Raw genomic sequence first — 1,109,162 nt, forward strand, 5'->3', positions numbered from 1 at the left:
AGTGGCATCACAGAGAGGCATCACAGAGTCACTTCACCTACAAACAGCCAAGACAATGACATCACAGAGTCACTTCACCTAGCAACAGCCAAGACAGTGGCATCAGCGTCACTTCACCTAGAAACAGACAAGACAGTGGCATCACAGTCACTTCACCTAGACACAGACAAGACAGTGGCATCACAGAGGGGCATCACAGAGTCACTTCACCTAGAAACAGCCAAGACAGTGGCATCACTGTCACTTCACCTAGAAACAGACAAGACAGTGGCATCACAGAGGGGCATCATAGAGTCACTTCACCTACAACAGCCAAGACAGTAGCATCACTGTAACTTCACCTAGAAACAGACAAGACAGTGGCATCACAGTCACTTCACCTAGAAACAGACAAGACAGTGGCATCACAGAGTCACTTCACCTAGAAACAGCAAAGACAGTGGCATCACAGAGGGGCATCATGGAGTCACTTCTCCTAGAAACCGACAAGACAGTGGCATCACAGTCACTTCACCTAGAAACAGCCAAGACAGTGGCATCACAGAGTCACTTCACCTAGAAACAACCAAGACAGTGGCATCACAGAGGGGCATCATAGAGTCACTTCACCTAGAAAATGACAAGACAGTGGCATCACAGTCACTTCACATAGAAAGAGCCAAGACAGTGGCATCACAGTCACTTCACCTAGAAACAGACAAGACAGTGGCATCACAGAGGGGGATCACGGAGTCACTTCACCTAGAAACAGCCAAGACAATGACATCACAGAGTCACTTCACCTAGCAACAGCCAAGACAGTGGCATCACTGTCACTTCACCTAGAAACAGACAAGACAGTGGCATCACAGAGGGGCATCATAGAGTCACTTCACCTAGAAACAGACAAGACAGTGGCATCACAGAGTCACTTCACCTAGAAACAGACAAGACAGTGGCATCACAGTCACTTCACCTAGAAACAGACAAGACAGTGGCATCACAGAGAGGCATCACAGAGTCACTTCACCTACAAACAGCCAAGACAACGACATCACAGAGTCACTTCACCTAGCAACAGCCAAGACAGTGGCATCACAGAGGGGCATCATAGAGTAACTTCACCTAGAAAAAGACAAGACAGTGGCATCACAGTCACTTCACCTAGAAACAGACAAGACAGTGGCATCACAGTCACTTCACCTAGAAACAGACAAGACAGTGGCATCACAGAGGGGCATCACAGAGTCACTTCACCTAGAAACAGCCAAGACAATGACATCACAGAGTCACTTCACCTACAACAACCAAGAGAGTAGCATCACTGTAACTTCACCTAGAAACAGACAAGACAGTGGCATCACAGTCTCTTCACCTAGAAACACACAAGGCAGTGGCATCAGAGTCACTTCACCTAGAAACAGACAATACAGTGGCATCACAGTCACTTCACCTAGAAACAGACAAGACAGTGGCATCACAGAGGGGCATCACAGAGTCACTTCACCTAGAAACAGCCAAGACAATGACATCACAGAGTCACTTCACCTACAACAGCCAAGACAGTAGCATCACTGTCACTTCACCTAAAAATAGACAAGACAGTGGCATCACTCACTTCACCTAGAAACAGACAAGACAGTGGCATCACAGTCACTTCACCTAGAAACAGACAAGACAGTGGCATCATAGAGTCATTTCACCTAGAAACAGACAAGACAGTGGCATCACAGAGAGGCATCACAGAGTCACTTCACCTACAAACAGCCAAGACAATGACATCACAGAGTCACTTCACCTAGCAACAGCCAAGACAGTGGCATCAGCGTCACTTCACCTAGAAACAGACAAGACAGTGGCATCACAGTCACTTCACCTAGACACAGACAAGACAGTGGCATCACAGAGGGGCATCACAGAGTCACTTCACCTAGAAACAGCCAAGACAGTGGCATCACTGTCACTTCACCTAGAAACAGACAAGACAGTGGCATCACAGAGGGGCATCATAGAGTCACTTCACCTAGAAACAGACAAGACAGTGGCATCACAGAGTCACTTCACCTAGAAACAGACAAGACAGTGGCATCACAGTCACTTCACCTAGAAACAGACAAGACAGTGGCATCACAGAGAGGCATCACAGAGTCACTTCACCTACAAACAGCCAAGACAACGACATCACAGAGTCACTTCACCTAGCAACAGCCAAGACAGTGGCATCACAGAGGGGCATCATAGAGTCACTTCACCTAGAAAAAGACAAGACAGTGGCATCACAGTCACTTCACCTAGAAACAGACAAGACAGTGGCATCACAGTCACTTCACCTAGAAACAGACAAGACAGTGGCATCACAGAGGGGCATCACAGAGTCACTTCACCTAGAAACAGCCAAGACAATGACATCACAGAGTCACTTCACCTACAACAACCAAGACAGTAGCATCACTGTAACTTCACCTAGAAACAGACAAGACAGTGGCATCACAGTCTCTTCACCTAGAAACACACAAGGCAGTGGCATCAGAGTCACTTCACCTAGAAACAGACAATACAGTGGCATCACAGTCACTTCACCTAGAAACAGACAAGACAGTGGCATCACAGAGGGGCATCACAGAGTCACTTCACCTAGAAACAGCCAAGACAATGACATCACAGAGTCACTTCACCTACAACAGCCAAGACAGTAGCATCACTGTCACTTCACCTAAAAATAGACAAGACAGTGGCATCACTCACTTCACCTAGAAACAGACAAGACAGTGGCATCACAGTCACTTCACCTAGAAACAGACAAGACAGTGGCATCATAGAGTCATTTCACCTAGAAACAGACAAGACAGTGGCATCACAGAGAGGCATCACAGAGTCACTTCACCTACAAACAGCCAAGACAATGACATCACAGAGTCACTTCACCTAGCAACAGCCAAGACAGTGGCATCAGCGTCACTTCACCTAGAAACAGACAAGACAGTGGCATCACAGTCACTTCACCTAGACACAGACAAGACAGTGGCATCACAGAGGGGCATCACAGAGTCACTTCACCTAGAAACAGACAACACAATGACATCACAGAGTCACTTCACCTACAACAGCAAAGACAGTAGCATCACTGTAACTTTACCTAGAAACAGACAAGACAGTGGCATCACAGCCACTTCACCTAGAAACAAACAAGACAGTGGCATCACAGTCACTTCACCTAGAAACAGCCAAGGCAGTGGCATCGCAGAGGGGCATCATAGAGTCACTTCACCTAGAAACTCACAAGACAGTGGTTTCACAGTCACTTCGCCTAGAAACAGACAAGACAGCGGCATCACAGAGTCATTTCACGTAGTAACAGCAAAGACAGTGGCATCACAGAGGGGGATCATAGAGTCACTTCTCCTAGAAACAGAGAAGACAGTGGCATCACAGTCACTTCACATAGAAACAACCAAGACAGTGGCATCACAGAGGGGCATCATAGAGTCACTTCACCTAGAAACAGCCAAGACAGTGGCATCACAGAGTCACTTCACCTAGAAACAACCAAGACAGTGGCATCACAGAGGGGCATCATAGAGTCACTTCACCTAGAAACAGCCAAGACAGTGGCATCACAGAGTCACTTCACCTAGAAACAACCAAGACAATGGCATCACACAGGGGCATCATAGAGTCACTTCACCTAGAAACAGACAAGACAGTGGCATCACAGTCACTTCACATAGAAAGAGCCAAGACAGTGGCATCACAGTCACTTCACCTAGAAACAGACAAGACAGTGGCATCACAGAGGGGCATCACAGAGTCACTTCACCTAGAAACAGCCAAGGCAGTGGCATCACTGTCATTTCACCTAGAAACAGGCAAGACAGTGGCATCACAGAGGGGCATCATAGAGTCACGTCACCTAGAAACAGACAACACAGTGGCATCACATTCACTTCACCTACAAACAGCCAAGACAGTGAAATCACAGAGTCACTTCACCTATAACAGCCAAGACAGTAGCATCACTGTAACTTCACCTAGAAACAGACAAGACAGTGGCATAACAGTCACTTCACCTAGAAACAGACAAGACAGTGGCATCACAGTCACTTCACCTAGAAACAGACAAGACAGTGGCATCACAGAGGGGCATCACAGAGTCACTTCACTAGAAACAGCCAAGACAACGACATCACAGAGTCACTTCACCTACAACAGCCAAAACAGTAGCATCACTGTAACTTCACCTAGAAACAGACAAGACAGTGGCATCACAGTCACTTCACCTAGAAACAGACAAGGCAGTGGCATCACAGTCACTTCACCTAGAAACAGACAAGACAGTGGCATCACAGTCACTTCACCTAGAAACAGCCAAGGCAGTGGCATCGCAGAGGGGCATCATAGAGTCACTTCACCTAGAAACACAAAAGACAGTGGTATCACAGTCACTTCGCCTAGAAACAGAAAAGACAGCGGTATCACAGAGTCACTTCACCTAGGAACAGACAAGACAGTGGCATCACAGAGAGGTGTCACAGAGTCACTTCACCTACAAACAGCCAAGACAATGACATCACAGAGTCACTTCACCTACAACAGCCAAGACTGTAGCATCACTGTAACTTCACCTAGAAACAGACAAGACAGTGGCATCACAGACACTTCACCTACAAACAGACAAGACAGTGGCATCACAGTCACTTCACCTAGAAACAGACAAGACAGTGGCATCACAGAGGCGCATCACAGAGTCACTTCACTAGAAACAGCCAAGACAACGACATCACAAAGTCACTTCACCTACAACAGCCAAGACAGTAGCATCACTGTCACTTCACCTAGAAACAGACAAGACAGTGGCATCACAGTCACTTCACCTAGAAACAGACAAGGCAGTGGCATCACAGTCACTTCACCTAGAAACAGACAAGACGGTGGCATCACAGTCACTTCACCTAGAAACAGCCAAGGCAGTGGCATCGCAGAGGGGCATCATAGAGTCACTTCACCTAGAAACACAAAAGACAGTGGTATCACAGTCACTTCGCCTAGAAACAGACAAGACAGCGGTATCACAGAGTCACTTCACCTAGGAACAGACAAGACAGTGGCATCACAGAGAGGTGTCACAGAGTCACTTCACCTACAAACAGCCAAGACAATGACATCACAGAGTCACTTCACCTACAACAGCCAAGACTGTAGCATCACTGTAACTTCACCTAGAAACAGACAAGACAGTGGCATCACAGACACTTCACCTAGAAACAGACAAGACAGTGGCATCACAGTCACTTCACCTAGAAACAGACAAGACAGTGGCATCACAGAGGCGCATCACAGAGTCACTTCACTAGAAACAGCCAAGACAACGACATCACAAAGTCACTTCACCTACAACAGCCAAGACAGTAGCATCACTGTCACTTCACCTAGAAACAGACAAGACAGTGGCATCACAGTCACTTCACCTAGAAACAGACAAGGCAGTGGCATCACGGTCACTTCACCTAGAAACAGACAAGACGGTGGCATCACAGTCACTTCACCTAGAAACAGCCAAGGCAGTGGCATCGCAGAGGGGCATCATAGAGTCACTTCACCTAGAAACACACAAGACAGTGGTATCACAGTCACTTTGGCTAAAAACAGACAAGACAGCGGCATCACAGAGTCACTTTACCTAGAAACAGCAAAGACAGTGGCATCACAGAGGGGCATCATAGAGTCACTTCTCCTAGAAACAGACAAGACAGTGGCATCACTGTCACTTCACATAGAAAGAGCCATGACAGTGGCATCACAGAGTCACTTCACCTAGAAACAACCAAGACAGTGGCATCACAGAGGGGCATCATAGAGTCACTTCACCTAGAAACAGCCAAGACAGTGGCATCACAGAGTCACTTCACCTAGAAACAACCAAGACAGTGGCATCACAGAGGGGCATCATAGAGTCACTTCACCTAGAAACAGACAAGACAGTGGCATCACAGAGGGGCATCACAGAGTCACTTCACCTAGAAACAGCCAAGACAGTGGCATCACAGAGTCACTTCACCTAGCAACAGCCAAGACAGTGGCATAACTGTCACTTCACCTAGAAACAGGCAAGACAGTGGCATCACAGAGGGGCATCACAGAGTAACTTCACCTACAAATAGCCAAGACAATGACATCACAGAGTCACTTCACCTAGCAACAGCCAAGACAGTAGCATCACAGAGCGGCATCATAGAGTCACTTCACCTAGAAACAGACAAGACAGTGGCATCACAGTCCTTTCACCTAGAAACAGCCAAGACAGTGGCATCACAGTCACTTCACCGAGAAACAGTGGCATCACAGAGGGGCATCACAGAGTCACTTCACCTACAACAGCCAAGACAGTAGCATCACTGTAACTTCACCTAGAAACAGACAAGACAGTGGCATCACAGTCACTTCACCTAGAAACAGACAAGACAGTGGCATCACAGAGTCACTTCACCTAGAAACAGCAAAGACAGTGGCATCACAGAGGGGCATCATGGAGTCACTTCTCCTAGAAACCGACAAGACAGTGGCATCACAGTCACTTCACCTAGAAACAGCCAAGACAGTGGCATCACAGAGTCACTTCACCTAGAAACAACCAAGACAGTGGCATCACAGAGGGGCATCATAGAGTCACTTCACCTAGAAAAAGACAAGACAGTGGCATCACAGTCACTTCACATAGAAAGAGCCAAGACAGTGGCATCACAGTCACTTCACCTAGAAACAGACAAGACAGTGGCATCACAGAGGGGGATCACGGAGTCACTTCACCTAGAAACAGCCAAGACAATGACATCACAGAGTCACTTCACCTAGCAACAGCCAAGACAGTGGCATCACTGTCACTTCACCTAGAAACAGACAAGACAGTGGCATCACAGAGGGGCATCATAGAGTCACTTCACCTAGAAACAGACAAGACAGTGGCATCACAGAGTCACTTCACCTAGAAACAGACAAGACAGTGGCATCACAGTCACTTCACCTAGAAACAGACAAGACAGTGGCATCACAGAGAGGCATCACAGAGTCACTTCACCTACAAACAGCCAAGACAACGACATCACAGAGTCACTTCACCTAGCAACAGCCAAGACAGTGGCATCACAGAGGGGCATCATAGAGTCACTTCACCTAGAAAAAGACAAGACAGTGGCATCACAGTCACTTCACCTAGAAACAGACAAGACAGTGGCATCACAGTCACTTCACCTAGAAACAGACAAGACAGTGGCATCACAGAGGGGCATCACAGAGTCACTTCACCTAGAAACAGCCAAGACAATGACATCACAGAGTCACTTCACCTACAACAACCAAGACAGTAGCATCACTGTAACTTCACCTAGAAACAGACAAGACAGTGGCATCACAGTCTCTTCACCTAGAAACACACAAGGCAGTGGCATCAGAGTCACTTCACCTAGAAACAGACAATACAGTGGCATCACAGTCACTTCACCTAGAAACAGACAAGACAGTGGCATCACAGAGGGGCATCACAGAGTCACTTCACCTAGAAACAGTCAAGACAATGACATCACAGAGTCACTTCACCTACAACAGCCAAGACAGTAGCATCACTGTCACTTCACCTAAAAATAGACAAGACAGTGGCATCACTCACTTCACCTAGAAACAGACAAGACAGTGGCATCACAGTCACTTCACCTAGAAACAGACAAGACAGTGGCATCATAGAGTCATTTCACCTAGAAACAGACAAGACAGTGGCATCACAGAGAGGCATCACAGAGTCACTTCACCTACAAACAGCCAAGACAATGACATCACAGAGTCACTTCACCTAGCAACAGCCAAGACAGTGGCATCAGCGTCACTTCACCTAGAAACAGACAAGACAGTGGCATCACAGTCACTTCACCTAGACACAGACAAGACAGTGGCATCACAGAGGGGCATCACAGAGTCACTTCACCTAGAAACAGCCAAGACAGTGGCATCACTGTCACTTCACCTAGAAACAGACAAGACAGTGGCATCACAGAGGGGCATCATAGAGTCACTTCACCTACAACAGCCAAGACAGTAGCATCACTGTAACTTCACCTAGAAACAGACAAGACAGTGGCATCACAGTCACTTCACCTAGAAACAGACAAGACAGTGGCATCACAGAGTCACTTCACCTAGAAACAGCAAAGACAGTGGCATCACAGAGGGGCATCATGGAGTCACTTCTCCTAGAAACCGACAAGACAGTGGCATCACAGTCACTTCACCTAGAAACAGCCAAGACAGTGGCATCACAGAGTCACTTCACCTAGAAACAACCAAGACAGTGGCATCACAGAGGGGCATCATAGAGTCACTTCACCTAGAAAAAGACAAGACAGTGGCATCACAGTCACTTCACATAGAAAGAGCCAAGACAGTGGCATCACAGTCACTTCACCTAGAAACAGACAAGACAGTGGCATCACAGAGGGGGATCACGGAGTCACTTCACCTAGAAACAGCCAAGACAATGACATCACAGAGTCACTTCACCTAGCAACAGCCAAGACAGTGGCATCACTGTCACTTCACCTAGAAACAGACAAGACAGTGGCATCACAGAGGGGCATCATAGAGTCACTTCACCTAGAAACAGACAAGACAGTGGCATCACAGAGTCACTTCACCTAGAAACAGACAAGACAGTGGCATCACAGTCACTTCACCTAGAAACAGACAAGACAGTGGCATCACAGAGAGGCATCACAGAGTCACTTCACCTACAAACAGCCAAGACAACGACATCACAGAGTCACTTCACCTAGCAACAGCCAAGACAGTGGCATCACAGAGGGGCATCATAGAGTAACTTCACCTAGAAAAAGACAAGACAGTGGCATCACAGTCACTTCACCTAGAAACAGACAAGACAGTGGCATCACAGTCACTTCACCTAGAAACAGACAAGACAGTGGCATCACAGAGGGGCATCACAGAGTCACTTCACCTAGAAACAGCCAAGACAATGACATCACAGAGTCACTTCACCTACAACAACCAAGAGAGTAGCATCACTGTAACTTCACCTAGAAACAGACAAGACAGTGGCATCACAGTCTCTTCACCTAGAAACACACAAGGCAGTGGCATCAGAGTCACTTCACCTAGAAACAGACAATACAGTGGCATCACAGTCACTTCACCTAGAAACAGACAAGACAGTGGCATCACAGAGGGGCATCACAGAGTCACTTCACCTAGAAACAGCCAAGACAATGACATCACAGAGTCACTTCACCTACAACAGCCAAGACAGTAGCATCACTGTCACTTCACCTAAAAATAGACAAGACAGTGGCATCACAGTCACTTCACCTAGAAACAGACAAGACAGTGGCATCATAGAGTCATTTCACCTAGAAACAGACAAGACAGTGGCATCACAGAGAGGCATCACAGAGTCACTTCACCTACAAACAGCCAAGACAATGACATCACAGAGTCACTTCACCTAGCAACAGCCAAGACAGTGGCATCAGCGTCACTTCACCTAGAAACAGACAAGACAGTGGCATCACAGTCACTTCACCTAGACACAGACAAGACAGTGGCATCACAGAGGGGCATCACAGAGTCACTTCACCTAGAAACAGCCAAGACAGTGGCATCACTGTCACTTCACCTAGAAACAGACAAGACAGTGGCATCACAGAGGGGCATCATAGAGTCACTTCACCTAGAAACAGACAAGACAGTGGCATCACAGAGTCACTTCACCTAGAAACAGACAAGACAGTGGCATCACAGTCACTTCACCTAGAAACAGACAAGACAGTGGCATCACAGAGAGGCATCACAGAGTCACTTCACCTACAAACAGCCAAGACAACGACATCACAGAGTCACTTCACTTAGCAACAGCCAAGACAGTGGCATCACAGAGGGGCATCATAGAGTCACTTCACCTAGAAAAAGACAAGACAGTGGCATCACAGTCACTTCACCTAGAAACAGACAAGACAGTGGCATCACAGAGGGGCATCACAGAGTCACTTCACCTAGAAACAGCCAAGACAATGACATCACAGAGTCACTTCACCTACAACAACCAAGACAGTAGCATCACTGTAACTTCACCTAGAAACAGACAAGACAGTGGCATCACAGTCTCTTCACCTAGAAACACACAAGGCAGTGGCATCAGAGTCACTTCACCTAGAAACAGACAATACAGTGGCATCACAGTCACTTCACCTAGAAACAGACAAGACAGTGGCATCACAGAGGGGCATCACAGAGTCACTTCACCTAGAAACAGCCAAGACAATGACATCACAGAGTCACTTCACCTACAACAGCCAAGACAGTAGCATCACTGTCACTTCACCTAAAAATAGACAAGACAGTGGCATCACTCACTTCACCTAGAAACAGACAAGACAGTGGCATCACAGTCACTTCACCTAGAAACAGACAAGACAGTGGCATCATAGAGTCATTTCACCTAGAAACAGACAAGACAGTGGCATCACAGAGAGGCATCACAGAGTCACTTCACCTACAAACAGCCAAGACAATGACATCAGAGAGTCACTTCACCTAGCAACAGCCAAGACAGTGGCATCAGCGTCACTTCACCTAGAAACAGACAAGACAGTGGCATCACAGTCACTTCACCTAGACACAGACAAGACAGTGGCATCACAGAGGGGCATCACAGAGTCACTTCACCTAGAAACAGACAACACAATGACATCACAGAGTCACTTCACCTACAACAGCAAAGACAGTAGCATCACTGTAACTTTACCTAGAAACAGACAAGACAGTGGCATCACAGCCACTTCACCTAGAAACAAACAAGACAGTGGCATCACAGTCACTTCACCTAGAAACAGCCAAGGCAGTGGCATCGCAGAGGGGCATCATAGAGTCACTTCACCTAGAAACTCACAAGACAGTGGTTTCACAGTCACTTCGCCTAGAAACAGACAAGACAGCGGCATCACAGAGTCATTTCACGTAGTAACAGCAAAGACAGTGGCATCACAGAGGGGGATCATAGAGTCACTTCTCCTAGAAACAGAGAAGACAGTGGCATCACAGTCACTTCACATAGAAACAACCAAGACAGTGGCATCACAGAGGGGCATCATAGAGTCACTTCACCTAGAAACAGCCAAGACAGTGGCATCACAGAGTCACTTCACCTAGAAACAACCAAGACAGTGGCATCACAGAGGGGCATCATAGAGTCACTTCACCTAGAAACAGCCAAGACAGTGGCATCACAGAGTCACTTCACCTAGAAACAACCAAGACAATGGCATCACACAGGGGCATCATAGAGTCACTTCACCTAGAAACAGACAAGACAGTGGCATCACAGTCACTTCACATAGAAAGAGCCAAGACAGTGGCATCACAGTCACTTCACCTAGAAACAGACAAGACAGTGGCATCACAGAGGGGCATCACAGAGTCACTTCACCTAGAAACAGCCAAGGCAGTGGCATCACTGTCATTTCACCTAGAAACAGGCAAGACAGTGGCATCACAGAGGGGCATCATAGAGTCACGTCACCTAGAAACAGACAACACAGTGGCATCACATTCACTTCACCTACAAACAGCCAAGACAGTGAAATCACAGAGTCACTTCACCTATAACAGCCAAGACAGTAGCATCACTGTAACTTCACCTAGAAACAGACAAGACAGTGGCATAACAGTCACTTCACCTAGAAACAGACAAGACAGTGGCATCACAGTCACTTCACCTAGAAACAGACAAGACAGTGGCATCACAGAGGGGCATCACAGAGTCACTTCACTAGAAACAGCCAAGACAACGACATCACAGAGTCACTTCACCTACAACAGCCAAAACAGTAGCATCACTGTAACTTCACCTAGAAACAGACAAGACAGTGGCATCACAGTCACTTCACCTAGAAACAGACAAGGCAGTGGCATCACAGTCACTTCACCTAGAAACAGACAAGACAGTGGCATCACAGTCACTTCACCTAGAAACAGCCAAGGCAGTGGCATCGCAGAGGGGCATCATAGAGTCACTTCACCTAGAAACACAAAAGACAGTGGTATCACAGTCACTTCGCCTAGAAACAGACAAGACAGCGGTATCACAGAGTCACTTCACCTAGGAACAGACAAGACAGTGGCATCACAGAGAGGTGTCACAGAGTCACTTCACCTACAAACAGCCAAGACAATGACATCACAGAGTCACTTCACCTACAACAGCCAAGACTGTAGCATCACTGTAACTTCACCTAGAAACAGACAAGACAGTGGCATCACAGACACTTCACCTACAAACAGACAAGACAGTGGCATCACAGTCACTTCACCTAGAAACAGACAAGACAGTGGCATCACAGAGGCGCATCACAGAGTCACTTCACTAGAAACAGCCAAGACAATGACATCACAAAGTCACTTCACCTACAACAGCCAAGACAGTAGCATCACTGTCACTTCACCTAGAAACAGACAAGACAGTGGCATCACAGTCACTTCACCTAGAAACAGACAAGGCAGTGGCATCACAGTCACTTCACCTAGAAACAGACAAGACGGTGGCATCACAGTCACTTCACCTAGAAACAGCCAAGGCAGTGGCATCGCAGAGGGGCATCATAGAGTCACTTCACCTAGAAACACAAAAGACAGTGGTATCACAGTCACTTCGCCTAGAAACAGACAAGACAGCGGTATCACAGAGTCACTTCACCTAGGAACAGACAAGACAGTGGCATCACAGAGAGGTGTCACAGAGTCACTTCACCTACAAACAGCCAAGACAATGACATCACAGAGTCACTTCACCTACAACAGCCAAGACTGTAGCATCACTGTAACTTCACCTAGAAACAGACAAGACAGTGGCATCACAGACACTTCACCTAGAAACAGACAAGACAGTGGCATCACAGTCACTTCACCTAGAAACAGACAAGACAGTGGCATCACAGAGGCGCATCACAGAGTCACTTCACTAGAAACAGCCAAGACAACGACATCACAAAGTCACTTCACCTACAACAGCCAAGACAGTAGCATCACTGTCACTTCACCTAGAAACAGACAAGACAGTGGCATCACAGTCACTTCACCTAGAAACAGACAAGGCAGTGGCATCACGGTCACTTCACCTAGAAACAGACAAGACGGTGGCATCACAGTCACTTCACCTAGAAACAGCCAAGGCAGTGGCATCGCAGAGGGGCATCATAGAGTCACTTCACCTAGAAACACACAAGACAGTGGTATCACAGTCACTTTGGCTAGAAACAGACAAGACAGTGGCATCACAGTCACTTCACCTGGAAACAGACAAGACAGTGGCATCACTGTCACTTCACATAGAAAGAGCCATGACAGTGGCATCACAGAGTCACTTCACCTAGAAACAACCAAGACAGTGGCATCACAGAGGGGCATCATAGAGTCACTTCACCTAGAAACAGCCAAGACAGTGGCATCACAGAGTCACTTCACCTAGAAACAACCAAGACAGTGGCATCACAGAGGGGCATCATAGAGTCACTTCACCTAGAAACAGACAAGACAGTGGCATCACAGAGGGGCATCACAGAGTCACTTCACCTAGAAACAGCCAAGACAATGACATCACAGAGTCACTTCACCTAGCAACAGCCAAGACAGTGGCATAACTGTCACTTCACCTAGAAACAGGCAAGACAGTGGCATCACAGAGGGGCATCACAGAGTCACTTCACCTACAAATAGCCAAGACAATGACATCACAGAGTCACTTCACCTAGCAACAGCCAAGACAGTGGCATCACAGAGCGGCATCATAGAGTCACTTCACCTAGAAACAGACAAGACAGTGGCATCACAGTCCTTTCACCTAGAAACAGCCAAGACAGTGGCATCACAGTCACTTCACCGAGAAACAGTGGCATCACAGAGGGGCATCACAGAGTCACTTCACCTACAACAGCCAAGACAGTAGCATCACTGTAACTTCACCTAGAAACAGACAAGACAGTGGCATCACAGTCACTTCACCTAGAAACAGACAAGACAGTGGCATCACAGAGTCACTTCACCTAGAAACAGCAAAGACAGTGGCATCACAGCGGGGCATCATGGAGTCACTTCTCCTAGAAACCGACAAGACAGTGGCATCACAGTCACTTCACCTAGAAACAGCCAAGACAGTGGCATCACAGAGTCACTTCACCTAGAAACAACCAAGACAGTGGCATCACAGAGGGGCATCATAGAGTCACTTCACCTAGAAACAGACAAGACAGTGGCATCACAGTCCCTTCACATAGAAAGAGCCAAGACAGTGGCATCACAGTCACTTCACCTAGAAACAGACAAGACAGTGGCATCACAGAGGGGGATCACGGAGTCACTTCACCTAGAAACAGCCAAGACAATGACATCACAGAGTCACTTCACCTAGCAACAGCCAAGACAGTGGCATCACTGTCACTTCACCTAGAAACAGACAAGACAGTGGAATCACAGAGGGGCATCATAGAGTCACTTCACCTAGAAACAGACAAGCCAGTGGCATCACAGAGTCACTTCACCTAGAAACAGACAAGACAGTGGCATCACAGTCACTTCACCTAGAAACAGACAAGACAGTGGCATCACAGAGAGGCATCACAGAGTCACTTCACCTACAAACAGCCAAGACAACGACATCACAGAGTCACTTCACCTAGCAACAGCCAAGACAGTGGCATCACAGAGGGGCATCATAGAGTCACTTCACCTAGAAAAAGACAAGACAGTGGCATCACAGTCACTTCACCTAGAAACAGACAAGACAGTGGCATCACAGTCACTTCACCTAGAAACAGACAAGACAGTGGCATCACAGAGGGGCATCACAGAGTCACTTCACCTAGAAACAGCCAAGACAATGACATCACAGAGTCACTTCACCTACAACAACCAAGACAGTAGCATCACTGTAACTTCACCTAGAAACAGACAAGACAGTGGCATCACAGTCTCTTCACCTAGAAACACACAAGGCAGTGGCATAAGAGTCACTTCACCTAGAAACAGACAATACAGTGGCATCACAGTCACTTCACCTAGAAACAGACAAGACAGTGGCATCACAGAGGGGCATCACAGAGTCACTTCACCTAGAAACAGCCAAGACAATGACATCACAGAGTCACTTCACCTACAACAGCCAAGACAGAAGCATCACTGTCACTTCACCTAGAAATAGACAAGACAGTGGCATCACAGTCACTTCACCTAGAAACAGACAAGACAGTGGCATCACAGTCACTTCACCTAGAAACAGACAAGACAGTGGCATCACAGAGTCATTTCACCTAGAAACAGACAAGACAGTGGCATCACAGAGAGGCATCACAGAGTCACTTCACCTACAAACAGCCAAGACAATGACATCACAGAGTCACTTCACCTAGCAACAGCCAAGACAGTGGCATCAGCGTCACTTCACCTAGAAACAGACAAGACAGTGGTATCACAGTCACTTCACCTAGACACAGACAAGACAGTGGCATCACAGAGGGGCATCACAGAGTCACTTCATCTAGAAACAGACAAGACAATGACATCACAGAGTCACTTCACCTACAACAGCAAAGACAGTAGCATCACTGTAACTTTACCTAGAAACAGACAAGACAGTGGCATCACAGTCACTTCACCTAGAAACAAACAAGACAGTGGCATCACAGTCACTTCACCTAGAAACAGCCAAGGCAGTGGCATCACAGAGGGGCATCATAGAGTCACTTCACCTAGAAACAGCCAAGACAGTGGCATCACAGAGTCACTTCACCTAGAAACAACCAAGACAATGGCATCACACAGGGGCATCATAGAGTCACTTCACCTAGAAACAGACAAGACAGTGGCATCACAGTCACTTCACATAGAAAGAGCCAAGACAGTGGCATCACAGTCACTTCACCTAGAAACAGACAAGACAGTGGCATCACAGAGGGGCATCACAGAGTCACTTCACCTAGAAAAAGCCAAGGCAGTGGCATCACTGTCACTTCACCTAGAAACAGGCAAGACAGTGGCATCACAGAGGGGCATCATAGAGTCACGTCACCTAGAAACAGACAACACAGTGGCATCACAGTCACTTCACCTACAAACAGCAAAGACAGTGAAATCACAGAGTCACTTCACCTATAACAGCCAAGACAGTAGCATCACTGTAACTTCACCTAGAAACAGACAAGACAGTGGCATAACAGTCACTTCACCTAGAAACAGACAAGACAGTGGCATCACAGTCACTTCACCTAGAAACAGACAAGACAGTGGCATCACAGAGGGGCATCACAGAGTCACTTCACTAGAAACAGCCAAGACAACGACATCACAGAGTCACTTCACCTACAACAGCCAAAACAGTAGCATCACTGTAACTTCACCTAGAAACAGACAAGACAGTGGCATCACAGTCACTTCACCTAGAAACAGACAAGGCAGTGGCATCACAGTCACTTCACCTAGAAACAGACAAGACAGTGGCATCACAGTCACTTCACCTAGAAACAGCCAAGGCAGTGGCATCGCAGAGGGGCATCATAGAGTCACTTCACCTAGAAACACAAAAGACAGTGGTATCACAGTCACTTCGCCTAGAAACAGACAAGACAGCGGTATCACAGAGTCACTTCACCTAGGAACAGACAAGACAGTGGCATCACAGAGAGGTGTCACAGAGTCACTTCACCTACAACAGCCAAGACTGTAGCATCACTGTAACTTCACCTAGAAACAGACAAGACAGTGGCATCACAGACACTTCACCTAGAAACAGACAAGACAGTGGCATCACAGTCACTTCACCTAGAAACAGACAAGACAGTGGCATCACAGAGGCGCATCACAGAGTCACTTCACTAGAAACAGCCAAGACAACGACATCACAAAGTCACTTCACCTACAACAGCCAAGACAGTAGCATCACTGTCACTTCACCTAGAAACAGACAAGACAGTGGCATCACAGTCACTTCACCTAGAAACAGACAAGGCAGTGGCATCACAGTCACTTCACCTAGAAACAGCCAAGACAGTGGCATCACAGAGTCACTTCACCTAGAAACAACCAAGACAATGGCATCACACAGGGGCATCATAGAGTCACTTCACCTAGAAACAGACAAGACAGTGGCATCACAGTCACTTCACATAGAAAGAGCCAAGACAGTGGCATCACAGTCACTTCACCTAGAAACAGACAAGACAGTGGCATCACAGAGGGGCATCACAGAGTCACTTCACCTAGAAACAGCCAAGGCAGTGGCATCACTGTCACTTCACCTAGAAACAGGCAAGACAGTGGCATCACAGAGGGGCATCATAGAGTCACGTCACCTAGAAACAGACAAGACAGTGGCATCACAGTCACTTCACCTACAAACAGCCAAGACAGTGAAATCACAGAGTCACTTCACCTATAACAGCCAAGACAGTAGCGTCACTGTAACTTCACCTAGAAACAGAAAAGACAGTGGCATAACAGTCACTTCACCTAGAAACAGACAAGACAGTGGCATCACAGTCACTTCACCTAGAAACAGACAAGACAGTGGCATCACAGAGGGGCATCACAGAGTCACTTCACTAGAAACAGCCAAGACAACGACATCACAGAGTCACTTCACCTACAACAGCCAAAACAGTAGCATCACTGTAACTTCACCTAGAAACAGACAAGACAGTGGCATCACAGTCACTTCACCTAGAAACAGACAAGGCAGTGGCATCACAGTCACTTCACCTAGAAACAGACAAGACAGTGGCATCACAGTCACTTCACCTAGAAACAGCCAAGGCAGTGGCATCGCAGAGGGGCATCATAGAGTCACTTCACCTAGAAACACACAAGACAGTGGTATCACAGTCACTTTGGCTAGAAACAGACAAGACAGCGGCATCACAGAGTCACTTTACCTAGAAACAGCAAAGACAGTGGCATCACAGAGGGGCATCATAGAGTCACTTCTCCTAGAAACAGACAAGACCGTGGCATCACTGTCACTTCACATAGAAAGAGCCATGACAGTGGCATCACAGAGTCACTTCACCTAGAAACAACCAAGACAGTGGCATCACAGAGGGGCATCATAGAGTCACTTCACCTAGAAACAGCCAAGACAGTGGCATCACAGAGTCACTTCACCTAGAAACAACCAAGACAGTGGTATCACAGAGGGGCATCATAGAGTCACTTCACCTAGAAACAGACAAGACAGTGGCATCACAGAGGGGCATCACAGAGTCACTTCACCTAGAAACAGCCAAGACAATGACATCACAGAGTCACTTCACCTAGCAACAGCCAAGACAGTGGCATAACTGTCACTTCACCTAGAAACAGGCAAGACAGTGGCATCACAGAGGGGCATCACAGAGTCACTTCACCTACAAATAGCCAAGACAATGACATCACAGAGTCACTTCACCTAGCAACAGCCAAGACAGTGGCATCACAGAGCGGCATCATAGAGTCACTTCACCTAGAAACAGACAAGACAGTGGCATCACAGTCCTTTCACCTAGAAACAGCCAAGACAGTGGCATCACAGTCACTTCACCGAGAAACAGTGGCATCACAGAGGGGCATCACAGAGTCACTTCACCTACAACAGCCAAGACAGTAGCATCACTGTAACTTCACCTAGAAACAGACAAGACAGTGGCATCACAGTCACTTCACCTAGAAACAGACAAGACAGTGGCATCACAGAGTCACTTCACCTAGAAACAGCAAAGACAGTGGCATCACAGAGGGGCATCATGGAGTCATATCTCCTAGAAACCGACAAGACAGTGGCATCACAGTCACTTCACCTAGAAACAGCCAAGACAGTGGCATCACAGAGTCACTTCACCTAGAAACAACCAAGACAGTGGCATCACAGAGGGGCATCATAGAGTCACTTCACCTAGAAACAGACAAGACAGTGGCATCACAGTCACTTCACATAGAAAGAGCCAAGACAGTGGCATCACAGTCACTTCACCTAGAAACAGACAAGACAGTGGCATCACAGAGGGGGATCACGGAGTCACTTCACCTAGAAACAGCCAAGACAATGACATCACAGAGTCACTTCACCTAGCAACAGCCAAGACAGTGGCATCACTGTCACTTCACCTAGAAACAGACAAGACAGTGGCATCACAGAGGGGCATCATAGAGTCACTTCACCTAGAAACAGACAAGACAGTGGCATCACAGTCACTTCACCTAGAAACAGACAAGACAGTGGCATCACAGAGAGGCATCACAGAGTCACTTCACCTACAAACAGCCAAGACAACGACATCACAGAGTCACTTCACCTAGCAACAGCCAAGACAGTGGCATCACAGAGGGGCATCATAGAGTCACTTCACCTAGAAAAAGACAAGACAGTGGCATCACAGTCACTTCACCTAGAAACAGACAAGACAGTGGCATCACAGTCACTTCACCTAGAAACAGACAAGACAGTGGCATCACAGAGGGGCATCACAGAGTCACTTCACCTAGAAACAGCCAAGACAATGACATCACAGAGTCACTTCACCTACAACAACCAAGACAGTAGCATCACTGTAACTTCACCTAGAAACAGACAAGACAGTGGCATCACAGTCTCTTCACCTAGAAACACACAAGGCAGTGGCATCAGAGTCACTTCACCTAGAAACAGACAATACAGTGGCATCACAGTCACTTCACCTAGAAACAGACAAGACAGTGGCATCACAGAGGGGCATCACAGAGTCACTTCACCTAGAAACAGCCAAGACAATGACATCACAGTCACTTCACCTACAACAGCCAAGACAGTAGCATCACTGTCACTTCACCTAGAAATAGACAAGACAGTGGCATCACAGTCACTTCACCTAGAAACAGACAAGACAGTGGCATCACAGTCACTTCACCTAGAAACAGACAAGACAGTGGCATCACAGAGTCATTTCACCTGGAAACAGACAAGACAGTGGCATCACAGAGAGGCATCACAGAGTCACTTCACCTACAAACAGCCAAGACAATGACATCACAGAGTCACTTCACCTAGCAACAGCCAAGACAGTGGCATCAGCGTCACTTCACCTAGAAACAGACAAGACAGTGGCATCACAGTCACTTCACCTAGACACAGACAAGACAGTGGCATCACAGAGGGGCATCACAGAGTCACTTCACCTAGAAACAGACAAGACAATGACATCACAGAGTCACTTCACCTACAACAGCAAAGACAGTAGCATCACTGTAACTTTACCTAGAAACAGACAAGACAGTGGCATCACAGTCACTTCACCTAGAAACAAACAAGACAGTGGCATCACAGTCACTTCACCTAGAAACAGCCAAGGCCGTGGCATCGCAGAGGGGCATCATAGAGTCACTTCACCTAGAAACACACAAGACAGTGGTTTCACAGTCACTTCGCCTAGAAACAGACAAGACAGCGGCATCACAGAGTCATTTCACGTAGTAACAGCAAAGACAGTGGCATCACAGAGGGGGATCATAGAGTCACTTCTCCTAGAAACAGAGAAGACAGTGGCATCACAGTCACTTCACATAGAAACAACCAAGACAGTGGCATCACAGAGGGGCATCATAGAGTCACTTCACCTAGAAACAGCCAAGACAGTGGCATCACAGAGTCACTTCACCTAGAAACAACCAAGACAATGGCATCACACAGGGGCACCATAGAGTCACTTCACCTAGAAACAGACAAGACAGTGGCATCACAGTCACTTCACATAGAAAGAGCCAAGACAGTGGCATCACAGTCACTTCACCTAGAAACAGACAAGACAGTGGCATCACAGAGGGGCATCACAGAGTCACTTCACCTAGAAACAGCCAAGGCAGTGGCATCACTGTCACTTCACCTAGAAACAGGCAAGACAGTGGCATCACAGACGGGCATCATAGAGTCACTTCACCTAGAAACAGACAAGACAGTGGCATCACAGTCACTTCACCTACAAACAGCCAAGACAGTGAAATCACAGAGTCACTTCACCTATAACAGCCAAGACAGTAGCATCACTGTAACTTCACCTAGAAACAGACAAGACAGTGGCATAACAGTCACTTCACCTAGAAACAGACAAGACAGTGGCATCACAGTCACTTCACCTAGAAACAGACAAGACAGTGGCATGACAGAGGGGCATCACAGAGTCACTTCACTAGAAACAGCCAAGACAACGACATCACAGAGTCACTTCACCTACAACAGCCAAGACAGTAGCATCACTGTAACTTCACCTAGAAACAGACAAGACAGTGGCATCACAGTCACTTCACCTAGAAACAGACAAGGCAGTGGCATCACAGTCACTTCATCTAGAAACAGACAAGACAGTGGCATCACAGTCACTTCACCTAGAAACAGCGAAGGCAGTGGCATCGCAGAGGGGCATCATAGAGTCACTTCACCTAGAAACACAAAAGACAGTGGTATCACAGTCACTTCGCCTAGAAACAGCCAAGACAATGGCATCACAGAGTCACTTCACCTAGAAACAGACAAGACAGTGGCATCACAGAGAGGTGTCACAGAGTCACTTCACCTACAACAGCCAAGACTGTAGCATCACTGTAACTTCACCTAGAAACAGACAAGACAGTGGCATCACAGACACTTCACCTAGAAACAGACAAGACAGTGGCATCACAGTCACTTCACCTAGAAACAGACAAGACAGTGGCATCACAGAGGCGCATCACAGAATCACTCCACTAGAAACAGCCAAGACAACGACATCACAGAGTCACTTCACCTACAACAGCCAAGACAGTAGCATCACTGTAACTTCACCTAGAAACAGACAAGACAGTGGCATCACAGTCACTTCACCTAGAAACAGACAAGGCAGTGGCATCACAGTCACTTCACCTAGAAACAGACAAGACAGTGGCATCACAGTCACTTCACCTAGAAACAGCCAAGGCAGTGGCATCGCAGAGGGGCATCATAGAGTCACTTCCCCTAGAAACACACAAGACAGTGGTATCACAGTCACTTCGCCTAGAAACAGACAAGACAGCGGCATCACAGAGTCACTTCACCTAGAAACAGCAAAGACAGTGGCATCACAGAGGGGCATCATAGAGTCACTTCTCCTAGAAACAGACAAGACTGTGGCATCACAGTCACTTCACATACAAAGAGCCAAGACAGTGGCATCACAGAGTCACTTCACCTAGAAACAACCAAGACAGTGGCATCACAGAGGGGCATCATAGAGTCACTTCACCCAGAAACAGCCAAGACAGTGGCATCACAGAGTCACTTCACCTAGAAACAACCAAGACAGTGGCATCACAGAGGGGCATCATAGAGTCACTTCACCTAGAAACAGACAAGACAGTGGCATCACAGTCACTTCAAATAGAAAGAGCCAAGACAGTGGCATCACAGTCACTTCACCTAGAAACAGACAAGACAGTGGCATCACAGAGGGGCATCACAGAGTCACTTCACCTAGAAACAGCCAAGACAATGACATCACAGAGTCACTTCACCTAGGAACAGCCAAGACAGTGGCATCACTGTCACTTCACCTAGAAACAGGCAAGACAGTGGCATCACAGTCACTTCACCTAGAAACAGCCAAGACAGTGGCATCACTGTCACTTCACCTAGAAACAGACAAGACAGTGGCATCACAGGCACTTCACCTAGAAACAGCCAAGACAGTGGCATCACAGAGCGGCATCATAGAGACACTTCACCTAGAAACAGCCAAGACAGTGGCATCACAGTCCTTACACCTAGAAACAGCCAAGACAATGACATCATAGAGTCACTTCACCTAGCAACAGCCAAGTAAGTGGCATTACTGTCACTTCACCTAGAAACAGCCAAGACAGTGGCATCACTGTCACTTCACCTAGAAACAGCCAAGACAGTGGCATCACAGAGGGGCATCATAGTGTCACTTCACCTAGAAACAGACAAGACAGTGGCATCACAGTCACTTCTCCTAGAAACAAACAAGACAGTGGCATCACAGAGGGGCATCACAGAGTCACTTCACCTAGAAACAGCCAAGACAATGACATCACAGAGTCACTTCACCTAGGAACAGCCAAGACAGTGGCATCACAGTCACTTCACCTAGAAACAGACAAGACAGTGGCATCATAGTGTCACTTCACCTAGAAACAGCCAAGACAGTGGCATCACTGTCACTTCACCTAGAAACAGACAAGACAGTGGCATCACAGGCACTTCACCAAGAAACAGCCAAGACAGTGGCATCACAGAGGGGCATGATAGAGACACTTCACCTAGAAACAGCCAAGACAGTGGCATCACAGTCCTTACACCCAGAAACAGCCAAGACAATGACATCATAGAGTCACTTCACCTAGCAACAGCCAAGACAGTGGCATTCCTGTCACTTCACCTATAAACAGACAAGACAGTGGCATCACAGTCACTTCACCTAGAAACAGCCAAGACAGTGGCATCAGTGTCACTTCACCTAGAAACAACCAAGACAGTGGCATCACAGAGGGGCATCATAGTGTCACTTCACCTAGAAACAGCGAAGACAGTGGAATCACAATCACTTCACCTAGAAACAGCCAAGACATTGGCATCACAGTCCTTTCACCTAGAAACAACCAAGACAATGACATCACAGAGTCATTTCCCCTAGCAACAGCCAAGACAGTGGCATCACAGAGAGTCATCACAGAGTCACTTCACCTACAAACAGCCAAGACAATGACATCACAGAGTCACTTCACCTAGCAACAGCCAAGACAGTGGTATCACTGTCACTTCACCTAGAAACAGACAAGACAGTGGCATGACAGAGGGGCATCACAGAGTCACTTCACTAGAAACAGCCAAGACAACGACATCACAGAGTCACTTCACCTACAACAGCCAAGACAGTAGCATCACTGTAACTTCACCTAGAAACAGACAAGACAGTGGCATCACAGTCACTTCACCTAGAAACAGACAAGGCAGTGGCATCACAGTCACTTCACCTAGAAACAGACAAGACAGTGGCATCACAGTCACTTCACCTAGAAACAGCGAAGGCAGTGGCATCGCAGAGGGGCATCATAGAGTCACTTCACCTAGAAACACAAAAGACAGTGGTATCACAGTCACTTCGCCTAGAAACAGCCAAGACAATGGCATCACAGAGTCACTTCACCTAGAAACAGACAAGACAGTGGCATCACAGAGGGGTATCACAGTGTCACTTCACGTACAAACAGCCAAGACAATGACATCACAGAGTCACTTCACCTACAACAGCCAAGACTGTAGCATCACTGTAACTTCACCTAGAAACAGACAAGACAGTGGCATCACAGACACTTCACCTAGAAACAGACAAGACAGTGGCATCACAGTCACTTCACCTAGAAACAGACAAGACAGTGGCATCACAGAGGCGCATCACAGAATCACTCCACTAGAAACAGCCAAGACAACGACATCACAGAGTCACTTCACCTACAACAGCCAAGACAGTAGCATCACTGTAACTTCACCTAGAAACAGACAAGACAGTGGCATCACAGTCACTTCACCTAGAAACAGACAAGGCAGTGGCATCACAGTCACTTCACCTAGAAACAGACAAGACAGTGGCATCACAGTCACTTCACCTAGAAACAGCGAAGGCAGTGGCATCGCAGAGGGGCATCATAGAGTCACTTCCCCTAGAAACACACAAGACAGTGGTATCACAGTCACTTCGCCTAGAAACAGACAAGACAGCGGCATCACAGAGTCACTTCACCTAGAAACAGCAAAGACAGTGGCATCACAGAGGGGCATCATAGAGTCACTTCTCCTAGAAACAGACAAGACAGTGGCATCACAGTCACTTCACATAGAAAGAGCCAAGACAGTGGCATCACAGAGTCACTTCACCTAGAAACAACCAAGACAGTGGCATCACAGAGGGGCATCATAGAGTCACTTCACCCAGAAACAGCCAAGACAGTGGCATCACAGAGTCACTTCACCCAGAAACAGCCAAGACAGTGGCATCACAGAGTCACTTCACCTAGAAACAACCAAGACAGTGGCATCACAGAGGGGCATTATAGAGTCACTTCACCTAGAAACAGACAAGACAGTGGCATCACAGTCACTTCAAATAGAAAGAGCCAAGACAGTGGCATCACAGTCACTTCACCTAGAAACAGACAAGACAGTGGCATCACAGAGGGGCATCACAGAGTCACTTCACCTAGAAACAGCCAAGACAATGACATCACAGAGTCACTTCACCTAGGAACAGCCAAGACAGTGGCATCACTGTCACTTCACCTAGAAACAGGCAAGACAGTGGCATCACAGTCACTTCACCTAGAAACAGCCAAGACAGTGGCATCACTGTCACTTCACCTAGAAACAGACAAGACAGTGGCATCACAGGCACTTCACCTAGAAACAGCCAAGACAGTGGCATCACAGAGCGGCATCATAGAGACACTTCACCTAGAAACAGCCAAGACAGTGGCATCACAGTCCTTACACCTAGAAACAGCCAAGACAATGACATCATAGAGTCACTTCACCTAGCAACAGCCAAGTAAGTGGCATTACTGTCACTTCACCTAGAAACAGCCAAGACAGTGGCATCACTGTCACTTCACCTAGAAACAGCCAAGACAGTGGCATCACAGAGGGGCATCATAGTGTCACTTCACCTAGAAACAGACAAGACAGTGGCATCACAGTCACTTCTCCTAGAAACAAACAAGACAGTGGCATCACAGAGGGGCATCACAGAGTCACTTCACCTAGAAACAGCCAAGACAATGACATCACAGAGTCACTTCACCTAGGAACAGCCAAGACAGTGGCATCACAGTCACTTCACCTAGAAACAGACAAGACAGTGGCATCATAGTGTCACTTCACCTAGAAACAGCCAAGACAGTGGCATCACTGTCACTTCACCTAGAAACAGACAAGACAGTGGCATCACAGGCACTTCACCTAGAAACAGCCAAGACAGTGGCATCACAGAGGGGCATGATAGAGACACTTCACCTAGAAACAGCCAAGACAGTGGCATCACAGTCCTTACACCCAGAAACAGCCAAGACAATGACATCATAGAGTCACTTCACCTAGCAACAGCCAAGACAGTGGCATTCCTGTCACTTCACCTATAAACAGACAAGACAGTGGCATCACAGTCACTTCACCTAGAAACAGCCAAGACAGTGGCATCAGTGTCACTTCACCTAGAAACAACCAAGACAGTGGCATCACAGAGGGGCATCATAGTGTCACTTCACCTAGAAACAGCGAAGACAGTGGAATCACAATCACTTCACCTAGAAACAGCCAAGACATTGGCATCACAGTCCTTTCACCTAGAAACAACCAAGACAATGACATCACAGAGTCATTTCCCCTAGCAACAGCCAAGACAGTGGCATCACAGAGAGTCATCACAGAGTCACTTCACCTACAAACAGCCAAGACAATGACATCACAGAGTCACTTCACCTAGCAACAGCCAAGACAGTGGCATCACAGTCACTTCACCTAGAAACAGACAAGACAGTGGAATCACAGTCACTTCACCTAGAAACAGACAAGACAGTGGCATCACGGTCACTTCACCTAGAAACAAACAAGACAGTGGCATCACAGAGGGGCATCACAGAGTCACTTCACCTAGAAACAGCCAAGACAATGACATCACAGCGTCACTTCACCTAGGAACAGCCAAGACAGTGGCATCACAGTCACTTCACCTAGAAACAGACAAGACAGTGGCATCACAGTCACTTCACCTAGAAACAGCCAAGACAGTGGCATCACTGTCACTTCACCTAGAAACAGACAAGACAGTGGCATCACAGGCACTTCACCTAGAAACAGCCAAGACAGTGGCATCACAGAGGGGCATCATAGAGACGCTTCACCTAGAAACAGCCAAGACAGTGGCATCACAGTCCTTACACCCAGAAACAGCCAAGACAATGACATCATAGAGTCACTTCACCTAGCAACAGCCAAGTAAGTGGCATTACTGTCACTTCACCTAGAAACAGCCAAGACAGTGGCATCACTGTCACTTCACCTAGAAACAGCCAAGACAGTGGCATCACAGAGGGGCATCATAGTGTCACTTCACCTAGAAACAGACAAGACAGTGGCATCACAGTCACTTCTCCTAGAAACAAACAAGACAGTGGCATCACAGAGGGGCATCACAGAGTCACTTCACCTAGAAACAGCCAAGACAATGACATCACAGAGTCACTTCACCTAGGAACAGCCAAGACAGTGGCATCACAGTCACTTCACCTAGAAACAGACAAGACAGTGGCATCATAGTGTCACTTCACCTAGAAACAGCCAAGACAGTGGCATCACTGTCACTTCACCTAGAAACAGACAAGACAGTGGCATCACAGGCACTTCACCTAGAAACAGCCAAGACAGTGGCATCACAGAGGGGCATGATAGAGACACTTCACCTAGAAACAGCCAAGACAGTGGCATCACAGTCCTTACACCCAGAAACAGCCAAGACAATGACATCATAGAGTCACTTCACCTAGCAACAGACAAGACAGTGGCATTCCTGTCACTTCACCTATAAACAGACAAGACAGTGGCATCACAGTCACTTCACCTAGAAACAGCCAAGACAGTGGCATCAGTGTCACTTCACCTAGAAACAACCAAGACAGTGGCATCACAGAGGGGCATCATAGTGTCCACCTAGAAACAGCGAAGACAGTGGAATCACAATCACTTCACCTAGAAACAGCCAAGACATTGGCATCACAGTCCTTTCACCTAGAAACAACCAAGACAATGACATCACAGAGTCATTTCCCCTAGCAACAGCCAAGACAGTGGCATCACAGAGAGTCATCACAGAGTCACTTCACCTACAAACAGCCAAGACAATGACATCACAGAGTCACTTCACCTAGCAACAGCCAAGACAGTGGTATCACTGTCACTTCACCTAGAAACAGACAAGACAGTGGCATGACAGAGGGGCATCACAGAGTCACTTCACTAGAAACAGCCAAGACAACGACATCACAGAGTCACTTCACCTACAACAGCCAAGACAGTAGCATCACTGTAACTTCACCTAGAAACAGACAAGACAGTGGCATCACAGTCACTTCACCTAGAAACAGACAAGGCAGTGGCATCACAGTCACTTCACCTAGAAACAGACAAGACAGTGGCATCACAGTCACTTCACCTAGAAACAGCGAAGGCAGTGGCATCGCAGAGGGGCATCATAGAGTCACTTCACCTAGAAACACAAAAGACAGTGGTATCACAGTCACTTCGCCTAGAAACAGCCAAGACAATGGCATCACAGAGTCACTTCACCTAGAAACAGACAAGACAGTGGCATCACAGAGGGGCATCACAGTGTCACTTCACGTACAAACAGCCAAGACAATGACATCACAGAGTCACTTCACCTACAACAGCCAAGACTGTAGCATCACTGTAACTTCACCTAGAAACAGACAAGACAGTGGCATCACAGACACTTCACCTAGAAACAGACAAGACAGTGGCATCACAGTCACTTCACCTAGAAACAGACAAGACAGTGGCATCACAGAGGCGCATCACAGAATCACTCCACTAGAAACAGCCAAGACAACGACATCACAGAGTCACTTCACCTACAACAGCCAAGACAGTAGCATCACTGTAACTTCACCTAGAAACAGACAAGACAGTGGCATCACAGTCACTTCACCTAGAAACAGTCAAGGCAGTGGCATCACAGTCACTTCACCTAGAAACAGACAAGACAGTGGCATCACAGTCACTTCACCTAGAAACAGCCAAGGCAGTGGCATCGCAGAGGGGCATCATAGAGTCACTTCCCCTAGAAACACACAAGACAGTGGTATCACAGTCACTTCGCCTAGAAACAGACAAGACAGCGGCATCACAGAGTCACTTCACCTAGAAACAGCAAAGACAGTGGCATCACAGAGGGGCATCATAGAGTCACTTCTCCTAGAAACAGACAAGACAGTGGCATCACAGTCACTTCACATAGAAAGAGCCAAGACAGTGGCATCACAGAGTCACTTCACCTAGAAACAACCAAGACAGTGGCATCACAGAGGGGCATCATAGAGTCACTTCACCCAGAAACAGCCAAGACAGTGGCATCACAGAGTCACTTCACCTAGAAACAACCAAGACAGTGGCATCACAGAGGGGCATTATAGAGTCACTTCACCTAGAAACAGACAAGACAGTGGCATCACAGTCACTTCAAATAGAAAGAGCCAAGACAGTGGCATCACAGTCACTTCACCTAGAAACAGACAAGACAGTGGCATCACAGAGGGGCATCACAGAGTCACTTCACCTAGAAACAGCCAAGACAATGACATCACAGAGTCACTTCACCTAGGAACAGCCAAGACAGTGGCATCACTGTCACTTCACCTAGAAACAGGCAAGACAGTGGCATCACAGTCACTTCACCTAGAAACAGCCAAGACAGTGGCATCACTGTCACTTCACCTAGAAACAGACAAGACAGTGGCATCACAGGCACTTCACCTAGAAACAGCCAAGACAGTGGCATCACAGAGCGGCATCATAGAGACACTTCACCTAGAAACAGCCAAGACAGTGGCATCACAGTCCTTACACCTAGAAACAGCCAAGACAATGACATCATAGAGTCACTTCACCTAGCAACAGCCAAGTAAGTGGCATTACTGTCACTTCACCTAGAAACAGCCAAGACAGTGGCATCACTGTCACTTCACCTAGAAACAGCCAAGACAGTGGCATCACAGAGGGGCATCATAGTGTCACTTCACCTAGAAACAGACAAGACAGTGGCATCACAGTCACTTCTCCTAGAAACAAACAAGACAGTGGCATCACAGAGGGGCATCACAGAGTCACTTCACCTAGAAACAGCCAAGACAATGACATCACAGAGTCACTTCACCTAGGAACAGCCAAGACAGTGGCATCACAGTCACTTCACCTAGAAACAGACAAGACAGTGGCATCATAGTGTCACTTCACCTAGAAACAGCCAAGACAGTGGCATCACTGTCACTTCACCTAGAAACAGACAAGACAGTGGCATCACAGGCACTTCACCTAGAAACAGCCAAGACAGTGGCATCACAGAGGGGCATGATAGAGACACTTCACCTAGAAACAGCCAAGACAGTGGCATCACAGTCCTTACACCCAGAAACAGCCAAGACAATGACATCATAGAGTCACTTCACCTAGCAACAGCCAAGACAGTGGCATTCCTGTCACTTCACCTATAAACAGACAAGACAGTGGCATCACAGTCACTTCACCTAGAAACAGCCAAGACAGTGGCATCAGTGTCACTTCACCTAGAAACAACCAAGACAGTGGCATCACAGAGGGGCATCATAGTGTCACTTCACCTAGAAACAGCGAAGACAGTGGAATCACAATCACTTCACCTAGAAACAGCCAAGACATTGGCATCACAGTCCTTTCACCTAGAAACAACCAAGACAATGACATCACAGAGTCATTTCCCCTAGCAACAGCCAAGACAGTGGCATCACAGAGAGTCATCACAGAGTCACTTCACCTACAAACAGCCAAGACAATGACATCACAGAGTCACTTCACCTAGCAACAGCCAAGACAGTGGCATCACAGTCACTTCACCTAGAAACAGACAAGACAGTGGAATCACAGTCACTTCACCTAGAAACAGACAAGACAGTGGCATCACGGTCACTTCACCTAGAAACAAACAAGACAGTGGCATCACAGAGGGGCATCACAGAGTCACTTCACCTAGAAACAGCCAAGACAATGACATCACAGCGTCACTTCACCTAGGAACAGCCAAGACAGTGGCATCACAGTCACTTCACCTAGAAACAGACAAGACAGTGGCATCACAGTCACTTCACCTAGAAACAGCCAAGACAGTGGCATCACTGTCACTTCACCTAGAAACAGACAAGACAGTGGCATCACAGGCACTTCACCTAGAAACAGCCAAGACAGTGGCATCACAGAGGGGCATCATAGAGACGCTTCACCTAGAAACAGCCAAGACAGTGGCATCACAGTCCTTACACCCAGAAACAGCCAAGACAATGACATCATAGAGTCATTTCACCTAGCAACAGCCAAGACAGTGGCATCAGTGTCACTTCACCTAGAAACAACCAAGACAGTGGCATCACAGAGGGGCATCATAGTGTCACTTCACCTAGAAACAGCCAAGACAGTGGCATCACAATCACTTCACCTAGAAACAGCCAAGACAATGGCACCACAGTCCTTTCACCTAGAAACAGCCAAGACAATGACATCACAGAGTCATTTCACCTAGCAACAGCCAAGACAGTGGCATCACTGTCACTTCACCTAGAAACAGACAAGACAGTGGCATCACAGAGTCACTTCACCTAGAAACAGCCAAGACAGTGGCATCACAGAGGGGCATCATAGAGTCACTTCACCTAGAAACAGACAAGACAGTGGCATCACAGTCACTTCACCTAGAAACAAACAAGACAGTGGCATCACAGAGGGGCATCACAGAGTCACTTCACCTAGAAACAGCCAAGACAATGACATCACAGATTCACTTCACCTAGCAACAGCCAAGACAGTGGCATCACTGTCACTTCACCTAGAAACAGACAAGACAGTGGCATCACAGTCACTTCACCAAGAAACAGCCAAGACAGTGGCATCGCAGAGGGGCATCATAGAGTCACTTCACCTAAAAACAGCCAAGACAGTGGCATCACAGAGTCACTTCACCTAGAAACAGCCAAGACAATGACATCACAGAGTCACTTCACCTACAACAGCCAAGACAGTAGCATCACTGTCACTACACCTAGAAGCAGACAAGACAGTGGCATCACAGGCACTTCACCTAGAAACAGCCAAGACAGTGGCATCACAGAGTCACTTCACCAAGAAACAGCCAAGACAGTGGCATCACAGAGGGGCATCATAGAGTTACTTCACCTAGAAACAGACAAGACAGTGGCATCACAGTCACTTCACCTAAAAACAGCAAAGACAGTGGCATCACAGAGGGGCATCATAGAGTCACTTCACCCAAAACAGACAAGACAGTGGCATCACAGTCACTTTACCTAGAAACAGCCAAGACAGTGGCATCACAGAGGGGCATCATAGAGTCACTTCACCTAGAAACAGACAAGACAGTGGCATCACAGTCACTTCACCTAGAAACAAACAAGACAGTGGCATCACAGAGGGGCATCACAGAGTCACTTCACCTAGAAACAGCCAAGACAATGACATCACAGATTCACTTCACCTAGCAACAGCCAAGACAGTGGCATCACTGTCACTTCACCTAGAAACAGACAAGACTGTGGCATCACAGTCACTTCACCTAGAAACAGCCAAGACAGTGGCATCGCAGAGGAGCATCATAGAGTCACTTCACCTAAAAACAGCCAAGACAGTGGCATCACAGAGTCACTTCACCTAGAAACAGCCAAGACAATGACATCACAGAATCAATTCGGCTTGAAGGTGGTGTTGTTGAACGCCGGATCTGTCAACGGAAAAACGACCTGGATCCAGGATCTAATCTTGGAGGAGCGGGCAGATCTGGCGTGCATCACGGAGACCTGGTTGGATGAAGCTGGGGGCGTAAATCTCTCCCAGCTTTGCCCTCCAGGTTTCTCCGTGCAACACCAACCAAGAGCCGGAGGACGGGGAGGCGGGGTCGCAATGGTCTATAGAGATTCCATCCATCTGACCAGGAGCCCCATCCCGCAGACCACAAATTTTGAATGCGTCCACCTGAGGGTGGGTGACCGGGACAGACTAGGGATTCTGCTAGTGTACCGTCCACCTCGCTGCACTACAGTCTCCCTACCTGAGCTAGCGGGTGTGGTCTCGAGCCTGGCGGTGGAGTCCCAACAGCTCCTTGTGCTGGGGGACTTCAACATCCATGCCGAGGCAACCCTCACAGGAGCGGCTCAGGACTTCATGTCTGCCATGGCAACCATGGGGCTGTCCCAACGAATAACTGGCCCCACCCACTGTGCTGGACACACATTGGACTTGGTCTTCTGCCAGGGATGGGAGCAGGGTGGCGGTGTGGAGGAGTTGTCTATCTCTCCGTTGCCATGGACCGACCACTTCTTGATCAGATTTAGGCTCACTGCGCCCCCTAACCTCGGCAGAGGTGGAGGACCCATTAAGATGGTCCGCCCCAGGAGGCTTATGGATCCGAATGGATTCCTGACGGCTCTTGGGGATTTTCCCGCCACCTCGGTAGGTGACCATGTCGAGGCCTTGGTCGCTCTCTGGAATGGGGAGATGACCAGGGCAATTGACAGGATCGCTCCGGAACGTCCCCTCTCGAGTAACCGAGCTAAACCAGCCCCTTGGTTCATTGAGGAGCTGGCAGCGATGAAGCGAAGGAAGAGGGTACTAGAGAGCGTGTGGCGCTCGGACCCAAGCGAGCCAAATCGAACACGGTTTGTGTCCTTTCTAAGGGCATATGCCGCGGCAATAAAAGCCGCAAAGAAAACTTTCTTTGCGGCTACTATTGCGTCTGCAAAGAACCGTCCGGCGGAGCTGTTTCGGATTGTCAGAGGTCTTTTAACTCCCCCTACCTCAGGTGGGAGCCCTGACAATTCGGCCACGCGCTGTGAAGCATTTGCTCGGTTCTTTGCAGACAAAGTCACTTTGATCCGCTCTGAGCTGGACGCCACATTAAGTGCAGTCTCTGTGGATGTGACACAAGCACCTGCTTGTCCTATTTTGTTGGATTCTTTTCAGTTTGTGAAGCCCGAGGATGTGGACAAGATACTTGGAGGAATGAGGCCCACCACGTCCATCCTAGACCCCTGCCCATCCTGGCTTCTGAAGGAGGCCAGAGGGGGATTGGCCGAGTGGGTAACGGTGGTGGTGAATGCCTCCCTTCGGGAAGGCAAGATTCCAGCGAGCCTAAAACAGGCTATTATAAAGCCGCTGTTGAAGAAGCCATCACTGGACCCCACCAAATTCGAAAACTTTCGGCCTGTATCCAATCTTCCCTACTTGGGCAAAGTCATGGAAAGCGTGGTGGCCTCACAACTCCAGGTATTCTTGAGAGACACGGATTATCTGGATCCGGCACAGTCTGGTTTCAGACCGGGACATGGTACCGAGACGGTCTTGGTCGCCTTAGTCGATGATCTGCGCCGGGAGCTAGACAGGGGGAGTGTGTCCCTGTTGGTGCTCCTGGACCTCTCAGCGGCCTTCGATACCGTCGACCACGGTATTCTTCTGGGGCGCCTTGCAGAGATGGGTCTCGGGGGCACTGCTTTGCAGTGGCTCCGGTCATTTCTGGAGGGCCGTACCCAGAAGGTGTTATTGGGGGACTCCTGTTCAACACCACAGCCTTTGACCTGTGGGGTTCCTCAGGGTTCCATCCTGTCCCCCATGCTGTTTAACATCTACATGAAGCCGCTGGGTGAGATCATCCGGAGTTTCGGGGTGCGGTGTCATCTGTACGCAGATGATGTCCAACTCTGTCACTCCTTCCCACCTGCTACTAAGGAGGCCGTCGAAGTCCTGAACCGGTGCCTGGCCGCTGTAATGGTCTGGATGAGGGCGAACAAACTGAAATTAAATCCAGACAAGACAGAGGTACTCCTGGTCAGTCGCAAGGCCGAACAGGGTATAGGGTTACAGCCTGTGCTGGACGGGGTCGCACTCCCCTTGAAGGCTCAGGTTCGCAGCTTGGGTGTGACCCTGGACTCGTCGCTGAGCCTGGATCCCCAGGTTTCAGCGGTGACCAGGGGAGCATTTGCACAGCTCAGGCTCGTGCGCCTGCTGCGCCCGTATCTTGGGAAGTCTGACTTGGCCACGGTGGTACACGCTTTGGTCACATCCCGCCTCGACTACTGCAACGCTCTCTACGTGGGGCTGCCCTTGAAAACGGCCCGGAAGCTCCAGCTAGTCCAGCGCGCGGCAGCCATGTTGTTAACAGGAGCAGGGCGTAGGGAGCACACAACGCCCCTGCTGTCCCAGCTCCACTGGCTGCCGATTTGCTACCGGGCCCAATTTAAGGTGCTGGTATTATCCTACAAAGCCCTAAACGGTTCCGGCCCAAAATACCTTGCAGACCGCATCTTGGCCTACGAGCCCACGAGGACCTTGAGATCATCCGGGGAGGCCCTTATCTCGATCCCGTCTGCCTCACAGGCACGCCTGGTGGGGACGAGAGAGCGGGCCTTCTCGGTGGTGGCCCCCCGGCTGTGGAACGCCCTCCCTACTGAAGTTAGACAGGCGCCCTCCCTTATGGCCTTTCGTAAGAGCCTGAAAACATGGCTCTTCGAGTTGGCCTTCAACTGAGTGCTATATCTTTGGCAATGATGACCGGAATGGACCACGACTATGAGACTGACTATGACCCAGGATACGACGAAGGGGATTTTTAGTATAAGTATATGTCAAGTAGTAGTAGTATGTTTTGTATTGTTCTGATTACTGTAAATTGTCTTTTCTATGTTGTTGTTCACCGCCACGAGTCGCCCCCAGGGCTGAGAGTGGCGGTAAATAAGTGCAAGTAATAAATAAATAAATAAATAAATAAATAAATAAATTCACCTACAACAGCCAAGACAGTAGCATCACTGTCACTTCACCTAGAAACAGCCAAGACAGTGGCATCACAGAGTCACTTCACCTAGAAACAGCCAAGACAGTGGCATCACAGAGGGGCATCATAGAGTTACTTCACCTAGAAACAGACAAGACAGTGGCATCACAGTCACTTCACCTAAAAACAGCAAAGACAGTGGCATCACAGAGGGGCATCACAGAGTCACTTCACCTAGAAACAGACAAGACAGTGGCATCACAGTCACTTCACCTAGAAACAGACAAGGCAGTGGCATCACAGTCACTTCACCTAGAAACAGACAAGACAGTGGCATCACAGAGAGGCATCACAGAGTCACTTCACCTACAAACAGCCAAGACAATGACATCACAGAGTCACTTCACTAGCAACAGCCAAGACAGTGGCATCACAGTACCTTCACCTAGAAACAGACAAGACAGTGGAATCACAGTTACTTCACCTAGAAACAGACAAGACAGTGGCATCACGGTCACTTCACCTAGAAACAAACAAGACAGTGGCATCACAGAGGGGCATCACAGAGTCACTTCACCTAGAAACAGCCAAAACAATGACATCACAGAGTCACTTCACCTAGGAACAGCCAAGACAGTGGCATCACAGTCACTTCACCTAGAAACAGCCAAGACAGTGGCATCACTGTCACTTCACCTAGAAACAGACAAGACAGTGGCATCACAGGCACTTCACCTAGAAACAGCCAAGACAGTGGCATCACAGAGGGGCATCATAGAGACACTTCACCTAGAAACAGCCAGGACAGTGGCATCACAGCCCTTACACCTAGAAACAGCCAAGACAATGACATCATAGAGTCACTTCACCTAGCAACAGCCAAGTAAGTGGCATTACTGTCACTTCACCTATAAACAGACAAGACAGTGGCATCACAGTCACTTCACCTAGAAACAGCCAAGACAGTGGCATCACAGAGGGGCATCACAGAGTCACTTCCCCTAGAAACAGACAAGACAGTGGCATCATAGAGTCACTTCACCTAGAAACAAACAAGACAGTGGCATCACAGAGGGGCATCACAGAGTCACTTCACCTAGAAACAGCCAAGATAATGACATCACAGATTCACTTCACCTAGCAACTGCCAAGACAGTGGCAACACTGTCACTTCACCTAGAAACAGACAGGACAGTGGCATCACAGTCACTTCACATAGAAACAGCCAAGACAGTGGCATCGCAGAGGGGCATCATAGAGTCACTTCACCTAGAAACAGACAAGACAGTGTTATCACAGTCACTTCACCTAGAAACAGCAAAGACAGTGGCATCACAGAGGGGCATCATAGAGTCACTTCTAGAAACAGACAAGACAGTTGCATCACAGTCACTTCACCTAGAAACAGCCAAGACAGTGGCATCAAAGAGTCTCTTCACCTAGAAACAACCAAGACAGTTTCATTACAGAGGGCCATCATAGAGTCACTTCACCTAGAAACAGACAAGACAGTGGCATCACAGTCACTTCACATAGAAAGAGCCAAGACAGTGGCATCACAATCACTTCACCTAGAAACAGACAAGACAGTGGCATCACAGAGGGGCATCACAGAGTCACTTCACCTAGAAACAGCCAAGACAATGACATCACAGAGTCACTTCACCTAGCAACAGCCAAGACAGTGGCATCGCTGTCACTTCACCTAGAAACAAACAAGACAGTGGCATCAAAGAGAGGCATCACAGAGTCACTTCACCTACAAACAGCCAAGACATTGACAACACAGAGTCACTTCACCTAGAAACAGACAAGACAGTGGCATCACAGTCACTTCACCTAGAAACAGACAAGAAAGTGGCATCACAGGGGAGCATCATAGAGTCACTTCACCTAGAAACAGTCAGGACAGTGGCATTACAGTCACTTCACCTAGAAACAGACAAGACAGTGGCATCACAGTCACTTCACCTAGAAACAGACAAGACAGTGGCATCACAGAGGGGCATCACAGAGTCACTTCACCTAGAAACAGCCAGGACAATGACATCACAGAGTCACTTCACCTAGCAACAGCCAAGACAGTAGCATCACTGTCACTTCACCTAGAAACAGACAAGACAGTGGCATCACAGGCACTTCACCTAGAAACAGCGAAGACAGTGGCATCACAGAGGGGCATCATAGAGTTACTTCACCTAGAAACAGACAAGACAGTGGCGTCACAGTCACTTCACCTAAAAACAGCAAAGACACTGGCATCACAGAGTCACTTCACCTAGAAACAACCAAGACATTGGCATCACAGAAAGGCATCATAGAGTCACTTCACCTAGAAACAGACAAGACAGTGTTATCACAGTCACTTCACATAGAAAGAGCCAAGACAGTGGCATCAGAGTCACTTCACCTAGAAACAGGCAAGACAGTGTCATCACAGAGGGGCATCACAGAGTCACTTCACCTAGAAACAGCCAAGACAATGACGTCACAGAGTCACTTCACCTAGCAACAGCCAAGACAGTGGCATCACATTGTCACTTCACCTAGAAACAGACAAGACAGTGGCATCACAGAGGGGCATCATAGAGTCACTTCACCTAGAAACAGCCAAGACAATGACATCACAGATTCACTTCACCTAGCAACAGCCAAGACAGTGGCATCACTGTCACTTCACCTAGAAACAGACAAGACAGTGGCATCACAGTCACTTCACCTAGAAACAGCCAAGACAGTGGCATCGCAGAGGAGCATCATAGAGTCACTTCACCTAAAAACAGCCAAGACAGTGGCATCACAGAGTCACTTCACCTAGAAACAGCCAAGACAATGACATCACAGAGTCACTTCACCTACAACAGCCAAGACAGTAGCATCACTGTCACTTCACCTAGAAACAGACAAGACAGTGGCATCACAGGCACTTCACCTAGAAACAGCCAAGACAGTGGCATCACAGAGGGGCATCATAGAGTTACTTCACCTAGAAACAGACAAAACAGTGGCATCACAGCCACTTGGAGCAAAGAAGGAGGCAACACGAACAGATGGATGCAAGTAAGAAACTTGGAATGGCCTGTGCAGTCTCCCTTAAGCACTGTTCTTTAGCCTTTCAAGTCCTTTCTTTTACTCCTAGGCTGCCAGAGCAACCGGAATCAACCCTTAATGTTCTGTCGCCGCTGGGCTTGAAATGAAGTGCTTTTAAAAGAGGACATGCAACTTTAGCCCAACGGGAAGCCAGGGTCCCCGAAGAGAAACCCTTGGAGAATTTCCCCCCATTAAACGGTCTTTAGAAGGCTTGAGCTTAAATACAACAAAGTCTTTTATTGATGAATAATTAAACAGGTACTACAAGGCTTTCTTGATAAAATATTGGTTCTCTCAATCTTGTCCAAAGGAGACAGGCACTATTTTCTATAACGTTTTCTTTAAAGGAAAATTCCCCTTTTTAGCTTCTCCCAGGCTAACTGTGAACCCAGACCTGACTGATGTGAATCCACTAACGGGCTGAACTGCGTCTCAAAACTGTGGACATACCAGTAGGTCTGTAGTCACTTTAGCTGGAGATCTTGATATTTAAAGCTGTTATTCCCTCCGAAATTCCTCAGGGCTGTAAGGCTGTTTCCCCAGAACCTTTGGGAATCTTTAGATGCTCTTAAGACTGTTCTCCCCCGGGAAGTCTTAAGGGCTGAAGCCTTTGTACAGGAGAAAATTTGTACCCGTCCTGTACATTGACTTCCTAGCTGAGACTAACTAAGAAATGGCTCCCTTCCCTCCAAACCCGAGGGGGGGGGGGGCGGAACTAGGGGACCCAATGATAATTGACAGGTGGCTTGCCCTATGATTGCAGCCAAAAGAAGTTACCTATCTGCAGAGTCCCTGAAACTTAGGACTACAAACAAACATTCAATTCAAAGCAAACAAAATTGGAGCTCCTTGTACAGCTGTGCCAGAAAGGCCCGGACGCGTCCTAGCAGCTACTGCGGCCTGGCGGTGGGCACCGCCTCCGCATCCGGCCGCTGCAGAGACATCACGGCCGCTAGACCATCAATTGCGGCCTAGCAGCTGCCAGGGCCTCACGATTGGCTGACCTCCTACCACCCCGTTGGCCTCTCCCGGCCCTAGCCAGCCTACCATTGCTGGACGGCTTGACTTCAACAGGCTGGCGGACCGACTGTGTTGCCCGGCTCTTGTGTGGACCAACTGGGCTGACCAACTGTGTTGACCAACCCTTGTGCAGACCAATCCCTGTGTTGACCGACGGTGCTGACTGGCTCTGTGTAAACCAACTGTGCTGACCAACTGTGCTGACCAACCACCTGTGCAGATTGACCCCTGTGTTGACCGATTATGCAGACTGACCTTCCTACTGATCTCTAGTGAGCATTACCATCCCCGAGGGTCTTTTGTGCTGACTGCCGCCATGTATGTGATGCCCTTCACTGCGTCCATTTCTACTATCTCCGGAAGGACTAACAAGAACCACTCACTGATTTACATCAGCCGTCCATCGTTTACATCTGTGAACTACAATATCCTTACCAATGATAATTGCCTACCAATATCTTCACCAGTAACATTGGTATCTAAGCCACAGCAGACTAGCTTAAGGGCGACTGCACGAGTAATTGTATTGAATTGTTTATGAATCGCCTAGTGTAGCACTTTATTGCTTCCCTTCACCCTACTTGCTGCTAATTTTCCAACTCGGCACTTTAATTTATACTAACCCCTCCATGCCGCACTTTAGATAGCACTTAGTGCTAGATTCTAGTTTTCCCTTGCACTTTAAGAACTTGCACTTTAAGAACTGCTTCAGTTTGCACGTGATTGCGACGACTATTGCACTTCCGACATTGTAAACTCTATTGAAGTGTCTACCATCATTACCCATGTGGTCCCCTATTCCCCTATATTTTTTGTCCTTGGTGTTAATTATTTGTGAAAGGGACAAGGGACAAATCGGGCTGGAGATCGTGGGAAACCATAAGGCTGGGGGGAGGGGGGGGGAATAAAGGGAATGGAAGAACATGGCAAAGTAAGATCCCAACAAACCAAACAACCAATAATGAATCACAAACCAAGGTTATGGATTTGGAATGCGGCATGGTGGAGGGGAGGTATTCCACTAGCTGAGGAGTCCCCATAGAAGTGGTGGTGGGGAAGGGGAGATGCGGGAAAAGGAGACCATTAATTCGGCCTAGGGATCGTATAACTATACTAGTAATTCCAAACCGGTCTCCTGATATGGTAAATTGGTGTAACCAGGATGGCGGTCCCTCTGGTGCTGTTGAACACGAGATCTGTCAATGGAAAAACAACTTTCATCCAGGATTTAATTCTGGATGAACGGGCAGATCTGGCGTGCATCACGGAGACCTGGTTGGACGAAGCTGGAGGCGTGAATTTGACCCAGCTTTTTCCACCAGGTTATTCCATGCAGCATCAACCGAGATCCAGAGGGCGAGGAGGTGGGGTCACAGTGGTCCATAGAAATTCTATCCCTCTGACCAGGGGCCCCATCCCACAGTCAACAAATTTTGAATGCATCCACCTGAGGGTGGGTGACCGGGACAGAATAGGGATTCTGCTAGTGTACTGTCCACCTCGCTGCACTACAGTTGAAGCAGAAGGGTATCCTCAAAAGATTCCAGGAGGAAGAGGAAGAAGGAAGAGACAGAGACAGCTTTGCAAGTTCACAGAATTTTAATGCTTACCCAGGGTAAGGGCACCTCAGCTCCAATCTGGCTGTTGAGGTACAAAAGACTGATTCAAACCCCCCGGTATTTATAGGCAAAATTCTCCAGTTCACGCATGCGTACAATCATTTGACCTTTTCACAATCTAATCAGTTTGTCCCTGAATCGTGGCCAAGAACATATGTTGGCAGGAACACTTATTGGCAAAATATTATGTTTTCCACAACTTTCCCCTTACATCATTTGACCTCGCTCCCCAGATGTTGATTCACATTGATTTACATTGAACCATTAAAAGGAATCATAACTTCATATATTTCTTCACACATATTATATTATATGATTCCACACATCTTCATTTCTGTGTCTTTAACTCATTAAAAGCAAGCATTCCCTTATTAATCCTCCTTAATTATCTTCCCAATACATTCACAATATATTCATAGTATATTAGTCCTTTTCAATTGACCCATTGAAAGATTTTGCCTGCTATTTACTTCAACCAGACAGGAGGTGGCGCTGTTATACCATATCTTCAAATGTCCGCTTCTTCCTTAGGTTAATAATTATCAATTGTTCCTGGCACCCACCCTGGTAGGCTTCCCCAAATAGCTCTTGCTCTGACCTCGGCTTATTCAAATATTGACACAAGATTAGGTCCCAGCCTCCTGTCTTTATGCCATCTGTCGATTTCCCTTTCACCCAGAGAATCATCTCCAAGATTCCTTCTTCACATTATTAAGAATCCCTTTTTTAAGGTAAGATTTCATTAATTTCATTAAATTATAATTATTTTCTTATTAGCTGCTGCCACATACCCCACAAAATCTTGTGACGAAGAAAACTCATTTTTTTCGGAGTCACACCCTTAGTGTGATTATACCACCTTATTTTCCCTGGACAACTGTTGCATCTCTTCTATCTCCAGAGTCATAAGTTGTTTCAATTGACTTCCATGTCGGGCATTTGCCGTAATAACAATTCTTTCAATCATATTTCTTAAGCAAGCAATCACACAAGGCAGTAGGAACATGATTAGAATACCAATTATCAAGATAACAAATCCTACAACGATGAGGTCTTTTAACCATTGGAAGTTCGGCAACCAATCAGTTAACCAGCCAAAAAACACTCTCTCCCTTTGGGGCGTATCCAATTCTGATGGTAGATACTACTTTCTGTATCTTATTTATATCAGATTCAACCTCTCCCGATTTGTTTATATAGTGGCAACACGTGGTATTGAGAAAAGAACATAGTCCTCCTTGTACAGACAATAGGTAGTCCAAAGCAAGTTTGTGCTGCATCAGGACCCCTGCCAAAGAATCAACTTCTGTCTGCAGAGCTCTCATTCCAGCCACAGTCTTGTTCGCCAGCCTCTCCACTTGAGCTGAGAGTCTCCGAATCTGTTTTATATTTAGAGCTACGCCCACAGCAGGGAACAAGATGGCTCCCAGCCTTTCTCCCTCATTTAAATAAGTTTGATCTGGATCATATCCAAGTGTTTCATCATAAGCTCTTTTCAAACGCTGTTCTTCACGCTCCCTTCTCCAAGTCACCTGGGATTGTTGTTCTGGGTATATTGTCACATCCGCTAACATCAAAGTTCCGATCGTGCACGTACCTTCCCAAAATGGCGGCAAAATCTTTCCCGCCCATTGACCACAGATCCAATACAATCCCTGAGACAAGCCACCCTTGGCTACCAACGATTTAGGCACTTCCTGGTGGGCTTCCACCCCTTTTACCACTTTTGCAGGATTTGATTCTCCTCTACTCTGCTGTGGCCCTTCCACAGGTGGTTCCCCCTGGCCCTGAGGCAACCCTTTGCTAGGAGCCTTTGGTGGTTCACGACCCCTGCTGGCTACTTTTGCCTGGGCCTGTTTAATGTGAGTGCCTAATTCTGGTGAAACAACTCCATCAGATCTTTTTACCCTTCTTGAGTGTTCCAAACGGGCTAAGAGGCTAATATCTTCAGACGCCTCCGTTTTGAATACATGGAGAAGGAGATTACAATTGGGATAATGACCAAGTTCTATTTGGTGTGTGTGGAGAGGGTTGTCTCTATCTTGGGTCCATCTCTCATCTCTCTCCCAAATAATGCATGCTGGGGCCTCTGGTGAAGTCTCTTCATGTGTTATTATAGCTTGTCCTGGATCAAGTAAAGTTTCAGTCATCTCATAATTTTGAGGCCTTAAATTGCTCCATCCTCTTTGACTTAATAATGTTCCTACCATAAGTGGCCATCCCTCACGCTGGGAAGTAGGCCCATGACTACAAATCCAACAGTCAGTAACTTCTGTCTCATTCGCTATGTTCTGAATCATCTGGTGGAATATGTTCTGCTCCCATCCTCCCTGCACGAGCTCTGGGACAATTACACTCAACATCATCAGGTAATAAGTATTCCACATTCCAAAATGAATAAGCTTTCCCCCATAAAACATGCTTATAACGGTAAGCCAACCAGATCAACCCCACAATAATCAGTAGTCCCACAATTACACTCCCGTCACCAAAAAAGTCCATTTACTCTTCTTTCTTCTTTCTTCTTTCTTCTTGCTTGATTGTAGTTTCAAAAACTGAGTCTCTCTCCTGTTCAAGGCAACTTTATTCTTATGTTTTAAGTCTTTGAAGTGTATGTCTTTTTATTTTATTTATGTATGGCTTAATTAGTTCTTTATTCAATCATCCAATTCTTAAATTTATTTGCTGTAAGTCAGGGTCCTCTGCTGTGTAGTCTTCTCTCAAGCAGGCTTAGCTCATCCACAATTTTACTTCCTCCTTGTACACGTGGGGATTCATCAAGCAGCAGACCCCTTTCACTCCCGCTTCAGATGTCACACTCCCCAGGGTCTCTCATCCACTTTAAATCTTCTGGTAAAACAGGGGGATACTGTAACAGGTAATTAATTAACATTTTTTTAAAATCTGTACTTCTTTCCTTGATGCTTAATCCTCCTCACTTCCACCTCATATTGCAACAGTTTATCTTCCTTTACCAATTCCAATTTCTAACATGTTTGAACCTTAAAAAGCATCTCAGTATTTTAACAAAGCAACCCCATCACATTCACTTTATCACAGCTCTCCCCACAAAATCTTCTAAATTTGAATGCATCTCAAATTGTCACTACTTTCTCTCTCAGACAGTTTCACAACTAATATCAAATTTTTTCCCCAAAAGATTTTCCCAATTTCTTCTCTCCCCGTGAGGGCATTTAAGTGGCCATCTTAAATACTCTCAACACATGATTTTTCCCTTTTCAATCTCACCAGGCATTTGCAAACAATCAACCTCACACACCCTCACACACCAATCTTATTCATCCCAAGACTGATTCATACATACACTCATTTATTCTTTACTGCAATTCTCTTCTCAAAGGGGAATCTAATCATTCACTTCTCACACTTCTTTCTCACACATCTCAACAATTTTCTTTCATTGTCTTTAATCCCTCCTTACTTCTGTACTAACATTTCATCACTACTGCATGACTTTTTTTACATTCTCATTCTCTCTTTTCCCACATGGTAATCACACACTCTGGTTCTTCTCCTGTGATTAACCATTTCGCTCTTCTAACTTACTTTTTCCTTGCTCTCTCAACATTCTCTCAACATACCTTAACTTTCTTCTTGGATGGCTTTCTCTTACCCACATACTCGGTCTTTCCCCATCATGTATGGTTCCAGGTTTCTCCTGAATTATCCTCTTTTTCCTTTTATTTGAAACCTGTGAAGATCATTTCTCTCACAACACAAACAGCTACACACATTCTTTTTCCTTTTTCTTTTTCTAACCACACACACATTCAAGTTTTCCAGAGAATGTATACAGACATTTTCCCTTTTTCCCAAAAGACAGACACATATTTCACATATTTTTCTTTTCTCTTTTTCCATTTTTTTTCCATTATTTTTCTCTTTTTCTTTTTTGGGCTTTTTCCCAGAAGCCTATAACCATTAGTTTCTTTTCTTTATGAACATACTGACATTTTACAAAAAGACAAAGCAACAACAGAAACAGACATACGGTTGCAAAGCAGCTAGAAGGGACAATGCATATAGACTCAGCCAGATTCCACAATACACAACACATAGGATCAACATAACAATTTCCCTTTACAAAGTGCACATTTTCTCAACCTTAAGAGTGCGCCTTCTGCAGCGAACGCAACACTCAGGGGGTTTTCTTCTTGAGGTCTGCAGTACCTCCTTTGAAAGAATGTTCCCCCAAACCTGTTTCCTCAGGCATATCCACAAATGCCTGTACCTTAAAAAGCTAGCTTTTCCCTTTTTCTGGAACTGCAGCTGTTTACTCCCAACGCCCTCCCAGTCAAGGAGCCAGCGAAGGAACAGGCCAGTGGAGGCGATTTTTCTTATGGGTACCCTTTTCATCTCCCCTGATCCACACCTTGTCCAGCTCCTGAGTGAGAGAAAGCATCAGCTTCCAAAAGCTTACCTTTCCTTCTTCCTTTTCTCCAAGCCCCACGTTGGGCGCCAAATGAAGCAGAAGGGTATCCTCAAAAGATTCCAGGAGGAAGAGGAAGAAGGAAGAGACAGAGACAGCTTTGCAAGTTCACAGAATTTTAATGCTTACCCAGGGTAAGGGCACCTCAGCTCCAATCTGGCTGTTGAGGTACAAAAGACTGATTCAAACCCCCCGGTATTTATAGGCAAAATTCTCCAGTTCACGCATGCGTACAATCATTTGACCTTTTCACAATCTAATCAGTTTGTCCCTGAATCGTGGCCAAGAACATATGTTGGCAGGAACACTTATTGGCAAAATATTATGTTTTCCACAACTTTCCCCTTACATCATTTGACCTCGCTCCCCAGATGTTGATTCACATTGATTTACATTGAACCATTAAAAGGAATCATAACTTCATATATTTCTTCACACATATTATATTATATGATTCCACACATCTTCATTTCTGTGTCTTTAACTCATTAAAAGCAAGCATTCCCTTATTAATCCTCCTTAATTATCTTCCCAATACATTCACAATATATTCATAGTATATTAGTCCTTTTCAATTGACCCATTGAAAGATTTTGCCTGCTATTTACTTCAACCAGACAGGAGGTGGCGCTGTTATACCATATCTTCAAATGTCCGCTTCTTCCTTAGGTTAATAATTATCAATTGTTCCTGGCACCCACCCTGGTAGGCTTCCCCAAATAGCTCTTGCTCTGACCTCGGCTTATTCAAATATTGACACAAGATTAGGTCCCAGCCTCCTGTCTTTATGCCATCTGTCGATTTCCCTTTCACCCAGAGAATCATCTCCAAGATTCCTTCTTCACATTATTAAGAATCCCTTTTTTAAGGTAAGATTTCATTAATTTCATTAAATTATAATTATTTTCTTATTAGCTGCTGCCACACAGTCTCCCTACCTGAGCTAGCGGGGGTGGTCTCAAGCCTGGTATTGAAGTCTCAACGGCTCCTTGTGCTGGGAGACTTCAATGTCCATGACGAGGCGGCCCTCTCAGGAGCAGCTCAGGACTTCATGTCTGCCATGGCAACCATGGGGCTGTCCCAACAAGTATCTGGCCCCACCCATGTGCTGGACATACATTGGACTTGGTTTTCTGCCAGGGATGGGAGGATGGTGGTGGTGTTGAGGAGTTGACCATCTCTCCATTGCCATGGACCGACCACTTCCTGGTCAGATTTAGGCTCATTGCGCCCCCAACCTCTGCAGAGGCGGAGGACCCATTAAGTTGGTCCGCCCCAGGAGGCTTATGGATCCGGATGGATTCCTGACGGCTCTTGGGGAGTTTCCCGTCACCTCGGTAGGTGACCCTGTGGATGCCCTGGTCGCTCTCTGGAATGGGGAGATGACTAGGGCAATTGACACGATCGCTCCGGAACGTCCCCTCTCAAGTAGCCGAGCTAAACCAGCCCCTTGGTTTACTGAGGAGCTGGCAGCGATGAAGCGAAGGAAGAGGGAACTAGAGAGTGTGTGGCGTTCGTATCTGAGCGAGCCAAAATCAAACACGGTTTGTGTCCTTTTTAGGGGCATATCCCGCGGCAATAAAAGCCGCAAAGAAGGCCTTCTTTGCGGCCACTATTGCGTCTGCAAAGAACCGTCCGGCTGAGTTGTTCCAGATTGTCAGAGGTCTTTTAAACCCCGCCACTCTAGGCGGGAACCCTGACAACTCGGCTTCTCGCTGTGAAGCTTTTGCTCAGTTCTTTGCAGACAAAGTCGCTTTGATCCGCTCCGGCCTGGACACCATATTAAGGGCTCTGAGGATGTAAGTCTCTGAGGATGTAACACAAGCACCTGCTTGTCCTATTTTGATGGATTCATTTCAGTTGTTGAAACCCGAGGATGTGGACAAGATACTTGGAGGAATGAGGCCTAACACATCCATCCTAGACCCCTGCCCATCCTGGCTTCTAAAGGAGACCAGAGGGGGATTGGCTGAGTGGGTTGAGGTGGTGGTTAATGCCTCTCTTCGGGAAGGCAAGATTCCAGTGAGCTTAAAACAAGCTATAATAAAACCGCTGTTGAAAAAACATCACTAGACCCCACTAAATTTGACAACTTCTGGCCAGTTTCCAATCTCCCCTTTTGGGGCAAAGTCCTGGAACGCGTGGTGGCCTCACAACTCCAGGTATTCTTGGGAGACATGGATTATCTAGATTCGGCAAAGTCTGGTTTCAGACCAGGACATGGAACTGAGACAGTCTTGGTCGCCTTAGTGGATGATCTGCGCCGGGAGCTCGACAGGGGGAGTGTGTCCCTGTTGGTTCTGCTGGACCTCTCAGCGGCCTTCGATACCGTTGACCACGGTATCCTTCTGGAACACCTCGCGGGGATGGGTCTCGGGGGCACTGTTTTACAGTGGCTCTGGTCATTCCTGGAGGGCCGATCCCAGAAGGTGTTATTGGGGGACACCTGTTCAACCCCACAACCTTTGTCTTGTGGGGTTCCACAGGGCTCAATACTGTCTCCCATGCTGTTTAACATCTACATGAAGCCGCTGGGAGAGATCATCCGGAGTTTCGGGGTACGGTGTCACCTGTACGCAGATGATGTCCAACTCTGTCACTCCTTTCCACCTGCTACTAAGGAGGCTGTCGAGGTCCTGGCCGCTGTAACGGTATGGATGAGGGTGAACAAATTGAAATTGAATTCAGACAAGACAGAGGTACTCCTGGTCAGTCGCAAGGCCGAACAGGGCATAGGGTTACAGCCTGTGCTGGATGGGGTAGCACTCCCCCTGAAGGCGCAGGTTCGCAGCTTGGGTGTGATCCTGGATTCGTCGCTGAGCCTGGAGCCCCAGGTCTTGGCGGTGACCAGGGGAGCATTCGCGCAGCTAAGGCTTGTGCACCAGCTGCGCCTGTACCTTGGGAAGTCTGACTTGGCCACGGTAGTCCACACTCTAGTTACATCCCGTTTAGACTATTGCAACACTCTCTACGTGGGGTTGCCTTTGAAGACGGCCCAGAAGCTTCAGTTGGTCCAACGTGCAGCAGCCATGATACTAACAGGAGCGGGACGCAGGGAGCATACAACCCCCTTGCTGTACCAGCTCCACTGGCTGCCGATTTGCTACCGGGCCCAATTCAAGGTGCTGCATTGGCCTTTAAAGCCTTAAACGGTTCCGGCCCAAGATACCTATCCGACCGCATCTCAAGTTACGAGCCCACCAGGACTTTGAGATCTTCCGGGGAGGCCCTGCTCTCGATCCCGCCTGCTTCACAAGCACGGCTGGCGGGGACAAGAGATAGGGCCTTCTCGGTGGTGGCTCCTCGGCGGTGGAACACCCTTCCCGTGGACATTAGACTGGACCCTTCCCTGATGATATTCCACAGGAAATTAAATACTTGGTTGTTCAAGAAGGTGTTCGAACAAGAAGTGCAATGATTGGTAATGACTATAGGAATGGAACAACGGAAAATGACTCTGGATTACGAATTGGACGCGGAGACGATGCTGAATGGTTTTTGTAGTAATGATGATGTTTTTGTATAATGCTGGACTGTGATTTGTTTATACTGTGTTTTGAATTTTGTTCTCTTATGTTGTACACCGCTGTGAGTCGCCCCCGGGCTGAGAACAGCGGTATATAAGCAAAGTAAATAATAATAAATAATAAATAATAAATAATACATTCTGGTCTCCAAGGCCCCGTCTACACTATCATATAAAATCCAGATTATCTATTTTGAACTGGATTATATGGCAGTGTAGACTCATATAATCTGTGCTCCATTGTGGGTGGTGAGGTTACAAGGAGGCAGAAGGGAAGGAGATTGTGGACATTATACTATGTAACAAAAATTGAAATAAAAAAGTTCTGTTCTTGGCTTGAAAGGGTTATTTCCTGTTGGATTGTGTGGAACTTACTTTGAAAGTAGTTGTTTCTACACCAGAAGCTTCATTGCTTTTATGGCTCCCACATTGAATTGGTTGCAACTAAGATATTAAAAAGCTAGAGCAAAATGTGCTGCTGCAGGATGTCCCTTATGCAAAGACAAAGTTTTTGCAGTTTAATAAACTTTTCCCATATTTTATGATAGAACCAATTAGGAAATGACATTTATAGCCCAGGAACAAAATTATAATATTAGAGAGTTATCAAAGGGGACCCATGCAGCTGAGACCCATGCAATGGGTGGCTTTCACTGTGTTCGACCTTATTTCTTTCACAGTTAGCAGCAATTTCTCGTCACACATTGGAGGGAGAGGGGTGGGGAATGCCAGCTAGCTTGCAGTCTATCCACAGGTGTAGGTTTGAGACATCCTCTGATTATTCTGCATGTTTCGTTCAGTGCTATGTTCACCTGCTTCACATGGGCAGACTTGTGCCAAAAAGGGCAGGCATACTCAGCAGTTAAGTAAGACAAGGCCAGGGCTGATGTTCTTATTACTTTTGGGTCTGCACCTCATACATTAACAGTAAGTTTCCATAGGATGTTATTGTATGCAGCTACTTTGTGCTTGGTGTTCATACAGTGTTTCCTAAATATTAGTGTTCGATCTAAGCTGAAACAGAGATATTTAGGGTGGGAACAGTGTTCGAGCTATTGGGTTTCCAAGGTAACTTTCAATGTCCTGTTGGCTTCACTGTTATGTAAGGTGGAAAGCACACACTTGTGTCTTGGCAGGATTAGGCTTCAGGTGAAACAGGCTCAAGTAGTTACTTCTAAAAAACGGGATAAAATAAGCATTACCAAAAAGATGTGTAACAGCATGCAGAAGTCACATTTGGACTGACTGATTGATTTTAACATGATGATGATGCAGAGCATCTCCCCCCCCCCCCCAAGTATTTGTAGTTCGCCAAGGGCCGGACAATGGATTCTGTTGCTTCCTGACCCAGCACACATAACTGGGTTCCTGTTTCCTCTCTGTGAATTCTCTGGCTTGTGCACTGGACCCTGGCCCCTGATCAGGGAAATGTAGTTTCCCAAAGGACACTGCTTCACAGATCGCAACCTGGAAGCCCCCCCTTTGAACTCTCTTGCTTGCCCTCTCCTATTGACTTTCTGCTCCACATCCCGGACTGTTTTCAGCCACACTTTTGGACACAAACCTCAGACCAGGCTAGCTTGGAGGGACAAGCAGCCTCTAGCCTACATGCGCCTTCACCAAGGAGACCATGATTCCAACAAGAATGAAATACATTTATTATTGTTGTCTTTAATAAACTTGCTGGGTTGGGGATGGGGATTCATTTATGGAATGTATGAAGAATATGAAGCACGATGAACTGTATATAATGAAAATCTATCATATGAAATGTACCCTGACCCTCTCCCCCACCTTTTCTCCCTCTGAACTTTGCCCCAAAAAGAATGTGACCTGAGGTTACTGCCAAAGGAGGAAATCCCATTTCCTCAAAAGTAAATCCATATTTGCATCTGCATGGCCGCAGTTGCTCTTATCTTGAAAGTCCATTTTCAGAGCAGACAATGGACTAATGGATAAGTCAACAGAAACCCCGGAAAAGAGATTGATTAACTCAACTCATGGTATTTGTGTAGCTCCTTTGTGTCAGGGTCTCCCTGTTTACAGAGTTTTGAGATCCAAATGCCACCAATAGCCCCTTTTTCATGTCTCTACACATCCCCAACCAAGGAATCAGGAAGCTCTTTGTTTCTTCTGTCTGCCACCCCTTGACAAACACAATGGCTCGGAAATCAGCTGGGGGACGCCTCCGGGGCGCCCCACCTCCCCGTGGGCTGTCAAGCTGAGTCCCGCCTCCTGGCTGCTGATTGGACCATCTTCGGAGGCGCTAGGGAGGCTCCGATTGGCCCCCTGGAGGCAGCAGCGCCCGCTGGTTGGTTGAGAGGCGGGACATGCAGCCAAGCCTCCTCCCAGCTGTTCCAGGGCCAGCCAATCAGGGCAAAGCCAGCTGAAGGAAGGCAGGCGGAAGTTTCAAACTGTTTTTCCTTTGTTCTGTCTGTATAAATATGCCAAAAAATCACTGTAATGTTATGCTTATGGTGGAATTATCCCTGTAACGCATCCTTTTCAGCTGAATCGCAGAAATAAACGCTTCGGTCGCTGGATACCTCTTCAGTCTCTGGTGGGATTAATTCTTAATATTTTGCGCTTTGGATTGGCTTTTGCTGGCAGCTCACCAAGGTCAAAAGACCCCATTAGCGGTCTTTAGGGACCCCCCTCGCTGGGAGGGCCCCACAAAAGAGCTCGATAACAATGATGATGATGATGATGATTATTATTATTATTTCCAAAGTGTACAAGTTATAACATAGCTATTGTTATACAAAGCCACCAATTAACCGTAGTAATTTTACACTTTCTAATTATTATTATTGTTGTTATTATTATTATTCAAGTGTAGACATTATGACATAACTATTAGTAAAACATATTTGGAATAAAACTTCCCAACCTTACACCTTACAATAGTTTGTTCTATCAAAGCTCTTAACAAGCAATGTATGTATGTGTGTACGCACACACATAGTAGAGTCTCGCTTATCCAACATAAATGGGCCGGCAGAATGTTGGATAAGCAAAAATGTTGGATAACTTATTTATTACTTATTTATTTGCTTTATTTATACCCTGCCTTTCTCTACACCGGGGGGGGGGGGGGACGGGGACGGACGGACGGACGGACTCAAGGCAGCTTACAAATGGCGCCTTCACAGTGCTCAAAACATACAAAATTCACCTAAAAATGTTTGGATTAAAATTACAACATAATAAACATGATTAAAATACCTTCAAGGTAAAACACGCCATCTAGAGTTCAAAGTCTAAAACCATTCCATGATCAATTGCACATAATTCCACATTATAATAAGGAGGAATTAAGGAAAACCTATTAAACATCAAATTACATTATTATTTTACGAATTAAGCACCAAAATATTATATTTTACAACAAATCGACAGAAAAAACAGTTCAATACACAAGAAAGTTATGTAGTAATTACTGGATTTACGAATTTAGCACCGAAACATCACAATATATTGAAATAGTTGTGGATCTGGGCAGGAGGTAGATTGCATTGGATAATCCAGAACTTTGGATGAGCAAAGGTTGGATAAGTGAGATTCTGTGTGTGTATGCATGTGCGTGTGTGTATGAATATTTTATATAATGTTTATCATCATGTGTTGGAATCACAGACACCTTAAAGAGTTAGACTCAAAAGTGGCTTCAAAACAGAGTTTATTAAAACAAAAGAAAAAGGATGCAGAGGTACTTAAATGCAGTGCCACTGGTCAAAACTCAAGAAACAAACCAGACCTGGTCCAAAAAGGTTAACAGAAATATAATCCAGATTAACTGGATGCAAAAGAAATGAATCAAACCAAGTGCTCTGAGGCAAAGCCAAAAAGTATAGTACACAAATGGTTAACAAAAGGAGGAGCCGCAGGAAGAGAAGCATCATCAGCTGAAGTCCAGGGTTGAAGCGGGAGGAATCCAAAACAGCACTGCTCCAGCGTCTGCAGAAGCAGCATCTTTAGCCAAACTAGACTAGGTCCAGGAAGGGATAAGTCCACATTCACGAGAAGCCAATCCAGGTCAATAACACACAATCAGGAGGTCCAAACTGCAGATCCAACATAGAACACGAAACAGGCAACAAGCCTACAAGAATCTTTTCCAATACACAGCACCCAACACACGAACGCTCATCAACACCTTGCCTCTACAAGGACCCATCACCCCTGAACTCACTTTTATTTACAAATCATCATCAGAACTGACCACCGCCCCATCATTATCCCCTGCACCTGCTCCCAGCTCTTCACATAAACTCCCTTGTACTTCCCTCCAATCCTGTCAAGATTTAGGTCCCCCCAAGACTCAGTTGGATCCCTTGATTGCCAGTCTTCACCCCCAGAGAACACCATAAAGGTACCACTAGTTGTTGGCTCCTCACAAATAGCTTTCACTTCTCGTCTCTTAGTCCAATCCATGGTGTTCCCTCCTTCTCCTTCACTCATTGACCCATCATCTCCAGAGAATACCTCAAACAACTCCTCATCTGTAGGTGCTGTAAATATGTTCTGGATCCTCTTTCTCTGCTGCTCATCATCAGATTCCTGCTCCCAAGTAACCCTTTTCCCCCTTCTGACACCCATACCCATTTGTAATGTTACTCACAGGGTCTACTACAACATCATGCTCTCATTTCTAACAATGTATGTTTAATCCAGCAAAGGATCAGCAAAGGATCACGCCTTGTCGGGGCGCTGGAGCTTGAGCACCTCAATGATGTCATGAGCGAAACCGTGAAGGGCCACCCAAGACGGGACGGTTGTGGCAGAGAGGTCAGACCAAGCGTGATCCCTGGGGAAGGCAATGGCAAACCACTCCAGTATCCTTGCCAAGAAAACTAAATGGACCAGTACAACCAGAGATGTGTCGGTATGCCATTGGAAGATGGGACTCCCAGGTCGGAAGATGGCCAAAATGCTACTGGGGAGGAGCAGAGGATAAGTTCAACTAGCCCCAGATGTGATGACGCAGCTAGCTCAAAGCCGAAAGGAAGGCTAGCGGCCGACGGTACTGGAGGTGAACGACGAATCCGATGCTCTAAAGATCAACACACCATAGGAACCTGGAATGTAAGATCTATGAGTCAGGGCAAATTGGATGTTGTTATTGGTGAGATGTCAAGACTAAAGATAGACATTCTGCGGGTCAGCGAACTGAAATGGACTGGAATGGGCCACTTCACATCAGATGACCACCAGATCTACTACTGCGGACAAGAGGAACATCGAAGAAATGGAGTAGCCTTCATAATTAATAAGAAATTCGCTAAAGCGGTGCTTGGATACAACCCAAAAAATGACAGAATGATCTCAATTCGAGTGCAAGGAAAGCCTTTCAACATCACAGTGATCCAAATATATGCCCCAACCACAGCTGCTGAAGAAGCAGAAGTAGATCAGTTCTATGAGGATCTGCAGGACCTACTGGATAATACACCAAAAAGAGACATTATTTTCATTACAGGAGACTGGAATGCCAAGGTGGGAAGTCAAATGACAACTGGGATCACAGGCAAGCATGGTCTGGGAGAACAAAATGAAGCGGGACGCAGGCTGATAGAATTCTGCCAGGAAAACTCGCTGTGTATAACGAATACTCTCTTCCAACAACCTAAAAGACGGCTTTATACATGGACCTCACCAGATGGTCAACACCGAAATCAGATTGACTACATCCTTTTCAGCCAAAGGTGGCGGACATCCATCCAGTCGGTGAAAACAAGACCTGGGGCTGACTGTAGCTCAGATCACGAACTTCTTATTGCCCAATTTAGAATAAAACTAAAGAGATCAGGGAAAATACACAGACCAGTTAGATATGATCTCACTAACATTCCTAGCGAATATACAGTGGAAGTGAAGAACAGATTTGAAGGACTAGATTTAGTAAACAGAGTCCCAGAAGAACTATGGACAGAAGTCCGCGACATTGTTCAGGAGGCGGCAACAAAGTACATTTCAAAGAAAAAGAAAACCAAGAAGGCAAAATGGTTGTCTGCTGAGACACTGGAAGTAGCCCAAGAAAGGAGGAAAGCAAAAGGAAACAGTGAAAAGGGGAGATATGCCCAGTTAAATGCGCAATTCCAGAGGTTAGCCAGAAGAGATAAGGAACTATTTTTAAATAAGCAATGCATGGAAGTGGAAGAAGACAACAGAATAGGAAGGACAAGAGACCTCTTCCAGAAAATTAGAAACATTGGAGGTAAATTTCAGGCAAAAATTGGTATGATAAGAAACAAAGATGGCAGGGACCTAACAGAAGCTGAAGAGATCAAGAGAAGGTGGCGAGACTATACAGAAGATCTGTATAGGAAGGATAACAATATCGAGGATAGCTTTGACGGTGTGGTGAATGAATTAGAACCAGACATCCTGAGGAGTGAGGTTGAATGGGCCTTAAGAAGCATTGCTAACAAGGCAGCAAGCAGGAGATGATGGGATCCCAGCTGAACTGTTTAAAATCTTAAAAGATGATGCTGTCAAAGTGATGCATGCCATTTGCCAGCAAATATGGAAAACACAAGAATGGCCATCAGACTGGAAAAAATCAACTTATATCCCCATACCAAAAAAGGGAAATGCGAAAGACTGCTCAAACTTCCGTACAGTGGCCCTTATTTCTCATGCCAGTAAGGTAATGCTCAAGATCCTGCAAGGAAGACTCCAGCAATACATGGAGCGAGAGTTGCCAGATGTTCAAGCTGGGTTTAGAAAAGGCAGAGGAACGAGAGACCAGATTGCCAATATCCGCTGGATAATGGAGAAAGGCAGGGAGTTTCAGAAAAACATCTACTTCTGCTTCATTGACTATTCTAAAGCCTTTGACTGTGTGGATCATAATAAATTGTGGCAAGTTCTTGGTGGGATGGGCATCCCAAGCCACCTTGTCTCTCTCCTGAGGAATCTGTACAAGGACCAAGTAGCAACAGTCAGAACTGACCACGGAACAACAGACTGGTTCAAGATTGGGAAAGGCGTACGGCAAGGCTGCATACTCTCACCCAACCTTTTTAACTTGTATGCAGAACACATCATGCGATGTGCGGGGCTGGATGAATGCAAAGCTGGGGTGAAAATTGCTGGAAGAAACATTAACAACCTCAGATATTCAGATGACACCACTCTGATGGCCGAAAGCGAGGAGGAGCTGAGGAGCCTTCTAATCAAGGTGAAAGAAGAAAGCGCAAAAGCCGGGTTGCAGCTAAACGTCAAAAAAACCAAGATTATGGCAACAAGAATGACTGACAACTGGAAAATAGAGGGAGAAACCGTGGAGGCCATGACAGACTTTGTATTTCTAGGTGCAAAGATTACTGCAGATGCAGACTGTAGCCAGGAAATCAGAAGACGCTTACTTCTTGGGAGGAGAGCAATGTCCAGTCTCGATAAAATAGTGAAGAGTAGAGACATCAGACTGGCAACAAAGATCCGCCTAGTCAAAGCCATGGTATTCCCTGTAGTCACCTACGGATGTGAGAGCTGGACCTTAGGGAAGGCTGAGCGAAGGAAGATCGATGCTTTTGAGCTGTGGTGTTGGAGGAAAGTGCTGAGAGTCCCTTGGACTGCGAGAAGATCCAACCAGTCCATCCTCCAGGAAATAAAGCCCGACTGCTCACTGGAGGGAAAGATACTAGAGACAAAGATGAAGTACTTTGGCCACATCATGAAGAGACAGGAAAGCCTAGAGAAGACAATTATGCTGGGGAAAGTGGAAGGCAAAAGGAAGAGGGGCCGACCAAGGGCAAGATGGATGGATGGCATCCTTGAAGTGACTGGACTGACCTTGAGGGAGCTGGGGGTGGTAACGGCCGACAGGGAGCTCTGGCGTAGGCTGGTCCATGAGGTCACGAAGAGTCGGAGACGACTGAACGAATGAACATGTTTAATCCCTCAACACCATTAAAGACCAGTCTTTAAATGTTCTACTTATACATTCTGCGAAAGTCTTCTAATTATTTTGAAAATATTACATTGTTTTCTATCTAAGGTCCCTTCCATATAGCTGTATCAAACCCACATTGAACTGGATTATATGGCAGTGTAGACTCAGATAATTCAGTTCAAAGTAGATATTGTGGGCTATGCCTTGATATCCTGGGCTATATGGGTGTGGAAGGGCCCTAAGGAGACAAGTTAGTTTATCACATTCTACAAAAGATTATTCCATCAAACCCTATTTTGTCCCCCATATCCCCTACTCTGACACATTACAATTCTTTAAAAAAAATTTTTAATTCTTTGCAACTGGTCCAGTCATCTGTCAAAAATTTTCTGTGTTCAAATGTTTTGATTTTATATTGTTTGATGTGTGTATTTATATAGGTTTTGTATTTTATTTTTTATTTTCTGCTGGGTATAAATAAATTTTATTATTTATTTATTATGTGGCAGCATAAAAAAGCTAATGAGATTTTGGCCTGCATCAATAGGTGTCTCTTGTCTAAATCCAGAGAAGTTATGCCACACCTGGATTACTGTTCCCAATTCTGGGCACCACAACTGAACGGAGATGTTGACAAGCTGAATGTGTCCAGAGGAGGGCGACCAATTTGATCAAGGGTCTGGAAAACAAGGCCTATGAGGAGCAGCTTAAAGATCTGGGCATGTTTAGCCTGAAGAAGAGAAGGCCAAGAGGAGACATTGGAGGAGACTTGGTTTTAAAAGGGAATTTTCAGATATTTCCCCAATGCCCATATGTCATGATTTACTGCCATATTGGCCTATTTCTGCAGTAGGCCTATGTTCAAATGATCAAAATTTTACTGAAGACTATATCCTTTCTCAAATTGAATTTCTGTTGCTAAATTGTTAAAGTTGTTATTGTTACCATTTAGTTTTGATTGCTAGCTTGATAAGCTTTTATTTGTTTGTGCTATTTCAGTCAAGTGTTTAGAATTATGTTTTGGAAAGAGACAGAGATGATGTCATTGACAGCCTGATGCCACACCCCATTACAGCAGGATGGGAGAAGGATACGCTCACCAGTTGGTAAATTTCATTGCAGAAAGATTGCAAGCACGGGACTGTTAGGTATGTTACTTGCAATCAGCCCGCTTTCTAAACACCACACAACAGACAACTGATCATACAGATGACCCCAGTTAATTCATTTTGAAAAAGGGGAGGTCTTCACCCCCCTTCCCCCTTTGTACATCTTTGTGCACCACTTAGCTCAGCCCAAACATCACTTACAAAGACATCTTACTATGACCATGCCCCATGTCCAATTGGGACAATACCCTAAATGTGACATTACTGTATTCCTGTCAGATATACAGGACACAGACATATACAACCAAACAAACTTTGACATGTGCAGATGATTCCGCATTCCATTGCAATATGCATACAAAGACACTGGCAAGATTGGCCAGGACACTATTGTATTTGCAGAAGTTGGGCAGGAAGGAAAGATACTGCCCCAATCTGGAATAGTACATGTACAACTGAAATCCCTGATTCCTGCGAGATTGAGATTCTTTGATATACAACAGCCACTTGGGGCATGAGACAAAACAATATGGATGGGCCAGAGTTTAAGGAGCACACAGTGACACAACACTGACAATACAACATACTTGACAGAACCACAAAGAATTGGTGTAATCTTGTTTCCATAGATTGGAATAGCACTAACTGGTACATTTCAGCGCAACTAGAGAAACTGGCAAACTACACAATAAAAGGATTGGAATCCCTCCAAATAAGACACCCAAATGCAACACAGATTGGCAAATAGAAGGAGTTCAGAGAAGGAGGTCTATGCAGTTTGTTGCAAAATGAGAATGTTTCCAAGATACACCAAATAGTCAACACAATCAGTTTCACATACACTGAAGACTCAGATTGGCAGGGGTGGCTCATATCATGGGTGCTTGATTTGCAATGGTTGCAATTATCATGATGCTGTTGATATTTTTGTGTTGCTTCACTTTGATAACATGTGCTTGTAGAGTTATGCTGCCCATGGTAGTTGTTGGTGTGGTCCAGCATTTCTGTGTTCTCAAATAATATGCTGTGTCCAGGCTGGTTCATCAGGTGCTCTGCTATGGCTGACTTCTCTGGTTGAAGTAGTCTGCAGTGCCTTTCATGTTTACAACAGCAAAACAGCAGAGAGGAAACAACCAGGCACATCTTAACACCTCTCAACAAAAGATTTTCCCAGGCTCAGCAAGGCCTTCAAATGCTAATGAAGGTGGTGGGTTGAAACATTCACACCTAGCTCCAGCAGAGAAGAGTTCTTTGCCCCACCCCAGCCATTCCACAGATATATAAACCCATTGTCCTAATTCCAACAGACCTCACTACCTCTGAGGATGCTTGCCATAGAGGCAGGCGAAACGTCAGGAGAAATGCCTCTAGAACATGGCCCTATAGCCCGAAAAAACCCACAGGAACCTAACTTCCTGACTGTGAGAGAGCTGTTCAGCATTGGAAATTTCTGCCCTGGAGTGTGGTGGAGGCTCCTTCTCTGGAGGCTTTTATGCAGAACTTGGATGGCCATCTGTCGTGAGTGCTTTGAAGGTGATTTTCCTGCTTCTTGGCAGAATGGGGTTGGACTGGATGGCCCACAGGTCTCTTCCAACTCAAACATTCCATGATCTATATAAATAAAAATGTAATGTTCGTTTGTGGGATTAACAGAACTCAAAAACCACTGGACGAATTGACACCAAATTTGGACACGATACACCTAACAACCCAATGTATGTCCTTCACTCAAAAAAATTTGGATTTTGTCATTTGGGAGTTGTAGTTGCTGGGATTTATAGTTCACCTACAATCAAAGAACATTCTGAACCCCACCAACGATGGAATTGAACCAAACTTGGCACAGTTCTCCCATGACCAACAGAAAATACTGGAAGGGTTTGGTGGGCAGTGTCCTTTGGTTTTGGAGTTGTAGTTCACCTAATTCCAAAGATGACTGTGGACTCAAACAATGATGGTTTTTATTTTATTTTTGGTTGTGTCAGGAGAAAGTTGAGAACATGCAAGTCGCTTCTGGTGTGAGAGAATTGGCCGTCTGCAAGGACATTGCCCAGGGGACGCCCGGATGTTTTACCATCCTTGTGGGAGGCTTCTCTCATGTCTCCGCATGGAGAGCTGGAGCTGACAGAGGGAGCTCATCCGCGCTCTTCCCGGGTTTGAACTTGCGACCTGTCTGTCTTCAGTCCTGCCAGCACAGGGGTTTAATGATGGATCTGGACCAAATTCTACAAGAATACTCAATATCCCCAAATATGAACACTGGTGGATATTGGGGGAAATAGAATCTTGACATTTAGGAGTTGTAGTTGCTGGGATTTATAGTTCACCTACAGTCAAAGAGCATTCTGAACCCCACCGATAGAATTGGGCCAAACCTCCATGTGGGCCACAGCAACGCGAGTTCTAAATAAACCCAGTCGAAAGCATAGAATGTGTAGAGTTATTCTGCCTTGATATTCTGGATCATATAACTGTGTGGAAGGGCTTTCGGGGAACTGGGCTTTGCACCCACACCCTGGTCGCGGAAAAAAGGCTGGCCTCGTTCGGACTAATTCTCCTCCTCCTCACTTCCGCCTCACGGTATTCCCGTTCCGTCACGCGAGACCGGCCAGGCACTCTTTCTGCGCCTGCGCGCGGCCTCTCACCGAGGGCCTGCCTCAACTCTCTCTCTCGAGGCTAGGAAAGGGCGCGAGATCCAGCGTGGTGGCGTCACCGGAGGGGGCGGGGCCTGCCAGTCAGCGGCCGCCAGGAAGCCGAGAGCGAGCCGCGCGGTGGTGGGCCTCGTCTTCCTCCTTCTTGCTCCCCGGACAAAGCCACCGACTCTGAGGCTGCAACCGCCGCCCCTCAGAAAGCCTCGCTGCCAAACGCGGAGTCATGTCGGCCAGCAGCCTCTTGGAGCAGGTAAGGAGAGAGCGAGGGCGGACGGGCGGGGAGGGCCCGGCTGCGGTGCGCCGCGCTGGGAAAGGCCCCGGCTTCGGGCCTAGTGAGCAGCGGGCCGGCGGGCCGGCAGGATAGGCCTCCCTTCTCGGAGGGTTACAGGCCTAGGCCAGCCGGGCCTTCTCTTTCCTCACAGCTCCTTCCTTTCTCTCTCCCTTTGCCGCCGCTGTGCCCAGAGACCCAAAGGCCAAGGCACCAAAGGTGAGTGAATCGGGGGAGGGGGAGCGGGGGGTGGAAAAGGAAATGGGGAGGGGGAGGAGGACTTCCGGTTTGTCCAATCGCAAAGGAAAGCCGAGCGCCCCCAGTGAGAGAAGCAGCAGGGCCCTTCCACACAGCCACGCGACTCAGTTCATCAAGGCAGGTCATCACCCACAATATCTGCTTTGAACTGGGGGCCCTCCCGCACAGCTGTTTATTTGTTGTGTCAGGGACAAACCAAACAGTTGCATTGCATTTTTTAACAAACAGACAAAGCACAAAGTTTGCAAGCTTGGTAGTTGATTAAATGTCCTTTGACCAGTATCTGACCACTTGGAGTGCCTCTGGTGTTGCCACATCGTGCATGTGGCAGGGCACAGGTTGCATTGCAGCAGGTGGTCAGTGGTTTGCTCTTCTCCACACTCACATGTCGTGGATTCCACTTTGTAGCTTCATTTCTTAAGGTTGGCTCTGCATCTCGTGGTGCCAGAGCGCAGTCTGTTCAGCACCTTCCAAGTTGCCCAGTTTTCTGTGTGCCCAGGGGGGAGCCTCTCATCTGATATCAGCCATTGATTGAGGTTCTGGGTTTGAGCCTGCCACTTTTAGACTCTCGCATGCTGGGGTGTTCCAGTGAGTGTCTCTGTAGATCTTAGAAAAGTATTTCTTTATTTAAGTCGTTGGCGTGCTGGCTGATACCGAAACGGGATGAGCTGGAGATGTCACTGCCTTGGTCCTTTCACTATTGGTTGCTACTTCCCGGCGGATGTCAGGTGGCATCCGCCGGGAAACTGTACCGGCTAATCTGTAATTTCTCCAGTGGTGTAGGGTGCAGATACCCCGTGATAATGCGGTATGTTTCATTAAGAGCCACATCTACTGTTTTAGCGTGGTGAGATGTGTTCCACACTAGGGACGCGTACTCAGCAGCAGAGTAGCATAGTGCAAGGGCAGATGAATGCAATATTCCTGCTTCTTGGCAGGGGATTGGACTGGATGGCCCACGAGGTCTCTTCCAACTCTTTGATTCTATGATTCTATGTTTTCACTGTGTCTGGTTGTGATCCCCAGGTTGTGCCAGTCAGCTTTCATATGATATTATTTTTACACCCACTTTTTGCTTGATATTCAGGCAGTGGGATTTCTTCCCAGGTAATCCTCAGAGCTCGGGATGCTTGTTTGTTCTTAAGGTGAAAAGCACATGTCTGCGTTTTAGATGGATTAGGGATCAGCTGGTTTTCTCTGTAATAGGCAGTAAGAGCACCTAGAGCTTCGGAGAGCTTCTGTTCAACCATCTCAAAGCTCCCTGCTTGAGCAGTAATGGCACAGCTGTATCAAACTCACATTGTACTGGGTTATATGGCAGTGTGGACTCAGGTAACCCAGTCCAAAGCAGAGGTTGTGGGTTGCCTGTCTTGAAGTTCTGAGTTATATGGCTGTGTGGAAGGACCCTCAGTTTATGGCAACCCCATGGAGTTCATAGGGTTTTCTTAGGTAGGAAATACTCAGAGATGGCTCTCCTTCTCCACTATAGCCTATCTAGCACCTGTTTTCATTGACAGTCTCCCATCTAGGAACTAATCATGGCTGATCATGCTTAGTTTCTAAGGGAGCTTCCACACAGCCCTATATCCCAGAATATCAAGGCAGAGAATTCACAATGCCTGCTTTGAACTGGGTTACCTGAGTCCACACTACCATATAATCCAGTTCCACTTCAGTTTTCTACAGCTGTGTGGAAGGGGCCACACTCTCTCAGCCTCAGAGGAAGCCAATGCAAGGGGTCATGTCTGATTTTGGGTCTCCAGATGTTTTTGAAGGACAACTTCCATCACTCCCATGCCTTGCAGTCATCAGCTCTTTTGGATGGGATGTATAAAAATGTGGCATGTTCCAAAAGAGTTTGTTGTCCTTGTGACTTGGTCTCCATTGAAACATTTTGCCTTTCTCTATTTGCATGCCCCAAATGTGATAAGATATGGTTGAAATACTTTTTACAGTGTCCTCAATGGCAAGGGTGCTATAAAATTCCATATCATCGTACAGCCCTAACTCCTGCAGTTCCCTCCCTAAAAACCCTTTGGAAATTATTTTTAAAATCAGTTTTCACACCACTTCCCAGAAAAAACACTACTCCTGTCTCAATCAGGATGTCGTATGTCTATGGAATCTTCTTGGCTAAAACTGCATGCCTAGGGCTCTTACAACTTGTGCCTTCAATAAATGCATGAGTTCCAATCCACTAGGTTGTTTCATGGTAGAAATAGACAGAATGCACAACTAGTTGGGGTGTGCAAGACTGAGGAAGCAGCTATGGTTCTGCAGCTGTGGGTAGGAAACCCTAGCCCTATACCAGGCAAGTGCCAACTTGGGCCCTCCAGGTGTTTTGGACTCCAAAGCCCATAATTTCTAACAGCGATAGGAGTTGGAGTCAAAAACATCTGGAGGACCCAAATTGGCCCAGGGCTTGTGTGTCTGTTTGTCTGTCTATCTATCTATATGATATAAAAAAAATTAAACACAGGCTGATTTTCGTTTTTGTGTGGAGCACACCAGAAGCTTTCTTCTGCAGAGTCCACTGTAAACACTAGGCCTGGGTAACAACGGAAAAATTTGTTTCTAAAATTGATTCGTTTTTTGGGGTTTTTTGCGTTTCGTTATTTAAAATAATTACAAAATTTTCTTTTTAAAAAGTTCGATATTTATGAAATTTCGTAAATGTGAAAAAAATTACAAAACATTAACGAATCGATTTCCGAAACAATAACGAATCGATTCGTTAATGGCGGACGCGACCGCGTAATACGCTAAAAAACCTCCAAAAACTTCTGAAGCTTCCCTCTCCCTCTGTTGTTGACTGTTGGTGTGATATTATAATTTTTTTTCACTAATTAAACAAAAACCTTGCCCCAGACATGCGGAAATAATAACGAAACGACCTCAGAACAATAACAAAACGAATGCAATAACGAAATACGAAGCATTTACAAAATGTGTTTAAAAATTCGTTTTTTAAAAAAATTGCTCCAGAATGGTTCGTTATCGTTTTGTAATTAAAAAAATTAACGAATTATTAACGAATTACGAATTAACGAAACAAAACCGCCCAGCCCTAGTAAACACTGTACATTGCGTAAATGGCTGCCATTCAGAAGCCTGTTACTGTTAGCTGGTTTTCCATGACCCCAGCGTTGAGCTAAAAATACCCCATTTGGGATCAAGACCCCACAGCTTAAGGGCCTTTTTACACTACTGTATAAAATCCAGATGATCTGCTTCAAACTGGATTATATGGAAGTGTGGGCCCAGATAAACCACAGCAGATCATGTGGATGATCTTCTTTGATAATCTGGATTATATAGCAGTGTAGAAGGGGCCTAAGAAGCAATATTATGTACTAGAATGTTCAGAACCACAATTCCTATGTGCTCCAACTTGCAGGACCAAGTCATGTAGTTCAAAGCTACATCTTAGAGCAGGGTTCCTGAACTTTTTCAGTTACGGAGCCCTTTTTGAAATGAAGGTTTCTCGTGAAGCCCCAAGAAATGTTTATTGTTAAGTTTTATCTGTCTTTGGCCTATTCTACACTGTCATAAAATCCATATTATCAAAGCAGACAATCCACATTGGTTTATATGTGCCTACACTTTCATATGGAGCCCCCGGTGGTGCAGTGGGTTAAAGCACTGAGCTGCTGAGCTTGTTGATCGAAAGGTCGCAGGATTGATTCCGGGGAGCGGCGCGAGCTTCCGCTGTCAGCCCTACCTTCTGCCAACCTAGCAGTTCGAAAACATGCAAATGTGAATAGATCAATAGGTACCGCTCCGGCGGGAAGGTAACGGCGCTCCATGCAGTCATGCCGGCCACATGACCTTGGAGGTGTCTACGGACAACGCCGGCTCTTCAGTTTAGAAATGGAGATGAGCACTACACCCCAGAGTCAGACATGGCTGGACTTAATGTCAGGGGACTACCTTTACCTTACACTTTCATATAATCCAGTTCGAAGCAGATAATCTGGATTTTATATGGCAGCATAGAAAGGGCTTATATTCTATGAGGCACATTACATACGATATGTATACAGAAGTATGAATAAGATATGAAACAATAGTAAAGAAGAACTGGAGACACTATTACTCATTATTTAAATTTACAAAATGATATGATATAACTAAAATGTTTGAAAAATGTCACAATGTTACATGTACACCCAAAGTTAATGTGAACAATGTAACATCTTGCGGCAGGGTTTAGTAGAGATTCCATGAAATCTTCCTCGCTATTATTCCCTCTTAATCTCTGGGTTGAATTTTTATAACAAACCAAAGAAGCTTCCCATAGACGTTCTTCCATTTAATTTACTTGAGAGTTCATCTTAGGGCACCATTTGTAAATATGCATTGACAGGGATCAGAATCGAGTTTGAAGTAAAGAAAAGTGATCATGTTATTTGCTCATGAGAAGCACTAGACAGAACCACCACTAGTGAGATTAAAGGAAAGTTTCCCCCCAATAAGATGCATCTTCTCTACAAGATATCTTTAAGAAACAAATATAATATGTGTATTGATACTGAATTATTATTTTTATAATTTTTGTCTTCAGTGCAAAATGGATCAGTACATCAGAAAGATGGATTAAATGATGATGATATTGAACCTTACTTGAGTCCTCAGGCCAGATCGGTGAGTGCTAAAAATGTACCCATCTGTTTACTAATAGTGGGCAGTCTAGCTTTCATATATAATAAAGATTTTCTTCTCTCCCAAAAATCTTCTCAAGGTGTATTCTCAAAGAATGAGATAATTATTATACTGAATAATAATAATAATAATAACAACAACAACAACAACAATTGGAATTCTGATCTGTCTTTTTACTGGGATCAAGGCTATAATAATTGGGATGCTTTCTATTACAAAAATTGCATTTATCGTATTTAGATTCACTGATTGGTTTATATACTTAGAATTGTTGTCCGGACTAGCTAAACAGACCTCTTCTAAATACATTTTATCCAGAAATAATTGCTAGTGACTTCTTTAAGATTTACTTTAAACTCCATATATTTGAATTTACAGTTTAAATCAAAGTATTTTGTCTTATTTGGTTGTCAGTCTTAACCTATCTCTAATCACACCTATGATGGCACACTGGGAAGATTAAGGAGAAAACTAAATGTGCCTGGCTATTTTCCCAGTGACCATCGGTATGCCCTAATTACTATAATGTCCCCAAAAATGATACTCTAAAAACAAGATTAAATTCAACAATTGTTTACTTGTTTAATCAAGGTATAAAAGTACAGTTTGATTATGATGGTGTTAGAACAGTGAAATATAAACTCTGAGGTAACAAACTACTATAATTTCTATGAGGTAAATATAACTATAAACTATGGGGAATGTATGACTATAACTATTCTATGAGGTAAATATTATCTTTATTACATCTACTATAAACTCTAAAGCAAATATGTATTATCTATGAACTATCTATCTATAAGGCAAATATAAACTATCTATCTATGAAACATATAAAATCTATAAACTTTGGCAAATACAACTATTCTATGAAATGTGTTATCTATGAACTCTCTATCTATAGGGTAAATACTATCTATTCTATGGCAAGTATGTGATAAGGATGGCCTGTACGGATTGCTAGGCCAGACCAGACACTTTCTGGCAACTATCTATAAACCATAACCAACAAAGAATGGGATAAAAAGTCTTTCTGCCAAGCTCTGAGTCAGAATGGGCTGAAAACTGAGCTCGGCCTCTAGGGGGATCCTAAACTCCTACTCTAAAACTCTAGTAGAATGGAACAGTCTAACTCCAGGGAAATAATACAAGGCCGAGACATCACACTCCCCGCACAAATTTGGAACAAATTTGCATATACAAACTATAACAAATCACTTTATACAATAAAATACAACAAACTTTAAACTGTGAAAAGACTTTGGTAAGTTTCAGTCTTTCTGTTGGAGTCCGTCTTGATTGGAGTCTCCCTGCTGTGGTCATCCGCACTCGGGCCTTCTTCTTGGGTGACACCCATAGGCCAAAAGTTCCAGGAAGCACTTTAGTCCTTTAAAACAATGTGTCATACCTTGACGTCCTTGTGGGGGTGCTGTCCAACCTTTCTTCTCTGGAGTTGACTCAGGAAGCTCTGGAAAGGTCAATGGTGTGTTGTCCTTTGGAGAACCTGGGTCTGCGAGGCATCCGGAACCCGACAGCCAGCTGGAACGCAGCAACCTCCGAGCAGACACCCCTTGGGAAGCGATGACCTCAGCGGCGACGTGAATCCACTGACTTGCCTCAGCACAGGAAATGCTCTTGTTTCTATCTGGCCTTTTGCTGGTCTCACACGCCGTGTTCGGCCCCAAACGAATGGAATCCTGGCAAGCTGACTCTTTGAGCAATGCCTTCTTGTGGGATGGCAATGCTGCAGGGGACACTGCCTCTGTCGCCTTAACCTGCTCAGAATTGCAATGGAGTGCTTGAGCACCAGAGCCCAGAAAATCTGGGTTGCAGCCACTGGAACATGAAGCCTCTTTCTCAACAGTTTTGGCAAGCAGCACCTGCTGTGAGTGTGGAAGGCTAGGATTGTTTATTGCCAAAGCTTAAACAAGACAACATTTGTACCAGTGTTTTTTGTGTTTCTTCTATTACCACTGCCATTTCATGCCAGTATTAGGAATTCTTTCCCCAGAACTCCAGATGGGGAGAGGGAACATCAGAAGCAAGTTCAGAGAAAAAAACAGCTACACTGTGGATTTTGTTTTTATGTTTTTAAACTGTATACTGTTGTTTGTTATAAGTTGTTGGAAACCGCGTTGAGTCGCCGGCTAGGCTGAGAAACGGCGGTATACGAGTATAGCAAATAAATAAAATAAATAAATAAGGCTAGGTGGAGTGCCAGATGTATCACTGGAGTCAAGGGCTGATCTCACTTCGTCAGGCTTATTGTCTTTAAAGAGAAGGGGAGCTATCCAGCTTCCCTCTTCCAACTGCACTGCTTCTTTGCTTGGAATGTCCATAAATCTTTGCTCTTCTTTGGAGAAGCTTAAGTCATCATCCCTACAAGCAGATTCAAAAATTGACGAGTTGTCAATGATCGAACTTGAACAGCAAACACTGATTTGGCTTAAACAGCTTTGCAATTGTGTAGGGCGTGACATGGAAGATTTGCTGTTGTCCTTGCAGACTGGCCCTATGATTATCCACCCTAACGAAAGCTTCTGGGCGAGAGGAGCTCCTGGGGGACCTTTTATTTGATCTAGGATTTGAAATAAATCCGGGCAGTCTGAACCTAAAAGGAGAGCTATGTCAGCCTCTATGTCTAAGTCAGGGATCTGACTTTTAAGTCTCTTTAAATGAGGGTGACTCTCAACCACTGATATGGTGATTATTTGACCTTTGTTCCTTGGTATGATGGAACACTCAAGCAATGCAGGCAACTTGAAACTTGTCTTGCTACCACACGGGGAGATGGTGAAGCCTGATGTAACTCTTCCCTGCAGCTTCTGTTGGCCAGTGCAGGTGGACATTACGTACTCTATAGTTTTGGCTTTGATGTTGAACATATCAAAGAAACTAGGGGTAGCTAAAGACGCATCGCTCTGGGAATCGAGGGCAACATAAAGTCTCTTCTTCAGTTGAGGCTTTCCTTGAGGGAAAACCTCAGCCAAACAAATCAGGTGGCAGATACCTTGCTGATCGGAGCTCTGACATAGCTTGGTGCAAGCTACAGCAGTCTTATTTTCTTCCTTGTGAAGACTAGGATCAGGCTTGGTTGCAGAGCCCGACCCTCCCTCTTTAGAGTTGACTGCTTTACCCCTGGCTTTGTAATTGTGCATGGCAGTGCAATGTTTTGCACTATTGCACTCCGTACATTTTACTGTAGACTTGCAGTCCCTTGCAAAATGTCTTTGGGAACTGCAACACCTAAAGCAGACTTTGCCTTTTCCACGATGGCAACTCTTTCATCGTAAGACCTTTTAGCGAACTCGGTGCAGTCTGCAAGACTATGGGGCCTTTTATGTAGAGGGCAAAGAATTTCTTTAGTCTCTGGTCCACACTCAATAACTTCTGTGGACTTAACAGAAAAGGCAGACCTTTTGGCATCACCTGGCAGGTTCTTCTGAGCTTCGAAAGACCTTTCCTGTCGAGGGCCTTGGTAAAGAGTGGGAAATCCTGTTTGAGGATAATTTCTTTCCCTTGCAGCTCTGTTTACAAATGCAACAAGGTGTGCAAAAGATGGGTATCTTTGCATATTCTGCTCTTTATAAGTGAATACTTCTTTTCCCCATGCTTCTTGAAATTGGAAGGGGAGCTTTTGCAGAATTTGCCTCTGAGTGATGTATTGGTTTAGACATGCCAATCCAGGGAGCTGTGGGTTGGCCATGGCAGATTCTAACTCCACTAACAGGTCACTTAAATCCCATAGTTGCTTACAGTCCTTGAGTTTAAGAACTGGAAAACTATGAAGTCTATTTAGGAGCGAAGTCTCTATTTCAGAGGAGGCCCCATATCTCTCTTGCAGTCATGACCAGGTGGAATCTAGCGCCCTTTCAGGGTCTGATACATGAGCGGCATAGACTCTCTGAACTTGTGGCGCAGAAGTTGGACTCAGCCAAGAAATGAGCAAAGTAAGCTCCTCATCAGCAGATAACTGTAAATCTTTTATAGCCCTTTTAAAGGTTGTCTTCCAAAGGTGGAAGTCTTCTGGCCGGTCTGAAAACTTTTGAATCCCCTTATCTTTTAAGTCTCTCTTGGGGCTTTTGAAGAAAGAGGGGTTCCAGGCCACAGATGGCATGGAAAACATTTGTTTTGGCGCAGAAAAGACTGCTTTTTCCCTCCCTGTGCTTTCACCCTGACCCAAAGGAGAATCACCTGAGGCTATGGTTTGATTGGGGAAGGAACTCTGGACATAAGGTGCATTGTCCAAAAACTCCATTTTAACTTCTTTCTCAGGTTTGGGGTGAGGGAGGGACCAGGTGGCAGGAACAGGGGAACAGGTGGAGAGCATAAAGGACTGGCTCCCCGCTGTAGACTTCTGTGCTTTGACAGGACCCTCATCTTCATGAAAGACTGCTACTAATGGCTGATGGTTAAGCTGAGGTGCAGATCTTTCCCCCTCAGCATTAGGCAGATCCTCTATTGTGTTGGTATAGATAGGGCTTAGCTCTTTGGTGGTGACATCTTTGTCAGACAGGAGAAGAAATGACATCTTTGATTCGATGTCCTCCTGAGGCAGCAGCCTAACATTTTCAGGAATCAACTCATCCTGAAAAGCTTTGGCAAGAATTTTTGCCTTAACAGCAAGCTTGGCAGCTTCTTTAGCTTTTTCAGTTATATTTCTTTTGCTTTGTAAAGATGTTAACTGAGATTCCATTTCAGCTTGCTTATTTATTTATCGTGTCATCAGCAACCATTGTATTACAATTCTAACAGAGCAAAACAAACACAGAGATTAAAAAGAAAAGGAAAAAGAAGAAAGAAAGAAAAAAAAAAACCATACAGATTTTGCAAATTTGGTATTTGGTTAAATGTCCTTTGACCAGTATCTGGCCACTTGGAGTGCCTCTGGGGTTGCCGCAAGAAGGTCCTCCATCGTGCATGTGGCAGGGCTCAGGGTGCATTGCAGCAGGTGGTCAGTGGTTTGTTCTTCTCCGCACTCGCATGCCGAGGATTCCACCCTGTAGCCCCATTTCTTAAGATTGGCTCTGCATCCCGTGGTGCCAGAGCGCAATCTGTTCAGCGCCTTCCAAGTCGCCCAGTCTTCTGAGTGCCCAGGGGGGAGTCTCTCATCTGGTATCACCCATGAATTGAGGTGCTGGGTTTGGGCCTGCCACTTTTGGACTCTCGCTTGCTGGGGTGTTCCAGCGAGTGTCTCTGTAGATCTAAGAAAACTATGTCTTGATTTAAGTCGTTGACGTGCTGGCTGATACCCAAACAGGGGATGAGCTGGAGATGTCTCTGCCTTGGTCCTTTCACTATTGGCTGCTACTTCCCGGCGGATGTCAGGTGGTGCAATACCGGCTAAGCAGTGTAATTTCTCCAGTGGTGTGGGTCGCAGACACCCTGTGATAATGCGGCATGTCTCGTTAAGAGCCACATCTACTGTTTTAGTGTGGTGAGATGTGTTCCACACTGGGCATGCATACTCAGCAGCAGAGTAGCATAGCGCAAGGGCAGATGTCTTCACTGTATCTGGTTGTGATCCCCAGGTTGTGCCAGTCAGCTTTCGTATGATGTTGTCTCTAGCGCCCACTTTTTGTTTGATGTTCAGGCAGTGCTTCTTGTAGGTCAGGGCACGGTCCAAAGTGACTCCCAGGTATTTGGGTGTGCTGCAATGCTCCAGTGGGATTCCTTCCCAGGTAATCCTCAGAGCTCGGGGTGCTTGTCTGTTCTTAAGGTGAAAGGCGCATGTCTGTGTTTTAGATGGATTAGGGATCAGATGGTTTTCCCTGTAATAGGCAGTAAGAGCGCCCAGAGCTTCGGAGACCTTCTGTTCTACCATCTCAAAGCTCCCTGCTTGAGCAGTAATGGCACGATCATCAGCATAGATGAAACTCTCTGTCCCTTCTGGCAGTGGCTGGTCATTTGTGTAGATGTTGAACATGGATGGAGCAAGCACGCTCCCCTGAGGCAGGCCATTCTTCTGTTTCCGCCATCTGCTTCTCTGGCCCTGGAACTCAACAAAAAAGCTCCTGTTTTGTAGTAGGTTTCCTATGAGGCGGGTGAGGTGGTAGTCCTTTGTGATATTATACATTTTTCTCAGGAGGAGGCGGTGGTTCACAGTATCATAGGCTGCTGACAAGTCTATGAAGACAGCTCCTGTGATCTGCTGCCTTTCAAAGCCATCTTCTATGTGCTGAGTCAGGTTCAGCACTTGCGATGTGCAGCTTTTGCCTTTTCTGAAGCCAGCTTGCTGTGGGATCAAACAGGGGTCTATATTTTCCATAATTCTATGCAAAATAAGTCTCTCCAGAACTTTGTAGAGGTGGCACAACAGGGAGATTGGTCTGTAGCTTTTTGGGTCATTACGGTCTTTGCCTGGCTTCAAGATGGCGATGACTCTTGCTTTCCTCCAGATTTTGGGGATCTGACAGGATGCAGTGCAGTTGTTCATCAGCTCCAGCAGCCAGCGCCTTGCTTTTGGACCAAAGTTCTTGATTTGTTCCATCCGTAGATCATCCAAGCCAGCTGCTTTGCCATTCTTACATTTGTTGAGAGCCATGTCCAATTCAGTAGATGTAAAAGGTTCATGGAGGTTATTGTTCTCAATCTCTGGTTGTCTGGCTATTGGTTTCTTTCCTACTTTGGTGGCAAGGTTGGGTTTCCCATTCTTCAAGAGTTGGTGTGCTATCTGATCTGCCTTTATGTTGGCATGGGTATTAGTTTGTGAGGGATCGTTGCTCAGCCGTCTCAGCAGCCTCCACGCCTTCTGGCTGCTCCTGCCCATGTCGACCTCTGTGATCAGCTTGATCCACTGATCTTTCTTGGCTTCAGAGATGGAGGACACAATGCTCTGCGCTGCCTGAAGAGTCTGCTCGCTAAATGGGTCTTCGTTGTGGAGCCTGTAATAGTTTTCCAACAAGGCAGCTGTTTCAGGAGTAATGCCCTGGAGGTAGTGGGTTCTGCAGCCTCTCGGTATAGAGGCCCGTGAGCAGGTTTTCACTATTTCAATAAAATGTTCATATTCCTCAGGGATTGGTGCGACTGATGTGATCATGTCGTCTAACATGTCTGAGAATTTAGTCCAATCTGCCTTTCTGAAGTTGTATCTTCGTTTAAATCGAACTTCCTGAGGCCTTATTGTTGGGAACAGTTGGCATATTATTGGTCGGTGCTGTGTGTTTGGGATTGGTGGTCCCACTGATTTGGTGCATTGCTGTACGATGCTGTCGCTCACAAATAAGAGGTCTGGGTTATAACCTCGGTGCCATCTCCCGCTGTTGTAGGATGGTGGGAGCTTGCTATCATGGATGAGTGATAGTTTGTGCAGTTCAGACCAGGACAGGACAGCCTCTCCATTTCTGTCCTCTTGGGCATAGCCCCATACATGGCTATGGCTGTTGAAGTCACCAATTACTACCGCCCTTTGGTGCCTGTCAAAGTTCTCGGGGGAGGAGAAGCAGAAATCTTCATTTGGGGGCTTGTACGCAGAGGTGATGGTGATGTTATTAAGCTCTACTGTTAGAACCTCGATATTGTTTTCTTCAGTGTTGTGGGCACTGCTGACTTGGAGGCCTGGTTTGATGAAGATGGCGCTTCCATACTGCGCATGTGGTCTTTCTGCTGCTAAGACCATTCCTGGAACTTTGGGTCGTTTCTGTTGTTCATCCCTGTGTGTTTCTTGGACACACAGCACATCGCATTTCTTATCTCGGCACAGTTCATAGAGCAGTAGCTCTTTGGCAGCTGACATGCCTTCGATATTGATTGAGATTATTGTCATGGTTCAGCTTGCTGTATGGCCTGCTTAGCTTCTATTTGAGAGAAGTCTAGCTCTTTGGCAGCCATAGTCGATTCAGCTTCTGCCTGCAAGATTTGCGCCTTGAGCTTCATCCTCTCAACTTCTTTGAAATGTTGAGCTGCCACAGAAGAAATCTTACTGTGGCAAGATGATGCAGTATTGCTGCCAGCACTGGAAGATTTATGCAATCTGTGTGTGAGAGAACTTTTGACACTTAAGGGATGCTGAGGGTAGAAACCCTTGCTGGACTTGGGGCTTCTAGGAGGGGATAAAGAGTAAGCCTCCCTCAGCTGAAATCCCTGAAGCCGAAACTGTGCAGCTTCAAGCACGGCATTAAACTCTCTTTCTTTACTTTGATAGTCCAGTGATAATACTTGTAGCCTTGCTTGGGCATCATCATCATTAATGTTTGTAAGGACTTGTTGTTGCCTTTCTATAATAGTTTTCCAGAGTAAAAAACTATCCCGGAGCTCTTCCTTATGCATTGCTATTACCTCAGGGTCTCTGGAGGCCGACAAAGTGTCCATGCCATACTGCAGGTGTTTCCAAGCACTTTCTGCCTTCACAATTAAATGACTTTCCCTTTCCAGCATCAGCTGTAGGGCCTTCTCTGTGGGGTGCCTAATTCTATGTGAATGGGAAATGTGTACATGCCTGTCTGCACTTCCATCAGAAAGCCCATCGATTTTTGTTGTTCGCTGGTTGCCGAGGCAACAACTCTATGCAGGTGAAGAGGACAGTGTGAGGCAAAATGTTCACACAGCCTGCTATCACCACCTATGCTATAACAGCAAAACAACAATTTACTGGAATAGGTTAAAGAGTCTCCTAACTCCTTTTCCTCAGAAAAATGCCAGAACAGGCCCCAAAACACCTTTTCCCGCTCTTTCTAAACTATAAGCACAAATCCCATAGAACTCTATGTCTATTGGTGAAGGCAAAATGGCTGCCGCTTCTTTTGAGGGGACAATAAGGCTGTGATAGTTCTGATGTTACTATAGTAGGTTTAAAGGATGAACACAAAATGGCTGCCAAACTGTAAAAAAAAACCCTTTTGGCGCCAAATGCCCCCTTAAGACAAATAGCAGATGCTAGCCTTGCCCTTTTCACTCTCTGACAGGAAACAAGCCTCCAATATCTTTAAAAAGGGCAGGCAGGCAGCTTTTTTACTTTGAAAGCTGCCCCTAACTCTCCTAACATAAAGGTATTCAATTTAGCAACACTTCACCCAAGTATTCCTATAACTTTGATACACTTTCCAGTGGAAATGTGGAAACAAAGCCTTTTCCTCTCACACACACCCTGAGGGAGTGGGCTCTCTCCTTTCTTTGGCAAGCTAAAAAATGGCAAAGCCACACAGGTCACAAGCACTATGGAAGCTATGCCTTTCTCTCTTCCACACAAGGAGTGGGCTCTCTATTTTTTAACTCTCTATAAGCAATCCGAATCGACTACAAAGCCGATCAGGCTCCTTATCACTATGATGGCACACTGGGAAGATTAAGGAGAAAACTAAATGTGCCTGGCTATTTTCCCAGTGACCATCGGTATGCCCTAATTACTATAATGTCCCCAAAAATGATACTCTAAAAACAAGATTAAATTCAACAATTGTTTACTTGTTTAATCAAGATATAAAAGTACAGTTTGATTATGATGGTGTTAGAACAGTGAAATATAAACTCTGAGGTAACAAACTACTATAATTTCTATGAGGTAAATATAACTATAAACTATGGGGAATGTATGACTATAACTATTCTATGAGGTAAATGTTATCTATTCTTTATTACATCTACTATAAACTCTAAAGCAAATATGTATTATCTATGAACTATCTATCTATAAGGCAAATATAAACTATCTATCTATGAAACATATAAAATCTATAAACTTTGGCAAATACAGCTATTCTATGAAACGTGTTATCTATGAACTCTCTATCTATAGGGCAAATACTATCTATACTATGGCAAGTATGTGATAAGGATGGCCTGTACGGATTGCTAGGCTAGACCAGACACTTTCTGGCAACTATCTATAAACTATAACCAACAAAGAATGGGAAACGAAGTTCTATAACCAGCCCATTCTGGCTCTGAGTCAGAATGGGCTGCACCAACCGAACTCGGCCTCTAGGGGGAACCTAAGCTCTCCCCTAAACTTGGCAAAATGGAACAGTCCAATTGGGAAATAAACAGGCCGAGACATCACAACACCCATTATTTATCTTGTAGAGCATTTCTGTTACCTTATCTAAAGTGTAAATAGTATTTTAGTATATGCACCTGATTGTGGATAAATGGTGACTGCCTAAAGATCAAGTCTTCCAAAGATTCCAAGTTTTTTAAAGCCCTCCAAGAGGATCACACATCTATTTGTGATTCTAAACCATATTGCAATGTATTCAGAGATGCTGATTTACAACAGGTTAGTTGCAGTTTCAGAACAGTCATAAGGGTAGGTAAATTGTATTATGTATTTAGTCTTCAGAGAAACAAGAACCTAAGGAATGGTTGTGTTTGAATCAGGAAAATAGGTAGCAGATTATTTTTGGTGTTTGAAAAACATATTTTAATGCTACTGAAGCTTCAGCAAAATTAAGAGATAAAGGGATGCTCCAATTATATAAACCCACGCGAACTCAATACATGTCATACCCCATTCATGTAGCATGTTCATGTTTTCCTGAAACCATTCATGCCTTCAGCTATATTATCCTCTTCCCTACCTACCTTGGCTGTCAGGTAAATTGACTGCTTGACCTTTTTTGGGTGAAATGGAAGGGGGGGGGGGTGTTAGCAGCACACCTAGAGCACTTCTTTATTTGATCCTGCTTCGTGCCTTTGCATATATACACCTTAAGTGGAAAGAAGAAGTAGGTATTCCATCATGACTTGCATGAAAGGTTGCAGTGAGGAAGAAAAAAGGGTTGGATATATGACTTTAGAAGTTTCGAAGTGTAGTATATATTTTGCCATTCTATAGCATGGATTTCTTTGAGAATCTTATGAGAAATAAGAACCCCTTCCCAGAAACACGCAATTAAAGACAATCTTTGGAGTAATGGGATTAAAAAAAACTGTACCATGAACCTCCTAAAGCATGGGTGGCAACTGTGGAAAGCCAGGAGGGCCTAGTAATCCCCTCAGAAATCAGGCCTGATGGTTACAAAGAACCCAAATCATTTGGCTCCCATATGCTCTCCGACTGCTGAGGGGGACTTTTGCTGTATTTGTAAGTTCAGGAATGTATATTGTCAGATTATATGTCTCTAGAAGTCACATCCAGTTTTTGTCTGGTGTTTTAAAAGGCCATTTCAGTGCCTAAAAATGGCCCATTGGCACTAGACCATGGCAAAAAAGGCACCCAGAAGGCATTTGGAAGACAAAACTTGTTATCTAGAGAGGCCCTGAGGACCACAAAAAATTGGCTCATGGGGTTGCACTGCCCACTCTTTCTCCAAGCATCTTCACCATTCCTGAGGCAGAGGTGTCAAACTTGTCACCCTCCAGATGTTTCAGATGCCAACTCCCAGAAGCCCCTATTGCCAACTTGCCCAATGGCCAGGAATTCTGGGAGCTGAAGTCCAAAAAAACGGAGGGCCACAAGTTTGACACCACTGCCATAGAGGCAATATACCACAATATACCATACAGGATCTAGTAATAATTAAAACAATTAACTTTACAAATGTCCAATGTTGCTTAAATAACCATGTGTGCAGATGTAATAGATTAGCATTGTTTCATTATTCAAGGCCCTAAAATCCATTTTATGTTGTATCTAATTAAAACTCAGAATAGGAATGATTGAGGAAAGAGAGATAATCAGGTTTGCAGTCTGCTTGACCAAAGCAGATTACAATGTACTGGATGTTGTGAGTGTGTGTGTTCCTTCAAGTTGCCTATTGACTTATGGAGACCCCATGAATTTCATAGGGTTTTAAAGGCAAAGAATACTTAGTGGTCTTGCCAGTTCTTTCCTCTGAAATACAGCCCAAGGCAGGCCTGCATAACTTGGCAGTTGTAAGGGGCCGAGATTAAAATAGGCTAAACCTCTTCAGTCCACAGATAAGTTTTTAGCACCTCGCCCAGGGTTTACAAGAGGACACCTTTCCCTCAGAGCAAGCAGCAAAGTGGAATTGTCTCCATTTCCCCCTCCCCTCCGCATGTTGACAGATTGATTGAAAGAGTTCTTGCCTTCACCGTCCTTCCTTTCACTTTGTCTTTGTTGTATCCTCCTCCAGAGGGAAAAACTGTCAGCTCTATACTGTTCATTTCCCTTGTTTGTGAGGGAGAAACTTATCTATGCCATGAAGACCCCCGCAACAATTTCATGGTGAAGCTAAGCTTCTCCCTCATAAATGAGGAAAAAGAAAAACATGGAGTTGGTTGGGTTTGCTGCTGGATGAGAAGGAGATGACAGAGGTAACCCAGAGATAAAGAAAAGGGAAGAGTGGTGGAGACAAGAACCCCCTCAAACGGCCAATCCATTGTCATGTTTTAACATAACCTGGAGCCTAAGATTTTTACCCCCTGCCCAGAAAAAAGGTCCCATTCGACTTAAAATTTAATCCCCGCTCCCCACTACTCTAACCTAAGCCCAACAACCTCCTCAATCCATGTTCTAACTGATACCAGCACTTCCTGTTCCTCTTTGTCACAGGTTAGTTTAGTACCTTTGGTCCATAGAAAGGAAACTATGGAGGAGTGAATAATGGGTCCAATTGCTACTTTGCCAGAGCACTTTGTGTGACCTCTCTAAGGCTTAAGCTTGTGTGGACTGCCCCAAAACCTTGTGAGGGCTGCATCTGGCCCACATGTTGTGCCGGCTGGCCTACAGTATCTGGAATCATTTGAGGTCTCCCACACAAGTATTAGCCAGGGCTTACTGTCATTAACTTCGAAGATCAGACTGGTTTGGAGCCTTTAGAGTAATTAGGCTTTTTCCCGGAATTATATCAGCTTAGTTGGGTTTTTTCTCCTGTGCTCTTGTCTCCTTTTTTTTTTTGGGGGGGGGGGGTGGATTCAAAGGTGAGCCATCATTAGGCTCTTGTCTGCTTGACGCATGAGAATAGTGCATAGAGTTCCTTTTTATAATGAGCCAGACACTCATGAACTCCACAATTAGTATGATTTTTTCTTTTTTTTAAAAAAAATATTAGTTTTGTTGCATATACATCTATCTCAGTGGTTCTCAACCTTCCTAATGCCGTGACCCCTTAATGCAGTTCCTCATGTTGTGGTGACCCCCCAACCAAATTTGGCACAATTACTAGATATATCCAAATTTGAATACTGGTGGGGTTGGGGGGGGGGTTGGTTTTGTCATTTGGGAGTTGTAGGTAAAGGTTTTCCCCTGACATTATGTCCAGTCATGTCTGACTTGGGTGTGGTGCTCATCTCCATTTCTAAGCCAAAGAGCCAACATTGTCCGTAGACACCTCCAAGGTCATGTGGCCAGCATAACTGCAGGGAGCATGGTTACCTTCCCACCAGAGCAGTACCTATTGATCTACTCACATTTGCATGTTTTTGAACTGCTAAGTTGGCAGAAGCTGGGGCTGACAGCGGAAGCTCATGCCGCTTCCTGGATTTGAACCGGCACCCTTTCGGTCAACAAGCTCAGCAACTCAATCAAAGACCATTCTGAACTCCACCAACGATGTAATTGAAACAAACTTGGCACACAGATATCCCTTAACCAACAGAATATATTGGAAGGGTTTGGTGGCCATTGACCTTGGTTTTGGAGCTGTAGCTCGCCTACATCAGGCAAGCACTGTGGACTCAAACAATGATGGATCTGGACCAAACCTGGCAAGAATACTCAATCTGCCCAAATGTGAACACTGGTAGAGTTTGGGGAAATTAGACTTTGACACTTGGGAGTTGTAGTTGCTAGGATTTATAGTTCACCTACAATCAAAGAGCATTCTGAACTCCATCAAGCCACAAGGGAGCCTTCACACGAGCCCTCCTTGGGCTCCTCCACAGCCTCGCCATTTGGCGAGCGCGCAGGGGAGCCCAGGGAGGGCTCGTGCGAAGGCTGCCTCGGCTCCCTTGGCTCCCTTGCAGCTTTGCCATTTGGTGAAGCCGCAAGGGAGCCTTCACACGAGCCCTCCTTGGGCTCCTCCACGGCCTCGCCATTTGGCGAGCGCGCGGGGAGCCCAGGGAGGGCTTGCACGAAGGCTGCCTCGGCTCCCTCGAGGCTTCGCCATTTGGTGAAGCCGCAAGGGAGCCTTCACGAAGCCTCCCTCGCCTAGATCGCGCTCCTGCCGGGCCGCAAGGGCGCGATCTAGGAGAGAGAGGCTTCGTGCAAGGCTAGGCCCCGCACGAAGCCTCTCTCGCCTAAGCCGCGCCCCTGCTGCCCAGCTGGAGTGCGATCTAGGTGAGAGGCTTCGTGCAAGGCTAGGCCCAGCACGAAGCCTCCCTCACCTAACCCGCGTTCCTGCCAGCCGGCGGGATCGCGATCTAGGCGAGGGAAGTTTCATGTAAGGCAGCCATTTTGAGGGGGCGGGGCCAACCGAGGCCCCTTCGCGACCCCCAAAAAATGGCCCAGCAACCCCCCCGGGGGTCGCGACCCCCAGGTTGAGAACCGCTGATCTATCTATATCTATATATATAAATCTGTTAGGCGAGTCCAACGGGACAGCAAAACTCTTAAAAAAACCCACGAAACTTAACCAAAATTCTCATGCCCATAACACAACCCACAAGGTACAAACATATCTACTCAAAATGAAAAACAACACATTCACAAAACGGCAAAACAGCAAAGCTCAAAAAAACCCCAACTAAACTTAACCAAAATTCCCATGCCCATAACACAACCCACAAGGTACAAACATATCTACTCAAAATGAAAAACAACACAACAACACACTCACAAAACGGCAAAACAACAAAATTAAAAAAACCAACAAAACTTAACCAAAATTCCCATGCCCATAACACAACCCACAAGGTACAAACATATCTACTCAAAATGAAAAACAACACAACAACACACTCACAAAACGGCAAAACAACTGAGCATTCGCATTGGCACCCAGCCGCAAGTTCCCTGGCACGCACACAGTCTTCCGGCCAACGTTCCCTCTGTGGAAGCCATGCCCACTCCAAGCCCCGTCGCGCCGCTTCCCGCACACACACACCCCCTGCCGCACGCACACACACAATCCCACACTCCATCATTCCCCCCGCCACCGCACATGCACATGCAACCTTCGCCCCATCACTCCCCCCGCCACCGCGCACACACACGCAACCCCACGCTCCATCACTCCCCCTGCCGCCGCACACACACACGCAACCCCATGCTCCATCACTTCCCCGCCACCTCACACACACACGCAATCCCACGCTCCATCACTCCCCCCACCGCCGCACACACACACACACAACCCCTCTCCTCCCGCCGCCGCACACACATACACAACCCCACGCTCCATCACTCCCCCCACCGCCGCACACACACATGCAACCCCACTCCCCCCGCCGTCGCGCACACACACACAACCCCATGCTTCATCACTCCCGCCGCCGCCGCACACACACACACAACCCCACGCTCTATCACTCCCCTGCCCCAATCTTACCTCTTTTTACTTCACGCCACCTCCAAACCCCGCCCCGCCCCTTCCCGCCCTGTCAAAATCCAGGAAGGACAGGAAGGAAGGAAAGAAGGAAGAAAGAGAAAGGGAGATAAAGGGGGGAGGAAGGAAAGTTAGAGAAAGAAGGAAGAAGAAAAGGAAAGAAAAGGAAAGACGGAAGGAAAGAAAAGAGAGACAGCAGAAGAGAAAGAAAAAGGGGGAAGGAAGAAAAGAAGTAGAGAAGGAAGAAATGAGAGACAGGGAGGGAAAGAAAAAGGGGGAAGGAAGGAGAGAAGGAAAGAAAAAAGGGAATGAAGGAAGGAAAGAGGGAGTGAAGGAAGGGCGAAGATGTAGAGAAAGAGGGAGGGAAGGAAAGAAGGAAAGAGAGAAGGAAGAAAAGAGACCAGAAGAGAAAGAAAAAGGGGGAAGGAAGGAAGGAGAGAAGAAAAAAGGGAATGAAGGAAGGAAAGAGGGAGTGAAGGAAGGGGGAAGATGTAGAGAAAGAGGGAGGGAAGGAAAGAAGGAAAGAGAGAAGGAAGAAAAGAGACCAGAAGAGAAAGAAAAAGGGGGAAGGAAGGAAAGTGATAGAGAAGGAAGAGGAGAAGGAAGGAAGGAGGGAAAGAAGGAGAGAAAGAGGGAGGGTTGGCGGGTAAAGGTTGTTATTTCTATTATTATTATGCTATTATTCCTATTAGACCCTGGGGGAATGGGAGAGGTGTCAGGTCCCAGAGGCAATGCATTGCATTATTGTTATTGTTATGATGGTGGTGAAATAAAAGGAAATAAAAAGAGAAAGAAGGAAGCAAACAGGGAGGGAAGAAAGGCAAAGGGGGAGGGAATGAAGGAAAGAGAGAAGGATGAAACCAAGTAGTGAAAGAAGGAAAGAAAGAAAGAGGTAGAGAAGGAAGAAAGGAGAGAAAGGCGGAGGAAAAGGGGGAAGGAAAAGGTAGGTACCTCTCTTTCATAATAGTCCAGATTTCTACCTCAACTTTGATAAGTTTTACTATAGGCCACAGCAACGCGTGGCAGGGCACAGCTAGTCTATATCTATATCTATATATATCTATATCTATATTCTATATGTGTGGCGGTGTATGTGCCGTCTTTCTGATTGGCCAGCCTGAAAGTTCCAACATTCGGATTGGCTGCCGCAGTGGTGCTATTTGCATATGGTATCTGATTGGCCAGCTTCAAGAGGAGCCCCTGGTGGAGAAGAGGGTTCATGGCAGAAATGGGGCATGACAGAAGGAAATTTGCATATGGTCTCTGATTGGCCAGCCTCAAATCCAACATTCCGAGATGACAAAGAGAGGAAAGCAAAGACCGGGGGCTGGGTCAGAACACTACCAATACAGACCGAAATAGGCACACAGAGCCCCCATGATCCACTCTACATCCTACTGCAGTTTGGAGGAGTATGAACCATGGATGATGGGACTTGCAGTACCACCACTCACATTCTGAGACCGCTGTTAACCTCATCCAATGACTGATCAGGACCAAACTTCGCACAGAGACCTCTCATGACCCACTTTATGTCCTGGTGTGGTTTGGCCGGGGATGGACCGTGGATTATGGGACTTGCAGTACCATTGCTCAATTCTTCATACCACTGCAACCCTCATCCAATTACCAATAAATACCAAACTTGGCACACTGAGTCTCCATGACGCACTTTACATCCAGGTGCAGTTTGAAGGAGGATGCACCATGGACGATGGGACTTGCAATACCTGCACTCCCTTCCTAAGACCATTATAACTGCCAACAGTGATGGATCAGGACCACAATTTACACAGAGAGCCCGCATAACTCACTCTCCATCCTGGTGCGGTTTGGAAGAATTTGACAATGGATGATGGGACTTGTAGTCACTTCACTCACTTCCTGAGACCACTGAGACCCTCGCCAATGACTCATCAAGACTAAAGTTGGCACATGGAGCTTCAATGACCCACTCTACATCCTGGAGAAGTTTGGAGGACGAGAAACCATGGATGATGGGACTTCAAGTACCTCCACTACCCAAGACTGCTGCAAAACTCATCTAATGACCAATCAAGTTGGCACACAGAGCCCCCATGACCCACTCTACATCCTGCTGCAGTTTTGGAGAAGGGTGGACCATGGATGATGGAACTTCCAGTACCTTCACTCACATTCTGAGACCTCTGCAAACCTCATCCAATGACGGATCAAGACCAAACTTGGCACATAGACCTCTCATGACCCACTTTACGTCCTGGTGTTATTTGGAAAACTTTGGAGATGGATGATGGGACTTGCAGTACCTTTGCTCACTTCCTGAGACCACTGAGACCCTCGCCAATGACTAATCAAGACTAAACTTGGCACATGGAGCTCCAGTGACCCACTCTACATCCTGCTGCAGTTTGGAGGACAGACCATGGATGATGGGACTTCAAGTACCTCCACTCCCTTCCAAAGATTGCTGCAACCCTCTTCTAATGACCAATCAAGACCACACTTGGCACACAGAGCACACAAGACCCACTCTACATCCTGCTGCAGTTTTGGAGGAGGGTTGACCATGGATGATGGGACTTGCAGTACGTTTACTCACTTACTGAAACCACTGCAACCCAAATCCAATGACTGCTCAAGACCAAACTTAGCACACAAAGCCTCCATGACCCACTCTACATCTTGGTGCAGTTTGGAGGAGGACAGACCGTGGATGATGGGACTTCAAGTACCTCCACTCCCTTTCCAAGATTGCTGCAACTCTCATCCAATGACTAATCTAGACCAAACTTAGCACACAGAGCCCCCATGGCCCACTCTAAATCCTGTTGCAGCTTGGAGGAGGGTTGACCATGGATGATGGGACTTGCAGTACCTTCACTCACTTACTGAAACCACTGCCACCCTCATCCTTTTTAATAATCTTTATTCATTTTCCAAGAGTTAAAAGTTACAAAGTATACAAACATCGCGCATCTTCATCACATTCATCCACATGCATTAACTCCTTTCATTCGTGTCGGGGAGGGGGAAAGGGGTTAGGAATGGCAATACTGGGAAGGAAGGGGAAAGGGGGGGGGAGAGACATTCATGGTAGAGATTAGGGGAGTGGGGAAGGGGGGGGGGGTTGGGTGTGACAAATCTTCATACAAATGCTATACCTAAGCTTACCACACCATACTTTCCTATCAGTCCATCATCTAATTTAAAAGACTTCCCTTCCTTTGTATCCTCATTAACTTTTTATTGTGTGTCTTTCCGTCGCCCCTTGCCGGTTCTAGCCCGGAGATGGGGGATAGGAAATTTCAGTTTTGACCCTTCTGATTCGGGACTTTTACCATTTGTCCTCTTCCTTATTTTCCAAGGGTTGTGTTAACTGCTAAACACTGTTTTTCATAATCCTCTAATGCTTTCCAGTTTGTTTGTTCTATCGGAGATCCAGAGCTTTTCTTTAAGTAAAAAGTTAGCTTGTCCATATCCTTGATGTCTAGAAGCTTATTTAGCCATTGCACCAAGGTGGGAATTTGATCTCCCTTCCATACTTTCGCGAGCTCCATTCTCGCAGCTGAAGAGCTATAGTTGAGAATAATATCCTCATTTTTGTTCATTTTTGCCACCCTCATCCAATGACTCATAAAGACCAAATTTGGCACACAGAGCCCCTATGACCCACTCTATATCCTGCTGCTGTTTGGAGGAGGATGGACCATAGATGATGGGACTTCAAGTTCCTGCACTCACTTCCTGAAAACAATGCAGCCATTATCCAATGACCAATAAAGACCAAACTTGGCATACAGAACTGCCATTACCCACTTTCTCTAATAACCCGGGCAGCGCCGGGTCCCCAAGCTAGTATATAATAAAAGTCAAAGTTTGTATGCGACGTAGGGCAGAGGTAGGTAGGATGTAGGGCGGACGTGTTTGGCAGCTTTCTGATTGGCTGCCGCTGTGGTGCTATTTGCATATGGTCTCTGATTGGCCAGCTTCAATAGGAGCCCCTGGAGAAGAGGGTTCATGGTAGAAACGGGGCATGACAGAAGGAAATTAAATTTGCATATGGTCTCTGATTGGCCAGCCTCAAATGCAAGATTCCGAGATGAGAGAGGAAAGGAAAGGCCGGGGGCTGGGTCAGAACACTCCCAATACAGACCGAAATAGGCACACAGAGCCCCCATCATCCACTCGACATCCTACTGCAGTTTGGAGGACTATGAACCATGAATGATGGGACTTGCTGTACCACCACTCACATTCTGAGACCGCTGTTAACCTTATCCAATGACTGATCAGGACCAAACTTCTCACATAGACCTCTCATGACCCACTTTACGTCCTGGTGTGGTTTGGCCGGGGATGGACCGTGGATTATGGGACTTGCAGTACCATTGCTCAATTCTTCAGACCACTGCAACCCTCATCCAATTACCAATAAATACCAAACTTGGCACACTGAGTCTCCATGATGCACTCTACATCCAGGTGCAGTTTGAAGGAGGATGCACCATGGACGATGGGACTTGCACTACCTGCATTCCCTTCCTAAGACCATTACAACTGCCAACGATGATGGATCAGGAACACAATTTACACAGAGACCCAGCATGACCCACTCTACATCCTGGTGCAGTTTGGAAGAATTTAACAATGGATGATGGGACTTGCAGTCACTTCACTCACTTCCTGAGACCACTGAGACCCTCGCCAATGACTCATCAAGACTAAACTTGGCACATGGAGCTTCAATGACGTGGAGCAGTTTGGAGGACGACAGACCATGGATGATGGGACTTCAAGTACCTCCACTACCCAAGACTGCTGCAAAACTCATCTAATGACCAATCAAGAGCAAAGTTGGCACACAGAGCTCCCATGACCCACTCTACATCCTGCTGCAGTTTTGGAGAAGGGTGGACCATGGATGATGGAACTTCCAGTACCATCACTCACATTCTGAGACCTCTGCAAACCTCATCCAATGACGGATCAACACCAAACTTGGCACATAGACCTCTCATGACCCACGTTACGTCCTGGTGTTGTTTGGAAAACTTTGGAGATGGATGATGGGACTTGCAGTACCTTTGCTCACTTCCTGAGACCACTGAGACCCTCGCCAATGACTAATCAAGACTACACTTGGCACATGGAGCTCCAGTGACCCACTCTACATCCTGGTGCAGTTTGGAGGAGGACAGACCATGGATGATGGGACTTCAAGTACCTCCACTTCCTTCCGAAGATTGCTGCAACCCTCTTCTAATGACCAATCAAGACCACACTTGGCACACAGAGCCCCCATGATCCACTCTACATCCTGCTGCAGTTTGAAAGGGGATGGACTTTGGATGATGGGACTTTCAGTACCTTCACTCACTTACTGACACCACTGCCACCCTCATCTAATGACTGATAAAGACCAAACTTGGCACACAGAGCCCCCATGGCCCACTCTATATTCTGCTGCTGTTTGTAGGAGGATGGCCCATGGATGATGGGACTTCAAGTACCTTCACTCACTTCCTGAAAATAATGCAGCCGTTATCCAAAGACCAATAAAGACCAAACTTGGCATACAGAACCGCCATTACCCACTTTCTCTAATAATCCGGGCAACGCCGGGTCCCCAAGCTAGTATATAATAAAAGTCAAAGTGTATGCGACGTAGGGCAGAGGTAGGTAGGATGTAGGGCGGACGTGTTTGGCAGCTTTCTGATTGGCTGCCGCTGTGGTGCTATTTGCATATGGTCTCTGATTGGCCAGCTTCAATAGGACCCCTGGTGGAGAAGAGGGTTCATGGCAGAAACGGGGCATGACAGAAGGAAATTTGCATATGGTCTCTGATTGGCCAGCCTGAAATGCAAGATTCCGAGATGAGAAAGAGAGGAAAGGAAAGGCCGGGGGCTGGGTCAGAACACTACCAATATAGACGAAACTTGGCACACAGAGCCCCCATCACCCACTCAACATCCTACTTGGAAGAATTTGACAATGGATGATAGGACTTGCAGTCACTTCACTCACTTCCTGAGACCACTGAGCCCCTCGCCAATGACTCATCAAGACTAAACTTGGCACATGGAGCTCCAATGACCCACTCTATATCCTGGTGTGGTTTGGAGGACAGATCATGGATGATGGGACTTCAAGTACCTCCACTCCCCAAGACTGCTGCAAAACTCATCTACTGACCAATCAAGACCAAAGTTGGCACACAGAGCCCCCATGACCCACTCTACATCCTGCTGCAGTTTTGGAGGAGGGTTGACCATGGATGATGGAACTTTCAGTACCTTCACTCACATTCTGAGACCTCTGCAAATCTCATCCAATGACGGATCAAGACCAAACTTGGCACATAGACCTCTCATGACCCACTTTACGTTTTGGTGTTGTTTGGAAAAAATTGTGGAGATGGATGATGGGACTTGAAGTTCCTTTGCTCACTTCCTAAGACCACTGAGACCCTCGCCAATCACTAATCAAGACTACACTTGGCACATGGAGCTCCAGTGACCCACTCTACATCCTGGTGCAGTTTGGAGGAGGATGACAGACCATGGATGATGGGACTTCAAGTACCTCCACTCCCTTCCGAAGATTGCTACAACATTCTTCTAATGACCAATCAAGACCAAACTTGGCACACAGAGCCCCCGTGATCCACTCTACGTCCTGCTGCAGTTTGAAATAGGATGGATTTTGAATGATGGGACTTGCAGTACCTTCACTCACTTACTGACACCACTGCCACTCTCATCTAATGACTGATAAAGACCAAACTTGGCACACAGAGCCTCCGGGACCCATTCTATATCTTGCTGCTGTTTGTAGGAGGATGGGCCATGGATGATGGGACTTCAAGTACCTTCACTCACTTCCTGAAAATAAAGAAGGCGTTATCCAAAGACCAATAAAGACCAAACTTGGCATACAGAACCGCCACTACCACTTTCTCTAATAACCCAGGCAACACCGGGTCCCCAAGCTAGTATATAATAAAGGTGAAAGTTTGTATGTGGAGGAGGACAAAAGTGTGGCGGTGTATGTGCCAGCATTCTGATTAGCCAGCCTGAAAGTTCCAACATTCGGATTGGCTACCGCAGTGGTGCTATTTGCATATGGTCTCTGATTGGCCAGCTTCAATAGGAGCCCCTGGTGGAGAAAAGAGTTCATGGCAGAAACGGGGAGATGAGAAGGAAATTTGCATATGGTCTCTGATTGGCCAGCCTCAATTCCAAGATTCCGAGATGACAAAGAGAGGAAAGGAAAAAGCCAGGGGAGGCTGGGTCAGAAAATTACCAATACAGACCAGACTTGGCACACAGAGGCCCCATGACCCACTCGACATCCTACTGCAGTTTGGAGGAGGATGAACCATGGATGATGGGACTTGCAGTACCATCAGTCACATTCTGAGACCGCTGTTAACCTCATCCAATGACTGATCAGGAACAAACTTGGCACATAGACCTCTCGTGACCCACTTTATGTCCTGGTATGGTTTGGCGGGGGATGGACTGTGGATTATGGGACTTGCAGTACCTTTGCTCAGTTCTTGAGACCACTGCAACCCTCATTCAATTACCGATAAAGACCAAACTTGGCACACTGAGTCTCCATGACCCACTCTACATCCTGTTGCGGCTTGGAGGAGGATGCACCATGGATGATGGGACTTGCAATACCTGCACTCCCTTCCTAAAACCATTATAACTGCCAACAATGATGGATCAGGACCACAATTTACACAGAGAGCCCGCATGACCCACTCTACATGCTGGTGCAGTTTGGAAGAATTTAACAATGGATGATGGGACTTGCAGTCACTTCACTCACTTCCTGAGACCACTGTGACCCTTGCCAATGACTCATGAAGACTAAACTTGGCACATGGAGCTTCAATGACCCACTCTACATCCTGGAGCAGTTTGGAGGACGACAGACCATGGATGATGGGACTTCAAGTACCTCCACTACCCAAGACTCATCTAATTACCAATCAAGACCAAAGTTGCCACACAGAACTCCCATAACCCACTCTAGAATCATAGAATCAAAGAGTTGGAAGAGACCTCATGGGCCATCCAGTCCAACCTCCTACATCCTACTACAGTTTGGAGGAGGACAGACCATGGATGATGGGACTTGCAGTACCATCACTCACATTCGGAGACCGCAGTTAACCTCATCCAATGACGGATCAACACCAAACTTGGCACATAGACCTCTCATGATCCACTTTATGTCCAGGTGTGGTTTGGCCTGAGATGGACCATGGATTATGGGACTTGCAGTACCTTTACTCAATTCTTGAGACCACTGCAAGCCTCATCCAATAACCGATAAAGACCAAACTTGGCACACCGAGTCTCCATGACGCACACTACATTCTGGTGCAGTTTGGAAGAGGATGCACCATGGACGATGGGACTTGCAATACCTGCACTCCCTTCCATTACAACTGCCAACAATGATGAATCAGGACCACAATTTACACAGAGAGCCCGCATGACCCACTCTACATCCTGGTGCGGTTTGGAAGAATTTGGCAATGGATGATGGGACTTGAAGTCACTTCACTCACTTCCTGAGACCACCGAGACCCTCGCCAATGACTGATCAAGACCAAACTTGGCACACAGAGTCCCCATGACCCACTCTACATCCTGGTGCACTTTTGAGGAGGACAGATCGTGGATGACGGGACTTCAAGTTCCTCCACTCCCCTCCCAAGACAGCTGCAACCCTCATATAATGTCCGATGAAGACCAAACTTGGCACACAGAGCCCCCATGACTCACTATACATCCCGATGCTGTTTGGAGGAGGACGGATGATGGATGATGGGACTTGCAGTACCTTCACTCGCTTCCTGAAACCACAGTGCCATTTATCCAAATACCAAGAAAGACCAAACTTGGCACAGAGCGCCCCTTGGCCAACTCAACATTCTGGTGAGGTTCGTGGGAAGAACAGACTATGAATGATGGGACTTGCAGTACCTTCACTCACTTACTGAAACCACTGCGACCCAAATCCAATGACTGATCAAGACCAAACTTGGCACACAAAACCCCCATGACCCACTCTACATCCTGCTGCAGTTTGAAGGAGGATGGACTTTGGATGATGGGACTTCAAGTACCTTCACTAACTTCCTGAAAACAATGCAGCCATTATCCAATGACCAATAAAGACCAAACTTGGCATATAGAACCGCCGTTATCCACTTTCTCTAATAACACGGGCAGCGCCGGGTCCCCAAGTTAGTTTATAAATAAAAAACACTGACAGGGTACAAGCGGGGTTATCGGGTCATAAGTGCGGGAGGAGGAGGGGCGGTGAAGGGGTTGGATACAGAGAGCGGTGGAAAGGGGTCAGGGTTAAAGTTACTTCCAGGATTCGCCCAGAAAGCTTTACATTTTATTGCTTTTATATATGTCATTCCACATCATTAATACATTGTTTCAAGTCTTTAATACATTGTTACTCTTTATTTCAATACTCTTGTTTCTTAATACCCTTTAATGTATATTTTATCTATTCGCTCCAGGATTTCATCCTGTTCTTTATTAGTCTTATATTTGGATTTTCTTTAGATGTCTATCGTGTACATCTCTTTGTTTCCTTCCCTTATAAATTTTAATACTGCACTCCAATCTGTTCTTTGAGGTTTCTTATAGATCGGGGAGATTTTGTGCGTCAGAATGTCCATACTTATTATGTCCATTACTTTACTGATCCAATGTTCCATTGTTGGTATCTCTTCAGTTTTCCACAATTTTGCTAATACCATCCTAGCTGCTGCTATCAGTTAGAAAAAATCTCTATGCTCATTCATTTCCAATTTCAGATTGTGAATACCTAATAGTAATGTTGCTGGCTTAGGTTCAAATTTTATTTCTAATTTTTCCCCCCAACATTTTGTGTATCTGTGCCCAGTATCTTTTTACCTTTCTACAATTCCACCACATGTGTAGAAATTCGCCTTTTTCTTTTCCACACTTCCAGCATTGATTTTTTGTTTTATCTTTGCTAATTTTTGCTAGTATCTCGGGTGCTATATACCACCTATAGAAGATCTTATACCAGCTCTCCTTCAGGTCTGTGGCACATGTATATTTAATTTTCTTTTTCCAAATTTTTCCCCAGTCCGCCAGAGATATGGGGTGTTCTATATCTTGTGCCCATTTTATCATGTTAGTTTTAATTTGGTCTTTCTCTGTTGCCCGCGTTAAGAGTTGATTGTATATTTTCCTTATTATTTTTGTCTCTGTCGTCATTACTTTATCCCAGAGGGTCTTCTTGATTTTAAAGCCTATTATTTTGTCTATCTTAAAGTTTTCTCTTATTTGGTGGTAGTGGAACCATGAGATTGTAGGGTCTATCTGTATCAATTCTTCCCTTGATTTTAACATTATTTCCTGTCCCTTAATTTTTACAAGTTGACTATAGTTTAACCAAATGTTCTTGGGAATCTCCCTTTTATGCTATGCCTCGTTTGGGGAGAACCACATTGGGGTTTTCTGGTAGAGCATATTTTTGTATTTGTTCCACGTGGAGATTAGTGCGGCTCTTATTGGATGATTTTTAAAGCTTTTTTCTTTCTTACCTCTCTCTCTCCACAAATAGGCGTGCCAGCCCTGATTGATGTCAAATCCTTCTATTGCTAGGATCTTCTCCTTTTCCAGCAGCATCCAATCTTTAAGCCAGCTCAATGCTGCCACATCATAATATAGTTGGAGCTCCGGGAGAGCCACATCTCCTCTCCCTTTGTCGTCTATCAAGTTTATCGCACTTATTCTGTGCTTCTTGTTGTTCCATATGAATTTTATTTCTTTCTGCCACTTCTGTATTAGCTTATTTTTTCTTAGAATTGGGAGTGTTTGAAATGTAAAGAGAACATCAGGCAATATATTCATTTTTACTATCACTATTTTACCCAGGAGCGAAAGATTAAGTTGAGACCATTTCAGTAGTTTGTTTCTTATTTCGGCCCATTTCTTTTCGTAGTTGTTTTTTATCAAGTGATTATTATTGAGGGAAATTATTATTCCTAGATATTTTACCTTTGTGGCTACCTTTATTCCCGTCCTTTCTTGTAGCCTTTCTTTCTTTTCCTCATTCATATTTTTAACAATGATTTGTGTTTTATCCCTATTTATTTTTAGGCCTGCCACTTCTCCGGATTTCTCTATTTTGATTAACCATTTGTTTGTGTTGTTTATTGGGTCCTCTATAAAACACTACGTCATCTGCAAACGCACGTGTTTTATAAGAGTGTCCTTTTGTTCTTAATCCTTTTAACTCTGGATTCTTTCTTATGCTGTTTAATAGAATCTCTAGCGTTGAGATGAAAATCAGGGGGGAAAGAGGGCATCCTTGCCTTGTTCCCTTCGATATCGACATATTTGACAATATATTGGTCTATAGTTTCTTACTGAGGTACTGCTGGTGTTCTCTTTGTGAATTAGGGATATAGACGCAGTTTTCCAGGAGTCGAGAACTTTTCCTTCTTCAAGTATGTTGTTCTTCAAGTATCACTCTTTGGAGGTGGGGTATCAAAGTTTCCTGGAAGATCTTATAGTAATTAATATTGAAGCCGTCCAGCCCTGGTGCTTTATCTGTCGACATATTCTGTATCGTTTTCATTTCTTCCTGGGTAATTTTTTAATTCAAATTCTCTCTTTGTTCGTCTGTTATTCGGGATATGTGTTGCTTCCCTAGGTATAGCGATATTTTCTCTTCTGATATATTTTCATTTTTATATAGTTCCTGATAATATTTTTCAAATTGAGTTATGATGTCTTTTGTTTGGATGTAATTGGTACCATTTTCTTTGATTTTTGTTATATGCCTATTTTGTTTCTTTATCGCTATTCTCGCTAACCATTTTCCCACTTTATTAGCATTTTTGAAGTGGTTTTGTTTTGCTAATTTAAGTTTTTTCTCCAACTTTTCTAATTGCAGTATGTTCAGTTGTTTCTTTAGCAATTCAAGCTGGTGCATTGCATTTTTTGTTGAGAGGGTTTTCTTTCACTAGTGATTCAAATTTTTTGATTTCCTTATGGAGTTTGTAACTCATTTTCTTTTTGAGTTTATTCATTCTTGCTCCCTGTTCAATAAAGTGTCCTCTTATAAAGGCCTTCTTAGCATCCCATACTGTATTTAATGAAGTTTCTTTATCCAAGTTTAACCTGAAATATTCCTGTAGTAGGGAATTAATATTTTTTTCTGCTGATCAAGGTCTTTTATGAGGGAATCTCTCAATTTCCACGTGAAGCTTCTGTTTTTACCTTGGTTGATATTTATGACTGTTTCTATTGGAGAGTGGTCTGAGTTAATCATTGGTAATATCCTGGTTTTCATTATGTTTGGTAACAGAGATTTTGACCCCCAAATCATATTGATATGGGTCCAAATTTTGTGCCTATGCGAGAAGAAAGTAAAATCCCTCTCTTTATGTTGGTGCCTTCAAACATCCTCTAGACCTAGCTCTTCCTTTAGATCTTTAAATTTTTAGGTAACGTTCTCGTTCTTTTTGGATTTAGCCTTTTCTTGTTTGCTGATTTATCCTTTAATGGGTCTATCACTCCGTTAAAGTCCCGCATGATTAGTAAATCTTCATATTCTTGTTTTTCAATCAATTTTTTCAGATTGTTGATAAATTTGTCTTTTGATGTATTTGGGGCGTATATAGAGCATATCAGGATATCTTTCCCATCTACTTTTATTTTTATTCTTAAGATTCTCCCCTCTTGGTCCCTAAATAGTAACTTAGCTGGTATTCTTTCGTTTATATACATCACTATTCCATTTTTTGGGGGGGGGGGGGGGAACCCGCTGTATAAAACATTTTTCCGAGTGCTTTTTGTTCTAGTAGATTACGATGTTTTTCTATTATATGTGTTTCTTGGAGTGAAATAACACCATACTTGCTTTTTTTTAATTGATGCAAAATTTTCTTTCTTTTATTGGGACAGTTAAGGCCATTTACATTATTACTATATATTTTAACTTTCCAACCCATCATTATTCTTATTTATTATTTCTATATCCAAATCTTTCCATGGTTCCAAAACTTGAAGAGCGTAGTCATTCGGTGATTTTTCTCTGGCTCTTTTTCTTCTGTTCTCATGTTCTTCATCTTCGTGGCTTCCCGATGGTGTTGTCATTTTCTCTTCTTTGTTCGGTTTTTTTAGCATTAAAGCTAGGTTTCTTTCCTCCTCTTTGTATCTTTCTGTTTCCTTTTTTCCTTCTGTTTTGATATGTTTTTCCCAGAACGCTTTAGCTTTAGGTTCCGAAATGAGCCAATGTTTTGTGTCACCATCACTCCCTCCTTTTTCTCCCATTTAAATTTTACATGCCTTTTTTTAATTCGTCGGTCAAAAAATAATACTTCCATCTCCTCTCTAATACTGTGGGCGGAATTTATTTTAATATTGCGATTTTATTTCCCTTGTAAAATATCTTTTCTTTTGTATTTTCCATTAGAATCTCGTCCCTCATTGATTTTTTGGAGCAGCAAACTACGACATCCCTTGGTGTTTTGAATTTCTTGGAGTATTGTGTCTAGGTTCATTTCAATTGTAGCTTTTGGTATTTTAATGATATTTGCTATTAATTCCACTATATTCTCTTTGATGTTCTCTTCCTCCTCCTCTCTTAAGTTTCTAAATCTCAGTTGAAATTCTTTTTTCTTTGCCTCTAGTGATTCCTGTTGGAATTTCATTGAGGTCATATTATCTTCTAGAACCTGTATTTTCTTTTTCATAGCTCCCTGCTCTATTTTCATAGCCTTATTTTCTTCAAGCAAATCTTTATTATCTTTCTTTAGTTTCTCCATGTCGTTGCCTATAGATTTTATTTCTTTCTTAAGTAGTACTTTTAGTTCGTCTTTCATCTCCTTTTTTATCTCGTTCATTTCTGCTCTTAATACCTCATTTTGACTGGCTTGGGTCTCTTGAATCTTTTTGATTTCAGATTGTAACTTCCAGATTTCCTTCAATATGTCCTTAACTCCTACCTCCTCTGTGAGGGAGTTTTTCCTGTTTGTCTTTTCTCCTTTCTTCTCCATTTTTCCTTCTCTCTTATTCTCTGACAAATTGGTTTTTTTTGGGGGGGTGGTTTACTTTGTTATTTTTATTAAATTATTTTTTAAATTGTGCTGGAATGGGTATGTACTATATTAATATTGTTCTCTACGTAAGGGTTCGTTTGTTTGAGGTCCTTATCTGTTTATTGTAATTTGTTTATTTAATTACTTCCCCCCTTTTAATTGTTATTATTTATTTAGTTTTTTATTTTATTTTGTTTTGTTTTGTTTTCTTTCCCTGTCTTGCTCAATTACCCTTATATATGTACTATTTGTTTTGTTTTGTTTTGTTTTGTTTTATTTTTTATGTTTTATTATTGTTGCTAAAATTGTTGTTATTATATTTTCATTTTTTCTTTTTTAATATTATTCTTATTATTTTTATTTTTATTATTATTAGATCCGTCATTATGGTCCACACGTACACGAAACAGGCAAAAATTAGCATCTGCATCCTCAACAGTTATCCATTCTTATTTTAAAATGACATTCCATAATCTACATATGACCTATGGGAAGATATTCTTTGTCCACAAAGCAGATGTCAATCTAATTATGATAGGATTGAAACAATACATCCTTTGGGTATAGGTAACCCAGGTCCCCGGTGGTGCGACGGGTTAAACCGCTGAGGTGCTGAACTTGCTGACCAAAATGTCAGTTTGAATCTGCAGGACGGGGTGAGCTCCCGCTGTTAGGCCCAGCTTCTGCCAACCTTGCAGTTTGCAAACATGCAAATGTGAGTAGATTAATAGGTATTGCTCCGGTGGGAAGATAGTGGTGTTCCATGCAGTCATGCCAACCACATGATCTTGGAGGTGCCTACAGACAACACCGGCTCCTCAGCTTAGAAATGGAAATGAGCACCAACCGTCAGAGTCGAATATGACTAGACTTAATGCCAAGACTAGGTATTAATAGTGGAATGCTGCTGTGTCATATCCCTTAGTTTCTACATTAAAAAGTTAGCATAGCCAAAGCTAGAAAAAGTACTATCTTTTTACAGGTCACAAGTATCTTCATTTTCTTAAGTAATAGGTAAATTAAAGGGATTTATGCTGGTTAGAGCCGTCGCAAACTCTGTTCCTGCGAGATAAAACCTTGCTAGCATGTCCCTGACGTCACAAGACCGCCTCTCTCCCCGCCCCTTTCTCTGCCCCTTTCTCCATGCGAGCGTGGTTTTTCCTTTGCTAGGGCAGCATTGCCCGCATTTTCTCTCAGTTGGCAGAATTCAACTGAGAGAAAATGCGGGCAATGCTGCCCTAGCAAAGGAAAAACCACGCTCGCAAAGAGAAAGGGGCGGAGAAAGGGGCGGGGAGAGAGGCGCAGGCTCATGACGTCAGGGACTTGCTAGCAAGGTTTTCTCCAGCAGAAACCTAGTTTGCGACGGGCCTTAAACAGTTGGCAAAGCCAACTTCGTAGTGATTATTGGTCAAGATCATCTTGATGCTTCAGTATTTTCACCAGAACATTGCCAGTAGCAGCTGTGATATGTCTTATTCCATTCTCTGAGAGTTCTGCAATAGATTAGAGACTACAGAAAAAAACCTAAACATTGGCCCATATTCTTAATGCACTGGAGATGGGTTGACATTCTTGCTTCTTGCCAAATAGATATTTTCACTGTATAGGTGGGTGGTGGACTCCACTTTAATTAACTTTAAGATTTAAATTTTTGGGGTTTCTTTGTACATTAGTACTTTCAATTCTGTTTTTAATTCTCTGTTAGGTTTTTTCAAAAAAAGTTCTTGGAAAGTAGTTGTCTCTTTGGAGAGCTATCTGGTTTCTGAAGTGTGTTTCAAAAGTAGTTTCTAGAGAAAGAAACATACAAAACTTACATGTTTTGAAATGAGTTTTGGAAAATTACAGTTTTGGGGAACAGTATAGCTCATAGACAGCATTATAGAGATGATGAGAGTTGTCAAAAGAACATTTCCAAGTGCTGCTTCAAACATTAATATACTTGTATTCAGCTGTTCTTAGATGTGCTGATTATTCCTTTCTTAACCCAGTAAAACTATCATCTGAACTCTTGTTGGCTTCCATTTGCATTTTCTTGGTATTAGTATGCTAACTAATATTGTATAATTGTATCAGTAGTGAATGGAATAGTCCGTACGAACCCTCTTTGCTTTAGTTTTATCTACCTTAGAAGTAGTTAAATGCTTTAACAATTTCTCATGGTACAAGAAAATCATGGCATTGAGTATTTGCCAATATCTGTTGTAAACCACCCTGAGTTGTTGTTGTATTTGTTAATGATGATGTTGTTTTTATTATTGATGTTATTTTTTAGTAAACTTGGATAAGCATCAAACACAGGCTACAGCTTTCAGTATATGCAGTGTTTGTTGTTTCAGATATTTATGTTTTAATGAGTTATTTTAAGTTTTTGTATTGTATTGTATTGTGAGGAGGTAAATTTCAGGCAAAAATTGGTATGATAGGAAACAAAGATGGCAGGGATCTAACAGAAGCTGAAGAGATCAAGAGAAGGTGGCAAGACTATACAGAAGATCTGTATAGGAAGGATAATAATATTGAGGATAGTTATGACGGTGTGGTGAATGAATTAGAACCAGACATCCTGAGGTTGAATGGGCCTTAAGAAGCATTGCTAACAACAAGGCAGCAGGAGACGACGGGATCCCAGCTGAACTGTTTAAAATCTTAAAAGATTATGCTGTCAAGGTGATGCATGCCATATGCCAGCAAATATGGAAAACACAAGAATGGCCATCAGACTGGAAAAAATCAACTTATATCCCCATACTAAAAAAGGGAAATGCAAAAGACTGCTCAAACTTCCGTACAGTGGCCCTTATTTCTCATGCCAGTAAGGTAATGCTCAAGATCCTGCAAGGAAGACTCCAGCAATACATGGAGCGAGAGTTGCCAGATGTTCAAGCTGGGTTTAGAAAAGGCAGAGGAACGAGAGACCAAATTGCCAATATCTGCTGGATAATGGAGAAAGGCAGGGAGTTTCAGAAAAACATCTACTTCTGCTTCATTGACTATTCTAAAGCCTTTGACTGTGTGGATCATAATAAATTGTGGCAAGTTCTTAGTGGGATGGGCATCCCAAGCCACCTTGTCTCTCTCCTGAGGAATCTGTACAAGGACCAAGTAGCAACAGTAAGAACTGACCACGGAACAACAGACTGGTTCAAGATTGGGAAAGGCGTACGGCAAGGCTGCATCCTCTCACCCAACCTTTTTAACTTGTATGCAGAACACATCATGCGATGTGTGGGGCTGGATGAATGCAAAGCTGGGGTGAAAATTGCTGGAAGAAACATTAACAACCTCAGATATTCAGATGACACCACTCTGATGGCCGAAAGCGAGGAGGAGCTGAGGAGCCTTCTAATCAAGGTGAAAGAAGAAAGCGCAAAAGCCGGGTTTTAGCTAAACGTCAAGAAAACCAAGATTATGGCAACAAGAATGATTGACAACTGGAAAATAGAGGGAGAAACCGTGGAGGCCGTGACAGACTTTGTATTTCTAGGTGCAAAGATTACTGCAGATGCAGACTGTAGCCAGGAAATCAGAAGACGCTTACTTCTTGGGAGGAGAGCAATGTCCAATCTCGATAAAATAGTAAAGAGTAGAGACATCAGACTGGCAACAAAGATCCGCCTAGTCAAAGCCATGGTATTCCCTGTAGTAACCTACGGATGTGAGAGCTGGACCTTAGGGAAGGCTGAGCGAAGGAAGATCGATGCTTTTGAGCTGTGGTGCTGCAGGAAAGTTCTAGAGTGCCTTCGACTGCGAGAAGATCCAACCAGTCCATCCTCCAGGAAATAAAGCCCGACTGCTCACTGGAGGGAAAGATACTAGAGACAAAGTTGAAGTACTTTGGTCACATCATGAGGAGACAGGAAAGCCTAGAGAAGACAATTATGCTGGGGAAAGTGGAAGGCAAAAGGAAGAGGGGCCGACCAAGGACAAGATGGATGGATGGCATCCTTGAAGTGACTGGACTGACCTTGAGGGAGCTGGGGGTGGTAACGGCCGACAGGGAGCTCTGGCGTGGGCTGGTCCATGAGGTCACGAAGAGTCGGAGACGACTGAACAAATGAAGAACATTGTATTAGCTTTACCCGCCACGCGTTGCTGTGGCCAACCTTCTCTCCCTCTTTCTCTCCTTCTTTCACTCCTTCCTTCATTTCCTTTTCTTCTTTCCTTTCTTCCTTCTCTACCTGTTTACTTCCTTCCATAGCTTTTTGCTGCCATCCTTCTTTCTCTTTATTTTTTTCCTTCCCTCACTCTTTCTCTCCTTTCTCTTCTTCCTTTGCTCCATCTTTCCTCCCTTCCCTTTTTTCTTTCCTTCTCTCATCTTTCCTTCTCTTCCTCTTTCCTTCCTCCTCCCTTTTTATTTTCCTTCCTCTTTCTCTCCTTACTTCCCTCTCTATCTCTTTCGTTCCTTCCTTCGCTCTTGACTTCCACACTTCTTTTCCTTTCTTTCTTTTCTTCCCTCCCTTTCTCTTCTTCCTTCGCTTTTTTCCCTCTCTTCCACTTCCCAATTTCCCCTTCCATTCTTCCTTCCGACACCTTCCCTTCCCCTTCCCTTTCTTCTTTTTTTCTGATTCTTTCCTTTTCCTCCTTCCTTCCTTTCTCCCTTCTTTCCCATCCTCCTCTCTCTTTATTCTTTCTTTCATACCTTTCTTCTTTCATATCCCTTCTCAACTTCTCCTTCCTTCATACACTTTCCCTCCCTTCCTTCCTTCCTTTCTTTCCTTCCTTCCTTTCTCCGTTCTTTCCCAGGGTGGGGGTAGGGCGTAAACGTGGGGGGCATGGGGGCATGGTGTGAAGTTAGGGGTGTGGCCGGGGGAAGAAGAAGGAGGGTGAGGAGGTAAGGCTGGGGTATGGGTGTTTAGGGGCAGGCTGGGGGAGGGTGGGGGCGTGGCGTGAACGTGAGGGGCATGGCTGGGGGAAGAAGGAGGGGAGGAGGTAAGGTTGGCGTATGGGCGTTTAGGGGCAGGGGAGGGCGGGGTGGGGTGTGAACGTGGGGGGCGTGGTTGGAGGAAGAAGGAGGAGGGTGCATTGGAAGGAGGGCGTATGGGAGGGTAGGGGCGGGGTGACTGTGGATGGGGGTGTGGCTTGCGCGGAGGGTGCATTGGCCGGCCGAACATGTGCATGCGCCGGGGACTTGCGGTGGGGTGCCTTTGCGCATGCTCAGTTGTTTTTTGTGTTTGGGAGTGTGTTGAAATGTTTAGAATTTTGAATCGGTTTGTACATACCTTGTGGGTTGAGGTATGTGCATTGTAAATTTGGTACGTTTTTGTCGGGGGTTTTTCGTGTTTTGCTGTGCCGTTGAATGCCCTTTCTCTTTTTATATATATATATGTCTTTATTCCGTTGTAAATGCCTTGGGTCTGTGCTCAGAAAAAGGTGGGATATACATTTCTCAAATAAATATGCAAGGGTTGCTTTACTAGAATTTCTGTGCATTCACCTAAGTTCAAACATAAGCAGATAATATTTGGAAAAAAATGTTTTAGTGGGAGGGTTTAAAATATTTCCTGGTAATGACAAATTTAGGGAAAGATTGTCTTGGAAGACAGGCATATAAAGACGCTTAATATAACATTCATACTGCAATGTGCTGCTTTATCTGATTATTCAGTTTTGTTTTCCTGTTCTAGAACAACGCATACACTGCAATGTCGGATTCCTACCTGCCGAATTACTACAGCCCATCCATTGGATTCTCCTACTCCTTAGGTGAAGCAGCATGGTCTACTGGGAGTGACCCACCCATGCCCTATTTGACATCTTATGGACAACTAAGCAATGGAGAGCATCATTTTCTCCCCGAGGGCATGTTTGGACAGCCAGGGGCTCTTGGAAGTACACCCTTTATTGGACAGCATGGCTTTAACTTTTTTCCAAGTGGGATTGACTTCTCTGCTTGGGGCAGTAACAGTTCTCAGGGGCAATCAACTCAAAGTTCTGGCTATAGCAGTAACTATGCTTATGCACCAAGCTCATTGGGTGGAGCCATGATTGATGGGCAATCTGCTTTTTCCAGTGAGACCCTGAATAAAGCACCGGGCATGAATACCGTAGACCAAGGGATGACAGCCTTGAAGCTAGGCAGCACCGATGTAGCAAGCAATGTCCCAAAAGTTGTTGGCTCCGCTGTTGGCAGTGGATCAATTGCTGGTAACATTGTGGCTTCTAACAGTTTGCCCCCTGCTACAATTGCTCCTCCCAAACCAGCATCCTGGGCTGATATTGCCAGCAAGCCTGCAAAACAGCAGCCCAAGCTGAAGACTAAGAATGGCATTGCAGGATCAAATCTTCCACCACCACCCATAAAACATAACATGGATATTGGAACTTGGGATAACAAAGGGCCAGTGGCAAAAAATCCTTCCCAGGCTTTAGTTCAGAATATTGGCCAGCCCCCAGCCCAGATATCTCCCCAACCATTGGGTCAGCAGATGAGTAACAGCCCATCAGCTGTGCAGCCTTCGACTGGACAACCACCTCAACCTTTGCCACCACCACAGACCCCACAACCCACTCAGCTGCCAGTTCAGCAACATGCAGCTCAGCCAGCTCGCTGGGTTGCACCTCGTAACCGTGGAAATGGGTTTGGCCAAAATGGAGTGGATGGTACTACAGTTGGACAGTCTCAGGCTACTTCTGGTTCTACCCCTCGAGAGCCACATCCAGTCTTGGAGAAGTTGAGATCCATCAACAATTACAATCCTAAGGATTTTGACTGGAACCCAAAACATGGCCGGGTTTTCATCATTAAGAGTTATTCTGAAGATGATATCCACCGTTCCATTAAATATAACATCTGGTGCAGTACAGAGCATGGCAATAAGAGACTGGATGCTGCTTACCGCTCAATGAATGGTAAAAGTCCTGTTTACTTACTGTTCAGTGTCAATGGCAGTGGTCATTTCTGCGGAGTTGCAGAAATGAAGTCTGCTGTGGACTACAACACATGTGCAGGTGTGTGGTCCCAGGACAAATGGAAGGGACGCTTTGATGTAAGGTGGGTTTTTGTGAAGGACGTTCCCAATAGCCAACTGCGGCACATTCGCCTAGAGAACAATGAGAATAAACCAGTTACCAACTCCAGGGACACTCAAGAGGTGCCTCTGGAAAAGGCCAAGCAGGTGTTGAAAATCATTGCTACCTACAAGCACACCACTTCTATCTTTGATGACTTCTCACACTATGAAAAACGCCAGGAGGAGGAAGAAAATGTGAAAAAGGTAACTGCTTCACTACAAGGTTTTAGTTGGGAATGAGTGACAAAGGAGATTTGGCTATATTTATATAGGCTAGATCTGACTATAAGCAAAGTCCCACTCTAGTTGAAGGGTGGCATATCCATAAATAAGTCAGTGAAATGGATGGGTTACTGGACGTATTTCTTTAAAAGAAAATTGGTACTTGAGATAGAAATAACATGGAAAGAACAAGGATAGTTTTCTAACCAATAAACATTTCAGAATGTTTTAGAAAACTTTGACCATAGATTAAAATAAGGTTTTAAAGGTTTTCCCTTGACATTGTCTAGTCATGCCCGACTGCGGGGTGGTACTCATCTCCATTTCTAAGTCGAAGAGCCGGCGTTGTTCGTAGATACCTCCAAGGTCATGTGGCCACTGGCATGACTGCATGGAGCGCTGTTACCTTCCCGTACAAGCTGTACCTATTGATCTACTGACATTTGCATTATTTCGAACTGCTGGGTTAGCAGAAGCTGGGCCTAGCAGCGGGAGCTCACCCAGCTCCCTGGATTTGAGCCGCCAACTTTTCGGTCAGCAAGTTCAGCAGCTTAACAGTTTAGCCTGCTGTGCCACTGGGGGGCCCTAGAGTAACAATATGCACATTTATATCCCACCCTTCTCCCAAAAGAGATATGTGAAATATTATAACCAGGTTGTATAAGTAAACAAAAATATTTTTAACCTTTTGATACCACTTTAGAGATTCTTCCAAAATGCTTTTTCACTTTTTATTTCACCTGTCTTCACTTTTCTTATGGTTGCAATTTCAATAGGCTGTGTTTTTTGATGAATGGCTAAGGGGGAAAATATCTGGGGCAGGTATGAGCATAGGTAAGATTCCAAAGAGTTACTTTACACATGTCCAAAGCTTTTGACTTTTGAATTGCATGTACACAAGTCATGTCAATATTTTACCTATGAAAACCATCTTAATTTCAAAGGTATTGGGTGAAGTTAGGGCTGCTGAAACTCAACAGTCCAGACTTCGTTTAGGCAAGTCTAGTTGTATGGCAGTCACTGAGAGATTTCTCTAAGTGTGCCTTCAAGTTGTCTGTCGACCTCTGGCTACCTCAATAATTCCATGTGGTTTTCTTAGACAAGAAATATATGAGTGGTTTGCCATTGCCATATAAAAACAATGGTATCCATATTCATGTTGTGTGGTTTTTTAAAGTCTTTTATTAAAGAATTGTTTTGCATTACAATAAAACAAAGAAAGTAAGTAGTACATAAGGGTTTCTGGGGGGAGGGGAGGAAAGAAGGGGCGGGGGAGTAGGTAAGGGAGAGGAAAAGGTAGGGGGATGGAAGAAAAAAAAGGGTTTAACTTGTTCCTTTCGTTCAGTTCTTCTGTCCACATACATTAAATAGTAAAGATTCTCTTTCCCTTTTTCATCATTTTCTATCTGCACTCTTTCTTTCTTGTTTAGTTTCTGATCTTTATATAGTCTTCAAAAATTGTCCAGTCTGTCATTTTTATGCTTCTGTAGGTATTGTTGTTTAACAAAAAGGTTAGTTTATCCATATTTTTTATCTCCAATATTTTATCTAACTATTGTTCCTTAGATGGTATAAACTCTGATTTCCAGTGTTTTGCAAGAACTATCCTAGCCGCAGTTGTAAAGAATGTAAATAATTTATCTTTATTGGGATCAACCATTACTTCTGTGTCGAACATTACTAATAAATAATGTTCAAGTTTCATTAAGAAATCATTTTTTTAATATTCTGTGGCATACTCTATGGATAATTTTCCAATAATTAGATGCTTCATTACAGGTCCACCACATATGGTAGTAGGATCCTTCTTGTGACTTATATTTCCAGCACTTATTGTCTATCTTTTTGTACATTATTCCTAATTTCTTGAGAGTCACATACCACCAATGTATCATCTTTAATTTTCTTTCAAATCTGAGGTGAAAGTATATTTAATTTTTTAGTCCATATTTGCTCCCATTCCTTTATTTAATAGGTCTAACAATGCTTTTTGCCCATTTTATCATAGTTTTAAATCTCTGCGTCCGTGGCCCAGCCAATTAGTTTGTTGTATATTTTTGTTATGATCTTCTTTTCTGTTTGTATCAATTTGTCCCAAAATTCTTTTTTCTTCATGGTCTCTGTGAATGCACACATGTGGAGTGTCTGCGCCTGTGCGGGCACCAATGGAAACTTCTCTAGTTTAAACTTTTCAGGTTTTTGCGGTAACCCCGCCCAGTCGGCAGGGTATAAAAGGCTCACTTCGGAACTTCTAGCGATGTCCACAACTTGATTTAAACACTGTACGCAGTGTTCGAGGAAGATACCGGATTCTAGCAAGCACTCTCTGTGCCTTCTCTGCCTCGGTGAGGCCCACATTGCTGATTCTTGCCGGCATTGCCAGGTCTTGACAGCCCAGTCCCAAAAGAATCGAGCACATCGACTGCGGTACTTGTTATACCAGCAGTCTCTGGCCCCAGCACTGTTGACATTGACTGCTCGACCATCGACATCGGCAGCAACATCAACATTGACACCGGTGGGTCCATCCACTTTGGCAGCTCAGCCCTCGGCTCAACTGACAAAGGCAGCCAAGGCTCCACAGAAAAAGCCTCATTCGATGATGTCTACCATATCGAAAGCTTCAAGGCCGGCCAGACAGGCAAAAAAGACATGTACAGTGACTACAGAAACTGTATGAGTTTGCCATTCGTCGACAAGTTCCGTGGCTTCGGTACGGTCAGGCCGCTCCACGAGGTCGACAACCCCAACACTGCCATCTTCTATTGCGGTGCACATTGCTTTTAAAAGGGCACATGAGGAGTCACGTCGAGCTGCTACTTCCTCTTCGTCTGTCCCTCCTACCCCTGGGAAGATGATGTTGAAAGGGTCTGCGTCTCAGCCGCAGGCAAAAAGAAAGACAGTGCCCCAACCTTCATCCTCTTTTTCGTAGAAGAGAATGATGACTGCCTCATTGGTCAGCGAGGTCCTTGCCGATTCAACCAGCTCAGCCTATTTCTCCACTACAACTTCCATCGAAGGAACAGCTGCCGCCTGAGACCCAGGAAGAGCGTCCGGAGTCACCGGTGATATCTGTGGACACTGTGATCGAAGTGCCAAACCCACCTCCACCGGTTGGACTTACTGCCAGACAAGAGCTTTTTCCACCCACGGCTACACCTGAGAGAGGGAGACAGATTGCCAGGCTGGCCCGTGCAACACAGTCTTCAGCCTCCAAACAACCTCTGTCCTCTCCTCGCCTCCGCCGCCCCTACAGCACCCTTCCTCCTCCTCACCTCCACCATCTGACATTGAAGAGGAAGAAGATGGGGAACTCGCCGGGTCGTTACATTCTGGCTCGGTACTGTCCTTGGGTATCGACAGATCCCAAACACATGATGCCTATGAGGCGGAACCTCCGTCGCTGATGAATAGCGTCAGGGCTTTCGCCGACCAGATGGCTTACATGGCTGACACTCTAGGCCTGGAGATTAAGCATACTTCCAAGGCAGTGACCGACCCAGTCTTTAAGTGGGTCCAAGCTGAGACACCACCGGCCCCATTGCTGCTCTTTCTTCCTTACCTCCTGGATGTCATTCAGGCTTCGTGAAAGACTCCATCTATCCCTCCCATCTCCAAGAAAATCGAGGCATGGTACTATACAGATGATGAAGGCTTGGAGTGGCTGAAACACCACCCTGATCCGAACTCAGTGGTCGTGAAGGTGGCACAATCATTCGGGAGGCAATCTTCAACCCCATCAGATGGAGAAGGCAAAAGATTCGATGCCGTCGGTCGAAAGCTATACTCAGGTGCCCTCCTCCTGGCCAGGATGGCAAACTATGGCATCTGCATGGGGGTATACCAGCAAATCCTCTGGAAGAAAGCCCTCCCCTTCTTCCTACGTATGTCAGAGAAAGACCACCCTCGCTCAAGAAGCAAACTCACTGGCTCATCACCAGATGCAGATGGCCAAGCATACAGATGATACATCGGGAAAGGTGATCGCCCACGCAGTCGCCATCAGAAGACATGCCTGGCTCCGATCCTCTGGCCTATCAACTTCCTCGAGGCAAGTCATCAAGGACCTCCAATTCGATGCCCTAGGCCTCTTTAACACAGGCACCGATGACAAGTTGGAGGCTAACCAAGATTTTAAGATCCTGGCGGCCAAGTGCGGTATCGAGAACCAATCTGAAGCTCAGCAAACAAGGTAGTTCCAGTACACCAGGCATCGAAATGGGGTTCCATACCGACAGTACCCGTACCATCAGACTCTTTGCCCATTGCCAGGCCCACAGCAGCATGCCCAGCAGCACCAGCAGACCCATCATCGGCGATCCCTTCACAGCAGTAGCGCCTTAGAAGTCGCCATGCTTCAGGTAGCAACCACTCCAGACGCTGAGTTTGACGCCACCCTGGACGATACTGTCTTGTCGTTTGTTACAGATACCACTACCATGCCCATCTCCACAACTCTTACCCTTGAGCCCCGACCTCGACACCCGCCTTTCGGTGACCGGCTCGCACATTTTATCGATGTATGGCGACTCATTATCTCAAATACGTGGATGCTGAAGATTGTAGAGGGCAGCTATGCATTAGAGTTCAAAGAGCTCCCCCCAACGGGGTGAATTGTCGATACCGAGCTCTCCTTACCAATCTTGTCAGAAGTCGACACTCTTCTTCAAAAAGGAGCAATCTCTCCCTTCCTGGGCTGCTTGAACGGGCAGGCCTTTTTCTCAAGATACTTCACCGTCCCCAAGCCGAATGGCTCCCTCCGCCCAATCCTCGACTTGAGGGATCTTAACTCCTTCATCAAAGCTCAAAATTTCAGAATGGTGACGGGTGTCATCCATACTCCCACTCCTCTAACCGGGGGATTTCTTCGCATCCATCGACCTCTGAGATGCTTATTTCCACGTGTTGATAAGGCAAAGACACAAACGCTTCCTGACCTTTCCGAGTATCGGGTCAGGCTTACGCATTCAATGTACTTTGTTTGGCCTGGTGACGGCTCCAAGAACCTTCACAAAATTATGTCGGTAGTGGCCGCATACCTCAGAAGGCAAAAAAATCCGAATCTTCCCTTACTTAGACGATTGGTTTCTGGCGGCGCACTCACCATTGCTTCTAAGGACTCCGGTCCTAAAGACTCTTTCTCTCCTTAAGGACCTCGGCCTTCAACTAAACAAAGAAAAGTCACACTTGACTCCAACAACATGCATTAAATTCATCGGCGCCATGTTCGATTCGCTGACTCAGTTGGTGTACCTTCCCAAAGCAAGGTTTTGAGCATTCCGTCTTGAAGCGTTCTAGTGCAGACAGGCCCTTACGGTAACGGCCAAGCGTGTTCAGGTCCTGCTGGGCCACATGGCGTCGACGGTGATGGTGACCCCGCTGCGGTTTCAACCCCTGCAAAGATGGTTTCTCGACCACTTCAATCCAATCACAGATCACAGTGCGAAGCATCTCACCGTCCCGTTAACCGTGAGGAAGTCCCTAAGCTGGTGGATGAGTCAACATCATGTTTGCAAGGGTATTCCCTTTCATCCCACCCCTCCATTGATTACCCTCACAACGAATGCATCAATGTTTGCCTGGGGATGCCATACAGGAGAAATCTCTGTTCAAGACCTTTGGTCAGCCAAGCAGAGGTTATGCCACATCAACTATCTGGAGCTCATAGCGATCTTCAAATTCCTGAAAGCTTTTGCCCCCTTGGTTATGGGTAAGAATGTCCAGATCTTCACGGACAACATGGTAGCCATGTACTATGTGAACAAACAGGCGGAACGAGTTCCAGGAAGCTGCTGACCCTTTTAATGACTCTTTGGGACTGGTGTGTAGCCCGGTTGATATTGCTCTCGGCACTGCATCTCCCAGGCTCTCTGAACGTTGAGGCAGACTGTCTCAGTCGCACATGGTCATTGTCCCATGAATGGAAACCACACCCGCAAGAGTTGGCTCTCCTCTTCGAAGATTGGGGGTGGCCATACGTCGATCTATTTGTGTCTCCCGTGAACGCTCAACTTCCTCAATTCGGTGCTCATCTCCCATCGGGTACGGTCCCGGGGTGCCTCGGCGAAGTATTCCTTCTCGACTGGTTGAGGGGTCTCTTCTACTTCTTCCTTCCCGCTCATCTCAAGGGTGGAGAGGATTCAGGCGGCGAAGGCCAATTGCATCATGGTGGCTCCTGCATGACCGTGACAGCTGTGGTATCCGGTTCTCTTGCAGCTCTCCGGTGGTTAGTATCGTCAGTTCCCTCCCCGTCAGGACCTTCTGTCAAGAGAAGAAGGCCAACTTCTCCATCCCGACTTGCTGTCCAGCTTTCAGCGTGGAGGATCCAGTTCTGAGATCGCTGTGTCCAGCAGTGTGATCCATCCTCACAGCTGCTGACAAACGGTCGACAATGAGATCGTATGCTGCTTCCTTTGCCCAATTCCAGGGTTTTCTTCGGGAGTAGGGAATTTGAAAGTTCCCACCTTCAATACCGTCAATTCTTGAGTTTTTATTTTCCCTAACTGAATGGGGCCTTTAACTCATGTCGTTGAAATCACACCTCACTGCCATTTCTTGGCACATCCAACAGAGGGAAGGAATGTCTCTTTTCTGTGATGCCTTCATGAGGACCTTCCTGAAGGGATACAATAACCTTCACCCCCTGGTTCACCCCTCCCCCAACTCCTGGCTGGAATCTCGACCTTGTGCTCTCCGGGCTGGTGTTACCACAGTTCGAGCCCTTAGAAATTGTCGACCTTCGCCTACTCTCCTGGAAAGTGGTGTTTCTGGTGGTAACCACCTCTGTGCGCAGGCTGTCTGAGTTGACGGCATTGAGGGTCGATGAGCCATATTTGCTTTTCCATGCGGACAGGGTGGTTCTCCGCATGGACATTTAGTTTTTTGCCAAAAATTGTTTCCCCCTTCCATGTTAATGAGGACATTGTCCTGCCTTCCTTTTTTCAGTCTCCCTCCACTTAGACAGAGAAAAGACTGCAACTCCTTGATGTGCGGAGGGCCTTGTTATTTTACAGGGACAGGACTTCTCAGTCCCGAAGGACTCAAAGACTTTTTGTTTCTTATGCCCAGGATAAGCTGGGCCTGCCAGTGTCCTTGCAACATTTGTCCTGCTGGAGTGCATTGACTTTTGAACTGTATTACCAACTGGCCCGTTGTCAGCCCCCTCCGGTCGTTCGGGCTCGATTGACCAGGGCAATGGCCGTGCCGACCGCCTTCTTCTTTTTTTTTTAATTAGAATTTTATTAATTTTTATATAGATTACAATGAAAGAGTGAGAACAATAAAGTATAGGAAAGTGAGGAAATAAAGAAAAAAAGGAGAAAAAGAAGAAACAAAAAAAGTATACTAAAATCCCAAATAACCCCTAAAAAAAAAATCTACAAAAATACACAAAAAACACCAAAAAAATTGACTTCCATTCCATCTTCTTGGATCATATCTTCTTATTATTCAAAAATATAAAATAAGTTCAAAAATAAATTGTCTCTCTTGTTTCTTATTTTTCCAAATTGTCCAGATATTCATGGAGATTATCCCAATTCGTTCTTCTTAGTATCATACCTGTATTTTTCTTCAACAAAAAAGTCCATTCATCCATGTCCTTTATTTCTCTGATTTTTTCCACCCATTCCTGTACGGGTGGTACTGAGTTTTTCTTCCATTCTCTAGCAAAAACAGTTCTAGCGGCAGTCATCATATATGTAAAAAGTTTATCCTCTTGTTCTGTCAATTGTAGCTCTAAATCTGTAAAACCTAACAAATAATACTCCGGTTTTCTTATAAATGTTCTTTTTAAAATCTTTTGTGTCTCTTCATGAATTATCCTCCAAAACTTTACTGCTTCTTTGCAAGTCCACCACATATGGTAGAAGGAGCCAACCTGTTCCAGGCATTTCCAACACTGATCAGAAACTGTTTTATACATTTTAGCCAATTGTTTCGGTGTGGTATACCATCTGTGGAACATTTTTATCGAATTTTCTTTTAAATCCATTGCGTATGTATATTTTAATTTTTTGTTCTACATCTGTTCCCACTCCCTCATTTGAATTGGTCTTCTTAAATTTTGAGCCCACTTTATCATACAGTTTTTAACCTGTTCTTTTTCAGTCAGCCAGGTAAGTAATATGTTATAAATATTCGATATCACTTTCTTTTCTAATTTTAAAATTTTATCCCATGCTGTTTCCTCCCAAGAGAAGCCAATTTTTTTATCTTGATAAAAAAATTGGCTTCTCTTGGGAGGAAACAGCATGGGATAAAATTTTAAAATTAGAAAAGATTGTAATATTCTTTAATTTGCATATAATTTAACCAAGTAATATTAGAAAATTTTTGTTTTAATTCCTCATAAGTCTTGAGATTGTTTGTATCTTTATTTAACAAATCTTTGTAGGTTGGCCATTTTCTCCATCCTAAAAGTCTTCGCTGATTTGCCTCCATAGGAGAGACCCATAAATGTGTTTTAGAATAAAGATGTCTTTTATATTTTTGCCATACTCTTAATAGGGATGCTCTCACAAAGTGGTTACCAAAACTCTTTTCTTTCTTTTCCCTTTTGTACCATAAATAAGCATGCCATCCTACTCTTAAGTCATTTCCTTCTATATTTAAGAAGTCTTCTTTGTTCAACAATATCCAATCCTTTATCCATATCAACGCACATGCGTCATGGTATGCTTTAAAATCTGGGAGGCCCAGACCCCCTCTATTCTTCTTATCAATCAAATTATCATACTTTATTCTTGATCTTCCTCCGGCCCATATAAATTTCAATATTTCTTTTTTCCATTTTATAAAAAGTGTTTGGCTTCTAATTATCGGGAGGTTTTGAAAAAGGAACATCGATTTCAGTAATACATTCATCTTAATCAAAGATATACGGCCTAAAAGTGACAACTTCAGATGTATCCACTTTCCAGACTTCTTCATAGTTATTCTTTAGTAATTGTCCATTTTTTGTCGTGATCCATACTCCTAAATATTTAAATTTCTTGACTATTTCCAGACCTGTTTGCTCTTTAATCATATCTTGTTTTTTCTTTTCTACATTTTTTTGTTAATAACTTTGTTTTTGACATATTGATTTTAAATCCTGCAACTGAACCAAACTCTTTTATCTTCTGCATCCATCTTAATATATTTTTACTTGGTTCTTCCATTATCCCAAGTACATCGTCTGCAAAGGCTCTTATTTTGTATTCATATTTACCAACTTTGGATCCCTGTATCATTTGGTCTTCTCTTATTGCCTTCAATAATGGTTCTAATGACATTATAAATATAAGTGGGGACAGGGGACATCCCTGTCTAGTTCCCTTGAGAATATCAAACTCTTCCGTCGTTTGACCATTTATTCTTAGTTTAGCCTTTTGTAAATCATATATCGCTTTTATTGCATTAGTAAATTTATCTCCCATGTCCAGTTCTTGTATTAATATCTTAAAGAAATCCCAATTTAGGTTATCAAAAGCCTTCTCTGCGTCCAAGGCTAGTATGGCAAATTCTTTTTGATGATTCTGTTCATAATATTCTATTAGATCCAATACTAGCCTTATGTTATCCTTCATAAATCTATTTGGTAGAAATCCTGTTTGGTCTTCTTCAATCCAGTTTCTTAAGAAATTTTTTACTCTCTCTGCCAATATGTTCGCCAAAATCTTATAATCCGTATTTAATAAAGAAATTGGTCTGTAATTTTTAATCTCCGTCTCACAGGTTCCTTCTTTATGAATCAGTACTATTTCTGCTTTCGTCCAAGTTTCCAGAATTTTCTGTTCAGTCATCACTTCATTTAATACCTTTTTTAATAAAGGTATCAATTCTTGTTTAAATGTTCTATAAAATCCAGCTGTATATCCATCTGGGCCCGGAGCTTTGTCTGGATCCATCTTTTGAATTGCCTTCTCAATTTCCTCCTCTGATATCTCTTTATTCAATTGATCCCTTGTTTCCTCATCCACTTTCTGAAACTTAAATTTATTTATATAGGCCATTATTTCTTCTTTATACAATCTTTTGAGTATAATTGTTTGTAATATTTCCTGAACTCCTCCATTATTTCTTTATCTGTTGAGATAATTTTATTTTCCACTTTAATCTTCATGATTTGTCTAGATTGTTGTTTTTTTTCGCACTTGTCTGGCTAGCCATTTTCCAGGTTTATTCGCAATTTCAAACGTGTGTTGTTTCAAAAATTTAATTTGATTAGCTTGAGATTCCAATTCCAAATGATTCTTCTTTTGTTTTAATATCTTCAGTTTCTTTTCCAGTTGTGCCTTCTCAGGCTTCTTTTTTAATTCCTTCTCCATATTCATTATATCATTTGTTAAGTCTTTAATTTCTTTATTCCTTTCCCTATTCTTTTTGGAGTTATGTTGAATAAAATGTCCTCTCAGGACTGCTTTCATTGCATCCCATGTTATTTGTGCATTTGTCAGCTTCGTATCATTAATTTCCAAGTAATTTTGAATTATTCTTCTGTAATTAGATCTATCCACTTCTGTTTTTATCAGGTTTTCATTCAGTCTCCATCTTCTAACTCCCTCTCTTTGAAATATAATTAACTCCATTGGGCAATGGTCCGATAGATCTCTAGGGAGGATGAGAGCATCCTGCACTTTTGTCATTAATTTTTTTGTAATCCATATCATGTCAATTCTCGACCAAGACTGATGCCTGTGAGAATAAAATGTATAATCCTTCTTTTCCTCATTTCTTATCCTCCAAATATCTTCCAAGTCCAGCTCTTTTTTTAAGTCCAAAAATTTTTGGGGTAGGGTACTTGTTTCAACCCCCCCCCCCTTTTTCTTTACTTTCGTCCTATCCAATTGAGGTTGCAACACTCCATTAAAGTCTCCAAGCAATAAAAGTTCATCATATTCAGCCTGTTTCAGGTTGTTTTTCAAAAATTCAGCAAAGGATGACTTAGGTCCATTTGGTGCATATATATTACATATCAATAGTTTTGTGTTTCCAATAAGAATTTTAACTGCGAGGCATCTACCTTCTTGATCCTTGAATAGTAATTTCGATACCAAGTTATCTTTTATATATAATACTACTCCTCGTTTTTTCTTTTTAAATGAAGAGTGATACATTTTCCCTAATTTTTTCTCAGCGAGATGGGATATATGCTTATGACATATATGTGTTTCCTGGAGAGCTATTATGTCATGTTTCTGCCTTTTCAACTTGTTAAAGATTTTCTTCCTTTTCTGGGGTGAGTTCAAACCATTAATGTTGTTCAAAAAACATTTTATTTGCCGCTCCATCATGCTACTCATTATTATCTAAGTCCAAACTGCCTATGCCAAGATCCATTTCCGAAATCGCTGTTGCCGTTGCCTCAATTCCAGCTAAGTCTCTTTCCTATGCACTAATTGCCGCAAATTTTCTTTCTCTAGACGACAGTAATTTATATTCTTCTGGTGAAACATACCTTGCCTTCTTACTTCTATTTCCATTTCCATTTCTCGGTGTTGATTGTTTCTTCTCTCCTTTCTCCCCCTTCTCACTTTTTTCTCCGAACGCCTTCTTAAAAGGGATTCCCTTGGACTCAATATGCAAGGCGGCCATCTGGGCGATCCCTTTGACTTTTGTTTCATATTACAGTTTGGAAACTAGGCTTAGGTGTGATACGGCCTTCGGTAGGGCAATCTTGACTTGCCCTCCTTAACCTTGACACTGAGCACTTCAATACCGATGTTGGTGTCATGCCTACAACAATATTGTCACTGCTTTCAATTCTTACATGCTGTTTTTAATGTTATGCTTTACATGCTTTATTGTTTTATTACTTGATGTATATGACGGCTGGGATTAATATGCAGTTCTGACAATCTGCTGCCTACTTGAACGTAGGCTAGACACCGGGATGGTGTCTCTTTGTGTTCATTATGCATACTCAATGTTCTAGATGTTTAAGCTCTGGATTGTTGCTGCTCTTGAGGCTCTTCGTGGCCTCATTACCGTAAATTGACTAACGTTCATTCCCATGCAACCATTATGTCTGTACCCTCATATGAAGGAGTGTGTTTATATTGTGATAGCAGCCATTTTGGCCAAGGAGGATCATGCACTCCTGCGTTAGGGATGTTCTGTCCTCCTTCATGTGGTACTGTTTTTGATACTTCAATAAAATTGTTTAGTCCTTCATAAAGGGGTCGGTTTTCTTCCTGCCTCCGAGACAGCTTGCTAGTCTCCACATGTGTGCGTTCACTGAGACCACAAAGAAAAATGGTAGGTTACATACCTGTGACCATCTTTCTTTGAGTGGTGCTTTGTGAATTCACACAAACCCGCCCAGCCTTCCCTCTAACAAACCATCTTTCTCACTGCCTTGCAATGTAGGAACTGTGGAGTGTGCACGCAGGGTGCCTTTTATGATCTGTCGGGAACTGGGCGGGGTTACCGCCAAAACTTGAAAAGTTTAAACTAGAGAAGTTTCTGTTGGTACCCGTGCAGGCGCAGGCACTCCACATGTGTGAATTCACAGAGCACCACTCAAAGAAAGATAGTCACAGGTATGTAACTTACCATCATTTTTGCTGAAACCTATTTTTTATCTGAATTATAACATTCCTTAATTTGCATATATTGAAACCATGAAATGTTTGTATAGCCTTGAGATAACTCTTTTTGTGTTCTCAGCTGGAGTATTCCCCTTTTAAAGTCAATATTTCTTTATAAGTGGGCCATTTCATCCAGCTCAACATCCTTCTCTGATTGGCCTCCAGTGGGGATAGCCACAATGGGGTTTTAAAGTGAAAGTTTTATATTTTCCCCAAACCTTGATGAGAGACGACCTAATAAAATGATTACTGAATTTTTTCTCCACGATGGCTTTCCCATACGACAAATAGGAATGCCACCCTCTTCCCTAAGTCAAAGCCTTGTAGTCAAAGCCTTAACTTTTGTAAGATTTGACCAGTCCTAGATCCAGGCTAGTTCACAAGCTTCAAAATAAAGTTTGAAGTCTGGGAGGCAAATCCTCCTCTACTTTTGGAATTTATCATAATTATAAATTTTATTCTTAGTTTTTTACCTTTCCATATAAATTTCATTAAATCTTTGTTCCATTCTTTAAATATTTTTATATTTTGAATTATAGGAAGATTTTGGAACAAATAGAGCATTTTAGGAAGAAAGCCAAGGCACCTAATTTTATCACAAAAAACTGGGGAAATTTATGATTAGAGTCTTTGCCAAGGGTGGGAAATGCAGCAGCGACTGGTACATTTCAAAATAAAAATAGACACTAATGAAATTACATTAATTGAGACATCAGCGGGTTAAATGTTTTGAATATTTACATAACACTGTAATGTAAGAAAAGACTGTCCAACTCTAATTAAATCATTATTCTAACCTTTTTCAATGTAAATGTGCTTGCGTATCCTTCCAATAATCACCATAGTTTATTTTAACTACATTTTGGGGGAAATGCTGTGTGTATATGAATAAGGAAAAGTGGGAAAGACTGGTGCCAAGAGGAGAGGAAGATGTGCCCTGTGTGAGAGAGGAGAGGAAGGAGAGCTGGGTTGCTGTGTGGAGAGATGAGGGTCCTGGTAGGAAGGCATGGAGAAGCCCTTCTTTCAGTCCCACTCCTTTCTGCCAAGATCTCCACCAAAGTATAAGCTGAGTGGGGATTTTCAGCCCTAAAAAGGGCTGAAAATTATAGGTTGCTTACTTGTAACCATAGTTTACTGATAGTCACCTGTGAATTTGCACATATGGTATCTCTGCGCCTGTGCAGTACAACTTTCGGAACCTTCTAGAAGATAAAATAGACATTTTAGTCCCCGGCTAGCGCTGCCCACCCCCCTTGAGTATATATAGCCCATGGGTGGGGCTAGCCACCAGTTCTCTTCCGCCACAAAGCAGCCAGAAGGCGGGGCATGACACTCGAGGGGAGGTTGGGCGGAGTATTCACCTGTGCGAATTCACAGGTGACTACTCAGGAAACTACGGTTACAGGTAAGCAACCTATAATTTTCTGTCATAGTCAACTGTGAATACGCACATATGGTAGACTAGCGAGCTATAAATCCTGGCTGGTGGGCGTCATGCCACCGCAGAGAAAAGGACTGCCTTTCCAAAAGAGACACCCCTCTTGGAGGAGACATCCAATTTGTAGTGGGACACAAAGCTAAGCGGCGTGGACCAGGTGGCAGCATGGCAAACTGCGTCCAGCTGCAAGCCACCATGAAAGCCATAGAAGTGGATGACAACTTCGTGGAATGACCCTTCACAGAAGAGAAAAAGATGGCCCTGCCAAAGGCTACACCTTTACAACAGTGGGCATCCACTTTGTTGTGCAAGATGAAGGCATGTGGAATAGGTGAAGCACCTGTTCAACAGAGGTCTTCAGAAGAAAGCCCCTCAGAAGGGCAGTGGAAGTTTCCACAGATCCCGTGGGGTAATCCTGAACCTACCCAGGTGAATTGTAACCATTCAACTGGTAAGCTAGATAAACCATGACATGATCCTAAGACTATTTTGGGGGAGCACCAGAAGGCCACTGGCATCCTCCTTGTACCTTAGAAACAGCCCAGGATATTCAAAAAGAGTCCTGTTGCACTATATAAAAAGGGGCACAGAGTGTAGTGACCAATCCAACAGGGACAATCTCAGAGAAAACTAGGAATGGAAGGCTATCTTAGACAGATAGTTGCATCAATACGTGGCATGATCTTGTTATAGTAAGTCATAATAGGGCTTATCTGCCCAAAGCTCTCTCGAATTACGTGCCAAGATAGCATGGAAAGCTCCTTCATACGACACGGCAAAACAATCGTACCAATAAGCCATTTCCATGAGATGGGACATATCCGTAAGGTCAGGAACCCCAAGTCAAACATAGTTAACCTTAAAGCACTATCTCCAAGCTCAAAGACAGGGTCAAGAGGGCAACAGAACAGTCCCGTTCCTCAGCTCTCAATGAAATGGACTAACAGAGGTCCAAGAACATGACAGGAGAATCCAGCTTCGTTCTAAAACAGGATATGGCCACAAGGGAGCACTCCAAAGAGAAAGGGAGAAGGGCCCGCACCCAGGATAGATGCAACAAATTTTGTTGTCTATTCATTCAGTCGATTACAACGCGTCGTGAAACAGAACCAGAAAAATCAGTGTCGAAACTAGATCAACCTCGCTAGGGAGGCAAAAGGATGAAACCAGGTCCAATTTAAATGACAGAGCTTAGTAGGCTCTTTGGGCTGTCTCTAAGATAGACCTCAGTGTTTGTGTCAAGGGTGGACGGGGCAGCCTCTCTGATCAGCCATATCCCTCAAATTGGGGGCCTCAACCCTCCTGAGGTGTGAGGAGATCTGAGTGACTGGAGAGGTGCATCAGCTCATCCTGGATCATCTCAAGGAGGAAAGAAACATGGCTAACGCAATGAGGATTCAGCCCACATTATCAACTTGCAGTTTGGACACCACCTGATTGCGAAGAGAACCAATAGAGACGCATAGAGGAATGAAGGGAATAGTCAAAGAGGGACACCACCCTTAAATGGCCCCGTGCTTGGTTGTGGGGCTGACTCACACAGAACAAAGGGGATGCACAACTAGATATATCTCCAAATTTCCTCATGGTCTGAAATGGGAGAATGATGCCCTGCCGAGGCAGTCGGCTAACGTATTCATGTTTCCAGGAAGATGTACTGGCACAAGGTGGATCTTATGTCGATGCACCAGTTCCATAGATGAAAGGCAAATGCCAGAAGCGGAGACTGTGTCTCACCTCATTTGCTTTTCAGAATGCGGTGGTGATGTTACCTGTGAGGGCTTGGTCTGACAGTGATGGTTTGAGTAACTTTATGTCCTGTTCAACTAGTGGCTTTTCAAAGGCACTTAATTATGAGGCGGCTTACATCAAGGCCCTTCAAATGTGTATCCCCAACTCCGAAGAAGGAACCCACAATTAGAATTCCAAGGATATTCCATGGTCCAAAGGACAAACTGCACAGATGCTCTTTGATGGATGTGAGGATCATAACCGAGGTAATAAACAAAGAGAAATCATGCCTGCATGGGCCAGAATAGGACTATGCATGAAGTGTTATGGTCGTAGTTAAAGTCATAGGAAAAACCACGTAAACCAGATAAGAGAAACAAGAGACTTCAATTAGTTGCTAGTAGTCAGTTATAGACACACAGATAGCTTTAATGTCACTGAGGTGAATATGGGCTACCATGGCAGCCCTACACTTGGGGAAAGCACAGAAAACAGTTGTGAGACCAAACTGCCATGCATCAATAAAGGACTGGTCCCCTATGATGAAGGAAGGAACCCAATGACAAATGAACATCTCTCAAATCAGTCTTGGCAAACGAAACATGATTAACAACAGGGAAATAATAGTAGAAGGCAATATCATCCAAGGCTTGTGAGAACGGATGTATCAGTTTATGCTTCTTAGGTTTGGGATATCACATTAGCCACCATCCCTATTAGGCAGTCAGAAGTAGCTGAGGAAAGAGCACCAATGGATAACGGTGTTCAACCGGTCTTTCTGTAACAAGGCCTAGGCCTCTCCCCAACAGGTAGAGAAGGCAGGTGATATGAGATGATGGTCCTTAGCACCAGGCCTCTGGGGCTAATCTCTGCCAGACTGAGGCAAAGGTTGGCAGCCTAAATTTAACAACATGGTCTATACAGGAGGTTGTCAAATGAGTGCTCAAAGGAGTGACATGAGAAAGAATACAGTAACCCCAAGTGAAGCACAAGCGGCTAAACAATTTAGAGCAAAAATGGGTTTAATCATTTTTTTCTGTGCACGAGGCAGGGCATGGTAGGCAATGCTGTAAACATTGGAAATGTAGAAAACACTGATGGCACTACTTTGGCAAACAGTGAGGCCAATGCACCATCCCTTTATGGAATACATCACGTGGGACAGCAAAACCGTAAATAGAAGAAGCCAATGATTGAGTGCTGAAGATAGAATCATAGAGTTGGAAGAGACCTCATAGGCCATCCAATCCAATCTCCTGCCAAGAAGCAGGAATATTGCAGCCCTGACAGATGGCCATCCAGGCTCTGTTTGAAAGCTTCCGAAGAAGGAGCCTCCACCACACTCTGAGGCAGAGAGTTCCACTGCTGAACTGCTCTCACAATCAGGAAGTTCTTCCTCATGTTCAAATGGAATCTCTTTTTTCATAGTTTGAAGATATAGCATATCTTGTAGATATAGCATATCTGGATTGAGAAAAAACAGTAGTAATAGTTGGAGATGAGTAAACATATCATCAGTCTAAAATACCCGTGCACTTCACAGGATAATAGAAACAAGAGCAGTTACATATAATTTTATGTGCCAGAATTATCCAATAAAGACAGATATCCTGAGTAAAATCAGTGGCCTGGGAACAATGTCATGTGGCATGGAGGGCATTGTTAAAAGCATTAAGCAGAAAATACTCAGCAGTAACTGCATTTGAACATAATGTGCCTCTTAAGATTAGGCAGAAGAAGAGAAGAGTCACATGCATACATTCAAAGGTAGTCTTACCCTCCTAATAATAGGAGTGGAGAAGAGTGGTCATACTTAAAGGACCATACTGCCTGCAAGCCTTCTCTAAGTAGAAGGGAAAGACAATTGGGCTAAGTCCAGTTGCTAGCCGTAACCAGAGGGAGCCCAATTTATGATATGATGTGTATTAGCACAATGACAATAAAGAGCAACTTTATTTGTATCCTGCCACCATCTTCTTGAAGGGGCTCAGGGCGGCTCAAAAAAGCACTCCAACAATTTTTCAAGTGGCCATTCGTGTGTATGGGCTCTGAAACCATGCAGTGTTGGCCTTCCACATCTATAAGCCCTGCCAGTAACCAAAAGTTGTAGATATGTGGTGCTGCTACTTACCCATGGCCCTGAATCCTTATTAGATTTGTCAACTGATGGGGAAAGATGGGCTGGAGCAATACCGTGAGTGAGGACTCTCCCTAGAAATGCCTCACTGGTGGAGGGAGGGCTGGAGGGAGGACCAAAACTCAATTGCACTACGTTGGAAAGAACACTACCAAAGCCTCCTGAACCGCAGCTCTCCAGATGAGCCCATCTCCAAACAGCACTCAAGGACCATCTACCCACAATACACCCCGAAAATGTTGAGGAACATTGGAACAAACTGAAGACCTTCATCATCCAAGCCTGCAAAGAAACTATTGGATACCAAGCCAAGAAACATCAAGATTGGTTTGACGAAAATGACATCGAGATCCAACAGCTAATTGACAAGAAAAGGAAAGCCTTCCAAACATGGCAGAGAGACATCAACTGTGCTGCTAAGAAAAAGAGCTACGCCAGTGCAAAAGCTGAGGTCCAAAGAAGGACAAGAGAACTCAAGAACATCTGGTGGACAAAGAAGGCTGAAGAAATCCAACACCTGGCAGATACCCATGATGCTCAGGGGTTTTTTTCAAAGCCACAAAGGTCATCTTGTGAAGGAAACCGTTTTAATGCCACCGAATGCCACCGAATGTGAAGAAGTTGTTAAACTGCTGCCACCAATTGTGAAGATGCGCGTGGTAAAACACCCACTGCCACCTAATCTATGAGGGAAGCCGGGCAACGATCAATATCAGCCTAGGAACTATTTTATAAAGGGACTGTTAATGACAGAAGATTTTATTCAGTGGATAGCGTAGCGTTTACTGTCTCTGGCTGACTTCACTATTGCAGGCTGTTCAACTTAGAAGAAATTGTATCAGGCAAGGCTTGAGGAAACAGTAACAAGTTTATTTTAACAGCAGTATAATAAGTTTAACTGTTTCTTCACAAGAGGCACAAATCTTGATGGTTACAATAGTAATGTTTCATGAGTAATCTCAGGCATAGTCTTCAAGAAGTTTCTTTAAGCAGATGTAACCCTTCTGGACAACTGCCCTAATATAACAAATAAGCTAAAAGGCTTATTTTAACAGAATTCCCTATAGCATACTGGCTACAGACACATTCCCTTAATCTCCAACCCAAAGACCCAGTCCTCTCAGCCCTCACTGGCGTACTGGCTGGCTTTTTTTAAAACAGCTGCTCCGCCCCTGTTGCTATGGCAACTCAGCCACCATCTCCCACAAAACATAATCTCCCATACTTACCATCCCTAAACCACTGTCCAAACTACACATAATCAAAGAAATAAAATTTACACATCGTCACACATCTATGGACCAAGACACCATGGCATATTTATTTATTTATTTATTTACAGTTCTTATATTCCGCCCTTCTCACCCCGCAGGGGACTCAGGGCGGATTACAATAAACACATATATGGCAAACATTCAATGCCAGTTTGACAAACAACATTTAACAGACAAAGGCTATTTAACTATTTTTCTGGCCGCCAGGGGAGCTGCTGCTTTTCATCGTCCATCAACGACACCAATGAAGTTCTTCCGCATTCCACATTCCCCGGAGTCTTCTTTCTTTATGGCCTCATAAATTAGTTAAATTTAGCCTCCCACACAAGGTGGTGCCTTATTTTCCTACAGCCTCTACGCTCATCAGACGGAACCAAACTCCTGAAGGACCAAAAGTCAATTGCACTATGTTGGAAAGAACACTACCAAAGCCTCCTAAACCGCAGCTCCAATGTGGCTGAAGAGGTCCTCTCACAAATCTCGCAACAACAAACCAGGGATGAGCTTGCAGCACTGCCTTGTTTGGAAGAAGTCAGCAATGCCATCAGCCAACAAAAGAATAACAAAGCCAGCAGACTGGATGGGATCCCTGCTGAAATGTTTAAAGAGGGAGGACCTGAGCTAACACACCAACTCTACCAGCTCATATAAAAAGTGTGGGTGACCGAGAAAATCCCAGCAGACTTCAAGGATGCCACCATCATCACCCTCTTCAAAAAAGGGGAAAAAACAGACTGCGGAAACTATCGAGGTATCTCCCTTCTAACCTCCGCTGGGAAAATCCTCGCAAGAATCCTTGCAAACCGCCTTCTGCCCCTCTCAGAAGACACCCTCCCAGAATCCCAGAACGGCTTCCGCCCCTCCAGAGGAACCGTGGACATGATCTTCACTGCACGATAGCTCCAAGAAAAATGCAGAGAACAAAATCAACCTCTGTACATGGCATTCATCGACCTTGCAAAGGCATTCGACAGTGAATCGCAGTGCTCTCTGGATCATCCTCCAAAAAATCGGGTGCCCAAGCAAATTTGTGAACATCCTGCGGCTCCTCCATGATGACATGATGGCAACAGTCTTGGATAGCAATGGCTCCCAAAGTGGCCCATTTAAGGTGGAATCGGGTGTCAAACAGGGATGTGTTATTGCCCCAACTTTATTCTCCATCTTCATTGCTATGATACTTCACCTTGTTGACGGGAAGCTTCCCACCGAAGTGGAAATCATCTATCGGACAGATGGCAAGCTGTTTAACCTCAGCAGACTGAAAGCCAAAACCAAAGTTACAACAACATCTGTTATAGAACCGCAGTATGCTGATGACAATGTCATCTGTGCGCATACAGAAGATCTACAAGCCACTCTAAACACCTTCGCAGAAGCATACATGAAACTTGGCCTGTCACTGAACATCGAGAAAACCAAAGTGCTGTTCCAGCAGTCACCAGCCATCCCCTCCCCAATGCCAGAGATACAGCTTAATGGTGTAGCATTAGAAAATGTTGACCATTTCCACTACTTTGGCAACCACCTCTCCACCAAAGTCAACATCGACACCGAAATACAACACCGCCTGAGCTCTGGAAGTGCAGCATTTTCCCGAATGAAGCAGAGAGTGTTTGAGGACCGGGACATCCGTAGGGATACCAAGGTGCTTGTCTATAAAGCTATTGTCCTCCCAACCCTGCTATATGCCTGTGAGACGTGGACTGTCTACAGATGTCACATGCAACTCCTGGAACGATTCTATCAGCGCTGCCTCCGGAAAATCTGCAAATCTCCTGGGAAGACAAGCGGACAAACGTCAGTATGCTGGAAGAAGCAAACACCACCAGCATTGAAGCGATGGTCCTCCAACATCAACTCCGCTGGGCCAGCCACATTGTCTGGATGCCTGACCACCGTCTCCCAAAGCAGTTGCTCTACTCTGAACTTAAGAACGGAAAATGGAATGTTGGTGGACAGGAAAAGAGATTTAAAGATGGGCTCAAAGCCAACCTTAAAAACTCTGGCATAGACACTAAGAACTAGGAAGCCCTGGCCCTTGAGCTCTCCAGCTAGAGATCAGCTATGACCAGCAGTGCTGCAGAATTCAAGGAGGCACGAGTAGAGGGTGAAGGAGAGAAATGTGCCAGGAGGAAGGCGCGTCAAGCCAACCCCGACCGGGACCGCCTTCCACCTGGAAACCAATGCCCACACTGCGGAAGAAGATGCAAAGCAAGAATAGGGCTCCACAGCCACATGCGGACCCACAAGGAAACCCATAATGGAAGACCATCTTACTCATCCAACGAGGGATCGTCTAAGTAAGTAAATAAGTAAGTAAGGAGGGAGGGCTGTCAAAATGGAGCACAGGCCGATGGCAGGGCTGATACCGAACCCTGGTGGCAAGATGCTTCTCCCTTCAAGAATTTCAGCACCAGTATCTGGCAGGAGAGGGATCAGAAGCCGGGATCGAGAGCTCAGTGGCAACAGGAAGGCCAAGATTGGCGCACTCCGCTCTCTTAAGTGGTGCAATGGATGCAGCGCTAGTAAAATGCAGGGGCTCAAGCCCTCCCCTCCGAGAGAGGCAGAAGAGGCAGAAGAGCCGAGGGAGGACGTGGCTGGGCCTGTGTTCCTCCCTGCTGCAAAACAGTTCGTTTCTCATTCCTTCTTCCAAAGGTAGGCAGAGCAGCTGAGGGGGAGGGGCCTGCGTTTCTCCCTCAAGCATGAAGACTGATGCCTTCTCCAGATGAAGATAAAAGGAGCTGAGGGAAGAAGGAGCTGAGGCCCTGCGTTCCTCCCTCACACATGAGAGCTCATGCCCGCCCCCCAGAGGGAGGCAGAGGAGCCAAGAAATTATCTGTGCCATAAATTAAATCATCAGTAGAGAGCTCCAGCCAGGCAACGTGAGGCTCCATACCTTGAGAGGAAGGCTCTGGCCCCATGGAATCGGCGTCGCTTTGCACACACACCCAAAGGCTGATGCTAGAGCGCTCCCAGTTCTCTGCCTTGCTTGAAACCTGGCAGAAATTGAACCTTTGCATGCTGGTGCGCTCCCTGCCCTGAGAGACAGGCTCGGGCCCGATGGCCGGCATCTGGGCGCTCCCTGACTGAGGAGGCCGCCATTAACCACCTCCACCAAGAGCTCCTGTACTGAGTTCGGAGGGGTTCTATACAAGGGGCCGGCGACAGATATGGCCTGAAGGCGGAGGCAGGTCCAATAGAGGTGCATCCATCACGGATCCATCCTTGACGGCCTTGGGAGGTGCCGGTATGCAGGATGCCGATATGGAGGAGGTTCCCGTCTCCTCCCGAGGTGGAGTAGGGATCACCACGGCCAAATCCTGCGCATGTGCAGTTTGTGCATTAGGCACTTCCATCAGCTCTGTGAGCTGCACCTCAACACCCAGCAGAGGGGCCTCAAACTCTCCCTGCAGAGCAGGAGAGGGTTGCAAAATGGCTGGCGGAGTTGAAGAAGAGGTTTTTCCTGCCCTTTTCACAGGGCTTAACCGCTGATGCAAAGACCGGGTGCCATCTTGGCAGTCTTTAATCTAGGCCTTCTTAAGCTTCTTTTTAGTCAGCTCAAGCGGTTTTGCGACCAGAAAAGGTAAGTTTAGGGCCCCCGACGAGCCTTTCACACTAGAGAGGTGCTGAGGGGGTGCAGATGGTAGCAGCGCCCGCTCATATAAGGCCACTTTAAGCCTCAATTCCCTGCTGATGTCACCAAATGCCCTCTCCCAAACAACGGAGACACAGAGAATTGCCATAATTGTCAGAAAAGTTGTTTGGGCAGTTCGCACAGCGCTTAAACACAGTGGTAGCCGACATACTATGCAAAGGAAAAGGGGCAAATACTTACTCTGGATTCTCTAATACTGACCTGGACTAAGTCAGAGTTTAGGGTAAATCAGCCAGTCCAAGTCAAGGAAGGAGAAGGCTCAAGAAAAAAATAAGAGGGCAGTCCAATAAAGAAAAATGAAGAACTAGTCAGAGGAAGGTTCTCCAGCTGCTGCGAAAAGCACGGAAAAAAGAGAACTGGTGGCTAGCCCTGCCCATGGGCTATATATACTTGAGGGGGGTGGGCGGGGCTAGCCAGGGACTAAAATGTCTAATTTTATCTTCTAGACGGTTCTGATATCTGTACTGCGCAGGTGCAGAGATACCATATGTGCGTATTCACAGTTGACTACATGTCAGGATGTGGCCTTTGAGTTAAGCCAACATAGCTGGATCCTCCTTTCCTCGAAGACTCCTTCCTGACATCAAAGTAAATTATGATTTGATAAGGGGGGCCATCTGGCAGAAGGGAATGCTTTGTTCCTGGGAGAAAGGAATTTTAGCCACAAAATGTGATAAGAGGGGGAGGAAGGAGGGGAAAACTTAAGGGACATATTGCTGGCTGTTTGGCGGGAAAACTCTCAGATCTTTCTTCTTCCTCATCCTGTTCAGACTGAATAATAAACCCGTATTCAAGAAGTTACTCTTGTGAGCGTGGTTTTGTTCTGAGATCTGGCGGGAGCTGACATAAAGAAAGATCTCACAAAATTCTTGCTCGCACCGTGAGGAAGCATCTATCCGGTGAGCGCGCTATGTCGGACAATGGGTTGGCCATGGGAGCCGAGGCAGCTCGAACGCCACCCCGACGGCAGGGCTTGAAGAAGACCCATACCTCCGGGAGGAGTTACTGGAAGAGAGGCACACTGTCGCATGGCCGCTGATGACATCCACGCAGATGCCCCCCCCCCCCAGAAGGACATAACGGTGAGGCGAAAGTTGCCCATGTCCAAGGGAGTGGAGACGCTCGGAGAGCCCTCTTCGGAAAATCGGTGGCTCGAGAAGGTAGACGCAATGGAGCACATGTTGCAAACTTTCTCCTTCCAACTGGGGGAATGCAGAAGGAGGTTGCAGAATCGTGGAAAGCTGCTGTAGAGGAGAGAGAGCAAAGGCGCTCGCACACGCAAGGGACTGCCTATCGGCCGTCGGCCCGAGTAGGATTTGCAGGAGAAGGAGACTACCTGCACCCTCCAGGTACGTCGTCGTTTACCACGGGGCTGCTGGGGAGAAGCTAGATGCCGGTTGGCTCTGGGAGAGGGGAGCTGCATGTTAAGTTTAACGGCGACCCAAAGCAGGTGTCTTACTTCATCACTAATGTGAGACACCTTATGGAAGATTACGGGGGTTCCTTCCCCTCAGAGGGAGCCATGATCTATGCGGTGGGGGCAACCTGAAGGAAGCGGCAGCTGACTGGTTGATGCAGATGTATGACACCCGAGCGCTCGAGCTGAGAAGATTAAATGACTTCCTCCGAACACTCCATGAGAGATTCCAAGATCCCTTAGCCGAAGAAAAAGCCAAGGGGCAGTTAAAAAGGATCTACCAGGGAAATAAGACGGTATCTGAATATGCCCTGGAGTTTAAGGCGGAAGCTGGCTGGATCAGGGACTGGTCTGAGACAACCAAGCTGGAATACTTCCCAGCCGGGCTGCGAACAGACGTGCTGGAGTGGACGATGCATTGGGGCAACCCCGACAATTTAGATGACTGGATCATACTGGCCAGAAGGGTCGAATGCGACAAGGAACAAATGCTATGACATGATCAGGAAGGAGGCAGAACTAGGCACCCGGCGGCAGGCCAACCTGGGGGAATAAGGCGCCCCTCCCCGAGAGGGAGATCCACAAGCTGCGAGAGGAAGGGGAGGCGAGGAGCCTGTTTCACCTACGGTCTCGAAGGACATCGAGCAGCCGAATGTCCCAGAGGGTCCAACGCTCCTAAGGTCAACAAGCCCCTTCCCCAAAAGTCAACACCGGGTCCTAAGGTGGCCAAAGAAAAGCCTCCTCAGCCTTGGAGACGGCTTTGGCCCCAAACCCGCTCCCAGCTGGAGATCGAGCTGGAGGAGGAAAAAGTCGAAAATTGGCAGTTGGGAAACGGCCCGGATCTGCTTTGAACGCCCTTCGGCTAATCGAAGTCCCCCAGGACGGTGAGTCAAAGAAGCTCAATTGTGGTGTTGTTAAAATAGCAGTGACTTTGTTAAACCCTGAATTAGGACTGAGGGTAGAGACTGATGCCATGTTAGACTGTGGGTGTACCCGGTGTTTGATCACATCAGGGCTAACTGCTCAATTGAGAATAAAACCCCAAACCCTGAGGTTTCCTGTTGTTTTCTCCCAGCTAGATGGGTCCCCTGCCAACGGAGGCCCCGTGAGGGAAAAGAACAGGCTACTTACATATGGAAATGGGGACTCATAAAGAAACTCTACAATTTGTGATATCCTTGATGGCACACCAGCCCATCATATTGGGGATCCCCTGGTTAAGATGGCAAAACCCCCAAATTAACTGGGCAAGAGAGGATGTTTATCTTCCCGAATGGAAGCTGTAAATTTGAGGACCCCTCGCAGATAGGCTAAGAAGCTAAGGCCAGAGGGACATTTGCTAAGGCTTCCCCTGAAGTGCCACTAAAAGACATCCCAAGTGTATATATACCATGAATGGGCTGAGGTCTTTAGTGAAAAGGAATGTAACCAACTGCCTCCCCACCAGAATACAGACTGCCATTGAATTAGAGCCAAGCCCGAAATTGTATGCCATGTCGGAACCTGAGAAAAAAGCCCTCAGGGAGTTTATTGACAAGAACCTGGAGAGAGGATTCATAGAGCCATCAAGCTCACCATTGCTGCACCTGTATTGTTATGACCCAAAGCAGATGGGTCGCTGAGGGTGTGTGTGGATTACAGGGGCTTAAATGACATTTGCACATCAAATAAATACCCCCTCCCTCTCATGACTGATATTTTAGCTCAACTGGGAAGGGCCCAGATTTTCACTAAACTTGATATCAGGGAAGCCTTCTATAGACTTCGTGTGAAAGAGGAAGATTGCTGGAAAACGGCTTTCAATTGCCATCTCGGGCACTTCCAATTTAGGGTCTGTCCTATGGAGCTAAAAGGATCCCCCGGGGTATTCATGCAACTCATCAATGAAATTTTTCATGAACTATTATACAAAGGGGTAATGATCTATCTAGATGATGTGCTGATATATTCTAATTCCCTAGCTGGCCACATTAAAACTACCCAAAAGGTGCTCCAGATATTAAGAGAAAACCAGCTATACATCAAACTTTTCAAATGTGAGTTCCACTGAACTGAAGTCAACTACCTGGGATTCCGTATATCCACTAGGGGACTGGCTGTGGATCCTGCTAAAGTGCAAGATGTGTTAGCATGGGAGCCGCCACAGACCAGAAAGCAACTTCAAGGGTTCCTGGGGTTTGCTAATTTTTACAGGCAGTTCATTAAAGACTTTGCAAGAGTGGCCCTCCCCTTGACCGAATTGCTAAAAACCAAAGGAAAGGGGGAGACAAAAAAGAACCCCTGGAGCTACATTGCAGTGGTCCCGAGTGTCAAAAGGCTTTTGACTAGCCAGCCCATCCTTGTCCACGCTCAATTGGATAAGCCCTTTGTGGTATAATGTGATGCATCAGAAGCCGCGTATGGGGCTGTGCTACTACAATCAGATGAGGAGGGTCATCTAAAACCATGCACTTATTTGTCAAAAAAGTTCTCAGACTGAGAAACGCTGGCACATATGGGAGAAGGAGTCGTATGCTGTTCGGGCGGTGTTAGCACACTGGTGCCATTTCATAGAGGGAACTACAACTCCCTTTGAGGTGTGGACTGACCACAAAAATCTGCAAGCCCTACAAACTCCACAGAGACTGAATGCCAAACAGCTAAGGTGGGCTCAGTTCTTTCAGAGGTTCAATTTCACCCTTAAATTTGTCCCAGGAAGGGACAAGCAGTTGGCTGATGCTCTCTCACGCATGCCTGCTGCAGACTATTCGGCGCCCGAAGAAGTGGGGACCATTTTCTCCAAACAGCAACTGGGATTGGTAGTACAGACAAGGGCCAAGCTTAAGGAGTGGCCGCCCCCCGCAGGCCAGCCGCCCAAACTGCTGGAGGAGTTGAGAAAGGTGGCCGAGGGGGATGACTGGCTTGAGTCACATCAAAGCGACCTAATACAAAATGAGGGGATCTGGACTTATGGGACTAAATATTATGTGCCCGCAACCATGCAGAAAGAAATACTGAGAATGGGCCATGACTCTAAGTTGGCAAGACACTTTGGCTTCACTAAAACTCTTAAGCTATTAGCTCGCCAATTCTGGTGGCCCTCATTGCACAAAGATGTAAAAGAATATTTGCAAGAGTGCTCCACTTGTGCCAAACAAAAAGTGGGCAAGCCCTCGGGATTGTTACAATCGGTAGCAAACCCTACATACCCTTGGACTGAAATAGCCATGGGCTTTGTGGTGGAATTACCTGATAGTAATGGATACAATACTATTTGGACAATAATAGACCTGTTCTCCAAACAGGCACACTTTGTACCTCTCAAAAAACTCCCCTCAGCTCCAGAACTGGCAAAATTATCCATGCACCATGTTTTCAGGCTGCACGGGTGTCCACAGAGGATAATAACAGACAGGGGCTCTCAATTCACGTCCCAGTTTTAGAAATCCTTTCTGGGCGTGTTGGGGATGGAAAGGGGACTGAGCGTGGATTTCCACCGGGAGACCGATGGGGCAACAGAAAGAATTCAAAAAACCCTGCAACAGTTCCTGAGGTGTTACTCCACATATCAACAGGACCAATGGGCCCCCCTCCTGGATGTAGCTGAATATTGCTATAATAATAGTGATCATGCATCCACCGGAACTTCCCCTTTCAAGGTAGTGGGAGGGTAGAGACTTCCCTCACTTCCCAGGGCTTACTCCACCGTGGCCGGGGGATGCTGCCCTTAACGAGTGGGGTGAAAGGATTGCGGCTTCTTGGCCCCAGATTAAAGAAGCACTTGACCTGGTTAAAAAGGATTACAAAAAATTCACAAACAAGAAGGGTGCAGTTCAACCTGTCCTTAAAGTGGGGGACCTTGTCTATTTGTCTACCAAATACCTGAGGTCGACACAGCCATCACGGAAGTTGGCGGCCCGTTTTGTCGGACCGTTTCCGGTCCAGGAAGTGTTAAACCCAGTGGCAGTGCGACTAGATTTGCCCCACACCTGGAGGAAGTGTTCCATGTCAGTTTGTTAAAGAAGGCATGTTCTTCACACAAATGGACTGAACCAGACTCTCAGCCCGTTCCCATTATGGTGGGAGCACACACACACTTTGAGATCAGATACATTTTGGACTCAAAAAAGTCTCATGGGAAACTCTATTATTTGGTGCAATGGTCCTCCCGAGCTTTCCACCCTGAGTGGGTGTTAGAAGAACACATTAAGGCGCCCCGATTGCGCAAGAGATTCCATGACTCTTCCCCATTAGCCTGCTCTGTGATGTCTATTCTCATGGTTTTTTTTCTTTTCTCTCCTGCAGGGTCCTTCGGGGATCTTTCAAGGGGGGGGGAGTTATGTCAGGATGTGGCCTTTGAGTTAAGCCAACATAGCTGGATCCCCCTTTCCTCGAAAACTCCTTCCTGACATCAAAGTGAATTATGATTTGATAAGGGGGGCCATCTGGCAGAAGGGAATGCTTTGTTCCTGGGAGAAAGGAATGTTAGCCACAACTTGTGATAAGAGGGGGAGGAAGGAGGGGGAAACTGGAGGGAAATATTGCTGGCTGTTTGGTGGGAAAAGTCTCAGATCTTTCTTCTTCCTCATCCTGTTCAGACTGAATAATAAACCCGTATTCAAGAAGTTACTCTTGTGAGCGTGGTTTTGTTCTGAGATCTGGCAGGAGCTGACACTACGACAGGAAAACTAGGCTTATGCTTGAGTATATACAGTAACTTCTAAAAGTGTATTACTAGAGCTGTCGGGCCACCACCGAAAAGGTCTTCTCTCGTTCCCACCAATCACACTTGTTACAGTGGTGGGACTGAGAGAAGGGCATCTCCTGATGATCTCAGAACTCGTGTGGGTTTGTAAGAGGAGATGCGGTCCCTCAAGTAGGCTGGGCTTGAACCATTTAGGGTTTTATAGGCTAAAACGAACACCTTGAATCACGCCTGGAAACAAACTGGAAGCCAGTGTAGCTGCTTCAGGAGTGGGGTAGTTCTTTCTCTATATACTGCCCCTGTAAACAGTCTAACCACTTACCTTTGGACCAGTTGAAGCTTTATCCCAGTAATCGTTTAATTTTGAAAACCAAAAGTTGTGCTTAAATCAATGGATGCTGTAAAAGCTGGACATCTCCAGTTGCATATTTCACTACAAATATGAAATAGGATAAAATAATAGAAGATTCAGTTTTTTAAGTCTGTCTGTTTTTACACTAATATGTGATTTCTGCTGTGTAATTTTCTTTGAAAGGAATCGTATTTTGCATTAAATTCTCTGGCATATCAGTGGGTAGCTTTGGGTCATGTGAGAGGCCATATTCAGGCATCAGGAACTACTTGGGGACTGCTTCCTTTTAAACTTTTTCATTTCTTGTTTTTTGAAAACCCAAGAGTATTGAAGGAACTAGCGGAAGTCATTTCGGAACCATTGGCAATCATCTTTGAGAGTTCTTGGAGAACTGGAGAAGTTCCAGCAGATTGGAGGAGGGCCAATGTGGTCCCAATCTTCAAGAAGGGAAAAAAGGATGACCCAAACAACTACCGTCCGGTCAGCCTCATGTTGATACCAGGCAAAATTCTGGAAAAACTATTAAGGAAGTGGTCTGCAAACACTTAGAAACAAATACTGTCATCGCTAATAGTCAACATGGATTTATCAAAAACAAGTCATGCCAGACTAATCTTATCTCTTTTTTTGATAGAGTTACAAGCTGGGTAGATGCGGGGAATGCCGTAGATGTAGTGTACCTGGATTTCAGTAAGGCCTTCGACAAAGTCCCTCATGACCTTCTGGCAAGGAAACTAGTCCAATGTGGGCTAGGCAAAACTACGGTGAGGTGGATCTGTCATTGGTTAAATGGATGAACCCAGAGGGTGCTCACTAATGCTTCCTCTTCATCTTGAAAAGAAGTGACGAGCGGAGTGCCGCAGGGTTCTGTCCTGGGACCGGTCTTGTTCAACATCTTTATTAATGACTTAGATGAAGGGTTAGAAGGCAGGATCATCAAGTTTGCAGACGACACCGAATTGGGAGGGATAACCAATATTCCAGAGGGGAGGAGCAGGATTCAAAACGATCTTGATAGATTAGAGAGAAGTGCCAAAACTAAAAAATGAAGTTCAACAGGGACAAATGTAAGATACTCCACTTAGGCAGAAAAAATGAAATGCAAAGATACAGAATGGGGGACATCTGGCTCGAGAGCAGTATGTGTGAAAAAGATCTTGGAGTTCTCATGGACAACAACAATGAGCCGACAATGTGATGTGGCGGCAAAAAAGCCAATAGGATTTTGGCCTGCATCAATAGGAGCATAGAGTCTAGATCTAGGGAAGTAATGCTACCCCTCTATTCCGCTTTGGTTAGATCACACCTGGAATATTGTGTCCAATTCTGGACACCACAATTCAAGAGAGATATTGACAAGCTGGAATGTGTCCAGAGGAGGGCGACTAAAATGATCAAGGGTCTGGAGAACAAGCCCTATGAGGAGTGGCTTAAGGAGCTGGGCATGTTTAGCCTGAAGAAGAGAAGGCTGAGAGGAGATATGATAGCCATGTATAAATATGTGAGATGAAGCCACAGGGAGGAGGGAGCAAGCTTGTTTTCTGCTTCCTTGGAGACTAGGACGCAGAACAATGGCTTCAAACTACAAGAGAGGAGATTCTATCTGAACATGAGGAAGAACTTCCTGACTGTGAGAGCCATTCAGCAGTGGAACTCTCTGCCTCGGGGTGTGGTGGAGGCTCCTTCTTTGGAAGCTTTTAAACAGGCTAGATGGCCATCTGTCAGGGGTGATTTGAATGCAATATTCCTGCTTCTTGGCAGAGGGTTGGACTGGATGGCCCATGAGGTCTCTTCCAACTCTTTGATTCTATGATTCTAAGAGTTGTGTTTGCATGACCAAAGTACATGCAAACACAAGTGGAAGTTTTTATGTTAAGATGTTTTGCTGAGACAATAACCCAAACTGTCTTACTTAGAGCTTACTCAAATACCTATGGGATATTTACACACACACACACACACACACACACACATATATGGGATATTAAAAATTCAGTTTGTCTAAATGTCATGTAAAGATTTGATTCCTTTAAAGTGGCCTATTTTTTAAATAAAAAATATATAATTCAAAGCTTTATATTAACACTTCGTTTTTCCTTTCTCTTGTGTATAGGAGCGCCAAGGCCGTGTCAAATAACAACTGGATCTTTCCTCCGAAACTGCAGCAGAGGTGTTGCGTATTGGATATCTTTCAGAAAGGAAAACATATACAATAGAGAATTAGGACTTATTTCATTGACTTCATTTAAACGCTTACAAACTTAACTGTTTAAGAAATGTACTGGAATTTCACAAGAGACATAGGGACTTAAAAACAAAAACAGCCCTTCTAGGTAGAGTAGAGGTGAAAACTGTCCCCTTCTTTTGGCTTTGGATGTGATTTTGGAGCATAAAGTTTGTTTTTGTTCCCTCCCTTGTCCTTTTTACTATATAATTGGATTTTGAAGTCCACCAGTGGCATATGCCTTTTTCTCTAATTTTTAAAAGCTGCTGCTTTCGTTTATTCCTGGCCTTCTGAATCCCTCTTCCCGTTGTTTTTTTTTTTTTAAATTGCACTTGGAATACCGAGTTGTGACTTTCTTTTGGACCTTTTCCATGGAAAGTGGAATGGATGACTTTTTTCCATGGACTAGAAGAGGAAGTTTATGAAAAACTTGAGGGTTTTTTATGCTTAGAAGATCTGAATGGAATGTGTCTACAAGGTTGTCTCTGATGGGTGGTTCCTTTTCTCTCTCAAAAGTCAAATACAAAAAGTGCTAAGAAATGTTCTGTTCTTGCGCGTTATATGGATTACAGATTAAGTCTGGCTTGATTTGATTTGGCTAAGAACATGTAAAAACATGTTTGTTTACAGGAAAATTAATTTTGGAAAAAATATTGTAATGTGTAGTGAATGTTCCTTCAGTTTTCTTGTTAAGCCAATGAGGAATGGGCACTGCCTTTCTTTCACCATTAATCACTTCTCAATAATAAACGTGAGATCCTATTGAGCATCTCTACTTGACACCTTAGTTTTTAATGTGCAGGCTTCTGCTTCACTTGCTTGGACACATTTACGCAGAAGCCGCACATGAGGAATACATTTAGGTATTCATTTGTTTATTTACAGTATTTATATTCTGCCATTCTCACCCCGAAGGGGACTCTGGGTGGATCACAATGCACTCATACATGGCAAACATTCAATGCTGTTTTCTAGACATACATACATACAGACAGAGGTATTTTTGGCATTTCTACTTCGGTGCCTGGAAGCTCAATTCTGGCCCCAAAGGGGAGCTGTCACTTTATCCATTTTGACACCGAGTGATTTTCATCGTATTTCCTACTTGCTCTTTGGCTGCTGGGATTTTTATGATGTCGTAAAATCCCACTCTGTGTTTAAGTGGTCCCTGATTTCTCTATTCACAACTCAGCTGTTTTCGAACTGCTTAGGTATGTAGTAAGCTAGGCTAAACAGTTGGGTGCTCAATCCGACTTGGGCTTTGAACCTGTCACCTTCTAGTTGGCTGTCATCTATTGCATCTGGTGAACCTGCTGTATAATGAACTGGAATGAGCCTTTCATACCTCTGATCCATTTGGTCTAGTCTTTTTTTATTTTAATACCTAGCATTGTTGGAAACAGTTGAATACCTCTATGAATGAATGCCAAGGTAGTCACAAAGTTAAGGAGATGGCGATCATTAGAACCATGCTTCCCTGTTGTGGTCCCTGTAAATTGTACATGTGGTATTTCCTGCTCCTGCGCAGAGCAATTCAGAACCTTCTAGAAAGATAAAATGATAGATTTAGATCAAGCCCGCCCACTCCCCTCCGGCCCCATAAATAGCCAGTGGGCAGGCCCTAGCCTCTCAGTTCTCTTATTCCACCTGCGCGAGCTTAGGAAACCTTTTCTCACTTTGTGCGTACCGTTTGTACTCTTGTTATTGGACTGCCTTTGTGATCTTCGTTATTGTCTGTTGAGTTGTGAGCCCAGGATGTCGGCCACAACATCCTTCAAACGTTGTGCCAGGTGCCCTAACAACTATCCGGATAACAATGGACACTCTTTGTGCCTCGCTTGTCTGGGGGAAGGGCACCTCACACAGGCCTGTTCTATTTTCCAGGCCTTCACCCCCCAGACTCGAAAAAATAGGAAGCTTATATTGAAAGCAGCCCTATACGAATGGGTGCTTCTCCCCTCTGGTCCCCTCACTCTCTTGCCGGGCTGTGAAACTGCTGGGGAGGCTGACTACCTGAGAAGAGCGGGATCCGCCATTACGGCAGAAGAAAAAGGCCAAGAAAGCCAAGCCAATTGGCCGCCAAGATGGCGCCCAGGCTTCTTTCTTCTCTGCCAGCCCTTCAAAATGGGCACAAAACCAAGAGGCAAAAGTGATAGTGAATGGACAAGAGATGGAAAAAATAAAAACAGAGAAAGGAACAAGAGAGGGGTGCCCCTATCCCCCCTAACATTTATTTTAACGCTGGAAGTGTTACTTAAAAAAATAAGAGAGGAAAAAGACCTAACAGGAGCAAGAATACAAGGACAGGATTTTAAGTATAAAGCATTTGCGGATGACATAATATGTATAATAGAAAACCCCAAAAACAAAAGGTATAACAAGTGATATCTACAAAATGTTGTTGGAAGGGGTCCAGGAGGAGGACCACCTTAAAAGAATGTGGGAGTTAGATTGTAATAAAGTAATACACCCACAAAACTGGAAAGGAATGTGGAATATGCGTATATTAAAAAATATGTCAGTAAGAATAAAAGAGAACTATTACAAAGTGGTGTGGAGATGGTACCTCACACCAATCAGATTAAATCAAATTGACAAGAAACATTCTAAGCAGTGCTGGAGGGGCTGTCAAGAAACTGGCACATATATACACATGTGGTGGTCTTGCAAATATGTTCAAAAATTTTGGGAAAATGTATTTCAAGAAATAAGAAGAATCACCCAAATAGAGATAACAGGAACACCGGAGATAGCACTGCTGTCATTTATTGACAATGTTAAAATACCAAAAGAACTAAAAGAATTAATTGCCAATCTGGTAACAGCAGCAAGATTATTAATAGCTAAAAAATGGAAAGAAGGAGGGGAGTGCCAATTGGAAGAGTGGTATAGGGAAATTTGGGACATCGCAATAAACGATAAACTGACAGGAAACATTAAGGTTAAAAGAGGAATATCAAAAAAAGATGATTTTGGGAAGATTTGGGGGAAATTGATAGAATATGTATATATAGAAGGTAAGGGGACCAAACCTGTAATAGAAACAACTGATTTTTGGAAATAAGTATTGTAATTGGCTGGTCGGGGGTGAAGGGTTAGCACTGGGTGATTGGATGTAATAAAGCAGGAGAATGAAATATTATAGGTATCAAGACATACATGTTCTGTACAATTGTTAATGGAAAGTGATAAGTATAAGAATGTTTAAATACCGAATATGTTAAAGCTACAATAAATAAAAAAAAATAATTGAAAAAAAAAAAAGAAAACCCCAAAAAGAAATTAAACCTATGGCTGGAAGAAATAAAAAGTTTTGGAGAAGTGGCAGGATTCAAAATTAATCTAGAAAAAACAAAAGCAATAACAAAAAATATAGACAAGAAAGAACAAGAAGAAATAGGGAAAAGATGGAATGTACAAATAGTAACAAAATTAAAATACTTAGGAATTAACCTGACAGCTAAAAATTTATATCTGTTACAAAATAACTACCTTAATAAATGGAAAAAAATCAAAAAAGATCTGGAAAATTGAAAAGACAAAAAATTATCATTATTGGGGAGAGTGGCAACAATCAAAATGAAGATTCTACCGAAAATGATATTCATCTTCCAAAACCTTCCCATAATAAGGAATATGAAATTATTTAAAGAATGGAATAGAGACATATCGAAATTTATCTGAAACAACAAAAAGCCAAGAACCCATTATAACAATTTAATAGAACAAAATGATAAAGGAGGACTGGCACTCCCAGATCTAAAATTATACTATGAGTCAAGTGCATTAGTTTGGGTGAGAGATTGGGCACTACTAAAAAAGAAGAAATTGCTGACGCTAGAAGGAATAGATCTTAGAGGAGGGTGGCATCTTTATATTTGGTATAAAGGGAAAGAAAAAGAAAAAAATGGTAATCATTTCGTGAGGTCTGTATGGGAAAATATAAAAAGAAGTTTTACACAAAAACACCACTGTGGATATCACCACTAGAAGCGAGCCAAAGGAGATGTATGGGATGGAACGAATGGCCAAAATATAAAAAAATACTAAAAAATCAACAAGGAGAATTAGTACTGAAAGAACAACATGAACTAAATACCATTGATAAAAAGATATCATGGCTACTATACTGGCAAATTAAAGAGAAATATAAATTAGATAAAGGATTGGGATTTTCAAAGGGTAAAGAATTTTGGGATAAAGTTCTGGATCTGGTTAAAAAATTAATAACAAAATTATATTTTAAAAAAACCTATTAGAATGGCACCGAGAATCAAAAGAGGAAAAAAACCTATATGAGAAGATGGAACGAAAATCTAAGAAGAAACATTACACAAACAGAATGGAAGGAAATTTGGAAAAAGAGACTAAAATACACATATGCCTCTGATCTCAGGGAAAACTGGGTCAAAATGTCACTGAGATTGTATCTAACCCACCCACCCCCCAAATTAGGGAAAATATATGATAATACGAGCTCAACGTGCTGGAAATGCAAGAAGAAAGAAGGATCCTATTTCCACATGTGGTGGACCTGCGAAAAAGCGAAAGATTATTGGAAGAAGATACAAAAAGAAATTCAAAATATGTTAAAAATAAAAATACCAATGAAACCGGATCTGTTCCTATTAGGAATGTACGATAAGGATTTGACAAAAGATAAAGACAAAATATGCTTCTTAGCATTAACAGCCGCAAGGATGTGTTATGCTAAGAAATGGAGACAAACAGAAACACCAGAAGAAGACGACTGGATAATAAAGATGTTAGATATCAGTAATCTAGACAGACTCACCTTTCTATTATTGAAAAATAAAGAGATAGGAAGAAAAGAAACGGATTGGAAAGAGGTCACCGAATACCTAAGGAAGAAAAAAAAGAGACGTTGATTTAACTCGAAGAAAAGAATGAGGATGGGACCTAAAAAAGAAGAAGAGAAAGACCTAGAAAATGGAAAGAAAACAAAGCAGCTTTGTGGGCTTTTTTTTGTTTTTTTCTTTATTTTCTTTTTCACCAGAACAAGACTGGATAGAAGACTCTCACAAGACACCAGGAGGTCAAAACACTCCTATTTTATTTTATTGCTGTTTTGTGTGTGTGTGTGTGCTTTTTTTCTTTGTTTTCTTTTTTCCCCCTTTTTTCTCTCCTTCTTTTCTACCTTTGTTTTTCCCCTCTTTTACCTATATGCATATTTTAAGAAAACTTCAATAAAGATTATTTTTTTAAAAATGGACGCAAAAGCTGCTGACACCGACCCCGATGGCGGGCTCTCGGCCCACTTCTGGACCTGGAGAAGACTCCCCGCTGCTGGAGCACCAGCAGCAGCCGCATGCCATTCCAGCCTCCACCGCATCGGCACCGGCGCAGTTATCGGCGCCGCTGCAAGCTCCGCCCACGGCGCAACTCAACACCGGCGCAAGTTCTGCCCACAGCGCAGTGGGACGCCTCAACTTCGCCCACCGTGGCGACACCGACTCTGGAGGCTCTACTGAGCCCGCCTCCCATGCCGCAGCCTCCGACATTGGCCGCTTCGGCACGGCCCATTGAAAGCTCCCCCTCCGGTTCACTGCAGGAGCTGAGGCCCGGGAGCTTCATTGCCAGGCCTCCACCACTTTCGGGACCGCTTCCCTTGGCACCAGGGTCCCCAACGTCGGCCCGATGTGCGGGAGGCAGAGCCAGGAGGAGGGTGAGATCCCCCTCGCGCCGATCTCGCTGGAGCAGCAAAAGAGGTCGTCGTTACCAGTCTCCCTCCAGGTCTGCTTTGTCTTCTTCCTCTTCCTCCTCCTCATCCTCGCCATCCCCAGCCAGGTGTTCCAGGAGGCAGAGGAGGGGTTCCTCGCGGTACTCGCGATCCTATTCCAGGTGGAGTGGGCCCCTGGCTATGCACCCACCTTTTTCCATGCAACAAAGCTTTTGGCAGATGACCCCGCAGGGTTATGTATTTGTGGGACTGTCTATGCTTCCTCAGATGCCCCAACCGATACCTTCCCCTTGTGTTGACCGCCAACCTGAGAAGGACCAGTTGTGTAGACTTCATGATGCTGTCCCTCCAGTACAAGCAACTGGGGGGATGGCATCCCCACCTGCTGCTTCAGTTACTGTGCCTGCCTCTACTCTCCCGGCCCAGCTGCCTGTTACCAGTGTGTTATCGTTTCAACCAGTGCCTGCTGCCCCGACTGGACATTTTGACCAGCTTCCTGCTCCCTCTGCTATGAGGTAGGAGTCTAAACTGATTGACTTGGCTAATTCGGATTCCTCTGACGCCCCCTCTGACTCTCATAAAGCGACAAAAGACAGTGACATTGACTTACCTTTGCCTCCGGACTTTAATACGTTTGTGGCGTTAATTGGCCGTATGGTCAAGGCTCCCAAGGTCTCTGATTCAGTGGAGGACCCGATGTTCCCATCCGATGAACAGCAAACTCCCTCCACCTCTGCCCTCCCACCATTCCCTTATCTGCTTAAATTGGCCAAAGTAGAGGAAGTTTCACCGGCATCTGTGCCGGCGGTGCCCAAATGCATCGACACAATGTACAATATTGACCTAGCAATGGCAGATTAGGTCTTGTGCCCCACTAGGCCTAACACTATTCTTGCTGAAGCTGCTAAGGCTAGGGGCCCGAAAGGGGCTACTCTAGCCCCTCTGGACAGAGAGGGCAAGAGGATAGATTCCATGGGTAGAAAGGTTCACCTGTCAGCTGGATTGTTTGCTCATATGGCACTTTACGCGACATACATGAGCAGATACCAGACATTTCTCTGGTCAAAGATCCTCCCTTACCTGGAGACCCTGCCTGCAGAGGACCAGCACTTACCTAGGATCCTTCAATCTGAGGCCATTGCTCTATCAAAGTTCTAAAAGGACTTTGCTAAGCATATGGCAGAGGCTACAGGACGGCTTTTTGTCACCGCTACATTGATCAGGCGTCAAGCTTGGCTGCGCTCCTCTTCTCTATTGGAGGAGGGTCGGTCTCTGGCAGAGGATTTGCCTATGCATGAGCAGGGCCTATTTGATCCCCAAACCGATGATAAATTGAAACACACGCAGGAGGTCCGACAAGCCATGAACAAGCTGGGCCATCCTTCCCAGACTTACTACCAGTAGAAGCCACGGTGGCAGCCCTCCCCTTATTACCGTAAGAATTACTTTAATAGTTTTTCAGGTAATAATAGATCACGCAGTATGGGCTCCAATCGCTTCCAGTATCCTAGGAAGCAACCTTTCACCCCTAGAAACTGGTTCCAACCCTACCAAGGGAAAGGGAAGTCTCAGGGTGGCCCAAAGCAACGCATGCCCGGAAGGGGATGCGTTGTCTCGATCGGGAGCTGAGACAAACAGTTCCATGGGACCCCCGTTGGGGCCTAGCGTTGTTAATACCCTCCATTGTTTGTCGGCCCCTGGAAGGGGGATTACCGCTTTTCAGTGATAGACCGGCCGAGTTCCTTGTTTCATGGCAGGACATTACTTCAAATTCCTGGGTCCTCAGAATAATTAGGGAAGGATACTCTCTGGAGTTTGTAGACCTCCCGCCTTTGGGCAGTTTGCGGTCCACCCCCCCCCCCCACCCCCCCTCCAGGGTTGTGGGACTAAATTCAGGCGTTGCTTCAGAAAGGGGCCATTTCCCCCTTGAATCCATCCTCGTTCTCCCAATGTTTCTTTTCCTGCTACCTTTTGGTGTCTTAAGCGTGGGGATGGTGTCCGCCCGATTCTGGATCTAAGGGACATAAAGAGGTTCATTCTTTTCAGAAAGTTTAGGATGGTGTCTTTGTCTTCTATTATGCCACTGCTTAATAAAGACCTTTGGTTCGTTACCATTGATTTGAAAGATGCATACTTTCATTTGTCGATCGCAGCTCACCACCATAGATTCCTATCGTTTTTGATTGGTGACCGAGGCTACCATTTCAATGTTCTCCCGTTCGGCCTCACAACTGCGCCATGAGTGTTCACGAAATGTATGGCGGTGGTGGTCGTTCACCTCCGTACTCAGGGCATGACGGTTTATCCATATTTAGATTATTGCCTTCTGGTGGCTAAGTCTAGGGAAAAATGGTTGGACGATGTGTCACTGTCACTCTCTCCTTCAGTCTCTAGGACTTATAGTGAACTGGGAGAAGTCCAACCTCACCCCTTCGCGCAGAATCCAATTCATTGGCGCAGTCTTGGACTCTATGGTGGAGAGGGCATTCCTCCCAGAAGATAGTTTTGCGGCCCTCCGAGTCCTAATCGACCAGATCCTCACTTCCACCAGGGTGCGAGCCAAGCTAATCCAGATCCTGCTAGGCCACATGGCCTCCACAACTTTGGTGGTCCTCTATGCGAGACTGAGGTTAAGCCCCCTCCAATCTTGGTTTTTGGGGGTTTTCAACCCCTGAGTGGACAGCCCGCACAAGTGCCTTTCATTACCTTTGGGGGTGCGGGATTCCATCCTCTGGTAGCAGGACCGCCTCCATGTGTGTTTTGGCCTTCCATTCTGCCAGCCTTCCACCTCTTGTACTGTCACTACGGACTCCTCAATGACAGGGTGGGGGGCTCATTCTGAGGGGCTTATGGCCCGGGGTATATGGTCAGTGGAGGAAAGGCTGTGCCAAATAAATTTTTTGGAGCTCTTATTGGTGGACAGGGCCATGAAGGCTTTTAAGTCAGTGCTAACAGGAAAGGTGGTCCAGTTGCTTATGGACAACACCACCATTATGCTTTACGTAAACAAGCAGGGAGGCACGCATTCCTAAAAACTGTTAAAACTCACTCTGCAAATTTGGGATTGGTGCATAGCCAGGGATATTCACCTAATAGCCATCCACCTCCCAGGGGACGAAAACACGATAGCGAACACGTTAAGCAGGGCTCCTCTTTCACATGCATTCATTTATTATTATTATTATTTATTTACTTTGCTTATATACCGCTGTATCTCAAGCCCAAAGGCGACTCACAGCGGTTCACAAACAGTAAAAACAGTAGAAACAGCAGTGGTTCCATACAACATATAACAATTGACTTAACACATTATCCATAAATTACCAATAAGCAATTACAATGCACAATTATTACAAAAAACAACCGTACCCAATCTTCTCATCATCCAAGCGTAGTCCAGGTTCGTCGTCCATTGTTCCATTTCTATGTTCCATTACCAGATTGCACTAAATTACTCAAATGCCTGCACAAACATCCTGGTCTTCACCTTTTTGCGGAATACCATTAGAGATGGTGCTAGTCTAATGTCCGTAGGAAGGGCGTTCCACAGCCAAGGAGCCACCACCGAGAAGGCCCTATCTCTCGTCCCCACCAGCCGAGCCTGAGAAGCAGGCGGGATCGAGAGCAGGGTCTCCCCGGAAGATCTCGAAGTCCTGGTGGGTTCATAGGCAGAGATGCGGTCAGATAGGTAGCTTGGGCCGGAACCGTTTAGGGCTTTAAAGGCCAACGCCAACACTTTGAATTCAGCCCGGTAGCAGATCGGTAGCCAGTGGAGTTGGCGCAACAGGGGGGTTGTATGCTCCCTGCGCTCCGCTCCTGTTAAAATCATGGCTGCCGAGCGCTGGACTAGTTGGAGCTTCCGAGCTGTCTTCAAAGGCAACCCCACGTAGAGAGCGTTGCAGTAGTCTAAACAGGATGTAACCAGAGCGTGGACTACCGTGGCCAAGTCAGACTTCCCAAGGTACGGGCGCAGCTGGCGCACAAGCAAATGCTCTCCTGGTCACCGCCGAAACCTGGGGTTCCAGGCTCAGCGATGAGTCCAGGGTCACACCCAAGCTGTGAACCTGCGTCTTCAGGGGGAGTGCGGCCCCATCCAACACAGGCTGTAGCCCTATGCTCTGTTCGGCCTTGTGACTGACCAGGAGTACCTCTGTCTTGTCTAGATTCAATTTCAGTTTGTTCGCCCTCATCCAGACCGTCACAGCGGCCAAGCACCATCATAGAATCTAAGAGTTGGAAGAGACCTCATGGGCCATCCAGTCCAACCCCCTGCCAAGAAGCAGGAACATCGCATTCAAATAACCCCCAACAGATGGCCATCCAGCCTCTGCTTAAAAGCTTCCAAAGAAGGAGCCTCCACCACACTCTGGGGCAGAGAGTTCCACTGCTGAACGCCTCTCACAGTAAGGAAGTTCTTCCTCATGTTCAGATGGAATCTCCTCTCTTGTAGTTTGAAGCCATTGTTCCGCGTCCTAGTCTCCAGGGAAGCAGAAAACAAGCTTGCTCCCTCCTCCCTGTGGCTTCCTCTCACATATTTATACATGGCTATCATATCCCCTCTCAGCCTTCTCTTCTTCAGGCTAAACATGCCCAGTTCCCTAAGCCGTTCCTCATAGGGCTTGTTCTCCAGATCTTTTATCATTTTAGTCACTTTCCTCGACACATTCCAGCTTGTCAATATCTCTCTTCAATTGTGGGGCCCAGAATTGGACACAATATTCCAAGTGTGGTCTAACCAAAGCGGAATAGAGGGGTAGCATTACTTCATTAGATCTAGACACTATGCTCCTATTGATGCAGGCCAAAATCCCATTGGCTTTTTTTGCCGCCATATCACATTGTTGGCTCATGTTTAACTTGTTGTCCACAAGGACTCCAAGATCTTTTTCACACGTACTGCTCTCGAGCCAGGCATTGTCCCCCATTCCGTATCTTTGCATTTCGTTTTTCCTGCCAAAGTGGAGTATCTTGCATTTGTCACTGTTGAACTTCATTTTGTTAGTTTTGGCCCATCTCTCTAATCTGTCAAGATCGTTTTGAATTCTGCTCCTGTCCTCTGGAGTATTGGCTATCCCTCCCAATTTGGTGTCGTCTGCAAACTTGATGATCCTGCCTTTTAACCCTTCATCTAAGTCATTAATAAAGATGTTGAACAGGACCGGGCCCAGGACGGAACCCTGCGGCACTCCGCTCGTCACTTCTTTCCAGGATGAAGAGGAAGCATTGGTGAGCATCCTCTGGGTTCGTCCATTTAACCAATTACAGATCCCCCTCACTGTAGTTTTGCCTAGCCCACATTGGACTAGTTTCCTTGCCAGAAGGTCATGGGGGACCTTGTCAAAGGCCTTACTGAAATCCAGGTACGCCACATCCACAGCATTCCCCACATCTACCCAGCTTGTAACTCTATCGAAAAAAGAGATCAGATTAGTCTGGCATGACTTGTTTTTGATAAATCCATGTTGACTACTAGCAATGACCGCTTTTGTTTCTAAGTGTTTGCAGACCACTTCCTTAACAATCTTTTCCAGAATCTTGCCCGGTATTGATGTGAGGCTGACCGGACGGTAGTTGTTTGGGTCATCCTTTTTTCCCTTCTTGAAGATTGGGACCACATTGGCCCTCCTCCAATCTGCTGGAACTTCTCCCGTTCTCCAAGAACTCTCAAAGATGGTTGCCAATGGTTCCGAAATGACTTCCGCTAGTTCCTTCAATACTCTTGGGTGTAGTTGATCTGGCCCTGGGGACTTGAACTCATTTAGAGCAGCCAGGTTCCTTCTCGATTGTAGCTGCCGCCCCCTTTATGCCTTTCTGCCCTTTCCCCTGCTTTTAAGGGTAGTGTCGGAAGTTGCAGAGGGACAGGGCAAGGTGCCTTCTAATCGCCCCCTGGTGGCCCCGCCAACTGTGGTTCTCTCCTCTCCTGTCCCTCTGCAAGGGAGCGTTTGTGCACCTGGAGGACAGGCCGGACCTTCTGTTGTCTCAGGGGAACCAAGTTTGGTATCCAGAGGTGTCCAGGCTGAACCTGACTGCATGGAGGCTACTACCGGATGTCTGAACACTCTATCCGGGTTATCTGGATCTGTGCTAGGGTATATAGAGGCCACTCACAGAGAATTGACTAAGAAGTCTTATGTATATAAATGGTCACGGTTTTCAAAATTTTCCTTAGGGAAGGGACAGGATCCGTTGGTTCTAGAGTTTTTGGCTTCGCTGTCTGAGGCAGGCTTATCTCTTTCATCTTTAAAATGCTACTTAGCAGCGATCTCGTGGCCTTCCCTCCTGTTTTTCTGATCCACTTGTTAAACTTTTTCTTAGGGGGGGTTAATAATGTAAGACGCCCGACAGCTCCCATAGCTCCAGGTTGGGATTTAGAGCTAGTACTGTCCTCATTCATGAGGGCCTCCCTTTGAACCTTTGGCAACAGTAGATGTTTCTTATTTATTGTGGAAGGTTGCCTTCCTGGTGGCCATAACCTCGGCCCGCCATGCTAGCGAACTTTGCGCCTTGAGCTGCCATGTCCCATATCTGAGGTTTCATAAAGATAAAGTCGTGCTCCGTACGGACATTTCCTTTTTGTCTAAGGTAGCGTCGCGTTTTCATTTGTCACAGGAGTTAGTTCTCCCGGCATTTTTTTAAAACCCTGTTAGTTCATTGGAGAAAAGTTTGCACCTACTGGACGTTCGTAGGGCTTTGGCGTTTTATGTTGACAAGACTGCGCTGTTCCGGAAGTCAACCAGGCTGTTCGTCCAATACCAGAGGGATGCCAGTGGCCTTCCGGTTTTGCCCCAGAGTTTTTCCTCGTGGATCGTTTCTGCAATCCGTCTAGCATACCAGATGGCGCGCAGGGACCCTCCGTCTCAACTGAGAGGTCATTCTATGAGGGCAGTTTCCACGTCGGTGGCCTTCATGAGAGGTGTTTCCTTGGATGCAGTCTGCCGAGTGGCGACCTGGTCATCTCCTCTCACCTTTGTGTCGCACTACAAGATGGACGTTGTGTCCAAGAGAGATGCGGAATTTGGAAGGGCAGTCCTCTTCTCAGCGGTGGCATGACGCCCACCATCCTTGTCCATCAGCTTGTAAGTCTACCACATGTACGATTCACAGGGACTATGACAGGGAATTATAGGTTACTTACCTGTAACCGTAGTTCCCTGAGTGGTCACCTGTGAATTCGTACAATCCCGCCCGTCCTCCCGTCTCGTCATGCCTCCTGTGTTCCAGCTGCTCTGTGGCGTAAGAGAACTGAGAGGCTAGGGCTCACCCATTGGCTATTTATGGAGCCGGAGGGGGGGGGGGGCAGGCTTGATCTACATCTATCATTCTATCTTTCTAGAAGGTTCCGAATTGCTCTGCGCAGGTGCAGGAAATACCACATGTACGAATTCACAGGTGACCACTCAGGGAACTACGGTTACAGGTAAGCAATCTATAATTCTTTATTAACATGTCAGATGTTGTCTATTGCAAGCCCAAATTATGTTACCATTTTGGTTTCATTTGCTATTGTAAGCCAGTTGTGAGGTGAGGCGTTTCTGTTTATATGATTATGAACTCTGCTGTTAAAAACTGATCTCAAGCATGAAACTTTGTCTACTTCACCATCACCACATGACATCTGCACAAAGTCACATGGAACAGTGGTAGTCTCTCTTGTTTCCTGAAACATTTAGATCAGTGGTGCTCAACCTTTGGTCCTCCAGGTGTTTTGAATGTTAGTTTCCAGAATTCCTAACCATTGGACAAGCTGGTCAGGGCTTCTGGGAGTTGGTCCAAAATACCCAGCAATGGACAGCAATGATTTATATTAAAACTGAAGAGGACTTGATCAAGACTGAAGTATTGTGACAGAAATATGAATGACAGCCCTGTGATTTGTTGTACAGAGTTACTGCTTGTGCCTTTAGTGTTTAATACGACAATGCGCTTCTCAGTGTCCCTATTTTGACAGAAACATTTTTTTTCAAAGTTACACAGGGACTGTTTTCCAGGTAGTGGCATGTACCCATTTAGAATAAGATTCTGCAAATAATATGTGCGCAGTTGTTGTAAAACTCTGCAGGGATTTGCACGACTGCAATGTAACTTTTAAGTTTCCTAACAGAACTAAATTGGTAAAAGAAATCTGCTCAAAAAGCTTATATAAACTCTAAAATAGATCTTAGTGCTTGATTGTGTTTCAGTATTACTAGTTGACTATGTTGCACTTCATGTCCCGCAACAGAAGTTGAAAAATAACTAAATACATGTAGGACGTCACAAGAGACCCTTCTCTGCTTTTCCTAGGGGAATAGACAGGGAGTTGAAAATAGACCATGTGTGGTTGGTGCTGAGCTAATCAGTAGTGTTGTTTCTCCATGGTCTCTGTTTTGAGGCTGTCAGGAAAGGATATTAAGGTGAACAAAAACCACAGTATTTCATGGTATTCTATTTTATTCAAATGTAATACTCTCTACCTCATTGTACCTATCAGTCTCAATATATTGATAAATGTAACCCGTCTTTTTTTAAATTTTGTCTACCTAGGTGATCTATACATATAATAAAAGTCAGTTTGTATGCGGTGGACGTGTGGTGGTGCGAGCGGAGGAGTGTGTGCCAGCTTTCTGATTGGTTGCCGCTGTGGTGCTATTTGCATATGGTCTCTGATTGGCCAGCCAGAATTCCAAGATTCCGAGATGACAAAGAGAGCCAGGGGCTCTGTCAGAAAATTACCAATACAGACCAAACTTGGCACACAGAGCCCCCATGAGCCCCCACATCCTACTGCAGTTTGGAGGAGGATGAACCATGGGTGATTTATTTAGTTTATTTATTTATTTGCTATACTTGTATACCGCCGTTTCTCAGCCTAGCCAGCGACTCAACGCGGTTTACAACAACTTTTAACAAACAACAGTATATAGTTTAAAAGCATAAAAACACAATCCACAATACATATATCAATAAACAATCCAATTCATCTCTTGACTAAAAACGCGATCCAGTTTTGTCGTCCAAATTGCCAGTCCTTCAATCATTACACTTATTGCACTGAGTTAACCAAACGCATGCTCGAACATCCAGGTTTTTAGTCTTTTCCGGAATACCATCAATGAGGGGGCTAATCTTACCTCCATGGGGAGGGCGTTCCATAGCCGCGGGGCCACCACAGAAAAGGCCCTGTCTCTCGATCCCGCCAGCCGCACCTGTGAAGCAGGCGGGATAGAGAGCAGGGCCCCCCCCAGAAGATCTTAGGGTCCTGGTGGGCTAATAGGCCGAGATACGTTCGGATAGGTAAGTTGGGCCAGAACCGTTTAGGGCTTTAAAGGCCAACGCCAGCACTTTGAATTGAGCTCGGTAGCAGATCGGCAGCCAGTGGAGCTGGTGCAGCAGAGGAGTTGTTTGCTCCCTGTGCTCCGCTCCAGTTACTATCATGGCTGTTGGACTAATTGGAGCTTCCGGGCCGTCTTCAAAGGCAACCCCACGTAGAGAGCGTTGCAGTAGTCTAAACGGGATGTAACCAGAGCGTGGACTACAGTGGCCAAGTCAGACTTCCCAAGGTACGGGCGCAGTTGGCGCACGAGTTTTAACTGTGCGAATGCTCCCCTGGTCACCGCTGAAACCTGGGGTTCCAGGCTCAACGATGAGTCCAGGATCACACCCAAACTGCGAACCTGTGTCTTCAGGGGGAGTGCGACCCCATCCAACACAGGCTGTAACCCTATACTCTGTTCGGCCTTACGACTGACCAGGAGTACCTCTGTCTTGTCTGGATTCAATTTCAATTTGTTCGCCCCCATCCAGACCGTCACAGCGGCCAAGCACCGGTTCAGGACCTCGACAGCCTCCTTAGTAGCAGGTGGAAAGGAGTGACAGAGTTGGACATCATCCGCGTACAGATGACATCGCACTCCGAAACTCCGGATGATCTCACCCAGCGGCTTCATGTAGATGTTAAACAACATGGGAGACAGTATTGAACCCTGAGGAACCCCACAAGACAAAGATTGTGGGGTTGAACAGGAGTCTCCCAGTAACACCTTCTGAGACCGGCCCTCGAGGAATGAGCGGAGCCACTGTAAAACAGTCCCTCCAAGACCCATTCCCGCGAGGCGTCCCAGAAGGATACCGTGGTCGACGGTATCGAAGGCCGCGGACTTGCAGTACCATCACTCACATTCTGAGACCGCTATTAACCTCATCCAATGACTGATCAGGACCAAACTTGGCACATAGACCTCTAATGCCCCACTTTACATCCTGGTGTGGTTTGGTCGGGGATGGACCATGGATTATGGGACTTCCAGTACCTTTGCCCAATTCTTGAGACAACTGCAACCCTCATCCAATTACCGAAAAAGACCAAACTTGGCACACTGAGTCTCCAATTACCGATAAATATCAAACCTGGCACACTGAGTCTCCATGACACACTCTACATCCTGGTGCGGTTTGGAGGAGGATGCACCATGGACGATGGGACTTGCAATACCTGCACTCCCTTCCTAAGATCATTACAACTGCCAACAATGATGGATCAGGACCACAATTCACACAGAGAGCCCGCATGACCCACTCTACATCCTGGTGCACTTTCGAGGAGGACAGACCATGGATGATGATGGGACTTCAAGTACCTCCACTCCCCAAGACTGTTGCAAAACTCATCTAATGACCAATCAAGACCAAACTTGGCACACAGAGTCCCCATGACCCACTACATGCTGCTGCAGTTTTGGAGGAGGGTTGACCATTCCAGTACCATCACTCACATTCTGAGACCTCAGCAAACCTCATGCAATGACTGATCAAGACCAAACTTGGCACATAGACCTCTCATGACCCACTTTATGTCCTAGTATCGTTTGGAAAAATATTGGAGATGGATGATGGGACTTGCAGTAACTTCGCTCACTTTCTGAGACCACTGAGACCCTCGCCAATGACTAATCAAGACCAAACTTGGCACACGGTGCCCCAATGACCCACTCTACATCCTGGTGCAGTTTGGAGGAGGGTGGACCATGGATGATGGGACTTCAAGTACCTTCACTCCCTTCCTGAAAACAATGCAACCATCATCCAATGACCAATAATGACCAAACTTGGCATACGGAACCGCCTTTACCCATTTTCTCTAATAACCTGGGCAGCGCCGGGTTCCCAAGCCCCCATTACCCACTCTACATCCTGCTGCAGTTTTGGAGGAGGGTTGACCATGAATGATGGGACTTGCAATACCTTTACTCACTTACTGAAACCACTGCGACCCTGAACCAATGACTGATCAAGACCAAACTTAGCACACAGAGCCCCCATGACCCATTCTTTATCGCTGCTGTTTGGAGGAGGGTGGACCATGGATGATGGGACTTCAAGTACCTTCACTCACTTCCTGAAAACAATGCAACCATCATCCAATGCGACTTGCAGTAACTTCACTCACTTTCTGAAACCACTGAGACCCTAATCCAATGACTGATCAAGACCAAACTTAGCACACAGAGCCCCAATGACCCACTCTACATCCTGCTGCAGTTTGAAGGAGGATGGACTTTGTATGATGGGACTTGCAGTACCTTCACTCACTTACTGAAACCACTGCCACCCTCCTCCAATGACTGATAAAGACCAAGCTTGGCACACAGAGCCCCCATGACCCACTCTATATCCTGCTACTGTTTGGAGGAGGGTGGACCATGGATGATGGGACTTCAAGTACCTTCATTCACTTCCTGAAAACAATGCAGCCGTTATCCAATGACCAATAAAGACCAAACTTGGCATACAGAACCGCCATTACCCACTTTCTCTAATAACCCGGGCAGCGCCAGGCCTCCAAACTAGTATATAATAAAACTTTGTTTATAGAGCACTCTCTCTCCCCAACAGACTCAGGATACAAAAAAGAGGCAAACATTCAATGCCTTACCAAGTGCAAACATCTTAGAAGTAATACAAAATAATAACCATAAACTTATAACAAATGAAAAATTATTCATATCTTGTTTATTTTGATGTTTGTCAATTAAACATAATTATACTGATAACATAATTGACAAGACATAGACCCCGAGAAAGCAATTAAAATACATAAAATGGCTACCATGGTAGTTCTTTCTCATGTATCATAGCAGCAGTGGAATACAAATAAATTAACCAGCCTCTGGTGGAATTGAAAGTGTCCTAGTCCTCCTCTCCATATGCTAAAGTACATAGGTGCATTTTCAATACTTTTTTGAAGGAGAGGAGGGTGAGGGCTGTTTTTATTTCTTTGGGGAGGCAGTTCCAGACATGGGGAGTGATCACAGAGGCCTCTTCTCTTGTTCCCACCAATTGTGCTTGTGACAAGGTGGGACTGAGAGCAGGGCCTCCTTCGTTGACTGCAGTACATAAGATGACCTATAGAGGAAGATGGATAAGATAAATATCCTGGGCCCGAATCATTTAGGGCTTTATAGGTAATGCCCAGTGCTTTGTATTTCGCCCGGAAGCGGTCCAGCAACCAGTGGAGCTGCCGCAGCATGGGAGTTGCCCTCTCACATTATACGACGCTCCAGTTAGCAATCTGGCCACCAATCTCTGTGCCAGTTGCAGCTTCTGAACTATCTTCAAAGGCAGCCCCATGTAAAGAGCATTGCAGTAGTCCAGACAGGATGTGACTGAAACGTGGACTACCATAGCCAAGTCTGGTGTCTCAATAATAATAATAATAATAATAATAATAATGACTATTTTTATATCCCACCTCCATTTCCCCGAAGAGACTCGGGGAAGCTTACATGGGGACCAAGCCCAATATAAACAAGGTTGCAAAGTAACACAATTAAAACATATAACAATCAACTGTAATAAAATCAATAAAATCTAAGACATCATAAATCACAACCAAGCAACAAACAACCAATTGCTGAGAAAAATGGGCATGTGCAAATTTGAAACTAATGGGGCAAGGCAGTGTTAGTACAACGTAAACTAAGGCTGAGGGCTGGGAATAAAGTGCTGGAGTGCTGGAGGTCCTACCAAAAGATGAGTACTGGGCATAGTTGATCAGTAGCTGAACAATTATTTGAAGTCACATTGGAACATCCAAGTCTTCAGGTCTTTCCGAAAGATGAGACCTGAATGTATGGGCATAGCCGGTGCACAAGTTTTAACTGCAAGAAGGCGCTCCTGTCCAACATCAAGACCTGGGGTTTCAGGCTCAGCAACGAGTTTAGGACCACCCCCCAAGTTGCAAACCTGTGTCTTCAGGGGGAATGTGACCCCATCCAGCACAGGCTGTAACCCTATACCCTGTTCTGCCTTATGACTGACCAGAAGGGCCTCTGTCTTGTCTGGATTTAGCTTCAGTTTGTTGTTCCTCATTCAAACTATTAATCATGACAGGCACTGGAATGGCTTCCTTGCCTTTTGGTGGGAATGAGTAATAGAGTTGGGTGTTGTCTGTGTAAGTTTGACACCAATTTTCAAAACTTCTGAGGATCTCTCCCAGCAGTTTCATGTAAATGTTAAATAGCATGGGGGGACAGAATTGAACCATGTGGGACCCCACAGGCCACCAGCCAAGGAGTCGAACAGGAGTCCCCCAGCTCCACCATCTGGGCCAGTAGTTCTCAACTATGGGCCCCCAGGTGTCTTGGCCTACAACTCCCAGAAATCTCAGTCAGTTTACCAGCTGTTTAAGATTTCTGGGAGTTGAAACTCAAAACATCTGGGGACCCACAGGTTGAGAGAACTGATCTGGGTCCTTTTATGTGTTCTAATACTTTGTAACCTTTGGGATTCCTATTATTTTGAAAGTTTCTGACCCTCGTGAATGAGACAAGTTTGGAAAACAATTGTGTAGTAACAAGAAATTGTTTTAAAATACCCAAATCCTGTCTTGACGGTCCTCTGTGGCTGTAGTAATTGTCTCCTTCCTACCTTTTTTTTTAATCTCCATTGTAACTTTCAGAAAATACAATTATTTTGTTTCAAATACTTGCATTTCATATGATTTTCCATCCACACATTAGCCAGATCCAGGTATCATTCATAGCAGAAAGATTGCTGCATTATGAGATTTGACAGACCATAGCCTTCTGTGACATTGCAATTTGTCTTGTCATGTATTCAATGTTACAAATGTGAGGTTTCCAATTTGTCTTTTGTTGCAGTTCCCCTCAGTTCACCTGTATTCATTCCTTGTTCCATCTTATGATGGTTTCATGGTCAGGTTTTTCCTGCATAGACATTTGTTTGCGGTTTCTCCAACATAATCTGTTTTGAATGCATTTCCTTCACTGGCTAAAGTATGTTTGTGTCTATTTTTTAAATGTATGCATTTTATCATGCCCATTTTAAAATATATGCATGATTCTATAACATGCTTTATTTCAAAAACGGCTTGCAAGCCTTGAAGCCTGTGATTCTCTGAAATATGATACCTTTGTCTTGGTAGTTGTGAAAGTGATCATTTTAGTGGGAATTTTGACTTTGAAGCCTCTGTTCTTTCTACACATGAAACTAACAGAAGTCATTTCAAAAACACTGGTAATCAGCTTTGAGAGTTCTTGGAGAACGAGACAAGTCCCAGAAGATTGGAGGAGGGCCAATGTGGTCCCAATCTTCAAGAATGGAATAAAGGACGACCCAAATGATTACCGTCAACCTCGCGTCGATACCAGGCAAGATTCTGGAAAAAATCATTAAGGAAGTGGTCTGCAAACACTTAGAATCTAATATGGTCATCACTAATAGTCAACACAGATTTATCAAAAACAGGTCATGCCAGACTAATCTGATCTCTTTTTCAATGGAGTTACAAGCTGGGGAGATGAAGGGAACGATGTGGATGGAGTGTATCTGGATTTCAGGAAGGTGTTCCTTTGATAAGGTCCCCCATGACCTTCTGGCAAGGAAACTAGTCCAATGTGGGCCAGGGAAAACTATGGTTATCTGGATCTGTAATTTGTTAAGCGAACTCAGAGGGTGTTCCTCCTCAATGCTTCCTCTTCTTCATCCTGGAAAGAAGTGGTGAGGGGAGTGCTGCAAGAGGGTTCCCTCTTGGGACCAGTTCTGTTCAATATCATTATTAATGACTTAGATGAAGGATTAGAAGGCATGATCAAGTTTGCAGATGACACCAAATTGGAAAGGATAGCTAACACTCTAGAAAACAAGAGCAGAATTCAAAATGATCTTCACAGATTAGAGAGATAATTGGCCAAAATTGACAAAATGAAGTTCAACAGGGACAAATGCCAGTGACCCCTCTTAGAAAAAAACAAAATGCAAAGAAACAGGATGGGGGACAATGCCTGTCTCGAGAGCAGGACATGTGAAAAAAGATCTTGGAGTCCTCATGAGGAGGAAAGGAAATGAGCAGGAATGTCATGTGATGGCTCAAAACGTCAAAGGGATTTTGACCTGCAACAAGAGGATCCTAGTGCCTAGATCCAGGGAAGTCATGCTCCCCTTTTTCTATTCTGCTTTGGTCAGGCCACTTCGTGGTCAACTGTGAATACACACATATGGTAGTTTCTGCACTTCGGAACCTTCTAGATAGATTTGAAAAACTTTGGTGGTTGGCCCCGCCCATTCTCCCCTTGTGAGTATAAGTAGCAGGTGAGCAGTGCAACTGCCTCCAATCTCTTCATCCACCGCTCTGTCAGCAGCTGAGAACCTTTGTTTGTGTGACTAGCTTTTTTGGACTGCCTGACTGACTAAACCGGACTGTCTATCACTCTCTAACCTTCTCCACTCTGGCCTGGTCTGTTTGCTGAATTTCTGACTTAAAGTATTCTCCTTTCAACTGTCATGGCGGACGCTTTGGCCTTTAAGCGCTGTGCCTCAGGCTCAGCGAGCTATTCAGACAACGTTTGCCTTTTGTTATGTTTGTTGTGCCTGCAGACAGACAAACAAGGAAAAATCTGGTAGTTTGTCTGATGAGCGGAGCCTCCTCCCTCCCCCCCCCCACCCCCCGGGCCGTTCCCTCAAAGGGAAAAAGAATTGCTGACTATAGCAACTGGCACCGAGGTGCCTTTGGGACGTAAAAAGAATTCAAAGAAAAATAAGCCTCAGAATCGCCTGTGCAGGGGCGACGCTGCTTTGGAGCCACTTGAAAAGGCTGAAATTCCTGCTACTTTGGGGCAGCTTCTGTGGGGCAGGTTCAGGCCTCGCTAAACTCACTGATGTGTGAGATGCAGCTTACCTGTGGGGCCGATCTTCAAATGCCACAGGAGATCCTGGCAAGAGCTCATGAGTTGCTGGCTGCGCTGCCAGCATTGGCTCTCCCCACACCGTCCCTCCCAAGCTTCTCATTATCGGAGGGATGGGAGAAAGAGGCGAAGGATACTTGCCACTGCCTCCGAGCTTGAAGGACTCTTATAAACTGCCAAGCCTTGCCATACCGAAGGCAGGAGGAGCAGTTGGAGACCTCGGCTCTGGCCCTGCCTCCATATTCGGGGTCTTACTTCCACAGCCGCTGAGCGCGAGAGGCTCAACGCACTGCCAACATGGAGCAGATCAACTTCAGCCTCTTCCTTGGCATCGTCATCCTCCTCTGGAGGTCGATACCGCAGGAAGGGCTGTGTTGTTGTTGTTGTTTATTCGTTCAGTCGTCTCCGACTCTTCGTGACCTCATGGACCAGCCCACGCCAGAGCTCCCTGTCGGCCGTTACCACCCCCAGCTCTCTCAAGGTCAGTCCAGTCACTTCAAGGATGCCATCCATCCATCTTGCCCTTGGTCGGCCCCTCTTCCTTTTGCCTTCCACTTTCCCCAGCATAATTGTCTTCTCTAGGCTTTCCTGTCTCCTTATGATGTGGCCAAAGTACTTCAACTTTGTCTCTAGTATCTTTCCCTCCAGTGAGCAGTCGGGCTTTATTTCCTGGAGGATGGACTGGTTGGATCTTCTCGCAGTCCAAGGCACTCTCAGAACTTTCCTCCAGCACCACAGTTCAAAAGCATCGATCTTCCTTCGCTCAGCCTTCCCTAAGGTCCAGCTCTCACATCCGTAGGTGACTACAGGGAATACCATGGCTTTGACTAGGCGGATCTTTGTTGCCAGTCTGATGTCTCTACTCTTTACTATTTTATCGAGATTGGACATTGCTCTCCTCCCAAGAAGTAAGCGTCTTCTGATTTCCTGGCCACAGTCTGCATCTGCAGTAATCTTTGCACCTAGAAATACAAAGTCTGTCACGGCCTCCACGGTTTCTCCCTCTATTTCCCAGTTGTCAATCATTCTTGTTGCCATAATCTTGGTTTTTTTGACGTTTAGCTGCAACCCGGCTTTTGCGCTTTCTTCTTTCACCTTGATTAGAAGGCTCCTCAGCTCCTCCTCGCTTTCGGCCATCAGAGTGGTGTCATCTGCATATCTGAGGTTGTTAATGTTTCTTCCAGCAATTTTCACCCCAGCTTTGCATTCATCCAGCCCCGCACATCGCATGATGTGTTCTGCATACAAGTTAAAAAGGTTGGGTGAGAGGATGCAGCCTTGCCGTACGCCTTTCCCAATCTTGAACCAGTCTGTTGTTCCGTTGTCAGTTCTGACTGTTGCTACTTGGTCCTTGTACAGATTCCTCAGGAGAGAGACAAGGTGGCTTGGGATGCCCATCCCACTAAGAACTTGCCACAATTTATTATGATCCACACAGTCAAAGGCTTTAGAATAGTCAATGAAGCAGAAGTAGATGTTTTTCTGAAACTCCCTGCTTTTCTCCATTATCCAGCGGATATTGGCAATTTGGTCTCTCGTTCCTCTACCTTTTCTAAACCCAGCCTGAACATCTGGCAACTCTCGCTCCATGTATTGCTGGAGTCTTCCTTGCAGGATCTTGAGCATTACCTTACTGGCATGAGAAATAAGGGCCACTGTACGGAAGTTGGAGCAGTCTTTTGCATTTCCCTTTTTTGGTATGGGGATATAAGTTGATTTTTTCCAGTCTGATGGCCATTCTTGTGTTTTCCATATTTGCTGGCAAATGGCATGCATCACCTTGACAGCATCATCTTTTAAGATTTTAAACAGTTCAGCTGGAATCCCGTCATCTCCTGCTGCCTTGTTGTTAGCAATGCTTCTTAAGGCCCATTCCACCTCACTCCTCAGGATGTCTGGTTCTAATTCATTCACCACACCGTCAAAACTATCCTCAATATTATTATCCTTCCTATACAGATCTTCTGTATAGTCTCGCCACCTTCTCTTGATCTCTTCAGCTTCTGTTAGGTCCCTGCCATCTTTGTTTCTTATCATACCAATTTTTGCCTGAAATTTACCTCCAATGTTTCTAATTTTCTGGAAGAGGTCTCTTGTCCTTCCTATTCTGTTGTCTTCTTCCACTTCCATGCATTGCTTATTTAAAAATAGTTCCTTATCTCTTCTGGCTAACCTCTGGAATTGCGCATTTAACTGGGCATATCTCCCCTTATCCCTGTTTCCTTTTGCTTTCCTCCTTTCTTGGGCTACTTCCAGTGTCTCAGCAGACAACCATTTTGCCTTCTTGGTTTTCTTTTTCTTTGGGACGTACTTTGTTGCTGCCTCCTGAACAATGTCACGGACTTCTGTCCATAGTTCTTCTGGGACTCTGTTTACTAAATCTAGTCCTTCAAATCTGTTCTTCACTTCCACTGTATATTCGCTAGGAATGTTAGTGAGATCATATCTAACTGGTCTGTGTATTTTCCCTGATCTCTTTAGTTTTATTCTAAATTGGGCAATAAGAAGTTCGTGATCTGAGCTACAGTCAGCCCCAGGTCTTGTTTTCACCGACTGGATGGATGTCCGCCACCTTTGGCTGCAAAGGATGTAGTCAATCTGATTTCGGTGTTGACCGTCTGGAGAGGTCCATGTGTAAAGCCATCTTTTAGGTTGTTGGAAGAGAGTATTCGTTATACACAGCGAGTTTTCCTGGCAAAATTCTATCAGCCTGCGTCCCGCTTCATTTTGTTCTCCCAGACCATGCTTGCCTGTGATCCCAGTTGTCATTTGACTTCCCACCTTGGCATTCCAGTCTCCTGTAATGAAAATAATGTCTCTTTTTGGTGTATTATCCAGTAGGTCCTGCAGATCCTCATAGAACTGATCTACTTCTGCTTCTTCAGCAGCTGTGGTTGGGGCGTGTATTTGGATCACTGTAATGTTGAAAGGCTTTCCTTGCACTCGAATTGAGATCATTCTGTCATTTTTTGGGTTGTATCCAAGCACCGCTTTAGCAAATTTCTTATTAATTATGAAGGCTACTCCATTTCTTCGATGTTCCTCTTGTCCGCAGTAGTAGATCTGGTGGTCATCTGATGTGAAGTGGCCCATTCCAGTCCATTTCAGTTCGCTGACCCCCAGAATGTCTATCTTTAGTCTTGACATCTCACCAATAACAACATCCAATTTGCCCTGGCTCATAGATCTTACATTCCAGGTTCCTATGGTGTGTTGATCTTTAGAGCATCGGATTCGTCGTTCACCTCCAGTACCGTCGGCCGCTAGCCTTCCTTTCGGCTTTGAGCTAGCTGCGTCATCACATCTGGGGCTAGTTGAACTTATCCTCTGCTCCTCCCCAGTAGCATTTTGGCCATCTTCCGACCTGGGAGTCCCATCTTCCAATGGCATACCGACATATCTCTGGTTGTACTGGTCCATTTAGTTTTCTTGGCAAGGATACTGGAGTGGTTTGCCATTGCCTTCCCCAGGGAAGGGCTGTGCGCGCTGCTTTTTAGGCATTAACCCTGTGTTCTGGGCACTGCTGCCACCTAGTGTATCTTCTGTGTCAGAGCAGGGCCCCGTGCCATGCTTGGTACCATCAGTGCCCCCTGCAGTACCACTGAATCATAGCCAGCCTGTTTCACTGCTTACTCAGGGCCACCAGTCTGTAACGGTATCGGGCAGCATATCGGAGGGGACCCTGAGTCCCTCTGATGGAGAACTTGTTGAATTAGATAACTGTTCATAGAATCCTAGAGTTAGAAGATATCTGGTGGGCCATCCAGTCCAACCCCATTCTGCCAAGAAGTAGGGAAATTGCATTCAAAGCATCCCTGACAGATGGCCATCCATCCTCTGCTTCAACGCTTCCAAAGAAGGAGCCTCTACCACACTTTGTAAGCTTCCATGTGCCTGGAATTATACAAACTTTTTGAAATCCTCTGCAAGAGGCAAAGCATGAATATCTTCCTTTCCATCCGGCCTATGGGCTTAAAGGCCTTCTCACACTGGAGGCACATGTGTGCGCCTTTCTTCTCAGTGCCATTTGCCTCGGCACCAGCATCTCTCCTGCTCTTCCTCTAGGAGTGGCTCAGGCTCCTGTTTCTCTTCGGTTCTTCATCATCCCCTCTTGGGCAGGGTGGAGCGATCCCAGGACAGAGGACAAGAATGGCACAGCTTGGCCTCATGTAAGCCGCCTGAGTCCCCATTGGGGAGATGGTGGCAGGTATAAATACAGTATATTACTACTACTACTACTACTACTACTACTACTGTTATAAAATTTAGGGGTCTTTGCCAGGAAGCAGAGACCAATTAGACTCATCAAAGAGTTCTTTTTCCCTGGGGAGACAGAGAAGCATCCCATATTTTTCCCATTTTCTCACCAGTTAAAGAAGAGCCATCAAAGTTTAATGCGATTCAGCTGAAACCGGATACAAAGCTGCAATCATTCGCCAGCAGAGCACGAGGGGAATACACCAATACAGTCATATAGCAAATTCAAAGTTGTAGAGTTCAAACCAATGGGGAGACCTCTGCCACCTGGTGGCGACAGCCAATCAGGAGAGATGGAGGCGGGATGAGGGAGCACAAAGGAATCTGGGAAAGGAAGTGCCGTGCCATGCGACCGGCAAGACAAAGGCCAGCCTGATCTATTGTGCTTTGAGTGGAATGAATAATCAGAGCGAAGGCAAAAGGTTTTTTCGATGACCTTTTGTTCTTCAGGAGGAAATATGATTAAGATTTTTGCCAAAGGGGCAAGCTGAGGGCTGGGCAATTCCTCCGAGGGCCACCAGCTGCCCAGGCTATTGTTCATGCAAAAGGAAGTTGTGGATAAAAAAATTCCTGGAATGTTTGGGGCTTTGTAGTCCCTTTGGTGGAGTTTCTTCATGTCTGACTTGGCCACGGTGGTACACGCTCTTGTCACATCCCGCCTGGATTACTGCAACGCTCTCTACGTGGGGCTGCCCTTGAAGATGGCCCGGAAGCTTCAGCTGGTCCAGCGTGCGGCAGCCATGTTACTAACTGGAGCGGGTAGCAGGGAGCACACAACGCCCTTGTTGTCCCAGCTCCACTGGCTGCCGATTTGCTACCGGACCCAATTCAAGGTGCTGGTCTTGGCCTACAAAGCCCTAAACGGTTCCGGCCCAAAATACCTTTCTGACCGCATCTTGGCCTACGAGCCCACGAGGACCTTGAGATCGTCTGGGGAGGCCCTTCTCTCGATCCCGCCTGCATCACAGGCACGGCTGGCGGGGACGAGGGAGAGGGCCTTCTCGGTGGTGGCCCCCCGGCTGTGGAACACTCTCCCGGCACACATCAGACAGGCGCCCTCCCTCATGTCCTTTCGAAAAAGCCTTAAGACCTGGCTGTTCGAGAGGGCATTTAATTAAGTGCTAAGCAACAACATTACGGTAATGAGAACTGGAATGGTACAAGGAAAATGAGACTGGCTATGATTCTACTAAGAGACGAAGCGGATTTTTATGTAGTTTGTATTTGTTGTATAGTCATATGTTGTTGATACTGGCCTCTGTAACTGTCTTTTTATGTGTACTGTACACCGCCATGAGTCGCCCGTAAGGGCTGAGAATGGCGGTCAATAAGTGCATCTAATAAATAATAAATAAATAAATATATAGGGGAAACAAAGGTCAGAGGAAAAGGGGAAAGGCTTCTGCCACACAAAGAAATCAGAAAACACATTTCATATATCTAAAGTTCATAAAAGGCAAGGTTTCATAAGGTTTGTCCATGTAGAATCATAGAATCATAGAATTGGAAGAGACCTCATGGGCCATCCAGTCCAACCCCCTGCCAAGAAGCAGGAATATTGCATTCAAATCACCCCTGACAAATGGCCATCCAGCCTCTGCTTAAAAGCTTCCAAAGAAGGAGCCTCCACCACACTCCGGGGCAGAGAGTTCCACTGCTGAACGGCTCTCACAGTCAGGAAGTTCTTCCTAATGTTCAGATGGAATCTCCTCTCTTGTAGTTTGAAGCCATTGTTCCGCGTCCTAGTCTCCAAGAAAGCAGAAAACAAGCTTGCTCCCTCCTCCCTGTGGCTTCCTCTCACATATTTATACATGGCTATCATATCCCCTCTCAGCCTTCTCTTCTTCAGGCTAAACATGCCCAGTGCCCTAAGCCGCTCCTCATAGGGCTTGTTCTCCAGACCCTTGATCATTTTAGTCGCCCTCCTCTGGACACATTCCAGCTTGTCAATATCTCTCTTGAATTGTGGTGTCCAGAATTGGACACAATATTCCAGATGTGGTCTAACCAAAGCAGAATAGAGGGGTAGCATTACTTCCTTAGATCTAGACACTATGCTCCTATTGATGCAGGCCAAAATCCCATTGGCTTTTTTTGCTGCCACATCACATTGTAGGCTCATGTTTAACTTGTTGTCCACGAGGACTCCAAGATCTTTTTCACACATACTGCTCTCGAGCCAGGCGTCACCCATTCTGTATCTTTGCATTTCATTTTTTCTGCCAAAGTGGAGTATCTTACATTTGTCACTGTTGAACTTCATTTTGTTAGTTTTGGCCCATCTCTCTAATCTGTCAAGATCGTTTTGAATCCTGCTCCTGTCCTCTGGACTATTGGCTATCCCTCCCAATTTGGTGTCGTCTGCAAACTTGATGATCATGCCTTCTAACCCTTCACCTAAGTCATTAATAAAGATGTTGAACAGGACTGGGCCCAGGACGGAACCCTGCGGCACTTCACTTGTCACTTCTTTCCAAGATGAAGAGGAAGCATTAGTGAGCACTCTCTGTGTTCGTCCACTTAATCAATTACAGATCCACCTCACCGTAGTTTTGCCTAGCCCACATTGGACTAGTTTCCTTGCCAGAAGGTCATGGGGGACCTTGTCGAAGGCCTTACTGTAATCCAGGTACGCTACATCCACGGCATTCCCCGCATCTACCCAGCTTGTAGCTCTATCGAAGAAAGAGATCAGATTAGTCTGGCATGACTTGTTTTTGATAAATCCATGTTGACTATTAGCGATGACTGCATTTGTTTCTAAGTGTTTGCAGACCGCTTCCTTAACAATCTTTTCCAGAATCTTGCCCGGTATCGACGTGAGGCTGACCGGACGGTAGTTGTTTGGGTCATCCTTTTTTCCCTTCTTGAAGATTGGGACCACATTGGCCCTCCTCCAATCTGCTGGAACTTCTCCCGTTCTCCAAGAACTCTCAAAGATGGTTGCCAATGGTTCCGAAATGACTTCCGCTAGTTCCTTCAATACTCTGGGGTGTAGTTGATCTGGCCCTGGGGACTTGAACTCATTAAGAGCAGCCAGATATTCCTGAACGACTTCTTTCCCAATTTGGGGTTGGATGTCCTCCAATCCCTCATCCACTCCATCTTGCTGAGGTTGAAGACTCTCTTTTTGTGAGAAGACCGAGGCAAAGAAGGCATTAAGTAGTTCTGCCTTTTCCCTATCCCCTGTCAGCATTGCCCCATCTTCTCCTCGAAGAGGTCCTATGTGGGGGGAAAGAGCATCCATAGGGGATGGCTAAAACGCAAGGGTGTTGCACAAAGGTCCTGGTAGGAGTTCTTGAGTGCCCCAAATGGACCTGGTGTCTCTGGAAGCAAGCTTTGCTCCCCGTCCTTGGAGAACTACAGCTCCCGAGAGAGGCAGAGACCCCAAGGTCTAGCTATTCCCAAAGTTTCATGGGGTCTTCATTGTTGTTAAGGCCTTGGCAAATTGACCAAGACTTAACCCCTATTGTGCAGTCTGGTACCTTTTTTCCTTTGCAGAACTATAAGTCACCATCCCTTGTTTGGGGGAAGGGGGGGTCATGCTCGCTTTCACTACTATTCATCCAACTGGGGCGGGTATGTAACCGGCCATCCAGCCATACCTCCTAATCATAGATGTTGGCAATAATCCCTCAAGGCCAGTTATTGTACTTTGGGCTAACAGCCCCCTCCATGGGACCCCTCTCCCAAACAGGGTTCGCAATCCTCCTCTGTTGTAAGGGATGTCTGTCTGCCCATTCTGGGGTTTTGCCAACCCTTCACATTGGCATATGACCCCGCAAGGTTTATACTTGTATTTTTAGCCTTCAAGCCTATTGATGCTGCCTTCCGAACTGGAGGCTTTGTAACCAGGGTTTTCCCCTTCCATGTCGGCACAAGACTCTGTGCACTGGTCACCTCCTCTAACACCCTCTTTTTGCACAGTGGGGCGCGGAACTGATGGCACCCTCCTTTGGACAGCCGGGTTTGGTGCCGCCAGCACCCCTATGGTGCAGCATGGCAAGAGGGAGATGCACAGGCCCAGTCATGTCCTCCCTTCCCTCCTCTGCCCCCCTCTGGGGGAAGGCATGAGCCCTTGCACAGGAGGGAGGAATGGAGGGCCGGTCCCTTCCTCCCTCGGCTCCTCTACCCACTCCGAGGGAAAGTATGAGCCTCTGCGCATGAGAGGAATGCGGGCTCGACCTGTCCTCCCTCGCTCCTCTGCCTCTCTGGAGGAAGGAAAGAGCTTTTGCAGTTAAGTGGCACTCCATCGATTGGCACCGCCCCCTGGAAAGGGGAGTGTGGCAATCTCGGCTTCCCTGGTTGCTATGGAATACTCAATACCGGCTGTGGAGCTCTCAGTACCGTCTTCTGCACCCTCAATGTTGGCACAGGAGTTGCCAGAGGGCAGAGCATTCTGCTGCCAGGGCTCAATCCCAGCCCTACCGTCAGCCACACTTGATCTCGACAACCTTGCTTCCGCCAATAAGGCTCATTTGGAAGAGCGCCTTTTGAAACCCTCCATCTAAGAGGCTATTTAGAGGCGCTTATGGTCCTGCCAGGTATTGCTCCACCCTATATTTCCCCATCAGTTCACAAATCCTACAAGAATTCAGGGCCATGGGTAGGCAGTACCACATATCTATAAGTTGTAGATACTGGCAGAGCTCACAGACGTGGAAGACCAACTCTCAGAGCTTGGATGGCCCTCCTCCCCATGGATGGCCAACTCCTTTTGTTGGAGTGCTCCTAATGAACTACTCTAGTCCCTAAAGGAGATTGCCGCAAGGTATAAATAAAGTGAATTATTTATTATTATTGTGCAAATACGCATCATATCAGGATTCCGCTGATAGAATGAGCTCCCTCTATTTAAAGCTAGCAGATGGGTTTAGCCCAATGATCTGTCTCTTCTGCTTAGAGAAGGCTTGCAGACAGTATGGTCCTTTAAGCATGACCACCAAATCCTATTCTTAGTATCAGAAGACTATCTTCAAATGTATGCTTAAGACTCTCTCTCTCTCTCCCTCTCTCAATATCTATCTATCTATATTCTTGTCCATCTGTTCTTTAAAAAAAAGCATGTTCAAATATTCTGAAAAAAAGCATGTTCTGAATATATTATGCTTAATGCTATTAACAGCACTTACCCTTCCTGTGATGTCACATGACATTGTCCCCAAACTGTTGATTTTGCCCATGAAATCTCAGTCTCAACCAGGCAAATCTCACTCTTGACCAGTTAATGCTGTCACATAAATTACATCCAACTGCTAAATCAGCTGCTCTATTTCCAATACCCCAGAAAGTGTACAGATGTATTGGAATGATGATAATTAATAATCTTTTAATATTGTTATTTCTCAAGTCAGATATGTCATATCTTCAGCACTTAATTGTTAGCTTCTTCTATTTACAATTTTCTGTCCCACGCTGATTTATTCCTGTAAACAATTAGTTTAGCTGTTTGCCAAGTGGGGCCATACAGTGTTTTCTGTATTTCCAGTTTTATAGCATTGTCCACAATGCCTAGCCTCATGCACAGGGGACCAATTGTTGAAAGCTACAGACAGTGTGGTCACTGTTGCCCACTTGTTTTGCTCTAAACCTATTTGTGCTACCTCTGTTTTATCAGTTTTATACTTGTTTTATTTATGCAATGCTTTGACGCAAAGCAGTTAACGTTCTAGATAGCCCCAGGACAGCTAGTGCCCAGGGTGCCATAAGAAGCTGCAAAGCTTGAAACCACTTTGGGAAGCATGCAGCTCCTGTTAAGGACTAGAAAGATACTATTCAGTTGTTTCTCTCTCAGGTCTGCCGAAGCAGCAACCAGCAGCCTAACACAGATGGTCCTCAACCTACCCCGTCTATTGGAGGCTTTCCAATGTAGCAACCTGTAGGTCTCACTCCACCACACAGGTGAAGGCGTTCTCTTCAGGGAGGCAGAACTTTGAATTCTTTCATTTCCCCTCTTAGGGAGTTCAATGGATCTTCAGTTAACTCTCATCCTGAAAGGTTCTTGCAGACTTTGTCACTGCTTGGTGCAGCATCACTATGAATGCTGGAGCATCATTGAGAATGGATATGTTATTGAATTCACCTGGCCGCTGGACATGGTACATTTAACACCCCTCCCCCTTTGCTGTGGGAGGAGGTGTGGTTTCAGCTGAATATAGGGACAATACAAGCAATTGCTCCCGTTTTTTATGTCCCCAAGAAGGATGAAGGGCTTTACCCACCATAGATTTCAGGGAGGTAAAATTGACACATCCAGTCCTGCAGGTTCTGAATGGCAACTCCCTCCATCCTGGCCCTCTGTTTGGGTAGTACCCTATGCCATAGGTTTCTTTCTCCATAGTAGGACACCACACCTTCTGTTTTGATGTGTTTAGTTTTGGCTTGGCAACTGTCCCACAGGTTTCTATAAATTACATGGCCGCTATTGCAGCCCACTTTGCACCTTGAGCTTAATGTCATAACTGTCTATCCTTGCATCAGCAACTGGATTTTGCAGGAAATATGAATATGATGGGCTTTTGTACCAAAGTCTCTATCTTAGATTCATCCTGACACTTCTCCCTCTATTTCTTTTCTCTGGGCATTGGGCCTATTACTTGCCAGAGGAAAATCGTATTTCTATCCTTCGCAGCACATTTGATTTGTTGGAGCACCTTAGATGAGTTCTTTGCTCATCAACTATTCAGATGCTGCGGAAACCCTGTGTAATGACTAGAGTTGCCCACTCATTTCTAGGCCACAGGGCCTCCACAACCACACATCCACACAGTAACCTTCTTGCTACGCTGATCTTGCCCTCTACAGGCATAGTTCCTGGGAGTGCTCAACCCTTCTTGCGACAACTTCCACACCTCTAGAACAGTCTCCATCTGTTAGATGTTTGTAGGGCCCTAGCCTTTTATGTTGACAGGACTGCGGGGATACAGAAGTCCCTGAGATTGTTTGTGAAGTACAGGAGGATTGCCAGAGGCCTTCCAGTGTCTTTGTAATGCCTATTCGATTGGTGTATCGATGAGCAGGTTGAAACCGTCCTCCGAATGTGGAGGGTCATTCCACAAAGTTGATGTCCATTTCTATGGCCTTCATTAGGGGCTTGCAGCTGGATTCAGTTTGCCGTGCTGCCAGATGGTCCATGCCGCTTACCTTCGTGTCCCACTATGAATTGGATGTCTCCTCTAAGAGGGATGCTTCATTTGGAAGGGCAGTCCTCTTCTCTGTGGTGGCATGACGCCCACCTGCCAGGGTTAATAGCTCGCTAGACTACCATATTTGTGTATTCACAGTTGACCACAATGGGAAAATATAGGTTGCTTACCTGTAACTAGTTTCCTGAGTGGTCACCTGTGAATTCGCACAACCCTGCCCATCCTCCCCGCTGTTTGTCATGACTCGGTTTTTCTGGCTGCTTCTGGGGCGGAGGAACTGAGGTGGTTGCGCTGCCCACCTGCTACTTATACTCACAAGGGGAGAATGGATGGGGGCAACTGCCAAAGTTTTTCAAATCTATCTAAAAGGTTCCGAAGCTGTCTGCTCAGGCGCAGAAACTACCATATGTGTGAATTCACAGGTGACCACTCTAGAAACTATGGTTACAGGTAAGCAACCTATATTTACCTGGAATCCCACTGTGTGGGTACCACAATTGAAGGGAGGTGCTGACTCTAAGCTGGAATGTGTCCAGAGGAGGGTGATTCAAAGGGTCTGGAGAACAAACCCTCTGAGGAGTGGCTTAAAGAGCCGGGCATGTTTAGCCTGTGGAAGAAAAGGCTGAGAGGAGACAGGATGAGAGCCAGGGATCAAGATGGGAGGGGAAGTCATAGGGAGGAGGCACTAGGCTTGATTTCTGCTGCCTTGAAGGCTAGGATGCAATGGAGCAATGGCTTCAAACTACAGGAAAGGAGATTCCACCTGAACATGAGGAAGAATTTCCCAACTGTGAGAGCTGTTCAGCAGTGGAACTCTCTTTCTGCCCCAGAGTGTGGTGGAGACTCCTTTGGGCTTTTAAACAGAGGCTGGATGGGCATCTGTCAGGGGTGCTTTGAATGCAATTTTCCTGCTTCTTGGCAGAATGGGGTTGGACTGGATTGCCCACCAGGTCTCTTCCAACTCTAGGATTCTATAATATTAGATATAAAAAGTGTTCATATTAGTGTGCCTGTCCAGCTCTTAATAAGATTGAGTTTTGGTTCCTTGGTATGCAAAGTGTCTTAGCTACTTGGTCCTTAAAGAGTTTATTGTTCCTGTGGCATGAGATCTTCCTCTTTTCACTTCTGTTGAGTGTTACAGCATCTTGACTTTGCATATGAAAACTAATGAAAGATTAGTATTGTATATGTAAAAGTACATAGTCATAAAATGTCTGACATTTAAGTCTGTCAAGTGGGTTATTTGAATAGTTCCCCCACCCAAAAAAAGACATTACTTATGATAAAATCCTTGATACACTAGTGAGAACACATTTTGTATTAAGCATTCTGTATAATTGTCAGCAACTTGTCTGTTTTTAATGTCCTGAAAGGACAGTTGAAACAAGACAAGATGGGAGGACTGGCTGAACTTTCAAGCCACATATGGTAAAAAAAGTCACCTTTCATCTGTTCTGCTGGCCTTTCTCCTGCAGTCTTTGCAAACTTTGTGGCTCTCTGATTAGTATGTGTGTGCAGTGCTACTAGACGGAGATAATCTAATTTCTGGGAGGAAACCCCCCTCCCAAACACAATTTATGAGCTTGGTATGTTGTTTTGTCTAGCCTGAAAGTGAACTGAGCTCTAAACTTAAAACTTTTCAAGACTTGTGCATATTATCAGAATGGTGTAGGTTGTGTACTGCACCAGAGTAGAAATTAATGTGACATTTTATTTATTTAATATTTATTCACATTTCTTATATTCTGCCCTTCTCATCTCGTTGTATTGTTAATGTTTATTGTTTATTCTGCTTAACTGTTTTTTTAATTTGCTTTATGTATTGTATTGTTGTATTGTGTTCTGAGGCTTCGGCCTGTGTAAGCCACATCGAATCCCTCGGGAGATGCTAGCGGGGTACAAATAAAGTAATAATAATAATAATAATAATAATAATAATCTCGAAGGGGACTCAGAGCGGATAACAGAACACATATACAGCAAGCATTCAGTGCCAATTGTACAGTGACAAGACAGACAACAGATAGAGGTATCTATAGGTTTTCCCCCATCTTTCGGCATCTTTGGAGGCTGTGCTGAGTTCCGGCCACAGAGGGGTTCTGTCGTTCCATCTCCTTGCTGAAGAGCTTTCTTTGTTCATAAACTTTCCCATGAAACGCTGTGCCTAAAATACCTCCCGGCTTAATGCGGTTCCTATTCATCTACTCACATTGCTGTTTTGATCCGCTAGGTGGGCAAGGGAGCTGGTCTGAACGTCAGGAGCTCACCCTGACCTGACTTGGAACTGTCAACCTTTTGATTGGCAAGATTTACTGCAGCTGCAGTTGGTGATTAACCTGCTGTGCTAAAGCCAGCCCTTTAGCACAGTACATGAGAACTAACAGAAAGTAGATTGAAAAGAAATATTTTAAAGTACATGCATTTTTTCAAAATTTTAAACAGGAGATTTTAGGACTTGTGGCTTTGTCTTTATCTCCCCAGCTATGTCCTTATTTAGGGAGCAGACAAAATGTATTTTCAAATGAATGATTCTTAAGAAAGATATATGTTATACAGACTGACGTGTGAAGTAACAAGATAATGTACTTTGGATCTCAAGAAAGCAGATTTCAGTAACCACATGGGGATATTGGATGCTCAAAGAGAAGGGAATTCACAATTGCATGAGAATTTATTAAAGATGAGTTTGTAGAGGCACAGTTGCAAACTGTTCCCATAAGTCAGAAAAGTAGAATGTGTGTGAAGAAACCAGGGTTGTTATACAGAGATATTTCAGGTAAACTGTGATTAAAAAGAAGTATTTATAAGAAATGAAAGAAGAGGGAAGTCACCAACATGCTTTCTGGGCTGTCTTGCCATGTTCCAGAAGCATTCTCTTCTGACATTTTGTTCACATCTATGCCAGGCATCCTCAGAGGTTGAGGGGTATTTTGGAAATTTATTTATTTATTTATTTTATTTCATCTACTTATACCCCGCCCTTCTCACCCCGAGGGGGACTCAGGGCGGCTTACAGGAAAGGCACAATTAGATGCCCAAAACACACAACAAACAATACAAAATATAACAATTCAACAATTAAAATAAAACATCAATACCTAATAAAATCATAAAAACTATCTCATGTCAGAGTCCATATATCAGAGTCCATATATCCATTCCATTCCATTGTCCTTGTCTATCGACAGGTCCTTTAGTTAGTTGTCAGCATGGCCAAAAGCTTGGTCCCACATCTAGGTCTTTAGTTTTTTCCTAAACGCTAGAAGGGAAGTCGTCGATCTGATCTCCCCGGGGAGTGAGTTCCACAGGTGAGGGGCCACCACTGAGAAGGCCCTGCTCCTCGTCCCCGCCAGCCTCACTTGTGCCACTGGCGGGGTCGAGAGCAGGGCCTTCGAGAGCAGGCCCCAGAAGATCTTAAACTTCGAGGTGGGATGTAGAGGGAGATCCGTTCGGACAAATACACTGGGCCGGAACCGTATAGGGTTTTGTAGGTCAAAACCAGCACTTTGAATTGTACTCGGAATTGGATCGGCAGCCAGTGGAGCTGACGCAACAGGGGGGTGGTGTGCTCCCTATACACCGCTCCGGTGAGCAATCTGGCTGCTTCTCGCTGGACTAGTTGAAGTTTCCGAGCAGTCTTCAAAGGCAACCCCACGTAGAGTGCGTTGCAGTAATCCAACCGGGATGTGACAAGAGCGTGGACCACCGTGGCCAGATCCGACTTCCCAAGGTAGAGGCGCAGCTGGCGCACAAGTTTTAATTGTGCGAAAGCTCTCCCGGCCACCGCTGAGACCTGGGGTTCCAGGCTCAGCGATGAGTCCAGGATCACTCCCAAGCTGCGAACCTGCGTCTTCAGGGGGAGTGTAACCCCGTCTAACACAGGCTGTAACCCTATACCCTGTTCGGCCTTCCGACTGACCAGTAGGACCTCTGTCTTGTCTGGATTCAATTTCAATTTGTTAGCTCTCATCCAGTCCGATACAGTGACTAAACACCGGTTCAAGGTCTGGACAGCCTCCTTGGTGACAGGTGAGAAGGAGTGACAGATTTGGACGTCATCTGCATAGAGATAGCATCTTAGTCCGAAACTCCGAATGATCTCTCCCAGCGGCTTCATGTAGATGTTAAATAACATCGGGGACAAGATTGAACCCTGTGGGACTCCACACAACAACGGTTGTGGGGCCGAACAGGTGTCACCCAATAACACCTTCTGGGTCCGTCCCTCAAGGAAGGATCGAAGCCACCGCAAAGCAGTGCCTCCGAGCCCCATATCCATGAGGCGGCCCAGAAGGATACCGTGATCGACGGTATCGAAGGCCGCTGAGAGGTCCAGCAGAACTAACAGGGACACACTCCCCCTGTCTAGCTCCCTGCGTAGATCATCTACCAAGGCGACCAAGGCTGTCTCAGTTCCATGTCCCGGCCTAAAGCCAGACTGTGCCGGGTCTAGATAATCAGTGTCTACCAGAAACCCCTGGAGTTGTGTTGCCACCACACGTTCCATGACCTTGCCCAAATAGGGGAGATTGGAAACAGGCCGATAGTTGTCGAATTGAGTGGGATCCAGTGATGGTTTCTTCAACAGCGGTTTTATAATAGCTTGTTTTAAGCTCGCTGGAAATTTTCCTTCCTGTAAGGAGGCATTAACCATCACCTTCACCCACTCTGCCAAACCCCCTCTGGCTTCCTTGATCAGCCAGGAAGGGCAAGGGTCTAGGATGCATGTGGTGGGTCGCACCTCTCCAAGGATCCTGTCCACATCCTCAAGCTGAACCAATTGAAACAAATCCAACAAAACTGGACAAGCAGATGCTCTCGTTACATCCCCAGAGACTGCCGTTAACATGACGTCAAAACCCGACCGAATCCGCTCAATTTTATCCGTGAAGGATCGAGCAAATGCTTCACAGCGAGCCACCGAGTTGTCTGAGGCCTCGCTTTTTGGTGGATTTAACAGGCCCCTGACAACTTGGAAAAGCTCCGCTGGACGATTCTTGGCTGATGCAATATTGGCTGTGATGAATGTTTTCTGAGCTGCCAGTATTGCCACACCGTAGGACCTTAAAAAGGCATTCAGGTGTGTTTGGGCTGGATTGGTGGGATTCTGGCGCCACACGCACTCTAACCTCCTCTTCTTTCACTTCATCGCTGCCAGCTCCTTGGTAAACCAAGAGGCTGGTTTAGCTCGGTTACTCGAGAGGGGGCGTTCCGGAGCGATAGTGTCAATTGCCCTGGTCAACTCATTATTCCAACAAGAGACCAAAGCATCGACAGTATCACTAGCCAAGGAGGTGGAAAGATCCCCAAGAGCCGTCAGGAGTCCATTTGGATCCATAAGTCTCCTGGGGTGGGCCATTCTAATGGGTCCACCACCCCTGCGGAGGTTAGGAGGCCCAGTTAGTCTAAAACTGATCAGGTGGTGATCGGTCCATGGCAATGGGGCGATGGTCGGCTCCTCCATCCCGTCACCCTCATCCCATCCCTGGACAAAAACCAAATCTAAAGTGTGCCCGGCACTATGGGTGGGACCAGATATTAGTTGGGACAGGCCCATGGTTGCCATGGCGGCCATGAAGTCCTGAGCCGCACCAGAAAGAGGGGCCTCGGCATGGACGTTGAAATCTCCTAAGACCAAGAGCCGTTGGAAGCTCAACGCCATGTCCGAGACCACTCCCGCTAGCTCAGGTAGGGCGACTGTAGTGCAGCGGGGTGGTCGGTACACTAACAGAATCCCTATCCTGTCCCGGTCACCTATCCTGAAGCCGGCACATTCAAAGGAAGATGATTGTGGGATGGGACACCTGATCAGTGGAATAAAGTAAGGACTTTATAGACCACTGCGACTCCGCCTCCCCGCCCTCCAAGCCTTGGCTGGTGCTGAACGGAATAACCTGATGGACAGAGTTGGGAGAGATTAACCCCTCCCCCCTCATCCAGCCAGGTCTCCGTTATACAAGCCAGGTCGGCTCGTTCTTCTTCGATTAGATCTTGAATGATAGAAGTTTTTCCATTTACCGACCTGGCATTGAACAGCACCACCTTTAGCCTGGAGGGGCCACCATCCTGGCACCTCAGTTGTATTTTGTCAGGAGTAGATTTTGGGGATGTCAAATTGTTATAATTAGTTTCGGGCCAAATAGTAGCATTAATTTTTGGAGTTGTCAATGTCCTATTGAGAATTTGGGGCCGAATTTGCTTTTGTCTTTGATTTCTAGGATCTTTAGAGGTTGCCAATTTGTTATTTAAAATTTTGGGCCGAAATGGTTGTTTTATACTCCCTTTCCCGTATCTCCCTCTGCCAGTCACCACCTCTATGGCGGCCCCCCCACCCGCAGCCCCACCCCCCCTGGGGACGTTCCCTCCTTTTCCAGCAGTTGTAATTTACAATATTGGACACATACTCATAGCGCTGATTATCCGTCTCTGGGTCCCAATATTCCCACCTCTTAATGCTATCTATTCCTTCCAGTGTAGCAAAAGCTGTAAAGTGCACTTGTGTTAATGCTATAAAGTGCGCTTGTGCTAAAGTTTTTATAAAATGCACTTGCGCTGAACAAGCTGTAAAGTGCACTTGTGTTAATGCTATAAAGTGCACTTGTGCTAGAGTTGTTATAAAGTGCACTTGCGCTGGAAATTGGAGGGATATCAATAGCAGCAAAGGTGAAGTAAACATTGACCTAGAGGTAGTATGCTGATGTTAACAGTTAACAGGAACCCAAGAACAGAACATAAAGTGCAATGGCTATGATCACTTGACCTGGGATTTTGGACGACTTAGTAGAGGTATAGGATCTAGCAAGATCTAGAGTGCTTAGAATAATGATGTGGGTTCTAGCAGGATCTAAAGTGCTTAGATTAAAGTGACTTTGTGCTGAAGTAGTTCTAAAATGCACAATAATGCAAAGATTTTGTCTTCTATAAATAAATTCACTTCCGACTACTCAGTCAAGACAGACAGTTCACACCAAAGAACCTGGGTCCCTGGGCCCGTGGAGCAAACAAGCCGGCACCCAGGGCCGGGTCTCCGGTTCTTCTTGGCCGTCTTGGGTGAAGATGATCTCAGCCGAACAAGTGGTAATCTACGTGATGAAGACAATGTATGCAGTTATTGGTAGATTAACAGCACAAATTTGCAGATTGTCCCTTATATGGTGGATATTATTTGCACTTTTTATCTTGGCCACAGAGGGCAGTGTGGAAGGAATGAGAGTCTAGATCTTTGTCATAGAGCTCTGAAGATTGTATTAAAAATCCTGAGTCATGAGCGGACAGAGCTTCCAGATTTTCGTTTAGTTGTCAAAGGCTTTCATGGCCAGAATCACTGAGTTACTATGATAGATGCAGGTTAAACGTCAAGAGAAATTGCTTATGGAACATGGCCATACAGCCCGGAAAACTCATAGTAACTCAGTGATTCTGGCCATGAAAGCCTTTGACAACTAAACAATGTGTGTTTGTTTGTTTGAGGGAAAATAAGAAAAATTAAAGCTTAGTGTGAGCTCAGGCTTGGTAAACAGTTAAAAAGTATAAAATGAGGGGCTTATATATGGGGTTTATATATCTGTAGAATGTCCAGGATGGGATAAATACTTGTCTGCTTAAGGTATATGTGAATATTTCAATTTGCCACCTTGATTAGCATTTAATGGCCTGCAGTGGTTGCTGCCTGGGGGAATCCTTCGTTGGGAGGTGTTAGCTAGCCCTGATTGATTCTTGTCTGAAATTCTCCTGCTTTTTGAGTGTTGTTCTTTATTTACTGTCCTAATTTTAGTTTGTTTTTTTTAAAAAATAAAACATATTGGTAACCAGATTTTGTTCATTTTCATGGTTTTCTCATTGTTGAAATTGTCCATAAAGAAGGAACCATGTAAATTTTTTAAAAATCTGGATATCAGGATTAAAAAACTCTAAAATCGGAAGAGTAAAGAAAGAACAACACTCAATAGCAGGGGAACTCCAGACATGAATCAATCAGGGTCAGCTAATACCTCCCAACAAAGGATTCCCCTAGGCAGGAAGCAGCCAGGCTTTGAAGCTGCAAGCCCATTCAGTGCTAATCAAAGTAGCCAAATGCAACATTCAAACTTGCCTCGAACAGACAGAAGTCTTCTCCCATCCTGGACATAGATATATAGACCCCATTTGAATAGTTTCCAACATTCCTCACAACCTCTGAGGATGCCTGCCATAGATGCAGGTGAAACGTCAAGAGAAATTGCATATGGAACATGGCCATACAGCCCGGAAAACTCATAGTAACTCAGTGATTCTGGCCATGAAAGCCTTTGACAACTAAACAATGTGTGTTTGTTTGTTTGAGGGAAAATAAGAAAAATTAAAGCTTAGTGTGAGCTCAGGCTTGGTAAACAGTTAAAAAGTATAAAATGAGGGGCTTATTGATTCTATTCAGAGGAAGAATGAGGAAAAGAACTGTTCTTTGATGAATGGAAATGGAGTAAATAATAAATTAAGAAGGCTACAGCGTGTAGTAGGCGAGAAGACAGTAAAGGAATGTTTAGCTACTCTAAATAAAGGCAGGTCTCCAGATCATGGTAAATACATCCAAGATTCCTCAAGGAAGTTCCAGGTGTATTTTTTTTTTGTTACTGATTTTTATTCGAATATTTTTCAAAAGGAAAAGGGAAAAACAAAGACAAAACAAAGAGCAGATTTTCATAGTACATAACACTAAATAAAACATATACAAAACTAAATTTAAGACAAGCCACAAACCCCAGTTCAGTTAGTTCACAGATCTTTGTAAGCCATTCTTGTGTCTAGTTGACTTATAACTTCTATCTCTGTGCATAGAATATTCTCACTGCAGTTATTATATGTTGTAGTTCTCTCTCATGCTTTCTTTCTAGTAGATCATTGTGACGATGTGTAAGTTTTATTCTTTGGTTATGTGTAGTTTGGACAGTGGTTTAGGGATGGTAAGTATGGGAGATTATATTGTGTTAGAGATGGTGGCTAGTGGCTTGAGCTGAGTTGCCATAGCAATGGGGGCGGAGCCAACTATCACTTCATGGCGCAGCTTTTTGAAAGTGGCAGTCTGTGGCCGGTGAACTACAGGAAGAGACTGATTTCTCTGGTGGGAGAAACAGGGAATTAGTCAGTGGCCGGAGAGCTACTGAGAGAACACTGAATCTTTTGGTGGAGATTCAGGGAATGTATCTATAGCCAGTGTGCTATAGGGAAAGACGGAATCTTTTGGTGGAGATTCAGGGAATCAATTAGTGACCAAGTGGTTGCAGAGAAGGACCCGGTACAGGGGGTTGTTGATTCTGAATTAAGAATCAAGGTTTGGCTGGGTTTAAGCCTGTTGTGCCAGCTGTGAAACCTTATGAAGTGTTTGCCTGAGTTTACTCATGAAACCTTTCCAATGTATCCATCAAGATTTGTGCCTCTTTTGAAGAACAGTTATACATTGTTATACTCCTGTTAAAATAAACTTGTTACTTTTTCCTCAAGCCTTGCCTGATACAGTTTCTCCTAAGTTGAACAGCCTGCAATACTAAAGTCAAGCCAGAAACAGTCCCTATATAAAATAGTTCCTAGGCTGATATTGATCGTTGCCCGGCTTCCCTCATAGATTAGGTGGCAGTGGGTGTTTTACCACTCGCACCTTCACATTCGGTGGCATTAAAACGGTCATCGTTACAATTGGTGGCAGCAGTTTAACTACCCCTTCACAATCATCTTGTTTCATCATGATTTTAACCATACCAGTTTCTTCCAGCATCATATGTATTTCAGTGCAGTATTTCTGGGCCTTTTTGCAAGACCACTACATATGATGGAATGTCCTAACACCTTCCTCACATTTACAACATTTGCTAGAACTACCTTTATACATCTTAGGAAGCCTCTCTGGTGTCAAGTACCACCTAGACATCATCTTATGATTTTTTTCCCTTTAAAATCATTACTCAAAAGTAAACTTCAAGATCTTTGTCCGAACTTGTTCCATCTGAATTGGTGTACTTGTTCCATCTGAATTGGTGTACATCTGAATTGGTGCATTCCCAGAGCCACTGCCAATCATCTTCATAGGAGAATTGTTGGACAATATGAGAGTTCCAAGATTGGAGAAGGGCAAATGTCCCTATTTTCATAATATATAAATCGGAAGAGTGAGGCAAATCAAATCAGTTTGATATTGATACCAGGAAAAGTTATTGAACAGATCATCTTGCTAAACTAAACATACATCGTATTGTCAAAGGCTTTCATGGCTGGAATCACTGGGTTGTTGTAGGTTTTTTCGGGCTATATGGCCATGGTCTAGAGGCATTCTCTCCTGACGTTTCACCTGCATCTGTAGCAAGCATCCTCAGAGGTAGTGAGGTGACTACCCCTCACTACCTCTGAGGATGCTTGCCATAGATGCAGGTGAAACGTCAGGAGAGAATGCCTCTAGACCAGTGGTTCTCAACCTTTCTAATGCCGTGACCCCTAAATAAAGTTCATCATGTTGTGCTGACCCCCAACCACATTTTCGTTGCTACTTCATAACAGTAATTTTGCTACTGTTATGAAATGTAATGTAAATGTCTGATATGAAGGATGTATTTCCATTGTTAAAAATTGAACATAATTAAAGCATAGTGATTAATCACAAAAACAATATGTTTGGGGGAGTGTGGGCAACGGATGATGGGATGTGAAGTACCTTCAACTGATGCAGCTCTGTGAATTATGGGAGAGATAGTCCACCTACATCCAGAGAACACAGTGAACCCAAATTACTATGGATTTGGACAGAACTTGGCACAAATACTCAGTATGCCCAAATCTGAAGACTGGTGGAGTTTGGGGAAAATAGACCTTGGCATTTGGGACTTGTTGGGGTGTTTAGTTCCCCAGCCATCAAAGAGCATTCTGAAATCCAACCACAATTAAATTGGACCAAACTTCAGCTGTGTGGAAGGGGCCTGGGTTATCTGAGGCCCCTTCCATACAGCTGCATAAAATACACACTGAAGTGGATTATCTGGCTGTGTGGACTCGGATAATCCAATTCAAAGCATATAATGTGGGATTTCATTCAGCTGTGTGGAAAGGGACTGGGTTATCTGAGCCCCCTTCCATACAGCTGCATAAAATACACACTGAAGTGGATTATCTGGCTGTGTGGACTCAGATAATCCAGTTCAAAGCAGATAATGTGGGATTTCATTCAGCTGTGTGGAAAGGGACTGGGTTTTCTGAGGCCCCTTCCATACAGCTGCATAAAATACACACTGAAGTGGATTATCTGGCTGTGTGGACTCAGATAATCCAGTTCAAAGCAGATAATGTGGGATTTCATTCAGCTGTGTGGAAAGGGACTGGCTTATCTGAGGCCCCTTCCATACAGCTGCATAAAATACACACTGAAGTGGATTATCTGGCTGTGTGGACTCAGATAATCCAGTTCAAAGCAGATAATGTGGGATTTCATTCAGCTGTGTGGAAAGGGACTGGGTTGTCTGAGGCCCCTTCCATACAGCTGCATAAAATACACACTGAAGTGGATTATCTGGCTGTGTGGACTCAGATAATCCAGTTCAAAGCAGATAATGTGGGATTTCATTCAGCTGTGTGGAAAGGGACTGGGTTGTCTGAGGCCCCTTCCATACAGCTGCATAAAATACACACTGAAGTGGATTATCTGGCTGTGTGGACTCAGATAATCCAGTTCAAAGCAGATAATGTGAGATTTCATTCAGCTGTGTGGAAAGGGACTGGGTTGTCTGAGGCCCCTTCCATACAGCTGCATAAAATACACACTGAAGTGGATTATCTGGCTGTGTGGACTCAGATAATCCAGTTCAAAGCAGATAATGTGGGATTTCATTCAGCTGTGTGGAAAGGGACTGGGTTGTCTGAGGCCCCTTCCATACAGCTGCATAAAATACACACTGAAGTGGATTATCTGGCTATGTGGACTCAGATAATCCAGTTCAAAGCAGATAATGTGGGATTTCATTCATCTGTGTGGAAAGGGACTGGGTTATCTGAGGCCCCTTCCATACAGCTGCATAAAATACACACTGAAGTGGATTATCTGGCTGTGTGGACTCAGATAATCCAGTTCAAAGCAGACAATGTGGGATTTCATTCAGCTGTGTGGAAAGGGACTGGGTTGTCTGAGGCCCCTTCCATACAGCTGCATAAAATACACACTGAAGTGGATTATCTGGCTGTGTGGACTCAGATAATCCAGTTCAAAGCAGATAATGTGGGATTTCATTCAGCTGTGTGGAAAGGGACTGGGTTGTCTGAGGCCCCTTCCATACAGCTGCATAAAATACACACTGAAGTGGATTATCTGGCTGTGTGGACTCAGATAATCCAGTTCAAAGCAGATAATGTGGGATTTCATTCAGCTGTGTGGAAAGGGACTGGGTTGTCTGAGGCCCCTTCCATACAGCTGCATAAAATACACACTGAAGTGGATTATCTGGCTGTGTGGACTCAGATAATCCAGTTCAAAGCAGATAATGTGGGATTTCATTCAGCTGTGTGGAAAGGGACTGGGTTGTCTGAGGCCCCTTCCATACAGCTGCATAAAATACACACTGAAGTGGATTATCTGGCTGTGTGGACTCAGATAATCCGGTTCAAAGCAGACAATGTGGGATTTCATTCAGCTGTGTGGAAAGGGACTGGGTTTTCTGAGGCCCCTTCCATACAGCTGCATAAAATACACACTGAAGTGGATTATCTGGCTGTGTGGACTCAGATAATCCAGTTCAAAGCAGATAATGTGGGATTTCATTCATCTGTGTGGAAAGGGACTGGGTTATCTGAGGCCCCTTCCATACAGCTGCATAAAATACACACTGAAGTGGATTATCTGGCTGTGTGGACTCAGATAATCCAGTTCAAAGCAGATAATGTGGGATTTCATTCAGCTGTGTGGAAAGGGACTGGGTTGTCTGAGGCCCCTTCCATACAGCTGCATAAAATACACACTGAAGTGGATTATCTGGCTGTGTGGACTCAGATAATCCAGTTCAAAGCAGATAATGTGGGATTTCATTCAGCTGTGTGGAAGGGAACTCTGCAATCAAAGGGCATTCTGAAACCCCAACAGCCATGGAATTGGACTAAACTTGGCACAGAGAACACCCATGAACACAAAGAGAATACTGGGGGCTCTGGGGAAAACAGACCTTGGAGATTGGGAGCCTGCGTTTTCCTTCCTGCCACAGCTATCCCCTGGGAGGCGCCTGCAAACGCTGCTGCAACTCAGGGGCCGTTTGCAGCACGGAGCTTCTCCGTTCGCAGCTTCTCCGCTGGCCTGGGGATGGCTCTCCTCCGCTCCTGGGCCCGCCTACAGGAGCGGCTGCAGCCCAGCACCTGCTCCACGGAGGATGATGCCAGGAAGGTGTGCGGCTGAAAGAAGGGCATCCACTCTCTGCATAGCAACCCAGCTGTCTTTTCCTCCTCTTTCCTTGCCCCTTTCTTTCCTCTGCTCTTTCTGCCTGCACACTTTTCCCTCCTTCTCCCTTGCCCCAGACACGTTTATTTTCTTCTTCCTCGCCCCGTGTGCACGTTTTTCTCCCTCTCCCTTGCCATGTGCGTGCCCTTTTCTCCTCCCTCGACCCTCGTTCACCTTTCTTCTCCCTCACCCTGCGTGGACCCTTTTTCCCTTCTCCCTGGTGGCCCCATGTGTGCCTTTCCACCCCCCTTCCCCCCCCCCCCGCCTGCCTTTTTTCCTTCTCCCTCACCCTCAGCGTGCCTTTCTCTCCTTCTCTCTCATCTTGCACGTGCTTTTCCTTTTTTCTCCCTCACTCCGTGGGCACCTTTCTTTCCTTCTCCCTTTCCCTGCATACCCTTTATCTTCCTCTCTCCCTAGCTGGGTTGCTCTGCCGAGAGAGAGAGAGAGAGAGAGAGAGAGAGAGAGCGGAGGAAAGGCCTCCTCTCCCACTTTTCCAGGAGCCATTGGCAGGCAGGGAAGGACTTCCATCAGCCTCCGTCGAGCTGCTGCTGCTGGGTTGCAGCTGCTCCTCTAGGCCTGCAGCAGCAGCTCGACGGTGGAGGTGTTCAGAGGTAGGATGCCGCTGCCTCCGCCGCTCCAGGAAGGCATGCGATTGTTGCTGGGCTGGGAAAGGGCTGCCACTATCCCTATCAGGAGTGCCATTGGCTTGTGGGTTGGCCGCCATTTTGGAGGGGGCGTGGCTAGCCAATGCGGCATGGCGACCCCCAGAAAATGGCCAAACGACCCCCCGGGGGGTCGCGACCCCCAGGTTGAGAACCGCTGCTCTAGACCATGGCCATATAGCCCGAAAAAACCTACAACAACTCACTAAGCATACATCTTTTTCAAGAGCAAATTAAAACCCATAAATGTAGAAAGTCCCCAAGTTACGATCAAGATATGAAGGGCATTCATTAAAGATTTCCCCTGACCCACTTCTATTGATCACAGGATGCTGAAACTGCAGCTGTGTAATGATATAAGTTTCCATAGGTTACGTGCCAATTTACAACTCTGAACTGATAACAGTCTTGAGTTTACAGGTGCTGAAGTGGTATGAGGTTTGATAATGGACCCAGTGGAAAGCAGAGCAGTCAAGTTCCTCTCCTTAGAAGGCCGCACACCAAAGGAGACATTCTCATGTTTTGTGTATTTTATTGTGTTGTTGTTTTGTACTTTGGTTTTTATTTTATTGTAATACGCTGTTGGGCCTCATGTAAGCCGCCCTGAGTCCTCATTGGGGAGATGGTGGCAAGTTATAAATAAATATTATTATTATTATTATTATTATTATTATTACTATTACTATTATTATTATTATTCGATTAGATGAAAGAGGTTTATGGTGATGATTCCCCATGATATAATGTAGTCAAGAACTGGCATCGTCAATTTCAGTGTGGTCAGACTTCGGTACAAACAGCTCCAATTCCAGGGTGACCCCACTCTGCTAACACACCATCCAGCAAGTGGAAGTCACCATTTTGGGAAATAGCCGCATAACCATTTGCCACCTAGCCCAAATGTCAAGATGACTGTGGGGTCCATTGAAAAAAAATCACCCAAGACCATCTTCACATGCATAAGGAACCTGCTCACTGGGTCCCCCTCCTGGTCACACCTTTCAGAAGCAGAATTGAGTCAAATGCTCTCAGGCTCTATTGTCAATGATGTGCCATGGAAGCCAGGAGGACTTTCTCAACAGACTGATCACACAGGAGGAAAGCTGTGTCCACCACTGATCCTGAGACTCAAGTCCAGTTGATGCCATGGAAGCATTAGGACTCACTGCCTCCAAAGAAGGCATGTGTCCAACTCTCGGCAGGCAAGGTCAGGCTCACAGTATTTTGGGTCCATCACAGAGTGGGATTGATGGATTTCATAGCAAAGGGGACAGTGATCACTGAGGCATAACTATGCTTCACTGCTGTAGAAATTGTGGGAGGCCATCAAAACCAAGAGACAATGTGGCATGCTCACCAAAGGTGTCCGTCCATCTCCTGCAAGACAATACACCAGTTCACAACTCGCCTGTTGCCCAAATGGAAGAAGCATGCTTCTGTGGTTTTGAAATGCTACCTCACCCCCCTTATTCACCTGACTTTGCACCATCCGATTTCTGCTACTTTCCAACCATGAAGTTATTTACAAAGGGCAAGCATTTTTCAGATGGTGAGACTCTGATTTCAGAAGCCACAACGTGGCTTTTGGATAACTCATTGACTTTTACAAGCTAGGGGTTTACAGTTGCTCAAAAGATGGGACTGATGGAGAGAAGGACTCAGAACCCATTGCTCTCAGTCCACAGAAAGTGAGTCAGGAGAATTTTTCAATGAACACCCTTTGTACGTCTTTTTGGAGAGCGAATTAAAAGCCGTGGATGTAGTACCGGCAGTCCCCTAGTTGCGAACAAGATAGGTTCTGTAAGTTTGTTCTTAAGTTGAATTTGTATATAAGATGGAACAGGGACTTTTAAAAAGTGCAACTCCAGCCATATATATAGATATATGTCACAAGAAATTCATTGTGTAGATTTGACAAATGTGAATTTAATAATGATGTATGGGAATGAATGGTAGGATGTGTGGTTGGAGCTAATTTTGGAGACACCAGTAAAAGACCCAGGCCTGCAATGACTAACCTGCTTGCTGGACTTGCTAATGAGAAATCCTGACAAGAACTGGGACAGTGATAAAGGAAATGTTTGCAATCTTCCTTATGTTAAGAAGAGTGTCAGCACAAGCCTTGTGTTTGTTAACACCAATCAAGAAGATCAACACTGAGATGGATCCAGGATGGAAGATGTCTATCATTAATTTACAACTTTGGGATTACATCAACAGAATATTCCTATAAAAGACTCAGTCTAATAATGCTCAAATTGTGACCTACCTGAGGAGTCTGGTTCACCCGCCATGCTCTGCTCTATGGGAAGGAGAGAGATGATGTATTCAGAGAGCGGCAGATCTGCACGGAAGCAGTATGGTCACTTTGGGGCTTCTTTCTCAAGGGTAGAGGAAGGAGTACGCTTTTGGAGTCTTGGATTTTGTGCAGGGAGTCAGGTTCTACTGTATGGAAAATAGAGATCTGGTCCTTGGCATTGTTCTTGAGGAAGAAGTTTTGGCATTTCAGTTTTGGCGTTATGGAACTGTGCATTGGCAGGCTGCAGGAAATCAGGGTCTGGCCTAACAGGTGCTTCTCCAAGAAGGGAGAAAAGGATGTGGTAAAATTTTGGATGCATGTGGATGAATGGATATACATATTGTATGAATGTTGAATGAAAATGTAATTCCCCTTTGTTTGTTTACCAATGTAATTGTGAATCCAACATAGTTGCATAGAATCTGTATGTCTGTATGTCCAATGTCATTCTTTGTCTAAATGTTTTTCTGTAATCTGATATACCCTCTCACACTGTTCAGAAGATTCCACCTCCCTTTCTTTCCCTGTGGGAATTGGATTTTAGAAAATGTGGCTTGTTATGGAAACAAACATTGGGGATAAAGCTTCCCTATGACTGTGTTTGATTCCTTTTGTTTTGAGCATTTGGGAAGTTCTGTGTTACCTGCGTTCGGAAAATAGGCACTTGGACCCAACATTAGTCGAATGTGTTCTGAGGTCTATGAAAGGCAACAGTACAAAAATGTTGTATAATGTTGGCAGCCCAGCTTGCATATCTTTTTTTGGGGGGGGGGGGGGATTAATCCTGTGGTGTTTCAAAATCAGGACAAATTGGACTTCCGGTTGGTGGCTGCAAGATGGTGGATGTGTCCCCGAGTGTCTCATGAAGGTTTCGCAAGGGGACAGCCGAGTTGCTGAGTCAGGGAAGCAAATCCCCTCCTTTGTCTAGGCGGACTGAGGCCACGAAGGTGACAGACCCAAGTGTGATCGGCCGATGGAATTTCAGAGGTGCCCCCCTCAAGGAGACATCCAGAAATCTCCCGGCAACGATACACATCTGAGAAGACTCACCACGCAGCAAGGCAGCACATAGGCTTTCCTTATAACCTCCATCAGCCACCTGCACAAAAACCGAGTGAAATTTAAAGAAGAGAAGAAGGAGAAGAACTGAAGAGATGCAACTGTCTACAAGGGAAAAACGTTAACCGGCTTCTGGAAAAGAAACAGGAATCGAAGGTCGGACTTTAAGAGACTACTACAGAGGAACACAGGAGGAGAAAGGTAAAAGGATACAGGGCGAAGGAGAAAGGGGAAAGAGAGAGAGAGAGAGAGGAACTGCTTTGATATCCTAGTGGGAAAATTCAGACCATCCCAGACCAAAAGAACAAAGAATAAAAGAAACATTGTAACCCGCAGTTGGGTAGAGCTTAACCTCCACAGCTCCCTCCCCAAGAAAGGGGACAGCACAACCAAAAATGAACTGGGTGACTCCTGAAAAGGCATGCCCGAATGGACTCCAAACTCCAAACCAAGGTATAGCAGACTGCGGAGTAATAAAAGTTTAAAAAGTAATAAAAGCTTTAAAGTAGCTTAAAAGTTATCTGGGCTGAACAACATAATGCTTATTTTCTACAAGTAATCTGGACCCCCCCCCCCCCTCACACGCCCTATAAGCACACAGAGGGAAAAATAAACTCCCTGACCTTGAAGACGCTCAGGTTTAATCTGTTGGAACTACGCCAGGAGAGAGGGAAGAGGTGGGGTCGGCCCTGTAACAGAGAAGATGACGTGGAAGGAGGGAGGAGTGAGGGAGCAGCGACAGCGGAGGACAACGGGAAGGAGCAGCGGCCGCGGAGGGCGACAGGAAAAGACGCCAGAACCAATAACACGAGACAACGCGGGACAAATACAAGACAGTGTGAGACTAGGTGAATACAAGGTCTCGCAAGAGGAACAGGAAGAGGAACAGGAACAGGAAGCATAACAGCAAGGGTGGAAGAAGGGCAGAAGAAAAATAACGGAACCCACAACAGAAGGATAGAGAAGAACAGAAACTCAAACTTAAACTAAAAGAATTCATAAGAACGAAATAGTGAATATTTACTTAGATACTGAATATACTTAGAATAAAGATACCTAGATCTCAAACAGGTTTCAACACAGACAAGAGTGAGGAGAAAAGGAATGGAAGCACAAGCAGAACACACACCGAGAACTCGAGGAGCAGATGAAAGAAAGGCAGATTTGAAGGTACAATAAAAGGGCTAGAATAATATAATTTGAAGGTACAGAATGATATCACCCCTGCTAAAATTAGAAACTGAACTGTGACTAAACTTTGACTCAAATAAGCAGTAACAATATTAATTCAAGATGCAAGGAACCAAAGGAAAAACTCCACAGACAGCAAAGATACAAAACAGAAAGGATTCTCTGACAGAAGAGACAGGTCTTAAGGAGACAGGCTCTAAGGAGACAGGACTTAAAGAAATATTGGCAGAAATTAAAAAGCTCTGCAAAACAGTATGAACAACATAAAGAGTTACAGGGAGAAATACAAAACTTAAAACTGGAAATCAAAGAAGACATAAACAAACTGAGGGAAGACATGGATAAAATGAAAAAAGAAAATCAGAAATTAGCCAACACCCAAGGGAAAATGGAAGCTAAAATAGGCAAATTGGAAACCTCAACCAAAACATCCAACTGCAAACAGAACTACTAGAAAACAAAGAATTAGAATACCACTTAAAAATTAGAAACCTGGATGAATCTAAGAATGAAAACTTAAAACAGATAGTGATCAATCTTCTAGCCAATCTTCTGGACGTAAGTGAAGAGACAATAGTTCAAGACTTGGACAAGGTATACTGAGTACCCAAAGGTTATGCCAAAAAAATAAGATGCCACGAGATGTTGTAATTAGTTTCTGCAGAAAAAGAACAAGAGATGAGGTCCTGAAAGAAAATGCAAGAAGATCACTGTACTACAAAGAGAAAAGAATAATTATAATGAAAAAATCTCACAGCAGACCCTGGCCAAGCACCGGAAATATTATTTCTTAACAAAAGAATTAATTAGGAAAAAAATCAAATTTAGATGGGAAAAAGTGGAAGGTATCACTATGACTCTCAATGACATGAGATATTGGCTAAACACAGAAGAAAAAGCGAGAGCCTTCTACATGAACCACATGAAAACAACAACACAACATAGCACCAATCCAACAACACAACACAAAAAGACATCACAAAGGAAATTCTCGAGTAATGGAAATGGAAAACCTGTAAATGAACGTGTTAAAGATAGAGAAGAAGGATGCGAAACAGAAGAAGAGGAAGAAGGCGTAGTTATCAATAAATCATGGAAGGGAAAAAATGAAAGAGAACTAAAAAGACTGAGGGAGTTTTCCCCAAAAAATTATCAATTAACGGTCCCGCAGGAGATGATCCAATGGGAAATGCCTGATAATCTCAATGAATAAAGACAGAAAAATATACTCTAACAACACAAATGGCCTTAATTCTCAGAGCAAGAAGAAAAGAATCTTTGAATACTTAAAGCAAAAAAATTATGATTTAATAGCGCTACAGGAAACGCACATTGCAAACAAACACACAAAACACCTAACACAAGAAAAACTAGTAAAGCTTTCTATGCATTTTGCAATGATAAGAAATGAGAAGTTGTGATATATTCAAAGCTCTGGCTATCTCCAAAACAAGTAATGAAGGATGATGAGGGCAGATATGTGGGTATTTTAATTGAAATAAACAATTTAAAAACTTTAGTTTACAATATTTACTGTCCAAATGGACCAAAACTGAAATTTATGAAAGGTCTAAAAAATGAATTAGAGAAACAAGAATATGACGATTTAATTTTATTAGGAGATTTTAATGGCGCTACCAACATAAAACTTGACAAAACATTAGATAAAAAGAAGAAAACCATTTTAGGAAGCAAAACTAGCCAACTCCCAAAGAAATTCCTAAAATATTTAAAGGACACATGGAGAAGTCATAAGGGCAGCACAAAAGAATACACATATTACTCAGGAAGACACGAATCCTGGTCATGCATTGATATGGCATGGGTAATGAACTTGCTGAGAATTAAAAATATTAAAATAATATCCAGAATATTTTCAGACCACTGCACATTAGAATTTACAATAAAAGGAGAAGAAATGCAATATAGATGGCACCTAAAAGAAAACCTCCTAAAATCAGAAAAAGATATAGAAACAATTAGAAAAATTCTGAAAGAATATTTAGACTTCAATAAAGGAACAGAAACATCAAGAGTTATGCAGTGGGAAGCAATGAAAGCCGTGATGAGAGGTCATTTCATCCAGCAAAACTATATTAAAAATGTTAGCAGGAACAAAGAAATAAAAGAGATAATAGAGCAAATCAATAAAAATGAAGAATTCTTTAAAACTAACTCGAGAAATAAAAAAATAAGTTTTCAGAAGCTCTAAAAAAGTAATAACAAGTATTACAAACAGAAAAATTGGAAAAACAAATGAAAATTATGAAAGTAAATCATTTTCAAAACACAAATAAGATTGGCAAATGGTTGGCAAAGAAAATTAAACATAAGAAACAGAAAACTCTAATAACCAGAATACAAATAGATGGGAAAACTTATTCCGATAGCAATATCAAATCATTTTGTAAAATTTTACAGGGATTTGTACAAGAAAAAAGATGTCCCTGATGATCAAATAATGAAGTTCCTCTGTAATCTAAAGCTCCCTAAACTAGCAGAACACCAAAGAAATTTATTAAATGGTCCAGTAACCATGTGTGAAATTGACAGAGCAATTGGAAAATTAAAGAATAACAAAGCTCCGGGGCCCGATGGCTACACTGCAATATTCTACAAATTGTTCAAAAATGAATTAGGCCCATTATTGAAAGCCATACTGAACAATATATTAGAAAATAAAGAACTCCCCAAGACATGGGAAAAAGCAAACATAACATTAATCCATAAGGAAAATACTGACCCATGCGAAATTAAAAACTATCGTCCAATGTCGCTTCTAAACAATGATTACAAATTTTTTACTACAATTATGGCAGAACCTCCAGCAAAGGATCACTGTACAGTGGCCCTTATTTCTCATGCCAGTAAGGTAATGCTCAAGATCCTGCAAGGAAGACTCCAGCAATACATGGAGCGAGAGTTGCCAGATGTTCAAGCTGGGTTTAGAAAAGGCAGAGGAACAGGAGACCAGATTGCCAATATCCGCTGGATAATGGAGAAAGGCAGGGAGTTTCAGAAAAACATCTACTTTTGCTTCATTGACTATTCTAAAGCCTTTGACTGTGGGGATCATAATAAACTGTGGCAAGTTCTTGGTGGGATGGGCATACCAAGCCAGCTTGTCTCTCTCCTGAAGAATCTGTACAAGGACCAAGTAGCAACAGTAAGAACTGACCATGGAACAACATACTGGTTCAAGATTGGGAAAGGCGTACGGCAAGGCTGCATACTCTCACCCAACCTTTTTAACTTGTATGCAGAACACATCATGCGATGTGTGGGGCTTGATGAATGCAAAGCTGGGGTGAAAATTGCTGGAAGAAACATTAACAACCTCAGATATGCAGATGACACCACTCTGATGGCCGAAGGCGAGGAGGAGCTGAGGAGCCTTCTAATCAAGGTGAAAGAAGAAAGCGCAAAAGCTGGGTTGCAGCTAAACATCAAAAAAACCAAGATTATGGCAACAAGAATGATTGACAACTGGGAAATAGAGGGAGAAAACGTGGAGGCCGTGACAGACTGTATTTCTAGGCGCAAAGATTACTGCAGATGCAGACTGTGGCCAGGAAATCAGAAGCCGCTTACTTCTTGGGAGGAAAGCAATGTCCAGTCTCGATAAAATAATAAAGAGTAGAGACATCAGACCGGCAACAAAGATCCGCCTAGTCAAAGCCATGGTATTCCCTGTAGTAACCTACGGATGTGGGAGCTGGACCTTAGGGAAGGCTGAGCGAAGGAAGATCGATGCTTTTGAGCTGTGGTGCTGGAGGAAAGTGCTGAGAGTGCCTTGGACTGCGAGAAGATCCAACCAGTCCATCCTCCAGGAAATAAAGCCCGGCTGCTCACTGGAGGGAAGGATACTAGAGACAAAGTTGAAGTACTTTGGCCACATCATGAGTAGACAGCAAAGCCTAGAGAAGACAATTATGCTGGGGAAAGTGGAAGGCAAAAGGAAGAGGGGCCGACCAAGGGCAAGATGGATGGATGGCATCCTTGAAGTGACTGGACTGACCTTGAAGGAGCTGGGGGTGGTGACGGCCGACAGGGAGCTCTGGCGTGGACTGGTCCATGAAGTCACGAGGAGTCGGAGACGACTGAACGAATGAACAACAACAACATGGCAGAATGATTAAACAATTTTCTAAAAAGCTGAATCACTGAAGAACAAACAGGCTTCTTACCTGGTAGGCAAATAAAGGGCAATACTGGAATATTAATTGATACAATTAAGTACTACAAAAAACAACTGGCCTTATTATTTATTGATGCCGAAAAGGCCTTTGATGAAGTAAACTGGAATTTTTTTAAATTATTATTAAAAGAAATAGATATTGGATATAAATTTAGTAATGCGATTGAAGCTATATACAAATCACAAGAGGCAACATTAATAATAAATGGTAAAGAAAGCAGAAAACAGATCCAAATAACCCAGGGCACTCTCCAGGGCTGTCCTTTATCACCCTTACTCTTTATATTAATCATGAACATTTTGGTTAAAGATATCAATGGAGATGATAGATTGGAAGGTATGAAAATCAGGAGACAGCAATATAAATTAAGAGTATACGCAGATGATGGAGTGTACATTATTGAAAATCCAATAAACTCCATTAATAATTGGTTTGAAAAGATAGACACATTCGGAAATTAGCGGGTTTCAAATTAAACAGGCAAAAGATAAAATTTCTAGTAAAAAACATGGACAAAAAAGGCAAGGAAAACATTACAGGAAAAATCAGGCATAAAAATAGAGAGCAAAATAAAGTATTTAGGAGTAATGTTAACGCAAAGCAATGCCAAATTACAAAAATTAAAAAAGACCTGAACAAATGGAAATACCAGGACATATCCCTTCTGGGACGTATAGCCTTAATAAAAATGAATGTACTTCCTCAATTACTCTTTCTCTTCCAAATGCTCCCAATAATCTGCAATGAATACCTCTTTCAAAAATAGAATTCAGAATTATCAAAATTTATTTGGAAAAACAAAAAACCAAGAATTAGCCTAAAAATCCTAACAGATGATAAAAAAAAGTGGTGGTCTCGGTCTACCTGATATCAAAGCCTACTATGAAGCATGTAATTTAGTGGTAATAAAAGAATAGATTACATTAAAATATTCTAAGCTGCTTTTTGATGCAGCACAAAATCCCATTAGATTTTTGAGCTGCTGCATCACAGTGTTGACTCATGTTTAACTTGTATCTTTCTGTCCTTCCTGATTTTCCCTTTGGAGGTCTACATGTTGGATGAAGGCTAAAATACAGTTTGACACTCTTTTCTCCTTTAAATGATGTTATTTGGTCTTGTACTGAAAGCCCTTGAAGTGTCAGGCTTAATAATAGTATAGCCCGGGCTGATGTTTACTGATATTCTTCCAGTTCAAGACATCAAAGAAGCAAGCTGCTGGTTCCTATATAAATGTCTGCACAACATAACACTTTATTTATATTCCGCGCTTCTCACCCCGAAGGGGATCCAGGGCAGATCACAAGTACACATACACAGCAAACATTCAATGCCATTTGTATAGACAGTATACAGATAGACAGAACAGTTGGGACTTGAGTCCACAGGGGGTGCTGTTGCTCCATCCTCTGTGACGAAGAGCCGTCAGGACTTCCTCATTCCAGCCTTTTCTGATCTTCTTTTTCTTTATGGTGTTGTAAAACATCTCCCCTGCTGTTAGTGGTACCTAATTTCTGTAATTACAGCTAAAGCTGTTTTCGAACTACTTAGATAAATAGTGAGCAGGGCTGACGGTCGGCCTCTCACGCCAACCCGGGGCTTTGGACTTGCAACCTTTCAGTTCATAGATCTTATAGTTGCTGATGATTTACCAGCTGTGCTAAACCTCCGGCCCCACAAATAATGATTGATTGAAAGGAGAGGCAGTATAGGATCCATGCTGTAATTGGCCGGGAGTTCCCCTGATGTCATAGCCTGCAGGAGATTCCCGAGGCAGGAAGAAAGACAGCTAGTGGCTGGACAGTTTAAAAACCTAATCTGTTGCAGATACACACCCTTGGAGAGTGCAAACCTGAAGGAAGCAGTGACATGGATATGCTGATGAGTTCCTGATTAACTAAAGTGTTCAACTTCATTGAAACAAAGTGATGCAAGACTCAAAAGACGAAGGTAATAGTTTCAGATAAGCAAGAGCTTGGCTGCCCATTCAGAAAGCAGTCGAGCTTTATTTCCTGGAGGATGGACTGGTTGGATCTTCTCGCAGTCCAAGGCACTCTCAGAAATTTCCTCCAACACCACAGCTCAAAAGCATCTATCTTCCTTCACTCAGCCTTCCCTAAGGTCCAGCTCTCACATCCGTAGGTCACTACAGGGAATACCATGGCTTTCACTATGCAGGTTTTTGTTGCCAGTGTGATGTCTCTGCTCTTTACTATTTTATCGAGATTGGACATTGCTCTCCTCCCAAGAAGTAAGCGTCTTCTGATTTCCTGGCCACAGTCTGTATCTGCAGTAATCTTTGCACCTAGAAATACAAAGTCTGTCATGGCCTCCACATTTTCTCCCTCTATTTTCCAGTTGACAATCATTCGTGTTGCCATAATCTTGGTTTTTTTTTATGTTTAGCTGCAACCCGGCCTTAGGCTTTCTTCTTTCACCTTGATTAGAAGGCTCCTCAGCTCCTCCTCACTTTCGACCATCAGAGTAGTGTCATCTGCATATCTGAGGTTGTTAATGTTTCTTCCAGCAATTTTCACCCCAACTTTGCATTCATCAAGCCCTGCACATTGCATGATGTGTTCTGCATACAAGTTAAAAAGGTTGGGTGAGAGTATGCAGCCTTGCCTTTCCCAATATTAATTGTAGCCTTAATTGCAGCCACATGAAATCAAGGTCTGCTGTGAACACAAAGGGCGGGGCCCGGGAGGAGACCCCCTCCAGGGCATCGAGGCTCCCGCTCCCCTTGGTTGTGCTGAGTTGGCTTGATCCCACCTTCTCACTGCCATCCTGTCCTTCTCTTTCCCCTTGTGGCTCTCCACTGCCCAGGAGGCCTCTGGGTCACCAGCTTGGCCCAGGCAGAGGAGAAGCTCACCAATGTTTGCCATTCCCTTTATCTGGAGTGCAAAGTTATCAATTGCATTGTCAGGGTCCCAGAACTGCCGAAAGCAGGAAGGATGGTGCAGAGGAGAACAAGGGGGAAAGAAAGCTGCTGTATTCAGAATAATAATAATAATAATAATAATAATAATAATAATAATAATAACTCCATGGGTGCCACCTTGTCGTGGTGGGAGGCTTAACTGCTCCAAGGATGCTGAGAGGTGTGCTGGCGATAGAGTAACTACCAGCAAGTCCAACCAAGCCAGAGAGGTCTCAGCTGAGGAGTGGAACCAAGAGTACCTAACCCAGTGGTTCTCAACCTTCCTAATGCTGTGACCCCTAAATAGAGTTCGTCATGTTGTGGTGTCCCCAAAACACAGGCCCGTAGCCAGGATTTTGATTCGGGGGGGGGGGGAGCTGAGTTTGATTGGGGGGGGGGGACTGAGTCTGAGTGAAAGAGGGTCAACCCTACCAAACCTTTGTATCCCCATGCATATGGGATATATTGAGCATGGTGATCAGATCATGATATGAATAAACATAACAGTTTAAATAATGTACCAGTACAGCCTTCTCACGGACCACCATGAGAATTTCAGGGGGGGGAGGGCTGAAGCCCCTCAAGCCCCCCCCCCCTCCGCCCCCAGCTACATGCCTGGCCAAACATAATTTATTTATTTACTTACTTTACTTCTATACCGCTTTTCTCAGCCCTTAGGCGACTCAAAGCGGTTTACATAATACAAAATCACAAGACAGTATCAAAAGCAGGTTAAAACATTCTACATTCAACATAACAATCAATATCAAAAGACAATCATTATCATAATCATATCGCCTCAACAACAAATCAGAATCCTTTCTTGTAATCCTTTGTTCCATATTCCTATGTTCGATTGCACCGTGTTCCGATATTCCATTGCACTGATTAGCCAAACGCTAGTTCGAAGAGCCAGGTCTTCACCTTCCTCCGGAATGCCAACAGCGAGGGGGCCTGTCTGATGTCTGCAGGTAGGGCATTCCACAGCCGAGGGGCCACCACCGAGAAGGCCCTGCCTCTCGTCCCCGCCAGACGCGCCTGCGATGCAGGCGGGACGGAGAGCAGGGCCTCCCCGGACGATCTTAATGTCCTGGTCGGTTCATAGGTGGAGATGCGTTCAGAGAGGTAAGTAGGGCCGGAACTCTTTAGGGCTTTATAGGCTAATGCCAGCACTTTGAATTGTGCCCGGTAGCAAATTGGCAGCCAGTGGAGCTGGCGCAAGAGAGGAGTGGTATGCTCCCTGAGTGCCGCTCCTGTTAATAACCTGGCTGTCGAGCGCTGGACCATTTGAAGCTTCCAAGCAGTCTTCAAGGGCAACCCCACGTAGAGAGCATTGCAGTAGTCTAAACGGGATGTAACTGGAGCGTGGACCACCGTGGTCAAGTCAGACTTCCCAAGGTACGGGCGCAGCTGGTGCACAAGTTTTAATTGTGCAAAAGCTCCCCTGACCACCACCGAAACCTGGGGTTCCAGGCTCAGCGATGAGTCTAGGGTCACTCCCAAGCTGCGAACCTGCGTCTTCAGGGGGAGTGTAACCCCATCCAACACAGGCTGTAACCCTATGCCCTGTTCGGCCTTTCGACTGACCAGGAGTACCTCTGTCTTGTCTGGATTCAATTTCAATTTGTTTGCCCTCATCCAGACCATCACAGCGGCCAAGCACCGGTTCAGGACCTCGACAGCCTCCTTAGTAGCAGGTGGGAAGGAGTGACAGAGTTGGACATCATCCGCGTACAGATGACATCGTACCCCAAAACTCCGGATGATCTCCCCCAGTGGCTTCATGTAGATGTTAAACAACATAGGGGACAGTATTGATCCCTGAGGAACCCCACAAGACAATGGTTGTGGGGCCGAACAGATGTCCCCTAACAACACCTTCTGAGTGTGACCCTCCAGGAAGGACCGGAGTCACTGCAAAGCAGTACCTCCAAGGCCCATTACTGCAAGGTGTCCCAGAAGGATACCGTGGTCGACGGTATCGAAGGCCGCTGAGAGGTCCAGCAGAACTAACAGGGACACACTCCCCCTGTCTAGCTCCCGGTGTAGATCATCCACTAAGGCGACCAAGGCTGTTTCAGTACCATGTCCCGGCCTAAAGCCAGACTGTGCTGGATCTAGATAATCCGTGTCTACCAAGAATACCTGGAGTTGTGAAGCCACCACACGTTCCAGGACTTTGCCCAAAAAGGGGAGATTGGAAACTGGCCAATAGTTGACGAATTGAGTGGGGTCCATAAAATTATTTTTGTTGCTAATTCATAACTGTCATTTTGCTACTGTCTGTTTTGCTACGGTCTTTTAACTTATGACGATGTTTTGATTGTTTATCTGAGTTTTTTTTATTATTGTTGTTGGCATGTAATGGTTACCGGTTATAAGCCTCCCTGAGTCCCCCCACCCACCCACCCAGGATGAGAAGGACGGGATATAAATGTCCAAATAAATAAATAAATAAATAAGTAAATACTGTTATGAATTGTAATGTAAGGCACACCCACCCCCCCATGAAACTTGGCACACAGATTGGCCATGACAAACAGAAAATACAGGAGGGGTTTGGGAGGAATTTACAGGGATTTAGGAGAGATGTAGTTCACCTACATCGCAGAGAGCACTGTGAACCCAAACCACTATGGATCTGGACTAAACTTGGCACAAATACTCAATACGCTCAAATTTAAACACTGGTGGCGTTTGCGGAAAATAGACTTTGACATCTGGGAGTTGTAGTGCTTGGATTGATAATTCACCTACAATCAGAGCATTCTGAATTCCACCAATGATGGAATTAAACCAAATTTGACACACAGAACTCCCACGACCAACAGAAAATACTGGAAGGGTTTGGTGGGCATTAACCTAGGTTTTTGGAGTTGTAGTTCACCTACATCCAGAAAGCACTGTAGACTCAAACAGTGATGGATCTGGACCAAATCTGGCAAGAATACTCAATATGCCCCAATGTGAACACTGGTGCAGCTTTGGGAAATAGACCTTGACATTTGGGAGTTGTAGTGCTTGGATTTATAGTTCGCCTATAATCAGAGCATTCTGAACTCCACCAATGATTGAATTGAACCAAACTTGGCACACAGAACTCCCATGACCAACAGAAAATACTGGAAGGGTTTTTTGTTTTGTTTTTTGCTCCTGCAGTCACTCCAGGAGACTATTATTATTATTATTATTATTATTATTATTATTATTAAAATTCAGTTGGAAGGAAACCCCAAATCCAGCCCCCATCTTTCTGCCAGGCAGGAAGATAGAATTACAATTTTATTATTATACATCATCTTCATCATCATTATCATCATTATACATTACACAGGATACAAATATGTGAAATTAATAAATTAATTAATTATGCGCATGTGTTTTGGACTAGGAGTCTGGAGACTTGGATTCCAATAAATGGCAATGGAGTGCCATTGGATGATCTTGAATAAGACACACTTTCTCAACCTCAAAGAAGGTAAAGGCAGACTCCTTCTGAAAACATCTTGCCAAGAAAATCCAGTGCTAGGAGCTTCCTGGGGCCCTTCCAGATGGGCCCTATATCCCAGGATATGATCCCAGATTATCTGGTTTGAACTGGATTATATTCGTCTGCACTGCCAGATAATCTGGGATAAACAGAAAACCTGGGATCAGATCTTGGGATATAGGGCCTGTCTGGAAGGACCCCTAGGTCCCATCTACACTGTCCTCATATCCCAGGATCTGATCCCAGGTTATCTGCTTTGAACTGGATTATATAAGTCTGCACTGACAGATAATCTGGGATAAACCTGGGATCAGATCTTGGGATATAGGACCTGTTTGGAAAGGTCCCGAGGGTCCTTCATTACTATTATATTACTGGAAGAGTTTGGTGGACACTGATCTTGAGTTTTGGAGTTGTAGTTCACCTATATCCAGAGGGCACTGTGAACCCAAACCATTATGGATCTGGTCCAAACTTGACACAAATACTCAATATGCCCAAATTTGAACACTGGTGGAGTTTGGGGGAAATAGACCTTGACATTTGGGGTTTGTTGCTGCTGGGATATATAGTTCACCTACAATCAAAGAGCATTCTGAGCCCCACCAACAGAAGTCCTGTGTTTTCTAATGGTCTTTGGCGACCCATCTGACACCTCATTTGTGACACCTCCAGGTTGAGGAATGCTGTCCTATGGGTAAAATACAATACCCAGCCATACACTCACTTTCAATGGAAGATAACTGCAACAGGAACACATACAGGAGAACGATAGGCTCTTGGACGAACCTCAATGGATTGTTCTTGATGAATGCACCGGGGATGTTGAGGAGGAGAACAACACTTTATACCTACACAATTCACATCAACAGGATCTCTTTTCTGGGGACCTACACACTACATTGCAAAAAAGGGACCCTGTCAATCCTGAAAGCAAAAAGGTCTTGGTAGTAGGCGACTCCTCCTTAGAGGAACGGAAGCCATCATTTTCAGACCAGATGAGATGGCTCGAGAAATATGCTGCCTACAGGGGGCAAAAATACACCATACCACTCAGAGGCTCACCAGGCTCCTCAAGCCCCATCACCGTCCTCCCCTCATGTTGATCCATGTAGGAACCAATGATACTGCTAGGCATACTTTTCAAAAGATCATAAATGATTTTCGAGCTCTCGGAACAAAGATAAAACAATCTAATGTACAGGTGGTCTTTTCATCCCTCCTCCCAGTTGTAAGACACGGTCCTACAAGGACCAGAAAAATAGTACAGGTCAATGACTGGCTTAGAAAATGGTGTCAGGAGGAATGCTTTGGCTTCCGCGACCATGGCCTGCTTTTCCAGGAGAATGGCCTACTGGCAAGGGATGGGGTGCATCTCACACAAGTAGGAAAAAACCTTTTTGCTCACAGACTCGCAAATCTCATTAGGCGCACATTAAACTAGGTCCACCGGGGGAGGGGGACAACAGTCTTGCGAACACTACGTTACCCACAATGTCAGGGAACCGCCAGAAGGCAAAACGGAGGGCTGCACAAACACAACAAGGACCAACTACCAAAAGCACTATAATCCCAATTAAACAGCTCAGGGGAAGATCTCAGAGGCTCACATGTCTTTACACTAATGCACAGAGCATAGGAAATAAACAAGACGAACTCCAACTTTTAGCACAACACCACAAATATGATATAATAGGCATAACTGAAACCTGATGGGATGACTCCTATCGCTGGAATGTAGACATCGAGGGCTATAACCCCTTTCACAGAAACCAAACAAAGGGGAGAGGAGGTGGAGTAGCCTTATATGTCAAAAACTCTTATGCTGCAGAAGGGATGCAAGACAGCAATCCGGGAAACCAACTTGAAAGCATCTGGATAAGAATCAAGGGAACTGGGACTCAAAAAGATCTTGTTGTAGGCATCTACTACAGACCTCCAAGCCAGGAGGAAGAACTTGATGAAGTCTTCTGCCAACAGTTGACCAAACAGGCCCAGGGAAGAGATGTAGTAGTCATGGGCGATTTCAACTAACCCAATATTTGCTGGAAAACAAACTCGGCCAAGAGTACAAAGTCCAACAAATTCCTCGCTTGCCTTGCAGACAATTTCATGGTCCAGAAGGTAGAAGAGGCAACAAGGGGATTGGCTACTCTTGCTCTCATCCTAACAAATGCGGTTGAAGTGGTAGGATCCTTAGGGCAAGTGACCATGTGCTCCTGCAATTTGAGGTACAAAGGAAGGCCGAAACTAAGACAAGTCAAACCCGCATTTTGGACCTTAGGAGAGGTGATTTCGAAAAAATGAAGGAAACACTGAGCAGCATTCCATGGACACAGATACTAAAAGACAAGGGAGTTACGGATGGATGGGAGTTTCTCAAGAGTGAAATACTCAAGGCGCAATTGCAAACCGTGCCAACAAAGAGAAAAAATAGGACAAGTGCAAAGAAGCCAGAATGGATGTCCAAAGAACTTCTAACTGTGCTAAGACACAAAAGAGAGGCGCACAAGAAGTGGAAAAAGGGAGAAATCACCAAAGAAGAATTCAAACAGCCAACACCTGTAGGGAAAAGGTCCGCAAGGCTAAAGCACAAAACGAGCTCAGGCTTGCCAGGGACATTAAAAGCAATAAAAAGGGATTATTTTCTTATGTCAGTAGAAAAAAGAAAAACAAGGAGGCGATAGGGCCTCTTCGAAGAGAAGATGGGCCAATGCTGACAGGGAATAGGGAAAAGGCAGAACTACTTAATACCTTCTTTGCCTCGGTCTTCTCACAAAAAGAAAGTCATCTTCAACCTCAGCAAGACAGAGTGGGTGAGGGCTTAGAGGACATCCAACCCCAAATTGAGAAACAAGTTGTCCAGGAATACCTGGCCGCTCTAAATGAGTTCAAGTCCCCAGGGCCAGATCAACTACACCTAAGAGTATTGAAGGAACTAGCGGAAGTCATTTCGGAACCATTGCCAACCATCTTTGAGAGTTCTTAGAGAACGGGAGAAAATTCAACAGATTTGAGGAGGGCCAATGTGGTCCCAATCTTCAAGAAGGGAAAAAAGGATGACTCAAACAACTACTGTCCGGTCAGCCTCACATCGATACCAGGCAAGATTCTAGAAAAGATTGTTAAGGAAGTGGTCTGCAAACACTTAGAAACAAATGCGGTCATCGCTAATAATCAACATGGATTTATCAAAAACAAGTCATGCCAGACGAATCTGATCTCTTTTTTCGATAGAGTTACAAGCTGGGTAGATGCGGGGAATGCCGTAGATGTGGCGTACCTGGATTTCAGTAAGGCCTTTGCCAAGGTCCCCCATGACCTTCTGGCAAGGAAACTAGTCCAAGGTGGGCTAGGCAAAATTACGGTGAGGTGGATCTGTAATTGGTTAAATGGACGAACCCAGAGGGTGCTCACTAATGCTTCCTCTTCATTCTGGAAAGAAGTGATGAGCGGAGTGCCTCAGGGTTCCGTCCTGGGCCCGGTCCTGTTCAACATCTTTATTAATGACTTAGATGAAGGATTAGAAGTCAGGATCATCAAGTTTGCAGACGACACCAAATTGGGAGGGATAGCCAATACTCCAGAGGACAGGAGCAGGATTCAAAATGATCTTGACAGATTAGAGAGATGGGCCAAAACTAACAAAATGAAGTTTAACAGTGACAAATGCAAGATACTCCACTTTGGCAGGAAAAACAAAATGCAAAGATATAGAATGGGGGATGCCTGGCTCGAGAGCAGTACGTGTGAAAAAGATCTTGGAGTCCTTGTGGACAACAAGTTAAACATGAGCCAACAATGTGATGTGGCGGCAAAAAAAGCCAATGGGAATTTGGCCTGCATTAATAGGAGCATAGTGTCTAGATCTAGGGAAGTCATGCTACCCCTCTATTCTGCTCTGGTTAGACCACACCTGGAATATTGTGTCCAATTCTGGGCACCACAATTCAAGAGAGATATTGACAAGCTGGAATGTGTCCAGAGGAGGGTGACTAAAATGATCAAGGGTCTGGAGAACAAGCCCTATGAGGAGCGGCTTAAGGAGCTGGGCATGTTTAGCCTGAAGAAGAGAAGGCTGAGAGGAGATATGATAGTCATGTATAAATATGTGAGAGGAAGCCACAGGGAGGAGGGAGCAAGCTTGTTTTCTGCTTCCTTGGAGACTAGGACGTGGAACAAAGGCTTCAAACTACAAGAGAGGAGATTCCATCTGCACATGAGGAAGAACTTTCTGACTGTGAGAGCCGTTCAGCAGTGGAACTCTCTGCCCCGGAGTGTGGTGGAGGCTCCTTCTTTGGAGAGTTTTAAACAGAGACTGGATGGCCATCTGTCAGGGATGATTTGAATGCAATATTCCTGCTTCTTGGCAGGGGGTTGGACTGGATGGCCCATGAGGTCTCTTCCAACTCTTTGATTCTATGATTCTATGACATAGTGTGGTTTTGTGTCAGTAAAATAATAATAATAATAATAATAATAATAATAACATTTATTATTGTTGTTGTTGTTGTTGTTATTTTACTGACATAAGATGGTGCTGGTGTGGTAGGAGGTGTTGTAAGGAGGTCCGATATCTCTCCCAGGGCACAACAGTTCTTCTGTTTTGATCTTTTCCTCTGCAAATGGAGAACAAAAAAAAAAAAAAGAACTGACCAGGACAAGCCCCGAAATGGCCAGGCCTCACAATCCCTCTAAACAACTCAAAATAGATGAACTCTTCAGGGAGGAAACTGCGAGTATGCCAGGATTAAAGGCTCTGCTTATTGATAACAGCTTTACAGCTTTGGATAATGAAATCACAAGCTCTGGCTGGTTATCATGAAAGAGCCTCTGAAATCATGTGGGGCTGCGATGTTTGGGTAGAACTCACTAATTAATGGTGTACAACAATAGGCTGAACAACAGCAAACATACTCTCCTGATTTTGCGAGGAATCCATGTCTTCTGACTGCCCACACGGTTATACATATTTTTGAAAGGTTAGAAGAAGAAAAAAAAACCACTTGAGCTTCTTCAGCTTTCCTTTGAAAATACAGTTTTAAAAGAAAGTCCAGCCCAAGGCAAGAGCACAGAACCCAGAAAGGAGAAAAGGGGCTGCTTGGTGGTTCTTACTAGGGATCTTCAAAAAGAAAACTGTAACAGGATTTTACAAGCAAGACAAACCATGTTGCAAATTGCTAACAACAAAATAATTAAGGGCTGATGCGGGTCACAAAAAAGCCATTAAAACATCTTGGAGTCAATTTTTACATACACCCCCCATAACATTGATATACTTAAAGGGGAGTGGCTCCCGCAAGTAGTTGCAGACAGGGCTGTAGCCAGAAAAATAATGGGGGGGGGGGGGGGAGGTTGTGTTGAAACCTTTTTTATCGAATCATGAAGAGTACTTCCATAATACAAAATAATTTAAATAGTATGGTTCATTCTATATTTTATATAGACTTGATTTAATCAATTTTGTATTTTAGTTACAAAGTTTAAAGTCTTAAAATAACTAAAAATGACTATCAATTAGTAATTTATAGTTACAAAAGAATACCACAACATCTGTCGGAAACACTTGAAAACTGTGTCAATGCACTTTGACAGCAATCAGGCTCCATCGATACACTTTGGTGGACACTCACGAGTGCAATCCAGTCAGTCTTTCATGCCCCATTATGCTTCTTATGTATGTTTTCAAATGTTTAAGAGTTGAAAACGGAGTATAATATAGGCATAGCAATGGGAACCCTACTATCTGGAAAAGGGGAGGGAAAGGCCTAATTCCCCATTAAGAACTTGCCTCCTACCTCATGCTGAAGCAAAGAGCACAGCAGGGGGGCGGGGGCAGTGCAGCCTCAAATAGCCTGCAGCTCCACCACTGTCAACTGCCCCCCACTAAATCTGGTCTCCTTCATGAGGACCTTCAAATCCCCCCCCCCCCAATCTCCCTGTGTCTTAGGCTTTGCTTGCCAGTTGTCAGTGGGCCAACTTGGTTGCTTCTACTATACTGGCTATTGTTGCAAGTAATGACAGTGTGAATAAATTGTTAAAATTTGCTTGAGATAGTGCTTGCATTTCTGGAGAGACTTGTTTAATTTGGCTACAGCCCTGGCTGCAGACAAGAGAATCCTTTTGATATTCCAGCAACAGCGAGGCTGATGAAGGTAATAACTTTCTTTGTAACCTGCCCTTTCTCCCCAAGGGGACTCAGGGTGGTTTCCAGACAAAAGTGGCAAACATTAAATGCCATAATAACAAGTGAACGAAATATATAATCAAACAATACAGAAAATAGACAACAATGGGAATTTATAATAAGTAATCAGACACATATTTAAAAACAAATAGACCTCATCATCTACAGTTAGTAAAGGTAAAGATTTCCCTTGACATTAAGTCGTGTCCAACTCTGGAGGCTGGTGCTCATCTTCATTTCTAAGTCAAAGAGCTGGCATTGTCCATAGACGCCTCTAAGGTCATGTGGCCAGCATGACTGCATGGAGTGTCGTTACCTTCCCACCAAAGTGGGTACCTATTGATCTACTCACATTTGCATGATTTTCAAATTGGTTGGCAGAAGCTGGGCCTAAAAGTGGGTGCTCACTCTGCTCCCCGGATTCGAACCACCAACCTTTCGGTTCTGCAACTTCCGCAGCTCAGCAGTTACATCATGATAAACTCACAATAAGTTAAAATGCTATAAAATATAAAATGGTGATTAAGATGTTATGGGAGAAATGATATAGCATAGCACTTTATTACTTTCTAGTCCTAATTGCTGCTACTTCCAACTCAGCACTTTAAGTATTCCGTTCCCTCCATGCCGCACTTTAGGTAGCGCTAGGACTAGACTTTGGTTTTCTTGCACTTTAAGAACTGCACCTTAAGATCGCACTTTAGGTAGCGCTTAGTGCTAAATTTGATTTCCTTGCACTTTAAGAACTTGCACTTTAAGATCGGCTCCAGTTGTACGTAGTCTACCACCACTACTCATGTGGTCCCCTACTTCCCTATTTTTATTATCCTTGGTGCTAATTACTTGTGGGACATGGGACGTAACGGGCTGGAGATTGTGGGAAATGATAAGACGGGGGGGGGGGGATAAAGGGAATGGAAGAACATGGCAAAGTAAGACCTTAACAAATCAGACAACCAATAATGGGATAGAAATAAAGGTCGTGGAAATAGACTGCGGCATGGAGGGGGGAAGGTGTTCCACTAGCCGATGAGCCCCCATAGAAGTCGTAGTGGGGACGGGGAGAGGCGGGAAAAGGAGACCATTAATTCGGCCTAGGGATCGTACAACTACACTAGTAATTCCAAACAGGTCTCCTAATATGGTAAATTGGTGTAACCGGGGTGGCGGTCCCTCTGGATTGAAGGTGGTGCTGTTGAACGCCAGATCTGTCAACAGAAAAACAACTGCCATCCAGGATCTAATCCTGGACAAGCGGGCAGATCTGGCGTGCATAACAGAGACCTGGTTGGACGAAGCTGGAGGCATGAATTTGACCCAGCTTTGCCCATCAGGTTTTTCCGTGCAGCATCAGCCGAGATCCGGAGGGCGGGAAGGCGGGGTCACAGTGGTCTATAGAGATTCCATCCCTCTGACCAGGGGCCCCATCCCACAGTCAACAAATTTTGAATGCGTTCACCTGAGGGTGGGTGACCGGGACAGAATAGGGATTTTGCTAGTGTACCGTCCACCTCGCTGCACTACAGTCTCCCTACCTGAGCTAGCGGGGGTGGTCTCGAGCCTGGCATTGGAGTCTCAACGGCTCCTTGTGCTGGGAGACTTCAATGTCCATGCAGAGGCGACCCTCTCAGGAGTGGCTCAGGACTTCATGTCTGCCATGGCAACCATGGGGCTGTCCCAACAAGTATCTGGCCCCACCCACTGTGCTGGACATACATTGGACTTAGTTTTCTGCCAGGGATGGGAGGAAGGTGGTGGTGTGGAGGAGTTGACTATCTCTCCGTTGCCATGGACCGACCACTTCCTGGTCAGATTTAGGCTCACTGCACCCCCTAACCTCTGCAGAGGTGGAGGACCCATTAAGTTGGTCCGCCCCAGGAGGCTTATGGATCCGGATGGATTCCTGATGGCTCTTGGGGATTTTCCCACCACCTCGGTAGGTGATCCTGTTGTTGCCCTGGTCGCTCTCTGGAATGGGGAGATGACTAGGGCAATTGACACGATTGCTCCGGAACGTCCCCTCTCAAGTAGCCGAGCTAAACCAGCTCCTTGGTTTACTGAGGAGCTGGCAGCGATGAAGCAAAGGAAGAGGGAACTAGAGAGTGTGTGGCGATCGGATCCGAGTGAGCCAAATCGAACACGGTTTGTGTCCTTTTTAAGGGCATATGCCGCAGCAATATAAGCCGCAAAGAAAACTTTCTTTGCGGCCACTATTGCGTCTGCAAAGAACCATCCGGCTGAGTGGTTCCAGATTGTCAGAGGCCTTTTAAACCCCGCCACTCTAGGCGGGAACCCTGACAACTCGGCAGCTCGCTGTGAAGCTTTTGCTCGGTTCTTTGCAGACAAAGTCGCTTTGATCCGTTCGGGTCTGGACACCATATTAAGGGCAGTCTCTGAGGATGTAACATGAGCACCTACTTGTCCTATTTTGATGTATTCATTTATTGGTAAAACCCAAGGATGTGGACAAGATACTTGGAGGAATGAGGCCTACCACGTCCATCCTAGACCCCTGCCAATCCTGGCTTCTAAAGGAGGCCAGAGGGGGATTGGCTGAGTGGGTTGAGGTGGTGGTTAACGCCTCCCTTCAGGAAGGCAGAATTCCAGTGAGCTTAAAACAAGCTATAATAAAACCGCTGTTGAAAAAACCATCACTGGACCCCACTAAATTTGACAACTTTCAGCCAGTTTCCAATCTTCCCTTTTTGGGCAAAGTCCTGGAACGCGTGGTGGCCTCACAACTCCAGGTATTCTTGGGAGACACGGATTATCTGGATCCAGCACAGTCTGGTTTCAGACCGGGACATGGAACTGAGACAGTCTTGGTCGCCTTAGTGGATGATCTGCGCCGGGAGCTCGACAGAGGGAGTGTGTCCCTGTTGGTGCTGCTGGACTTCTCAGCTGCCTTTGATACCATCGACCATAGTATCCTTCTGGAGCGCCTTGCAGGGATGGGTCTTGGGGGCACTGTTTTACAGTGCCTCCGGTCATTCCTGGAGGGTCGGTCCCAGAAGGTATTATTGGGGGACACCTATTCAACCCCACAACCCTTGTCGTGTGGGTTTCCTCAGGGCTCAATACTGTCCCCCATGCTGTTTAATATCTACATGAAGCCGCTGGGTGAGATCATCCGGAGTTTCGGGGTACGGTGTCATCTGTACGCAGATGATGTCCAACTCTGTCACTCTTTTCCACCTGCTACTAAGGAGGCTGTCGAGGTCCTGAACCGGTGCCTGGCCGCTGTAATGGTCTGGATGAGGGCGAACAAATTGAAATTGAATCCAGACAAGACAGAGGTACTCCTGGTCAGTCGCAAGGCCGAACAGGGTATAGGGTTACAGCCCGTGCTGGATGGGGTCGCACTCCCCTTGAAGGCTCAGGTTCGCAGCTTGGGTGTGATCCTGCATTCATCGCTGAGCCTAGAGCCCCAGGTTTCAGCGGTGACCAGGGGAGCATTTGCACAGCTTAGGCTCGTGCGCCAGCTGCGTCCGTACCTTGGGAAGTCTGACTTGGCCACGGTAGTCCACGCTCTGGTTACATCCCGTTTAGACTACTGCAACGCTCTCTACGTGGGGTTGCCTTTGAAGACGGCCCGGAAGCTCCAACTGGTCCAACGTGCGGCAGCCATTATACTAACAGGAGCGGGACGCAGGGAGCATACAACTCCCCTGCTGTACCAGCTCCACTGGCTCCCTATGCTACCGGGCTCAATTCAAGGTGCTGGCATTGGCCTATAAAGCCCTAAACGGTTCCGGCCCAAGATACCTAACTGACTGCCTCTTGGCCTATGAGCCCACGAGGACTTTGAGATCTTCCGGGGAGGCCCTGCTTTCAATCCCGCCTGCGTCACAGGCACGGCTGGCGGGGACGAGAGATAGGGCCTTCTCAGTGGTGGCTCCTCGGCTGTGGAACACCCTTCCCGTGGACATCAGGCTAGCCCCCTCCCTGTTGATATTCCACAGGAAGTTAAAGACCTGGCTGTTTAAGAAGGCATTTGATCAAGAAGTGCAATGACTGTTAATTTGTCCATAGGAATGGAATAACGGAAATGATATCAGATTGTGGGTTTGACGATGAGACAATTCGGAATGTAGTAGTAAGTTTGTAGTAATGTTGATGTTTTGATAAGTTGTTTTTTCGATAATGATGAATTGTGGATTATTTTACACTATGTTTTGTAATTTGCACTTGTTTTTTCATGTTGTACACCGCAATGAGTCACTCTTGGGCTGAGAATTGCGGTATATAAGCGCAGTAAATAAATAAATACCACAGTCAACAGCGCCAAAGTGGATTTCCAGTATCCAATGGGATACTGGAAATTATTTACTAACTGGGAAGCTGGATTCAGGTGGCCCAGTTGCACCATAAGTCCTTATACAATCATACAATCATAGTATATTAGAATTGGAAGAGACCACATAGGCCATCTAGTCCAACCCTCTGCCAGTAAAAGGACAATCAAAACACCCCTGACAGATGGCCATCCAGACTCTGTTTAAACATCTTCAAAGAAGAAGCTTCAACCAAACTCAAGAGCAAAGAGTTCCACTGCTGAACAGCTCGTGCTCTCAGGAAGTTCTTCCTCGTGTTCAATGGAATCTCCTCTCCAGTAATTTGAACCCATTGCTTTGAGTCCTAATTTTCAGGACAGCAGAAAACAAGCTTGCTCCCTCCTATTTATAACACCCTTTCACATATTTATACATGGCTCTCATGTCTCCTCTCAACCTTCTCTTCTGCAGACTAAACAGATCGAGATCTTTAAGATGCTCCTCAGAGGGGTTATTCATGGTTCCCATTTTAGTTGCCCTCAAATGGACTCCTTCCATCTTAGAGTCAATATCTCTTTTGAACTCTGGGGCTCAGAATTGGACACATTATTCCAAGTGAGGTGTAACCAAAGCTGAATAGAGAGGCACCAGGACTTCCCTCGAAATGGGCACTAAACTCAGATTCAGCCCAAAATCCATTGGCTGAATCTGGATCACACTCTTGGCTCATGTTCAGCTCTTTGTCTACGAAGACTCCCAGATCTTTCTCACATGGACTGTGGTGGAGCCAGGCCTTCCTTATCCTATATTTTATTTCTTCTGCCTAAGTGCCATATCTTAAATTTGTCCTTGTTAAAATTCATTTTGTTAGTTTTGGCCAATCCGTTCTCCAATCTGTTAAGTCATTTTGAATTCCGATCTTGTCCTTTGGAGTATTTGCTCTCTCAGTTTGGTCCCATCTGCAAACTTGATAAGAAGTGCTGCCTCTAAACCTTCATCCAACTCATTAATAAAGACATTGAACCAAACTGGGCCCAGGACAGAACCCTCTTTATGGCTCCCAAATAGTCACTTCTTTCCAGGATGAACAGGGGGAACCATTTGGGGAGAAGCACCCTTTGGTTTGGTCACTTAACCAATTACAGATCCACCTAATAGTAGCATTGCCTAGCCCACACTGGATTAGTTTGCTTGCAAGAAGGTCATGAGGGACTTTGTCAAAGGAAGGCCTTCCTGAAATCAAGATATGCTCCATCCACAGCGTTCCTTACAACTACCAGTTTGTAACTCTGGCATGACTTGATTTTTGCGGAGCCCATGTTGACTTTTAGTGATCACAGCATTTCTTTCTAAGTGATTGCAGGATGCTTCCTAACTATCTGCTCCAGAAATTTTCCTGTTATATTCGGAGAAAGGCAAGAAAAGTGAGAACAAAGCATATGAAGCAGGCCTGGGCCAATTTCGGCCCTCCCTCCAGGTGTTTTGGACTCCAGTTCCCAAAATTCCTAACAACCGAATCATGAGAGTTGAAGTCCAAAACACCTGGAGGAAGGGTTGAAGGTAATAATAAATAAATAAATATGTTCATTTGTGAGATTAAAATAACTCAATAACCACTGGGTGAATTGACATGAAATTTGGACACAAAACACTGATCAAGCCAACAAGTGACTCATAAAAACACAGAAAAATACAGCAGAAGAGACTTAAAAAGCAAAAAGAAACCCCAAAATACATTACAACGCATGCACAAAACCATGTATATACACAAATATATACAGAAATACATACACACATATAGGCACACACAAAACACCTACACAGAAAGGGGAAAGGTGGGAGAGAAAGAAGGAAAGAAATAAAGGTAAAGAAGGAAGGAAGGAGAAAATGAAATAAAAAAGTGCAAGAGAGAAGGAAGGAGAGAAGGAATGAAAGAGAGAAGGAGGGAAGGAACTAAAGAGACAAGGAAGGATGGAACCAAAGAGCAAAGGAAGTGAGAAAAGAAACAGAAAAGGAAGAAAGAAGAAGGGAAAGAAAAAGAGGGAGGAAGGAGAGAGAGAAAGAAGGAAACAAAGAGGGAGGGAAGGCTGGCCACAGTTTTATACCCCGCCAACAATCTCCCCTAGGGGACTTGGGCTAGCTTACAAGGGACAAACCCAAGTTTTACAATTAAAACACAGCAATCAAACACTACAATTAAAACATCAGATAAAAACAATACAACACAATTATAAACAACATAAGAGGAACATGGCTGAGAAAAAGAACATAGCTGAGGTAAAATTCATTGAGTGCAACACATTTTATAGGAGCGCAAGAAAAGTGCAACAAACTAGTAGATTGGGCGGGAAGTGCTGTCATAAAACATGTTGAGATAGGCTGTTTGTGGGTTGAAATAAAGTGCAGAAACTCAATAGGGACAGAAAATTACTGGTGAGCTGCTTAATCGAAAGCACACTGGAACATCCAGGTTTTTAGTTGACTCTGAAAGGAGGACAAGGTTGGAGCCTGTCTGATCTCCCTAGGGAGGGAGTTCCAGAGCTAAGGGGCCACCATCCAGAAAGCTCTCTCCCTCGTCCCCACCAACCATGCTTGAGATGGCAGAGGGGAGAGAGAGCAGTGCCTCCCCAGATGATCTCAAGGTATTAATTAATTAATTAATTAACATAATTTCTATCCCACCCATATCAGCCTAAAGGGGACTCAGGACGGCATACAAAGTCAGCACAATTCGATGCCATACAAAATACATACATTTATACAAAGCAAAAAAGAAACATTTCAGTACATTTAGAACATAAAAACAATAAATAGTAAAAAAAATAAAACTATGTCCTTTCATTCAAATCCTCATCTGTTCCATGGTCTTGGCCATTCCTGGGTCATTTTCCAATTCAAGTTTGTCTATTTATCCTAAGGTTCCGGATGCTTGCTTGAAGAGCCAAGTTTTCAGTCTTTTTCGAAGGTCAGGAGGGAGGGGGCTGATCTAATATCCCTAGGCAAGGAGTTCCACAGCCGAAAGGTCACCACAGAAAAGGCCCTGTCTCTGGTCCCCGCCAAACGTGCTTGCAAAGCAGGCGGGATCGAGAGCAGGGCCTCCTCCGACAATCTCAAGTGACTAAACAAGAACAAAACAAAAATACTAACAAAAATATATCAAAAGAAAGACAAAAACTACTAGAGGAAAAGAATGGTATACAAGTAGTGGAGAAAATCAAATACCTAGGCATAACTATAACAGCAAAAAAATCTCATCTTTTAAAAAATAATTACGAAACTAAATGGAAGGAGATCAGCAAGGAAATGACCAAATGGAAATATCCAAATCTCTCCCTATTAGGCAGGATAACAGCTATTAAAATGATGGCCCTTCCAAAACTCCTTATTTCAAGCCATCCCAATAATTAAGAATAGACAGACATTCAAAAATTGGAATAGAGAAATCACAAAATTTATATGGGAAGGAAAGAAATCTTAAATAAAGTATATGAATCTTATAGACGTTAAGGAAAGAGGCGGCCTAAGACTACCTGACCTTCAAATATATCACGACGAATGTGGACTAGTTTGGATAAAAGAATGGGCAAAGGTCAGCAGAATAAAAGATATTGTGTTGGAAGGACATGATCTGCAAAGTGGCTGGCATGCTTACCTATGATACCCCAAAAGAAAAATAGAAAAGAACTTTGGTAATCATTTTGTCCGGTCTTCATTTATCAGAATTTGGGTAAAATACAAAACAAAATTCCACCAAAAATACCTCTATTGGTTTCCCCTTTAGAGGCAATACAAAGAAGAGAACTGGGATGGGAGAATTGGCCTAGGTACAAAGATATTCTGAAAAAAGAAAGAGAGGGATACAGAATTAAGACCCTGGAAGAGATTAGGACATCGTATGGAGAAATCTCATGGTTACAAAATAGACAGATCAATGAGGCTTTTAACAAAGACAAAAAAGCCACAAATTTCAGCTGGCTAAAGGAATGGATTAAAATGGACAATAAGGAGTTGCTTAAATTAGAGGGCCATAATTTAAGATACGGATGGCACGCCTATTTATGGGATTATAAGGACAGGGTGAACAAAGAATTCAACGGGCATGTAATAAGAGCCAGCCTTTTAACAACATGGAAAAGATATAAGAAGGGTATGGAGCCAAAAAACCCCCTATGGCTGTGCCTATTGGAAGCAGTCCAGAGACCGGCCACACATGCTGACTCCAGCACATACAAGGATTATTTGGTCAATGAGAAAGGACAATGGATACTTAAAAACAGAGAAGAATCTGGGTTAAAAGATTGGTTCAGTTTTTTCCAGCTACACGACAGATTTAGGAAGGATGCAAAAGTAGGATTTACCTCTAATAAATCGGAGTTAGAAAGTATTTTCGAGAAGGGCAACAAAGGCCTAATATCCAGACTTTACAAATATATTTTAGAATATAATTTAGTAGACAACCAAATAAAATCCGTTATGATCACGTGGCCCCAAGATGTTGGCAGAAATATCGATCTGGAAGAGTGGGAATGTCTTTGGAATAAGGGCTTTAGATTCTCAGTGGCCAGCTCAATTAGAGAAAATATGTTTAAAATGTTTTACAGAATTTATATAACCCCAGAGGTACTAGCTAAAAAAGAGAAAACAGGACAAGGGGCTTGCTGGAGATGCAAGAAGGTGAAGGGATCTTTTTTCCACGTATGGTGGACCTGTAACATAGTTAAAGAATTCTGGAAAAAAGTGATGAAAGAAACAAACAAAATGATGAGCAAAAAAATCAAGAAAAACCCAGAAATGTGCTTATTAGGAATATTTAGGAGGCGTATTAGCACAGGAGATGAAGAAATTTGTCAGAATTGTTTTGTTGCTGTGAGACTAATAATAGCTAAATCGTGGAAGGGGGGGGGGAGAGTTAAATATTAAGGATTGGAGAGATAAATTAGTAGACTATATCCAAAAGGCCAACTGACAAATAGCAGCAGAGGTGGAAATAATGAAGAATTTGTTTAAAAATGGCGGTTGGCAATTGGATATCTTGAAAAGAAGACAAAAGTAGATTTGAAGATTGTCATAAAGGGGATTCAGTGAAAGAAGATACGTGGGTAGTTGCGGGTTAGTTATGTGATCCATACAGAGTGGTGTCGGAGGTCACAGGGGTTGGGTTCACGGGTGTGGGGTTAGAGGGACAATAAATGTTAATGTATTATAACTGTACAGTCAAAGCTGATTTTTTATATGTTTAATGAGCGCTGACTGTATACCGTTCTGCTAACTGGCATACTCTTTTGTATTTCTTTTTTTCTTTTTTTCTGTTTTTCTCTCTTTCTTTTTTATTTTTTACTTATTTCGGTTTTCCTTTGGTGTCGGTTTTGTTTTCTGTATGCACCACAAACCAATAATTTTAAAAAAAAAAAGTTGGTATTGAATCAGGAGAAAAACAATGGGAAAAGATAATGACATCTGGGGGGAAAGGGAATCACTAAATTATACAGAATACTGCTAGGCTGGCAGATAGGAAAAAATGAAACAAAGAGCTGTATCTCAAAATGGACAACAAACCTAGGACACACAATCGGCACTATGGAATGGGAAAAATCTGGAAGACTAAATTAAAATGGATTGACTCTTACGATTTACGAGAAAATTGGATTAAAATGATGTACCAGTGGTACATGACACCCAGTAAATTGGCTAAATGTTACAAGAATGTTTCCGAAGAATGCTGGAAGTGTGAAGGGAAGAAAGGTACTTTCTTCCATCTTTGGTGGACATGTGAGAAAGTTAAGAAATTTTGGAGAGAGATTCATGGAATTGCAAGCAAAATACTGGACTTAAAATATGAGATGAAAGCTGAATACTACTTATTGGAAATACTGGATTTTGAAATTGAAAGGAATAAAGATAAATTCCTTTTCCACACGGCAACCGCGGCAAGATAGGTGATAGCAAGAAAGTGGAAAAATAAAGAACTACCCACGATAGAAGAGTGGAAATTAAAACTAATTGATATAATGAATATGGATGCATTAACACAATGCATGACAACCAAACAGAGGACTGGTGTAAGCAAGACTGACTGGACTCCAGTTGAGAGATATCTAAAAGATACCCAATAACCGACAATAACTGACACACAAGAGACAAGTCAAGAAGATAATCCTAATTGAAGACAAAATCAATACTATCAAAGCTATTCGGGGCAAATCAGTAATTAAGAGTATTAACACTCTCCGTCACACTTTCCAACTCCTTGCACACTTTGCCCCTACCCTTCTCGGCTTTGGGGTTTATTTTTGGGGGGTTTTTTTACTTCCCCCACACAGACTTCCCCTCTATCTCTTCACTTTTCCTTTTGTTTTTAGATAAATAGTTGATATTAGACATGTCGATGATTAACATTCCCTCAATGTACTCTTAAACAAAAACCTTCAATAAAAATTATTTTTTTAAAAAAAAGTTCCTAGTGGGTTCATAGGAAGAGACACAGAATGGGGGACGCCTGGCTCGAGAGCAGTACGTGTGAAAAGGATCTTGGAATCCTTGTGGACAACAAGTTAAACACGAGCCAACATTGTGGCAGGAGAAAAAGCCAATGGAGAAAAAGCCAATGCATCAATAGGAGCATAGTGTCTGGATCTAGGGAAGTAATGCTACCCCTCTATTCTGCTTTGGTTAGACTACACCTGAAATATTGTGTCCAATTCTGGGCACCACAATTCAAGAGAGATATTGACAAGCTGGAATGTGTCCAGAGGAGGGCGACTAAAATGATCAAGGGTCTGGAGAACAAGCCATATGAGGAGTGGCTTAAAGAGCTGGGCATGTTTAGCCTGAAGAAGAGAAGGTTGAGAGGAGATATAATAACCATGTATAAATATGTGAGAGGAAGCCACAGGGAGGAGGGAGCAAGCCTGTTTTCTGCTTCCCTGGAGACTAGGACACAGAACAGTGGCTTCAAACTGCAAAAAAGGAGATTCCATTTGAACATGAGGAAGAACTTCCCGACTGTGAGAGCCATTCAGCAGTGGAACTCTCTGCCCCGGAGTGTGGTGGAGGCTCCTTCTTTGAAAGCTTTTAAACGGAGGCTGGATGGCCATCTGTCAGGGGTGATTTGAATGCAATATTCCTGCTTCTTGGCAGGGGGTTGGACTGGATGACCCATGAGGTCTCTTCTAACTCTGATTCTATGATTCTAGATGCGTTCGGATAGATAAGCTGGGCCGGAACAGTTTACGGTTTTATAGGCTAAAGCCAGCACTTTGAATTGTGCCCGGTAGCAAACTGGCAGCCAGTGGAGCTGATGCAACAGAGGAGTTGTGTGCTCCCTGAGCACAGCTCCTGTTAGCAACCTGGCTGCCGCATGCTGCACCGTTTGGAGCTTCTGAGCCATTTTCAAAGGCACATAGAGTGTGTTGCAGTAATCTATACAGGATGTAACCAGAGTGTGGACTACCGTGGACAAGTCAGACTTCCCAAGGTATGGGCACAACTGGCACACTGGTTCATAGGAGAAGAGGCGATTGCGGAGATAAGCAGGTCCCGAACCATTTAGGGCTTTATAGGTGATGACCTACACCTTGAATTGGGACCGGAAACTTATTGGAAGCCAATTGAGCTGTTTGAACAGGGGGGTTGACCACTCTCTGTAACCAGCTCCCATGCCATAGTCTAATGGTGGAGGATCTAGGAGTCCCTTCCATCTCTATGACTCCATGAAGCTTTTATTGCAAGAACATTAAAAACAGAAACCATTGGGAAAGTTTTTGAATGATTTCCAGTTAAATCAGAATTTGGGTGCAAAGGTTCATCAGCGTAAATGTACTGACAGAGCAATAGGGGACAGAACAGAATTTGTCATGGAGGTGGTGGAAATAGCTTTTCCTGATACCAGGTTACAGGAATATCTTACTCCCATTCCCTCACTAGAAAGAGCTGTAAACCCAGCTACAAGATGCATGCTTTGGCTTCATTAAAGAGTTCCCCTTCATTTCACAGGAAGAGGAGCTGTCGCAAAAATGAAGAGGAATAAGCCTGCTTTTTGGTTTCATGACCAATGAGGTCATTCATAACTCACCAGGGTCAGGAGAGACATAGCTGTGATCTGCATCATGCTTACTTAGGCCTAATGAATAGAAATGGAAGTACACGATTGTACAGCCTCATGTGGCATTGTGTTTGTTGCCCCTGTCCCCGAGAGCGGTGGACACCCCCGCCTTCAAATTGGTCTGAACCGCAGCTGAGAGTTCCGCAGTTCCTGGAGCCAAGTTGGGACCAAGTGATGAAATGTGCCCCTGCACGCAGCTCATAACTAGGACTGCATTCAGCCTTCTCTTACTTTCCCCTCTCCTTACTATGTAACAAATCCCTAATAAAAGTACTTGAGTTTTGCAACTTTAAAACTTCTCCGCATGATACTTTGTATCTTCCCTTGCCTCAAACTAACTCAACCTTGAAATAAACTTCTTTCCGGGTTCCGTGCAGCCGTGAGCCCACCTGGGATGCCTTCTGGGCATCCCGGGGAGGCCGAATCTGCGTCCGTTAAAACCGCGGATACAGGGGCCTTCCTATTGGACCCCTATATCCGCTAAAATCTCAAAATGGCGGATCGACTCCGTTTTAATTTTATATTTTTCTATGATTAATTCTAAGCCTAACTGCTATCTCGCTTTTCTCTCTCTGGTCCCCTTTGCCCGGGAAATAATTGTTTTGTTTTAAGTAATATAATTTGACAGAAATCAGCTGATTGTCAAACTCCACCGGCTCTGCAAAAGGAATCCATTTTTCTCGCTGCCATTCATTCCTGCTTAGCCCCGCCACCGGGGACTCGCTGCGGCTGCCCCCAGGAGACTTTGGAAGAGGGGCCGGGCAGGAGGCCCGGTCCTTGGAAGGGAGTTATAGTCTCCCAAGGCCCGAATGATGGAATTTGCTTTTTATCAGTTCAGCACCCATCTACAAACTTCTGCCAGGGAAAAGTGACTTTCTGCAGCTTGGCCTGAGCTGCAGGCCACCTCCGCTTCCGCGAACTTCACCAGGAGCTTGGGATTCCTAGTTCTTTCTAATAAAAATCAATATTTTAATAAAATGATAAAGGTGTGGGGTGGGTATGGGATTTTTATATGAACTTTGTATAAGGAAATAATGCATGAAATGTCATCCGTTTCCCTCCTTCCCCTTTGACCTTTTCCCTAAAAAAGAAGAAGACCAAGGATTTTTGAACCGCTCGAGGGAGAACCCCTGTCTCCCTCGAAACTTATCTTTTGATTAACTCATCTGCATGAACAATAGCCATTTATGATTTCTTTATCTCGTTTTCTGAGCATGTCTGGCGAGATGAGGAAATCTATGAGACTCTGGAAAAATGATTGAAATTACAAAGGGCAGCGTTGATCCTCCCGAGGTCTGCAGCCTGATCCTGTTTGTTTCTTCCCCCAAAACCCATCAAGGAAAACCTTTGTTTACACCTTGCCAGCCAAGACAAAGCCTCACATTCCAGCTGGCTGGCAATCTATAATCCTATCATTTCCCCCATTGTTTACAATCGTCCCACCTTCTCGCTTCTAATTCATCCATCTTCAGAAGCGAGAGAAGTGTGCCGATTGGTTCTCCAGAGGCGGAGAAAGTTGCTGATTGGCCCAGAAGCAAGGCGGGCCGCCAAGCCTCCTCCCAGCTGTTCACCTGTCATCCAATCAGCACGAAGCCGGGTGGAGAGAGGCGGGCGGGAAATTCAAAAGGTTTTGCTGTACTTTCTCTATAAAATGCCTGTAAAATTCTTTAGCGTCATGCTTGTAGAGGAATTATCCCTACTTTTGCATCTGATTGCAGCTGAATCACTAATAAAACACCTTGATCGCTGAAACTTCTTCCACATTGCTGAGGATTTATTATTTTTAATATTTTTATCACTGAAATTGGCTTTGCTGGCCTCACCAAGGTTCCAGGACTCTCTTTGGTGTGGTCCTCAGGGATCTCCTCGGCTGGGGAGACCCTCCTAAAAGGAGCTCGATATCATTTGGCTTATACCACAAAGAGACCCTGCTTGAAGGTCCAGATGAAATTATAGCCTAAATTTCCAAGCAGGCGCCTTGGTCCTGAATCTCCGGGCCAGATCACCAGGAGGAACTGCTTGGGAAAAGAGGCACCTCTCTTAAATTCGGACTTTCTTTCTGACAAAATTACAAATTTTTCCACAGCCATTTCCTCCCAGTCCTGACCCGGATTTTTGGCATAAAGGAGTGCCAGGGAAGCCTTGACCCAAGGACTTCCTGGAGGAAGAGCAACCGACGTGAAGTGGGAAGACGTCTGAAGGGTAAGCCAAAGCAACCGCATTGTCACCTCAAGAATTGCCAGGTGGAGGGGTTCTCGGTTTCTCTGTCCAGCTTTGGAGTAGGACCACTGGGAAGGGGAATTCTGGGACTCGGTAACAAATCCTGGTTGAGGGGTGGTGGTCATCTAGGCGTTTGAGGTCCAGATTTTGCAATTCAGCTCGCCCGTTGCGGACCTGAGAGGGGGCTGTGCAAGGAAGGGAGTCTTTCCCTTTGTCTGCAAGTCCATTCAGGTGCTGAATCGCTTGGAGTTCTCTGGTCAGGGACCATTCAGTGGGCAGTTCATATTACGGTTGGCAGAACTCCCCTGATTAACCACTGGTTTGTGGGGCTGAGTAGAGAAATGGGTGCTTGCCAATCTGGGATCAAACGTCCTGTCCCACCTTTAGGAAAGATACTGGCAGAGTGGGACAGGGTGGCGTCACGGTCGTTGATGCAAGCCAGTATGGTAAAGTATAGCATGAAGAAATGGCCCACAAGGCCTTTGGAGGGTGGAGTCTCTTGGCCTCCTCATGGCAGCTCTGATCCGGACCTCATTCTGAAGCTCCAGTCACTATTGTGAGAGAGGCAAGTGGGCAGAACTCGCCTATGCTTCATGTTTTTTTGCCATGTACCGGAGAGAGGCGGAGGGAGGGATACCTTGCAAAGAGAAGGAATCAAAGCACCATCCTCCCAAAAGCCCCCCTCCAGACCCTTTACCCCCTCCTGAGGAAGATCCCCTTGAAACGTTTGCTTGCCCCCCCTCCTTACCATCTCAGCCTCCCAACAGGAGCCCTTCTCCCTGCAGGACCTTGATCTACTTGCCCCTCCATACATTCCTCAACCAAAATCCCCGCCATTTGTGTCCCAGCACCTTCCACACCCTCCCATACATCCAGCAAAAGCCAGACGAGAGTCCTTCTGACTTATATGACCAGATCTGCCGGGTGGCTAAGACTTGGACCAATGTTGACCCCACCAACCCCGAGAGTCAACGCCTGCTGAACACTCTTTTCATTGGGAAGTCCACCAGGGATATCAGGCTCAAACTCCAGAAGGTGTAGGGTGGGGAGGGGATGCCCATCTCCCACCTGATCAACCTTGCCTTCAAAGTTTCCCACAACCAAGAGGATGCTGCGGTCCAGAAAGAAGAAGATGATCGAAAGGCTCAGGCTGAGGTTCAGGCCAACTGCATGGTGGCTGCTTTGGCCGAAAGGGATAGGGACAGGGGCCACAGGGACCTTAGGGACAGACCAGCCAGGAGAGAACGGGGCCAAGGGAGGCAGGGAGGGCAGAAGGAGGTCCAATGCTTCTGGTGCCAGAAGATGGGGCACTACAAAAGAGAATGCCCAGAGCCAAGGGAAAGGGGGGCCCATGAGAGGGTTTTATGACTAGGGAAAAAGATTGCCCTTGCCCCTTCTGACCCCATTGTACCACTGAAATTTGGGAGGAGGACAATTGACTTTCTCCTGGACTGTGGGGCCACCCACTCAGTGCTCACAGAGGTGTTCAGGGGGACAGAACTGGGAAGCAGGAAGGCTCAGGTAGTAGGGGTCTCAGAGAAAGAGACATAGCGTTCCTTCCTGAAGCCTATGGAATGTGAGGTGGGAGGGAAGACATTGTCTCATAAGTTTCTGTACATGCCTGAGTGTCCTGTTCCCCTTCTGGGCAGGGACATCCTTTGTAAGATCAGGGCCCAATTTGCTTTTGGGCTACAGAAAATCATCCTAGCTGTGCCAGAGGAAGAAGGGTGGAGGGCACAGGCCTTCTTGCTCCACCAACCCAGCCCAGAAGCCAACCTGATTCCCTTAGCCATCCTGCAGCAGGTGGATCCCATTGTGTGGGCAGATGGGGTCCCAGGGAGGGCCAAGAAAATTGCACCTGTCTCCATTGCTCTCAAGCCAGACACCACACCCCCTAGGATCCCCCAGTATAGGATTTCCCTGTAAGCCCGCAAGGGACTCCAGCCTATCATTGACAATTTCTTGCAACACTCTTTGCTGAGAGAGTGTGCCTCACCTTACAACACTCCTGTGCTTCCTGTTCGCAAGCCCCACACCTCACCTGTTGAATATTGCTTCGTCCAAGACCTCAGGGCCATCAATGCTATAGTGGTGGACATACATCCCCTGGTGCCAAATCCTTACACTCTCCTTTCTACTATTCCTCCCTTTTGCTCATGCTTTACTGTTCTTGACTTAAAAGATGCTTTCTTTTCCATCCCAGTCCATAGAGATAGCCAGGAGATCTTTGCCTTTGAGTGGGAGCATGTGGGCACTGCCAGGCAGGTGCAGCTTTGCTGGCAGGTTTTGCCACAGGGTTTTATGTGTTCACCCACGATCTTCAGCCAAAGCCTTGCCTCAGAATTGGAGAAGTGGGCAGACCGTGACCAGGGAGTCCTGCTGCAGTATATTGACGACCTGCTCCTTTGCTGTGGGGACAAGGACACCTGTGAATGTCTCACCATCAGCCTCCTCAACTTCCTGGGCGAAGCTGGCTTCAAGGTATCCAAAAAGAAGGCCCAGATCTGCAAGAACACCGTCAGGTACCTGGGGTTTGATGTCAGCCAAGGGCAGAGGGCACTGGGGCCAGAAATGAAAGAAGCCATCTGCCAGGTCAAGGAGCCCAGGACAAAGAAACAGCTGAGAGGGTTTTTAGGTATGGCGACCTTCTGTAGAATTTGGTTGCCAAACTTTGGATTGATTGCCAAGCCCCTATATGAGGCAACATCAGGGCCAGAGACATTCCTTGTTTGGTCTGCTGATTGCAGGACTGCCTTTGAAACCATCAAGAAAGCCCTCATATCTGCTCCAGCCCTGGGACTCCCAGACATGACCAAACCCTTCTTCCTTTATGTCCATGAATGCCAGGGGGTGGCTGCGGGGGTGCTGACCCAACCACTGGGCAACACCAAGAGGCCAGTTGCTTATTTTTCCAAGCGTCTAGACCACACTAGCCTTGGGTGGCCTGCCTGCCTGAGAGCGGTGGCTGCCACTGCCATGGTAGCTGAAGAGGCCAGGAAACTGATATTGGGCCAGCCAACAACTGTCTATGTGCCCCATAGCATCCTGGCTGTCTTGGATGCCAAGGGGACCAACTGGCTTTCTGCTGGCTGGCTCACTCGCTACCAGGCCCTCCTCATCGACCAGGGAGATCTCACCTTGGCCACCACCAACTGCCTCAACCCAGCCACCTTGATGCCCATCGAGATCGCAGATGGAGACAACCAGGAACCCCACAACTGCATCGCCACCATTGAGGAAGTCTACTCCAGCCGCCCAGACCTCAAGGACCAGCCCCTTCCAAATGCCGAGCTTGAGTTCTTCACCGACGGCAGTAGCAGTTGCCACCAGGGGGAGAGGAGAGCCAGGTATGCCGTGGTCACACTGTGGGACACCATAGAAGCTGAGCCACTTCCGCCTGGCACCTCTGCCCAAAAGGCAGAACTCATCGCCCTCACCAGAGCCTTGGAGCTGGCTGAGGGAAAGACTGTCAATATCTACACAGACTCTAAGTTTGCCTTTCATGTGCTTCATGCCCATGGAGCCATCTGGAAGGAGAAAGGGCTGCTTACAACAGCTGGCAGCCCTGTCAAACACCAGGCTGAGATTCTAAGACTCTTGGAGGCTGTTTGCAAGCCTATTATTATTATAACTTTATTTGTACCCCGCTAGCATCTCCCAAAGGATTCAATGCAGCTTACACGGGCCAAAGCCTCAAAACACAATACAACAAAACAATATCAAAGCAAATTTTAAAAAGTTAAGCAAAATAAACAACAAACAATAACAATAAATCAGGACACTTTAAAACTGGGCCGGCCAGAGTAGTGGGTACAGGATTAAAAGTGCTGAAGTGGCGGAAGGAATGTAGGATTATAAGGTAAGTGCAATGTGCGGTGTGCAGTGATCTTGGTTCTACTAAAGTGCTTCTAGGACTTGGTATTGGGGTTCCTAATCTGGGAAGGCACATCGGAACAGCCAGGTTTACAAATTCTTTCTGAAGACTGCCAATGTAGGGGCAGTCTAAGATCTTTTGGGAGGGCGTTGCAAAGTCGGGGGGCCACCACAGAAAAGGCCCTGTCTCGTGTCCCCACCAAGCGCGCTTGTGACGCAGGCGGGATCACGAGCAGGGCCTCTCCAGATGACTGAAAAGAACGTGTGGGTTCATAGACGGCGATGCGGTCACGCAGGTAGGGTGGTCCCAAACCGTTCAGGGCTTTGTAGGTAAGCACCTGCACCTTAAATTGAGCTCGGAAATTAAACGGCAGCCAGTGGAGCTCCTTAAACCGGAGGGTTGACCTCTCTCTGTAATGAGTCCCGGTTAGCATCCTGGCTGCTGCCCGTTGGACCAGTTGGAATTTCCGAGCCATTTTCAACGGCAGCCCTACGTAGAGCGCGTTGCAGTAATCCAATCTAGAGGTGACCAAGGCGTGAACCACCCTGGCCAGATCAGCCTTCGCGAGGTACGGTCGCAGCTGGCGCACAAGTCTCAGTTGTGCAAAAGCCCTCCCGGACACCGCCGAGGGCTGAGCCTCAAACGTGAGCGGACTCCCTAACTGCGGACATGTGGCTTCAGGGGGAGTGTAACCCCGTCCAACACAGGTAGCCACCCTATACCCTGATCTGGTTTGCGATCGACCAGGAGGACCAACCCCTGAGAGGCCTCCTTGGAATTCGGTGGAAAAGAGTAGTAGAGTTGTGTGTCATCTGCGTAGAGATGGCACCCAACTCCAAAACTCCGGATGACCTCTCCCAGCGGTTTCATGTAGATGTTAAAGAGCATGGGAGACAGAATAGAGCCTTGCGGGACCCCAGAGGTCAAAGGCCAGGGATCCGAGCAGGCGTCTCCCAGCTTCACCATCTGGGTTCATCCCTCCAGGAAGGACCGGAGCCACAACAGAACCGTGCCCCCGAGATCCATCCCAGAGAGATGACCCAGAAGGATACCATGATCGATGATATCGAAAGCCGCTGAGATGTCCAAGAGAACCAACAGAGTCACACTCCCCCTGTCCAGCTCTCTACGGAGGTCATCCACCAAGGCGACAAAGGCTGTCTCGGTGCCGTGACCAGGCCTGAAACCAGACTGTGACTGATCTAGGTAGTTGATGTCATCCAAAAAGCCCTGGAGCTGGGAGGCGACCACCCGCTCCAGCACCTTACCCAAAAAAGGGAGGTTAGAGATTGGTCTGTAATTGTTCAGCACCGTGGAGTCAAGGGAAACCTTTTTGAGGAGTGGACGAACCACAGCCTGTTTCAGATTAGATGGAAAAATCCCTCGCTCCAACGATGTGTTAATGATCAACACAAACCAATCAGCCAACCCCTCCTTGGCCGATTTAATAAGCCAAGATGGACAAGGGTCTAGAGTCGAAGTGGTCGCCCTCACAGCCCCAAGGACCTCTTCCACGGTTTCAGGAAGAACAAGCCATCATCCACTGCAGAGGGCACCAAACTGGGGACCAGGACACAGCTAAGGGGAATTGGAGAGCAGACGCAGCAGCCAAGGGGGCTGCCAACAGGGAGCCCACCTTCCTAGGAGCCCTGATCCCAGACACCACCGTGACCACTCTCCCTGTTTATGGAACTGTGGATGATGAGTTTGCAAAGGGAGAGGGTCTGAAGCAAGAAGAGGGCTGGTGGAAGGACAACCAAGGCCGTTTGCTGCTGACTCATCCCCTTATGCGTGAAGTGGCCCTCTGCCTCTACAAGATCCTTCTGGGTCCTGGGTCCACCATTCCAGGCTGAAACTCGCCCCAGAGCCAGAAGTGGGGTCCGCAGAGGAGGAGGAAGACAACGAGCACCCACTGGGGTCATGATGCTATGCTGGAGCACCTCAAGACTTTCTTCATTGGCCCTCGCATGGCCCAACAGTCCATCTGGGCCTGTCGGCAGTGCCTCCTGTGCCTGAAAAACAACCCTAAGATCCAGAAGAAGCCAGAAGTGGGGCATCTCAAGGCAGGCCTCCAGCCAGGACAAGTGTGGCAAGTGGGCTTTGCTGAATTGCCATCCAGCAAGAAGTACAAATACCTGTTTGTGTTTGTGGACTGTTACAGTGGGTGGCCAGAGGCCTTTCCCTGCTACACCTGTGCTGCCAAGGAAGTAAGCCATGCCCTCCTCAACCACATCATCCCCGCTTTGGACTTCCCATCTGCTTCTCCTCAGACAATGGGGCATCTTTCATCTGCAAGACCACCCAACAGGTCGCCTAGGCCCTCCAGATCAAGTGGAACTTGCATACCAGCTGGCACCATGAAGCCAGTGGGAAGGTTGAAAGGATGAAACAAACCATCAAGAGACAGTTGGCTAAGATCTGTCAGCAGGCGAGCCTGCCTTGGCCAGATGCCCTTCCACTTGCTCTCACTCGGGTTAGGGCTGCTCCCAGGGGAGGGTTGAAGTTAAGTCCCTTTGAAATTCTTTATGGTAGGCCCTTCCCTTCCTCACAGGTTCCTCTGAAAGCTGATCACCTGCATGAGGTGTGATCCGAGAGTATTAGAGAAAGGCTGTCATTTCTTACTTCTATCCTCTCCTCTTTGAATAGGTATCTGCTTTCCCATCTTCCTGTTCCCTTGGATGCTCCTGTCCACAACTTCTCCATTGGCTATTGGGTCCTTGTGCGGACATACAGGCCGGAAGCGTTGTCGGAGAAGTGGGTCAGGCCTCACCAAATCCTCCTCACCACCCACACTGCTGCCAAGGTAGCGGGTAATCGAGCCTGGGTCCACCTTTCCAGGCTGAAATTCGCCCCAAAGCCAGAAGTGGGGTCCGCAGAGGAGGAGGAAGACAACGAGCAGTGGTCTGTCAGGCCAGGGGAAGACTTACGGCTTTTGTTCCAGAAAGTGCCACCGAAAAGCCCCCCTCCTGCTGATCCGGCCAACCCACCTCCCTCTGAGACCACCAGAAGGAAGAGACATCATGCACTAGGACTGAAAAAACCCCCAGAGACTCCCTCCAAGTTTTGTGTTCCTAGCACCACGGGAAGCCACTTTTTCAACACTTCCGGGTTTTTGACCGTTCATTTTGACAGCTGTCAAAGTCCCGCCAGCTGATTTTGACAGCACGCCTAGTGCATCCTTGGTTTCGTTTTCCCACTGGTCCTCCGCAGGCCGCGCGGAGCTGTTCTTTGAGCACCATTTCAAACCGTGAGTCCATTTATTTCTTATTATTCCTCGGGCGGAGTTGTCCAGCACTTCAGCATGTTTTTTCCTGTATTTCTTTGCCTATTGTCTGCAACCCAATGCATGGCTTCAAGCCCTGTTCTATACGAATGGCTGTCAACAAAAGCAAACTTCTGGCAACAGTTGGCATCCAGGGTCCTAAATGTTTCTGATTTCTGTCTGTCGAGTGGAGTCACTGCCACTGATATATTTTCCACATGTTTGATCGGAATTTCAGAACCTCTGGAGGTTTTTCGAAATTTTATCATTTTTCAAAATATTCCCTCCAAGGCCATGTCCTATAAAGACCTGTCTGTATGGGGCAGGGCCGCTAGGGAAAGAGAGCCAAGTATGGTGGCAATTAAATTGGCCCACAGCCCCCATGCTTCTCATTGCTTCTAAATTCCCAAATGTGTGGGAAAGTGCCAGAATTTGCCAAGAGAAATTTCTTTAAATTGTTAATCCATAGAGATATTGCCCCATATGAATGCCCATTTGGTCTTGCCCCCGGGATGGTTCTTCCTGTGCGGGCAGACAGCATATAGTTATCTCCCAGCCAATTCCTCCATAGGAAATTGTGCCTTGGGCAGGCTGTCAGTTTTTATGCCTTCCAAGAGTGACCTGGAGCTGGCACACTCCTTGGCCGGAGAGGCTAGGTCCATCCAAAATTTGGACCCAAATTGAGATCCCTCTGTGGTCATCAAGGGCATCCCTCAATTTGTGGCAACAGCCCTGTTCACCCCTGGGGTGGCAGCTGGCAAGAACTACAGGGCCATTAAACATCTGGCCTGTGCTCTGGTCAAAAACATTAATTTCACTTCACAAGCCCTGGCTTCCATAGCCACAGAGATGCATGAGCTGAGAGAAGCTGTGCTGGACAATCGTGCTGACATTGATTTCTTGCTGTTGAAGAATCATTATGGCTGTGAGAGTGTGCGCCACATGTGCTGTTTCAACTTGACTGACCAGACCCCTGTGGTCAACAAAGCCATAGAGGGAATGAATGATTTGGCAGTTGGAATCAAGGAAACCATTGGCTTTGACTTCAGTTTTTTGACAGACTGGCTTCCTTCTTTAGACTGGCTCAGAAAGGGCTTTCTAGTTTTCCTGGGTCTCATAATCCTCCTCCTCGTTTTGAGCTGCTGTTGGTCTCACATTCCCTCTCTGTTCAATATTTGTCTAAAAAGGGAACATTCAAATCCTTCTCGCCAGATGCCCTTGCTGACATTGGTCGGGTACAATGCTTGGGCGGAAACTTTAAGAAGGTGTGGCCTTATTCAGTTTCCGAGTGGGGAATTGTTCCCGAGAGTGGTGGAGACCCCTGCCTTCAAATTGGTCTGAACCGCAGCGGAGAGTTCCGCAGTTCCTGGAAGCCAAGTTGGGACCAACTGATGAAATGTGCCCCTGCACGCAGCTCATAACTAGGACTGCATTCAGCCTTCTTTTACTTTCCCCTCTCCTTACTATGTAACAAATCCCTAATAAAAGTACTTGAGTTTTGCAACTTTAAAACTTCTCCGCATGATACTTTGTATCTTCCCTTGCCTCAAATTAACTCAATTTTGAAATAAACTTCTTTCCAGGTTCTGGGCAGCCGTGACCCCGCCTGGGATGCCTTCTGGGTGTCCCGGGGAGGCCGAATCTGCGTCCGTTAAAACCACGGACACGGGGGCCTTCCTATTGGACCCCTATATCCGTTAAAATCTCAAAATGGCAGATCGGCTCTGTTTTAATTTTATATTTTTCTATGATTAATTCTAAGCCTAACTGCTATCTTGCTTTTCTCTCTTTGGTCCCCTTCGCCTGGGAAATAATTGTTTTGTTTTAAGTAATATAATTTGACAGAAATCAGCTGATTGTCAAACCCCGCCAGCTCTGCAAAAGGAATCCATTTTTCTCGCTGCCGTTCGTTCCTGCTTAGCCCCGCCACCGGGGACTCGCTGCGGCTGCCCTCAGGAGACTTTGGAAGAGGGGCCGGGCAGGAGGCCCGGTCCTTGGAAGGAAGTTATAGTCTCCCAAGGCCTGAATGATGGAATTTGCTTTTTATCAGTTCAGCACCCATCTACAAACTTCTGTCAGGGAAAAGTAACTTTTTGCAGCCACCTCCGCTTCCGCGAACTTCACCAGGAGCTTGGGATTCCTAGTTCTTTTTAATAAAAATCAATATTTTAATAAAATGATAAAGGTGTGGGGTGGGTATGGGATTTTTATATGAACTTTGTATAAGGAAATAATGCATGAAATGTAGTCTGTTTCCCGCCTTCCCCTTTGACCTTTTCCCTAAAAAAAAGAAAACCAAGGATTGTTGAACCGCTCGAGGGAGAAGCCCTGCCTCCCTCGAAACTTATCTTTTGATTAACTCATCTGCATGAACAATAGCCATTTATGATTTCTTTATTTCGTTTTCTGAGCATGTCTGGCGAGATGAGGAAATCTATGAGACTCTGGAAAAATGATTGAAATTACAAAGGGCAGCGTTGATCCCTGAGGACCGCAGCCTGATCCTGTTTGTTTCTTCCCCCAAAACTCATCATGGACAGGAAAACCTTTGTTTACGGCGATCACACCTTGCCAGCCAAGACAAAGCCTCACATTCCAGCCGGCTGGCAATCTATAATCCTATCATTTTCCCCATTGTTTACGATTGTCCCGCCTTCTCGCTTCTGATTTATCCGTCTTCGGAAGCGAGAGTAGTGTGCTGATTGGTTCTCCAGAGGTGGAGAAAGTTGCTGATTGGCCCAGAAGCAAGGCGGGCCGCCAAGCCTCCTCCCAGCTGTTCACCTGTCATCCAATCAGCGCGAAGCCGGGCGGAGAGGGGCAGGCGGGAAATTCAAAAGGTTTTGCTGTACTTTCTCTATAAAATGCCTGTAAAATTCTTTAGCGTCATGCTTGTAGAGGAATTATCCCTACTTTTGCATCCGATTGCAGCAAGAAACCATTTGGATCCATAAGTCTCTTGGGGCAGACCATTCTAATGGGTCCACCACCCTTGCAGAGGGTAAAAGGCATAGTGAGTCTAAACCTGATCAGGTGGTGATCGGTCCATGGCAATGGAGCAATGGTCAGCTCCTCCATGCTGTCACCTTCATCCCATCCCTGACAAAAAACCAAATCCAGTGTGTGCCCGGCACTATGGGTGGGACCAGATACTAATTGGGACAGGCCCATGGTTGCATGGCAGCCATAAAGTCCTGAGCCGCACCTGATGGGAGAGCCTCGGCATGAACATTGAAATCTCCCAGGATTAAAAGTTGTTGGGAGTTCAAAGCCATGTCTGAGACCACCCCTGCTAGCTCATGTAGGGAGACTGCCGTGCAGCGGGGTGGTCGGTACTCTAACAGAATCCCTATCCTGTCCCGGTCACCAATCCTAATGCCGATACACTCAAAGGAGGATGACTGTGGGATGGGGCACCTGATCAGGGAGATAAAATCCTTATAGACCACCGCGACTCCACCTCCCTGCCCCCCCCCCCACCCTCCAGGTCTTGGTTGGTGCTGCACAGAGTAACCTGGCAGATAGAGTTGAGTGAGGTTCACCCCTCCCACCTCATCCAGCCAGGTCTCTGTGATACAAGCAAGTTCAGCTTGTTCTTCTAGGATTAGATCTTGAATGATAGAAGTTTTTTCATTTACTGACCTTGCATTGAACAGCACAACTTTTAACCTGGAGGTACCACCATCTTGGCACCTCAGCAGTACTTTGTCAGGAGAGTGTTTTAATGTTGCCAATCTGTCCTTATGAATTTTGCGTCGAATAGGTTGTTTGCTTGCATTATGAATGATTTTTGGGATTGTCAATATTCTATTGTAAATTTTGGGCCGGAATTGTTGTTCATTTGTATTTTTGGAAATTGCCAATGTGTTGTTATAAAATTTGGACCGAATTAAATGTTTTGTTCTCCTTTTCCCATATCTCCCTCTACCTGTCACTATCTCTATGGCGGTCCCCCCACCCGTGGAACCCTCCCCCCGAGGATACTCCCCCCTCCCCTCTCACTTATTGTTCCGGTTGTTGTATCTATGGATGGACCCCAGCTTTTCCTCCTCTCTGTGTCTCCTAGTCTCTCCAGTATTCCAGGTTATAAAGTGCACTTGTGCTGTAATAGGTGGCAGCAATAGTATAAATAGTAACAGTTAAAATAAAGTGCGAATAGTTGTCAACCTTCTAACCTTCTAAATAGTTGTGAACCGCTGTGAGTCGCCTTCGGGCTAACAGCAGTATATAAGTAAGGTAAATAAATAAATGGAGGTAAGTGGTAGTGCCGGGCCTTTGAACAGATGTCTAGTGCTAGTGCAACAACAACTTAATCACCGATAAATGAATTGGGACCAGTTGATAGCAGGGGCTCTGGCAGAATAACAGGAAGATCTAATAAAGTGCTCTAGGCTAAAGTGACATAGTGCTGGACCAATTCAAAGTTAATGTCTTCTCAAGTTAAAGCCGCACCCAGTCAAAAGGACCAATTAGACACAAGGCGTCCGGCTTCCTGGATCCATGGAGTACAAGTCGGCATCCACTGGCCAAACCCCCTGGGTTCTTCTTGACCATCCAAGAAAAAGGCACAGTAATACTCACGAAAAGATGTTAAAACTCGTACAATGAAGACAGTTGTTGATATTACAGTCACGCCAGTGAGCTTTCACAGCTGTGGAGCTTGTGTTATTTACACAATTTGCTTCCACCAGAGAGGGCAGTGTGGGACGGAGAATGGCTATTCATTAACCACACATGCAACAACATACAACCTATCACACATGCAACAACATAAAACACATACAACAACATGAAACACATAAAACAACATGAACCACACACACACACACACACACAGAGACAATTAAAATTATAAAAGATAGTAAGGGCAGCAGCTGCAAAAACTTAGAACAACGAAGGGGGCTTTTCTTCCCCCCTCCCAGCAATGTAGCGATTCCTGTTCTCCTTTCTCCCCCCATCTCTAGTATAAAGGTGGGGGAGAGTTCTCCTGAGCAGCCCGGTCTTCTTGGCTTGACCCAGGTGCCAATGGAAATTAAAACTGAGAGATGAGATAGGGAGAAGTAACTGGTTCTGTTACCATCAATTGTATGATCGATTTAGGAAAGATGTTAAAGTTTGCTAACAGAAAATCTATGTTGGTATTCTTGAGAAGGGGAAGAAGGGCTTAAGCCTTCTCCACACAGCTGTATAAAGTCCACATTGAACAGTGGCAGTGTGGACTCAGATAAATAAATAAATAAATAAATAAATAATAATAATAATAATAATACACATTATTGATTTCAGTGGCTTAAAATGGGCTTATCTGAATTTACTGACTGGAAGGGTGGTGGTTTGAATCTGTGGGACAGGGTGAGCTCCTGTTTGTTAGCCTAGCAGTTTGAAAACATGCAAATGTGAGTCGATCAATAGGTATCACCTTTGCAGGAAGGCAAATAAGTGCTCCATGCAGTCATGCAATCATACTGGCCACATGAGCAGGAGGTGTCTATAGACCATGCGGCTCCTCAGCTTGGAAATGGAGATGAACACCTCCCCTAGACCTGGCAGTTGAGCATTGCCTTCAGAAGCCAGAGATGAACGGGGAAGCCTTTGCCTTTGCCTGTGAATTACTGTTAATAGTATCACAGGCATTGGATGTTTGTATATACTGTAATCTGCTCTGAGTCCCCCCGGGGAGATAGGGCAGAATAGCACCGGGATTGTGGTGCAGGTGGCTGAGTGTCAGCTGCATTAAGATCACTCTGACCAAAAGGTCATGAGTTCGAAGCCAGCCCGGGCTGGAGTGGGTGTCCAGCCATTGTGTAGCCCGTTGTCGACCTTTGCAACCCGAAAGACAGTTGCATCTGTCAAGTAGGAAAATAAGGGACCACCTTGTGTGGGAGGCTAAATTTAACTAATTTATGAGGCCATAAAGAAAGAAGACTCCGGGGAATGTGGAATGCGGAAGAACTTCATCGGTGTCATTGATGGACGATGAAAAGCAGCAGCTCCCCTGGTGGCCAGAAAAAAGTTAAATAGCCTTTGTCTGTTAAATGTTGTTTGTCAAACTGGCATTGAATGTTTGCCATATATGTGTTTACTATAATCCGCCCTGAGTCCCCTGCGGGGTGAGAAGGGCGGAATATAAGAACTGTAAATAAATAAATAAATAAATAAATAAATAAATAAGAAAGCATTATTATTATTATTATTATTATTATTATTATTATTATTATTTATCTAAGTCTACACTGCCATATAATCCAATCTTGTCTGTTGCTTCCATTTGGATTCACACCTCATCCTTTCTCTTGAAATTTATTATCACCTCTACCCATTGGCTTAGATTCTGTCATTGAAACAGACAATCTTTTCTCTGACTGCTGATCCAGCAAATCACCACATAAGGGCAGTTATGCAAGTGAAGTCAAATATCTGGAACCTGGAAAAGGTTATTTAATTGGACTGGAACTCCCAAGCTAGATGGAGGATTGTGCGAAGTGGCCTATAAAGCCCTTAATGGTTCTGGCCCAGTTTACCTGTCCAAATGTATCTCCCGCTACGAGCCACCTAGGACCTTAAGATCATCGGGGGAGGCCCTGCTCTCAGTCCACCAACCATCGCAATTGCACTTGGTGGGGACAAGAGACAGGGCCTTCTCTGTTGTGTCCTCTCGGCTATGGCATTTCCTCCCAAACAAAATCAGATCTGTTCGATGTCTCTTGTCCTTCCAAAAGTGAAATCCTGACTCTGGGATCAGACCTTTGTGAACTAGTCTGACTTGCTGGCAAAGCTATGGCTTTAATGGACTATGATGGACTGCTTTTAGGATGATGACTGAATTTGGCGATGTGTTTTAATATTTTTATATTGTTTTTATACTGTTTTATTATATTATTTATATTTATGCTTTTCTTATTCTGGACACTGTGCTGTGCCGGTTGTTAGCCGGCCTGAGTCCCTCTGTGGAGGTGAGATAGGACAGGATATAAATGCCCTAAATAAATAAATAGCCTACGAAAGCAAATTCCCCCCATGCCTGCAACAGCTCTATTAATAGGCAGTTCAAGATGGGAGTTAAGGACAAAGAGAGCAAACTAACTTTCTTAATATGTAAGTGGACTAAAGGCGCCTGGTGTTTGAACTTCTGTTTAATCTGAAACATCTCCAGCTTCAATTCACAGCTATTCCGATTTTTAAAAAATAAAGTCAAAACGCAGGGCCTGGAACAATTTTTGAGAGATGTTGGTAATCAGAGCAGGAAGATGAGAATGAGATCAGGGTGGGCCATTATTATCCTACATGGGATACAATACTCACACTAACATCCAATGCCTGGGAGCTTTCCAAGGTACTGAAGACAAAATTTTAGCTACTTGGAACAACAACTCTAGACTCCACCGTGAACATTATCCACTAGTCTTGTGCATTCGAATGGCATTGCTATCTGTTTCTGTTTGTCTCATTTGTCTGCTGCTTCCAAAAAACATACACCAATACGAAAGAACTTTCCTTTCATAGTCAACTGTGAATCGCACATATGGTATTCCTGCGCCTGTGCAGGCCAGCTTCGGAACCTTCTAGAATCTTAGAAAAAGCATTTCTGCTCCCCTGGCCCTGCCCTCCCCCCTCCAAGTATATAAGGCCCATGGGGGGGGGGGCAGCCTCCAATTCTCTTTTTTCCGCTGACAAAGTAGGACAGCTAGTGAACCTTTTCATACTGATTTAACGGCTTTGACTTGGACTGAAACTCACTGCGATTCTTTCTGGCTCCCCTGACCTTGGACTGCATCGACACTGCTTACGGACTTCCCCCCTAACCTGGTAACCCTGAAAATGGCTACCACTTCGTTTAAAAAGTGCTCTAAATGCCCCAACGTGTTGCTGGACACGGACGGGCATGACTTTTGCCTCACGTGCCTGGGGGAAGTGCACTTGTCCCAGCCCTATATGATCTGCACGGCCTTTACACCGCAGATCCATAAAAACAGGGAATCCTGCTTAAAGGTTGCCCTTTACGAAAGGGTCCTCCTGCCTCCTCCTGCCCCGAAACCACCGGCGGGCCCAGAGGCTCCAGACTTACCTTCGGGTAGACTGCTGCAGGGCTCGGCCTCTCTGAAAAAGAAGGCCAAAAAGCAAAAGGAGAAGGCCCAAGATGGCCACTTGGAGCCGCAGGGTCGGAGCACTTCCAAAAAGGCGGGAAGAACCACGTCCGATGCCCGGCAGCCTCCATAACTGGCGCAGGGCAAAGTGAGCACCTCCCTCTCCCTGACTGCATCGGTGCCACAACAAGAGTATCCTGTCCATGTCACGCAGGCGCAAGCCCCAAACCCGATCGCAGAAGCGATGGTGTCCACCGACATCGGGCCTTTCCCTGGCAGCGCCGATGTCAACCCAGCTCCAAAAGGTGGCTGCCGTTCAGGTCCGTGAGGCTGGGGTCGGTGCAGTGGCATGCTTCGCGTCGCCCGCTTCTGTCCCTTCCGACATCAGGGGGCGTGGCTTTCTTGGAGGGCCGAGCTGCTGCCTCCCAGCTGACTGGGGCTGCCAATATCGAGAGGGAGGCAGCTAGAGAGCACGACAGGGCAGAGGAAGAGATGCCCCGGGTACCAACGCGCAGCTGGGCGGGCCCGTCAAACCAAGCCCCTTTGCCTTACTTTTCAGGAAGGGAATCGAGGCCCTGCAGACCTCGCAGATCCAGATCTCCCTCCCATAGCAGCAGGGCTTCAGGCAGACACCTATTCTGACAGGGATCGAGGGGCAGATCAAGGGCAAGCTCTGCATCCTCCTCTTCTTCGTCATCCTCCTCCTCCTCCTCTAAGTCATCGAGAAGAGCTCGCAGGTCCCAATGATCAGGATCCACTGCCTCACACTGGGGCCACTATGGGCCTGCCCCTTACCCATATCCAGGCTACTGGCAGATGGGACCCCCAGGACAGGTGATGTTCCAACACCAACCTCCGTTTGCCTTCCCTGACATTGACGCAATCCCGGGCATTCCCCAGAGGGGAATTCCTTAGGGTTTCCTTAGAAAGGAAACACCAACATCCCCATCCAGTTTTGTGATGGCTTTTGAACCATTTTTAAAATGGATCACTAATCTATATGTATGCATGTATGTGGCAGCGGTGTGGTGGTGCATCAATGTATTTTTTTGGTCAGGCCTCTGACTTCCACTGCGACCCTCACAAATGACAGTCCTGCACCAAACTTGGCACACAGACTCCCCATGACCAGCAAAACATACTGGAGGAATTTCAGAGAGGATGGACCATGGATGGGATCTAAGGCACCTTTGCCTGATTTGCTCTGACTTCCACAGACCACTGCTACCCCCACTAATGACTGACCTGGAGTAAACGGCACTCAGCCCCCCCCCCCCCATGAGCAAGTGAGGAGAGAATAGTCCTTGATTTCAGAGAGTTGTAGTTCACCTGCATCCAGAGGAACTGTGACAATGGACCAGGACTAAATTTGACACACAGACCCAACATAGCCAACTATGAATACTGGTGGGGTTTGAGGTGATTGACCTTGAATTCTGGGAGTTGTAGTTCTCCCACATCCAGAGAGTACTGAACCTAGCCAACGAGGGATGTGGACCAAACTTGGCACAGAGACCCAACATGGCCTACGTTGAATACTGGCAGAATTTAAGGAAGATTGATCAATGATTCTGGGAATTATAGTTCACCCACATCCTTATTTATTTATTTATTTATTTATTTCGGGTACTTCTACCCCGCCCTTCTCAAGCCCCTAAGGGGGACTCAGGGCGGCTTCCAACCAGCATACATTGATGCCTACAATTCACACAATAAAATACATAGTAACAATAATTATAACAATTAAAACATTACATTAATACAATAAAAAATACAATTAAAAGCCAGCCTGGTGGCCATCATTTTACCAAGTCCATACTTAATCAATTCATTCCACTTATCATAGTCCGTTGTCCATTGTTAGTCTGCCAGATTACCCTAAGGCCTGGTCCCATATCCATGTTTTTAATTTCCTTCTGAAAGAGAGGAGGGATGACGATGATCTAATTTCCCCGGAGAGTGAATTCCACAGGTGGGGTGCCATCACCGAGAAGGCCCTGTCCCTCATCCCTGCCAATCTCGTTTGTGACAAGGGCGGAGCCAAGAGCATGGTCCCTCCAGAAGATCTTAAATTCCTAGGCGGGACGTAGAAGGAGATATGTTCGTACAGATACGCTGGGCTGGTGCCGTATAGGGTTTTATAGGTCAAGACCAGCACTTTGAATTGTACTCGGAACTGAATTGGCAGCCAGTGAAGCTGGCATAACAGAGGGGTGGTATGCTCTCTGTATGATGCTCCAGTGAGAAGTCTAGCTGCCACCCACGGGACTAGTTTCCGAACAGTCTTCAAAGGCAACCCCATGTAGAGCGTGTTGCAGTAATCTATTCGGGATGTAACAAGAGCATGGACCACCATGGCCAGATCAGACTTCCCAAGGTACGGGTGCAGCTGGCACACAAGTTTTAATTGTGTAAAAGCTCTTCCAGCAACCACTGAGACCTGGGGTTTCCAGCTCAGCGATTAGTCCAGGATCACTCCCAAGCTGCGAACCTGCATCTTCAGGGGGAGTGTAACCCCATCTAACACAGGCTGTAACCCTATACCCTGTTCAGCCTTGCAACTTACCAGTAGGGCCTCTGTCTTGTCTGGATTCAGTTTCAATTTGTTAGTTTTCATCCAGTCTGACACAGCAGCCAAACACCAGTTCAGTCTGGACAGCCTCCTTGGTGACAGGCGAGAAGGAGTGACAGATTTGGACATCATCTGCATAGAGATAGCATCTCATTCCTAAACTCCAGATGATTTCCCCCAGCAGCTTCATGTAGATTTTAAACAACATCAGGGACAGAATTGAACCCTGTAGGACTCCACACAACTGTTGTGGGGTCAAACAGGTGTCACCCAGTAACACCTTCTGGGACTGTCCCTCGAGAAAGGACTGGAGCCACTGCAAAGCAGTACCCCCAAGTCCCATGTCTATGAGGCATCCCAGAAGGATACCATGGTCAATGATATCGAAGGCCGCTGAGAAGTCCAGCAGAACCAACAGGGACACACTCCCCCTGTCCAGTTTCCGGCGAAGATCATCTACCAAGGCGACCAAGGCTGTCTCAGTCCCATCTCCTGGCCTAAAACCAGACTGTGCCAAATCTAGATAATTGGTGTATACCAGAAACCACTGGAGTTGTGAGGTGACCACACGTTCCATGACTTTGCCCAAATAGGGGAGATTGGAAACTGGCCGAAAGTTGTCTAATTGAGTGGGGTCCAGTGATGGTTTTTTCAACAGCGGTTTTATAATAGCTTGTTTTAAGCTTGCTGGAAATTTTCCCTCCTGTATGGAGGCATTAACCATCACCTTTACCCACTCTGCCAAACCCCCTCTGGCTTCTTTTATCCGCCAGGATGGGAAGGGGTCTAGGATCATGTGGTAGGTCTCACTTCTCCAAGGATCCTGTCCATATCCTCAAGCTGAACCAATTGAAATGAATCCAATAAAACCGGCCAAGCAGGTGCTCATGTTACATCCTCAGAGACTGCTGTTAACATGGCATCGAAATCAGACCAAATCAGTGCAACTTTATCCACAAAGAATCAAGCAAATGCTTCACAGCGAGCCACCGAGTCATCAGGGATCTCGCTCTTTGGCGGGTTTTAACAGTCCTCTGACAACTCGGAATAGTTCAGCCAGACGGTTCTTTGCAGATGCAATATTAGCAGCAAGAAATGATTTCTGTGCCACCTTTATTGCCACGTCACAGGAGTTTAGAAAGGTATCTCAATGTGTTTGGGCTGATTTGAAGGGCCTTCAGCAGCACACGGACTCTAACCTCCTCTTCTTTTGCTTCATCGCTGCCAACTCCTCAGTAAACCAAGGAGCAGGTTTAGCTTGGTTATTTGAGAGGGGGCGCTCCAGAGCAATTATATCAATTGCCCTGGTCATCTCACTGTCCCAGTGAGAGACCAAAGCATTGACGGAGTCACTTGCCAAGGAGGCGGAAAAATCCCCAAGAGCCATCAGGAATCCATTAGGATCCATAAGTCTCCTGCAATTTCTAATGAAAACAGTCATAAAATAACAAAAGCCAATTACCAAGCTGATATGATATGACCTAACATCCAAAAATGAACAATGCCTTTTTCAAATAATCTGGGCATCACCAGGTACCCAAGCTAGTAAATAAATAAATTTTGTGTCAAAAGCATTGCATAAATAAGTATAAAACTGATAAAATAGAGGGAGGACAAGTGGCTAGTTTTAGACCAAAAATTGTGTATACCTTTAAACAGTTCTTCTGTTCATGAGGCAGGGCACATGGATGGAGGTGAACCACAACTCCAAAACTCAAGGTCAATGCCCACTAAACTCTTCCAGTATTTTCTGTTGGTCGTGGGGTTTTGTGTGGGAAGTGTGCCCCAATTCTATCGGTGGAATTCAGAGTGCTCTTTGATTGTAGGTTAACTATAAATCCCAGAAACTATAACTGCCAAATGACTAAATCAACACCCCCCCCCCCACCTGCCGCCAACCTCACCAGTATTCAATTTTGTGAGCATCGGGTATTTGTGCCAAATTTAATCCAGTGAATGGAAATACATCCTGCATATTTGAGCAGGCTGTTTGAGCAGGCGTTCGAATAATTAGTGCAATGATTGGTTAATGAACACTGGAATGGAACAATGGATGACGAATCTGGAACATGTTTTTGATGACGAGACGACAGTGAATGGGTATTGTAGTAACTGTTTATTAATTGTGTAGTGTGTTAGGTTGTTAACTGTTTCTATACTGTAGCACTGAATTTTTGCTGTTCGTATTTGTTGTGAACCGCTGTGAGTCGCCTTCGGGCTGAGAACAGCGGTATATAAGTAAGGTAAACAGACAAACAAACAAACAAATAAATATTCAGACATTACATTACCATTCATAACAGGAGCAAAATGGCAGTTGTGAAGTAGCAATGAAAATAATGTTATGGTTGGGGGTCAACACAACATGAAGAACTGAATTAAGGGGTTGCGGCATTAGGAAATTTGAGAAACACTGCCTTACAGTGAGGAAGTTCTCCCTCATGTTCAGGTGGAATCTCCTTTCTTTGCTGTTGTTTGAAGCCATTGCTCCCTTGTGTCCTAGTCTCCAGGGCAACAGAAAACAAGCCTGCTCCCTCCTCCCCATGACTTTTCCTCAGATATTGAGTCATCATGTCTCCTCTCAGTCTTCTCTCCTGCAGGCTAAACATGCCCAGCTCTTGAAGCTGCTCCTCATAGGGCTTGTTCTCCAGACCTTTGATCTATTGAGTTGCCCTCCTCTGCACACATTCCAGCTTTGAGTCAACATGTCCTTTCAGTGTGATTCCAGGTGTGGTCTGTGCAGGGCAGAACAGCAGGGTAAATGACTTCCCTGGATCTAGATCAGGGGTTCTCAAACTAAGGCCTACGGGCTGGATGCAGCCCTCCAAGGTCATTTACTCAGCCCCTGGCCTAAACTTTAGACTTAGGGTTATCCTAAGTCTCAAACAATTTCACGTTACACAACAACAACAGCAACAGTCTGAATAAACTTGACTATCTGATCAGTCAAAAGCAGGCCCACCATTCCCATATAAATACTGGTAAGTTTATGATGGTTAAAATTGTTCAGCATTTTAAATACTGTATTGTTCTTTCAATTTTTTTATTGCGGTACACATAATATTTCTGCAATGTGAATAGGAATTTGTCCATGTTTTTCTCAAAATATTGTCTGCCCTCACCCCAATCAAACCAGTCCATACTTCAGGAAAATAAAGCCCAACTGCTCATTGGAGGGAAGGATATTAGAGGCAAAATGAAGTACTTTGGCCACATCATGAGAAGACAGGAAAGCTTGGAGAAGAGAATTATGCTTGGGAAAATGGAAGGAAAAAGGAAGAGGGGCCGACTAAGGGCAAGGTGAATGGATGGTATCCTTGAAGTGACTGGCTTGACCTTGAAAAAGCTGGGAGTGGTGACGGCCAACAGGGTGCTCTGGCATGGGCTGGTCCATGAGGTCACAAAGAGTCGGAAGCGACTGAATGAATAAACAAAAATACCCTCTCTCTCCCACAGTCTGAGGAACAGTGAAGTGGCCCTCTGCTTTAAATATTTGAGGACTCCTGATCTAGATACTAGACTTCTATTTATGCACCCCCCCCCATCCTAAATACAGTGTTGTCCTTATGATGCACTTTCCCCCATCCTAAACTGAAGGCCAACTGTACTGTTCGTCCTTTTTGGGCTTCTCTCAAATACACTTTTTCTACCCCTACTTCATCCAGGGTTTTATCATTTTATCTTGTCTATTTGGCCTGCCCATTGTGCTCGATTTTCTATTATGCAATTCTGCTTTGTTTACTTTATTTATTTTGTCACTGTATGTACTTTATTGTGATGTAATTTTTGTTGTTTTATTTTGCACTTTATTTTGCTGTATTGTATTTGGGACCCATCTACCTTTGTGACTGTATCTCCCTCCATGTACCAAGCTTTACTCCACATCTCCCACTATAATGAGCCCTCCTCCACAAATAACTTGTTTCTCTTTTATCTCACCTGAGTTTTTAACCAGTTTTAATTAGTTCTTTTAACCATTACATGTAGCCCGCCCATTGTCATTGTGTTTGTGTTTATTGTAATTTTATATTGTTGTATATTCATATGTTTTATGTAATTATGATGTTGTTTATTGTTTGTGTTTTTATTTGCGTTCGGTCATTCTTTATTGTAATTGTTGTTTGGGCTTAGCCCCATGTAAGCCGCTCCGAGTCCCCATTGGGGAGATGGTGGTGGGGTACAAATAAAGATTATTATTATTATCATCGTCATCACCTTTGGGCTTGGCCACATGTAAGCCGCAACGAGTTCCCTTTGGGGAGATGGTGGCAGGGTATAAATATTGTTGTTGTTATCATTATTATTATTATTATTATTATTATTATTATTATCTGACACAAAAGCACACAGCAAACGAGATCTATATGCTGGATTTCGTATCACAAAATCACAAGTCGAACACTTCCCAAGCTTCTAAGACTGTGTGATGTATTTTCAAATGATGCGCGCAGTTCCAAGTAAGGTGGCCTTTTGCAGTTGACAGATCGTGATTTTGTCTATTGTTTCCAAATGCCAGCTGAGATCTTTTGGCATGGCACCCAGTGTGCCAATGACCACTGGGACCACCTGTACTGGTTTATGCCAGAGTCTTTGCAGTTCAATTTTGCGGTCTTGATAGCAGTTGAGGTTTTCCTGTTGTTTTCCTTAATGCAACTGTCACCTGGTATGGTGACATCAATAATCCAGACTTTTTTCTATTATTATTATTATTATTATTATTATTATTATTATTATTATTATTTGCTGCCGCATGACATTGTTGGCTCCTATTCACCTTCCTGTCCATGAGGACTCCAAGAGATTTTCCACACATCCTGCTATCATTCTGTATCTTTGTGTTTCATTTTTCCTGCCTAAGTGGAGTCTCTTGCCTTTATCCCTTTTGAACTTCCAATTTTCAATCTATATAAATAAAAATGTTATGTTCATTTGTGGTATTAACATAACTCAAAAACACTGGACGAATTGACACCAAATTTGGACACAAGGCACCTACTAAAACAAAGAGTGTCCATCACTCAAAGAAAATAGGTTTTGTCATTTGGGAGTTGTAGTTGTTGGGATTTATAGTACACCTACAATCAAAGAGCATTCTGAATTCCACAAATGATGGAATTGAACCAAATGTAGCACAAAGGACTCCCATGACCAACAGAAAATACTAGAAGGGTTTGATGGGCATTGACCTTGAGTTTTGGAGTTGTAGTTCACCTACATCCAGACAGCATCGTGGACTCAAACAATGATGGATTTGGACCAAACTTGGCAAGAATATTCCATATGGCCAAATCTGAACACAGATAGAATTTGGGGGAAATAGACCTTGACATTTGGAAGTTATAGTTACTGGGATTTATTGTTCACCTACAATCAAAAAGTGTTCTGAACCCCACCAACAGAATTGGGCCAAATTCCCACACAGAACCCCCGTGACTAAGAGAAAATACTGTGTTTACTGGTGGTCTTTGGCAACCCTTCCAACACCTCCTAGCAACCCTCCCCCCAAAGGATCCTGACCCCCAGGTTGAGAAATACTTCCTTAAGGCCATTCAGTCCAATTCTCTTTACCAGGGCATGAAAACATAGCCATCCAGCCATAGATATAGATAGATAGATATGATTCACACACAGACACACACATGTATATGACAGATATAGTATCATAGATTTAAAAGGGACCCCTAATGAAGGACTATTATATGCTGCATGTTCCAAAGTAAGCAAACCAGACATCAACACTGACAAAGAAACACCAAGAAATATTGTTTACCCACAAGCATAAGGAAAGTACATATATTAGAAACCAACACTTTCTTATTACCTTATATTGCAGATCACCAGACTGGGCCACAGCAATGCGTGGCAGGGGACAGCTAGTATATTATAGTACTACATTTATTTGTTACCCTCCTCTCTTCATGGTTCAGAGCAAGATACAAACATACTGCACTGTTAACCTCACAGCGACAACAACCAATATGGTGCAAATTTTTAATACAGTCGTATCTTCTTATAAGTAGCTTGTGGATCAGCCGACCACAACCGGTTTTGGCCTACCTCAGGCCTTCCTCTGGTGGACTGACATTAATGTACAAATCAATGTTTTACTCCAGTAGCATACATTTAGAACATCTGTATCATTAAATATCATAAGTTACAACACATTTAAATACTTACAAAGTTATACGCTTGAACAAATTCTCCTCAGGAAATACAGGTATTTTTGAGTCAGTGGTGTCTACATCAAAGAAATGAAATGTGGCTATGAGAGTTTGAAAATTACTATGTTGAAAATGATTATATTGTAGAAATACTTAATATTTAAGTATTTTACACATTAAGAAATTAGTAAAGTCTTCACACTTGTTATTGCATCAATATTTGTTGAACATATCAATTAAATACCATAAGTTACAACACATTTGACTTACAAAATTATACACTTGAAAGTTTGTTCTCTTCACGAGATACAATTTTTTTTCAGGGGTATCTACATAAAAGGAACGAAATGTGGCTATGAGAGTTTGAAAATTACTATGTTAAGAATGATTATTTTGTAGAAATATTAAAGTATTTTACACATTAAGAGGGTACTCACATGATACTCTGCTCTAAGTTAAGTTCTGGCTGCGAGTATGGGAAAGATCTGTGGGTTCCCTCTATTTAAAGGGGAAAGAACTACTTCAGGTGAAAAAGAGGAAGCTCAGTTGGAGCCATAGGAGCAAGGGTTGTGAACAGCAACCACCAGATGGCACTGTGGGTGCTCTCCATGTATTTAAGTAGGGATGTATAGTATAATTGAGGTCCAGAGATTATGTGTAACAGTTGTACAAATTTGGTTCATTCAGACCATGTGGGTATTCTGTCCTTAATCTAAAAATCCAGTATGATTCTCTCCGTAGAAGTTTATTGTGGAAATCAATTTGCTGGGAATGAGTAACCACTTCAAGGATATGGAACTTAAAGGATTCTGAGCTATGGTGTAAATCATCAAAGTGTTTGTAGAGTGTAGACTCCCTGGAATGATTTCTGATTTTACTCCTGTGTTCAATTATCCTTGATCTTATCTCTCTGCGAGTTTGACCCACATAAGAAAGATTACAACTACAAATAAGTAAATAAACTAATCCCTTCGAGGTGCAGGTTGCCAAATGAGAAAATTTGAACTCAAATGATAGGTGTGGATGTATCAGAATTTTAGTTTCCACCAGTAGCGAACAAACTGAACAGCGCCCACAACGGTAATTGCCGACCAAATTTGACCTAGAGGTCGGGGTTCTGTGGACTCAGAGCGGAGCAAAACATATACATGGCAAACATTCAATCCCTGGAAACAATACATAAACATTAAAAAACATTTATCTAAATATTAAAATACACCATTTAAAATAACACAATTTAAAACCGTCCTAGCCATCCGCATCAAATCCAATTAGCCCTGTCATCTTTCCCATTGTTGCTTCATTGCCCTGTCCCGAAGCTTGGCCCCACAGCCAAGTTTTTACCATCCTTCTAAAGGACAGGAGGGAGGGCACCGAAGTGACCTCACAAGGAAGGGAGTTCCATAGGCGGGGAGCAATCACCGAGAAGGCCCAGTCTCTCGTCCCCACCAATCGCGCCTGTGACAATGGCGGGATGGAAAGCAGGGCCTCCCCGGAGGATCTTAATCTCCGTGATGGTTTAACAGTTGTCCATGAGGACTCACAGATCTTTTTCACACATACTGCTCTCGAGGCTGGTGTCCCCCATTCTGTATCTTTGCATTTTGTTTTTCCTGCCAAAGTGGAGTATCTTGCATTTGTCACTGTTGAACTTCATTTTGTTAGTTTTGGCCCATCTCTCCAATCTGTCAAGATCGTTTTGAATCCTGTTTCTGTCCTCTGGAGTATTGGCTATCCCTCCCAATTTGGTGTCGTCTGCAAACTTGATGATCATGCCTTCTAGCCCTTCATCTAAGTCATTAAGAAAGATGTTGAGCAGGACCAGGCCCAGGACAGAATCCTGCGGCACTCCGCTCGTCACTTCTTTCCAAGATGAAGAGGAAGCATTGGTGAGCACCCTCTGGGTTCGTCCATTTAACCAATTACAGATCCACCTCACCGTAGTTTTGCCTACCCCACATTGGACTAGTTTGTTTGCCAGAAAGTCATGGGGGACCTTGTCGAAGGCCTTACTGAAATCCAGGCATGCTACATCCACAGCATTCCCCGCATCTACCCAGCTTGTAACTCTGTCGAAAAAAGAGATCAGATTAGTTTGGCATGACTTGTTTTTGATAAATCCATGTTGACTATTAGCGATGATCGCATTTGTTTCTAAGTGTTTGCAGATCACTTCCTTAACAATTTTTTTCCAAAATCTTGCCTGGTATCGACATGAGGCTGACCAGGCAGTAATTGTTTGGGTCATCCTTTTTTCCCTTCTTGAAGATTTTTTCTTCTTGAAGGACCACATTGGCCCTCTTCCAATCTACTTCTCCCATTCTCCAAGAACTCTCAAAGATGATTGCCAATGGTTTGGAATGACTTCCGCTAGTTCCTTCAATACTCTTGGGTGTAGTTGATCTGGCCCTGGGGACTTGAACTCATTTAGAGCAGCCAGGTATTCTTGGATGACTTGTTTCCCAATTTGGGGTTGGATGTCCTCTAATCCCTCATCCACTCCATCTTGCTGAGGTTGAAGATGACTTTCTTTTTGTGAGAAGACTGAGGCAAAGAAGGCATTAAGTAGTTCTGCCTTTTCCCTATCTCGTCAGCATTGCCCCATCTTCTCCTTGAAGAGGCCCTATCGCCTCCTTGTTCTTCCTTTTTCTACTGACATAAGAAAAGAAGCCCCTTTTATTGTTTTTAATGTCCCTGGCAAGCCTGAGCTCGTTTTGTGCTTTAGCCTTGCAGACCTTTTCCCTACATGAGTTGGCTATTTGTTTGAATTCTTCTTTGGTGATTTCTCCCTTTTTCCACTTCTTGTGCATGTCTCTTTTGTGTCTTACACAGAAGTTCTTTGGGCATTCATTCTGGCTTCTTTGCACTTGTCCTATTTTTTCTCTTTGTTGGCACTGTTTGCAATTGTGCCTTGAGTATTTCACTCTTGAGAAACTCCCATCTACCTGTAACTCCCTTGTCTTTTAGTATCTGTGTCCACGGAATGCTGCTCAGTGTTTCCTTCATTTTTTGGAAATTAGCTCATTACATTTTTATTTATATAGATATACACAAGTATATACACACAAGTCCAAAATGCGGGTTTGACTTGTGTGTATATACTTGTGTATATCTATATAAATAAAAATGTAATTTTCATTTGTGGGATTAATATAACTTAAAAACCACTGGACGAATTGGCACAAAATTTGGTCACAAGACACCTATCAGGCCAACAAGTGACTATCATTCATTAAAACACTGAAAACACAGCGGAAGAGACATAAAAAGCCAAAAAAGCAAAAAGATGCTACAGCGCATGTGTAGAAACGTCTCCCCTTCAAACAAAACACACAATAGCATATCCACACTCTCTTCTGGACTACAGCTCCCAGCATTCCCTAGACCAGGCCCATTAGGAGAGGAGGATGATCCAAATGCACTGCTTCCAAGCTGCAAGCTTTCTTCTCCTTCGATTTCTTTGGGAGCATCCCAATCCCAGCATATTTCCAATTTCCTATTCCTGGACTGCAACTTCCAGCAATCATCCAGATAGATAATATAGAGATAAATAGGTAGGTTGATAGCTTGATCAGGAGGTCTGCTGGGAGTTGCAGTCCAAGAATAGGTAGAGAAGGAAGAAAGGGGAGAAAGAGGAAGGAAAAGAAAAAGAGGGGGAAGGAAGAGAAGGAAGGAAGGAGAGAATGAGAGAGAAAAGAGGGAAGGAAGGAGAGAAAGAAAGGAGCAGAGAAAGAGGGAGGGATGGCCACAGCAATGCTTGGCTGGTAAAGCTAGTCAATATAAATGAAAATGTAATGTTTGTTTGTGGGATTAACATAACTCAAAAACCACTGGATGAATTGACACCAATTTTGGACATTACACCCTAACAGAGCAACAAGTGACCATCACTCATAAAAACACTGAAAAACAAAGCAGAAGAGACTTGAAAAACCAAAAATAGAAATTACATTACAATGCATGTGCACAATCAAATATATAACCAAACATACATATATACACATATGCACACACAAAGCAATATACACAGTGTGCCGTTACACCCGGATGTTATAAAAATAAACTAAGATGTGCTGCTCTCTATGTCTGAGCGAACTGCTAGTGTCTTTCTTTAGAAGTTTGAGATATTCAGCAACTGAGACTATTAAAGGCTTTTGAACATCAAAAAAGGAATATTTATTCTTCAAAGTCCTTGCAAACTTGGCACAGCTCATCAAGGTTACAAACAGAACAGTCAATTAGTGAAGCAATAGAGATGATCTTTCTTTCCTTTCTTTGAGTTATTAAGGCAACCTTTCCCCAAAATGGCAGATAAGATTCTGGAATCTTTCACCCTAACCCTGAGCTGCTATGGTTCAGAAAAAAAAGATTTTTTTTCCCTATCTATAGCTCAGGGTTAGCTTTGGAGGTGAAGTAATGCTCAATATCTCAATACTAAATTTATCTATCTATGACTCAATCTCACTCAATATTTATCTATAGTATCTCAATCTATCTCAATAGTCTTAATAGCTCAATATTCAATATCTTAATATCTTAAAAAGCTTTTAAGATATCTTAATCCCAATCGTACTCACAATGATTTTCCCAGAGCAACCCTGACTAACCACCAGCACATCTGAAGCTCCTTTTCAAAAACTAAAAAGGCAGGGGAGATTCCAAAATGGAGATCTCTTCCCTGGGAGAAAAGGCAGTCCCTAGATCCAATAGCTGCAAAGGAGGCCTGCAGACTGGCTTTGCAAACTCTGATACTGTTTAACTTTTAGGGCTCTGCAAGGCTGCGGCATTCCTGGGGAAAATGCAAGGGGAAGCAACTTCAAACAACTGTAAGGTAATGCAAATCATGCTTCTGGGAGACGGAACACACAGACTTAGCCACAGCAACACGTGGCAGGGGAGGGTTAGTAATAAATAAGGTGTCAGGACGGGCTGGGAGGCGAAGAGGGCGGCACTCCCGCTTCCCGCCGGCAGAGGGCACTGGCGGCACGCCGACGGCGAAAACAGCCTGGCGGATCCCACCACGCACAACACTTGGGGATTGCTTTGGAAGCCTGCCTGCTTGGGACCTGGGACGGATTGGAGCTCGGCTAGAGGAAGAAGAGGCAGTGAACAAGCCACGCTTCCAAGGGGAAGGCGAGAACTTTCTTTCGTTAATGCTTGGAAGGGGGCTTTCCCTCCCTGCTGACACCCCCCCCCCCTTTCCTGGCTGCCCCGCCTCTTTGGGACAAACCAAGCGCAGAAGGAGGGGGGAGCAGAGGGGCGGGGTTAGCTTCCTCCACCCCCTCCCTCTCGGAAAGACTACACCCCCCAAGATGCTTTGCCGGACTCTCCCTGGGGTTCCGGATGCTGCTGACAAGCGAAGGTAAGCAGTCGAGCTCCGGAGGCAGCCGGGGAGGAGCAGCAGGAGCTCGGAAGGAGCCCAGCGGAGCCCTTCTCCTCCTCCGAAGGAAGAGAAGGGAAAGGAAGAGAAGGCGGCAACTGAGAGGAAGAGGGCGGAGAGAGCCTGCACCGGGAGCCTCCAAGCAGTAAAGAGAGCCAGAGGCAGCGCCAGGGAGGGAGCTTCACGCAGCAGAAGTAGCAGAGACAGGGAAACAGAGAGAGAGACTCACACCCCGCGAGAGGGAAGCGGAGCTTTGCCAGGCTCGCCTCCGCCTTTTGTGCGGCGGGTTTGCAGAGGAAGGAAAGGAGAGAGGGAAAGGGAGGCGCGGAGCCCTGTCCAGCCAAGCCGCGCGGGGAGAGAATGTGAGCAGCGGCAGCAGCAGGAGGACGATGCAGTCGCTGAAGGTTGGCAGCGGCGCCGAAGCAGAACCCAGCACTGGCGAAGGGGGCAGGCAGGCCCCGGCCTCCTCTTCTTCCGCCTCCGCTTCGCTCCTGGAAGAGAAGAAGAGCCTCCACAGAGGTGCCCAGCAGCCTCAGCAGCAGCAGGAGCAGCCCGAGCAGGAAGAGCAGCAGGCGGCCCCGAGCCCCGCGGGTGAGTCGTCCCAGCCTTGTTTTGTTCAGGGTTCGGGCTTGTTTGTGCCTCCCCTCATTCCCCTGTTTGAAGCTTCAGCATTCTCCTTGGACAGCCAAGAGGGAGAGACACCCCCCCCCCCGGTGGTGGAAAGAGGGATCGAGGAGGAAGAGAAGTAGGGGGTTCCTTAAAACAGGCAAGGCCTCGGCAGACAGCCCAACCAAGCCGCCTTTTGTCTCCAAAACCTTGGCAGTTGCAGAAAGAGGAAAGGAAAGGAGGAAGTAAGGAGAGAAAGAAGGAAGTATGGAGAGAAGGAAGAAAAGAAGGGAGTGAGAAGGGAGGGAGGAGAGAAACAAGTAAGGAGAGAAGGAAGGAAGGAAGGAAGGAAGAAGAGAAGGAAGGGGAAGGAGCGAAAGAAAGAAGGGAGGGAGGAGAGAAGGAAGAAATGAAGGAAGGAGAGAAGGGAGTGAGAACGAAGGAAGGAAGGAGAGAAGGGAGGAAGGGAAGAAAGAGAGAAATAAGTAAGGAGAGAAGGAAGAAAGGGAGTGAGAAGGAAAGGAGAGAAAGGAGGGAGGAGAGAAAGAAGGAAGGAAGGAGAGGAGTGAAAGAAAGGAGGTAGGAAGGAGAGAAGGAAGGAAAGGAGGAGAGAAGGAAGTAAGGAGGGAAGGAGAGAAGAAAAGAGGGAAGGAGAGAAGAAAGGAAGGAAGGGGGTTTGTGTGTCTTGTCCTTCCTGCCCATCTCTCTCCCTCTTCCTCTCCCTCTTTTTCCACCCCATGACACCTCTCCTTCCCAAGGTTCCCAGACATGATAATCCACCACCACTTTTCTTTCTTTCTTTCTTTCTCTGTCCCCCTCTGTTTCTCTCTCTGGCCCCTTCCATACAGCCGTTTAATATCCCACATTATTGGCTTTGAACTGGGTTATCTGGCAGTGCGGACTCAGATAACCTAATTCAGAGCAGGTATTGCGGATGATACCTGCTTTGAATTAGGTTATCTGAGTCTGCACTGCCAGATAACCCAGTTCAAACCAATAATGTGGATATTATTGTGGATGATAAGGGCCCCTGGCCTTGGAGGTGTCTATGGACAACGCCGGCTCTCCGGCTTAGAAATGGAGATGAGCACCACACCCCAGAGTCAGACATGACAGGACTTAAATGTCAGGGGACAATCTTTACCTTACCTATTGTAGATGATCTGCTTTGATATTCTGGGTTCTATGGCTGTGTGGAAGCCACCCCCCCCCCCACTTTCTTTCTTTCTTTCTTTAGCATGGCTTTGGGTGTCAACACAGATCCGGCTCAGCACACATGCCATTAAGGCTGAAAAGGAGAGGGGGGGTTGCCTGTCTTTGGCAAAGAGAAGAGAAGAGGACAGGAGGAAAAGGAGAGGGAAGGAGGGGTAGGAGTTGAAGAACCCCCTCCTCTTTCTCTCTTCCCCCCTCCCTCTCTCTCCCACACACAAGCAAACAATCCTTTATTATTTCAGCCTGTGAAGCTGGCAGGGAGGTGAATGTGAGGGTGGGGGACCCCATTGGACCCTAGCTGTTGGGGGGGAGGGTGAAGTGGCCTCCTCCTCCTCCTCTCTCTCCTCCTCGGCTGAAGAGGCGAAAAGGTGAGCCCAGAAGGGAGAGGCTGTTTGCCTGCCAAAGTGTTTGCTGGAGAGGCTCTGACCTGTGGCACGGCCAGCAGACCTCCCCTACCAATGGAAAAAGGAAGAAGGCAACACACACACACACTCTCTTTCTGTCATTGTGCCACATGCACACACACTCCCAAGGAAAGGGTCCATGCAGGTGGCCTTCACTTGGGTTTGGAGCGATGAAGCCTGACACCAAAGTGCCTCCTAATAATGTTCCTTTGCAGCCAACAGTCTTTTTGGCCTGGAGACTTGAGAAGGAGCCCAAGGCGGCAGCACTTTAAGAGGAGAGGATTGACTTGGGTTTAAGTTCCCATGTGCTCCAGGGAAAAGGTGTGCACAGGGTCACAGCTTCACTCAGACGTTCATCCATTCAAGTGATAGTCTGTTTATTGCAGGCATGGGCCAACTTTGGATCTCCTTCCAGGTGTTTTGGACTTCTACTCCCACTATTCCTAACAGCCTCAGGCTCTTTCCTTTTTCCCTGCAGCCACTTAAGCAGAAAAGGAAAAGGAAGGGGCCTGAGTCTGTTAGGAATGGTGGGAGTTGAAGTCCAAAACACCTGGAAGGAGGACTGAAGTTGGCCCATGTCAGGTTTATTATCCTTTTTTTTACTTCTCCCAGTTCAGTCACAAACTCAAGGCCCACTTATGTCCTTTTACTTTACCCACACATGCTACACTACAACTCCTGTGTTCCTCCTCTCTTGATTTCATGAGGAGCTGATGGGAGTTGTGATATGGCAACGTCTAGTATGTTGCAGTTGGTTATTTTCAGCCTGGAGAGAGGAGTTTGGATTGAAAGACAAGGCTTATGAATACGACACCTGGCATTCTAAATGTACTTTAACCTTCCACCAACCTCGGAGCTACAAGGGCTGTAGGGTTGCCATTCCCGTCCTCCTCCTGTCCACATGGCAGATAGAGACTCAAAAGTGACGGGAGTTGTTGTTCAGTATTTACAAATAGAGAAGAGTATCTTGGTAAAAACTAAAGAGCACAACCACTATATCTATATCTATTTCTACTACTACTACTTCTACTACTAATAATAATATGATATCATAATTGTATATTTTAATACATAATAATGATATTGTACTATGCTAATAATATAATATATTGTATGTGTATATATCTAGTAAGCCGCTCTAGTAAGTCCCCTTTGGGGTGAAAAGGGCGACATATAAATATCATAAATAAATAAATAAATATTATATATATAGTGGTCCCCAGTATCCACAGATTCTCTGTCCATGGATCTAAGGTGACCATAAAGCTTTGACACCCCTGCTCTTACATATACATTTGAATGGCGTTTTGTTAAAAATAGAATGGAGCACTTGCAACAGAATTCTGGATTGTTTACATAGTCTTGCTCCCTCCTTTGCTGTGCTCCTGGTGACCGGGTCTGTCTTCAGTCCTGATCCCCAAAGACCCAAGGAGAGGACTCATGTTTGCTCCATCCATGGGGTTTCCCACCTCCTGTCTTTCTTTGTCTCGAAGAGTAAGTGGCATCCAAACACTTTGGCTCACGCAGGAATAAATTAGCAGTCGCAGTGGGGCTGATGATGAGGTGCACTGGGTGATGTTCAAGCCTTTGAGGGTTGAGTTATCAGGCTTCGTTGATGTTTGGCATGGAAAAAGTTCCCAAGTCGCTCCTGACACTAAAGAAAAATTATTATTATTATTATTTGATACAGAACAAGATCAGTACACAGCAAACAAGATCACTCTGCTGGCTGTTGTATTGGATCACATATCGGACATTTCCCAAGTGTCTAGGACTGTGATGTATTGGCAAATAATGCATACAGATCTGAGTAGGGTGGCCTTTTGCAGCTGACAGGTGGTAATTTTCTCAGTGCCAATAGTTTTTAAGTGCAGACCAAGGTCATTAGGTACTGCACTCAGTGTGCCCATCACCATTGGGACCACCTTGACTGGCTTGTACTAGAGTCGTTGTTGTTGTTGTTGTTGTTATTATTATTGTATTGTCGAAGGCTTTCATGGCCGGAATCACTCAGTTCTTGTGGGTTTTTTCGGGCTATATGGCCATGTTCTAGAGGCATTTCTCCTGACGTTTTGCCTGCATCTATGGCAAGCTTCCTCAGGTGAGGTCTGCTGGAGCTGGGAAAAATGGGGTTTATATATCTGTGGAATGACCAGGGTGAGACAAAAGACTTTTGTAAGTTGGGTTGGGTGTGAATCTTTCAACTGACCACCTTGATTAGCATACAATGGGCTGACTGTGCCTGGAGCAAACTCTTCTTGAAGGGTGATTAGATGTCCCTGCCTGTTTTTCTCCCTGCTGTTTTTGCTGTTGCAATTTTAGAATTTTTTAATACTGTTAGCCAGATTTTGTTCATTTTCATGGTTTCTTCCTTTCTTCCTTCAACAGAAAGGAAGAAACCATGAAAATGAACAAAATCTGGCTACCAGTATTAAAAAATTCTAAAATAGCAACAGCAAAAACAGCAGAGAGAAAAACAGGCAGGGACATCTAATCACCCTTCAAGAAGAGTTTGCTCCAGGCACAGTCAGCCCATTGTATGCTAATCAAGGTGGTCAGTTGAAAGATTCACACCCAACCCAACTTACAAAAGTCTTTTGTCTCACCCTGGTCATTCCACAGATATATAAACCCCTTTTTTCCCAGCTCCAGCAGACCTCACCTCTGAGAAAGCTTGCCATAGATGCAGGCAAAACGTCAGGAGAAATGCCTCTAGAACATGGCCATATAGCCCGAAAAACCCCACAAGAACTGAATTATTATTATTATTATTAGAAACACAACAAGATGAGTCCACAGCAGATATTCTGCTGGCTGTTGTATTGGATCACACGTCGGACACTTCCCAAGTGTTTAGGACTGTGTGATGTATCGGCGAATAATGCGTGCAGATCCCAATAAGGTGGCCTTCTGCAGCTGACAGATGGTAATTTTGTCAGTGCCAATTGTGTTTAAGTGCAGGCCAAGGTCTTTAGGCACTGCACCCAGTGTGCCAATCACTACTGGGACCACCTTGACTGGCTTGTGCCAGAGTGTTTGCAGTTTGATCTTTAAATCCTCATATCGTGTCATCTTTTCCTGTTGTTTCTCTGCAATCTTGCTGTCACTTGGGATTGCAACATCGACAATCCATACTTTGTTTTTTAACACGATTGTGAAGTCAGAAGTGTTGTGCTCCAGAACTCTGTCTGTCTGAATTCGGAAGTCCCAGAGGAGTTTGGCGTGTTCATTCTCTGTAACTTTTTCCAGTTTGTGATCCCACCAGTTCTTTGTTGCGGGAAGATGGTATTTGTGTCACAAGTTCCAATGAATCATTTGAGCAACGGTGTTATGTCTCTGCTTGTGGTCTCTCTGCGCAGTCTTCTTGCAGCAGCTGAGGATGTGATCTATTGTTTCATCTGCTTCCTTGCAGAGTCTACATTTATGGATCTGTTGTCGACTTTTCAATTCTGACTTTGATGTCATTGGTTCAAATGGCTTGTTCTTGGGCTGCCAGGATCAGACCCTCCGTCTCCTTTTTCAAAGTTCCATTTGTGAGTGACAGCCATGTTTTTTCTTTGTCAATTTGGCTCTCAATTTTTGCCAGAACCTGTCCATGTAGTGCCTTCCTTTGTCAGTTTTCTTTTCTGCTATTATTATTATTATTATTATTATTATTATTATTATTATTATTATTATTATTAGAAACACAACAAGATGAGTCCACAGCAAACAAGATCACTCTGCTGGCTATTGAATTGGATCACACGTCAGACACTTCCCAAGTGTCTAGGACTGTGTGATGTATCAGCGAATAATGTTTGCACATCCCAGTTTTGTGAATGAGGGCAGTATCTTCCTTGCTAATCTGTCTCAAACTTCTTTTTCCGTAGGGCTGGGCTCAGTGTGTTGTAAACAGGGCATGTATCTCCCTTGGAAGAGGAAAGCCAAAAGCAGGATTCCCATGCTCTGGAATCTGGAGTTGGTGTAGCTCAGGAGGGAGGGAGGGCAAACTTGGGGCCTCCCTCCAGGTGTTTTGGACTTCAACTCCCACAATATCTAGCAGCCTCGGGTTCTTTCCTTTTCTCCCTCAGCCACTAGGAATTGTGAGAGTTGAAGTCCAATACAATTGGAGGGAAGGCCCAAGTTTGCCCATGCCTGGCATAGATAATGAAATTGTTTTTAATGAGGTCCTGGGTGTCTTTCTTTGGCTTAAGCCAATGATATCTCATTGGGGAGAGGCTGGCAGAGCACGTGCTTTGCAGTACAGATGGCTCAGCCTCCAACAGTTACCATTACGAGGCTCTTGTTTGGCTATTGCCGGGTGAGGACACTGTCTGAAGAAATGAAGATACGGCAACCACTGGGGTGGACAATGCTAGGCTAAATAGGCCAGTGGTTAACATCAAGCTGATCATTTAGCTGTGGGAAAAGAGAAGATTCATGATATTTGAGATTCAATTTAGCTTGGTCACACCTGTGAGCCAAAACGTCTATCATATTTTGAGAGGGACAAGCACTATCTATATCTATATCTATATCTATCTATACCTATATCTATCTATCTATCTATCTATCTATCTATCTATACATATAATAAAAGTCAAAGTTTGTATGCGGCGGACGTGTGGCGGTGTGGCGGGAGGAGTATGTGCCAGCGTTCTGATTGGCTGCCGCTGTGGTGCTATTTGCATATGGTCTCTGATTGGCCAGCTTCAATAGGAGCCCCTGGTGGAGAAAACAGTTCATGGCAGAAACGGGGACATGAGAAGGAAATTTGCATATGGTCTCTGATTGGCCAGCCTCAATTCCAAGATTCCGAGATGACAAAGAGAGGAAAGGAAAAGGCCAGGGGCTCTGTCAGAAAATTACCAATACAGACCAAACTTGGCACACAAAGCCCCCATGACCCACTCGACAACCCTCATGCAATTACCGATAAAGACCAAACTTAGCACACTTAGTCTCCATGATGCACTCTACATCCTGGTGCGGTTTGGAGGAGGATGCACCATGGATGATGGGACTTGCAATACCTGTACTCTTTCTGAGACCGCTGTTAACCTCATCCAATGACTGATCAGGACCAAACTTGGCACATAGACCTCTCACTTTACGTCCTGGTGTGGTTTGGCCGGGGATGGACCATGGATTATGGGACTTGCAGTACCTTTGCTCAATTCTTGAGACCACTGCATCCAATTACCGATAAAGACCAAACTTAGCACACTTAGTCTCCATGACGCACTCTACATCCAGGTGCAGTTTGGAGGAGGATGCACCATGGACGATGGGACTTGCAATACCTGCACTCCCTTCCTAAGACCATTACAACTGCCAACAATGATGGATCAAGACCACAATTTACACAGAGAGCGGCATGAACCACTCTACATCCTGGTGCGGTTTGGAAGAATTTGACAATGGATGACGGGATTTGCAGTCACTTCACTCACTTCCTGAGACCACTGAGACCCTCAACAATGTCTGATCAAGACCAAACTTGGCACACAGAGTCCCCATGACCCATTCTACATCCTGGTGCACTTTCGAGGAGGTCAGACCATGGATGATGGGATTTCAAGTACCTCCACTCCCTTACCAAGATGGCTGCAACCCTCATCTAATGTCCAATCAAAACCAAACTTGGCACACAGCCCCCACGACCCACTCTACATCCCGATGCTGTTTGGAGGAGGACATACGATGGATGATGGGACTTCCAGTACCTTCACTCACTTTCTGAAACAACAGCGATACTTATCCAAATACCAATAAAGACCAAACTTGGCACAGAGAGCCCCCATGGCCAACTCAACATTCTGGTGAGGTTTGGGGGAGAACAGACTATGGATTATGGGACGTGGAGTACCTAAACTCACTTTCTGAAACCACTGTGACCCCCATCCAATGACTGAGCAAAAACAAAACTTGGCACACAGAGCCCCCACGACCCACTCCCCATTCTAGTGCAATTTGGAGGAGGATGGACCACAGATGATGGGACTCGCAGTACCTTCACTAACTTCCTGAGACCACTGCGAGCCATATAAATAACTGATAAAGACCAACCTTGATACACAATTCCTTTCTCAAATAACCCGGGCAGCGCTGGGTCCCCAAGCTAGTCTATATCTATATCTATATCTATACATATAATAAAAGTCAAAGTTTGTATGCGGAGGACAAAAGTGTGGTGGTGTAGCGGTGTATGTGCCAGCATTCTGATTGGCCAGCCTGAAAGTTCCAAGATTCTGATTGGTTGATGCTGTGGTGCTATTTATATATGGTCTCTGATTAGCCAGCTTTACAGGAGTCCCTGGTGGAGAAAAGGGTTCATGACAGAAACGGAGACATGAGAGAAGGAAATTTGCATATGGTCTCTGATTGGCCAGCCTCAATTCCAAGATTTTGAGATGACAAAGAGAGGAAAAGAAAGGCCAGCAGCTCTGTCAGAAAATTACCAATACAGACCAGACTTGGCACACAGAGCCCACAAGACCCATCCTATATCTTACTGCAGTTTGGAGGACCATGGATGATGGGACTTGCAGTACCATCACTCACATTCTGAGACCGCTGTTAACCTCATCCAATGACTGATCAGGACCAAACTTGGCACATAGACCTCTCATGACCCACTTTACGTCTTGGTGTGGTTTGGCCAGGGATGGACCATGGATTATGGGACTTGCAGTACCTTTGCTCAATTCTTGAGACCACTGCAACCCTCAACCAATTACCGATAAAGACCAAACTTGGCACACTGAGTCTCCATGATGCACTCTACATCCTGTTTGGAGGAGTTTGGAGGAGGATGCAGTTTGGAGGAGGATGCACCATGGATGATGGGACTTGCAATACTAGCACTCTCTTCCTAAGACCATTACAACTGCCAACAATGATGGATCAGTACCACAATTTACACAGAGAGCCCGCATGACCCACTCTACATACTGGTGCTGTTTGCAAGAATTTGTCAATGGATGATGGGACTTGCAGTCACTTCACTCACATCCTGAGACCACTGAGACCCTCTCAAATGACTGATCACGACCAGACTTGGCACACAGAGTCCCCATGACCCACTCTACATCCTGGTGCACTTTTGACGAGGACAGACCATGATGGGACTCGCAGAACCTTCACTAACTTCCTGAGACCACTGCGAGCCATATAAATAACTGATAAAGACCAACCTTGAGACACAATTCCTTTCTCAGATAACTCGGGCAGCGCCAGGTCCCCAAGCTAGTATATAATAAAAATAAAAGTTTGTATGCGGCGGAAGTGTGGCGGTGTATGTGTCGGCTTTCTGATTGGCCAGCCATAAAGTTCCAAGATTCCGATTGGCTACCACTGCGGTACAATCTGCATATGGTCACTGATTGACCAACTTCAACATTCCAAGGAACAATTTGCATATGGTCTCTGATTGGCCAGCCTGAACATTCCGAGGCAGCAAAGGGAATAAGAAAGGGGCCTGAAGCTGTAAGGAATGGTTGGAGTTGAAATCCAAAACAACTTGTGGCCCCCAACAATAATAGAACAAGACCAAACCTGGCACACAGACCCCCCCCCCCCCCCCCCCCGCAAGACCCACTCAACATCCTGGTGCAGTTTGAGCGAGGACGGACTATGTATGACAGAACTTGCAGTATATGAACTCACTTTTTGCACTGTGGCCCACACCAATGACAGATCAGGACCAAACTCGGCACACAGAAGCTCAATAGCTCACTTTAAAACCTGGTGTAGTTAAGGGCAGGATGGGCCACAAATGATGAGATTTGCAGTACCTTCACCCGATTCTCTTCCCACAGAATATGGTAAAAAGGTAAAGGTAGTCCCCTGACATTAAGTCCAGTCATGTCTGACTCTGGGGTGTGGTGCTCATCTCCATTTCTAAGCCGAAGAGCCAGCATTGTCCGTAGACACAAGGTCATGTGGCTGGCATGACTGCATGGAGCGCCGTTACCTTTCCGCCAGAGCGGTACCTATTGATCTACTCACATTTGCATGTTTTCGAACTGCTAGGTTGGCAGAAGCTAGGGCTGACAGCGGAAGCTCACGCCGCTCCCCGGAATCGAACTTGCAACCTTTCGATCAACAAGCTCAGCAGCTCAGTGCTTTAACCCACTGCGCCACCGGGGGCTCCACACAGAATATGGTAGCCCCTACAAATCACAGACCAGGCCCAAATTGGCACACAGAGTACTCATGGCCCACTCTACATCCTGATGCAGTTCTAAGGGGGATAGACCATGGATGATGGGACTTGCAGTGGCTTTACTCACTGAAACCACTGCGGCCATCATCCAATGACCAATCAAGGCCAAATTGGCACACAGAGCCCCCATAACCCACTCTACATCCTGGTGCACTTTTGAGGAGGACAGACCATGGATGATGGGACTTCAAGACCCTCCACTCCCCAAGACTGCTGCAATCCACATCTAATGACCAATCAAGACCAAGCTTGGCACACAGAGCCCCCATGACCCACTCTACATATTGCTGCAGTTTTGGAGGAGGGTTGACCATGGATGATGGGACTTTCAGTACCTTCACTCACATTCTGAGACCGATGTTAATCTCATCCAATGACTCATCAAGACCAAACTTGGCACATAGACCTCTCATGACCCACTTAACGTCCTAGTGTGGTTTGGAAAAAATTGGAGATGGATGATGGGACTTGCAGTAACTTCACTCACTTTCTGAAGGCACTGAGACCCTCACCAATGACTGATCAACAACAAACTTGGCACACAGAGCCCCAATGGCCCACTCTACATCCTGGTGCAGATTGTAGGAGGACAGACCATGGATGATGGGACTTTAAGTACCTCCACTCCCTTCCCAAGATTGCTGCAACCCTCATCTAATGACCAAACAAGACCAAACTTGCCACACAGAGCGCCCATGACCCACTGTACATCCTGCTGCAGCTTGGAGGAGGGTTTACCATGGATGATGGGACTTGCAGTACCTTCACTCACTTACTGAAACCACTGCGACCCTGAACCAATGACTGACCAATACCAAACTTGGCACACAGAGCCCCCATGACCCTATCTACATCCTGTTTCAGTTTGGAGGAGGGTGGACTTTGGATGATGGGACTTGCGGTACCTTCACAAACTTACTGAAACCACTGCCACCCTCATCCAATGACCGATAAAGACCAAATTGAGCACACAGAGCCCCCATGACCCGCTCTATATCCTGCTGCTGTTTGGAGGAGAGTGGACTATGGATGATGGGACTTTAAGTTCGTTCACTCACTTCCTGAAAACAATGCAGCTGTTATCCAATGACCAATAAAGACCAAACTTGGCATACAGAACCACCACTTTCTCTAATAACGCAGGCAGTGACGGGTCCCCAAGCTAGTCTATAATAAAAGTCAAAGTGTTATGCGGTGGACATGTGTGGCGGTGTATGTTCCAGCTTTCTGATTGGCTGCTGCTGTGGTGTTATTTGCATATGGTCTCTGATTGGCCAGCTTCAACAGGAGCCCCTGGTGAAGAAAAGCGTTCATGACAGAAATGAGAGAAGGAAATTTGCTTATGGTCTCTGATTGGCCAGCCTCAATTCCAAGATTCCGAGATGACAAAGAGAGGAAAGGAAAATACCAAATGCTGTGTCAGAAAATTACCAATACAGACCAAACTTGGCACACAGAGCCCCCATGACCCACTCTACATACTACTGCTGTTTGGAAGAGGATGAACCATGGATTATGGGACTTGCAGTACCATCATTCACATTCTGAGACTGCTGTTAACCTCATCCAGTGACTGATCAAGACAAAACTTGGCACATAGACCTCTCATGAATCACTTTACGTCCTGGTGTGGTTTGTCCAGGGATGAACCACGGATTATGGAACTTGCAGTATCTTTGCTCAATTCCTGAGACCACTACAACCCTCAACCCATTACCGAAAAAGACCAAACTTGGCACACTCTACATCGTGGTGTAGTTTGGAGGAGGACCCACCATGGATAATGGGACTTGCAATACCTGCACTCCCTTCCTAATAGCAATACAGCTGCTAACAGTGATGGATCAGGACCACAATTCACACTGAGAGCTCGCATGACCAACTCTACATCCTGGTGCAGTTCCCAGCAGGATGGACTAGGAATGATAGGACTTGAAGTACCTCCACTCAATTCCCAAGACTGTTCCAACCCTCATCTAATAACCAATCAATACCAAAGTTGGCACGCAGAGCCCGCATGCCCCACTCTACATCCTGGTGCTGCTTGGAGAAGGATGGACCTTGGATGATGGGATTTCCAGTACTTTCAGTCACATTCTGAGACCTCTGCGAACCTCATCCAACGACTGATCAAGACCAAAGTTGGCACACAGAACCCCCATAACCCATTCTACATCCCGATGCTGTTTCAAGCATGATGGACCATGGATGATGGGACTTGAAGTACCTCCACTCACTTCCCAAGACTGCTGCAACCCTCATCTAATGACTGATCAAGACCACAGTTGGCACACAGAGCCCCCATGGGCCACTCTACTTCCCGGTGCTGTTAGGAAGATGGACGATGGATGATGGGGCTTCAAGTACCTTCACTCACTTCCCAAGACTGCTGCAACCCTCAACTAATAACCGATCAAGACCAAACTTGACACACAGAGACCCCATTAGCCACTCTAAATCCTGGTGCTGTTTGTAGGAGGACAGACGATGGATGATGGGACTTGCAGTACCTTCTCTCACTTCCCAAGACTTCTGCAACACTCATCTAATGACCAATCAAGACCAAACTTGGCAGACAGAGCCTCCATGACCCACTCTCCATCCTGGAGCAGTTTGGAGGTGGATGGACCACAGATGATGGGACTCACAGTACCTTCAGTAACTTCCTGAGTCCACTGCGAGTCATATAAATAACTGATAAAGACCTACCTTGATACACAATTCCTTTCTCAAATAACCCGGGCAACGCCGGGTCCCCAAGCGAGTGTATAACAAAAGTCAATGTTTCTATGCGGCGGAAGTGAGGCGGTGCGACTGTGCATGTGCCAGCATTCTGATTGGCTGCCACTGTGGTGCTGTTTGCATATGATCTCTGATTGGCCGTCCTGAAAGTTCCAAGATTCCATAGATGGCACACAGAGCCCCCATGACCCACTCTATATCCTGCTGCTGTGGTGCTATTTGCATATGGTCTCTGATTGGCCAGCCTGAAAGCTCCAAGATTCCGACTGGCTGCCACTTTGGTACGATTTGCATGTGGTCTCTGATTGGCTGATTCACTTCCAACAAAACATTGTAGCCCCTACAAATCACAGACCAGGCCCAAACTTGGCACACAGAGTACTCATGGCCCACTCTACATCCTGATGCAGTTCCAAGGGGGATGGTCCATGGATGATGGGACTTGCAGTATCTTTGCTTACTTACTGAAACCACTGCGACTAATCAATGACCAATCAAAACCAAATTGGCACACAGAGCCCCCATGACCCACTCTACATCCTGGTGCACTTTCGAGGAGGACAGACAATGGATGATGGGACCACAAGTACCTCCACTTCCCAAGACTGTTGCAACCCACATCTAAAGACCAATCTCGACCAAACTTGGCACACACAACCCCCATGACCCACTTTACATCCTGCTGTGGTTTTGGAGGAGGGTTGACCTGGATGATGGGACTTCCAGTACCTTCACTCACATTCTGAGACCTCTGCAAACCTCATCCAATGACTGATCAAGACCAAACTTGGCACATAGACGTCTCATGACCCACTTTACATCCTGGTGTCGTTTGGTAAAATTTGGAGATGGATGATGGGACTTGCAGAAACTTCACTCACTTTCTGAGATCAATCAGACACTCACCAATGACTGATCAAAACCAAACTTGGCACATGGAGCCCCAATGACCCACTCTACATCATGGTGCAGTTTGGATGAAGACAGACCATGGATGATGGGACTTCATGTACCTCCACTCCCTTCCCAAGATTGCCGCAATCCTCATCTAATGACCAATAAAGACCAAACTTGGCACACAGAGCCCCCATGATCCACTCTACATCCTGCTGCAGTTTTGGAGGGTTGACCATAGTTGATGGGACTTGCAGTACCTTTACTCACTTACTGAAACCACTACAACCCTGAGCCAATGACTGATCAAGACCAAACTTGGCACACAGAGCTCCCATGACCCTATCTACATCCTGTTTCAATTTAGAGGAGGGTGGATCATGGAAACTGGGATTTTCAGTACCTTCACTCACTTACTGAAACCACTGCGACCCTAATCCAATGACTGTTCAAGACCAAAATTAGCACACAGAGCCCTTATGACCCACTCTACATCCTGCTGCAGTTTGAAGGAGGATGGACTTTGGGTGATGGTACTTGCTGTACCTTCACTCACTTACTGAAACCACGGCTACCCTCATCCAATGACTGATAAAGACCAAACTTGGCACACATAGCCCCCATGACCCACTCTATATCCATATCCTGCTGCTTTTTGGAGGAGGGTGGACCATGGATGATGAGACTTCACTCATCTGAAACCACTGTGGTTTCACTCATTCACCATGGATGATGAGTGCCTTCACTCACTTCCTGAAAACAATGCAGCCATTATCCAATGACCAATAAAGACCAAATTTGGCATACAGAACCGCCATTACTCACTTTCTCTAATAACCCGGGCAGTGCCGGATCCCCAAGCTAGTATATAATATTATTAGCATAGCACAATATTAGCATTATATATTACTATATTGTACTATATCACTATACTGCAATATCTTTAGTAATATTACATATAATCTCAAATAGATAATAATAATAATAATAATAATAATAATAATAATAATAATCAACTTTATTTATACCCTGCCACCTTCTCCCCAATGGGGACTAGGAGCTGCTTACATGGAGCCAAGCCTGGACAACATGTTACAGCAAAATAAAACCAAAACATAAACAACAAGCAACATCATCAAAATTACATAGAAAAAAAGATATGTATACAGTAACAAAATAATATTAGAATAAACACAATCACTATAACAGTGGGCAGACTACATGTGCAGGATAAAATGTTAAAAGACTCTAACGAGACAAAAATAGGATCAAGTTATTTGCAGGGAGCTCATAAAAACACACAGGGTTGTGAAACTAAACTTCCCATTTGGGGGGCATGTACTCCAGTGGCAGAAGTGTTGAGGGGAACAATAGAGTCATGTTGTGCACCTACTCGCCAAAGGCGCAGTGGAAATCAGTTTTAAGGTTCTTTTTAAACTTTTCTAGTGTAGGGACTTTCCTGATCTCTCCAGGTAATGAGTTCCAGAGTCGGGGAGCCGCAGAGGAGAAGGCTCTCTCCCTTGTGTCCACAAGACAAACTTTTGAGATTGGCAGGGGCGAAAGGAGGGCCTCACCTGAAGATCGAAGGGCCCAGGTTGGTACGAAGAGAGAGATATCGTCATGATATAATAATTATATATTATATTATATTATATTATCATATATAATAATATAATATCATATATAATATGGAGTCCCTGGTGGCCCAGTGGATTAAACCCTTGTGCCGGAAGGACTGAAGACCGAGAGGTCGCAGGTTCAAATCCGGGGAGGTGGATGAGTTCCCTCTGTCAGCTCCAGCTCCCCAAGCGGGGACATGATAGAAGCCTCCCACAAAAATGATAAAAACATCAAATCATCCGGGCGTCCCCTGGGAACGTCCTTGCAGACAGCCAATTCTCTCACAGTGTGAGATCTGGCCGAACACCTTGCTCTGGCTGCCTAAGAGAGAGGCTTCAGGGACCTGGGGGGCAGTCTATTTCTGCTGAGATCCTGAGGAAAGATCTGGGAGTGTGGTAAGCATCTATAAATAGTGTGTGTCAGCCCAGTGGAAACGGAGCCTCTGAAACACTTAAGAGACCAGCGCCTTGATAAACAGGGCTGTGTTGTTAGGGCTGTGCTAGCTTGTAATGAGATCTGGGACTGAGGAATTGGAGGGGGAAGCAGAGAGGAATGGCTTCCTTTTCTTTGGGGTTTAACCTGCAAGGCCTCTTCAAAAGCACAACTCTCTCCATGTGCTGCCTCTGTCTGGGTCACATTGCCCTGCTTCACACTCCAGCAGAAGCGTTTGGGGTGGGGGAGTGCCAAGTGACCTGGGAATCTGAATTTGAAAACACTCCTGCTGGCTCCTCTAATTGGGGATGAGTCAGTCCTCTGGGCACCAGGTCTTTCCTGTGGGATGCTCAGTTGCCTGGTGGGGACGAGGGACAGGGCCTTCTCGGTGGTGGCCCCGTGACTCTGGAACTCTCTCCCATCGGAGGTCAGAACCGCCCCGTCTATCCTGACATTCAGGAAACGGGCGAAGACGTGGTTGTGGAGACAGGCTTTCGATGAATGAGACAGCACCCTAGGATTGTGGATGGAAGATGTGGTATACTTGTTTTTAATATGATGACTGACCACCATACTTTTAAATATAGTTGTTATTTTAAATGTGTTATTGTAATTATGAACTATGATATTTTACTGATTGTAGGTTTTTATGGTTGTAAACCGGGCTGAGTCCCTCTAAGAGGTGAGAAGCTCGGTATAGAAAACTTTGAAATAATAAATAAATAAACAAATAAATAAATAAGTAAAATGAGAATCTCCGGGCTTGTGGGAGTTTTTGGTGTGGTCACCTGTTGAACGGTCAAATGACATGTAGGTTCCATATCATAACTTTGCAAACTACTCTGTGGTAGCAGAGATAGAATTATATTAACTATTAAAGGAAAAAGGAAACCTGATGACACGATTACTGGAAGTTTCGGGCTATTTTGTATAGGTACCGTATATTCTGGCATATAAGACGACTGGGCATATAAGACAACTCCCAACTTTTCCAGTTAAAATATAGAGTTTGGTATATACTCGCTGTATAAGACCACCCCTCTTCCATCGCACACCAAATAAAAATTAAAAATAAAAACATCAGATTTGATTTCAAATCCAAGACTATCAAAGCATTATCCAGCTCTTCGGCTTAGAAATGGAGATGAGCGCCAACCCCCAGAGCCGGACATGACTGGACTTAACGTCAGGAGAAAACCTTTACCTCACCTGTAAACTCCTGTATGTTTATTATTTATTTAACAGTTGTGGGTCCATGAAGCGTAATAAATTTCTATAAATTTTTACCTTACCTTACCTAGAGTGAGACCAGGGCCGGGTCCAATGTCCTTTCCCCAACAACAACAACAATAATGGAAATCTAGAATTGGAAGGGACTCCAATGGCTATCCAGTCTAACCCTAATTCTGCCAGACAGGAACACATGTCCAAGCCCTCCTGACAGATGGCCATCCTGTTCTACTTAATAATAGCAATAACAACAATAGCAATAATAACAACAACAATAATAGAAGGGACCTCAATGACCATTCAGTCCAACCCCATTCCTGCTAGGCAGGAAGACACAATGCAAGCCTTCCTAACAGGTGGCCATACAACTCTGCTTAACAATAACAACAACAACAGAAAGCTAGAGTTGGGACTCCAATGGCCATCCATTCCAACCCACTCACTCCTGCCAGGCAGGAAGACACAATGCAAGCCTCCCCAACAGGTGGCCATCCAGTTCTAGTTACCATATATACTCGAGTATAAGATGACCCGAATATAAGCTGAGGCACCTAATTTTACCACCAAAAACTGGGAAAATTTATTGACTCAAGTATAAGCCAGGGGAGGGAAATGCAGCAAGTAGTGGTAAGCTGAGGGGACAGAAGTTGTCATAAAGCCATCTTGTGCAGCTTCCAAAACCCAACACGTGAGAACATTTTGCACTGCAGCCAGATATTTCCAAGGTCATGCCCAAAGGGTTTGATGAATATACCCTTTTTGAGATAGATCTAAATCAGGCATGGGCAAACTGTAGCCCTCCAGGTGTTTTGGACTTCAACTCCCACAATTCCTAACAGTCAGTATTTAAGAACACAGAAATGCTGGACCAGTCTAACAACCATCATGTCAGACTCCACAGAGAAGCCATTGCAATCCACAGAAGCATGTGGACAATTTCAACAGAAAGGAGGAACCCATGAAAATGAACAAAATCTGGCTACCAGTATTTAAAAAAACTCCTCTAAAATCAGGACAGTAAATAAAAAACAACACTCAAAAGCAGGGGAAATCCAGACAATAAAAAATCAGGACCAACTAACACCTCCCAACAAAGGATTCCCCCAGGCAGGAAGCAGCCAGGCTTTGAAGCTGCAAGGCCATTCAATGCTAATCAAGGTAGCCAATGACAACATTCCCACTTGCCTCAAGCAGACAAGCAGAGTTCTTTGTCCCACCCTGGACTTTCCACAGATATATAAACCCCACTTGCCATGTTTCCAACAGACCTCACAACCTCCAAGGATGCCTGGCATAGATCTGGGCAAAACATCAGGAGAGGACACTTCTTGAACATGGCTATACAGTCTGGAAAACTCACAGCAACCCAGCCAGTAGCTGTTAGGAATTGTGGGAGTTGAAATTCAAAACAATCTGATATAAAACTGGGACTTGTAGTTTGGTATGGTACTGGCTCTCTTAAACAGGGAAGGCTAAGGACTTTGTAAAACTACAACTCCTGTGATTCCATGGCACTGAATCTTTTGGGGGGGGGGGGATTCCCCTTTAAGAGTTGATGGCCCTTGCACTGGGACTTCCCCTTTAAGGCTGCCTCGCTCTTGGCTGCAGAAACAAAACCAAACGGGGGAAAGAGACCTTTTTCTTCCTCCCTCTGCAGGCTATTTAAAACTTTTAAAACTTAAGAGCGGCTGTTCTTTCAGAGGGAGCTGAGCACAGAGACAGGAAAGGAACCCCAAAGAGGGGAGGGAGAAAGAAGAAGTTTCTCCAGCAGGACTTTCTCGGAGGTGCCTTTGTTTGGAGTCTCCTTGAGTAGCACTGTTTGAGGAAGGAGAGGGAGAAAGAGGCCGGGAATGGGAGGCTTGGGGGCAGCCTCTTCTGCCCCTTTTTCCTTCAGGAGGAGGACGGGGAGGAGGAGGAGCGGCAGTGCTGCCGGGGGTGATGGCCAGCTGGGCTTGTGCAAGGAGGGGGGAGGAGGAGGATCGGCAGGTCTGCCGGGAGTGCTGGCCAGCTCAGCTGCGATACCAGCAGGCTCCCTTTGGCCTCTCATGGCTGCTGGCGTCCCTCGCTCTCGGCATCCTCAAGTGGTGGAACTTATAGCCGGCACACAAGATGACCCCCCCCCCCCCCACTTTTAAGATGACTTTCTTGGCTTAGAAAGTCGTCTAGTATGCCTGTTTTTACGGTAAGTAAAGGTTATCCCCTGACATTAAGTCCAGTTGTGTCTGACTCTGGGGTGTAGTGCTCATCTCCATTTCTAAGCCGAAGAGTCAGCGACACCTCCAAGGTCATGTGGCTGGCATGACTGCATGGAGCACTGTTATGTCCTAGCTGTCCCCTGCCAAGCATTGCTGTGGCCCAGTCTAGTGATCTGGAAAATAAAGAAATTGGAAAGTGTTGGTTTCTAATGTTTTTATATTTGTTGGTAAACAGCATTTCTTGTTTCTTTGTCAGTGTTGATGTAGAGATTGTCTGGTTTGCCTACTCTGGAACAGGAAACATATAATTGTCCTTCTTTAGGGGTATCTTTCAAATCTATGATACTATATATCTCTGTGTGTCTATTGCTGGATAGTTCTTTGTCAGGAGGTCTTTGATTACGTTTTCTTGCCCTAATGAGGGAGTTGGACTGAATGGCCTTAAGTATTTTCTGTTGGTCATGGAGCTTCTGTGTGGGAAGTTTGCCCCAATGCTGTCGTTGGTGGGGTTCAGAATGCTCTTTGGTTGTAGGTGATCTATAAATACCAGTAACTACAACTCCAGAATGTCAAGATCTATTTCCCCCAAACTCCATCTGTGTTCATATTTGGGCATATGAAATATTCGCACCAAGTTTGGTCCAGATCCATCTTGTTTGAGTCCACAGTGCCCTCTGGATGTAGGTGAACCACAACTCCCAAACTCAAGGTCAATGCTACCAAACCCTTCTAGTATTTTCTGTTGGTCATGGGAGTCCTGTATGCCACATTTGGCTCAATTTCATCAATTTCATCATTGGTGGAGTTCAAATTATCTTTAATTGTAGGTGAACTATAAATCCCAGCAACTACAACTCCCAAATGATAAAATCAGGGTTTTTTTTTTTGAGTGGACATACATTGGATTCTTAGGTGTCTTGTGGCCAAATTTAGAGTCAATTCGTCCAGAGGTTTTTGAGTTCTGTTAATCCCACAAATGAATATTACATTACATTATATTACATATATATATATATATCTCCAGCAACTACAATTCCCAAATGTCAAGGTCTATTTTCCTCTAAATCCACCAGTGTTCACATTTGAGCATATTGAGCATATTGAGTACTTGTGCCAAGTTTGGTCTAGTGAATTGAAATACATCCTGCATATCAAATATTTACATTATGATTCATAACAGTAGCAAAATGATAGTTATGAAGTAGCAACGATAATAATTTTATCGTTGGGGGGTCACCACAATACTAGGAACTGTATCGAGGGTTGTGGCACTAGGAAGGTGGAGAAATATTGGAAATACTGGTCTAGAAATTGGGCAAATTATAGTCTGGACCTGTCCCTTTCTGAATTGTTCCCTGCAGCAAAGTGGTACCCCTTTGCCCATGTTTGCGCTGCCTGTGTGCCCATGGGAAGACTCTTCCTCTGTATCTGCACTGAAAATGTCCATGTATATTACAAATTCGATAGGTGATGGATGATGAAAATCATTCTAAAGGTTTTGATATAAAAAAATTGCATTCTGGAGGAGGTAGGCCTGCACAGCTTGTGACCTACTAAACTGGATGTGTTCTGCCAACAATTCATGGCATCCTGCCAGGGCTGCATATCCCCCCAACACACACATACACACTTTACCTGAACACGGCTACACACTGGAGGGGACATTGAACACCTAGCAGGTCAAAAGTGCAGAGTTAAGTTGCTGTGTCTGACTTGGTGGGTTACAAGTTGTCTCTGTTTGAAGGAGTCTTAAGTTTGAAGGACTGGTTTATTCATTTTATTTATTTCGTATATTTATACCCCACCCTTCTCACCCCCTAGGGGGGACTCAGGGCAGCCTCACAAACACCATATGATGTCATAATAATAAAACAATCAACAATGCCTTAAAATATTAAAACAATAATTAAAACAATTGATTAACACACGCCTATTAAAATCAGAATCTGAAATCCAGTCTGGGTCAAATCATTGCCATAAGTGTTAAAATCTTCTTTTACTTGCTGCTCACTAATTGAACGCTTGGTCCCAAAGCCAGGTCTTGATTTTTCTTCTAAAAGACAGGAGGGAGGTGGCAATTCTGATGTTTCTGGGGGGGGGGGGGGAGCATTCCATAGGTGGGAGTCACTGATGAGAAGGCCCCGTCCCTTGTCCCCACCAATTGCGTTAAACAACTGTTCGTTTGATACAGTTTTCTGTGCATTCCTAGAGTTGGACATTCAGTGGCTTTTCTTTCTTCGGCCCAATGCAAGGAAGACATTTTTTTCTGTGCTTTTGTGTTGAAGTCAGTTTCTTGGGTTACCTGCACTTACGGAGTTGTACATTTCTTATCAAACAATTTGGTCAGGAGCTGAGAAACTGCCAGGAAATTTCATTTGCTGTTTCCTTTACTTTGTTGCTGCTTTCTTTCAAGTACTGGAGTATTGGGTTGTTGTAAGTTTTTCGGGCAGTGTGGCCATTTTCCAGAAGCATTCTCTCCTGATGTTTCACCCACATTTATGGCAGGCATCCTCAGAGGTTGTGAGGTCTGGAAACTAGGAAAATGGGGTTTATATATCTATGGAATGTCCAGGGTGGGAAAAAGATCTCCTGTCAGTTGGAAGTAAGTGTGAATGTTTCAATTGGCCACCTCGATTAACATTTAATGACCTTGCAGTTTCAAGATCAGGCTTCTTACTGCCTGGGGAAATTCTTTGTTGAGAGGTGATTAGCTGTCCCTGATTATTTTTTGTCTGGAGTTCCCCTGTTTTTGAGTTTTGTTCTTTATTTACTGTTATGATTTTAGTTTTTCAGTACTGGTAGTCAGATTTTGTTCATTTTCATGGTTTCCTCCTTTCTGTTGAAATTGTCCACCTGCTTGTGGATTTCAATGGCTTCTCTGTGTAGTCTGACATGGTGGTTTTTAGAGTGGTCCAGCATTTCTGTGTTCTCAAATAATATGCGGTGTCCAGGTTGGTTCATCAAGTGCTCTGCTATGGCTGACTTCTCTGGTTGAAGTAGTCTGCAGTGCCCTTCACGTTCCTTGATTCGTGTTTGGGCATTGCTGCGTTTGGTGGTCTCTATGTAGACTTGTCCACAGCTACATAGTATACGGTAGACTCCTGCAGAAGTGAGATGATCCTTCTTGTCCTTTGCAGTTGTTAGATTTTCTTGGTGGGTCTGTAGATAGTTTGTATGTTGTGTTTCCTCATCAGCTTCCCTAATGCTGTAGTGTTTTGGAGTGGAAGAAACACACAGTCCATCAGACTGTTGATGGGGCAGACTAAAATTTTGAAGAAAAAAACACACACAAATACCGTATATTCCGGGGTATAAGATGACTGGGCGTATAAGACGACCCCCAACTTTTCCAGTTAAAACATAGAGTTTGGTATACACTCACCGTATAAGACCACCCGTTTTCTTCCTCCTCCTCCTGCCCCGCGAAGGGAGGAAGAGGAAAGAGGCCTGTACTCAACCCTTCTCTGAGACTATTTCAAAGTAGTTCTATGCATTTTCCCCTTCTATGCATTTTCCCCTTTATTATGACACAGTTTGTGTATTCTGGCATATGCTGTATAATGTTACCATCTTATTATGGCATGTGTAAGTGACATAACAGTTGCTTAAAATTTAATTAAGGAATTGCATAACTTGTTATCAGCAGTTTTACATCAGGAAAGAACTGTTAATATATCTTAATTTACAAAACAACAATTTCAATGTGAACATTAAACCAAACTTGGCACAGAGAACTCCCATGAGCAACTGAAAATATCTGGGGATTTTGGGGAGAACAGACCTTGGCATTTTGGAGCTGCTGTGATTTATAGTCCACCTGTAATCAATGAGCATTCTGAACTCCAGCAGTGGTAGAATTTAACCAAACTTGGCACAGAGAACTCCCATGAGCAACTGAAAATACCTAGGGGTTCTGGGGAAAACAGGCCTTGGCATTTTGGAGCTGCTGGGATTTTCAGTTCACCTGTAATCAATGAGCATCCTCAACTCCAGCAGCAACTCCCTCCTCTTCCCGTCCCTCTCGGCTCACCTTCCCAGTCCTTTCCACGTGCTTACAAAGGCAACACACACCCTGATTTCCCCTCTTCCTGTGGAATCGTAGCCAAAGCAGCTAAGGGGAAAAAGGAAAGGGCTTGAGGCTGTTAGGAATGGTGGGAGTTGAAGTCCCAAAACACGTGGAAGGAGGGGCCAAGTTTACCCAAGCCTGATCCCTACACTCAGTTACAAACCTCTCTTTCTTCTCTTTCTCTCTTCAAGGCTGGCTGCTTCCTTGGGAAAGGGAGGTTGCTCCACGAGGCAAAGAGGCGACCAGCTGCCAAAGGAATGCAGCTTCCTTTTTACCTTTCTCTCGCCCTTTTGTCCAAGCGGGGAGCCTCTGCCCCAATCCACATGGCTCTCTCTCTCTCTCTCTCTCTCTCTCTAGATCTCTCTTTTTCCTAATTTTATGAACCGCCCAATGCAGAGGACTCAATACAAGCCGGGTGTATCTAGAGTGGCACACAATGCAGTTTGGATCTGCATTAGAGAGCCAGCCACGCAAACGCACACACTCACATAAAATGGCAAACTCCTCTGTTCGGTCCACCCAAGAAGAAACCAGACCTCGCAACCTCTGAGGATACCTGCCATAGATGCAGGCAAAAGGTCAGGAGGGAATGCTTCTGGAACATGGCCATCCAACCCGGAAAACTTACAGCAACCAGTGATTCCAGCCATGAAAGCCTTTGCCTCCCTCCCTCTCCAGCAAAGCAAAGGCTGGACGTCAGCAAAGGCAAGCAGGGCTGGACCTCTCTCTCTCTCTCTGTCTGCACCTTGCTTGGCTTAATGTGTTTCCCAACTATTCCGCAGCCAAGCTGAAGAAAGAATAGAAATGGGTTGTGGAGAGAGAAAAGAGTAGGAAGGGAGGCGATGGAGAGTCCGTCCCCGTCCCCCCCAACTGGGTAAGCAGCCCAACAGAGGAAATACAGCAGCAACTTAGGAGGCATTGCAGGTGCGGGATTGCCTTCAATCATCCTCCATTGGGTTTCTGCTAGGCTGCAGCTGTTCCTGCAGGCCCAGAGGGGCCTTTCCTCCACCCCCGAGAAGGAGGGCGATGGAAGGCCCTCCTGGTTTGGCTTACACAGTGGCGGGGTGGGGGAGAGGCGCCACAGGACACACAGGAACAGCAGTGGCCTAAGGGCAGCTCAGCAACAGCCTGGAGGAAGTTTACTGAGGTAAGCCAGTGTTCTATCTTCCACTGAAGTAATGCAGGGCCGCCACTAGGCTGCTGCTGTCCCTGCAGACCTGGGGGGATGCTTTCCTCCACCCCCGCCAAACTGTACCCGGCCTATAAGACCACCCCGACTTTTGAAACGATTTTATGGCGTTAGTAAGTCGTGTTATACCCCGGTATTTACGGTAAATTTCTATGAACACTGCATATATCTTATCTGTAGTGCAACACACACACACACACATACAAAACCATTACAATATTTACAATTAAGAGCAATTTTAACTAACATAAACTTACTAGTATTTTAATGGGAAGTGTGGACCTGCTTTTGACTGGTAAGAGAGTCAAGTTAATGAACATTGTTGTTGTGTGCCTTCAAGTCATTTCAGACTTAGGGCTGCCCCGAGTCTAAACTTTAGGATGGGAGTTGAGTAAATGACTTTGGAAGGCCGTTTCCGGCCCACGGAAAGGTGTGAACTTGGTGGGAAGAATGCAAGGGTTGTAAAATGCAATTTCCCTGCTCTTGGCAGGGGATTGGACTGCATGACCCACGAGGTCTCTTCTAGCTGTATGATTCTACAAAAAGTATTGGTGGAAGAAATTTTGGGTATTGTAGTCCAAAATGTAAGCTTTTGAGCTCTGTATCTTGTGTTTCCTCTTCCAGTTTGCAGCAAGATAGGCATCTTGAGCACTCACATATCTCTCTAGGTAGCAGTCCACTGAAACCTAACTATGTGGCCAGCAGGTACCAGGTACTTGGAGACTGTGACAGAGCTCTTCTCTTGTTGGGCTGTTTGGAGACTTGTTGGGCTGTTTGGAGACCTGAATTTATTTATTTACAACATTTATATCCCACCCTTCTCAACCCTGAAGGGGACTCAGGGTGGCTCTACAGAGCCTGAATGCTCTCTAGAGGAGTCAGGCTCCAGATTTTTGGTTTTAGTTTTCTGTTATGGAGAATGAAGCAAATCTAGTTAACATTTGTTTTTATATCCCAGGTAAAGTTTATTCTGAATGCTTAAGCTGAATCAAGTGCAAAAGTAATGTTTCCCTGTAAAACAGGCATGGGCAAACTTGGGCCGTCCAGGTTATTTGGACTTCAACTCCCACCATTCCTAACGTCTTCAGAGCCTAAGGTTTGGGCATAATCTGCACATATAGTCAAGTGAAAGGCTAGAATGCCCAGTACAGGATTAACTCCAGATAGAGAACCCAACATTGAATGCCCAGCAAGTCAACACAGACAGAATGGGGTTCTAACCCAGCTGCTTCCTGCTGTACTCATTTATTGATCTGTAGGGCTTTTCAGAAATGTGATCCTACATGTGCAGCCTGAAGACTCTGCTACCTTAAGATTGTTTAATTTTGTGTGCAGCCGAGGCTTTAATCCAGGGGTCCACAAACTTTTTAAACAGAGGTCACAGTCCCCCAAGCTGTTGGAGGGCCGGATTATAATTTGAAAAAAAAAAATGAATGAATTCCTATGCATACTGCACATATCTTATTTGTAGTGCAAAAATCACTTTAAAACAATACAATAATTAAAATGAAGAACAATTTAACAAATATAAACTTATTAGTATCTCAATGGGAAGTATGGGCCTGCTTTTGGCTTATGAGATAGGATTGTTGTCATTGTTGTTGTGTGCTTACAAGTCGTTTCAGACTTAGGTTAACCCTGAGCGAGGGCCAAGTAAATGACCTTGGAGGGCCGCATCCGGCCCCCGGGTCTTAGTTTGAGGACCCCTGCTTTAATCTCATGGAGAAGGGTCCAGAGCAGTGTTTTTTAACCTTCCTAATGTCATGGCTCCTTAATACAGTTCCTCATGTTGTGGTAACCCCCAAACTGTAATTTTGCTAATGTTATGTATCATCATGTAAATATCTGATATGCAGGATGTACTTTCATTCACTGTACCAAATTTGGCACAAATATCCCATGCGCCCAAACTTTAATATGGTGGGGTTGGGCGGGGATACCGATGCCCGAATACCATCCCTCAAAGCAGTTACCCTATTCCAAACTCAAGAATGGAAAATGTAATGTTGGTGGGCAGGAAAATAAATTTAAAGAAGGGCTTAAAGCCAACCTTAAAAACTGGGAAGCCCTGGCCCTTGAGCACTCTAACTGGAGGTCAGTCTAGACCAGCAGTGCTGCAGAATTCGAAGAGGCACAAACGGAGGGAGAAACATGCCAAGAGGAAGCTTAAGATCATAAGGAGAGGCTCTGCTCTCGATCCCACCACTGTTGCAAATGCGGTTGGTGGGGACAAGAGACAGGGCCTTCTCGACAGTGGCCCCCCATCTGTGGAACTCTTTTCCTAAGGACATCAGGTTGGCCACCTCCCTCCTGTCCTTTAGAAGACAACTGAAGACCTAGCTCTGGGGCCAGGCATTCGATTAGAGGCTAGTGGCAATAGGAAAAGGAAATATGAATTTTGCGACATGGATTCTCCAGGCTCAGCTTGGTTTTATTGGCCTGTTAATCTATTAATTTATTGTTAAATTTTACTAATGATGTACAATGTTTTAAAATGATTTTATTGTGAATTGAAATTTTTATGGTATTTATTCTGTTAGCGTCCTCTGATGCTCATGTGAGGCTGTGCTGAGTCCCCCTTGTGGGGAGAAGGGCGGGATATAAATATATGAAATAAATAATAATAAATAAAAGGAATGCACATCAAGCCAACCCGGACCAGGACCACCTTCCACCTGGAAACTAGTGTCTTCACTATGGGAGGACATGCAGGTCAAGAATAGGGCTTCAGCTACGGACCCACTGCCAAGTAACTACACTTGGAGGGCCATCATCCTCGGGATACGAGGGATCGCCTAAATAGTAGTAAGAACAATCAAAGAGCATTCCGAACTCCACCAATGATGGAATTGAACCAAACTTGGCGCACAGAACTCCCATGACCAACAGAAAATACTAGAAGGGTTTGGTAGGCATTGACCTTGAGTTTGGGAGTTGTAGTTCACCATCCAGAGAGCACTATGGGCTCAAACAATGATGGATCTGGACCAAACTTGGCAGGGATACTCAATATGCCCAAATGTGAACACTAGTGGAGTTTGGGGAAAATAGACCTTGACATTAAGGAGTTGTAGTTGCTGGGATTTATAGTTCCCCTGCAATTTCTCCTTTCAAAGTGAAATCTGTGTACTGTGAATTTCACATGTGTTAAGATTGTCTTGTGAGACAAAGAAGTCTGACAATCCTGAAATTCAGGCGTATCTTCCCTCTGCCCAGATCTTCCACCATGCAGCTTGCCTTCACATTTTCATTTTTATCAAATGCAAACAAAAAATACTACTTTAGTTTGGGATATGTGTGTGCAGTATTTCACTTCACTGCTATTGTTTAGCAGGAAGGGAAGAACTGATATCATAGTGTGATTTGTGGGAATCTACATATACTAGTGGCGAACGTTCCAGTTTTCCAGCAAAAGCTGACATTTCATTTACAGACTCAACTGAAAGAAGAGGTTAAAAGCTCTTTTTTGTGGAGATAGTCTCTCCGCTCCATCAAATGTCTGTCTGGTATTTTGCAGGTTCGAGGATTGGGTGGGATTTGGGTTATTATTATTGGGTTTTGGGATATTAATGATTTGGCAGTTTGGGGTTGTCCATTAGTTTGCAGAGCTTTCTGCATCAAATAGTAATTAATGTCCTGCATTTGCATTGGATCCCTTCCTTCTGTCCTTTTAATTTTCTTACGTGTGAAAAGGTGATTAGACAGAAAAGCTGCACAACTTGCAGAAGGCACATACTATGTATTGAAAAAAGGCTTGTTAATGGCAGTGTCTTTGGGGTTCTGGGCTTATTTCAAGTTTGTTGTGGTGTTTATTAGAGAAATTGTAGCCTGTTTAGTACTTGTATAGGAGACAGCTGTAGGCTATGTTTTAAAGAAAGGAACGAGCAAAACCAGCTCTGAGTATTTCTTGCCAAAGAAAACCCTATGAAATTAATGGGCTCACCATAAGCCAACATGTGAGTTGAAGGCACATACTGTATATATGTACCTGATGAATAGTAAATGTAATAAGGTAAGTTGGGAGAGGATGAGGGTAAAGAATTTCAGGGGTGATGGGTGATTGCATGGATAATAATAATAATAATAATAATAATAATAATAAATAGGAATAATAATAAGAACTGCAAAGACTCAGGCACAAGCCAGACCTTGGCCTGCACTTAAAAACAATCGGCACTGATAAAATTACTATCTGTCAGTTGTAAAAGTCCACCCTACTCAGATCTGCACACATTATTTGCAGATACATCACACAGTCCTAAACACTTGAGAAGTGTCCGACGTGTGATTGAATACAAAAGCCAGCAGAGTGATCTTATTTACTGTGTGCTAATCTTGTTACATATCTAATAATAATGATAATGATAATAATAATAGCTTGAATGGGAATTTAAAAAGCTGGTGTATAGGATAGTTTATCAGTTAGGAATAGGAGTCGCTTCTGGTTGCTTCCGAGGCGAGAGAATCAGCCGTCTACGAAGACGTTGCCCAGGGGACGCCCGGATGTCTTGCAATCCTGCTAGAAGGCTTCTCTCATGGGAAGTAGCAGACAATAATGAAAGGACCAAGGCAGTGACATCTCTTCCTTTGCCCAGCAGGAAGCCAGGGGACCCAAGGAGAAGTTCTCAGAGGTTTTCCACCACAAATGATCTTTAGATGGCTTGTGAAGTATAACAAAGTCCTTTATTAATGAACAATCAAACAGAAACTTCTCTCGTCTTCAATAAAGTTAAACAAATGCTTCCAGGCTTTATGCAACTGGTGGCTTCCTAAACTTGCCCACGAAGGACAGGCAACTGTCTTCAATAAGTTCTTCTTTGCTTTAAAGGAAAATCCCCCTTTTAACTTCTCCCAGGCTGACTGTAATCTAACCCTTACTGATGTGGACTCCGCTACCGGGTCGAATTGCATCTCGACCTACCAGTAAAGGCTTAGATATTCTCCAGCTGGAATTCTTTGGTCTTCCAAACTGTTTACCCTCTGAAATTCATCAAACCTTTAGGGCTGTTTCCCTGGAAATCTTTAGAATCTTTGGAGGCTCTTAAGACTATTCTCCCCCAGAAAGTCTTAAGGGTTGAAGCTTTTGTACAGGGGAAGCTTGCACACGTCCTGTACATTAGCTTTCCTTGCTGAGACTAACTAAAAATGGCTCCCTTCCCTTCCCAACTACCCTGAGCAAAGGGCGGAACCAAAACTTAATGATGATGGACAGGTGACTTGCCCTACGACTGCAACCAAAGGAAGCCACCTATCTGCAGAGTCCCTGAAACCTAGGACTGCAAACAAACATTTAATATAAAGCAAATAAAGTTGGAGCTCCTGGTACAGCTATACCAGCACACCCATCATGTTGGACATTCCTTCACAGCCTGTGGTTGAAGCCAGGCCATGTGGGGTCTGACTCTGTCAAGTTGTGGAGAACTGTTTTATCACTGTTCTATGTGTATTGACAATGTGTGAGGGAACAGCCCTGTTCCTCAGCGATTAATAGAAAGTCATTGTGATGCAATTCATAATGCAGCTGGAGCCAAGTGTGTTGCCATCCATTCATAAACTGTACATGTGAAGACTTACTGTTGGTTGGTCTAAGGTGTACATTGCAGTGACTTGGAATGTCTCTCCTGGGCTTCAGATGGGAATCTCCGACAACATGGAGATGATGGGATTCAATTTGCAACTTTTTACATGTAAAACATGTAGTCAGTCATTGAGCTAATGTCCTACTTTAAAAAAATATGCTATCTGTCTTAAAAAGCCAGCTCTAGGCACTGTATAGAATACATTCATACGACCTACTCATGAACTTCTAAATTAATACAGATCATCACAAATAAAAACAGAAGGACAATCTAGGAAGGAGTAAGCTAATGTATCTATATAAATAAATATGTTTTTTTTCGTTTGAGGGATTAACAGAACTAAAAAACCACTGGGGGAATTGACACCAAGTTTGGACACAATGCACCTAAAACGCAGTGTATGTCCTTCACTCATAAAAACAATGAAAAACACAGCAGAAGGGACTTAAAAAGCCCCAAAAAGCCAAATGATGAAAAGCTAAATGACAATACAGAAATAAGGGAAGAAAAAGGGAGGGAAGGGGAGAAAAGAAAGAAAGAAAATAAAGAGGGGGGAGAAGGAAAAGGAGAAGGAAGCATGGAAGGAAAGAGAGAAGAAAGGAAGGAAAGAGGTAGAGAAGGAAGAAAGGAGAGAAAGGGGGGAAGAAAAAGGGGGAAGGAAGGAAAGTTAGGGAAGGAAAGAAAAAAGGGAAAGAAGGAAGGAAAGAGGGAGCGAAAGAAGTGGGGAAGATGTAGAGAAAGAGGGAGGAAAGGAAAGAAGGAAAGAGAGAAGGAAGGAAAGAGAGAACGAAGGAAGGAAAGAGGGAGTGAAGGAAGGAGGGAAAGGAGAGAAAGAGGGAAGGTTGGCCACAGCAACGCGCGGCGGGTACAGTTAGTAGCAAATAAAACCATTGGTGCACTTTATCTCGATGGTAGCTTAGTGCTGGGAGGCTGGAGGGACAGTGGGTGCAATCCCCAAAGGTTGGACTTCTGGAGTACCTGGTCCTGGGCCGTGACAAAAACAAACAAGACAGTACAATCCCTATATTTGTGTCTTAACAGAAACTCAGAAAACGTTACTTTTTTAAAGTAATTTTTATTGTTTTATCATAATTACTACATTTGTCCAGTCTTGATAAAATAATAAAGAGTAGAGACATCAGACTGGCAACAAAGATCCGCCTAGTCAAAGCCATGGTATTCCCTGTAGTCACCTACGGATGTGAGAGCTGGACCTTAGGGAAGGCTGAGCGAAGGAAGATCGATGCTTTTGAGCTGTGGTGTTGGAGGAAAGTTCTGAGAGTGCCTTGGACTGCGAGAAGATCCAACCAGTCCATCCTCCAGGAAATAAAGCCCGGCTGCTCACTGGAGGGAAGGATACTAGAGACAAAGTTGAAGTACTTTGGCCACATCATGAGGAGACAGCAAAGCCTAGAGAAGACAATTATGCTGGGGAAAGTGGAAGGCAAAAGGAAGAGGGGCCGACCAAGGGCAAGATTGGATGGCATCCTTGAAGTGACTGGACTGACCTTGAAGGAGCTGGGGGTGGTGACAGCCGACGGAGCTCTGGCGTGGAGTGGTCCATGAGGTCACGAAGAGTTGGAGACGACTGAACGAATGAACAACAACAACCACATTTGTTATACATTTGTTATTGCAGTTACATATTATTCAACACACTCTTTAACATATAATCTTATTATTCTGCTTAAGCATCCCCCCCCTTTTTCCCACCATTGTGCTCCCCTCTCCTCATCTCAAGCCACAATTTTTACCTATCATCTGTTCAAAATCTCATTTCTTCTTGTGACGGTAACTTTCCTTCTTTGTTTTTTAAACCATTTACAACAAATTTTCCCCATACAGCATCAAAATCGCATTGTTTCCATATACCTTTTTTAACCTTTAATATACATGTCAGCTTATCATTTATTGCTAATTTCCATGTTTCCTTGTACCACTCCTCTATTTGTATATTCATTTTTTTCCAGTTCCTTGCTATGAGCAGTCTTGCTATTGTTAATAAGTTTGTTATTGCTTCTTTATCCTCCTTTTTCAATTGCTTGTTATTATATAATGATAATAAGGCTATACTAGGACTTTTCTCAATTTTCATATTCATTGTATCTTCTATTTCTCTAAATACTTTCTCCCAAAAATTATTTACATATTTACATTGCCACCACATATGTATATATGTTCCTGGTTCTTGACACCCTCTCCAACATTTTTTTGAATTATTTTTATTCATATATGCTATTCTTACTGGTGTCAGATACCACTTACATATTAGCTTGTAATAATTTTCTTTAACCTGTATTGATAAATTTTTTAAATGTCTTTGTCCCCATAATTGTTGCCACTCTGTTTCACTTATTTTTATCCCTAAATCTTTTTCCCAAACCTCTTTAAGGTTATTATTTTTTGTTTTTCCTTCCTTCATTTCAATTAATATCTTATAAATTTTATTAGTTATTCCTCTCAAGTTTTCATGCTCTTCTACAGCCCTTCCCTTCTGTATTATTTGTTCAAATTGCTTAAGTTTGCTTCCATTTCTATTATTTTTTCCCAATTTTTAAGCCATTGTTCTAATTGTATGCAACGGAACCATGTCAATTTTATTTTTTTACACTCTTCCATCATCATTTCCTTCTTCATTCCCACCTTTATCCAATCCCCTATCTTATCTAAAAAAAATTCCCTTAACTTTTTATCCATTACTTTTTTTAAAAAAATTGGAAACTTCTTTTCCATCACAATTGGGGTTATAATTGACCCTTCCATTATTAACTTTCTCCTATATTTGTTCCATACTTCTAATATATTGCTCAGCATTGGGTTTCCAATTTCCCTAATTTCTTTTCTCATAAACTGTTTAAAAAATATATTCCAAATTTCTTCTTCCACTTTTTTGAGTCGTTACTAAGCCAATCTGATCTCTCTTTTTTAACAATTCCTTCTATAGCCAAGCTTAATCTACTTGCTTCATAATATTTTTTAATATTAGGTAGCGCTAATCCCCCCCCCCTTTTTTTGCGATCTATACCATAACTGTTTATTTAATCGATTTCTTTTACTACCATTGCAGTACTTATTGATCATTTGTTGCCATCTGGTTAGTTCTTCTTCTGTGATTTGAAGTGGTAGCATCCTAAATATAAAATTTATCTTTGGAAGTATTTTCATTTTTACTAATGCTATTCTTCCAAACCAAGATAAGCATATATCTTCATACTCTATTAACTTTTTCTGAACCACTTTCCTTAATGTTACTACATTTACCTCTTCCATTTATTTTAGATCCTTTGTTATTATTACTCCCAGGTATTTTAATTTATTCTTGATTCTTATTCCCATTTTACTCTGTTCTATAAAATCTTTTTCTTCTTCCTTTGTTTAGTTGAGTAGCATCATTTCTGACTTATTCCAGTTAACTTGTAGGCCTATTGTTTTCCCAAATGTTCTTTTATTTTATTCATTTATTTTATCCATTTTCTTTACTATATTTTCTATAAATAACAGTGTGTCGTCAGCAAATAAACTCACCTTCTGTTTCTCCTTTTTTCCTAACCCTTCTAGATTCTTATCGTTCCTTATGACATTAGCAAACAGTTCTATCACCATAGCAAATAAAATCGGTGACAAAGGGCAACCTTGTCTCGTTCCTCTTGTCACTTTTATTTCATTTGTCACTCCGTCGTTTATAGTTACCACTGCTGAGTTCCTTGAATAATATTGTTCTAAAATTCCTTTTATTCTATTTCCCATTCCAAATTTATTCAAAATTTTCCTTAATGTCTCCCATTCCACACAATCAAACGCTTTGAAAATATCTAATGATAATATCCCTACTTTTTCCTTCCCCTCTTTAGCCAAATAAATTGTGGTTTAAACGATGAGACGACGTGAATGGCTTTTTGTATTATTGATATTGTTGATGATGATGTTTTTGGTTATTGCTAGATTGATATTTTAGATTGTGTCTTGAATTTTGAACCTTGTTGAGAATAGCGGTCTATAAGCAAAGTAAATAAATAAATAAATAATAAGAAACTCGTTGAAAGTAGTGCATCCATTAAAATAACCTTCACTGTCGGGGACTGTGTTGCACAAGGGCTGGCTTCATCCGAGGAGAGATGGGCACAAACCACGGAATAGGGAACTGGACTTGACACTGAACCCAACCAAATAAGTGCAACTGTTTGTACTAAATAGCAGACTCTGTTCTTTCTGCCCCAGAAGGGAAGTGGATAGGGACCCTACAGGAATTAAACATATCAGATCAACTAAGGACTCTAAGGACTGTTCTGTGAGACCCTTCTCATGCTCCCACCTCCATCGCAAGTGCGACTTGTGGTGACGAGGGACAGGGCCTTCTCTGTGGTGGCCCCTTGCACTGGAATTCACTCCTCAGAAAAATTAGGCAAGCCCCCACCCTGGCAGCCTTGAGGAAGAGCTTGAAACCTGGCTGTTCCACTGTGCCTTCAAGGAATGATTAACTGAACTATAACTCCTGAGCTGACCAAATCCTGCATAAAATGCCCTCGGAAGCACTTTGTTTTCTACCTACTAGTGAAATTAAACCCGACCTTCATCGCTCTGATCCTCTGACCAGATACATTACATTGCCTTCTCACCCAGTGTTTTAAACTTTTAGTCCTTGCTACCAGCCCTGCCCACTGTGATTTATTTGTGGTGTTTAATTATTGTGATTTTACATTGTTTTATGTGCTTATTTATATTTCTTGTATTTTATTTTTTATTTTTATATTTTATTGTCGTATGTTGTTTATTTGCATTGCTGTACTGTTGGGCTTGGCCTCATCTAAGCCACCCCGAGTCCCCTTGGGGAGATGGTGGCGGGGTATAAATAAAGTTTTACTATTAATATTATTATTTGAAACACAACAAGATGAGTCCACAGCAGACACTCTGCTGGCTCTTTAATTGGATTACATGTCGGACATTTCCCAAGTATCTAGGACTGTGTGATGTATCAGCGAATATTATTGTTGTTGTTGTTTTTCTCACACTCATTTCTACAGAAAAGGGTGGAGTGATGCTTTTCAGGATCTCAATCTTCTTCAGATGCACCCATGAAGAGCCACACTGCTGCTGTCTGCTTGGCCCCACCATTGGAAACAGGTGGTTTTTGTCCTAACCTATGACTCCGACTGTAAAACACAATTGTTTGCTGGGAATGCTGCATAGGGATTGATGGAAAGGAGGAACTTCTTCTAGCTCATTTACATACACACTTAGTGCAAAAGCAGATTGTATTGTGAATCTGAATTCTGTGCCCCCAAATCAAATAACGGTGCTTGCAACATACTTTTTCAAAAATAACATATATACATACCATATATCCCTTGAGGGAGCTGGGGGTGGTAACGGCCGACAGGGAGCTCTGGCGTGGGCTGGTCCATGAGGTCACGAAGAGTCGGAGACGACTGAACGAATGAACAACAACAATATATTTGAGTATAAACTGACCCAAATATAAGCCGAGACACCTAATTTTACCACAAAACACCAGGAAAATGTATTGTCTCGAGTATAAGCCAAGGGTGGGAAATGCAGCAGCTATTGGTACATTTCAAAATAAAAAGAGATGCCCATAAAATTACATTAATTGAGGCATCAGTAAATTCAATGTTTCAGAAGACTGTCCAACTCTGATTGAACCATTATTCTAACCTTCTTCAATGTAAATATGTTTACATATCCTTCCAATAATAATAAAGAGAGTAAAAGAATAAATGTAATTATTATTATTATTATTATAGTGTTGCAATCCCAGATGACAGCAGGATTGAAGAGAAACAACTGGAAAAGCTGACATGATATGAAGATCAAACTGCAAAGACTCTGGCACAGTCAAGGTGATCCCAGTGGTGATCGGCACACTAGGTGCAGTGCCTAAAGACCTTGGCCTGCACTTAAACACAATCACCACTCATTAGATTACCATCTACCAGCTGCAAAAGGCCACCTTACTGGGATCTGCACGCATGATTCGCCAATACATCACACAGTCCTAGACACTTGGGAAATGTCTGACATGCGATCCAATACAACAACCAGCAGAGTGTCTGCTGTGGACTCATCTTGTGGTGTTTCTAATAATAATAATAATAATAATAATAATAATAATAATAATAATAGAGTAAAATAAATAAACTGCAAAGGCTCTGGCATAAACCAATACAGGTGGTTTCGGTGATAATCGACACACTGAGTGCCATGATAAAAGATCTCAACCGACATTTGGAAACAATATAAACATTGACAGAATCACATTGGCAAAATCACATTGGCAAAAGGCCATCTGGTTCAGTTCCCTCCTCTAATGCTCATTTCAGCCCCAAGTTTTGAAGCTGTCATGAGGATAGACTTGCAGGCAGTTTTTTAAGAAGTGCAACATAGAAAACATTTTTATTCAGGACGCGGACTTCTAAATCAAGAACAAATGCCATGTGTACATGGTACAATCGCAGAATACACACAGCCCTAAGCATCATCACCTCAGGAGCTCCTGATGGTATAATGAGTTAAACCAGGGATCCTCAAACTATGGCTGCGGGCCACATGTGGCCCGCCAAGGGCATTTATCCGGCCCGTGCGACCTGGCCTGGCCCAAAGCCCCTCGCCACTTGCGTCAGCGGCATTTCTCTCTCTCTCCCTCCAGAGCGGCTTGGGGCAGGGGCACGCCGGGCCAGGCTTCTCCCTCCCGTGTGGGAGGGAGAAGCCTCCTGGGTGGGGCCTCCGGGCCAGGGAAATCAGCATTGCCTGGCCACACCCACCCGGCGCCACCTCCACCAATTGCAGACACCTTCCTCACCATCAGAATGGGGAGCTGCTCAAAGGAGGGCTCAATGTGGCGGGAAGGAAAAGGCGCCAAAGCAGAGCGCACGGGGAGACACACACACACAGAAGAAAGGGTTAAAAGGAAGCTGTCCTGCAAAAGTCCAGCAAAATGTGATGGAGCAAGAAGCCTGTGGTCGAGTCGTTTGCCTTCCCCTCGCCCTGTTCCTCCCATCCCTGTTTTTCCATCCCTTCCCAACTCTCCCTTTACCTGCCTCGCACTGCCCCTCATGTGAGCTGGACGCTGCCCCTTTTATTTGAAATGAAATGAAATTTTATTTATTTACTAGCCATCCCCTGCCACGCGTTGCTGTGGCCCACATGGCTGTTCTGTGTGGGAGGTTTCGCCCAATTCTATCATTGGTGGGGTTCAGAGTGCTCTGTGAATGTAGGTGAACTATAAATCCCAGCAACTACAACTCCCAAATGTCTTCTATTTTCCCCAAACTCCATCTGCGCTCATATTTGGGCATATGGAGTATTCGTGCCGAGTTTGGTTCAGATCCATCATTGTTTGAGTCCACAGTGATCTCTGGATGTAGGTGAACTACAACTCCAAAACCAAAGGACACTGCCCAACAAACCCTTCCAGTATTTTCTGTTGGTCATGGGAGAACTGTGTGCCAAGTTTGGTTCAATTCCATCGTTGGTGGGGTTCAGAATGTTCTTTGATTGTAGGTGGACTATAAATCACAGCAACTACAACTCCCAAATGACAAAATCATTTTTTTTAGTGAAGGACATATATTGGGTTGTTAGGTGTCCAGTGGTTTTTGAGTTCTGTTAATCCCACAAACGAACATTACATTTTTTATTCATATAGATTTATTTCCTATATTTATACCCTGCCCTTCTCCCCACAAAAAGGGACTCATGCTTACATATTCAAAACGACAGAAAATAGAATTTTTCCTCATTTTCATTGGAACTATTTTATCTTCTGAAATGCTAAACTATATTTTTCTATAATATTCCTATATTGCTTTCAGCAGCCCATGGTTGGATGTGTGTACGGGTCTCCTTTTATTTATGACAGCCCGATGAATTTAATAGGGTTTTCTTTGAGAGGAAATATTCAAAAATAGTTTTGTCAATTTCTTTCTCTGAAATATAGCACCTGCTATTCATTTGTGGCTTCCCATCCAAATACTAACCAGAACTGGCCCTGCTTAGCATTCAAGATCAAAGACATTTAATCTTTCATTAACTTTGCCAGGTATTATTCTTCTGTACAGTAGTATCTGTTACCCCTGTGACCCAGGCAGTCCCCAAGTTACAAACAAATGTAGTTTTGTTCTCACTGTAAGTTGAGTTTGGTTCAATTTCATTGTTGGAGTTCAGAATGCTCTTGGTTGGCAGGGGAATTATTCATCCCAGCAACTCCCAAATGCCAAAGTCTATTTTCCCCAATCCTCTCCAGTATTTTCTGTTGTTGATGGGAGTTCGTCTGATAGGCTGAACAGTAAACATATTCATGGATTCCCTGCTGTTATATTAAGACTGTTACCCATGGTGTGACATGCTAGAAATCAAAATTTTATTTATTTGTAATTAGAAATAAATATTTCACAACGTATAATATTGTTTTTGTGATTAATCACTATGCTTTATGTTCAGATTGTGACAATAAAAATACATCATGCATATCAGATATTTACATTACGATTCATAACAGTAGCAAAATAAGACATGTGCAGTGTGCATAGGAATTTGGTCATTTAAAAAAAACCTATAGTCCGGCTCTCCAATGGTCTGAGGGACAGTAATTGGACCCCCTGTTTAAATCCTTGTGTCAGCAAGATTGCTGACCGAAAGGTTGGCAGTTGGAATCCGAAGAGCAGGGTGACCTCCCGTCTGTCAGCTCCAGCTCCTCATAGGGGGACATGAGAGAAGCCTTCCACAAGATGGTAACATTAAACCTTTGAGCAACACTCTTGCAGACGGTAAATTCTCTCACATCAGAATTTACTTGCAGTTTCTCAAGAAGCTCCTGACACACACACACGCACACACACAAATCTCAGTACCCAAAGTTTAGTCAGCAACTCAAAGTATTCCCGCCTTAAATAAATTAAATTTTCTTGTACTTCGTCTATTTCCGTTTTATCCAATTCCTCTTTTTTTGCTCTCAACCTTGCATAAATTCGTGTATCTCTCTTTATTGCGTATGCTTTTTCAATCTCTTCTATTTCTTTTTCTAGGTTCCTTTTCCTTTCTTCTTGCCTTTTTTTTAGATTAATTGTCTCTTTTATACATAACCCTCTAGTCACTGCTTTCATAGTGTCCCATAGCACTCCTTTTGTTACCCCCTTTTCATTAAAGCTCCAAGTTTCTTGCCATTCTGCTTGCACTCTATCCACTAGGTCTTTATGGTTCAATATTTTTGTATTTAACCTCCACCTCCTCATTTTGTCATAATCACATTTCAGCACAATCTCAGTTGATACCAGGGCATGATCCGAAATCTTAATTGTTCCAATATCAGCATTTAACACTTTACTTAACATATTTTTAGAGACAAAAATGTAATCTATTCTTGTATACACCTTATGCACCGCTGAGTAATATGTATATCTATTTTCATTCCCTTTTACCAATCTCCACACATCCTTTAGTTGCCATTTATTCAGGGGTACAGTTAGTAGCAAATAAAACCATTGGTGCACTTATCTCAATGGTAGCTTAGTGCTGGGAGGCTGGAGGGACAGTGGGTGCAATCCCCAAAGGTTGGACTTCTGGAGTACCTGGTCCTGGGCCGTGACAAAAACAAACAAGACAGTACAATCCCTATATTTGTGTCTTAACAGAATAGAGAGTGCTGTAATGTTAGTTGCTCAGTTTGTGTGTGTTTGTGGAGGGGGACTGATTGTCGTGTTTTGCAACAACAATAGCCTTAACACAAAATTTAAAGGAACTCAGAAAACGTTACTTAAGCAAAGATTGACGTAGTAAAATCAAATACACAAAAGCAAGTTCACAGAAGGCAAGTTCACAAAACAAGACCAATGTCTCTTGGCTGAGCAAAGTCAAGTCTTTGGTAGCTTCTTCCCAAGGCAAAAACACATAAAGACTGGGCTTGTGTTGTCAAAGGCTTTTATGGTCAGAATCACCGAGTTGCTATAAGTTTCTTGAGCTGGATGGACATGTTCCAAAAGCATTCTCTCCTGACGTTTCACCTTCATCTATGGCAGGCATCCTCAGAGGTTGTGAAATCTGTTGGAAACTTGGAAAATGGGGTTTATATATCTTTGGAAAGTCTAGAGTGGGCGAAGGAACTCTTGTGGAGGTAGGTGTGAATGCTTCAATTGGCCACTTTGATTAGCATTTAATGGCCTAGCAGTTTTCAAGGTGTAGCTTCCTACTGCTTGGGGGAATCCTTTGTTGAAAGGTGATTACCTATCCCTGATTGTTTCTTGTCTGGAGTTTTCCTGTCTTTATTTACTGTTATGATTTTAGAGTTTTTTAATACTGGTAGCCAGATTTTGTTCATTTTCATGGTTTCTTCCTTTCTGTTGAAATTGTTCACATACTTGTGCATTTCAATGTGTAGTCTGACATGGTAGTTGTTAGAGTGGTCCAATATTTCTGTCTTCTCAAATAATACGTTGGTTCATCAGGTGCTCTGCTATGGATGACTTCTCATGTTGAATGAATCTGTAGTGCCTTTCAAGTTCCTTGATGTGTGTTTGGCCAATGCTGCATTTGGTAGCCCTTATGTAGAATTGTTCACAGCTGCATGGCACACAGTAGGCTCCTGAAGAGGTGAGAGGATCCCTCTTGTCTTTTGCTGAATGTAGTATTTGTTGGATTTTCTTAGTTGGTCTGTAGATTGTTTGTATGTTGTGTTTCCTCATGCAGTCTCTATGCAGTCAGTGGTTCCCTTGATGTATGGCAAGAACACTTTTCCTCTGGAGGGAGCAAAGACTAGGTGATTGGATCAGTTGCTAGGTGATTGGATCAGTTGTTCTTCCCTCCTCCTCCTCTTTTTCTTCCACCTGAGGAGGCCTGACCATTTGCCCAGAAAATCCAGCCCCTTCCTTTTCAGCCTTCTTCTCTTCCTACTCCCCCTCAGAGGTGGGCCACTTGCCCTGACCGTGGCCTTCCTGGCCAACCCGGAGCAGGTCGCGGTGCACCGCCCCAGTGGAAATGCGCCCGACGGGGGCCGGTTTCGCGTGGGCGGCTTTCCCTTTCTGGGAACCACTTCCTCGAGGTGGGACCGGGGCGGGGGGGGGGGGATGTGCGCCCCCAACGCAGCCGATTATGACCCGCCGGGTTGAATCCTCTAGGCAGAATGCAAGGGCCCCACCCGTTCACCTCTTAACGGTTTCATGCCCTCTTGAACTCTCAAAGTTCTCTCAAAGTTCTTTTCAACTTTCCCTTACGGTACTTGTTGACTAACGGTCTCGTACCGGTATTTAGCCTTAGATGGAGTTTACCACCTGTTTTGGGCTGCATTCCCAAGCAACCTGACTCCGAGAAGACCCGGTCCCGACGCACCAGGGGCCGCTACCGGCCACACATTGTCCGCGGGCTGTGCCTCGATCAGAAGGAAGAAACCAAGGGAGCGGCGCCAGGGAGGGGGTCTTCCGTACGCCACATTTCCTGTGCCTCTTATGTCAGTAGAAAAAGGAAAAACAAGGAGGCAATAGGGCCTCTTCGAGGAGATGGGGCAATGCTGACAGGGGGTAGGGAAAAGGCAGAACTACTTAATACCTTCTTTGCCTCGATCTTCTCACAAAAAGAAAGTCATCTTCAACCTCAGCAAGACGGAGTGGATGAGGGATTTGAGGACATCCAAACCCAAATTGGGAAACAAGTCATACAGGAATACTTGGCCGCTCTAAATGAGTTCAAGTCTCCAGGGCCAGATCAACTACACCCAAGAGTATTGAAGGAACTAGCGGAAGTCATTTCTGAACCATTGGCAACCATCTTTGACAGTTCTTGGAGAACGGGAGAAGTTCCAGCAGATTGGAGGAGGGCTGATGTGGTCCCAATCTTCAAGAAGGGAAAAAAGGATGACCCAAACAACTACCATCCGGTCAGCCTCACGTCGATACCAGGCAAGATTTTTGAAAAGATTGTTAAGGAAGTGGTTTGCAAACACTTAAAAACAAATGCGGTCATCGCTAATAGACAACATGGATTTATCAAAAACAAGTCATGCCAGACTAATCTGATCTCTTTTTTCGATAGAGTTACAAGCTGGGTAGATGCAGGGAATGCCATGGATGTGGCGTACCTGGATTTCAGTAAGGCCTTCGACAAGGTCTCCCATGACCTTCTGGCAAGGAAACTAGTCCAAGGTGGGCTAGGCAAAACTACTGTGAGGTGGATCTGTAATTGGTTAAATGGAAGAACCCAGAGGGTGCTCACTAATGCTTCCTCTTCATCCTGGAAAGAAGTGACGAGCGGAGTGCCGCAGGGTTCCGTCCTGGGCCCGGTCCTGTTCAACATCTTTATTAATGACTTAGATGAAGGGTTAGAAGGCAGGATCATCAAGTTTGCAGACGAAACCAAACTGGGAGGGATAGTCAATACTCCAGAGGACAGGAGCAGGATTCAAAACGATCTTGACAGATTAGAGAGATGGGCCAAAACTAACAAAATGAAGTTCAACAGTGACAAATGCAAGATACTCCACATTGGCAGGAAAAAAGAAATACAAAGATGCAGAATGGGGGAGGCCTGGCTCGAGAGCAGTACGTGTGAAAAAGATCTTGGAGTCCTCGTGGACAAGTTAAACATGAGCCAACAATGTGATGTGGCGGCAAAAAAAGCCAATGGGATTTTGGCCTGCATCAATAGGAGCATAGTGTCTAGGTCCAAGGAAGTAATGCTGCCCCTCTATTCTGCTTTGGTTAGACCACACCTGGAATTCAAGAGAGATATTGACAAGCTGGAATGTGTCCAGAGGAGAGCGACCTAAATGATAAAGGGTCTGGAGAACAAGCGCTATGGGGAGCGGCTTGGGGAGCTGGGCATGTTTAGCCTGAAGAAGAGAAGGCTGATAGGGGATATGATAGCCATGTATAAATATGTGAGAGGAAGCCACAGGGAGGAGGGATCAAGCTTGTTTTCTGCTTCCTTTGAGACTAGGACATGGAACAATGGTTTCAAACTACAAGAGAGGAGATTCCATCTGCACATGAGGAAGAACTTCCTGACTGGAAGAGCCGTTCAGCAGTGGAACTCTCTGCTCCGAAGTGTGGTGGAGGCTCCTTCTTTGGAAGCTTTTAAACAGAGGCTGGATGGCCATCTGTCAGGGGTGATTTGAATGCAATATTCCTGCTTCTTGGCAGGGGGTTGGACTGGATGGCCCATGAGGTCTCTTCCAACTCTTTAATTCTATGATTCTATGATTCAGCGCTGGGCTCTTCCGTGTTCACTCACCGTTACTGAGGGAATCCTGGTTAGTTTCTTTTCCTCCGCTGACTAATATGCTTAAATTCAGCGGGTTGCCACGTCTGATCTAAGGTCATGGTTGTGAGGAAAATGTCGTGTGCGTGCGTATGAGACCCATGGGGGAGGGATACATGCCCGTTCATGTGCCGGCTGGCCGGCCGGCCGGACAGGCTCCATGCGGACAGCCCTGTGTCTCCACAGACAGTTGCGCAGAGGCCGCCCCCTTTCTACCGCCAACTGACGGGGCACGGGGCAAGCCCCCGCGGGGATCCCTGTCCCCGGGCTGCGTCAAGTTTGTGCTTGGGGGGACTCTTTGAGGACATCTTTCCCAGTTTCTTTGAGGACATCTTTCCCAGAACTTCTTGGAAGTGTTAAGGATTGCATTTGGGATCTTCTACATGCAATATATAGGGCCCTGCCACTTTGAACTGTGGCCGGATCCAGCGACAGTTGCAGGCAGTGATATGTGGCCGTGTGTTGCCTGGGTTCCCAGAATTACCCTATTTACTCGAGTCTAATGTGCCATCAAATCTAATGTGAACTTCAGTTTTCAAAACCCTGCAAAACCCTTTCAAAACCCTGTACCGTGTTACGCCAATCTGATGCCCACCCAATTTAGTCAAAAAAGGTGAGCATTCGAGTCAAGTAAATACGGTAATCCTAATATTAATGTTGGGAGGTAGGTAATTAAAGTTACCTCTTCACTCCTTCCATAGTTTCTTTTGAAGGCAGTCTGCCTGTAACCCATTTGTCTTTCAGTGATGTTCTGACTTGTGTGTTTCCCAGTTTGCATCTTTCATCTTTTGTGACACTGCACTGTCCAAAGTCAGAAAATGTATCAACTGTCGCATTGTTCCCTGTGCTCCATTCCTTTCACAAATATATGGAGCAACTAAGGGGTCTCCCCCTTTACAGGGTGTGTCTGGCTCCATGGGCAGGTGGCTGCATGACGGAATCAGGACTGTGTGTTTCCATAGTAGCCTACTGTCCATAAAGCCTGCTGTCACCACCCGTATAGGAAATATAAGATCTTGCCATGCTATCTTGTGGGTCACTCAGGAGCTCTTGGGCAGCTGTGTGTGCATTGCTGAGCCTGAGGAATACAGATTTCTGGCTGCAGTGTTACAGTGTGAGGCTGCTAAGCCTGGAGTGTCTTTGGGGGAATAGGGGTGTCCCGTTACAGTGTGCAGTGTTACAGTGCAACGTTACAGTATGAGGCCGCTAAACCTGGAGTGTCTTTGGAGTAGGGGTGTCCCGAAATGCCTGCCATGGACTGTAATGGAACAAGATTGGGGAGGGTGTATGTGTGCTGCTGAGTGTTAGTCAGTCTTCTATCTTTTTGTGAGTGAGATGGTAATGCTTTTCTATCTTGCTGGGCTTCCTATTATGTGAGCCCATGGAGTTTGGGATCAGCATATGGCTGGCATCTCTGCTTGGCTGATCAAAGGTAAATTCCAAAGGCCTCCCTATTCTCTTTCTTCTCTCTTCTCTCCAGTTCAATGCATAAAGCCCTCATTTGAAGCCTCTTTCTCCCCCCCCCCCCCCCCGCTCAGGCAACTCAGCTTCTCCAGATGCGATCTTAGCCCCCCCTCAAATCTCTTGGTGATGATGCTCCAACCAGCCCTTCGGGCCCATGGATGGTCATGACTCTGCCCTCTTCTTTGCACTACCGCTGTAGCCATTCTCATAAACTTCACATGCCAGCAGTCAAATGGAGAGTAAAATATAATCCTCTCTCTTTCTCTGTTATTTGCACCCTTCCATAATAGTTTCCCATTTCTTCGCCCCTTCCTTTCACACTTTCAGTATACAGGCAACCTAAAAGAATGTGGGCAGGATTTGTATTTACATTATTTACTCACCCCTTACCCTTTTGTTGTCTGCTAGGAGCCTGTTGCAATAATAATAATAACAATCATCATCATCAACATCATCATCATCATCATCATCATCACCTATATAAATAAATATGTAATGTTCGTTTGTAGGATTAACAGAACTCCAAAACCACTGGGTGAATTGACACCAAATTTGACCACAAGACACCTACTAACCCAAGAAGTGACCATTACTCAACAAAAATGAGTTTGCCATTTGGGAGTTGTAGTTGCTGGGATTTATAGTTCACCTACAATCAAAGAGCATTCTGAACTCCACCAATGATGGAATTGAACCAATCTTGGCACACAGAACTCCCATGATCAACAGAAAACACTGGAAGTGTTTGGTGAGCATTGACCTTGAGTTTTGGAGTTGTAGTTCACCTACAGAGAGCACTGTAGACTCAAACAATTATGGATCTGGACCAAACTTGGCACAAATATTCCATATTTCCAACTAGGAACATAGATGGAGCTTAGGGGAAATAGATCTTGACATTTGGGAGTTGTAGTTACTGGGATTTATAGTTCACCTACAATCAAAGAGCATTCTGAACCCCATGAATGATAGAATTGGGGCAAACTTTCCACACAGAACCCCTATGACCGATAGAAAATCCAGTCCAAATCCCTTCACCAGGGTAAGAAAACGTAATCAAATACTGTTTACCCACAAGCCTAAAGAAATTACATATATTGGAAACCAACACTTTCTCATTACTTTATTTTCCAGATCACCTGCCGGGGCACAGCAATGCGTGGCAGGGGTTGGCTAGTTGTAGTAATAATAATAATGATAAAGCAACTGGAAATGCTTACACAATATGAGAATTTAAAGAAAGAACTGAAAAAAGAGGAGGAAAGAAAAAAGAAGATAACAGACAAGCCAGTCAAGGTGGTCCCAGTAGTAACCGACACACTGGGTGCAGTGCCTAAAAACCTTGATATGCACTTAAAAATAATTGATGCTGACAAAATTACCATCAGTCAGCTGCAAAAGGCCACCCTACTCGGATCTGCATACATTATCTGCAGATACATCACACAGTCCTAGATACTTGGGAAGTGTCGGAAGTGTGATCAAATGCAAAAGCCAGTGGGGTGAGCTTGTTTGCTGTGTATCTGTCTTGTTATATATCAAATAATAATAATAATAATAATAATAATAATAATAATAATACTTTATTTATACCCCACCCCATCTCCCAACAAGGGACTCGGAATGGCTTCCAATAATAAAAAAACAGAATAGATACATAAAACAACTGGGTGACATATGACCTCATTACACTAGAGAATGAACCCACTTTAAATCAGATCGCTGCCTCCTCCAGAATTCTGGGGTTTGTAGTTTAGGGAGGAGTCTTTAACAGATTCCCTTCCTGGACCCTAAAGTTTATTTATTTATTATTTATTTACAGTTCTTATATTCCGCCCTTCTCACCCCGCAGGGGACTCAGGGCGGATTACAGTCAACACATATATGGCAAACATTCAATGCCAGTTTGACAAACCACGTTTAACACACAAATACACCAAGGCTATTTAACTTTTTTCTGGCCGCCGGGGGAGCTGCTGCTTTCCATCGTCCATCAACAACACCGATGAAGTTCTTCCGCATTCCACATTCCCCGGAGTCTTTTTTCTTTATGGCCTCATAAATTAGTTAAATTTAGCCTCCCACACAACGTGGTACCTTATTTTCCTACTTGACAGATGCAACTGTCTTTCGGGTTGCAAAGGTCAACAACGGGCTACACAATGGCTAGACACCCACTCCAGCCCTGGCTGGCTTCGAACTCATGACCTTTTGGTCAGAGTGATCTTAATGCAGCTGACACTGAGCCAGCTGCGCCACAATCCCGGTGTTTACAGAAGCACTTACCTAACAAGTGCATGCTACATATATGAACATGTTGGGACTGGACTCCTGTTATTTTCTTTTTCTTTCCTCCTCTCTTGAGGGGAAGAAGGAAGCTTAGGTAAAGAAAAGACAGATGGGTCCAGGAACTTACAAATACTTTCTGCAGTGTAGGATTTCCCCCTCTACTAAAATCCTAAAGCAGTAGTTCTCAACCTTCCTAATGCTGCGACCTCTTAATACAGTTGTGGTGACCCCCAACTATAAAATTATTTTCATTGATACTTCATAATTGTAATGTTGCTCCTGTTATGAGTCGTAATGTCAATATCTGAAATGCAGGTTGTATTTTCATTCATTGAACCAAATTTGGCACAAATGCCCGATAGGCCCAAATTTGAATACTGGTAGGGTTGGGGGGGGGGAGATTTTGCAATTTGGGCGTTGTAGTTGATGGGATTTATAGTTCACCTACAATTAAAGAGCATTCTGAACACTAATGCTGAAATTGAAGTAAACTTGGCATACAGAATTCCCATTGCTAATAGAAAATACTGGAAGGATTTGATGGGCATTGAGTTTTCGAGTTGTAGTTCATCTACATACAGAGAGCACTGTGGACTCAAACAATAATTGATCTGGACCAACCTTGGCATGAATGCTCCATATGGCCAAACGTGAACAGTGGTGGAGTTTGGTGAAAATAGACCTTGACATTTGGGAGCTATAGTTGCTGGGATTTACAGTTCACCTGCAATCAAAGAGCATTCTGAACCCCACCAATGATAGAATTGAGCCAAACTTACCACACAAAAGCCCCATGGTCAACAGAAAATACTGTGTTTTCAGATGGTCTTTGGTGACCCCTCTCACACCCCCATTGCGATCTGCTCAGGGGTCCCGACGATGCCAAAAGCACGAGGTGGACGAGGGGCCTTTGCACAAGGCCAGGTCTTGCACCGAGATCCCCACTACCGCCTCTCACCCACACTGAATGGCAAAAGCATGAGATGGGCGAGGGGGCTTTGCTTGAGGCCAGGCCTCACACTGAGGACCCCTCACCTGGATTGCAAAAGCGCAAGGCAGGTGAGGGGGCTTTGTGCGAGGCCAGGCCCCCTCGCTGGCCTCGCGCCCACACTGGATAGTGAGAGTGTGTGGCAAACGAGGTGGGCTTTGCCAAAGGCCAGGCCTTGTGCAAAGGAGCCCCTGCCTGACCCATGCCCTTGGGGCAGGGCTAACAGAGGTAGCCTCGCGACCCTTCCAAAATGGCCAGGCAAACCCCCTGGGGGTCACGACCCCCAGGTTGAGAACCGCTGCCCTAAAGAAAGAACAGGTGTAATTGAAAGCTCTGATGACATATTCATCTTTAACCCTGATTCCAGGAGACCAGGAAGGCTTTTGGATACAGGAGGATCGGAACCCTTCTCCTGTGTTCAAACACGAGCAATCTTTTAAATATGTACCATTTCCAGTGTTTCATTTCCCCTCTATTTTAGTACTTGTTGTGCAGAAGTCATTGTTATTATGTTTGTGTTTCACTGTTAGAGTAGATATTTGTGTTTGTAACAGTAGCTAAAACTGGAGTCATCTGGTTTGAATCCACAGTGAGCGTTGCCAAGGAGACGAGGCTGGCTAGCTCATGTGAGGGAGAAGTGGGCAGAGCCAAGCAGGAAAAAGTTGTGTGTTTTAAAAAGCAGCAGAATGAGGCTTGAAAAGGCTGAGAGAGTGACTTGTGGGGAGCGGCTGGTGTTTTTCAGTCTAGGAGGGCTGAAGAAACCTGGCCAGATTCTTTAGTCAAAGAAGACTAAAGGAAGCCTAGTTAAGATCCCTAGTTAAGGAAAGACTAGAGATCAGAGATTTGATCGAGGGAAGATCAAATTGAAAGGCTATTTATAATAGTGAAACATTGTTCACCAGAGAGCTTCACCTCAGTGAAAGTTAGCCACAAGCTGTGTTATCTGGAAGAGTGGACTGTATTATAAACCACGTGATATTCAAAGTTCCATAAGTTATTTAACAGCCCGCAACCATAAGCTTTGTACACAATAAACTTGTTATCTTTAGTTGAAAACCGTCTCATCTCAACTAATCTGCATCTGTAGAACCAGATCTCATCGGTGGTACCTCAAATACCTCACGTTGGTGGCAGTTACCTTAATTTACAAATAATAATTGGCCTCCTCCATAATATACTCTTCTACACAATTGAGGCCTGAGATAAATTCCCTCCATAACATTCACATCTATACAATTGGTGATAGCGGTGGGGATCTTCAAAGATAAAATCCCTATACCCTGTCCATCATTGTGTTCACATCTTCCCAATTGGCGGCAAGCGTGGGATACGTGTAACATCGAAGTTTAGTGCCTTAAGATCGCTTGGAGAAGAAAATCGTGAGGTAAAATTTGACAGAAAATGGCTACCAGACGTCAGAAAAAGATAGATGAAGGAGCAGGTGAATACCAGGAGGAGAGTTTAGATTCTGAACAAACGCTTGTGTCGGAGATGACTCTCAAATATAGACTGGAGATGAAAAAGTTAGAAATGGAGGAAAGACAACGGGAAAGAGAATTGAGAATGATGAAATTAGAAAAAGCCAGTCAGGCTGAGGAAAAAAGAAAGGGAATTGAAGAGGTTGGAATTAGAATAAGCCAGTCAGGCTGAGGAAAAAGAAAGGGAATTGAAGAAGTTGGAGTTAGAAAAAGAACAAGAATTAAGGAGAATCGAGATAGAATTAGAAAAACAGAGATTAACATTATCTCAGCCACACATCAATAACCAGGAAGGGAACTCTGAGGCAACAGACATGTTTTTAAAGAGATTCCCAAGGTTTAATACGAACGATGATGTGGAAAAGTTTTTAATTTCATTTGAAAGGTGCTGTAGAGACTTTGAGATTAGTGAGGAGAAGTGGATGATTTACTTGAGACCTCAATTTAGCAGGAAACTTTTGGAAATCTATGGTGACATGCCTGAAGAGTCTCATAGAGATTACAGTTTATTCAAAAATCAAGTACAACAAAAGCTTAAACTGATGCCTGAGTTCTATAGATTGAAATTTAGAACTCTGAAGAGAGAAAGAAATTTTGCTCAGGTAGCCTCAAAGCAAGCTCAGCTTTTTGACAGTTGGTTAAGAACCTCTGAGGTAGAGAACTATTAACAATTGAGGGAGTTAATGAAATTAGAACAACTATTTCATTTAGTACCCTCAGAGTACCGATGGCTAGTGCAGGATCGCAAACCAGCAACCGCTGGGGAAGCCGCTGTCATGGTGAATCAATTGATCACCCTGAGAGAAGGATTTTAAAAAGATGATGGGCCAAGTGATAAAAAGCAGAATAAGCTGCCATTTTATCATTACCAAGCATGCACACAGCAGGGAAGAGGGCCTGTAGGAGAAAGTACCACCTGGAGGAGACAGGGCATAACAAACCAAACCATGCCTGAAGGAAAGATGAGGTGTTTTCAATGTGGCAAATTGGACCATTTAAGATATCAATGTTCCCTTTTGAAAAAGGTCAAGACATCTTTCTTTGTGAATAAAGTAGCTGTAGAAACCAAGGCAGAAAAAGATACTAAGTCTAAAGGCAGCCTTGAAGCAGTGCCCAAAGAGAAACAACGTTTGTTTATTTTGTCAGATAAACCATCTGAGGTCTATTTAGAGCCTATTTCTATTGACAATAAGGATATGCAGGGATGGAGAGATACTGGATCTGATGTTTGCATCATTCATCCAGAAGCAATACCTCAAAGTTTTCGACATCCCACTTCAGAAATTAATCTAAATGGCTTGGGATCTGCTATACCAACCAAAGTAGTTTCATTGCCAATCGAATAAGAGGGTTGGAAAGGAATTTGGGACTTTGCCATCAGCCCAGATATACCTTACAAGTGTTTAATCGGCAATGACCTGGCTAAGGAAATTAAAAACTGGAGGATGTTATGTGAGGAAAATAAAAATAACATCAGAGGCCCTACTCAGGAAGCAATGTGCTTAACCATTCAGCATGAGGTAGAAGAGGGTCCAGGATCCAGTTGTATAATTACTGAGATTGTTGATAAAACAGAGGGTTAAAGAGATTTTGCAAGAACAGAGGGCAGATGAAACCTTAAAACCCTTGTTCACACAGGCTCAGAATACACCAGAGTCAGCAGAAGAACAACCCTCTAGATTCATTACTAAGAATGGTGTCCTATATAGAGAGACTAAAAGCCTGAAGTCGGCAGGAAAGTCAGAAGTGTCTAAACAGATTGTAGTGCCCGAAAAATTCAGAGAACAACTCATGAGGGTGGCACATGATAGCCCTCAGGGAGGACATTTGGGCATCAGAAAAACTACAAAGAGGATTACCAAGAACTTTTATTGGCCTGGCATGTTCCAGAAAATAAAAGAATTTTACCAGTCATGTGACACATGCCATAGACTAAGTACCGGGAGGGATAAGATCAAAGCTCCTCTAATCCCTATGCCTGTAATTGGAGAGCCATTCTATAGAGTGGGAATCGACATAGTTGGTCCTCTCTGTAAACCGAACAAACGAGGTTATAGGTACATCTTAACTATGATCGACTATGCTACAAAGTACCCAGAAGCAATAGCTCTCACCAACATGGGGAAGCTCAACCAACATCGAGACCACAACCATAGCTAATGCTTTGTTATCCATCTGGGGAAGGACTGGATATCCCAAAGAACTGATATCTGACTTAGGGACCCAGTTTACCTCAAAGCTCATGACAAAACTGCTTGAGCTATGCGGGATTAGACACCTTACGTCGACGGTTTACCACCCACAAAAAAACGGGTTGGTTGAGAATCTAAATAAGATTCTAATTAAGATGATAAAGTCTTATAGCCAGAAGAGACCATACCACTTGGATATTAAACTCCAACAACTATTATTTGCATACAGAACAGTCCCCCATGATAGTACAGGCTACAGTCCTTTTGAACTGTTGTATGGCAGAAAGGCTCAAGGACCGTTAGATTTGATTAAAGAGTACTGGGAGGCAAGCCCAGCAGCAGAGCCGGTTCCAGTAGCTGATTATTTGGGAGATTTTCAGTCAACAATGCAGTTAGCCAAGGACATCGCACAGGAGCATCTGACTGCAGCCCAACAATGGCAGAAAGACTATTACGACGCGACAGCTAAGCCGAGAAACTTCAACGTTGGAGATGAGGTCCTGTTTTTGTCACCTAACAGAACCAAAAACTTCAACTGGACTGGTCGGGACCCTGGAGAGTCACCAAGAAGCACAACCAAGTGAACTATGACATCTATGATGAACATTTGAATGTTGAAAGGAGGGTCCATGTAAATACGTTAAAACCCTATGTTGGGAGATCGGCTAATGTATATTTAGTAGTTTCAGGGGAAGAGTCCGGTCCCTTTTCTTTTTTGGGAGGGTGATCGAGAACTATATAAAAATTTGGATCGTGTAGAGATAAGTACTGAATTAACTCAATCACAGCGGAAGGAGATTGTGGGAATTTTAAACAAATATAGAAATATGTTTTCGGATTTGCCAGGAAGGGTCCAAGGAATACAGCATCAGATTAATACCAACGATGCAGCTCCTATAGCATCCCCTCCTTATAGCTCTCACCATGGGGAAGCTCAACAGGTGTATCGAAAAGGAAGTCAAAGAGATGTTAGAACTAGGCATTATAGTACCATCAAATAGTCCCTGAGTTTCACCCATCGTACTGGTACAGAAGCCAGATAAGACTATTAGATTTTGTATTAATTATCGACTTTTGAACAAGGTGACCCAGACTGATACATATCCAATGCCACAATTGTATGACCTTTTAGAAAGGATTGGAAAAGCTAAATTCATCAGCAGCATAGATCTTACTAAAGGGTTCTGGCAAGTTCCCATGGCACCGCAAGACCAGCAGAAAACTGGTACCCAAGGGGGGCTCTATGAGTTTTCCGTGCTCCCTTTTGGATTAAAAAATAGCCCAGCAACCTTTCAAAGATTGGTGGATAAGGTTCTGAGTGGGCTAGGAACCTTTTGTGTGGCCTATATGGACGATATAGGGATATTTAGCAATTCGTGGGAGGATCACTTAAAGCATTTGGATTTGGTATTGGGTAGATTAAAGGAAGCTGGTTTAACCATCAAAGCTTCCAAATGTAAATTGGGAAATAACACCACAAAATATTTAGGACATTTAGTAGGAGGAAGTTGTATTCGACCAGACCCTACTAAAGTAGCAGCTATCCATCAGTGGCCAGTGCCCAAAACAAAAAAGCAGGTGAGATCATTCCTCGGATTGGCTGGGTATTATCGAAAATTTATCCCCTCATTTAGTTATTTGGCAGCCCCTCTATCGGACCTGACCAAAAAGAAAAATCCTAATCAGATAATTTGGACCCCAAATTGTCAAACTGCCATGGATCAGTTAAAAAGGGCCATCACATCAGATTCTGTCCTAAAAGCCCGATTTCGATGATCCCTTCATTTTGACTTGCGACGCGTCTGACACCGGTTTAGGAGCTGTGCTAAGTCAACTAGATAAGGAAGGTGAGGACAGACCTATTTTGTTTTTAAGTAAGAAGTGGCATTCCCGCGAATGCAGCATGTCCACCATGTAAAGGAATGTTACTCCATTATTTGGTCAATTAGGAAACTCAAACCTTATTTGTGGGGAAGGAAATTTACTTTACAGACAGACCATGCACCATTGAAATGGTTGGACAATGTAAAAGGGACAAATAATAAATTGTTAAGATGGAGTTTATCTTTGCAAGACTTTACCTATGAAATCAAACATGTCACAGGAAAAAAGAACGTGGTCGCCGATGCACTGTCCAGAGTGACTTAAGAGTTGGTTTATATTTATGATTTATACTATGCACTTAACCATACTATGTTTGTGTTTCTGTGATATTGTTGTGTGTATGTATATATTGTTATGCAACTTTTAAAAATTATTTTTGCCCATTCTGGGATTCTAAATGGCCAAAAGTAATCCTTTTTGGGTGGAAGGTGTACAGAAGTCATTGTTATTATGTTTTGTGTTTAACTGTTAGAGTAGATATTTGTGTTTGTAACAGTAGCTAAAACTGGAGTCATCTGGTTTGAATCTACAGTGAGCGTTGCCAAGGAGATGAGGCTGGCTAGCTCATGAGAGGGAGAAGTGGGCGGAGCTAAGCAGGAAAAAGTTGTGCGTTTTAAAAAAGCAGCAGAGTGAAGCTTGAAAAGGCTGAGAGAGTGACTTGTGGGGAGCAGCTGGTGTTTTTCAGTCTAAGAGGGCTGAAGGAAGAAACCTAGCCAGATTCTTTAGTCAAAGAAGACTAAAGGAAGCCTAGTTAAGATCCCTAGTTAAGGAAGGACTAGAGATCAGAGATTTGATCGAGGGAAGATCAAATTGAAAGGCTATTTATAATAGTGAAACATTGTTCACCAGAGAGCTTCACCTCAGTGAAAGTTAGCCACAAGCTGTGTTATCTGGAAGAGTGGACTGTATTATAAACCACGTGATATTCAAAGTTCCATAAGTTATTTAACAGCCCGCAACCATAAGCTTTGTACACAATAAACTTGTTATCTTTAGTTGAAAACCGTCTCATCTCAACTAATCTGCATCTGTAGAACCCGATCTCATCGGTGGTACCTCAAATACCTCACGTTGGTGGCAGTTACCTTAATTTACAAATAATAATTGGCCTCCTCCATAATATACTCTTCTACACAATTGAGGCCTGAGATAAATTCCCTCCATAACATTCACATCTATACAATTGGTGATAGCGGTGGGGATCTTCAAAGATAAAATCCCTATACCCTGTCCATCGTTGTGTTCGCATCTTCCCATTGTGTTATTGAAATAGAACTTGAAGATGTTGTTGGTGCTTCTCTGCAATGCAGAAACACCCTACTGTAAGTGAACACACAAACTACAAGAGAAGATGTACTGTTGAAGGCTTTCATGGCTGGAATCACTAGGTTCTTGTAGGTTTTTTCGGGCTATAGGGCCATGTTCTAGAGGCATTTCTCCTGACGTTTCGCCTGCATCTATGGCAAGCATCTTCAGGGGTAGTGAGGTCTGTTGGAAATAGGAAAATGGGTTTATATATCTGTGGAATGACTGGGGTGGGGCAAAGAGCTCTCTGCTGAAGCTAGGTGTGAATGTTTCAGCTGACCACCTTCATTAGCATTTGAAGGCCTGGCTGAGCCTGGGAAATGTTCTGTTGAGAGGTGTTAAGATGTGCCTGGTTGTTTACTCTCTGCTGTTTTGCTGTTGTAATTTTAGAGTTTTTTAATACTGGTAGCCAGATTTTGTTCATTTTCATGGTCTCCTCCTTTCTGTTGAAATTGTCCACATGCAAGAGAAGAGATTCCATCTGAACATGAGGAAGAACTTCCTGACTGTGAGAGCCGTTCAGCAGTGGAACTCTCTGCCCCGGAGTGTGGTGGAGGCTCCTTCTTTGGAAGCTTTTAAACAGAGGCTGGATGGCCATCTGTCAGGGGTGATTTGAATGCAATATTCCTGCTTCTTGGCAGGGGGTTGGACTGGATGACCTATGAGGTTTCTTCCAACTCTTTGATTCTATGATTCTATGAATTGCCCTCTGCCAGATAAATAGAAACTCGGTGCAGTTTTGCATTTGATTGTAGTTTTCTTTACTTGCTGGCAGGTTCCAAAAATTCTCTTGCTAACTTTAATTACACAGTTGCCCAACTGTCTCAAGAGGGGTTGGGCAACCACAGAAGTGCCTTTGTCTGTTTATTCTCCTAATTTTGTCTGTATAAGATGCTGAAATATATCTAGGGAATCCTGTGGAATGATGTAAGAAGTTGCAGTAAGGAAGAGTTGTATTGTACAGCGAGTCTCAGGACAAAACCAGAATGGCTATTGCCATTTCTTTGAATCAATCATAAAATCAGAGTTGTAAGAGACCACCAGGAGGGACATCCATGCAAACCCCCTGTCATGCAGGAATACATAGCCTCTTTCCCCATAATTTGAATTGGTTCCTCCATTATGTCCTAATGTGGAACAACAGGACACAAACTTGCTCCGTCTTCAATATGACATAATTTCAAAATGATATAATCCCACAATCTAGACCAGTCATGGACAAGCTCTCCCTCCAGGTGTTTTGGACTCCAACTCCCACAATTCCTAACAGCCTTCTGCCCCTTTCCTTTCCCCCATAGCCCCTGAAGATGTGGGTGAAATGTCAGGAGAGAATGCTTCTGAAACATTGCCATACAGGTCAGAAAACTCACAGCAACCCAACAAAATTTAGATTGTGTTGTTGAAGGCTTTCATGGCTGGGAGTCATTGGGTTGCTGTGAGTTTTCCAGACTGTCTGGCCATGTTCCAGATGCATTCTCTCCTGATGTTTTATCCCCATCTATAGCAGGCATCCTCAGAACTTGTGAGGTCTGTCGGAAACTAGGCAAGTGAGGTTTATATATCTGTGGAATGTCCAGGGTGGGAGAAAGAACTCTTATTTGCTTGAGGCAAATGTGTATGTTGCATTCCACATCCTGGTGCAGTTTGGAAGAGCATGCTACACTTGATCTTAGCCAAAAGGCCGAGAAGCGATGCACCATGGACGATGGGACTTGCAATACTAGCACTCCCTTCCTAAGACCATTACAACTGCCAAAAATGATGGATCAGGACCACAATTTACAAAAAGAGCCCACATGACCCATTTTACATTCTGGTGCGATTTGGAAGAATTTGACAATGGATGATGGGACTTGCAGTCACTTCACTCACTTCCTGAGACCACTGAGACCCTCGCCAATGACTGATCAAGACCAAACTTGGCACACAGAGCCCCCATGACCCACTCTCCTTCCAAGTGCATTTTGGAGGAGGGTGGACCACAGATGATGGGACTCGCAGTACCTTCACTAACTTCCTGAGATCACTGCGAGCCATATAAATAACTGATAAAGACCAACCTTGAGACACAATTCCATTCTCAAATAACCTGGGCAGCACCGGGTCCCCTAGCTAGTCTATCTATCAATACACATAATAAAAGTCGAAGTTTGTATGCGAAGGACAAAAGTGTGGCGGTGTGGCGGTGTATGTGCCAGCATTCTGATTGGCCAGCCTGAAAGTTCCAAGATTCTGATTGGCTGCTGCTGTGGTGCTATTTGCATATGGTCTCTGATTGGCCAGCTTTACAGGAGCCCCTGGTGGAGAAAAAGGTTCATGACAGAACGGAGACATGAGAGAAGGAAATTTACATTTGGTCTTTGATTGGCCAGCCTCAATTTCAAGATTTTGAGATGACAAAGAGAGGAAAAGAAAATTACCAATACAGACCAAACTTGGCACACAGACCCCGCAAGACCCACTCTATATCCTACTGCAGTTTGGAGGACCATGGATGATGGGACTTGCAGTACCATCACTCACATTCTGAGACTGCTGTTAACCTCATCCAATCACTGATCAGGACCAAACTTGGCACATAGACCTCTCATGACCCACCTTATGTCCTGGTGTGGTTTGGCCAGAGATGGACCATGGATTATGGGACTTGCAGTACCTTTGCTCAATTCCTGAGACCACTGCAACCCTCATGCAATTATCGAAAAAGACCAAACTTGGCACACTGAGTCTCCATGATGCACTCTACATCCAGGTGCAGTTTGGAGGAGGATGCACCATGGACAATGGGACTTGCAATACTAGCACTCTCTTCCTAAGACCATTACAACTGCCAACAATGATGGATCAGGACCACAATTTACACAGAGAGCCCACATGACCCACTCTACATCCTGGTGCAGTTTGGAAGAATTTAACAATGGATGATGGGACTTGCAGTCACTTCACTCACTTCCTGAGACCACTGAGACCCTCGCCAATGACTGATCAAGACCAAACTTGGCACACAGAGTCCCCATGATCCACTCTTCATCCTGGTGCACTTTCAAGGAGGACAGACCATGGATGGTAGGACTTCAAGTACCTCCACTCCCTTCCCAAAACTGCTGCAACCCTCATCTAACTTCCAATCAAGACCAAACTTAGTACACAGAGCCCCCATGACCTTATCTACATCCTGTTTCAGTTTGGAGGAGGGTGGATTATGGATGATGGGACTTCCAGTACATTCACTAACTTACTGAAACCACTGTGACCTTAATCCAATGACTGATCAAGACCAAACCTAGCACACAGAGCCCCCATGATCCACTCTACATCCTGCTGCAGCTTAAAGGTGGATGAACTTTGGATGACTTGCAGTACCTTCACTCACTTCCTGAAAACAATGCAACAGTCATCCAATGACCAATAAAGACCAAACTTGGCATACAGAACTGCCATTACCCTCTTTCTCAAATAACCCGGGAAGCGCCGGGTCCCTAAGCTAGTATAAAATAAAAGTCAAAGTTTGTATGCGGCGGATGTGTGGCGGTGTATGTGCCGGCTTTCTGATTGGCCAGCCGGAAAGTTCCAAGATTCTGACTGGCTGCTGCTGTGGTGCTATTTGCATATGATCCCTGATTGGCCTGCTTCAACAGGAGCCCCTGGTGGAGAAAAGGGTTCATGACAGAAACAGGGACATGACAGAAGGAAATTTGCATATGGTCTCTGATTGGCCAGCCTCAATTCCAGGATTCTGAGATGACAAAGAGAGGAAAGGAAAGGCCAGGGGCTCTGTCAGAAAAATTACCAATACAGACCAAACCTGGCACAAAGAGCACACAAGACCCTGCAGTTTGGAGGAGGATGACTTGCTGTACCATCACTCACATTCTGAGACTGCTGTAAACCTCATCCAATGACTGATCAGGACCAAACTTGGCACATAGACCTCTCATGACCCACTTTACGTCCTGGTGTGGTTGGCTGGGGATGTACCATGGATTATGGGACTTGCAGTACCTTTGCTCAATTCTTGAGACCACTGCAACCCTCATCCAATTAGTGATAAAGACCAAACTTGGCATACTGAGTCTCCATGATGCACTCTACATCCTGGTGCAGTTTGGAGGAGGATGCACCATGGACGATGGGACTTGCAATACCTGCACTCACTTCCTAAGACCATTACAACTGCCAACAATGATTGGTCACAATTTACACAGAGAGCCTGCATGACCCATTCTACATCCTGGTGCGGTTTGGAAGAATTTGTCAATGGATGATGGGACTTGCAGTCACTTCACTCATTTCCTGAGACCACTGAGACCCTCGCCAATGGCTGATCCAAGACCAAACTTGGCACACAGAGTCCCCATGAGCCACTCTACATCCTGGTGCACTTTCAAGGAGGACAGACCATGGATGATGGGACTTCAAGTACCTCCACTCCCTTCCCAAGATTGCTGCAACCCTCATCCAATGACCGATCTAGACCAAACTTGGAACACAGAGCCCCCATGACCCACTCTACATCCTGCTGCAGTTTTGGAGGAGGGTTGACCATGGATTATGGGACTTGCAGTACGCTTTCTCACTTACTGAAACCACTGCAACCCTAATGCAATGACTGATCAAAATCAAACTTAGCACACAGAGCCCCCATGACCCACTCTACATCTTGGTGCAGTTTGGAGGTGGACAGACTATGGATGATGGGACTTCAAGTACCTCCACTTCCTTCCCAAGATTGCTCAACCCTCATCTAATAACCAATCTAGACCAAACTTGGCACACAGAGCCCCCATGACCCACTCTACATCCTGCTGCAGTTTTGGATGAGGGTTGATCATGGATGATGGGACTTGCAGTATGTTTACTAACTTCTGAAACCCCTGCGACTTTAATCCAATGACTGATCAAGACCAAACTTAGCACACAGAGCCCCCATGACCCACTCTACATCCTGGTGCGTTTTGGAAGAATTTGACAATGGATGATGGGACTTGCAGTCACTTCACTCACTTCCTTAGACCACTGAGACCCTCGCCAATGTCTGATCAAGGCCAAACTTGGTACACAGTGTCCCCATGACCCACTCTACATCCTGGTGCACTTTCAAGGAGGACAGACCATGGATGATGGGACTTCAAGTACCTCCACTCCCTTCCCAAGATTGCTGCAACCCTCATCTAATGACCGATCTAGACCAAACTTGGAACACAGAGCCCCCATGACCCACTCTACATCCCACTGTGGGTTTGAGTAGGGCATACCATGGATGATGGGACTTGAAGTACCTTCACTCACATTCTGAGACCTCTGCAAACCTCATCCAATGACTGATCAAGACCAAACTTGGCACATAGACCTCTCATGATGCATCTTATGTTCTGGTGTCATTTGGAGAAATATGGAGTTGGATGTTGGGACTTGCAGTAACCTCACTCACTTTCTGAGACCACTCGCCAATGACTCTTCAAGACCAAACTTGGCACACGGAGCCCCAATGACCCACTCTACATCCTGGTGCAGTTTGGAGAAGGACAGACCATGGATGATGGGACTTCAAGTACCTCCAGTCCCTTCCCAAGATTGTTGCAACCCTCATCTAATGACCGATCAAGAAGAAACTTGGCACACACAACCCCCATGACCCACCCTACATCCCGGTGCTGTTTGAAGGATGGGCAATGGATGATGGGACTTGCAGTACCTTCACTCACTTCCTGAAACCATAGCGATACTCATCCAAAAACCAAAGTTTGGTTCAAAGACCAAACTTTGAACAGAGAGCCCCCATGGCCAACTGAAGATTCTGGTGAGGTTTGGGGGAGTACAGACTATGGATGATGGGACTTCAAGTACCTCCACTCACTTCCCAAGACCTGTGCAACACTCATCTAATGACTGATCAAGACCAAACTTGACACACAAAACCCCCTTGACCCACTTGGGCACTTTGGAGGAGGATGGACCACAGATAACGGGACTCACAGTACCTTCACTAACTTCCTGAGACCACTGCAAGTCATATAAATAACTGATAAAGACCAACCTTGACACACAATTCCTTTCTCAAATAACCCGGGCAGCACCGGGTCCCCTAGCTAGTATTTAATAAAAGAGAGTGTTTGTATGTATGTATGTATGTATGTATGTATGGGGGTGGTGGGGGTGGGCTGCGGCCGATAGGGAGCTCTGGCGTGGGCTGGTCCAGGAGGTCACGAAGAGTCGGAGATGACTGAACGAATGAACAACATGTATGTATGCGGTGGGCGGAAGTGTATGTGCCAGCTTTCTGATTGGCTGCCCCTGTGGTGCTATTTGCATTTGGTCTCTGATTGGCCAACCTCAACAGGACCCCCTGGTGGTGAAGAGGGTAAAATGAGAAAAGCAGGGACATGAGAGAAGGAAATTTGCATATGGTCTCTGATTGGCTAGCCTGAAAGTACCAAGATTCTGAGGTTACAAGAGAGGAGAGAAAAAGACATTAGGCTGTATTAAAAAATTACCAATCCAGACCAAACTTGGCAGACAGGGCCCCCATGACCCACTCTGCATCCTTCTGCAGTTTGGAGGAGGATGGACCATGGATGATGGGACTTGCAGTCCTATCACTCACTTTCTGAGACCACTGTGAACCTCATCCAATGACTGATCAAGATCAAAATTGGCACATAGACCTCTCATGACCCACTTTACATCCTGGTGTGGTTTGGCCGGGGATGGACCATGGATTATGGGACTTGCAGTACCTTTGCTGTTAGCCTCATCCAATGACTGATCAGGACCAAACTTGGCACAGAGAGCCCCCATGGCCCACTCTCCATCCTGATGCTGTTTGGAGGAGGATGGATGGTGGATGATGGGACTTCAAGTACCTTCACTCACTTCCTGAAACCACAGCAACACTTATCCAAATACCAAGAAAGACCAAACTTGGCACAGAGAGCCCCCTTGGCCAACTCAACATTCTGGTGAGGTTTGGGGGAGAGCAGACTATGGATGATGGGACTTGCAGTACCTAAACTCTCTTTTTGAGACCACTGTGACCCTCATCAAATGATTGATCAAGAACAAAACTTGGCACACAGTGCCCCCATGACCCACTCTCCATTCTGGGGCAATTAGGAGGAGGATGGACCACAGATGATGGGACTCGCAGTACCTTCACTAACATCCTGAGACCACTGCGAGCCATATAAATAACTGATAAAGACCAACCTTGATACACAATTCCTTTCTCAAATAACCCGGGCAGCACCGGGTCCCCAAGCTAGTAAGTTTATATTTGTTAAAATTGTTCTTCATTTTAATTATTGTATTGTGTTTAAGTGTTTTTTGCACTACCAAGTAGATATGTGCAGTGTCCATGGGGATTCATTCATGTTTTTTAAAATTATAACCCCAGCCCTCCAACAGTTTGAGGGACTGTGACCTGGCCCATTGTTTTAAAAGTTTGAGGACCCCTGTTCTAGAATCACTCTCATCTGACATTTTGCCCACACCTATGGCAGGCATCCTCAGAGATTGTGAGGCCTGTTGGAAACTAGGTTTGCTTTTTGAGATTTTTTTTAAGCTGTGGTGATATTTTTAAGGTGTGTATGGCTGAACACCAATACAGAAGCTATGAATATGGAAGATGCACTGTCACGGATACACGTTTCTGCCAGATATATGAATACGTCTGCATACCACTGAACTATTTTCAGTGAATTTCAATGTCCAGCTTTGGTCTCTGGCTGAGTCTGCCCTATCTTGTAAAAAGAGAAGAGCCATATACGTTGCCGTGAGATCATTGCAAGGTGTGTAATTAATAATATCCCCTTCTGTTACTATTACTAAAATGTATCAACAGAAACCTTCCTTTTTCCTCTGTGCACTTGAACTTGAGTACTTTCCGTGCCATACCTGCTCAATCTTCCCTTCTTTGCTCTGATCAAAAGGCCTATGTCTGTGGTGATGGTGGCAGGGTTCTATTCTTCTCCTCCCCAGCATTCCATAAGAATGAAGCACAAGTGCTGGCAGAGGCTGTGCCTCTCTCTGGCCCATTCTCCTAAACAAAGCCTGCTCTCGCTCTCTCGGGGCCTGAGCCTGAAACAGGAGAAGCTGCTGCTGCCTGAAATGGCGATGGCTCCTTTAGGCCTACCTCAAGTTTCCATTGTGGGAGCTGGAGCCGGGGGCTGGAATCGTAGTGCGAGGCAAGCCTTGCCAATTCCTTCTGGCTGCCCCCAAACAGTATCCTTCAATGCGTTCTCAAATCTCGGGCCAGAATTCTATCATCTGACTTGATTTCCTGAAATGCAACGAGATGTCTGACTTTGCCTTACAACTCTATTATTCTCTAGTTGTGCCCCAATAATAGTGACAATGTGTTGTTGAAGGCTTTCATGACTGGCATCACTGGCTTGCTGTGAGTTTTTGGGGGTGTCTGTTCCAGAAGCATTCTCTCCTGGTGTTTTACCCACATCTATATGGCAGGCATCCTCACTTAGACTGTTGGAAACTAAGTAAGTGAAGTTTATATATCTGTGGAATGTCCAGGGTGAGGGAAAGAACTCTTGTCTGCTAGAGATATATAAGAATGTTGCAATTTGCCACCTTGATTAGCATTAAATGGCCTGCAGCTTCAATGCCTAGCTGGTTGCTGCCTAGGGGAAGTTTTTGTTGGGAGGTGTTAGCTGGCACTGATTGATGCTTGTCTGAAATTCTCCTGCTTTTTGAGTCTTGCTCTTTATTTACTGTTCTGATTTTAGAGTGATTTTCAATACTGGTAGCCAGATTTTGTTCCTTTTCATGGTTTCCTCCTTCCTGTTGAAATTCCCCATATGCTTGTGGATTTCATAGCAGAGCACTTGATGAACTAACCTGGACACAGCATCTTATTTGAGAACACAGAAATGCTGGAACACTCTAACAGCCACCATTTCAGACTGCACTGAGAAGCCCTTGAAATCCACAAGAAGCAGCCGGACCTTGATAAATGTTAATCAAAGTGGTAAACTGCAACATTCACACGTACCTCAAGCAAGACAAGAGTTCTTGTCTGGACATTCCACAGGTATATAAACCTACTTAGTTTCCAACAGATCCCTCAACCTCTGAGGATGCCTGCCATAGAAGTGGGTGAAATGTCAGGAGAGAGTGCTTCTGGAACATGGCCAGACAGCCTGGAAAACTCACAGCAACTGACAATAATATGGCGATGGTTTTTTCTTCCAAGTAGAAGCTCATTCCAGGTTAAACTGGTTGGCATATAAGCTTTGCCCTGGGCGTAGAGAGAGATTGGACTCTTGTCTCCTTTGTTGCTTTGCAGTGGCAGCTACGTTCAGGTTGCTCTGGATTGGCACAGTCTGTTGTGTCCCTTCTGCCAAGCAAATGAGATATGCTAGTTCATGCTAGGTTTCCTTGTGAAATTCCCAGAGCAGTTTGCCCAACAGTTTAGGGAGTGACTTCATAGAATCATAGAATTAAAGAGTTGGAAGAGACCTCATGGGCCATCCAGTCCAACCCCCTGCCAAGAAGCAGGAATATTGCATTCAAATCACCCCTGACAGATGGCCATCCAGCCTCTGTTTAAAAGCTTCCAAAGAAGGAGCCTCCACCACACTTCGGGGCAGAGAGTTCCACTGCTGAACGGCTCTTCCAGTCAGGAAGTTCTTCCTCATGTGCAGATGGAATCTCCTCTCTTGTAGTTTGAAACCATTGTTCCATGTCCTAGTCTCAAAGGAAGCAGAAAACAAGCTTGATCCCTCCTCCCTGTGGCTTCCTCTCACATATTTATACATGGCTATCATATCCCCTATCAGCCTTCTCTTCTTCAGGCTAAACATGCCCAGCTCCCCAAGCCGCTCCCCATAGCGCTTGTTCTCCAGACCCTTTATCATTTAGGTCGCTCTCCTCTGGACACATTCCAGCTTGTCAATATCTCTCTTGAATTCCAGGTGTGGTCTAACCAAAGCAGAATAGAGGGGCAGCATTACTTCCTTGGACCTAGACACTATGCTCCTATTGATGCAGGCCAAAATCCCATTGGCTTTTTTTGCCGCCACATCACATTGTTGGCTCATGTTTAACTTGTCCACGAGGACTCCAAGATCTTTTTCACACGTACTGCTCTCGAGCCAGGCCTCCCCCATTCTGCATCTTTGTATTTCTTTTTTCCTGCCAATGTGGAGTATCTTGCATTTGTCACTGTTGAACTTCATTTTGTTAGTTTTGGCCCATCTCTCTAATCTGTCAAGATCGTTTTGAATCCTGCTCCTGTCCTCTGGAGTATTGACTATCCCTCCCAGTTTGGTTTCGTCTGCAAACTTGATGATCCTGCCTTCTAACCCTTCATCTAAGTCATTAATAAAGATGTTGAACAGGACCGGGCCCAGGACGGAACCCTGCGGCACTCCGCTCGTCACTTCTTTCCAGGATGAAGAGGAAGCATTGGTGAGCACCCTCTGGGTTCTTCCATTTAACCAATTACAGATCCACCTCACCGTAGTTTTGCCTAGCCCACCTTGGACTAGTTTCCTTGCCAGAAGGTCATGGGAGACCTTGTCGAAGGCCTTACTGAAATCCAGGTACGCCACATCCATGGCATTCCCTGCATCTACCCAGCTTGTAACTCTATCGAAAAAAGAGATCAGATTAGTCTGGCATGACTTGTTTTTGATAAATCCATGTTGTCTATTAGCGATGACCGCATTTGTTTTTAAGTGTTTGCAAACCACTTCCTTAACAATCTTTTCAAAAATCTTGCCTGGTATCGACGTGAGGCTGACCGGATGGTAGTTGTTTGGGTCATCCTTTTTTCCCTTCTTGAAGATTGGGACCACATCAGCCCTCCTCCAATCTGCTGGAACTTCTCCCGTTCTCCAAGAACTGTCAAAGATGGTTGCCAATGGTTCAGAAATGACTTCCGCTAGTTCCTTCAATACTCTTGGGTGTAGTTGATCTGGTCCTGGAGACTTGAACTCATTTAGAGCGGCCAAGTATTCCTGTATGACTTGTTTCCCAATTTGGGTTTGGATGTCCTCAAATCCCTCATCCACTCCGTCTTGCTGAGGTTGAAGATGACTTTCTTTTTGTGAGAAGATCGAGGCAAAGAAGGTATTAAGTAGTTCTGCCTTTTCCCTACCCCCTGTCAGCATTGCCCCATCTCCTCGAAGAGGCCCTATTGCCTCCTTGTTTTTCCTTTTTCTACTGACATAAGAGGCACAGGAAATGTGGCGTACGGAAGACCCCCTCCCTGGCGCCGCTCCCTTGGTTTCTTCCTTCTGATCGAGGCACAGCCCGCGGACAATGTGTGGCCGGTAGCGGCCCCTGGTGCGTCGGGACCGGGTCTTCTCGGAGTCAGGTTGCTTGGGAATGCAGCCCAAAACAGGTGGTAAACTCCATCTAAGGCTAAATACTGGTACGAGACCGTTAGTCAACAAGTACCGTAAGGGAAAGTTGAAAAGAACTTTGAGAGAACTTTGAGAGTTCAAGAGGGCATGAAACCGTTAAGAGGTGAACGGGTGGGGCCCTTGCATTCTGCCTAGAGGATTCAACCCGGCGGGTCATAATCGGCTGCGTTGGGGGCGCACATCCCCCCCCCCGCCCCGGTCCCACCTCGAGGAAGTGGTTCCCAGAAAGGGACAGCCGCCCACGCGAAACCGGCCCCCGTCGGGCGCATTTCCACTGGGGCGGTGCACCGCGACCTGCTCCGGGTTGGCCAGGAAGGCCACGGTCAGGGCAAGTGGCCCACCTCTGAGGGGGAGTAGGAAGAGAAGAAGGCTGAAAAGGAAGGGGCTGGATTTTCTGGGCAAATGGTCAGGCCTCCTCAGGTGGAAGAAAAAGAGGAGGAGGAGGGAAGAACAACTGATCCAATCACCTAGCAACTGATCCAATCACCTAGTCTTTGCTCCCTCCAGAGGAAAAGTGTTCTTGCCATACATCAAGGGAACCACTGACTGCATAGAGACTGCATGAGGAAACACAACATACAAACAATCTACAGACCAACTAAGAAAATCCAACAAATACTACATTCAGCAAAAGACAAGAGGGATCCTCTCACCTCTTCAGGAGCCTACTGTGTGCCATGCAGCTGTGAACAATTCTACATAAGGGCTACCAAATGCAGCATTGGCCAAACACACATCAAGGAACTTGAAAGGCACTACAGATTCATTCAACATGAGAAGTCATCCATAGCAGAGCACCTGATGAACCAACGTATTATTTGAGAAGACAGAAATATTGGACCACTCTAACAACTACCATGTCAGACTACACATTGAAATGCACAAGTATGTGAACAATTTCAACAGAAAGGAAGAAACCATGAAAATGAACAAAATCTGGCTACCAGTATTAAAAAACTCTAAAATCATAACAGTAAATAAAGACAGGAAAACTCCAGACAAGAAACAATCAGGGATAGGTAATCACCTTTCAACAAAGGATTCCCCCAAGCAGTAGGAAGCTACACCTTGAAAACTGCTAGGCCATTAAATGCTAATCAAAGTGGCCAATTGAAGCATTCACACCTACCTCCACAAGAGTTCCTTCGCCCACTCTAGACTTTCCAAAGATATATAAACCCCATTTTCCAAGTTTCCAACAGATTTCACAACCTCTGAGGATGCCTGCCATAGATGAAGGTGAAACGTCAGGAGAGAATGCTTTTGGAACATGTCCATCCAGCTCAAGAAACTTATAGCAACTCGGTGATTCTGACCATAAAAGCCTTTGACAACACAAGCCCAGTCTTTATGTGTTTTTGCCTTGGGAAGAAGCTACCAAAGACTTGACTTTGCTCAGCCAAGAGACATTGGTCTTGTTTTGTGAACTTGCCTTCTGTGAACTTGCTTTTGTGTATTTGATTTTACTACGTCAATCTTTGCTTAAGTAACGTTTTCTGAGTTCCTTTAAATTTTGTGTTAAGGCTATTGTTGTTGCAAAACACGACAATCAGTCCCCCTCCACAAACACACACAAACTGAGCAACTAACATTACAGCACTCTCTATTCTGTTAAGACACAAATATAGGGATTGTACTGTCTTGTTTGTTTTTGTCACGGCCCAGGACCAGGTACTCCAGAAGTCCAACCTTTGGGGATTGCACCCACTGTCCCTCCAGCCTCCCAGCACTAAGCTACCATTGAGATAAGTGCACCAATGGTTTTATTTGCTACTAACTGTACCCCTGAATAAATGGCAACTAAAGGATGTGTGGAGATTGGTAAAAGGGAATGAAAATAGATATACATATTACTCAGCGGTGCATAAGGTGTATACAAGAATAGATTACATTTTTGTCTCTAAAAATATGTTAAGTAAAGTGTTAAATGCTGATATTGGAACAATTAAGATTTCGGATCATGCCCTGGTATCAACTGAGATTGTGCTGAAATGTGATTATGACAAAATGAGGAGGTGGAGGTTAAATACAAAAATATTGAACCATAAAGACCTAGTGGATAGAGTGCAAGCAGAATGGCAAGAAACTTGGAGCTTTAATGAAAAGGGGGTAACAAAAGGAGTGCTATGGGACACTATGAAAGCAGTGACTAGAGGGTTATGTATAAAAGAGACAATTAATCTAAAAAAAAGGCAAGAAGAAAGGAAAAGGAACCTAGAAAAAGAAATAGAAGAGATTGAAAAAGCATACGCAATAAAGAGAGATACACGAATTTATGCAAGGTTGAGAGCAAAAAAAGAGGAATTGGATAAAACGGAAATAGACGAAGTACAAGAAAATTTAATTTATTTAAGGCGGGAATACTTTGAGTTGCTGACTAAACTTTGGGTACTGAGATTTGTGTGTGTGCGTGTGTGTGTGTCAGGAGCTTCTTGAGAAACTGCAAGTAAATTCTGATGTGAGAGAATTTACCGTCTGCAAGAGTGTTGCTCAAAGGTTTAATGTTACCATCTTGTGGAAGGCTTCTCTCATGTCCCCCTATGAGGAGCTGGAGCTGACAGACGGGAGGTCACCCTGCTCTTCGGATTCCAACTGCCAACCTTTCGGTCAGCAATCTTGCTGACACAAGGATTTAAACAGGGGGTCCAATTACTGTCCCTCAGACCATTGGAGAGCCGGACTATAGGTTTTTTTTAAATGACCAAATTCCTATGCACACTGCACATGTCTTATTTTGCTACTGTTATGAATCGTAATGTAAATATCTGATATGCATGATGTATTTTTATTGTCACAATCTGAACATAAAGCATAGTGATTAATCACAAAAACAATATTATACGTTGTGAAATATTTATTTCTAATTACAAATAAATAAAATTTTGATTTCTAGCATGTCACACCATGGGTAACAGTCTTAATATAACAGCAGGGAATCCATGAATATGTTTACTGTTCAGCCTATCAGACGAACTCCCATCAACAACAGAAAATACTGGAGAGGATTGGGGAAAATAGACTTTGGCATTTGGGAGTTGCTGGGATGAATAATTCCCCTGCCAACCAAGAGCATTCTGAACTCCAACAATGAAATTGAACCAAACTCAACTTACAGTGAGAACAAAACTACATTTGTTTGTAACTTGGGGACTGCCTGGGTCACAGGGGTAACAGATACTACTGTACAGAAGAATAATACCTGGCAAAGTTAATGAAAGATTAAATGTCTTTGATCTTGAATGCTAAGCAGGGCCAGTTCTGGTTAGTATTTGGATGGGAAGCCACAAATGAATAGCAGGTGCTATATTTCAGAGAAAGAAATTGACAAAACTATTTTTGAATATTTCCTCTCAAAGAAAACCCTATTAAATTCATCGGGCTGTCATAAATAAAAGGAGACCCGTACACACATCCAACCATGGGCTGCTGAAAGCAATATAGGAATATTATAGAAAAATATAGTTTAGCATTTCAGAAGATAAAATAGTTCCAATGAAAATGAGGAAAAATTCTATTTTCTGTCGTTTTGAATATGTAAGCATGAGTCCCTTTTTGTGGGGAGAAGGGCAGGGTATAAATATAGGAAATAAATCTATATGAATAAAAAATGTAATGTTCGTTTGTGGGATTAACAGAACTCAAAAACCACTGGACACCTAACAACCCAATATATGTCCTTCACTAAAAAAAATGATTTTGTCATTTGGGAGTTGTAGTTGCTGTGATTTATAGTCCACCTACAATCAAAGAACATTCTGAACCCCACCAACGATGGAATTGAACCAAACTTGGCACACAGTTCTCCCATGACCAACAGAAAATACTGGAAGGGTTTGTTGGGCAGTGTCCTTTGGTTTTGGAGTTGTAGTTCACCTACATCCAGAGATCACTGTGGACTCAAACAATGATGGATCTGAACCAAACTCGGCACGAATACTCCATATGCCCAAATATGAGAGCAGATGGAGTTTGGGGAAAATAGAAGACATTTGGGAGTTGTAGTTGCTGGGATTTATAGTTCACCTACATTCACAGAGCACTCTGAACCCCACCAATGATAGAATTGGGCGAAACCTCCCACACAGAACAGCCATGTGGGCCACAGCAACGCGTGGCAGGGGATGGCTAGTAAATAAATAAAATTTCATTTCATTTCAAATAAAAGGGGCAGCGTCCAGCTCACATGAGGGGCAGTGCGAGGCAGGTAAAGGGAGAGTTGGGAAGGGATGGAAAAACAGGGATGGGAGGAACAGGGCGAGGGGAAGGCAAACGACTCGACCACAGGCTTCTTGCTCCATCACATTTTGCTGGACTTTTGCAGGACAGCTTCCTTTTAACCCTTTCTTCTGTGTGTGTGTGTCTCCCCGTGCGCTCTGCTTTGGCGCCTTTTCCTTCCCGCCACATTGAGCCCTCCTTTGAGCAGCTCCCCATTCTGATGGTGAGGAAGGTGTCTGCAATTGGTGGAGGTGGCGCCGGGTGGGTGTGGCCAGGCAATGCTGATTTCCCTGGCCCGGAGGCCCCACCCAGGAGGCTTCTCCCTCCCACACGGGAGGGAGAAGCCTGGCCCGGCGTGCCCCTGCCCCAAGCCGCTCTGGAGGGAGAGAGAGAGAAATGCCGCTGACGCAAGTGGCGAGGGGCTTTGGGCCAGGCCAGGTCGCACGGGCCGGATAAATGCCCTTGGCGGGCCACATGTGGCCCGCAGCCATAGTTTGAGGATCCCTGGTTTAACTCATTATACCATCAGGAGCTCCTGAGGTGATGATGCTTAGGGCTGTGTGTATTCTGCGATTGTACCATGTACACATGGCATTTGTTCTTGATTTAGAAGTCCGCGTCCTGAATAAAAATGTTTTCTATGTTGCACTTCTTAAAAAACTGCCTGCAAGTCTATCCTCATGACAGCTTCAAAACTTGGGGCTGAAATGAGCATTAGAGGAGGGAACTGAACCAGATGGCCTTTTGCCAATGTGATTTTGCCAATGTGATTCTGTCAATGTTTATATTGTTTCCAAATGTCGGTTGAGATCTTTTATCATGGCACTCAGTGTGTCGATTATCACCGAAACCACCTGTATTGGTTTATGCCAGAGCCTTTGCAGTTTATTTATTTTACTCTATTATTATTATTATTATTATTATTATTATTATTATTAGAAACACCACAAGATGAGTCCACAGCAGACACTCTGCTGGTTGTTGTATTGGATCGCATGTCAGACATTTCCCAAGTGTCTAGGACTGTGTGATGTATTGGCGAATCATGCGTGCAGATCCCAGTAAGGTGGCCTTTTGCAGCTGGTAGATGGTAATCTAATGAGTGGTGATTGTGTTTAAGTGCAGGCCAAGGTCTTTAGGCACTGCACCTAGTGTGCCGATCACCACTGGGATCACCTTGACTGTGCCAGAGTCTTTGCAGTTTGATCTTCATATCATGTCAGCTTTTCCAGTTGTTTCTCTTCAATCCTGCTGTCATCTGGGATTGCAACACTATAATAATAATAATAATAATTACATTTATTCTTTTACTCTCTTTATTATTATTGGAAGGATATGTAAACATATTTACATTGAAGAAGGTTAGAATAATGGTTCAATCAGAGTTGGACAGTCTTCTGAAACATTGAATTTACTGATGCCTCAATTAATGTAATTTTATGGGCATCTCTTTTTATTTTGAAATGTACCAATAGCTGCTGCATTTCCCACCCTTGGCTTATACTCGAGACAATACATTTTCCTGGTGTTTTGTGGTAAAATTAGGTGTCTCGGCTTATATTTGGGTCAGTTTATACTCAAATATATTGTTGTTGTTCATTCGTTCAGTCGTCTCCGACTCTTCGTGACCTCATGGACCAGCCCACGCCAGAGCTCCCTGTCGGCCGTTACCACCCCCAGCTCCCTCAAGGGATATATGGTATGTATATATGTTATTTTTGAAAAAGTATGTTGCAAGCACCGTTATTTGATTTGGGGGCACAGAATTCAGATTCACAATACAATCTGCTTTTGCACTAAGTGTGTATGTAAATGAGCTAGAAGAAGTTCCTCCTTTCCATCAATCCCTATGCAGCATTCCCAGCAAACAATTGTGTTTTACAGTCGGAGTCATAGGTTAGGACAAAAACCACCTGTTTCCAATGGTGGGGCCAAGCAGACAGCAGCAGTGTGGCTCTTCATGGGTGCATCTGAAGAAGATTGAGATCCTGAAAAGCATCACTCCACCCTTTTCTGTAGAAATGAGTGTGAGAAAAACAACAACAACAATAATATTCGCTGATACATCACACAGTCCTAGATACTTGGGAAATGTCCGACATGTAATCCAATTAAAGAGCCAGCAGAGTGTCTGCTGTGGACTCATCTTGTTGTGTTTCAAATAATAATATTAATAGTAAAACTTTATTTATACCCCGCCACCATCTCCCCAAGGGGACTCGGGGTGGCTTAGATGAGGCCAAGCCCAACAGTACAGCAATGCAAATAAACAACATACGACAATAAAATATAAAAATAAAAAATAAAATACAAGAAATATAAATAAGCACATAAAACAATGTAAAATCACAATAATTAAACACCACAAATAAATCACAGTGGGCAGGGCTGGTAGCAAGGACTAAAAGTTTAAAACACTGGGTGAGAAGGCAATGTAATGTATCTGGTCAGAGGATCAGAGCGATGAAGGTCGGGTTTAATTTCACTAGTAGGTAGAAAACAAAGTGCTTCCGAGGGCATTTTATGCAGGATTTGGTCAGCTCAGGAGTTATAGTTCAGTTAATCATTCCTTGAAGGCACAGTGGAACAGCCAGGTTTCAAGCTCTTCCTCAAGGCTGCCAGGGTGGGGGCTTGCCTAATTTTTCTGAGGAGTGAATTCCAGTGCAAGGGGCCACCACAGAGAAGGCCCTGTCCCTCGTCACCACAAGTCGCACTTGCGATGGAGGTGGGAGCATGAGAAGGGTCTCACAGAACAGTCCTTAGAGTCCTTAGTTGATCTGATATGTTTAATTCCTGTAGGGTCCCTATCCACTTCCCTTCTGGGGCAGAAAGAACAGAGTCTGCTATTTAGTACAAACAGTTGCACTTATTTGGTTGGGTTCAGTGTCAAGTCCAGTTCCCTATTCCGTGGTTTGTGCCCATCTCTCCTCGGATGAAGCCAGCCCTTGTGCAACACAGTCCCCGACAGTGAAGGTTATTTTAATGGATGCACTACTTTCAACGAGTTTCTTATTATTTATTTATTTATTTACTTTGCTTATAGACCGCTATTCTCAACAAGGTTCAAAATTCAAGACACAATCTAAAATATCAATCTAGCAATAACCAAAAACATCATCATCAACAATATCAATAATACAAAAAGCCATTCACGTCGTCTCATCGTTTAAACCACAATCCAGTGTCATTTCCGTTGTTCCATTCCTGTCGTCATTACCAATTATTGCACTTCTTGTTCGAACGCCTTCTTGAACAGCCAAGTCTTTAATTTCTTGCCATCTGTTCCACCCCCTAATTACCAATGCAAAGAAAAAAAGAAGCAGCCGGCTAAGGAGAAGGTAGACAGTAAGTAAGTGATTTAAATGCACCAATCTAAAGCTCTGTAAGCAACTCGGATGTGAGGAAGTGTGTTCTGTTGCCGCTGGAGCTAAAATTAAATGCTTCTAAGAGAGGATGCAAAGCTTGCATCCAGCGGGAAGCCCGGGCCCCCGAGAAGGAGCCTTTAGAGGAACTTTCTCTACTAAGCAGGCTTTAGGAGACTTGAACTTAAATACAACAGTCTTTATTAATGAACACGCAGGAATTGTAGGATTTCTAAATAGTCTATTGGGTCTTGCAGTCTTGTTTACAAGAAACAGGCACTATCTTCAAGAAACTTTGTTTAACAGAAAAATTCCCCTTTAAAGCTCCTCCCAGGCTGCTGTGAACTTAAACCTAACTGGTTTGAGTCTGCTACCGGCTGAACTGCGTCTCAGAACCGAACAGACGTACCATCAGGCTTGAAATCATTTAGCTGAAGATGAAGAGCTGTAATTCCCTCCGGAGGTCCTCAGGGCTGTGAAACTGTTCCCTGGAACCCTTTGGGAATCCGTAGAGACCTTTAATCTGTTCTTCCCCAGGAACTCTTAAAAGACGAAGCCTTTACACAGGAGGAACGTCTGTACGCATCCTCTGACTTGGCTTCCCTTTGCTGTGACTAACCGAAAAATGGCCCTTTCCCTCTAAAAAGCAAAAAGGGGGCGGGACCAGGGATCCTAACTATAATTGGCAGGTGGCCTACCCTATAAATGCAAATTATAACAGGAAACCCCCTGATGCAAAATCCCAAGCATGGGATTGCACACAAACATTTAAACACAGCAAATAAATCTGGAGCTCCTGGAACAGCTGTTCCAGAACACTCCTGGCCTAGATTTCTCAATGATGAGAAATCTACACTATAATAAATGGCAAATCTGATTTGGCAATAAACAATTATCCATTTAACAATAACACAACATCACAAATTGGTCTGTGTAACACAGAAACTTTGCCATTTTGGCACACCCCTAGTTTCACCTTCCTTACCAATCCATCCGGACTTGGCAAGGTCTCTGTAACTTTGGCCAAAGGCCACTTGAAGCGGGGTAAGGATCTGTCTTTGAGCAAAAAAATGTCCCCAACTTGAACGTTGGGCTTAGAGTCTTTCCACTTCCTGCGACTCTGGAGTTGAGCCAGGTACTCTGCCTTCCAGTGTCTCCAAAACTGGTTGGCAAGAGTTTGAGTTTGCTTCCAGAGTGCTTTGTAAGACCCTTTGGGGACAGGGTAGATAATTTCCTGTCATTCAGAAGTCTTTTGAGTCAAAATGGACGCAGGAGTGAGAAGCTGAGGAGTATCAGAGTCTGTGGTGATGGGCACCAATGGGCGGCTATTTACAATGGCTGTCACCTCCGCCATCAAAGTAATCAAAACATCATGAGTCAAATTCTTACACTCTAAAAACATAGCATTTAAAATCTTTCTACACAAACCAATCATACGTTCACACCTCCCCCCCCCCCCCATTTGAGACACATGCGGTACATTAAATAACCATGTAACCTTTTCTGTATTCAAATAGTTGTCAACACTGGGGTCTTTGGCAAACTTAACAACACAGTCTAATTCTTTGGTTGCCTCAACAAAATTTGTGCCACAATCTGATCTGATCGTCCTAACAGGACCTCTGTTAGAGATAAATCTCTTTAAAGCATTTAACAAAGCGGAAGTATCCATAGACTCAATCACCTCAATGTGAATGGCTCGGATAACTAAACAGGTGAAAATGACTGCCCAACTTTTGTTGTTAACAGGGCACCCACGAGTTCTAGTAACCACTTCCCATGGATCAAACACATCAATACTAATATGGGTGAAAGGAGGGTCAATCTGGGTCCTATCGGGGGGCGGGGTAGTTCTGACATAAGTTGGCTTTGGCAACTGGCTCTTAGCCTCCTGCATGTAACACATTTATAAATGACACTACTGACTAGCCTTCTGGCATTTAACAACCAAAAACCTTGATTTATCAGTGCCCCTTCTGTAAGGGACCTGCCCTGATGCTGCACCTTGCCATGAGCATAGCGAACCAACAAGGTGGCTAGATGACCTTTTAGGACGATGACAGGGTTTTTGACACAATCTGAAAACTTAGATCTGTTTAATCTCTCTTCCACTCTAAGGACTCCCTGTTATCTAGAAAGGGGTTCAACAACTTAATACAGCTGTCTTCAGGGAGACTGGCTCCCCTTTGAAGGCAGTCAACCTCTTCTTTAAACATGTCCCTCTGGACAGACCTGAAAATTAAATTTTCAGCCTTCAAAAGGTCTTGGCCTTGGGGATTGCCTCCCTTCTTGTGCACAGCTAAATGAAAGAGTCTGGCCACCATGCCCTTCAGCGTGGGCCAGCTTGAAAAACGTTAAAAAAAATGATGAGTCCAAAACTCCAACTAGCTTGCTGTGCTCTAGAGCCGTTGCTTTGCAGGACTGGACCTCAGGAAGGTCCAGTTTCTCCTTTAATTGTTTGAGCTATTTGAATGGCTAGCACAGCTGCACACAGTTCTAACCTAGGGACAGTGGCATTAGATGGAGCAATCTTAGCCTTGGCCATGACAAAATCTAACGTGCAAGTACTAGAGTCCTTTTGCCTGGCGTAAGCCACAGCTGCAATAGCTTTCTCCGAGGCATCGCAAAAGACATGGAGTTCGGTGTGGAGCCTTGCAAAGGGCTCCTGGCCGTGAATTGGCACGGGATGCTCAACTGGTGTAAATCTTGAGCCTTGGCAGCCCAAGCGGTCCAAGAGTTTTTAATGGACTGAGGAACTTCTTGATCCCAGTCCAGTTTGCTTTCAATGACCTCTCGAAAGAGGAGCTTGGCTGTTATCATTACAGGGGCGGCCATTTCCAGTGGGTCGAAAACACCATTAACTGCCAATAACATCTCTCTCTTGGTGTTCACTCCAGTGAATCGTATAGCCCTGACTGACAAGAGGTCCAGATGGGTGTCCCAAAGCAAGCCTAAACTGGACTGGGTGCTCGCGTCCCAGAACAACTCCAATACGTTGTCTTGTATCAGATCTTCAGTTGGTAAGGCTCTTAAAATGTCAATGCTGTTAGAGTTGATCTTGTGCAGCCTGACGTTGGCCCTTTTTAACAAGGATTGGACATCTTTACTGTACTAACTGCAGACTGTGTGGTGTCAAACGACGCAAGCAAATCATCTACATAAAAATTCTGATTAATAACTTGGGTGACTCGAGGGTCAAAGGAATGTCCAAATCTTTCAGCAGTCTTTCGCAGGCAATAGTTGGCCACCGCCGGAGATGATGTGTTTCCAAACACATGGACCCGCATCTGGAAGGCTTTCACATCCGCTAGAGCCTGGGTGTCTTCAAACCATAAAAACTTTAAATATTTCCTATGCTCTGGTGTGACCAGGAACGCATAAAACATTTTGAAGATGTCAGCGATGACAGCATACTTGGATTCCCTGAACCTAAGTATGACTCCGATGAGGCTGTTCAGAAGATCGGGTCCTTTCAGGAGCACATCATTCAGCGAAATATCCTTACATTTAGCACTGGCGTCGAACACGATGTGCACCTTTTTCGGCTTCTGCGGGTGTGTAACCTTATGGAAGGGAAGGAACCAAGACTCTTCCTTGTCTGGACCAAGACTGGATGGCTCAGCATACTTTTCTGTAAACATGTCGTCCATAAACTGAACAATTTGCTGCTTGGTTTTGGGATCACGCTGCATCTTGCATCTTAAAGACTGCAGTCTCTTCTCTGCTACCTGTCTGTTGGGAGGCAGGGTAGGCCGGTCTGCTTTGAAGGGCAAAGGGAAGATCCAATTCCCTTCCTCACTGAGAATGACCTCGGAGTTCATGATGTTCAGGAACGCTTGCTCAACTTGGGAGAGTGCTGTGTTCGCATCATCCCGGGACACGTCGAAGATGGATGGGAACTCAGACAAAACTCCTTGGCAGCAAACAGAAATGTGGCTGAGGCAACTTTGCATGAGGGTGACTCTGCCACAGCTGAGGGTGTTTGGCTGATCTGGACACAGAAAGATGGAGGATGCATTCTGTCAACACATACGGGTCCCTGTAAGGTCCATCCTAATGGAGTCTTCTGTGCCAGAGGTGCGCCAGGAGGACCTCTCTTCTCAGCTCGGATGCTCATCAAGCTGGGGCAGTTGGATACAATGAGCAGGACTATGTCGATGCCTGGCTCAAAGGGCGGAATGAGGTCTTGTAATCCTTTCAGGAGAGGATGCACTTGCATCATCTCTCTGGTAGCAATCTGGTCCTTATTGCGTGGGATGGATGCGTACTCAATAAGGTCAGGTAACTCAAAACGAATGTCTTTGCCACATGGCGAAATGATAAATCCAGATGCAACACGGCCCTGTCTTCGATGTTTGCCTGTGCAAGTAGAAATACAATAGTCAATAGTCTTTGCCTTCCCCTTAAAATTTTTGAAGAAGTCAGGGGTGGCCAGGGAACCGTCGCTTTGGTTGTCGAGGGCAGCTTACAATTTCTTCTTCATCCATGGTTTGTTAGCTGGGTAGACTTCAGCCAAACAGATGGCATGGCAAATTCTAGTTTTCTTTGGGTTGCCGCACAGCTGGGTGTAGGCCACAGAGGGTGCCTCAATGCCCGATTAAGGTCCAGCTGAATCCTCTGGGTACACTTCTGGGGAGCGTTGACTGGTGGTTCCACTCTTGACCTTGGAGGGCACAAAATCCCTGTCATGCATAGCTGAGCAATGCCTCTCGGATTGGCACACCTCTCATTTCACTTTTTCTTTGCATGACTACTACTGGTGGGGAGTTACACTGCAGCACCTGAAGCAGATCCTGGACTTCTTGAGGATCTCGACCTTGTCTGTGTGAGGCTTCTTGGCAAACACCCTGCAGTCGGCCAAACTGTGAGGCTTCGCATGCAGTGGGCACAAAACATACTTGTTCTTCCTGAGACTGTGGAAGAGGTCTTTGGAGCTGTGAGGGCAACCACTTCGACTCTAGACCCTTGCCCATCATGGCTAATTAAATTGGCCAAGGAGGGGCTGGTTGATTGGTTTGTGTTGATCATTAATGCGTCGTTGGAGCAAGGGATTTTTCCATCTAATTTGAAACAGGCTGTGGTTTGGCCACTCCTCAAAAAGGCCTCCCTTGACTCCATGGTGCTGAACAATTACAGACCAATCTCCAACCTCCCTTTTTTGGGTAAGGTGCTGGAGCGGGTGGTTGCCTCCCAGCTCCAGGGCTTTTTAGATGACATCAACTATCTAGATCAGTCACAGTCTGGTTTCAGGCCTGGTCATGGCACCGAGACAGCCTTGGTCGCCTTGGTGGATGACCTCCATAGAGAGCTGGACAGGGGGAGTGTGACTCTGTTGGTTCTCTTGGACATCTCAGCAGCTTTCGATACCATCGATCATGGTATCCTTCTGGGTCGTCTCTCTGGGATGGGTCTCGGGGGCACGGTTTTGTCGTGGCTCCGATCCTTCCTGGAAGGATGAACCCAGATGGTGAAGCTGGGAGACGCCTGCTCGGACCCCTGGCCTTTGACCTGTGGGGTCCCGCAAGGCTCTATTCTGTCTCCCATGCTTTTTAACATCTGCATGAAACCGCTGGGAGAGGTCATCCGGAGTTTTGGAGTTGGGTGCCACCTCTATGCAGATGACACACAACTCTACTACTCATTTCCACCGAATTCCAAGGAGGCCTCTTGGGTGCTGGACGAGTGTCTGGCTGCTGTGTCTATCTGGATGAGGAGGAACAAGCTGAAGATCAATCCTGACAAGACAGAGGGCCTTCTGGTCGATCGCAAACCTGACCGGGGTATAGGGTGGCAACCTGTGTTGGATGGGGTTACACTCCCCCTGAAACCACAGGTCCACAGTTTGGGAGTCCTCCTGGATTCATCGCTTACGCTTGAGGCTCAGGCGTCAGCGGTGTCTGGGAGGGCTTTCGCACAATTAAGACTCGTGCGCCAACTGCGACCGTACCTCGCGAAGGCTGATCTGGCTGGAGTGGTCCATGCCTTGGTCACCTCTAGGGTGGATTACTGTAATGCGCTGTACGTGGGGCTGCCCTTGAAAACGGCTCGGAAATTCCAACTGGTTCAATGAGCAGCAGCCAGGATGTTGACTGGCGCTCCCTACAGAGAGAGGTCAAACCTCCTGTTCAGGGAGCTCCACTGGCTGCCGTTTATCTACCAAGCCCAAGTTAAGGTGCAGGTGCTTACCTACAAAGCCCTGAATGGTTTGGGACCAGCCTACCTGCGTCTACGAACCCACATGCTCTCTTCGGTCATCTGGAGAAGCCCTGCTCGTGATCCCACCTGTGTTGCAAGCGCGTTTGGTGGGGACACGAGACAGGGCCTTTTCCGTGGTGGCCCCCGACTCTGGAACACCCTCCCCAAAGTTCTTAGACAGGCCCCTACATTGGCAGTCTTCAAAAAGAACTTGAAGACCTGGCTGTTCCGATGTGCCTTTCCCGAATAGGAAACCTCCATAACCAAGTCCCACAAGCACTTTATTAAAGCCAAGATCACCGCACACTGCACACTGCACTTGTCCATAAGTCTAATTTCCACCTGTCACATCAGCACTTTTAACTCTTGTACCCTTACTCTGGCCCGGCCCAGTTTTATTGTGTCTTAGTGGATTGTTCATTGCTTGTTGTTTTAGATTGCTTTAATTGTTTTTAATTTGCCTAGGTTTGTATTGTTGTATTGTTTGTTGAGACCTTGGCCTTTGTAAGCCGCATCGAGTCCTGCGGGAGATGCTAGCGGGGTACAAATAAAGTTTAATAATAATAATAATAATAATAATAATCCTTGGGAGTCATCTTGGCGTCAGTTGGAGATGAGTTGGTCTCCGTGGACTTGACGGCGATGTTTCTCTTGGTGCCACTGTCCTTTGCAGGTTTCCTGGGCTCTTTGATGGGCCTATCTGACCTTGGAGTCCCATAAAAAGTTGGAAATCCCGTCTGTGGGTCGTTGAGTTGCATGGCTGCATTAGTAAAAAAAGTCCACAGGATGGGTGAACGGTGGATAGACCTGATGGTTGGCCTGTTTGAATCTGACGACTTCTTTACCCCACTCTTCTTGTATGGAGAATGGCAGCTTCTGGGTGATGGCAGTTTGGGACAGGTGTTGGTCCAGGCAGGCAAACCCTGAAAGCTGCGGGTTTCCCTTGGCTGACTGGAGCTCAATCAATAAGTCTAACAAGTCCCAAAGCTGTCTAAAGTCCTTAGGTTTGAGCACTGGAAACTTATGAAGTCTGTCCATCAGCGAGGCTTCAATTTGGGTGCTGGTCCCATAGCGCTGATCAAGCCTCGTCCATGCATTGTCCAAGGCTCTGTCTGGTTGGTCAATGAGAGCTGAAAAAATCCATCTCACCTCCTGAGCTGATACTGGCCCAAGCCAGGTGATCAAAAGAGTCAATTGTTCCTCAGAGGTTAGTCTTAAACTCTGAATGGCTCACTGAAAAGTCTTTTTCCAAAATAGGAAATCCTCTGACCGGTCAGAGAATTTTTCCACACCTTTGCCCCTCAAATCCCTCTTCGGGTTCCTGAACAAAGACTCAAGCTGCGACTGAGGAGTCTGAAGGAATGGGAGGGGTGTTTGGTCAGGGGTAAAGGTGAAGTTCTTTTGAAATCTAGAAGGTCCATTCCAAGGAACACCTGTGGCCTCAGGAATGGGTGAAACTCTGATTTCTGGGCTAGGCTTTGGTACCTGAGTTGGTGGCTGTGGGCTCCAGGCCCTGCATTGCTCAACCAGCCTGTGTGGTGCGATGTCGCTGTCCGCATGCACCCCTTTCCGTCTTGGAAACCAACGTGGACTGGCAGAAGAGGCGTGGTTGGAGGTGTTGGCAAAAGGTTTACATTTTCTTGAGACAGCTCTCCTTGTAGCGCCTTTGCCAAGATGTTGGCACGGACCCTCTTCTGTGCTGCCTCCTGCTGGATGCGCAACAACTTTAGCTTCGCCTCTAACTCGGCTTGCGACTGCTTCTGTTTTGTCTCTAACTCCAGTTGAGCCTGCTCGAAGTTCAGGCCTAGATCTGCAGCTGCTGCCTCAGTTTCCGCCTCGAGAATTTTTTCCTGCAGCTCCATCCGCTTGGCTTCTTTGTTGTAAAGAGCTGCCATCGATGAGGAGCTGCTTCTGGAGACAGATGATCCTGACGCAGAGCCATGTCTGCTGCCATGCTTCCTGCTGGTGTGGCTGTGCTTGCTTTGGCCAGAAGCACCTCCCTGACTGCTCTGCGCACTTAAAGCCTTTGGGGAATGCTTAAGGAGCTCAGAGCTCACACTATGAGAGGGAGAAACCTGACCATCCCTTTCCCTTATGGGGGAGGGTCTAAAATCAGCTACATGAAACAGGTGTGCATAACTAGTTTCCTTGTGCTTAAGCCTGTTTAAAAACTGAACTGCCCTAAGCTTAAGCCTGTTTAAAAACTGAACTTCTTCACTGTTTATTTTGCCAAGCAATTGGGCAATAGCATCAACTAAACCTCTCCACTTATTAATCAGTGTTTTAAGATCTGCTTTGATGTCCTGTGATTGCTTTAGATCCCCACAACTCTGTAACTGACTTTCAAGGCCAATAATAGAAAGCCAGATGTTTTCAGCCTTATCTGTGAGCTGAACTTCCTCCTGTAAGAGCACGTCCAAGGCCTTAAGGGATGGGAACCTGGAACCCTGGGATCGAAGGCTGGAGGTTTTGCCCTCAGACTTTGGGGAACTTGAGAGGTGAGCTATGACAGGAAATTACCTAAACAGTACAGAAATGCAATAACAATAGCAAATAATATCAGTGCAGTAGTGAGCACACTCAAAAACTTATCACTTTAAAGCAATGCAATTATAACAGATAGAGCAGGCAATAATATCAGTATAGCACATTCAAAAACTTATCACTTTAAAGCAATGCAATTATAACAGATAGAGCAAACAATAATATCAGTACAGCACACTCAAAAACTTATCACTTTAAAGCAGAGTAGACAAGCTGACACAATAAATCAAATGCACATTAAACTCTTGCTATAAGGCTGCAAAAGCCAAACGCGATTGCAAAAGCCCCTTTGCAGAAACTGGAAAAGCAAAGCACCAAAAGCTGCTGCAAAGTTGAGCTTCAAAAGGGCGGGAAAACCTTGCTTCTGACTGGAGATTTGCAAAGTATTGCAAACTGAGCAGGACTCAGAAAAGGTGGGAAGAATCTGGCTACTGTAGCTGGAACAAACTGTTACAATTTGCTAAAGCTGTTAGTTGCTGGCTGAAATGTAGCAAATTGTGCAGGTCTTCAAAAGAGGCGGGAAAAGCTGATGCAAACTTGCAGGCTTCCTTGGCAAGGAAGGCGGAACTTGGAGCAAAGGAGGCAACCAGCCCCTCCCTTCTGTTCACATGGACTGTCCTTCCAAGATGGCCGAAAATGAAGAAGCACAGACAGATGGATACAGGTAATAGAACTTAAAATGGCCCTGTGCAGGATTCCTTACATGATGTTCTGTAGCTTTTAAAAGTCCTTTTTCTTTTACTCCCGGGTGACAAAGGTCACCAGCAACATTCCTCAATGTTCTGTCGCCACTGGGTCTGAACAAAATGTCTTTATTCTATAGAACACACACTTTAATCCCAGTGGGAAGCCGGGGTGCCCGAAGAGAGTTTGTTAGAGACTTCCAGAAGTAACGGGCTTTAGAGTTCTTTAAAGGTACAAAAAAAGTCTTTATTAAGGAACAAATCTTCAAACAACACCTCAAGGCTTTCTTATACTAGTCTTTAAGAGACTGGCACTGACTTGGTTTAACTATACTATCTCAACATGAGGAAGGACCCTTTATAATCTCTCCCAGGCTGTCCATCGCCTAGGCCTCGCTGGTCTGGGTATAACTGCCGATCCCCAAATGCGTCTGGAAACTGAGTAACCTACCAGACGAAACTAGAAGATACTTAGCTGGAATTCTGTGGTTCTGTAGTGCTGTCACGTGGGAACTTCAGGGCTGTTTTCCCCTCTGGTGCTGTGAGGCTGAGAGGCTGTGAGCTCTCAGCCAAAGCCTTTGGGACCTTTTCCTTCTGTTTCCCTGGAACTGGATGGTCACTGGATGACCCCTGGATGGTCACTGGATGGACCCTGGATCACCTCTGGATGATCCCCGGATGGCTTTGAGGAATGAAGCCTTTCCTACGGGACAAGCTGATCTGCGTCCTATAGACTGGCTTCCTTGTGTGTGACTGACCAAAATGGTTCCTCTATTTTCCCAAGACTAAGGGGCGGAACCAAAGCTAAATGAAGATGGACAGGGAGCTTGCCCTATGTCTGCAGACTATAACAGGAAGCCACCCTGCAGCAAAATCCCAAGCCTGGGATTGCAAACAAACCTTTAGTTCAAAGCAAATAAAATTGGAGCTCCTGGAACAGCTGTTCCAGAACAGGCGTATAGCAGGGTTGGGAGGACAATAGCTTTATAAACAAGCACCTTGGTCTCCCTACGGATGTCCCGATCCTCAGACACTGTCTGCTTCATTCAGAAAAATGCTGCACTTGCAGAGCTCAGGCGGTGTTCTATTTTGGTGTCAGTATTGACTTTTGTGAAGAGGTGACTGCCAAGGGAGCAGAAATGTAGATGTAGAAGAGTTGGGTGATGGGAACCTTTTGGGAAGATGCCTGGTTAATCCTGTGGTAGGTAAGCAGCTGAGCCTGGAAACCACAGGGCCATGTTATTATTTATTATTTATTATTTCCGTCACTTTTACCCCGCCCTTCTCACCCTCAAAGGGGGACTCAGGGCGGCTTACAGAGAAAGGCACAATTCGATGCCTTTGTCACATATACATACATATATAAAAGCAATTAAACAGTTACAAATAAAAAATTAAAATCATCAATACAAAACAATACAATAAACACAGTAGTAGGCTAACACAGTAGTAGGCTAATCCTGAGCTCAGCGTTCGGAGTTCCGTAAATCCATTCCGTCTTGTCAAATTCCAGCTCGTCATCAGGTTTTTCTTTAGCTGCCAGAAATGCCTGGTCCCACATCCAGGTTTTCAACTTTTTCCTAAATGAAAAATGGAATTCACTCACCCCGGGGAGTGAATTCCACAGGCGGGGGGGGGGGGGGCACCACCGAGAAGGCCCTGCTCCTCGTCCCCGCCAATCTCACTTGTGATAGAGGCGGGGTCGAGAGCAGGGCCTCCCCAGAAGATCTTAGGTTACGAGGTGGGACGTAGAGGGAGATCCGTTCGGACAGATATACTGGGCCGGAACCGTATAGGGTTTTGTAGGTCAAAACCAGCACTTTGAATTGTGCTCGGAATTGGATCGGCAGCCAGTGGAGCTGACACAACAGGGGGGTGGTGTGCTCCCTGTATGTTGCTCCGGTGAGCAATCTGGCTGCCTCCCGCTGGACCAGTTGGAGTTTCCGAGCAGTCTTCAAAGGCAACCCCACGTAGAGTGCGTTGCAGTAATCCAATCGGGATGTAACAAGAGTGTGGACTACCGTGGCCAAATCTGACTTCCCAAGGTACGGGCGCAGCTGGGGCACAAGTTTTAGTTGTGCAAAAGCTCTCCCGGCCACCGCCGAGACCTGGGGTTCCAGGCTCAGCGATGAGTCCAGGATCACTCCCAAGCTGCGAACCTGCGTCTTCAGTGGGAGTGTAACCCCGTCTAACACAGGCTGTCTTCAGGGGGAGTGTAACCCCGTCTAACACAGGCTGTAACCCTATGCCCTGTTTGGCCTTACGACTGATCAGTAGGACCTCTGTCTTGTCTGGATTCAATTTTAATTTGTTAGCTCTCATCCAGTCCGACACAGCAGCCAAGCACCGGTTCAAGGTCTGGGCAGCCTCCTTGGTGACAGGTGGGAAGGAGTGACAGATTTGGACATCATCTGCATAGAGATAACACCTCATTCCGAAAGATTCCGAAACATGTGTTTTGTTTTTCTCCACCCCAGAAAACGATTTCTTATTTTGTTTCTGGATGCTCTTGCTTTCATGTGTTAGACTGCAGCAGATGCACTAGCACTGCAGAAAAAAAGGGGGTTCCAGGCTCAGCGATGAGTTTAGGATCACTCCCAAGCTGTGAACCTGTGTCTTCAGGGGGAGTGTAACCCCGTCTAACACAGGCTGTAACCCTATGCCCTGTTCGGCCTTACGACTGACCAGTAGGACCTCTGTCTTGTCTGGATTCAATTTCAATTTGTTAGCTCTCATCCAGTCTGACACAGCAGCCAAGCACCGGTTCAAGGTCTGGGCAGCCTCCTTGGTGACAGGTGGGAAGGAGTGACAGATTTGGACATCATCTGCATAGAGATAACACCTCATTCTGAAACATTCCGAAACATGTGTTTTGCTTTTCTCCACCCCAGAAAACGATTTCTTATTTTGTTTCTGGGTGCTCTTGCTTTCATGTGTTAGACTGCAGCAGATGCACTAGCACTGCAGAAAAAAAGGGGGGAATTAAGTTGGGCTGGAGGAATTTTAAAGATTGCTGCAGGCCTGAGGGTCTTAGACACCCCTGTGGAGATGGGCAGTCATGCAGAATTAATCCTATCGGCATCCTAGCTCGGCTTTAGCGGGTACAGATCTTCAGCAGAGGAGATTGCAAGCAAGGCTGGGTGGGTGGGGGTGGAGGGAAGGCAGACGGGCGGTGGGGAGAAGCAACTTTATGGGTTGTGAAATTTTTGTAATAAAAAATTAAAGCCTTAACACATTGCCTTCCTTGGGCTTATAAGGGGAGGGAAAGAGTCCAATTCGGCAAGGGCAGGAGAGGATTGGTCCCTCATCACTAGTGTCTCTCCAAAGAGGCTGCATGCTCGCCATTGGGCTAAGCTGGGGCCTGGGGTCATATTTTGCTTCACTAGAGCAAGACCGTCTATGCATTGATGAGAAATTGGTTTTGGCCTTTGGAATGTCTGCTTGCATAGTCTCTCGCTCCCTTCCTCTCCCCTCCCACTGCCTTTTCCCTTCTCTGTACCTCCTTATCCCAGCTTTCCAATAAGGAGGAATTGTACAGCTCTTCAAAGAGAACAGCCCATGGTGTATGGTTGTAGTCTGTTTGAGAGATGGCAGCGATGAATTTTAAGTGGAAGCTCTATAGGACAGTACTTCCCCACCTGGAGGTTGGGACTTCTGGGGGGAGGATTGTGAGGGGTTTTCAGAGGGGTCACCAAAGACCATCTGAAAACACAGATTTTGGGTGATCTTTGGAACTCTTTGGCAGTGAAGGCTGAAGATCTCTTGCCTGTCCTTGTCTTTCTTTTTGGAAACAGACGGTGAATTCTCCCACCAAAAGCCCTCCTCCGCTTTGATAGGCTGACCTCTCAACTGGTCTTTTAGCCAAGGGGAGGCCTGTTTCTGATACTCCCAAGCAGAGAGGGGAGAGCAGGCATGCGAGGCGCATGGCAGCGTGGTACACATGTGCAGGTGAGGAAGAGCATGCAAGGCTGGAGGGAGTCTTGCGTCCCTTCAAGGCAGGGGGGAAAGCACACTTTGATTGTAGCTTAATTATAAACCCCAACAACTACAACTCCCAAATGGCAACATCGATCCCTCCCCAACCCTTCCGGTATTCAAATTTGGGTGTATTGGGTATTTGTGCCAAATTTGGTCCAGTGAATGAAAATACATCCTCCATATCAGATATTTACATGATGATTCATAACAGTAGCAAAATGACAATTATGAAGGAGCAACAAAAATAATTTTATAGTTGGGGGTCACCACAACATGAGGAACTGTCTTAAGGGGTTGCGGCAAGAAGGTTGAGAAACACTGCTCTATAGGACCTTGGAAAAATATCCCTTTGCTCTCCTTCCCATGAATTCCAAAGCAGCATGTCATTAGACAGCACTATTCACTGTGGGAGTTGTAGCTCCCGAAATAACTTTTTTCAAGCTCTTTCTTCTGGGACCAGCCACATGTTTTAATGGGTGACCTATCAGTACAGCAAAGAGTTATCTCTTTGTGTTGTCAAAGGCTTTCATGGCCAGAATCACTAGGTTGCTTTGACTTTTCCAGTTTTCTGGCCATGTTCTAGAAGCATTCTCTCCTGACATTTCACCCACATCTATGGTAGGTATTCTCAGAGGTTGAGGTATTTGTTGGAAACTAGGCAAGTGGAGTTTTTATATATATCTGTAGAATGTCCAGGATGGGAAAAAGAACTCTTGTCTGTTGGAGGCAAGTGTGAATGTTTCAATTGGCCAGCTTGATTAGCATTGGATGGCCTTGCAGCTTCAAAGCCTGGCTGCTTCCTGCCTGGGGGAATCCTTTGTTGGGAGATGTTAGCTGGCCCTGATTGATTCTTGTCTGGAATTCCCCTGTATTTTGGGGTGTTGCTCTTTATTTACTGTTCTGATTTTAGAGTTTCTTTTTAATACTGGGAGACATTGTGTTCATTTTCATGGTTTCCTCCTTTCCGTCCTCCCTTTCCCCACCAAAATTATGTGCCTTTTGAAAAGAGTGGAAAAACAGGATCCAAACTGCCCCAATTGCATAAGCTGCCTCTCCCTCTCAGGACGTGTCACCTCTCTTCCCAAAGAATCTAGAGACTGTGAGAAATGCCCTGTGCCCACGGGCTTCTGTAGCTGACATGCCTGTGTTAGAAGAGGGCAGGAAATGACAGTCCTGTCTGTGCAAGAGGAGCGAGCAGAAGTCTCCCTCGCACCTCTTTGCTCTTTCTCCCCAGCCCCAGCTCCCACCCCCATGTCACATGCCCTGTGGTGTTGTGGTGCTTAAAGCTGGGCAGGGCTGCTGTCAGCCCATGGAGTGCTCTGCAGCTGTTGCCTAGCCCTCTGCTCCTCTGTTTTATAAATAATGCAGCACAGAGGCGCGTTGGCAGAGAGCTTCACAGACAGTTGGGTCGAAGGAATCTTTAACACATAGCAGCAGGCTGTATGGGGGGGAAGGGTTGGATGGAGGAGGAGGGGTAGTATGTGTTTGGTGGTGGGGGAGAGACAGGGAGAAAAGCAAGGCAGTCCTTGGGCATGTCTCAGATGGTTCTTTAAAGGCCTTTTGGTCAACCCACCAAAAGTCCCCCTCCACTGTGATTACCCAGCCTCTCAGCCAAGAGGAGGGCTGTTTCTAAGATTCCAAGCAGTGAGGGGAGAACAGGCGTGCTCAGCACATGGCAGCATGGTGCTATGTGTGGACAAGGGAGAGCATGCAAGACTAGAGAGAGGCTCGTGTCAAGGAAGTTTGGTTCAATTCTGTAATTGGTGAGGTTAAGAATGGTCTTTGATTGTAGGTGAACTATAAATCCCAGCAACTCCCAAATGTAAATGTCTATTTTCTCCAAACTCCATCAGTGTTCACATTTGGGCATATTGAGGATTCATGCCAAGTTTGGTCCAGATCAATCATTGCTTGAGTTCACAGTGCTCTCTGGATGTAGGTGAACTACAACTCCAGAACTCAAGGGGTTTCGGGGGGGGGGGGGGGGTTGTTTTGTTTTTGGTCGTATTAGGAGCGACTTGAGAAACTGCAATTTGCTCCTGATGTGTGAGACTTGGCCGTCTGCAAGGACATTGCCCAGGGGATGCCTGGATGATTTGATGTTTTACCACCCTTGTGGGAGGCTTCTCTCATGTCCCCGCATGGAGAGTTGGAGCTGATAGAGGGAGCTCATCCGTGCTCTCCCTGGATTCGAACCTGCAGCCTGTTGGTCTTCAGTCCTGCTGGCACAGGGGTTTAACCCACCGGGGGCTCCTAGAACTCAAGGTCAATGCCCACCAAACCCTTCCAGTATTTTCTGTTGGTCGTAGTTCTGTGTGCCAAGATTTGTTCAGTTCCATCATTGTTGGGGCTCAGAATGCTGTTTGATTGAAGGTGAACTATAAATCCCAGCAACTACAACTACAATTGACAAAATCAATCCCCTCCCCAATCCCACCAGTATTCAAATTTGGGTGCATTGGATATTTGTCATTCATCCAGTGAATGAAAGTATATTATGTATATCAGATATTTACATTACAATTCATAGTAAAGGTAAAGGTTTCCCTCTGAGATGGAATCCGGTTGTGTCCAACTCAGGTGTGGTGCTCATCTCCATTTCTAAGCCGAAGAGCCGCCAGTGTCTGTAGACACCTCCAAGGTCATGTGGCTGGCATGCCTGCACAGAGTGCCGTTACCTTCCTGCTGGAGTGGATCTACTCACATTTGCATGTTTCGAACTGCTAGGTTGGCAGAAGCTGCGGCTGACAGCGGAAGCTCATGCCACTTCCTTGATTCTAACCTGTAACCTTTCAGTCAACAAGCTCAGCAGCTCAGCGCTTTAACCTATTGTACCACCGGGGGCTCCTATTAAAATTCATAATGGTAGCAAAATTTTAGTTATGAAGTAGCAATGTAAATAATGTTATTGTTGGGGTTCACCACAACATGAGGAAGTGTATTAAGGGGCTGTGGCATTAGGAAGGTTGAGAAACACTGTCTTAGGGTAATTAGGTAGGGGAGGATGTGTCCCAGTCAAATGGGCAGCCTTCTGTCAAGATGGCAGCTCAGGCTCGCAGCAAAATAAGCTGAGGATTTTTGGGGAGTCAATAGCGGAGTGTCTCTGGCCATTCATGCCTTTGCTCCTTCAAGCAGGGTTAACTTTTGTCTTTCTAGAAGGAGAACAGAGCCTGTGGGCTTGAGCGGTACCAGCCCATGGCATGCTCCGTTCTCTGCCTGGCCCTCAATGGAGCCAGGGGGCTTGGTGTGCGCAAAGGCAGTCCTCCTGCCCCCATTGAGTCTTGAGAACAAGCAGAGCGCATCCCTAGGGGTGGAGATCTTGCCACAGAGCCAGGAAGTTATAGAGCCCTCTGTGAGCAATGGAGGATTTGTCTCCCCTTCCTCTCCAGCTCAGGGCTGCCTGCGGCGGCTGTCAGTCTTGTTTGATGGGAGTAAGATGTCTTCATGGGCAACATGAGAATGTATGGTGTGCTTTGGAAAGAGCGGGAGGCGTATCTTTGTGTGTGAATGTGTTAGAGGAAAGAGCCTGCCTTCCAAAGGAACAATGCTGCTTTCAAAAGCCCCATGTTGACTCTCAAGCTGTAGGCTAGGGTTATCAATACCCTGCCCTTCAAGGCTGTTTTGGTCCTTTTTAATTGCTGCATCTCTAAGAGAAGGCTCAGCAGGTACAGGTGGCATTCTCCTGTTTGCCGCTCTGTGCACAGGAGCACTGCTTCTTTAAAATTCGATCCATGCATCTTATAGTGCAGCTGGACACAGGAATGAAGTTTTGAGATCCACCAATTTTGCAGACACACTAGATGAAGCAGGAGAGTAGTTCCAAAGTGGCACAACAGGTTAAACCAGTGTTTCTCAACCTAGGGGTCCCAAGTGGGTGTCAGACAGGTCGCAAAATGACCATCAGAAAACACAGTATTTTCTGTTGGTCATAGGAGTTCCATGTGGGAAGATTGTCTGCATTCTATCATTGGTGGGATTCAGAATGTTCTTCGATTGTAAGCAAACTATAAATTCCTGCAACTACAACTCCCAAATGTCAAGATCTATTTTCCCCAACCTCCACCGGTGTTCACATTTGGGCATAATGGGGATTCGTGCCTAGTTTGGTCCAGATCCATCATTGTTTGAGTCCACAGCGCTCTTTGGATGTAGGTGAACAACAAATCCAGAACTCAAGGTCAGTGCCCACCAAACCCTTCCAGTATTTTCTGTGGGTCATGTGAGTTCAGTGTACCAAGTTTGGTTCCATTCCTTCGTTGGTGGAGTTCAGAATGCTCTTTGATTGTAGATCAGCATTTCTCAACCTGGGGGTCGGGACCCCTAGGGAGGTCATGAGGGGGTGTCAGAGGGGTCGCTAAAGACAATCAGAAAACACAGTATTTTCTGTTAGTCATGGGGATTCTCTGTGGGTAGTTTGGCCCACATCTGTCGTTGGTGGGATTCAGGAAGCTCTTTGATTGAAGGTGAACTATAAATCCCAGCAACTACATTTCCCAAATGTCAAGGTCTATTTCCTCTAAACTCCACCAGTGTTCACATTTGGGCATATTGTGCCAAGTTTGGTTCAGATCCAACATTGTTTAAGTCCACAGTGCTCTCTGGATGTAGGTGAATGACAACTCCAAAACTCAAGGTCAATGCCCACTAAACTCTTCCAGCATTTTCTGTTGGCCATGGGAGTTCTATGTGGGAACTTTGCCTCAAATCTATTGGTGGGGTTCAGAATGCTCTTTTATTGGAGGTGAACTATAAATCCCAGCAACAACAACTCCCAAATGTCAAGGTCTATTTCCCCCAAATCCATCAGTGCTCACATTTGGGCATATTGAGTATTCGTGCCAAGTTTGGTCCAGATTCATCACTGTTTGAGTCCACAGCGCTCTCTGCCTATAAGTGAACTACAATTCTAGAACTCAAGGACAATACCCACCAAACCCTTCCAGTATTTTCTGTGGGTCATGGGAGTTCAGAGTGCCAAGTTTGGTTCCATTCCATCGTTGGTGGAGTTCAGAATGCTCTTTGATTCTAGGTGAACTATAAATCCCAGCAACTCCCAAATGACAATATCAAACTCCGCTCAATTCCACCGGTATTCAAATTTAGGTGCATTAGATATTTGTGCCAAATTTGGTCCAGTGAATGAAAATACATTCTGCCTATCGGATATTTACATTATAATTCATAATAGTAGCAATGTTAGTTGTGAATAAGCAACAAAAATAATTTTATTGTTGAAGGTCACCACAACCTGGGGAACTGTTCTAAGGGGTTACGGCATTAGGAAGGTTGAGAACCACTGGATCTAATCCATTGAGGCTTGCTAACCAGAATGTTGGGAGTTTGAATCCACAAGACAGGGTGAGCTCCCACTGTCAGCCCCAGTTCCTGCCAATTTAGCCATTCAAAAACATGCAAATGTGAGTAGATCGATAGGTATTGCTTTGGCAGGAAGGTAAAAGACTGCCCCATGATGTCATACCTGCTATATGACCAGGAGGTGTCTACAGACCATGGCTTGGAAATGGAGATGAGCACCTCCCCTGGAATCAAAGTTGAGCACTACCTCCAGAGCTAAAAGAGGAAGCCTTTGTTTTTTTCTTTGTATTTGTCTTTCAAAGGCATTGAATGTTTCCCTGTGTATATATGCTGGAATCCGCCCTGTGTCCCCTTGAGGAGATAGGGCAGAATACAAATAAAGTGTTGTCGTTATTATCATTATGATGATGATTATTATTCTGTGTAAGAGCTGGATTACATTCATTGCTGTCAGCACTAAGGTGGACAATGGTAGATTTTCAAAAATCTAGTCTTTCATCTTTCTGCTCAGGAACTGAGATAGGACCTTTACTTGTTTGGACTAAGTGCTGCATTCAAGAAATCTTAAGTGCTGGACTAATCTTGATTATGTAGCAGTGGGAGGGGACTGAGGTTAGTGTCTGGGTTTTCCTGGGAGGAGAGCAGCTTCTGCAAGGTTCATAAGCTTGGAAGTGAACACCATGAAGGCTAGGAGAAATCTGCCCAGCTGCCATTCTCATTGGTGCAGGTGTGTGGCTCAGATAAACAGGGAATGCTCTGCCAAGTGACTCCTGAAAGCATCAGCCCACCAAGAGGAGAGTTCTTGCTGTTTTTTGGATGCAAGGTTCCAGAGTGTTTGCGCCATCCATTACATATTTTGCTTGACACATTGGGGTTTTCCGGGCTCCTTGGCCAAGCAGCAGAGGCTGGGTAATGATCTCAGACCAATTAGGGCATGAATCCCTTGTTGACTTTGCGGAAGGATGCTGGAGGTACATGTGCTACAAAGGTGAATTGGTTTTAAATAAGTTTTCCTATCTGTCTGCCCCCCATTCCTTCTCCCCTAGAACTCTGGGAACTTTATTTTTACCATGGCTATTGAGAATACTCTGCTAGAGAGTTTCATCATTTTATAGAATTCCAATTCCTTGAATAACCTGAAGTGTGGTGATTGTAGAAAGAGATATAACTTTAAAGCTACAGTCGCATAGCCTAGGAATATTAATTTGTGCCCCTTGATACACTTTTGGGCTGCAACTTCTATTAGCCTTATCATATAGTAGCATGTGGGAGATTGTGGGAGTTAAGGTCCTCAAACTAAGGCCCGGGGGCTGGATATGGCCCTCCAAAGTAATTTGCCCAGCCCTCACTCAGGTCAACGTCTGAAACGACTTGAAAGTACATGACAACAACAACAACAACAACAACAATCCTATCTCCTCAGCCAAAAGCAGGCTCACGCTTCCTATTGAAATACTAATAAGTTTATATTTGTTAAAATTGTTCTTCATTTTAATTATTGTATTGTTTTAAAGTGTATTTTGCATTACAAATAAGATATGTGCAGTGTGCATAGGAATTCATTCATGGGTTTTTTCAAATTATAATCCGGCCCTCCAACTGTTTCAGGGACTATGACCTGGCCCTCTGTATAAAAAGTTTGAGGATCCCTGGTGTAGACCAAGCATCCCCAAACTACGGCCCTCCAGCTGTTTGGGCCTCCGACTCCCAGAAGCCCCAATTTTGTTGTTTATTCGTTCAGACACTTCTGACTCTTTGTGACCTCTAGACCAGCCCACGCCAGAGTTCCCTGTTGGCCGTCACCACCCTCAGCTCCTTCAAGGTCAATCCAATCACTTCAAGGAAACCATCCATCCATCTTGCCTTTGATCTGTCCCTCTTCCTTTTTCCATTTTCCCCAGTATAATTTCTTCTCTAAGCTTCCTGTCTTCTCATGGCCAAAGTACTTCATCTTTGCCTCTACTATCCTTCCCTCCAATGAGCAGTCGGGCTTTATTTCCTGAAGTATGGACTGGTTGAATTTTCTTGTGATCCAAGGCCCTCTCAGGATTTTCCTCCAGTACCACAGTTCAAAATATCTCTCTTCCTTCGCTCATCCTTCCCTGTGGTCCAGCTCTCACACCCGTAGGTTACTACGGGGAATACCATTGCTTTAACTATGCGGATCTTGGTTGCCCTATTGAGCTTGTTCATTTGTCAGGAATTCTGGGAGTGAAAGCCGAAACAGCTCAAGGACCACAGTTTGAGGATGCCTGGTCTAGACCAAGCATCTGAGTGTTTTGGATTTCAACTCCCACAATTCCTAACAGCCTCAGGCCCCTTTCTTTTCTCCCTCAGCCACTTACCGTATATTCTGACGTATAAGACTACTTTTAACCCAAGAAAATATTATCAAAAGTCAGGGGTCATCTTATACATGGGAGTTGTCTTCTATGCGGGAGTAGTCTTATACATGGGAGTTGCCTTATATGCGAGAGTAGTCTTATAAGTTGGGAGTCGTCTTATAGAGCAGGCGCTGAAACTTCCAATCCGGATTGGAGAATTTGTGGTTGCTGCATATTATGGGGGGAACTCAAAAATGGCAGTGGCTGGGTCCCTGCCTTATGCAGCGACTGTATGAAAGCATTAAGGGTGACGCTGTACAAGTATGGTAGAAGAAAATCCATTCATCATGATTCATGGACTTAATGCGGTCCCGATGGTGAGGTGAAGGGGTGTCTCACCGGTAAGGTGTAAGTGAAGGGCAGAGCAAGCTGCAGGCTTCTGGGGTGCCCGGGGTATGGAAAAAAGATAGAGTGGCTCTGGACCCAGAAAAATACAACTCTTTTACCTGTCTGGCCCGCTCTTGTATCCTATTATCGTACCTCCTTTGCCTCTTGCTCCTGAGGACTGCAGTGAAGCGGCGCATGTGCGCATGTGCGAGATCTGAGAGGCAGAGAAAGAGGTACAGTAATAGGAAAATTACCATATTGAAATCAAATCTAATGCTTTTTAAATTTTTATTTGGTGTGTGTTGGAAGAGGCTAGTATATTCCAAACTCTATATTTTAACTGGGAAAGTTGGGGGTCGTCTTATACGCTCAGTCATCTTATATGTCGGAATATACAGTAAGCAAAATTATAGTTATGAAGTAGCAATGAAGTTAATGTTATGGTTTTAAAGGTCAGGACCAGCATCTTATACAAACCATGATACGCCAATGTAGATGCCGCAGCACTGGTGTTATATGGCATTTAATGGGTGTTTTTGTGAGTAACCTGGCTGCAGCATTCTGGACAATACGGAGCTTTTGGGTCATAGAAATAGGAAAGCCAACATACAAGGCGTTACAATAGTCTAGCCTAGATGTGACCATGGCATGGATGACTGTTGCAAGAGCCTCATCCGACAGGTAAGGTGCTAGTTGCCTCGCTTGTCGTAGATGGAAAAAGGCCTGTTTGCTGGCAGCAGCGACCTGAGCCTCCATCGTCAGCTTCAAATCCAAAACGACACCTAGGCTCTTAACAGTAGGCGACGGAGATAGAGCAGTGCCATCAAAGGTAGGTAATGGATGGTCGGACTTATCGGGCGGCCATGCCACAGGATCTCAGTCTTCGCCGCATTCACCTTCAATCTGCTAGCACGTAGTCAGTTCGACAAAGCCTCCAGGCATAAGGTGAAATTGTCAGGTATTGACATTACTCCAGGCTCCAAGCGCAAGAGGAGTTGAGTGTCGTCCGCATATTGATAGCAGTCCAGGCCGAATCTCTGAGCCAAACTGGCACGAGGTCTAACGTAGATGTTGAAAAGAAGAGGGGAGAGAATTGCACCTTGGGGTACCCCGCATAAGGGGGGGGGGGGACTTTCGAAGACTTGGTCCATATATTCCACGCACTGACTCCGATTTCGGAGGAATGAATTGAACCAATTAAGGGCCTGACCGCAAACTCCGGACATGGATTGCACTTTCAGGCCTTCTGGCCTAGTTGTCTAATAGCCTGAAACCTGCAGGAAGATTGAGTAGAGACTCCCTACCAGCAGTGTGTCTGCAGTCGGCTGATTCCCCTGCTCCACCATGCACTGCCATTCGCACCTGATTAGCTTCTTTCTTTTGCTTCCAATTCTTTAATGCTCCCTTTCTCCTCTACTCCAAAAAAACCAAACTTCATCCCTTTTGCTTCCCCTTCTTCATCTCTTGGAGCCTTTTCTGCTGTGGGTTGAGCATGTCCTCACTTGGGAGGAAGTAGCTTGTGGGAATGACTACAATTACACTGTTCACGAGGAAAAGAAAAGAGAAGCCTTTTGTTTTTGTTTTCTGCCACTGGTTTCCTTTCCATCTTCTTGCCTTGCCCTCTTCCTCCAGCATTTCTCAACCTAGGGATTGGGATCCCTGCCGCGGGGGGGGGGGGGGGGGGGGGTCATGAGGGGATGTCAGAAAACAGTATTTTCTAGGGCTGGGCGGTTTCTTTTCGTTAATTCGTAATTCGTTAAAAATTCGTTATTTTTTTTATAACGAAGCGATAACGAACCAATCTGGAGCAACTTAAAAACGAAACGAATTTTTAAATTCGTTTCGTAAATGCTTCGGATTCGTTATGTATTTGTTTCGTTATCGGTTTGAGATCGTTTCGTTATTATTTCCACATGTCTGGGGCAAGTTTTATAGTTGTTTTTTGTTTAATTAGTGAAAAAAAATTATAATATCACACCAACAGTCAAGAACAGAGGGAGAGGGAAGCTTCAGAAGTTCCCCCTGTCCCATTTGGAGGTTTTTTAGCGTATTGCGCGGTCGCGTCCGCCATTAACGAATCGATTCGTTATTGTTTCGTATTTGTTTCATCAATGTTTCGTAATTTTTTTAACATTTACGAAATTTTGTAAATATCGAACTTTTTAAAAGAAAAATTTCGGAATTCTTTTAAATATCGAAACGCAAAACCCCCCAAAAAACAAATCGATTTTAGAAACAATTTTTTCCGTTGTTACCCAGGCCTAGTATTTTCTGTTGGTCATGAGGGCTTTTTGTGGGAAGTTTGGTCCAATTCTATCATTTGGTGGGGTTCAGAATGTTTGGTCCAGACCCATCATGGTTTGAGTCCACAGTGCTCTCTGGATGTAGATGAACTCCAACTCTACATCCCTCAAGGTCAGTTTCCACCAAACCCAGTATTTTCTGTTGGTCATGAGGGCACTGTGTGGGAAGTTTGGCCCAATTCTATCATTGGTAGCATTCAGAATGCTCCTTGATTGTGGGTGAACTATAAATCCCAGCAACTACAACTCCCAAATATCAAGGTCTATTTTCCCCAAACTCTACCAGTGTTCACATTTGGACACATTGAGTATTTGTGCAAGGTTAGTCCAGATCTATCATTGTTTGAATCCACAGCGCTCTCTGGATGGTGAACTACAACTCCAAAACTCAAGGTCAATGCCCACCAAACCCTTCCAGTATTTTCTGTTGGTCATTAGAGTTCAGTGTGCTATGTTTGGTTCAGTTCCAGCATTTGTGGAGTTCAGAACGCTCTTTGATTGTAGATTAACTATAAAATCCCAGGAACTACAAGTCCCAAATGACAAAATAAACCTGACAATACATCCTGCATACTACATATTTCCATCACAATTCACGACAGTTGTGAAGTAGCAACAAAAATAATGTTATGGTTGGGGTCACCACAACATGAGGAACTGTATTAAGGGGTCGTGGCATGCGGAAGGATGAGAAACACTGTTCTACTCTTGGTTAGACTGGGAGATGGACAGAGCATTCACAAGGAAGGCTCCTGCTTTCCTTGTGAATGCATCTTCATCGTCATGGTTGGTAGAAATCATGGAACCCAGTGGATGCAACTTCTCCAACATTTTGAGAGGTGGATGTTGTCCATTCCAGAGGGACTTTGCAAAATTCCCTTTTCAGCTATACTACTTTCTCTGCAAATACCAAATTCCAAAGAAAAAGAAAAATCCCAGTCCTCTTCCAGCATGGAGTTTAAGCTTCAGAATAAATGTTTATTCAAACTAAGCAAATGTGCATCAATCCAACTAATTTGCAACAGTTCATCTGAGCAAGGATTTTGAGTGTACTGATGTGGAACATGGATGCTTATGGCATGGAATATGAGCAAAGCTGCTCTTGCTTTCTCTGTGAATGAATGAGTGTGAGTGAGAAAGAGAAGGAGGCAAGAGGACAGAGGGAGGGAGAAATACTCTTTTTCTATCACTTCAAAACTCTCTGGCACAGTAGACAGAAATCAGTAATTAAGAAAAACCATTTGACTCACATTAGAATTTAAAGTCTCTCTTGAAAAACTAATACCTTATTTGTATTGTATGCAGGCTTTATTTTGAATCAATATGTTGATGTGATAGGGAAGAGTTGTTCATGTGATTCTGGAATATAGTTGTGATCACCGAGAAAAGACACTTGCTTCTTGGCAATTAAAGCAAAGCTGAGATTTAGCATTCTGAGAAGAAACCATCAAGGGATTTTTGGACTCTTCCATTTCCAGAGATTGTTCCCTCTTTTTAAATTTGTAGCAAATTCTTTGTGTGTCCGTTTGAACAGAATATTTTCCATAGTATGGTTCAGTGGGAAAGTTATCTAGATTGGAGCCTGTCATATTTGATCTCTAGGTCTCTTGGCATCTTATTCTAATAAGTTAAACACTGTTTGGTACTAATATGTCATATTTGGAGTAATAGCTTTCTTTCTAGTCACCCCCCCCCCCCCAAAGAAATTAGGGTGAGGATAATTGGTTTCTGAAATTTTATTTTTTGAAGTTCCAAAAGAGTTTGAAAAGAGTGTTGCTGTTTTTATACAGAAGGTTAGATCTCCCAAAATAACGCCAAGCTCTGGTTCCTACTAGATCCCAATAAGATCAATAGACCCTTGTTGGAAATAGTAACCTTCTCACTAGTTGTTTGTTATGTATAAAATTCAGATGGCTTATTGTATTATATATGTGTGTATTGGTATGCAATTTCACTTTAACTCTTTGTTGTGGGAGGGGCTACAGACAATGTGATCAGGTCTGGGCTTATTCAGTGCTCAGACTCTATTTTAGAACAATATGCCTTTAGAAAACATAAGGAATAGATGTATGCTTCAGGCTTCAATGCAGGTATATTTTATACTTCAGTAGGAACAGTATGCTTGCTTAGAGACTCCATTGGACTTTCAGACTATACAGAGCACGCTATTAGACACTCAGAACAGAGAGATGCTTTGGACTATGATTCTATTGATTCTAAGACTATTGATTCTAAGAAAGATGTCCTGTGTTACCTACACAGAGAATCTATTTCTAACTGGATTGATAAGCAAAGTAACTGTATGCTGAATGCATGAAGTTTGTGAGTAACCCAACAATGCTATTTTTAAAGAAGTCTACTTATTTTGTCATTTGACACTCCCCCTGAAGACGCAGGTTCACAGCTTGGGTGTGATCTTGGACTCATCGCTGAGCCTGGAACCCCAGGTTTCGGCAGTGACCAGGGGAGCATTTTCACAGTAAAAACTTGTGCACCAGCTGTGCCCATACCTTGGGAAGTCTGACTTGGCCACGGTGTTCCACGCTCTGGTTACATCCCGTATAAACTATTGCAATGCTCTCTACGTGAGGTTGCCTTTGAAGATGGTCCGGAAGCTTCAAATGGTCCAACTGACGGCAGCCAGGTTACTAACAGGAACAGTGCTCAGGGAGCATAGAACTCCTCTGTTGCGCCAGCTCCACTGGCTGCCAGTTTGCTACCGGGCACAATTCAAAGTGCTGGCTTTAGCCTATAAAGCCCCAAACGGTTCTGGCCCAACTTACCTGTCCGAACTCCTCCTATGAACCCACTAGGATGTTAAGATCATCTCGGGACGCCCTGCTCTCAGTCCTGCCCGCATCACTAGTACGTCTGGTGGGGACAAGAGACAGGGCCTTCTCAGTGGTGGCCCCTTGGCTGTGGAATGCCCTTCCTATAGATATTAGATTGGCTCCCTCCATGTTATCCGGAGGAAAGTTAAAACCTGGTTGTTCGAGCAGGTAAAGAATAAAGGAATATGGAACAATTGGATGATGAAACTGGATCCTGCTTCTAATTATGAGACGCTAACGAGATGTTTATTGATGTATAATGGATTGTTTTAATACGCTACTGTTTTAATTGTTTTTGACTGTTTTATGTTATTCTTAGCATTAAATTTTGCTATTGTTAACTGTTTTGAGTTGCCCAAGGGGTGAGAAAAGTGGCATACAAATATATTAGGTTCTTGTAGGTTTTTTCGGGCTATAGGGCCATGTTCTAGAGGCATTTCTCCTGACGTTTCGCCTGCATCTATGGCAAGCATCCTCAGAGGTAGTGAGGTCTGTTGAAAATAGGAAAATGGGTTTATATATCTGTGGAATGACTGGGGTGGGGCAAAGAGCTCTCTGCTGAAGCTAGGTGTGAATGTTTCAGCTGACCACCTTCATTAGCATTTGAAGGCTTGGCTGAGCCTGGGAAAATGTTCTGTTGAGAGGTGTTAAGATGTGCCTGGTTGTTTCTTCTCTGCTGTTTTGCTGTAGTAATTTTAGAGTTTTCTAATACTGGTAGCCAGATTTTGTTCATTTTCATGGTCTCCTCCTTTCTGTTGAAATTGTCCACATGCTTGTGGATTTCAATGGCTTCTCTGTGTAGTCTGACATGGTGGTTGTTGGAGTTGTCCAGCATTTCTGTGTTCTCAAATAATATGCTGTGTCCAGGCTGGTTCATCAGGTGCTCTGCTATGGCTGACTTCTCTGGTTGAAGTAGTCTGCAGTGCCTTTCATGTTCCTTGATTCGTGTTTGGGCGCTGCGTTTGGTGGTCCCTATGTAGACTTGTCCACAGCTGCATGGTATACGGTAGACTCCCGCAGAGGTGAGAGGATCCCTCTTGTCCTTTGCTGAATGTAGCATTTGTTGGATTTTCTTGGTGGGTTTGTAGATTGTTTGTATGTTTCCTCATCAGCTTCCCTATGCGGTCAGTGGTTCCCTTGATGTATGGCAGGAACACTTTTCCTCTGGGTGGATCTTCATCTTTACTCTCGTGGTATGTTCTTGGTCTTGCAGCTCTTCTTATGTCTGAGGTGGAGTATCCATTGGCCTGGAGAGCCCAGTTGAGGTGGTTCAGTTCATCTTGGAGGAGGTGGGGTTCGCAGATTCTTTTTGCACGGTCTGCCAAAGCTTTAATGGTGCTTCTTTTTTGACTTGGGTGATGGTTGGAGTTTTTATGTAGATATCTATCTGTGTGTGTGGGTTTTCTGTAGACGGTGTGACCCAATTGTTGATCTGGTTTGCGGATGACTAGGACATCTAGAAAAGGCAGTCTTCCTTCATTTTCTTTTTCCATTGTGAATTGGATTTTTGGGTGGATGCTGTTAAGATGGTCCAGGAACCTGTTGAGTTCTTCTCCTCCATGGCTCCAAATGGTGAAGGTGTCATCCACATATCTGAATCATATTGTGGGCTTTTTGGTTGCTGTCTCCAGGGCTTGTTTTTCAAAGTGTTCCATGTAGAAGTTAGCTATGACCAGGCTGAGAGGGCTCCCCATAGCTACTCCATCTTTCTGTTCGTAGAATTCATTGTCCCACTGAAAGTAACTGGTGGTGAGGCAATGGTGAAACAGAGCCGTGATGTCTTCTGGGAACCTCTGGTTGACGAGTACCATGGTGTCTGCTACCGGGACCATGGTAAATAGAGATACCACATCGAAGCTGATCAGTTTGTCGTTTGTATTTAGCTTGAGATTGCTGATTTTTTCTATGAAGTGGGCTGAGTCCTTGATGTAGTGTGTAGTGAGCCCAATATGGCTTTGTAACTGTGCAGCAAGAAATTTTGCTAGGTCGTATGTGGGGGATCCAATGGCACTCATGATGAGTCTGAGTGGGGTGGAGTCCTTATGGATTTTTGGGAGTCCATAAAGCCTGGGTGGAAGGGCTTCCGATTTACATAGCTGCTGTCGTATGTCAAAGTTGATTGAGGAGTTCTTAATCAGAGTGTTGGTTTTCCTGGTTATTTTGGAAGTTGGGTCTTGCTTGAGTTTTTTGTATATAGTAGGGTCCAGGAGTTTTCTGATCTTCTCCTTGTATTGTTCTGTATGCATGATTACTGTGGCATTCCCCTAGTCTGCTGGCATAATGAAGATATCAGGATCTGAATTGAGCTATCTGATGGCTTGTCTTTCCTTCCTAGTAATATTACTGGAGGGAAGTAAACAGCAGAGAGGAAACAACCAGGCAAATCTTAACACCTCTCAACAGAACATTTTCCCAGGCTCAGCCAAGCCTTCAAATGCTAATGAAGGTGGTCAGCTGAAACATTCACACCTAGCTTCAGCAGAGAGCTCTTTGGCCCACCCCAGTCATTCCACAGATATATAAACCCATTTTCCTATTTCCAACAGACCTCACTACCTATGAGGATGCTTGCCATAGATGCAGGCGAAACGTCAGGAGAAATTCCTCTAGAACATGGCCCTATAGCCCGAAAAAACCTACAAGAACCTAGTGATTCCAGCCATGAAAGCCTTCGACAATACATACAAATATATTAAATAAATAAATAAATAATGTTTTAAAGGCCAATTTATTTTAAGGGAGAGAAGTTTTTTGGGGCAACAACAGAACATCAGGTTTTGATCCATTTAGTTGAGGGCTGTCACACTGACTGGCGTCACCTCGCCAGGTTTCATGAGGGAGTGTTTGCCTTTGCCTGCCTCCTAGGAAAGGTCAAGGGTTAAATCCCAGACATTTTTGCATGCAAAGCATGTGCTGCACCACTGAGTTCTGGACCTTCCCCTTAATAGGATTTCCACCCAAGTATTCACAGGTCTTAGCTTTCAGTTACGTGCTCTTGCCTTGTATCCTTGCATGTGTACCGAGCCAAATGGAAATCTATTTCTCTTTTCTGTAAACTGGTATAATTTTTCCAGGACAAAAGGCATGTGACCGAAGTGACCAAAAGATTTTGGATTGGGTTCCCAGGTTGTTTAAAAGTTTTTTTGTTTTGTTTTTTTGAGAAACTGCAAGTTGCTCCTGGTGTGAGAGAATTGGCCTTCTGCAAGAAAGTTGTCCAGGGGACACCTGGATGTTTTGATGTTTTACCATCCTTGTGGGAGGCTTGTCACTGCATGGGGAGCTGGAACTAACAGAGGGAGCTTATCCACGCTCTCCCCAGATTCGAACCTGCGACCTGTCAGTCTTCAGTCCTGCTGGCACAAGCATTTAACCCACTGCGCCACTAAGTAACATATGCTTGTCCTTTATTTCAAGGACAAGCATATGTTACTTAGTGGCACAGTGGGTTAAACCCTTGTGCCAGCCAGACTAAGACTGACAGGTCGCATGTTCGAATCCGGGGAGATTCTATGTATGTCTTTTCCAATGAAAGTAGTTTGTAACAGAGGTAGCTCTTCGAAACAGGAATGGTGTCCTTTCTCTTCTAACATCTTGTTCATCTCCTAGCGATGCCATCAAAGCCATTTGAAGCAGTGGCAGGAGCACGAAGCGGAAGGAGTTCATGCTTTTCTCCTTCCACCTCCTGCTGGTAACTTTAATGAATAGTGACAAGCCTCATAACTTTCAACTGATATCTTTCCACATAGGATAGCCACACAAATAGTGGTTGTGTTAAATGGTCAGAAGCTGCTCGAATATTTGCCTCTCCTTCGTGGTGAGGAGCAGAGAGACCATGGTTTGGCAGAAGTAGGCCCAGGCCTATTATCAAACACAAGGTTATTTTCAATGTATTGTCGAAGGTCTTCATGGCTGGAATCACTGGGTTGTTGTAGGTTTTTCGGGCTATACGGCCATTTTCTAGAAGCATTCTCTCCTGACATTTCACCTGCATCTATGCCAATTACAACATCTGAGGATGCTTGCCATAGATGCAGGCGAAACATCAAGAGAGAATGCTTCTAGAACATGGCCATATAGTCCAAAAAACTTACAAAAACCCAAGGTTATTTTCCTTTTCACTCTTTGTTCTTTAAGGTGAGCTTATCTGCAGTCTTACCACTTCATCCCGTTCATTAAATACTACGGAGCCACCTACTTAAGAAATGGCAACCTACTGTGTTCATCACATGACATAGGCTTCAAGTATAGGGTAGAGATATCTTGGCGTTTACAAAAGGTTATCTTTTCAGATCTTTTCAGTAACTAAACTGGATGGCAAGTTACTTTTTTGCAATTTATCTGGATTGGGAAGGGCAAAAAGGCCAGTTTTGTCCTGTGATGGTATTCCTTGTTCTCAGCTTTAAAATGATACCGTTAGACAATTGTGGGAGGAGCCAAAATGCCCCTTTGAGAAAAAGTTCCACCATTACCTTTTGCTCACAGAGGAGGGAAAATCAGCAGTAGGTTGTATACTTTTCTGTCTCATGCACTTTCTGGGAGCTTCTCTCACTCCCTGTGTTGTGTGGGCCATGTGTTACCGCCCCCAGACACCACCTTCCCCCTCCTCCGGTTGACCCTAAGGGCCATCTAGTCCAATCTCCTTCTTTCTGCCATGTAGTAAAAGCACAATCAAAACAGCCCCAACAGATGGCGATCCTGCCTCTGAATAACAACAACAACAAAAATGGTTTGCTTTTGGGCTCTATGGCCATGTTCCAGCATCATTCTCTTCTGACCTAATAATAATAATAATAATAATAATAATACATCACATAGTCCTAGATCAGTGGTTCTCAACCCTTTAAATGTTGTGGCTCCTTAATACAGTTCCTCATGTTGTAGTGACCCCCGACCATAAAATTATTTCTGTTGATACTTCATAACTGTAATTTTGCTACTGCAATTAATCATAATATACATATCTGATATGCAGGATGTATTTTCATTGTTATAAATTAAACATAATAAAAGCATGGTGATTAATCACAAAAACAATATGTTTGGGGAAGTATGAGCAATGGATGATGAGATTTGCAGTACCTTCACCCAATTCAGCTCTGACTTCCACAGAAGTCCCCATGAATGACAGATCTGGATCAAATTTGGCACACAGAACCTCCATGACCAACAGAAAATACTGGAGGGGTTTGGGAAGAATTCACAGTAATAGAATCCTAGGGTTAGAAGAGACCTCCAAGGGTCATTCATTCCAACCTCATTCTGCCATAAGAGAAAAGCACAAAACACTCCTGACAGATGGTCATTCAGACTCATAATAATAATAATAATAATAATAATAATAGATTTATAGGGTTGCAAGAGACCTCCAAGGGCCATCCAGTCCAACCTCCTTCTGCCATAAGGGAAAAGCACAATGAAAACACTCATGACAGATAGTCATTCAGACTCTCCTTTAATAATAATAATAATAATAATAATAATAATAATATCCTGGGGTTGGAAGAGACCTCCAAGAGCCATCTAATCCAACCTCCTCCTGCCGTGAGGGAAAAGCACAGTGAAAGCACTCATGACAGATGGTCATTCAGACTCACCTTAATAATAATAATAATAATAATAATAATATTTTTGTTGATACTTCATAACAAAATTATTAACAACAACAACAATGATGGATCTGTACCAAACTGGTCATACATAACCAATGTGGAGAACTGTGAATACAGGAGGGGTTTGGAAGTGATTGACCTTTGCACATGGGAGTTGTAGTTCACCAAAGTTGCCGCTGAGGAGCCGGCGCCAGACAAGAGGCCACCATTGGAGGTTCCTACCCACCAGCACAACACTGGGCCCAGCAGGGCTAGAGGCATCAAGGCCCTCCCGCCCTCCCCTTGCCAGGCTGCTTGCCGAGGCTTGCCTTTCCTTGCCTGGGCGCCGGCTGGAAGTGAGCTTTGCTATCCTTGTCCTTGCTCCGCAGGGTGGGCGGGAGGCGTTTTGTCCAGTGCCCGCCCCTTCTTTTTTATGTCACGGCCGTGGGGCACCTTCCCGCCTGTTTGGCGAGTTGGCGCGCAAGCGGGGGTTGCGTGAAAGGCACTTTTAATTGACAAACTACTTTCACGCAACCCCGCTGGTGCACCCATCTGCCAAATATGCGGGAAGGTGTGCTGCAGCCATGGCATAAAAAAGAAGGGGCCGGCACTGGAAAAGCGAGGCAAACCTTGAAAAGTGCCTCCCGCTTGCAAGGCCCCCTTACAACCGGCGCCCAGGCAAGGTAAGGCAAAGCCTGGCAAGTGGCGTCTGCACGGAGCAGTCACCTGCCAGCTTTGCTAGGGGGGAAAAAAGAAGAGGTCCCTGGTTAGTGGGTCCGAAATACACGGGAAGGTGCGCTGCAGCCGTGGCATAAAAAAGAAGGGGCCAGCGCTGGATAAGCGAGATGCACCTTGAAAAGTGCCTTTCTTTTCTTTTTCTTTCTCCTTCCCCCCTCCTTTCTCTCTTTCTCCCTTTTTCTCTCCCTTTAATATCCCTTTCTCTCCCCCCCCCCCCCTTCTATCTACATTTTTATGTTTTCATTCAGAAGAGGGGAGAAAGGGTGAGAAAGAAAGAGAAACGAAAAAGGGGGGTCTTCCTCACGCGTGCTTCTACTTCCAATCACTTCTCTGTGACTCCCTACTACTGAAGGAGGAGCCCGACCTGGAGGTTGAAACATGCGGAAAAAGGAGCAGCAGCATGGATACTGGCTGGCTATTAGGCTGCCAGAAGTTGCTTGGCAGCCATTTTGGGAATGCAAAGGGGGCAGGGCTTAACGAGCCGATGTCACGACCCCTCAGAAATTGCCAATCGACCCCTCTGGGGGTCGTGACCCCCAGGTTGAGAACCGCTGTCCTAGATGCTTAGGAAGTTTTCAACTTGTGATTTTGTTAGACGAAATCCAGCATATATATGCTGTGACATACTGTGTTTTTGTGTCAGAATGATGATGATAATAATAACAATAATCAATTTAACAGCCGCAGAGTGTCTGCTGTGGACTCATCTTGTTGTATTTCTAATAATAATAATAATAATAATAATAATAATAACTTTATTTATATTCTGCCATCATCTCCCAAATGGGATTCAGGGTGGCACACAAAGCATATAGTAATGCAACAGAATATACAAAATACAAAATAAAATACATAAACGTTTATGAAACAATAACAATGTCAATTAACATAAAACAAATATACATTTCTCCTGAATCTATGGCAGGCATGCTCAGAGGTTGTTCAGAGATCTGTTGAGGCAAGTGGGGTCTTTATATATCTGTGGAATAATGTCTAGGGTGGGAGAAAGAACCCTTGTCTATTTGAAGCAAGTGTGCATGTTGCAATTAGCCAGCCTGATTAGCATTGAGTAGCCTTGCAGCTGCAAAGCCTGACTGTTGCTTCCTAGAGCAGGGGTCCTCAGACTTTTTAAACAGAGGACCAGGTCACAGTCCCTCAAACTGTTGGAACGCCAGATTAAAAAATAAACATGAATTCCTATACACACCACACCTATCTTATTTGTAGATACAATACAATAATTAAAATGAAGAACAATTTTAACACATATAAACTTATTAATATTTCAATGGGAAGTGTGGGCCTGCTTTTGGCTGATGAAATAGGATTGTTGTTGTTATTGTGTGCTTTCAAGTCATTTCACCCTGGGGGGGGGCAGGTAAATGACTTTGGAGGGCCGTATCCAGCCCCCTGGCCTTAATTTGGGGACCCCTGTCCTAGAGGAACCCTTTGTTTGGGAGGTGTTAACTGGCACTTGATTATTTGCTAACCAGATTTTGTTCAATTTCAAGGTTTCCTCCTTTCTCACAGCCATGAAAGCCTTCGACAACACAATAATAATAATATCACCAGGAATGTTGTTTTGTTTTGTTTTTTAAAGGGTCTGAGCTCATGTAGTTCAGGTACTTAGAATATTTGTGGGCTGGGCATTCATAAATTTGGAATGTTGGAATTCGGTTTTCTAGCAAAACAACACAGAATGGATCCTGCAAGCCTCCTCAGAGCTGTTCCAGGCTGCAGTCCTGGCACATTTGTTCAAGGGTATCTCTGAGGTGCCATATGGCTGGGTTTAGAGTGACACGGTCTGTGGGCAGGTGCAAGAGGTGGAAGGTCATAGAGGGCTTGAAAGCTTCTTATATGCAGTGGAAGAGAGGGGACAGAGAGGTATTAACTATCCTTCAGGTTATATAATCTTTGCATTACCACCTTTTGAGCATTCGGACAGGATGGGTAGAAATGTATATGGTGCCGTTGTTCCAGGACTACAGATAGCTGATGAAGACTATACCTGTTCATGTATATCATGAAGCTTGTTGGATTCAACCCTTGTGCCAGTTTGAATCTGGGGAACGGGGTGAGCCTTTCTGTCAGCTCCAGCTTCTCATGCGGGGACATGAGAGAAACTTCCCACAAGGTGGTCAACATCCCCTAGGCAACGTCCTTGTAGACAGCCAATTCTCTCACACCAGAAGTGACTTGCAATTTCTTATGTCGCTCCTGGCGCACACAAAAAGGATGCTTGTTAAAGGCTTCCAGTCTCCTTGAGTTTTAATGCTTTTATCATGAGTTTTAAGGTGTTTTATGTGACATAAGCATGTGTTGGCTACATTTCTAGAAGGAGACCTGATCAGAAGTGAGCTGCAGACCCTGAAAGTTTATCTATCTATCACACATAAATCTTTCTATCTATTACACTTAAGTGAAAATGTGTGTATGTGGCAGAGGTGTACACTTACACAGATAGCCTCCGGCCTCCACAAACAGCCTATAGTTCCAAGTGTTGAGAAGCTTCCAAAGGCATTCCCTCAACTGACATATAATATTATTATTAACTTTATTTGTATCCCGCTAGCATCTCCCGAAGGACTCGATGCGGCTTACAAAGGCCAAGGCGTCAAAACACAACATAACAATACACAACCTAAAGCAAAATTAAACAGTTAAAGCAATAAAACAATACACCAGGACACAATAAAACTGGGCCGGGCAAGATTAATGGGTACAGATTAAAAGTGCTGATGTGACAGGTAATATGTAAGGATTATAGGGTAAGTGCAGTGTGCCAGCAATCTTAATTTCTAATAAGGTGCTTCTGGGACTTGTTGTTGGACTTTCCTATTCTGGAAAGGCACATTGGAACAGCCAGGTCTTCAAGTTCTTTCTAAAGACTGCCAACGTAGGGGCCTGTCTAAGATCTCTGGGGAGGGTGTTCCAGAGTCGGGGGGCCACCACAGAAAAGGCCCTATCTCGCGTCCCCACCAGACGCGCCTGCGATGCAGGCGGAATTGCAAGCAGGGCGAGCACCATGAACATGTAGCCCAAACACTGCCAATGTCCTTTGCAAATACCATTCTGCCAAGGAATTCATACCCAAGGAATGCTTTCATTCATAAACAATTATTATTATTATTATTATTATTATTAATCTTTATTTCTACCCCGCTAACATCTCCCTAAGGACTCGGTGTGGCTTACAAAGGCCAAGGCCCTCAATAAAACAACAGCATAACAAATACAACAATAAAACTCATAAAGCAAACCAATAAAGATTAAAGCAATAACAGTAAAACATCAAAACAATACATCATGACACATTTAAAACTAGGGCCGGGCCAAATGTAATGAATAAATTAAAAGTGCTAGACATGACAGGTGAAATGTATGGATATTAGGGTAGGTGCGATGTGCAGGCAATCTTAAATCTCTGGTAAAGTGCATTTGGGACACGGTGCTGGGAGTTTCCTATTTTGGAAAGGCACACTGGAACAGCCAGGTCTTCAAGCTCTTCCTAAAGACTGCCAACGTTGGGGCTTGTCTGATGTCCTTGGGGAGAGAGTTCCAGAGTTGGGGGCTACCACAGAGAAGGCCCTGTCCCTCGTCCCCACCAAACGCGCTTGTGACGCAGGTGGGATCATGAGCAGGGACTCTCCAGATGAACGGAGGGATCGTGTGGGTTCATATACGGAGGTGTGGTCACGTTGCAACAAATCTTAAGAATATTCCAAAGGCTTCAATTTTGAATCTGAACTTATTGGTTACATTGGGGGAAGAATCTGTAATTTTACAGATCGGCCCCCTGCCTCCTAACATTTTGTAAAACAGTTAAACTTACATCTGCTCCAGAAAGAGAAGAGTACAATTTCATCCTAGATCTGATGTGTTTCCTCCACCACAGATGGGCATCCCAGGGTTCCTTGTGTGGAATTTGCATGACTCTGTCCACTGCTTCTCTTTCCTATGGCACATAGCAAACACAGAGGAAGTGATTGTTACAGGATTTGGGGGTGATTGCCCTGGGAGTCTGGAAGTTATAGTTCACCCATATCCAGAGAGCACTGAACCTAGCCGACAACAAATCTGGACCGAACTTGGCACAGAAAACCAACATGGACAACTGTGATTACTAATTGGGTTTGTGCGTGATTGCCCTGGGAATCTGAGAGTTGTAGTTCATCCTTATCCAGAGGGCACTGATCGGATCGGATCTGGGCCAAACTTGGCACACAGTCCCAACATGGCCAGCTTTGAAAAATGGCATGGTTTGGGAAGGATTGACCCACGATTCTGGGAATTGTAGTTCACCCACATCCTTGTGCATTTTCTAATAGGAGCATGCATAAAAAACAAAAGGCAAAGACTAGCTTTTTTAAAATAAATAGCATTAGACATTACCAAACTGATATTACCAAACTTCAAAAAACAAGCAATGCCTTTCTCAAATAACCCAGGCACCGCTGGGTCCCTAAGCTAGTGGTAAATAAAACTCATTTTTTCCTTCTTTCTCTTTTGAAACCAATGAAAATGGCTGCTTGAATCATATAGTTGAATATATTTAAAATCAAGCTTTATAAGACTTCCTGGGAGATAGTGGCAGACCTGTCTTTAAGTAATAATAATAATAATAATAATAATAATAATTTATATCCTGCCACCATCTCCCCGAAGGGGACTTGGGGTTGTTTACATGAGGCCAAGCTCAGAAATGCATTACAATAAGGTAACATCTTGAGGTCTTCTCTCTTCTAAAATCAAGTGTCATTGCATAGAGCAGTTGTGAGGAGGAATGGAGCAAAGAAATGTAAACAGATCCCATACTATTTACTGGTAAATTAATAATTTTCCAACCACTCCTCTTTTTTGTGGGATAGTAGTGATAGTAGGAATGGGTACCCTCGGTAGCACAGCAGGTTAAACCACTGAGTTGCTAAGCAAAAGGTTGGTGGTTCAGATCCAAGGAGTGGGGTGAGCTCCCACTATTAGCCCAAGCTTCTGCCAACCTAGAAGTTCGAAAACATGCAAGTGTGAGTAGATCAATAGGTATGGCTTCTGTGGAAAGGTAACAGCGCTCCATGCAGTCATGCCAGTGCCCATATGACCTTGGAAGCATCTATAGACAACGCCAGCTCTTCGGCTTAGACATGGAGATAAGCAGCAAACCCCAGAGTCAGCCACAACTAGACTTAATGTCAAAACTTAATGTCAAGGGGAAACTTTTACCTTTACCTTTACCTTTACCTTAGTGATAGCATTAGCATGTGTCTTCAACCCCAGGATAGCTCAGGTGATTTGCTATTGCCTTAGAAATCTGGAATTGGTTCATTGCAATATAGCATGGCAGCCAGCATAGTGTAATGTCTAAATCAAGCACAGGCAAACTTGGCTCCTCCCTCCAGGTGTTTTGAACTTCACCTCCAACAATTCCTAACAGCCTCAGGCCTTTTCCACTTAATCAGCTGGGGGGGGGGGGGGAGGAAGGGGCCTGAGGCTGTTAGGAATTGTGGGAGTAGAAGTTCAAAACACCTGGAGGACCCAAGTTTGCCCATGCCTGCTCTAGTCATTGGATTGAGACATGGAGATCCAGGCTCAAGTCACAATTGAGCCAAGAAGTTCTGTTTGTGTTTGTGTGCTGAGAATAATCCCTTCCTCTGCACCTGGCCTACCACACAGAGTCATCGTGAGGATAAGGTAGGAATGTACTAGATCCGTGAAAGCTAGTGTGAGCTTAATGAGGAAATGAGGCCAATAAAAGGTAAGCATCCAACAAGCTGTTCTTAGCTGCCCGCTTGGTAAGTTTTCAAAAAATATATATAATCCCAACAGAATTCTAGGACTGGAAAGACAAACCAGTCCAACCCATTACCGAGAGGGACTGACAGGCCTCTTCTCACAAGGAAAGCAGCAATGATAGCTGGCAGGCAGGTCAGATTGTAGCTCTGGGCAGGCATTTCTGGTGATCAAGGGGGATTTTGTGTGGAATGTCTGTGTCAGCTTAAGCAGCATGTGGGGGAGCTTGAACGTGCAGGAGCAGGCAATCGGGAGGGGCAGGGCAAGAAAGGCTCTCCTTGCCCCATCCTCTGCGGATTCATGGTAACTCTGACCTCTGGTGATCCTCTTCTTGTGGCAAGGGGGCTGTCTCTGCAGCCGGAGAGGAAGGGAAGAGCTTTCCTTTCCAGGAGGGAGGGAGGGAAGGAGAGGACCTGAAGTTGCCATTTGGCTATGCAGCAAAGCCTCATGTTACCAACAAAAGGGGAAAAGCTTGGGCTATAACATTCCCCGGTTTTGTACTTGGTCCATGTGCTGCTGTGCGTGTTTTTTGTGGGATCTGATCTCTGCTCAATAAATTATGTTGACCCCCATCCTGCCAGGCCTCACAGCATGTGAGCAGCTGGGCGGTAACCCAAAATCCAGCCCTGTGATTTGAAGCCTGGCTGTGTTTCCCACCAACTGAATGGGATATACCAGTTGTGCCGAGCTTAACATTTTGAAGACTGAATGAAGAGGTTTGAAAAGCCACTTTTTTGGAAATGACAGTTCCCAGAATCCACAGTTAGCTGAGGAATTGTTTTTAAAGTTACCTTTCCCAAGCTCTGGCCAAGAGAGCCTACAGATCAAGTTTGCAGATAGGACCAAATTAGGAGGGAGAGCTAATACTCCAGAGGACAGGGTCAGAATTCAAAGTGATCTCAACAGATAGAGAGCTGATTGGCCAGAACTGACACAATGCACTGCAAAAAGGAGAAATGTAAGATAATACAATGAAATGCAAAGATACAAGATGGGTGATGTCTGGTTTGACAACAGTCCACGTGAGAAAGATCTTGGAGTCTTTGTGGACAACAAGTTGAACATGAGCCCAGAGTGTGATCCAGCAGCCAAGAAATCCAACTGGGTTTTGGGATGCATCAAAAGGAGTCTTTTGTCTAGATCAGGGATCCTCAAACTAAGGCCCGGGGGTCGGATACGACCCTTCAAGGTCATTTACCTGGCCCTCGATCAGGGTCATTCTAAGTCTGAAACAACTTGAAATCACACAACAACAACAACAACAATCCTATCTCATCAGCCAAAAGCAGGCCCACACTTCCCATTGAAATACTAATAAGTTTATATTTGTTAAAATTATTCTTTATTTTAATTATTATATTTTAAGTGTTTTTGCACTACAAATAAAATATGTGCAGTGTGCGTAGAAATTCATTCTTTTTTCGAATTAGATTCTGACCCTCCAACAGTTTGAGGGACTGTGACCTGGCCCTCTGTTTAAAAAGTTTGTGGATGCCTGGTCTAGATCGAGGGAAGTCCTGGTGCCTTTCTATTCTGCCTTGCTCAGACCTCCTCACCTGGAATACTGGAGCCCCCGGTGGGTTTAACCCTTGTGACGGCAGGACAGCTGACCAATAGGTCAGCAGTTCAAATCCAGGGAGAGCGAGTTGAGCTCCCTCTGTCAGCTCCATTTCCAGTCATATCCTCAGCCAGCTCTCTTCCCTCCCAAATCCATAAAGGCAAAATATACCCTCTGTTACACTAGACTCCTCCAATTGCAGAGAGTTGCATATATTTCCATCAAGGACTGTACCTAACAGTGCTAGCGGGACTGAAGACTGATGGGTCGGAGGTTCAAATCCAGGGAGAGCGTGGATGAGCTCCCTCTGTCAGGTCCAGTTCCCCATGCAGAGACATGAGAGAAGCCTCCCACAAGGATGATAAAACATCAAACATCTGGTCATTCCCTGGGCAACGTCCTTGCAGATCGCCAATTCTCTCACACCAGATGCGACTTGCAGTTTTTCAAGTCGCTCCTGACACACACAAAAAACCCTGGAAAACTGTGTCCAATTCTGGGCCCAACAGTTCAAAAGCAATATTAAAAAGCTGGAATGTGTTCAGGGGAAGAGGGAGACTAAAAGGATCAAAGATCTGGAGACCATAAATAATCCCTCTGAGGAGCGTTTTAAAGAACTGGGTCTGTTTAACTTGCAGAAAAGACATGAGAGCCATGGATAAATATGTGAAAGGTTGTCCTAAGGAAGAGGGAGCAGACTTGTTTCCTGCTACCCTTGAAACTAGCACTTGGAGCAATGGGTTTAAATTATGTGAAAGGAGATTCCACCTGAACATTAGGAAGAACTTGCTGACTTTAAAAGCTATTCAGCAGTGAAACTCCCTGTCTCGTAGAAGCTATTTCCTTGGAAACTTTAAACATAGTCTGAATGCCCATCTGTCAGGGGTACTTTAAAACTGCTTTGAGTTCCCCTAGGGGGAGAAAAACGGTATATAAATGTAGTAAATATATAAGTAAATAAATATTTTGATTGTTCTTACCTGCACGACAAGGGGTTGGACTAGCTGGCCCATGTGGTCTCCTCCAACTCTATATTCAATGATTTGGCACAATACCTGATCCTGAAATTGGAATACAGGTGTGTGTGTGTGGGGGTGGGGGTGGGGGGTGGGGGGTGATGTCATTTGGGAGTTGGAGTTGCTGAGATTTATAGTTCACCTACAATCAAAGAGCATTCTGAACTCCACCAACAATGGAATTTAACCGAACTTGGCACACAGAACTCCCATGACTCCCATGACCAACAGAAAATATTGGAAGGGTTTGGTGGGCATTATCAGTTATTTATATGGCTAGCAGTGGTCTCAGGAAGTAAGTGACGATACTGCGAGTCCCATCATCTGTGGTCCATCCTCCTCCAAAATGCAGCAGGATGGAGAGTGAGTCATGGGGGCTCTCTGTGGCAAGTTTAGTATTTATTGGTATTTGAATGAGTGTCGCTGTAGTGTCAGGAAGTCAGTGAAGGTACTGCAAGCCCCATCATCCATCGTCTGTCCTCCAAACAAGAGTGGAATGTAGAGTGGGTCATGGAGGCTCTGTGTGCCAAGTGTGGTCTTGATTGGTCATTAGATGACGATTTCGGCAGTCTTGGTAAGGGAATGGAGGTACTTGAAGTCCCATCATCCATGGACTGTCCTCCTCAAAAGTGCACCAGAATGTAGAGTGGGTCATAGAGGCTCTGTGTGCCCAGTTTGGTCATGATCAGTCATTGGCGAAGGTCTCAGTGGTCTCAGGAAGTGAGTGAAGTGACTGCAAGTCCCATAATCTGTGGTCCATCCTCCTCCAAACTGCACCAGGATGGAGAGTGGGACATGGGGGCTCTGTGTGCCAAGTTTGGTCTTGATCGGTCATTAGATGAGGGTTGCAGCAGTGTTGGGAAGTGAGTGGAGGTACTTGAAGTCCCATCATCCATGGCCTGTCCTCAAAAGTACACCAGGATGTAGAGTTGGTCATGGGGGCTCTGTGTGCTAGGTTTGATCTTGATCAGTTATTGGCGAGGGTCTCAGTGGTCTCAGGAAGTGGGTGAAGTGACTGCAAGTCCCATCATTCTTCTCCAAATTCTTCCAAACCACACCAGGATGTAGAGTGGGTCATGCGGGCTATCTGTGTGAATTGTGGTTCCTGATCCATCATTGCTGGCAGTTGTATTGGTCTCAGGAAGGGAGTGGGGTCCCATCATCCCTGGTGCATCCTCTTTGAATCTGCACCAGGATGTAGAGAGCGTCATGGGGGCTCTGTGTGTCATGTTTAGTCTTTATCGGTCTTTGTTGGGGGCCGCAGTGGTCCATGGGAACCAAATTGTTTGAAAGTACTGCAAGGCCCATAATCCATGGTCCATCCCCAGCCAAACCACACCAGGACGTAAAGTGGGTCATGAGAGGTCTATGTGCCAAATTTGGTCCTGATCGGTTATTGGATGAGGTTAACAGTGGTCTCAGAATGGGAGTGATGGTATCAAGGTTGGTCTTTATTTATATTGCAGTGGTCTCAGGAAGTTAGTGAAGGTACTGTGAGTCCCATCATTTGTGGTCCATCCTCCCTCAAACCACACCAGGACATAAAGGGGATCATGGGGGTTATGTGTGCCATGTTTGGTACAGGTGCATCATCTGTGTTGGTCGCAGTGGCCTTTGAATGTGACAGCCAATCAGAAAGCTGCCACATACACTTCTGCCCTACTTTCGCCCTCCACATATAAACACTCTTTTATTATATACTAGCTAGGGGACTCGGTGTTGCCCGGGTTATTTGAGAGAGGAATTGTCTATCAAGGTTGGTCTTTATCAGTTATTTATATGGCTGGCAGTAGTCTCAGGAAGTTAGTGAAGGTACAGGATGTAGAGTGGGTCATGGGGGCTCTTTGTGCCAAGTTTGGTCTTGATCAGTCATTGCTGAGTGTTGCTGTGGCCTTAGTAATTGAGTGAAGGTACTTGGAAGTCCATTATCCATCGCCGTCCTGCTCCAAACAGCACCGGGATGTAGAGTGGCTCATGAGGGGTCGGTGAGCCAAGTTTGGTCTTGATCAGTCATTAGATGAGGGTTGCAGCAGTCTTGGGAAGTAAGTGGAGGTACTTGAAGTCCCATCATCCATGGTCACATTGGATGAAGGTCACAGAGGTCTCAGAAAGTGAGAGATGGTACTGCAAGTCCCATCATATATGGTCCATCCTCCTCCAAACTGCAGTAGTATGTAGAGTGGGTCTAGGGAGCCAAGTTTGGTCTTTATTGCTTGGGGACCCGACCCGGGTTATTAGAGAAAGTGGGTAATGGCAGTTCTGTATGCCAAGTTGTTCTTTATTGGTCATTGGATAACGGCTGCATTGTTTTCAGGAAGTGCGTACTCTGTGTGCCAAGTTTGGGCCTGGTCTGTGATTTGTAGGGGCTACAATGTTCTGTGGGAAGTGAATCGGGTGAAGGTACTGCAAATCCCATCATTAGTGGCCCATCCTGCCCTGAACTGCACCAGGTTTAAAGTCTGTCATTGGGCCTCTGTGTGCCAAGTTTGGTCCTGATCCATCATTGGTGTGGGCCACAGTGCTCTAAGGTAGTGAGTTAAACTACTGCAACTCCCGTCATCCATGGTCCATCCACGCTCAAACTGCACCAGAATGTAGAGTGGGTCTTGGGGTCTGTGTGCCACGTTTGGTCTTGTTCTGTCATTTTTGGGGGCCACAAGGTGTTTTGGACTTCAACTCCAACTATTCCAGACAGCTTTAGGCCCCTTTCCTATTCCCTCTGCTGCCTCGGAATCTTCAGGGCGGCCAATCAGACACCATATGCAAATAGGACCCCAGTGTCAGCCAATCAGAATCTTGGAACGTTCAGGCTGGCCAATCAGAGACCATATGCAAACAGCACCACAGTGGCAGCCAATCAGAAAGCTGGCACATACCCAAGCACACCGGCACACTTCTGTCCGCTGCATACAAACTTTGACTTTTATTAAATACTAGCTTAGGGACCCGGCACTGCCCGGGTTATTTGAGAAAGGAATTGTGTATCAAGGTTAGTCTTTATCAGTTATTTATATGGCTCGAAGTGGTTTCAGGAAGTTAGTGAAGGTACTGCGAGTCCCATCATCAGTGGTCCATCCTCCTCCAAACTGCACCAGGATGGAGGGTGGGTCATGGGGGCTCTGTGTGCCAAGTTTGGTCTTGATTGGTTATTAGATGAGTGTTGCAGAAGTCTTGGGAAGTGAGTGGAGTTACTTGAAGTCCCATGATCCATAGTCTGTACTCCCCCAAACCTCACCAGAATTTTGAGTTGGCCATGGGGGCTCTCTGTGCCAAGTTTGGTCTTGATCCATCATTGGCGAGGGTCTCAGTGGTCTCAAAAAGTGAGTGAAGTTACTGCAAGTCCCATCGTCCATCCCCAAGTTTTTCCAAACGACACCAGGACATAAAGGTCTATGTGCCAAGTTTGGTCTAGATCAGTCATTGGATGAGGTTTGCAGAGGTCTAAGAATTTGAGTGAAGGTACTGGAAGTCCCATCATCCATGTTCCATCCTCCTCCAAGCAGCACCAGGATGTAGAGTGGGTAATGGGGGCTCTATGTGCCAACTTTGGTCTTGATCGGTCATTAGATGAGTATTGGAACAGTCTTGGGAAGTGAGTGGAGGTACTTGAAGTCCCATCATCCATGGTCTGTCCTCCTTGAAAGTTCACCAGGACGTAGAGTGGGTCATGGGGACTCTGTGTGCCAAGTTTGGTCTTGATTGGTCATTAGATGAGGGTTGCAAGATGATGGGATGGTTAATGAGAGAAGCAGGGACATGAGAAGGAAATTTGCATATGGTCCCTGATTGGCCAGCCTGAAAGTTTCAAGATTCTGAGATGACAAGTCCCATCATCCATGGTCAACCCACTTCCAAACTGCAGCACGATGTAGACTGGGTCATGGGGGCTCTGTGTTCCAATTTTGTCTTGATTCATTAGTTGAGGGTCGCAGTGGTTTCAGTATATGAGTAAAGACACTGCAAGTCCCATCATCCATGCTCCATCCCCCTTAGAACTGCATCAGGATGTAGAGGGGGCCATGAGTACTCTGTGTGCCATGTTTGGGCCTGATCTGTGATTTGTAGGGGCTACAATGTTCTGTGGGAAGTGAATCTGGTGAAGGTACTGCAAATCATAGAATCAAAGAGTTGGAAGAGACCTCATGGGCCATGCAGTCCAACCCCCTGCCAAGAAGCAGGAATATTGCATTCAAACCACCCCTGACAAATGGCCATCCAGCCTCTGCTTAAAAGCTTCCAAAGAAGGAGCCTCCACCACACTCCGGGGCAGAGAGTTCCACTGCTGGAACAGCTCTCACAGTCAGGAAGTTCTTCCTAATGTTCAGATGGAATCTCCTCTCTTGTAGTTTGAAGCCATTGTTCCGCGTCCTAGTCTCCAAGGAAGCAGAAAACAAGCTTGCTCCCTCCTCCCTGTGGCTTCCTCTCACATATTTATACATGGCTATCATATCTCCTCTCAGCCTTCTCTTCTTCAGGCTAAACATGCCCAGTTCCCTAAGCCGCTCCTCATAGGGCTTGTTCTCCAGACCCTTGATCATTTTAGTCGCCCTCCTCTGGACACATTCCAGCTTGTCAATATCTCTCTTGAATTGTGGTGCCCAAATCCCATCATTAGTGGCCCATCCTGCCCTGAACTGCACCCGTGTGCCAAGTTTGGTCCTGATCCATCATTGGTGTGGGCCACAGTGCTCTAAGAGAGTTCAAGTACTGCAAGTTCCTTCATCCATGGTCCATCCTCACTCAAACTGCACCAGGATGTTGAGTGGCTCTTGCCGGGGGGGGGGGGGGGGGGGTGGTGGTGGTGGTGGTGGTCTGTGTGCCAGGTTTCTTCTTGTTCGGTCAGTGTTGGGAGCCACAAGGTGTTTTGGACTTCAACTCCAACCATTCCCGACAGCTTCAGGATACTTTTCTATTCCCTCTGCTTCCTCGGAATGTTGCAGTTGGCCAATCAGAGTCCATATGCAAATTGTACCTCGGAATGTTGAAGTCGGCCAATCAGAAACTATATGCAAATGGTACCTTGGAATGTTGAAATTGACAAATCAGAGACCATATGCAAATTGTACCTCGGAATGTTGAAGTTGGCCAATCAGAGACCATATGCAAATAGCACCACAGTGGCAGCCAATCAGAAATCTGGCACATACTCCTCCACACTTCCGTCACACTTCGGTCTGCCGCATACAAACTTTGACTTTTATTATATTACTATTTTGGGGAACCAGCACTGCCCGGGTTATTACAAAAATTGGGTAATGGTGGTTCTGTATGCCAAGTTTGATCTTTATTGGTCATTGGATGATGGTTGCATTGATTCCAGGAAGTGAGTGAAGGTATTTGAAGTCCCATCATCCATGGTCCATGCTCCTCAAACAGTAGCAGGATATCGAGTGGGTCATGGGGGCTCTGTGTGCCAAGTTTGGTCTTTATCAGTCATTGGATGAGGGTGGCAGTGGTTTCACTAAATGAGTGAAGGTTCTGCAAGTCCTATCATTCTAAGTCCACCCTCCTTCAAACTGCAGCAGGATGCAGAGTGGGTCATGGGGACTCTGTGTGCAAAGTTTGGTCTTGTTAGTGAAGTGACTGAAATTCCCATCATCCATTGTCAAATTCTGCCAAACAGCACCAGGATGTATTGTGGATCATGCAGGCTCTCTGTGTAAATTGTGCTCCTGATCTATCATTGTTGGCAGTTGTAATGGTCTTAGGAAGGGAGTGCAGGTATTGCTAGTCCCTTCGTCGATGGTGCATCCTCCTCCAAACCGCACCAGGATGTAGAGTGCGTCATGGAGACTCAGTGTGCCAAGTTTGGTCTTTATCGGTAATTGGATGAGGGTTGCAGTGGTCTCAGAATATGAGAGATGGTACTGCAAGTCCCATCATCCATGGTTCATCCTCCAAACTGCAGTAGGATGTAGAGTTGGTCATGGGGGCTCTGTGTGCCAAGTTTGGTCTGTATTGGTTATTATCTGACCCTGCCCATGGCCTTTTCCTTTCCTCTCTTTGTCATCTTGGAATCTTGGAATTGTGGCTGGCCAATCAAAGACCATATGCAAATTTCCTTCTCTCATGTCTCTGTTTCTGTCATGAACCGTTTTCTCCACCAGGGGCTCCTCTTGAAGCTGGCCAATTAGAGACCATATGCAAATAGCACTACAGTGGCAGCCAATCAAAAAGCTGGCAGATACTCCTCCACTTGCACCGCCACACGTCCACCGCATACAAACTTTTATTATATACTAGCTTGGGGATCTGGTGCTGCGCGAGTTATTACAGAAAGGAATTATATATCAAGGTTGGTTTTTATCAGTTATTTATATGGCTCGCAGTGGTCTCAGGAAGTTAGTGAACGTACTGCGAGTCCCATCATCCGTGGTCCATCCTCCTTAAAAGTGCACCAGGATGGAGAGTGGGTCATGAGGGCTCTGTGTGCTAAGTTTGGTCTTGATCAGTCTTTGGATGAGGGTCATAGCGGTCTCAGAAAGTGAGTTAAGGTACTGCAAGTCCCATCATCCATAGTTTCCCTCAAACATCACCAGAATGTTGAGTTGGCCATGGGGGCTCTCTGTGCCAAGTTTGGTCTTTATTGGTATTTGGATGAATGTCACTGTGGTTTCAGGATGTGAGTGAAGGTACTGCAAGTCCCATCATCCATTGTCCAGCCTCCTCCAAACAGCACCAGGATGTAGAGTCGCTCCTGGGGGCTCTGTGTGCCAAGTTTGGTCTTGATTGGTCATTAGATGAAGGTTGCAGCAGTCTTGGGATGTGAGTGGAGGTACTTGAAGTCCCATCATCCATAGTCTGTTCTCCCCCCAAACCTCACCAGAATGTTGAGTTGGCCATGGGGGTTCTGTGTGCCAAGTTTGGTTTTGATCAGTCATTGGATGAGGTTCTCTGTGGTTCCACTAAGAATGCTGGCGCATACTCCTCCACACCACCACACCTCTGTCCGCCGCATATAAACTTGCAGGTACTGCAAGTCCCATCTACCATGGTGCATCATCCTCCAAATCACAGCAGGATGTAGAGTGCATCATGGAGACCCGGTGTGCCAAGTTTGGTTCTTATCGGAAATTGGTTGATGGTTGCAGTAGTCTCAAGAATTGAGCGAAGGTACTGCAAGTCCCATAATCCATGCTCGATCCACAGTCAAACCACACCATGGCGTAAAGTGGGTCAGGAGAGGTCTATGTGCCAAATTTGGTGTTGTTCAGTCATTGTTGAGAGTCACAGTAGTCTCGGAAAGGGAGTAGAGGTACTTCAAGTCCCATCATCCATGGTATGCCCTACTCCAAACTGCAGTAGGATGTAGAGTGGGTCATAGGGGCTCTGTGTTTCAAGTTTGGTTTAGATCGGACATTAGATGAGGGTTGCAGCAGTCTTGGGAAGGGAGTGGAGGTATTTGAAGTCCCAACATCCATGGTCTGGCCTCCAAACTGCACCAGGGTGTAGAGTGGGTCATTGGGGTTCCGTGTGCCAAGTATGGTCTTGATTAGTCATTGGCGAGGGTCTCAGTGGTAACTCAGTAAGGTTACTGCAAGTCCTATCATCCATCTCCAATTTTTTCCAAATGAACCAGGACGTAAAGTGGCCTATGAGAGGTCTATGTGCCAAGTTTGGTCTTGATCAGTCCTTGCATGAGGTTTGCAGAGGCCTCAGAATGTGAGTGAAGGTACTGGTAGTCACATCATCCATCGTCTGTCCTCCTCCAAAACTGCAGCAGGATGTAGAGTGGGTCATGGGGGCTCCGTGTGCCAAGTTTGCTCTTAATCGGACATTAGATGAGGGTTGCAGCAGTCTTGGGGAGTGGAGGTACTTGAACTCCCATCATCCATGGTCTGTCCTCCTCGAAAGTGCACCAGGATGTAGAGTGGGTCATGGGGACTCTGTGTGCCAAGTTTGGTCTCGATCAGTCATTGGCGAGGGTCTCAGTGGTTTCAGGAAGTGAGTGAAGTGACTGCAAGTCCCATCAATCATTGACAAATTCTTCCAAACCGCACCAGGATGTAGAGTGGGTCATGCGGACTCTGTGTAAATTGTGTTCCTGATCCATCATTGTTGGCAGTTGTAATGGTCTTAGGAAGGGAGTGCAGGTATTGCAAGTCCCATCATCCATGGTGCATCCTCCTCCAAACCGCACCAGGATGTAGTGTCCATCATGGAGACACAGTGTGCCAAGTTTGGTCTTTATCAGTAATTGGATGAGGGTTGTAGTGGTTTCAGGAATTGAGCAAAGGTACTGCAAGTCCCATAATCCATGGTCCATCCCCAGCAAACTACACCAGGACATAAGGTGGGTCATGAAATGACTATGTGCCAAGTTTGGTCTTGATTGGTCATTGGATGAGGTTAACAGCGGTCTCAGAATGTGAGTGATGGTACTGCAAGTCCCGACATCTTCCTCCAAACTGCAATAGAATGTAGCGTGGGTCATGTGTGCTCTGTGTGCCAAGTTTGGTCTGTATTGGTAATAGCGGCAGCCAATCAGAATCTTGGAACATTTAGGCTGGCCAATCAGAATGCTGGCACATACACCGCCACACCGTCACACTTTTGTCCTCCGCATACAAACTTTGAATTTATTATATACTAGCTTGGGGACCCGGTGCTGCCCGGGTTATTTGAGAAAGGAATTATGTATCAAGCTTGGTCTTTATCGGTTATTTATATGGCTCGCAGGTGTCTCAGAAATTTAGTGAAGGTACTGCGAGTCCCATCATCTGTGGTCCATCCTTCTCCAAATTGCACCAGAATGGAGAGTGGGTTGTGGGGGCTCTGTGTGCCAAGTTTTGTTCTTGATTGGACATTAGATGAGGATTGCAGCCGTCTTGGGAAGGGAGTGGAGGTACTTGGGTGAGGGTCACAGTGGTCTCAGAAAGTAGGTACGGCTAGTCCCATCATCCATAATTCGTTCTCCCCAAAACCTCACCAGAATGCTGAGTTGGCCAAGGGGGCTCTCTGTGCCAAGTTTGGTCTTTCTTGGTATTTGAATGTGTTGCTGTGGTTTCAGGAAGTGAATGAAGGTACTGGAAGTCTCATCATCCATCATCCGTCCTCTTCCAAACAGCACTGGGATGTAGAGTGGGTCATGGGGGCTGTTTGCCCAGTTTGGTCTTGATCGGACATTAGATTATTTATTTATCATGTCATCAGCAACCATTGCATTACAATTCTAACAGAGCAAAACAAACACAGAGATTAAAAAGAAAAAAAAGGAAGAAAAAAAAAACCACACAGATTTTGTAAATTTGGTATTTGGTTAAATGTCCTTTGACCAGTATCTGGCCACTTGGAGTGCCTCTGGGGTTGCCGCAAGAAGGTCCTCCATCGTGCATGTGGCAGGGCTCAGGGTGCATTGCAGCAGGTGGTCAGTGGTTTGTTCTTCTCCGCACTCGCATGCCGAGGATTCCACCCTGTAGCCCCATTTCTTAAGATTGGCTCTGCATCTCGTGGTGCCAGAGCGCAATCTGTTCAGTGCCTTCCAAGTCGCCCAGTCTTCTGAGTGCCCAGGGGGGAGTCTCTCATCTGGTATCACCCATGAATTGAGGTGCTGGGTTTGGGCCTGCCACTTTTGGACTCTCGCTTGCTGGGGTGTTCCAGCGAGTGTCTCTGTAGATCTAAGAAAACTATGTCTTGATTTAAGTCGTTGACATGCTGGCTGATACCCAAACAGGGGATGAGCTGGAGATGTCTCTGCCTTGGTCCTTTCACTATTGGCTGCTACTTCCCGGCGGATGTCAGGTGGTGCAATACCGGCTAAGCAGTGTAATTTCTCCAGTGGTGTGGGGCGCAGACACCCCGTGATAATGCGGCATGTCTCATTAAGAGCCACATCCACTGTTTTAGTGTGATGAGATGTGTTCCACACTGGGCATGCATACTCAGCAGCAGAGTAGCATAGCGCAAGGGCAGATGTCTTCACTGTGTCTGGTTGTGATCCCCAGGTTGTGCCAGTCAGCTTTCGTATGATGTTGTTTCTAGCGCCCACTTTTTGTTTGATGTTCAGGCAGTGCTTCTTGTAGGTCAGAGCACGGTCTAAAGTGACTCCCAGGTATTTGGGTGCGCTGCAATGCTCCAGTGGGATTCCTTCCCAGGTAATCCTCAGAGCTCGGGATGCTTGTCTGTTCTTAAGGTGAAAGGCGCATGTCTGTGTTTTAGATGGGTTAGGGATCAGCTGGTTTTCCCTGTAATAGGCAGTAAGAGCACCTAGAGCTTCGGAGAGCTTCTGTTCTACCATCTCAAAGCTCCCTGCTTGAGCAGTAATGGCACGATCATCAGCATAGATGAAACTCTCTGTCCCTTCTGGCAGTGGCTGGTCATTTGTGTAGATGTTGAACATGGATGGAGCAAGCACGCTCCCCTGAGGCAGGCCGTTCTTCTGTTTCCGCCATCTGCTTCTCTGGCCCTGGAACTCAACAAAAAAGCTCCTGTTTTGTAGCAGGTTTCCTATGAGGCGGGTGAGGTGGTAGTCCTTTGTGATGTTATACATTTTTCTCAGGAGGAGGCGGTGGTTCACAGTATCATAGGCTGCTGACAAGTCTATGAAGACAGCTCCTGTGATCTGCTGCCTTTCAAAGCCATCTTCTATGTGCTGGGTCAGGTTCAGCACTTGCGATGTGCAGCTTTTGCCTTTTCTGAAGCCAGCTTGCTGTGGGATCAGACAGGGGTCTATATTTTCCATAATTCTATGCAATATAAGTCTCTCCAGAACTTTGTAGAGGTGGCACAACAGGGAGATTGGTCTGTAGCTTTTTGGGTCATTACGGTCTTTGCCTGGCTTCAAGATGGCGATGACTCTTGCTTTCCTCCAGATTTTGGGGATCTGACAGGATGGACATTAGATGAGGATTGCAGCCGTCTTGGGAAGGGAGTGGAGGTACTTGAAGTCCCATCATCCATGGTCTGTCTTCCTCGAAAGTACACCAGGATGCAGAGTGGGTCATGGGCGAGGGTCTCAGTGGTCTCAGGAAGTGAGTGAAGTGACTGCAAGTCCCATCATCCATTGCCAAATTCTTCCAAACCGTACCAAACCGCACCAGGATGTAGAGTGGGTCATGCGGACTCTCTGTGTAAATTGTGGTCCCGATCCATCATTGTTGGCAGCTGTAATGGTCTTAGGAAGGGAGTGCAGGTATTGCAAGTCCCATCGTCCATGGTGTATCGTCCATGGTGCGTCCTCCTACAGACTGCAGCAGAATGTAGAGTGTGCCATGGAGACTCAGTGTGCCACGTTTGATTTCAACAATTGAGCAAAGGTACTGCAAGTCCCATAATCCATGGTCCATTCCCAGCCAAACCACACCAGGATGTAAAATGGGGCATTAGAGGTCTATGTGCCATGTTTGGTCCTAATCTGCCATTGGATGAGGTTAACAGCGGTCTCAAAATGTGAGTGATGGCACTGCAAGTCCCATCATCCATGGTTCATCCTTCTCCAAACTGTAGTAGGATGTCGAGTGAGTCTTGGGGCTCTGTGTGCCAAGTGTGGTGTGTATTGGTAATTCTCTGACAGAGTCCCTGGCCTTTTCCTTTCCTCTCTTTGTCATCTCAGAATCTTGGAAGTGAGGCTGGCCAATCAGAGACCATATGCAAATTTCCTTCTCTCATGTCTTCGTTTCTGTCATGAACCCTTTTCTCCACCAGGGACTCCTGTTGCAGCTGGCCAATCAGAGACCATATGCAAATAGCACCACAGTGGCAGCCAATTAGAATCTGGCACATACCCGGTCACACCGCCGCTTACAAATTTTGACTTTTATTATATGTACTAGCTTGAGGACCTGGCGCTGCCCGTGTAATTAGAGAAAGTGGTCAATGGCAGTGCTTTATACCAAGTTTGGTCTTTATTGGTCATTGGATGACAGTTGCATTGTTTTCACAAAGGGAGTGAAGGTACTTGAAGTTCCATCATCCATGGTCCACCCTCCTCCAAACAGCAGCAGGATATAGAGTGGGTCATGGGGGCTCTGTGTGCCAAGTTTGGTCTTTATTAGTCATTGGATGAGGGTGGCAGTGGTTTCAGTAATTGAGTGAAGGTACTGCAAGTCCCATTTCCTCTCTTTTTCATCTCGGAATCTCGGAATTGAGGCTGGCTAATCAGAGACCATATGCAAATTCCCTTCTCTCATGTCTCCGTTTCTGTCATGAACCGTTTTCTCCTCCAGGGGCTCCTATTGAAACTGACTGATCAGAGACCGTATGCAAATAGCACCACAGCAGCAGCCAATCAGAATCTTGGAACTTTCCGGCTGGCCAATCAGAGACCATATGCAAAAAGCACCACAGTGGCAGCCAATCAGAATGCTGGCACATACACTGCCACACCGCCACAGCTCTGTCCGCCGTATACAAACTTTTACTTTTATTATAGACTAGCTTGGGGACCTGGCATTGCCCGGGTTATTAGAGAAATGAATTGTATAGCAGGGTTGGTGTTTATCAGTTATTTATATGACTCGCAGTGGTCTCAGGAAGTTAGTGAAGGTACTGTGAGTCCCATCATCTGTGGTCCATCGACCTCCAAACTGCACCAGGATGGAGAGAGGGTCATGGGGTCTCTGTGTGCTAAGTTTGGTCTTGATCAGTCATTGGATAAGGGTCACAGCAGTCTCAGAAAGTGAGTTAAGGTACTGCAAGTCCCATGCCAAGTTTGGTCATATCGGTTATTGGATGATGGTTGCAGTGGTCTCAGGAATTGAGCGAAGGTACTGCAAATCCCATAATCCATGCTGGATCCACAGTCAAACCACACCAGGGAGTAAAGTGGGTCATGAGAAATCCATGTGCCAAGTTTGGTGTTGTTCAGTCATTGTTGAGGGTCGCAGCAGTCTCAGAAAGCGAGTAGAGGTACTTCAAGTCCCATCATCCATGATATGCCCTACCCCAAACCCCAGTAGGATGTAGAGTGGGTCATGGGGGCTCTGTGTGCCAAGTTTAGTTTTGATCGGACATTAGATGAGGGTTGCAGCAGTCTTGGGAAGAGAGTGGAGGTACTTGAAGTCCTATCATCCATGGTCTGTCCTCCTCGAAAGTACACCAGGATGTAGAGTGGGTCATTGGGGCTCTGTGTGCCAAGTTTGGTCTTTATCAGTCATTGGATGAGGGTGGCAGTGGTTTCAGTAAGTGGATGAAGGTACTGCGAGTCCCATCATCCAAAGTCCATCCTCCTTCAAACTGCAGCAGGATGCGTCATGGGGGCTCTGTGTGCTAGGTTTGGTCTTGATTGGTCATTGGATGACTGTTGCAGAAGTCTTGGGATGTGAGTGGAGGTACTTGAAGTCCCATCATCCATACTCTGTTCTCCCCCAAACCTCAGCAGAAGGTTGAGTTGGCCAAGGGGGCTCTCTGTGCCAAGTTTGGTCTTTCTTGGTATTTGGATAAGTGTCACTGTGGTTTCAGGAAGAGAGTGAAGGTACTGGAAGTCCCATCATCCATCATCCGTCCTCCTCCAAACAGCATTGGGATATAGAGTTGTTGCTCATGGGGGCTCTGTGTGCCAAATTTGGTCTTGATCGGACATTAGATAATGGTTGCAGCAGTCTTTGGAACGGAGTGGAGGTACTTGAAGTCCCATCATCCATGGTCTGTCCTCCTCGAAAGTGCCCCAGGATGTAGAGTGGGTCATGGAGACTCTGTGTGCCAAGTTTGGCCTTGATCAGTCATTGGCGAGGGTCTCAGTGGTCTTAGGAAGTGAGTGAAGTGACTGCAAGTGCCATCAACCATTTCCAAATTTTTCCAAACTGCACCAGGATGTATAGTGGGTCATGCGGGCTCTCTGTGCGAATTGTGATCCTGACTCATCACTGTTGGCAGTTGTAATGGTCTCAGCAAGGGAGTGCAGGTATTGCAAGTCCCATCGTCCATGGTGCATCCTCCCCCAAACCGCACCAGGATGTAGAGTGCATCTTAGAGACTCAAGTGTGTTAAGTTTGGTCTTTATCAGTGATTGTATGAGGGTTGTAGTGGTTTCAGGAATTGAGCAAAGGTGCTGCAAGGTCCATCCATGGTCCATCCCCGGCCAAAACACACCAGGACATAAAGTGGGTCATGAGAGGTCTATGTGCGAAGTTTGGTCCCGATCAGTCATTGGATGAGGTTAACAGCGGTCTCAGAATGAGACTGATGGCACTGTAAGTCCCATCATCCATGGTTGCAGTAGGATGTCGAGTGGATCATGGGGGCTCTGTGTGCCAAGTGTGGTTTCTATTGGTAATTTTCTGACAGAGCCCCCTCTGGCCTTTTCCTTTCCTCTCTTTGTCATCTCGGAATCTTGAAATTGAGGCTGGCCAATCAGAGACCCTATGCAAATTTCCTTCTGTCATGTCCCTGTTTCTGTCATTAACCCTTTTCTCCACCAGGGGCTCTTGTTGAAGCAGGCCAATCAGGGACCATATGCAAATAGCACCACAGCGGCAGCCAATCAGAATCTTGGAAATTTCAGGCTGGCCAATCCGAAAGCCGCCACATGCACCGCCACACATCCGCCGCATACAAGTTTTGACTTTTATTATATACTAGCTTGGGGACCCAGCGCTGCCCGGGTTATTAGAGAAAGTGGGTAATGGCGGTTCTGTATGCCAAGTTTGGTCTTGATTGGTCATTAGAAGAGGGTTGTAGCAATCTTCGGAAGGGAGTGGAGGTACTTGAAGTCCCATCATCCATAGTCTGTTCTCCCCCAAACCTCACCAGAATGTTGAGTTGGCCATGGGGGTTCTGTGTGCCAAGTTTGGTCTTCATCAGTCATTGGATGAGGGTCTCAGTAGTTTCACTAAGTGAGTGAAGGAACTGCAAGTCCCATCGTCCATGGTGCATCATCCTCCAAACCGCACCAGGATGTAGAGTGCATCATGGAGACCCGGTGTGCCAAATTTGGTCCTTATCAGAAATTGGATGATGGTTGCAGTGGTCTCAGGAATTGAGCAAAGATACTGCAAGTCCCATAATCCATGCTCGATCCACAGTCAAACCACACCATGGCGTAAAGTGGGTCATGAGAGGTCTATGTGCCAAGTTTGGTGTTGTTCAGTCATTGTTGAGGGTCGCAGCAGTCTCGGAAAGCGAGTAGCGGTACTTCAAGTTCCATCATCCATGGTATGCCCTACTCCAAACCACAGTAGGATGTAGAGTAGGTCATGGGGGCTCTGTGTGCCAAGTTTGGTTTTGTTCAGACATTAGATGAGGGTTGCAGCAGTCTTGGGAAGAGAGTGGAGGTACTTGAAGTCCTATCATCCATTGTCAAATTCTTCCAAACCGCACCAGGATGTAGAGTGGGTTATGCGAGCTCTCTGTGTAAATTGTGGTCCTGATCCATCATTGTTGGCAGTTATAATGGTTTTAGGAAGGGAGTGCAGGTATTGCAAGTCCCATCGTCCATGGTGCATCCTCCTCCAAGCCGCACCAGGATGTAGAGTGCGTCATGGAGACTCAGTGTGCCAAGTTTGGTCTTTATCGGTAATTGGATGAGGGTTGCAGTGGTCTGAAGAATTGAGCAAAGGTACTGCAAGTCCCATAATCCATGGTCCATCCCCGGCCAAACCACACCAGGACATAAGGTGGGTCATGAGAGGTCTATGTGCCAAGTTTGGTCCTGATCAGTCATTGAATGAGGTTAACAGGCTGTTAAGGGCTGAAAAATGCGGTATAGAAATAAAGCAAATAAATAAATAAATAAATAACAGTGGTCTCAGAATGTGAGGACGTAAAGTGGGTCATGAGAGGTCTATGTGCGAAGTTTGGTCCTGATCAGTCATTGGATAAGGTTAACAGTGGTCTCAGAATGTGAGTGGTGGTACTGCAAGTCCCATCATCCATGGTTCATAGTCCTCCAAACTGCAGTAGAATGTAGAGTGGGTGATGGGGGCTCTGTGTGCCTATTTCGGTCTGTATTGGTAGTGTTCTGACCCAGCCCCTGGCCTTTCCTTTCCTCTCTTTCTCATCTCGGAATGTTGGATTTGAGGCTGGCCAATCAGAGACCATATGCAAATTTCCTTCTGTCATGCCCCGTTTCTGCCATGAACCCTCTTCTCCACCAGGGGCTCCTATTGAAGCTGCCCAATCAGAGACCATATGCAAATAGCACCACAGCGGCAGCCAATCAGACCGCTGCCACATACACCGTCCGCCCTCCGCCCTTCCTCTGTCCGATACAAACACTTCTTTATTATATACTAGCTTGGGGACCCGGCGCTGCCCGGGTTATTTGAGAAAGGAATTGTGTATCAAGGTTGGTCTTTATCAGTTATTTATATGACTTGCAGTTGTCTCAGGAAGTTAGTGAAGTTACTGTGAGTCCCATTATCTGTGGTCCATCCCCCTCCAAACTGCTCCAGGATGGAGAGTTGGTCATGGGGGTTTTGTGTGCCAAGTTTGGACTTGATCGGTCATTAGATGAGTGTTGCAGAGGTCTTGGGAAGTGAGTGGAGGTACTTGAAGTCCCATCATCCGTAGTCTGTACTCCCCAAACCTCACCAGAATGTTGAGTTGGCCATGGGGGCTCTATGTTCCAAGTTTGGTCTTTATTGGTTTTTGAATGAGTGTCACTATGGTTTCAGGAAGTGAGTGAACGTACTGCAAGTCCCATCATCCATCGTACATCCTTCTAACAGCACCGGGATATAGGGCGGGTCATGGGGGCTGTGTGTGCCAAGTTTGGTCTTGATCGGTCATTAGATGAGGGTTGCAGCAATCTTGGGAAGGGAGTGGAGGTACTTGAAGTCCCATCATCCATGGTCTGTCCTCCAAACTGCACCAGGGTGTAGAGTGGGTCATTGGGGCTCCGTGTGCCAAGTTTGGTCTTGATTAGTCATTGGTGAGGGTCTCAGTGGTCTCAGAAAGTAAGTGAGGTTACTGCAAGTCCCATCATCCATCTCCATTTTTTTCCAAATGACACCAGGACGTAAAGTGGGTCATGAGAGGTCTATGTGCCAAGTTTGGTCTTCATCAGTCATTGCATGAGGTTTGCAGAGGTCTCAGAATGTGAGTGAAGGTACTGGAAGTCACATCAACCATTGTCCGTCCTCCTCCAAAACTGCAGCACGATGTTGAGTGGGTCATGGGGGCTCTGTGTGCCAAGTTTGGTCTTGATCGGACATTAGGTGAGGGTTGCAGCAGTCTTGGGGAGTGGAGGTACTTGAAGTCCCATCATCCATGGTCTGTCCTCGAAAGTGTACCAGGATGTAGAGTGCGTCATGGGGACTCTGTGTGCCAAATTTGGTCTTGATCAGTCAGTGGTCCCAGGAAGTGAGTGAAGTGACTGCAAGTCCCATCATCCATTGACAATTTTTTCCTAACCGCACCAGGATGTAGAGTGGGTCATGCGGACTCTCTGTGTAAATTGTGGTCCTGATCCATCATTGTTGGCAGTTGTAATAGTCTTAAGAAGGGAGTGCAGGTATTGCAAGTCCAATCATCCATGGTGCATCCTCCTCCAAACTGCACCAGGATGTAGAGTGCATCATGGAGACTCAGTGTGCCAAGTTTGGTCTTTATCGGTAATTGGATGAGGGTTGCAGTGGTCTCAGGAACTGAGCAAAGGTACTGCAAGTCCCATAATCCATGGTCCATCCCCGGCCAAACCACACCAGGACATAAGGTGGGTCATGAGAGGTCTATGTGCCAAGTTTGGTCCTGATCAGTCATTGATTGAGGTTAACAGGCTGTTAAGGGCTGAAAAATGCGGTATAGAAATAAAGCAAATAAATAAATAAATAAATAACAGTGGTCTCAGAATGTGAGTGATGGTACTGCAAGTCCCATCATCCATGGTTGCAGTAGGATGTCGAGTCGGTCTTGCAGGCTCTGTGTGCCAAGTGTGGTCTGTATTGGTAATTTTCTAACCCAGCCTCCTCTGGCCTTTTCCTTTCCTCTCTTTGTCATCTCGGAATCTTGAGGCTGGCCAATCAGAGACCATATGCAAATTTCCTTCTCATGTCCCCGTTTCTGTCATGAACTCTTTTCTCCACCAGGGGCTCCTCTTGAAGCTGGACAATCAGAGACCATATGCAAATAGCACCGCTGCCCAGCCAATCGGAATCTTGGAATTTCAGGCTGGCCAATCAGAGACCGCAGTGGTAGCCAATCAGAAACCTAGCACATTCACTGCCACACTTTTGTCCTCCTCCACATACAAACTTTCACCTTTATTATATACTAGCTTGGGGACCCGGTGCTGCCCGGGTTATTTGAGAAAGAAATTGTGTATCAAGGTTGGTGTTTATCAGTTATTTATATGACTCGCACTTGTCTCAGGAAGTTAGTGAAGTTACTGTGAGTCCCATTATCTGTGGTCCATCCCCCTCCAAACTGCTCCAGGATGGAGAGTTGGTCATGAGGGTTTTGTGTGCCAAGTTTGGACTTGATCGGTCATTAGATGAGTGTTGCAGAGGTCTTGGGAAGTGAGTGGAGGTACTTGAAGTCCCATCATCCATAGTCTGTACTCCCCAAACCTCACCAGAATGTTGAGTTGGCCATGAGGGCTCTATGTTCCAAGTTTGGTCTTTATTGGTTTTTGAATGAGTGTCACTATGGTTTCAGGAAGTGAGTGAACGTACTGCAAGTCCCATCATCCATCATCCATCCTTCAAACAGCACCAGGATGTAGGGTGGGTCATGGGGGCTGTGTGTGCCAAGTTTGGTCTTGATTGGTCATTAGATGAGGGTCTCAGTGGTCTCAGAAAGTGAGTGAGGTTACTGCAAGTCCCATCATCCATCTCCATTTTTTTCCAAATGACACCAGGACGTAAAGTGGGTCATGAGAGGTCTATGTGCCAAGTTTGGTCTTCATCAGTCATTGCATGAGGTTTGCAGAGGTCTCAGAATGTGAGTGAAGGTACTGGAAGTCACATCATCCATTGTCCGTCCTCCTCCAAAAGTGCAGCAGGATGTAGAGTGGGTCATGGGGGCTCTGTGTGCCAAGTTTGGTCTTGATCATTTAGTGGTCTCAGGAAGTGAGTGAAGTGACTGCAAGTCCCATCATCCATTGACAAATTTTTCCTAACTGCACCAGGATTTAGAGTGGGTCATGGGGACTCTCTGTGCCAAGTTTGGTTTTGATCAGTCATTGGCAAGGGTCTCAGTGGTCTCAGGAAGTGAGTGAAGTGACTGCAAGTGCCATTATCCATTGCCAATTTCTTCCAAACCACACCAGGATGTAGAGTGGGTCATGCCGGCTTTCTGTGTAAATTGTGGTCCTGATCCATCATTGTTGGCAGTTGTAATGGTCTTAAGAAGGGAGTGCAGGTATTCGTCCATGGTGCATCCTCCTCCAAACTGCACCAGGATGTAGAGTGCATCATGGAGACTCAGTGTGCCAAGTTTGGTCTTTATCGGTACTTGGATGAGGGTTGCAGTGGTCTCAGGAATTGAGCAAAGGTACTGCAAGTCCCATAATCCATGGTCCATCCCCGGCCAAACCACACCAGGTGGGTCATGAGAGGTCTATGTGCCAAGTTTGGTCCTGATCAGTCATTGGATGAGGTTAATAGCGGTCTCAGAATGTGAGTGATGGTACTGCAAGTCCCATCATCCATGGTTCATCCTCCTCCAAACTGCAGTAGGATGTCGAGTGGTCATGGGGGCACTGTGTGCCTATTTCGGTCTGTTTTGGTAGTGTTCTGACCCAGCCCCTGGCCTTTCCTTTCCTTTCTTTGTCATCTCGGAATCTTGGAATTGAGCCTGGCCAATCAGAGACTATATGCAGATTTCCTTCTGTCATGTCCCTGTTTCTGTCATGAACCCTTTTCTCCACCAGGGGCTCCTGTTGAAGCAGGCCAATCAGGGACCATATGCAAATAGCACCACAGCAGCAGCCAGTCAGAATCTTGGAACTTTCAGGCTGGCCAATCAGAAAGCCGGCACATACACCGCCACACATCTGCCGCATACAAGTTTTGACTTTTATTATACAGTAGCTTGGGGACCCGGCGCTGCCCGGGTTATTGTAGAAAGTGGGTAATGGCGGTTCTGTATGCCAAGTTTGGTCTGTATTGGTCATTGGATGACAGTTGCATTGTTTTCAGGAAGTTAGTGTAGGTACTTGAAGTCCCATTGTCCATGGTCAGCCTTCCTCCAAACAGCAGCAGGATATAGAGTGAGTCATGGGGGCTCTGTGTGCCAAGTTTGGTCTTTATCAGTCATTGGTTCAGGGTCGCAGTGGTTTCAGTAAGTGAGTAAAGGTACTTCAAGTCCCATCATCCATGGTCAACCCTCCTCCAAACAGCATCGGTATGTAGAGTGGGTTATGGGGGCTCTGTGTGCCAAGTTTGGTCTTGATCGGACATTAGGTGAGGGTTGCAGCAGTCTTGGGAAGGGAGTGGAGGAACTTGAAGTCCCATCATCCATAGTCTGTCCTCCTCAAAAGTACACCAGGATGTAAAGTGGGTCATGAGGACTGTGTGCCAAATTTGGTCTTTATCAGTCATTGGCAAGGGTCTCAGTGGTCTCAGGAAGTGAGTGAAGAGACTTCAAGTCCCATCATCCATTTCCAAATGTTTCTAAAATGCACCAGGATGTAGAGTGGGTCATGCGGGCTCTTTGTGCGAATTGTGATCCTGATCCATCACTGTTGGCACTTGTAATGGTCTCAGGAAGGGAATGCAGGTATTGCAAGTCCCATCGTCCATGGTGCATACTCCCCCAAACCTCACCAGGATGTAGAATGCATCATGGAGATTCAGTGTTCCAAGTTTGGTCTTTGTCGGTAATTGGTTGAGGGTTGCAGTGGTCTCAGGAATTCAGCAAAGGTACTGCAAGTCCCATAACCCATGGTCCATCCCCAGCCAAAACACACCAGGATGTAAAGTGGGTCATGAGAGGTCTATGTGCCAAGTTTGGTCCTGATCAGTCATTGGATGAGGTTAACAGCGGTCTCAGAATGTGAGTGATGGTATTGCAAGCCCCATCGTCCATGGTTCATCCCCCTCCAAACTGCAGTAGGATGTAGAGTGGGTCTTGTGTGCTCTGTGTGCCAAGTCTGGTCTGTATTGGCAATTTTCTGACCCAGCCCCCTCTGGCCTTTTCCTTTCCTCTCTTCGTCATCTCGGAATCTTGGAATTGAGGCTGGCCATTCAGAGTCCATATGCAAATTTCCTTCTGTCATGTCCCCGTTTCTGTCATGAACCCTTTTCTCCACCAGGGGCTCCTGTTGAAGCAGGCCAATCAGGGACCATATGCAAATAGCACCACAGCAGCAGCCAATCAGAATCTTGGAACTTTCAGGCTGGCCAATCAGAAAGCCGGCACATACACCGCCACACATCCACCGCATACAAGTTTTGACTTTTATTATATACTAGCTTGGGAACCCGGCGTTGCCCGGATTATTAGAGAAAGTGGGTAATGGCGGTTCTGTATGCCAAGTTTGGTCTTTATTGGTCTTTGGATAACGGCTGCATTATTTTCAGGAAGTGAGTGAAGGTACTTGAAGTCCCATCATCCATGGGCCATCCTCCTACAAACAGCAGCAGGATATAGAGTGGGCCATGGGGGCTCTGTGTGCCAAGTTTGGTCTTTATCAGTCATTAGATGAGGGTGGCAGCGGTGAGTGTCAGTAAGCGGTGTCAGTAAGTGAGTGAAGGTACTGAAAGTCCCATCATCCAAAGTCCATCCCCTTTCAAACTGCAGCAGGATGTAGAGTGGATCATGGGGGCTCTGTGTGCCAAGTGTGCTCTTGATTGGTCATTAGAACAATCTTCGGAAGGGAGTGGAGGTACTTGAAGTCCCATCATCCATGGTCTGTCCTCCTCCAAACTGCACCAGGATGTAGAGTGGGTCATTGGAGCTCCATGTGCCAAGTGTAGTCTTGATTAGTCATTGGCGAGGGTCTCAGTGGTCTCAGGAAGTGAGCAAAGGTACTGCAAGTCCCATCATCCATCTCCAAAGTTTTCCAAACAACACCAGGACGTAACGTGGGTCATGAGAGGTCTATGTGCCAAGTTTGGTGTTGATCTGTCATTGGATGAGGTTTGCAGAGGTCTCAGAATGTGAGTGAAGGTACTGGAAGTTCCATCATCCATGGTCCACCCTTCTCCAAAACTGCAGCAGGATGTAGAGTGGATCATGGGAGCTCTGTGTGCCAACTTTGCTCTTGATTGGTCATTAGATGAGTTTTGCAGCAGTCTTGGGTAGTGGAGGTACTTGAAGTCCCATCATCCATGGTCTGTCGTCCTCCAAACTGCTCCAGGATGTAGAGTGGGTCATTGAAGCTCCATGTGCCAAGTTTAGTCTTGATGAGTCATTGGCGAGGGTCTCAGTGGTCTCAGGAAGTGAGTGAAGTGATTGCAAGTCCCATCATCCATTGTTAAATTCTTCCAAACTGCACCAGGATGTAGAGTGGGTCATGCTGGGTCTCTGTGTAAATTGTGTTCCTGATCCATCATCGTCGGCAGTTGTAATGGTCTTAGGAAGGGAGTGCAGGTATTGCAAGTCCCATCGTCCATGGTGCATCCTCCTTCAAACTGCACCTGGATGTAGAGTGCGTCATGGAGACTCAGGGTGTCAAGTTTGGTATTTATTGGTAATTGGATGAGGGTTGCAGTGGTCTGAAGAATTGAGCAATGGTACTGCAAGTCCCATAATCCACGGTCCATCCCCGGCCAAACCACACCAGGACGTAAAGTGGGTCATGAGAGGTCTATGTGCGAAGTTTGGTCCTGATCAGTCATTGGATAAGGTTAACAGCGGTCTCAGAATGTGAGTGGTGGTACAGCAAGTCCCATCATCCATGGTTCATAGTCCTCCAAACTGCAGTAGGATGTCGAGTGGGTGATGGGGGCTCTGTGTGCCTATTTCGGTCTGTATTGGGAGTGTTCTGACCCAGCCCCTGGCCTTTCATTTCCTCTCTTTCTCATCTCGGAATCTTGCATTTGAGGCTGGTCAATCAGAGACCATATGCAAATTTAATTTCCTTCTGTCATGCCCCGTTTCTACCATGAACCCTCTTCTCCACCAGGGGCTCCTATTGAAGCTGGCCAATCAGAGACCACATGCAAATAGCACCACAGCGGCAGCCAATCAGAAAGCTGCCAAACACGTCCGCCCTACATCCTACCTACCTCTGCCCTACGTCGCATACAAACTTTGACTTTTATTATATATATAGATATAGATATAGATATAGATATAGATATAGATATAGATATAGATATAGATATAGATAGATATAGATTAGCTTGGGGACCCGGCACTGCCCTAGTTATTTGAGAAAGGAATTGTGTATGAAAGTTGGCCTTTATCAGTTATTTATATGGCTCACAGTGGTCTCAGGAAGTTAGTGAAGGCACTGCGAGTCCCATAATCTGTGGTCCACCCTCCTCCAAATTGCACCAGAATGGAGAATGGGTCGTTAGGGCTCTGTGCACCAAGTTTTGTTCTTGATTAATCATTGCATGAGGGTCACAGTGGCCTCAGAAAGTGAGTTTAGGAACTGCAAGTCCCATCCTCCATAGTCTGTTTCCCCCCACACTCACCAGAATGTTGAGTTGGCCAAGGGGGCTCTCTATGCCAAGTTTGGTCTTTCTTGGTATTTGGATAGGTATCGCTGTGGTTTCAGGAAGTGAGTGAAGGTACTGGAAGTCCCATCATCCATCGTCTGTCCTCCTCCAAACAGCATCGGGATGTAGAGTGGGTCATGGAGGCTCTGTGTGCCAGGTTTGGTCTCGATCGGACATAAGATGAGGGTTGCAGCAGTCTTGGGAAGGGAATGGAGGTACTTAGATGATGTCCCATCATCTATGGTCTGTTCTCCTCGAAAGTGCACCAGGATGTAGAGTGGGTCATGGGGACTCTATGTGCCAAGTTTCTCTCGATCAGTCATTGGCTGATCAAGTGGTCTCAGGAAGTGAGTGAAGTGACTGCAAGTGCCATTATCCATTGCCAATTTCTTCCAAACCACACCAGGATGTAGAGTGGGTCATGCCGGCTTTCTGTGTAAATTGTGGTCCTGATCCATCATTGTTGGCAGTTGTAATGGTCTTAGGAAGGGAGTGAAGGTATTGCAAGTCTCATAGTCCATGGTGCATCCTCCTCCGAACTGCACCAGGATGTAGAGTGCATCATGGAGACTCAGTGTTCTAAGTTTGGTCTTTTTCGGTAATTGGATGAGGGTTGCAGTGGTCTCCAGAGTTGAGCAAAGGTACTGCAAGTCCCATAATCCATGGTCCATCCCCAGCCAAACCACACCAGGACATAAGGTGGGCCTGATTAGATTTAGACTCACTGTACCTCCCAACCTCCGCAGGGGTGGTGGATCCATTAGAATGGTCCGCTCCAGGAGACTTATGGATCCAAATAGTTTCCCTACGGCTGTTGGGGAACTTCCCACCTCCCTGGCTGGTGATTCTGTCGATGCCTTGTCTCTCGCTGGAACTCCGAGATGACTAGGGCAATCGATACAATCGCTCCAGAACGCCCCCTCTTGAGTAACCGAGCTAATAATGCCCCTTGGTTCACTGAGGAGCTGGCAGCAATGAAGCGAAAGAAGAGGTGGCTAAAGCGCATGTGGTGCCGGAGTCCGACTAAATCGGCCCAAACACACCTGAAAGCCTTTTTAAGGTTCTACTATGTGGCAATAGCGGCAGCACAAAAAACATTATTTGCGGCCAATATTGCATCTGTGAAAAATCATCCAGCTGAGCTCTTTCGGGTTGTCATGGGTCTGTTAAATCCACCGAAAAGCGAGATCCCTGACAGCTCTGGAGCTCGCTGTGAAGCATTTGCTCAATTCTTCACTGATAAAATTGCACTGATTTGGTTTGGTTTCGACGCCACTTTAACTGCAGTGTCTGAGGATGTAATGAGAACATCTGCTTGTCCGGTTTTGTTGGATTCATTTCAATTGGTTCAGCTTGAGCATGTGGACAGGATCCTTGGAGAGGTGCAACCTACCACATGCATCCTAGACCCCTGTCCATCCTGGCTGATAAAAGAAGCCAGAGGAGGTTTGGCAGAGTGGGTGAAGGTGGTGGTTAATGCCTCCTTGAAGGAGGGCAAGATTTTGTGTCTCTTCATGAATTGCCCTCCAAAACTTTACTGCTTCTTTACAAGTCCACCACATATGGTAGAAGGAGCCAACCTGTTCCAAGCATTTCCAACACTTATCAGAAACTGTTTTATATATTTTAGCCAATTGTTTTGGTGTGGTATACCATCTGTGGAACGTTTTTATCCAATTTCCTTTTAAATCCATTGCGTATGTATATTTTAATTTTTTGTTCCACATCTGTTCCCACTCCCTCATTTGAATTGGTCTTCTTAAATATTGAGCCCACTTTATCATACAGTTTTTAACCTGTTCGTTTTCAGTCAGCCAGGTAAGTAATATGTTATAAATATTTGATATTACTTCCTTTTCTAATTTTAACATTTTATCCCACACTGTTTCCTTTCAAGAGAAGCCAAGTTTTTTTATCTTCATTGTAATATTCTTTAATTTGCATATAATGTATCCAAGTAATATTAGAAAAAAATGTTTTAATTCCTCATAAGTCTTGACTTTGTTTGTATCTTTATTTAACAAATCTTTGTAGGTTGGCCATTTTCTCCATCCTAAAAGTCTTCACTGATTTGCCTCCATAGGAGAGACCCATAAAGGTGTTTTAGAATAAAAATGTCTTTTATATTTTTGCCATATTCTTAATAGGGATGCTCTCACAAAGTGGTTACCAAAACTCTTTTCTTTTTTCTTCGTGGCCTCTGTGAATGCACACATATGGAGAACGTGCGCCTGCGCAGGCTCCAACGGAAAACTTCCCAGTTTAAAACTTTTAAGTTTTGTCGGTAACCCCGCCCAGCCGCCCGCAGAGCATAAAAGGCACCCCGCGCGCATGCCCCGTAGTTCTTTCTTTTCCGCCGCTCAGCTCGCTCGGAAACTTCTTTATTAGTATGTCAACAACTAGATTCAAGCATTGCGTTCAATGCTCCAGGAAATTTTCTGACTCAGACAAACATTCTAAATGCCTTCGTTGTCTTGGCGAAGAACACAATACTTCAACGTGTCGACATTGTCAGGCGCTCACGGCCCAGTCGAGGAAGAATAGGGCCGCTCAGCTTCGTACTCTGCTGTACGAACAAACCCTAGCGCCTCAGCCTTCGACTTCTTCAGCCACGATGTCTCAACTTCCTTCGACCTCGGCAGGCCCGCCAACCAGACCACCGTCAACAACTTCTGCCGCATCGAAGAGGCATTGTAAACAGCCCTGCACGGTAACGACGCAGACAGTACCGGCGAGACGACCTTCGACATGAAGCTCGGTGGCCTCAGTCCAGTCGACAAGATCAAACACGGCGACACCGCCTTCGATGTCGGCCATGAGAATTGCCTTCAAAAGATCCCATGAGGAATCCCGCCGAGCCCAGTCGACTTCGATTCCTGTTCCGCCGACTCCGGGAAAGTCTCTTCGATCGCCGTCTCAACCCCTGGCAAAGAAGAGACCCCAACCGCGATCATTCTCCTCCTCATCCTCGAGGAGAGTCACACAAATTTCCTCGGCGACATCATCATTGAGGTCCTCACCGATCCAGCCGGCACAACAGCAGAGTCCTCTGCTGGACCCAACGCCGGAGACCCAACCGGAGGAGACCGAGACCCAAATCTCACCGGGTCAGTTCAGACGGTGATCGAGCTCCCCCGACCAGCTGCGAGACAGGAGCTTTTCCCATCCCCTTCGAGTCCTGAGCGGGGCCGATAGACCACTTGGCTCGCAAGGGCTGCACAGGCCTCGGCATCCAAGCAGCCTCCTCTGCCATCTTCTCCGGTGGGAGTTGCTAGGCCTCAACCGATCAAGCTACAGCAGTCCTCATCTTCCCACCATTCGGAGTAGGAAGACCAGGACAAGGACATTCAGGGCTCGATTCACTCTGAATCCGTCCTCTCCCTCGGCATCGAGAGGTCCCCGACTCATGATGCTTATGAAGCTGATCCACCCTCCCCGACTGATAATGTCCGGTCGGCAGGAAGTTGTACTCCGGTGCTCTCCTTCTCGCATAAATGGTGAATTATGGAGCTTGTATGGGAGTATACCAGAAATTATCTGGGAGAAGGCCCAACCCTTTAGCGCCAAACTTTCCGACGAAGATCGGGCGGTTATGTCGGCTTTATCTCAAGAGGCCACGTCACTTGCTCATCATCAAATGCAAATGGCAAAACATACCAGCAACACCGCAGGAAAAATGATAGCACATGCCGTGGCTATCAGGCGACACTCGTGGCTTCGCTCATCAGGTCTCTCCACCTCTTCTCGCCAAGTGATCAAGGACCTTCCATTCGACGCCCTCGGCCTGTTCAACGCCGGGACTGACGATAAACTTAAAGCCAATCAGGACTATAAGATCTTGGCTTCAAAGTGTGGGTTTCAATATTTTTTATTGAGTTCCTTTAACTTGTGACATTGAAAGAGGGAGAACAATGCATTTATGGGAAAGCTTGGAAAGTATAGGATTTGAGGGTTAAGGTATGGGGAGGGAAAGGGCGGGGAGTGAAGGAAGGGTGTGAAGGGGAGGGGAGGATTGGGGAAGAGGTTTTATGGGAAGGGGTAGTTCTTGACACTTCCGTTTGGTCTACAGTAGGATTACGTACTAGTTTTTTTCCCTTTAATTATTTGTTTTCTATTGTTAACTAAACTAATAGTTATTATTATTATACTTTTAGTTCTGGATGTTCTTTAAATATTCTTTGCAGTTGTTCCAGTTTGTCTTACTTTCCTTATTCTGATTCTCCATTAGGCTCGATAATCTTTCCAAATCCATAAATTCAATCACCTTTTTTGTCCATTCCTCAGCCGTTGGGGTTTCTTGTGTTTTCCATTTTTGGGCTATAAGCATCCTTGCAGCGGATGCAAGACAGAAGAAGATTTTTTCCTCATTTTTCTTCATGATGGGGAGGGACATGTTGAGGAGATAATATTCCGGCTTCATTTCCAGTTTTGTTTTGGTTATTTTTTGTACATGTTTGTGAACCATCGACCAAAATTGTTGAATTCTCTTACATTCCCAAAACATATGGTAATACGTTCCTATCTCCTTATTACACTTCCAGCACAGATTTTTGTTATTTTTATTTAATCTGGATAGTAGGGCCGGCGTTAGATGCCATCTGTAGAACATCTTGTGGCAGTTTTCTATGATGGATGTGGCTTTGGTGAATTGGGTTTTCTTCTTCCAAATCTGCTCCCATTCTCTGAGCCTTATGGTCCTGCCAATGTCTCTCGCCCATTTATTCATACATTCTTTTATCAAGCCCTTTTCATTATTCCATTCTAGTAGGTTTCTATATATTGTTGTGATCACTTTTTTTTCTTTTTTCATTATCTTTTCCCATACGGACTCTGTCTCAGAGAATCCTTTTTTACAATCCTCTTTATAACATTCCTTTGTTTGTAGGTAATGAAACCAGTCCAGTTCTTCTTCTGTCTCGCGAAGTTCGTCCATTGATTTAAGGCGCCATTGGGTGTTATCTTTTATTAGAAGTTGGTTGTAATTGAGCCATCTTTTCCTAGGGAGTTCCTTCTTATGGAAGGCCTCAGATGGAGAAATCCATCTGGGCGTTTTGGGGTAAAAGTAGCTTTTATATTTTTTCCATATCCAATCCTTTATCCATATCAACGCACATGTGTCATGATATGCTTTAAAATCTGGGACGCCCAGACCCCCTCTATTCTTCTTATCAATCAAATTATCATACTTTATTCTTGGTCTTCCTCCGGCACATATAATTTTCAACATTTCTTTTTCCCATTTTATAAAAAGTGTTTGGCTTCTAATTATCGGGAGGTTTTGAAAAAGGAACATCAATTTCGGTAATACATTCATCTTAATCAAAGATTGTTGTTGTTGTTCATTCGTTCAGTCGTCTCCGACTCTTCGTGACCTCATGGACCAGCCCACGCCAGAGCTCCCTGTCGGCCGTTACCACCCCCAGCTCCCTCAAGGTCAGTCCAGTCACTTCAAGGATGCCATCCATCCATCTTGCCCTTGGTCGGCCCCTCTTCCTTTTGCCTTCCACTTTCCCCAACATAATTGTCTTCTCTAGGCTTTCCTGTCTCCTCATGATGTGGCCAAAGTACTTCAACTTTGTCTCTAGTATCTTTCCCTCCAGTGAGCAATCGGGCTTTATTTCCTGGAGGATGGACTGGTTGGATCTTCTCGCAGTCCAAGGCACTCTCAGCACTTTCCTCCAACACCACAGCTCAAAAGCATCGATCTTCCTTCGCTCAGCCTTCCCTAAGGTCCAGCTCTCACATCCGTAGGTTGCTACAGGGAAGATATACGGCCTAAAAGTGACAACTTCAGATGTATCCACTTTTGTAAGTCCTTTTGTATTTTTTTCCAGACTACTTCATAGTTATTCTTTAGTAATTGTCCATTTTTTGTCGTGATCCATACTTCACATTTGGGCATATTGAGTATCTGTGCCTAGTTTGGTCCAAATCCATCATTGTTTGAGGCCACAGTGCTCTCTGGATGGAGGTGAACTCCAACTCCAAAATTCAAAGTCATTTCCCACCAAACCTTTCCAGTATTTTCTGTTGGTCGCGGGAGTTCTGTGTCCAAAGTTTGATTCAATTCCATCATTGGTGGAGTTCATAATGCTCTTTGATTGTAGGTAAACTATAAATCCCAGTAACTACATCTCCCAGATGTCAAGGTCAATTTTCCCCAAACTCCACCAGTGTTCACATTTGGGCATATTGAATATCTATGTCAAGATTGGTCCAGATCCATCATTGTTTGAGTCCACAGCGCTCTCTGGATGGAGGTGAACTCCCAACTCCAAAATTCAAGGTCAATGCCCACCAAACCCTTCCAGTATTTGCTGTTGGTCACGGGTGTTCTGTGTGCAAAGTCTGAATTACTTCCATCATTGGTGGAGTTCATAATGCTCTTTTATTATAAATTAAATTCATTGCCTGACTTACCGGGCAAGGCCTGTTGCGGTGGGAGGTGCCCTCCCTCTGGCCATGTTGCTAGCAGGGGCTTCCCTTTCCCAAAAGCCCCTGCGTTGCTGGAAGTTTCCTGCCACTGGATCAGCTGGCCAACCAGAGGCTAGCTCCACCCAGCTCCTGGCACTGGCCAGGGGCCAGTTGCACCCTGTGCCCAGCAGCCTTTAAATAGGCTGCGCTGGGCCCAGCAGGCACCAGGCCTGCTTCGAGTTTTCCTCCCTCCCACCCTGCATGTTCATGATTTTGTTCATTGTTGCGGTTGTTGTTCATTAACTGTTCGTCACAACTCCGGTTGGCATGTGGCATGGGCCCTGGATCTGGTTCTGCCCCTCCCCTATTGGTGGGGAGGGAGCATCCGGCGGTTTCCAGGGGTGCCATGTCATGTGGCCCGGTATTGTACCGGTGGGTCCCCTGTTGAACTCATCAGGTATCGTTCAGCAGCGGGCTGATCGATCTTGATCCAGAACCCATGCCTAGCAGCCAACCCTGTGTTCCTGTAATTAATAAATTAAGTTGTGGCCATTTTTACCCCATCTATGTGTCTGTGTCATCTCTGGTTCTGTGGGAGGGAGGAGTGTCGCCCATCCACACGCAACTATAAATCCCAGCAACTACAACTCCCAAATGACAAAATCAATCCCCCCCCCCCCCCCCCCCCCCACTAACCACACCAGTATTTCAATTTGGACATATCAGGTTTTTGTGCCAAATTTCATCCAGGGAATGAAAATACATCCTGCATATCAGATATTTACATTTCAATACATAACAGTAGCAAGAAAAAGGTTATGGTTGTGGGTCACATGAGGAGCTCTTTGATTCTTAGTGAACTATAAATCCCAGCAATTAACTCCCAAATGACAAAATCAATCCCCCCACAAACCCCACCAGTATTCCAATTTGGACATATCAGATATTTGTGCCAAATTTAGACTATTTAATGAAAATACATCCTGCATATCAGATATTTACATTACGATCCATAACAGTATTTATTTATTTATTTCACAGTTTTGTATACCAAGCTTCTCAACCTCGTTGAGGGACTCAGCCCGGTTTACAGCCATAAATACATATACATTCATTAAAATATCATATATCACAATTACAAAAACTTTAAAATAACACTATGTCTAAAACTACTGTGGTCAGTCGTCCTATTAAGATGGATCTACATCAACTTCCATCCAGGGTCCTATGGTGTTCTCTCATTCCTCGAAGGCCTGACTCCACAGCCACGTCTTCACCCGTTTCCTAAATGTTAGGATGGATGGGGCGGTTCTGGAGAGAGTTCCAGAGTCGCGGGGCCACCACCGAGAAGGCCCTGTCCCTCGTCCCCACCAGGCGCGCTTGCGAGGCCAGTGGGACCGAGAGCAGGGCCTCTCCAGATGATCTTAGTAATCTTGATGGTTTGTAGGGGAGAATACGTTCAGAGAGGTAAACAGGGCCGGAGTCGTTTAGAGCTTTATAGGTCAACACCAGCACTTTGAATTGTGCTCGGAAGCTAATTGGCAGCCAGTGGAGCTGGCGTAACAGCGGAGTGGTGTGCTCCCTATACCCAGCCCCCGTTAGTAATCTGGCTGCCGCGCATTGGACTTGCTGCAGCTAACAGTAGCAAAAAATAATGTTCTGGTTGGTAGTCACCACAACATGAGGAACTGTCTTAAGAGGTCACAACATTAGGAAGGCTGAGAACCACTGGTCAAACTGGGCAGCTTGAAAATACCTCCTCCCCTCTTCCCCAAGTAAAGCCAGAATGGATACCTTCTGACATTTTAGCATGGGCTTTGCAAATGCATCACTGTTGTGCTGCTGGTGGTTATGGCTGCTGCCTGAGGCACCATGCTCCTTTGCTGCAGGGTTTGTGAGAAAGGAGGGGCAGAGTTCTAGGCACGCACTATGTGTGGTTTTGGTACGAAGTTCACACAGACTAGGGGCTTGTTGAGTTAATTACATTAATTCATTTGATTTGGCTTGAGCAGTTGTGACCATCGTGTTCCCATAAGTACAGAGAAGTTACTCCTTTTGCACTCTCTTTCCTAGCTACTATTTCTTGTTTTGTTCCAGGGACCTTGGCTTGGCTGAGAGAGGGTTATTATTTCTCTCTGCCGGGTGCACAGGTATATCCGGAGGCTGGTGAAGGGTGGGTGTTACGTGGGGTGGGGGAGGATGAGACCAGGAGAGAGGCCATCACGTTGAGAAAAAGAAAAGAAGGGGATGGCTTGTGAGCATGCTTTTCAGCAGGCTTTTTGTCCCTTGCACATCATTAATGAGTCAGAAACACTGAGGGGAGAATAACTTGGTGAAACTGGAATTAACCCCGTGGCAGCTGATTTATTATTTATTTATTTACCTTACTAATATACGGCTGTTCTCAGCCCGAAGGCGACTCACAGCGGTTCACAACAAATACGAACAGCAAAAATTCAGTGCTACAGTATAGAAACAGTTAACAACCTAACACATTACACAATTAATGATGGATAGTGGCAGGGGGTGGGTGAGTGCACAGAGAGAATGTAGCTCTCGCTTTGGCAGGTTTCTGCCTGTTTGTTCATGGCAGAGGGGTGTGCATGTGCATTTGCAGAGAGTGTGTGCATGTGTGTTTGCAGAGGTTCCTGTTAGGAAGGATGTGAATGTATGTGCTTGAGTTAACTTTGCACACATATCCAGTGTCTCTACGTGTGCATATGCACACATATACAAGTGTACATACATGCTGGAGTTAACCCAATATACATATATGGAAGTGCTTTTTCCTACCAACACATCCCATTCTTCTGTAGTTTTTTAGAGGGAGGGTTTTTGCAGGGCCTGGCACTAAATCTGACTTTTTGCCAGCCATTGTTCTGTGTGGGGTTTAATGAGTAGCAGCACTGTGTGGAGAAGGTCCTGCTATCTATCTACCTTTCCTTTACAGTTGCCCTTTTTTCTCCCCTCTTCCTTCACTTCCTTTGGTTTCTGTATCTCTGCTATATTGGGCTAAGCCAGTGGTTCTCATGTTCCTAATGTCACACCCATTAAGATAATTCCTCATGTTGTGGTGACTCCAAACCATAACCTTTTTTTTGCTACTGTTATGAATTGTAATGTAAATATCTGATATGCAGGATGTATTTCATTCCCTGGATGAAATTTGCCACAAATTCTATTCATTTTAAACAACTAATCAGAAGGAGAACAGAATGAGAGAGAGAACAAATAGATGCATTCCCAACTGTCATTCGGGAGACATAGGGGAAGGGAAACCCTTAGTCCAGTGTTTCTCAACCTTCCTAATACTGCGACCCCTTAATGCAGTTCCTCATGTGGTGATGACCCCCAACCATAAAATGATTTCCATTGCTACTTCACATCTGTAATTATGCTACTGTTATAAATTGTAATGTAAATATCTGATATGCAGGAAGTATTTTCATTCCCTGGATGAAATTTGGCACAAATACTTGATATGCCCAAATTGGAATACTGGTGGGGTTGGGAGAGGGGGTTTGAGCCTGAGTTTGGGAGTTGTAGTTCACCAACATCCAGAGAGCACTGTGGACTCAAACAATGATGGATCTGGACCAAAGCAATATGCCCAAATGTGAACAATGATGGAGTTTGGGGAAAATAGACCTTGACATTTGGGAATTGTAGTTGGTGGGATTTATAGTTCACCCACAACCAAAGAAAATAAATAAATAAATAAAGCCTGACAGCTCATTGGAGGGAGGATATTAGAGGCAAAGATGAAGTACTTTGGCTACATCATGAGAAGAAAGGAAAGCTTAGAGAAGACAATGATTCTGGGGAAAATTGAAGGAGAAAGGAAGAGGGGCCAACCAAGGGCAAAATGGATGGATGGTATCCTTGAAGTCACTGGCTTGACTCTGAAGGAGCTGGGGGTGGTGATGGCCAACAGGGAGCTCTGGCATGGGAAGGTCCATGAACTCACGAAGAGTCAGAAACCACTAAATGAACAACAAACAATCAAAGAACATTCTGAATCGCACCAATGGTAGAATTGGGCCAAACATCCCACACATCCCTCATGACCAAGAGAAAATACTGCGTTTTCCAGTGGTCTTTGGCAATCCCTTTGGCACCCCCTCATGACCCCCCCCCCCAGGGGTCCCAGTCCCCAGATTGGAAAAGCTGGGCTAAACAAATTGAATTGGGACCTTGCAAGGGGGGGATGGAGATACCCAGAATGAATGCCGTCCCCACAATTGCCCAGAAATACAGTGTAGAATATTGAACCTAAGGCATTTATCGGAAGACCTTTCTAAAGCTGTATGTGCCCAAGGTCTTTTGTTTTGGAGGACAGCTGCAGGAAATGTGTGTGTGTCTAATGGAAGGCTTCATTCCTCCCCCCAAGTCTCATCTTTGGGGTGGCTGTAGATTCTGGCTCGAAAGCAGTATGGCAGTTACTTAGCGCTTCATCCGCGGACTCTTGCTTCATTCCCAACTGAAGTCCTAATCTGCTGTGACACTGTGACCATCTCTGTGGCAGCTAATTGTAGTGTCTCCTGCAGCAGATTACAGTTTAAAGTGGGTAATAAGCAGCAGGAGCAGATGAACTCCTAAGCAACAAATCTCCTGTTTTCATGCAAGTGGTTCATGGGAGAGATCCATTCGGACAGGTAAAGTGGACTGGAACCATTTAGGGCTTCATAGACCAAAGCCAGTACTTTGAATTCTGCTTGGTAGAAGACTGTCAGCCAGTGAAGCTGGCGTAACAGGAGGTTTTATGTTCCCTGTGTGCCGCTCTAGTGAGCAATCTGGCTGTCGCACTTTGGACCATTTGGCACTTCCAAAAAGTCTTCAAAGGCATCCACATGTAGAGTATGTTGCAATAATCCAAAATCCAAAATTTTTGAAAGCACCACCAGGGGGCCCATTGAGAATTGCCATTGTTTTGGATTGTAGTTTTTAGAATATCTCTGCGTGCATATGAGATAACTTGAAGATGGGATAGAAGTCTAAACACAACATTCATTTATGTGTCTTATACACATTAGATACATTGCCTGAAGTTATTTGTATACAATGTTTTAAAATAATTTTGTGCATGAAACAAAGTTTGTGCACAACAAAGAATTTTAGGAAAACAAAGGTATCACATATCTCAGCCATCCATGTAGACAATTTTAGATTTTTTAGTATTTTGGAATTCCAGATCAGGGATGCTTATCCTGTACTACAAAAAAAATTCTATTGCTCTTTCTCCTGTTTGAATTCCAGAGTAGTATAAAAATGAAACCTGTTTAGCAGAAATAGTTACAGTAAAGTCCAATGGCATGATAAACATAGCAGATGGAGTCTTTAGAAATAGACTGAAATTCACACGTTTAAATGCCTTGGTAAATAAAAATATGTGTTGCTTGATTAATTGTGAGGATCAGATTTTCCTGTGTCCTTTAAACAATACATATGAAATACATATAGATTAGGACAATGGTGATGGGGTGCATCTCACACAAGTAGGAAAACACCTTTTTGTTCACAGACTCGCAAACCTCATTAGGTGCACTTTAAACTAGGCCCACCGGGGGAGGGGGACAACAGCCTTGCGAACACTACTTTACCCACAATGTCAGGGAACCGCCAGAAGGCTAAACGGAGGGCTGCACAAACACAATGAGGACCAAGTACCGAAACCACAATAATCCCAATTAAACAGCTCAGGGGAAGATCTCAGGGGCTCACATGTATTTACACTAATGCACAAAGCATGGGAAATAAGCATGATGAACTCCAACTTTTAGCACAACACTACAAATATGATATCATAGGCATCACTGAAACCTGGTGGGATGACTCCTATCGCTGGAATGTAGACATCGAGGGCTATAACCTCTTTCACAGAAACCGAACAAAGGGGAGAGGAGACAGAGTAGCCTTACATGTCAAAAACTGTTACAGTGCAGAAGAGATGTAAGACAGCAATCCGGGAAACCAGCTTGAAAGCATCTGGATAAGAATCAAGGAAACTGGGACTCAAAAAGATCTTGTTGTAGGCATCTACTACAGACCTCCAAGCCAGGAGGAAGAACTTGATGAAGTCTTCTGCCAACAGTTGACCAAACAGGCACAGAGAAGAGATGTAGTAGTCATGGGCGATTTCAACTATCCCGATATTTGCTGGAAAACAAACTCGACCAAGAGTACAAAGTCCAACAAATTCCTCGCTTGCCTTGCAGACAGTTTCATGGTCCAGGTAGAAGAGGCAACAAGGGGATTGGCTACTCTTGATCTCATCCTAACAAATACAGAGGACCTGATCAATGTGGTTGAAGTGGTAGGATCCTTAGGGCAAGTGACCATGTGCTCCTGCAATTTGAGGTACAAAGGAAGGCCGAAATTAAGACAAGTCAAACCCACATTTTGGACTTTAGGAGAGCTGATTTCCAAAAAATGAAGGAAATACTGAACAGCATTCCGTGGACACAGATACTAAAAGAAATGGGAGTTACAGATGGATGGGAGTTTCTCAAGAGTGAAATACTCAAGGTGCAATTGCAAACCGTGCCAACAAAGAGAAAAAATAGGACAAGTGCAAAGAAGCCAGAATGGATGTCCAAAGAACTTCTAACAGTGCTAAGACACAAAAGAGACATGCACAAGAAGTGGAAAAAGGGAGAAATCACTAAAGAAGAATTCAAACAAATCTGTAGGGCCAACATCTGTAGGGAAAAGGTCTGCAAGGCTAAAGCACAAAACGAGCTCAGGCTTGCCAGGGACATTAAAAACAATAAAAAGGGCTTCTTTTCTTATGTCAGTAGAAAAAGGAAAAACAAGGAGGCGATAGGGCCTCTTCGAGGAGAAGATGGGGCAATGTTGACAGGGGATAGGGAAAAGGCAGAACTACTTAATGCCTTTTTTGCCTCGGTCTTCTCACAAAAAGAAAGTCATCTTCAACCTCAGCAAGATGGAGCAGATGACAGATTAGGGGACATCCAACGCCAAATTGGGAAACAAGTCGTCCAGGAATACCTGGCCGCTCTAAATGAGTTCAAGTTCCCAGGGCCAGATCAACTACACCCAAGAGTATTGAAGGAACTAGCGAAAGTCATTTCGGAACCATTGGCAACCATCTTTTAGAGTTCTTGGAGAACAGGAGAAGTTCCAGCAGATCGGAGGAGGGCCAATGTGGTCCCAATCTTCAAGAAGGAAAAAAAGGATGACCCAAACAACTACCGTCCGGTCAGCCTCACAACGATACCAAGCAAGATTCTGGAAAAGGTTGTTAAGGAAGTGGTCTGCAAACACTTAGAAACAAATGCAGTCATCGCTAATAGTCAACATGGATTTATCAAAAACAAGTCATGCCAAACTAATCTGATATCTTTTTTCGATTGAGTTACAATCGAGGTAGATGCGGGGAATGCTGTGGATGTAGCGTACCTGGATTTCAGTAAGGCCTTCGACAAGGTCCCCCATGACTTTCTGGCAAGGAAACTAGTCCAATGTGGGTGAGTCAACACTATGGTGAGGTGGATCAGTAACTGGTTAAATGGACGAACCCAGAGGGTGCTCACCAATGCTTCCTCTTCATCCTGGAAAGAAGTGATGAGCGGAGTGCCGCAGAGTTCCGTCCTGGGCCCGGTCCTGTTCAACATCTTTATTAATGACGTAGATGAAGGGTTAGAAGGCATGATCATCAAGTTTGCAGACGACACCAAATTGGGAGAGATAGCCAATACTCCAGAGGACAGGAGAAGGATTCCAGACGATCTTGACAGATTAGAGAGATGGGCCTAAACTAACGAAATGAAGTTCAACAGTGACAAATGCAAGATACTCCACTTTGGCAGGAAAAACAAAATGCAAAGATAGAGAATGGGGGACAATGCCTGCTTCTTGGCAGGGGGTTGGACTGGATGGCCCATGAGGTCTCTTCCAACTCTTTGATTCTATGATTCTATGATGATGATGATGATGATGATGATGATGATGATTACATTAATGTAATGTTCACAAATATGGAAGCCTGCAAGACAGTCAGGAGCAGACTTTTGGTTCTTGGCTTCCGTAATCTGATTCGTGCAGCAAACCACTTGTTCCCCTATCACATCATTAATTTCGTACGAGCATGGAGTCATGGGAGAATATCTTAGCTTATTTTGATTAATCCCACCCAGAGGAGAGCTCTGATGACTGAAAGATGTAATATGTTGCCATGAACTCTTTTGGATGGGAGATATAAAAAAAGTGGAATGTTCCTAAGAGGTTTGCTTGTGACTTGGTCTCTGTTGAAATAGTTTGTTTGCTTGCCACAAATATGATAATACACAGATAAAATACAGGGATTCAATTTTTTCTCGGTGTTCTCAATGGCAATGGCAATGGCAATTCTCAATTGGCCCCCTGGTGGTGCAGAATGTTCAACCGCTGAGCTGCTGAACTTGCTGACTGAAAGGTTGGCGATTCAAATCCGGGGAGCAGAGTGAACTCCTGCAGTTAGCCCCAGCTTCTGCCAACCTAGCAGTCTAGAAACATGCAAGTATGAGTAGATCAATAGGTACTGCTTCTGTGGGAAGTTTATGGTGCTCCATGCAGTCATGCCAGCCACATGACCTTGGAGGCATCTATGGACAACGTCGGCTCTTCAGTTTAGAAATGAAGATGAACGCCACCCCCTAGAGTCAGGCACAACTAGACTTGATGTCAGGGGAAGCCTTTACCTTTTTACCTCTCAATGGCAAAGGTGCTATAAAATTCCACATCCTCTGAACTACCCTGATGCATTTTTTTCTGAGATGGTTGCCAATTTTATCCTTGTGATTAGTCACTTTTAAGTATGTTTTCTTTTTATCTGTGACTTCCTCTTGCTATATATCCCTGTGTTGTGATTTTGTTGTTATATGCCAGTAAAGGCTGTGTGTGTGTGTGTGTGTGTGTGTGTGTGTATAATAAAAGATAAAGGTTGTCATGCTCAAGCGCTGCTGCAACTGTTCATTGTTGTTCTTCTGTGCAACTATGGCAGGTTATACCTTGCTTTGAAAGTGAACTTTGCTTCCTCATAGGGGATTAGACCCTGCAGTTCCCTCCCACTCTTTGATTCCATGATTCTGTTCCTTTTGTGTGTATGTGTGTGTGTGTGTTTCTGTTTCTGCTTTTGGAATGAAAACAAATGAGAGTGGCAGATGTAGTTTGGGGGTGCTCTGAGGATGGCAGTCTCCAGGAGGTAGTAGATTGCATGTGTTCTGTAGGTTGCATTGTGGCCAGGTTTGGCCATTGAGGTTGAGCTTTGGATGTCAAAAAAAGTCTTAAAATGTTGGCCATGGTGTAGCAGTTGTGCAACTGTGAGCAGCTGCTATAGAGAATGGATGTATGAAAGCACATTTTAAAAAAATTGATAATAAGAAAGATGATCTCCTGAGCATTTTTGGCCCAAGCCACTGGCCGTTTCTGATGCTGGCCTTGTAAGGTTCTCCACTTCCTTTGTGTAGTTTCTATCGATGGCCACAATAACATAAGAACAATTAAAACATTTAGCATAAATAACATTAAATAAAATAATAAAACCAATAAAAATATAGATCCTCAGCATCTCATTACTAAAATCATTATCCAATCGCATTGTCCAGTCATTCCAAAGATCAGAGTTTGTCTGCTACACTGCATTTGGGAAAGCTTGTTCAAAAAACCAGATTTTAACTCTTTTTGCAAAATGTTAAGAGGGTGGGGGTCAATCTGATATCCCTAGAGAGGGCGTTCCACAGCTGAGGGGCCACTGCTGAGTAGGTTTTGTCTCTTGTTTCCACCAATCGAATCTGTGAAAAAGCTGGGACCGAGAACAGGGCCTCCCCAGAAGATCTTAGGGTCCTAAGATCCTTGTACCATGATTAATGATAGTCAAGGCTTAACAAATTACATTGATCCAGAGTGCAGAGACTTGTGAAAGTTAAGTCTCAAAGAATGCAATACATCTATCTTTGGGAATCGAACTGTTACTTTATTCTGCTTTTGCATTCATGGGTTCATTCTAAAATCGCTGCATTTCCTCTAGCTGTTGATTGACTACAATTCTCAGGTCCCTTCCACATAGCAGAATAAAATTCCACATTTTCTGCTTTGAACTGGAAAATATGGCAGTGTGGACTCAGATAACCCAGTTCAAAGCAGATATTGTGGGATTTTCTACCTTGATATTCTGGGATTTAGGGCTGTGTGGAAGGGCCCTCGCTTGGCGCAGTGGATGGTGAGGGTAGATGAGAGTTGCAAACATTATCTTCCCTCAGTTCTTGTGGGTTTTTTCGGGCTATATGGCCATGTTCTAGAGGCATTTCTCCTGACGTTTCGCCTGCATCTATAGCAAGCATCCTCAGAGGTGAGGTCTGCTGGAAAATGGACTGACTGTGCCTGGAGCAAACTCTTCTTGAAAGGTGATTAGATGTCCCTGCCTGTTTTTCTCTCTGCTGTTTTTGCTGTTGCAATTTTAGAATTTTTTTTTAATACTGGTAGCCAGATTTTGTTCATTTTCATGGTTTCTTCCTTTCTATTGAAATTGTCCACATGTTTGTGGATTTCAATGGCTTCTCTGTGTAGTCTGACATGATGGTTGTGAGAGTGGTCCAGCATTTTTGTGTTCTCAAATAAAATGCTGTGTCCAGGTTGGTTCATCAGGTGCTCTGCTATGGCTGATTTCTCTAGTTGGAGTAGTCTGCAGTGCCTTTCATGTTCCTTGTTTGGGCGCTGCGTTTGGTGGTCCTTATGTAGACTTGTCCACAGCTGCATGGTATACGGTAGACTCCTGCAGAGGTGAGAGGATCCCTCTTGTCCTTTGCTGAACGTAGCATTTGTTGGATTTTCTTGGTGGGTTTGTAGATTGTTTGTATGTTATGTTTCCTCATCAGCTTCCCTATGCAGCCAGTGGTTCCCTTGATGTATGGCAGGAACACTTTTCCTCTGGGTGGATCTTCATCTTGAGTCTCGTGGCTTGTTCTTGGTCTTGCAGCTCTTCTGATGTCTGAGGTGGAGTATCCATTGGCCTGTAGAGCCCAACCAGGCCTTGAGGCCACCAGCACCACACCACTTGCCAAGAATCAGCAGCTTTGTTCCAGGTGCCTGTTCATTTCTTTCATTACGCTAATAGGATGCGGATGCAATACTCCATTCCATATGCTGCTAATGAAGCACTCAGGCCTGTGTGTTTGCATTAATGTGCGTGGCACTAGCAGGCAGACAGAAGAAAGATGAGCAAAGAAGGGGCTGCGTTTGGCCAGGCAACCTATGACCCTCAAACCTTGCTTGCCTCCTTTGCAGTTCCTCTGCCTTCAACTTTAAAGCTTTGCCCTGCGGAAAGGAATCAGGTTATGTGGCACCCTGGGCGGATGAATCCGAATGGGAGGGTGTTTTGGAGGTGGAGGGAGAAAGGGGGCTGGGACACATTTGTGCTGAGTGGCATTGAGCAGCAACATCCTTTGACTAGCAAACCCGGTCAGCAACAAATGAGTCCTGTGCTCTGAACGGGAGGTACAGCAGTGTGTGCCTATTAGAGGAGGTGAGTGCAACCAGCTCCTTAGGAGAAAATAGTCTGACTTCCATTCTGATGGACAATTTTAAAATATTATTGCATTTAATAAAGCAGAGATAGGAAAACATGCAACAAAACAGCTACCAGTGTTACAGCTTTATGGCTGGCGCCTTGGTCCATAGAGCACCAAGCTACACCACTCTTTTGTTTAACTGAGTGTTTCTCAACCTTCCTGTCGAAGTGATACCTATCGATCTACTCACATTTGCATATTTTCGAATTACTGGCTTGGCAGGAACTGGGGCTGACAGTCGGAGCTCACCCTGTCTTGTGAATTCGAACTCCCAACATTTTCGTTAGCAAGCTCAACGGATTAGACCCAGTGGTTGGCAACCTTCCTAATGCCTTGAACCCTTCATACAGTTCCTCAGGTATTATGTTGTGGTGATCCCCAACCATAACATTATTTTTCATTGCTACTTCGTAACTCCAATTTTGCTACTGTTATGAATCATAATGTAAATATCTGATATGCGGGATATATTTTGATTCACTGGACCAAATTTGGCACAAATACCTGATACGTCCAAATTGGAATTGGGGTTGGGGGGGGGGGTGATTTTGTCATTTGAGAGTTGTAGTTCCTGGGATTTATAGTTCATCTACAATTAAAGAGCATTCTGAACTCCACCAATGATGTTATTGGCACACAGAACTCCCATGACCAACAGAAAATACTGGAAGGGTTTGGTGGGCATTGACCCTGAGTTTTGAAGTTGTACTTCACCTACATGCAGAGAGCACTGTGGACTCAAACGATGATGGATCTGAACCAAACTTGGCACACGTACTCAATATGCCCAAATGTGAACACTGGTGGAGGTTGGGGAAAATAAACCTTGACATTTAGAAGTTGTATACTTCACCTACAATCAAAGAGCATTTTGAACTCCACCAATGATGGAATTGAACCAAACTTGGCACACAGAACTCCCATGACCAACAGAAAATACTGGAAGGGTTTGGTGGGCATTGACCTTGAGTTTTGGAGTTATAGTTCACCTACATCCAGAGAGCACTGTGGACTCAAACAATGATGGATCTGGACTAAACTTGGCATGAATACTCAATATGCCCAAATATAAACACAGATGGAGTTTGGGGGAAATAGACCTTGACATTTGGGAGTTGTAGTTCCTGGGATTTACAGTTCCCCTACAATCAAAGAGCATTCTGAATTCCACCAACAATAGAATTGAGCCAATCTTCCCGCTCAGAACCCCCATGACCAACAGAAAATACTGTGTTTTCTGATGGACTTTGGCAACCACTCTGACACCCCCTCGCCCCGCCCCCCCCCCCCCCCCCCAGGGGTCCCGATCTCCAGTTTGAGAAATTCTGGCTGAACCTATATAATCCATTCCAATTAAGAAGTGGATTTTCTCCTGCACAGATATCTCTGTTGAAACACCATAGCTTAGCCATCCTGAATTGTTTTCATGTTTCCCTTTGAGCTTGCATCCTTCTCTCTGTCCTCCTGCCATGCTTTTGTTGTGATGGACAAAATGGACATGGATGCGTCTAAGACTGGATGGGAGACCAGCAATGGGCCAAATGGAGGATACTGCCCTGTCTCCATAAATTAGCCAAATCCTAATTATTGAGAAACTACAGTGCTAAATGTCCTTTATTGGTTCGCTACAGTTTCTCCTTAGCAGGTTAGTATGGCGGAGTTGCCTAAAGGTATTTGGATGTCCAGGTGATTGTTGGACCTCAATCTCTTTGGAAGTAGCCTAGGAAAGGAAATGTGCAATGCCAAATCCTATGACTGTGTGTGTGTGTTTGGGGGGTGTGTGTGTGTGTGTCTGAAATAAGTAGGCAGCCAAATCTACAGCTCATTGTAGCTCAAGGGAGTGGCGAGAAAGGTGGGAGGGAATAATAGATTTTCCCAAGTTGAAAGTAGTTTAGAAGAAGAATCTGTAGTCCGCTGATGTATTTGAACACAATTCACTAAAACCCTAAAATCAATTCATGGTCTGCTGTTAAGCCAATGGAATGGCCTTCTGCAAATTGTCATCCTTATAACAATCTAGTGAGATAAATTGGTTTGGGATTAAGGAATTTTGGGAATGCTACCATAAGCTCCTTGGACAGATATAAATGTGATTTAGTAAACAATGGGAATAATAGTTGCTATTATTGCCTAATCTGGTGCTCACAAACTAGGCAACATGTTCAAATTATTGAGCAACATTTGTTGATTTAGGACACATGGTCTTTTGATTTGTAATGAGTTTTTGGGCTAAAACAAGAGGTATTTTTGTTTTGCTGAGGCTTGTATTTTCATATGCAAATAGAGATTCATCTTCTCATAGTTAGGTGTCAATCTCTTATTCTTCAACCCAGCACGCCAAGAACTGCCTGGATATGAAAGGTCTGCAACAAGCTAAAATTGAATGCCATGGCAAACGACAGACTACCAAAACTGTGTCTTAGAGCAGACAAAAAACTCAGCATCAGACCTCTTGGCTAGTTCAATTGACAAAAACATATTAGGAGTTGACAACTGTATCAAAATCTTCTAGAACAGTGTTTCTCAACCTTCTTAATGCCGTGACCCCTCAATACAGTTCCTCATATTGTAGTGACCCCAAACCATAACATTATTTTCATTGCTACTTCATAACTGTAATTTTGCTTACCATATATACCGGCATATAAGACGACTGAGCGTATAAGACGATCCCCAATTTTTCCAGTTAAAACATAGAGTTTGGGATAAAATAGCCATATAAGACTACCCCTCTTCCAACACACACCAATTTTTTAAAGCATCAGATTTGATTTCAATATGGTAAATTTCCTATTACTGTACCTCCTTCTCTGCCTCTCAGATCTCGTACATGCGCACCTGCGCTGCTTCACTGCAGTCCTCAGGAATGACATCTGAGAGGCAGAGAAGATATGATAATAGGATACAAGAGTGGGCCGGACAGGTAAAAGAGTTGTGTTTTTCTGGGTCCAGAGCCACTTATTTTTTTTCCATACCCCGGGCACCCTGGACGCCTGCAGCTTGCTCTGCCCTTCACTTACACCTTACCGGTGAGACATCCCTTCACCTCACCATCGGGACCGCATTAAGTCCATGAATCATGATGAATGGATTTTATTCTACCATACTTGTACAGCATCACGCTTATTGCTTTCATACAGTCACTGCATAAGGCAGGGACGCGGCCACTGCCATTTTTGAGTTCCCCCCACAATATGCAGCAACCACAAATTCTCCAATCAGCACCGGCTCTATAAGACAACTCCCAACTTATAAGACTACTCTCGCATATAAGGCAACTCCCATGCATAAGGCTACACCAGCATATAAGACTACTCCCATGTATGAGACTACTCCCGCATAGAAGACGACTCCCATGTATAAGACGACCACTGACTTTTGAGAATATTTTCTTGGGTTAAAAGTAGTCTTATACATCAGAATATATGGTAAGTGGCTGAGGGGGAAAAGAAAGGGGCCTGAGGCTGTTAGGAATTGTGGGAGTTGAAATCCAAAACACTCAGAGGGCCAAGGTTAGTCCCTGCTTGGTCTAGAGCAGGTATCCTCAAACTGTGGTCCTTGAGCTGTTTCGGCCTTCACTCAAAGAATTCCTGACAAATGAACAAGCTCATTAGGGCAACCAAGATCTGCATAGTTAAAGCAGTGGTATTCCCCGTAGTAACCTACGGGTGTGAGAGCTGAACCACAGGAAAGGATGAGCGAAGGAAGAGAGATATTTTGAACTCTGGTACTGGAGGAAAATCCTGAGAGTGCCTTGGACCGCGAGAAAATTCAACCAGTCCATACTTCAGGAAATAAAGCCTGACTGCTCATTGGAGGGAAGGATAGTAGAGGCAAAGATTAAGTATTTTGGCCATGAGAAGACAGGAAAGCTTAGAGAAGAAATTATACTGGGGGAAATGGAAAAAGGAAGAGGGGCAGATCAAAGGCAAGATGGATGGATGGTTTCCTTGAAGTGATTGGATTGACCTTGGAGGAGCGGGGGTGGTGATGGCCAACAGAGAACTCTGGCGTGGGGTGGTCTAGAGGTCACAAAGAATCAGAAGTGTCTGAACGAATAAAAAACAAAATCGGGGCTTCTGGGAGGTGGAGGCCCAAACAGCTGGAGGGCCGTAGTTTGGGGATGCTTGGTCTACACCAGGGATCCTCAAACTTTTTATATAGAGAGCCAAGTCATAGACCTTGAAACAGTTGGAGGGTCGGATTATAATTTGGAAAAAAAAAACATGAATGAATTCCTATGCACACCGCACATATCTTATTTGTAGTGCAAAATACACTTAAAAATAATACAGTAATTAAAATGAAGAATGTTCTGGTACAGCTGTACCAGGAGCTCCAGCTTATCTTGCTATTTGTTGAGTGTTGCGTGTCTTTTAAAGTTCTATGCATTTGCAGTTAGATGGCTTTCCTTACTTTGCAGTTATTGGGTCAATGACCTGTCAATTATCATTAGGTTCCCTAGTTCCGCCCCCTTTTTAGGTTTTGGTGGGAATAGGAGCCATTTTAGGTCAGTCCACACAAAGAAGTCTTTCTTACAGGACTTAAACCAGGACCTCCTGTAAAAGGCTTCATCATTTACAGCTTGGCCGGGGAGAAATAGCCACATAGCTTGGCCAGGGATATACAGTCTCAGCACAGTTTTGCTGGGGACTTTACAGTTTGCTGAGGAACTTACAGCCTCTCAGCTAGGGATCCAGTCCCACAGCGCTTCAGCCAGCCATCACTGGGAAGTGAACATCTTCCTCCTCCTGGAAGTTCTGCAAAGGTCTCTGTTCGGTAAGGGCCCTTTGCGGCAACCATAAAGCAGATTGGACCGAGTGTAGGGGCCCCATGCCAACAGAAGAGAAGACAGATTGCCCAGGGTAGAGGTCGGGGATTTTCCCAACAGTGAAGGAACAGTTGCCTGCCCTTGGGGGCAAGATCGAAAAAGCCAACAATTTATTAAGAAAACTTTGAATCTAATCATTGAAGCCTTGGTATTTGTTCAGTAATAAAGATTTTGTTGCATCTTTAAAGACTTTGAAGCCCATCTTTTCAGGAAAATCCCAAAAAAACCTCTCTCTGAGGCAACCCCGGCGTCTCGTTGGGCTCACAGAAATTAAATCCTGTTTATAGTCTTTTATAGGAGCCCAGCACGTGACAGCACAGTAAATGATGAAGCCGGTGGTTTCTGCCACCCGGGAGTAAAGAAAAGTCCTGCACAGCGTTGCTACATTTCTCCAGCGATAGGAGCAAGCTTTTCCCGCCCTTTTGTAGCAAGCCCTGCTACAGCCTTATTCAGCTTTGCCTTTCAAATTTCTGGAAAGGAGCTTTGCAATCCCCTTTGGCTTTTGCAGCCTTACAGCAAGGGTTTAATGTGCATTGATTTATTGTGTCTACTGTGCCTATGCTATGCCTTAAAGTGATAAGTTTTTAAAAATAATTTTTATTGAATACATTTTCTTTCCAGTTATACATAAAAAACAGTCTACAAAAGTGTAATACTTTAGAAAGCGGATTTGGAGATTGAGAGAAAAGGGAGGAGAAGAAAGAGGAGAGAGAAGGGAGGGAGACGGGGGGGGGGAGAAGAAGATGGTGCTATGGATAAAAGGTAGTGAGGAGTGGGAGTGTGGGAAAAGTGTAAAGGGCAGGAAGGGGGATAGTAAAAACGGAGTTCTTTGACTTCCAAACTTCTTCCGGTAGACCTTGTAAGTCTTTTAGCTTATGTAACATCTTCCCTTATCATTTGTGTTGCATTTAAAGCTTATGGTATCATTCTTTACATTTCTTTCTCTTCTCTGGTATAATTTGCCTAGATCTCTTCTTTATTATCTGTTAGATTCGTTCTTCTTTGTCTTAGTATTGATACTTTTCTTCCTTTGTTTGTTTAATACTTTCCTTTGTTTGTTAATTATCGTTGTATTTGTTCTTATACTTATTTATTATTTTGTTCTCCTGTTTGTTGATGCTTTGGAGTAAATTCTTCCGTAATGTATTCGTCTACTATTTTCCAATTTGTCTTTAGGATCGGTCTTCCGTAAGAGTCCTTTAAGGCGAAGGTCAATTTATCCGCTTCTTTTATTTCTTGGATTTTCATTAACCATTCATCTTTCGTTGCTATTTCTCTTTGTTTCCATTTTTTTGCTATGACCATTCTGGCAGCAGTGGAGAGGTATGTAAAGAGGGTATCCTTGTTTTGATTTTTTTCAAATTCTTCATCTGTCAGTCCCAGCAGAAAATATTCTGGCTTCAGTTGGATTTTTGATGTGAATTTTTTTTCGCATGATTCTTGTATCGTTTTCCAGAAGGCTTTCATTTTGGGGCATGTCCACCAAGCGTGAAAGAATGTTCCCACCTGTGTTTCGCATTTCCAGCATTTATTTTGGATGTTTTTATACATAATACTCAGTTTTTGGGGTGTCATGTACCCCCTAAAGAACATCTTTGTCCAGTTCTCCTTTACGTCCGTTGAGTAGGTATATCTGCTCTTTCTTGTCCACAATTTTTCCCATTCGCTCAGTTTTATCTCTCTCCCTATATTTTGTGCCCATTTAATCATACATTCTCTAATTAGCTCTGTCTCCGTGGCCCAGTCCAACAGTTTGCTATATATCTTAGTGATGGTCTTCTTATCTTTCATTAATATCTTCTCTAGGAAGTCATCCTTCTCCATAAAGCCTGTTTCTTTATCTTTTTTATGATGTTCCTTTAGTTGTATATACTGGTACCAGGAGACATTGCTGAATTTCTGGGCGATTTCCTCTCTGGTTTTTAGTTGTGTGGAACCGTCTTTTCTGATAAGGATGTCCTTATAGGTGGGCCATGTTGACCACCCCAACAACCTTCTTTGTCCCGCCTCCAGGGGGGATATCCATGTAGGGATCTTTGGATACAGTTTTGCCTTGTGTCTGGTCCAGATTTTCAACAGCGCAGATCTAATAAAATGATTATTGAAGTTTTTTTCTTTTTTCGTTTGATCGTACCACAGGTACGCATGCCATCCGATTCTAAGATCGAAGCCCTCTAGTGCTAATAACCTCTCCTTTTTCAATAATATCCATTCTTTTATCCAGTTTAGGCAGCTTGCTTCGTAATATAGCCTAAGGTCTGGAAGTCCGAGACCTCCTCTGTTTTTGATATCCGTCAGGTGTCTGTATTTTATTCTGGGCCTTTTGCCCTTCCATATGAATTTAGATATTTCTCTCTTCCATTCATTGAATAATCTGTTGTTTCTGATTATTGGTATATTTTGAAAGAGGTAGAGTAGCTTTGGCAGGACGTTCATCTTGATGATGGCAACTCTCCCTGATAGCGATAAGTTTAGATTGCTCCAGTTTTTCAGGTCTTTCTTTATCTCCGCCCATTTGATTTCATAATTGTTCTTCAGTAGATGGGCATTGCTTGCCGTTAGCTGGATCCCTAGGTATTTTTTTTTTAAATTAGTTTCCGGTTTTTCCCTGTAGTATTTCTTGGTTTCGTTTAGATATGTTCTTGGTCAGTATCGCTGTTTTTTCCTATTAATTTTAAAGCCTGCAAGGTTCCCAAACTCTTCTATTTTTTCTAACCATTTGATGATGTTTTCTCTTGAGTTTTCGATGATGCAGATCAGATCATCTGCAAAGGCGCGATATTTGTAAGTTTGTTTGCCTATTCTTAACCCCGTCAGGTCTTTATCCTTTTTTATGTTTCTTAGCAGAATCTCCATTGCCATATAAAGATCAGCGGCGACAAAGGGCATCCTTGTCTGGTGCCTTTTTCTATTGGAATTTCTTCTGAGGGTTGTCCATTGATCCATATCACCGCTTTTTGTTCTTTGTAAATTGCCTCGATGGCATTTAGAAAATTGTAACCTATATCTATTTCTCTTAGTATTGCTTTAAAAAATTCCCAGCTCAGATTGTCAAAAGCTTTTTCGGCGTCTACGGCCATTAAAGCTAATTCTTTCTCATGGTGCATTTCGTAGTACTCGATGACATCCAGTATGTTCCTCATGTTGTCTCCTATGTGTCTACCTGGCAGGAAGCCCGTTTGGTCTGAATCTACCCAGTTCTTTAGAAATTCCTTCATTCTTTCACCTAGTATATCAGTGAAGATCTTGTAGTCCAGGTTAAGTAGGGAGATCGGTCTAAATTTTTTTACATCTGTCTCCTCTGTTCCTTCTTTATGAATTAAGGTTATATTTGCAAGTTTCCAAGTCTCTGGGATGATCCTGTCTTCCATGATCTTATTCAGTAATTTTTTTAAATACGGTGTTATTTCCTCTGCCATAGTCTTGTAAAAAATGGCTGAGAAGGCATCTGGTCCTGGGGCTTTAGAAGGTTTCAATTTTCTTATAGCTCTTTGGATCTCTTCATTTGTTATTTCTTTGTTTAAGGATTCCCTTTGTTGTTCTGTGATCTTGTCTAGTTGTTGTTTGCTAATGTATGATGTTATTTCCTCAAGGTTTGAATGCTTTTTTGAGTAAAGATTTGCATAAAAAATTTGAAATTCTTGTATGATGTCTATATCTGTGGTGACTTGTTTGTTGTTAATTTTCAGTTTTGTGATCTGCATTGATTGCTTTTTTTCCCTTAGTTTTTGTGAGAGCCATTTACCTGGCTTGTTTGCATTTTGAAATTCTTTCTGTTTTATAAATTTCAGTTTTTTTGCTAGTTGGTCTAGTTCCAATTGATGTTTTTGTGTTTTTAACCATTGTAGGGTTTTATTAGTTTCTGGATCTTCCCCTTTTTGTTTTAATTCTCTTTCTGCTCTTCCAATTTCTTTTTCTATTCTTTGAGATTTTTCTCTTATGGCTCTACTTTTGGCTGCTTTTTGTTGTATGAGATTTCCTCTCATAACAGCCTTGCAGGTATCCCATAGAGTTTCAATCTTTATGTCTGGGGTGTCATTGAATTTAAAGAATTCTTGTATGAGTTTGATATTTTTTGTTATATCTTCCTATCAAACTAATTCTTGTATGAGTTTGATATTTTTTGTTATATCTTGTCGTCCAATCTCCATCTTTTTTGTGTTAGTTTTTGATTTATCGTCATTTCTATAGCTCCGTGATCTGAAACCTCTCTCGGGGCAATTCTGATTTTTGAGATTATTGGAGTTATAGATTTTGATGTCCAAACCATATCTATCCTGGACCATGCCCTGTGTCTGTCAGAGAAGAAGGTGTAGTCTCTCTCATCTTCATTATGTGTACGCCACGCATCCTCTAAATCGAACTCTTGTTTTAGTTTTAAAAATTTGTTTGGAAGTGTGCTTGTGTCCTTTTTTCTACTCTTTTTATTAGGTTTGGACTTGTCCAATTTAGCATTTATGACTCCATTAAAGTCGCCTATCATAATCAAGCTATCAAAGTCAACTTCCAAAATTTGTTTTCTCAGAGTTTCTACAATTTTGGTTTTGGAGCCGTTGGGGCGTATATATTACAGATTAATAATCTTTGGTTCTCCTGTTCTAAGAGTATTCCCACTGATCTTCCTTCTAAATCTCTAAACGCTAGTTTTGTCTCTAACGTTTCCTTGACATAAATAGCCACCCCTCGTTTCTTCTCCGCTGCCGAGGAATAATAAGTTTTCCCTAGCTTTTTATGTGTTAAATGGGCAACTTGTTTTAGTGAGATGTGAGTTTCCTGCAGCGCTATTACGTCATAATTACCTTTACCAATATAGTTAAACACTTTCCTTTTTTTGGAAGGAGAGTTCAAGCCATTTACATTTAATGAAAAGAACTTTATTTGTCTTAAAAGATTACTCATCATTCAAATCTGTTAATCTGTCTTCTTTTCCTTCGTCGTCACTGGGGGTCGGTTTGGAGAGCATATTCATAGTCAGTCTTGTGGCATTTGTCATGTCGTCTGGGGAGTCGAGGCGTCTTTTTTTCTGGTTTCTTCCTGAACTGTGTCGTTCAGATGGTGACAATTGAAATCTTTTTGTAGAATTTTAAAGAAGGCTAATGCCTTTTCTTCGTTGGTTAACCAATGCTTTTGGTCTTTGTAGGTTACCATTACGCCTTCTGGTTTTTCCCAGCAAAAACGGATTTTTAATTTTTTAAGTTCCTCTGTTAAGAAGTGGTATTTGTTCCTCTTATTCAGCATGGTTTGGGGGAATTCTTTCATTATGATGACTCTGTTTTCCTTGTAGAAGATTGGGGCTAGGCTGTTTTGTTTTAAGACCTCATCTCTTGTTTTCTTCCTGACGAAGTGGACAATTGTATCTCTGGGTACATTGTTTCTTTTCGAATAATTAGTTGTCACTCTGTAAATTCTGTCCAAGTCTTGATCTAATTCTGATTGTTCCTTTTTGAGTAGTGGCATTAATAGATTTACTACAATTTGTCGAATGTCCTCTTTGGATTCTTCTAAGATGTTTCTGAACCTCAGTTGAAATTCTAGATTTTTCAGTTCCATGTTCTCTTGTGTCACCTCTAGTTTTGAGTTTTTTCCCTCAACTCTTTGTATTTTCTTGTCCATCTTCTTATGGGCCTCTTGTAGTTTTGTCCTGTCCATTTTGATCTCTTTCATCTCATTGCGAATTTGTTTCAATTCTTCCTTAATGAACTTCTGCTGTTCGTCTTGATTTGTTACTAACTTATTGAGGTCTTTTTGGAGCTCATCCTGTTTTTCTGATAGTTTTTGTATTTCTTTTAGAACCTCTTTCAAAATCGTCTCTTCTGTGCCTGAGGGTTTCCTGTTCGTTCCCTTTTGGTCTTTGAGTTCTTTGGGTTCTTTAAGTTCTTCCATCTCTTTGTCACCTTTGTCAATTTTGTCATTTTTGTCAATTTTGTCACTTTTAACCTTAGGGGTTTTAGGGGTTGCCATGGTGTCTCCTTTTGTTAATTGTTTGTTTATTGTAATTATTTATTTAATTCTCTCCTGTTTATTTTTTGTTTATTTAGTATTCAGTTGTTATATATTTTTATTTGTTCTTATTATTGTGTATTTGTTTTTATTTTATTTTACTTTATTATTATTATTATTATTATTTTGTTATTTGAAATTTTATTAATTTTTATTTTATTTTATTATTTTTATTATTATTTATTTTTTAATTTTTTAATGTTATTTATATATATTATTTGTGTGTGTATATATATATACGTTACTTAGCTAAATTATTGAATATTTATATATAAATATATTATATTATATTATATATATGTATGAATTTTTTATTATTATTATTATTATTGTTTTGATATGAGTATGTTGTATTTATTATTATTATTATTATTGTGTTGTGTTATTGTTTATTTATTTTTGTATGCTTAAGTCTTTGTTTATAAAATGTGTATGTTATTATTATTATTTTGTATTTTATTTATTTATTTATTTTTATTTCTATTTTATTTTGTATTTTATTTATTTTTATTTATTGTTTATCTTCTAATATTATTGTTATTTATTTAATATTGTTTAATATTATTGATGGTTTATGGTTATTGTTTAAATTTCATTTGTTTTAAAATATTTATTTATTTATTTTGTGTATTTTTATTTATATATATCTTTAATTTGATTATATTAATTGTCTTACATTTCGGTTTCGTATATGTTTTTGCCTTAGTATTGGTAATCTTTCTTTAATTAGCAGTTTTTCCCCTTATGCTTACTTCCTCCAATGTCTTATCTGCTTGTGTCTTATATTGCCTTCTCTTCTTATTTAATTTGACATCTTGACCCTGCGTCTTTAATTTCAGATAGATATTTGTCCTATGTTTGTTATGGGTCTTTAGGGTTTTGTGTATGTAATTTTGCTTTCCCAATGTCTGCTTTCTAACAGTAAATCTTTTGTTTTGTCCTTCTGTCCCTTTAAGCATCAGCTTGCAATGTCTCTCGCTCTTATCTTTTCAGTCCTTTTTGATGTCTTCTTATTTATTTCTTCCGTCGCCTTTTGGTTTAATTCTTTATCTCTTTAACTTTGCCTTCTTGACTTCCCGTTTTCTTTTCTTCCGCCCTTGCTGCGCCTCTGGCTTCTGCCCTTAGTTCGTCTCAATGTTCTCGCATCATCCTTTTTCTCGCGATATTTGCTGTTCCCTTGTTCTCGTTTGTTTTGACGAGATCCTCCTCCTTGCCCCGCCCGTGCTCCCAGCGCTCCACAGTGGCGGCGTGGCTCTAGTCCCAGGCGCAGCAGGCGCAGCAAATTCTGATGGTGATCAGGTGGAGTCTCACCTTCTGTTCTCGATTAATGTATTAATGCATTAATTAGTTAATTGGCTGCTTGAAGGCTTGTTGAGCTTGATTGGCGGGGGGGGAGGGTTGGAGGAATTCTCTCTTATTTGGTATTATTAATTTTTGTTCTACTTGCTCTTTTATTCTTTCTTGCTAGGGTCCCTCAAGTGTAGCCCTCTTAATTGATTTTCTCCCCTGGGGTCTGGTAAATCTCCAGCTTCTTCAGAAGACCCCCGACCAGACCTAAATAGATTTGGATAGATGTAGTAATTACTTCTTTCGACCAATTGACTTAATAATGATTCTATTATTCCTGGTTTTATTGTAGACCGTTACTCCAAGTGACTCAATTAGGTCAATTAATCAATTGGTCAATTGGTGTCCATTAGGTTTCCGGAGTGATGTTAAATGCCAACACCCTTTTGCAAATAGTTATTTAGTTTGTTTGTATTCAAAATTGAACCTTATAAATATCATAAATATCCTAATTTTTGTAAAAAAAAACCATGCATTTCCTGTTTGGGTTTTTCTCCAAAAAGTCCTATTGGATATCCACTAAATAGTTCTGATAAGTGTCCTTAAAAAGGTAACTTTCTTGTATAGAGAAATTCCCTCAGTCTGCAAACACAAATGGAGGGTTGTCTTTCTTTCCCCAAAGAAGAGTTATTTACAAGACATTTTCGCGGCACTCACAGATCCTTGCACGACGGTCTGATCAGCTGCTTTTCTTCTCTTCTCTTCTTTTCTTTGTTAAAAGATGAGCAGGGCTGGCAGTTTCTGCTGTACTAGTGGCCAGCTTCCCGTTTCCTGATCCGCACAGCCACAGCGTCTTTCCCCGGACCCACTCGCCCCCCCCCCCCTTGAGGGAGAGGAGGCTTATGGGGTCGCCGGTGACTGCTTTATGGCTTAGCGACTCCCTGAGTCTCAATCCACTCCGGGAGAGAGGGGGGGATTTACCCCTCTAGATCAGAAAGACTCGGTTGGTGCTCGGAGCTCTCAGAGCACCTGGCCTGCCGCCATCTTGGCTTACCCGGAAGTCAAAGTGATAAGTTTTTGAGTGTGTTTGTAACTGCATTGATATACTGCTTGCTCTATTTGTGCTTATGATTGCATTGGTTTTTTGCTTGCTCTATTGACTGTTATTATTGCATTGATATACTTTTTGCTCTATTTGCTACTGTAATTGCATTGCTAAACTGTTTGGGCAATCTGCTGTCACGGCTCACACCTCAAGTTCCCCAAAGTCTGAAGGTAAAGCCTATAGCCTCTGGTCCAGGATTCCAGGCACCCATCCCACAAAGCCTTAGATGTGCTTTTACAAGAAGAAACCCGGCTTACAGATCAGGTTGAAAGCATATGGCTTTCCATTATTGGCCTGGATAGTCGGTTACAGAGTTCTGAGGACCTAAAGCAATCCCAGGACATCAGAGCAAACCTTAAAGCTTTAATTAATAAATGGAGAGGCCTAGTAGATGACGTCGCCCAAGTGCTTAGCAAAATAAACAGCCAGGAAGCGAACCTTAGGCAGTTCAGTTTTTAAGCAGGGTTAAACATAGAGAATCTAGCTATGCACACCTGTTACATGTAGCTGACTTTAGCCCCTCCCCCAGAAGGGAAAGGGATGGTCAAGCTTCTCCCACTCATAGTGTGAGTGGGAGTATTTCCCAAAGGCTTTAAGTGTACAGAGCAGTCAGAGACCTGCTTCTGCCCATAGCAAGCACAGCCACGCCAGCAGGAAGCATAGCAGCAGACATGACTCAGCTCCTGCATCTCCAGAAGCAGCTCCTCGTTGATGGCAGCCTTTTACAACAAGGAGTCCAGGCGTCAAGAAATGCAGGAAAAAATTCTCGAGGCCGAAGCTGAGGCAGTGACTGCAGACCTAGGCCTGGACCTCGAGCGTGCTCAAATAGAATTAGATACAGAGATAAAGTTGTCCCAGGCCCAATTAGAAGCAAAGTCAAAATTGTCACACGCCCAGCAAGAGGTAGCACAGAAAAGAATCCATGCCAACATCCTGGCAAAGGTGCTGCAAGGAGAGCTGTCTCAAGAAAATGTTAACGTGCCATATAGAATCTAAGACTCACCTCTGAGGAACAACTGACTCTTATGGTCGGCTGGCTGGGCCCAGCATCAGCTCACCAGGTGAGAAGGATTTTCTCAGCTCTCATCGACCAGCCAGACAGAGCATTGGACACTGCATGGACGAGGCTTGCTCAGCGCTACGGGTCCAGCACCCAAATCGAAGCCTTGCTGATGGACAGACTTCATAAGTTCCCGGTGCTCAAACCTAAGGACTTTAAACAGCTTTGGGACCTGTCAGACTTATTGGTTGAGCTTCAGTCAGCAAAGGGAAAACCACAGCTTCCAGGGTTTGCCTGCCTAGACCAGCACTTGTCCCAAACTGCCATCACTCAGAAGCTGCCATTCTCCTTGCAGGAAGAGTGGGACAGAGGTCTTCAAATTCAAGCAGGCCAACTATCAGGTCCACCCACTGTTCACCCATCTTGTGGATTTCATTACAAATGCTGCTATGCAACTCAATGACCCACAGACGGGATTTCCAACTCTTTATGGGACTCCAAGGACGGACCAGCCCATCAAAGACCCTAAGAAACCTGCAAAATACAGTGGTACCAAGAGAAACATCACCGTCAAGTGCACGGAGACCAACTCATCTCCAGTGGACGCCGAGATGATGCCTAAGGATATTTTGTGCCCACTGCATGCAAAGCCCCACAGTTTGGCTGACTGAAGAGAGTTTGCCAAGACACCTCACGCAGACAAGGTCGAGATCCTCAAGAAGTCCAGGATCTGCTTCAGGTGCTGCTGTGCAACTCCCCACCAGTCAAAGTTATGCAAAGAAAAGGTAAAGTGCGAGGTGTGCCAATCTGAGAGGCATTGCTCAGCTATTCACAATAAGGATTTCGTGCCCTCCAAGGTCAACAGCGGAGCCACCAGTCAACGTTCCCCAGAAGTGCATTCAGAAGATTCAGCTGGACCTTCATTGGGCGCTGAGGCACCCTCTGTGGCCTGCACACAGCTGTTCAGCAGCCCAAAGAAGACTAGGATTTGCCACCCCATCTGTTTGGCAGAGGTCTATCCTGCCAGCAAGCCTTGGATGAAGAAGAAAATGTATGTGGCCCTTGACAACCAAAGCGACGGTTCCCTGGCCACCCCTGACTTCTTCAAAATCTTTAAGGGGCAGGCAAAGACTATTGACTATTGTATTTCTACTTGTACGGGCAAACAATGAAGACAGGGCCGTGTTGCATCTGGATTTATCATTTCGCCATGTGGCAAAGACATTCGTTTTGAGTTACCTGACCTTATTGAGTGTGCGTCCATCCCACGAAATAAGGACCAGATTTCTACCAGAGAGGTGATGCAAGCGCATCCTCACCTGAAAGGACTACAGGACCTCATTCCACCCTTTGAGCCAGGCATTGACATAGTCCTCATCGGATCCAACTGCCCCAGCTTGATGAGCTGAGAGGTCATCCTGGTACACCTTTGACACAGAAGACTCCTTTAGGATGGACCATACAGGGACCTGTATGTGTTGGCAGAATGCATCCCCTGCCTTCTCTGTGTCCAGATCAGCCAAACACCCTCAGCTGTGACAGAGTCAACCTCATGCAGAGTTGCCTCAGCCACATTTCTGTTTGCTGCCAAGGAGTTTCATCTGAGTTCTCATCCATCTTCGACATATCCCGGGATGATGAGAACACAGTACTCTCCTGAGATGAGCAAGCGTTCCTAAACATCATGAACTTTGAGGTCACTCTCAGTGAGGAAGGGAATTGGATCACCACTTTGCCCTTCAAAGCAGACTGGCCTACCCTACCTCCCAACAGACAGGTGGCAAAGAAGAGACTGCAGTCTTTGAGACGCAAGATGCAGCATGATCCTAAGACTAAGCAGCAAATTGTTCAATTCATGGATGACATGTTCTCAGCAAAATATGCTGAGTCTTCCAGCCCTAGCTCAGACAAAGAGGAGTCTTGGTTTCTTCCTTTCCATAAGGTCACTCACCCCCAGAAGCCGGAAAAGATGCACATTGTGTTTGACGCCAGCACCAAATGCAAAGACATCTCACTGAATAATGTGCTCCTGAAGGGACCAGACCTTCTAAACAGCCTCATCAGAGTCATACTAAGTGTACAGAAGTTGATTATAAATTGTATGATTTTAACTGTATTTGTGTTTAGATTGGCTGCAGTAATGCTGGAGCGGCCTAAGTCAGAGGAGTGCGTTGCCATGGGGACGATGCAGTAGAGAGAGAAGTGGGAGGAGCTTAGAGGGGAGAGTTTGAAAAACAACAGTTTATGTTCAGTTAGGTTTTAAGTTCCGAGGAGTGAGGAGTTAGGGTTTTGGAGTCGGAGTTAGCAGTTGAGAGAGAGAGAGTGGGAAGTAGAGAAGCAGTGTTTGTGAATAGTCAGAGGTTTCTTCAGTTTAGGAAGGCTGAAGGGGAAACCTAATTAGTTTCATTAGTTAGAGAGGACTAAGAGAAGTTTGTTTAGATCACTAGTTAGAAATGAACTAGAGATCTGGGGTTTGATCACGGAAGGATCAAACAGGAAGGCTATTCTCCTCAGGAAACAATGTTTAAGAAAGTGCTTCACCACAGTAAAAGTCAATTACAAGTTGTAACATCCAGAAGTGTGAACTGTATTGCAACCAAGTTACATGTAAAGTTCTCAAAGTATTTCCAAGTTTATCAACAGCCTGCAACCATACGCTTTGTTCAAAATAAACTTGTTCTCTTTTATTTGAAGACTGCCTCATCTCCATTAATTCTGCGTCCAGTGTGCCATATCTCCCAATAATACCACGCATCACACATTGGTGGCACCATTAAGAGTAATAAATAATAAATCATCCCTCCTCTCTCCTAATTCGTTACACTAAGATTCAGAAAATCCAAGTACGCTGTCATCGCTGACATCTTCAAATTGTTTTATGTGTTCCTGGTCACACCGGAGCATAGAAATTTTTTAAAGTTTTTATGGTTTGAAGACACCCAGTCTCTGGCGGATGTGAAAACCTTCCAGATGCGGGTCCATGTGTTTGGAAACACACCATCTCCTGCGGTGGCCAACTATTGCCTGCGAAAGACTGCTGAAAGATTTGGACATTCCTTTGATCCTTGGGCTGCCCAAGTTATCAACCAGAACTTTTATGTGGATGACTTGCTTGTGTCGTTTGACTCTATTCAGTCTGCAGTTAATACAGTAAAGGATGTCTAATCTTTGTTCAAAAAGGCCAGCATCAGCGTACGCAAGATCAACTCTAACAGCACCAACATTTTAAGAGCCTTCCCGACTGAGGATCTGATACAAGACAATGTGTTGTAACTGTTTCCAGACGTAAGCACCCAGTCCAGCTTAGGCTTGCTTTAGGACACCCGTCTGGACCTCTTGTCAGTCAAGGCAGCAAGGTTCACCTATGTGAACACCAAGAGACATGTTATCAGCAGTTAATTGTGTTTTCGACCCATTGGGAATGGCTGCCCCAGCCAAGCTCCTCTTCCGAGAGGTCGCTGAAAGTAAACTGGGTTGGGATCAGGACCTTCCTCAGTCCATTAAAAACTCTTCGTCTACTTGGGCGGTCCAAGCTCAAAACCTGCATGAATTGAGCGTTCCGCGCCAATTCATGGTCAGGAGCCAATGGAGCCTACAAACAGAGCTCCATTTTTTTTGCGATGCGTCAGAGAAGGCTGTGGCAGCTGTGGCCTATGCCAGAAAAGGGGACTTTGAATCTTGCTCTTTGGATTTTGTTATGGCCAAAGCCAAAATTGCTCCATCTAACACCACTATCCCTAGGTGCTGCTGTGCTAGCCATCCAATTAGCTCAGATAATTAGGAGACAAGGCATTTCTTTTCAGACATCTTTACTTGTTTAGTTATCTGAGCCATTCACATCGAGGTGATTGTGTGTATGGATACTTCAGCCTTTTTGAATGCAGAAAATGTTACATGGCTATTTAAGGTACCGCATGTGTCTCACATCGGGAGGGGGTGTGGGAACGTATGATTGGTTTGTGTAGAAAGATTTTAAATGCTATATTTTTTATTAAATTTTATTAGAGTTATGCATAAATACATAAATAGAGGGAGAACAATATATCACGGATAGTGTAGTAGGAAAAGTACAGGGAAGCCCTGTTGTTGGTAAGTCTCCCAAGGAATGTAAGAGGGGAGGGTAAGAAAGGGGGTGGGTAGGGAAAGGGTCATGAGGAAATGGGGGAGGGAGCCGGGAAGGGATGGAGGGGGATGGCTGGGTTATGGGGTAGTTAAAAGCAATGAACTTCCATTTATTCAATGAGGATTTTTTATAAATATTTTCAGTTTAATTTCTTTAGCGCTTCTTCCTTCCTTGTGTCACTGGTTTTGTGATTTACTTTTTTTTTTAATAAATGAGGTTCATTTTCCATTTCTTAAGGAAGACCTTTACCGGATCCCAATTCGTAGGTTTGTTTGGAATGCCATGGTTTGGTGTTATCCAATAAGTCAGTTCATCCATGGTCATTATATCAAGGATTTTGTTAAGCCAGTCTTCTCTTTGGGGGGCTTATCTCTGTTTCCATTTTTTAGCGTATACAATACGTGCTGCTGTAATTAAGTAATGGAATAATTTGTCATTGTTTTTTTCCCCCTCATAGAATCATAGAATCATAGAATCGAAGAGTTGGAAGAGACCTCATGGGCCATCTAGTCCAACCCCCTGCCAAGAAGCAGGAATATTGCATTCAAATCACCCCTATATCATACATTTCTAGGAGAAAAAATTCTGGTTTGTTTTCTATTTGTATTCCTAAGATGTTTTGAATATCTTTTTGAATCATTGTCCAATATCTTTTAGCTATGGGACAGGACCACCAAATGTGGAAGAAAGTCCCAATCTGGTGTTCGCACTTCCAGCATTTATTTGAAGCGTTTTTATAACATTTTGAAATTATTTGGGGTGTCAGGTACCACCGATGGATCATTTTGACAAGATTTTCTTTCAGTTCGTATGAATAGGTTAATTTCATTCTTTGGTTCCAAACTTTCTCCCATTTATTCAGTTCTATTTGGTGGCCTATGTTTTGAGCCCACTTAATCATTGAGTCTTTTATTTGTTCCGTTTCGGTGGTCCACTCTAGTAATTTTTTGTAGATTTTTGTGATAAGTTTGTTGTTTGACTTCAATATGCTGTCCAAAAAGCCATTTTGATCTGCAAATTCTGCGATTTTATCTATCTTGTAATAATCAACCAGTTGTCTATAGTTTAACCAAGAGAGATTGGGGAAAGTTTCTTTTATTTTCCTTTCATCTCTAAGTACGTATTTTCCTTCTATCTTCTCTAGGATGTCACAATAAGTGGGCCATTGTTGCCAACCCATTTCTCTCCGATGGAGGGCTTCTAGGGACGAAAGCCACAATGGAGTTTTATTATATAGTCTTTTTTGTGTCTCTCCCATATTTTCATTAGGCCCGCTCTTATGTAATGATTGCTAAAGTTCCTTTCGATCTTTGTTTTATCGTAGTGCAAGTAGGCATGCCATCCTCGCCTAAGATCTACACCTTCTAGGGAGAGTAGGTTTTTGTTTGTTAATAGGATCCAATCTCTGATCCATATGAGACAACAGGCTTCATAATAGCACCTCAGGTCTGGGAGGCCGAGACCGCCTCTTCTTTTGTCATCAATAAGTATCAGGTGTTTGATCCTGGACTTTTTCCCTTGCCATACAAATTTAGAAATGGTTTTATTCCATTCCTTGAAGATATTTACATTTCTAATTACCGGCAGGGACTGAAATAAGAATAGCATCTTGGGCAAGATGTTCATCTTTATTATAGAGATTCTCCCTAACAGAGATAGCTTCAGGTTTTTCCAATTGTCTAGGTCTTTCTGTACTTCTTTCCATTTCTTTTCATAATTGTTTTTTATTAGTTGTGAGTTTTTAGCTGTTAACGTTATTCCTAAATAGCGTATTTTCTCTACTACTTTGAATTCTGTTAGGGTGGAGAGCTCTTCCTTTTTCTTTTGGGACATATTTTTAGTTAGTATCTCCGTCTTTCTTTTATTTATCCTTAGGCCCGCTACAGACCCGTACACTTTAATTTTGGTTATCGATTTGGAGATTGTTTCTATGGGGCTTCTGATAATACACATTAAGTTGTCCGCGAACGCCCTTAGTTTGTAACTTTCCTTGTTTATTTTGATGCCTCTTAAGTCAGAGTCCTCTCTGATAGAATTAAGAAGGGTTTCTAAACTCAGGATAAATAATAGAGGTGACAGGGGGCAACCTTGCCTTGTGCCTTTGCAGATTTTCAAGGGGCTTGATTCTTGCATGTTTATTATCATCCTGGCCTCTTGGGAGTTATAAATTGAATTGATGGCATTGTGAAACTGATATCCTAGGTCTAGTTCTTTAGTTAGTAATTTTAGATAATCCCAATTGAGATTATCGAATGCCTGTTCGGCGTCAAGACTTAGTAGTGCTAGCTCTTCTTGATTGTTCTTCTCAAAATATTCTATGGTATTTAAGATAATTCTAATATTGTCTTTTAATTGCCTATTAGGCAAAAAACCTGTTTGCTCCTCTTTCACCCACTCTTTCAGGAATAGTTTGAGCCTTTCGGCGAGTATACTGGCAAAGATCTTATAATCCACATTAAGGAGGGATATGGGCCTGTAATTTTTTACATCCCTCGGGTCTTGATTCTCCTTGTGTAACATTGTAATGTAGGCTGATTTCCAGGTGTTCGGTGGCGGATTTTTTTCATTTAAGATTCCATTCATTATTTTCAGGAGATGAGGTGTTATTTCTTCTATCATTACTTTATAGTAGATCGCCGTAAACCCGTCCGGCCCTGGGGCTTTGTTGCTATTCATCTTTTTGATTGCATTTTTGATTTCCTCCCTTGAGATCTCTCTGTTTAAATTTAATCTTTGCTGATCCGTTATTTTTTGCAGCTTTTGTTTGCTCAAAAAGGATATTATATCTTCTTTTTTATGTTGTCCCTAGCATAGAGTTTTTGTAGTATTTATATAATTGACCTATTATGTCCTGTTTTTTAGTGTAACGTTTCCCCTCTTTTTCAATTTATGTTATAATTTGTGATTGTTTTTTCTGCCAGGTTTTCCTGGCCAGCCACCTACCTGGCTTGTTGGCATGTTGAAAATTTCTTTGTTTCATGAATTTAAGTTGATTAGCTAGTTGGTCCGTTTCTAATTTTTCCTTTTGGGAGGTCCAGGCTTTGATTTCTTGTTTTAGAGTCTTATCTAGGGGATTTCGTTTAAGCTCATCCTCTATTCGGGAGATTTGACAGGTCACATTGTCCATTCTTTGTTTTTTCAATTTTATTTTAAGTGAGTTTTGTTTAATGAAATGTCCTCGCATCACTGCCTTGCTGGCATCCCAGACAATGTGCGAGGGGGTTTCTTTTGAGGCGTTTATTTGAAAGAATTCCCTTAGAAGATCTTTATTTTTATTGATATCCTCCTCTGATCTAAGGAGATTGTCATTTAGTCTCCATCTGAATGTCTTTTTTGTTTCCATTAGAGTGAGTTCAATTGGGCAATGGTCTGATAGGGATCTTGGCAAGATTTTTATGTTGGAATTTTTTTATGAGAATTGAATTGGATACCCAAACCATATCAATCCTGGACCAGGATTGGTGGCGGTCCGATAAGAAGGGAAAATCTTTATCATTAGGGTGTGTCATCCTCCACAGGTCTTTTAGATTAAATTCTTCCTTCAAGTTTAGAAATGTTTTTGGTAACTGGTTCGCTTTGGGGTCTGATTTTCTACTTGGCACCAGTTTGTCTAATTTAGCGTCCATAATTTAGCGTTAAAGTCACCAGTTATGATTAAATTATCGAAAGTTTGGTTGGATAGGTTTTCCCTTAGTTCTTTGACGAATTTCGTCTTCTGGTCGTTGGGGGCGTATATGTTGCAGAAGAGCAGTTTCTGAAAATTTTGATTTATGTTAATGCTTATCATTCTGCCTTCTTGATCTTTAAAGGCCAGATTCGTCACTAACTTTGGGTTTGCATAAATTACTACTCCCCTTTTTTTCTCATCTGCTGATGAGATGTATTCCTTGCCTAATATTTTTTGAACTAGATTGGAGGATTGTTTATTGTTTATGTGTGTTTCTTGTAGAGCAATTAGGTCATACTTGCCTTGTTTTATTTGGTTGACCATCTTCCTCCTTTTCGATGGCGAATTTAAACCGTTAATATTATTACTCCACACTTTTAATTGCATTAGAATATTTTATTGTGCGGTTACATTGGATGCGTCTAAGTCCAGTTTGGGGGTGTTCAAGGTCATTGTTTCGGTGAGAAGAGCCGGAGATAGAAGTCTTGCCCTCTTACTCTCTCTGCTATCATGGTCATCGGGGGTTCTGTCTCTTTCCAGGTCTTTCAACATTCTTTTTGTGGAATTCTTTCGCTTTTTCTTCGGATGTTATCCATAATTTCTCCTCTTTGTAGGTAATCATCATTCCTTCAATTTTTTCCCACCTAAAGCGGGTTTGATGTTTTCTTAAGAACTCTGCTAGAAACATGTATTTCTTTCTCCTATTGAGGATACTTGGGGGGTGTTGTTTCAAGATAGAGATTTTCTTCCCCTTGAAATATTGTGGCTTCTTGTTGTTTTCTCTTAATATTTGTTCTCTAAGGTTTCTTTTTGTGAAGTGGACTATAACATCCCGGGCTACTTTAATTTTTTTCGCATAGTTGGTCATAATTTTGTATGATTTTTCTATATTTTCTGATAATTCTTCCTCGGGACGCTCCAGTAGTTCCATTGTTATTTTACATATTATTTTGTTGATATTCTCATTAGATTCCTCTTCGATGTTTCTAAATCTGAGCTGGAATTCCATCTCTTTTATCTCAAGCTTTTCTTGTCTTGCTTCTAGTTTGCTACTCATGCTTTCCAATTTGTCCAGTCTGTCTCCGTAGCCTTTTCCCTTTAGTTTTTTTGGCTTTTTAGCTTTTTTCTTTACAACTTAATAGAAGTGAATAATATTTATTTATTTATTTATTTATTCCCCCCCCCCTTTTTTTTGTTTACCTCCCTCCCTGCTCCCCCTCTTTCCGGGTCTCTCTTTTTTTTAATTAATTATTTATTTATTTTTAATTTATTATTATTATTATTATTTAGGGATGTATATTGTATAGCTACGTCCCAATCGCCTCCAGGCACGAGGGGGTGGGGGGGTGTGTATTTAGTTTTTGATTTAAGACTTCCTCTATGGGGGTGGTCTTGGGTCTTTCCCCTCTCTTTTCCCCTTTCCTTCTCTTCTCTCTTTTCTCTTAGGTTCACTTCTGACACTTTCCCACTTTTCTATCCTACCCTGCCTTTCCCTAGTAATATGCTTCCTATATTATGCTTCTTTTTGCTTCGCTGCTCCCTTTCTGAGGCTATTTTTCTCACTTCTTCCCGAACTTCTTCCCAAACCTCACTCTTCCCCTCTATTGTCTTTATTTCTTACTTCTTTTTCTTCTCTGTCCGTTCGTCTACTTCAGCCATCTGTCTTTCTTGTCTTCCGTATTGTCTAGGCGTATTGTATTAGTCTCTATGGTATGATTTGTTTACTTCCTGCTTCCTGCTTCCTGCTTTACGTTGCTCTGCTTTGTTGTGGCACCATGCTGACTCCGCGTTGTCCCTGCCGCAAAGTCCTCCCTCCTCGTCCCTCCTCGTCCATGCATGGTCGCCTCGGCTCCTCTGCGATGGTCCTGACGCTCCCGCTGTCCGTCTGCCCGCACGCCGCCCTCTTGCTTAGGCCAGTCAGGGTGAGCGCTCGTCGTCTTCTCTCCAGGCTCCCTCTTTATCTCAGTCCTCTTTGTCCTTTCTGGCCACCATCCACCAACTGCTGGGTTCTCTCAATTCTCTCTCAAAAACCGCAGCGCCTCCGTATTGTCCCTCCCTGGTGGGTTTTCTCACCAGCCCTTCACCAGGGTTAGCCAGTGCCGGCGTCCCTGTTGAATCCTGGGGGGGGGGGGGGTTCTCACGGCGTGTATTGAGATAGCCGCATGTGATGTTTCTTTCCTTTCTGGCTTCACGCAGTTTCCTCCCAGCTGGCTGATTTCCGTCACTTTTGTTAGATCAGTTGGATTATTAAGTACTTGAGTGTTTGGGTATTTGATAGATTGGTAGATTGGTCAATTATCTAGTTGTTAATGATCTATTAGCTTATTGGTTTGTTGGGAGTTGGTTTTATGTTAAAGGTTGACTAATTGTTGATTAGTTCTCTTTGCATCTGGTGCTCCTATCCCCGCTGCTCGTTCCCTTGTTCCCTTTCCTTACATTGGGGGTGCGTTAAAGGGAACGTAGTTCTATTTCTATTTCGAGGTTTAGCTTTCTATGCGTTTGTTCAAAGACTTTTCTTTATCTGGCTTTCAATCACTAGGATTATCTCTTTAGTTTTGAAGTGTTAAGGAAGTTGTTCAAAATCCTCAAAGGTAGATTCTTTGTTGTTTGTACTTACTTTTGTGTTGTTTGGCTGTTCTTGAAAGCGGACGCGCCAGCAGTTGGGCGGAGGTAATTCCTCCGCATCAGCTTCTCTCCAACCCGCTGACCCTTTGGGCAACCTTGCCAGGTCTGTTGTGTCTCCCCCTTGAGGGGGGGGGCATTCCAGGACCGTCGGCGGTTTACCCCTTGGGCTTAGCAGTCTACCTGGTCATATATCCACCAGGAAGAGGGAGCCTTCTTGGGCTCTACCTGGTCAGAGAGGCAAAGTGTTCCAGGAGCACTCAGAACACTCGACCTGCCGCCATGCCGTCCGCCCGGAAGTTCAAAAATGCTATATTTTTAAAGTGTAAAAATTTGACTCATGATGTTTTGGTCACTTTAATGGCAGAAGTGACGGCCATTGTAAATAGCTGCCCATTGGTGCCCACCACAACAGACTCAGATATTCCACAGCTTCTCACTCCTATGTCCATTCTGACTCAAAAGACTTCTGAATGGCAGGAAATTATGTATCCTGTCCCTGAAGGATATTACAAAGCACTCTGGAAACAAACTCAAACTCTTGCCAATCAGTTTTGGGGACGCTGGAAGGCAGAGTACCTGGCTCAACTCCAGAGTCGCAGCAAGTGGAAAGTCTCTAAACCCAACATCCAAGTTGGAAACATTGTGTTTCTCAAAGACAAATCCTTACCTCATTTCAAGTGGCCTTTGGCCAAAGTTATAGAGACCTTGCCAAGTCCAGATGGATTGGTAAGGAAGGTAAAGCTAAGCGTGTGCCAAAATGGCAATGTTTCTGTTTTACACAGACCAATTTGTGATAACAAATATAAACTTATTAGTATTTCAATAGGAAGTGTGGGCCTGCTTTTGGCTGAGGAGATAGGATTGTTGTTGTTGTTGTCATCGTCGTGGTGTACTTTCAAGTCGTTTCAGACTTAGGTTGACCTGAGCGAGGGCTGGGTAAATGACCTTGGAGGGCTGTATCCGACCCCGGGCGTTAGTTTGAGGACCCCTGGTCTAGACCTTAACTCCCACAATCCCCCAACTGCTACTATATGATAAGGCTAATAGAAGTTGCAACCCAAAAGTGTATCAAGGGGCACAAATTAATATTCCTAGACTATGTGACTGTAGCTTTAAAGTTATATCTCTTTCTACAATCACCACTCTTCAGGTTATTCAAGGAATTGGAGTTCTATAAAATGATGAAGCTCTCTAGCAGAGTATTCTCAATAGCCATGGTAAAAATAAAGTTCCCAGAGTTCTAGGGGAGAAGGAATGGGGGGCAGACAGATAGGAAAACTTATTTAAAACCAATTCACCTTTGTAGCACATGTACCTCCAGCATCCTTCCGCAAAGTCAACAAGGGATTCATGCCCTAATTGGTCTGAGATCATTACCCAGCCTCTGCTGCTTGGCCAAGGAGCCCGGAAAACCCCAATGTGTCAAGCAAAATATGTAATGGATGGCGCAAACACTCTGGAACCTTGCATCCAAAAAACAGCAAGAACTCTCCTCTTGGTGGGCTGATGCTTTCAGGAGTCACTTGGCAGAGCATTCCCTGTTTATCTGAGCCACACACCTGCACCAATGAGAATGGCAGCTGGGCAGATTTCTCCTAGCCTTCATGGTGTTCACTTCCAAGCTTATGAACCTTGCAGAAGCTGCTCTCTTCCGAGCAAAACCCAGACACTAACCTCAGTCCCCTCCCACTGCTACATAATCAAGATTAGTCCAGCACTTAGGATTTCTTGACTGCAGCACTTAGTCCACACAAGTAAAGATCCTATCTCAGTTCCTGAGCAGAAAGATGAAAGACTAGATTTTTGAAAAAGTGCTACCATTGTCCACCTTAGTGCTGACAGCAATGAATGTAATCCAGCTCTTACACACAATCATCATCATAATGCTAATAACGACAACACTTTATTTGTATTCTGCCCTATCTCCTCAAGGGGACACAGGGGGGATTCCAGCATATATACAGACACAGGGAAACATTCAATGCCTTTGAAACACAAATAAACAGACAAAGGCATAGGCTTCCTCTTTTAGCTCTGGAGGCAGTGCTCAACTTTGATTCCAGGGGAGGTGCTCATCTCCATTTCCAAGCCATGATCTGTAGATACCTTGTGGTCATGTAGCAGGCATGACATCGTGGGGCACCCTTTTACCTTCCTGCCGAAGCAATACCTATCGATCTACTCACATTTGCATGTTTTCGAACGGCTAAATTGGCAGGACCTGGGGCTGACAGTGGGAGCTTACCCTGTCTTGCGGATTCAAACTCCCAATATTCTGGTTAGCAAGCCTCAATGGATTAGATCCAGTGGTTCTCAACCTTCCTAATGCCGCAACCCCTTCGAACAGTTCCCCAGGTTGTGGTGACCTTCAACAATAAAATTATTTTTGTTGCTACTATTATGAATTATAATGTAAATATTCGATAGGCAGGATGTATTTTCATTCACTGGACCAAATTTGGCACAAATACCCAATACGCCTAAATTTGAATACCAGTGGAGTTGAATCATAGAATAATAGAATCATAGAATCAAAGAGTTGGAAGAGACCTCATGGGCCATCCAGTCCAACCCCCTGCCAAGAAGCAGGAATATAGCATTCAAATCACCCCTGACAAATGGCCATCCAGCCTCTGCTTAAAAGCTTCCAAAGAAGGAACCTCCACCACACTCTGGGGCAGATAGTTCCACTGCTGAACGGCTCTCACAGTCAGGAAGTTCTTCCTAATGTTCAGATGGAATCTCCTCTCTTGTAGTTTGAAGCCATTGTTCCGCGTCCTAGTCTCCAAGGAAGCAGAAAACAAGCTTGCTCCCTCCTCCCTGTGGCTTCCTCTCACATATTTATACATGGTTATCATATCTCCTCTCAGCCTTCTCTTCTTCAGGCTAAACATGCCCAGTTCCCTAAGCCGCTCCTCATAGGGCTTGTTCTCCAGACCCTTGATCATTTTAGTCACCCTCCTCTGGACACATTCCAGCATGTCAATATCTCTCTTGAATTGTGGTGCCCAGAATTGAACACAATATTCCAGATGTGGTCTAACCAAAGCAGAATAGAGGGGTAGCATGTCTTCCTTAGATCTAGACACTATGCTCCTATTGATGCAGGCCAAAATCCCATTGGCTTTTTTTGCCACCACATCACATTGTTGGCTCATGTTTAACTTGTTGTCCACGAGGACTCCAAGATCTTTTTCACACGTACTGCTCTCGAGCCAGGCGTCACCCATTCTGTATCTTTGCATTTCATTTTTTCTGCCAAAGTGGAGTATCTTACATTTGTCACTGTTGAACTTCATTTTGTTAGTTTTGGCCCATCTCTCTAATCTGTCAAGATCGTTTTGAATTCTGCTCCTGTCCTCTGGACTATTGGCTATCCCTCCCAATTTGGTGTCGTCTGCAAACTTGATGATCATGCCTTCTAGCCCTTCATCTAAGTCATTAATAAAGATGTTGAACAGGACCGGGCCCAGGATGGAACCCTGCGGCACTCCACTTGTCACTTCTTTCCAAGATGAAGAGGAAGTATTAGTGAGCACTCTCTGTGTTCGTCCACTTAACCACCTCACCGTAGTTTTGCCTAGCCCACATTGGACTAGTTTCCTTGCCAGAAGGTCATGGGGGACCTTGTCGAAGGCCTTACTGAAATCCAGGTACGCTACATCCACGGCATTCCCCACATCTACCCAGCTTGTAGCTCTATCGAAGAAAGAGATCAGATTAGTCTGGCATGACTTGTTTTTGATAAATCCATGTTGACTATTAGTGATGACTGCATTTGTTTCTAAGTATTTGCAGACCACTTCCTTAACAATCTTTTCCAGAATCTTGCCCGGTATCGACGTGAGGCTGACCGGACGGTAGTTGTTTGGGTCATCCTTTTTTTTTTTTGAGGGGAGATTGATAATGTCATTTGGGAGTTGCTGGGATTTATAGTTCATCTAGACTGTTGATAGGAAAGTGAAGACATAGGAAGGTGTAGATGGTATATGGATGTGTATGTGGATGAGAGAGTGTGAAGGTTAGTGCTGATTGGGGAGGGAAATTGTGAAAGAATGAGGAGAGGGTGAGATGTTGAGATATGTTTGGAGGAGTGATTGATTGTGACGTAAGTTGCCATTGAGTGAGGGTTGGTAAGTGTTTTAGTGTTAGTGTTAGTGTTAGTAGTCTAAGTGGTATTTGTGATAGACATAGGAATGGCTGAAACAGAGTCTCTTGTGAAGAATGACCTATCGCACTTATACGACCTCCTGGGAGAATCGTTTAATCTTTTGTTGCTTCAACTTAAGATTTAGAGGACTTGCCCATATTACCAGAACATCAGTGCAGTTTGATCCCCCAAGGGCAGACAAACCCTTATGTGCAGATTTGGCCAAGGACTTGTGCTCAAATGGAGAGAAAGGCTCATTGGATCTTGGGTTGGAAGGAGGGATGGAGGATGAGATGACTGAGGGAAGGGGAGGGTTGTCGGGTATGCATGGAAATGACGACATCTTGGATTGGCGGATGACATCTATGGACATCCAGAGGACAACATCAGATCCTATTGCTCAGCCAACCACAGTTTCTACCCAGGATCAACATCTCCTAATGACAGACAATTTTGCGGTGGACATTGCTGACCTAATGATCAATAGGGGCAGATGGACTTCTAGGAGGGTGGTTTGTGATTCTCTGGCCCAAATCCTATCGAAAGACCATGGAAAATAAGGTTGAAAGCCATAATCTGGCTGCGGAGGGACTATCAGTCACTTGATTGCTCCACTTGTCTTTTAATTACACCGGAAGACAATTTATGGCATGGCGAGCTACTGGCAATGCGATCTTGCCTAAAGAAATGGGGCATCACCATCAAAAGGGTAGTTGTGGACCCTCATATTCGCCCCCTTATTGACAAAATGGTACCTTCTTGCCTTGTTCCATCAGGTCCCTGTGATAAATCCACAGATAGCTCCCTGGTTAGGGCCCCCCCTCCTGGTCTGTACCAATTTGAAACCCCATCTGTTCCAGTTGTCCCTACACAATCAGCCACACTTTCCCGCCCAAGAACACTTCCCCTGTTTAGTCCACTCAGTTCCCTCAATGGCTCTCCTTCCAGTTTAACATCAGGATCATCCCTACCTGAAGCTCAAGGGAGACTATACTCCAGCCTTACTTCTTCTGATAGTTGACTAGCCACAGATCCCAACCATGTAGGGGGGGAGGGGGGACCGGAGGAGGGGGCACCATTCAGGTCGTGTGGGGGAGGAGATTTGCGGGTCACCAATGCCCCAGAGAGAAGCGCAACAGAGTTTTTGCGACCCTGGAGAAGGTAGGAAGTGGTAGGCCCCACAGCAGTCCCCTTAGCCTTAAGATCCTGCTGATTAATGCCAGATCCGTCAATGGTAAGACCACTGCCATTCAGGACTTGATCCTGGATTGGGGGGGGGGCGGATCTGGCTTGCATTACCGAGACCTGGTTGGACGAGCTGGGGGAAGTAAATCTCACTCAGCTGTGCCCACTGGGCTTCGGAGTGCATCAGCAGGCCAGGCTGGGGGGGGGGGAGGGGTCACAGTTGTCTATCGGCAATCCATCGCCGTGGCCAGATGCTCTATTCCGCAAGCATCTGGGTTTGAGTGTGTCCACCTGAGGGTGGGGAACCATGATAGCGTGGGGTTTCTGCTGGTGTACCGCCCACCCCACGACCCAGTAGTTTCCCTGACTGAGCTATCAGAGGTGGTCTCCAATTCGGCCTTGGTCTCCCAGCACCTGGTTGTGCTGAGAAACTTTAACATTCATGCTGAGACCCCCTTGACTGGTGCAGCTCAGGATTTCATGGCCGTCATGACGACCATGGGGCTATTACAAATTATATCTGGCTCTACCCATCAGGCTGGACACACACTCGACTTAGTTTTTGTGGCGGACAGTGTAATGATCAGAGTGGAAGAACAAAACATCCTTCCTGTGTCATGGTCTGATCACTATCTGGTCATTTTAGATTCTCTGCGACCCTAAACCTCTGCAGGGGTGGAGGACAAATTAAGATGGTTTGCCCCAGGAGACTGATGGATCCGGAGGGATTCCTGAGGAATCTTGGGGTTCATCCTGCCATGGAACCTGGCGATCCTGTCGACGTCTTGGTTGATCTCTATAACAGGGAAATGACCAGGGCGATAGATACAATCGCTCCCGAACGCCCCATCACGTTCTGTCATGACAAGCTGTCTCCCTGGTTCACCGGGGAGCTGGCTGTGATGAAGCATACGGGGAGGGGGCTAGAGCGCACTTGGAGGAGTTCTTGGGACGTGTCTGACCGAGCACGGGCTACAGCCTCTCTTAGGGCGTATACCGTGGCTATACAGGTATCCAAGAAGTCCTATACGACTATAACGTCTGCAGCAAATAGATCATCAGAATTGTTCCGGGTCGTCGGGGAACTCCTTCAGCCACCTGTGGTGGAGGAGACTTTTGACGACCCAGCAACTCGGTATCGCGATTTCGCACACCATTTTGCAGACAAAGTCGCTCAGATACGCCTTGAGCTCGACTCCAAGCATACGAGGAGGGGGCTAGAGCGCACCTCCTCACTGTGCCAGAGGAGGTGACTGAGGTATCTGCTTCTCCGATTTTGTGGGATTCTTTTAGGCTTGTTCTTCCTGAGACCGTGAAGGAGGTCCTTGGAGCTGTGAGGGCAACCACATCGGCTCTGGACCCTTGCCCGTCTTGGCTAATTAAATCGGGCAGGGAGGGGTTGGTTGATTGGTTTGTGTTGATCATTAATGCATCGTTGGAGCAGGGGTTTTTTCCATCTCACCTGAAACAAGCTGCGGTTCGTCCACTCCTTAAAAAGGTTTCCCTTGACTCCACGGTGCTGAACAATTTCAGACCAATCTCCAACCTCCCTTTCTTGGGTAAGGTGCTAGAGTGGGTGGTTGCCTCCCAGCTCCAGGGCTTTTTAGATGACATCAACTACCTAGATCAGTCACAGTCTGGTTTTAGGCCTGGTCACAGTACCGAAACAGCCTTGGTCGCCTTGGTGGATGACCTCCGTAGAGAGCTGGACAGGGGGAGTATAACCTTGTTGGTTCTCTTGGACATCTCAGCGGCTTTCAATACCATCGATCATGGTATCCTTCTGGGACGACTCTCTGGGATGGGTCTCGGGGGCACGGTTTTGTCGTGGCTCCGATCCTTCCTGGAGGGTCGATCCCAGATGGTGAAGCTGGGAGACGCCTGCTCGGACCCCTGACCTTTGACCTGTGGGGTCCCGTAAGGCTCTATTCTGTCTCCCATGCTTTTCAACATCTACATGAAACCGCTGGGAGAGGTCATCCGGAGTTTTGGAGTTAGGTGCCACCTCTATGCAGATGACACACAACTCTACTACTCTTTTCCACCCAACTCCAAGGAGCCCTCTTGGGTGCTGGACGAGTGCCTGGCCGCTGTGTCTATCTAGATGAGGAGGAACAAGCTGAAGATCAATCCTGGCAAGACAGAGGTCCTCCTGGTTGATAGTAAACCTGACCGGGGTATAGGGTGGCAACCTGTGTTGGACGGGGTTATACTCCCCCTGAAGCCACGGGTCCGCAGTTTGGGAGTCCTCTTGGATTCATCGCTTATGCTTGAGGCTCAGGCGGTGTCTGGGAGGGCTTTCGCACAATTGAGACTCGTGCACCAACTGCGACCGTACCTCGCGAAGGCTGATCTGGCCGGGGTGGCCATGCCTTGGTCACCTCCAGATTGGACTACTGCAATGCATTCTACGTGGGGCTGCCCTTAAAACGGCTCGGAAGTTCCAACTGGTCCAACGAGCAGCAGCCAGGAGAGTTGACCTCTCCCTTACAAAGAGAGGTCAACCCTCCTGTTCAAGGTGCTCCACTAGCTGCGGTTTATTTTCCAAGCCCAATTTAAGGTGCAGGTGCTTACCTACAAAGCCCTGAACGGTTTGAGACCATCCTACCTGCGTAGCCGCATCTCTGTCTACGAACCCAGGCGTTCACTTCGGTCATCTGGAGAGGCCCTGCTCGTGATCCCGCCTGCGTCGCAAGTGCGTTTGGTGGGGACACGAGACAGGGCCTTTTCTGTGGTGCCCCCCCCCCGACTCTGGAACACCCTCCCCAAAGATCTTAGACAGGCCCCTATACTGGCAGTCTTTAGAAAGAACGTGAAGACCTGGCTGTTCCGATGTGCCTTCCCAGAATAGGAAATCTCCAATACCAAGTCCCATAAGCACTTTATTAGATCTAAGATTGCTGCACACTGCACACTGCACTTGTCCTATAAGCCTTATATACCACCTGTCACATCAGCACTTTTAATCCTGTACCCATTACTCTGGCCCGGCCCAGTTTTATTGTGTCTCAGTGTATTGTTTATTGCTTGTTGTTTATATTGCTTTAATTGTTTTAATTTGCTTTAGGTTTTGTATTGTTATATTGTGTGTTGAGGCCTTGGCCTTTGTAAGCCGCATCGAATCCTTCAGGAGATGCTAGCGGGGTACAAATAAAGTTTAAATAATAATAATAATAATAATAATAATAATAATAGAATCAAAAAGTATTCTGAACTCCACCAACGATGGAATAGAACCAAACTTGGCCCACTGAACTCCGATGACCCACAGAAAATACTGGAAGGGTTTGGTGGGCATTGACCTTGGGTTCTGGAGTTGTAGTTCATCTATATGCAGAGAGCGCTGTGGACTCAAACAGTGATGGATCTGGACCAAACTTGGCACGAATACTCAATATGCCCAAAGGTGAGCACTGATGGATTTGGGGGAATAGACCTTGACATTTGGGAGTTGTCGTTGCCGGGATTTAGGGTTCACCTCCAATAAAAGAGCATTCTGAACCCCACCAATAGATTTGGGGCAAAGTTCCCACATAGAACTTCCATGGCCAACAGAAAATGCTAGAAGAGTTTAGTGGGCATTGACCTTGAGTTTTGGAGTTGTCATTCATCTACATCCAGAGAGCACTGTGGACTTAAACAATGTTGGATCTGGACCAAACTTGGCACAATATGCCCAAATGTGAATATTGGTGGAGTTTAGAGGAAATAGACCCTGACATTTGGGAGTTGTAGTTGCTGGGGATTTATAGTTCACCTTCAATCAAAGAGTATTCTGAATCCCACCAACGACAGATATGGACCAAACTTCCCACACAGAATCCTCGTGACTAACAGAAAATACTGTGTTTTCTGATGGTCTTTAGCGACCCCTCTGACACCCCCTCACGATCCCCCTAGGGGTCCCGACCCCCAGGTTGAGAAACCCAGTTCTAGAAGAACTAGAACAAAAAATGCTTGCACAGTGAATATTGGATGTAGAAGCTCCGAAAGACATTGCCACCCTCACTAATGCTAAGTCATTTAAAACACACTTGTAAAACAGCCCAATATCTAAAGACAGAAGGATCTAAACATCTCAGGAGGCTATTTACCAGAACTAGATCTGAACAACTCGATACAATGGTCAAATATGGAAAGTTTAACCAAGTTCTATGGAATGAATGATTTTGTATCTGTGGAACATCAGAGGTAGAAGATATTGCACAGGTAGAATCATAGAGTTAGAAGAGACCTCATGGGCCATCCAGTCCAACCCCCTGCCAAGAAGCAGGAAAATTGCATTCAAAGCACCCCCGACAAATGGCCATCCAGCCTCTGTTTAAAAACCTCCAAAGAAGGAGCCTCCACCACACTCCGGGGCAGAGAGTTCCACTACTGAATGGCTCTCATAGTCAGGAAGTTCTTCCTAATGTTCAGATGGAATCTCCTTTCTTGTAGTTTGAAGCCATTGTTCCGCATCACAGTCTCCAGGGCAGCAGAAAACAAGCTTGTTCCCTCCTTCTTGTGACTTCCTCTCACATATTTATACATGGCTATGATGTCTCCTCTCAGCCTTCTCTTCTTCAAGCTAAACATGCCCAGCTCTTGAAGCCGCTTCTCATAGGGCTTGTTCTCTAGACCCTTGATCATTTTAGTCACCCTCCTCAGCTTGTCAATATCTCTCTTCAGTTGTGGTGCCCAGAATTGGACACAATATTCCACGTGGTCTAACCAAGGTAGAATAGAGGGGTATCATTACTCCCCTGGATCTAGATCAGGGATCCTCAAACTAAGGCCCAGGGGCCAGATACGGCCCTCCAAGGTCATTTACCCAGCCCTCGCTCAGGGTCAACCTAAGTCTGAAATAACTTGAAAGCACACAACAACAACAACATTCCTATCTCATTAGCCAAAAGCAGGCCCACACTTCCCATTGAAATACTATTAATTTTATATTTGTTAAAATTGTTTTTCATTGTAATTATTGTATTATTTTTAAGTGATTTTTTTGCACTACAAATCAGATATTTGCAGTGTGCATAGCAATTCATGCATGGCTTTTTCAAATTATAATGCGGCCCTCCAACAGTGTGAGGGACTGTGACCTGGCCCTCTGTTTAAAAGGTTTGTGGACCCCTGCTGTAGACACTATACTCTTATTGATGCTGGCCAAAATCCCATTGGCTTTTTTTGCTGCCGCATCACACTGTTGGCTCATGTTTAACTTGTTGGACATGAGTACTCCAAGATCTTTTTCACACATACTGCTCTCGAGGCAGGCATTGTCCCCCATTCTGTATCTTTAAAAAATGCATTTGTCACTGTTGAACTTCATTTTGTTAGTTTTGGCTCATCATCTCTCTAATTGGTTAAGATTGTTTTGAATTCTGCTCCTGTCCCCTGGAGTATTGGCTATCTCTCCCAGTTAGTGTTTAGTTGTGACTTCTACAAGAAAGAGAGAAACCAATACCTCAGGCCATACGTTATACAAAAAACACATTGGGATCCATATATTAGAACTACATTTTTATTGGCCGGCCAGAAAGCTAAAATAACATACAGAATGACCTTTTTCTATTTAAAGCAACACAGCTGAGAACTGCATATTTAGAGTCGATTGGGGTAAAATGTGGAGGTGATGCAGATATTTGATCTGGATCGGGACCTTGTTAACAGCTTATTTATTTTAACTTATGTTGTACTGTGGGTTGTATGCTGTATTTGTATGTGTTTGTCAAATGTTTTGATACAGCCAATGGGCTAATCCAGGGGTCTTCAAACTAAGGCCGGGGGGCTGAAGCCCTCCAAGGTCATTTACCCAGCCCTCACTCAGGGTCAGCCTAAGTTCGAAATTACTTGAAAGCACACAACAACAACAACAACAACAACAACAATCCTATCACATTAGCCAAAAGAAGGACCACACTTCTCACTGAAATACTAATAAGTTTATATTTGTTAAAATTGTTCTTCATTTTTATTATTGTATTGTTTTTAAGTGGGTTTTTTTTTTGCACTACAGATAAGATATGTGCAGTGTGCATAGGAATTCATTCATGGGTTGTTTTTTTTTTCAAATTATAATCTGGCCCTCCAACTGTTTGAGGGATTGTGACCTGGCCCTCTGTTTACAAAGTTTGAAGACCCCTGGGCTAATCAGTAAAACATACTACTACTATCTGCAACAAGCCCCATTTTAAATGAAATCCTTGCAAGGGGCTTACCTTTCTGACAGGGAGTGGTCTATCCAGAAGTTTGAGGATGATGACATTGGCATAGAAAGAAAAAAATCATCATGGTGGTGTGCAAACAACCATGCCATCTTTGTCATTTTACAAAATGGCCTATCTTCTTCTCTATATTTTCGGCCTTCTAAAAATCCATCCACGAGGAATTACCTTTATCTTTCACTCTTAAATTAAAAACCTAGATTCACAGCAGCTGTTTGATTCCTAAAGAGTATACTATGTTCTGCACTCGGTGAAGCCGCAATGCAAGAACTCCTGTTTCTTGCAAACTAGTTAGGCCCTTATTGTCCGGTGATGAAAGAAAGGATGTGCCTGCATCAAAAATCCCCTTCTTTTCCAGTTCATTTGGGTAGCACCTGTTCATGCCCCACGTCTCTTGGGCTGGAGAAGCACACCAAGTCTTGCCATTGCGGAAGACAGAATTGTATGCTTCTCTTTAAAGCCCAGTGGATTAGGAAGTGAATGTGGCAAAATACCCCTTGAAGGATGAAGGACAATGTAATGAGGGACATTTTAGTGAAGCGAGCATTATTCTAAGATAGCAATGCCACTATGGCAGCTGCATGGAAATAGAGCCTTGACCACTGATATTGCAATGGGTAAGGAGCAGCTTCCCAGCTTTTTGGATGGAACCATGTGCCCCAGGAGTCAGCTATTGTATGACATCAGAAATTTGCTTGCATTGGATGTTCTACCAGTCAAGGGAGCACCATGATCTCACAGGTTGCCATTCCAATTGATGGGGAGTCATCTTTAGCTATCTCAGGCTCGATTAATCCTAACCTTGCTGCTGTAGAACCAGGACAACTTGATCATTCTCACCAGAAAACATTATTTTGGGAACAGAACTCACTGTAGCTAGTCAAGGGGTTCTGGGACTTGTAAAAAGCAGCTTTTTTGAGCTTTGTTCATGAACGTTGCCCAGGTTATGCACCTGCTACTCCTTCCAGCACTGTAGTGCCGATTTATTTTGTTAGACATACTTGCAGTGTACTTGAGTCATTGTCACTGGAGGGGAAAGCTAGATTTAAAAATGTATCACATATCTAATACACATGCTTTTAAAAGGGGAATAATGGCAGGTGGACTCTAGTTATGACTCTTAAAGTCATTGCAAACTACGCTTCTGAAACTGTTATTTGTATTGGGAGAGAAGCCCCCTCCCCTTTTGGTTGCTGTTCTGTGCCTTCAAGTCATTTCTGACTTAAACTGCAGGTTGGGTTTGCTTGGCAACGTCGGTTCAAATGGAATTTGTATTTCATTTTGCTTGAAACTGGGAGAATGTGACTTGCCCAAGTCATGTAGTGGGTTTCCATGGCCAAGTAAAGATTTGACCCATGGTCTCCAACACTCAAACCACAACACCATCTTGACTCCCCACCTCATTCTGACATGAATGTTGTTGTTGTTGTTCATTCGTTCAGTCGTTTCCGACTCTTCGTGACCTCATGGACCAGCCAATGCCAGAGCTCCCTGTCGGCCGTCAACACCCCCAGCTCCTTCAAGGTCAAGCCAGTCACTTCAAGGATGCCATCCATCCATATTGCCCTTGGTCGGCCCCTCTTCCTTTTTCTTTCCATTTTACCCAACATCATTGCCTTCTCTAAGCTTTCCTTTATTCTCATGATTAGGCCAAAGTACTTCATTTTTGCCTCTAATATCCTTCCCTCCAATGAGTAGTCGGGCTTTATTTCTTGGAGTATGGACTGGTTGGATCTTCTCGCAGTCCAAGGCACTCTCAGAACTTTTCTCCAACACCACAGTTCAAAAGCATCTATCTTCCTTCGCTCAGCCTTCCCTGTGGTCCAGCTCTCACATCCGTAGGAAGCAATGGGGATTGCCTGCCAACTCCTCAAATGAAGACACCACACAAAAGTTATGGGTTTAAAATTGGGCAACTTTATTAACTGTTACCTAATTAAATCTAAAGCTCAAACCATAATCAGACTAGCATGAACGTGTAGTGAATAAAGCCAAGGTGGTGTCCCTTCCCGGCCTACCCCCCTCGGCTCAAAGGGCGAAACACCCGATTCCCGGGTGACTTAAACCTGGGTAACTATTATTAGCGAAATGCGTGGGAGGAATCTTCCTCAAGGAGATTGAGGTAAGACCCTCCTCATTTAAAGCCATTTCTCCTGTTCACCTTGGATAGTGTAACAACCGGTGATGTTTTACATTAATGGCCTTTGTCCCCCAAAAGGGGGTGCCTTGGGTGCAAATAAATATTTCCTAGCTGTTTTTCCGCCACAGGATGTGGACAAGTGTCTACTTTGTCCCATCCCCCACTCTTTAAAACAGCTCCTATAAACCTGCTAGCCTGTGTTCTAGAAAAGTTGCCCACATATGACTGTAAACTTAATTTATACCGTGCTGTGTCAGGTACGAGTGTGTTTTGTGTTGTCACCAAATAACATAAGGAAAACGTGAATATGGGCCCATAATGAGCCAAAATTGTATTGACCATAAGTCATTTTTGGGGGGGGGGGGGGCGGCGGCCTTGGGACAGTGTAGAATGGTGTTAAGCTGGGGTGGAGGCGGGGGGTTTAACTCCAGTCCTCAACCGATAACATTTGTAACATGTAATAACTTTGGACATATCTTATTGTCTTCAATCAAAACTGTGAGAAAACCTTTTGTTCAATCGATCGGGGCTCTTCCCTTTTTAAAAGCCCAATCAACAATCTTTATTGCTGGTGGTGGATGCAGATAGAGTGCTGAATATGTCTCAGCCAAATCTCCGTCTCTCCACCCCTGCGACTCAACAGGTCGACCATCTATGTGCCACACCGGTCTGGGGCTGCCAAAACTCAAAACACAAAACAATACAGAGGGAAGGAGGCGTGAAACCCCTCTTCTCCAGCACATAATGCCACCCAGGGTGGCTTTGAGATATTGCCGCCTCGGGGCACCCATTCACCGTGAACCTCACAGGGTGACTTAGTTGTAAGCAGATCGCCCAGATCGCCATCTGGGTGAATTATACACAGCACTTGCTATACCCACGATCACCTGTGGCTTCAGGTGTTATCAACGCTGACCCATAGCTTTATTGGGCCACATCGGCCTGGTTGTTATAACGCAAAAGGCTTGGTTTAGCATAGTTGGTTAAAACTCCGGTAGGCTATTATAAGCAGTGCACTAACTGGAATCATTTTGAGCTTTTATATAATCAAACCGGCAGTAGGGCCTGATAGTGATGATCTCCGGAGAGGTTGATAGTCTAGTGCAGGGGTCCCCAAACTACGGCCCGCGGGCCGTATGCGACCCACCGAGGGCATTTCTCCGGCCCGCGAGGCCTGGCCTGGCCACGCCCACCCGGTGCCGCTCCGCCCATCGCGGGAACTCTCTGCTCTGGCCGCTCTGCTCGTGTGGGAGGGAGAAGCCTTTTGTAGTTTACCTGCCTCCTTGGAGACCAGAGCGGCCGGAGCAGAGGGTTCCTGCAAAGACCGGAGCGGTGCCGGGTGGGCGTGGTCAGCGGCGCCAAGTGGGCGTGGCCAGAGAATGCCAGCGTTCCCTGGTCACGCCCACCCGGCGCTGCTGGCCACGCCCACCCGACGCCGCTCCGGCCTTCGCAAGAACCCTCTGCTCCGGCCACTCTGGTTTCCAAGGAGGCAGGTAAACTACAAAAGGCTTTGGAGTTGTAGTTTACCTGCCTCCTTGGAGACCAGAGCGGCCGGAGCAGAGGGTTCCCGCGATGGGCGGAACGGCATCGCTGACCACGCCCACCCGGCGATGCTCCGGCCTTTGCAGGAACCCTCTGCTCTGGCCGCTCTGGTCTCCAAGGAGGCAGGTAAACTACAATTCCAAAACCAAAGAACACTGCCCACCAAACCCTTCCAGTATTTTCTGTTGGCCATGGGAGAACTGTGTGCTAAGTTTGGTTCAATTCCACCTCAGATGGGGTTCAGAATACTCTTTGATTGTAGGTGAACTATAAATCCCAGCAACTACAACTCCCAAATGTTAAGATTCTATTTTCCCCCAAACTCCACCAGTGTTCACATTTGGGCATATTGAGTATTTGTGCCAAGTTTGATCCCGATCCATCATTGTTTGTGTCCACAGTGATCTCTGAATGTAGGTGAACTACAACTCCAAAACCAAAGGACACTGCCCACCAAACCCTTCCAGTATTTTCTGTTGGTCAAGGGAGTTCTGTGTGCCAAGTTTGGTTCAATTCCATCATTGGCGGAGTTCAGAATGCTCTTTGATTGAGGGTGAACTATAAAATCCCAGCAACTACAACTCCCAAGTGACAAAATATTTTTCTGTGTGAAGGACATACATTGGATTGTTAGGTGTCTTGTGTCTAAAATTGGTGTCAATTCGTCCAGTGGTTTTTAAGTTCTGTTAATCACACAAATGAACATTACATTTTTATTTATATAGAAGTGTGGGTCTTTGTTTTTTGATTTGGGGGGGGGGGGGTTGCACTGCACATAATATATGTGCAGAGCGCATAGGAATTCATTCATGTTTTTTTTTCAAATTATAATCTGGCCCCCCAACATTTTTGCGGGACTGCGACCCGGCCCTCTGTTAAAAAAGTTTGGGGACCCCTGGTCTAGTGTAATGTATGAGATTTAACTGTATTGGTGGCTTATAAAGAAAATCATGTGGTTGACCCGAAGCCTACTTAAGCCCCATGACTAGTAATAATTTTGTAACACATATGCCATGTCTAATTTAATTATTGGTATAATCAAACAAAACCGAAAACATTTCTCAGACCTTTATAAACTCAACACATGTGCAGCCAGTGTGGCACATTGTATCTGAGACCACTTTGGTTGGTCTCTGTAGTACCGTATGTATATATATTGATATGTGTATGGTATGGCTGCATAAGAGTAAAATATATCTCTCGTGTTGTACCTGTGTAACCATAGCCAATCAGTTGTTTAGGGTCTTGAGGAAATATTGCAACATTAATGTATCTGTCATTTGGACTGTGACCCATGGATTGACCATGAGCCTTAATCGCCAAATCATGTTTATTGGTTTCACATGAGTCACACCTTATTGTAAGCTCACAGCAGCCACTCCCAATAACGACACAGGACGCCAATCCATAATCAATCAGGAACTTTTACTGCTGGACATTCATACACGAAGAAAGCCAGGATTGACCGGCAGCCGCGGGTCAACCCTTATATACCCTCCCTCACAATTGAACTCCCCTTTCCTGCCAACCGAAAGTCCCGTGCAATATTCCCCGCCAAATGCCAACTGCTTCCCCTGAGGTCACCAGCTGCACATTCTTATCAGCATTACATGTCAGGATCCTGGTTTTTAGCGCCAAAACTTAAGGCCTGGAAACCGGCTCCTGACACCTTATAGTTTGAAAATCTTAACTCTGGGGGTGTTAGAACTTTGAGATTAACTAAACAGGACTAGTGATCAACCGTGAATTGCGGCCTGGTCTTATCAAGTTGAGTTTATTAGCTGGTCTGGCTTTTGTTGCGGGGCTCTTTATTTAACAGACCAGTTTGGTATAACAATCGCCCAAGGGTTATTGTGAGCATTGAGAGACTTAGGAAACACCCATAAAGGCACAAAACGGGGGGTAATGGTAAATATTTAAGCAGCTATAAATTAGAAGCCATCGCCAGCCCAACGTGATCAGCCTCAAATGGGTTATTTTGCATTCGTAACCCCACCCAAAAGTTGTAATGCTAACTTAGCCAAATTTTCTCCTTAGTGGGCTGTCCTAAATTTTTAGGTTGACCCGATCTCTGTCGAATCGTTATAATCCTGAGAGGTGATCTCCGTCAAACCTCAGCTGGCTAAGTAGTGCCTCAGGTAGGAACCGAACACTGGCTATATAAAGCCTGTATATTGTTAACACAGGGCTGTATGTATGCTCTTGACAGAGGGTCAACCACAGGACATGACAGTGTCTTTAGGTATCAAATAACAATTATAGTATAACAGTAATATGAACACCCTGTTGGGGAAGGATATGAATGTCACCCCCCACCCTATCTAAGGTAACGAACATTATTATGTATTGTCGAAGGCTTTCATGGCCGGGATCACTGGGTTGTTGTAGGTTTTTCTGGGCTATATGGCCATGTTCTGGAGGCAATTTTTCTCCTGACGTTTTGCCTGCATCAATGGCAAGCATCCTCAGAGGTAGTGAGGTCTGTTGGAAGTTGAACATTATTATTATTATTATTATTATTATTATTATTATTATTATTATGGGGCGGCTGGGGGAAGGGGGGCATTAACTCTTGTATTTATTACAAAAACTCACTTAAACTGGATTGTAGACCTTGCTGGGGACTTAGGTCTCATTCTAAGAGTCATCTCCGCTCTGGAGCATGTGGCATGTGGTCCTCTGCCTTTGAAATGGCGATAAGACGATAAGCCCAGTATAGCAATAATTGGGTATAGAAACATGAAGTGTTGTCGCCGCTTCAACCCATATATGAAGATAACGCTAACCTCCAAAGCTGTCCTTCTACCATATCCCAACGCAGTGAGGGATCACCTGCAGCCTTTTGTCGGAACAGCTAATCATATCTGAGCCAAACATCTCCAGGGAAACTAAAGCATGCCTCCCGAATGATGTCGAGATATTTGAAAAGTGACTGAGCCAGTGTCAGGTAATGTGTATAAGCACACTAGCATCTATATATATAAATCTGTTAGGTGGGTTCAACAGGACAGCAAAACTCTAAAAAAACCCAACAAAACTGCGTCAAAATTGCCATGCCCCAAGGACAACCCACTCGGTACAAACTAATCCATTCAAAATTGAAAACAACACAACCACACACAGAAAAAACGGCAAAACAACTGAGCATGCGCACTGGCGCAAAGTCCCCAGCGCGCGCGCACACATGGCCGAACGGCCAACGCACCCTCCGTACTTCACTCCCTCCCTCGCCCAGCACGAACACGTCGCTGCCCACACACACCCACAAACAAAGGAACTTCCCCCCGCCCCCTTCCCTCCACCCCCTCCTTCATCTTACCCCTCCCACGCTGCTCCAAGCCCCGCTCCGCACACTCCAAGCCTCGCCGCGCCGCATCTTACACCTCCCACGCTGTCTCCAAGCCCCGCCCTGACAAAACCATTCCTCCTCCCCCTCCCTGACTCACTCCTTCCCTCCTCCCACCCCTACTGGAAAGACACACCCCCTCCCTTCGCCCCACCCCTTCCCTCTGTGACTTACTCCTTCCCTCCTCCCAGTCCCACCAAAAAGACACGCCCTATCCCTTCGCCCCACCCCTTCCCTCCGTGACTTACTCCTTCCCTCCTCCCACCCCCTCTGGAAAGACACGCCCCCTCCCTTCGCCCCACCCCTTCCCTCTGTGACTCACTCTTCCCCTCCTCCCACCTTGTCCGGTAAGACACGCCTCCAGGAGTGAGTCATGGAGGGAAGGGGTGGGGCGAAGGGAGGGGGCGTGTCTTACCGGAGGGGGAGGGAGGAGGGAAGGAGTGAGTCACGGAGGGAACGGGTGGGGAGAAGGGAGGGGGCGTGTCTTCAAAGTCGCGCCCTCCGTTTGCCCCCACCCCTTCCCTCCCTGACTCACTCCTTCCCTCCTCCCACCCCCACCAGAAAGACACGCCCCCTCCCTTCGCCCCACCCCTTCCCTCTGTAACTTACTCCTTCCCTCCTCCCATCACCTCCGGAAAGACACGCCCCTTCCCTTCGCCCCACCCCTTCCCTCCGTGACTTACTCCTTCCCTCCTCCCACCCCCACTGGAAAAACACGCCCCCTCCCTTCGCCCCACCCCTTCCCTCCATGACTTATTCCTTCCCTCCTCCCACCACCTCCGGAAAGACACGCCCCCCTCCCTTTGCCCCACCCCTTCCCTCTGTGACTCACTCCTCTCGTCCTCCCACCCCCTCCGGTAAGACACGCCTCCAGGAGTGAGTCATGGAGGGAAGGGGTGGGGCGAAGGGAGGGGCGTGTCTTACCGGAGGGGGAGGGATGAGGGAAGGAGGGAGTCACAGAGGGAAGGGGTGGGGTGAAGGGAAGGGGTGTGTCTTCAAAGTCACCCCCTCCTTTCGCCCCCACCCCTTCCTTCCCTGACTCACTCCTTCCCTCCTCCATCCCCCTCTGGAAAGACACGCCCCCTCCCTTCGCCCCACCCCTTCCTTCCGTGACTTACTCCTTCCCTACTCCCACCTCCTCCGGAAAGACACGCCCCCTCCCTTTGCCCCCACCCCTTTCCTCCGTGACTCACTCCTGGAGGGAAAGGGGTGGGCCGAAGGGAGGGGGCATGTCTAACTGGAGGGGGTGGGAGAAGGAGTGAGTCATGGAGGGAAGGGGTGGGGCGAAGGGAGGGGGCGACTTTGAAGACACGCCCCTCCTTTTGCCCCATCCCTTCCCTCCATGACTCACTTCTTCCCTCCTCCCACCCCCTCCAGAAAGACATGCCCCCTCCCTTTGCCCCACCCCTTCCCTCTGTGACTCACACCCCCCTCCCTTCCCTGCAACACACACACTCACGCCGGTAACACCCCCCCTCCCTTCCCCGCAACACACACACGCCGGTAACACACCCCCCTCCCTTCCCAGCAACACACACACACACGCTGGTAACACACACACCCTCCCTTCCCCGCAACACACACACGCACACCACAACACGCCCCAATCTTACCTCTCCTTCTTCTTCCCCAATCTTTCTACCTCCCCCTTCTACCCCTCCAAACCCCGCCCCCTCCAAGCCCCGCCCCTTCCTACCCTGTCCAAATCTATCCCTCCTCCCCTCCTTCTTCTTCCTCTCCAAACCCCGCCCACTCCAAGCGCCGCCCCTTCCCGCCCTGTCCAAATCTATCCCACCTCCCCCTCCTTCATCTTCCCCTCCAAACCCCGCTCCCTCCAAGCTCCAAGAAGGAAAAAGAGAAGGAAAGACGGGAAGGAAGGAAAGAAGGAAGAAAGAGAAAGGAAGGTTAACAAAAAGGGGGAAGAAAGGAAAGTAAGAGAAAGAAGGAAGAAGAAAAGGAAAGATGGAAGGAAAGATAAGAGGCAGCAGAAGAGAAAGAAAAAGGGGGAAGGAAGGAAAGAGGTAGAGAAGGAAGAAATGAGAGAAAGAGGGAGGGAAAGAAAAGGGGAAAGACGGAACGAGAGAAGGAAAGAAGAAAGGGAATGAAGGAAGGAAAGAGGGAGTAAAGGAAGGGGGAAGATGTAGAGAAAGAGGGAGGGAAGGAAAGAGAGAAAGAAGAAAAGAGAGACAGAAGAAGAGAAAGAAAAAGGGGGAAGGAAGGAAGACAACTACCTCTACTTTGAAAAGATTTACTATAGGCCACAGCAATGCGTGGCAGGGCACAGCTAGTAAATCATAAAACAGTTAAACCAATTGGCCCAGCATGGATCTATCATCCCTATATGTGTTGTTGTGGTGTGTAGCGAATCATCATAGTCGACCTGTGCTTCTTTTTGACGCCCGTAATATAGGGTGAATAACTCAACATATTCGTTGTTTAAAATAGCAAGCACCGTCTCTTATTTATTTATTTATTTATTTATTTATTTACTTTGCTTATATACCACTGTTCTCAGCCCGAGGGCGACTCACAGCAGTGAACAACATAGAAGGACAAGGTTCAAAATTCAACACAATCTAAAATATCAATCTAGCAATAATCAAAAACATCAACAAAACACAGCAATATCAAAATACAAAAAGCCATTCGCGTCGTCTCATCGTTTAAACCACAATCCAGTATCATTTGTGCCAAATGTGCATCCAGAGGTGCCGGGGGAAACCCTTGCACTGGCGGGATTAAATTAGTGGGTCCCTCAAACGCTTGGTCGGTGCTATCATTGACAAAAGCTGCATCTCTTGTCGAGGCCATTGTCTGGGTGTCACTATCAAAAACAGCTGGGCCATTGTCTTGTATGTGTAACTTAGTGTGAGTGGGGCCTTCCTGTTTTATTTTTTGTGCCGGCATGCCCTCCCTGGGATCCGGGGGCAAGTCAGGATTACCTAATGATGCAATTGAGGTATCATGAGGCATCGGCATCGTCAGACCCATGCTGTCGGCTAGGGCCTTTGTAGTAGGCAATGGTGGTGACGAAGGTAGCGTTGACTTCCCTCCCGGCTGAGATGGGTCAGGATATTGTTCAGGCTCCCATTCAGCATTGGATACGAAAGAGAAATTACAGGAAAAAGGAGGCTCAGGTAAGGGGGCCTCGCTTAACTTTTGAGATGGATGTAAGGCATGTTCAGGAGGTGGGTTGCCTGTTCTCGCTTCAACTGCCTTAATTCATGCCAATAGGGCATGGAATACTTCCTTTGATGTTTTGTCCTCTGGAGCCACGATGGCGTGTGGCTGATGGCGCTTCGCCGGCCTTCCTTTAGCTGGGCCCTTGCAGTTCGGGCCACCAATATTCTTTCTAGGTAGCATCCTGCAAACATAATATCAACAAATTAGTAAAATCGGTTATCTTGAGCTCCAGTGGACCATTTGTCCTATTATCCGTCTTTAATATTATTATTATATTGATACTCCAACAATAATAATATATGCCTCACTGTTTTGGCTATCTTGTTATATGGTGTTCGGTATTTAAATATTTAGCTGATGGTTTTTTATGGATTCGCTGGACAGATATCCAAGATTGTCCTTTGTTTGACTGAATTGTATCTTCATCTCTCTATCTATCTATCTATCTATCTATCTATCTATCTATAATTATATAGTAATTTACCATCGTGGGCTGGGAATATAGCATTACATTTTGTCGGTGTCACCTTATTATAAGAGATATAACAAGCCCTATAAAGAGCGGCTTAAAGAGCTGAGCATGTTTAGCCTGAAGAAGAGAGGATGAGAGGAGATATGATAACCATGTACAAATATGTGAGAGGAAGCCACAGGGAGGAGTGAGGAACTTGTTTATTGCTTCTATGGAGATTAGGATGTGGAACAATGGCTTCAAACTACAAGAAAGGAGATTCCATCTGAACACGATGAAGAACTTGCTGACTGTGAGAGCCATTCAGCAGTGGAACTCTCTGCCCCGGAGTGTGGTGGAGGCTCCTTCTTTGGAAGCTTTTAAACAGAGGCTGGATGGCTATCTGTCGGGTGATTTGAATGCAATATTCCTGCTTCTTTGCAGGCGGTTGGACTGGATGGCCCATGAGGTCTCTTCCAACTCTGATTCTGTTCTATGATGTATGATTCTATATATTATTGTTATAAATATCTCTGTTTTTATTATTTATTTATTTTCTTAAGAATGTATACATATATGTAATTTCTCATGGCAACCATCCAAGGGAGGGTGGTTGGTTGGGTGAGTTGCCTTTTAAATTAGCTCAGAGACCGGGTTGTGTCCTGACCTTAAATTCAGTCAAGTCAACCTGCGCTTTCCCTAGACACTTTCCAGGCAATGCGGCCTGCATGACTTTATGGAGGGCCATTGTCTTTCGTCAGAGTGGTGTCTATTGATCTATTAACGTTATAGAAGTCCTCATCTGACTTTATGAAATTTGGTTTCCTCAGGCGCTAGGAAGCTTTTTAGCTGTGAAGGCCATATAACGGTGAAAAGCTCTGTTTTAATAATGTATTGGGAGTTAGTTGTTCGTTAACTTTTAAATGGAGGCTGGATGGCCATCTGTCAGGGGAACTTTGGATGTAACCTTCCAGTTAAGGTGGGTTGGACTAGATGGCTCAAAGGCGATTTGGCTTAAGGTATGACAATGTAAAGCCAAGATGGCCGCCCGACTCAGCAACAAACATGGCCGCTGGCAAAAACACACAAAATGGTCCCCAGCCATGAGGGGAAGCTAAGATGGCTGCCCGCCTTGTGGAATGCCCTGCCTTTTATACTCCCTTCCCTCGTGTTTTTTTTTTTTTGAAAACCATGTGGGCCAAGGCCAATAAGCAGAGGCCCGATATCCATGTCGGGTATGGGGTAATGTGCCGGGGCGCCCTACAGGCCTCTTAATTTATTTTCTTTTTAAAATATAAATATATCTATATAAATATAACTTATAATTATTTATTAAGATAAAAAAGGGGGGGGAGGTGGCAACCTAAAAGATGGGGAGGGCATATCTCCTTTGTCTATCTTTGGTTCCGATGGGGAAAAGAAAAATCCGGCCCCAAACCGCCTTAAGAGCATGTCCGTTACAACGCTAGGTATCACCCTCTGGGAGACTAATGGGAGGGGAAGTGAAACATGATGACTAACAGGGGGTAGTCTGCAAAGGTGCCCAAGGCTAGCTGGACAGGCAACAGGCAACAGAGCAAGGGGCGCCATTCACCCCGAGGCCTGGATATCCAAGCTCCAGCGCCCGGACGCCGCACAGAACCCTCCAAATGGTTCTTCCCGACGACACCACCTATACGGCACCCTCCCATGATAAGAAGCGCTGGGCACGGAAGGCTCCGTAAGCCATTCCAGCCGCTCATCTTAGAAACCAGCACCCTCCATTGGGTGCGCAAAACGGACCCGGATCAGGACGGGGGCCCAAAGCCACGCCTACCCTACCGACCTGAGCCGTGCTTCCACCTTCCTAGATGTCAGGAGAAGACTGGAGGAAGGCTAGTCTTCTCCAGGCTCCTCCCCCCAAAGTAGTTCCGGCCGGAACTACTTTGGATTAGATTTTCTTCCCTGGGGAGAGGAGGCAAAGCTCTTTCCCCTCTCCAGCTTTGCTCAGATCAGGGAAAGATGAAAACCATTGCTTTAACTATGCGGATCTTGGTTGCCTGTGTGATGTCTCTACTCCTCACTATTTTATCAAGATTGGTCATTGCTCTCCTACCAAGAAGTAAGCATCTCCTGCTTTCCTGGCTGCAGTCTGCACCTGCAGTAATCTTCGCACCTAAAAATACAAAGTCTGCCACTGCCTCCACGTTTTCTCCCTCTATTTGCCATGACATGACATTCTGACATTAATAGTGAGGTGGTTTTTCCAAGTTTGCATTTTTATGATCACACAACTTGCAATTCCATGTTTTTGCAAATCCATGTTTCCTGATGTAGGAAGAACCACCACTAGACATGTTATCCAGGTCCCTACAGAGAGGTAGAACATCTCTATTTTAAAACTGGTTTATTGTTATGTATAACAATGCTGCACATATTTTTAAAATTATGTTGTTTGTTTGCACTTAATGTCCATGGTTCAAATAATGTCAGGCTGAATGGTCAGCACCCACACATTTCCACCTCACCAAACGTGGCAAAAAGTTTCGAATCATAGAGTTGGAAGAGACCTCATGGGCCATCCAGTCCAACCCCCTGCCAAAAAGCAGGAAAATTGCATTCAAAGCACCCCCAACAGATGGCCATCCAGCCTCAGTTTAAAAGCGTCAAAAGAAGGAGCCTCCACCACACTCCAGGGCAGAGAGTTCCACTGCTGAATGGCTCTCACAGTCAGGAAGTTCTTCCTAATCTTTAGATGGAATCTTCTTTCTTGTAGTTTGAAGTCATTGTTCCGCATCCTAGTCTCCAGAGAGGCAGAAAACAAGTTTACTCCCTCTTCTCTATGACTTCCTCTCACATATTTATACATGGTTATCATGTCTCCGCTCAGCCATCTCTTCTTCAGGCTAAATATGCCCAGCTCTTGAAGCCGCTCTTTATAGGGCTTGTTCTCCAGACCCTTGATCATTTTAGTCACTCTCCTCTGGACACATTCCATCTTGTCAATATCTCCTGATTTAGATGAGGCTTTTGAAATAAAAGCTGGTTTGACCCTGTTGGTACAAGTTTCACAGTCAAGGCTGAGCACAATCCATTCACTCAATAGCTTCCTTGTGTGTGGAGGAGTCAGGTTCCTAACTCCTGCTCACAAGCAAGTGAACCCTTGCATGAGCCTGTTATGCCATTCACTTGACACCAAAGGAAGAAAGGGCTGTGTGACAATGTTTCAGCCTTTAGCTTAGGCTTAAAAATGTTGTGGTGTTGCTCGTGGAAATCCTAAAAGCCAGTAAGACCAGTCCATGTGTGTAAGAAGGCTCATTAGTCCCTGGGCTGGGCAACTTTAGGATCCCACATGGCAATGTGACCTTCTCAATTAAATTATTAAAAAATAAGCAAATGTGAGCCAGTCACTATGATGATAATAGAGCATTCTCTTCTCTTCTCTTCTCTTCTCTTCTCTTCTCTTCTCTTCTCTTCTCTTCTCTTCCCTTCCCTTCCCTTCCCTTCCCTCCCCTCCCCTCCCCTCCCCTCCCCTCCCCTCCCCTCCCCTTCCCTTCTCTTTTCCTTCCTCCCTCTGTTGGGAAGGAGAGAGGGATTAATGGATGGCAACTCAATGGTCAAGCCCAATAAGGAGCGGCTTAAAGAGCTGGGCATGTTTAGCCTGAAGAAGAGAAGGCTGAGAGGAGACATGATAGCCATGTAGAAATATGTGAGAAGAAGTCATACGGAGGAGGGAGCTGCTGCCCTTGTTGTCTGCTGCCCTGGAAACTAGGAGGTGGAACAATGGCTTCAAACTACAAGAAAGGAGATTCCATCTGAAGATTAGGAAGAACTTCCTGACTGTGAGAGCCATTCAGCAGTGGAAATCTCGGCCCCGGAGTGTGGTGGAGACTCCTTCTTTGGAAGCTTTTAAACAGAGTCTGAATGGCCATCTGTCGGGGGTGCTTTGAATGCAATTTTCCTGCTTCTTGGCAGGGGGTTGGACTGGATGGCCCATGAAGTCACTTCCAATTCTATGATTCTATGATAGGCTGCATCCTTCAGTTTAGCTTCCTGCAGACTGTATGTTGACTTCACTCAGCCCTAGCCACCTTTATCTCACTCTCTCTCTTCCTTCCTTCCTTCCTCAGTGGACTTTATGGGGAAAGAGAGAGGGATTAATGGATGGCAGCGTCTCCTGTTCCAGGTCCTTTTGCTTCTTCTGCCCCCAGCTGGCTTGCTCTGTTTATCAGTGATGGGTTCATGCTTTCAAATATGTGTAGTGCTCACCATTTGCCAATTGGGATGCTTGGTGATTTTGCTTCTCTTCTTTCCCCGACCCTGCTCCATGTTAGCTGGGTTGTGTCTGATGGTGAGCAAGGAGAGATGTTCTGGTACCTCCAAGGCCAGCACTGCAGTGGCTGGAGAAGGATTTGTGGACGGTATGCCAAGCAAAGCAGGCTGTTGCTGGAACCAATTAGCCTCCAGGCAGCAGGCAGAGTTTTAGCCCCTTTCCGGCCTGTTCTCTGTGTCCCTTCTGTCACTCTCTCCCTTCGCTTCTCTCTCAATCTTTCTCTCTCTGACTTTTCCTCCCTGCTTTTGTCCCCGCCTCCAGGATCTCTCTGCCTTTCTCCCTTCCTCTCCTTGTTGGAGCTTGTTTTGGGCAACGTGGAGTTGCAGTGAGTCACACTGCGCGTAGGGGATTTTAAAAGCGTTCTGTTGTTGCTCAATGCCTTGGTGCTGGGGGCGGAATGAATGATGGTCTCTCTTGCAGACGATTGGGTTTTGTCCCTCCTCCCCTTCCCTGCTTTTCTTTGTTTGGGGAGCTCTCTTTTCCTCCACTTTGGAAGCACCTCCATCTTCTACTGGTGTGTCTCATTCCAAGAAGATGAAGGGGTGGCTTATGTCCCTCTCTGCACCATCATGCACTAAAGCAGCCTTGCTTGCCCCTCAAAGAGCACTCCTTCGGTTTACAGCAGTGTTTCTCAACCTGGGAGTCGGAACCCCTGGGCGGGACCATGAGGAGGTGGCAGAGGGGTCACCAAAGATCATCAGAAAATACATTACTTTTTGTTGGTCATGGGGGTGGGGGGTCTGTGTGGGATGTTTGGCCCAATTCTATTGTTGGTGGGATTCAGAATGCTCTTTGATAGTAGGTGAACTATAAATCGCAGCAATTCAAATTCCCAAATGTCAAGTCTATTTTCCCCAAACTCCACCAGTGTTAACATTTGGGCATATTGCGTATTTGTGCCAAGTTTGGTCCAAATCCATCATTATTTGAGTCCACAATGTTCTCTGGATGGAGGTGAACTACAACTCCAAAACTCAAGGTCAATGCCCACCAAACCCTTCTAGTGTTTTCTGTTGGTCATGGGAGTCCTGTATGCCATGTTTGGTTCAATTCCATAATTGGTGGAGTTCAGAATGCTCTTTCATTGTAAGTGAACTATAAATCCCAGCAACTCCAACTCCCAAATGATAAAATCAATACCACAACACCCTCGCAACCCCACCAGTATTCAAATTTGGGCATACTGAGTATTTGTGCCAAATTTGGTCCAGTTAATGAAAATACACCATGCAGATCAGATATTTTACATGACGATGCATAGTAGTATTTATGTTATGAAGTAGCTACGAAAATAATGTTATGGTGGGGATTACCACAACATGAGGAACTGTATTAAGGGGCAATGGCATTAGGAAAGTTGAAAACCAATAGTTTACAGCAGGGGTCCTCGGATGTGGCCCTCCAAGGTCATTTACCCGGCCCTTCCTCAGGGTCAACCTAACATAACAACAACAATCGTATCTCATCAGCCAAAAGAAGGCTCACACTTCCCATTGAAATACTAATAAGTTTATATTTGCTAAAATTGTTCTTCATTTTAATTATTGTATTGTTTTTAAGTGGTTTTGCATCACAAATAAGATATGTGCAGTTTGCATAGGAATTAATTCATTTTTTAAAAATTATAATCCGGCCCGCCCACAGTTTGAGGGACTGTGACCTGGCCCTCTGTTTAAAAGGTTTGAGGACCCCTGGTTTACAGCATGTGCTTGGAAGAAATGACAGGATGATGGAATGACAAGGCCTCTCATTTACAGGTTAGGAAGATCCCAGTTCTGATCGTGCCTTTTCCAGCTTGCCTTGGGTCAGCTTCCTGCAATGTGGCTTGTCCAACCTACAGGAATATTAAACCTTCCTAATGCCACGACCCCTGAATACAGTCATGTCGTGGTGACCCCAACCATAAAATTATTTTCATTGCTTGCAAAATCACATTGCTAACTGTGATTTTGCTAGTTATGAACCCCAGTGGTGAAGTAGGTTAAACCTCAGAGCTGCTGAACTTGCTGACTAAAGGTCACTGGTTCAAATCCTGGGAGGGGGGTTAGGTCCAGCTTGTAGCCTCAGCTTCTGCCAACCTAGCAATTTGAAAATATGCAAATGTGAGTAGATCAATAGGTACTGCTCAGGCATGAAGGTAATGATGCTCCCTGAAGTCATGTCAGTGGCCACATGACTTTGAAGGTGTCTACGGACAAGGTCAGCTCTTCGGCTTAGAAATGGAGATGAGCACCAACTCCCAGAGTCAGACACGACTGGACTATCAGGGAGTTGTAGTTTCTGGTATGTATAGTTCACCTACAATCAAAATGCATTCTGAACTCCACCAGATGCAATTAGGCCAAGCTTGGCACACAGAACTTCCATGACCAAGAGAAAATACTGTGTTTGATGAGCACTGACCTTGAGTTTTAGAGTTGCAGTTCACCTACATTTGAGAGCACTGTAGACTCAAACAATGATGGATCTGGGCCAAACTTGGCATGAATACCCAATATGCCTAAATGTGAACAATGGTGGAGTTTGGGGAAAATAGACCTTAACATTTGGGAGTTATAGTTGCTGGGATGTATAGTTTCTAGATTCTAGCTATGTAGGGGGGGAGGGGTTCCAGAGGAGGGGGGCACCATCCAGGTCGTGTGGGGGAGGAGATTTGCTGGTCTCCAACATCCCAGGGAGAAGCGCAACAGAGTTCTTGCAACCGTGGAGAAGGTAGGAAGTGGTAGGCTACACTCGACCTAGTTTTTGTGGCAGACAGTGGAACAGTCAGATTGGAAGAACAAAACATCCTTCCATTGTCATGGTCTGACCATCATCTGATCAGTTTTAGACTTTGCGACCTCTAACCTCCGCAGGGGTGGAGGACAAATTAAGATGGTCCGCCCCAGGAAACTGATGGATCCGGATGGATTCCTGAGGAATCTTGGGGTTCTTCCTGCCATGGAGCCTGGCGATTCTGTCGATGCCTTGGTTGATCACTATAACAGTGAGATGACCAGGGCAATAGATATGATCGCTCACGAAGTCCCCATTGCATTGCGTCGAGGCACACCATCTCCTTGGTTCACCGAGGAGTTGGCTGTGATGAAGCGCATGTGAAGGGGGCTAGAGTGCATATGGAGGAAATCTCGAGACGTATCTGACCAAGCACGGGCTAAAGCCTCTCTTAGGGCTTATACCGCAGCTATACAGGTAGCCAGGGAGTCTTTCACAACTGCCCGTATAGCGTCTGCAGCCAATAGATCATCGGAGCTGTTTCGGGTTGTCGGGGAGGTGGAGGAGACTTTGGAGGACCGAACAACTCGGTGTTGCAAGTTTGCACACCATTTTGCAGGCAAAGTTGCTCAGATACGCCTTGAGTTGGACTCCAATTTCATCACAGCACCAGGGGAGGTGACTGAGGCATCTGCTTGTCTGATTTTGTGGGATTCTTTTAGGCTTGTTCTTCCAGAGACTGTGGAGGAGGTCCTTGGTGCTGTGAGGGCGACCACGTCAGCTTTAGACCCTTGCCCGTCTTGGCTAATTAAATCGACCAGGGATGAGTTGATTGATTGGTTTGTGTTGATCATTAATGCATCATTGAAGCATGGGTTTTTTTCCATCTCGACTAAAACAGGTTGTGTTCTGACCACTCCGTAAAAAGGCTTCCCTTGATTCCACAGTGCTGAACAACTACAAACCAATCTCCAACCTCCCTTTTCTGGGCAAGGTGCTGGAGCGGGTGGTCGCCTCCTAGCTCCAGGGTTTTCTGAATGACATCAATTACCTGGACCAGTCACATTCGGGCTTCAGGCCTGGCCACGACACCGAGACAGCTTTGGTCACCTTGGTGGATGACCTCCACAGGGAGCTGGAAAGGGGGAGTGTGACTGTTGGTTCTCTTTGACATCTCAGCGACTTTCGATACCATCGATCATGGTATCCTTCTGGGATGACTCTCTGGGATGGTTCTGTCGTGGCTCCGGTCCTTCCTGGAGGGTCGATCCCAGATGGTGAAGCTGGGAGACGCCTGCTCGGACCCCTAGCCTTTGACCTGTGGGGTCCTGCAAGGCTCTATTCTGTCTCCCATGCTTTTTAACATCTACATGAAACCGCTGGGAGAGGTCATCCAGAGTTTTGGAGTTGGGTGCCATCTCTATGCAGATGACACACAACTCTACCACTCCTTTCCACCTAATTCCAAGGAAGCCCCTTGGGTGCTGGATGAGTGCCTGGCCGCTGTGGCTCTCTGGATGAGGATGAACAAGCTGAAGATCAATCCCGACAAGACAGAGGTCCTCTGGTCAATCGTAAACCGGATTGGGGTATAGGGTGGCAAACTGTGCTGGACGGGCTTACACTCCCCCTGAAGTCACAGGTCCGCAGTCTGGGTGTCCTCTTGGACTCATCGCTTACATTTGAAGCTCAGGCATCGGCAGTGGCCAGGAGGGCCTTTGCACAACTGAGACTCGTGTGCCAACTGCAACCGTACCTCGTGAAGGCTAATTTGGCCAGGGTAGTCCAGGCCTTGGTCACCTCCAGATTGGACTACTGTAATGCGCTCTACGTGGGGCTGCCCTTGAAAACGGCCCAGAAATTCCAACTGGTCCAATGGGCGGCGGCCAGGTTGTTTACTGGTACTTCTTACAGAGAGAGGTCAACCCCCTGTTTAAGGACCTCCATTGGCTGCCATTCATTTTCCGGTCCCAATTCAAGGTGCAGGTGCTTACCTACAAAGCCCTAAATGGTTTGGGACCCGCCTACCTGCGTGACCGCATCTCCGTATATGAACCCACATGATCTCTCAGATCATTTGGAGAGGCCCTGGTCACGATCCCACCTTCGTCGCAAGCACGTTGGGTGGGAACGAGGGACAGGGCCTTCTCTGTGGTGGCCCCTGACTCTGGAACTCTCTCCCCATGGATATCAGACAAGCCCCAACGTTGGCAGTCTTTAGGAATAGCTTGAAGGTGTGGCTGTTCCAGTGTGCCTTTCCAGAATAGGAAACTCCTAGCATCATGTCCCAAATGCACTTTATTAGAGATTTAAGATATTCTGCACACTGCACCTATCTCTAAAAACCTATCCATTTCACCTGTAATGTCCAGCACTTTTTAAATTTTATTCACTACATTTGGCCTGGTCTTAGTTTTTAAATGTGTCATGGTGTTATTGTCTAATGTTTATTGCTATTGCTTTATGTTTATTGTTTTGCTTTATGAGTTTTATTGTTGTATTTGTTATGCGGTTGTTTTTTGAGAGACTTGGCCTTTTGTAAACCGCACCGAGTCCTTCAGGAGATGTTAGCAGGGTATAAATAAAGTTATTAAATAAATAAATAAATAAATAAATAAATAAATGTTCACCTGCAATCAAAGAGCCTTCTGAACCCCACCAACAATAGAATTGGGCCAAATTTCCCACACAAAACCAGCATGACCAACATGATGGTCGTTGGTAACCCCTGACACCCCTCCCCCCAGGAGTCCCAACCTCCAGGTTGAAAAACGCTGGGTTAGAGTATGGACAAGGTTTGGGTGTCTGAATTTGCAGCCTGTTGAGGAGGGATACAGTACAGTATCACTCCAGGACACAGCAAACGAATTATATAATTCGGCCAATCTTCCCACACAGAACCCCCACAACCAACAGAAAATACTGTCCTTGGCGACCTCTCTGACATCCCCCTCATGACTCACCCAAGGGTCCTGACCCCCAGGTTGAGTAACGCTGCCTTACAGCAAGACAAATGTACATGAAACACTCAAAACATTTTTAAGAGATGCATAAGTGCTCTGTATTTTTATTGTAATCTGGCCTCTGCCCTTCCTTGTGGTTCCCAGAAATACACATGCTGTAATTTGGGTGTAGCTGTCATCCAGCCTTCCTTTGCCACCCATCTCCTCTGCAACTTTGGGCAAAGGCCTCTTTCCATTTCCCCGGAAAGGGCGGTGTGTATTTGTGTGCATGTGTGCAGAAGCAGCCAGTCACTGAGTCACTGGTGAAACTTTTGAGCTCTTGGAACTTTCTTTGAGCTTGCTGGGCGGGGTGCTGACGCCCCGGGGAGAGAAGAGAGGTTTATCAAGAACATTGGGGCCAGATGTGTGGTTACCCAGTTTTCAGACTGTGGTGCAGAACAGATGACAGTGTGCGCTCTGGGCAAGCGAGGATGCCAAGAACGGAGTCTTCTTTTTTTTCCGTCTGCTGTTTCTACCATGGGGAATTGGGGTGGGGGCTCTCCCTGGGGCAGCTGACATCCTATTGTCATCTTCTTCTCCTTCACCACCACCTCCTGGTTTTCCTCCCTCTCTGCCTGCCTTTTTCCTCCCCTCCCCTCCTTTAACTTTGCTGTGCCTTGAGTTGCACTGGTAAGACATTTGCAGTGCCGCTGGATCAGGAGAAGGAGGGATTTAGGTCAAGCGCTTTAGTGAGTAGAAACAGCCATCTGTGAGCAGCATGAAGAAGGCCAGGTCACCCAGAGCAGAGAGACTGGAGAGAAAGGAATGGGCTTTGTGTGTGTGTGTGTGTGTGTTTGTGTGTGTGTGTATGAAAGTGTGTTTGTGTGTGTGTGTGAGAGAGAGAGATGCATCTGAAAAGCAATCTCGCCTTTAAATCTCCTTCCACCTCTCCCCCACCCACCCCTCTTTGAGTCTTCTGGAAAGAAACTCAACCAAATCCTTCCTGCCTTCTCTCCCTTTCTGCCTGACCTTCCTTCACTGACAAGGCTGCTGTCAAATGAAGGAGAAAGCTATGTTGGAGCTGCCTAGGCGAAAATCCAAGAGCATCCTGACATCTAACAGGAAGGTGTGTGTGTGTGTGTGTATTGGGAAGGGTGGGGAGAGGAGTGAATGCAATGATCCTCTGCCAAAGTGTCAGAGACAGGATTTAGGCACACGGAGAGGGTGTGGGAGGGCAGAGTGCTGCAAAAGTCATAGCAGATGGACGTTAACTATATGGTTTCAAGAGCAGTTTGTAAAAATCAATAGGAATGAAGTGGCTTCAGGACAAAAAGAGAAATTGTAGAAAGTTCAGGGAAAAGGTCTTGCCCATTCGGCTGAGCCTTCACAGGTCAAGACAGAACTTGTTGGAACCCCCTGAAGTCATAGGTCCGTAGTTTGGGGTTCCTCCTGGACTCAACATTGACGCTTGATGCAGGTGTCGGCGGTGGCACAATTAAAATTTGTGTGCCAGCTGCGACCATACCTCGTGAAGTCTGACATGACCATTACTCTAGCCGTTTTCAGAAGGAATTTAAAAACTTGGCTGTTCCGTTGTGCCTTCTCAGACTAGGAATCCCCACCCCAAGTCCTAGTAGCACCTTAGCATAACTAATTGTTGCTGCACACTGCACTTTTAATCCCACGTGCCTCCTGCCATTTCAGCACTTTTAACCCTTGTACCCCAGTGCGCCGGCCGAACCAGTTTTAATAATGTCTTGATGTACTGCTATTGTTGTTATTTTGCTTATTGTTTGATTTGCTTAGCTATTGTGGTGTTATGCTATTTTGTTTACTGCTGATTTGCTTGCTATTGTGATGTTATGCTCTCTATTGTATTGTTGTTTTGAGGCTTCGGCCTGTGTAAGCCGCATCGAGTCCTTCGGGAGATGCTAGCGGGGTACAAATAAAGTTAATAATAATAATAATAATAATAATAATAATAATAATAATAATATGGTAGTCCAAGCCTTAGTTACCTCCAGATTGGATTATTGCAATGCACTCTACATGAGGCTACCAGATTAATAACTGGGGTGAATTATAGGGAGGGGTAACACCCCCCCCCCCCCCCCCCGTTTAAGGAGCTCCACTGGCTGCCATTTATTTTCTGGTCCCAATCCAAGGTGCAGTTTATCACCTATAAAGCCCTAAATCATTTGGGACCCGCCTACTTTCGTGACCGCATCTCCTTCTATGAACCTGCCCGATCTCTTCGATCTTCAGGGGAGGTTCTCCTTTCGTCCCTGCCATTATCACAGGCTTGCCTTGTGGGAGCAAGGGGGAGAGCCATCTCCTCTGTGGCCCCCTGACTCTGGAACTCATTGCTCAGTGAGAGTAGGCAAGCCTCCACCTTAGCAAACTTCAAGAAGGATCTCAAAACCTGGCTTTTCCGTTGCGCTTTTGGAGAGTAACCATACAGCTATACTTTGTTGCTCCCCCTCAATGTTTGTCCCTATAGTACACTTGCCCGTGCCTGTTTGAACGCCTGTTTTTATGACCCTGTTTTTTATGACCCTCACAAATAATCTGCTCCACTTCTATTTCACCCTGAGATTTTAGCATTTTATCTTATACATGTGGCCCGTTCATTGGCACTGTGATTGTGAATGATTTTTCATTGTATTTTTACATTTTTACTGTATTCTTATGTTTTATTAATCTTATTGTGTTGTTTGGTTTTTGCTTTGGTTTTTATTTTATTGTAATGCACTGTTGGGCTTGGCCTCATGTAAGCCACCCCGAGTCCCCGTTGGGGAGATGGTGATGGGGTATAAATAAAGTTTATTATTATTATTTTGTAAAACCCCAGTCTTTACTGTAGTAAGTGCTGGCCTATTTGTATGTATGTGTATACATGAATAGTTCACTTGGAAAGGAATGCCCACTGGTTGTCTTCCAAGTGTTAGAGAGTTGTTTTGGGAAATGCTTTGGACAGGCAATGCACTCATCCACAAATATGATTTCCAGATGAGACTCATGCTGTCACCCTGCTTGGTGTACAGAATATTCGAGGGTCCAGGCAACAGTGTCACCCACTTGTAAACCTCCCATGCTTGCTTACCTCTTCTGCTACTAGAATGCGTTAGGAATGGCCAAATGGAAATGCTTTTTGATATGTGTTGGGAGATACCTTTGCAGAAGCAGCTCTATCTGCTCTTATGCTTACTCCTATGTCCAGAAGGTCCTATGAGGAATTGACATTATTGTCCAGGAATTGCAAGTGACTGCAGAAATCTCATGCTCCATATGGCCCATGTGTGGAATGGGAGTTGAGAGGATCAGTTATGTTTGCTTCTATTTATGTCCATACCTACATCTATACCTATACTTACACACAGAAAGAGTACAATGTGAGCCCTGTGTCCATGAGGCTGGTGCCCACAATTTTTAATTTATTTTCATCCCAAATATATATACTGTATATACTCGAGTATAAGCTTACCCAAATGTAAGCCAAAGCACCTAATTTTACCACAAAAAACTGGGAAAACATATTAACTCGAGTCTAAGCCGAGGGTGGGAAATGCAGAAGCTACAAATAAATTGCAAAATCAAAATAGATACCAATAAAATTACATTAATTGAGGCATCAGTAGGTTCAAGGTTTTTGAATATTTGCATAAAACTGTAATTTAAGATAAGACGGTCTAACTCTGATTGAACCATTATTCTAACCTTCTTCAATGTAAATGTGCTTATGTATCCTTCCAATAATAATAGAGTAAAATATTAAATGTAATAATATTAATAATAGAGTCAAATAATGTAAATGTAATGATAATAATAAATAGAATAAAATCTATATTTATATCTATACATATAATAAAAGTCAAAGTTTGTATGCGGAGGACAAAAGTGTGGTGGTGTGGCAGTGTATGTGCCAGCATTCTGATTGGCTGCTGCTGTGGTGCTATTTGCATATGGTCTCTGATTGGCCAGCTTTACAGGAGCCCCTGGTGGAGAAAAGGGTTCATGACAGAAACAGAGACATGAGAGAAGGAAATTTGCATATGGTCTCTGATTGGCCAGCCTCAATTCCAAAATTCCGAAATGACAAAAGAGAGGAAAGGAAAAGGCCAGGGACTGGGTCAGAAAATTACCAATACAGACCAAACTTGGCACACAGAGCCTGCAAGACGCACTCTAGATCCTACTGCAGTTTGGAGGACCATGGATGATGGGACTTGCAGTACCATCACTCACATTCTGAGACCACTGTTAATCTCATCCAATGACTGATCAGGACCAAACTTGGCACATAGACCTCTCATGAACCACTTTACGTCCTGGTGTGGTTTGGCCGGGGATGGACCATGGATTATGGGACTTGCGGTACCTTTGCCCAATTCTTGAGACCACTGCAACCCTCATCCAATTACCAATAAAGACCAAACTTGGCACACTGAGTCTCCATGACACACTCTACATCCTGGTGTGGTTTGGAGGAGGATACACCATGGACGATGGGACTTGCAATATCTGCACTCCCTTCCTAAGACCATTACAACTGCCAAAAATGATGGATCAGAGCCCCCATGACCCACTCTCCATCCTGCTGCAGTTTTGGAGGAGGGTTGACCATGGATGATGGGACTTCCAGTACCTTCACTCACATTCTGAGACCTCTGCGAACCTCATCCAATGACTGATCAAGACCAAACTTGGCACATAGACCACTCATGACCCACTTTACGTCCTGGTGTCGTTTGGAAAAATTTGGAGATGGATGATGGGACTTGCAGTAACTTCACTCACTTTCTGAGACCACTGAGACCCTAATCCAGTGACTCATCAAGACCAAACTTAGCACACGGAGCCCCAATGACCCATTCTACATCCTGGTGCAGTTTGGAGGAGGACAGACCATGGATGACAGGACTTCAAGTACCTCCACTCCCTTCCCAAGATTGCTGCAACCCTCATCTAATGACCAATCAAGACCAAACTTGGCAAACAGAGCCTGCTGCAGTTTTGGAGGAGGGTTGACCATGGATTATGGGACTTGAAGTACCTTTACTCACTTACTAAAACCACTGCTACCCTCAACCAATGACCAATCAAGATCAATTTGGCACACAGAGCCCCCATGACCCACTCTACATCCTGCTGCAGTTTTGGACTAGGCTTGACCATGGATGATGGGACTTGCAGTACCTTCACTCACTTACTGAAACCACTGCGACCCTAATCCAATGACAGATCAAGACCAAACGTAGAACACAGAGCCCCCATGACCCACTCTACATCCTGCTGCAGTTTGAAGGAGGATGGATTTTAGATTATGGGACTTGTCTATCTATGTATTTAATAAAAGTCAAAGTTTGTATGTGGAGGACAAAAGTGTAGGAGTATGTGCCAGCGTTCTGATTGGCTGCCGCTGTGGTGCTATTTGCGTATGGTCTCTGATTGGCCAGCTTCAATAGGAGCCCCTGGTGGAGAAAAGACTGCTGCGACCCTCAACAATGACTGAACAACACCAAACTTGGCACATAGACCACTCATGACCCACTTGTATGCCCTGGTGTAGTTTGACTGTGGATTGAGCATGGATTATGGGATTTGCAGTACCTTCGCCCAATTCCTGAGACCACTGCAACCATCATCCAATTTCCGATAAGGACCAAACTTGGCACACACTGGTCGCCATGATGCACTCTACATCCTGGTACAGTTTAGAGGATGATGCACCATGGATGATGGGAAACCACTGAGACCCTCATCCAATGACTGATGAAAACCAAACTTGGCACACAGAACCCCCATGGCCAACTCAACATTCTGGTGAGGTTTGTGGGAGAACAGGCTATGGATGATGGGACTTCAAGTACCTCCACTCACTTCCCAAGACTGCTGCAACCCTCATCTAATGACCAATCAAGACCAAACTTGGCACACAGAGCCCCCATGGCCAACTCAACATTCTGGTGCTGTTTGGAGGTGAACGGATAATGGATGATGAGACTTGCAGTACCTTCACTCACTTCCTGAAACCACAGTGACACTCATCCAAATACCAATAAAGACCAAACTTGGCACAGAGAGCCCCCATGGCCAACTCAACATTCTGGTGATGTTTGAGGGAGACTATGGATGATGGGACTTGCAGTACCTTAACTCACTTTCTGAGACCGCTGTGACCCTCATCCAATGACTGATCAAGACCAAACTTAGCACACAGAGCCCCCATGACCCACTCTCCATCCTGGTGCAGTTTGGAGGAGGATGGACCACAGATGATGGGACTCGCAGTACCTTCACTAACTTCCTGAGACCACTGCGAGCCATATAAATAACTGATAAAGACCAACTCTGATATACAATTCCTTTCTCGAATAACCCGGGCAGCGCTGGGTCCCCAAGCTAGTATATAATAAAAGTGAATGTTTGTTTGTATGTGGAGGGGGGAAGTAGGACAGAAGTGTATGTGGCAGTTTTCTGATTGGCTGCCACTTTCACAGGCCACAGTGACCAACACGGGTGACGCACCTGCACCAAACTTGGCACACATAACCCCCATGACCCCCTTTACATTCTGCTGTGGTTTGGGGGAGTTGGACCACGGATTATGGGATTTGTAGTACTTTCAAACAGTTTGGTTCCCATGGACAACTGTGGCCCCCAACAAACACCGATAAAGACCAAACTTGGCACACAGAGCCCCCATTACCCACTCTACATCCTACTGTGGTTTGGAGGAGGGTAGACCATGGATGATGGGACTTGAAGTACCTCCACTCACTTTCCAAGACCGCTGCAACCCACAACAATGACGGAACTAGACCAAACTTGGCAGATATAACTCCCATGACACCCTTTACGTCCTGGTGAGGTTTGGGGGAGGGAGGACAATGGATGATGTGGTTTGTAGTATTTTCCAATACTTTGGATCCCACAGACCACTGTGGCCCCCAACAAATACCGATAAAGACCAAACTTGGAACACAGATCACCCATGACCCATTCTAGATCCTAATGCAGTTTGGAGGAGGATGGCCCATGGATGATGGAACTTGAAGTACCTCCACTCATTTCCCAAGACCACTACGACCATTATCCAATGACTGATCAAGACCAAAGTTAGCACACAGAGCCTCCATGACCCTCTCGACATCCTGGTGCAGATTCAAGGAGGGTGCAACATGGATAATGGGACTTGAAGTAACTTCACTCACTTCCCGAGACCGTTGCAACACTCATCCAATGACTGATCAAGACCAAACTTGGCACATAGAGTCCCCATGATCCACCCTACAACCTGGTGCAGTTCAGAGGAGGATTGACCATGGATGATGGGACTTTAAGTAACCTCACTCACTTACTGAACCCACTCCGACCCTTATCCAATAACCAATAAAAACTGCACTTGGCACACAGAGCCCTCATGACCCAATCTACATCCTGCTGCGCTTGGATGTAGATGTAGGAGGGTGGACCATGGATAATGGGACTTGCAGGACCTTCACTCATTTCCTGAAACCACAGCAACATTCATCCAATTACCTATAAAGACCAAACTTGACACACAGAGCCTCCACAATCCACTCTACATCCTACTGCAGTTTGGAGGAGGATGAACCATGGATGATGGGACTTGCAGTACCATCACTCACTTTGCGAGACCTCTGTGACCTTCATCCAATGAGTGATCAAGACCAAACTTGGCACATAGACCTTTCATGACCCACTTTACGCCCTGGTGTGGCTTGGATGGGGATGGATCATGGATTATGGGACTCCCAGTACCTTGACTCAATTGCTGAAACCACTGCAAACCTCATCCAATTACTGACAAAGACCAGACTTGGCACGCTGAGTCTCCATGATGCACTCTACATCCTGCTATGGTTCGGAGGAGGATGCACTATGGTTGATGGGACTTACAATACCTGCACTCCCTTCCTAAGACCATTACAACTGCCAACAATGATGGATCAGGATCACAATTCACACAGACAACTCTCATGACCCACTCTACATCCTGGTGTGCGTTGGAAGAATTTTGAGAAGGATGATGGGATTTGCAGTCACTACACTCACTTCCTGAGACCACTGAGACCCTCGCCAATGACCGATAAACACCAAACTTGGCACACAGAGCCCCCATGACCCACTCTACATCCTGCTGTTCTTTCAAGCATGACAGACCATGGATGATGGGACTTCAACTACCACTCACTTCCCAACACTGCTGCAACTCTCATCTAATGACCAATCAAGACCTAACTTGACACACCGACCCCTCACGAGCCACTCTACAACCCGGTGCTGTTTGGAGTAGGACAGACAATGGATAATGGGACTTGCAGTACCTTCACTTACTTCTGAGACCACATCATGAGACACTCATGCAATGACTGATCAAGATCACAGAGCCCCCATGACCCGCTCTACATTCTGGTGCAGTTTGGAGGTGGATGGACCACAGATGATGGGACTCGCAGTACCTTCACTAACTTCTGGAGACTACTGCCCACCTTATAAATAACAGATAAAGGCCAAACTGGATACAATAATCCTTTCTCAAATAACCCGGGCAATGCTGGGTCCCCAAGCTAGTATATAATAAAAGTGAATGTTTGTTTGTATATATGTATGTGGAGGGCGGAAGGGCAGAAGTGTATGTGGCAGCTTTCTGATTGGCTCTCACTTTCACAGGCCACAAAGACTTGTATGAGTGACAGACCTGGACCAAACTTAGCACACATAACCCCCATGATGCATTTTATGTCCTGGTGCAGATTGGTAGTGGACAGACAACGGATGATGGGATTTGTAGTACTTTCAAACCCTTCGGTTCCCACAGAACACTGTGGTCCCCAACAAAGACCGATAAAGACCAAACTTGGCACACTTAGCCCCCACGCCCTACTGGAGGATGGACCATGGATGATGGGACTTGAAGTACCTCCACTCGATTGCCTAGACTGCTGCGATCCTCATCCAATGACTGATCAAACTTGGCAAACATAACCCCCATAACCCCCTTTATGTGCCCCTGAGGTTTGGGGAAGGCTGGACCATGGATGGGATTTGTAGTACTTTCCAACCCTTCTATTCACCTTCAACCTCATCAAGATGGAGTGGATGAGGGATTAGAGGACATCCAACCCCAAATTGGGAAACAAGTCGTCGAGGAATACCTGGCCGCTCTAAATGAGTTCAAGTCTCCAGGGCCAGATCAACTACACCCAAGAGTACTGAAGGAACTAGCAGAAGTCATTTCGGAACCATTGGCAATCATCTTTGAGAGTTCTTGGAGAACAGGAGAAGTTCTAGCAGATTGGAAGAGGGCCAATGTGGTCCCAATCTTCAAGAAGGGAAAAAAGGATGACCCAAACAACTACCGTCCGGTCAGCCTCACGTCGATACCAGGCAAGATTCTGGAAAAGATTGTTAAGGAAGTGGTCTGCAAACACTTAGAAAAAATGCGGTCATCGTTAGTAGTCAACATGGATTTATCAAAAATAAGTCATGCCAAACTAATCTGATCTCTTTTTTCGACAGAGTTACAAGCTGGGTAGATGCGGGGAATGCCGTGGATGTAGCGTACCTGGATTTCAGTAAGGCCTTCGACAAGGTCCTCCATGACCTTCTGGCAAGGAAACTAGTCCAATGTGGGCTAGTCAACACTACGGTGAGGTGGATCTGTAATTGGTTAAATGGACAAACCCAGAAGGTCCTCACCAATGCTTCTTCTTCATCCTGGAAAGAAGTGACGAGTGGAGTGCCGCAGGGTTCTGTCCTGGGCCCGGTCCTGTTCAACATCTTTATTAATGATGTAGATGAAGGGTTAGAAGGCATGATCATCAAGTTTGCAGACGACACCAAATTGGGAGGGATAGTCAATACTCCAGAGGACAGGAGAAGCATTCAAGACGATCTTGACAGATTAGAGAGATGGGCCAAAACTAATGAAATGACGTTCAACAGTGACAAATGCAAGATACTCCACTTTGGCAGGAAAAACGAAATTCAAAGATACAGAATGGGGGACAATGCCTGGCTCGAGAGCAGTACGAGTGGAAAAGATCTTAGAGTCCTCGTGGACAACAAATTAAACATGAGCCAACAATGTGATGTGGCGGCAGGAAAAGCCAATGGGATTTTGGCCTACATCAATAGGAGCATAGTAATGCTACCCCTCTATTCTGCTTTGGTTAGACCACACCTGGAATATTGTCTCCAATTCTGGGCACCACAATTCAAGAGAGATATTGACAAGCTGGAATGTGTCCAGAGGAGGGTGACTAAAATGATAAATGGTCTGGAGAACAAGCCGTATGAGGAGCGGCTTAGGGAGCTGGGCATGTTTAGCCGGAAGAAGAGAAGGCTGAGAGGAGATATGATAGCCATGTATAAATATGTGAGAGTAAGCCACAGCGAGGAGGGAACAAGCTTGTTTTCTGCTTCCTTGGAGACTAGGACACGGAACAATGGTTTCAAACTACAAGAAAGGAGATTCCATCTGAGCATGAGGAAGAACTTCCTGACTATGAGAGCCATTCAGCAGTGGAACTCTCTGCCCCGGAGTGTGGTGGAGGCTCCTTCTTTGGAGGCTTTTAAACAGAGGCTAGATGACCATCTGTCAGGGGTGATTTGAATGCAATATTCCTGCTTCTTGGCAGGGGCTTGGACTGGATGGCCCATGAGGTCTCTTCTAACTCTTTGATTCTATGATTCTATGATTCGGGAGCAAGAAGTCGGCGTGGTCACATGCCTTTGTCTAGAAGGCACTTAGGATAAAACTGTTGGTTATTCATTTATTTTGTCTAAATAAATGAATTTGTCTAAAGTCCATGTGTTTTCTCTAAGGACCTTTTTACATAGACTTGGAAAGATTCCTTCAACATGTTTATTGTGTAATATTTCGGCATATCACCACCATTGAATAGTCTGATTATCCTTCTGCATGTTGCAGGGAAGATGGAGATATATTGTACAGGTAGTCCCTGAGTTACCTGTACAATCCAACATACAAATGACTCATAGTTAAGAATGGGTGCGAGAGAACAGAAAGTGAGAGAAATCTACTCCTTGGAAGGAAAAATCATTCCTGAAGGAGTTATTATCATGGGGAAAAGGGGTCAAATCTTCTACACAGGGGCACAGACAACAAAACAAACACCTTCCTTAGGCTATCTAAAGTTTGTATATGTATAAATATCTTTCCATGTATATAAATATATTTATTTATTTATTTGTGACATTTATATCCTGCCCTTCTCACACCGAAAGGGACTCAGAATGCCTTACAAGTTATGTGTACATACAATATATTATATTACTAGCCATCCCCTGCCACGTGTTGCTGTGGCCCAGTCTGATGATCTGGAAAATAATGAGAAAGTGTTGGTTTCTAATATATGAAATTTCTTGATGCTTGTGAGTAAACAGTATTTCTTGCTGTTCCTTTGTCAGTGTTGATGTGGAGATTGTCTTGTTTGCTTACTCTGGAACATGCAACATATCATTGTCCTTCTTTAGGGATCCCTTTCAAATCTATGATACTATATCTCTGTGTGTACGAATCATATTTATCTATCTATATCTATAGGTGGATGGCTCTTTGTCAGGAGGGCTTTGATTACATTTTCTTGCCCTGATGAAGGGTGTTGGACTGAATGACCTTAAGTATGGGGGTTCTGTGTGGTAAGTTTGCCCCAGTTCTGTCATTGCTGGTGTTCAGCATGCTCTTTGATTGTACGTGAACTATATACCCCAGTAATGACAACTTCCAAATGTCAAGCTCTATTTCCCCCAAACTCCATTTGTGTTCATATTTGGGCATATGGAATATTTGTGCCAAGTTTGGTCCAGATCCATTATTGTTTGAGTCCACAGTGCTCTCTGGGTGTAGGTAAACTACAACCTCCAAACTCAAGGTCAATGCCCACCAAACCCTTCTAGTGTTTTCTGTTGGTCGTGGGAGTCCTGTATGCCCCATTTGGTTCAATTCTATCATGCTATTTGATTGTAGGTGAACTATAGATCCCAGCAACGACAACTCCCAAAAGACAAAATCAAGTTTTTTTGGGTGAAGGACATACATTGGGTTGTTAGATGTATGCTTTCCAAATGTGGTGTCAATTCATCCAGTGGTTTTTGAGTTATGTTAATCCCACAAATGAACATTACATTTTTATTTATATAGATTAGCATAGCACAATATTAGTATGATATATTACTATACTGTACTATACCACTATACTGCAATATTATTAGTAATATTACATATAATATATAATCATTATATTATTATATTGTTAAATTATTAGTGTGCTGTCGCACGCTGGGCCTGTGCATAAGACTGTAGACAGGACATAAATTCTGTGTGCCCAACGGGACGCTGGGGCTGCCTCAGATTAAAGGCCCCTGAATTTCCTTAAAACAGAGTCTTTAGACTTCTTAAAGGTTCAACAATGTTCTTTATTAATGAAAACAAACAGGTACTTTAAAGCTTTCTTAACAGTCTATTGGCTCTCTCTCAATCTTGTCCACGGGGAACAGGCATTATCTTCATAAACTGTATTTTAGCTAATAGGAAAATCCTTAACTTCTAATTTGTACAGTCTGTCTTTGCCTCTGTTGGCGTGGAGCCCCTGCACCCGGTACCAACTGCTTCTGGCTTCCATAAGTGACCCTTACCAAGCAGACCTTTGTAGACTTCCAGGAGGAAAAGAGTTCAGGTTTCCTTGATGGCTGACTGAAGTCCCTCAGCGAAGGAGCTGTAAGGCTGTATAATCCTCAGCCAAGCTATGGGACCTTTCTCCCCGGCCAAGCTATGGGGCTGTATCTCCCCGGCCAAGCCGTAGAAGACGAAGCTTTCTACAGGAGCTCTTGGTATTATGTCCTGCATGAAAAGCTTCTCTGTGTGGACTGAACTCAAAATGGCTCCCATTCCCTCTAAAACCCAAAAAAGGGGCGGGCCAAGAAACCTAACTATAATTGACAGGTGGCTTGCCCTATGATTGCAGCCAAAAGAAGCTACCTATCTGCAGAGTGTCTGAAACTTAGGACTATAACAAACATTAAATGCAAAGCAAACAAAATTGGAGCTCCTGGTGCAGTTGTATCTGCACAATTAGTGTTATATTGGAAGCCCCCAGTGGTGCAATGGATTAAACCAGCGGTTCTCAACCTGGGGGTCGCGACCCCCAGGGGGGTCGTTGGGTCATTTTTGGGGGGTCGCGAAGGCACCTCGGTTAGCCCCGCCTCTTCCAAAATGGCTGCCGGCCCCTGTGCCAGACAAACATCCAGGCACTCGGCTCCTCCTCCTCTTCCCACAAGGCTGCATGGAGTCAAGAGGAGGAGCTTAGAGGTAAAGGCGTGCAAGGGCCCACTATTTTTGGAGACCTTCTTGGGCCCTCCCCTCCCCATGAGCTTAAAAGGGGTGGGGGTCGAGTGGAAGGCTGGATCTTGCTGCCCAAGTTTGACCCAGGTCCATCATGGGGGGGAGGTCGATTTCTCTGGTGTGGGTGAACTACAACTCACTGAAACAAGGTCAGTTCCCCCATGAAGAAGAGGAGGAAGGAGAAACCACGGAGGCTGCACAGGGGCCGCTGCGGCTGTTTCTCCTCTTCTTGCTCCTCCTCGTCCAGCTGGCCATCGAGGAGAAAGAGGAAGAAGCGGAGAAACTGCAGCAGTGTCCCTTCTCCTCGTCTTCCTAGATGGGCAACTGGAGGAAGAGGAAAAGGGTCGCTGCTGCCTTGCCCCGCCTCCCCCCTCCCTGGCTCGAAGGCTCTGTCTGTTGTTGCTGCTGCAAGGTTAGTGAGTAGACCAGCTGTATGGATGGAGCCCCAGATAACCCAGTCCCCTTCTACACAGCTGAATGAAATCCCACATTGTCTGCTTTGAACTGGATTATCTGAGTCCACACAGCCAGATAATCCACTTCAATGTGTATTTTATGCAGCTGTATGGAAAGGGACCCAGATAACCCAGTCCCCTTCTACACAGCTGAATGAAATCCCACATTGTCTGCTTTGAACTGGATTATCTGAGTCCACAAAGCCAGATAATCCACTTCAGTGTGTATTTTATGCAGCTGTATGGAAGGGGACCCAGATAACCCAGTCCCCTTCCATACAGCTGAATGAAATCCCACATTGTCTGCTTTGAACTGGATTATCTGAGTCCACACAGCCAGATAATCCACTTCAGTGTGTATTTTATGCAGCTGTATGGAAGGGGACCCAGATAACCCAGTCCCCTTCCATACAGCTGAATGAAATCCCACATTATCTGCTTTGAACTGGATTATATGAGTCCACACAGCCAGATAATCCACTTCAATGTGTATTTTATGCAGCTGTATGGAAGGGTACCCAGATAACCCAGTCCCCTTCCATACAGCTGAATGAAATCCCACATTGTCTGCTTTGAACTGGATTATCTGAGTCCACACAGCCAGATAATCCACTTCAGTGTGTATTTTATGCAGCTGTATGGAAGGGGACCCAGATAACCCAGTCCCCTTCCATACAGCTGCATGAAATCCCACATTATCTGCTTTGAACTGGATTATCTGAGTCCACACAGCCAGATAATCCACTTCAGTGTGTATTTTATGCAGCTGTATGGAAGGGGACCCAGATAACCCAGTCCCCTTCCACACAGCTGAATGAAATCCCACATTGTCTGCTTTGAACTGGATTATCTGAGTCCACACAGCCAGATAATCCACTTCAGTGTGTGTTTTATGCAGCTGTATGGAAGAGGCCTCAGATAACCCAGGCCCCTGCCACACAGCTCAAGTTTGGTCCAATTTAATTGTGGTTGGATTTCAGAATGCTCTTTGATGGCTGGGGAACTAAACACCCCAACAAGTCCCAAATGCCAAGGTCTATTTTCCCAAAACCTCTCCCAGTGTTTTCTGTTGGTCATAAGAGTTCTGCAGGCCAAGTTTGGTCCAATTTAATTGTTGGAGTTCAGAATGCTCTTTGATGGCTGGGGAACTATACATCCCAACAACTCCCAAATGCCAAAGTCTATTTTCCCCAAACTCCACCAGTCTTCAGATTTGGGCATACTGAGTATTTGTGCCAAGTTCTGTCCAGATCCATAGTAATTTGGGTTCACGGTGCTCTCTGGATGTAGGTGGACTACCTCTCCCATAATTCACTATCAATTCCCCCCCAACCCCTCCAGTATTTTCTATTGGTCATTAGGGTTCTGTGTGCCAAGTTTGGTCCAGGTCTGTATTTCGGGGGGGGGGGGTGTCTCAGTGGTCTCTGGAAGTTAGAGCTGCATCAGTTGAAGATACTTCACATCCCATCATCCGTTGCCCACACTCCCCCAAACATATTGTTTTTGTGATTAATCACTATGCTTTAATTATGTTCAATTTGTAACAATGAAAATACATCCTTCATATCAGACATTTACATTACATTTCATAACAGTAGCAAAATTACTGTTATGAAGTAGCAACGAAAATGTGGTTGGGGGTCACCACAACATGAGGAACTTTATTTAGGGGTTACGGCATTAGAAAGGTTGAGAACCACTGGATTAAACCCTTGTGCCGGCAGGACTGAAGACCAAAAGGTCACAAGTTACAATCCAGGGAGAGTGCGGGTAAGTTCCCTTTGTCAGCTCCAGCTCCCCATGCAGGTACATGAGAGAAGCCTCCCAGAAGGATGGTAAAACATCAAAACATCTGGGTGTCCCCTGGGCAATGTCCTTGCAGACGGCCAATTCTCTCACATCCTAAGCAACTTGCAGTTTCTCAAGTCACTCTTGACGCAAAAAAAGTATTATATTGTATTACAATATTATGATCAATATTATATGGACATACAATATATTATAATTCTTAGCAAAGCACAGTATTAGTAATGTATATTACTATACTAGCTTGGGTACCCGGCAATGTCCAGGTTATTTGAAAAAGGCATTGTTTGGTTTTGGGGTGTTAGGTAATATCATTTAGTTAATTAGTAACACTATTTATTAGAAAAAAGCCACTTTATGATTAAGTTTTTTATGAATGGTCCAATTAGAAAATGCATAAAGATGTGGGTGAGTGTGCCATAGTAACCAGTAGGAAAGGATTAAGGGGAAGGTAGTGGGCGGAATCATGCAAATTCCACATCAATTGAGAGAAAGAAAGGAACCCTGGGGTGTCAATTCTGGAGGAAAAACAGAAAATCGAGGAAGAAATTGTCCCCAAATGAAAGTATTCCTTGGGTGGTGGGCAGTATAATAATACCTCGGGATCAATCAATATCAGATCCCGAGCCGCTGAGCCACCAATATAAAAAAAATGACAGACAAAGAAGACAGTTTCAATGTCACCGAATGTCAACCAATTATAAAGGAAGTTCGATGGGTACTTAGGGATCTAATCAATCCCTACTTTGTTATAAACCAAATATAATGATCGAGGGGTATATTTCAGGTTTCTTCCGCTGCCACCAATATGTAAGGGAACTCACTAGCTGCCAAATACTAAAATCTGTTGAGACCACTGGACTCTGTTGCCTTCTTTTTGTTCTTTTAAAGCAGTTAAGGTTGTTTAGGAAACTTTAGGTACAAAGGCACACTTGAGTCAAGCTTTGAATAACAAATAATCAATAAAAGTTTATTAATTGGAAACAGGAAAATAAGTGCAGTTCAATTCTTGGCTGTTACAGAAAGGTTTTTTTGTCTTGAATGCGTGACGGTTACAATAATGTTGCTATCTTTGTTACTTTAGAGAAATCTTCTCTCTCTTCACCAACAAGAAATCTTAACAGGACTATGTCTCTGTCAGAAATCCTTCAGTAGCTCAGATGCACTAACCTAGTCTTATCTAGCTACCACCCAGCTATATCCCCAATAGCTGTCAGTTTGCTTCAGCTAACTTGCTGGCAAACTTTGCCCTCTCCTAACTCTTAAACCACAAACTCCTACACACCCTTTCTCTTCAAACACTAAACTCCAACAACCCCTCTCTCACTTAAAATGTTCTTTTTTCCCTTTCAGCCTTCTCTTAAACTCCGCCCCCTTTTCGAAACCAATCCTGGCCATTCCCTGCTGACTCAGGCCTAAGACACGCCCCCTCTCTAATCTCTCTCTAAGATGGCATCTTCCCTACTCTAAAATGGCCGCAGATGCTTCACCAGGCCCACACCTAATCTGTCTACTAGCTGGCAGGCTTACTCTAGGCCCTGTATCCTGGCTGCTAAAAGGTAAGGGACCTTTACAGGCAGTATGGTGTTTGGGGAGACAATGGTAGGGTTTGGGCTGCTGGAACTTGCAATATCTATGTAGGGAGGGCCATGCATGTTTCCTGCGTAGTGGCAACTATAACCTGTTTGTGAAGTCAGGAAACTGTCTGTGTAAGTGGACACCTTCACCACATACACACAAACATGTTTTCAGTTTTATTATGTGTATAGATTGTACTATGCCACTATGTTGCAATATTATTAGTAATATTACATGTAATACAAAATATATAATTATTATATTATTAGTATTATATTGTATTACAATATTATGATCAATATTATATGTATATACAATATATTATAATTATTAGCATGGAACAATATTAGTATTATATATTATTGTATTGTACTATACCACTTTACTGCAATATTATTAGTAATACAGTAATTCTTTGCTACTTCGCAGTTCACTTTTCGCGGACTCGCCATTTTGCGGTTTTTCCTTTCTGAGGCCAATGGGCCTCAGAAAGGGAGGCTGGTGTACAGGCCAGGACTGAGGCATGGCGGAGAAGGCCTGCCAGTCATGAAGTACGACCTACTGTGCTACCATGGCCTCGGAAGTGTGTCTGGAGGTGTTGATTGGGTGGACTTGCAGCAGAGGTGGGTAAGGAAGCACAAGGGCTAGATTGTGCATGCACGTGTGAATGCCTCTTATATATGCCCAATGGAAGTGGAGCGCTTTCTAAAAGTTGCTGCTCAACTAAAGTGACTAAAGGATTTTGTTTATAAGGTAAAGGAAAAGGGTTATGTAGTGTATAAGTGTGTGCGGAGGGTTTATAAAGACTGAAAATAGCGTATAATTACTAAAATAATGTATAAATATTAAAAGAAATATAGCGTCCTTATATGGCGGATTTTCACTTTTTGTGGGTGATCCTGGAACGTAACACCTGTGATAAGCGAGAGAACACTGTATTACATGTAATATGTAATATGCAATTATTATATTGTATTATTATTAGTATTATATTGTATTACATTATAATATTATCCATATTATATATATATACACACAATATATTCTATTATTAGCCAGCACAATATTAGATAGATAGATAGATAGATAGATAGATAGATAGAGTTACACTTACAAACCTACACAATCTACCTTGTTCATCCAAGGGACTGCCTGTATCTTTTCAGGTCATTTTAAACAGAACATAGCAAAGTTGGCCTTTTGGAGTGCAACTCTCAGGCTCCTCCTCCAGCATGGTCAATACTTTACTCTGAGAAAGCCAAGAAGTTATGGCATTATTGGTCAAGGCCCTAGAGGTATGTATATCACTGATGGAATCAGCTATCACATGGCAGTTAAAGTGTGTAGTGTCAACATGTGGGTTTGCTTAAGTTCTGCAATTTAGAATCAGACCAATAAGTGCAGGCATGGGCTCGTTGTACAGAAACTTAGCTTCATGCACAGAATGGTTAAAACTATTGTGTGTAAAATTAACCTTTAAGCTATGAATATAAGCTATGTACGAAACATATAGAAAGTTTGAGTTTAGACGTTTGGTCTGTCTCCAAGATATTTCACTATGTATGTGCAAATAAAATTCCAAAATTTTAAAAATCTTTACAAATAAAAATGTAATGTTCATTTGTGGGATTAACATAACTCAAAAAACCACTGGATGAATTGACTGGATGAATTTGGACATAATACACGTATCAGGCCAACAAGTGATCATCACTCATAAAAACACTGAAAAACATAGCAGAAGGGACTTAAAAAGCCAGAAAACCAAAAATTACATTACAATGCATGAGCAAAACTACATATATAGCGGTTCCCCTTACAAACCACTAAGGACTTTAAGATCATCTGGGGAGGCCCTGCTCTCGGTCCCGCCTTTGTCACAAGCACGTTTGATGGGGATGAGAGACAGGACCTTCTCAGTGGTGGCCTCTTGGCTATAGAACGTCCTCCCTAGGGAGATCAGATCTGCTCCCTCCCTCTTGACGTTTCGGAGGCAAGTTAAAACGTGGCTATTTGAGCAAGCGTTTACATATTAGCTAATAAGAGAAGGTGGCGAGACTATACAGAAGATCTGTATAGGAAGGATAATAATATCGAGGATAGTTTTAACGGTGTGGTGAATGAATTAAAACCAGACATCCTGAGGTGTGAGGTTGAATGGGCCTTAAGAAGCATTGCTAACAAGGCAGCAGGAGACGACGGGATCCTTTTTTAAAATCTTGAAAGATGATGTTGTCAAGGTGATGCATGCCATATGCCAGCAAATATGGAAAACACAAGAATGGCCATCAGACTGGAAAAAAACAACTTATATCCCCATACCAAAAAGGGATATGCGAAAGACTGCTCAAACTTCCGTACAGTGGCCCTTATTTCTCATGCCAGTAAGGTAATGCTCAAGATCCTGCAAGGAAGACTCCAGCAATACATGGAGCGAGAGTTGCCAGATGTTCAAGCTGGGTTTAGAAAAGGCAGAGGAACCAGAGACCAGATTGCCAATATCCGCTGGATAATGGAGAAAGGCAGGGAGTTTAAAAAAAAACATCTATTTCTGCTTCATTGACTATTCTAAAGCCTTTGACTGTGTGGATCATAATAAATTGTGGCAAGTTCTTGGTGGGATGGGCATACCAAGCCACCTTGTCGCTCTCCTGAGGAATCTGTACAAGGACCAAGTAGCAACAGTCAGAACTGACCACGGAACAACAGACTGGTTCAAGATTGGGAAAGGCGTACGGCAAGGCTGCATACTCTCACCCAACATTTTTAACTTGTATGCAGAACACATCATGCGATGCGCGGGGCTTGATGAATGCAAAGCTGGGGTGAAAATTGCTGGAAGAAACATTAACAACCTCAGATATGCAGATGACACCACTCTGATGGCCGAAAGCGAGGAGGAGCTGAAGAGCCTTCTAATCAAGGTGAAAGAAGAAAGCGCAAAAGCTGGGTTGCAGCTAAATGTAAAAAGAAAACCAAGATTATGGCAACAAGAATGATTGACAACTGGAAAATAGAGGGAGAAAATGTGGAGGCCATGACAGACTTTGTATTTCTAGGTGCAAAGATAACTGCAGATGCAGATTGTGGCCAGGAAATCAGAAGACGCTTACTTCTTGGGAGGAGAGCAATGTCCAGTCTCGATAAAATCGTAAAGAGTAGAGACTTCACACTGGCAACAAAGATTCGCCTAGTCAAAGCCATGGTATTCCCTGTAGTAACCTATGGATGTGAGAGCTGGACCTTAGGGAAGGCTGAGCGAAGGAAGATAGATGCTTTTGAGCTGTGGTGCTGGAGGAAAGTGCTGAGAGTCCCTTGGACTGCGAGAAGATCCAACCAGTCCATCCTCCAGGAAATAAAGCCCGACTGCTCATTGGAGGGAAGGATACTAGAGACAAAGCTGAAGTACTTTGGCCACATCATGAGGTGACAGCAAAGCCTGGAGAAGACAATTATGCTGGGGAAGGTGGAAGGTAAAAGAGTTGCCGACCAAGGGCAAGATGGATGGATGTCATCCTTGAAGTGACTGGACTGACCTTGAAGGAGCTGGGGGTGGTGACGGCCAACAGGGAGCCCTGGCGTGGGCTGGTCCATGAGATCACGAAGAGTCGGAGACGACTGAACGAATGAACAACAATAAAACCGCTCCGAGTCACCCCCAGGCTGAGAGGTGTGGTATATAAATGTAGTAAATAATTAAATAAATATATAAATACTCCTCAGAGCTTGAGATGCTTGTCTGTTCTTAGGATTCATTTTAGATGTATTAGGAATCAGCTGGTTTTCTCTGTAATAGGCAGTAAGACCACCTAAAGCTTTGGAGAGCCTCTGTTTGACCATTTCAAAGCTCCCTGCTTTAGCGGTGATGGCACGATCGTCAGCATAGATGAAACTCTCTGTCCCTTCTGGCAGAGGATGGTCATTTGTGTAAATGTTAAACACTGATGGAGCAAGCAGGCTCTCCTGAGGCAGGCCATTCTTTAGTTTTCGCCATCTGCTTCTTTGGGCCTTTATCTCAACAAAAAGCTCCTGTTTTGTACCAGATTTCTTATGAGGTGGTAGTTCTTTGGGATATTATAACATTTTCTCAGGAAAAAGCAATGATTTACAGTGTAATAAGCTGATGACAGGTCTATGAAGACAGATCCTGTAATCTGCTGCCTTTCAAAACCATCTTCTATGTCCTTAGTCAGGTTCAGCGCATCGCAAGCCAGCTTGATGTGGGTTCATAAATGTGTCTATTTTTTAAATAATTCTATGCAAAATAAGTCTTTCCAGAACTTTGTAAATATGGCACAACAAGGAGATTGGTCTATCACTTTTTGGATCAAGGAGATTTGTCTATAGCAGTGGTTCTCAAAACTGTGGGTCCCCAGATGTTTTGGACTTCAACACCCAGAAATTCTAACAGCTGGTAAACCGATTAGGATTTCTGGGAGTTGTAGACCAAAACACCTGGGGTCCCATAGGTTAAGAACCATTGGCCTATAGTTTTTTGGGAGGTTGAGTGGGATTGGGAGAATATGAGTTTTAAAGGCGATTTTATTGTATTTACTGTATTTTAATTCTGTTTTTACCACACTGTTATTTAATTGTTTTCTAACTTTGGTATTGCACCTTTTAAACTTGTTTAGTGTGGAGTTTTATCCGTCTTGAGTCCCTATGGGGAGAAAGGTGAGGTATAAATAAACATGATTTTCCTGCTTCTTGGCAGTATAAGGTTGGCCTGGATGGCCCACGAGGTCTCTTCCAACTCTATGATTCGATGGTTCGATGATAATGATGATGATGTTGTTTTCCTCAGAATTCCTTGCTTCTCCTGGCCTTTTGTTATAGATATGGGAATTCTACCTTCTGGAACAGTTTTAAAAAATGTTTTGAAAGAGTCAATAACTTTTTTTAAGCCTTTCAATTACAGAGGTAAATTTGAACATAAGCGGTTTCTTGTTTCTGTTCCATTGTAAACTCTTTGCAGGGTTACTCCCATGAGAAATATGCAGAGCTAGCGCTTGATCAGCAGAGGGTGCTGACACAGGGTAAAGTCCTTGGCTGGGCATTCCTACTGGCAACGGGTTTACAGTCCTTCCCATATGTTTTCATGTGTAGTGGTCAACAACATGTGTTCGCTGTGCAAGTTGTATGAACTCCAGATAACCTACCTTTGGACTTCTGCAAAATAATATAGACCGGAAGGAGAGCTCTTCTTGGAGGAGATTTCCAAAAGGTTTGTGCGAGTCGCCCTAGGGCTGAGAGGGGTATACAAATGTAGCAAATACACAGCTGGGCCTTCTTTTTAGAAACTTTATAACCCTTCTCGTAAAGTAAATGTAATAATTCTTTAGTTGCTCTGTAACATTCTTCTTGCGACGTGGCTGCCAAAAGAAGATCATCCACATATTGTAAAAGAACTCTATTTTTAGGGTCTGATGGAAATTCTCGTAAGTCCTGAGCCAACGCCGTTCCATATATTGTCGGACTGTTCTTAAACCCTTGAGGCAAACGGTTCCAAGTATACTGGACTTTTGTTCCAGTTGTGGGGTTTTCCCATTGAAATGCAAAAATGGGCTGACTATTGGTTTCAAGTCGTATACAAAAAAATGCATCTTTTAAATCCAAAACGGTAAAATGAGTAGCCGCTGCCGGTATTAAACTCAAAAGTACATATGGATTGGGAACAAACAGGGTGTATGGTTACTGTGGCTTGATTTACAGCTCTTAAATCTTGTACTGGACGAAAATCTTGTGTCCCTGGCTTTTGTAATGGTAAAAGAGGGGTATTCCAAGGAGACCTACATTCTCTTAGGATCCCATATTTTAGTAACCGGATCAGATGCGAATTGATCCCTTCTACAGCTTTTCGAAGTATTGGATACTGTCGAATAGCCACAGGTCCCATCCCTGGTTTTACCTCTATCTGTACAGGTGGAATACACCGGGCTAAACCAGGTGGATTATCTTCCGCCCATACTCCTGGAACTCCATAGCTCTTCCAGTCTTCTGTACTTTTCTGGCGAACAGTAAATATTCTCCATTCTTCTGACATAGGGCAAATCAAAGTATAAGGTCCCTTTCTTACAGTCATTCCCATTTCTCCATTTGCTTCAAATGTCAATATTGCTCTCATTTTACAAAGCAAATCTCTTCCTAATAAAGGGATAGGGCATTCGGGGATATATAAGAACTCATGCATCACTTGTTGTCTTGCTAAATCACATTTTCTACTTTGTAACATAGGGTAACTTCTTTTTTGACCGGTGGCACCAACCACTTGAAGTTCTTGTCCATTTTTAGGGGCCACTGGCTTTATTTATAATGGCAAGGCCTCTTTATGAAGCTACAAAGGGGGGTGAAAAGGAACCATTTAATTGGACCCCCGAATGCGCCCAAGCATTTGCCCAATTAAAACAAGCTTTGGTGAATGCACCTGCCTTGGGCCTGCCTGATTTGGAGAAGCCATTCACACTTTATGTTGGTGAACGAAATGGAATAGCAGTGGGGGTGCTTACCCAGCTATTAGGAACCTGGCCAAGACCAGTAGCTTACTTGTCTAAGCAAATTGACCCTGTAGCAAAAGGATGGCCAACTTGTCTACGTGCTGTAGCTGCTACGGCCCTGCTGACTCAAGAAGCTGATAAATTGACTTTGGGACAAGAGTTGATAGTCAAAGTCCCTCATTCAGTAACAGCTATCATGGACTATAAAGGCCATCATTGGTTCACAAATAACCGTATGCTAAAATATCAGACTTTATTATGTGAAAACCCTCGAATTAAGTTACAGATTTGCAGTACATTAAATCCTGCTTCACTCCTGCCTGTTGAAGGAGAAATGCTTCAACATGATTGTTTAGAGACTATGGATGAAACATATTCCAGTAGGCCTGATCTAAGAGATCAACCATGGCCTGAGGCGGATGCCACTCTTTTCACGGATGGAAGCAGTTTTATGGAAAATGGACAAAGATATGCTGGATATGCAGTAGTAACTGCAACTACTGTGTGGGAAGCAGAACCACTTCCTTTAAATACCTCAGCCCAAAAGGCAGAACTGATAGCACTCATTAGAGCTCTGGAGTTATCAGAAGGAAAAATAGTCAACATTTATACAGATTCACTACCTTACATGCACATGGAGCATTATATAAAGAGAAGGGACTACTAAATTCTGCTGGGAAAGAAATACAACATAGTGAGACCATTTTGAGATTGTTAGATGCTGTTTGGATTCCTGAAAAGGTAGCAGTGATGCATTGCCGAGGACATCAATATGGCGAGGATCCTGTGACCTATGGAAACCGGTATGCTGATACCACCGCAAAGGCCGCGGCCCGAAAGGGACGAGGAAAAGAGCCGGTCATGGCCCCTTTGCAGGTAAGAGATTGGATACAAAACGATGACTTGCTATATACTCCAGAAGAAGAACAATGGGCCCAGCGTGAGAAAGCGGTAAAGAAAAATGGATGGTTGGTGTTGCCTGACCAGAGACTGTTTGTACCCAGGCAAATAGCTTGGGAAATGATTAAGGAAGCACACCAAGAGACACATATGGGAAAAACAGCTTTAGCCTCATTGATGGGACGGCAACTTTACATAAATGGACTTGCTGCCCTAACAGGAATAGCCTCAGCCCGATGTCAGATTTGTGCTAAAAATAACCCTAGAACAGGGCCGATGCCCCCTCCAGGGGTTCAATATCAAGGGAATACGCCTTTTGAATCTCTAGTAGTGAATTTCACCGAAATGCCTAAATGTGGGCCTCATAAATATTTGCTAGTTTTCGTATGCACTCACTCTGGTTGGCCTGAAGCATATCCAACTAAAACTGAGAAGGCAGCTGAAGTATCAAAGGCACTTCTTAGAGACATTATCCCAAGATATGGGATTCCTTTACACATTGGTTCAGATAATGGTCCTGCTTTTGTATCAGAGGTATTACAGTCTTTAGTCCAACTATTGGGAACAAAATGGAAGTTACATTGTGCATACTGACCTCAAAGCTCAGGAAAAGTAGAAAGGATGAATCAAATACTAAAAGGAAAATTATCAAAGATGTGTCAAGAGACTTGTTTGCCATGGACTAGATTATTACCTATGGCCTTGTTACATATTAGATGTACTCCTACTAAGTTTTTGGGCCTGTCACCTTTTGAACTCATATATGGAAGACCTCCACTTGGATTGAGGCATCTTCAAGGGGACCTTAGTCAATTGGGACAACAAACTTTGAAAAAGGATATTCAAGCTTTAGGACAGACTATAGCTCAACTCCAACAATATACTGAAGAATTGAGGCCCCCCTGGCCAGCTACTCCTTTACATTCTTTTCGGTGCTGATTAAAGACTGGAGAATAGAACCATTAAGACTAAAGTGGAAAGGACCTTTTACTGTCCTACTTTCTACCCCCACAGCTGTTAAGGTGGAAGGAATAAAAACCTGGATACATTATACCAGAATAAAGAAGGTACCACCTGAATGGACTGCGACTCCTGATTCAAAGGATTCCTTGGGACTTTGTATCATCAAACCAGCAGTGCCATGAGACCCAGAAAGAGGACTACAGCTCTGGTTTTGACCACATACCTGGAAGCTGGTCAAATAAATCAGACAGAAGATTGAGGAGCACTGTGAAGGTGCCAACGTGTATGGGACATTCTTCAACTGCGATAAATGATTATGTAAAATGATATTTTTGTTGAGAATGTAATTTCATGAGTTTGCGAGGCTATTGTAGAACATTCACTCACAAAAAGGGGGGAATGTGGCAGCAAGCAGAAGAAAATAAAAATGTATTTAAAATGAATATAGGGAAACTTACCTTCAAAATGCCGAACGAAAGAGAAGTGATTTGTTCCATAGATGAAATTGACTTAGCTTCATGGGTTAGGCTCAAGGAAGTTAAATATTAACTGGGACATGACATTTGGGAAACAATAGTAAGTGAGATGTTTATCATAAAGGGAATGTTCTTGGCAGTCAGACAAGGACGCTTGCGTAAATAATTGATCTAAGACTGGAAAAGGTCAGAAAGCGGCATCTGGTGGTTCAGTGAGGTAAATAGCAGGCAACTTCAGATATATTCTAAAAGGATTACGAATATGGGAATAATTAAGGTTTGAAACAATTAGAAGTGCGTCATCGTGATGTATGGAAAAAGGCAATGCGTAAAAGGCCTCTGTTAATGATTACAACTGTGTAAATGTCAAGACAGTTCTACGCATGTTTAGACCAGTGGATTTCTGCTATAAATATTGTAGCCTGACTGACTTTCAAGTACGCTTCAGATCTTGTTCTGAGCGTCCTATCAACTTGATAGTAAATTTGCCTGGAATCAATTTGCAGTCTCCGTCTCCTTCCTGCTTGATTGTGCTCTACTTGATCTCGGGTAACATATGTGCCGCAACACTGGAACATGGCTTTACAGCCTGGAAAATGTGAAGGCACATTTCAAATTTTTCCTGACTTTCCGAAAAAGAGTAAAAACTCTTCAAGCAAGCATTCGGAACCCCGGAATAAATAGACAAACTAGAGCTGGAAAATGACTCAGGAATGACCAAGACAATGGAATGGATGAGGATTGAATGAGAGGACATAGTTTTTTTAAAAAACTATGTTTTTTTAAAAAAAATTAATTTTTTAAAAAATTGATATTATCTTTATGTTTAAATGCACTTTAATGTTTTTTCTTTATTAATGTACGCATTTTTATGGCATCAGATTGTGCCGTCTCTGTATATTGCCCTGAGTCACCTTCAAGCTGATATGGGCGGGATAGAAATAATGTAAATAAATAAATAATAACTAAGTGTGTTTCGGGCCCTAATCCTGGCTAGCTAGATCAGGGGTCCTCAAATTAAGGCCCGAGAGCCAGATACGGCCCTCCAACATCATTTACCCGGCCCTCACTCAGGGTCAACCTAAGTCTGAAATGACTTGAAAGCACACAACAACAACAACAATCCTAACTCATCAGCCAAAAGCAGGCCCATACTTCCCATTGAAATACTAATAATTTATATTTGTTAAAATTGTTCTTCATTTTAATTATTGTATTTTTTTGTTTTTTAATATCATCTTTATTGAAAATTTCCTTTTGTGACATACAATGTGCATGAGTTGAGAAAAATAGTAATATAATAACATTAAAAAAGAAAGAAAAGAGAAAAGAAAAAGGTGACTGAGAGGAGAGAAGTAAAAGAAAACAAATAGAAAAGAGGCAGAGAAGAAGAAAAAAGGAGAAAGATATAGGTAGCAAAGATTTTAAAAAACATGGAGACAGATGGTATATGTCTCCTTCGTTGACTTCCTTTATATCTTCCAAGTGGATTTTCCTTTTCTTTCTTCTATCTATATTTCCTTCCCGTTTTCTCTTCTGTTTATATTACTGTGTTTCTATTTCCTTGGTTTAAATAGTTTGTCACATTTCTCCAGTCAGTTTCTTTTATTGGGGTTTCTTTATTTTTTGAAATCAGATATGTTAATCTATCCATGTTTCTAATATCTAAGACTTTTTCTGTCCAGTCCTTAATTTCAGGAATGTCTTCTTTCTTCCAGAGTTTTGCATAGCAAATTCTTGCCGCTGTATTCAGTAAAAAAATGAGTTTGTCTATATTTTTTGTCTATCTTTGGATCTGTTATACTTAATCAGAATACCTCTGGTTTGAATGGGATTCTTATGTGCAGCATTTCCTGTATCATTTCATGAATTTTTTTCCAGTACAATTTAGCTTTTGAGCACGACCACCACATGTGGAAATAGGAGCCCTCCATCCTTCCGCATTTCCAGCATTTTATATTTATATTTTTATAGGAATTACTTAATTTTTGAAGGGTAATGTACCATCTATGTGCCATTTTCAGCCAATTTTCTTTTAGGTCTATTGTGTACGTATATTTAATCTTAATTCTCCCATTTTTTCCCCAATCTTCTTTTCTTATTATTTTTCCCAGGTTTTCGTTCCATCTTTTCATGTATTTTTTTTCTCCTTCTAAGCTCCATTCTAATAATTTCTTATATAATTTGGTTATTATCTTTCTTTCTTTCAGTTTTTAGTATATTGTCCCAAAAGGTGTCTTCCTCTTGAAAACCTTTTCTTTTATCTTTTTGAAACATTGATTTATTTGTCTATGTTGATACCATGATATCTTTTTTATTTATCATATTCATTTCCTGTTGAGTTTTTATTACTGTCTCTCCTTCTTTTTTAATTTTTTTTTGTATTTTGGCCAATTGTTCCATCCCATTTCTTTTCTTTTCTTTTCTCACATATTTTTGATTTATATTTTTGCCAAATTTTCATAATAGCCGATCTAGTGAAATGATTCCCAAATTATTATTATTATTGGACCTTATTTATTATTTATTTATTTACTATGCTTATATACCGCAATTCTCTTAAGTCAATTCCTTTTAGATTTAACAAATTTTCTTTCTTTAATTCTGCCCAATCCTTGGACCACATCGGTGCACTGGCTTCGAAATATAATTTTAAATCTGGAACTGCAAAGCCTCCTCTTTTTCTTTCTTTTGTCAGGTTTTTGAAGTTAATTCTTGATTTTTTTTTTGCCTTGCCAAATGTATTTCATTATATCTTTATTCCACTCTTTTAATAAATTCTGATTTCTAATTATTGGCAGATTTTGAAAGAGGAAAATCATTTTTACGTAGTATTTTCATTTTTTACGCTAGCAATTCTTCCTAAGAGTGACAAATTTAGGTTTTTCCAATTCTCTAATTCTTTTTTTATTTTTTTCATCCTTCTATATAGTTATTCTGTAGTAACTGTAAGTTCTTGGCTGTCAAGACTATTCCTAAATATTTTAATTTAGTTACAATCTGGATATTCCATCTCTCTCTTAATTTCTCCTTTTCTTTTTGTGTAATATTCTTTGTCAGGGCTTTTGTTTTTTCTAAATTTAGTTTAAAACCAGCAATTTCTCCAAATTCATTTATTACCTTTATCCAAATTATTGTGATGTTTTTAAGTGGGTTTTTTCTGCACTACAAATAAGATATGTGCAGTGTGCATAGGAATTCATTCATTTTTTTTGTTTTTCAAAAATCCATACTGCTTCCTCCCACTTCCCTTTCCTTGTTCAGTGCCAAAAGACCGAATCTGTCTTCAGGTCTCTAGTAGGCTTGGGTAACTACGGAAAAATTTGGTTCTAAACTCGTTTTTAGGGGGGGGGGGGCTTGCATTTCGTTTTTTTAAAGAATTCCGAAATTTTCCTTTAAAAAAGTTTGAAATATACGAAATTTCATAAAATTACGAATTTTATGGCGGATGCGATTGCGCAATATGCTAAAAAAAACCCCCTCCAAATGGGACAGGGGGAACTTCTGAAGCTTCCCTCTCCCTCTGTTGTTGACTGTTGGTGTGATAATTTATTTTTTATCACTGATAAAAAAACAACTATAAAACTTGCACCAGACATACAGAAATAATTATGAAACAATTACGAAACAATTACGAAACAATTATGAAACAATTATGAAACAATACGAAATAAATTGGAAAAATTGTTTCGATTTTTAAATACTCCTCACAGTAGTCCTGCATGGCTCAATATTGGATCGTAAGCTAATTTAAATACGAATTAATAACGAATTACGAAATTAACGAACGAAACCGCCCAAGCCTAGTCGCTAGGTATCAGATGATTGTTTTGGGGATATGAGAGGCACAGGATGGAGGAAAAGTGGCTTCCATGGGCCAAAAGAGCTCTTTCCCAGGCATTCTAAGCACGTTCCTGCAGCTAGCACCAGTTGTTTGTTTTGTTTTTTTCATGTCAGGAGTGACTTGAGAAACTGCAAGTCACTTCTGGTGTGAGAGAATTGGCCGTCTGCAAGGATGTTGCCCAGGGGATGTCCGGATGTTTTGATGTTTTAGCATCCTTATAGGAAGCTTCTCTCATGTCCCCGGATGAGGAACTGGAGCTAACAGAGGGACCCCATCCGTGCCCTCCCCGAATTCGAACCTCAGTCCTGCCGACACAGGTACAGTCCTCGATGGAAATATATGCAACTTTCTGCAATTGGAGGAGTCTAGTGAAACAGAGGGTATATTTTGCCTTTCTGGATTTGGGGGCGGGATGGGGGAGAGCTGGCTGAGGATATGTATGTAGTTGATTATAGAATCATAGAGTTGGAAGAGACCTGCTGGGCCATCCAGTCTAACCCCATCATCTTCAAAACACCCCTAACAGATGGCCATCCAGCCTCTGCTAATAAGCTTCCAAAGAAGGAGCCTCCACTGCCCTCGTGGACAGCTCTCTCACACGGTCAGGAAGTTCTTCCTCATGTTCAGGTGGAATCTCCTTTTTTTCCCCTATAGTTGAAGTCACTGTTCCATTGTGTCTTAGTCTCCAGGGCAGCAGAAAATAGACCTTCTCTCTCCTCTGTATGACTTCCCCATACCTCTTGATCAATGACCCTCATCATGTCTCCTCTTAGCCTTCTCTTCTGTAGGCTAAACACGCCCAGCTCTTTAAGCCACTCCTCATAGGGCTTGTTCTCCAGACTCTTGATCCTTTGAGTTGCCCTCTTCTGGACACATTCCAGCTTAGGGTCAATATATCCCTTCAATTGCAGTGCCCAGAATTGGACACTGCACTGTGATTCCAGGTGTGGCCTGACCAAGGCAGAAAAGAATAGAGGGGTAGCATGACCTCCCTGGATCTAGACACTAAACCCCTATTGATGTAGGCCAAAATCCCATTGCCATTTTCTGCCTCTGCATGACATTCCTGGCTCATCTTCCCTTTTCTCCCCACAAGGACTCCAAGATCTTTTTCACACGTACTGCTCTTGAGCCAGGCATCATCTCCCATTTTGTACCTTTTTTTTTTTTTTGCCTAAGTAGAGTATCTTGCATTTGTCCCTGTCTAACTTCATTGTGTTAGTTTTGGCCCATCATCTCTCTAATCTGTGAAGATCGTTTTGAATTCTGCTCCTGTCTTCTGGAATATTGGCTCTCCCTCCCCATTTGGTGTAATCTGCAAACTTGGTTCTCATGCCTTCTAACCCTCATCTAAATTATTAATACATGATCACTGGGACTGCAAGGGATTCATAGGCTGGGTGCTCTTCTGACTTCTCTGTCTCAGTGGATTCTTTTTGATGCTTTAAATACTATCTAACCTTACCAGGTAGACTTTCAGTAATGCTGAAAAATTAATTTTCGGATATATTTTAATTTTACAGAATTTAATTTGATATTTTTTTTTTGGTGTGAGAGAATTGGCTGTCTGCAAGGACGTTGCACAGGGGATGCCAGGATGATTTTTGATATTTTATAATCCTTGTGGGAGGCTTCTCTCATGTCCCCGCATGAGGAGCTGGAGCTAATAGAGGGAGCTCATCCACCTCTCTCCAGATTCAAACCTGCGACCTGTCGGTCTTAAGTCCTGCCAGCACAGGAGTTTAACCCACTGCGCAACCAGGGGCTTTAATTTGATACTTGCCTTAATTAACTGCTGGGTAAACCTTCTCCCAAGCTACTTGCAGATGCCTGCAATTGCTGAACTTGAGTGAGAAGATGGCCTCGGAGGCTGTCTGAGAAGGGCATCATTGGAAAATATCAGTTTCCCTTCTGACATTATTGGATGGACTGCTTGGGTACATGCATTTGGTGAAACATGGGACAGGTGTATTCACTACTTTTGTGAATCCCCTTAGCAATGTACCTGACTATATTCTCTGAACACAAAACCTGCCCTCTATAAATCGGTGCAAAAAAATAAGCTGTTTTTGATACCTTGTTTAATGCAAACTTTTCAGCATTTTCAGGCACACTTGCAGTGTTTATTTTATGCTGTAGTAACTTTGAACACATCAAGCTTCTAGGTCAGTGTTTCTCATCCTGGGGGTCAGGACCTTTGGCAGGGGTCTCGAGGGGGTGCTTGAAGGGGTCACCAAAGACCACTGTTGGTCATGGGGATTCCCTGTGGGAAGTTTGGCCCAATGCTATCATTGATGGGGTTCAGAATGCTCTTTGATAATAGATGAGCTATAAATCCCAGCAACTATAACTGCCAAATGTCAAGATCTACTTTTCCCCAAACTCCATCAGTGTTCACATTGGGGCATATTGAGTATTCATGCCAAGTTTCGTCCTGATCCATCATTGTTCAAGTCCACAGTGCTCTCTGGATGTAGGTGAACTATAACTCCAAAACTCAAGGTCAATGCCCACCAAACCCTTCCTATATTTTATGTTGGTCACGGGAGATCTATGTGCCAAGATTGGTTCAGTTCCATCACTGGTGGAGTTCAGAATGCTTTTTATTGTAGCAGCAACTACAACTCCCAACTGACAAAATCAATCCCCCCCCCCCCCCCCACACACACACACACCACCAGTATTCAAATTTGGGCGTATCAGGTATTTGTGCCAAATTTGGTAGAGTGAATGGAAATACATCTTGCATATCAGATATTTACATTGCAATCCATAACAGTAGCAACATTACAGTTATGAAGTTGCCACAAAAATGATTGTATGTTTCAATGCAAGCAGGACACAAGCTATCCTCTTACATGAAGGACATGGGAAGGGGCACTCCCCACTTCATTCATTGATTCAGGCTGGCAAAAATCTTTCTTGGGCTCTTGGACAGTAGTATAGGGGTTTTGGAGGATTCTGCCACTCATAGACTGTCCTGGATAGAGTTGATATGAGTTACAGTCAGAGGTGTAGTCAAGAAGATCCGAGTTGTGTGCATCAATCAACCACCTGGATTATCCTAATAGGGTGTGCAAAACTGGCATGTTTCAGTCCTACCAGTAACTCAACATCCAGCCACTTCAGCTTTCTGAATACAGTAGAGTCTTACTTATCCAACATAAACGGGCTGGAAGAATATTGGATAAGCAAAAATGTTGGATAGTAAGGAGGGATTAAGGAAAAGCCTATTAAACATCAAATTACATTATGGTTTTACAAATTGAGCACCAACACATCATGTTTTATAACAAATTCACAGAAAAAGCAGTTCCGTACACAGTAATGTTATGTAGTAATTACTGTATTTATGAATTTAGCACCAAAACATCGCAATGTGTTGAAACAGCTGTGGATCCGGGCAGGAGGCAGACTGCTTTGGATAATACAGAATGTTGGATGAGAGAAGGTTGGATAAGCGAAACTCTATTGTACCATTTTGAGCCTGTGTTCACTGTTGAGGTTTTGTTTGTAGGGAGCAATCTTAGTTGGGAAGGCAGGAGCTCTGCATCCGGCCTGGGTGCACCTTAACGCCTTGACAGCCAAATAGAAAAGGAGGCGGGAGGACAGAGAAATAGGCAAGAGGGGTGGATCATGGAGTAAACATAGATGAGAACCGAAGGGAATGAATGGCAAAGAAGAGAGAAGTGAAAGTGCAGGACAATGTGAGGAAAGGGAAGTGGGCAAGGTAACAGCAAAAAGAGCAAAGTAGAGTGGGACAACCAAGTAAGTCACAAACCAGAACCTGGAAATGTTCAGGTAATACTAGTTAATGCTGAAGTTCCCTTAGGCTTGGGTTATAGCACTCTGTGGAGCAGAGGTCCTCACACATTTTAAGCCGAGGGCTGGTTCACGGTCCTTTAGACTGTTGCAGGTCGGGGTGGTCTATAGATTTCTGCTGAAACAGTGCACAAAACCTTGATCAACAGTCATGATAGTGTCACCTAATGTGGTTTGCACCCTCCACATCTCACAAATGAGGCTACTGCGGACACTCCATTTCCTGCTTTCCTTTGTGGTCAGAACTGTCCGTTTTATCTTAGTCCTGGCTTCCTCTTTAACCTGTTCTCAGTCTTCATGCCTTTAGCCCATGGGGTTGTTTAATTTGGTTAGAAGTTTTGGGTTGAAAGGCTTTGTCAGAGAAGGGGAGGGTTCTGTCTTTGATAAGAGTTAAGGTACATTACTCACATTGACCTATATATGTCAGCTCACTCAGTTGTTTCTTTATTAAAACTTCTAGACTTATACATGAGTATATAGCAGGCATGGACAACCTTGGGCCCTCCAGGTGATTTGGACTTCCCACAATTTCTAATAGCCTCAGGTTCTTTCCTTCCCCCCTCAGCCGCTAAAGTGGAAAAAAAGAAAAGGAAGGGGTCTGAGGCTGTTAGGAATTGTGGTAGTTGAAGTCCAAAATACCGGGAGGGCCAAAGTTTTCCCATGCCTGATATATAGGGTACTCACTTTTTGGTGAACCAAACATTTTCCCTGCTTTAGGTACAATAATGTGTTTTACTCAAGAGCTGGCCATCTTGGTTTGGTGGTGGACTGCCAAGACTTGTTAAGGAAGGAAAGCAGCTACTAAAAGAGTTAAAATAGATGCAAAATAGTACAGCTGACTCTCTTTTCCAGCATAAACAGGCCGGCAGAATGTTGGATAAGTGAAAATAATGAATAATAAGGAGGGATGAAGGAAAAGCCTATTAAACACCAAATGTTTATTATTTTACAAATTATGATAATCCCTGACCAAACTCTGCATAAAATGCCCTCAGAAGCACTTTATTTTCTGGTTTGTGCAATTAAATCCTACCTTATGCCCCCGGATCCCCTTCCTGATATATTACACTGCCCTATCTCCTAGTGTTTTAAAATTTTAATCTTTGAATTGGCCCTGCCCACTGTGATCATTTTTAGTGTTTTAATGTTTTGATTTTATTGTACTGCTTATTTACATTGGGTTTGTATTTTATGTTATTTTATTTCTGATTTTCTGGTGTGTTTACTGTATTGATGGGAGTGGGTTCATATTTATATTATTTTATTTTCTGATTTTCTGATTTTTATACTGTATTGATGGGCATGGGGTCATTATTATTATTATTATTATTATTATTATTATTATTATTACTAAGCACCAAAACATCATGTTTTACAACAAATGGACAGAAAAAGCACTTCAATACACTGTAATATTATGTAGTAATTACTGTATTTATGAATTTAGCACCAAAATGTATTGAAACAGCTGTGGATCCTGGCGGAAGGCAGGCTGCTTTGGATAATTCAAAACATTGGATGAGCGAAGCTTGGATAATTATTACTATTATTATTATTATTATTAACTTTTATATACCGGTCTTCTCACCTCCAACGAGGGACTCAGGCCAGTTTACAACAAGGGGGTTCATACACAATAGTTTAAAAACATCACATCAATAATACACTAATATAAACACATTAAAGTACTATCATATAATTATATAAAGCCAAGTCGTTAGCATAAAAATCACTATTCATCCCCATCCGTCCATGTGGTAAAAAGCCATTGCCGGACTCATCAAATGCCAGATTCCAAAGCCAGGTTTTCACCAACTTTCTAAAGGTCAGGAGGGAAAGGGCAGTTCTAATCTCCAATGGGAGAGAGTTCCAGAGCCGAGGGGCCACCACCGAGAAGGCTCTGTCCCTCGTCCCCACCAGACGCGTTTGCGAAGATGGTGGGACCGAGAGCAGGGACCCTCCAGAAGATCTTAACAACCTTGATGGTTCATAGGGGAGAATCCGTTCGGACAGGTAAACTTTAAAACTAAATATCCTCTCCAACTCTCATCCATAACCTCCCCGACAATGTGTCTCTCATTCTCTTCCAACCTGTCTGATGGCAAAGATATGTTTTCAGCTGCCTAAGAAAGGCAAGCGAGCATCCTGGTCTTTTTGGGAGGGAGTTTCAAAGTTGGGAGAAACCATTGAAACAAGTTTTAGAGCAGGGGTCCTCAAACTTTTTAAACAGAGGGCCAGGTCACAGGCCCTCCAAATTGTTGGAGGGCCGGATTGTAATTTTTTTTAAAAAAAAATCCTATACACACTGCATATATCTTATTTGTAGTGCAAAAAAAAAAAAAAAGACTCTTCTGTATGTGGAAATACATTGGCAGGTGGATGCAGGCAAAGTTCATCCAACACAACTTTTGATAAGAAACTACTTTCTCTAAAGTCTTTTTACACCTGTGCATCCCTTGCCATTTTCCAATTTGTTGTTGTTTCAACTGGAAATGTTTATCAGTATCGTCTATGGAATATAGTGAAGCCATTGGTGTTAGGGCGCAGCAATATATGGTTAACAATGTACAAACAGGGACTTGGGAAAGAGCAGGACTGTGGTGTAGAAACCTATCTCTATGCTTTACATATTATTTCTGCCTTCTGGTACCTCATTTTCTATTAAAGAAGTAATATCCAGAAATAACTCCACTTTGTGAACTACTGCTGAAAGTATATTTGGCCTCTGGCACATTTAAAAAAAGGGGGAGGTTCATTTTGGAGGAATTGCTGTGGCTTTCTTGTCCTTGGTAGTCTGTGGGTAGACATGGCGTGGAGAAGGATCTTAGCAAGCATAATAGGAATTCTAGAAAGGATATGGTATCTTTTAAATGAGGATAAAAAGTAGCCTTGGTTGTGAAGAGTCTGGTCTGTGTTTATGCCCGTAGATTTATATGAAAGGTCTTCTTCATCACTGAAACAACAGTAAAAATGTTTTCTCGCTTTTTATAAAGGTAACTACTGAATATCACTTTATGTTTGGTTGGCAGGGACAAGGAGAAGACTAGCCTAGCCTTCTAAAACACTTCATAGAATAAGTTGGGTGTATCCATTAGATTCTTTATAGCTAACCCCATTTAGTTCTTAAGCCAAGTTTCTATTCCTCGAGGAAACAGATGAAAACATTGGAAAAACCGATATAGTAAGATTTCCCAGTAGAAAAGAGATATTGTCACCCTGTGCTAACTCTCCTTTCTTCTCATGCGCCTGGGCAAAGTATGACATATTGGCTCCTACCTTTAAAGCCCAACATCAGCCCTCTCTCCAGGTGTTTTGGACTTCAATTCCCACAGTTCCCAACAGCCTACCATTCTATGTGGGAAGTTTGGCCCAATTCTATCATTGGTGGGGTTCAGAGTACTCTTTGATTGTAGGTGAACTATACATCCCAGCAACTGCAACTCCCAAGTGTCAAGATCTATTTCTCCCAAACTCCACCTGTGTTCACATTTGGGCATATTGAATATACGTGCCAAGTTTTGTCTGGATCCATCATTGTTTGAGTCCACAGTGCTCTCTGGCTATAGGTGAACTACAGCTCCAAAACTCAATGTCAATGTCCACCAAACACTTCCAGTATTTTCTGTTGTTCATTTCTGTTTGAGTTCTGTGTGCCAAGTTTGGTTCAATTCCATCGCTGGTGGAGTTCAGAATATGCTTTGATTGTAGGTTAACTGAAAATCTCAGCAACTACAACTCCCGAATGACAACATGAATTCCCTTCCCCAACCCCACCAGTATTCAAGTTTGGGCATATTGGGTATTTGTGCCAACTTTGGTCCAGTGAATGAAAATATATCCTGCATACCAGATATTTACATTACGATTCATAACAGTAGCAAAATTAGTTATGAAGTTGCAATGAAAATAATGTTATAGTTGGGGCTCACCACAACATGAAGAACTGTATTAAGGGGTCACACGGAAGGTTGAGAAAAACTGGTCTAATCTGTTGCTGTATTTTAATTTATTTTTGCTCCCCAACTTGATCCATAAGGAGAGGTGGGTAAGAAATCATATCAACCACAACAGCCAGAAAAATAACTGATCTCCAACATCTTAGAATTCTGTCCTTGTTTTCTTCTTTGGTAAAACAGTGCCACACTTTTCGCAGATTCAACAGCACATCTTCTGTTGACTAACACTTTCTTTAAAGCATTGTCCACACTCTTTTAAAATCATTGGACCATATTATTTGATGGGTTGGAACTTAAACAAGCAATGTACTGCAATTTCAGTACATTTCCTTATGGGAAAGTTGCCGCATTTTGCGTGTTAATATGAATTGTGTGGGTGTCAATTTTTGTTGCATCTCTTTGAATACATAAATAAAAACTCTAAAGCGACATATTATTTGATGGTATTTCAAAGTCTCAATAGATACAGTAGTGCAATTAAAGTTGTGCAAACTTTTAAATGTGTGTTGGCAACTTAAAGTAAGTTCTGTTGTAATGTGAGGCTATGGGGGTGGAGGTGCATTGGAGGAATACAAAATTTCAAAATCCTGGAGGGTAATAAGGTTTGGGGTTGAGGGGAGAATAAATACTTCATAGGAAGTAATGGATGTGGACTGGGTTTAGGGTAGGATTGAGAAACCTGTACCAGTATTTAAAAACTCAGGACAGTAAAGAAAAGACAACACTAAAAAAGGGGAATTCCAGACAAGAAACCATCATGGCCAGCTAATCATTTCCCAACAAAGGATTCCCCCAGGCAGTAAGAAGCATACCTTGAAACTGCTACTTTATTCAGTGTTAATTAACACGATCAGTGGCAGCATTCACACTTGCCTCCAACAGACAAGAGTTCTTTCTCCTATGCTTTGGATCTCCTATGCTCCTGGATATTCCACAGATATGCAAACCTCACTTGCCTAGTTTCCAATAGGCCTCACAACCTCTGAGGATGCCTACCATAAATGTTGACAAAACATCAGGAAAGAATGTTTATGGAACATGGCCATACAGTCTGGAGAACTCACAGTGATTCTGGCCATGAAAGTCTTTGACAAAACAAACTGTACAGTGTTTAGTGATAGAACAATTACTGTAGAATTTCAATTGATACAGGAAAGTTGACCATCCAGTGGGCCTGATGGTTGCTCATTGGATTTTGGAGCAGTGTAAAGTTAAAGGGACCTTGCTTCCAAAAAAAAGTATTTAAAATTAATATACAAAACTAGGGATGTGTAAATATATATCCATGTGTAATTTTCAAAACATACTTTTTTGTGAGATGTTTTCAGGGCTGTACTTTTTTCTATGCATTTTTTTCCTATTAGTTATAATATACTTTACTTACATTTCACCCTATCTCCCAGAGAAGACAGGGTGGATTACAGTACACATATATGACAAACATTCAATGCCGTTATATTATTAACAGAGACAGATAATACATAAACAGAGGTTAAGGTTTCCCATCTTTTTCCAGCTCTAACATCTGGAGGCTGTTCTCTACTCTGGCCATGGACAGGTGCTGTTGCTCCATCTTCCATGCCGGGGAGCTTTGTTGTCTGTTGATGTTCTCCCGATCAAATTGCCCGTGTATCTGCATCGGCACCTTTTATTACCTCCCTGTCAAAGCTGTACCTATTTATCTACTCACATTGCTGTTTTCAAACTGCTATGTGAGCAGAAGCTGAGCTGATGGCAGGACCTAACCCCAACCCGGGCTTTTGATCGGCAAAATTTTCTGCACCTTGTGATTTAACCACTGTTCTAAAGCCTAGCACTAATGCATGTTGGTATTTTTTTTTTTCAAATACGTGCAATTTGGTGTATTTTCCAAACACAAATGTTGCTTGCTGCAAAAATATATCGGAATCAGAAATGAGCTTTGACTAAATTTACGCCTAGAGACATGAATGGATTCAATTTACATTGAAATCCAGACTCCACCTTTATTTCAGCCTGCTGTCCAGAGATGACCTGAAAAGGCACCACACTTGGAAAGGCAGCTTTATCTTTGATCACTTATTATTCTAACACTCCAAAGAAGATTAAAACTTTTTTCCCAGCTCCAGCAGACCTCACCTCTGAGGAAGCTTGCCATAGATGCAGACGAAACGTCAGGAGAAATGCCTCTAGAACATGGCCATATAGCCCGAAAAAACCCACAAGAACTGGAAGATTAAAACCTGTAAGGGAAACAACAGAAATGATGCCAAATTAGTAGTAGATTTAATTCCTTCCTTTTCCGCCCCAGCTCTCAACTAATATACCCTGTTTACAGAACTGTATCAGTATATCAGGAAGGTGCTATTATTTTTTTATTAAGATATTTTTTATTAAGCATTTTACACAACAACACAAGGAAAGAGGGAGATCAATAATAGAGAAGATAGGACAGTAGGAAACCCAGTTGCCCCCCCCCCAAAAAAAAGGCCAGAAAAGGCAAAAAAAGATCAAAAAAGACCGAAAAAGAGGAAAAAAGAGAGAGAGAAAAAAAAGTCCAAAAAAAGCAAAAACACACACCATTCTAAAATGACTTTTCTATGTTTTTCTTTTCATAGTCATAAAAAAGGGTCCAATCTGTTCTCTTTAACGATTTTCCGGTATTTTTTCTCATCAAAAAAGTTAATTCATCCATATCCCTTATTTCTTTAACCTTATCCATCCATTCGTCAATAGTAGGAATCTATTCATTTTTCCAATTTTTGGCAAAAATAATCCTTGCTGCAGTAGTAAAATATGTCAGTAATTTGTCTTCGTTCTCTTCCAATTTTAAGTCTGAGTCTGTAAAACCTAATAAGTAATACTCCGGTTTCTTTTTTAACTTCCTTTTCAATATTTTTTGTATCTCCTCATGTGCATGTCCACCACATATGGTAGAATGTACCAGTTTGTTCACTGCACTTTCCGTTAACCATTGTAACAATTTGTTATAAAGTATTGTAACTATTTTCCTCTCAGTTTTTAAAACTTTATCCCATGTGTTTTCCTCCCAGTCAAAACCAATTTTTTATCTTGTTTAAAGTATTCTTTAATTTGTATGTAGTGTAACCATGTTATATTTCCAAAAGTACTCTTAAGTTGTTCAAAGGGTTTAATTTCCATTTTTCCTTTAAGCAGGATGTCCTTATATCTTGGCCATACTCTCCATCCTAAAAGTCTCCTTTGATGGGCCTCCATCGCCGAGATCCATAATGGTGTAGTTTTGTAGAAGAAAGTTTTATATCTCAACCATGTCCTTAGTAGGGAGGCTCGTACAAAATGATTTCCAATTTTTTTCCTTAGTTTCTCTATTATACCAAATATACGCATGTCAACCTACTCTCAAATCATGGCCTTCTAAATTTAGGCATTTCTCCTTATTTAAAGTCATCCAGTCTCTTATCCATAACAGAGCACATGCCTCGTGATAGGTTTTCAAATCAGGAAAGCCCAGACCTCCTCTTGTTTTTTTGTCAATTAGATTTGTATAATTTATCCTTGGTCTTTTCCCTTTCCAAATGAATTTTAATAAATCTTTCTTCCATTTTTTAAATAGGGTCTGATTTCTTATTACCGGTATATTTTGAAACAAAAATATGAGTTTTGGTAAAACATTCATCTTTATTAAAGATATTCGACCCAGGAGTGATAGGTTTAGATAGCTCCATTTTTGTAAGTCTTTTTGAATTTTCTTCCAAACTGTTTCATAATTATTCTTCAAAAGTTGACCATTTCTCGCTGAAATCCAGACTACTAAATATTTAATTTTTTTAACACTCTCTACCCCCAGTTGTTCTTGGATCTTTCCTTGTTTCTCCTTTTCTACATTTTTAAATAAAAGTTTCGTTTTCTTCATATTCATTTTAAATCCTGCCACTTTCCCAAATTCCTCTATTTTTATTAGCCAATTTTGTAAATTTTTACCTGGATCCTCAATTGTTCCTAACAAATCGTCTGCAAATGCCCGTATTTTGTATTCAAATTTACCAATTTTCGCTCCTTTAACATTTTCATCTTCTCTAATTTTCTTCATTAGGATCTCAACTGCCATTATAAAAATCAATGGGGACAATGGGCATCCTTGTCTAGTACCCTTTGATATCTCAAATTCTTGTGTCATTTGTCCATTTATTTTCACTTTGGCTTTTTGGTGATTATAAATTGCATTAACTGCATTGTTAAATTTTTCTCCCATGTCCAATTCTTGTATTAATATCTTGAAGAAATCCCAGTTTAAATTATCAAACGCTTTCTCTGCATCTATTGATAGAATGGCAAATTCTTTTTGATGATTAATCTCATAATATTCCAAAAGATCTAGGACATTGCAAATATTTTCTTTCATATGTCTATTTGGTAAAAAACCTGTTTGCTCTTCTCCGATCCATCCATTTAAAAATGTTTTTAACCTTGTGGCCATAATATTCGCAAATATCTTAAAAGGGAAATCGGTCTGTAGTTTTTGATATCAGTTTCTAGAGATCCTTCCTTATGTATTACTGTGATTTCAGCTTCATTCCATGAGTCTGGTATTTTCTGATGTTTCATAGCTTCGTTTACAATAACTTTAAGTAATGGTATTAAATTTTTTTTGAAAGATTTGTAAAAGCCGGCTGTGAACCCATCCGGTCCTGGGGCTTTGTCCGCATCCATATTATTGATTGCTTTTTCTATCTCCTCTTCAGATATTTCCCTATTCAACAATTCTCTATCCTCATCTGTTATTTTATTTAACTTCATTTGACCAATATAATTCATAATATCTTCTTTCATTATTTTATCCTTAGTATACAATTGACTGTAAAATTTTCTGAATTCCTCTATTATTTCTTTATCCGTCCTTAAGTCCTTTTCTTTAGTAATTATTTTGGATATATGGTTAGTCTGTCTTTTTTTCCGTATTTGATTTGCTAACCATTTCCCTGGTTTATTTGCATTTTCAAAAGTCTGTTGTTTTAAAAACTTCATTTGTCTTGACTGGAGTTCTAACTCTACACGGGTTTTCTCTTGTTTTAATACCACTAATTGTCTCTCTATTTTTTTCTTTTCAGGTTTCTTTTTTAAGTCCAATTCCTTGGCTGCTATTTCGCTCACTAATTCATTAATTCTTTTGTTCCTTTCTCTATTTTTCCTTGATCCTTGTTGTATAAAGTGTCCTCTCAGAACTGCTTTGAGGGCATCCCAAACCACCTGTGGTTCTATACCTTCCAATTTCTTTATTTGTAAATAATCCTGAATTACCTTGTTGTAATATTCTTTATCCACCTCCGTTTTTCTTAAATTCTCATTCAGACTGCATTTTCTACAATAATTTCTATGATTAATGAAAATTTCTAGAGGACAATGATCCGACAGATCTCGTGGTAAAATATTGATATCCGTCACTTTAGCAGAAAGTTTCTTAGTTATCCAAGCCATATCCTAGACCAGGACTGATGTCTATTTGAGAAGAACGTGTAATCTTTTTTATCTATATTTCTATTCCTCCATACATCTTCTAAGTCAAATTCTTTTTGGAACTCCATAAATTTTTGTGGTAATGTACCTTCCTTTGTTTTTCTTTTCTTCACACTTTTGTCCATCTGATAGTCAATCACCCCATTGAAATCTCCAACCAAGATCATTTCATCAAATTCTACTTCTTTCAATTTGGAGTTTAAAAAATCAATAAATTTTGTCTTTGAGCCGTTTAGAGCATAAATATTGCAAATCAGAATGTTCGAATCTCCAATTATTATCTTTACTGATACACATCTTCCCTCCGAATCTCTAAATACCAATTCTGACTCTATTTTTTTGCTTTTACGTAAATAACCACTCCTCTTTTCTTTTTCTTTTCTTTTTCTCATATGACGAGTAGTATTCTTTTCCTAATTTTTTATTGGAGAGGTGTGCAACATGTTTATCACAAATATGCGTTTCCTGTAAGGCTATTACATCATAGCTCAATTTCTTTAAACTATTCCATACTCTCTTGCGTTTTTGAGGAGAATTCAGACCATTGATATTGTTTGAAAAACATTTTATTTGACGCTCCATCATATTTATTCATTCCCGTCCAGACCCAGTCCCATGTCGCCAAGTGCCATTTTCGCCAGACCGGTTGCCGTTTGTTCCATGCTCTGCCCTTCTTTTTCTTCTTTTTGTGGAGTCGGTTTCATTGGTTTTGGGTCTTTCAGGAGATAACTATACTCTTTTGGTGATTTATATCTTGCTATTTTATTTTTTATTCCCTTTCTTGGAGTAGACAATCTCCTTTCTTCTTCTCCTTCTACTTCTACTACTTCTCCTTCCTCTGCTGCTCCCATTTCTTCTCCTCCTTCAGTTTCTTTCATCAGTTTATCATAGAATACTTTTGCCTTATGTTCAGATGTCAGCCAGTGTCTTTCTTCATTATAAGTCACCATTATTCCTTCTTTTCTTTCCCACCTAAATCGTATCTCTCTTTTTTTTAATTCTTCTGTTAAGAAATAGTACTTTCTTCTTCTAGTTAAAGTCATCTGGGGGAATTCCTTCAGCACCACAATTTTCTTTTCTTTATAAAAGATTGGATTTCTGTTGCTTTTGTACAGAACATCCCTTACCTTCTTCCTTGTGAATTTCACAATCACATCTTTTGCAGTTTTATTTTTTCTCGCATAAAATGATGAAATTCTATAAATTTGGTCCACCTCTTGTTCAAATTCATCCTCCTCACATTCCATGCAACTTGCCAGCATTTTGATTACAATTTGTCTAATATCTTCTTTATCTTCTTCCGGTATATTTCTGAATCTTAATTGGAAATCCATTTGTATTTGTAGCAATCTTTCTTGTTCTAATTCCATTTTCTCCCTCTGTTTGTCCAATCCTTTTATCTTCTGTGCCAATTCTATTTGGGTTCCCTCTATTTTCTCATTAGACACTTTCAGTTCTTTCACTTCCCCATGTAACTGCGATATATCCTTTTGCATTTGGCCAAATTCTTCCTTTATCTCAGTTTTCATTGCCTTAAATTCTTCCGTCATCTTTGTAATGATTCCTTCCTGTTTCTTAATATATTCCTCTTGTTTTGCTGCGACATCATTCTTTAACTCCACCTTTAATGCATCTTGCTTTTCCGATAGTTTTTTAATTTCTTTCAACAAATTATCCATCTTTGGGTTTATGTCTAAGGATCCTCTCCGGGGTTCTGATTTACCTTGGGTTGTCATTTGAAAGTACTCCCACAACTATTTCTTATTCTAACAGCTACCTATCAATTCTTATATCCTTCAAGTAAGGTGGGTGTTCACTTTATGCCTTCTACCAATTTCAAATTTGTAAGTTGTCAGTTAGTATCCCAATCACTACTCTAATGTCAAATTCATTAACCTACTTAATTTAATTTAGTTGGTCTAACTTAATGGCTAAATGTGTTATATTTAATATTTAATTATTTATAAGTTGAATATGAATTGATGAATTGATTATTAAAGTGGATTGGTTATAACATTATAAATTGATATAGGTATTCAAATTGAATCTTTTCCATCTCTCTTCTTATTTTGGATCCTTCCAATTTGTCTGCTTCTCGTCCTCGCTTTATCTATTTAAATTCGTCTGCTTCTCTTCCTTGGAATCGTCTACTTCTCGTCCTCGTCTATGATTCGTCTGCTTCTCTTCCTGGCTTCTGCACTCCGATCGTCTACTTCTCGTCCTCGTTCCGTCTACTTCTCGTCCTCGATCTGTTCTCTCCTGTCCTCTGCTTCTCCTCCTGGTCCACAGTCTCTTCAATTAATGTTTTATTTCAATTTATTCCTTTAATTTAATTTAATTCATTTGAGTTTGCTCTGGCCGCTCTGTATCGATCTTTCTCTATGGTTTTCCAAAATGGCGTCCTTCCTCCTTCCTCTACGTGACTTCCGCCCTTTCTTTACCTCTTCCGCCCTTTCCAATCCGTCACTTCCTGTATTTGCTTTCCATTGCCGTTGTCGTCACTTCCTTTCCCGCCAATGCGGTCTACTTGTTTATGAAGAAGGTCGGAGATAATCAAAACAACTATGGCGTCAAGGTCGGAGAGATTGCCCCTTTTACTTCCAATCGGAGGGGGGAGGGGAGGGGAGTCCCAAGTCAATCAGTCTTCTTAAAGTAAGTAATAGCGGCCCTTTAGCGTATAATTATATTATTTTATATTAAATTGCCAATTTCTAATCTATGTAATTTGATCACCAGATTCTAATAGTTTTTTTCCTTAATTGCGGATTTTTAAAAATTATTTATTTATTTATAATGTATCGCAAATCCAAATAGCGAGGGCTTCTCCTCTTTATTTTCTGCGGCTTCCTTTTCTTTTTTTCTCGTTATCTTTCTATAGTCCCCCAAGCTACATCTAGCTTGGCTTCTTTTCTTCTTGCAATAAATGGGAGGGGAAGTTCCCGTTACCTGAAGTTGGGGTCTTTTTTATCTCTTTCCCTCATTGGGTTACTTTCTTCTTTCTTCTTTCACTGTGAATGGGTTGGCGGCGGTTAGACGTGCCTTTCGGCTCGATCCTCGTGGGGTGGCTCACTTTCCCCTGTGTTGCTCGGACCCTCTCGATCTCTCCTCCTTGAGGGGGGAAAGGTCTTTGGGGTCTTCAAACCCACCTTGGGATTCGCGACACCTTTGCAACTCGATCCGGCAAAGGGGGTAGCCCTTTAGCCTCAACCAAACCACCACTACACAGGTCCTCGTCGGCAGCTCGCTCTCAACGAGGCTTCTCCGTCGCCATGTCCACCGGAAGTCAGGAAGGTGCTATTATTAAACCCTAGTGGCACCAGTAAGTTGCCATCCACCAACCTACCAATGCAGATGGGAGCATTCAATTGTTCAGAACCACTCATAATGAGCAGATGATCCTATGGGAGTTGAAAAGGAAGGAATGCAGATTTGTTTGGTCCTGTGGTCTATCATATGAAGGGTGTTCATTAAAGATTTCACCTGACCCACTTCCTGTAAACTGAGAGGAATGAAACTAGGCACAATTATGAGTCTCTCGATTGGTGCCACCTAGGGATACACACTTCTCCCATCTTTTTAAGCAACAGTGAACACCTTGCTTGTAGAAGTTGACAGGTTGCTCCAAAAGCCACGTTGTGACTTCAGAAATCAGAATCTCATCATCTGAAAACGCTTGCCTTTCAAAAATAACTTCCTTGTTGGAAAAAGGTTGGGTGAATAAGGGGGATGCAGGAGAATTTCAAAGCCACAGCAGCATGCTTCTTCCATTTGGGCAATAGCTGAGTTTTGAACTGGTGCATTGCCTTGCAGAAGGCGGACATCTTTGGTGATCATGCCACATTGTATCTTGGTTTTGATGGCCTTCTGCCATTGCCACAGCAGTGAAGCCTAGTATGCCCCAGTGATCATGGTCCCTATTGCTAGGAAATCCATCAGTCCTACTTGGTGCTGGTCTCAAAATACTGTGAGCCTGACCTTGCCTGCCAAGAGTTGAGCACGTGCCTTCTTTGGAGACGTTGAGCCAGGATACTTCCATTGCATTGATGGGACTTTAGTCTCAGGATCATTGCAATGGTCCCAGCTTTTATCCTGTTTGATCAGTTTGTTGAAAAAGTCCTCCTGGTTCCCATGGCACATCATTGTCAATAGAGCCTGAGATCTCACACCTTTCCTGCTTCTGGAAAGGTGTGATCAACCGGGGTCCCAGCGAGTGGATACCTTATGCCAGTGAAGATGGTCTTGGATGATTTTTTTTTCCATTGACTCCACAGTATTCTTGACATTTTGAACTAGGTGGCGAATGGTTATGCGGCGGTTTTCCAAAATGGTGACCTCCACTTGCTGGATGTTCATCAATAGCAGAGTAGGGTTGCCCTGTAATTTGAGCTGTTTGCACCAAAGTTCAACCACATTAGAATTGATGGTGCCAGTTTGTGACTCCGTCATATGATAGGGAATCATCCCATAAACCTCTTTCATCTTATTGAATGTCTCCTTTGGTGTGCGGCCTTTCAAGTAAAGGAACTTGAGGACTGCTTTGTCTTTCACTGGGTTCATTCTCAAACCTCACACCACTTCAGCACCTATAAAATCAAGACCATTATCAGTTCTGTGTTGTAAATTGGCACATAACCTATAGAGACATACCATTACACAAGTACAGTTTCAGTAACCTGTGATAAATAGAAGTGGGTCAGGGGAAATCTTTCATGAACGTCCTTTGTAGCATGGTTAACTCTACCGAATGTTGGTACAAACTCCCCCAAAATGTAACTTGGCATAGTTACAGTCTAGGCCAAAAATACTCTACCCAAGGGATACTTAATGTCACCATCCTTAACGTTTTGCCTTTCGAATGCTTTGGACATGAACATCCAGAATCCCTCACTATTAGAAACACTGGCCTCTGGGTTTCCAGGACTTTGCCAAAAACTATAGGAAGCACACACATATAGGAAGACTGTTTCTGAAGCTGTGGCCAATTTTCAGATATTATTTCCAAGGCAGTGATCTTCAGCACCATGTTCTGAGAGAGAAAATTATGCAGCACAAGGAGGGTAATAGACATGACATGTCTGTTCTGGGCCAGTATAGCTGAGTCCTGCCTAAGACAATCTGCCTGCAGAGAACAGCACACTGTGCTTTGCACAAAGCTATTTTAGGGGGAGTGCACGGCTTCCCAATGAAATAGGTATGTGTTTTCATGCACACATTTTGTGCAACAAGCCTTTAAAATTGTCTGGAGACTGAGGGCTGGTTTGTCCTCCCATGTTTTGCCCAGCTGTATTTAATTTAGAACACATCATTTTGTCCCCTTGCTCTTTATCTGGGAACAGGATCTTTTTGTTTGGAAGTTGGGCTTATCCTCAGAAAGAAGGAGAAGAAGAAGGCGGCGGCTGCAGGGATGTTTGTGGCTTCTTCTTGTTTATCCTTGCCTCAGGTCAGCACATGCAGTCCAGCTGTTTGCTGCGCTTCCCTCCCTTGTTTGCTGCACACCTTTGCAGTGCATTTCAGGAAGCCAGTCTCACAGATCCAAGCCAGCTCTTGAGAGCAGAGGCTCTGAAAAATTTCCAAAGAGAAAGCATGGAATGTGGAACTGAATGGCTACAGAACAGTGGTGAATGTAGGGTGGAGGGGGTTGTGGCATTCCCAGCTGTGCCAGGCACAAAAAGCCCCTTATAGTGTGCTGCCAAAGTAGATAGAAAACAGAATTTGCTGTAGGTGGGCAGGTCAATATCCAAACGTGCGCTCCCCCTTCCTCCTTCTCTGTGCATGTCTGTGGGTTGATTCTTGTATTTTTAAATTTTCTTTGCTGGGAATAGCACAGCTTAACTAGTGGTTCAGCAAAATCAATACTTTTCTAATGGATCTTTTCACTTCTCTAGTTCAAGAATGAAGGTAAATTTGAAATCTGTATGTGAAAGCCACCTTGAGGGATTTGTGATAAAGAGGCAGGACAGACTGTTTTGGAGTTCCGGAGTAATTACTACCCTTCCCTTGTTGTCAGAAGTGTGTACCTTTTCCAAATGCAGCATTGTTATCTACATTCTCTCAGAGGAGATATGAAGTTGGCATTGGGGAGCCATGTGCCCAAAAAAAACAGATGGAGTCCCATCCCAAAGTAACTGTGCATGTAAAAACAGCAGAGATGATGTTGAATTTACTAGATTAACACAAAAGGACATACATGAATATAATCTGGGCACAGGCCTGTAGCCAGGATTTTGATTCGGGGGGGGGGGGGGGGGGGGCTGAGTCTGAGTGAAAGAGAGTCTACCCTAGCAAATCTTTTGTATCGTTACCTCAATGCCCCCATGCATATGGGATATATTGAGTATGGTGATCAGATCATGATATGAATAAACATAACAGTTTAAATAATGCACCAGTAAGGCCTTTTTGTGAACCACTATGAGAATTTGGGGGGGGGGGCTGAAGCCCCTCAAGCGCCCCCCCCCCCCCCCGGCTACATGCCTGTTTGGGCATGATTCCTGGTGGAGAGGTATGGTGCAGTCCCAATTCCTTATCCCCTATCCCAAAAGCCTCCTACCCTCCACCCCCCAGTCAAATGGCCTTCTTCTCTTTTTTTTTTTGTTGTGTCAGGAGTGACTCCTGGTGTGAGAGAATTGGCCGTCTGCAAGGACGTTGTCCAGGGGACGCCTGGATGATTTGATGTTTTTATTATCCTTGTGGGAGGCTTCTCTCATGTCCCTGCATGAGGAGCTGGAGCCGATAAAGGGAGCTCATCCTCCTCTCCCCGGATTCGAACCTGCGACCTGTTGGTCTTCAGTCCTGCCGGTAGAGGGGTTTAACCCACTGCACCACCGGGGGCTCCTTCTTCTCCTTCTTCTCCTCCTTACTTCCCAGTAAAATATCCCTTTATCCCCTTCTCTCCAGTCTAATAGTTCCCTACATCTCAACCCCTCAGTCCTGTAGTCCCCTACTCTTCGTATGCCAACCCAACCCAATAGCTCCCAATCCCTCAGCCCTCAGCCCTCTTTTTATTATTCCCCAGTCCAGTAGATTCCTATCCCCTGTTCTCCAAACCGTTAGCCCTTCATCTTCTCTAATAGCCCCTTACCCTTTATCCTCCACCCCAATAGCCCTCTACCGTTCATTCATCAGCCCAAGAGCTCCCCATTTCCTATTTCCCCAGCCCAATAGCCTTTGTCTCCCTGTCCCCTGGTTCTGCTGGACTATGGCCTAAGGACAGGAAGAGAGATCAGGTAGGGAGTGAGGGGAGTTCCAGTGGTCGGGGGTGGGGGGGGGGTGTCTATAGGAATGACAGCAGGGAGAGGGAGATATGGGAAAATGAGACCAAATGTGTTAATTTGGTCTAGGGAATGTGAGAGTACTGGTAGTTCCAAAATGACTTCTGGTCCAGTTTACCTGTCTGAACACATCTCCCTCTATGAACCACCAGGAAGATTAAGATATTCCTGGGAGGCCCTGTTCTCAGTCCCGCCACCATCACATTATTGGTGTATTATTGATATATGGAAACAAAGCATTCTTGAAGATAGAGGGCTAATAAGTGTAGTTGTTTCTAACTAGCACTAACCTTAAAGCAAATCTTTTTTTTAGTTTTTTTTTTTTTTAGTGTTTATTGATTTATAGTGCACACAGGAAACAAAACTAGCACAGGAGGGGGAAAAAACAAAAAGAACAAAAAAAAGAAAACAGAAAAAAAGAAAAAAGATATACAAAAGAGCATGCAAGTTTACAGAATGGTATACAAGTCAGTGCTCGTTAAACATATGAAAAATCAACTGTACATTTATTATACCTTAACATTTATTGTCCCTCTAACCCCACACCCGTGAACCCAACCCCCATGACCTCTGACACCACTCCATATGGATCACATAACTAACCCACAACTACCCACATGTCTTCTTTCACTAAATCCCCTTTATGGTGATCTTCAAATCTAATTTTGTTTTCTTTTTGAGATATCAAATTGCCAACCTCAATTTTTTTATATAAATTCTTCATTATTTCCTCCTCTGCTGCTATTTGTCAGTTTGGCTATTTGGATATAATCTACTAATTTATCTCTCCAATCCTTAATAGTTAACTCTTTTTCCCCCTTTCATATTTTAGCTATTATTAATCCCGCAGCAATAAAGCAATACTGACAAATTTCTTCCTCTCTGGTGCTAGTACACCTTCTAAATAAAGCAAACCTATCACAGGCCAGATGTCAGCTATTGCCTTCCTTCCCTCTGAAGATGAGAGAGACTGCCTTGCCCAAAGTCACCCAATGTGTTTCCATGGCCAAGTAGGGATTTGAACCCTGGTCTCCAGAGTCTCGTTGGATATTCAAACCACTGCAAGCTTTTAATAGAAGAATAAGAAAATTAAAAAAGAAAGAAAAGAAAAATGGATGAAGGGGGAGTAGAGGAGGCACCTCAAAGCTGTTAATAAGCCAAATGGAGCAGAGCTCTCTGGGAGTATTATGTGTTAATTGTAAGAAGGGGAATATTTTTGGAGTGATTGGAGTTGTTCTAAGGAGGATGTGTTTCAGGAAAATTTGCTCCACAGGCATTCCTGGGTTTCATTTGTATCACGCTAGTAGGAGGGTGAAGTTACCAGGGACTGAAGCAGAAGAACTAGGGCATTTTGTTGATAAAAATAGGATTGTGTTTTCTACTCTCTTTTTGATCTCTCTTCTGTTGAGGAAGGGACAGCTGGCACCTCCACACAAATTGGATTACGGTCTTAAATTGAGCAGGAGATAGGAGGTGAGCGACAGAAGCTGAGAACCACTTTCAAAAGTACAGTGATGTCCTCTGCTGTTCTTTGCAAACTGGACATGAAGGGGACTGGATTATGGCACAGGTATCTGCATTTAGCTTGGAATCTGCTGCAGCTAGGATGAACAGCAATGAGAAGGAATGGGTTGCCAGTGCAACAACCAGAACTACGCCATACAGGGATTAGAGGACGTAGGCTTGATGGAATTGAGATGTGTGTTTGGCTTTCATTGTGAAAAATCTCCGTCTTTGATTGCTGTTTATTTCCTGTATGTACAAGGGTTGAATGAAAAGTAATGCCTCCACCTTCGTATCTCCTCAGCAGATAGCAGTACTGGTATGTTCAGTAGACTCTCCTCTACAGTTCCATTTTGGCGGAAAGCCTTAGAATTGAATGGTTGTGTTGTTAAAGTGCCAAATATGGAACATTGCGCAGATGGTCGGTCAATGCAACTTAAGCACCATGCAGTCATTGAATTCTTGACAACAGAAGGTGTTACCCCAAAGGAGATTCATCAGGGAATGCAGGCTGTTTATGGTGACTGTGTTGATGTGAGTACTGTGCATCATTGGGCAAGTTTAAAGATGGGCAAGTTTAAAGATGATGTTGAAGTGGGAACATCTGACTTGCGTGACAAACAAAGAGTTGGATGTCCTGTGACAACAACCGCTGAGTTTCACAAGCAAAAGGTTGACAGATTGATTCAGGACGATCGTCATATCACTCAGAAAGAAATTTCAAGCTTAATCAGCATTTCCAAAGAACGTGTGGGTCATATTTATTGCTTTGCTTGGCTATCGGAAGATCTGTGCACAATGGGTACCCAGGATGAGACAACTGTGAGACGCTGTTTGTGGAAACAGAGTGTTGTCTTCTTCTGTGTCAGCTTCAGAAAACTTGTTCATTGTTGGCAGAAATGTATCCAATTGTCTGGTGATTATGTGGAAAAGTGAAGAGTGGTAGTTAAAGAGCACATTCTAAGGATTATTTCTGCATTTGATTTATTAAAATATTCTTATCCAAACTCAAGTAACGAAGGTGGAGGCATTACTTTTCATTCAACCCTCGTATGTAATTAGTCAATCATAGTTATGTGACACTGGATTATCTCCACCAGAAGGTTATTTATTTATCGTGTCAGTAGCAACCAGACAATTGTATAACATTTTAAACAAATTTTTAACAAACAGACTAAACAAGAGTTTGCAAGCTTGGTAGTTGATTAAATGTCCTTTGACCAGTAGCTGGCCAATTGGAGTGCCTCTGGTGTTGCTGCAAGAAGGTCCTCCATTGTGCATGTGGCAGGGCTCAGGTTGCATTGCAGCAGGTGGTCTGTGGTTTGTTCTTCTCCACACTTGCATGTTGTGGATTCCACTTTGTAGCCTCATTTCTTGAGGTTGGCTCTGCATCTCTTGGTGCCAGAGCGCAGTCTGTTCAGCGCCTTCCAAGTCACCCAGTTTCTGTGTGCCCAGGAGGAAGTCTCTCATTTGGTAACAGCCATTGATTGAGGTTCTGAGTTTGAGGCTGCCACTTTTGGACTCTCGCTTGCTGAGGTGTTCCAGTGAGTGTCCTTGTAGATCTTAGAAAACTATTTCTTGATTTAAGTCATTGATGCGCTGGCTGATACCGAAACAAAGGATGAGCTGGAGATGTCTCTGCCTTGGTCCTTTCACTATTGGCTGCTACTTCCCTGGGGATGTGAGGTGGTGCAATACCGGCTAAACAGTGCAATTTCTCCAGTGGTGTAGGGCGCAGATACCACGTGATAATGCAGCATGTCTCATTAAGAGCCACATCCACTGTTTCAGCTTGGTGAGATGTGTTCCACACTGGGCATGCATGCTCAGCAGCAGAATAGCATAGCGCAAGGGCAGATGTCTTCACTGTGTCTAGTTGTGATCCCCAGGTTGTGCCAATCAGCTTTCGTATGATATTGTTTCTAGCACCCACTTTTTGCTTGATGTCCAGGCTGTGCTTCTTGTAGGTAAGAGCATGGTCCAGAGTGACTCCCAGGTATTTGGGTGTGTTGCAATGCCCCAGTGGGGTTCCTTTCCCGGTGATCCTCAGAGCTCGGGATGCTTGTCTGTTCTTAAGATGAAAAGCACATGTCTGTGTTTTAGATGGATTAGGGATCAGCTGGATTTCCCTGTAATGGGTGGTAAGGGGACCTAGAGCTTTGGAGAGCTTCTGTTCTACCATCTCAAAGCTCCATGCTTGAGCAGTAATAGCATGATCATCAGCGTAGATGAAACTCTCTGTCCCTTCTGGCAGTGGCTGGTCATTTGTGTAAATATTGAATATGGATGGAGCAAGCACGCTCCCCTGAGGCAGGCCGTTCGTAGTTTCCGCCATCTGCTTCTCTGGTCCTGGAACTCAACAAAAAAGCTCCTGTTTTGTAGCAGGTTTCCTATGAGGTGGGTGAGGTGGTAGTCCTTTGTGATATTATACATTTTTCTCAGGAGGAGGCGGTGGTTTACAGTATCATAAGCTGCTGACAGGTCTGTGAAGACAACTCTTGTGATCTGCTGCCTTTGAAAGCCATCTTCTATGTGCTGAATCAGGTTCAGCACTTGCGATGTGCAGCTTTTGCCTTTCCTGAAGCCAGCTTGCTGTGGGATCAGACGTGGGTCTATTTTTTCCATAATTCTATGCAAAGTAAGTCTCTCCAGAACTTTGTAGAGGTGAAACAAAAGGGAGATTGGTCTATAGCTTTTTGGGTCATTACGGTCTTTGCCTGGCTTCAAGATGGCGATGACTCTTGTTGTCCTCCAGATTTTGGGGATCTGATAGGATGCAGTGCAGTTGTTCATCAGCTCCAGCAGCCAGCGCCTAGCTTTTAGAGCAAAGTTCTTGATTTGTTCCATCCGTAGATCATCCAGGCCAGCTGCTTTGCCATTTTTTAACATTTATTGAGAGCCATGTCCAATTCAGTAGATGAATTGGACATGGCTCTCAATAAATGGTCCAGAATGGTCCATTTCATGGTCCAGAAGGTAGAAGAAGCAACAAGGGGGTTGGCTACTCTTGATCTCATCCTAACAAATGCAGAGGACCTGACCGTGTGCTCCTGCAATTTGAGGTACAAAGGAAGACCGAAACTAAGACAAGTCAAACCCACATTTTGGACTTTAGAAGAGCTGATTTCCAAAAAATGAAGGAAATACTGAGCAGCATTCCGTGGACACAGATACTAAAAGACAAGGGAGTTACGGATGGATGGGAATTTCTCAAGAGTGAAATACTCAAGGCGCAATTGCAAACCGTGCCAACAAAGAGAAAAAATAGGACAAGTGCAAAGAAGCCAGAATGGATGTCCAAAGAACTTCTAACTGAGCTAAGACACAAAAGAGGCATGCACAAGAAGTGGAAAAAGGGAGAAATCACCAAAGAAGAATTCAAACAAATAGCCAACACCTGTAGGGAAAAGGTCCACAAGGCTAAAGCACAAAACGAGCTCAGGCTTGCCAGGGACATTAAAAACAATAAAAGCGCTTCTTTACTTATGTCAGTAGAAAAAGGAAAAACAAGGAGGCGATAGGGCCTATTTGAGGAGAAGATGGAGCAATGCTGACAGGGGATAGGGAAAAGGCAGAACTACTTAATGCCTTCTTTGCCTCGATCTTCTCACAAAAAGAAAGTAATCTTCAACCTCAGCAAGATGGAGTGGATGAGGGATTAGAGGACATCCAACCCCAAATTGGGAAACAAGACGTCCAAGAATACCTGGCCGCTCTAAATGAGTTCAAGTCCCTAGGGCAATATCAACTACACCCAAGAGTATTGAAAGAACTAGCAGAAGTCATCTCGGAACCATTAGCAATCATCTTTTAGAGTTCTTGGAAAACGGGAGAAGTTCCAGCATTGGAGGAGGGCCAATGTGGTCCCAATCTTCAAGAAGGGAAAAAAAGATGACCCAAACAATTACCATCCGGTCAGCTTCACGTCAATACCAGGCAAGATTCTGGAAAAGATTGTTAAGGAAGTGGTCTGCAAACACTTAGAAACAAATGCGATCATTGTTAATAGTCAACATGGATTTATCAAAAACAAGTCATGCCAGACTAATCTGATTTCTTTTTTTTGATAGAGTTACACGCTGGGTAGATGTGAGGAATGCCGTGGATGTAGCGTACCTGGATTTCAGTAAGGCCTTTGACAAGGTCCCCCATGACCTTCTGGCAAACAAACTAGTCCAATGTGGGCTAGGCAAAACTAGGGTGAGGTGGATCTGTAATTGGTTAAATGGACAAACCCAGAGGGTGCTCACCAATGCTTCCTCTTCATCCTGGAAAAAAGTGACGAGCAGAGTGCCGCAGGGTTCCGTCCTGGGCCCGGTCTTGTTCAACATCTTTATTAATTACTTAGATCAGGGGCCCTCAAACTAAGGCCCGGGGGCCGGATCCAGCCCTCCAAGGTCATTTACCTGGCCCTTGCTCACGGTCAACTAAGTCTGAAATGACTTGAAAGCACACAACAACAACAATCCTATCTCATCAGTCAAAAGTAGGTCCACACTTCTCATTGAAATACTAATAAGTTTATATTTGTTAAAATTGTTCTTCATTTTAATTGTTGTATTGTTTTAAGTGGGGGGGGGGTTGCACTACAAATAAGATACGTGCAGTGTGCATAGGAATTCATTTATGGTTTTTTTTTTCCCAAATCCGGCCCTCCAACAGTTTGTGGGACTGTGACCTGGCCCTCTGTTTAAAAAGATTGAAGGGTTAGAATGAAGGGTTAGAATGTATGATCATCAAGTTTGCAGATCACACCAAATTGGGATAGCTAATACTCCAGAGGACAGGAGCAGGATTCAAAATGATCTTGACAGATTAGAGAGAATGAAGTTCAAAATGAAGTTCAACGAGGACAAATGCAAGATACTCCACTTAGGCAGGAAAAACAAAATGCAAAGATACAGAATGGGGGACAATGCCTGGCTCGAGAGCAGTACGTGCGAAAAAGACCTTGGCGTCCTTGTGGACAACAAGTTAAACATGAGCCAACAATGTGATGTGGCAGCAAAAAAAACCAATGGGATTTTGGCCTGCATCGATAGGAGCATAGTGTCTAGATCTAAGGAAGTAATGCTACCCCTCTATGCCGCTTTGGTTAGACCACACCTGGAATATTGTGTCCAATTCTGGGCACTACAATTCAAGAGAGATATTGACAAGCTGGAATGTGTCCAGAGGAGGGTCTGGAGAACAAGGGTCTGGAGAACAAGCCCCATGAGGAGCGGCTTAAGGAGCTGGGCATGTTTGGCCTGAAGAAGAGAAGGCTGAGAGAAGACATGATAGCCATGTATAAATATGTGCGAGGAAGCCACAGGGAGGAGAGAGCAACCTTGTTTTCTGCTTCCCTGGAGACTAGGACATGGAATAATGGTTTCAAACTACAAGAAAGGAGATTCCATCTGAACATGAGGAAGAACTTCCTGACTGTGAGAGCCGTTCAGCAGTGGAACTCTCTGCCCCGGAGTATGGTGGGGGGCTCCTTCTTTGGAAGCTTTTAAACAAAGGTTGGATGGCCATCTCTCAGGGGTGATTTAAATGCAATATTCCTGCTTCTTGGCAGGGGGTTGGACTGGATGGCCCATGAGGTCTTTTCCAACTTTTTGATTCTGTGATGGGGTTCATGAAGGTTGTTCTCAATTTCTGGGTGTCTGGCTATTGGTTTCTTTCCTACTTTGGTGGCAAGGTTGGGTTTCCCATTCTTCAAGAGTTGGTGTGCTATCTCATCTGCCTTTATGTTGGCATGGGTATTAGTTTGTGAGGGGTCACTGCTCAGCCGTCTTAGCAGCCTCCACGCCTTTTGGCTGCTCCTGCCCATGTCGACCTCTGTGATCAGCTTTATCCACTGTTCTTTCTTGGCTTCAGAGATGGACGACACAATGCTCTGAGCTGCCAGAAGGTTTTGCTCCCTAAATGGGTCTTCGTTGTAGAGCCTGCAATAGTTTTCCAACAAGGCAGCTGTTTCAGGAGTAATGCCCTGAAGGTAGTTGGTTCTGCAGCCTCTCAGTATAGAGGCCCATGAGCATGTTTTCACAATTTCAATAAAGTGCTCATATTTCTCAGGGATTGGTGCAACCAATGTGATCATGTCATCTAACATGTCTGAGAATTTAGTCCAATCTGCCTTTCTGAAGTTGAATCTTTGTTTAAATCGAACTTCCTGAGGACTTATTGTTGGGAACAGTTGGCATACTATTGGTCGGTGCTGTGTGTTTGGAATTGGTGGTCCCACTGAAGGTACTTTATAGAGAGCTCCCAGTAGCTTAGTGGTCTGGGTCCCCTTTTACCCCAATTGTTTTCACTAGTGTTTCACTCATGGTGTTCCAGAAACTAAACCATCATTATAATGAGCTGGAGACAGGGCTGGTGACTTCTAAATTGCACCAGCTCTGTCCTTATGAAGCTTCCCTTATATTCAGAACTAGCTTGGGTACCCATTGGTGCCTGGATTATTTGAAAAAGACATTGCTTATTTTGGGGTGAACCCTAATATCATTTAGTTAATTAGTAACACTGTTTATTAGGGAAAAAGCCAGAATGTGATTTTTTTATGAATAATAATAATAATAATAACTTTATTTGTACCCCACTACCATCTTCCCAAGGGACTCAGTGCGCCTTCCATGAGGCCAAGCCCACAATACAACAATAAACAATAGCAACAGTAATACAAAATAATAAATAAACTCATAAGCAGAAAATAAGCAATAAACATTAACAATAACACGACACATTTAAAAACCTATGGCTGGGCCAAATGTAATAATTAAAGTTTAAAAATAATGCTGGGCATGACAAGGTGACATATAACTAGGGTAAAAGTTTTGGAGAGAGATGAGATGTGCAGACAAACCTGGATCACTAATAAAGTGTGTTTGGGGACATATTGCTCGGAGTTTCCTTATTCTGGACAACCATGTTTTCAGGCTCCTCCTAAAGACTGCCAGAGTCGGGGCATGCCTAATGTCCTTGGGGAGTGAGTTCCAGAGTCAAGGGGCCACCACCGAGAAGACTCCCTCCCTTGTCCCCACCAATAGCATTATGTATTTTCTAATGAATGCTTCCATTAGAAAATTCATAACGATGTGGGTGAACTGCATTTTCCAGAATTGTGGGTCAGTCCTCCCCAAACCAGGCCTGTGCGCACAGTTGGCTATGTTGGGTGTGCATGGCAAGTTTGGTCCAGATCTGTCGTCGGCTTGGTTCAGTGGATAAGAGTGAACTACAAGTCCCATATGCCAAGGGCAGTCATCCCTTTACAGTTGGCCTCAGCCCCCAAACCTCTCCAATCTGTTTAGTTGCTGATCAATTCCTCTGTGTTTGCTGTGTGCTATAGGAAAGGGTACAAAAGGGTTAAAGAAGAGGCAGTGGTGTAGTTATGCAAATTCCACACAAGGAATCCTGGGAGGCCTGCCTGTGGTGGAGGAAACACATCAAATCTAGAATGGAATTCTCCCCAAATGAAAGCATTCCTTGGGTGGTGGGCCGTAATGTTTGGGGAGGACATTGGCAGTGTTTAGGCTACATGTTCATGCTACTCACTATAACCTGCAATGTCAGTGGAGGGAGTGCCTTTGGAGATTTCTCAGCACTTGGAACAATAGCTTGTTTGTGGAGGTGGGAGTCTGTCTGTGTAAGCAGACACCTCTGCCACGTACACAAATACACATTTTTCACTTTTATTATTTGTATATGGATGGATAGAATATAGATATAGAAGATGATCACTGCCTCACTTGTTCTAGTGGGCAGACACTCTTTAGAATCTTTGGTAGAGCATCCCAGCAATCATGAAAGCTCTGGATCTTCTCCATGAAGAATGTGCTCTGCTCCTAAGCTCTTCTGTCTTCTAGATGTGTATCTACAAACAATATGGGTCTCATGTACCACAATCTGGGGTCTGGGAACAAAACCATGTCTGCCATGGAGTTAGTTGGAGTAAGAAGAATGCTAAAACTAGGCCTATATGGTTCTAAAAACTACTCAGGCCATGGTGAGTAGGATTTGCTTTTTCTCCACTGTTTCAAATATAGTGGTATGCTGTAACCTTGAGGCTGATGTGTGGTGAGCCAGGCGAAACAGCTGCTGTGTGCAGAAGGGGACTTTCTTGACTCAGTCCCACAAACAATCTTGTATTTGGACTCTCCTAAAACTTTTATTGCTTAGATGACATCTTGCCATCTTGAGAAGATGCAAGAAAGAACCAATATGGCCTAGAGGAGCCATGGGCAAACTTGGGCCCTCCAAGTGCTTTGGACTTCAACTCCCACAATTCCTAACAGCCACAGGCCCCTTGGACCCCAGGAAGGGACCTGAAGCTGTTAGGGATTGTGGGAGTTGAAGTCCAAAACACTTGGAGGACCAGAGTTTGCCCATGCCTGATTTATAATCATACTGGAGGACCTAAACCTCTGGCCTTCCAAAAGTCTTAGTCGGCTTATCCAAATGCACAGGAATACTGGGAGCTGAAATCTAAATCATCTGGAAGGCCACACGTTGTGCAGATCTGTCCTGGAGTAATGTTTCTTGCTCCTTTAATGCTGCAGGCAAACACCCCCATATCTCGAAATACATAATGATAACACTGGAGACATGATAATTGTATTCTAAGAGGTATGTTTATTTATGATAATTCAATAAAGGCTACTCATTAAAGCTTTTAAAGAGAAATTTGGGAGGTCCAGCGTCAATTCCCCCAGTGAACCATGACGTTTGTTGGGTCACCTGAGCTGATAGATCCTGTTGCTGGACCTACTTGACAACGCTGCTGTGAAGCAAAGGTGGGGAGAAAAGGGGTTGTGCATATCGCCTTGTTGAAGAGAAGGTGAGATATAAATGTACCCTATATACTCAAATATAGACTGAGTTTTTCAGCCCCCTTTTTAGGCTGAACCCCCCCCCCCCACACACACACACACACACAGCTTATACTAAAGTTTAGGTTATTTATTATTTTACTCTGTTGTTGTTGTTGTTGTTGTTACATTTATTATTTTACTCTATTTATTGTTATTAAATTTAAATTATTTTACTCTATTATTTTATTATATTTATTATTTTACTCTATTTATTATTATTACATTTAGAATTTATTATTGCTACATTTACATTATTTTACTCTATTATTATTACATGTATTATTTTACTCTATTTTTGTTGTTGTTGTTGTTGTTAATTTGTTCAGTCACTTCTGACTCTTCATGACCGCATGGACCATCCCACAACAGAGCGCCCTGTCAGCTGTCACCTTCCCACGGGACTTTAGCTCCCGTCACCTTATTACATTTACATTATTTTACTTTATTATTATTATTATTATTATTATTATTATTATTGACAGAAAAGCACAGTATGTAACAGAAACAAGATCTCTATGCTGGATTTCATATCACAAAATCACAAATCGAACACTTCTCAAGCGTCTAGGACTGTGTGATGTATTTTCAAATGATGTGCACAGATCCAAGTAAGGTGGCCTTTTGCAGTTGACAGATCGTGATATTGTCAATGTTTATTGTTTCCAGATGCCAGCTGAGATCTTTTGGCACAACACCCAGTGTGCCAATGACCACTGGGACCATCTTTACTGGTTTATGGCAGAGCCTTTGCAGTTCAATTTTGAGGTCTTGATAGCGGCTGAGTTTTTCTTGTTGTTTTTCCTCTATGCGAATGTCCCCGGTATGACGACATCAATAATCCAGACATATTTCTTTTCTTATTATTACATTTATTATTTTACTCTTTTTATTATTATTGGAAGGATATATAAACACATTTACGTTGAAGAAGGTTAGAACAATGGTTCAATTAGAGTTAGATAGTCTTATCTTAAATCACAGTTTTATGTAAATATTCAAAAACATTTAACCTAATGATGCCCCAATTAATGTTATTTTCTTGGTATCTATTTTTATTTTGAACTTTACCTGTAGCTGCTTCATTTCCCACCCTTGGCTTATACTCGAGTCAATACAGTTTCCCATTTTTTTGTGGTAAAATTAGGTGTCTCAATTTGGGTCGGTCTATACTCGAGTATATATGGTAACTTGAAAATAAAGGCTCACAATATGCATCTTTCAGATAGCAGTTCATTTAGAGTGCTACCTGCACTGTAGAATTAATGAAGTTTGATATCACTTTAATTGTGATGGCTCAGTTCCATGGAATCCAGGGAGCTGTAGTTCTACAAGGCCTTTAGCTTTCTTTGCCAAAGAGTCCTAGTGCCTAGTGTACCAACCTACAGCTCTGATGACTCTATAGCTGGGATCCTCAAATTTTATAAATGGAGGGCCAGGTCACAGTCCCTCAAACTGTTGAAGGGCCAGATTATAATTTGAAAAAAACATGAATGAATTCCTATGCACACTGCACATATCTTATTTGTAGTGCAAAAACACTTTAAAACAATACAATAATTAAAATGAAGAACAATTTTAACAAATACAAGCTTATTAGTATTTCAGTGGGAAGTGTGGGCCTGCTTTTGGCTGATGAGATAGGATTGTTGTTGTTGTTGTTGTAGTTGTTATTGTTGTTGTTGTGTACTTTCAAGTCATTTCAGACTTAGGTTGACCCTGAGCAAGGGCTGGGTAAATGACCTTGGAGGGCCATATCCAGCCCCTGGGCTGTAGTTTGAAGACCTCTGCTTTATAGCATTGAGCCCTGGCATTTAAAGTGATATCAGACTGCATTGGAACAACAGTGTAGATGCACCCTAAGACCCTGGTGCCTGATGTTGTTGTATGGTGAATAATGCTCAGAGTTGCTATTCCAATATTGTGTAATTCCTACCCTAGCCCTAATATTTCTCTGTCCACATTGGCCCTTGGTGTAGAAATGTGTTTGTGGCAGGGAGAGAGAGATTGGTTGTAATAGATATATCACATTTGTGTGGACAGAAGGTGACTCCCGTGCAGAATGTGAAATATAATAATCCATTTAGGTTGTACAAATCAACTTTTTAAGGTTAAGTGAATAGCGAATATGCATGCAGTCTCACTGCTCCTCTCAATCTAGTATCAACCACGGGAGAGCTGGAAATCCAATGTCTGTAACACAAATCTGTGTCTGGTATGCAGATTTGACCTAAGTTTCTCGGCTGTCTTCTTTGCTGAACCACATTGGTTTGTAGGCATGTTTCTGACTATTGCAGGCAATGATTATAACTGCTAGATTTATTGTCATAATGACACATAGTTCTTGGGATACAGTCCCACCAAAGTTAAGCACTTTCAGATCCCTTAATTTTCAGAGAAAGATCTAAGCATCCGTCTAATTTATCTCTTTAGATGAGTGGAAATTCAGTGATCTTTGGACTGGATGTTTAATGCCCTGTAATCTTTGCATATTGCATATTCTCAAAGCTTGAGAAACAAAGCAAGACACTATCTAGTCTCAAAGCCCTTTTTTTTCCCATCGGGTTGCTATGAGTTTTCCGGGCCATCTGGCCATGTTCCAGAAGCATTCTCTCCTGACGTTTGTCCCCATCTATGGCAGAGGTTGTGAGATCTGTTGGAAACTAGGCAAGTGGGCTTTATATTTTGGTGGAATGAAGTTCAGGGTGGGAGAGAGAACTCTTGTTTGTTTGAGGAAAGTGGGAATGTTGCCATTGGCACACCTTGGATGGCCTTGCAGCTTCAAAGCCTCACTGCTTCAACACGCGCGCGCTCTCTCTCTCTCTCTCACACACACACACACACACACACACACATATAGTAAAGGATGCTGTATAAGTATTGTGTTTGCCCAAATCCTATACTATCACAGACATGAACGATTGGGGGTAAAGCATTTCAAATTATCATGTTCTACGTAGATAAACATTTCAAAATATTTTAAAGAGAGCAGGACTTTGGAAAGTATTTCCGTCAATAGGGGGAATAAACCAAAGCAGACCAAATGCAGTACTTCCAAAGTCATTAACGTATATTTAAAATTATGTGTGTTTGGATAATTTATAGCAGGCATCGGCAAACTTCGGCCCCCCAGGTGTTTTGGGCTTTAACTTCCACCATTCCTAACAGCCTCAGGCCCTTTCCTTTCCCCCCTCCTCTGCTGTAATTGGTAAGCCTCTCGGCTGTCATCTCAGCCAAGGTGAGGGCTGTTTCTGAGACTCCAAGTGGGGAGGAGAGAGCAGGTGTCCTCGGCACATGGCAGCATGTTGCACATGTGCAGGAACTGGAGAGCGTGCAACGCTGGAGGGAGGCTCATGGCAGTGAGTTCCTTCAAAGCATGGGGGTTCTGTGCCAATTTAGCCCAATTCTGTTATTGGTGGAGTTCAGCATTGTTACAACTCAGGATAGATTCACCTTGCCCAAGACACCACCACACACCAAGGCTGTAGGTTTTGTAGTTTATTGAGAAAAAGCAAAATCAAAACAGGTAAATAAAGAAGTATAGTTCATTGAGCAAAACAGAGTCTTAAATGCAAAGGCAGGGTATCCAGGTTTCAAAGGCAAATAACATGAAGCATAGTCCTTAAGCACTGGTTAAACAAACATCCATGGTAGCAAGACAAGGTCTCCAAGAAATCAGGATCAAAATAATAGTCCCAAATAAGCTTTCCATAAAAGCCAAGGCAATTCCAGAGAAGTTAACAGGGTAGAAGCCACATTGGACTCACAGAGGATGCCTTTCGATTAAATCATTAAATAAATTTTCCCAACATAAAAGCATTACGTTGACCTCTAGCATCATGCTTGTTGGCAAGGCGTGCGCTTCTTTGAACTCTTAATTGCAACCGGTCTTCTCTCATCAAATCTCAACTACTATCTTCAAGACCAGTTACCTCATTATCTTCGCTCAGCTGGGTCTTGTCACCCTGGGAAACAGGAGGCCCAGCGCTCTCAGAAGGAGTCTCCATCTGGAGCTCCGAAGTTTCACTACATTCCTTTCTCTAGGGAACAAAAATGTTGTCTCTTCCTCAGAATCAACACTGTCTGCCTCAATGGATTCACTGACCGGAACATGTTCAAAAATCTGTAACCCATCCTTCTCCTAATCTTGAGCAGGTTCAAAAGCTCAGGCTCAGACTGAGCCACAAGCATGGTCTTTGATTGTAAGTGAACTATAAATCCCAGAAACTACAACTCCCAAATGCCAATACTGATTTTCCCCAAACTCAACTAGTGTTCACATTTGGGCATATTGAGTATTTGTGCCAAGTTTTGTGCAGATCCATCATTGTTTGAGTCCACAATGCTCTTTGGATGTAGGTGAACTCCAAAACCAAGGTCAGTGCCCACCAAACCCTTTCAGTATTTTGTGTTGGTCATGGGAGTTCTGTGTGCCAAGTTTGGTTCAATTCCATCATTGGTGGAGTTCAGAATGCACTTTGATTGTAGGTGAACTATAAAACCCAGCAACTACATCTCCCAAATTATTATATTAATTTCCCCCAACCCCACCAGTATTCAAATTTGGACGTATCAGGTATTTGTGCCAAATTTGGTCCAGTGAATGAAAATACATCCTTCATATCAGATATTTACATTATGATTAATAGCAGTAGCATAATTACAGATGTGAAGTAGCCATGGAAATCATTATGGTTGAGGGTCACCACCACATGAGGAACTGCATTAAGAGGTCGCAGCATTAGGAAGGTTGAGAAACACTGGACTAAGGGTTTCCCTTCCCCTATGTCTCCTGAATGACAATTGGGAATGCATCTATTTATTCTCTCTTTCTGCTCTCCTTCTGATTGGTTGTTTAGAATTGATACTTTCCTACTGCTTTTTGAATCTGACTTCTGCCTTCTTACAGAGCATGGAGAGCATGTGCTGTGTGCTTTGAGATCTCTCTCTGCGTGTGTGTCAGAGAGATGTAGAGATTGGTGTTTTTTCCCCCTCTGTTGGCGTAGCTCAGACCCTGCTCAAGGTACTATTAAGAAATATACTTAGTTTTTATTATTGGAAATAAACCTTTTGTGATTCTTAAGATTGGACTCTGTATGTTTACCTTCTAAGCTCTTAATTATTTACAGCAGTAGTTCTCAAGCTGTGGATCCCCAGATGTTTTGGCCTTCAACTCCCAGAAATTCTTACAGCTGATAAAATAGCTGGAATTTCTGGGAGTTGTAGACCAAAACACCTAGGGACCCACAGGTTGAGAACCACTGTTTTACCAATGGCACTTCACGCTTTGCTCGCTAATGATCTGAATCCTCAACTTTTGTATTGTGTTTGATTTTTGGATGCTCTACTATAACTTAGTGTCATTTTCCCCAACAGAAATAACCTAAAATATCTGGAATATTGTGTCCAATATTGTGTCCAATTCTGGGCACCACAATTGAAGAGATATATTGACAAGCTGGAATGTGTCCAGAGGAGGGCAACTAAAATGATCAAGGGTCCAGAGAACAAGCCCTATGAGGAGCAGCTTAAAGATCTGGGCATGTTTAGCCTGAAGAAGAGAAGGCTGAGAGGAGACATGATAGCCGTGCATAAATATGTGAGAGGGAGCAAACTTGTTTTCTGCTGTTCTGGAGACTAGGGCGTGGAACAGTGGCTATAAAGCTCTAAACGGTTTGGGACCTGCGTCGGTGGGGGTGGGCGGGGCTTCGGCGGAGGGGGGAAGGAGGTGCAGAGGGTGCGTTGGCCGTTTGGCCATGTGCGCGTGCCGGGAACTTTGCGCCATTGCGCATGCTCAGTTGTTTTGTCCTTTTGTGAGTGTGTTGTTGTGTTGTTCTTTATTTTGTTTCGATTTGTTTGTACCTTGTGGGTTGAGGTATGTGCATGGGAATTTTGGTTAATTTTCGTTGGAGGGTTTTTGAGTTTTGCTGTCCCATTGAAAGCCCCTTACAGATTTATATATATAGATTATAACTATTCAAACTAAAAGGAAGGAGATTCCATAACTTCCTGACTGGGAGAGCATAACTTCCTGACTGGGAGAGCTGTTCAGCAGTGGAACTCACTGTCCTGGATTGTGGTAGAGGCTCCTTCTTTGGAAGCTTTTAAACAGAGGCTGGGTGGTCATCTGTTTGGGGTGCTTTGAATGCAATTTCCATGCTTCTTGGCAGGGGGTTGGACTGGATGGCTCATGAGGTCCCTTCCAACTCTATGATTCTATCTATATCTGTGGTGTCAAAATGACCCTGTGATTTAATGCCTCCCCTACTGATGCAAAGTTTCGTTAAACTTAATTTTTTTTCAAAATGTTATGAAATGAACCTGGCGGAAGAAAAAGTCATGGTGCCCTCCATGTAATCTGCTTTGCACCTTTGAAAAGGGAGGTGGGTGAGAGATGTCTCCAACCTGGGGAAAACATTTAGTGCATAAGTGGTCCTGCAGAAAGCAGGTGCTCAGTGAATCCGGGACCAGAAATCCCTTGGATAATGTTGGAGTTGGTGGGGAGGGTGGATCCAGCCTCCTCCCACCTGGCAGAGGTGCCTGGATGCTGATATGTATTTCCAAATTAATGAATGTCTGCAGAGCACTGTGAGATGCCCAGATGAAAGGCAGTGGAGAAGCACAAAGGTATTATTATTGCCACTTACTAATTAAAATGTTCCCCACACCCCCTCCCTGGCTTCTTCTCATTTTTTCTTTCTTTCAGCACTGCAAATCGGTATTGGGTACTGAAAAGCATAGCTTACCCCTTCTCAGCAGGCAGCTGCAATCTTCCAGGGAGCGAATCTCGTTTGCTGTTTTCTCACTTTGCTTTTCTCAGTGGAACAGGGGGCTGGAATGCCAGAAATTAAGGGGGAGAGGGAGTTGGAAGAGAGCCTTCATTTGAAAAACCCTAACCCTTATTTTCCCAGTTTGGTGCCAGTTTCCATGGAAACAACAGCCAGGAGCAGAAATAGGGGAACCAGAATCCAGAATTGCAAAGCCTGAAGTTCCTGTTAATTTCACTCGCTGGATTCCTCCCCTCCTCCAAGGAAGGTGACATCAGACAAGGAGCTTAGTGAGAGGCTTCTTTTTTTTTTTCTTTTTTCTTTTTCTTTTTCTTTTGCTTCAGGACCAAACTCATTCTCTGGATTGTCTGTGTGGATTGGGGAGCCGGCAAAGCCCCCAGGCAGGCCATGCCCAGCTCTCTTCCCTTTCTTTCCCCCTGCCTTCTCCAACCCTCTTCTTTCTGGAAAACGCTCAGAAAAGCTGTTGGCAGCTGGGTGCAGAGCTCCTCCCTTGGCTATTTCAGTTGCTGGCTGACTTTTAAGGGATGTGAGTGAGTGAGTGTCAGGTTCCTAAACCAGCTACAGATTTGGACCCACCTTGGTTTTCAGGGAGCAGCTGGGCTATGAGCTAATGAGCTAACTTGTTCCAGATGGCGCTGCAAGCAATTCCATTCTGCCTGGGCACCATAGGGAGGCTGGACAGCAGCGCCGCGGTCAGAATGTTCTGCAGCCAATCGCATTTGGAGATGTGAGGCGGCCATTTTTCCCCTCCTGCCTTGGCAAGGCCAAGCAAAAGTGACCCTGCTGTCTCGTAACTTCTTAACAATCTGCCTTTAGTAATCTGATTACGATACCTTGTAGTCATACGGTAACTTGCTTCTGATACGGTGTATTTTTACCGTGTACTTTTCAGTGTTGTAAGTTATCAGTGTGGGAGATGTGGGAGTGCATGTGTCGTAGTGCGATTATTTAGCATTTTGTGGCACTTCCTGCAATAGCTGTGCATAGGGCACTCTCATTTCTTAGTTCTACGTGGGGCTGCCTTTGAAGACTGCACAGAAGCTTCAATTAATCCAACGGTCAGCAGCCAGGTTGCTTACCGGAGCGGCATACAGGGAGCATACAACTCCTCCATTACGTCAGCTCCACTGGTTGCCGTTCTGCTTCTGAGCACAATTCAAAGTGCTGGTTTTAACCTTTAAAGCTCTAAACGCTTCTGGCCCAGACTACATGTCCGAATGTATCTCCTACTACGAATCATCGCGAAGTTGATTATAGGTTAACTATAAATCCCAGCAACTACATCAGCTGGAGACCCCTCTGGGCCAGAGTGAAAAGAGGGGAGGCCAGTTCCACCTTGTGTCCTATGCTATTCTCATAATACATGTGATATAATATATTGTATATACATATAATATTTATAATATTATAATGTATTGCAGTATAATACTAATAATAATATGATATTATAATTATATATTTATATTACATATAATATTACTAATAATCTATATAAATAAAAATGTAATGTTTGTTTGTGGGATTAACATAACTCAAAAACCACTGGAGGAATTGACACCAAATTTGGACACAATACACATATCAAGCCAATGAGTGACCATCACTCATAAAAGCACTGGAAAACACAACAGAAGAGACTTAAAAAGCCAAAAAATTAAAAATACATTACAACACATGTTCAAAACCGCACATATATATGCAAACACGCATATATACACATATACACAAATATATATACAAATATACACACACAAAACACATACACAGACTGGGCCACAGCAACGCGTGGCAGGGGATGGCTAGTATTACAATATAATTGGTATAGTACAATATAGCAATATTTAAAATGGATATTGTACTATGCTAATAATATAATATAATGTATGTATATATGTATGTATATATACCTTGTAAGTCCCCTTCAGGGTGAGAAGGGTGGCATATAAGTGTCGTAAATAAATAAACAAATTCCCAAATGACAACATCAATCCCCAACCCCACCAGTATTCAAATTTGGGCATATCGAATATTTGTGCCAACTTTGGTCCAGTGAATGAAAATACATCCTGCATATCAGATATTTACATTGCAATTCATAACAGTAGCAACATTATGGTTAAGAAGTCACAACAAAAATGATTATATGTTTGGGGGTCACCACAACTTGAGGAACTGTATTAAGGGGTCGCAGCATTAGGAAGATTGAGAAACAAATGAACCATATGCAACTCTGGAGCGTTGACTGTGAACTGTGCTTCCATCCCAGCTATACTGAATATATTTTCCTCCTCCCTGTTGGAAGGGAATGGGTTTTATGTTCTCCTAGTAGAGGAGGCAGTCCACAAATCAAGGCCTTTGCAGAGCTTCATGACTTCATCTCAAGCCCCCCCCCCCCTTTGTGTAGCAGAATGGGCATATGGTGCTCAGATAGCTTTGCTGCCCCGTCACCAAGATACCTAGACGTAGGCAGATATTAGATATCTTATGGATAGCTCATGCAGTTGGGGGCAGGGTGGAGAGAGGAGAGAGGGATGCTATTAATAATACAGACACATACAGAGTAAAGAAAAGTGCACACTTGATTCTCATGCTGCTACCAGGAGTTCTGAAGCTGGCGCTGGTTGCTTCCCACACGTGACTACAACACAGTGGGTAGCTTGACAGCCCAGAGACTGGCTTGGGGCCAGGAAAAAGAAGAAGCAGAAAACACAATGTCTGTGCATATCATCTCTCTTAAAATAATACTCCCCGGCACCGTCTGAGATGAATTAAAATAAGATCAAGAACGCTTGCAGAAAGTAGGTGAAGGCTGTGTGTGCATGAGAAATGTATATAGCTGGATTCTTTCAAATGCAGTTGAACTCCAGGGTTCACCACCCCATACCACAGGTGCTCTCTTCGGAGAACAGGAATAGGGCATGTGCTTATTGGAAAGAGAGAGAAAAATAGGGAAAAGGAGGCAGGGAGTTTAAATCTTTGTCAAGAAGCAGACAGGAGATCAATGGGTGTGCTTGAATCCCCAGCACATATCTGTCCTTTCGGGGAGACTTGGTGAAGGAGAGGGCTCTTTGCAAGCAGACTTGCATTATAGAGAGCATTAGGAATTTTCTGCAGCTGAGGGACACATCAATTGCCAGAATGAGAGAAAGAGAGAGGGAGGGAGGGAGAGTGAGCGCCAGAGGGGAGGAGTACAGCAAGAGAGCACAAACTTTAAATCACCGTTTAAGGAAAACATGGCATTACAAAAGCCCTGTTGCAGGCATAGCAAGCTATCAGAAGAGCGAAGGGGGGAAGTGTATCTTTTTATTAATATTTATGTATGTTGTGTACAGTGCAATGCTTACCAGCTATTAGTGTTGCATTCTCATTTCTCACATAATATTTTTTCTTTAAGGAGTCACAGCCCTCTATTTGAGTAGTAATTATAAAGGTATCATAGGCTGCAAACCAGTGGTTCCCAACCTCTTTTTGACCAGGGACCACTTGACAAGGGATCATTTTGTCCAGAAACCATTTTGACCTGGGGCCACTTGACCTACTTTGACCGGGACCACTTTGACCAGGGACCACTTGACCAGAAACCACTTTGATAGGGACCACTTTGACCAGGGACCACTTGACCATGGACCACTTTGACCAGGGAGTACTTGACCAGGAACCATTTTGATAGGGACCACTTTGACCAGTGACCACTTGACCCACTTTGACCAGGGACCACTTGACCCACTTTGACCAGAGACCGCTTGACCAGGAACCACTTTGATAGGGACCACTTTGATCAGGGACCACTTGACATGGGACCACTTTGACCAGGGACCACTTGAGCAGGAACCACTTTGATAGGGACCACTTTGACCAGGGACCACTTGACCAGGGACCACTTTGACCAGGGATCACACTCCAACATTAGTTACGAAAGGGTTATGAATTGGTTTTTCTTCAGCTTTAGATTTGGGTTGATTATTTGGGGTGCTGATTCAGAAAATTGCATTGGATAGACCACATCAGCTCTGGTTTCTGATACAGAACATATGCCATCCAGTAGTCTCCATCCCCTACATCTGGGCACTTCCTGCTGGATGGTCTAGCCCCGGGGCATTGCCTTGCCTTAACCCTTTGAACCCCTGTTGTTAATATTCTAGGTGTCTAGCGCCGCTTTGGATGAGTAACAGTAGGAGACTCCATATTATCCAACATTTTTGATTATCTGAAATTCTGCCAGCCTGTTTATGTCAGATAAGTGAGACACTTCTGTAGAATGAAACATTGTCCAGTTGTTCTCCAAACCTTTCTTCCTGCTCTAGTTCATAAAAGCCACTCTGGGTGTATCTATCTTCTTACCTCACTTTCATCTTCTGACTCCTTTCTTCCCCAGCGAGCGTCCTTAGACAGCTTTGTCCAATTTTATCTCCTTTGCTTAATGATCCTGGATGCATGTCTGTGGCTGTTCGTGGCACATGAATGACTCCAAACCTCCCAGGAACGCCCCTGATCCCTTTCTTTGAGACTGTTTCAAAGTAGGACAAAAATATGGGACATCTTGCATCCAAAATTTGGAAATGTTACCCTGTATACTATAGTTTATGTCCAATGGAGAGAGAAAGGACAGAACACAAGGGATGGAAATTCTCCATATTATAGGACTACTTCTTCGATTAGTGATTTGAAGCTACAGTGGTGCATTTTTTCAGAAACATTTATTTTTCTGTATCAACAATAGATCTAAGGTAAAGCATAAAAATGAAAAATAAATCCAAAGGTACAGCCTAATAAAACAATGCATAATTACTGTACACCATGTTCTTGCCTTATAACATCACACCTCTCGCCTCCTCTGTTTTCCTCACCTTTCTGTATGTTGCTGCAAGACTTCCTGCCAGAAATTGCGAAATCCTCCTCCCCAATCCTGATCCATGTGTGAGCAACACCTGACGAAATCTCAGAAGCCCAGAGAAGCCACTAGAAATGTCCTCTGGTTGTAAGGGATGGAACTTGAATTTCCTTTGCAGCCCTTTGCCTTCTCTAAGTATCAGTTTGGCAAACATACACAATAATCTCTGCATATTTTTATAATGGATTTTCTTTGGTTCACTGTTTTGCTGTGAGCTTTCTGGGCTGTCTGGCCATGTTCCAGAAGCATTCTCTCCTGAGGTTTCACTGACATCTATGGCTGGTATCCTCAGAGGTTGTGAGGTCTGTTGGAAATTAGGCAGGTGGGGTTTAAATATCAGTGGAATGTCCAGGGTGGGAGAAAGAACTCTTGTCTGTTGAAGGCAAGTGGGAATGTTTCAATTGGCCATGTTGATTAGCATTGCAGCTTCAAAGCCTGGCTTCTTCCTGCCTGGGGATCCATTGTTAGTAGGTGTTAACTGGCCCTGGTCCTTTCCTGTCTGGAATTCCCCTAGAATCATAGAATTGGAAGTGACCTCATGGGTAATACAGTCCAACTCTCTGCAAAGAAGCAGGAAATTTTCATTCAAAGCACCCTTGACAGATGGCTATCCATCCTCTGTTTAAAAGCCTCTAAAGAATGAGCCTCCACCACACTGCGGGGCAGAGAGTTTCACTTCTGAACAGCTCCCACAGTCAGTAAGTTCTTCCTAATGTTCAGAAAGAATCTCCTTTCTTGTAGTTTGAAGCCATTGTTCCGCGGTAGCAGAAAACAAGCTTGCTCCCTCCTCCCTATGACTTCCTCTCACATGTTTCCTCTCAGCCTTCTCTCCTATTGATGCAGGCCAAAATCCTGTTTCCTTTTTCTTGCCGCCGCATCACATTGTTGGCTCATGTTTAACTTGTTGTCCATGAAGACTCCAAGATCTTTTTCACACTGTTTTCTGAGTGATATTATTATTATTATTATTATTATTATTATGATAACTTTATTTGTACCCCACTAGCATCTCCCGAAGGATTCGATGCGGCTTACACAGGCCGAAGCCCCAAAACACAATACAACAATACAATACCTAAAGCAAATTAAAAACAGTTAAGCAGAAAACAATAACAGTAACAATATAACAAGACACTATTAAAACTGGGCCGGCCAGAGTAGGGGTACAGGATTAAAAGTGCTGATGTGGCGGGAGGAATGTAGGATTATAAAGTAAGTGCAGTGTGCAGTGATCTTGGTTCTACTAAAGTACTTCTAGGGCTTGGTGCTGGAGGTTCCTAATCTGAAAAGGCACATCGGAACAGCCAGGTTTTCAAATTCTTTCTGAAGACTGCCAATGTAGGGGCCTGTCTGAGATCTTTCGGGAGGGCGTTCCAAAGTCCGGGGGCCAGCACAGAAAAGGACCTATCTCGCATCCCCACCAAGCGCGCTTGCAACACGGGCGGGATCACGAGCAGGGCCTCTCCAGATGACCGGAGTGAGCGTATGGGTTCGTAGACAGCGATACGGTAGGGTGGTCCCAAACCATTCAGGGCTTTGTAGGTAAGCACCTGCACCTTAAATTGGGCTCAGAAAATAACGGCAGCCAGTGGAGCTCCTTAAACAGGAGGGTTGACCTCTCTCTGTAATGAGCCCCGGTTAACATCCTGGCTGCTGCCCGTTGGACCAGTTGGAATTTCCAAGCCGTTTTCAAGGGCAGACCAACATAGAGCACATTGCAGTAATCCAATCTAGAGGTGACCAAGGCATGGACCACCCCAGCCAGATCAGCATTCGTGAGGTACGGTCGCAGCTGGCGCACAAGTCTCAGTTATGCAAAAGCCCTCCCGGACACTGCCGATGCCTGAGCCTCAAGCGTGAGCGATGAGTCCAAGAGGACTCCTAAGCTACAGAACTGTGGCTTCAGGGGGAGTGTAACCCCTTCCAACACAGGTAGCCACCCTATACCCCGGTCCGGTTTGCGATCGACCAGGAGGACCTCTGTCTTGTTGGGATTGATCTTCAGCTTGTTCGTCCTCATCCAGATAGACACAGCGGCCAGGCACTCATCCAACACCCGAAAGGCCTCCTTGGAGTTAGGTGGAAAAGAATAGTAGAGTTGTGTGTCATCTGCGTAGAGATGGCACCCAACTCCAAAATTCCGGATGACCTCTCCCAGCGGTTTCATGCAGATGTTAAAAAGCATGGGAGACAGAATAGAGCCTTGCGGGACCCCACAGGTCAAAGGCCAGGGATCTGAGCAGGCGTCTCCCAGCTACACCATCTGGGTTCGTTCCTCCAGGAAGGACCAGAGCCACGACAGAACCGTGCCCTCGAGACCCATCCCAGAGAGATGACCCAGAAGGATACCATGATCGATGGTATCGAAAGCCGCTGAGATGTCCAAGAGAACCAACAGGGTCACACTCACCCTGTCCAGCTCTCTATGGAGGTCATCTACCAAGGCGACCAAGGCTGTCTCGGTGCCGTGACCAGGCCTGAAACCAGACTGTGACTGATCTAGGTAGTTGATGCCATCCAAAAAGCCCTGGAGCTGGGAGGCAACCACCCGCTCCAGCACCTTACCCAAAAAAGGGAGGTTGGAGATTGGCCTGTAATTGTTCAGCACCGTGGAGTCAAGGGAAGCCTTTTTGAGGAGTGGGCGAACCACAGCCTGTTTCAAATTAGATGGAAAAATCCCTTGCTCCAGCGATGTGTTAATAATCAACACAAACCAATCAACCAACCCCTCCTTGGCAGATTTAATAAGCCAGGATGGGCAAGGGTCTAGAGTCGAAGTGGTTGCCCTCACAGCCCCAAGGACCTCTTCCACAGTCTCAGGAAGAACAAGCCTAAAAGAATCCCACAAAATTGGACAAGCAGCTACCTCCGTCACCTCTTTTGGCACTGCGATGAAATTGGAGTCGAGCTCAAGGCGTATCTGAGCAACTTTGCCTGCAAAATGGTGTGCGAAGTCGCAACAGCGAGCTGCTGGGTCGTCAGAGATCTCCTCCACCACAGGTGGGTGAAAGAGCTCCCCGACAACCTGAAACAGCTCCGATGATTTATTTGCTGCAGACGCTATATGGGTGATCGTGAAAGATTCCCTGCCATCCGTATAGCCACAGAGTATGCCCTAAGAGAGGCTTTAGCCCGTGCTTGATCAGACACGTCCCGAGATCTCCTCCACTTGCGCTCTAGCCCCCTTCTCGTATGCTTCATCACAGCCAGCTCCTCGGTGAACCAGGGAGACGGCCTGTCACGACGCAATGAGATGGGGCGTTCGGGAGCGATCGTATCTATCGCCCTGGACATCTCCCTGTTGTAGAGATCCACCAAGGCATCGATAGAATTGCCAGGCTCCAAGGCAGGAAGAACCCCAAGATTCCTCAGGAACCCATCCGGATCCATCAGTCTCCTAGGGCGGACCATTTTAATCTGTCCACCACCCCTGCGAAGGTTGAGGGTCGCAGAAAGTCTAAAACTGATCAGATAGTGATCAGACCATGACACCAGAAGGATGTTTTGTTCTTCCACTCTGATCATTCCGCTGTCCGCCACAAAAACTAGGTCGAGTGTATGTCCAGCCTGATGGGTGGGTCCAGATATAATTTGTGACAGTCCTATGGTCGTCATGGCAGCCATAAAGTCCTGAGCTGCGTCGGACAAGGAGGTCTCAGCTTGGATGTTGAAATCTCCCAGCACCACCAGGCGCTGGGAAGCCAGGACCAAATTGGAGACCACCTCTGCTAGCTCAGACAGGGATGCTGCTGGGTCATGGGGTGGGCAGTACACCAGCAGAAACCCCACACTGTCACGGTTCCCTACCCTCAGGTGGACACACTCAAACCCAGGTGCTTGCGGAACAGCGCATCTGACCACGGCGATGGATTGCTGAAAGACTACTGCAATCCCTCCTCCCTGCCCCCCTCCCCTGTCTGGCCTGCTGATGCACTCCGAAACCCAGTGGGCACAGCTGAGTGAGATTTACTCCCTCCAGCTCATCCAACCAGGTCTCAGTAATGCATGCCAGATCCGCCCTCTCATCCAGAATCAAGTCCTGAATGGCAGCGGTCTTACCATTGATGGATCTAGCATTGATCAGCAGGCCCTTAAGACCGAGGGGACTGCCATGGAGCCTAGCACTTCCTACCTTCTCCAGGGTCGCAAGAACTCTGTTGCGCTTCTCCCTGGGATGTTGGTGACCCATAAATCTCCTCCCCCAAACGGCCTGGATAGCGCTCCTCTCCTCCGGACCCCCCCCCCCTTTATTTACTGTTCTGATTTTAGATTTTTTTAAAAATTGGTAGCCAGATTTTGTTCATTTTCATGTTTTCCTCCTTTCTGTTGAAATTATCCACAATGTTGTGTATTTCAATGGCTTCTCAGTGTAGTCTGATATGGTGGTTGTTGGTGTGGTCCAGCATTTCTGTGTTCTCAGATTATATTCTGTGTCCAGGTTGGTTCATCGGGTGCTCTGCTATGGCTGACTTCTCTTGTTTAATTGGTCTTTCATGATCCTTGATTCATGTTTGGGCATTGCTGCGTTGGGTGGTCCCTCTGTAAACTTGTCCACAGCTGCATGATATACGGTAGACTCCTGCAGAGATGAGAGGATCCCTCTTGTCCTTTGCTGAACTGAACATTTGTTGGATTTTCTTTCCTCAATGAAGCTAACCCAAACATGGGCAAACTTCATCCCTCCCTCCAGGTGTTTTGGACTTCAACTTGCACAATTCCTAACAGCCTTGAACCCCTTTGCTTAAGCGGCTGAGGGAGAAAAGGAAGGGGCCCAAGGCTGTTAGGAATTGTGGGAGTTGAAGTCCAAAACACAGAGGGCCAAAATTTGCCCATTCCTGAGCTAACCAGTAGCCACTCACCAGCTTGACCAACTGCTATACTGTCTGGGTGTTTGCGAGAATTCTAGTTCATAATTAATGTTCAAGGTCTGCAACCAGAGTCTTTCCCCAAAAGCATTTTGCAGTGATTTGAAGTATTACCTCTTTGGATTACAGAATCCAGAATCCACTACGCTAGTTACAGGCATTATCTTTTCCCTTGAATATAGAAGCTGGAATCACCATTTAGGATAGATATATGTGCCTGCAGGGAAAAGAAGGTGGATTCTTTGTTAGGCTAGAGCACCAGTGTGACAGAGGAAGATGGCTGAACTGGAGTGGAAGCGGAACAAAGAGGATACCCACAGTAGGGCTCTTTGCCCTTGCCAATGTGCAAAGCTGCAGGTAATAGATAAGAAGAAATAGGAGATAACTCTCTCCCCCCCCCCCCCCCCGGATATTGACAAGACTGGCTTAGGTTGCTGCCATGCAGTTGTATGTTACCACTCTCCTTTCTTGATGCTAAGGGGGTGGGCGAGTGTGGTGCACGTGGCACAGTTGTCATTCTGTGCTAAAGAAGCCCATACTCTAGATTTCTGTGTAATGGCATTCTCTCCTGCCTTTGCTCATTGATCCATAAAATGTCCTTTGATCTGGGTAGCAACAGCAGCCTCCATGTGAAGATGGATTTTGGCTTGTTGGTCCCATCCCCTCGCCAACATCTTTAATTGCTGCTTGCTTTCTTCTTCGCTGGATTGGGGTGAGGGAAGAAGGACAAGAGGAGATTATTTATTTATCGTGTCAGAAGCGAGTTCAGGGTAAGTTAAAATGCATTTAAAAACACAAAGTTTTAAAAAGAACTTGGCATTTTACTAAATGTCCTTTTACCAGAAGCTCGCCACTTAGAGTGCCTCTGATATCACTGTAAGATTGTGGCTGAATTGTATGAGGGTTATTCGGAAAGTAAGGTTAGAAGACACATTGCTCTCGTGGAGATTTTTCTCGGGGGAAGTTGATATTGCTGACATGTAGGAGGAAGCCAGCAGAAGCAAACGAGCAGTGCCAGTCATCAGTAGCTCATCAACTGACATTGTGGTGAAGGTGAGAGATGAACATCCTCATTCAGTTTCCCTCCAAGTTTGATGTTCATGCTGTAATGCGCTACCTAAATTCTAAGGGCATGAAAATCACTGCAATTTATCACAAAATCGTTTCAGTTTATGGAGAGGACAGCATGTGACAATATGAGTATGGAATATATGGTGAGACCATGAAGAAACTTCGCAGAGCCATCCAAAACAACCATCGTGAGATGCTGATGGCAGGAGTCTTCTTCATGAAAATGCATGACCGCACACCGCTCATGCAACACAATAATTTTAAATAAACCTAAATAGAGTTTGGAAATGTTCTCTTTTGGACAATATCTTCCAGAACGCACCAGCCAGCTTGACTACTACCCATAGTGTCTGACAATTTTTTTACAGTAGCAGCAGAACAGGGTTCTTTTTTTTCTTTTTTTTGGCTGAATGCAATATATTTATTTTTAAGTCTTTATTTCTAACATTTTAGTAAATATCTACAGTCAAAAGGCAAAGAGAACATAACAATATGACATTTCCTACCTCCATAAACTGGGGACAAAATAATTTACACATCCTTACATCACTATTCCAACAATTCATCATATGTCATTTTACACAGGAACAATAATATCAGTTGCTCTTTTCTTTTTCTTACTCTATTAGTTATTTTAACAATTTTTAGGTTTTCTCAACCATCTGTACCACACATCTTTTACTTCCACAATTCTTAACAGCCATTAAGATGGATTTCAAGTCCAAAACAACTGGAGGGCCAAAGTTTGACCATGCCTGTGCTAGACTTTTGGGAATTCTAGTCTACAGATAGGGGCCATGGTGGCACAGTGGGTTAAACCACTAAGCTGCTGAATTTGCTGACCGAAAGGTCGGTGGTTCGAATCTTTGGGACAGGATGAGCTCCTGCTGTTAGGCCCAGCTTCTGCCAAACTAGTAGTTTGAAAACATGCAAATGTGAGTAGATCAATCTGTACCGCTTCAGCGGGAAGGTATTGGCACTCCATGCAGTCATGACTTTGGTGGTATCTATGGACAATGCCGGCTCTTTGGATTAGAAATGGAGATGAACACCAACCCATAGAGTCAGACTCAATTAGATTTCATGTCAAGGGGAAACCTTTACCTTTAATCTACAGATATTTCTCAGCTATGGCCTTTTGACTTTGGGAAGGATTTTGTTCTCCCTGCTGATGAGATGTTCTGCCACCAAAATATTTAAAGTATCTCTCTGTTCTTTATCCGCATCCCTGCTGCAGTATTTTATAGCATTTTGCTTTTCCGCTCATGGCTCAATGTGCCTAAACTCAGCACTAGCATAGCGGAGTTTGTGCCCCTGTTGATTCTCTTGGACCTCTCAGTGGCCTTCAATACCGTAGACCACAGTATCTTGCTGAGACACCTCGTAGGAATGAGCCTTGGAGGCACTGTTCTGCAGTGTTCTTCCCAGAGGGCCGCTCTCAGAAGGTACTGCTAGGGGACACCTGTTCAACCCATAGCCTTTGTCCTGTGGCATCCTGCAGAATGAGGATTGTCCCCTACGTTGTTTAACATCTACATGAAGCTGCTGGGAGAGATCATCCAGAGTTTTGGAGTTCAATGTCATCTGTACGCAGATGATGTCCAACTCTATTACTCCTTTCCACCCGATGCTAAGGAGGCTGGTCAGGTCCTGAAGCAGTACTTGGCGGCTGTGACAATCTGGATGAGGGTGAACAAATTGAAATTGAATCCAGACAAGAGGAAGGCACTCATAAAGCCAAACAGGGTATAGGGTTACAGCCTGTGCTGGACAGGGTTGCAGCTCCCCTGAAGACACAGGTTCACAGCTTGGGAGTTCTCCTGGATTCAAGACAGCCTGGAACTCCAGGTTTTGGCAGTGGCCAGGGGGTTTTTTGCACAATTTAAACTTGTTCACCAGTTGTGCATATACCTTGGGAAGTTAGACTTGGCCACGGATATCCATGCTCTTGTTAGATCTCAAATACACTACTTCAACACACTCTACATGGGGTTGCCTTTGAAGACTGTTCGGAAGCCCCAAATAGTCCTGATTCGGCAGCCAGGTTGCTTACCTGGTGCGGTGTACAGGGAGCGGACAGTCCCCCTGCTGTGTCAGCTTCACTGGCTGCCAGTCCGCTTATGAACACAATTCAAAGTGCTGGCTTTAGCCTATAAAGCTCTAAACAGCTCCAGTCCAACTTACCTGTCCAAAACGTATCTCTCCCTATGTACTGGCTAGGGAGTTAATATCAGTGGGGGTCTGTTCTTGGTCCCGCCTCCTTTGCAAGCACGACTGGTGGGGATGGGAGACAGGGCCTTCTCAGTGGTGGTTCCTTGGTTATGGAACTCCCTCCCTAGAGATATCCGACTAGCCCCCTGTCTCCTGGCTTTCAAGAAACGAGTGAAGATGGCTCTGGAATCATGTGTTTGGGTAGCATAATATAGAATCAGCAAAATGTAAGTTGCACACAAATGACGACTTACAACTGGATATTACCGCTGTGAGTCGCCTAAGGGCTGAGAACAGCGGTATACAAATAAAGTAAATAAATATTATGTTTTAACAGTTCTATGCCATTTATATGTTTTACTGTTTTATTGTATGATGTATTGTATTGTTAAATGTTCGGCATTGAATACTGCCAAGCTGTAAGCTGCTCTGAGTCCCTGCGGGGCGAGACAGTAAATAAATAAATAAATCATAGCATGGTCCCCAATAGTTCTGTCCTTCTGTGTCACATTCTTGCAAGCTTAAAAACAAATAAAAAAGATGCAGCTTGTTATTCTCTAGTAATGAGACTCATTATGTATTAGTATCATATTACTTGTGTACATATAATTGGGTGTTCAAATAACATTCCCTTTAAAGTTTCAAAAAAAACCAACAACAACCAGCGACTAATGCCCCCAATATTCCTCAATAAAGCAGCAATACTTAAAATGAGTGTTTATTGAGAGTGTTTACATCCTGTTCTTCAGCCACAAAAGTTCTGAGAACGGCTTACAAACTGTTAATTTCTAAAGAGTGTCACCAGCTACAGAATTTTTTTTATTTTATTCCCAATCAAACGGGAATATAAAATATTAACCTTTCTTTTGTTTTGATGAGGAAAAAGTAGGGAAAAAGTAAACTGCTGTGAGATTTTTCTCCTCTGTAGAATACTTGAAAAAGCTAGTATATTATTTAGCTAGAGCAAAAAAAAAGAAAAGAAAAAAAAGAAGTCAGACGAAATTCAATTATTATTTCCAAATAGTATAGACGCATTAAATCAGCACTGACTGCACTGTACCTGAGGCCCTATCTACACTGCTATATTGCAGTCTGAAACTGCATTATATGGTCAGTGTAGACCAGGCATGGGCAAACTTTGGCCCTCCAGGTGCTTTGGACTACAACTCCCACAATTCATAACAGCCTACCAACAGTGGTGCAGTGGGTTAAACTACTAAACTGCAGAACATGCTGATCAGAAGGTTGGTGGTTTGACTCTGCGAGACATTGTTAATCTTAGCTCATGCCAACCTGGCAGTTTGAAAACATGCAAATGTGAGTAGATAAATAGGTACCGCATTGGCAGAAAGGTAACAGCGCTCCATGCAGTCATTCCGGCCACATGAATTAGGAGGTGTCTATGGACAACGCCGTCTCTTCAGCTTAGAAATGGAGATGAGCACCACCCCCCACAGCCAGACTCGACTAGACTTAATGTCAAGGGGAAACCTTTACCTTTACCAAAACTTTCTTGAAGTAATGCTTGCAAAAAGGTGGTGGGAGGAGGGAAACATATTCAATTTTCATTCTTACATGCATACATGAAAATGCAAGTATTTACATTTGTATGTTAAAACGCTTAAAAGTAACATTACCCATTGCTGACACGGTAGTAACAACTATATAAAAGTGTTATCTTTAATGAATTCATTTCAAGCTTTTGGTTATTCTAACAACAAAATAAAATTAAAATACATTTTAATATACTTAGAATCTGTTCCTTCACCCCTGCTATGGATACACTTGTGGTATAGACAAGTATTACAAGAGCTGTTTGATTTTGGACTAGCAGATTGCACTCTCTTAGCCAATTTACTGCACAGGGTAGAATAAGCAGAATAGGAAGGGTGCAGATGTGAAAGAATTTTAAAGGGCAATGGCTTAGTTCTGAATCTATTTTCTTTGATGTGCATTATTTTTATGTAATTTGTTATTATGACTTTCCTAGCATTGAATGTTTGCCATGTGTTGGAAACTGCCCTAAGTTCCTTCAGGGAGATAAAGTATTATTATTATTATTATTATTATTATTATTATTATTATTTATGGTATTGTACTGTATTACATAACATCATTATCTTAAACCCTAACAATAATTTAATTATTTGCGTATTGTTCAGAAAGCAGGAGTGGTGATCCAAAGTGAGAGAGGATGGAGAAGCAATCTGGATTGTATATTAGGGAGGCTTGAATTTAGAAATTGTTTTTCTTTTATTGAATTGAATTTTAATGTATGTTTGTAGAATTTTTATAGTATTTGTGTGTTTATAACTGTGCTGTGACCCGCCTCGAGCCGTAGGGAAAGGCGAGCACAAAATAAAATTATTACAGTAGTAGTTATTTTTCCCAAATAGTTTTTTTATTGTGTTAAAGTAAGATTTACAGTGAAAGTGAAGGAATTCATTATAGTGGTATAGTGAGAGAAAGGAAAAGAACACAAACAAGCAGGAAGAGTGGAAGAGAAAGAAACAAAAACCAAAAAAGTGAACAAAAAAGGGAAAAAAAGAAAAAAATTAAAAATATGACTTACCATTGTCCTCCAAAGAGAAATATTCGATAGAGTATTTATCTTCTGCTTTTCTCTGTTGTTGTTGTTATTTGATACAAAAAAAATTAGCTGGCTTTTCTATTTGATCACACATCGAACACTTCCTAAGAGTCTAGGACTGTGTGATATATCAGTGAATAATACATGTAGATCCAAGTAGGGTGGCTTTTTGCAGCTGACAGATGGTAATTTGTCAATGCCAATTGTTTTTAAGTGCAGGCCAAGATCTTTAGGCCCTGCACCCAGTGCGCTGATCCCCACTGGACCACCTTGACTTGCTTGTGCCAGAGTTTTTGCACTTCTATCTTTAAATCCTCATATCATGTGAGATTATTATTATTATTATTATTAGATATTGTATTGTACAGGTCCCTCTCTAACTAAGTGTAGCATAGACTAATAATGAAAGCAATAATAAAACAGGGAACCCAACATAAAAACCACCACAGAAGCATAACAGCTTTAAAGCAAAGATACCGAGAACGTTTTACCTGACACCAAAATGTATCCAAGATAGGTGCCAGGCGGGCCTCTCTGGGGAAGACTTTGCAGTGCCGCGATGCTATCACTGAAAATGCCCTTTCTCTAGTCATCTGCCGTTTCTGTTTCAGGGCTGGCACCTGGAAAACAACACCCAAAAAAGATGCCAAAATTGGAAGCTTTGTGTGGAAAGGGGCCACCTAAACTTAGTCATGCTCAAAACCAGCCTTATGCAGAAACTAAGTTAGATCTAATTCTTCTTTTCATTCATTGATGTAAACCCATTTGGCTGGAACTGTGGCTAATCAGATGCAGTGTTTTCTCCATTTCAGTGTGCACAAATATGGTGGCTGTGCCCATGCGCAAACAAGGTAAAATGGCACTCCTCACCTCCATGGCCAATGTCTGCCTTTCCCTTTGAAGTAGCCTGAACTCTCATCTGCTCCATCCTTCTGCCTATGTCTTTTCTTTCCAGCCACATTGTGGAGAGGTAGTCGAGAGTGGGGGAAAACAAGGAAACGCCATTTTGATAGGGTGTAGTATTACCCTGGTGTCTTAAGTGAGGGACAGAAAGGAATTGAACCCCTTTTCCTATCAAGGGATTAGGGCTGGTTTCCTGTTCCATTTCCTCAAGGGAGCACGGGGGTGGGCAATGCTATAATGCCTGCTGATGATTTGAAGGACTGGCCGATTAACACCAAGGGGCTACTATTGGGGGAGAGTCATATTATGGAGTCAGGAAGTAGGAGAAGCTTGGTGGAGGAGTTGGCACAAGCCGAGTTTGAAAGTCCTGATGTAGCAGCAAAACAACACAGGGGCTGGAACCCAACACCAGAAAAGCTCCCAACCTCACCTTTGGAGAAGGGATATTTTGACAACTTTTTACAGCAATATCCACAGCTTGATTTACAAGGAGAAGGATTGAATAACGGCTATTCGCACCTGGAAGCCAAATTTAATGCCTTTTCCAATGACTTACTCACAATTAAGAAGTACCTGCGAGAAGCACAGGGCTCTTGAGCACACTTGCAAAAATACTTAAAGCTGAAGTTTTGGAAAGCCGGTGCAACTGTGATCCTGCTAAGGCAACGCCAGCTGTCATTATCCCAGTTACAACTAGGCAGGACACAGCCTCTCCCTGCCTTAAAGATAAAAGAACTAATCAGACAAAAGTAGATAAAACCAAACCCTTCCAAACAGGCCCGTAGCCAGGATTTCGTTGGGGGGGGGGGCTGAATTTTTTTCAGGGGGGCTGAGTTTCAGGAGGGGCTGAGTCTGAGTGAAAGAGGGTCTAGCCTAGCAAACCTTTTGTATCATTATCCCAATACCCCCATGCATATGGGATATATTGAGTATGGTGATCAGATCATGATATGAATAAACATAACAATTTAAGTAATGCACCAGTAAGGCCTTTTTGCGAACCACCATGAGAATTTCGGGGGGGGGGGGTGTGAAGCCCCCCGAGCCCCCCCCCCCCCCGCTACATGCCTGCTTCCAAGCCAATTATAAGAGCCAGAAAAAACCAAGATCATTAAAGGGAAGTTGAAACAAAAAACTACCAGCAAACAAACAGGACATCCCAGGAATTGTAAACGTGGATTAAAAACACTTCTAACACTAATCCCACCCTCAAGAACTCTGGGAACAAAAAAGAGGGGTAACAAAAAAGGTCCTCCAAAGAAGAGCCATGACACTACCAATGATGGCAAAGCGGTTAAAATGAATGTAGCCAAACAAGGCCCTCAAAATATTAATGTGGCAACACAAACCCATTGGGAAACTCAGGTCACCAATATGTCAAGAGAGAAGGATGATAGGATCTCAAAAGAAACAGAAAAAGCAGATGGATTCAAATCACCAATGGTAATCCATCAAAATCACAGACAAAAGTTTAATGACAGAGAACATCATAAAGCTAATTGGAATCTGGTACTCATCCCAAACAAGGTGGTGTTTAATAAAGTTCCTAATCGAGGAAAGCTCTTAAGTCTGGATGATTGTAAATACCATGTGATAAATCTTATGAATAACATTTTACCCGAGGGACTGTATCTTACAGATTGATTATTTGTATAACAACACACTGTATGTTGATGTCATAGTCTCCTTCGTTGATCTAAATATAGCTAAGTTCATTATAAGTACCAGAGACTTATTTGCAAAAAAAAAAAAAAAGGCATTACATTAACAAGATTTTTCCAGAAAGTCCTCACTCAAGAAGCTCCAGATGACAGAAGGAAATCGGAGGAATGGCAACCAGCGCTGAAGGGGAGAAGTGGACAGTTGCGGAGCCCCATTGGGCGCCAAGTTGCCGGGTCCACAATTGAGGGAAAAGATGCCCCCGGCGATGGATTTCAGTTGTGCTTGGAGGAACAGTCTCTGGTAGAGGCATATGCGAACTTGCCAAGAAAGGAGCAATGGGCTATCCTGGATAGATTGCAGGTGCTAAGTGATCATCTAGGGAAAATATACTCTGAAAGGCTATATTTAAACGAAAAAGGATATACTAGCCCAAGAAAATGGCAAAGAGCGGCACAGGACAGGACAGATTGGCTGGAGATGAAATTTTTGGCTCCTGAGGAAAGAGCAGATCCACCCATTAATCATTTTCCACTGACCCCAGAGGTGAAAGTTATGAAATCTCGAATCAATAATCCATGTGTGGTTTATGACAATGACTATACTATATGCCCTTGGGACGTTCCTAAGGGTAATGAAATAGAGGACAAGGGGTCAATTGCCAAAAAAAACATGAAGGCCAGACATGGGGGCTGAAAAGGTAGGGCCGTACATGAGAATCACACCAGCAAATAGAAATGGTGGTTTAAAACAGACCTCAATCACTCAATTCCTTTCACCTATAGTGCCTGGAAATAAAAAGGATAAGGCAAAGGCCCCTGCTGAGGAGAATGCTATTAATCCTCTTAAAAATAGGGTCATCCAGATAGTTAGTTATCAGAGGACAGGGGGGGTCCTCAAATCTGACTAAGAGACAATACAATAAACTAGGAGAACTTAGGCACGCTGAATCACACCCAATTGATTCCGGCTTGAACAACTATATAAAAATGAAAACAGCAAAGGAGCTAAAGATTCTGTCCTGGAATATATCTGGATGGGCTGGAAAATTAGTGGATGAAGAGTTCGTAGAGTATTTACAGGAGTTCTCTGTTATAATGATACAGGAAACGTGGGTGGAGGAAACCTCAAATCTTAATTTGCAGGGTTTTAGAAGTTTTGCAGTGCCTGCTGCAAGGGGCATAAGTGGGGGCGCTGCTGTGGAGGCCTTGCAGTTTGGGTTTCAGTTGACCTGGAAGCTGATTGCCAAATTGTGACTAACCAGTCTAACAATAACATATTAGCTGTAGAGATAAATCTCAAGGACAACCAGGTTTTATTTTGCACTAGCTTGGGGACCCGGCGTTGCCCGGGTTATTAGGGAAAGGAATTGTATATCAAGGTTGGTCTTTATCAGTTATTTATATGGCTTGCAGTGGTCTCAGGAATTGAGCGAAGATACTGCAAGTCCCATAATCCATGCTCGATCCACAGTCAAACCACACCATGGCGTAAAGTGGGTCATGAGAGGTCTATGTGCCAAGTTTGGTGTTGTTCAGTCATTGTTGAGGGCCGCAGCAGTCTCGGAAAGCGAGTAGGGGTACTTCAAGTCCCATCATCCATGGTATGCCCTACTCCAAACCACAGTAGGATGTAGAGTGGGTCATGGGGGCTCTGTGTGCCAACTTTGTTTTTGTTCGGACATTAGATGAGGGTTGCAGCAGTCTTGGGAAGAGAGTGGAGGTACTTGAAGTCCTATCATCCATGGTCTGTCTTCCTCGAAAGTACACCAGGATGTAGAGTGGGTCATGGGGACTCTCTGTGCCAAGTTTGGTCTTGATCAGTCATTGGCAAGGGTCTCAGTGGTCTCAGGAAGTGAGTGAAGTGACTGCAAGTCCCATCATCCATTGTCAAATTCTTCCAAACAGCACCAGGATGTAGAGTGGGTCATGCTGGGTCTCTGTGTAAATTGTTGTCCTGATCCATCATTGTTGGCAGTTGTAATGGTCTTAGGAAGGGAGTGCAGGTATTGCAATTCCCATCGTCCATGGTGCATCCTCCTTCAAACTGCACCTGGATGTAGAGTGGGTCATGGAGACTCAGTGTGCCAAGTTTGGTCTTTATCGGTAATTGGATGAGTGTTGCAGTGGTCTCAGGAATTGGGGAAAAGTACTGCAAGTCCCAAAATCCATGGTCTATCCCTGGCCAAACACACACCAGGACGTAAAGTGGGTCATGAGAGGTCTATGTGCCAAGTCTGGTCTTGATCAGACATTGGATGAGGTTAACAGTGATCTCAGAATGTGAGTGATGGTACTGCAAGTCCCATCATCCAAAATTGATCCTCCTTCAAACTGCAGCAGGATGCAGAGTGGGTCATGGGGGGTCTGTGTTGCAATTTTGGTCTGTATTGGTTATTTTCTGACAGAGCCCCTGGCCTTTCCTTTCCTCTCTTTGTCATTCTTGGAATTGAGGCTGGCCAATCAGAGACCATATGCAAATTTCCTTCGCATGTCCCCGTTTCTGCCATGAACCCTCTTCTCCACCAGGGGCTCCTATTGAAGCTGGCCAATCAGAGACCATATGCAAATAGCAGCACAGCGGCAGCCAATCAGAACGCTAGCACATACATCTTCCGCCCTCTGTCCACCCTCTGTCCTTCCTCTGTCCCATACAAACAAACACTCTCTTTTATTATATATATAGATATAGACTAGCTTGGGGACCCGGCGTTGCCAGGGTTATTAGAGAAAGTTGGTATTGGTGGTTCTGTAAGCCAAGTTTGGTCTTTATTGGTCTTTGGATAACGGCTGCATTATTTTCAGGAAGTGATTGAAGGAGTGGGTAATGGGCGCTCTGTGTGCCAAATTCGGTCTTTATCAGTCATTGGATGAGGGTCGCAGTGGTTTCAGTAAGTGAGTGAAGGTACTGCAAGTCCCATCATCCAAATTCTATCCTCTTTCAAACAGCAGCAGAATGTAGAGTGGATCATGGGGGCTCTACGTGCCAAGTTTGGTCTTGATTGGTCATTAGAAGAGGGTTGCAGCAATCTTTGGAAGGGAGTGGAGGTACTTGAAGTCCCATCATCCATGGTCTGTCCTCCTCCAAACTGCACCAGGATGTAGAGTGGGTCATTGGAGCTCCATGTGCCAAGTTTAGTCTTGATTAGTCATTGGCGAGGGTCTCAGTGGTCTCAGGAAGTGAGCAAAGGTACTGCAAGTCCCATCATCCATCTCCAAATTATTCCAAACAACACCAGGACGTAACGTGAATCATGAGAGGTCTATGTGCCAAGTTTGGTCTTGATCCGTCATTGGATGAGGTTTGCAGAGGTCTCAGAAAGTGAGTGAAGGTACTGGAAGTTCCATCATCCATGGTCTGTCCTCCTCCAAACTGCACCAGGATGTTGAGTGGGTCATTGAAGCTCCATGTGCCAAGTGTAGTCTTGATGAGTCATTGGCGAGGGTCTCAGTGGTCTCAGGAAGTGAGTGAAGTGACTGCAAGTCCCATCATCCATTATCAAATTCTTCCAAACCGCACCAGGATGTAGAGTGGGTCTTGCTGGGTCTCTGTGTAAATTGTGGTCCTGATCCATCATTGTTGGCAGTTGTAATGGTCTTAGGAAGAGAATGCAGGTATTGCAAGTCCCATCATCCATGGTGCATCCGCCTTCAAACTCCACCTGGATGTAGAGTGCGTCATGGAGACTCAGTGTGATGTCTCGGCCTGTTTATTTCCCAGTTGGACTGTTCCATTTTGCCTTGTTTAGGGGAGAGATTAGGTTTTCCCTAGAGGCCGAGTTCGGTTGGTGCAGCCCATTCTGACTCAGAGCCAGAATGGGCTGGTTATAGAACTTCGTTTCCCATTCTTTGTTAGTCTTAGCTTGTTGGTGTGGCCTAGCAATTTGAACAGGCCATCCTAATCACGTATTTGCCATAGAATAGTTATAGATAGTTAGATAGATAGTTCATAGATAATATATGTAATAAAGGATAGATAATATTTGTCATAGATAGATAGTTACATCATCCCCCATAGTGTATAGTTATATTTACCTCATAGAAATAGTAATTTGTTACCTCAGAGTTATATTATCATAATCAATTCTCACCTTTGTACACTGTTGTAATTCACCTTGATTATTTAATTTAATTGTTAAACTTAATCTTGTTTATAGAGTTTTATTTTGGGGGAATGATAGTAATTAGGGCATACCGATGGTCACTGGGAAAATAGCCAGACACATTTAGGTTTCTCTTTAGATCTTCCTGGTGTGCCATCACACTCAGTGTGCCAAGTTTGGTCTTTATCGGTAATTGGATGAGCGTTGCAGTGGTCTCAGGAATTGGGCAAAAGTACTGCAAGTCCCATAATCCATGGTCTATCCCCAGCCAAACACACACCAGGATGTAAAGTGGGTCATGAGAGGTCTATGTGCCAAGTTTGCTGCTGATCAGACATTGGATGAGGTTAACAGCGATCTCAGAATGTGAGTGATGGTACTGCAAGTCCCATCATCCAAAGTCGATCCTCCTTCAAACTGCAGCAGGATGCAGAGTGGGTCATGGGGGCTCTGTGTGCCAAGTTTGATCTTGATCAGACATTAGATGAGGGTTGCAGCCGTCTTGGGAAGGGAGTGGAGGTACTTCAAGTCCCATCATCCATGGTCTGTCCTCCTCAAAAGTGCACCAGGATGTACACTGGGTCATGGGGACTCTCTGTGCCAAGTTAACGGCTGCATTATTTTCAGGAAGTGAGTGAAGGTACTTGAAGTCCCATCATCCATGGGCCATCCTCCTACAAACAGCAGCAGGATATAGAGTGGGTCATGGGGGCTCTGTGTGCCAAGTTCGGTCTTTATCAGTCATTAGATGAGGGTGGCAGTAGTGTCAGTAAGTGAGTGAAGGTACTGCAAGTCCCATTATCCGAAGTCCACCCTCTTTCAAACAGCAGCAGAATGTAGAGTGGATCATGGGGGCTCTATGTGCCAAGTTTGGTCTTGATTGGTCATTAGAAGAGGGTTGCAGCAATCTTTGGAAGGGAGTGGAGGTACTTGAAGTCCCATCATCCATGGTCTGTCCTCCTCCAAACTGCACAAGGATGTAGAGTGGGTCATTGGAGCTCCATGTGCCAAGTGTAGTCTCAGTGGTCTCAGGAAGTGAGAAAAGGTAATGCAAATCCCATCATCCATCTCCAAATTTTTCCAAACAACACCAGGACGTAACGTGGGTCATGAGAGGTCTATGTGCCAAGTTTGGTCTTGATCCGTCATTGGATGAGGTTTGCAGAGGTCTCAGAATGTGAGTGAAGGTACTGGAAGTTCCATCATCCATGGTCTACCCTTCTCCAAAACTGCAGCAGGGTGTGAGTGGGTCATGGGGGCTCTGTGTGCCAACTTTGGTCTTGATTGGTCAATAGATGAGTTTTGTAGCAGTCTTGGGGAGTGGAGGTACTTGAAGTCCCATCATCCATGGTCTGTCCTCCTCGAAAGTGCACCAGGATGTAGAGTGGGTCATGGGGACTCTCTGTGCCAAGTTTGGTCTTGTTCAGTCATTGGCGAGGGTCTCAGTGGTCTCAGGAAGTGAGTGAAGTGACTGCAAGTCCCATCATCCATTGTCAAATTCTTCCAAACCGCACCAGGATGTAGAGTGGGTCATGCTGGGTGTCTGTGTAAATTGTGGTCCTGATCCATCATTGTTGGCAGTTGTAATGGTCTTAGGAAGGGAGTGCAGGTATTGAAAGTCCCATCGTCCATGGTGCATCCTCCTTCAAACTGCACCTGGATGTAGAGTGCGTCATGGAGTCTCAGTGTGCCAAGTTTGGTAATTATTGGTAATTGGATGAGGGTTGCAGTGGTCTCAAGAATTGAGCAAAGGTACTGCAAGTCCCATAATCCATGGTCCATCCCCGTCCAAACCACACCAGGACGTAAAGTGGGTCATGAGAGGTCTATGTGCCAAGTCTGGTCCTGATCAGTCATTGGATGAGGTAAACAGCGGTCTCCGAATGTGAGTGATGTTACTGCAAGTCCCAGCATCCATGGTTCATCCTCCTCCAAACTGCAGTAGGATGTCGAGTGGTTCATGGGGGCTCTGTATGCCAAGTCTGGTCTGTATTGGTAATTTTCTGACTCAGCCCCCTCTGGCCTTTTCCTTTCCTCTCTTGGTCATCTCGGAATCTTGGAATTGAGGCTGGCCAATCAGAGACCATATGCAAATTTCCTTCTCATGTCCCCGTTTCTGCCATGAACCCTCTTCTCCACCAGAGGCTCCTATTAAAGCTGGCCAATCAGAGACCATATGCAAATAGCACCACAGCGGCAGCCAATCAGAACGCTGGCACATACACCTTCCTCCCTCCGTCGCACTTCCTCTGTCCTATACAAACACTCTCTTTTATTATATACTAGCTTGGGGACCTGGCGCTGCCCGGGTTATTAGAGAAAGTGGGTAATGGCGGTTCTCTATGCCAAGTTTGGTCTTTATTGGTCATTGGATGATGGTTGCATTGTTTTCAGGAAGTGAGTCAAGGTACTTGAAGTCCCATCATCCATGGTCAACCCTCCTCCAAACAGCAGCAGTATATAGAGTGGGTCATGGGGGCTCTCTGTGCCAAGTTTGATCTTTATCAGTCATTGGATGAGGGTGGCAGTGGTTTCAGTAAGTGAGTGGAGGTACTTGAAGTCCCATCATCCATAGTCTGTTCTCCCCCAAACCTCACCAGAATGTTGAGTTGGCTAAGGGGGCTCTCTGTGCCAAGTTTGGTCTTTCTTGGTATTTGGATAAGTGTCACTGTGGTTTCAGGAAGTGAGTGAAGGTACTGGAAGTCCCATCATCCATCGTCCGTCCTCCTCCAAACGGCATCGGGATGTAGAGTTGTTCATGGGGGTTCTGTGTGCCAAGTTTGGTCTTGATCGGACATTAGATGAGGGTTGCAGCAGTCTTTGGAAGGGAGTGGAGGTACTTGAAGTCCCATCATCCATGGTCTGTCCTCCTTGAAAGTGCACCGGGATGTAGAGTGGGTCATGGGGACTCTGTGTGCCAAGTTTGGCCTTGATCAGTCATTGGCGAGGGTCTCAGTGGTCTATGTGCCAATTTTGGTGTTGTTCAGTCATTGTTGAGGGTAGCAGCAGTCTTGGAAAGCAAGTAGAGGTACTTTAAGTCCCATCATCCATGGTCTGCCCTACTCCGCATAGGATGTAGAGTGGTTCATGGGGGCTCTGTGTGCCAAGTTTGGTCTTTATCGGTGTTTGTATGTGGGGCCACAGTGATGCGTGGAACCAAACAGTTTGAAAGTACTACAAATCCCATAATCCGTGGCCCACCTCCCCCAATCTTCACCAGGATGTAAAGGGGGTCATGGGGGTTATGTGTGCCAAGTTTGGTGCAGATGTGTCACCCATGTTGGTCACAGTGGCCTGTGAAAGTGGCAGCCAAACTTGGCACACATGTTTTGATGTTTTACCATCCTTGTGGGAGGCTTCTCTTATGTCCCCGCTTCTTTCATTAACTTTCTTCACCAACAGGGGGTCCTATTGAGGTTGGCCAATCAGAGACCATATGCAAATTTCCTTTCTGCTCTCAGCCACTTGAGGATGTTGGAGTTTTCTGGATGGCCAATCAGAGACCATATGCAAATAGCGCCACAGTGGCAGCCAATCAAAAAGCTGCCAGAAACTCCTACCTACGTCCTGCTTCCTCTGTCCTCCCTCGCACACAAACTTTGACTTTTATTATATACGAGCTTGGGGACCCGGCGTTGCCCGGGTTATTAGAGAAAGTGGGTAATGGCAGTTCTGTATGCCAAGATTGGTCTTTATTGGTCTTATTTCCTTCTGTCATGTCCCTGTTTCTGTCATGAACCCTCTTCTCCACCAGGGGCTCCTGTTGAAGCTGCCCAATCAGAGACCATATGCAAATAGCACCACAGTGGCAGCCTATTGGAACGCTGCCACATACACTTCCGCCCTCCACACCTCCTCTGTCCTTCCCATACAAACAAACACTCTCTTTTATTATATACTAGCTTAGGGACCCGGCGCTGCCCAGGTTATTTGAGAAAGGAATTGTGTATCAAGGTTGGTCTTTATCAGTTATTTATATGGCTCGCAGTGGTCTCAGGAAGTTAGTGAAGGTACTTCGAATCCAATCATCTGTGGTCCATCCTCCTCCAAATTGCACCAGAATGGAGAGTGGGTCATGGGGGCTCTGTGCACCAAGTTTTGTTCTTGATCATTCATTGGATGAGGGTCACAGTGGTCTCAGAAAGTGAGTTTAGGTACTGCAAGTCCCATCCTCCATAGTCTGTTCTCCCCCATCATCCATAGTCTCCCACAAACATCACCAGAATGTTGAGTTAGCCAAGGGGGCTTTCTGTGCCAAGTTAGGTCTTTCTTGGTATTTGGATAAGTGTCGCTGTGGTTTCAGGAAGTGAGTGAAGGTACTGCAAGTCCCATCATCCATTGTCAAATTCTTCCAAACCGCACCAGGATGTAGAGTGCGTCATGCGGGCTTTCTGTGTAAATTGTGGTCCTGATTCATCATTGTTGGCAGTTGTAATGGTCTTAGGAAAGGAGTGCAGTTATTGCAAGTCCCATCGTCCATGGTGCATCCTCTCCCAAACTGCCCCAGGATGTAAAGTGCGCCATGGAGACTCAGTGTGCCAAGTTTGATCTTTATCAGTAATTGCATGAGGGTTGCAGTGGTTTCAAGAATTGAGCAAAGGTACTGCAAGTCCCATAATCCATGGTCCATCCCCCGCCAAACCACATCAGGACGTAAAGTGGGTCATGAGAGGTCTATGTGCCAAGTGTGGTCCTGATCAGTCATTGGATGAGATTAACAACGGTCTCCGAATGTGAGTGATGGTACTGCAAGTCCCATCATCCATGGTTCATCCTCCTCCAAACTGCAGTAGGATGTCGAGTGGGTCATGGGGGCTTTGTGTGCCAAGTCTGGTCTGTCTGGGTAATTGTCTGACTCAGCCCCCTCTGGCCTTTTCCTTTCCTCTGTTTGTCATCTCGGAATCTTGGAATTGAGGCTGGCCAATCAGAGACCATATGCAAATTTCCTTCTCATGTCCCCGTTTCTGCCATGAACTCTTTTCTCCACCAGGGGCTCTTATTGAAGCTGGCCAATCAGAGACCATAAGCAAATAGCACCACTGCAGCAGCCAATCAAAACGCTGGCACATACTCCTCCCGCCACACTTTTGTCCTCCGCATACAAGTTTTGACTTTTATTATATACATATATATAGATATAGATATAGATATAGATTAATGTCTACGTGCCTCCAGTAAATTCAGCGTATTCAGCCAAAGAGGTGTGGCAGCTTTTAGATACAGTCCTGGGAGACAGGACCACTGGCCTGGAAAACACGAACCTTGTTTTAGGCGGTGATTTCAATGCAAGGATGGGAAAATCAAATGAGGAACTGGCTCACCATTTTGGGTTGTATTTGGAGAATCCATTTTCACTTAGTAGGAACTTGAGAGATGTGAAATTTAACAAGAATTGACTGGAATTATTATCATTAGTTTATAAACATTTATTACTAATCATGAATGGCAGCCATCTAGAGGAGTCATCTGGGCTATACACTTATCACTCAGTAAGGGGGGGAAGTGTCCTAGATTACTTTATAATCTCACCAGGATTATTGCCTGTAATCAAAACCTTTATAGTGGACATACGCCCAGAAAGTGACCATCACCCCATTAAACTAGTCATAAAAACAGACTTAGAACAGTACAGAAGGTCAAATAATTATCCACTGGCCCTGGTTTCCATGGGACCCAGACGACTCAAGTGGTCGGAGCCCTTGAGCGATAAGGTTATAGACCAACTTAATGGACTTATTCTGGAATCCTGCAAAGATAAGATACTCAAAGGTACTATTGACCCAATAGAGGGTTATCAGCAAATTATTACCTCCCTCAAACCTCACCTGATTCATACAGAACCAACTAAAGTCAAAAAGCCCGGTAAGGGAAGTTGGTTTGATGCAGCATGCAGGAGCCAAAAAAAGATTCTGTCCCTGGCCATCAGAGCAGCTAACAAAAATGGGACTGAACAAATGTATAAAAGCCTGAGTGAAATTCGTTCACAATATAAAACCCTACTGAAAAGGAAGAAACTTGAATTCATCAGACAAAATTGGATCAAGCTGGATCTGGCTGTTAGGCAAAAGGAGGAGGTCAAATTCTGGAATATGTTGCATTCAGGGCTAAGGCCCTTGCAACTTCATCTAGACTCCCAAATGGCAGCACATACTTGGGAAACTTATTTTGGAGACATATTCAGCAACCAGAGACTGCTGAGGAAGTGACTAGACCCATTGACCTCCCCGATTGGCCACCAGTTTCTCCAGAAATTGAAGGCCTGCTTCAAAAATTAAAAACAGGAAAAGCCCCAGGAGAGGATATGCTACCGCCAGAATTATTTAGATATAACATCACCTGGTGTGCTCCCATCCTGGCCAGATTGTTTACATACATCAACCAGACAGGAATGGTCCTAAATGGGTGGAAAACTAGTGTGATTGTTCCTCTATACAAAAAAGGCAATAGGAGAGACCCACATAATTATAGACCCATTAGCCTGTTGAATGTAGTGTCAAAAATTTATGGTAGGTTCCTGCTAAATAAACTACATAGTTGGGCTGAGGAGAATAATATTATTGCAGAAGAACAGGCTGGATTTTGGCATGGCAGAAGCACAATAGACCAGTGTTTTGTACTTTCACACCTAATCCAAAATAGTCTGAAGAAACCAAAGGGATGCCTATACACGGCATTTGTGGATTTTACCTCAGCCTTTGACTTAATTGATAGACAGCATTTATGGGCAAAGTTGGCAAAGACTAATGTGGATAGACGACTATTGTTATTATTGCAACAGCTATACTCGGGGACAGACCTAAGAGTGAGGTTGGGCCTGTCAGGCAAGCTATCAAACAACATTGAAACAAAAAGAGGAGTTAGGCAAGGCTGTCTGCTAGCACCCTTTCTGTTTAATTTTTACGTGAATAATTTAGTTGCTGAGCTAAGCTCCCCCTGACCACTTCCCTCCCTTAGCAGGTAGTAGGAGAATCCAAGTCTTGTTGTATGCGGATGATATGGTCCTCCTGTCAACTACGCAAATAGGTCTCAGGAGACTTTTGAGGTCACTAAGCAGAATTTGTGAACAAGAGAAGTTGAGGATCAATCACTCTAAAACCAAAGTATGGTATTCTCCAAAAGGAAACAAATACACAATTGGAAATTGGATGGCCATTCAATAGAGCAGTGTCATAGCTTTAAATATCTGGGCATACACTTCTCATATAATGGAAATTGGAAGAGCCATATTGAGGCAGCCAAACTAGCTGCATGGAGGTCAGTGAACTCAATCCTAGCCTTCAGGAAAACAAAGGGAGGGTCCTTGGTATGTCCCACAGCAAAGATATTTTCTGCTAAAATTTTACCCCAATTATTATATGGAACCGAAATTTGGGGACAGGGCAATACAAAACAGGTTGAATGTAATCAGAATAAGTTTGCAAGAGCTCTGTTAGCCCTTCCCCCTGGGACTCCAGCTGCCTTGTTAAGGCTGGAATTGGATCTTCCCTCACTTGAGGCCAGAATGCTTAACATCTTATATGGGAAGAGGCTCCTGGGAATGGAAGACGAGAGTATAACAAAGCAATGCATGATGGAGCAGTATAAGCAGGGAGGATGGGCACAATACTGGCAAGCCTTGCTCCTTCAGTCAACAAATACCCTAATGCATCTGGACAAGGAGGCGATCAGAGACAAGATATTTGAGAGGGATGCAGCTGACAACTTGCAGATTAGCAAACTGCAAGGTTTCTCTACCTGGTATCCTCGGCTAAAAAGTGACCAGTAGCGTCAACAATATCTTCAAGACCTAACGTCAGCGGTCCTGAGGAAAGCATTTACAGCCCTGCGATTCCAAACAATGCCATCAAACTGGCTAGAGGGAAGATACAGAGGGACCCCCCATGCCCAATGACTTTGCATTTGTGGCACAGGGGAAATAGAAGACCTAACACATTATTTGCTATGTTGCCCCTTGTACAATGACCCTAGGAAAAATCTCCTAGGATCACTCTTGGAAGAAAGGGCATCATGGCAACAATCTGTGGTGATCTGCGACTTGCTAGCAGATCATTCTAAAAATATAACACTAAAGGTTTCCACATTCACAATTGCAACCCAAAAGATCAAAGTAGCAAAATCCATACTGGGGGTCAGAAATGGAAACGGTTTGGAATGACACAAAGCAGACACTGTTATTGTCATGTTTCTGCTTTCATAACTTTAAAGAACTTGCTTTAGTTTTAATTCTTGTTATGTTTTAAGGTTTATATTGGAAAGTGTTTATAAAGTTAGTGTATTACTGATATCATGGCCTATGGCTAGTACAATAAACAATTCATTCATGGTGGCTGTACCCATGCGCAAACAAGGTAAAATGGCACTCCTCACCTCCATGGCTAATGTCTGCCTTTCCCTTTGAAGTAGCCTGAACTCTCATCTGCTCCATCCTCCTGTCTATGTCTTTTCTTTCCAGGCACATTGTGGAGAGGTAGTCGAGAGTGGGGGGAAACAAGGAAAAATGCCATTTTGATAGGGTGTAGTATTACCCTGGTGTCTTAAGTGAGGGACAGAAAGGAATTGATCTTTGAACCCCTTTTCCTATCAAGGGATTAGGGCTGGTTTCCTGTTCCATTTCCTCAAGGACCCGTTCCATCCTGTTTGAGGTGGCAAGGCATCTTGGGAAGTGGGCTTGGGAGTACAGAGTGATTGTTGCTCAACCTTCTTCGTCCCTCTTACTTTCCACTGGTGTTGCTACCTCTTCTCCAGTCTTGCATTCCAGCTTTAATCCCCCCCCCCAAAAAAAAATCTTGGCAGCTCTTTATGCTTGTGTATGTGTGTACTTATAGCTCAGCTGGTATATTTTTAAGTGGTGGTTGTTTGCTGCTGCTAAATTGTTCTGGCTTCTACTGTAGCCCAGGGAAAGGGGAGGCGCAAAGTTGAAAATTGCTAACAGGAAAGAACCGGAAGGCGAAGAGTGATAAATATTGAAAGGATGGGATTTAGATCGGTGTTCAAACAGCTGTGGTGGCTTGAATGTCACACTATCTCTCCACAGGTTTACTGACCCATTTCCATTCACACAGTTGCCAGTATCTTAGCAACTGCAACAGATCCCCAAAGATCAAGCGTATTGCCTGCTATTAGTGACTGTGCAACTGTGTCAAGGTTAGCCTGCACCCTAAAAGCCCTGCAATTTTCCTTTCTTTTCTCTCCTTCACCCGATCCCAGCGGGGTGCTTGCTTCCCGCCGACCTGGACCCCCCTCGGCCCCCTCCTTGAGGGAGAAGGGCTCTCGGGGCTCTACAGGTCTCTTACGGGTTCGCTGCACCTTTGCCTTCAATCCAGCAAAGGTGGGGGAGCCGTAAGCTCACCCAAATGCGCCACTACGCCGGTCCCTCGTCGGAGCTCCCTCTCAACGAGGTTTGCCCGTCGCCATCACCCACCGGAAGTCACAGCTGGCATTCCTTACGTGTAGGATTTGGTATGGCTCCCACTTCATTTTGCTGCACGGGAAGACCAAGAATGTGAACAACACAAAGGCAATATTTGTGTCTCTGCATTTGAAGGAATCTGATGATCTCCTGTTCCTCTTTTGCTTCAGATCTTTGTATTATGGATGGGGGGAGGGGGGTAGTGTCTAGAAGTAATGCTACCCCTCTATTCTGTCTTGGTTAGATCACACCTGGAATATTGTGTCCAATTCTGGACACTGCAATTGAAGAGAGATATTGACCAGCTGGAAGGTGTCCAGAGGAGAGCGACTAAAATGATCAAGGGTCTGGAGAACAAGCCCTATAAGGAGTGGCTTAAAGATCTGGGCAGGTTTAACCTGAAGAAAAGAAGGCTGAGAGGAGACATGATAGCCATGTATAAATACATGAAAGGAAGTCATAAGGAGGAGGGAGCCAATTTGTTTTCTGCTGCCCTGGAGACTAGAATGCGAAACAATGGCTTCAAACTAGGAGATTCCAATAGAAAGAACTTTCTGACTTTGAGAGCCGTTCAGCAGTGGAACTCTCTGCCTTGGAGTGTGGTGGAGGCTCCTTCTTTGGAAGCTTTTAAACAGAGGCTGGATGGCCATCTGTTGGGGTGATTTGAATGCAGTTTTCCTGCTTCTTGATGGGGTTGGACTGGATGGCCCATGAGGTCTCTTCCAACGCTATGATTCTATGATATTATGGGATATTCTGTCTTGATATTCTGTTATATGAATCTGAGGAAGGCAGTAACAGATATGACTTGCCCAGAAAACTCCAGATCATCTGGAGTGGACATGAAGGCACCTAACAACAACGTACGTTCCTTGTCTGTGTATTGGCCGCTAGAGGTACATACACGTAGTTTGTTTCTGAAGCACAGACTTAATAAGCAAATGGTTTCTTTAGAAGGAGTAACTTTTCCTTAACATGAGCTACTTTCCTCACACTGTCCTGTAATATGTAACAGTGCGTTTCTTTGGCCAGCCGCCCCTGGCTGCCTTCCAAAGTATCTAGGTTTCCCCTGGACTACTCTGACCCTTAGGGAAATAAACCCACTTGTATTCCGTCTTAATACAAGTAAACAAGCCTTCACTTTGACTGCCCTAGTCAAACTACACAGAAGCACTTGCTCTTTAATTATTCCCTAACAGGCTAATTCCTAGCTCACTAAGAAACTCTCTTCTCCCTGTCTGAAATCCTAATCTTTTTTCTGTTAGATCAAATCCTTCTCTCCCCCTTCTGTCAGAAATGACAGCCTATTTACACTCTCCTTCAACTCCTCCCCTTGGGGTCTGAACCAATCAGGAGTTAACTGACTCCTCCCCTTGCCTCTCTGCCTATACCATCATGTCTGCCATCCTGAGCTGCCTTCCCAACATGGAGGCCAGCTCACTGACTTCCAGACTGCGGCCTATGGAAAAGGTATGAGTTCATTACAATAGAGTATGTTATTGTTTTTACTATTGATTTTACCGGTATTGAATTCTACCAGAGTTGTAAACCACCTTCTTTCTCTTTTTTAAATTTTATTTCGAAAAAAATAATACACCAACCATATATGTTACAAAAATATACACCTACACAAACAGCACTACACAACAATTGTAAACTACCTTAAGTCCCCTGAGGGGGAGAAAGGCAAGGTATAAATTAAGTCAATAAATAGAGCAATGAAATGCTACTTCTTAAGATTCATGTGGAAGCAGATGGCTTTTTTCATGAATTGGGCTTTTCCCCCCCTCTTCCTTTAGTAACGCTAAAATGTGACAGAACTTTCAGAGAGCAGGATGAACTAGCTTTGCAGATAGATTGAGATGAGGGGTGGGTTTCAACAGCTCCTTGTTAAAAATAAAGCAGAGGTTTCAAGCAATGTTGTGTGCATCTCAGCCATTTTGTTTGTTGTACACAAGAGATCTGGGGAGGCCCTGCTCTCGGCCCCACCTTTATCACAAGTGAGGTTGGTGGGGATGAGGAGCAGGGCCTCCTCGGTGGTGGCCCCTCACCTGTGGCATTCACTCCCTGGGGAAATTAGGTCATGGACATCCCTCCTCTCTTTTAGAAGGAAATTAAAACATGGATTTGGGACCAGGCTTTCGGGTAACCTGGCAGATAGACAAAGGACAAGTGACGACTAGAATTGATGAATTTGACAATGTGGAATTGAATTTACAGACTCTGAGCTGGCAAACGTTGAGCACTAGATTGATTTTAGGGATTGTGATGTATAATGGGTTGTTTTTAATTGTTTTAATTACTGTTTATATATGTTTTATTTTTATCTTGTTGTGCTGGCATCAAATTGTGCCTTTTGTAAGCCGCTCTGAGTCCCCCCTTGGGGGTTGAGAAGGGCAGGGTAGAAGTGCAAGAAATAAATAAATAAATAAATAAATAGGCTCTTCTGGGCACATCCTTCTGACAACTCCAAAAGTCCCAGCTCCAGTTATTCCAATGCTAAGAGAATTTATTTCATGGCCTTGAGACCTGTAGAAATAATGTGTTACTGAGAGGAGGAGAGAAACTACTGTTTCCAGTTTGATTTTGTACTTTTAGTGGTAGTGCCTGACTTTTAAAGAGCCTGGGGTTGGGAATAGACATTAGTTTGGCCTTTAGTGAAAAGTGTAGAAATCACAATGAGTTCTGTTTTAGAATTATTGACATCCCCCCATAAAGCTGAAAATTGCCTTCCGTGTAATGACTGCAATAGCCAGTCCATCAGGGTTCTGGCTTGGAATAATGATGAATATTAGTCTCTGGGGAGTCCCCGGTGGCACAGTGAGTTAAACCTTTGTGCGGGCAGGACTGAAGACCGACAGGTCGGAGGTTTGAATCCGGGGAAAGCACAGATGAGCTCCCTCTGTCAGCTCCAGCTTCCCATGCAGGGACATGGGAGAAGCCTCCCAAAGGATAATAAAACATCAAAATATCTGGGTGTCCCCTGGGCAACTTCCTTGCAGGCAGCCAATTCTCTCACACCAGTACTGTGATTATTTTCCAGACTCTGAAGTACTCTGCGTTTTATATTTCAATATCAAGACTTCAAAAAAGTCAGGATTAAGGCTCTTGGGTCTGCAAGATCTTAATGCAGAGATGGGGAGGAATTTGGCATTACATGGTGAATTTTGTTTTTAAGTGGACCAGAGCAACAACAAAAAAACAACAACATAAAAGCCTATGTGAATCTTTGCATTTGTACAAGGAGGTAGTTATTCTATCTTATATGTACTTTCCATAAGACATGGAGGGCCCTTCCACACAGCCATGTAACCCAGAATATCAAGGCAGAAAATCTCACAATATCTGATTTGAACTGGATTATCTGAGTCTACACTGCCATAGATGTCTTTCTGAAACTCCCTGCCTTTCTCCATTATCAATCTAATTCTGTTTTATTGTCTATTCTAAAACTTTGGTGGTGTGGATCATAATAAATTGTGGCAAGTTCTTGGTGATCTGGGAAGACCAAGCCACCTTGTCTGTCTCCTGAGGAATCTGTACAACGACCAAGTAGCAACAATCAGAACAGACCATGGAACAACAGACTGGTTCAAGATTGGGAAAGGGGTACGGCAAGGCTGTCTACTTTCACCCGACCTATTCAACTTATATCCAGAACACATCATGCAAAGTATGGGGCTTGAGGAATTCAAGGCTGGAGTTAAAATTGCTGGACAAAACTTTAGATATGTAGATGATATCACTTGGATGGCTGAAGGTGAGGAGGAGTTGAGGAGCCTTCTTACCAAGGTGAAAGAAGAAAGGGCAAAAGCTGGGTTGCAGCTAAACATCAAAATAACCAAGATGATGGCGACCAGACTGATTGATAACTGGAAAATAGAGGGAGAAAACGTGGAGGCAGTGACAGGCTTTGTATTTCTAGGCACAAAGATGACTGCAGACGCAGACTGCAGCCAGGAAATCGGAAGATGTTTCCTTCTTGGGAGGAGAGCAATGACTAATCTCGATAAAATAGTGAAGAGTAGAAACATCACAATGGCAATGAAGATCCGCATAGTTAAAGCAATGGTATCCCCCATAGTAATCAATGGATGTAGGAGCTGGACCATAAGAAAGGCTAAGCATAGGAAGAGAGATGCTTTTGAACTGGATTGCAAGAGGAAAATTCTGAAAGTGCCTTGGACCGCAAGAAGATCCAACCAGTCCATAGTCAGTCCGACTGCTCACTGGAAGGAAGGATATTAGCGGCAAAGATGGCCACTTTGGCCACATAATGAGAAGACGGGAAAGCTTGGAGAAGACAATGATGCTGGGGAAAATGGAAAAAGGAAGAGGGGCCAACCAAGGGTAAGATGAATAGATGGCATCCTTGAAGTGACTGGCCTGACCTTGAAGGAGCTGGAGGTGGCCAAGGCCAACAGGGAGCTCTGTCCTGGCCTGGGCCATGAAGTCACCAGGAGGCAGAAGCAACACACTGCCATTTATCTCAGTTCAAAGCAGATAATGTGGGATTTTATTTGGCTGTGTGGAAGGGGCCTGAGCAGGCCTGTAGCGAGGGGGGGGGGGGGGTTAGGGGTTCAACCCCCCCCCCCCGAAATGTTTCAGATTTTTTAAAAAACCTGGGTTACTCATGAATTTTAATTGGTTAACCAAATCCCCATGCTAAGTCTATGAGATGCAAAAAAATTAAGAGTCCTCCAGAACTGCAAGCACTATCCCAGGCAAATATTGACAATTTATTCACACTGTTTGGGACCCGCCTACCTGCATGACCACATCTCTGTGTATGAACCCACACGATCTCTTCGTTCATCTGGAGAGGCCCTACTCACGCTCCCACCAGCATCGCAAGTGCAATTGGTGGGGATGAGGGATAGGGCTTTCTCGGTGGTGGCCCCTCAACTCTGGAACTCTCTCCCTAAGGACATCAGGCAAGCCCCAGCCAGGATAACTGCATGCCCATCCCCCTCCAAACACCTACCCTTTTCACCTGGTCATGCCCAGCACTTTTTAATTTTAATTAATACATTTGGCCCTGCCACAGATTTTAATTGTGTCATTTATTTATTTATTTATTATTTGAATTTATATGCCGGCACTCCCCAGGGGCTCGGAGCGGCTTACAAGAACAGGCTAAAATCGAACACAATTTAAAACAATTTAAAACAATTTAAAAACAATCAGAGATCAAAGGCCAGTTGAAATAGATATGTCTTACATGCCCTGCGGAAAGCTGATAAATCCCGCAAGGCACGGACTTCAGGTGGCAGAGTATTCCAGAGTGATGGTGCCACTGCTGTGAAGGCTCTGCATCTGGTTGCTATTAGACGCAAGGTCTTGACACTGGGAATTTCCAATAAATCTTGGTCATGGTGTGTTGTTAATGTTATTGCCTTGTTTTTGAGTTATTTTGCTGTATTGTTGTTTTTACTGTTGTATTTGGGCTCGGCCTCTTGTAAGCCGCACCGAGTCCTCTGGGAGATGGTAGCGGGATACAAATAAAGGTTTATTATTATTATTATTACTGTCATTGTGGGGTGTGTGTGTTGAATGCTCTCATTAAGGAGGCCAGACTTGGTGAAGGTGGTTGACAGGGGCGGAACTGCAGACTATTGAAGGCTGCTCTGCCCCCTGCTGTGCTCTTTGCTTCAGCGTGAGCTAGGAGGCAGGTTTCAACCCCCCCCCCCCCCCCCCGAAAATTTCAACCCCTCCCGAAATTTTTTTCTGGCTACGGCCCTGGGCCTGAGTATCTGAGTTGTCTACTCTAAAGGCCAAGTGGACATCTGCTTAATAAACCTGGGCAGAGTATTTTGTGATAGTCGGGAATATCTATCGATGGGACAATGGATTAGGATGGCAAGCTGATTCCACCTGAACAGCTCTGAGTAATTTGTGGACCCGTATTCTTATATGCCAGAATTAATTTGCCTTCTCAACATTATTTTATTTAAAGTATGAAATACATTATTTTTTGGCCACCAGGGACCCCATAACAATCTGTCTATATCTATATCTATATCTATATCTATACATATAATAAAAGTCAAAGTTCGTATGCGGCGGATGTGTGGCGGTGTGGCGGAAATGTATGTGCCAGCTTTCTGATTGGCTGCTGCGTGGTGCTATTTGCATATGGTCTCTGATTGGCCAGCTTCAAGAGGAGCCCCTGGTGGAGAAAAGGGTTCATGACAGAACGGAGATATGAGAGAAGGAAATTTGCATATGATCTCTGATTGGCCAGCCACAATTCCAAGATTCCGAGAAGACAAAGAGAGGAAAGGAAAAGGCCAGGGGCTCTGTCAGAAAATAACCAATACAGACCAAACTTGGCACTAAGAGTCTGCAAGACCCACTCGACATCCTACTGCAGTTTGGAGGAGGGTGAACCATGGATGGGACTTGCAGTACCATCACTCACATTCTGAGACTGCTGTTAACCTCATCCAATGACTGATCAGGACCAAACTTGGCACATAGACATCTCATGACCCACATAACGTCCTGGTGTGGTTTGGATGGGGATGGACCATGCATTATGGGACTTGCAGTACCTTTCCTCAATTCTTGAGACCACTGCAACCCTCATCCAATAACCGATAAAGACCAAACATGGCACACTGAGTCTCCATGATGCACTCTACATCCAGGTGCGGTTTAGAGGAGGATGCACATGGACGATGGGGCTTGCAATACCTGCACCCCCTTCCTAAGACCACTAATGGTGGATCAGGACCACAATTTACACAGAGGGCCCGCATGACCCACTCTACATCCTGGTGCGATTTGGAAGAATTAATCAATGGATGATGGGACTTGCACACCGAGTCTCCATGACACAATTTACATCCTGGTGCGGTTTGCAGGAGGATGTACCATGGACGATGGGACTTGCAATACCTACACCCCCCCTTACTAAGACCACTAAATGCAATACCTGCACCCCCTTTCTAAGACCACTAATGATGGATCAGGACCACAATTTACACAGAGAGCCTGCATGAACCACTCTACATCTTGGTGCGATTTGGAAGAATTCGTCAATGGATGATGGGACTTGTAGTACCGTTGCTCAATTCTTGAGACCACTGCAACCCTCATCCAATAACCGATAAAGACCAAACTTGGCACACTGAGTCTCCATGACACAATCTACATCCTGGTGCGATTTGGAAGAATTAATCAATGGATGATGGGACTTGCATTACAGTTGCTCAATTCTTGAGACCACTGCAACCCTCATCCAATAACCGATAAAGACCAAACTTGGCACACTGAGTCTCCATGACACAATTTACATCCTGGTGCGGTTTGCAGGAGGATGCACCATGGACGATGGGACTTGCAATACCTACACCCCCCTTACTAAGACCACTAAATGCAATACCTGCACCCCCTTCCTAAGACCACTAATGATGGATCAGGACCACAATTTACACAGAGAGCCTGCATGAACCACTCTACATCTTGGTGCAATTTGGAAGAATTCGTCAATGGATGATGGGACTTGCAGTACCGTTTCTCAATTCTTGAGACCACTGCAACCCTCATCCAATAACCGATAAAGACCAAATTTGGCACACTGAGTCTCCATAACACAATCTACATCCTGGTGCACTTTCGAGGAGGACAGACCATTGATGATGGGACTTCAAGAACCTCCACTCCCTTCCCAAAACTGCTGCAACACTCACCTAATGTCCGATCAAGACCAAACTTGGCACACAGAGCCCCTATGACCCACTCTACATTCCGGTGCTGTTTGGAGGAGGACGGACAATGGATGATGCGACGTCCAGTACCTTCACTCGCTTCCTGAAATCACAGTGAAACTTATCCAAATACCAAGAAAGACCAAGCTTGGCCCAGAGAGCCCCCTTGGCAACTCAACATTCTGGTGAGGTTTGATGGAGAACAGACTATGAAGGATGGGACTTGCAGTTCCTAAACTCACTTTCCGAGACCACTGTGACCCTCATCCAATGATTGATCAAGAACAAAGCTTGGTGCACAGAGCCCCCACGACCCACTCTCCATTCTGGTGCAATTTGGAGGAGGATGGACCACAGATGATGGGACTCGCAGTACCTTCACTAACGTCCTGAGACCACTGTGAGCCATATAAATAACTTATAAAGGCCAACCTTGATACACAATTCCTTTCTCAAATAACCCGGACAGCGCTGTCCCGAAGCTAGTATATAATAAAAGTCAAAGTTTGTATGCGACGTAGGACAGAGGTAGGTAGGATGTAGGGCGGACGTGTTTGTGGCAGCTTTCTGATTGGCTGCCACTGTGGCGCTATTTGCATATGGTCTCTGATTGGCCAACCTCAACAGGACCCCCTGGTGGCGAAGACGGTTAATGAGAGAAACGGGGACATGACAGAGGGAAATTTGCATAAAATCTCTGGCCAGCCTCAATTCCAAGATTCCGAGAGGACAAAGAGGTGAAAGGAAAAGGCCAGGTGCTATGTCAGAAAATTACCAATGAAGACCAAACTTGGCACACAGAGCCCCCATGACCCACTCTACAGCCTACTGCAGTTTGGAGGAGGATGGACCATTGATGATGGGACTTTCAGTCCAATCACTCACATTCTGAGACCGCTATTGACCTGATCCAATGACTGATCTAGACCAAACTTGGCACATAGCCCTATCATGACCCTGGTGTCATGATAGGTCTGGTGTGGTTTGGCCAGGATGGATTATGGATTATGGGACTTGCAGTACCTTTGCTCAATTCCTGAGACTACTGCAACCCACATCCAATTGCCAATAAAGACCAAACTTGGCACACTGTGTCTCCGTGACACACTCTACATCCTGGTGCAGTTTGGAGGAGGATGCACCATGGACGATGGGACTTGCAATACCTGCACTCCCTTCCTAAGACCATTACAACTGTCAATAATGATGGGTCAGCATCACAATTTACACAGAGCCCGCATGAACCACTCTACATCCTGGTGCTGTTTGGAAGACTTTGGCAATGGATGATGAGACTTGCAGTCACTCCCTTCCCAAGACTGCTGCAACCCTCATCTAATGTCCGATCAAGACCAAACTTGGCACACAGAGCCCCCATGACCCACTCTACATCCCAATGCTATTTGGAGGAGGACGGACGATGGATGAAGGGACTTGCAGTTTCTTCACTCACTTCCTGAAACCACAGCGAAACATAACCAAATACCAAAAAAGACCAAACTTGGCACAGAGCTCCCCCTTGGCCAACAAAACATTCTGGTTGTTTGGGGGAAGAACAGATGATGGGATTTGCAGTACCTTCACTCACTTACTGAAACCATTGTGACTCTAATCCAATGACTGATTAAGAACAAACTTGGCACACAGAGCCCCCATGATCCACTCTATATCCTGCTGCAGTTTGAAGGAAGATGGACTTTGGATGATGGGACTTGCAGTACCTTCACTCACTGAAACCACTGCCACCCTCATCCAATCACTGATGAAGACCAAACTTGGTACACAGTGCCCCCACGACCTACTCTATATCCTGCTGCTGTTTCGAGGAGGGTGGACCATGCATGATGGGACTTCAAATACCTTCACTCACTTCCTGAAAACAATGCAACTGTCATCCAATGACCAACAAAAACCAAACTTGGCATACAGAACCGCCATTACCCACTTTCCCTAATAACCCGGGCAGCGCCGGGTCCCCAAGCTAGTCTATATCTACCATAAAAACCGGCCTACAAGACAACTTTTTAAACCTTGAAAACCCTTTCAAAAGTTGGGGGTCGTCTTGTCTTCCGGATATACCAGGACGATGATGTATGGCGGCAGCAGTGGAGCCTGCAGGCGAGCCTTGACTTCGCCTTCAGTCTGGCAGGTGAAGTGGCTTGCAAGTGCACCCGCTGCCGCTTCTGGCGAGACCACCTCGGCCCTCCCTTCCCAGCCTTCAGCTACGTGAAGTGGCTAGTGAGTGCTCCCGCTCCCACCTGCCGCATCCAGTACGGTTGACTCTGGCAAGCGGACGACGCAGCCGAGGCAGCGGAGGAAAACTTCCACTTGCAGCAGCCTGCTTGCCTGACTTTCAGGGCTGCGCAGGCCTGCGTTGACCTCTGCAGCTGGTGAGCGTGTTCGCCCCTGCTGCTCCCGACGAGGCTTCGAGTGAGATCAACTCTGGCCTCCAGGAGCAGCGAGGTGCGGGCCAGATGCTCCATTAGGCCCCAGTTGGGCCCAGTGAGGAAAGAGGCAGCGTGAGGAAGGAGGCTGGAGGGCAGCCTTTTTCACGCTGCCTCCCTCCTTCCTGGGCCCTATTGGGGCCAACGGAGCGTCTGGCCCCACCGCGCTGCTCCTGGAGGCCAGTCGATTTCACTGAAAGCTTTGCTGGGAGCAGCAGGGGAGGGCTCGCTCACTCATCAGCTGTGGAGGCCAGTGCAGGCCTGAAAGTCAGGCAGGCAGGCTGCTGGGAGCGGAGTTTCTCCTCTGCCTGCTCGCTGCTTACGCCAGCATAGGCCTACAGAGGCCTGCACTGGTGAAAGCAGCAAGCGAGCGACGCAGCCGAGGCAGCAGAAGAGAATCTCCTCTCCCAGCAGCCTGCCTGCCTGACTTTCAGGGCTGATGAGCGAGCGAGCCCTCCCCTGCTGCTCCTGGCAAGGCTTTCAGTGAGGACTGGCCTCCAGGAGCAGCGCGGTGGGGCCAGACGCTCTGTTGGGCCCAGGAAGGAGGGAGGCAGCGTGACTGACTGACTGACTTCCAGGCCCAGGAGGTACCATACTTTTTGCTTTTCCTCCATGAAGACAGAAGGGGGGTTGGACTACATGGCCTTTAGAGCCCCCTTCAAACTCTATTCTCTTTCTTCTTATTATTATTAGTAGTGTTAAGCCTGAATGGCCATCTGTCAGGGGTGCTTTGGTTATACTTTCCCTACATAAAGGCAAAAGGAAGGGGGTTTGTCTAGATGGCCTTTAGAATTCCCTTCCAACATTATTATTATTATTATTATTATTATTATTATTATTAATTATTATTATTATTATTACTACTACTACTATTATTATTATTCATATTGATATAAAGGCTGGATGGCCATCCCTCAAGGGGGCTTTTATTGTGCTTTTCCTGCATGAAGGCGGAATTAAAGGGGTTTTACCAGATGGCCTTTAGAGCTCCCTTCCAATTCTATTACTGTTATTATTATTATTAAGGCTAGATGGCCATCTGTTTTGATTGTGCTTTCACTGTATGAAGCAGAATGAAGGGGGTTGGGCTACATGGCCTCTAGAGCTCCCTTCCAATTCTATTACTGTTATTATTATTATTAAGGCTAGATGGCCATCTGTTTTGATTGTGCTTTCACTGTATGAAGCAGAATGAAGGGGGTTGGGCTACATGGCCTCTAGAGCTCCCTTCCAATTATTATTATTACTATTAATTTTAATATTAAAGCTGGATGGCTATATGTTGGGGTGCTTTCCCTACATCAGCGTTTCTCAACCTGGGGGTCGGGATCATGAGGGGGTGTCAGAGGGGTCAACAAAGACCATCAGAAAACACAGTATTTTCTGTTGGTCATGGGGCTTCTGTGTGGGAAGTTTGGTGCAATTCTATCGTTGGTGGGGTTCAGAATGCTCTTTGGTTGTAGGTGAACTATATAGCCCAGCAACTACAACTCCCAAATATCAAGGTCTATTTCCCCCAGACTCCACCAGTGTTCACATTTGGGCATATTGAGTATTCATGCCAAGTTTGGTCCAGACCCATCATTGTTTGAGCCCACAGTTCTCTCTGAATATAGGTGAACTACAACTCCAAAACTCAAGATCTGGGCCCACCAAACCCTTCCAGTATTTTCTTTTCGTCTTGGTAGCTCTCTGTGTCAAGTTTGGTTCAATTCCATCATTGGTAGAGTTCAGAATGCTCTTTGATTGTAGGTGAACTATAAATCCCAGCGACTACAACTCCCAAATGACAAAATCAATCCTCCCCAACCCCACCAGTATTCAAATTTGGGCATATCGGGTATTTGTGCCAAATGTGGTCCAGTGAATGAAAACACATTCTGCATATTAGATATTTACATAACTGTTTATAACAGTAGCTAAATTACAGGTATGAAGTAGCAATAAAAAATAATATTATGGTTAGAGGTCACCACAACATGAGGAACTGTATTAAGGGGTCACCACATTAGGAGGGTTGAGAAACACTGCCCTACATGAAGGCAGAATGAAGGGGGTTTGACTAGATGGCCTTTAGAGCTCCCTTCCAACTCTATTATTATTATTATTATTATTATTATTATTATTATTATTATTATGCAGGCTGGATGGCCATCTGTCAGAGGTGCTTTGGTTGTACTTTCCCTACATGATGGCAGAATGAAGGGGGTTGGATGAGATGGCCATTAGAGCTCCCTTACAAGTCTATTATTATTAATATTAATATTAAGGCTGGATAACCATTTGTCGAGAGTGCTTTGATTGTGCTTTCCCTGCAAGAAAGCAGAATGAAGGGGGTTGGACTAAATGACCTTTAGAGGTCCCTCCCAACTTTAGGATTTGATGAAAGGAATCTTTGTCGACAACGAGCCAATAGTGTGATGCTGCAGCTGAAAAGGCCAATGACGTTTTAGGCAGCATCAATAGGAGAAGCCTGCAAGAAGGCAAAAGGGAACTGATTTGACATTCAGCTGGTTTTTTAATTGTTGTAAATGAGAATTATTTAATTCAACTGTTTATTTTAACTTATTGCCAGCATAATGTAATGGACCCAGAGTGTAAATGAAATTCAAGGGAGGAAGAGCAACTGTAATGTACAATATAAGGTACAATGTCCCTCTCATAGGAACCTGAATGTCATAAGCATTTGAATTAAAATTACCATATTGAATTCAAATCTGATTTTTTAAAATGTTATTTGGTGTGCATTGGAAGAGGGGTGGTCTTATACGGCGAGTATATCCCAAATTCTATATTTTGACTGGAAAAGTTGGGGGGTCGTCTTATAGGCCCAGTCGTCTTATATGCCGGAATATATGGTATTTCTATTTCTATTTCTATATCTGTACATATAATAAAAGTCAGAGTTTGTATGCGGAGGACAAAAGTGTGGCGGGAGGAGTATGTGCCAGCGTTCTGATTGACTGCCGCTGTGATGCTATTTGCATATGGTCTCTGATTAGCCAGCTTCAATAGGAGCCCCTGGTGGAGAAAAGGGTTCATGACAGAAACAGAGACATGAGAGAAGGAAATTTGCATATGGTCTCTGATTGGCCAGCCTCAATTCCAAGATTCCGAGATGACAAAGAGAGGAAAGGAAAAGTCCGGGGGGGGGGGGGGGGCTGAGTCAGAAAATTACCAATACAGACCAAACGTGGCACACAGAGCCCCCATAACCCACTTGACATCCTACTGCAGTTTGGAGGAGGATGAATCATGGATGATGGGACTTGCAGTACCATGACTCACATTCTGAGACCGCTGTTAACCTCATCCAAAGACTGATCAGGACCAAACTTGGCACATAGACCTCTCATGACCCACTTTACATCCTGGTGTGGTTTGGCCGGGGATGGACCATGGATTATGGGACTTGCAGTACCTTTGGTCAATTCCTGAGACGACTGCAACCCTCATCCAATTACCGATAAAGACCAAACTTGACACACTGAGTCTCCATGACGCACTCTACATCCTGGTGTGGTTTGGAGGATGATGCACCATGGACGATGAGACTTGAAGAACCTTCACTCACTTAGTGAAACCACTGAGACCCTCATCCAATGACTGATGAAGACCAAACTTGGCACTCAGAACCCCCATGGCCAACTCAACATTCTGGTGAGGTTTGGGGGAGAACAGACTATGGATTATGGGACTTCAAGTACCTCTACTTACTTCCCAAGACTGCTGCAACCCTCATCTAATGACCAATCAAGACCAAACTTGGCACACAGAGCCCCATGAGTGACTCTACATCCTGGTGCTGTTTGGAGGAGGATGGACAATGGATGATGGGACTTGCAGTACCTTCACTCACTTCCTGAAACCACAGTGACACTCATCCAAATACCAATAAAGACCAAAGTTGGCACAGAGAGCCCCCATGGCCAACTCAACATTCTGGTGAGGTTTGAGGGAGACTATGGATGACGGGACTTACAGTACCTTAACTCACATTCTGAGACCGCTGCGACCCTCATCCAATGACTGATCAAGACCAAACTCAGCACACAGAGCCCCCATGACCCACTCTCCATTCTGGTGCAGTTTGGAGGAGGATGGACCACAGATGATGGGTCTCGCAGTACCTTCACTAATTTCCTGAGACCACTGTGAGCCATATAAATAACTGATAAAGACCAACCTTGATATACAATTCCTTTCTCTAATAACCCAGGCAGCGCCAGGTCCCCAAGCTAGTATATAATAAAAGTCAAAGTTTGTATGTGGAGGACAAAAGTGTGGCAGTGTATGTGCCAGCATTTTGATTGGCCAGCCTGAAAGTTCCAAGATTCTGATTGGCTGCCGCTGTGCTGCTATTAGCATATGGTCTCTGATTGGCCAGATTCAAGAGGAGCCCCTGATGGAGAAAAGAGTTCATGACAGAAACAGGGACATGAGAAGGAAATTTGCGTATGGTCTCGGATTGGCCAGCCTCAATTCCAAGATTCCGAGATGACAAAGAGGGGAAAGGAAAAGGCTAGGGACTGAGTCAGAAAATTACCAATACAGACCAAACTTGGCACACAGAGCCTGCAAGACCAACTCGACATGCTACTGCAACCATGGATGATGGGACTTGCAGTACCATCACTCACATTCTGAGACTGCTGTTAACCTCATCCAATGACTGATCAGGACCAAACTTGGCACATAGACCTCTCAAGACCCACCTTATGTCCTGATGTGGTTTGGCCGGGGATGGACCATGGATTATGGGATTTGCAGTACCTTTGGTCAATTCCTGAGACCACTGCAACTCTCATCCAATTACCGATAAAGACCAAACTTGGCACACTGAGTCTCCATGACACACTCTACATCCTGGTGCGGTTTGGAGGATGCACCATGGACGATGGGACTTGCAATACCTGCACTCCCTTCCTAAGACCATTACAACTGCCAACAATGATGGATCAGGACCACAATTTACACAGAGAGCCAGCATGACCCACTCTACATACTGGTGCGGTTTGGAAGAATTTGTCAATGGATGATGGGACTTGCAGTCACTTCACTCACTTCCTGAGACCATTGACAGATCAAGACCAAACTTGGAACACAGTGTCCCCATGACCCACTCTACATCCTGGTGCACTTTCGAGGAGGACAGACCATGGATGATGGGACTTCAAGTACCTCCACTCCCCAATACTGCTGCAGCTCTCATCTAATGTCCGATCGAGACCAAACTTGGCACACAGAGCCCCCATGACCCACTCTACATCCTGCTGCAGTTTTGGAGGAGGACGGGTGATGGATGATGTGACTTCCAGTACCTTCACTCACATTCTGAGACCTCTGCAAACCTCATGCAATGACTGATCAAGACCAAACTTGGCACGTAGACCTCTCATGACCCACTTTACGTCCTGGTGTCATTTGGAAAAGAATGGAGATGGATGATGGGACTTGCAGTAACCTCACTCACTTTCTGAGACCACTGAAACCTTCGCCAATGAAGAATCAAGACCAAACTTGGCACACGGAGCCCCAATGACCTACACTACACCCTGGTGCAGTTTGGAGGACAGACCATGGATGATGAGACTTCAAGTACATCTTCTCCCTTCCCAAGATTGCTGCAACCCTCATTAATGACCGATCAAGACCAATCTTGGCACACACAGCCCCCATGACCCACCCTACATCCCGGTGCTGTTTGAAAGATGGACGATGGATGATGGGATTTCCAGTACGTTCACTCACTTCCTGAAACCATAGTGACACTCATTCAAAAACCAATAAAGACCAAACATGGAACATAGAGCCCCCTTGGCCAACTCAACATTCTGGTGAGGTTTGGGGGAGTACAGACTATGGATGATGGGACTTCAAGTACCTCCACTCACATCCCAAGACCTCTGCAACACTCATCTAATGACCGATCAAGACCAAACTTGGCACACAAAACCCCCATGACCCACTCTCCATCCTGGAGCAGTTTGGAGGAGGATGTACCACAGATAATGGGACTCACAGTACCTTCACTAACTTCCTTAGACAACTGCGAGTCATATAAATAACTTAAAAAGACCAACCTTGATACACAATTCCTTTCTCAAATAACCCGGCCGGGTCCCCAAGCTAGTAATATAATAAAAGTCAGTGTTTGTATGCGGCGGGAGGAATATGTGGCAGCGTTCCAATTCGCTGCCACTGTGGTGCTATTTGCATATGGTCTCTGATTGGCCAGCTTCAATAGGAGCCCCTGGTGGAGAAAAGGGTTCATGACAGAAACGGAGACATGAGAGAAGGAAATTTGCATATAGTCTCTGATTGGCCAGCCTCAATTCCAAGATTTTGAGATGAAAAAGGGAGGAAAGGAAAAGGCCAGGGCCTGAGTCAGAAAATTACCAATATAGACCAATCTTGGAACACAGAGCCCCCATGACCCACTCTACATCCTACTACAGTTTGGAGGAGGATGAACCATGAATGAGGGGACTTGCAGTACCTTCACTCACATTCTGAGACCGCTGTTAACCTCATCCAATGACTGATCAGGACCAAACTAGACCTCTAATGTCCCATGTTACATCCTGGTGTGGTTTGTCCAGGATGGATCATGGATTATGGGACTTGCAGTACCTTTGTTCAATTCATGAGACCACTGCACCCCTCATCCAATTACCAATAAAGACCAAACGTGGCACACTGAGTCTCCATGATGCACTCTACATCCTGGTGCAGTTTGGAGGAGGATGCATCACGGATGATAGGATTTGCAATAGCTGCAGTCCCTTCCTGAGACCATTACAACTACCAACAATGATGGATCAGGAACACAATTCACACAGAGAACCCGGAAGACCCACTCTACATCTTGGTGCGGTTTGGAAGAAATTGGCAATGGATGATAGGACTTCAAGTACCTCCACTCCCTTTCCAAGACTGCTGCAACACTCATCTAATGTCCAGTCAAGACCAAACTTGGAACACAGAGTCCCCATGACCCACTCTACATCCTGGTGCACTTACGAGGACAGACCATGGATGATGGGACTTCAAGTAACTCCACTCCCTTCCCAAGACTGCTGCAACCCTCATCTTATGTCCGATCAAGACTAAACTTGGCACACAGAGCCCCCATGACCCACTCTACATCCTACTGCAGTTTGGATGTAGAGTAGAACCATGGATGATGGGACTTGCAGTACCATCAGTCACATTCTGAGACTGCTGTTAACCTCATCCAATGACTAATCAGGACCAAATATGGCACATAGACCTCTTATGACCCACTTTACATCCTGGTGTGGTTTGGCCGGGGATGGACCATGGATTATGGGACTTGCAGTACCTTTGCTCAATTCTTGAGACCATTGCAACCCTCATCCAATTACTGATAAAGACCAAATGTGGCACACTGAGTCTCTATGACACACTCTACATCCTAATGCAGTTTGTAGGAGGATGCACCATGGACAATGGTGTACCATCCCCAACCATAGACCAGAAGCAACAGGAACACATACAGGAGAACCATAGGCTCTTGGACGAATCTCAATGGATTGTCCTTGACGAATGCACCGGGGATGTCGAGGAGGAGGACAACACTTTTCACCTACACAATTCACACAAACAGGATCACTTTTCTGGAGACCTACACACTACATTGCACAAAAGGGGCCCTGTCATTCCTGAAAGTAAACAGGTCTTGGTAGTAGGCGACTCCCTCCTTAGAGGAACGGAAGCTGTCATTTCCAGACCGGATGAGATGGCTCGAGAAATATGCTGCCTACCGGGGGCAAAAATACACCATATCACTCAGAGGCTCACCAGGCTCCTCAAGCCCTATCACCGTCCTCCCCTCATGTTGATTCATGTAGGAACCAATGATACTGCAAAGCATACGTTTCAAAAGATCACAAATGATTTTCGAGCTCTAGGAGCAAAGCTAAAAGAATGTAATGTACAGGTGGTCTTTTCATCCCTCCTCCCTGTTGTAAGACACGGACCCACAAGAGCCAGAAAAATAGTACAGGTCAATGACTGGCTTAGAAAATGGTGTCAGGAGGAACGCTTTGGCTTCCTTGACCATGGCCTGCTTTTCCAGGAGGATGGCCTACTGGCAAGGGATGGGGTGCATCTCACACAAGTAGGAAAACACCTTTTTGCTCACAGACTCGCAAACCTCATTAGACGCACTTTAAACTAGGTCCACCGGGGGAGGGGGACAACAGCCTTGCGAACACTACTTTACCCATAATGTCTGGGAGTCGCCAGAAGGCTAAATGGAGGGCTGCACAAACACAACAAGGACCAAGTACCAAAAGCACAATAATCCCAATTAAACAGCTCAAGGGAAGATCCCAGGGGCTCACATGTCTTTACACTAATGCACAGAGCATGGGAAATAAACAAGACGAACTCCAACTTTTAGCACAACACCACAAATATGATATCATAGGGATCACTGAAACCTGGTGGGATGACTCCTATCGTTGGAATGTAGATATCGAGGGGTATAACCTCTTTCACAGAAACCGAACAAAGAGGAGAGGAGGCGGAGTAGCCTTATATGTCAAAAACTCTTATGCTGCAGAAGAGATTCAAGACAGCAATCTGGGAAACCAGCTTGAAAGCATCTGGATAAGAATCAAGGGAACTGTGACTCAAAAAGATGTCGTTGTAGGCGTCTACTACAGACCCCCAAGCCAGGAGGAAGAACTTGATGAAGTCTTCTGCCAACAGTTGACCAAACAGGCACAGAGAAGAGATGTAGTAGTCATGGGCGATTTCAACTATCCCGATATTTGCTGGAAAACAAACTCGGCCAAGAGTACAAGGTCCAACAAATTCCTCGCTTGCCTTGCAGACAATTTCATGGTCCAGAAGGTAGAAGAGGCAACAAGGGGATTGGCTACTCTTGATCTCATCCTAACAAATGCGGAGGACCTGATCGATGCGGTCGAAGTGGTAGGATCCTTAGGGGCAAGTGACCATGTGCTCCTGCAATTTGAGGTACAAAGGAAGGCCGAAACTAAGACAAGTCAAACCCGCATTTTGGACTTTAGGAGAGCTGATTTCCAAAAAATGAAGGAAACGCTGAGCAGCATTCCGTGGATACTAAAAGACAAGGGAGTTACGGATGGATGGGAATTTCTCAAGAGTGAAATACTCAAGGCGCAATTGCAAACCGTGCCAACAAAGAGAAAAAATAGGACAAGTGCAAAGAAGCCAGAATGGATGTCCAAAGAACTTCTAACTGTGCTAAGACACAAAGGAGACATGCACAAGAAGTGGAAAAAGGGAGAAATCACCAAAGAAGAATTCAAACAAATAGCCAACACCTGTAGGGAAAAGGTCCGCAAGGCTAAAGCACAAAACGAGCACAGGCTTGCCAGGGACATTAAAAACAATAAAAAGGGCTTCTATTCTTATGTCAGTAGAAAAAGGAAAAACAAGGAGGCGATAGGGCCTCTTCGAGGAGAAGATGGGGCAATGCTGACAGGGGATAGGGAAAAGGCAGAACTACTTAATGCCTTCTTTGCCTCAGTCTTCTCACAAAAAGAGAGTCTTCAACCTCAGCAAGATGGAGTGGATGAGGGATTGGAGGACATCCAACCCCAAATTGGGGAAGAAGTCGTCCAGGAATACCTGGCCGCTCTTAATGAGTTCAAGTCCCCAGGGCCAGATCAACTACACCCCAGAGTATTGAAGGAACTAGCGGAAGTCATTTCGGAACCATTGGCAACCATCTTTGAGAGTTCTTGGAGAACGGGAGAAGTTCCAGCAGATTGGAGGAGGGCCAATGTGGTCCCAATCTTCAAGAAGGGAAAAAAGGATGACCCAAACAACTACCGTCCGGTCAGCCTCACGTCGATACCGGGCAAGATTCTGGAAAAGATTGTTAAGGAAGCGGTCTGCAAACACTTAGAAACAAATGCGATCATTGCTAATAGTCAACATGGATTTATCAAAAACAAGTCATGCCAGACTAATCTGATCTCTTTCTTCGATAGAGCTACAAGCTGGGTAGATGCGGGGAATGCCGTGGATGTAGCGTACCTGGATTTCAGTAAGGCCTTCGACAAGGTCCCACATGACCTTCTGGCAAGGAAACTAGTCCAATGTGGGCTAGGCAAAACTACGGTGAGGTGGATCTGTAATTGGTTAAGTGGACGAACACAGAGAGTGCTCACTAATGCTTCCTCTTCATCTTGGAAAGAAGTGACAAGTGGAGTGCCGCAGGGTTCTGTCCTGGGCCCGGTCCTGTTCAACATCTTTATTAATGACTTAGATGAAGGGCTAGAAGGCATGATCATCAAGTTTGCAGACGACACCAAATTGGGAGGGATAGCCAATAGTCCAGAGGACAGGAGCAGAATTCAAAACGATCTTGACAGATTAGAGAGATGGGCCAAAACTAACAAAATGAAGTTCAACAGTGACAAATGCAAGATACTCCACTTTGGCAGAAAAAATGAAATGCAAAGATACAGAATGGGTGACGCCTGGCTCGAGAGCAGTACGTGTGAAAAAGATCTTGGAGTCCTCGTGGACAACAAGTTAAACATGAGCCAACAATGTGATGTGGCGGCAAAAAAAGCCAATGGGATTTTGGCCTGCATCAATAGGAGCATAGTGTCTAGATCTAAGGAAGTAATGCTACCCCTCTATTCTGCTTTGGTTAGACCACATCTGGAATATTGTGTCCAATTCTGGGCACCACAATTCAAGAGAGATATTGACAAGCTGGAATGTGTCCAGAGGAGGGCGACTAAAATGATCAAGGGTCTGGAGAACAAGCCCTATGAGGAACGGCTTAGGGAACTGGGCATGTTTAGCCTGAAGAAGAGAAGGCTGAGAGGAGACATGATAGCCATGTATAAATATGTGAGAGGAAGCCACAGGGAGGAGGGAGCAAGCTTGTTTTCTGCTTCCTTGGAGACTAGGACGCGGAACAATGGCTTCAAACTACAAGAGAGGAGATTCCATCTGAACATGAGGAAGAACTTCCTGACTGTGAGAGCCATTCAGCAGTGGAACTCTCTGCCCCGGAGTGTGGTGGAGGCTCCTTCTTTGGAAGCTTTTAAGCAGAGGCTGGATGGCCATCTGTCAGGGGTGATTTGAATGCAATATTCCTGCTTCTTGGCAGGGGGTTGGACTGGATGGCCCATGAGGTCTCTTCCAACTCTTTGATTCTATGATTCTATGGGACTTGCAATACCTGCACTCCCTTCCTAAGACCATTACAAGTGCCAACAATGATGGATCAAGACCACAATTTACACAGAGAGCCCACATGACCCACTCTACATCCTGGTGCGGTTTGGAAGAATTTGGCAATGGATGATGGGTCACTTCACTCACTTCCTTAGATCACTGAGACTCTCGCCAATGACTGATCAAGACCAAACTTGGCACACAGAGTCCCCATGACCCACTCTACAATCTGCTGCACTTTCGAGGAGGACAGACCACGGATGATGGGACTTCAAGTACCTCCACTCCCTTCCCAAGACTGCTGCAACCCTCACCTCATGTCCGATCAAGACCAAACTTGGCACACAGAGCCCCTATTACCCACACTACATCCCAATGCTGTTTGGTGGAGGACGGACTATGGGTGATGGGACTTGCAGTACCTTCACTCACTTCTTGAAACCACAGCGACAGTTATCTAAATACCAAGAAAGACCAAGCTTGGCACAGAGAGTCCCATTGGCCAACTCAACTTTATGGTGAGGTTTGGGGGAGAACGGACTATGGATGATGGGACTTGCAGTACCATCACTCACTTTCTGAGACCACTGTGACCCTCATCCAATGATTGATCAAGAACAAAACTTGGCGCATAGAGCCCCCATGACCCACTCTCCATTCTGTTGCAATTTGGAGGAAGATGGACCACAGATGATGGGACTCGCAGTACCTACACTAGCGTCCTGAGACCACTGCGAGCCATATAAATAACTGATAAAGACCAACCTTGATACACAATTCTTTTCTCAAATAACCCATGCAGCGCTGGGTCCCCAAGCTAATATATAATAAAAGAGAGTGTTTGTTTGTATGTATGTATGCGGAGGGAGGAAGTTTATGTGCCAGCTTTCTGATTGGCTGCCACTGTGTTGCTATTTGCATATGGTCTCTGATTGGCCAACCACAACAGGACCCCCTGGTGGCGAAGATGGTTAATGAGAGAAGCAGGGACATGCAAAGGAAATCTGCATATGGTCTCTGATTGGCCAGCCTGAAAGTTCCAAGCCTCTGAGGTGACAAGAGAGGAGAGAAAAAAGCCTTAGGCTGGGTCAGAAAATTACCAATACAGACCAAACTTGGCACACAGAGCTCCCATGACCCACTCTACATCCTCCTGCAGTTTGGAGGAGGATGGACCATGGATGATGGGACTAGCAGTTCCATCACTCACTTTCTGAGACCTTTGTGACCCTCATCCAATGACTGATCAAGACCAAACTTGGCACACAGAGCCTGCAAGACCCACTCTATATCTTGGTGCTGTTTGGAGGAGGAAGGACCATGGATGATGGAACTAACAGTATCATCACTCACTTCCTGAGACCACAGCAACATTCATCCAATTACCAATAAAAGACCAAACTTGGCACCCAGAGCCCCCATGACCCACTCTGCATCCTACTGCAGTTTGGTGGAGGATGGACTATGGACGATGAGACTTGCAGTACATTCACTCACTTCCTGAGACCACTGACCCACACCACTGATGGATCAGGATCAAACTTGGCACATAGAGTCCCCATGGTTCAGTAGACATTCTGGTGCAGTTTGGAGGAGGATGGACTATTGATGATGGGACTTGAAGTACCTTCACTCACTTCCTGAGACCACTTCAAAACTCATCCAGTGACCGATAAAAACCAAATTTGACACACTGATTCTCAATGACCCACTCCGCCTCCTGTTGTGGTTTGAATAAGGATTCACCATGGATGATGGGACTTGCAGTACTTTCACTCACTTCCTACCAGTACTGTGACCCACACCAATGACGGATCAGGATCAAACTTGACAAACAGAGGCCCAATGGCCCATTTTACAACCTGGTGCAGTTTAGGGCAGGATGGCACATGGATGATGGGATTTGCAATACCTTCACCCAGTTCATTTCCCAAAGACCACTGTGGTCCCTACAAATCACAGACCAGGAACAAACTTGGCACACAGAACACTCATGACCCACTCTACATCCTGGTGCAGTTCTAAGGGAGAGGGAGGCCATGAATGATGGGATTTGCAGTACCTTCACTCACTTGCTGAGACCACTGTGAACCTCATGCAATGACCGATAAAGACCAAACTTGGCACACCAAGCCTCCATGACCCACATCCTGATGCAGTTTGAAGGAGGATGGACCATGGATGATGGAACTTGAAGTACCTTCACTCATTTCCTTTAACTACAGTAACACTCATCCAATTACCTAGACAGACCAAACTTGGCACAGAGAACCCTCATGGCCAACTCAACACTGTGGTGCAGTTTAGGGAGGACTGACTACAGATGATGGGACTTGCAGTACCTCAACTCACTTTCTGAGACCACTGCGACCCTCATCCAATAATTGAACAAGACCAAACTTGGCACACAGAGCCCCCATGACCCACTTTACATCCTAGTGCAGTTTCAAGGTGGTTGGACCACGGATGATGAGACTTGCAGTACCTAAACACAGTTGCTGAGATCACTGCAACCCTCACCAATGACTGATCTAGACCAAACTTGGCACAGAGAGCTACCATGATCCACTCTACATCCCTTTGTGGTTTGAAGGAGGATTCACCATGGATGATGGGACCTGCAGTACCTTCACACACTTCATGAGATCACTGTGACCCTCACCAATGACAGAACAAGATAAAACTTGGCACTCAGTGCCACCATAAGCCACTCTACATCCAGGGGCTGTTTGGAGGGGGATGGACCATGCACGATGGGATTCGCAGTACCTTCACTAACTGATAACTGATAAAGAACACCTTTGCCACACAATGCCTTTCTCAAATAACCCGGGCAGCGCCAGGTCTCCAAGCTAGTGTGAAATAAAATTGCAAGGTAGAAACAGAACGGAAACAAAGCGGCATTTAAAAACAAAGAAAGCCCGGTTTCAAAACCAATGTTCAGGCAAAACAACACAGTTCTGTCTGTTCGTCTGTAGCTCATTAAGGTTTCCCTGGGGAAGAAGCTCCACAATCCAGAGGCTGCTAGGGGAGAAAAAAAAGCCTCAAATGTTCATTCTCCTAGTCTTTTAGACTGACAAGAGGTACAACAGGACCTCTTCTGAAAAACACAGAGGCCATCTTTAAGATGATGCCATTTGGAGACTTGTAGGTCAAGACTGGCATCTTGAGTTGAGCATGATTTACTGTTTTGGGGCATTTAGAAAAACAATAAGGCAATCCAAGACATTTTGATACTTTGATCAGCCTGAAAGGCAGCTATGGACACATCTCTCCTTCAAAATTGAGATCACCAAAATACTTCCTTCCTCCACATACATTCAAAATAGCTGTTGTTGTGTGTTTTCAAGTCATTTCTGACTTATGGTGTCCCTTTGGCTCCTGTATCACAAGGTTTTCTGGGATTGAGAGTATGTGATTCATCCAGGGTCATTCAGTGGGTTTCCATAGCTGAATGGGGAATTGAATCTCCAGACTCATATTCCAACTTTCAGACCTCTGTATACCACTCTGGTACTATAAGGTAAAGGTTGTCCCCTGACATTAATTCCAGTCATGTCTGACTCTGGGGTGTGGTGCTCATCTCCAGTTCTAAGCTAAAGAACTGGCGTTGTCCATAGACACCTCCAAGGTTATGTGGCTGGCATGACTGCTTGGAGCGGCGTTACCTTCCCGCCAGAGTGGTACCTATTGATTTACTCACATTTGCATGTTTTTGAATTTCTAGGTTGACAGAAGCTAGGGCTGACAGCGGAAGCTCACGCCACTCCCCGAAATTAAACCTGCGACCTTTCGGTCAACAAGCTCAGCAGCTCAGTGTTTTAAACCACTGCACCACGGGGGGGGGGGGGGGGGGGGGCAAAACGTCAGGAGAGAATGCTACTGGAACATTGCCAGACAGCCCTAAAAACTCCCAGCAACCCAGATAGCATAGCCCTCTGCTTGTTTTGTTGATTTAGTAGATAGATTAAATATACCAAAACCATTGTGTGTATACAGCTTGAACTGGGACAAGTGTTCCTGACCAATAGATGCAGGAAAGAGCTTTAAAATGAAATCAAGACGTTATGTTTTCTACCCTTCTTTGACTCCTTTGTTGTGAAAAGTATTTACAATATGTACTATCTCCTATTCTCTCCTTCTGTGTGGAGAAACATTTTTCTGGAGAAAACACACTTCTTTTTAACCTAATTAGCTATACGTGAATGGACCAACAGACCCCTGCAATTACCTAGAACACTTCCCCTTGACATAGGTTGCCATCCTTCATCCCCATCTATATAAATAAAAATGTAACATTCGTTTGTGGGATTAACGTAATTCAAAAACCACTGGATGAATTGACACTGCATTTGAACACAATACACCTATTAGGCCAACGAGTGACCATCACTAAAAAAAAACCTACTGAAAACACAGAAGAAGAGACTTAAAAAGCAACCCCCCCCCCAAAAAAAATACAATGCATGAGCAAAACCACATATATACACAAACACACATATATACACATATACACAAGTATATACGCATATATATGCATATACACACACAAAACACATATACACAGACTCTGGGCCACAGCAACGCGTGGCAGGGGATGGCTAGTCCTTAATAACTTAGACGTGGTCATCCTGAGAAAAGGTGCAGGCCAAGGGCAAAAGTGGGGAGGGATCAGGAGAAAAGGGTCACGGATGGACACAGTCTCCATTCTCCTAGACTCATGCCACCTTTGAGGGGGGAAAGATTTGAAGGAGGGGAGCAGGAAAAGGAAAAGGCTCAGGAAGGGCAACTTATATGGGTGAGAGAGTGAAACAAAAGGCAGCTTAAGCAAGCGGTTAGGAAGCATGTGCTCTTGGAAGCAGCTCCACCTGAATCAGGTTAGAAGGGAGGGAAGAAGGCCTCCCTAAGAGGATCTCCTGTTTCTTTCCCCTCCCCTCCATAGCCCACCCTCTCCCTTGGTACAGTGTGCTCAGCAGGATTCTCATTCTCCTGGAGAGAAGACACAAAGATGATTTAGAGGGCTGATTTATTAAGAATAATTAAAAGTGCTAAATATGCTTAACTCAGCCACACAGCCAACTAGGAGACTGACCCATCTGCTACACACGCTGCAAATGGGGAGGGAAGGCTGGGTGCAGGCCCGTAGCCAGGATTTCGTTTCGGGGGGGGGGTGTGAATTTTTTTCAGGGGGGTTTCGGGGGGGGGCTGAGTTTCGGGGGGGGCTGAGTCTGAGTGAAAGAGGGTCTAGCCTAGCAAACCTTTTGTATCATTACTCCAATACCCCCATGCATATGGGATATATTGAGTATAGTGATCAGATCATGATATGAATAAACATAACAGTTTAAATAATGTACCAGTGAGGCCTTTTTGTGAACCACCATGAGAATTTGGGGGGGGGGGGCTGAAGCCCCTGAAGCCCCCCCTCCCCCCCCCCCCCAGCTACAAGCTACATGCCTGGCTGGGTGAGAGGCTGTCTTCCAGCTCACAAGGAAGAGCAGCCAGCAGCAGAGGCCGGGCAGGAACAAGAGCGTCTTCCCAGTTTCCGTTCTTCCGTTAAACTCCTCTCTTCATCATCCCATTCCCAAACATCACCTCTTTTTTTCCCCACTCTCTGACTTCTTTTCTCTCTCTTTTGGGGAATGCATTTCAAGAATCCCTTTGGGGCAGTGCTCTGGCTGTATGTGGGATTTATTTATTGATTGTTTGATTTACTATATTTGTATACTGCCCCTCTTGGCCTGCAGGCGACTCAGGGCAGTTAATAAGGCAGCAATTCAATGCCAACTACAGCATAAAAACATTTAAAAGGCATTAATATATAACATAAAATCATAAGGTCAATTAAAAAAATAAATTGTCACAAGTGTCTCTTAGATATAAACGTTATTCAAAATCATCATCCAATTGATCCAAATTCCTATGTCTGTTACACTGCATTGCCAAACGCTTGCTCAGACAACCATGTCTTAACTTTCCACCGGAATGCTAAAAGGAAGGGGGGGGGGTGATCTAATGTCCCTAGAAAGGGCATTCTACAGCCAAGGGCTACCACTGAGAAGGCCCTGTTTCTCGTCCCCACCAGATGTGCTTGTGACACTGAGCAGGAACATGGCCTCACCAGATGATCTTAAAGTCCTAGCTGGTTCATAAGGGGAGATACGTAAATTGGGCCAGAACTGTTAAGGGCTTTATAGACTAAAGCCAGCACTTTGAATTGTGCCCAGTAGCATACCAGCAGCCAGTGGAGTTTTATTGCTTTATTGCCCCATTTCTTAAGGTTGTCTTTGCATTTTTTCAGCGTCTTCCAAGTCACCCAGCCTTCTACGTGCCCAGGAGGAAGTCTATCATTTGGTATCAGCCATGGCTTGAGGTTCCAGGTTTTAGCCTGCCACTTTTGAACTCTCGCTTGCTGAGGTGTTCCTGCAAGTATCTATGTAGATCTTAGGAAGCTGTTTCTTGACTTAAGTCATTGGCGTGTTGGCTGATATCTGAACAGGGGATGGGCCTGAGATGTCACTGCCTTAGTCCTTTCATTATTGGCTGCTATTTCCTGGCAGATAGCAGGTGGTGCAATAACAGCTAAACAGTATGATATCCTGTGATAATGCAGCATGTCTCATTAAGAGCCACATCCATTGTTTTAACCTTTCCACACTAGACATATTATTTGGAAGCAGAGTAGGGCAAGTGTTTTCACTGTATCTGGTCGTGATCCCCGGGTTGTGCCAGCCAGCTTTCATATAATGTGCCCACTTTTTGCATATGGGATGAGAGCCAGACAGTGGGTGGTGCTACCTCTCCTTCTGTCCTCTTCTCGGTACCACTTGTATTCTTTCTCAGAGCCTCTCCATTTTTCTGGCACTTTCTCAGCCATGACCTCTTTCTTCCTGGAAGCAACCAGGGGTTGGACAGCTGTTTTGCACATAAGAGATCATGCTTTTGAAATTGGGGTGAATTTTTCACATTCTTTGTTCCTGTCCTAGAAGTACATGGCTACTTGGCAGCACATTTTCTGAAGCTCTCTGCTGGGATTTTAACAGGTGTCACAGACATGCTCTACACATGTTCTAACACAGGCATGGGCAAACTTTGGCCCTCTGGGTGGCCTACTGTTAGGAATTGTTGGAGTTGGAGTCCATGCCTGCTCTAACATCTGAGTTTGCCCATGCCTGCTCTAACATCTGCAGCATATGATTTATTGTGGCTTGTTACATACAGGATTTTGAAAATAGGTATAAGTATTATTTTAGGTATAAGTAATTTGTTTTATTATTATGTTTATTATGCTCATGTATGCTCCACTTTTTCTCTCCACAAGCAAGAAATCTAAAGAAAGCTAGAAATCTAAATTTAAAATACTTCCTACTAACAAATTTGCGAAGAAATGTGACACAATGCGACAAGATACCATATGTAACTCCAAATTCCACAGTGTTTACATTTTTGCAACATTACAGTTACAAAAACAGTTAAAGTTTCACAGTTTCTGTTTCTTCTTTGGTTTCAGTTACAAATAGTTACTATTGCAAATATGTATCTTCCCCCCTACAAATTATGGTTATCTGATAGGCCTGGGTAACAACGGAAAAATTTGTTTCTAAAATCGATTTGTATTTGGGGTTTTTTTTTGTTTCGATATTTAAAATAATAACAAAATTTTCCTTTTAAAAAGTTCGATATTTACGAAATTTCGTAAATGGTAAAAAATTAACGAATCGATTTCCGAAACAATAACGAATTGATTCGTTAATGGCGGACACGACCACGAAATACGCTAAAAAACCTCCAAAACCTTCTGAAGCTTCCCTCTCCCTCTGTTGTTGACTGTTGGTGTGATATTATAATTTTTTTTCACTAATTAAACCATAAAACTGGCCCAGACATGCGGAAATAATAACGAAACAACCTCAAAACAATAACGAAACGAATACAATATCGAAATACGAAGCATTTACAAAACGTTTTTGGAAATTCGTTTTTTTTAATAATTGCTCCAGAATGGTTCGTTATCGTTTTGTAATTGAAAAAATTAACGAATTATTAACGAATTACAAATTAACGAAACAAAACCGCCCAGCCCTATTATCTGATATATTGTACAACCTGAGATGGGGAGCTAAGGAGTGAACTGGCAATACAACTTTTTCCATGCTTTGGGCCACATTTTTGAAGACTGCATCCCATATGTTACCCTACCTTATGAACCACTTTAGCAGAGAAGACTGAAAATCTCTTCGTCTGTCCTCCTATTCCTTTTTGCAAACAGACAGTGAATCTTCCCACCAAAGGCCCTCCTCAGCTCTGATTGGCTGCCCTCTCAGCCAAGGGGAGAGCTGTTTCTGAGATTCCAAGCAGACAAGGGAGAGCATGCATGCTCAGGACATGGCAACATAGTTGCGTATGTGTGGGTGAGGGAGAGCATGTGAGACTGGAGGGAGGTGGAGGGAGGCTTGTGCCAGCAGTTTGGCCCAATTCTATCATTGCTGGGGTTCAGCATGCTCTTTGATTGTGGGTGAACTATAAATCCCAGCAACGACAACTCCCAAATGTCAAGGTCTATTTTCCCCAGACTCCACCAGTGTTCACATATTGAGTATTTGTGCCAAGTTTAGTCCAGATACATCATTATTTAGTCCAGATCCACAGTGCTCTCTGGATATAGATGAACTACAGCTCCAAAAGTCAAGGTCAATGCCCACCAAACCCTTCCAGTATTTTCTGTTGGTCATGGGAGTTCTGTGTGCCAGTTTGGTTCAATTCCATCGTTGGTGGAGTTCAGAATGCTCTGTGATTATAGGTGAACTATAAATCCTAGCAACTACAACTCCCAAATGACAAAATCAATCCCTCCCTCCCCCCCCCCCCAACTCCACCAGTATTCATATTTGAGTATATCGGGTATTTGTGCCAAATTTGGTCCAGATAATGGAAATACATCCTGCATATCAGATATTTACATTATGATTCATGACGGTAGCAAAATGACAGTTGTGAAGAAGCAATAGAAATAATTGTATGGTTGGGGTCATTACAACATGAAGAACTGTATTAAGGGGTAGCAGCATTAGGAAGGGTGAGAATGATGCCTTAGAGATGCCTGTTGACAGTAGTTTTTCTACAGATGTTTTAGAATCAGCTTTGGAAAAAACACATCTTTGAGCAATCATCCCACCAAACTTTGATCTTTCATCCCACCAAAACATGTGAACTCATAAGACAAATAAACTGTATCTACCTCCTTGCCGCACAGTAATGGGAGAAGACCAAGATTTTCTTCATGTAGGTTCATTTATAGTGTCCAGAACTACTCTAAACTTCCAATATGTGCAAATATTCAACATCCAAACCTAAACTGGTGGATGGGTTGCTATGTTGTGATAAACTAGCAGCAGAATCAAATACATATTCATGACATGTTAGCTACCTGTAGGATGCCCCCTTGACTTCTTATGCCCAAATGAGAGTGAATAGAACAGGGGCACTCAAACTTTTTAAACAGAGGGCCAGGTCACAGTCCCTCAAACTGTTGGAGGGCTGGATTGCAATTAAAAAAAAATGAATGAATTCCTGTGCATACTGCACATATATTATTTGTAGTGCAAAAAAACCCCACTTAAAAAACAATACAATAATTAAAATAAAGAACAATTTTAACAAATATAATCTTATTAGTATTTCAATGGGAAGTGAGGGCCTGCTTTTGGCTGATGAGACAGCATTGTTATTGTTGTTGTTGTGTGCTTTCAAGTCATTTCAGACTTAGGTTGACCCTGAGCGAGGGCCGGATAAATGACCTTGGAGGGCTGTATCCGGCTCTCAGGCCTTGGTTCGAGGACCCCTGGAATAGAACCTAATATGAGTGGACTACCTGTCCTATGAAAGCTTATGTCTATGCTGTCTGTTGAACACAAGAGGGCAGCACATCTGTCTACTTCTTATTAGCTACTACCATATTCTTAGATTTAAGCGTTCAGGCAGAGATGGCAGTGCCCTTTTATGGACCCATCCTTCACAATTGAGGCAAAAGCGTCTTGGCCACAAACTAAACAAACCTGCAGCTTGGATACAGAGATTGTGATCTTTCCCAACTCCCCTGCCTCCTTTCCTTTGTCACCTCCTTCTCACTGTTTTGTGTCTCTGAACTTTGAAGTCAGCTATAAGAGTGCTTTTTTAGAATTGTTGTTTGTAAGGCTTTGGGTTTTAATGCTGGTAGAATTGCACATACCTTTGAAACCACTCTGGACTGAATTCATAATTCAGGGATGGAGCAAAAAGGCTTTCCTGGGTGGCTGACGTTTTGTTTTCTTGCATTGGGTGGAATCAAAGCTCGGAATAGTTGGAATAGCTGGTGTGTCCTCAGAACTGCCATCCCCAAAAGGACATGTAGACCATTCAAAGTGCTGGCTTTAGCTTATAAAGCCCTAAATGGTTCTGGCCCAACTTACCTATCCGAACGCATATCCTCCTATGAACCCACTAGGACATTAAGATCATCTGGGGAGGCCTCGCTCTCAGTCCTGCCTGCGTCACAAGTATGTCTGGTGGGGACGAGAGACAGGGCCTTCTCAGTGGTGGCCCCTCAGCTGTGGAACGCCCTTCCTACAGATATTAAATCGACCCCCTTCTTGTTATCATTCCGGAGGAAAGTGAAGACCTGGTTGTTCGAGCTGGCATTTGAATAGGCAGTGTAAAGAATATAGGAATATGGAACCATTGGATGATGAAACTGAATCCTGATTCTAATTATGAGATGCTAGCAAGATGTTTATTGATGTATAATGGATTATTTAATATGCTACTTTTTAAATTGTTTTTAGCTATTTTGTTTTATTCTGAGCAAGGAATTTTGCTATTGTTAACCCCTTTGAGTCGCCCGAGGGCTGAGAAAAGCGATATACAAATACAGTAAATAAATAAAAAAATAAAATGTAGATTGCTGCAATGCACTCTACGTGGGGTTGCCTTCGAAGACTGCTTGGAAGCTGCAAATGGTCCAGCAAGCGCAGCCAGGTTGCTAACTGGAGCGGTGCTCAGGGAGCACACAACTCCTCTGTTGCACCAGTTCCACTGGCTGCCAGTTTGCTTCCGGGCACAATACAAAGAGTTGCCCTTAGCTTACAAAGCCCTAAACGGTTCCGATCTGGCTTACCTATTCCAATGTATCTCTCCTTATGAATCTTCTAGGATGTTAAGATCTTCAGGGTAGGCCCTGCTTTCGCTCATGCCTTCTTTGCAGATGTGTTTGGTGGGGACAAGAGATAGGCCTTCTCAGCGGTGGCCCCTCAACTGTGGAACGCCCTGCCTAGAGATATAAGATCGGCTCCCTCCCTCCTGACTTTTCAAAAGAAGGTGAAAACCTGGCTTTTTGAGCAGGCCTTACCAAATACAGTATAGCTAAACGGAATTATGGAACTACTCATAATTATGGAACTACTCAATGCAATAATGATTTGACATGGAGATGCTCATAACAATGTTTTAAAGCTTTGCACGGTTTTTATATATTTTATATTTTTATACTGTATGTTATTGTTTTTAATAGAATTTCTTGATTGTTTTTATTGCTTAATTTTTATGGCATCAAATTGTTGCCAATTTATGAACTGCTCTGAGTTACCTCGGGATTGAGAGGGGTGGTATATAAATATAGTAAATAAATTAATAAAATAAATAAATGTTCTAAGTTCTAAGGGGGATATTCACCCAGACTTCTCTACTGAGAAACAACAGGCAGCCCAGGTCAAAATCTTACAGAATGCCTTACTGTTCTGGGTGCTTTGTTTGATTTAAAATGCAGGATGGGGCTTGGCTAAGATGGAGGAAAGCAAAGTTCAGGCGTGCTTTTGGAAAGGCCCCAGCTGCCTGTTCCTGGGGAGCCAGGAATCCAGAGTGAAAGCAGTGGACCTTTCCTTCACTGAGTGGTAATGTCATCTGCCTCCCCATCAGACTCACTTTCCCCTTTGAGTTACGCTGCCCTAAAGATGCAGCCTGTGGAGGAAATAGATTTTCCTCTGCAACAATAGATTATTGTGAGCTATCCCTGCTGAAGAGACAAGTATTTGGTTGTGGTTTGGTCTCGAATGGGCACATGCTTGTTAAGTTTGCAAAAGTCCTGGTTCCTGCAGATGTGAACAATTCTGGAATTCTCTTGCTGATACTGGGCAATGCAGCTGCCTACATTTGGGTTTCTCATTGGTTACCTGAGAAAGTACCATTTCACCCCTCCTTCCCAGAGAGCCAGCCCTTGCCTCCTGGTGTCTTTTTCTTTTTGTTGTGTCAGAAGCGACTTGAGAAACTGCATGTTACTTCTGGTGTGAGAGAATTGGCCGTCTGCAAGGACGTTGCCCAAGGGACGCCTGGATGATTTTTTTAATGTTTTTATCATCCTTGTGGGAGGCTTCTCGCATGTCCCCGCATGAGGAGCTGGAGCTGATAGAGGGAGCTCATCCGTCTCTCCCTGGATTCGAACCTGTGGCCTTGACTGACGTCTTCAGTCCTGACAGCACAGGGGTTTAACCCACTGCGCCACCGGGGGCTCCTGGGAATGACTGAGACCAGCAGATTGGAGAAGAAGGCTATCCTTGTTAGCCCTGAGGGTCCAAGCAGGCAAATTGTAGAAGCATTTAGTAATTGGTTCCACATTTGAAAGCTTCTGCTTCACTTCATTTCTGCATGACAACCATTCTCAGGAAATCTTTACTTTAAAGCAGAGGTCCCAAAAGTAAGTCTTTTACCCAGCTTTCACCCTAAACGTTAGAAATGTCTTGAAGGCAAACAACAAGAACAACAACAACAATCCTAATTAACTTGACTCTGTCACACACCCCTCCCACAACCTTGCAGTGATCGCTCCATTTGTCCAGTTACTTTTTAGATATTTATTTATTTACTAGTGGTCCCCTGCCCCGCGTTGCTGTGGCCCAGTCTGGTGATCTGGAAAATAAAGTAATGAGAAAGTGTTGGTTTCTAATATATGTAATTTCTCTTTTTCTTGAATACATTTTAATAACATACCAAAATTATAAAATTAGGAAGAGAGAGAAAAAATTGCTATACATGGAATTTTTGTAGAAAAGTCAGATTTGTAGAAAAGTCAGAAAGAGAGAGAGAGAAAGAGAGTATAGTGATCTGGAAAATAAAGTAGTGATTTGGAAAATAAAATAATTAGAAAGTGTTGGTTTCTAATATATGTAATTTCTTAAAGATGCTTGTGGGTAAACAGTATTTCTTGCTGGTTTTTTGTCAGTGTTGATTTGGAGATTGTCTGGTTTGCCTACTCTGGAACATACAACATATAATTGTCCTTCTTAGGGGTCCCTTTCAAATATATCATACAATAGCTATATGTATGTGTGAATCATATATATCTATCTATATCTATGGCTGGATGGTTCTTTGTCAGGAGGGCTTTGATTACATTTTCTTGCCCTGGTGAAGGGAGTTGGACTGGTTAGCCTTAAGTATTTTCTGTTGGTCATGGGGCTTCTGTGTGGGAAATTTGCCCCAATTCTGTCATTGGTGGGTTTCAGAATGCTCTTTGATTGTAGGTGAACTATAAATCCCCCAAATGTCAAGGTCTATTTCCCCCAAACTTCATCTATGTACATATTTGGACATATGGAGTATTCATGCCAAGTTTGGCCCAGATCCATTATTGTTTGAGTCTACAGTGCTTGCTGGATGTAGATGCACTACAACTCCCAAACTCAAGGTCAATATCCACCAAACTCTTCTACTGTTTTCTGTTAGTAATGCGAGTCCTGTGTGCCACGTTTTGTTCAATTCCATCATTGCTGGGGTTCAGAATGCTCTTTGATTGTAAGTGAACTATAAATCCCAGCAACTACAACTCCCAAATGACAAAATCAATTTTATCAGTGATGGTCACTCCTTGGGTTAGTAGGTATCTTGTGGCCAAATTTGGCAGCAATTCATCCAGTGGTTTTTGAGTTATGTTAATCCCACAAACAAACATTACATTTTTACTTATATTGATTTACTGTATTTGTATACTGCCTTTCTCAGCCTGTAGACGACTCAAGGCGGTTAGCAGGGAAAAATTCAATGCTTATAACGTCATAAATACAGTTAAAAACATAACATATATTACCAACTAAACAAATCAATAAAATATAAATCCATAGTGTCTCCTTCTTAAAAACGCTGTCCGGACTCATTGTCTAGTTGTTTCATTTCCCTGTGTTAGTTACTCTGCATTTGCAAACACTTGTTCAAAAAGCCATGACTTGACTTTTTTTTTAAAAGGGAGGTGGCCGATCTAATATCTATAGGGAGGCATTCCACAGCCGGAGGGCCATCACCAAGAAGACCCTGTCTCTCGTCTCTGTCAAACGTACTTGTGATAAAGTCAGTAACGACAGCAGGGCCTCACCAGACTATCTTAATGTCCTAGATCAGTGATGGGCAACCTTTTCAGCTTGGTGTGTCAAAAACCGCCCAAAAAAAGAGCATAATTCAGGTGGGATGCCACTTTGAGAAAAAAAAACCCCATAATTTTGCAATATTTATAGTTTAAATAACAAAAATGCATAATGGGAGGATAAATTCTTTAACTAAGCTGCCTATTAGTGACTTTTTTGTTGCTATTTCATTGACTAAATGTTCAATTGAAGGTTGGTATTTTATAGACTTCAAGCCCAAGCAAGTGCTACTAACATCATCTGTCAATCTGTTTCTTTGATGGTTTTGATATTATTTAACACTGAGAATAAGGTCTCACAAAAGTACGTAGAGGGAAAAATTGTGAGTAAAGAGAAGCCCTTGAAATCCACAAGCATGTGGACAATTTCGACAGAAAGGAGGAAACCATGAAAATGAACACAATCTGGCTACCAGTATTTTAAAAACGCTAAAATCAGTACAGTAAAGAAATAGCAATACTCAGGAAACAGAGGAATTCCAGACAAGAATCAGTCAGACCCAGCTAACACCCCCCAACAAAGGATTCCCCTGAGCAGGAAGGAGCCAGACTTTGAAGCTGCCAGGCCATTCAAGGCTAATCAAAATGGCCAATTGCAACATTCACACTTGCCTCCAACAGACAACAGTTCCTTCTCCCACCCTGGATGCTATTCCACAGATATATAAACCCTAAAAAACAGGGAAATTCCAGACAAGAAACAGTCAAGCCCAGCTAACACCTCCTAACAAAGGATTCCCCTGAGCAGGAATGAGCCAGACTTTGAAGCTGCAAGGCAATTCAATGGTAATCAAGCTGGCCAATGGCAACATTCACAGTTGCCTCCAACAAACAAGAGTTCTTTCTCCTACCCTGGGCCTTCCACAGCCAGGCTTTGAAGCTGCAAGGCCATTCAATGCTAATCAAACTGGCCAAGGCAACATTCACAATTTCCTCCAACAGACAAGGGTTCTTTCTCCCACCCTGGACGTTATTTCACAGGGATATAAACCCCACTTGCCTAGTTTCCAACAAACCTCTGACGATGCCTGCCATAAGATATGAGAAATGTCAGGAGAGAATTCTCCTGGAACAGAGAGGTTTAGCTGAGGAGAAAAAAAGACTCCAGCAACCAAGCGCGCGCCTGCCTCCCTCGGCCAAACGCGGCCAGATCAAAGGCGCCGCTGGGTGATTGGCAGCCGAGGGGCGGGGCTGGAGGATTCTTTCTCCCGAGATGTGCTCCTGCCTTAAAGAGACAGTCCACAAGCATGTGGACAATTTCAACAGAAAGGAAGAGACCATGAAAATGAACAAAATCTGGCTACCAGTATTAAAAAACTCTAAAATTACAACAGCAAAACAACAGAGAGGAAACAACCAGGCACAGATTAACATCTCCCAGCAAGAGATTTTCCCAGGCTCAGGCAGGCCTTCAAATGCTAATGAAGGTGATTAGCTGTAACATTCACACCTAACTGCAGCAGGGAAGAGCTCCTTGCCCCACCCCAGCCATTCCACAGATATATAAACCCATTGTCCTAATTCCAACAGACCTCACTACCTCTGAGGATGCTTGCCATAGATGCAGGCGAAACATCAGGAGAAATGCCTCTAGAACATGGCTCTATAGCCCAAAAAAACCCCCACAAGAACCTACACACTGTTTTTCTCTCTCCTTTCCCTCTCTTTCGCCCGCTTGGAGAAGTGAGCAAGCAAGCAGCCCACAGCCAGGGATTTGGCAAATGCGTAAATTGCTGATGCAACCCTATACTTCTCTGTATGCAGCCGCATGTGGCCGCGTGTCATAGAAAATGGCCCGGCGTGTCAGTGCTGACACGCGTGTCATAGGTTCACCATCACGGTCCTAGATGGTTCATAAGGGGAGATGCGTTCAGACATGACAAGATACCAACTTGATAGATACCTCATCCAGCATTGAGCAATGACTATGCTGACTGAGAAATTATGGGAACTATACTCAAAAAGCTTCCCCCCCCCCCCCCAAAAAAAAATATACTTATTTTGGCAAGCCACAATGCCAAATCCCCCAGGCAAGAATCAGCCAGACTTTGAAGCTGCAAGGCCATTCAATGCTAATCAAGGTGGCCAACTGCAACATTCACACTTGCCTCAAGCAGACAAGAGTTCTTTCTCCCACCCTGGACGTTTCACAGATACGTTTTAGAAACATTGTTCTCTGAAACCTCCTGCTTACACTTTCAGTTCCCATATTTTTTTTTCATAGCCTATTCACAGCATTGAGGAGCTGCTTATTTATTTCATATCAAGCATTGCACAAATTAGTATAAAACTGATAAAAATAGGAGTGCAGGTGGCTAAATATCTTTTGACCAAAAATGGGCAACAGCAATGGCATTGTCTGTAGCCCCCAACAATTCTTCCTCTGTACATGAGGCAGGGCATGTATGCTTGTCCATCTGTATGGACAAGCATACAGATGTGGAGTTGTCTGTTCTGCTCCACAGACAAGGTGTGGGATTCTTTTAGGTAGTGCCATTTTGCCAGGTTGTCTTTTGATCTGCCCTCTCCGCTTCTGTGTCTGTTCAGGGACTCCCAAGTTGCCCATTCTTGGTTTGCCCCTGGAGGAAGACCCTCGTGGGGGGGGGGGGCATCCAGTTGGGATTTCCTGGTTTAGCTGCCCAGAGGGACACCCTTGCTATTGCTGGGGGGACGCCAAAAGGAGTAGTAGTTCTCACAAAGCTTTTCCTTGATTTGAGTCTACTGGGTGGAGGCTGGCAGCCATGTAGTGGATGGCTTTCACAGTGTTCAATCTTGTTTCTCTCACAGTTAGCAGCAACATCCCATCGCACATCGGGGGGGGGGGGGGCAATGCCAGCTAGATTGTAGAGTTTATCAATAGGTGTAGGTTTAAGACATCCTGTGATTATTCTGTATGTTTCATTCAATACCATGTTCACCTGAGGGGCTGCTGAAACAGCAACAAAAATCCCCCTTTATTTGCTGTGGCTGCTTGACCTTTGTCAACAAAGATTCAGGTAGTTAGGTTGTTTATGGTAAAGTTGTCACATAGGTTTTTGGATTATATGGCTACATGACATCATCACAAAAAAGCAATTCACGATTATGTCAGGAAGCATTGTCAGAAGCTTACTCTCTTTCACAAATCATCCTCCCATGTAACTCAGAAGTAAGGAACCCCTCTGTTGCTACAGATGAAAGGAAGGAAGCCCAGATTCTGTCAGCAGAGATACCTACATCTTGGCCATTATACTTGCTTCAAATCAGAGTATGAAAATTAATGAAATACAACTCCTAGAATCCCATTTGTGACTCAGTCCTTGTAAAACTTTCAGATTCTAATCCTCTTTGGCAACTATTCTTGGGTGGGTGGCCTTGACCAAGGCATAATCCGTGTTATCTGATTTCTGGTTGTTCACACAGCATATGTGTCATTGATAATCCCCGGTGTTGTAAATTCCTTGTAGGAAGGATGAAGCACATGTAGGATCACCAGTGTTTGCAAACAAATACAAATCCAGTTTGGAGTTGAGTACAGATCAGATAATTAAGCACTTAATTATGCTGTGGAATTCACTCCTACAGGATATACTTCTGGCTGCAAATTGAATAATAATAATAATAATAATAATAATAATAATAATAATTTTATTTATATTCTGCCACCATCTCCCCAAGGGAATTCAGAGTAGCTTACATGAGGCCAAGCCCATCAATACATTAGTAAAAACAAAACAGCAAGCAAATAAAACAGTACAATTAATACAACTCAGAGAATTTAAACAACAACACAGAGAATTTAAAACCTTATGGCTGGGCCAGATGTAATAAATTAAAAAAAAATTAAAATAACCACCGGGCGTGAACAGAGGTAGGATGTATCTAAGCAGGAGGGTTTTAAAAGATAATGTAGGGAGACCAACCCAATGGGTAGTAAAGTGCTTCTGAGGACAATTGCAGAGAATTAATCAGAGTAGGGCATTGTTTCCTTATTCAAGGAAGGCACACTGGAACAGCCACATTTTCAGGCTCCTCCTAAAGACTTCCAATGTGGGGGGATTGTCTGATATTCTCTGGGAGTGAGTTCCAGAGTTGGGGGGCCACCACAGAGAAGGCCCTCTCCCTCATCCCCACCAATCGCGCCTGCAAAGGGGGTGGGAGCGAGAGCAGGGCCTCTCCAAATGATTGAAGAGATTGCATAGGTTCGTACAGAGTAATGCGGTCATGCAGGTAGGCGGGTCCCAAACCATTCAGGGCTTTGTAGGTAAGAACCTGCACCTTGAATTGGGACCGGAAAATGAACGGCAGCCAGTGGAGCTCCTTAGACAGGGGGGGTTGACCGCTCCCTGTAAGTTGCTCCAGTTAGTAACCTGGCTGCCACCCGTTCTACCAATTGAAATTTCCGAGCCATCTTCAAGGGCAGCCCTGTTATAGAGCTAAAATTTTGGGGTCTTTGCCAGGAGGCAGAGACCAATTAGACTCCTCAAAGAGTTCTTTTTTCCCTGGCGAGACAGAGATGCATCCTATATTTTTCCCTGATTTCCCAATGATAAGTTTCACCAGTTGAAGAAAGGCCATCGAAGTTTATTGCGATTCAGCTGAAACGGATGCAAAGCTGCAATCATTCGCCAGCAGAGCATAAAGAAATACATTTGATACAGCCATTTATATAGAGTTTTCAAAGTTGCAGAGTTTAAACTCCCCGCCCCGGTTTCCCTGTTGTTCCCTGCCATGATTGGGCGATGGGCTCCAGTGGCCCGTGGGAACCAATGGGGAGACCTTTGCCACCTGGTGGTGACAGCCAATCAGGAGAAATGGAGGCGGGATGAGGGAGCACAAAGGAATCTGGGAAAGGGGTAAACAAAAGAAATGCCATGCCATGTGGCCGGCAAGACAAAGGGCAGCCTGATCTATTGTGCTTTAAGCAGAATGAATAATCAGAGCGAAGGCAAAAGGTTTTTTTCCCGAGGATCTATTGTTCTTCAGGAGGAAATATGATTAAGATTTTATGCCAAAGGGGCAAGCTGGGGGCTGGGCAATTCCTCCGAGGGCCACCTGCTGCCCAGGCTATTGTCCATGCAAAAGGAAGTTGTGAAAAAAAATCCTGGAATGTTTGGGGCTTTGTAGTCCCTTTGGTGGAGTTTCTTCATGTATATAGGGGAAACAAAGAGCAGAGGAAAAGGGGAACGGTTTCTGCCACACAAAGAAATCAGAAAACACATTTCATATATCTAAAGTTCATAAAAGGCAAGATTTCATAAGGTTTGTCCATGTGGGGGGAAAGAGCGTCCATAGGGGATGGCTAAAATGCAAGGGTGTTGCACAAAAGTCCTGGCAGGAGTTCTTGAGTGGCCCAAATGGACCTGGTGTCTCTGGAAACTAGCTTTGCTCCCCGTCCTTGGAGAACTACAGCTCCCAAGAGAGGCAGAGACCCCAAGGTCTAGCTATTCCCGAAGTTTCATGGGGTACTCATTGTTGTTAAGGCCTTGGCAAATTGACCAAGACTTAACCCCTATTGTGCAGTCTGGTACCTTTGTCCTTTGCAGAACTATAAGTCACCATCCCTTGTTGGGGAGGGGGCATGCTCGACGTCATTCCTCCCTTTGAGGCTGGAAAATAGCCACGCTCATTTTCCCAAAGCCTCGACAATTCTTTAGCACCCAAGAGGGGGAGATTGAAGATGTGAGAGGGGTAGAATTCCCTCTGTTTGCAAGAGGGAAGGAGAAACCCCCAAGGCCAGGGGAAAGGTGGTCAGAAAGAGAAGTTGAAAGCAAAAGGGGGTGATCTAGCTTTTGAAAGAAAGTGGGGTGCTTTGATGAGGTGGGGATTTGTAGTTCTAGAGAAGAGATGGGAGAAGAAGGGAAAGAGTGATGTGCCCTCCCCACATCTGCACAGAAGAAAGAAACATGCCAGAGAACACAAGGCTTGGCTGAAACTTCCTCCCCTTCTCCTCCCCTCCCTTTGTCTGCATTTCCCAGAATGGGAGAGAGAGAGAAGAATAACAAATCTGGGTCAGCCCCCTTCCCTTCCAGATTCCAAGGGAGAAAAGGGACAAAGGGGTCAAACAAAGGAAGGAGGGAAGGAAGGAAGGAAGGGAGACTCCTCCCTTTTCTCTTCCCCTTCCTGTTGAACAAGGAGGAAGTCTTTTGAAAACTCTAGCAAGGAGGTGGCATGGCTACAGGAGACAAAGAAAAAAAGGTATAGGCAACCCCCCAAAATGGACATTTGGGGGCTCTCCCACAAAGAGGGAGAAAGAAAAACAAGCCTAGGTCAGACCTCCTTCCTCCCAGATTTCAAGGGGGGAACAAAGGGGTCACTTTTTGTACAAACTATTGCCCTTCTCCCCCCTCTCTTTTCCAGTGAAAGAGAGAGAGAGAGAGAGAGAGAGAAGAAGGCCCAGGGTCTGCCAGGGAGCCCTAAGGCAAAGGGAAAAGGTAGTTCTAGCCGGGCCCCCTCTGTACCCCCCCTCCAGTTTTTCCTCTCAAAGAAGGCAGCAGAAAAAAAGGGGGGAAGGCTGTGGGTTCACTTTGGAACAAAGGAAAGAGTAGAGGAGCTTTGGATTGAGGGGCCAAGGGATTGGGGAGAGGAACTCCCTGCTGCAGGAAGTTTGGGGTGGCAGGGAGGGGGACAAGCAAAACTTCAAGAAGATCCTTCTCTAGGGAAGAAGAATAAAGGGTCTGAAAGGAGCTTTTTGGAAAGGGGGACTTGGTACCCTCCTCCCTGTCAGCCCCTATCCGGTTTTTTAGCCAAAAAGCATGAAGCATAAGCAGGTTCTATCCACCTGGCCCTATCATGGCAGCCTGCCCGGAGCTCCAACCCCCCGCCCAGTGGCCAAACTCCGAGGCTGGACAGAGAATGAGCTCCTAGTCAGAGCTGCCATGAGGAGGCCAAGTGGCTCCACCTTCCAACGGCCTCTGAGGCCACTTATACACACAATATTTGACCATTCTGGCCTGCACCAACAAATGTGATGCTCCCCTGCCCCAGATGGCCAGAATCTTGTCCAAAGGTGACTCCTTAGGAGCAGGAAATTTGATCCCAGATTGGCAAACACCCATTTCTCCAATCAGCCCTACTATCCAAGCAGTTAATCGGGGGACCTGCTCTGCCAACCACAACACGAGCTTTCCCAACCGAAAGGTCCCTGACTGGAGAACTCCGAGTGGCCAGCACCTGTCGAAAAGGCTTGTAGACAAAGGGAAAAACACCTCCCTTTCTTACACAGCCCCCACAGGTCCGCAATGAGCAAGCTGAACTGCAGAATCTGGACCTCAAATGCCAGATGACCACCACTCCTCAACCAGGAATTTGTTACCGAGTTCCAGAATCCCCCCACCCAGTCTCTGAAGCTGAGCAGAGAAACCCCAAACCCCTCCACTTGGTGTCTTGAAGTGGCAAAACCACGGTTGCTTGCTTACCCTTCAGACGTCTTCAATTTTCACGTCGGTGGCCCTTCTTCCAGGAAGTCTTTGGAAAAAGCTTCCCTGTGCTCCTTTGTGCCAGAGTCCAAAGTCAGTCCAGCCATGAGGGAGATGCCTGGGTGGGCAACAATGGTGCCCAGTTTATTTTATAGAGCTCTTAGGCAAGAATCTCTTGTGGAGGACTGTCCCCAAACCCTAGGACCAGGGAGCGGCTTGTAATTTAGTCTAAAAAATTAGTGTGGACCTTCGTGGACCAGTCCCTTTGTGGTCGCCAATTGTTATAGAGCTAAAATTTAGGGGTCTTTGCCAGGGGGCAGAGACCAATTAGACTCCTCAAAGAGTTCATTTTTCCCTGGCGAGACAGAGAAGCATTCCATATTTTTCCCTGATTTCCCAATGAAAAGTCTCACCAGGCCATCGAAGTTTATTGTGATTCAGCTGAAATGGATGCAAAGCTGCAATCATTCGCCAGCAGAGCATAAAGAAATACATTTGTTACAGCCATTTATATAGTTGCAGAGTTCAAACTCCCCGTCCCGGCTTCCCTGTTGTTCCCTGCCATGATTGGGCAATGGGCTCCAGTGGCCCGTGGGAACCAATGGGGAGACCTCTGCCACCTGGTGGCGACAGCCAATCAGGAGAAATGGAGGTGGGATGAGGGAGCACAAAGGAATCTGGGAAAGGGGTAAACAAAAGAAATGCCATGCCATGCAGCTGGCAAGACAAAGGGCAGCCTGATCTATTGTGCTTTAAGCAGAATGAATAATCAGAGCGAAGGCAAAAGGTTTTTTTTTTTTCGAGGACCTTTTGTTCTTCAGGAGGAAATATGATTAAGATTTTTTGCCACAGGGGGAAGCTGAGGGCTGGGCAATTCCTCCGAGGGCCACCCGCTGCCCAAGCTATTGTCCATGCAAAAGGAAGTTGTGAAAAAAAATCCTGGAATGTTTGGGGCTTTGTAGTCCCTTTGGTGGAGTTTCTTCATGTATATAGGGGAAACAAAGGGCAGAGGAAAAGGGGAAAGGCTTCTGCCGCACAAAGAAATCAGAAAACACATTTCATATATCTAAAGTTCATAAAAAGCAAGATTTCATAAGGTTTGTCCATGTGGGGGGAAAGAGCGTCCATAGGGGATGACTAAAATGCAAGGGTGTTGCACAAAGGTCCTGGCAGGAGTTCTTGAGTGGCTCAAATGGACCTGGTGTCTCTGGAAACTAGATTTGCTCCCCGTCCTTGGAGAACTACAGCTCCCAAGAGAGGCAGAGACCCCAAGGTCTAGCTATTCCCGAAGTTTCATGGGATCCTCATTGTTGTTAAGGCCTTGGCAAATTGACCAAGACTTAACCCCTATTGTGCAGTCTGGTACCTTTGTCCTTTGCAGAACTATAAGTCACCATCCCTTGTTAGGAGGGGGGGGGGCATGCTTGACGTCAGCCCCATGTAAAGTGCATTACAGTAATCCAATCTGGAGGTGTCTAAGGCGTGGCCAGATCTGACTTCACAAGGTACGGTTGCAGCTGGTGCACGAGTTTTAATTATCCAAAGGCCCTCCCACCCACCACCGACGGCTGGGCTTCAAGCGTTAGCGATGAGTCTAAGAGGACATCCAAGCTGCAGACCTGTGACTTCAGGGGGAGTGCAACCTCATCAATCACAGGTTGCCACCCTATATCCCGATCCAGCTTATGATTGACCAGGAGGACTTCTATCTTGTCAGGATTGATCCTCAGCTTATTCATCCTCATGCAGACAGCCACAGCGGCCAGGCACTCATCCAATACCCGAGGGGCTTCCTTGGAATTAGGTGAAAAAGCGTAGTAGAGTTGGGCGTCATCTGCGTAGAGATGGCATCCAACTCCAAAACTCCGGATGACAGCTCCCAGCGGTTTCATGTAGATGTTAAAAAGCATGGGGGACAGAATGGAACCTTGCGGGACCCCACAGGTCAGTGGCCAGGGGTCCGAGCAGGAGTCCCCCAGCTTCACCATCTGGGAGTTTTAAAAGTGAATTAAATAAAGTCATGGAGAAGGAATCCTTCAATAGCTACTAGTCGGGATAGCCATACATTACATCTAGTATTAGAAGCAGTATGCCTCTGTTTGGGCTTCCTTTTTAGGCAATTGCTTGGACACTGTGTGAAAAGAATATTGGACTAGATAAGCCTATTCAACTGCACCTTCATGTCTTTTCTTATTTCTAAACCCAGAATTCCATGATTCCGATGTCTGCTCTCAATGCCCATGGGAGGAGGCCTTAGACAAGTCATTGTACAATTCTGTAAAGGGAGGCTAATATCGATTTTCTTTGTATAGTAATGGTGAGCAAGGCCAGCCTTACCATTAGGTAAAATGAGGCAGGCATCTTAGGCAACATGAAAGGGAAGTTCAATTAATATGTTTTTATGTTTGTACTAGCTGTCCCCTGCCACGCGTTGCTGTGGCCCAGTCTTTGTATATGCATTTTGTGTGTGTATATATGTATATATGTGTGTATATGTGTAAATATGTTGTTTTGCGCATTCATTGTAATGTTGGTTTTTTGCTTTTTTTAGTCTCTTCTGCTGTGTTTTTCAATGTTTTTATGAGAGATGGTCACTTGTTGCTGGCCTGACATATGTATTTTGTCCAAATTTGGTGTCTATTCGTCCAGTGGTTTTTGATTTATGTTAATCATAAATACACAGACAGTATTTTATTTATTTTTATAGGATGTCTTTAGCAGTGTTTCCATACTTTTTAAAAGACACAACCCCTTAATGCAGTTCCTCATGTTGTGGTGATCCCCAACCATAATAATATTTTCATTGCTCCTCAATAACTGTAATTTTGCTAGTGTTCTGAATCATCATGTAAACATCTGATATACAAGATGTATTTATATTGAAAGTCTTCGACAATACATTGTATTTCTGTTGTTATAAATTGAACATAATTAAAGCATACTGATTAATCACAAAAGCAATACATTTGTGGAGTATGGACACCGGATGATGGGGTTTGGAGTACCTTCAACTGATTCAGCTCAGACTTCCACAGACCACTAAGACCCCCATGAATGACAGATCTGAACCAAATTTGGCACACAGAGCCTTCATGGCCGCCAGGAAATACTGGAGGGGTTTGGGAGGAATCCACAGTAATAGGATCCTAGTGTTGCAAGAGACCTCCAAAGGCCATCCAGTCCAACCTCCCTCTGCCATAAAAGAAAAACAGAATCCAAGCACTCCTAACAGATGGCCATAGAGACTCTGCTTAATTATAATATTAATAATAGTAATAGAATCCTAGAGTAGGGAGATCTCCAAGGGCCATCCAGTCCTACCTCCTTCTGGCATAAGGGGAAAGCACAGCAAAACACTCCTGATAGATGGCCATTTAGACTCTCAATAATAATAATAATAATAATAATAATAATAATAATAATAATAATTTTTTCTTCCTCCCTCCCTTCCTCTGTCCTTTCTCTTCTTTCCTTGCCTCTCCCATCCCTGCCTCCTTTCCTTTCCTTCCTCTTTCTTTCCTTCTACCTTTCCTTCCATTCCTATCCTTCTCTTCACCAGTCCTTTTCTTCCTGTCTTCTCTCCTTTCTTTCCCTTCCTTCCTCCCTTCCTTCTGTGGCAGTTTGTAAGGGGTTTGCATCCTCCCTTCACCCAACATGTTCCGAGTGGGGGGAGGGGTGTGTGCAGCCGCTCCTGCAGACAGGCTTCCCTTTCAATCCTCCGGTTTTGGCGGGAGGGGTTGCCTGGGGGCCATTTGGGTCTCAAGGAGCCTCTACGGTGACTACCGGGCTTGCCTTGCCAAGGCTCCATGCCCTCCTCCATCTCTCCTTCCTTCCTTCCTTCCTTCCTTCCTTCCTTCCTTCCTTCCTTCCTTTCCTCTTTCCTTTCCTCAGGACTGCTTGGAAAGGGGCTCCACGGCGACGCAGTCCCTTTCCCTCTCCATGGTTGGTGCCTCAGTCTTCTCACGCGCACTGGGGAGAGGGCCTTTTGCGCATGCTCGGTTAGGTACTTTTTTGGGGGGGATATTAAAGTTATTTCCCATGCTTTTTAAAGATTATTTTGTTCAGAAGACATAAATCGGATTACAATGTGTTTTGCTGCCAAATTTGGTGCCAATTCATCCAGGGGTTTTTGAGTTCTGTGAATACCACAAACAAACATTACATTTTATTTATATAGACTAGCTGTCCCCTGCCACGCGTTGCTGTGGCCCATTTTGGTGGTCATGAGGGTTCTGTGTGGGAGGTTTGGCCCAATTCTATCGTTGTTGGGGTTCTGTGATTCTAGTTGAACTATAAATCCCATGAACTGCAACTCCCAAATGTCAAGATTCCATTTTCCCCAAACTCCACCAGTGTCCACATTTGGGCATATTGAGTATTCATGTAGAGTTTGGTCCAGATCCATCATTGTTTGTCTCCACAGTGTTCTCTGGATGCAGATGAACTGCAACTCCCAAACTCAACATCAATGCCCACCAAACCCTTCTAGTGTTTTCTGCTGGTCATGGGAGTCCTGTGTGCCAAGTTTGATTCAATTCCATCACTGGTTGAGTTCAGAATGCTCTTTGATTGTAGGTAAACTATAAATCCCAGAAACTACCACTCCCAAATGGCAAAATCATTTTTTTTGAGTGAAGGACATACACTGGGTTGTTAGGTATATTGTGTCCAAATTTGGTGTTATTTCATCCAGTGGTTTTTGAGTTCTGTTAATCCCACAAACGAACATTACATACAGCTCGAAAGAACATTACATTTTTATTTATATAGATTTTCACTGTCAGTGATACATTGAAATGATGAGGCTTTCAGCTTTAGATGCCAGAGCAACTGATGGCAGAGCTTTAGCTACCTGGCGATTCAGTGTTTGAGCACTTCATGAAAGGGTTCAGTGCTGTATCCATGGATTCTGCATGCATAGACTGAACCAATCTTCGTTTGAAAATACTCAGAGGGGGGAAAAATCCCAAGAACAAGCCTTGATTTTGCCCTGCACTAAGCACTATGGTGATGTATAAGCATACCCCTCTGCAGACCTGTGGCATTTGGCAGATTCTTGGTCTCTATCAGGCACTTCTTTGAGTTCTTCACCATTTTATATAATTTCAGCATTTATAATGGAAGTTAATTTATTATTCTAGTGTATATATGGAAGTTAAGAAGAGTAAGGAATGAAACTGCAGTGGACACCAAGGGCAGTAGTAGTAGTAGTAGTGATGATGATGATAATAATAATAATAATAATAATAATAATAATAAATACAAAAATTTAAAGATTGATCTGCAAAGACTCTGTCACAAGCCAGTCAAGGGGGCCCCAGTGGTGATCAGCACACTGGGTGCAGTGCCTAAAGACATTGGCCTGCACTTAAACACAATTTACCATCTGTTAGCTGCTGAAGGCTGCCCTACTCAGATCTGCACACATTATTCGCTGATCCATCACATGGTCCTAGGCACCAGGGAAATGTCTGATCCAATACAAAAGCCATCATAGTGATCTTGTTATGTATCAAAACATAATAATGCATAATAATAGAATAACAATATAATTATTTATATTCTACCCCACTCCCCAAGGGGACTCAGAGCAGTTGTATTGGGAAAGGGAAGCCCATATGCCATGCTGGCTTTGCATTGTGAAATGAGAGTGACCCAGGCAATGTGGGTGCCAATGCTGTAGTTGTTTTGAACACTCCAACTGTCATGGTCTCCAGAAACAGCTTACAGGGTAGGTTCTGAGTAAGTCTGGTAGCAGTCTTTGCCTTTCCTTCCTTATGTGGGTGACAGTTGTTGTCTGGGTCAAGAAGTGTCACGTCTCCGCATTTTCCCTGTTATATGTATATCCAACATGCCCTCTGTTCATCCATAGAATCATAGAATCATAGAGTTAGAAGAGACCTCGTGGGCCATCCAGTCCAACCCCCTGCCAAGAAGCAGGAATATTGCTTTCAAATCACCCCCGACAGATGGCCATCCAAACTCTGTTTAAAAGCTTCCAAAGAAGGAGCCTCCACCACACTCCGGGGCAGAGAGTTCCACTGCTGAATGGCTCTCACAGTCAGGAAGTTCTTCCTCATGTTCAGATGGAATCTCCTTTCTTGTAGTTTGAAGCTTTCTTGTAGTTTGAAATAACATTCATATATGTATGTATGTGTTCCATACACATATATCAGTTCCATGGTCCAAGTTGAGCTTTGGCCAAATTAAGCCATTTTCAGATGGTCCTCCCTTCCAAGGTGGGTAGGTATTTCTGTACTTGCTTGGATCTCATTAAAAGAGATCTCCACCTGGAAGATTCATTACCAGAACCATAAGCCACTGAGGCCAGAGGCCCAATAGTCCACAGCACCTGCTGCTGCATTCTGAGTATGCAGAGAGTGAGAGAGTGCTTAGATCAGCAAGGCCAGGCAAAGACAGAGGAAGCTGCCCTTTCAAGGAGCTGGAACCGGGCAAAGGGCCTGTGCTTGCTCCCCATTTCCTTCCCGAGGAGATTCATTCCTTATTTGACTCTCAGCCCTCTCTGGCTCATGGCACTTCCACCCTCCACCCTAATCCAGGGCCCCAGAGGACTCCACAGCAAGTCGCTTTGCCTGCCCAGGAGAAGGAGAATGACAAAGAATTTGAACAAAAGATCTAATGTGCCACAGTCTGGGATGAGCAGAGCCAAAGAGCTTTCTGTTTCACTTGATACATCATTGAATGACACACACACAAATACATACACACGGTTTTCTCCATAGGACACTTTAGTATCCACCCTTCTCCTGTGAGCCACCCTTGCTTGTGAGACCAGCTGAAAGGCAAAAGGGAATTCAGAGCTTTTCCTTTGCAGAAGAGACCTTGCGCCATCCAAGTGTTCAACCCTCCTGTTGTCATTAATTCATTTCTGTTTACCTCCCCTCTTTCTGTCTTCAGAAGGATCATTCTCTTACACTAGAGGGGAGCCCCCTGTGGTGCAATGAGTTAAACCCTTTTGCCAGCAGGATTGAAGACCGACAGGTCACAGGTTCGAATCCAGGGCGAGCATGGATGACCTCCCTCTGTCAATCCCAGCTCCCCATGCGGGGACATGAGAAAAGCCTCTCACAAGGATGGTCAAATATCAAAACATCTGGGCATCCCCTGGGCAAATGTCCTTGCAGACCGCCAATTCTTTCACACCAGAAGCGATTTGCAGTTTCTTAAGTCGCTCCTGACAAGAAAAAAATCACACTAGAGCAGGGGTCCTCAAACTTTTTGAACAGGGAGCCAGTTCACTGTCCCTCAGACTGTTGGAGGGCCAGACTGTTGGCGGAGACCTGAGGTGGCATAAGCAGCAAGCGGAGGATGCAGCCGAGGCAGCGGAGGAGGACCTCTGCTCGCAACGGTCTCCCTGCCTGACTTCCAGGGCTGTGCAGGCCCGTGCTGGCTGCAGAGACCTGCGCTGAGCTCCGCTGCTGGCGAGCATGCCTGCACCCGCCCTTTCCAGCGAGGCTTCCAATGAGATCACCTCTGGCCTCAATCTTCAGCCTCCAGGAGCGGTGTGGCATGGCCCGACATTTCGCTGAGCCCCAGCTGGGCCCAGGAAGGAAGGAGATAGTGTGAGGAAGAGCATCCTTTTCCCGGCATTTCACGTGAATGGGGGAAAAGGGCCAGTGCAGGGAGCACGCTGGGAGAAGGCCTAGGGGCACGGCGGGCTAGATAAATTTATTTATTTATTTATTCATTTACTTTATTTCTATACTGCTTTTCTCCGCCCTTAGGTGACTCAAAGCGGTTTACATAGTACAAATTATCACAAGACAGTATCATAGGCAAATTAAAACACATTATACATAACAGTCAATATAAATAAACAATCATTATCATAGCACCTCAACAACAAATCAGAATCCATTCTCGTAATCCTTTGTTCCATATTCCTATGTTCGATTGCACCGTGTTCCTATATTCAATTGCACTGTTTAGCCAAACGCTTGTTCAAAAAGCCAGGTTTTCACCTTCCTCTGAAACGCCAACAGCAAAGGGGCCTGTCTGATGTCTGCAGGTAGGGCATTCCACACCCAAGGGGCCACCACCGAGAAGGCCCTGTCTCTCGTCCCCGCCAGGCACGCCTGTGATGCAGGCGGGACCGAGAGCAGGGCCTCCCCAGACGATCTTCATGTCCTGGTCGCTTCATAAGTGGAGATGCGTTCGGAGAGGTAAGTAGGGCCAGAACCGTTTAGGGCTTTATAGGCTAACGCCAGCAGTTTGAATTGTGCCCAGTAGCAAATTGGCAGCCAGTAGAGCTGGCGCAACAGAGGAGTGGTGTGCTCCCTGAGTGCCGCTCCTGTTAGTAACCTGATTGCCGAGCGTTGGACCATTTGAAGCTTATGAGCAGTCTTCAAGGGCAAACCCATGTAGAGAGCGTTGCAGTAGTCCAGACGGGATGTAACCAGAGCATGGACCACCGTAGCCAAGTCAGACTTCCCAGGGTACGGGAGTAGCTGGCGCACAAGTTTTAATTGTGCAAAAGCTCTCCTGACCACTGCCGAAACCTGGGGATCCAGGCTCAGCTATGAGTCCAGCGTCACTCCCAAGCTGCGAACCTGTGTCTTCAAGGGGAGTGTAACCCCATTCAACACAGGCTGTAACCCTATGCCCTGTTTGGCCTTACGACTGACCAGGAGTACCTCTGTCTTGTCTGGATTCAATTTCAATTTGTTAGCCCTCATCCAACAGTGGCCAAGCACTGGTTCAGGACCTCAACAGCCTCCTTAGTAGCAGGTGGAAAGGAGTGACAGAGTTGGACATCATCCGCGTACCGATGGCATTGTACCCCGAAACTCCGGATGATCTCCCCCAGCCGCTTCATGTAGATGTTAAACAACATAGGAGACTGTATTGATCCCTGAGGGACCCCACAAGGCAATGGTTGTGGGGGCGAACAGGTGTCCCTTAACAACACCTTCTGAGAACGACCCTCTAGGAAGGACCGGAGTCACTGCAAAGCCGTGTCTCCAAGGCCCATTCCCACGAGGCATCCCAGAAGGATACCGTGGTCGACGGTATCGAAGGCCGCTGAGAGGTCCAGCAGAACTAACAGGGACACACTCCCCCTGGCTTCATCATGAACCAGAAGTTCAGTCTCACCAATGCCACCCCTGTCTTTAGAAGCTTCTGTCCACTTTCTGGGTAGTTGTGTGATGGCTGCATCTTTGTAGACTGAACTATATCTTATGTCATGATCAAAGTGATGAGCCCCATCGCCCATAACTTAGCTCCTCATCACACACACATATGATACACAGTGACTATGAGGAACAAGGAAGTCACGCGATGTGCCCGAAAGAGCAGTTAGTTGAGTGGTGCCTATCCATTCACATGTGGTTCATACATGAGTAGGGGAAATTATTGCTGTCCAGTGGATATCATTATTTATTAGCACATAATTGGAAATATATATGCTGCATCAATGGAGATATATTTGCTGCATCTTTCTATGACTGAATTATTAGAAATGTTGTTTCAGATCTTTCTCCAATATGCTTTGGCCAGCATGGCCAGTGCTCAAGGACAGTGGAAGTAGCTTGCTGAGCATCTGGAAAGATGTGTATTTATAGGCAATTTCTCATATAGTGCCAAGTTGTGCAGGGAACAAGCCGTGCTTGATAGCAGAAGACAGTTGTGGCTTTCCAAATGCTTTTAGTGTAAAGGTCCCATGAACCCTTGCTAACATAAAATAGTACTGCAGTATTCTTGGGATGATAATCCAAAATCACCCTAGTCCTGGCATCTAGATGAAGGGGTGATCCTCTGTCTGCCCTTAGTTACTGGCTGTGATGATGTGTAGGATTTTATTCCTTTGGTTATGTGTAGTTTGGATAGTGGTTTAGGGATGGTAAGTATGTAAGATTATGTTTTGTTGGAGAGAGTGGCTTGGCGTTAGCTGCGTTGCCATAGCAACAGAGGCGGAGCCAACTGCCTCTTCAGGGACAGCTGTTTTGAAAAAGAGTCAGTCAGTACACCAGCGAGCTACTGAGTGGACTGAATCTTTTGGTGGAGATTCAGGGAATGTGTCTGTAGCCAGTGTGCTATAGGGAAAGACTGAATCTCTTGGTGGAGATTCAGGGAATCAATTGGTGACCAAAGGGGTTGCAGAGAAGGACCCGGTACAGGGGGTTGTTGATTCTGAATTAAGAATCAAGGTTTGGCTGGGTTTAAGCCTGTTGTGCCAGCTGTGTAACCTTATGAAGTGTTTGCCTGAGTTTACTCATGAAACCTTTCCAATGTATCCATCAAGATTTGTGCCTCTTTTGAAGAACAGTTATACATTGTTATACTCCTGTTAAAATAAACTTCTTACTGTTTTCCTCAAGACTTGCCTGATACAGTTTCTCCTAAAGTCAAGCCAGGAAAATAAACGCTACGCTATCAAGTGAATAAAGCCTTCTGTAATTAACAGTCCCTTTATAAAATAGCTCCTAGGTTGATATAGATTGTTGCCCGGCTTCCCTCATAGATAAGGTGGCAGTGGGCGCTTTACCATGTGCACCTTCACAATTGGTGGCATTCGGTGACATTAAAATGATCATCGTTACAATTGGTGGCAGCAGTTTAACCACTCCTTCACATTTGGTGGCAGCGGTGGGATACGTTTAACATCTGATTTAGTGCCTAAGATCGCCTAAAGGAAAAATCCTGAGGTAAAAGTTGGAGCCAAAGATGGCAGCTAAAAAGCAAGGCAAAGTAACAAAGGAGGTTGAGGCTTATCAAGAAGAGGGAAGCTCAGACTCAGACCAAACTCCTATGTCTGAGTTACAGTGTAAATATCAGGTAGAGTTAAGGAAATTGGAAATTGAGGCACAGGACAGGGCAAGACAGGCAGAAATGGAAGCCCAAAAGAGACAGGTAGAAATGGAGTTTGAGGAGAGGGAAAACATCAGGCAGGCTGAATTACGAAAAATGGAATTAGAAATTGAAAAACAACGTTTAACTCTCCCTCAGACACAAGTGAATATACAGGAGAGACCAGAGGATATCCACATGGATCATATTTTGAGAAAATTCCCAAGATACAATAAAGAAGACAATATCGAAAAGTTCTTAATTTCCTTCGAACAATGTTGTAAAGACTTCAATGTGGCTGAGGAAAAATGGATGGCATATTTAAGGCCACAGATTTGTGGTAAACTCCTGGAGATTTACAGTGACATGGCAGAGACAGAACATAGAGATTACTCTAAGTTTAAATGAGAAGTCCAACAAAAATTACTGCTGACACCTGAATTGTATAGGATGAAGTTCAGGACAATTAAAAAAGAAAAATATGAGAGTTATTCTCAATTAGCTTCCAAGCAGGCACAATACTTTGAGAGCTGGATCAAAGGCACTGAGGTAAATGACTTCCAGCAGCTCAAAAACTTAATTCAAAAGGAGCAGTTTTATCAACAGGTCCCCCTTGATTATAAATGGATTATACATGATAGAAACCCCGAAACTTCAACACAAGCAGCTATCATGGTGGACCAGTTGATTACTTTAAAGGAAGGATTTAAAGAAGAAGAAAGAGTCAAAAAGGAAACAAGACAATCCCAACCGCCATTTAAAAAATCCCCTCACAGTCAGCCAGGGAAAGGCTTTTCAGTAGAAAACACCGCCTGGAGGATGGCAGGTGCCATGCAGCCTAACAGTACTGAGGGAAATAAGGGCTGTTTCCATTGTGGGAAATTAGGACATTTTAAGTCCCAATGTAATCTCCTGAGAAAAGAGTAGTCCACCTTCTTCATTAGAGAAAGAAATACCCCTGGAAAAGAAATGGAACCCAGTGCTAAGAAGGATTGCACTGAGGTGGTTCAAAAGGGGGAACAGAGTGTTTGTTTATGATGCTAAACACAGTCCCAAATGACTATTTGGAACCCATCAAAATAGATGGAAACCTGTTACAAGGGTGGAGAGACACGGGTTCCAAAGTTTGTGTAATTCATTCAAAGATGGTACCTGAGAGGTATTGAAATCCTACTTCTCAGATTAATTTAAAAGGTTTAGGACCAGCGATTACTTCAAATGTGGTCTCTTTGCCTATAAAATATGGCAATTGGACAGGCATGTGGGATTTTGCCATGAGTTCAGAGATCCCTTACTCATGCTTGATTGGAAATGACCTGGCCAGAAGAATTAAAAAAATATCAGAGTTACCTAAAGAGTGAAAAGACCTGACTGTGGAACAGACTGGAGTACAAAACACTTCATGTTTACCCATCTGTCAACCTCTGGGACAGAAACCCGAAGCAAGCTCTGTTATAACTGAGTTGGTTCAAGGGACGAAAGGAGAAAATGAAATTTCTAAAGAACAAAAGGCTGATGACACACTTCAGACCTTGTTTGATACAACTCAAACCGAAAAGACAGAGTTAACCCCAAAGAAACCAAACCAATTTGTAATCAGAAATGAAGTTCTATACAGGGAAGTTTTAGACCACAAGTCTCCAGCTGTTTCTTACACCCAAAGTGTGGTACCTCAGAAACATGATGAGCACCCAGACGGAGCTAGTGATGAGAATGTAGAGATAGTGGTTCCTGCAGAACAAGTGATGGATTTTGGGGAGAAAGGAGAGCTGAAAGAATCGTTGACTTTGGAGGATATATTACCTTCAGCTGCAAGTAAGGACATTGACTCTGCCGAGTTCATTGACAAAGACAATGAAATACAATCAGAAGAAAAAGCTGAAGAAAAGCTAATCCTTAAGGAATCTATTTATTTGGCAGTAGACATGGTTGGAAGTACAAAATATCAAAAGCTCTTCTGTGAAGAAAAAATCCACACATCTGAAAGATTAGTTGAAGTAAAGATAACTTCCAGGCATGATTCATTCACTATGGAGGTTCCAGATGATTGCCCAAAAGAAGTTTTGAAGATCGGAACTGTGATTGAAGTTAAGAATCTAAGTGAAACTTATCGAAGAGAGACAGTTTGCTGAGAATAAAACATTAGATCAGCTCCTCCTTACTAACCCTGAGCATTTCGATATGTCTACAACTTAAGAGAAAATAAGCAGAGAAAGAAGATCTAATCATATATCGGAGGAAGAAGAGGATAAAAACCAAGCTGATGGACTGTTAAGAAAAGTGATATACACTGATTATGTTAGTCTTGATAAAAAGACAAATCTCCAGTTCCAAGGTTTAAAGGTTCATCCAGACAGCAGTGATGAGACTACAATAGAGAAAGACAATGTTCTTGTTTGTTCTTCCAACGATGGCGGATTCTCTTCAATACCAAGAAAAGATGTTCAAGGAACTATAAATTCTTCAATAAGACCTGATGCTACGTTGAAGCAAGCCTTTATTCGAGCCTTAAAACTCAATGAAAGCAGAACTGTTCCTGATAATTGGAAGGTCAGGCTGAAGGAAGAAGCTCCAGCAGCAAAAGACGAGAAGGGAGAAAATTTCCTACAGCAGCGTGGTAACTTCGTGGAGGACCAAGAGACTCTTGATTATGAACAACCTGTGATTTACTATAGAGACTTAAATCTCTTCAAATTGTTCAAACTTGCTCATAAGTTTAAAGGACTTAATGATATTGTAGGACTGATATATGTAAAAATATTGAGAATGTATGTCAGTAGAGTCACAGGGAAATTAGCCAAGTATGTTGCAAAGGAGATGGGAGGAATGTTAGAGATGTGAGACTTTGATATTGCATACATGGATGATATTGAATAACTGATCAATATATGGTTTGTATATGGTTTTATGATGTTGATATTATCCAAATTATTTTTGACCATTCTAGTCGGTAGAAAAGTCAAAAATAATCCCTATGGGTTGGGAGGTGTGACTATGTGTAAGATTTTATTCCTTTGGTTATGTGTAGTTTGGATAGTGGTTTAGGGATGGTAAGTATGTAAGATGATGTTTTGTTGGAGAGAGTGGCTTGGCAGCTGAGTTGCCATAGCAACAGGGGCGGAGCCAACTGCCTCTTCAGGGACAGCTGTTTTGAAAATGAGTCAGTCAGTACGCCAGCGAGCTACTGAGTGGACTGAATCTTTTGGTGGAGATTCAGGGAATGTGTCTGTAGCCAGTGTGCTATAGGGAAAGACTGAATCTCTTGGTGGAGATTCAGGGAATCAATTGGTGACCAAAGGGGTTGCAGAGAAGGACCCGGTACAGGGGGTTGTTGATTCTGAATTAAGAATCAAGGTTTGGCTGGGTTTAAGCCTGTTGTGCCAGCTGTGAAACCTTATGAAGTGTTTGCCTGAGTTTACTCATGAAACCTTTCCAATGTATCCATCAAGATTTGTGCCTCTTTTGAAGAACAGTTATACATTGTTATACTCCTGTTATAATAAACTGTTTTCCTCAAGACTTGCCTGATACAGTTTCTCCTAAGTTGAACAGCCTGCAATAGTAAAGTCAAGCCAGGAAAGTAAACGCTACGCTATCAAGTGAATAAAGCCTTCTGTAATTAACAGTCCCTTTATAAAATAGCTCCTAGGTTGATATTGATCGTTGCCCGACTTCCCTCATAGATAAGGTGACAGTGGGTGCTTTACCACGCGCACCTTCACAATTGGTGGCATTCGGTGGCATTAAAACGATCATCGTTACAATTGGTGGCAGCAGTTTAACCACTCCTTCACACTGGCATTGCCATTTGTTGCTGTGGACTCATGCCTCACTTTGTATACTTTCTCTGGATCTGGATTGTGGGGCCTATATTAATGCCTTCAGTGTGCAAGTGGCTAACTTCAGAACTTCAGCCTTATGTTAATGACAATATCTGGTGCCAGTTGTACATGTGCAAAGTCTGGTCCTTTGTGTATTGCACATCCCATCATTCCACAGCTCTATTTAAGTAGGTAGAGGCTAGTAGGGGTTGCAAGAGTTGGAAGAGACCACATGGGCCATCTAGTCCCACCCCCTACCAATTTCCATGCTATGCCTCATCCCCAAGTCCAATCTTGTCTTCCTGATGTTCTTCACCTTATCTCTCAGTTGACATTTTATTCCACTGTTATCCCATCTGAGCCCCCTCATAAATCATAGTACGTCTATTTATCTCATCTATGAGTTTTATCAATCTCTATTCATTTTTAATCATGGGCTTCACTCTCTTTGTCTGACTCTATTACCATTTTATCATTTGTTTTTATTATGAATTTGTCATTTTTTATTTTACTATGTTATTACTAAGTATTTTATTTGATGTTATTGTTTTGTTTATATGTTTTCTGCTACATTGTAATTTCATTTGGGCTTGGTCTCATGTTAGCCGTCCCGAGTCCCTTTGGGGAGATGATGACAGGATATAAATAAAGTTTTGTTTTTGTTTTTATTATAAAGCACCATCGAAGTACCCCTAACAGATGGCCATCCAGCCTCTGTTTAAAAGCCTATAATGATCAAGGGTCTGGAGAACAAGGCCTATGAGGAGTGACTGGAAGAGCTGGCCATGATTAGCCTGCAGAAGCGAAGGAGACTTGAGGAGGGACAGGGATCAAGAGATCAGGAGAAGTCAAAGGGAAGAGAGAGCAAAATTGTTTTCGCCTTCCCTGGAGACTAGGACGCAATGGAACAATGGCTTCAAACTATAGGAAAAGAGATTCCACCTGAACATTAGGATGAACTTCCTGTGAGAGCAGTTCAGCAGTGGAACTCTCTGCCCCAGGATGTGGTGGTGGCTCCTTCTTTGAAGACTTTTAACCAGAGGCAAGATGGGCATCTGTCAGGGGTGCTTTGAAGGTGATTTTCCTGCTTCTTGGCAGGGGGTTGGACTGGATGGCCCATGAGGTCTCTTCCAACTCAGTGATTCTATGATTCTATAAAGAAGAAGTTTCCACCAGACTCTGAGGAGTCTGTTGAACAGCTCGTACAGTCAGGAAGTTCTTTTTTATGGTCAGGTGGAATCTCCTCTCTAGTCATTTGAACCCATAGCTCCACTGAGTCTTAGTTTCAAGGGCAGCAGAAAACAAACCTGCTCCTCTTCCTTATGAATCCTCAAGGCTCACATTAGAAAATGAGTTATGGGCACCTTCAGTGTTGAGCTTTCTAGATGTAGAAAGGTCTGTGGGATTTTCAGTTTTGCAAGGGTGCTGTTGAGTTTTGCCTCAAACCCCGAAGGTTGCAAGCCCCTATCTTGTGTCTGCTTTGTTTTTTTCAAAAAGCCCATCATGGGCTCAATTTATCATCATCATCACCATCATCATCATCATCAATTATTAATTTATTTTCAGTTATTCTACCCCATCCTTCTCAACTCCCAAAGGGGGATTTAGGACGGATTGCATTTGGCACAGTTTGATGCCCTTAAATATAACAAAGCAATATAACAATAATTTAAACAATAAATAAAACATTAATTATTTATTTCTGGTATTTCTACCCCGTCTCTTCTCTATCCCCAAAGAGGGTCTCCCTGGATGATCTTATAGGTCAAAACTAGCACTTTGAATTGAGTTCGGAAATGGATCAGCAGCCAGTGGAGCAGACACAACAAGGGGGTGGTGTACCTCCTGTATGTTGTTCCAGCTAGCAATCTGGTTGGACTAGTTGAAGTTTCCGAACAGTCTTCAAAGGCAGACCCACGTACAACACATTGCAGTAATCTATTCAGAATGTAACAAGAGTGTGGATCACTGTTGCCAGATCAGACTTCCCAAGGCACAGGCGCAGGTGGTGCACAAGCTTTAACTGTGCAAAAGCTCCCCTGGCCACCGCCGAAATCTGGGGTTCCAGGCTTAGTGATGAATTCAGGATCACTCCCAAGCTGTGAACCTGTATCTTCAGGAAAACTAGCTTGGAAAGCACAGACAAAAACTTATCCATTCACTTTATATTCTGTGTGTGTTTGCATGTGTGTGAGAGAGACCTTTCCACATTGCAAACTTCTTAATGAACCCTTGCAAGGTGCGGTGAGGGGAAAGAAGAGGCATGCAGCGTGCATCTCTGGGCAGAAAGCAGGCCTGCCAGCCAGCTTCTTTGGCAGCTGTGTTGCAAGGGTTAATGGAGAGTTTGATGCTCCTGTAGACAATTAGTGACGTCTCGCTGACAGTGCCACACGGAGCTGCTTTCCAGCCTCCTCCCCCGCCTGGCTCCCCTTCTTGGTCATTTCAGCTGTTTATTTCGGAGACTTAACAATTGGAATTCTGACTGGAGGAGCTGACTCCCCTCGGCAGCCTTTGACCCCCATTGCTGTGGAAACTGGATCCGGTGTAGGACTCTGATATCTGGATTGTTTTTACTGAATTCACAACTCTTTTAAAAGACACTTTAGATGGAGTCCTCTTCTTCTCCTTACCTCCCTCCCTCCCCTCTGTGCCATGGACCGCTTCCTCCTTCCAGAGCCAAGAACTGGCATTTGGTGAAGCAGCCTCTTCCCGAAGAGCATCCCTTGACAAACCTCAATGGCCTCATACATAGAATCATAGAGTTGGAAGAGACCTCATGGGCCATCCAGTCCAACCCCCTGCCAAGAAGCAGGAAAATTGCATTCAAAGCACCTCTGACAGATGGCCATCCAGCCTCTGTTTAAAGGCTTCCAGAGAAGGAGCCTCCACCACATTCTGGGGTTACTATGGGGAATACCATTGCTTTGACTATGCAGAACTTTGTTACCAGTGTGATGTCTCTACTCTTCACTATTTTATCAAGATTGGACATTGCTCCCCTCCCAAGAAGTAAGCATCTTCTGATTTCCTGGCTGCAATCTGTGTCTGCAGTAATCTTTGCTCCTAGATATATAAAGTCTGTCAGTGCCTCCACTTTTTCTTTCTCTATTTACCAGTTATCAATCATTCTTGTTGCCATAATCTGTTTTTTTTTTAATGTTTAACTGCAACCCAGATTTTGCACTTTTTCTTTCACCTTGATTAGAAGGCTCCTCAGCTCCTCATTTTCAGCCATCAAAGTGGTATCATCTGCATATCTAAGGTTGTTAATGTTTCTTCCTGCAGTTTTAACCCCAGCCTTGCAGTCATCAGGCCCCCGCACATCGCATGATGTGTTCTGGATACAAGTTGAATTGGTTGGGTGAGAGTATACAACCAAAAAAAAAAATTAAGGTTCATCTGGCATGAGTTGCTTTTGAGAAACCCATGTTGATCTTTTGTGGGGATGGCATTCTTTTCTAAGTGCTTACAGATTGCCTGTGTAATGATCTGCTCTAGAATCTTTCCTGGCATTGATGTCAGGCTGACTGGGTGGTGATTGTTTGCTTCCTCATCTCCCCCCATTTTGAAAATGGGGACCACATCTGTTGGAACTTCTCCTGTTCTCCAGGAGTTCTCAAGAATGATTGCCATTGATTCTGAAATTTCTAGATGTTGTTGCTCAACATCTGGAGGGCCACAGGCTAACTACCCCAGGGCTGAATGATTCATCCAGTTCTTATTCTTAGAGAAGCACGATTACCTACCGGGTAATGTCAGGTATGTGATGCCAATCTCATTTGACTGCAAACCCAAATGGAAAGATAAACGAAGCTCTGCACCTGATTTCATGCTCTGCAACCTCAGGAGCTAGAACCTTAAAACATCTAAAATGAAAGCAAGAGGTTCTTTGGTAATGACGTCCTGCCACAATCTTTTGATGGGAAAGAAAAAAGCAGCCCAGCAGGGATAGCTAGCTGCTCCACACAGCTGTCATTCCCTTTCCTCATCTGCAGGATTGACAGGACTCCCTGCTTCTTGTTCTGGGATCTTTGTGGTATTTTGCACCATTAAAGAAGCAGGTTAATTTGGTTTGCCTTAAAAGGAGGTTGGGCAGAAGATAGAGGGGATAAGAATGGGGTGGCGAAGAAAAGTAGAGTCCTCAGAGGACAAAAAAGTAAGGAAAAGAATAAGAAGTCGAGATGGTAGGAGAGAATGATACCTTGTTAGAGGAGAGTGAAGGAAGAGACAAGATGAGGAGGCAATTGGGGATTTGTTGGAGCAGAGGATAAACCAGGGAAAGAGATCAACACCAAGGAGGAAACAGAGGCTGATGAAAAGGCTGACAAAAGAATTGAGAGATGGGAGGGGAAAATGCTAAAGGGGAGGGGGGAGATCTGGCTGGGAATGAGGGCTAGGAGAGAATAGAGGACTAAGATGGAAGGAGTGAGATGCGGCATTCGTGCCTTGTGGTTTTTTCTCTGAGTGCATTGGTCTGACAACCAAACCTTCATTGGCGCTTTCCCATTAAGAGGCTCATGACTCCAGATGGACCTGAGGCTCAAAATGGCTCTGTTTTTTCCCCATCTCTCCCCCTTCCTCCCTGAAGCTGCAGAGCGGAATGTAAGCTGCAGGGGAGTGTGGCTTGCTGGCTTTTGAGCAGCTCGGTGTCCCAACCAGGCAGTTTGTTCTGCTTCCTCTTACCTTCCACCTTGATGCTCCCACGCTCACTTTGAAGCCTTGGTCCAGACTACCTAATGTGCTCTGAGAGCATGATAGGTCTTAGAGGCAAGGGGCAGGAGTTGATTAACTTGAAAATTACAACCAAATGGTATAATTGAAACCATTGGCCCCTGTCACTCAAAGACCACGGTGTTTACAGAAATGAGCCAGCCAGGCATGCATGTTCCCTGGCATCCCAAACCTTCTCCATAGGGATGTTGGGCGAGTGGGCTTATTAACAAAAGTCCCTCCTCATAAATATATAGCAGAGTTGTTTTTGTTTTGGTTTTTTTGTCGTGTCAGGAGCAACTTGAGAAACTGCAAGTCGCTTCTGGTGTGAGAGAATTGGCCGTCTGCAAGGATGTTGCCCAGGGGACGCCCGGATGTTTTGATGTTTTACCATCCTTGTGGGAGGCTTCTCTCATGTCCCCGCAGTGGGGAGCTAGAGCTGATAGCGGGAGTTCATCCACGCTCTCCCTGTATTCGAACCTGCGACCTGTTGGTCTTCAGTCCTGCCAGCACAGGGGTTTAACGCACTGTGCCACCGGGGGCTCAGTGTAAGCAGAGTAACTTATATTGAGTAAGTATAGCAGAGTAACTTATCAGCATGACCCAGCACCAGTAGTCCAAAGTGATAAAAAGAACAAAAACACACAGTCTACTGTTATTTCTTCCATAAGAGGCTTTTTTTGTAGTAAAATAAAATAGTTGCACTATTTACAATAACAAGGTTTCTATAACACAAATAAACAACTACATAGTAGCTTTACACACACTGCCTTCATGCTTGAGCTTTCTCACATGAGGCTTCTCTCACACAGAGGTTTACCTCACATTTCTCAGGACAGCACTAGCTTTGGCCCACTAACTCTTAATAGGCTTTGGCCTACTAACTCTTTAAATGCTTGACTCACATTTTCATAATGAAAAACACCTAGTTAATTTTTAATATTTCAGACAAGGGACACCAGTCCCCTACCCTCCCCAATGGTTTTCAGAAGGCTTCACTGCAGATTGGCTATGTTTCCACGTTTATTAAGACTTTGTGGACTTAATGAACAACTGAGGTGAATGAGCCTATTAGAACATTCTGGTTGTAAACAGAGTTTGGATGAGTCACTTTGAGAAATGGCAGTACTGGTCTTTTTTTTTTTTTTTTTGTCATGTCAGGAGCGACTTGAGAAACTGCAAGTCACTTCTGGTTTGAGAGCAGGCATGTAGCCGGGGGGAGGGGGGTTGAGGGGCTTCAGCCCCCCTTGAAATCCTCAGGGTGGTCTGCTTGAAGGCCTTACTGGTACATTATTTAAACTGTTATGTTTATTCATGTCATGATCTGATCACCATGCTCAATATATCCCATATGCATGGGGCTATTGGGATAATGATACAAAAGGTTTACTAGGGTAGTCCTCACCCCCCCCCCCCCCTTTGAATCAAGCTCAGCCCCCCCCCCCAAAAAAAACCCAATATCTTGGCTACAGGCCTGTGTGAGAGAATTGGCCGTCTGCAAGAATGTTGTCAATGGGACGCCCAGATGTTTTGATGTTTTATCATCCTTGTGGGAGGCTTCTCTCATGTCCCCGCATGAGGAGCTGGAGCTAATAGAGGGAGCTCATCTGCACGCTCCCCAGATTCGAACCTGCGATCTGTTGTCTTCAGTCCCGCCGGCATAGGCGTTTAACCCACTGCGCCACTGGTTTGTGTTGATGCTCTTAATAGTATACCCAAAGTGATTTACAGACGTTCTTTCCACAGTGTAACCCCTAAACCTGAGACACCTTAAGGATGACATAACAACATAATAATAATACTTTATTTATATTCTGCTTTATCTCCCCGAGGGGACTCATAGAAGATTACAGAGCATATACATGACAAACGTTCAATGCCGTTATACAATTAACAAAGGCAGATAATACGTAGACAGAGGCAACGCTTCCCACTTTTTCTTTTCCAGCATCTGGAGACTGTGCTTGCCTTGGCCATGGGGAGGTGCAGTTGTTCCATTTTTCATGCCAAGGAGCCTGTTGTCCATGAATGCCTACCCAAATGGTTGGCATGACTTCTTCAGGGGTGCCTATTACCTCCCTACCAAAGCAGTACCTATTGATCTACTCACATTGCTGTTTTCAAATTGTTAGGTGGGCAGAAGCTAGGGCTGATGGTGGGAGCTCACCCCAATCCACAGGTTGAACTGCCAACCTGGTTGGCAAGATTTTCTGTAGCTGATGGTTTAACCCGCTGTGCTAACCAGCCCCTTCATAGTCCCGATTCTGAGGTGCTCTCAGTGATTCCAAAATCTGGTGTGGTATATGTTTTGAGGGTTGGACGAGGACTTTGGGAAGTGAGGATCAAAGCCCTCCTGAGCCATGGAAATCCATTGAGTCACGCTGGGCTTTTCTCACTCTCTCAGCCTCAAAGGAAGGCAATGGAAAATCCCCTTTGAACAAATCTTGCCAAGAATATCCTGTGCGGGATTCATCTTAGGATCATTATATGTCAGAAATAACCTAAAGACATATGTACACAAACACACAGAATGATTCCAGGGTATGCAAGAAAGAAACATTTTTCCAGATCAGGGTTTACAACAGTGAATATGAGTCCAAATTGTGATGCAGCACTTTAAAAAGCCAATGTGATTTTCGGCTGCATCAATAGGAGTACAGTATCTAGACTGAGGGAAATAAGAGTGTCACTCTGTTTTGCTTTCTCCATTCCTCTCCCACCCTTTCCCTTTTCCTATATTTTCAACATTTTTGCACAAAGAAGAAACTGGCGGTTTCAAAAGCTTGCACAGTACTTGCTCAGGGCCCTAGTTGAACACTCAAACACCTACGCAATGCTTGGGCAAGTAGCACTCTCTGAGCCTCGGAGAAAGGCAATAGCAAACCCAATCTGAAAAAACACTTGCAATAAACTTCTGTGATAGGCTTGCCTTAGGGCAGGGGTTCTCAAACTACAGCCCGTGGGCCAGACCCGGCCCGCCAAGGGCATTTATTCAGCCCGCAGGGTGTGGAGAAGCGGCAGGCAATGCGGTCCAAAAGCCGTGTCGCCTGCCACCTCCTCGCCTTCTCCTGGCTTCAGAACAAGGCAAGGTCCCATCCTGAAGCCAGGAGAAGGCAGGCCCGGCCTCGGGAGGGGGCAGACAGCGCAGGCGCAAATCCGTCTCGCCAGCCCCTTCCCCCACCTTCTCCTGGCTTCAGGACGAGGTGAGGCCCCGTCCTGAAGCTGGGAGAAGGCAGGCCCGGCCTGGGGAGGGGGCTGGCAGCACAGGCCCAAAGCCACCTCGGCAGCCCCTTCCCCCGCCTTCTCCCGGCTTCAGGATGAGGTGAGGACCCATCCTGAAGCCGGGAGAAGGCAGGCCTGGCCTGGGTAGGGGGCTGGCGGCACAGGCCCAAAGCCGCCTCGCCAGCACCTTCCCCTGCCTTCTCCCAGCTTCAGGATGAGGTGAGGCCCCGTCCCGAAGCTGGGAGAAGGCAGGCCCGGCCTGGGGAGGGGGTAGGCAGCACAGGCACAAAGCCGCCTCACCAGCCCCTTCCCCCGCCTTCTCCCGGCTTCAGGAGGAGGTGAGGCCCTGCCCTGAAGCTGGGAGAAGGCAGGCCAGGCCAGAGGAGGGGATTGGCAGCGCGGGCCCATAGGGTGACTCCCCCTTCCCTGGGCCCAGCCTGGCCTCCTCCTGATGTTTCGCCTGCATCGGGACCCCTGAGAGGATCGCAAGGGGGTGTTCAGAATTATGTTTGATTATTAAATATGGTTTGGTGGGGTTCAGAATGCTCTTTGATTATAGGTTAACTAGAAATCCCAGCAACTACAACTCCCAAATGTCAAGGTCTGTTTTCCCCAAACTCCACCTGTGTTCACATTTGTATATGTTGAGTATCAGTGTCAAGTTTGGTCTGCATCCATCATTGTTAGAGTCCACAGTGCTCTCTGGATGTAGGTGAACTACAACTCCAAAACTCAAGGTCAATGCCCACCAAGCCTTTCCAGTATTTTCTGTTGGACGTCGGAGTTCTGTGTACCAAGTTTAGTTCAATTCCATCATTAGTGGAGTTCAGAATGCTCTTTGATTGTAGGTGAACTGTAAATTCCATCTCCTAAATGACAAAATCAACCCTCCCCCAACCCCACCATCATTCAAATGTCGGCGTATCAGATATTTGTGCCAAATTGGTCCCGTGAATGAAATACATTCTGTATTTAAGATATTTACATTACAATTCATAACAGGAGCAGAATTACAGTTCTGAAGTAGCAACAAAAATAATTTTATGGTTGGGGGTCATCACAACATGAGTAACTGTATTAAGGGGTCACGGCATTAGGAAGGTTGAGAACCACTGATCTATGGCAAACATCCTCAGAGGTTGTTAGGTGACAACAATCCTATCTCTTAAGCCAAAAGCAGGTCCACACTTCCCATTGAAATACTAATAAGCTTATATCTGTTAAAACTGTTCTTTATTTATTATATTGTTTTAAAGTGGGTTTTTTTGCACTACAAATAAGATATGTGCAGTGTGCATAGGTATTCATTCATGTTTTTTTTTTTCACATTATAATCCGGCCCTCCAACAGTTTGAGGGACCGTGACCTGGCCCTCTGTTTAAAAAGTTTGAGGACCCTTGCCTTAGGGTCACACAAGTCAAAAACGATATGAAGACTCACAACGGCAACATGCCCAGAAAAGTGGAAATCTCTTATTCTTTTTTTATCTGGCCTGTGTTTCTTTCCATTTCTTGGTGTATATCCAGTTGCTAGACTTTATAGTTTGTGTTGTGTATGTCTTAAATGCATGTTTCCTACTATGCATCTTTATTTACACTTTTTAAAACACCCCCCCCCCCCCAATTTCTTTTAAAATTGTATGCATTTTGGCCATTTGAATGTTGGAATATGCACTTTGAAAACACGAAGTTCTGCAAGATTGATGGGGTATAACGTGTACACAAAACTACATGCAAATTTAAAACCCAAATGGCTTAAAGGCACACAATTGGGGGGGGGGGGGGCACACTATGCTTTATTTAGTGACATGTATCCCTCCTAACCATTTCTGAGAGATAGGATAGGACTACTTTGTGTTCTAACCATTTCCAAGTGATAGGAAAGGGCTACTTTCAGTCTTAACCATTTCTGAGAAATAGAAAAGGGCAACTTTCAGCCCTAATCATTTCCAAAAGATAGGAAAGGGCTACGTTCAGTTCTAACCATTTCCAAAAGCTAGGAAAGGGCTACTTTCAGTTCTAATCATTTTTGAGTGATAGGAAAGGGCTACTTTCGGTCCTCACCATTTCCAAGAGATAGGAAAGGGCTACTTTCAGTCTTAACCATTTCTGAGAAATAGAAAAGGGCAACTTTCAGCCCTAATCATTTCCAAAAGATAGGAAAGGGCTACGTTCAGTTCTAACCATTTCCAAAAGCTAGGAAAGGGCTACTTTCAGTTCTAATCATTTTTGAGAGATAGGAAAGGGCTACTTTCGGTCCTCACCATTTCCAAGAGATAGGAAAGGGCTCCTTTCCGTCCTTATCATTTCTGAGAGATAGGAAAGGGCTCCTTTCAGCCCTAACCATTTCTTTTTTTAAAATATTTTTATTGAAATATTTGAAAATTACAGCGAAAGAGAATGAATATTGAAAAGAAGATAGAACAGTAGGAAGAGATAAAAAAGACACCACCCCTCCCCAAGGTTCAAAAATAGAAAAAAAGAGAGAAAGAAAAAATAAAAATATAAAAAATAAAAATGAAAAATAAAAAGTAAAGATAAAAATTAAAAAAAGAGTTGACTTCCATCTCTCCATCAGGTGTTATGTCCTCAACAATGTTCCCATTCCTTCCACGTTAAAATGTTCCTCTTATTTGCTTCTTTCTTTTTCATAATTATCATAGAGGGTCCAATCAGTCCTCTTTATTGGATTCCCGGTATTCTTTTTCAAGAAAAAAGTTAGTTCAACCATTTCTCTTATTTCTCTAACTTTCCCTAACTATTCTTCAATGGTAGGGATACCATCCTGTTTCCAAAGTTTTGCCAAAGATATTCTCGCTGCCGTCGTAATATAGGTAAATAATTTATCTTCATTTTCATCTAATTGTAATTCTAAGTCCGTGAAACCTAATAAATAATATTCTGGTTTCTTCTTGAGTACTCTCTTCGGGATTTTTTGTGTTTTTTCATGCACCATCAACCAATATTTCCCTATTTCTTTACATGTCCACCACATGATAAAAAGTACCTATCTGATGACAACCTTTCCAACATTTATCAGAAGAGTTTTTATTTATAAGAGACAATTTCTTAGGGGTGGTATACCATCTGTGGAACATTTTAATCCAATTTTCCTTTAAATCTGTTGCATAAACATATTTTAGTTTTTTGTTCCACATCTGCTCCCACTCTCTAAATTGAATAGGTCTTCTTATATTTTTTTGTCCATTTTATCATACATGGTTTAACTTGTTCACACTCAATTAGCCAGGTTAATAGTGTGTTATAAATGACTGAGATTACCTTTTTCTTCATCTTCAAGATCTTGTCCCAAATTGTTTCTTCCCAGGCAAAGCCTATCTTATTGTCTTAATATATTCTTTAATTTGCAGGTAATGTAGCCATGTCATATTCACATTTGTTTCTTTTATTTGCTGAAAGGATTTAATCTCAATAGTATTTCTCACTAAAATGTCTCTATATGTTGGCCACGCTCTTCAACCTAACAATCTTCTTTGATGTGCCTCCATCGGTGAGACCCATAGTGGTGTTTTATTATAAAAATATTTCTTATATTTCATCCAAACTCTTAGTAGTGGTGCTCTTACAAAATGTTTTCCAAAAAAATTTCTCGGTCATACCACGTATAGGTATGCCATCCTATCGTAGGTCATGTCCTTCTAGATTCAGACCTTTTTCATTTTCTAATATCATCCAGTCTCTAATCCATAAGAGAGCACTTGCCTCATGATATATTTTCAGATCTGGGAATCCTAATCCGCCTCTCATTTTTTTGTCAATTAGATTCAAGTACTTAATTCTGGGCCTTTTCCCATTCCAGACAAATTTCAATAGTTCTTTCTTCCATTTTTTAAAAAGCTGTTTGATTTCTGATTATGGGTATATTTTGAAATAAAAACAATAGTTTTGGTAAAACATTCATTTTTATGAACAAAATCCTTCCTAGTAAAGATAGTTTCAAAAAATTCTATTTCTTCAAGTCCTTCTGTATTTTATTCCAATCAATTCATAATTATTCTTCAGGAGTTGACCGTTTCTTGCTGTCAACCAAATCCCCAGATATCTTATTTTCTTTACTATTTCCATTCCTTTGATCATTACAATTTTCTCTTGTTTTTCTTTTCCTACATTCTTAGTTAGTATTTTAATTTTCCCTTTGTTCATTTTGAAGCCTGCCACTTTTCCAAATTCTTGTATTTTTCCAATCCAACTCTGCAAGTTGTTTATTGGGTCTTCCACTATTCCCAGTATATCATCTGCGAAGGCTCTAATTTTATATTCGTATTTCCCAATTTTCACCCCTTTAATATTTATGTCTTTAATATTATGATTTATTCATCATCAATGGTTCCAAAGCCATTATAAAAATTAAATGGGATAACGGGCAACTTTGTCTTGTTCCTTTTGTGATCAAAAACTCCTCTGATAGTTGGCCGTTTATCCAGATTTTGGCTTTTTGCAAATCATAAATAGCATTAATTGCATTTATAATTTTAGCCCCCATATCTAATTCCTGAATCAATATCTTAAAGAAGTCTCAGTTCAAATTGTCAAAAGCTTTCTCTGCGTCAATTGATAAAATGGCTACTTCTTTTTGATGATTGGTCTCAAAGTATTCAATCAAATCTAGAACTGTGCAAATAATGTCTTTCATATATCTTCCAGGGAGGAACCCTGTTTGGTCCTTCCCTATCCAATCATTCAAAAATTCCTTTAGCCTCATCACCAGTATATTCATAAATATTTAGTAGTCCACATTTAGTAGGGAAATCGGTCTGTAATTCTTCATATCCTCCGAGGATGAATCTTCTTTATGTATCATTATAATCTCCTCTTGATTCCAATATTCTGGAATACTTTGGTATATTAATGCTTCATTTAAAACTTTTTTTAACATTGGCACTACAGTTTTCTTCATTGACTTGTAAAATCCTGCTGTAAATCCATCAGGGTCCGGGGCCTTATCTGCATCCATTTTGTTAATTGCTTTTTCTATTTCTTCTACAGTAATTCCTTTATTCAATTTTTCCCTTACTTCTTCTGAATTTTTTTGTAATTTCAATATATTCTGTGATGTCGTCTTTCTTTATTCCATCCTTTATGTATAATTTATTATAAAATTCCTTAAATTCACCCATGTCTGTTGTAACAACTCTGATTCCAGAGTTTATTTTTGTTATTTGTGCAGTTTGCTTCTTCTTTCATACTTGTCTTCCTAACCACTTCCCAGATCTGTTCGCATTTTCAAAAGATTGCTGTTTCAAGAATTTCAGCTCCCTTGCTTGTCTTTCTGTTCCCAAGCGAGACTTCTCTTGTTTAAGTCTCACTAATTCTTTGTTCACTTTTTTACACTCAGGTTTCTTTTTTTAACTCTGATTCTTTGTTAGCAATCTTATTCATCAATTCCTTCATTTGTTTGTTTCTATCTTTATTTTTCCTGGCACCATGTTGGATCAAGCATCCTCTGAGAACCGTCCCATGTCACTTGTATTTTTGTCTCTTCAATATCTGATTTCTAAGTACTCTTGAATGATTTTATTGTAATAGGTCTTGTCTTCTGTTTTGATCAAATTTTCATTTAATCTCCATTTCCTTTGATAATTCCTGTGATTTATTGTTATTTCCAATGGACAGTGGTCTGAGACATCTCTAGGTAGTATCTCCATCTCCACTATTTTTGTAGCTAATTTTTTGGTTATCCACGCCATGTCAATCCTTGACCATGTTTGGTGTCTATGAGAGTAAAAGGTATCGATTTCTGGTGGGTGATGGCAACAGGCAAGCCACTTTGAGAGGGAGCTCTGATGTGGACCGGCATAGAGGTACCTTAAGGGTGAGCTAGTGCTCCCCCACCTTTACCAGATTGAGGGTGAAGGTGTAGAGCAACCTGTGGGAGGCTCGTAGACCCCAAGAACTTCCTTCCCTCAAGGAGGGGGGTCAAGAGGTTCCGAGCTGATGGGAGTTCAGACACCCCGCTGGGATCAGGCAAAAGCCCATTTCAACCACTGCCAGCCCATGCAACAATTATGAAGAAGAATATAAGAATCTCTAAGGAGAAAACAAAGAAGATTTCAACATCAGGTAAAGGTAAAAATAAGATTTAAACAGGAGAGGGAAGGAAGAAGGAAGAAAGATAAGGAGACAAAAGAAAGGGGACATAGATCCCTTCCTAAATTTAGAAATATCAGTTTTGAGGCCTGGAAAGGAAGATTGTAATTGGTTAAATTGGAAAATTGGATAAATTAATTGTGGTATGAACACCATTTCATATTAGCTGCTTGGATATTCTAAATATATGAGAAACAACCAGGAAATAGGGAAATAAGAGAATACACCATGCACCTCCAGAGCTACCTCCCCTCCCACCCTTCTTGTGATTACTAAAGAAATAAAGAAAAAATAATTCCTGACCTTGATGCTATATTGTTGTGACTAGCAGGCACCCTTCTTCATAATCAAAGGGGGAAAAGGAGAAGGCAGAAAGTGATGGAGAGGAAGTGACGGAGAGGAAGGGTGTTGAAAGGAAGAGGAGGGTTTAAGAGACAAGGGCGGAAATAAACTTAGAGAATGGCAGAAGCAGGAAGGAGGAAGCAAGAACCATAGAGAAACAACGATACAGAGTGTTCGAGCGGCGAATACTGCAGTAATAACATTGAATACTCCAGGACAAGAAGCAGACAAGGAGGGGGGCAGCCAGGATGAGAAGTAGAAGATTTCCAGGACGAAAAGCAGACGAGGAAGAGGGTAGCCAGGACGAGAAGCAGATGAAATTCCAGGATGAGAAGCAGACGAGATTCAAGGATGAGAAGCAGACAAACAGTACAAGGAAGAGAAGGAGACAAAGCCAGGACAAGAAGAAGACGAGCAGAAAAGTGGCAAAATTTGGATAAATAAATTAAATTATAGGATAAGTAAATTAAATAATCTAATCAATTTTAATTGGATTTAATGAATTAGACTCAAATGAATTAAATAATATAAGTATAAAGATGAATTGAATAAATATTTTGAAAAATTAATTTATATATAAGATTAATTAAATAGAATTAATTAAAATCGAATAAATCTGAATATAATTAATTGCTTTGTGCAAATATAAATTGAAGAAAGAAGACTAAGTTAGGACACGGCCTTTTGAATTGGAGCTTATAAAACACAATTAAGCTAATGGACAATATTGAGAGGTAGATGTCACTGAAAGGGAAACCAGATAAAGAAAAAATCAATCAAGGAGAGCTTCATTGGATACCAGCCTAAGTACGGAGAATATTTTAAAAGAAATAAAGAAGCTACTGGAAAAACAAGATGCAATAAAGAAAGAGATGGCGGAAAAACAAGAATAATATTTCAACAAACAAGAAAAGAATTACAAAAAGATGACTGAAGAGTTCAAAGAAATGAAAAAAGAGATGCAAGAAGAATTTGGTCCAATTAAAAAAGATATAACCCAGTTATATGGAGAGGTAAAAGAATTGAAAACTAGTAAAGAAAAATGGAAGAAACACAATCTCAGATTCTGAAGAAGATTAAAGGGGTAGATAAACAGAAGGAAAGATTGGAAATAGAACAAGAAAAACTAGTACAGAGGCAAATGGACTACCATTTAAGATTCAGAAACATCCAAGAAGAAAAACAGGAGGATATTGCCCAAATTATGCAAACCTTAGTTGCGAAATGTTAGAGTGTGAAGAAGATGAATTAGAGCAGGAATTGGACCAAATTTATAGAATATCTTCATTTTACTCAAGGAAAAACAAAACAGCAAGAGCCGTAATAGTCTAATTTATGAGAGAAAAAAACTAGAGATGAAGTTTTATACAGAAACAATAAGAATCGAATTTACTACAAAGAAAGCAAGATCGCGGTTTTGAAGGAATATCCCCAAGCAACACTAAACAGAAGAAGAAAGTACTACTTCCTTACTGATGAATTAAAGAAAAGGTCAGTCTTAACAATTTCCAAGAGATAGGAAAGGGTGATTTTCTGTCCTAACCATTTTTAAGAGATAGGAAAGGGTTACTTTCAGTCCTAACCATTTCCAAGAAATTGGAAAGGGCTACTTTCAGTCCTAACCATATCCGAGAGATCGGAAAGGGGTCAGCAAGACGACTTAATTCCACAGAGATCTTTTCCATCCCTAGCTCTGCCTGTGTCTCTCCATCAGCAGGCTTCTTTCCATGCTCCCGGCCTTTCTGCAAGAGGCTGGAGAAACAAGACTCCTTTCCCACATGGTGCTCTGGGCCAGTTTGCCCCTTGGATGAAACATGAGCCCAAAGCATCTGCTCCTTGCCTCCTTGCCTCTTGCCCCAGCTGACATTCCAGCCCCTCCTGCTATGCTTCAGTTTCCCATTTGCTCCCATCTTACTTTTTTCTTTCTTTTTGGTGTAGTTGTCTTTTCCCCCTCACTTTTCTGTCCCCTCCTCTTGCCTCCTTCTTCCCATTTTCTCACCCTCTGTTTCCCAATCTGCTTTCCCTGGATTTCCTTTAGGGCTTGTAAGCATGATTTGGCTTTTGGTTTCGCCTTCCCTCTTTCTACAGGTGCTTATCCATGTCTTAAGTCCCTCTGGCTCTTGTCCATCCATCTTCTCCCAAGGTGTCCCGCTCCATGTAATGCAACATGGGGCAAAGTGGGAAATGGGAGGAGGGGGAGAAGGCTCACAAACCCTTGGAAAGCTTCTGTAAAGGCTTGTTCCCCATTTTAAAGTCTGGCTCTGCCTGTCGAAATGAAGAAAGAAAGCCTTTCTCTCTCTCAGCCCCTCCATTTCTCTCCCCGCTCCCTGTGTTGATTTGCGGCTGAGCATCCGTCTTCCTGCTCATTGCCTCCTGTGGAAGGGGGAGCAGAATAAATGGCAACTTGTGCTTTCAACCCCCACTTCCAGTCTCTTGGCTGCCTTTGTGACATTGCTTTGAACCAACTGCCCCTTGCATCGCAGGTAGCTTTTCAAAAGCAAGGCCAGCCTTGTGCCCGTCTTAACCCCACTGAGCAGTTGCTTCCCCAAAGTGTAAATGAAACATTGGCCAGGGGCTGCTGTGCTTGTGCTGTAGGGATGCAACATGGCATTCTCCATGGCGATGCCGGGTGTGTTGGCATCCTGCAGTGTTCTTGCCTGGGGATGTCCAGCAGGCACTGGGCAAGATGTGGAGCTGCTTTGAAATTTTCCACTCAAATAAGGGAGGTTCAGAGAGAGCAGTGGAATATTTGGGATTAAATTTCCCCAAGGACTCCTCACCCTGCTCCTCATATATCCTCCCATATGGTGGACACATTGCTGCCTTGGTTAGCCAGCCTCCATTTTGGCTGTGTCTTCCTTGTGCCCCCAACGCAACACAGGCCACCTCCTTGTCTTGCCTCCTCCTCCCCAAGCCCTTTCACTTCATGCCCTTTCACTTCACTTTTCTGGGGACCTACACATTACAATGCGCAAAAGGGGCCCTGCCATTCCTGAAAGTAAACAGGTCTTGGTAGTAGGCGACTCCCTCCTTAGAGGAACGGAAGCCGTCATTTCCAGACCGGAGGAGATGGCTCGAGAAATATGCTGCCTACCAGGGGCAAAAATACACCATATCACTCAGAGGCTCACCAGGCTCCTCAAGCCCCATCACCGTCCTCCCCTCATGTTGATTCATGTAGGAACCAATGATACTGCTAGGCATACTGTTCAAAAGATCACAAATGATTTTCGAGCTCTAGGAACAAAGCTAAAGCAATGTAATGTACAGGTGATCTTTTCATCCTTCCTCCTCCTACAAGGGCCAGAAAAATAGTACAGGTCAATGACTGGCTTAGAAAATGGTGTCAGGAAGAACGCTTTCGCTTCCTTGACCATGGCCTGCTTTTCCAGGAGGATGGCCTACTGGCAAGGGATGGGGTGCATCTCACACAAGTAGGAAAACACCTTTTTGCTCACAGACTCGCAAACCTCATTAGGCACAGTTTAAACTAGGCCCACTGGGGGAGGGGGACAACAGCCTTACGAACACTACTTTACCCATAATGTCAGGGAACCTCCAGAAGGCTAAAAGGAGGGCTGCACAAACACAAAAAGGACCAAGTACCGAAAGCACAATAATCCCAATTAAACAGCTCAGGGGAAGATCTCAGGGGTTCACATGTCTTTACACTAATACACAGAGCATGGGAAATAAACATGACGAACTCCAACTTTTAGCACAACACCACAAATATGATATCATAGGCATCACTGAAACCTGGTGGGATGACTCATTCTATGATTCTATGATGATGATGATGATGATGATGATGATTATTATTATTACTGAATGCAGTTTTCCTGCTTCTTGGCAGAATAGGGTTGGACTGGATGGCCCATGAGGTCTCTTCCAATTCTATTATTCTACTCAAATTTGCATGTTTTCAAAATTCTTGGTTGTCAGAAGCTGGAGCTAACAGCAGGAGCTTAACCCACTCCCCGGATTCGAACCTCTGACCTTTTGATCAGCAAGTTCAGCAGCTCTGCGGTTTAACCCGCTGCGCCACCAGGTCCTTGCCATTTTGCTCATGAGCCAGTAAAGTTTGGGGAGCACTTTGGGAATTGTTTTGGGAAACAAACCAGATAGCATTGCAAACTTAAGCAACCCGATGCATCAGTTTTTAGTTGCAAAACTGCCAGCGAATAATCCTCCCTTCTCAGACATCTTTGTCAATGACGGGGAGTAAATCTGTCAGTAGGATGAAAATAAGTTTTGAATTGCATTGCAAGCTCAACGTTGGCACAGGAGTCTCCAATGGCATCAGTCAGCAAAGAAAGCGAGATCAGTTGGAAGAGATTGCAAACGGTTTTACGAAAAAGCGTTTCAAGCAAGTACTAACATACCAAAGTATACTAAACCTGACTATATTATCTATATATACATCATGTCTCTTTTTATAGAATTTTTATTTTATTTTACTGAGCTCACTGCTATTTGCTTTCCAATAAACTTAAGTGGCTGTGAGCTGACTTGATTTTTTTTTTTAAATGGAAACAAAAAGCCATTTGGATCAGAAATACCAGTATTGGGTTGTTGTTAGTTTTCTGGGCTGTGTGGCCATTTTCCAGAAGCATGCTCTCTTGAGGTTTCGCCCGCATCTATGGCAGGCATCCTCAGAGGTTGTGAGGACCTCACAACCTCTGAGAATGCCTGCAACAGATGCGGGCAAAATGTCAGGAGATAATGCATGTTTAGCCTGAAGAAGAGAAGGCTGAGAGGAGATATGATAGCTATGTATAAATATGTGAGAGGAAGCCACAGGGAGGAGGGAGGGAGCTTGTTTTCTGCTTCCCTGGAGACTAGGACACAATGGAATAATGACTTCAAACTACAAGAGAGGAGATTCCATCTGAACACGAGGAAGAACTTCCTGACTGTGAGAACCGTTCAGCAGTGGAACTCTCTGCCCCGGAGTGTGGTGGTGGCACCTTCTTTGGAAGCTTTGAAACAGAGGCTGGATGGCCACCTGTCAGGGGTGATTTGAATGCAATATTCCTGCTTCTTGGCAGAATGGGGTTGGACTGGATGGCCCATGAGGTCTCTTCCAACTCTTTGATTCTATGATTCTATGATTCTATGACTCCTATCGCTGGAATGTAGACAGCAAGGGCTATAACCTCTTTCACAGAAACCGAATAAAGGGGAGAGGAGGCGGAGTAGCCTTATATGTCAAAAACTCTTATGCTGCAGAAGAAATGCATGGCAGCAATCCGGGAAACCAGCTTGAAAGCATCTGGATAAGAATCAATGGAACTGGGACTCAAAAAGATCTTGTTGTAGGAGTCTACTACAGACCTCCAAGCCAGGAGGAAGAACTTGATGAAATTTTCTGCCAACAGTTGACCAAACAGGCACAGAGAAGAGATGTAGTAGTCATGGGCGATTTCAACTATCCTGATATTTGCTGGAAAACAAACTCGGCCAAGAGTACAAAGTCCAACAAATTCCTCGCTTGCCTTGCAGACAATTTCATGGTCCAGAAGGTAGAAGAGGCAACAAGGGGATTGGCTACTCTTGATCTCATCCTAACAAATGTGGAGGACCTGATCGATGTGGTTGAAGTGGTAGGATCCTTAGGGGCAAGTGACCATGTGCTCCTGCAATTTGAGATACAAAGAAAGGCCGAAACTAAGACAAGTCAAACCCATATTTTGGACTTTAGGAGAGCTGATTTCCAAAAAATGAAGGAAACACTGAGCAGCATTCCGTGGACACAGATACTAAAAGACAAGGGAGTTACAGATGGATGGGAGTTTCTCAAGAGTGAAATACTCAAGGCGCAGTTGCAAACTGTGCAACAAAAAGAAAAAATAGGACAAGTGCAAAGAAGCCAGAATGGATGTCCAAAGAACTTCTAACTGTGCCGGGACACAAAAGAGACATGCACAAGAACTGGAAAAAGGGAGAAATCACCAAAGAAGAATTCAAACAAATAGCCAACAGATGTAGGGAAAAGGTCCGCAAGGCTAAAGCACAAAACGAGCTCAGGCTTGCCAGGGACATTAAAAACAATAAAAAGGGATTCTTTTCTTATGTCAGTAGAAAAAGAAAAAACAAGGAGGCGATAGGGCCTCTTCGAGGAGAAGATGGGGCAATGCTGACAGGGGATAGGGAAAAGGCAGAACTACTAAATACCTTTTTGACTCACAAAAAGAAAGTCATCTTCAACCTCAGCAAGACGGAGTGGATGAGGGATTTGAGGACATCCAACTCCAAATTGGGAAACAAGTCGTACAGGAATACCTGGCCACTCTAAATGAGGTTAAGTCCCCAGGGCCAGATCAACTACACCCAAGAGTATTGAAGGAACTAGTGGAAGTCATTTCGGAACCATTGGCAACCATCTTTGAGAGTTCTTGGAGAAAGGGAGAAGTTCCAGCACATTGGAGGAGGGCCAATGTGGTCCCAATCTTCAAGAAGGGAAAAAAGGATGACCCAAACAACTACCGTCCGGTCAGCCTCACGTCAATACCAGGCAAGATTCTGGAAAAGATTGTTAAGGAAGTGGTCTGCAAACACTTAGAAACAAATGCGGTCATTGCTAATAGTCAACATGGATTTATCAAAAACAAGTCATGCCAGACTAATCTGATCTCTTTTTTCGATAGAGTTGCAAGCTGGGTAGATGCGGGAAATGCCGTGGATGTAGCGTACCTGGATTTCAGTAAGGCCTTTGACAAGGTCCCCCATGACCTTCTGGCAAGGAAACTAGTCCAATGTGGCTAGGCAAAACTACGGTGAGGTGGATCTGTAATTGGTTAAATGGACGAACCCAGAGGGTGCTCACCAATGCTTCCTCTTCATCCTGGAAAGAAGTGACGAGCGGAGTGCCGCAGGGTTCCGTCCTGGGCCCGGTCCTGTTCAACATCTTTATTAATGACTTAGATGAAGGGTTAGAAGGCAGGATCATCAAGTTTGCAGATGACACCAAATTGGGAGAGATAGCCAATACTCCAGAGGACAGGAGCAGGATTCAAAACGATCTTGACAGATTAGAGAGATGGGCCAAAACTAACAAAATGAAGTTCAACAGTGACAAATGCAAGATACTCCACTTTGGCAGGAAAAACGAAATGCAAAGATACAGAATGGGGGATGCCTGGCTCGAGAGCAGTACATGTGAAAAAGATCTTGGAGTCCTCGTGGACAACAAGTTAAACATGAGCCAACAATGTGATGTGGCGGCAAAAAAAGCCAATGGGATTTTGGCCTGCATCAATAGGAGCATAGTGTCTAGATCCAGGGAAGTAATGCTACCCCTCTATTCTGTTTTGGTTAAACCACATCTGGAATATTGTGTCCAGTTCTCGGCACCACAATTCAAGAGAGATATTGACAAGCTGGAATGTGTCCAGAGGAGAGCGACTAAAATGATAAAAGGTCTGGAGAACAAGAGAACAAGCCCTATGAGGAGCGGCTTAAGGAGCTGGGCATGTTTAGCCTGAAGAAGAGAAGGCTGAGAGGGGATATGATAGCCATGTATAAATATGTGAGAGGAAGCCACAGGGAGGAGGGAGCAAGCTTGTTTTCTGCTTCCCTGGAGACTAGGACGCGGAACAATGGCTTCAAACTACAAGAGAGGAGATTCCATCTGAACATGAGGAAGAACTTCCTGACTGTGAGAGCCGTTCAGCAGTGGAACTCTCTGCCCCGGAGTGTGGTGGAGGCTCCTTCTTTGGAAGCTTTTAAACAGAGGCTGGATGGTCATCTGTCAGGGGTGATTTGAATGCAATATTCCTGCTTCTTGGCAGGGGGTTGGACTGGATGGCTCATGAGGTCTCTTCCAACTCTTTGATTCTATGTTTCTATGATTCTATGCTATTCTGCATCCAAACACTCTGTCTTGTGTCTGCCCTGCCTAGAACTGAATCGCTTCTCTGAATCCAGCGTGCATTGGGCTGCAGCCAGCAAAGTCTGCAGAAAATATTGCTGTTTTATCTTCCAAGGGGGAGGGGGGTGCTGGGCTACAGACAGCTGTTTCATTGCCAGACAAGGCCTAGATCCTCCCCTCTTCTTCTTTCCAATTTGTCTCACACTTCTCTCTTCTTTAAAGAATGGGAAGGGGACCCAAAGCACCGTAATGATGTTGGAAGTACAGTAAGAAGCCCAAATTGGTGTGACGGCTTGGTACCCAAAACTTCATTTATCCACTTCTGACAAAATATGACCTTTCTATGTCATCCATTGTATTCTTGGGCCAGGAGATTCCATCTAAACATTAGGAAGAACTTCCTGATTGTGAGAGCCATTCAGCAGTGGAACTCTCTGCCCCGGAGTGTGGTGGAGGCTCCTTCTTTGGAAGCTTTTTAACAGTCTGGATGGCCATCTGTCGGGGGTGCTTTGAATGCAATTTTCCTGCTTCTTGGCAGGAGGTTGGACTGGATGGGCCACAAGGTCTCTTCCCACTCTATGATTCTATGAGTCCTTAATTTCTGTGGGCCCTTCCACACAGCCACATAACCCAGCATATCAAGGCAGATCATCCACAAGGCAGATCATCTCCTTTGAACTGGATTATCTGAGTCCATACTGCCATATAATCCAGTTCAATGTAGATTTTATATAGCTGTATGGAAGGAGCCTGCAGATTCTAAGATGCTATTGTGGGTCTACCCATGTGCACCAGAAGAGTTTTTGCCAAGCATATTGCTGTTTGGTCCTTTGCCCTTCTGAACATGGATGTTTCTCAATGGAATACTAACATTGCTTAGTATACATAGCTAGGAAGCTGCTTTGGACAGAGTAGCCAATGCTAAATGGGAATTATGGAGATTGTCATCACTAAAAGTAACAGTTCTGAATCCAATAGCAGCTTCCCTCCAAACATATGTACAGATCATCAGGACTCTACAGTTCAGGTTGTTTTTCTTCGTTTTTGTTTGTTTGTTTCTGTCTGGCAGTCACTAATTAGCCACATTCAGACTAAATATGATGATGTCTCCGGAGAGAGACCAACAGAAGTGACAGAGGATTTTTGATCAATATGCTAGTGTTTTGGTTTGTTTTGACTATTTTCCAAGTACAGTATACATTACTCCAACAAAATTGGTATTGGTTTTTTTAAAAAAACAAAACAAAAACAAAAAACAAAAACAAAACAGTGGAACTTGCATTACACACATTTTGTTCGTATTGTTCCAAAAATATACACATCTATTTTTGCCTGTTTTTACTAGCTTTCTTTACCATTTCTCTTGTCTGATCTTGGACAAAGGAAATTAATTTGACCATCGTAAATATCCAGTTCATAGAAGCAGAGTTTTATAGCAATCCTAGTGCCATTTTAATGACAATTGATACATTACTAATGAAATACGTATCTTGTAGTTTTAAAGGGGAGTTGTAAGTCCTCCCCTTTAAAACCTGCATTTGCACCAGACTTACTACAATTTCCAGGATATGTAGTAAAATAGTGACCAATCCCCACCTCACAAAAACTGGTGAAGTGTTCACTCTATTTTTAAAACTGTTGTATCCACAGGTGGCTACTGTTTCTTGCATATTTAATATGTTAAATAGGTAGCATGTAATTCACAAGATGTCACAACTCCTACATTTGATTTGAAGACATAATTTGGAGACAAAACAAAGCTTTAAAATTGAACATTTGGAATTAAAGTTGTTTACAAGTTAAAATATAGTTAGACCCATACCAAGAATCAACATTAGAGTTAAATCATTAATTTAAAATAGGTGTGGAAACCTGGAGGTTGGGAGCCCTGGGGAGGGATTGCGAGGGGGTGTCAGAGGGGTCGCCAAAGACCATCAGAAAACACAGTATTTTCTGTTGGTCATAAGAGTTCTGTATGGTAAGTTTGGCCCAATTCTATCATTAGTGGGGTTCAGAATACTCTTTGATTGTAGGTGAACTATAAATCCCAGTAACTATAACTCCCAAATGTCAAGGTTTATTTTCCCCAAACCCCACCAGTGTTCATATTTGGACACATTGAGTACTCATGCCAAATTTGGTCCAGATCCATCATTGTTTGAGTCCACAGTGCTCTCTGGATGGAGGTGAATTACAAATCTAAAATTCAAGTCCAATGCCCACCAAACCCTTCCAGGATTTTCTATTGGTCATGGGAGCTCTGTGTGCCAAATTTGGTTCAATTCCATCATTGGGGGAGTTCAGGATGCTCTTTGATTGTAGGTGAACTATAAATCCCAGCAACTGCAACTTCCAAATGACAAAATCTGTCATTCCCCCAGCCCCACCAGTATTCAGTATTGGGTATTTGTGCCAAATTTGTTCTGGTGAATGAAAATACATCCTGCATATCAGAGATTTACGTTACAATTCATAACAGTAGCAAAATTAGAGTTATGTAGTAGTAACGAAAATAATGTTATGGTTGGGGGTCACCACAACATGAGGAACTATATTAAGGGGTCGCAGCATTAAGAAGATTGAAAACCACTGATTCAAAATAATTCAATTAATTACTGTTATTGTTATAATATTGAAAACCAAGTTAAAATTCACTTGTCTGTTTCTTGAAAGTTACTTTTAGTCAGTGTGACTAAAGTGTGACTAAAGCTAGTACTTATACCATATTCTTCTTCCACCATTTAAATAAGCCACACCCTTGTGATACTAAAACTTAAAAGTTATGTTTTTATTGCAAAAAGGAGTGAATTTATCCCCTGATAAGCTAAAGTTAAAATACAACTTGGGACCGTTAAAATGGTAAATGTTTTCCCTCTGTATTTAGTCGTCGAATCTGACTCGGGAGGGTTGTACCCATCTCCAGTGTTATCCGTAGACGCCTTCAAGGTCATATGGCCAGCATGACTGCATGGAGTGCCATTTACTTTCCCACTGGAGCTATACCTATTGATCTACTCAGATTTGCATGTATAAGGATCACCACCGCTGTAACAACCAAATTACAACAAGGCACACCTCCACTACAGACTAGCTCATCAAAATCTAGAGCTTGCTAAAATATAGAGGGAGAAATAGTTGTTGGACCAACTAAATATTTAGAAGCTAGGAACTATGACCTGCTTGAACTGAAAGGCTTAAAGGGATTCTTTGGTAGATCTTCACTGCCACCAAATTTAAGAGTAAACTGGCTGTGATATTTGTGAGAAGTTGCTCAGTAACAACTCTGTGTTACTATTGTATTCTTAGAGGTTGTGTAAAGTTATCGTGAAGAATGCTTTTACCACAAAGATAGTCACACAGAGGCTTGCTTAAGTTAATAAAAATAACCAGAACGTTTATATAATAGGCTTGAAATATTCAGGTATAAAAGCGTGATGGTTTCATTAAAATACTGGCACATACAAGCTTGTGGTTATGTAGAGTAAAGATCTTAAAACTTCTGGGTACAAGTCTTTAAAAAGAGATCAACAAAGATTACCTCAGGAAATGAATCTCTGAGAGTAACTCCCAACCCCCCCCCCCCCCCCCCTTTATAAGAAGCTGGCTGAATCCCTGAACCAGCTTTTCCTTAGGGGGAAAAAAAACCCGACCACAGCAGGGTCTTGTTCCACTCAGTATTCTAGCTATCTATTTCAATAGCTGTTCCTGAATACCACTCCACAGACTGTCCCAAAGTTCTTCCACACAAAACCTAAACTACCCTTCCAAACTCCCAACTCACACCAACTACCTCCCTTGCAAAACTCAAGCCTCTCTTTTTTAAAAGTCACTTTTTTTCCTTCAGCCCACAGGCTCTGCCCCCATCTCTCTGACCAATCTCAGCCCAATATCTTCCCCTCCTAGGCTAGAACACGCCCCCTTAAGGCAAAGCTGGATGCCTTGGCTTCGCCAGGCCCACTCTCTTAAGCCTAAGCTAGCCTGCCAAGGTAAGGGGATCATTACAGCATGTTTTCAAACTACTAGATTGGCAGAAATTGGGGCTAACAATAGGAGCTCTATCTCGTGGATTCGAACCGCTAACCTTCCAATCAGCAAGTTCTGCAGCTTAGTATAAGCCAATCTGAAACTGCATTACTGTATATGTCAGTATAGATGGGGCCTTGGTTATCACTTGTCTCTTTGGAAAAATATTTTATTATATGTTATAGCAAGTCATACGACTTGTTAATATGCCAACTGCGCTTAATTTTGCCCCAGAATGATTTGAGAGATGACAGGGTCGTTGGAACCTAGGGGTAACACACAAGCTCCTGGGTATCTCACATGACCCATTCGCTATGTTTTCTCCTGTTTCTGATGTCCATCCGGCCTGTCTCCAGCACATGGCCTGAATCATTGGTCATTTTAGGTATCCCCTCAGAACCAAACAGTTGGGATTGAGGACTCTTTCAAAAGAAAACAAATGTATATAAATAAAAATGTAATGTTCATTTGTGGGATTAACACAACTAAAAACCACTTGACGAATTGACACCAAATTTGGACACAAGACACCTAACAACCCAATGTATGTCCTTCACTCAAAAAATTGACAAATGACAAAATTGATTCTCAAATGACAAAATTGATTTTGTCATTTGAGAGTTGTAGTTGCTGGGATGTATGAGTCGCCTTTGAGCTGAGAATTGCGGTATATAAGCGCAGTAAATAAAATAAATAAAATGTATAGTTCACCTACAATCAAAGAGCAATCTGAACCCCACCAATGATAGAATTGGGCCAAACTTCCCACACAGACCCCCCATGTGCGCCACAGCAACACGTGGCAGGGGACGGCTAGTCCATCTATATAAATAAAAATGCAATGTTCGTTTGTGGGGTTAACATAATTAAAAAAACACTGGACGAATTGATATCAAATTTGGACACAATACACGTATCAGGCCAACAAGTAACCACCACTCCAAAAAAAACAAAACAAAAACCCTCACTGGAAAACACAGCAGAAGACACTTTAAAAGCCCAATTTTTTTTTACAATGAATGCGCAAAACCACATATATATACGCAAACACACATATATACACAGATATATACATACACAAAGCGCATATACTGGGCCACAGCAATGCATGGCAGGGGACCTCTATATAATATTTTACTGTAGTTGCAGAATTGAGGGCTGGATTTCTGTGTTTTGAAGCAAAGATGTCTCTTTTTTTTTCTTTTTCTGACTCCTAAAACATCCTGGGTGGCTGTGGGATTCCAGCAGTTATGATCAACAGGCCAACACCTGCAGGTTCTCCTCTTTGTGGGTTTCCTCTTTTCGGCAACAGGGAAGCACTATGGAAATCCACCTTCCAATGTCAATGTAAGCTTTCTTTTGTGTTTATTTTGCGCTCCACCCACTGGCAGCTGCATTTTTCTCAATTAGAAGTAATGGAGCAGTTTATGGGCATCCTCAAAGTGATGGCTGACTGAGAGGTTGCATATGATCAGTGCAGAGGGCTCAGGTGATGCAGCGGGCTCCTCCTGCTTCTGAATGCAAGAAAGGCCTTCAGCAAGTAAATAAGTGAATGAAGCATCTTTTGTTGTGGACTTTTAGTGAGGGCAGGAAGGAAGAAGAGAACAACTGCAGATTTATGTTTTGTTTTAATGTCTCACTATCTAAATGCTTGGCTTCTAGAAGGATGGAACACTGGCTCAAATGCGATTTTGTGATCTTGTTCTCACCAAATCAGCATCTGGGGACTCACCTGGCTTTCTCCAAGTGATTTCACTGCATTCTCACAAACAGAAATGAAGCCTGGGTGGGGGGTTGTGGGAAGTGTAGTTCCACAAATAATTTTTCCAAGGCCTTCGCATCATCATGGGATACCATAGCCTTGGCCTATTCTGTTTCTATGAAAATGCCTCCTGATGACTAACTGCATGATTCTTTCCTTGTAATTGCTTTTGTTTACCTTTTGCAGCAAACCCACTCAAGGGTCCTGTATCATCTAAAGTTCTAGCCTCAACCATTCATATATACGTGCTTGAAATCTGAATAACACTTCATGCATCAGATGAAATGAGATATGGTCTATGCAAGCTTATGCTCTATATTTATATCTTCTATATCTATATCTCTCTATATCCATCTATGTATATAATAAAATCAAAGTTTGTATGCAGTGGAAGTGTGGTGGTGCTGGCTTTCTGATTTGCTGCCGCTGTGGTGCTATTTGCATATGGTCTCTGATTGGCCGGCTTCAACAGGAACCCCTGATGGAGAAAAGGGTTCATGACAGAAACGGAGACATGAGAGAAGAAAATTTGCATATGGTCTCTGATTGGCCAGCCTCAATTCCAAGATTCCGAGATGACAAAGAGAGGAAAGGAAAAGGTCAGGGGCTGTATCAGACAATTACCAAAACAGAACAAACTTAGCACATAGATCCCCGACTCTACATCCTACTGCATTCTGAGACTGCTGTTAACCTCATCCAATGACAGATCAGGACCAAACTTGGCACACAGAGCCCCCATGACCCACTCTACATCCCAGTGCTGTTTGGAGGAGGATGGACCATGGATGATGAGACTTGCAGTACCTTCACTCACTTCCTGAAACGACCGAGATACTCATCCAAATACCAATAAAGACCAAACTTGGCACAGATAGCCTTCATGGCCAACTCAACGTTCTGGTGAGGTTTGGGGGGAGAACAGACTATGGATGATGGGACTTCAAGTACCTCCACTCACTTGCCAAAACTGCTGCAACCCTAATCTAATGACCGATCAAGACCAAACTTGTCACACAGAGCCCCCATGACCCAATCTCCATCCTAGTGCAGTTTCGAGGAGGATGGACCACAGATGATGGAACTTACAGTACCTTCACAAATTTCCTGAGACCACTGCGAACCATATAAATAACTGATAAAGACCAAACTTGATACAGTTTTCCTTCCTCAAATAACCTTGGCAGCGCTGGGTCTCCAAGCTAGTATATAATAAAAGTCAAGGTTTGTATGCGGCGGACGTGTGGTGGTGTGGCAGAAGTGTATGTGCCAGCTTTCTGATTGGCTACCGCTGTGGTGCTATTTGCATATGGAATCTGAATGGCCAATTTCAACAGAAGCCCCTGGTGGAGAAAAGGGTTCATGACAGAAACGGAGACATGAGAGAAGGAAATTTGCATATGGTCTCTGATTGGCCAGCCTCAATTCCAAAATTCCGAGATGACAAAGAGAGGAAAGGAAAAGGCCAGGAACTGGGTCAGAAAATTACCAATACAGACCAAACTTGGCACACAGAGCCCCCATGATCCACTCTAAATCCTACTGCAGTTTGGAGGAGGATGAACCATGGATGTTGGGATTTGCAGTACCATCACTCACATTCTGAGACCACTGTTAACCTCATCCAATGACTGATCAGGACCAAACTTGGCACATGAGAAACAATGACCAATAAAGCCCACCTTATGTCCTGGTGTGGTTTGGCCGGGGATGGACCATGGATTATGGGACTTGCAATACCTTTGCTCAATTCTTGAGACCACTGCAACCCTCATCCAATTACCGAGAAAGATCAAACTTGGCACACTGTGTCTCCATGACGCACTCTACATACTGCTGCGGTTTGGAGGAGGATGCGCCATGGACGATGGGAAATGCAATACATGCTCTCCCTTCCAAAGACCATTACAACTGCCAACAATGATGGATCAGGACCACAATTTACACAGAGAGCCCGCATGACCCACAATACATCCTGGTGCGGTTTGGAAGAATTTGACAATGGATGATGGGAATTGCAGTCACTTCATGCACAAAACCAAACTTAGCACACAGAGTCCCCATGACCCACTCTGCATTCTGCTGCCGTTTGAAGGAGGATGGACTTTGAATGATAGGACTTGCAGTACCTTCACTCACTTACTGAAACCACTGCCACCCTCATCCAATGACTGATAAAGACAAAACTTGGCACACAGAGCCCCCATGACCCACTCTATATCCTACTGCTGTTTGGTGGAGGGTGGACCATGGATGATGGGACTTCAAGTATCTTCACTTCCGGAAAACAATGCAACCATCATCCAATGACCAATAAAGACCAAACTTGGAATACAGAACCGGCATTACCCACTTTCTTTAATAACATGGGCAGCGCCGGACAGCACAGTGCCCCCATGACCCACTGTACATCCTGCTGCAGTTTGGAGGTGGGTTGACCATGGATGATAGGACTTGCAGTACCTTTACTCACTTACTGAAACTACTGAAACAATGACCAATAAAGACCAAACTTGGCATACAGAACCACCATTACCTACTTTCTCTAATAACCTGGGCTGCGCCGGGTCCCCAAGCTAGTATATAATAAAAGTCAAAGTTTGTATGCGGTGGAAGTGAGGCGTAGGGAGGAGTATGTGCCAGTATTCTGATTGGCACCCACTGTGGTGCTATTTGCATATGTTCTCTGATTGGCCAGCCTGAAAGTTCCAAGATTCTGATTGGCTGCCGCTGTGGTGTTATTTGCATATGGTCTCTGATTGGCCAGCTGCAACAGGAGCCCCTGTTGGAGAAAAGGGTTTGTGACAGAAACAGAGACATGAGAGAAAGAAATTTGCATATGGTCTCTGGTTGGCCAGCCTCTATTCCAAGATTCCGAGATGACAAACAGAGGAAAGGAAAAGTCTAGGGGCTTTGTCAGAAAATTACCAATACAGACCAAACTTGGCACACAGAGCCTGTAAGACCCACTCTACATCCTACTGCAGTTTGGAGGAGGATGAACCATGGATGATGGGACTTGCAGTACCATCACTCACATTGTGAGACCGCTGTAAACCTCATCCAATGACTGATCAGGACCAAACTTGGCACATAGACCTCTCATGACCCACTTTACGTGCAGGTGTGGTTTGGCCGGGGATGGACCATGGATTATGGGACTTGCAGTACCTTTGCTCAATTCTTGAGACCCCTGCAACTCTCATCCAATTACTGATAAAGATCAAACTTGGCACATTGACTCTCCATGATGCACTCTACATCCTGGTACAGTTTGGAGGAGGATGCACCATAGACGATGGGACTTGTAATACCAGCACTCCCTTCCTAAGACTATTACAACTGCCAACAGATGATGGGACCACAGATGATGGGACTCGCAGTACCTTCACTAACTTCCTGAGACCATTGCGAGCCATATAAATAACTGATAAAGACCAACCTTGATACTCAATTCCTTTCTCAAATAACCCGGGTTTTTGGGACTTGCAGTACCTTTGCTCAATTCTTGAGACCACTGCAACCCTCATTCAATTTCCAAAAAATATCAAACTTGGCACACTGACTCTACATGATGCACTCTACATCCTGGTGTGGTTTGGAGGTGGATGCACCATGGACGATGGGACTTGCAATACCAGCACTCCCTTCCTAAGACCAATACAACTGCCAATAATTATGGATCAGGACCACAATTCACACTGAGAGCCCGCATGACCCACTCTACATCCTGGTGCAATTTGCACACAATTCCTTTCTCAAATAACCCGGGCAGCGCCAGGTCCCCAAGCTAGTATATAATAAAAGTAAAAGTTTGTATGCGGAGGACAAAAGTGTGGTGGTGTGACGGGAGGAGTGTGTGCCAGCGTTCTGATTGGCTGCCGCTGTGGTGCTATTTGCATATGGTCTCTGATTGGCCAGCTTCCATAGGAGCCCCTGGTGGAGAAAATAGTTCATGACAGAAACGGGGACATGAGAAGGAAATTTGCATATGGTCTCTGATTGATCAGCCTCAATTCCAAGATTCCGAGATGACAAAGAGAGGAAAGGAAAAGGCCAGGGGCTCTGTCAGAAAATTACCAATACAGACCAAACTTGGCACACAGAGGCCCCATGACCCATGCTACATCCTACTACAGTTTGGAGGAGGATGAACCATAGATGATGGGACTTGCAGTACCATCACTCACATTCTGAGACTGCTATTAACCTCATCCAATGACTGATCAGGACCAAACTTGGCACACAGACCTCTCATGATTGGCCAACCTGAAAGGTCCAAGATTATGATTGGCTGCCGCTGTGGTGTTATTTGCATATGGTCTCTGATTGGCCAACTTCAACAGGAGCCCCTGGTGGAGAAAAAGGTTCATGACAGAAACGGAGACATGAGAGAAGGAAATTTGCATATGGTCACTGATTGGCCAGCTACAATTCCAAGATTCCGAGATGACAAAGAGAGGAAAGGAAAATGCCAGGGGCTGAGTCAGAGAATTACCAATACAGACCAAATTTGGCACACAGAGCCTGCAAGACCCACTCAACATCCTCCTTCAGTTTGGAGGAGGAAGAACCATGGATAATGGGACTTGCAGTACCATCACTCACATTCTGAGACTGCTGTTAACCTCATCCAATGACTGATCAAGATCAAACTTGGCACATAGACCTCTCATGACCCACTTTACGTCCTGGTGTGGTTTGGCCGGGGATGAACTATGGATTATGGGACTTGCAGTACCTTTACTCAATTTTTGAGACCACTGCAACCCTCATCCAATTGCCGATAAAGACCAAACTTGGCACACTGAGTCTCCATGATGCACTCTACATCCTGGTGCAGTTTGGTGGAGGATGTGCTATGGACTATGGGACTTGAATACCTGCACTCTCTTCCTAAGTCCCTTACAACTGCCAACAATGATGGATCAGGACCACAATTTTCACATTGAGCCTGCATGACACACTCTACATCCTGGTGCAGTTTGGAAGAATTTGACAATGGATGATGGGACTTGCAGTCACTTCACTCACTTCCTGAGTCCACTGAAACCCCCGCCAATGACTGATCAAGACCAAACTTGGCACACAGAGCCCCCATGACCCACTCTGCATCCTGGTGCACTTTTGAGGAGGACAGACCATGAATGATGGGACTTCACGTACCTCCACTCCCTTCCCAAGACAGCTGCAACCTCATCTACTACCTGATCAAGACCAAACTTGGCCTTGATCCCCCATGAGCCCCCATGACCCACTCTACATCTTGATGCTGTTTGGAGGAGGATGGATGATGGATAATGAGACTTCCAGTACCTTCACTCACTTCCTGAAACCACAGCGACACTTATCCAAATACCAAGAAAGGCCAAACTTGGCACAGAGAGCCCCCTTGGCCAACTCAACATTCTGGTGAGGTTTAGGGGAGCACAAACTATCGATGATGGGACTTGAAGTACCTAAACTCACTTTTTGAGACCACTGTGGCCCACTTGATGTTTATATTTACAACTTTCCAGCAGTGAGATCATGATAGTGTTGATGGCTTGCTCTTATCCTCACAGTCATCATGAGAGATGGATGGTTACTCAGTGAATTTCATGGCCTTTTTCAAATCCAACAACCTAACCACTATTCCATTCTGTGGAGCAGCTTCCCAAGGAATTGCACCCTGCTTCACCAGTCTTTTCCATTTGTTTATAGCATATTGACTGTCTGTCCATACTCCCTGCCATGTTTAGCATGAGTATCAAAGAATTCCCAGTACAGCCTTAGGATAGCTGGAATTTTTGGAGTAGCACAGGCCTTGAGTGTCTAAACACCATGCTTGGGTGGCGGGGAAACCTACCCCTCAGGCAGCATTTATTTATTTTTTGAGCAGAACAGAACTTACTTACTTACTTACTTACTGTATTTGTATATCGCCTTTCTCAGCCCGCAGGTGACTCAAACCTAATTGTTTATCAATTTTGTCTTACTAAACCAAGCTTATAATTGCAATTTTGTGGCATCTGCAGTGGGGACAACCTGGCACTCACACTAAGCTAGACTATGGTTGCAATGGGAGAAGTTTGAGGCACTGGCTCCATAGGATATTGGCAAGCAAACACTAGGTAGGAATTGAAGAGAATGGAGCGTGGTGGAGGCGCCTTCTTTGGAAGCTTTTAAACAGAGGCTGGATGGCCATGTCAGGGGTAATTTGAATGCAATATTCCTGTTTCTTGGGAGGAGGTTGGACTGGATGGCCCATGAGGTCTTCTCCAACTCTTTGATTCTATGATTCTATGATTGCCTTTCTCCCCATTGCATGCTTCATCCTTTAAGTTCAATCTTCTGCTTATACTAGCCATCAAAGAGCTATGGTATGGAGTGTTTCCAGTCTTGGCCTCACACTTCTGAAACAGCCTTCAAACAAACAATACTACAGTTCAGGCTTTCAAAATGGCTTTAGAAAGATTCTTCTTCCTGCTGACTGTTCTTAAGGTGTTATAAACCAGTTTTTCCCAACTCAGCAGCAACCTTAAGATGTATTGGACGACACTTCACATTATCCTCAGACATGGTGGCTACTGGCATTTTAGAAGTAGTGGTCCAACATACTAGGAACACACCAAGTATAAAAAGGCTGCTCTAAGCTGTTTCATAATGGGTTGTTATTTGTGTGTGTGTAAATCTTGTACTATAGATAGAATATCTTTTACCTGGAATCACAAAATACTCCAAAATCCAGCACTGTCTGGATAGTGCTACCATTGCTTTCTGATGGTTCAGTGTACACATGCTTGGGTTCATGCATAAAGTTAATGTTGACGGATTCATATCTTCATAAATCTCCTGACCGCTAGAAATCCCATACACCCCCCTTGAAAAAACAAACAAGCCAAATTGAAGTCTTTAGCAGAGTAGATTCACCTTTTTAACAGTATTGTTATAGTCCAGGTCTTAGTTCTATTTAGTACATATCGATCATATTACATTAGATTGTAAGGAGAAGCTTGTGCAATTCACTCTTTCAGCCTCCAGGAATGAGTTAATTGCATACTGAAAGGTCCTAAGTTGCTTGTTGCCAACTTTTCTTGAGGAAAGACTTCTCTCTGTCTTTCCACCTGGAAACTAGAGGTTCCCATCTTAGAGTTTCAGATGTCCATAGGTGAGATAGGTGACTAGAAATGAGAGGGCTTTTGAGGATGATGGAAATGCAAAGATACAGAATGGGGGACTATGCCTGACATGACAGCAGTACGTGTAAAAAAGATCTTGGAGTCCTCGTGGACAGGAAGGTGAACATGAGGCAGCAATGTCATGTGGCAGCAAAAAAGCCAACGGGATTTTGGCCTACGCAAATAGGAGAATAGTGTCTACATCCAGGGATGTCACGCTACCCATGCTCTATTCTGCCTTGGTCAGACCACAGTGATTCCACTGTGGCCCAAGTGGAATCACACTGTGTCCAATTCTGGGCACCACAATTGATGGAAGATGTTGACTCTAAGCTTGAATGTGTCCAAAGGAGGGAGACTAAAATGTTTAAGGGTATGGAGAACAAAGCCCTCTGAGGTGCAGCTTAAAGAGCTGGGCATGTTTAGCCTGCAGAAGAGAAGGCTGAGAGGAGACACGATGAGGGCCGTGGATCAAAATGTGAGGAGAAGTCATAGGGAGGAGGGGGGCAAGCTTGTTTTCTGCTGCCCTGGAGACTTGGAAGCAGAACAATGGCTTCAAACTACAGAAAGGAGATTCACCCGGAACATAAGGAAGAACTTCCTGACTGTGTGAGAGAGGAGTGGAACTCTCTCTTTGTGCCGGAGTGTGGTGGAGGCCATTTTTCCATTGCGTCCTAGTCTCCAGGGAAGGCGAAAACAATTTTGCTCTCTCTTCCCTTTGACTTCCCCTGATCTCTTGATCCCTGGCCCTCCTCAAGTCTCCTTCGCTTCTGCAGGCTAATCATGGCCAGCTCTTCCAGTCACTCCTCATAGGCCTTGTTCTCCAGACCCTTGATCATTATAGGCTTTTAACCAGAGGCTAGATGGTCATCTATCGAGGGGGCTTTTCCTACTTCTTGGTAGAATGGGGTTGGACTGGATGGCCCACCAGGTCTATTCCAACTCTATGATTCTATGATTCTAAGTCATGTGGGGAATAGTTTCACTAAGGAAAGTCCCCGTGGTGTCTACATTATGATCTTCTGTGGCCAGGTGAAAACCTTACCATTACCTTTAAAGATCATATCAAAAGGTATTTGGAACATAGTACTCTTTAGTTTAATCTTCAATCTACATTAGTTTGATATTTTCTATATTTGTGGCTTCTAATTAAGGTGAAAGAAGAAAGCACAAAAGCTGGGTTGCAGCTAAACATAAAAAAGATCATGGCAACAAGAATGATTGACAACTGGAAAATAGAGGGAGAAAACGTGGAGGCAGTGACAGACAGATTTTTGAGGGAGGGATGGTTCTGCAAACTTTGTATTGTCGCCATGCCGGCCACTGCTTCTAGTGATACTCATTTGGGTGCATACAAATTCTTGCTGGGAGGATGTTTTCACTTACTATTTTCACCCCATTATTATTATCATCATCATTATTTTACTGACACAAAAACACAGTATGTCACTACAAATGAGATATATATGCTGGATTTTATATCACAAAATCACAAGTCGAACACTTCCCAAACGTCTAGGACTGTGTGATTTATTTTCAAATGATGCGCACAGATCCAAGTCAGGTTGCCTTTTGAAATTGACAGATTTTATCAATATTTATTGTTTCCAAATGCTGGCTGAGATCTTTTGGCACAGCACCCAATGTGTTGATTACCACTGGGACCACCTGTACTGGTTTTTGCCACAGCCTTTGCAGTTCGATTTTGAGATCCTGATAATGGCTGAGTTTTTCTTGTTGTTCTTCCTCAATGCGACTGTCACCCGGTATGGCGACATCAATAATCCAGACTTTTTTCTTTTACACAATCATGATGTTTGGTGTATTGTGTCCCAAAACGTGGTCAGTCTGGTTCTGAAAGTCCCACAATATTTTTGCATGTTCATTTTCCATTACCTTTGCAGGTTCATGATCCCACCAGTTCTTGAGTACTGGCAGGTGGTACATAATAATAATAATAATAATAATAATAATAATAATAATAATCCTTTATTTATACCCTGCTAACATCTCCCAAGGACTCAGTGTCTAGGACCGTGTCATGCATCGGCGAATAATGCGTGCAGATCCCAATAAGGTGGCCTTCTGCAGCTGGCAGATGGTAATTGTGTCTGTGCCAATTGTGTTTTAAGTGCAGACCAAGGTCTTTAGGCACTGTACCCAGTGTGCCAATCACCACTGGGACTACCTTGACTGGCTTGTGCCAGAGTCTTTGCAGTTCAATCTTTAAATCCTCATATCGTGACAGCTTTTCCAGTTGTTTTTCTTTAGTCCTGCTGTCACCTGGGATTGCAATATCGACAACCCATACTTCGTTTTTCAACACGATCGTAAGGTCAGGAGTATTTTGCTCCAAAACTCTGTCTGTTTGAATCTGGAAGTCCCAGAGGAGTTTGGCGTGTTCATTCTCTGTAACTTTTTCCGGCTTGTGATCTGACCAGTTCTTTGTCGCAGGGAGACGGTATTTGTGGCACAAGTTCCAATGAATCATCTGAGCAACAGTGTTATGCCTCTGCTTGTAGTCTGTCTGTGCCAACTTCTTACAGCAGCTGAGGATGTCATCTATTGTTTCATCTGCTTCCTCGCAGAGTCTACATTTGGGATCTGACGTCGACTTTTCTATTCTGGCTTTTATGGCATTGGTTCTAATGACTTGTTCTTGGTCTGCCAGAATCAGGCCCTCCGTCTCCCTTTTCAGAATTCCATTTGTGAGCCACAGCCATGTTTTTTCTTTGTCAATTTGGCTCTAAATTTTCCCCAGAACTGCCCATGGAGAGCCTTCTCTTGCCAGTCTTTTCTTCTGCTCTGGACTGTGTTTTTACAATATTCCCTCTTTGTCTTTTGCACTTTAAGCAGTTTACTACTATTGACTTCCGTCAATGTTAGTTCTTGCCTTTCACATAATCTGTGATCTGTTGTTTCATCTGCTTCTTTGCAGAGTCTACATTTGGGATCTGTCATCGACTTTTCAATTCTGGCTTTGATGGCATTGGTTCTAAGGCATTATTATTATATTTATATTTATATTTATATCTTGCTTTTCCTCTCCCAAAGGACACTCAAAGCAGCTTAACATAAAAGCATCAGCATACAATTTAAAATATACAAATATGCAGAAATTAAAACAGGATTAAATGGAAACAGTATTTAATAATTCCCAGTTTAAAACCATTAAAGCATAATAGAGTCTAAATATCCCAAAGCTACCAGGTCCAATCTTGGAAGCTATGCAGGTTCAGCCCTGATTAGTGTTTGGATGATAGATGAATACCAGGTTCTGCTTAGTATATTGGTGGGATATTGCCAATAAGGCAATAGCTAACAAAACTAACCTTATGAGATTTGTGGGGTCAATATAGGTTCGAGAGGTGATGTGAAAGCAAACATACAAAGAGAGAGACCGTCCATCGAGCTTCTATGATGGATGCTGAATAAGTCACAGAGGTGATACAGTGAATGGCCAACAACAGATGTATTCACCAGATGCATTACTAACATCAAGTTGATATGTTGACCACTGTGACATCTAAAAAAGAAAAATGGAAAATTATGTATACAATGTCAGAAATTTCTAATAGCTCTGGACAAAAGAGTTACATCTCTCCTCCACTCTCATTGCAGGAGTCATTTTTTTTTTTTTTTACTATTTGGATTTATATATTTCTATGGACCTCATCACATTAGACAATGAATCCACTTTAAATCTGTTTGCTGCCTCCTGCAGAATTCTGAGGTTTGTAGTTTAGGGAGGAGCCTTTAACAGCCTCACTAAACTACAAACCCCAGAATTCTGCAGGAGGTAGAAATGGGATTTAAATTGGATCCATTCTCTAGCGTGATGAAAAAGTATGGTAGGGTTGAAATGGCAAAGTTATACATAAATTGATTAAAACATCTCTACCCCCAAATATAGCAGTTAACATTAACACATTATTATTATTATTATTATTATTATTATTATTAAAATCTACATTTTTCATAGGGACATTTGGGTTGCCCTCTTTTATGGCCAGTCTTAGCTTTTCTGTTTCTGTAGTATATTTCTGCAGTGCACTATAAACGTCTCAAATGTGACTCACTCCCATTGCAAATCCCTGCTTCCCTTTCATGCTTTTGGTGCTGCTTTTGAGAGAATAAAGTAATTGGGGGCTTCATGGCTCTGCTCCTTTGGTGGTTTTTCCTCTGTCTCTTTGATTCCGCTCCATTTATATATATACGCGGAAGTGAGATGTCAGATGTTCCTACAATGGGATGTGAATCCACAAGAAATCTTGCCTGGGTCATCTAAGGTAGCCTTTTGTAAGCTACAGTCCTACATAATGATTGGAATCTGTAGTCTGATACTTGTATAGGATGCTGATCAAGTCGAGGGAGGATCGTCAAAATTAACATTTCTTGATGGCTGATTGTGCATGTTATTCAGAAGCAAACTTGAGCAGAGCATAGAATGTTACTTTTGAAAAAAGTCATTTTACTACTCATTATGATTTGTTTGTTGCCTTCTAGTATGCCTGGCAGAAAGTTTTAGGAGTTCCAAATAAACATGTTACACTAAAAATGTAATGATCATGTCTCTCCTTGTTCATTGCATCTACCTATTCTATATTCTATATCAATACACACGCACGCACGCACACAAAGTGAATGTTTGTATGTATGCATGTATATATATGGCAGCTTTCTGATTGGGTGCCACTTTCACAGGCCACTGTGACCAGCACGAGTGACGGATCTGTACCAAACTTAGCACACATAACCTCCATGACCCCCTTTACATCCTGGTGAGTCTTGGGGGAGGACGGAGCTTCCGGGCCGTCTTCAAAGGCAACCCCATGTAGATGATGGTATTTGTAGTACTCTCAAACTGTTCGGCTCCCACAGACCACTGTGGCCCCCAACAAAGACCAATAAAAACCAAACTTGGCACACAGAGCCCTCATGACCTACTCTACATCCTGCTGCAGTTTGGATGAGGGCATACCATGGATAATGGGACTTGAAGTATCTCCACAGTGGTCTGGTTTGGAGGAGGATGGACCATGTTCGATGGGTCTTGCATATGAGAACTATGCACTCACTCACTCAGCCAACATTGGATCTAAATTACATTTGGAGCAAAGACAAACAATGCCTTTCTCAAATGACCCGGGCAACACCGGGTCCCTAAGATAGTCCATAATAAAAGTGAAAATATGTATGTGTGTGGCTGACAGGCTCCCACTTCCGCAAACAGCTATGATCCTCACCTATGAGGATCCACCAAAGACTCTCCCTCCAATGACATGTCCAATCCCTGCCAATGTCCTCCACAAACACAATACCACCAGCTGCCCAAGTGAAGGCTAGATTTAATGGGTTTTCTCCACCACAAACACCCAATGTTTCTGACTCTCTCCATTGCTGTAGAATTTGTGTGATCGTACCCACTGCCTCTTCCATAACCCTTTCTTATTCTTTTCTATGGCACACAGCAACTGAGCATACTAGAGTTAGAGGTTCATGGGAGATTTCACCATGATTCATAGGAGTTGTAAGGAATGAAATGTATAGTTCACCTGCAATCTAAGAGCACTCTGAACTCCACCAATGATGGTCCTAGAACTAACTTGGCACAAAGACCCAACACAGTCAGTTTTGCATGCTGGCAAGGTTTGGGGGTGATTGACTTTGGCATCTGAGAGTTATAGTTTACCCATATTCAGAGAACACTGAACCTAGCTGATGACAAATCTGGACCAAACTTGGCACACAGACCCAACATGGCCAACTGTGCATACAGGTTGGGTTTAGGGGTGATTGCCCTTGGCATATGGAAGTTGTAGTTCACTTGCATCAAGAGAGCACTGAGCCCAGCCAACACTGGATCTGGATCAAACTTGGCACACAGACCTAACATGGCCAACTGTGAATACAGGCGAGGTTTGGGGGTGATTGACCCAAGATTTTTGGGAATTGTAGTTCACCCACATCCTTATGCATTTTCTAATGGGAGCATTCATAAAAAACAAAAGCAAGGACTGAGGTTCCCCCCCTCCCCCTAAGAAATAGTGTTACATATGACCAAACTGATATTATCCCACATCCAAAAACAAAGAATGCCCCTTTCAAATAACCCAGGCATTGCCGGGTTCCCAAGCTAGTAAGAAGATAAAAGAAATCAATGTGGATCTTAAAGGATCATCTGTTACTCTTGTTAGAAAGGATGTCATAGTTGAACTTTTTTCCCTCTTTTACTTCACTTCCTATATTAAAGTCTATGTATAAAGATACTCCTTCCCGTTCTATGTCTTTGATTTTTTGTGTGTGTGTCAGGAGTAACTTGAGAAACTGCAAGTCACTTCTGGTGTGAGAGAATTGGCCGTTTGTGAGGACGTTGCCCAGGGGATGCCCAGATGTTTTGAAGTTTTATCATCCTTGTGGGAGGCTTCTCTCATGTCCCCACATGAGGAGCTGGAGCTGATAGAAGGAGCTCATCCACGCTCTCCCCGGATTCGAACCTGCGACCTTCAGTCCTTCCAGCACAAGGGTTTAATTCACTGTGCCACCGGGGGCTCCATGTATAACTTGAGTCTCTTGTATCATCAAAGACATAGTTGGCTCCAAAACTTAAAGGAAAAGGAAAAGGTAAAGGTGTCCCCTGACTTTAAGTCTAGTTGTTTCCGACTCTGGAAGGTGATGCTCATTTCCATTTCAAAGCCGAAGAGCCAGCATTGTCCATCGACACCTCCAAGGTCATGTGGCCAGTATGACTGCATGGAGCGCCATTACCTTCTCGGCACCTATTGATCTACTCACATTTGCATGTTTTTGAACTGCTGAGTTGGCAGAAGCTGTGCCTAAAGGCGGGAGCTCACCCTGCTCACTGGATTCAAACTGCCGACCTTTTGGTCAGCAAGTTCAGCAGTTCAGTGGTTTAACCCACTGTGCCACCAGGGAGCTCCATAACTTATATACTATATTTTGTGATGTTTCCCATATTTCCCTTTTTCCCCCTTTTTAAATACTTTGTTTGAGTCCCTTTTTTTTGGAAAATAAAATATAAACTTTTTGTTTTTATTTAAGAACTAGCTGCCCCCTGCCACGCGTTGCTGTGGCCCACTCTATGTATATGTGTTTTGTGTGTGTATATATACACATAAATTTGTTTATATATATGTATATATATGTGTGTGTTTGTGTATATATGTGATTTTGCGCATGTGTTGTAATATATTTTTGTTTGTTTGGCTTTTTAAGTCCCTTCCGCTGTGTTTTTCAGTGTTTTTATGAGTGATGGACACTCATTGGCCTGAGAGGTGTCTTGTGTCCAAATTTGGTATCAATTCATTCAGTGGTCTTTGAGTTATGTTAATCCCACAAACGATCATTGCATTTTTATTTATATAGATTTTGTTGCACCAACATCATCATCACCGGGCTGCAGCAGTTGGCCTTGCCTTGGCTTTGACCACTGAAATCTCTGCCTTCTTGCCCCTCTGTGTTTTATTGTCTCTCGTGCCTCCGTACTCTTGTTCTTCCTGCAGATTGTGTCTGAAGCAGAGCGGCCCCAAAACTAGGGCCCTTTTTGTGTGTGCTGAAGCCCTGTGCTTGTCTTTCTCCTTCCTCTATCCCCATTTTTCTTTTAACACCCCTGACATCCTTACTGTCCCTGAGCTGCTTCATGCTGGAAAGCATTGTGCCTTTTCAGCTCTCAAGACCTTGGGCTACACATTTCCAGCAAGTCCACCCAGAAACCTTGTGCAGCTGAATTAACTCTCTGCAGCCTTCGGCTCTCCTGACTTTTTGCCCACATCTATGGCAGGCATCCTGAGAGGTTGTGAGGTCTGTTGGGCACCACAATTGAAGAGAAATATTGACAAGCTGGAATGTGTCCAAAGGAGGGCGACTAAAGTGATCAAGGGTCTTGAGAACAAGCCCTATGAAGAGTGGCTTAAAGAGCCTGGCATGTTTAGCCTGAAGAGAAGGCTGAGAGGAGATATGATGGCCATGTATAAATATGTGAAAGGAAGTCACAGGGAGGAGAGAGCAAGCTTGTTTTCTGTTTCCCTGGAGACTAGGAGGCGGAACAATGGCTTTAAACTACAAGGAAGGAGATTCCATCTGAACACGAGGAAGAACTTCCTGACTTTGAGAGCTGTTCAGCAGTGGAACTCTCTGCCCCAGAGTGTGGTGGAGGCTTTTTCTTTGGAAGCTTTTAAACAGAGGCTGAATGACCATTTGTCAGGGGTGCTTTGAATGCAATATTCCTGCTTCTTGGCAGGGGGTTGGACTGGATGGCCCATGAGGTCTCTTCCAACTCTATGATTCTATGATCAGGCCTTTTAACTCTGAGTTGCTTTCCCAAGGCATTAATGGAATAGCAAACCAGTTTTAGATTACTGAGATCTCCTATATGTTGGATTACAGTATCCACCATTCCCAGTTGACATTGCCTTTGATAGCACTAAGTTTGATCAATGAATGATGGGAAAGATACTTGTTTGGAAGGGGGAAATAAATGCTATTTTGAAAAAGCTCACAACTATTGGTATATGAATTGCCCCTCTTTTCTCCCTCTGTTCAACCAGCTTTCCAGGGGGTTACAGCAATGCGGAACAATCCCCTGGAATACCAGTGTCTCTCCTCTTTTTTCCAAGCTATCTTCAGTGCCTTTTGAAACATGGAAGAGAGAAAACCACCAAACAAATGTTTGGGTTTTTTCCCCTTCATAGCCTTGGTGTTCAGAGCCTTGGCAGGCAGGGCTTTGGGGCTGTGGAAGCTCATGCAGACAAATGGCAGGGGTTCTCTTCCAAAGCGCCCTGATGTTACAGCTGCAAACAATGTGATGGTGCCAAGCATCCTTGGCCTGAGGGAGCGGTGGCATTTGCGTCAGGTCCATTAGCAACTAGGTGTTTTGATGGCAGCAGCGGAGATGAGAAACAGACTCTTCCCAGGGATGGGCTGGATGGATCCTGAAGGTGGAAAAACAAACAAGGCTGCAGGAAAGTCCCCAGCGGAGGCAGGGAGAGCAGAGCTAGCCATCAACGTGGCTCTCTCCAGGGGAGGCCAATGCAAAGCATGATGGGACAGGGATCTGCTGGAAGACAAAGGCACACATCCCTTTCTGCAAAGGAGGCGGATAGAAGGGGGGTGGGGTGGGGGGGACAAAGCTCGCACTGGAAGGCAGCTAAATTTAGTCTGTCTCCCTGCTAGCTCTTTTATGAACTGCAGCTTTTTGGTTTGAGCTGGCCAAGGTGTGCTGTTTCAGCAGCCCATCTGTCAGCTGATTTCTCAACTGCGTTCCCTCTGTCCCTTTCCACTCTCTTGTACCCCCTCGGAAGGTGAACAGGGTAGGAAAAACAATACAGAAGAGGATGTGCATGTATATGTGTGTGTGTTAGGTGGAGTAACAGTGTTAGTGGGAGACTGTTACTCTCTAATTGGAAGCGGAGAGACACATCTCATCCCAGTCTCAGAGTTGCGCTGGATACATGCTTGAGTTTTCCACCCTACCTTCACTGTCGGGAACCCGGAGTTTCATTTGCACAGGTGTATCAGTGACCAAACTGGAACCAGGATTCTATTTCCAACCATTCCCAGACCAACTCAGTCAGCTTCAGGTCCTAAAACCCATGTATTTTCACACTATCACCCCCTCCCCCTTTGATTTAGTACTATCTTTGGTACCCGGAGATTATTATTATTTATTATTATTATTTACAGTATTTATATACCGCTTTTCTCACCCCTAGGGGACTCAAAGCGGTTGTCAAAGATGCCCAGGTTATTCGAAAAAGTCATTGTTAGTTTTTAGATGTTATGAATGGATCCATTAGAAATTGGTGTAGATCCATTGCCGATGGAGTTAGCAGTAGTGGGTGATGGTACTGCAAATCCCATAGTCTATGGTCCATCTTCCCCCAAACCTCACCAGGATGTGAAGTGAGTCATGGGAAGGGGGGGGGGTCTGTGTTGTTCCATACCCATGGCTGATGGGATTTGCAGTAGTCTCTGGATGTGGGTGAAAGGACTGCAAATCCCATCATCTGTAATCCATGCTCATTCAAACTTCACCAGAATGTAAAGTGAGTCATGGGGGGCGGGGGGGGGGGGGGGTCTGTGCCCCTAGTTTTCATTCAGATCCATGGTTGTTGGAGTTAGTAGTAGTCTCTGGATGAAGGTGAAGGTACTGCAAATCTCATCATCCATGGTCCATCATCACGTAAACCACTCCATAGTATTAAGTGGGACAAGGGAGGGGGGGGCTGAGTCTGAGTGAAAGAGGGTCTACCCTAGCAAACCTTTTGTATCATTACCCCAATACCCCCATGCATATGGGATATATTGAGTATGGTGATCAGATCATGATATGAATAAACATAACAGTTTAAATAATGCACCAGTAAGGCCTTTTCGTGAACCACCATGAGAATTTCGGGGGGGGGGGGGGCTGAAGCCCCCCGAGCCCCCCCCCCTCCCCCTGGCTACATACCTGTATTGCCATAATACTTTTCAGGATAGGTATCCTTGTGAGTAAACGATCTAAATCCAGTTTTAGTCAGCCATAGACCCACTGAAATGGTAATTAAAAAGCCCTATTCATTTCAATCAGTCTGCCCAAGTGGATAATTAAAGTGGATTCAGTATTCAGAATTTAAAACAAAGTAAAATCCTCAAACAGTAAACATGTGGGTTCCTGAATGACAGGTGGAAAGCTTTCCCTTAGTTTGTGTATATGTTAGAATCATAGAATCATAGAATCAAAGAGTTGGAAGAGACCTCATGGGCCATCCAGTTCAATCCCCTGCCAAGAAGCAGGAATATTGCATTCAGATCACCCCTGACAGATGGCCATCCAATCTTTGTTTAAAAACTTCCAAAGAAGGAGCCTCCACCACACTCCGGGGCAGAGTTCCACTGCTGAACTGCTCCCACAGTTAGGAACTTGTTCCTCATGTTCAGATGGCATCTCCTTTCTTCTGGTTTGAAGCCATTGTTCCGCATCCAAGTCTCCAGGGAAGCAGAAAACAAGCTTGGGTTGTTGAAGGTTTTTTTGGGCTGTATGGCCATGGTCTAGAGGCATTCTCTCCTGATGTTTCGCCTGCATCTATGGCAAGCATCCTCAGAGGTAGTGAGGTCTGTTGGAACTAGGAAAAAGGGTTTATATATCTGTGGAATGACCGGGGTGAGGCAAAGGACTCTTGTCTGCTGGAGCTAGGTGTGAATGTTTCAACTGACCACCTTGATTAGCATACAATGGGCTGACTGTGCCTGGAGCAAACTTTTGTTGAGAGGTAATTAGATGTCCCTGCCTGCTTCCTCTCTGTTGTTGTGCTGTTGCAATTTTAGTTTTTTAATACTGGTAGCCAGATTTTGTTCATTTTCATTGTTTTCTCCTTTCTGTTGAAATTGTCCACATGCTTGTGTATTTCAATGGCTTCTCTGTGTAATCTGACATGGTGGTTGTGAGAGTGGTCCAGCATTTCTGTGTTCTCAAATAAAATGCTGTGTCCAGGTTAGTGCATCAGGTGCTCTGCTGTGGCTGATTTCTCTGGTTTAAGTAGTCTGCAGGGCCTTTCATGTTTTTGGTCTCACCCTGGTCATTCCACAGATATATAAACCCTTTTTCCTAGTTCCAACAGACCTCACTACCTCTGAGGATGCTTGCCATAGATGCAGGTGAAACGTCAGGAGAGAATGCCTCTAAACCATGGCCATACAGCCCGAAAAAGCCTATAACAACCCAGTGATTCTGGCCATGAAAGCTTTTGACAATACAGAAAACAAGCTTGTTCCCTCCTCCCTGTGGCTTCCTCTCACCTATTTATACATGGCTATCATATCTCCTCTCAGCCTTCTCTTCTTCAGGCTAAACATTATTATTATTATTATTATTATTATTATTAATAATAATAATTATTATTATAATTATAATTATTTATACCCCGCTAACATCTCCCCGAAGGACTCGGTGTGGCTTACAAAGGCCAAGGCCCTCAATAAAACAACAGCATAATAAATACAACAATAAAACTCATAAAGCAAACCAATAAACATTAAAGCAATAACAGTAAAACATTAAACAATAACATCATGACACACTTAAAACTAGAGGCCAGGCCAAATATAATGAATAAAATTAAAAGTGCTGGACATGACAGGTGAAATGTAAGGATTTTAGGGGTAGGTGCGATGTGCAGACAATCTTAAATCTCTAATAAAGTGTGTTTGGGACATGATGCTGGGAGTTTCCTATTCTAGAAAGGCACACTGGAACAGCCTGGTCTTCAAGCTCTTCCTAAAGACTGCCAACGTTGGGGCTTGTCTGAAGTCCTTGGGGAGAGAGTTCCAGAGTCGGGGGGCTACCACAGAGAAGGCCCTGTCCCTCGTCCTCACCAAACGTACTTGTGACGCAGGTGGGATCGTGAGCAGGGCCTCTCCAGATGAACGGAGGGATTGTGTAGGTTCATATACAGAGAAGTGGTCACGCAGGTAGGAGGGTCCCAAACCGTTTAGGGCTTTGTAGGGCTGCACCTTGAATTGGGACTGGAAAATGAACGGCAGCCAATGGAGCTCCTTAAACAGGAGGGTTGACCTCTCTCTGTAAGGAACACCAGTGAAAAACCTGGCCGCCACCTGTTGGACCAGTTGGAATTTCTGAGCCATTTTCAAGGGCAGCCCCACATGGAGCGTATTACAGTAGTCCAATCTAGAGGTGACCAAGGCATGGACCACCTCGGCCAGATCAGCCTTTACGAGGTACAGTCGCAGTTGGCACACGAGTCTCAATTGTGCAAAAGCCCTCCCGGCCACCGCCAACACCAGAGCCTCAAGCATAAGTGATGAGTCCAAGACACCCAAACTGCGGACCTGTGACTTCAGGGGGAGTGTAACCCCGTCCAGCACAGGTTGCCACCCTATACCCCGATCTGGTTTACAATTGACCAGAAGGACCTCTGTCTTGTCGGGATTAATCTTCAGCTTGTTCATCCTCATCCAGACAGCCACAGCAGCCAGGCACTCGTCCAGCACCCGAGGGGCTTCCTTGGAGTTAGGTGGAAAGGAGTAGTAGTGTGTCATCTGCATAGAGATGGCACCCAACTCCAAAACTCCGGATGACCTCTCCCAGAGGTTTCATGTAGATGGTAAAAAGCATGGGAGACAGAATAGAGCCTTGTGGGACCCCACAGGTCAAAGGCCAAGGGTCCGAGCAGGCGTCTCCCAGCTTCACCATCTGGGATCGACCCTCCAGGAAGGACCGGAGCCATGACAGAATTGTGCCCCCGAGACCCATCCCAGAGAGTCGTCCCAGAAGGATACCATGATCGATGGTATCGAAAGCCACTGAGATGTCCAAGAGAACCAACAGAATCACACTCCCCCTGTCCAGCTCCCTGCGGAGGTCATCCACCAAGGTGACCAAAGCCGCCTCGGTGCCATGGCCAGGCCTGAAGCCAGACTGTGACTGGTCCAGGTAATTGATATCATCTAGAAAACCCTGGAGCTGGGAGGCGACCACCCGCTCCAGCACATTGCCCAGAAAAGGGAGGTTGGAGATTGGTCTGTAATTGTACAGAACCGTGGGGTCAAGGGAGACCTTTTTAAGGAGTGGTCAGACCACAGCCTGTTTTAGTCGAGATGGAAAAACCCTCTGTTCCAATGATGCATTAATGATCAACACAAACCAATCAGTCAACCCATCCCTGGCCGATTTAATTAGCCAAGATGGGCAAGGGTCTAAAGCTGACATGGTCGTCCTCACAGCACCAAGGACCTCCTCCACGGTCTCAGGAAGAACAAGCCTAAAAGAATCCCACAAAATTGGACAAGCAGATGCCTCAATCACATCCCCTGGCACTGTGATGAAATTGGAGTCCAACCCAAGGCGTATCTGAGCAACGTTGCCTGCAAAATGGTGTGCAAACTCGCAACACCGACTTGTTGGGTTATCGAAAGTCTCCTCTACCACAGGTGGGTGAAGGAGTTCCCCGACAAACCGAAACAGCTCCGATGATCTATTGGCAGCAGATGCTATACAGGCAGTCGTGAAAGACTCCTTGGCTACCCGTATAGCCGGGTATACGCCCTAAGAGAGGCTGTAGCCCATGCTTGGTCAGACACGTCTCGAGATTTCCTCCATATGCACTCTAGCCCCCTTCTTGTGCGTTTCATCACAGCCAACTCCTGGGCTAACCGGGAGCGATCGTATCTATCACCTTGGTCATCTCCCTGTAATAGTGATCAACCAAGTCATCAACAGGATCGCCAGGCTCCAAGGCGGGAAGAACCCCAAGAGTCCTCAGGAATCCATCCAGATCCATCAGTCTCCTGGGGCGGACCATCTTAATTTGTCCTCCACCCCTGCGGAGTGGAGCTCCTAAAGCAGCTTCTCATAGGGCTTGTTCTCCAGACCCTTGATCATTTTAGTCGCCCTCCTCTGGACACATTCCAGCTTGTCAATATCCCTCTTGAATTGTGGTGCCCAGAATATTCCAGGTGTGGTCTAACCAAAGTGGAATAGAGGGGTAGCATGACTTCCCTAGATCTAGACACTATGGTCCTATTTATGCAGGCCAAAATCCCATTGGCTTTTTTTGCCATCACATCACATTGTTGGCTTATGTTTAATTTGTTATCCACAAGGACTCCAAGATCTTTTTCACACGTAATGGACTCGAGTCAGGCTTCCCCTATTCTGTATCTTTGCATTTCGTTTTTCCTGCCTAAGTGGAGTATCTTGCATTTGTCCCCGTTGAACTTCATTTTGTTAGTTTTGGCCCATCTCTCTAATCAGTCAAGGTCATTTTGAATCCTGCTCCTGTCCTCTGGAGTATTGACTATCCCTCCCAATTTGGTGTCTGTGTAGTCTGCAAACTTGATGATCATGCCTTCTAGCCCTTCATCTAAGTCATTAATAAAGATGTTGAACAGGACCAGTCCCAGAATGGAACCCTGTGGCACTCCGCTCATCACTTCTTTCCAGGATGAAGAAGAAGAATTGGTGAGCACCCTCTGGGTTTGTCCATTTAACCAATTACAGATCCACCTCACCGTAGTTTTGCGTAGCCCACATTTGACTAGTTTCCTTGCCAGAAGGTCATGAGGGACCTTGTTGAAGGCCATACTGAAATCCAGGTACACTACATCCACGGCATTTCCCGCATCTACTCAGCTTGCAAAAAGCTGAGTATTGAAAAAAGAGATCAGATTAGTCTGGCATGACTTGTTTTTGAAAAATCCATGTTGACTATTAGCGATGACCGCATTTGTTTCTAAGTGTTTGCAGACCACTTCCTTAACAATCTTATCCAGAATCTTGCCTGGTATCCACGTGAGGCTGACTGGACGGTAATTGTTTGTGTCATCCTTTTTTCCCTTCTTGAAGTTTGGGACCACATTGGTCCTCCTCCAATCTGCTGGAACTTCTCCCGTTCTCCAAGAACTCTCAAAGATGATTGCCAATGGTTCCGAAATGACTTCCGCTAGTTCCTTCAATACTCTTGGGTGTAGTTGATCTTGCCCTGGGGACTTGAACTCATTTAGAGCGGCCAGGTATTCCTGTACGACTTGTTTCCCAATTTGGGGTTGGATGCCCTCTAATCCCTCATCCACTCCATTTTGCTGAGGTTGAAGATGACTTTCTTTTTGTGAGAAGACCGAGGCAAAGAAGGCATTAAGTAGTTCTGCCTTTTCCCTATCCCATCAGCATTGCCCCATCTTCTCTTAGAATAGGCCCTATCGCCTCCTTGTTTTTCCTTTTTCTACTGACATAAGAAAAGAATCCCCTTTATTGTTTTTAATGTCCCTGGCAAGCCTGAGCTCGTTTTGTGCTTTTGTGGACCTTTTTCCTACAGGTGTTGGCTATTTGTTTGAATTCTTCTTTGGTGATTTCTCCCTTTTTCCACTTCTTGTGCATGTCTCTTTTGTGTCTTAGCTCAGTTAGAAGTTCTTTGGACATCAATTCTGGCTTCTTTGCACTTGTCCTATTTTTTCTCTTTGTTGGCACGATTTGCAATTGCACCTTGAGTATTTCACTCATCCATCTGTAACTCCCTTGTCTTTTAGTATCTGTGTCCACGGAATGATGCTCAGTAGGCTTGGTTGATCCAGCTTATTAATTTCTTATCTCGTTAAGAAATTGTAAAAGAAGTACCTTTAGAAGCGATATCGACACGTTTTGGGAACCCGGAAGTGTTCTTGCCAATTCGAAGCCGTGTCCGCCATCTTTAAAATGACTTCGGCCAGTTTCGGAAATGATGTCACAGGTGTTGGGATGCTGGGAACGTTGGGGTTCCAGCCAATTAGGAGAAGCCAGGTATGGGGGCGGGGTTTCTGCAGGGCGGCCATTGCCCTTTAAAAGGAGCTGCGTGTGCCTCGTGACTCCATTGTGAGACACAATAGGGACAGGAAAGGAGGGCCGTCTGCTGCTGCTGCTCTTCAGGACGCAGGTGCCTGCCTGCCTGCTTGTGCCTGCCAGTGCCACGCAGCAGGGAAAGACAGAGATGAGGGTTGTGAAGAGAAGTCCTGGTTGTTTCTCTGTCTGGGTTTTTTTTTTTTTAAAAAAGGATAAATTTTTTGTCTTTTATTTTTTATTTTTTATTTTTATTTTATTTTTTGCAACTATAAATGGGGTTTTAAAGAAATAAAGGCCCATTTATAAAGAAAGTTGCATTTATTAATATTTTATTTTATTTTATTTTTATATATTACTTTCCTTTTTTTCTTGGGGAAAAGAAAATCAAGCTAGAATTCTTAGCTATTTGTAAACTAAGTATAAATGGGAATTTAAAGAAAAAAGTCCCATTTATAAATCAATCCCCATTTTTTTCCATTTTATTTTATTATTTTTTATTCATTTTTTTCTTGGGTAAAACAAATAGAAGCAAAGAACTTGGGGTTCTACGATGTGTTGGTTTTTCAAAGGGGTCTGTAAGAAAGCCTATGTAACAGGACCAACAGGCCTCAGCTCTGGTGCAACGCATCACCATCTGGTGCATTGCATTACCACGTTTGGGTTGGTCCCTCTTTCTGTTGCCCTGCAACAAAGCCTTAGCCTACGTAACAGGCCTCAGTTCTGGTGCAACGCATGGCCCTCTGGTGCATTGCATTACCATGTTTTGGTTGGCCCCTGGCCTCTTTCTGTTGCCCTGTAAGAAAGCCTATGTAACAGGCTTCAGCTCTGGTGCATTGCATCGCCTTAAGCCACAAAAAACAACCCTACCACGTCTTTGCTGCCACCTCTTTGTGCTGCCCTTACACAAGGGGCCTGAAAGATAACGTAAGACGGTTTTGCTCAGCTCCATTGCATCCCCTCATTTTCCTCCTTTATATGTCATTTCCATTTCCTTGTCTTACATTCCCTCTTTTTTAGTTTATTGGCCTGGAAACACAACACTCTTTGTGCAGGGAAAGAAAACCATTTGGTCTTGGGGTTCCCTTTCTTGTGTAGTAACTTATAATCACAAACGTTCCTTGACTTTGAGTAAACTTCTGCCAGGGCTTGCAGCCTTTGCCTTTGGCTTGTGTCATGAAACGTTACCTTCCAAGCACTTCAGGATGCAAGGGCCCTGTGTCTGGTTCACGAACATATATGAAAGCCAAGGGTATGATGATGAACATCTCAAGGCAGCGGGAGCGTTCCATCACCACCATGGCTAGTGCTACAGAGGCCACTGCTTCCTCAAGCTGTGAGAGAGCAGAAACTTCTGCATCTGTCTAAAACTCTCAATGTTGCGGCTGCGATGCTCTCGAAAGTAGCTCCGATCAATCTAAAATTGTTTGTGAGGAGGAGGATTACTTGTTACAGGGATGGGCAGAAGAAAACATGGAAACTGCTTCCACTTCAGGACTCAGTGATCCAGAGGACGACTGCTTGCAGGAGGGCGAGCAAGAGGAACCATCCCCCACCCCACCCTCTTCCACCGACACCATTAGTCAAAACCACATCACTACAGAACTTATCCGTTTGGGTAGGTTGAGGTCACTCCTCTGGGATCACTATGAGGTCCATCCTCAGAAGGCCACTTTGGCAGTATGTAGGCATTGCGGTGGGAACATCAGTAGGGGCAAAGATGTGAGGCATCTTGTGACAACTGGCCTAAGGATGCACATCAAGAGACACTACCCTAATGTTAAGCTTGACATAGTAGAAAGTGGTAGCACCTGCAGTAGTACCCAGAGTACTCCTACCTCGCCAACAGGCCCCATACAGACAACCATGGAAGCTTGGGCCTGCCCGTGACCAGGCTGAGATCGGGGGAGAAGCCGCCATCTGTGAAGGACATCACACGTTGCCTGGGAGAGATGATGGCTCTCGACCACCAGCCCTTCCGTATGGTGGAACAGGAGGGTTTTCGCTGATTTGTTGAGCTCCTGGCACCGTGGTACCACATCCCGACTTGCCATACTTTCTCAAGAACTGTCATTCCTGCTTTGTACGAGGGATGCAAGGAACGCCTGAAAACCTTGCTGCATGCCACACAATCCGGCCACATCCATTTTACCTCGAACATTTGGTCCAGCATGGGAGGAGGCCATTCCTATCTGTGCCTCACTGCTCACTGGTGGGAGAAGGAGGGAAGCCTCACCTCGGGTCATCGCTGGACCCTGCTTGCCCGGGAGGTGATAGATAAGGATCACAAGGCCGACACCATCTCCGAATACTTGCAAGACATGATGAGGGATTAGATGCGGCATACTCATTCGACTGGTAACACGGGGTTCATGGTCACCGATGCCAGCAAGAACACGATAAGGGCAGTGGAAAGTGCCGGCTTCACAAACGTTACCTGCATGGCGCACCTACTGCATAACTGTGTAAAAGATGGCTTCAAGGGGCGCGAAGAACACAGCACCATCCACGTTACGCACCTCATAGAGCGATGCCACAGAATCGTGGGCTTTTTCCACCATAGCACAAAGTCCGCACGTATGCTGCGTGACAGGCAGGCCCTGGAGTGCCTTCCGCAACACAGGTTGCTGCAGGATGTTTCCACCCACTGAAACTCCACCTACAAGATGCTGCAGCGCATGGTGGAGCAACAGAGGGCGGTCCACACCGTATCGCTGTCAATTGCTGCACTGGTCAACAAGCTGGTCCCTAACAATCAGGAGTGGATGACCATCGCTCAGCTGGTCGACATCCTCCATCCCTTTAAAAACGCCACTGGCACTCTTTCTGGCCAGAGAGCTCTACTCAGCCAGGTGCTCCCAGTCATCTTACACTTGAAGAGGCATTTGGAGACGCTGGGGGGCCACAGTACGCCGCGCTCCATGGCTGGGAACCTGACTCCACAGGCCCAGGAGGTGGTCAGGAAGTTGACTTTTGCCGTCCGCAAACGTCTCGACCCGCTGATGGAGAGTAAGACTCATGTCTTGGCAGCTCTCTGTGACCCTCGCATTAAGGACACCATCTTCCCCCAAGACTTACCGAGGTGGAAGGCAGAACTTGTTGCTCTCGTAAGAGGGGCATATTCTCAGCTGCCATTGCCGTTCTTCCCCAGAACCCCCTGCGGTACTGACAACAACGCTTCCAACAGCCCCACCTTGCGACCACAAAGGGATGGAAAGGCACTACGGCAGCAAAGGTCGAGCGAGGACACTTTCCTTGAGGAGGTCATCGCTTTGCTTTCAGAGGAAGGAACATTTTTGGTGGCCCGGGTGGCCAAGATAGACTTGGCCGAGTACTCTGTAAACCGTTACTTCGAGGAGCCTCAGGAGATTTTCTCCAGCGATCCCTTGTCTTACTGGTCCTCCCGAAGCAAGGCATGGCCAGACCTTTCAAATGTCGCACGCAAGTTCCTCAGTTGTCAGCCGACTAGCGTGCAGAGCTAGAGGGTCTTCAGCCTGGCAGGAGATGTTGTGACCCTTCAACGGAGCTTGCTTGACCCCCTTGCTGTGGAAAAGCTGGTCTTTTTGAAGGCCAACCTGCCAGTTTTGGGCTACCCGCAGATTGATTTTGACACCACCATCCAGTAGATCACTTTTGTTTTGTGTTTTTGAGAACCAGAAATGTTTTACTTTGAAAGATCACCACTGTTTTGTTATCAGCCCTGTGCGGGTATGGTGACTTCTTCTGCTGTATTGTTCCTCAAGACCAAGTCGGTTCCTTGAAAAACGAGGCAGGATTATGATCCTTCCTCTGGGACGGGGGACTGCATAATATTTTGGTGATCCCCTCCAGTGGTTTTTGCCTTGATACAAAGGAATGGTCAATCAAAATATAAAGACTTAAAACAAGAATGAAATCATCAAAACAATTTGTGGGCCTTGCGTTTCTCTGAGAATTGCTGCTACATCAATTTTGTTCTCTATTGGGTTCACAACAAAAAACCATTTCTTCTCATCTTGAATCAATCCACTTTATATCTACCTCACACCCTGTTCCCCTATATCCTGTGCCTGCCACAGTACAATCCAAATCTCCATCACAACAACAACCACACCAATGACTCAAGGCACCCCCCAAAAAAGAACCCCATCTTAGCCATGGCCTTGCGTTTCCCTGAGAACTGCTGCTACATCAAATTGGTTCTCTATTGGGTTCACACAAAAAAAAAACCTTTTGTTCTCACCTTGAATCAATCCACTTTATCTACCTCACCCCCTCTTTCCCTATATCCCGTGCCTCCCACGCTACAAATCAAATCTCCATCACAATAACAACCAAAGCAATGACTTTTAAAGTTTTAAAGTTTCTTTAAAAACTTTAAAAAGAAAATTGGCCCTATAATTCCAAACCAAGGAAAGCCACCTTTTTGCAGACTCCTGAAACCTTGGAATGCATGCACACTTGCACAGTCACACATTTCATAGTAGGTAAACAAAGTGGGAGGTCCTGATACAGCTTTACCAGCACATAAATAACAATGTTATTTACATTTATGGAATGATCTCCAGAACCACTGGATGTATTATAGACAAATTTGGCAACATGACACTTTCAGACTAGACTTTTTCCATCACTTAAAAGACATTATATCCATATTATATGGTTGTTGCTGCTGAGATTTATAGTTCACCTACAATCAAAGAGCATCATAAACTCCACCAATATTGGAATTGAAGCTATGGTTGCACACGGGACTCCCATGACAAACAGAAAACAGTAGGCGTGTCTCTGAGTTTGCTGGGCATTGACCTTGACTTTGGGAGTTGTACTAAAACCTGCATGCGGAGAGCAGTGTGCATTCAATGAGGGATGTGGAACGCTTGGGTGTCCACTGGCTGTTTTTGGTGTGGCGTGGTGTGGTGTGGTGTTGTGTTGCCAATTGGGGTAAAATTCCCCCTTCGGAAGCAATCAAGAAATCCATCTCTAGGAGGGGTGGAGTTAGGGTCTGCCGTGTCAATAGAGGAATGTGGTCTCCCGGGACTCCTCAGTGGCAATAGCTCTTAGTGAAAGAGGCATGGACATGACATCTTCCCCAGGAGATTGCTTCTTGCCTTCCTTCTGTGAAGTGGAACTCCCAAGGACTCTCAAGTTTCATTGTTCTCAAAGAGTTGTCTCTATAAGGCCTCAAAGATCTAAGTTACAAAGGGGTAAAGGAAATATTGACATTCATTACAGCCTCTTAAGTCTTGGGTCCAAGGAGTTTTCCAGCTGTGAAGCTTTCCCAGTTCCCTATTTTCTCAACCCCTGTCCACTGAGTGGTCTGCATTTGAAGACACAGAGTCTTCCTCTTGATGCCAAAGGAGTGGTGGTTAGTAGATGCTTGGGTCTCCTTTACGTCCTTCAGAGTGAACTGGGTATGAAGCAAGAGTTCCAACATTAGAATTGGTAATGAGAGATAACTTATCCATGGGCTTCACAACCTAGTCTCTTTTACATCAATCTAATAGACTGCTTGCTGGTGGAATGGAGAAGGAAACACCGTCCTCCTTCCAAGGAATAGGAGGAGCCAAACAGTTGAGCTGGAGAAACTGTTCAACTGGTGCAAACAACATTGATTGAGATACCATTCCATTACCTATAAATAACCAATCAATTTAACCATACATTTTTGAAACTGACAAACAAGTTTGGGCATGTAACAGTCAAAAGTTCTACACAGAGGAGGCTCCATTCATGCCGTAACAGCGTCCTTGCCTTCAACCGCCAGTGCAACGGCATCTTCATCCTTGTATCTCTTCCCCTTTTCTGAGGTGGCTGTTGGATAGCTCTGTGTGCAGGTTAAAGTTTCTATAGAACCCATTTCCTTCAACACTTACAGTGTTTCCTGTCTTCTGCTTTTCCCCCTCACAAATATCCTGTATTGCTTCCCAGTGGAGGTTGAGGAGGGGACATTTACAATAGAGAAGGATTAAACCTTTCCCGTAAGAGTGACAGTGCAGCATTTCACATCGCATGACTCCCTGGCAGTTTCAGACTCCAGAGACATCTTGGTCTCTTCTGTCTCTGCGGAGCTACTGCTCGACAGGAGTGGCCTCTTGTCTTTGAAAGGGATTACTCCTCGTGAGTACCATCATGTTTTTTGAAGGAATGTTCTTTGAGGAAATCAGAGTGTACTCTGGCTGGGTCTTCCCCGCCACTGGGATCCCCCTAGAATTATAGCATCATAGAATTAAAGAGTTGGAAGGGACCTCATGGCCATCCAGTCCAACCCCCTACCAAGAAGCAGGAATATTGCATTCAAATCACTCCTGACATTTGGCCATCCAGCCTCTGTTTAAAAGCTTCCAAAGAAGGAGCCTCCACCACACTCTGGAGCAGAGAGTTCCACTGCCAAACGGCTCTTACAGTCAGGAAGTTCTTCCTCCATCTCCTACCTCTCCATACGATACTTTCCTCACTTTGAGGGGTGCCTGGTTGCCTGCTGTGTGGTGGTGTGCAATGATGAAACTTTATACCATGCCAACATTTAGCCAAGGGACTCGGTGTGGGTTATATGAGGATCTGTCCTCATCATCCTTCCGGTCCCTTCCTGTGGAGAGAGACATTTCTTAAATGTGGTCTTTCAGGACTGACTGATTGCCTGCAGTGTGGTGTGCCATTGAGGCCAGACATTTTCTCAAAGGCCAGCTTGACTTCCCCATTCTTTTTGTAACTGCCTGGCTGCATTGTGTCATTTATTATTATTATTATTATTATTATTATTATTATTATTATTATTAGTGTCCTCTAAAAGTAATAAGGAATTGTAGTCACAACTCGGTTCTTGGCCACCCCTCTATTGTCTCAGTTTGCTTGGTTCCGTCCTGGGGGGCATTTGGGGGGGGGGGGGTTGCCGTCCCTTTCTGAGACTGACTGATTGTCTGCAGTGTGGTGGTATGCCATTGACCCCTCCAGACTCCCTTTCAAATGTCAGGTTGACTTCCCCATTCATGCTGCAACTCCCTGGCTGCTGAAACTGCTGTTTTCTGACCTATTTTTTCTTGAAATAACATGTTAAAATAAGCTGTAGAGGGAAAATCTGTAAAAATTCAAATTATAAGTCATGGATGAATGTCCACCTATTTGATCATTGCTGGAAGGCCATCCTGAAGGCGCTCCCTCCCTAACCTCAGAGTTCTTCAAAAGTGAGAACTCTCAATCCAGCCCCAAGGGTAGTTCCCATTTCATTAAAACTTAAGGGGACTGAGACAGTTCGCCTGTCCAGTGACCTTGGCTGTTTGACATTTGTCCTCCATCTGTTGGTCATCACTTATAGCTCCTGTGCCCTTTGGGCCACCGCTCCTCCATTAGAGGCGTGCTGCATTGGTTGCCCTCTCTTGTCTGGCTTTCTGACACTGTGCTTCGTTGACAGACGGCCTCCGAACCCTCAGTATGGGAAATCACTGCCTGTTCATCTGCCCTGTGCATTTTGACCGTGTTCATTTTCCTTCACCTTTTAGCCTTTCGATGTGCCAAGTGACTTATAACAGTCAATGAATGCCATTTTCTGAGTTTGCTAGCTACCCTTCTTCCAGTCTCATCTTCAGTGACCACAAGTAATAGTCCGTATTCAATGAGACTTTTTGGCTGTGCAGTGGCTGCCTGTACTTTGCCAGGATGGCTTTTTGGTGCACTCCTGTTTTCTCTCTATCATCTTTCTTTTATTTTCCCCACTTCTTTCAGGTACATCCTGTAGAAGTTCTTGAAAATGCTATCGCAACTTTGGTTATTTATGACTTTTTGAAATTCCTTTTTGGGGGCATAACAAATAATACGTCATTGCCTCATCCTTCTGTTTGTAATCACTTATTCACTCTGAGTATTTTGAATACTAACCAACTGAGGGTCCCCTTTGGTCATTAAAAAGTTTTTTTCTTTCAGAAATTGTACCCTGTAGCCTTCTCCAAAGGGTGGGGGTGGGGGGGTTCGGAGGGGTTCCCGTTTGATTGCTATGTGTACTGTCCTCCCCAAGTACTTGGGAAATGTAATCGGAACTTGTTTCTCGCCCAAAGGAGTTGTTTACTTCCCTCCATTTTCTCAGTGCACTTTGTCCAGTCATGGGAAAGAATCGGAGGGTTGCTTCCCATCTCTTGGGATGTCATCTCCCCGGTGGTTGGTGACTTGACATCTGCTCTTTCCTGCAACTCCTGGATTAGATCATCAGCAATTTCAAGTTCTTCTTCATCTATACTGGAAAGGGGGACGCCAGCATTCAGCGGTATTGCTTGGGATTCCTCTAATGGTTTCCATTTTGTGAGGTGGTAGTTTGCTCATAGAGTTGGTGGATTCCCTTCAATTTAAGGCCTCCCAGAGGAGTGTCAGTTTGTTTGCTCTGTGGGGGACAGCTTTTCTTTCTGGAGGTAGAGATATTTAGGTTTGTTGTAATACTTAGCTGGCATACAGAGTTGTCGGTTCAGGTCAATCAAGATTTCTTACAGGACACTTTGTGAGACCTCTCTTTCTATTATGGAGGGAGGGGTGTACGTCTCCCTTCCCGCTCATGGTGGCATCGTGTTCCTAGAAACGCATTACGGGATTGCTTTCCCTATCATTGGGGGCCTATCCTTCTCTTCTGGGTGAGGGAACTTTTCCTCCGTCTGTCTGTTCTTTGGGGTGTCCATTTCATTAAAAAATTTAAGGAGATGGCATGCTTGCATTGTTCCAGGTTCTTCTGGAATAATCACCAGCCTCTGCTCAATAGCTGCTGGCTGGTGCTGCTCGCTTGGCTGTCCAGTCGACCGGTGGCGGATGCCTGTGTAAATTCAAACTGGCCTTTTTTCTTCTCCTGCAGTTCCCTTAGGATTCCATGGACCTCAATTGGAGAGGTGGGACTCTTTGCCTGTGCAATGGCTGAATGTACTTTCTCAGGATGGCCTTTTGGAGCATTCCCCTTTAATCAGTCGTTTCCCCCCCCCCCCCCCACCTCTCTCGGTACTACTGTGTAGACTGCATCTTCTCCCTGGTAATAATTGGAGGACGGAAGATCTTTGGAGCGCATTATCCAAATGTTTGGTTCTTTATAACTTCTCAACTTTATTTGAGTATCTGAAACATTTAATTCTAAGTAATTTCATTGACGAATTCACTAAGCAATTTTAATATGTTAGTGCACCATTTGGTTAACTTACACTTACTTTTGACTATTTGTTTGTACCCTGTCCTTCTCCTCACCCCAGGAAGGAATGGGTGGGGTGATGGTTGGACAGGTTTGTGTGCATCGAGCTGGAGGTCTTAGAGGAAATGGTGGTGTGGGTGCCCCTTAGATCACCCTGCAGTCAAGCAATCTCTACTGAGAAGCATAGGGATGGCCGTTTCACTGGTACGTGCGTATTCCCCTTCCTCACCCGGGCAACGAGCTTGCTGGTCCGTTCATTTATCCACGTGACTTCTCCATCTACAGCTTCCTTGTGGTATGCGTACAGCGTCCATAATTGGAGAATTTTAACGAGACACCAATTTGTTCCTGAGAAAAAAGTTCCTCTGCTGTAGGGGGCCTACCTGCTGTTTGGCTGTGTTCAGTGGTTTGCTGTCGTTTTCCTGCGCTTGTCTGGTGACTTCCCATCGTCTCTTTCCTGCAACTCCAGGGTGGCATTTGAACATTTTGCAAAAGAAGTAATCTTCATAAGAGACATGTCTGTCTACCTCATGTAACAGGTGTATGAAATACCCTGGGGAAACTGTCTGCCTGGCTGCTGAGTGGAGGCCAGTATTTCATCCCGCAGTTTCCTCGGGGAGAACCACCACCCTCTACTCGGTGGGTGCTAGTGCTTCTTGCTTGTTCTGAGTTTGCCACCCTTTTCCAGTCTCTGGTTCAGTTTTCCATTGTCCATCCCCTCTTGAGTTTACCATACCCTTTCCTCTCTGAAGGGTGTCTGTCTGCAGTGTTGTCCAGTGGTGCAATTTTCTGCCCAGGTCTTGTTGCTTTGCCATCTGTTCTTTCCCGCATGTGTGGGAGTACTTGCTTGTTAGAAGTCAGGTAAATGATTGGGTTTTTACATAGGTTTTTCATGTGTTAATGTCAGCTTGGCAGCCCCGAGTTATGTACTGTTCTGTAAAGGGTTTATTCACGTGAAGATGACTTGGCCCCTTGTGTTCCTTCAGATGTGAGCAGTCCTTTTTCAGCTATCTGCTACCCTGTTGTTGTCTTTCAGGACTGCCTGGTTGTCTGCTGTGTGGTGGTGGACCATTCAGGTCTCCAGAAATTTTTTCAAAGGCCAGCTTGTCTTCCTCATTGGTGCTGTAACTTAATCATTTCTCTTATATGTTATTAATTGCCACATTTGTTCCTTCGGTTTATTTAAATTTAGTATGTGAAATACATAATCACAACCTTTGTTAATTTAATTTTTCTGTAAATTGATTTTTAATTTGAGTATTCATACCTTCTCTAGACCCAGGGGACTCTGAGGAGTGGCCGCTTGACTGCTATGTGTATTCCAGCACCCCTCCATGGTGATTGGACTTGACTTCGTTGGTGCCGGAAGGAGTTCTGTCCTTGGGGTATTTTGACCGTTCCCTAGATGATGTTACAGGTTGTGCTTGTGTTGGTGCGGGTAGGTACTATGCAGACTAGCCCTCTGTCATGAGAAGAATTGGAGTTGACATTTTAAAAAGGTTCCCTTCCAGGGCTACTTGCCCAATTGTCTGCATCTCAGCTGTCCTCCAGTAGTGGTGGCCGCTGGGCCTGGGAGGTGTTGGAAGAAGTGGTCGTGAGGGCGGTCTGCCGACCACGGGTCAGGCAAGCAGTCAGTCCTGGGGAAATGGCAGGAGTGATGGTTGGATATAGCTTTGAGTGCATCTCAGCTGTCCTCCAGTAGTGGTGGCCACGGGTCAGGCAAGCAGTCAGTCCTGGGGGAATGGCAGGAGTGCTGGTTGGATATCTTTGCGTGCGTCTCAGCTGTCCTCCAATAGTGGTGGCCACCGGGTCTTCAGGAAATGGTCCGTTGGAGACAGAATTTCTTAATTTTTATTTATTTATTTCCTTAATTCATACCCCACCCTTCTCCCCTCCCCCTCAAGGCAGACTGAGGGCAGCCTGACATAGCATCATACAATGCTACATCAGAAAAACAGTGTCAGTCCAATACAAATGTTTGACATTAGAACAACCAATGAAGCAATTAAGACACAATTTGGACCATTATGACAGATCTGTGAAGTACAAGGTTTAAAATTGAAAAGACCATTCTCAGCAACCAGGGGGTTGTCATCCCTGAGAAAGTTGACATTGCCCTGAAGGGGTGAAATGGTCATTCTCAATGGCCCCAGAGGAACTCTCTGATGTGAGTTCAACCATATGTGTAGCTCTGTCTTTGGGGAAAGAATCACAGGAAGCTGCATGTTGACAAATGGTGGTGCTACATAAATTACCTGACCATACAGTCGGCACAATTTCTACTCATGTTCAGAATATGATCAAGGGTGTCACCCTTTATTTTCGTTACAAAATGAGGTCTTTACGCAGACTTCCCCATCTATGTGGTTAATATACAGGAGTGTGGCTGTCTTGTAGAAATATGTAAGTTTCTTGGAGAGCAGTTCATCCGCTGGGTGCAAATGAGGCCAGAGGTAAAATGTAATGTATATGATCATCTTGGATGCATGTCCCCTTTATAAACCATCCTTATCTATTGAAAGGTTGGTTATTTGTCTGCCCTGTGCCCATAATTTGGTGACCGGTATTTCCTGGTCATTACAAACGTGACTCTACCATGCAATTGCAGGGACAGTATCTCAAGACATTGGGCCATTGGAGTCCACTTCATTAACTGAAGATTTCTTTATTCCCTTTCAAATTGGTTTCATACCCCACCCTTCTCCCCCCAAAGGGGGAATCATGCCGACCTTATTAAAGCAGCATACGATGCTACCATCAGGAGAACAACAAACGTCCTTTTTTAAAAAAATCAAAAGATTGAGTAAGTCGCAACCATTAAAATTGAAATCCAAAAACCAGTACAGTTCATTTCATGGACAAGCCATGAATTGTGTGATTTTCCTCCTCACTGATCAAAACCTTGGTCCTATAAACAGTTCATTTTTTCCTTATACGAGACAAGAGGGCGTTCCATAAATGGCGGGCCACTGCTGAGAAGGCCCTGTTTAAGGCCAGCATTAAACAGTGGAGGTGTGGGGGAGGTGGCCATGATGGAGTGCTGGCATCCACTGGGCAGATGAGCACAGTCACGACTGGCCAGTGGGGGAGGCTGTCATGCAGGCATCCACCAGTGGCTACAGGAGGTGACTGGGGAAGACCACAGGCATTCACAGAGCAGGCGAACAGTCATTCCTGGGAGGGGGGATGTTCTCCCCACGAGGTGTGTTGGAGTTGGTGGTGGGGGAGGATGGATGGCTGACATGCAGCCAGCAGGGTGACAGCCAGTAAGGGGGGGGGGGTTAATTGTGGAAGTAAGTTTGGGGAGGAGAGCTGGCACATAGCAGGCAAATGGTCATTCCTGGAGGAAAATGTTTCCTCCTGGAGGAGGTGATGGTGGAGGATTGCTGGCTGTAGGAAGTGATGGTGGTGGTGTTGCGGGAGTGTCCCCGATTTCCAGGATTCCAAGAGATCAGTGAAGAAGGAAGAGACAGAGACAGCTTTTGCAAGTTCACAGAATTTAATGCTTACCCCGGGTAAGGGCACCCCAGCTTCTCAAAATGGCTGATGTGGCACAGAGCACTACCCCAAAAGCATCCAGTATTTATAGGCAGAATTACCTAGTTCGCACATGCGCATAACTTTCTTGACATTTACACAATCTAATCAATATCAGTTTGTCCTCAAGGAATCGTGGCCAAGAACACTTGTTGGCAAGATACTATAATTTCCACTGCTCCCCTTTCATCAGCTGACCAGCCACGTTCCTAGATGAATTACGTAAAAGTGAATCTTAACTTCATATATCTCTTCACACATATATGACTCCATATATCTTCATATATGTATCTTTAACTTATTCAAAGCAAGCATTTCCCTTATTAATTCTTCTGTAATTACTTTCACATTATTTTCCTATATTCTTACTTATGTAGGATTGTTCATAGGACTGAATTACCTGCTATTTATATCAGATGGAGGATAGATGGCGTTGTTGTACCATATCTTCAGATGTTTGTTTTGGATCAATAATTATCGATTTACTTTTAGAGCCAATTCTCTGACCTTCCGCATTTAGCACATAGCCGTCCTTCTATTTGTTTACTTAAGATATGGCTTCTCCTGCCTTGTCCCAGTCCTGTTCCATCTGTTAATTTCCCTTCCACCAGAATTCTACCCCCGAACCTTAAGAAAGCCTTTAAGGTAAGACTTCCTCATTAATTTCATTAGTTTCTAATTACTTTTTTTCCTAATGACTGCCACAGTGGTGGAGGTGGTCATAGTGGAGAACGGCCGGTATGCATCCAAACCTGTCCAAACATCGCTCCTGGGGGGATCAATGCCCCACCCCCAGGAGGGGTTGGAGAAGATGGGCGGAATGGGGCGCTGGCCCTTCACTCTGCAGGCAAGCAGTCACTTCCGGGGGGGGGGTGTGGATCGATGCCCCCCGGGAGGAGGGTGGTGGTGATGATGGTAGTGGAGGTGGTCATACCGGAGGACAGCCGGTATGCACCCAAACCTGTCCAAACATCGCTCCTGGGAGGATCAATGCCCCCCCGGGAGGGGTCGGAGAAGGTGGGCGGAATGGGGTGCTGGCCCTTCACTCTGCAGACAAGCAGTCACTCCCAGGGGGTGTGCATCGATGCCCCCTGGGGGGAGGAGGTGGTGATGGTGGTGGTGAAGGTTGTCAGGGTCACACTGGAGGACAGCCGGTATGCACTCAAAGCTGTGTCCAAGCAGTCACTCCCAGGGAGTGAGGATCGATGCCCCCCGGGAGGGGTTGGAGAGGATGGGAGGAATGGGGCGCTGGCCTTCACTCAGCAGGTAAGCAGTCAATCCCAGGGGGGTGAGGATCGATGCCCCCTGGGAAGGGTTGGAGAAGATGGGTGGAATGGGGCGCTGGCCTTCACTGCAGGCAAGCAGTCACTCCTGGGGGGTGTGGATCAATGCCCTCGGGAGGAGGTAGTGGTGATAGTGGTGGTGGAGGTGGTCACACTGGAAGATGCCCGTTATGCACTCAAAGCTGTGTCGAAGCAGTCACTCCCAGGGGGTGAGGAGGATCTATGCCCCCGGGAGGGGTTGGAGAAGGGCGGAATGGGGCTCTGGCCTTCACTGCAGTCAAGCAGTCACTCCCAGGGTGTGTGGATTGATGCCCCCCTGGAGGAGGTGGTGGTGATGGTGGTGGTGGAGGTGGTCACACTGGAGGATGGCCGGTATGCACTCAAAGCTGTGTCTAAGCAGTCACTCCCGGGTGGTGAGGATCAATGCCCCCGGGAGGGGTTGGAGAAGGTGGGCAGAATAGGGCGATGGCCTTCACTGCGGGCAAGCAGTCACTCCCGGGTTGTGTGGATCAATGCCCCCCCCCCCGGGAGGAGGTGGTGGTGGTGGTGATGGTGGAAGTGGTCACACTGGAGGATGGCTGGTATGCACTCAAAGCTGTGTCGAAGCAGTCACTCCCAGGGAGTGAGGAGGATCTATGCCCCCGGGAGGGGTTGGAGAAGGGCGGAATGGGGCTCTGGCCTTCACTGCAGTCAAGCAGTCACTCCTAGGGTGTGTGGATTGATGCCCCCCTGGAGGAGGTGGTGGTGATGGTGGTGGTGGAGGTGGTCACACTGGAGGACAGCCGATATGCACTCAAAGCTGTGTCCAAGTAGTCACTCCCGGGTGGTGAGGATCAATGCCCCCGGGAGGGGTTGGAGAAGGTGGGCAGAATAGGGCGCTGGCCTTCACTGCGGGCAAGCAGTCACTCCCGGGTTGTGTGGATCAATGCCCCCCCCCCCCCGGGAGGAGGTGATGGTGGTGGTGGTGATGGTGGAGGTGGTCACACTGGAGGACGGCTGGTATGCACTCAAAGCTATGTCCAAGCAGTCACTCCCGGGGGGTGAGGATCGATGCCCCCCTGGGAGGGGTTGGAAAAGGTGGGCAGAATGGAGCACTGGCCTTCAATGCAGGCAAACAGTCACTCCTGGGGGGTGTGGATCGATTCCCCCTGGGAGGAGGTGGTGGTGATGGTGGTGGTGGAGGTGGTCACACTGGAGGACAGCCGGTATGCACTCAAAGCTGTGTCCAAGCAGTCACTCCTGGGGGGTGAGGTTTACTGCCCCCCTGGAAGGAGGTGGTGGTGATGGTGTTGATGGAGGTGGTGATACTGGAGGACGGATGGTATGCACCCAAACCTGTCCAAATATCGCTCCTGGGGGATCGATGCCCCCCGGGAGGGGTTGGAGAAGGTGGGCAGATTGGGGCGCTGGCCCTTCACTCTGCAGGCAAGTAGTCACTCCCAGGGTGTGTGGATTGATGCCCCCCAGGAGGAGGTGGTGATGATGGTTGTGGTGGAGGTGGTCATACTGGAGGATGGCTGGTATGCATACAAAGTTGTCCAATAGGTTGTTCCTGGGGGATTGTTCCCCCCGGGAGGGGTTGGAGAAAAGGTGGGCAGAATGGGGTGCTGCCCTACAAACACAGCAGTCAAGCAGTCACTCCTGGGGGGTAAGGATTGATGCCACCCGGGAGGTGTTCGAGGAGGTGGAAATGTTGGTGGTGGTGTTCGTACTGGAGGACGGCTAGTATGCATACTAAGCTGTCCAATGAGTCATTCCTGGGGGGAATGTTCCCCCAGGGGTGCTGGAGGAGGTGTTGGTATTGGTGTTGGTGAGAATGGCTGGCATATATGTAAAGCGGTCCAAATGTTCGTTCATGGGGTGTATTGTTCCTGGGCAGACACAAGCTCTGTGTGCCTATTAATTCCAGCAGTCCTGAGTACATGGCATTGTCCCTGGTGTCCCCAAGACCTTGGGGAAAGTGCTATCACATGATCTAATCAATAATCTAATCAATCAACTGCTAAAGACACTGGTGAGAAAGCAAGCCAGGAAAGGAGGCTTTAAGAACTTCTGTCTCCCAGCTACACCCTGCTATCAGCCTGCCTGCAAGAACAGGAGAGGGTCGGCGTCCTGGCTGCATCTCCCCCACACTGGTGAGAAAGCAAGCCAGGAAAGGAGGCTTTAAGAACTTCTGTCTCCCAGCTACACCCTGCTATCAGCCTGCCTGCAAGAACAGGAGAGGGTTGGCGTCCTGGCTGCATCTCCCCCACACTGGTGAGAAAGCAAGCCAGGAAAGGAGGCTTTAAGAACTTCTGTCTCCCAGCTACACCCTGCTATCAGCCTGCCTGCAAGAACAGGAGAGGGTTGGCGTCCTGGCTGCATCTCCCCCACACTGGTGAGAAAGCAAGCCAGGATAGGAGGCTTTAAGAACTTCTGTCTCCCAGCTACACCCTGCTATCAGCCTGCCTGCAAGAACAGGAGAGGGTCAGCGTCCTGGCTGCATCTCCCCCACACTGTATGTCATTCTGCATTGTCCTGGTGTATCATCTGTGGAAAGCCATCCCTTTACTCTAACACTGAGAGATTTCGGGATCTACTGTTTCTACATTCCAGCTTGGATGCTGAGATTCTGCCAGTCTTCCATCAGAGGCATTACCCAAAGTTGTACGTAGACGGTCCCTTTGGGTTGGTTCTCTCTTCCCCCCGGGGGGTTCCTCCTTCCCCCTCCTGGATTCGGCCGATTGTGCGCCCCGTGGGCTCGGCCGCCGGCCGCCGACTCTGGCGTGGAGGCCGAGCTGGGACGCCGCTGGGGCCGGTGGCTGCTACGGCTGCTGCGGTGGCGCGGGACGCGGCAGATTTCGGCGTCTCTGCTGCTCGGCGTCGGTGCCGCTGCTGTTCCGGGGTTGCTGGGGTTGCTCAGCGTTACCGTTGCCGCCCGTGGTGGCTTCAAGACTTCCTTCAGGACTTCCTTCAGGACTTCCTTCGGGACTTCCTGGTTTGGCTGCCCCGCTGCCTCGCTCCGGCGCTGGGTTACCTGGCCCCCGGGGCTGTGGTTACCGCTGCCGAGCGGCTCTACCGGCGTTGCTGTCGTGCGGGTGCGCTGTTGGTTGCTCCGGGCTGCTTGGCCTCCTAGGCGGCGGACCCCTTTGCGTTGGCTGACTGCTGCTCTGGCTGGCGCCGGGGCCGACTGTTCCCCGGGCCCCACTCCGGCTTGTTTCGGCTGGGTTTCGGCTGGACCGCCGTGGGGCGGTGTCGTGTCGCCATTTTGGGCTCCATCTCACCGGCCTCGATACGCTGCCGCCATCTTGAGGGCCAGGCTGCTTCATCAAAGCCTTAGTTGATCTTCCTAACGCTCTGGCCCTTGAAGAAATTCCATCTCCGACGGGCAACAGATAATAGAGCCAGTTTTTGAATTAACAGCTACCTGGCCATTACCCTTCGCTGTTTGCCCGGTATCCACCACCTCCCGGAAGACTGAGTCGGCCATCTGTGACCAAATTACTGCTACCTTTGCATCTCGCTGATCCAATTTTGGACAAACTGTGCTGATCGTTGTTAATCCATCTGTCAGTGCTGATCCTTTTGACTTTGCAATCCATTTGTAGAAGGTGCTGACTATCTTTGATTGTATTGACCATTGTCTTAAACTGTGCTGATCATCTTAATTGTGCTGACCTCCTCTGATGGTGCTAACTACCCTTGATTGTGTGACCACCTTCTCAACTGTGCTGACTAATTTCAGTGTGGTTGTGAAAGTACTTTATTAATTGCGTGATCTTAGCACTTTACTCTATTAGCACTTTAGATTACTATTCTGTGGCACTTTAACCAACTTTAGCACTTTAATTGATTCGATACATCTAGCGTTGAATTAGGCCTCCATGACGCACTTCATTCAGCACTTTGGGGTTAATTGTTAAGCCACCGCACTTTAATTGTTATTCCATCGTGTGTGTTGACATAAGTCTCCATCTGTACTCTAAGAGCCTTAACCAAACCCCCTGATTGTGTTTAACAGCTGCTATTTATGTCATCATCCACTCCCTGGCATTTGTTAATCTGGTTGCTAATTGCATATGTGGTTCAGAGGGAATGGAATAGCTCAGGGGGACCCGAATATAACATAATAGGAACGGGAAATGATTGGAAGCCAAAGCCATGGCAAATTGGAGCTGTAATATGTCAAACAGTCTACAATGATCCTTGGGTTGTTATTATGGATGTTGAATGTGTCATGGAGGAGGGAGAGGCTTCCGTTAACCGAGGAGCCCCCATAGAAGTCGTGGTGGGGAAGGGGAGATACGGGAAAGGGAGACCTTTAATTCGGCCTAGGGAACGTAGAACAACATTAGTAATCCCAAATCGGTCTCCTGATACGGTAAGTTGGTGTAACCGGGTTGGCGGTCCCTCGGGATTGAAAGTGGTGCTGTTGAACGCCAGATCTGTCAATGGTAAAACAACTTTCATCCAAGATTTAATCCTGGATGAACGGGCAGATCTGGCGTGCATAACGGAGACCTGGCTGGACGAAGCGGGAGGTGTAAATTTGACCCAGCTTTGTCCACCCGGGTTCTCTGTGCAGCACCAACCGAGATCCGGAGGGCGGGGAGGCGGGGTTGCAGTAGTCTACAGAGATTCCATTCTTCTGACCAGGACCCCCATCCCGCAGTCAACAAATTTTGAATGCGTCCACCTGAGGGGGGGGTGACGGGGACAGATTAGGGATTCTGCTAGTGTACCGTCCACCTCGCTGCACTACAGTCTCCCTACCTGAGCTAGCGGGGGTGGTCTCGGACCTGGCACTGGAGTCCCAACGGCTGCTTGTGCTGGGGGACTTCAATGTCCACGCCGAGGCTGCCCTAACGGGAGCGGCTCAGGACTTCATGTCTACCATGGCGACCATGGGGCTGTCCCAACAAGTATCTGGCCCCACCCACAGTGCTGGACATACATTGGACTTGGTTTTCTGTCAGGGATGGGAGGAAGGCGGCAGTGTTGAGGAGTTATCCATCTCTCCGTTGCCATGGACCGACCACCACCTGGTCAGCTTTAGACTTACTGCACCCCCTAACCTCCGCAGAGGTGGAAGACCTATTAAATTGGTCCGCCCCAGGAGGCTTATGGATCCGGAGGGATTCCTGATGGCTCTTGGGGAATTCCCCGCCACCTCGGTTGGTGATCCTGTTGATGCCCTGGTCGCTCTCTGGAATGGGGAGATGACTAGGGCAATAGACACGATCGCTCCAGAACGTCCCCTCTCAAGTAGCCGAACTAAACCAGCCCCTTGGTTTACTGAGGAGCTGGCAGCGTTGAAGCGAAAGAAGAGGGAACTAGTGGGCGTGTGGTGTTCGGATCCGAGCGAGCCAAATCGAACACGGTTTGTGTCCTTTTTAAGTTCATATGCCGCGGCAATAAGAGCCGCAAAGAAAACTTTCTTTGCGGCCACTATTGCGTCTGCAAAGAACCGTCCGGCCGAACTGTTCCGAGTTGTCAGAGGCCTGTTAAAACCCACCATTCAGGATGGGTGCCCTGATGACTCGGCAGCTCGCTGTGAAGCCTTTGCTCAGTTCTTTGCAGACAAAGTCGCTTTGATCCGCTCTGGACTGGATACCATATTAACGGCAGTCTCTGAGGATGTAACACGAGCATCTGCTTGTCCAATTTTGATGGATTCATTTCAATTAGTTCAAACTGAGGATGTGGACAAGGTGCTTGGAGGAATGAGAGCTACCACATGCATCCTAGACCCCTGCCCATCCTGGCTTCTAAAGGAGGCCAGAGGGGGATTGGCCGAGTGGGTTAAGGTGGTGGTTAATGCCTCCCTTCGGGAAGGCATATTTCCAGCCAGCTTAAAGCAAGCTGTGATAAAACCGCTGTTGAAGAAACCATCACTGGACCCCACTCAATTCGTCAACTATCGGCCTGTTTCTAATCTCCCCTTTTTGGGCAAAGTCATGGAACGTGTGGTGGCCTCACAACTCCAGGCATTCTTGGTAGACACGGATTATCTGGATCCGGCACAGTCTGGCTTTAGGCCGGGGCATGGTACCGAGACAGCCTTGGTCGCCTTAGTGGATGATCTCCGTCGGGAGCTCGACAGGGGGAGTGTGTCCCTGTTGGTGCTACTCGACCTCTCAGCGGCCTTCGATACCGTCGACCACGGTATCCTTCTGGGACGCCTCGCAGGAATGGGTCTCGGAGGTACTGCTTTGCAGTGGCTCCGGTCATTCCTCGAGGGTCGGTCTCAGAAGGTGTTACTGGGGGACTCCTGTTCTACCCCACAACCTTTGTTTTGTGGGGTTCCTCAGGGTTCAATACTGTCCCCAATGTTGTTTAACATCTACATGAAGCCGCTGGGTGAGATCATCCGGAGTTTCGGAGTGCGGTGTCATCTGTACGCAGATGATGTCCAACTCTGTCACTCCTTCCCACCTGCTACTAAGGAGGCTGTCGAGGTCCTGAACCGGTGCTTGGCCGCTGTGACGGTCTGGATGGGGGAGAACAAATTGAAATTGAATCCAGACAAGACAGAGGTACTCCTGGTCAGTCGCAGGGGCGAACAGGGTATAGGGTTACAGCCTGTGTTAGACGGGGTCGCACTCCCCCTGAAGACACAGGTTCGCAGTTTGGGTGTGATCCTGGACTCATCGCTGAGCCTGGATCCCCAGGTTTCGGCGGTGACCAGGGGAGCATTCGCACAGTTAAGACTCGTGCGCCAACTGCGACCGTACCTTGGGAAGTCTGACTTGGCCACGGTAGTCCACGCTCTGGTTACATCCCGCCTTGATTACTGCAACGCTCTCTACGTGGGATTGCCTTTGAAGACGGCTCGGAAGCTCCAACTAGTCCAACGGGCGGCAGCCATGGTACTAACAGGAGCAGGGCGCAGGGAGCATACAACTCCTCTGCTGTACCAGCTCCACTGGCTGCCGATTAGCTACCGGGCCCAATTCAAAGTGCTGGCATTGGCCTTTAAAGCCCTAAACGGTTCTGGCCCAACATATCTATCCGAACGTATCTCGGCCTATCAGCCCACCAGGACCCTAAGATCTTCGGGAGAGGCCCTTCTCTCCATCCCGCCTGCTTCACAGGTGCGGCTGGCGGGAACGAGAGACAGGGCCTTTTCTGTGGTGGCCCCGCGGCTTTGGAATACCCTCCCTATAGAGATAAGATCAGCCTCCTCGCTGATAGTATTTCGGAAAAAACTCAAGACATGGATGTTTGAGCAAGCATTCGGCTAATCCGATGCGATGAAATCTCTGATCAAGGACTGGCAATCACAGACAACGAAATTGGATTATGATTTTAATTTAAGAGATGCATTGGTCTGTATTGGTGGCCCAATACTGTGTATTGTATATGTATGTGTTTTATATTTTTAATTGGAATATTCTTGTTTTTAAATGTTGTAAACCGCAATGAGTCGCCGTTTTAGGCTGAGATATTAGCGGTATACAAGTGTACTAAATAAATAAATAAATAAATAAAGGGAGGGGCGAGGGTTGGACAGGTTTGGTTGCATATGCCAGCAGTCCTCCTGGCCTAGCAGGTGAAATGCATATGGGCAGTTTGTCTTCCCCAAAGCAAAGGGAGGGGCGAGGGTTGGATGGGTCTGGGTGCATATTCCAGTAATCCTGGCCTGGCCTGAAGGTGGGGTGAAAGACAAGCAGCTTCCTGGTGCTGCGTGCGTAATCCCTGCACTTCTGAATGCATGGATTGTCTCTGGAATCCCGAAGACCTTGGGGAAAGGGCTATCACATCGAATGACCTAATCAATAATCTAATCTATCAACTGCTAAAGGGAGGGACGAGGCTTGGACAGGTCTGAGTGCATATCTGGCCTAAGCAGAGGAAATGCGTATGGACAGTTTATCTTCCCCAAAGCAGGCAAGCGCTCCATCTTGGGGTTATTGGAGTGGTGGCCATTTCACTGTTTTGTGCACACACGCCTCACCCACGTTACGAGCTCCCTCGTCCTTTCATTTCTCGATGTAACACTTTTGAGATAAGCCAGGTGGAGAGTGGTTTCCATCCTTTTTCGGGTTGTCTATTCCTTGTCTGTGTGCTCCCCTGATACCTTGCAGATGGAGAAACTAATAATCACATCTGATCTCATCTAGTAATCAATCAACTCCTCGGGTCAAATTGATCAACTCCTAGGGACATAGGAATGGTCCATATGCAATGCATCCATGTTCAATGTAGAGAGAGAATAATCATAGCAGTCGAGCAATTATCATCTCCTATTCCCTTATCCCATCTATCTTCAATCTAATCCTACTAATTAAATTTAAATTGTAATTTTCATTTATGGAATGAACCCAACATCCAAAACCGCTGCACAAATTTCCACCAAATTTGGCCACAAGTCACTGAGTACTGACTCACCATCACTTAAAAGAGATGATTTTCACATTTGTGAGTTGCAGTTGCCAAGATTTCTTTTTTTATATAGACTTATAGTATAGTATTAGTCTCCACGATAACATCCTCCCCACGTTCTGAGTCCTTCCCTCCACTCTGAAGCTTCTCTGGAGCACTTGGGATAATTCTACCATAGGGCACTTAGAATCAGGCATCTGTCAGGGCGTGGGTAGATAGATGCCTTCATTGTGATGTGTGAGGTGTCTTCCTGGCTGCCCAGTGTAAGGGCCAGTATTTCGTCCCCCTACTTTGCATTCTGCATTTTCCTTTCCTTCTCAAGATGGAATAATATAGGTGTGAGAGAGAGATTTGAATTATCCAATATAATCCTTGTCGCATGCAACAAATTTTTCTCCTTATAATATTCCTTTTTAATTTATTAATTTGACTTCTTTAATAATTCAATATTTCTTGAAATATTTTAATTTAATTGTTTATTTGTAAGTGTGATTTTTATTGATTTTTATTTATGTATTCTATTATATAAATTAATTAATTTTATTTATTTTTATTTATTTATTTATTTTAATGTATTTATTTTATTTTATGTATTTTATTTTATAAATTAATTAATTTTTATTAATGTATTTATTTACTTAATGTATTTTAATTTCACACTAAATTTATTTTAATTTGGTTTTGGTTAGTTGTTGTTAGTTTTATCACCAACAATCAACAACAGAGGGAGAGGGAAGCTTCAGAAGTTTCCCCTGTCCCGTTTGCAAGTTTTTCACGTATTGCGCAATCGCGTCCACCATTAACAAATCGATTTGGATATTTACGAAATTTCATAAATTTCAAAAATTTTAAATTGGAATTTTCGGAAATCCTTTCAGATGAGTTTAGAACCAATTTTTTTTTTTGATCAACCAAGCCTACCTCAGTGTTTCCTTCACTTTTCAGAAATCGACTCTCCTAAAGTCCAAAATGCGGGTTTGACTTGCCTTAGTTTCGGCCTTCCTTTGTACCTCAAATTGCAGGAGCACATGGTCACTTGCCCCTAAGGATCTGACCGCTTCAACCACATCGATCAGGTTCTCCGCATTTGTTAGGATGAAATCAAGAGTAGCCAACCCCCTTGTTGCCTCTTCTACCTTCTGGACCATGAAATTGTCTGCAAGGCAAGCGAGGAATTTGTTGGACGAGTTTGTTTTCCAGCAAATATTGGAATAGTTGAAATTGCCCATGACTACTACATCTCTTCTCTGTGCCTGCTTGGTAAACTGTTGGCAGAAGACTTCATCAAATTCTTCCTCCTGGCTTGGAAGTCTGTAGTAGATGCCTACAATGACATTTTTTTGAGTCCCAGTTCCCTTGATTCTTATCCAGATGCTTTCAGGCTGGTTTCTCGGATTGCTGTCTTGCATCTCTTCTGCAGTGTAACATATAAGGCTACTCCGCCTCCTCTCCCCTTCAGTTTCTGTGAAAGAGGTTATAGCCCTCGATGTCTACATTCCAGCAATAGGAGTCACCCCATCAGGTTTTAGTGATGCCTATGATATTATATTTGTGGTGTTGTGTTAAAAGTTGGAGTTCGTCTTGTTTATTTCCCATGCTCTGTGCATTAGTGTAAAGACATATGAGCCCCTGAGATCTTCCCCTGAGCTGTTTAATTGGGGTTATTGTGCTTTTGGTACTTGGTCCTCGTATTTGTGCAGCCCTCTGTTTAGCCTTCTGGGGTTTTCCTGGCATTGTGGGTAAAGTATTGTTCGCAAGGCTGTTGTCCTCCTCCCCCGATGGACCTAGTTTAAAGTGCGCCTAATGAGGTTTGTGAGTCTGTGAGCAAAAAGGTGTTTTCCTACTTGTGTGAGATGTACCCCTTCACTTGCCAGTAGGCCATCCTCCTGGAAAAGCAGGCCATGGTCGAGAAAGCCAAAGCATCCCTCCTGACACCATTTTCTAAGCCAGTTATTGACCTGTACTATTTTTTCAGGCCCTTGTAGGACCGTGTCTTACAACTGGGAGGAGGGATGAAAAGACCATCTGTACATGACATTGTTTTAGCTTTGTTCTGAGAGCTCGAAAATCATTTATGATCTTTTGAAAAGTATGCCTAGCAGTATCATTGGTTCCTACATGAATCAACATGAGGGGGGGACGGTGATGGGGCTTGAGGAGCCTGGTGAGCCTCTGAGTGTTATGGTGTATTTTTGCCCCTGGTAGGCAGCATATTTCTCAAGCTATCCCATCTGGTCTAGAAATGATGGCTTCCGTTCCTCTAAGGAAGGAGTCGCCCACTACCAAGACCTGTTTACTTTCAGGATTGACAGGATTCCTTTTGTGCAATGTAGTGTGTGGGTCCCCAGAAAAGTGATCCTGTTGATTTGAATTGTGTAGGTGTAAAGTGTTTTCATCCTCCTTGACATCCCCGGTGCATTCGTCAAGGACAATCCATTGAGATTCGTCCAAGAGCCTATCGTTCCTGTTCCACCTGGTCTATGGTTGGGGATGGCACACTCGTATGACTGTGTAAGTGTGAATGTTGTGAAGCGTTGTCCCGGTCAGGGCTATCCCCCGCACACTGATCAAGGATGAGCCACTGATCAGTATCTACGCCATTCTGGTCTTATTATTTATTTATTTATTTATTTCGAGTACTTCTACCCCGCCCTTCTCAACCCCCGAGGGGGGACTCAGGGCAGCTTACAAAAAGGGACAATTTGATGCCTACACAAATTACACATATGTACAAAACAGCAGTTAAAACAATTATCACAGTTAAAAACAGTCGGCATATAATACAATCAATAAAACTAATCTCATGCTCAGCGTTCGTCTCTCAGAGTTCCATAATTCCATTCCATTTAGTCAATTCCTGTCCATCGTCAAAGTCCTTTCTTTATCTGCCAGATTGTCTGAATGCCTGGTCCCAAATCCATGTTTTCAAGGAGGGATGTCGCCGATCTAATTTCCCCGGGGAGTGAATTCCACAGCTGAGGGGCCGCCACTGAGAAGGCCCTGCTCCTCGTCCCCGCCAATCTCACTTGTGATAGAGGCGGGGTCGAGAGCAGGGCCTCCCCAGAAGATCTTAGACTCCGAGGTGGGACGTAGAGGGAAATCCATTCGAACAGATACACTGGGCTGGAACCGTATAGGGTTTTATAGGTCAAAACCAGCACTTTGAATTGTGCTCGGAATTGGATCGGTAGCCAGTGGAGCTGACACAACAGGGGGTGGTATGCTCCCTGTATGATGCTCCTGTAAGTACTCTGGCTGCCTCCCGCTGGACTAATTGGAGTTTCTGAACAGTCTTCAAAGGCAACCCCACGTAGAGTGCGTTGCAGTAATCTAATCAGGATGTAACAAGAGCATCGACCACCGTGGCCAGATCCGACTTCCCAAGGTACGGGCGCAGCTGGCGCACAAGTCTTCCGCAATATTTTATGTTTCTTGGTCAAGGGATAGTTGTGTGAGAATTTGGAATCTATTGTGTAACTGCAGCTGAGCAGAAGTATTCTGAGGAGGCTTCCGGGTCCTATGTCTCTTTCTAAGGGTAACATTCCTCCAAGCATGAGGGTTGTCCACATATGAGGTGATCTCCTCTTGAGCCTCCCCATAATGTTGGTGTGATATGGGCTGCATATCTAGGACAGTGTGCTGTATGGTGTCTAAGAACAGTTCAAGTTCCTGAATGTCTTTAAGGGTCTTAATACGGTCCTTGAGTTCTTGGATCCTCTGTTCCATGTGAGTGATCTGTTTACACTTGTGGCAGATGTAATTGAGTAATTCTTGTGTGAAAAAGCTGAACATGCCACAGCGTGTGCATGAGACAGGAGGGTTAGTCAAAAGAAGTATTGGACCTTAAAATCCAAAAAGACAGAACCAGGCAACAGTGATGAATGGATTGACTCCAGTGAAGGGAAGAAGACTTTTGTGTTGTTTTGCTGTCTTTGTTGTGTCCTTGTACACGGAGAGCCACAGGACAGAGAGAGAAAGAAAGACTCTCAGTCTAAATCTGGATTTTGACAAAAGCGAGACCAAAGGGCATCTGGAGATGAATATGTGTCAGTGCCCTTATATACTTAATTTTATCCTGGATGAGAGTTCAGGTTTTAGCTAAAGTTTTCTTGCAAACTTGCTTTCACCATATTGTTGAAGGCTTTCATGGCCAGAGTTTTTCGGGCTGGATGGCTATGATCAGGCATGTAGCCGGGAAGGTGGGGGGGCTTGAGGGGCTTCAGCCCCCCTCCGAAATTCTCATGGTGGTTCACGAAAAGGCCTTACTGGTGAATTATTTAAACTGTTATGTTTATTCATATCATGATCTGATCACCATGCTTAATATATCCCATATGCATGAGGGTATTGGGGTAATGATACAAAAGGTTTGCTAGGCTAGACCCTCTTTCACTCAGACTCAGCCCCCCCCCCCCCCCGAAACTCAGCCCCCCTGAAACCCCTCCTGAAAAAAATTCAGCCCCCCCTCCCCGAAATGAAATCCTGGCTACCGGCCTGGCTATGAGCCATAAAAACAACGGGAGAGAATGCTTTCCGTGCTGACCATGCAGCACGGAAAACTCGCAACAACTTTGCTTTCACCAGCTTCTATTGATCAGTATGATATTCAATAATGTTCCTTTGTTGTACTTATTGTTCAACAGTTTTTGACACTTCAAACCATGCCCTTTGTCGAATCTTCCATTTTCCTTCTTCCTCAAAGCTCTCGGTTTAAATGCAGACAATTTAAGAAAAGTTCATCTTTTCAGTTGGCCCTCTGTATCCACACATCCATGGATTCAACAGTCAACAGCTTAAAAATTCCTTCCCCGCTGTATAAATATTTTTCTTTCATCCCTATCTCATCCTGAATTTTATCATTTTATCTCACACATGTGACCCACCCTTTGGGATTGATTCTACACTTTACTATTTTACATTGTTTTATTGCATTCTTATGGTTTTATTTACTTAATTGTGATGTTTGTTTTGTTATTTTGGTTTTATTTTGTTGTAATGTACTGTTGGGCTTGGCATCATGTAAGCTGCCCTAAGTCCCCTTTGGAGAAATGGTGGCATAGTATAAATAAAGATTATTATTATTTGAAACACAACAAGATGAGTCCACAGCAGACACTCTGCTGGCTGTTGAACTGGATCAAACGTTGGACACTTCCCAAGTGTCTAGGACTGTGTGATGTACATAAAAGCTTCAATCTACAATTTAGAATACACCATTATTATTATTATTATTATTATTATTATTATTATTATTATTTGATACACAACAAGATGAGTGCACAGCAGACACTCTGCTGGCTGTTGAATTGGATCACATGTCGGACACTCCCCAAGTGTCTAGGACTGTGTGACGTATCAGCGAATAATGCATGCAGATCCCAGTAAGGTGGCCTTTTGCAGCTGGCAGGTGGTAATTTTGTCACCGCCATTTGTTTAAGTGCAGGCCAAGGTCTTTAGGCATTGAACCCAGTGTGCTGATCACCACTGGGATCACCTTGATAGGCTTGTGCCAGAGTCTTTGCAGTTCGATCTTTAAATCCTCATATTGCTTCAGCTTTTCCAGTTGTTTCTCTTCAATCCTGCTGTCATCTGGGATTGTAACATCGATGATTCATACTTTGTTTTTTAACACAATTGTGAGGTCAGGAGTGTTGTGCTCCAGAACTCTGTCTGTCTGAATTCGGAAGTCCCAGAGGAGTTTGGCGTGTTCATTCCCTGTAACTTTTTTCAGGCTTGTGATCCCACCAGTTCTTTGTTGTGGTCAGATGGTATTTGTGGCACAAGTTCTAATGAATCATCTGAGCAACGGTGTTGTGCCTCTGCTTGTAGTCTGTCTGTGCAATCTTCTTGCAGCAGCTGAGGATGTGATCTATTGTTTCATCTGCTTCTTTTCAGAGTCTACATTTGGGATTTATTGTCGACTTTTCAATTCTGGCTTTGATGGCATTGGTTCTAATGGCTTGTTCTTGGGTTGCCAGAATCAGGCCCTCCATCTCCTTTTCCAGAGTTCCATTTGTGAGCCATAGCCATGTTTTTTCTTTGTCAATTTGGCTATTATTGTTGTTGTTGTTGTTGTTGTTATTATTGTTATTAGGGACATTATTTGTTTATTTTATTTATTTATTTACAGTATTTATATTCCGCCTTTCTCACCCCGAAGTGAACACAGAGTGGATCACAGAACACATACGCAGGACCAGCCCAGGGTAATTTTGAAGTGTAAGCGAACAGTATTTTGTCCCCCCCCCCCCCCCACCAAACCAGAAGTTGATTTACACAGGCTCTAGACCCGAAAGGTAAAGCAAAGTCCCTTCTGAAAAGATGCCTTCCCTGCTGTCCCACTGCTCTCCTCAGCCTTCATCCTGCCTCCAAAGCACCTACCCCCATTTTGAGCCCTAAATTCCGGGTGCGCTTTGCTCTCTCTCCATCTTGGGTCTGATTTTTTTTTTGTCCTGTCAAAACAGGCACGCAAGGTCACATGGCTCTGTGGTGGCCAATCGCGTTGCAAATTGTTCCCCCCCCCCCCACTTGTTTCAAGGCCCGGTGAGGAACTTTACATTGTCATAGCAACTGAAGCCTAAGGAAGGGGAGGGAGTTGAGGCCTGTTGTTAGTAGAAGGGCTTCTTTTCTTATGTCAGTAAAAAAAGGAAAAACAAGGAGGCGATAGGGCCTCTTCGAGGAGAAGATGGGGCAATGCTGACAGGGGATAGGGAAAAGGCAGAACTATTTAATGCCTTCTTTGCCTCGGTCTTCTCACAAAAAGGTCATCTTCAACCTCAGCAAGATAGAGTAGATGAGGGCTGAGAGGACATCCAACCCCAAATTGGGAAACAAGTCATCCAGGAATACCTGGCCACTCTAAATGAGTTCAAGTCCCCAGGGCCAGATCAACTACACCCAAGAGTACTGAAGGAACTAGCGGAAGTCATTTCGGAACCATTGGCAATAATCTTTGAGAGTTCTTGGGGAACGGGAAAAGTTCCAGCACATTGGAGGAGGGCCAATGTGGTTACAATCTTCAAGAAGGGAAAAAGGGATGACCCAAACAATTACCATCCGGTCAGCCTCACGTCGATACCAAGCAAGATTCTGGAAAAGATTGTTAAGGAAGTGGTCTGCAAACACTTAAAAACAAATGCGGTCATCGCTAATAGTCAACATGGATTTATCAAAAACAAGTCATGCCAGACTAATCTGATCTCTTTTTTCGATAGAGTTACAAACTGGATAGATGCAGGGAATGCCGTAGATGTGGCATACCTGGATTTCAGTAAGGCCTTCGACAAGGTCCCCCATGACCTTCTGACAAACAAACTAGTCTAATGTGGGCTAGGCAAAACTACGGTGAGGTGGATCTGTAATTGGTTAAATGGATGAACCCAGAGGGTGCTCACCAATGCTTCCTCTTCATCTTGGAAAGAAGTGACAAGTGGAGTGCCGCAAGATTCTGTCCTGGGCCCGCTCCTGTTCAACATCTTTATTAATGACTTAGACAAAGGCCTAGAAGGCATGATCATCAAGTTTGCAGACGACACCAAATTGGGAGCGAGAGCCAATACTCCAGAGGACAGGAGCAGAATTCAAAACGATCTTGACAGATTAGAGAGATGGGCCAAAACTAACAAAATGAAGTTCAACAGTGACAAATGCAAGATACTCCACTTTAGCAGGAAAAACGAAATGCAAAGATACAAAATGGGGGACGCCTGGCTTGTGAGCAGTACGTGTGAAAAAGATCTTGGAGTCCTCGTGGACAACAAGTTAAACATGAGCCAACAATGTGATGTGGCGGCAAAAAAAGCCAATGGGATTTTGGCCTGCATCAATAGGAGCATAGTGTCTAGATCTAGGGAAGTAATGCTACCCCTCTATTCCGCTTTGGTTAGACCACACCTGGAATACTGTGTCCAATTCTGGGCACCACAATTCAAGAGAGATATTGACAAGGTGGAATGTGTCCAGAGGAGGGCAACTAAAATGATCAAGGGTCTGGAGAACAAGCCCTATGAGGAACGGCTTAAGGAGCTGGGCATGTTTAGCCTGAAGAAGAGAAGGCTGAGAGGAGATATGATAGCCATGTATAAATATGTGAGAGGAAGCCACAGGGAGGAGGGAGCCAGCTTGCTTTCTGCTTCCTTGGAGACTAGGACGCGGAACAATGGCTTCAAACTACAAAAAAGGAGATTCCATCCGAACATGAGGAAGAACTGACTGTGAGAGTCGTTCAACAGTGGAACTCTCTGCCCTGGAGTGTGGTGGAGGCTCCTTCTTTGGAAGCTTTTAAACAGAGGCTGGATGGCCATCTGTCAGGGGTGATTTGAATGCAATATTCCTGCTTCTTGGCAGGGGGTTGGACTGGATGGCCCATGAGGTCTCTTCCAACGCTTGGATTCTATGATTCTATGATTCTGTAGTAATAGGCAAACATTCAATGCATATATAAACAAAAAAAAACCCATGAAAATTAAACAAGACAATACTAAACATTGTGCAATAAGTTAAAGCAAGCAGTTGCATTAATAATTATAATTAAATCATTATTTTTTATATAAAAAAAACAGCTGAGGTAAAGTGTCATATCAGTTCCCTTTTGCCTACTCTCGGGCTTCTCCTATTGACACAGCCTAGAATGGCATTGGCCTTTTCAGCTGCAGCATCACACTGTTGGAAGGGAGCTCTAAAGGCCATCTAGTCCAACCCTATTCATTTTTGCTTCATACAGGGAAAGCACAGTCAAAGCATCCCTGGCAGATGGCCAACCAGCCATAATATTAATAACAACAGTAATAGAGTTGGAAGGGAGCTCTAAAGGCCATCTAGAATAATAGAATATAGAATTGGAAGAGACCTCATGGGCTATCCAGTCCAACCTCCTGCTAAGAAGCAGGAAAATTGCATTCAAAGCACCCCTGACAGATGGCCATCCAGCCTCTGTTTAAAAGCTTCCAAAGAAGAAGCCTCCACCACACTCCAGGGCAGAGAGTTCCATTGCTGAACTGCTCTCACAGTTAGGAAGTCTAACCCCCTTCATTCTGCAGGAAAAGCACAGACAAAACACCCCTGACAGATGGCCATCCAGGCTTAATAATAACAATAAGAAGAATATAAGTGGAAGGGAGCTCTAAAGGCCATCTAATCCAACCCTCTTCATTCTTGCTTCATAAAGGGAAACACCCCTGGTAGATGGCCAACCAGCCACGGCAGATGGCCAACCAGCCATAATATTAACAACAACAACAACAACAACAACAACAACAGTAATAGAGTTGGAAGGGAGCTCTAAAGGCCATCTAGTCCAACCCCCTTCATTCTGCAGGGAAAGCACAGACAAAACACCCCTGACAGATGGCCAAGAGGCAAAATAATAATAATAATAATAATAATAATAATAATAGTAATAATAGTAATAATAGTAATAGTAATAGAAGTGGAAGGGAACTATAAAGGCCATCTAGTCCAACCTGTTCATTCTTGCTTCATACAGGGAAAGTACAATCAAAGCACTCCTGGCAAATGGCCATCCAACCTCAATATTATTATTTTTTTATTATACATTTATCAAACAACATGTATAAGCACACATTCTTCCCTCTTTTTACAACATCTTAGATAGAAGAATTTGTCATATTATATACAATCTAACAGCAAAAATAATCAAATACATCTTTAAGCATATTTCTTATCATTCCGTTACAACTTATACAATGTATATCTCTACCACACACCTTTTATCTACTTATACATGTTTTATTTCTTTATAATTAGTATTATACCATTTCCCACCTCTTCCCTTTACCTTTAGTTTGTGCCCCCTTCACCAGGACCAACCTACTCATGTTATTTCACAATTCCAAAATGTCATTGTTTCTATTGCTGGCTTGTACCCCTTTCCCTCATTAAAAATATACTCAATAAATTTTCCCCATATTTTCCAGAAATCTGTTTGTTTCCATATTCCCCTTTTAATTTTAATATTGCAGGTTTGTTGTTCATTTGTTCAGTCGCCTCCGACTCTTCGTGACCTCATGGACCAGCCCACGCCAGAGCTCCCTGTCGGCCGTCACCACCCCCAGCTCCTTCAAGGTCAGTCCAGTCACTTCAAGGATGCCATCCATCCATCTTGCCCTTGGTCGGCCCCTCTTCCTTTTGCCTTCCACTTTCCCCAGCATAATTGTCTTCTCTAGGCTTTCCTGTCTCCTCATGATGTGGCCAAAGTACTTCAACTTTGTCTCTAGTATCCTTCCCTCCAATGAGCAGTCGGGCTTTATTTCCTGGAGGATGGACTGGTTGGATCTTCTCGCAGTCCAAGGCACTCTCAGCACTTTCCTCCAACACCACAGTTCAAAAGCATCGTTTTTCCTTCGCTCAGCCTTCCCTAAGGTCCAGCTCTCACATCCGTAGGTTACTACAGGGAATACCATGGCTTTGACTAGGCGGATCTTTGTTGCCAGTCTGATGTCTCTACTCTTTACTATTTTATCGAGACTGGACATTGCTCTCCTCCCAAGAAGTAAGCGTCTTCTGATTTCCTGGCCACAGTCTGCATCTGCAGTAATCTTTGCGCCTAGAAATACAAAGTCTGTCACGGCTTCCACATTTTCTCCCTCTATTTTCCAGTTGTCAATCATTCTTGTTGCCATAATCTTGGGTTTTTTTATGTTTAGCTGCAACCCGGCTTTTGCGCTTTCTTCTTTCACCTTGATTAGAAGGCTCCTCAGCTCCTCCTCGCTTTTGGCCATCAGAGTGGTGTCATCTGCATATCTGAGGTTGTTAATGTTTATTCCAGCAATTTTCACCCCAGCCTTGCATTCATCAAGGTTAGCTTATCATTAATAGCTATATTCCAAATTTCCCTATACCATTCTTCTAATTGAATTTCTTTTTTTTCTTTCCAGTATTTTGCTATTAGCAATTTAGCTGCTATTATCAAATTAGAAACCAATTCTTTCTCCTCTTGTGATGGAATTGTATTGTCATGTATAAGTAATAAAGCTAATTTTGGTGTAGTCTTAATCTCTATTTTTATTATTGCTCTTATTTCTTTGAATATGCTTTCCCAAAAATTTTGTATAATTTTACATGACCACCACATATGAAAGTACGTCCCTATTTCCTGACAAGCTCTCCAACACTGATTTGAGTATTTTTTATCAATCTGATTTAATCTAATGGGAGTTAGGTACCACCTCCATATCGTTTTATAGTAATTTTCCTTGATTCTTATAGACATATTTTTTAGTAATCTCATACTCCATATCTTTACCCATTCCTGATTATTCACTTTTTCCCCCAAGTCTGTTTCCCATACTTCCTTCAAATAATCTTGTTCCTGTTCATTTTTTAATAACAGTTGATAGATATCACTTACTGTACCTTTTAATGTTATATTCTCTTTTTTAGTCTCTCTTTGAGTTATCATCTTTTCTATTTTTGTGTATTCCCTACCTCTATTATATTTTCCTTATGTCACTTGACCATTTACCCAATTGTAAATACTTGTACCAATCTAAGTCTCTTAATTCCTCTTTTATCCTTTCCATATTTACCATTTTCAAGTCCCAGTCTTTTACTTTCATTAGACCTCTTCCATTAAATTCTGCTTCAAGTTCTTTTCTCAAATTTGCTGGAAAGTTTTCTGTCATTAGAACTGGCATGATAGGAGAAATACCTGGCATTAGGGTTTTTTTTATATTTTCCCCAAATCTCCAAAATATTTTTTAAAAAGGGGTTGTTTCTTTTTACCCTTTCCTCTATTACCCTTATAAAAAATATATTCTAATTTCAGTTCTAATTTTTTATCATCTTCTTCCAGCCACTCCAAACTCTTTTGTTTTGCTAAACTTTCTACAATATATCTTATTTGATTTGAATGATAATATAACTTGAAGTTTGGTAGTCCAAGACCTCCCTCTTTCTGAGATTTACACCATAAGCTTTTATTTATTCTTGCTTTTTTTATTCCCATTACAATACGAATTTAACATGTTTTGCCAGATTTTTATTTCTTGATCTGAAATTTTTACAGGTAGCATTCTAAATAGAAAATTTAGTTTGGGTAATATCTTCATTTTAATTAATGCTATCCTACCAAACCATGATAATTTGAGCTTATTATATTCCAGTAATTTCTTATCAATTTCCTTTCTTAATTTGGTTAGATTATTTATTTCTAAGTTTTTAAATCTTTAGTTATATTTATTCCTAAATATTTAATTGTTTCTTTGATTTTAATTTTAATTTTCCCCTCCTGTTTTATATTTTTTATCTCTTCGTCTCGATAATTAAATATCATCATTTCTGATTTGTTCCAATTAATTTGTAACCCTGTCATTAATCCAAATTCTGTTAAATGAGCCTCAATTTTCTCCCATTGTTTTATTGGATGTTCCATTGATAAAAGGGTGTCATCTGCAAACAAATTTATTTTATATTTCTGTTTTATTCCTATTCCTTTTATACTACTGTCATCTCTAATTACATTAGCTAATAGTTCCATTACAATTGCAAATAAAATTGGGGAAAGAGGACATCCCTGTCGTTTGCCTCGTGTTATATCTATTTTTCCTGTTAAACCATCATTCACCATTATTTGGGCACAATTTTTGGAATATAATTTATCAATTAGGTTTCTAAATTTTTCTCCAAATCCAAATTTAGCTAATATTAATTTCATTGTCTGCCAGGATACACTATAAATGCCTTATAAATATCCAGAGCTAATACTTCTGCCACTAAATTTCTTTTTTTAATACTATGAATTACATTTAATACCCTACCCATTAAATTTGACATCTGCCTTCCTCCTATAAATCCACACTCATCTTCTTTGATATATTTATATATAAATTTATTCATTCTTTTAGCCAGTGTGGCGGTTAATATTTTTGCATCTTGGTTTATTAATGAGATAGGTCTGTACGATCCTGGGTCTGTAGGGTCTTTATTGGGTTTTAATATCAAAGTGATCAATGACTGTTCCCATTATGGTGGAATTTTTTTCTCCTTTTATTATTTTATTATATAGATCTTTTAATTTAGCTATCAATAATGTTTTGAATGTTTTGTAATATTCTGGTCCCAACCCATCCAGTCCTGGGGTCTTTCCAGGTTTTAAATTGTCTATAATTTCCTCAATCTCTTTCTCTGATATTGCTTGTTCCATAATTAATTTATCTGTTTCTTGGATCTTTATTTTACAATGTTTATCTATATACTCTTCAACTTTCTTTCTAGGGGCTATCAGTATAATTCCTGATAGAATTCCTGAAAAATTAGTATTTTATTCTCCATTCTCATGCACTGTTTTCCATCTTTATCTTTAATCACAGTTATCAATTTCTTTTGTTTCCTAATTTGTGCTGCATTAGCTAACAACTTAGAGTTTTTATTACTATACTCAACATACTCTCTGTTTAAATAAATCAAATCTCTCTGTGCTTTTTCAATCCCTCTTTTTTGAAGTTCTTGCCTCTTTGCTATTAATTTTGCATAACTCATTCTATTTTGTTCTGTCATATATCTTCTCTCTAATTCCTTGATTTCTGTCTCTAGTTTTTTTTCTTCTGCCTCCTGTTGTTTTTTCAAACTATTATATTCTTTAATGAAGAGTCCTCTGACCACTGCCTTCATTGTATCCCATACTATTGTGACAGAACATTGATTATTGTCATTTATCTCCCAAATTTCCTCTAGTTCTTTTGCTATTTTTCCTGATATTTTTTATCTTCTAGTACTCTATTGTCAATTCTCCATCTTTTAGCTAGCCTATAATTTTTTTTAATTTGTATTATAATACTAATAGGTGCATGATCTGAAATTTTTATAATCTTTATTTCAGCATCTTGAGTTTTAGAAATTAAGTCTTTTGAAACAAAGAAGTAATCTATTCTCGAATAATTTTTATGCACTGAGGAGTGAAAAGTAAATCTTTTTTCATTACCCTTTATCATTCTCCAAACATCTATCAATCCCTCTCTAGTTATTACTTTATTAAGTTCTGTTGTATTCATTTCCCCCTTTTCTTTTTTTGTGGGGTGGGATTTATCCAGTTTTCTATCCATAACTCCATTGAAGTCCCCTCCTAAAATTACATACCCCTTTTTAATTTCTTCTAACTCTTTAAAAATCAATTCATAAAATTCCTTCTGTTTTGTATTTGGTGCATAAATATTAACCAAAGTATAATCCCCCCCTCCCATAGACCCCTGAATCATCACATATCTTCCCATTTCATCTTTTTTTGTTTGTACCATGCTAAATCCACTACTATTCTTAATTATAATTGCTACTCCTTTTGATTTTGAAGTGCCCATAGCTTTTTCATATATTATGGTCCCCTTTAATTTCAATTCATTTAAACCTTCTCGTGATTGATGAGTTTCTTGCAAGAAAAATATGTCCCCCTTATCTTTAAGAATCTGATTTGTAATCCTCCTCCTTTTTTGACATGATCCAAGCCCGCGACAGTTCCACGATATCAGCCTAACTCGATCCAGCATTTGTTCTCATTCTTCTATTTCTTGGTTGGTCCTTGTTAAGAGAATCACCCCAATGTGCTAACCTCCTCCCCTCCCGCCCTTTCTCTCCCCTCCATCCCAAATATCCCTCCCCCTCCTTTCTTCCCCAAACTTCCCCTCTCCCACCGAGCCTTGGAACTTTTTGTCCAGGGGGTGGCTTAATCATAGCCTTTCGGTGGGGGGAGGAGCAGATCCACCTACTCCCGACCAGCAGCCAAACCATAACCTCCCAAGGATTCTATATTAAATTTTTATTCTTCTCTCCAATGTATTTCTTTTTGTTTCCAAAATATTCCTTATTCAATATACAGGGTGAAGAAGAAAAAATATCTATCTCCATAACTATATCCATATCCCCATCCATATTTGCATTCACACACATACATATATATGTGTATATATACATACATGCATACACACCCATATACAGAAACATACACAGCTATTTTTATACATATTCCCAATTATCTTCCTTATCATTTTTACATCTCAAATTCCCCTGCTTTTTATCACATTAATTCAATTATCCCTTTATAATGCTTATTGCTGTTATTACAATTTCTTCATATTTATTAATTAGGATCACTGTCCATATAGTACTTATTTCTTATTGTCTTGTTGTTTCTTCTTTTTTCTTTTCCTCTTAACTTCATATTTCTTTACTTTGTCCTTTTATTTCTCTCTCTTCTTTCCCTCTGCATCTCCTGCTTCTCTTTCTTTCACATTGCTCAGTTTTGCATCCAGAGCACCTTGTGGTTGTTCAAATAGCTCTTCCAATAGTCTCATTCCTTGATCCACTGATGTTATATTGTAGCTTTTCCCCGCGTATCTGAATTTCAGGTAAATAGGGTACCCCCATTTATACAATATACCCTTATCGCGGAGTATTGTGGTACAAGGGTGCATTGTCCTTCTCCAGCTCACAGTCTCTGGGCATAAGTCCTGAAAAATTTGGATTTTACTTTCCTGAATTGTTTGTGTGATGGATTGATTTCTAATGGCTTGCATGAATTGATCTTTGTAGTAATAACTTGAAAATCTTATTATAATATCCCTGGGTTTGGAGATTGTTTTCCTGGCTCCAACAGGATGAATACGATCAAACTGTGACTGTTGCCAATCCTCTTTCGTTATTTCCTGGATCCAATTTATTATTGTTTCTCTTAAATTTTTGAAAGTCTCTGTTTGGGTTTATGTAAAGTTCCTGATCCTGATATTCACTCTTCTATCTCAGTCTGCCATTGAGATAAAGTTCAAATCATGTCTGTGAGAGACAGTTTGTAGCTGAGGTAAATCTTTAGTGTTGGTTACCAACTTCTGTTCCACTATTTGCATCTTTGTCTCCAAGGAGTCAGTCTTTCTTTCTAAAGAAGTTGTTTTTCAGCCTGCTCTGCAACTTGTAGTTCCAGATTCTTAATACTAGATGTGATCTTTAAGGTGCTTTCCAAAATCATATTTTTTTAATTCTTCAATTTGTGTCTTAAATTGTCCTGAAAGTTCTAAGTTTGTTGGTTCATGGGACTCCTGAGGCTGTTTGGGAATTGCTCCCTGCGTCTCCCCCAGTGATCCTTTGTCATGCTTCGACACCATTAGAGCTTCTTGTCCTTGTCCTTCTCCTTCCTCCTCCCATCCTCCTTGTCTCTGTGCCTTTGAAGCTGTTTGCATAGACAGTCTCTCCAAACTCCTATCTGAAGGTTTTTTAGACCTTAAGAAGTATTCTGTACCTTTTGCACCAATTAACTTAGATTTATGGTCTTTATCTCTCCTATGAGACATTAATTCATGAGTTATTTTCTTACAATTGCTTGCCGGGAGCGTTCTGAGCGGAGCTGCTTCAAAAGCGAAAGTAACTATTTTTAGCTTTTCTAGCTCTCACTTTTTATCAGTTCATAATGCTCACTTGTTCTGCTTTTCTTAGTCCATCTGAAGTTGATTACTCACTGTGACCCTGTTGTATTTTGGAGTTTTAGCTCATTATATTTTCCTCCTTCAGGAGCTTGCGATTCTAGCTGCCGTTCATCAAGGCGTGGCTCCGCCCCTCCCAACCTCAATATTATTATTAGTAATATTAATAATAATAATGAGTTGGAAGGGAGCTCTAAAGGCCATCTAGTCGAACCCCCTTCATTCTGTAGGGAAAGCACAATCAAAGCACCCTCGACAGATAGCCATCCAGTTTTAATATTAATATAAATAAAAATAATAATTGATTTGAAAGGAAGCTCTAAAGCAGTGGGTTCTCAACCTTTCTAATGCCCTAAATAAAGTTCATCATGTTGTGGTGACCCCCAATCATATTTTCATTGCTACTTCAGAGGAATTTTGCTACTCTTATGAATTCTAATACAAATATCTAATATGCAGGATGTATTTTCATTGCTACAAATTGAACATAATTAAAGCATAGTGATTAATCACTAAAACAATTTGGGGTTTGCAGTACCTTCAACCAATTCAGCTCTGACTTTCACAGACCACTGAGATTCCCCACAAATTACTGGCCTGGACCAAACTTGGCACACAGAACCCCCATGACTAACAGAAAATACTAGAGGAGGTTGGGAGGAATTGATAGTGATTTATGGGAGATGTAGTTCACCTACATCTGGAAAGCACTGTGAACCCAAATGACTATGGGTCTGGACCAAACTTGGCATGAATATTCAATATGTCTGTTTGAACAATGGTGGAGTTTAGGGGAAATGGTTCTTGACATTTGAGAGTTGTAGTTGCTGGGATTTATAGTTCCTCAGCCATCAAAGAGCATTCTAAATTCCAACAAAAATGGAATTGAACAAGCTTGACAGAACTCCCATAGCTAACAGAAATTACGAGAGAGTTTTGGAGTTATTTTCCTAACATTTGGAAGTTATTGGGATGTATAGTTCCCCTGCCATCAAAGATCATTCTGAACTACTACAACAATAGAATTGAACCAAACTTGGCATACAGAACTCCCATGATCAACAGAAAATACTGGAGAAACTTGGGGAAAATAAACATTGGCATTGGGAAGTTTGGGGAAAATATGTGGGAGTTATAGTTCCTCCTGCAATTAGTGAGCTCCACCAGAGATGGTACTTACCATATAAGCCAACCCGAATATAAGCCAAGGCACCTAACTTTACCACAAAAACTGAGAAAACTTATTAACTTGAGTATAAGGGTGGGAAATCCAGCAGCTACTGGTAAATTTCAAAAATAAAAATAGATACCAATAAAACTACATAATTGAGGCATCTGTAGGTTAAATGTTTTCAAATATTTACATAAAACTGTAATTTAAGATAAGACTGTCCAACTCTGGTTAAACTATTATTCTACTTTATTTTAACTATGGTATATTTTTTTGGGGGAAATGCTGTGTGTATTTGAATAAGAAAAAGGGAGAAAGACTTGGGAAGGGGTGGGAAAGGGTTGGGATTGGGTAGTTGAAAAAGTGGGAAAATGAAGTGGAAAGGGAAAAGATGGCGACGAACAAGCAGCTCCTAAGATAAGCTCCTAAGAATTTGCTCCTGGAAATAGCTGTTTTTCCACGACTCCCCCAGGATTTATAACCCAAAATGACATTCAAGGGTAAGAAAAGGTCCCGGACCAGCCCCAGCAATGGTACAGGGTCCCATAAATAACCAAAAGCACGTAAACAGATGAGAATGGATGCTTACCTTCCGAACTCTCCAGATATAGCAACAACATCACAAACTGTGAGTAGCGGAGCACTGATAACACCTTCGATAAACTCACTTAATGTGGGTTCCCCCCTCTCTGACCAGGAGACAAGCCCAGGAGAAATGCCAGAGGGTAATGGAGATAATGGTCATTTGAACTCTCCAGGGTGCAGCCCCTCCCTAGACCATGATATGCAGAAATATCGGGAGATATGTTTGCTGTCAGTGGAATCAATGATGCTGATTTTGAACAGACTAGGTCAAATTTCACAATAGATTCAAAGGCTACTTGACTTGCATTCCACACAGTGTTTTCAGGGAGTCAAGCCTGCAGAGACGCCCAGGTGCTCACATGCGGAGGATGCTCCTCTGACCACAGCTGCTGTTAATCACTGTAATAAACCAAAAGTTAAAACGAAAGCATGCCTCACTCTGCAAAAAACCCAGATAGTTCTGCAGCTCAATCAAAATGCTTTGGGATGGAACCATAAACAACAAATTGTAAAATCACTGGCTTACTTGCTCAGAACCCAGCCCAAGCTTATTGACTTAAAAGATCACCATTTTCTTCCAACACAGAATGGTGTAAAACGAATCCTCCTTACCTTCAACTCTCTTGAGATGTCAGACCGCCTAGCTCAAATGAAGGACATCTTATGGAACAGGCATGGCATAACTATCAGTAGGGTATTTAAGGATCTGACAGTCAATCATCTCATTCCTTATTATTATTATTATTATTATTATTATTATTATTATTGCCTTTCCTCAAACCGGCGGAGTCTTTGCCCTGAGCTCAGGCCGACCCACCATACATACCCCTCCACTACTTCCTTCGCCGCCAGGCAGAAAAACTTCCATTAGATCGGCTGCTGCCGAGCTTTCTGTGAAAGCCCAGGGGCTGTGTGCACGTGTGTGTGTGTGTGTGTGTGTGTGTGTGTGTGTGTATGAGTGCGTGTGTGCAGGTACTTTGTTAGTCACATTACCTGGAATAAAAAGCTACTTGTAATTAAAAGGAGAAAAAATTAAAAAGTATTTATATATTTTAAAAAATCATCTCATTCCTCGAAGTACACTGGATACACGGATACAAGAAAGAAACCTAACACAGTTAACACAGCTCCAAGACAGGAATTGTCACCCAGCAGTTGCTTACATTGATTTGGAACTTAAAGCAGACCCTAATACAGATTCTTCCACTGCTCCTCCCAAGTCAAGCCCCCCCTCTAAGACCGTTACAAAAGAAAACAACAATGACAGAGATCCATCTGTGATTCCAGAAATGACTCAAGTAACAGAAAAGCAGATCAAAGACACTCCTGCAGGTGCTGCTTTAAATATTCCACACACTATGGACTCTCCTCAACCCCAGATGGAATTTGCCTCTCCACCAGTCATAGGTGTGGGCTTGCAGACAGCAAATGAGTTTGGCTCCCTACTCGCCAATGACCTACATTTCATTACTCATGTGGCATTGGTCCATCCAGCCCCTTCATCAGAAGGCCAAGCTTCTTTCTCACCAAACAATGACCCAGACCTGATATTTATTTATTTATTTATTAATGCGCTTGTATACCGCTAATATCTCAGCCTAAATCGGCGACTCATTGCAGTTTACAACACTTAAAAAACAACAATATTCAGTTTAAAAGCATAAAACACATATACAATACAAATTATTGGGCCACCAATAACCATCCAATGCATCTCGTAACTGGAGTCACAATCCAAATTCATCGTCCATGATTACCAGTCCTTTAGTCATCATAATTCGTTGCAACGGATTAACCGAATGCTTGTTTAAACATCCATGTCTTCAATCTTTTCCGAAACACCATCAGCGAGGGGGCTGATCTTACCTCTATGGGGAGGGTGTTCCAAAGCCGAGGGGCCACCACAGAAAAGGCTCTGTCTCTCGTTCCCGCCAGCCGCACTTGTGAAGCCGGCGGGATAGAGAGCAGGGACTCCCCAGAAGATCTTAGGGTCCTGGTGGGCTGATAGGTTGAGATACGTTCGGATAGATAAGTTGGGCCAGAACCGTTTAGGGCTTTAAAGGCCAACGCCAGCACTTTGAATTGAGCCCGGTAGCAGATCGGCAGCCAGTGGAGCTGGTGCAGCAGAGGAGTTGTATGCTCCCTGCGCCCCGCTCCTGTTAGTATCATGGCTGCCGCCCGTTGGACTAATTGGAGCTTCCGGGCTGCCTTCAAAGGCAACCCCACGTAGAGAGCGTTGCAGTAGTCAAGACGGGATGTAACCAGAGCGTGGACTACTGTGGCCAAGTCAGACTTCCCAAGGTACGGTCGCAGTTGGCGCACAAGTTTTAACTGTGCGAATGCTCCCCTGGTCACCGCCGAAACCTGGGGTTCCAGGCTCAGTGATGAGTCCAGGATCACACCCAAACTGCGAACCTGCGTCTTCAGGGGGAGTGCGACCCCGTCTAACACAGGCTGTAACCCTATACCCTGTTCGGCCTTGCGACTAACCAGGAGTACCTCTGTCTTGTCTGGATTCAATTTCAATTTGTTCGCCCCCATCCAGACCGTCACAGCGGCCAAGCACCGGTTCAGGACCTCGACAGCCTCCTTAGTAGCAGGTGGGAAGGAGTGACAGAGTTGGACATCATCTGCGTACAGATGACATCGGACTCCGAAACTCCGGATGATCTCGCCCAGCGGCTTCATGTAGATGTTAAACAACATGGGAGACAGTATTGAACCCTGAGGAACCACACAAGACAAAGGTTGTGGGGTTGAACAGGAGTCTCCCAGTAACACCTTCTGAGACCGACCCTCGAGGAATGAGCAGAGCCACTGCAGAACAGTACCTCCAAGACCCATCCCCGTGAGGCGTCCCAGAAGAATACCGTTGTCGACAGTATCGAAGGCCGCTGAGAGGTCGAGCAGCACCAACAGGGACACACTCCCCCTGTCGAGCTCCCGACGCAGATCATCCACTAAGGCAACCAAAGCTGTCTCGGTACCATGCCCCGGCCTGAAGCCAGACTGTGCCGGATCCAGATAATCCGTGTCTACCAAGAATGCCTGGAGTTGTGAGGCCACCACACGTTCCATGACTTTGCTCAAAAAGGGGAGATTGGAAACAGGCCGATAGTTGACGAATTGAGTGGGGTCCAGTGATGGTTTCTTCAACAGCGGTTTTATCACAGCTTGCTTTAAGCTGGCTGGAATTTTGCCCTCCCGAAGGGAGGCATTAACCACCACCTTCACCCACTCGGCCAATCCCCCTCTGGCCTCCTTCAGAAGCCAGGATGGGCAGGGGTCTAGGATGCATGTGGTAGCTCTCATTCCTCCAAGCACCTTGTCCACATCCTCGGATTGAACCAATTGAAATGAATCCATCAAAACCGGACAAGCAGATGCTCGTGTTACATCCTCAGATACTGCCGTTAATATGGTATCCAGTCCAGAGTGGATCAAAGCGACTTTGTCTGCGAAGAACCGAGCAAAGGCTTCGCAGCGAGCTGCCGAGTCATCAGGGAACCCATCCTGAGTGGCGGGTTTTAATAGGCCTCTGACAACTCGGAACAGTTCGGCTGGACGGTTCTTTGCAGACGCAATAGTGGCCGCGAAGAAAGTCTTCTTTGCGGCTTTTATTGCCGCGGCATATGCCCTTAAAAAGGACACAAGCCGTGTTCGATTTGGCTCGCTCGGATCCGAACGCCACACGCTCTCTAGTTCCCTCTTCTTTCGCTTCAACGCTGCCAGCTCCTCGGTGAACCAAGGAGCTGGTTTAGCTCGGCTACTTGAGAGGGGACGTTCTGGAGCGATCGTGTCTATTGCCCTAGTCATCTCCCCATTCCAGAGAGCGACCAGAGCATCAACAGTATCACCAACCGAGGTGGCGGGAAATTCCCCAAGAGCCATCAGGAATCCATCCGGATCCATAAGCCTCCTGGGGCGGACCAGTTTAATGGGTCCTCCACCTCTGCAGAGGTTGGGGGGTGCAGTGAGTCTAAAACTGACCAGGTGGTGGTCGGTCCATGGCAACGGAGAGATGGATAACTCCTCAACACCGCCACCTTCCTCCCATCCCTGGCAGAAAACCAAGTCCAATGTATGTCCAGCACTGTGGGTGGGGCCAGATACCTGTTGGGACAGCCCCATGGTTGCCATAGTAGACATGAAGTCCTGAGCCGCTCCCGATAAGGCAGCCTTGGCATGGACATTGAAGTCCCCCAGCACAAGCAGGCGTTGGGACTCCAATGCCAGGTCCGAGACCACCCCCGCTAGCTCAGGCAGGGAGACTGTAGTGCAGCGAGGTGGACGGTACACTAACAGAATCCCTAATCTGTCCCGGTCACCCACCCTCAGGTGGACGCATTCAAAATTTGTTGACTGCGGGATGGGGGCCCTGGTCAGAAGAATGGAATCTCTATAGACCACTGCAACTCTGCCTCCCTGCCCTCCGGATCTCGGTTGGTGCTGCACAGAGAAACCTGGTGGGCAAAGCTGATACAGAAGGTTCGTGACCAGGCCATAGATCCCTTGGGACTATGACAGCTACACGCCCAGCACGGGGTCAGCCTATTGACTTGGAATGTGGCTGGGTGGCTAACATCCATTAGAGACCCTTGTTTTATAGACTTTCTCTCCCACTATGATATTATTCTGATCCAGGAATCTTGGGCAGTAGGTGATCTGATAGCTAATGGATTCCACTCGTATTGTGTAGGGGCAGAGCCAGGAGCTACACATGGAAGAGCAAAAGGAGGATTAGGGATTTTAGTCTCTACCACTTTATGTGCCATAACAAGGCCCCTTCCCTCATTAAAAACAACTGCAATGGCAGTGCTAATTCAACTTAAGTATCATACCTTGATGATAATAAATGTCTATTTGCCTCCAACGAGGAAGAAAGCCCAAACTAGAGCTTTATTGTCAGAATTGGAAAATTATGCTGCAGACCTCATGGTGCAGAACCCAAATGCCTCTGTAATTATGGGAGGGGATCTCAATGCAAGAATGGGACCTGATGATGCCGCACTCTTTAAATGTTACAAAGGCCTTCCTCCTGCCACTGAATATGAGGTTCCACTTCTAACTCGTCGTTCCAAAGATCAAAAAACAAACTTTGCAGGGTTGTGTTTGGCTCAATCAACATCACGATTGAATCTCCACATCTTAAATGGTGCTCTGGAAGGTGATCACCCAGCAGAATTTACATATCTTTCTGGCTCTAAAATGAGCACCATTGACTATATAGCCATCTCAAGGGACCTTCTTCCATATGCCAAAACCTTGGAAGTTAAGCCCAAGTTTGATAGTGATCATTTTCCTGTCCTGCTGCACCTAAATTCTTTCACCCAAAATACCCACACAGTGGAATGTTTTCAACCCTCCCTACCACCTCCAGGAACCATTTGTCAGGGCCAAATGGACTCCCTGTCTGAACCAAAGAATATCTGAGCTCCTGGCCTCTGATCGACTAATGGGGCTACAGACTGCCTTGACATCGTCAACATCCCCCAACATACTACTTGACAACTATATGAACATCACTCAAGAAATACAGAAGCACCTAAGGTTTAACAATTTTATATCAAGGAAGCAGCAACAGCAATACTCCAAGTCCTGGTTTGATAAAGATTGCGTCAATGCTAAAAATGCTCTTGTTGCCACTTATCAGGCCTTCATATCCAATACTTCACCATCAGCAGCGCAAGACCTCCTTCAACAAAAGAGGCATTACAAGCAGATGCTTGCATATAAAAAAAGGAAGCTATGAAAAACAACTGGGCTCAGCTTATTAAAGCTGTCAAAGAGAAAGACTCGGCCACTTTCTGGCATATTACATCATATGCCCAAAGATCTGATCAACCTATTGTGGATTCCCACATCCCTCTGGGGATTTGGGAGGCATATTTCCAGGATCTCTATATGGATACCTCTACTGGAAGCGACTGCCCCAACCTCGATACAGAGAACCTTCCACCATGGCCACCTGTATCAGCTACAGAAATTAAGAACCTGGTTGCCCAACTACCATCAGGCAAGGCTCCAGGAGAAGATCTTATCCCAGCAGAGGCCATCAAGAACAACCTGGATTTCTGGACCCCCATCCTAGCCTCACTTTTTACATGTATTGACAACCATGGCCAAATCCCCAAGGATTGGGGGCTTGCAATCATTGTTCCCATATATAAAAAGAAAGGGAAAAGGGATGATCCTGCGAACTATTGACCAATCAGCCTCCTTAACACTGTCAGCAAACTATATGCTAGACATCTACAATGGAAACTCCAAGATTGGTTGGAACAAGAAAACATATTAGCTGAGGAGCAAGCTGGATTCAGGGAAGGTCGATCCACCATAGATCAGTGCCTAATACTGCAACACCTAGTGGAAAAATATTCCTCCCAAAACATAACCTCACTATATGCTGCTTTTATTGACTTTAAAGCAGCATTTGATTCCATCTCGTGAGTTAAACTTTGGGAAAAACTGGAGAGTTCTACAATTGATCACCGTCTACTATATCTAATACACCAACTTCACAAAAAGACCACACTCAAAGTAAGATGCAACCCACAGGGCCATCTCACTGAGGCTGTTGAAACATGCAAGGGTGTCAAACAAGGCTGCATTCTGGCCCCTTTGCTGTTCAACTTCTATATAAACTCCATAGTGGACCAGCTTCAAAACATGGACTTCCACCCCCCCAAAGCTGGCGGGAAGACACATCTCCATCCTGCTTTATGCAGATGATGCTGCTGTACTCTCTAGAACACCCATTGGGCTCAAAAGAATTCTGAGAGCATTAATACAACATTGCAACACAGATCAGCTCCAACTCAATTACAATAAAACCAAAATCATGGCTTTCGCTAATAGGCCCAGGACTTACTCTTGGAGCATAGATGGTTATAAAATTGAACAAGTTACATCCTTCAAATATCTAGGTGTAGTTTTCCAATCTAATGGTAGCAGAAGAGCTCATGGGGATCAAGTATCCAACACCGCGCAGGGGAGCTCAATTGCCATTCTTAAATATCTTAGGACAAGAGGGGGCCACTTCACACCGGCAGCGCTCAAGCTGTTTGAAGCCAAGTCATTAGCCCAACTCTTGTATGGTGCTCAGCTGGGCCCCTTCCCCAGTTTTGCCCCATTAGAGGTGGTTCAGTCCAAGTTTCTGAGATCGGCCTTGCAGGTACCTAAATGCATTTCTAATGCCACCCTGTGACTAGAGACGGGTTTTATGAGAGTGGAGGCCAGGGTGTGGGTGGCCATACTTAACCTCTGGCTCAGACTGTCCCGTGCACCCCTTGGCCTTGCCCCACTAACCATGAAGGATGACTTCCAATCCACATGGAAGCAGGCGGTAGCATCCAAAATCTCCTCGTTGGGATTTTCTCCAGGTCTACTATTAGCTATGGAATACAATCAAGCCAAAGCACTTATTAAACAACGTATCACAGACACAGAGCGCCAACTAGATCTGGCCTCAGTTCCAAGCTTCCTTATCAGTGAAGACAGCAGATACCTTGCCTCCCCTATGGCATATTTAACATACTTAGAGGTTCCTATTCATCGAAGGGCTTTCACCCTGGCCCGATGCCACGCTCTCCCATCAGCTGTACTCGAAGGCCGCTACCGGAAGATCCCTTTCCCAGAGAGGCTCTGCCGCTGTTACTCGGGTCATGTAGAAACAATAGAACATGTGCTCCTTCAGTGCCCGTTCTACAGGGATATCTGTGCCAGGCTTATCTTACCTCTGATAGACAAGCACCCAGGCCATTCAGGACAATTTTCTACCTCCCTGCTACTTGAAGATACTAATTCAGCTACAACCTACAATGTCGCAAAGTTCTGTGCAGCAGCATACAAAATCCGCCAGGGAATGACTAGTTCCAAAAGTCCAGTAATCTTCTTCCCTGTATCTAAAATTTGTGTGTCCAGTAATCTTCTTCCCTGTATCTAAAATTTGTGTGTCCAGTAATCTTCTTCCCTGTATCTAAAATTTGGTGATGGATCTGGGCATTATATGTTTTTACCCTGTTTCCCCTTCTGCTCCCTCACCCATATTGTGTTTTTAGTAGTAATATTTATATTTTTAATGTACCAAACATACCAGGTTTGTATGGAAATGTGACACTATTTCCTGTGCTGGTCAATGACCGAAATAAATATTTTGAATTTGAATTTGAATTTGAAGTGGAAAGGGGGTAGCTGAAAAAGTAGGACAGATTGGGATGGGAAGGGGGAATGACTTAGGTGTGAAAGGGGGGCTGGAAACTGGGAACCGTTGGGATGAAAGGGGGGGGCTGGAAAAGTGGGAAAGACTCCAGTCTAGTGTGTGTGTGTGGGGGGGGGGTGGGAAAAGCTGGGGAAATTGGGGTGGTAAAGAGGAGCGGCTGGAAAAGATTGGAATGGGGGAAAGGAAGACTGCAAAATGAGCAAGACGGTGATGCAAAGGGGAGCCTGGAATGGTGGAATATTGAAGTGGCAAGGGGGCAAGTGGGAAAGATTTAGGTGGGGAAGGGGCTGGAAAAGTGGGAAAGATGGGATGAGAAACGGGCTGAGAAAGTGGAAAACTGTAGTAGGGAAAGGGGCAAACTGAAATAGAAAAGATAACCTGGAACCTGGGAAAGACTGAGGTGGAAAAGAAGCTGGAATAGTGGGAGAGCGGGGCTGGGTATAGTAAACATTGGGGTAGGAAGGGGAGAACTAGAAAAAGAGAAGACAGGGGTAGGAAAGGGGTGTTGGAAAAGAGGGGGGAAACTGAGGTAGGAAGGGGGGAAGTGGGAAGGACTGGGGAGGGGAAGGTGCACAGGAGCGACTCAAAAGAAGGCAACCAAGCCAGGCACCTTTTGCCCCCCTCCAACCTCTCACCCTGGCTCTTTTTTTCTCTCCCTTCTTAACCTGGTCAAAAGGAGTGGGGGGGGGGATGCTAGGAGGAAGGAGGAGCAGCCCAAGCACCTTTCTTCTTCACGTGAGTGCCCTCCTTTGCATCTCTCTAGGTTCCCCCTTTATTATTTTCTCCCTCTTTCCACCTCCAAACTCAGTCTTTCTTTGCTGCCTGCCTTTCCCCCTTCCTCCCTTCATTTTGTGCCATTTAGTTTTAGGGTTTGAGAGGTGGAATGGATGAAGACATGCAAGCCGTGGGTTTGCAGTCCTCCTTTTAAGGTCTGAGTAGAGGCAGCATGTTGGTGATAAACAGTCTTGGTCCATTTAATCCCACCCCCACTTCCTCCTTCTCCTTTGGAGGAGAGGAGATGGCGAGCGAGAGAGAGAGAAACCCACACAGAGGGAGAAAGGCAGGGAGATGGAGGCCCTACCGGTTAGACCAGGGGTCCTAAAACTTTGTAAACAGAGGGCCAGGTCACAGTCCCTCAAACTGTTGGAGGGCTGGATTATAATTTGAACAAACATGAATGAATCTCTATGCACTGCACATATCTTATTTGTGTTGCAAAAAACACTTTAAAAGAATACAATAATTAAAATGAAGAACAATTTAACAAATGTAAACTTACTAGTATTTCAATGGGAAGTGTGGGCCTGCTTTTGGCTGATGAGATAGGATTGTTGTTGCTGTTGTGAGCTTTCAAGTCATTTCAGACAGATTGACCTGAGTGAGGGCCGGGTAAATGCCCTTGGAGGGCTGTATCTGGCCCCCGGGCCTTAGTTTGAGGACCCCTGGGATAGACCCTCGGAGGAGACCTCTGTCTTCAGCCTCCAGGAGCAGCATGGGCCAGACTCTCTATTGGTGCCCAGCTGGGCCCAGGAAGGAAGGAGGCCAGTGCAGGTCTCCACAGCTAGCATACTAAAAGTGAGGCCGAATAGAGCTGGCTACAGAGGCCAGCGCAGGTTTCCACGGGCCTCCGCAGCCCTGGAAGTCAGGCAGGATGGAAGGCAGGCCACTGCAAGCGGAGGTCCTCTTCCGCTGCATCGGCTGCGTTCTCTGTTTGCTGCGTACGCCAGGGCTGGCCTCCACAGCCAGCACAGGCCTCCTCCGCAGGAGCAAGCTGAGGACGCAGCTGATATAGCGGAGAAGGACCTCCGCTCACAGTGACCTGGATGCTGGACTTCTCTCAGTGTGCCACAGCACCCGCGCCACGTGCAGCTTCGCGCTCTCTCACTGGGAGCCCCATGCGCAGGCACAGTATTTCCCAGGGTAGCTGTGCACCTGTGCCCCTTGCATTTCGGCTTCCATTCCGGGGCACCTCTGGGGACACTGCGCAGCCTGCGCTCTACACATTTGCATAATCTGCATATCGGCTTGAGCCGCCTCTTTTAATGCCGTTATACACTGACAAAACAGACCTTGTACATAGATTGAGGTATATATAGGCTATTCCATCTTTGGCATCTTGGAGGATGCTCTTGGTTCCGGTCACAAGGTGTGTGTGTGTTTGTGTGTATGCTGTTGCTCCATCTTCCCTGCCAAAAAGCTTTGTTTATAAACTTCCTCCTTGATCTAATAGCCAGCATTTTTTTTTGGCATTTCCTTATGAGCGCCTTAAATACATTGCCACATTAAGTGGTACCTATTTATCTACTCACATTGCTGTTTTTGAAACTGCTAGGTAGGCAGAAGCTGGGCCAAAGGCCAGGAGCTCACCTTGACCCAGTTCTTTGGTTGGCAAGATTTACTGACAGCCTGCTGTGCTAAAGCCAGGCCCAGTCTATGCCATTGCATATAGTGGTTCTTAACATCCATAGATTGTGGTATTCACAGGAGGATACCAGTGGCTACCAAGTACCCATTGAATGACACTGTATGATTGCTTATTTTGCACAGATTTTTCTCTGCCGGGCTAGTTCTTCGGTATGAACAGCCCATTAACTTACTGCATATAGTGGTTCCTAGCATCCATAGATTATGGTATTCACAGGAGGATACAAGTGGCTACCAAGGACCCACTGAATGATACTGAATGATTGCTTACTTGGCACAGGTTTTTCTCTGCCAGGCTAGTTCTTCTTCAGTAAGGACAGCACATTAACTTCCTATTGTTTTATTTTCTGGTCCCAATTCAAGGTGCAGGTTATCACCTATAAAACCCTAAACGGTTTTGGGACCCAACTACCTTCATGACTGTATCTCTCTCCATGAACCAGCCTGAGCTCTCCAATCTTTGAGGGAGGACCTCCTTTCGCCCCTGCCATTATTACAGGCCCATCTTGTGGGCACAAGCGAGAGAGCTTCTCCTCTGTGGCCCCTGATTCAGGAACTCATTGCCTGGAGAGATTAGAAACCTTTAAGAAAGATCTCAAAACCTGACTTTTCCGTTGCGCCTTCGGAGAGTAGCCACACAACCATTGCTCGCTTGTATGAAGGCCTGTTTTTTAAAACCCTGTTTCTTTATGAGCTCTCCCTCACAAATAATCTGCTCCTCTTTTATCTCACCCTGAGTGGTAACATTTTATCTTGCACATGCGGCCCACTCAATGTCATTGTGATTGTGGATATTGTATTTTTATAGTGCTAATTGTATTCATATGTTTTGTGTATTTTACTGTGTTGACATTTGTGACTGGTTTTTATTTTATTGTAATTTGTTGTTTGGGCTTGTAAGCCGCCCTGAGTCCCCGTTGAGGGAGATGGTGGTGGGTATAAATAAGGATGATGATGATGATGATGATGATGATGGGGAGTTCAGGATGCTATAACCCGGCTTTCCTCCCTCACACTTATCCTCACCATAAACCTATGATGCAAATCGAACAGGGAGACCTCACTGGTCCCTCTGGGACTCTAGTCCCAACCTAGAACTCAAACAACTGTGTTACTCTGGCTTCCAAAATGCTGACATTTTTCATACTTTGAAACAACCCTTTTGTAGACACATATGAAGATCTAACTAGGACACAATGCAAGAATGCAAAAGGATACAACAATGCAAAAAGACACAATGCATAACGTTTATTAGTATCGAAATGTTTTTTGGGCAGCACTCCCAGACCCTCCTTTTGCTCCAACAGGCATCTCCCATGTTTTGGGTCCCTCCCTCTACCACTCCTTGTCAGCAGATGAACAGAGCTGAGGTTCCTCTTTTTGAGATTCCCCCTTAAACTGGAAACCCAGCAGCTTAAGGGACTCTCATGGACCCATTATCTAAGATTAATCACTGGCCATTTGTTTTGTTTCCTAATTATAAATGCAAAACAAGAGTTATTTCAGCAAATGGTTAAGAGTGAATGAAAATAATAGCAATAGAAAGATGTGAAAATCAAAAGTGTCTGCAGTATAAACATGCAAAGGCTGTAGGGCATTGCTTCAAAAAGTCTCTCTCAGTTGGTCTATGCCGCAGTGAAGGCTTATGTTGTCTTGCATCTGTTGGTATTAATGTTTGGGCTCCATTTATGGAGATTAACAGTCAAAATCAGAGTGGCTGGACATCTTGGGATATACAACTGAAAGGTAGATCTATTATTGACGTTGTTTTGATACTGTTCCCTAGGCCTGAACACAGAATTAACAGAAAGACAAAGAATGCAGATTGAAATGGGTCATTCCTCATTTCAGAACAGGATGCAGAAAGTTTGGTTTTCTGGGCTTTCCTGGATTCTGACTCTCATTATCCCCAGACAGACTTGATAAAAGTTGTAAACAGAGTTGCACCAAGAAAAAGATCTTTGAGTCCACGTGGAAAGAGCTAAACATGAGCCAACAATGTGATGCGGCAGCAAAAAAAAAGTCAATGGGATTTTGGCCTGCATCAATCGGAGTGTAGTGTCCAGATCTAGAGAAGTCATGCTAACTCTCCATTCTGCCTTGGTTAGGCCGCACCTGGAATTCTGGGCACCACAATTGAAGGGAGAGATTGACAAGCTGGAATGTGTCCAGAGGAGGGCGAATAAAATGATTAAGGGTCTGGAGAACGAGCTCTATGAGGAGCAGCTTAAAAAGCTGGGCATGTTTAGCCTGAAGAAGAGAAGGCTGAGAGGAGACATGATAGCCATGTACAAATATGTGAGAGGAAGTCATAGGGAGGAGGGAGCAAGCTTGTTTTCTGCTGCCCTGGAGACTAGGACACGAAGCAATGGCTTCAAACTACAAGAAAGGAGATTCCATCCGAACATGAGTAAGAACTTTCTGACTGTTAGAGCCATTCAGCAGTGGAACTCTCTGCCCTGGAGTGTGGTGGAGGCTCCTTCTTTGGAAGCTTTTAAACAGAGGCTGGATGGCCATCTGTTGGGGGTGCTTTAAATGCAGTTTTCCTGCTTCTTGGCAGGGGGTTGGACTGGATGGCCCATGTGGTCTCTTCCAGCTCTATGATTCCATGATGCTATGACCAGAGGAGTGTGCTCTGCCTTGTCTGCTGTCTGATCACTGGTTCATCAGGGCTGCCTGATTAACACGTGTGGGGTTTTCAAGCAGTAGTCATTTGGCAATGAAAGAGCAGTTTAGACGAGGAAAAGAATCCAAGCTGAATCTGTGAACTATGAGGAGCAGCAATGGTGAATAGTAGTACTGGTAATTGTTCTAGGCGCCTTTGTGCAGTTGAGTGCTTTTCTAAATGTGTATGCTCAAAAAGGGCTTTTAGTTTTGAGATTTGCTATATATGGTGGGTAAGCATGGGGGCAGCTACATGAATGCAAAAAGCAGTTTGGACGTGAATGGATGTGCGTGTGTGCACATAAGTAGTCCTGTGCTCGTGCCACTCTCTCCCCCCCCCCCCTTCAAATATATCCCCAATTACATTTCTCCACTTTGCTACATGCTGGCCTTGCCTACATAGCCACGTATGCTGCTTTTCTTCTGTGTTTGCATGTTTTGTTGGAAGTACTTCCCTCTTTTGCATGCTCTGGACATGTGTGCCTGCTCATGTGGAAGCATGGCATTAACTTATGACCTGTGCTTTTTGAGACACGGATGCTGGGCTCTGGGTTGCTAACATGCAACTAGCACTGTTTGGATTCTGCCGGCTTTCCTCTGATGTAAACAATCCCTGAGTCCATACACCCCATGGGCTTTGTTCTGCTTCCCTTGCTGCCCTTCCTTCCATAAATAGGAAGCCTGTTTTGCACTGTTTTTTCAGTATTTTCACATTTTGCTTGAATTAAAAGGGAAGTGGGGTGGGTAGGTTGGGGTTTTGTTTTTGTTTTTGTCGTGTCAGAAGCGACTTGAGAAACTGCAAGTCACTTCTGGTGTGAGAGAATTGGCCGTCTGCAAGGACGTTGCCCAGGGGACGCCTGAATGATTTGATTTTTTGTTTATCATCCTTGTGGGAGGCTTCTCTCATGTCCCCGCATGAGGAGCTGGAGCTGATAGAGGGAGCTCATCCGCCTCTCCCCGGATTTGAACCTGTGACCTGTCGATCTTCAGTCCTGACGGCACAGGGGTTTAACCCACTGCGCCACTGGGGGCTCCGGTTGGGTGTGTGTGTGGAACCCACAGGTGTAATGAAAAAGCCGCCTGTCTAGTGCTTTCCTTTGCCTGCTTCTCCCTCCATCCAGCTCCAGGCACATTAGCAGACACAGCTGAGGCTACTTTGTCCTTTCTAGTGCCGCGTTTCCTTGTTCCATGTTGCCCTTTGCTGTAACTTTACACTAGTGGTTCTCAACCTTTCTAATGCCGCGACCCCTTAATACAGTTCCTTATGTGGTGGTGACCCCTGACCATAAAATTACTTTCATTGCTACTTCATAACTGTAATTTTGCTATTGTTATGAATCATAATGTAAATATCTGATATCCAGGGTGTATTTTCATTCACTGGATCAATCTGGGCACAAATGCCCGATACGCCCAAATCTGAGTACTGGTGGGGTTGTGGGGAGTCATTTGTGAGTTGTAGTTTCTGGGATTTATAGTTCAGCTACAATTAAAGAGCATCCTGAACTCCACCAATGATGGAATTGAACCAAATTTGGCACACTTAACTCCCATGAATAAGGGAAAATACTAGCAGGGTTTGGTGGGCATTGACCTTGAGTTTTGGAGTTGTAGTTCACCTACATCCAGAGAGCACTATGGACTCAAACAATGGTGGATCTGGACCAAACTTGGCACAAATACTCCATATGCCCAAATATGAACACTGGTGGAGTTTGGGGAAAATAGACAGTGACCTTTGGGATTTGTAATTACTGGGATTTTTAGTTCGCGAACAGTCGGAGTTTTCTGAACTCCACCAACAATCGAATTGAACCAAACTTGACACACGGAACCCCCTTGACCAACAGAAAATACTGTGTTTTCTGATGGTCTTTGGTGACCACTCTGACACCCCCTCGCAACCCCCCCTGGGGTCCCGACCCCCAGGTTGAGAAACGCTGCTTTACACCATGCTATTCTACAGCAGCTCCAAAGTGAGACAGGGGGAGAACTATGTGCTTGCATTTCCCTGCCAGCTTGGAGATTGCTGGGAGAAGAAGAGGTGGGCAGGATGTGGAATCCATCACTGACAGGCACAAATTCTTCCTTCCTCGCTTTGTTGCTGGGTTGCACACTAATCTGGAAGTGCAGAACAAGCTGGCTCGAGTGGAATTAGATGTGTGGGGAGGAGAGATAGGAGACGGACACTGGCACACAAAGGCGCCGGGGTGGTTGTTGGACCATGTCAACTGCAATGCAGAGGTACTGGGATGCAAAAGTATGGCACAAACCAGAAGAGGATGAGACAACAGTCAGAGTCCAGATAAAGATTCCGAGTTAAGGATGCAGTTAAGGATGCAGTTTAAACACACCAAGCTGTTACACTCAGTTAAGTAAATTTAATTAATTAAATTTAGTTAATTTAATTAACTATTTCCAAGGATCAAATAGCAACAATTTGCGTGTAGTCAGATAATAGAATAGATTCATAGAATCATAGAGTTGGAAGAGACCTCGTGGGCCATCAAGTCCAACCCCCTGCCAAGAAGCAGGAAAATTGCATTCAAAGCACCCCTGACAGATGGTCATCCAGCCTCTGGTTAAAAGCCTCCAAAGAAGGAGCCTCCACCACACCCTGGGGCAGAGAGTTCCACTGCTGAACATCTCTCACAGTCAGGAAGTTCTTCCTAATCTTCAGATGGAATCTCCTTTCTTGTAGTTTGATGCCATTGTCCCGCATCCTAGTCTCCAGGGAAGCAGAAAACAAGCTTGCTCCCTCCTCCTTATGACTTCCTCTCACATATTTACACATGGCCATCATATCTCCTCTCAGCCTTCTCTTCTTCAGGCTAAACATGCCCAGTCTTTTAAGCCGCTCCTCATAGGACTTGTACTCCAGACCCTTGATCATTTTTACCCTCCTCTGGACACATTCCAGCTTGTCAATATCTCTCTTCAATTGTGGTGCCCAGAATTGGACACAATGTTCCAGGTGTGGTCTGACCAAGACAGAATAGAGGGGTAGCATGACTTCTCTGGATCTAGACACTATACTCCGATTGATGCAAGCCAAAATCCCATTGGATTTTTTTTACTACCGCATCACATTGTTGGCTTATGTTTAATTTGTTGTCCACTAGGGCCCCAAGATCTTTTTCACATGTACTGCTCTCGAGCCACGACGATGCCTGCCCAAACAGCAGTATGTGTGGAAAAGATCTTGGGGTTCTCATGGACAGGAAGGTGAACATGAGCCAACAATGTCATGCGGTGACAAAAAAAAAAAGCCAATGAGATTTTGGCTGCATCAATAGGAGTCTGGTGTCTAGATCCAGGAAAGTCATGCTCCTCCTCTACTCTATTCTGTCTTGGTCAGACCACATTGCCTGGAATCACACTGTACATTCTGGGCAGCACAATTGAATTGAGATGTTGACTCTAAGCTGGATTGTGTCCAGAGGAGAGAAAATCAAGAGTCTGGAGAACAAGTCCTTTGAGGATTGGCTGAAAGAGCTGGGCATGTTGAACCTGCAGAAGAGAAGGCTGAGAAGAGACATGCTGAGGGCCATGAATCAAAATGTGAGTGGAAGTCATAGGGAGGAGGGAGCAAGATTGTTTTCTGCTGCCCTGGAGACTAGGATGCAGTGGAACTGAAATGGCAGGCAGAAGGTTTAAAGAAAAGAGACAAAGAGAGGTTCTGAGGTCTGAAAAGCAGGGTTTATTCTCGATTGGTGCCAACCGGATATGGACCCTCCTGGTAAGTCAGGAAAAAGGGGTACAGAACAAAGAAAATAATATATATACCTTTTAAAATAAAATGCATGCATCATACAGGCATCACAATATGTGTCACAAAATTCTACTTTTACATTGACTTCAATGGCATATTTCAAACTCAACACCTGTCAATCTTTATTTTGAGCCTTCTTATCTGAGGAGGTGCTATTAATGAGGACCATCGCCAGAATGTCTACTAGACCCGATAGCAAGAGCTTCCATCCATCTTAAGATAAGTTCTTCCTGAAGCCTCTTGATGGCCAGCTCATTAATCTTATGATAAGGTGCCTGATACCAAAATGGAACCTCTTGAAATATGCCGAGCCTCTAGACATTCCTTTCTTTAGACCCTGGCCTCTAATTTTTGAAGGTCAAGCATACATACATTTCTTTTTGTGATTTCATATATTTTCTAACTTCTATTTCTAATATGGTTACATCAAATATATATTTTCCAATATATGCATTATGTATTTTCATCATGCCTTCATCAAATCCCCCCTTTGATGCTCTTAACCAAAGGGAAAGAGCATCATCTAACTAAAGCTAATAATTGCATTTCATCTTGTTTATCATTTATCATCTTAGATATGCAACTTTTCAACATTTGGAAAATAATAGGCAGAATAACATTAGTAATGCTACTAGCATGATTATACAGAAAGCTAAAAAAGTTCCTTTAACCATTGAATCGATGGTAGGCAGCTCGTGAGCCAATCAAAAGAGTTTGAAACCCATGTGTGTTGTTTTCTATTAAATCTGTCATTTGATTTAATTCATCCTCAGTTGTCTTATTTAGATCATGAAATCTGACTTTACAACCTTCTTTCATGAGTTTACAGAACCTCTTTGTCTTACCAACAAATAGTCCAGAGATATATGGCGTTGTAAGACAATTTGAAGTAAATCTTCTACTTCATTTTGCATGGCCCTAACTGAGTCCTGTGGCATTTATGGATTTTTCCAATCGGCAGGTGAGGCCTAGGATACTCTTTCTATTTTCTTGGGCTACTATGCCTAGGTAGCTTCCAAGCATTAGTATACCTGTTATCAGACCTCCAGCCACTCGGCCTCCTTCTGTCTCAGACAACTGTGATCCTATTATTACCTCATCTGAGCAGGCCAGCCTAGGGGTTCTGAACTGTCTCGCTTTGTTCTTATGCGGCGAGAAGCAACCTGGACTGGGAATGTAAAGTATCCAATGCCTGCACACTGGTATCCACCTGGATGGAAATTTGAGGCCCAACCATCATAGAAAAACCACAAATTGGGATAATATATTTTCCAGTCATTACATGTAAGAATATCCCCATCGGTTGTCAAGGTTTTTCCTCATCATTAGGGCCCTTAAGTCTTTCAAAAATTCTTCAAGTGTGTTATATCATTCCATAAACTGCAAAAATAACCCAAAGGAGCTATCCTTCATGATTTCATATTGTTCTCTGGCTTTTTTTTGTAATATTCATCCTCTCCCTGGGAGGGATCACTGTATTGTTCTTGGAAATATAAACTGTGCCAATACCCTGATGCTTGAGAAGCATTATTTTTCCCATGAAAGTAAAACTTCTCAGTGCAGTGAGAGTAGTTTCCCACATTGAGAAGGATTTCCTTCTCCTTTTCTGGGATATTCTTCCACCCTTTTTGATAACCTTCTGGATAATAACAACAAAACCATTTGCCAGGGATGGTTTTTGAAACCTTTATCATTCTATGCTGTAGCCCATTTAGATAGGCAGGGGGGTTAAAGATTGTAAGTTTGCTTGTTTTCTCTGCTAAGAGAAGAGTGGCCAAAACCACAGCTTCTTCATTGATCAAAGCAAGCAGAAAGGAAAACTCGCGTACTGTTTCAGGGTATTCATATATCAGAGTGGCATTTCTCCCATATTGATCAAACATAAATTTGGCATGCTCTTTGAACCAGTTCCCATCTACTTCTAAACTTGACACGCATATTAACACATATATCACCCACAAAGCTTTCATTCTTCTGGAATCTGACTGTATGTAGTTCTGGTAGGCTGCAATAGGGTCTAGTTCCATCTTCTATCCTCTCCAGTTGGGGTCTGACAGTGCATAGAGCTTAGTCGCTTCCAGGTATGGACTTTTTTTTAAAGATATTTTTATTATGTTATACACACAAGTCAGTAAGCCAAATTCCAAGTGTTACACATATAAAACCTGAATAATTGAACAAATATTAAAGACATTATGCTAATTTACACTGGTGTATATTACCTTATCTCCACCTTCCCTCCCTCCTTCCCTCTCCCTCCCTCTTCAACCACAGTATATTTTTAGCTAATCTTGCAGATCCAGCCACTGGTAGAGTCTTTGTATTTTTTCTTTGATGTGATCGTTGGCTCCTCCATTTTCCACCCAGTTGAAGTAGACCTTCCATCTATTTGTAATTATCATTTCTTTGTCCATTCTTGGTGTTTGCTTCGTCATAATTCCTGTAATGTCTAACAACACTTGGTCATACATATAATCATTCCAATTAGTTAACGTCCATTTCGATTTGTCTTTCCATCCTCTAGCAATCACCACATGGGCTGCTCTTATTATTACCTTAAATAACTCCTGACAATTACGATCTGAAGAGAAACCAGAGTATGTGGGCTTAAAAAGACTCCTGCATAAATTTGTTGATTTTTGCGAGACGAACAAACTGCAGGTGAACTTCGATAAAACCAAAATCTTGGCGTTTGGGAAAAGCAACAAAAGACAAGTCTGGAAGATAAAGGGCCACTATATTGAGCAAGTAAAACATTTCAAATACCTAGGTCTCTGGTTTAGCAACAACTTGTCATGGTCCACCCACTTAAAATATACACTGGCTCAGGCCAAATCGAGTGGCAGTGCGACCAGGAGGTTCTTCCACTCCAGGGGTAATCAATATATCCCCCTAGCTCTGCAAGTCTTCAAAGCAAAGGCGATGTCACAACTTCTCTATGGAGCACCCATCTGGTTAACCCCCAATAACAGTGCCATCAGATCTTTTCATTCGAAATTCCTCCACAAACTATATGGTGCCCCCAACTGTGTCCCGTATGCAGTTGTCTTGAATCTGGGCAATATTCTATTGAGGCTACTATCTGGCTAATCGTCATTAAATTTTGGCTATCTATACACTATCAAAGTCCCAGCGACTCTCTGACTCAACTCACCTTGAGCGAACTCCACCACTCCAAATGGTGCTCAACTGTCCTAGCAAAGATCGGGGAATTGGGCTACGACAGCGATTTCCTGACTTTACTATCTTTTTCCGAGATTTTTACCCTCAACAAAAGGAGGCTGCTAGAAAGGGACTACAACCAATTGTTGAGCTTGGCAAACAAATCCTGCTCACCTATTAACTTGGCAATTCTATACACACAGGGAAATCCAGCCTTTTACATCACAGAGCTCACCAACCCCTCTTACAGAAGAGCCTACATGCTGGCTAGATTTAACATCATGCCATCGCCGCTCCATAGAGGAAGACTCAATGGCCTCCCGAGTGACAAGAGGGTCTGCCTCGGCAGCACAGGACTGCTAGACTCCATACCGCATATTCTCCTGCACTGTCCACTCAACCAGGAGCTAAGATCCAGCCTGCTAACACAAGCTATAGATTCACTGAAGAACCGCAGCGATTCTGACAAAGTGATTTTGCTTTTAAATTGCCAGGACTTTAGCTGCTGCCTTTCAGTGGCAAGATTCCTGAATGAAGTCTGCAAACTGAATGTGTAGCAAACGAGAAGCCCTTTTTTTATTACGTGTACTATGTTTTATACTCTTTGCCATGTTATGCCAATAAAGGCTTAAACTCCTGGCAATTAGTTGTTATACTCAGATGATCCAACACTCCCCAAAGTAGCAAATCATTATTAATTTGAATTCTTATCTGGCATATCTCCTGAATTTTTCCTTGTATCATTTGCCAGAATTTTTTATTTCAGAACACTCCCACCACATGTGTGAATAAATGCATTTTTCTTTATTACAATGCCAATACTTCGAATTCTTTCCTTTTAACATATAAGCCAATTGTTCAGGAGTTCTATACCATCTTAATATCATCTTTTTTCTAATTCATTATATTTTTCAATTTTTATTTTATTCATGTTCCTAATTATATCCTCTATTTCTTTTGTCTGTAATGATTTAACTCCATTCCATTTGTTACTTATTGCTCTAACCATGAACTCTTTATCTTCTACCATTAAATTATATATTTTTGTCACTGTTCCTTTACTTGTTTTTTCTCTTGCCTTTAGCAATATATCTACCTTTAGTTTGTCAGTGGGCTTTGCACCCTCTTTTTTTTTTTACTTTTTCCCAAATCCCTCTTAATTTTAACCAATTTTCTCCCCCCCCCCCCCCCTTTTCCAAATACTCTGGCCAATTAATTATCTCTCCATCTTGTTTCCACATATCTTTTACCCTCCTTAATCCCTTTTCTTCTAAGTTATTTGCTAACCTTTCGGGGAGTCGCATGCTCTTAATATGGGTCTTTCCTGATATTTTATATGACCATAGTTTTTGCCATTTTTGCCAACAGTCATATGCTATCTTTCTCAGTCCTGTTAGATTTTCCTTTATTTTGTTAATTTCTCTGGTGTATAACCCGTATTTTCCCCATCCTACATTTATTTCATTCTCTACTTTTATCCATTTATCTTCTCCCTTTAAACTTATTTCTAGTAGTGCTCTTAATTGGAAAGCCTCATAATAACATTGTAGATTTGGAAACCCCCATCCGAGAGTTCTCCTTGGGGTATATTGAATCTTTTTCATTGTTCTGTTTCTCTTTTTCCCATATATCCATTCTCTCAAAGTGTTGTCCCATTCTTTTAATTGTTTATATTCTATTGATAAAGTTTGGAAAAGATAAAGTAGTTTGGGAATTATGCACATTTTCAGTGCTTGTATTTTCCGTGGGATAGTTAATTGCTTATCCCTCCAGGCTTTTATTTTTTCCTGAATTTTTTCCATATTGCCCCATAGTTGGCCACTTTTAACTTGGTTATTTCTTTTGTAATAGTAATACCTAAATATTTTATTCTATTTCTTATTTTTATTTCTCCCATTTTTGCCTGCAGCGCCTTCTGCTCCTTTCCTCCCATATTGTATATAAGCATTTCTGATTTGCTCATGTTGACTTTCAATCCTGAGTATCTTTCAAAATCTTTTAGAATTATTTGTATTTCCCTTATTGCTTCTACTGGGTTTTCCATTATTAATAAAATGTCATCCGCATAAAGATTTATCTTCAGTTCTTCGTTCTTAATCTGATATCCTTTTATCCTGCCATTGTTTCATATTCTGTCTGCCAGAGGTTCCATTGCTAATGCAAATAACAGTAGAGATAGAGGGCACCCTTGTTTTACTCCTCTTTCTATTTTCAAGTATTTTGTTAGTCCTTCGTTTACTCTTATTCTTGCTCTCATATTACTATATAATTCTTTTATTATTTTAATAAATGAAATGTCAAATCTGTAGTTACCCATTAATTGCAACAGATAAGTCCAGGTATGGACTTAAGCTGCCGTGTCTAGCCCGTATCTTCTCATCCAACAGCAGGGGCAGATCTGACTGTACACAGGGCAAGACAGCTTTCTGGTATGTGTCTTGCAGTATCAGTCTAGTCTGAATCTTCTTATTCACCAATGCCTTCCTTTTGGTTAGAACAACCAGAGTTTCAGGTTATTTTAAGCTTGAGTGGGCTTTTTGGGTCTGGAATAGCCTGCCAACTGGGAGCAGCCTTTTTAATTCTAGTCCAGTGGAGCCAAGGTTTGATTTCTGCTACATTGACTTCACTGGGTGATGTAAGAATTACCACATAAGGTCCCTTCCATTTGGGTTACAAAGTTTCTCCTTTCCAATCTTTAACCCACACCTCATCCCCTGGGTGAAGCAAGTGAGTTGGGGTCATGTGAATGGGTGGCCTGAACTCATAGGAATACTGTCGTAGTTCTTGCAGTGTTTTCCCCAAAGCAACCATTTCCTGTCTCTTTGCCTGGGCCCCTATTTTGTGCAATTCCCCTTGCAATCTGGGAAACAAAGGAGGGGACCTTCCATAAAGCATTTCAAAAGGAGACAGTCCAATGGTTTTAGTGGGAGGGTGTGCATCTAATATGTAACACTGCTAATGGTAGAAGCTGAATCCAACTAAGTTCTGTTTCTTGACACATTTTAGCTAATTTAATTGACACATTTTAGCTAATTTAGCTAATTTAGAGTTCGATTTATTCTCTCAACTTGTCTGAGCTCTAGGGCCTATATGCACAATGCAATTTCCAAGTTATTCCAAGAACCTTAGCCAAGCTTTGAATAGTGGCTTTAACAAAAGCAGGGCCATTATCTGACCCTATGATATGCCTTGGGATAATGTATTTCATGAGTGCTCATGCCCCTTCTGTGACCTTTTTAGTGACAGTAGGGTACACCTCCGACCATCCAGTGAAGGTGTCCACCATCACCAGTAGGTAGCGGTATCTCCCTACTCTAGGCATTTCAGTGAAGTCTACAACAATGGCTTCAAAGGGTACATTTCCACAATGCTGGATGCCTGGGGGCTGGCGTGCCCCTTGGCGTGACTTGTTCTTAGCACAGGTGTGACACCTAGCTGCCATTGTCAAAGAGTGGACTCCATCTATGTACAGCTGTCTTTCTAGTAGTTTAGCTAGCACCATTTTATCTAGATGTGTCGACTCATGGGCTCCTTTAATACCTCCCATGCCATGGTTCTGGGGACAATTATTCTTCCATCCAGAAAGGCTTACCAACCAGTGGAGTTGGCCAATTCTATTGTTCCATTGTCCTCGGTCTATTGTACTTCTTTATTATAGGTGGGCTGCACCTTGGGATTGGGCAAGGGGAGAAGGGTAGCCACCTGAAGGGGTCTGGCAGCAGCTTCTTTGGCTGCTGCATCAGCCTTCCAGTTTCCCTTGTGCTACCGGATCTTACCCTGGTTGATGTCCCTTGCATTGCATCACAGCTACCTATTTTGGGGCCCATACAGCTTTTATGAAATGCAATATCTCTTCTGAATGTTTGACTGGTTGGCCTGCTGCAGTTAAAAGTCCTCTTTCTTTGTAAAGTGCACCATGGGTGTGCAGTACTGAAAAGACATACTTTGAATCTGTATATGTTAACTCACCCTGGTGAGAGCAATGAGCTCAGCCTTTTTAGCTGATGTGTTTGCTGGCAGTGGATTTGCTTCCAATACTTTTTTGATGGTAACTATTGCATATCCTGCTTTTCGCTCCCCTTTTTCCATAAAGCTACTGCTATCAGTGTATATGGTGAGCTGAGCTCTTTGCAATGGAACATCAGTCAAATCAGGTCAACTGACATATACTGTGTCCATTACTTCAATACAGCTGTGATATTTCTCCATATGGAGATCTATAGGTAGGAAGGTAGCAGAATTCAAAGTTGTGCATTGCTGAACCTTAATGTGAGGTTCTCACATAACAACGTCTGGTATTTCAGCATTCTGGAGGTGGTAAGCCAATGGTATCCTTTGTGCCCTAACAATGTCACTACCTCATGTGGGGTCTTGATTGTCAAATCCTGTCCTCGGGTCAACTTCTGGGCTTCTTCAGCTACTAAGGCGGCAGCTGCTACTGCGCATAGACATGGGAGCCACCCTTTTGCTACCATGTCTAGCTGTTTAGACAGATAGGCCACTGGTCATGGCCGGGAGCCCAAAGTCTGAGTTTAATTACCAATGGCTACACCCTCTTTCTCAGCAACTTAAAGCGTGAAGGGTTTGATTACATCAGGGAGGCCCAAAGCTGGTGCTGTCATCAGGGCTGACTTTATTTGCTGAAAAGCCTCATCCTGTTCTTTTGTCCCATTTAAAGGGTTCTTTTTCACACACACCCTTTGTAATTTGGTACAAAGGTCTTGCCAATACTGCATAGCTAGGGATCCAAATTCTACAAAATTCTGCTGCCCCTAAGAATTCGCAGACTCGCTTTCTTGTAGTGGGGACTGCGATTTGGCAGATGGCTTGCTTTCGTTCAGTTCCTAGGCTTCTAAATCCCTGTTTTATTTGGAATTCTAAGTATTTGACCTCAGTCTTGCACAGCTGGGCCTTGGTCCTTGATACTTTATATTCCTTATGGCAAAGTAATTGGAGTAGCCACTGGGTGGTACCCCAACTCTCTTCCAGTGAGGTAGAGGCCAAAAGTAAATCATCTACATATTGCAAAGGGACAGTTCTGGGTCAGAACGAAGGTCCTCCAAGTCTTTTGCTAGGGGAGTTCCAAATATCATTGGTGAATTCTTATAACCTTGAGGCAAGCTTGTCCAAGTGTATTGTTGTTTTTCTCCTGTGACTGGGTCTTCCCACTCAAAAGCAACAACTACTGGCTTTGGGGGGCTAACCTTATGGAGAAAAAAGCATCTTTAAGATCAAGGACTGTAAAATGTGTGGCCTCTGCTGGTATGAGTCCCAATATCACATAAGGATTTGGCACAACTGGGTGCAAGGTAACTGTTGCGTTGTTGACTTTTCTAAGGTCCTGAACGGGGCAAAAATCATCTGGCTTCTTGATTGGAAGGAATGATGTATTCCATGGAGATTGGCATTTTGTTATAATGCCATGTTGCCACGTCTGTGCTTTTGGATTTCCTTTATTGCTGGTCTAGGAATTGGATACTGGTTTAGACTGATTGGACGGGCTCCTGGGATTAACTCTCCTATAACTGGAGGTATGTATTTGGCCAAGCCTGGGGAGTTGTCTTCTGCCCATACTTCAGGAGTTTCAAATTTTTCCCATTCATTATTCTCTGAGCCCTTTTTAACTATTAGCAGCCTCCATTCCTCCTCCATGGGGCAGGTGAGGTGCAAAAGGTCTGTGGTTTTCCTAAAGCCATCTTAGTGTAGCGGGGAGCAGGGTCCCCAAAATTCCAGGAGGAAGAAGAAGAAGGAAGAGACAGAGACAGCTTTGCAAGTTCACAGAATTTAATGCTTACCCGGGTAAGGGCACCTCAGCTTCAATCTGGCTGATGAGGTACAAAGCACTAATCCCAAAACACCCAGTATTTATAGGCAAAATTATCCAGTTCGCACATGCGTACAATCACTTGACATTTACACAATCTAATCAGTTTGTCCTCGAATCGTGGCCAAGAACATTGGTTGGCAAGAACACTTGTTGGCAAAATATTATGTTTTCCACAACTTTCCCCTTACATCATCTGACCTCGCTCCCAGATGATTTACATTGAACCATTAAAATGAATCATAACTTCATATATTTCTTCACACATCATATTATATGATTCCACACATCTTCATCTCTGTATCTTTAACTTATTAAAAGCAAGCATTTCCCTTATTAATCCTCCTTAATTACCTTCCCAATACATTCACAATACATTTGTTATTTCAATTGATCCATTAAAAAGGTGTATTATATTTTGTCTGCTATTTACTTCAACCAGACAGGAGGTGGCGCTGTTATACCATATCTTCAGATGTTTGCTTCTCCTTAGATTAATAATTATCAAATTTGTTCTTGGCACCAACTCTTGTAACCTTCCACATTTAGCTCTCGGCTTATTCAAATATTGACATATGATAGGCCTCTTGCCTTCCTGTCCTCCATACCATCTGTCATTCTTCCCTTCTTCCAGAGAATCACCACCAGAATTCCTTCTTCATACTATTAAGAATCCCTTTTTAAGGTAAGACTTCATTAATTTCATTAAGTTATAATTATTTTTCTATTTAGCTGCTGCCACATAAGCAGATCCATCTTTCTCAAAAGATAGCCTTGCTCTTAGTTTGCATAGCATGTCTCTTCCCAGCAATGGAACTGGGCAGTTAGGCATATATAGAAAACTGTGGGTGACTTCTGTAGTTGCTAGCTGACATTTTCGCTTCTGTAGAAAAGTTCGGAGACATTGATCTGTTGCTCCCATAATTTTTATAGTTTGCTGGGTTATGGGGGCCAATGGGGTGGTAACTACTGTTTTTTCTGCTCCTGTGACAACTAGGAATGTTATTTCTTGGGATCCTACTTTTGCCTTGACCAAGGGTTCCCCAAATCCCAAGGTTAGAACACCCAACTGGCTTCAATTCTCTTCTGGCCCTAACCATTGGGGGCCTCCAGCCAATCCAATGAATCCTTCTCCCCCTGGCTGCTTATGTGCATCTTGATAGAAGGGTCTCTGTCTTCCGGGCACCTCACTTCCACATCCTCTCTGCTCTTGTGGGTGAGGAGGACACCTTATCTGGGGACAATCTTTCCTCCAATGTCCTTGTTCTTTACAGTTGGCACATTGGTTCTGCCCAAGGGGCTGTCCTCTTCCTGGCCCACAATTTTGCCCTCTGCTTTGCCCTCTTCCTTGGTTCCATTCCCTCAGTGCCGCAGCCAAGCAAACAGCTTGAGCTTTCATCTGCCTCTGTTTATCCCTCTTCTCTTCCTGGTCTCTATTTGCCATGACTCTATTAGCAATTTCAATTAATTGAGACATCTTCATTCCAGCAAAGTCATCCAATTTCTGTAGCTTCTTCTTCTAATATCTGGGGCAAATTGTTCTACAAAAATAGCATTCCCCATGTTTCTATTGGCTTCCTCTGCGGGATCGAAAGGCGTGTATTTCTGTAGGTGCTTAACAGCCTTTCCAGGTAGGCGCCTGGGCTTTCATTAGCACCTTGCTTTATTTCTTTTACTTTAGACAGGTTAGTAGGCTTTTTTTCCTGCTTCTGCAAGGCCTTGGATCATTAACTGGCCATACTGACAAATACTGATGAATTCGAGCCAATTGGGCTTTTATATTAGGATTCCACTGTGGATCAGTTTCTGGACATTTTCCCCCTCATGTGGTCAACTGGGTTAACAGCAGCATTTCTCCTAGCCTCAGTCTGCCACTTCATAGCTGTTAAGACCCTCTTATGTTCCTCCATAGTAAGGAGGGACATCATCAACTGCTGACAGTCCTGCCATTTAAGGTCATGTATGTTGGCAATATTAGTGAAAACATCTATCATTGGTCCTAGATCTGTGGAGAAGGGGGTGATATGTGTTTTCCAATTGAAAAGATCTGAACTGGTAAATGGCACATGCATATAAGCCAGCTGGAACCGAGGTACTTGTTGTCCCCCCTTCAACTTGAGTCCCTATGAATTCTCTCACTTGATGAAGGGGCATTACTTTAGCCAATTTCCTGTTTGCCTTGTCCATATTCCTTAAGATGGTCATGGCCTTTTGCTGCTTTCAGAGTTGCCTTTGCCTGTAGGGGTTCTTTTTCAGGGGAAGGAGTTGAAGAAGACTCAGTCAGAGTAGAGTCTGTGTCATCATCTAAATCTTCAGGGAGATCTGGATATAGTTGCGCTGGGGCCATAGAGTGCGTTGGAGGGCTTACTGTTGCTAGATTGAGGGCTGGATTTGCAGGGGCCTGGGGGGCTACGGGCTCCCCAGTTGAATAAGGAGGTGGTGCATTTATTTTTCCTCAACAGGGCAAGGCAGAATAGGAGCTTTAGTTTTCTGTGCTAGGAGAGTTTTGCAATGTGCTAAAGCACAAGGCTTCAGCCATTCTGGCATTTGGCGCACCACATCTCCACAAGCTAGGATATATGGGATATGTGTGGGATAACTTCCCTCAAAAGGATTTGCTCCTCTTGCTCTATCATAGACACTAGCAATGATTTTTTGATCAAGAGTGCTCTCTTCTGGCCAACCTAAGTTAAATCTAACCCATTCCTTCTGGCATAAGGTTTGCAACCTGCTGGGCCTCAGTGGTTATCCATAGTCTACCTTTCCAAAGCTTTTGTCAAAGTGTGCTAAAATGAGCTTTAAAAGAGTTTTAGACTTGCTGCTAACAGACCCTCCCATGTCAGACAAATAAACAACTAATATACAAGAGAGGGGAAAGGGGATTTCGGGAGCTAGCCACACGCTCATCCAATCCTCGACCCTGACAAAGGGAACTGCAAAGCATTCCTTTAGAAGGAACGCCAACCCCAAGGGGGCGGACTTGGACCACACTTTTGCTTTGCTCACCAGTCTGGGATTCTGCAATCCCCTGTGACCAGCCTCTTTGCCCTTTCACACACATTCACTCACACATGCATTCACCACAAGGTACTTATCTCCCCAACCCTTTTCCTTATTTCTCTAGGCAGTCGGTTTCCCTTTTCTGGCATAACAAAGCAAACACAAACCCCAAGAAAGTCTACTAGGGACTGCCTTTTTCCAGGTTAATTACTCCTGGGACCTTCAGCAAAGTGCTAAGGCTTCTCCTGACATCTACACTCTTCTAAAATGTCATTGTGCAATTCATACTCGCCTGATCCATGGTTTTCACAGCCTCTTAGGTAAAAGAATGGAATTTTGTCAGAAGCAGCAGCCCATCTTCACCTTCTCGAGGGACCCTTCAATGCCGGCCGGTAAGGGTAGTTGTCGAAAATAATGAAGCTGGCCTGCTGCTCCGAGGAATCTTCCAGGCTTCCCAAAAAGCCCCGTTCTTTAGTCTCCTTTTTCTGAAATCCTCTTTCAAACCTCCTGCCTGGCTCGCCAAAATGAAATGGCAGGGAGAAGGTTTGAAGAAAAGAGACAGAGGTCCTGAGGTCTGAAAAGCAGAGTTTATTCTCAATTGGCGCCAACCGGATATGGACCCTCCTGGTAAGTCAGGAAAAAGGGGTACAGAACAAAGAAAAGGCTTGGTTTATATACCCTTTAAAATAATATGCATGCATCATACAGGCATTACAATGTGCATCACAAAATTCTACTTTTACATTGACTTCAATGGCATATTTCAAACTCAACACCTGTCAATCTATAATATAATCATTTTCAACATAGTAATTTTCAAACTCTCATATCCACATTTCGTTTCCTTGACGTAGACACCACTGTCTCAAAAATATCTGTATCCCCTGAGGAGAATTTGTTCAAGTGTATAACTTTGTAAGTACTTAAATGTGTTGTAATTTATGATATTTAATGATACAGATGTTCTATATATATCTGTAAAGGAGTTGTTAAACTGCTGCCACCAATTGTGAAGGTGCGCGTGGTAAAGCACCCACTGTCACCTTATCTATGAGGGAAGTCGGGCAACGATCAATATCAACCTAGGAGCTATTTTATAAAGGGACTGTTAATTACAGAAGGCTTTATTTATTTGATAGCGTAGCGTTTACTTTCCTGGCTTGACTTTACTATTGCAGGCTGTTCAACTTAGGAGAAACTGTATCAGGCAAGGCTTGAGGAGAACAGTAACAAGTTTATTTTAACAGGAGTATAACATGTTTAACTGTTTCTTCAAAAGAGGCACAAATCTTGATGGTTACATTGGAAAGGTTTCATGAGTAATCTCAGGCATAGACTTCAAAACGTTTCACAGCAGGCACAGCAGGCTTAAACCCTGCCAAACCTTGATTCTTAATTCAGAATCAACAACCCCCTGTAGCTCTCTCACTACCGGGTCCTTCTCTGCAACCACTTTGGTCACCAATTGATTCCCTGAATCTCCACCCTGAGATCCAGTCTTTCCTATAGCACACTAGCTACAGACACATTCCCTGAATCTCCACCCAGAGACTCAGTGTTCCCAGAAGCTCGCCGGCTTACTGACTGACTTTTTAAAACAGTTGCCTCCTGAAGAGGCAGTTGGCTCCGCCCCTGTTGCTATGGCAACTCAGCTAACACCAAGCCACCATCTCCCACAAAACATAATCTCCCATACTTACCATCCCCAAACCACTGTTTAAATTACACATAACCAAAGGAATAAAATTTACACATCATCACACCTCCCAACCCATAGGGATTATTTTTGACTTTTCTACCAACTAGAATGGTCAAAAATAATTTGGATAATCTCAACATCATATAACTATATACAAACCATATTTTGTTCAGTTATCCAATATCATTCATATATGCAATATCAAAGTCTCACACTTCCAACATTTTTCCTATCTCTTTTGCAATATACTTGGTTAATTTCCCTGTGACTCTACTGACATATATTCTCAGTATTTTTACATATATCAGTCTTTTAATATCATTAAGTCCTTTAAACTTATGAGCAAGTCTGAACAATTTGAAGAGATTCAAGTCTCTATAGTCAATCACAGGTTGTTCACAATCAAGAGTCTCTTGGTTCTCCACGAAGTTACCACGCTGTTGTAGGAAGTTTTCTCTTTTCTTTGTTGCTGGAGTTTCTTCTTTCAATCTGATCTTCCAATAATCAGGAACAGTTCTGCTTTCATTGAGTTTTAAGGCTTGAATAAAGACTTGCTTTAATGTAGCATCAGGTCTTAGTGAAGAATTTGTAGTTCCTTGAACATCTTTTCTTGGTATTGAAGAGAGTTCGCCATCGTTGGAAGAACAAACAAGAACATTGTCTTTCTCCATTGCAGTCTCATCACTGCTGTCTGGACAAACTTCCAAATCTTGGAACTGGAGATCTGTCTTTTTATCAAGACTAACATAGTCAGTGTATATTACTTTTCTTAACAGTCCATCAGCTTGGTTTGTATCCTCTTTTCCCTCCGATATATGATTAGATCTTCTTTCTCTGCTTACTTTCTTTTCAGTTGCAGACATATCAAAATGCTCAGGGTTAGCAAGGAGAAGCTGATCTAATGTTTTGTTCTCAGCAAAATGTCTCTCTTCTTTTTGATAAGTTTCACTTAGGTTCTTAACTTCAACCACAGTTCCAATCTTTAAAATTTCTTTTGTGCGATCATCTGGAACCTCTATAGTGAATGAATCAAGTTTGGAAGTTATCTTTACTTCAACTAATCTTTCAGGTGTGTTGATCTCTGCTTTACAGAAGGTTTTTTTTTGATGTTTTGTACTCTCAACCATGTCTACTGCCAAATAAATAGGTTCCTTAAGGGTTAGCTTTTCTTCAACTTTCTCTTCTGATTGTATTTCATTGTCTTTATCAATGAGCTCAGCAGAGGTAATTTTTTTATTTGCAGCTGAAGGTAATACATCTTTGAAAGTCAACGATTCTTTCAGCCCTTTTTTCTCCTCAGAATTTATCACTTGTTCTGCAGGAACCACTGTTTCTATATTCTCATCACTGGCTCTATCTGGATGCTCATCATGTTTCTGAGGTACCACACTCAAGTCTCTTTCTTCTTTAGGTAACTCTGATATTTTCTTAATCCTTCTGGCCAGGTCATTTCCAATCAAGCATGAGTAAGGGATCTCTGAACTCATGGCAAAATCCCACATGCCTGTCCAATTGCCATATTTTATAGGCAAAGAGACCATGGTTGAAGTAATCGCTGGTCCTAAACCTTTTAAATTATTCTGAGAAATAGGATTTTGATATCTCTCGGGTACCATCTTTGAATGAATTACACAAACTTCGGAACCCGTGTCTCTCCATCCTTGTAACAGGTTTCCACCTATTTTGATGGGTTCCAAATAGTCATTTGGGACTGTGTTTAGTATCATAAACAAACACTGTTTTTCAATCTGTTCCCCTTTTTGAACCACCTCAGTGCAATCCTTCTTAGCACTGGGTTCCATTTCTTTTCCAGGGGTATTTCTTTCTCTAATGAAGAAGGTGGACTTCTCTTTTCTCAGGATATTACATTAGGACTTAAAATGTCCTAATTTCCCACAATGAAAACAGCCCTTATTTCCCTCAGTACTGTTAGGCTGCATGGCGCCTGCCATCCTACAGGTGGTGTCTTCTACTGAAAAGCCTCTCCCTGGCTGACTGTGAGGGGATTTTTTAAATGGCGGTTGGGATTGTCTTGCTTCCTTTCTGACGCCTTCTTCTTCTTTAAATCCTTCCTTTAAAGTAATGAACTGGTCCACCATGATAGCCGCTTGTGTTGAAGTTTCGGGGTTTCTATCCTGTATAATCCATTTATAATCAAGGGGGACCTGTTGATAAAACTGCTCCTTTTGAATTAAGTTTTTGAGCTGCTGGAAGTCATTTACCTCAGCGCCTTTGATCCAGCTCTCAAAAGTATTGTGCCTGCTTGGAAGCTAATTGAGAATAACTCTCATATTTTTCTTTTTTGATCGTCCTGACCTTCATCCTATAAAATTCAGGTGTCAGCTGTAATTTCTGTTGGACTTGTCGTTTGAATTTAGAATAATCTCTATGTTCTGTCTCTGCCATGTCACTGTAAACCTCCAGGAGTTTACCACAAATCTGTGGCCTTAAATATGCCATCCATTTTTCCTCAGCCACATTGAAGTCCCTACAACATCTTTGAAGGAAATTAGGAACTTTTCAATATTGTCTTCTTTATTGTATCTTGGGAATTTTCTCAAAATATGATCCATAGGGATATCCTCTGGTCTCTCCTGTATATTCACTTGTGTCTGGGGGAGAGTTAAACGTTGTTTTTCAATTTCTAATTCCATTTTTCGTAATTCAGCCTGCCTGACTTTTTCCCTCTCCTCAAACTCCATTTGTGCCCTTTGGGCTTCCATTTCTGCCTGTCTCTTTTGGGCTTCCATTTCTGCCAGTCTTGCCCTGTCCTGTGCCTCAATTTCCAATTTCCTTAACTCTAGTTGATATTCTACATCTGAGTTACAGTATAAATTTGTACTGAGTCTGAGTTTGAGCTTCCCTCTTCTTGATAAGCCTCAACCTCCTTTGTTACTTTGCCTTGCTTCTTAGCCGCCATCTTTGGCTCCAACTTTTACCTCAAGATTTTTTCTTTAGGCGATCTTAGGCACTAAATTAGATGTTAAACGTATCCCGTCGCTTGCCACCAATTGTAAAGAAGACCGTTTTAATCCCACCGCTGCCACCAATTGTAAAGGAGTTGTTAAACTGCTGCCACCAATTGTGAAGGTGCGAGTGGTAAAACAGCCACTGCCACCTAATCTATGAGGGAAGCCAGGCAACGATCAATATCAACCTAGGAGCTATTTTATAAAGGGACTGTTAATTACAGAAGGCTTTATTTATTTGATAGCGTAGCGTTTACTTTCCTGGCTTGACTTTACTATTGCAGGCTGTTCAACTTAGGAGAACCTGTATCAGGCAAGGCTTGAGGAGAACAGTAACAAGTTTATTTTAACAGGAGTATAACATGTTTAACTGTTTCTTCAAAAGAGGCACAAATCTTGATGGTTACATTGGAAAGGTTTCATGAGTAATCTCAGGCATAGACTTCAAAACGTTTCACAGTAGGCACAGCAGGCTTAAACCCTGCCAAACCTTGATTCTTAATTCAGAATCAACAACCCCCTGTAGCTCTCTCACTACCGGGTCCTTCTCTGCAACCACTTTGGTCACCAATTGATTCCCTGAATCTCCACCCTGAGATCCAGTCTTTCCTATAGCACACTAGCTACAGACACATTCCCTGAATCTCCACCCAGAGACTCAGTGTTCCCAGAAGCTCGCCGGCTTACTGACTGACTTTTTAAAACAGCTGCCTCCTGAAGAGGCAGTTGGCTCTGCCCCTGTTGCTATGGCAACTCAGCTAACGCCAAGCCACCATCTCCCACAAAACATAATCTCCCATGCTTACCATCCCTAAACCACTGTTTAAATTACACATAACCAAAGGAATAAAATTTACACATCGTCACAGTATGCTACTGGAGTAAAACATTGATTTGTACATTAATTTCAGTCCACCAGAGGAAGGCCTGAGGTAGGCCGAAACCGGTCGTGGTCGGCTGATCCACAAGCTACTTATAAGAAAATACGACTGTACTAAAAAATTGCACCATATTGTTTGTTGTCGCTGTGAGGTTAACAGTGCAGCATGTTTATATACTGTTGTTGAATTATATCATTGTTTATGTTATACAAATGGTATTTTTGTTGTATGCATTTCATTCAGGAACCCATCTATATTATAGTATAATCTTTATTTTGAGCCTCCTTATCTGAAGAGGTACTATTAATGAGGACCATCGCCAGAATGTCTATTAGACCTGATAGCAAGAGCTTCCATCCATCTTAAGATAAGTTCTTCCTGAAGCCTCTTGATGGCCAGCTCATTAATCTTACAATAAGGTGCCTGATACCAAATGGAACCTCTTGAAATATGCCGAGCCTCTAGACAGGTGAAGCATACATACATTTCTCTTTGTGATTTCATATATTTTCTAACTCCTATTTGTAATAAGGTTACATCAAAGATATATTTTCCAGTATATGTATTATGTATTTTCATCATGCCTTCATCAGAACAATGGCTTCAAACGATAGGAAAGGGGATTCCTCCCAAACGTGGGGAAGAACCTCCTGACTGTGAGAGTTGTAGAACAGTAGAACTCTCTCTCTGTCCCAGAGTGTGGCGGAGGCTCCTTCTTTGGAGGCTTTCAAGCAGAGGCTGGATGCCCAGCTATTGAGGGTGATTTAAAGCCAAATTTTCTGCTTCTTGGCATAATGGGGTTGGACTGGATGGTCCACATGGTCTCTTCCAACTCTATGATTCTATATAATGGCTGGAGTACTTATTCAATCTCAGATCTTTATTGACCCACCAAACTTAGTAAATAGCCTTGGGACATTACTTTACTCCTAGCCTGAGCACCCTCACAAGATTATTGGGAAGATAAAGCAGGAAAACACACAATATAACATTATTTGATCTCTTTGGTTTGTTGTCATTTTTATTGATTGATTGATTGATTGATTGATTGATTTACTACATTTCTATACTGCCATTCTCAGCCCAAGGGCAACTCAGGGCGGTTTACTAAACGGTACAATTCCATGCTCACAATAATATAAAAACAGTTCAAAATATTTAACATAAAATATAATTTAATAAGTAATAAAACCAATAAAAACATAGATCCTCCGCAAATCATTATCCAATTGCATTGTCTAATTGTCCCGAGATCAGGATTTATCTACTGCACTGCATTTGAGAAAGCCTGCTCAAAAAGCCAGGCTTTGACTTTTTTATGAAATGTTAATAGGGTGGGGCCAATCTAATATCCCTAGGGAAGGAGTTCCACAGCTGAGGGGCCACCACTGAGAAGGCCCTGTCTCTCGTTTCCGCCAACCGAACCTGTGAAGAAGCCAGGACTGACAGCAGGGCCTCCCCAGAAGTTCTTAAATTTCTGAATGGTTCATAAGGAGAGTTACATTTGGACAGATAAGCAGGTTGAGAACCGTTTAGGGCTTTATAGGCTAAAGCCAGCACTTTGAATTGTGCTCGGTAGCAGACTGGCAGCCAGTGGAGCTGGCACAACAGAGGAATTGTGTGCTCCCTGAGAGCCGCTCCTGTAAACAGCCTGGCTGCCACCCGTTGCACCAATTGAAGTTTCTGAACAGTCTTCAAAGGCAACCCCACATAGAGAGTGTTGCAGTACTACAGCTTCAAGATTCTCCCCACCAGTTAGAGTCTGTGAATTGTCCAAAAGTAACTATTTTGAGTGAACTCTCTTGTGATGCTATATCACTGCTCGATATAGGAGCTCCCAGTGGCGCAATGGGTTAAACCCTTGTGCTGGCAGGACTTAAGACAGGACAGGTCGGAAGTTTGAATCTGGGGAGAGTGGGTTGAGCTTCCTATGTCAGCTCCAGCTCCCCATGAGGGGACATGACAGAAGCCTCCCACAAGGATGATAAAACATCAAAAACATCAGGGTGTCCCCTGGGTAATGTCCTTGCAGACAGCCAATTCTCTCACACCAGAAGCTACTACAGCTGAGGAGGCCCCGTCTCTTGTCCCCGTCAGATGTATTTGCGACGCTGCCAGGAGCGAGAGCAAAGTCTCCTTGAATGATCTTAAACTGCAAGGCAGGACGTAGTGGGAGATGTGTTCAGACAAGTAAGCTGGGCCAGAACCGTATAGAGCTTTATAGGTCAAAACCAGTACTTTGAATTCAGTTCAGAAATGGATCGGCAGCCATTGGAGCTGACACAACAAGGGATGGTGTGCTCCCTGTATGTTGCTCCAGTTATTAATCTTGCTGCAGCCCGTTGGACTAGTTGAAGTTTCCAAACAGTCTTCAAAGGCAGTCCCACGTAGAGTGCATTGCAGTAATCTGTTCAGGATTATGCAGTTTGATTGCACTTTAACAGTCATGGCTCAGTGGTATGGAATCCTGGGATTTGTAGTTTGATGAGGAACCAGCAGTCTTTGACACAGAAGGCTAAAGGGCTTCTATGATTATATATCATTGAGCTATGGCAGTGAAAGTGGAGCCAAACTCCATTCATTCTAGATGCACCCTTTGTCTGACAGAAGGGGAAGGGCAAGCCAACAAGAAAACAACTTGAAAACACCGAACAGCAACAAAACTTTCAAGAGATATGAAAAGAATGGATTGGGTTTCACTGTTTACTGGTTTTGCTTGACCTGATTCTGGGTGATCATGATCGGTTTGGGACCTGCCTACTTGCATGACTGCATTTCTGTGTACAAACTCACACAATCTCTTCGATCATCTGGCGAGACCCTGCTCTCGCTCCCATCTCCTTCGCAGGCACGATTGGTGGGGAAAAGGGAGAGGGCCTTCTCTATGGTGGCCCCCTGAACTTACTCCCCAAGGATATCAGACAAGCCCCACATTGGCAGTCTTTAAGAGGAACCTGAAAAGGTGGCTGTTCCAGCGTGCCTTTTCTGAATAAAGGAAAAAATCCCCTGCAAAATATCCTAAGAAGCACTTTAATTACCTGTTGGGTTGCTCTCTACTTTTGGTTTAAAACACTCCTACTAGATACATCCTCTGTTCATGTCCAGCATTTATAAGTTTTAACTATTACATCTGGCCTGGCCATAGGTTTTTAAATCACTGTGTGTTATTGTCTATGTGTGTGTTATATTAATTGTATTGTTTATTTTGCTTATTGCTTGCTGTTTTTATTGATGTGTTGTTGGGCTTGGCCTCATGTAAGCCGCTCCGGGTCCCTTGGGGAGATGGTGGCGGGGTATAAATAAAGTATTATTATTATTATTATTATTATTATTATTATCTTGAATTTGAGAGAGATTTAGAGGTTGTTTCCTAACTAGATGCCCAAACATGTGCCAGCAAACTAGGACATAGGTACCATACAACAAAAGATGCCCAGCTTGAAAGATAATGGCTTTGCCTTTGCATGAGGCTGTTATCTTATCTTGCATTGCAGAGCCAACACAACCAGGGAGTTGGACCAGATGATCTCATAAGATCCCTTTGGGATTCTGTGATTTTGCTAGCATAACTTACAAAGAGTGTCCAAGCTCCTTCCTCTATCTCTCTCTGTCTCTGTCTCTCTTATACACACATTCACTCACACAGCTTGAGACAGCAGGATGACTGTGGCTAATAGAGTTTGGCTGATCCCCCTGCAGGGCTATGATGAGATGGACAAAAAGGGAAGGGGGGAATGGGAGGGGAAGGGAGCCAGATGAGGAAGAAAGGCCAGGAGAGCCTGGGCTGAAGATGAGGCAGAACTGATGAGTGACAGCAAGACGTGGCATGCAAAAAGATGCTCGGACATTTTCCCTATCTAGTGCTGTACAGACATCTGACCCCATAGTGCAGTTCCTCTGGGGTGAGGTGGAGCTGCATTCTTCAGGAGCTGCCCTGCCCTTTGTGCACATCTGCTCAGGTCCAAAGCCAAGCCTATGTTCGTTGTTGTTCTTTGATGACCTTGAATGGGAATTGTCGACCTTTTGTTCCTTTGCAGCATCCCTGGGGCACATTAATTTCAGCACTGGGGATTATGTGTGTATGGACGAGAGAGAGTAAGAACATGTGTGTTGTTCTTCATACAGGCATGAATAAACCCAAGTTGACCTGTGACTATAATTGTGCGTCTGTGTTTTAATGATGATACTGCAAAGCACAATCCAGGAAGATGAGTTCCTGAACTTCATGATGCCATGTTACCTCATACCCATGCACATGCACACTTGGCACCTCACCAATTATCTTTACAAAGAAGCAAAGGCAGCATTAGTTTACTACAAGCTTGCAACACCTGGAGGGTGAAAAGCATGTTTGCACAAAATGTTGCCATCCATATCATCTGTATTCTATCCATTGCTGCCCCACATGCTGCTTCTCCCCCACATCAAATGAATCTCCTTGTTGGAGAGAAAAGCAGAGTATACATAAACATAATAATAACAACAACAACAACAACAACAACAATAATGTAAAATAATAATAAAGTATGGATCATTGATGTTGCAATCCCAGTCGACAGAAGGATTGAAGAGAAACAACTGGAAAAGCTGACACAATATGAGGATTTAAGGATTGAACTGCAAAGACTCTGGCACAAACTAGTAAAGGTGGTTCCAGTGGTGATCGGCACACTGGGTGCAGTGCCTAAAGATCTTGGCCTGCACATAAACACAGTCAGTGCTGAGAAAATTACCATCTGCCAGCTGCAAAAGTCTACCCTACTGGGATCTGCATGCATTATTTGCCGATACAACACAAAGTCCTAGACATTTGGATACTGTCCGATGTGTGATCCAATACAACAGCCATCAGAGTGATCTTGTTTGCTGTGGACTCATCTTATAATCGAACTGCAAAGACTCCGGCACAAGACAGTCAAGGTGATCCCAGTGGTGATCGGCACACTGGGTACAGTTCCTAAAGATTATGACCTGCACTTAAAAACAATTGGTGCTGACAAAATCACCACCTATCAGCTGCAAATGACCACCCTACTTGGATCTGCATGCATTATTCACTGAAAAATCACACAGTTCTGGACACTTGGAAAGGGTCCGACATGTGATTAAATACAAATCCAGCATAGTGACCTTGTTGTCTATCTAACAACAACAATAATAATGATAATGATAATGGGCCCTTTGCAGACCTGTTTCATACCCGCTGCCTTTGAAATGGTGTTATTTTCTGTGGGTGGAGGGTTCATACACCTTTTCCTGTTGTCTTCTTTTCATACTTCTGCTTGCTCTGTCCCTCCTTTACATGCCTGGCTCTGTGTGCTTCCATTTAACAGATGGGAGCTCCATTGCCTGCCAGCCTGTTGGACTGGAAAACAGAGCCAACCCGTCAGCTGAATGGGTCCTGCGCAGCCAAGGCCCAGGGCTGCGCCAGCCCAACAGTGAGGTGGATGATAGTGAGAGGAACTTCAGGGAGAACCTTCACTGCAAACACGGGTGGCCCAGGTAAGGATGGAGGGAGCAGGAAATGGATGAGGGGATGGGCTGATAGAAATATTCGTCTTTCCCCTTTTAACATTCAGAAGATCTTTCATGTTCTTGTGCAGGCAAGAACCACATCTGTGGGGGAGAAGCTTGGTTTCAACCAACAAGGCTTAACCTACCACTGACCCTAGCATGAGGCAGAATGAAGACACTTCCTCAGCAGTGGCCACCATGCACCTTTGAGCTGTCCTCCCTATTAGAAGACATACCTGTGTTATCTTATGGTGTGTCCTCTGTTTTCCCCATCTTGTACCTGTAGAGCCAGTTGGGAAAGGTATCCTGCACTCCACTCCTTGTCCCCTGACTACCCTTTTTTCTGTCCAAAATAAAAGATAAGGACCTAAATTGTTTCTCTTGGAAGTTGCCTTTTCAATACGTTTATTTTAAAACTGCCCGTTTCTCAGAAGTTCAGAGAGAGAAGTACAGAGAGAGAGAGCTTCCCCATTTATTTTAGGCTAGCTAAACCTGACCACACTTTGTGTTGGCTAGGTCAGATATGAAATGAATGAGATAGTAAAAAAAAAAAGTATTGCCACAAACATAGATTCACCAAGAAAACATATCATTCAGTTTATTGATAGTCACAGCAAATGCATGGCGTATTGAAAATTGAAGTTGTTAGTACTCAAACACCATGTCAAATGGAATGAGTGGTGTGCCAATAGCAACCAATCACAGCTCTGCTTCCATTTCTTATACTAATGAGGTGAAATGACAGCTGCTCTGTTTTTGGTTGGTATTTCTTATACTGCTGACGTAAAAGGAAAGCTGTGTTATGATTGGTTGTTATTTCTTCTACTGCTGAGGTAAAATGAATGCTGCTCTTTGATAGGTTGTTATTTCTTTTACTGCTGAGATAAAAGGAAAACTGTGCAGCGATTGGTTGCTAGAGCTCAATTTTCATTTCTTAAACTGCTGAGGTAAAATGAAAGCTGGGCTGTGAGTGGTTGCTTCGGACATCACAGATTCCACTTTGTCTATTCTCAGACTGCTAGTTTTACTCTGAATACACGTGTGTATTTGAATGCAACGTCGTGTCATAATTTCATTTTACTATAAAAACCGTGCGTATTGGAATGCAACGTTGTGCCAAAATGTCAAGCCAAATGACCAACTACTTTTTGAGTTTTGCAAGCACAAACTTATGCATATTGAGATTTTATATATAAAGATTTCCTTGGCTTGCCTTCACCTAGGGCTCAAAATACATCACCAAAGCTCAGAGAATGTATATGGCTGATCTTCAATAATCTCGCAGCAAACAGGGGTGGTGGGCAATGCCGAGTAATGGGATTTGGGGATGGTAGTCCTCAAAACTTATGTTTTCACAATTCTGGGAACAAATGCAATTGTTTCCATTTTCTAGACAGCCAGAAATATTTTAAAAGTGATGTTTTGCTGCAGTGGGTTGTAGCAAGGATGAGCATGCTCCCAAATCCAAAAGACCACATCATCTGATTTTTCTTTCCCTTTTGGTACTTAATTACCATGGTCCTTCTGGGTTACTGTGTTTGCTATCCTATCATTCCTGGATACCCTTTGAATTGGGTTGGTATGAGTTTTCCAGGCTGCATGTCCATGTTCCAGAAGCATTCTCTCCTGCCATTTCACCCATATCTATGGCAGGCATCCTCAGAGGTTGTGAGGTCTGGCCAAAACTAGGAAAAGGGGGTTTATATCTTTGTAGAATGCCTAGGGTATATAAACCCCACCTGTCTAGTTTCCAACAGACCTCACAACCTCTGAGGATGCTTGCCATAGATGCAGGCAAAATGTCAAGAGAGAATGCTTCTGGAATATTTATTATTTATTTATTTATTTATTTAAAAGTTTTGTATACCGACCTTCTCACCTCTCTTGAGAGACTCAGATTGGTTTCCAACCATAATATCACATACAGTCAATAAAGCATCATAATTCATGTTACAATAAACCATTAAAACAGCAATTACATTCAATAAATAAATGGTTAGTCATCACACTAAAATCGGTGTTCATCATCCTCCATCCATATCTCAGGGTGTTGGCTCACTCATCGGATGCCTGTCTCCATTACCATGTCTTCACGTGCTTCATGAATGTCAAAATAGAAGGGGCGCTTCTGACTTCCAGTGGGAAGGCCCTGTCCCTCGTCCCCACCAGACGCGCTTGCGAGGCCGGTGGGACCGAGAGCAGGGCCTCTCCAGACGATCTTAATAATCTTGATGGTTCATAGGGAGAATACGTTCGGAGAGGTAAACAGGTCCGGAGTCGTTTAGGGCTTTATAGGTTAACACCAGCACTTTGAATGGTGCTCGGAAGCTAATTGGCAGCCAGTAACGCTGGTGTAACAGCGGAGTGGTGTGCTCCCTGTACCCAGCACCCATTTGTAGTCTGGCTGCCGAGTGTTGGACTAGCTGCAGCTTCCGGGCAGTCTTCAGAGGCAACCCCACGTAGAGAGCGTTGCAGTAATCTAAATGGGATGAAACCAAAGTGTGAACCACCGTGGCCAAGTCAGACTTCCCAAGGTACGGGCGCAGCTGGCGCACAAGTTTTAATTGTGCAAAAGCTCCCCTGACCACCGCTGAAACCTGGGATTCCAGGTTCAGCGATGAATCTAGGAGAACTCCCAAACTGCTAACCTGCTCCTTCAGGGGGAGTGTGATCCCGTCCAGCACAGGCTGTAACCCTATACCCTGTTCGGCCTTTCGACTGACCAGGAGTACCTATGTCTTGCCTGGATTTAGTTTCAAACTGTTGTCCCTCATCCAGTCTGTTACAGCGGCCAAGCACCGGTTCAGGACTTGGACAGCCTCCTTAGTAGCAGGTGGAAAGGAGTGACAGAGTTGGACATCATCTGCATACAGATGACACCGTACCCTGAAACTCCGGATGATCTCTCCCAACGGCTTCATGTATATGTTAAACAACATAGGGGACAGTACTGAACCCTGCGGGACTCCACAGTACAATGGCCGAGGAGTCGAGCAGAAGTCCCCTAGTGACACCTTCTGGGAGCGACCCTCGAGGAAGGACCGGAGCCACTGCAAAGCAGTACCCCCAAGACCCATTCCTGCGAGGCATCCCAGAAGGATACCGTGGTCGACAGTATCGAAGGCCGAAGAGAGGTCCAGCAGAACCAACAGGGACACACTCCCCCTGTCCAGTTCCCGGCGAAGATCATCCACTAAGGCAACCAAGGTTGTCTCAGTACCATGTCCCGGCCTAAAGCCAGACTGTGCCGGATCTAGATAGTCCGTGTCTACCAGGAACTCCTGGAGTTGCGAGGCCACCACCCGTTCCAGGACTTCCCCCAAATAGGGGAGATTGGGCTGTCTATGGCCATATAGCCCAGAAAACTCACAACCCTTTGGATTGTTTGAGGCTTTCTGGTTTTGAAATGGGAGCAAAATCTTAAGTGATTTCAGGTGGGCTTGCTTCAGTTTGAAAATAAGGCTTTGGAAGTGGAAGGTTTTCAGGATGAAAGGGAGTGGCACCAGGGGACTTACTAGATCCCACACGCACATAACATGCAAGTTGCATGATTCCCACAAGATAGAGATGGGAGGGACTTCAGTTCAAATCACTAAGGTAAAGGTTTTTTCCTGACATTAAGTCCAATCGTGTCCAACTCTGGGATGTGCTGCTCATCTCCATTTCTAAGCCGAAGAGCCGCTGTTGTCCGCTGTTGACCGTAGAAACCTCCAAGGTCATGTGGCCGGCATGACTGCATGGAGTGCTGTTACCTTCCTGATGGAGCGGTACATATTGATCTAATCAAATTTGCATGTTTTTGAACTGCTGGGTTGGCAGAAGCTGGAGCTGACAGCGGAGGCTCACACCACTCCCCGGATTTGAACCTTCGACCTTTCGGTCAACAAGTTCAGCAGTTTATTTATTTATTTATTTATTTATAGTATTTATATTCTGCCCTTCTCACCCCGCAGGGGACTCAGGGCGGATTACAATGTATATATACATGGCAAACATTCAATGCCATAGACACACAACATCTATAGACAGACACTCAAAGGCTATTTAACATTCCAACTTTTTCTGGCCACTAGAGGAGCTGTTGCTTCACCGTCCATCTACGACATCAATGAAGTACTTCTTCATTACCCGCATGCTTGCTGGAGATTTTTATGGCCTCGTAAATTAGTTAAATTAGTCTCCCCACAAAGTGGGACCTAAATTTCCTACTTGATAGATGTAAATGTCTTTCGGGCTGAAAAGATCGACAACAAGCTACACAAATTTGGTCGGAAGCTCACTCCGACCAGGGTTGGCTTCGAACTCATGACCTTTTAATCAGTAGTGATCTTAACGCAGCTGACTCCCAGCTAGTTGTGTCACAGTGATCAGGAGCCCCCGGTTTAACTGTGCCACCGGGGGCTCCTGATCACTACTTAGCCATAAACCATATTGTGTTTCTTTAAACCAATTGCTATTTATCGAATTAAATTGTAAATGGGAGGTAGGGGAAGACACCTGAAGAGCAATACTTTTAGCTTCTGGCCAACTAAGGTCTTTCTCAATACTGACCCCAAACAGTGAGGCACAGTGTGTACTGTTCTCATAACAAGTGGTGTGTGCGCATGCACACCAGCAAATCAGCTGTTGCTTTGCATAATGATTGAAATTTTACATCGAGTAAAGCAGAGTTTGATGAGTGGAAGAAGCGTATGCCTATGTGTAAGCTCACAGCAGCCTCTCCCAATAACAACACAGGACTCCAATCCGTAATCAATCAGGAACTTTTACTGCTGGACATTCATACACGAAGAAAGCCAGGATTGGCTGGCAGCCACGGTTCAACCCTTATATACTCTCCCTCACAATTGAATTCCCCTTTCCCGCCAGCCAAGAGTCCCGCGCAATATTCCCCGCCAAATGCCAACTGCTTCCCCCCAAGGCCACCAGCTGCACATTCTTATCAGCATCACATGTCAGGATCCTGATTTTTTGCGCCAAGACTCAAGGCCTGGAAACCGGTTCCTGACATGATGTCCTCGTCCTCCTCCTCTTCTTCCTGGAATGGAAATACATGTCACTACTATATTCCTTCTTCATCCAGCGAACCTTGATACTTTTTCAACAAGCTACAGTGAAATGTTGGGTGTATCTTCCCCAAAACCTTCGGTAGTTGCAATGTATATGTGACATCATTGATTTTACTGGAGATTCTAAACGGCCCGATGTATTTGGGAGATAACTTCCTGGACGGGGTATTCAGCTTGAGATTTTTGGTGCTCAACCATACTAAATCCCCTTCCTCCAATCTGTCTCCTTCCCTCCTTTTTCGATCTGCAAATAACTTATACCTCCGTTGGGCTTCTCTAAGTGATTTCACTACCTCCTCCCAACTCGCCCTCACCTTGTCTGGCCACCCCTCCTTTCCCCACAGTTCCTCCTCCTCCCAACTCGGCAGTTTCGGCAAAGGGGCTACCTCCATACCGTAGACTATTTCAAAGGGGGATTTCCCTGTGGATGCATGACAGGCTCCATTATATGCGACTTCTGCATATGGGATAAGATCTGCCCATATGCAATCATCTGGCAATGATTTGTGTATGTCCTTAGGAATAATCCCAACGTCTGCTGAGTGCGCTCGACCCTCCCATTGGTCATTGGATGGAACGCTAAACTCAGGGTCCTTTCCACCCCCATCAGTTGCATGGACCTTTCCCAGAAATGTGCCGTAAACTGAACCCCTCGATCGCTAATCACCTGATCGGGACATCCATGCAACCGATATATGTGTTTGATAAACAGCTCAGCCAACTTTTCCGCAGATGGCAATTTAGGCAGCGCCACAAAATGTGCCTGTTTTGAGAATAAGTCCATCACTGTCCAAATGTAGCGCTGACCCCGGCTATTCGGGAGTTCGCCCACAAAATCCATAGCAATCACACTCCATGGCTTTGACGGCTCTGCTACCCTCTGCAACAACCCTGTTGGCTTTTGTGTGGGTACTTTGTTCTTTGCACATGTGTTACATCGGGATACATATGATTTTGTGTCACCCCTCATCCTGGGCCACCATTGGCGTGCCAGTAATTTCAGAGTTTTCGTAACCCCCGAGTGTCCTGCCCCCTTGTTGTCATGGCATCGGATCATCATTTTCCCCCGCATGCTGACTGGGATGTATACCTTCTTGTTTACAAACCCCAATCCACCCTTCCATTCCACCTTTCCTTGGTCCTCTCCAGCCACTCATCCTCCTTGCATGCCTGTCTTATCTCCTCCTCCCATCCCCCGTCCTTGCTCTCTACCCCCACAAGTCTTTGACTGCGTTCCGCTTGTGCCCTGGTCTGCACCGCCATGCCCCACTGCCGCTCCGAGAAAATACTCCCCTTTTGGTCTTGCCCCCTCCCTTCATCCTCCGGCATACGTGACAACGTGTCTGCCACCACATTTTGTCTCCCCTTGTGGAACTTCAGCTGGAAATCGAATCTGCTGAAGAACTGCCCCCATCTTATTTGTTTTGCTGACAATTTCCTGGGCGAAGTGATATATTGTAGGTTTTTATGGTCCGTCCATACCTCAAAGGGTATGCCGCTTCCCTCTAACAAATACCTCCATGTCTCCAGAGCTCTTAGGATTGACAGGGCTTCCTTCTCCCATACCGGCCAGTTTCGCTGAGCTTCGCTGAACTTTTTTGATATGAACCCACATGGCTTCAACCTCCCCTCCGGATCCCTTTGCATCAACGCTGCCCCATAGGCCCAATCCGATGTGTCACAATGGATTACAAACTGCTTAGTCAGATCGGGGTGGATTCGGACAGGTTCTTCTGTGAACCTGCATTTCAGTTCCTCGAAAGCCCTCTGGCATTCTGCTGACCAATTCAATTTTGCCCCCGGGGACCGCACCTTTACCGTCTCCCCCCTCCCCTTTGTCTTCAGCAATTCAGTGAGGGGCAGCGCCATCTGAGCAAAGTCTTTTATGAACACTCGATAAAAGTTCGCAAACCCTAAGAATGACTGTAACTGCTTGCGTGTTTTGGGAGGTCCCCATCCCCTGACATCCTCTACCTTTGAAGGATCCATTGCCACCCCTCCCTGGGAGATTCTGTATCTGAGGAAATCTATTTGTTCCTTATTAAATTCGCACTTTGGCAGCTTTGCAAACAGCTTTGCTTCCCTCAATTTCTGGAGCACCTCCCTCACCAATTGAATATGGGATTGCCTATCACGGCTGAATATTATTACATCATCCACAAAACAGTACACTCCCCGGTACAGTAACGGGTGCAGCACCTCATTAATCATTTGCATAAATGCCCCTCCCGAGTATTTTAGCCGGAAGAGACACACGGAATATTCAAAATGCCCCAATGCACATGAGAAAGCCGTTTTCCATCTGTCCTCGGGCCATATCCGCAACTTATGATAGGCCTCAATCAAGTCGATTTTCGTAAACACCTGTGCCTCTGACAGTCTCGACAGTAAGTCCTTGGTTAGAGGCAATGGGTAATTGTTGGTCGTGGTCACTGCGTTCAGCCCCCTATAGTCCACACACAACCTCAACGAGCCGTCCTTTTTGTGCCTAAATAGCACTGGGGCCCCCAATGGGGATTCAGATGGTACTATGAACCCTTGGGCTAGGTTCTTATCAATGTACTTCCTCAGTTCCTCCATCTCTTTCGCCAACATGGGGTATAGCCTACTCCTAGGCAGCTTAGCATCCTTATTGAGTTCGATTTTCACCTCGACCCTTCTTGGGGGAGGAAGCTGATCTGCTTCCTTCTCATCAAAGACGTCCTCAAAGTCTCTATATTCGGGAGGGATCTCCTGCACCCCGTCTGTCGTGCATCCCTCCCCCTTACAACACTCCCCCTTTTCTTTGTCTTGGAAGCTCAGGCTGCCCTTCCTCCAATTAATCTGTGGGTTTGCCTCCCTCAACCACGGCATCCCCAATATCACATTATAAGTTGCCATAGGGGATACCACAAATGTTATGCCGCCTTCCCAATTCCCTATCTTGCACTGCACTTCCCCTACCTCGAATCGCGCTGGGGCTCCAGCCGCCACTGATCCATCCAGCTGTGAAAATGCTATAGGGGCTGGCAAGACAGCTTTCTCATATTTCAGTTCGTCTGCCAATTCAGGGGTTATAATGTTTCTGGAGCAGCCACAATCCATGAGGGCTTTGCAATTGGCCCACTTCCCCTCCCCTTCTAGCCTTATCGGGAACACTAGCATTCCTGGGTTGTGACTCACCAGATCCCCCACTGGGGCCCTGTGAGGGAGGCTCTCTTCTGCTCTCTTCCCAGTGGCCGGTTTAAACTTTGGCTGAGGGGGATCCCCCCCTTTTCGCTGCCAACAATTGGCGGCCCGATGCCCCAAACGGCTGCATACAAAACAGCCGCCTTTCTGCTCCTTGGGTCCTCCGGCTGGGCCTTTCCCGATCAAGCCTCTCTCCATCTTCCGACTCTCCTCCTTGGCTCTCGTCTGCTGCGGTACCGCCCCTCGATGTCTCCTGACTTGAGCCAGGGTCGTCTCGATGCGGCCAGCCAGCTCAATCCATCCGCCTATATCCTCCGGATCATCGCGATGAAGCGCCCAAGCTAAGATTTCCTTCCGCAGGCCTTCCTTAAATATCTGGACCTTAGTGGTACCGGACCACTCAGGCACCTTTTCTGCCTGCAACTGGAATTCTTCCACGTATTCGGACACGGAACTCTGGCCTTGGGTTATTGTCTGCAACTTTTCTCTCACTCGGACTCTCTCAAGCGGATCCCTGAAGCGTGCTTCCATCGCTGCTAGGAATCGCCTCGTGGATCCCAAGCATGGGTCATGTCTGGCATGGAGCTGGACATACCACTCTGCCGCTCCTCTCCTCAGTGCTGCACCCACTGCCCGCACTCTGCTTGCCTCTGATCTGAAAGTGAGTGCGTTGTCCTCTAGATAGCCCCTCACCATGGTTAGGAAATAATTGAGGATCCCAGCTTCACCTCCAAATTCGACTCTCAGCTCCTCCCTTCTCTGGTGGTGGAGAAGGGGCTGCATCTCCCGGCTCTCTGCTCGCAGTGGCCCTCCCTGGAGTCCATGCTGCTCCGGGGGCAATCCGTATCGCCCTGTGCCGCGCCCGGCTCCGGCCGGGGGCACCAGAAGCGTCTGCTGGGATGTTAGCATTAGGCCCCGCGGTTGTCTTTCCTCCTCATCACTCTCTGCCCCAGCTCTCCAACTCACCTGCGTTTTAGGCCGTGCTCCGGGTCCCCGGTCACTTCTCTCCACACTGATTCCCCCCGGGATCGTGGTTCCTCTACCAAGGGGGCCGGCGGCTCCATCACCCTCGACATCACTGCGAGGGTGGTTTCCATGGCTGCCACCTTTTCCTCCAGATACTCCATCCTCTGCGGAGAGGGGAAGTCTAGCCCACTGCTTTCTCTTGCTGCCGCCTCTGCCCCCTTCACTCGCCTCTGGGTCACCCCGTTGGGCCGGGCATAAGCAGTCGATGAAGCCAAGGCAGCCACTCTCTCCAGCTCCTCCTCCGCATTCTCGAAAGGGGAGTCTGGCTCTCACTCTGCCGCTGGATTTTCCTCTTGTTCCATAAGGGTACCTCACCGCAGCCGCGGGATGGTACCGGGAAATCCTGGCTTAATGTAAGCTCACAGCAGCCGCTCCCAATAACGACACAGGACGCCAATCCATAATCAATCAGGAACTTTTACTGCTGGACATTCATACACGAAGAAAGCCAGGATTGGCCAGCAGCCGCGGTTCAACCCTTATATATCCTCCCTCACAATTGAATTCCCCTTTCCCACCAACTGAGAATCCCGCGCAATATTCCCCGCCAAATGCCAACTGCTTCCCCCCAAGGCCACCAGCTGCACATTCTTATCAGCATCACATGTCAGGATCCTGGTTTTTTGCGCCAAGACTCAAGGCCTGGAAACCGGTTCCTGACACCTATGTGTGTGCATATTCATATTGTTCAGTTGCGTAAGTTATACTTCTGTTAATTAAGGACTCTGGATCCCTGTGCTGTCCCTTCAGGAAGCCCAACCTCTCTTGTGGGTATTATTTTATTTATTTATTTATCATATCGGGAGAGAGCCAAGGGTACAGCTCTAATGTATTTTAAAAGAAAACACACAAAGTTTAAAATTTTTAATGTCCTTTGAACTGTAGCTGGCCACTTGGAGTGCCTCTGGTGTTGCTATAAGAAGGTCCTCCATTGTGCATGCGGCAGGGCTCAGGTTGCATTGTAGTAGGTAGTCTGGGGTTTGGTTTTCTCCACACTCACATGTCATGGACTCCAATTTTTGGCCCCATTCCTTAAGGTTGGCTCTGCATCTCGTGACGTGAGAGCAGTCTGTTCAGCGCCTTCCAAGTCACCCAGTCTTCTGTATGCCCAGGAGGAAGTTTCTCATTTGGTAGCAGCCACAGATTGAGCTTCCAAGTTTTATTTGTTAATTTATTTATTTAGAACTTTTGTATCCCGTTCTTCTCTACCTCCATGGAGGGACTCACAATGCCTAACAGCAAAATTCATTGCTATACAATAAATGTCATAAAACAACATACAATAGTTCTAAAATACATATTAAAAACAATTCATCATATTGTCGAAGGCTTTCATGGCTGGAATCACTAGGTTCTTGTGGGTTTTTTTGGGCTATAGGGCCATGTTCTAGAGGCATTTCTCCTGACGTTTCGCCTGCATCTATGGCAGGCATCCTCAGAGGTAGTGAGGATACCTCACTACCTCTGAGGATGCTTGCCATAGATGCAGGTGAAACGTCAGGAGAAATGCCTCTAGAACATGGCCCTATAGCCTGAAAAAACCCACAAGAACCTAATTCATCATATTAAAAACAACATCCAACCCAAAACGCTGTGGCCAAATAACGCTTAGTCTATATCAAATCAACCGTCAATCTGCAAAGTCAGGATTTTAACTGCTTCCTGAATGACAGGAAAGAGGGGGCAGACCTAATCTCACCGGGGAGAGTTCCATAGGTGGGGGTCCACCACAGAGAAAGCCCTGTCTCTCATCCTCACCAAACACGCCTGCAAAGATGGTGGGACCGAGAGTAGGGCCTCTCTGGAAGATCTTAAAAGTCCTTGATGTTTATAGGGGAAGATACGTTCAGACAGGTAAACTGGGCCTGAGCTGTGTAGGGTTTTGTAGGTTAAAATCAGCACTTTGAATTGTGCTCAGAAGCTAATTGGCAGCCAGTGGAGATGGTGTAACAGGGGGGTTGTGCACTCCCTGTACCCTGTTCCCATGAGCAACCAAGCTGCCAAGTGTTGGACTAGTTGGAGCTTCTGAACAGTCTTCAGAGGCAACCCCACATAGAGTGCATTGCAGTAGTCTATTCGGGATGTAACCAGAGCGTGGACCACTTTTGGACAAAAGTAGCCTGCCACTTTTGGACTCTCGCTTGCTGAGGTGTTCCTGTGAGTATCTCTGTAGATCTTAGAAAACTATTTCTTGATTTAAGGTGTTGGTGTGCTGGCTGATATCTGAACAGGGGATGGGCCGGAGATGCCACTGCCTTGGTCCTTTCAGTATTGGCTACTACTTCCCGGCGGATGTCAGATGGTGTAATACGGACTAAACAATGTAATTTCTCCAATTAGCTTCTGAGCAAACACTCTGATAATGCAGCATGTCTCATTAGGAGCCACATCCACTGTTTTAGCATGGTGAGATGTGTTCCACACTGGCATGCGTACTTAGCAACAGAGTACTTATTTATTCATTTATTTTTTATTTATTTACTAGCTGTCCCCTGTCACGCTTTGCTGTGGCCCAGTCTGTGTATATGTATTTTGTGTGCATATATGTATATATATGTGTGTGTATATATTTGTGTATATGTGTAAATATGTTGTTTTGTGCATGCATTGTAATTTTTTTTTGCTTTTTCGTCTTTTCTGCTGTGTTTTTCAGTGTTTTTATGAGTGATGGTCACTTGTTGGCCTGATATATGTATTTTGTTCAAATGTGGTGTCTATTCGCCCAGTGGTTTTTATTTATATTAATCATAAATACACGGACAGTATTTTATTTATTTTTATAGAATGTCTTTAGCAGTATTTCTAAACTTTTTTTAATGCTACAACTCTTTAATGCAGTTCCTCATGTTGTGGTGACCCCCAACCATTATACTATTTTAGTTGCTCCTTCCTAACTGTAATTTTGATAGTGTTCTGAATTATCATGTAAATATCTGATATGCAAGATGTATTTAGGTTGAAAGTCTTCGACAATGCATTGTACTTCTGTTGTTATAAATTGAACATAATTAAAGCATACTGATTAATCTCAAAACAATAAGTTTGTGGAGTATGGACACCGGATGATGGGGTTTGGAGTAGCTTCAACTGATTCAGCTCAGACTTCCACAGACCACTAAGACCCCCGTTAATGACAGATCTGATCCAAACTTGGCACAGAGAACCTTCATGACCAGCAGAAAATACTGGAGGGGTTTGGGAGGAATCCACAGTAATAGGATCCTAGTGTTGCAAGAGACCTCCAAGGGCCATCCGGTCCAACCTCCCTCTGCCATAAAAGAAAAACAGAATCCAACCACTCCTAACAGATGGCCATAGAGACTCAATATTATTATTATTAATAATAATAGTAATAGAATCCTAGAGTAGGGAGACCCCCAAGTCGTCCAGTCCAACTTCCTTCTGCCATAAGGGAAAAGCACATCAAAGCACTCCTAATAGATGGCCATTTAGACTCTCAATAATAATAATAATAATAATAATAATAATAATAATAATAATAATTCCTTCCTTCCTCCCTCCCTCCCCTCTTCCTTTCCTCTCCCATCCCTGCCTCCTTTCCTTTCCTTCCTCTTTCTTTCCTTCTACCCTTCCTTCTATTCATATCCTTCTCTTCACCGGTCCTTTCCTTCCTGTCTTTTCTCCTCCTTCCTTTCCCTTCCTTCCTCCCTTCCTCCTGTGGCAGTTTGTAAGGGGTTTGCATCCTCCCTTCACCCAATGGTCCCGAGTGGGGGGAGGGTGTGTGCAGCCGCTCCTGCAGGCAGGCTTCCCTTTCAATCCAGTTTTGGGGGGAGGGGTTGCCTGGGGGCCACTTGGGCCTCAAGGAGCCTCTACGGTGGCTGCAGGGGCTTGCCTCGCCAAGCCTCCATGCCCTCCGCCTCCCCTTCCTTTCCTCGATCTCTCCCCTCACGAAAAGAAAGAGGACTGCCTTCCTGCTTGGAAAGGGGCTCCATGGTGAGGCAGCCCCTTTCCCTCTCCACGGTTGGTGCCGCAGTCTTCACGTGTGTGCTGGGGAGAGGGCCTTTTGCGTATGCTCGGTTAGGTATGTTATTGGGGAGATCTTAAGGTATTTTCCCTTCGTTTTTAAAGTGTTTTGTTTGGAAGACATAGATCGGATTAGAATGTGTTTTGCTGCCAAATTTGGTGCCAATTCGTCCAGGGGTTTTTGAGTTCTGTTAATCTCAAAAAAGAAAATTACATTTTTATTTATATAGATTTATTAATTTATTTACAGTATTTATATTCCGCCCTTCTCACCCCGCAGGGGACTCAGGGTGGATTACAATGTACATATACATGGCAAACATTAAATGCTATAGACACAAAACATATATAGACAGACACAGAGGCAATTTAACATTCCAGCTTTTCTTCAGGGTATTCTGGCCACCAGTGGAGCTGTTCCTTCGCCGACCATTTGGACACTGATGAAGTACTTCCTCATTCCTTGCATGCTTGCTGGAGGTTTTTATGGCCCCATAAATTAGTAAAATTTGCCTCCCCGCATAAACGGTACCTAAATTAACTACTTGACAGATGCAACTGTCTTTCGGGCTGCAAAGGTTGACAGCAAGCTACAAAATTGGTTGGAAGCTTACTCCGGTCCGGGCTGGCTTCGAATTCATAACCTTTCTATCAGTAGTGATCTTAATGCAGCTGACTCCGCTGGGAAAATCCTTGCAAGTATCCTTACAAACCACCTTCTACCCCTCTCAGAAGACACCCTCCCAGAATGGCTTCCGCTCCTCCAGATCTTCACTGCACAACAGCTCCAAGATAAATGCAGGGAACAAAATCAACCTCTGTACATGGCATTCATTGACCTTGCAAAGATATTCGACACAAGACCATCTTCCGAAAAATCGGGTGCCCTAACAAATCTGTGAACATCCTGCGGCTCCTCCATGACTTTTTTGTGTATCAGGAGCGACTTGAGAAACTGCAAGTCACTTCTGTTGTGAGATAATTGGCCGTCTGAAAGGATATTGCCCAGGGGATGCCTGGATGATTTGATGTTTTATCATCCTTGTGGGAGGCTTCTCTCATGTCGCCGCATGAGGAGCTGGAGCTGATAGAGGGAGCTCATCCTCTCCCCGGATTCGAACCTGCAACTTGTCGGTCTTCAGTCCTGCTGGCACAGGGGTTTAAACCCACTGCGCCACTGGGGGCTTCTCCTCCATGATGACATGATGGCAACAGTCTTGGACAGCAATGGCTCCCAAAGTGACCCATTTAAGGTGGAATCAGGTGTCAAACAGGAATGTGTTATTGCCCCAACCTTATTTTCCATCTTCATCGCTATGATACTTCATCTTGTTGATGGGAAGCTTCCCACCGGAGTGGAAATCATCTATCCGACAGATGGCAAGCTATTTAACCTCAGCAGACTGAAAGCTAAAGCCAATGTTACAACATCTGTTATAGAACTCCAGTATGCTGATGACAACATCATCTGTGCGCATGCAGAAGAAGACGTACAAGCTACTCTAAACACCTTCGCTGAAGCTTACGAGAAGCTCTGCCTGTCATTAAACATCAAGAAAACCAAGTGCTCTTTCAGCAGTCACCAGCCAATCCCTCTCCAATGCCAGAAATACAACTTAATGGTGTAACATTAGAAAATGTTGACCATTTCTGCTACTTTGGCAGCCACCTCTCCACAAAAGTCAACATTGACACCGAAATAAAACACTGTCTGAACTCTGCGAGTGCAGCTTTTTTCCGAATGAAGCAGAGAGTGTTTGAGGACCGGGACAACCGTAGGGATACCAAGGTGCTTGTTTATAAAGCAATTGTCCACCCAACTCTGCTATACACCTGCAAGACGTGGACAGTCTACAGATGTCACATGCAACTCCTGGAATGATTCCATCAGTGCTGCCTCTGAAAAATCCTGCAAATGTCTTGTGAAGACAAGTGGATAAATGTCAGAGTGCTGGAAGAAGCAAAGACCACCAGCTTTGAAGCAATGGTCCCCCACCATCAACTCTGCTGGACTGGTCACGTTGTCCGGATGCCCGACCACCGTCTCCCAAAGCAGTTACTCTACTCCAAACTCAAGAATGGAAAATGGAATGTTGGTGGGCAGGAAAAGAGATTCAAAGATGGGCTCAAAACCAACCTTAAAAACTCTGGCATAGACACTGAGAACTGGGAAGCCCAGGCCCTTGAGCTCTCCAGTTGGAGGTTAGCCATGACCTGCAGTGCTGTAGAATTCGAAGAGGCAAGAATGGAGGTTGAAAGAGAGAAACATGCCAAGAGGAAGGTGTGTCAAGCCAACCCTGACCAGGACCAGGACCGCCTTCCACCTGGAAACCGATGCCCTCACTGTGGGAGAAGATGCAGATCAAGAATAGGGCTTCACAGTCACCTACAGACCCACCGCCAGGACACTACACTTGGAGGAGCATCATCCTCAGACTACGAGGGATCGCCTAAGTAAGTAAAGTACCGTATATTTTGGGGTAGTAGGTGACTGGGCGCATTAGACGACCCCCCAACTTTTCAATTAAAAATTTCAATTTTTGGATATACTCGCCCTACTAGACGACCCCTCTTTGCCAGCCCCTTCAGGCCCCAATGCCTCCTTTCCTGGGCTTTGAGGCAGCTTCTCGGCGCCATAGAGCCTCCCCTCCGTCGGCAGCCAGGCTTCGCCACAGCCAGCCAGCCAGTCATGTGCTCATCACTTCCTGCTTTGGGTCAAAATAATAATAAAGTTTTCCTGAGTTGCAGTTGCAGCTATGCGCCTTTAGGTGTCAGCAGAGAATTTTCTCTATTCTCTTTGCTGCTTTACGGAATCCATAAAGCCTCAAAGCCTGGGCAAACTTATGGAGGAGTGGGAGAGTGGATAAAGAACGCTAGAACTCCCTCCTCCTTTCCCCCCTCCCTTTTTTTGAGAAGGGACAGGATACTGACATAAATTATGCTGGGGGTGTTGAGTGATGTTGAGCCTGGCAGCGGCAGGGCTTCACAGAGAAATGAGAGATAGAGTGCACGTATGTGTGTTCCTGTGTTTTTTCCTCTCTTCCCTCGCACTCACTGTCTCTGCTGGATTGATGGCTACCCCCCCCTCCCCCCCCCCCGCTTACTTCTCTGCAAAGTCACTCTCCATCTCTCCTGAGGAGAACCTGTGTGTGTGTGTGTGTCCTGTGCTTCTTAACCAGCCCAAGCGGCTCACCCTCTTCCCTTGCACTCAGTGCCTCTGCTGGATTGATAGCTATGCCCCCTGCCTGCTTCTTTGCAAAGTCATTCTTTGGAGAGAAGCAGGGTTCCCTCTCCTCAGGAGGGATAGAGTGAGAGAGCGACATCAGCATCGCGCCTGGCGATGGGAGAAGGACAGGCAGGGAGGATAGCCATCAATCCAGCAGAGGCAGCGAGCAAGGGGGAAGAGAGCGAGCCGCTTGGGCTGGTTAATAGGGCTGGGCAGTTTCGTTTCGTTAATTCGTAATTCATTAATAATTCGTTAATTTTTTCAATTACAAAACGATAACGAACCATTCTGGAGCAATTATTAAAAAAAGAATTTTCAAAAACGTTTTGTAAATGCTTCGTATTTCGATATTGTATTCGTTTTGTTATTGTTTTGAGGTCGTTTCGTTATTATTTCCGCATGTCTGGGCCAGTTTTATGGTTTAATTAGTGAAAAAAAATTATAATATCACACCAACAGTCAACAACAGAGGGAGAGGGAAGCTTCAGAAGGTTTTGGAGGTTTTTTAGCGTATTTCGCGGTCACGTCCGCCATTAACAAATCGATTCGTTATTGTTTCGGAAATCGATTCGTTAATTTTTTACCATTTACAAAATTTTGTAAATATCGAACTTTTTAAAAGGAAAATTTTGTAATTATTTTAAATATCGAAACAAAAAAAAAACCCCAAATACAAATCGATTTTAGAAACAAATTTTTCCGTTGTTACCCAGGCCTACTGGTTAAGAAACACAGGAACACACACACGCGCACACAGGTTCTCTCTCCTCAGGAGAGATAGAGACTTTGGAGAGAAGCAGGCAGAGGGAGATAGCCATCAATCCAGCAGAGGCAGCGAGCGCAGGGGAGGAGAGCGAGCCGCTTGGGCTGGTTGGTTGGTTAATGGCTTTCGTATAAGTGTGTGCTGTTTCATATGTATGTGTGTACATGTGCGTGTTGCTCGGCTCCTGTAAACGTGCTCCGGAACTATCAGATCAAACTTGAATTGAGGGGAGAAGATTATTATTAAAACAAAGGGAGCCCCTCAGTTAAGCTGGAGCCTGGCAGTAGGAGACAAGCAGCGTTGGAGGAGCCCAGCAGCAGCTGCTGCTGCTTTGGACGCCCTGCTCCAGCGCAGGGCAGCTGCTCACCTCCCTCTCCTTGACCCAAAACAGGAAGTGATTTTTTTATATCTGGCATACTAGACGACCCCCAAGTTCAGCAATGATTTTCGAGGGTTAAAAAGTCATCTAGTACCCCGGAATTTACGGTAAGTAAGCAGCTGACTCCCATCCAGCTGCACCACAGTCCCGATACTCTTGCCTGGCTGGTGCAATGACTAGCAGCTAACTTTCTATGAAGGCAAACAAAGAGTGTCCAACCAGAGGCTTGTTTTGCAATTGTTATAGAAGGCAGCGGTTCCATCCTGCTGTCTTTAGCCCCGTTTGACAGAACGTAGGGAATGTGGAAAATGGAGAGAAGAGAGAAAGGCCTGCTCCCTCCCTCCTTCTTTCCCTCCCTGCTGCTCCTGGGGGCTCTCTGGATCCCTGTATGTGCTGCTGCTGTTTCCCTGACCCTTCGCACTCCACATCTGGACGAGAATTGCCTGGAAACTGCAGGGGGGGGGGCAAACCTTTTCACAGGAACAGGCCGAGAGTGCAGGGAAGGAAAGCCAAGAGCAAAGCCAGGTCTGCTGCAGACACTGGATCCTTTCCTCCTAAGCCTTGCTGGACAGTCTCAGGAAGTCTAGGAGCAGACTAGGGAGGGGGAGAGGGGTGGAAATGCACACCAGGGAAAGAACATCTCAAAAATGAATCAAAAGCAGCTTGAAAGCATCCAAGCCGGCAGCTAGGGTAGCAGGAGAAAGGCCCTTGCAAATGGTGCTGTCTGGGGGAAGCCGGGGGGGGGGGGGGAGAGAAACCGCACAGATGGCTCTTGTAGGTGCAATGCAGCAGAGCCTGCCAAAGAAGTGAGGTCACTTCCTGCCAGGGCTTTCTGCCTCTGCAGTGCGGAGCAATCCTGAAGCTAATAGAGAGGTGGGGGGGATGCTATGCCGAGTGGCTGGGGCCTGCGATGGAAAGCTTTTGGTGCCAAGGCAAAGGGTGGGGGAGCTGGATCTGTTTGAAAGAGCATGCAAAATGTATTTAGGGCCAAATGAGGGCGAAGGTGACAGTACTGGATGGAGCCTGGTAATTGTTCAGCTTTCCATGCCCATATGATCTTAATTGGGATTTGTCTATCTCTACATCTGGCCTTGGGAAAGTTTGTTTTGGATTGCAGCTCCCAGAATCCCCTAACTACCATGTCCACTCTAGTCTAAAAATGTTTTTTTTTCTTCCTAAGCTCTGGTCCTAATAGGGCAGGTATTGGCAAACCCGGGCCTGGCGCTGGATGTGGCCCCTTGGGGTCCTTTCTCAGGCTCTTCTCCCTCTCACCATCCAATCGTTCCTTCTTTCTCTCTTTCTTTCCTCTTTCCCTCCCTTTCTTACTTACCTCCCTATTTCTCCCTCCTTCCCTTCCACTGTTTTGTCCTTCATTCTCTCTTTCCTCTCCCTTTCCTTCTCTCCCTATTTCTCCTTCCCTCCCTTCCTACCTGCCTCTCTTCCCTTTTGACTTTCCTTCTCTCTTTCCTCCCTCCCTCTATTCCCTTCCACCCTTCCTTCCATCCTTCCTTCCCTCCCTCCCTTCCCTTTTGTCTTTCCTTCCTTCTCTCTTTTTCTCCCTCCCTCCCTCTTTTCCCTTCTACTCTTCCTTCCACCCTCCTTCCCTCCCTCCCTTCCCGACTGCCTTCCCTTTTGTCTTTTCTTCTCTCTTTCCTTCCTCCCTCTATTCCTTTCCTCCCTTCCTTCCATCCTTCTCTTCCTCCTTCCTCCCTTCCTTCCCCATTGTCTTTCCTTCCTTCTCTCTTTCATCCCTCCATTTCCTTCTACCCTTCCTTCCTTCCTTTCTTCCTCCCTCCCTTCCTTCTTTCCACCCTTCCTGCCTGCCTGCCTTCCCTTTTGTCTTTCCTTCCTTCTCTCTTTCCCCCTCCCTCTATTCCCTTCCACCCTTCCTTCCACCCTTCTCTTCCTCCTTCTACCCTTCCTTCCTTCCCCTTTGTCTTTCCTTCCTTCTCTCTTTCATCCCTCCCTCTATTTCCTTCCATCCTCCCTCCCTCCCTTCCTTCCACCCTTTCTCCCTTCCTTCGTGCCTGCCTGCCTTCCTCCCCTTTTGTATTTCCTTCCTTCTCTCCTCCCTCCCACCCTCTACTCCCTTCCACCATTCCTTCCATCCTTCTCTTCCTCCGTTTCCTCCTTTCAAACTTACTTCCTTCTCATTTTCCTTCCTTCTTTCGTCCTGGAGAAGTTTAGCTGGGAGAAGAGAAGGTAGAGAGAGAACATGAGAACCTTGACTCAAGATTTCAAAGGGTGTCCCATTTGGGGGGGGGGGGGTGATTTCCTGCTGCTCTAGATACCAGGGCACAAGGGAGCAATGGTTTCAAATGACAGGGAACGAGATTTGATGGAAAAGATTAGGAAGAAGAGAGTGGCATAAACTGCCTGGGAGTGTGGTGGAGTCTCCTTCTCTGAAGTCTTTTCCACAGAGGTTGTCTATTGGGAGTGCTTGGATTGTGCCTTCCTACATGGCACGGGGTTGGACTGGATGGCCCTTCAGGGTGTCTTCCAGCTCTGGGATTCTATATCAGGAGTAGGTAATATGGGATATAATGAATACACTTTTTCTCTCTCGTCCACCATCTCATCCTGACCAAGGCCAACCCTTTTGGGATCCAAACGTTTCCTGCATTTCCTTCACTTTCTGCCTCCAAAAGAGAAAAGGAAGGGGAGGAAATGGCAGGGAGGGAGCTTTGGGGGAACCCCCTACCTCCCAGTCCACCCACACTGCTCCAGCCCACATGAGGCCCAAAAGTTAGAAAGTTTGCCTATGCCTGTAATATAGGGTGGGAACTTTGGATAAAAGCTTATCCATGGTTCTTAACCAGCTTTTGCAGTTCCATAGAGTTTGGTGCAAATAGAGGGGTCTCCGTAAGGCAGTCATGCCTTTTCAGACTCTTGGATGAAGAAGCTGTCATATTTAATTCCTCCCAAGAGAAGCATGGTCTTTCATGTAAGTAAATATTTCCAGTTGCCCACTGCCTGATGTTACAATGGCCAATTGTTTTGAAAGGCTCCATTCAGCCAACATTTTTCCAGTCCTCCATGCACTTAACAAGTAACAATTAAGTTAGGGTTTAAGTTGGGGGGGGGGGGGACATGATCATCTAAAGCTGGTTGCTTACCCACATTGGTTTCATTGTTTTACCTAAGAGAGAGAAAACCTTGATACTTAGCAGATATATTTTTATGTATTTTAATTCTCATGTGTAAAAATAAGTGAAGATTTACAGCCTTCCTTACAAATAATGGGGGGGGGGGGGCATGCAGCAGAATCCCCCCCATCCCATGGCGCAATGGGTTAAACCCTTGAGCCAGCAGGACTGAAGACCAACAGGTTAGAGGTTTGAATCTGCGGAGAGCACAGGTGAGCTTCCTCTGTCAGCTCCAGCTCCCCATTCAGAACATGAGAGAAGCCTCCCACAAGGTTGGTACTCTACCTATGACAGGAGTCCGCAAACTAAGGCCCGAAAGCCAGATTCGGCCCTCCAAGGTCATTTATTTGGCCCTCACTCCTGGTCAATCTAAGACTAAAATGACTTGAAAACACACAACAACAACAATCCTATCTCATCAGCCAAAAGCAGGTCCACACTTCCCATTGAAATATTAATAAGTTTATATTTGTTAAAATTGTTCATTTTAATTATTGTATTGTTTTTAAGTGTTTTTTGTACTACAAATAAGATATGTGCCATGTGCATAGGAATTCATTTTTTTTTCCAATTTATAATCAGGCCCTCCAACAGTTTGAGGGACTGAGACCCGGCCCTCTGTTTAAAAAGTTTGAGGACCTCTGAGCTATGACATCTTCTCTAACAAGAGTAAAACCTTTTAAAGGTGGAAGTTTTTAAAAGATCAATTGAGAGGGTACTGTGCTTTTAGCTTTGAATATGCATCAAATCGTTTGAATAGTTTTAAGTGTGAGTTTTTTATGTTATGCCGGTTTGATTCCCCTTTGGGAGAGATAAAGTAAAAAAGGTAAAGGTTTTCCCCTGACATTGAGTGTAGTCATGTCTGACTCTGGACGGTGGTGCTCATCTCCATCTCTAAGCCAAAGAGCCAGCGTTGTCCGTAGACACCTCCAAGGTTATGTGGCTAGCATGACTTCATGAAGTACTGCTATGTTCCTGCAGATGCGGTACCTATTGATCTACTCACATTTGCATGTTTTTGAACTGCTAAGTTGGCAGAAGCTGGGCCTAACAATGGGAGCTCACCCCACTCTCCATTTGAACCATCAGCCTTTCAGTCAGTAAGTTCAGCAGCTCAGTGGTTTAACCCACTGCCCCACCAGGGGATAAAATAGGGTATAAATAATGATGATGATGATGATGATGATGATAATAATAATAATAATAATAATAATAATAGATTATCCTTCAAGATCCGCATTCATTTATTTTATCTTCATATGTTGTCCCTTCTTTTTCTTTTCTTCCAACTCTGCCTAGCATTCCTTCTCCTTATTTTATCAATTAACTAATCCAAACAGCCAACTATATATATCTCTTAAAGTTAATTTTTTTGTTAGCCGATTAGTAATATACATGTAAATGTTTGTTATAATTACTAACTGTCTCCTGCCACGCATTGCTGTGGCTCAGTCTGGTGATCTGAAAAATAAAGTATTTAGAAAGTGTTGGTTTCTAATATATGTAATTTGTTTATGCTTGTGGATAAACAGTATTTCTTTCTGTGTCTTTATCAGTGTTGATGTGGAGATTGTCTGGTTTGCCTACTCTGGAACATGCAATATATAATTGTCCTTCTTTAGGGGTCCCTTTCAAATCTATGATATATCTGTGTGCTTCATATATCTATCTCTATCTATGGCTGGATGGCTCTTTGTCAGGAGGGCTTTGATTACGTTTTCTTGTCCTGGTGAAGGGAGTTGGACTGGATGGCCTTAAGTATTTTCTGTTGGTCATGGGGGTTCTGTGAGGGAGGTTTGTCCCAATTCTGTCATTGGTGGGGTTCAGAATGCTCTTTGATTGTAGGTGAAGTACAACTCCCAATTTTCAAGGTCTCTCCCCCCCCCCCCCCCTCAACTCCATCTGTGTTCATATTTGGGCATATGGAATATTTGTGCCAAGTTTGGTCCAGATCCATCATAGTTTGAGTTCACAGTACTCTCTGGATGTAGGTGAACTACAACTCCCAAACCCAAGGTCAGTGCCCACCAAACCTTTCTAGTATTTTCTGTTGGTCATGGGAGTCCTGTGTGCCACATTTGGTTCAATTCCATCATTGATGAACTTTAGAATGTTCTTTGATTGTAAGTTAACTAAAAAAAATGATTTTGTTATTTGGGAGTTGTAGTTGCTGGGATTTATAGTTCACCTACAATCAAAAAGCATTCAGAACTCCCCCAATGATGAAATTGAACCAAACTTGGCACACAGGACTCCCATGACCAACAGAAAACACTAGAAGGGCTTGATGGGCATTGGCTTTGAGTTTGGGAGTTGTAGTTCACCTACATCCCTGATGGCGAACCTATGACATGCGTGTCAGCACTGACATGCGTAGCCATTTTTAATGACATGCGGCCACATGCGGCTGCATACAGAGAAGTATAGGGCAGGCATCCTCAGAGGTTTGTTGGAAACTAGGCAAGTGGGGTTTATATCCCTGTGGAATAACGTCCAGGGTGGGAGAAAGAACTCTTGTCTGTTGGAGGCAAGTGTGAATGTTGCAATTGGCCAGCTTGATTAGCATTGAATGTCCTTGCAGCTTCAAAGTCTGGCTCTTTCCTGCTCAGGGGAATCCTTTGTTGGGAGGTGTTAGCTGGACCTGACTGATTCTCGTCTGGAATTCCCCTATTTTTTAGGGTTTATATATCTGTGGAATAACATCCAGGGTGGGAGAAAGAACTTTTCTTGAGGCAAGTGTGAATGTTGCAATTAGCCACTTTGATTAGCTTTGAATTGCCTGGCAGCTTCAAAGATTGACAGATGGTGTTAGTAGCACTTACTTGGGCTTGAAGTTTACAAAATACCAACTTTCAATTGTACATTTAGTCAATGAAATTCAGCAACAAAAAAGTCACTAATAGGCAGCTTAGTTAAATAATTTCTCCTCCTACTCAATTATCTTAGTTTACGGAAACCCACACAAGTTAAATAATATCAATACCAACAAAAGAAACCGACTGAAGGATGAACAATGAAGTCACTAAACAGGTAAGTTAAATAATTAGTTTTTGGGTTGTTGAATAGTTATATATTGCAATTATGCATTTTTGTTATTTAAACTATAAATATCGCAAAATTGTGGTTTATTTCTCAAAGTGGCACCCCACTTGAATTATGCTTGGTTTTTTGGCAAATTTTGACACACCAAGTTGAAAAGGTTGCCCATCACTGACCTACATCCAGAGAGCACTGTGGACTCAAACAACAATGGATCTGGACCAAATTTGAATATTCCATGTGCCCAAATATGAACACTGATGATGTTTGGGGGAAATAGACCTTGATATTTGGGAATTGTACAATAGTTATTGGGATTTATAGTTCACCTACAATCAAAGAGCATTCTGAACCCCACCAATGATAGAATTGGGCCAAACTTCCCACACTGAACCCATTATGACCAACAGAAAATACTGTGTTTTTTGATGATCTTTGGTGACCCTTCAGACACCCCTTTGTGACTTGCCCAGGGGTCCCAACCCCCAGGTTGAGAAACACTGCCTTAAAGCCATCCTGTTAATTCCCTTCACCAGAGCAAGAAACATAATCAAAGCCCTCCTAACAAAGAGCCATCTAGCCATAGATATAGATAGATATTAGGCCTGGGCGGTTTCGTTCGTTAATTTTGTAATTCGTTAAATATTTGTTAATTTTAGCAATTACAAAATGATTACAAAACACATTTTCAAACCCGGAAGGGTTTTAAAATAACGAAACGGCATCCCCCATACTTTTAACGAGCTTCCGCCCGTTTCGTAAATGGGATGGAGGATGCTGGTGCCCTGGGAGCCAATCCGGCACTCCCAAGCACCCAAGTAGTGCACCGTGGCTGTTTCTGATTGGCCGGCAAGCCCTTTAAAAGCGGCTCCGCGTGGCCGCACAGCTCATTTGTTGCGGAGGCGAGGGAGAAGAGAAGAGGTCCGGGAGGGCGGCTTGCATTGGGTTGGCTTGGTTGGTTGCTGGCTAAGCTTGGATTGGATTTATTCCTTGCTTATTATTCATTTCTTGCTTGGATTCATTCCTTGCTTATTATTCATTCCTTGCTTGGATTCATTCCTTCCTTCGGTTTTTGTTAATTTGTTAATTTTCCATTTTTGAATATTTTTTAAAAATACCTTTCTTTTATTCTTAAAAAACAAACAAAAAATATTCTAAAAAAAGAAAAGACTCTTCTGTTGGTGTGTGCTCTTGTTTGCCCTGTCTCGTGGCTGTGTTTGGTCCACATCAGGGCCAGTTTTTGGTTAATTTTCCATTTTTGAATATTTTTTAAAAATACCTGTCTTTTATTCTTAAATAAAAAACAAAAAATATTCTAAAAAAAGAAAAGACTCTTCTGTTGGTGTGTGCTCTCATTTGCCCTGTCTCGTGGCTGTGTTTGGTCCACATCAGGGCCAGTTTTTGGTTAATTTTCCATTTTTGAATATTTTTTAAAAATACCTGTCTTTTATTCTTAAATAAAAAACAAAAAATATTCTAAAAAAAGAAAAGATTCTTCTGTTGGTGTGTGCTCTTGTTTGCCCTGTCTCATGGCTGTGTTTGGTCCACATCAGGGCCAGTTTTTGGTTAATTTTCCATTTTTGAATATTTTTTAAAAATACCTGTCTTTTATTCTTAAATAAAAAACAAAAAATATTCTTAAAAAAGAAAAGACTCTTCTGTTGGTGTGTGCTCTCATTTGCCCTGTCCCGTGGTTGTGTTTGGTCCACATCAGGGCCAGTTTTTGGTTAATTTTCCATTTTTGAATATTTTTTAAAAATACATGTCTTTTATTCTTAAATAAAAAACAAAAAGTATTCTAAAAAAAGAAAAGACTCTTCTGTTGGTGTGTGCTCTCGTTTGCCCTGTCTCGTGGCTGTGTTTGGTCCACCTCAGGGCCAGTTTTTGGTTAATTTTCCATTTTTGAATATTTTTTAAAAATACCTTTCTTTTATTCTTAAAAAACAAAACAAAAAATATTCTAAAAAAATAAAAGACTCTTCTGTGGCTGTGTGTGCGTTTGTCATTTGTGTAGTTCCAACCAGTGCGCTCCTTTTGCCAACACAAAGTGCTATAATACAGTGCTCGCTCATTTGTGTAGTTCCAACCAGTGCGCTCCTTTTGCCAACAGAAAGTGCTACATAAGACAGTGCTTGCTCATTTGTGTAGTTCCAACCAGTGCACTCCTTTTGCCAACACAAAGTGCTATAATACAGTGCTCGCTCATTTGTGTAGTTCCAACCAGTGCGCTCCTTTTGCCAACACAAAGTGCTATAATACAGTGCTCGCTCATTTGTGTAGTTCCAACCAGTGCGGTCCTTTTGCTCATTATTTGTGCAGTTCCAACCAGTGTGATGAAATGCTTCCTTCCCGGCTTTTCTAGTCGCAAGGACCAAGTGCTATCGCGAATACCGAAGAAAGGCAGGGGACTGAAGATGAACACATTGACAAGAAGGGAACATTCATCCAACGAGATGGTTATTGAAACACCCACAGATGCTTCAACCAGCTGTGAGATGGCAGAACCTTCTTCTTCATCAGTTCGAAAGACTCTACGTTCAGATCCTGATGTCCTTCCAAGTACCTCTGATACTACTTGTTATGAAGAGGAGGGCGAGGAGGCGGAAGTGTCAGAGGAATGGGAGGAAGACAATATGGAATGTGCTTCCACCACAGGAATTAGTGATCAAGAGGACTGCATGCTGATGGAGGGCGAGCTACAGAAACAACCAACAATTATACTCCCTTCCACAAACACCGACAGTCCAAACACGAGCATGAGTACATCTGAAGTGCCTAGTAGGGGTAGGCCGAGATCGCTCCTATGGGATCATTTTGACGTCCATCATCAGAGGGCCACTTTGGCAGTTTGCAGGCATTGCGGTGTGAGCGTCAGCAGAGGAAAAGATATGAGGCATCTTGCCACAACAGGGCTAAGGATGCACATTAAGATACACCACCCCCAAATGTGAAGGTCCTTCTTACTTAACTTGCAATACTGCTACAGAAATTAGTATGTATGCAATACTTCCCAGATAATTTTCAGAGTTTTTTCAAAGTGCAATTCTGTTACTTTTTGTTACTTTTTCTTTATTTATTTCTTATATTTACTTTCTAAGTTTTTATAATAACATTATTTTTATATATTAATAATTTATAATTTAATTTTATATATTATTTTTATTATTATTTATAATTATATTTTATAAATATTTTAGAAATTTAATTATATTTTATTTAAATATTTATATTATTATTTATTTCATTTATATAATATATATAATAATATATTATTATATTATATTATATTATATTATATTGTATATATTATATAATTTTTTATTATTTATTATTATTTATTATTATTATTATTATTATTTATATTTATATTTATTTAAATTTTATTATTATATTATTGTTTATTTCATTATATTATTAAATTGACTCAGTTTTGGCTACTTTATCTTATTACTTTTTTATTTAATATCTTAATATCTTGTTCTATTTGATTATTTTATTTGATTTATTTTATGAATAGATTTTGTTTATAGAGCATTTAGCATTGCGCAATTGCGTCCGCCATCTTAACGAATCGATTCGTTATTAGTTTAATAGCGAATCGAGTCATATTTAATAACGAAGTTTCGGAAGTCTTTTTGCGCATGCGCAAATCGTGTCCGCCATATTAACGAATCGATTCGTTATAACCTTAACGAATCGACCCCCGCACCAATAACGAAGTTTCGGAAGTGATTTGCGCATGCGCGGGGGGTCCGCCATCTTAACGAATCAATTCGTAAATATTTACGAAATTTCGTAAATACCGAACTTTTTAAACGGAAAATTTTGTAATTATTTTAAATATCGAAACAAAAAACCCCCCAATTACAAATCGATTTTAGAAACAAATTTTTCAGTTGTTACCCAGGCCTAATAGATATATATGATTCACACACACACATATACGAGGGGTATTTTTTAAAGTGGGGTCCGTTTTGTTGTAGACATTAGTAGTTCGCTCGCATACCGCAATGAGCGCGTGCGTCATGTACCGGCATGCCTCGGGAACAACTGTGCTCAGTTTCCGCTCTGTAGCTAACCTGTACGGTTCTGTTCTGTGCTTTAAAAATGTGTAAGACTATCAACTCACCTTCCGCATGTGAGGTTTCCTCAATGATACGGTTTTTGTCAGCAAGGAACCTGCCTGCTGCAGAAATTCATCAACAGATTTGTGAAGTGTACGGTGATACTGTTATGAGTGAAAGCAAAGTGCGTAAGTGGGTACGAGAATTCAAAGATGGCCGTGACAACGTCCATGATGAGGACCTCTCCGGTCGCTCTTCTTTGATTACAGACGATTGGTGGCTTCAGTTGAAGCGAGGATTCGTGAGAACAGGCGCTTCACGATAACAATAATAAAAATCTTTGAATTGTCATACCTACTTACGCACTTTGCTTTCACTCATAACAGTATCACCGTACACTTCACAAATCTGTCAATGAACAATCCGTATTCTCACACACTTTCCCCATTATCACGAACAAAGTGTTGATGGCATTGACAAATAAACAGTACTTCAAATAGAAATCTGGATTTTTTGCCAGAAACATCAGAAAGGTATAAAATTAATAACGGCGTTCCATGCAGTCATCCCAGGCATATGACCTTGGAGATGTCTATGAACAACGCCGGCGCTTCGGCTTAGAAATGGAGATGAGCAGTACACCTCAGAGAAGGACGTGGCTGGACTTAATGTCCGGGGGAAACCTATACCTTTACCTAGTGTTCAGGATTTGGCATGTTTCTGAGAAAGTGAATATTTTTTTGTGAAGTTGTAAGAAGTTTTATACTCGGTTTACGAGAGAGGGAAAAAATCATTTATATGCAAAGTTTTGAGCAACTTCTTGTTCAAAGGATACAATGCAGCTGGAGTTTTGAAAATTTTACAGGAATGAATGGGAATTGTGGAAAAGCACATATCGTATATATTCGAGTATAAGCCGACCAGAATATAAGCTAAGGCACTGAATTTTACCACAAACAAAACTGGGAAAACCTATTGACTCGAGTATAAGCCGAGGGTGGGAAATACAGTAGCTACTGGTAAATTTCAAAATAAAAATAGATAGCAATAAAATTACATGAATTGAGGCATCAGTAGGTTAAATGTTTTTGAATATTTATATAAAACTGTAATTTGAGATAAGACTATTATTCTAACCTTCTTCAATGTATATGTGCTTACATATCCTTCCAATAATAATAGAGAGAAATAATAAATATAATAAAAATAATAACAAAAAAGTAAAATAATGAAAATGTAATAACAGGAATAAATAGAGTAAAATAATAACTGTAATAACAAAAATAGAGTAAAATAATAAGTGTAATAAAATAATACTAGAGTAAAATAATGTAATAATAACAATAAATAAATAGAGTAAAATAATTAATGTAACAACAACAACAACAGAGTAAAATAATAAATAACTTTGACTTGAGTATCAGCCGAGGGGGACTTTTTCAGCCTAAAAAAGGAGGGCTGAAAAACTCAGCTTACACCTGAGTATATATAGTAAGTTCTTTATTTTAGGAGGGCATGGTAGTGTAGTGGATTAAACCACTAAGCTGCAGAAATTGCTGATCAGAAGGTTGGTGCTTCAAATCCATGGGAAAGGGTGAGCTCCTGTTGTTACCCCAGCTTCTGCCAACCTAGCAGTTCAAAAACATGCAAATGTGAGTAGATCAATAGGTACTACTCCGGCGGGAAGGTCATGCCACTGGCCACATGGCCTAGGAGAGGTCTACAGACAATGCCGGCTCTTCAGCTTAGAAATGGAGATGAGCACCACCCCCCAGAATCGGACATGGCTGGCCTTAATGTCAGGGGAAAATCAGAAATCTGTCTTTTTGTTGGGCTGTTGGATCATGAAGCGTGTGTATTCCATGTTTGGTCCAGATCCATTGTGGGTGGGATTCACACAACTCTTCGGATGTGGCTGAAATACAACTCCCATTATCCTCTACCAGTCCTCCCTAAACCAACCAGTATTTTAAGTTGAATTATGAAAGCTATGGTACCAAGTTTGGTCCAGATCCACCCAGTTATGTAGGAGCCTTTGTGGATCAAACATACATATAAATACAAATGTGTACATGTGTACTTTGACTATTATATACAGATAGTCCCCACGTTACAAACATCTGACTTACCAATGACTCATAGTTAAGAACAGAGTAGGGCAAAAGTGAGATAAATTTACCCCTTAGAACAAAAATCCACTTCTGGAAGAGTTATCACGGGGAAAAGGTCTCTCAGTTAAAGCTTCTTCACCAATTCTTGTTTCCACAACAAGCCAAATTTTTCAAAATCCAATCACCAGTGGCACAGTAGGTTAAATGTTTGTGCTGGCAGGACTGAAGACCAACAAATCGGAGGTTCGAATCCAGGGAGAGCTCCCTCTGTCAGCTCCAACTTGCCATGCGAGGACATGAGAGAAGCCTCCCATAAGGATGGTAAAACAAAAACAAAAAAACATCTGGGCATCCCCTGGACAATATTGCAGACGGCCAATTCTTTGACACCAGAAATGACATGAAGTTTCTCAAGTTTAACCTGACACGAAAAAAAGAAACAAACCAGGGACAGAAAGTGAGGTGAAATTTTCTAATCAGGAGCACAGACAGCAAAACAATAGGCCTGGGTAACAACGCAAAAATTTGCTTTTGTAATCGTTTTGTAATTGGGGTGTTTTTTTGTTTCGTTATTTAAAATAATTACAAAATTTTCCCCCAAAAAAGTTCGGTATTTACGAAATTTCGTTAATATAAACGAAATTTCGTTATTTGGGGCCAATAACGAATCGATTCGTTAAGATGGCGCCCGCGGGTTTTTAGCGCATGCGCGAACATTAACGAGATTCGTTAATTCGTTAATTCGCTATTTACTAATTGTTTCGTAAACAATTAACAAAATTAACAAAATTTTAATTAACGAAATTTCGTTATTTGTTAATAACGAATCGATTCGTTAAGATGGCGCTTCCGCGCTTTAGCGCATGTGCGAAGGCATTAACGAAATTTCGTTATTCGTTAATAACGAAACGATTCGTTAAGACGGCGCCGCGTTTTAGCGCATGCGCGAAGGCATTAACGAAATTTCATTATTCGTTAATAACGAAACGATTCGTTAAGATGGCGCCGCGTTTTAGCGCATGCGCGAAGGCATTAACGAAATTTCGTTATTCGTATATTCGTTAATAACGAATCGATTCGTTAGCAAAAACATTTACTTACAACACATTATACAGCTTCATTATACATTTAGATGGAACTCATTTTGTTTTTTTTTCATATACATTAGAAAATGAAAAGATATTGCATGAGCAGAATAGAAGGGAGTCAATTTTTTTTTGCATTTATGATTTTTTTCCTCCCTTATCTTCACCCCTTCCCCCATATATTTTTAATTAGCACGGTTGGTAATTAAAAGAAATGTAATAATTAAAAAAACATATCTTAATAAAGTAATATAAAATAATAAATAAAATAATAAAATAATATAACTACAATAAAATAATATAACTAAACATAAACAATAATAACAATAATAAAATTATCAAATAGAATATAAATCAAATAGAATAAAAAGTTAAACAAAAAATTAAAATACAGTCAGTTGCTAAACAAGAAGCAAGGTAAGAAATTGAAATTAAATTACTTAAGACTGTAATAAAATATAATACATAAAGAAATGTTATCATATTTTAACATAACAATACGAAATATAAATTATTTATTTATAATATATTGTTATAATGTCAAAAATTACAAATTAATTTTTAAAAATGCAGAAAGTAAATTAAATCAAAAGAAGAAAATATCATAAATTGCACTTTGAAACAACTATGAATATTAAATTATGGGAAATTATCTGGCTGGGCGGTTTTGTTCGACAATTTTGTAAATTGTTTTTTTTTATAACAGTACAATATCGACATTTCTTTCAAACCCGGAAGTGTTTCTTCTAAATCGAAGTTCTAAATCGAAGTTCTTTCCACTCAAAAGAATTTATAGTTCTAGTTCTTGCTAATAGGCAAAGAAGAATTGGAAAGAGAGTTTTAGGGCCGTAGTTGTTATTTCTTAAAGGAAAGGAAGTAAAATAATTTGGAAAAAGGCAATGCAAAGCTGTTGCCATAAACTGGATAATTAGGAGTTTTGACTTTGCAATCACCCATTTTTATCTAGTTGCAAAGGAAATGCGTATGGGGCAATTTCTCTTAAAATAACTTTTTTTTTTGTTCAGCATTTTTGGTCAAACATTCCAAATAACTCCTTCAAAACAAGTCTGCCTAGGTGTTGCCTAGTTAATGCATTTACTTACTCCAGTTTTTTCTCTCTCCTGGAACAACAAAGAAATTTTTTTTTCCATGGAGAGGGAACAGAAAGAATTCTTAATCTTTTACCAGCAGGAAATTCATTGCCTTTGAACCCAGTTTTTTTAATTTCTATGCATTTTATTTGCAAAATAAGGGTTCCTTGACCATGCATCTCTTTAACTCCAGTTCTTGGGCAATTTTTCTTAAAATAAAAGTTTTTTTGTTAACCTTTTTTGGCCAAAAACTCCCAATAACTCCTTTAAAACAAGTATATATCTTTCACAGTATATTGGCAGTCCCCTTCCCGGCCTTCTCCCTCCCATGCCCTCCCAGGGGGACATTGCTCAGCCCCCCCGCCCCCGGGAGTGTCATGGTGTGCACATTTCTTTCACAGCATATTGGCCGTCCCCCAGTGAGACAGACTGTAAGTCCTCCCGGGGTGGGCTCTTGACCCTGCCCCCCCCCGGGATTGACTGCCTTTTTGTCTGCTGAGAGAAGGCCGATACCCTTCCCGGCCTTCTCCCTCCCATGCCACTGAGACACACCGTAAGTCCTCCCGGGGTGGGCTCTTGACCCTGGCCCCCCCGGGATTGACTGCCTTTTTGTCTGCTGAGAGAAGGCCGATACCCTTCCCGGCCTTCTCCCTCCCATGCCACTGAGACAGACTGTAAGTCCTCCCGGGGTGGGCTGTTGACCCTGCCCCCCCCCCGGGATTGACTGCCTTTTTGTCTGCTGAGAGAAGGCCGATACCCTTCCCGGCCTTCTCCCTCCCATGCCACTGAGACAGGCTGTTGCAATCATGCAGTATGGTGAAACGGGAAGGTTTTCGCTGATTTGTTCAGTTCACCTCCTGGCACCATGGTACAATACGAATTGCAAAACTTTCTCTCGAACAGTCATTGCAGCTTTGTTCGAGTGATGAGTACTTGCGAGAGATGATGAGAGACTGGATACGGCATACTCATTCCGGTGGTACTAACTCGGGATTCATGGTCACAGACGCAGGAAGGAACATGATCTGGGTGGTCGAAAGTGCCGGCTTCTCAAACGTAACATGCATGGCGCATTTGCTGCATAACTTTGTAAAAGATGGCTTCAAGGGGCCCGATGAGAACAGCGCCACCGCCGTCACTCAACTCATTGACCGCTGCCAAAGAATCGCGGCCTTCTTACACCGTAGCTCTAAGTCCGCAAAAGTGGAGTGCCTCCCACAACACCGGTTACTGCAGGATGTCCCCACCCGCTGGAACTCCACCTGCATCATGTTGGAGCGCATGGAACATCTTTGTCAGCCCAAGCTGGTCCCCAACAACCAGGAGTGGATGATCATCACTCAGCTGGTCGAGATCCTAGAACCATTCAAATTAGCCACCGAACATCTTTCAGCACAGAAAGCACTACTCAGCCATGTGGTCCCTGTCGTCCTGCGTTTGAAGAGGCATTTGGAGTCACTGCGTGGACAAAGTACATTGCAATCGTCACACCCTCCAACGTAACTTGCTCGACCCCCTTGCTGTGGAAAAGCTGGTCTTCTTGAAGGCCAACTTGCCAGTTTTGGGCTATCCTCAGATTGATCTGGATAGCATGGACCCGTAGATCACTACAGCCTTTTTTGTGGTAAGTCGCTGGGTGGACAAAGTACATTGCTATCAGTATCTATGGCTGGGCCCCTGTTCACTCCACAGGCTTAGGAGGTGGTCAGAAAGTTGACTTTCGCCATCCGTAGACGTCTTCACATTTGTCTTTGGTGAAACAAAAGCTGTTTCACCCAGTTGTTGTGGCTGTCCTGCAGCTGTTTTTGCCGCACTACAGGGCAAGCATTTTGAAATTTTTCTTTTTTAAAAGTTTCACTGCTAAATATTTCTTTTATTCTTAAAAATTTTTTATAAAATATTTGAAAAAAAATGAAAACACTGCAGCACATTTGTCTGCAGTTTTTGTGTGCCCTGTGGCAGTTTCGCTGCACATCAGGGCAAGCATTTCATTTGTGTAGTTCCAACTAGTGCGGCCCATAAGCCAACACAAAATGCTTACAGTGCTCATTATTTGTGTAGTTCCAACCAGTGCGGCCCTTCTGCTGCGACCCCCTGTTGAAGACTGAAGGCCAAGTTGACACACATATTAACCACAATGAACCGGTTTATTGTCTTGCAAGATTTGGGGGGAGGACAGACAACAGGCTGAAAGGCGTCCGGCAGGGGACGTCTGGGGAAAGGGTGTATGGAAGGGAGTTGGGGGGGGGGAGCGTATACAGGAGTAGAAGAGTGCCTCTATTCAAAAATGGAAAATTAACCAAATGCTCACCCTCTACAGCTAATACATCCCGACGAGCACTGAGCTCTGGGATGCGTCTATGAAAGGGAGTTGAGGGGGGGGGGAGCATATACAGGAGTAGAAGAGTGCCTCTATTCAAAAATGGAAAATTAACCAAATGCTCGCCCTGTTGTGAAGCGTACACACTACACAGGAGTAGAGGAGTGCCTCTTTTCCGGGCATGCCAGAGGCAATGCCCAACAGGCTGAAAGGCGACCGGCAGGAAACGACTGAGGAAAGGGTGTATGAAAGGGAGTTGGGGGGGGGAGGAAGCCAGTAACTCTTAACTGAGTGTTCCGGGGGTCCTAAGGGTTTCCTTTGAAAAAACTTGATTTGAAAAAAACTTGATTAAAATCATCAATAAAAATTAAAATCATCAATAAAAAGAAGTGCTTCCATGAAAACGTAGAGGACCAAAGCAGAGAGACTCCCGAGGGTAGTCTGGGATTAAGTACTGGCCTACTCTCAGCAGCCAGGAAGACAGTTAGCACCCTCCCAAAATGTTATTCCAGCCATGTATGAGGGATGCGAGCAACTTCTCTGAACCTTGGTGTATGAAGGGGAGTTGGGGGGGGGAGGGTTCCCGAGTATGAGTCAGGGATGGGGACCAACCAAAAGTCGCGATTAAAATCATCAATAAAAAGAAGTGCTTCCATGAAAACGTAGAGGACCGAAGCAGAGAGACTCCCGAGGGTAGTCTGGGATTAAGTACTGGCCTACTCTCAGCAGCCAGGAAGACAGTTAGCACCCTCCCAAAATGTTATTCCAGCCATGTATGAGGGATGCGAGCAACTTCTCTGAACCTTGGTGTATGAAGGGGAGTTGGGGGGGAGGGTTCCCGAGTATGGGTCAGGGATGGGGACCAACCAAAAGTCGCGATTAAAATCATCAATAAAAAGAAGTGCTTCCATGAAAACGTAGAGGACCGAAGCAGAGAGACTCCCGAGGGTAGTCTGGGATTAAGTACTGGCCTACTCTCAGCAGCCAGGAAGACAGTTAGCACCCTCCCAAAATGTTATTCCAGCCATGTATGAGGGATGCGAGCAACTTCTCTGTACCCTGGTGTATGAAGGGGAGTTGGGGGGGAGGGTTCCCGAGTATGGGTCAGGGATGGGGACCAACCAAAAGTCGCGATTAAAATCATCAATAAAAAGAAGTGCTTCCATGAAAACGTAGAGGACCGAAGCAGAGAGACTCCCGAGGGTAGTCTGGGATTAAGTACTGGCCTACTCTCAGCAGCCAGGAAGACAGTTAGCACCCTCCCAAAATGTAATTCCAGCATTGTATGAGGGATGCGAGCAACTTCTCTGAACCCTGGTGTATGAAGGGGAGTTGGGGGGGAGGGTTCCTGACTATGGGTCAGGGATGGGGACCAACCAAAAGTCGCGATTAAAATCATCAATAAAAAGAAGTGCTTCCATGAAAACGTAGAGGACCGAAGCAGAGAGACTCCCGAGGGTAGTCTGGGATTAAGTACTGGCCTACTCTCAGCAGCCAGGAAGACAGTTAGCACCCTCCCAAAATGTAATTCCAGCATTGTATGAGGGATGCGAGCAACTTCTCTGAACCCTGGTGTATGAAGGGGAGTTGGGGGGGAGGGTTCCCGAGTATGGGTCAGGGATGGGGACCAACCAAAAGTCGCGATTAAAATCATCAATCAAAAGAAGCGCTTCCATGAAAACGTAGAGGACCGAAGCAGAGAGACTCCCGAGGGTAGTCTGGGATTAAGTACTGGCCTACTCTCAGCAGCCAGGAAGACAGTTAGCACCCTCCCAAAATGTAATTCCAGCATTGTATGAGGGATGCAAGCAACTTCTCTGAACCCTGGTGTATTAAGGGGAGTTGGGGGGGAGGGTTCCCGAGTATAGGTCAGGGATGGGGACCAACTTACCGCTGGAATGAGAAAAAAAGGGAGGGGTAGTGTGTCCCTGCAGTTTGGAATCAAAGTAGTATGCATCAGGGCAATGTAAGGGAGTTGGGGAAGGGGGGAAGCATACACAGGAGTGCCTCTTCTCCTGGCACCCCAGAGGCGATGCCCAACAGGCTGAAAGGGGACTTGCAGGGAATGACTGGGGAAAGATGGGCAGAGACGCTGTGAAAGCAAAGTGCAGAAATGACAACCGCAGGGGCGGTAGGGAACGACGGCTCCCTTGTTATGAATGCCCTACGCAGGCGCCCTCTTTTCCGGGCACCTCAGAGGCGATGCCCAACAGGCTGAAAGGGGAGTGGCCAGTAACGACTGGGGAAAGGGTGTATGAAAAAAATGTATGTAAAATATGTTTCTTGATATATTGCAAAAGCTTCCCAAATCCATCTAGACTGTTGAAAGCTAAATGGATCTTGGGATCGAGCTGGCGGTACGCCACGAGGCGAGCTACCGCCTGACCCAGTCCCTGCCTCTCGGCCCTTTCCCCATGCTCTTAAATGAGTGTCCCTGTGGTCCGAAGCGTTAACTTTGAAAAAACCTGCCGAAAAGTCGCCATTAAAATCATCAATAAAAAGAAGTGCTTCCACGATACCGTCGTCGTTCCGACCACAAACGATGCCAAATAGCCATCCACCACAGGAGGCCATGGGCAAGTCTATATGGGCCGCACTGGTTGGAACTAAACAAATGAAATGCTTGCCCTGTAGCGGGGCAAAAACAGCCACAGGGCAAATGTGCAGCAGTGTTATTTTACCGTACACTGGAGTAGAGGAGTGCCTCTTTTCCAGGCACTCCAGAGGCGATGCCCAACAGGCTGAAAGGGGACCGGCAGGAAACAACTGGGGAAAGGGTGTATGAAAGGGGTTTGGGGGGGGGGAAGCGTACACAGGAGTCGAGGAGTGCCTCTTTTCCGGGCACTCCAGAGGCGATGCTCAACAGGCTGAAAGGGGACCGGCAGTAATCAAGGGGACTGAAAGGGGACTCACACAGTAATCAAGCAGTACTTGCCCGGAGACAAAGGAGGTAAAGAGGGAAGTTTGTTATGGGTGGATGCATAGCAGACAGATTGGAATTCCAGGAGCAGGGAGGGAACAACTGGGGAAAGGTTTAATAATAATAATAATAAGGAATAATCTAAATGCTTGCCGACAACAATTGTGCAAATATGCAGTGTATTCCTTTTTTAAATGTTTTTTAAAAGAATAAAAGAAATTTGTGCAAATGTGCGGTGTATGAATTTTTTTTGAAATACTGTATAAATTTTTTTTTGGAATAAAAGAAATATTTAGCTGAAATTTATCAAAATGCTTGCCCTGTAGTGGGGCTATATTTTTTAAATTTCTTTTAGAATAAAATAGCAAAAGTAAAGTACCAATGGTGATCAATACGGGCAATCTTCCCACAGTAGTAATTTAAGGCAACACAAACCATGGTGATCAATAAGGGCAATGTTCCCGCATTCTACTAATAAATATTAAAATGTAAGTCCCTTCATATTTATAGGGTTTTTCATAATTTTTTTTGTTTTTTTGTTTTGAGGTTTTTTTGTGGTTTTTTTTAAAAAGAGGTAGCAGGTAGGTAGTTTGTTTATGGGTAAGGGAGTTCTGGGAGGGGGGAAGGGTATAATAAATAAATAAATAATAGCAGCATTTTTGGGTGAGTTTCTTTGTTTTCCTTTGTTTAAGAATTAAATCAATAAATAATAGCAGCTGTTCTAGTTATAAATATTAAAATATAAGTCCCTTCATATTAATAGATTTTTTTTTTGAGGTTTTTTTTTTAAGAGGTAGCAGGTAGGTAGTTTGTTTATGGGTAAGGGAGTTCTGGGAGGGGGGAAGGATATAATAAATAAATAAATAATAGCAGCATTTTTGGGCGAGTTTCTTTGTTTTCCTTTGTTTAAGAATTAAATCAATAAATAATAGCAGCTGTTCTAGTTATAAATATTAAAATATAAGTCCCTTCATATTAATAGAGTTTTTTTTTTGTGGTTTTTTTTTTACGAGGTAGCAGGTAGGTAGTTTGTTTATGGGTAAGGGAGTTCTGGGAAGGGGGGAAGGGTATAATAAATAAATAAATAATAGCAGCATTTTTGGGCGAGTTTCTTTGTTTTCCTTTGTTTAAGAATTAAATCAATAAATAATAGCAGCTGTTCTAGTTATAAATATTAAAATATAAGTCCCTTCATATTAATAGAGTTTTTCTTTTTTTTTTGTGGTTTTTTTTAAGAGGTAGCAGGTAGGTAGTTTGTTTATGGGTAAGGGAGTTCTGGGAGGGGGGAAGGGTATAATAAATAAATAAATAATAGCAGCATTTTGGGGTGAGTTTCTTTGTTTTCCTTTGTTTAAGAATTAAATCAATAAATAATAGCAGCTGTTCTAGTTATAAATATTAAAATATAAGTCCCTTCATATTAATAGAGTTTTTCTTTTTTGTGTGTGTGTGTTTTTTTTTAAGAGGTAGCAGGTAGGTAGTTTGTTTATGGGTAAGGGAGTTCTGGGAGGGGGGAAGGGTATAATAAATAAATAAATAATAGCAGCATTTTGGGGTGAGTTTCTTTGTTTTCCTTTGTTTAAGAATTAAATCAATAAATAATAGCAGCTGTTCTAGTTATAAATATTAAAATATAAGTCCCTTCATATTAATAGAGTTTTTCTTTTTTTTGTGTGTGTGTTTTTTTTTTAAGAGGTAGCAGGTAGGTAGTTTGTTTATGGGTAAGGGAGTTCTGGGAGGGGGGAAGGGTATAATAAATAAATAAATAATAGCAGCATTTTTGGGTGAGTTTCTTTGTTTTCCTTTGTTTAAGAATTAAATCAATAAATAATAGCAGCTGTTCTAGTTATAAATATTAAAATATAAGTCCCTTCATATTAATAGAGTGGTTTTTTTGTGGTTTTTTTTTAAGAGGTAGCAGGTAGGTAGTTTGTTTATGGGTAAGGGAGTTCTGGGAGGGGGGAAGGGTATAATAAATAAATAAATAATAGCAGCATTTTTGGGCGAGTTTCTTTGTTTTCCTTTGTTTAAGAATTAAATCAATAAATAATAGCAGCTGTTCTAGTTATAAATATTAAAATATAAGTCCCTTCATATTAATAGAGTGGTTTTTTTTGGGGTTTTTTTGAGGTTTTTTTTTAAGAGGTAGCAGGTAGGTAGTTTGTTTATGGGTAAGGGAGTTCTGGGAGGGGGGAAGGGTATAATAAATAAATAAATAAATAAATATTTACGAACGAACACAGCCACAGGACAGAGAGAAACGCACACACAGGAACACAAGATTCTTTTCTTTTTTTAGATTATTTTTTAAATATTTTGAAGAATAAAAGAAAGATATTTTTCAGAAATATTTAAAAATGGAAAATTAACACAAAGCAAGGTACAGGCAGTGGTAATGTAAGGCAACACAAAGCACAAAGCACAAAGTAGTACGCATAAGGGCAATGTTCCTGCATTCAGCAGGCAGTGGAAATGTAAGGCAACACAAAGCACAAAGTAGTACGCATCAAGGCAATGTTCCTGCGTTCAGCAGGCAGTGGAAATGTAAGGCAACACAAAGCACAAAGTAGTACGCATCAAGGCGCACACCAACAGGAGACTCTTTTCTAATGGAGAGCACAAACCAACAGGAGGCTCTTTTTTTTGGAATATTTTTTGTATTTTTTTTATGAATAAAACACAGGTATTTTCAGATAATGTTCAGGAATGGAAAATTGACCAAAAACTGGCCCTGATTTAGAGCTAACACAGCCAAAGGACAGTGCAAATGAGAGCACACAGGAACAGAAGTTTCTTTTCTTTTTTTAGAATATTTTTTGTATTTTTTTATGAATAAAACACAGGTATATTTTCAGATAATTCTTTTTTTAGAATATTTTTGGATTTTTTAAAGAACAAAACATTTTTTTTATAAAAAATGTAAAAATGAAAAATTAACAAATTAACAAAAACCGAATGAAGGAATGAATCCAAGCAAGGAATGAATAATAAGCAAGGAATGAATCAAAGCAAGGAATGAATAATAAGTAAGGAATTACATGCAATCCAAGCTTAGCCAGCAACCAACCAAGCCAACCCAATGCAAGCCGCCCTCCCGGACATATTCTCTTCTCCCTCGCCTCCCCAACAAATGATTTTTTTGAAGAATAAAAGAAAGATCTTTTTCAAAAATATTAGAAAATGGAAGATGAGCACAATGCTTGCCCTGCTGTGGAGCAAACAGCCACAAGACAGGGACAAATGATAGCACACAGACACAGAAGGGTCTCTTTTTTTAAAGAATATTTTTGAAGTTTTTGAAGAATAAAAGATAAAATAAAAGTAATAAAAATTAAAAAATAAAAAGAATAAAATAAAAACTATTAAAGAATAAAAGAAAGGGTGTATGAAAGGGAGTTGGGGGGGGAGAAACGCGCGCACGCAAGCACACAAGGGTCTTTTCTTTTTTTAGAATTTTTTTTTTTAAGAATAAAAGACAGGTATTTTTAGGAAATATTCAGAAATGGAAAATGAACCAAAAACTGGCCCTGATGTAGACCTAACACAGGCAGGAGACAGGGCAATCGAGAGCACAAACCAACAGGAGACTCTTTTCTTTTTTTAGAATATTTTTGGATTTTTTTAAGAATAAGTTTTTGAAGAATAAAAGAAAGATAAAATAAAAGAAATTTAAATTAAAATAAAAAAATAAAATAAAATAAAATAAAATAATAAAATAAAGGGTGTATGAAAGGGAGTTGGGGGGGGGGGGAAACGCGCGCACACAGGCACACAAGGGTCCTTTCTTTTTTTAGAATTTTTTTGGTTTTTTTTTAAGAATAAAAGACAGGTATTTTTAAAAAATATTCAAAAATGGAAAATTAACCAAAAACTGGCCCTGATGTGGAGCAAACACAGCCAGGAGACAGGGCAAACGAGAGCGTATACAGGAGTAGAAGAGTGCCTGTATTTAAAAATGGAAAATTAACAAAATGCTCGCCCTGTTGTGAAGTGTACACACAGGAGGAGAGGAGTGCCTCTTTTCCGGGCACGCCAGAGGCAATGCCTGACAGGCTAAAAGGCGACCGGCCTTTTTTTTTTTTTTGGAATACTTTTTTTTAGAATATTTTTTTTTAGAATACTTTTTTTGAATATTTTAGAATAAAATAAAATAAAGAATTATATAAATTAAAATAAAATTAAACGGAGATTGTAACACTTGCACCAGATATACAAAAAAGTAACAAATCAATTACTAAACTTGGAGACATGAATTTGATTCTTCATTGATCCTCAAACTATTACAAAATGGATCTATATTCGAATGTAAAATAATTGAAATACAAATCATTGACGAAATACAACATTACCGAATGAAACTGGCCAATCCTAAGTCTTTCGAGGTAACAGAAAGCAAAGTAAAATTGATTTTCAATAAGTGCCGGAACCCAAAGGGCCAATGTCTCCGCAAAAAGTGCTGGGATTTAAAATCATCAAAAAAAATTAAATCATCAATAAAAAGAAGTGCTTCTACGAAAATGGGGACTGGCAGGGAATGAAGTTATGGGAGCATTTCTCTTAGGTGAAACAAAAGCTATTTAACCGAGTTGTTTGCCTCTATTTAAAAATGGAAAATTAACCAAATGCTCACCCTCTAGAACTAATACATGCCGACGAGCACAGACCTCAGGGATACGTGTATGAAAGGGAGTTGGGGTGGGGGGGGGGGGAGCCAGTAACGACTGGGGAATGTAAGGCACCACAACGCAGAAAGCAAAATAGTATGCATCAGGGCACCCTCCCAAAATGTAATTCCATCCTTGTATGAGATTGTTTGGAATCTGTTATGGTTCCTTTGGTCGCTCCCCCCATTCCTTAGATATAACTGTGGTAATTCTAGAGTTTAATTTTAATTTTAAAAACTTGACGAAAAGTGGCGATTAAAATCATCAATAAAAAGAAGTGCTTCCACGAAAATGTAGAGGACCGAAGCAGAGAGACTCCCGAGGGTAGTCTGGGATGAAGTACTGGCCTACTCTCAGTAGCCAGGAAGACAGCACCCTCCCAAAACGTAATTCCATCCTTATATGAGGGATGCGAGCAACGTCTCTGAACCCTGGTGTATGAAGGGGAGTTGAGGGGGAGGGTTTCCATTCAAAAATGGAAAATTAACCAAATGCTCACCCTGTAGAGCTAATCCATGCCGACGAGCGCAGACCTCCGTGATGAAGAAGTGCTCACAAGGTGGTTTTCCCATGGTGAAACAAAAGCTATTTCACCGAGTTGTTCGCCTCTATTTAAAAATGGAAAATTTTCCAAATACTCACCCTCTAGAGCTAATCCATGCCGACGAGCGCAGACCTCCGGGATGCGTGTATGAAAGGGAGTTGGGGGGGGGGGGAAGCCAGTAACGACTGGGGAAAGGGTGTATGTATGTATTTCACCGAGTTGATTTGAATCTGTTATGGTTCCTTTGGTCGCTCCCCCTGTTCCTTAGATATAACTGGTAATTCTAGAGTTTAATTTTAATTTCAATTTTAGAAACTTGACGAAAAGTCGTGATTAAAATAATCAATAAAAAGAAGTGCTCACGAAGGTGGTTTTCCCATGGTGAAACAAAAGCTATTTCACCGAGTTGTTCGCCTCTATTTAAAAATGGAAAATTTTCCAAATGCTCACCCTCTAGAGCTAATCCATGCCGACGAGCGCAGACCTCCGGGATGCGTGTATGAAAGGGAGTTGGGGGGGGGGGAGCCAGTAACGACTGGGGAAAGGGTGTATGTATGTATTTCACCGAGTTGATTTGAATCTGTTATGGTTCCTTTGGTCGCTCCCCCTGTTCCTTAGATATAACTGGTAATTCTAGAGTTTAATTTTAATTTCAATTTTAGAAACTTGACGAAAAGTCGTGATTAAAATAATCAATAAAAAGAAGTGCTCACGAAGGTGGTTTTCCCATGGTGAAACAAAAGCTATTTCACCGAGTTGTTCGCCTCTATTTAAAAATGGAAAATTTTCCAAATGCTCACCCTCTAGAGCTAATCCATGCCGACGAGCGCAGACCTCCGGGATGCGTGTATGAAAGGGAGTTGGGGGGGGGGGAGCCAGTAACGACTGGGGAAAGGGTGTATGTATGTATTTCACCGAGTTGATTTGAATCTGTTATGGTTCCTTTGGTCGCTCCCCCTGTTCCTTAGATATAACTGGTAATTCTAGAGTTTAATTTTAATTTCAATTTTAGAAACTTGACGAAAAGTCGTGATTAAAATAATCAATAAAAAGAAGTGCTCACGAAGGTGGTTTTCCCATGGTGAAACAAAAGCTATTTCACCGAGTTGTTCGCCTCTATTTAAAAATGGAAAATTTTCCAAATGCTCACCCTCTAGAGCTAATCCATGCTCTAGCAGGGAATGAACGGGGAAAGGAAGTATGTGTATGTATTTCACCCAGTTGTTTGGAATCTGTTATGGTTCCTTTGGTCGCTCCCCCTGTTCCTTAGATATAACTGTGGTAATACTAGAGTTTAATTTGCAGACGAACAGATACCGGAGGAAAGGTGTATGGGGAAAGGGTGTATGACAGGGAGTTAAGGGAGGTAAAGAGGAACTTTGGTCTCACAGCCATTCAAAGTCAAATTTTCAATTGAGTCCCGCGGTTCCGAAGCATTTACTTTGAAAAAACTACTGTGCTCAAAGCACGTTGTGTTGGGGGGGGGGAGCGTACACTAGAGTACAGGACTGGCAATAAAAACAATAAATGAAAAGAAGTGCTTCTACGAAAATGGGGACTGGCAGGGATTGAAGTTATGGGAGCATTTCTCTTAGGTGAAACAAAAGCTATTCCGTGTGTGCTTAACCCTGCGATTTCCCCAAATGTGGGAAACTCGACTGGATAATGTTTTCCTTAGATATAACTGTTCCTTAGATATAACTGTGGTAATTCTAGAGTTTAATTTTAATTTTAATTTTAGAAACTTGACGAAAAATCGCGATTAAAATCATCAATAAAAAGAAGTGCTTCTAGTTGGGGGGGAGTTAGGGGAGACTGGCAGGGAATGACCGGGGAGACACCATGATCACGAAGGTGGTCTTCCCGGGTTAGGCTCACCCATTGCACTCTGTGTGTGCTGACCCCTGCGATTAAAATCATCAATAAAAAGAAGTGCTTCTACGAAAATGTAGAGGACTGAAGCAGAGAGACTCCCGAGGGTAGTCTGGGATGAAGTACTGGCCTACTCTCAGCAACCAGGAAGACAGTTAGCACCCTCCCAAAACGTTATTCCATCCTTCTATGAGGGATGCGAGCAACGTCTCTGAACCCTGGTGTATGAAGGGGATTTGGGGGGGAGGGTTTCCATTCAAAAATGGGAAATTAACCAAAAAGCTCACAGCAGCCAAGAAGACATTTCAAACCTGAGAATTTCTACGTTTTCCGAAACGGCACGGCAAGAGAAGACTCACAGAAGTGCCTTGCAAGAAATCGTGCTTGACAAGAAGAAACGACGACTACTTGCATAAGGCTTCCCAAATCCACCGAGAAACTTTAGAAAGCTAAATGGATCTTGGGATCGAGCTGGCGGTCCGCCGAGAGGCGAGCTACCGCCTCTCCCAGCCCTGAAAATTAAAATCATCAATAAAAAGAAGTGCTTTTACGAAAATGGGGACTGGCAGGGTATGAAGTTATGGGAGCATTTCTCTTTGGTGAAACAAAAGCTATTTTAAACTGGACGAAAAACTTGACGAAAAGTTGCGATTAAAATCATGCTCACCCTCTAGAGGTAATACATGCCGACGAACGCAGACCTCAGGGATGCGTATGAAAGGGAGTTGGGGGGGGGGAAGCCATCTAGGTGGCCTTTTGGGTCTCTTCCAAATGTAGGATTTTGTGATTCAGGATTCTATGATTCAGTAGAGGCAGGCTAGACATCTGTCAGGAAGGCTTGGATGGTGCCTTCCTGCCTAGCAAAAGGAGATTGGATTGGATGGTCTCTAGAGCTAATACATGCCGACGAGCGCAGACCTCAGGGATGCGTGTATGAAGGGGAGTTGGGGGGGGAGGGTTTCCATTCAAAAATGGGAAATTAACCAAAAAGCTCGGCCGGCCGCTTTGGTTACTCTAGATAACCTGGGTCCGATCGCATCAGGGCAATGTTCCTGCGTTGAGCAGGCACTGGTTATGTAAGGCACCACAACGCAGAAAGCAAAGTACAGTAGTACGCATCAGGGCACCCTCCCAAAATATAATTCCATCCTTTTATGACATTGTTTGGAATCTTTAATTTTAATTTTAAATACTTGACGAAAAGTTGCGATTAAAATCATGCTCACCCTCTAGAGCTAATACATGCCGACGAGCGCAGACCTCAGGGATGCGTGTATGAAAGGGAGTTGGGATGGGGGGGGGGGGAGTCAGTAACGACTGGGGAAAGGGTGTATGAAATAATATTCATTTTTTATGGAGTTGGGGATGCGTGCATTTATCAGTCCGAAAACAACCCGGGCTCACCCGGCCGCTTTGGTTACTCTAAATAACCTGGGTCCGATTTGATTTGATTTGATTGATTTGATTGATTTGATTTGATTGATTTGATTTGATTGATCTTGGGATCGAGCTGGCCTAAAAAAAAAACAGAGGTTAGATGGCCATCTGTCAGGGGTGCTTTGAACGCGGTTTTCCTGCTTCTTGGCAGGGGGTTGGACTGGATGGCCCATGAGGTCTCTTCCAACTGTATGATTCTATGATCTGTTTTGTATTCAATATCAGGACAATGTTCCCGGGTTCAGCAGGCAGTGGCAATGTAAAAGTAAAGCAAAGCAAAATTGATTGATTTGATTGATTTGATTTGATTGATCTTGGGATCGAGCTGGCCTAAAAAAAAAAACAGAGGTTAGATGGCCATCTGTCAGGGGTGCTTTGAACGCGGTTTTCCTGCTTCTTGGCAGGGGGTTGGACTGGATGGCCCATGAGGTCTCTTCCAACTGTATGATTCTATGATCTGTTTTGTATTCAATATCAGGACAATGTTCCCGGGTTCAGCAGGCAGTGGCAATGTAAAAGTAAAGCAAAGCAAAATTGATTGATTTGATTGATTTGATTTGATTGATCTTGGGATCGAGCTGGCCTAAAAAAAAAAACAGAGGTTAGATGGCCATCTGTCAGGGGTGCTTTGAACGCGGTTTTCCTGCTTCTTGGCAGGGGGTTGGACTGGATGGCCCATGAGGTCTCTTCCAACTGTATGATTCTATGATCTGTTTTGTATTCAATATCAGGACAATGTTCCCGCGTTCAGCAGGCAGTGGCAATGTAAAAGTAAAGCAAAGCAAAATTGATTGATTTGATTGATTTGATTTGATTGATCTTGGGATCGAGCTGGCCTAAAAAAAAAACAGAGGTTAGATGGCCATCTGTCAGGGGTGCTTTGAACGCGGTTTTCCTGCCTGCTTCTTGGCAGGGGGTTGGACTGGATGGCCCATGAGGTCTCTTCCAACTGTATGATTCTATGATCTGTTTTGTATTCAATATCAGGACAATGTTCCCGCGTTCAGCAGGCAGTGGCAATGTAAAAGTAAAGCAAAGCAAAATTGATTGATTTGATTGATTTGATTTGATTGATCTTGGGATCGAGCTGGCCTAAAAAAAAAACAGAGGTTAGATGGCCATCTGTCAGGGGTGCTTTGAACGCGGTTTTCCTGCCTGCTTCTTGGCAGGGGGTTGGACTGGATGGCCCATGAGGTCTCTTCCAACTGTATGATTCTATGATCTGTTTTGTATTCAATATCAGGACAATGTTCCCGCGTTCAGCAGGCAGTGGCAATGTAAAAGTAAAGCAAAGCAAAATTGATTGATTTGATTGATTTGATTTGATTGATCTTGGGATCGAGCTGGCCTAAAAAAAAACAGAGGTTAGATGGCCATCTGTCAGGGGTGCTTTGAACGCGGTTTTCCTGCTTCTTGGCAGGGGGTTGGACTGGATGGCCCATGAGGTCTCTTCCAACTGTATGATTCTATGATCTGTTTTGTATTCAATATCAGGACAATGTTCCCGCGTTCAGCAGGCAGTGGCAATGTAAAAGTAAAGCAAAGCAAAATTGATTGATTTGATTGATTTGATTTGATTGATTTGATTGATTTGATTTGATTTGATTGATCTTGGGATCGAGCTGGCGGTCCGCCGCGAGGCGAGCTACCGCCTCTCCCAGCCCCTGCCTCTCTGCGTTCCCCCCATGCTCTTAAATGAGTGTCCCGGGGGTCTGAATGAATTTATATATATATCAACCCCACTTGCCTAGTTTCCAACAGACCTCACAACCTCTGAGGATGCCTGCCATAGATGTGGGTGAAATGTCAGGAGAGAGTGCTTCCGCCCCTCTCGCTCGCCGCTCGCTCGCCCCTCTCGCTCGCCCCTTTCAGCAAGCATCGGCAGGTGGCCATCTTTCCGTCCATTTCCGAAATGGACGGAAATACAAAATTTTTTGGCGCCTGCCGTTTCGATATTTAAAAACACTTCCAGGTTAAAAAAAATGTTTTGTAATCGTTTTGTAATTCAAAAATTAATGAATTTGTGCAACACAAAGCACAAAGAAGTACGCATAAGGGCAATGTTCCTGCGTTCTGCAGGCAGGGGTAATGTAAGGCAGCACAAAGCACAAAGGAGTACGCATCAAGGCAATGTTCCTGCGTTCTGCAGGCAGGGGTAATGTAAGGCTACACAAAGCACAAAGTAGTACGCATCAAGGCAATGTTCCCGTGTTCTGCAGGCAGTGGAAATGTAAGGCAACACAAAGCACAAAGAAGTACGCATCAAGGCAATGTTCCTGCGTTCTGCAGGCAGGGGTAATGTAAGGCAACACAAAGCACAAAGTAGTACGCATCAGGACAATGTTCCTGCGTTCTGCAGGCAGGGGTAATGTAAGGCAACACAAAGCACAAAGGAGTACGCATCAAGGCAATGTTCCCGCGTTCAGCAGGCAGTGGAAGTGTAAGGCAACACAAAGCACAAAGGAGTACGCATAAGGGCAATGTTCCCGCGTTCTGCAGGCAGGGGTAATGTAAGGCAACACAAAGCACAAAGTAGTACGCATCAAGGCAATTTTCCCGCGTTCTGCAGGCAGTGGAAATGTAAGGCAACTCAAAGCACAAAGTAGTACGCATAAGGGCAATGTTCCTGCGTTCAGCAGGCAGTGGAAATGTAAGGCAACACAAAGCACAAAGTAGTACGCATCAAGGCAATGTTCCTGCGTTCTGCAGGCAGGGGTAATGTAAGGCAACACAAAGCACAAAGTAGTACGCATCAAGGCAATGTTCCTGCGTTCTGCAGGCAGGGGTAATGTAAGGCAACACAAAGCACAAAGGAGTACGCATCAAGGCAATGTTCCTGCGTTCTGCAGGCAGGGGTAATGTAAGGCAACACAAAGCACAAAGTAGTACGCATCAAGGCAATGTTCCTGCGTTCTGCAGGCAGTGGAAATGTAAGGCAACACAAAGCACAAAGTAGTACGCATCAAGGCAATGTTCCTGCGTTCTGCAGGCAGGGGTAATGTAAGGCAACACAAAGCACAAAGGAGTACGCATCAAGGCAATGTTCCTGCGTTCTGCAGGCAGGGGTAATGTAAGGCAACACAAAGCACAAAGGAGTACGCATCAAGGCAATGTTCCCGCGTTCAGCAGGCAGTGGAAATGTAAGGCAACACAAAGCACAAAGGAGTACGCATAAGGGCAATGTTCCCGCGTTCTGCAGGCAGGGGTAATGTAAGGCAACACAAAGCACAAAGTAGTACGCATCAAGGCAATGTTCCTGCGTTCTGCAGGCAGGGGTAATGTAAGGCAACACAAAGCACAAAGTAGTACGCATCAAGGCAATGTTCCTGCGTTCTGCAGGCAGGGGTAATGTAAGGCAACACAAAGCACAAAGTAGTACGCATCAAGGCAATGTTCCTGCGTTCTGCAGGCAGGGGTAATGTAAGGCAACACAAAGCACAAAGTAGTACGCATCAAGGCAATGTTCCTGCGTTCTGCAGGCAGGGGTAATGTAAGGCAACACAAAGCACAAAGTAGTACGCATCAAGGCAATGTTCCTGCGTTCTGCAGGCAGGGGTAATGTAAGGCAACACAAAGCACAAAGTAGTACGCATCAAGGCAATGTTCCTGCGTTCTGCAGGCAGGGGTAATGTAAGGCAACACAAAGCACAAAGTAGTACGCATCAAGGCAATGTTCCTGCGTTCTGCAGGCAGGGGTAATGTAAGGCAACACAAAGCAAAGTAGTACGCGTCACGGCAACGTTCCCGCGTTGAGCAGGCAGTGGTAATGTAAGGCAACACAAAGCACAAAGCAACTAAGGTGATCTACGGCACAGAGGAAGGGTTGGTGTTGAAATCTATCTCCGGGTAGCCCAAAACTGGCAAGTTGGCCTTTAAGAACACCAGCTTTTCCACCGCAAGGGGGTCGAGTGAGGTACGTTGGAAGGTGACGACATCTCCTGCCAGGCTGAAGACCCTCTCACTCTGCACGCTAGTTGGTGGGCAGCTGAGAAACTTGCGTGCTACGGTTGAGAGGTCAGGCCATTTTTTGCTTTTTGAGGACCAGTACGCCAATGGATCGCTGTCTACAATCTCCTGAGGCTCCTCAAAGTACCGATTGACAGAGAACTCTGCTGAGTCCATCTTTGCCGCCTGGGCCGACAAAGATGTTCCTTTCCCTGCCATCAAAACGATACTGTCGGTTATGGAACGCTCCGATCTCCTCTTTTTCATCTGCAGTGTTCTTGCTTCTTCCCTGGTAGGTGTCAAGGTGGGACTGATGTTATCGGTGCTACCGTAACCGCTGGTGTTTCGGGGAGTAACGGCAGAAGACATTTGCTCTGAGCGTTCCCCCACCCTCCGAGAGCATTCTTCTCTCACGAGCGAGAGAAGTTCGGCCTTCCACTTTGGCAGTTCTTCGGGGCAGACAGTGTCCTTGATGCAAGGGTCGCAGAGTGCTGCCAAAACATGAGTCTTACTCTCCAACAACGGTTCAAGACGTTTACAGAGGCCGAAATTCAACTTTCTGACCACCTCCTGGGCCTGTGGAGTCAAGGGCCCAGCCATACACTGCAATGTACTTTGTCCAACCAGTGACTCCAAATGGCTCTTCAAGCGCAAGATGACTGGGACCACATGGCTGAGTAGTGCTTTCTGTGCTGAAAGGTTTTCGGTGGCCAATTTGAATGGTTCTAGGATCTCAACCAGCTGAGTGATGGTCATCCACTCCTGGTTGTTGGGGACCAGCTTGTTTATCGGAGCCGCAATTGACAGCGAGACAGCGTGGATTGCCCTCTGTTGCTCCACCATGCGCTCCAACATGATGTAGGTGGAGTTCCAGCGGGTGGGGACATCCTACAGTAGCCGGTGTTGTGGGAGACACTCCAGGATTTGCCTGTCACGCAGCAGTTTTGCGGACTTAGAGCTACGGTGGAAGAAGCCCGCGATTCTTCGGCAACGGTCAATGAGTTGAGTGACGGCGGTGGCGCTGTTCTCATCGGTCCCCTTGAAGCCATCTTTTACACAGTTATGCAGCAAGTGCGCCATGCATGTTACGTTTGTGAAGCCGGCACTTTCGACCGCCCGGATCATGTTCCTTCCTGCATCTGTGACCATGAATCCCGATTTAGTACCACCGGAATGAGTATGCCGCATCCAGTCTCTCATCATCTCTCGCAAGTACTCAGAAATGGTGTCGGCCCTGTGATCCGTATCGATCACCTCAAGGGACAGGAGTGCCCAACGATGACCCGAGTCTAGGCAACCCTCCGTCTCCCACCATTGAGCGGTCAGGGACAAATAGGAATGCCCTCCTCCCGTGCTCGTAAGATGTCTGAGGTGAAATGTACATGGACGGGTTGTGATTTGTTCAACAGGTTTCTGAGCCGTTGTTTGCATCCCTCGAACAAAGCGGGAATGACTGTTCGAGAGAAAGTTCTGCGAGTTGGGATAGTGTACCATGGTGCCAGGAGGTGAACAAATCGGCGGAAACCTTCCCGTTCCACCATACGGAAGGGCTGGTGGTCCAGAGCCATCATCTCTCCCAGGCAACGTGTTATTTCCTTCACTGATGGCGGCTTAATTCCAAATCTCATCCTTGTAACTTGCACGACGCCCCAAGCATCGATGGTGTTCTGCGTGAGGCCTGTTGATGTCTTTGGAGTGCTCTCTGGAGTGCTGCTTTTGCTGGCGACTTCACCTGCGTCCAACTTCACATTTGGGTGGTGTCTCTTAATGTGCAGCCTTAGCCCTGTTGTGGCAAGATGCCTCATGTCTTTTCCTCTGCTGACGCTCGCACGGCAATGCCTGTAAACTGCCAAAGTGGCCATCTGATTATGGACATCGTAATGATCCCATAGGAGCGATCTTGGCCTACCCCTACGCACTTCAGGTGTACTCATTCTCGTGTTTGGACTGTCGGTGTTTGTGGGAGGGATTGTTGGTTGTTTCTGTGGCTCGCCCTCCATCAGCATGCAGTCCTCTTGATCACTAACTCCTGTGGTGGAAGCAGATTCCATATTGTCTTCCTCCCATTCCTCAGACACGTCCGCCTCCTCGCCCTCCTCTTCATGACAAGTAGGATCAGAGGTACTTGGAAGGACATCAGGATTTGAAAGTAGAGTCTTTCGAACTGATGAATAAGGAGGAGGTACTTCCATCTCACAGCTGGTTGAAGCATCTGTGGGTGTTTCCATAACCATCTCATTGGTTGAATGTCCCCTTCTTAATGTGTCCATCTTCAGTCCCCTGCCTTTCTTCAGTTTTCGCGATAGCACTTGGCCCTTGCGACTAGAAAAGCCGGGAAGGAAGCGTTTCATCACAATGGTTCACTACACAAATAATGAGCGAGCAGTGTATGTGTAGCACTTTGTGTTGGCAAAAGGAACGCACTGGAACTACACAAATAATGAGCAAGCACTGTATTATAGCACTTTGTGTTGGCAAAAGGAGCGCACTGGATGGAACTACACAAATAATGAGCGAGCACTGTATTGTAGCACTTTGTGTTGGCAAAAGGAGCGCACTGGAACTACACAAATAATGAGCAAGCACTGTATTAGAGCACTTTGTGTTGGCAAAAGGAGCGCACTGGATGGAACTACACAAATAATGAGCGAGCACTGTATTAGAGCACTTTGTGTTGGCAAAAGGAGCGCACTGGTTTGAACTACACAACTGATGAGCGAGCACTGTATTGTAGCACTTTGTGTTGACAAAAGAAGCGCACTGGTTGGAACTACACAACTGATGAGCGAGCACTGTATTGTAGCACTTTGTGTTGGCAAAAGGAGCACACTGGGACTACACAAATAATGAGCAAGCACTGTATTATAGCACTTTGTGTTGGCAAAAGGAGCGCACTGGATGGAACTACACAAATAATGAGCGAGCACTGTATTGTAGCACTTTGTGTTGGCAAAAGGAGCGCACTGGAACTACACAAATAATGAGCAACCACTGTATTATAGCACTTTCTGTTGGCAAAAGGAGCGCACTGGTTGGAACTACACAAATGAGAAACACACACACAGCCACTGAAGACTCTTTTATTGGAGAATTCGCCAAACACTGGCTGGGCCTTATGTGAAGCAAAACAGAGCCTACACACAGGGCAAACTGTCACACACAAAGGAGAGCAAACACACAGAAAGAGGCAATCCTTTTTTTTGAATATTTTTGGTATTTTTCTAAAGAATAAAAGGTATTTTTAAAAAATATAAAAAATGGAGAATTTGCCAAACACTGGCTGGGCCTTATGTGAAGCAAAACAGAGCCTACACACAGGGCAAACAGTCACACACAAAGGAGAGCAAACACACAGAAAGAGGCAATCCTTTTTTTTGAATATTTTTGGTATTTTTCTAAAGAATAAAAGGTATTTTCAAAAAATATAAAAAATGGAGAATTCGCCAAACACTGGCTGGGCCTTATGTGAAGCAAAACAGAGCCTACACACAGGGCAAACAGTCACACACAAAGGAGAGCAAACACAAAGAAAGAGGCAATCCTTTTTTATATATATTTTTGGTATTTTTCTAAAGAATAAAAGGAATTTTTTAAAAATATAAAAAATGGAGAATTTGCCAAACACTGGCTGGGCCTTATGTGTAGCATCCGCGCTACGAATGAGCTCTGCGGCCACGCGGAGCCGCTTTTAAAGGGATAGCCGGCCAATCAGGAACAGCCACGGTGCACTGCTGGGTGCTTGGGAGCGCCGGATTGGCTCCCAGGGCACCAGCATCCTCCATTACATTAACGAAACGAGCGGAAGCTCGTTAAAAGTATAGGGGATGCCGATTCGTTATTTTAAAGCCCTGCCAGGTTTTAAAATACGTTTCATATTCATTTTGTAATTGCTAAATTAACGAATATTTAACGAATTACAAAATAAACGAAACGAATAGCCCAGGCCTACAAAACAAACATCATAGAGGTGTTAATCCTTCTTTATGCTATATGTATGTATGTATGTGTGTGGCTGGGGTTTCACTTTAAAAACTTATGCTTACATACCAATTCAACTTAAGAGCAAACTACAGAACGTATCTTGTTCATAACTTGAGGACGGCCTGTATATAGATTCTGTTTGTATGAAATGAAATAATACGGTAAATACTGTATGCATCTTGACCCTTGAGAGCCAAAGAAAAAAATGCTTTACTCTGTCTTATTTATGACATTTTTATTAAATTCTGAACAATAGATGTGGGAATCAACCTAAATTTGTCCAGTCACTGATTATTCTTTGCACTTTTCTGCAGCAAGTTCAAGGTATATTTTATTTCATGTACTTATAGAACCCTACAAGAAAGATCCAACGGGGTGGGGGGTGGGGGGGGGTGGGGTGGGAATACTATCCAACAAGGAACATGTATTCCATTCCTGATGTAGTGTAATCTCCTTCTGTGCAGGAATATACAACCTTGGTACTCCTGAAAGATGATCATAGAATCATAGAATCATAGAATCAAAAAGTTGGAAGAGACCTCATGGGCCATCCAGTCCAACCCCCTGCCAAGAAGCAGGAATATTGCATTCAAATCACCCCTGACAGATGGCCATCCAGCTTCTGTTTAAAAGCTGCCAAAGAAGGAGCTTCCACCACACTCCGGGGCAGAGAGTTCCACTGCTGAACGGCTCTCACAGTCAGGAAGTTCTTCCTCATGTTCATATGGAATCTCCTCTCTTGTAGTTTGAAGCCATTGTTCCGCGTCCTAGTCTCCAGGGAAGCAGAAAACAAGCTTGCTCCCTCCTCCCTGTGGCTTCCTCTCACATATTTATACATGGCTATCATATCCCCTCTCAGCCTTCTCTTCTTCAGGTTAAACATGCCCAGCTACTTAAGCCGCTCCTCATAGGGCTTGTTCTCCAGACCTTTTATCATTTTAGTCGCTCTCCTCTGGACACATTCCAGCTTGTCAATATCTCTCTTGAATTCTGGTGCCCAGAATTGGACACAATATTCCAGGTGTGGTCTAACCAAAACAGAATAGAGGGGTAGCATGACTTCCCTAGATCTAGACACTATGGTCCTATTGATGCAGGCCAAAATCCCATTGGCTTTTTTTGCTGCCACATCACATTGTTGGCTCATGTTTAACTTGTTGTCCACGAGGACTCCAAGATCTTTTTCACATGTACTGCTCTCGAGCCAGGCATCCCCCATTCTGTATCTTTGCATTTTGTTTTTCCTGCCTGAGTGGAGTATCTTGCATTTGTCACTGTTGAACTTCATTTTGTTAGTTTTGGCCCATCTCTCTAATCTGTCAAGATCGTTTTGAATCCTGCTCCTGTCCTCTGGAGTATTGGCTATCCCTCCCAATTTGGTGTAGTCTGCAAACGTGATGATCCTGCCTTCTAACCCTTCATCTAAGTCATTAATAACGATGTTGAACAGGACCGGGCCCAGGATGGAACTCTGCGGCACTCCGCTCATCACTTCTTTCCAGTATGAAGAGGAAGCATTGGTGAGCACCCTCTGGGTTCGTCCATTTAACCAATTACAGATCCACCTCACCGTAGTTTTGCCTAGCCACATTGGACTAGTTTCCTTGCCAGAAGGTCATAGGGGACCTTGTCGAAGGCCTTACTGAAATCCAGGTACGCTACATCCACGGCATTCCCCGCATCTACCCAGCTTGTAACTCTATCGAAAAAAGAGATCAGATTAGTCTGGCATGACTTGTTTTTGATACATCCATGTTGACTATTAGCAATGACCGCATTTTTTCTAAGTGTTTGCAGACCACTTCCTTAACAATCTTTTCCAGAATCTTGCCTGGTATTGACGTGAGGCTAACCGGACGGTAGTTGTTTGGGTCATCCTTTTTTCCCTTCTTGAAGATTGGGACCACATTGGCCCTCCTCCAATCTGCTGGAACTTCTCCTGTTCTCCAAGAACTCTCAAAGATGGTTGCCAATGGTTCCGAAATGACTTCCGCTAGAATACGAGAAAGAGAAGAAACAGAAGGACAGTACTTTACAATGAATTTATTATTATTATTATTATTATTATTATTCATATTTTTATTTTAGTTTTTCTGCTTTCTCCTTTTTCTTAATTACAGATGAATTTGTAGAGCAAGAAGGTTAAAACTAAAACTTTAACTATAACTATAAGCAACTACATAATATTGGCGAAGGCACAGAATGGAAGTCAATGGAACTTTCCACCCACCTCCCTTTCCAAGTATATATTTTTTCTTTTTTCCTCTTATTATTGGTTTAATTTTTAATCTTAGTTCTCTTTTCTCTTATCTTTTTTCCTACTTTCCTATAAACTTAATGTTCCCCCACATTTTATGTAATATTAACAAAATGTCTTTTTGTGTGTGTGTGCACAATTAAAATTAATTACAAAAACGAAAGACTTCCAAAGTAGGAGTCCACCAACCTCCAACGCACTGTGTTCCATTCTCAAACAGCTGTTACAATCATGAAATTATCCATGTGCTTCTTATGAATTAAATAGCTTCTCTGTGTCATCTGACATGGTGGTTGTTAGAGTGGTCCAAAATTTCTGTGTTCTCCAATAATACGTTGTGTGCAGGTTGGTTCATCAGGTGCTCTGCTATGGCTGACTTCTCTGGTTGAATTAGTCTGCAGTGCCTTTTGTGTTCTTTGATTCGTGTCTGCTGGTGTGTTTGAGGGTCCCTATGTAGACCTGTCCACAGCAGCACTAAAGATTTTTTTAGCCAAAAGCTTACAAGGTGGTGGAAGCTGGATTCCATAGGACTTGTTCCTTGGCTCCCAGGTGAAGCAACTTGAAAAGTCGTGCTTCCAACCCAGCCATTGTCCATTCTGGTCCAACAGCCAGAAGCTCTCTCCTGCCTTTTCCTGCTGCACCAAAGAGCTGCCTTGCTCTCTTCCTACCCCACTTTTCATCCAGCTGCTCACCTTTCTTATTGCTGGAAATGCTGCAGCTCCCCTCCCCATCATTCCAGAGCCTTTTCCCACCCCCATAGAAGCCAGAGAGAGGGAGAGTAGTAAAGTGAGAGCCCCTTCTTTGGACTTTCCTGTATGGCCCAACTCAACCCTGGATCAGAGCTGTCTGACTGGCCATCCCACAGTCACTGGGTCCTGACTTTTGCAAAAGGAAATGGCATTAAGCCTTGATCTGTAGTGTGGCGTGCTACAATCCAGATAGATCACCTCAGAAAAAAACAAAGCCTTTGGAGTGAACCATAATTTATGGCTCAATGCCCTGGCAGAGCACACTGGGGCTCAACTGAACAGATATACCTATACCTAGAGATACATATTCTGTCACATGTTTATTTAATGGTTAACTAGTCCCAACGTAAGTTATCTAGAACAGTCTAAACCAGGGCTTCTTAATCTTTTTCTATTTGCTACCCCTTGCTACCCAAACAATTTTTACATAACTCCAGATATATATAGGTACAGTAGAGTCTCTCTTATCCAACCTTCGCTCATCCAGCGTTCTGTATTATGCAATGCAGTCTGCCTCCTGTCTGGATTGACAGTTGTTTCAATACATTGTGATGTCTTGGTGCTAAATTCGTAAATAGAGTAATTACTATATAACATTACCTTGTATTGAACTGCTTGTTCTGTTTATTTGTTGTAAAACATGATGTTTTGGTGCTTAATTTGTAAAATCATAACATTATTTGATGTTTAATAGGTATTTCCTTAATCCCCCCTTATTATCCAACATTTTTTGCTTATCCAACATTCTGCCGGACCATTTATGTTGGATATGCAAGATTCTACTGCATATACAATAGGTATAAAAGTAAAAAAATATCTATATCTATAATAAAAGTCAAAGTTTGTATGTGCCGTAGGACAGAGGTAGGACGGAGGGAGGACGGAGGGAGGACAGAGGGAGGACGTAGGGTGGAAGAGTTTGTGCCAGCTTTCTTATTGGCTGCCACTATGGTGCTATTTGCATATGGTCTCTGATTGGCCAGCTTCAATAGGAGCCCCTGGTGGAGAAGAGGGTTCATGACAGAAACAGAGACATGAGAAAGGGAATTTTGCATATGGTCTCTGATTGGCCAGCCTCAATTCCAATATTCCGAGATGACAAAGAGAGGAAAGGAAAAGGCCAGAGGGGGCTGCTTCAGAACATCACCAATACAAACCAAATTTGGCACACAGAGCCCCCATGACCCACTCTACATCCTACTGCAGTTTGGAGGAGGATGAACCATAGATGATGGGTCTTGCAGTACCATCACTCATATTCTGAGACTGCTGTTAACCTCATCCAATGACTGATCAGGACCAAACTTGGCACATAGACCTCTCATGACCCACTTTACGTCCTGGTGTGGTTTGGCGGGGGATGGACCATGGATTATGGGACTTGCAGTACCTTTGCTCAATTCTTGAGACCACTGCAACCGTCATCCAATTACCGATAAAGACCAAACTGGGCACACTGAGTCTCCATGATGCACTCTACATCCTGGTGCGGATTGGAGTAGGATGCACCATGGATGAGGGGACTTGCAATACCTGCACTCCCTTCCAAAGACCATTACAACTGCCAACAATAGAGAGCCCGCATGACCCACTCTACATCCTTGTGCGGTTTGGAAGAATTTGTCAATGGATGATGGGACTTGCAGTCTCTTCATTCACTCCCTGAGACCACTGAGACCTTCGCCAATGACTGATCAAGACCAAACTTGGCACACAGAGTCCCCATGACCCACTCTACATCCTGATGCACTTTCGAGGAGGACAGACCATGGATGATGGGACTTTAAGTACCTCCACTCCCTTCCCAAGATGGCTGCAACCCTCATCTAATGTCCGATCAAGACCAAACTTGGCACACAGAGCCCTCATGACCCTATCTACATCCTGTTTCAGTTTGGAGGAGGGTGGATCATGGATGATGGGACTTGCAGTACCTTCACTAACTTACTGAAACCACTGCAACCCTAATCCAATGACTGATCAAGACCAAACTTAGCACACAGAGCCCCCATGACCCACTCTGCATCCTGCTGCAGCTTAAAGGAGGATGGGCTTTGGATGATGGGACTTGCAGTACCTTCACTCACTTCCTGAAAACAACGCAACAGTCATCCAATGACCAATAAAGACCAAACTTGGCATACAGAACTGCCATTACCCACTTTCTCAAATAACCCGGGCAGCGCCGGGTCCCTAAGCTAGTTGAAAATAAAATCAGCCCTTTCAAGCCATGCTAAATAGGTTGGTTTTCCTTTTCATGGAGTACAGCTCGAGCATTTTCTGCAAAGTCTACTGTAAACACAGCATGTTGTTGTTAACAAATTTGGGTAAATGGGTGGTGTTCCAAAATTTTTTACTGTTCCCAAATTTTTCGTGAACCTCATACTGAGCTGGGAGGGGACCAATTTGGGATCATTGGGACCCACAGTTTAAGAAGAAATGCTCTCAACTGCAGGTTTCCCAGCCAACCTAGGGTTCGACACACTAAGGGATGACGTTCCTGACTCTTCCATAAACAAAGTACCAAATGGGCACATGAAATGCTGCCACTTCAGGTCTGAGGTTGCACCTTTGGGTCTGGGCCAGAATGGAGAGTTTTCACGCTGACCTCCTCTCTCCTCTGAAGATATCCATTCTTTCTTCAAGTCTTCTTCTTTCTCTTCCTTCCTTCCTTCCATTGGGACTGAAGGTGCAAGGGATAACAGACTTTATAACTATCCTAGCGTGGTACCAGATGCCTGTTTCCTCAGTCCGCTTTGGGTAAGGCAGGCATTGGTTGCTTCACAAAAAAAGAGTGGTTTTTGTTAGGGTGAAGAAGTAGTGCAACCAGGTCAGAAAGTTTAAACTGCAAGTTGGAATCGCTTTGGGAGGGGTTTTTTAACCGTTTAACAGACTAGGTTTCTTGGAAGGGGATCTATAGCTCATTACGGACACCTAGTGGAGATGTGACTAAAGAGCCTTTCACCAAAGGTGACTAACTCGTTTTTACATGCGTAAGACACACAGACTGTCCCTATGTATGCTTGCTTTCCACTGCACGCATGGACATCATCCTTGCCAAATAATGGGTGAGATGTCTGTATCTTATCAGAGCTGTGCCTCCTGCACACACAGGCACAAACACAAAAGAAGTTTAAATAACAGAAACTGAAAAAAAAAAATTAGGTGCCTGTTAGTTCTGTCTCCATCTTTGCGGGAAACTGCTTGCTTTAGAGCAGGCATGGCCCAACTTCGGTCCTCCCTCCAGATGTTTTGGACTTCATCTCCCACAATTCTTAACAGGCGGTAGGAAGTCCAAAACACCCGGAGGGCCAAAGTTTGCCCTTGCCTGGTTTAGAACCTATTTGGGGCAACATGGTCATCTGCATTTTATTTGTTCTTAATTTTCCTGTTGATATTTCTCTTAAACAATAATATGAATGCATGGAAGGAAGGAGAAAAGAAGTTATTGTTGTTGTTGTTATTGTTGTTATTATTATTTGTAGACTGCCCTGTCTCCCCAGGGCAGTTTCCGACATATAGTGAAAAATGTGTGTGTGTGTGTGTGTGTGTGTGGCAGAGGTGTCCCATTACATAGACAGCCTCCAGCCTCCAGCCTCCACAAACAGGCTATAGTACCAAGTGCTGAGAAGCCTCCAAAGGCACTCCTTCAATTGACACTGCAGGTTATAGCGAGAACACCACCCAACAATGATCTGGACCAAACTTGCCATGGATGATTGGACTTGCAGTACCCTCACTCACTTCCAGAAACCATTGCGACCCCCTGGATGGACCTGGACTAAACTTGCCTCACAGATTCTCCATGATGCATTTTTTGTCCTGGTGAGGGTTGGGGGAGGATGGACCGGGGACAATGGGATTAGGAGTATCTTCACTCATTTCCTGAAACCACAACGACCCCACAAATGATACATTGGAAACCACAATAACCCCCCAGAAATAATGCATTGGCACACAAACTCCCTATGACATACTTCATGTCCTGCTAAGGGTTAGGGTAGGATAGACCACAGATGATGGGATTTGCACTTCCACAGACCCCTCTGACCTCCCACCCCACCCCTGAAATGACTTGGCAGACAGACCCAACATGGACAGCTGTGGATACTCGGTGATTGCCCTGGAAATCTGGGAGTTGTAGTTCACCATTATCCAGAGAACACTAAACCCAGTCGATTATGGATCTGGACCAAACTTGGCACACAGACCCAACATAGCCAATAATGGCAGGATTTGGGGAAGGTTGACTCACAATTCTGGGAATTGTAGTTCACCTACATCCTTATGCATTTTCTAATGGGAGCATTCATAAAAAAACAAAAGCAATGAGTGGCTTTTTTCTCATGAATAGTGTTATACATTACCAAACTAATATTACCAAACTTTGAAAAACAAACAATGCCTTTCTCAAATAACCTGAGCACTACTGGGTCCCCAAGATAGTAGTAGTCGTAGTTGTTATTACTACTACTACTACTACTACTACTACAACTTTATTTATGGACTGTCCTGTTTCCCCAAAGGGACTCATGGTGGTTTCCAACATATTTGATAATAATAATATAGTAATAATAATAATACTTTATTTATGGACCACCCTCTCTCTCCAAAGGGACTCAAGGTGGTTTACATACAAGAAAAGCAAACATTCAATGCCCAACTCAAATACATACGTTATTTAAAAAAAACAAACCAGAATAATACAAAAAAATAACCACAAACTTATTACAAAAGAAAAATTAACACCAAAATGAAGTCCAAATATAAATAATTGAATAAACCCAATTATACTAATAACATTACTTAACCATTTAGACATAAATCCTAGAAAAGGCAATTAAAATACATTAAAACAACCATCAACGTTGTTCTTCTCACGTACCATAGCAGCAGTGGAATACAGATAAGTTAGCAGGCATTTCGGTGGAACTAAAATGACTTAACCCTCCTCCTATGTGGCAAACATTCAATGCCAACTAGAAGAAATATAAGCAAGTCATATCAAAACAGAACATACTGAACAATATAAAACAGCCTAGCTATAAACTTAATAACAGACAAAAATTAATCAAAACACAAAACTTAAATAACCCAAACAGACATAATCACAGAATGTAAATTTACTACAGGATAAAACATCTAAAATTAACAATCTTATTGAGAGCATACCTAATTCACATGAATGGTGTAGTCTTGAACATGTGTGTTAGGGAATAAAACCTGTTGATCTCCATGGCCCTTACTTTTGATAAATCATGCAGCAGTATTGAAATTCCCATAATGTGAAGCAGCCTTTGTGGGCTCTTTATGTGGTCTTCTCCGCTCCGCACCTTACATTGTCTTTCTCTTTGAATTATCTTTCATTTCGTGTTATCTCTTGCTTTGTATCTGGTGGAATATGCTTAATCTCCTGATGTGTTGTGAGGTGTCTGGCAGTAGTGAAGAATGCAGAGATGCAATAGGACAAAGGGAGTGGCAGGGGAGGAGGACTGGAAGATCTATATGAAGTCACAAAAACTGCCAGGTTATGTCAGTCTATTTGCCAGGATCTGGCTCCATTCAAAAAGGAACTCTGATGGGCATAGGCTTCCTTGTGAGCTTTATCTCAGAGCTTGCAGTGTTGCAGCACAGCTGCCATTTTCCAGGATTCCAAGAGATCCGTGGAGAAGGAAAAGACAGAGACAGCTTAGCAAGTTTCCAGCATTTATTCTTACCCGGGGTAAGGGTGCCCAGCTCCTCAAGATGGCTGATGAAGCACAAAGCTCTGCCCAAATCAGCCCAGTATTTATAGAGAGAATTACCAGTTTGCACATGCGTATACCAACTCTGCCACGTACACAATACATAATCATTAACAGAATTCTTATATAAGAACACTTTTGGCAAATCATCATGACCCCAAATATTTATCTTTCTATTAGCCTTCAGCCTTACACCCAGATGATGTGTTCCTAATTTTCTTAGACCTTAAAATGAATCGTAACTTCATATATATGCTTTTAACATAAACTTATTCAAAGTAATTTCCTTATTAATTCTTCTGTAATTATTTTCATAATCTTATTTTACTAGAATTGATCATTTTATAGAATGCGTCTGAAATTGCCTGCTATTTACATCAAATAGACAGGAGATGGCGCTCTCTTACTATATGACCTTAGATGTTCCAGTCTTGGATCAATATTATCGATTTATCTTAAGCGCCAGGTTTCTAAGTTTAGCCTAACAACCTTCGCTTCTTCAAATATTTATTTAAGGAGCAAACTACCCCGACCTTTCATAGCATCTGTTGAATTTCCCTTGCGCAAGAAATCTCCCTTTTCAAGCAGTAGCATTTAAGGTAAGGCTTTTTCTGTTCATTTTAAATTCATTTAAAATTATTATATTATTTTTCTCCTAATGGCCGCCACAGCAGAAGTAGCCTCTTCAGATGACCATCCCTAGCTTTAAAAAATACTATGTGTTTCATTATAGAGGAGAAATGCTGGCACACCAAATGACTCATGTGAATGGCCACTAGTGTCAAACCTCTAGATCAATGGTTTCCAACCTGTGGGCTATGGCCAACTGGTGGGCTGTGAGACTGAAAATTAGGTCCACGGCAGGCCTGTAGCCAGGATTTTGATTCGGGGGGGGGGGGCTGAGTTTGATTCGGGGGGGGGGGCTGAGTCAGAGCGAAAGAGGGTCTACCCTAGCAAACCTTTTGTATCGTTATCCCAATACCCCATGCATATGGGATATATTTAATATGGTGATCAGATCATGATCTGAATAAACATAACAGTTTAAATGTATTGTCGAAGGCTTTCATGGCTGGAATCATTAGGTTCTTGTGAGTTTTTTCGGGCTATAGGGCCATGTTCTAGAGGCATTTCTCCTGACGTTTCCCCTGCATCTATGGCAAGCATCCTCACTACCTCTGAGGATGCTTGCCATAGATGCAGGCAAAACGTCAGGAGAAATGCCTCTAGAACATGGCCCTATAGCCCAAAAAACCCCACAAGAACCTAGTTTAAATAATGCACCAGTAAGGCCTTCTAGTGGACCACCATGAGAATTTTGGGGGGAGGGGCTGAAGCCCCCCCAGCCCCCCCCCCCCCCCCGGCTACATGCCTGGTCCACGGCTCTAGATAATTAAATATGGTTTTCTGAGGGCAAGCAGATGGTGATTTCTGGATGGCAAATGTTCTGTATCAGAAACTAGTGCAGATGTAGTCTATCATTCCAATGCAATTTTCTGAATCAGCAGCCCAAATAACCAAGCTGAATCTAAAGTTGACCAATGATTCGTAATCATTTCGGGACCAATGTTGGAGAGTGGTTCCTGGTCAAAAAAAGATTGGGAACTGCAGCTCTAGATCAGTATTTCTCAACCTGGGGTTCAGAACCCCTGCAGTGTCTTTTTATTTATTTATTTAATATTTACAGTATTTATATACTGCTTTTCTCACCCCTAGGGGGACTCAAAGTGGTTTACACATAGCTGGCAAAATTCATTGCCTTACATTGGACAATGGCGCGATGCCAATCCATAACAGTTTCAATAATAAAACCACAATTAAGCATAAATCATAATTAGACAGTATATAAGCAATCATTATATACTGTACCCCCGGTGGCTCCTTAAATAAATATTTGAAAAAATAAATTTTTGCTCTTTAAATAAATATTTGAAGCTTGTTGATCGAAAGGTCGCAGGTTCGATTCTGGGGAGCGGCATGAGCTTCCGCTGTCAGCCCTAGCTTCTGCCAACCTAGCAGTTTGAAAAGATGCAAATGTGAGTAGATCAATAGGTACCGCTCCGGTGGAAAGGTAACAGCACTCCATGCAGTCATGCTGGCCACATGACCTTGGAAGTGTCTACGGACAACGCTGGCTCTTCGGCTTAGAAATGGAGATGAGCACCACACCCCAGAGTCAGAAATGACTGGACTTAATGTCAGGGGACTACCTTTACCTTTACCTTTACTAAGTAATCATTAAAACAATAAATAATAACAATAAAAAACCAAAAAAAACAGTCTCACCAGTCGATTCTAGTCAATGTCCTCTAAACTCTACAAACATCTACTGTCCGAAGGCCTGGTCCCAAAATCATGATTTTAATTTCTTTCTAAAAGCCAGGAGGGAGGGAACAGATCTTACCTCATTTGGGAGTGTGTTCCATAGGCGAGGGGCCACCGCTGAGAAGGCCCTGTCTCTTGTCCCCACCAGATGCTGTTGACAGGAGCGAGAGCAGGGCCTCCCCGGATGATCTTAGATTATGAGATGGGACATAGGGGTGCATTTATGTCTCCTTAGATCAGTGTTTCTCAACCTGGGGGTCTGGAACTCTGAGAGGGGGTCATGAGGGGGTGTCTGAGGGGTCACCAAAGACCATCAGAAAACAGAGTATTTTCTGTTGATCTCAGGGTTCTGTGAGGGAACTTTGGCGCAATTCTATCATCGGTGGGGCTCAGAATGCTCTTTTATTGTAGGTGAACTATAAATCCCAGCAACTACAATTCCCAAATGTCAGGGTCTATTTTCCCCAAACTCCACCCGTGTTCACATTTGGGCATATTGAGTACTTGTTCCAAATTTGGTCCAGATCTATCATTGTTTGAGTCCACAGTGCTCTTTGGATGTAAGTGAACTACAACTCCAAAACTCAAGGTCAGTGCCCACCAAACCCAGTCTTTTCTGTTGGTCATGGGAGTTCTGTGTGCCAAGTTTGGTTCAATTCCTTCGTTGGTGGAGTTCAGAATGCAGTGAACTATAAATCTCAACAATTACAGCTCTCAAATGACAAAATCACACACACACACACCCAACCCCATCAGTATTCAAATTTGGGCAAATTGGGTATTTGTGCCAAATTTGGTCCAGTGAATGAAAATACATCCTTCATATCATATATTTACATTATGAATCAGAACAGTAGCAGAATTAGAGTTATGCAGTAGCAACAAAAATAATGTTATGGTTGGGGGGCACCACAACATGAGGAACTGTATTAAGGGGTGCGGCATTAGCAAGGTTGAGAACCACTGCTCTAGATGGATCCGGCACCTCGTCGCTAGTGAGCATATGGACCTCTTTCTTGTTTTGCTTTGACACTTTCCATGTTTTGCTCTCTTTTTGGTTTTGGCATCAATTGGGTTTTTTTAGTAGATTTGGCATCGATTTTTTTTTGTAGTGGCATCGAATTGCTGCCAAATGTAAGTTGTCCTAAGTCCCCCTTCGGAGGTTGAGAAGGAACAAGATAGAAATATTGGAAATGAATAAATAAATATTTTGTTTGTTTGTTTGTTTTGCTTTCACTCCAGACCTCAGGGACACTAGGCCGATCAATTTCCAAATTTAGATTTGGATATGCTTTCCCATGGTTTTCTTAATGGGAGGCCTGGATTAAACTTGCCTTGAACAGGAGTGAGAAACATGCTGTTCCAAATGTGTTGGATTACAATTAGGATCCCTTGTTAGAGCTGCAGCCCCAGACCATCAGGAAGGCCTCATGGTGTACATTCCTAACCTAGTCTATTATTTGAACCAACCCTGCTCAAGTATACGTAAATTAGAGAACCCTTTTTGCAGCTAAGGGACAACGTGATTTTCCCTTTAGCAAAATGTTAGGTCCCCAAGGCAGAACGAAATTGGCTAGGTGCTCTTCATTGACTAGACCAAAAATGCTGCAAAATTTTGACAGTTTTTGTTCAGCAGACTAAACTCTCTCTTCTTCTTCTTCTTCTTCTTCTCCACAGAGAACTCAAGTGTAACAGCAGGAGCAGCAAAGCAGAAGGTAAGCTGGGCACTGTGGATGTTGTCTTTCCCTCCCACTCTTCCTTCGTGAGGCAGCAGTGAAACAAATGGGTTCCGTCCTGGGCCCAGTCCTGTTCAAAATCTTTATTAATGACTTAGATGAGGGGCTAGAAGGCAGGATCATCAAGTTTGCAGATGACACCAAATTGGGAGGGATAGCCAATACTCCAGAGGACAGGAGCAGGATTCAAAACGATCTTGACAGATTAGAGAGATGGGCCAAAACTAACAAAATGAAGTTCAACAGTGACAAATGCAAGATACTCCACTTTGGCAGGAAAAACTAAATGCAAAGATACAAAATGGGGGACGTCTGGCTCGAGAGCAGTATGTGTGAAAAAGATCTTGGAGTCCTCGTGGACAACAAGTTAAACATGAGCCAACAATGTGATGTGGCAGCAAAAAAAGCTAATGGGATTTTGGCCTGCATCAATAGGAGCATAGTGTCTAGATCTCTGGAAGTAATGCTATCCCTCTATTCCGCTTTGGCTAGACCACACCTGGAATATTGTGTACAATCACTGGAAAACCTTGATGGAATGCAGTCATATCCACATCACAAGCACAATGAGACGCAGTTCCTTCTCTGATGTGAGAGCTGTTGCTGCGTTCTCTGGAAGGTCCCTTTGTTTTATTCCATACCCACATGTTCCAAGAAGCAGGGACACACTACCCAGCTTTTTAAAAATGGGATCTCACCACATTTTTCAGCTTATTTTTTCAATAACAATTTACCCTTTTAGCATTTTAACCTAATCAAACCTTGTCTAAATTAAAGTGAGAGCTAGTTGTGAAGTGATTTATAGTTTCCAAATCATGACCTCCCTGAATTGCAGCAAACTGGATAGCAAGTGTCCCAGAAGGAAGCAAAAATACAACAGAGTCATAGCACAAACACTCTTCATCCCATCTATTAACAGAATTCAACTGCCAGCATTTATTTATTTACCACATTTAGCTCCTGCCCTTCTCACCCCAGGGGATTCAAGGCCACCTTACAGAAAGGCAACTTTTCAATGCAATATAAAAACACAGTCAATTAAAATAAGCAATTACATTAAAACATGGAGTTAAAATATCTTAGCAGCAACATTGGTAAACAACGCAGTCCAAAATCATGCATCTGACCTTATCTACTACACACTGTTTTTAGTAAACGTATAGATTCAGGTTTTCATCCAAAATATACAGAGGCTTCACAGTTACAATATATACAAACATACAATCAGGATTCACAGATCCTCAGACAGACTTGCCTTTGCAAACATTCAGATGATCAGAGAATCACATACAGAATAGACTGATATTCACGAGTCATGAATCCTCCTTATGTAGCCACCTGCTGATCAGTCATCAGAAAGGGACACTGGCTGATGCAACCCCTTTGCAGTAACCCTCACATGGTTATGATTCAGCCATTACCATACCCTCTTAGGTATTACATCATGACATTCACAGGCATACCCAAGTGCTACCAATATTCCACAGATGGGAAAAACCGCCTTTACCTCTGTTTGTGTTGTCAGTCCTTGTTAATTGTCACCCGAAGGGAACTCAGAGCAGCTTACAGAACACACACACACAGATGATTGGCCAAAACTAACACAATGAAGTTCAACAGGGTCAAATGCAAGATACTCCACTTAGGCAGAAAAATAAAACACAAAGATACAGAAGGAGGTGATGCCTGGCTCGACAACAGAACATGTGGAGGAAGGTGAATATGGGGAGGAAGGTGAATATGAGCCAACAATGCCATGCAGCAGCGTAAAAATCCAATGGGATTTTGGCCTCTGAAAGCTGAAATGTGTCCTGAGGAGGGTGACTAAAATGATCAAGGATCTGAAGAACAAGCCCTATGAAGAGCAGCTGAAAGAGCTGGGCATGTTTAGCGTGCAGAAGAGAATACCGAGAGGAGACATAATGAGTGCCATAGAACAAGAGGTGAGGGGAAGTCATAGGGAGGAGGGAGCAAGCTTGTTTTCTGCTGCTGCCATGGAGATTAGGATGCAATGGAACAATGACTTCAAGCTACAGTAAAGGAGATTCCACCTGAACACGATGAAGAACTTCCTGACTGTAAGGAGAGCTGTTCAGCAGTGGAACTCTCTCTCTCTGCCCAAGAGTGTGGTGGAGGCTCCTTCTTTGGAGGCTTTGAAGCAGAGACTGGATGGCCATCTGTCGAGGGTGCTTTGAAGGCAATTTTCCTACTTCTTGGCAGAATGGGGTTGGACTGGATGGCCCACCAGGTCTCTAGGATTCTATGATTCTTTAAGCCATGTGAGGTGTCACATTTTCCTTAGTATCACTTAATGAAACATGGAATGTTGGTTACAGTGTATTAAATCTGGAGCCTTTGAAATAGAAAGATGGGTGGAGAAAATTGATATATTGTCATAGTGGCTGTGAGGGATTCTTGGACTTCTAGTCCACTAAAGGAATAATAGAATCTTAGAGCTAGAAGGGACCACCTTTTTTTGCATAATAATAATAATAATAATAATAATAATAATAATAATAATAAATAACAATAATATATGAAACACAATGAGATGAGTTCACAGTAAACAAGATCACTCTGCTGGCTTTTGTATTGGATCACACGTCTGACACTTCCCAAGTGTTTAGGACTTTGTGATGTATTGGCAAATAATGTGTGCAGATCTCAGTAGGGTGGCCTTTTGCAGCTGGCAGCTGGTAATCTTGTCAGTGCCAATTGTGTTTAAGTGCAGGCCAAGGTCTTTAGCCACTGCACCCAGTGTGCCAATCACCACTAGGACCACCTTTACTGGTTTGTGCCAGAGTCTTTGCGGTTCGATCTTTAAATCCTCATACCATGTCAGCTTTTCCAGTTGTTTCTCTTCAATTCTGCTGTCACCTGGGATTGCAAAATTGATGATTCACAGTCATTTTTTAAACACGATGGTGAGGTTAGGAGTTTTGGGCTCCAAAACTCTGTCAGTCTGAATTTGAAATTCCCAGAGTAGTTTGGCGAGTTCATTTTCTGTAACTTTTTCAGACTTGTGGTCCCACCAGTTCTGTGTCGCAGGCAGATGGTATTTGTGGCACAAGTTCCAATGAATCATCTAAGCAACAGTGTTATGCCTCTGCTTGTAGTCTGTCTGCGCGATCTTTTTGCAGCAGCTGAAGATGTGATCTATTGTTTCATCTGCTTCCTTGCAGAGTCTACATTTGGGATCTGTTGTCAACTCTTCAATTCTGACTCTGATGGCATTTGTTCTAGTGGCTCATTCTTGGGCTGCCAGAATTAGGCCCTCTGTCTCCTTTTTCAAAATTCCATTTGTGAGCCACATCCATGTTTTTTCTTTATCAGATCATCATCATAATCATCATCATCATCATATGTGTTTATACACTACTTTATCTCCCCCAAAAAGGGACTCAAAGCCTAGTAATTAATGTGCCGTCCACCCAGACGCTATAAAAATAAAACTGTGACGTGCTTCTCTCTATGTCTGAGCGAACTGCGGGTATTTTTCTTGATAAGCTTGAGATAGTCAGCAACTGAGGCTATTACTGGTTTTAAACATCAAAAAGGATATTTATTTATTCAAAGTCCTTGCAGACTTGGCACAGCTTATGAAAGTTAAAAACAAAGTCAATAGATGAAATCACAAAGATATTCTTTCTTTCTCTTTTTCTCCAGTCAGAGTTAACTTTCCCCAGAAGGCAGAGAAGATCCTGGAATCTTTTCACTCTAACCCTAAGCTGCCATGGTTAGAAAAAAGCAGGTTTTTCCCCTCTCTATAGCTTAAGGTTAGTTCTGGAGACAAAGCAGTGAAATCTCTCTCTCTATAACTATATAACTTTCAGTTAAGCTTATCTATCTGTAGTATCTCAATCAGCTATAACTCAATATCTATAATATCTCAATTCTCCATATAGCTTAATATAGCTTAATATCTTAATATCTCAATAGTCTTAATACAGCTTAATATACAATATAGTTTTTGCAATGGTTTTCCCAGAGCTACCTGCCTAACCATCAGCACGTCTGAAGTCTTTCCTCAGGGGAGGCAGGGGAGATTCCAAAATGGAGATCTCAAGCCCAGGAGAAGGGGTGCACTCTAAACCCAAAGAGCTGCTCTCTAGGCCAATAGTTGCAAAGAGGCCTGCAGGCTGGATTTCCAGCCTCTGAAACTGTTAACTTTCAGGGCTCTTCCAGTGCTGCAGCAGCCTTGGAAGAAAATGCAAGGGGGAGCAACTTCAAGCAACTGTAAGGTAAGGTAAACCAGGCTCCTAGGAGACGGAACAATTAGAATTCATTGGTTGTGCTCTAGTCTCTGGATGGCAGAAAACAAGCTTGCTCCATCTTCCACATGACATACCTTCAGATATTAAAATATAGTCAGTATATCACCCACCAGTCATCTCTTCTCCAAGTTAAACTTGCCCAACTCACCAAATTATCCCTTAGAATCATAGAATCATAGAGTTGGAAGAGACCTCATGGGCCATTCAGCCCAATCCCCTGCCAAGAAGAGGAAATTGCATTCAAAGCACTCCCGGCAGATGGCCATCTAGCATTTGTTTAAAAGCTTCCAAAGAAGGAGCCCCCCACCACACTCCGGGGCAGTCAATTAAAATAAGCAATTACATTAAAACATGGAGTTAAAACATCTTAGCAGCAACATTGGTAAACAACGCAGTCCAAAATCATGCATCTGACCTTCAGATGCTGAACGGCTCTCACAGGAAGTTCTTCCTAATGTTCAGATGGAATCTCCTTTCTTGTAGTTTGAAGCCATTGTTCCGCATCCTAGTTTCCAGGGCAGCAGAAAACAAGTTTGCTCCCTCCTCCCTATGACTACCTCTCACATTTTTATACATAGCTATCATGTCTCCTCTCAGCTTTCTCTTTTTCAGTCTAAACATGCCCAGCTCTTTAAGCCAATCCTCATAGGGCTTGTTCTCCAGACCCTTGATCATCTTAGTCACCCTCCTCTGGACACATTCCAGCTTGTCAACATCTCTCTTCAATTGTGGTGCCCAGAACTGGACATAACATTCCAGGTCGGTCTAACCACAAGTCTTAGTTTCCAAGTCTTTGATCACCTTTGCCATAACTCATCTTGTTAAGCTCTTTCTTGAACTATGGAGCCCAGAACTGGGTACAACTGTCCAAGGGAGGTCTAAACAGAGCCGAGTAGAATAACAATGCTCCTTTCTATGACCTGGAGCTGAATCTCCAGCTGTCATCAGACTGCCCTTTGGAATCCCCACTGCAGACTCAGGTACCACCAGAGCATTTCTTTGCAGTGAAATAAATGGCTGTAGGAGATGTGCTTTCCAGGACTTAAGAAAGGCACCATGAAACTGCTAAACAAGTAAAAGGATAGGGCAAAAGAAACCAGGGGATGGTTTCTTGTTTTTGTTTTTTGTTTGTTTGTTTGTTTTGGAGGAAATTAATTTGTGGCATGCATCACATTATGGTCACTAATACTGGGATAGCCTCAGCAAAAATCCAACATGTTCCTTGTTCTCAACGGGGCAACATTCACATGTTTCTCCACCTATTTAGAGTTAGCTGTGTGAGCACAATGGAGAAAACTATATAGCCACAGTGGAAGTGCTTGCTTGGGTGAGATTGTTAATAACTGCTGCAGAGCAACAGCATTTGAAAAGTAATATAGTCTCTGGCTGATGAGAAATCCCCAATATCTGTACATTCCTTGTGGAATAAGACAGATTGGATCCAGTCACTGGCTGGAGGGGAAAGAGCTGTTCTCCCTTCCTTTCCTATCCAAACTCCATCAGCAAGAGGTAGAATAGCCTTTACTAGACTTGTGCATTTCAGCTGAACCTTGATCCATTTCTGCTGGCTGGATTCCGGTAGCCCCTTGTATCTGTTTGTGTGCGCCTCCCAAAAATGGGCAGGCAGCTTTTCAATCCGCAGCCAAAAATATGGCTAGATCCTGCCCAGTGGCAACAATGGGGAACTTAGAAGGCTCCCTTTTCTGTTCCTGGGACCCTTTCCTTTTTCCCTTTAAAGAAACCTGGTTTTCAGCAATGAGGTTAAGGAAGAAGGCACAGCTTGCATAGAACACGTCATGGTGTGCTTCTGCTCCAATTGGCTCAATAAGCTGGGCTCCCAGGGAAACCCTGTGCAAGGAGGAGCACGCGGCAGCCTCTTTGCAAGCTGCGTGCTCCCAAAATGAGGAGGAAGAGCTGTGCTTGGCTGCCACGTGGTCCCATTATGGTTGGGAAACCATTACGGCTGGACCCTTGCTGTTACGGCCATCCAAACAAGCTAAAGAATCTGAATTGGCAGAAGGAAAATGGCTGAAATGAATCAACACACAAAGCCTAGCCTTTACCAGTTACATAAAATACTTTTTATTTTTTTAAAAATAGCCACAGTCCTCATCACAGGCCTTATGCATGGCTTTAGGGTTAAACTGTGCCGTGGGTTAAACTGCTGAGCTGCTAAACTTGCTGACCAAAAGGTCGCTGGTTCAGATCCGGGGAGCAAGGTGAACTCCCGCTGTTAGCCCTAGCTTCTCTCAACCTAGCAGTTCAAAAACATGCAAATGTGAGTAGATCAATAAGTACCACTTGTGGCGGGAAGGTAATGGCGCTCCATGCAGTCATGCTGGCCACATGACCTTGGAGGTGACTATGGACAATGCTGGCTCTTCACCTTAGAAATGGAGATGAGCACCACTACCCAGAGTCGGACATGACTGGACCTTTACCTTTACCTTTGGGAGACAAATTAAAGCTCATCATTTCTGTTTTCACTTTTCCCTAATGATGTGTGAGACCCATTTTGTGACCCACAAAATGTCAGCCACAGATGTAGAAGAGGGATATGGAGGCACTCCAGTGGGCGATATCACAACCTGAAATGTTTCTTCATGTCATGAGGAAATCCAATATAAAGATTCAAGTCTAGTTGGTGTCCCTGTGTCAGTCATAGCTCCTTGTCCCATGAGAGCTTGCCGTACAGAAACACATAAATCCATTAACCGCTACTGGTAGTTATGAGGATTGCTTGAAGGTAAAGTAAATATATTCATATTGAAGATTTAATGTTATAATAATGATTTAATCAGAGTTGCACATTCCATCTTAAATTAAATTTTTATGTTAGATATTTGAGTTGTTGTGCAGCATTACACTGCTCGCATTGTTGAAGCCCCCTTGAGTTTTCTCTTATAATTTTGCAATGCTTCTCTCCTATCCTGTTCAGGTTGTTTACATTTTGGGGACACCCTGTATACTCAGGAGACTGATACATGGATGTTGTTATACCTAACAACTGATTACATTCACTACAGCAGTCAAGATTAACCTTTCCCCTTTGTTTGTTTCAGGTCCTGCCTCTGCCTTTGCAGACATCCATCCAACTAATTGTTCTTCCAAGAGGCATACTGGTGAAGATGACCTGTGGAAGCGGCTGAAACGCCAGGGCCCGCTGGTACCACCAACGGGAGGTCCCATCCACAGCTTTTTTGATTACTCCCAAGAGCCCAACTTCTACCAGGCAGAACATCCCGCGCAGGAAGTGTCGGCGTGTCTGGCAGAGAAGGCTTTGTCATTCAGCATGCTCAGTTTCCCAGAAGGCTCTTGCTCAGTTTTAGATCGTGAGCACAAATCAGGCTTGCTGCACTCCTCCGAGACAGCGGACCGATATAAGAGTCTTCACACTCAGAGCAGCACCAAGGTGGACGAGAAGGCCCAAGGACCGGAGGAGGCAGCACACGAGAGAACTGCCAAGACTTTTTCCAATGCCACTCTAGCTTCAGGGAGGTGCAACATTGATAACATCATCTCCCTTTTAAAGAGCAAGTGTGGCAATGGCCGTATCAACCTTAACCCTGTGGTGCAGCTCATAGACATCATGAAGGACATCAACTGCCTCTCACAGGACTTGAAGAGCTGTGGTGTTCACCTGAATTGTAACAATTTGCAGGTCAACAGCTACCCGTCCCTCAGTGTGGAAGGGCAGGACCAGGGCCTGCAGTACAGCTTCTACTCCGCACCTGTGCTGGCCAACAGCATCCGTAGCCCTGAGGGCAGTGATAAAACAGAGTTGTCTAAACAGATCCAACCCATCCTGTATATGGGAGAATCAGATGAGGGCACTACAGGCGCCCAGTTTCAAGCCTGCCAGAGTAGTCCTGCTTTAAAGGTTCCTGGCAGCCCAGATGAAGCTAGTGGCTCAGAATCCGATACCACTGACCATACTGAGCTGGTTGATACAGATATTCTGAGTGAACTGGCTTCCTTGGCATGTCCAGGTTCCCAGCTTCTAGAGCCTCAGCCTCTAGAGTCCCATCCCCATTTGCTACAAAGCCTAGAGTCAAGGTCCCCGTTAATTGGTTCACAGACTCTAGAACATCAGCCTCAGCTAGTTGATTCTAAATCTTTAGAGCCTCCTCCAGAACCAATGGCCTTGCAGAATGTGGAGCCACTGCCTGAATCTTTGGGGTTGCAAAGTCTAGAGCCTCTAGAACTGCAGAACCTAGAACCCTTGTCTGAATCACTGTCACTGCAGTCCCTAGAACCCCTTTCCGAGCCTCTGGGGCTCCAGTCTTTAGGAGCTTTAGACCATCAGTTACTGGACTACCAAGCCCAGCTTTTGGATCCAGAGACCCAGCTACTAGGCTCACTGCCCAAGTTGTTAGACTCCCAGCCCCAGATAGCAACAGAGGAGTTGCTAAGGGTCCATTCACGACAGCCTGGATCACGCCTTGGAGGCTACTCCCCAAGAGGAGTGGTGAGGCGTGGGGCAGGGCGAGGAAGGGATGACTACAGGAAATATGCTCTGCGGGGAACAGATAAACCAAAGATACTCTGCCGCCATAGGAGGGGAGGCCGGGGGCGGCGAGTAGAGATAGCCACGGAGACCCGAGTCCTCCCCATGCCCATGCCAGTTGAGGTGGTGATGGCGCAACCTGAACAACCCAAGATGCCAGTAGCTATAGTGACAGCTCTGCCCGTGAATGAAGTTGTGGAGCCGATGCTTTTTTCCCTGGAGACTGGAGATGGTGGCCAGCAGGCTGTGCCTACAAACCTGCAGCCCCTCAAGCCCAAGTGTCGTGGGGTACGCAAGATGGTGGTGAAGATTGCCAAGATTCCTGTGTCCCTTGGGAGGAGGAATAAGACAACATATAAAGTATCCTCCCTCAACAGCAACTTGAGCCTAGAAGGCAAAGAACTGACAACCTGCTCCTCATTGGAGCCAACTCCCCTGCTGAAGATGAAGAATAATGGTCGTAACGTCATAGTGGTTTTTCCTCCAGGGGAAATGCCCATTATCCTGAAGCGCAAGCGGGGAAGGCCTCCAAAAAACCTGATGTTGGGACCATGCAAGCCCAAGGAGCCTACCCCAGAAGTGAAAAAGCGGAGACGGAGGAAACAGAAGCTGGCATCCCCGCAACCCTCCTACGTTGCTGACACCAATGATAGTAAAGCTGATTACTCTGATGTCCTGGCGAAGCTTGCCTTTCTAAACCGCCAGAGCCAGTGTTCAGCTCGTTGCTCTCCACCCCGTTGCTGGACCCCAACCAAGCCAGACTCCATCCACCAAGCCCCCAACACTCAAAGCATCTCCCATATTTTGCACCGGGTCCAAGGCTTCCGCCGGCGTGGTGGCAAAGGAGGTGGCTTTGGACGCAGAGGAGGACATTCTGCCTGCTTACCTCACTGTTCCTTTAGTGATTTCTTTGAAGGAATTGGAAAGAAGAAAAAGGTGGGCCCAGGAGGAACCATGCCTGCCGACCCCATTCACTCACGGAAGAGAGGCAGGCCAGAGCCAGACCCCATGGAGAAGCCCAAGAGAAAGAGGAGATCCCGTAAAAATGGGGTACTGTTTCCGGAACAGAATCCTAGCCAGAACTTTGGCGATGGAGCCTCTGACTGGTGTGGAGACAAGGAAAGTCTTTGGATATCCCACCACGGACACCTCTCCAGCCAAACCAACAGGAACTGCAGTTATCAAGACTCACAGACCTTTCATTCTTCAGCACTGGAGGCTTGTTCTTCAAGCCAGACTGGTTTTTACAGTGGGAGTAATCCATCCTCACAATCAGAGCTCAATCAGGAAAGACAGAATCTTTTCACAGGCTACTTCCGTTCTCTGCTGGATTCAGATGACTCCTCTGATCTTCTGGACGTTGCCCTCTCAAATACACGCTCTGAGTCACGGAAATCCACTAGCACGTACACAGCCCCTCCCAATGCCATTGCAACCCAGAGAGGTATGGCATCTTACCCAACAAGAGGAGGAAAAACCACACCCTCCACCACTACTACTGCCACTACTGAGACACCTTTCCATACAGTCATGACCAACCGACAGTCGTTCCGTCCCAGCAGAGCACCTGGATACAACCTTTCTCAGACTGCTTCTGAATGCCATGGCTCAGATGCCTACCAGAAGCTGGCATCTCTCTCAGCTGTGTCCAGATCACCCACTACTCACTCCACCGTGGCCTCTAGCTATTCACAACATGGTAACTACAGCAGTGGCGGAGGGCAGAGCGTCACTCCATCTAGCTTGTTCCAGCAAGCCAAGTCCTACCATGCCACACAGGATTGCCCCAACAACAAAGACTGCAGCTTCACTTATAGCAGTGGCAACAGCCTGCCTTCATCACCAAGCAGTGCCCATAGTGCCAGCTATGCCCAGCAGGCTTCAGGTCCCAGCTTGCCATTGAGTAAGGCCTCCTTCTTCAACAGCTCTGACCCCAGCCAGTTCTCCAGCTCCTCCCACACCCCCATGAGATGTGACAGCCGGGCAAGTACCGTGTCTCCAGGTAGCTACATGGTCCCCAAAGGTTCCACTTCTTTTCAGCCCTCCCCTGAAAATTGTCGGCAGTTCCCCAGTGCCTCCCAGTGGGCTTTCCGGCAAGGTTATAGCAACCTGGACTGGAATGCGGAGACATTCAACCAGCTCTACAACCCAGGTTTTGAATGCCATATCAATGAGCCCAATGTCATCCTGGACATCTCCAACTACACACCTCAGAAGGCCAAACAGCAGACAGTCTCTGAGACCTTCTCCGAATCCTCCTCTGACAGTACTCAGTTCAACCAGCCAGGTGGCTATAGAAGAGCCAACAGCGAGGCCTCGTCGAGTGAAGGCCAGTCAAGCCTTTCGAGCCTAGAGAAGCTGATGATGGACTGGAATGACTCTTCTTCAGCCCCAGGTTACAACTGGAATCAGAGTGTCTTATTCCACAGCAGCTCCAAGCCAGGACGAGGCAGGCGGAAGAAGGTTGACATATTTGATGCTGGTCACCTGAATTTCTCAACAGGTGCATATCCTTCAAAGAGGGGCACAGGGGCCAGGCAGCCCCGGGGTTCCCGGGGCGTCTGTGTCTCCAGGAAAGAGAGAGGCACTGGCAAAAGCAAGTTTCCAACAAAACCCCAGTCGGTGAACCCTCCCTTTCAAGACAGTACAGACTTAGGCCTGGATTACTACAGCGGAGACAGCAGCATGTCCCCCTTGCCCTCCCAGTCCCGGAGCTTTGGGCTCAGTGAAAGAGACCCTTGTGACTACACCGGGCCCTACTCCATGAACCCCTCCACCCCATCTGATGGCACCTTTGCACAAGGGTTTCAGAGTGACTCCCCTGGCCTGGGGCAGACGGACCTGGAAAGCAAGCATTTCCCGGCGCTGCCCCACCAGCTTGCTGCTCCATCCCCTCTGCAGATCGTGTTTGAAGCAGGCTTGCAAAAAGCTTTCTCGCCCAACTGCTCCCCAACCCTGGCCTTTAAAGAGGACTTGCAGCCGAGCGACGTCCGGAAGCTTCCTGCCTGCGACTCCCTCAAACACAGCATGCAAGGCACTGCAGGCATTCCCCATTCGGGCGTACACATGACCTGCCGGGATCTGCCTATGTCTCAGCCACATTACGACTCACCCAGCTGCAAAACCCCCAGTTATTGGTACTCTCCCACCTCAAGCACTCGCAGCCCTCCCTATGACAACAAAGCTGGGGTTGGGATGTTGATGGACTTTATGGGGAGAAGTCCGGATGCCTCCTGCCTCAACCCCCAACTAGCCAGCCCCCCCAACACCAACCCTTCCAAGACTGAGAAAGAGCCCATGGACATGGCAAGGGCTCACCACCAAGGGGCTTACATTTGCCCTTTGATGAATGACTTGAATATCTCCCCAATCCCGAGAGACTCAATGCTGCCACTTCAGGACAACTATAGGTATCCCAGCTTTGCACCCCAAGGACACCCCATCATGACTATGGCCCAAAAGAGTGGGTTTTTGGGTCCAATGCTAGAGCAACATCCGGAAGACACTTTCACAGTCACCTCATTGTAGTGTCATCTGAAGTGCCAACCAGACAACGAGGTTTTGTTTCAGGGTAGGTACCTGAGGAAAATGTCCGAGGGAAAGGAAAATGCTTGGGTGGGTGTTTTGGGCGTGCCATGCAAATATCAAAAGGCCTCGGGTGAAGGCCATCGAACCTTCCTAGCACAGAGAAGCTGGCACTGGCCTAAAACAGTTCTTCAACCCTAAGTTAAATCTAAAGCCTGAGTTTGTTATTCCTCTGCATGGACCTGAAAGGGAGTTTTAAGAAATCAGTCAAAAATTTTAGGGGTTTTTTAAGGTTTTGTATAGACATTTTAATCTACTCTATTCTATCCTACCCACCCCCCCCCCCCACACACACACACACCCTTTACCCATTCCAGTAAGGAAAAAAAATATTACATTTTCAAATACACATTTCATTGCTCTTAATGTTCCATTATTTGTTAATCTATTCCCCCATTGTTTCATCTTCTTCTTCGACTTATTCATCATCTTCCTCTTTTTCTTCATCTGTTTGGGTGCTCTCCTTCTTGTTTTCCTTCCACTCTAGCTCTCTCCTTTCCTGTGGCACCCCTTTACCCCTTCTATGTCCTTGTCTCTCATCGCCTGCATGTAGTCTTTCTCCATCCTAAAAATTATATCTTCTAATATTAACGGTTTAAATAACGGCTATAAATGTAAGAAAGTGGTTCATTACTTGCAGAAAATCAAACCAGACATAGCATGTTTGGTTGAGACATACCTGATTTATGAGGATAGTCATCTGTTAAAAAAAGAAAGAAAGGTTGAGCCATTTATTCACAGCATGTAACAACAAAAAGACCAATGGAATACTGTTTCATATAAGATAAGATCTGACACCAGAGAAAATATTTTGTGATGAGGAAGGTAGAATATTAATAATAAAGGTGTGTATTAAAAAAAAACCTGTACTATTAGTAGGAGTGTATGCTCCCAACAACAAACAAAAAGTATTCTATAAAAAACTAAAATGAATATTAGCAGAATATGGTGAAAAGGAAATGTTATGGATGGGGGATTTTAATGGAGTCATGGTGCCCAAAGAGGATAGAGATAGTAAAGTAAAAAAGGACAGGAAGGAAGGCAAACCCCCAGGATCCTTCCTAAGGGAAATTCAGCATTGGGAAATTTATGATATTTGGAGGATCCACAATCCAACAAGAAAAGAGTATTCATATTATTCACATACACATGGTACATCCTCAAGAATTGACTTAATATTGGGCATTAAGGAACTAGTGGGGAAAACGGAGAAAATTGAGTTATTACCTAGGGTATTAGCCGACCATAACCCGATATTAATGAAATTAAGAGTGGGATACAAAAGAAATAGAGCTTGAAGAATGAATGATTACATTTTAAAAATCAAGTCACATAGGGAAAAACTTAGAACGGGAATTATTAATTACTTAAAGAATAATGCTAATGAAGGAATGAAGGGGGGAATAGTTTGGGAGGAAAAGCAGTAATTAGAGGGTTACTGATACAACAAAACTCGATTTGGTTCAAAGGAAAAAATAAGGCCCAATTGGAGTTGTTAGCAAAAATGAGGACAAAAGAATTAGAAATAGAAAAAGAAAAGGGAACAAAGATGAGACTACAAGGAGAATTAAAAAAAACTGCACCAACGATATGAACAGCTAATTGCTAGTGAAATAGAAAGGAAAATGATGTTTAATGGATACAACTTTTTTGAAAACGCAAACAAACCAGGGAAATTATTAGCTTGGCAAATAAAAGATGCAAAGAAAAAACCATTGATAATGAGAATAAAAAATAAAGGCGAAATAATCACTGATTCACAACAGATAGAAAAACTATTCGAAGAATACTATGCAAACTTATACAAAAGAACTCAGGGGGAGATCAGGACAATCTCGAAGTATGTAGAGGAGACAAATTTAAAACAAATCTCAGAAGCAATGAAAGCTGATTTAGATAGAGAAATCACACCAGAGGAAGTAATTTGGCTAAAGTAAACAAGTCCCCTGGGGCAGATAGACTCTCAATCCTATATTATAAAATGTTTAAGGAAAATCTGGTCCCATTGTCAGTGATGGATTCAGTAATGAAAAAGGGGGAACTTCCAGAGTCATGGAAGGAATCCGTAATTGTTTTAGTGCCCAAACAGGATAAAGATTTAGATTTAATTAAAAATTACAGACCAATATCTTTGCTGAACTTTGATTATAAAATATTTGCCACTATATTGTCAAATAGAATAAAGCAAGCACTGTTACAGATAATACATAAAGATCAGGTGGGGTTCCTCCCAGGAAGACAAGTAACCAAAACATCAGACTGATACTGAACACCCTGGAAATAGAGATTTGGCATTGTTCTTTATTGATGCAGAAAAAGCTTTTGACCATGTCAGTTGGGTTTATTTGGGAAAAGTGCTAGAAAATTTTGATGTTGGCCAACAATTCAAAAGGGCAGTAGGGGCAATATACACTAAGCAAAGAGCAAGATTAAAAATAAATGGTCAACTATCAGACTACATTGACATACAAAAAGGGACAAGACAAGGCTGTCTGCTGTCCCCACTATTGTTTATTATGGGATTAGAAATATTAAATGTAAGGATAAGAGAAGGAAATTACTGGTTTAAAGATCAGCGGCCAAGAACTAAAAATTAGGGCTTATGCAGATGATATAGTCTGTATCCTAGCTAACCCACTACAAAGTATTAAAAATGACCGGATACAATTCAAAGATATGGTGACATATCAGGATTTATCATAAATAAGGAGAAATCTAAATTTTTAGTTAAAAATATGTTGTTGTTGTTGTTCATTCATTCAGTCATCTCCGACTCTTCGTGACTTCATGTACCAGTCCATGCCAGAGCTCCCTGTCGGCCGTCACCACCCCTAGCTCCTTCAAGGTCAATCCAGTCACTTCAAGGATGCCATCCATCCATCTTGTTCTTGGTCAGCCCCTCTTCCTTTTGCCTTCCACTTTCCCCAGCATAATTGTCTTCTCTAGGTTTTGCTAGAGAAGTTAAAAATATAGACGCTTAAAATCGCAAGAAAATGGAGGCCACAGCAGACTTCGAGGTGATAACGAAAGTAAAATATCTAGGAATATGGCTCTCAAACAAAAATATCAATTTATTCCAGGATAATTATGTTAGAACATGGAAAGACACAAAAAAAGATCTCACCAGATGGCAAACAATCACTCTAACTTGGATGGGCAGAATTGCAGTAATAAAAATGATGGTACTCCCCAAAATGCTATTCCTGTTTCAAAATATACCTATTATTAAAGGAACAAAAATCTTTGAGAAATGGAAAAGAGAGATTACTAACTTTATTTGGGCTGGAAAAAGAGCGAGGATAGCATACCGAAATTTAATTGATAATAAAGGAAGAGGGGGGGGGGGGTAAGCTTACCCGATTTAAGGACCTATTATGAGGCTGCAGCAATGTCCTGGCTGAAAGAATGGATAAAATTAGAAAACAAGACCCTACTAGATTTGGAAGGATTTGGATTACGATTCGGCTGGCACGCATATGTGTGGTATAATTGAGATAAATTAAATAAAGATTTTAATAAACATATAATTAGAGGGGGACTATTGGGTATTTGGAAAAAATACAGAAAAGGTATGGAACCAAAAAAAACCCCTTTGGCTGAGGCCACTAGAAGCAGTTACAAGACCAACCTTAAGGGTAGAAACAAGAACATATAAAGAATACTTTATTAGAGAAAAATGAAAAGTGTAAATTAAAAGGGTGGGAAGAATTGGACATTAATGATTGGTTTCGATATCACCAATTGCATGAAAGATACAAAAAAGACATGAGGATTGGATTTGCAACCAAAGAATCAGAATTGGAAAGAATATGGGAAGAGGGGGATAAAGGGTTAATCTCTAGATTATACAAATACATACTAAGCTATAACATGGAGGACAACACAGTAATGATATCCTGGGCCAAGGACCTAGGTAGACCAATAGAATTGGACAACTGGGAATATCTATGGAATAAAGAATTAAAATTTACATTATCGGGTTCAATCAGGGAGAATCAATATAAAATGTTTTATAGGTGTTATATCACTCCAGCAACATTGGCTACAATAGACAAATCACAACAAGATGTTTGCTAGAAGTCTAGGAAAGAGAAAGGGACATTCCTCCATATGTGGTGGACCTGTGTGACCATACAGGAATTTTGGGATAAGGTAATTAAGGAGACATAACAAGATTTTAAAAAGCCCAGGATTGTGTCTGCTAGATCTACATAGAGAAAACAACAAACAAAAGGACCAAGAAATATATCAATACTAGCTGTGCCCTGCCACGCGTTGCTGTGGCCTATAGTAAAACTTATCAAAGTTGAGGTAGATATCTGGACTATTATGAAAGAGAGGTACCTACCTATTCCTTCCCACTTTCTCTCCTTTCCTCCTTCTCTACCTCTTTCTTTCTTTCCTTCTTTCACTACCTGGTTTCATCCTTCTCTCTTTCCTTCATTCCCTCCCCCTTTCTTCCTTTGCCTTTCTTCCCTCCCTGTTTGCTTCCTTCTTTCGCTTTTTATTTCCTTTTATTTCACCACCATCATAACAATAACAATAATGCAATGCATTGCCTCTGGGACCTGACACCTCTCCCATTCCCCCTAAAAGGGTCTCAGAGGAAGAATCATAGCATCATAATAATTAGGCCTGTTTGATCAAGAAAAAATTTGTTTCTAAAATCGATTTGTAATTGGGGTGTTTTTTTGTTTCGATATTTAAAATATTTACAAAACTTTCCAAAAAAATGTTTTGTTATTTAGGAAATTTCATAAATATTTACAAAACATTTTAGAAACAAATTTTTTCTTGATCAAACAGGCCTAATAACCACAGCTCCATACCATTGAAACAGGAGTTAAAGCAGTATCAAATTGCATCAACTCTACAGTGTAGATGCTCCTCCAGACTCTGCAGGGTGCTAATCCCCCTCCTCCCCATTTTTCCAACCCCATTTCCACGTGTTTTGGCCCCTCACCGCTATCCTTTGCAGCATCCTGCCCCGGAAGCTCCTGCAGGCCGCCTTCACACGTGCTTTGCCAGAGTCCCGCGAGTCACATGATAGCAGGACGGCAACCAATAGCCATGCAGAGAGGCCGCAGGGCGCGGTGGGAAATGCAGTCCAGAGACCTACACACTTTTGTTTTGTATGTAACTGCTTAATCTAGTCTCAGACATACTTTTTCTCTCTCTTGAATTCCGCCCAAGGTCTTCAGCCTCCTCTGCCAAAGAGTGCTCGTACATCACCTAAGAAGTGCCGGGAGGGGGGGGAGGAGGAGGAGGAGGGCGCAGCAGCCGGAGCCGATCAGATGGCGCGCGCGCTCCTGCGCCCTCCTCCTCCTCCTCCCCCCCCTCCCGGCACTTCCTGCAACACAGCTGGGAGGAGGAGGAGGAGGACGCAGCAGCCGGAGCCGATCGGATGGCGCGCGCGCTCCTGCGCGCTCCTCCTCCTCCTCCTCCTCCCAGCTGTGTTGCAGGAAGTGCCAGGAGTGGGGGGAGGAGGAGGAGGAGGGCGCAGGAGCGCGCGCGCCATCCGATCGGCTCCGGCTGCTGCGCCCTCCTCCTCCTCCTCCCCCTCCCGGCACTTCCTGCAACACAGCTGGGAGGAGGAGGAGGGCGCAGCAGCCGGAGCCGATCGGATGGCGCGCGCGCTCCTACGCGCTCCTCCTCCTCCTCCTCCTCCCAGCTGTGTTGAGGGAAGTGCCGGGAGGGGGGGAGGAGGAGGAGGAGGGCGCAGGAGCGCGCGCGCCATCCGATCGGCTCCGGCTGCTGCGCCCTCCTCCTCCTCCTCCCCCTCCCGGCACTTCCTGCAACACAGCTGGGAGGAGGAGGAGGAGGAGGAGGAGCGCGCAGGAGCGCGCAGCAGCCGGAGCCAATTGGATGGCGCGCGCGCTCCTGCGCGCTCCTCCTCCTCCTCCTCCTCCCAGCTGTGTTGCAGGAAGTGCCGGGAGGGGGGGGAGGAGGAGGAGGAGGGCGCAGGAGCGCGCGCACCATCCGATCAGCTCCGGCTGCTGCGCCCTCCTCCTCCTCCTCCCCCTCCCGGCACTTCCTGCAACACAGCTGGGAGGAGGAGGAGGAGGAGGGCGCAGCAGCCGGAGCCGATCGGATGGCGCGCGCGCTCCTGCGCCCTCCTCCTCCTCCTCCTCCCAGCTGTGTTGCAGGAAGTGCCGGGAGGGGGGGGAGGAGGAGGAGGAGGGCGCAGGAGCGCGTGCGCCATCCGATCGGCTCCGGCTGCTGCGCCCTCCTCCTCCTCCTCCCCCTCCCGGCACTTCCTGCAACACAGCTGGGAGGAGGAGGAGGAGGAGGGCGCAGCAGCCGGAGCCGATCGGATGGCGCGCGCGCTCCTGCGCGCTCCTCCTCCTCCTCCCAGCTGTGTTGCAGGAAGTGCCGGGAGGGGGGGGAGGAGGAGGAGGAGGGCGCAGGAGCGCGCGCGCCATCCGATCGGCTCCGGCTGCTGCGCCCTCCTCCTCCTCCTCCCCCTCCCGGCACTTCCTGCAACACAGCTGGGAGGAGGAGGGCGCAGCAGCCGGAGCCGATCGGATGGCGCGCGCGCTCCTGCGCGCTCCTCCTCCTCCTCCTCCTCCCAGCTGTGTTGCAGGAAGTGCCGGGAGGGGGGGGAGGAGGAGGAGGAGGGCGCAGGAGCGCGCGCGCCATCCAATCGGCTCCGGCTGCTGCTCGCGCCGCCCCTTCGCCCTGCCCGCCCCATTTACTGCTGGGGTGCTTGGGAGCGCCGGATTGGCTCCCAGGCACCAGCAGCACAGCAGCCTCCATCCCATTAACGAGACGAGCTGAAGCTCGTAAAAAAAATGGGGCTGCTGTTTCGATATTTTTAAACCCTTCCGGGTTTGAAAATATGTTTTGATATCGCGTCGGATATGGTAAAAATAACGATTAAATTACGAAATAACGAATTAACGAACTAAAACCGACAGGCCTAATAATAATCATAGAAATAACAACCTTTACCCGCCACGCATTGCTGTGACCAACCTTCCCTCTTTCTCTCCTTCTTTCCCTCCTTCCTTCCTTCCCTCCCATCTTTCCTTCTCCTCTTCCTTCTCTCTCTCCTTCCTTCCCCCTTTTTCTTTCTCTTCAGGCGTCTTTCCTTCCTTCTCTCTTTCCTTCTTTCCTTCCCTCCCTCTTTCTCTACATCTTCCCCCTTCCTTCACTCCCTCTTTCCTTCCTTCATTCCCTTTTTTCTTTCCTTCTCTCCTTCCTTCCTTCCCCCTTTTTCTTTCTCTTCTGGTCTCTTTTCTTCCTTTTCTCTTTCCTTCTTTCCTTCCCTCCCTCTTTCTCTACATCTTCCCCCTTCCTTCACTCCCTCTTTCCTTCCTTCATTCCCTTTTTTCTTTCCTTCTCTCCTTCCTTCCTTCCCCCTTTTTCTTTCTCTTCTGGTCTCTTTTCTTCCTTCTCTCTTTCCTTCTTTCCTTCCCTCCCTCTTTCTCTACATCTTCCCCCTTCCTTCACTCCCTCTTTCCTTCTTTCATTCCCTTTTTTCTTTCCTTCTCTCCTTCCTTCCTTCCCCCTTTTTCTTTCCCTCCCTCTGTCTCTCATTTCTTCCTTCTCTACCTCTTTCCTTCCTTCCCCCTTTTTCTTTCTCTTCTGCTGTCTCTCTTTTCTTTCCTTCCATCTTTCCTTTTCTTTCCTTTTCTTCTTCCTTCTTTCTCTAACTTTCCTTCCTCCTTTTCTTTATCTCCCTTTCTCTTTCTTCCTTCTTTCCTTCCTTCCTGTCTTTCCTGGATTTTGACAGGGCGGGAAGGGGTGCGGTGGGGTTTGGAGGTGGCGTGAAGTAAAAGGAGGTAAGATTGGGGCAGGCGAGTGATGGAGCGTGAGGTTGTGTGTGTGTGTGCGGCAGCGGGGGGAGTGATGGAGCGTGGGGTTGCGTGTGTGTGTGCGGCAGTGGGGGGGAGTGGGGTTGCGCGTGTGTGTGTGGCGGTGGGGGAGTGATGGAGCGTGGGGTTGCGTGTGTGTGTGCGGCGGGGGGAGTGATGGAGCGTGGGGTTGTGTGTGTGCGTGCGGCGGGGGTGTGTGTGTGCGGGAAGCGGCGCGGCGGGGCTTGGAGTGGGCATGGCTTCCGCAGAGGGAACTGTGTGCGCGCGCCAGGGAACTTGCGGCTGGGCACCAATGCGCATGCTCAGTTGTTTTGCCGTTTTGTGAGTGTGTTGTTGTGTTGTTTTTCATTTTGAGTAGATATGTTTGTACCTTATGGGTTGTGTTATGGGCATGGGAATTTTGGTTAAGTTTCGTTGGGGGGTTTTGAGTTTTGTTGTTTTGCCGTTTTGTGAGTGTGTTGTTGTGTTGTTTTTCATTTTGAGTAGATATGTTTGTACCTTGTGGGTTGTGTTATGGGCATGGCAATTTTGGTTAAGTTTTGTTGGGGGTTTTTGAGTTTTGTTGTTTTGCCGTTTTGTGAGTGTGTTGTTGTGTTGTTTTTCATTTTGAGTAGATATGTTTGTACCTTGTGGGTTGTGTTATGGGCATGGCAATTTTGGTTAAGTTTCGTTAGTTTTTTTTTAGTTTTGTTGTTTTGCCGTTTTGTGAGTGTGTTGTTGTGTTGTTTTTCATTTTGAGTAGATATGTTTGTACCTTGTGGGTTGTGTTATGGGCATGGCAATTTTGGTACAGTTTCGTTGGGGGGTTTTTGAGTTTTGTTTCCTCCTTGGATGCCCCTAACAAATTTATATATATAGATAGCAAGATTGACCATAGCCACAGACTGGAAAGGGGAAAAAGGTTTAACCAATAAGGATTGGAGGGAAAGAATGCGAGAATATATGTTAATGGCCAGACTAACTTATAACAGGAGGAATAAAAGCAATGAGGACTTTTTAGAAAAATTGAAGTTGGCATATCTGAATAGAGAGGAGCTCCATTAGGAATTTAGGGTTACCATGAATAAGGAGAGATAAATAGGCTTCAAGGCTTCATAGTGTTTCGGTGTTGGAAGTCATGGTGAAGGGTGCATGGGTGTGGGGAAGAGGTTTTATTTTGTGTGGGATAAGGGTTTTGGGATGAGTGTATGGTTTGCTTTGTGTAAAATGCTATGTGCTGATTTTCTGAATGTTATGGAAAAAATTGAATAGAAAGCTTTGACTGAAAGTAGTGGAAAGCAGGCAGAAATAGCAAGTCTATATGTATTAAGTTATGTAAATGACAATAATTTGTACTCATTGTCAAAATTAACTGGTTGATTGACTAAGGTAGATAGGCATGTACACATAAAAATTATATAATACCTGATTATATCTGCCATGATTTGCTTTTCTGTTATGTACCATAACCAAAATAAACAGTTTTATTTAAAAAAAAATCAGTCAAAATTATTAAGGGAAGACAAAGTCCAAGGATGTGAAAGGAAGGTGGATAGCTCATCCAAACCTCAAATAAAATAATGAAAGGTGCCAAGGTCAGCATTGCTGTCATAAATAGATACTGATTCCCAGATATGGGAGAAGAGCTTGGAAAAATTACACAAGCAAAAAAAAATCCAACTTTTTGTAATCATCAGGAATGAGAACAGCACAGTTTAAATCAATTTTCATTCTGATTTAAATATGTCTTTATTTTTTCCATCACGTCAACTTTTAAAAATATGACAAATGATATATTACAGTGGACTACTGTAAAATCGGCACATTTAACATCATATTTGTGCCACACAAGCCAACAAGTATTTTTCATCAGATATAATGTTAGGTCATTCTTACAGAGTTTTTTTTACGTTGAATTCAGATCTGTGTTTACTTTTTCTCTCACGTGTCATTTTTGCAACAAGGCTAATTGAAGGATAAATGCATTTATGCACTGTTATCAATAGAATCTAATAGATATCAGTGCTTAAATGCATTAATTATTCAATTAGCCTCATTACAAAAACAACACACGATAAAGAAAAAATAAACACAGATCTGAATTCAGTGTAAAAAAACTCTGTAAGAATGACCTAACATTATATCTGATGAAAAATACTTGTCGGCTTGTGTTATGTTTTCAACCACAATTCTCACAAATCCCCCAGACCCAACTTTTCAAAGCTCCTTGTGAGGAAATATTTGTATGTTCATTTCAGCTTTGGGTGAATGTATAGTCTACAACAGGGGTCCTCAAACTAAGGCCCAGGGGCCAGATGCGGCCCTCCAAGGTCATTTACCTGGCCCTTGCTCACGGTCAACCTAAATATGAAACGACTTGAAAGCACACAACAACAACAACAATCCTATCTCATCAGCCAAAAGTAGGTCCAGACTTCTCATTGAAATACTAATAAGTTTATATTTGTTAAAATTGTTCTTCGTTTTAATTATTGTATTGTTTTAAGTGGGTTTTTTTGCATTACAAATAAGATATGTGCAGTGTGCATAGGAATTCATACATGTTTTTGTCAAATTGTAATCCGGCCCTCCAACAGTTTGCGGGACTGTGACCTGGCCCTCTGTTTAAAAAGTTTGTGGACCCCTGGTCTACAACAACGGTTCTCAAACTGTGCTTGGGGAAACTCTTGAGGCTCTGAAAGAGGTTCTCAGGGGCTCCATGGATGCCCCACCTCCTCTGGGGTTTCCTCTATTATTAGAGTAGAATCTTGCTTATCTTATAAACGGGTCAGCAGAAGATCAGATAAACGAAAATAATAATTGGGTTGTTGTAGGTTTTTTCGGGCTATATGGCATTCTCTCCTGACGTTTTGCCTGCATCTATGACAAGCATCCTCAGAGGTAGTGAGGTCTGTTGGAACTAGGAAAATTGGATTTATTTATCTGTGGAATAACCAGGGTGGGACAAAGAACTCTTGTGTGTTTGAGGTAAGTGGGAATGTTTCAACTGACCACCTTGATTAGCATTTGATGGCCTGGCAGTTTTTTTGTGTGGCTTTTTAGTGCCTGGGGGAATCTTTTGTTGAGAGGTGATTAGTTGTCCCTGATTGTTTCCTCTCTGTTGTTTTGCTGTTGTAATTTTAGAGTTTTTTAATACTGGTAGCCAGATTTTTTTCATTTTCATGGTTTCCTCCTTTCTGTTGAAATTGTCCACATGCTTATGGGTTTCAGTGGCTTCTCTGTGTAGTCTGACATGGTGGTTGTTCGAGTGGTCCAGCATAATAATAATGAAAATAATGATGATGATGATGATAATAATAATAGAGTAAAATAATGGTAATGTAATACAGTTGCTTATCTGACATAAATAGGCTAGCAGAACTTCAGATAAACAAAAATGTCAGATAATATGGAGTCTCCTACTGTTGCCCGTCTGACACAGTGCTAGACACCTAGCAACAACAGGTCTCAAAGGGTTAAGGCAAGCCAACACCTTGGGGCTAGAGCGGCCCAGCAGGAAGTGTCTGGATTCAAAAGAGGAGTGTGGAAATCACAGAGGGAAGGAGGGAGGATGCTTCTGCTTCTGGTCCTGCCTCTTTTCCCCTTTTCTTTCCTCCTCCTCCTCATCTTGTCTTTTTCACTAATTGGGAATGGAGAGAGAGTTGGGTAGCACTCCTTTAATTGAAGAGGAAATGCTGAAGGAAAAGGAGGTTGATGGAGGAGAGCATTGGATAAGACGGAATGTCGGATAAGCGAAGGTTGAATAAGCGAGACTAGTGTATTATTATTATTATTATTATTATTACAAAAGCTGAAAGACCATTTGTTGGGGATGTTTGGTTGTGTTTTCCCTGCTCAGCAAAAAGGGGTTAGACAGACTGGCCCTGGGGGTCTTCCACTGAAATACTGTTTAGTTTATGTTGGTTAAAAAATTTTGGAGCAGGGTGAGCTCCAGCTGTTAGCCCCAGCTTCTGCCAACCTAGCAGTTCAAAAACTTGCAAATGTAAGATGATGAATAGGTACCACTTCTGTGGGAAGGAAACAGCACTCTGTGCAGTTATGTTAGCCACATGACCTTGGAGGTGATTATGGACAACATCTGCTCTTTGGCTTAGAAATGGAGTTGAGCACCAACCCCGAGAGTCCAGACACGACTAGATTTAACATCAAGGGAAACCTTTACCCTTACCTGGCTAAAATAGTTGTTAATTTTAAATATTGTAGTTATGTATTTATTTATTTATTGCATTGTGAATTACTTCACACAAACACACTCCATCTACCTGCCACTGGCCTGGCCCATGCCTGATATATATACATTATATATAATATAATGTATAATATAATATACATTGGGAACAGATGTTGAATCCTCCCATCAAAAGCCCTCCTCCTGATGTAATTGATTGGCCTCTCAGCCAAGGGGAGAGCTGTTTCTGAGACTCCAAATGGGTAGGGGAGAGCAGGCATGCTCGGCGCATGGGCAAGGGAGAGGTGTGAGGTTGGAGGGAGGCTCGCATTAGCGAGACCCTTCATGGCATGGGGTTCTGTATGGGAAGTTTGGCCCAATTCTATTGTTGGTAGGGTTCAGAATGCTCTTTTTCCAAAACTCCACCAGTGTTCACATTTGGGCATGTTGAGGATTCATGCCGTTTGGTCTGGATCCACCACTGTTTGCATTCACAGTGCTCTCTGAATGTAGGTGAACCACAACTCAAAAACTCAAGGCCAACTCCCACCAAAATCCTTTCAGTATTTTCAGTTGGTCATGGGAGTTCTGTGTGCCAAGTTTGGCTCAATTCCATTGTTGGTGGAGCTATTCATTCATTCATTCATTCATTCATTTAAAACTTTTATATCCCAATCTTCTCACCTCAGACCGGCTTTTTGATTGTAGGTGAACTAAAAATCCCAGCAACTACAACTCCCAAATCACAAAATAAGTAATCACCACCCCCCAACCCCACCAGTATTCAAATGTGGGTAACAAAGTGAAACGGTTGCTGAGAATACCTTCTTAATGGGTTCTCCATGCACTCATTAATTGCCATGGCTCAGTGTTGTGGAACCATGAAAGTTGAAAGGTGCTAAGGGTTGTCACCGGTTAGAAACAAAGAAAATGTGAATATAGGTCCTTCTTCTTATTCTTTTTAGATGTGCATTGCTCATTGAGTTAATGGTGAGCACAGCTGATGGATTTGGTAAATGATTTTCAGCATCAAAAGACAAGAAAAAGGAATAAGACCTCAATGTCCTCTTTTGCTTTTCAAGTTTTGGTTTTTCTTCATTTTTCTAATCAGGAAATTATGTATGAATGCAAGGCTTTGTGTGCAAACGTTCAACGGAAGCCCTCACCCATTAAACTTAGCAGTGTCCAACGTCACTATTCTCAGGGCCCATTCCCTATTATTCAGGGTACAAGACTACTTGTATGTGTTGTACTCTGTGACATTTCTGGCCTAGAACTCAATTGCAATATATGCTCATATATAAGACAACCTCACATGCAAGTCGAGGGCAGGTTTGGGGTCCAAAATTATGGATTTTGATGTGATCCATGGATTAGTTCAGATGACACATGGTAGCTCGCATGGTTGAATGATTCCCCATGTCTCTCCATGGTGATAATGATGATGACGACAATGGTGGTGGTGATTTGATATTGGCCTAGCCCATGGTCCATGGTATTTTCCATCTCTGTTGAGCAGGCATGGGCAAATTTATTTCCTTTACGTGGTGACAGGTTACATCAAGTTGTTTTCCACTGTGAATTAGCAAGAATTTTTCAGCCAAGCACAAGTTGTTCTGATGGTTCTCGGTTTTTTGGTGTCCATTAAAAGGCTCTTCCACACTGCCCTTTATCACAGGATCTCATCCCAGATTATCTGCTTTAAACTGGAATATGTGAGTGCCCACTGCCAGATAACCCGAGGTATACAGATGATCTGGGCTCGGATCCAGGGATATAGAGGCAGTGTGGAAGGTCCTGAAAACCTCACTTCACTTCACTTTATTTCTTAATTAGTCACTCTCCACCAAGGTGCTCCGAGCGACTTACAATTTAAAATAGCATTTACACTATATAAAAACATATAACAGTGACTATTTGGCAAATTAGACTTCTTTTGCATTTCTCCATCACACCAATAGTTTAGCATTTTCTGAATTGGCACCCCAAATAACCAAACCTAATCTAAAGTTGCCAAAAACTGATTTGTAACCCTTTTGGTACTAATGTTGGGGAGTAGTCCCTGGTCAAAAAAAGTTAGGGAACCACTGTTGTAAATGAAATGAGTAGGCTATCCAGGGAAATCTGCTGAACTATTTGGGTTGAAAACATAGGTGCCTCTTCTTATCCTGGCATTGGAGTCTGTGGATTTTGCACTGATTGAACTTTCACTTGGTCACCAGAAACAGTCTTGTTCATATAAAGTCCAAGGTCTAACAATGACACAGCTTCTTGTCTTCGCTCCTGTTCCATAGTTTTTTTGGCAGGGCTTCAATTAGGTGAATCTGTGACAGACACCTCAATTTTCACCTGCAATCCAGGTCAATCCTCTCCCCGCTTCTCCCTACACTGCACCTTAGGCTTTATGGGTTGGCCAACTTGATCACATCCACCATGCCACCTATTGTAGCTATGGCAATATAAATTGATGGAAAGGTCGGTAATGATAGTGTGAATAATCAAAATTTGTGCTTGCAGTTCTGCAGTTTCTCATAGAATTGGCATGGGGATTTTGTTAACTAGTTAAAATTCATGAGTAAACCTTTGGGAGTGGTTTAAATCCCTAAACTGCACCCTTTGCTACGGGCTTGCTTAGGGTGTTGGATTTTACAGTTGAATGACCTGAGTTGGAACCTTGGGTAGACAGAAAGTTTGTCAGGCGCCTTTCTTATTTGGTCACGGTTACTCTAGCTGATCTCCCTCACAATGTGTTTTGTGATGTTCAGATTAATGAAAGCCCCTTAGAAGAAAAGTAGTATGTAAATGTAATTCGCTCATCTACTGTTACAAGCAACACAAAGCAAAATGTTAGCCACAGCTTAATTAAAATTAAATAGTGCCTACAAAGGCTGTTGAGCATACGAGCCACTAGCTGGCTACTTCTGAATACTGTATATACACAATTGTAAGCCTAGTTTAAGTGACTCAAGTCAAAGTTATGTACTGTTTTGTGTTATGTATTATTTTACTCTGTTGTTATTATTTTAATTACATTTATTATTTACTCTAGTATTACTGGTATTAAAGTAGAGTCTTGCTTATCCAACTTTCACTTATCTGACATTCCGTCTTATCCTACGCTCTTATCCGACACTCTCCTTTTCCTCCAGCATTTTCCTTCAGTTAAAGGAACACTCCCCAACTCTCTCTCCATTCTCAATAAGTGAAAAAAAGGCAAGACAAGAAGAAGGAGGAAGGGGGAGGAAAGGGGGAAAAGAAGCAGGTCTGGAAGCGGAAGCGTTCTCCCTCCTTCCCACTTGATTTCCCCGTTCCTCTTTCGAATCCGGGGACTTTCTGCTGGGCCACTCTAGCCCCAAGATGTTGCTTTGCCTTAACCCTTGAGTCCCTCTTGTTAGTATTCTAAATGTCTAGCACCACGTCGGACAGGTAATGGTAGGAGTTTCTGTATTCTCTGACATTTTTGTTTATCTGAAGTTCTGCTGGCCCATTTATGTCAGATAGGCAAGATTCTACTGTATTACATTACCATTATTTTACATTATTATTATTATTATTATTATTATCTCTTTATTATTATTAGAAGGATACGTAAGCACATTTACATCGAAGAAGGTTAGAATAATGGCTTAATCAGAGTTGGGCAGTCTTAACTTAAATTACAGTTTTATGTAAATATTCAAAAACATTTAACCTATGGATGCTTCAATTAATGTAATTGTATTGGTATCTACTTTTATTTTGTAATTCACCAGTCGCTGCCGCATTTCCCACTCTCGGCTTATACTCAAGTCAATACGTTTCCCCATTTTTTTGTGGTAAAATTAGGTGCCTTGGCTTATATTCAGGTCGGCTTATACTCGAGTATATATGGTAAAGGCAGCCTGGGATTTCCCAAAGTATTCAGTAGATGCTTTCTAAAGGGCCACTGCATCCTAGATTCCAATACAAAGATTTTTCAGGGAAAATGTTGATTGGTCCTTGCAGTCCTATGGTCCTAAATAAAACAGAAAAGGATGTTTTAATCTGTGTCTATTTCCCATTTTCTCTCCCCTCCCTCCTTCCATGCCTCTCTCTCTCTTTCAGAGTACTTTAGCCAGCACTTCCCTGGAACACTTTTCAAGTTCTGTATTTAATGGAAGTCAAACGCTGATCTTTTTGTTCATTTGTTGGTTCTTTTGGGATTTTTTTCTATTTCTAAAAAAAAAAAAGACTGGAAAGAGACAAGAAGGAAAGGAAGAAAGAATGAAAGTGGAAAAAAGAAAAGAAAAATATATTTGGTGGAAAAAATAAACGATAAACTTGCTTTATTTGGGAGTGGCATGGAGGCAGTTTAGTTTTTAACCAGACTGCGTCGTCGGCCCCCTTCCTGCCCCCCATTCTCCGCATCAACCCCTCCCATCCAATCCAGCAAAAAGACAATCGAACAGTTCCAGCCACCACCCGGGCGGAGTGTGAGAACACAAGGATCCCCATGTTCCTTCTTGCCAGCCAGCCTCCCACTCACAGAATGCATATGAGGAACACACCCGAAGGCAGTAGACAGCAACCCAGACAGGCTACGGAGGAGAGGACATTGATTTTTTCCTTCTTTCAGCAGGGGAGGGGCAAAGATGCGAGAACATGACAGTAGCCTGTAAACTCAAATGAAAACTCAGTAATGAAGACTGGACACTTGGCATTTTCCCCATCATCTGCCACCCCTTTCTCTTGTGTGTTTCTTTTTTTCCCCTCCCAGTTTGTTTGCCTGCATTCTTTTTTAAAAGAATGCTTTTGTTGCTTCATTTTGTTGGAGAGCCCAGACATTTTTACAAGTCTGTGAATGGATCTTGGAAACACCATCACTTTTCAGTAAGTAACGATTGTCCATCTCCTTGGCATTTTGTTCCATGCCATTTGCTAAAACAGTGTTTCTCAACCTGAGAGTCAGGACCCGGGGGGCGGGGGGCGGAAAGGGGGTTTCAAAGGGGTCACCAAAGACCATCAGAAAACATATATTTCTTCTGATCTTAGAAACCCTTTTGGCAGAGAAGGTTGGAGATATCTCCACCTGTCCTTCTCTTTCGAATCCTCCCACCAAAAGCCCTCCTCCGCTGTGATTAGATGGCCTATCAGTTGACCTCTCAGCCAAAGGGAGGCTGTTTCTGAGACTCTAAGCAAGGGAGGGGAGAGCAGGCACATGGCAGCTTGGTTCGCAGGTGTGGAGAGTGTATGAGGCTGGAATGAGGCTTGCACCAGCAAGTCCCCTCAAGGCATAGGAGTTCTGTGTGGGAAGTTTGGCTCAATTCTATCGTTGGTGGGGTTCAGAATGCACTTTGATTGTAGGTGAACTATAAATCCTAGCGACAACAACTCGCAAATGTCAAGGTCTATTTTCACCAAACTACACCAGTGCTCACATTTGGGCATATTGAGTATTCATGCCAAGTTTGGTCCAGATCCATCACTGTTTGAGTTCACAGTGCTCTCTGGATGTCGGTGAACTACAACTCTAGAACTGAAGGTCAATGCCCAAGAAACCCTCCCAGTATTTTCTCTTGGTCATGGGAGTTCTGTGTGTCAATAATGGTAAAAGTTCCTCATTGGTGGAGTTCAAAATGCTCTTTGATTGTAGGTGAACTATAAATCCCAGCAACTGCAACTCCCAAATAACCAAAGTGTGATATCTATATCTATCTATATCAATATCAATACCTCTATCTATCATCTATCTATCTATCTATCTATCTATCTATCTATCTATCTATCTATCTATCTTTATCTATATCTATCTATATCTATATTTATATTTATATCTATCTATCTATCTATCTATCTATCTATCTATACATCTATACATATAACAAAAGTCAAAGTTTGTATGCGGCGGTGCGACCGGGTATGTGCCAGCTTTCTGATAGGCAGCCACTGTGGTGCTATTTGCATATAGTCTCTGATTGGCCAGTTTTACAGGAGCCCCTGGTGGAGAAAAGGGTTCATGACAGAAACGGAGACATGAGAGAAGGAAATTTGCATATGGTCTCTGATTGGCCAGCCTCAAATCCAAGATTCCGAGATGACAAAGAGAGGAAAGGAAAAGGCCAGGGGCTGGGTCAGAAAATTACCAATACAGATCAAACTTGGCACACAAAGCCCTCATGACCCACTCTACATCCTGCTGCAGTTTTGGAGGAGGGTTGACCATGGATGATGGGACTTGCAGTACCATCACTCACATTCTGAGACCGCTGTTAACCTCATCCAATGACTGATCAGGACCAAACTTGGCACATAGATCTCTCATGACACACCTTATATTCTGGTGTAGTTTGGCTGGGGATGGACCATGGATTATGGGACTTGCAGTACCTTTGCTCAATTCTTGAGACCTCTGCAACCCTCGTCCAATTACCAATAAAGACCAAACTTGACACACTGAGTCTTGACGCACTCTACATCCTGGTGCAGTTTTGAGGAGGATGCACCATGGACAATGGGACTTGCAATACCTGCACTCCCTTCCTAAGACCATTACAACTGCCAACAATGATGGATCAGGACCACAATTCACACAGAGAGCTGGCATGACCCACTCTACATCCTGGTGCAGTTTGGAAGAATTTGACAATGGATGATGGGACTTGCAGTCACTTCACTCACTTCCTGAGACCACTGAGACCCTCGCCAATGACTGATCAGGACCAAACTTGGCACACAGAGTCCCCATGACCCACTCTACATCCTGGTGCACTTTTGAGGAGGACAGATCATGGATGATGGGACTTCAAGTACCTCCACTCCCTTCCCAAGACTGCTGCAACCCTCATCTGAAGTCCGATCAAGACCAAACTTGGCACAGAGACCCCCCGTGACCCACTCTACATCCCGATGCTGTTTAGAGGAGGATGGACAATGGATGATGGGACTTCCAGTACCTTCACTCACTTCCTGAAACCACAGCAACACTTATCCAAATACCAAGAAAGACCAAACTTGTCACAGAGCGCACCCTTGGCCAACTCAACATTCTGCTGATGTTTGGGGAAGAACAGACTATGGATGATGGGACTTGCAGTACCTTCACTCACTTACTGAAACCACTGCGACCCTAATCCAATGACTGATCAAGACCAAACTTGGCACACAGAGCCCCCATTACCCACTCTCCATCCTGGTGTAGTTTGAAGGAGGATGGACCATACATGATGGGACTCGCAGTACCTTCACTAACTTCCTGAGACCACTGTGAGCCATATAAATAACTGATAAAGACCATCCTTGATACACAATTCCTTTCTCAAATAACCCGGGCAGCGCTGGGTCCCCAAGCTAGTAATATAATAAAAGTCAAAGTTTGTATGTGGTGGAAGTGTGGCGGAAGTTTATGTGCCGGCCAGCCTCAATTCCAAGATTCCGAGATGACAAAGAGAGGAAAGGAAAAGGCCAGGGGCTGCTCAATACCGGCTCTCCCTTCCTAAGACCATTACAACTGCCAATAATGATGTATCCTGGTGCACTTTTGAGTAGAACAGACCATGAATGATGGGACTTCTAGTACCTCCTTCCCTTCCCATGACTGCTGCAACCCTACACTAATGTCCGATCAAGACCGAACTTGGCACACAGAGCCCCCATGACCCACTCTACATCCAGATGCTGTTTGGAGAAGGGTTGACCATGGATGATGGGATTTCCAATACCTTCACTCACTTCCTGAAACCACAACGACACCTATCCAAATACCAAGAAAGACTAAACTTGGCACAGAGAGCCTCCTTGGCCAACTCAACATTCTGGTGAGGTTTGGGGGAGAACAGACTATGGAGGATGGGACTTGCAGTACCTAAACTCACTTTCTCAGACCACTGTGACCCTCACCCAATGAATAATCAAGAACAAAACTTGGCCCACAGAGCCCCCACGACCCACTCTCCATTCTGGTGCAATTTGGAGGAGGATGGACCACAGATGATGGGACTCGCAGTACCTTCACTAACTTCCTGAGACCACTGCGAGCCATATAAATAACTGATAAAAACCAACCTTTTTTAAAAAATATTTTTATTGTGCATTTTTGTGGTATTTACAGCAAAAGTAGGTGAAAACAATTGTGAAAGTAAAGTGCTAAAGGATAGTTAAGGGAGAAAGAAAGGAGATAGAAATAGATCCATAGGGGGAGAAAATGAAAAGAAAAAAGGTAGTTGTACTTCCCAACGTTTTCTGAGGTTGATTCACTTTTGGATGGTTGACTTTCGAAGCTATTCTGTCTGATCTTCCCGTTGTCACTTTTTTTCTTTTTCCTTCATAAGTTAGACAGGTCTATCAGTAGTGGAATTTTCATAGTTTTAATAAAGTCTTTGAAACCTGACCAGTCCGTCTTTTTCTGGACATTGTTCAGTTTTTGTGATAGGCAATCCATCTGCACTATGTCGAATCCTTTGATTATCCAGTCTTCAATTTAGGGTACTTCGTTTTGTTTCCATAGTCTTGCTAGTAAGAGTCTGGCTGCAGTACTGAGTAAGAAGAGCATCTTCTCCTGATTTTCATTTAGCTTTGAGTCGGATACCCCCAGTAGATAGGTCTCCAGTTTTAAGGGAAACTTGGTTTTTAAGATTTTTTGGGTCATGGAGTGTATTTCCTTCCAATATTTTTTAATTCGCTTGCATGTCCACTATGCGTGAATAAAAGTCCCCTTTTTCTTCCCTACATTTTCAACAATTGTTTGATATTCCTTTATTGAATTTGGCAAGTTTTTCTGGAGTATAATACCAGCAGTATAGCATTTTATACCAATTCTCTTTTAAGTGATTGGCTTCTGTGTATTTTAATTTTTTATTCCAAATTTCTTCCCATTGATTTGTGAGGATGTTGTGCCCTATGTCCTTTGCCCATTGTATTTGACAGTTTTTAATTTGTTCTTCTTCTGTGGACCAGGTTAAAAGTTTTTGGTATAGAATGTTAATCAGTTTTTTGTCTTTTTGTAGAATTGTTTCCCATAATCCCTCCTCTTGGTTAAAGCCCATTTTTCCATCTTCCTGAAATCTTTGTCGAATTTGGAAGTACTGAAGCCAAGTTAATTTTTCATTCATAAGTTTTAACTCATCAAAGGGTTTTAGTATAAATTTTTCTTTTGCAGTTTTTTTTAAATTTGTTTATAACTTAGCCAATTCTCCTCACCCAATTCTCTTTTCTGCCTAGCTTCAATTGGAGATATCCACATTGGGGTCTTATTGTAGAGTCTTAATTTATATTTTTCCCAGGTTTTAATTAGTGGCGTTCTTATACAGTGGTTGCTAAAAATTTTCTCAATTTTCCTTTTGTTATACCAAAGATAACCGTGCCAACCGATTCTCAAACCGTGTCCTTCTAAAGTTAATAGTGCCTTATTCTCTAAGTTGCAGGCTTCGTAGTATATCTTAAAGTTGGGGAGTCCTAGCCCCCCACTTTTTCTGTCATCTGTTAAAACTTTAAAATTTATCCTTGGTTTCCCATTCCTCCAGATGAATTTTGTGATATCTGTATTCCATTTTTTAAATAAGTAATCATTCCTGATTATTGGTAATGTCTGGAAAAGGAATAGGAGCTTAGGAAGGATGTTCATTTTTAGTATTGCGATCCGACCCAGCAGTGATATATTTTTGTATTTCCATCTCTCTAAATCTTTTTGAATTTTTTTCCAGAGGTACTCGTAATTATTCTTTATTAATTTTGTGTTGCTTTGTGTGATAGTTACTCCTAAATATTTAATTTTGTTTGCAATCTTTATGCCTGTTTTTTTCTTGTATGAGTTCTTTTGTTCTTTTATCCATATTTTTAACTAAGAGTTTTGTTTTTTGTTTTTTGAGTTTGAAGCCTGCTAGTGTTATGAACCCAAAGAGGTTCCTGTTCTTTTTGCAGAGTGTTCAAGGAATAATAAGGTAGTTTAGATCAATGAGACACTTTGGAGACCAAATTTGGTTTTGACACTATTCATGTAACATTTATTGAAATACAATCATCACAGAATCATATCAGAATCACATCAAGGAGAGCTCTCGTGCACACACACACATTCATTCATACACACACACACACACAGGCCTCCTCCAGCGAAGATGATCAGTCTTTTCCGAGGAAGCATGGACACTCCGTTGCTGCAGTTCAGGAAGCGTGCAGATGGTCAGGGACCCCTGCATTTATAGGCCAAAATCCATTTTTCTTCGTGTTAATAATCAGACTGTTCTGTTCTTTCAAGTCCTTGTTCTCTTCAACTTTCAGGATATGGCCTCATGACTTATGGGATTCACCTGCATACTGCTTGTACTCCTTACATGCTCAGCCGCACACCTTATTGTCCATTGTCATTCATTTACACCTTGCTGCCTCCTCCTCGCTTCGACTGCCAGGGCCGTCCCACATAATGCTTTGCGAGAACTCCATGTTGTTTTCTTCAGGCCTGTTTCTTCTGCCCTTCTACATGCATACAGACATCCATTCTTTACATATTTCCCCCCTTGATACATAAATACCAATTTATTGTATCACATACATGATTCATACATGATACGCAATTCAGTGTTGGTTATACTTATATTCAAACTTGATTAAGTGTGGAGTATATATGTTTAGGTTAATGTTGAACTTATATGATTAATCAAATATCATAGTTCATAATTGTGTTTCTAAATACATTAACTTGTTTTCAAATATAATCGATTTGTCAATCCTGTCATTCGTCTAAGAAGCCATAAGATCCAAATGATTGGCAGCAATATAAGTACCCCTATCCATACTATTGGATGTATCATTAAATGTAGTAATGCTGAATATCCTGTGAAGATATCATACCAGTGGTGTTCTGTCAAAGTACTCTCCTCCGCGGCTACTCTCTGGAACTCTCCATTAACCTGTTGGATTCTAACAAAATCCTTTTTAGTTTTCATAACTTTCTAAATGCTTTCTCACTTGTTCATTGGTTTTTATTAATGCGTTTAATCTTTACCAATTAATTCCCAATTCTACATCCATTGATTCTCTTTAATGTGAAATGCATCCCAGTATCTTTGTTTTCCATTACATATAGTAAATTTCCAGTCTGAACATCCTGAACAAAACTTATCCCACATTTGCATTTTTATTGATTATCTGTTTGTGTTTCCCCATCAGACCACTATAAATCTTTAGGTGATATAGCACATAGGCATTGCATTCCATTGTCATATACCATGTTTTTGGGTTTTAGCTTTTGCAACCTGCAGATTGTGTCTGCTATTTCCTATGCACATGGTTCAACTTGCCTTACTGTTGAAGGACATACATATCCCATTTCCCATTTTTCGCATCTATCAATATCAATTGTTTCATTTAGATTTGTGTATTTGGACCTTGTGCATATGGCTTTCTTAGATAACAAATATGGAACCCAAACCCATTTTCCCACATGCATAGGCATAGGAACTATATCACAAACCCAATTTTTTTTCAATATCGACCTTTCCCCCCCCCCCAAAGTTTCCATCTTTAATCTTAGCATATCGTCTTCCCAAGAATATTTGATAAGCTTACTCCATCCTTTATAATCTGTTCTTAGCCAATAATGTAATTTTGTTAATTCTAGGAAGGCTTCTGAGTGCCCTTCCATTACCAAAATTAGCATTTTTTCTCTCCAATCTCTCAAATTTATTTGTATAGTCAAACAACTCATAGCCTTACTTATTTGTTTCAAGGATTCATTTTCAGCTTTCATTAAAGCAACCAAGGATTGATTCAGCTGGTCAAATATTCTCAGTTGTAATCCGGCAGTGAGTACATGATTTCTGAATGTTCCCACAAATGTTTTCCCTGTCAGATGTAACCTTCCCATTTGTATGAACGTATTTACATCATTTCCCATCAAAGCAACCTTTAGAATTTTTTTCCAGATTAATAGTCATTTGTTGTAAAACTATACACATCAAGCTTCCCCTAGCAATCTTGAGGTATCATCATTTAAATCCTTTATTGCATATAATGTTTTATTCATCTGTAGAAATTCCTCCAAACTTAGAGCATATTATGCACATTCAGGTTTCCAAGAACTCATATTTAAAACTATCATGTTTAATTGTAAATCCCATTTGTGAAATCAAAGTCCTATTACTATTGGTTTGGCTTCTTACTATGATTTTACCAAAGAAAATGCATGTTTCTTCATTGAATCTTTATTATATCACATCTGCTATTTGAAAAATCCCATATACCAAAGCTGAATTCTCTATTTGAAACTCGACATTTTCCATCTGTTGTATTCTGTGTCTTTCCTTTTATCACTTGGTTGATCTGATTCAAAACACCATTTCAGCTTTATATCTTCTATACCCTTTATACAGTAAATCTTATACTTTATACCATATATTGCTTCCAATTGTGTTAGAGCAACCGTTCTTTCCCATTCATGTAAACCAATCTTAGCAAATTCTGCAGTTTGCTTTGTTTTTCAAAAGGTCTGATGCTGAGTAGCTCTGGCCTCTGGAAAAACAGCTGCCAATAGGTTCTGGTACCAGATAATAATATGAATCACCAATATTATTATTTTTAAAATGAGTAGTGCACTCCTTAAAAACTATAAAACACAAACACACACACACATATATTCACTGTTCCAATTAATAACCCAATTGCAATTTTTCATAAGCTTTGAATCCTTTTAGTTGGTGGCCACTTGCATTCCTGTTTAGAAACCAAATAAAACTGTTAATTAACTTGCGCAGCTTTCCAAGTTTTTCCTGGTTCGGATGAACCCGTTTCAGATTGTCATTAGCCTGTAATCAATAAGAATGAGGGTCTTCTGCTCAAAACTGCAAACACTTTATGAAAACTATCATTAATATGTAATTAATAAGAGATATGTAATCAATAAGAGTGAGAGTAAATAAAATCCAAAATTGCGTATGCTCCCTTTCTGTATCCAATTCAACCTGCCTTTCCTTCAGTTAAAACCTTACATACATTCTCACTGTCATTATAAAACTTTCCTCTTCTCCTCCCCCACTTGTTCTTTTATGAACAAAAGAACATTTAATACAGCTCCTACCATGCCCATTCAGTAATCCACTCTGCTTTTCCCCTACCATAATCTTTCAACCCTGCAAAACAATCCTAGGTATCTTCTAGTTAAGTACTTACCCCTGAAAACATTTCTCCTTCACAGGACCCTCTTTTAAAACTAATAACATTAAATCTAGACTTTGTATTTTCTGAAAATCTATTTCTCTTATATCTACTTCAAACAGACAAGTGTTCTTTCTCCTACCCTGGTCATTCCACAGCTATATAAACTTCATTTCCCTAGTTTCCAACAGACCTCACAACCTTTGAGGATGCCAGTCATATATGTGGGTGAAACGGCAGGAGAGAATGCTTTTGGAACATGGCCAGACAGCCCAATAAATTTACAACAATCCAGCGATTCCAGCTATGAAAGCCTTCAACAATACATATTTTTTCCTGGTTTAACGTCACTGTCCATTATTTAAAACTCCAGCTCTTTTGTTTATCAGTAAACTTCGTTAAAAGGACAGAATTAACAAAAGTTAACACTTCCAGATAAAAGTTTCCAAATTGGTTGTACAAAATTCCTTTAAAAACTCACTGTATCCAATTCATTGTTTCCTTTTGCAAAACTTTATCCAATGTATTATATTCCCTAGGAAATTCAAATGTCTTGGATTTCCAAACAGAACTTTCCTCCAAAAAATAAAATAAAATAAAACACCAATAATAGGCTGACCAATAAACTAATCAAACTATTAAAACCAAAATGCAACTCATCTGTCTGATCTTTTTCATTTTCCTTAACCAATTTGCAAAATCATAACTCCAATTGCCTTTTATTGAATCATAAAATACTCTCTCTAGGTAACATCCTATTGTCATTTCATAAAACAAGCCCCCACATTTTCTCCTTTAGGTAGGCTTTTCTTTTTAAAAAACAAAAACTCCCAGAAAACAAATACAGTTTCTCCTCTGTTCTTCCCTCCTGCACATTTTCTTCTTAAAAGTTACCAAGATTCCTCCTATACCAAGACTTAAAATTCATTTTAGATCTCTTTTTCTATATATATCAAGGGTCAAAAACTGCATATTACTCTAAATTACAACCTCTGCTTCTTATTACCTGGCTTTTGACACAGAGGTCCCCTCTTCTGTCAATTTACTATAAAAACAATTCCAAATTCAAAATGCTATCTTCCTTCATTGGAAAGATTTTCCCCTAACTTTCCATAAAAATCTCTAAACATATTTAGTAAGGCTGGGCAACCACGGAAAAAATTGTTTCTAAACTCGATTCGTTTTTAGGGGGGTTTTGCGTTTCGTTTTTTAAAAGAATTCCGAATTTTTTCTTTAAAAAAGTTCGATATTTATGAAATTTCGGAAATTACAAAACAATTTCGAAACAATAACGAATCGATTCGTTAACGGCGGACGCAATTGCGCAATACACTAAAAAAACCTCCAAATGGGACAGGGGAACTTCTGAAGCTTCCCTCTCCCTCTGTTGTTGACTGTTGGTATGATAATTTATTTTTTATCACTGATAAACAAACAACAACCATAAAACTTGCACCAGACATACGGAAATAATAATGAAATAATAACGAAACAATTACGAAACAATTACGAAATTTTAAAAATTCGTTTCGATTTTTAGTTGCTCCTGAATGGTTCAATATCGCTTTGTTATAAAAAATAATGAATTAATAACGAATTACGAAATTAACGAACGAAACCACCCAGCCTTAATATTTAGCCTTTTTTAAACTTAAAACAAAACTTCCAAGCTTCCAAGCAAACTTCTACACCAAGGACCTTCTTCCCCATTCCATATGGGAATTCCAATCCCATTTAAACCACTCCAGCACATTAACTTTTCAGACAATTGGGACTTTCTTTTGTTCCCTCATCCTCGGCAATTCTTCTTTCAATATTTTATTTCTCTGTGTTCTTACAATTCCAATTTTGTTATGAATGGAACTGATTTGTTCCCATTTATCTGCCTAAACTGTACTTTTCTCTCCTGGCTTTTTCCTTTCTCTCTCTCTCTCTCTCTCTCTCTCTCTGCAATCTCTCTCTGCAATCCTTCTAAGGGTGACATACAGTCAGGATTGTCAGGGCACATTCCCTTGTAACAACATTCTTAAGGACTGTCTTTTGAGGGGATTGTTTTCTTCTTCTTTTTCTATATTTTCCTACATCCTAGTTATAGTTTGTAATGTTTAAACTGTATTTTCTTCACATTCCTCCTGCAATTGGTCTTTGAAATCTACTGTCAAGCTTGGCTGCTCACAGTATAAAGCTGTTTCTTTAAAAGTAACTCTAACCAATCTGTGTTTGGGTCGGAAACTTGTTTTTCAAAATACTACACTGAGAAATGGTTTTTGTGTTACTATCTCTGTAATTCTTTTTCCCTTCCTTCTTTCTGTGGGAACTGTGTTCCTGTTTTAATTATGCCTGTCCCCTCTCCATTATTTGCAGCTTCACCTATGCTTGAGAATTCTTCTCTCTCATCTGTAGCTTATTACATATTTTCTGCTATTCCCAGGTCTTGTAATTAATTTCCCCAAATACTGCCATTGACCTGGTCGTACTTGAAAAGTTTTCTTATGTTTGGCAGCGGGACATCCCTAATAACTTTCATGACCCTGCCTCTTCTCCTTCTGAATCAACTTCCACTCTCCTGCTCTTGGTTTCTGCCCTACTTGCTTCATCCCTCAATGCCTGGTAAGTTATTTCCTCCGGCGGCTTGTCCGCCTGTTTCAGTGGTTTTGTTTTTGCCCACTTTGGCTTAACAGTGTTACAAGTTATTTGTGTCACTTGATTTCGATCTATAGGAGGTGCCGTCGCTGAATAACTTTCTTAACCTGTTCTCCCTTCGTGACCATCTCTCTCAAACAATCTGTACTAATTCCACCTAACTTTTGCATATCCCCTCCTTGTTCCTTCAAATTTATCCACAACTGTGCTCTCTCTGAAACATCATTCACATTCCCTGGCTTATTAGCCAGAAAGGTTCTCTTCTTTCCAAAAAAAATGCCATCTTCACTAAACACTTCTGATATTTCCCTTCAACCAAATAAAAACACACAATATTCTTTTCAACACTTTCAGTTCAAAACCTGAAAATCAAACCAGTTTCAGTCCGGAGAAACGCCACATTCCCTTAAGAATTTTCCAGCCTGGGTTTCCTTCAGCACTTCACACATCAAACCCAGAATTCAGTCCGAAAAAGTGCCACATGCCCTTAAGCACTTCCCTTTACACTTGCAATCCTGTTCGTGACACCAATTTGTTATAAACCCAAAGAGGTTCCTGTTCTTTTTGCAGAGTGTTCAAGGAATAATAAGGTAGTTTAGATCAATGAGACACTTTGGAGACCAAATTTGGTTTTGACACTATTTATGTAACATTTATTGAAATACAATCATCACAGAATCATATCAGAATCACATCAAGGAGAGCTCTCATGCGCACACACATTCATTCATACACACACACACAGGCCTCCTCCGGTGAAGATGATCTGTCTTTTCCGAGGAAGCGTGGATGCTCTGTTGCTGCAGTTCAGGAAGAATGCAGATGATCAGGGTCCCCTGCATTTATAGGCCAAATCCATTTTTCTTCTTGTTAATAATCAGACTGTCCTGTTCTTTCAAGTCCTTGTTCTCTTCAACTTTCAGGATATGGCCTCTTGACTTATGGAATACACCTGCATACTGCTTGTACTCCTTACATGCTCAGCCGCACACCTTATTGTCCATTGTCATTCATTTACACCTTGCTGCCTCCTCGCTTCGACTGCCAGGGCCGTCCAACATAATGCTTTGCGAGAACTCCATGTTGTTTTCTTCAGGCCTGTTTCTTCTGCCCTTCTACATGCATACAGACATCCATTCTTTACACTAGGTTCTCAAAAGTTTCAATTTTATTCAACCATTAATTAATACTATTTAGCGGGTCTTCAATAATACATACAGCATCGCCTGCGTAGACTCTTAATTTGTATTGTTGTTTTAGGATCTTCATTCCTTTTCAGTTCTTGTCTTTATTTATGTCTCTTATTAAAGTGTCTATTATTAAGATGAAGAGGAGAGGGGAAAGTAGGCAACCCTGGCGAGTTCCTTGCATGATCTTGAACGGGACGATCCCTGATCATTTATTATTAGAGTAGCTTCCTGCGTTTTGTATATTGCGTTCACTGCATTTTTAAAATTATATCCGATGTCTATTTCTTGTAGTAGCAATTTTAGATATTTCCAATTAACTTTATCAAAGGCCTTTTTGGCATCAATAAAGAGTAATACCAATTGTTTTTCATTATGCTTTCCGTAGTATTCAATCGTGTCTATTAGGATTCTAGTATTGTCTTTGATTTGCCTGTTGGGAAGAAAACCCGTTTGTTCTTTTGATGCCTATTCTTTCAGGAAGCTTTTTAATCTTTCTGACATGATTATTGTAAATATTTTATAATCATTGTTTAATAAGGATATGGGTCTGTAATTTTTGATTTCGAATGGATCCGTACGTTCTTTATGTATTAATGTAATATTTACATTTTCCCAAGATAACTTCTTTCATAACTTCTTCCTCTGAAGTATCAGTTTTCTTATATCATTTTTGATAGAAATTCGTAAATTGATTTATGATATTTTTTCCTTCCGTATAAATTTCTCCTTCAACTTTTATCTTTGTGATTAATTGCTTCTGTTTACACTTTTTTAGTTTCTTGGCTAACCATTTACCTATCTTATTTGCATTTTGGAAATAATTTACCTTCATATATTTCAATTCTTTTTCTAATTTTTCTGTTTGTGTTAATTGTATCTGTTTTTAAGTGCTTCCAATCTTAATATTATTTTTTGGTCTTTGGGTTTTTTTTTTCAGAAGGTCTTCTTTATTTAAGCTTTTGAGAATTCTTTTAATCTCTTTGTTCTTGTTAGTTCTATTAATAGATTCTTGTTGCATAAAATATCCTCTCATGACAGCTTTCATGGCTTCCCATTGGGTGTTTTTTGAAGTTTCCTCTCCCTTGTTTAGTTCTAAATATTCTCCTAATAATTTCCTATTTCTTTCAATGTCTTTTTCTGTTTTTAGTAAGTTATCTTTTAATCTCCAGCTGTATTTAGTGTTAATTCCTTTGAGTGTAAATTCTATGGAGCAGAGATCGGAGAAGATCCTTGCTGTAATTTTCATCTCTTTAACATTTAATAACATTAGATTGGTAGCCCATGCCATGTCTATACGGGACCAGGATTTATGTCTATCTGAATAGTATGTGAAATCCTTTGCTGTCCCTTTAGTATGTCTCCAAATATCCCATAAATTTAGATTTTCTAATTGTGACAAGAATTTTTTTGGTAAGAGGCATGTTTTGCATCTGCCTGAGGGGCTCCTTAAATTGTTATATGATTTAGCCAAATTTAGATCTACTACCCCGTTGAAGTCTCCTAACAATATAAGTTCATCATATTCCTGTTTATCAATATCTTTTTTTAATTCCTTCATAAATTTTAGTTTTGATCCATTCGGGTAATAAATGTTACAAATTAATATTTTCAAATTCTTTATTTCAATTATAATCCCAATATATCTACCTTCATTGTCTTTGAAGGCTTGTTTTGGATTTAGCCAATTTTTTGATATATAGTACTACTCCTTTTTTCTTTTCATTGCTTGCCGCATAGAACTCTGTGCACAGCTTTGCTTGTGCTAAATGTTTTACATGTTTGCCACATATATGTGTTTCTTGCAGTGCAACCAGGTCGAAATTCTTCTGCTTCAGGTAATTAAAGATTATTTTCCTTTTATTCAGAGAATTTAAGTCGTTAATGTTGTTAGAATATACGCATGTTTTTACTCATTAGTGTTTTCCTGTATTTCCCATTGGACGACTTCTTGGGGTAGCATCAAGTGGTAATCCTCTGGCGATAATTTTCTTAGTCTTTTCGAGTCTCTTTCCCTTTGTTTACTTCTTAGTTTGCTACTAACTTCGTCTCCTTCATCCTCTTCGTCGTTTTCATTTTCCTCCTCCTGGTGTGTTGCACGTTCCTTAGCATATTCTCCTTTTCTGTTTCCACGTGTCTTTTTTGGGTATGAGTCTTGCACTGTCGTTTTTATATGGTTGGCATAGAAGGTTTTGGCTTTTTCTTCGGTATTTAGCCAATATCTAGTGTCATTTAGGGTGACCGTAATGCCTTCTATCTTCTCCCACTTGAATTTTATATTCTAATTTTCGAGATTTATTTATTTTTTCTTTTGATCAATTCTTCTGTTAAGAAGGAATATTTCCTTCTTCTAATTAAGGTTTGTTTGGTAACTTCCTTCATGATTATGACTCTTTGCTCTTTGTAATGTATTGGGTTTTTTTACATTTACCTTTAAGATTTCATCTCTTGTGCTCTTCCTACAAAAGCTGACCACCACTTTCTTTTGGAGTATCCAGTCGAGATCCTGTACACTCTGTCTACATCCTTCTGTCTCTACTTCTAGCAGGTCTGCTAGGAGATTGATTGTGATCTGTTTTATATTTTCATTTTTTTATTCTTCCAGATTTCTCAGTCTGAGTTGGTATTCTAATTCTCTGTTTTCCAGAAGTTCTGTTTTTTGTTGAATTTTTTGGGTAACTTTTCTAGCTTATTAATTTTATATTCTAATTTTTGAGATTTATTTATTTTTTATTTTATTTTTTCATGTTGTCAACATTTTCTTGCAGCTTCTTAATATCCTCTTTTAAATCCGTTTTCAAGCTTTGAATTTCCTCTTGTAGTTCTTTGTGTTGTTCATCCTGCTTGTTCGACAATTTTTTAATCTCAGCTAAAATATCTTTCAGCACTGTTTTTTCCGTAGAGGAGTTTCTCTTAGTTTGTGTCTTTATGACTTGTGCCACTTATGTTGTTTGTGCTGCTTGCACTGCTTGTGCCTCTTGTGTTTGCGCTTTTCCTTTTGTGCTCTGCATTTTATTTAATTTGTTTTGTTTATTTTAATTTAATTTTTTGTGTCCTGATTATGCTCTGTTTATTGTGTTTTGTTGATGTCCTACCTCTTTCTCTCTTTTCACTTCTTCAATAGTTCATCACTTCTGTTTTTTCTTTTCTTACTTCTCCAACTGGTTCTGTGATCCTTCCTTATTTAGTATTAGATATCTATGCATAAATATGTTAGTTGAAGTATTTTTATTTATTTTTGTTTATTTGTTTCATTTATTTATTTGTTTGTTGCTGATAATTTTGTCTCCTAAATTAATTCTTATTTTTTCTTTATTATTATTATTATTATTATTATTATTATTATTATTATTTCCATAATTTATTTCTTATTTTCTTGCCTTTTTATTTGCCCTTCTTCCGCCTTTAGGGCTTTGGCTTCTTTCCTGACTTCCCTCTTCTCGCGAGACGTTCTCCCTTACGTCTTGCGAGATATCTCTTCTCGCGATGTTTCTTTCTTTCTGGTCTTCCGTGTTGCCACGTTGTTTCTCCAAGGGATTATCACTGCGCTCCTCCCTCCTCCGCATCCAGGCAGGTTAGTCCCCTCTTTCCTCCCTTCCTCCTTAGCCTTGGACCAGGGAAGCTGGGCTTTTCCAAGGTCAGTACCCTATTTTTTCCCTTTTCCATGCGGTTTTCTCTCTGGCGCGGGGGGGGGGGGATTTGTGTCCCTTGTTCCAAATAAAAACTGCGGTTTAAATCTTTTCTTTTTAATTCTTCTTTTTTTTACTTTCTTTTCTTTCTTCTTCTTTTTCCTTTTCCCTTTAATACCTATCACAGCCCACTATACCTTTTGGCCTTTCGGGTCTCATCAGTTGTCCCCTCTGGGGCGACTGACGATCCACCTTTTGGTCCGGTTCTGTTGTCCCATTGCCCAGAGGGAGGAAGCCTCAACTTTCGCTCTACCCAGCTGTGATGGTTAGTCCATTATATATATATTTACTGTCCACCTTGGGACTTATATTTTGGCAATTTCAGTGTTTCGAATATATGTTTGAAAATTCTTGTCTCTCTCCTTCTTTCCTTTCCCCCTCCTTTCACTTTTTCCCCTGCCTTTGCCCTGTCCTGAGTTACCTTTGTTCCATATTTTGCTGTATTTTGCTGTCCAACTCTGGAGTTTTATTGTCTCTTGTGACCGAGTATTATCCTCAAAAGATATTTGCTTTGTTATCTATTTTCTGTTTTTGGTTTCCTTCGTTCTTTCTCCTTTGTGCCGGTGGCCGATGGAGTCAGGGGAGCCTAATGGCCTCCTGCCACGGGTTGAGTTTTGCCCGTTGTGCCTCATTGCCGGGCGTCTTTGGGTGTCCCCTTGAGGGGGGTACCTCTCAGACACCATCGGCCGAAACGCACAACAGGACCTTGCCTCCGTGACTTCTGTCCATCTTTTTGGAGGAGGGAAATTTGGCTTCCTAACTCAAATACCTGGCTGTCCCCTTGTAGAGCCTAAGGGGACACTACCTCCATCGAGCTGCCACCAACTGGAAGTCTCTGATAAAGACCAACCTTGATACACAATTCCTTTCTCAAATAACCCGGGCAGCGCCGGGTTCCTAATCTAGTATATAATAAAAGTCAAAGTTTGTATGCGGCAGACAGAAGTGTGGCGGTGTGACCGGGTATGTGCCAGCTTTCTGATTGGCTGCTACTGTGGTGCTATTTGCATATGGTCTCTTATTGGCCAGCTGCAACAGCAGCCCCTGGTGGAGAAAAGGGTTCATGACAGAAACGGAGACATGAGAGAAGGAAATTTGTATATGGTCTCTGATCGGCCAGGCACAATTCCAAGATTCCGAGATGACAAAGAGAGGAAAGGAAAAGGCCAGGGGCTTTGTCAGAAAATAACCAATACAGACCAAACTTGGCAAACAGTGCTCCCATCACCAACTCTACATCCTACTACAGTTTGGAGAAGGATGATGGGACTTGCCGTTTGGAGAAGGATGATGGGACTTGGATGATGGGACTTGCAGTACCATCACTCATATTCTGAGACCACTGTTAACCTCACCCAATGACTGATCAGAACCAAGCTTGGCACATGGACCTCTCATGACCCACTTTACATCCTGGTGTGGTTTGGCTGGGAACAGGCCATGGATTATGGGACTTGCAGTACCTTTGCTCAATTCTGGAGACCACTGCAACCCTCATCCAATTACCGATAAAGACCAAACTTGGCACACTGAGTTTCCATGATGCACTCTACATCCTGGTGCAGTTTGGAGGAGGATGCACCATGGACAATGGGACTTGCAATACTTGCACTCCATTCCTAAACCATTACAAATGCCAACAATGATGGATCAGGACCACAATTTACACAGAGAGCCCTCATGACCCATTTTACATCCTGGTACAGTTTGGAAGAATTTGACAATGGATGATGGGACTTGCAGTCACTTCACTCACTTCCTGAGACCGCTGAGACCCTCGCCAATGACTGATCAGGACCAAACTTGGCATACAGAGTCCCCATGACCCACTCTACATCCTGGTGCACTTTCGAGGAGGACATGGATGATGGTACTTCAAGTACCTCCACTCACTTCCCAAGACTGCTGCAACTCTCATCTAATGTCCAATCAAGACCAAACTTGGCACACAGAGCCCCCATGACCCACTCTACATTCCGATGCTGTTTAGAGGAGAACGGGCGATGGATGATGGGACTTCCAGTACCTTCACTCACTTCCTGAAACCACAGCGACACTTCTCCAAATACCAAGAAAGACCAAACTTGGCGCAAAGAGCCCCCTTGGCCAACTCAGCATTCTGGTGAGGTTTGGGGGAGAACGGACTATGGATGATGGGGCTTGCAGTACCTAAACTCACTTTCTGAGACTACTGTGACCCTCATCCAATGATTGATCGAAAACAAAGCTTGGCACACCGAGCCCCCATGACCCACTCCCCCTCATGGAGCAGTTTGGAGGAGGATGGACCACAGATTATGGGACTCGCTGTACCTTCACTAACTTCCTGAGACCACTGCGAGCCATATAAATAACTGATAAGAACCAACCTTGATACACAATTCCTTTCTCAAATAACCCAGGCAGCGTCGGGTCCCCAAGCTAGTCTATGTATATAATAAAAGTCAAAAGTTTGTATGCGGCGGTGCGATCGGGTATGTGCCAGCTTTCTGATTGGCTGCCACTGTGGTGCTATGTGCATATGGTCTCTGATTGGCCAACTGCAACAGGTGCCCCTGGTGGAGAAAAGGGTTCATGACAGAAACGAATACATGAGTGAAGGAAATTTGCATATGGTCTCTGATTGGCCAGCCACAATTCCAAGATTCCGAGATGACAAAGAGAGGAAAGGAAAAGGCCAGGGACTGGGTGAGAAAATTACCAATACAGACCAAACTTGGCACGCAGAGCTCCCATCACCCACTCTACATCCTACTGCAGTTTGGAGGACGATGAACCATGGATGATGGGACTTGCAGTACCATCACTCACATTCTGAGACTGCTGTTAAACTCATCCAATGACTGATCAGGACCAAACTTGGCACATAGATTTCTGTCCATTTTACATCCTGGTGCGGTTTGGCTGGGGAAGATGGACGATGGACGATGGGACTTCACTCACTTCCTGAAACCACAGCGACACTTACCCAAATACCAATAAAGACCAAACTTGACACAGAGATCTCCCATGGTCAACTCAACATTCTGGTGAGGTTTGGGGGAGAACAGCCTCTGGATGATGGGACATGCAGTACCTTAACTCACTTTTTGAGAACACTGCGACCCTCATCCAATGATTGATCAAGACCAAACTTGGCACACAGAGCCCCCATGACCCATTCTACATCCAGGTGCTGTTTGGAGGAGGATGGGCCATGCATGATGGGATTTGCAGTACCTTCAGGCCAGGCACAATTCCAAGATTCTGAGGTGACAAAGAAAGGGAAGGAAAAGGCAGGGGCTGGGTCAGAAAATAACCAATACAGACCAAATTTGGCACAAAGAGCCTGCATGACCCACTCGACATCCTACTGCAGTTTGGAGGAGGATGAACTATGGATGATGGGATTTGCAGTACCATCACTCACATTCTGAGACCGCTGTAAACCTCATCCAATGACTGATCCGGACCAAACTTGGCACATAGACCTCTCATGACCCACTTTATGTCCTGGTGTGGTTTGGCCAGGGATGGACCATGGATGTAGAGTGGGTCTTGGGGGCATCTGTGTGCCAGGTTTGGTCTTGTTCTGTCATTGTTGGAGGCCACAAGGTGTTTTGGACTTAAACTCCAACCATTCCTGACAGCTTCAGGCCCCTTTCCTTTCATAGAATCATAGAATCATAAAATCAAAGAGTTAGAAGAGACCTCATGGGCCATCCAGTCCAACCCCCTGACAAGAAGCAGGAATATTGCATTGAAATCACCCCTGACAGATGGCCATCCAGCCTCTGTTTAAAAGCTTCCAAAGAAGGAGCCTCCACCACACTCCGGGGCAGAGAGTTCCACTGCTGAACGGCTCTCACAGTCAGGAAGTTCTTCCTCATGTTCATATGGAATCTCCTCTCTTGTAGTTTGAAGCCATTGCTCCACGTCCTAGTCTCCAGGGAAGCAGAAAACAAGCTTGCTCCCTCCTCCCTGTGGCTTCCTCTCACATATTTATACATGGCTATCATATCCCCTCTCAGCCTTCTCTTCTTCAGGCTAAACATGCCCAGCTCCTTAAGCCACTCCTCATAGGGCTTGTTCTCCAGACCTTTTATCATTTTAGTTGCTCTCCTCTGGACACATTTCAGCTTGTCAATATCTCTCTTGAATTGTGGTGCCCAGAAATAGACACAATATTCCAGATGTGGTCTAACCAAAACAGAATAGAGGGGTAGCATTACTTCCCTAGATCTAGACACTATGGTCCTATTGATGCAGGCCAAAATCCCATTGGCTTTTTTTTGCCGCCACATCACATTGTTGGCTCATGTTTAACTTGTTGTCCATGGGGACTCCAAGATCTTTTTCACATGTACTGCTCTCGAGCCAGGCATCCCCCATTTTGTATCTTTGCATTTCGTTTTTCCTGCCAAAGTGGAGTATCTTGCATTTGTCACTGTTGAACTTCATTTTGTTAGTTTTGGCCCATCTCTCTAATCTGTCAAGATCGTTTTGAATCCTGCTCCTGTCCTCTGGAGTATTGGCTATCCCTCCCAATTTGGTGTCATCTGCAAACTTGATGATCCTGCCTTCTAACCCTTCATCTAAGTCATTAATAAAGATGTTGAACAGGACCGGGCCCAGGACGGAGCCCTGCGGGACTCCGCTCGTCACTTCTTTCCAGGAGGAAGAGGAAGCATTGGTGAGCACCCTCTGGGTTCGTCCATTTAACCAATTACAGATCCACCTCACCGTAGTTTTGCCTAGCCCACATTGGACTAGTTTTCTTGCCAGAAGGTCATGGGGGACCTTGTCGAAGGCCTTACTGAAATCCAGGTACGCTACATCCACGGCATTCCCCGCATCTACCAGCTTGTAACTCTATCGAAAAAAGAGATCAGATTAGTCTGGCATGACTTGTTTTTGATAAATCCATGTTGACTGTTAGCAATAACCGCATTTGTTTCTAAGTGTTTGCAGACCACTTCCTTAACAATCTTTTCCAGAATCTTGCCTGGTATTGACGTGAGGCTGACCGGACGGTAGTTGTTTGGGTAATCCTTTTTTCCCTTCTTGAAGATTGGGACCACATTGGCCTTCCTCCAGTCTGCTGGAACTTCTCCTGTTCTCCAAGAACTCTCAAAGATGGTTGCCAATGGTTCCGAAATGACTTCCGCTAGTTCCTTCAATACTCTTGGGTGTAGTTGATCTGGCCCTGGGGACTTTAAGTCATTTAGAGCAGCCAGGTATTCCTGTATGACTTGTTTCCCAATTTGGAGTTGGATGTCCTCTAATCTTTCATCCACTCCATCTTGCTGAGGTTGAAGATGACTTTCTTTTTGTGAGAAGACCGAGGCAAAGAAGGCATTAAGTAGTTCTGCCTTTTCCCTATCCCCTGTCAGCATTGCCCCATCTTCTCTTAGAATAGGCCCTATCGCCTCCTTGTTTTTCCTTTTTCTACTGACATAAGAAAAGAATCCCCTTTATTGTTTTTAATGTCCCTGGCAAGCCTGAGCTTGTTTTATGCTTTTGCGGACCGTTTCCCTACAGGTGTTGGCTATTTGTTTGAATTCTTCTTTGGTGATTTCTCCCTTTTTCCACTTTTTGTGCATGTCTCTTTTGTGTCTTAGTTCAGTTAGAATTTCTTTGGACATCAATTCTGGCTTCTTTGCATTTGTCCTATTTTTTCTCTTTGTTGCCATGGTTTGCAATTGCACCTTGAGTATTTCACTCATCCATCTGTAACTCCCTTGTCTTTTAGTATCTGTGTCCATGGAATGATGCTCAGTAGGCTTAGAACTGCATCAGGATGTAGAGTGGGCCATGAGTACTCTGTGTACCAAGTTTGGACCTGGTCTGTTATTTGTAGGGGCTACTAATTTCTGTGTGATGTGAATCGGGTGAAGGTACTGCAAATCCCATCATTAGTGGCCCATCCTGCCCTGAACCACACTGCCCTGAACCACCATCTTCCCTCCATCTCCAAACTCCATCGGGATGTAGAGTGGCTCAAGGGGGCTCTGTGTGACAAGTTTGGTCTTGATTGGTCATCAGATGAGGGTTGCAGCAGTCTTGGGAAGGGAGTGGAGGTACTTTAAGTCCCATCATCCATCGTCTGTCCTCCTCGAAAGTGCACCAGGATGTAGAGTGGGTCATGGGTACTCTGTGTGCCAAGTTTGGTCCTGATCAGTCATTGGTGAGGGTCTCAGTGGTCTCAGGAAGTGAGTGAAGTGACTGCAAGTCCCAGCATCCATTGTCAAATTCTTCCAAACCGCACCAGTATGTAGAGTCGGTCATGCTGGCTCTCTGTGTAAATTGTGGTCCTGATCCATCATTATTGGCAGTTGTAATGGTCTTAGGAAGGGAGTGCAGGTATTGCCAGTCCCATCGTCCATGGTGCATCCTCCTCCAAACTGCACCAGGATGTAGAGTGTGTCATGGACACTAAGTGTGCCAAGTTTGGTCTTTATTGATAATTGGATGAGGGTTGCAGTGGTCTCAAGAATTGAGCAAAGGTACTGCAAGTCCCATAATCCATGGTCCATCCTCCTACAAAATGCAGCAGGATGTAGAGTGGGTCATGGGGGCTCTGTGTGCCAAGTTTGGTCTTTATTGGTCATTGGATGTGGGTTACAGTGATTTCAGTAAGTGAGTGTAGGTATTTGCAAGTCCCATCATCCATGGTCCATCCTCCTTCAAAATGCACCAGGATGTAGAGTGGGTCATGGGGGCTCTGTGTGCCAAGTTTGGTCTTTATTGGTCATTGGATGTGGGTCACAGTGATTTCAGTAAGTGTGTGTAGGTATTGCAAGTCCCATCATCCATGGTCCATCCTCCTTCAAACTGCACCAGGATGTAGAGTGGGTCATGGGGGCTCTGTGTGCAAAGTTTAGTCTTTATTGGTCATTAGATGTGGGTCACATTGGTTTCAGTAAGTGAGTGAAGGTATTGCAAGTCCCATCATCCATGGTGCATCCTCCTACAAAATGCAGCAGGATGTAGAATAGGTCATGGGGGCTCTTTGTGCCAAGTTTAGTCTTTATTGGACATTGAATATGGGTCACAGTGGTTTCAGTAAGTGAGTGTAGGTATTGCAAGTCCCATCAACCATGGTCCAACCTCATCCAAACTGCACCAGGATGTAGAGTGGGTCATGGTGTTTCTAGTCCATCTTTCTTAGAAATGCATCAGGATGGAGGGTGGTTTTGAGTACTGTGTGTGGCTAGTTTGGGCTTGGTCTGTGATGTACAGTGCCAACTGAAGCCTACTTTTTTTAGTCAGGCATTGCCAACCAAGCCCTTCCTTTTTTTGTCAGGCCTTGCCAAATGAGGCCTACCTTTTTTAGTCAGGCCTTGCCAACCGAGGCCTACCCTTTTTAGTTGGGCCTTGCCAACCGAGGGCTACAATTTGTAGTCAGACCTTCCCAACAGAGGCCTACCTTTTTTTAGTCAGGTGTTGACAACCAAGGCCTACATTTATTTAGTCAGGCCTTGGCAACTGAGGCCTACCATTTTTAGCTCACCAACTACAACCATTCCTGACAGCTTTCCTATTCCCTTTGCTGCCTCGGAATGTTCAGGGTGGCCAATTAGAGACCATATGCAAATCGTACCACAGTGGCAGCCCATCGGAATCTTGGAACTTTCAGGCTGGCCAATCAGAGACCATATGCAAATAGCATCACAGTGGCAGCCAATCACAAAGCTGGCACATACACCGCCAGTCGCACCACCACACGTCCGCCGCATACAAACTTTGACTTTTATTATATACTAGCTTGGGGACCCGGCACTGCCCGGGTTATTTGAGAAAGGAATTGTGTATCAAGGTTGGTCTTTATCAGTTATTTATATGACTCGCAGTTGTCTCAGGAAGTTAGTGAAGTTACTGTGAGTCCCATTATCTGTGGTTCATCCTCCTCCAAACTGCTCCAGGATGGAGAGTTGGTCATGGGGGTTTTGTGTGCCAAGTTTGGTCTTGATTGGTCATTAGATGAGTGTTGCAGAGGTCTTGGGAACTGAGTGGAGGTACTTGAAGTCCCATCATCCATAGTCTGTACTCCCCCAAACCTCACCAGAATGTTGAATTGGCCATGGGGGCTCTATGTTCCAAGTTTGGTCGTTATTGGTTTTTGAATGAGTGTCACTATGGTTTCAGGAAGTGAGTGAACATACTGCAAGTCCAATCATCCATCGTCCATCTTTCAAACAGCACCGGGATGTAGGGTGGGTCATGGGCTGTGTGTGCCAAGTTTTGTCTTGATCGGTCATTAGATGAGTGTTGCAGAGGTCTTGGGAACTGAGTGGAGGTACTTGAAGTCCCATCATCCATAGTCTGTACTCCCCCAAACCTCACCAGAATGTTGAGTTGGCCACGGGGGCTCTATGTTCCAAGTTTGGTCTTTATTGGTTTTTGAATGAGTGTCGCTATGGTTTCAGGAAGTGAGTGAACGTACTGCATGTCCCATCTTCCATCGTCCATCTTTCAAACAGCACTGGGATGTAGGGTGGGTCATGGGGGCTGTGTGTGCCAAGTTTGATCTTAATCAGTCATTAGATGAGGGTTGCAGCAATCTTGGGAAGGGAGTTGAGGTACTTGAAGTCCCATCATCCATGATCTGTCCTCCAAACTGCACCAAGGTGTAGAGTTGGACATTGGGGCTCCATGTGCCAAGTTTGGTCTTGATTAGTCATTGGCGAGGGTCTCAGTGGTCTCAGAAAGTGAGTGAGGTTACTGCAAGTCCCATCATCCATCTCCAATTTTTTCTAAATGACACCAGGACGTAAAGTGGGTCATGAGAGGTCTATGTGCCAACTTTGGTCTTGATCAGTCGTTGCATGAGGTTTGCAGAGGACTCAGAATGTGAGTGAAGGTACTGGAAGTCACATCATCCATCGTCCGTCCTCCTCCAATACTGCAGCAGCTCTGTGTGCCAAGTTTGGTCTTGATCGGAAATTAGTTGAGGGTTGCAGCAGTCTTGGGAAGGGAGTGGAGGTACTTGAAGTCCCATAATCCGTGGTCTGTCCTCCTCGAAAGTGCACCAGGATGTAGAGTGGGTCATGGGGACTCTGTGTGCCAAATTTGGTCTTGATCAGTCAGAGGTTTCAGGAAGTGAGTGAAGTGACTGCAAGTCCCATCATCCATTGACAAATTCTTACAAACCGCACCAGGATGTAGAGTGGGTCATGCGGACTCTCTGTATAAATTGTGGTCCTGATCCATCATTGTTGGCAGTTGTAATGGTCTTAGGAAGGGAGTGCAAGTATTGCAAGTCCCATTGTCCATGGTGCATCCTCCTCCAAACTGCACCAGGATGTAGAGTGCGCCATGGAGACTCAGTGTGCCAAGTTTGGTCTTTATCGGTAATTGGATGAGGGTTGCAGTTGTCTCAGGAATTGAGCAGAGGTACTGCAAGTCCCATAATCCATGGTCCATCCCCGGCCAAACAACACCAGGACGTAAGGTGGGTCATGAGAGGTCTATGTGCCAAGTTTGGTCCTGATCAGTCATTGGATGAGGTTAACAGCGGTCTCCGAATGTGAGTGATGGTACTGCATCATCCATGGTTTATCCTCCTCCAAACTGCAGTAGGATGTAGAGTGGGTCATGGGGGCTCTGTGTGCCAAGTGTGGTCTGTATTGGGAGTGTTCTGAACCAGACCCCGGCCTTTCCTTTCCTCTCTTTTTCATCTCGGAATGTTAGATTTGAGGCTGGCCAATCAGAGACCATATGCAAATTTCCTTTTCATGTCCCCGTTTCTGCCATGTACCCTCTTCTCCACCAGAGGCTCCTATTGAAGCTGGCCAATAGGAGACCATATGCAAATAGCACCACACTGGCAGCCAATCAGAACGCTGGCACATACTCCTCCCGTCGCTTCCTCTGTCCGATACAAACAAACACTCTCTTTTATTATATACTAGCTTGGGGCCCCATCGCTGCCCGGGTGATTAGAGAGAGGAATTGTATATCAAGGTTGGTGTTTATCAGTTATTTATATGGCTCGCAGTGGTCTCAGGAAGTTAGTGAAGGTACTGTGAGTCCCATCATCTGTGGTCCATTGTCTTCCAAACTGCACCAGGATGGAGAGAGGGTCATGGTGGCTCTGTGTGCTAAGTTTGGTCTTGATCAGTCATTGGATGAGGGTCACAGCAGTCTCAGAAAGTGAGTTAAGGTACTGCAAGTCCTATCATCCATAGTCTCCCTCAAACATCACCAGAATGTTGAGTTGGCCATGGGGGCTCTTATTGGTATTTGGATGAATGTCACTGTGGTTTCAGGAAGTGAGTGAAGGTACTGCAAGTCCCATCATCCATTGTCCATACTCCTCCAAACAGCACCAGGATGTAAAATCTCTCATGGGTGCTCTGTGTGCTAAGTTTGGTCTTGATTGGACATTAGATGGGGGTTGCAGCAGTCTTGGGAAGTGAGTGGAGGTACTTGAAATCCCATCATCCATAGTCTGTTCTCCCCCCAAACCTCACCAGAATGTTGAGTTGGCCATGGGGGTTCTGTGTGCCAAGTTTGGTCTTCATCAGTCATTGGATGAGGGTCTCAGTAGTTTCACTAATTGAGTGAAGGAACTGCAAGTCCCATCGTCCATGGTGCATCATCCTCCAAACCACACCAGGATGTAGAGTGCATCATGGAGACCCGGTGTGCCAAGTTTGGTCCTTACTGGAAATTGGATGATGGTTGCAGTGGTCTCAGGAATTGAGCGAAGATACTGCAAGTCCCATAATCCATGCTCAATCCACAGTCAAACCACACCATGGCGTAAAGTGGGTCATGAGAGGTCTATGTGCCAAGTTTGGTGTTGTTCAGTCATTGTTGAGGGTCGCAGCAGTCTCGGAAAGCGAGTAGAGGTACTTGAAGTCCTATCATCCATGGTCTGTCCTCCTCTAAAGTACACCAGGATGTAGAGTGGGTCATGGGGACTGTGTGCCAAGTTTGGTCTTGATCAGTCATTGGCAAGGGTCTCAGTGGTCTCAGGAAGTGAGTGAAGTGACTGCAAGTCCCATCATTGATTGTCAAATTCTTCCAAACCGCACCAGGATGTAGAGTGGGTTATGCGGGCTCTCTGTGTAAATTGTGGTCCTGATCCATCATTGTTGGCAGTTATAATGGTTTTAGGAAGGGAGTGCAGGTATTGCAAGTCCCATCATCCACGGTGCATCCTCCAAGTCGCACTAGGATGTAGAGTGGGTCATGGAGACTCAGTGTGCCATGTTTGGTCTTTATCGGTAATTTGATGAGGGTTGCAGTGGTCTCAAGAATTGAGCAAAGGTACTGCAAGTCCCATAATCCTTGGTCCTTCCCCCGCCAAACAACACCTTGTGTAAAGTGGGTCATGAGAGGTCTATGTGCCAAGTTTAGTCCTGATCAGTCATTTGATGAGATTAACAGCGGTCTCAGAATGTGAGTGATGGTACTGCAAGTCCCATCATCCATGGTTCATCCTCCTCCAAACTGCAATAGGATGTCGAGTGGGTCATGGGGGCTTTGTGTGTCAAGTCCGGTCTGTATTGGTAATTGTCTGACTCAGCCCCTGGCCTTTTCCTTTCCTCTCTTTGTCATCTCGGAATCTTGGAATTGAGGCTGGCCAATCAGAGACCATATGCAAATTTCCTTCTCATGTCCCCGTTTCTGCCATGAACTCTTTTCTCCACCAGGGGCTCCTATTGAAGCTGGCCAATCAGAGACCATATGCAAATAGCACCACTGTGGCAGCCAAACCGAATGTTGGAACTTTCAGGCTGGCCAATCAGAATGCTGGCACATACATCGCCACACCGCCGCACTGCTACACCGCCACACTTTTGTCCTCCGCATACAAACTTTCACCTTTATTATATAGATAGATATAGATATATAGATAGATATAGATAGATATAGACTAGTTTGGGAACCGGGCACTGCCCAGCTTATTTGAGAACGTGGGTAATGGTGGTTGTGTGTGCTAAGTTTGGTCTTGATCGGTCATTGGATTAGGGTTGCAGTGGTTTCAGGAAGTGAGTGAAGGTACTGCAAGTCCCATCATCCATGGTCCATCCCCCTTAGAACTGCCTCAGGATGTAGAGTGGGCTATGAGTATTCTGTGTGCCAAGTTTGGTCCCAGTCTGTAATTTATAGGGGCTGCAATGTTCTGTGTGAAACAAATCGAGTGAAGGTACTGCAAATCCCATCATTAGTGGCCCACTCTGCCCTGAACTGCACCAGGTTTTAAAGTGGGCCATTGGGACTCTGTTTGCCAAGTTTGGTACTGATCCGTCACTGGTGTGGGCCACAGTAAGGTAGTGAGTTCAAGTACTGCACGTCTCATCATCCATGGTCCATCCTGGCTCAAACAGCACTTGGATGTTGAGTGGGTCTTGCGGAGGGGGGGTGTCTGTGTGCCAGGTTTGGACTACTTCTGTCATTGTTGGGGGCCACAAGGTATTTTGGACTTCAACTACAACCATTCTTGACAGCTTTCCTATTCCCTTTGCTGCCTCGGAATGTTCAGGGTGGCCAATCAGAGACCATATGCAAATCGTACCACAGTGGCAGCTGTAACAAAGCAGGGAAAGCCACCTGCTTGTAAAGGTGGTTGTGGCACTCTGCCTTCTCTTACACATAAACAAAAACACAATATCACATGTGTAATCCTCTATCAACACTTTAATATCTGGGTCTGTGTGTTGTAAAACAAGCCTCTTGGCTTTGAATCACAGGCTTGAGGCTCTCCTGTATGAAACAAAGTATCAACGTTTATTTACAACTTTAAGTTCCAACACTTGGGTTTGCATTTGTATCTTGTCACGGTCTAAAAGTCTTACATTCCACAAATACGTTACTTTTCTTTATACACTCCTAACTGTCCTCTTTTCTGACTTAGGCAACTCTGGCCTTCTCTATTTTCCTTTAAAACTTGAGCTCTATGTATCTAACTACTTTATTAGAAATTCCTAACACATCTTCTTAATTGCTTATTTCTCACAGACCCTGTCCCTAACTTCTTCTTTCCACACACAGATTCCTAACTCTCTTCACAAACAGTACTTCCTAACTAACTTCAGAAGCAGCCATTCTTCACTAACTGTCATTTCTTCAACTCTACACACTAATTGCTCTCCTTTCTCTCCAACTCTCACTGCATCTTTTTAAAAACTTAACTCCACCCCTTTATAATGTTCAGACCTCTTCCCCCCAACTGTCATTTTGTCTCCCAACCTGTTGAAATCCTGGGCCTATGCTAATCTGCATATGACCAATTGGCCTCCATATACAAATAAATCCTGTCCCTGCTGTTGCTATCCTCTCTGTCTATATTCTTCCCTATCTGCCCCCTGCAAACATAGAGCTATGCACTAAAATTTAACATAGAGTAACAAATTTGCTACAGCAGCCAATCGGAATCTTGGAACTTTCAGGCTGGCCAATGTATGCCAAGTTTGGTCTTTATTGGTCATTGCATGACGGTTGCATTGTTTTCAGGAAGTGAGTGAAGGTACTTGAAATCGTATTATCCATGGTCCACCCTCCTTCAAACAGCAGCAGTATATAGAGTGGATCATTGGGGCACTGTGTGCCAAGTTTGGTCTTTATCAGTCATTGGATGAGGGTGGCAGTGGTTTCAGTAAGTGAGTGAAGGTTCTGCTAGTCCCATCATGCAAAGACCATCCTCCTTCAAACTGCAGCAGGATATAGAGTGGGTCATGGGGGCTCTGTGTGCCAAGTTAGGTCTTGATCGGACATTAGATGAGGGTTGCAGCAGTCTTGGGAAGGGAGTGGAGGTACTTGAAGTCCCATCATCCATGGACTGTCCTCCTCGAAAATGCACCAGGATGCAGAGTGGGTCATGGGGACTCTGTGTGCCAAGTGTGGTCTTTATCAGTCATTGATGAGGGTGGCTGTGGTTTCTAAGTGAGTGAAGGTTCTGCTAGTCCCATCATGCAAAGACCATCCTCTTTCAAACTGCAGCAGGATGTAGAGTGGGTCATGGGGGCTCTGTGTGTTAAGTTTGGTCCTGATCAGTCATTGGATTAGGGTTGCAGTGGTTTCAGTAAGTGAGTAATGGTACTGCAAGTCCCATCATCTATTATCCACCCTCCTCCAAACTGAAACAGGATGTAGAGTGGCCATGGGGTCTCTCTGTGCCAAGTTTAATCTGTATTGGTAATTTTCTGACACAGACTTTGGCCTTTTCTTTTCCTCTTCGTAATCTCAGAATCTTGGAATTGAGGCTGGCCAATCAGAGACCATATGCAAATTTCCTTCTCTCATGTCTCCTTTTTTGTCATGAACCCATTTGTCCACCAGGGGCTCCTGTTGAAGCTGGCTAATGAGACACCATATGCAAATAGCACCACAGCGGCAGCCAATCAGAAAGCTGGCACATACTCCTCCACTTGCACTGCCATACTTTTGTGGAGGAGTATGCACCATGGACGATGGGACTTGCAATACCTGCAATCCCTTCCTAAGACCATTACAACTGCCAACAATGATGGATTAGGACCACAATTTACACAGAGAGCCCGCATGACCCACTCTACATCTTGGTGTTGTTTGGAAGAATTTGACAATCGATGATGGGACTTGCAGTCACTTCACTCACTTCCTGAGACCACTAAAACCCTCGCCAATGACCGATCAATACCAAACTTGGCACACGGAGTCCCCATGACTGTACCACAGTGGCAGCCAATTGGAATCTTGGAACTTTCTGGCTAGCCAATCAGAGACCATATGCAAATAGCACCACAGTGGCAGCCAATCAGAAAGCTGGCACAAACTCCACCCTTTGTCCTCCTTCCTTTGTCCGTCGCACACATACAAACTTTGACTTTTATTATATACTAGCTTGGGGACCCGGTGCTGCCCGGGTTATTAGAGAAGGTGGGTAATGGTGGTTCTGTATGCCAAGTTGGTCTTTATTGGTCATTAGATAATGGCTGCATTGTTTTCAGGAAGCGAGTGAAGGTACTTGAAGGTGCTATATCCTCCAAGCAGCAGCAGGTCATGGGGGCTCTGTGTGCCAAGTTTGGTCTTTATCAGTCATTGGATGAGGGTAGCAGTGGTTTCAGTAAGTGAGTGATGGTACTGCAAGTCCGATCATCCATGATTAACCCTCCTCCAAACTGAAACAGGATGTAGATAGTTTGGTCTTTTTTTATATATATATAAATTTTTAATAGTGAATTTTCTTTAACAACCATAAAAAAACCCATGGTTTGGGTCGTGGGGGAGTGGAGGGGGGGTAGGTGGGCGGGTGGTGCAATCGGAAGGGTGAGTCGGGTAAAAATGGATTGGGGACGGGAAGATTTGGGGGGGGGGATTCTTCCGTCTCTCTTCCTATAAGCGATTCCGGTGAATGTTTCTTTCTTTTCTTCATCCTTTTGGTAGTGGACCTATATAGATTAGGAATTCTTTATTGTTCTTCTTGCTGTTGGAATTGTTGCACTATTACTTCATATGTTTGAATGTCGTTACTCTATTAATAAAGGCACTTTAATTTCTTTGAGCCAGGTGCTCAAGGGTGTCCAGTCCGTCCTCTTTGTTTGCTTGTTATGTGTCTTCGCCAAAATATAGGTCAAGTTGTCCATACACCTTATATCCATGATTTTCTTCGTCCAATCCTCCATCTGTGGTTTCGTCTCTTGTTTCCAAAGTCTGGCGTATACAATCCTCGCTGCTGTGATCATGTGAGTAAAGATTTTGTCTTCGTTGGTATTCCAATTTATGTCTGACATCCCTAGAAGGAAACACTCCGGTTTAAATGGTATTCTCTTTTTTAATACTTTTTGGCATACCTCTGCAATCTCTTTCCAGAAGGATTTTGCTATCTCGCAGGACCACCACATATGCATGAATGTTCCTTTGTGTTTCCCACACTTCCAGCACTTGTCTCTCATATTTTTGTTAAACTTTGCTATCTTGTGTGGGGTAACGTACCATTGATAAAAGATCTTGACCCAGTTCTCTTTGAGGTCGTATGCGTAGGTGTGGTTCATCCTTTTGTTCCATAGTGTTTCCCATTCTTCTAGGAGGATCGGTCTTCCTATATCCTTTTCCCACTTGATCATACATCCCTTAATCAGGTCTTTTTCTGTACTCCACTCCAATAATTGTTTGTATATTTTCGTGATTGTTTTTCTTTTACTTTCAAAAATCCTTTGCTATATTGAGTTCTTTTCTTCAAATCCTTCTTTGTTGTCCTTACTGTCCTTACTGTCCTTACAGTGGTTGTTGATCTGCATGTAATGAAACCAATTCAGATTTGGAAATTTCTTACATAGCTCCTCTTGTGATCTTAACTTGATGGTTCCCTTATCTTTCTTAATACAATCTTCATAGGTAGGCCATAACGACCATCCCATTTCCCGCCTGTGGCCTGTCTCTAAGGGCGACAGCCACAGCGGGGTTTTTCTGAACATTCTCTGTTTATATTTCTCCCAGATCTTGAACAGGGCGGAGTGTACGAAATGGTTTCTATTTTTTTTTCAATACGTTTCCTTCCGAGCCAGAGATAAGCGTGCCATCCCGCACGCAGATCATGGCCCTCTAAAACCAACAGTTTTTTATTTTTCAAGTTTATCCAATCCTGTATCCATTGTAGAGCGCAGGTTTCACTGTAGAGGGCCAGGTTTGGCAAGCCCAGTCCCCCTCTTGTTATTTCATCCGTTAGATCGGTGAAACTTATCCTGTGTTTTTTATTGTTCCAAACAAACCTTGTCACTTCTTTGTTCCATTCTTTGACTATACTTGTTTTCCTTACAATTGGCAGGTTTTGAAAAAGATACATCATTTTTGGCAAGATGTTAGTTTTAATAGCGGCTATTCTGCCTAGAAGGGATAATTGCATTGAACTCCAGTTTTTTTAGGTCTTTTTTTATTTCTTTCCACTTATGTTCATAGTTATTCTGGTATAGCTGGGAGTTTTTGGCTGTTAGGTATATACCTAGATATTTTATTTTGTTTGTGATTTGTAGTCCCGATCTGCTCTTTAATTCTTCCTGTCTTGATTTGGATATATTCTTGGTGAGTAGCATTGTCTTCTCCTTATTTATTTTAAGGCCTGAGACTGCACCAAAATCTTCCACTTTCTTGATCCATTTCTCTATACTATTAAGAGGGTCTTCTATTGTGAAGATAAGGTCATCAGCGAAGGCCCTCAACTTATAAGTTTCTTTACTAGGCCTGGGTAACAACGCAAAAATTTGTTTCTAAAATCGATTTGTATTTGGGGTTTTTTTTGTTTCGATATTTAAAATAATTACAAAATTTTCCCTTAAAAAAGTTCGGTATTTATGAAATTTCGTAAATATTTACAAAACATTTTGTAAAGATGGTGGCCTTTTTTTCAATATTTTTAAAATATTTTTTAATTTAATTATTAATTTAGTAGAGGAGAAATTATTATTAAGGAGGGAAGGCAGGCACTCACTCTGGCGGGCCCTCTCGCTCGCCGCTCGCTTTCTCGCTCGCCGCTCGCCCTCTCGCTCGCCGCTCGCCCTCTCGCTCGCCCTCTCGCTCACCGCTCGCTCGCCACTCGCCCTCTCGCTCACCCTCTCGCTCGCCGCTCGCCCTCTTGCTCGCCGCTCGCCCTCTCGCTCGCCGCTCGCCCTCTCGCTCGCCCTCTCGCTCGCCGCTCGCTCTCTCGCTCGCCGCTCGCCCTCTCCTCCTCCTCCTCCTCTTTCAGGCTCTGCCTCTGACTGGCTAAGAGAGGAGAGAGAGGAGAGCTCCCAGCAAGCATCGCCAGGTGGCCATCTTACGTATTTCCGAAATGGACGGAAATACAAAATTTTTTGGCGCCTGCCGTTTCGATATTTAAAAACACTTCCGGGTTTAAAAATAAGTTTTGTAATCGTTTTGTAAATGCTAAAATTAACGAATATTTAACGAATTACAAAATTAACAAACGAAACCGCCCAGGCCTATTCTTTACCTATTTTAAGTCCTTTTAACTCTTCATCCTCCCTTATATTGTTTAGCAAGATCTCCAATGCTAGAACAAATATAAGGGGCGACAAGGGGCATCCTTGTCTTGTGCCCTTTTCTATCCTTATTTTCTTTGTAGCCATACCATTGATCCCGATGTCTGCTTCCTGATCTTTATAGATTTCCTCTATTGCATTCAAGAATGTGTAACCTACATCTAGTTCTCTGAATAGCATTTTAAAGAAATCCCAGTTTAATCGATCGAATGCTTTTTCTGCATCGATCGAAAGTAAGGCTAGTTCCTTTTCGTTATGAGCTTCATAGTATTCCAGGACGTCGATTATGTTTCTAACATTATCTTTGATATTTCTATTAGGTAAGAACCCAGATTGATCTTTTTTAATCCATGATGTCAAGAAGGTTTTTAATCGTTCTGCAATTATGTTGGTAAAGATTTTATAGTCAGTATTTAAGAGAGATATGGATCTGTAGTTTTTTATGTTAGTGGGTCAGTATTTTCTCTGTGTATTAATATGATATTCGCTGCTCTCGATGAGTCCGACATCCTTTTCCCTTGTAATATCTTATTCATTACTTCTCTCAGATGAGGTTTTATTGTTTCTTTCAGAGTTTTATAATATACAGCTGTTAATCCATCTGGACCCGTAGCTTTATTAGAGTCTAATTTTTTGATGGCAATTTCAATCTCCTCATCACTTATAAATTTATTTAGATATTCTCGTTGCTCGTCTGTTATCTTCTGTATTTTCTGTTTACCTAGGAAGAGGCAAACTGATTCTTTCTTTATCATGTCCCTTTTGTATAGATTAGTGTAGTATTTGCAGAACTGGTCTCGTATTTCTGTGTCTTTTGCATAGATCTTATCTTCATGTTGTATTTGAGTGATGTATTGTGATTGCTTTTTCTTTCTAATCCTTCGAGAAAGCCATTTCCCTGGTTTGTTTGCATTTTGAAAATTGTACTGTTTCATAAACTTTAGTTCTTTTGTCATTTGCTCCGTCTCTAACAGGTTTCGTTGTTTATTTAAGATTTGTAGGTCTTGTTTGAGCTTGTTGATGTTTGGGAAGCGTTGAGATTCTTTTTCACTTTCCTCTATTTTTTGTTGTAAATCCTTTATTTGTTGGTTCCTTAGTTTGTTTTTCCTAGCGCTTTGTTGCAGGAAATTCCCACGCATAACCGCTTTACTAGCATCCCATATTATGTTGCTCTCCATTCCTGGGGTGGAATTTAGGCTAAAGTATTCACTCAGAATCTTTATATTTTTTTCTATGTCTTCTTTCGATCTTAGTAAATTTTCATTTAATTTCCATTTTCTGTGTCCAGGTTTTTGGTTGATGAGTAATTCCATAGGGCAGTGATCCGTATCTCTTCATGGCAGGATTTTGATCTTATCTACTTTTGATGTTAGTGTTTTAGTCGTCCATATCATATCTATCCTGGACCAAGTATTATGCCTACTTGAAAAGTAGGTGTGGTCTCTTTCTGAGGTATAATGGAGCCGCCAGGTATCTTGCAGACCCAGTTCTTCCTTCAATTTAAGTAGTCCCTCCGGCAACTTTTCCTGTCCATTTGCTCTCACCCTCTTTGTTGTTTTGGTCCTATCCATTGTATTGTCCATCACCCCATTGAAATCTCCAAATACTATTATATCTTGGTGGTCTTGTTCCAGGATCATTTCTTTTAGTTTCTTTGTAAACCTTCCTTTCGGCCCGTTAGGGGCATATAGATTGCAGATAAGGAGTTTTTGATTACCTCTTTCTAACGTGATGCCTACTATCTGGCCCTCTTGATCTTTGAATGCTAATTTAGCTAGCAATTTTTCTTTCGTGTAGATTACTACGCCCCTTTTCTTATCTGTTGAGACTGAATAAAATTCTTTTCTGAGTTGTTTTTGGGTTAAGTATTCTGTATGTTTCTGAGAGATATGTATTTCTTGTAGGGCAATTACATCGTAGTTGCCTTTTCTTAGTTGATTAAATATATTCTTCCTTTTGCTAGCCGAATTTAAACGATTTACGTTGTTAGAGTAACACTTATTATTATTATTATTATTATTATTATTATTATTATTACTTTATTTGTACCCTGCTAGCATCTCCCGAAGGATTCGATGCGGCTCACAATAGGCCGAAGCCCACCACAATACAACAATACAATATTAAGCAAATAAAAACAGTTAAGCAGAAAAACAATAGCAATACGACAAGACATTATTAAAAACTGAGTCGGCCGGAGTAGGGGTACAAGGTTAAAAGTGCTGATGTATCAGAGGGATGTGGGATTATGATATAAGTGCGGTGTGCAGTGTGCGGTGATTTAATATTAAAGTGCTTCTGGGATTTGGTAGTGGGAGATTCCTAATCTGAAAAGGCACATTGGAACAGCCAGGTTTTCAAATTCTTTCTGAAGACTGCCAGTGTAGGGGCTTGTCTGAGATCTTTCGGGAGGGCGTTCCAGAGGTGGGGGGCCACCACGGAGAAGGCCCTGTCTCACATCCCCACCAAGCGTGCTTGTGACTCGGGCGGGATCATGAGCAGGGCCTCTCCAGATGACCGGAGTGAGCGTGTGGGTTCGTAGACAGCGATGTGGTCACGCAGGTAAGCTTCCACTCCATCTGTGAGATCTTCTTCTGGTGATTCCTCATCCCGTCTGCTGTGGTTCTGTTGGGTTTGCTCGTTGGGTCTTTCCCGATTGGTTGAAAAGGTTGGAGAGTTGGTTCTGGCATGTTTATTGGGGTTTCCTAGGTCTGTTGTTTCCGACTCTTCCATATCTTTTAGTGTTTTCTCATAGAAGTCTTTGGCTTTCTCTACCGAGGTCAGCCAATATCTTTCGCCCTTGTATGTTGCCATGATACCTTCGTTCCTCTCCCATCTATATCTTATCTTTCTTCTTTGTAACTCTTCTGTCAGGAAGAGGTATTTCTTTCTTTTTGTCAGGGCTGCTGATGGAATTTCTTTCATTATTGCAATTTTTTCCCCTTTATGGAATATCGGGGTTTTATTGTTTTGTTTCAAAATTTCATCCCCCGTAGTTTTCTTTATAAAGTTAGCTATTACGTCTCTATCGACCTTGTTCCTTCTGGAATAGCTCGTAGAAATTCTGTAAACTCTGTTTGTTCTTCCATGTCTTCCACTGTACATTCCATGAGTTTTGCTGTTATTTGGATTATGGTTTGCCAAATGTTTTCATTAGCCTCCTCTGACACATTTCTATATCTTAGTTGGAATTCCATGATGTCTTGCTCGAAACGTTCTTGTTGTCTCTCTAGTCTATCACTTTTCTACACTACTTTATCCGTTCTAATTTTTTGTTTTTCTTGTGTATTTGCTAATTGTTGTTTTTCTTGCTTGATTTCTTTTATCTCTTTTTGTAGGTTTGTTATGTCTGTTTTCATTTCTTTTTTTAGTTCCCCTAACTCCACTGAGATCTCCTTTTTCATGTTTAGTTGTTGTTCTTGAAGTTCTAGTTGTTTCTCTAATAGTTTTTGTTGTTGTTCTTTGAGGGTGTCATTTTTCACTGATAATTTCTGAATTTCTCGCATTATATCTGATAGAGAGGGTTCTTTTGGGGTAGTCTCCTCTTGTTGAGATCCTCTTCTTTGTTGTAACAAGAGTATTTTTTTCTTCTTTTTCTTCGTCTCTATCCATTTTAGTTTTTGGAGTTGCCATGGTTAGTTTATATTCACCTCTTCTTCTTTTTTAAAAAAATTGTTGTTATTTATTTCTATTTTTTCTCTCCTATACCTTTAACTATTCTCCGAGTGAGCCTTCTCTTTTCTTACTTACTTGCTCTTTTAAAAACTTTCTTTCTAGTTTTCTTGGTTGAGTTTATTTATTTTTACTTACTTTTAATTTATTTATTTTTTTATTATTTTTCGTATTTTCTTTTATTTGCTTGTAGTATTATATTTATTTGTTTGATTATTTTGTTTTGTTTTTATTTTGTTATATTTTACAATATATTTAATTTTCCTTCGTTAATTTATTGTGTTATTCCGTTTGTTATTTTATTTTATTTTTTGTTTATTTTACTTTGGTTAATTGTTTGTTTATTTTATTTGCTCAGAATTTTTATTTTATTTTATTTTATTTTATTTCTATGTGTTCTTTATATAATTTTCCTGTTGATTGTTATTGATGTTATTAGTATATGTTGTATTAATATTACATATTATCTTTTAAAAAAAATATTTATTTGTTTTTGTTTGCTATATTTGTTCTTGTTTCTCTATATATGTATCTATATGCAGAGTCCAGTTTTTGATTTTATTGTTATTACTAGCTTGGGGACCCGGCGTTGCCCGGGTTATTAGAGAAAGTGGGTAATGACGGTTCTGTATGCCAAGTTTGGTCTTTATTGGTCTTTGGATAACGGCTGCATTATTTTCAGGAAGTGAGTGAAGGTACTTGAAGTCCCATCATCCATGGCCCATCCTCCTACAAACAGCAGCAGGATATAGAGTGGGTCATGGGGGCTCTGTGTGCCAAGTTTGGTCTTTATCAGTCATTAGATGAGGGTGGCAGTGGTGTCAGTAAGTGAGTGAAGGTACCGCAAGTCCCATCATCCAAAGTCCATCCTCATTTTAACTGCAGCAGGATGTAGAGTGGATCATGGGGGCTCTGTGTGCCAAGTTTGGTCTTGATTGGTCATTAGAAGAGGGTTGTAGCAATCTTCGGAAGGGAGTGGAGGTACTTGAAGTCCCATCATCCATGGTCTGTCCTCCTCCAAACTGTACCAGGATGTAGAGTGGGTCATTGGAGCTCCATGTGCCAAGTTTAGTCTTGATTAGTCATTGGCGAGGGTCTCAGTGGTCTCAGGAAGTGAGCAAAGGTACTTCAAGTCCCATCATCCATCTCCAATTTTTTCCAAACAACACCAGGACGTAAAGTGGGTCAAGAGAGGTCTTTGTGCCAAGTTTGGTCTTGATCCGTCATTGGATGAGGTTTGCAGAGGTCTCAGAATGTGAGTGAAGGTACTGGAAGTTCCATCATCCATGGTCAACCCTCCTCCAAAACTGCAGCAGGCTGTAGAGTGGGTCATGGGGGCTCTGTGTGCCAACTTTGGTCTTGATTGGTCATTAGATGAGTTTTACAGCAGTCTTGGGGAGTGGAGGTACTTGAAGTCCCATCATCCATGATCTGTCCTCCTCCAAACCACACCAGGATGTAGAGTGGGTCATTGGAGCTCCATGTGCCAAGTTTAGTCTTGATTAGTCATCGGCGAGGGTCTCAGTGGTCTCAGGAAGTGAGTGAAGTGACTGCAATTCCCATCATCCATTGTCAAATTCTTCCAAACCGCACCAGGATGTAGAGTGGGTCATGCTGGGTCTCTGTGTAAATTGTGGTCCTGATCCATCATCGTTGGTAGTTGTAATGGTCTTAGGAAGGGAGTGCAGGTATTGCAAGTCCCATCGTCCATGGTGCATCCTCCTTCAAACTGCACCTGGATGTAGAGTGCGTCATGGAGACTCAGTGTGCCAAGTTTGGTATTTATTGGTAATTGGATGAGGGTTGCAGTGGTCTGAAGAATTGAGCAATGGTACTGCAAGTCCCTTAATCCACGGTCCATCCCCGGCCAAACCGCACCAGGACGTAAAGTGGATCATGAGAGGTCTATGTGCGAAGTTTGGTCCTGATCAGTCATTGGATAAGGTTAACAGCGGTCTCAGAATGTGAGTGGTGGTACTGCAAGCCCCATCATCCATCGTTCATACTCCTCCAAACTGCAGTAGGATGTAGAGTGGGTGATGGGGGCTCTGTGTGCCTATTTCGGTCTGTATTGGTAGTGTTCTGACCCAGCCCCCTTTGGCCTTTCCTTTCCCCTCTTTGTCATCTCGGAATGTTGGATTTGAGGCTGGCCAATCAGAGACCATATGCAAATTTCCTTCTCATGTCCCCGTTTCTGCCATGAACCCTCTTCTCCACCAGGGGCTCCTCTTGAAACTGGCCAATCAGAGACCATATGCAAATAGCACCACAGCGGCAGCCAATCAGAACGCTGCCACATACACTTCCGCCCTCCACACTTCCTCTGTCCTATACAAACAAACACTCTTCTTTATTATATATATAGATTGTTATTTGTTATTGTATTGTTGTGTTCTTATTGTTTTTATCTTTTATTTTATTCTATATATTTTTGTTATTATTAGTATTGTTATTCATTTATATATAAAATTTGTTTTATTTTATTTTATTGAAATTATTATTTTTTAATTTTTAATTTTATTATTTTTAGTATTTTTTCTTTTGTTTTTTCTTTTTCTTTTTTCTTTTTTTATTATTATTTAGTGGAATTTACTTTGCGCATGCGCAGTATGTTCGACCTTCTTCTTACTTCCGCCCTTCTTGTTATGTCCTCTGCCTCGCACGTGCATGTGCAGCGTGCGTTGCGTGCTTCTGTTGCTGGTCTTGCGTCGACGTCGGCCTCCCGTTCTCCTGCGTCGCCTTTGACGCTCTCTCCTCCCCCCCTCCCCGCTCGCTTCTTATTTACATTTTTAAAAAATTTATTTAGTTTTCCACACTGCTGGCTAATTATTTATTTTATTTGTTTTCTCGGGGGGGGGGGGGGGTCTAGCGCGGCTTTTCGTTTCCTTCCCTTTTTTTTCCGGCGATGTGCGTCCCTTGGGGAGGCTTGGGGAGGTGTGGGAAGGCGTATCGCAGCTTGGCATGGTGAGGCTGCTTAAAGGGTCCCGGACAATCACAGACACGGTCAGTGATCTTACTTCTTCGAGTCTTTAAATTTAAATTTAAATCTTTTATCTCGGGTTGCCTTAACTTGCCACAGATTTGAACTATGATGTTCTATTATTGATCTTATCTTATTCTTTTTCTCCCTTCTTTTGAATCTCTCTTACTTTCCTCTCCTCTCCTCCTCTCTTCTCCTCTTCCTCTTCTCTCATATGCCCTTGAACCTCCTTCCTTTTGACTTTCGTAAGCCTTCCCAAGCTTCTTCTTACACTTTTTTTTCTCCTCCTTCCTCCACTACCTCTTTCCAATCGGATTTCCAATGCCGTCATAACTTTATATTCTTAGACTTTAATCCTTTATAAGAAGAGAGCAAATTTTGGTCTTGATCAGTCATTGGCGAGGGTCTCAGAGGTTTTAGAAAGTGAGTGAAATTACTGCAAGTCTCATCGTCCATCTCCAAATTTTTCCAAATGAAACCAGGACGTAAAGTGGGTCATGAGAGGACTATGTGCATGTTTGATTTTGATCAGTCATTGGATGAGGTTCACAGAGGTCTCAGAATGTGAGTGAAGTAACTGGGATTCCCATCATCCATGGTCAACTCTCCTCCAAAACTGCAGCAGAATTTAGAGTGGGACATGGGGGCTCTGTGTGCCAAGTTTGGTCTTGATTGGTCATTAGATGAGGGTTGCAACAGTCTTGGGGTGTGGAGGTATTTGAAGTCCCATCATCCATGCTCTGTCCTCCTCAAAAGTGCACCAGGATGTAGAGTGGGTCATGGGGGCTCTGTGTGCCAATTTGGTCTTGTTTGGTCATTGGTTGAGGGTCGCAGTGGTTTCAGTAAATGAGTAAAGTTACTGCTAGTCCCATCATCCATGGTCCATCCCTCTTAGAACTGCATCAGGATGTAGATTGGGCTATGAGTACTCTGTGCCAAGTTTGAGCCCGGTCTGTGATATGTAGGGGCTACACTATTCTGTGGGAAGTGAATTGGGTGAAGGTACTGCAAATCCCATCATTACTGTCCCATCCTGCCCTGAATCACACCAGGTTTTAAAGTGGGCCATTGGGCCTCTCTGTGCCAAGGTTGGTCCTGATCTGTCATTGGAGTGGGCCACAGTGCTCTAAGGTAGTGAGTTCAAGTACTGCAAGTCCCGTCATCCATGGTCCATCCTCACTCAAACTGCACCAGGATGTTGAATGGGTCTTGCGGGGGGGGGGGGTGTCCGTGTGCCAGGTTTGGTCTTGTACTGTCATTGTTGGGGGCCACAAGGTGTTTTGGACTTCAACTCCATCCATTCCTGACAGCTTTAGGGCCCTTTTCTATTCTGTCTGCTGCCTTGTAATTTTCAGGATGGCCAATCAGAGATTATATGCAAATCGCACCACAGTGGCAGCCAATTGGAATCTTGGAACTTTCAGGCTGGCCAATCAGAGACCATATGCAAATAGCACCACCGCGGCAGCCAATCAGAAAGCTGGCACATACTCCTCTGCTCACACTTCTGTCTGCCATATACAAACTTTGACATTTATTACATACTAGCTTAGGGACCCAGCGCTGCCTGGGTTATTTGAGAAAGGAATTGTGCATCAAGGTTGGTCTTTATCAGTTATGTATATGGCTCGCAGTGGTCTCAGGAAGTTAGTGAAGGTACTGCGAGTCCCATCATCTGTGGTCCACTGTCCTCCAAATAGCACCAGAATGGAGAGTGGGTTGTGGGGGCTCTGTGTGCCAAGTTCTGTGGGTCATGGGGGCTCTGTGACCAATCATTGGATGAGTGTTGCAGACAACTTTGGAATTCAGTGGAGGTACTTGAAGTCCCATCATCCATAGTCTGTTCTCCCCTAAACCTCACCAGAATGTTGAGTTGGCCAGGAGGCTCTCTGTGCAAAGTTTGGTCATTCTTGGTATTTGGGTAAGTGTCGCTGTGGTTTAAGGAAGTGAGTGAAGGTACTGTAAGTCCCATCATCCACTGTCCATCCTCCTCTAAACAGCATCGGGATGTAGAGTGGGTCATAGGGACTCTATGATCAGACATTAGATGAGGGTTGCAGACATCTTGGGAAGGAAGTGGAGGTACTTGAAGTCCCATCATCCATGGTCTGTCCTCCTCGAAAGTGCACCAGGATGTAGAGTGGGTCATGGGGACGCTGTGTGCCAAGTTTGGTCTTGATCAGTCATTGGCAAGGGTCTCAGTGGTCTCAGGAAGTGAGTTAAGTGACTGCAAGTCCCATCATCCATTGTCAAATTCTTCCAAACTGCACCAGGATGTAGAGTGGGTCATACGGGCTCTCTGTGCAAATTGTGGTCTTGATCCATCATTGTTGGCAGTTGTAACTGCACCAGGATGTAGAGTGGGTCATGGGGACTCTGTGTGCCAAGTTTGTTCTTGATCACTCATTGCATGAGTGTCACCGTGGTCTCAGGAAGTGAGTGAAGGTACTGCAAGTCCGTCCTGCTCCAAACAGCACCAAGTTGTAGAGTGGCTCATGAGGGGTCGGTGTGCCAAGTTTGATCTTGATCGGTCATTAGAAGAGGGTTGCAGATGTCTTGGGAAGGTAGTGGAGGTACTTGAAGCCCCATCATCCATGGTCTGTCGTTCTTGAAAGAACAGCAGCATGTAGAGTGGGTCATGGGGGTGCTGTGTGCCAAGTTTGGTCTTGATCAGTCATTGGCGAGGGTCTCAGTGGTCTCAGGAAGTGAGCGAAGTGACTGCAAGTCCCATCATCCTTCTCAAAATTCTTCCAAAGCGCACCAGGATGTTGAGTGGGTCATGCGTGTTGGCTGTGAGAATTGTGGTCCTGATCCATCATTGTTGGCAGTTGTAATGGTTATAGGAAGAGAGTGCAGGTATTGTAAGTCCCATCATCCATGGTGCATCCTCTTCCGAACCATAGCAGGATGTAGAGTGCATCATGGAGACTCAGTGTGCCAAGTCTGGTCATTATCAGTAATTGGATGAGGTTTGCAGTGGTTTCAGCAATTGAGTCAAGGTACTGGGAGTCCCATAATCCATGATCCATCCCCATCCAAACGACACCAGGGCGTAGAGTGGGTCATGGAGAGGTCTATGTGCCAAGTTTGGTCTTGATCACTCATTGGATCAAGGTCACAGAGATCTCGGAAAGTGAGTGATGATACTGCAAGTGCCATCATCCATGGTTCATCCTCCTCCAAACTGCAGTAGGATGTAGAGTGGATCGTGGGGGCTCTGTGTGCCAAGTTTGGTGTTTATCGGTTATGGAATGAATGTTGCTGTGGTTTCAGAAATTGAGTGAAGGTCCTGCAAGTCCCATTATCCATGGTCCACCCTCCTGCTCCTCCAAGCGCAGCAGGATGTAGAGTGGGTCATGAGGGCTCTGTGTGCCAAGTGTAGTTTTTATTGGTCATTGGATAAGGGTTGGAGTAGGTCCAGTAAGTGAGTGAGGTTACTTGAAGTCCCATCATCCATGGTCAATCCTCCTCTGAACTGCACCAGGTTGTAGGGTGGGTCATGGGGCTCTATTTGCCAAGTTTGGTCTTGGTCAGTCATTGGATGAGTGTCGCAGCAGTATTGGGAAGTAAGTGAAGTTACTTCAAGTCCTATTATCCATCTTGCACCCTCCTTGAATCTGCACCAGGATATCAAGAGGGTCATGGAAGCTCTGTTTGCTAACTTTGGTCTTGATCAGTCATTGGATAAGGGTCGTAGTGGCAAATAGAGCCCCAAGTGAGTGGAGGTACTTCAAGTTCCATCATCCATGGGCCATCCTCCTCCAAACTGCAGTAGGAAGTAGAATGGGTCATGGGTGCTCTGTGTGCCAAGTTTGGTCTTTATCGGTATTTGTTGGGGGCCACAATGGTTTTTGGGATTCAAAGTATTGGAAAACACTACAACCCCATCATTTATTGTCCTCCCTCCCCCAAACCTCACCAGGATGTAAAGGGTGTCATGGGAGTTATGTGTGCCAAGTTTAGTCTAGTTCAGTCATTGTTGTGGGTTGCAGCGGTCTCGGAAAGCGAGTGGAGGTACTTCAAGTCCCATCATCCATGGTCTACCCTCCTCCAAACCACAGTAGGATGTAGAGTGGGTCATGGGGGCTCTGTGTGCCAAGTTTGGTATTTATCGGCCTTTTGTTGGGGGCCACAGTGGTCCATGGGAACCAAACTGTTTGAAAGTAATACAAATCCCATAATCCGTGGTCCACCTCCTCCAAACCACAGCAGGACGTAAAGGGGGTCATGGGGGTTATGTGTGCCAAGTTTGGTGCAGGTGCGTCACCCATGTTGGTCACAGTGGCCTGTGAAAGTGGCAGCCAATCAGAAAACTGCCACATACACTTCCGCCCTACTTCCCCCCTCCACATACAAACAAACATTCACTTTTATTATATACTAGCTTGGGGACCCGGCGTTGCCCGGGTTATTAGAGAAAGTGGGTAATGGCGGTTTTGTATGCCAAGTTTGGTCTTTATTGGTCTTTGGATAACGGCTGCATTATTTTCAGGAAGTGAGTGAAGGTACTTGAAGTCCCATCATCCATGGCCCATCCTCCTACAAACAGCAGCAGGATATAGAGTGGGTCATGGGGGCTCTGTGTGCCAAGTTTGGTCTTTATCAGTCATTAGATGAGGGTGGCAGTGGTGTCAGTAAGTGAGTGAAGGTACCACAAGTCCCATCATCCAAAGTCCATCCTCATTCTAACTGCAGCAGGATGTAGAGTGGATCATGGGGGCTCTGTGTGCCAAGTTTGGTCTTGATTGGTCATTAGAAGAGGGTTGTAGCAATCTTCGGAAGGGAGTGGAGGTACTTGAAGTCCCATCATCCATGGTCTGTCCTCCTCCAAACTGTACCAGGATGTAGAGTGGGTCATTGGAGCTCCATGTGCCAAGTTTAGTCTTGATTAGTCATTGGCGAGGGTCTCAGTGGTCTCAGGAAGTGAGCAAAGGTACTTCAAGTCCCATCATCCATCTCCAATTTTTTCCAAACAACACCAGGACGTAAAGTGGGTCAAGAGAGGTCTATGTGCCAAGTTTGGTCTTGATCCGTCATTGGATGAGGTTTGCAGAGGTCTCAGAATGTGAGTGAAGGTACTGGAAATTCCATCATCCATGGTCAACCCTCCTCCAAAACTGCAGCAGGCTGTAGAGTGGGTCATGGGGGCTCTGTGTGCCAACTTTGGTCTTGATTGGTCATTAGATGAGTTTTACAGCAGTCTTGGGGAGTGGAGGTACTTGAAGTCCCATCATCCATGATCTGTCCTCCTCCAAACCACACCAGGATGTAGAGTGGGTCATTGGAGCTCCATGTGCCAAGTTTAGTCTTGATTAGTCATCGGCGAGGGTCTCAGGGGTCTCAGGAAGTGAGTGAAGTGACTGCAATTCCCATCATCCATTGTCAAATTCTTCCAAACCGCACCAGGATGTAGAGTGGGTCATGCTGGGTCTCTGTGTAAATTGTGGTCCTGATCCATCATCGTTGGTAGTTGTAATGGTCTTAGGAAGGGAGTGCAGGTATTGCAAGTCCCATCGTCCATGGTGCATCCTCCTTCAAACTGCACCTGGATGTAGAGTGCGTCATGGAGACTCAGTGTGCCAAGTTTGGTATTTATTGGTAATTGGATGAGGGTTGCAGTGGTCTGAAGAATTGAGCAATGGTACTACAAGTCCCATAATCCACGGTCCATCCCCGGCCAAACCGCACCAGGACGTAAAGTGGATCATGAGAGGTCTATGTGCGAAGTTTGGTCCTGATCAGTCATTGGATAAGGTTAACAGCGGTCTCAGAATGTGAGTGGTGGTACTGCAAGCCCCATCATCCATCGTTCATACTCCTCCAAACTGCAGTAGGATGTAGAGTGGGTGATGGGGGCTCTGTGTGCCTATTTCGGTCTGTATTGGTAGTGTTCTGACCCAGCCCCCTTTGGCCTTTCCTTTCCCCTCTTTGTCATCTCGGAATGTTGGATTTGAGGCTGGCCAATCAGAGACCATATGCAAATTTCCTTCTCATGTCCCCGTTTCTGCCATGAACCCTCTTCTCCACCAGGGGCTCCTCTTGAAGCTGGCCAATCAGAGACCATATGCAAATAGCACCACAGCGGCAGCCAATCAGAACGCTGCCACATACACTTCCGCCCTCCACACTTCCTCTGTCCTATACAAACAAACACTCTTCTTTATTATATATATAGATATAGATATATATAGGTATAGACTAGCTTGGGAACCCAGCGCTGCCCAGGTTATTTTAGAAATGAATTGTGTATCAAGGTGGATCTTTATCAGTTATTTGTATGGCTCGCAGTGGTCTCAGGAAGTTAGTGACAGTACTGTGAGTCCCATCATCTGTGGTCCATCCTCCTCCAAACTGCAGCAGGATGGAGAGTGGATCATGGGCGTATTTGGTATTTGGATGAGTGTCGCTGTGGTTTCAGGAAATGAGTGGTTCTGCAAGTCCTATCATCCATCTTCTGTCCTCCTTCAAACAGCACCGGGATGTAGGGTGGGTCATGGGGGGCTCAGTGTGCCAAGTTTGATCTTGATTGGTCATTAGATGAGGGATGCAGCAGTTTTGAGAAGGGAGTGGAGGTACTTGAAGTCCCAGTCTTGAGAAGGGAGTGGAGGTACTTGAAGTCTGTCCTCCTCGAAAGTGCACCAGGATGTAGAGTGGGTCATGGGGGCTCTGTGTGCCAAGTTTGGTCTTGATCAGTCATTGGTGAGGGTCTCAGTGGTCTCAGGAAGTGAGTGAAGTGACTGCAAGTCCCATCATCCATCTCCAAATTTTTCCAAACCGCACCAGGATGTAGAGTGGGTCATGCGGGCTCTCTGTGTGAATTGTGATCCTGATCCATCATTGTTGGCAGTTGTAATGGTCTCAGGAACAGAGTGCATGTATTGCAAGTCCCATCGTCTATGGTGCATCCTCCTCCAAACCGTACCAGGATGTAGAGTGCATCATGGAGACTCAGTGTGCCATGTTTGGTCTTTGTCGGTAATTGGATGATGGTTGAATTATTTATTTATTTATTACTGGTGCTTTTACCCCGCCCTTCTCAACCCCCGGAGGGGGACTCAGGGCGGCTTACAAAAAAGGCAGAATTCAATGCCTATACATAATAATACATAGTATACAAAATATAAAATATAAAAGAACAATATACAAAATGTAATTAAAACGATTATCACAATAAAACATCAGCACTGGTACCTAAAACATTATATAAACATCGTATAAACATCATATAAAAGCATTCTTGTAAACAGCGTTTCGTTTCCAGAGTTCCACATAACCAATCCATTAGTCATTTCCTAGCCATCAGTAGAGTTCTTCTTTATTTACCCGCTTGTCCAAATGCCTGGTCCCAGATCCATGTTTTTAGTTTTTTCCTGAAAGAAAGGAGCGTAGTTGCAGATCTGATTTCCCCGGGGAGAGAATTCCATAGGCGGGGGGCCACCACCGAGAAGGCCCTGCTCCCCGTCCCCGCCAATCTCACCTGTGATAAAGGCGGGGTCGAGAGCAGGACCTCCCCAGAGGATCTTAGGCTCCGGGGTGGGACGTAGAGGGAGATCCGTTCGGACAGATACACTGGGTCTCAGGAATTGAGCAAAGGTACTGCAAGTCCCATGATCCATGGTCCATCCCCGGCCAAACCACACCAGGGTGTAAAGTGGGTCATAAGATGTCAACGTGCCAAGTTTGGTGTAGATCAATCATTGGATGAAGGTCATAGCAGTCTCAGAAAGTGAGTGATGGTACTGCAAGTCCCATCATCCATGGTGCATCCTCCTCCAAACTGCAGTAGGATGTAGAGTTAGTGAAGGTACTGCAAATCCCTCAGGCCCTTTCCTTTCTCTTCTCATCCATTTGAGAATGTTAGAATATTTTGTTTGTTTTTTGGTTGTTTTTGTCGTGTCAGGAGCGACTTGAGAAACTGCAAGTTGTTTCTGGTGTGAGAGGACATTGCCCAGAGGACGCCAGGATGTTTTGATGTTTTACCATCCTTGTGGGAGGCTTCTCTCATGTCCCCGCTTCGCTCATTAACCCTCTTCACCACCAGGGGCTCCTGATGAAACTGGCCAATCAGAAACTATATGCAAATTTCCTTCTCTCATGTCCCCGCTTCTCTCATTAACCCTCTCCGCCACCAGGGGCTCATGTTGATGTTGACCAATCAGAAACTATATGCAAATTTCCTTTCCCCTCTGAGGATGTTGGAGTTTTCAGGCTGGCCAATCAGAGACCTTATGCAAATTGTACCACAGTGGCAGCCAATCAGAAAGCTGGCACATACACCGTCCTACGTCCACCACACTTCCTCCGCACTTCCGCCGCATACAAACTTTGACTTTTATTATATACAGAGATATAGATATAGATATAGGTATAGGTATATTTGGTTGTATCAGGAGCAATTTGAGAAACTGCAAGTTGCTTCTGGTGTGAGAGACTTGGCCATCTGCAAGGACGTTGCACATGGGGAGCTTGAGCTGATGGAAGGAGCTCATCCATGCTCTCCCCCAGATTCGAACTTGTGCCCTGGTGGTCTTCTGTTCTGCTGGCACAAGGGTTTAACCCACTGCACCACCGGGAGCCCCTGAGCACACTGGAGACCTTCAAGTGCTTTGCTTCCCCAACACTAATATCTATGCCAGGGGTCCTCAAACTTTTTAAATAGAGGGCCAGGTCACAGTCCCTCAAACTGTTGGAGGGCTGGATTATAATTTGAAAAAAAATATGAATGAATTCCCATGTACACTGCACATATCTTATTGGTAGTGCAACCCCCCCCCCCATAAAAACAATAAAATAATTAAAATGAAGAACAATTTTAACAAATATAAACTTATTAGTATTTCAATGGGAAGTGTGGGCATGCTTTTGGCTGGTGAGATAGGATTGTTGTTGTTGTTGTTATTGTTGTTGTGTGCTTTCAAGTTGTTTCAGACTTAGGTTGACCCTGAACGAGGGCCGGGTAAATGACCTTGGAGGATCGTATCCAGGCCCTGGGCCTTAGTTTGAGGACCCCTGATCTATGCTGAAAAATGCTTGTTGAGATGTTCCTGTAATCCAGGGGAAGGGAGTAACCTCTGGCTTCTCTTTGTCAAGACAATGATGGTCTTCATCTCCCAGTCTGAATCTACCCAAGATCCAACCAGTCTAGTCCCTTGCCTCCTACTTGTCTTATCATTTCTAATCAGTAGCTTGAAAAAACATGGAAACTTTCAGATCCGTTAGGCTACAATTCCCAGCTTTTGGGGAAAGGAAATGTGTGTAAAAGGAAACAATGGATGTGTGTGAGATGGAAGTTATACTCCAAGTGAGTGGGAAAGTGTGGTGTTGGGAAAGGCTGGTTAAGGTTAATAATCAAAGCTGAACAGGCCACAGCTTTATGAATGAAATATGCTTATTGCTTATTCTAAGCCAGGCATGGACAAACCTTGGCCCTCCAGGTGTCTTGGACTTCATCTCCCACAATTCCTAACAGCCTCAGGCCCCTTCCTTTCCTCAAGAAGGGGCCTGAGGCTATTAAAAATTGTAGGAGTTGGAGTCCAAAACACCAATGTTTGTCCGTGTCTCACCCAGAGAGCTTCTTATCTAGCCCAACTGAGCTATTGTGTTTGCAGTCATAGTTCCTTGTTATACTGATACTAGCCATCTCCTGCCAGACATTGCTGTGGCCCAACTGGTGATCTGGAAAATAAAATAATGAGAAAAGTGTTGGTTTCTAATAATTTTAATTTCTTTATGTTTGAAGGTAAACAGTATTTCTTGTTGTTCCTTTGTCAGTGTTGATATAGAGATGGTCTGGTTTGCCCACTCTGGAACATGCAACATGTAATTGTCCTTCTTTAGGGGTCCCTTTCAAATCTGTGATACTGTATCTGTCATATATATGTGTGTGTGTGAATCATATATATCTATGGTTGGCTGGCTCTTTGTCAGGAGGGCTTTGATTATGTTTTCTTGCCTTGGTGAACGGAGTTAGACCGGATGGCCTTAAGGCAGCATTTCTCACGAAGGTGTGTCAAAAGGGTTGCCAAAGACTACCAGAAAAAACAGTATTTTTTGTTGGTCATGGGGGTTCTGTGTGGGAAGTTTGGTCCAATTCTATCATTGGTGGGGTTCAGAATACTCTTTGATTGTAGGTAAACTAAATCTGCATAACTACTACTCCCAAATGTCAAAGTCTATTTCCTCCAAACTCCATCTGTGTTAATAAATGGGCATATGGAGTACTCGTGCCAAGATTAGTCTAGATCCTTCATTGTTTCACTCCACAGTGCTCTCTGGATGTAGGTGAACTACAACTCCCAAACTCAAGGTCAATGCTCACCAAACCCTTCTAGTGTTTTATGTTGGTCATGGGAGTCCTGTGTGCCAAGTTAGGTTTAATTCCATCATTTGGTGGAGTTCAGAATGCTCTTGGATTGTAAGTGAACTATAAATCCCAGCAACTCCCAAATGATAAAATCATTTTTTTGAGTGATAGTCACTCTTTGGATTAGAAGGTGTCTTGTGGCCAAATTTGGTGGTAATTAATCCAGCAGTTTTTGAGTTATGATGTCACTCAAAATGAACAGAGCATATATATATTTTCTTCGTGGTCTGTGAATGCACACATGTGGAGTGTCTGCGCCTGCTCAGGCACCAAACTTTTCAAGTTTTGGCAGTAACCCCGCCCAGTCCCCGGCAGGGCATAAAATACACCCTGCACCTGTTTTTCCGCCACAAGGCTCACTTCGGAACTTCTGGTGATGTCCACAACTCGTTTTAAACACTGCATGCAGTGTTCCAGAATGATACCGGAATCAGAAAGCACTCTTTGTGCCTTCTTTGCCTCGGTAAGGCACATATCACCGATTCGTGCCGTCATTGCCAAGCCTTGACTGCTCAATCTCAAAAGAACCGAGTTCATTGTCTACGGTACCTGCTGTATCAGCAGTCCTTGGCAGCGACACCTTCAACATCAACTGCACAGCCAACTGTGCGGTACGACGTCAGCGTCGGTCGATCTGCCTCCACCAGCTTAGCCCGCAACTCGTCAGACAAAGACAACTAAGGGCACGCAGAAAAGGTCTCAGTCGATAATGACTACGATGTCAAAGACTACCAGACTGGCCAAGCAGGCTAAAAGGCCATGTACGGTGACTACGGAAACCGTATGGGTGTGCCATTCTTCGACAAGCTCTGTGATATTGGTGAGATCAGCCCATTCCACAAGGTCGACAACTGCAACACCGCCATCTTTGACTGCGGTGCGCATTGCCTTTAGGAGGGCGCAGGAAGAATCCCATCGGGCTGTGACCTCCTCCTCATCGGTCTCTCCCATTCCGGGGAAATCGCTGTCAAAGACTGCGCCGACTCAGCCGCCGGCTAAAAAGAAGAAGATGGTGCCTCAACCTTCTTCCTCTTTCTCTTCTTTGAGAAGAGCAACAACTGCCTCATCGGCCAGCTCGTCAGCGAGGTCTTCGTTGATTCAGTCGGCCTAGCCGGAGCCCCTCCATCAGCCGACGCAGGAGGAGCAGGTGCCGCCTGAAGTGTCTGAAGTGCCCGAAGAGCGGCCAAAATTGCAGGTAATCTCGGTTGATACCATGATAAAAGTACCAAACCGGCCAGCTGGACTTACTGCTAGACAAGAGCTCTTTCCACCCACGGCGACGCCGGAAAGAGGGAGACAAACTGCCAGGCTGGCACGTGCTGCTCAATCCTAGGCCTCCAAACAACCTCCTCCCCCATCCTCACCTTGGCTCCCACCGCCTCCTCCACCTCTACACAACCCTTCCTCATCCTCGCCCCCTCCATCTGAAGCGGAGGAAGAAGAGAAAGATGGAGAACTTGCCGCCTCGGTTCAATCGGGCTCGGTACTGTTGCTCGGTATCAAGAGATCCTCTACCCATGATGCCTACAAGGTCAACCCTCTGTCGCCGATGGGCAATGTCAGGGCCTTTGCTGACCAGATGGCCCTAATGGCCGATACTTTGGGCCTGGAAATAAAACATACTCCCAAGGCAGTGACTGATCCAGGTTTTAAGCGAGTCCAGTCAGAGATGCCACCATCTCCTCTTTTGCTTTTTCTTCCGTATCTCCTGGATGTAATTCAGGCTTCATGGAAAACTCAGTCATCCATTCCTCCCAGTTCTAAAAAGATTAAGGCCTGGTACCGCATGGATGATGATGGCCTGGAATGGCTGGAACACCACCCCGATCCAAATTCGGTGGTTGTGAACGCGGCGCAGGCATTCAGGAGGCAGTCCTCGACTCCTTCAGACTGAGAGGGCAAAAGGTTCAATGCCGTCGGTCGGAAGCTATACTCCGGTGCCCTCCTTTTGGCCACAATGGCAAACTACGGTGCATGTATGGGGGCATACCAACAAATCCTTTGGGGAAAAGCCCTGCCCTTCTTCCAGCGGATGTTGGAAGAAGACCATTCGGTCCTGACCACCCTGGCCCAGGAGGCGAAATCTTTGGTGTATCACCAGATGCAAATGGCCAAGCACACGGGTGACACGGCCTGGAAGATGATTGCGCATGCGGCCGCCATCAGAAGGCATGCCTGGCTCCGGTCGTCAGGACTATCAATGTTCTCAAGACAAGTCATTGAGGACTTGCCTTTCGACGCCTTTGGCCTCTTTAATGCGGGCACCGATGATAAGTTGAAGGCTAACCAAGACTTTAAGATCCTGGCAGCCAAATGCGGATTGAAAATCAGTCCAAAGCCCAAAGAACAAGGTGGTTCCAGTATTCGAGGCGGCGGAGTGGAGCTCCATACTGACAGTTCCCGTACTGCCAAACCTTTCGCCTGCTGCAAGCTATGCAACAGCAAATCCAACAGCCGCAGCAGCCCCAACAGTGTCGTTCTCAGCCACAGCAGCAACACTCTAGAGCCCGCCACACTTCCAGTGAGATTCACCCCAGGCATCGAGTTTGACGTTTTCCTGGATGATACCATCTCCTTATTCGATACCAATGCCATTCCCATGCTCGTCCCTGCAAATCCTGCCATCGGACCTCGACCTTGACACCCGCCATTTGGTGACCACCTTGTGAACTTCATCGATGCACGGTGAAGTATCACCTCAGATGTGTCGGTGCTAAGGATTGTGGTGGTTATGCATTGGAGTTCCAAGAGCTCCCTCTAACGGAGCAGATCCTTGAGACTGAACCCTCCTCTCCAATTCTATCGGAGGTCGACACTCTTCAAAAGGGGGCAATTTCTCCCATTCCAGATTGCTTCAATGGGCGGGCCTTCTTCTCAACATACTTCACCATCCCCAAACCAGATGGTTCCCTCTGCCCAGTTTTGGACTTGAGAGATCTCAACTCTTTCAACAAACCCCAGAAGTTCAGAATGGTGACAGTGTTGCCCATACTCCCCCTCCTCAGGCATGGGGATTTCTTTTCGTCCATCAATCTCTGAGATGCTTATTTCCACCTATTGATATGGCAGAACCACAGATGCTTCCTGGCATTCCGGGTCGCGGGTCAAACATACACTTTCAATGTGCTTCTGTTCAGGCTCGTAATGGCCCCAAGGACTTTCACAAAATGTATGTCGGTAGTGGCCGCATGCCTCAGAAGGGAAAAAAATCTGGATTTTTCCATATTTAGATGATTGGTTGCTGGCAGCGTGCTCCTCACGCTTCTAAAATCCCAAATCCAAAAGACCCTCTCCCTCCTTGGGGATCTTGGTCTCCAGCTGAAGAAACAAATGTCGCACTTGACTCCAATGCACATAAAGTTCATCGACACCATGTTCAATTAGCTGACCCAGTCAGTATACCTTCCCAAAGCAAGATTCTGGGCGCTCTGCCTCAAAGCACTCCGAGGTAACCTGTCCTGCACGGTAATGGCCAAACAGGTCCAAATCCTCCTAGGTCACATGGCATCAACGGTGATGGTAACCCCACTGGCAAGACTGCGGTTCCAGCCTCTACAGAGGTGGTTCCTCGACCACTTCAACCCAATCACAGATCACACGGCAAAGAGTCTCACCATGCCGCTACCTGTAAGAATATCCTTAAAATGGTAGACAGTTCAACATCATATCTGCAGGGGCATTCCCTTCCATCCTGACCCTCCATTCATCACCCTGACAACGGATGTGTCAATGTTCGCATGGGAATGCCATACAGGAGAACTCTTCGTCCAAGATCTTTGGTCTGCCGAGGAGAGGCTATGCCACGTCAACTACCTGGAGCTCCTAGCAATCTTCAAGTCTCTAAGAGCCTTTGCCCTTCTGGTCACCCCCAAACATCCAGTTCACCATGGAAAAAGAAAATGAAGGAAGACTGCCATTTCTAGATATCCTAGTCATCTGCAAATCGGATCAACAATTTGGTCACACCGTTTACAGAAAACCCACACACACAGATAGATATCTACATAAAAACTACAACCATCACCCAAGTCAAAAATGAAGCACCATTAAAGCCTTGGCAGACTGCGCAAAAAGAATCTGCGAACCACCTCAACTTGCCTTCAACAATATGACTCAGAGACTCTTTGTGTTGTTCCTTTCAAGGCTCTCGATAGCCTCGGTACCATGATTTTACTATGACGTTTATTTTCATGCAATTATGATATATGTGCCCTCATTTCAATGAGTGTGTTCATACTTTGGTAACGGCCTTCTTTTCTGGCCGAAGGAGGATCACGAACTCTTGTGTTATGAATGTGTTGTTCCCCTTCTTTCAGGGGATACTGTGGTTTTTGATACTTCAATAAAACTGTTTGGTCCTTTATTAAAGGGTCAGTTTGTTTTTCCTGCCTCCGGGACCTCAGCTTGCTAGTCTCCACATGTGTGCATTCACAGAGACCACAAAGAAAAATGGTAGGTTTATTTATTTGTCGTGTCAGGGCAACCAGTCAATTATATTACATTTCTATCAGAACAAAGCAAACAGACAGACAAAATACAAAATTTGTGACTTTGGTAGTTGATTAAATGTCCTTTGACCAGTATCTGGCCACTTGGAGTGCTTCTGGTGTCCTCCATTGTGCATGTGCTTCTGGTGTCCTCCATTGTGCATGTGGCAGGGTTTAGGTTGCATTGCAGCAAGTGGTCAGTGGTTTGCTCCTCTCCACACTCGCATGTCGAGGATTCCACTTTGTAGCCCCATTTCTGAAGGTTGGCTCTACATCTTGTGGTGCCAGAGTGCAGTCTGTTCAGCACCTTCCAAGTCGCCCAGTCCTCTGTGTGCCCAGGGGGAGTCTCTTTTTTGGTATCAGCCATTGGTTGAGGTTTTGGGTTTGAGCCTGCCACTTTTGGACTCTCGCGTGCTGAGGTGTTCCAGCGAATGTCTCAGTAGATCTTAGAAAACTATTTCTAGATTTAAGTCATTGACGTGCTGGCTGATACCCAGGGGATGAGCTGGAGATGTCTCTGCCTTGGTCCTTTCACCATTGGCTGCTACTTCCTGGCGGATGTCAGGTGGTGCAATACCGGCTAAGCAGTGTAGTTTCTCCAGTAGTGTAGGGCGCAGACACCCCGTGATAATGTGGCATGTTTCATTAAGAGCCACATCCACTGTTTTAGTGTGGTGAGATGTGTTCCACACTGGGCATGCATACTCAGCAGCAAAGTAGTACAGCGCAAGGGCAGATGTCTTCACTGTATCTGGTTGTGATCCCCAGGTTGTGCCAGTCAGCTTTCGTATGATATTGTTTCTAACACCCACTTTTTGCTTGATGTTCAGGCAGTGCTTCTTGTAGGTAAGAGCACGGTCCAGAGTGACTCCCAGCTATTTGGGTGCGCTGCAATGCTCCAGTGGGATTCCTTCCCATGTGATCTTCAGAGCTCGGGATGCTTCTCTATTCTTGAGATGAAAGGCACATGTCTGTGTTTTAGATGGGTTGCAGATCAGGTGGTTTTCCCTGCAATAGGCAGTAAGAACACCTAGAGCTTCGGAAAGCTTCTGTTCTACAATATCAAAGCTCTCTACTTGAGCAGTAATGGCACGATCATCAACATAGATGCTCTCTGTCCCTTCTGGCAGTGGCTGGTCATTTGTGTAGATGTTGAACATGGATGGAGCAAGCACACTCCCCTGAAGCAGGTCATTCTTCTGTTTCCACCATCTGCTTCTCTGGCCCTAGAACTCAACAAAAAAGCTCCTGTTTTGTAGCAGGTTTCCTATGAGGCAAGTGAGGTGGTAGTCCTTTGTGATATTATACATTTTTCTCAGGAGGATGCCATGGTTCACAGTATCACAGGCTGACAGGTCTTTGAAGACAGCTCCTGTTATCTACTGCCTTTCAAAGCCATCTTCTATTAGTCAGGTTCAACACTTGCAATGTGCAGCTTTTGCCTTTTCTGAAGCCAGCTTGCTGTAGGATCAGACATGGGTCTTTTTTTCCATAATTTTATGCAAAATAGGTCTCTCCAGAACTTTGTAGAGGTGGCACAACAGGGAGATTGGTCTGTAGCTTTTGGATCATTACGGTCTTTGCCTGGCTTCAAGATGGCAATGACTCTTGCTTTCCTCCAGATTTTGGGGATCTGACAGGATGCAGTGCAGTTGTTCATCAGCTCCAGCAGCCAGTGCCTTGCTTTTGGACCAAAGTTCTTGATTTGTTCCTTCCGTAGATCATCCAGGCCAGCTGCTTTGCCATTTTTACATTTATTGAGAGCCATGTCCAATTCAGTAGATGTAAAGGGTTCATGAAGGTTGTTGTTCTCAATCTCTGGTTGTCTGGCTATTGGTTTCTTTCCTACTTTTGTGGCCAAGTTGGGTTTCCCCAATGGTAGGTTACATACCTGTGACCATCTTTCTTCAAGTGGTGCTCTGTGAATTCACACAAACCCCCCCAGCTTCCCCTCTAACAAGCCTCTGCCTTTCTTGCTGCCTTGTGGCGTAGGAACTGCTGAGTGTGCGCACGGGGTGCCTTTTATGCCCTGCCTGGGACTGGCCAGGGTTAGCACCAAAACTGTAAAAGTTTAAACTAGGGAAGTTTCCGTTGGTGCCTGCGCAGGCGCAGACACTCCACATGTGTGAATTCACAGAGCACCACTCGAAGGAAGATGGTCACAGGTATGTAACCTACCAATATACATAAATACACACAGTAGCGGTCACCTGCCACATTTTACTGTGGCCCAGTCTGGTGATCTGGAAAATAAAATAATGAGAAAAGTGTTGGTTTCTAATATATGTATTTTCTTTATGTTTGTGGGTAAACAGTATTTCTTGTTGTTCCTTTGTCAGTGTTGATGTGGAGATGGTCTGGTTTGCCCACTCTGGAACATGTAACATGTAATTGTACTTCTTTAGGGGTCCCTTTCAAATCTATGATACTATATCTGCCATATACATATGTGTGTGTGTGAATCATATATTTCTATCTATATCTATGCCAGGATGGCTTTTTGTCAGGAGGGCTTTGATTATGTTTTCTTGCCCTGGTGAAGGGTGTTAGACCGGGGGGGGGGGGGGGGGGAGGGTATGAGAAGGGTTACCAAAGACTACCAGAAAACACAGCATTTTCTGTTGGTCATGGGGGTTCTGTGTGGGAAGTTTGACTCAATTCTGTCATTGGTGGAGTTTGGAATGCTCTTTGATTGTAGGTGAATTATAAATCCCGGGAACTACAACTCCCAAATGTCTATTTCCCCCCAATCCATCTGTATTCATATTGTGCATATTGAGTACTTGTGCCAAGTTTGGTCCAGATCCATCATTGTTTGAGTCCACAGTGCTCTCTGGATGTAGGTGAACTACAACTCCCAAACTCAAGGTCAATGCCTACCAAACCCTTCCAGTATTTTCTGTTCATGGGAGTTCTGTGTACCAGTTTGGTTCAATTCCATCATTTGGTGGAGTTCAGAATGCTCTTTGATTGTAGGTGAACTATAAATCCCAGCAACTACAACTTCCAAATGACAAAATCTTTTTTTTTAGTGATGGTCACTACTTGGTGTGATGATGTGTATTTTTATTCCTATAGTTATGTATTGCTTAGACAAAAGTAAGTTATGGTGAGTATGTAGAATTATATTTTACTAGGGATGGTAACTGGCTTGGCTTGCCTTTAGCTGAGTTGTCATAGCAATGGGGCGGAGCCAACTGCCACTTGACAGTGCAGCTTTTTGAAAGTGGTCAGTCTGTAGCCGGAGAGTTACAGAATAGGACTGATCTGTGGATCAGCAGCCTGTAACCGGGTAGTTACAGAAGAGGATTCTCTAGTGAGAGGATCAGGGAACTGATCTGTAATTAGTAAATTACAGAGGTAGTTGATCCTGTGTGGAAGTGGAAATCCAACAGGAGTCCTGTAGTGATAGAACTACAGAGAGAACTGATTCTTAGTTAAGAATCAAAGTTTGGCATGGAGCCAATACAGTTAAATAAGTCAACTGGCTTATTTGTATTACTAGAATGGTTGTTAAAGAAGGGAATATCTGCCTAAAGAATCTTTATAAATGTAACCAACTAAGTTTGTGCCTCTTGAGTGAAGTAACATTGAATCTATTCTACTCTTGTTATATTCCAATAAACTTGTTACTGTTTTTTTCACAAGCCCTGCCTCTGATACAGTTTCTTCTAAGTCAAACAGCCCTGCATAAGAAGTAAGACCAAATCAGGGACATTAAACGTAAGCTACGCTATCAAATAAGTAAACCCTTTTTAATTAGTGGCCCCTTTGTAAAACAGCTGCTAAATTGGTATTGATAATTGCCCAGCTTCCTCACACTTGGATTAGTAGGTATCTTGTGGCCAAATTTGGTGGTAATTAGTCCAGTGGTTTTTGAGTTATGATGTCACTCAAAACGAACAGAGCATATATATATATATATATAGAGAGAGAGAGAGAGAGAGATTTGCTAGCATTCACAAGGCCTCTTTGTTTCCTTTTCCAGTTTCCATGATCAAGAGGAAGAAGACCCTCCTTCGGCTCCTGCAACAAACCGGGGCTGCTCTTCACATTGCTTCTCGGTAGATAGGTGGGATAGGAAGAAGTGGGAGCTGCACCAGAGAAACCCTCATCCACCCAGAAGGCCCAGCAAGAATACAAATGTCTCGCCTTGCCTTTCCTGCCCTGTCCCCATCCTCTCTCTGTATTCCTGTGCCCCCCTGTGTTGCTGCCTATCCTGCCCCCTCTCTGTCCCCAAAATGCGTTTGTCTCCTCTATTGAGAAGCAAGTGGGGGGGGGGGGTGAGGAGCAGTTCTGGGGGGCTTTTCTTTCTGCATAAAACCAGCAATTGTAAATACTTTTCAAAAAATTTTTTAAAAGAAAATAAAAAAAACAATACAAAAGAGCAAACACAATGAAACACACACACATAGTATGGGTTGTTGTGAGTTTCCTGGGCTGTCTGGCCATGTTCCAGAAGCATTCTCTCCTGAGGTTTTGCCTGCATCTATGGCAGGCATCCTCAGAAGTTGTGAGGTCTGTTGGAAATTAGGAAAATAGGATTTATATACCTGTGGAATATCCAGGTAGGAGAAAGAACTCTTGCCTGTTGGAGGGAAGTGTGAATGTTGCAATTGGCCACTTTGATTAGCATTTAATGGTTTGGCAGTTTCAAGGTCTGGATTCTTACTGCCTGGGGGAATCCTTTGTTGGAAGGTGATTGGCTGGTACTGATTGCTTCTAGTCTGGAATTCCCCTGTTTTTTGAGTATTGTTCTTTATTTACTGTCCTGCTATGGCTGACTTCTCTGGTTGAAGGACAAGAGGGATCTTCTCACCGCTGCAGGAGTCTACCGTATACCGTGCAGCTGAAGACAAGTTTACATAGGGACCACCAAATGCAGCATTGCCTGAACACGAATCAAGAAACGTGAAAAGCACTACAGACTAACTCAACCAGAGAAGTCAGCCATCGCAGAACACCTAATAAACCAACCTGGACACAGCATATTATTTGAGAACTCAGAAATGCTGGACCACTCTAACAACCACCATGCCAGACTACACAGAGAAGCCACTGAAATCCGCAAAAAGCAAGTGGACAATTTCAAGAGAAAAGAGAAAACAATGAAAATGAACAAAATCTGGTCATCAGTTTTTAAAAACTCTAAAATCAGGACAGTAAATAAAGAGCACGCAAAATCAGAGGAATTCCAGACTGGAAGCAATCAGGGCAAGCTAATCACTCCCCCCTCCCCCCGGCAACAAAGGATTCCCCCAAGCAGCAAGCAGCCGGACCTTGAAACTGCAAGGCCATTAAACACTAATAAAGGTGGCCACTTGAAACATCCACACCTGCCCCCAGCAAAGAAGAGTTTTTTCTCCCACCCTGGACATCATTGCACAGATATATAAACCTCACTTGCCTATTTTCCAACAGACCTCACAACTTCTAAGGATGCCTGCCATAGGCACAGGTGAAACGTCAGGAGAGAATGTTTCTGAAACATGGTCAGACAGCCTGGAAAACTCACCCCAACCCAGTGATTCTGGCCATGAAAGCCTTTGACAATACATTACAAACACACAATGTTTTTCAAACATCAGAAATCAATGTTTTTGAAGACAAAAAGGGGGGGGGGGGAATCCGAATCTAGACCAAGTCAAGGCAGGAGAGAAGCTAATTGGGTCAGGTATGCACTGAGAAATCTATTTGCAGATTGACAAAAAGTAACAAGAACCTATTTATTGTATATAATGTTTTATTATAAATCGTGTATTGTATATTGCATCTGTACATCTGCTGTGGTTTTGTGAAGTGCAAATTTAAGCATAGGTTTCATTGAGGTTTTCAGTTGCTTTTTATTGTTTAGGGGGATTTTTTTAAAAGAAAAGAAAGAAATTGTTTGTTTTTTGGCAGTTACACATCCAAAGATCCAAATTTGTATTTTGAAAGTAAAAAAAAAAATCTAGGAAAAAGGAAAGAATGAAGACAAGCAAGTCACCCTCTTTGGTTGAGAAGAGGGGAGAAGGAGGGGAGCAACGGTATTTTCTGAGTTCTCATTGGCCACTTTGTAAACTGAACTGAGTATTTCCTTCCTTCTTGTGTGCCCCCTTTTGCGCCAGTGCTGAGCTCAGGGTGTGCGTGCGCATGGACGTGTGCTTGCGTATGCACATGTGACTCTTTTGTCCTGCCTTCTTTACCCCCTTCTCCTTTACCTTCCCCTGGATTTGGAATCATATGTACAGCTTTGTAGATTGTGCAAAAGGAAAAAAAGAACGAACGAAAGAAAGGAGACAACCAAGGATGAATCCCACTCCAACTTGCGGTGTCCATTACTGATTTGAATTGTACAACTAAACATGCCAGACTTAGTTGTCGCTTGGAGACGGAACACACCTCCTGATTCTCACCAAATAAGCTCCTGCTTGCCTGCTTCCTTCCCCCGGGCCAAGTTGCCTTCATCCACTGCCCCCCAGGTCCCCTTTTTTTCTTTCCCCTTTCCGCTTTGCACCCCAACTAGTCTTTTTGTGTATTTAGAAAGTAATTTTTAATAGACACTTTTTATATTAAAAGAAACCTATATATTGAGTGACCAGGCTACTCTGTGTGCTTCTCTTGGGGGTGGGGGGTGGGGGATGCATGGATACCTGGGGAGTTTCAACTCCCACCATGAAATAGAGACCAGATATAAGAAAATGGGTCTCACGAAAACAAATAACTTGTAATTACTTGTAAAGGGAAAATCTGTAAACATATCAAATATAACTCATGAGTTAATGACCACCTAGCGAGCCTTGTCCCTGAGCTACGTATCACTCCTTCTGACCACCTCCAAGGATATGCGTGTACCACTGTCGAAGGCCATCCTGAGGGTGCTCTCTCCCAAACCGCGGAGTTTTATAAGAGTGAGAACCCTCAATACAGCCCCATGGATAGCTCCCATTTTATGAAACTTAAGGCCAAAGGGTAAAGGTTTTCCCCTATCATTAAGTCCAGTTGTATCCGACTTTGGGGGTTGGTGCTCATTTCCAAGGTCATGTGGCTGGCATGACTACATAGAGCACGATTAACTTCCCACCTGAGTGGTACATATTGACCTACTCACATTTGCATGTTTTCGAATGACTAGGTTTGCAGAAGCTGGGGCTAACTTCGGGAACTCACCCCAATCCCCAGATTCGAACCAGTGACCTTTTGCTAAGCAAGTTCAGCAGCTCAGCACTTTAACCTACTGCCCCACCAGGGGCTACTTATAGGGACGTATGAGGGAGTCCACCATGCAATCCTAAGGCGGGGGTGCCACGGTGCCTAAAATGACTATTTTATTTATTTATTTATATACCGCCTTTCTCAGCCCAAAGGCAGTTTACATTCGGGATAATTCAATGCCCCCAACAATATAAATCACTAGGTTCTTGTGGGTTTTTTCAGGCTATAGAGCCATATTCTAGAGGCATTTCTCCTGACGTTTCGCCTGCATCTATGGCAAGCATCCTCAGAGGTTGTGAGGTCTGTTGGAAGTAGGAAAAATGGGTTTATAACACAGAAATGCTGGACCACACCAACAACCACCATGTCAGACTACACAGAGAAGCCATTGAAATCCACAAGCATGTGGACAATTTCAACAGAAAGGAAGAGACCATGAAAATGAACAAAATCTGGCTACCAGTATTAAAAAAACTCAAAAATTATAACAGCTAAACAACAGAGAGGGAAAAAACCAGGCACAGATTAACACCTCCCAGCAACAGATTTTCCCAGGCTCAGGCAGGCCTTCAAATGCTAATGAAGGTTATCAGCTAAACATTCACACCTAACTGCAGCAGGGAAGAGCTCCTTGCCCCACCCCAGCCATTCCACAGATATATAAACCCATTTTTCCTACTTCCAACAGACCTCACAACCTCTGAGGATGCTTGCCATAGATGCAGGCGAAACGTCAGGAGAAATGCCTCTAGAACATGGCTCTATAGCCCGAAAAAACCCACAAGAACCTAGTGATTCCAGACATGAAAGCCTTCGACAATACAATATAAATCACCATTAAAAACACTTAACATATAATACAAAACCATATAAAACCAGTAAAAAGATAAGTACTCAGCATCTCATTACTAAAACATTTTCCAATCACATCATCCAGTCATTCCATAGGTCTAAATTTGCCAGTTACACTGCATTTGCAAAAGCTTGCTCGAAAAGCCAGGTTTTGTCTTGTTTTCGAAATGTTAGGAGGGAGGGGACCGAACTAATGTCCCTAGGAAGGGAGTTCCACAGCCGAGGGCCCACTACTGAGAAGGTTCTGTCTCTCATCTCCACCAACTGCATTTGCAAAGATGGCAGGAACAAGAGCAGGGCCTCCCCAGAAGATTTTAATGTCCTAGAACGTTAACATGCATTCAGACAGGTAAGCTGGGCCAGAACTGTTTAGGGCTTTATAGGCTAAAGCCAGCACTTTGAATTGTGACCGGTAGCAAACTGGCAGCCAGTGGAGCTGGTGCAACAAAGGAGTTATGGGCTCCTTGAGTGCTACTCCTGTTAGTAACCTGGCTGCTGCCCATTGGACCATTTGGAGCTTCAAAGGGAACCCCACATAGAGCGCGTTGCAGTAGTCTATATGGGATGTAACCAGAGTGTGAACTACTGTTAACCTTTATCATGCCTTGGAATCTTATTAATGATTCAAGGAAATTATGCAATCCCAAAGCGAATTCCCACTAAAACAGTGGGGTAGGCAAAAAAAAAAAAAAAAAAAAAAAGACAGAGAGAGAGAGAGAGAGAGAGAGAGAGAGAGAGAGAAACCCAATGCAAACTTGGGAGAAATAAAATCCTACTTTGTGCAACCATTGCATACTCACACTCTACACAGGGCAGGAGGGTGGGTCACACTGGCACGAGACAAACTGAAAAAGGGGAACAGAGTAGCCTCCTCCAACTGATTGCTCCCCCCCCCCCAATGCATGGGCCAGCAAACCAGGCAGCCCCAACCAAGTCTGGCTCCTTCATGGGGTCATTCAAATTGACCCCCCCCCCTCCAGCCTAAGCTTTAGACGGGGCGGTCACCAGTACTTGGAGATTTGTGCAGGGAAGGGTTAGAAGGAAACTTTGGTTTATTTGTGTGCAGCACCGGATTTGTTGAGCGGAGGGCTGGAATGGAGTGGGAGTTGGTGCTTTTCAAGGCTAAAACAGTGGACCATGAAGGCCTGTTTGGATGGTTGTTCTGCAGTCCAGTGCATTAGAGTTGTGCGCAGATCTGTTTTCCTTCAATACAGCTGTTCTTTTGTTACCTTTGGGAGCACGTAGTAGGAAGTTCCCTCCCAGTACGAAAATCAGCTTGACATGAATAATAATAATAATAATAATAATTATTATTATTATTATTATTATTTATACCCCGCCACCATCTCCCAAGGGGACTCAGAGCAGCTTACATGAGGCCAAGTCCTACAAAACAGTGCAGCAATACTAAGAACAGACAATGACAATAAAATACAATAAAAGATAAAATACAATAAACAATATAAAACGCACATCAAACAATATAAAATCATAATCAAACACAAAAAATAAATCACAGTGGGCAGGGCCAGTAGCAAGGAATTAAAAGTTTAAAACACTGGTGAGAAAGCAATGTAATGTATCTGGACAAGGGATCAGAGGGATGAAAATAGGATTTAATTGCACTACTAGATAGAAAATAAAATGCTTCCAATTCAGATCTTTCCTTAAAGGCACACTGGAACAGTCAAGTTTTCAAGCTCTTCCTAAAGACTGCCAGGGTAGGGGTTGCCTAATTTCTCTGGGGAGAGAATTCCAGAGCTGCGGGGCCACTACAGAGAAGGCCCTCCTCCTCTTCCCCACAAGTTGCACTTGCGATGGAGGCGGGAGCAAGAGGAGGGCCTCTCCGGAAGATTGAAGGGATCGTGTAGGCTCATAAAAAATGCAGTCATGAAGGTAGGTGGGTCCCAAATTGTTCAGGGCTTTGTAGGTAAGTACCTGTACCTTGAATTGGGACTGGAAAATGAATGGCAGCCAATGGAGCTCCTTAAATGGGGGTAGACTGCTCCCTGTAATTCACAGCAGTTAGTAGTCTGGCTGCTGCTCGTTGGATCAGTTGGAATTTCCAGGCCGTCTTCAAGGGCAGCCCCACATAGAGTGCATTGCAACAGTCCAATCTATTATTATTATTATTATTATTATTATTATTATTAACTTTATTTGTACCCCGCTAGCATCTCCTGAAGGACTCGATGCGGTTTACAGAGGCCAAAGCCTCAGAACACAATACAATAGAAACATAAACACAACAATAAACAAAGCAAATCAAATAATTAAGCAAAATAACAGCAACAGTGACAATGCATCAAGACACTTTAAAACTGGGCCGGCCGGCGCAATGGGGTACAGGGTTAAAAGTGCTGAAATGGCTGGAGGAACGTAGGATTAAAATAGTGCGGTGTGCAGTAATATTGATTGTAATATTAGAGGTAACTAAGGCGTGGACCACTGTGACCAAATCCAACTTCACGAGGTACGGCTCCTCCTCTGCTTTTTAGCATCACAGTTTAATCTTTTTTTATTCACCCCCCAGAAAACAAAAAGAAAACCCAAATTACTTAAAAACTACTCTCCTCTTCCAGGAGGTTTCTTTTTTCCTGAAAGTGGGAAGCCTCTGTAAAATTCATTGGAAAGACTGTGTGGCTGTTGGCATGGTGCAGCCTGGGAGAGAAAATGTGCGCCTGCCTGCAGCCAAGCACCTCTCCTCTAGAGTAAAAAACAGAACTTGCCTTGGGAAGAGTGTGTGTAACATGCAGGCCTGAGAGAAAAAGCACATGCCTGTCTGCAGTTGAACACCTCTCCGTCTCCTCTAGAATAAGAAACAAACTTGCCTCTTTGCCTTGGAAAGAGTGTGTGTGGTATGCAGGCCTGGGAGAGAAAGTGTGCCTGTCTGCCTGCAGCCAAGCGCCTCTCCATCTCCTCTAGAGTAAGAAACAGAAATTGCCTCCTTGCCTTGGAAAGAATGTGTGTAGCATGCAGGTCTGGGAGAAAAAGCATGTGCCTGCCTGCAGCCAAGCACCTCTCCATATCCTCTTGAGTAAGAAACGAACTTGCCTCTTTGCCTTGGAAAGGGTGTGTGTGGCATGCAGGCCCAGGAGAGAAAGTGCATGTCTGTCTGCAGCAAAGCGCCTCTCCATCTCCTCTAGAGTAAGAAACAGAACTTGCCTCTTTGCCTTTGAAAGAGTGTGTGTGGCATGCCAGCCTGGAAGACAAAGTGTGCATGCCTGCCTACACCAAGCATCTCTCCTCTAAAGTAGAAACAAGTTGGAAGCCTCCTTAAAGCACATGCCTGCCTGCAGCTGAGTGCCTCTACTCTGGAGTAAGAAACAGCTTAAATGCCTAAAATTTATGTATTTATTTATTATATCCCACTTTCTCTCACCCCGCAGGGGACTCAGAGCAGTTTGCAACTTGGCAATATTCAATGCCGCACATTTAACAAACAATACAATACATTATATAATAAAACAAGAAAACATATAAATAGCATAAAACTGTTAAAAAGATGGGAAAGGGAGCCTGGAAAGCCCCCCTCCCATAATGGACCAATAGAAAACAAATCTTTCTGGCACCCCAAAGCAAAACCAGATAACTGTCTTCCCAATTTCAGGAGGCTCTCAAAAAATAAATTGGGGCCCCCACCAAAAACCGGGAGATGAAACAGATTAAGGTTTACCCAGATTGCACAAACCTAGAGTGCATTGAGCCTTAGTTCTTTGTGCTGGTGCAGGGAACCAATTTCCAGCTCGCAGCCGCTCTGCTCAAGGCTGCCAGCCTTTCAGTTGGTGGCTAGAAAAGAGCTGGCTTGTTTTTCTTCAACTGAGAGTCCTCTGCGCCAGCATAAGCTTGGCAAACTAAATGAGACTTATCCTGCCTTGTGTTTCAAAGCAGGGAGCAACATCATCTGCCTTTGTGCCCACTGTGGTTGAATGACTCGGTGCCTTTTAAAAAAAGATTCCTGTGCTGACAGCTGGAGTGCCAAGAGGAAATTAAAAAGACCTTCAAGATGCCAACCTCTTCATCCCCTAACATGCTAGAGGAGTTGTCTTCAGGTAGCCATCGCTGATTCTACAACTGCAGCATGACCCAACTCCTGGACAGATTTTCCATGTGGTTCTGAACACACCAAGGCCTTCCATATGCACTGGCTGGTGCAGTGCAGTCTTCCCAGAATAAGCACCCTGCAGACAAGGAAAATTGTGTACTGCTCAGATGCGTTCTGTTTCAAAGGCAGAAAATAGGCCTAACATTTCAATCCTGGATCCAGTGTTCATCATTTGGGATTACAACACCCAGAATTCAATTACATTGACCATATTAGCAAAAGCTTCAGTGATTTGATGGTGCCAAAATCTTTCTTATGTATATGAAAGAATCTGATTCAGCCATCAATCCTACGCCTCTCATTCAACACCGAAGTATTTGCCCTGCTGAGCACCTTTCTTCTCCTTTGTGTGTTTTGCATGGCTGAGTTACAAGCAATGAAAAGATACAGAAAGAACCTTTCCCTGAAAGCATTTGCTATTCTAAATTTAGGGTTCTCCAAGGTTGGGGCAATGAAATATCCACGTAGAAGCCTTTAGGTTCCAGTGACTTTATAAGTTGTGTTGCTTATTCGTGCTCTCTTCCAGGTTGCTCCCCAAGTGATGACCACAATATCCAATAGAGTTGTGCATGGAATTTGTTTGTAATATTTCTTTTGTGCCCTCCATTTTTTTGGAAGCACGAAATGGGAAGCCTCCTCTCCACATGAAAATCTGCTTGACATGTAAGCCTGCTTTGTGTGCATCTGAACTTGCCTCCTTGCCTTGGAAAGAGAGTGACTGTGTGTTGGAGTGTACAGGCAGGCCTGGAGCTTGGCTGCAGATGAACTCCAGGCCTTCTTGCACACCCCACCACACCCACACTCTCGGAGTGTGGCGGGGCATGTAGGCAGACCTGGAGCGCACCTGCAGCTCAGCACCTCTTACTCTTCATCAGTGGTTTTCAATCTGTCGGTCCCCAGGTGTTTTGGCCTACAACTCCCAGAATTCCCAGTTTACCAGCTGTTGGAATTTCTGGGAGTTGAAGCCAAAACATCTAGGGACTCGCTGGTTAAGAACCACTGCTCTAGAATAAGAGGCATGTGGATGTAGGTACTGGCAGGTGTGTGCGCTTTCCGGACCACATGCACTGTCTTTCCAAGGAGGGTGAGTGTGTGGCTTGGCATGTAGACAGGCCTGAAAAGCACATGTGCCTGCCTATGCCTACAGCCAAGTACCACTTATTCTAGAATAGAAAAAGCAGGTACCAGGTAAGAACAGAAGTGCATGCTGGGAAGGGGAAGGCTCCCCACCCCATAAGGTCCGATTTTCGGGGCCCCGAACAAAAAAAAAACAGATCGGGGCCCCTAATGAAAACCAGGACACGAAATGGGGCAAGGTTTATCTCGAAAGTTCAACACTAATTTTGGATCAAGTCCCTTTAAACTCTTTAAACATCCCATATAGCCTACTGCAATGCTCTCTACGTGGGGTTGACTTTCTGGAAGCTTTAAATGGTCTAACGGTCAGCAGCCAGGTTACTAATGGGAGCGGCGCTCAGGGAGCATACAACTTCTCTATTGCGCCAGCTCCACTGGCTGCCGGTTTGCTACCGGGCACAATTCAAAGTGCTAGCTTTAGCTTATAAAGCCCTAAACGGTTCTGGCCCAACTTACGTGTCCGAATGCAACTCCTCCTATGAACCAGCTAGGGTGTTAAGATCATCTGGATAGGCCCTGTTCTTGGTCCCGCCTACGTCACAAGTACGTTTCGTGGGGATGAGAGACAGGGTCTTCTCAGTGATGGCCCCTCAGCTGTGGAACACCCTTCCTAAAGATATTAGATCACCCCCCCCCCCCTGTTGACATTTCAGAGGAAAGTGAAGACTTGGTTGTTCGAGCAGCCATTTGAATAGGCAGTGTATTCCCATTAATGCATGCTACACTAGGCCCCATTTCAATGTGTTATTGGGCAGGGAAGAGTAATTGCCAGTATTAAACTCCATCTTTTGCCTTCCCAAATCGGTGTGAGGGGGGAAGAGCTAACTTAGAAGGGATAGTACTGGTTCTAAATCCCCCTCCACCACGTTCCATTAGCTAGCTTCAAAGTTATGGTTTTGTAGGAAAAAGAGAACAACAGTATCCACTTTGTTGTTGTTTATTTGTTCAGTTGTTTCTGACTCTTTGTGACCTCATGGACCAGCCCACGCCAGAGCTCTGTGTCAGCTGTCACCACCTTCAGCTCCTTCAAGGTCAAGCCAGTCACTCCAAAGATACCATCCATCCAACTTGCCCTTGGTTGGACCCTCCTCCTTTTTCCTTCCATTTTCCCCAGCATCATTGTCTTCTCTAAGCTTTCCTTTCTTCTCATGATGTGGCCAAAGTAATTTGTCTTGGCCTCTAATATCCTTCCCTCCATTGAGGAGTTGGGCTTTATTTCCTGAAGTATGGACTGTTTGGATCTTCTCGTGGTCCAAGGCACTCTCAGAACTTTCCGCAGTTCAAAAGCATATATCTATCTTCCTTCGCTCAGCCTTCCCTATGGTCCAGCTCTCACATCCATAGGTGACTATAGGGAATACCACTACTTTTAACTATGCGGATCTTCATTGCAAGTGTGATGTCTCTTCACTATTTTATCGAGATTGGTCATTGTCTCCTCCCAAGAAGTAAGTGTCTCCTGATTTCCTGGCTGCAGTCTGCATCAGCTGTAATCTTTGCACCTAGAAATACAAAGTCTGTCACTGCCTCCACGTTTTCTCCCTCTATTTGCCAGTTATCAATCAGTCTTGTTGTCATAATCTTGTTTTTTAAAAAAATGTTGAACTGCAACCCAGCTTTTCATTTTCTTCTTCCATTGATTAGAAGGTTCCTCAGTTCCTCCTCACTTTCGGCTATCAACGTGTTATCATCTGCATATCTAAGGTTGTTAATGTTTCTTCTAGCCATTTTAACCCCTGCCTTGCATTTGTCAAGCCCCACACATTGCATGATGTGTTCTGCATACAAGTGGAATAGGTTGGGTGAGAGTATACAACACTGCCGTATGCCTTTCCCAATCTAGAACCAGTCTGTTGTTCCATGTTGTTGGTCATTATACAGATTCCTCAAGAGACAGACAAGGTGGCTTGGCATCTCCATACCATGAAGAACTTGCCACAATTTATTATGATCCACACAGTCAAAGGCTTTCGAATAGTTAATAAAACAGAAATGTGTTTTTTTCCTGAAATTGATTGCCTTTCTCCATTATCCAGCAGATATTGGCAATTTGGTCTCTCGTTCCTCTGCTTTTTCTAAACCCAGCTTGTACATCTGGCAACTCTCTCGTCATTTATTGCTGGAGTCTTCCTTGCAGGATCTTGTGCATTACCTTACTAGCATGAGAAATAAGTGGCACTGTATAGAAGTTTGAGCATTCTTTAGAATTTCCCTTACTTGGTCTCTCTGTTGGTCTCTATTTTTGCCTGGAGCTGACTTGAGATGGTTTGCAAGGGACAACATGGTATCCCTCTCCTACCAGCCACAGATATAAATTAGGAAACCAGCTGGACACTGGCAATGAGACAGCTCACCCTTATCCTGAGACAAAAGGCTTCTTTGCAAGGGGGAGAAAGCAAAGTGGGTTATATGGCATGCCCAGTTACACCTTCTAATAGGAAAGAGTGATGGAGGGTTACTGCTATAATGGAGACACTGCCCCTTCTCATTTGTTGTCTGAGGCAGTTGCCTCATCCTACCTAATGGCAAGACTGGATCTGAAACTGCTCATCATCATAGGCAGAGCTTGTTTGTCCTCCACAATGATAAGACAGATATGTGCCTCCCCATCCTATGCAGATCCAGCAGAGAAGTGGTTAAAAGCATTTATCTTTTTCAGTGCATCTATCTATTACTCCACAATCAGCCTGCTTGATGGCATTTTTCTATCAAAAGCCGAGGTTAACAGCTGGAAAGATCAACATCCACTGCTATGTGAATAGAAGATGACATTGAGACACCTGTGGTATTGCTGATGATTGCCAACAAAACTGGGTAAACAAACAAAAATGTCTGTCAAAGTGGTGATTTCGGATGCTTGTGAGACCCAAGCCTTATTCAGACAGGCAAACAAATACTTAGTTGTCGATGTATCAGCATAATCCCAAACATGATATGGCATGCTTCATGTGATCTATCCCCTTCACATTTCATAGAATCATAGAATCATAGAATCATAGAATCAAAGAGTTGGAAGAGACCTCATGGGCCATCCAGTCCAACCCCCTGCCAAGAAGCAGGAATATTGCATTCAAATCACCCCTGACAAATGGCCATCCAGCCTCTGCTTAAAAGCTTCCAAAGAAGGAGCCTCCACCACACTCCGGGGCAGAGAGTTCCACTGCTGAACGGCTCTCACAGTCAGGAAGTTCTTCCTAATATTCAGATGGAATCTCCTCTCTTGTAGTTTGAAGCCATTGTTCCGCGTCCTAGTCTCCAAGGAAGCAGAAAACAAGCTTGCTCCCTCCTCCCTGTGGCTTCCTCTCACATATTTATACATGGCTATCATATCTCCTTTCAGCCTTCTCTTCTTCAGGCTAAACATGCCCAGTTCCCTAAGCCGCTCCTCATAAGGCTTGTTCTCCAGACCCTTGATCATTTTAGTCGCCCTCCACTGGACACATTCCAGCTTGTCAATATCTCTCTTGAATTGTGGTGCCTTGAATTTGCAAGGAGGAATGTTGTGTTACGTGCATGAACTTAGCAGGAACTTCATAATGCATGGAGACATTGAAAGGCACGACCACACAATTTGTCCCCATTCCCCATTTGCATTGCGGCAGTAAGTCTTTGTTTAACACCCAATCAGAGCTCCAGAATTTCTCTCTTCCTAAATGTATCCCATTTAAATAAAGAAGCCATTCATGAATTGTATTATGAGTTTGGGGTTTCCCCAAGCCTGCTTTATTAGCACAAATGTATTCAGCGGCCACTTTGGGGCCATTGTGAAGAAGGGAACAGAGTAGACATCTTGTCTCCTGTGACATCAGAGCCCTTACCCCACCACCAACGGCCGCTCTGGGACCAGAGTGAAGAAGGGAGCAGAGAAGACAGTTCCATCTTGTCTCCTGCGAAATCAGAGTTCCTTCCCCAGCAACAATATAATATTATATAATACTAATATTATGAATTATTATTATGCTAATTATATAGTATGTCTTATGTAGATATGACTTGTAAGCTGCTCTGAGTCCCCTTCGGGGTGAGAAATGTCATAAATAAATAAATAAATAAATAAATAAATAAATAAATATTCTGGAGGGCCACTGAGTGCCACCTCCAATCTAGAATGAGCCAAAATGCCAGAATCTACGAGGGACGTTCATTAAAAATTTCTCTTGAATCACTTTCTGTGGACTGAGAGCAATGAAACCTGGCCCAGTTCTGAGTCCTTCTCTCCATCAGTGCCACTCAGAGAAACACACTTCTCCCATCTTTTAAAGCAACTATAAACACCTCGCTTGTAAAAGTTGACAGTTGCGCTAAAAACCATGTTGTGACTTTGGAAATCAGAGTCATCATCTGAAAACCGCTTGCCCTACAAAAATAACTTCCTTTTTGGACAGAGGTGGCAAGCCAATGGTGCGAGGTCGGGTGAAGAAGGAGGATGCAGTAGATTTTCAAAGCCACAGGAGTATGCTTCTTCCATTTAGGCAACAGGTGAGTTGTGAACTGGTGCACTGTCTTGAAGAAGGTGGACACCTTTGGGGTGCATGCCGCATTGTCTCCTGGTTTTGGTGGCCTCCCACAATTTCCGCAGGATTGAAGCCTAATATGCCCCAGTGATCATGGTCCTCTTTGCTAGGAAACCCATCAATCCTACTCCATGCTGGTCCCAAAATACCATGAACATGAGCAGGAACTTGCCTGCCGAGAGTTCTTTGCAGGCACTGAGTCATGATGCTACCATTGAATCGACTCGTCTTGAGTCTCAGGATCAGAATGATGGACCCAGCTTTCCTCCTGTGTGATCAGTCTGTTGAAAAACTCCTCATCATTTTCAATAGAGTCTGAGAGCATTCGACTTGTTCCTACTTCTGGAAAGGTTTGAACAGCTGGGAGACCCAGTGAGCAGATACCTTATGCACGAGAAGATGGTCTTCGATTATTTTTTCCATGGACCCATATTAATCTTGACATTTTGGGCTAGGTGGTGAATGGTTGTGTGGCGATTTTCCAAAATGGCAATGTTCCATTTCCCAGGAGTTTGATTTGTATTGCCCCATAATTGTAGGAAATGGCACCCCTTTGGCATTTCTTCCAGGGTTGTTACAGACTCAGCAACACCCTGATAGTTAACCATTAACCTCTGTTGAAGTCAGCCTGCAAAGCCTTTGCTGCTGTTGGCTTGCAAAAGTATCTTTTTGATCTTGAGACCACCCCTTTTTTCTGGGGATGAAATCTCTATTTTGAGAAGCTCTTCTGCCTTCTACAGAATAGAAAAAGACTCAGATGTGCTTGTGGTCAAGTCAGGCCAGCTCAGACAAGCCATCGTAAGTACTAACTACTTGCCTTTAGAGCTAGTTCTGAGTTTAGATAGGGAAGGACCTGCTCTTTCTAAAATAGCAACTCAGCACCAGGGCAGAGAATATCCCAGGATTTCTCTGCCATTGGAAGAAGCTCTAACTACTTCACCTCCAAGCTAGCTTTGAGTTTAGATAGGGAAAGACCTGCTCTTTCTAGTATAGCAACTCCAGGCTAGGGTAGAGAGTATTCCAGGATTTCTCCACCACTGGAAGAAGTTAACCCAGCAGCTGAAGGGAAAAGTAAGAAAGAAACATCCTCATGATTTTATAAGTTGATTGTTTGTATTTGTAACTTCAACAAGTTGTGCCAAGCCTGTCAAGGACTTTGAGAAAATAAAAATCCTGTTTGATATTCTATCTGAAGTGGCCTTAGTTACTGGGACTCCTGAGTTTTAAAGTAAGGCCCCTGCAGTTTACCCGGCTAAAGAAAGAAGCACAGCATCGTTCCAACTTTAAAGTGCCTTGGTGTGACTGCACAGGCAACCTCCACTTGCTGGATGATGTGTTCATCAGTAGCACAGTGGGGTTGTCTTGGAATTATAAGTTGCTTACCTGTAACTGTAGTTTCCTGAGTAGTCACCTATGAATTCGTACATTTGATATCTCTGCGCCTGCGCAGTACAACTTATGGAACCTTCTAGAAAGTAAAAAGAACACTTTAGCCCTCAGCTAGTCCCGCCCATCTCCCCTGAGTATAAGTAGCCCATGGGCGGGACTAGCCGACAGTTCTCTTCCGCCGCAAAGCAGCTGGAAGGCGTGGCATGATACTCGAGGGGAGAACGGGTGGGCATGTACGAATTCACAGGTGACTACTCAGGAAACTACAGTTACAAGTAAGCAACTTTTAATTTCCTGTCGTAGTCACTATGAATTGTACATTTAGCGAGCTATAAGCATCGGCTGGTGGGATCATGCCACCGCCGAAGAAAGCACCGCTCTACCAAATTCCATATCCCTATCAGAGACTGCATCAATCTTATAATGTGACACAAATGTCAACGGGGATGTCCAAATAGCCGCCCGGCAGATGGCATCAAGTGACACACCTTTCAAGAAGGCCATCGACATAGCCATTGACCTAGTAGAATGGCCTCTGATCTGTGACGGTAATTCCTTGCCTACCAGGCAATAACATAAATGAATAACAGAAACTATCCAAGAGGAAAACCTCTGGGATGAAACAGGGAGACCTAACATATCCTTTCGATACTTAATGAACAATCTAGGAGTCTTCCTAACCGATGCCGTCCTATCTACATAGAATGCGAGCACCCTGCGCACATCCAATAAGTGCAGGGAGTGCTCAGTAGATGTGGATGGGTTCTGAAAGAACCCAGGTAACACTAGTTCCTGAGACATATGGAACCGAGAGGAGACCTTAGATAGGAAGGCCAAATCAGTTCGTAAAACTGCCCTATCCCTGTGAAACTTAAGATAGGGAGGATCCACTCGTAGAGCGCAGAGCTCACTGGAGCGTCTGGTTGACGTTATCGCCACCAGAAAGGCAGTTTTCCATGATAAAAAGGAAAGATCAATCCTAGCTAAAGGCTCAAAGGGAGGTTCAGAAAGACAGGATAACACCAACTCTAAACTCCACGCTGGGGCAATAGGGGCCACTGACAGCCTAGTCTTAGCAAAACCTCTTAAGAACGTTTTAACTAATGATGGCAACCCAGACTTTCGCCTCAACCATGAAATGGCAGCTAAGTAGCACTTCAATGAGGAATATGATAACCCCAAGTTCGATAGGGACACCAAGAAATCCAATACAACAGGAATAGGAACATTAACTGGATCAAGTCCCCTGAGACGGGCAAATGAGCTGAACTTCGACCATTTGTATAGATAAGAGTGTCTTGTTGAAGGTCTGTGTGCAGCTTCAATGATCGCTAGCACAGGAGAGGACAGAGTGTCAAACGGGACTAGCGAAGTGGATTGATTCTCCACGTCGTCAGCCTCAGCTTGTACACCTCCGGATAGAAAACCCAGTCCCCTTGTGACGTTAGAAGATCCACTCTGTCCGGGAGTTGAAAGAACACCCCCTTCGCCATCAACTGCAGCGGAGAAAACCACGGCTGTTGAGGCCACCAAGGTGTTATCAAAATGCACCGTGCGCCCTCTTGGCCACCACCCTCAGGAGGAGGGGGAAGGGTGGAAAGGCATACGAGGGGTGGATCGACCAGTCTTGTAAAAAGGTATCCCCCAGGCAGCCTATCTCGGCCGAAGCTCGAGCTCGAGCACAAAACAGGGCGCACTTCGCATTGGCCTGGGTCACAAACAGATCCACCTCCAGAATACCCCACGCCCGAAAAAGCTGTAAGGTCTCCCACCGGTTGAGCGACCATTCGAGGTGCGTCAACGGGCCCCTGCTGAGGGAATCTGCCAGTAGGTTCTGTTCCCCCAGGAGGTGTGTTACCAGGAGATGTATGCCCCGGTCCAAGCACCAGTCCCAAATTTGGATGGTCAAGTTGAGTAGAGGGAGGGAATGAGTGCCTCCCTACTTGTTGAGATAGTACATCACCGTGGTGTTGTCGGTGAGTATCTGTACTATTTGTCCTCTTACGACCCTTTCGAATGAAATGAGAGCCTTTTGCACTGCGAGTAACTCCAGCAGATTTATATGAAATGTATTTTCTTCTCCTACCCAAATGCCTTGGGCAACAAGACCTTGTGTATGAGCTCCCCATCCCATAAGAGAGGAATCTGTAGTAATCACTCGAGTAGGAAGGGGCGGATGAAAGGGAAGCCCCACCTCCACCATAGTGCATCCTGCCAGGACTGGAGGGACCGGCGAACATCTGCAGGTAGTATGAGTCGGACAGAAGGGTTGTCCATAATAGGGTTGAATGTTGAGACAAACCACAACTGGAGGGGCCGCATATGTAGCCTGGCATATGGTGTTACAGCTGTCGTGGACACCATGTGTCCCAGAAGAACCTGCACCTGCTTGGCTGTCACAAAGGGGGAGGGCATGGTCTGTAGCACCAGCTCTCTCATGTTGGCAAATCGGTCTGCCGGAAGGAAGGCTCTCTGAGTGACAGAGTCCAGCATTGCACCGATGAAGCAGATCCTCTGAGAAGGGGATGGAGACGACTTGTCGAGGTTCACCACGAGTCTGAGAGACTGGAGAAGGGACAGAACAGAAGAAATTTGGGTTTGAAGCTGGTCCCGTGACCTTGAAACAATCAACCAATCGTCAATGTAAGGGTACACCATCACCCCCCCCCCCTTGTGCGTAGGTGGGCTGCTACCACGGACATACACTTTGTAAACACCCGGGGGGCTGTGGACAGCCCGAAGGGAAGGACATTGAAACAATATGCCTGGCTACCCCCCATGAAGGCGAGGAACCTACGGTGATGATGGGCAATTGATAAATGGAAAATTGCATCTTTTAGGTCAATAGTGGCGAACCACATGCCCTTAGACAACAATGGCAGAATAGAGGAGAGGGTGACCATCCTAAACTTCTTCGGTCGGATATATTTATTCAGGTGTCGAAGATCGAGGATGGGACGTTGACTGCCCCAGCGTTTAGCAACCAGAAAGTAACGAGAAAAGAAACAATAAGGAAACATGGAAGGATCCAACGGGGATATTGCCCCTTTATTCAGTAACATTCCAAATTCATCCAACAAGGGTCCCGACAGCAACGTACGTCAGATATGGCCCACTCTTGGTTGATCACAGAACTCAATCACATATCCCTGGGCAACAATAGAGAGTACCCATCTATCGGTGGTAATGCTGGCCCAAGCCTGGTAGAAACGGGATAGCCTGTCTCCGAATTGAGGAGAAGTTACAGGAGCACAATCTTGAACAACAGGAATTGAAACAGCTGCAACCGGCAGTGACACCTCGAATGTTTCGTGGGTAAAACCAGTGGTAAGTGTGTCAAAGATGCTTCTTTGCCCCCCTCCCCCGGGTCTTGGACTTGTTCCCAAAGGCCTGGTTACGAGGTTTCGGGAAATAGGGGCTCCTTCGCCCCCCCCGGAACCTCGAGGAGTTATTATTTCTATTCCTAAAGGAGCCTCCATAAGAGTTCCCGTAATTTCTGCGGAAGCCAGAGGAAGGGAGGTTCCATCTTTGGCGCTATTGGGGGTACGGCTGCCATGCATAACCAAATTTACCCGCTGCCTGTCTCACGTCCTGCTTTTGTTTCAGCCTTTCATCTGTCTGTGGGTTAAAGAGGCCCTCCTCATGAAAGGGGAGGTCCTCTGCAAGGGCTTTCCCTTCCTCAGATAAGTTGGAAGCACGCAGCCACGTGTGCCTCCTAATAGAGGTCGCGGGGGAGAATAAACTGCCAGCGGACTCGGCCAGGTGCTTGGCAAAATCTTTCTGCATTTTAGATAGGGCCAGCGCCTCCGCCTGCAGTGCTCTGGGGAACCGTTGTTGGTCAGGTGGTAACATATCAATGTATGGCAGGATCTTTCCCCAGAGGAAGGTCTGGTATCCACTAGCATAGGTGGCGTAATGAGCCATCCTAGTGAATAACCCAGCAGCAAAATGAGCCTTTTTACCGATTTTCTTGCCCTCTCTGTCAGGCGGGGCAGTCAGTGAATTTTTGGGGCGTTTGGTCTTTGCCACTTCTGCTACCACAGTGTTTGGCTTGGGTGGCGCCGCAACCCACTTCGCAGACGACACATCAATTTTATATAGTAAATCTAGACGACGCGGGATTGCAGGGACCAGGGAGGAGGACATATCAGACACCTTGGCTAACTTTAAAAGGTACGGCAGCACAGGTAAGGGAGAGGCGGGGGTTATGACCTGCTCTTCTGAAGGGAACATGGGGTCCTCCACGTACTCGGGGGGTTTGGGGCGGTAATATCTAAAGCCTTAATCATTCTATCAATTAATGCTGCCAATTTATTAATATCAGCGGGATGGATGAATGTGGTGCTCTCGCCCTCTCCCTGTTGAGAAGCATCAGGGAGTTCCTGATCAGAATCAGAACTCTCCACCCCAGCAGCGCCCTGCACAGAACATTCAGGCAAAAGACCCCCCAACGGTCCGGTAGGGGTAGAGTCACCTTGTAATTGGACTTGAGAAGTAGCCAGAGTGGCGGGATTGTCCCCAGGCAGGTTACTTTGAATGCAGGCAGCCTGATTCATCGAGGGTTGAGTTGAGGTCAACACAGAGGTAGAGTTACCCAGGTTCATAGCAGTAGAGTTCAGCACAAAGGGAGGGCCACACAAGGACACCCTTCCTGAGGCATTCTGAGAAGATGTGGAGGGTCTGTCACTCAAGGTTGGGGGACAGGTCGCAGGAGCAGCCAGGGTCCCCGTTGTTGATGCTGCAGGGAAGACAGGCAAGGGCATAGTCGGTAGCGGGGCCTGCACAAACAGCATCTGGCCCGAAGGGCCCATCTGCCAGTAGCCTGGGCAAGGAGGGGGAGCCATAGGCATATGACGCCGCCGGGAGGATCTAGTTGTCCTAGAACGCCTGCTCCATCCGGAGGTTGAAGAGGAGGAGGAGGAGGAGGAGGAAGAAGAGGAGGATCAGGTGCGTCCTGACGCCGACCGGCATCGGTGGCGATGCAATCTTCCACTCCTTCTGGAGGGTGATCTCGAGTGACTCGACCTCCTACTGCGCCGATTCTGGGGGCGTTGTGGCCAAGGTTGGGCCGGAGAGGCCGGTATCGAGATGGGAGGAGCTCCACCGGTACCGAGCACTCCTCCTTTGCGGCCGTCCCCATCTCTTTGCGGCACGCGGCCGGCAGCGCCAACTTCCACATTCCTGTCCCCCGATGGGGGCGGGGCGGCGGATGCTCCCTCAGGCGGGAGGATTGGCATCGGCGGGTGATGCATCGGCAAGGAGGCCGCACTAGCCGTGACCGGCAGCCTTGGAGAGTCCCGAACCCGCTGCAGGGGTGGAGGCGAGAAGAGAGGCAACACCGCAGTGGGCGACATCAGGCAGGCCGACCCCAAAGCGAGCGAGCTCGCAGGGGGGTAGAAGTCGAGGGCCCTGCCAGCGTTATATCATCCGCCTGCAGGGGCAGCATCACCATAGCCTGGATGCTCGCAGCCACCAGAGGCACATTGGCACGACGGCCATCAGGAGCTCTTCCCGATCTTTTCTCATGAGTTTTCTTCTGAGCAGGGATTTGATGGCCATCTTGCGCCTCACAATTTTTAGACTTTTTGGCCTTCTTTTTGGCCGGGCTGATGGAGGAGGCTGAGAGAGGTAAGTTTGGGCGTTCCATGGATTGCCCTGGGGCGGGGGGTGGCAGGAGGGCCCTCTCATAAAGCACCGCCCGAAGCCTGGAGACCCAATTTTTTCTTGTCTGCGGCATAAACAAAAGGCATATAGTGCAGGATTGGGTCAGATGGGCCTCCCCCAGGCAGGTGAGGCAAAGAGAGTGCCCGTCGGTGTCCGGGAGGATATTGGGGCACTTGGGGCACTTCTTAAATGAAGTGGTAGCCATAATAGAAGGGTGTAGGAAGGGAGTGGTCAAATTCAGTCCAAAGTCAAAATACCTCAAAGTCAGTCCAAACCAAATCGAAGCAAGAGGGCTTATACACATGGCTCCGAGGTACAGTGGGTCACCCTGATCCCACGCAGACAAAGCTCTGCAAATCTCCAGCCGCCTGCATTTTTAACTGAAAGAAGAAGGAGGAAAGGAGGTAAGGAGGAAGAATAATAAGTAGTTTAAGAATAAGAGAGGAGGTTTCGGAAGGAGGTCTAACAGTCTTCTCTCAAAAAGAAAGAGAGAGAGTACTTTAAAGATCCCGGGGACAGAGAGTGGAGGGGACGCTTGAATATAAATAATAATATAATATAATAAAACAATATAATATAACAATAATAAAACTACAAAAAGAAATAAGAGCTAAGAAGAAACAACAAGAAATAATAAGAGGAAACTAAAGCAAAGGGGGGTAAGAAGATAGTGAAGTGAAATTATTTTTAAAGTGGAATTTAAAGAGATCAAGCTGGTTGGAGCATCTAACTTAAAAGAATACTAAATAAAAATAAGGACTGTGGAAATAAACAAACAAATAAATAGAACAAGAGAACAAGAGGAAAGGAGACAAAGAAAGGAGACTGCACTGACCTTGGGAGTTGATTGTTTTGTCTATGGGAGAAGATTCCACTTGGCGAGAGGAGAGGAGAGGAGAGGAGGGGAGGATGCGGAGAGGCATATGTGGCTGGGAAGAGCAGGAAGAAGAAGTAAAGAAGTAAAGAAAGGATTATAGGAGGAGGGAAATCTCGTAGGACTTGGAGAGAGGTGAAGAGATTTGAAGAGCAGGAAGTAGGAAGGAGCAAGTTGTAATGTTCTTCGTGTCACAAACTCACCAGCCAGCAGAGTTCCTGAGGTAACGATGTTTATTCGAGGCAAGAGTAGGGATAAGAACAACCTTTACTACAGAGAGAGAGCTTTTATCACCCATCCAGTAGTAGAATACATTCAGGTGTGGCCACCAAAGGCTATATCTTAAAGGTACACTATACTACATCTCCCCTTCACAACATAATAATTACATATTTTACAAAGAATACATTTTATATTAGTATTAAAAATACATATCAAAATTACAAGGAATAACTCATTAAATTTACAAACTTCATTAACATAACTAGACAGATGAGAAAATACACTTGTCTTCTTTGGGGCCAGAGGTCACTAGTACTTAGCCTACCGTTGAAGATGGTCTTTACCACCATCCTTCTAAGGAGTATACCTTACAGGTTCAAACACTAGCCTGCCATACGATGTTACATATGTTGGCTGTCTATCTGTTGTTACGTGTGCATCACTTTTGCTCACAGAAATCCCTTTAAAACCATTATGTGTTGTGTCTCTTTGAATGATAGATTCAGGTATCTGTTTCCGTAGTTTTAATTGCCGCCTATTACGCCGATATACACGACCTTCCAGATTCTTTATTAGATATGACCGAAATTGTTTACATTTTTCTATTACCACAGCAGGAAGCCATCTTTCCTTGCGGTCATTAGATTGCATCCATACCAAATCTCCCTCTTTTAATGGTTGGAGGGGTCTTGCTGTTCGATCATAAAAATGTTTTTGTCTCTCCTGAGCTCTTTGTAGATCTTGGCGCACATTAATAGGAATCCTGGGACATAATAAGCCGGTTGTTATAGGAAGTTTACTTCTCAACATTCTGCCCATCAATATTTGCATAGGGGAGTACAATAATCCTGTCACAGGTGTATTCCAATACTCCAACAATGCTGCATACAGATCCCCACCTGCATTTCCTACTTTGTGTATAAGTTGTTTTATGGACTGAATGGCTCTTTCTGCCATTCCATTTGATTGTGGGTATCCTGGACTACTAAAACACTGTTCGAATCCCCATTCTTTAGCAAATATCTTAAATTCTTGACTTGCAAATGGCATATTATCACTCACAACAGTTAATGGAGTTCCATGTCGAGCAAACACGGATTTCAGCTTGACAATGACTGTTCTTGTAGTTTTATCAGGTAAACTTATTACTTCTGGATATTTTGAAAAATAGTCAATCACCAACAGAAAGGAATGGTTGTCCTGTTCAAATATATCCACTCCCACCTTCCCCCATGGCACTTATGGAATCTCGTGGGGTTTAAGTGGTTCCTTTTGATTATTTGGGGCAAAACTGGCACATACAGAACAACTTCCATCAACTCAATATCTTTTGACATGCTAGGCCAATACACCAACTGTCTTGCTCTTTCTTTAGTTCTCTGAATCCCTTGATGGGACTCATGCAGCTGTGCAAGTACATTTTGTCTTTGGCTTGCTGGAATGATTATTCTTTCTCCCATTAACAGAACCCCATCCCTACACCATAACTGATCTTTAACCGGCCGAAAAGATTTTGCTATTGGAGCTACCTTTTGCATATATTTTGGTCATCCTTGCTTTAGGTATGTTTTAATCATCCTAAGTTGGGGATCAGTTTTTGTTGCTTCTTGCACTATACCCTTTTTTTCTGGGTGCATGGCTAAGGTGTTGACTTTGTATATAACTTTCTCATCTCCCATCGGGTTTTCCTGACTTCCAGGCAAATCAAAAGTGGCTCTTGACAAGGTATCAGCCAGATATATAAATTTACCTGGGGTATATACAATATTAAGCGGATATCTTTGAAGCTGCAACAACATTCTTTGCAGATGAGCCGGGGCACTGCCTCTTGGTTTTTTATAAATTGATTCTAGAGGCTTGTGATCAGTTTGAACTAGAACAATTTTACCAAACACATACTGATGAAACTTTTGGACTGCATATACAACAGCAAGCAATTCTTTCTCTATTTGGGCATAATTTTTCTCTGTTGAACTGAGTGACCTTGAGGCATAGGACACTGGCTTATTGTCCTGCAGCAGACATGCTCCTAAGCCATCTTTTGATGCATCTGCTTGAATAACAACTGGTTTTGTCACATCAAAATATTGCAGTACAGGTGCATTGCATAATCTTTGTTTGATAGAATCAAAAGCTTTCTGATGTTCTGGCATCCATTGAAAAATTATATTTTTCTTTAACAAACTTCTCAATGGTGCTGTCAACTCTGCCTCTTTTGGAATGTATTTTGCCAAATACTGTACTGACCCTAAAAACCTAAGCACCCCTTGCCTATCATTGGGAGGCTTCATTTCTTGAATTGCCTTTACTTTCTCCATGTCTGGCCTGACTCCTTCTGCAGTCACAATGTGGTCCATATATTTAACAGTATCTACCCTAAACTGGATCTTTTCTTTGTTAAACTTGATATTCTTGGCACGTGCTGTTTCCATTACCTGGAGTAAAATCTCATCATGTTGTTCGCTTGTCTCAGCTGCTATAATCATATCATCAGCAATCATATATACACCTTTTATATGCCCAAATGTTTCTTGATTTTTCTGTTGAAAAACTTCACTTGAGGACTTGAGCCCAAATGGTAAACGATTAAAACAATACCTTCCCCAAGGCGTATTAAATGTACATAATCTTGATGATGCTTTATCCAGCTTTACCTGCCAATAGCCATCTTTCTCATCTATTATTGTAAAGATTTTCTTTCCAGCTAGGTGACTTAGAACTTCCTCAACTGTTGGGATGGTATAATGTTGTCTTCGCACTGCCTTATTTAGATCTCGAGGATCAAGACATATACGCAGATTCCCATTCTTTTTTTCAGTAATGACAAGACTGCTCACCCAATCTGTGGGTCCTACAACTTTTGTTATAGCTCCTATACTTTCCATCTGACTGAGAGTATCTTTCAACCTGTCATGTATGGCAAAGGGCACTCTCCTACATCCTTGGATAACAGGAACTACTGTTGGATCAATATGTATGTGGTGATGTATTTGAAACTCACCAAGACCTTGAAATACTTCTGGGTATAAGCTGAGCAATTTTTCTTGTGTTAATAACCCCTCTGTCTGTATCAGATCTACCCTATGAACTAAGCCCAAACTCTCACAAGCTGGTCTACCTAATAATGGGGTTGTTGAGCAATCTGTCACATAGAACAATAGATTATACACTCCCTTTACTGTTGTGCATTCAAACTCAACTGTTCCAATTGGTTATATTCTTGTTCCACCATATGCTACCAGCACTACATTACTTTTAGACATTTGCTTTGTACCGGGTATTCTAGAAAATATACTAAATGGTAACACATTTGCTTCAGCTCCAGTATCTAATTTAAAATTAATTATACAGTCTCTTATGGCAATATCAGCATACCATCCTGCCTTATTTGCTACACCTGTATCCATCATTTCTTCATCCAGCTTTCCTATCATTAGATTACTTACATTCAACTCATGAATGTGTTGTCTGGCTTGTGTAGTCTCAGGATTGGTGACCCTTGACCTGCATAATTTGGCATAATGGTTATTTTTTTACCACACTTGTTGCACATCTTTTCAAATGCTGGACACCTACGAAGTTCATGAGCAGTACCACAATAACCACACTTGTTCCGATTTTTCCATTTGCCACTGTGTCTTGACTCTCTGACTTTAAGAGCTTGAGTTGCAATTTCTTGGTTATCTCCCTGGGTCTGTTGTAGTTCACACACTTCTTCTGATGTTATTGCCATAGTTCTCAGCTGAGCTTTAGTTATCTCATCAACACGGCATATCTCCATGTCTTGGTATTCCTTATCTGGGAACTCTAGCTTCAGAGTTGCAACACAAGAGAGGTTTATATCCCACTTCTGACACCATGGGAGAAGATTCCACATGATGAGAGGAGAGAGAGAGGAGAGGAGGGTGCGGAGAGGAATATGTGGCTGGGAAGAGCAGGAAGAAGAAGTAAAGAATAGGCCTGGGCGGTTTCGTTCGTTAATTTTGTAATTCGTTAAATATTCGTTATATTTAACAATTACAAAATGAATACAAAACACATTTTCAAACCCGGAAGGGTTTTAAAATAATGAAATGGCATTTCCCATACTTTTAACGAGCTTCCGCCCGTTTCGTAAATGGGATGGAGGATGCTGGTGCCCTGGGAGCCAATCCGGCGCTCCCAAGCACCCAAGTGCACCGTGGCTGTTTCTGATTGGCCGGCAAGCCCTTTAAAAGCGGCTCCGCGTGGCCGTATAGCTCATTTGTTGCGGAGGCGAGGGAGAAGAGAAGAGGTCCGGGAGGGCGGCTTGCATTGGGTTGGCTTGGTTGGTTGCTGGCTAAGCTTCAAGCTTGGATTGGATTTATTCCTTGCTTATTATTCATTCCTTGCTTGGATTCATTCCTTGCTTATTATTCATTCCTTGCTTGGATTCATTCCTTCCTTCGGTTTTTGTTAATTTGTTAATTTTCCATTTTTAAATATTTTTTAAAAATACCTGTCTTTTATTCTTAAAAGAAAACTAAAAAATATTCCAAAAAAAGAAAAGACTCTTCTGTTGGTGTGTGCTCTCGTTTGCCCTGTCTCGTGGCTGTGTTTGGTCCACATCAGGGCCAGTTTTTGGTTAATTTTCCATTTTTGAATATTTTTTAAAAATACCTGTCTTTTATTCTTTAAAAAAAACCAAAAAATATTCCAAAAAAAGAAAAGACTCTTCTGTTGGTATGTGCTCTCATTTGCCCTGTCTTGTGGCTGTGTTTGGTCCACATCAGGGCCAGTTTTTGGTTAATTTTCCATTTTTAAATATTTTCTAAAAATACCTGTCTTTTATTCTAAAAAAAAAACCCAAAAAATATTCTAAAGAAAGAAAAGACTCTTCTGTTGGTGTGTGCTCCCGTTTGCCCTGTCTCATGGCTGTGTTTGGTCCACATCAGGGCCAGTTTTTGGTTAATTTTCCATTTTTAAATATTTTTTTAAAATACCTGTCTTTTATTCTAAAAAAAAACCAAAAAATATTCTAAAAAAAGAAAAGACTCTTCTGTTGGTGTGTGCTCTTGTTTGCCCTGTCTCGTGGTTGTGTTCGGTCCACATAAGGGCCAGTTTTTGGTTAATTTTCCATTTCTGAATATTTTCTAAAAATACCTGTCTTTTATTCTTTAAAAAAACCCAAAAAATATTCCAAAAAAAGAAAAGACTCTTCTGTTGGTGTGTGCTCTTGTTTGCCCTGTCTCGTGGCTGTGTTTGGTCCACATCAGGGCCAGTTTTTGGTTAATTTTCCATTTTTAAATATTTTCTAAAAATACCTGTCTTTTATTCTAAAAAAAACCAAAAAATATTCTAAAAAAAAGAAAAGACTCTTCTGTTGGTGTGTGCTCTTGTTTGCCCTGTCTCGTGGCTGTGTTTGGTCCACATCAGGGCCAGTTTTTGGTTAATTTTCCATTTCTGAATATTTTCTAAAAATACCTGTCTTTTATTCTTAAAAAACCCAATAAATATTCTAAAAAAAGAAAAGACTCTTCTGTTGGTGTGTGCTCTCATTTGCCCTGTCTCATGGCTGTGTTTGGTCCACATCAGGGCCAGTTTTTGGTTAATTTTCCATTTCTGAATATTTTCTAAAAATACCTGTCTTTTATTCTTAAAAAAACAAAAAATATTCTAAAAAAAGAAAAGACTCTTCTGTTGGTGTGTGCTCTCATTTGCCCTGTCTCGTGGCTGTGTTTGGTCCACATCAGGGCCAGTTTTTGGTTAATTTTCCATTTCTGAATATTTTCTAAAAATACCTGTCTTTTATTCTTAAAAAACCCAATAAATATTCTAAAAAAAGAAAAGACTCTTCTGTTGGTGTGTGCTCTCATTTGCCCTGTCTCATGGCTGTGTTTGGTCCACATCAGGGCCAGTTTTTGGTTAATTTTCCATTTCTGAATATTTTCTAAAAATACCTGTCTTTTATTCTTAAAAAAACAAAAAATATTCTAAAAAAAGAAAAGACTCTTCTGTTGGTGTGTGCTCTCATTTGCCCTGTCTCGTGGCTGTGTTTGGTCCACATCAGGGCCAGTTTTTGGTTAATTTTCCATTTCTGAATATTTTCTAAAAATACCTGTCTTTTATTCTAAAAAAACCCCAAAAAATATTCTAAAAAAGAAAAGACTCTTCTGTTGGTGTGTGCTCTCATTTGCCCTGTCTCATGGCTGTGTTTGGTCTACATCAGGGCCAGTTTTTGGTTAATTTTCCATTTCTGAATATTTTCTAAAAATACCTGTCATTTATTCTTAAAAAAAAATTCTAAAAAAAGAAAAGACTCTTCTGTTGGTGTGTGCTCTCATTTGCCCTGTCTCGTGGCTGTGTTTGGTCTACATCAGGGCCAGTTTTTGGTTAATTTTCCATTTCTGAATATTTTCTAAAAATACCTGTCTTTTATTCTTAAAAAAAAATTCTAAAAAAAGAAAAGACTCTTCTGTTGGTGTGTGCTCTCATTTGCCCTGTCTCATGGCTGTGTTTGGTCTACATCAGGGCCAGTTTTTGGTTAATTTTCCATTTCTGAATATTTTCTAAAAATACCTGTCTTTTATTCTTAAAAAAAAATTCTAAAAAAAGAAAAGACTCTTCTGTTGGTGTGTGCTCTCATTTGCCCTGTCTCGTGGCTGTGTTTGGTCCACATCAGGGCCAGTTTTTAGTTAATTTTCCATTTCTGAATATTTTCTAAAAATACCTGTCTTTTATTCTTAAAAAAAACCCAAAAAATATTCTAAAAAAAGAAAAGACTCTTCTGTTGCTGTGTGCTCTCATTTGCCCTGTCTCGTGGCTGTGTTTGGTCCACATCAGGGCCAGTTTTTGGTTAATTTTCCATTTTTGAATATTTTCTAAAAATACCTGTCTTTTATTCTTAAAAAAATCCAAAAATATTCTAAAAAAAGGAAAGAATCTTGTGTGCCTGCCTGTGTGCGCGTTTCCCCCGTCTTATGGCTGTTGGCTCCACTGCGGGGAGAGCATTTGGTTAAGTTTCCATTTCTGAATATTTTCTAAAAATACCTGTCTTTTATTCTTAAAAAAATCCAAAAATATTCTAAAAAAAGAAAAGAATCTTGTGTGCCTGCCTGTGTGTGCGTTTCCCCCGTCTTGTGGCTGTTGGCTCCACTGCGGGGAGAGCATTTGGTTAAGTTTCCATTTCTGAATATTTTCTAAAAATACCTGTCTTTTATTCTTAAAAAAATCCAAAAATATTCTAAAAAAAGAAAAGAATCTTGTGTGCCTGCCTGTGCGTTTCTCATTTCTGTAGTTCCAACCAGTGCGCTCCTTTTGCCAACACAAAGTGCTATATAATACAGTGCTCGCTCATTATTTGTGTAGTTTCAACCAGTGCGCCCCTTTTGCCAACACAAAGTGCTATATAATACAGTGCTCGCTCATTATTTGTGTAGTTCCAACCAGTGCGCCCCTTTTGCCAACACAAAGTGCTATATAATACAGTGCTCGCTCATTATTTGTGTAGTTCCAACCATTGCGCTCCTTTTGCCAACACAAAGTGCTATATAATACAGTGCTCGCTCATTATTTGTGTAGTTCCAACCAGTGCGCTCCTTTTGCCAACACAAAGTGCTATATAATACAGTGCTCGCTCATTATTTGTGTAGTTCCAACCATTGTGATGAAACGCTTCCTTCCCGGCTTTTCTAGTCGCAAGGGCCAAGTGCTATCGCGAATACCAAAGAAAGGCAGGGGACTGAAGATGGATACATTGAGAAGAAGGGAACATTCAACCGACAAGATGGTTATTGAAACACCCACAGGTGCTTCAACCAGCTGTGAGATGGCAGGACCTCCTCCTTATTCCTCAGTTCGAAAGACTCTACGTTCAGATCCTGATGTCCTTCCAAGTACCTCTGATCCTACTTGTTATGAAGAAGGCGAGGAGGCGGACGTGTCTGAGGAATGGGAGGAAGACAATATGGAATCTGCTTCCACCACAGGAATTAGTGATCAAGAGGACTGCATGGTGCTGGAGGGCGAGCCACAGAAACAACCAACAATCCCTTCCACAAACACCGACAGTCCAAACACGAGCATGAGTACATCTCAAGTGCGTAGTAGGGGTAGGCCGAGATCGCTCCTATGGGATCATTACGACGTCCATAATCAGAAGGCCACTTTGGCAGTTTGCAGGCATTGCGGTGTGAGCGTCAGCAGAGGAAAAGATATGAGGCATCTTGCCACAACAGGGCTAAGGATGCACATAAAGAGACACCACCCAAATGTGAAGTTGGACGCAGTTGAAGTCGCCAGCACATGCAGCAGTACACAGAGCACTCCAAACACACCAACAGGCCCCATGCAGAAAACTATCAATGCTTGGGGCCTGCAAGTTACAAGGGTGAGATCTGGATTTAGGCCGCCATCAGTGAAGGAAATAACACATCACCTGGGAGAGATGATGGCTCTGGACCACCAGCCCTTCCGTATGGTGGAACGGGAAGGTTTCCGCCGATTTGTTCACCTCCTGGCACCATGGTACAATATCCCAAGTCGCAGAACTTTCTCTCGATCAGTCATTCCCGCTTTGTTCGAGGGATGCAAGCAACGTCTCAGAACCCTGTTGAACAAGTCACAACCCGTCCATGTACATTTCACCTCAGACATCTGGATGAGCATGGGAGGAGGGCATTCCTATTTGTCCCTGACCGCTCACTGGTGGGAGACGGAGGGTTGCCTAGACTCGGGTCATCGTTGGGCACTCCTGTCCCTTGAGGTGATTGATACAGATCACAGGGCCGACACCATTTCTGAATACTTGCGAGAGATGATGAGAGACTGGATGCGGCATACTCATTCCGGTGGTACTAACTCGGGATTCATAGTCACAGGCGCAGGAAGGAACATGATCCGGGCGGTCGAAAGTGCCGGCTTCACAAACGTAACATGCATGGCGCACTTGCTGCATAACTGTGTAAAAGATGGGTTCAAGGGGCCCGATGAGAACAGCGCCACCGCTGTCTCTCAACTCATTGAGCGTTGCCGCAGAATTGCGGGCTTCTTCCACCATAGCTCTAAGTCCGCAAAACTGCTGCGTGACAGGCAAATCCTGGAGTGCCTCCCACAACACCGGTTACTGCAGGATGTCCCCACCCGCTGGAACTCCACCTACATCATGTTGGAGTGCATGGTGGAGCAACAGAGGGCAGTCCACGCTATCTCGCTGTCAATTGCGGCTCCGATAAACAAGCTGGTCCCCAACAACCAGGAGTGGATGACCATCACTCAGCTGGTTGAGATCCTAGAACCATTCAAACTGGCCACCGAAAAACTTTCAGGACAGAAAGCACTACTCAGCCATGTGGTCCCAGTCATCTTGCGTTTGAAGAGCCATTTGGAGTCGCTGGGTGGACAAAGTACATTGCAGTGTATGGCTGGGCCCTTGATTCCACAGGCCCAGGAGGTGGTCAGAAAGTTGAATTGGGCCCTCCGTAAACGTCTTCTACCGTTGACGGAGAGTAAGACTCATGTTTTGGCAGCACTCTGCGACCCTTGCATCAAGGACTCTGTCTGCCCCGAAGAACTGCCAAAGTGGAAGGCCGAACTTCTCTCGCTCATGAGAGAAGAATACTCTCGGAAGGTGGGGGAACGCTCAGAGCAAATTCCTTCTGCCGTTACTCCCCAAAACACCAGCGGTTACGGCAGCACCGATAACATTAGTCCCACCTTGCCACCTATCAGGGATGAAGGAAGAGTACTGCAGCTGAAAAAGAGGAGAGCGGAGGATTTCATAACCGACAGTATCATTTTGATGGCAGGGCAAGGAACATCTTTGTCGGCCCAGGCGGCAAAGATGGACTTGGCAGAGTTCTCTGTCAATCGGTACTTTGATGAGCCTCAGGAGATTGTACACAGCGATCCATTGACATACTGGTCCTCCCGAAGCAATACATGGCCTGACCTCTCAACCGTAGCACGCAAGTTTCTCAGCTGCCCACCAACTAGCATGCAGAGTGAGAGGGTCTTCAGCCTGGCAGGAGATGTCGTCACCCTCCAACGTACCTCGCTCGACCCCCTTGCGGTGGAAAAGCTGGTCTTCTTAAAGGCCAACTTGCCAGTTTTGGGCTTCCTGGAGATTGATTTCGACAGCAACCCTTGCTCCGTGCCGTAGATCACCTTAGTTGCTTTGTGCTTTGTGTTGCCTTACATTTCCACTGCCTGCTGAACGCGGGAACATTGTCCTGATGCGTACTACTTTGTGCTTTGTGTTGCCTTACATTACCACTGCCTGCTGAACGCGGGAACATTGTCCTGATACGTACTACTTTGTGCTTTGTGTTGCCTTGCATTACCACTGCCTGCTGAACGCGGGAACATTGCCCTGATGCGTACTACTTTGTGCTTTGTGTTGCCTTACATTTCCACTGCCTGCTGAACGCGGGAACATTGTCCTGATGCATACTACTTTGTGCTTTGTGTTGCCTTACATTTCCACTGCCTGCTGAACGTGGGAACATTGTCCTGATGCGTACTACTTTGTGCTTTGTGTTGCCTTACATTTCCACTGCCTGCTGAACGCGGGAACATTGTCCTGATGCGTACTACTTTGTGCTTTGTGTTGCTTACATTACCACTGCCTGCTGAACGTGGGAACATTGCCCTGATGCGTACTACTTTGTGCTTTGTGTTGCCTTACATTTCCACTGCCTGCTGAATGCGGGAACATTGCCCTGATGCGTACTACTTTGTGCTTTGTGTTGCCTTACATGACCACTGCCTGCTGAACGCGGGAACATTGTCCTGATACGTACTACTTTGTGCTTTGTGTTGCCTTGCATTACCACTGCCTGCTGAACGCGGGAACATTGCCCTGATGCGTACTACTTTGTGCTTTGTGTTGCCTTACATTTCCACTGCCTGCTGAACGCGGGAACATTGTCCTGATGCATACTACTTTGTGCTTTGTGTTGCCTTACATTTCCACTGCCTGCTGAACGTGGGAACATTGTCCTGATGCGTACTACTTTGTGCTTTGTGTTGCCTTACATTTCCACTGCCTGCTGAACGCGGGAACATTGTCCTGATGCGTACTACTTTGTGCTTTGTGTTGCTTACATTACCACTGCCTGCTGAACGTGGGAACATTGTCCTGATGCGTACTACTTTGTGCTTTGTGTTGCCTTACATTACCACTGCCTGCTGAACGCGGGAACATTGCCCTGATGCGTACTACTTTGTGCTTTGTGTTGCCTTACATTTCCACTGCCTGCTGAATGCGGGAACATTGCCCTGATGCGTACTACTTTGTGCTTTGTGTTGCCTTACATGACCACTGCCTGCTGAACGCGGGAACATTGTCCTGATGCGTTCTACTTTGTGCTTTGTGTTGCCTTACATTTCCACTGCCTGCTGAACGCGGGAACATTGTCCTGATGCGTACTACTTTGTGCTTTGTGTTGCCTTACATTACCACTGCCTGCTGAACGTGGGAACATTGTCCTGATGCGTACTAAGTTGTGCTTTGTGTTGCCTTACATTACCACTGCCTGCTGAACGCGGGAACATTGCCCTGATGCGTACTACTTTGTGCTTTGTGTTGCCTTACATTTCCACTGCCTGCTGAACGCGGGAACATTGTCCTGATGCATACTACTTTGTGCTTTGTGTTGCCTTACATTTCCACTGCCTGCTGAACGCGGGAACATTGTCCTGATGCGTACTACTTTGCTTTGTGCTTTGTGTTGCTTACATTTCCACTGCCTGCTGAATGCGGGAACATTGTCCTGATGCATACAACTTTGTGCTTTGTGTTGCCTTACATTACCACTGCCTGCTGAACGCAGGAACATTGTCCTGATGCGTCCTACTTTGTGCTTTGTGTTGCCTTACATTTCCACTGCCTGCTGAACATGGGAACATTGTCCTGATGCGTACAACTTTGTGCTTTGTGTTGCCTTACATTTCCACTGCCTGCTGAACGCGGGAACATTGTCCTGATGCGTACTACTTTGTGCTTTGTGTTGCCTTACATTTCCACTGCCTGCTGAACGCGGGAACATTGCCCTGATGTGTACTACTTTGTGCTTTGTTTTGCTTACATTACCACTGCCTGCTGAACGCGGGAACATTGCCCTGATGCGTACTACTTTGTGCTTTGTGTTGCCTTACATTTCCACTGCCTGCTGAATGCGGGAACATTGCCCTGATGCGTACTACTTTGTGCTTTGTGTTGCCTTACATGACCACTGCCTGCTGAACGCGGGAACATTGTCCTGATGCGTTCTACTTTGTGCTTTGTGTTGCCTTACATTTCCACTGCCTGCTGAACGCGGGAACATTGTCCTGATGCGTACTACTTTGTGCTTTGTGTTGCCTTACATTACCACTGCCTGCTGAACGTGGGAACATTGTCCTGATGCGTACTAAGTTGTGCTTTGTGTTGCCTTACATTACCACTGCCTGCTGAACGCGGGAACATTGCCCTGATGCGTACTACTTTGTGCTTTGTGTTGCCTTACATTTCCACTGCCTGCTGAACGCGGGAACATTGTCCTGATGCATACTACTTTGTGCTTTGTGTTGCCTTACATTTCCACTGCCTGCTGAACGCGGGAACATTGTCCTGATGCGTACTACTTTGCTTTGTGCTTTGTGTTGCTTACATTTCCACTGCCTGCTGAATCGGGAACATTGTCCTGATGCATACAACTTTGTGCTTTGTGTTGCCTTACATTACCACTGCCTGCTGAACGCAGGAACATTGTCCTGATGCGTCCTACTTTGTGCTTTGTGTTGCCTTACATTTCCACTGCCTGCTGAACATGGGAACATTGTCCTGATGCGTACAACTTTGTGCTTTGTGTTGCCTTACATTTCCACTGCCTGCTGAACGCGGGAACATTGTCCTGATGCGTACTACTTTGTGCTTTGTGTTGCCTTACATTTCCACTGCCTGCTGAACGCGGGAACATTGCCCTGATGTGTACTACTTTGTGCTTTGTTTTGCTTACATTACCACTGCCTGCTGAACGCGGGAACATTGTCTTGATGCGTACTACTTTGTGCTTTGTGTTGCCTTACATTTCCACTGCCTGCTGAACGCGGGAACATTGCCCTGATGCGTACTACTTTGTGCTTTGTGTTGCCTTACATGACCACTGCCTGCTGAACGCGGGAACATTGTCCTGATGCGTACTACTTTGTGCTTTGTGTTGCCTTACATTTCCACTGCCTGCTGAACGCGGGAACATTGTCCTGATGTGTACTACTTTGCTTTGTGCTTTGTGTTGCTTACATTTCCACTGCCTGCTGAACGCGGGAACATTGTCCTGATGCATACAACTTTGTGCTTTTTGTTGCCTTACATTACCACTGCCTGCTGAACGCAGGAACATTGTCCTGATGCGTACTACTTTGTGCTTTGTGTTGCCTTACATTTCCACTGCCTGCTGAACGCGGGAACATTGTCCTGATGTGTACTACTTTGCTTTGTGCTTTGTGTTGCTTACATTACTACTGCCTGTACCACTTTGTGTCGCCCGGAAAAGAGGCACTCCTTTACTCCTGTGTACGCTTCCCCCCCCAACTGCCTTTCATACACCCTTTCCCAAGTCATTTCCTGCTGGTCCCCTTTCAGCCTGATGGGCATCGCCTCTGAGGTGCCCGGAAAAGAGGCACTCCTCTACTCCTGTGTGTACGCTTCCCCCCCCAACTCCCTTTCATACATACACTCTTTCCCCAGTCGTTCCCGGGCAGTCCCCTTTCAGCCTGTTGGGCTTCACCTCTGGAGTGCCCGGAAAAGAGGCACTTCTCTACTCCAGTGTACGGTAAAATAACTATTGCCTGCTGTATGTGGGAACATTGCCCTTGTAGATCATCCCCATTCTAAAAAAAATTTTTTTTAAAAAAACACACTGCACATTTGCACATACTTCTTTTATTCTTTAAAAAAAATAAATACTAAAAAAAAAGGGAATACACTGCACATTTGCACAGTTGTTGTCGGCAAGCATTTTGATGATTTTCTTTTTTAAAATTTTTCCTGCTAACTACTTCTTTTATTCTTAAAAAAAAATTAAATATATATATTTTTAAAAAATAACACTGCTGCACATTTGCCCTGTGGCTGTTTTTGCCCCGCTACAGGGCAAGCATTTCATTTGTTTAGTTCCAACCAGTGCGGCCCATATTGACTTGCCCATGGCCTCCTGTGGTAGATGGCTATTTAGCATCGTTTGTGGTTGGAACAACGACGGTATCGTGGAAGCACTTCTTTTTATTGATGATTTTAATGGCGACTTTTCGGCAAGTTTCACCTTTCAGCCTGTTGGGCATCGCCTCTGGGGTGCCCGGAAAAGAGGCACTGCTCTACTCATGTGTACGCTTCCCCCCCCAACTCCCTTTCATACACCCTTTCCCCAGTCGTTTCCTGCCAGTCCCCTTTCAGCCTGTTGGGCATCGCCTCTGAGGTGCCTGGAAAAGAGGCACTCCTCTACTCCTACGCTTCCCCCCCCCAAATGCAGGGACATTGTCCCTTTGGGGTCCAGCACTTATTGAAAATCAATTTTACTTTGTTTTCTGTTTCCTCGAAAGACTTAGGCTTGGCTAGTTTCGTTCGGTAATTTTGTATTTTGTCAATGATTTGTATTTAAATTATTTTACAATCGAATATAGAGCCATTTTGTAATAGTTTGACGATCAATGAAGAATCAAATGAATGACTCCAAGTTTTGTAATTGTTTTGTTACTTTTTTGTATGTCTGATGCAAGTGTTACAATCTCCGTTTCTCTTCCCTCCTGGAACACTACGTGATTGTTAGTTCTGAAATCTGTAATCGTCTTTCCCATCTTCCGATGCATTACAAAGTTCTGTGTTATGTGCGCTGTCATCCGGAATTACTCTGATTGCCTCACATCACCTTATGTGTAAAATTCCTGGGTGGCCTCCTAATTTCTTTTTGTTTATAAAAAAAGAAGTACGCCTAAGAAACTAGTTTTCCTAACGCTTTAGTAGTATGGTACCCAGAGGGTTGTGTCTGCCTGGCTGCTTTCTGTAGGCAAGTTCTTTTTACGCAAGCACGATTTCTTGCAGGGCAGTTCTGTGAGTCGTCTCTTGCCATTTCGGAAAATGTACAAATTCTCTGGTTTGAAATGTCTTCTTGGCTGCTGTGTGTAGGCCAGTACTTCATCCCATGTTACAATGCAATGCAATGCAATGCAATGCAAATTGCCATCCCAAATACAAGCACTGCAATTACTCTGGAACCCTCCCCCCCCCAACTCCCTTTCCTACAAAAAAATGAATGCATAGCCAGGAAAATTATTTTGCAATATATGTATAAATTCATAGTCAGGAAACTTATTTTACATACATATTTTTCATACACCCTTTCCCCAGTCGTTACTGGCCACTCCCCTTTCAGCCTGTTGGGCATCGCCTCTGGAGTGCCCGGAAAAGAGGCACTCCTCTACTCCTGTGTATGCTTCCCCTCCCATTTCCCCACTTCTTTTTATTGATGATTTTAATGGCGAATTTTTGGCAAGTTTTTCAGGAAATTTTTTTTAGGCAATTTTTTTTTGGCCATCTTTGACCACAGTAATTTTTTCAGTCGTTTCCAGCCGGTCCCCTTTCAGCCTGATGGGCATCGCCTCTGAAGTGCCCGGAAAAGAGGCATTCCTCTACTCCTACACTTCACAACAGGGTGAGCATTTTGTTAATTTTCCATTTTTAAATATTTCTGTAAAATATCTTTCTTTTATTCTTCAAAATATTCAAAAAAAATCTTTTATTCTTCAAAAAATCAAAGAATAACCTAAAACAAGAAAAGACCCTTGTGTGCCTGTGTGCGTGCGTTTGTCCCTGTCCTGTGGCTGTTTGCTCCACAGCTGGGCAAGTTTTTTGTTAATTTTCCATTTTTAAATATTTCTGAAAAATATTTCTCATTTATTCTTCAAAAAATTAAAAAAAAACCTAAAAAAAGAAAAGACGCTTGTGTGCCTGTGTGCGCGCATTTGTCCCTGTCCTGTGGCTGTTTGCTCCACAACAGGGTGAGCATTTTGTTAATTTTCCATTTTTAAATATTTCTGAAAAATATCTTTCTTTTATTCTTCAAAATATTCAAAAAATAATCTAAAAAAAGAAAAGAATCTTGTGTGCCTGTGTGTACATTTCTCCCTGTCCTGTGGCTGTTTGCTCCACAGCAGGGCAAGTTTTTTTGTTAATTTTCCATTTTTAAATATTTCTGAAAAATATTTTTCTTTTATTCTTCAAAAAAATCAAAAAATAACCTAAAAAAAGAAAAGAATCTTGTGTGCCTGTGTGTGCATTTCTCCCTGTCCTGTGGTAGTGTTCGCTCCACAAGAGGGCAAGGTTTTTGTTAATTTTCCATTTTTAAATATTACTGAAAAATATTTCTCTTTTATTCTTCAAAAAATTAAAAAAAAGACCTTAAAAAAGAAAAGACCCTTGTGTGCCTGTGCGTGTGCATTTGTCCCTGTCCTGTGGCTGTTTGCTCCACAACAGGGTGAGCATTTTGTTAATTTTCCATTTTTAAATATTTCTGAAAAATATCTTTCTTTTATTCTTCAAAATATTCAAAAAATAATCTTAAAAAAGAAAAGAATCTTGTGTGCCTGTGTGTGCATTTCTCCCTGTCCTGTGGCTGTTTGCTCCACAGCAGGGCAAGTTTTTTGTTAATTTTCCATTTTTAAATATTTCTGAAAAATATCTTTCTTTTATTCTTCAAAAAAATCAAAAAATAACCTAAAAAAAGAAAAGAATCTTGTGTGCCTGTGTGTGTGTTTCTCCCTGTCCTGTGGCTGTGTTCGCTCCACAAGAGGGCAAGGTTTTTGTTAATTTTCCATTTTTAAATATTACTGAAAAATATTTCTCTTTTATTCTTCAAAAAATTAAAAAAAACCTAAAAAAGAAAAGACCCTTGTGTGCCTGTGTGTGCACATTTGTCTCCCCCCCCCAACTCCCTTTCATACACCCTTTCCCCAGTCGTCCCCTGCCGGTCGCCTTTCAGCCTGTTGGGCATCGCCTCTGGAGTGCCCGGAAAAGAGGGCGCCTGCGTAGGTCATTCATAACAAGGGAGCCGTCGTTCCCTACCGCCCTTGGGGTTGTCATTTCTGCACTTTGCTTTCACAGCGTCTCTGCCCATCTTTCCCCAGTCATTCCCTGCAAGTCTCCTTTCAGCCTGTTGGGCATCGCCTCTGGGGTGCCAGGAGAAGAGGCACTCCTGTACTCCTGTACTCCAGCTGCTATTATTTAATGATTTAATTCTTAAACAAAGGAAAACAAAGAAACTCACCAAAAAAAATCCTGCTATTATTTATTTATTTATATATTTATTTAAGAGGCACTCCTGTACTCCTGTGTACGCTTCCCCCCTCCCCCAACTCCCTTACCCATAAACAAACTACCTACCTCATAAAAAAACCCCCAAAAAACCACAAAAAAATTATGAAAAGAAAAACCCATTAAAAATGAAGGGACTTATATTTTTATATTTATTAGAGAAAAAAGCTGCTATTATTTATTTAATTAATTATTTAAAAAAGGAAAACAAAGAAACTCACCAAAAAACTGCTGCTATCATTTATTTATATATATATTTAATTAATTAATGTAAAAAAAGTAACCCCACTAAAAACAAGAAATAAATCCCCCAAAAAACAAAACAAAAAAACACAAAAACCCCATAAGATAACCAAAAAAAACCCCACAAAAGAACCCACAAAAAAACCCACCCAAAAAACAAACCAAAAAAATGTACTTTGCTTTGTGTTGCCTTAAATTACTACTGCCTGCTGTATTGATCACCATGTGTACTTTTGCTTTTTAAAAAAAATACTGTAAAAAAGGAATACACTCCACATTTGCACTGTTGTCGTGTGTCCTGTGGCTGTTTTTGCCCCACTATTTGTATTTTTATTTTAAGGCAAGCATTTAGATAATTGTACTGCTAAATAATATTTATTTAATTAAAAAAATTTTTAACAAATATTGCCCCACTACAGGGCAAGCATTTTGATAATTTTCTGCTAAATATTTCTTTTATTCTAAAAAAAATTTTTAAAAGTATTTCAAAAAAAATAATAAACACCGCACATTTGCACATACTTCTTTTATTCTTAAAAAAGAAATACTGAAAAAAAGTAATACACTGCACATTTGCACAGTTGTTGTCGGCATGCATTTCGATTATTCCTTATTATTTTTAGTAAACCTTTCCCCAGTTGTTCCCTCCCTGCTCCTGGAACTCCAATCTGTCTGCTATCCACCCATAACAAACTTCCCTCTTTACCTCCTTTGTCTCCGGGCAACTACTGCTTCATTACTGGGTGAGTGTGGATCGGTTGGATCTATCGGCGGAGGATGTACCTTGATGGTACAACCATCACGTTTCTCTAATGAATAAGAGTCATAAGACCCTTGGTGAAGAAAATCATGTCTCATCCCAGATTTGTCTCCTGAATAACCATCATCCTCAGCTTTCAGGGTGTTAGTGGATCTTACTTGCTCACAGTTTGCAAACTGATTGCATTCTATGAATCTGTGCTCTGTTCGACATTCCTTGATGAGTGACCTTTTTGTGTGTGTGTGTTTCCCGATATAAGGAGTGCTGCATAAATTCACTTAAAGGCTTCCTTGTCTTCCTCGTTCGTGGTGTTACAAATTGACATTTATTAAAAACTGCATTAGGGACATGGAGCAAGCAGGATTACTTGAGAAAGGCATAATGTTACAAAGGTGTTCTTTATCGGTTATCAGTTCGTGAAGGTACTGCAAATAAAATCCCATTATGCATTGTTAATCATTCTCCACTCGTCCCCTGAATGTAGAGTGGGTTATGTTGGCTCTGTGCATCAAGTTCGATCTTGCTCTGCCACTGCTAAGAACAGTGGATTTTCAAAAAGGGCTGGACCAAAATGGGCCACAAAGGCCGCAGACAGTCACTGGTTGTAACTACCTTGAGTTAACAGAAAAGCAAAGAACACTGGATTTCCAAAACACACTTATGGCCAGGGAGATATTGTTGCTACCAGGCCCCTGGTAGCAACAGCGTCGCCGTCTCTTCTTTTCCTCCTCCTTCCTCCTCCTCCGTCGTTGTTGTCGTCTCCTCCTCTTCCCTTAGCAGCATCCTCCCCGTCATACACCCTTTCCCCAGTCGTTCCCTGCTGGTCCCCTTTCAGCCTGTTGGGCATCGCCTCTGGAGTGCCCGGAAAAGAGGCACTCCTCTACTCCTGTGTACGCTTCCCCCCCCCCAACTCCCTTTCATACACCCTTTCCCCAGTCGTTTCCTGTTGGTCCCCTTTCAGCCTGTTGGGCATCGCCTCTGAGGTGCCCGGAAAAGAGGCACTTACTCCTGTGTATGCTTCACAACAGGGCGAGCATTTTGTTAATTTTCCATTTTTAAATAGAGGCACTCTTCTACTCCTGTATATGCTCTCCCCCAACTCCCTTTCATACACCCTTCCCCCAGTCGTCTTTCATACACCCTTTCCCCAGACTTAGGGTTGGCCAGTTTCGTTCGGTAATTTTGTATTTCGTCAATAATTTGTATTTCAATTATTTTACTCCTCTACTCCTGTGTACGCTTCACAACAGGCTGAGCATTTTGTTAATTTTCCATTTTTAAATAGAGGCACTCTTCTACTCCTGTGTATGCTCCCCCCCCAACTCCCTTTCATACACCCTTTCCCCAGCCGTTTCCTGCCGGTCCCCTTTCAGCCTGTTGGGCATCGCCTCTGGAGTGCCCGGAAAAGAGGCACTCCTCTACTCCTGTGTACCCTTCCCCCCCAACTCTTTCCCCAGTCATGTGTGCATTTAGCTTTCACAGTATCTCTGCCGCCCCTTTCGCCCGCTTAAATGGAAATTTGACTTAGCATGGCAGTGAGACAAAAATTCCTCTTTACCTCCCTTAACTCCCTGTCATACACCCTTTCCCCATACACCTTTTCTTCGGTATCTGATCGTCTTCAAACCTCCGACTTTCGTTCTTGATTAATGCAAGCGGCCAGCTTTGACCACACTAATTTTTTCAAAGTAAACGCTTCAGTCCTCCACATTTTCGTGGAAGCACTTCTTTTTATTGATGATTTTAATGGTGACTTTTCGGCAAGTTTTTTCAAAGTAAATGCTTCGGACCACAGGGACACTCAGTTAAGAGCACGGGGGGAGCGCCGAGAGGCAGGGGCTGGGACTGGCGTTAGCTCGCCTCGCAGCAGACCGCCAGCAAGCATTTTGTTGATTTTTATTTTTAACAATTTATTTTAGCGTTATATAATACTTTTATTTAATTTAAAAAAATACCCAAAAAATAAAAAAATATTACAAATAAAAATTACAAATAATTGTAAATAAGTAGTTAGTACTTTAGTAGTGTAGTGTTGATCCTTTGTTGTGGTTGCCAAGGGGATTTATCCCTGGCAATCAGTGCTTTTTGGAAACTACTTTTTTACTTACTTTATTTACTTATTGCAGTGTATCATTTTGTAATACAGTGCCCCACTGTTTTCCTGCCCTCAGTGCCCCACTGTTTTCCTGCCCTTCTTGAAAATCAATTCAGGAAAATCAATGTGGGAACATTGAAAATAAAGTTTACTTTGCTTTGTGTTGCCACACAGTGATGTTCTCAGAAGTTTCCTTTGTCTTTGGATGACATATGCATGGCTGGCGCCTGGTTTCTTCCTCTTCTCTTTGACCTCCCAAACAGTGTTTGTTTTCTCCTCCGATCGAATGCTGCAGCATACCTACATCATGGCCACTGTATTCTTGGCTTCAATCTCTCTGTGCCCCTGTTTGTTTTCCTTTTTCCCCTTTCAGCCTGTTGGGCATTGCCTCTGGAGTGCCCGGAAAAGAGGCACTCCTCTACTCCTGTGTGTACGCTTCCCCCCCCCCCAACTCCATAAAAAAATTAATGCATAGCCAGGAAAATTATTTTGCAATATATGTATAAATTCATAGTCAGGAAACTTATTTTACATACATATTTTTCATACACCCTTTCCCCAGTCGTTACTGGCCAGTCCCCTTTCAGCCTGTTGGGCATCGCCTCTGAGGTGCCCGGAAAAGAGGCACTCCTCTACTCCTGTGTATGCTTCCCCCCGCAACTCCCTTTCATACACCCTTTCCCCAGTCGTTTCCTGCCTGTCCCCTTTCAGCCTGTTGGGCATTGCCTCTGGGTGCCCGGAAAAGAGGCACTCCTCTACTCCTATGCTTCCCCCCCACTCCCTTTCATACACCCTTTCCCCATTTGTTACCGGCTGCCCCTGGAGCGCGACTGATATGCTGTGAAAGAGGACTGCATAGAGACACTACCGGGGGATCAATGACCCCCTCTGGGAGGACTTGGTTAAGGCTGGGAAGGGTATTATTGGCCTTTGACTCCTTAACTTTTGGGCATCGCCTCTGGAGTGCCCGGAAAAGAGGCACTCCTCTACTCCACAACTCTGCTCTACGCGTGCAACTGCTATGGCATGCCCATCCCTCCCAGAATTGACCGCAATAAAGGAACGTACTCCTGAATTTCTATGGAGTGCCATTGACCCCTCCCTTTTTTTCTCATGCCAGCTGTAAGTCCCCATCCATGACCTATACGGTCACCCTCTTTTTTTCCCCATCCTGGACAAAAATTCCTCTTACCTCCTTTGTCTCCGGGCAACTACTGCTTGTTTACTGGGTGAGTCTGGATCATACCATATAATACCTCTATATGTTGTCTATCCTGTCTGTTTAATGGCATTGAACGTTTGCTGTGTATGTGTTCTGTAATCCGCCCTGAGTCCCCTTCGGAATGAGAAGGGCCGAATACCAATGCTGTAAATATATACATATTATACACATACATACATACATACATATACATAATTATAATAATTTAGAATTATAATAGGCTTTGCTATAGCATAGAGAAAAAAGGGAATTGATAAGGATTAGGAGTGGTAATATAGCTTCCAGTTTCAATTTCCCATGAAGATATATCCTTATCTGACTGTTATTCACACTGTCCTTTGAAGCTGTTTTGATACTTACTAGTTTCTGAATTTAAAACCTTTGTGTTTTAAAACAACTGGGTGAAACATCTTTTGTTTCACCAAAGACAAATGTGCAGCAGTGTTTTCTTTTTTATAAATATTTTTTAATTTTTTTTAAGAATAAAAGAAATATTATTTATTTAGCAGATAAAGTTTTAAAAAAGAAAATTATCAAAATGCTTGCCCTGTAGTGGGGCAAAAACAGCCACAGGACACACAACAACTGGGTGAAACAGCTTTTGTTTCACCAAAGACAAATGTGAAGACGTTTACAGATGGTGAAAGTCAACTTTCTGACCACCTCCTGAGCCTGTGGAGTCAACAGGGGCCCAGCCATAGATTGCAATGTACTTTGTCCACCCAGCGACTTACCAAAAAAAAGGCTGTAGTGATGTACGGGTCCGTGCTATCAAAATCAATCTGAGGATAGCCCAAAACTGGCAAGTTGGCCTTCAAAAAGACCAGCTTTTCCACAGCAAGGGGGTCGAGCGAGTTACTTTGGAGGGTGACGATTGCAATGTACTTTGTCCACCCAGCGACTCCAAATGCCTCTTCAAACGCAGGACGACAGGGACCACATGGCTAAGTAGTAGTGCTTTCTGTGCTGAAAGATGTTCGGTGGCTAATTTGAATGGTTCTAGGATCTCGACCAGCTGAGTGATGGTCATCCACTCCTGCTTGTTGGGGACCAACTTGGGCCGACAAAGATGTTCCATGCTCTCCAACATGATGTAGGTGGAGTTCTAGCGGGTGGGGACATCCTGCAGTAACCGGTGTTGTGGGAGGCACTCCAGTTTTGCGGACTTAGAGCTACAGTGGAAGAAACCCGCAATTCTTCGGCAGCGGTCAATGAGTTGAGTGACGGCGGTGGCGCTGTCCTCATCGGGCCCCTTTAAGCCATCTTTTACAAAGTTATGCAGCAAATGCGCCATGCATGTTACGTTTGAGAATCCGGCACTTTCGACCGCCCAGATCATGTTCCTTCCTGCGTCTGTGACCATGAATCCCGAGTTAGTACCACCGGAATGAGTATGCCGTATCCAGTCTCTCATCATCTCTCGCAAGTACTCATCACTCGAACAAAGCTGCAATGACTGCTCGAGAGAAAGTTTTGCGATTCGGGATATTGTATTGTACCATGGTGCCAGGAGGTGAACTGAACAAATCAGCGAAAACCTTCCCATTCCACCATACTGCATGATTGCATGTTGCCTGGAAGGCAAAAAGGCAGCCAACCCCGGGGGGCCAGGGTCAAGAGCCCACCCCGGGAGGACTTACAGTCTGTCTCACTGGGGGACGGTCGATATGCAGTGAAAGGGAAGTGCACACCATGACACTCCCGGGGGGGGGGGCTGACCAATGTCCCCCCGGGAGGGCATGGGAGGGAGAAGGCCGGGAAGGGTATCGGCCTTCTCTCAGCAGACAAAAAGGCAGTCAATCCCGGGGGGGCAGGGTCAAGAGCCCACCCCGAGAGGACTTTCAGTCTGTCTCACTGGGGGACGGCCGATATGCAGTGAAAGGGAAGTGCAGCAGTCCCCTTTCAACCTGTTGGGCATCGCCTCTGGAGTGCCCGGAGAAGAGGCAGTCCTGTACTCCAGTATACGCTTCCCCCCCCCCCAACACAAAGTGCTTTGAGCACACTATTTTTTTCAAAGTAAACGCTTCGGAACCCCAGGACTCCAATTGAAATTTGACTTTGCATGGCATCGAAGGATGACATCTGCAATGGGTCAAAAATTACTCTTTACCTCCCATAACTTCCTGTCATACACCCTTTCCCCTGTCATTCCCTGCCAGTCCCCTTTCAGCCTGTTGGGCATCGCCTCTGGGGTGCCCGGAGAAGAGGCACTCCTGTACTCCAGTGTGTACGCTCCCCCCCCCCCCAACACAAAGTGCTTTGAGCACACTAGTTTTTTCAAAGTAAACGCTTCGGGACCCTGGGACTCAAATTGAAATTTGACTTTGCATGACTGCAGGGAGACACTACCCCTCCCTTTTTTTCTCATTCCAGCTGTAAGTTGGTCCCCATCCCTGACCTATACTCTGGAACCCTCCCCCCCAACTCCCTTTCATACACCAGGTGAGACGTTGCTCGCATCCCTCATACAAGGCTGGAATTACATTTTGGGAGAGGGTGCTAACTGTCTTCGTGGCTGCTGAGAGTAGGGCAGTACTTCATCCCAGACTACCCTCGGGAGTAACCACTGCTCTCTGCTCAATGTGTGCTCCTGCATTCTTGACAATGTGAGTTTGAAACATGTCTTTTAATTTTCCACTTGTCTACCTGGTTGTCTGCTGAGTGTTGGTGGGACATTCAGGTTTCTAGTTTTTAGTGCGAAGGACTCGAATGCTTCGTTGCTCGTGTTCCTTCTGTTTGTGATGGAAGCAATTCTGTCCTTGAGGTATACTTTGACACAGTTCCCTGCCGGTCCCCTTTCCTTTTGGGTTGTCATGCGTGCATTTACCTTTCACTGCCTATCGGTCACTCCTGAGAGTTTATTGCGCCATGCAGCTTTCTGTTGGTAAGTTCTTTTTTAAGTGTGCCAGGCTGCTTTCTGTTGGTCAGTTCTTTTTTCACAGTGTGAATGCTTCCCCTTTCATACACCCTTTCCTTTTGGGTTGTCATGCCTACCGGTCGTCCCCCTACATCGATTTTTATTGATGGTTTTTATGGCGACTTTTAGCCAACTCCCCTTCGTACCCCTCCATCGAGGGCGGACACTCCCTCTCAAAGGCCAGCTTGACTTCCCCTTTCGCCAAGACTCATCCTAAAAATTACTGTCAGCTTCCCCCAACACCCCTTTTAAGCACCCTTTCCTTACCTTGGTCATGTATGCCACTTTTTAGCCTGCAGGGCATTGCCTCTGGAGTGCCTGGAAAAGAGGCACGCCTCTACTTTTGCGAATGCTTCCCCTTTATTACACCCTTTCCTTTTGGGTTGTCATGCGTGCATTTACCTTTCACTGCCTAATATCGTTCACTCCTGAGAGTTAAGTTCGCCATGCAGCTTTCTGTTGGTAAGTTATTTTTAAGTGCGCCAGGCACTCCCTCTCAAAGGCCAGCTTGACTTCCCCTTTCCCCAAGACTCAGCCTAGAAAGTAGTGTCTGCTTCCCACAACACTCGTTTTGAGCACCCTTTCCTTACAGTGGCCATGTATGCTATGCCACTTTTTAACCTGTGGGGCATTGCCTCTGGGGTGCCCGGAAAAGAGGCACTCCTCTACTTTTGCGAATGCTTTTCCTTTCATACACCCTTTACTTTCGGGTTGTCATGCGTGCATTTACCTTTCACTGCCTACCGGTCGTCCCCCTACATCGATTTTTATTGATGGTTTTTATGGCAACTTTTAGCCAACTCCCCTTCGTACCCCTCCATCGAGGGCGGACACTCCCTCTCAAAGGCCAGCTTGACTTCCCCTTTCGCCAAGACTCAGCCTAAAAATTACTTTGTTGCTTTGTTGCTCGTGTTCCTTCTGATAGCGATGGAAGCAGTTCTGTCCTTGGGGTATTTCTAACTTGCCCTTGCTTTCACCTGGAAACCCACTGCTACTGTTTACCGTACAGACTTTGGGAGTGGGAGGGCAGAAATGAAGCAACAGCTATATCATGAAAAGTAATCTCATTAGAAAACTACCTCTATAAAAACTACCTCATAAAACAACAACCTCATAAAACAACTACCCTTTGACATCCAAAGCAGTGTTGGTTTTCTCCTCCGATCAACGCTGCAACATACCTAGAGCATGGCCACTGTATTATTGGCTTCAATCTCCCTGTGCCTCCTTTTTTTTTCCTTTTTTTAAAAATTCTGGTTGTCATGTACGCATTTACCTTTCACTGCATCTCTGTCCGCCTCCATCAAGGGCGGGCAGTCTCTTTCGTAAGCCAGCTTGAGTTCGCCTTTCCTCAAAGTACTTCTATCTGCTTCAATCCACACCCTTTTATGCACACTTTCCTTAGTCATTCCCGGCCGCCCTTCTGGTATGCAGATAGCTTCAGCAAAACTACCTCATAGCAAATCGAATTAATGAAATCACCTTCCAAAAAATAATGGAGGAAGGAACAAAGCTTGTTTTCTGCTTCCCTGGAGACTAGGACGCAAGGGATATGATGAGCGCAAGGGAACAATGGCTTCAAACTATATATTTGTGGTTCCAGGAGGAAAAAAAACGAGTAAATAAATGCATATAATACCTTATTTTGCAAAATAATAGGTGCATATGCATAACCATGAACCTTATATTTAAAAAGAATGAATGCACAGCCAGGAAAATTATTTGCAAAAAATTAATAAATTCATAGGATAATTATTTTACAAAAGACTAAATGCAGAGGAACCTTGCTTTGCAAAACAGATGCTTTTTTGCAAAATAGATGCATGGGCAAGGAACCTTCATTTTGCAAATGAAATGCATAGAAATTAAAGAACTGGGTTCAAAGGCAAGGAATTTCGTACTGGTAAAGTTTAAGCTTTCTATTGCCTTCATGGAAAAATCTTGTGGTTCCAGGAGAAAAAAAACCTGGAGTAAAATAGATGCATGGTCAAGGAACCCTCATTTTGCAAATGAAATAAAAGAACTGGGTTCAAAAGGCAAGGAATTTCCTACTGCTAAAGAATTCTTTCTATTACTTCTCCATGGAAAAAAAATCTTTGTGGTTCCAGGAGAGAGAAAAAACTGGAGTAAATAAATGCATTAACTAGGCAGCAGCTAGGCAGACTTGTTTTGAAGGAGTTATTTGGAATTTTTGACCAAAAATGCTGAACAAAAAAAAATGGTATTTTAAGAAAAATTGCCCCATACGCATTTCCTTTGCAACTAGATAAAAATGGGTGATTGCAAAGGCAAAACTCCTAATTATCCCGTTTATGGCAACAGCTTTGCATTGCCTTTTTCCAAATTATTTACTTCCTTTCCTTTAAAAAATAACAACTAAGCCCCTAAAACTCCCTTTCCAATTCTTCTTTGCCTATTAGCAAGAACTAGAACTATAAATTCTTTTGAGTGAAAAGAACAAAATAATAAACTTCAAATTCTTTTGAGTGGAAAAGAAAAAAATAGTAACAGGTCCCTTAAGCAGCCTTCCATCCCTCCCTCCCTCTTCCCTCCACGTGCAACTCCAACTGAAGCAACAATCCCTGCAAGCAGGGGAAAAAAGAGCATTGGGCTGTACCAACTGGAGGGCGAAAAGGGGGTGTTTGGGGTCAGAGAAAGAACTTGACTCTCTCCTCCAAGGCCTGGAGGAAGACCCCACACCAAGCCAGACCGCTCTGCTATATTTTACAGTTGGGAAGGGTTCTGAATGCTCTTTGACTGTAGGTGAATTATAAATCCCAGGAACTACAACTCCCAAATGACAAAATCATCCACCCACCCCACCCCACCCCACCCCAATCCCACAAGTATTCAAATTTGGGCATATCAGCTATTTGTGTCAAATTTCATCCAGTGAATGAAAATACATCCTGCATATCTGATATTTACATTACTATTCATAACAGCAGCAAAATAAGAGTTATGAAGTAACAATTGAACTCATTTTATGGTTGGGGGTCACCATAACATGAGGAAGTGTATTAAGGGGTCGTGGCATTAGGAAGGTTGAGGACCACTGTTCTAGAGGAATTCTCTCCTGCATTGGTTACCAATTGAGCACCGGATCACTTTCAAAGGGATGGTACTCACCTTGAAGGCCTTGCATGGTCTGGGGCCGATGTACCTGAGGGACCGCCTCTCCCCCTCCCAACCCCAGAGATCCCTCCGTTCTGAGGACCAAGATCCATTGGAAGTCCCCAGTGTCAAGACCAGGTGCAGAGCCTTCACAGCAATGGCCCCATCACTCTGGAATACTCTGCCACCTGAAGTCCGTGCCTTGTGGGACTTACCAGCTTTCCGCAGGGCATGTCAGACATACCTGTTTCGACAGGCCTTTGATCTCTGATATTGTTGTTTTTAAATTGTTTTAAATTGTTTTTAAATTGTGTTCAATTTTAGCCTGTTCTTGTAAGCCGCTCTGAGCCCCAGGGGAGTGGCTGCATAGAAGTTCGAATAATAAATAAAATAAAAACAATGAATGAATAAAGTGGTACCTTAGGGGCTGCCTCTCCTTCTCCCATCATCGGAGGTCGCAACGAACAGCCCAACATGACTGACTCTCTATACCGGATCCTAGAGAAATGCCCTTGGAAAGCACCAGGCGCAGATGGGCTTTCTCTCTTTCTGCCCCTGCCTTGTGGGATTCCTTAGACATCCATTGACACCGAAATACAACACCGCCTGAGCTCTGCGAGCGAAGCATTTTTCCGAATGAAGCAGAGAGTGTTTGAGGACCGGCACATCCGTAGGGATACCAAGGGGCTTGTTTGTAAAGCTATTGTCCTCCCAACCCTGCTATACGCCTGCGAAATGTGGACTATGCTATGGAATCATGAGAGTTATAGTTTGCTGAGGTACCATAGAATCATAGAATCCTAGAGTTGGAAGAGACCTCCTGGGACATCCAACCCCATTCTGCCAAGAAGCAGGAATATTGCATTTAAATCACCCCTGACAGATGACCATCCAGCCTCTGTTTAAAAGCTTCCAAAGAAGGAGCCTCCACCACACTCCGGGGCAGAGAGTTCCACTGCTGAACGGCTCTCACAGTCAGGAAGTTCTTCCTCATGTTCAGATGGAATCTCCTCTCTTGTAGTTTGAAGCCATTGTTCCCTTGAATTGGGTGGTTGATTTCGAACCACCCACCCACCCAGTGGGGATTTGTCCGTACTTGCAGAACTGCTACAGAAATTATGAAGGGGTGGAAGTCCGTAAAAAAAATGGAGGATGCTGCTTCGATTTAGAAAAAACACTTCCAGGTTTGAAAAAAATATCGATATCATTCTGTTATTTAAAAAAAACGATTTACAAAATTGTCGAACAAAGCTGCCCAGCCAGATAATTTACCCATAATTTAATATTCATAGTTGTTTCAAAGTGCAATTTATTATACTTTCTTCTTTTTATTTAATTTACTTTCTGCATTTTTAAAAATTAATTTGTAATTTTTAACATTATAACTTAATATATATTATAAATAAATAATTTATATTTCATATATTGTTATGTTAAAATATAAGTACAATTTTTATGTATTATATTTCATTACAATCTTAAGTAATTTAATTTCAATTTCTTACCTTGCTTCTTGTTTAGCAACTGTATTTTATTATAATTTTTTATTTAATTTTTTATTCTATTTGATTTATATTCTATTTGATTATTTTATTATTGTTATTAATTATGTTTAACTAGTTATTAGATTATTTTATTAAGATATGTTTTTTAATTATTACATTTTTTTAAGTACCAACACCCGTGGATGACAAGAGAAAATATATGGGGGAAGGGGGGAGGGTAAGGGAGAAAAAAAAAGGTTAAAAAATCATAAATCCAAAAAAAAAATTGACTCCCTTCTATTCTGCTCATGCAATATCTTTCATTTTGTAATGTATATGAAAAAAAAACTGAAAATGAGTTCCATGACCCATCTAAATATCCATTATGAAGCTGTATATGACATGTTGTAAATGTTTTTGTTTGCATGGTTTTTTGTTTTGCATTGCGCTAACGCGGGCGCCATCTTAACGAATCGATTCGTTATTAACGAATTGTTTCAGAATAACGAAATTTCGTTAATATTCACACGCCATCTTAACGAATCGATTCGTTATTTCCCGGAGTCGGCAATAACGAATTTTCGTTAATGCTTTGCACACGCGCTAACGCGGGCACCATCTTAACGAATTGATTCGTTATTCCGTTCAAATTTTACAAAATTTCGTTAATGCTTTGCACACGCGCTAACGCAGGCGCCATCTTTACGAATCGATTCGTAAATATTTACGAAATTTCGTAAATACCGAACTTTTTTGGGGGGAAAATTTTGTAATTATTTTAAATATCGAAACAAAAAAAACCCCAAATACAAATCGATTTTAGAAACAAATTTTTCCGTTGTTACCCAGGCCTAGTAAAGAAGTAAAGAAAGGATTATAGGAGGAGGGAAATCTTGTGGGACTTGGAGAGGTGAAGAGATTTGAAGAGCAGGAAGTAGGAAGGAGCAAGTAACATGAGAGAAAATGAGGAAAAATGGAATTTAAAGAGATCAAGCTGGTTGGAGCATCTAACCTAAAAGAATACTAAATAAAAATAAGGACTGTGGAAATAAATAAACAAATAAATAGAACAAGAGAACAAGAGGAAAGGAGACAAAGGAAGGAGACTGCACTGACCTTGGGAGTTGATTGTTTTGTCTATGGGAAGATAGTAAAGTGAAATTAATTTTAAAGTGGAATTTAAAGAGATCAAGCTGGTTGGAGCATCTAACGTAAAAGAATACTAAATAAAAATAAGGACTGTGGAAATAAACAAACGAATAAATAGAACAAGAGAAAAAGAAGAAAGGAGACAAAGAAAGGAGACTGCACTGACCTTGGGAGTTGATTGTTTTGTCTATGGGAGAAGATTCCATGTGACGAGAGGAGAGAGGAGGGGAGGGTGCAGAGAGGCATATGTGGCTGGGAAGAGCAGGAAGAAGAAGTAAAGAAGTAAAGAAAGGATTATAGGAGGAGGGAAATCTCGTGGGACTTGGGGAGAGGTGAAGAGATTTGAAGAGCAGGAAGTAGGAAGGAGCAAGTAACATGAGAGAAAACGAGGAAAAATGGGAAGAACAGGAGGCAGGAAATCTCACGAGACAACCAGGGGGAAGACAATAAGGGAGACAGGAAGAAGATCAAATGGAATAGAAGAAGGGCGGAAGGAAACCGGAAGAAAGCCAAAAGCTGGAAGGGGAGGGTCAAAAACAGTCAGCAGAGAAGAGCAAAGCAGATAAATAAACAGAGGCAACTCATAGAGAACAAGTGCAGAGAAGGAAGCCAGAGACAAGGGGGGGAAAGCCTTCAGGGATAAAAGAGAACAAAAGGGAAGATAAAGAAGAAAAGAACTGGGGAAGATTAAAAGGTAAGAGAAGAAAACTTAGCTTCTGCTTATAAATTATAATAATAAAATAAACAAAATTTAATAGATATGGATATAAAAATTTATTAAATAAAGAGGATAGAGTTATAAGTGTGATTAATGAAAGTTTAATGATTTAAAAAACAGAGAAAAGATACAGGAAGAAAAAGAAAGAGAAAAAAGAACTAGAAGAAAATATATTTAAAGACACATAAAAGCCATCAGTAACAGAGGAGAATACTGTATAGGAGAGAGCTATCCAAGAAGAGAGAAAAGTAAAATATACAAAAATAATATAAAGAATAAAGAAATATACCAAACACCAGAATGGCAGCCAACAAATTGAAAGGTGAGAAAGATGGAAAAGAAACCAAAGGGACACAAAGGAAAATGTTAGCATCAGAAGAAATGAACTTGAAAGAGATGATGAAAAAGATGATGAGTGAAATTCAGGCAATAAATAAAGAGATACAAACAATAAAAGAAAAACAAGATATATATCAAAAGATCTCACAGGAACAGATGCCAGACTTAAAAAAAGATATAAAAGAGGAATTAGGGATGGTGAATGCTGAGATGTCAACAATGCAACAGGAACTGAGAGAGCTGAAGAAAGAGAAGGAGATAAAGAAAGGACAAGAAGAAATTCAAGCAAAGATGAGAAATATAGAAGCGAAAAACATGAAGATGGAAATCAAACAGGAGGAATTAGAAGTGAAAGGAATTGAATTTCAGCTCAGACTAAGGAATACCCAAGAAAACATCAATGAGAATATTAAGGAGAAACTAATAGAAATACTAGCACAATTGATGGAATGTTCTGAAAAAGAAATGCAAGATCGGACAGATAGAATTTACAAAATCAATACAAGTTTTGCGAGAAGAAATAAAACTGCACGTGACGTAATTGTGCATTTTGTAAAAAAGACAACAAGAGATGATGTTCTGAGACTGAATAATAGAAGAACAGTATACTATAAGGGAAAGAAAGTAGTCATACTAAAAGAATACCCAGGTATAGTATTGAAAAGAAGGAGAAAATATGCATTGCTAACTGAGGAACTGAAGAGACAAAAGATAAGGTTCAGATGGGAAAGGGAAGAAGGCCTCATGCTGACATATAAAGATCAAAGATACTGGATTAAAAGTGAAGAAAGAGCGAAATAATTTTTAAAGAAGATAAAGACAGAAAGAGAAAGAGAGAAGGAAGAATACACGAAAGGAAGAATGAAAAAGAAAAGACGCACAGATTCGCCAGAAGAGGAGGAGACAGAAAGAGAAAATTTGAGAAGTAATTCGGAAGAAGGGTCTGGAGCCCCAAACTTGAGTGACCCAGAGGAGAAAGAAACAGAAGAAGAAGGAATAGAAGAAGAAGAACAAATACGAAGAGAAAAAGAGGAGGAAAGGAAAATATGTTAAAGGACTTGAGAATATATTGTAATAATGTAAATGGCCTGAATTTTCCGAATAAAAGAAATAAAATATTTAGTAGATTAAAGAAAAAAGGTTATCATATTATTGCACTACAAGAAACACATATCATGAGTAGACACACAAAACAGCTGGAAAATAAAAATTTTGGACAAGCTTTTTATGCAGCAACACAAGAAAAGAAAAGAGGTTTAGTGACATACATAAATAAGAACATCCCTGCAAATATGGCATTTAAGGATGCAAAGGGAAGATTTCAAGGTGTGAATATTATAGTACAAAATAAAAAAATACTAACATGTAATATATATGCGCCGAACAAATCTAAAACAAAATTTGTTGAGAAATTTAAAAAATATAGAGAGGAACAAGAGTTCAAACAAGTGATAATAATAGGGGACTTCGATGGTGTGATGAATAAAGGCTTAGATAGAAGTGGAATAAAGAAGAAGGTAGGAAGAGAAAATAAGGAAAAGGGAGGACTGCTGAAGTCTATGATAAACATGAAACAAAAGCTAAATCTGGTGGACATATGGAGAACTAGAAATGAGACTAGGAAGGATTATACATATTACTCAGCCAGACACAAAAATTGGTCAAGAATAGATATGATTTGGATATCAACATCACTACAAATAAATGTAACAGAAATACAAATCTTGCCAAGAATTTACTCCGATCATTGCCCAATGTGCATAGAGATTAGAATAACAAAACAAAAAGAAAAAGATGAAAACCTCCTGAAAAGAGAGGAAGATATTGACAGAAATAAAAGATTACTAAAAGAGTATTTTGATATAAATGATAAACCAGGGACACAATTATTTACATCGTGGGAGGCAAGCAAAGCCTTAATGAGAAGAAACTTCATACAACAAAAGATGATAAAGAACAAAATAAAAGCACAAAGGATGAATGAGATATTAAAAGAAATTGGAAAGGAGGAAGTAAAATTAAAAGCAGACCCTAAAAATAAAGAGGCAAAACAAACACTAGAATATTTGCACAAACAAAGAGACTATCTAGAAACAGAAGAAAGAGAAAAAGAGTTAAAATATATGAGGTAAGATTATTTTATGAATGCAAATAAACTGGGACGCTGGCTGGCAAATATAATCAGAAAAAGAAAGGAGGCAACATTTATCACGAAACTAAAAGATAAAAAAAGATTACAACTCCAAAAGAGGAAATAAAGAAACAATTCTATGAATTCTATAAGAATATATATCAAGATGAACAAATTGAAGAAGAAAATATTTATCAATATTTAACTAACCACAAGATTCAAAGGATCTCAGAGGGACAAAGGGAGAATCTGAATAAAGAAATATCAGAGCAGAAAATCAAAGAAGCAATAAAGAATTTAAAACCAAATAAAGCACCAGGACCAGATGAAATATCGGCAGTATATTACAAGACCTTTCAACAGGAACTGATACCTTACCTAAAAGAAATTATGAACAAAATAGGAATTTATAAGGAGATTCCGGAATCCTGGAAACAAGCAAATATATGTTTAATACACAAAGAGAATTCGGACCCAGAAGAAGTTAAAAGTTAAAAGAAGTTAAAAAGGCCAATATCATTATTAAATGTCAGTTACAAGATTTTTAGTATTATAATGGCAGAAAGATTTAAGAATTTACTTAGTGAATATATAAAAGAAGAACAGGCCAGGTTATTGCCTAATAGACATCAAAGAGAAAATGTTAGAACAATTGTAGATTTGACTGAATATTATGATATTTAACACCAAAATAAAGTAATGCTATTAGCTCTAGACGCGGAGAAGGCTTTCGAATAACGTGAATTGGAACTTCTTCAAAATCATAATGAAAGAAATGGATTTGGGATTCTATTTTCAAAATGCAATAGAAGCAATATACGAAAAACAGGAAGCAAAAATTTTAGTGAATGGGAAAGAAAAGAGAAAACATAGAAATAAAGAAAGGATCAAGGCAGGGATGCCCTCTCTCACCAATGATCTTTATACTCACCTTAGAAATATTATTAAATAAGATAAGATAAGAGAAAAATTTATAAGGTGCAAAGATACAAGGACAGGAATATAAAGTTCAGGCATATGCTGATGATGTAATATGTGTAATTGAAGAACCAAAAAACAAATTGGGAGATTGGATAAAAATAATTAAAGAATTCGGCAAGGTCTCGGGCTTCAAAATAAATATGGAAAAAACAAAAGCAATAACAAAAAACATCAGGAAAAAAAGAACAAGAAGAAATAAGAGAAAATGGAATGTACAAATAGTCTCGAAACTAAAGTATCTAGGTATCACACTGACCTCTAAAAATCTGCAACTTCTACAAAACAACTATATAGAAAAATGGAAGGAGATAAAAAAAGAATTAGAAAGATGGAAAAATATAAACCTATCATTACTTGGGCGAATTGCAACAGTGAAAATGACGGTGCTACCACAATTGATGTTTCTATTTCAAAATTTACCAATTATAAGAAATATGAAAATCTTAAAAGATTAGAATAAAGACATCAAAACATTTATTTGGAATGATAAAAAACCAAGAATTCATCATGATAACATGATAGAAAGAAAGGAAAAAGGTGGACTGGCTACACCAGATTTAGGACTGTATCTAGAGGCAAATGCATTGATATGGGCCAAAGATCGGGCAAAATTAGAGAAAAAGAGGCTACTAATATTAGAAGGGATAGAACTAAGGGAAGGTTGGCACACTTATATTTGGTATAAAGGGGGGGGGAATGAAAAAGAAATTCGGTAATCATTTCATAAGATCATCAATTTTGAAAGTCTGGGAAAAATACAAAAATAAATTATACAATAACACTCCTTTGTGGTTGTCACCTTGGAAGCTGGCCAAAGACGCTGCATGGGATGGCATGAATGGCCAAAATATAAGGACCTGCTAAAAAAAAGAAAGAAGGGAAATGATTCTAAAATCACAACAGGAATTAAACATGACAGATCAAAAGATTTCATGGTTAGAATGCTGGACAATTAAATAAAAATATAAAAGTGATAAGAAGATAGGTTTCAATCAAGAAAGAAAATTTTGGGACAAGATAATGGAATCTGGAAAGAATTTAATAATAAAGATATATAAAAAACTATTAGAATGGGAGTTGGAAACAAAGGGAGAAAAGAACTATAGAAAAAGATGGGATGAAAATATTAGGAGAAATATTAAACAAGAAGAATGGGAGAAATTTGGAGGGAAAAATAAAATACAGCTATGCAATTGACTTTAAGGAGAACAGGGTGAAGACAGCTTACCGCTGGTACATGACCCAGAAGAAGCTAGGGAAAAGTTACAACAATACTAGCACAAGCTGCTGGAAGTGTAAAGAAAAAGAAGGTTCATACTTTCATATTTGGTGGACCTGCAGTAAGGCTAAAGAATACTGGAAAGAAGTACAGAAAGAATTGCAAAAATCTTGAAGATAAAGATCCCAAGGAAAGCAGAACTATTTCTGTTAGGAATACACGATTTAGAATTAGAGAAAAACACCGATAAACTTCTTAATGTCAACAGCAGCAAGGATATGTTATGCCAGAAGGTGGAAACGAAAGGAAATACTAGATGAAAATGAGAGATTAACAAAAATATTGGAGATCAAGAATATGGATAGACTTACCTTTCTTATATCAAGAAGCAAAGGAATAAATATGTAAGAAACAAATGGGAAAAATATTACAGAATATTTCTAACAAAGAAACAAAAAGATTTTGACCTAGTTAAGGACAAAAGGAGGAAAAGGAAAAAGAAAGAGAAAGAGTATGAGAGGAGATGAGAAGGACAGGAAGATGGGAAGGGAGGAAGAGAAAAAAAGAAAAGAATTCAGACCTCTGGAAGACACCAGGAAACCAAAACAATCGTTTTCTTTTCTTTTTTTAATAAGCTCTATCTTTGCCTCTTTATCTTTATCCTCATCTTATCCTTTTTTTTGTTTGGTTTGTTTTGCTACTTTTCTCTCTTAATTTCCTATATATCTTCATTTTAACTGTAATCCAAAAATTCAATAAAGATTATTTTTTTTAAAAAAAAGGAAACAAAGACATGCAGGGCAGTTTGAGGGGCCTGTTGCCATGGCAAAGGTAAGACGATTGTGGCTACTTTGCAGGCGATGGTGAATGTGGAAAGATGGTACAGCTTGCCAACAAAGCAAGTCTTTTACCAAGGGCTGGGTGTGCCCAGTCACTGGTTTCTGCAGACTGAAAGCGCTCCTGCTAGTCCAGTTTGCCTTCTTCCTCCCAACTCTCCAACAAAGAACTGAACCCTTATTTTGCTTTTCAGCAAGCCAGATTTCCACATGAAGGAGTTTAGGTTTCCAATCCCCAAAATATGCTCAGATTGTTCTCTTCGATTCCCCAAAGACACACCCTGGTCTTTATGTAGCCACAGAGCAAAAGAAACTCTTGATGGTTTTACTAAGTGACAATTCTTCGGATTGTTTTAGGAAGCATGTATCTGTGTGTTCCAATATGCCAGAAATTTAAATAGCTACTTATTGCATGTTGCCTGAACAAAATTACTATACATAATAAGCTGTTCCTGCAAGGACAAATTAAAGAGAGATGCTACCTTGTTAAATCCCATTTAACAAAAATCCTCATTTTCCCAATTCTACCCACTTGTCACATCTAGCACTGAGGTTTAAGAAGCATCTTGACAGAGTTTGTGGCAGAACAAGATGGGTCCAGACCAGGTATGGGAAAACTTTGACCCTCCAGCTGCAATTCACACAATTCCTAACAGCTTTAGGCTCCTGTCTTTTCCCTTTCCCCTTCCTTTTCCACTTAAGCCAGTGTTTCTCAACCTGCAAGTCGGGACCTCTGGGGGCATCATGAGAAGGTTTCAGAGCAGTTGCCAAACACCATCAGAAAACATATATTTCTGGTGGTCTTAGTTGCGTGTGCAAGAGCGATACACCTCCCACAGCCAGCCCAAGAAGTACTCTCACACATGATGTGGGATGAACAATGGCCACAACTCATATATTGATAACAGGAACAAGGGTTGGCAGCCAAGCATGGGTCCTGGATCATGATCGGGCAGCCCAATACTGCCCGATCCCGCACACACCAGGGTGCTGCTGGCACAATACCGGGTGAACGCAACTTGGCACCCCTCGGACCACTGGGCGTCACCCCTAACCGCTAGGGGGGATACCAAACCAGATCCAGGGCCCATGCCCACGCCAACAAGGAGTTGTGGCAATGAGCATAAAACACACAAGTAGCTGTTAACAGGTAACCATGACAAGGTAAACACCAACAAAATTAACAGCCAATGAAAACATAAACCGCATGCAGGGTGGGTGGGATGGATCAGCTGTTGCAGGCCAAGTGCCTGCTGGGGAGTCTTGGGCAGCCTTATGAAGGCTGCCTGCAAGGAGGGAAAGGCCAGCTTCGGCCTCACCCGCGGTGGGCGTGGTCAGCTGGCCATTGGCCCATTGACTTGCCGGTGGGAAACCTTCCCGCCATCAGAGGGGGCTTCTGGGAGGAAGAAGCCCCCCCTAAGGCAAGAATGGCGGTGGCGTACGCCCTGCAACGCAACTCTTTTGGCCCAGTAAGTCGGACCATGCCTTTTGTGTGTGCAAGAAGTATGCTCACACATGATATGGGATGAACAATGGCCACAACTCATATACTGATAACAGGAACAAGAGTTGGCAGCCAAGCATGGGTCCTGGATCATGATCGGGCAGCCCAATACTGTCTGATCCCGCACACACCAGGGTGCCACCGGCACAATACCAGGCGAACGCAACTCGGCACCCCTGGGACCACCAGGCGCCCCCCCCCCCTAACCGCTAGGGGGGATACCAAACCAGATCCAGGGCCCATGCCCCACGCCACAACAAAGGGAGGGTGGGAATCGCATCTCCCTTACCGCCAAACCTGGAGCCTGCTCCCAATAAAGGAAGCCCAAATGCAAAGCTGGCCAACTAAAAGTCCTTTTCTGTATCCAGGTCCGTTCTTGAACGCTTGATGGGCTGCATGTAATGCGGGCGGAACTCCTTCCTCCTGCCACCCGCTGTCCTTTCATGCATGCCTCAGTCCCCGGACCATGTCCTCAGCTTGCATCCTTGGCATTCTGACACTTGATTGCCGCTGTTCCACGCCTGTTCCGCGCATCACTCCTTCCTTCATTCCTGCCCATGGCCGCCCTATCGGTGGAAAAAAAAGAACAGCCGGCAGATCGGGTTCCTTCGAGGAGAAGGCCTGGCCTGATATAAGATGCATAAGCTGAGGTATTCCAGTGCCCCATGGTTTTTATTACATCAACTGGGACACCACCCACAGCAGCTGCGGTGGCCACTCCTATCCTAAAGGAGTGCCCACCAAATTCCGTCCGAAGAAGGCCCAACTGCTGGAAGGATCCTCGGAAAACTGCCATAAACTGGTAACGGGTGAGAGGGCTGCCGTCTCGGTGAATGAAAAGGAAGCCAGTAGAGCCCCTCGTGATCAGGTACCTGGAAAGGGACCGCATAGGGGACAGATGCCCTGGATCTAAACCCCGGATGTACAGGGAAACCCCTTTCCCGCTTTGGTCTTTTTTTGACTTGAATATCCTGAGGGCCAGGGCATTGTCCTGAACTGAGATGTCCCTGAGCTGCAGGGCCCTGTTAGAGGCATCAGTTTTGGAATTGGCCACTACCCCAGGCGAAGGGCCCCAAAAAAGCTGTCATAAAGGCTGCAGTGAATAACTGAACTTCATAGCGAGATGAGCAGATCCTTTTGAATGCCTGGACAATTTGACTGAGGGTCTTGTACGATAAGGGGCGCCTGGTGTCATGTTGCCTGGGCGCTTGCTTCTTCCAACTCCTGAGGAGCTTCCTGATTCTGAATGCATGGCACGGATCGCCGAATCCGGCTGCCTTGCTGAGTAAGGCGATCCCAGCCAACTGGAGATGCATGGAATGTGTGGTTACGTTGTTTCTCCTTTGGTGGATGAGGAAGTCCAGCATCTCCTCCTCAGGAACTGGCCACCTGCTGCCGTATCCAACTTCCAGCCTGAACTTGTTGAACTTTGCCATAGCTGCCCGGTATGCCTTCTGCATCGCCGGCACAACGGAGTTCATCAGTCCTGTCCAGGCTTCCCATCTCCAAGGGTCCACAGGTCTGGTGGGAAGCTGGCGGGCCTTACATCTGCACCTGGTGCTAGGGAGCGAAACCTGTCCTCCTGGAAATGGGACAATGCATCGGCTACCTCATTGTTCACGCCTGGAATATACTGTGCTGAGAAGGTGATGTTAGTCTCCAAACAAATTCAGACAATGTACCTGACCAGTCTCATGACCCTGAGTAACTTGGAAGACTGCCGATTGATTACCCTAACAACCGCCTGGTTGTCACACCAGAACCACACCCTCTTGTCTCGGAACAGGTTGGTCCAGATTCGCACTGCCACAAGGATAGGGAAAAACTCGAGGAATGTGAGATCCCTGAGGATGTTACCCTTTCCCCAGCTGTCTGGCCATTTGGCAGCGCACCAGTGCCTTTGCAGGAAAACCCCGAAGCCAATGCTCCCTGCTGCATCCGAATGGACCTGCAACTCAGCCCCGAGCTCCCACTTGGACTGCCACATGGACACCCCATTGAACCCCATCAGAAACTGGAGCCACACCCTCAGGTCTTCCCGCATACCTTGAGTAATGCAGATCCTGTGGTGGGGGGCACGCATCCCAGCCGTTGCTCGTGCTAGTTGAGCACAGAAGGGTCTTCCCGGGGACACTACTTTGCAGGCAAAGTTGAGGTGGCCCAGGAGTGCCTGCAGCTCCCTCAGGGTTACCTTCTTTTTAGCTGCTGCCTCTTCGATGCGGGCCCACAGTGCAGACAGCTTGTCTGCCTGCAGGCAAGACAGGCCCCGGATGGAATCCAACTGGATCCCCAGGAATATCAAGAATGTGGAGGGGGCCCTCTGTTTTTTCTCCTGCTAAGGGGATGCCAAATACCCTGGCCAAGGCCATGAACGTGCTGAGCAGGTGAGTACACTCCCCGCTGCCCTCCGTTCCCACAAAGAGGAAGTCATTCAGGTAGTGTGTGATGGAACTGGATTGGGAAAGGGTCTTGGCTACCCATTCTAGGAAGGTGCTAAATGTCTCAAAGGCCGCACAGCTGACTGCACAGCCCATGGGCATGGGCTTGTCGATATACCACAGGCCATTGAATTTGAATCCCAGCAGGTTGAAATCATCTGGGTGGACTGGGAGGAGCCGGAATGGCGACTGGATGTCGCATTTTGCCATAAGGGCCCTGGGACCTTTGGCCTATAACGAGCTGACCGCATGGTCAAATGAGGTGTACTTGACTGAGCAGAGCTCAGGGCGGATGGCGTCATTGACAGAAGCACCTTTTGGGTATGAAAGGTAATGGATGAGCCGAAACTTGCCTGGAGCCTTCTTAGGGACCACTCCAAGAGGGGAGACCCTGAAATTGGGCAGGGGAGGGGCCTAGAAAGGGCAATTGATTCTCCCCATGGCGAGTTCCTTAGCAATTTTGCCGCTGAGCACTTCAGGCATCTTTGCCGTTGATTTTAAATTGCCTGAGGTGCAGGCCCACCTGGGTCCCATTGCTGGGATGAGGAAACTGGAGGAAAAACCTTCCTCAAGGAAGGACGCGGCAGCCCTGTCAGGGTACACCATGACCCAGGGAACCATGAGTTGGAGTGAAACGGTGGTGCTGGTTAGGGCGAAGGGACTGGGAAAAGATTCACTTACCCTGTCCTGTGGTGGCTCTTCCGGCCTCCTTCCTGGTGCCGGGCTGTGCACCAGCCTGGCCTGGTTGAAAGGGCTGCAGGGAGCCGGCTGTCTACTGCACGACATCTTGGTGTGTCCCGCTGCGCAATACTCACAGACATGTTCAAAGTGGCATCGCACCCGGTGGCATTTTCCCATGTTGTACTCTCAGCAAACTGCCCTCTTGGAGTCACGTCTACCCCAGGCCCTGTCTGACCTCCCTGGGGCTCACCTTTTATGCTGCCCACCCCCTCAGTGAGCCAAATATCGTGGTTGATGAGGTTCCATCTGGCTCTGGTGCTCTGGGATGCCCTTTTTCTAAAGGCTGTGTCATAAGCAATGGTTGCTGCCTCGCCTGCCAGCGCCCTGGTCCTCGAGATGTGTCTTTGGTGATTGGCTAGGTGCCACCCGCGTTCAGGGAAAGCTGCTGTCACCACGCCCATGAAAACCAAGTAACAAGCCATCCAGTTCGCAAAAGTATGCTCAACCAGCCTGCTCCTGTCCTTCTTGTGATGCCTACTCTTGGCAGGGGGTTCCCGCCCCTCTTCCCCCTCGGGTTTTAGCAGTGTGAAAATGTCTATGTAATAGCCTTTTAGGATCTTGCTCCTTATGCGAGGGGAGAGGTGGGTGCCAGGCGGGTCCTCGTTGTCCTGAAAGGGGGGGAAGGGCCAGGGTGGAGGGCTTGCCCTGCTCCCACACCCTGCATGGAGGGTCAGTGGTGCCAACTGTCTCCGACCTGCACTTGATGGCCCATTCGGGGGGGGGGGGCACGAGGGCCTCTGACCTCCAGTAATTATCCCTGTCTACTGAGTCAGCAAGGGCATATTCACCCTCGGAAGAGTCCCTGCCTGATGAGTAGCGGTGACAGCGTTTGGAAGACCTACACCTCTTTGCTTTCGGTTTGCTCCTGCGATGACAGTGCCGGGTTCCTGGAGAAACCTCTTCCACTTCATCACTGGATATTGCCTCACTGGATGCCTGGTCTCTGGGCCCCGAATTGGCCGAGGCGTTTTCATTGCTTTTCCTATGCCTCCTCTTCTTTTTTCACCGGTGATCCTTTTCTTTGAGGAGGGGGGGGGGCTGATGCTGCACCTGGGTAGGAATAAACTTTAGATTCCAGCTTACCCAGCCTGTCCATGATTGTGGAGATGTTTTGGGATATCCCCTCCATGTTTTGGGAGATCCCCTCCAGAATGCTGGCCTCCTGGTTGGCCGGACGTCTAGAAGAGGTCTGGCTGGCTGCTGGTTGGGCTGGCTCCGGGTGCTCTCCAACGGGTTCATTATTTTTGCTTCTCCTGTTGACACACGCTGGAGTCAACGCTGCTGTCCAGGTCTCAGCTGCTTTCCTGGCCGACTTCCTCTGTGGAGCCATGTGGATGAAGCCCTAAGGAACAGAACGTTCGTATCGCTGCTCCTGGGTCCTCCGCTGCCGCTTCCACTGCTGCTGCTCCCCAATCAGCTGTTGCAGGCCGAGTGCCTGCTGGGGAGCCTTGGGCAGCCTTATGAAGGCTGCCCGCAAGGAGGGAGAGGCCAGCTTCGGCCTCACCCACGGTGGGCGTGGTCTGCTGGCCATTGGCCCATTGACCTGCTGGCGGGAAACCTTCCTGTCATCACAGGGGGCTTCTGGGAGGAAGAAGCCCCCCCTAAGGCAAGAATGGCGGTGGGGGACACCCTGCACCGCAACTTCTTTGGCCCGCCTTGAACCCCTTTGGCAGAGATAACTGAAGATCTCTCCACCTGTCCTTCTCTTCCCTTTCGGAAACAGATGGGTGAATCCTCGCACCAAAAGCCCTCCTCCATTGTGATTGGCCAGCCTCTCAGCTAAGGAGAGGGCTGTTTCAGAGACCCCAACCAAGGAGGGGAGAGCAGGTATGCTCGGGGGCATAGCAGCGTGGTGTGCATGTGCAGGCGAGGGAGTGCATGCAAGGCTGGAGGGAGGCTCACACTGGTGAGTCCCTCCATGGCATGGGGGGTTCGATGTGGGAAGTTTGGCCCAATTCTGTCATTGGTGGGGTTCAGAATGCTCTTTGATTGTAGGTAAATTATAAACTTCAGCAACTACAACTCCCAAATGTCAAGGTCTATTTTACCCAAACTCCACCACATTTGGGCATATTAAGTATTCGTGCCAAGTTTGGTGCAGATTGGTCTTTGTTTGAGTCAACAGTGCTCTCTGGATGTAGTTGAACTATAACTCCAAAACTTGACGTTAATGCCCACCAAACCCAGTATTTTCTGTCAGTCATGGGAGTTCTGTGTGCCAAATTTGATTCAATTCCATCATTGGTGGAGTTCAGAATACGCTTTGATTGTAGGTGAACTCTAAATCACAGCAATTACAACTCCCAATGACAAAAGCCACCCCATTCCAACCCCACCAGTATTCGAATTTGGGCATGTCGAGTATTTGTGTCAAATTTCGTCCAGTGAATGGAAATATATCCTGTATATCAGATATTTACATCACATTGCATAATAACAGCAACATTACAGTTATGAAGTAGCTACAACCTGTGGAACTGGATTAAGGGGTTGTGGAATTAGGAAGGTTGAGAAACATTGGCTTAAGCAGCTGGGGGAGAAAAGGAAATGACCTGAGGCTGTTAGGAATGGTGGGAGTTGAAGCTGAAGTTTGGACATGTCTGGTCCAAACTCAACCGTTATAATGAAAATAAAGGCTGGGATCAAAGTAGATGAGATATTAGATTGGGAGCCAAAGAGCAAGTGACCTTTTTGAAACTTAATTTAGCTTCCAAAGAAAAAGGAAACAGAAAAGGAAAGGAATTGGAGATAATGTGGCCCTTCAGATGTTGTTGAACTGATGACTAGTAACAGTATGTAAATACTTGAAACAGCAGCAAAGGGAACTAAGGCTCCAGCTCCCCATGCTGCTGGGCAACTGGGGCTGCATCTTATGTCTCTTGCACCTGAGCCATGGCACATGCATCCGACACTTCCCTGAAAGAAATGCAAAGGGAAGCCACCTGGGACACCCTGCTTGTCACTGCTGGAGTCTTGGGCATAAGCAAACAGCACCAGGCACACTCCCTTCCTGCCCAAGTTGTCTTCCAGCTCCAGGCTGTGGGTAAGCATGAATCACAGCCAGGCAAAGTTGGCTCCTAGCAGCTGAGGGCCTGTCCACACAATACCTTTATCTCAGGAGCTTCTACATTAAATAGGGGGTGGCCAGATGCCATTCACTGTAAACACAGAAGCAATCACTACAAAAGGCAAAAAAATGCAAGAATATCGCAATTTTGAGCCAAATATGTGGATCTTCGCATGTCTGTATGTCCCTACAATCGGAAATCACAGGATTTTTAAATCTGGGTTTGTTCCCAGGTTTTCAGGAGGGTGGCCAGATGCCATTCACTGTCAAATCGGAAGCAATCGCTACAAAAGGCAAAAAACATGAGATATCCAGGTGCCAGAATATCACGGTTTTGAGCCAAATATGCATATCTTCACATGTCTATATGTCCTTGCAATTGGATTTTTTATCTGGGTTCGTTCCCGGGTTTTAGATTTTTTTTCCTGATTGGTCAATTCCTAAAAAGAAGATGACATTTGAGTAAAAGGCAAAAACTTTGTTTGTGTGCAGAAAACTTCATGAAACGTGTGGAGGACACATTTTCTCTGTCCAGGACAGAGTTGTGTCGTCCCCCCCCCCCCCCCCCGGCCAGTCAGCATTGGACATCTCTTCACAAGAAGAGCAATCAGGAACAGCCATGTATAACACAGGAACAGAACCCTGTTGTTTGATGCCACAAGTACACAACCAAATCTTCTTCCGGTTCCGGCTATGGCGGTCAGCAGCAGGACGCTGAGCTGCGCCAAATAAATAAATCAATCCGGGGGGAATCCAGTCTTCTTTCGGTTCCGGCTATGGCGGTCAGCAGCAGGACGCTGAGCTGCGCCAAATAAATAAATCAATCCGGGGGAATCCAGACGATCCAGACGACCCTCCCCCCCACGGTCACCCTCAAACTGAGGAGAAAGAGAGGCCGAACAAGAGAGGCCCTGTAGAGGCCCGATTAACTTGGGGGAGCCGAGGAGCCTAGGAAAAGGAGCCGGGAGGCGGAGAGGAGGAAGACAAGGAGCGCCGCCATCCCAACGCGGCCATCCTAACGCGGCCGGTTCCCTCCCCTCCCCTCCCCTCCCCTCCCCTACTAAGACCTCAAGCCCAAATCCTCACCTGGTGAGTGTGGAGACTCCATTCAGGGGATTGTGGGGAGTAGGGCCCGGCTGAGCTACCGCCGAAGAGGCTCCGCCGCCATTGCGGCCTTGATGCCGGGCATCTGCCGAAGCTTGGTGGCGAAACGCCGGGGAAGGAGGTGAAGCGCCGGGGCCGCCTCCATCTGTGGTCTGCAGGAGCGCTCCCTCTTTACAGCCGAGCCTCTTTGCAGCCGAGCCTTTACAGCCGAGCCGAACCTCTCGCCGGAGCTGCCCGCCGCTGCTGCTCCTGCTGCTCCATCGCCAGCTGACTGGACCTCGCTGGACCTCGCTGCCTTGCGGCCCCACGGCTTTGTGCTGCTGCTCCCTGCCGGGGGCTGTCTGCTGTGCTTTGGGACAGCTCCGGATTGCTACCCGTCCTCTCGCTCCACCCGGGAAGTGAGTTTGGCGGAGTGCTGGGGAGAGGCGGGCCTGGGCTGGCTGCCGCCGCGGGTTGGGGCCTTCGCAGCAGGCCGCAATCGTTGCTTCGGCTGGGCCCCACTGCCTGGGTGGGCCGCTGCGCCGCGAATCGGGCCCTGGCTGCCTGGGCCTTGCCGCCCCAACCATCTGGGCCTTCCCTGGGCGGGAAGGCAAGATTCCAGCGAGCCTAAAACAGGCTATTATAAAACCGCTGTTGAAGAAACCATCACTGGACCCCACCAAATTTGACAACTTTCGGCCTGTTTCCAATCTCCCCTTTTTGGGCAAAGTCATGGAAAGCGTGGTGGCCTCACAACTCCAGGTATTCTTGAGAGATACGGATTATCTGGATTCGGCACAGTCTGGCTTCAGACCGGGACATGGAACCGAGACGGTCTTGGTCACCTTAGTGGATGATCTGCGCCGGGAGCTAGACAGGGGGAGTGTGTCCCTGTTGGTGCTCCTGGACCTCTCAGCGGCATTCGATACCGTCGACCACGGTATCCTTCTGGGGCGCCTTGCGGAAATGGGTCTTGGGGGCACTGCTCTGCAGTGGCTCCAGTCATTTCTGGAGGGCCGCACCCAGAAGGTGTTATTGGGGGACTCCTGTTCAACACCACAGCCTTTGACCTGTGGAGTTCCTCAGGGCTCTATATTGTCCCCCATGCTGTTTAACATCTACATGAAGCCGCTGGGTGAGATCATCCGGAGTTTCGGGGTGCGGTGTCATCTGTACGCAGATGATGTCCAACTCTGTCACTCATTCCCACCTGCTACTAAGGAGGCTGTCGAGGTCCTGAACCGGTGCCTGGCCGCTGTAATGGTCTGGATGAGGGCGAACAAACTGAAATTAAATCCAGACAAGACAGAGGTACTCCTGGTCAGTCTCAAGGCCGAACAGGGTATAGGGTTACAGCCTGTGCTGGACGGGGTCGCACTCCCCTTGAAGGCGCAGGTTCGCAGCTTGGGTGTGACCCTGGACTCATCGTTGAGCCTGGATCCCCAGGTTTCAGCGGTGACCAGGGGAGCATTTGCACAGCTTAGGCTTGTGCGCCAGTTGCGCCCGTACCTCGGGAAGTCTGACTTGGCCACGGTGGTACACGCTCTGGTCACATCCCGCCTTGACTACTGCAACGCTCTCTACGTGGGGCTGCCCTTGAAGACGGCCCAGAAGCTTCAGCTAGTCCAGCGCGCGGCAGCCATGTTACTAACAGGAGCAGGGCGCAGGGAGCATACAACGCCCTTGTTGTTCCAGCTCCACTGGCTGCCGATATGCTACCGGGCCCAATTTAAGGTGCTGGTGTTATCCTACAAAGCCCTAAACGGTTCCGGCCCAAAATACCTTTTGGACCGCATCTCGGCCTATGAGCCCACGAGGGCCTTGAGATCGTCTGGGGAGGCCCTTCTCTCGATCCCGCCTGCCTCACAGGCACGTCTGGCGGGGACGAGAGAGAGGGCCTTCTCGGAGATGGCCCCCCGGCTGTGGAACGCCCTCCCTGTTGACATCAGGCAGGCGCCCTCCCTTATGGCCTTTCGTAAGAGCCTAAAGACATGGCTATTTGAGAGGGCATTTAATTGAATGTACATCATCTGGTAATGACAACTGGAATGGAATATGGACTACGAGTTTGGTTATGATGCCACGATAAGACGGAGCGGATCATTTGTAATGTAATTATAGTAGTGTGTATTAGTGAGATGTTTTTCGATGTGCTTTATTGTAAACTGTTTTTAGATATGTTGTACACCGCCGTGAGTCGCCCTAATGGGCTGAGAATGGCGGTCAACAAATGCAAGAAATAAATAAATAAATAAATAAATCTGTTTGGACAGATGGCCAGGCAGCCATGCTCTAAAAAGTGTAAATAATGACAAACTTCTGTTCCTGGCTTGAAAGGGTGTGTTCCTGTTTGACTGTGGAGTGCTGACTTGGGCAGACATGGTCCTAACTCATTAGGTTTCTTTGTGTGGCAGATATTTCATGAAACATCTGGAGGGCACAGTTTCTCTGGCCAGGACAAAGAACTGAACTTTTGCAGTGATTCTCCTCATATCCACATATCTCTGTCTTGCAGGTTTAAAAAAAACTGCTGAAGTTTTCAGTGGAAGTCCGCAGCAGCCATCTTGGGAGCCTCTACACCTCACAAAAAAGCATCAAGTCTGCCCAACAAAGACAGAAATCCCGGAACCAACAGGTTTGTATGTGGCCCACTTCTGAAGTCCCGGGATTTTTTGCCCCTGTTTTTGACCCATGCTGGCTGGAAACACCTGGAGTTGCTGCACCCTTTGCCATCCTTTGGAAGACTAATCCGGATTTCCTTCTTGGCCATTATGGTGCATAAATCGGCCTGCCGCCACTTCCTGCCACATTGTTAATGGATTCAACTAATTACTTCCAAATTTGCATATAAAGATATAAATTACCAAGGCATGATTTATGCAGATGAGCATCCAAAAGAGTCATCCTGCCCCTCACTCCACACAAATCCTTCCAGTGCCTAGCAGCATCGCTGGCGTGCACACAGCACATCTTAGGAAAGAGACAGGTCTCTTCATACCCGGAGGCCACGGCTCATGGCTGAAGGGTGGTGGGGAAAGAGGAGGCCTTGATAGATGGCTGAGGTGGGCTTGTGTACCAGCCAGCAAAGGCAGAGAGGAGGGAGGGCAGGAGGAGGAGGAGGAGGAGGGGAAAGCAACATCGACTGTGGGGCTGGAGACAAGTTAAGAGAGACAGATGGGAAACTTGCCAATGCCACAAGCAGAGCCTGGCCTGAAAGTTCCTGGAATCGAAAGGAAGACCTTCTGAGGCATCCTACTGTGGCAGAGAGAGGCAGTCAGTCTTGGGGTATTGGAAGGGGGGAAGTTGAAGTTGCAAGCAAGCAAGCAGAATGCAAGAGGGGCGGGGAGGGGGGATGCACAAGGCAAGCTACCTGTGGGTGGTGGGAAAGAGGTTAGCAATATCCACAGGGTCATGGGTATTGCTACTAAGTGCTTTTGCAAGGCTGGGGGCTGAGGGGGGAAGAAAGGAGGTTGCCATGGTGAAAAAACACACGTGATGCATACTGATGGACTGGTGGGGGCGGGAGGGGTGTGTGTGGAAACTGCTACAGCAAATATGAGAGGCTTGAGAGCCATTGTACAGTGAAAGGAGAGAAAGAGAGAGAAGAGAAGGAATGAAGGTGGGCAGCAACAGGAGAGAGGAAGCAGGGCGGGGAGGAAAATGTGGCTTTTGCTGCAAAGCCTCTTCTTCCCTTTGGGGATAGCATTTGTACACAATTTCCTCTGCAAATGCAGGCTTCCCAGCCCCTCGGCTTCATTCTCCATTATGATTTCTCTTTTCTCTTTTCTCTTTCCCCTCCCCCTAAGAATGGAGAAAGGACATAAACATGTGCTCAGCTTCTGAACACAGGAAAAGCCACCCCTAAATTTCCCCCTGTCTTCTTTCTCTCCTGTGATCTTGGCCAAATGAAACAATGGAGCCTTGAAAGGTGATCAGAAAAAGCCCAGTACCTGCCAAAACCACCATGACCTTGCAGGGTCTGAATTAAAGGATCCATGCCTCATTTTCTACTGTGAGCCAGACTGGGAGCTTGCGGAGGAAACAAAGCTACCTTTATAGCATTCACCCACAAAAGAACAAGGAGGCCATCAGAGTACTTTAGGGCAGAAAGAGAAAGAAACGAAGGGGAAGAGGTGGATGAGGACAAAAGGGATCTCATTTTTTCTGATTCTGATCTGGAAGTTCCAGAGCTGTAGAACAACTGCATTTCACTTCTTAGAAGTTTCTACTGAGTTTGTTTGGCTGTGAGAGACATTGACATAGAGCAAGGCTCCCCAAACTAAGGCCAGATGCGGCCTTCCAAGAACCCTTACCAATCCACTACTCTCAACTTGACTTAAGGCCACCATACGTGTGAAACAACTTGAAGGCACACAACAACCACAATCCTCATTGACTTGACTATCTCATCAGCCAAAAGCAGGCCCACACTTCCAATTGAAATACTGGTAATTTTACAAGGGATGTTCATTAAAGATTTCCCCTGACCCACTTCCTGTAGACTGAGAGCAATGACGCTTGGCTCAGTTCTGAGTCCTTCTCTCCATCGGTGCCACCTAGGGACACACACTTCTCCCATCTTTTTAAGCAACTGTAAACATCTCGCTTGTAGAAATTGGACAAAAGCCACATAACGTTGGAAATCAGAGTTTCTGGGTTGTTGTAGGTTTATTGGGTTGTATGGCCATGTTCTAGAAGCATTCAGGAAGCATTCTAGAAGCATTCTGGAGAGAATACTTCTAGAATATGGCCATAGAGAATACTTCTAGAACCCAAAGAACCTACAACAACCCAATGATTCCAGCCATTAAAGCCTTCAACAATACATCAGAGTCAGGGTCGTAGCCAAAAAAATAATTCGGGAGGAGTTGAAATTTGGGGGGGGGAGGTGAAAATTTCACGGGGAGGGGGTTGAAACCTGGCTCCTAGCTCACGCTGAAGCAAAAAGTACAGAAGGGGGCAGAACAGCCTTCAATAGCCTGCAGCTCTGCCCCTGTCAACCACCTCCACCAAGTCTGGCCTCCTTAATGAGAGCATCTCATAGACTTGGCATCTGAAAAATGCTGACCCTTCAAAATTAACTTCCTTGTTGGAAAGAGGTGGAAGTCCAATGGTTCAAGGTCAGGTGAATAAGGAGGATGCAGTAGAATTTCATAGCCACAGGAGAATGCTTCCATGTGGGCAACAGGTGAGTTGTGAACTGATGCATTGTCTTGCAGAAGGCAGATACCTTTGGTGAGCTTGCCAGGTCTCTTGGTTTTCATGGCCTCCCACCATTTCTGCAGCAGTGAAGCGTAGTATGCCCCAGTGAATATGGCGACCTTTGCTAGGAAATCCATCAGTCCGACTCTGTGCTGGTCCCAAAATACTGTCAGCATGACCTTGCCTGCCAAGAGTTGGGTACGTGCCTTTTTTTGGAAGCAGTGAGTCATGAGTCATTATGCTTCCATGGCATCGACTGGACTTTAGTCTCAGGATCAGAGTGATGAACCCAGCTTTCATACTGTGTGACCAGTCTGTTGAAAAGTTCTCCTGGTTTCCATGGCACATCATCATCATTAGAACCTGAGAGCATTCGACTCGTTCCTGCTTCTGGAAAAGTTGAGTAGCTGGGGGACCCAGCGAGCAGATTCATTATGCATGTGAAAATGGTCTTGGGTGATTTTTTCCCCCATGGAACCCACACTAATCTTGACATTTTGGGCTAGGTGGCCAATGATTACATGGCAATTTTCCAAACTGGCAACCTCTACTTGCTGGATGGTGTGTTCAATAGCAGAGTGGGGTCACCCTGGAATTGGAGCTGTTTGAACCAAAGTCCGGTCACATTGGAATTGACGGTGCCAGTACTTGAACACTGGCATCATTACTATAAGCCTCTCTCATCTCATCCAATATGGTGTGTGGCCCTTCAAGTAAAGGAACTTGAGGACTGCTCTGGATTCCAACCTCACACCACTGCTCTGTATTATCAAACCTCACACCACTTCAGCACCTGTACAATCAAGACCGTTATGAGTTCTGAGTTGTAAATTCACACATAACCAATTGAGACTTCTATCATCACTCATGTGCAGTTTCAGCATCCTGTGATAAATAGAAAAGCTTTAATGAACGCCTCTCATATGTTGGTTAAAAGTGCTACTCATTTTAAATATTATATTGTTTTTCATTATTGCTATTATTATTATTAACTTTATTTATACCCCGCTAAAATCTCCCAAAGGACTCGATGCGGCTTACAAAGGCCAAGGCCGCCAACAAAACAACAGCATACAAATACAACAGTAAAACTCATAAAGCAAATAATAAAACATCAAACAAAACAATAAACACGAAAAACAATGACACCATGACGCATTTAAAACCTAAGGCTGGGCCAAATATAATGGACAAAATTTAAAAAGTGCTGGACATGACAGGTGAAATGTAGAGGTTTTTGGAGGTAGGTGCAATGTGCAGACAATCCTAAATCTCTAACAAAGTGCATTTGGGACATGATGCTAGAAGTTTCCTATTCTGGAAAGGCACACTGGAACAGCCAGGTTTTCAGGCTCTTCCTAAAGACTGCCAACGTTGGGGCTTGTCTGATGTCCTTGGGGAGAGAGTTCCAGAGTGGGGGGGGGGCACCACAGAGAAGGCCCTGTCTCTCGTCCCCACCAAACGCGCTTGTGACGCAGGTGGGATTGTGAGCAGGACCTCTCCAGATGATCGAAGGGATCGTGTGGGTTCATATATGGAGATGCGATCACGCAGGTAGGGCTTTGTAGGTGAGCACCTGCACCTTGAATTGGGACTGGAAGATGAACAACAGCCAATTGAGCTGCTTAAACAGGAGGGTTGACCTCTCTCTGTAAGGAGCACAATCTGGCCGCCGTTAACAACCTGGCCATCGACTGTTGGACCAGTTGGAATTTCCAAGCCATTTTCAAGGGCAGCCCCACGTAGAGTGCATTACAGAAGTCCAATCTAGAGGTGACCAAGGCATGGACCACCCCAGCCAGATCAGCCTTTACGGTCACAGTTGGTGCACGAGTCTCAATTGTGCAAAAGCCCTCTCGGCTACTGCCAACGCCTGAGCCTCAAGCGTAAATTATGAATCCAGGAGGACACCCAAACTGCAGACCTGTGACTTCAGGGGGAGTGTAACCCCATCCAACACAGGTTGCCATCTTATACGCGATCCGGTTTACGATAGACCAGGAGGACCTCTGTCTTGTCGGGATTAATCTTCAGCTTGTTCATCCTCATCCAGATAGCCACAGTGGCCAGGCACTCGTCCAGCACCCGAGGGGCTTCCTTGGAATTAGGTGGAAAGGAGTAGTAGAGTTGTGTGTGATCTGCATAGAGATGGCTCCTAACTCCAAAACTCCAGATGACCTCTCCCAGCGGTTTCATGTAGATGTTAAAAAGTATGGGAGACAGAATGGAGCCTTGCGGGACCCCGCAGGTCAAAGGCCAGGGGTCCGAGCAGGCGTCTCCCAGCTTCACCATCTGGGATTGACCCTCCAGGAAGGACCGGAGCCACAATAGAACCATGCCCCCCGAGACCCATCCCAGAGAGTCATCCCAGAAGGATACAATGATCGATGGTATTGAAAGCCGCTGAGATGTCCAAGAGAACCAGCAGAGTCACACTCCCCCTGTCCAGCTCTCTGCGGAGGTCATCCACCAAGACGACCAAAGCCGTCTTGGTGCCGTGGCCAGGGCTGAAGCCAGACTGTGACTGATCCAGGTAATTGATGTCATCTAGAAAACCCTGAAGCTGGGAAGCGACCACCCGTTCCAGGACCTTGACCACAAAGGGGAGGTTGGAGATTGGTCTGTAATTGTTCAGCACCATGGAGTCAAGGGAGACCTTTTTAAGGAGTGGTCGGACCACAGCCTGTTTTAGTCGAGATGGAAAAGCCCCCTGCTCCAATGATGCATTAATGATCAACACAAACCAATCAATCAACCCATCCCTGGCCGATTTAATTAGCCAAGATGGGCAAGGATCTAAAGCCGACATGGTCACCCTCACAGCGTCAAGGATCTCCTCCATGGTCTCAGGAAGAACAGGCCTAAAAGAATCCCACAAAATTGGACAAGCACATGCCCCAGTCACCTCCCCTGGCACTGTGGTGAAATTGGAGTCCAGCTCAAGGTGTGTCTGAGCAACTTTGCCTGCAAAATGGTATGTGAACTCGCAACACCGAGTTGCTGGGTCATCGAATGTCTCCTCCACCATGGGTGGGTGAAGGAGTTCCCCGACAACCCGAAACAGCTCCGAAGATCTATTGGCTGCAGACGCTATACGGGTAGTCATGAAAGACTCCCTGGCTACCCGTATAGCCGTGGTATCCGCCCTAAGATGGGCTGTAGCCCGTGCTTGGTCAGACACGTCTCAAGATTTCCTCCATATGCGCTCTAGCCCCCTTTTCGTGTGTTTCATCACAGCCAACTCCTCAGTGAACCAGGGAGATGTCGTGTCTCGACGCAGCAAGATGGGGTGTTCGGGAGCGATCGTATCTATCGTCCTGGTCATCTCCCTGTTGTAGTGATTGACCAAGGCATCGACAGGATCGCCAGGCTCCATGGCAGGAAGAACCCCAAGATTCCTCAGGAATCCCTCCAGATCCATCAGTCTCCTGGGGCAGACCATCTTAATTTGTCCTCCACCCCTGCGGAAGTTAGAGGTTGCAGACAGTCTAAACTGATCAGATAATGGTTAGACCATGACAAAGGAAGGATGTTTTGTTCTTCCACTCTGACTCTTATACTGTCCACCACAAAAACTAGGTCGAGTGTATGTCCAGCCTGATGGGTGGGTCCAGATATAATTTGTGAAAGCCCCATGGTTGTTCTGGCGGCCATGAAGTTCTGAGCCACACCAGTCAAAGAGGTCTCAGCATGGACGTTAAAATCTCCCAGCACAACCAGGTGCTGGGAGACCAAGGCTGAATTGGAGACCATATCTGCTAGCTCAGTCAGGGAAACTGCTGAGTCACGGGGTGGATGGTACACCAGCAGAAACCCCAAGCTATCAGAGTTCCCCACCCTCAGATGGACACACTCGAACCTAGATGATTGCAGAACAGAGCATCTGACCACAGTGATGGATTGCCAAAAGACTACTGCGATCCCTCTTCCACGCCACCCAGCCTGGCCTGCTGGTGCACCCCGAAGCCCGGTGGGCACAGCTGGGTGAGATTTACCCCACCCAACTCATCCAACCAGGTCTCAATAATGCAAGCTAGATCCGCCCCCTCATCCAGGATCAAGTCCTGGATGGTAGCGGTCTTACCATGATGTATCTGGCATTTACCAGCAGAACCTTAAGGCCAGGGGTCACATATTTATACATGGCTATCATATCTCCTCTCAGCCTTCTCTTCTTCAGGCTAAATATGCCCAGTTCCCTAAGCCGCTCCTCATACGGCTTGTTCTCCAGACCCTTGATCATTTTAGTCGCCCTCCTCTGGACACATTCCAGCATGTCAATATCTCTCTTGAATTGTGGTGCCCAGAATTGGACACAATATTCCAGATGTGGTCTAACCAAAGCAGAATAGAGGGGTAGCATTAGTTCCTTAGATCTAGACACTATGCTCCTATTGATGCAGGCCAAAATCCCATTGGCTTTTTTTGCCGCCACATCACATTGTTGGCTCATGTTTAACTTGTTGTCCACGAGGACTCCAAGATCTTTTTCACACGTACTGCTCTTGAGCCAGGCATCACTCATTCTGTATCTTTGCATTTCATTTTTTCTGCCAAAGTGGAGTATCTTGCATTTGTCACTGTTGAACTTCATTTTGTTAGTTTTGGCCCATCTCTCTAATCTGTCAAGATCGTTTTGAATTCTGCTACTGTCCTCTGGACTATTGGCTATCCTTCCCAATTTGGTGTCGTCTGCAAACTTGATGATCATGCCTTCTAGCCCTTCACCTAAGTCATTAATAAAGATGTTGAACAGGACCGGGCCCAGGACGGAACCCTGCGGCACTCCACTTGTCACTTCTTTCCAAGATGAAGAGGAAGCATTAGTGAGCACTCTCTGTGTTTGTCCACTTAACCAATTACAGATCCACCTCACTGTAGTTTTGCCTAGCCCGCATTGGACTAGTTTCCTTGCCAAAAGGTCATGGGGGACCTTGTCGAAGGCCTTACTGAAATCCAGGTACGCTACATCCACGGCATTCCCCGCATCTACCCAGCTTGTAGCTCTATCGAAGAAAGAGATCAGATTAGTCTGGCATGACTTGTTTTTGATAAATCCATGTTGACTATTAGCGATGACTGCATTTGTTTCTAAGTGTTTGCAGACCGCTTCCTTAACAATCTTTTCCAGAATCTTGCCCGGTATCGACATGAGGCTGACCGGACGGTAGTTGTTTGGGTCATCCTTTTTTCCCTTCTTGAAGATTGGGACCACATCAGCCCTCCTCCAATCTGCTGGAACTTCTCCCCTTCTCCAAGAACTCTCAAAGATGGTTGCCAATGGTTCCGAAATGACTTCCGCTAGTTCCTTCAATACTCTTGGGTGTAGTTGATCTGGCCCTGGGGACTTGAACTCATTTAGAGTGGCCAGGTATTCCTGGACAACTTCTTTCCCAATTTGGGGTTGGATGTCCTCCAATCCCTCATCCACTCCATCTTGCTGAGGTTGAAGACTCTTTTTGTGAGAAGACCGAGGCAAAGAAGGCATTAAGTAGTTCTGCCTTTTCCCTATCCCCTGTCAGCATTGCCCCATCTTCTCCTCGAAGAGGTCCTATCGCCTCCTTGTTTTTCCTTTTTCTACTGACATAAAAATAGAAGCCCTTTTTATTGTTTTTAATGTCCCTGGCAAGTCTGAGCTCGTTTTTTGCTTTAGCCTTGCGGACCTTTTCCCTACAGGTGTTGGCTAATTGTTTGAATTCTTCTTTGGTGATTTCTCCCTTTTTCCACTTCTTGTGCATGTCTCTTTTGTGTCTTAGCACAGTTAGAGAAGTTCTTTGGACATCCATTCTGGCTTCTTTGCACTTGTCCTATTTTTTCTCTTTGTTGGCACGGTTTGCAATTGCACCTTGAGTATTTCACTCTTGAGAAATTCCCATCCATCCGTAACTCCCTTGTCTTTTAGTATCTGTGTCCATGGAATGCTGCTCAGCGTTTCCTTCATTTTTTGGAAATCAGCTCTCCTAAAGTCCAAAATGCGGGTTTGACTTGTCTTAGTTTCGGCCTTCCTTTGTACCTCAAATTGCAGGAGCACATGGTCACTTGCCCCTAAGGATCCTACCACTTTGACCGCATTGATCAGGTCCTCCGCATTTGTTAGGATGAGATCAAGAGTAGCCAATCCCCTTGTTGCCTCTTCTACCTTCTGGATCATGAAATTGTCTGCAAGGCAAGTGAGGAATTTGTTGGACCTTGTACTCTTGGTCGAGTTTGTTTTCCAGCAAATATCGGGATGGTTGAAATCGCCCATGACTACTACATCTCTTCTCTGTGCCTGTTTGGTCAACTGTTGGCAGAAGACTTCATCAAGTTCTTCCTCCTGGCTTGGGGGTCTGTAGTAGATGCCTACAACGACATCTTTTTGAGTCCCATTTCCCTTGATTCTTATCCAGATGATTTCAAGTTGGTTTCCCAGATTGCTGTCTTGAATCTCTTCTGCAGCATAAGAGTTTTTGACATATAAGGCTACTCAGCCTCCTCTCCCCTTTGTTCGGTTTCTGTGAAAGAGGTTATACCCCTCGATTTCTACATTCCAGCGATAGGAGTCATCCCACCAGGTTTCAGTGATCCCTATGATATCATATTTGTGGTGTTGTGCTAAAAGTTGGAGTTCGTCATGTTTATTTCCCATGCTCTGTGCATTAGTGTAAAGACAAGTGAGCCCCTGAGATCTTCCCTTGCGCTTCTATTGCGCTTCTCCCTGGGACGTTGGTGACCAGCAAATCTCCTCCCCCACACGACCTGAATGGTGCCCCTTCCTCCGGAGCCCCTCTATAGGCTCTATAGCTAGTCAACTCTCTGAGGAAGTGGGGCTGGGGTATAACTTCCCTTGGATGTCCAGTAGGGATATTTCCAGTGACAGAGTGGAGAAGGAATCGTCAAGGGAACTGAGTGGGCTAAAAAGAGGGAGTGTTCTTGGGCGGGAGAGTGTGGCCGATGGTGTAGGGACAACTGGGACAGATGGAGTTTCGAATTGATACAATCCAGTTGGGTGGGGGCTAATCGGAGAGCTATTTGTGGATTTTTCACAGGGACCTGATGGAACAGGACAAGAAGGTACCACTGTGTCAACAAGGGGCGAACATGAGGGTCCACAAACACCCTTCTGATGGTAATGCCCCATTCCTTTAGGCAAGATCAAATTGCCAACAGCTCGCTGAGCCATGAGTTGTCTTCTGGTGTAATTAAAAGACAAGTAGAGTGATCAAATGACTGATAGTCTCTACGCAGCCAAGTTATGGCTTTCAATCTAATTTCTGATGGCCTCTTTGATAATATTTGGGCCAAAGATTCGCAAACCACCCTCCTAGAGGTCCATCTGTCTCTATTAATCATTTCATCAGCAACTTCTACTGCAAAATTGTCAGTTCTCAGAAGATGTTGATCTTGGCCACACACTGCGGTCGGATGAGTAATAAAGTCTGATATTATGTTAACAGTTGTCTTCTGAGTGTCTATAGATGTCACCCGCCAATCAGGAAAATTCTGATTCCCATGCATACAAAAAAGCCCTCCCATTCCCTCAGTCATTTCACATTCCACCCTTTCCTCCAACCCGAGGTCCAGCGGGCCTCTCTCTCCAATTAAGCAAGAGTCCTCGATCAGATCTGCAAGTGAAGAATTGTCCACCCTTGGGAGATCATATTGCACAGGTGTTTTGAAGATAAGCGCAAGTCCTCTGAAGAGGTGATCCATTTTTTCATTCAAAGTTTTAAGCTTGTGCGACAAAAGATTGAACGATTTCCCCAAGAGATCGCACAGATGAGACAAGTCATTCTTCCTATGAGACTCTGCCCTAGCCATTCCTATGATCTTAATTCCTTCCACTGGTACCACCCAAAACTTCCTACCACCACAATACACTTTTCTAAACCTTCTCTAACTTTCCAATTACCTATCACAATCTCTGACTTTCCCACTTCTACAACACACTCTCAAACCTTCTTCAACATTCTCTCACCAGCATACCCAGCCTTCTCCACTTAACCACCACAGTCACAGTACACACTTCAACCTTCCTTACTTACACATACATTCTTCAACTTTCCAATACCATCAGAGTCTTCACAGCAAACAGTCTCACAGCACAGTCTTGGTCTTCTTCCTACAGATGACCTCTTATCCTATGCTATCATGCGATTAATATGAACTCCTATTCCTGTATTTCCTATTTCCTATTTCACCCTGTCACAGCCAGCAACTCATTACATACACACACACATAACATAGAACAACATACATACCACAAAAATACAAAACAAAATAAAATAAAATAAAAATAAAATCGAGATGGTGAGGAATCACAGCAGCAAAGAGTCATCAGGCGAGATCTTCTTCCCCCCCCCCTAGTGGTAATTATGGTTCTTCCACTATGGTGATTCTACTCTCTCTCCCCTCCACCTCTGGCTCGGCAGGTGGGGGGGGGGGATCTCCCGCAGTGACAGCAGCAGCGTTGGGGCCTCGCAGCTAACAGGTCCAGTTCCAGCACCAATGAAGGGGCGATCAGCAGCGGCCACAGGAAGATGGAAGAGACAGCTGCAGCCTGCTCCTTGGCAGAAACGGGCCGGCCCAGTCGCCCTCCCAGTCACTGCCCGGGGCGGAATATTGAACGAGGTGACAATCGGTGGGGCGAGAGCAACAAGAGCAAGCCTGCTGTGCTCCCACTCCTCCGCTTTCCAGTCTGGGCCCAATCCCACTCCGGCCGCCATCCCAAGCAGCGCGATCACCAGGCCGCTAGCAGGTGCAGCAACAGCGATCCAATGGCAGGAAGCAAGGTGGCGAGCGGTGTGACGATATGTAAGTTTTATTTCTTTGGTTATGTGTAGTTTGGACAGTGGTTTAGGGATGGTAAGTGTAGAGAAATGTTTATTATAAAGTGTTTATTATACTGTGTTTAAACTGTATTTATGTTTTACATTGGTTGCCATGGCCTAGCTGTGAGAGATAGGTTGCCATGGTGACAAGGCAGAAGAGGAGGTGGGCGGAGCTTAAGGAGAAAAAGGTTTGAAAGCGACAGTTAATTTTCAGTCAGGAGGATGAGACCCTGAGAGGAGGAGCAGAGTCAGATAGGACTCTGGGAAAGTAGCAGAGTCAAATAGGGACTCTGAGAAAGTAGTTTAGTCAGGAGGATGAGACCCTGAGAGGAGGAGCAGAGTCAGATAGGACTCTGGAAAAGTAGTTTAGTCAGGAGGATGAGACCCTGAGAAGAGGAGCAGAGTCAGTTAGGGCTCTGAGTTGTGAAGCAGTGTAAATTCAGTTAGTTCTTAGTATTTGTGAATATTTCTTCAGCAAGGGAGCTGAAGGTGAAACCTTGTTAGATTGCTTGAGTTAAAAAGAATCTAACAGAGGGGGTTTTAGGATCGCCAGTAGTGGAAGACTGGGGATCAGTGGTTTGATCCGGTATAGGACAAACAGTGTGAATATTCACAACAGGGAACACTGAAATAATAAAGCACTTCACTGAAGAAGGAGTTTATAAGATTGTAACATCAGAAGCCTGAATGTATCTCAACCAAGCCATATTGTAACCATCAAGCTTGTGCCAAGTTCAACATCTCAATATTGCAACAATTACGCTTTGTTAACAATAAACTTGTTCTCTTTGTTATTTTAAACCTGCCTCCTCCATTGATTTTACGGTTGGTGCATTCCACTCTACCAAAGTTACCTCACAACGCAAATAAGGATAAACAGAGACTTTAAGACCAGCGTCTCTATATATAATGGTGGCAGTTTAATCTAGCAGTCTCGGAACTTCCTTACAGTTAATGGTGGCATTAGGAGAATTAATACTTCCTCACATTTAGTGGGATTAACAGCGTCCTTACATTTTTGGTGGCATTGGCACGTCTTTACATTTTTTGGTGGCAGACGACAGGATTCGTGTAACAACTGATCGAGTGCCTTAAGATTGATTTAGAAATAAGTTGTGAGGTAAAAGTTAATTTAAAAATAAGTTGTGAGGTAAAAGCCATATTTCAACAACATGGCTACCAGGCGGCAGAGAAAGTTGGCTGAGGAAAGAGAGGGAGACCAAGAAGAAAGTTCGGGCTCTGAGGCAGAGACAGAGCCAGTGCCTATGTCAGAAATGGCTCTTAAGTACAAACTAGAGATGAAACGATTGGAGATGGAGGAAAAACAAAGAGAGAGAGAGCTGGAAATGGAGGCAAAAGAAAGACAAAGAGAGAGAGAGTTGGAGATGGAGAGAGAGGCGAAACAAAGAGAATTTGAGGAAAGACAAAGAGTGAGGGAGTTTGAACGGGAGTTAGAATTGAAGAGAATGGAGTTTGAGCTAGAGAAACAAAGATTGGCTTTGTCTCAAACATCCAGTGATATCCAGGAAGGGAGATCTGGAGGAGATACCCCAGATTTGACAAAGAAATTCCCAAAATTTACCAAGGACGATGACCCAGAGAAATTCCTAATATCTTTTGAGAGATGTTGTCGAGATTTTGGGGTGGCTAAGGAAAAATGGATGACATACCTAAGGCCTCAGATAAGTGGGAAACTTTTGCAGATTTATGGACAGATGCCTGAGGAGTCTTATGGAGACTATGATCTGTTTAAGAAACAGATTCAACAAGAGTTTAGATTGACTCCTGAATATTACAGATTTAAGTTCAGGACATTAAAGAAAGATAAAACTCAAAGTTTTGCTCAGGTGGCCTCAGAATTATCTCAACTGTTCGATAGTTGGATAAGGACGTCTGAGGTAGAAGATTTCCAACAGCTGAGAGAACTTTTAAAGCTGGAACAATTTTTCCAATTAGTGCCTTATGATATTCGCTGGGTGATTCAAGATCGCAAGCCATCCACTATTGTAGAGGCAGCGGGTATGGCAGATCAAATAACAACCTTAAAAGAAGGATTCAAAAGGGAAGATCTGCCAAATGACAAAAGAACAAACAGGCAGCCATTTTATCCACAACAAACGCGCCCACAGCCAGAAAAGGGTTCTGACTTAGAAAACACCATCTATAGGAGGCAGAGTGTAACAAGACAAACTGCTCCTGAGGTAAAAAGACAGTGCTTTCAATGTGGAAAATTGGACCATATAAAATATCAATGTCCCCTGTTAAGGAAAGAGAAAACAACCCTCTTTGTGAATAAAATGAAAGAAACACCAAAGGCAGAACCAGATACTGTTTCAAAGGAGAGTTCAGGCTCAGAGCCTCAAGAGAAACAATGTTTGTTCATCTTGTCAGGCAGCCCATCTAAGGATTACTTAGAAACCATTTGTATTGACAACAAAGACAGGAAAGGACTTAGAGATACAGGTTCCGAAGTGTGTATAGTGCACCCCGAAATAATACCTCAGAAATTTCAGCAGCCAACCTCTGAAATAAGATTAAAAGGTTTAGGACCTGCGATACCAACGGCAGTAGTGACTTTGCCAATAGAATATGGAGGATGGAAGGGTATGTGGGACTTTGCAGTCAGTCCTGACATACCATACAAATGTTTAATTGGAAATGATTTGGCTGAGAAGATTGAGAGCTGGAGGATGGCGTGTGAGGAGAAAGAATGTAACAACGAAAGCCCTGAACAAAAAGCCCTGTGTTTTGCCATACAACAAGATGGGGATGAGAATCCGGAATCCAGCGCTACGGTTGCTGAGCTTGTTAAGAAGACGGGAGGAGTTGAAGAGATTCGGCAGGAACAAGGAGCCGATGGTTCTCTTAAACCTCTATTCTCTTTAGCTCAAAACCCCACAGTATCGGCAAAAGAACAGCCCTCCGAGTTTGTGCTAAAGAATGGTGTCTTATATAGAGAAACCAGAAGTGTGAACTCGACAGAAGGATCAGTGACATGTAGTCAAATTGTAGTGCCTCAAAGTTTTAGAGAACAGCTGATGAGGGTGGCACACGAAAACCCTCAAGGTGGACATTTGGGTGTGAGGAAAACCACGAGGAGGATCACTAAGAACTTTTATTGGCCTGGCATGTTCCAGAGGATCAAAGAGTTTTGCCAGTCTTGTGACATCTGCCAGAGATTGAGTACTGGAAGGGATAAAGTTAAAGCTCCTATGATCCCTATGCCAATAATTGGAGAACCATTTTACAGAGTAGGCATTGACATAGTGGGTCCTCTTTGTAAACCAAGCAGACGTGGTTACCGATACATTTTAACCATGATTGACTACTCCACAAGATATCCAGAGGCTGTAGCTCTGACTAACATCGAGACAACAACAATTGCAAATGCCCTGTTATCCATTTGGGGAAGAACTGGTTATCCTAGAGAATTGGTTTCGGATTTGGGAACCCAGTTTACTTCCAGGCTTATGTCGAAATTGCTTGAGTTATGTGGAATTAGACACCTGACTTCAACAGCTTATCATCCACAGACAAATGGACTAGTTGAAAATATGAACAAGACTTTAGTCAAAATGATAAAGTCTTACAGTCAAGAGAAGCCATACGACTGGGACGTCAAATTGCAACAACTGTTATTCGCCTACAGGACCGTCCCTCATGACAGTACTGGCTACAGTCCATTTGAATTGCTATATGGAAGGAAAGCTCGTGGTCCGTTAGACCTGATAAGAGAATATTGGGAAGAAAGTCCGGCGACAGATCCAGTTCCAGTGTCGGAGTATTTAAAAGATCTTCAAGCAACAATGCAGCTAGCTAGAGACATTGCTCAAGAACATTTACTTGTGGCTCAGCAGAGACAAAAAGACTATTATGACTCTACTGCTAAACCAAAGATCTTCAACATCGGAGATGAAGTTTTATTTTTATCTCCCAACAAAACCAACAAACTTCAATTGGATTGGTCTGGACCCTGGAAGATCATCAGAAAGCACAACCACATAAACTATGATATTTTTGATGAACATTCCAATGTAAAAAGAAGAGTCCATGTAAACATGTTAAAGCCTTATGTTGTAAGGTCTGCGAATGTATGTTTTGTTGTTTCGGAAGAGGAATCCGGTCCCTTTTCTTTTTGGGAGGGTGATCGTGAACAATACAAAAATTTAGATCGAGTAGATATGAACATAGAATTGTCCCAACCACAGAGAAGAGAGGTTGTGGGAGTTTTAAGTAAAAATTGGCATTCTGATAAATGTAGTATGTCAACAAATGAAAATGGTTAGATAATGTGAAAGGTTCGAATAACAAATTGTTAAGATGGAGTTTGTGTTTACAGGATTTTATATTTGAAATTAAACATGTTTCAGGTAAACGAAACATAGTTGCGGACGCCTTATCTAGGATTCCATAGGTTAAAGGTTTGTATGTATGTGTAATTGAAATGTACTTAACCATAATATGTTTCCCTTTCAGAATTGATGTATATGTATATATTGTTGAATAATATGTGGGATTATTTTTGCCATTCTAGGATTGAGAATGGTCCAAAAATAATTTTTCTGGGGGGGAAGGTGTAGAGAAATGTTTATTATAAAGTGTTTATTATACTGTGTTTAAACTGTATTTATGTTTTACATTGGTTGCCATGGCCTAGCTGTGAGAGATAGGTTGCCATGGTGACAAGGCAGAAGAGGAGGTGGGCGGAGCTTAAGGAGAAAAAGGTTTGAAAGCGACAGTTAATTTTCAGTCAGGAGGATGAGACCCTGAGAGGAGGAGCAGAGTCAGATAGGACTCTGGGAAAGTAGCAGAGTCAAATAGGGACTCTGAGAAAGTAGTTTAGTCAGGAGGATGAGACCCTGAGAGGAGGAGCAGAGTCAGATAGGACTCTGGAAAAGTAGTTTAGTCAGGAGGATGAGACCCTGAGAAGAGGAGCAGAGTCAGTTAGGGCTCTGAGTTGTGAAGCAGTGTAAATTCAGTTAGTTCTTAGTATTTGTGAATATTTCTTCAGCAAGGGAGCTGAAGGTGAAACCTTGTTAGATTGCTTGAGTTAAAAAGAATCTAACAGAGGGGGTTTTAGGATCGCCAGTAGTGGAAGACTGGGGATCAGTGGTTTGATCCGGTATAGGACAAACAGTGTGAATATTCACAACAGGGAACACTGAAATAATAAAGCACTTCACTGAAGAAGGAGTTTATAAGATTGTAACATCAGAAGTCTGAATGTATCTCAACCAAGCCATATTGTAACCATCAAGCTTGTGCCAAGTTCAACATCTCAATATTGCAACAATTACGCTTTGTTAACAATAAACTTGTTCTCTTTGTTATTTTAAACCTGCCTCCTCCATTGATTTTACGGTTGGTGCATTCCACTCTACCAAAGTTACCTCACAACGCAAATAAGGATAAACAGAGACTTTAAGACCAGCGTCTCTATATATAATGGTGGCAGTTTAATCTAGCAGTCTCGGAACTTCCTTACAGTTAATGGTGGCATTAGGAGAATTAATACTTCCTCACATTTAGTGGGATTAACAGCGTCCTTACATTTTTGGTGGCATTGGCACGTCTTTACAGTAAGTATGGGAGATTATGTTTTGTGGGAGAGGGTGGCTTGGTGTTAGCTGAATTGCCATAGCAACAGGGGCAGAGCCAACTGCCTCTTCATGAGGCAGCTGTGTTTTAAAAAAGTCAGTCAGTGGCCGGAGAGCTACTGAGAGAACACAGAGTCTCAGGGTGGAGATTCAGGGAATGTAGTTGTAAGCCGGTGAGCTACAGGAAGGGCCTGATTTCTCTAGTGGGAGAAACAGGGAGTTAGTCAGTGGCCGGAGAGCTACTGAGAGAACACTGAGTCTCTAGGTGGAGATTCAGGGAATGTGTCTGTAGCCAGTGTGCTATAGGGAATTCTGTGAAAATAAGCCTTTTAGCTTAGTTGTTATATTAGAGCAGTTGTCCAGAAGGGTTACATCTGCTTAAAGAAACTTCTTGAAGACTGTGCCTGAGATTACTCATGAAACATTACTATTGTAACCATCAAGATTTGTGCCTCTTTTGAAGAAACAGTTAAACTTATTATACTGCTGTTAAAATAAACTTGTTACTGTTCTCCTCAAGTCTTGCCTGATACAGTTCCTTCTAAGTTGAACAGCCTGCAATAATAAAGTCAGCCAGAAACTGTCCCTTTATAAAATAGTTCCTAGGCTGATATTGATCGTTGCCCGGCTTCCTTCATAGATTAGGTGGCAGTGGGTGTTTTACCACGCACACCTTCACAATTGGTGGCAGCAGTTTAACGACTCCTTCACATTGGTGGCAAGTGACGGGATACGTTTAACATCTGATTTAGTGCCTAAGATCGCCTAAAGAAAAAATCTTGAGGTAAAAGTTGGTGCCAAAGATGGTGGCTAAGAAGCAAGGCAAAGTAACAAAGGAGGTTGTGGCTTATCAAGAAGAGGGAAGCTCAGACTCAGACCAAACTCCTATGTCTGAGTTACAGTGCAAATATCAGCTGGAGTTAAGGAAATTGGAAATTGAGGCACAGGACAGGGCAAGACAGGCAGAAATGGAAGCCCAAAAGAGTCGGGCAGAAATGGAAGCCCAAAAGGCTCAAATGAAGTTTGAGGAGAGAGAAAAAATCAGGCAGGCTGAATTATGAAAAATGGAATTAGAAATTGAAAAACAACGGTTAACTCTCCCTCAGACACAAGTGAATATACAGGAGAGACCAGAGATCCCTATGGATCATATTTTGAGAAAGTTCCCAAGATACAATAAAGAAGACAATATCAAAAAGTTCTTAATTTCCTTCGAACAATGTTGTAAAGACTTTAATGTAGCTGAGGAAAAATGGATGGCATATTTAAGGCCACAGATTTATGGTAAACTCCTGGAGATTTACAGTGACATGGCAGAGACAGAACATAGAGATTATTCTAAGTTCAAATGAGAAGTCCAACAGAAATTACAGCTGACACCTGAATTTTATAGGATGAAGTTCAAGACGATCAAAAAAGAAAAATATGAGAGTTATTCTCAATTAGCTTCCAAGCAGACACAATACTTTGAGAGCTGGATCAAAGGCGCTGAGGTAAATGACTTCCAGCAGCTCAAAAACTTAATTCAAAAGGAGCAGTTTTATCAACAGGTCCCCCTTGATTATAAATGGATTATACAGGATAGAAACCCCGAAACTTCAACACAAGCAGCTATCATGGTGGACCAGTTGATTACTTTAAAGGAAGGATTTAAAGAAGAAGAAGGAGTCAAAAAGGAAACAAGACAATCCCAACCACCATTTAAAAAATTCCCTCACAGTCAGCCAGGGAGAGGCTTTTCAGTAGAAAACACTGCCTGGAGGATGGCAGGCGCCATGCAGCCTAACAGTGCTGAGGGAAATAAGAGCTGTTTTCATTGCGGAAAATTAGGACATTTTAAGTCCCAATGTAATCTCCTGAGAAAAGAGAAGTCCACCTTCTTCATTAGAGAAAGAAATACCCCTGGAAAAGAAATGGAACCCAGTGCTAAGAAGGATTGCACTGAGGTGGTTCAAAAGGGGGAACAGATTGAAAAACAGTGTTTGTTTGTGATGACTATTTGGAACCCATCAAAATAGATGGAAACCTGTTACATGGATGGAGAGACACGGGTTCCGAAGTTTGTGTAATTCATTCAAAGATGGTACCTGAGAGGTATCAAAATCCTATTTCTCAGATTAATTTAAAAGGTTTAGGACCATCTATTATTTCAAACGTGGTCTCTTTGCCTATAAAATATGGCAATTGGACAGGCATGTGGGATTTTGCCATAAGTTCAGAGATCCCTTATTCATGCCTGATTGGAAATGACCTGGCCAGAAGGATTAAAAAAATATCAGAGATACCTAAATAGGGAAAAGACCTGACTGTACAATAGACTGGAGAACAAAACACTTCATGTTTGCCCATCTGTCAACCTCTGGGACAGAAACCCGAAGCAAGCTCTATTGTAACTGAGTTGGTTCAAGGGACAAAAGGAGAAAATGAAATTTCTAAAAAAACAAAAGGCTGAGAACACACTCCAGATCTTGTTTGATACAACTCAAACTGAAAAGACAGAGTTAACCCCAGAAAAACCAAACCAATTTGTAATCAGAAATGAAGTTCTATGCAGGGAAGTTTTGGACCACAGCTGTTTCTTACACCCAAAGTGTGGTACCTCAGAAACATGATGAGCACCCAGATGGAGCCAGTGATGAGAATGTAGAGATAGTGGTTCCTGCAGAACAAGTGATGGATTTTGGGGAGAAAGGAGAGCTGAAAGAATCGTTGACTTTGGAGGATGTATTACCTTCAGCTGCAAGTAAGGAGATTGACTCTGCCAAGCTCATTGACAAAGTCAATGAAATACAATCAGAAGAGAGCTAACCCTTAAGGAACCTATTTATTTGGCAGTAGACATGGTTGGAAGTACAAAATATAAAAAAAAACCTTCTGTAAAGCAGAGCTCAACACACCTAAAAGACTAGTTGAAGTGAAGATAACTTCCAAACATGATTCATTCACTATGGAGGTTCCAGATGATTGCACAAAAGAAGTTTTGAAGATCAGAACTGTGATTGAAGTTAAGAATTTAAGTGAAACTTATCAAAAATATCGGAGGAAAAGGAGGATACAAACCAAGCTGATGGACTGTTAAGAAAAGTAATATACACTGACTATGTCAGTCTTGATAAAAAGACAAATCTCCAGTTCCAAGGTTTAAAGGTTCATCCAGACTGCAGTGATGAGACTACAATAGAGAAAGACAATGTTCTTGTTTGTGCTTCCAACGATGGAGGATTCTCAATACCAAGAAGAGATGTTCAAGGAACTACAAATTCTTCATTAAGACCTGATGCTACGTTAAAGCAAGCCTTTATTCGAGCCTTAAAACTCAATAAAAGCAGAACTGTTCCTGATAATTGGAAGGTCAGATTGAAAGAAGAAACTCCAGCAACAAAGAAAAGAGAAAACTTCCTACAACAGCATGGTAACTTCGTGGAGAACCAAGAGACTCTTGATTGTGAACAACCTGTGATTGACTATAGAGACTTGAATCTCTTCAGGTTGTTCAGACTTGCTCATAAGTTTAAGAGACTTGATGATATTATAAGACTGATATATGTAGAAATACTGAGAATGTATGTCAGTGGAGTCACAGGGAAATTGGCCAAAGTCTCACATTTCTCACAGAAATGTGAGACTTTGATATTGCATACATGGATGATATTGGATAACTGATCAAAATATGGTTTGTATATAGTTATATGATGTTGATATTATCCAAATTATTTTTGACCATTCTAGTTGGTAGAAAAGTCAAAAATAATCCCTATAGGTTGGGAGGTGTGACGATGTGTAAGTTTTATTTCTTTGGTTATGTGTAGTTTGGACAGTGGTTTAGGGATGGTAAGTATGGGAGATTATGTTTTGTGGGAGAGGGTGGCTTGGTGTTAGCTGAGTTGCCATAGCAACAGGGGCGGAGCCAACTGCCTCTTCATGAGGCAGCTGTGTTTTAAAAAAGTCAGTCAGTGGCCGGAGAGCTACTGAGAGAACACTGAGTCTCAGGGTGGAGATTCAAGGAATGTAGTTGTAAGCCGGTGAGCTACAGGAAGGGCCTGATTTCTCTAGTGGGAGAAAGAGGGAGTTAGTCAGTGACCGGAGAGCTACTGAGAGAACACTGAGTCTCTAGGTGGAGATTCAGAGAATGTGTCTGTAGCCAGTGTGCTATAGGGAATTCTGTGAAAATAAGACTTTTAGCTTAGTTGTTATATTAGAGCAGTTGTCCAGAAGGGTTACATCTGCTTAAAGAAACTTCTTGAAGACTGTGCCTGAGATTACTCATGAAACATTACTATTGTAACCATCAAGATTTGTGCCTCTTTTGAAGAAACAGTTAAACGTATTATACTGCTGTTAAAATAAACTTGTTACTGTTCTCCTCAAGTCTTGCCTGATACAGTTTCTTCTAAGTTGAACAGCCTGCAATAATAAAGTCAGCCAGAAACAGTCCCTTTATAAAATAGTTCCTAGGCTGATATTGATCGTTGCCCGGCTTCCTTCATAGATTAGGTGGCAGTGGGTGTTTTACCACGCGCACCTTCACAATTGGTGGCAGCAGTTTAACGACTCCTTTACAAGCGGCAGCGGCGAGTGGTGGCAGCGGCGATGGACAGCCGCTGCGGCCTGTCCCACCCACAATCAGTTAGCGGCTCGAGCTGCTCCTCCATCCACTACTCGGATCAATGCGCAGCGGCGAGGCAGCAACCGGCTGTGGCGGCGATGGATGGCCTGCCGCTGCCAGTCCCACCCGCAGTCTGCTGGTGGCTCCAGCCGCTTCACCCACCAACACTGGACACAACGAGGCAGTGAGGTGGCAATGGCGACGATGGCTACGATGGAAAGCCAATCTCCAAAGATGGTAAGGAGAAGCACCGATATAATGGCGGCGCTGCTTCACTTCCTGTCCTGCAAGCTATTCACAAGGCCGTTCAGGATCATTTAGCGTCTCTGCAGCCAACAGAAAAGGTACCTCACAGATGTTTAAAGGGGTTAGGCTGAGTTGGAGGGGGGAGTTGATGGCTCCCGGGGGAGGATTTGTGCGGATGGTGGAAGGTTCCTCCCGGAGCTGTTGTGAGCTCTTATTGTAACTCCGCCATCTCAAGGAAAAAACTGTTCATGTTTCATTTTTTTTGCACATCAGATAAGATATGTGCTGTGTACATAGGAATCATTGGTGTTTTTTTTTCAAACTCTAGCCTGGCTCCTCAACAGACTGAGAGACTATGAAATAGCCCTCTGTTTAAAAAGTTTGACAACCTCTGATATAGAGTTAGATGCAGCTTTGCTGAGTCCCTTGGTAACAGGACCTTTTTTCACATTCCTTCCTTCGCGTCCCACGTTGGAGACTTCTTTAATGCTGCCACTGCATCCCAGTGAGATGCAATGCTGGTAGCATGATACAATTTTTAATTTACGCCTTGCAAACCTAGCTTCCAGCTAGCCCACCAAACACGTTTTTTCAATCCAGTGTCTTGGACTAAAAGTCCTGCAGTCCCTCTGTTGATGGGTTCTACCAACTAATCTGCCCATAAACAGGCCTGCTATATGGCATTCGATGCTGAGCTAGGCCCACAATCAGAAATGATGCAATCTTGGGATGTGTGATCTAAGTGTCCAAGGTTAGAGACTGGTCAAGTTACTTTTTAAAACAATATCTATTTATTTATTTACAGTATTTATATTCCTCCCTTCTCACTCCAAAGGGGACTCAGAGCAGGTTACAGAACACATATACAGTAAATATATATTCAGTGCTGATTATACAACGACAAGACAGACAACTTGTACATAGAGATATATATATAGGCCTTCCCCCCTTTGGCATCTTAGAGGCTGTGCTCAGTTCCAGCAACACGGGGTGGGGCGTGGGGGGGGGGGGATGTTGTTGCTCATTCTTCCCTGCCAAAGAGCTTTTTTGTTCATAAACGTCCCTCTTTGATGAAGTTGCTGCCATTTTTCTGGCATTTCTTATGGGGTGCTGTGATGAATTGCCTATCTTTAGGCCAGGGAAAAGCTCAGGAAATAGGCCCAGGAATTTAGACAGCCATTTTGTGAGATGCTGCATGGAGGCAGCCATCTTAGAGTACCCATTTCCTAGAGGGGGTGGAGCTTAGGAGCAGCCTGGAGGGAAATGTGGAGAGCTTTGTAATTGGCTGGGAGAAAGTGGGTGAAGCTTAGTGAGAGGGCAGAGAAAACAAATGCCTGAAAGGGGCATTTTAAAATGTGACAGCTCAGTCAGGGTTGGTGTGTTGAAAAAGAAAGTTAGGTTTTGGGAGAGTTAAGAGAAAAGAAGTGAGAGAAGCCAAGAGTTGGTTAGTACAGATATAGATAGCTATTAGGAAGAATAGCTTGTATAGTGTACAGACAGATCCAAGAGAAAGGACTGTCTGGAGTTTTAGGATTACTAGTCAGAGGGAAGTCTGCTAGTTTCCTGAAGGAGGGAGTGAAGAATTGTTTTTGGAACTAAGTCCTGCACTGTTTTAAAGTAACTATACACTCCAACTAATTATTGCAACCGCTAAGCTTAAGTGCTTGTATTGTTGAAGTTCAAACAAATAAACAACTTTGTTCTTTGTTAAACGGCAACTGTCTCAAGAGTGCCTCTATGTGAATACATTCCATAGTAGTTTAAGGAAATAGAGTTATAAGATTGGTGGCAGTGTATATTTAGGAGATTCTCAGTGATTTTTACCTCAGCGTTCAGAGCCCTGAGTGCAAATACAGCACAATCCAGCTTACTTAAAACTCTTGCCAAACCAGAAGCTAAACTTTCCTTTTAAGTGTGGTGGTAGCCAGTGTTCATACTCAAAGTTACCTCAGCATACAGCTTTTAATTTAAAATTAACAGTCCTCTTCGTCAGTCCTTTCCCAGGAGCCTAAATTTTTTCAATGGACTACACACTAATCTTGACATTTTGGGCTAGTGGCCAATGGTTATGTGGCAATTTTCCATAATGGTGACCTCCACTTGCTGGATGGTGTATTCATCAATAGCTTTAATGCAGTAACTATTCAGCTATAAACATTGTTGCTTTCAATCTGCTAGGAGGGCAGTGAGCTGGGCTGATGACCAGGAACTCGCCCCAACCCAGGTTTCGAACTGTCAGCCTTTCGGTTGGCAAGATTTACTGCAGTTGGTGGTTAACCTGCTGTGCAAATAGTTTCTAATACAACTATTAGAAAAATTCAGCTAACATATTCACCTGTTATGCTCATTGAAGACATCTGGAAGCTGTCGGTGAAATGTAACTTTTCCAAACACTTATCAGGGCTTATACACAGAGCCAGTATAAGCTGGTGCAATGTTGTTTATAGCAAACACTACATAAGAATCCATAACAACATAAACAAAAAATGGAAGGGATTGCAGGGGCCATTTAGTCCAAGACCATGCCGGCAGGAATACACAACTAAAACACTAAAACACTCCTGGAAAATGTCCATCTATGACTCTATTCCAACTATACACAACTATTCCAACTATACCCAACTAAAACACTTCTGGAAGATGTCAGTCTATGACTATTCAAGCCAAGCAGTTCTTATAGTCAAGGTGGTCTTCCTAATTTTTAGGTGGAATATCTTTTATCGTAATTTGAATCCATAGGACTCTGAAACAGTAGATATTAGACAACAAGCTAACTTCTGCCAGAACTCTCTTCAGATGGCTAACTATTGTCTTCTCTAAACTTGTTCCACTTTCTCTATGACATCCCATCAGATATTTAAAGACATATGCCAATATCCATAGCTAACATCTCCTGGCTCAACCCTCCCAAGCCCATCTTAATATCCAGCAGTCACATTAAGCAAAAGTGATCTGTTCACCAGGTGATCAGAGTGCAAGGAGGAGGAAGTTTCATCCCCCTTTCATCAGCAAATCAAGTTGTGATGAGAAATTATGACAAGAGTCCAGCTTTTGATTGTCATGGTCTCAATCATGGGTGAGAGGAGCTGGCAAGCTCATCTTCTTTGCCTTCCAATTGGCTACTGAGCAGTCCCTGTCACCCAATGAGGCTGCTGGCTGTTGAGGTGTGTTCTATGGTGCATTTGTGGTTGTGGCTATTATTATTATTATTATTATTATTATTATTATTATTATATTATTATTATTATTATTACACACACAACAAGATGAGTACACAGCAAACAAGATCACTTGGCTGTTGAATTGGATCACACGTCGGACACTTCCCAAGTGTCTAGGACTGTGTGATGTATTGGTGAATAATGCCTTTTGCAGCTGGCAGATCGTAATTTTGTTAGCGCCGATTGTGTTTAAGTGCAGGCCAAGGTCTTTAGGCACTGCCCCCAGTGTACCAATCACTGCTGGGACCACATTGACTCGCTTGTGCCAGAGTTTTTGCAGTTCGATCTTTAAATCCTTATTTCGTTTCAGCTTTTCTCATTCTTTCTCTTCAATCCTGCTGTCGCCTGAGATTGCAACGTCAATGATCCATACTTTGTTTTTTAACACGATCGGGAGATCAGGAGTATTGTGCTCCAAAACTCTGTCTGTCTGAATTTGGAAATCCCAGAGCAGTTGATGATGATGATTATTATTATTATTATTATTATCTTGATGCATATATACATGAATCATACATTAATTTTGTATTTCAACTCTGGTCCTATCTCTAAGATATCTCATTATGTATGTCAATGCAAGTACGTGTGAAAAAGATCATGGAGTCCTCATGGACAACAAATTAAACATGAGACAACAATGTTATGCGGCAGCAAAAAAAAGCCAATAGGATTTTGGCCTGCATCAATAGGAGTATAGTGTCTAGATCCAGGGAAATCTTCTTTGTTGAGTTCCTGGGCCAGAGAAGCAGATGGTGGAAACAGAAGAATGGCCTGCCTCAGGGAAGCGTGTTTGCCCCATCCATGTTCAACATCTACACAAATGACCAGCCACTGCCAGAAGGGACAGAGAGCTTCATCTATGCTGATGATCATGCCATTACTGCTCAAGCATGGAGCTTTGAGATGGTTGAACAGAAGCTCTCCGAAGCTCTAGGTGCTCTCACTGCCTATTACAGAGAAAACCAGCTGATCCCTAATCCATCTAAAACACAGACATGTGCCTTTCACCTTAAGAACAGACAAGCATCCCGAGCTCTGAAGATCACCTGGGAAGGAATCCCACTGGAGCACTGCAGCGCACCCAAATACCTGGGAGTCACTCTGGACCGTGCTCTGACCCAGGAGAAGCACAGCCTGAACATCAAGCAAAAAGTGGGTGCTAGAAACAATATCATACTGGCTGACTGGCACAACCTGGGGATCACAACCAGATACAGTGAAGACATCTGCCCTTGCGCTATGCTACTCTGCTGCTGAGTATGCATCCCCAGTGTGAAACACATCTCGCCATGCTAAAACAGTGGATGTGGCTCTTAATGAGACATGCCGCATTATGACAGGATGTCTGTGCCCTACACCACTGGAGAAATTACACTGTCTAGCCAGTATCACACCACCTGACATCTGCCGGGAAGTAGCAGCCAATAGTGAAAGGACCAAGGCAGTAACATCTCCAGACCATCCCTTGTTTGGGTATCAGCCAGCACGTCAACGACTTAAATCAAGAAATAGTTTTCTAAGATCTACAGAGACACTCGTTGGAACACCCTAGCAAGTGAGAGTCCAAAAGTGGCAGGCTCTAATCCAGAACCTCAATCAATGGCTGATACCAAATGAGAGACTCCCCCCTGGTTACACAGAAAACTGGGCAACTTGGAAGGCACTGAACAGACTGCGCTCTGGGACCACAAGATGCAGAGCCAACCTTAAGAAAGGGGCTACAAAGTGGAATCCACGACACGCGAGTGTGGAGAAGAGCAAACTACAGACCACCTGCTGCAATGCAATCTGAGTCCTGCTACATGCACGATGGAGGACCTCTTTGCGGCAACACCAGAGGCACTCCAAGTGGCCAGCTACTGGTGAAAGGACATTTAATCAACTACCAAGCTTACAAATTCTGTGTTTTGTCTGTTTGTTTGTTTGCTTTTGTTAAAAATGCAATACAAATATTTGCTTGCTGATGACATGATAAATAAATAGGCCACCCCTTTCTTCTGGCTTGGCCAGACCACACCTGGAATCACACTGTGTCCATTCCCAACACTGCAATTGAAGGGAGATGTTGACAAGATGGAGGGCGACTAAAATGATCAAGGGTTTGGAGAACAAGCCCTATGAGGAGCAGCTGAAAGAGCTGTGCATGTTTCACCTGCAGAAGAAAAGGCTGAGAGGAGACATGATTAGGGTAATGGATCAAGAGGGAAGAGGAAGTTATGGGGAGGAGGGAGCAGGCTTATTTTCTGCTGGAGACTAGGATGTGGAACAAAGGCTTCAAATGACAGCAAAGGAGATTCCACCTGAACATGAGGAAGAAATTCCTGACTGTAAGAGAGCAGTGTAACTCTCTCTGCCCTGGAGTGTGGAGGAGGCTCTTTCTTTGAAGGCTTTTAAACAGAAGCAAGATGGCCATCTGTTGGGGGTATTTGAATGAGATTTTCCTGCTTCTTGGCAGATTGGGCTGGACTAGATGGCCCACCAGGTCTCTTCCAGCTCTATGATTCTAAATATAGCAATTCTAAATTTGAAAAATGTCCCAAATATTTATAGTACCAAGCATTTTGGAAAAGGAATTACATAATCAACCTGCATTTCTGATTTGCAGAGGAGAAACACTGAGACAAAAACCCGTGCAACTGAGCAACCTGCCACCTGTGCTGCCCTCCCCAATCCTTGCAGTCTCACATTCTCATGCGGGAAGTATAGAGAGCGGGAAGTCTTTGATTTATTGCAAATCTTCAGAGGTCTGCTAGTAGATTTTGGTCTCAGGGGTGCAACCAGGCAATTTTAGACGCTGAACATAATGTCTTATAATGCTCGTATTTAGAGGATAATGTATGTGACACAAAGCTTGGAACAAGGCCTGCAATTTCTATGCCAGAATGCTGTTGGTGACAGAAACACATGGGTTACATACTCACCTGCCTATTCTTTGGACACTGGGCCATGGTTCCGAATGCTGACCCTTAAGGTGCCACTGTCAGATCTGCCTTCTGTTTGTACTACATGGAAATGTATGAGCCTAAATCAGGTCCACTTCGGCCCTCCCTCCAGGAGTTTTGGATTTCCACAATTCCTAACAGCCTACTGGCTACTGAGGAGCCCCCGGTGGCGCAGTGGATTAAAGCACTGAGCTGCTGAGTTTGTTGATCGAAAGGTCGCAGGTTTGATTCCGGGGAGCGGCGTGAGCTTCCGCTGTCAGCCCTAGCTTCTGCCAACCTAGCAGTTCGAAAACATGCAAATGTGAGTAGATCAATAGGTACCGCTCCGGCGGGAAGGTAATGGTGCTCCATGCAGTCATGCCAGCCACATGACCTTGGAGGTGTCTACGGACAACGCTGGCTCTTTGGCTTAGAAATGGAGATGAGCACCACACCCCAGAGTCAGACATGACTGGACTTAATGTCAGGGGACTACCTTTACCTTTACCTTACTGGCTGTTAGGAATTGTTGGAGTTGAAGTCCAAGACACCTGGAGGGAGAGCCGAAGTTTATTTATTTATTTAGAATATTTTTATGCCACCTTTCTCCAAGTGGACTCAAAGTGGCTGACAGTATTTAAAAATATTATAAGTTATCAGGAAAGTAAGTTTACGAGGCACATAGCTCTCGTAGGGAATTTTCTCAGGGGAAGTTGGTATCACTGCAGTGTAGCAGGAAGCCAGTGGAAGCGAATGAGCAATGCCAGTCATCAGTAGCTCATCGACTGGCATTGTTAAGGTGAGAGATTAGCGTCCTCATTCTGTTGACCTCCAGGTGAAAAGTTCATGCTGTAATACACTACCGGAGGAAGGGGGTGCCATTCAAGTCATGTGGGGGAGGAGAATAGTGGGTCACCGATATCCCAGGGAGAAGCGCAACAGAGTCTTTGCGACCCTGGAGAAAGTAGGTAGTGGTAGGCTCCTTGGCAGTCCCCTCGGTCTAAAGGTCCTGCTGATTAATGCCAGATCCGTTAATGGTAAGACTGCGGCCATCCAGGACTTTGATCCTGGATGAGAGGGGACGAGCTGGGGGGAGTAAATGCTGTGCCCTCAGCTGTGCCCACCAGGTTTTGGAGTGCATCAGCAGGCCAGACAAGGGGGGCGGGGAGGAGGGGTCGCAGTAGTCTTTCGGCAATCCATCGCCATGATCAGATGCGCTGTTCCGCAGGCTTCTGGGTTCGAGTGTGTCCACTTGAAAGTGGGGAGCCGTGACAGTGTGGGGTTCCTGCTGGTGTACCGCCCACCCCGCAACCCAGCAGCTTCCCTGTCTGAGCTAGCGGAGGTGGTCTCCAATTCGGCTTTGGTTTCCCAGCGCCTGGTGGTGCTGGGAGATTTTAACATCCACGCTGAGACCACCCTTTCTGGTGCAGCTCAGGACTTTATGGCCACCATGACGACCATAGGACTGTCACAGATAATATCTGGTCCCACTCATCAAGCTGGACATACTCTTGATCTTGTTTTCGTGGCGGACAATGAAATGATTAGAGTGGAAGATCAAAACATCCTTCCGGTGTCATGGTCTGATCATTATCTGATCACTTTTAGACTTGCTGCGACTCTTAACCTCCGCAGGGGTGGAGGACAGATTAAAATGGTCCGCCCTAGGAGACTGATGGATCCGGACGGATTCCTGAGGAATCTTGGGGTTCTTCCTGACTTGGAGCCTGGCGATTCTATCGACGCCTTGGTAACTCTCTATAATGGGGAGATGTCCAGGGTGATAGATACAATCGCTCCCGAACGCCCCATCTCGTTGCGTCGTGACAGGCCATCTCCCTGGTTCACCGGGGAGCTGGCTGTGATGAAGCATACGAGAAGGGGGCTAGAGCGCAAATGGAGGAAATCTCGGGACGTCTCTGATTGAGCACGGGCTAAAGCCTCTCTTAAGGCATACTCCGTGGCTATACGGGTGGCCAGGAAATCATTCATGACCACCCGTATAGCGTCTGCAGCAAACAGATCATCGGAGCTATTTCGGGTCGTGGGGGAACTCCTCCACCCACCTGTGGTGGAGGAGGTCACTGATGACCCAGCAGCTCGGTGTCGCGATTTTGCACACCATTTTGCAGGTAAAGTCACTCAGATACGCCTCGAGCTCGACTCCAATTCCATCGCAGTGCCAGAAGAGGTGACGGAGGCACCTGCTTGTCCATCTTTGTGGGATTCTTTTAGGCTTGTTCTTCCTGAAACCGTAGAGGAGGTTCTTGGGGCTGTGAGGGCGACCACCTCACCTCTAGACCCATGCCCATCTTGGCTCATTAAATCAGCCAGGGAGGGGTTGGTTGATTGGTTTGTGTTGATTGTCAATGCATCGTTGGAGCAAGGGATTTTTCCATCTAATCTGAAACAGGCTGTGGTTCGTCCACTCCTCAAAAAAGCTTCCCTTGACTCCACGGTGCTGAGTAATTACAGGTCAATCTCCAACCTCCCTTTTCTGGGTAAGGTGCTGGAGCGGGTGGTCGCCTCCCAGCTCCAGAGATTTTTAGATGATACCAACTACCTAGATCAGTCACAGTCTGGTTTCAGACCTGGTCATGGCACCGAGACAGACTTGGTCGCCTTGGTGGATGACCTCCGCAGAGAGCTGGACAGGGGGAGTGTGACTCTGCTGGTTCTCTTGGACATCTCAGCGGCTTTCGATACCATCGATCATGGTATCCTTCTGGGTCGTCTCTCTGGGATGGGCCTTGGGGGCGCGGTTTTGTCGTGGCTCCGGTCCTTCCTGGAGGGACGAACCCAGATGGTGAAGCTGGGAGATGCCTGCTCTGACCCCTGGCCTTTGACCTGTGGGGTCCCGCAAGGCTCTATTTTGTCGCTCATGCTTTTCAACATCTACATGAAACTGCTGGGAGAAGTCATCCGGAGTTTTGGAGTTGGGTGCCATCTTTATGCGGATGACACACAACTCTACTACTCTTTTCCACCTAATTCCAAGGAGGCTTCTCGGGTGCTGGACGAGTGCCTGGCCGCTGTGTCGATCTGGATGAGGAAGAACAAGCTGAAGATCAATCCCGACAAGACAGAGGTCCTCCTGGTACATTGTAAACCAGATCGGGGTATAGGGTGGCAACCTGTGTTGGACGGGGTTACACTCCCCCTGAAGCCACAGGTCCGCAGTTTGGGTGTCCTCTTGGATTCTTCGCTCACACTTGAGGCTCAGGTGTCGGCGGTATCCGGGAGGGCCTTTGCACAATTGAGACTTGTGCACCAGCTGCGACCGTACCTCGTGAAGGCAGATCTGGCCGGGGTGGTCCACGCCTTGGTCACCTCTAGAATGGATTACTGCAATGCGCTCTACGTGGGGCTGCCCTTGAAGACGGCTCGGAAACTTCAATTGGTCCAGCGGGCAGCAGCCAGGATGCTAACCGGGGCTCATTATCAAGAGAGGTCTACCCCTCTGTTTAAGGAGCTCCACTGGCTGCCATTTATTTTCCGAGCCCAATTCAAGGTGCAGGTGCTCACCTACAAAGCCCTAAACGGTTTGGGACCACCCTACCTGCGTGACCGCATCTCCCTCTACGAACCCACACGCTCACTCCGATCATCTGGGGAGGCCCTGCTCGTGATCCCACCCACGTTGCAAGCGCGCTTGGTGGGGACACGGGACAGGGCCTTCTCTGTGGCAGCCCCCCGACTTTGGAATGCCCTTCCAAAAGATCTCCGACAGGCCCCTACTTTAGCAGTTTTCAGAAGGAACCTAAAAACCTGGCTGTTCCGATATGCCTTCTCAGATTAGGAATCCCCCATCCCAAGTCTTAGAAGCACTTTAGCACAACCGATGTTACTGCACACCGCACCTTTAGTCCTACGTTCCTCCTGCCATTTCAGCACTTTAACCCCTGTACCCCATGGCGCCGGCCGAACCAGTTTTAATAGTGTCTTGATGTAGTTATTGTTGTTATTTTGCTTAATTGTTTGATTTGCTTTGTTTATTATTGTGTTATGTTTTATTGTATTGTGTTCTGAGGCTTCGGCCTGTGTAAGCCGCATCGAGTCCTGCGGGAGATGCTAGCGGGGTACAAATAAAGTTAATAATAATAATAATAATAATAATAATAATAATAATAATAAATGCGAACTGCATGAACAATGCTGTGATTCATTGCAAAATCGTTTCAGTTTATGGAGAGGACGTCATGTCAAGGCAGCATATGACAAAATGGGTATGGAATATATTGTGAGATCATGAAGAAACTTCACAGAGCCATCCAAAGCAAACATGGCGAAATGCTTATGGTGAGAGTCTGTCTCCTTCATGACAATGCCCATCCGCACATTGTTCATGCAACACAAGAGTGGTTGACTTCCTTTGGTTGGGATGTTTTAAGCCACCCCTCTCACAGCCCCAATCTCACACTCAGTGACTATCATCTGTTCACTAAACTGAAAACCTGGGTGGAAAACATTTTATCAATGAGGAGGAGGTGAAAAGAAGTGATGAACTGGCTGAAAAAGACTTCTATGACACAGGCATCAAAAACTTGTTGCATGGATGATAAAATGTATTGAACTAAATGGTGATTATGTGGGAAAATAATTTCATACCTATTAAAATATATTCATTCTTTGTATTATTATTTTTTAAATCTGGATAACCCTCGTACATACTAGGATAAGACCATTAGCTAAAACAAATAATAAAAGATCCACAAATCATCCATTACATTATTTAAAAAACCAGAATTAAAATTCCCATACAACCATAAAGTGCTGAAAACAGTTAAAGGATTTTTTTCCAAACAGGAAAGTCTTTACACCTTGTCTAAAAGATATCAGTGTGGGACCCGATCTGATTTCTACTGGTAATGGGTCTGTAACTTCGGAGCCGCCCCCAAAAATGTGCCTTCTCTAGAGGCTTTTAAGTTCAGGATGGCCCTGAAGAGAGATGGGGGTCTCCTTGCTGGACTGTGACAGTCTGCCTGCTCTGTATCATTGGGCACAGTGTCTCAAGCAGCCTGGACCGAGGCCTTGCAGAGCTAAAACTGGCACCTTGAATTGGGACTGGAAACAAATAGGCAGTCAGTGGAGTTGCCTCAGCAAGGGGATAGGAGCCCTCGGTGGTGCAATGGGTTAAATCTTTTGTGCCAGCAGGGCTGCTGACTGACAGATCAGCAATTCAAAACTAGGGAGAGTGGGTTGAGCTCCCTCTTTCAGCTCCAGCTCCCCATGCGGGGACATGAGAGAAGCCTCCCAAAAGGATGGTAAAACATCAAACATCCAGACATCCCCTGGGCAACATCCTTGCAAACAGCAAACATCTAATCACCTCTCAACAAAAGATTGCCTCAGGCACTGCCAGACCATCAAATGCTAATCAAGGTGGTCAGTTGAAACATTCACACCTAGCTCCAACAGACATGAGTTCTTTGTCCCGCCCTGGTCATTCCACAGATATATAAACCCATTTTCCTAGTTCCAATAGACCTCACTACCTCTGAGGATACAGGTGAAACATCAGGAGAGAATATCTCTAGAACATGGCCATATAGCCTGAAAAATCCTACAACAACCCAAACAGCCAATTCTCTCACACCAGAAGTGACTTGCAGTTTTTCAAGTCACTCCTGGCATGAAAAAAGCAGGGGGAGGGGTGGTATGCTCCCTGGAAGTTGCACCAGTGATTAGCTTGGCTGTGGCTCTCTGGACCAGTTGAAGTTTCTGGACACTTTTCAAGGGCAGTCCCACATAGAGCACATTACAGTAGTCCCATGCCTGGTGTGGTAGCCTGGTCAGATTCTGAATGCTATTATAAAACCGCTGTTGAAAAAACCATCACTGGACCCCACTAGATTTGACAACTTTCGGCCAGTTTCCAATCTCCCCTTTTTGGGCAAAGTCATGAAAAGCATAGTGGCCTCACAACTCCAGGTATTCTTGGGAGACACGGATTATCTGGATTCGGCACAGTCTGGTTTCAGACCGGGACATGGAACTGAGACGGTCTTGGTCGCCTTAGTGGATGATCTGCGCCGGGAGCTAGACAGGGGGAGTGTGTCCCTGTTGGTGCTCCTGGACCTCTCAGCGGCCTTCAATACCGTTGACCACGGTATCCTTCTGGGGCGTCTTGCGGAAATGGGCCTCGGGGGCACTGTTCTACAGTGGCTTCGGTCATTTCTGGAGGGCCGCACCCAGAAGGTGTTATCGGGGGACACCTGTTCAACACCACATCCTTTGACTTGTGGGGTTCCACAGGGCTCTATACTGTCCCCCATGCTATTTAATATCTACATGAAGCCGCTGGGTGAGATCATCCGGAGTTTCGGGGTGCGGTGTCATCTGTACGCAGATGATGTCTAACTCTGTCACTCCTTTCCACCTGCTACTAAGGAGGCTGTCGAGGTCCTGAACCGGTGCCTGGCCACTGTAACGGTCTGGATGAGGGCAAACAAATTGAAATTGAATCCAGACAAGACAGAGGTACTGTCGCAAGGCCGAACAGGGTATAGGGTTACAGCCTGTGCTGGATGGGGTCGCACTCCCCTTGAAGGCGCAGGTTCGCAGCTTGGGTGTGATCCTGGATTCATCGTTGAGCCTGGATCCCCAGGTCTCAGCGGTGACCAGGGGAGCATTTGCACAACTCAGGCTCGTGCGCCAGCTGCGCCCGTACCTTGGGAATTCTGACTTGACCACAGTAGTACACGCTCTGGTCACATCCCGCCTTGACTACTGCAACGCCCTCTACGTGGGGCTGCCCTTGAAGACGGCCCGGAAGCTCCAGCTAGTCCAGCACACGGCAGCCATGTTACTAACAGGAGCGGGACGCAGGGAGCATACAACGCCCTTGTTGTACCAGCTCCACTGGCTGCCGATCTGCTACTGGGCCCAATTCAAAGTGCTGGTGTTGGCCTACAAAGCCCTAAACGGTTCCGGCCCAAAATACCTGTCTGACCGCATCTCGGCCTATGAGCCCATGAGGACTTTGAGATTGTCCGGGGAGGCCCTTCTCTCGATCCCGCCTGCCTCACAGGCGCGCCTGGCGGGGACGAGGGATAGGGCCTTCTCGGTGGTGGCCCCCCGGCTGTGGAACACCCTCCCTGTGGACATCAGACTGGCGCCCTCCCTTATGTCATTCTGCAAGAGACTAAAGACGTGGTTGTTTGAGAGGGCGTTTGAGTAAGTGCTGCAATAACTGGCAATGACGATTGGAACGGAACATGGATAACGAGATTTGGATTGTGATTCAACAATGAGACGTCGCGAATGATTTAGTGTAATTGTATTATTGATAGTGATGTTGTTTAATGTTGTTGTGATATTGCTTATGTCGTAAATTGTACCTGTTTTTACATGTTGTACACCGCCGTGAGTCGCCCTAGGGCTGAGAACGGCGGTCTACAAGTGCAGTAAATAAATAAATAAATAAAATGAGGAAGGGAGTGCTGGAAAAATTCAGAGAATAGAATTGTCCTGAAGAAAGTTGTTTTGGAATCTCCTGGTAGTTCCAATGAGACTGGGGAAGGCAATATCAGTTCTCATGAGAATCTGCCAGAAGTACAGGCTGAGAGAAATGTAGGAGACAAATGTTTGTCTACATCAAGGAGATTGGAATTGCGGAGACAGGTTGTTGTTGTTTATTCATTCAGTTGCTTCCAACCCTTTGTGACCTCATGCCAGAGTTCCCTGTCAGCCGTGACTGCCCCCAGTTCCTTCAAGATCAAGCCAGTCACTTCAAGTATGATATCCATCCACCTTCCCTTGGTCTGTCCCTCTTCCTTTTTCCTTCCTTTTTCCCCAGCATCATTCTCTTCTCTAAGCTTTCTTGTCTTCTTATGTGGCCAAAGGACTTCATCTATACCTCTAATATCCTTCCCTCCAGTGAGCAGTCAGGCTTATTTCCTGGAGGACAGTTTGGTTGGATTTTCTCATGGTCTTAGGCACTCTCAACATTTTCCTTCAACACCACAGTTCAAAAGCACCTATCTTTCTTCGCTCCACCTTCCTTATGGTCCAGCTCTCACATCCATAGGTTACTACAGGGGATACCATTGCTTTCACTACGAGGATCTTCATTGTTAGTGTGATGTCTTCACTATTTTATCAAGATGGGTCATTGCACTGCTCTCCTCCCAAGAAGGAAATGTCTTCTGATTTCCTGGCTGCTGTCTGCATCTGCAGTAATCTTCATACCTAGAAATACCAAGTCTGCCTTTGCCTCCACATTTTCTCCCTCTATTTGCCAATTATCAATCAGTCTGGATGCCATAATCTTGGTTGTTTTATATTTAACTGCAACCCAACTTTCTTCTTTCACCTTGTTTAGAAGGCTCCTCAGCTCCTCCTTGCTTTCAGCCATCAAAGCAACAGAGCATGCAATAAAGACAGACTCGCTTTCCCCAGAGAATTAAAGTTAAGGAGAGGAAAATCAAGTGCATGAAAAATAATGTCATGGGAGGGATTGAGGCCTTTTACAGTGGTTTCTGCTGATACAATCCTTTGTGAGAGCAATATTGTATTGTTCTTGGAATTTAGGTATTCAAGTTGCTAAGTTTGTTCTTGCTTCTAGTCAATGTGTAGCATAGATCACCTGCCTTGGGTTCATATTACCTTGTTTATCGATCATTGTAGATTGACTTTGTTTGGTTGCATGCTGCAAGTTGCTTCTGGTGTGAGAGAATCAGCTATCTACAAAGATGTTGTCCAGGAGTCGCCCTTAAGAACAGACAAGCATCTTGAGTTCTGAGGATTACCTGGGAAGGAATCCCACTGGAGCATTGCAGCACACCAAAATACTAGGCCTGTTTGATCAAGAAAAAATTTGTTTCTAAAATCGATTCGTAATTGGGGTGTTCTTTTGTTTCGATATTTAAAATATTTACAAAACTTTCCAAAAAAATGTTTTGTTATTTACGAAATTTTGTAAATATTTACAAAACATTTTTAAACTCCATTTGCCTAGTATTTTAAATATCGAAATTTTTTCTTGATCAAACAGGCCTACCAACAGACCTCTGAGGATGCCTGCCATAGATGTGGGCAAAATGTCAGGAGAGAATGCTTCTGGATTGGTCATACATACAGCCCTGAAAAGTAAACTCACACAACCGGCCTCCCGCGTCATCCAATCGGCTCCGCCGGCTCCTGCGCCCTCCTCCTCCTCCTCCTCGGGTGAGCGCGCGCGCGCGCCATCCAATCGGCTCCGGCTTCTGCGCCCTCCTCCTCCTCCCAGCTGTGTTGCAGGAAGTGCTAGGAGGAGGAGGGCGCAGGAGCCCGAGCCGATTGGATGGCACGCGCGTGCTCCGCTCACCTTTACAACCGGCCTCCGCTCCTGCTATTAGCCCCGCGCGCCATCCGGCTCGGGCTCCTGCGCCCTCCTCCTCCTCCTCCTCCTAGCACTTCCTGCAACACAGCTGGTAGGAGGAGGAGGAGGAGGAGGGGGGCGCAGGAGCCCGATCCGATTGGATGGCGCGCGCGCACTCCACTCACCTTTACAACCGGCCTCCGCTCCTGCTGTTAGCCCCGCACGCCATCCGGCTCGGGCTCCTGCGCCCTCCTCCTCCTCCTCCTCCTCCTCCTAGCACTTCCTGCAACACAGCTGGTAGGAGGAGGAGGAGGAGAGGGGGCGCAGGAGCCCGAGCCGATTGGATGGCGCGCGGGTGAGCGCGCGCGCACCATCCAATCGGCTCCTGCCACGGTGCACTCACTGCTGGGGTGCTTGGGAGCGCCGGATTGGCTCCCAGGCACCAGCACATGACCACAGCACTGAAGTCAGCACAGCAGCCGCCATTCCATTTACGAGACAAGCTGAAGCTCGTAAAAAAAATGGGGCTGCTGTTTCGATATTTTCAAACCCTTCCGGGTTTGAAAATATGTTTTGATATCGCGTCGGATATGCAAAAAAAAAAAAAGATTTAAATACGAAATAACGAATTAACGAAACAAAACCGACAGGCCTACAAAATACCCGAGAGTCACTCTGTAGTGTGCTTTGACTTACAAGATGAACTGCTTGAATATCAAGCAAAAAAATGGGTGCTAGAAATAATATCATACAAAAGCTGACTAGCACAACCTGAGAATCACATCCAGACACAGCGAAGATATCAGCCCTTGTGCTTTGCTACTGTGGTGCTGAATACGTATGCCCAGTGTGAAACACATTTCACCACATTAAAACAGTGGATGTGCCTCTGAATGATACATGCCACATAGAATCATAGAATCAAAGAGTTGGAAGAGACCTCATGGGCCATCCAGTCCAACCCCCTGCCAAGAAGCAGGAATATTGCATTCAAAGCACCCCTGACGGCCATCCAGCTTCTGCTTAAAAGCTTCCAAAGAAGGAGCCTCCACCACACTCCGGGGCAGAGAGTTCCACTGCTGAACGGCTCTCACAGTCAGGAAGTTCTTCCTAATGTTCAGATGGAATCTCCTCTCTTGTAGTTTGAAGCCATTGTTCCACGTCCTAGTCTGCAAGGAAGCAGAAAACAAGCTTGCTCCCTCCTCTCTGTGGCTTCCTCTTACATATTTATACATGACTATCATATCTCCTCTCAGCCTTCTCTTCTTCAGGCTAAACATGCCCAGCTCCTTAAGCCGCTCCTCGTAGGGCTTGTTCTCCAGACCTTTGATCATTTTAGTCACCCTCCTCTGGACATATTCCAGTTTGTCAATATCTCTCTTGAATTGTGGTGCCCAGAATTGGACACAATATTCCAGGTGTAGTCTAACCAAAGCAGAATAGAGGGGTAGCATTACTTCCTTAGATCTAGACACTATGCTCCTATTGATGCAGGCCAAAATCCCTTGGCTCTTTTTGCCGCCACATCACATTGTTGACTCATGTTTAACTTGATCATTATCACAGGATGTCTATGCCCTACACCACTGGAGAAACTATATTGTTTAGCTGGCATTGCATCACCTGCCATCCATTGGGAAGTAGCAGCCAGAAATGAAAGAACCAAGGCAGTGACAGTTCTGGCCCATCCCCTGTTTGGATATCAGCCAGCACGACAATGCCTAAATCAAGAAATCGCTTTCTGAGCTCTACAAAGATATGCGCAGGAACACTTTAGCATGCGGGAGTCCAAAAGTGGCAGGCTAAAACTTGGAACCTCAATCCATGGCTGAGATCAAATGAGAAACTCCCTCCTGGGCACACAGAAGTTGGGGCAACTTGGAAGCCACTGAACAGACTGCGCTCTGGCACCACAAGATACAGCCAACCTTAATATTGGAAATTCCATAACCTATTGGAAATAAGTGCACCATAACCTTATAAGGTAAAAATGATGTCACATCCGTTTGGCAAATGTTAATCTCCATGGGCATAGAGGCCACCTTTTGAAAATCACTAGTCAACAAAAGCATGACTTTGTTAGAAGTCAACACTTTGAACAAGTGATATTCATGTAATGGCACACAGGTAATTCAGCTGTTAAACTGAAGAGCCATGTCTTTAAACTGCCAAGGATAAATGCATGGCACTACAAAAATATATTGAGTTAGCAGAAGATGGTTGTTTCTTTGAAGATGATATTTGCAGTTGCCCAAAAATATATACACTCCCTTAAAACCTCTTTGTTAAAATATGCACTCAGAGATTAAAAACAAAGTATTCATTGAAAAAGAACATATATTGTTTACTCATAAACAACTTGTATTAATTCACCATACAAGCAAATTTCTTATTAAAGTTCAGTTATAAAAAGGATGTAGTTTCTTGTCTGTGTGTTGAGTACCATGCTCTATCAATAGTACATAGTCTTTAAGTATAGTTGTACTCACTGAAGTCCATAATCACACACTTTAGTGAAGTCCAAACAACAACAGGCACTCACCTCCACTGAGGTCTGATGCAAACTCATCTACCTCCAATGAGGTGATAAGCAGACACATCCACCTCCAATGAATTGTTCAGCAGACTGAATATAAAATGGAGTCCCGAGTCTGAACATGCTCAGTACAGTCACATGTCTATAACCCCTCCCTCAACAAAGCAGTAAGTCAAACTGGCAAATCAACATACACATAGAATACAGGTTTGCAAATATATACATTAAAAATCAATGGTGAAAGGCTTGGGAGGTTGCTATTTCCAACACTTAAGCAATGGGGCTACAAAGTGGAGTCCACAACATGTGAATGCAGAGAAGAGTAAACCACTGACCACCCACTACAATGCAGCCTGAGTCCTGCCACATGCACAATGGAAGACTTTCTTATAGCAACACCAGAGGTACTCCAAGTAGCCAGCTTCCGGTCAAAAGTCATTTAGTATCATGCCAAGTCTTTAACTTAATTTGTCTTTTTAGATACATTACAAGTGTACCCTCAATTCGCTTCTGACATCTATTTGCATAAACATATACACATATATATGAATAAAAATGTAATGGTTGTTTTTGGGATTAACATAAGTCAAAAACCACTGAACAAACTGCCACCAAATTTGGCCACAATACACCTACTAGGCCAACTAGTGACCATCACTAAAACCATCTTCTGTTAACCCAATATTTATATAGAAATGAAGTTGAGGAGGAATTTAGAAGGGTCTCACCCTGAAGGAGAGACCCTGCGGATCCACCAAAGATACGTTTGCTACCTTGGTGAGCAAAAGTAAGGAAAAGCCGCAATTTAAAAGATTTCCCTAAGTTCCCAAAATAATCTCACCAAAACTGAAGGAAGCGCCACCAAGTTGATTTTATTGCGATCCAGCTGGAAAGGATGCAAAGCCGTAATAATTCGTCAAGCAAAGCATAATGTGTACACAAATAAAAAGCCTTTTTAAAACAGAAATAGAGCTGTCAGATTTGAATTTCCTGCTCCCCACCCCTCTGCCGGCTCGGCAATGATTGGCTGGTGCTCTACAGCTGGGAGGAGGCTTGGCCGCCTCCTGGGTGCATTGGCCAATTGCTGAGCTTCTGCTGCCTCAGCTTCCCGGCCTATCAGGAGAGAGGGAGACGGGACGAGAGGCAAACAATGAATTCTTGAATGGATTATCGAGATAGGTAGTGTCCAAATGGCCGACGAGTCCTCAGGGGGCCTTCTAGCCAGCCAGCCTATTGTCCTTGATCGGTGGCAATAAGCGTTGAAGACTGGCAAGCCTGCCAAAATCCAGATTTTCCTGGTACTGAGATATGGAAACAATGAGACAATCTTGGCTGAAGTTTTGGTGGAGGAAGGTTTGAATGAACAACAGATCAGGACAAAGTGTGGCTTTCCGAAGGCCCTTTTGTCCTGTTGAGATATGATCATTAATGCCAAGTGGGCACCATCCACTGGGCGGACTGACTCCGAGCCCCAGGGTGGCTTCCCATTGTATGGTCCATGCAAATAAGTCTTTTGATAAGGTTCTTTTCAACAGAGGATTTCCTTCTTTCCAGGTCAACCAGGGGGCTTCTTACATTTTTATACATTTTTTCAATAAAAGGGAATAGGGACGAAGGGTCAGGTAAAGGCCAGATACACAGGGAGAAATATACAGAAATTATAGTGTAGAAAATATACGCACTCATTCCTCCCACCAGAGTCCCATACAGAAATTGATAAGAGCCTCGATCATGGCTCAGTATGTGTCCATAGTTCATAATATTTATCTGGAAATTATCAAGGACGAGAGTCCTTGATGTGGAGCAAAAGAGTCTTTCAGAAGGGAAAAAAAGTCCCATAGAAGTTCAAGAGAGTGGAAAGGGAGGTGGTTTCTCAGTAATAAATCTGTCACCTTCTGCTATAAATATATGAAAATAGGGCATAAAAATCTTGATTAAATGATACACACTATCTAACATGGGATGGGTCCTTGTTGTTGTTGTTGTTGTTGTTAGTGTCTTGGCAAATTGACCAAGGCTTAACCCTTATTACCCAGTCTGGTGTCATTGTCCTTCGCAAAACTACAAGTTACTATCTTTTATGAGGAGGGGTCATGTTCAACTTCAGATAGATATAAGATATATGTATGTGTGTGTGTGTGTGTGTGTGTACCTTTTGTTAAATAAACTTCTTACTGGACAACCTAGACAGAGTGTGGTTTATGGTGAAAAGGTGTTTCAGGGCGCTAGTGCAACACTTGGCCTAAATGCACCGTTGCAGGATCCTTGAGTAAAAAATAGCAATTGTTTCCTAGCACCATCTCTTGTTTTCGTCTCCAAATCTCAGAAGGCCTTGGGGGAACCGTCTGTGGTGCTACTGTGCAGGCTGCAGAGCCCTTCCCTTTTCCTCTTCCGAGAAGTTTTGAGAGAGAAAGAGGTGTGTGTGTGTGCTTGAGTGTGTGCAGAAAATCCAGGCTGGCTTAATTGGCCTCCTTGGTGGAGTGGTGGAGGGCCAACTCCCTCGTTTGTGACCTTGCTCCTGCACAAGGCGCTGTGAGGAGCCTGGCTCTGCCAGAGCAGAGCCCTTCCTGTTGCCTGGCAACCACACAGCTGTCTGTTGATCTAGAAGGAGCTGCTCACTCTTGACACAGCTGGTGTTTACATGGAGCCAAATCTTTCTTCTTCATGTTTGCATGGAGCACAGGCAAAGGCACACGGGCACGAGCACCTGCACACACCTACTGTCGCTCTCTCCCCCCACATTTTCCTTCCCCAGCTCAAAGGAAGACACAAAAAGGAGACTGTGAAAGCAAGCAGTGACTATTCCTCGCTCTCTCTTCCTGCACCCATCTCTCTTTCCCACACAGGCACACATACACTTCATGGCTTGCAAATGGAAAAAAGGTAGGCCTCCATGTGGAGGTCAGGGCCACAGCGCATACTTCAGAGACTCAGAGATGTGTTTCTCACCAGCATGAAAAATGAATGCCAGCAGCTATCAGCAGAGTTGGTAACTAGGGTTAAGGATTGCTGTGTGCGTGCTTGTGCAAATGAATGGTTCTGTCTTTACCGGGTTTCACCCACCCATTGCACCTCGCAATTTGGAAAGTGGAAAAGGAAACAGCGCATGGCAGAGGGAGTACCAGAAGAAAATCTACCCTCCCTTGGAACAATGACTTTGGAGAACATGGGAGACGGAGGGTCTGATTCTGGCAGCCCAAGAACAAGCCATTCGAACCAGAATTGAAAAGTTGACAACAGATCTCAAATGTGGACTTTGCAAGGAAGCAGATGAAACAATAGATCACATCCTCAGCTGCTGCAAGAAGATCATGCATACAGACTACAAGCAGAGGCATAACACCATTACTCAGATGATTAATTGGAACTCGACCAAGTCTTTGTGGCGGACAGTGGAAGAAAAAATATCCTTCCTGTGCCATGGTCTGATCACTATCTGGTCAGTTTTAGACTCTCTGCGACCCTCAACCTCCGCAGGGATGGAGGACAGATTAAGATGGTCCGACCCAGGAGAATGATGGATCTGGAGGGATTCCTGAGGAATCTTGGGGTTCTTCCTGCCATGGAGCCTAGCGATTCTGTCGACGTCTTGGTCTATCTGTACAACAGGGAGATGACCAGGGCGATCGATACGATTGCTCCCGAACGCCCCATCACGTTGCGTCATGACATGCCGTCTCCCTGGTTCACTGAGGAGTTGGTTGTCATGAAGAACACGAGAAGGGGGCTAGAGTGCATTTGGAGGAGATCTCGGGACGTGTCTGACCAAGCACGGGCTAAAGCCTCTCTTACGGTGTATACCATGGCTATATGGGTAGCCAAGGAGTCCTTCATGACTGCCCATAGAGCGTCTGCAGCAAATAGATCATCGGAGCTGTTTCGGGTTATCGAGGAACTCCTTCACCCACCTGTGGTGGAGGAGACCTTCGACAACCCAGCAACTCGGTGTTGCGAGTTCGCACACCATTTTGCAGGCAAAGTTGCTCAGATACGCCTTGAGCTCGACTCCAGTTTCATCACAGTGCCAGATGAGGTGATCGAGGCATCTGCTTGTCCAACTTTGTGGGATTCTTTTAAGCTTGATCTTCCTGAGACTGTGGAGGAGGTCCTTGGGGCTGTGAGGGTGACCACATCGGCTCTAGACCCTTGCCCGTCTTGCCTAATCAAATCAGCCAGGGAGGGGTTGGTTGATTGGTTTGTGTTGATCATTAATGCATCGTTGGAACAGGGGGATTTTCCATCTCGACTGAAACAGGCTGTGGTTCGCCCACTCCTAAAAAAGGTCTCCCTTGACTCCACGGTGCTGAACAACTTCAGACCAATTTCCAACCTCCCTTTCTTGGGCAAGGTGCTGGAGCGGGTGGTCGCCTCCCAGCTCCAGGGCTTCTTAGATGACAACTACCTAGATCAGTCACAGTCTGGTTTCAGGCCTGGCCTTGGTCACCTTGGTGGATGACTTCCATAGAGAGCTGGACGGGGGGAGTGTGACTCTGTTGGTTCTCTTGGACATCTCAGCAGCTTTGGATACCATTGACCATGGTATCCTTCTGGGTCGAGTCTCCTGGATGGGTCTCGGGGCACGGTTTTGTCGTGGCTCTGGTCCTTCCTGGAGGGATGAACCCAGATGGTGAAGCTGGGAGATGCCTGCTCGGATCCCTGGCCTTTGACCTGTGGGGTCCCGCAAGGCTCTATTCTGTCTCGCATACTTTTTAACATCTACATGAAATTGCTGGGAGTTTTGGAGTTGGGTGCCATCTTTATGCGGATGACACACAACTCTACTACTCTTTTCCACCTAATTCCAAGGAGGCTTCTCGGGTGCTGGACGAGTGCCTGGCCGCTGTGTCGATCTGGATGAGGAAGAACAAGCTGAAGATCAATCCCGACAAGACAGAGGTCCTCCTGGTACATTGTAAACCAGATCGGGGTATAGGGTGGCAACCTGTGTTGGACGGGGTTACAACTGCGGACCTAAAGCCCCAGATCCGCAGTTTGGGAGTCCTATTGGATTACACTTGAGGCTCAGGCGTTGGCGGTGTCCGGGAGGGCTTTTGCACAATTGAGACTCGTGTGCCAACTGCGACCGTACCTCGCGAAGGCTGATCTGGCTGGGGTGGTCCATGCCTTGGTCACCTCTAGATTGGACTTCTGTAATGCGCTCTACATGGGCTGCCCTTGGAAATGGCTCGGAAATTCCAACTGGTCCAACGGGCAGCAGCCAGGATGTTAACTGGGGCTCCTTACAGAGAGAGGTCAACCCTCCTGTTCAAGGAGCTCCACTAGCTGCTGTTTATTTTCCGAGCCCAATTTAAGGTGCAGGTGCTTACCTACAAAGCCCTAAATGGTTTGGGACCATCCTACCTGCGTGACCGCATCTCCATTTATCAAACCACATGCTCACTTCGTTCATCCAGAGAGGCCCTGCTCGTGACTCCGCCTGCATCGCAGGCGCGTTTGGTGGGGATGCGAGACAGGGCCTTTTTTATGGTGGCCCCCCAACTCTGGAACACCCTCCCAAAAGATCTTAGACAGGCCCCTACATTGGCAGTCTTTAGAAAGAACTTGAAGACCTGGCTGTTCCGATATGCCTTTCCAAAATAGGAATCTCCAATAACAAGTCCCAGAAGCACTTTATTAGAACTAAGATTGCTGCACACTGCACACTGCACTTACCCTATAATCCTTACATGTCACCTGTCACATCAGCACTTTTAATACTGTACCCATTACTCTGGCCCGACCCGGCCCAGTTTTATAGTGTCTTGATGTATTGTTTATTGCTTGTTGTTTAATATTGCTTTAACTGTTTTTAATTTGCTTTAGGTGTTGTATTGTTATGTTGTGTTTTGAGGTCTTGGCCTTTGTAAGCCGCATCGAGTCCTTCGGGAAATGCGAGCGGGGTACAAATAAAGTTAATAAATAAATAATAAATAAATAATAAATAAACTTGTGCCACAAATACCATCTTCCTGCGACAAAGAACTGGTGGGATCACAAGCCTGAAAAAGTTGCTTGTGCAAGTGCAATACACCTCCCACAGCCAACCCAAGAAGTATGCTCACACATGATGTTGGAATGACCAACAGAGTTTTGGAGCATAATACTGCTGACCTCACAATCGTGTTAAAGAACAAAGTATGGATTGTCGATGTCACAATCCCAGGTAACAGCAGGAAACAACTAGAAAAGCTGACACGAATGAGAATTTAAGAACTGCAAAGACTCTGGCACAAACCAGTAAAGGTGGTCCCAGTGGTGACCGGCACACTGGGTGCTGTGCCTAAAGACCTAAGCCTGCACTTAAACACAATCAGCGCTGATAAAATTATCATTTGCCCGCTGCAGAAGGCCACCTTATTAGGATCTGCACACATTATTCGCCGATACATCACACAGTCCTAAACACTTGGGAAGTGTCTGACATGTGATCCAATTCAACAGCCAGCAGTGTGTCTGCTGTGGACATCTTGTTGTGTTTCAAATAATAATAATAATAATAATAATAATAATAATAATAATAACCCAAGGGCACTCAGGGCGGTTTACAACAAATGTCTGCAAACATTCAATACCATAAAGAGACTGGGTAAAGGTAAAGGTTTTCCCCTGACATTAAGTCTAGTTGTGTCCAACTCTGGAGGATGGTGCTCATCTCCATTTTTAAGCTGAAGAACCTGAAGGCCCGGTGGCACAGTGGATTAAACCCTGTGCTGGCAGGACTGAAGACTGACAGGTTGCAGGTTCAAATCTGGGGAGAATGTGCCCTGCTTTGTGCTAGTCAGTGACCATAATAAAGTTTTGTATTATATTGTATGGACTGCATGGGCCGCCATTAACTTTCCACAGAAGCAGTACCTATTGATCTACTCACCTTTGCATGTTTTCAAACTGCTAGGTTGGCAGAAGTGTTGCGATTTATGGGAAAGCAAACCCAGAATGTGTGCAGTCCTGTCCAGACTTCCCAGCCTTTTGTGCATCCACAATGAGTAAATATGAGCCAAGTGAATGGAAAAAACAAAATTTACTCTTAAGTAACTGAGTCAAACAAGCAGCTTCAAAAAACACAAAATATTCAGATTTGAAATAGCTCAGTCCATCTGCAGAAATAAAACTCACATAAAATCCTTAGCATTAAATTCATGCATCTTCTTTTGGATTTCTGCTTCCATCAAATGGTGCAAGGAAAACAAGCATAATAGGCTCTCAGCCAAGAACTTACTTTGACTAAATTCTGAAGCAAGTGTTTCAGTAAGTCCCAAAATCCATTACAAAACACTCCCCAAGTTATACCCCATTCAGGGAGTGGTTCAAGCTTGTTAACATTGATTGCTTCAATTACCCGGGTGTTTTTCCATTAAACACACACAGGAGACGATCCTTATGGAAACTTAGTCATATACATGCATATACCGTAATAGAAGCTGGGGCTAGCAGAGCTGGCAACTGGGGTTAAGGATAGCTGTGCACATGCTTGTGCAAATGAATGCTTCCGTCTTTACCAGGCGTTAACCCACCCGTTGCACCTCGCAATTTAGAAAGTGGGAAAGGAAACAGCACCTGGCAGAGGGAGTGCCAGAAGAAAATCTACTCTCCCTTGGAACAATGACTTTGGAGAACACTTTAATTTTATCATATATTTTTCATGTCAGTAGCAACTCGGTGAGATCAACTCGCTCTCCTCAGATTTGAACCACTGACTTATTGGTCAGCAGTCCTGCCAACACAAGGATTTAGTCCATTGCACCACCGGGGGCTCCTAACACTCATTAATAATATTATTATAATAATAAAACGTTATTTACATCCTGCCCCATCTTCCTAAGGTTACTCAGGGCGAGTCTGTGGCTCAGTCTGAGCCTGAACTTTCTGAGCCTGAGTTTCCTCAGGACGAGGAGGATGATGGCTTACAGATTTCTGAACATGTCCCTGTTGTTGAAGCAGACAATGTTGATACTGAAGATGAGGCGGCATTCCGGTTTCCCAGGGAAAGGAATGTTGTTTTAGATCAGGGGTCCTCAAACTAAGGCCCGAGGGCCAGATATGGTCCTCCAAGGTCATTTACCCGGCCCTAGCTCAGAGTCAACTTAAGTCTGAAACGACTTGAAAACACACAACAACAACAACAACAATCCTATCTCATCAGCCAAAAGCAGGCCCACACTTCCGACTGAAATACTAATAAGATTATATTTGTTAAAATTGTTCTTCATTTTAATTATTGTATTGTTTTTAAGTGTTTTTTGCACTACAAATAAGATATGTTAGTGTGCATAGGAATTCATTCATGTTTTCTTCAAATTATAATCCGGCCCTCCAACAGTTTGAGTGACTGTGACCTGGCCCTCTGTTTAAAAAGTTTGAGGACCCCTGTTTTAGATGATGGTCATGATTTGAGTGAATCTTCACAGCTGCGAGCTCACTGCCTGTCGATTCCCAGGTTGGTCAGTCCCAGGATAGTGAGTTATTCGGTCTTGAAGGTGATGGGAATTTGCTTAGGGAGAATAGTTTGCAATTAGGGGTACGCCAAAGTGCTCAGCTTGCTAACAAACGGGAGGTTTGAGGTCAACGTAATGCTTTCATGCTAGGAAAGCATATTTAACAATCTGCGTGAAGTCAACCCTTTGTCAGTGCAACGTTGCTTATACCCTGTTAACTTCTCTGGAATTACCTTGGCTTTTGGGGAAGGCTTTTGGCTCTTTGGGACTTTGGTTTTGATCTTGGTTTCTGGGGACTCTGTTATGCTGCCATGGATTCCTGTTTGACCAATGCTTATGGATTATACTTCAAAGACTTGGCTATGAAATATGGCCTTTGACAACTGAGTCAACTTTGGTCCACATGGAAGGAGAATGAATAACTGTGAATTTTGACCAGGAATACCGGCTAAGCAGTGTAATTTCTCCAGTGGTGTGGGGTGCAGACACCCTGTGATAATGTGGCATGTCTCATTAAGAGCCACATCTACTGTTTTAGTGTGGTGAGATGTGTTCCACACTGGGCATGCGTACTCAGCAGCAGAGTAGCATAGCACAAGGGCAGATGTCTTCACTGTATCTGGTTGTGATCCCCAGGTTGTGCCAGTCAGCTTTCGTATGGTATTGTTTCTAACGCCCACTTTTTGTTTGATGTTCAGGCAGTGCTTCTTGTAGGTCAGAGAACGGTCCAGAGTGACTCCCAGGTATTTGGGTGCGCTGCAATGCTCCAGTGGGATTCCTTCCCAGGTAATCTCAGAGCTCGGGATGCTTGTCTGTTCTTAAGGTAAAAAGCACATGTCTGTGTTTTAGATGGATTAGGGATCAGTTGGTTTTCCCTGTAATAGGCAGTTAGAGCACCTAGAGCTTCGGAGAGCTTCTGTCCAACCATCTCAAAGCTCCCTGCTTGAGCGGTAATGGCACGATCGTCAGCATAGATGAAACTCTCTGTCCCTTCTGGCAGTGGCTGGTCATTTGTGTAGATGTTGAACATGGATGGAGCGAGCACGCTCCCCTGAGGCAGGCCATTCTTCTGTTTCTGCCATATGCTTCTCTGGCCCTGGAACTCAACAAAAAAGCTCCTGTTTTGTAGCAGGTTTCCTATGAGACGGGTGAGATGGTAGTCCTTTGTGATATTATACATTTATCTCAGGAGGAGGCGGTGGTTCACAGTATCATAAGCCGCTGACAGGTCTATGAAGACAGCTCCTGTGATCTGCTGCTTTTCAAAGCCATCTTCTATGTGCTGAGTCAGGTTCAGCACCTGCGATGTGCAGCTTTTGCCTTTCCTGAAGCCAGCTTGCTGTGGAATCAGACATGGGTCTATTTTTTCCATAATTCTATGCCGCATTATCACAGAGTGTCTGCGGCCCACACCACTGGAGAAATTACACTGCTTAGCCGGTATTGCACCACCTGACATCCGCCGGGAAGTAGCAGCCAATAGTGAAAGGACCAAGTCAGAGACATCTCCAGCTCATCCCTTGTTTGGGTATCAGCCAGCATGTCAACAACTTAAATCGAGACATAGTTTTCTTAGATCTACAGAGACACTCGTTGGAACACCTCAGCAAGCGAGAGTTCAAAAGTGGCAGGCTCAAACCCAGCACCTCAATCCGTGGGTGATACCAAATGAGAGACTCCCCCCTGGTTACACAGAAAACTGGGCAACTTGGAAGGCGCTGAACAGACTGCACTCTGGCATCACGAGATGCAGAGCCAATCTTAAGAAATGGGGCTACAAAGTTGAATCCACGACATGTGAGTGTGGAGAAGAGCAAACCACTGACCACCTGCTGCAATGCAACCTGAGCCCTGCCACATGCACGATGGAGGACCTTCTTGTGGCAACACCAGAGGCACTCCAAGTGGCCAGGTACTGGTCAAAGGACACTTAATCAGCTACCAAGTTTGCAAAATTTGTGTTTTTTTTATCTGTTTGTTTGTTTTGTTCTGTTAGAAATGTAATACAATGTTCTGGTTGCAGATGACACAATAAATAAATAAATAACCAGGAATGCTTTGACGACGTTGCTATGTGAGTGTGATGATGACGATGTTGTATTGTAATATGTTTTTAATTGTGTAATGATGATGCATTGTGTGGTTTGTATTTTTGTATATGAACACATGTTGTGAACCGGATCTGAGTCCCTCTTGTAGGTGAGAAGATCGGTATAGAAAACTTTTAAATAAATAAATAAATGATGTTATTTTCCTTTGTACCTAGAAAACTTCCTTTGCATTTAAGACTCTGTTTTGGCTATTGGACTTTTACAACCTTATTTCTATGTTTATGATTTTGCTTTTTCTTCAATAAACTACAAAACCTTCAGCCTTGGTGTGTAGTGGTGTTCTCAGCAAGGTAAATTTGTCCTGAGTTGCGACAGTGGTTTACAACCAATGTCGGCAAATATTCAATGCCGTAATAAGACTGGACAAAGACAAAATACCAACCCACCCAAATCCCAAAAACAAATCCACATCTGAATCGAAAATAATAACACATTATGAAAATTAAACAATAACATAGCTGATACATGGGTAAATAAAATGCTCATGTGATGTCTGGCAACATTTGGGGGACCAAAAAAAAAAAACAACAGTTCTCTGAACAACACTTTTGTTGTTTTCCTTTGTTGTTTTGTCCTGCAACCCAAATTAGTTGAGGAGCAGTGAAATCAATACTTCAAAACTATCTGAGAGTGGGTTTCCAGACTAGGCTGCAAGCATGCCTGGAGCAAGCTATTGGTGAAGAATCAGAAACCAGAGCCTAAGCCAGCTGTCCTTAGCCTGCCCTCTAGATATATTGGAGTAGTAAACCCAGGATCTTATGTTATGGGTGGCCCAGGATAATGGGAGTGGTGCTCCAGTACATCCAGGGAGGCATCAGCTTGGGAGGAGAATTAGAACCAGGGAAGAAGCAGCAATAACAAGAGCACTGGAAGAACCTATTGCCTGAAACAAGTTTAGCTTGGGCAAGAAATACCTTTATACTGCTTTTTTCCAGGAGGAACCAACAATTGGATGGGATGGAAAGAGTCAGACCATGGCTTAAGGCCACTCCACAGCATGGAGGAGAACTGAGCAACCCTCAGATTGTATTGAACTCCATCTTCCAGCAATCCTAGCCAGCAGAGCCAATGATAAGGACCGGTGAGAACTGGACTCCAAAAATAACTAGCGGGCTACACAGAACCTAAATCCCTGTTATATATCCTGGATAAAACTAACAACACAAATTTCAATGGGTGATATCACAATGCTCTGGCAATGGTATACAAATTGAAGCTGCGAGTGACCTCATCACATTGAGGTGGGAAAGCACGGGTGACCATTCTTTTAGCATAAGCAGCCATTGCTTCACTAGCACCGGGACTGTGGCGCAGCTGGCTGGGAGTCGGCTGCATTAAGATCACTACTGACTGAAAGGTCATGAGTTCAAAGCCAGCTCAGGTCAGAGTGAGTGTCCGACCAATTTGTGTAGCTTGCTGTTGGCCTTTTCAGCCCGAAAGACAGTTGCATCTATCAAGTAGGAAATTTAGCTACCACCTATGCAGGGAGACTAATTTAACTAATTTACGATGCCATAAAAATCTCCAGCAAGCCTGCAAAGAATGAGGAAGTACTTCATCAGAGTCACAAATGGGCGGTGAAGCAACAGCTCCCCTGGTGGCCAGAATACCCTCATGAAAAGTTGGAATGTTAAATTGCCTCTTTGTCTGTCTATATATGTTGTGTGTCTGTGGCATTGAATGTTTGCCATGTATATGTACATTGTAATCCACCCTTAGTCCCCTGCGGGGTGAGAAGGGCAGAATAAAATACTGTAAATAAATAAATAAATAAATAAATAAATAAATAAATTGCTTCCATTCCCAACCCTGTTATCTGCTCCCTTTCCCCGTACCAAGGAGAATTCCGCAAGAATACACCAGAAGGCAGTAGAATTTAAAATGATCTTAACAGATTAGAGAGATGATGGGCCAAAATTAACACAATGAAGTTCAACAGGTATAAATACAAGAGACTCCAATTAGGCAGAAAAAAGGAAATGCAAAGAGACAGAATGGGGAACGATGTCTGGCTTCACAGCAGGACGTGTGGAAAAGATCTTGGAGTACTCGTAGGGAGGAAGAGAAACAGGAGCCAGGCATATCATGCGGCAGCAAAGAAAGCCAATGGGATTTTGGCCTGAATCAATGGGGGTGTAGTGTCTAGATGAGTGATGGGCAACCTTTTGAGCTTGGTGTGTCAATACTCACCAAAAAACCGAGCATAACTCAGATAGGGTGTCACTTCGAGAGAGAGAAACAATAATTTCATGATAGTTTAATAACAAAAATATATTATTGTAATATATAACTGTATTTAATAAACCAAAAAACCAATTATTTAACTTACTTGCTTTTTCTATAATGCCATATATCTCAGCATTAATGAAAAATGCTGGTGTAGGAGCCGAGGATAAAATGTCCTTCTCGGGATGAGGCACCATCTTCTCTGTATGCGGCCGCATGCGGCCGTGTGTCATCGAAAATGGCTGCATGTGTCATAGGTTCACCATCATGGGTCTAGATTCAGAGAAGTCATGCTCCCCCTCTATTCTGCCTTGGTCAGACTATTTTACTTGGAATCACACTGTGTCCAATTCTGGGCACCGCAATTGAAGGAGATGTTGACTGTAGGCTGTAATGTGTCCAGAGGAGGTTGACTCGAAGGATCAAGGATCTGGAGAACAAGCCCTATGAGGAGCAGCTTAAAGAGCTGGGTATGTTTAGCTTAGATGAAGTACTTTGGCCACATCATAAGAAGAAAAGAAAGCTTAGAGAAGACAATTATGCTGGGGGAAATGGAAGGAAAAAGGAAGAGGGGCCGACCAAGGGCAAGATGGATGGATGGGATCCTTGAAGTGACTAGAATGACCTTGAAGGAGCTGGGGATGGTGACGACCGACAGGGAGCTCTGGTGTGGGCTGGTTCATGAGGTCACGAAGAGTCGGAAACGACTGAACAAATGAACAACATCAAACATGTTTAGCCCGCAGAAGAGAAGGCTGAGAGGAAACATGATGAGGGCCATATACAAAGATATGAGGGGAAATCAAAGTGAAGAGCAGGCTTGTTATCTTCTGCCGTTAAGACTAGGACAAGGAGCAATGGCTTCAAACTACAGGAAAGGTGATTCCACACGAGGAAGAATTTCCTAACTGTGAGAGGTGTTCTCAGTGGAATTCTCTGCTGTGGAGTATGGTGGAGGCTCCTTCCTTGAAGATTTTAAAGCAGAGGTTGGGTGGCCATCTGTTGGGGATGCTCTGAATGCGATTTTCCTGCTTCTTGGCAGAATGGGGTTGGACTGGATGATCCACAAGGGTTCTTACAGCTCTAGGATTCCACGAGTCTATGAATATGCAAAAGAGTATGTATTTTGGAATTGCCCAACTGATTAGTTTGGACAGCTACACGATACCATCAAATTGCGACTATCCTATGATGCGCGCACACACACACCCCCCTCTCTCTCTCTTTCTCTCTCAGGTCCTAAAGCATACAGCCCTACCTGCAAAAGTTATCCTGCTTTCATAGGAGACTTCTATTATACAGATTGCTAAAACTAGCATTCTAGATAACATGTAACTGACATTCTAGATCACCTTCCACTTTGCTGCAGGTATGTGAACCAATAATTTGTAAAGTTACCTTACTTGATAATTCCAAAACACTGGCTGACAGGGAACCTATCTACATTGTCATAGAATGCATCATACAGTCAGTGTCAACTCAGATAATTTAGTTTAACTGCACTAAACTGCATTATATGAATCTACACTGACCATATAATGAAGCTTCAATCTAGGGCAGTGTAAATGGGGCCAAAGAAACAATAAGCAGGCCTATCTCTCTCTTCACACACACACACACAAACTCCACTAGAATGTATATTGTCCTGTACTTTTTGCTTCTTTATAAATGCAACCTTAAGAAGAAATTTCTGCAAATAAGAGTTACTACAATGGGTTGTTAGGGTCCACGGTGGCATAGCGGGTTAAACTACTGAGCTACTGAACTTGCTGGCCAAAAGATCTGTGGTTTGAACCTGGGGAGTGGGGTGAGCTTCCACTGTTAGCCCCAGCTTCTGCCAACCTAACAGTTCGAAAGCATGCAAATCTTAGTAGTTCAATAGGTACCGCTTCAGTGGGAAGGCAACTGTGCTCCATGCAGTCATGCTGGCCACATGACCTTGGAGGTGTCTACTGACAACGCCAGCTCTTTAGCTTAGAAATGGAGGCAAGCACCAAAATCCCAGAGTTGGATTTGACTAGGCTTAATGTCAAGGGGAAAATGTCAAAAATAACCCTAATTACATTTTTTTAATAAGGATCCCTTGGTGACACAGTAGGTTAAAGCGCTGAGCTGCTGAGCTTTTTGACCGGAAGGTCGTAGGTTCGAATGCAGGGTTCAAATGCAGGGTGAGCTTCCACTGTTAGCCCCAGTTTCTGCCAACCTAGCAGTTCGAAAACATGTAAATGTGAGTAGATCAACAGGTACCGCTTCTGTGGGAAGGTGGCGCTCTATGCAGTAATGCCGGCCACATGAGCTTGGAGGTTTCTACAGACAACACCGGCTATTCAGCTTAGAAATGGAGATGCTGTTCGGAAGAGGATGGACGATGAATGATGGAACTTCCAGTATCTTCACTCACTTCCTTAAACCACAGCGACATTTATCCAAATACCAAGAAAGACCAAACTTGGCAGAGAGAGCCCCCTTGGCCAACTCAATATTTTGGTGAGATTTGGGGGAGAACAGAGTATGGGTGATGGGACTTGCAGTACTCACTTTCTGAGACCACTGTGACCCTCATCCAATGATTGATCAAAATAAAACTTGGCACACAGAGCTCCCACTACGCACTCTCCATTCTGGTGCAATTTGGAGGAGGATGGACCACAGATGACGGGACACGTAGTACCTTCACACCCCAGACATGAAGTCCACAACTGGACTTCATGTCAGGGGGAAACCTTTACCTTTAACTTTGCATTTTTTTAAAACAAAATTTCCCATTTGAGATAGTTGTTGAAATAATATCCATTTCAACATTATATATGTCATTTCCCTCATTTCCATCCTTCCTTCCCTCACCCGCTTCCTTCCCTCCTTCCCGTTCCTCATCGTCCCCAATGGCGGAGTCCTTCCTTCCCTGGAGCCAGACGCCAGTGTGCGGGGGCGGCCTGGGCTGGGCGTGGCGGAGGTCGAAGGGCTGTCCTTGGGAGAGGCAGGTTATGGCCTTTCCCGGGTGGGCCACGAAGGCGCACAGCGGGAGCCTCCCGGGTAGCCTCCGCTCGTCCAGCTCTGGGAAGGCCACCAGCTGTCCGGGCCTGTGGATGGTGGACAGCCCGCCGTGCCGCACGTGCAACAGGCCTGCCCCCAAAGCGCACAGGCGGGCAAGCTCCCACTCCCAGGCCGGGGCTTCAGTGTCGGCACCTAGGCTGCGCTCGGTTTGGCATGGGGGAAGGGGCAGGGCGGCGATGAGAGGGGGCGTGGCTTGTGCGGAGGGGGTGTGGCGCAGCCATGTGCGCGCACCGGGCGACTCGGGCCAGGACGCCTCTGCACATGCTCCGTTTGATTGTGTAATTGTGAGTTTGTTGTTATGTTTTTTAGAGTTGTGATTAGTGTTCTGCATACCTTGTGGTTTGAGGTATGCGTATGCCAAGTTTGGTGATTTTTCGTCTGGGGGTTTTTGCGTTTTGCGGCCCCTAACGACGCCCTTTTGGATTTTATATATATAGTTAGAAATAGATATAGATTTATCGTTTGAGGTGAACCTATCAGAGAGTTTTCCTGGCATGATTCATTCCGAGTAGGTTTGCCTTTGCCTTCTCTGTGGTTTCCATGGCTGAGAGGGATTGTGTGTGTATATATGTGTATATATATATATATATATATATATATATATATATACATACACTAGCTTTACCCACCATGAGTTGCTGTGGCCAACCTTCTCTCCTTCTTTCTCTCCTTCTTTCACTCCTTCCTTCATTTCCTTTTCTTCTTTTCTTTCTTCCTTCTCTACTTGTTTACTTCCTTCCTTAGCTTTTTGCTCCCATCCTTCCTTCTCTTTCTTTCCTTCCCTCCCTCTTTCTCTCCCTCTTTCTCTTCTTCCTTTGCTCCGTCTTTCCCCCTTCCCTTTTTTCTTGCCTTCTCTTCCTGTTTCCTTCCTCCTCCCTTTTTCCCCTTCCTCTTTCTCTCCTTTCTTCCCTCTCTATCTCTTTCCTTCCTTTGCTCTTGACTTCCCGACTTTCTTTTCTTTCTTTTCTTCCCTCCCTTTCTCTTCTTCCTTCGCTTTTTTCCTCTCTTCCCCTTCCCAAATTCCCCTTCCTTCCTTTTGACACCTTCCCTTCCCCTTCCCTTTCTTCTTCTTTTCTATCCTTCTTTCCTTTCCTCCTTCCTTCCTTTCTCCCTTCTTTCCCATCCTCCTTCTTTCTCTTTATTCTTTCTTTCCTACCTTTCTTCTTTCATATACCTTCTCAACTTCTCCTTCCTTCCTTCATACACCTTCCCTCCCTTCCTTCCTTTTTTTCCTTCCTTCCTTTCTCCGTTCTTTCCCATCCCCCTTCTCTCCCTTTCTTCTTTCTTTTCTTCCTTTCTTGTTTCATATACCTTCTCAACTTCTCCTTCCTTCCTTCCTGCCTCCCTTCCTACACCTTCCCTTCCCACTTTTCTTCTTTCTTTCCTTCTTTCCTTCCTTCTTTCCTTGCTATTTACACCCCTTCCCCTCATTTCTGGTGGCCAATGGGATGTCCTCGGCAGAGCCGGGCTGCGGCCTCTCCCAGCCGGGCCAGGAAGGCACACAGGGGGGGCCTCCTGGGCAGCCTCCGCAGGTCACGCAGCATCCTGGCCCCCAGCGAGCACAGCCGGCCGAGCTCCAACTCCCAGGCTGGGGCTTCAGCGTCAGTGGGTAGGCCGCGTTCTAGAACTACAGTTCCCAGAGTGCATTGCGTGTGTACTTCCTCCCCGGTCACTGCACATGCTCAGTTGGTTTTTGTAATTGTGAATTTATTGTAATGTTGTTTGTAATTTTGATGAGTGTTGTGCATACCTTGTGGGTTGAGGTATGTGCATAGAAAATTTGGTGAGTTTTCATCAGGGTTTTTTTTGCGTTTTGCTGTCCCGTTGAACTTCCTTTCCCTTTTTATATATATAGATGATATAATAAAATTTGCTAAAATGATTCAAATATTGTGTTTATAAAATAGGAATGGGCAAACGTGGGCCCCCCAAATGCTTTGGATTTCAACTCCCACAATTCCTAACAGCTACCTGGAGCTGAAGTCCAAAACACCTGGAGGTAAGTTATAAAAGGATAAAATATTTTGGCTTCTACCTTCCTTGGTCATGCAAATTGGGACATGGGAGAATGACAGCAACAATTAGAATGGTAGAATTCCCAAGGTCTAGGCAAGGACCAAGAGTCTGCACTGCAAGATGGGATACAAATTTCCTCTAAGGTCTCTTAGATTACTATTTCTTCTTTCTTCTTTTTTAGATATTCTGTGACTTCACTCCAGTCCGTTTCTTTCCTTTTAATTTCTTTGTTCTTTAACAGTAGAAAGGTTGACTTGTCTAGGTTCCTAATATCCAGCATTTTAATTACCCAATCATTTATCTCCGGGATCTCTTCTTGTCTCCACACTTTGGCGTAGCACATTCTTGCTGCTGTCAAGGCCAAGAATAATATTTTATCCTTATTTTCCTCCATTTTTCTATCATACATCCCCAGTAGAAGGATCTCCGGTTTCAGGGGTAGCTGTATTTTCAGCATACTTTGGATTTCTTTATGTATTTTCCTCCAAAAACTCTTCGCCTTGTCACACGTCCACCATGCATGAAAAAAGGACCCTTCTTTACTCCTGCATTTCCAGCAGGCCGTGCTGGTATTATTGTATATTCTGCCTAATTTTTTCGGGGTTAAGTACCATCTTTGTGACATTTTCACCCAATTTTCCCTAAGCTCTACTGCATACGTGTACTTTAATCTTTTTCTCCAAATTTCCTTCCACTCTTCTTTCCTGATGTTTCTTTGTATGTTTTCGTTCCATCTTCTCATGTAATTTTTCTCCTCCTTTTGTCCCAGGTGCCAATCTAATAATTTTTTATATAGCTTAGTTATCAACTTCCTTTCTGTTTCCATGATGTTGTCCCAAAATTCGTTACCTTGTGCAAAGCCTAATTTCTTATCCAATTTAAATTTTTCTTTGATTTGCCAATACTGAAACCATGCTATATTTTTATCAATTAGGACTAATTCCTGTTGTTCTTTTATTTCTGTCTCCCCTTGTCTAATTTTTAATATTTCCCTGTAAACGGGCCAGTCATTCCACCCTAGACACCTTCTTTGCGTCGCCTCCAAAGGCGATACCCAGAGTGGTGTTCTGGTGTACAGTTTTGATCTGTACTTTTCCCAAACTTTTAGTATTGCAGACCTTGTGAAATGATTCCCAAAATTTTTTTCTTTTTCTTTCCCTTTATACCAAATGTAATGGTGCCACCCCGCTCTTAAATCTATTCCCTCAAGGGTTAGCAATTTCTTTTTCTTGAGCTTAGTCCAGTCTCTGGCCCATGTTAGGGCACAGGCTTCAAAGTAAGTTTTTAAATCCGGGGCTGCCAATCCACCTCTTTCTTTTTGTTCTATTAAATTTTTATAGTGTATCCTTGGTTTCTTGTTGTTCCATATACATTTTGAAATGTCTCTGTTCCATTTTTTAATCAAATTCATATTCCTAATTATGGGTAAATTCTGAAATAAGAATATCATTTTCGGTAAAATTTTCATCTTAATTGATGCAATCCTCCCCATTAGTGATAAGTTTGATTTTTTCCATTTTTCCATATCTTCTTTAATTTCTTTCCATTTATTTAAATAGTTATTTTGTAAAAGATGCAAATTTTTTGCCGTTATCTGGATCCCTAGATACTTTATTTTTGGAACAATTTGTACATTCCATTTTCTTTTAATCTCTTCCTTTTCCCTTTCTCCAATGTTTTTTGTTATTGCTTTTGTCTTTTCCAGATTTATTTTAAACCCTGCCACTTCACCGTAGTTTTTTATTTCTTCTAGCCAAATTCCTGTTTTTTCTTTTGGATTTTCTATTATACAAATTATGTCATCTGCGAATGCTTTATATTTGTAGTCCAATCCTTGTACTCTAGCCCCCTCTAGCGCCTTCTCCTCTCTTATTCTTTTTAGCATTACTTCTAGTGATAGGACAAATATTAGGGGTGAAAGGGGGCAGCCCTGTCTCGTTCCTTTTTCTATCTGGATCTTCTCTGTTTCCTGTCCATTAATTATAATTTTGGCCTCTTGTTTTTCATAAATTGCTTCTATCGAATTTTGAAAATAATAACCCACATCCATCTCTCTCATTAAAAATTTAAAAAAATCCCAATTGACATTATCAAATGCCTTCTCGGCATCCACGGCCATAAACATTACTTTCTTTTGGTGGTAAATTTCATAATAATCAAGTCTATCACTGTCCTCACATTATCTTTCTGTTGTCTATTAGGCAGAAAGCCTGCTTGATCTTCCTCTATATATGAATCTAGTATTATTTTTAATCTTTCCGCTAGAATGCTAGTAAAAATCTTATAGTCTACGTTGAGTAGCGATATTGGGCGGTAATTTTTAACTTCTTCTGGGTCCGAATTCTCCTTGTGTATTACTGATATATTGGCCTGTCTCCAGGAATTTGGTATTTCTTTATATATTCTTATGTTATTCATTATTTTCTTCAGGTATGGTGTGAGTTCTTGTTGGAAGGTTTTGTAGTAGCCAGATGATAGTCCATCTGGACCTGGCGCTTTATTTGGTTTTAGATTTTTTATTGCCGTTTTTATTTCTTGTTCAGATATTTCCTTGTTAAGAATTTCCCTTTGTTTATCTGTCATCTTTTGTATATTTTGTTTTCCTAAATATTGATTTATCTTTTCCCTATCAATCTTCTCATTCTGGTATAGTTTCTTGTAGAAGTTAAAGAATTGACTTCTAATCTCTTTTTCTTGAGTATATGTTTTGTCTTTATCTCTTATTTTAATTATATATGATTTTTCTCTTTTTTTCCGTAGCTTATTCGCTAACCATCTTCCTGATTTATTTGCGTTCATGAAATAATTTTGTCTTATATATTTTAATTGTTTCTCTTTCTCCTCTAATTCCAGTAAGTCTATTTGCTTCCGTAGATTCTCTACCTTACTTTTTACTTCTTTATTCTTTGGACTTTTTTTTGAATTTTTGTTCCTCCTTTTCTAATTCTCCCTTAATTTCGTTCATCTTTTTCCTTTTCTGCTTATTTCTGCTTATTTTTTGTTGTATAAAGTGACCCCGGATTACTGCTTTACTTGCTTCCCACAAGTTTGATATGCTTGTTTCTGTGTTATCATTTAATTCAAAATATTCTTTTAATTTGTTTCTGATTTTTTTCAATATCTTCCTCTTTTTTTATCAAATTTTCGTCTAATCTCCATCTTCTTGATCTACCTCCTATTCCCATTCTTAACTCCAAAGGGCAGTGGTCTGACTCAGTCCTTGGAAGGATCTTAAAACTCTTTATTTTCCCTATCAATTGCATTGTTGACCACATCATATCTATTCTGGACCAATTTTGGAACCTGGCCGAATAATATGTATAATCTTTTTTGTTTCCATTTTTGTTCTCCAAACATCTTTTAGATTTAATTTTTTCATCATCCTTATCATTATATTAGGGAGGTTTCCTTTATCTTTGGTTTTCTTAGTATTGTAGTTTGTCTTACTTCTGTCTAATTCTCTATCTATAACCCCATTGAAGTCTCCCATAATTACTAAATGATTGTATTCCTGTTCATCTATCTTCTTTTTCAATTTCTCTGTAAATTTTATCTTGGAGTCATTGGGCGCATAAATGTTGCAGATTAGGAGTTTTTGATCTTGTATTCTTATATTTACCCCCAGGAACCTTCCCTCCTCATCCTTGAATGCCAGCTCCGCTGGCATGTCTCTGTTTACATATATGACCACCCCCCCTTTTTTTTCCTGTGCTGAGGCAATGAATGACTGGCCCAAACTTTTATTTTTTAGATGCTTTATGTGGTCTTCCCTTATGTGTGTTTCTTGGAGTGATATAATATGAAACTTTCCCTTTTTTAGATTGTAAAAAACTTTATTTCTTTTATTCTGAGAATTTAATCCATTAATATTATTTGAATATATTTTTATCTCTTCCATCATTTATTGTTTACTTCTCCGGTCCCTTCTTCCCTTCCTCTCTGCTCTTCCTCTGTTTCCTCTCTCTCCTCTTCTTCCTCTCCTTCGATCCCTATGTCTCCTCCATTTTTTGTAACGTCTTCTTCGGGTCCGTCTCGTACCTGTCCATTTAAGTTTTGTTTACCGTTTGTTCTTTCCATGTTCATCTCTCTCTCTTCTTTCTCTCTCTCTTGTTCCCTTATTCTTTCTTCTAGTCCTTTTTTCCTTATTTTTGATAAACTGCAAGTCGCTTCTGGTGTGAGAAAATTGGCCATCTGCAAGAACATTGCCCAGGGGACCCCCAGATGTATTACAATCCTATAGGAGGCTTATCTCATGTCCCTGCATGAGACGCTGGAATTGACAGATGGGAGCTCACCCCACTCCCCGGATTCAAACCTTTAGGCACAAAGTTTAAACTTTGATACAATTCTCTTTTTACTATGCTTTTTTTTTGGCAAAAACTGCTATGCATTCTGTTTTCTGCACCTTAAAGGGGTCAGGGTGGTCCAACAAACATGGTCTGGGATTCCTGGGGATATAGCATGTGTGTTACATTTTATTGAATATTTATTACTTTATTCCAGTTTAATTAATGCAGCCATCTTGCCACATTTGTGAGGCTGGAGAGGCCTCAGATGCACACACTGGACCTCTCTCACCAGCACCCACTGCCGCTCTGGGCCAGAGTGAAGAGAGGGGGGGGCAGAAGATAGTTCCACCTTATCTCCTATACTATGTTAATCTATAAACATAAAAATGTAATGTTCGTTTGTGGTATTTACAGAACTCAAAAACCACTGGGGGAATTGACACCAAACACGATACACCTAACAACCTAATTTATGTCCTTCATGCAATAATAATAATAATAACCGGAAAGAACTTACCCCCCACAAAGCTAAATGCCTATACAGAGCCAGTGTAAAAAGAACACCCGCCCCTCACTCCTGCACAAGGGAAGGGGGGGGGGAATAACCGCTGAGAGAGAAAGAGAGAGAGAAGCGGCACGAGAGAGGCTGGCTGGTTTATCCCTCTGGCTACCCCTGCCTCTCTTCCCAAAGGATTCAGAGAGAAAGAGGGAGGGAAGAAGGGACGGGGAGGGGGAGAGGTCTCCTTTCCTTTCCTTCTTACCTGTTGCAGGGCTGCTAGAAACTCACAGGGGAGGGATTTCCCAGAATTCCTTCCCATACTGAGTTATGGGAAGGAATTCTGGGAAATGAAGTCCAGTATTCAAAGAAAGGACAAAAACCCACGTGCTCTGTGAGTTCAGAAAGGCTGTCCAGGAAGGCACAATCAAAACACTCCCAAAAGATGGCCATCCATTTTTACTTTATAACAACCCTGGGCTATATCTACAATAATAATATCTATCAATCTATAATATATGTCTATGATATCTATATGCCTTTAAAATATATCTACATTTCTATCATAATATCTATATGTCTGTAATACTGTCTATATGCCTATAATAATATCTATAGGTCTATAATAATATCAATATGTCTATAATTATAATATCTGTCTGTCAAAAATATTTGTACATTGATAACAATAATACCAATATGCCTATATCTATGCCTATAATAATAATAATAATAATAATAATAATATCTATATACAGTATAATAATATATATACATCTATAATAATAATAGCTATATAATATCTATAAAATAACAATAAAAATAATAATATCTATATGTGTATAATAATATCTATAGGTTTGTAATAATATCCATACATCTGTTGCTGTTTTTGCTCAAAAGATATTGAGCCCTGTGCCCCTTCTATTTTTTATCAGTTTTATACTAATTTATGCAATGCTTTTGATATGAAATTCATAAATAAATAACATCTATAATACTAATACCTATGTAGCTTTAATAATAATATTTGTATCTATAATAATAATATCTATATGCCTATAATAATATCTATATGTCTATAATGACAACAATACTTATATAATAACTTTGAACTGGGTTATATGGCAGTGTGGACTCAGGTAACCCAGGGCCCTTCCACACATCCATATAACCCTTTGGCCTCAAGGAGACTGAAATCGGCCTATCTTAGGTTGACATTTTTCCACTTCAGTTGTGTATTGATAGCTTAGAAACCAGCTCTTCCTCTTTTCTTTATTTCCCATTTCTCCACATTGGGCCACAGCACTGCGTGGCTGGGTACAGCTAGTCTATATAAATAAAAATGTAATGTTCGTCTGTGGGATTAACAGAACTCAAAAACCACTGGACGAATTGACACCAAAATTGGCCACAAGACACCTACTAACCCAAGGAGTGACCATCACTAAAAAAAATGAGTTTGTCATTTGGGAATTATAGTTACTGGGATTTATAGTTTACTTAAAATCAAAGAGCATTCTAAACTTCAACAATGATGGAATTGAACCAAACGTGGCACACAGGACTCCCATGATCAACAGAAAACACTAGAAGGATGTGGTGGGCATTGACCTTGAGTTTGGGAGTTGTAGTTCACCTATATCCAGATATTCAGAGATCCCTGTGGACTCAAACAATGACCAAAATTGGCACAAATACTCCATATGCCCAAATATGCAAACAGATGGAGTTTTGGGGGAAATAGACCTTGACATTTGGAAGTTGTAGTTACTGGGATTTATAGTTCAACTACAATCTAAGAGCCCCAGTGGCGCAGTGGGTTAAAGTGCTGAGCTGCTAAGCTTGTTGACCAAAAGGTCACAGGTTCGAATCCAGACAGCGGCATGAGTTTCTGCTGTCAGCCCCAGCTCCTGCCAGCCTAGCAGTTCGAATACATGCAAACGTGAGTAGATCAATAGGTACTGCTCCAGCAGGAAGGTAACAGCACTCCTTGCAGTCATGCTGGCCACATGACCTTGGAGGTGTCCACGGATAATGTCAGCTCTTCAGCTTAGAGATGGAGATGAGCACCACACCCCAGAGTCGGACATGACTGGACTTCATGTCAGGGGAAAACCTTTACCTTTACCTACAATCAAAGAGCATGCTGAATCCCACCTATGACAGAATTGAGGCAAACTTCCCACACAGAACCCCCATGACCAACAGAAAATACTTAAAGCCACCCAGTCCAACTCCCTTCACCAGGGCAAGAAAACGCAATCAATGCCTTCCTGACAAAGAGCCATCAAGCCATAGATATAGATAGATATATGTGATTCACACACACACACACACACACACACACATGTATATGACAGATATAGTATCATAGATTTGAAAGGGACCCTGAAAGAAGGACAATGATATGTTGCATATTCCAGAGTACGCAAACCAGACAATCTTCACATCAACACTGACAAAGAAACAGCAAGAAATACTGTTTACCCAACAATCATAAAGAGATTATATATATTAGAAAACAACACTTTCTCATCATTTTATTTGCCAGATCATCAGACTGGGCCACAGCAATGCGTTGCGGGTACAGCTAGTAATATAATATAATGTAATGTAATATAATATATTGTATATACATATAATATTTATAATATTATAATGTAATGCAATATAATATTAATAATAAATATATATTTATATTACATGTAATATTACTAATAATATTACAATATAATGGTATAATACAATATAGTAATATTTAATACTGATATTGTACTATGCTAATAATATAGTATATTGTATGTTTATATCTTGTAAGCCGCTCTGAGTCCCCTTCAGGGTGAGAACAGCAGGATATAAATGTCATAAATAAATAAATAAATGAATAAATAAATAAATAAATAAATAATTGAGGTGTATAGGTAAAGTGGAAACAGACCAGAAGAGAAAAGGCAGGAGGGAGGACACACATCAGTCACTACTTCATAACTGTAAAGTTGCTACTGGTATGAATCATAATGTAAATATTTAATATGCAGGATGTATTTTCATTTACTGGACCAAATTTGGCACAAATACCCAATGCACCCAAATTTGAATACTGGCAGGGTTGTGGGGGGGGGGGGGGGGGACGGACTGATTTTGTCATTTGGGAGTTGCTGGGATTTATAGTTCACCTACAATCAAAGAGCATTCTCAACTTCACCAATGTTGGAATTGAACCAAACTTGGCACACAGAATTCCCATTAAAAAAAAGAAAATACTGGAAGGGTTTGGTCGGCATTGACCTTGAATTTGGGAGTTGTAGTCCCTCTACTTCCAGGGACTGTGGATTGAAATAATGATGGATCTGGATCAAACTTGGCACAAATACTCAATATGCCCAAATGTGAACCCTGGTGGAGTTTGGGGAAAATAGACCTTAACATTTGGGAGTTGTAGTTGCTAGGATTTATAGTTCGTTTACAATCAAAGGGCCCCTTGAACCCCACCAATGATAGAATTGGGCCAAACTTCCCAGAGAGAATGCCCATGACCAACAGAAAATATTGTGTTTTCTGATAGTCTATGGCAACACCTCTGTCACCCCCGCACGACCCCCCCACCCAGGGCCCTAAACCCCAAATTGAGAAACACTGTCCTAGAAGATGCCACTACAGAGCCAACCTTTCTTTTTCTGCACGATCCCTTGTATCAACGTTGGCCCAAAAGGTTTTGTTGCCCCTGCTAGAGCCAACAGCCAGTTCTTTCCTCCATCTGTCTGCGCCCTCATCCCCACCCCATGGTGCCACCTATAGCAAGCCATTTCATCCTCTCGCATGGAAGCCAGGCTGTGCTATTGATTGCTGCGAAAATACTTTTGCCTATTTTCTCCACTGAGTCCATGCTGAACCTAAACTCTCTGCCTGCCACCCCCCTGCTGCTTTCATTTTCTCAACAACTCTGGTACCTTTGTTGTTGTTTCCCCATGAAATGAAAGGCAAGTGCATTGACCTTGGGAGACTCTTGGGTAGGAATTTGTGCTGCAGTGTTTCCTGCTCTCCTTCCCTGACTCCCTCCGGTGTCTTGATTCCAATTCAGAGAGGCCCAGGTGGAGGGAAAGATGCCAAATGACGCAGAAGGTGCCAGCAAAGCATCTGCGATTGTGGTACACAAGGTCCAAGCTGGAAAACATTTTGGAGGCTCGTGTCCAAAAGCTCAGACCTGTTGGGAGGAGGGATATGATGACAGAGTGGGGGGGGGGGGTGCATATGTACTCCAAATGACTGAAAGTCCTGGAAACTGAGCTGCCAGTTAAGGAGTAGCAATGAGATACTAATTTAGCATGAAAATTCTGTCCACACATACGCAGCCAATATAGCGTTATCATACACTTCAATAATGTTTATTTCCTCGGGTTTTTTTTGTCCCAGTTTGCCTTTTGGTGGGTGTCGGTGGGGCTGGAGTGGATGCCATTAAATGAATGCTCTACAATGTTCTCCTTGAATTTATGATACAGAGGAAACTAAGAGAAGTTAGATATACGTTATAGACCAGTGCTTCTAAACCTTCCTAATGCCGCAACCCCTTAATACAGTTCCTCATGTTGTGGTGACCACCAACCATAAAATTATTTTCATTGCTACTTCATAACTGTAATTTTGCTACTGTTATGAATTATAATGTAAATATCTGATATGAAAGATGTATTTTCATTCACTGGACCAAATTTGGCACAAATACCTGGTACACCCAAATTTGAATACTGGTGGGGTGGGGGTTGATTTTGCCATTTGGGAGTTGTAGTTGCTGGGATTTATAGTTCACCTACAATCAAAGAGAATTCTGAACTGCACCAATGATAGAATTGGGCCAAACTTTGCACACAGAACCCCAATGCCCAACAGAAAATACTGTGTTTTCTGATAGTCTTTGGTGACCCCTCTGACACTTGTTCACAACTCTCCCAGAGGTCCTGACCTGAGAAACACTGCTGTAGAGTAATGTCCAGGGTGGGAGAAAGAACCCTTGTCTGTTAGTGTGAATGTTGCTGTTGGTAAGCATGAAGTTTCACAGTCAATCAGTAAGGGTACTGGCATAGAGGTAGCCCGGTCTCTGCTGCCTGGAGGCACCCTCTGTTTGGGAGGTGTTCACAGGCACTTGATTGCTTGTTGTCTGGAGTTTTCCTGTTTCAGAGGCCCCTTCCACACAGCTGTATAACATCTACATTGAACCAAACTTGGAAATGAACCAAACTTGGCACACAGAACTCCCGTGACCAACAGAAAATACTGGAAGAGTTTGGTGGGCATTGACCTTGCGTTTTGGAATTGTAGTTCACTACATCCAGAGAGCATGGTGGATTCAAACAATGGGAGATATTTGGGAGTTGCAGTTGCTGGGATTTATAGTTTGCCTACAATCAAAGAGAATTCTAAACCCCAACAATGACAGGATTGGGCCAAACTTCCCACACAGAACCCCCATGCCTTTAAGGGACTCGTTGGTGTGATCCTCCCTTCAGCCTTGCATGCTTTCCCTCACCCCGCACATGTGCATCACACAGCCATGCGCTGAGCATGCCTGCTCTCCCCTCCCCACTTGGAGTCTGAAAAACAGCCCTTCCCTTGGCTGAGAGGCCAGCCAATCACAGCAGAGGAAAGCTTTTGACGGGAGGATTCCTCTTCTGTTTCCAAAAAGGAAGAGATGAACAGGTGGAGAGATCTTCAGCCTTCTCTGCCAAAGCGGTTCCTAAGACCATCAGAAATATATGTTTTGTGATGGTCTTTGGCGACCTCTCTGAAACCTTATTGCGACCCCCCATGACCCCCCCCCCCCCCCCCCCCCCGTTTGAGAAACTGTGTTCTAGACTTTAGGAGAGTTGACTTCAGGCAGTTTAGGGAAATACTTTTCTGCTTTTCCTGCATGCCAGGGGGATTGCACTGGATGGCCCACGAGGTCTCTTCCAACTTATTGATTCTAAGGAAGATTCTAAGGATGATGGAAATTATGTGACCTGCAGAGCTGGAAATTCCTTATCTTTGGTATATAAGTATTTATCTGTAAGGTTACTGAGGGCCATTCCAGACAGGCCATATATCCCAGGATCTGATTCCAGATTTTCTGTTTATCCCAGATTATCTGGCAGTGGGGACTCATTTAATCTAGTTTAAAGCAGGGATATCGGGCCTGTCTGGAAGGGCTCTGAGAGGCACCTTGCAGGTGCCAGCACAATCAAATACATTCACATTAAAGCATCATTCAGTGATCCACCTGTCCCTTTAATACACTGCAGATGGCAAAGTTCATTTAAAATGCTGATTAACTCATTTTTTAACGCATTCTGGGGTTGTTTTGCACCTTTAGCATGTTCTTTTTTAAACGAAAAGATCTTTGCTTTGAAATCAGTTCAAGGCAACCTAGAGTGCAAACTAGTGTGAAAAGAAGTGTAATATTACATACACCCCACCCCAGCGACCCTGTTTTTAGCTATAAAAATGTTGGAATCATGGGATTCACACACTCTCTTCCCCTTCTTCCTTCATCTTGCCAAAATCCTCGAGTGCTCAGCTTGGACAAGACTTGTTGGCAAAAGCCAAACTTCAAAGAGTTTGCTTGTATAAGCTTCCTGCTGCAGACAGATGAAGCCTTTTTCCAGATGCTGATGTGCTGAAATCCTAGCTGGCAGGGAGCAGGAGCAAATGGGGAGGGGAAAGGTAAGGAAGCCCAGAGAGATCAGGGCAGAAGAGAGAAACATGCCCAAGGCTGTTCCCCTTCCACTCCGGCTGTAACAGCTAGTCTGAAGTCAGCAGAGCTTGCTGCAGAGCTTGGCAGGGTGAAAATCTTTATTTTGAGAGCTACTGCTCCCAGAATCTCACAACAAGCAAGCTGTAGCCATTTAGCTCTGGGAACTGGAGTCGAAAACAGTACTATTCCCAAGCTTTGTTTTTCTATGTGCTCAGGCTTCTCATCCAGGCTTCTCATCCATGCATGACATTGCGATTTAAAGATGTAACAAGGATGCAGGAACAAATGAAATCCTAAGTGAAAATACCTTTATTAGGGTCAACTACCAAAAGCTGCATGCTTTCAGGTTTTTCTCTTCCTCTAGCTTGATAGCTGTTGTTTATTCATTCAGTGGCTTCAGCCTCTTGGTGCCCTCCTGGACCAGCCCAGGCCAGAGCTCCCTGTTGGCTGTGGCCACCCCCAGTTCCTTCAAAGTCAAACCAGTCCCTTCAAGGATAACATCCACCCACCTGGGGTTGTTGTTGTTGTTGTTGTTGTTGTTACTATTACTATTATTACAAAGACTGGATGACCAGCTGTTGATGAAGTCGATGGGAACTTTAGGAGGGTCTTCCCCAGGAGGAGGGGCCCTGGGACCCCACCAAAGAGGGATTGCTACTTTGGCGAGCTAGAGAAGCCTGATTTCAGCAATTTTATTAGAATTAAAGAATTCAAAATAAATCTCACCAAAGTTGAAGAAGCGGCACCGAGGTGGTTTTATTAGCGATTCAGCTGAAAAGGATGCAATGTAGCAATCATTCACCTATAGAGCATGTGGTTACAGAGATCAGAGGCATTTTTATAGGAATTTGTAGGTTTGAAAGTTTCAAAACTCCCGCTTCCTGCCCCCTGCCCAGCCCGCTGGTGATTGGCTGGCCGGATAACAGCTGGGAGGAGGCTTGGCCGTTCTGCCCCCCCCCCCTCACCAGGACAAATCACAGGGCTCCTCCCTTGTGTGGGAGCCTATCAGGAAGCTCCCACCGCTCTGGTGCTTCAGCGAATCAGAAAGAGAGAGGCGGGATGGAAAAGAAACAAAGCGTTGATGATAGGATTATGGAATTCCAATGTCCTGAGTTTCCTGCATCCAGGAAATCGGCCAGCTAGAGAAACCAACTTCTATTGTTATGTGATGGGTGGGTGATTAGTGTTGATTACTTGATCCGGGTTTTCCTACTATGATCAGATAAGGCACAAAGGTGAGGCTTGGGGTGAATGTTTGCTATGAAGAGTTTTGAAAGAAGTAAACAAAGTTGGGGAAGGCGACCTCCCAAGAGTCGTCTCGCTCCCATTGTGAAATGATCAAAAAGCTTGCCAAAGGAAATTCCAGTTTGATGGCCCCAACTCCGAAATCAAATAGGAATTCCAAGTTCTATTGTCCATGCAAGAGTTCCAAGATATGGGGTTTTGTGATTGCTGATTGCCCTTGTCAGCGCCAAAGGGCAACTTCTTCGTTGGCTCCCCCTTCTCGAAGAGGGGAAGGGGTTTGTGAGGGAAAACACATGGGGAAATATAGAAATCACAAGAAATTCATATCAAGCCTCCCTTCCCTCCCCCCCCCCCCACCCACCAGAGAATTTGATTAAAATAATTTTATTAAAGCATGTGTCCATAGTTCATATTGGGGAAGTTCAGATGTGAAAAGGAGTTCATTAGAGCCAAAAAGAAATTGAAGAAAGTCCAACAGTCATAAAAAGGTGCTTGATTATTTCCACTGAGCCAAGGAATGGATTCTTGCAGCGCCAAGATCAAGCTGGTTCTTAGTCCTTGGGAAACTATAATTTCCTCCAAGGACTGGGACCCCAAGACCAGGCTTTTCCCTGAAAGCCTCATGGGGTCCTTGTTTTTGCTAGTGTCTTGGCAAATTGACCAAAAACTTAATCCCTTTGTGCAGTTTGGTACCCTTGCCCTTTGCAGAACTATAAGTTACCATCCCTTATTGGGGGGGACACATGCTCTACTTCATTGGGGGTGCTTTGATTGTGCTTTTCCTGCATGACAAAAGTGGGGTGGATTGGATGGCCCCTGGTGTCTTCCACTGAAATACTGTTAAGTTTGTTGTTTATTCTTTCAGTCACTTCCGACTCTTTGTGCCCTCATGGGCCAGCCCAGGCCAGAGCTCCCTGTCGGCCATGGCCACCCCCAGCTCCTTCAAGGTCCAGCCAGTCACTTCAAGGATACCATCCACCCCCTTGCCCTTGGTCGGCCCTTCTTTCTTTTCCTTCCATTTTCCCCAGCATCATTTTCTTCTCCAAGCTTTCCTGTCTTCTCATTATGTGGCCAAAGTACTTCAGCTTTGCCTCTAATATCCTTCCCTCCAATGAGAAGTCGGACTTTATTTCCTAGAATATGGACTGGTTTGATCTTCTTGCAGTCCAAGGCAATCTCTGAATTTTCCTCCAACTCCACAGTTCAAAAGCATCTATCTTCCTTCACTCAGCCTTCCTTATAGTCCAGCTCTTGCATCCATAGGTTACTGAAGGGAATAACATTGCTTTCACAATGCAGACCTTCATTGCCAGTGCGATGTCTCTACTCTTCACTATTTTGTGGAGATTGGTCATTGCTCTCCCCCCAAGAAGGAAACGTCTTCTGATTTCCTGGCTGCAATTTGTGTCTGCAGTCATCTTCACACAGAGTAATACAAAGTCTGTGTTGAAGGCTTTCATGGCCGGGATCAATGGGTTGTTGTAGGTTTTTCCGGGCTATATGGCCATGTTCTGGAGGCAATTTTTCTCCTGATGTTTCACCTGCATCTATGGCAAACATCCTCAGAGGTAGTGAGGTCTGTTGGAAGACCTCACTACCTCTGAGGATGCTTGCCATAGATGCAGGCAAAACATCAGGAGAAAAATTGCCTCCAGAACATGGCCATATAGCCCGGAAAAACCTACAACAACCCAATACAAAGTCTGTCGCTGACTCCACATTTTCTCCCTCTATTTGTTAGTTCTCAATCAGTCTAGTTGCCACAATCTTGGGTTTTTGTTTTGTTTTTGTTTTTTATGATTAGCTGCAGCCCAGCTTTTGTACTTTCTTCTTTCACCTTGGTAACAACAACAACAACAACAACAACAACATGAGGCCAAGCCAAAGATACAATAAAGCAAAATAAAATACACAATGCAGACAACAAAAATACATCAGAATAAAATACATACAGTAGCAAAATAAAATAAATAAAGCGAATTGGCATAATATAAAATTAAACACAATGGGCAGGCCAAATGTTCAAGGTAAAATGATAAAATCCTGGATGAAGTAGAAATAGAAAAAGTGAAATTGAAAGGAGCCCAAAAAGGATGAACAGAGGAGTTAGGCTTTCAATTTAGGACGGGGGGGGGGGGGGGTGCATCGTAGGGGCAACACTGTAGATGGAAAAACAAAAATGGGATATATGGTCACTCTCCAAAGGCACATCGGAAGATCCAAGTTTTCACATTTTTCATGAAGGCTACTAAGGTGAAGGCTTGCCTAATCTCACCAGGTAGTAAGTTCCATAGCGAAGAAGGCTTTCTCCCTCATTCCCACAAGTCTTGACTCTGATAGAGTAAGGGGCGAAAGGGGGGCCTCCCCAGAGAATTGGAGGGATCGTGCAGGCTGGTGGTAGGAGATGCGGTCACGAAGGTAGGTGGGTCCCAAACTGTTCAGGGCTTTATAGGTAATAATCTGCACCTTGAATTGGGACCGGAAGATGAATAGCAGCCAGTGGAATTACTTAAACAAGCTCCTCAACATCTCACTGAATCAGTATGTCTGTATGCCCAGTGTGTAAAAGTTCTGTAAAAGTTCTGTGAAATACCCTCTCACACTGAAAATTGCAATAAAAAGAACCTGGTTTAAAAAGTATTCATGACAACCATTTGTGTGGTGCCCCAGGCAGAAAGAAGTCTTGAACAGGATCGATTTAATACATCATCTTCATATCCTGCCCCATATCTTAGAATGTACTGATGTGGCAATGGCCAGCTTCCATTAAAAGCTCCCCAGAACTGCTGCAAGAAACTAAAATGGCCTTTGATGTGGAAAATATCTGGTGGCATGCTTTGATGCCAAGGAAATAGGGAAAAAGTCAAGGACATCTGGAAATAGGGAGGCAGAAGTGACGCAGGCGCCTGATCTCACAGCTGCTCTCATGAAGCCTTGTGAATGATTCACCTGTGAGTAGGCTAGGACTGGGGCTGGTGTATGAACTGGCTCTTCAGAGGCTGGCAAAGCAGGAGAGAATAAGACTGGATCCGAAAGGACCCCTTATCCAGGGAGATGGGAGAGCAAGTTGTTGCTGGGTTTTAAAAGGCAACCTGTGGTATTTATTTTCCTCAGGGCCCCAGATTGTTAGCGAGTTATCAGTGAACCTAGAAGCTCTCCACGGTTTCCTGTCTGTTCACGGAGAGCGAACTCCTAAGGGAAAGAATTAGGGGGGTTATATTATTATTGGTTATTGCTGAAAGGAGGTGGGGGACAGCAAAGAAGAAACTTCTGGTGTTGGAAATTCTGCCTAATCAGAGCAATTATTTGCTCTGTTCGTGGAGCTCACTCAGCAGGACTGCTTCAACAGACCCATCTAGATCTCAGGTTTAAAAAGGGCACTTTGGAGACTACATCTCCTAGAATCCTTATCTAGCATGGTCACCGTCTGTCACAGTCCATGAAGTAATGTTTTCCAAGCTTTTTAGGCATTCTCCACACAGGGCTTTGGTCTGGGTAGGTGCAGACTCCATCTCATCGAGGAACCCCTCCTGGTTCAAGGGATGTCATATTTGGTGGTGATTTATTTGGGTTGGAAAGCAGTTTCTTATTCATTTCTATTTCAATATGTCTTATTGGCTTAGGTTGGCCCACTTGGTGACACCCTGAATACACATAATAATAATCAGACTACAAGCAGAAGCATAACACTGTTGCTCAGATGATTCATTGGAACTTGAGCCACAAATACCATCTGCCTGCGACAAAGAACTGGTGGGATCACAAGCCAGAAAAAGTTACAGATAAAAAACACATCTAGCTACTATGAGACTTCCGGATTCAGACAGACAGAGTTTTGGAGCACAATACTCCTTGTGCCGGCCACCCAGACGCTATGAAAAATAAAACTGCGATGTGCTTCTCTCTATGTCTGAGCGAACTGCTGGTGTCTTTCTTGAGGAACTTGAGATACTCAGCAACTGAGGCTATTACTGGTTTTAAACATCAAAAAAGGATATTTGTTTATACAAAGTCCTTACAGACTTGGCACAGTTCATCAAAGTTACAAACAGTCAATTGGTAAAGCATAGAGATGAGCTTTTCCTTCCTCCAAAAGGTAAAAGGAATTCTGGAATCCCTTACTTTAACCTTGAGCTCCAGTGGTCAGAAAAAGTTTTTTCCCCCCTATCTATTGGTCAAAGTTAGCTTTGGAGGGAAATGCTCAATACTATCTATCTAACTCAATAGTTCTTTCTCAATAAACTTAATACTTTCTCAATAGCTTTTCTATTAATCTATCTATAATTTCTCTATATAGCTCAATATACAATATACTATCTATATTAACTTAACATAGCTTAATATACAATACACAAAATATAATGTATAGCTTAATACTCAATATATAATGTATAGTTTTTGCAATGGTTTTCCCAGAGCTACCTGCCTAACCATCAGCATGTCTGAAGTCTTTCCTCTAAACTGAAAAGACAGGGGAGATTCCAAAATGGAGATTTCCCTGGGAGAAAAGGCGGTCCTTAGACCCAAAAAAGATACCTTTCTGAACCAACTGCGGCAAAGAAGGCCTGCAGACTGGCTTTGCAGACTCTGATACTATTAACTTTCAAGGCTCTTGCAAAGCTGCAGCAGCCCTGGGAGAAAATGCAAGAGGGAGCAACCTCAAGTAACTGTAAAGTAAGGCAAATCAGGCTCCTGGGAGACGGAACACGCCTGCACTTAAACACAAGTGGCGCTGATAAGATTACCATCTGCCAGCTGCAAAAGGCCACCTTACTGGGATCTGATACACCACACAGTCCTAGACACTTGGGAAGTGTCCGACGTTTGATTAAATACAAGAGCCAGCAGTGTCTACTGTGGACTCATCTTGTTGTGTTTCAAATAATAATAATAATAAATTGTATTTATACCCTGCCACTATGTCTCCAAAGGGGATTCGGGGCGGCTTACATGAGGCCAAGCCCAGAAGTGCATTATAATAGAGTAACATAAAAAGCATAAAACAAACATCACAATAAAATAAATCAAGCATAGAATACAATAAACAGTGCAAAGTAATACAGTAAAAACTCAAACACAATCACAATGAGTGAGTCACATGCGCAAGATACAATGACAAAAACTCAGGATGGAATAGAAATAAAACATATATATCTATAAGGGAATTGCACACATGTATTTTTTTATTTACTGTGATTGTATATGTTCCTGAAACACTGTTTTTACATGTGATCGGAAGATCAGTATTAATTCCATCAGCTAATATCTCATGACAATAGTAGTTTGAGACTTTCAAGTTACGTCACTGCACAATATTAGATTTTTTTTTTTAAAAAAAGGCATTTGAATGGATTGGGAAAAAGCCAGCCATCCATTGTGTGATGAGTCAAAGTGCAGTATTTTATTAGGAAGGACTTCTTGACTGTGAGACCTGTTCAACAGTGGAACTCTCAACTTCAGAATCCAGTGGAAGTTCATTCATTGGAGGCTTTTAAACAGAGGCTGAATGGCCATATGTCAGGGGGCTTTGATTATGTTTTTCTGTATGGCAGGGGGTTGTATTACATGACCCATTTGGCCACATCCAACTCTTTTATTCTGTGATTCTATTTACAAATTGCAATAAGCAGTGTGAGGGGGAGAGTATGCATTCCGTCTGAACACAGCATGTATCCAGTGCTAAAAAAAGATGGGATACATACTTATAAACAGTTCACATCCCAATATATGAGGGGTGTTCATTAAAGATTTCCCTGACCCACTTCCTGTAAACTAAGAGCAATGCAACTTGGCAGAGGTCTGAGTCCTTCTCTCCATTGGTTTCACCTAGGGACACACACTTCTCCCAGCTTTTTAAGCAACTGAAAACACGTCACACGTAGGAGTCGACAGGTTGCTCCAAAAGCCACATTGTGACTTCGGAAATCAGAGTCTCGTCCTCTGAAAAATGCTTGCCCTTCAAAAATAACTTCCTTGTTGGAAAGAGGTGGAAGTTCAATGGTGCGGGGTCAGGGAATAAGGAGGATGCAGTCGAATTTCAAAGCCACAGGAGTATGCTTCTTCCATTTGGGCAACAGGTGAGTTGTGAATTGGTGCATTGTCTTGCAGAATGCGGACACCTTTAGTGAGCATGCCACATTGTCTCTTGTCTCTCTTGCTAGCTTCCTGCAATTTCTGCAGCAGTGAAGCCTAGTATGCCCCAGTGATCATGGTCCCCTTTGCTAGGAAATCCATCAATCCTACTCTGTGCTGGTCCCAAAATACTGTGAGCATGACCTTGCCTGCTGAGAGTTGAGCATGTGCCTTCTTTGGAGGCAATGAGTCATGATGTTTCCATTGCATCAACTGGACTTTACTCTCAGAATCCTAGTGATGGACCAAGCTTTCACCCTGTGTGATAGTCTGTTGAAAAAGTCCTCCTGGTTTCCATGGCACATCATTGTCAATAGAGCCTGAGGGTATTCGATTTGTTCCTGCTTCTGGAGAGGTGTGAGCAGTCAGGGGACCCAGTGAGCAGAGACCTTATGCATGTGAAGATAGTCTTGGGTGGTTTTTCCCACAGACCCCACACTAGTCTTGACATTTTGGGATAGGTGGTGAATAGTTACTCTGCAATTTTCCAAAATGGTGACTTCCACTTGTTGGATGATGTGTTAATCAATTGCAGAGTGGGGTCGCCCTGGAATTGGAGCTGCTTCCATTGATGATGCCAGTTCTTGACTCCGTCATATGATGGGGAAGCCTCACCATAAACCTCTTTCATCTCTTTGAACATCTCTTTTGGTGTGCAGCCTTTCAAGGAAAGGAACTTGGCGACTGTTTTTTATTCCACTGGGTCCATTATCAAGCCTCACACCACTTCAGCACCTGGAAAATCACAACCATTATCAGTTCAGAGTTGTAGTTAACCTGTAGAAACTTATATCATGACATATGTGCAGTTTCAGCATCCTGTGATAAATAAAAATGGGTCAGGGGAAATCTTTAATGACTGCCCCTTGTATTAAGGTCCAATGAGTGAAGTTAAGTACAGTTATAGAAATCCTGGGACAGAGAAACCAGTCTTATCACAATTAAAATACCTGATTGTGGGAGCTTGAGATGACTCCAGTCACAGAACTCAGTACAGGCCTTCAAAATGGATACTTAAGTGGGTATAAGATGGCCATGTAATGGTCAATGTGAGCTCTAAAATGAGCCTGTTTGTAGTGAGGCCTGGGATTGGAAGAATTCTTAGTCCTGCTTTGTCTGTCAGCCAGGCAGATGTTTCTCAGCAATAGTGGAAAATACCATTTGCCATAGCTAAAAGGAATGCATGGTCCCAGGCTGCTAGTTACTGCAGGAAGAAGCCACTGTTTTAAAGAGACAGAACAAAGGAATCTGAGCTTAGAAGGCACTGACTAAATAACAAGTAAATAACAAGTTATACTGCTCTCCCTATAATAAAGACAATTTGACACAATTACTATTGTGAAATAGCTAATCATTTCACTTCCTTTGTTGTGTATTTGTAACTTCAGCTACTTTTATGAAAAACTAGGGATTTACTTTCTGAGGATTAGGACATTGGGAGACCAAGATGCTTGTTTACAAAGCGATTGTCCTTCCAACTCTATCATACGCCTGTGAAACATGGACCATCTATAAACATCACCCTCGGCTTCAGGAACAATTCCGTCAGCGTTGCCTCTGAAAAGTACTGCAAATCTCTTGGGAAGAAGACAGGGGGACAAACGTCAGCATTCTGGAAGAAGCAAAGACCATGAGCATTAAAACGATGCTCCTCCATCATCATCCTATCCTCGTCTCCCAAAACAGTTGCTTTACACTCAGCTCAAGAACACAAAACAAAATGACAGTGGTCAGCAAAAGATATTTAAAGATGTGCTTAAAGCTAACCTTTAAAAATGTGGCATAAACACAGAGAATTGTGAAACCCTGGCCCTCGAGTGTTCAAACAGGTGGTCAGCTGTTCCCAACAGTGCTATAGACTTGAAGAGACACAAATAGAGGGAGAAACAGAGAAACATGCCCAGAGGAAGATTTATCAAGCAAAAAGTGGGTGCTAGAAACAATTTCATACGAAAACTGACTGGTTTAACCTGGGGATCACAACCAGATACAGTGAAGACATCTGCCCTTGCACTTTGCTACTCTGCTGCTGAGTACGCATGCCCAGTGTGGAACACAATTCACCAAGCTAAAACAGTGGATGTAGCTCTTAATGAGGCATGCCACATTATCACAGTATGTCTACACACTACGCCACTGAAGGAATTATACTGTTTAGCTGGTATTGCACCACCTGGCATCTGCTGGGAAGTAGCAGCCTGTAATGAAAGGACCAAGGCAGTAACATTTCCAGCTCATCCTGTTTGGATATCAGCCAGCACGCCAACACCTTAAATCAAGAAATAGTTCTCTAAGATCTACAGAGACACTCACAGGAACACTCCTACAAGCACTGGGATTGTGGTGCAGCTGGCTGAGTGTCAGTTGCATTAAGATCACTCTGATCAAAAGGTCATGAGTTCAAAACCAGCCCGGGTTGGAGTGGGTTTCCAACCATTGTGTAGCCCGTTGTTGACCTTTGCAACCCGAAAGACAGTTGCATCTGTCAAGTAGGAAAATAAGGTGCCACCTTAAAAGTGTGGGGAGGCTAAAATTAACTAATTTATGAGGCCATAAAGAAGAACTCCAGCAGGGAAGCATGTGAGGAATGTGGAGGTACTTCATCAGCATCGCAGATGGACGATGAAAGCGACAGCTCCCCTGGCGGCCAGAAAAAGTTAAATAGCCTCTGTGTAAGTCTGTATATGTCTGTATGTCAAAATTGGCATTGAATGTTTGCCATATATGTGTACACTGTAATCCGCCCTGAGTCCCCTGCAGGGTGAGAAGTGTGGAATATAAAAGCTGCAAATAAATAAATAAATAAATAAATAAACAAGAGTCCAAAAGTGGCAGGCTAAAACCCGGAACCTCGAGCCATGCCTGATACCAAATGAGGGACTCCCTCCGGGGCACACAGAAGATGGAGCAACTTTGAAGGCACTGAACAGGCTCTGCTCTGGCACCGTGAGATGCAGAGCCAACCTTAAGAAATGGGGCCACAAAGTGGAGTCCACGCTATGCAAGTATGGAGAAGAGCAAACCACAGACCACCTATTCTATACAGTCTTAGCCCTACCACATGCACAACGGAGGACCTTCTTATAGCAACACCAGAGGCACTCCAAGTGGTCAGCTACTGGTCAGAGGATATTTAGTATCATGCCAAGTTTTTAAAACTTGGTGTTTTTAAAATACATTACAACTGTATCCTCTGTTCGCTTCTGATACGATAAATAAATACCACCTTCCTCACAGTGGTATTTCACAGTGTTTGTGCTCAATGTGAAAGAAAGACCATGCAAATCCAGAATAGGTCTCCACAGCCACTTACAGACCCATCTGGCGAGGTCCTTAGACTTTGGAAATCAACGTTCAGATCCTTGCTTGGTGCTGTAAATTGCCTAGAGCATTCTTGGATAGAGGGCGATTAATAAGTAATTAAATATGATATGATGATGATGAAACCTATCGGACTACATTGGGTAAGTCACACTATCTCAACATCAGAGGAAAGTCTGCCCAACTCCCCTTCTAATTCTACCTTATTCTTATCCAGTCAGTACTATATTTTTGCCATATGTTTGCCATATGTCTTCTTACTAATGGAAAAAAGAAACAAAAATGTATATGAAAATATCACAAGGAGTGCACTTGCAGCTTTATCTTTTTTACTAAATATTATTGGAGTTTTGCATAGAGAGAAAGAAAAGAGGAAAAAGGTTTCTTTTACATTGATAGTGGGGAAACAATTTCGTTTATAGAAAACTAGGAAGGGAAAGATGAGGGGGAAAAAGAAGAATAAAAAAGGAAAAAAGACGATATTTATTGACTGATCTTGTTTTTGATGGTTGTTTGCTTTAAGATAGTATTGTCCATATGATTGAATCTTTTTAGCAAATAAGCTCTATTTTCAACTGTCTAAGTAATCCTTTACTAGGTCCAAGTTAGTGTCTTTCTTTGGTAAATCTTGGTTTAGTAACAGGCAATAGGTGAGTTTGTCCATGTTCATAATCTCTAATACTTTGTTCAGCCATTCCTCTCTTTTTGGTGTCTTTTTTAGTCTCCAATTCCTGGCATTTACTATTCTAGCCGCAGTTGTCAGAAAATAAAGCAATGTCTATTTATTCTTCTTCCTTTTCTAACATCTATATAAATTAAAATGCAATGTTCATTTGTGGGATTAACATAACTCAAAAACCACTGGACGAATTGAGACCAGATTTGGACACAATACACGGATCAGGCAAACAAGTGTCCATCACTCATAAAAACACTGAAAAAGACAGTGTAAGGGACTTTAAAAGCCAAAAAAAGCAAAAAGACACTACAGCGCATGTGCATCCACATATACATAGGCAAACACACGTTTATACACATACTAGCTGTGCCCTGCCACACGTTGCTGTGGCCTATAGTAAATATTTTCAAAGTAGAGGTAGTTATCTGGAGTATTATGATAGAGAGGTACCTACCTATTCCTTCCCCCTTTTTCTCCCCCTTTCTCTCCTTTCTTCCTTCTCTACCTCTTTCTTTCCTTCTTTCCTTCTTTCGCTCCTTGGTTTCATCCTTCTCTCTTTCCCTCATTCCCTCCCCCTTTCTTCCTTTGCCTCCTTTCTTCCCTCCATGTTTCCTTTCTTCTTTCACTTTTTATTTGCTGTGGCCAACCTTCCCTCTTTCTCTCCTTCTTTCCCTCCTTCCTTCCTTCCCATCTTTCCTTCTCTGCTTCCTTCTCTATCTCTTTCCTCCCTTCCCCCTTTTTCTTTCTCTTCTGCTGTCTCTCTTCCTTCCCTCCCTCTTTCTCTACATCTTCCCCCTTCCTTTACTCCCTCTTTCCTTCCTTCATTCCCTTTTTTCTTTCCTCCTCTCCTTCTTTCTTTCCCCTTTTTCTTTCCCTCCCTCTTTCTCTCATTTCTTCCTTCTCTACCTCTTTCCTTCCCCCTTTTTCTTTCTCTTCTGCTGTCTCTCTTATCTTTCCTGGCCCAGTCTGTTGATCTAGAAAAAAAAAGTAATGAGAAAGTGTTGGTTTCTATTATATATAATTTCTTTATGCTTGTGTGTAAACTTGAGTATTTTCTATTGGTCATGGGGGTTCAGTGTGGTAAGTTTGCCCCAATTCTGTCGTTGGTGGGGTTCAGGATGCTCTTTGAGTGTAGGTGAACTGTGAATCCCAGTGACTACAACTCCCAAATGTCAGGGTCTATTTCCCCCAAACTCCATCTGTGTTCAAATTTGGGCGTATTGAGTGCTTGTGCCAAGTTTGGTCCGGATCCATCATTGTTTGAGTCCACAGTGCTGTCTGGATGTTGGTGAACTACAACTCCCAAACTCAAGGTCAATGCCCACCAAACCTTTCCAGTATTTTCTGTTGGTCATGGGAGTTCTGTGTGCCAAGTTTGGTTCAATTCCATCATTGATGGAGTTCAGAATGCTTTTTGATTGTAGGTGAACTATAAATCCGAGCAACTACAACTCCCAAATGACAAAATCATAATTGTTTGAGTGATGGTCACTCCTTCTGTTGTGAGATGTTGTGTTGCCAAATGTGTTGTGATTTCGTTCATATATCCCAGTTCAAAGTAGATGTGGGATTGTATTCTGCTGTGTGGAAGGGGGTGGGTGGGGTTAGAAGGGGGCGAGGCTTGGAGGCAGGGCTTGGAGGTGTTTGGTGGAGGAGGGTGAGTTGGGATGCTTTAGACAGGGGGGAAGGGCGTGGGTGGAGTTAGAAGGGGGCGGGGCTTGGTGGCAGGGCTTGGTGGCGTTTGGTAGAGGAGGGTGAGTTGGGATGCTTTAGACAGGGGGGAAGGGGGTGGGCAGAGTTAGAAGGGGGCAGGGCTTGGTGGCGTTTGGTGGAGGAGGGTGAGTTGGGATGCTTTAGACAGGGCAGGAAGCGAGCAGTGTGAGGATGGGGGCATGGCTTGCGTGGAGGGAGCGTTGGCCGGCAAGCCATGTGCGCGCGCCAGGGAACTTGCGGCTGGGTGCCATTGCGGATGCTCAGTTGTTTTGTCATTTTGTGAGTGTGTTGTGTTGTTTTTCATTTTGATTCAGTTTGTTTGTACCTAGTGGGTTGAGGTAGGTGCATGGGAATTTTGGTTAATTTCCGTCGGGGGGGGGGGTGTTGAGTTTTGCTTCTCCGTTCAACTCCACTTCAGATTTATATATATAGATACACAAATAAATACTCACACCTACACACATGCAAAACACATATACACAGACTGGGCCACAGCAAGGCGTGGCAGGGAACAGCTAGTTCCTAATAAAAATATTCAGGTTCTCTTCAAATTTTAATTTTTAAAATCTTCTGTATGGCTACAATTATATCCTTCCAAGTTTTTTCTGCTTTTAGGCAAGTCCACCGGGTATGAAAAAACGTTCCAATTTGCTGTTTACATTTCCAATATTTGTTGGATGCGCTCTTATAACATTTAGATATTTTATGTGGAGTAATATACCATCTATAAAACATTTAAACCAATTTTCTTTCAGATCATAAGAATATGTGCAAAGTCTTTGATTCCAATTTCCCCCAGTTTTAAATCTATTTGATGACCAATATTTTGAGTCCATTTAACCATGCATTCTTTTATCTGTTCTTTTTCTGTTGTCATTCTAACATTTTTATATATTTTGGTAATCATTTTATTTTTTGTCTTCATTTTTTAAAAAAAATATTGCTGACACAGGTAGAATAACATCACAATCCATCACCATTTTCAAATATTGAAATACATATTGAATAAGGCCCGATGCCCCCCGGGAGGGCTTGGAGGTAGTCACACTGGAGGACGGCCAATATGCACTGAAAGCCATATGCATCCAGTCACTCCCGGGGGGGTTAAGGCCCGATGCCCCCCGGGAGGGCTTGGAGATGGCCAGAATGGGATGCTGGCCTTCACTGCAGGCAAACAGTCAGTCCCAATCTATGCCCACTGGGAGGGCTGGGAGGTGGACGGAATGGGTACTGGTCACTGAGCAGGCAAGCAGTCAGTCCTGAGGGGTTAAAACCCGATGCCCCCTGGGAAGGCTTGGGGGTGGGCGGAAAGGATACTGGCCTTCACAGAGCTAGCAGTCACTCCTGGGGTGTGTGGATCGATGCCCCCCGGGAGGGGTTGGAGGTGGGCAGAATGGGGCACTGGCCTTAACTGCAAGGGAGTAGTCAGTCCTGGGGGGCCAGGACCCATGCCCCCGGGAAGGGTTGGAGGTGGGCGGAATGGGTACTGGCCTTCAATGAGCAGGCAAGCAGTCAGTCCCGGGGGGGCAGGATTGATGCCCCCAGGGAGGGCTTGGAGATGGCCAGAATGGGGCGCTGGCCTTAACTGCAGGCAAGCAGTCAGTCGGAGGGGGGGGGTTAAGGACCGATGCCCCCCAGGAGGACTTGGAGATGGCCGGAATGGGGCACTGGCCTTCACTCAGCAGGCAAGCAGTCACTCCCAGGGGATGAGGATCGATGCCCCCTGGGAGGGGTTGGAGAATGTGGCCGGATTGGGGCACTGGCCCTTCACTCTGCAGGCAAGCAGTCACTCCCGGGTGGGGGGTTAGGATTGATGCCCCCCGGGAGGTGTTGGAGGAGGTGTTAATGTTGTTGGTGGTGGTGGTCATACTGGAGGATGGCTGGTATATGCATACTAAGCTGTCCAACGGGTCGTTCCTGGAGGGAATGTTCCTGCAGGGGTGCTGTAGGAGGTGGTGGTGTTGCTGGTGGTGGTGGTGGGGTGGGGGGTGGGGTTTGTCAAATTGATCAACTCCTGGGGACATAGGAATGCTCCATATGCGATGCATCCATGTGCAGTGTAGAGGAAGAATAATCATAGCATTCAAGCAATTGACCCCTATTCCCTTATCCCATCTATCTTCAATCTAATCCTACGAATTAAATTTAAATTGTATTTTTTATTTATGGAATGAATACAACATCCAAAATCACTGCACAAATTTCTGCCGACTTTGGCCACAAGTCACTTAGTGAGTACTGACTCACCATCAACCCCTTCCAGGGGGCATCAGTCCTTACTTGACTTGCAGAAGTGCTATAGGGATTATAATTATTGGACACTTGATAAGATTTCTTCAGAAGAGGTATCCCATTGCCTTCTGAGACTGAGTCTGGATCTACACTTCCCTGTATCCCAGGATCTGATCCCAGATTATCTGCTTTGAACTGGATTCTATGAGTCTACACTTGCCAGAAAATTTGGCAATAATTTAATAATTTGATTATAAGTGCAATTTTATTGATTTTATTTGTTATTTACTATATTTTATTTAATTTCTGTATTTTTTATTTTATTTCATTTTTTATTTATGTAATGTATATATTTTATTACATTTATTTATGTAATGTATGTATTTTATTACATTTTATTGTATTACTTTTATTTTATTTAATGTAATGTTTTTTAATTTATAAATTAATTAATTAATTACATTGATTTGAAATTATATAGTTACTTACTTAATGTATTTGATTTCACCCACCCCTCCCTCCAACCCCTCCCGGGGGGAATCGGTCCTTACTTAACTTGCACTAGTGCTAGAGGAATTATAATTAATATGTACACTTGGTACAGATTTCTACAGAAGAAGTTTCCCATTGCCTTCTGAGACTAAGACTGAGTCTGGATCTACACTTCCCTGCTTTGAATAGGATTCTATGAGTCTACACTTGCCAGATAATTTGGCAATAATTTAATAATTTAATTGTTTATTTCAAAGTGCAATTTTTATTAATTTATTTTACTTTATTATATTTTATTTCTATATTTTATATTTTATTATTAATTTATGTATTTTATTTTATTTTATTATTTATTTTATTATTTTATTGAATAAATTAATTAATTTTTATTGATTTTAATTTGTATTTTTTACTTACTTAATGTATTTTAATTTCATCTTGAATTTATTTTAGTTTGGTTTTGGTTAGTTGTAAGTTTTATCACCAACAGTCAACCACAGAGGGAGAGGGAAGCTTCAGAAGTTCCCCCTGTCCCGTTTGGAGGTGTTTTTTGTGCATTGCACAATCGTGTCCGCCATTAATGAATCAATTTGTATATTAACAAAATTTCGTAAATATCAAAATTTTAAAATCGGAAATTTCGGAAGTCCTATCAAAATCGAAATGCTAGCGCCCCTTAGAAATGAAACGGGTTTAGAAGCAAATTTTTTCTTGATCAACGAAGCCTATTGAATACATATCACATATTGTTTTCATAGTGATCTTATCAATTCCACCTTTATCTCCCAGTTGTGTCTAACAATTTTACATCCTCCACCTCCTCCCCCCACCCCACCTGCAGGGAACGGTACTTGTTATCATTCAAACATTAATTCAGTTAACAATCATGAAAAGAGAATGGTTCAGCTCTTTATATCTTTCTTTTCCTTTGACTTTTTCTATCAGTCTTTCCCAGTTCTGAACCCAAGTCTTCTTAAATCGGCATTCTGTGTATTTGGGTCTTCTTTCATAGATGTTGTCCTGAAGCATATAATCTGCTAGTTAACTGTACCATTTTTAACTTGCCACTTTCTATGGTCTTTCCACCCCAAGGCCACAGTTGCTTGGGTGGTACTATCATGTATTTTATAATTTCCCCCCAAGCTTTGATGTTTTCATTTTTGTCTAATTTCTGTGTGAAAAATTCTTTTTTATTCAAGCCAATTTATACCCTATTATTTCTTCCATTTCTTTCTTTACCATATTATAAAAATCTGGTACACTGTCACATTCCCACCACATATGGATATAGGAGCCAATTTTCCCACATCTATGCCAACATAGTTTTGTGGTAGTTTTAGTTATGTAGGCTATTTTAATTGGGGTACTGTACCATTTAGTCAGTATTTTCCTTTGTGTTTCTCTAATCTATAATAATAATAATAATAATAATAATAATAATAATCTTTATTTATATCCTGCCATCATCTCTCCCAACGAGGACTCAGGGCGGCTTACATGAGGCCAAGCCCAAACAACAAATTACAACAAAGTAAAACCAAGAACACAAACAAGAAGCAACAACATTCTAATTACATAATAATAAAAAATATAAATACATTAGCAATATAAAATTACAAACACAGTGGCAATGAGCGGGTCACATGTGCAGAATAAAATGATTAAAAATGATTTTAAATTATTAAAAACTTGGGTGAAATTAAAAGGAGGAGCAGGTTATTTGCAAGTGGAGTTCAATTTAAAAACAGAGTTTTGGAATCAAGCTTTCCCACTTTGGGGGGTGGGGTGTACTCCAATGACAGAAACATTGAGGCTGAGTGATAGTATGAGGCTATGTACCTACTCACCAAAGGCACAGCAAAAGAGCCATGTTTTTCAGGTTCTTTTAAAAGGTGTCTAGGGTAAGGGCTTTCCTAATCTCTCCAGGCAATGAGTTCCAGAGTAGGGGGGCCACAGAGGAGAAGGCTTTCTCCCTGGTGCCCACAAGGCGAGCTTGTAAAATTGGCAGGGGCGAAAGGAGGGCTTCGCCCGAAGATTGGTTGGTTGGTTCATGGAGGGAGATATGGTCACAAAGGTAGGCGGGTCCCAAACTGCTTAGGGTTTTATAGGTGATGACCTGCAGCTTGAATTGGGCCCAGAAAATAAACGGCAGCCATATAATCTTTTTTTAAGTAATTTTTATTAAGTTATTTAAGGATACAGAGAAAGTGGGGGAATATTTCCAAGAGGATAGAAAAGTAGGAAAAGAGACAACCATACCACCCGTGAAAGAAGAGAAAAAGAACAAGAATGATAATGATAATGATAATTAAAATAATAATAATAATATGCGTAGCCCCTATCAAAAAAGAAGGGGGGGGGGGAGAAGAAAAAATGAAAAAACAAAAACAAAAATTTGGACTTCCTTCCAATTCTGCCCGTATAATTTTTTTTATCTATACATCTTCTATAGTTCCATTTTGCATATTTATTATAGTCTCAGTACAATTATAAATCCTTGTATCTTTTTTCAATATAATCTTTGATTATTGACCAGTCTCTCTGTTTGACTGGATTGCCTGTGTTCTTCCTTAATAAAAAAGTTAAAGTGTCCATGTCTTTAATTTCATTTATCTTCTTTATCCAGTGAAATTTGTCTGGTATTTCTTTCAGCTTCCAGAGTTTCGCGAAGACAATTCAAATAAATGTCAAATAAATGAATAAAATATCCTCATTAGAATCTAACTTTATATCTCCATCTACAATTCCCAATAGATAATACTCAGCTTTTCTCGGAAATTTCTTTTTGAATATTGTCTGCATTTCTTCATGGATGCTCTTCCAGTATTTCAGAGTTTCCTCGCAGCTCCACCATAAATGGAAAAAACTCCCCTCATGCTCGTTGCATTTCCAGCAGGCTTTTGATACTTCTTTATACATATAATTTAGTTTGACTGGGGTCATATACCACCTATGGAACATTTTCATCCCATTTTCCTTTAAGTCATTTGCATAGGTGTACTTAAGTTTCTTGTTCCACATTATTTCCCATTCACGCATTGTTATCGTCTTTTAAAATTCTCCGCCCACTTCACCATACAGCTTTTTATTAATTCAGTTTCCGTTGACCATTCTAGCAATTTTTCGTATAATTTTGTTATACATTTTGTTTCAGTTTTCAAAAGCTTATCCCAGAATACTTCCTTAATTTGGAATCCTTGCTTTCTATCTTGATTATATTGTTCCTTTATTTGTAAATAGTTCAACCACAAAATTCTGGGAAAGCTTTGTTTTATTTCCACATGGGATTTCAATTCCATTGAGCCATTTGTTAAAAGTTCTTTATAAGTTGGCCACATTGTCCATCCAAGTAACCTTCTTTGTTTGGCCTCCATAGGGGAGATCCAAAGGGGTATTTTTGAATAGAAATATTTTTTATATCTATCCCAAATTCTGATTAGTGAGGAGCGCACGAAATGATTGCCGAATTTTTTTTCTTTCTGCTCTCTTCCATACCAAAAATATGCGTGCCATCCAACTATGAGAAGGTTTTCTCTCTTCAGAGTCATCCATTCTTTTATCCAGATCAGAGCGCACGCTTCATGGTACAGCCTGAAATCGGGGAAACCAAAGCCTCCTCTATTTTTCTTGTCTATTAGTACATGGTACTTTATTCTTGGTTTTCCATATAATCTTTATATGCTTCAATGTCTGGATCACTATTATTTAGGCCAGGGGTCCCCAAACTAAGGCCCGCGGGCCGTATCCGGCCCCCCAGGGGCATTTATCCGGCCCGCGCTGGGTCACCGTGCCCTGAAGGGCTGCCCCTCCCAAGGGCAGCAAGAAAGCGCCGGATAAATGGGCGCCGTCAAAGCCGGGGGGGGGGGGGAGAGAGCTGGGCACCGGTGTCTGGAGGAGGAGGAGGAGGAGGAGCAGGAGGCTGGGGAGGAGGAAGAAGCAGAGCTGGGCTCCCCTTCTCCACTCGGCCCTCCTGGCTTTAGCTTCCGGCAGGCAGCTCACTCAGGGCTGGTCTAGCAGCATTGCCTGCTCTGAGAGTTGGAGCAGTCGCTTATCTACGCTGCCCAGGCAGCAGCGCCCCTTCTCCTCTTCCTTCTCAAGCTGGCAATCGAGGAGGAGGAGGAGGAGGAGGAAGAAGAAGAAGAGGAGAAGGGGTGTTGCTGCAGTTTCTTCTCTTCTTCCTTCTCTTCCTTTGATGGCCAGTTGGAGGAAGGAGGAGGAAGAAGAGGAGAAGGGCCGCTGCTGCCGTTCTCCTCCCCTCCTCCAACTGGCCATTGAAGAGGAAGAGGAGGAAGAAGAAACGCAGCAGCGCCCCTTCTCCTCCTCTTCTTCTTCCTCCTCCTGTTCCAGCTGGCCATCAAGGAGGAGGAGGAGGAGGAGGAGGAGGAAGAGGAGAAGGGGTGTTGCTGCAGTTTCTTCTCTTCTTCCTCCTTTTCCTCTTCCATGGCCAGTAGGAGGAAGGAGGAAAAAGAAGAGGAGAAGGGCCGCTGCTGCCTTTCTCTCCCCCCCCCCCCCCAACTGGCCATTGAAGAAGAAGAGGAGTAAGAAGAGAAGAAACGCAGCAGCGCCCCTTCTCCTCCTCTTCCTCCTCCTCCTGTTCCAGTTGGCCATCGAGGAGGAGGAAGAAGAGGAGAAGGGGTGTTGCTGCAGTTTCGTCTCTTCTTCCCCCTCTTCCTCTTCGATGGCCAGTTGGAGGAAGGAAGAGGAAGAAGAGGAGAAGGGCCGCTGCTGCCTTTCTCCTCCCCCTCCTCCAACTAACCATTGAAGAGGAAGAGGAGGAAGAAGAGAAGAAACGCAGTAGCGCCCCTTCTCCTTCTCTTCCTCCTCCTGTTCCAGCTGGCCATTGAGGAGGAGGAGGAGGAAGAAAAGGAGAAGGGCTGCTGCTGCCTTTTTCCTCCCCTCCTCCAAATGGCCATTGAAGAGGAGGAGGAAGAAGAGAAGAAACGCAGCAGCGGCCCTTCTCCTTCTCTTCTTCCTCCTCCTGTTTCAGCTGGCCATTGAGGAGGAGGAGGAGGAAGAAGAAGAGGAGAAGGGGCGCTGCTGCCTTTCTCCTCCCCTCCTCCAACTGACCATTGAAGAGGAAGAGGAGGAAGAAGAGAAGAAACGCAGTAGCGCCCCTTCTCCTTCTCTTCTTCCTCCTCCTGTTTCAGCTCGCCATTGAGGAGGAGGAGGAAGAGGAGAAGGGGTGTTGCTGCAGTTTCTTCTCTTTTTCCTCTTCTTCCACTTCGATGGCCAGTTGGAGGAAGGAGGAGGAAGAAGGCCACTACTGCCTTTCTCCTCCCCGTCCTCCAACTGGCCATTGAAGAGGAAGAGGAGGAAGAAGAGAAGAAACGCAGTAGCGCCCCTTCTCCTTCTCCTGTTTCAGCTGGCCATTGAGGAGGAGGAGGAGGAGGAAGAGGAGAAGGGGTGTTGCTGCAGTTTCTTCTCTTTTTCCTCTTCTTCCACTTCGATGGCCAGTTGGAGGAAGGAGGAGGAAGAAGAGGAGAAGGCCACTACTGCCTTTCTCCTCCCCCTCCTCCAACTGGCCATTGAAGAGGAAGAGGAGGAAGAAGAGAAGAAACCCAGCAGCGCTCCTTCTCCTTCTTCCTCCTCCTCCTCCAATTGGCTCTCGAAAAGGAAGAGGAGGAGGAAAAAGGGTGCTGCTGCCGTTTCTTCTTTTCTTCCTCCTCCTTCTCCAGCTGGCCAACCAGGCAGGTTGGGAGCTGGTGAATCGCGGAAGGGGGAGTCTCCTCAGTGCATTTCCCTCCCGTGATCCACCAGCTACCTGGGGTCGCCGCCTCTCTCCCTTCTGCCCACCAGAAGGGAGACCTGAAAAGTGGGGAGGGGAATGGAAGTGCGAGGAGAGCCCCCTCCCGCAATCAAGCAGCTGCCCCCCTGCTTCCATTCTTCCCCCTGCTTTCCAGGTCTCTCTTCTGGGGATGGGGGAGAGGAAGAGGAGGCAACCCCAGGCTTTTCTCTCCTTGGCTGAGCCAGACAACACCTTCCTCCCTTACCACCTCAGCCCCCCCCCCACTTTTCTAGCACCCCTTTCCCACCCCAGTATTCCCCTTTTCTAGTTTCCCCCTTCCTATCCCAGTCTTTACTACCCCCATTCCCCAGTCCCTCTCACTCCACTTTCCATCTTAGCCTCTCCCAAGGTTCCAGCCTCTCTTTCCCATTTCAGTCTTGCCCCCTTTCCCACTGCAGTTTCCCACTTTCCAGCCTCCCTTTCCATCCCAACCTTTCCCAGTTTCTAGACCCCCTTTTCCATCTCAATCTTTCCTCCTTCCCCAGTTGCCCCCTTCCCACCCCAATCTGTCCTGCTTTTCCAGATATCCCCCTTTCACCTCATTTTTCTACTTTTTCTAACACCCCTTCCCATTCTTTCTCTCTCACCCCCTTCCCCAGTCAGTCTTTTCTCTATTGTTATTACATGTATTACTTAGTCCGGCCCTCCAATGGTCTGAGGAACAGTGAACTGGCCCCTGTTTAAAAAGTTTGAGGACCCCTGATTTAGGCCCTCTTTCCATATTTCTATCCATGTTTGTTTCAAATTCTATTGTGTTCCAAATAATTTCTTGTATATAAACCCCAACAGGCCTTTCTCCTTTTCTATTTTCCACTTTAAAAATTGATCTAAATCTATTTTTGTCTTCATTATGTTATCCCAGAAGTCATTTTTATCTTTGTTTTTCTTGAAAAATTCTGATATCTGCCTGTGTTGGAACCAGGAAAAAATTGGAAATTTATGTCTGATTTCTTTTTCCTCTTTTAATTCAAGTACCCCTTTTTGTTTGTTTTGTAAGTCTTCATATGTAGGCCAAATTTGCCAGCTTAACTCTCTTCTTGGAAAGATTCCAGGGGGGAAATCCAAAGGGGTGTGTGACTATAGAATCTGAATTTGTGTCTGTCCCAAATTTTTATTAAACCAGCTCTTATAAAATGATTCACTTGCAGCTTTATCATAGTCCCCTCATTATGCCCTCTGCTGTTTGGACCTCTCACATTCCCTTGTCTCATCTCTCTTGTACCCGGCATCACTTAGCTCTACTTCTCTTGCTCCTTGCACAGTCCTCATTGTTTTGCGTACCTCACCTCACTTTACAGCTTTGCCATGCTTTCCTTTTATGTCCTGCAATTGCACTTGCATGTCTCGCCCTCCGTCTCCTCCATCTTTCATCTCCCCTTCATCTTGTGGTACTACATTTCTTGTCTCTTTACTTTGCACCCATACGCTGAACCTCTCACATTCCTTCCTTTTCTCTCAAGCTCTGCAAAATGCATGCCTCCCCTCTCCTTCCCATTTCACTTTATGTTGCCACCTGCCTATATACTCTGAAGAAGCAAAGCCTGCACAAAGCTATCAATGCTGTTTTAAACAAATGGGAGGAATGCAGATAGGTAAAGGTAGTAAAACTACAATGGCTGCAAAGCAAAGAAAGGGACTAGAGAGAAACAAAGCAAAGACAGTGGGAGCAACTGTGAAGGGAAAGCGTGCAGGTACAGCCAGGCTTGAGGGGCTTCAGCCCTCCCCCCCCAAATTCTCATGGTGGTTTGCGAAAAGGCCTTACTGGTGCATTATTTAAACTGTTATGTTTATTCATATCATGATCTGATCACCATACTGAATATATCGCATATGCATGGGGGTATTGGGGTAATGATACAAAAGGTTTGCTAGGGTAGACCCTCTTTCACTTAGACTCAGCCCCCCCAAAAAAACTCAGCCCCCCGAACCCTCCCCTGAAAAAAACTCACCACCACCCTGAATCGAAATCCTGGCTACGGGCCTGGGTACAGCTGTACCAGAAGCCCCAATTTTGTTTGCTCTGCATTGAATGTTTGTTATAGTCCTAAGTTTCAGGGACTCTGCAAATAGGTGGCTTCTTTTGGCTGCAATCATAGAGCAAGCCACCTGTCAATTATAGTTAGGTTCCCTGGTCCCGCCGCCCCTTTTGGGGTTTTGGAGGGAATAGGAGCCAGTTTGGGTTCAGTCCACACAGAGAAGCCTTTCATGCAGGACATAATACCAAGAACTCCTGTAGTAAGCTTCGTCTTCTATGGATTGGCCGGGGAGATATACAGCCCACAGCTTGGCCGGGGTTATACATCCCTACAGTTCCTTTGCTGAAGGACTTCAGTCAGCCATCACGGAAACCTGAGTTCTTTTTCCCCTGGAAGTCTACAAAGCTCTGCTTGGTAAGGGTCACTCGCAGAAGCCAGAAGCAGTTGATACCAGGTGCAGGGGCTCCATGCCAACAGAGGCAAAGACAGACTGCCCAGATTAGATTTTAAGGATTTCTCCATTAGTTAGTATACAGTTATGAAGATAGTGCCTGTTCCCCGTGGACAAGATTGAGAGAGAGCCAATAGACTGTTAAGAAAGCCTTAAAGTTCCTGTTTGTTTTCAATAATAAAGAACTTTGTTGAACCTTTAAGCAATCTAAAGACGCTGCTTTAAGGAAATCCAAGGGTCTTTAATCTGAGGCAGCCCCAGCATCTCGTTGAGCACACAGAATTTATGTCCTGTCTACAGTCTTATGCACAGGCCCAGTGTGCAACAGCACAGTAGAAGACGGAAGTTGGTGGCTTCTGCCACCCGGGAGTAGAGAAAAGGACCTTTAGAGCTACAGATCAGTGTTTAAGGAAGCCTGTACAAGCAATTTCAAGTCTTCATTACCAGTATCCATCTGTTTGTGTCTGGTGAATTTCTGCCCATCTGTTCGTGTTTCTTCATTTTCGGCCATCTTGGAAGACACCCCATGTGACCAGAAGGGAGGGGCTGGCAGCCTCCTTCTTTGCTCCAAGCTCCACCTTCCTTGTAAAAGGAGCCTGAAAGTCTGCATCAGCTCTCTTCCTGCCCTTTTTGAAGATTTACATTGCTAGCTTTGCAAAGTTTGCTGCAATTCTCCCCCCCCCCCCCCCCGCTTTTTGGAAGTCCTGCAGTTGCTATTTTGCAAGTCTCCAAACAGAAGCAAGATTCTTCCTGCCCCTTTTCTGGGGCCCTGCACAACTTTGCTACAGTCTATTCAAGCAGCAGAAGCAACCTTTCCTGCTCCTTTGAAACAAGCCTTGTTTCTGCTTTGCCTTCAGATTTCTGGAAAGGAGCGTCTGCAGTTCCTTTTGGCTTTTTGCAGCCTTACAACAAGGGTTTAATGTGCATTTGAATTATTGCATCTGCTGTGTCTATTCTGTTTTAAAGTGATTAGCCATTGGTGTGTGCGTATAATTGCTTTGATATATTGCTCGTTCTATCTATTTTAACTGTATTCATACACTGACTGCTTTGGAACTGCATTGGCATATTGCATTGCTGTTATTATTGTACTGATATTATTTGCTATTGTGATTGCATTTTTATACTGTTTGGGCAATTTGTTGTCATGGCTCATACCTCAAGTTCACCAAAGTCTGAGAGCATACCTTATGATCTAAGATCCCAGGGTCCTAGACACCCATCCCAGAAAGCCTTAGATGCGCTTTTATAGCAGGAATCATAGCTTACATGCAAGGTTGAAAGCGTATGGCTTTCTATTGTCGACCTTTATAGCCAGTTACAGCATTCAGAGGATTTAGAGAAATCCCAGGACATCAATGCAGATCTTAAGGTTTTGGTTAATAAATGGAGGTGCCTGGTCGATGACATCACCCAGGTACTTAGTAAAATAAACAGTCAGGATGCAGATTTTAGGGCAATTCAGTTTTTGAACAGTGTTAAGCATAGGGAAGCTAGCTATGCTAATTTGTTTGATGCAGCCGACTTTGGTCCCTCCCCCAGAAGGGACAAAGATGGTCAAGCTTTGCCCACTGGCAGTGTGATCCCCAAGACACTTAAGCTTTTCCCAAAGGTTTCAAGCGCAAAGAACAGTCAGGTGAGCGTGTCTGCCCACAGCAAGCACAGTTACACCAGCAGGAAGCATAGGAGCAGATGTGACTCAGTGTCTGGATCGTCCGTCTCCAAAGGCAGCTCCTCATTGATGACAGCCTTGTATGCCAGGGAAGCAAGGCCTCTTGAGCTGCAAGAAAAAATACTTGAGGTTGAAGCTGAGGCAGCAGCTGCAGATGCAGGCCTGGACTTTGAGTGGGCTCAGATCAAACTTCAGGCCGAGTTAGAGGCAAAGTTGAAGTTGTCGCGCATCCAGCAGAAGGCCGCGCAGAAAAGGGTCCGTGCCACATCCTGGCGAAGGCGCTGCAAGAAGAGTTGTCTCAAGAAAATGTCACCCTTTTGCCAACCCCTTCAGCCCACGTTAGTTTCCAAGACAGCATGCTGGTGCATGCAGACAGCGACATCGTACCACGCAGGCAGGCCAAGCAATTCAGGGCCAGGAGCCCACAGCCACCAACTCAGGCACCAAAGCCCAGCCCAGAAATCAGGGTTTCACCCATTCCTGAGGCCACAGGTGTCCCCTGAAATGGACCTTCTAGATTTCAGAATAACTTCACCTTTACCCCTGACCAAACACCCCTTCTGTTTCTGCAAACTCCTCAGTTGCAGCTTGAGTGTTTGTTCAGGAAAAGACTCAGGATTTGAGGGACAAAGGTGTGGAAAAATTCTCTGACTGGCCAGAAGATTTTCTTCTTTGGAAAAAAACTTTTCAGCTAGCCATTCAGAGTTTAAGACTCACCTCTGAGGAATAATTGACTCTTAAGATCACCTGGCTCGGTCAGGTATCAGCTCAGCAGGTGAGAAGTATTTTCTCGGCTCTCATCAACCAACCAGATAGAGCATTGGACACTGTTTGGATGAGGCTTGACCAGTGCTATGGGTCAAGCACCCAAAACGAAGCCTTGCTGATGGACAGACTTCACAAGTTCCCAGTGCTCAAACCTAAGGACTTTAAACAGCTTTGGGACCTGTCAGATCTATTGATTGAGCTCCAGTCAGCCAAGGGAAACCCACAGCTTCCAGAGTTTGCCTGCCTGGACCAACACCTGTCCCAAACTGCCATCACTCAGAAGATGCCGTATTCCTTACAAGAAGAGTGGGGCAGAGAAGTCTTCGGATTTAAGCAGGCCAATCATCAGGTCTACCCACCATTTACCCATCTCGTGGATTTCATTACAAATGCCGCCATGCAACTCAACAACCCACAGACAGGATTTCCGACTCTTTATGGGACTCCAAGGATGGACAGGCCCATCAAAGACCCTAAGAAACCTGCAAAGGACAGTGGTGCCAAGAGAAATATTACCGTCAAGTCAACGGAGACCAACTCATCTCCAGCTGAAACCAAGACGACGCCTAAGGATGTTTTATGCCCACTGCATGGAAAACCTCACAGTTTGTCCGACTGCAGGGAGTTTGCCAAGAACCCTCACACAGACAAGGTTGAGATCCTTAAGAAGTCCAGGATCTGCTTCAGGTGCTGCGGTGCAACTCCCCACTAGTCAAAGTCATGCAAAGAAAAGATAAAGTGCGAGGTGTGCCAATCCGAAAAGCATTGCTCAGCTATGCATGACAAGGATTTTGTGCCCTCCAAGGTCAAGAGCGGAGTCATCAGTCAGTGCTCCCCAGAAGTTTCAGCTGGACCTTCTCCGGGCACTGAAGCACCCTCTGTGGCCTGCACACAGCTGTGCGGAGCCCAAAGAAGACTAGGATTTGCCACCCCATCTGTTTGGCAGAGGTCTTTCCTGCCAGCAAGCCTTGGATGAAGAAGAAAATGTACGTGGCCCTTGACAACCAAAGCGACGGTTCCCTGGTCACCCCTGACTTCTTCAGAATCTTCAAGGAGCAGGCAAAGATGATTGACTATTGTATTTCTACCTGTACGGGCAAACAAAGAAGACAGGGCCACGTTGCATCTGGATTTATCATTTTGCCATGTGGCAAAGACATTCGTTTTGAGCTACCTGACCTTATTGAGTGTGCGTCCATCCGTCTTCTCTGTATCCAGATCAGCCAAACACCCTCAGCTGTGGCAGAGTCACCCTCATGCAAAGTTGCCTCAGCCACATTTCTGTTTGCTGCCAAGGAGTTTCATCTGAGTTCTCATCCATCTTCGACGTATCCCGGGATGAAGAGAACACAGCGCTTTCCCGAGATGATCAAGCGTTCCTGAACATCATGAACTCCGAGGTCACTCTCAGCGAGGAAAGGAATTGGATTGCCCCTTTGCCCTTCAAAGCAGACCGGCCTACCCTGCCCCCCCAACAGACAGGTAGTAGAGAAGAGACTGCAGTCTTTGAGACACAAGATGCAGAGTGATCCCAAGACCAAACAGCAAATTGTTCAGTTTATGGATGACATGTTTTCAGCAAGGTATACTGAGCCATCCAGTCCTGGCTCAGACAAGGAAGAGTCTTGGTTCCTTCCCTTCCATAAGGTCACTCACCTGCAGAAGCCGGATAAGGTGCACATTGTGTTTGATGCCAGCGCCAAATGCAAGGACATCTCATTGAATGATGTGCTCCTGAAGTGACTAGACCTTCTGAACAGACTCATCAGAGTCATACTTAGATTCAGGGAATCCAAGTATGCTGCCATCACTGACATCTTCAAAATGTTTTATGCGTTCCTAGTCACACTAGAACATAGAAAGTTTTTAAAGTTTTTATGGTTTGAAGGCACCCAGGCTCTGACAGGTTTGAAAGATTTCCAGATGCAGGTTCATGTGTTTGGAAACACACCATCTCCTGCGGTGGCCAACTATTGCCTGCGAAAAACTGCTGAAAGATTTGGACATTCCTTTGACCCTCAGGTCGCCCAAATTATCAATCAGAGTTTTTATGTTGATGACTTGCTTGCATCATTTGACCCCATGCAGTCTGCAGTTAGTACAGTGAAGGATGTCCAATCCTTGTTTAAAAAAAAAAGGCCAATATCAGGCTGCACAAGATCAACTTTAACAGCACCAACATTTTAAGAGCCTTCCCAACTGAAGACCTGATACAAGACAACATATTGGAGTTGTTCCAGGATGTGAGTGCTCAGTCCAGCTTAGGCTTGCTTTGGGACACCTGTCTGGACCTCTTGTCAGTCAGGGACACAAGGTTCACTGGCGTGAACACCAAGAGACAAATGTTATCGGCAGTTAATAGTGTTTTCGACCCATTGGGAATGGCCGCCCCTGTCATGATAACAGCCAAGCTCCTCTTTCGAGAGGTCATTGAAAGCAGACTGGACTGGGATCAGGAAGTTCCTCAGTCCATTAAAAACTCTTGGACCACTTGGGCCTCCTAGGCTCAAGATTTACACCAGTTGAGCGTCCCGCACCAATTCATGGCTAAGAGCCCTTTACAAGGCTCACATATTGAACTCCATGTCTTTTGTGACGTTTCGGAGAAAGCCATTGCAGCTGTGGCTTATGCCAGGCAAAAAGACTCTAGTTCTTGTACTTTAGGTTTTGTCATGGCCAAGGCCAAGATTGCTTCCTCTAACGCCACTGTCCCTATGTTAGAACTCTGTGCTGCTGTGCTAGTCATCCAATTAGCTCAGATAATTAGGAGAGAAGCAAGGCATTTCTTTTCAGTTGTCTTCATTTGTTTAGTTATCTGAATCATTCACATCGAGGTGATTGAGTATAAGGATACTTCAGACTTTTGAAAGCAGAAAAGGGTGTTTAATGTACCACATGCGTCTCACATGGTGGGTGTGTGGGAACATATGATTAGTTTGTGTAGAAAGATTTTAAATGCTATGTTTTTAGAGTGTAAGAATTTGACTCATGTTTTGGTCACTTTAATGGCGGAAGTGACAGCCATTGTAAATAGCCACCCATTGGTGCCCATCACCACAGACTCTGATACTCCACAGCTTCTCACTCCTCTTCCATTTTGACTCAAAGGACTTCTGAATGGCAGGAAATTGTGTACCCTGTCCCCGAAGGGTCTTACAAAGCACTCTGGAAACAAACTCAAACTCTTGCCAATCCAATTTTGGAGACACTGGAAGGCAGAGTACCTGGCTCAACTCGCAGGAAGTGGAAAGACTCTAAACCCAACCTCCAAATTGGGGACATTGTTTTGCTGAAAGACAAATCCCTACCCCGTTTCAAGTGGCCTTTGACCAAAGTTACAGAGACCTTGCCAAGTCTGGACAGATTGGTAAGGAAGGTAAAACTAAGAGTGTGCCAAAATGGCAATGTTTCTGTGTTACACAGACCAATTTGTGATATTGTGTTGTTATTGAATGGGTAATTGTTCATTGCCAAATTAGATTTGTCATTGTTATAGTGTAGATTTCTCAACATTGAGAAATCTAGGCCAGGACTCTGCAGATAGGTGGCTTCTTTTGGCGGCAATCATAGGGCAAGCCACCTATCAATTATAGTTAGGTTCCCTGGTCCCGCCCCCTTTTTGGGTTTTGGAGGGAATAGGAGCCAGTTTGGGTTCAGTCCACAGAGAGAAGCCTTCAATAATAAAGAAGTTTGTTGAAACTTTAAGCAATCTAAAGACACTATTTTAAGGAAATCCAAGGCCCTTTAAGAGATTGATAGTAGAGGATAGGGATTGCATGGGTGGTTTGTATGAAGTGGCCCAGGAGAGCGCATGAGACTGGCTGTGATAAAGAAAGTGGTTACATAGGAAGGTGTGGATGGTAGTTGGATATATATAGACTGGTGAGAGAGTGTGAAGGTTAGTATCAGTTGGTGAGAGAAATTGTGGAAGAATGAGGAGAGTATGGGATCTTGTGGAGTGTCTGGAGGAGTGACTGACTATGATGGAAGTTGGATGTGAGTGAGAGTTGGTAAGAGTGGATGGATATTAGTGGTGTGAGTGGTACTTATTATAGACATAGTAATGGCTGAAACGGAGTCTCATGTGAAGAATGATCTATCGCACTTTTATGACCTCCTGAGGGAATCGTTCAACCTTTTGTTGCTTCAACTTAAGATCCTGAATGAGAAAATGGACCACCTTTTCAGAGGTTTTGCCTCTTTTTCAGGAATTTCAGTGCAATCCGATCCCCCAAGGGCAGACAATCTCTCGTGTGCAGATCTGGCCAAGGACTTGTGCCCAAATGGAGAGAAAGGCACTTTGGATCTTGTGGTGGAAGGAGGAATGAATGATGAGATGACTGAGGGAAGGGGAGGGTTGTCGGGCATACATAGGAATGAGAACATCTTGGAGTGGCAGCGGACTGTGATGGGCTCTCAGAGGATGACTAACAATATAACATCAGATCCTATTGCTCAGCTAACCGCAGTTTGTGTCCAGGACCAACATCTCCTAACAGACAACTTTGCGGTAGACATTGCTGACCTAATGGTAAATAGAGGCAGATGGACCTCTAGGAGGACGGTTTGTGATTCTTTGGCCCAAATCCTAAGAAAAAGACCTCGGGAAATAAGACTGAAAGCCATAACATGGCTGCGGAGGGACTATCAGACACATGACCGCTCCACTCGTCTTTTAATTACACCAGAAGACAACTTATGGCTTGGCGAGCTATTAACAATGCAATCCTGCCTAAAGAAATGGGGCATTACCATCAGAAGGGTAGTTGTGGACCCTCATATTCGCCCCCTCATTGACACAGGGGTACCTTCCCGCCTTGTTCCATCAGGTCCCCGTGAGAAATCTACAGATAGCTCCCCAGTTAGGGCCTCCCCTCCTGGCCTGTTTCAATTCGAAACCCCATCTGCTCCAGTTGTCCCCACATATTCAGCCACACTTTCCCGCCCAAGAACACTCCCCCTGTTCAGCCCACTCAGTTCCCTCGCTGATTCTCTGTCCACCTTAACATCGGAAGCATCCCTACCTGAAACCCAAGGGAGACTATACTCCAGCCTTACTTCTTCTGAGAGCTGACTAGCCTCAGTTTCCAACCATGTAGTGGGGGAGGGGGTCCGGAGGAGGGGGGCGCCATTCAGGTTGTGTGGGGGAGGAGATTTCCTGGTCACCAACGCCCCAGGGAGAAGCGCAACAGAGTTCTTGCGACCCTGGAGAAGGTAAGAAGTGGTAGGCCCCATGGCAATCCCCTCGGTCTTAAGGTCCTGCTGATTAATGCTAGATCCATCAATGGTAAGACCGCTGCCATTCAGGACTTGATCGTGGATGAGAGGGCGGATCTGGCGTGTATTATTGAGACCTGGTTGGATGAGCTGGAGGGAGTAAACCTCACTCAGCTGTGTCCACCGGGTTTTGGGGTGCATCAGCACCGGGTTTTGGGGTGCATCAGGGGGGTGGGGAGGAGGGGTCGCAGTAGTCTTTCGGCAATCCATCGCCATGGTCAGATGCGCTGCTCCGCAAGCACCTGGGTTTGAGTGTATCCACCTGAAGGTGGGAATCCGTGACAGTGTGGGATTTCTGCTAGTGTACCGCCCACCCCGCGACCCAGCAGTTTCCCTGTCTGAACTAGCAGAGGTGGTCTCCAATTCGGCCCTGGCTTCCCAGTACTTGGTGGTTCTGGGAGATTTTAACATCCATGCTGAGACCTCCTTGTCTGGTGCAGCTCAGGACTTTATGGCCGCCATGACGACCATAGGACTGTCACAAATTATATCTGGGCCCACCCATCAGGCTGGACATACACTCAACCTAGTTTTTGTGGCAGACAGTGGAATGATCAGAGTGGAAGAACAAAACATCCTTCCGGTGTCATGGTCTGATCACTATCTTCCACCTTCGCAGGGGTGGAGGACAGATTAGGATGGTCCGCCCCAGGAGGCTGATGGATCCGGATGGATTCCTGAGGAATCTTGGGGTTCTTCCTGCCATGGAGCCTGGCGATTCTATCGATGCCTTGGTGGATCTCTACAACAGGGAGATGTCCAGGGCGATAGATACGATCACTCCTGAACGCCCCATCTCGTTGCGTCGTAACAGGCCGTCTCCCTGGTTCACTGGGGAGCTGGCTGTGATAAAGCACACAAGAAGGGGGCTAGAGCGCAAGTGGAGGAGATCTCAGGACATGTCTGATCAAGCACTGGCTAAAGCCTCTCTTAAGGCATACTCCGTGGCTATACAGGTGGCCAGGGAATCTTTCACGACCACCCGTATAGCGTCTGCAGCAAATAGATCATCGGAGTTGTTTCGGGTTGTCGGGGAACTCCTTCACCCACCTGTGGTGGAGGAGACCTTTGACGACCCAGCAACTCGGTTTCGCGACTTTGCACACCATTTTGCAAGCAAAGTTGCTCAGATACGCCTTGAGCTCGACTCCAATTTCATCACAGTACCAGATGAGGTGACTGAGACAACTGCTTGTCCAATTTTGTGGGATTCTTTTAGGCTTGTTCTTCCTGAGACCGTGGAAGAGGGGCTGTGAGGGCGAGCACTTCGACTCTAGACCCTTGTCCATCTTGGCTTATTAAATCGGCCAGAGAGGGGTTGGTTGGTTGGTTTGTGTTGATCATTAATGCATCATTGGAGCAAGGGATTTTTCCATCTAATTTGAAACAGACCGATCTCCAACCTCCCTTTCTTGGGTAAGGTGCTGGAGCGGGTGGTCGCCTCCCAGCTCCAGGGCTTTTTGGATGACATCAACTACCTAGATCAGTCACAGTCTGGTTTCAGGCCTGGTTATGGCATCGAGACAGCCTTGGTCGCCTTGGTGGATGACCTCCATAGAGAGCTGGACAGGGGGAGTGTGTCTCTGTTGGTTCTCTTGGACATCTCAGTGGCTTTCGATACCATCGATCATGATATCCCTCTGGGTCGTCTCTCTGGGATGGGTCTCGGGGGCACAATTTTGTCATGGCTCCGGTCCTTCCTGGAGGAACGAACCCAGATGGTGAAGCTGGGAGATGCCTGCTCGGACCCCTGGCCTTTGACCTGTGGGGTCCCATAAGGCTCTTTTCTGTCTCCCATGCTTTTTAACATCTACATGAAATGGCTGGGAGAGGTCATCCGGAGTTTTGGAGTTGGGTGCCATCTCTACGCAGATGACACACAACTCTACTACTCTTTTCCACCTAATTCCAAGGAGGCCTCTCGGGTGCTGGATGAGTGCCTGGCTGCTGTGTCTATCTGGATGAGGAGGAACAAGCTGAAGATCAAATCCAACAAGACAGAGGTCCTCCTGGTCGATCGCAAACCGGATCAGGGTATAAGGTGGCAACCTGTGTTGGACGGGGTTACACTCCCTCTGAAGCCACAGGTCCGCAGTTTGGGAGTCCTCTTGGACTCATCGCTCACGCTTGAGGCTCAGGCGTCGGCGGTGTCCGGGAGGGCTTTTGCACAATTGAGACTTGTGCGCCAGCTGAGACTGTACTTCGCGAAGGCTGATCTGGCCAGGTTGGTCCATGCCTTGTCACCTCTAGATTGAATTACTGCAATGCGCTCTATGTAGGGCTGCCCTTGAAAACGGCTCGGAAGTTCCAACTGGTCCAACGGGCAGCAGCCAGGATGTTAACCGGGGCTCATTACAGAGAGAGGTCAACCCTCCTGTTCAAGGAGCTCCACTGGCTGCCGTTTATTTTCCGAGCCCAATTTAAGGTGCAGGTGCTTACCTACAAAGCTCTGAACGGTTTAGGACCACCGTACCTGCATGACCGCATGTCCGTCTACGAACCCACGCATTCACTTCGGTCATCTGGAGAGGCCCTGCTTGTGATCCCGCCTGCGTCGCAAGCGCTTCATGGGGACTTTGGAACGCCCTCCCAAGAGATCTTAGACAGGCCCCTACACTGGTGGTCTTCAGAAAGAACTTGAAGACCTGGCTGTTCCGATGTGACTTCTCAGATTAGGAACCTCCAATACCAAGTCCTAAAAGCACTTTAGTAGAACTAAGATTACTGCACACCGCACACTACACTTACTTATAATCCTACATACCTCCTGCCACATCAGCACTTTTAATCTTGTACCCATTACTCTGGCCCGGCCCAGTTTTATAGTGTCTTGATGTATTGTTTACTGTTTGTTGTTTATTCTGCTTAACTGTTTTTAATTTGCTTTAGGTATTGTATTGTTGTATTGTGTTTTGAGGCCTTCGCCTGTGTAAGCCGCATCGAGTCCTTCGGGAGATGCTAGCGGGGTACAAATAAAGTAATAATAATAATAATAATAATAATAATAATAATTTAATCTGAGGCATCGAGTCCTTCAGGAGATGCTAGCGGGGTACAAATAAATTAATAATAATAATAATAATAATTTAATAATAATAATAATAATAATTTAATCTGAGGCAATAATAATAATAATAATAATAATAATAATAATTTAATCTGAGGCAATGCTGGGGAAAGTGGAAGGCAAAAGGAAGAGGGGCCGACCAAGGACAAGATGGATGGATGGCATCCTTGAAGTGACTGGACTGACCTTGAAGGAGCTGGGGTGGTGACGGCCGACAGGGAGCTCTGGCGTGGACTGGTCCATGAAGTCACGAAGAGTCGGAGACGACTGAACGAATGAACAACAACAAAATCTGAGGCAGCCCCGGCGTCCCGTTGGGCACACAGAATTTATGTCCTGTCTACAGGCCCAGCGTGCGACAGCACAGAAAGGTAAATGTAAAATGGACAAGACACAGAGATGTCTTTGAGAAAACACCAGAACAGAGTGGGCCAGAACTGGAATTCCAGACTATTATCCAGAATATAGGGTTTTTTCTGGAATGGATACTATTTGATAGATTTGGCTTCCTGCGAAGTTGGGTTTGAGGGGTATTTTCTGCAGTGCAGATGCTTTGCCTGGAATGAACACAAGAAAGTGGTTCCCGTGGAATAGTTGTGGCTTGTGGCATCTGTCCAAAATAGTCTTGTGCAGCTCAAAAATTTGATGGGTTCCCTAAAGAGCGGTTTCCTGGGACATTGTTTGAAACCTACCGTTTTGCCTAAAAGGACACCAGAAAATCATTCCCATGGGATTTTTTTTTGTAGCACGAATTCCACATAACCATGTGCAACTGGTGAATTTTGAAGTCATGACTTTCTCCAAAGCATGGATACTGAATCATTTGTTATGTTCTAGATCAGTGGTTCTCAACCTTCCTATAGTTCCTCATGTTGTGGTGACCTCCAACCATAACATTATTTTTGATGCTACTTCATAACTGTAATTTTGCTACTGTTATGAATCGTAATGTCAATGTGTGATATGTAGGATGTATTTTCATTCACTGGACCAAATTTGGCACAAATACCCGATACACCTAAATTTCAGTACTGATGGAGTGGGGTGGGGGTGGGAGTTGATTTTGTCATTTGGGAATTGTATTTTCTAGGACTGATAGTTCACCTACAATCAAAGAGCATTCTGAACTCCACCAACAATAGAATTGAACCAAACTTGGCACACAGAACTCCTGTGACTAACAGAAAAGACTGGAAGGGTCTGGTGGACATTGACCTTGAATTTAGGAGATGTAGTTCACCTACATCCAGAGAGCACTGTGGACTCAAACAATGATGGATCTGGACCAAATTTGGCACAAATACTCAATATGCCCAAATGTGAACTTTGGTGGAGTTTGGGGAAAATAGACCTTGACATTTGGGAGTTGTAGTTGCTCAGATTGATTGCTAACCTACAATCAAAGAACATTCTAAGAACATTTGGTTCAATCCCACCAATGATGGAATTGAACCAAACTTGGCAAACAGAACTCCCATGATCAATAGAAAAGACTGGAAGGGTCTGGTAGACATTGGTCTTGAGTTTAGAAGTTGTAGTTCACCTGCATCCAGAGAGCACTGTGGATTCAAACCATGATGGATCTGGACCAAACTTGGCACGAATACTCAATATGCCCAAATATGAACATTGGTGGAGTTTGGGGGAAATAGACCTTGACATTTGGGAGTTGTAGTCACTGGGATTTATAGTTCACCTACAATCAATGAGGATTCTGGACCCCCAAAACATTAGAATTTGGCCAAACTTCCCACACAGAACCCCCATGACCAACAAAAAAACCTGTGTTTATGGATAGTCTTTGGCAACCCCCCTGACACACCCTCTGCAGTCTGTGTTTGCTCTTCTTCACACTCACATGCTGTGGACTCCACGTTGTGTCCCCATTCCTTAAGATTGGCTCTGCATCTTGTGGTGCCAGAGCACAGTCTGTTGAGCACCTTCCAAGTCACCCAGTCATCTGTGTGCCTAGGAGGGAGTCTCTCACTTGATATTAGCCATGGATTGGGGTTCTGGGTTTTGGCCTGCCACTTTTGGACTCTCGCTTGCTGAGGTGTTCCTGTGAGTGTTTCTGTAGATTTAAGAAAACTATTTCTTGATTTAAGGCATTGGCGTGCTAGCTGATATCCGAACAGGAGATTGGTGGGAGATGTCACTGCCTTGGTCCTTTCACTATTGGCTACTACTTCCTGATGTATTTCAATTCTGGCTAAGCAGTGTAATTTCTCCAGTGGTGTAGGGCACAGACATCCTGTGATAATGCAGTATGCCTCATGAAGAGCCACATCCACTGTTTTAGCATGATGAGATGTGTTCCACACTGAGCATACGTTCTCAGCAGCAGAATAGCAAAGTACAAGGGTAGATGTTTTCACTATATCTGGTTGTGATCCCTAGATAGTGCCAGTCAGTTTTCGTACGATATTGTTCCTAGTACCCACTTTTTGCTTCATATTCAGATAGCTCCAGCTCCTAACAACCTAGCAGTTCGAAAGCATGTAATGCGAGTAGATCAATAGGTACTGCCTCGGTGGAGAGGTAAAAGGGCACCCCATGTAGACATGCTGGCAACACGATCCAAGAAGTCTATTGACAACAGGTTCATTGGCATGAAAAAAATGGAACAAGAACACCTCCCCATGGCCAGAGTTGAGCATCGCCTCCAGATGCCAGAGACGGAAGGGATTGTATTGTATGTCATTGTTTACTGTGTAAAAAGGCATTGAATGTTTGCCTTATATATGTAAAACTGTAATCTGTTCTGAGTCCCTCCAGGGAGATAAGGGGGAATTATTATTATTATTATTATTATTATTATTATTATTATTATTATTGTGTTTTAGCAATGTTATAACCTGCCTAGAGCCATTTGGAGAGGCAGGTAAGAAATCAAATTATTATTATTGTTAAAGTGATAGGAGAAATCCCCAACCCAATGTCACATCAGTGCTGCTATCACACCACAGACCTGGAATGGCTCCATCAGATCAGGTAAGTGTCAGGAAAGTGGCAGGATTGACAGCTATTGATGAGGTTTGCCTGTCAGGAGATGAGTTAATTGCAGGGAGGGGCAGACAAGCAACAAGATCTGTACAACGTTGTGCGATAGGGGGCATCACTTTTAGTCCTGCTTCAGTGCTGGTTTGCCTTCCTAATGTGTCAAAGTCCTATTCATTTTGTGTGTGGCTTCAGTTAGCTAAATGCACACAAAGGTAGAGTAAGCTTGTTTCATGCAAAGCAGAGTGGCTGCATTTTTTGTCCCATGTCTCTGCTTGTATGGCTAGGTACTTGCTCTGTTGCAGATCAATATCAGATCAATATATTTACCAGGTTTCAGTGAGTACCCGTTTGAGAAGGAAGAAGATTGAGACACAGCTTGGCAGGGTTCCAGTCGTTTATTCTTACTCCGGAGTAAGGGTGCTCAGCTTTACCAAAGGGCTGATGCACACCTAATGTCACTTTTAGTCCAGTTTTTATAGTATGGAATTGCTAGTTTTGCACATGCGTATAACAACTCTGCCACGTATACAATACAATCATTAACAGAAATGTTATATAAGAACACAATTCTGGCAAGATCATTATGACCCCAAATATTTGTTTACTTATATAACTATTTTACCTTTATCCCTTGTCCCTAGATGACATGTTTAATTGTTCTTAATTTCCTTAGATCTCTTAAATGAATTATAACTTTATATATGTTTTAAACATAAAAGTTGATCAAGGCAATTTCCTTATCAATTCTGCCATAACTACTTTGTTAATAACTTTAGTTCCCCGGGAATTTATTATCAAATAGAACGTTTCTGAAATTACCTGCTATTTACATCAAATAGTAAGGAGATGGCGCTCTCTCACTATATGACCTTAGATGTTCCAGTCTCGGATCGATATTATTGATTTACTTTGTGTCACCAGGTTTCTGGCGGTCAGCATTCAGCTTAGAGTAAACATTTGGCTTGTGTAAACACGTCCTTTTGAACAGTCATCTTGCTCTCTTTATTGATTTATACCATCTGTTGATTCTTTCCCTTACTCTGCAAAATCCCCTCTGAACCTAGGTAGGACCATCTGTTTAATTTAAATTATGATTATTATTTTATTTTTCCCCTAACGACTGCCACATTCCCCTCAAATTTTTGTGATGAAGAAAAAAACCTTTCGGTGTCACACCTTAAGTGTAATTATATCACCTTTCCTTCTCTGGGAGATCCCTTCATCTCCTCCATCTCCATATACATAATACATTGTAACTGTTTTCCGTGTCGGACGTTGGCAGCAATGACAATCCCTTCAATCATATTTCTTAAGCAAGCTATTAAGCAAGGTAGTAGGAACATGATTAAAATAACAAATATTAAAATAACAAATCCTATGATGACAAGGTCTTTTAACCACTGTAGATTTGGCATCCAAGAAGTTAACCAACTAAAAACACTCTCTCCCTTTGGGGCGTATCCACCTCCGATGGTTGATACTATCTCCTGTATCTTATTTATATCAGATTTGACTTCTCCTGACTTGTTGATATAGTGGCAACATGTGATATTTTAAAAAGAACATAATCCTCCTTCCACAGACAATAGGTAGACCAAAGCAAGTTTGTGTTGCATTAGGACCCCTGCCAAGGAATCAACTTCTGTCTGCAGAGCTCTCATTCCAACCACAGTTTTGTTTGCCAACCTTTCAACTTGGGCTGAGAGTTTCCGAATCTGTTTTATATTTAGAGCTACGCCCACAGCGGGGAACAGGATAGCTCCCAACCTTTCTCCCTCATTTAAGTAAGTTTGGTCTGGCTCATATCCAAATGCTTCATCATAGGCTCTTTTTAAACGTTGTTCTCCATGTTTTCTTTTCCAAGTCATTTGGGATTGTTGCTCTATGTATATTGACACATCTGCTGGCATCAAGGTACCTATTGTGCAAGTACCTGTGCAAAAAGGGGGCAAAATCTTTCCTGCCCACTGCCCACATATCCAGTACAACCCAGGAGACAACCCTCCTTTTGCTACCAGAGACGTCTTAGGCTCAGCCTGACGGGCTTCTACCTCCTTTACCACTTTGGCAGGATTAGGTTCTCCTTGACTCTGTTGTGGTCTTCCATTGAGTGGTTCCCCCTGACCCTGAGGCAACTCCCTGTTGGGGGTCCTTGGTGGGTCACGACTACGGCTGGCCACTTTTGCCTCTTTTATTGCCTTTGCTACCTGGGCCTGTTTAATGTGTGCATCAAATCCCGTTGAAACAACACAATCAAATCTTTTTACCCTTTGAGAGTGTTCTAAACGGGCTAGGAGACTAATGTCTTCATAAGCCTCCGTTTTGAATGCATGGAGAAGGAGATTACAAGTGGGGTAGTGACCAAGATCTATTTGGTGTGTTTGGAGAGGGTTTCTCTGATCTTGTGTCCACCTCTCATCTTTTTCCCAAGTAATGCATGCTGGGGCCTCCGGTGAGGTCCCTTTATCATAGAGAATCATAGAATCAAAGAGTTGGAAGAGACCTCATGGGCCATCCAGTCCAACCCCCTGCCAAGAAGCAGGAATATTGCATTCAAATCACCCCTGACAAATGGCCATCCAGCCTCTGCTTAAAAGCTTCCAAAGAAGGAGCCTCCACCACACTCCGGGGCAGAGAGTTCCACTGCTGAACGGCTCTCACAGTCAGGAAGTTCTTCCTAATGTTCAGATAGAATCTCCTCTCTTGTAGTTTGAAGCCATTGTTCCGCGTCCTAGTCTCCAAGGAAGCAGAAAACAAGCTTGCTCCCTCCTCCCTGTGGCTTCCTCTCACATATTTATACATGGCTATCATATCTCCTCTCAGCCTTCTCTTCTTTAGGCTAAACATGCCCAGTTCCCTAAGCCGCTCCTCATAGGGCTTGTTCTCCAGACCCTTGATCATTTTAGTCGCCCTCCTCTGGACACATTCCAGCTTGTCAATATCTCTCTTGAATTGTGGTGCCCAGAATTGGACACAATATTCCAGATGTGGTCTAACCAAAGCAGAATAGAGGGGTAGCATTACTTCCTTAGATCTAGACACTATGCTCCTATTGATGAAGGCCAAAATCCCATTGGCTTTTTTTGCCGCCACATCACATTGTTGGCTCATGTTTAACTTGTTGTCCACGAGGACTCTAAGATCTTTTTCACACGTACTGCTCTCGAGCCAGGCGTCACTCATTCTGTATCTTTGCATTTCATTTTTTCTGCCAAAGTGGAGTATCTTGCATTTGTCACTTATGTGTCACTAAAGCTTGTCCTGGATCAAGTAAGTTTTCAGTCATCTCATGATTTCGAGGTTGTAAAGCGCTCCATCCTTTTTGACTTAATAATATTCCTACAATTAGTGGCCATCCCTCACGCTGGGAAGTAGGCCCATGACTGCAAATCCAACAGTCAGTAACTTTTGTCTCATTCGCTATATTCCGAATCATCTGGTGAAATATGTTTTGTTCCCATCCCCCCTGTACTACCTTCGGGATGAGCGTACACAACATAATACCATTTTCAAAATCTGTACTTCTTTCCTTAATGCTTAACTTTCCCCTTATTTTCATATCATAGTACAATAGTCTATCTTTTTTCTCCTAATCAATTCAGTTAATGACATTTTTAAGCCTTAAGAGGGGGTGTGCATTTCAACTAATAAAATATCTATTGGCAATTAACCCCATAACACTCAATTTATCACAGCTTTCCCTACAAAATTCTTCTATGCTTTAAATGTATCTCAAATTGTCACTATTTTTCTTCTATGTGGGACAGTTTTAAAAGCTAATACCTTGGATTTTCTAAAAGTTTCATTTTATTCCTTTCCTTTTCCAGTGAGAGCATTCAAGTGGCCACTTTTTAATACTCTCAACACATAACAATTTTCCTTTTAACCCACCAGGCATTTAAACACAATCAATCTCACAAAACAGTCTAATACATCCAAATCTGAGCTCATCAATATTTCATACATGCATTCACTTATTCTAAACTGCAATGTTGCCAAACATTTATCCAAACCCCACACATTTCAGCATATCAATTTTATTATTTCCCCTTCGTTCTTGGTTCCTTCCAGTAAGTTTAAAATACTAAGCACATGCCTAACATACCTTAACTTTCTTCTTGGTTTGCTTACCCACATGAAACATGTAAACTTGGCATTTCCCATCATCATGTGTATTATTCCAGGTTTTTCCTGAATTATCTTTTCCATTTGGAAACCTGTAAAGATTATTTTACCCACAACACAAACAACTACACACATTCTTTTTGGCTAGCCACACACAATCAAGTATCAGGAAATGAAAATAGACATCCCCCCCCCCAACCAGACAGGCACATTTTTTATAGCAACAATATTGCACATAATGTTTTCTTTTTTCCCTTTTTTTCCTTTTTGCATTTCCCAACCATCCTGGCTGTTTATCGGAAGCATATGACCATTAATCTAGTTTCATTATAGACACTCCACATTTTTTTCTCCAGCTGACTGAGGCAATTAAGTTGCAAAAGTCCTTCTATTTGACAAAGAAACAAAGCAAACAGAGAAAGGCATACATTGATACACAAATGTGTGCATACGTAGCGTTGCAAAGCGGCAGCAAAGAATAATGCATATAGACACAAGAAGACTCGAAAACACAGACCGAGACAATACACAACATAACCTTAACACTTTCCCTCTGAAAGTGTATTTTTCCAACCTGTGAGTGCGATTTCTATGCGAAAACATCACTCGGGGGTTTCACTTGATGTCTGCAGCAATCTTACAGTGAAATGTTCCCCCAGGCACATCCACAAGAACCTCTTTCCTATACCTTAAAAGCTAGCTTTTCCCTTTTTACCTTTTCCTGGAACAGCAGCTGTTAATTCTCAATGCCTTCAGTCTGGAGGCAGGACAGAAGCAGATCAGTCAGGTTGGTTCTTTCTCGTGGGTACCCATTTTTCATCCCTCCTGATCCACACCTTGTCCAGCCCCCCCCCCCGAGTGAAGGTATCAAGCCCCCAAAAGGCTTCATCTTTGTTCCTTCTCTTGGACTCATCCCTGTTCGAGCACCATTTGTTGCAGATCAATATCAGATCAATATATTTACCAGGTTTCAGTGAGTACCCATTGGAGAAGGAAGAAGATTGACTGGCAGGGTTCCAGTCATTTATTCTTACTCCGGAGTAAGGGTGCTCAGCTTTACCAAAGGGCTGATGCACACCTAATGTCACTTTTAGTCCAGTTTTTATAGTATGGAATTGCTAGTTTTGCACATGCGTATAACAACTCTGCCACGTATACAATACAACCATTAACAGAAATTTTATATAAGAACACAATTCTGGCAAGATCATTATGACCCCAAATATTTGTTTACTTATATAACTATTTAACCTTTATCCCTTGTCCCTAGATGAAATGTTTAATTGTTCTTAATTTCCTTAGATCTCTTAAATGAATTATAACTTTATATATGTTTTTAACATAAAAGTTGATCAAGGCAATTTCCTTATCAATTCTGCCATAACTACTTTGTTAATAACTTTAGTTCCCCGGGAATTTATTATCAAATAGAACGTTTCTGAAATTACCTGCTATTTACATCAAATAGTCAGGAGATGGTGCTCTCTCACTATATGACCTTAGATGTTCCAGTCTCGGATTGATATTATTGATTTACTTCATGTCGCCAGGTTTCTGGTGGTCAGCATTCAGCTTAGAGTAAACATTTGGCTTGTGTAAACACGTCCTTTTGAACAGTCATCTTGCTCTCTTTATTGATTTATACCATCTGTTGATTCTTTCCCTTACTCTTCAAAATCCCCTCTGAACCTAGGTAGGACCATCTGTTTAATTTAAATTATGATTATTATTTTTTTCTTTTTCCCCTAATGACTGCCACAGCTCTTTTAAATATAAGCTTAGAAATCAGTCCACATGATAGTGCAAACACACACTGGATAGAATGCCTGGAACCCACAGAAAATCAAATAAAACAATGGGTATGGCAACCATAGCACTGGACCACCTTGAAGCTGGAAACATTGGTTTGGGTTAGAACTGGAGCTATAACTCCAGTCCCAGTGGAATTTGGGACAAGTCATTCACTTATCTGCCAGGCCCTTCTGGTGTTTATACATGGCTATTATGTGAGCTCTTAGCCTTTTCTTGTCCAAGTTAAATAACCTCATCTCCCTAAATTGTCCCCCTTAAGGCCTAGTTTCCAGACTTTTGTAATGCTGGGTACCTTGTTCTGGATATTTTCCAGCATGTCAACAACCTTGCTTTTCAGTGCCCAAAACCTTTTACTGGAGAGAGAAATGGGGAAAATGTCACTATCTTGTTTGGCATATGGTTTTTTGGGATGACTACTACCCTCAGAATCATACAGACAGCATAGTCAAAGTTTAGGGAGGCCTTTTTAACAAATCGCTTTGCAGAATCTTTTGATACTTAGCAGCTACAAATGTGTTTGTTTCACATCACTGGAAACTGGACAAAAAGTGTTGTGACCATAGAAAACCAGAAAAGATTTGATGCTGTAGTCCTTGACAATTCATAATGTACACTCACACTCTAGAGGTAGAACACTATCAGTCTGTTGTGCTTATGTTAATGTGGTTACTATTCAGAGAGCCAAACATAGGGGCATCAGATGGGATGTTCAGAAGCACTAGCATTGGTTACAGAATAGGCTTGGGTGATCCAGATAGTTAATTTCTTTATTCGTTATTTATTCGTTATTATTTCATAATTAGGATCGATATTGACGCGTTTTAGCAACCCGGAAGTGTTTTGCCCATATCAAAGCCGCGTCTGCCATCTTCCTTACGATCTGCCAGTGAATCATAAATGCTGGGGGCGTGGCCTTCAGGAACAGCTGTTACGCACCCCCATCTCCTCCCTCTTTGCGAGGCCGGCTTTGCAAGGTGGGCGTGGCCTTCAAGAGGAGCCGGGCAAGGCCACGCCCACCTCATTCCCCAGCCATTCATCGCCCTTTGCAGGCACCCAGGGCAGAGAAACTGTAAGATTTTTAAAGCAATCTTACAGTTTCTCTACCCTGGGTGCCTGCAAAGAGCGAATGGCTGGGGAATGAGGTGGGCGTGGCCTTCAGGAGGAGCTGGGTGAGGCCACACCCACCTCATTCCCCAGCCATTCATCGCCCTTTGCAGACACCCACAGCAGAGAAACTGTAAGATTTTACAAAGCAATCTTACAGTTTCTCTGCCCTGGGTGCCTGCAAAGAGCGATGGATGACAGGCGAATGAGGTGGGTGTGGCCTTCAAAGAGCCGGGCGAGGCCACGCCCACCTCATTAACGAATCAATTCGTAATTAACAAAATTTCATCAATTTTGAAATTTTTAAATCAGAAAATTCTGAAGTCCTATAAAAATTGAAACGCCAGCGCCCCCTAGAAACGAAATTAGTTTAGAACCAAATTTTTCCTTGATCACCCAAGCCTATTACAGAACTATTCTAGGAAGCTGTGGCATTGCAGATGCAACTCTAGGACATGCAACTTTTTTACTTGATATCATGAAAGAACACTGATAAAATAGATCATTAAAGAGATGTAACAATATAAAGGCATTTGACATTTTTTGTTTGCATGCTTATCCTATTTTGTGCATTGGGGATTCTGAAAAAGGTGTATGTATGTTGACAACTTACAAAGATAAAAGGAGGTATTGCTTGAAATGCTTATCTTGCTGGAGGAAACATTTGTGCATAACTAAATACAGATTATAATGCCTTTTCAAATCCAAACCCAACCAGATAGCCAATAAGGTCAAACGAATCCCTAATGTTAGTCCAGCACCCAGATTTAAAATCTGGAATAAACCCCAGGATTAGAATAATGGCGGTGATGCTTCATAGCATTTTCCATCCTAAGCATTACCTCACTTTGCTTAATGTCCCTGAATTGTGATTGGTGCCTACCTTGTTTTCACCCAACTGTCTGTAATGTTTTGGTTTAAAATTAGCAGAAGGATTGTTTTCCACAAAAAAAACACCAGTGCAAAAGATAGACATAACATATCCTCAGAAAAAAATCTATAATATCATAAAGGACTACCACCTCACCCGCTTCATAGGAAATCTGCTACAAAACAGGACCTTTTTTTGTTGAGTTCCAGGGTCAGAGAAGCAGATGGCGGAAACAGAAGAATGGCATACCTCAGGGGAGCATGCTCGCTCCATCAATGTTTAACATTTACACAAATGATCAGCCACTGCCAGAAGGGTCAGAGAGTTTCATCTATGCTGATGATTGTGCCATCACTGCCCAAGCAGGGGCTTTCAAATGTTTGAACAGAAGCTCTCCAAAGTTCTAGATGCTCTTACTGCATAATCCATGTAAGACACAAACATTTGCTTTTCATCTTAAGGACAGACAAGTATCTCGAGCACTGAGGATTAACTGGCAAGGTATCCCACTGGAACATTGTAGCACACCCAAATACCTGGGAGTTACCCTGGACCGTTCTCTGACCTACAAGAAGCACTGCTTGAATAGCAAAAAGTGGATGCCAGAAATAATATGGTATGAATGTTGACTGGCACAACCTGGGGGTCACAACCAGACACAGTGAAGACATCTGCCCTTGTGCTTTGCTACTCTGCTGCTGAGTATGCATGCCCAGTGTGGAACACCTATCACCATGCTAAAACAGTGGGTATAGCTCTTAATGAGTCATGCCACATTATCACAGGATGCCTACATCCTACGCCACTGGAGAAATTATACTGGTATTGCACCACCTGACATCCATTGGAAAGTAGCAGCCTGTAATAAAAGGACCAAGGTAGTGACATCTCTGGCCTATCCTCTGTTTGGATATCAGCCAGCTCATCGGAGCCCCCGGTGGCGCAGTTGGTTAAACCCCTGTGCCAGCAGGACTGAAGAACAACAGGTCGCAGGTTTGAATCCGGGGAGAGGCGGATGAGCTCCCTCTATCAGCTCCAGCTCCTCATGCAGGGACATGAGAGAAGCCTCCCACAAGGATGATAAAACATTAAAAAATCATCTGGGCGTCCCCTGGGCAATGTCCTTGCAGACGGCCAATTCTCTCACAACAGGACGCTCCTGACACACACACACACAAAAAAAAAGCCAGCACACCAACACTTTAAATCAAGAAATAGTTTTCTAATATCTACTGAGATACTCACAGGACACCTTAGCAAGTGAGAGTCCAAAAGTGGCAGGCTAAAACCCAGAACCTCAAGCCAAGGCTGATACCAAATGAGAGACTCCCTCCTGGGTACATAGAAGACTGGGTGACTTGGAAGGTGCTGAACAGGCTGTTGTGTGGCACTACGATGCAGAGCCAATCTTTAAAAATGGGGCTACAAAGGGGAGTCCACGACATGCGAGTGTGGAGAAGAGCAAACTACAGACCATCTACTACAATGCATCCTGAGCCCTGCCACATGCGTAATGAAGGACCTTCTTATAGCAACACCATAGGGACTCCAAGTGGCCAGCTACTGGTCAAAGGACATTTAGTTTAATGCCAAGTTTTTTTAAAAAAACTTTATGTTTTTAAATACATTACAACTATACCCTTGCTTCTGATCCAATTAATAAATAGTTAGACATATCCATCCATTCATGGTCATTCAGACCATCACACCAAGCTGCCACTTTAGGTATTTCTTCGGACAGTACGACTGACATAGATTCTTATGAAGAATGCTGATGGAGAGGTGTGCAAATACTTTTGGTTTGCGTGTAGATGGGCGACACTCCTCCTGCCCGCAGAACCAGAGATGACACGTAGATGGAGTAAAAATGGCTACAACTTAATTTATTAATTACAGGAACACAGGGTTGGCTGCTAGGCATGGTTTCTGAATCAAGATCGATCAGCCCGTTGCTGACCGATACTTGATGAGTCCAACAGGGGGCCCACCGGCACAATACCAGGCCACATGACACGGCACCCCTGGAAACCGCGGGATGTTCCCTCCCCGCCAATAGGGGAGGGGCAGAACCAGATCCAGGGCCCATGCCACATGCCAACTGGAGTTGTGATGAACAGATAAAAACAACAACAGCAACACTTCACAAAAACATGAACATGCAGAGTGGGTGGGAGGACAACTCGAAACAGGCCTGGTACCTGCTAGGCCCTGCACAGCCTATTTAAGGCTGCTGGGCAGGGTGCAACCAGCCCCTGGCCAATGCCAGGGGCTGGGTAGGGCTGGGCGCTGGTTGGCCAACTGATCCAATGGCAGGAAACTTCCCGCCACACAGAGGCTTCTGGGAAGGAGAAGCCCCTGCTACCAACATGGCCAGAGGGAAGGGCTCCCCCCCCCTCGCAACAGGCCTTGCCCAGTAAGTCAGGCAATGAATTTTAGCCAAAAGCATTTAAAAAACAAAGTACAGCAGACAACTCACACACAGCTGGAGGCATTCATGTGGCAGTAGGAATATTAAGCTTAAGCAATGAGAGCAACAGAGTCAACCTTAAAGCTTCAAAGGGTTTGCTAAAAACAAAGAAGTACATTTTCTAGAAAGGAAAGTTGTGGTCTAAACTATCGAACTAACTCTAAGTGGAGAATCGCCTTGATCTCCACTTTCCATCTAAGAGCAAATAAAGGGAAAACTCAAGCCTATTGCATTGCTGCATTCTGCTCCCACGTGCACATGTATTTCCTTGATGAGGACTATAAACATGAGCAAGTTGTGGTTGATCTCCAATGGGGAGAACAGGCTTTCATGCCCATCATCTCCTTGGCTCTTTTAACTTCTGAAGCAGTCCTCTTCGGAAAGGCAGATATGGAACGTATGATGCCTCAAGCATATGCTGCCAGGGATATTATGCATCTATGTATCCGAACCCACACGATCTCTTCATTCATCTAGAGAGGCCCTGCTCACGATCCCACCTGCATCACAAGCGCGATTGGTGGGGACGAGGGACAGGGCCTTTTCGGTGGTGGCCCCACGACTCTGGAATTCCCTCCCCAGGGACATCAGGCAAGCCCCAACATTGGCAGTCTTTAGAAGGAGCTTGAAAATGTGGATGTTCCAGTGTGCCTTCCCAGAATAAGGAATCCTAAGCAATATGTCCCAAATGCACTTTATGAGAGACTTAAAATGGTCTGCACAGCCAACTATCCTAAAATATCCATCCTATTTGCCTTGGACATGCCTAGCATTTTTAATTTTAACCTTTGCACTTGGCCCTGCCACAGGTTTTTAAATGCATCGTGTCATTATTGTACTCTTTTTTGCTTTGCTATGAGTTATTTATTGTTGTATTATTGTTGTTATGTTTTTATGATGTATTTGGGCTCAGCCTTTTGTAAGCCACACCGAGTCCTGCGGGAGATGGTAGCGGGGTATAAATAAAGGATTATTATTATTATTATTATTCCGAAATGTTATATTCTACACCAGGGGTCCTCAAACTTTTTAAACGGGGCCAGTTCACTGTTCCTCAGACCATTGGAGGGCCGGACTAAGTAATACATGTAATAACAATAGAGAAAAGACTGACTGGGTAAGGGGGTGAGAGAGAAAGAATGGGAAGGGGTGTTAGAAAAAGTAGAAAAATGAAGTGAAAGGGGGATATCTGGAAAAGCAGGACAGATTGAGGTGGGAAGGGGGCAACTGGGGAAGGAGGAAAGATTGAGATGGAAAAGGGGGTTTGGAAACTGGGAAAGGTTGGGATGGAAAGGAAGGCTGGAAAGTGGGAAACTGCAGTGGGAAAGGGGGCAAGACTGAAATGGGAAAGAGAGGCTGGAACCTTGGGAGAGGCTAAGATGGAAAGTGGAGTGAGAGGGACTGGGGAATGGGGGTAGTAAAGACTGGGATAGGAAGGGGGAAACTAGAAAAGGGGAATACTGGGGTGGGAAAGGGGTGCTAGAAAAGTGGGGGGGGGGGCTGAGGTGGTAAGGGAGGAAGGTGTTGTCTGGCTCAGCCAAGGAGAGAAAAGCCTGGGGTTGCCTCCTCTTCCTCTCCCCCATCCCCAGAAGAGAGACCTGGAAAGCAGGGGGAAGAATGGAAGCAGGGGGGCAGCTGCTTGATTGCGGGAGGGGGCTCTCCTCGCACTTCCATTCCCCTCCCCACTTTTCAGGTCTCCCTTCTGGTGGGCAGAAGGGAGAGAGGCGGCGACCCCAGGTAGCTGGTGGATCACGGGAGGGAAATGCACTGAGGAGACTCCCCCTTCCGCGATTCACCAGCTCCCAACCTGCCTGGTTGGCCAGCTGGAGAAGGAGGAGGAAGAAAAGAAGAAACGGCAGCAGCACCCTTTCTCCTCTTCCTCCTCCTCTTCCTTCTCGAGAGCCAATTGGAGGAGGAGGAGGAAGAAGGAGAAGGAGCGCTGCTGGGTTTCTTCTCTTCTTCCTCCTCTTCCTCTTCAATGGTCAGCTGAAGGAGGGGAGGAGAAAGGCAGCAGCGGCCCTTCTCCTCTTCTTCCTCCTCCTTCCTCCAACTGGCCATCGAAGAGGAAGAGGAGGAAAAAGAGAAGAAACTGCAGCAGCGCCCCTTCTCCTCTTCTTCTTCCTCCTCCTCAATGGCCAGCTGAAACAGGAGGAAAAAGAAGAGAAGGAGAAGGGCCGCTGCTGCGTTTCTTCTCTTCTTCCTCCTCCTCTTCAATGGCCATTTGGAGGAGGGGGAGGAGAAAGGCAGCAGCAGCCCTTCTCCTCTTCTTCCTCCTTCCTCCAACTGGTCATCGAAAAGGAAGAGGGGGAAGAAGAGAAGAAACTGCAGCAACACCCCTTCTCCTCTTCTTCCTCCTCCTCGATGGCCAAGTGGAACAGGAGGAAGAGGAGGAGAAGGGGCGCTGCTGCGTTTCTTCTCTTCTTCTTCCTCCTCTTCTTCTTCAATGGCCAGTTGGAGGAGGGGGGGGGGAGGCAGCAGCGGCCCTTCTCCTCTTCTTCTTCCTCCTTCCTCCAACTGGCCATGGAAGATGAAAAGGAGGAAGAAGAAAAGAAACTGCAGCAACACCCCTCCTCCTCTTCCTCCTCCTCCTCTTCCTCCTCCTCCTCCCTGATGGCCAGCTGGAACAGGAGGAGGAAGAAGAAGAGGAGGAGAAGGGGCGCTGCTGCGTTTCTTCTCTTTTTCCTCCTTTTCCTCTTCAATGGCCAGTTGGAGGAGGGGAGGAGAAAGGCAGCAGCGGCCCTTCTCCTCTTCTTCCTCCAACTGGCCATCGAAGAGGAAGAGGAGGAAAAAGAGAAGAAACTGCAGCAGGGCCCCTTCTCCTCTTCTTCTTCTTCTTCCTCCTCCTCCTCAATGGCCAGCAGAAACAGGAGGAGGAAGAAGAGAAGGAGAAGGGCCGCTGCTGCGTTTCTTCTCTTCTTCCTCCTCCTCTTCAATGGCCATTTGGAGGAGGGGAGGAGAAAGGCAGCAGCAGCCCTTCTCCTCTTCTTCCTCCTTCCTCCAACTGGTCATCGAAAAGGAAGAGGGGGAAGAAGAAAAGAAACTGCAGCAACACCCCTTCTCCTCTTCTTCCTCTTCCTCCTCCTCCTCCTCAATGGCCAGCTGGAACAGGGGGAGGAAGAGGAGGAGAAGGGGCGCTGCTGCGTTTCTTCTCTTCTTACTCCTCTTCTTCTTCAATGGCCAGTTGGAGGAGGGGGGGGGGAGAAAGGCAGCAGCGGCCCTTCTCCTCTTCTTCTTCCTCCTTCCTCCTACTGGCCATGGAAGAGGAAAAGGAGGAAGAAGAGAAGAAACTGCAGCAACACCCCTTCTCCTCTTCCTCCTCCTCCTCCTTGATGGCCAGCTGGAACAGGAGGAGGAAGAAGAAGAGGAGGAGAAGGGGCGCTGCTGCGTTTCTTCTCTTCTTCCTCCTCTTCCTCTTCAATGGCCAGTTGGAGGAGGGGAGGAGAAAGGCAGCAGCGGCCCTTCTCCTCTTCTTCCTCCTCCTTCCTCCAACTGGCCATCAAAGGAAGAGAAGGAAGAAGAGAAGAAACTGCAGCAACACCCCTTCTCCTCTTCTTCCTCCTCCTCCTCCTCCTCCTGGATGGCCAGCTTGAGAAGGAAGAGGAGAAGGGGCGCTGCTGCCTGGGCAGCGTAGATAAGCGACTGCTCCAACTCCCAGAGCAGGCAATTTGGCCCGGATAAATGCCCCTGGGGGGCCGGATACGGCCCGCGGGCCTTAGTTTGGGGACCCCTGTTCTACACAATAATTAGAATAGTGGAGGAAACATTTGTGCATAACTAAATACAGATTATAATGCCCTGGGGGGGGGGGGGGAGTGGGTTTTAGAGGGATCACTAAAGACCATCAGAAAACACATATTTCTGATAGTCTTAGGAATCCCTTTAGCAGCAACTGCAACTCCCAAATGACAAAATCAGTCCCCCACCCCACCGGTATTCAGATTTGGCTGTCTTGGGTATTTGTGCCAAATGTTGTCTAGTTCAATTGTCATTTGGGTTTACAGTGCTCTCCGGAAATAGGTGAACTACATCTTCCCTAAATCACTGTCAATTCCTCCCAAATTGCTCCAGTATTTTTTGTTGGGCATGGAGGCTCTGTGTAGGATGTTTGCCCCAAGTTTATTGATGGTGGGGTTCAAGGGACTCTTTGATTGTAGGTGAACTATAAATCCCAGCAACTACAACTTCCAAATATTAAGGTCTGTTTTACCCAAACTCCACCAGTGTTCACATTGGGGCATACTGAGTGTTTGTGCCAAGTTTGGATCAGATACATCATTGTTTGAATCCACAGTGCTCTCTGGATGTAGGTGAATAACAACTCCAAAACTCAACGTCATTGCCCACCAAACCCTTCCAGTATTTTCTGTTGGCCATGGGAGTTCTGTGTGCCAAGTTTGGTTCAATTCCATCATTGGTGGAGTTCGGAATGCTCTTTGATTGTAGGTGAACTATAAATCCCAGCAACTACAGCTCCCAAATGTTGTATCAGGTATTTGTGCCAAATTTTGTCTAGTGAATGAAAATACATCCTGCATATCACATATTTAAATTATGATTCATAACAGTAGCAAAATTATAGTTATAATGCAGCAATAAAAATAATTTTATGGGTTGGGGGTCACCACCACATGAGGAACTGTATCAAGGGGTCGCAGCATTAGGAAGGTTGAGAAACACTGAATTAGAGACAGAAGAGCTACCTCCTGTTTTAACTCTAGCAATGCTGATTCCCAGCCCTATTTAAGATGGAAGGACAAATCCTGCATAGAACCCCAGGAGTACCAGTGGCATAAGTGAGAAACAGGTTCAATCCTACTATCCATCCCTTCAAGCATCAGGAAGCATGTGTGCATGAGGGAGAGAAAGACAGAACACATGAATGAGCCTAGTGGCAAGCTGTTTGAAAGTAGAACTGCATACCAAGCAGCCTGCCCAGAGTTTGAGAAACCAGTTTGCTTCCCTCCAATGCAGTGGAAGATATTGTTGTGTCACCAGTGTTGCAGTACAATTCAGCTTCCAGTCCATTCAGCTCTAGTATGGGGAATTACCTGGGAAAGGGAGGGTATTTCCAGCTGGTCTTTTGCCTCAGCCTTTTCTGTTGTCCTAGTGAAGTCAAACATGACACACACCCCATAAGAGATAGTAACTTGTAGTTTTGCTAAGGACAAGGGCATAAGGCTGGATAATAGGGGTCAAGTCTTAGTCAATTTGCAAGGATACTAACAACAACAACAACAACAACAACAGAGACCCCTTCCCATGTCAGATAGTGTGTACATTTAATCAAGGTTCTATGCCCTATGTTTCATGTATAGCAGAAGGTAACACATTTATTACTGAGAAACCACCTCCCTTTACACTTATGAATTAGGCCTGGGCGGTTTCGTTCATTAATTTTGTAATTCGTTAAATATTCGTTAATTTTAGCAATTACAAAATGATTACAAAACTTATTTTTAAACCCAGAAGTGTTTTTAAATATCGAAACGGCAGGCGCCAAAAAATTTTGTATTTCCGTCCATTTCGGAAATATGTAAGATGGCTGCCTGGCGATGCTTGCTGGGAGCTCTCCTCTCTCGGCGCCGGCTGAGCAAGCGAGCGAGAGGGCGAGCGGCGAGCGAGAGGGGCGAGCGGCGAGCGAGAGGGGCGAGCGGCGAGCGAGAGGGGTGAGCGGCGAGCGAGCGGCGAGCGAGAGGGCCCGCCAGAGTGAGTGCCTGCCTTCCCTCCTTAATAATAATTTTAATTTCTCCTCCCTATTCCACTAAATTAATAATTAAAAAATATTTAAAAAATATTGAAAAAAAAGGGCGCCATCTTTACAAAATGTTTTGTAAATATTAACGAAATTTCGTTAATACCGAACTTTTTAAAGGGAAAATTTTGTAATTATTTTAAATATCGAAACAAAAAAACCCCCCAATTACAAATCGATTTTAGAAACAAATTTTTGCGTTGTTACCCAGGCCTAGTATATATGTTTGATGTGTAAGTTGTGTTGAATTGTAAAATTGTAAAAACCTTTAATAAAGACAATTTAAGAAAAAGAACAACCTCTGAGTATCATGACCAGGACTAGGAAAAAACGACGAGTCTTCGGCACTTTTCAGGACATACATTAAAAACAACAGTGTTGTTTGTGAAGCCTTTCCCCCCCCAGATTATTATTTTGCATCTAACCTTTTAGTATATCTTCAGTCACTTAATACCAATAACCACCTTTAAGAAACAATATATGGCTTTTGGGCTAATTGAGTTCAGTGTGGGACCACTCCAACTTGTCTGAAAGCATTTAGAATCACATGTCTATATAACTACAGAAACTCAAAGAAAGCAAAGATCATTACAACAATATTACAATCTATAAATGAATGATGTAAACAATCCATAGAGTCCATAGGGTCATAGTTGGAGGTCTGATCGTGTGCAGGGCACCCAAATGGGGCTACAGGATCTAGCCTCAAAACTTCTCGTCCTCTGCAGTTGAGCATAGAGTCCATAGCTGTTTTCAGAGATGTGCTGGTCCATAGGCATCTGTCCAGTGTTCGTGGTCCTAAGGAATCTTAAAACTAAAATCTCTCTCTTTAAATATTTTATTCAACTTTGAATTATAAAGTGTAGATTATAATATGAGGGCAACACGACATGTGTTTCCAGTCTTTTAGTTCAGCTACTGTGTATATCTATTAGCAACAACAATTTTTCTTTTTTGATTAGCCAGTTTGCCTTATCAAAACAGTCAATATAAACACAACATACAACATATGTCTGGTCCTCTTGAAGTAGAATGCAAATATATAGTTTATGTAACAAATCTAAGTCAAAATACTGGTGTTCAGAAATTGCCCATCTAGACACAAATGGGTTCTAGATGCAGAGCGCATCTAATTCTTTTTATACATCTAGGCTTGGTATATTCAGAAACAGGCTCATGGCTTTTACACTTACAATCTTGTGCAGCCAAATTTAGGGCATGCTCTAACATACTGGCAAGATTGCTTTCTCATAGATGTTCTGGATCTTTATCTCAGATAATTCAAAGTTTATAAAACAAAAATTGTCCTCATGATATTATATGGAACTGAAATCTGGGGCCTAAGCAAATTCCTAATACTGGAACAGGCACAATTAAAATTTCTAAGACAGTTACTTAGTGTTAACATTAAGACCACCGCTGCTGCAGTCAGAACAGAGCTAGAAATATAGTCTATCATTTAAACAAACACGTTTTTCTTATATATAAATAATTATCTTTGTTTAGCAAAACTAATCCCCTCCATAGGTAAACATATTATTTCATCATCACCTCTTCCTTATGCAATATATTCAAAACACCTCCTTATATTAGCATTGTGTTTTGTTCCTTTTTTTTCTTCAACAAACGCGGGTGAGGCTACATGATGTTCTGTTTTTTTTGAGAACCCCTTTCTAATGTATCAGTTCTTTTGATAAGAGGATACTTCCTTCTTCTTAACAAGTTTTGAAATGAATTATAGCTTGGAGGAAGCTGTTAACCGCAACGTTTTTTCTTCTTCTGTTTGATGCATGAAAAAGGATCAAAGAATTTATACATTAATACAGATCTACAGACAATCTTTTTTTTTTTCAAACATAGCATTTGAGATAATTCAAAAACACTCTTTATTCTGCATTTTCACAGAATCCTAGAGTTGGAAGAGACCTCATGGGCCATCCAGTCGTACCCCCTGTCTAGAAAATACTGTACTCAAAGCACTCCCAACAGATGGCCATCCAACCTCTGCGCAAAAACCTCCAAAAAAGGAGCCCCTGACACGTTCCGGGGCAGAGAGCCCCACTGTCGAACAGCCCTCATGATCAGGAAGTTCTTTCTAATGTTCAAACCTCCTTTCCTATATTTTGAAACCATCAGTCTGCGTCCTAGTTTCCAGGGCAGCAGGAAACAAACTTGCTCCCTGCTCTTTATGACTTTCTCTCTCATATACTTACACATGACTATCATGTATCCTCTCAGCTTTTCTTCTTCAGGCTAAATATGCCCAGCTCTTTAAGCCGCTCCTCATAGGACATGTTCTCCAGACACGTCATCATTTTAGTTACATTTTTGAAGATATAATTTTCATTCCACAATTTCAATTATATCAATGTTCTAAACATACACACATCTATAAAAATAAAAATGCAATGCTCGCCTGTGGGACCAACATAACTCATAACCACTGAACAAACTGACACCAAACTTGGAAGGAATTTGGGAGTTGTAGTTTCTGGGATCTATAGCTCACCCACAATCAAAGAGCATTCTGAGCCCCACCAACGACAGAAAAATGCAAACTGAAAAGAAGCACAATTAAAGCCTTGGCAGACCGTGTAAAAAGAATCTGCGAAGCCCACCTCAACTGGGCTCTACAGGCCAATGGACATTCCACCTCAGACATCAAAAGAGCTGCAAGACCAAGAACAAGCCACAAGAGTAAAGATGAAGATCCACCCAGAGGAAAAGTGTTCCTGCCATACATCAAGGGAACCACTGACCGCATGGGGAAGCTGATGAGGAAACGCAACATACAAACCTCTTACAGACCCACCAAGAAAATCCAACAAATGCTACATTCAGCAAAGGACAAGAGGGATCCTCTCACCTCTGCAGGAGTCTACCGTGTACCATGCAGCTGTGGACAAGGCTACAGAGGGACCACCAAACGCAGCATTGCCCAGACACGCATCAAGGAACATGAAAGGCACTGCAAACTACTCCAACCAGAGAATTCAGCCATAGCAGAACACCTGATGAACCAACCTGGACACAGCATTTTATTTGAGAACACAGAAATGCTGGATCATTCTCACAACCACCACGTCAGGCTACACAGAGAAGCCATTGAAATCCACAAGCATGTGGACAATTTCAACAGAAAGGAAGAAACCATGAAAATGAACAAAATCTGGCTACCAGTATTAAAAAACTCTAAAATTACAACAGAGAGGAAACAAACAAGGACATCTAATCACATTTCAGCAAAAATTTGCCGCAGGCTCAGTCAGACCATTATATGCTAATCAAGGTTGTCAGTTGAAACATTCACACCTAGCTCCAGCAGACAAGAGTCCTTTGTCTCACCCTGATCATTCCACAGATGTATAAACCCATTTTGCCAGTTCTAACAGACCTCACTACCTCTGAGGATGTTTGCCATAGATGCAGGTGAAACGTCAGGAGAGAATGCCTCTAGACCATGGCCATATAGCCTGAAAAAAAATCTATAACAATCCACTGAACCAGACTTTCCACACAGAACCCCCATGACCTTCGCAAGGGTCCCAGCCCTCATGTTGAGAAATGCTATCTATAGTCCATCCAGTCCAACTATCTTTACCAGGGCAAGAAAACATAATCAAAGCCTCCTGACAAACAGCTATCTAGCCATAGATATAGATAGGTATGATTCACACACATATTTATATGACATATAGTATCATAGATTTTAAAAAGGGACCCCTAAAGAAGGACAACCATATGCTGCATATAGTAGAGTAGGCAAACCAGACAATCTCCACACCAGTACTGACAAAGAAACAAGGAGAAATACTGTTTACCCACAAGCATAAAGAAATTACATACATTAAAAACCAACACTTTCTCATTACTCTTCCAAATCACCAGACTGGGCCACAGCAACACGTGTGGCAGGGAGCGGCTAGTAATTCATATATTTACACATTCTATTCACTGGACCATCTAACTTGAAACTGTTTGGGTATCAGCCAGCATGTCAATGACTTAAATCCAAAAATGGTTTTCTAAGATCTACAGAGACACTCACTGGAACACCTCAGCAAGCGAGAGTCCAAAACTGGCAGGTTCAAACCCGGAACCTCAATCAAAGGCTGATACCAAATGTGAGACTCCCCCTTGGGCACACAGAGGACTGGGCGATATGGAAGGCACTGAACAGACTGTGCTTGGGCACCACAAGATGCAGAGCCAACGTCAAGAAATGGGGCTACAAAGTGGAATCCACGACATGCAAGTGCGGAGAGGAGCAAACCACAGACCACTCACTGCAATGCAACCTGAGCCCTACCACATGCACAATGGAGGATCCTCTTGCAGCAACACCAGAAGCACTTCAAGTGGCCAGCTACTGGTCAAGGGACATTTAATCAACTATCAAACTCACAAATTTTGTATTTTGTCTGTTTGTTTGCTTTGTTCTGTTAGAAATGTAATATAATTGACTGGTTGCCCTGACACGACAAATAAATAAACTGGAATGTTGTCAAAAATATTCATTTAGACATGCAGGGAATCCATTCCTTCACATCCCACATATGTCAGCATATGTCAGCATATCCAATCTGCCATGTAGTCCCTTCTAGTCACTTTTAACCTTACTGGAATTACTTGGCGTATTAGATATCTATCAAGGTGACCAATTTAAGACATTCACATGTTCTTCAAACAGGCAAAACCTCTCTCTTATCCTGGGCATTCTACAGACATATAAACCTCACTTGTTTATTTCAAAAGACTTCACAACCTCCGAAGATGCCCACCACAGATAGAGGCAAAATGACCACACAACTCAGGAAAAAAAACACACAACTACCCAGCAACTCCGGCCATGAAAGCCGTCAACAACACACTCAAACGTTTTCTTTATCATGTTTCTCTTGACTTATTTCTCTTTTAAGTGGTTTTTGTTCTCTCTTGTATGCGGACACAAATGCAGACATAATCATTATTTATCTTTATTGCTCCTGAAAAAAAACCAAATTTATCCTTTCCTATTGGATCAATGGTATCAATACTAGTTTACTATCTTAAGTACGTACAAAATTTTTGGCTTGCCAAACAAAGACAAACAACAAAAACAAAGACAGACAGTTGACACTTCCTTCAACCAAACTCTTTAACACACCTTTCAAAGACAAATCATTCTCACACACAATTTTCATACGATCTTTGTTACCACTATACCTCCTGAGGAATCTACCGTTCCCTGATTTTACTATTTCTCTTTCCCTATAATACTCTCCCTATCATTGAATTCCCTTATATCTGTCAACTATTTCTTATCCTATCTTTCCCCTAAGGCTTTCCTTGGTCCAAATGACCATCCTTGACACCTTAGTTTCTCTTTTGGCTTCTATCTGCAGTCCCCTTTTGGACCACTTCAGTCTCTTTACTACTGAGGAAAGGTTCCATCCTGGATCCTAACCCCAGGATCCCATTTACCCAACTTCTAAGTTACCTTCCTGTGGCGGTCTATCTATTCGTTGCAAACTTCAAGACTAGACTACTGGTCCCCTTCACCTCCGCCCCTCTCACAGGTAACTTAAGTCTCTTATTAGTCTGAGGCAGAGTCTATCATTCCGTATCTCACTTCAAAGGCTAGACTACCAGAAACTGGTGGCCGCTCTTCGGCCCTGGCCTCCCTAGTGCACTTGTCTATCTTTCTCATATTGGTTCGATATTGGAGCAATCTCACAAACTACAAACACAATATAAACTAATTTCTTCCCCCAAACACAGTTACAATAAATACTTGCTCTGCACAGTTTCACTTCCTCCAACCGGTCGGCAGTCCCCCTTTGGGTGTTACACTGTACCTTCTATTGGCAGTCCAACGCGGGACAGAACCCCAAGGTGCCGCGAGCCGAGTCGCTGGTCTTTTGGTGGGGCCCCTCTCAGCGCACCACAGCTTGCGCCACCACTGGTTCCGTGCTGTGTGGCTGGATTTCCAAAAATCTCTCTGCGGATTCCTCGGGATGACCGCTCCCAGGATCCCGGACAACAAGCCCCCAGGAAATGTAAGGTATCACGGGTTTAGAGTGCGGGGTCCCTTTTTGAAGAAATCCACAGAGTCCAATTGGTTCATGTAAGACACCATTTAATCAAGCTGCTCAACATGAGATGGACAGAAGCACTTCTGTTTGTGCTTTCAAAGGCTGCCCGCGCCGTCTCTTGAAATCTGCATATCTTTATAGCTCCGTACATACAAAAGTATGGGGAAAACACCTTTTGCTGTCCCAGCAAGTATCTGGCCCCACTCATAGTGCAGGACATACATTGGACTTGGTTTTCTGCCAGGGATGGGAGGAAGGTGGTGGGGTCGAGGAGCTGACCATCTCTCCGTTGCCATGGACCGACCACTTTCTGGTCAGATTTAGGCTCACTGCGCCCCCTAACCTCTGCAGAGGTGGAGGACCCATTAAGTTGGTCCGCCCCAGGAGGCTTATGGATCCGGAAGGATTCCTGATGGCTCTTGGGGAGTTTCCCGCCGCCTCGGTAGGTGATCCTGTCGAGGCCCTGGTCACTCTCTGGAATGGGGAGATGACTAGGGCAATTGACACAATCGCTCCGGAACGTCCCCTCTCAAGTAGCCGAGCTAAACCAGCTCCCTGGTTCACCGAGGAGCTGGCAGCGATGAAGCGAAGGAAGAGGGAACTAGAGAGTGTGTGGCGTTCGGATCCGAGTGAGCCAAATCGAACACGGTTTGTGTCCTTTTTAAGGGCATATGCCGCGGCAATAAAAGCCGCAAAGAAGGCCTTCTTTGCGGCCACTATTGCGTCTGCAAAGAACCGTCCGGCTGAGCTTTTTCGAATTGTCAGAGGCCTTTTAAATCCCACCACTCAAGGTGGGAACCCTGACGATACGACTTCTCGGTGTGAAGCTTTTGCTCAGTTCTTTGCAGACAAAGTCGCTTTGATCCGTTCTGGTCTGGATACCATGTTAATGGCAGTCTCTGAGGATGTAACACGAGCACCTGCTTGTCCAGTTTTGATGGATTCATTTCAATTGGTGAAACCCGAGGATGTGGACAAGATACTTGGAGGAATGAGGCCAACCACATGCATCCTGGACCCCTGCCCATCCTGGCTTCTAAAGGAGGCCAGAGGGGGATTGGCTGAGTGTGTTAAGGTGGTGGTTAATGCTTCCCTTCGGGAAGGCAAGATTCCAGCAAGCTTAAAACAAGCTATAATAAAACCGCTGTTGAAGAAACCATCACTGGACCCCACTAAATTCGACAACTATCGGCCAGTTTCCAATCTCCCCTTCTTGGGCAAAGTCTTGGAACATGTGGTGGCCTCACAACTCCAGGTATTCTTGGTAGAAACGGATTATCTAGACCCGGCACAGTCTGGCTTTAGGTCGGGACATGGCACTGAGACAGCCTTGGTCGCCTTAGTGGATGATCTGCACCGGGAGCTCGACAGGGGCAGTGTGTCCCTGTTGGTGCTGCTGGACCTCTCAGCGGCCTTCGATACCGTCGACCACGGTATCCTTCTGGGACGCCTCGCAGGGATGGGTCTTGGAGGTACTGTTTTGCAGTGGCTCCGGTCATTCCTGGAGGGTCGATCTCAGAAGGTGTTGTTGGGGGACACCTGTTCAACCCCACAACCATTGTCTTGTGGGGTTCCTCAGGGCTCAATATTGTCTCCCATGTTTAACATCTACATGAAGCCGCTGGGGGAGATCATTCGGAGTTTCGGGGTACGGTGTCATCTGTACGCGGATGATGTCCAACTCTGTCACTCCTTTCCACCTGCTACTAAGGAGGCTGTCCAGGTCCTGAACCGGTGCCTGGCCGCTGTGACGGTCTGGATGAAGGCGAACAAATTGAAATTGAATCCAGACAAGACAGAGGTACTCCTGGTCAGTCGCAAGGCCGAACAGGGCATAGGGTTACAGCCTGTGTTGGATGGGGCCACACTACCCCTGAAGATGCAGGTTCGCAGCTTGGGTGTGACCCTGGACTCATCGCTGAGCCTGGAACCCCAGGTTTCGGCGGTGACCAGGGGAGCATTTGCACAGCTAAAGCTTGTGCGCCAGCTGCGCCCGTACCTTGGGAAGTCTGACTTGGCCACGGTAGTCCATGCTCTGGTTACATCCCGTTTAGACTACTGCAACGCTCTCTACGTGGGGTTGCCTTTGAAGACAGCTTGGAAGCTCCAACTAGTCCAACGCTCGGCAGCCATGATTTTAACAGGAGCGGAGTGCAGGGAGCATACAACCCCCCTGTTGCGCCAACTCCACTGGCTACCGATCTGCTACCGGGCTGAATTCAAAGTGCTGGCGTTGGCCTTTAAAGCCCTAAACGGTTCCGGCCCAAGCTACCTATCTGACCGCATCTCTGCCTATGAACCCACCAGGACTTTGAGATCTTCCGGGGAGACCCTGCTCTCGATCCCGCCTGCTTCTCAAGCTCGGCTGGCGGGGACGAGAGATAGGGCCTTCTTGGTGGTGGCTCCTCGGCTGTAGAACGCCCTTCCTACGGACATTAGACTAGCACCGCAAAAAAGGTGAAGACCTGGATGTTTGTGCAGGCGTTTGAGTAATTTAGTGCAATCTGGTAATGGAACATAGGAATGGAACAATGGACGACGAACCTGGACTACGCTTGGATGATGAGAAGATTGGGTACGGTTGTTTTTTGTAATAATTGTGCATTGTAATTGCTTATTGGTAATTTATGGATAATGTGTTAAGTCAATTGTTATATGTTGTATGGAACCACTGCTGTTTCTACTGTTTTTACTGTTTGTGAACCGCTGTGAGTCGCCTTCGGGCTTGAGATACAGCGGTATATAAGCAAAGTAAATAAATAAATAAAATAAATTTTGTGAATAATAATTCTGACCTTTTTGATGGAAAGTACCTTCTGTACATGCGGCCTCTGCGCTTCAAAAAAAAAACCCACAACATTTTTAACCTTTTAACAAAAGAAAGTAACAGGAAACCGCAACTCCTTCCTATCTATATTTTCTGCACTCTGTTCCATTACGAAGCTCAGCTTATCGCTAATTTTGCTGATTTGCTGGCTTTCACCCAAAAGCCCCTTACTCAGAGACCCTTGAGGCCTCCTTCAGTGGCACACAGAACTCCCATGACCAACAGAAAACACTAGAAGGGTTTGGTGGGCATTGACCTTGAGTTTGGGAGTTGAAGTTCACCTACATGCAAAGAGCACTGTGGACTCAAACAATGATGCATCTGGTCCAAACTTGGCATGGATATTCCATATGCCCAAATATGAACATAGATGGAGTTGCCGGGGGGGGGGGGGGGGGGAGGGGTAGACCTTGATATTTGGCAGTTGTAGTTACTGGGATTTATAGTTCACCTACAATCAAAGAGCGTTCTGAACCCCACCAGCAACAGAATTAGGACAAACTTCCCACACAGAAACCCCATGACCAAAAGAAAATACTTAAGGCCATCCAGTCCAAATTCCTTCACGAGGGCAAGAAAACATCATCAAAGCCCTCCTGACAAAGAGCCATCCAGCCATAGATATAGATAGATATATATGATTCATGCACACACACAGATATAGTATCATAGATTTGAAAGGCACCCCTAAAGAAGGACATATGTTGCATGTTCCAGAGTAGGCAAACAATCTCCACATCAACACTGACAAAGAAACAACAAGAAATTCTGCTTACCCACAAGTATAAAGAAATTACATATATTAGAAACCAACACTTTCTTATTACTTTATTTTCCAGATCATCAGACTGGGCCACAGCAATGTGTGGTAGGGGACGGCTAGTCTATATAAATAAAAATGTAATGTTTATTTGTGGGATTAACAGAACTCAAAAACCACTGGACGAATTGACACCAAATTTGGACACAAGACACCTACCAACCCAATAAATGTCCTTCACTAAATATATATATATGATTTTGACATTTGGGACTTGTAGTTGCTGGGATTTATAGCTCACCTACAATCAAAGAGCATTCTGAACCCCACCAACGATGGAATTGAACAAAACTTGGCACACAGTTCTCCCATGACCAACAGAAAATACTGGAAGGGTTTGGTGGGCACTGATCTTGAATTTTGGAATTGCAGTTCACCTACATCCAGAGAGCACTATGGCATCAAACAATGATGGATCTGGACCAAACTCTACACGAATACTCAATATGCGCAAATGTGAACACTGGTGGAGTTTGGGAAAATAGAATCTTGACATTTGGGAGTTGTAGTTGCTGGGATTTATAGTTCACCTACAATCAGGGAGCATTCTGAACCCCACAAACTACAGAATCGGGGAAAACTTCCCACACAGAACCCCCATGACCAATAGAAAATACTTAAGGCCATCCAGTCCAACTCCCTTTATTAGGGCAAGAACACAAAGAGCCATCCAGCCATAGATAGATATGATTCACACACACACAGATATAGTATCATATATTTGAAAGGCACCCTTAAAGAATCATAGAATCAAAGAGTTGGAAGAGACCTCATGGGCCATCCAGTCCAACCCCAAGGACAATGAGATGTTGCATGTTCTAGGTTGGGCAAACCAGACAATCTCCACATCAACACTGACAAAGGAACAGCAAGAAATACTGTTTACCCACAAGCATAAAGACATTACATATATTAGAAACCAACACTTTCTTATTACTTTATTTTTCAGATCAACAGACTGGGCCACAGCAACGCATGGCAAGAGGACAGTTAGTAAATAAAATGAATGGATGCAGGAGACTGCTTCTTTCCCATGCGAAAAGTCCTGGAGCCCCGCCCACGCAGAGCTGGACCATTTTTCTAGCTTGACAGAAATACCTCCCCAATACTAGGGGGCGATGCTTTTCCAGAACTCAGCGCTACTTGGCCTAAATAGATAGCACAGGCATGGGCCAACTTGGGCCCTCCTCCAGGTGTTTTGGACTTCCACCCCCACCATACCTAACAGCCTCAGGCCCTTTCCTTAAGTGGCTGAGGGGGAGAAGGAAAGGGTCTGAGGCTG

The 1,109,162-nt window shown here is 44.4% G+C and overlaps 2 protein-coding genes, 2 long non-coding RNA genes and 1 pseudogene across 9 annotated transcripts; all 5 read left to right on the top strand.

The window, feature by feature from the left end:
* The first annotated feature begins 61,017 nt into the window (after nt 1–61,017).
* On the top strand, nt 61,018–135,173 carry LOC137095069 (YTH domain-containing family protein 2-like). 4 transcript variants are annotated; one of them, XR_010908779.1, is made up of 7 exons: nt 61,145–61,263; nt 61,476–61,500; nt 66,104–66,183; nt 101,313–102,902; nt 115,386–115,444; nt 126,501–128,031; nt 134,297–134,356. XR_010908779.1 is itself a non-coding variant. In XM_067461278.1 (6 exons), exons 1-6 carry the CDS (start codon nt 61,237–61,239, stop codon nt 134,397–134,399), a joined length of 1,884 nt encoding a protein of 627 aa, XP_067317379.1. In that variant the 5' UTR covers nt 61,145–61,236; the 3' UTR covers nt 134,400–135,173. The 4 variants fall into 4 exon arrangements, 3 of the variants coding, with proteins under 3 accessions (XP_067317381.1, XP_067317379.1, XP_067317380.1); XM_067461278.1 differs by lacking the exon at nt 126,501–128,031 and having other exon boundaries at nt 134,297–135,173; XM_067461280.1 differs by lacking the exons at nt 61,476–61,500; nt 126,501–128,031 and having other exon boundaries at nt 61,018–61,263; nt 134,297–135,173.
* A 111,729-nt stretch (nt 135,174–246,902) lies between these two features.
* On the top strand, nt 246,903–907,698 carry LOC137095239 (transcription factor Gibbin-like). Of its 3 annotated transcripts, XR_010908820.1 has the most exons (7): nt 246,904–247,649; nt 749,875–750,043; nt 816,642–816,679; nt 824,037–829,052; nt 845,135–845,899; nt 904,773–904,847; nt 905,113–907,698. XR_010908820.1 is itself a non-coding variant. In XM_067461679.1 (5 exons), exons 1-4 carry the CDS (start codon nt 247,448–247,450, stop codon nt 829,007–829,009), a joined length of 5,382 nt encoding a protein of 1,793 aa, XP_067317780.1. In that variant the 5' UTR covers nt 246,903–247,447; the 3' UTR covers nt 829,010–829,052; nt 905,113–907,698. The 3 variants fall into 3 exon arrangements, 1 of the variants encoding a protein (XP_067317780.1); XR_010908819.1 differs by lacking the exon at nt 904,773–904,847; XM_067461679.1 differs by lacking the exons at nt 845,135–845,899; nt 904,773–904,847 and having other exon boundaries at nt 246,903–247,649.
* On the top strand, nt 477,583–588,568 carry LOC137095527 (uncharacterized). The gene is made up of 4 exons (XR_010908865.1): nt 477,583–477,998; nt 478,447–478,640; nt 479,184–479,312; nt 587,734–588,568. It is a non-coding gene; the product is annotated as an uncharacterized lncRNA (long non-coding RNA).
* On the top strand, nt 615,827–616,969 carry LOC137095263 (AT-rich interactive domain-containing protein 4B pseudogene; annotated as a pseudogene).
* Nucleotides 701,419–702,750, top strand: LOC137095096 (uncharacterized). Its single transcript, XR_010908788.1, has 2 exons — nt 701,419–701,728; nt 702,566–702,750. It is a non-coding gene; the product is annotated as an uncharacterized lncRNA (long non-coding RNA).
* Nucleotides 907,699–1,109,162: the final 201,464 nt, after the last annotated feature.

Source organism: Anolis sagrei, chromosome Y (assembly GCF_037176765.1).
Source record: "Anolis sagrei isolate rAnoSag1 chromosome Y, rAnoSag1.mat, whole genome shotgun sequence".
NCBI classification, from domain to species: domain Eukaryota; kingdom Metazoa; phylum Chordata; class Lepidosauria; order Squamata; family Dactyloidae; genus Anolis; species Anolis sagrei.

What these genes read in the sequence shown, in the direction of transcription:
- LOC137095239 (XM_067461679.1), top strand. Translation starts at nt 247,448, where the DNA reads ATGCAGTCGCTGAAGGTTGGCAGCGGCGCCGAAGCAGAACCCAGCACT. An exon ending in GGCGGCCCCGAGCCCCGCGG is followed by an intron (nt 247,650 to 749,874) that starts GTGAGTCGTCCC and finishes TCCATTTAACAG; the next exon opens with ATGGGAGCTCCATTGCCTGC. An exon ending in CAGGAGCAGCAAAGCAGAAG is followed by an intron (nt 816,680 to 824,036) that starts GTAAGCTGGGCA and finishes TGTTTGTTTCAG; the next exon opens with GTCCTGCCTCTGCCTTTGCA.
- LOC137095069 (XM_067461278.1), top strand. Translation starts at nt 61,237, where the DNA reads ATGTCGGCCAGCAGCCTCTTGGAGCAG. An exon ending in CAAAGGCCAAGGCACCAAAG is followed by an intron (nt 61,501 to 66,103) that starts GTGAGTGAATCG and finishes TTTTGTCTTCAG; the next exon opens with TGCAAAATGGATCAGTACAT. An exon ending in TGAGTCCTCAGGCCAGATCG is followed by an intron (nt 66,184 to 101,312) that starts GTGAGTGCTAAA and finishes TTCCTGTTCTAG; the next exon opens with AACAACGCATACACTGCAAT.